Source organism: Canis lupus, chromosome 25 (genome assembly GCF_003254725.2).
Source record: "Canis lupus dingo isolate Sandy chromosome 25, ASM325472v2, whole genome shotgun sequence".
NCBI lineage: Eukaryota > Metazoa > Chordata > Mammalia > Carnivora > Canidae > Canis > Canis lupus.
Genome location: NC_064267.1, coordinates 17,903,258 through 19,056,690, shown reverse-complemented (window position 1 = coordinate 19,056,690; position 1,153,433 = coordinate 17,903,258). Strand labels below are relative to the sequence as shown.

At 39.4% G+C, this 1,153,433-nt stretch overlaps 18 protein-coding genes, 3 long non-coding RNA genes, 1 other non-coding gene and 3 pseudogenes across 101 annotated transcripts in view; 12 read left to right on the top strand and 13 right to left on the bottom strand.

Moving 5' to 3' along the window:
* Positions 1–36,604: 36,604 nt before the first annotated feature.
* On the bottom strand, positions 36,605–36,676 carry TRNAE-UUC (transfer RNA glutamic acid (anticodon UUC)). Its single transcript has one exon. It is a non-coding gene; the product is annotated as a tRNA-Glu (tRNA).
* A 941-nt stretch (positions 36,677–37,617) lies between these two features.
* On the bottom strand, positions 37,618–42,268 carry CCDC115 (coiled-coil domain containing 115). Of its 2 annotated transcripts, none has more exons than XM_025462821.3 (5): positions 41,628–42,268; positions 41,454–41,557; positions 41,284–41,366; positions 40,529–40,675; positions 37,618–38,574 (listed from the first exon to the last, which is right to left on the bottom strand). In XM_025462821.3, exons 1-5 carry the CDS (start codon positions 41,736–41,738, stop codon positions 38,462–38,464), a joined length of 558 nt encoding a protein of 185 aa, XP_025318606.1. In that variant the 5' UTR covers positions 41,739–42,268; the 3' UTR covers positions 37,618–38,461. The 2 variants fall into 2 exon arrangements, with proteins under 2 accessions (XP_025318606.1, XP_025318607.1); XM_025462822.3 differs by having other exon boundaries at positions 40,529–40,660; positions 41,628–41,821.
* Positions 42,269–42,392: 124 nt separating this feature from the next.
* On the top strand, positions 42,393–46,354 carry IMP4 (IMP U3 small nucleolar ribonucleoprotein 4). The gene is made up of 9 exons (XM_025462817.3): positions 42,393–42,534; positions 42,629–42,737; positions 44,401–44,484; positions 45,185–45,294; positions 45,370–45,502; positions 45,589–45,743; positions 45,826–45,920; positions 46,029–46,102; positions 46,188–46,354. The coding sequence occupies exons 1-9, from the start codon at positions 42,532–42,534 to the stop codon at positions 46,298–46,300; spliced, it is 876 nt and encodes a 291-aa protein (XP_025318602.1). The 5' UTR covers positions 42,393–42,531; the 3' UTR covers positions 46,301–46,354.
* A 10,578-nt stretch (positions 46,355–56,932) lies between these two features.
* PTPN18 (protein tyrosine phosphatase non-receptor type 18) lies at positions 56,933–72,600 on the top strand. The gene is given in 16 exon segments (XM_049100803.1): positions 56,933–57,304; positions 58,351–58,675; positions 58,867–58,943; positions 59,022–59,117; positions 59,220–59,258; positions 68,639–68,653; positions 68,655–68,708; positions 69,285–69,347; positions 69,544–69,686; positions 70,082–70,148; positions 70,232–70,309; positions 70,394–70,480; positions 70,745–70,833; positions 71,485–71,696; positions 72,122–72,196; positions 72,405–72,600. Coding segments are annotated over 16 exon segments (1,860 nt in total). The 3' UTR covers positions 72,473–72,600.
* Positions 66,745–66,887, top strand: LOC112670222 (U2 spliceosomal RNA; annotated as a pseudogene).
* A 129,156-nt stretch (positions 72,601–201,756) lies between the features above and the next one.
* Positions 201,757–207,208, top strand: LOC118354728 (uncharacterized). The gene is made up of 6 exons (XM_035716150.2): positions 201,757–201,876; positions 202,190–202,401; positions 202,904–203,066; positions 203,281–203,363; positions 205,973–206,133; positions 206,278–207,208. The coding sequence occupies exons 1-6, from the start codon at positions 201,782–201,784 to the stop codon at positions 206,485–206,487; spliced, it is 924 nt and encodes a 307-aa protein (XP_035572043.2). The 5' UTR covers positions 201,757–201,781; the 3' UTR covers positions 206,488–207,208.
* A 5,184-nt stretch (positions 207,209–212,392) lies between these two features.
* Positions 212,393–227,088, top strand: LOC125753588 (uncharacterized). The gene is made up of 6 exons (XM_049100802.1): positions 212,393–212,486; positions 213,700–213,815; positions 214,649–214,767; positions 218,119–218,248; positions 224,335–224,472; positions 226,612–227,088. The coding sequence occupies exons 1-6, from the start codon at positions 212,393–212,395 to the stop codon at positions 226,858–226,860; spliced, it is 846 nt and encodes a 281-aa protein (XP_048956759.1). The 3' UTR covers positions 226,861–227,088.
* Positions 227,089–250,586: 23,498 nt separating this feature from the next.
* LOC112670247 (U6 spliceosomal RNA) lies at positions 250,587–250,684 on the top strand (annotated as a pseudogene).
* A 474-nt stretch (positions 250,685–251,158) lies between these two features.
* LOC112669583 (uncharacterized) lies at positions 251,159–286,071 on the bottom strand. 7 transcript variants are annotated; one of them, XR_007405827.1, is made up of 4 exons: positions 285,877–286,071; positions 279,159–279,235; positions 278,440–278,497; positions 251,159–251,716 (listed from the first exon to the last, which is right to left on the bottom strand). It is a non-coding gene; the product is annotated as an uncharacterized LOC112669583 (long non-coding RNA). The 7 variants fall into 7 exon arrangements; XR_007405830.1 differs by lacking the exon at positions 251,159–251,716 and adding an exon at positions 276,964–277,165; XR_007405828.1 differs by having other exon boundaries at positions 278,440–279,235.
* A 9,324-nt stretch (positions 286,072–295,395) lies between these two features.
* ATP12A (ATPase H+/K+ transporting non-gastric alpha2 subunit) lies at positions 295,396–322,046 on the top strand. The gene is made up of 23 exons (XM_025462816.3): positions 295,396–295,564; positions 296,162–296,317; positions 298,554–298,613; positions 301,563–301,766; positions 302,550–302,663; positions 303,626–303,760; positions 303,897–304,014; positions 304,252–304,520; positions 305,547–305,745; positions 305,904–306,013; positions 307,548–307,682; positions 310,821–311,013; positions 312,897–313,072; positions 313,734–313,870; positions 316,269–316,419; positions 317,267–317,435; positions 317,539–317,693; positions 319,150–319,273; positions 319,464–319,609; positions 320,106–320,239; positions 320,388–320,489; positions 320,917–321,008; positions 321,095–322,046. Exons 1-23 carry the CDS (start codon positions 295,556–295,558, stop codon positions 321,121–321,123), a joined length of 3,117 nt encoding a protein of 1,038 aa, XP_025318601.1. The 5' UTR covers positions 295,396–295,555; the 3' UTR covers positions 321,124–322,046.
* LOC112669582 (uncharacterized) lies at positions 304,347–313,557 on the bottom strand. Of its 2 annotated transcripts, XR_004815695.2 has the most exons (4): positions 313,349–313,557; positions 313,035–313,125; positions 310,549–310,614; positions 304,347–304,682 (listed from the first exon to the last, which is right to left on the bottom strand). It is a non-coding gene; the product is annotated as an uncharacterized LOC112669582 (long non-coding RNA). The 2 variants fall into 2 exon arrangements; XR_003142368.3 differs by lacking the exon at positions 310,549–310,614.
* Positions 322,047–346,337: 24,291 nt separating the features above from the next.
* Positions 346,338–462,931, top strand: RNF17 (ring finger protein 17). Of its 3 annotated transcripts, none has more exons than XM_035716124.2 (36): positions 346,338–346,495; positions 349,207–349,301; positions 354,070–354,161; positions 362,610–362,721; positions 363,697–363,777; positions 365,500–365,600; positions 376,758–376,929; positions 378,303–378,379; positions 378,691–378,765; positions 381,121–381,428; positions 383,447–383,605; positions 385,716–385,905; positions 386,798–386,966; positions 389,366–389,556; positions 390,421–390,562; positions 399,420–399,573; positions 401,740–401,855; positions 402,817–402,937; positions 406,052–406,172; positions 414,078–414,305; positions 414,984–415,134; positions 415,289–415,407; positions 423,865–423,955; positions 425,113–425,228; positions 426,360–426,631; positions 428,550–428,713; positions 438,805–438,924; positions 439,861–439,941; positions 441,564–441,689; positions 443,156–443,212; positions 447,022–447,138; positions 453,622–453,790; positions 456,845–456,980; positions 459,205–459,394; positions 462,166–462,265; positions 462,757–462,931. In XM_035716124.2, the coding sequence occupies exons 1-35, from the start codon at positions 346,366–346,368 to the stop codon at positions 462,262–462,264; spliced, it is 4,842 nt and encodes a 1,613-aa protein (XP_035572017.1). In that variant the 5' UTR covers positions 346,338–346,365; the 3' UTR covers position 462,265; positions 462,757–462,931. The 3 variants fall into 3 exon arrangements, with proteins under 3 accessions (XP_035572017.1, XP_048957063.1, XP_035572011.1); XM_035716118.2 differs by having other exon boundaries at positions 346,343–346,510; XM_049101106.1 differs by lacking the exon at positions 447,022–447,138 and having other exon boundaries at positions 346,342–346,510.
* Positions 462,932–464,061: 1,130 nt separating this feature from the next.
* CENPJ (centromere protein J) lies at positions 464,062–518,156 on the bottom strand. Of its 5 annotated transcripts, none has more exons than XM_025462814.3 (17): positions 517,894–518,156; positions 510,412–510,921; positions 509,746–509,869; positions 503,170–503,469; positions 501,010–501,121; positions 500,077–500,179; positions 498,317–499,949; positions 495,237–495,369; positions 490,957–491,122; positions 484,404–484,646; positions 480,467–480,551; positions 471,660–471,724; positions 470,880–470,999; positions 467,697–467,837; positions 467,533–467,617; positions 467,333–467,453; positions 464,062–465,070 (listed from the first exon to the last, which is right to left on the bottom strand). In XM_025462814.3, the coding sequence occupies exons 2-17, from the start codon at positions 510,853–510,855 to the stop codon at positions 464,878–464,880; spliced, it is 4,068 nt and encodes a 1,355-aa protein (XP_025318599.1). In that variant the 5' UTR covers positions 510,856–510,921; positions 517,894–518,156; the 3' UTR covers positions 464,062–464,877. The 5 variants fall into 5 exon arrangements, with proteins under 5 accessions (XP_025318599.1, XP_048957064.1, XP_025318597.1 ...); XM_049101107.1 differs by lacking the exon at positions 517,894–518,156 and adding an exon at positions 516,894–517,104 and having other exon boundaries at positions 484,404–484,631; XM_025462812.3 differs by lacking the exon at positions 517,894–518,156 and adding an exon at positions 516,894–517,102.
* Positions 518,157–528,272: 10,116 nt separating this feature from the next.
* PARP4 (poly(ADP-ribose) polymerase family member 4) lies at positions 528,273–624,265 on the top strand. 2 transcript variants are annotated; one of them, XM_025462807.3, is made up of 35 exons: positions 528,273–528,723; positions 534,888–535,020; positions 536,926–537,127; positions 538,502–538,568; positions 539,888–539,960; positions 541,331–541,444; positions 541,923–542,069; positions 542,819–542,956; positions 544,042–544,215; positions 547,855–548,015; positions 554,060–554,197; positions 556,791–556,886; positions 560,186–560,369; positions 560,560–560,716; positions 561,972–562,096; positions 566,107–566,238; positions 567,109–567,195; positions 571,047–571,211; positions 572,081–572,127; positions 572,270–572,348; positions 575,932–576,069; positions 582,884–583,079; positions 584,073–584,140; positions 584,712–584,899; positions 587,639–587,738; positions 589,280–589,450; positions 589,711–589,791; positions 591,532–591,612; positions 592,668–592,763; positions 593,385–593,507; positions 603,662–603,968; positions 604,455–604,672; positions 606,385–606,484; positions 619,760–619,892; positions 623,698–624,265. In XM_025462807.3, exons 2-35 carry the CDS (start codon positions 534,889–534,891, stop codon positions 623,858–623,860), a joined length of 4,581 nt encoding a protein of 1,526 aa, XP_025318592.3. In that variant the 5' UTR covers positions 528,273–528,723; position 534,888; the 3' UTR covers positions 623,861–624,265. The 2 variants fall into 2 exon arrangements, with proteins under 2 accessions (XP_025318592.3, XP_048957028.1); XM_049101071.1 differs by having other exon boundaries at positions 603,662–604,672.
* On the bottom strand, positions 571,589–631,837 carry LOC112669577 (uncharacterized). Of its 8 annotated transcripts, XR_007405821.1 has the most exons (11): positions 631,727–631,837; positions 630,777–630,836; positions 627,397–627,472; positions 626,594–626,740; positions 625,757–625,852; positions 592,151–592,349; positions 584,352–584,472; positions 581,987–582,254; positions 575,904–576,101; positions 572,679–572,758; positions 571,589–572,099 (listed from the first exon to the last, which is right to left on the bottom strand). It is a non-coding gene; the product is annotated as an uncharacterized LOC112669577 (long non-coding RNA). The 8 variants fall into 8 exon arrangements; XR_007405820.1 differs by lacking the exon at positions 572,679–572,758 and having other exon boundaries at positions 625,757–625,850; positions 626,590–626,740; XR_007405819.1 differs by lacking the exon at positions 572,679–572,758.
* On the top strand, positions 627,867–679,618 carry MPHOSPH8 (M-phase phosphoprotein 8). 7 transcript variants are annotated; one of them, XM_025462773.3, is made up of 14 exons: positions 627,867–629,571; positions 645,458–645,613; positions 651,381–652,217; positions 653,472–653,571; positions 655,098–655,355; positions 662,774–662,899; positions 662,982–663,070; positions 665,952–666,092; positions 666,748–666,834; positions 670,486–670,640; positions 673,992–674,146; positions 677,735–677,862; positions 678,693–678,776; positions 679,280–679,618. In XM_025462773.3, exons 1-14 carry the CDS (start codon positions 629,347–629,349, stop codon positions 679,319–679,321), a joined length of 2,583 nt encoding a protein of 860 aa, XP_025318558.1. In that variant the 5' UTR covers positions 627,867–629,346; the 3' UTR covers positions 679,322–679,618. The 7 variants fall into 7 exon arrangements, with proteins under 7 accessions (XP_025318558.1, XP_048957029.1, XP_048957032.1 ...); XM_049101072.1 differs by having other exon boundaries at positions 678,693–678,937; XM_049101075.1 differs by lacking the exon at positions 655,098–655,355 and having other exon boundaries at positions 678,693–678,937.
* Positions 672,806–784,909, bottom strand: PSPC1 (paraspeckle component 1). 16 transcript variants are annotated; one of them, XM_049101091.1, is made up of 13 exons: positions 783,730–784,909; positions 775,640–775,941; positions 757,885–757,980; positions 752,172–752,368; positions 745,033–745,117; positions 735,669–735,774; positions 718,158–718,215; positions 714,747–714,916; positions 692,302–712,677; positions 686,096–686,193; positions 685,264–685,424; positions 681,028–683,919; positions 672,806–672,972 (listed from the first exon to the last, which is right to left on the bottom strand). In XM_049101091.1, exons 1-9 carry the CDS (start codon positions 784,093–784,095, stop codon positions 712,492–712,494), a joined length of 1,566 nt encoding a protein of 521 aa, XP_048957048.1. In that variant the 5' UTR covers positions 784,096–784,909; the 3' UTR covers positions 672,806–672,972; positions 681,028–683,919; positions 685,264–685,424; positions 686,096–686,193; positions 692,302–712,491. The 16 variants fall into 16 exon arrangements, with proteins under 16 accessions (XP_048957048.1, XP_048957049.1, XP_048957050.1 ...); XM_049101092.1 differs by having other exon boundaries at positions 682,610–683,919; XM_049101093.1 differs by having other exon boundaries at positions 672,806–683,919; positions 685,236–685,424.
* Positions 775,802–852,809, bottom strand: ZMYM5 (zinc finger MYM-type containing 5). 30 transcript variants are annotated; one of them, XR_007405818.1, is made up of 10 exons: positions 851,005–851,163; positions 850,254–850,312; positions 840,667–841,174; positions 840,334–840,427; positions 825,924–826,209; positions 825,215–825,374; positions 823,632–823,844; positions 812,001–812,310; positions 788,725–788,893; positions 775,802–775,941 (listed from the first exon to the last, which is right to left on the bottom strand). XR_007405818.1 is itself a non-coding variant. In XM_035716056.2 (10 exons), the coding sequence occupies exons 5-10, from the start codon at positions 841,162–841,164 to the stop codon at positions 811,558–811,560; spliced, it is 2,004 nt and encodes a 667-aa protein (XP_035571949.1). In that variant the 5' UTR covers positions 841,165–841,174; positions 845,575–845,743; positions 846,293–846,433; positions 850,254–850,312; positions 851,005–851,163; the 3' UTR covers positions 810,628–811,557. The 30 variants fall into 30 exon arrangements, 29 of the variants coding, with proteins under 29 accessions (XP_035571975.1, XP_035571969.1, XP_035571973.1 ...); XM_035716056.2 differs by lacking the exons at positions 775,802–775,941; positions 788,725–788,893 and adding exons at positions 845,575–845,743; positions 846,293–846,433 and having other exon boundaries at positions 810,628–812,310; XM_035716082.2 differs by lacking the exon at positions 788,725–788,893 and having other exon boundaries at positions 775,803–775,941.
* Positions 828,258–833,006, bottom strand: LOC112669572 (protein FAM32A-like). Its single transcript, XM_035716098.2, has one exon. The coding sequence runs from the start codon at positions 830,863–830,865 to the stop codon at positions 830,530–830,532; it is 336 nt and encodes a 111-aa protein (XP_035571991.1). The 5' UTR covers positions 830,866–833,006; the 3' UTR covers positions 828,258–830,529.
* On the top strand, positions 851,070–895,358 carry LOC112669570 (translation initiation factor IF-2-like). Its single transcript, XM_049100801.1, has 6 exons — positions 851,070–851,281; positions 851,788–852,802; positions 854,608–854,743; positions 874,341–874,386; positions 886,262–886,377; positions 895,114–895,358. The coding sequence occupies exons 1-5, from the start codon at positions 851,070–851,072 to the stop codon at positions 886,308–886,310; spliced, it is 1,458 nt and encodes a 485-aa protein (XP_048956758.1). The 3' UTR covers positions 886,311–886,377; positions 895,114–895,358.
* Positions 873,957–874,122, bottom strand: LOC112670230 (U4 spliceosomal RNA; annotated as a pseudogene).
* A 17,807-nt stretch (positions 895,359–913,165) lies between the features above and the next one.
* On the top strand, positions 913,166–1,033,450 carry ZMYM2 (zinc finger MYM-type containing 2). 5 transcript variants are annotated; one of them, XM_035716038.2, is made up of 26 exons: positions 913,475–913,630; positions 914,446–914,511; positions 944,408–944,909; positions 945,171–945,264; positions 950,680–950,965; positions 952,933–953,098; positions 953,886–954,098; positions 964,886–964,957; positions 968,799–968,949; positions 969,430–969,545; positions 972,396–972,512; positions 974,665–974,815; positions 977,178–977,350; positions 984,361–984,526; positions 985,082–985,116; positions 992,305–992,434; positions 993,170–993,285; positions 994,217–994,388; positions 996,077–996,202; positions 997,011–997,105; positions 998,340–998,508; positions 998,752–998,903; positions 1,016,246–1,016,360; positions 1,017,244–1,017,495; positions 1,017,768–1,017,888; positions 1,019,223–1,020,092. In XM_035716038.2, the coding sequence occupies exons 3-26, from the start codon at positions 944,418–944,420 to the stop codon at positions 1,019,413–1,019,415; spliced, it is 3,873 nt and encodes a 1,290-aa protein (XP_035571931.1). In that variant the 5' UTR covers positions 913,475–913,630; positions 914,446–914,511; positions 944,408–944,417; the 3' UTR covers positions 1,019,416–1,020,092. The 5 variants fall into 5 exon arrangements, with proteins under 5 accessions (XP_025318554.1, XP_035571931.1, XP_035571909.1 ...); XM_025462769.3 differs by lacking the exon at positions 913,475–913,630 and adding an exon at positions 913,166–913,336 and having other exon boundaries at positions 944,408–945,264; XM_035716016.2 differs by having other exon boundaries at positions 944,408–945,264.
* A 32,873-nt stretch (positions 1,033,451–1,066,323) lies between these two features.
* On the bottom strand, positions 1,066,324–1,085,573 carry GJA3 (gap junction protein alpha 3). The gene is made up of 2 exons (XM_025462768.3): positions 1,085,373–1,085,573; positions 1,066,324–1,068,835 (listed from the first exon to the last, which is right to left on the bottom strand). Exon 2 carries the CDS (start codon positions 1,068,816–1,068,818, stop codon positions 1,067,517–1,067,519), a length of 1,302 nt encoding a protein of 433 aa, XP_025318553.3. The 5' UTR covers positions 1,068,819–1,068,835; positions 1,085,373–1,085,573; the 3' UTR covers positions 1,066,324–1,067,516.
* A 27,976-nt stretch (positions 1,085,574–1,113,549) lies between these two features.
* GJB2 (gap junction protein beta 2) lies at positions 1,113,550–1,119,054 on the bottom strand. Its single transcript, XM_025462767.3, has 2 exons — positions 1,118,847–1,119,054; positions 1,113,550–1,115,634 (listed from the first exon to the last, which is right to left on the bottom strand). Exon 2 carries the CDS (start codon positions 1,115,610–1,115,612, stop codon positions 1,114,932–1,114,934), a length of 681 nt encoding a protein of 226 aa, XP_025318552.1. The 5' UTR covers positions 1,115,613–1,115,634; positions 1,118,847–1,119,054; the 3' UTR covers positions 1,113,550–1,114,931.
* A 30,531-nt stretch (positions 1,119,055–1,149,585) lies between these two features.
* Positions 1,149,586–1,153,433, bottom strand: part of GJB6 (gap junction protein beta 6) — a 10,320-nt gene continuing 6,472 nt past the window's right edge. For all 4 annotated transcript variants that reach the window (XM_025462766.3, XM_025462764.3, XM_025462765.3 and 1 more), the window contains one exon: positions 1,149,586–1,151,086. In XM_025462766.3, the coding sequence (XP_025318551.1) occupies positions 1,150,286–1,151,071 (786 nt within the window). In that variant the 5' untranslated portion in view covers positions 1,151,072–1,151,086 and the 3' untranslated portion in view covers positions 1,149,586–1,150,285. The remainder of the gene's footprint in view (positions 1,151,087–1,153,433) is intronic.

Sequence of the window (1,153,433 nt, the reverse complement as noted above, 5' to 3'; positions counted from 1 at the left end):
AATCTTAGGAAGTTTGTTAAAACCTTAGAAAGTTTTAAAGCAAATAGGATTAGAGATGTTAAAGACCTAATTAAGGCAAAACATAGAAACTGGGTTTTCCAGGCCTGCAAAGAGAAAACAACTATTTAAACTTTCATATCAAGTGTAGACCAACAATTTAAGAAAACTTGTCTTTCTGAACAGAGAGAAAGCAGCCTTACAATCTTATACCAATGTACTTTAAAATCTATTCATTTAATCTTAGTCCATCCTGAGTACACCTAAAATTCCTTTCTAAAGATTTCCATTCACAAACCTTCTACAACTTTCCTTTGCTTTCAGATTTCGTCCCAAGCCATTTTTTCCCAAACAACCAGTCTCATTTGGGACAAAATTACCTTTTTTTTACCTTCAACAAAAATGCATTCCTATTCCTTATACCTTTCTTACATATCTCCAATTTTTCTACGTACAGAGTTGCTCCCCTTATTCCCATCAGTCTTAATTATAGTTAGCAGAATTTTGCACTCTTAGAAACCTCATTCTCCAGTGAAAACTAAGTAGTAACCAATTGTGAACTGTTATACCACAACTCTTTAGATAGCAATTTTATGAACCAGTTAAAGACAAAGCATGTTTACCAACAGATCCAAATATCTTTAGTTTTGACCAAGAGATAAAAAGCACAAACCTATGTCCAGTAATCAATGATTCAGTCTTTATCCTATATGGAAAAGACCTGGATGTCCAATGAATTTAATTTCAATTACTATCCAAGCAAAACTTTAAAGTTTCAGGTTATGAAAGAGTTTAAAAAGCTATCTTAACAATTACTCACAAAACACATTCAGACAAGATTAACCATAGTTTTAAGTCACCTTTTTGCTAACAAATTGCAACAGAGATAACATGAGCTTATTTGACCGTCAGCAAACCTCTATAGAATAAAAGTTTCAGATTTAGTGCTGATAACTTTAGACACATCTATCTTAAATAAACCAACAAACTTTAATTAGTTCAAATTCTGAATATGTTCCACCGGGGTCCATTTTTAAAAGTTAGTTTCTTCCCCATTACCAATTGTTACCTGCAACACTGGTGGGGAAATCTGAAATGAGAAGTGTATGCAGGTGGCACCCAAAGTGGTGCAGAAATAGGAGTAGGAGGGGAAGACAGAAAAGGCAAAGTATAGCCAGAAGGCAGTGAAAAAGGATTCCCAGTTTTAAAGTTCATCCACTTGGACAAATGAACAAATGTCATGTTCTACCAACAACAAGTGGAATGAGGCAGTCCATGTCAGGCCAGAGAAGACAGAGAATTTCCTCCCAAATAAATAGAGTTTTGGCAGCTGCTTGGGAATATTCCTTAAAGTCCCCATCCTGAGGTAGACTAACCACAGTTGGTTCCATTTATAACCATTAACCTGGGAAATTAATGAAGCAGAAGCCCCCACATCTATTATAAGGAAGAACAGTGAGAAAGAGAGGCCTGTGTTTCTTCCAGCAGCCTGGGTATATTTGAAGGCCTATTTAGATTATTATCCAATATGTCAGGAAGAAGTTTACCAGCCAACATGTTCGGGCAAATACATTCTGCAAGAGCTCCTTAGGTGGGGGTCCTGATGTAGAGCCCTGTTCTGCAGAAGAGATCTAACTGAGAGATCCCACTGAGGCCATGCAGTGCTACAGGAGATCAGTCCTTCCCTGAATTTTGCAATCCAAATTGTTTCCAGTTGGGTAAAAGGCACCTGAAGGGAGAATCCTTGGGGACCGAAGAAAAGACCATGCCTTGCCACGAAGGTCACCCCTTATTTTACCTTGCCTTTAAGAAACCACTGTTTTTAACCCATGGAAAACACTAGAAAAATTTTACAGAGGGAAATTACCCAATTTTGCAGTACCCAATCCAGAGGAGTCTCCTCAGAGGATGGTTTGTTTCCCATCTCATGAACCGGTAGCAGTCAGTTACCCTATACCTGGTACAGGGAGATGATTATGCAGGTGTCCCTACATATCACTCTCCCCTGTGAAACAAGGCATCCCCTGGTTGGCCTACCCAAGGTGAAAGAGTGGCCTAATATCTTGGGTTGAGGAGGGATCAGGCTGGCGAGGGTAGCCACTCTTACCTGTCCTTCACCTAATCCTCCTTGTCTCCTGTGGATTTCCCCCCAAAAGTCTGGCCTAATCATAGAGTTTAGGGAGGTTAACAGTTTCAACTGTGATATTTTTTTCAGAAGACTAAGAATGTGAGCAAAACACATAGGGTATCTCAGTGGGAGGCGTGTGCTGCTTATGGATGAAGCTTCCACAGAGTGTGACACCACCACCCCCCCCCCCCCCCGCCCACCCCCTCCACACACACAGGGCCTGTCTCCATCCTTTTACATGTCTCAGAGACTCCAAGGTCAACAGTGGTAGCCAAAGGGCAGGTTCAGAGTTTGGGATTGCCAGTCCTCCCATCTGCTCCCTGGATGAACCTTAAACAAAGCAGGAAATCCTATAAATGACCTCATTCTTCAGGGCTTTCTTGCTTGAGCTCTCATTGTTTGGTCATGTAAATTCACTTACATTCCTAGCCCCATGGTTCCCAATCAGGCCAGTTATAAACCAATTTTAATTATGTTTCCTCTCCTTACCCTTGGCGCTTATTCTGTTCATATACCTGAGGTCCCATTTGCAAGCATGGCCAACTGAGGGGTGCAGATCCCAAGATTTAGCATCATTATAATTCCATATTTTTGTTGGAACCAGAAAGCCTCAACAATATAACCCATTAAAGTCCCAGCGATTAATACAACCAGTTGAAGAATTGGCTGGGAGTTCAAAATTCCCTCCTTAATGCCCAAAGTATTCCAAAGGGAGTAAATGCCCAGGAAACATCAGACTGCCTCCAACATGACATATAAAAGATAGCTCTAATCCTGCTTGCCGATAATTCAGTTTTAATTCCTGGCTGTGATTTTTTTTTTTTTTCTTTTTAGTGATGGGCACACAGTGAGAGAGAGAGAGAGGCAGAGACACAGGCAGAGGGAGAAGCAGACTCCATGCACCGGGAGCCCAACGTGGGATTCGATCCCGGGTCTCCAGGATTGCGCCCTGGGCCAAAGGCAGGCGCTAAACCGCTGTGCCACCCAGGGATCCCTCCTGGCTGTGATTAAATCTAAATTACGCCTAACAGAAAAACATGTCTTACCAGGTGACAAAAATGAGGACAAGGTCCTTCCTCCTAAAGTTCCTGAGGTGGGAAAAAGTCCTTTAAGAGAAGTCAAAGAACAGAAAGCAGAACTGGGTAGGGTTAGGCCAACATTCTCTTCTTTTGAGCAAGGATGATTAACCAAACCTTTCTCCAGAAGCCTGTCACCTGAATTTTAAGACTGGTGGCCTTAAAATGCTATTTGCATTTAACTGGACAACAGGTGCCTGATTTTGCTGTTTGTTATAAGAAGAGGTTTTCCATGGGATCCCTGGGTGGCGCAGCGGTTTGGCGCCTGCCTTTGGCCCAGGGCGCGATCCTGGAGACCCGGGATCGAGTCCCACGTCGGGCTCCCAGTGCATGGAGCCTGCTTCTCCCTCTGCCCGTGTCTCTGCCTCTCTCTCTCTCTCTGTGTGTGACTGTCATAAATAAATAAATAATTAATTAATTAATAAAAAAAAAAAGAAGAGGTTTTCCAAGGGAGAGGTGTCTCCCAGGAAAGAAAAGAGTCTGCATTGACTCATCCTTCGATGGAAGTGATCCTGGGTTTCGGCATCAAAATGATGTGGGAGAGCTAGGTTCTTGTTTCATGGAGTTGAAGAATGTTCTCATGGACAAAGGAGAGTGAGTAAAGCAATAGAAGTTTATTAAGCAAGGATACAGAGAGAGCTCTCAGGAGTGAGAGGGGTCCTGACAGGGTTGCCACTGAGGACTTGTAGGATTGGTCTTTCATAGAGAACCTGGCCTTGAGATTTCTTGTACTGTCTTGAGTGAATGACGTACGACTGTTTTTAAGTCTGGGTGATTGCTTGGTAGCCATCAAAGGAAGATACTCCCTAATATTTTGGAGCCAGAAGGCCAGAATTACTTCCTTATCTTTATTTTGTTGCATCTTAGTGTCCTTAGGATTTATTGGAGCCCAGACATTTATGGGAACTTGACTCTGGGCCTTTTCCTTATCTTTCCCTGCCTAGCCCAATCTGTTCCTAACTCAAGATCCACATCCAGTGCTTGGGTTAGGGTTATGGTGGGGGGAGGGGAGTGGCAAGAGACCATTTTGCTGGCAGTTCAGAGGCCTACCCTGAGGGCTGAGTGAGGGCTAGCGTTAGGGTGTGTCTAAGGCTTCTGGGTAGGTCTTACCGGGATGTTCATAGTGTTGCTAAATGTCAGGATTTTCCCTAGATTCATGGTCTTCAGCAACATCCCTGGGTTGCATGTGTCAGTTTCCTTCGGTGTTCCTGCCTAATTAGCTAGCATCAACCAGGTGTCCAAAATCCATTCTGCCCCAAGAACTAGATTCGGGCTTCATCAGGGCACATCCAGTTCTAAGGTTAAAGTTATAGTCCAGAAGAGTTTAGGGGCCATTTCAATGGCAGTGTAGAATCCTACCCTGGGGGATGGATTGAGAGCTAGCGTTAGGGTGTGTCTAAAGCTTCTGGTTTGGCCTCATGGGGACGCTCATAGTGTTGTTGAATGTCACATTATTCCCTAGAATCATAGTCTCCAGCAACTTCCCTGGGTTGTAAATGGGACAGTTTTCTTTTGTGTTCCTGCCTGATGAGTCTAGCATCAGCAAGGTGTCCTAAACCCATTGTGCCCTAAGAACTTGGGTTCAGGCATAATAAGTTCCATAGCCAGGGCTAGGGTTTTGGTTATGGTCTGGGAATTGATAGGAGCCCATCAGATGGCAGTGTGGAAAATATGCCCTAGGGCTGAATCAAGGCTAGCATTAGTGTGAGGTTTAGGCTTCTGGTTTGGCTTTAGGGGCATGATCCTAGTGTTGCTGAGGTTTAGGGATTGTTATTCCCTAGAACAATGCCCTCAGCAGCTTCTTTCTGTGCATGGGTCAGGTGGCCCATATCCTCTGGGGCCTCAGAACTAGGTTTCAGACACAGTAAGTTCCACAGCCTTGGATAGGGTTTGGGGTTCGTTTGGGGTTCGAAGTTGGTAGGAACCTATTGGTTAGTATGTGGAGACTTGCCCTGAGGAAAAGTGGAGGGCTTGCATAGAGAGTGGCTCCAGCTTCAGGTATGGCCTCAGGTTGATACTGTTGTTGAATTTAAGGATATTCACTAGAATCGTAATTTCCAGCTCCACCTCGGTGGTTGCACATGGTACAGCTTTCTTCTGTATTCTCTTTTGGTTCATCTTGTGCCTATGTTGTGTTCTTAAGCCCGTCTTTCCTCTGATTTAGCATTTGGGCCCAAGTTGGGCGGTATTCTAGCCTAGCGTTAAGGTAAGAATCAGAGAAGTGATAGGCACCTATCTGATGGCAGTGCAGAAACCTGCCCTGAGTACTGAGTTGTGAGCAAGCATTAGGGCTTCTGGTTTTACTAAGGGAGATGGTCATTGTATTGCTGAGTTGTAGACTTTTCATGTTCTCCAGCAACATCCCAGGCATTGCTAGTGGCTCAGTTTCCTCCTGCCTGATTAGTCTGGCAACAGCCCTGTGTCCCAATCCATTGTCCTCTTGGCCTATGGTTCAGTTCCAGCCATGTCCACATCCAGGGTTAGAGTTAGGGTTCATGTCCAGGGAAAATTGATGGCAGTGCAGAGTCCTGCCCTGAGGGCTGAGTTAAGGGCAAGCATGAGGGTGAAGCTCAGTCTAACTGTTTGGACTCAGGGGAATGCTCATACTCTAGTTGAATTTTAGATTTTTTGCCAAAATCATGGTCTCCAGCAACATCCTTGGAATTTGGAAGAGGCACAGTTTCCTTCCTTCTGTGTTCCAGCCTGATTAATCTGGCATCAGTCAGGTATCCAAAATCCACTGTGCCCTCAGCACTAGGGTTCGGGCACAATAAGTTCCACATCCAGGGCTAGGGTTAAGGTTATGATCTGGGGGATAGTAGGAGCCTACCTGTTGGCAGTGTGGGGACCTACTCTGAGAGCTAAATTGTGGGCTAGCATGAGGATGAGGCTCCAGAAGCTGCTTTGGCCTCAGGTGGCTGCTCATACTTTTGCTGATTTTTAGGTTTTTCACCAGAATCCTGTTCTTCAGCTCCACTCTGGTGGTGTCGTGCCCAAGATTGCAAATCTGAGAAACCACCAAGGAGCCGATACCAATGCAAGCACACGAGGGTTTATTAGCAAGCTCGATCTTGGGTCCAAGTATACCAGACACAGCAGAGCAGGGACTTGGACCCTGAGGTGGGTTTCAGCTGGGTTTTCATGGGCTGGTCTACGGGATTTCCAGAAGGGGTGGAGGAATTTCTTAAGCTCTGTTTTCATTCTGATATGGGGCTTTCAAGGGCGTTAAGCTCTGTTCTCTTTCTGATATGGGGCTTCCTGCCAACAGCGTTAAGCATAGGGGCCTGAGATGGCCGTACTTGTGCTAACGCTGAACTTGAGGTGCAATGGCCTTAATTTTCTCGGCCTCCACACATGGTACCATTTAGTTTTGTTTTTTGTTTTTTGTTTTTTTTGTTTTTTTTAGCGTTTTTTTAAAAATATATTTTATTTATTCATGAGAGACACAGAGAGAGAAGCAGAGACACAGGCAGAGGGAGAAGCAGGCTCCATGCAGGGAGCCCGATGTGGGATTCGATCCTGGGTCCCCAGGATCAGGCCCTGGGCTGAAGGCAGAGCTAAACCGCTGCACCACCTAGGGATCCCTACCATTTAGTTTTGTATTATTGACTGATTCATCCTGCTCCAGTTTTCTGATCCAAAAATCCAAAATCTAAAACTTATCAACACTATGAGATTCTGTTGGTCTCAACCAGAAGTTGGAGCCTCAACTTAATTCTAGGCCTCAGGTAGGCTCCTACTTTCTCTGGACCATAACCCTAACCCTCATCCTGGCTGTGGAACTACCTGTGCCCAAATCACTTTCATGAGAGCACATGGATTAGGACAATTGGAAAATGGCAGACAAATGAGGCAGAAACTCAGAAGGAAACAATGCCAGTTATAACCCCGAGGATGTGGCTAGAGACTATGATTTGAGAGACATAAACTAAAGGTCAGTCACACTCTAAACATTGCCCTGAGGCCAATTAAGAAGTCTGAGCTCACTGTAAAACTAGCACACATCTCAATTCTCAGGGAAGGTCTCCACACTACTATGGAATTGGTACCTATCACCTCCCAGATTCTCACCTTAACCCTTGGCATGGCCTACGTTATCCCAAATCCTAATCTGTGGAAGGCTGGGATTTGGGACAAAAGACTGGTGCAGGACAAATCAGCCAAGGATATAGAAGCAATCTTTGCATGGGCAATCACCACAGTTGAGCTGGAAAGCACAATTTTAGTAAAAAACCTAAAACTCAGCAAAAACATGAGCATCCCCCCTGAGGCCAAATTGGAGGCTGAAGCCTCATCCTAATGCTAGCTCTCAACTCAGCCTCAGGACAGATCTACAAACTGCCAAAGAGCAGGTGCATACCATTTTCTGGATTCTCACTCAAACCCTAAGCATAGCTCTGGCCCCTATGTTGGTGCAAAAATAACTCTGAGGAAAATCGGAGTTGCGACAAAAGCCTGGGACAAGACAAATCAGCGAAAAATACAGAAGCAACTTGAGCCATGTGTAACCAATGCAGTGGATCTGGAGAGCATGAGCCTAGTGAAAACCTGTCCCTCAGCCCCACAATGTGCCTAGTTCCTAAAACCAAGTGCTAACCCTGAACTTAACCCTAATGGTCACTCTCCAGTCAGACATTAGGGCAAATCTCCCCTTGCCATTGAATAAGCCCCTACATCTACCCAGATGTAACCCCAACCCCAGGACATTCTGTAAGTCCTGACTTGGCCTGAACCCTATTTTGAGAGTTCAATGGATTTAGGACACCTGACTGATCTCAGACTAATCAAGTAGGAACAGAGTACAAAACTACCATTTGCAATGTCCAAGATGATGCAGGAGACTATGATTTTAGCTAAAATTCTAAAACTCACCAACACTATGAGCATCCCCTAGAGTCCAAATTAGAAGCCTGAGCCTCACCCTAATGCAGGCCCTCAACTCATCCCTAATGGCAAATCTCTGCACTGCCATCAGATAAGTGCATACCATCTCTCAGATTCTCACCATAACCCTAGGCATGGCTCTGACCCTACCTGGACCTGAATGCTAAATATGAGGAAAGATGGGATTAAGGACACAGGACAGGCACAGGAAGGACCAGAACAGAATACAGAAGCAAGTAGCACCATGTGCAACCAGAGGGGTTGAGCTGGAGAGCATGATTCGAGTGAATATCCTAAAACTCACCAACAGGATGAGAATCCCCCTGAGGACAAACTGGAAACAAGAGCCTCCATCCTAATGCTAGCCCTCAACTCAGTGCTCAGGGCAGGTCTCCACATTGCAATCAGATAGGCTCCTACCATCTCTGAGACTGTACCATACCCTAGCCCTGGCTGTGGAATTAATTGTGCATGAATCCTAGCTCCGAGGGGGACAATGGATTTAGGACACCTGCCACCCAATAGGCTGCTACCAACACCCAGACTTAAACCCTAACCGTAGCCCCGGCAGTAGAACGTATTGTGCCTGAATCCAAGTTCTGAGGGCACAATGGATTTGTGATACTTGACCCATGCCAAACAAATCAGGCAGGTACACAGAGGGAAACCATGCTACCACATGAATGCTATTGAGGGTATGATTCTAGCGAAATCCCAAAACCTCTGCAACACTGGGAACATGCCCTTGAAGCTAAACCCAAAGCCTAATCCTACCCTAATACTAGCCCTTAAAGCCTTTAGGGCACTTCTTCACACTGCCATCTGATAAACTCCTAACAACTCCCAGACCATAATCTTAACCCTAGCCCTAGCTGTGGAATTTACTGTGCCCCAAAACAAGTTCTGTGAACACAGTGGATTTGGGATACCTGACCCATGCTAGAGTAATCAGGCAGGAACACAGGAGGAAACTATACCACTTGCAATTCAGGGATGTTGTTAGAGAACATGAATCTAAAGAGAATCCTGATATTAGCAACACTATGAGCATCCCTCTGAGGCTAAACCAGAAGCCTTAGACACACCCTAATCCCAGCCTCCAATTCAGCCCTCAGGTAGGATTCCGCAGTTTGGTTGAGTTGATGGCTAGCATTAGGCTGTGTCTAAGGCTTCTGGTTTTTCTCATGGAGATGCTCACAGTGTTGCTGAGGTTTAAGGATTTTGGTATTGGCACAAAATCATTGTGCCCTCAAAACTTATGATCTGACACAATAAGTTCCACAATCAGGGCTAGGGTTTTTCCCTAGACTGATGTGCCCTGCCTGATTATTCTGGCATGGGCCAGATGTTCCAAATTCATTGTGCCCTCAGAATTTGCTTTCAGGCACAGTAAATTCTATAGTCCAGGCTAGAATTAGGGTTATGGTCTGGGAGTTGGTAAGAACCTATCAGAAACTCTTATGGTGAGCTGCCCTGAGGGCTGAGTTTAGGACTATCATTAGGGTGAGACTGAGACTGGTTTGGCTGGAGGGGCATGTTCTTAGTGTTGCTGAGGTTTAGAGATTTCAGTAGAATCGTGCCCTCAGCAGGATTCCAGTGGTTGCAATATCACAGTTTCCTTCTGTGTGCCTACATGATTAGTTTGGCATGGCTTTTGTATCCCAAAACCATTGTGCCCTCAGAAGTCAAGTTCGGGGCTGGTCAGTTCCACATCTAGTGCTAGGGCTAAAGTTAAGGTCCAGGAGCAGTTAGAGGCCAATTTGATGACAGTGTGGATTCCTATCCTGAGGTCTGAGTTGAGGGCTAATATCCGGGTGGGTCTAAGCTGATTTGGCCTCATGGGGATGCTCATAATGTTGTTGAGTGTCAAGTTTTTCCCTAGAATCATGGTCTCCAGCATATCCTTGGGTTGCAAGTGGCAGGGTTCTTGTCTGAAAAGTCTGGCATCAATTAGGTGTCCCATCCTTGTGTCTATGTGCCAGGTCTAGGGTTAGCGTTCCATTTTGGAAGATAGTAGGGGCCTATTTGATGACAATGTGGAGATTGCCCTGTGGGCTGAGTGGAGGTGAGTATTAGGGTGAAGCTCAGGATTAGCATTTGGTTTCTGGGACTAAGCACATTGTGGGGCTGAAGTTTAGGATTTCTTTTTAGAATCATGCTGTCCAGCTTCACCGCCATGGTTTTGCATGGCTGGGCTGCTTCTGTATTCCTGACTGATTTGACTTGGATCAGTCTTATGTCCCAAATCCCGACTTTCCTGTCTTATCATTTGGGCCAAATTAGGTCCGGAGCTGTGCCTAGGGTTAGGGTGAGAATCCAGGAGATCGTAGGTACCTGTCCGATGGCAGTGCAGAGATTTGCCCTTAGGGGTGAGTTGAGGCCCTACATTAGGAGGCAAGTTGAGGGCTAGTATTAGGGGGATTCTGATTTGAACTCAATGGGATGTTCATAGTGTCAGGTTTTTCTCTAGAATCATGGTCTCCAGCAAAATCCCTGGGTGGCAAGTGACACAGTTTCCTTCTGTGTTCCTGCCTGATTAGTCTGGCATTGGCCAGATGGATAGAATCCACTCTGACTTCAGAACTAGGGTTCAAACCTAGTTAAGTGCCACATCCAGCACAATGGATTACATTCCAGGAGATGGTAGGAGCCTATCTGATGTGGTCAATTTTGATAGTGGCAGTGCAGAGTCCTGACCTGAGGACTGAGTTGAGGCTAGGATTACGGTGAGTCTCCCCCTTCTTGTTTGGCCGCAAGGGGACATCATTCTGTTGCTGAGTTTTAATGTTATTTGCTAGAATAACATTCATTCTCTCTAGGTCCACCATGGTGGTGATATGTGGCATAGCTTTCTTCTGTATTCTTTCCTGGGTTATCCTTTACCAGCCTTGTTTCCTAAATTCTGTCTTTCCTCAGATATAGGATTTGGGCCCAGGTAGGGCCATAGCCATGTTAGTGTTTGGGTGAGTATCCAGGAGAGTGTAGGCACCTATCCCATGGCAGTACTAAGAGCTACTGTGAGGTCTGAGTTGACAGCTAGCCTTAGGATGAGGCTCAGGCTACTGATTTGGACTCAGTGGGATGCTCATAGTGTTGCTTTGCTGTGTTTTAGAATTTTCTCTGGAATCAGGGTCTCCTGCAACATTGTGAGAGTTTCAAGTGGTAGAGTTTACTTCTTTATTCCTGCTTGATTTGTTTGGCATCGTTCAGAAGTCCCAATACCATTGTGCCCACAGACCTAGGGTTTGGGCCCAGTAAGCTCTACAGGCAGTGCTAGGGTTGGGTTACAGTCCAGGTGATGGTAGTGTGGAGTGCTACTATCCGGTGGCAGTGTGGAGATCTGCCCTGAAGCCTGAGTTGAAAGCAAGCATTAGGCTTAGGCTCAGGATTCAGATCTGGTCATAGAGATACTCTTAGTGTTGCTGAAATTTAGATTTTTGGCTACAACCTTTGACTCCAGTGATATCCAGGTGGTTGAATGGGGGTACAGTTTCCTTTGTGTTCCTGCTTAGTTAGTCTGGAATCAGCCAGGTATCTCAAATCCATTTTGCCTTCAGACCTAGTGTTCAGCCCAGTCAGGGCCTCAGCCAGGCTAGGTTTAGGGTGTAGGTCCACGAGACAGTATGGGCCAATTCCATGGCAGAGTGGAATCCTGCCCTAAGGGCTGAGATGAACTCTAGCATTAGGGTAAGTCTCAGTATTCTAGTTTGGTCTCAGGGATGCTCATTGTGTTACTGAGTTTTAAATTTTTCACTAGAATCTAACAACAATGTTATCTTTAACAACATCCTAGGGGTTTCAAGTGGCACACTTCCCTTTTTTTCTCCTGATTTGTATAGCATCAGCCAGTGTCTCAATGCCATTGGGCCCTCCCACCTAAGCTTTGGGCCTAGTAAAATACATAGGCAGGGTAGGGTTAGGGTTATGGTCCAGGCGATGGTAGGAGTCTATCTGATGTCAATGTGGAGACACGCTCTGAGGGCTGAATTCAGGGCTAACATTAGGGTCAGGTTCCAGCTTCTGGTTTTGCCTCAGGGGGATTCTAATTCTGTTGCTAAATTTTAGATTTTTCACTAGAATCATGATCTCTAGATCGTTGCTGATGATTGCACATGGCATGATTTGCTTCTGTGTTCTTGGCTGATTCGAATTGCACCAGTCATTTATCCCAAGTCCCATTATTCCTTAGATTTAGCATTTAGGCCCACATATGGCCAGCCCCATGCTTAGGGTCAGGGTGAAAATCCAGGAGATGATAGGTACTACCTATCCCATTGTAGTGCAGAATCCTGCCCTGAGGGCTGGGTTGAGGGTTAGCATTAGGGTGTGGCTCAGGCTTCCAGTTTGGCCTCAAAGATCACTCATATTATTTTTGAGGTTTAGGTTTTTTGCTAAAATCAATCTTTAGCAACATCCTGCGGGTTGCAAGAGGTATGGTTTCCTTCTCTATTCCTGCCTGATTAGTCAAGCATCAGCCTGGCGTCCCAAATCCTTTGTGCCCTCATAATAGGATTCTGGCCTGGTTGGGGCCACATCCAGTGCTAAGGGTAGGGTTATGGTCTGGGAGATGTTAGGGGTCAATCTACTGGCTATGCGGACTCCTGCCCTGAGGACTGAATTGAGGTTAGCATTTGGGTGAGGCTCAGACTTCTAGGCCGGCCTCTGAAATGCTCATAATAGTGTTCGCTTCAGTAGCACATATACTAAAATTGGAATGCTTATAATATTGCTGAATTTTAGATTTTTCATTTGTAGCATGATCTCCAGCAATATCCAGGTGGTTACAAGTTAAACGTTTTCCTTCTGTGTTCCTGCCTAATTAGTCTAGCATTGACCAGGTATCCCAAATCCATTTTGCCCTCAGACCTATGGTTCGGGTCCAGAGATCGCCAAAACCCCGGGCTAGAGTTAGGGTTAATGTCAAGAGCCTCTAAGGGCTAATCCAATGCCAGTGTGGAGATCTGCCCTGAGGGCTGAGTTGAGGGCTGGCATTAGGGTGTCTCTAGTTTATGGTTAGGCCTCTAGGGGGTGCTCATGCTGTTACTGAGTTTTAGGTTTTTCACTAGATTCATGCTCTCCAGCTCATGTAGTTGTCCATGGCAGAGCTTGCTTCTCTATTCTTGTCTGATTCATCCTGTCCCTGTCATTTGTCCCAAATCTCATCCTTCCTCAGATTTAACATCATAGGGTTAGGATGAGGATCTGGGAGATAGTAGGTACCTGTCTGATGGCAGTGTAGAGATTTGCCCTTAGGGCAAATTTGAAGCCCTGCATTAGATTAAGGCTCAAATTTCAGGTTTGGCTTCAGGGACATGTTCCTAGTGTTGCTGAGCTTTAGATATTTCACTACAATGATACACTCCATCCAGCAATTTCACTACAATGATACACTCCTTCCAGTAGTTGCAACTGGCATGGTTTCCTTTTTGCTCCTGCCTGATTAGTGTTGTGCTTGTTTTGTGTCCCAAATCCCATCTTTTCTCAGACTTAGCATTTAGGCCCAGATAGGGTGAGAGCCATGCCTAGGTTTAGGGTGAGGGTCCTGGAGATGGTAAGAACATGCTTTTGGCCTGTCCTGAGGGTTGAGTTGAGGTCTAACATTGGAGTGATGATCTGGTTTCGTGTTTGGCTTCAGAGAGATGTTGACGCTGTTGATCAAGGATAGGTTTCTTGCTAGAATCATGCTCGTAGTACCATCCCAGGGGGTTGCAGGTGGCATGGTTTCCATCTTAACATTAGGGTTAGTCTCCAGCTTCTGGACTGTCCTCAGGGGGATGGTGATAAGCTTGGTGAGCGGGTTTTTTTTTTTTTTTTTTCGTTAGAATCATGCTCTCCAGCTCCATCCAGGGGTTGTAAGAGGCACGGTTTCCTTCCCCCCCACCCCCCCCCCCCACGGTTTCTTTCTTTGTTCCTATTTGTATAGTCTGACATAGGCCAAGTCTCCAAAAACCATTGTGCCCTTAGACCTAGAGTTTGGGCCCAATCAGGGCCATAGCCAGGGCAAGGGTAAGGGTTCTGTTCTGGGCGATAGTAAGGGCCTACCTGATGGCTCTGAAGAGACCTTCCATGAGGGCTTGCTTGAGGGCCTACAATGATGGGAGTTAGGCTCCTGCTTCAGGTTTGGCCTCATGGGGATGCTGATGCAGTTGGGGATGGTTAGGTTTATGCTACAATTAAGTTCTTTAGCTCTATACTGGAGGTTGCACATGCCATGATTTCCTTTAGAATTCCTCCCTGAATAATCTGGTACTGGCCAGCTGTCTCATATCCATTATGCACTCAGACCTAGGGTTCGGTTCTGGTCAGGGCTAGGTTGGGGTTCTGATACGGAACTTGTTACACCTATCTGAAGGCAGTGCAGATATCTGCCTGTGACTGAGTTGACAGCTAGCATTAGGGTGAAGCTCTGGCTTCCAGACTGGCCTCAGGTACATGCTGGTGTTTTTGGTGAGGGGTAGATCTTTCACTAAAATCATACTCTCCAGCTCCATCTTGGGGTTTCATGTGGCATGGTTTCCTTCTGTGTTCCTGCCTGATTTGTCTTGCATTGACCAGGTGTCTCAAATCCATTATACCTTTAGATCTAGGGTTCAGGCCCAGTCAGGTAGGATTAGGGTTCTGGTCCAGGAGATGGTAGGAGGCAATTCAATGACAGTGTAGGGACCTGCTCATCTTGCCCTGCTGAGGTGAGGGCAAGACTTAGAATGAGTCTCAGGGTTAGGGTTTGATTTCAAGGGGCCATGCCCATGGTGGGGCTGAGGGTCAGGTTTTCCTTAGAATCTTGCTCTACAGCTCCATCCTAGTGGTTCCATGTGGCACAGCTTCCTTCTGTAGTTTTGGCTGATCCACCCTGCACCAGTCTTGTCTCCAAAATCTCGTCTTTCCACAGACTAATACTAGGACCAGGAAGGGTAAGCCACTTGCCTAGGCTTAGAATGAGGGTCCAGGAGATGATAGGGTTGTATATGATGACAGTGGTAAGACCTGCCCTGAGAACTGAGTTGAGGGCAAGCTTTAGGGTGAGGCTCTGGGTCAGTGTTTGGTTTTAGAGACTAGGCATATTGTAGGGCTGAGGGTAAGTTTTTTGCTTCTTCCTTTCACTTCTTTCTTTAAGACTGAAATGTTTTCAAATATATGTGTATAAGCATAAGGAAAGTGCCATATACATATCTCTAAGAAAGAACACTGTATAGAAAGCACCTTTCAACTAACATCTTAGTTCATTAGGATTGTAACATTTTCAAATGTATGTGTGGAAACATAAGGAAAGTGCCAAATACTTAACTCAGAGAAACAAGTTCCTGTAGAAAGCATGTTTCAACTAACATCTTCTTTCATGAGGACAGAAGTCTTCAAAAGAGTATATGTGGAAGCATGAGGAAACTGCCATATAGTAACTCTATAAAAGAATACTGTATGGAAAGCATCTTTATTTTTTAGATATGTTATTTATTCATTTGAGAGAGAGAGAGAGAAAGAGAAAGAAAGCATAAGCAGAGGGGGAAAGGTAGAGGGAGAGGGAGAAGCAGACTCCCCATTGAGCAGAGAGCCCAACTTGGGGCTTGATCCCAGGACCCTGAGATCATGACCTGAACCGAGGGCAGATGCTTAACCATCTGAGCCATCCAGGTGCCCCATGGATAGCATCTTTAAATTAATATCTTACCTTACGAAGATGGAAGTGTTTTCAAATGTATGCGTGGAAGCATAAAGAAAGTATCATATACTTAATGAAACAAATCTGTATAGAAATAGTATTTCAACTAACATCTTTCCTGAAGATAGTACTGTTTTAGAAATGTTTGTGGAAGCATAAGAAAGTGCCATTTACTTAACTCAGTGAAACATGTTTGTGCAGAGCCATCTTTCAAATAACATCTTCTTTCATGGAGATAAAAGTGTTTTGAAAAGAATGTGTGGAAACATAAGGAAAGTGCCATATACTTACCTCCATGAATTAAGTCTGTTCACAAACCATGCTTCAACTAACATCTCCTTTCATGTAGAAAGATGCATTTTCACATGTATGTATGGAAGCATAAAGAAACAGCCATATGCCTAATTTAGTGAGAGATTTCTGTGGAGAAATCATCTTTCAAATAACATCTTTCATGGAGAGATAAGTGTCTTCAAATGTATGTATGGAAGCATAAAGAATATACCATATACTTAGCGAAACAAGTATGTATAGAAACCATTTTTCAATTTCATTTTTTTCGTAGAGAAAGAAGTGTCTTCAAATGTATGTGTGTAAACATACACATTGATGAAAGTGCCATCTACTTAAATCTGTGAAACTAGCGTGTCTAGAAACCATCTTTAAAGGACCATCTCTTTCACATGGCAATAGAAGCAATTTCAGGAGGTCCAAGATGGCAGAGTAGTAGGGCAACCTTGAACTTGCCTCACCCTTTGAATACAACTAGATCAACCTTTAACTATTTTTGAAACTAGGAAGAGGATCAGAGGAATACAAAACAATCTGCACAGTTGGAGTGAGTGAATTTGGCAGAAGCATGGTTCAGAGCCCTGAAAATTGAGGATTGAGAACCATTGAGGCCAGGAAGGGAAGAAGACCAGTTTGTGGAGCAAATTCAAGAGGGGTAAAGTTGGAAAGATTGCAGCAGTTTGTGACTCCAGAATAAGCGTAGCATGTGGATCCCTGGGTGGCCTAGGGCAAAATTGCTCTGCCTCCTGGAGGGCATATGGAGGAGCATATTAGTCCTCTCCAGAGACAAAGGTACAGTGCTGCAGCAAGGTCAGAGGGTCATGCAGAGGGCAGAAAACCTCTTAAATTCTTGGGTGTGAGCCACAATAGGGCTTAAGCTTCTGTGCATTTACCAAACAGCAGCTTTATTAGGACTCACTGAGGGAAGTGCAGAGACTAAAGCAGATCCAGGATAACCTTGCAACCACTTTTTGCTCTGATTTAATAGGCTTAAATCTCTGTGTGTGCACCAATAGCCACTTTTGTGGGACTGAAGGAGCAGTGTACAGGAACTAGAGTGGATCCCATATAACTTGGTTGCTACTTTTTGCTCTGAGCCATAGTAGGTTTATACCTCTGGGATTGTGCAAAAACAGCCACTTTTCTGGGAACACCATAGGGACTGGAGCATATCGTTGATAACATGGCCGCTGCTTTTTGCTGTCTGCCACAGTAGATTCTAGCCTCTGCAATGGCTTTCCTGGGAGAAAGGGGAGTAGAGGACTGAGTCAAGTGCAGATGGCTAATATCCTGGCTCTAGCTTTTCCCTGAGTTACAATAAACTCTAGCCTCTGCACACTGAGCTAAGGCTTTTCTAGGGCATGATAGTGCTGCGTATTCCCTGAGTCTTTCCACTGGGGGACTGGAGTGGGTGCGCACATTATCAGGCCCTTTAAAACTTGGAGTTTTGAATCCTAGCCACTAGCCAGATATAAAATACAAGAGGTCTATGAGTCTGGGCATGTTGATAACCCAGACATAGACAAGTTAGGCCAGGGAATTAACAAGGGCTGGGCCACAAGAGATTGCTCACTTTTCTGAGTGGGCTTCCTGAGCAGCTTCCAGGAGTTCCACCTCCAGGGACAAAGGAACACCATATTCTGCTTCTTCCACCACCACTGTCAGATGGTGCCCACTAGCCCAGTCAGATTCCAAAGAGAAACACAGCACCTCTACTGGAGACTGGAATCTCCTACACTAAACCCCACCTCCTGTCCTGGCAGAAGCATCTGTGAGAGCAAGTCAGACTGTGAGCCAGAGCAACAGGCCTTTTCCTCAGAAGACAAACACAAATCCTAGCATATACCAAGTCTACTGATTAAAGAAAGCACCAAAACTTCAGCTTCTGGCTTAACTTCACAAACAAATCAGAACATACTTACTTGACAGCCCCTGTGGCTCAGCGGTTTAGCGCCACCTTCAGTCCAGGGTGTGGTCCTGGAGACCCAAGATCAAGTCCCACGACAGGCTCCTTGCATAGAGCCTGCTTCTCCCTCTGCCTGTGTCTCTGCCTCTCTTTCTCTCTGTGTGTCTCTCATGAATAAATAAATAAAATCCTTAAAAAAAAAAAAAAGAAAAAAGAACATACCTACTTAAAGGAACAAATACTCCCCAACTACAAGCAAGGAGGAACTTTATAGAGGAAGGACCAGTGGGAAAGAGCAACTAACATACAACTGCAGAGTATACATACATATACTAGGATCACATCCTGAAATATTATTGTTGTTGATATTATTATTGCTGTTCTTGCTGGGTTTGTTCCTTTTTTTCTTTTCTACTCTCCTTTCTTTTCTGGACAAAATGACTAGAAGGAGAAAATCACAACAAAAGAAAGAACCAGAGGTAATATTCTCTGCCATAGATTTAATCAAGATGGATATAAGTAAGATGTCAGAGCTAGAATTCAGAATAATAATTATAAAGATACTAGCTGGGGTTGAAAAAAAGCATAAAAGACACTAGAGAACCCCTTACTGTAGAAATAAAAGAAGTAAAATCCAATCAGGCAAAATTTAAAGATACTATTACTGAGAAGCAGTAAAAAATGGAGGCTCTAAGCACTAGGGTAAATGAAACAGAAGAGAGATCAATGATACAGAAGACAAATAATGGAAACTAAGGAAGCCAACAAAAAGAAAGAAAAGGAACTACTGGATCATAAGGGGAGGCTTTGAGAGATCAGTGATATCATAAAGTGCAATAATATTCAAATAATAGGGGTTCCAGAAGATGAGGAAAGGTGGAGGCAGAAGGTTTATTTGAAAAAATTTTGGCTGAGAACTTCCTTAACCTGGGGAAGGAAACAGGCATTCAAGTCCAAGAGGCATGGAGAAATGCCATCAAAATCAATAAAAATAGTTCAACACCTTGACGTGTAATAGTGAAGCTCGCAAATTTCAGAGATAAAGAGAAAATCCTGATAGCAGTTTAATCTTAATCTTGAAAGCAGGTCCTTAATCCACAAGGGTAGAAACATTGGACTGGCAGCAGACCTGTCCACAGAGACAGTCCGGTCCAAAAGGGATTACCATGATATATTCAGGGTGATAATTGAGAAAAACATTGAGCCAAGAATACTTTATTCATCATGGCTGTCATTCAGAAAGGAAGGAGAGATAAAGAGCTTCCAGGAAAAACAGAAACGAAAAGAATTTGTGATCACTAAACCAACGTGCAAGAAATATTAAAAGGGATACTTTAGGTGAAGAAAGAATCCAAAAGTAACATAGACCAGAAAGGAACAAGACAATCTACAGAAACAGTGACTAAACAAGTAATACAATGGCAATAAAATTCATATCTTTCAATAGTTCCTCTGAATGTAAAATGGGCTAAATGCTACAATCATAAGACATACAGTATCAGATTGGGTAAAAAAGCAAGACTCATTGATATGCTGTCTATAAGAGATGAATCGTAGACCCAGACATACCTCCAGATTGAAAGTAAGGGGATGGGGAACTATTTATCATGCTGATGGAACTCAAAAGAAAGCTGGGGTAGCAATCCTTGTATCAGACAAATTAGACTTTAAACCAAAGACTGTAATAAGAGATGAAGAGGGACACTATATCATACTTAAAGAGTCTATCCAACAAGATCAAACAATTATAAATATTTATGTTCTTAACTTGGGAGCAGCCAATTATATCAAGCAACTGATAAAAAAAATTGAAGAAACATGTTGATAATAATACAACAATAATAGGGGACTTTAATACCCCACTCACAACAATGGATAGATAATATAAGCAGAAGATCAACAAGGAAACAAGGGCTTAGAATGATACACTGGAACAGATGGACTTAACAGATATATATAGAGCATTCAACCCTAATGCAACAGAATACACATTCTTCTCGAGTAGTATACAAGGAACATTCTCCAGAATAGATCACAAACTGGGTCACAAATCAGGTCTCAATTGATATCAAAAGATAAGGATTATTCCCTGCATATTCTAAACCACGATGGTTTAAAACATGAACTCAATTCCAAGAAAAAATTTGGAGGAACACAAAAACATTAGGAGGTCAATACCTAGTAAAGAATGAGTGGGTCAAAAGGAAATTCAAGAAGAATTTTAAAAATTCATGGAAGCAAATGAAATAAAAAAAAAAAACAAACAAACCATTCAGAACCTTTGAGATACAGCAAAGGTGGTCCTAAGAAGGAAGCATATTGCAATACAGGCCTTTCTCAAGAAACAAGAAAATTCTCAAAAACACAAGCAAATCTTACACCTAAAGGAGTCTGAAAAAGAATATCAAATGAAGCCTAAACCCAGGAGAAGAAGAAAAATAATAAAGATGAGAAAAAAATCAATGGAAGAGAAACCAAAAGAACAGTAGAACAGATCAATGAAACTAGGAGCTGATTCTTGAAAAGAGTTAATAAGAATGATAAACCTCTAGCCAGACTTATCAAAAAGTAAAGGAGAAAGGACCTAAATAAATAAATTCACTTGTGATTTTCACAAGTGAAAGAGGAAAGATCCTAACCAACACCAAGGAAACACAAACAATTATAAGAACCTATTATGAGCAAATCTATGACAACAAATTAGGCAATCTGAAAGAAATAGATGCATTCCTAGAAACTTATAAACTACCAAAACAGATACAGGAAAAAATAGAAAGCCTGAGCATGCATAAGCAGCAAGGAAATTGAAGCAGACATCAAAAATCTCCCAAAAAAACAAGAATCCAGGGCAAGATGGCTTCCTAGGGGATTTCTACCAAACATTTATTTATTTATTTATTTTTTCCAAAGGGCTTTCTTTTTTTTTTTTTTTAATTTTTATTTATTTACTTATGATAGTCACAGAGAGAGAGAGAGGCAGAGACACAGGCAGAGGGAGAAGCAGGCTCCATGCATCGGGAGCCTGATATGGGATTCGATCCCGGGTCTCCAGGATCGCGCCCTGGGCCAAAGGCAGGCGCCAAACCGCTGCGCCACCCAGGGATCCCATCTACCAAACATTTAAAGAAGAATCAATACCTATTCTTCTGAAGCTGTTTTAAAAAAATAGAAATAGAAGAAAAACTTCCAAATTCATTCTATGAGGCCAGCATTATCTCAAAACCAACAAAGACCCTATAAAAAAAAGGAGAATTACTGACCAATATCCCTGGTGAACATGGATACCAAAATTTTCACCAAGATACTAGTCAGTAGGATCCAACAGTACATTGAAAGGATCATTCACCATGACCAAGTGGGACTTATTCCTGGACTGCAAGGGTGCTTTAACATGCATGATACATCACATTAATAAAAGAAAGGATCCTCTCAATAGATGCATAAAAAACCTATGACAAAATACAGCATCTTTTCTTGATTAAAACTCTCAACAATGTAGAGATGGAGGGAACATACCTAAACATCATAAAAACCATATATAAAAAGCCCAGAGTGACTATCATTCTCAATGGGGAAAAACTGAGAGCATCTCCCCTAAAGTTAGGGATACAACAGGGATACCCTCTTTTACCATTGTTGTTCAACATCGTACTAGATGTCCTAGCCTCGGCAATCAAACAACAAAAAGAAGTAAAAGGCATTCAAATTAGCAAAGAAGAAGTCAAACTCTCAGTTTTGCAAATGATATGATACTTGATGTGGAAAACCCAAAAGACTCTACCCCAAAATTGCTAGAACTCATACAACAATTCAGCAATATCATGGCAGGATATAAAATCAATGCACAGAAATCAGTTGCATTTCTACATGCTAACAATGAGACTGAAGAAAGAGAAATTGAGGAATCAATCCCCATTTACAACTGCACCAACCCCCCCCAAAAAAATACCTAGGAATAAACCTAACCAAAGAGGTGAAAGATATGTATTCTGAAAACTATAGGCCACTTATGAAAGAAACTGAGGAAGACACAAAAAGATGGAAAAACATCCCGTGCTCATGGATTAGAGAATAAATATTGTGAAAATGTCTATGCTACCCAGAGAAATCTAACATTCAATGAAATCTCTATCAAAATATCATCAAAGCTTTCACAGACCTGGAACACATAATCCTAAAATTTGTATGGAAACAGAAAAGAACCTAAATATTCAGAAGAATGTTGAAAAAGATAACCAAAGCAGGAGCATCACAATGCCTGACTTCAAGTTGTATTACAAAACTATGATTATCAAGACAGCATGGAACTGGCACAAAAAACAGACACACAGATGCATGGAAGAGAATAGAGAACCCAGAAATGGACCCTCAACTCTATGGTCAACTAATCTTCAAAAAAGCAGGAAATAATATTCAATGGAAAAAGGACAATCTCTTCAACAAATGGTGTTGGGAAAATTGGACAGCCACATGCAGAAAAATGAAACTAGACCATTCTCTTACACCATGCATAAAGATAAACTCAAAATGGATAAAAGATGTAAATGTGAGACAGGAATCCATCAAAATCCTAGAGTAGAACACAGGCAGCAACCACTTAAACCTCGGCCGCAGCCGCTTCTTGCAAGAAAGGTCTCCAAAGGGAAGGGAAACAAAAGTAAAAACGAACTATTGGGACTTCATCAAGATAAAAAGCTTCAGCACAGCAAAGGAAATAGTCAGCAAAATTAAAAGGCAACCTACAGAATGGGAGAAGATATTTGCAAACGGCATATCAGATAAAGGGCTAGTAACCAAGATCTATAAAGAACTTAGCAAACTCAGCATGCCCCCCCCCCCAAAAAAATAATGCAAAGAAATGGTCAGAAGACATGAACAGACATGTTTCCAAAGAAGACCTATGCATGGCCAACAAGTACATGAAAAAATGCTCCACATCACTTGGGATCGGGGAAATACAAATCAAAACCACAATGAGATATCACTTTACACCAGTGAGAATGGCTAAAATTAACAGGACAGGAAACAAAAAATGTTGGCGAGGATGTGGAGAAAGGGGAACCCTTTTGTACTGTTGATGGAAATGCAAGCTGGTGCAGCCCCTCTGGAAAACAGTGTGGATGTTTCCCAAGAAGTTAAAAATAGAGCTACCCTATGACCTAGCAATTTCACTACTGGGTATTTACCAGATACAATTCTAGTGAAATTACAGGACACCTGCACCCCAATGTTCATAGCAGCAATGTCCACAATAGCCAAACTGTGGAAGGAGCCATGATGTCCTTTGACAGATCAAGAAGATGACATCTTCTTGATCGTGAGATACACACACACACACACACACAATGGAATATTACTCAGCTATTAGAAAGGACGAATATCTACCATTTGCTTTGCTGTGGATGGAATTGGAGGATATTATGCTGAGTGTAATTAAGTCATTTGGAGAAAGACAATTATCTATGGTTTCACTCATATGTGGGATATAAGAAATAGTGAAGGGACTATAAGGGAAAGGAGGGGAAACTGAGTGGAGAAAAATCAGAGAGGAAGACAAACCATGAGAGACTCCTAACTCTGGGAAACAAACTGAGGGTTGCAGAAGGGGAAGAGATGGAGGGATGGGATAACTGGGTGACAGGCACTAAGGAGGGCACTTGATGGAATGAGCACTGGGTATGTGTGTGTGTGTGTGTGTGTGTGTGTGTGTAATATTGGCAAAATGAATTTAAATAAAATATTAAAAAGAAGAAAAAGAAGAAATGGGCAGAAAACATGAACGGGCATTACTCCAAAGAAGATATACCAATGGCCAACAGACGCATGAAAAAATGCTCCACATCACTGGTCATCAGGAAAATACAAATCAAAACTACTATGAGATATCACCTTACACCAGTCAGAATGGCTAAAATTAACAAGACAGGAGACAACAAATATTGGCAAGGATGTGGATGGAAATGCAAACTGGTACAGCCACTCTGGAAAAGTGTGGAGGTTCCTCTGGAATCTAAAAATAGAGCTACCCTAATACCTAGCAATTGCACTACTGTGTATTTACCTCCAAGATACAAATGTAGTGATCCAAAGGGGTACCTGCACCCCAATGTTTATAGCAGCAATGTCTATAATAGCAATACTATGGAAGGAGCTGAGATATCCATTGACAGATGAATGGGTAAAGATGTGGTATGTTTATACATTGGAATATTACTCAGCCATCAGAAAGGATGAATACTTACCATTTACATCAACATGGATGGAACTAGAGGGTATAATACTGAGTGCAATAAGTTAATCAGAGAAAGACAATTATCATATGGTTTTACTCATATGTGGAATATAAGAAACAGTGCAGAGGATAGTCAGGGAAGGGAGGGAAAACTGAATGGGAAGAAACCAGAGAGGGAGAAAAATCATGAAACACTGTCAACTGTAGGAAACAAACTGTGGACTGCTGGAGAGGAGGGGAGTGAGGGAATGGGGTAAGTGGGTGATGGGCATTAGGGAAGGCACATGATGTGATAACCACTGGTGTTATATGCAATTGATAAATTATTGAACATTACATCAGAAACTAATGATGTACTATGCAGTAGCTAACTGAATTTTTAAAAATATCTTAAAAAAAGATATCACACCAATTTTAACTCATAGGCCACATAAAGAAAAAAACTAGCTATGGCTAGTCTGTGACTCAAAACTAAGAACATCAGATAACCATTAATATGAAACTAAAAGGGAGGAAAGGGAAAAAAACAAATGTGGTAAAGAGAGTTAAAAATTTAAACTATTTTACAGCATTTAACTTTAATGGGAAAAAAGTGATTTGGGGGCCTGTCGAAAAGGCTGTGGTATTATGGAATATTTACTAACTACTGTAATTTTATTTGTAGTAGAGGTAACTGGTATAACTTCAAGTCTCATTCATATCCTCTTTTGTTTTTCATAGTAAGTTTTCCAGGTGTCTTCATTAAACCCATAATTAAAATAATCACAAAGATCAGCACCAAAGATAAAGCACAATGTTAGTTAAAATAATTCTATTTTATCCAGCATATAAAATATAATAAACTATAAAATATAAATTTAGTATTCTATCAATTTTATCACTCCTTCTAATTTTCCCAATTACTACCATAAAGCACAGGACTATAAAAATTTGATCAGAAGTGCTTCCGTTAAGCCAGAAAATATTATGCTAAGTAATATAAGTCAGTCAGAGAAAGACAAACACCATACGATTTCATTCATGTGGAATTTAAGAAACAAACGAACATGGAGGGGAGTATTTCCTCTAGAAATGGCTTTATAATAAAACAATATGCAAGTCTACTTTGATATTATGCATGAAAGGGTGATTTAAAAAAAACATCCATTAGGGTGACTGAATCTTAAAGGTCCAGTAGTCCAAGGGTTTGCCCAAATGGGTGATAAGAGGGACTCTGTTATAAATAGGTTTTAAATCATGTGACCTGAGGGAGGGAAACTGAAGAGCTCCATAAAAATATTTTTGTTCCTTCCTGCTTCTATTCTTGCTAGGACCTATACCTCCACTTTATACATGCCCCATAGGGCAAATAGTGTATGCCTTCCTTGTGAGGGACAAAGAGTTAATAATATCTTTAGAGTCTTCCAGCAAAATAGACAATATTTAAGTTAGGACCAGATGACAATGACCAGATGAAATCATCATATGCATATTCCAGACCATCAGTGCTAGACATTTATATCCCTACTCCCTGGTTCAAACAAATAATTGACTTATGAAGGACACCTGGGCCTTTGTCCTTGTTCTAACCAGTTCCTGGATGTCTGAGAGGACATGTACACTGGACCACAATCCTCAGGAAAAACTCCAGATGCAGAGCAAAGATGAGGCTCTCTCCCTTCCTTCCGGAGTCTTCCAGACACTCTGTACCTGCATTCTCTATATACTGTTGCTAGACTGCTCTCATCTCCTGGCTTGCATTTGATTCCTATCCTATGTAAGGCCAAGGAACTTCTTGGCTGGTCCTTTAAGACCCCCTCTGGGCCTTTGGACCCAGCCTGTCAGCGTCAGCCTGGGTACTTTGGGTGTTATTAGTAAGGGCATCAGGTTGCTCTTAATAAATATATGTGGCTGAGGCTGGAGCTCCAGCATAAAACTGTAGGCAGGCCCTCTAATGTGGCCCTTTGCTTCAGTTCTTGGTTTGGCTGGTGATAGGCAAGTTTCCTTGGATTGTAGGGTTCACATTAGCCAAAAAAAATGGCATGTGGGCTTCAGTATTGCCATGTTTAGATGAAACTGTAGTTTACTTGGAGGGTTTGGGCTTCTCTGTTGTAGACAAATGAAAGCACTTGGACTAATAGTAATAAGACAGTAGTGAACAGAATGGTGTGCAGCTGCAGTCAATGAGCTTTGGTTGTCTGATATGGGTTCTCCTCTGGACTATGTCAATATTATGGGGTATGATGTTGATTTTTATTATGATCTCTGTGATTTTTATTTAATAAGTGGAATTTTCTATCTACTATTTTTGGTATTCCACGTTGTCTGTGGGAATGGCTCTAGAGAACTAATTTTATTTTTTTTTAAGATTTATTTATTTATTTGTGATAGACAGAGAGAGAGAGAGAGAAAGGCAGAGACACAGGAGGAGGGAGAAGCAGGTTCCATGCCGGGAGCCTGACGTGGGACTCGATCCCCGGACTCCAAGATCGCTCCCTGGGCCAAAGGCAGGCGCTAAACCGCTGAGCCACCCAGGGATCCCCCTAGAGAACTAATTTTAATTTCCTAAATGGGATCAGAAGGAGAATCCAGTTTAATTATGTACCTATTATAACTAAATATTCAGGAAGTCTTTTGTTGTTGTTTTGGGAATTTGGGATTTGAGTGATATAAGTTTGGGCTCAATGGGTCCCATATCAGATGGTTACTACCTGGCCCATGGGGCAAGGAGAGTATGCACCTGGGATTCCAGGGCTTACAGGATGAAGATAAAATTAAAAGTTTAGAGAGATAGGGAGAGTCATATTAATGGGCTCTTTACATACATGGAGGAAAAACATAACCCCCTTCAAGTATAGGAAAGAATAGTGGTAAAGCTTTTTAAAGTGGGTTTATCAGTCAGGATTTTTCAGAGATTCAGGCTAGCAAATCCAAAATCTGCCTGATGAACTAGCAGGCTGCAAACCTAGAGAAACATTGCTGCAGTTACAGTGTAAAAGGCAGTGTGCTATATAACCAGGAAGGACTAATATTACAAATGAAATTGGAAAGCAGTCTGCTGGAGAATTTTCTCTTGCTCGAGGGAGGCCAGTCTCTTTGTTCTACTCAGACCTTCAACTGATTGGATGAGGCCCACCCACCCATATTGGAGAGGGCAATCTGCTTTACTCAAAGTCAACTGATTTAAATGTTAATATAATCCAAAAATGCCCTTACAGAAACATTTAGAATAATGTTTGACTAAGTATCTGGGCACTCTCTGGCCCAGTGATACCTAAAATTAATACTTATAATTGTGAATTAGGTATTAAGGCCTGGGGCAAGAAGAGACTCATTAGTCAGAATGGCATTTGAATAGGAGTTATTGGAGGAGACCATATGTCTCTCAAACTATCTGGGAACTATCAGGGGCATAACAGTTCTACTAAACACCTTTCTTAAGGAGCCCAGTACTGTGTATTCTAAGAAGTGAAATTTGTACCCAGGGAAGTGTCTGTAACTCTGAAGAGGATAAAGAACATCCCAGAAAGGCTTCACATTGTGGTCTCAACTCAGTAGATTTTTATTTATCTTTTGGTGTACGTGAGGCAGGACATTCTGTAATACTTCACCCTGAAGGGGATAACTCTCAGCAATGATCCAAAAGTTTGTGATGAGTGTGCAGATGGGACTGTTTGATGGCCAGAGGATCCAGTACTAAGATGATTGCCTTAAGTTTGATCAACTGTATTGATCCCTGGTCCATCCTTTTATCAGGGTTATCTTGGCTATAGGATGAAGGACAGTAATATTCCACTGAGCTCCATTTGTGATGGTGGCAATGCTGTCCATACAGTCTATATATTTCCATCTCTGCACTCAATTTATTTTAAGATATTCACGGGTGGGATCCGAGTGGCTCAGTGGGTTTAGAGCCTGCCTTTGGCCTGGGGCATGATCCTGGAGTCCCAGGATCGGGTCCCATATCAGGCTCCCTGTATGGAGCCTGCTTCTCCCTCTGCCTGTGTCTCTGCCTCTCTCGCTCTCTCTCTGTGTCTCGAATGAATGAATGAATGAATAAAAAATAAATAAAATCTTAAAAAAAAAAGATATTCACTGGGTAGCCTAGTGATCTTGAGGAGGGGTGACCTCCTCTGGCACTGTGGCATGTGGCAAGAGACTAAAGACAGGGAAATCCACTCCCTCCTGTAGGTGGAATATACCAGAGGGCTTGGACCGCCTGCACCCTGTCTTCAGGAGCCCTGAATAGCCGTGTTGAGCTTGTGGTACGCTGTTTCCATGATCCAAAGCCTAATGAGAAGCTGGGTATGGATGGTCATGGGCTCAGGGCCCATGAGTGAGAGTCCTTATTTCCAGGACATACCAGTATGTAGCCAGAAGAGTTATCAAAGAGCCAAGAAGTCCAGCTTCTTGCACCAGAGGCTTTGGGGCAACTTATGACTTTATATGTGGTCCAGATACCCCAGGAGGCATGAGAAAAGGTGTCAAACCTCTTTAGTGAAGGAGTCTCTGAGGGCACTAATGGAAGTGCCTGTTGATTTTAATTGGGACAGATTCTAGAGTATTTGTAGGAGGAACCCCATTTAAGATAGGCTGATTTGTAAGTAGCGGCGATGAGATTAAGAAAAACTTGTAAATATGTTGCCACCAGAACCCAAAAGGGATTTGTATGTCCTTAATTGTCCTTAATGAATGTATCCAATGAGTATCCTTGGAGGATGGTCATCAATGTAATGTCATAGTGCTATTTGTGGAGAAAGTTAAGATCCTGTCTGTAACGATTATGGATTATGTATGATAGTAAAGCTGTGAGGAACCTCATGGGCAGCCTGGAAAGGGTATATTGTGTCCCTTTGGAGGTGAGGCAAACTGCAGCTGAGAGGCTGTTGAAATTGGCACTAAACAGAACATATTACATAAATCTGTAATAGAAAAATATCTACTGGTTGTTGATTGGATGGCATCAATAATTTTAATATTTGGCACTAGGTATGAAATAATTACTAGATGGGACCATAAAATTAGGGTTGCATTTATCAATCCTGAGTCATCCATGCTTTTTTTGTTGTTTGAAATCAGGCAAACTGAGTTGTTAAAGAATCAGTGGGGAAATCATTCCTTTATTAATTAGGTCTTATATAATAGTTTTACTACTTAAAGGCCCTGTTCTTACATTGGGCCATATTAACTGGAGGTCTATGGAGGTCTCATTATTATTCTGCCAATTTATAAATGCCAAAACTTAATTTTAATTCATTGTGTTAGAGATCCGTATCCAATATGGGATATATTAGAGCAATAAGTACTATGAATATGGGAAATTTAGGCAAGGCTATAGTTAAAGTGAAGCATACTTACTTTTCTCTATTTTCTATTTAGTGACTTTCCCAAGATTTTAGGGAGTACAGTGTTTATACTTAGTGGGACCCTTGGGGATAACTGTAGTTTGAGCCCAAGCATTGATTAAGATCATGAAGTTTTGTCAGTTGGTGCATTTTAGCAGATGTTAAAAGTTCATTTAGAACCTATATTGTTGAGGCACAAAAGCCAATCAGTGCCCCTTTTGTTGTTTTTTTTTAATATAAATTCTTTAAGTAAATTTTCCACTTACAATTAAGTCAAATTAAATTTATACGCTTTATTTACTTTTTATTTTTTTACCCTGTATTTACATTTCTTTGGGTGGTTTTTTCCCCCTTTTTCCTTTTTTGGTTTGTTTGTTCATCTTAGTCTTTTAGCTGCCTGAATGCACAATTTATAGTTTCTATCTGTGACTAATAACACTATGTGTGTTCTAAGTGGTTACAGCAAAAGCAGGGGAAAGAGAGGAGCCCCTAATAGGTGGCTCTTTCTCCTTCCAAGCCTTCCAAATCCACCTCCCAAAGATGGGGGTTTGCACTTAAAGAGCTATAATAGCCTGTTCTCGGGACAGTGTAATTGTCTTGTAGTACCAATTTTTTTTCCATTATCTTTTTTGGGTAAAGTCTTTAAAAATGACTTATATGTACAGGCAGGTAAAAATTTTAGTTTTTGTTTTAGTCTCCTGTGTGTCCCAAACCATTTTGACCTTTGAATACTTAACAGGTAAACTCTTGTGGTCCAGTGGTCCTGTCTGTAGGCAGTGGCCTCCCTCTCTGTGATGTCTCAATTGACCTCTGAGGGTCCACATGGACTTCCATGAGAGCAACAGTGGCCTTATCAGTATTTTGAAGACACAGGTTTTGAGCATAAGGCCCTTGGTGTACTGGTAAGCAGCAGCACTCAGAAGGGTCCATGAGTTTTACATTCCTAAGACAATGGCATGACTTCCTCAGGGGTCTTAGATAGGGTAAGGATAGTGCCCCCAATCTTTCCCTTTTCATTAAGCTTTGCGCTACTGGTTTCCATCCATGTGGTCTCCCCTACCCAACTGAGTCAGGAAGTTAGACAAACAACAGCATAACAATTATGACCTTTACCACAGGATCACATGACATGTGGGTGCCATGATCACTAGGACGCCCTCACATTGACCCTATAAATGGTTTGAGACAGAGTAGTCTCCTACTGTAGTGTGGAATAGGCCAAATAAATTGACTGTTATAGGATATAATGACTTCATTGGCCTCACCACTTGCTGACCAGTAGGCTGCTCAGACCATCTCCTGCCACTTGGATGGGGTCACACCTAACTCTCTTCAGAGGAGCCTCTTAACAATGAGAAGTAGCTGATTAATTTGAACTGCCCCCAACTTCTCTGTCCTGGACACTTAACACCTTGACTCAGAAAGAACATAAGGGAGGACTATTCACAAATTTCACAACTTGTGGAGTAGATTCACAGCAACATCTGGTAGAGGAAACAAAAAGCAGCTATGGCCCACAGCACCAACATGCTAGCTAGTGGCATGCCTGCCCAGGTAGCTACTGCTATCTGGAAGAGCATGTAAGTCAAGAAAAGTCTAGTGTCATATCATTTGGTCTGGAACCAAGCCATCCTGCTTTGCTGGGCCAATTGTTTTGGTAGGTTTTATTTATTTATTATTACTACTACTACTACAACTATTACTACTACTACTGCTACTACTACTACTATTACTACTATTTAGGCATGGTAAGGCCAATAGATCAGAAAACAACTGCCACTGAAAAGATGGTTTATTTTACTCAAGGTTCCCAGGAGAAAGGGGTACACATCATGTGGGGGAAAGAGGGTGGCCGTGGGGGACAAAGAATGACCAAGGGTGAGATCAAGACGCAGAGAGAGTGAAGAGGAACCTGTACACAAAAGACTTTATGAGGATTTCCTGGGGAATGAATGGATTAGTCAGGGTAACCAGGGTTAGGATTGGCTAGTTTGAATAATTTCAGCAGGCTCAGGGGCATAGGGGCTTCCCCTGGTTGTCTGATACCTGGCCCTGGAGAGAATAGGATAGGGATACAATAGCCCTTTAGTGTGAGAGCCTGATAAAGGAAGTGGTTGGGGTGTGGATTTAATTAGCTACTTAGAAGGGAAATTGGCCTCCAGCCAGAGCTCAAAGCTGAATCAAGATAGCATTTATAAGAACTATATTATAAGAATCCACTAGTCTTGTAATTAGTTCCAACATGTGCTCAGTAGTGAGGCGAACAGTGTCTTCTCCCAAATTCTTGTCCACCTGAAACATCAGTGTATGATCTTATTTGAAAATAGGATCTTTGAAGATGAAAATAAGCTAAGATGATGTTATATTGGATTAGAATAGGCCCTATATCCAATCACTGTTGTCCTTACAGGAAGAGAAGAGACGTAGAGGGAAGAAGGCCATATAAGATGGAGACAGAAATTGAGCAATGCATCTACCACCTAAGGAATGACAAGGATTTCCAGGAGCCACCAGAAGCTAGGAAGAGGCAAGGAAGGAGTTTTCCCTAGAGCCTTCAGAGGAAGGGTGGCCCTAGCAACAGCATAATTTTAGACTTCTGGCCTCAGAATTAAGAGATAATAAATTACCAAGTTTGTGGTAATTTATAATGGCAGCCCTAGGAAACTCGTGTAGATTCTGACACCATGACGTAGGGTGTTCCTGTAACAATTGATTAAGAATGTAGAATGTGGCTTGGGAATTGGGTAAGAAATAGTGGCTGGAAGAATTTTGAAGCACAAGACAGAAGAAGCCTGGAATGCCTTGAAGAGATGTTCAGTGGAAATACATATGGACATTAAAGGTTATTCTGGCCAGAGCTAAAAGATAAGTAAGGAGCATAGTAAAGAATGCTTCTATCCTCTTAGAGAATATAAATATTGACGTGAACAGAACATAAGTAGAAATATGAAAGTTAAAGGTGTTTCTGGAAAGAACTTAGAAGGAAATGAGAAACATGTTTTGGACACTGAAGAAAAGCAATCCATTTTTCAAAGTGGTAGAGAACTTGGCTGAATTGTATTCTACCGTTTGACAGAAAGCAGAACTTAGAAGCAATGAACTTGGATATTTAGCTGAAGAGATTTCTAAGTAAAGTGTTGAAGGCACAGACTGATTCTCCTTGATGCTTATAGTAAAAAGCAAAAGGAAAGAAGTAAATTAAGAAAAGGACAGTTAAACAAAAAGGAGCCAGCTCTTGATGATTTGGGTGGTTCTCAGGCTATTAAGATTACAAAGGATTCAAATATTAAGAAATTCACTGTTGGAAAGTGTGCTCTGAAAAAAAGGGTCAAGGGTGTGGCTGGACAATCTTTTGCTAAAGAAATTGGGTTTGTGACTCATGGTTCCAACTGGACATCTCAGCAGAAACAAGAATAGAGATGAGGTTATCCAGGAAATATCTGTGGAGGACTGTCTTGTCTGAGGGCTGAAACCCCAAGAACCGCATAGGCTGACAAGGGTTCTGAGAACGTTATACCAGGAAAACTACTGGCAACCTAAGATCATCCAACAGAGATGGAAAGCCCCACTTCCAAAGCCCCATATATAGGATATGGGCTGATAGAGGTTCTCAATTACAGACATGCTTTATCCTCCAACTTTTAAATTTTTGTTGAAAGGTAGATGTGATGTAACAGGTAAAAGGAATTGAGTTAAATAGACTTTTAGTGTGGGATTTATATTAATCTGGCTAGGAATCAGTCTGTGCTTATTGTTTGCTGTAGCTGTTGGTATCTGAGGCTAAAATTTCCTCCAGTGTTTTTATTTTCTTAATTTAAATTCAATTTGCCAACATATTTCATAACACCCAGTGTTTATCACATCTCGTGCCCTCCCCAATGCCTATCACCCAGTTACCCTATCCCCCCACCCCCATCTCCCATTCAGCAACCCTCCATTTGTTTTTCCAGAGTCAAGAGCCTCTCATGGTTTGTCTTCCTCTCTGATTTTTCCCCATTCAGTTTCCCCTCCTTCCCTTATGGTCCCTTTCACTATTTCTTATATTCCACATATGAGTGAAACCATATGATGATTGTCTTTCTCCAATCACCTTATTTCACTTAGCATAATACCCTTAGTCTCCTCTGTTGTGTTTGGGTTTCCCATCAGAATTCTTCTTACATAGGTTCTGACCCTTACAGTTCTTTCAGTTGTATTACATATTATACATATCATAACAAGAACCTTAGTGATGTGGTGATAACCATGGGGGGAAGAGAAATATAATCTATAGTTTTTTACTGAGCTTCTGCCCTCAGGCTGTAACCTTCATAAGTGCTTCTTAGGTTTTTATTCTCCCTTATGTGACATAGAAGGCTAGAGGAGGTTAGGATCATTTATCTTTCTCTAGGTTGGGTGGGCTCTAGTAAAATAGTTTCCCTGAGGATAGGCCTTTGGTTGGTTGGTTTGTTTTGTTTTATTTGTTTGTTTTAGGATAGGCCTTTGTTGAGGAGAACTGAGTGCTCTGGCATATTTCAAAGTGGTTACTTTCCCCTCTCTTGCCAGAAGCACCAGGGGATTCTGCTCATCTGGACCCTAACAACTTGGTAGGGTTTCTGGAGGTAAAGCCCACAAGAATATGAGGGCATTACGGAGGGCACATGATGTGATAAGCACTGGGTGTTATAACCAATAAATTGTGGAAAATTACATCTGAAAATAATGATATATTATATGTTGGCTGATTGAATTTAAATTAAAAAAAGAATGTGAGGGTTGTCAATGCAATATGAGTACAACTTAGAAACTCTAAAAGAAATTAAGTTTTATTCAAGCCCATTAGGACAGCTGCCTGAGAAACATACTCTTCACAGAGAAGATAATGCTCCAGACAATGAACACTTTGTATAGGATTATAGTTTTACATCTTGTAAAAGGTCAAGAGATTACAGATTAACATATAGGCAGGAATCACAAGTTTTAATGTTAAGAAATGCAAGGAGCAGGTGTAGTCATCAACACCTTAAGGACATGATGGTTTACCTTTAGGCTACTCATTTACAAAGCAGATGAATGACATATGCTTGGAGGGCTATAAATCAGGCTTTTGGTTTAAACAAAGTTTATATAGTCATGCTGACCTAGAAAGAAATCTAAAATGGCTTCCCCTTTGGAAAAATTAAACAAAGATATTACTGTAGATAGAAATCTCTTCTTTTGCCTTTGATCAATGTCATACTCGAGGCCTTTACTCTTTCACAAAATCTGTACTTGCTCTAGTTGGGGCCTCTTCATTTCCTTCATTTATAAATAAGAATGTCCCAGCTCCTCTGGTGAATCTGCCTTTTTCTCTCTGTCCTGGCTGAGGAGCTGAGTGCAGGAGTGAGGTTGTGCTGACCACCCTGAAGCTCAGGTAGAAAACCTTTGCCTTTGTCATCTCTGAAGAATTTCTTCAGTTTTCCTGAGGGTTCTGAGTCTGATGGCCATTGATCCATGCCTAGATTTCTAACAGAGTTGGAAACTTTTCTGTCAAAATCTTATGTTTCTTTTTTTCAGTTTTTATTTGCGGAAAACTGGCATTTACCTGATTGGCTATTTCTAGTCTGCTTGCAGATGTGTGAGTTGGGTCTGAACTTGCCTAGGGCATGTCATGGGCTCCATGCTGAGGAGGGCAACAGCCACCATCCCTTTCCCACACTGGAAAACTTGAAAATTATATCAATAATTGTCTATATCAGAGCCCAGTTATATTTGCTCCATACCCAACAAAACTGTGGAGAACTAAAAGTGCATTGCACAAAATCTTTATAGCATTCTTGTATTTCACCTATTTCATATTCATGTGACTAGATTAGTATTTTCTAGAAAATGATTCTGTTAATAATTTAGTGAGCTGCTGTTAAAACTGCTCTGGTAATAAATTGATGCCGCTTGGATATTTTTGTCTGAATTAAGCCACCATGATGGTTAACTGTCTAGGACTCTTGTTCTGCAAAAGAACAATAAATATTTAATGTGTCAAAATAAAATAAAAATAAAAATAGAATAAGCCTCCCTTATATAACAGGCCTTTAGAGAGTTTTTCTCTCATCAGAGTCAATTAGCCCTCAAGTTTTCCTACCAGTTACTGGCTCCAGCAGCAGCTTCTGAGCCTTATACTATGACTTTGTGCTCATTCTTCTTCCCAATTTTCAAGGCGGCTATTCGCCCTGTGACTTCAAATTTCTCATGGATCTAAGAAGAGTTGTTAAATTTTAGTTTATTCAGCTTTTTTTTTTGTCTTGTGAGGACCAAAGTGATGACTTCCGAGCTCCACTGTATCCTATTTTAACCTATATACTTAATATGATTTCAGAAGTAAATTCTTCCCCCCTCCAAATGTATGAATGAATGAATGAGTGTAGTGATCCACTTCTGAATGGAGGACCGCAGCCCTGGGTTGAGTAAATGAACCTGACAAAGCGGGTGGAACACTGACGAAGGCACTTAGTGACTCCGGTTTGTAGGTTTGTCTCTCCTTTTGACTGAAAGTGTGCAAGTGTTGAGGGGGAACTCTTTAAAAGTTCAATTAACAGGGGCAAGCCAGATTGCTTAGGAACCCCAACCACTGGACTAGAAGGCAAACAAAGCAGCCGCAAGACCAGAGAAAATTAAATTGCCAGAGACTTCTCCCAGCTGGCCTCTCCAGTCCATTCGTGCACTTACCTTCTGCCCTCAGAGACAGCTGCCCTTGCTGCAGCCCAGCTTTGGACCCGCTCCAGCAGGAGCTGCACGTGTCGTGACTCCAGCTGACCTTCCTTCCTCCCTAGCAGGCTCCCCCAAGGGGTGTGTGGAAGCTGCCGGGCAGTGGTCACCCTCCGCTGAGATTGACAACGAATTTTGAATATCTTAAATATCATTCAATATTTAAATATAACGGTATCTTCTATAATGAGTTACTGATAGAGAAACCAGTTAATGATGTGATGGAAAATTAAAACTTTGTTCAAAACACGGGGTGATCGGTCCTAGAGTTTTCCGGGCCCTGACTTTTCTAAGGTTACATAGAGAGAAATGTCCAATTTGACCTGAAGCACTCCAGTGGCGAAAATACAAAATTCTGCCTAAGTAGAAAACAAAAGCTACTCCCATTCCCATACCGGGAGTCGAACCCGGGCCGCCTGGGTGAAAACCAGGAATCCTAACCGCTAGACCATATGGGAGGTGCTGCATGCACGGCTTTCGTTTTGCACATATCACTTATCTCAGCGTGCCACCTACGACTCCACAGAGCAACAGCAGCCGCCGGGGACCGCGGGGCTCGCTCCGCCCCGGAACATCTGACTGCGGCTGCGCGAGCCCTTCTCGAGGCCTCGCTCCCTGCGGGAGCCTGGGCCGGCACATCCGGGTCTCCGTTGGGGGCGGGAACTCCTGCGCCCGGAAATCCTCCCCCCAGAGGACGGTCGCGGGGGCTGCTTGCGGGGTGTTGGCGGAAGCTGCCGGCTCGCGTACCCAAAGGCCAACTTCAGTGAAAGGAGGGCTATTTGAGCGTCCACACCAACTGACATCTAAAATAAAGGATCCCGCCCGGAACCGGAGTTCCACGTGAATATCTTTTCCGTGAAAAACAAAGACGAATTGTTTTCTTTTACTTATTTTGGCTTCAACATCTCACTGGTTGACACTTGGTTGGTAGCAGGATTGTGTTCTCAAATTCAACCTCTGTGGGAGGGGATATACTTTTTTCTCCAGTTTCCTTTTGAAAAGTGCTTCCGTTAGGTTTTTCACTGACAGCTCAAGCTCAAGGCTCCCCCCATCCGGTCACAAATCTGACCGACTGCGATGCGAGTGCAGAAGCTCCGTATTAACGGACAGTAAAAGGAGTGGCGGTCCTGGGACTACGGTCTCCAACAAGCGGTGAGTCTGTAGCCCGGCGGCACATTAGACTCACATGCAGGATTCACCCCAGACCCTAAATGAAACCATATAAGTTCTATGGAAAATACTGGAGAATTCCTTTATCACATCATTTACCACCCTAAATCCAGAAATTATAAAACGGCTGATTGATAAATTCAACTCTTAAGTCAATTAAGAAAATTAACTTAAAAAAAAGTTGAGTGATAGTTACTATAGCTTTCACTTTATTCATTAAGCTATTCAATTATTTTGAGTAATGTAATGTGCTTTATTTTACAATGAAGATTTCAAAAACAAAACACCAGAAGCAAAGTTACAAGAGAAACTGGGAAAAAATATTTACACTTCATATTATGAACAAAGAAGTAATTGTCCCCAAACATAAAGATTACCTTCTACAAACTGCTAAAAATACGAACAACCCAGTAAGAAAATGAAGACACAGTTCCCGTCACAGGAAATACATCTAGCCCTTCAAAACTTAAAAGCAGTTTGGTCTTGTTCCTATAAAGATAATGAAAGAGTACTTAGAGTTCCCTTGAAAATCTAAGACCTTTTTCATTTTCTGGCCTAAAACCTGTCAAGGACTACCTTATCTACTCAGGTGTTCATGTTTTTTATTGACATGGAATCATACTGTCTTGATTTATTAGCCATATTTGTTTTTTCCTACATCAAAATCAGTTTTGAGAATCTAGTGAAACTGAAGCATCTATTTCTTGTCCTTCCCTACCACTAATTATGCAGTATTTCATTCTGTAAAGAAACCACAGCTGATACATCCATGAGGCTGTTCTGGTTGTTTATAAACTAACCTAACAGCTTTGCCCCTGCCCCACATGAATGTGTCCTAGGAGAATACAAACTTAGAAGTGGTTTCACAGTAGTGACTTTCAAGAGTATTCAGTTGGCCTCTTCAAAGTTTCATACCTAACAAAGCTAGAAACATGCAAACCAGAGAAATTTTAAGGAGTAGAACTTGTTGAGGTGGGAATAGGAGCAGGGACAATCTGTGAAGCAAGGAGTCCTGAGATAAGGCAGCCACACCAAAGAACAGCTGTGCTCACGACCCTGCCTCTGGTCACAAGTCAGGCAGATTCTGGCTCCAGATGCTTGAGTTTCTCCTGGAGCCCCCGGAGCTGGCTTCGACCCCAGTCGATGCGGATCTGAAGGCTGGCCATGTCTGCAGCCAGCTGCAGGCCTAGAAGAAGAGATAAGACTGTCACCATGGTATCTTCAATGTAACACATGACTCAGGGGGCTCTGAACATTTCCAGGGACTGGAAAGCCTCCAGAACTCTCTGGCCTCCACAGTATTCCTAAAATATTCCAGGAAGAGCCTTGCACTGGCTACTTCAGAATTTCACTAGACCCCACACCCTCACCTCCTTCAGATCTTTACAAAAATGTCACCTCTGCAATAGACTTCCTTTACTCCCTTATATTACCCACCAGGAACTAACACTGATCATATTACTCACAGATCATAACACTGCTGCATGCCCTCATTTCCTTCCTTCATTTTAATAGTCCTTCATTTTTCCTGCCTTCTCTTTCTACATGTTTTCTCTGCCCTCAAGAGTGCTCCACATTCTGGATCCCCATCTAGGTGGCTTTTGCCTGATGCTTCTTTTTTTTTTTTTAAGATTTATTTATTTATTTGAGACAGAGAGAGAGAGAGAGAGACAGAGGAAGAAGCAGGCTCCATGCAGGAAGCCCCATGCGGGACTCGATCCCAGGTCTCCGGGACCACGCCCTGGACTGAAGGCGGCACCAAACCGCTGAGCCATGGGGTCTACCCTGATGCTTCTGCTATTAAGTCATTTGGGCACTCCATGCCCAATCCACTTGCCCATCCAGTCTTCAGCCTACCTGCCTGCCAAGAGGGCTGGCCACACATCTGCTCACCTCCTTCACTTTCTTGTCTTGGATCTCTCACCCTTTGAGTGTTGCTCCTGTCTCTGCTACTTCTCAGTTTCCTCCAGTGGTTTCTCCCCTTCTTCCTCCTACCTTCTGTCCACACTCTGAGGCCCTCTGCTGATCTCTGCTTTAATGCTATATCTGTGCCAGCAACTTGGAAATTTAAACACCAATGTTATGCAGTGGGCTCCCCAAATCTCTCTTTCCAGCCCAAGTCTCTTCCAAACTTGGATGCATGTGTCCTGACACCCGATCAGAGTCTCCACCACACAGCCTAGGAACATACTCTTGCCCAACTCCTGACTTACCCTTGGCTGTAGCTGTGCAGCCCTCTCACACCAGGTGAGAGCAGCTTCACTCTCCCAGGTGTTCCTGCTGGAATCTGTGGGCTTATCCTTCACTCTTCTCCTTCCCTTACTCTCAAAATGATCTGTCAGCAAATCTTGTTGCTTGTACTCTCAAAACATGCAGGTTCTTATCAGTGACCCTCTCCTTCACTGCCTCTACCTTCATTTCAAGCTTGGCTGGTCTCTGGCACCTGCTTCGTCTCTCTGTTCTTGCCAGTCTTCTATCACTCTGTGGGTCCAACTGTGCCTCCCTCTCTTCAAAGCAATCCGTGACTCCCCAAAGTCTTCATCAGGACCTACACCTAAAATCACCTGGGCCCAGCCCCTCTGATCTCACTCCTTCCATTCCTTGATACATAAGTGGCAGTCCAGCCCACTTGGCCTCCTCTCTGCCATCCTGAACATGATTTCATCTCAAAGCTTTTGCCCTGGCTAGTCCCTCTGCCTATAGCACGGATCCTCCAGATCACCTCCATCTCTTCAGAGAGGCCTTTCCAGACTACCCTCCATAAAATAGTTACCCTCCCCACTCTTGTCTCACTCCATCCACCATACCCTATCTTATTTTTTTCATAACAATTCTTACTACCTGGTATTATATAAAGAACCTATTTAGTTATTTGCATGTTCTCGCTCTCCCTTCAATCCAAGAGGGCTGTTTATTGTTTCCTGCTGTATCCCCAGCACCTAGCATGAGCCTGGAACATTGCCAAAAGCCAGTAAATGCTTTTTTGAAAACAAAACAAAACAAAACAAAACAAAAAAAAGCCCAGCAGCTGTGCAACAAAAGCCTGCTAAGGAGAAACCTAGAAAACCTTTTGCAGATTAACCCCAGCCAGGCATGGCATCAGTGCTCAAGTGCTTCCTGTAGATAGAGCATCCACTCACCCTCTCGGAAGCTGGCTTGGGCATGCCGCAGACTGTGAGGAACCAGGATTCCAAACCAATTCAGAGGGTCCCGGGGGGCTGGGGAGGACTCCGGCTCTGGGGTTTTGGTGAGACCCTTGCGCCTGCGCAAAGCTGGAGAAAGACAGACTGGAGGTTGGGGTACATTACTTGTACCTTGTCTCCTCTGTGACAATGTTGAATTTGATTTGAGCTCATGATCCTGACAAACACTGATGGCTGGAAAAATGCCTCCAACCATTTATGTTCCAGAGAACATCTTACCACAAAGAACAACCCTTCCCTTTGTGATTCAGATGAGGCCCTGACCACTCTTTCCCATGACTCTCAAGATCAGCAGATGACCCCTTGTTTAGCTGTGACAGTGCCAACACACTGACTTTCCCCATTTTGCCTGAACATGCTGAAAGGTAGGACAGATCCTCTAACTCCCCATTCGTCTCATAAGTGATTGAAATTATAAGTTTCTCCTCTGAAACCAGTTAGACATATAAACATTTTCTGTTCAACTGAATGAAACTTCCCCTGATTGCAAAACTATCCCAACTGTAACGGACCTCAGCTATAACTTGTCTATTTCACCCTACAGAAGAAAACAGCCTGGCGAGACACTGTGATCCTCCAATCCAGGCCGCCCTCTCTATCGCAACACCCTTAATAAACTCACCTCCTCTATTCTCCTGTACATTTTGTTTTCCACACTGGGAGAGCGCCCTGACGAAGAAAGAGGGACTCACCTGCCTCACGGGGTCCCAGCTCCTCTGGAGTCTGGGCGCTGGCTCTCATCACCCAGAACTTCTGGAGTCCGTCCTGGGCCTCGCTGAAGAACAAGAAGGCAGTATGGATATTTGGAGGCCCCAGCCTGGACCCTGCCCACCCACCGGCTCCAGCAAGCATGGCTCCTCACCTGGTGTAGACGCAGACCTGTGGCTCCATGTGGGAGGCATACTGCAGAGGACCTACAGACTTGGCGCCCATGGCATAGCGAGCTTTGGAGAGCGAGAGCCAGCCCTGGGGTAAGAGAGGGTGGTGAGACTCGGTTTACCCTCGCACGCCCGCCCACCCCTCTCCAAGGTCCCACCTCCTCCACCCGGGCGTTCAGCGCCGCCCGCTTCGCCTCCAGTTCTTCCAGGTCCCGGAGCAGTTGCAGAAGCAGCGAGTCCAGCTCCGAGCGGAGGTCCGGCGCAGCCATGGGCCCAGCGGACAGAGGCCTGGAACCGGCGTCCTCACAGGTCGCCCAATCGCCGCTCGTCCCACGGCCCGGCAACCAATAGACCCACCTGCAGGGGCGTGCCCAGCCGAGGGGGGGCGGGGGCGAGTTAGCCACCGTGTAGAGGCCACCAGGTCCCCGCCTTTAAAGGCAAGCGCTCTCAGAACAGCCCTAGAGAATGGACTAGTCCCTCCGGAGCGGGACAGCCAGGCAAACAGTCGGCTAGAGCTGCGGGTGGTTCCGAGGTGCTTCTGGAAGAGGCCGCACGAGAATAAGGCTAGAGCTGTGGTGATGGAAGACGCACAGCCGTATGGCCGCCATCAAGTCACTTTTGATTTTAAGGGAGACGAGGCTTTAATTCCAGGAGCCGGTAGGCGAACCTCCAGACAACCGCTGTGCTGCTTTTCCAGTTGCTGGATCATTTCGAACAACGAATTATGATTACTTTAGCGGTTCATAATCCTAACATTGAGCATCGCGCACAACAGTGACAAGTCATGAGACACGCAGCGACATCTGACTCACTGCTCTCCTAGGCGACGTGATAACGTCTTGATGCCCTTATTGGCTGTTGCAGGGAGCATGCGCCTCCGGACTGGCCAATCGCCTTGCGACTACCAACCCACGCTCCGCCATCTTAACGTCGGGCACTGCTACGGGAGCCAAGCGTGGTGAAGCGTCGAGCGACGTTGTTGGTTGAGGGCAGACGCGAGGGTGGCGTGGCTCCTGCGGCCGCGGCAGAGTCTCCCGGACCCACGTGGAAGCCGCGCTCGGGATGGTAGGGGGGATGCTGGAGGCTGGGGGTGGTTCCTGGGCCGGGGGCGCGTGGGCGTGCGGCGAGGACAAGGCTGAGCGGCCCCGCTGTCCGGCAGCTGCGCCGCGAGGCCCGCCTGCGCCGCGAGTACCTGTACCGCAGGGCCCAGGAGGAGTCGCAGCGAGCGGCCCAGGAGCGGAAGGACAAGGTTCGGCGCGCGCTGCAAGGTACGCGGCCCGGTGGCTTCACCTGCGCGGGCGGCCGGCCGGCCTCGGCACCTGCCGGAGCCCCGCGGAGTGACAGGCCGGGCGGGCGGGACGCGGGTGCCGGCGTTTCTTAGCGTTAGTGTGGCTGCGCAGCGCTTCGGGTACTTCCTGGCCGTTTCCTTGCCTGTTGGGTCCTCCTGTTGGTTTGCAGACGTTCCTTCCGAGATGCAATAAATCACGCATCATCTATGCTGCAGTATCCAGATTTTACAGTTTTCCCATTTTGTTTACACTGTGTGTTTGGTTCATCCCAAATTTTAAGTTTTTACGTCATCCTATAGATATTCACCCCCGTACCCTCTTGGCGCTGTTTTTCTTTTTGCCACCTTCTTGGGTACAAGAAGTACAATATCTTACCGCCTTTTGGCGTTAGTATGATTCCATTGCATTTTAAAGTGTTAAACCGTAGGGAACTTAGTTTTATTCGAGTTGTGAATTAGGATCTACCTTTGCAATATTTTCTCCATTTTCTTGTTATACTGATAAAGAGGGTTACGCATGCCTGAATGGAAATGTTGTATTTATCCCTGTCTCTTACCTCTTGTGTGGGCGGAGCTTGTTTCCTATCTGGATGGTACATCAGCTTAATACCTTTGATTATTTTAAATTCACTTTGATTTTCTGTGTTTTAGACATACAAAGTACATGTGGTATATGTTTATATGTTTAGATGAAGCGTTGTTAGACACCTGTGACCTATCTGCCCACATTAGAAATAAAAAATGCTTAATATATTGAAATTCAGGAGTATTTTCCCCAACTCAGAATAGCCACAGTATTGAATACTGTGAATATTTCATTGAATGAAATAAACCATTTCATTGCTTTTCTTTGTGCTTATGTCGTACTTGTTTGTATTCCTAAATGAAATGGGTCGGTTTTTAGTTTTACACTTACTTATTAAGTTGTATGTATTCTTTCCCAGCTTTAGGTTTTCATTTAGCATTGCTTTTAAGACCCAATGAGTATGGTGGGGGCTCCCATTTCCCTGTGCTTGGTGCTGACCTTATTTTTAGTTTGGGGTAGTTAGAAACAGCATTGCTGCTATGAACCTTCTCTTCCATGTGCAAGAATTTCTCCGGGGCGTATTGGAAAGAAAAGCTGGGTCCAAGGGCATGTTCATATTCAGCTCTGTAGGCATACCCACCGCAGCCAGCCCTTCTTTTACCAAGTCCAGCTGTAGTTCACAGAGGAAACCTCTCACCCGGAGCATTAAGATGAGCAGTTTTGTTGTCAGAAGGTTTCAGGGTTTCTGGTCCACCCTCATACAGAAAGAGCCCTCTGTGTGTATTCTTTTAAAAAATAGCTTGTTAATTTTTTTCTAATTACAAAAACAATTATATACTTGCAATTAAATATTTTAGAAAGTCCTCAAACAATGAGACTCGGGAACCATAGAAAATGAGGTCTCCTGTAACCATTGTTGACAGGTTGGCATATAGACCAAAATAGTTTTGCTTTTCTCTTCCCCCTGCCAAAAATATGTATCACTTTTCTGCACAGAGAGGAGTGAAAGGGTACTTTTTAATTAAGTCTGTAAGTTTTTATAAGCCACAGTGTTGTATAAACTGAGGGCTTGGTGGGTGCATGTGTCTAACTCAGCCCTTCTATGTTCCCCTTGCAGAGAACCGCCTGATTCCCACCGAGTTACGCAGGGAGGCTCTGGCCTTACAGGGTTCCCTGGAGTTTGATGATGCCGGCGGGGAAGGTAAATGTTCCTGCCAGCTTCTCCCCACTGCACTTGAGCCTGCTGGCTTCCATGGCATTCCTCAGACACCTTGAAGGAAAGGCTGTGCAACTCATCGTGAAAGTTTCTCCCTGGTGCCCTCATGGCTCTCCACAGATGGCACCTCAGGAAAGTTCTTACTCAGTGTTCCCAGTTTCATTTCTATAACACATACGCTATTATCCTACTTACTCTGTTTTGTCTGTTAATTGTTCCCCTACTAGAATGTGAACTCTACCAAGGCGACACAGGGTCCATTTTGTTCACTGCCATGTCCTCAGCTCCCAGCACTTCATTAACACCCAAATGTTTCATTGCATTATTCAACAAATATTATAGGTATCACAGACATTATACACTTTTGTTATGAGGGAAAGGAGTTAACAAACTTCCTTTGGCCTTAACAGAATCTGGACTTGCACTTCAATGGTAGCCATTAACCCTGTGTGATAAATATAGTTAAAATGAACTAAAATCAAATTTAAAAATCAGTTCCTCAGTCATACTTGTATTTGTAACCAGTGGGGCTGGGGAGTCACCCTCTTGCCCAGTGCAGGTGAGGAGCATTTTCATCATCAAAGGTATTGTCAGACAGTGCTGCTCTAGACAGAGTCAGCCACCTTCAAGTTAGCATTTTACTTCTCAAGACAATGTCACGTTCCTGCCCCTCATGCTCTGACAGGTGTGACCGACCACACGGATGATGAATATCGATGGGCGGGAGTTGAGGATCCTAAGATCATGATCACTACCTCCCGAGACCCCAGTTCCCGCCTCAAGATGTTTGCAAAGGTACCAGTAGGGAGTGAGTGGGAGTTGCTAAGGCACCAGTGGCCCCAGTCCTAATTGGAGTACGTTCATATACAGGAGTTGAAGTTGGTGTTCCCAGGTGCCCAACGCATGAACCGTGGCCGGCATGAGGTAGGGGCACTGGTGCGAGCCTGCAAAGCCAATGGTGTCACTGACCTACTGGTTGTCCATGAGCATCGAGGCACACCTGGTAAGACTGTGGATGGGAAGAGGGTCTGCTGGGGTGGTTGTCTGAGAGCAGATAAGGTTTCTGATGACCCAATCTGGCCCCACCAGTGGGGTTCATTGTCAGCCACCTGCCCTTCGGCCCCACTGCTTACTTCACCCTGTGCAATGTGGTCATGCGGCATGACATCCCTGACCTGGGCACCATGTCAGAGGCCAAGCCTCACCTCATCATGCATGGCTTCTCCTCTCGCCTAGGCAAGCGGGTGAGTCTGGGTTCACGGGATGAGGCCTGGAGGCAGGGAGTTCCAGGCTGGGCATTTGCCACTCTCCTTCTCTTTGACCCAGGTCTCTGACATACTCCGTTACCTGTTTCCTGTGCCCAAAGATGACAGCCACCGGGTCATAACTTTCGCGAACCAAGATGACTATATCTCCTTCCGGTAGGTCCATGGGCTAGTTACAGAATGGTGTCCTGACTGCTGTTTATTACTGACCTACACCCACTCTTTGCCCCCACCTCACCCCTGCCCTGCCTCCCATTGCCCTAGGCACCACGTGTATAAGAAGACCAACCATCGCAATGTGGAGCTGACTGAGGTTGGACCTCGCTTTGAACTAAAGTGTGAGTTTGGGGCTTTATTCCACTTCTGGTGGTGGTAGGGTGCTGGCAGTTTAGGTAACAATGTTTCCATCTCCACCCCCGGCAGTGTATATGATCCGCCTGGGCACGCTGGAACAGGAGGCCACAGCAGATGTGGAGTGGCGCTGGCATCCGTATACCAACACTGCACGCAAGAGGGTCTTTCTGAGTGCTGAGTGAACCCACCCCCCAGGAGGTGGGGAGGGGTTGGAATAAAGTCCATGTGCCACACCACCCTGTTTGCCTCTGTGTGGTCAGGACAAGCCCACTGTCATGCTGAGTGTGAGGGACAGTTTCCATGGGTCTTCTTAGGTGGGGAGTTGACAGCTCAGGAACATTCTCAGGTCTGCCATTGATATTGTGTCTAGGACAGGCAGGCCAAACCTGCTGGCTGGCCCCTTAGCCTTAGGGAAGGTTTGAGAGATTTGGTGTTGCTGTCACTCAGTGGTCAGGGGCTGTGAGAGTTCATGTCAGACTGGGAAGATTGGGCTCTGGTATATACCCAAGGACCCTGGTTTTACCCAGAACATGTGCCAGGATGCTATTGCCAGGATGCTTGGATGCCTGCAAGTTGATGTGGAGGGGAGTGATGACATTAAGAAAGAAACCCATCACACCACATGGGGCAGGCCTATGAAGACACAATTCAGGCAAGGGGATGAAGGTGGGGGCCCCTGCAGATGTCCTGAGAGCTACGGGATGGCATGAAGCATCAGGGCCCCTCTGGATAGCCTGTGTAATGACCCTGAAGTGGACGTGTTCATAAGAGTTCCAGGAGCAAGAGTGGCCCAGTGAAAGGGAAATCTTGGGGGAGAACAGGCAATGGAACCTCATGGGATCTGTGACTTCTGGCCCCACGCATGTGAATCAAGGGCCTTCCAGGGCCTCTTCCACCTTGCCATAGTAGCCTCAGTTCACAAATGAAGGCTATACCACTAAAATTTTTGTGTAAGTTATGAAAACACAAAAGTACATACAGAGTAGAGTAGTATGTTTTATGTTAGTTTTCTGGTACTTCCATAACAAATTGCCACAAACTGGGTGGCTTAAAAACAGATTTATTCTCTCACAATTCTGGAGGCCAGAAGTCAGATCAAGGTGTTAGCCCCATTTCCAACCCCTCCTCCATTACTTGCCTCTTCCAGCTTCTGGTGGTTACTGGCAGTCCTTAGTATTTTTTGGCATGTAGTTGCATAGTTGTGGTTTCTGCCTTTGTCTTCACATGATCATCTTCTGTCAAGTTTCCCTGGTATGTCTCTTATAAGGACACTTGTCATTAGATTTACAGCCCATGAGAAGATCAAGGATGACTTCCTCATTTAAAGATTCTGAACTTAATCACTTGTCTGCAAAGACTTTTTTCCCAGGCAGGATCAGCTCCAGAAATTGGGCTGTGGCCATATCTTTTGGGGCCACCATTCATCTGACTCTGTGTCCTTATCCCTTACATTCAATAGGTATGGGGCTCCTGCCCTTCCTTAACTGTATCCCCAGAACCTTTTGCAGACATCGCAGGCATGAGGATGCTGCTCCCCTCATCCTCTTACTCTTAGCGTCCTTCCAGGTCAGTGCCATGAGGCCTGGGGCACAGAGCAGGTCCTTAGTCACTGGTGTTTTTTTTTTGTTGTTGTTTTAATAACAGCAGCCTCAGTGCAGGCCTTTGTGCTGATAGCTGATAGGCCAGCTCTCAGCCAAGGACAGGCAGAAAATAAGGCGCAAACTATTATTCACTTCATTGCAGCTTCCATTGGTAAAGGATCCTTTGAGTGTAATTCTTCAAGTTCCTCAGAGAACCCAACACTCTTGGGGTCCCCAGTAGTGGAAGGCTTTGTGAAGGACCATGGAATTTGGCTCATCAGCTGTGTTTAGCTATTGGGCATGAATGGTATCTAATGTCAAGTGATACTGGGGGAAACAGGACTCTTCATACTGCTGGTAGAGGAACCTATGGGGAAAGGCTTTTCAGATGGCAGTTGGGTGGGGTTTCTAAGCATATAGAATGTTCAGCTTCTTGACTCACCACACTAGTGGTCACTGATCTGCAGACGACAGCTCAGGCACAGCTTTGCCTGGATGTTTGAGCAGGGGAGTTTGTAAAATAAGTCAATAAAATAGCAGTAATTGAAGCAAGAAATAATTTGTGGGAAATGTCCACAGATAGTATCTTGAGGACTCACAGGGAGCCTTGGATTTGAGGTGTGGTATAGTGCTTCAAGGGATATTTGTGCATGTTTTATTTTTTTAAGGAAGAAATCAGTTAATACTTGTAGAGTTTTGAAATGTGAAAGATGAGGGAGGAGACAGAAATGGGTGTGGGCTTTGGTGGGTACCATTTGGAGCATCTTGTCAGGCCAGAGAGCAGTGGCCCAGAGAGAGTAGAGGGCTCTTGTGCTCAGGAAAAGCCCTGTGTCGTGGCTGCAGGTGATTTTCATGTTCTAGTATTCTTAGTGTTTAGAAATATTAACATGTGGGGAATCCAAGTTAAGAGCATGAGAGAACTGTGCCCTATTTTTGCAACCTTTATATGACATTTCAAAATAAACATTTTAGAACTTTTAAAGGAATTATTGATAATCTTTTTGGGTAACATTGTAACATTAGAGTTCCTTTAGAAAATGTTCTCAGTTTTTAGACATGGTGAAGTATTTGGGGTGAAATATCAGGCTGATACTTGCTTGAAAATGCTTTAGCACGGACGAAAAAGCTGAAGCAAAATACTAATTGTCATTTTTAAGTGATTCAGACAAAGGATGTGTTGTATTTTCTACTTTGACATATGTCTTAAATATTTCACAGTAAAGGATTAAAAGGAAAATAATTACAAATGCCTTCTGTTGTTATTAAAGTAGTTCTCATATTTTTAAGTTGTTAAAGATCATCAAGTAAAAAGATTGAGGTGTGAAAATAAAAGGGAACCTCCTTTACGATAAAGGTGGAAAGCCAGCCAGGGAGTGCTCTCATGCCCTACCACTCCTAATTGCAGACCCAGAAACCTTATTCCCTACTTCAGCTGCTACTTTGCTATCCCAGCAGAAGAAAGAAAGGTTTTCTACTTCTCTGGCAACAGCCCAGTCAGTGAGAGACAGTCACAACTCAGCCAATGAAAAGCCACCATACTTTGAACTCCCCAGTTTATTCTAATGAACTTTTTGTTTATCACAGCCGTCCTATCTCTCACTTTATTCTGTAAAAAAGCATTCCTCTTGTTTTCTGGACTTGCCTATGGTTTTACCTTATCATGCTTGTCTTGGATTGTAATTCTCTGCTATTCCCAAATCCATTTTTTTTGCTGGTAAAACAAATGCCAGTTTTATTTTTAAAGTTAACAAAGAAGACATGCCAACCATTAACGGTGGTTGAAAGCCATTGAGTTGGGGCTGAGGGGTGGTGGTGAAGAAGAGGAAAAGAGAATGTTCAGGTACAGAAAAGAAGTGAAAAGTCAAGCACAATATGAAAAGTACATTTTGGGCATTGATCCAATAAGCTGGCTGCAGTGGAATATCTTGCCCATTATCCTTATTCTTTCCTTAGGGTACATTCCTAGAAGTGGACTTTCTGATCCAAGGAGATGTGCAAGTCTAAGCCTTCTGATATTTACTATCAGAAAGTGTATAGCTGGGGATCGTTTTTATCAGATTGGAATTCCTACTTTGATCCAGTAGCCAGATCTAGGAATGTGCCCAATGTACATACCACGTACACAGTGGTCCCCATGCAAGGATCTGTACCATTGTAACATTGTAGCAGCAAAAGCAGAGAAACAGCCTGCAGGTCCATCATTAGCACTGAAGTTACATAAATTAGGATACATCCATTGAGTGGAACACTGCAGCCACTGAAGAGCACCAAGATAAAGTGATAAAAGCATGGTGAAATGCCATATGTGATATGCTACCAGTGTGAAGAAGGAAGGGGAAGGGCCCTGATCTGGTGTATGAACTGTATTATCTATCTCCAGGAGTATAAACATTCAACTGGTCCTTTGCAGGAGGGAACAGTGCAGTGGGGATCCAGGGAGAAGGGAGAATTTAGTGCTACTGTGCATAGACATTTCATTTACTTGTTGACCACTTTTGTGAGTTACCTTCTGGATTCTCTGCCCAGTTTTTTTGGAACGCAAGGGAGGTGCTTTGAATTTGTCTGGTTGGCGTTAAAGAGTTTAAAGATGTTGCAGATACAGCAATAACCAAATTTCTTTAAATTACAAAAAGTAACACACCCTCATGTTTAAAAAACAAGTGCATGCTGGGGATTTACCCCAAAGATACAGATGCAATGAAACGCCAGGACACCTGCACCCCAATGTTTATAGCAGCAATGTCCACAATAGTCAAACTGTGGAAGGAGCCTCGGTGTCCATAGAAAGATGAATGGATGAAGAAGCTGTGGTCTATGTATACAATGGAATATTACTCAGCCATTAGAAACGACAAATACGCACCATTTGCTTCGACGTGGATGGAACTGGAGGGTATTATGCTGAGTGAAGTAAGTCAGTCGGAGAAGGACAAACATATGGTCTCATTCATTTGGGGAATATAAAAAATAGTGAAAGGGAATAAAGGGGAAAGGAGAAAAAATGAGTGGGAAATATCAGAGAGGGAGACAGAACATGAGAGACTCCTAACTCTGGGAAACGAACTAGGGGTGGGGGAAGGGGAGGTGGGCGGGGGTGGGGGTGACTGGGTAACAGGCACTGAGGGGGGCACTTGATGGGATGAGCACTGGGTGTTATTCTATATGTTGGCAAATTGAACACCAATAAAAAATAAATTTATATTTCTATAATAAAATAATAAATAAAAAAACAAGTGCACAGTGAAAAATAAACCACCTTCCTTCCTGTGCCCCCAACAATCCTGCCCTACTCTCCAGAAGCTATGGACTGTTGACTTAAAAAAGGTGGCTCAGTGGTTTAGCGCCGCCTTCAGCCCAGAGGCTGCTTCTCCCTCTGCCTGTGTCTCTGCCTCTCTCTCTCTCTCTCTCTCATGAATAAATAAAAAATAAATAAAATCTTAAAAAAAAATATGGCCAGACGTTTTCTCTTCATAGTATTTTTTTTAAAGGTGACCCTCTTTTTTTTTTTTTTTAAGATTTTATTTATTAATAGAGAGAGAGGCAGAGACAGGCAGAGGGAGCAGGCTCCGGGCAGGGAGCCTGACATGGGACTCGATCCTGGGTCTCCAGGATCACACCCTGGGCTGAAGGCGGCGCTAAACTGCTGAGCCACCCGGGCTGCCCCATGGTATTTTTTTAACCCAAAAATCATGCTGTGTACACCATTCTGAAACTTCTTGTCTTTCCCTTTAATGATCTCTTTCAGAGATACCTCTAGGTTATCAAGGATATCCAGTACATGTAGATCCACCTCCTATTTAATGGCTGCACAATCATGGTGCTTTCTATTTTTACTACCAGAAACCTTGCTTCAAAAACACCATTGAATGTAACTCTGTATACTTATTTGAGTATATCTGATGAATAAATTCCTATGAGTGAAATTTTGTCTTTAAAATGATCATTGATGCTGCTCATTTGTCCTCCCAAGAGGCTGTCCCTGCCACTGTCAATAGATCTGAGTGCCTGTTTCTGTGTCCTTGCTGGCACTGGGTACTATGAGACTTTTCATCTTGGCCAAGCTCTAGATGCAAAATGGTTCCCTAACTGAATTTGTATTTCTTTAATTATGATGGAGGTTATACATCTTTTCAAATACTATTGGCCATTTGTATGTGTTTGTGTTTTCTGACCTATTTGCTCTCTTTCTCTATAGAACTGGTTGTTCACCTATATATTGATGGATTTAAATATTTTAATTGTGCAAAATTTCAAACATACAAGAGCAGAGAGGACCATACAGTAAGTCCATGAGCCCATCTCAGTATTGACCAGTCTGGTTTCCTTCATAGCCCCACCTACTCCCTATATCCATTCACTTGTTAATTTTGAAGCAAATCCTTGACATCCTGTCATTTCACCCATTAATATTTCTGTACATATCTCTAAAAGATAAGGACTCAACAAGAAAACATTACCATTATCACACCTAAGGGACCAATTATTCCAAGTATATATATATTATATTTTAAATATGTTGTTTCAAATATCCAGTTTATGTTGAGTTTTCCGAGGATCCAAATTAGGTCCATTCATTGCAAATGAGTGAAAAGTCACTTACTCTTTTTAAATGGCTTTATTGAGATATAATTCACATATCACATGGTTCACTCATTTAAGTCATACAATCAAAGAAAATATATTCAATTAAACCTTTTTGTCTTCACGGGATTGTGTAACCATCACTACAATCTAATTTTAGAACATTTTTGTCCTCCTAAAAGACACATCATACCCATTAGCTGTCACTCCCCATTCCCCTCCCAACATCCCTCTATCCTCAGGCCCTTGCAACCACTAATCTACTTTTGGTCTATAGACTTGCCTATTCTGGACATTTCATATGCATGGTATCATACAATCTGTGGTGTGTCTGTGACTGCCTTCTTTCACTCAACGGTGTGTTTTCGAAGCTTATCCCTGTCATAGCAAGCACCAGTCCTTCATTTCTTTTTGCTGCTGGGTAATTGTCCATCGTATGAATATGCCACATTCTATTTACCCATTTATCACTTTCTGAAACTTGAGTTGTTTCTACTTTGGGGCTATTAAGAATAATACTCCCATAAGCATTTGTGTATACATCCTAAGTCTCTTTTAACCTATAGAATTCTCTCTCTTTAAATTTTTTTCCTTGTAATTTACTCAATTAGGAAACTGGTTTGTCTTACAGAGTTTCCACTGTCTGGATGTCTCTCATCTTGTCCCTCTTGTGTCATTTGACGTTTTTCTGTGCCCTTCTATTTCCTCAAAATTAATATTTAGATCTAAGGGCTCAACCAGGTACAGATTTAAATTTTGTTGGTAAGAATATTTGGTGGAGTTTGTTCTTTTACCAGGAGGATGATAATATATGGGTGTCTTTTTTTTTTTATGGTAGCAGATATTAATATCATTGTTTAGCTCTATTAATTTAATAAGGGTTTGGAACTTGGTGCCTATTTTTCAAGAAATTAATATGAGATCTTTTCTGCATTACAGTTTCAAATTTATTTTTCTTGGTATATAGAAAAGTGATTAGTGTATGTATATGTGCAATGTGTGGGTATTATATTTCAGCTGGATACCTTATTAAATTTTCTTATAAGCCTTTATGGTTTTTCATAAGATTTTCTAGAACTTTCTAGCTGATTATGCCATATGCCAGTTACAGTATTTTTGACAGACCCTTCTCTTTTTCTCCTTGCCACAGTGCATCGGCTAGGACTTTAGAACACCAAGCTGCAGCTGCAACAGCATGAGATGCTTCCTGCCCTTGCTCTTGGTCTCATTATAGGAATCCTTCCAGAGATGTTAAACTTACCCAGGCATAGATGTGCACTTAACTTCTCTCTGGTTTTATAGAGTAGCAGCTGATGGAGAAGATCCATACTTTGGTTGTGATGCCACGGGCTCTGCATTCAGTACCCACAGAAGAACCCTTAGTTAGGCAGGACTCCAGCCAGACTAAGTTTAAAAGAATGTGGCTAGTTGGTCTTTTCCAAATAAGAGGGGAGGGGGGTGGTGCTGAGCTAAAGTTGGTGGGGAAAGCTGCAAGCCAAGGATGTAGGGTGACCTGACCAGAAGCCCCAGAATGTTACCAGCATCACTGTCAGAGCATTTCTATGCCTAGAGCTTGTAGGAGTTGGAGCTGTTGGCACAGAGAGCCCAAGGCTGAGTTTATTCCCTCCAAAGACATGTTAATAGCATGTGGAGTTCACCGAGAGCAAAGAAGATACCTAGGATCTGCCCTGGAAGAAGTGGGGCCAGTCTGGGGAAAGTGCCCTCCCAAACGCAGTTAGCTGCAGGAGCTGCCAGAGCTGCCCCTATTGGAAACAATGTTACACCACACCACAGGTGTGGGTGGACCAACAGGTCGGCCCACCCAGCCTGTGGGGTCTTAACTGGAGCAGCGGGAGAATTTTTTCAAGTATCTTCCGCCCTTTTTTGTTCTATAAAAAAGGAAGCCAGAAAAGAACTGTACGGTATAGTACTATCAATAGCCTCAAAGTATCTCCCAACAAGCTCCCTGGATTAAGGTGGTATCTACTGTTTTTTCCATTGTAAAGTTGCAGTTTTTCTCTTTGCTACATCAGCTCAGCCTGAATTCCTCATGATTAAGAAAGTTTACCCAAGCACCTTCCAGCATCCAGGCCACTTGGTTCTGTTGAGTGAACGCTCTGAGCTGGCAAACAGGCAGACTGGAATGTGGGCATCAGGGTACTTAGGACCTTTCGGGGGCAGTGCCGTGTGCTCCCACTTCACAGGACTGCCGCCACTAGGGTGAACAAAGGGGCCATTAGCACCAAATCCCACTGTAAGAACACAGCATGCAATTCTCTGGGAGAAGGGAGAGGTGGGACAGGCCTGGGCTACTAGAGGCACTTCCCATCTCCCACAGGACCCTACTGGGCGGAGTAGATTGCTAGCCAGAAGTATCTGGATATCTGGAGAGACATAGAGGAATAGTCAGTAGGGCAGGCAGATTAAACAATCAGAGTGGGGCATGGAGTTAGGGTGAACATGCAACCGAAAAGACAGTCATTCCAGCCTCAGCCACTCTGTTCATAAGCTGTAAGATTTTGAACCAGATCCCCAAACAGACCAACACACAGACCCCTGGCTAGATAGACTTCTCGATGGACAAAATCCCAGAGAGACAAATAGATTCCAGAGGGACAGACAGCCAAACAAATGGACAGATTCTTGAACAAATGGGAAGATGTCCATCCAGGCATCCAGAAAGACCTGTGATCAGACACATGGACACCCCCTGGTGCCCGACAATTAGGTGACCCTAGCCAACCAAAAGACAAAATCCCTCAAGGTAGACCACTCCACCACTCGAATAGACAGACATTACTCCAGCAGAGAGATACCCCACCCCACCTACACAGTCAACTAGCCAGCCATACCACCGCTTGACAGTAATACTTCTGACAGTAAGAGAGACCCCAGCCTATGAGAAAGCTAGGCCCTCAGCAAGATAAACATGCCCCCCAAAAGCCAGGTGGACAGATAGATACATCCCCCCACTGGATAAACAGACCCTCAGTCACTTGTCAGAAGATCCCCAGCTGGCGAGACCCCAACTTCTGGGTCAGCATTTCTGCCCCCCAGTCACCACCCATAGATGATATGGGTGGCCCAATGACCCTTCAATGGTGCATCTGCTCTCCAGGTACCACGAGTGTCCAGTGACCTTTAACCTCCAGTGACATCCACTAACCAGAGTCTACACAGACCGTTTCACAATCCCATAGTAACTCTTCTTCATTTACTCTGGTATCCACTAGTCCCTAATGACTGCCATTAGTACCCACGAGTACTCAAGGACTAGAGTGTCCTCAGGATTCCTCCCCTGAACATCCATATCTTCTCAAAAGTTTCGTGATACTTCTGTATCCCACCTCCCTGAGTCTCCAAAAACCCATTACCACCCACAAAATCTCAATGATTTCACTGACTTATGCTATTGTGCCCTGAGTAGAAACCCTGAATTGCTATCACCCCAAATCACAATAGCTCTTCAGCTACTTTGTACCTCACTGACCTCCAATGGCTGCCATTCATATCTGATGACAGTTGCCCATGAACATCCAAAGAACTCTCACTGACCTCCAATGAATTTACTATACACATCTATCCTCAGTGATCACTTCTGACCATCTCTGAGCCCTTAGAGATGAAACTAATAAATACTGATTCCATGGTGACTCCACCTAACCCCTCAATAAATGAAACATCCCCACTGATCATCCACTTTGACTTCTGTTACTTAAACCTGGGTCAGCAAACCACAGCATCAGGCCACACACACACACACACACACACACATGCACGCACGCACACGAACGTTTTGTGACATGAAAATTACATGAAATTAAAATTTCAGCGTCCACAAATAGTTTTATTGGAATGTAGTCACACTTATTTCTTTACATGTTGCCTATGGCTGCTTTCACACTGCCATGGAGTTAAGCAGCTGGGACAGAGACCAGAAACAGCAAAGTCAAAGACCAAAGCCTTTTTGAAGAAAAGGCTTTCCCCATCCCTATCTTAAACAACACTCTGATAATCCCCTCATGAATTAAATACAAAACCAGTGACTCCGTTGACTCCTCAATTAGGTTTGGTACACTGCGCCCCGTGGGTTAATCTTGGACACCTATACAGTCTCAAAGTGGACTGCACAGTCACCCCCTCCAGTGTCACCCCCAGAAGAGTGGGACCCCTACGCTCCTCAGTCTTCTCCAGCCTGCCCTTAGCGCCCCAGGAAACTTGGTCCACAGGTGTCCTCTGGCCTTTTCCCGCCCATTTTCTGAAGGCGAGGGTGTGGAGACAGAAAATAGAAGTTCTTTGAAAGCGTCGAGAACATCTTTCCCCTGGAACCCACTTCTATGGCCCCGATTCTGTTTTCTGGCAGGTTTAGGCGGGTTGAAAACCTTAAGACAGGATCCTGGTGCCCCCAGCTCCCCTTAGCACGACCCAGAAAAAGGAACCTCAGGAAATACAGGAAAATCGCGCGTCCAGCCGGCCTTTCTCCCAAGCAGCAGTGCCTGGGTGTCAGCTTCGCCGGCGGCGACCTCCCGCGCCCCCCCTCCCAGCGCGAGGGGCGCCCCCAGCCCAGGGGCCTCGGGGCGGACGGCCGCGTCCACTCTGGCCGGAAGCCCTGCCTACCGCTCAAGGACGCTGGACCCGGGAGGCCAGGCGAGGATGCACGGCCGCCTGCCCAGCGCGGGCCCCGTCGGGGGAGGCGGGCTCCGGGAGCGGATCCTGCTGGGATGGTCTGGGGATGATCCAGGGCATCGTCCGGACTCAACCCACATGCCCGGCGCCCCGAAAGAGGGAAGCACTTGCGCTGGACCCAGTTCTCCCGGCCGGTGGGAGAGTGTGGACCCTGCGGCCGCCAGGCCCCGAGCCTGTGGGCGGTACCAGGCGGAGCCGCGGACGTCCGGGCCGACCCGAGCGCCCCGGCGGCTTTGCGCGCTGCCACCGGGGTCCCGAGGTCGGAGGCGGGGCCTGCGGTCAGGGCCCCCCGCGCTCCAGCAGCCCGCGACCCCGCCGGGCGCTCCCGCTGGCCTGGACGTCGCCGGCCCGCGGAGCCAGGAGCCGCACGGTGGACTCTCTCTCTCTCTCTCTCTCTCTCTCTCTCTCTCTCTCTCTCTCCATCCAGGGGTTTCTCCTCGTCTCAACGCCCATCTTCCCCTCCCCCACCTGGCGGTGCCGCACACGCCCCTGGGTCCCTGTGCCCTCTTCCAGCTCCCGGAGAGGTCCCGCTGCTGGGTGGGGCTGGAGAAGCTGGCGCAGCACAGGAAGGCGGGCCCGCGCTTGAGCCGCAGGCGCCCCGGTGATCCCTTCTGCGGTCATGTGGAAGAAGGGGGCAGGGGAAAAAGAACCAAGAAGCCCTGCCGCGGGGTTGGGGGTGGGGGGTGGGGACGAGGGATGGTAGTGTGGATGCTGGGCTAGGGTGCTTCACCTGGGTCCTCGGACATCAGTGTCTCCTTGGGTAAAACGCGATAAAGACTAAACTGGTGTGAGGAACTGGTGTGGGTAAAACAACAACAACAACAAAAAACGCCTAGTACTTCTTGAGCGCTCACTTTGTAGGAGCCTATGTCACTAGTTATAAATATTCTAAACATTACAATGCCATGATGCAAGCCATGCGTAAGGAAGTGCTAATGCAGCGTCGTAGACACTGGTAGGTATTATCTATTATCGTTTGGTTTTTAATAGCTGCTGTTGATGGGAAATACACTTCACGAATTATAATAATCGAACAGTAACAAAGTATCTGTAATATTTTGTTACAAAAATAACGTTATACATTATAATCTATATGCATTGCATATTGTCATATGTATCATATACCAATCATGTTTATTCTATTAAATATATATTATGTTACAATTGTTTACAATACAATGTAACACAGATTGAATGTTTAAGGGGTAGATGCTGAGAGGTTTGAATGCAATCCTCACTGTTGCACTTCCTGGAGGGGGAACTTTCTGCAAGTTACTCAACCATGTAGGTTTTCTTAACCTACACCGTGGGCACATCAATCATAGTCGTGTCCCCCCCCCCCCCCAAGCCTTAGGGTGACTTTTGTAATGATCCAATGTCCTTAGCACAGAGCCTGGCATAGGGAAGGTGCTCTGAGTTGCTGTTACTACTGTATCACTACAATTACACAGGCACCATGCTATCTGGAGGGTCTGCACTCACTTCTCACAGGCCAGGTACCTTGTATCCCTACAAGTGCTTCTGAGCCCAAGAACCCTGACCTGGCTCCCCTCTCCTCTCTCCTCCTTCCCCTGGGTTCGGCTCATGGTGACTTCCTCCAGGACATCCTTGCCCGCTCAGCAGCGTGTAAGACTGAGGGTGTATGCTCCACTGAGGTTGGCAATCTGCCAGGGAATGTGAGGAAGAACCGCTACAAAGATGTGTTGCCGTGTAAGTTGGGGACTTCCAGAGAGAGTCAGTGCAGCTCTGCACACATCCTCCTTCCTGAGCAACTCATGAATGCACCCAGGTGGGATACCTGCAGGGTGTGCAATAATCCTGCTGGCTTTCATCCAGGAGGCTGTCAGGACCTTGGTGCCCCTGTCATCCCAAAGCACTTTTCTCACCTCTCCGGCTGGCAGATGATCAGACACAAGTGATCCTCTCCCTGCTGCAGGAGGAGGGACATGGCGAATACATCAATGGCAACTTCATTCGGGTCAGGCTGGGAGTCAGGGAGGGGTGGATATGGTGGGGGTGACAGCAAGATCTTGGTGGTGAACTTAGCCTTTACCAGGGCACTGATGGAAGCCAGGCCTACATTGCCACACAAGGACCCCTGCCTCACAGCATGCTAGACTTCTGGCGCCTGGTCTGGGAGTTTGGGGTCAAGGTCAGCTCAGAGGAGGGTAAAGTGAAGCTAACATTTGGAGTCCTCCCTTGGCCTAACCAATTCCCTAACCCAAATCACTCCTCTTTCCCCTTTCTTGTGTAGGTAATCTTGATGGCATGTCGAGAAATGGAGAATGGGCGGGTAGGTGTTCTTAGCCCTCTAGAATACATTTCCTTGTGCAAGAAGGAGGCAAGAGAAATCTTGCTAGCAACTCCCTAATCCCGGGTCCAAAAGGACCAATTCTTGTAGTGACTCCTCTATTACTGTCTTTAATTTTTTGTTGATTTTTCCCCCCTTTTATTCATGGTGCTCATCCCTGCAGTGTTCACAACCCCTTTACTGCTGGTCTTCCCACTACAAGTCTGTACCATAGACCATAAGGCCCTATACCAAGCTGTCCCTGGTACAGTTCTGATCTCTGTGTTTGCCTCTCTCTCTCCTTTATTCATTTCATTCTAGCCATTTTGGCCTTTGCTGTTGCTCAGATGTGACAGGGATGGCTCAGTCTCAGGGCCTCTGCCTTGGCTGTTCCTTCTGCCTGGAACATTCTTCTCCTTGGCTTGCTCTACTACCACCTTAAGATCTTTCCTCAAATGCTACTTCCTCCGTGAGACTTTCCTGGATTTTACACCATTTAAAACTTCCAGCACTTCAACTCTCCTTCCCTTGTCCTATTTTCCTTTTTTCTTCACAATTCTTATCACTTCTAGCATATACTATAATCTACACATTGTTTATTCTCTATCTTCTTGATTAGAAGATAAGTCCAGGAGTTCAGGGATCTTTGTTTTGTCTGTTAGCATACACTAGTTACTCAGTAAATGCATATCAACATCAAAGGCACATGATTTCTACATTCTGGCCTATTCAATAGACAGGGATGGGGGGTGGGGTAAGTACTGCCCAGAAATGAATGGCTGATCATGGAGTCTGTACAATCTGTAGTGATGCCCCTTTTTTATTCCTGATTTTGGTAATTTGTGATTTGTCTGTCCATCTCTCCCACATCAGTCTGGCTAGAGTAAAGATGAGCTGTTGTACTGGATCTATCTTGCTGCCTTTTTTGGTAAATAAAATGTATTAGAATACAGCCACACTCATATGTTTGTATATTGTATATATCCGCTTTTATGCTAAAATGGTAGAATTCAGTAGTTGCAATTTTGGTGGATTGAATGGCTTGCAAAGTATAAAATGTGTATTATCTGGCCCTTTATAGAAAATGTCAGCCATCTTTGGGTTAGAGATTTGTCAATTGTTGTTGTTGTTGTTGTCATTGTTGTTGTTTTCTTCAAAGAACCAGCTTTAGGTTTGATTCATTTTCTCTATTTTTTTCATTTCCTATTTCATTAATAACTTTTCATCTTTTTCATTTCATTCCTAATGGTTATTTAGGTTTAATTTGCTCTTACTTTTCTAGTTTCTTCAATTTAGATAATTGATTTGAGATTTTTCTTTTTTCATATATAAGCATTTAATGTTATTTATTTTTCTTTAAGCACTATTTTAGCTATATCTCACAAACTTGATATATTCATTGTATCTTATATTTCATTTAGTTCAAAATATTTTCTAATTTCCCTTGTGATTTCTTCTTTGACTCATGGTATTTGATCATGGTTGTACTTAGTTTCCAAATATTTGAGGACTTTCTCATGTGTATTCCTGTTATTAATTTTTAGTTAATTCTATTGTAGTCAAAGAACAACTTTATATGATTTCAATCCTTTTAAATAGGGGATCCCTGGGTGGCTCAGCGGTTTGGCGCCTGCCTTTAGCCCAGGGCGCGATCCTGGAGTCCTGGGATCAAGTCCCGCATCGGGCTTCCGGCATGGAGCCTGCTTCTCCCTCTGCCTGTGTCTCTGCGCCTCACACTCTCTCTCTATGTCTATCATGAATGAATAAATAAATCTTAAAAAAAAACATTTTAAATATACTGGACTGGTCTTATGGCTATGAATATAGTCTATCTTGGTAAATACTCTGGGTACACTTGAAAAGAATGTGTATTCTGCTTTTGTTGAATGGAGTGTTCTATAAATATCAATTCAGTCAAATGTATTGTGTCTTTTTTAAAAGACACGTTAATATGCTTTGTATCTTTACTATATTTTATAAATCTTTCCTAATTTCTTTTCTCTAAATATTTTATCAATTGCTAAGAGAGGAGTGATGAGATCTCCAACTGTTCAATAACTGCCAATTAGGACAAATATTATTCAAATCTTATTGTTTGTATGATTGGGGGGGGGCTGCTTGCCCTATTATTTGCTAAAATAATGTTTAAGTCCCTAATTTTAAAATTATCTATTTGTCTCTTCACTTCTGTCAGTTTCTACTTCAGCTATTTTAAAACTTTGTAATTGAGTGTATACACAGTTAGGATTATGTCTTCCTGATGAATCAATCCCTTTTCCAATATGTAAGGTTCCTTTCTATTTCTGTTAATATTCCTTTTCTGAAGTGTACTTTGATATTACTATAGCCATTTAAATTGTGCTAAAGTGTGCATGATATATTTTTCCATTCTTTTACTTTTTTAAAAAAGATTTTATTTATTTATTCATGAGAGACACAGAGAGAGAGGCAGAGACATAGGCAGAGGGAGAAGCAGACTCCCTGTGGATAGCCCAATGTGGGACACAATCCCAAGACCCCAGGATCACAACCTGAGCTGAAGGCAGGAGCTCAACCACTGAGCCACTTAGGTGTCCCTCTCATTGTAGTTTTGGTTTGAATTTCCCTGATGATGAGTGATGTTGAGTGAGCATCCTTTCTTGTGTCTTTTGGCCATTTGGATGTCTTCTGTCCATTTTTTAATTGGATTATTTGGTTTTTGGCTGTAGGGTTGAATCAGTCCTTTATGTATTTTGTATACTAACCCTTTATCTGATATATATTTGCAAATACTTTTCCCATTCAATAGGTTGGGTTTTTTTAGTTTTGTTTCTTTCCTTCATTAAACAGAAGCTTTTTATTTTGCCATGGCATGATAAAAAAAGGAATAAAAGGCATCCAAATTGGTAAGCAAGAAGTAAAACTTTCACTATTTGCACATGACACGATACTATATATAGAAAACCCTAAAGATTACACACACAAAAAAATGATAAAACTGATAAATGAATTCAGTAAGGTCGCAGGATACAAAATTAATATACAGAATTCCATTGTATTTCTATATACTAATAATGAAGCAGCAGAAAAAGAAATTAAGAAAACAATCCGATTTACAGTTGCACCAAAAATAATAAAATACCTCAGAATAAACTTAACCAAGGAAGTGAAAAACCTTTAGACTGAAAACTATAAAACACTGAATAAAAGAAAATTGAAGATGACACAAATAAATGGAAAGATATTCCATGCTCATGGATTGGAAGAAGAAATATTGTTAAAATGTCCATACCATCCAAAGCAATCTACAGATTTAGAGCAATCCCTATCAAAATACCAACAACATTTTTCAGAGGAGTAGAACAAACAATCCTAAAATTTGTATGGAACCACAAAGGCCTCAAATAGCTAAAGCAATCTTGAAAAAGAAATATAAAGCTGGAGATATCACAATTCCAGATTTTAAGTTATACTACAAAGATGTAGTAATCAAAACACTATGCTACTGCCATAAAAATAGACACATGAATCGATGGAATAGGACAGAAAGTCCAGAAATAAACTCATGAGTATATAGTCAATTAATCTATTAATCTTCAACAAAAGAGGCAAGAATATGGAATGGGAAAAAGAGTCTTATCAATACATGTGCTGGGAAAACTAGATATCTACATGCAAAAAAGAAAGAAAGAAAAAGAAGGAAGGAAGGAGGGAAGGAAGGAAGGAAGGAAGGAAGGAAGGAAGGAAGGAAGGAAGGAAGGAAGGAAGAAAGAAAGAAGAAAGAAAGAAAGAAAGAAAGAAAGAAAGAAAGAAAGAAAGAAAGAAAGAAAGAAAGAAAGAGAAAGAAAGAAAGAAAGAGAAAAGAAAAGAAAGGAAAGGAAAAGGAAAAGGAAAAGGAAAAGGAAAAGGAAAAGGAAAGAAAGAAACTGGACTACTTTCTTCCACTATACACAAAAATAAACTCATAATGGATTAAAGACTTAAATGTGAGACCCAAAACCATAAAAATTGTAGAAGAGAGTACAGGCAGTAATTTCTCTGGCATTGGTCATAGCAACATCCTTCTTGATATGTCTCCTGAGGCAAAGGACATAAAAGCAAAAACTATTGGGACTGAATCAATCTCTTTTTAAAAACACCTTTATCAAGATGAAATTTATCCATTGAAAGTGTGCAATTCAATTGTTTTTTGTATATTCCTGAGTTACGTAACCATCACTGCAATAAATTTTAGAACATTTTCATCACCCCCCGAAGAAATCCCGTATCTATTGGCCATTACTCCCTATTTCTCCACCGTAGGTAATCCCTACTCTATTTTTCATCCCTATAGGTTTGACTACTCTGGAGTTTTCATATAAGCTGAATCATATGATATGTAGTGTTTGTGACTGGATCCTTTCAGTTAGCATGTTTTTAAAATTCACGCATATTATAGCATGTGTCAGTACTTAACTCCTTTTCATTGCTGAACAGTATTCCATTGAATGTATCTATTACATTTTATTTATTCACTTAAGTTATTCTTAAACTTATTCAGTTTATAGAATGTGACCTGTTTCCACTTTTTGGCTATTATGAATAATGCTGCTATGAACGTTTGTGTGCAAGTTTTTGTGTAGAAGTATGTTTTCAATTCTCTTGGGTATATACCTAGAAGTGGAATTGTTACATCATGTGGTTACTCTATTCTTAATATTTTGAGGAACTGTCAAACTGTTTTACACAGCTATATCATTTTACATTCCAATCAGCAATGTATGAGGATTCAAATTCTTCACATCCTCACCAACACTTGTTATTTGTCTTTTTCCCATAGAATAATCTTGTTATTCTTGTATAAAATCAATTTATTATAAATGTAAGGGTTTATTTATGGACTCTCAATTCTATTCCATTGATTGGTATGTCTTCGTACCAGTACTATACATTTTTTATTATTGTAACTTTATAGTAAGTTTTGAAATCAAGAAGTGTGAGTCCTCTAAATCTCTTCGTTTTTCTTTTTTTTAATAATTTTATTTATTTATTTATTTATTTATTTATTTATTTATTTGAGACACAGAGAGAGAGGCAGAGACATAAGTAGAGAGAGAAGCAGGCTCCTCTCAGGGAGCACGATATGGGACTCCACCCCAGGACTCCAGGACCACGCCCTGAGCCAAAGGCAGATGCTCAACTGCTGAGCCACCCAACTGCTGAGTGACCCAAATTTTGGGTCCCAAAATTTCTTTTTTTTTTCTTCAAGATCGTTTTGACTTTTCTGGGTCACTTGCTATGCAGAAGAGAGTAAGATAGCAGGCTTATGATTTAAAAAGACCTTCCTACTGACCTACTGATCAGTTCCTGCCTAGAAATTGGGTTTCTAATAAAAGTGGCTCCGTATGCTGGAACTGTTTATATAAACAGTATGGTTTATGTGAACACCTGCTCTCCCTTCTGGGAGCCTGAAGTTTCAATACATGCTAATCAGAGGGTGCCTGCATACCACATGGAGTGCCCTAGTGAAAACCCTGGGGACTGATTGCCTAATGAACTTCCCTGTGGACATACATACATGTTGCCACAAATCATTGCTGGGGGAATTAAGCACACTGCATACAACTTCACTGGGAGAAGACTCTTGGAAGTAGGAACCTTGTTTCCCTCACTTTGCCCTGTGCATCTTTTCCCTTTGCTGATTTTATTCTGTATCTTTTCATTGTAATAAATCATAACCATGAGCATAACTCTATGCGGAGTCCTGTGAATCCCGCTAGTAATTATCAAATATGAGGGTGGTCTTAGGTATCTATGACACATTCATTAATGTTAATGTATTAATGTTAAGATCAGCTTGCCAATATCTTCAAAAAGCCGTCTGGGATTTTGATAATGAATGCATTGAATCTATCAATTTGGGAGCTGTTGCCATTTTAACAGTATTGTCTTCCATTCCATGAACATGGATATTTTTCCATTTATCTAAGTCCTCTTTAATTTCTCTTAGCAATGTTTATAGTGTTTAGTTTAGAAATCTTGCACTTTTGTTAAATTTATTTCTAAGTAGTTTATACTTTCTGATACTATTGTAAATGGAGTAATTTTCTTAATTTCATTTTCAGTTTCCTTATTGCAAGTCAAATAGTTTTCACTATATAGAAATACAGTTGATTTTTCTGTATTGATATTATATCCTGCAACCTTGCTGAACTCATTTATGAGCTTTAATAGTGTGGGTGTCGGTGTTGGGAAAACTTAGGGTTTTCCATATATGATGTCGTCTGCAAATTGAGATGATTTTGCTGCTTCTTTTCTAATTCAATACTCTTCCTTCCATCTTCCTTCCTTCCTTCCTTCCTTCCTTCCTTCCTTCCTTCCTTCCTTCCTTCCTCCTCCTCCTCCCTCCCTCCCTCCCTCCCTCCCTCCCTCCTGTCTTCCATTTCTTTTCTCCTATCTTCACTGACTAGATCTTTCAGTACAAAGTTGAACAGAAGTGGCAAGTGCAACCTGACTTTAGGGGCAAAACATTCAGTCTTTCACCATAAATCTAAGGATTGGTGGTGGATTTTGTTTTGTTTTGTTTGTAGATGTGTGTATTAGTGTTGTTGTTTTAATCAGGCTAAGGAGTTTCCTTCTTTTCCTAGTTTCTTTTATACTTTTATCATGAAAGGGTGTTGGATTTTATAAGAAAATTTTCTGTATCTATTCAAATGATCATGTATTTTTATTTCATTTTCTATTAATATGGTATATGATATTGATTTTTTTATATAGAGAACCAATCTTTCATTCCTGGGATTAATCCAATTTTGTCATGGTGTATAACCCTTTGCTGGTATTTTGTTGAGGATTTTTGTGACTGTATTAATGAGATTGGTTAGTATCATTCTTTTCTTGTGATGTTTATGTCTGGTTTTGGTATCAGATTAATACTGGCCTCATACAATATATTGGAAAATGGTCCTTCAGTTTTTTTTGGAAAAAATTTGTGAATAATTGCTATTAATTCTTCCTTGTTTGGCAAAATTCACTAGATTACCTTTTTTAAAATATTAAAAATGGAGAAATATCCTTTACATTTTGCCACATATTTGCTTTTTCTATACTCTTCATTCTTTTTTGTTCATCCATATTTCTAATATTATGTTCCTTTTGTACAAACAACTTACTTTAATATTTCTCACAGTACCTATTTGTTTGTGATAAATTCTCTCAGCTTTTGTTTGTCTGAAACATTTTTAGAATGTAACTTCAGCATTTTTAGAATGTCACACCTTTGACCTCTGGCTTGCAGTTTCTGACAAAATTCTGTCATTCTTGTCTTTGTTCCTTAACATGTAATATGTCCTTTTGTGTGTGATCCTTTTAAGTTCTCTCTGTCTCTCTCAGCAATTTGATCATGATCTGCCTTGATATGGCTTTCCTTATGTTTATTCTGTCTATGGTTGACTTTCTTGGCTTTGTGGGTTTGTGGTTTCATCAAATTTGGAAAAGTTTCCAATGATTATTTTTTCAAATGTAGTTTCTCATCGCTTCTCAGCCTTTTGGCTAAGATCAAGTGTAGTATCAAATGTAGTTTCTGTTCTCCTCTCTCCTCTCCTTCTTCTGGACTCCAGATATGCATACATTATGCATACCATTTGGTATATTTCCACAGGTAATTGACTCTTTGTTCATTTTTCCCTAGTAATTTTTTTCTCTTTTTTTCATTTTTTAAGAAATATTTTATTTATTTATTCATGAAAAGACACAAAGAGAGAGGCAGAGACATAGGCAGAGGGAGAAGCTGGCCCCTGGAAGGAGCCCCATGCGGGACTCCATCCCAGGACCGTGGGATCACGACCTGAGCTGAAGGCAGATGCTCAACCACTAAGCCATCGACGCATCCCTTTTTTTCATTTTAAATAGTTTCTATTGCCATATCTTTGTGTTTATTGATCTTCCGTGTCTAATCTGCTATTTTACAGTGAATTTTTTATTTCATGTATTTTATTTTCCCCTCTAATGGGGTCTAAAGACCTTCATTTAGGTTTATTTTATATATATATATATCTTTTGTTTCACTTTCATTATGTTTGTGTTTTCCTTTTCATCTTCAAGTATATTTAAAATATTTTTTTAATTGCTTAAAGGTCTTTGTCCAATTCTTTCTTCATCCCCATTGGATCTTCTGTTCACATATTTTTCTCCTGGTTATGGATCATATTTTCTTGTGTCTTTGTATGTCTAGTAATTTTATTGGATGCTGGACATTTCTTTTTTGTTTTTAATTTTTATTTATTTATGATAGTCACACACACACACACACAGAGAGAGAGAGAGAGAGAGAGGCAGAGACATAGGCAGAGGGAGAAGCAGGCTCCATGCACCGGGAGCCCAACATGGGATTCGATCCCAGGTCTCCAGGATCGCGCCCTGGGCCAAAGGCAGGCGCTAAACCGCTGCGCCACCCAGGGATCCCAATGTTGGACATTTCTAATTTTACGCAGGTAACTGTTGGATTTTATCGTCTTCCTTTAAAGAGCATTGGACTTTTTCTGGAAGACGTTAAGTTACTTTTGGATGTTTGATCACTTTAAGGTTTGTTTTAAAGTTTTGTAGGGCAGGTCTAGAGCGGCCTTTACTCTAGAACTAATTTCACTCTACTTCTAATATGTATGTGATCCTTCTTGGTTCCCTGTTGAATGCCCTTATAGTCAATCAGGTCTCTCCACTCTGGCTGGAGAGAATATAAATTATTTCTGTCCTATTCTGAACATTACAGGAAATGTTCATCTTAGGTCCTTAGTTATTCTTTCATGGGAAGTTATTCTTGCCTGGCTTCATGGAGTTTCATGATGCTCAGATTATTATTTAGCTAATAATACTCAAGGGGACCATATGCAGATCTCTGGACTTTTTAAACTTTTGTTTGCATGCCTCTGTTCTTTCCAGGACTCTGCCCTTCCAATTCTAGATGCTTTGGCCTTCCTGAGCCATGATCTCTGGCTCCTCAATTCAGTGGGATCATTGGACTCTCCATGTCCTGCAGCCTGGTGACTGCCTCTAGGCAGTAACCTGGGGCAGTCATAAGATTTAACCTATGTGTTTCTCTTTGTTCAGTAATAACAATCCTGCAATGCCTGTTTCCCAATGTCTGAAAATAGTGGCACGTATGTTCTGTCCAGCTTTTTAGTTGTTTACGATATGAGAGTATTCTGACCTGTCTTCCTCCTACATAGTCAGAAGCTCAAGTCTCCACTGTGTCTGTGTGTTTGATCTGACAGGGCGCTGCCAGCTGGCATGCATTAAAGCTGCAGCTAGATGTGCTTCCACCAGCAATGCCTGAGGTGTCCTGTGAGGGTGTAGGTGTATAGATCTGGAACTCTATAAAGCAGACTACTGCTCTTCACTCCCTGCCCTTTCTCCCTTGGCTTTTGCAGAAAAAGTGTGAGCATTTTCTGGGCCCAAGAACGGGAACCACTACAGATTGGGCTTTTTTGCATCATCCTGGTGAGCTGGGGCAGAGGTGGGAATGGTGTTTTATGAAGGGCGGTTTCACAGAAGATTCTCAGGGAAGCTTTTGGATTGGGCCTGAAAGGATGAATAGTTTTTCCACAGCCCTCTCACACTGCAGGGCACTCTCTGGTATTAGCATGCAAATAGTCAGAACTCCATATATACATTGCTTTTGCATTCTGACTATGATCATGGTTATCTCTGTTATATAAATGCCTGATTAGGTCCTTAAAATCCTTATTTCCTTTACCATTTCAGAACTCCAGAAAATCTCTCACTTCAAGTCATGTATAGTTGGTACATAATAAGTACAATAAAACTCTTGCTGTACAACAAAGGAAATCTTTTTTTTTCCCACCATAAATGAGCTTGTTGGAGTTTTAAATCACAATTCTTTCTCCCCTCTATCAAATGTTTCCTTCAGGAAAGCCATGGAAGAGATTTGAGCCAAATGCATTTTTTAAAATATGTTGTTTAACTTTGATTTTTAATCAGAAATGCTTTGTTTGCTGTAAATGTCTTTTGGCACCTTTGTTCTCCTCTCTCTTCCCACCTGCCCCACATCCTCAGACAAGGGAGACACGGCTGAATACAGACATCGTGCTCAGGACCCTCCAGGTCACTTTTCAGAAGGTACTGAAAGGGGAGGCGGAGGCTCCCATAAGGGCAGAGCTGTTTCCTGTTTGTTTTCTCATTTGTAAAATGGGCATTAGCAATAATACCTATCTCCTCCGTTACTACCTGTTGGATTTAAACGGACGATGTCTGACATGTAGTAGATGCTCCATACATGCTTTTTTTAATCTGCCTCTCTTTTCCCATGTTTCAGAATTGCCCTTCTGTGTATCAGTTGCAATATATGTCCTGGCCAGACAGAGGAGTCCCTAGCAATCCTGAACATGTGCTCACCATGGTGGAGGAAGCCTATCACCTCCAGGGATCTGGCCCCAGCCCCCTCTGTGTCCACTGCAGGTTAAAGAAATGGGTTTTATGGGGGTCTGGTGAGACAGAGGTGATTAGGAGTGGGGGAGGGAAGTAGGGAGGTCAGTGCAGGGCCTGAAGTCAGTATCACAGTTTGAGGGCCTCTTTTGAAAAACCTGAAGCCACACTAGCTCATGCTGCATCAACTGAAATTTAGCATTTATTGAGCACAGACTGCCTGCTGGAGAGTAAGCACAGAGTTGATGCTCAACAAATATAAGCAATTAAAAAGTTTTTTCTTTTAAATTGTAATCTGGGGATTCTGAGAATCAAAAGGTGCTGCAGGGGATCCTTCATTATGGCCTTCACTCCCAACTTCAAATGCCCCATATAAAAGGGGTTGTGGACAGGTCCTGACCAAGCTTACACTTACTCTTGCTTGTCAGTGTGGGTTGTGGGTGAACAGGTGTCCTGTGCACTGTGGATTATGTGAGACAGTTACTCCTGACCCAGGTACGAATAGGGCATGTGTGTGGTTATGTGCAGAACAGGTCCAATGCCCACCAGGTCCTGCTCATGTGCTCTCTCTGCTCCAGATGATCCCACCTAACTTTAGCCTCTTCAACGTGGTCCTGGAGATGAGAAACCAGCGGCCTGCAGCTGTGCAGACAGAGGTGAGAGGCTCAGTCTCCTCAATCCAAGGTCACATCCCTCCTCCTCTTGTCTTCCCTTTTTGATGATTCCTCTTCCCCCACCAGGAGCAGTACAGGTTCCTATACCACACAGTGGCTCAGATGTTCTCAGCACTCCAAAATACCAACCCTCTTTACCAGAATTTCAAGGAGGTACCAAGGTACTTCCTACTGTCTTCCTGTCCACCATCAACACCCTCAGAGACCAGGACCCAGAGTAGAAGTCTTTGGCCACCATCATTGCATCTAGCCCATGGACTCCTTCTGGGAGACTATTCCTCTTAAGCTTAATCCTCCCACCCACCCCCGCCCCACCCCTGCCCCTGCCCTTGCCCCCCAGAGTCCATGGTCACCTTCAGCAGGGGTCTGGCCAGTTTCCTCCAAGCTTCATACCCCTCCCCTCCTGTCTTTCCCCAGCATTGTGCCCCAGTCTACGAGGACGCCCTGTCCTTCCAGACCTCCCTGGCCCTTACCACCACACCACGCCCAGTTGGCGAGGTCCTCAGGTACCCAGCTCCGTCTCCTCATTCTTCCCTTCCTAATTTCTCAGCCTCAGAGGCTAACCCTTCCCTTGCCCTTGAAACAGCAGCCCTTCCGTGTTTAGTCTACCAAATAATCACTGGCTCTTTGAATTGAGTCGGGGAACCAGCCCCAATAGGGCACTTTGAGCCCAGAGATCCCACTGCCTCTGCTTCTGAGACTAGCCCCTGGTTAGCCCTTTCTTTGCTTCCCCGGTCATTAATTTCGCAAATATTTCTTGACGCTGCCCACTTGTCAGGCCTCGTGTCAGGTGCTGGGGACACAGGGGCCATCTCCCTTTGCGGCAGATTTCAGCCCCTCGTCCTTGAGACCGGCTCACCATTTCGAGCCTTTCCCTCCCTCCCCTTTAGATGCCACTTCCTCATTCTTTGATTCAAACGTCGACCCAGAAATGACCACCCCGCAATACACTGCCCCGCCCCGTTCACCTGCGCCGCTGTCCGCCTGCCCGGTCCACCCACCTGGCGGGCGCCGCAGGCGCAGAGCCCAGGTCCGGAGCGCAGAGCCCTGAGCCCAGCCCGTGGGGCCGCCGCGCGGGCGGAAAGGAAGCCGCGCTCCCCGCCCCCTCCTCCGGCCCAGGCGTTTCACTTCCTCCCCGCCCTCCGCGCCCGCGGGAGCATCTCGGAGCCGGGGCCCCCGGGCCTCGCCATGGCCGACACGTACGCGGTGGTGCAGAAGCGCGGGGCGCCGGCGGGCCCCGGGGCGGGGGCGGGGGCGCGGGGCGCGGGCGCGGGCGCGGACGAGGCGCCGCTGTACAGCCAGGTGAGGCCGCGCGCCCGGAGGCCGCCGGCGCACGCGGAGGACGCGCGGGGGCTGCTGCCCGGCGGCGGTGAGTCGCGGCGGGTCGCGGCGCGAGGCGGGAGGGGGCACCCACCTCCCCTGCCCCCACCTCCCCCCGCCCCGCCCCGCCCCGCCCCGCCCCTGCCCCAGACGCGTCTTGCTGGGGTCGGGAAGGCCCTGGCGGCCCCGAGGACCCCTGGCCCGCAGCGCTGCCCGGCCGGGCCACGCCTCTGGGGCTGTTGCCGCACCGCACGCCGATCAGGGCCACTGCCACGGTGGGAAGTGCCCAGACCTGGCCGCGAGTCCCTGGCGACGCCAGCCGGTCCAGGGCTAGCCCGCCGGCGACACCCGCCGCCCCGCCCCGTCCCCCCCCCCCCCAGGCCCCGGCAGCGCGGAGGACGCTGCCCCCAGTGTGTGCCGACTCAGTGGGGCTGAGTCGATCCGTGGGGGCGGGGGTGGTTGTTCTGCCCACAGTTCCTGCCGACCAAAGCCCTGCCGGGCCTGATGCCTATGAGGACGTGGTGGATGGCCCTCAGACCGGTGGGCTAGGTAAGTCAAAGTCTGGGTTGCTGGGCTTCCGCAGCTTCGACTGAATCCCAGGATTTGGGGGTGTAGGGATGGTGGCACGGGGCCCACACTCTCCGAGTCCTGTGATTGTGGCTTCAGCCCCCCCCCCCCCCCCCAAGGGCCTGGAGGCTTGAGGATGACCTTCCACATGTCTCCACACCTCAGCTTCTCCATGAAACCCTTCTTCCAGGCTTCAACCTGCGCATTGGAAGGCCTAAAGGGCCCCGGGACCCCCCTGCTGACTGGAGCCAGGTGTGAGTGCGCAAGCTGCCTGCCTGTTGCCCGCCACGAGCACCTGCACTGCTGACGGCCGCGTTCTGCTATGTGAAGTGCTGGGAATGGGAATGCTGGTCCTGGATCAAAATAAAAGTTTCTCAGGGTGGAAATATAGGGGCTTTGCCCCAGTGATTATAGCATTCAAAGCCTGAGGCTGGGGGAGGTAGTTGGAAGATAATGGCTGGTAAGGCTGCAGTGAACAGATTCAAGAATAAACATCAGGAATGGGTCCAACCCCAGGGGACTAGGCAGGTTCTCCCAAGTGTGAAGAAGAAGATGGACAGATGGGCTTCTATAAATTGCCCCCATCGTCCATAATGCACTAGTTCATCTCGATAATTGAACCTCTCTCACTTAAGACACTCAGCTGGATACAGAAAGGGGTGGGCCGTTGAAAAGACTGATGGATGCTTCCCCACCCTGCCGTCACCATTCAGACAGATCCAAGCCAGGTATAACAACCCAGCAGACTGATTTCAAACAGGTAAAAAGATCCCCAGATGGGTATGCAGACAGATGGGCCCCCAACTGGGACAAGTAGATAGCCGTATACCTAAGACAGCCAGATCTTCAGAGGGACAGACCACAGCTGGAAGGATGGACCTCCAGTCAGAGAGAGAAATCAACTAACAGCCTGACAGACCAGCCCCAGCAAGAGAGACCATAAAAAACACCCCTCTCCTGGCTAGGCAGCCAGCCAGACACCAGCCGGATGGACCTCTAGGTGGACAGACTCCCAGACAGACATAAACAAATCCCTAGCTGAACAGGCACACAGACATCCTCTCAGCTAGACAGACATACCCCCAAGTGAGTGGACAGACTAACCTAGTCAGACTCCTCTCTAGCCAGATGGACTCTCAGCCAGACCCTTGATTGTACAGACAGCCTCTCAACTTAGCAATAGACGTCTAGGTGAACTTCTAGATGGTTGGATAGTCCCCACCAACTCACCAATTCCAAAGAACCCACATTTTAGCAGACAAATTGATGCACCACCTGCTGAGAAGACTGCCAGGTGGATCCCCAGGCAGTCAACAAGCCAGATAAGTAGACAAACGCTCAGGGAGATAAATATCCTAAGCCTGACAGATTACCCACCATCTACCAACTTGGCATACATTGCACATCAGATCCTTCAAACAGGTTAGATATCTGCTAGCCAGATCGACCTCCAGTCTCTCAGAGAGGATAGGGCCGCATTGGCAGATGAACTCCTAGTCAGGCACATGACAGATGGCTCCAGCCAGACAGTGAGGCACTGTGCTCAGGCAGAGATAAATAAACCCCAAGCCAACTGGCCAGCCATATCCCAAACTGGACAGCCAGATGAACAGGTGGACCCTCATCTGGAGAGAGAAATGGACCCCCAACATCTCAGATTCCATTTAGACAGATCCCCAACCAGATAGACCCTAGTCAGACAGTAAGACCCTCAACTAGACTAAGTCTGAGCCATTCACATACACCCTTAGCCAGACAAACCCCCAGCCCTTGAACTGACAGCAGATGCACACAGATTGCTAGTTTGGCAGACAGCTCTGCAGCTGGCAAAACAGCCATCTAGCCTCATAGATGGACTGACAACAGACTGACAGATCAGTCTGTAGCCAGATAGGCTGATAAATCTCCAAGTAGATAGCTAGAAAAGTAAACTCCAGACAGACTGAATGCCAGCTTGATAAGACCCTCAGAGAGACCCCCAGCTAGACAGACATGCAGACCTCCAGCCAAAAGAGCTGCAGCCAGGCAGATCCCCAGCTAGACAGACACTGCATGAGCCAGACAGATCTCCAACTGGACAGATAGAAAAATGGGCCACCCAGCCAGAAAACAAGCAATCCTCCATCAAGATAGATCTTCAAACCAGACAACCCCAACTGAACAGAAAGACGAGATTAAATTTACACTTGATGCTCCAAAACCCTGATCCTGCTCTGTGAGCCTCTCTCCTGATGTGATTTTCCTGACAATGTCTAGTTCATTCAGGTGGATTCCCACCCATCCCTCCCCAGCAAAGTGCCCTCCCAAGGCTGTTGGAGAGCGATCCTGTGTCTGTGATGAGCATGGACCACTGAGGCCTTCACCAGCCACCTGCCCAGCCAGGCCCACATCCCTCATTCAGTTACTGTGAGAATTCAGTGAAAGAGAGAATATAAAGATTTAGTTCAGGAGCTTATGCTTGATAAATGTTAGACCATAATCAGATCTTGGCTCCTACACTCAATACAGGTTCTGAGAAAAGTCATTTTCCCTTTGAGTGTTAGTAAAAGGAAAGTGAAACTTGCCTTCCTTGGCCACAACAGTGCTTGCTGGCATTGGACTTAACTTGTCAAGTGCTATAAGGTCTCTGCACAAGAAGCAGTTCAACCAGCAGAAACCCGGAATTGCAGAGAAACCTAGGGATTCTCCAGCTTAATGGGGACCAGGAGGCCAGCATCACCCGGAGTGATGAGGTGGAGCTGAATTTGGTGGAAAGAGGCAGGAAGGAGGACCCAAAGCTGCTGGTAACGGGAGATTTGAGGTGTCATTTAGAGTGGAAACTGATCTCATAGCCAAAAATATTAAGTTCATTTGGCTCCAGAGACTAGAAAGGGAAAAGCAGTAGTATCTTGGAGGAGAGGCAGTCTATGGCAAAAGGAAGAAGCATATTTCCCTCCATAGAGGAGGGAAACCAGTGTTAATTAAAACATTGGTCTCTGGGGTCTGCCCAGAGGCTAGCACCGACTCAGCTCAATTTCCTACCAGAAACCATTACGGTGGGGTGCAGTAGACCCATTTGGGGAAGATCTTTTTAACAATTAGGTCTGAGGCTAAACTGTTTGCAATCCTTAGCTGCCCATTTCAGACTGAAGAGTTGTTCTGCTGAAAGTGAGAACTTCCATGCTTTGTGATTATCAGCAGGAAGATGCCCCAGCAACATAGAAAAACCTATAGGATTGCAAGGCAGAGCATTCAGGAGAATGCTGGGCTGGGCTCTTTACATATTTTATTTCATTCGGTCTGTAAAACAATATCTGTGAGTAAGTTTTACCACTGAGCCCATTTTGCAGATGCAGAGGAGACTCAGAAAAGATAGTTGTTAGTTTGAGACTCACACCCAGATTTCTGTCTTAGTGTTTAGTGTTACAGAAATATATGGCTCTGAGTGAAAGAAGCCCTAAATCATTAAATGAATATAAATAGCTAGCCTGACTGGGTCCTTGGTATGCACATGGACTGAATGATTAATCTTCAGAGCAACCCACACACAGAAGTAAGTTGGTTATCCCCACTTTGCAGAAGCCAGGAATAACTGCAATGAATGAACACAGTATTATTTAATACTTCTTTAAACGAATTAGGCCTGTATCATAGTGTTGAATAGCTTGGACTCAGTCACTTACTAGTAGTGTGATCTGGAGCAAGTTTTCAGTTTCTCTCTGGTTCAGTTAGTTTCCTAGGCTGTAAATTGAACACAATAAAGTTACTTTTATCATAAGGTCACCACATGAATGATTGTTCAGAGCAAGAGTGAATCTGGATTTTTACAACACACATAGAAAAGAAGATTTCTTTTTCTTTCAGGGATTATTTCCAGAATAAAACAATTTCCATAGTTCTAGTCTTGGTTAACAGTTGCATTTTCAGTCAGAAAAATGATTTATTCAACATATGTTATTGAGATAATTAAGTAGTCAGGAAAAAGAAGTTCAAACCATATGTCATACCTTACAGCAGGACAAATCCTAAATGTATCAGAGATTTGAATATAAAATATTAAACCACAGAAGCATTAGAAGAAATTATGGGAGATTTTCTTTATATTCTTGGACTACAACAGTCCTTGCTAAATATGGAAAGACATCAGAAGCCCAAAAGAAATATAGATAAATTTTAATGCATAGAAATATTTCAACCTTGCAAAAATCACCATAAGCACAGTCAGAAAATTAATGGCAAACTTGAAAAAAAATTACAACTGAGGTCAAACAAAAGGCTAATTTTCTGAGATATTAAACGCTCCTAAGAATAAGTAAAGGCCGAAAGCTCAAAATAAAAATGTGCAAAGATGCCCTATCTCACCTGTAATAAAAACTGAGTATCAGAATTTTATACTGAGATAACTGATTTCATTTATGTTAGCAAAGATCAAAAAGTTTAATAACACAGTGTTACCAAGGAAATGTTCTCCTGTAGAGCCAGTGGCTGTTTAAATGCATGCTACCGCTATGGAAAGCACTTTAACAACATCTATTTAAAAATACACATACTCTTGGAGGCAGATATTTCATTTCTAGGCATTTATCTTATGCGGATACTCATAGAACTCCAAAATGTTACACAGAGTTATTCGCTGTAGCACTGTCTATAGTAGCAGAAGACTGGAAACACTTGAAATGTTCTCAATGGGGTCTTGGTTAAACAAATGCAATGATGGAATACTATGCAGCTGTAAAAAAGGGGAACGAGACCACCTCTGTGTACTGGTGTGAACAAATCTCCAAATCACATTGTAAGATTGAAAAAAAATTAAAAGTATATTAACTTACATTATAAAAAGAAAATATTTTATATGAGCATCTATAAATATGTTTTTCTTTATATACAAATAAATTACATTTGAAAAAAAGCACAGGAAATTTGACAAAGGACTGAACATCTGGGGGCTCTGTCCTGCAGCTTCATGCGCTGTGCTCCAGCCACCCTGCCTTCCTTTCATCTCCTCAAACCCTCCATGCTCAGTGTTGCTCGTCCTGTGTCCCCAGAGGCTCAGGTGACCATCTGTGACTCATGTGCACACTGAGGTTCCTGCTAGTACTGCTATGGTACACAGGGGATCCACATCCAGCATTGCCCTGCCAAACTCTGAGAGCTGGTGAGACATCTTCCACCAGCACTACTCTTTTCCATTCCCCAGAACACCTGGTGTCATCCTTTGTCACACTCGTCCCTGGGCTGGTGTGACCCTGGGGCTGTAGGGAGTTCTGTGGGTTAGGGATAGGTCTTGTGGGTTAGGGATATGTCTTGACTTTACTGCCTATGTGTTTGGAGGGCTCCACACAGAGCAATACTTGGTAAATGTTTGTGGATTTCAACTCAGTAAGCAGAATTACTCAATTGTAAACCTAGAAAGTGGTCTTTTTCTTTTTAAAGATTTTATTTATTGAGAGACACACACACAGAGAGGCAGACACATAGGCAGAGAGAGAAGCAGACTCCCTGCAGGGAGCCCGATGTGGGACTCAATCCCAGGTCTCCAGGATCACATCCTGGGCTGAAGGCAGTGCTAAACCGCTGAGCCACCCGGGCTGCCCTGTATTATGATTTGTTAAATGATAATAGAACCCCGGGATCATGACCTGGGCCAAAGGCAGACGCTCAACCACTGAGCCACCCAGGTGTCCCTGCAAAATGGTCTTATTGGAAAGCTTTCAGAATGTCAATTGCAGCCTCAGTGAAGGTTATAGAAGAGATCACTAAGGAGCTATTATTGTTCATCTGTTAGTGTTTGATAATAGTTCAATTTACCTCAAACATAAGGTTATAGGAATAAATAGGAATAGGAATAAATTATCTAGAGAAAATTGTTTATTGATTTTATGGCACATTTCTCTTACAATATATAAGTTGGTCCAGAGACATAAATCCTTAAGAAAATGTGAGAAAGAGAAGTGTTTGTTAAAGCCATACCAGCATTGAAATCAATTTCAGAAGTTTTAAGAGGTTTAAATAGTGTCCAAACATAAATACAAAGTGCACCTGAAAAGTGACTTCAATGGGATGCCACAGATTTCAAGCAGACCTACAGTCCTGCACCTTTCCCTTGGAGGATGACTTCTCCAAGAGATCTGTCTTTTGGGCAGCCCAGGGGGCTTAGTGGTTTAGTGCTGCCTTCAGCCCAGGGCCTGATCCTGGGGACCCAGGATCGAGTCTCACCACAGGCTACTTGCATGGAGCCTGCTTCTCCCTCTGCCTGTGTCTTTGCCTCTCTCTCTCTCTTTCTCTCTCTTTCTATGTCTCATGAATAAATAAATAAATAATCTTAAAAAAAAAAAAAGAGATCTGTCTTTCTGTTTAGGGACTGATGACTGACAAAGTCAGCAGGTTAACTGCCATGACCTCTCCATCCCCTAGCACTTCATCAAGAACAAGAAATAAACAAGAAAAACTATTTATTGAATTTAATAAGAAAAGAAAACTGTTGGTGAGAGCCTTGGCTCTTGCTGTGTAATTTCCATTATTCTTGAATTAGAATGCATTAGAACAAAATTATTTTCTCTTTTGAGTTTATGAATAAAATATTTAGTTATTCCTACAAGGAACTGCCCCTTTTTAAAATCGTGTCACTGAGTTTAATGAAATGTAGTCAGAACTAAACTAACCGAATGCCTTCCAAAGTCAGGTACATAAAAATATAATCAGGACTTCTACCCACAAAGAGTAGCTAGTATTCATTATGTTTCTTATGTGATAGATACTCTTCAACAAATGTTAAATGTATGAATTCATTTACTGCTCCCAAAGACATTAAGTATGATTTTTATCCCTATTTCATAGATATAAAAAAACTTAGATGGAGATGTTAATCAACTCAAGGTTACACAGAAAATAGCAGAGATGTATTTCAAATCTAGGCATTCTGGGCCCCACGCCCTGCCACCTCCACCCCCTCTGCCGCTGCCAAAAAGTATAACCGTACCTAACAGCCTAAAGTTGTATTTTCTCCACCCTGGCCTTCCTTAAATAGGTCAGGATCCCCATGAGAATGTGGGATCAGAAGTTCTACAGCAACCAGGAAATGTTTCAAATTTGCAGTCATGTGTACAGAGGATGCTTTTATTTATTTATTTTTTTCAGAGGATGCTTTTAAATCAACATAAAAAATATCGACAGTGTGTTGGTGGGAATGTGAACTGGTGCAGCCACTCTGGAAAACTGTGTGGAGGTTCCTCAAAGAGTTAAAAATAGATCTGCCCTACGACCCAGCAATTGCACTGCTGGGGATTTACCCCAAAGATACAGATGTAGTGAAACACCGGGACACCTGCACCCCGATGTTTATAGCAGCAATGTCCACAATAGCTAAACTGTGGAAGGAGCCTCGGTGTCCATCGAAAGATGAATGGATAAAGAAGATGTGGTCTATGTATACAATGGAATATTCCTCAGCCATTAGAAACAACAAATACCCACCATTTGCTTCGACGTAGATGGAACTGGAGGGTATTATGCTGAATGAAATAAGTCAATCAGAGAAGGACAAACATTATATGGTCTCATTCATTTGGGGAATATAAAAAATAGTGAAAGGGAATAAAGGGGAAAGGAGAGGAAATGAGTGGGAAATATCAGAGAGGGTGACAGAACATGAGAGACTCCTTACTCTGGGAAACGATCAAGGGGTGGTAGAAAGGGAGGTGGGCGGGGGTTGGGGTGACTGGGTGACGGGCACTGAGGGGGGCACTTGATTGGATGAGCACTGGGTGTTATGCTATATGTTGGCAAATTGAACTCCAATAAAAAAATATCAACAGTGTAATATTATGATTTATAATAAATGTATATTTTGGCCTTCATCTACTGGTTCCCAGCTTCCAGCTCCTAAAGCCTTTGGAATTTCATAAGCAATAAGAGCAATGAAAGCATCTTTTATGATAATATCTGGCCTTTTGTCCTCTATTTCAGAAATTATTTCAGAGCCATAGAGGTGAAAAGGATGTTATATTATTCATAATAAGGCCCTTTCTACCATACTTGAGTTTATGTTAATGCAGTGACTTTTGAAAAGCCTCTAAGTAACTGAAATTGGAAGCTGATTACCAGAGAAACCAACCATATGATTAAAGGATTCGTTTGTGGCTGTATCCTATTGTAGTTGGCAAAATTGTGAATATGGAAAGGGCACCAAGTGGGCTAGCAAGGAGGACACGGAAAGGAGCCTTTGATACATGATTATATTCCCTCATTTATTTACACTATCTACTTTTCCATTTGGAAGCTGTGAGGCTGTTCCTTGGGATACATAGGATGTATCCTCCAAAATGTGCCCACTGTACATGCAACATCCCCAGGGCTGACATTTAGAAAATGAAGGAGGCTTATGTGTTCCTTCCTGAACCTGAGACACATATTTGGCACCTTTCTCACCAAGGCCAAGCAGAGCCCAATCCACCCTTGCAGTACAGAAATGGAGCCTATGGTGCTGTGTGAACACTGACAGAGAAGCCTGGGTGAGAAAAGTAAGCCTCTGGCAACTATTTGTTCAGAGGCCTTTGTTTGTGTATTTTGCATATGGGCTCTTAATCCCATAAGCACACTCATTTCATCAAATTAATGTGCCTCACATACTTGACAACACGTTAGCCACAGACTAAAATACCTAAGAAGTATTCTTGAACTGACTCTGAATTTCCTGCTTCTCAGATAGTTTGATGATTGGTGGGGACCTGACCAAGAGTATTTTGAGTTGAGGAGGATTTTGATTACACTAATATAATCAGACTTCCTGAAATTTAGAATTAACCCCATGTACACAGCTCTCATTAGCATCTGTCTTTCCATACAAGATTATCGTTGAATTACATTTGTCTTTCTTATCCTGGGGAGACAAATTTAGATGTCTAGAGAATTTCATGTCTGAAAAATGCTTAATCAGAAGGGGCATTACAAAGAAATTTATGTTCCCTAGGACTAAGTGTCCTCTTGGGGAATAATGAATACATTTCTGGAGTGGCTTTACTATTTGCTCGAAGAGAAAATATGCTTCTCAGCCATGCCTTACAGGTTTTTGACTCCTTTCTTCCCATGTTCCCATACATGCATACACACGCATGCACACTTTTTTCCAACATCAGTTATTTCTGCATTTCCCCAAATCCTAAGTTTCTTGATACCTTCAGTTTTTCAAAGAGACCCACATTAAGCAATTGAGTTCTGTAGTTCTAAGATGAGTAGGTATTTTTAATTCTAATGTGGAATAGAGGACACGGTGTTTGGTTAAGAGAAATAGAAAAAAAAATCATGGTTTGTTGGAACTAAAAAGCACTATATTTTCTGGATGAGGGGAAAGGGCAAGAAGGAGGCAGAAACAGGTGACATTTAGGAGCCATGCATCTGTGGATGTGAATGAGGATGAAGGCCACAGAAATGGAGGTGCAAATGCAGAGTACAAAAAAAGACATGGATAACTTGCTCTGTCGGGACTGATCACTTGTTGGCAACAGGTTAAAGAGTTGAGTCCCTGGCAGCTAACACTATACAGACTAGAATGTATTCATTGCAGAGTATCTTCACAGTAAGAGCAAGAGCCATTGTAAAGTGGATCTAGGACTCTAGCAGGACTGGCGGATCAATTGTCTTTTTCATACACTGCAATCCTTTGAGTTTTGAGGATGACTAGAAAAGATATTTGCAACCTGTGAGCAGAAGATAAGTCCGCATCTTGTGTGGTCTCTTGCCAAATACCCAGTCAGGTTGTACCTGGGCTCTAGTTGAGGGAGCCAGAGCCACCGGGAGAGCAGCGCAGGGACAGAGAGGCTTTGAGAGTTAAAGTCATCAGCCTTGTTTCTGATTCCAGAGGGTATACTCTGGTTTAAGGAACATAATTTGCTTCAGTACCTTTGGCTACCCTAGGTCTCATTCCTACACTCACACCTACAGAGGCGATGCTTCAAATGCATGAAAGGAAGAGCAAGAGGCATCAGGGTATGGTGCATGGCAGTGAGGGGCTGTTAGCCCCTTGAACCTGCAAGAGTGGGACACTGTGGTCAGCCCCTACCCCCAGTCTAGTCTCTGGTCTGTAAAACAGTGTTGTTAGCATTAAAAAGTATAAAAGGTAAGTACAATCCAGGAGCAAGGTGCTCCAGTGTCTCAGGAAGGTGTGGGAGGAGGGGGACACTGAGCAGGGCACTGGAGTGGGGGCCTACTCATCCTGACACCACTGGACAGATTGTAGCTAGGGTACTAACTTGCCATCTGTATGGTCAGATCAGATTAAGTTGGGTGGTCCAGTCAGGAGTTGTTTGAATACCCAGACTTTAAAAACTAGCTGTGAAACTCCTGTGCTTATATGTCTGGGTCTTGCTGGAAACAGGCATGCAAAATATAAAATATTCATTGTAGATGATGCATGAACATAGACCCAGGATTCTGCTGCTGCCTGAGCCACCCTAAGCCACTTTGCCCTGGAGAACCCAGCAAAACTTTACCTAGATTCTTAACTCATGGAAATTGAAGTAAGAAGTATTATTGTTTAAGCTTTTAAGTTTGGGGGTAGTTTTTTACTCAGTAAATGAAATGACATACCTGTTTGGACCCCCTCAAAGTGGATCATTTGGGAATTCATCCAAGGGGCTTGGTCTTTCTCCCACTGACGGCTGGCTAGCTCTCCTTTAAGATACCCCTGACCTGGCTCTAATTCCAGGTTCAGCCAGGTCTCTTACAAGGCTGCAGTAGGTTTTTGGGGACCAGAAAGCTCCTGAGTTATCACTAAGGTCTCTTCTCACTGGAGAAGTCTGTTCCCACTGGCCTTAAAGAAAGTGGGATTATAAAGCACACAAGCCATTGGCAATAATTGACTTATGAATTTATTGTCATTATTTGGTCCTCAGAAGCCCCATCAATTTTGAGTGTGTGGGTCAAAATCCAGTTTCTGTACCTGGGCAACTGGTGGTAATACCTTGTGAAGCCTGGTCCTGGGGCTTAGCCAAGCTCTCTCTAAGAGCAGTGTATGCCATCTTATTTTAACATGACCATGAGTCACAGAAAAAACATGGACCAGGAGTGGGTTCCTCCCCTAGTGAGTCAGTACTCAAGAAGTATTAAATGAATAAATAATTTCCTTTTACATCATTGATATGCTATATATATATTTATACTTAAAGTTATGTGCCTCACTTCTCTATTTTACTTTATCTTTGAAGTGTCCTCAGGCCATTTGAAATCTTTGTAGACATCATGATGAGGACAGCATCATGCTCCATACAGTGTTGGCCCTCATGGCTGAGCACTATGATCCCTGTCTGTACTCAACCCTGCTCACATGGCTCATGCATGTGTTTGCTTCATAGAACTTCTTTACCCTACCTGTGTTTAGGGGGTATTTTATCTATTAAAATAATGCTGAGATGTACATATGATTGATCCCCAGAAGTGCTCCTTAGATTAAAAGGCAACGAGAAAGACAACAGCAGCCAGTACAAGCAGAGCTGACCTGGTGTCACAGCTAGGCACTAATGTCCTCCCGTGGAACAGTAGCAATGTTACAGAACATAACTTTCAGGCAAGGCTATTCTGGGACCATGATTGAGACAAGAACAAGTCCTCTCCAAGTTTGTGGCTAGGCACAGACAAAACACATAGACTGTCTAGATTACAAAGACCAAACATCCCTGTGCTGGCTACTCTGAGTGACCTCTGTGGCTTTACCAACCACAGCTTTAGTCCTTAATTCTTTCCTCTTGCCTTCTGGATAAAGACATCAGATCACAATGCACACACTTCCTGACAGCAACCAGAGCAAAGCCTTAGACCTTTCCTCCAACATAAGTCATTAAACATGAGTCCTAATAAGGATAAGTCCTAATCTTATTTTGGGTTCTTTTTAATACTCTCTTACTGAGTAAAATGAATTTCTTTACCTACAGATGTGTTCTGGTGGTGTCCAGAGGAACATGAGTAAGACTACATGTTGTGCAAAACTGCTTTCCCAAAAGTTGTACCAATTTTCATTCCCACCAGCATTTGAACCTACTTTGTCTTCCTCCTAGGATTGGTGAGACCAAATGAAATGAAATGATGTGTTGCTGACTCAGAGAGGTCTTTCTCCATCTGGATAGCTGTTACTCCACAAGAAAGAATACCTTCTGAGGAACTCCCACATGCTGGAGGTCAGCCCTAACTGCCGAAGGTGGCAAACCAAATGTGGTGGCAAATTTCACATTCCAGACACCATAACTTCAAATTCATTCATTCATTCTACAGATATTGAGGTGCCTTGGAGATGGAGCAGAGAATAACAAAATTAAGACTCTGCTATTTTAAACTAAGTTTTCATTACAGCAAGAGGAGACAGATAATAATAAATCAAAAATTTACCTCAAAGATACTGATGTAGTGAAATGCTGGGATACCTGCACCCCAGTGTTCATAGCAACAATGTCCACAATAGCCAAGCTGTGGAAGGAGCCATCATGTCCTTTGACAGCTGAATGGATAAAGAAGATGTGGTTTATATATACAATGGAATATTACTCAGCCATCAGAAAAGATGAATACCCACCATTTATTTCGATGTGGATGGAGCTAGAGGGTACTATGCTGAGTGAAATAAGTCAATCAGAGAAAGACAATCATCATATGGTTTCACTCATATGTGGAAGAAATAGTGAAAGGGATTATAAAGGAAAGGAGTGAAACTAAGTGGGGAGAAAATTAGAGAGGAAGACAAATCATGACAGACTCCTAACTTTGGGAAACAAACTGAGGGTTGCTGGAGGGGACAGGATGGGGGGATGGGGTAGCTGGTTGATGGACACTAAGGAGGGCACTTGATGAGATGAGCACTGGGTGTTATACTATATTGGCAAATTGAATTTAAATAGAATTATTTTTGAAAACATGGAAAAATATACATAATTAGTGTCAACATATTATTTGGTGTGAATAAGTGCTATGAAAGAAACTCGGGATGAGAGGAAGGAAGGCTCCCGGAATGGGAAGACAGAATGTACTCAGTGAGAAATCCTATTCTCTGCCAGTGACTTGTGATGTGTCAGGGTCAGAGGGAGGCCATTTGGAAATGATTGTTGGCATGAGCAAGCAGGAGGCAAAGGTTCATAAAGGGTAACTTCTAACTTCATACTATAATGGGATTTTTTTTGTGGGCTTAAAAAATACTACATAACCAATCAAATTACTGAAAAAATGTGAACATTAAACTTTACAAACTGATTCTATTCATATTGGAGAGGAAATGTACAATAATAGCTAAAAAGAATTTGAAGAATTTAAAAAAACTATAGCAATTAGAATGGCAGAGATAAGTGGAACAATGGACAAAAACAAATCTAGAAAAAGCCCATGAACAGCTGGGAATATGATAAGTGTTGAAAGAGATGTCTCATATAGATGGGAAAAGAGAGAAATAGATCAATGTTTAGAGAACTTATTACAAATTCATAAAAAATAATCTGGCAGCTTTCTTTTCCACCATTAACAAATATAAATTTCATAGGGATTAAAAAACTGAACAACTAAAAACTTTGAAGGTACACTAGAAAATATAGAGGAATATGATATACTCATGAGGTAGAAAATGCCTATCTATATGTTTTATTACTACATTTGTAAGTTACACAGTGACCAAATGAAAAAAAAATGGATGATTTTTTTTAAAGGTTAAAAATTATGCAAACTGGAATTGGCTTACAATTCTAACTCTCCAATAAATTGGAAAAGGCTTATCTCCAATGGGGTCACTAGATGAATTCTTAGGTGTTTTCAAGAGTATTTGCTTGGAAAATGGTCCCATTCATTGTTCATTTAGGAGAGTACTGATGTGTACTACAGAAGGTACAGAAACCCAAGAGAGAAGAGGGTTGAATGGCAGCATGGGTCGTCCTCTACTACTCCCTATCCTTGTTATTACAAACATTCCAACTCAACAATAGACTGGATCATGGAGAAATTAACTCATGCTCCATTTTGTGAAGATTCATTCCAATGTACAACCAGATTTATGTCTTCATTCAGCAGATGATGACCACTTTTACCAAACTATCCAATAACGTTTTCAGTTGCATGTCTAAATGCCAGAGAGTGTTGATTAGGCTGATCCATTGCAAAGAAGAAATGCACTCCAGTTCTTCCAAGTACTGATGGTCATTCTGCAAGGCAAGTAAAGATTCTTCTTGATGAATGCACAGCTTAACTTCCAGAAGGCCTTGGGCACTGACCATGGCCATTTAGATAGAGCCACAAGCCCTGGAGGCTCTGTCATTTTACCACACTTCAAAAACATAAATTCTTCCTTCTTGTATTGCACACAAAATTCCCTGGGAAATTATTAACTTGGTCTAGCTAGTTGCAATCCCCCATGGTATGCTCAGAATCATCAGAGTTCTCAAAGCAGACTGCATCAAATATTCCACTTCTAGAGCTTAACCCGTCCAATATAGTAGCCAGTAACTAAGTGTGACTATTTAAATTTGTGTTTATTAAAAGTAAGTAAAATTAAAAATCCAGTCCCTCAGTTGCACTAGCCACATTTCAAGTGCTCAATAAGCACTCATGGTTTGTGGCAGCCTATCAAGCACAGATCCAGAAACTTCCCACTTCCACCACGGCAGGAAAGGCTATTGGCCAGTGCTGCTCTGGAGGTCATGGGTGTAGTAGTAGTCTCAGGATGTGAGGCAAGGCAGTGTTACAGCTAACCTTTGTGGACTTGCATCCAATCTCTACAGACGGTGGTCAGAGCTATGTGCTTAGAGTGCAAGTCGAGTTGGGTTTGGCACATAAGTCCTGTTTTCATGCAGCAGAGAGAAAGGGTGGAGGAGCCCAGGGATGGCCTGCATTCTGATTTCATCCTCTGCACCCTCAGGCAACCACTTGCATTCTTTGTGCTTCAATTTTTCTCATGCATAAAAGTTTCTATTTTCCACCCAGCTCAGAACAGCATGGAGAAGCGCAGTGACTTATTCAGTGAGAGGAGGAAAAGGATAATTTTCTGATACCGAAACCAACATTTCGATCACTAGCAAAATGAGAAAAAGATCATGTTCATTAGCAAGTTTTGATGAGGAAGAAAATACTGTGGCCCCTTCATCAATAATTTTCCAAGTGACTCCTAAATACATTTAAAAAATATATGTGTTAATGTTTTATATTTCAAAAGAAACATGTTCTTTTGTACAAAATTCAGATAGTATAAAGGATATTAAGTGAAGAATCTTAGATGTGTCCCAAAGTTAATAAAAATGGATTCAATCATGCTTACATTACAAGCCAGCTGCACACCCCAGGTATGAATGTCAGCAGACATCCTCTCCCCAACCCCTGTTGGTAGTAGTAGTAGTGCTTCAGTATAAATGTATCATAATCTATTCTACTGGGTCTCTCGTGGGTGGAGATTTAAAATCTTTCCAGTTCTCCCTATTAAAAACTTTATTGATGGGAATATAATTTATCTTTGTGTACATTGTAAGCAAGTCTGCAAGATTTAGTCTTAGAAGGAGTACTGCTGTATCAGAAGACATACACATTTAAAATTTTGGCAACAATTGCCAAATTATCCTCTCCTAAAGCCTTGTCAATCAATGTGTCTGCAAAGATAAAATGAAAGTGGCTTTTCTCCTCAACTGTACCTCTGGGAAGCGTTATAAAACTTTTCAGATCTTGCTTATAAGATAGGTATCATTTTTTGCTTGAATTTATAAAATTTTAATTGTCAGCGAGGTTGAGCATTTATCATATGCTTATGGCCAAGTGTATTTCTTTTTCTCTGAGATAACATTCATATCCTTTGTCATTTTTCCACTGGGTTTTTCATCCTTTTCTCTGAAGGGTTCTTTTCATATTAAGAAAAAAGGCAACCATTATTTTTTATGGGCCAAAAGGCCTCAAGCTTAGTGGTTGTGCACAGTTAAGAGATGATGAAAATGTATATGCTTTGACCCATTTATCCCACTTACATGAATTTATTCTCCCTAAATAATTAAAAGTTCAATAGAAGACAAGAGGTATGTATCCAATGGTGTTCATTTTTTAAAAATGGAAATAACCCTTAAAAATGAAAATGATTTAAAAAAATGAAAATGATATGCAACATGGAAAATGCTTCTGATATAACACTGAATTAAATAAGGCAAATGTAAACTATCTACATAACAACTATGGAAAAATATGCATGCAAATAACCTCATGCAAATAGCCTCTTCCCTGTAAGAGAGAAGACCAAGACCAAACTATAGGAGACTCTTTAAATGATAAACATTAAACAAATCAGGAGATAAAATGTAGAGAGCTAGAGAGGGGTAGAGGCAAAGGTGCCCTGTTCATTGTGTGTTGTCTGATGTACTGGCCTGTGCAAATACTGCAAAGGACCTCCCTCTATGCAGCCACATTTCCCAGCATCAGTCACTGGTACAGTTTTGTGACATTTGTCATGGCTAGCTATTTTTTGTTCTGTTTTTCTTAATAATTTTCCCAGAATTTATTTTAAATCTGATCATTCTTTTTACTTGGTTGCATCTTTCTTTAAAGATTTCTTTATTGAGGCACCTGGGTGGTTCAGTGGTTGAGCGCCTGCCTTCTGCTCAGGTCGTGATCCTGGGGTCCTGGGATTGAGTACCACATCAGGCTCCCTCCATGGAGCCTGCTTCTCTGTCTGCCTATGTCTCTGCCTCTCTCTGTGTGTCTCTCATCAATCAATAAACAAAATCTTAATTTAAAAAAAAGATTTATTTTAAAGGAAGAGAGAGAGAGCATGTGGTTGGGGGCGGGACAGAGGGAGAAGGAGGGAGAGAATCTCAAACAGACTCCATAGCCAGCACCAAACCCAAAACAGTACTCGATCCCATGACCCGGAGATCATGACCTGAGGTGAAATCAAGTCAGACACTAAGCCGACTGAGCCACCCAGGCACTGCTTACTTGGATGCATTTTAAATAATAGCAATATTTTACTATTTACATTTTTATGCGTATTAAAATTAATACAAAACTATTCAAATAAAAACTTTTCATTAGTGTCTCTGTAATCAACTCATCACCCTCAGGAACACACATGCCATAGTAGGAAATACAAGTGACTAGAAGAATTATATCTTTGCTTGAAACATTTGGTCTGTTTAATAAACTAAATTTAGATGGCACTCCTATCAGCAGAAGTACTTCCAGGAACAGCCTCTTTGTGGTTTTGCCACTTATCACTGAGCTGAGTCAGCAAGGCTGCAAGTAGCCAGGAGCTGCATTAAGCAGGTGCTGGCTCTCCAGCTCCCAAATGGCTCTCAGCAACTGACGCTAGCAAGAAAGATCAGGGATTAGAGACTATAGGCTAGGAAAACTTATTCACAAAATGAAAGATTTTTTTCTCTCCTTAAAAAGTCTCTTCTCAAAATTAAATAATGGGTAGGAGATAAATATGCTTAGGAATTAACTTCTTGGATCAAAGCAGCAGCCCTGAAATAACAGCAAATAATACAGGACCCAGGTGACAATCACAAGATGCAAGCTTGGTTGTAGCTGCCCCAGAATCCAGAGCACATCTCCTTTATATCTAGAAAAAATTAAGAAAAAAATACTGGAGGAGGAGTTAAGATGGTCGTCCCTCGAATCCAACTAGATAGTTATCAAATCATACTGAACACCTGAGAAATCAATTGGAGATCTGAGAAAAGAAATACTGCAATGCTACAAGTAGAAAAGTGAACACTTTTTGGAAGGTAAGAAGTGCAGAGATCTGAATCCGGGGTGATATATGAAGATATAATGGAAAGGAGGGAGCCAATTTAAGGAGGCTACCACAAAATATTCTATATATAAGCAGTGGAGCTTCTAAAAGCTCCACTGCTTTTAGAAGCTCCACTGTAAAAGCTCCACTATAAAATCAAAACTTTTAGAAGCCTGCTACAGTGGGAGTATGTCCCTGGCTTAAAGGTGCTCAGGTGACAAAGTGGGATGGAATCCCAGGAGTGACAGCATGGTCTCAGGATCCTCAGGGTTGCAAGAAGATCATGCATGTGTCTGAGTACAGCAGAATTCCCAGGCACAGGAGCAGGGAAGCCAGCTGAGAACAGTATATCTATGTGCCAGCTTACTGCTCTATGTTGCAATAAACTGTGAACCATTGCATGTTTGTGTGGTAGGAGGAGGCCAGCAAAAGCAGAAGTGTGGCGAGACCCCCCCATCCCTCCCCTGGGAGTAACAGCACAGGTCCATGCCACAGGAATACCTACAATTTGGAGTTTTGCAACTTAGCCGCACGCCTGAGATAAAAATGCTCAGTCACAGTCTGAATTCTGAACCCAGAGTTCACAACACAGAGTTCTGAAACCCAGGAGACGAGAGTGTTTACAGGTTTTCTGTGAGGGCTCACTGAAGAGTGAGGGGCACAAACTTTCACTCTAGGACTAGAGATCAGAGGGCCACCATATTCATCCCACCCATCAGCACTGAAAGCCTCCAGAGAGCCTTCTGGAGCCAACTACACTGAGCCCTGCCTCTGCACAAGATAAGCATATTTGCATAAGGGCAGGTACACCTGAGAATCAGGGTTCCCTCCCCCAGAAGACAAGAACAACTGGTTCCCGCTGAGTTCATTGATCATAGAGGGTAGCAGAGCTCAGATCTTGTGAAAGACATACACAGCATTCATTGTTTTTTTATTCCTTAGTCTTTCAGTATTATTTTTTTCAGTTATTTTCTTATTTTCCCAATTCTCTTTTTATTTTTTAATTATATATGTAAGATAGATATTTATTTTTGCTTCTGTTCATTGTATTGTATTTTATATATATAAAACTTTATATATATTTTATATATTGTATATAAAATGTATATTGTATATATAGTTATATATAGTTAAAATTATATTATATATTATATATTTTATATATATTGTTTTATATATATAAAACTATATATATGTTATGTATATATATGAAGTTTTTCTTTATCATTTTGGGATCTAGTTTCTTTTCTTTTTTTTCTTTTTTTTAAATTTAAATTCAACTAGCCAACAAATAGTACATCATTAGTTTCAGATGTAGTTTTCAAATTCATCAGTTGGCTATAACACCCAGTGCTTATCACATCATGTGCCCGCCTTAATGCCTATCACCCAGTTACTCCACCCCACCACCCACCTCCCCTCAGCAACCCTGTTTGCTTCTTATAGTTAAGAGTCTTTTATGGTTTGTCTCCCTCTGATTTTTTCGCATTTAGTTTCCTCATTTCCTTTATTGTATTCTGCACTATTTCTTATATTTCATATATGAGTGAAACCATATAATTGCTTTTCTCCAATTAACTTATTACACTTAGCATAACACCCTCCTGTTCTATTGATGTAAATGGTATTTATCATTTTTGATGGCTGAGTAATATCCCATCGTATATGTAAACCACATCTTCTTTACCCATTCATCTGTCAAAGAACATCTGAGCTCTTTCCACAATTTGGCTATTGTGGACATTGCTGCTATGAACATTGGGGTGCAGGTGCCCCGTTGGATCACTACATCTGTATCTTTGGGGTAAATACCCAGTAAATTGCTGGGTCGTAGGGTAGTTCTATTTTTAACTTCTTGAGGAACCTCCACAGTTTTCCAGAGTGGCTGCACCAGCTTGCATTCTCACCAACAGTGCAATCTACATCTTTGTCAACACTTGTTTCCTGTCTTGTTAATTTTAGCCATTCTGACTGGAATAAAGTGGTATCTCACTGCGGTTTTGTATTTTCCTGATGACAAGTGATGGGGAGAATTTTTTATGTGTCTGTTGGCCATTTGTATGTCTTCTTTAGAGAAATGTCTGTTCATGTTTTCTGCCCATTTCTTGACATTATTTTTTTTGTTTTGTTTTGGGGGTGTTGAGTTTGATAAGTTCTTTATAGATCTTGGATACTAGCCCTTTATCTGATATGTCATTTGCAAATATCTTCTCCCATTCTGTAGGTTGCCTTTTAGTTTTGTTGACTATTTATTTTGCTGTGCAGAAGCTTTTTATTTTGATGAGGTCCCAGTAGCTCACTTTGGCTTTTGTTTCCCTTCCCTTTGGAGACCTCTCTTGCAAGAAGGTGTTGCAGCTGAAGTCAAAGAGGTTGCTGCCTGTGTTCTCCTCTAGGATGTCTATGGATTCCTGTCTCACATTTATGTCTTTCATCCATTTTGAGTTTGTCTTTGTGTATGGTATAAAAGAATGGTCTGGTTTCATTTTTCTGCATGTGGCTGTCCAATTTTCCTAACACCATTTGTCGAAGAGACTTTTTTCCATTGGGTATTCTTCCCTGTTTTGTCGAAGATGAGTTGACCATAGAGTTGAAGGTCCATTTCTGGGTCCTCTATTCTGCTCCATTGATCTATATGTCTATTTTTGTGCTAGTACCATAGTATCTTGATGATCACAGCTTTGTAATATATCTTGAAGTCACCATTGTGATGCCCTCAGCTTTGTTTTTCTTTTTCAACATTCCTCTGGCTATGCTGTGCCTTTTCTGGTTTCACACAAAAAATTCCAACTCTGTGAAAAATGACAGTATTTTGATAGGGATTGCATTGAATGTGTAGATTTCTCTGGGTAGCATGGACATTTAAGCAATATTTGATCTCCCAATCCATGAACATGGAATGTTTTTCCATTTCTTTGTGTCTTCCTCAATTTCTTTCATAAATGTTCTATAGTTTTCAGAGTACAGATCCTTTACCTCTTTGGTTAGGTTTGTTCCTAGGTATCTTATGGTTTTGGGTGCAATTGTAAATGGGATTGATTCCTCCTTATTTTCTCTTTCTTCAGTCTCACTGTTAGTATATAGAAATGCAACTGAACAGGACAGAGATGTCCACACTTACCACTCTTGTTCAGCATAGTGCTAGAACTCCTAGCCTTAGCAATTTGATAACAAAAAGAAATAAAAGGCATCCAAATTGGCAAAGAAGTCAAACTCCCACTCATCTGAGATGACATGATACTGTATGTGGAAAACTCTTTAAAAGATTACCCTCAACGTTGCTAGAACTCATATGGAAATTCAGTGATGTGGCGGGATATAAGATCAATGCACAGAAATTAGTTGCACGAAACCGCACCGAGATACCACTTTATTCTAGTCAGAATGGCTAAAATTAGCAAGACAGGAAACAACAAATGTTGGCGAAAATGCAGAGAAAGGGGAACCTTCTCACACTGTTTGTGGAAATGCAAGCTTGTACAGCCACTCTGGAAAATGGTATGGAGGTTCCTCAAGAAATTAAAAATAGAGCTACTTTGTGACCCAGCAATTGCACTACTAGATATTTTCCCATGATACAAATGTAGTGATCCGAAGGGGCACCTGCACCCCAATGTTAATAGTAGTAATGTCCACAGTAGCCATACTGTGGAAAAAGCCCAGATGTCCACTGACAGATGAATGGATAAAGAAGATACACACATGCGCGCACGCACACACACACATACCCCTACATATACAATGGAATATTACTTAGCCATCAGAAAGGACAAATACTTAGAATTTTCATTAACACGTATGCAACTGGAGGGTATTATGCTGAGGGAAATCAGTCAAACAGAGAAAGACAATTATCATATGGTCTTGCTCATAGGTGGAATATAAGAAGCAGCACAGAGGATCATATGGCAAGGGAGGGAAAACCGAAGGGGAAGTCATCAGAGAGGGAGACAAACCATGAGAGACTGTTAACTCTAGGAAACAAATTGAGGATTGCTGGAAGGGAGGTGGATGGGAGGATGGGGTGACTGGGTGATGGGCATTAAGGAGGCCATGTGATGTGATGAGCACTGAGTGTTATATGCACATCTGAAACTATGTTGACTAATTGAATTTAAATTTTAAAAACCTAAACACATCATTAAATACTCTTGAGAAACTAGCAATCACTGCCATTGAATAATCTTGAACTAGCCTGCTGAAACTTGGGACCCTCTCACTCTTAGTCCCTAGGTGACAGCCAGTAATAACCTACAGACAGCACCAAGTACCAGAGATATGCCCTAGGCCATCCCAGCCCAACCAGATACCATCTCTTCTAGCATTTTGAGCCCACATGAGTAGACTAGCAATAGAACTGCTTAGCTAAGGCTAGCCCATAATGCTGACACACAGAATCATGAATTAGTAAGTGATTGCTTTAAAAAAGCTAGTAATCTTTGGAGTTGTTAGTTACATGTGGATACCTCATTAATACAGTAACCAACCATGTATTAGAGCTATTTTATCTGAACTATTATTAACAAAAGAAGAAACTGTATACAGGGGGAAAAGGGTATTTTCCTGAATGCTGGAAAGTAATACCTATTGGAAATGTTTGTCAGAATTGCTCTCTTTCAGATTTCTTTTGAGAATTCACCCACTTTTTAGATTCAAATATTGTATCTGTGTTAATTATGCCTACATCTTTATGCTTAGTCCTGACACCTCTTCAAATTCTAATAACTTCAAGTGTCTCAGGGTTTCTCCTATCACCCCACTAACATATTACTCAAAATGGAACATGTTATCCTCCTTTTCCATGCACTGTATAAGTAGTTTCTTAAATATTCCTATTTTGCCAATAGTGCCATCATTTTATATTTCCCTTCTTCTTCCCTCTGCCCCTCCTCCCACTCATGCTCTCTCCCTCAAATTAATTAATTAATTAATTAAAAAACACCCGACACTGGCTTTACCTCTTAAACCAATATTTTTTTACTGAGATAAAATTGACATATAACATTAATCAATTAATTAATTTCAGGTGTACAACATAATGATTTTATATATAAAATGAAATGACTACTACAATAAGTTAACATCCATTACCACCCAAATTACAAATATTTTTATCTTTTTTCTTGTGATGACAACTTTTAAGATACACTCTCTTAGTGACTTTCAAATATACAACAGAGTATTTTTCAATTTTATTTAAATTCAATTAGCCAACATATAATACATCATTAGTTTCAGATGTAGAGTTCAGTAATTCATCAGATGCATATAACACCCAGTGTTCATCACATCACATGCCCTTCTTAATGCCCATCACCTAGTATGCCATCTCCCCACCTATCTCCCCTCAAACAACCCTGTTTGTTTCCTACAGTTAAGAGTCTCTCAGGGTTTATCTCCCTTTCTGATTTCTTCCCCTTCAGTTTTCCCTTCCTTTGCTTCTGATTCTCTGCACTGTTTTTTAATACAATAGAGTATTCTTAAATACAGCCACCATGCTATATATTATATCCCCATGAGTTATTTATTCTGTAACTGGAAGTTTGTACCTTTTGACCACCTTCACCCATTTGGCCCAACCCCTAATTCCCACCTCTGGCAACTTCCAATCTGTCCTCTCTCAGTTTGCTGTTTTGTTTTGTTTTGGTTTGTTTTTTTATATTCCACATCTAAGTGAGATCATATGGTATTTGTCTTTCTCTGTCTGACTTATTTCACTTAGGATAATATGCTCTAGCTTCATCCATGTTATCACAAATGACAGAATTTCCTTTTCAATGGTGGAATAATATTCCATTGTGTGTATGTATGTGTGTATATACATATATATACATATACATATACATATATGTGTGTGTATCACATTTTCTTTATCCATTCATTCGTCAATGGACACTTAGGTTGTTTTCATGTCTTGGCTATTATAAATAATGCCAAACATGGGGTTCAATATCTTTTTGAATTAGTGTTTTCATTTCCTTTGGATAAGTACCCAGAAGTGGGACTGCTAGTTCCATTTTAATTTTTTAAAGAGCCACCCTACTGTTTTCCATAGTAGCTCCATAAATTTCTCCACATCTTTGTCAAAACATGTTATCTCCTGTCTTCTTGATGATTGCCATTCTAACAGGTGTGAGATGATATTGTGATTTTGATTTGCATATCTCGGATGATTAGTGATGCTGAGAATCTTTTCAGGTACCTGTTGGGGCCATTCGGATATCTTCCTTGGAAAAATGTCTATTTAGTTCTGCCTGTTTTAAAAATTGAATTGTTTGGGGTTTTTATTGAGTTGTTTGAGTTCTTTATATATCTTGGATATTAACCCCTTATCTGACATATGGTTTGCAAAACCTTTTCCTGTTCTATAGATTGACTTTTATTTTGTTGGTTGTTTCTTTTGCTGTGCAGAAGCTTTTAATCATGATGTAATTCCAACAAGTTCCACTGTTGATTTTTGCTTTTATTGTCATATCCAAAAAAGTCACTGCCAAGGCTAATATTGGGGAGCTTTCCCCCCTACATTTTCTAGGAGGTTTATGGTATCAGGTCTTATTTTTAAATCTTTGACCCATTTCAAGTTAATTGTTTATTTATGAGTGGTATTGTGTAGAGGTCTAATTTCATTTTTTTGCATATGATTATCCAGATTTCCCAAAACTGTTTGTTGAAGAGACTGTCCTTCCCCATTGGGTGTTCTTGACAACCTTGTCCAATATTAGGTGGCTATATATGCAGGAGTTTAATTCTGTACTCTCAATTCTGTTCTATGTGTCTATTTTAATGCTAGGACTATACTGTTTTAGTTACTATATATTTGTAGTATAGCTTGAAATCAAGAAATGTGATATCTCTGGTTTTGTTCTTCCATCTCAGTATTGCTTTGGCTAATCAAGGTCTTCTGTGGTTACATACAAAGCTGAGGATTTTTTTCCTGTTTCTATAAAGAATGCCATTGAAATTTTGATAGAATTGTGTTGAATCTATAGATGGCTTTGGGTAATATGGACATTTTGGCAATATCATTTTTTTTCAATTCATGAACATAAGAAGACTTTCCATTTGTTTGTCTTCTCTGATTTCTTTCAGTAAAGTCTTGCAGTTGTTATTGTACAGATCTTTCACCTACTTGATTAAATTTATCGTTAGATATTTTATTGTTTTTGATGCTATAGTTTTGGTGCGACTGTGAATGGGATGGTTTTCTTTATCTGCTTTCCAAATGTCTCATTATTAGTGCATAGAAATGCAACTGATTTCTGTATGTTGATTTTATATCCTTCAACTTTACTGAGTTCATTGATTGGTTCTAAGAGTTTTTTTGGTTGATACTTTCTATATATAAAATCATATCATTTCCAAATAATGGCAGTTTTACTTCCTATTTAATTCTAATGCCTTTTCTTTCTTTGTCTTGTCTAATTGCTCCAGCTAGAACTTTCGGTAGTATATTGAATAAAAGCAGCAAGGTGAACACTCTTCTCGTTTTAAATGCCAATTGTCATGGCGTATAATCCTTGTAATATGTTCTTGAATTTGATTTGCTAATATTTTGATGAGAATTTTTGCATCTATATTCATAGGAATATTGGTCTATCATTTTCTTTTCTTACAGTGTCCTTATCTGGCTTTGGTAGCAGAGTAATGCTGGCTTCATAGAATGAGTTTGCAAGTGTTCTTTCCACTTTAATATCTTTGGAAGAGCTTAAAAAGGATTGATGTTCATTCTCCTTTAAATGTTTGGTAGAATTCAGTGAATTCATCTGCTGCTGGGGTTTTCTGTGTTGGAAGGTTTTTGGTCACTAATTCAATATTCTTACTCATTATTGATCTGTCCACATTTTTTATTTCTTCCTGATTCAGTCTTGGTAGGTCATGTGTTTCTAGAAACTTATGCATTTCTTTTAGATTATTTGACTTGTTGGCATTGTTCACAGTAGTCCCTAATGATCCTATGTATTTCTGTAGTATCAGCTGGAATAACTTTCTCTTTCATTTTTAATTTTATTTATTTGAGTCTTCTCTATTTTTTCTTAGTCTAAAGGTTGGTTAGTTTTATATTTTCGAAAAAACATCTAGTTTTGTTGATCTTTCTATTGTTTTTCTGATCTATATTTCATTTATTTCCTCTTTGATCTTTTATTTCTTTTAACTTTATCATCTTCTGCCAACTCGGAACTTGTTATGTTCTTTTTCTAGTTCCTTGAGATGTAAAGTGATGTTGTTTATTTGAGATCTTTCTAATTTCATATGTTTATTTATTGCCATAAACTTTTACCTCTGAACTGCTTTTGCAGCATTCCATAAATTTTAGTATGTTGTTTGTTTTCAAACATTTTCACTTATTTCTAGATTTTTTCATTTTGTTTAGATTCAATTTGCCAACATATAGTAAAACACCCAGTGCTCATCATATGATTGGCCTTCCTTAATGCCCATCACTCAATTACTCTATGCCCCCACCCATCTTTCCTTCTGCAACCCTTTGTTTGTTTCCCATAGTTAAGAGTCTCTCATGGTCTGTCTTCCTCTCTAATTTTTCCCCACTCAGTTTCCCCCTTTCCATTATGATCTCTTTCACTATTTCTTATATTCTACATATAAGTTAAACCATATGATAATTGTCTTTCTCCAATTGACTTATTTCACTCAGCATAATACCCTCCAGTTATATCCACACAGATGTAAATGGTAAGTATTCATCCTTTCTGATGTCTGAGTAATATTTCAGTGTATATGTAAATCACATCTTCTTTATCCATTCATCTGTCAAAGGACATCATGGCTGCTTCTACAGTTTGGCTGCTGTGGACATTGCTGCTATGAAGACGCCCCTTCATTTCACAACATCTGCATCTTTGGGTTAAATACCCAGTAGTGCAATTTCTGGGTCATAGGATAGCTCTATTGTTAACTTCTTGAGGAAACTCCACACTGTTTTCCAGAGTGGCTGCACCGGTTTGCATTCCCACCAACAGTGCAAGAGGGTTCCCCTTTATCCACATCATCGCCAATACTTGTTGTTTCCTGTCTTGTTAATTTTAGCCATTCTCACTGGTATAAAATAGTATTTCATTGTGGTTTTGATTTGTATTTCCCTGATGCCAAGTGATGTGGAGCATTTTTTTTTATGTGTCTGTTGGCCATGTGTATGTCTTTTTTTGGAGAAATGTCTGTTCATGTCTTCTGCCCATTGCTTGACTGAATTCTTTGTTTTTTTGGGGTGTTCAGTTTGATAAATTCTTTATAGATTTTGGATACTAGCCCATTATCTGATAAGATATTTACAAATATCTTATCCTATTCTGTATATTGTCTTTCAGTTTTGTTGACTGTTTCCTTTCCTGTGCAGAAGCTTTTTATTTTGATGAAGATCCAATAGTTCATTATTGCTTTTATTTCCCTTGTCTTTACAGACATGTCTCACAAGAAGTTCCTGTGGCCAAGGTAAAAAAGATTGCTGCCTGTGTTCTCTAGGATTTTGATGGATTCCTGTCTCACATTTAGTTTTTTTTTTTAATCAATTTTGAGTTTATTTTTGTATATGGTGTAAGAAAATGGCCTAGTTTCATTCTTCTGCATGTAGATATCTAATTTTCCCAACACTATTCATTAGACAGACTAACTTTTTTCCATTGGATATTCTTTCCTGTTTTTTTGAAGATAAGTTGACCTTAGAGTTGAGGGTCTATTCCTAGGTTCTCTATTCTGTTCCATTGATCTATGTGCATGTGGGTGTATACATCATCACGTATGTGATGCTGTGTCTGTATGTGTCTGTTTTTGTGCCAGTACCATACTGTATTGATGATTAAAGCTTTGTAATATGGCTTGAAGTCAGGCATTGTGATGTCCCCAGCTTTGGATTTCTTTTTCAACATTCCTCTGGCTATTCAAGGTCTTTTTCTGGTTCCATACAAATTTTAGGATTATTTGTTCAAACTCTGTGGAGAAAGTCCATGGTTCTAGATAGGGATTGCTTTGAATGTGTAGATTGCATTGAGTAGCAAAGACATTTTCACAATATACATTCTTCCAATCCATGAGCATGGAATGTCTTTTCATTTCTTTGTGTCTTCCTCAATTTCTTTCATAAGTGTTCTGTCATATTAGAGTATAGATTATTTACCTCTGTGGTTAGGCTTATTCCTGGGTATCTTATGGGTTTTGGTGCAATTGTAAATGTAAAATATTCCTTATTTTCTCTTTCTTCATTCTCATTGTTAGTGTATAGAAATGCAGCTAAATTCTGTTCAATGATTTTGTAACCTTCCACATTGCTGAATTGCTGTATGGGCTCCAGCAATTTTGGGGGAGTCTTTGAGGTTCACCATATATAGTATCATGTCATCTGGAAGAGTGAGAATTTGACTATCTTTTTGCCATTTTGTATGCCTTTTATTTCTTTTTGTTGTCTGATTGCTGAGGCTAGGAGTTCTAGTACTATGTTGAACAACAGTGGTGAGAGTGAGCATATCTGTCATGTTTCTGACCTTAGGGGAAAAGCTCACAGTTTTTCCCCATTGAGATATTTTTTTGTGGGCTTTTTGTGGATGGTTTTTATGATATTGAGAAATGTTCTTTCCATCCCTACACTGTGGAGAGTTTTAATCAAGAAAGGATGCTCTATTTTGTCAAGTGTTTTCTTTGCATCAGTTGACAGGATCATATGGTTCTTGTCTTTTCTTTTATAGTGTGACCTATCATGTTGATTGATTTATGTGTGTTGAACTACCCTTGAATCCCAGGAATAAATCCCACTTGGTTGTGGTGAATAATCCTTTCAATGTACTGTTAGATTCTATTGGCTAGTATCTTGGGGAGAATTTCTGCATCCATGTTCATCAGGGATATTGGTCTGTAATTCTCCTTTTTGATGGGATCTTTGTCTGGTTTGGGGATCAAGGTAATGCTGACCTGATAGAATGAATTTGGAAGTTTTCTTTCCGTTACTAGTTTTTGAAACAGCATCAGTATAATGAGTATTATTTCTTCTTTAAAAATTTGGTAGAATTCTCCTGGGAAGCCATCTGGCCCTGGACTTTTGTTTCCTGGGAGATTTTTGATGACTGCTTCAATTTCCTTGCTATGTATGGGTCTGTTCAGGTTTTCTATTTCTTCCTGTTTCAGTTTTGGTAATTTATAGTACTAAATTGTATGGTAAATTTAGATTGCCTAATTTGTTGGCATATAATTGCTCACAATACATTCTTAAAATTGTTTTTATTTCCTTGGTATTGGTTGTGATCTCTCCTCTTACATTCATGATTTTATTAATTTGGGTCCTTTCTCTTCTTTTTACTAAGACTGGCTAGGGGTTTATCTATGTTATTAATTCTTTCAAAGAATCAGCTCCTAGTTTTGTTGATCCATTCTACTGTTCTACTGTTTTGTATTTCATTGATTTCTGCTTTAATCTTCATTATTTTTCTTCTCCTGCTTGAGTTAGGCTTTATTTACTTTTCTTACTCCAGCTTCGTTAGGTGTAAGGTTAGCTTGTGTATTTGAGATTTTTCCAAATTTTAAAGAAAGGCGTGTATTGAAATGTACTTCACTCTTACGATTGCCTTTGCTGTATTCCAAAGATTTTGAATAGTTGAGCTTTCATTTTTGTTAGTTTTCATAAATTTTAAAAACTCTTCTCTAATTTCCTGGTTGACCCATTCATATTTAGTGGGATGGTCTTTAACCTCCAAGTGTTTGAGTTCCTTTCACATTTCTTCTTGTGATTGAGTTCTAGCATTGTGGTCTGAAAATATTCAGGGAATAATCCCAATATTTTGGTATCAGTTGATACCTTATTTGTGATCCAGTATGTGGTATATTATGGAAAAAGTTCCATGTGCTGTTGAGAAGAATGTGTATTCAGTTGCATTAGGATGGAATGCTCTGTATATAACCGTGAAGTCCATCTGGTTCAGTGTGTCATTCAAAGCCCTTGATTCTTTTTGTTGCTCTTCTGCTTAGAAGATCTGTCCTTTGCTGAGAGAGGAATGTTGATGTCTCTTATCATTAATGTATTATTATCAATGTGTTTCTTTACCTTGGTTATTAATTGGTTGATATAATTGGCTATTCCCACATTAGGGGCATAAATATTCATAATTGTTAGGTCTTCTTGTTGGATGGACCTTTTAAGTATGGTATAGTGTCCCTCTTCATCTCTTAGTCCAGTCTTTGGTTTAAAATCTAATTTATCTGATATGAGTATTGCTACCACAGATTTCTTTTGAAGTCCATTTACATGGTAAATAGTTCTCTATCCTCTCATTTTCAGTCTGAAGGTATCCTTAGGTCTAAAATGAGTCTCTTGTAGACAGCATATAGAAGACTCTTGATTTTTTATTCATTTTAATACCCTGTGTCATTTGACTGGAGGATTTAGCCCATTCATGTTCAGAGTAACTATTGAAAGATATGAATTTAGTGCCATTGTATTACCTGTACAGTCCTTGCTTCTGCAGATTATCTCTGTTTCTTTGGGCTCCCTCTTCACTTACAGGGACTCCCTTAATATTTTTTGCAGGGCTGGTTTGGTGGTCACATATTCTTTCAGTTTCTGTCTATCCTGGAAGCTCTTTATTTCACCTTCTATTCTGAATGAGAGCCTTACTGGATAAAGTATTCTTGGCTGCATGTTTTTCTCATTTAGTACCCTGAATATATCATTCCAGCCCTTTCCGGTCTGCTGGGTTTCTGTGGAGAGGTCTGCTATTAATTTCATATTTCTCATATAAGTTAGGAATCTCTTGTCTCAAGCTGCTTTTAGGATTTTCTCCTTATCTCTGAAATTTGCAAGCTTCACTATTATATGTCAAGGTGTAGATCAGTTTCTGTTGATTTAGGGAGGGATCCTCTCTATCCCTTGAATCTGAATGCCTGTTTCCTTCCCCAGATTAGGAAAGTTTTCAGCTATGTTTTGTTAAAACAAACCTTCTGGTCCTCTGTCTCTCTCCATGCCCCCTGGAACCCAAATAATATGGAAGTTTTTTTTTTTTTTTTTCAAACTATCACTTAATTCTTGGAGACTCTCCTTATAGGCTCTTAGTTGTTTTTCTCTCTTTTCATCAGCTTCCTTCCTTAACTCATCTTCTATGTCATTTCCTCTCTCTTCTGCCTCATTTACCCAGGCTATTCTGTGTCTGTGTCTTTCAGTTTAGACTGCATCTCAGTTAAAGTATTTTTAATTTGGGCCTAATTAGATCTCATTTCTGCTCTAAGAGATTCTCTAGTCTTTTATGCTTTTTTTCAAGTCCAAGTAGTAACTTTATGATTGTTATCCTGAATTCTATCTCCCAACATTTTACTTAAATGCATATCCATTAGGTCTGTGGAAGAAAGTATTACCTCTGGTTCTTTCTTTTGCAGTGAATTCTTCCTTCTGGTCATTTTGTCCAGTGCAGAATGGCTGTATGAATGAACAGAGTCAAAACTATCAACATGACCCGAGTAAAATACACACTAGACAATTCTGAAGAGGTCAGGGACCAGAAAATAAGAGAAAAAAGACAAAAACAAGAACAAATTTTTAAAAAGTGGGGAGGGGAGTGGTGGGGGAGAGAGAATATAATCTCACAAAGTAGGCCAGATGGTTATTTGTTTGGTTCTTGGTGAATTTTTGTCTGCATGTCAGGAGGTACTAAATTCCAAAATTATTTCTTTTAAAAAGTAAAACATATATATACAAAAATGAAATTGAAAACAGGAAAGGGGGCAGCCCGGGTGGCTCAGCAGTTTAGCACCACCTTCAGCCCAGGACCTGATCCTGGAAACTCAGGATCAAGTTCCGCATCTGGCTCCCTGCATGGAGCCTGCTTCTCCCTCTGCCTGTGTCTCTGTCTCTCCCTCTCTGTGTCTCATGAATAAATAAAGAAAATCTTAAAAAAAAAGAAGACAGTGAAAGGAAGACAAAAATGAAGAATATATCTATAACATGTAATTGTAAAATATGAAAGCCAAAAAAGACAAAACTTAAAAATGAAGAATTGAAAAATATTCTAGTTAAATGGGAAAAAAAAGAAAGGATATTGGAAACTTTTACCTAAAACATAAATGAATCATAAGGAAAAAACCTCAATATATACTATATACTATTTCCCCCAGTCCTAGAGTTCCAGTCCTGTTTGGTCAGTAAACTTGGTAGTCCCCTGTTCTTCCAACTGGTCTTCTAGGGGAGGGCACTGCTGAGCTGATTCTCAGGTGTCTGTGCCTGGCAGAGTTTCACCACCCCTTGCTGATGGCCCAGCTCAGTGTAAGCAGTTTGCTGTTTGAGGTCTTTGTTCCTAGAGGCCATGCCTTTCTTGAGGGTGAAAGGGTGGGGGGAGAATGGTCATACCCTGATCTCCAGCCCCATTGATGTAAGATCCCAGTGTGTGCCAAACTGCAGATTCCTATAGTGTCCACTCACTCAGATCCTCCCCGGGGGCAGGCAGGGGGACTCTGATTTGTGCAATTTGCAGAGCACCAGCAGGGAGGGCTTTTCTCAATTGTGTGTGCACCCATTCTGCTCTGCCCAGAGGAAGCAGGGAGTTGCCCTCCTTTTGTCCCTTGCAGGGTCCTGGCACAGAGAGCATTCACCCTGTTGAGTGTGTGCCCACTCTGCCTCTCCCAAATGAAAGCAGAGGGTTGCTGCATCCCAGTCCTTTGCAGAGACCCAGCACAGAGAGTGGTCACCTGACCCATCCCGTTTGTGGCACAACACATGAGCCTTCTCCCAGGCTAGCTCCAATGCTTGGCAATTCCGCCAGCTCAGGCACCCCTGCTCCTTCTGTTCCTCCAGGAATACTGAGACCCCACTGTCCCTCCTGTGGTTCTGCCCCGTTTCGCCACTGAACACCTTTCAGGCAGGGAAATGTCTCACAGGAGCAGACTTCTAAAGGTCCCAATTTTGAGCCCCAGGGCTGTGTGGCTTTCCTGCCACTGGTTTACAAAGGCTCCCTCCCCCCTCCATTTATCTTCTGATGTATCCCCTCCATCTCTGTTTTCCACACTCCTACCTTGCAAGAAGTGGTCACTTTTCTATTTGCAGCATTCCAGCTATTCTTTCTTTACATCTCAGGTTGAATTCATAGTGTTCAAGATGGTTTGAAAGTTATCTACCTAAATTTGGGGGACCAGATGAAATGAGGACCCCCTACTCTTCCACCATCTTGCCTCAACCCTGGCAACTGGTCCTGTTTCTAGATTTAAAAAAATTTCCCTCTTTTAAAAAATTTTTTTTATTGGAATTCAATTTGCCAACATACAGCATAATACCCAGTGCTCATCCCACCAAGTGTCCCCCTCAGTGCCCATCACCCAGTCACCCCAACCTCCCACCCACCTCCCTTTCCCCCACCCCTTGTTTGTTTCCCAGAGTTATATGTCTCTCATATTTGTCACCCTCACTGATATTTTCGCTCATTTTCTCTCCTTTCCCCTTTATTCTCTTTCACTAATTTTTATATTCCCCAAATGAATGAGACCATATAATGTTTGTCCTTCTCCGGTTGATTTATTTCACTCAGCATAATACCCTCCAGTCCTATCCACGTCAAAGCAAATGATGGGTATTTGTTGTTTCTAATGGCTGAGTAATATTCCATTGTATACATAGACCACAGCTTCTTTATCCACTCATCTTTCGATGGACACCGAGGCTCCTTCCACAGTTTGGCTACTGTGGACACTGCTGCTAGAAACATCGGGGTGCAGGTGTCCCGGCGTTTCACTGTGTCTGTATCTTTGGGGTAAATCCCCAGCAGTGCAGTTGCTGGGTCATAGGGCAGATCTATTTTTGTGGAGGTTTCTCAAAGAATTAAAATTTCCCTCTTGATGTCTTCTTTAACTCTTTGGTTATTCAAAAGCATATTGTTTAGTTTCCACACATTTGTACATTTTCCAGCTTTCCTCTGTTAGTTTCTGATTTCATAACATTGTGATCAGAAAGGATAGTTAATGTGATTTCAATCTTTTAAATGTGTTAAGACTTATTTTGTGTCTTGTCATATGATCCATTTTGGGGAATGTTCCATGTGTGCTTGAGAAGAATGTGTATTAATCTATTGTTGAATGGAATGTTCTATATATGTCTGTTAAGTCCATTTGGTCTAGTATGGTTCAAGCCCAATGTTTCCTTATTGATATTCCATCTGAATGATCTACCCACTGCTGAAAGCAAGTTATTGAAGTCCCCTATTGTTATTGTACTGTTAGTTTTTTTTTCTCTTTAGAGCTGTTAGTATTTGTCTAATATATTTAAATGTTTCAATGTTGGATGCATATACATTTATAATTATTATATCATCTTGACCAATTGACCCCTTTATCATTATATAAAGGTCTTTATTGTTTATCATTAACATTATGGGCTTAAAGTCTATTTCATCTGATATGAGTATAGCTACCACCATTTTCTTTTTGTTTCCACTTGCATGGAATATCTACTTCCATCCTTTCATTTTGACTCTCTATATGTGTCTTTAAAGCTAAAATGAGTCTCTTCTAGGAAGCATATAGTCAGTCTTGTTTGTTTTTTTTAATCCATCCAGCCACTCTGTGCCTTTTGATTGGTGAATTCAATCCATTTACATTTAGAGTGATTGTCAATATCTAAGAATTTACTACTGCCGTTTTATTGATTGCTTTCTTATTGTTTTGCATTTCCATTGTTTTTTTTTCCCCTTCTACTTCTGCTTATCTTTGTAACTTGGTGATTTTCCATGGTGGTATACTTCATTTCCCATTTTTAAAATGTTTCATTAATCTACTTTAGTTTTTGCTTTGTGATTACCATGAGGTTTACATAAAATGTCTTGTATATAAAACAGTCCATTTTATGCTAATAGCAACTGTTTTTCAGTCACCCAAAAGTCTCCACCCTTTTACTCCTCCCCTTTTGTATCTTTGATATCACTATTTACCCTTTTTCTGGGCTGTGTATTTATCAACAAATGTCACAATAGTGCTATAGTTATTTTTAAAATTATTTTCCTTTAACCTTTATACTATAACCTATAAGCTTTTCTTTTTACTTGCATGCTATAAAAGTGTAGTGGTGATGAACTTCTTCAGCCTTTTTTTTTTTTTTTCCAGCTTTTATTGTCAGGGAAAGTCTTTTTATTTCTCCTTCATATTTGAAGGATAACTTTCTTGGGTAGAGTATTTATTCTAGGCTGGAAATTTTTATCCTTCAGTACTTGACTATTATCCCACTCTCTCTTGGCACATAGAATTTCTGCTTAGAAATCTGCTGTTATCCCAATGGAGATTCCTTTGTACGTTACACTTTTCCACCCTAGCTGCCTTAGTATTCTTTCTTTATCTTTGGTGATAATTCTTTATAATGTCTTAGAGAGTCTTTGAGATAACAGGATGACCTATTAGCATTTTGATTTTGGATGTTTAGCTCTTTCCTCAGGCTTGGGAAGTTTTCAGATATTATTTCTTTAAATAAATGTTCTGTTCTCTTCTCCCTCTCTTCTCCTTCTGGAATCCCAATTATTCAAATGTTTGCCTTTTTAATTGGGTCCCACTGATCATGCAGGCTATTTTTCCTCATTCTTATTCTTTTCTCTTCTTTGTCTTGTGTGTTATTTCACATAACATAATTTCTTCTTCCAAGTCACTTATTCCACCTTCCATCTTCAGAGGCTCTCTACTGCATTTTTCATCTCATTTATTGAATTGTTCAGATTCAGAATTTCTGTTTGCTTTTCTTAATTTTTAAAAAATCTCTTTTGTAAAGAATACATTTTGTTCATGTATCTTTTTCCTAATTTTATTGAGCTGTATTTCTGAGTTTTCTTATAGCTTGTTGAGTTTCTTCAATCAGCTAACAATCTTTATTAGCTAGATTGCAGAATTCTGTGTCTTTGGGCTCAGTTGTTAGAGAATTATTAATATCTTTTGGTAATAACATGCTTTCTAGATTTTAAAAATTCCTCTTATTTCTGCATTGCTGCTTTGACATTTGAAATATCTTTCCTGGTTATGTTCAGATGAATTTTGCTCAAAGAAGAGTGCTCTTTCCCTGGGGTTCCCTAGGCTTATTATGGTACAGGTAAACCTGTTCCATTCATTTTGCTTTCTCTTATGGACAAATTTTTATCTTTTGTGTTTTTTCTTCCTATAACTCACCAGGCTGGCTGCAGGAAACTTCCCTCTTGTTTGGGAGGAAGCAGTACTATAGCTCCAGTTTGTGGTTTTTCCTTTGCTCAGTGGTCCATTTTCCTGAGAGAACTCTAATTACCCAACATATTTTCTACCACACTCAGGAGTGCACACATGGATCTGGCCACAGAGTGGGAGGGGATGTGGGTTTGGCACTCAGGGCTTTGGGGGTGCCTGTGGACCTGATGGAGAGATCTTCAAGTGTGGTATTCCCCAGAAGCTTCTGAGAACTTCCTAATGAAGTTCTGGAGCAGATAGCAGGAACCAAGTTCCTTTATTGCCTTTTCACATATATTTTAAAGACTGATTTATACTAGAGAGAGAGAGAAGGAAGGAGCGGTAGTGGTGGGAGGAGGGGCAGAAAGGGTCTTAAGCAGGTTCTGTGCTGAGCATGGAGCCCTAAGTGGGGCTCAATCTCACGACCCTGAGGTCACAACCTGAGCTGAAACTGAGAGTGCACCACACCACCCAGGTGCTCCATAATGCCTTTTGATATTTTAAAATGCTTCCTTCCCTTTCTCCCTCCCCCAAGTCTTGGAGGTTCTGCCTCAAAAATTAGGGTGCTGCTAGAGACAAATGTGTTTCTCCAGCTGCAACCCCCACAACTGGGATACCCGGGCACTCATTCCCTGCTTTCCATTTCCTCCAGAGGAGGACAGCTTAGCCCCATGCAGTGTCATGGGGAAGGAAGTGGCTCTAGAGGAGTTCTTGCCTCTCATCTGCATCTAAACTCATCTCTATATCACTAGATGGTGTGCTGGAATCCCTTCAAAGGCAGGCTGCATTTCCACAAATTCTCTCTCACCAATAGATATCTGCTCAGGTCAGCAATTTCAAGTCCCCCCGGCCCCCACACCCTGCCCCTGTTCCACCTTGGTGAGTGAGAGTGGGGCAGATTCATTGATTCCCTTGGATCTGGAACTCTTACTTAGGTCTTATATGTTTATTTTCAAATGCACAGGTGGGAAGGAGTCTTTCCAGGTCCTTTGGCATAGGTGTTGAGGGATTTGAACACATAGTGGCTGTCTAATTAGTTGTTTAAAAACAGGGAAAGAAAAGAAGAATGATTTACACTGCCATAATGTTGACATCACCCTAGATGTCCCTTTGTTTATGGGTATATTTCAAGCCCAGGTCTCAAAGCAACTGGGTCAGAACTTTCTCTCATATAACATGCCATCTGGGTGAAATTGTTTGGGGTCCTCCTTCCTGCCTCAGCCCTGCTCCCCTGCTCTGCCCTGGGGATTGAGCACCACTATATATGCCTACAGTTGTATATATTATGCAGTGTACAACCCTAGGACATGTATTGTCATTGGGTGTGTGAGAATAGCACCTCCTGAGATTGGGCACCAAAAACTTGCACACAAGAGCTCAGCAACTCTGGAGCTCCATTTCACAGGCTTGGTTTGGGAATGCCACACAATGTCAGCTTTCAAGAATCTAGAAATAGCACTAAGCATATGTGTGTAGCACAAATTCTCAGCAAAATTTTTACTTTATATATAGGAAAAATTTTTCCTTAAAAAGTCATTTCAAGTCTTATTGAGTTATGTGGAAAGAGGTGTACAAAATCTGAGGTACCGTAAAAAGATTTTCTTACAGTTTTGAATTACTACCAATAAGTCCTGTTTGTATGATAGGAAAAGGATGCATTCACCTGCAATGTTATCTTGCCCGTGGAAATATCCTGGGAGTCCATACAGAGCATCAGAGCAGAGTAAGGTGAAACTCCAGACAGCTTGCTCTGAAGAGCCTTACTTACAACTTCCCAAAGACCTTCCTGAAGAGATTTTTAACTTAAAGCTTGTTGGAGGGGCAGCCCCCGTGGCCAGCGGTTTAGCGCCGCCTGCAGCCTGGGGTGTGATCCTGGAGACCCGGGATCGAGTCCCACGTGGGGCTCCCTGCATGGAGCCTGCTTCTCCCTCTGCCTGTGTCTCTCTCTCTCTCTCTCTCTGTCTCTATGAGTAAATAAATAAATAAAAATCTTAAAAAAAAAGATAAAACTGTTCTTAAAAAAAAAAAAAAAAAGCTTGTTGGAGATGAAACTCCAAACATCTTTTTCTGTTCTTCCCATTAGATGTCTCAGCTTTCTCTATTCCTTCCACCTCCTTTAGCTCTCATCTCCATTAATGGAAAATAGCTTCTGCTAAGTGAATTTTAAGCCAAAAGACACAGAGGTCTTCATCACCTAGTTCTAACCCCATATATGCCCCAGGCTGGAACACAGAGGGAATGAAATGACTTCTTCATAATGTCCTTTATAGTAAGAAGAGTTTTCTTTCTCCATACACAAAGTTTTTCCTTATTCATCAGTTATATAGAATTGCCATAAAATTAGATGGGCTTTTTGACAAAATTTAGAGAATCAAGTTTAGTAAAATCTTGTTTTGAGAGAGTGCATGCTTTCCCCAAAAAAAACACAATATTTTAAGTCAGTTCAGTAATGCAGTACACAATTCTAAAACAGCTGAGTTCAAGGCTTACAAACATGGCATTTCAGAATGATTTGGATGGCATTTGTGGTCTTCAATTTGAGCCATGCTTCAGGGTGACCTGTGGAGCTTTAGAGCCCAGATCCTAGAAGAAACTGATTCAAAAGGTCTGGGTATGCCATGAAAATATCTATTTATTCATCCATTGATCTATTATCTATCTATCTATCTATCTATCTATCTATCTATCTATCATCTATCACCTATCTATCATCTATCTATCTGCTTAAGTGATTCTGCTGCACCATCAAGACTGGTGGACTGGTGGACTGGTGGACTGGTGGACTGGTGGACACTGGACTAGAACTTTGGAAAAACTTATTGACCTAAAGAAATGAACTAATGAAACTGGGTTACCATAAGTTATCATTGAAGAGAAAGCAAAGTAAATTTGAAAAAAATGAATTAAAATAAGCCAACAACTGAATCATTCATCTCACTTTGAACTTCTTCCCCTGCTTCATAAATTCTTGGCTGAGATGTGAAGAGTGGGTAGTCATTATCTTTTCTACTTCAAGGAAGTTGCTTTCTCCTTCTTACAGATACACAAGAAAGGAGACTCCACAAGCTCCCGGATCAGTTCTAGGGTTCCCACCTTTATTGATGCTGCTGCATTGTAATTGATTACTGTACATATTTCTTGCTGTAATTTCAATCTGTTTCCTCCAGTTCTATCCTCATTGTAATCTAAAAGTAAGCATTGAGCATCTTCATACATGCAGGACCCGATGTGTCAACTGAAATGTGCTGAAACCTTCCCAGCCATTCTCAGCCTCTTGCTCCCAGACTCTGTATGCCACTTTTAAGAAATGTTTTCTTTGGTTCAGGTAATCCAAAAAAGGCTTTAAACTTTGATGTTCAGGGGCCTGGGACTTGAAAAGTAGTGAGAATGTTTTAGAATATTTTAGCTCTTTAAAATGTCTAAGCACATTAATTCCATTTGATACTCTTAAGAAGCCTGTTGAAGTAACTTGTGTTATTCTTTCATTTTATTTTTGGGAAATCTAGGACTCAGAGGGGCTTAGCCATTTGCCCAGTGTCACAGAGCTGGTGATCAATAATGCCAAGGCCTCAACCCAGGCATTCTACTTCTAAAGTCAGTCTGCTTCTTCCACTCTACAAAGTCTGTCCCAGACCAAGGATTTATGACTCCAAGCTTGCCATCAGCTGCCACAACTCTGAACCTCTGTAGAACTCAGCCATTTATTCAAGCTCTTTAATCTCACATGTGTGATCCTCTTTCAGAACTGAAGCCCAGATGGGAAGCATGAAGGAAACAGAAGGAATTCCCTTGTAATTCTCTCACCAAATCAATTAATCTTAGGTCTCAGCTTCAGGTACTGCAAGGCCCTATACCTTCTGGCCTGGGTTCCCTCTCTGACTTCAATCTATTTTTGCTCCTCCCTCCTTCTCTCTGTGACTGCCACTCTGGATTCCTTCACTGTGCCTAGAATACACCAGGCACATTCATACCCCATGGACTTTGCACTTGCTTTTCTGTCAGTCAGGGCATAGTTATTCTCAACATACTATTGCATGACAAATTATCACAAAACTTAGCAGCTTAGAACAACACACATTTATTATCTCACAGTTTCTGTGGGTCTGGCATCTGAGCACAGCTTAACTGGGTCCTCTACTTCAGGATATCTCACAAGCCTGCAATCAAGCCGTCACCCAGGCCAAGACCTTATCTGAAGGCTTTATGGGGAAAGGACCTACTTCCAAGCTCATATGGTTATCAGTGAGACTCAGTTTCCTATGGGCTGTTGGACTAGGGCCTCAGCTTCTTGCTTCTTCAAAGCCTGAAAAAGAGTCTGCTAGGAAGACACAGTCAAAAAATCTATTTTAACCTTATCATAGGAAAAAACATCATATGATGCTGGTTAGAAGCAAATCACTCTATCCAGCTCCACACAGAGAGAGGAGACTATACAGAATGTCATCTCCACAGGTGGAGATTGTTAGGGACTATTTCAGAGCCTGTTTGAGATGGCCTAGAAAGCTCTTTCCCCAGATATCCTCAGGGCTTGCTCCTTTGTCTTCTGCATGTCTTGGCTCTCTCTGTGGGGTTGTCTTCCCTAACTACCCTATTTAACGTTGTAGTCCTACCTCACCACTCCCTGTCCCCGTACCCCAGTCAATGGCCATTCAAACAGTGGTGTATTGGGGCCTGAATTTATCAGCTCACAAAAAACCAATTGTTAAATCTTTGAGACAGTTGTGACCCTGTTTATTTCATGTTGACAGTATGACATTGGCCACTGTAGGAATATTTATACCACAGAAATTGGTAGACACTACAAGCGAGGGTGTTTTCAAAGATGGAGAGCCGGTAATGTTAACATTTACCAACATACCACTGCCTCCATAGTACCTTATAACATTGCATAGTTTACTTTTCATTTGGTCCATTGTCTGCCTCTCCTCACTGAAATGAAACTCCAAAATGATTTCAAGCCACCATATAAAAACAATGGACAGAAATCCACCTGGATACAACCTCTTGTACCAGTCCTCCTCCCAGATGATTTCTGAGACAAAGACAAGGCAGAGATGTGGGGTAGATCAAATTACACTGTGAAAGAGTTACTTGGGGGGAAGCCAATGTGAGTTTCTTTAGCCAGTGGGATGTTGGCAAACATGAAGTAGGCAGGAGTTTGAAAAATGCTTGTGAATTTAGTTTGCCTTCTTGGGTCTCCCCTTGTTATGAGATAAAGAGAGCCTAGCAGGCCCACTGTTCATGATGATGAGAAACACATGTGGAGCTGATTGGGCCCAACTCAGCTGAGATACAGATGTCCAACCAAACCCAACTTATCAACAAAATCCAAGCTGCTCCACAAATACGTGAGAAATAAATGTGTTTTACTATAGGCATTGAAATGTTATGGTTGTTATTAGGCAATGATTGACTGATATAAAGGGCATGGTCATTTCCCCCAAAGTGTAAAAAGGTTAAGCCCCTCCCAGGGTATCTGTGTTTTTCCTTCATCATAGCACTTCTCACCATGAATTGTGACTATACATTCTCTTGGCTTTCTTTTAATCTAGATGCACGTTTCTGGGACCATAAGTGTGGTTTATTTAACATTTTCAGGACACAACACCTGCTCAGATAATATCTGTGGGACAAAAGAACAACTGAATGAACAAATGAGATACGGCACTATGGGGAGAAAAGGGCATCCAGGGCTCTCCATTCCCATGAAGGTTAAGAGAGAAAAAGCATATTTTAGACTCAAGATTTTGGGCAGCCGATTAAGTGTGGATTTGGGCCTATAAAGTAGGTGATGATGAACAAGAAAAGGAGGAACACCTGCTTATCCTGTACTGGTAACTGGTGAGATCAGTGCCTCCATTGCAGAATCCAGCCTGAGTCCCACAGGGTCCCTTGACCCCCCCCCCCCCCCCCCCCCCCCCCCCGCCCCAGAGTAGCAGTCCTTTAGAGAAGGACCTTTGGTGGTAGGCTCTGCTCCTGGTGTCTCTGAGTCCTTAGGTCAGGTGATGACTCCTGAGCATGCACAAGAACTTACTGAGATTCTCTGCTGCATGGTGAACTCTGAGCTAGGCCCAGCTGAACACTGGTCAGTAGAGGGCAGCCCTGCACAGAGAGAGGACACAGGATCTTCTGAAAGCCTACCTACTCCAAAATATCTCACACTTAACTCCCATCCACCTCATCTTCTGTCATGTGGCCCTTGGCCCTGGGGTGACCACACATATTTATTGACCGATAGACGCCTTGGCCAGACAACATGCAGGTATGATCTGCTGAAGGTCGTGGAAGGGGAATAAAGCAGTAATTTGGGAGACAGGAAAAAGAGGTCCACACCATTTCAGAGAAGCTGACAATCACTCTGGAAGTGCCAGGAATTCAAGACTGAGGTGGTAAGGAGACAGGAAAACCAGCCTCTCCTTCCTACACATGCTGAGGGCCCTATTTCCAGGGAGTGAGGCTAGATTTAGGGCTCACAGAGCACAGGAAGACACAGGTACCCCCTGGCCTAGTACTAGGAGCATAGGGAACAGAATGATCTCAACACTGGCCCCCTAGAGGAACTGCTTTGGTCAGCGTGGCAGCCAGGGGTGTGCTCTGCTCAACTTCCCCTTCAGAGAGAAACTGCTGAGCCAGGAGCCAGTCAGCTGCTCCATTGCAGCATTCCCTTCAAGGCCACACCCATCCTGGGTTGCTCCCAGCCCTTCCTGACTGAGCACTCAAGGGTACTAGGCCAGGTTAATCCTTGCCTGATGGCGCTTTTCTAACTGGTAGTCTGTGCTCCTGGGATCCCCACCTAGAACAGCCCCACTGTGAGAGGTTCTTCTAATCCATCTCTTCTCTGAATTTCATTCCTTTATCAGCACTTTCTGTCCCCATATTACTTAGGCCCTGCCATCTCAGCATTCATCTTCCAGCTGTCAATGTCAGTCCCAAAGGGCTGGAATTAGCACTCTGGGACCATCTCTTAACTAATGACTAATTGGATCTGGTGTATTGATACGCAGCATCCTGGCCACTTAGTGGAAGCTTTCTGATGCATGTAGTTTATGCTTTTTTTTTTTTTTTCCTCAGAGTAAAAACATTTGTCTTGTTATTTATTTTCTTGCACTAATGAATTACAGTATTTTAAAGTCCTTGCCTCTTACATCAATATTCGATATCTCAGTGGTCTATCTGTATCTTCCCCTTCTTTCCCTCCCTTCCACCAACCCAGCCATTTATTTTTGTTCTCTGGCATGTCTACTGGTTTTGACTAAATTTCTAACGTAACTGAATAATTTAGTGTAATTGCATAATTACCTCAACAAGTGCCTCTTGGAATCTGCTCAGCACAAAGCGGCTTGCAACTGCATTACCCCTTTGGTAAATATGGGAACTTTGTCATAAGAACAAATTGAACCTCAAAGATGAGGAGGTTGGATTTTTCTTTTTCTGTTTTAAATGGAAAATAGTAGTTTAATATGTTTTCTCTCCAGGGTAAGATTTGCCTGTTTTTTTGCTTGTTTGCTTCAGGAGAAGAATTTAGTGATTAGTGTTAAATATAACTTTTACTTCTCATCACAAGTTCCCCCCTTAATGCTCATCACCCATTTAGCCCATCTCCCCACCCACTTCCCATCCAGCAACTCTGTTTATTCTCTATAATTGAGTCACTTATGGTTTGCCTCCCTCTTTGTTTTTATCTTATTTTATTTTTTCTTCCTTTCCCTATGTTCATCTGTTTTGTTTCTTAAATTCCATGTGTGAGTGAAATCATATGATATTTGTCTTTCTCCGATTGACTTATTTTGCTTAGCATAATAGATTCCAATTTGATCCATGTTCTTCCAAATGTCAAGATTTCATTCTTTTTGGTGACAGTAATATTCCATCGTATATATACCCATCTTCTCTATCCATTTATCAGTCGATGGACATTAGGACCCTCCATATTTTGGTTATTGCGGAAGTTGACGCTATAAACATTGGGGTGTATGTGCCCCTTCAAATTGGCATTTTTGTATAATTGACTAAATACCTATATTCCTTAGAGTGCAACTGCTGGGTCATAGGGTAGTTCCATTTTAAAATTTTTGAGGAAAACAATACTGTTTTCCAGAGTGGCTACACCAGTTTGCATTCCTACTAACAGTGCAAAAGGGTTCCTCTTTCTCTGTATCCTTGCCAATATCTGTTGTTTCCTGAGTTGTTAATTTTAGTCATTCTGACTGGTGTGAGTTGGTATCTCACTGTAGTTTTGATTTGTATTTCCCTGATGATGCGTGATATTGAGCATTTTTTCATGCATCTGTTAACCATTTGTATGTCTTCTTTGGAGAAATAGTTGTTCATATCTTTTGCCCATTTCTTAACTGGATTATTAACTTCTGGGGTGTTGATTTTGATGGGTTCTTTATAGATTCTGGAAAGTAGCCCTTTATCTGATACGTCATTTGCAAATATCTTCTCCCATTCTGTAGGCTGCCTTTAGTTTTGTTGATTATTTCCTTCACTGTGCAGAGGTTTTTATCTTGATGAGGTCCCAATAGCTCATTATTGGTTTCTGTTTCCGTTGCCTCTGGCAATGTATTTAGTAAGAAGTTGCTGTGGCCAAGGTAAAAAAGATTGCTGCTTGTGTTATTCTCTAGGATTTTGATGACTTCCTGTTTCATATTTAGGCCTTTTATCGATTTTGAGTTTATTTTTGTGTATGGTATAAGAAAGTGGTCTAGTTTAATTCTCCTGCATGTGGCTGTCCAGTTTTCCCAACACTATTTGTTGAAGAGGCTGTTTTCTTTCCATTGGATATTCTCTCCTGCTTTCTTGAAGATTAGTTGACCATAGAGTCAAGGGTCCATTTATGGGTTCTCTCTTCTGTTCTGTTGATCTCTGTGTCTGTTTTGTGCCAGTACCATACTGTCGTGATGATTACAGCTCTGTAATACAGCCTGAAGTCTGGGATTGTGATGCTTCCCATTTTGCTTTTCTTTTTCAACATTACTTTGGGTACTCAGGGTCTTTTCTGGTTCCACACAAATTTTAGAATTGTTTGGTCTAGTTCTATGAAAAAGGCTGATAATATTTTGATAGGGATTGCATTGAAACTGTAGATTGCTTGGGTTAGTATAGACATTTTAACAATGTTCTTTCAATCTATGAGCATGGAAATTTTTTCCATTTTTTGGTGTCGTCTTCAATATCTTTCATAAGTGTTCTATAGTTTTCAGAGTACAGATCTTTTACCTCTTTGATTAGGTTTATTTCTAGATATGTTATGGTTTGGGGTGTAATCGTAAATGAGATCAATTCCTTAATTTCTTTTTCTGTTGCTTAGTTATTGGTGTATAGAAATGCAACAGGTTTCTGTATGTTGATTTTATATCCTATGACTACTGAATTCATGTATTAGTTCTAATAATTTTTTTGTAGGGTCTTTCAGGTTTTCAAAAAAGAGTACCATGTAATATGTGAAGAGTGAAAATTTGACTTCTTCTTTGATGATTTGGATGCCTTTTATTTCTTTTTGTTGTCTTATTACTGAGGCTAGGACTTCTGGTACTATGTTGAACAACAGTGGTGAGAGTAGACATCTCTATTGTGTTCCTGGCCTTAGGGGAAAAGCTCTCCGTTTTTCCGCATTGATGATGATATTAGCTGTGGGTATTTGTATATAGCCTTTATGAAGTTGAGATATATTCTTTCTATCCCGACTTTCTTGAGGATTTTTTATCAAGAAAGGATGCTGTATTTTGTCAAATGCTTTTTCTGCATCTATTGAAAGGATCATATAGTTCTTATTCTTTCTTTTATTAATGTAGTGTATCATGTCGACTTATTTGCAGATATTGAACCACCCCTACAGCCTAGGATTAAATCCCACTTGATTATGGTAAATAATCCTTTTAATGAACTACTGGAATTGGATTGGCTAGTGTCTTGCTAAGAATTTTTGCACCGTTTTTAGTGGGGTCTTTCTCTGTTTTGTTTTTTGTTTTTTTCCAAAAGGTAATGCTGGCCTCATAGAACAAGTTTGGAAGCTTTTCTTCCATTTTTATTTTTTGGAACAGCTTTAGAAGAATAGGTATTAATTCTTCTTTAAAGGTTTGGTAGAGATCCCCTGGGAAGCCATCTGGCTCTGGATTCTTATTTGTTCAGATATTTTTTATTATTGCTTCAATTTATTTGCTGGTTATGGATCTGTTCATGTTTTCTATTTCTTCCTGTTTCAGTTTTGGTAGTCACAAGTTTCTAGGAATTTTTCCATTTCTTCCAGATTGCCTAATTTGTTGGTATATAATTACTCATAATATTCTCTTATAATTGTTTGTATTTCTGTGGTGTTGGTTGTGATCCATCCTCCTTCATTGTTGTTTTATTTATTTGGATCCTTTCTCTTTTCTTTGTGATAAGTCTGACTAAGAGTTTATCAATTTTTAAAATTCTTTCAAAGAACCACTGCCTAATTTCCTTGATCTGTTCCACTGTTTTTTTTTTTTTATTTCTAGGTCATTGATTTCTGCACTAAATTATTTTCCTTTTTCTGCTGGTTTTAAGCTTTATCTATTGTTCTTTCTCCAGCTCCTTTAGGTGTAAGGTTACATTGTATATTTGAGACTTTTCTTGTTTCTTGAGTAAGGCTTGTATTGCCATACACTTCCCTCTTATGACTGCCTTACTATATCCCAAAGGCCTTGGAGTGTTATATTTTCATTTTCATTTACTTCCATATACTTTTTGATTTCTTCTTTAGTTTTCTGGTTAACCCATTCATTCTTCAGTAAGATAGTCTTTAACCTCTATGTATTTGTGATCTTTCCAAATGTTTTCTTTTGGTTGACTTCAAGTTTAATAGCGTTGTGGTCTGAAAATATGCATGGCATGATTTCGATCTTTTTGTACTTGTTGAAGACTGATTTGTAACCCAATATATGATTAATTCTGGAGAATGTTCCATGTGCACTTGAAAAGAATGTGTATTCTGCTGCTTTAGGATGAAGTGTTCTGGATATATCTGTTACGTCCATCTGCTCCAGTGTGTCATTCAAAGCTCTCATTTCCTTGTTGATCTTCTGCTTAGATGAACTGTTAATTGCTGTGAATGGGGTATTAAAGTCCTCTGCTATTATTGTATAATTATCAATGAGTTTCTTTAAGTTTGTTCTAATTGACTTATATATCTGGCTGCTCCCAAGTTAGGGGCATAAATGTTTACAATTGTTAGATCTTCTTGTTGGATAGACCCTTTAATTATGATATGGTGTCCTTCTTCATCTCTTATTACAGTCTTTGGTTTAAAATCTAGTTTGTCTGATGTAAGGATGGTTACTCCAGCTCTCTTTTGATGTTCATTAGTATGATAAGTGGTTCTTCACCCCCTCACTTTCAATCTGGAGGTGTCTTTCTCTAAAATGTGTCTCTTGTAAACAGCATATTGATGAGTCTTTCTTTTAAATCCATTCTGATACCCTATGTCTTTTGATTGAAGCATTTAGTCCATTTATATTCAGAGTAATTATTGATAGATATTAATTTAGTGTCATTGTATTACCTATAAAATCACTATTCCTATAGATTTTTTCTATTCCTTTCTAATCATTGTTTGTTTTGGTCTTTCATAATGGGTTCCCTTTTGGTCTTTCATAAAGGATTCCCTTTAATATTTCTTGCAGGGCTGATTTAGTGGTTGTGAACTCCTTTAGTTTTGCTTTTCTTGGAAACTCTTTATCTCTCCCTCCATTCTAAATGACAGCCTTGATAGATATAGTATTCTTGGCTGCATATTTTCCCCATTTAGCATGTTGAATATATCCTGACACTTTCTTCTGGCCTGCCAAATTTCTGTGGACAGGTCTGCTGCTAGCCATATGTGTCTACCCTTGGAAGTTAAGGACATTTTTCCCTAACTGCTTTCAGGATTCTCTTTATCTTTGTATTTTTCAAGTTTCACTATTGTCTTGGTGTTGACCTGCTTTTGCTGATTTTGAGGGGAGTTCTCTGTACCTCTTGGATTTAAATGCCTGTTCCCTTGCCCAGATTAGGGAAGTTCTCAGCTATAATTTATTCAAACATACCCTCTTGCCCCCTTTTTGGTGCACTTTTTCTTCTGGGACTCCTATGATACAGATATTATTGCACTTTGTGGATTTGCAGAGTTCCCTAAGTCTATATTCATGATCTAATAGTTTTCTTTCCCTCTTCAGCTTCATTATTTTCCATAATTTTATCTTCCGTATCACTTATTCATTCCTCTGCTTCTTCCATCCTCATTGTGATTACATCCAGTCAGTTTCCCATTTCAGTTATAACATTTTTTATTTTGGCTTAATTCATTTTTAGATCTTTCATCTCTGCAGTTAGGGTTTCTCTGGTTCTTCTATGCTTCTTTCAACCCCAGGTAGTATTCTTATGACTGTTGTTCTAAATTTTTGTTCAGATATATTGCTTATATCTGTTTTGAGCAAATCCCTCACTGTGATCTCTCCTTGATATTCCTTCTGAGGAGAATTCCTCCATCTTATTATTATGTCTAGGTTTCTGTCTTTTGTGCATTATGAAAGCTTGTTATGTTCCCTGCTTCCAAGAGTAATACTATATTACATAGGGGTCATACACTGTCCAGGGCCTGGCACTTCAATGAGTGTTTCTGGTGTATGCTGTGTGCACTCTACAAGGCAGGAAACCACAAATGTTGGAGAGGATGCGGAGAAAAGGGAACCCTCCTACACTGTTGGTGGGAATGTGAACTGGTGCAGCCACTCTGGAAAACTGTGTGGAGGTTCCTCAAAGAGTTAAAAATAGACCTGCCCTATGACCCAGCAATTGCACTGCTGGGGATTTACCCCAAAGATACGGATGCAATGAAACGCCAAGACACCTGCACCCCGATGTTTCTAGCAGCAATGTCCACAATAGCCAAACTATGGAAGGAGCCTCGGTGTCCACCGAAAAATGAATGGATAAAGAAGATGTGGTTTATGTATACAATGAAATATTACTCAGTCATTAGAAATGACAAATACCCACCATTTGCTTCAACATGGATGGAACTGGAGGGTATTATGCTGAGTGAAATGAGTCAGTCGGAGAAGGACAAACAGTGTATGTTCTCATTTATTTGGGGAATATAAATAATAGTGAAAGGGAATAGAAGGGAAGGGAGAAGAAATGGGTAGGAAATATAAAGGGAGACAGAACATGAAAACTCCTAACTCTGGGAAACGAAATGGGGGTGGTGGAAAGGGAGGAGGGCAGGGGGTAGGGGTGACTGGGTGACGGGCACTGAGGGGGGCACTTGACGAGATGAGCACTGGGTGTTATTCTGTATGTTGGCAAATTGAACACCAATAAAAAATAAATTTATTATTAAAAAAACCATGGAGATAACAAAAGGAAAGCAGTCAAAAGATAGGGAGTGATAAACTGGTTTCTAGAGTCATTTCTGGTTCCCTAAATCAAGTGATACATAGAGTCTACCATGGACTATAAGAACTAATAAATTATCATTTTCTTTAAGAAAAAAAAACAAACCAGCTCTCCAAAACATTACATACATTATGTTGTAAAACATTATAAAACTTTAAAAAACATTATGAAACTTTACTGCCACATAATTTACAAATAATAATAAACTATACAGTACTCTTAATTATAAATTCCATATACCAAATTGATTCTCAAAGAATGTTTTTGTTAATTTTTGACCAACTTTTGTTTCTGTAGTCAAACTGGTTACAATTGATGAATGGGTGTAGTTCCTAAATGAATTTTGGTTGATATTTTCTTTCACATTAAAGAGTAGACCAAAGAAAAATAATAAAAGCACGTCAGAACTTTACTCATTCATCAATGACATTATCAACTTCCTTTCTGAATCAAATGATAGCTTTAAATTGTGACCATATATTTAAAATAGCAGAATCTGAAAGTATCCCAGTACACAAATCTGCCCTCTTTAGAGTATTTCCCAAAAGTTAGAACGTGGATACAAATCACACTTTACCTAATCCATGACAGTCTTTCTGATCCGCCCAAAGTGCAGATGAGATAACCAATCATTGTTTTCCAAAGAGTCTTCCAATGATTTAATAAGGGGCTAATTCCCCCTGGTGAGTTCACTTGCCCCAGACCAGAAAAAGAGTGCGGCAGTTCTCAGCCTGTGAAATGCCACCACCTCTCCTGACCAAACACTGATGCTGTACAGAAATCAAGCAGCTGGGTGGCTTTATCTGCAAATAGGCTCTTTTACCTAGCAAGAGGATGTTATCCTAAGTGAAATAAGGCAATCAGAGAAAGACAATTATCCTATGATCTCACTCATACATGGAATTTAATAAACAAAACAGGATCATAGGGGGAGAGAGAAAAAAATAAACCAAGATGAAATCAGAGAGGGATGCAAACCATAAAAGACTCTTAATTATAGGAAACAAACTGATGGTCACTGGATGGGGGAGGGATGGAACTAGGTGATGGGCATTAAGGAGGGCATGTGATGTCATGAGCCCTGGGTGTTATATGCAACTGATGAATCACTGACCTCTACCTCTGAAATCAATAATACATTATATGTTAATTAATTGAATTTAAATAAAATAAATGCAAAAAAAATAGTTAATGCGAGTGAGGATACAAAAAAAAGAGGAGTTTAACTGGCATATTAATTTCAGATTTAGGTTCTTTCTAGCAATTTTGCAATGGTAAAGCATTTATTTTTAGTTTTATTTATTTGTTTGAGCAAAGTCCTTCTTGTAGAAAGAGGGGTCTCAGGCTTTGTGTGACCCACAAGCAACTGCTCCAATGTAATAAATATTCCTGAACCCAAACATGGAAGCAATTCAGAGGGAATAGGGACCTTTGCAGTTAAGGAAAGATGGCTACGCTCAGTGCTGACATGCTCCATAAGTGATAACGTATGCAGCTAGATACCTGAGTTTTTAGCAAGTTTCCAAGGGAATTCAGATGTGTGCCCCAGAGTGAGAACCCTGCCAGAGTGTTTAAAACCATAGGTTTGGGGCGCCTGGGTGGCTCAGCAGTTGAGCAGCTGCCTTCTGCCCAGGGTGTGACCCCGGAGTCCTGGGATCAAGTCCTGCATCGGGCTCCCTGCATGGAGCCTGCTCCTCCCTCTGCCTGTGTCTCTGCCTCTCTCTCTCTCTCTCTCTCTCTCTCTCTCTGTGTGCCTCTCATGAATAAATAAAAAAAAATGTTTTTAAAAATTAAAAAAAAATAAAACCATAGGTTTTAGGTTTTAAAACCCTAACCCTAACCCTAACCCTAACCCCCAGTGGTTGAGCACTTGCTTTTGTTCTGTTTTTTTTTTTGGGAGGGAGTTGTATATTTTTTATTGGAGTTCGATTTACCAACATATAGTATAACACACAGTGCTCATCCTGTCAAGTGCCCCTCTCAGGAGCACCTGCCTTCAGCTCAGGTCATGATCCCAGGATCCTGGGATCGAGTCCCACATCAGGCTCCCTGCAGGGGGCCTGCTTCTCCCTCTGCCTATGTTTCTGCTTCTCTCTGTGTGTCTCTCATGAATAAACAAATAAAATCTTAAAAAACCCCACACACATAGGCTTTAGACAGGCCTGCATTTGAATCACATCTTGGACTCTCTCTCTTTTAAAGATTTTATTTAGTTATTTTAGAGAGTGTGTGTGTGCAAACAGGGGGAGGGGCAGAAGGAAAGGGAAAGAGAGAATCTCAAGCAGATTCCATGCTGAGTACTGAGCCCAACATGGGGCTTGACCCCACAACTCTGAGATCATAATCTAAGCCAAAATCAAGAGTTGACATTTAACCAACTGAGCCATTCAGTGGCTTCCCCACATCTTGGTCTCTTAATAGAAGAATAACTTTGGGAGATTACTTAGTCTGTTAGAGCTTCAATATCATCTATTAGATGAAGTTAGTAATAGCAGACACTTCAAAGAATTATTGATAGGGCAGATGAAATAGTGTTCATATAATGCCTGAAAAAAAAAATCAAGTCCCCAAGATATGGTCAGCAGCAGCATCACCACCATCACCATCATCACCACCATCATCACCACCATCATCATAACCATCATCATCTCCACCATCACCACCATCACTAACATCACCACCATCATCATCACTGCCAATATTACCGTCAGGTAATTATCACTGTCATCATCATGTCACTGTGAACTGAAATGGTCTAGGTCCTTGTGTTATCCTCACTGTCTCCCTCTGGCATCAGGGCCCACCCATCAGGAGCACGAAAATAAGCTGGGCTGCTGCTTCCTAGGTCCACCAAGTTCAGAGGTTCTTGACTCAGTAGAGCAGTTACCATTACAAAATTCATCCATCCTAGAAAATCTGCCGCAAGTTCACTACTTTTCTCCCTATGTGTGGTGTGGGAGCCAGATTTCTTTGCTGCTAATTCTGAAGCCAGCAAATGAGAGAGATTAAAAGGGAAATTGAAGATGCAGTTACTTGGCTGCTGACAGCCCTAGCTGTCCTTTTCTGGAATCTGGAAGAGGCCAGAGTAATAGGCCAGGTCTGAGTTTCAGAAACAGGAGACTGAAAAGCTCCCTAGCTTAGAGGCTTTAATGGGAAAGCTGGTTGGGTTTTCTTGTTCCCTTGGAGCCTTGCTGTTTGGTGAACTCCCCCGCCCCACACACATCTCCAAGTGTTCACACTTCAGCAGATGTGACTGACAAACTTGGCTTCCCTTTGCACTATACTGAATTTTAAGTGGCAATTCTTATCTGTAATAAAAGAAGATTACACAAGTTTCCAGGAATTTTTCACAAAGTAGAAGGAAACGGATGCACTGAGGTTCCTTTGAGAAAAGTCAGCTTGGCACAGTACAGCAGACAGGGCCACATTCATCTGGGAAGAGATTGGGCCTTCTGGCTGGCTGGTGGGTGTGTGTGGGGAGGTGCCTGCAGCTTTATTCTTCACCAAGGATGCCTTTTACAGCACATTCCTGAAGAAGGTTGGGACCAAGGTTTATCTCAGGCTCTGTCTGGGAACTGGAGACCTGGGCAGGTAGGGGTACAGCTGACCCAAAAATAGCTGCAGACCAAACAGCTGATTTAAGGTGAATGTGGGCAGCATCTATCTGAGCTTGTTATTGAGGACAATAGAAAGAGCCTCAGGTCAAAGTCAAGGGACTCAGGCCTGCATCTCACTGAGTGAACCTGGGCACATTTCCTCACCTCTCTGTGCCTTTATCCTTCAGAAAATGAGGACTTTGGACCAGATTAGTAGTTCTTAAACTGTGCTTAGTGCTCTGCATTTGCACAGGGAGCCTTAGGGATTGCTTGTGGGGCAAGCTGGAGAGCAAAGAGGCCCCAGGATCCCTGCCAGTACCACTTCCCTTCAAACCAACCAAAGCTGCTCTACTCTGATTCATTTTTTTGCTGAGCATGTGTCTAAGATTGAAAAATAAACTTCTGCAGTTAACAGAGATGCTGAGTGGGGGCACATCTCACTCCACATCTCACTTCATCCCTTCTCAAGAACCCACTACATGCCAGGCACTATGCTAGGCACCAGGACCACAGAGGAAGAGACCAGCCAGGTCCCTGCTCTAATGGCCTTAGAGTCCCCTGAGAAGAGACCAATGATCTGAGAACAAATAAGATAAATACCAATGGTACTAAGTGTAAGTCAGAGAATTAAAACAGGGCCATCTGATGGACTCCTGGGTAGCTCAGTTGGTTAAGCATTGGACTCTTGATTTCGGTTCAGGTCATGATTTCAGAGTCATGACATCAAACCCCCTCATGGGGCTCCAGGCTCAGTATGGAGTCTGCTTGATATTCTCTCTCTCTCTCTCTCCCTCTCCCACTGCCCCTCTTGCTCACATTCTCCCTCTATAAATCAATCAATCTTAAAAAATAAAACGGCAGGAAAGTGATCAGATAGATAGGGAGGAGGTAGCACTTAAGCAGAAATCTGAAGTGGTCCTTAAGTGTATGAGGAAAAGAAAGATGGCCTTGTGATGGGGCACAGGGATGAGGGAGAGTCGTACAACAGAGGTGGGACAGTGGGCATGTCCAGGGCATGAAGGGCTCTGAGTCCCTCTAAAATCTGATGGCTTTTACAATCAGCACTTACAGTCAGCATCATACACACCAAGATCACTGACCTCACAGTACTTTAGACCTGAGAAGAGTCCTCCAAGAGCTGAGCTCAAGCTGCAGAGCTCAACCCCCACGACCCAGCCACTGGTGTCTCAGCCCTTGGAAGGGCCAGCTCTGGGCAAATAAGGAGTCATCATCATCCATGTCCAAGTGGTCCCCCGGGGCCACGAGAACCACAGATGTTACCATGGGAAGAGGGTTGAGTTGGCATGGGGTTTGACCCACATCGACCAGCTTCTGTCACTTAGCCGGTGGACTACTTCAAGCAAGTCACTGTTCCCACCACACCCATAAAGATTTCATCTCTTGCAGAGCTCCTGAGAAAAGCAAATGAAATCTTGCCTGTGGTTGGGCCACGTAGTACTAACTGGTTTACAATGATTGTGTTTAGAATTACTACCTGTGAGCTAATCTCGTAGCCTTTAAGCTAAGCCCTAAGGAAATGAGCCTGGCCTTTCACTCCTCTGTCCTTTGTATGCTGCCAGACAAACTGTGAGTACTCAATAAATGCTCAGCAAATTAAAACATGAATTAGTAACGATGTTGAGCATATGTGTGCAGGCACTGCTCTAAGAATGCCTGAGACTCCTTTAGCTCTCTCACAATCCCAGGAGGTAGGTACTCTTGCCACCTCAGTTTTAAAGATGAGGCAATTGAGACAGAAAAAGACTGTTATTTGTAGAATCCCACAGCCGGTAAGGGCATCAGAGCCTGGCAGTCTGGCTCTTCTCAGCTGTTGTCTGGAAGGACAGGAGAACTGAACAAAGAACACATCCTGGCTTCCTCTGATGCTCTCAGACAGGCCATGTTTCCTGGGGGACCATGGTAGGGGTGCACTAGGTCTCGTCCAAGGCAGCTGCAGAGGGTCAGGTTACAGCAATGTAGGTCACATGCTCCAGCCTGGGCAGACCAAGGATCCAGCACATTATCTGGCCCCAGCCTTTCCCTGTCACTGCTCCAGCATGCTGCAGCCTGGGCTCTGGATGGCCCTGGCCCCTCTGCTTGGTGCCCTCAGTGCAGGTGAGTCAATAGCAAAGTCGGTGAAATAGCCCCCAGACATCTGGGTTCATGCTGTGTGCAGGATCTGTGGCTCCTACCTGCATTTTCTGTTAGACCTCTCATCAACTCTGCAGATGCACAACTAACACTCGCTTTTCAGATGAGGACACTGGAGCTCAAAGAGAGTAAAGTGCTTGGCCAAGGGCAAACTGTAGATTGTCAGGTCCAGGGATAAACGCAGCCCCTAGCCTTCATCACTGCTGGGTCAGTGCCCTAAAGGAAGGGTGGAGGGCACACATTTTCTCTAACCTGCACTGTCACACAGCTTTTCCTCCCCAGGTTCTCAGGGATCACTCCCTCTCTGATTCCCTCATCCTTCTACTCTGCCCCTTCTCTTGAGCCTGATAATCTCATGTAGCCGGAGTAATTTTGTGTGCCTTAATGCATATTATTTCTCTTTGTGAGATGTCTGCCTCTCTGGGCGTCATATGAAGCAAGTACTTGTAGTTGGCTTTATCAAGTGAGAAATATATACAGCTTATATAATCTTATAACATATATAAATATATCCATTTTTATATATTGGTTTAATATATGCTTATTTGATATATAAATCACATATATAAAAAATCTTTTATCATTTATTGTTCATAATTCTCTGAGGTAGGTTTCATGTCCCAGTATAATATGATAAAAACCAAAGTAGACAGAAGTTGCTAACTAGTTGTGGGTGGAAGAGCTGGGATCTGAGCCAGGTCTGTCTGTCCCCAAAGCCTGTGGCTTCCTTAAGAACCTGGGGCTTCAAACTGTGGAAGGAGCCTCGGTGTCCATCGAAAGATGACTGGATAAAGAAGATGTGGTCTATGTATACAATGGAATATTACTCAGCCATTAGAAACGACAAATACCCACCATTTGCTTCAACGTGGATGGAACTGGAGGGTATTATGCTGAGTGAAGTAAGTCAATCGGAGAAGGACGAACATTATATGTTCTCATTCATTTGGGGAATATAAATAATAGTGAAAGGGAATAGAAGGGAAGGGAGAAGAAATGGGTAGGAAATATCAGAAAGGGAGACAGAACATAAAGACTCCTAACTCTGGGAAACGAACTAAGGGTGGTGGAAGGGGAGGAGGGTGGGGGGTGGTGGTGACTGGGTGACGGGCACTGAGGGGGGCACTTGATGGAATGAGCACTGGGTGTTATTCTGTATGTTGGTAAATTGAACACCAATAAAAAATAAATTTATTTTAAAAAAAAAGAACCTGGGGCTTCTTGGGGTTGCCCATAAGGATTTCCTGAGCACTTTTGAGGTAAAGTTCAGGAAGCTCTTCCTTGGGGCTTCAGAGCAGCAGTTTTCAGGTGTAGGGGGTGGGCATAAGAGCACAAAGAGAGGACAGACATTAGGCCTCATGAACTGCAAAGGAGGCCCAGACAGAAGCCCTGCCATTCCATGCCCCCCACTTATACCAGTCCTTCCACAAAGGCCTCAGGGTACCTCTAGCCAGTCATATGACCTCTCTGAGTCTCCAGTTTCCCATATGTAAAATGAGACGGTTGACCAGATGAAATGTCAGCTCTATTATTCTATGATGCTGGTTCCAGGGCACACTGAGCACCTGAAATTCTAGAAGGTGAGGGTAGCAACAAAGCCATGAGGCTTCCTCACAGCATCAGGTTTCTGGGGTTTGGTTGCGGGGGGTGGGGGGGCAGGTTTCAACCAATCTGTGGCCCCATTACATCTGTGCTTTCCTCTTCCCATGTCTCAGACTGGCTGTATCCAAAAGAACCATCATCCTCAGCACCAGCCATTGCACCCCATGTCCTAAGTGAAGAGCCATTTCTTATGAGAGTTTGTCAGTGATTATAGGATTTTGCTGAAGTAACATCATCACAGAAGAAGGCCCAGAGTAGAGGGGCTCTCACCAAGCCTGCCACTCCTCTCCTTTACTCTTTGCAGGGAGAGACACCCTCTTTCCCCACAGTGGGGCCCAGTGCCACCTCTTCTGCCTTGTCACCTGCCTGCCAGGCCAGCACTCCATGACTGGGAGCTGCTTGCAATGCCCTGAGGGCCTTCAGTAAGGAGCAGATACCCTTGTGCCCTCAAGAAGAGAGGAGGGAAAAGGCAGGAAGGGCCTGCAGCAAGGCAAAGCATTTGGGGAGGTGCGGCTGCTTGCTCTCTGGAGGAAACAGGTTCTGTGCAGGTCCCTTCCATGGTACCCCTGAGGCTAATGAGCTCCCAGGGGAATAAGCCCAGGAGCCTGGTGGTTGATGCCCCAGAGCCTGCCCAGGACACAGTCCTGCACTTCCGATCTCAATCACAGCCAAGGTGGAGGGTGGGTGCCAGAAGATCTGTGCTCTAGCCGGGCACTGCTTCTCACCTGTCCTGTGACCTGGCAAGTCCTCACGTGGGAAGTGGGGCTGGCCATCACATGAAATGCTCTTCCAATACTCACAGTCAGCAGCTCTGGCTACTTGTAGCTCCTCCTCAGACCCAAATGGATCTGGATCCCCGGCCTGCAGGGCCTCTCCTCAGTTGCTCAGCTTCTTTTGGCTTTTGCAGCTGCCTCAGCAGAACGACAGCTGGGCAGCTGTGCCCCGCCAGAATCTGTGGCACGCTCCCAGGACTCACAGAAAGGAAGGACTGCCAGGTGACCCTGGGGGAAGGGCAGCTCCTGTCTTAACCGTTTCTGTGGGAAGGGCCATGGAAGTTATCAAGAAGTCCCCAGAAGAGGTTAAATTTCTCAGGATCAGGAACAAGTGCACACAAAGTAAGGTGGTGATGCTCTCTCTGGGGAGACAGCCAACACTCCCTGTTCACTTCTGACCCAGTCCCCAGGGCCTTGTCCTGCCAGTTCAATGCAGAAACAGGTAGAACCTATTCCTACTGTAGGGCTCAAATGAGGTGATACCTGTGAAGTGCTGGGAGGTTCAGAGTCACTATTCCCATGTGACATGCTTTTAAGATAGAAACTATGGTGCTGTGGTGCAAATGCCCACAGCATCCACCTCATGACTCAGTCACTCACTTAGCAGGTGTCACCAGGCACCTACTATGTGCAGCACTGGGTAGAGAACAAAGGTTCGGCAGACCTCTCTTCCCTCAGAGCTTGCCATCCTTCAGAGTTCTGCTCTAGCAATGACTACACCTCAAGAAAATTAGTGCCAGAGCTATAGCATCCAAGGGTTAGATAAGAAGTAGGTGAGAACCTCCGCTTAACCATGAAGCTCTCTGGATCACAAGAATTAATTCCACTTCACCGTGACATATGAAGGCAGTGCTGGTGGTGATTTTCCTTTACAGAAGAAGTTAGAGGGGCAGAAAGGTGAGGGGATCTGCAAAGACACTTGGCAAAGTAAGCACCTGAGTTAAGATCTCAATTTTCAGCAGCCTCCAGGTACAGGTGTTTGTCAGGACCTCCCTGCCCTCTCACCTTGCACTTCCCTGTTGTCTCTCAGTGTCACCTGCTCAGGCAGGAGCCAAGCACCAAGTATGATGCCTGTGTCCTCTGCCCTCTGGGCTACTTCTTCAGAGACAGTGTCCTCAGCTACCAGCCCTGCCCCACAGGTAGGGGAGAATGGGTCAGGATCTGATGACATTGAGGAAGGACTGACACAAGGTGGGCTAACAGAGTGCTCTGATTGGTCTATATCCGTGGAAGTCCAAGTGGTCTCTGAGGGACAAGTCCAGTTACCCCGTGCTCCCTCCTGCGCACACACGCGCGTGCACACACACACACACACACGACTGTGGAGAGTGAAATGAGGCAACACAGAAGGAAAGATGTATGCAGACTGGTGAGGAGCATAAGCATCAGAAGATGGTTCAAGTACCAGCTCTGTTCCTTGTACATACGATCTTGGCAGAGCTTTACAGTTCTTAGTATACAGGACCTGCAAAAGTATTTCACATTTTTGGATGCTATTATAAATGGAATTGTATTTTTTATGTCAATTTCCAAGTGTTGGTAGCTAGTTTTTTTTTTCAATTTGCTTTTTGTGATTTTTTAAAAATTAAATCTTTCTTTTTTAATTTAAAATTTAATTATGTTTAAATTCAAACATACAGTGTTTCTGGAGTAGAATTCAGAGATTCATCACTTACATACAGCACTCAATGCTCATCATAAGTGCCCTCTTTAATACCCTTCCCCCGTCTAGCCTACCACCCCCTACCCACCTCCTTCCATCAACCCTCAATTCGTTTTCTATCATTAAGAGTCATTTACGGCTTGTTTCACTTTTTCCCTTTCCCTCCTTTCCATGTGTTCATCAGTTTTCTTTCTTAAATTCCACATATGAGTGAGATCATATGGTGTTTCTCTTTCTCTGACTGATTCATTTCACTTAGCATAATACTCTCTAGCTCCATCCATGCCATTGCAAATGGCAAGATTTCATTCTTTTTGATGGCTGAATAATATTTCATTATATATAAAACATCTTTTTTTTAAAAGATTTTATTTATTATTCATGAGAGACACACAGAGAGGCAGGCTCCATGCAGAGAGAGGCAGAGACATTTGGCAGAGGGAGAAGCAGGCTCCATGCAGGGAGCCCGATGTGGGACTCGATCCCGGACCCTGGGATCATGACCTGAGCTGAAGGCAGACGCTCAACTGCTAAGCCACCCAGGCGTCCCTATAACCACATCTTCTTTATCCATTCATCAGTCGATAGATATTTAGGCTTTCTCCATAGTTTGGCTATTGTTGATAATGCTGCTATAAACACTGGGGTGCATGTACCCCTTACAATCTGTATTTTTGTATCCTTTGGCTAAATACCTAGTAGTGCAATTCCTGGGTCATAGGGTAGCTCTATTTTTAACTTTTTGAGGAATCTCCATGCTGTTTTCCAGAGTGGCTGCACCAGTTTGCATTCTCACTGACAATGCAAGAGGGTTCCCCTTTCTCCACATTCTCATTCTCATTCTGTTGTTTCCAGAATTGTTAATTTTAGCCACTTAGATAGGTGTGAGGTGGTATCTCATCATGGTGAAATACACATAGCATAAAATTTAGCATCTTAACCATTTTTAAGTGTACGGTTTAGTAGTTTTAAATACATTCATAATGTTGTCCAACTGTCACTACCATCCATCTGCATAGCTCTTTTCATTTTGTAAACCTGAAGCTCTATACTCATTAAACAATAATCTCCATTCCTCTGTACCCCTAGCCCTTGACAACTACCGTTCTACTTTCTGTCTGTACAATTTTGACTACTCTAAGTATCTCATGTAAGTAGAATTATACAGTATTTGATTTTTTTGTGACTGGCTTATTTCACTTAGCATAATACTCTCAAGGTTCATCCATAGTATACCAGATATCAGAATTTCCTTCTTTTTAAAGGTTGAATAATATTCCATTGTGCAAATATAACACATTTTGATTTTTCATTCATCTGTTGATGGACACTTGAGTTGCTTCCACATTTTGTCTACTGTGAATAATGCTATGAACATGCGTATACCAATATCTTTGAGACCCTAGCTAGTATTGGCTTTTTTATTTTTTTTTAATTTTTATATTTTTTAAATTTTTATTTATTTATGATAGTCACACACAGAAAGAGAGAGAGAGAGAGAGAGAGGCAGAGACACAGGCAGAGGGAGAAGCAGGCTCCATGCACTGGGAGCTCGACGTGGGATTCGATCCCGGGTCTTCAGGATCGCGCCCTGGGCCAAAGGCAGGCGCTAAACCACTGCACCACCCAGGGATCCCCTATTGGCTTTTTTATATTGCTCTTGCATCCCTCGATCTTATCTGCTTCATTTATTTGTTATAGTAGCTTTCGTGTGTAGATTGCATAGTATTTTTTTCATGCAATATGTTACCTATTTTTAATAGATTTTTTAATTTGATTGAGGAAATTCTCTTCTATTTCTAGTTTACTAAGAATTGTTATCATGGATGGGTATATAATTTTGTCCTATCTTTTTCTGCATTGATTGAGATGAACATATGGATTTCTCCTTTGTTCTGATAAGATGATAAGTATCATTGTTTTTTGGATGTTAAACCAAGCTTTCATTCCTAAGAAAAACTCCACATGGTTGTGATATTTTAACCTTTTTACATATCATTGAATTTGATTTGCTAATATTTTTATAAGAATGTTTGCATCTACTTCATGAAGTATATTAGTCTATAGTTTTCTTTTCTGAGTTTTTGTCTGATTGTGATATCAAAGTAATACTGGTATCATAGTTAGTTACAAAGTGGTCCCCACTTCTCTATTTTAGGAAAGAGTTTATGTAGATTTGGTTGAGTTATTTTGTAAGGGTTGTACAGAACTCAGTAAAGCCACAGAGTCTAGAGTTTTTTTGTTGGGAAGGTCTTTAATTATAAATTCAAAAATTTAATAAATTTAATGCTATTCAGAATTTCTGTTTCTTACAATAACTTGGTAATTTAAATCTTTCAAGGAATTTATCTATTTAAGTTATAAAACTTATTGTCATAGAGTTGTTCATACTATCCCCTTACTATCCTTTTAGCATATCATCTGTAGTGATACTATCTCATTCCGGATATTGGAAATTTGTGTTATTTCTTTTTTTTTTCTTGATTGGGTCTAATTAAAGCTTTATCAATTTTGTTTATCTTTCCAAATAACTAGCTTCTATTTTTATTGATTTTCTTTATTTTTCTATTTCTGTAATTACTGCTCTTATCATATCTTTCCTTTTACTTGTTTCCTAAGGTGAAAACAGATCATAGATTTTATACCTTTCTTGTTTTCTAATATAGGCATTTAATATATAGATATTCAAATCTAAAAACTTGAATCTATGCATTGTTTTAGTTATATCTCACAAATTTTATGATGTGGGGTTTTTACTATCGTCAAAGTTAAAAATTTTTCTAATTTACTTCTGATGTTTTTTGAACAATGGATTATTTGGAGGTGTGTTGTTTATTTTTTAAATTTATTTATTTATTCATAAGAGACACAGACAGTCAAGCAGAGACACAGGCAGAGAGAGAAGCAGGCTCCATGCAGGGAGCCCTATGTGGGACTCGATCCCAGGGCCCCATGATCACACCCTGGGCCGAAGGCAGATGCTCAACCACTGAGCCGCCCAGGCATCCCAGAAATGTGTTGTTTAATTTCCAAATATTTGGGGCTTTTCTAGATGTCTTACTGATTTCTTTTTTTAACTCCATTGTGGTCAGAAAATATACTCTCTTTATTTCAATCTTTTGAAAGCTATTGAGACTTATTTTATGGTCATCTGTGTGAGTCTGGGATGTTTATTTAAATTTTCTTTAAACTTCTCTTTCCTTATTTCTAAAACAGACGTGATAATACTATACTTACTATAGATATACCTACTATAGATATACCTGCTAAGTGTGCAGAAAGTTCAAAGTAAAGGTAAATGTTACCTGCTCTATCAAAACCAAGTTGTTCCTCATGTGAGAGCTGGGAACTCTGGCTAGAGAATCAATAACAGCCACTAAGTGCCTCACGTCAGAGACAAGAGCTCTGTCATTTCCCAGCAGGCTTTGCTGCTGCCCATCAGTAAGGAAACTTCTCTGGCTGAGTACATGCACATGCCGTCCCCAGTCTTCCTTTCTCCCCAGCACCTGAGTGTCCACAAGTCCCATCATTGCCCTTGTTCTTAGAAATGGGAGCAGAAACGGGCTAGGGAGGGGCTCAAGGAGGGCCATACTTCATTCGAAAACCCATAATATCAGGCAGAAAGAGATAGAGAGATCCTCTTGCCCAGCACCTACCCTCCCCACTGCTATGAGTTCTGCAGTCCTTCTGTCTTCTCTCCACAAGGATATTCAAGTTTGAAGTGAGCACTCGCTCAAAAGATGATCCTCAGGGAATCCTCTCCCACTCAGGTGTGCATAGATGTTGCCATCATTGTGCAAGGGTGGTTTGGAGTGACAAAGAATATGAGAGATATGGGGTGCCTGAGGAAAGAAAAGTAATGAGAAAAAAGGGACATGAGAGAGTGCCAAGGCCTTAACAGCCAGGCCTCCCTGGGGTGGGTTTGCCAGAACAGAGGAAACCAGGAGCTGGCTCCAAGGTGCCCCTACTCCCATCAGCAGCATGAGCAGTGCCACAAGACAGGTGGGGTTCTGAAGATCAGGAAGGGAGCATCTCGGGACATTTGTCACTTTAATTTTTATTTTTTGTTGACTTTAAGACTATGTAAGTTGCAATTTTTTTTTTCAGCAGTAAAGATTTTTCTCCTTAATTTTGTTCGAGTTGAGCATGAAGTGTGTCTGCACTGCCAGGGCACTGACCAAAGTGGGAGAGGAATGGAAGGAGAGCCCTTGCACCAGTGGTCTGTAGGGAAGCAAGGCTGACACTGTGGGTGTTGACACCTGCATGAGCAGGAGTGGCTTCTTGTCCCTGTCCCTTCCCTTCTGCGAAGATACTGCCCCCACCTTGTGGTCTCCTACCATCTGTACTTTGATGTATATTGTAGGGCAGGGCGAGGATTATGGGGAAGCCCACTGTATGCAAGGGAGACATAGGTAACAGAGCCACTCCCACGAGCCAAAGAGGGCTTTGCAAATCAGCCTTAATCCCTTCTGAGCTTCGGAGGTCAACTAAGTGGCATGGGTCACACAATGTGAGGTCATAGTGCCAACTCATATTTGTCTCATCACTCTGTACCATCATCCCAAAATGCCCTGGAGCCCACATGGATGGGTGTTGACAGGTTTTGAGCAGTGAAGCACCCTGGGGAAGTACATGGCAGGATCAGAGGTAGCAATGACCTTGGCAAAGTGTCTGGCTGCGTTGGAGGGGGAACCAAAGGTTGCACTGCAGTGACAAGAAGGCCAGAGGGGCAGCAGTGGGCAGAGGAGCTTGGGGTCCTGCCAGCCCTCCACCCACCCATGTTCTGCCTCACTCACTGGTCTTGAGCACTTGCACATGCCATCCACTGGGCCAATGCCCAGGCACTCAGGGCTCACTCTTAGGAGAGAGACAGACACAGGAACCCCCTGAACTGCAATGTGGAGGGTATTTAATCAAAGTCAGGACAGGGTGGTTGAAGCTCAGAGAGAAGCACCACTGGCAGTCTGCTTGGCAAGGGTCCCAGGAGGCTTCTTGGAGGAGTAGACACAGGAGTCAGGCCCAGAATGTGCTGAGGTTCAGTCAGCCAGTCAGGAAAGGCAGGGCGAACCCTTCAAGCAAAGGAAGCTTTTCGGAAAAGCAGAGAGCAGAGACTTTGCTGCTCTGATCTTCTCCTTGGCAGTGATGCCACCCCAGGGCTCTGGGTTACAGATCACCTCAGAGGCCAGCCTGGGTCCTGGGCCCCCAGCTCACCCTCCCAGGGCCTGCAGACTCCTCCCATGATGAGGCCCTGAGTCCTAGTGGGACCTATCCCTGAGACTTCCCCTCACAGGCCACTTCTGCCCAGATGGTGCTGTTGCCATTCCATGCCTAGTTGGGAGCTTCGAAAGCAAGAGGGAGACACCCCACCCCAAAATCAGCGTCTGTTCAGCAGGTCAGTTTTGAATTCTGTTTGCTGTTTGCACAATGGGAAGAGTGATTTGCTGACTTTGCTAATTAGGAGCTCATCCAAAGGCTACCAGACCCTGACTTCATGATGCTGACTACAGCCAGTAGCGTGCCCAGGCCCTGATGGGGGTGAACACTAGGAAAGCCACACCTAGGGTGCAGCAGGCCCCATCAGACCCCCATGTTTGAGTGTCCATGCTCAGCTGGGAATGTCAGGACCTGTGCAGGAAGTTCAAAGGCAGCCCAGATTGTTCAACATAAAGTGTAAAGACAGAGGGGCAATGTGGCTGGGAGCCACCAGTACTGAGTACATGGAGAAAAAGAAATGAACAGTTAGAAATGAAGCGTGGGAAGGCTGACAGGGTCAAGGGAGGAGTGGTCAAGAGCACAGAGACCACCGTGCAGGGAGTCAGGGGTGGGGGCAGGTCTGCCATTGAAGGGTTGTGTAATATCAGCCCGTTCCTTGACCTTCCTGAGCCTCAGCTTTAAAAGAGAGGTACTATATTTATAAGGCTTTTGTGGACATCAGATGAGATGTTTATGTAAAGGACCTTGCACTGAGCCTAGCATATATTGAATGCTGAACAAGGGGTGGCTTCTGCCTTCATAATCACCACTATCAGCAACTACCCCTTCTATCCTGGAAGAAAAAGTATGTCTGGGGATAGAGAAGGGGTATTTATTCAGTGAGACCACCCAGTACCCTGGGGGAATAGTCCCCCTCTCCTGCCCCAGCACTAGCAGATGCACCAGTACAGATCACAAAGTACTGTCCTATAAGTGTTCATGACAGCCCAGTAGTGGTGGAGGAGGGCTTGTGTCTGTCCTGGAGATGTAAAGAACTGGAGATTTGGGAAACTCTCTGGCTCACCATGATCACCTATCTAATCGGTGGTGAAGCCAGGATCAGAAAACAGGCGTTAAGACAATACAAGGCGGGGATCCCTGGGTGGCGCAGCGGTTTAGCGCCTGCCTTTGGCCCAGGGCGCGATCCTGGAGACCCGGGATCGAATCCCACGTCAGGCTCCCGGTGCATGGAGCCTGCTTCTCCCTCTGCCTGTGTCTCTGCCTCTCCTTCTGCCTGTGTCTCTGCCTCTCTCTCTCTCTGTGTGACTATCATAAATAAATAAAAATTAAAAAAAAAAAAAAAAGGCAATACAAGGCTGTTGCCCTCCCCTAAGAGCTTAGGCAGGAATGGAGCTTCTGAACCATAGTTCCTGGCATCGCACTGTATGGGTTAGGGCGGCCCCCACTGATCCAGCTGCTAGGCTCTGGGCATGCAACTGCCCTCAGCAATAATGGTGCGTAGTGTTGGGGGTGCTCTGCATGTCCCAGCAATTTACCACAGGGTGGGCCTAGGCCGCTGCTCCCTGCACACAGTAGGTCTCACTACCCCCTTCCCTATCTGTTAGCTCAAAATGTTCTCTCCACTTGCCTGCAAGCTCTGCACTGCTTATTCTTTTAAGTGTTCTCACATGTGTTAGCTCATGTAACACCATTGAACACCCCAGGACCTGGGGCTCATAATCAATCCCCTCTGAGCTTCAGAGGTCAACTAAGTGGCTTGAGTCACACAGTGTGAAGTCACAGTGCAAACCCATATTTGTCTCATTACTCTATACCACCCCAAAATGCCCTGAAGTCCACACAAATGGATCTTGGACAGGTTTTGAAAGGAAGAGAAACAGACACGACAAACTCCTCATAGCCTCCATTTTTCCCCCAATTCCGAGGCTATTAACCAGAGACGGGACTGAGTCCCTGGTAAACAGTTCAAGAAAACAGATTTCTGTGACTGAGTCTCTCAGCTACTTTTCTATGGCATTCTGTAAGCCACCAACTCCCTGGGCCATTCCTCGGAGCCATCCAGAAAGCATGTTCCCCACTCAGTGCCGATGCTTCTTCTGCAGGCCAGGGCCAAAGCAGCCCCCGCACGACGCCAACCCCTGGAGGACAGGGCCAAGCTGGGCACACAGGGGAGATGGTCGGGTAGGAAGGAGCCATTTCCCCCACAAGTCCCAGGAGTTGGGAAGTGAGAGGCAAAGCACCACCCATGGTCAGATGCCAGCTCCCCTCTCGGGAGCCCTGGTTCCCACTTAATTAAGGGCAGAGTGAGGGCAACAGTTGACACACACTGGGGCAGCGCAATGCACATGGCAGGGAAGCGACCCAGCCTCCAAGAACAGTGAACAGAGGTCTGATGTGAGCCAGAGCAGCCTGACACTTGCCTTTCTCTCGGGGGTGTTGAAATTGTGATGCTGTGATGTCAAAACTAGGACTCATTGAGACTTGCTGTGTGCCCAGTGCTGCTCAGGGCTCTGTCACACCGTACAATGTTGTCGCAGCAAGCTTGGGAAGCTGTGTTGTGATCCCATTTTATAGAAAGGAAAATGGGGGCTTGAGAAGTCAGGAGACTCCCAATCACAGCCATCTGTCGGCTGTGCGGCTGAGGCAGCAGGCGCTCCCTGGAACCAGCAGCATTGAGGGGAAGGGAACCCCACTCTGCTCCCTGCGCTCCCGGGCCCACCGTGGCCTGGGAAGCATTCATTGCTTTGCTTTTGAAGCCAGCAGCCCACGTCCTTCAGAGAGAACTACAGTGACGAGGGCCGTTTTCTCCCCAGTCCTCAGCCAGTGTCTGCAGTGCCCAGCAGGATACTACTGCCCCAGCCAAGCCACCCACCCCATCCCGTGCCAGCCAGGCACATTTAGCCCGAACCCAGGCCAGGATGAAGCCACAGACTGCATTCCGTGCCCAGCAGGCAGGGCCTGTACCCAGGCTGGACTGACTCGGCCAGATGCAAACTGCACACCAGGGTAAGGACCTTTGCTTTCTCAGTGATAGAGGGGACTGGCTGGGGGCTCAGAGCCCTCCCACCATTCAAGAGTCAGACCCTCCAGTTCAGGTGAGGCTTCTGCAAACATACCCCCTCCATATCCTGGGAGGGCCCTTGCCTCCAGATCAGGGCTCAAGGACCCTCCCCAGGAGTCCTGCGGCCTGAGCATGAGCAAGAGGCAGCTGGGTAACCCCTGGCTTTACTACAGGGAGAAAGGAACACGGGGAGATTACTGTGCCAAAGCCACAGACGCCAGTATGCACAGTAGGATCTCCCTGTGACCACCCAGGATATTGGGCTCTGTGTAGTGGGCACCCCTTGGCTGTCACAGGTACGTGTGCCCTGTGGGCTCCTCCAGCCCCCATGCTCCCACCCATGCCTGCCCACCTGGGACGTTCAGCAGCCACAACAACCTCTCCGACCTGTCGCAGTGTGAGGTCTGCCCTTCGGGACTAGCCTGTCCTAGGGGTGAGTGAAAAGGCTAATACTGCCTGTTGAAACCTGTCTTCGGGTGAAGAACCACCTCTACCCCAAGGCAGGAAGGCCAAGAAAATAGACCCTGACCCATAGCCAATTTTTTGCCCAAATCATGGTTCATCTCACCTTAGCGTGCCCAAGGATGGGAGCATGAGGACCCCTCTGAGTCCCCACCCTGCTGCCTCAGGTACCCTCTGGGCTACTGCTGACCTACATGCCCCTTCCCCCATGCCAGGCTGTAGGCTATGTCCTTGTCACTTGCCAGGGGGATGTAGCTGGAAGGGCTGCTGCTTCTCCATGTCTAGTTCGAGATTGTGTTTGCAGGAACTGGGAGTCCAAACTGGCCCCCTATCCCCTGCCCAGCTGGCCATTATTGCCCTCTGGGCACAAAACAGCCAACACAGTTCCAGTGTCCCCCAGGCACCTGGAACAACCAGACCAGACTGACGGCAGTCGAGGAGTGTACGCCCTGTCCCAGGGGCTGGTTCTGTATCAGTGGAGCCCAGCTGCCCTCAGGGACATGCAAACCTGGGCATTACTGTCCACAAGGTGAGTGGGGCCAGGGTGTGCCCTGGCAAGGTCACAGGTGAGTGCCAAGAGTGAAAGGCATGAGCCAGCCTGCACACTCCCCAGACTAAGGTTAGATTTCAGGAGAACCTTCCTAAGAGATTGGGGGTCCAAAGGGTTTCTCAGCTCAGAGAAGGCTGATACTGGGTGAGTGGCACCCCTTGCTCCCTGCCCCTTCTCCCGTGGCCCCTGTTGAAGAACTATCCCCAGGGAGTAGGGTGAGAAGCTCTGTGCCTGGATAATGCAGCTTTGACCTCCCTCTTTCCTCCTGAGATCCCTCTCCTTCTCTCTCAAACAGGTACAATGTGGGGCACTCAGTTCCCATGCCCAGCGGGCACCTACAGCTCTCAAGCCGGCAATGGCCAGGTGGAAGACTGTCAGCTCTGTCCCCCAGGGGCCTTCTGCCCCAGGGGTGTCCCCAAGCCCATGCTCTGTCCACGGTAAGGGAGGCTATTCTTGAAGTTACCACATGTTTATTAAGTATAAGCTGGAGCCCAGCACTGTCCCAGGCACCAAGGGGTCTATAAAGAGGGATGAGGGCACAGCTTCTGCCTCAGAATCTGGTAGCTCTGTTGATACAGGACACAGGAACAGAAGAAGCAAGGGCTAGTGCTTAGGGATGCAGGGTGGAGAGTCGGAATGGGACCCACACCCACTCCCAATGGCCCTAGATCCTGAAAGGGAGACACTCACTTTGGGCTGGAGTCAGTGAGGAAAGTGCCCACATCCCAGTACAGAAGCTGCTTCAGAACAGTACACCCCAAAGGCCAAGCATTCTGGAAGCTAGTTCTAGCTGAAGACTTAGCACAGATCATTTGGCCCAAGCTCTGGGGTTCTCTGTTGATTTGACTGGTTTATGAAGATATATCCTTAATTCTTTTGGTCAAAAAGTAAAATTTCAGAGATTTTCTTATTTATAAAAAAGTAAAAAAAACTTAAAAAAGGTAAACAAAAAGTAATACGTGTTCTTTGTGTAAAAAGTGAAGACAGCAGTAATCAAAATAAAGTTCAGATCAAATACAGATTTCAATGTAAAAAAGCAAAATTGTAAAATTAAGATACAAAATATAAATGGATATTTATAAAACCTGAGAGAATGTGAAAAATCTAAGCATGACATGAAAGACAGAAATAATTGGGGAAAAGACCACAGAGTCTAAAGGCAGTTATTTTAGGCTTCTATTCTTCAGCAGCATTGTGGACAAATTTAAAAGGCAAACAACAAAGCAGAGCAATATTTTCAATATGATGCCAGGCCCAACATTCACCTACTTACTACCTTATTATATAAGGGCCATTACAAATCAGTTAAAATAAGACAGAGCGAGAGAGACAGAGACAGACAGACAGACAGATGACACCAACAGAGTGTTGGTGTCACCAACAGAAAAATACCAACAGAAAAACATAAGCAAAGTAGAGGAACAGAGACTTTCTGTTTGTGTTTTTTTAACTTCTTATTTAAATACAGTTAGTTAACTTACAGTGTAATATTGGTTTCAGGCGGACAATGTAGTGAGTCAGGGGTTCCACACAGCACCCGGTGCTCATCACCAGTGCCCTCTACTCCCCATCACTGTTGAGTCCATCCCCTCACCACCTCCCCTCTGGTACCATCATTGTCTTCTCCATAGTTAAGAGCCTCTTTCTTGGCTTGCATCTCTCTCTCTCTTTTTTCTCCTTTGCTCATTTGTTTTGTTTCTTAAATTCCACAGATGAGTGAGATCATACTGTATTTGTCTTTCTCTGACTGACTTACTTTGCTTAACATAATGCTCTCTAGCTCCATCCAATGGCAAGATTGCACATTATATATATCCTATGATGGATAGAGATCCTATGACAGAGTGTAGATATATATATATACACTCTGGATAATGCAGCTTTGACCTCCCTCTTTCCTCCTGAGATATATATCTCGTATCTTCCTTATCAACCGACGGACACTTGGACTGTTCCTATAATTTGGCTATTAGAGATCATGTTTATAACATTAGTGTGCATATAACCCTTTGAATCACTATTTTTGTATCCTTTGGATAAACACCTAGTACAGTACAGTTGCTGGGTTGTAGGTAGCTCTATTTTTAACTATTTGAGGAACCTCCATGCTGTTTTCCACAGTGGCTACACCAGTTTGCATTCCCACCATCAGTGCACAAAAGTTCTCCTTTTTCTCTACATCCTCACCAACACCTGTTGTTTCTTATGCTGATTTTAGCCATTCTGACAGGTATCTCATTGGGTTTTGATTTGTATTTCCCTAATGACAAGTGATGATGAGCATCTTTTCATATGTCTGTTGGCCATCTGGATGTCTTCTTTAGAAAAATGTCTGTTCATGTCTTCTGCCCATTTATAAATTGGATTATTTGTTTTTTTGGGGTGTTGAGTTTTGTAAGTTCTTATTATATATTGGATACTATCCCTTTATCAGATATGTCATTTGTAAACTTATAATAGAAACACAATTAGCTCATAAGGCTGGTTTTAAAATTTCTCAATGCACTGCCCCCATCTAGGTCACATTTAGAACCACACTCGCCATATCTTTGGCATGACCCAGGGGCTTACAGCCAGGGTGGGACTTGGCCCTTAAATCCTGAGGCTAAGCCTGGGTGCTGTGGAGGTCTCCCGCTCTCCATCAATGGTGAACCCAGGGAGGCTGTGGCACCCATAGCCCCGCTCTCTGCCTCTCTTCCAGGGGAACTTCCCGCCAGAGTCCGGGTGCAAGGCTGGCTGTGGCCTGTGTGCTATGCCCCACAGGTCACCACTGCCCTGAGCCAGGCACTGCCACTCCACTGCCATGTGGTGCTGGCAGCTTCTCTGTAAGTGTTCCCAGAACAGACTCCATCCCATAGAGGGCCCAGAAGTGGGAAGATCCTAAAGCAAGGGAGGTGGGAAGGCGGCTAGGGAAGATGGCCAGTGCAGCCTCCATTGTGGGACCCCTTCCTCCAGGCATTGACAACCTGTGGACAGAGGCAGATGCTCAGAGAGCGCCTCAGTTTTACTGGCATCTGTCCTGCTCTGAAACCCTCCAATAACCTGATCTCCTCAGAAAGGGAGGCACACACACAGAGCCTGGGGTCCCAGGCTGCAGCGTTCCCAATTCAATTCAACATGTATTCTGAGTTCCTGCTTTGTGCCAAGCCTAGCCCAAATATTAGGGGAATGGAAAGAAACCAACCTTATTACCAATCCCCCTTCCAGGGTCCAGGACATCTCTGGTGCCAGGAGTGCCCAGGAGGAAAGCTCTGCAACCAGACAAAGCTGGCTGGCCCCATAGCATGCCCACCTGGGCACTACTGCCCAGCCCAGGGCCTGCTGTCCATCCCTTGCCCCATGGTGAGAAGCTCCCCTCAGCCCTTCTGGCATCTTTTCACTCTTGCCTGCAGAAGCTCTGGAGCCACCAGCCCTGTGCTGGTGGTTGGGGTGAAGAACACTCCACCTGCCAGCCCTCTGCCTCCTGCCCCACTCGGATAAGGAGCACTGCCACTCCCTTTCTTGAAGCTGGTTTCTCATAATGGTGCTAGACCAGAGGTCACAAGGGACAAAGCAACTCAGGCTTGTTGGGGGATGGGGTGGGGAGGGACCAAGGAAGAAGGAGGGAGGGGTTTCAGAGCTGGGAGACTGAGGTTGAGTTGGAGCTCCCATCAGGGGTGGGGCTGGGGGTGCAACCTTTGTTCTCCAACCTCCAGAACCCCCCAATTACCCCACCACAACTGTAGCCATGGCTTCCTCTCCCCAAAATACACACACCTCTTCAGATGACCTGGTGTCCTCTATTATCTCTTCCTGCCTGCTATCAAAATCTGCTATGAATTTACAGCATTCCTCACTGCGTGGGTGTTTTGCCATCACTTTTGGTCTATCGAAAAGTAAATGCTACTCATTCTTGTCAGTGTCTCAGAGGCTCAGTTCTTTAAGTAGGCCATCTCCTCCTCCCCAGTCCTGTGTGTCCAGGGTGAGGGTGGAGGGGCTCTGCTCTGCTCCCTTCCTGGCAGAGCGGCCATCCTGTCCAGGCCTCGAACCCCATTCTGGTCTCCAGGCTCTTGACCTTGGTGGCATCCTTCTCTCTGCCCAGGGCACTTTTCGAGAGGCCCCAGGGGCAGCACACGTGGAAGACTGCCAACTGTGCAGCCCTGGGACCTTCTGTGGCAGAACAGGCCTGGCCAAGCCCCAGGGGCTGTGCAGTCCTGGACATTACTGTGGGCCTGGTTCCAACACTTCCTCTCCGGTGAGTGCAGACCCTTCTGGGCCTCACGGACGCAAGGCTGGCCTAAGCTCAGAGGACTGGCCAGGGTTGGAGGGCACTACCATCTAGTGGGCCCGCTGCTTAGCGGGGTAGCAGAGTAGCACCCCAGCGAAGATGGGATGAAAGATGGGATGAAACCACTGCAGAAGCAGGGCCTGTAGAACTGCAACCATTAACTATGGCCTATAAAAATGTGAAAGAGCCAGAGTATCCAACGTCACTTTCCGGCTTCCTCCTAAAAGGGCACCAAATACAAGTAAGCCACCAGCTAGGAAAAGCCACAGCAGGGCTGACAATTGAGACACATGAAGCAAAGCCATTTCTGTACAATATGCATCTATCAGTCATCAAAAGTAGATGCAATTGCCAAAGCTCTAGGAAGGCACTGCTAGGGGATAGAGTCCCTGGGCCCTGGCCGCTGGACAGCTGTTGTGCAACACATAACAGGAACCTCAAGGAAGGTCATACATTCTGATCCAATAATTTCCACGTGAGAAAGAACACAAAAGGAAAAAATGTCATTTATTTACAGATGTTAAGGATGTTGAAAACACCACACATTTTATAGCAAAAACCCCCACAAAACAACACAAAGGAAATATCTAGGCGCAGATATGGAATATCAGCCCAACGGGATACTAGGTAACTATTAATAATGACCAGTAGGTATACTGTGGATACATGGGTGTCTGAAAGGTGACAGAGAAGACAGACAGATAGACAGAGGTACCTTCCCACAAGTTAAGCTGTGCGGTAGCACTCAGCAAATAGGCAGAGGTGTGGGATTATTTAGGCTATTTAACATCAAAATTTGTTTCATTTTTCTGAAAAGTTAAGCTCCCAGGGCACTTCCTGGAGGGAGGTATAAGTGCAGGTTGATGCACACAAATGAGCAGGGGTCGCTGGCTGAGCAAGGAGCGCTTCCTCAAAGAGGGCTTCAGAAGGACTATGAGGGAGCCCAGTGGAGGCAATCTGTTGTTCTCAACTTTGAAGCCTCTTCCTCCAGGAGGGACTGCCCTTTGGTGACCTCTGCCCTGCTGGCCATTTCTGCCCCGCTGGCACCAAGGATGCCAGGCAGAGGCCCTGCCCAGCTGGCACGTGGAATGGAGAGAGAGGGGCACGGGATGCGAGCTGGTGCCTGCCCTGCCCACCTGGGCTTTTCTGTGCTGGCAAAGGCCAGGCTGCCCCCAGAGGCCCATGTGCGCCAGGTGAGTGCCCTCAAATGTCCCCCCAATGCCTGGCAAGAAGAGCACCCAGCAGAGGGTGATCAAGCCTGCCTGTGGGCTCTGGCCCTGGGACCCTAAGCTCCTGAGACAGAGGCATGTTAGAGAGAGCCTAGGGGAAGTGTGCCCAGGTCGGAGAGGCTGAGCATGGCCAGAATAGAAAGGAGGCAGGCTGGAAGCTACTGAGTGGGGCTTTTAAATGTGCAGGGAATATCCCAGCCCCTGAGGCCTAGATGAGGGGGAAGGAGAAGGAAAAGAAGGGTCATGTCCCAGGGAGGACAGTAGTGTCCCAGAGGCTAAGGAAGAGACTCCTACCTGCTTAGCCAAGGACAGCCCAGAGGCAGTTTTGAGGAAGGTCCATCACCTCATCTGCGATCGAGACAAAACTTGAGTTCCCTCCAAGGGCCTCTGGGTTGGGGGGTTCCATGTACAGCAGAATATCCATGGGCTCAGTGGGGAATAAAGTCTAGGCCCAGAAAGATGAGAGGTAGGCACTCTGCTCTGCCATCCTGCCACATGCCTCAGCATCCCTTTGACTAAATGGTTGACATGTATTTGAAGAGGTACATTCAAAGGGACTAAATTAATAGCTCATCTAGGATATCCACAAAGCCTATTCTCATCACAGCCATTATCAATGTGGCAGGACCTTCATGGATGGGAAAGCAAAGGTGGGCTCCAGCAGCCTGAGTATTTTCTCTGCTTCCAGGATATTATTGCCCAGGAGGGGCATGGACCGCCAGACCTCTCAGCAGCCCATGGGGAGACCTTGGCCCTGTGGGCCACATCTGCCCTGAAGGCTCACTGGGGGCCACATCTCAGCCAGATGGGCAGCACAGCAATGGATCAGGTACTTGGGCTGGCTCAGAAGGCAAACCAGAGTTGCTCTGGGAACCATCTACAGCACAGGGTGGGCAGAGCCATGAGATAACTCAGCTACTTTACTTTCCAGGCCAAAAGAGCCAGCAGGAGAGGACCTGCTCCCCTGGTCATTACTGCCCCTAGGGCATTGGGCACTTCCCCCATGACATGTCCAGCCCATGGCAGGGCAGAAGCTTGGGCCAAGGCTGCTGGCCGTGTTTTGCAGAAGGGGGCCTTTTGGGTCTCTGTGTTTTGGGGCCTGAGAAATGACGGGTCACTGGAAAACTCTCCCTCCTAGCCTACAATACAGGTGGTCAAGGACAGGGCCTCTGGGCTGGGCAGAAGCCCAGTGGCACCGCTCCTTGCTGTGGGAAATCACTTAACTCAGTTTTTTCATGTGCCCAATAGGAATACAGAGTACAGGAATTTGGAATATTGAGGAGAAAATTAAATAAGATAGAGCATGGTAAGGACAGTAAATAAATGCTTACCTTGACTAAGGCTAAGAAGTGGCCATAACACAGGAGAGCAGGTTCTGTGGAGGAGACAAGGGGCTTGGCATGGACCTGGGTAAGTGAGGACATGTGCTCGGGAACACTCAAGTCATTAGCACAGAAGTGACAGGATGGGACTGGCTTTCTGCAGGGCAGGCTGAGCAGTGGTCCATTTGGCACACCTCTTCAGAGTGTGTGATTACCACGGGCCCGACCTTGCCCATGCTTGACTCCCCAGGGCAGCATCAGGAGACCTTCTGGCGGGGTGAGTTAAGGATGAAGCCAAATAAGGGCAACCATAAGATCACAAGTCGTGGAACCTCTGGGCCAGAGGAGCCTCAGGGAACGGGACTTCCCTCCATGTCCTTCTTGCAATGACGAGATTGGGCCTGGCTGGTAGTGACTCAACCAAGGCCCTGCCATCATGACTCGTGCGGGTTCTCTATAGCCAGAGCAGCACTCGAGGACTGTGTTGTGGGAAGGACACCAGCCCAGCAGTCCCTTCGGGGTGGTACCTCTACCTCATCTCCAACTCTACCTCACCTGCTAGGTGTACCTCTACCTTCTTGTCACAAGAAGGCCCATCCACGTGTGGCCACTGTTCATCCTCTCCTTCTTACATCAGTGTCCTTAGGGTTGTGGAGACAACTCTTACACCAGCTGTAAGACCATAGATGTCTAAAACCCTATTACTCAGCCTTCCTCCTCACCTGAGGCTACCCATTTCAGAAGTATAACATGCAGTGGTACTCCACATATTTCCCATGCTCACACACACACAAGCGTACACATGCGTGCTTCCACAGGCAAATCCACCAGCTTGGGGGCAGTGACAAAAATGGGATCACACTCATTTTTTTTCTCTTCTCTGAGCTGATAGGGGCCTTCTTCTTTTTAGAGTTTATTATCAGTCTATTATGTGCTCCATGAGCTAACAATGGGGACATAATTAACCAGGGGACATAATGATGCAAATAGAAATGACAGATTTGGCCAAGATGGGAACAGGTTTACAAAACAAATGTCACAGAGGCCTGTATTCAGTGGCCCAGGCTCTCCTTTTCAAACTAGGTATGAAGCCCCCAGTTTTCCTGTTTTGTTCTGTGCCCACCTTTTCCCAGGATAGGCCAAATGCTGGCACCCCTGTACTTTCTCCCCACCTTTGGGGTCTGCCTAGATAACTTCTGATTAATTTGGAAGGGGTCACATCTCAGGACCGCAACCCCACACCTGGAACTGCACCCACGCTCCCTGTGGGGAGCCAGGGCTGGGTTGCAGCCTGGTCTGGGGCTCCCTGGGCAGTCAAAGGTGATGTCATTCCAGCTTTCAATCTCTGGTGTTTTGTTTCAGGAACTGTCCTCTTCAGAGGGTGGGCAAGGTAGAGATTGCTGAGGGATTGGCTTTGGGATGGGAAGGGGCTGCTTTGTGATCTCACCCAATTCCAACTTTGGGCAGGAGCCAGAGTCACCCACCTGGACAGACACATCCACGCCATGGCAGGCGGCCCCTGCCCTCCAGGCCACTTCTGTCCAGTGGGCACAGAGGTACCCCTGCCCTGCCCTGTGGGCACCTTCTCAGATCGGTGAGTACCACAGCCTCCAGGCCCAGGGGCGTGAGCTCAGCGCCATCCCCCTGCTACAGAGGGGCATAGGCCATATAGAGCAGGACTTCCACCTGGCCCGTGACCAGCAGGTGACAGGAGAGAGGTTGCTGGCCAGAACGAGGACAAGTGACATGGGCTGCTGGGAGTTTGAAAAGATTCATGCCCAAGAAAGCAAAGCCATTAAGAATCCTGTGCATCCTACTGAGTCTTGTTCGAGAGTAGAGCCCCATGTCCCCACCTTAAGAGCCTCCTCACCCCCAAGAAAGTGTACCTAGAGCAAGGGGAGCCAATGACTGAAGGGCTGTCAGATGTTCTGCATATTGCTGCCAGACCAAAGGGTCTGTGGCCCTGGACAGCCTCAGTTTGATTTGGGATTGAGATGGAAAAGGACAGGGACGCCTGGGTGGCTCAGTCACTGAAGCGTCTGCCTTCAGCTCCAGTCAGGATCCGGGAGGGAGTCCCAGGGTCAGCCTCTCTGTGGGCTCCCTGCTCAGCGGGAAGTCTGCCCCTCCCTCCGCCCCTCCCCACCCTTGTGCTCTATCTTACTGGCTCACTCTCTCAAATACATAAAATCTTTTTTTAAAAGTTGAAAAAGGAGCACTATACACAGGTGCCTATCTTGGGGAGCGGCAGGGGGAGAAAGAAAAAAAGAAAGAAAAGAAAAAAGAAAGAAAGAAAGAAAGAAAGAAAGAAAGAAAGAAAGAAAGAAAGAAAGAAAGAAAGAAAGAAAGAAAGAAAGAAAAAGAAAGGAGAGGGATCCCTGGGTGGCGCAGCGGTTTGGCGCCTGCCTTTGGCCCAGGGCGCGATCCTGGAGACCCGGGATCGAATCCCACGTCAGGCTCCCGGTGCATGGAGCCTGCTTCTCCCTCTGCCTGTGTCTCTGCCTCTCTCTCTCTCTCTGTGACTATCCTAAATAAATAAATAAAAAAATATTAAAAAAAAAAAAAAGAAAAAGAAAGGAGAAAAGAAAAGAAAAGAAAGAAAAGAAAAGAAAAGAAAGAAAAGAAAGAAAAGAAAAGAAAAGAAAAGAAAAGAAAAGAAGAAAAGAAAAAGAAAAGAAAAGAAAAGAAAGAAAAGAAAAGAAGAAAAGAGACCTGTCACACTCTTCTTCAGGCATCTGCCAGAATGGTGCCATGGATGCCTTGCAAGTAGGAAGAATCAGGAAACCTAGAAGAGTAGATGAAAAGGCAGCCCCAGAAATGCATGTCTGTTGCCAGGATGTGGCTGCTCCACCCTTAAAGCTTCCTGGTCCCACTGATGCCCAGGCTTTTCTGTCTCCTCAGGATGTTTCTCTCCATGGTGTCGGAGTGTCTGTCCTGCCCCTCTGGCCATTTCTGTGGTGCATCTGGCCTCACTGCTCCCTCTGGACCCTGTTCCCCTGGCTACTTCTGTCTGGAAGGAGTCTCCTCCCCAACCCCAGCAGGTGAGGGGTCTCCCAGGTAGATGGGTACTCAGATTATGGGAGGCAATTGGTCGTGGGGCAGTTTACCGACAGAGGGAAAGGGTGTGAGCAAGCAGGGCCTGGAGATAATCCCCAGCTGGAGTGTTTTGAGGTCCGACCACATTCCTGGACCTGCTGGCCTCGTGTCCTTGTGCCGGCACAGCACTTCCCACGGTTGGCTCACTGTGGTTACTGGGCTCTTGTCACATCTGCGACTCTAAGCCCACCTCAGCACCACCCAACTCCTGAATCAGAGCCCCACTGACTCAAAGATGAAAACGTCCTAGATTTTCAAAGATGTGAGCAGGGAGAAACCAGGGACTTCCAGGGACCAGCCAGCAGGTCCCAGAATGAGGTGACTTGAGTTTGAACCTCGTTTCTCATGAGGGCTGGACACAGCACCTGCGGGGACGTGGGGTGCAAGGTGAGCTCACAGGGAAGACTCCCCACCCATGTTCTCAGAGGATGCTCTGTATTCCTTGGGAACATCTGAATGGGGAGGGAGGGCAGTACGCACACAGCACTGAACTGCAGCTTTGGTGAGGGCCGTTGAATCCAGGCTGGGGCCCTTAAAATCCTTCTTCTTAAGCACTTCCATTTGTCCAAAAACCATTTGTGGCAAAAATTCAGTTCCCAGATCGAAAGTTAGGTTCTGGGGAATTGGGTGGGCAGCAAAAGAATGGGAGTCATATCCCATTGCAGGTACCTGGAGGGGCAGTTATGGGAGGCACAGGGAGCCATTCAGCCAGGATCATTCACCAAAGTCAGAACCAGCCATCCTGGTTTATTACAACTACACATGAAAGTAATGTTTTCCAAAGCCATTTTGTTAAAAAATAAATAATCACATTGTGGATCCTCAAAAGAACACAAGGAGGAATGTCAAAACATGGGCTTTGAGTCTAGGCAAAGCACGGAGAGCTGCCGGTCACACTCATCCGTTACATCCCAGGATGCCATCCCCAGTAAACCTGGGTCGTTATTCCTGCCCACCTACCAAAGAGGGATTTTCTGAGGCTCAAATAACATATCACATGTATTAAGCACATGCTCTTTTTTTTTTTTTTTTTAAGCACATGCTCTTTGATCTGGAAGGTGCTATGCAAATGTTAGTTATCAGCATTGTTTCTTTCTAAAACCCTTGGAGCTCTCCCCCAAACCCAAGTCCACAGTAGGTCCCAGGGGCGCTGCACAGGCCGTTCCAGGATGCTCAGTAGTGATGGTGCCTGCACTCCACTCAGCTTCCTTTCTTTCCTCAGGCCACTCGGAACACGGGGGGCCCTGTCCCCAAGGCCACTTCTGCCCCAGTGGGACCAGCCACCCCAAGCCTTGCCCTGCTGGTTCCTACAGCAACCTGACTGGCCAAGCATCCTGCTTCCCCTGCCCTGCTGGCTACTACTGCCCTGAGAATATCACCACCTATAGCAGGCACCCCTGCCCTGCTGGCTTCTACTGCCCCCGAGGTGCGTACCCAAGCCAGCACTGCCAGAGGCAAGGCCGAGTATCGGGGGGTGGTATAGGCGGCAGGGGGTGTGGAGTGGGGCTCGGGGCAATGAAGGATCACACAGATTGTCCTCTGCTTCTCAGATTTTCCCACCGCTAGACCCAAAGTCACAAGGAAGAACTGCATCCTTCACAGAGGCTGAGCCTAAAGCAGCTGGGCTTAAGCAGCAAATTTCATATGTCTTTTGCTCTACCTTAAAGTTACGAGAGTTTTACTTTCTATTCCAGAACATAATCCATTGGCTAAAAAATAAAGACTTAAAATTACCAATGGTACAGATTTTGGGTCATATGCTTTTCAATACAACTGACCATCAGGAAGAGGAGTCCTGCATATTCTGTGGCTTTGCAGCCCCTGGGCCTGGGAACGCACACCTGGGAAGCCCAGTATATGCAATTGGTGAGGGAGGGGCTCCCCTGGCTCAGGCTACAAGTTTGCCACAACAGGCTCTGCCTAAGAGCTAGCGTGGGCTCCCTCCCCAGGCTTGGCCCAGCTGGACTCCCTCCTCTGAACTTTGCTTTTTAGGCACCAAATACGCCACCCAGTTCCCCTGCCCTCGGGGCTACTACAACCCAGACCCCCTGACCCAGACCCTGGACAGCTGCCTGCCTTGTCCCCCAGGCCACTACTGTGGGCAGGAGAATCTGACCCAAGCTTCTGGACCCTGTGATGCAGGTGTGTTTCCCAAAGCACCCTAAGAAGCTCCGACCTGTCCCTGTCCCCGGATCTGGGGTGACCCGGACTATCTCCTAGAACAGCTACTGGGAGGGGTGGGCCTGCAGTCTGGGTGAACTCAGCCTTTGACACCCCTACCCCCCATCACTGCCAAGCCTCCTACCCCACTGCCTACCTTTCTGTGCTGGTCTCCACTCCAGGCTGGTTCTGCATATCAGCAGCCTGGACCGCCCGCCCCTTCGACCTGGACAACTATACCAGCACCAACTGCCTGTGCCCAGCCACGGCTACAGGGGGGAAGTGCCCAGTTGGATCTTTCTGCCCCGAGGGCAGCCCAGAGCCCGTGCCCTGCCCACCGGGCTCTTTCTGTGCCACCTCTGGTAAGGACCCAGGAGCCCTCTCTGGCCATTGTGCTGGGACCCAGGCTTGCAAACAGTGAGAGAACTGGTGGGAAACCCAGCCTTCTCACCACCCATGTGACTATTTCTCTGTAAACTGAGAACTGATGCCTGCACCTGCCTCCTGGGGCGATGTGCTCGGCGTGCTTGCGTGCTTGCAGGCCATCTGTATTGCCACTGTGGTTGAGTGAGCACAGGTGGGTCATCACAGACTAGCAGGGGGAGGGCAGGTCCCTCTGAGGAGGGAGGGGCTCAGTGACCTCTCGCTCATGCCCTCCCATTGAGCCCCACATCTGAGTGACTTCCTGAGCACCTACTGTGACCACATGCTCTCAGTCACTGGGGACCTGAGTGTGAACTAGACTCTTCCTGCCCCAGCTCTCAACTGCCCTCAGACGGTGGAGAACAGGGAGGCCAAGACCCCAGCCTATGCTCAGGTCTCAGCTCTGCTACTAGTGCCGATGCCTCAGGCCCTCTGGGAGATGACAATGCTATTGGGATTGTAGGGTTGGGTGAGGAGAGAGAGACAAAGCACTCTGCACAGGCTCAACCATTGGCGTGACTTTTCGGTGCTCCTGGGCCCGACACTGCACAAGGACCCCAGTTGATCTGCACAATACTCAGCCCCCGCCTGGCACCTCCTCTCACTTCCAGGACTGTCCACTCCCAGTGGGCCCTGCCAGGCTGGCTACTTCTGTGCTGAAGGAGCAGTGTCCCCAGCTCCAGAGGACGGGCTGACAGGGGCCCCCTGCCCCCCGGGAAACTTCTGCCGTGAGTGTCTCTCAGCCTGATGTGCCCTCCCCACCAGGATCTGGTAACAGATCCTATTCCTCAGTTTTCATCTAGACTCCGGGGCACCCGGGAAGAGGCCATAGACAGTCCAGCCCAAGGCCAAGGAGTGTTGCAGAGGGACATGGTTAAAGTATACTTGGGGTGTTTGCTGTGATTTGAGTTGTTTGGTGTGGACAGTTGAGAACTGACGGCCTTGTCACACCAGGAGTCTCCATGAGCCCTGGCGATGCTCGTCCAGCTGCAGGTGAAGGGCTGGGGGTCTCTGTGTGTTTCGGAGGGGCAAGAGAACCCAGCTTCGGGGAGGTTGGCAGCAGAGGATCCTACAGGCAACACCATGATGGGCCCTGCCTCAGCTCTGAGGCTGGGCCCAGACCTGCTGCCCTAGAGGATCCTGCCCCTGCACCCACGGCCTCCCCTCAGCCAGGCCACGCTGTCTTCCTGTGTCCTCAGCTGCAGCATCGCACAGGCCGACGCCATGTCCTGCTGGCACATTCTCCAGCCTCCCAGGGCAGACCATGCTCTCTGCGTGCCAGGCCTGCCCACACAGCTTCTACTGCAAGGAGGCTGGTCTCCAGGCCCCCAGTGGGCAGTGCCCAGCAGGTAAGAGGCAGCAAAGATCTTCAGGTGCAGGCAAAGGGGATGAGGCCAGGAGTAAGAGTTCCACAAGGGCAACTGTCTGGATCCCGGGCTCCACAGCACGGCCCTTGAGGGTGCCTGTGGCAAGAGACCTGCACAACTAAACGCCTTTAGGGAGAGGACAGTCATCCTGAGTGTCCCTCACTCCTGGCCAGGTTATTACTGCGACTCTACTGCTGGACCCGTGCAGGACTTCAGCCTGTATCCCTGTCCTCAAGGGTATTACTGCCCCCTGGGCACAGCTGTGGCCACACACCACAGGTGCCCAGTGGGCACGTACGGCCACCAGGGAGGACTGAGGAGCATCACTGAGTGCCAGCTGTGCCCCGCCGGGAAATTCTGTGCACAGGCAGGGCTCACAGCACCAACAGGTACATCCTAGAGGGCAGTAAGGGCCCCGGACAGTGGGTGGGCTTGATGGGTGGGTCCCAGAGCAGGCTGAGGAGGAGCCACTTTGGAGAGAAACTCCACGGACCTGGACAGCTGGTAAAAATGGGGCCAGAGGAGCAGGGCTTGTTGGGGAAAGATTCCCCCTGACTTGCCAAGACCCTTCACATCAGCTACACTGAGTCCCCACACCCCACCCCAGAAAGTTAGGAAGTGTGGAGTTGAGCCTCAGTGTCTAGTTTTAAGCTTTCCAGGTGATCTGATCTCACCAAGAATTGAGAGTACCTTCATCACGGTACAATCATCTCAAAGTAGAACCACACCCCAGCTGCCCAATGTCAGCACAGAGGCCCCCCAACACCGTGTTCAGGGGTTTTTCTAGAGGGTCTTCAGTTGATTTGGGAGGGGAGGAAAAGGGGTGTCACTTTCCTGGGTGTTTGGGTGGCTTCCTTGTGAAACGGCTAGAAATGTTTTGATCCATAAGGAAAAATCCAGGCCTGCCAGTTGGCAGTCTCTGAGGAGATCAAATCTCAAGCTGGCCCAGACCCCATGCCTATCTTAACCTGGAAACTTGGTATTCACTGAACCTGGAGGAGATTCAGGATCCTGCTCATCCCAGGGCTCAGGCTGCTCAGGCCGGTCATGGGTCAGGAACTCCTATAGTCTGTGGCCAAAGTGGAGGGGGTGAGGACAACATGAGCAGCCCTGTGCCTTGTGCTGTGCTTCTCCAGCAAGTGGTGCAGTGGGAAGGGCTGACAAGAGGTCCTTTCTTCTAGGTGACTGTGCTGCGGGGCACTGGTGCAAGGGAGGAGCCACCAGCAAGGACCCCACCGACGGGGCACGGGGCCTCCTCTGCCCTGCTGGGCACTACTGCCTTGAGGGTACCTCACTACCTCTAGGGCCAGTCCAACCGTGAAAGGGCACAAGGCGGTCAAGTCCCTTCTAGGCCTCTACTGCTGAAGGCGGGTCTCTGGGCTCTGAGCCCTTCTCCCAGCCCATGAGTCATAGACCTAAATGGAGGGCAATGCTCAGCTGTGCAGGGCCGAGCACAGGACCCTTCTGCCCCACATGCCCTCCCCACTCTGCTCAGCAGTCTGCACCCTTCCCTCCGTGGAACCCTCCCTCAACCTGGACCTCAGAAAGCCTCACATGAGCAACTGGCCTTCCTCCTTTGCCCTGAGGATGCTTTTAGGCCTCATTACTCCTCTTCCACCTCAGTACTTGCTTGCAGAAGGGCAAGTGTCTTCCTTTCGTTCAGTAAGGTTGACTCAAGGACTCCAAAGCTGAATTGGCCCCCATCCTCTGGAAGCTGAGGGAGGGAGGCATGTCTGTACTGGTCTGCCCAGAGGGAGAAATCCAAGGGATAGAAGCCTAATTCAGTCCAGTGTTTCCCCCCGGGGCCTCTTCCCTCCATCACTCTGACTTCTGCAGGAGCTCCCGTCCCCACCCAATGCCCAGCTGGTACCTGGTCTGAGGAAGGGAACAGGACCCCAGAAGGATGTCAAGATTGCACTGGAGGTAGACCCTGCTCTGACAGCCCCCTGCCAGCATGGCCAGCACCCTGCTACACAGGGTAGGCAGACACATCCCCATGCGGTTGAGGGAACAGTGTCCACAGAATGAACATTGGTTCCACTGCAGGACCCAGATCCAGCCAGAGAACAAGGGGAGAAATCCCTGCAGTCAGGAAGGGGCCACCCCCACTGGTACGCAGGGCCTGTGGGCCACTTGTGACATGCAAGGTTAAGTCATGCCAGGGCTCAAGAAGGAACAGGCTGGGAAAGGACCCAGGCCCATGTTACAGTCGATCCACTGCCTGTGGCCACATGCTCCTCAATGACACCCGACCCCTCCAGTGGCTAAGGCCCTTTTGTTTGGCCCACGTTTTTCCAGCGTTTCCTGCACTAGAGGGACTGTCCCCACCAGCCCCATGGAGGGGCTCTCAGGAAGACCCTGCCCCCCTGGGCACTTCTGTGCTCTGGGGATGGCTGACCCCACGGAGTGTCCTCCTGGCTCCTACGCCTCTGGCACCCACACCACAAAATGTTCCATCTGTCCCAGTGGCCACTACTGTGTTCCAGGGCTGAAACTGCAGCTGTGTCCAAGAGGTCAGTGTCCTGTCAGTACCTGGCTGACTGGGCTCCCACAGCAAAAGGAGGGGTGGGCAGAGCAGTTACCACATCTCTTATCTTCCCCCCTTCCCACTTTCCTCAAAGGACCCGGGCTCTGTATTCTGATGATAAGGTGGCCACTTCTGGATTTACAGAGCATTTCTACTTCCTGAGCAGGAGCCCCACAGCAGAGAAGCCAGGCCTCCGTGCGGGACTCCAGCCCAGCCCACGCCTGCCCTCTGCCTCCTTCCTCCCCATCTGCTGCTTCCTCAGGCCCTAACCTCAGCCCTGACCCCTTCACAGGTTTCTACTGCCCTGAAGGGACAGGGCTTGACTGGCAGCCCTGCCCCCCAGGCACCTACGGCCCCACACTGGGACTGAGTAGGCTGCCAGAATGTCAAGCCTGTGACAGGGGCAGGTTCTGCCCCAGGGCCAATGCTACGGAGGCTGGTGGGCAGTGTTGGGAAGGCTTCTTCTGCTCCAGAGGCTCCACCCGGCCCAACCCCGAGGCCGGCACTGAAGGTACTAGGCCCTCCCTTCTGAACACTGGTCTGCTGCTCCATTTCCTAAGGTCCCCCAACTGGGAGGCAGGAGACAGATTCAGTGCCCTCCCTCGACTCCCTCAACCCAGAGACCGAGAGTCTACTCTGTCCAGGAGACCTGGGGTGCCTGTCCTGCCACCTGTCTGTGTTGCTGGGCTCTCATTTGTGGGACAGTAGGACACTGGCCCAGCATGAACAGTGCTTTGGCGTTTGTCTCCACTACTTACTACCCCCTCCTGGGCGGGACACCCACAGAGGCCAGACTGAGGGCAAACACCTGAGGAAGTTCACCTTCAGAGTCATGGAGTTCTCTCCAACTAAGCCAAGCACTAGAGCCACCTGGTGCATACTGTTCCTGGGCTGGAGGGAAGGCCAGGCATCCAATCAGACCAGTGAGGGTCGGGCCCAGCCCAGGTATGGTCAGTATGTTAATCCTCTCCAGTGGTTCTCATTGTACCTCCGAGGGATCATTCCAGTGGTTTTAGTCTTCCAGAGCTCAAGCCCTCTTTGGAATCCAGGGACCACGGGGCAAAATCCCGTGATTCAGTACAATCCCTGTCTCTGGCAGAAGTGAAACTGAGGCTCAGGAAGACAGTCTGCTTTGTCAAAGGGCACACAGTCAGTAGCCAATTTGAGTGCCCAGGCCCACTGGCCCCAGTCCAGCTTTCTGCCACCCTGCAGCTGCCCTTGGACCCTAAGGGTCACACCATTCTCAGGGAGGCCTGGACACTGCTGAGGGCACTGTCTGAGGCACAGCTCATCCCACCAGCTCCTGACCTGCCAGCTACAATAGCCCTGTCTACTCAGCAACAGCCTAGAACTGGCTGGTTCTCATCTTCACTCACCACGCAGTCCTGGTGGCAGGCCACTTAGAACAGGGCCCATGTGGGTCAGGGGAGTGGAGAAAAGACACAGCTATGCACCTCCAGAAACTGGGGAAAGTGTTAAAGTTACCGACCATCATGGGAAGGTGTGCAAAGGCCTTTACAGCAAGAACTGGAATGGGTGATGGAAACCCTGCCTCTCAAATGCCGTGTGTCCAGAGCCTTCCAGAGAGGAGGCCCTGTCCCTCTCACGTGCCCTGCCTCTTTCAAAAGCCCTTCCAGCTGCCATCACCCCAGGTCAGGAAGAGCTCCCTCTGACCGCTTCCTTTCTGTAACAGCAGCACAGGGGCTAATGTGGAATGGCCAGAGGCAGGGGGTGTGATGGGCAGGACACCCAGCCTGATTCCAGAGCCCAGGGCCTCTGCTAAAGATGCAGAGAGAGATGTTTGCAGCACTCGCTTCTCACCACACACTTCCCAGGGGCCAGGCTAACTTGTTTCTTGGTTGCAGAGGAGGCTGGCCCATGTCCTCAGGGACACTATTGCCCCAGGGGTTCAGCCGTGCCCCAGCCCTGCCCACCTGGCACCTTCAGCGCACGCATCAAACTCAGCTCAGAGGTAGGGAGACCCAGCCCAGGAGGAGGCTGTGTGTGGGAAGGGCCCTGTTTGGATCTAGCCAAGCCACCTTGCCCTTGAGGTCCAAGGTTGCCATGGGGATTGGAAAACAGAGCCACCTGGCTAGCCCTTCCTTCCTTGGGGACTGTACTTGAAAGTCACTTTCCCAGGGAGATCTTCCCTGGCCCTCCTTAGCACATATCATAGTCTACCATAGTATTCTACTTACTGGCCTTATTTATTTCCCATACTCCCCACTAAAATATAAGCAGCACAAAGCTAGGGAGTTTTGTCTATTGCTCATTACTTTATAGTCAGAGTAGTGCCTGGCACGTAGCCGGCTCCCAGCACGTCCCTGTTGGCTGCATGCATGGCCATGCATACTAAATGGAAACTCAGAGGAAGCAGCAAAACCCCTTGTGGTAGGTGCATGTTGGGGGGTGCCCAGGAAGGGTGGGCGGAGGGAGGTTGAAGAGGGACTAAGGGGCCAGCTCACCTGAGGACGGCTACCTGAGTGAGCTGAAGGCCAAAATAGGGTTTGAGAATAGGAGTGATGTGAGTGAAACATTACTTTAGAATATATCTTAATCTATAATTTTTAAAGGCTACCATAGGAAGAATTTAAATTCTATTTAAATTGCCAGGTTTCAAAAGCAACTTTAGTATCTAGTTCTAGTCACAAGTGCCTCCAAGTCATGGTTGCAGTTCCCTGTTCAGAGACCAACCCTCCTGTTGCTAAAGGAATGTTCCTGGCTTGTCAAAAGCCCCAGAAATCCCAGCTCTCTGGAGTGCTTGGTCCTCCACAATCAAATGAGCAGAAAGGGTTTCCCTGGAGGTAGATCAGAAGGATAGGCTTCCCCTGGTGTTATTGGTCAAACTACAAAAGGACATGGAAGTAAAGTGAAAAAAAGAAAGAAAGCAGAACAACTTGCTGATGGAGTAGTTTGGAGCATTAAGCCTCGGCTGTTGTAGGGAATTTGCATGCCACCTGGAGAGTGTGCGAGCAGAATGGAGGGGGTACCTGTCATGGGTGCTGGGGTGGAGGAAGGTGAGCCAGGACCAGGTGTTCTCTGATCTGAAGCCCCTGCAGGCCTCCTGGTGTGGTCCTGGCTCTCTTCCCCGGACAGAGCTGGGGGTAGCATCTTAGTGGGGCATCTCCTGCAGGCCGACTGCTCTCGGTGCCCAGCTGGCCACTACTGCGGCTCTGCAGGCCTCACCAGCCCTTCAGGGCCCTGCAGCTCAGGCTTCTTCTGCCGCCATGGGGCCCTCATTCCCAACGGCTCCCTGGGAGATGGGACCAGTGGCCCTTGCCCTGCAGGTACTTCTCGGGGGCTGGTCTGAGGAGGAGCCTGAGCAGGTGGGAAGGGAGCAAGTTCCAAGGCTGCCACTCAGACGGGGGCCAAGGGTCCCCTGGACTCTCTAGGAACTGGGTTTGGGATGGGAACACCCTGAGAGCCAGGGAGTGCAGTTTCCTATGGGCTTGACCTGTGGGATCTGCTTCCCTTTCAGGGCACTTTTGCCCTCCAGGCACTGTGACCCCCAGACCGTGCCCAGCAGGCACCTACAACAGCCTGGCTGCCCAGGGCCACTGCGAGTCTTGTCCTGAGGGGTGAGTGCTGAGAGGCCGTCCAAGGGGCTTGTGTGTCCTGCCCAACGGGGTGAGCCTTCCTGCTACAGGAAGTGGCTGGACTGGATGCTCTCTAAGACCCCTTTCAACCTGAGTTTTCTGTGACTTTAAAAAAAGGTCACTGAAGGGGGTACCTGGGTGGCTCAGTGGTTGAGCATCTGCCTTCGGCTCAGGGCATGATCCCGGGGTCCTGGGATCGAGTCCCACACCGGGCTCCCTGAGAGGAGCCTGCTTCTCCCTCTGCCTATGTCTCTGCCTCTCTCTGTGTCTCTCATGAATAAATTTTTAAAAAAATCACTGAAGAACTGCCACCTTCTAGCCACCTTTCTTTTTGCCTCTTGATCTCTTTACTGAGTGTGCTGAGACATTCCTAATTCCAAACCTATGTCTCTTTTGCTGTCATTTAAGCACCCCCCCAACCCCCGCCCTGGGGCTTGAGCTGGAGAGGGCCTTGTCCACAGGGGTGGCACAGCTCCTGAGGCCAGGGGGGCAGGCTAGCCCAGGCAGCCATGTCTGCCCCACCCCACACTGCCGTGTGAGCCCCATCCTTCCTGCTTGTCTCTTCCGTAGTTTCTTCTGCCCGGCGAACACTTCCTCTGTGGTGGAGAACGAGTGTCCTGCAGGCCATTACTGCCCCATCTCCACGGCCTCTGCATCTCAGTTCCCCTGCCCCAGAGGCACCTACAAGCCACAGAGAGGGGGCGTCCAGCAGTCAGACTGCACACCCTGTGAGCCAGGTAAGGGGACAGGTCATACCCCCACCACAGCCATATTAGGGCACATCTTCCCTGACCAGTGAGGATGGGACTTAGGACTGGCTTGGATAGAGATGCTTCAGCCACAACCCACAAGGCACCTTTGCTGGCTGGGATGGGAGGTGCCCCCAATTTCTCCCTGCCCCATAACTGGGGATCCTGTCTCTTCCTCTCTCCTATAGGCTCCTACTGCCTCCTGCCTGGGCTGGTGGCCGTGTCTGGGCCTTGCAGGGCAGGGTTCCACTGCACTCAAGCGGCAGCTGTCCCCAACCCCACCGATGGGATCACAGGAGACCTCTGCCCTCCAGGACACTTTTGTCCCGAGGGCAGCCCCAGGCCCATTCCATGCCCCCCAGGTGAGTTATGGATGGGGGTGGAGGCACCAGCAGTGGCAGGGTGTGCTCTGGCCCTGGAGAGGAGAAGGCAGTGGAGATCCAACCTTGAGGAGACATCTTGGGAAGGTCACAGAAGAAACCCCCACACTGTGCTTAAAAAGCAGTGTCCATCCTGCATCCACATAGCTTGGGACTAGGGGATGGAGTGACAGACAAGGTGGTCTAGAGCTTGGGCCCAGGCTCTCGGGGGAGGCTTGAATCTGGAGGGCTATATGGCAGAGAAGTGGGTGATGCCTTGCAGCAAAGATGGGGGATGAGATGCATCTCAGCTGTGCCAGGGCCCAGACCACCAGGAGGCTGAGAAGCCCTTGGGCTGCTGGTCTGTGGGGCTCAGCAGGCAGAGCGGGACCACGGCTCTACAGTCTGACAGGCGCCACCCTGGGTCTCTGTCTGGGAGAGGGGCCCTGACAGTAGCTAGAGAGTGTGTACTTGCAGGCTCTCTCCAGCCCATCCCAGGGGCCACGTCTCGGGAGGACTGCCGGCCGTGCCCACCTGGCTGGTTCTGCTCCAGGGCCGGCCTGAGCTTCCCAGAGGCTCCATGTGAAGGAGGCTGGTTCTGCCCTGGGGCCTCTGTCTCTGGGCACAGTCCAGGTAAGGGAGGACCTCCTCACCATTTGGGTAGGGGTAGGGTGCTGTGGGATCCCCCGTGGGCAGCCTGGAAGGAAGACACGCCTGTGGGCTCTCCCTCGACATTCAGGGTCCCGAGGCCAACTGCAGTGAGACAGGGCCTTGTGATCTGGAACCTGCCGTGGAAGGGGCTGAAAACACTGAGCGTTAGCAAGGCTCCTCGTGTGCCCAGAGCATAAAGGGAGATGGGAGGTATTGGGACGATAATAAGGAAGGGAAGAAACAAAAAGCATTTATTTAAAAAGAGTCAAAATGGAGAATCCTGTGGGGGAAGGGAATAAAAATACTCTAGGGCTATGTAAGACACTCCGGGGGGCAGGAAGGTTGTCACCCTCGTGTGCTACCTGAGGTCCAGCAGAGAAGGGGTAGAAGCTCAGACCCCAAGGACGAGGGTGCGTTAGAGCTCCCTTAGCAAAGGTGGCATAGTTCTGTCTCCTGGGGCCTCAATTCTCAGCTGAGAACCAAGAATAGGTGGATTATAATCAGTTTTGAGATGCAAGTAATTATACTTAAAGTTTAGGGCAGGTTCCTTTTTTGGGTCAGAATGTATTGAAAGTTGGCTCTATCACTACATTACTCAGCTGCCTTCTGACACTTTTCTGCAACAAAGGAGAGCGGAGTGAGGTGGTCTCTAGTTCCTAGGAATTGTCCCTGGCCCTGAAAACTTTAGCAAGTATGCTGTGCAAGGGACGGTCACCAAATCCAAAAAATGGGCCTGGCCAGGACACAGTCTTTGCGGACCCACACAAATGGCCACCAGAATACCAATCAGCGAGATTTGGAAGGGCATAAGGAACCCCTCCTAGGAGTAGGGTCACAGCTGCAGGGCTGAGGCCAGCTGTGAATGCGAATGCAGGGAGGGACCACCATGCACCTCAGGGCTCAAGGAAAGCTGCAAATCTAGGTAATTAGGTTTGTTTCTGTTGTTGTTGTTTTAAAGACTTTATTTGAGATTGCGTGAGAGTGAGAGAGAGAGAGAGAGAGCAGAGTGGGGAGGCAGAGGGAGGAGCAGACTCCCTGCAGAGCAGGGAGCCTGACACAGGACTCTATCCCAGGACCCTGGGGTCATGACCGGAGCCAAAGGCAGATGCTTAACCAACTGAGCCACCAGGGTGCCCCTAGGCAACTAGGTTTAAAAGATTAGATTTCAGTGCAAGCCAAGCAAACCTGCAAACCTTGTGCCACTGTCAGGCACTGTCTGTAGAGAACCAAGAGGCTCAAGCGCCCTGTTGTTACCAAGTTTACAATCTGACAGCACTTCAGTGGGAAGAGTCTCTTCACCCAACAGAGAAGGTCCCTCTGATACTGCAGCTCTCAGGAGGAATCCCCCACACTGTCCCCACCTGGGAGATCTGGCCTCAGCATGGACACGACCCCAACTCCAGAGCACAACCTATTTAGGACCGCATCTCCAAAAAAAATGCATCAAATATCCCAGGAAATTTAAAAAATGGATATATAAAAAAAATAAAAACAGTTTCATCCTTCAGAATATGGATAAAGAATACAGGTTTCTGATCCTGCTCCAACTCTACCTGCGGTCTGACTCCTAAATTAGCTCCCTTTCAACCCACATCTAATGCCTTCATTAAGCCACAGCCCATGGGAAGCTGAGATCATGAGCATGGACAGGCTTCCCACCACTTGCATGAGCTCCATAGGGTGAAGAGCACAGGGGTCTCCAGGGGACTTAGTTGACACATTAAGCACTTTCCAAATTTACACACCTAAAGAGGCTACGTTTTGAGGAATATTTTATAGGACTAGGACCCCTGGGAAGACTATTGGTGAGAGATGTTCTGACCTGAGAGCCTGGGACTGCCTCAGGTAACATGTGAGGTTTCCAGCTTCAACACCACCTTGTGGAGAGTGCTGTCCTTCCATCCCTCTCAGCTCCATCACTACAGACCTGGCTCCTTCCCACAATGGGACTAGCAGGCGGTTCCTGTGTGGACCTTCCATGCAGAGCTGGTTTTCAGCTGGAGCATTCCGTCTAGGCATCCGTAGGACTTAAGGATAAGGGGCCAGACCCAGGAGCGTCTATACAGCATCAGCACCATGAATCACATACCCCACCTGCTCAGCCCTCTCACACGAAGGGAGTGAGAATGGTTGTGGGCTCTGGCTGGAAGGAGATGGGGAGTCTCCCAAGAGGAAATAATTGTCTCCCATGGTTTTTCTAGGCACTCTCTGCCCCACTGGGCACTCATGCCCCCCGGGCAGCCTGGAACCCCAGCTCTGCCCTCCAGGGCAGTATCAGGATGAACCTGGACAGAGTCTCTGCAAGACATGCCCTGCTGGAAAGTGAGTACTATTGCTGGGGCTGGGGGCTCCTCCTTTATCTGGGTGACGCCTGACTTTTCCTGCACTCTCTGAAGCTAGAGGGGCTCAGACATGTTGCAGGGATCAGTGACCATGGGCAGGCACTCCAAGCACCTTGCCTGCAGAGCCCAATGTAATTAAAACCCTGTTGCCAAAAAACAAAACAAAACAAAAAAAACCCAAAACCCAAAAACCAAACCAACAAACAAAAACAACCCTAATGCCAATGCAGGGGCCATGGAGAACTGCAGAAGACCGTTGTCAACCTTGATACCCATTTCCTCTGACCTCAGATGGTCCTGGAGGGTTTCACTTCTGCCCAAATCCTCCATGCCCTGGGATCTTCCTTCTTCTGGAGGAGCTTCACTGCCTAGAAAAACCTAACGATGCAGAAGGCCTGGACTCTCATTCCTAACCACCTACTGGCTATTTCCACAGGTTCTGTTCCTTCAGGAGCCAGAGGCCAGGAGCCGGGGCTACCTGGCCAGTGGACTGTCCTGCTGGCTACTACTGCCCTTTGGGTACCTGGACCCCCACCCAATACCCATGTCCCAGGGGCACCTTCCGAGAGTGGCCTGGCGCACGCAGTGCTAAGGATTGTAGGCCTTGTCCTCCAGGACAATTCTGCTCAGATTCAGGTGACAAGAGCTATCTCTCTGGGACTTTGCAGGGTCCTTAACCAATCCATTTGTCCCAGAGGCATTTAGCCTGCCTGTGGATGACATCCTAGGTCCCCTCCCATCACATATGACCCGGAGTCCTATGTAAGGGATGCTGCCTGAGCCTGAACGTGGAAGTGAGAGGGGAAGGCTAAGGTGACCTGGCCCCAACCCCTGAGAATTCACAGTGGGGAAGGGGATAGAAAAAGACAGAGAATAACGTGAATGTCCCAGCCCAAACACATCGACTTCTGTCAGACAAGATGTTCTGGATATCCTGGGGTGGGATGACATGAGTCCCACAGGGGTGGAGGCTTCGTAGGGTGCTTATTCAGAAAGCAGGGGCTTCTGTCCAGAACAGCAGGGGGTAGGGCTGCAGAGAGACCTTGCCAGAGCTAAGCCTAATAATGAGGGGGTAGACATATCAGCAATCACATTGGGAAGATGACAAGCAGAGTGTGTTGTGCATTTGTCAGTTTTAGTTGTCTACTCCATTCATGTATAAATCACCTGGAACCAGATACGCTTAGGGCAGTAACAGACTAGTACACAGTCCTGGAAAGCAGAAGGGAGGTTGAATTCCCACAAGTGGTCCTCCAGGGATCCCCATAGGAGCCTGTGTGTGTGTCACACCAGAATGAGGCTGAGGATGTGAGGCACAGCAGAGCCCTGCAACTAGCCCTCCAACCACCACAGTGGGACCTGTATTTCTAGGTCCCTAAGTCTGACTATTTCCCGGGGTGGTTCTACATGATCCCATGGGATGTGACCAGACAGGCCTTTTAACTCCTTTCTCCTCATAATAGGGCTACTATTTTCCAGATGAAAACCATGAGATGAGAGAGGCCCTCCTGCACAGGGAGTGAGCAGCAGACCTGGGGGGCGGGGGGGATGCAGAGTCTGGCTGCAAAGCCCAGCACCCTGACCTCAGGGTATACTCCACTTGCAAGTTCAGGCACAGCTCCAGGCACTCTTCCAGGTCCTGTCTCTCCCTTTCCCTCTCATTTGCAGCCAGGCCCGTTGATGTGAAGTCAGCCTGCCTCCACCCCCTCTCCACAGGGTCCGGCAAAACCTTTCCAGATGGGCCATGCTCAGCAGGTTATTATTGTCCTCCTGGCCAGACTTCCGCCACCCCTACATCTTTCCGGTGCCCCCATGGCTTCTACTGTCCGGAGGGATCTCCCCAGCCAAGGGCCTGTGAGAATGGAACCTTCCAGCCCCAGGAAGCCAAGGGGTCATGTGAGCCTTGCCCTGCAGGATTCTACTGTGAAGACGGGGGCACAGGTAGGCTCACTGGAGCTGAACACGAGGCCCCCATGTGGTGCTGGGTCCCAGGACGAGGTGCTGGCAGTGGGAGCCCTTGTAGAAGTGACACCTCCTTGTTGAGCAGGAGTTCACCTCCCTTATTAGAGAGAGAACAGGGACTAACCCCAGGGTGGCACAGTGAATCTGCTCCAGTGCAGCAAGAGCCCCCTGGTATCCTCCCTTATGCATTCATTTAGATTTGGCTTTAGAATGTATCTCGGGAATTCTTACAGCAGAAGCTTGGGTGTCATAGCCACAGTGCTTTGATCCACATGCAGCCCTTGACAACTGACAGCAGAACGGAGGGAAGGGGACCCTGAAACCAGCCAGGTACGAGGGGAGGACATATCAGGGACTTAAACCAGGAGAGGCATTGCAAGGTGACTCAGCCCAACACCCGATGCCCAGCTCAGGATGGTAGGCACTGGATGCAGGACAGGACAGTATGAGGTCTAGGACTCTAGGATCTAGTTGGCTGTGACCCAACTGGGTTTTCCCAAGGTACATTCTGCACACTCGAGATCATAACATGGCCTTGGTCATGTTTAGAAATACATAGGTGGCTCCTGGCCTGACAGAGAGGCCACAGCACAGCAGTGGGGTCTGCAGCCCACTGCAGAGGTAGGCCAGACGTGCCCAGCATGTGCGAGTGCCACTGTCTGGAGAATGGGAGCTTTGTGCTCAGCAGTCAGCCTCAAGGCTGGAGATCTCAGGATCCCACAGAGGTTTCCTGGGCCATACACCTTCTGCTGCAATGGCTGATGGACAACCATCAAGGGTCTTCCAACATGTTCAGAAATTAGAGAATAAAGCACCTTCACTGAGGAACTGGGCCAGGGCAGCTTCAGAGCCTGGGGGTCCCAAGTCTCTGACCAGGATGCTCAGAAGGGAGGGCTCCCACTGCAAGCTCGGGCCGACATTGCCATTGTCCCTTAGGTCCCATGGCCGGCCACCCCAGCCTGTGCCTGCAAGGCTACTTCTGTCCCTCCGGCTCCCACTCAGCCACTGCCCACCCATGCCCTCGGGGGACGTTTGGGCCCAAGCGAGGGGCCAGTGCAGAGCTGGACTGTGAGCTGTGCCCAGCAGGTTGGTGGACTCTGGGCCATGGGGTCTAGAAGCCTAGACTAAAGGGTTGAGAAGACAATGAGGAGCAATCGAAGGAGGGCAAGCAAATAAGTCCCTGAGCAAATGTGCCTTGGCTCCCTGGGCCCGTGCTGTCCCGGCAGCACCTCGTGGGCCTACCAGCTGGCTGAAGGACAGTAAAGTCAGGTTCAAACATGGGTCAGGGCCCCCTGACCTCCGACAGGCCCACAGCTCCCACCATACTTTGGATTCTCCAGGCCTCCTCATACCGGGCGGCCCAGCCACCCCACATGTACCTCTAGGGCTCAGGGCAAGGCCAACCCCAGGCTTTCTTCAACCCAAAGAGAATGTACTGCCTGGTTAAGGCAGTTCCATGTCTGCCCGTCCTTGCTCCCTGATTCAGCTTGGCCAACATGCCCACACCCTGTGCCCGCCCGAGAGCCTAGGGAGGGAGGAGCAGGTGGGGCCCAGCCCAAGGCAGGCAGCACTGGTGCCAGAGCCAGAGGGAGGTGGGAGGAGTCTACCCCTTGGGTCTGCTTCTTCTAGGGATGTTCTGCTCATCAGAAGGGCTGTCCCAGCCATCAGGGCTCTGTCACTCAGCCTACTACTGCACTGGAGGAGCAGTGTCTCCCACCCCCCTCAAACACAAGGTATGTAACGCTGGGCACAGCCACCCAGCCATGCATCCGAGTCTGCCCTGCAACAGCAGCTGAGTAGTGGACGCGGAGCTGCCCAGGGGTTCTAGTAGGCTGATCGTTCCTCCTGCCAGGGTTGAGTACCCTGAGGGCAGGACGATTCTCACCTTTGTGTCTGAGGCCTGGCAGAGGACCCAGTGACAGCTTATTTCAATGATTCTAAGATGTGCATCGTTTTCATGTCTAACATCTCTAAAATCAGCAGCATCGTATAATCCATGGCATCTGGAAACCACAATGGCAGTGGCTTTTTTCTTAAAATCATTCGCCTTCCAGGGTGTGACATCTTGGGTTTGATGGCATGTGACAATAATAGTAGCATAGGGGCTTTACTCAGTGCTGGACAACATTCATGTGCTGTGTACACACTGACTCCACAGTCCTTACAAGGGCCCTGTGGGAAGCCCCATGGTCACCCCACTTCAGACACGAAGACACAGAAAAGTGTGTGTGGTAATGAATGTTCTCCAGGCCATGTGGTGAGAAAGCAACCGTCAGAATGTTGGGTTATTGTACTGTAGACAGGGTGGTGGAGAGTCACCTGGGTGGGTGGATACACAGACCCATGCCGGACCCACATGATGTCGGTGTGATAGTTGATTATCCCTGATTCTCATTTTTTTACTGACTTCCTGTGTGACTTTGAACATACCTGCTCTTTGCCCTCTCTGGACCCCAACTTACCTTTTACCAAGAGACTCCCCATTCTGGGAGTCACCAATTCCATGTTGATGCCAAGAGAAGACCGGCCCAGGGGATGAGGAAGAGAGGGGACAGAAGCCATTGAGTCAACATTATGATTTTGGAAGTAAGAGACCCCTCCCGGGCCTCCTGGTGCATCCTCCCCAGGTCTTGGCTGGCGCAGGTGGAAGCACCCAGTAATGGGATGATTTTGCGCCTAACCTTATTTGCTGTCTCCAGGGGCCAGCAGGTGCCAGTGGTGCTCCTTACAACCTGGGACCACAGCTCTAACGTGAAGGCCTTTCTTCCTTCTTTCTGACTGCGCAGGTGGAGGCCCCAGGACTTTCTGGGAATGACATCTGCCCCCCCGGCTTCTTCTGCCCCAAGGGAACGGGTTCCCCAGTGCCATGCCCGCCTGGGTTTTATTCCTCCACCCCAGGCCTGGCCAGCGAGGACCAGTGCCAGCCATGCCCCCCAGGGCGCTACTGCAGCCATCCGGGGCTGTCCCACGCCCTGCAGGCAGGGCTCTGCGATGCAGGGTGAGGAGGCCCTGACCCTGAACTCCTCAGGGGGGAGGGGGGAGGAGTAGCCCTTAGGCCTGACAGGGCTCCCAAATCACAGACTAACCCTAAATCCTATGGTCTCTCCTGAGTCCCCGTGAGGATGCTGGGCCAGGGTTATTATGCCCCAGGCGTGGGTCCTGATGTGTCATCCCGTAGATACAAGGCTGAACTGACCACACTCTCTGGTGCCCTCCCTGTGCTGACTTTCCAAGATCCAAGCAGTGCTGGTGCTGGGCCAGTTCCATGGTCCCACTTAGCCCCAGGGCAGCCTCCACACCCTCTGTAGCCCCTGCTAGGCCTTGGTCTTTACCCTGTTGGCCAACAGCCTCTGCCAACAGGTGTCTGAGATGCCTGACAGGTATATTTTCACCTTATTGTTGAAAGGGCTGGAGACTGCCCGCAGCTACCAGTAAGCTCCTTCTAGGTGCCATGTGAAGGAATCCCTGCCCCATCTGTTCAGGGGCCTTGAGGATGGAGAAATTTTGGAGAAGGGAGCATGCTTGTTCTGGAAAATGTCTGACGTTTCCCAGGATCTTCCCGAGCCTCTACTATACAGTTTCCCGTCACAGGGGCAGAGGACCTCCTTCCATCCCAGGGACAGCCCCTGGCTGTGGCCACTCTGGCCTTATCCTCAGCACAATTCTGTTGACCCAAGGCTCCAAAGGCCACCCCTTTCTCTCACCTTCTGTCTGTCCAGGACCACATGGTTGTGCTCGAGGAGGGCCAGCCACGGTTCTCCGTTTCCTCAGGTATATCTGCCTGGGAGGCAGTGCTGTACCCTCACCTTCCGACGGCACCTACGGATACAGATGTCCCCCTGGTTTCCGCTGTCCCCCAGGGGCTCACAGCGAACAGCCCTGTGAGCCTGGCACCTTCAGCCCTTTGCCTGGGGCTGACACCTGCCTGCCCTGTCCAGGAGGTACCTACTGCCAAAAGGCTGCTACCGTGAAGCCCACCACCTGCCCCAAAGGTAACCGATGCCCTCAGGCCAGTCTCTGCCCTCACTCACTCTCAGGACTGCAAAGGACAGCGCCGCTCAGGGTTCAATGTAGCTGGGACCCCTGCTCCCAGAGCACAGCTCTATCCCACAAGTGAACGCTTGACGGCAAACCCTCAGCCTTCCCTGGATGCCAGTGACCCACCTATAAAATGGGGCCAATCACACGGCGGAGGGAGGACTCAGGGTGCTGTAGGAGACACACCTGCCTGGGAGGTTGCCAGCACCCTCCCTCACATGGCTTGTGACCAGCCTCATATGTCCGTGCCACAGGTTACCAGGGGGTGCCCAGGAGATTATAGAGGGAGGGACATTCTGGTCCTTGGACAGCCACAACCTGTCTATAAAGTGAGACCAGAGGACCTGAGAACTCCACTCCGGGAGCTGACTCCCTCTCAGCCAACACCCCCAGAGAAGGCTACACTGTGTCTTTTGTGAGACTTCAGCAGCCCCACTGGCCCGGCTTCCTGTCAGGGTGCTCCTTGGGCAGCTATTTCTTGAGAGGGAGTTCTGGGGGGCTGTGTAAGGTGCACACAACCCACTGTCTCCAGGACGAGAAACTCTCTCCCAGGCTCCCGAGCCCAACCACTCACTCTTACTAAGTAACGACTGTAGAAACCTCAGTGCTGATGCCCCCACACACATCTGCACACACACACACACACCCCTGCGCATGGGCACACCTGCACACAGTCACACCTGTGCACGCGTACACCTGCGCACACGCACAACTTTGCTGCCTGCACTGAACCCCTGAAGTCCCCACCCCACTAGCCTGGATTCTAACCCTCCACACTTTCTTCTGCCACTTGTCCAGTGTCCTCCACATCCTTCAGCTACGTTCTCTGCACCCCTCAGGGCTACCCTCACCTCTTCACCATTGACCGCTAGGAGGTCGTAGGGCCCAGGGAGCCACTATGGGGTGGGATGCTTGGTACTCACATACTCTGTCCCCACAGGTCACTACTGCCCAGGAGGGACATCCTCTGCCCTTCCCTGCCCAGAGGGTACCCTAAACCCACAAGAAGGCGCTCTCTCCCCTGGGGCCTGCCAGCCCTGTCCTGCAGGGAGATACTGCCCCGGGGAGGGCAGCAGGCAGGCTGAGGGTAAGTGGCAGCCACCGGGCAGAGCTACGTCCTGGCTGCTCCTCATAGCTCCCCTGTGCTCTCCTTGGCAGGGCCATAGCACAGGTCCGGGTCTGACCGCCCACCTGGGTGTGGCCTCTTGCCACCTCTTCCCCCAAACCCTACTTCTTCCTCCCTCCCTTCCTCCCTCCCTCCCTCCCCTAAAGGTCCTCAGCCTTGTGGCCAAGAGCAGGTCTCATTCTAGGTCTGAATTTAGTGCAGATGTGACCTTGGACAAGTCACTGAGCCCCTCTAACCTCAGTCTCATCCCCTGTAAAGTGGGGATGAGCACAGTGCACACCTCTTGCGGTTTGCTATGGAGAGTGTGGTCATCACAGACAGGAGCTCAGACCAGTGCCTAGTGCGCAGCAAGTACCCACAACTGTTGTCTTCTAGAGAAACCTCCCTCACCCCGGACTCCATGTGGAAGCCACCAGCTCGGGCCAAGGACACCTTAGGCGCTCCCTTGTTTTCCTTCCTCCTACTTTAATTTCCATGACTCTCTGGGGTTAGAGACAGCAGGCCGGGACCAGGAAGGAGGCAAGATATAGCATAGGCAGCTGATAAGGCTTCTGTTGCTACCCTAAAATTCCAGTCTTTCTATATCCAAGGGCCCTGCTCAGCTGGTTACTACTGTGAGGGGGGTGCTGCCAGCCCTACTCCCCAGGGCAACTCCGCCTTTCCCCTCAATGGACCTTGCCCTCGAGGCCACTACTGCCCCAAGGGGACTCTGTACCCTGTGCCCTGCCCCATGGGGACAACGAGGAACAACCCAGGTGAGCATCTGCCCTAAGCCTTCCCATCCCCTCCCAGCTGGGGGCTTCCTTTCCTTTCAAAGTCTCAACTTCAACACTGGGGTTCCCACTAGGGTGGACTTGATTCTGGGGGACAGGCCTGTGTCCAGGCGTGGATGTTAAGGCTTCCTGCCCCAGGGACAGGACCCCCTCCTCCATCTCTTGATCTATGCCCAATGCAGGGCTCTGCCTGCAAAATGCCAGGCTGTGCCATTGGCCAGCCCAAAACAGAGGTGCCCTTAGGGAGGCTCCAGCCAGTGGCTGCTTTAGTCAACACATGTTGTGCCAGACTCCATTCTAGCAAACAAGGAAAAGGTCTTATCCTCGGGGGATGATACTCCAGTGTGGGGACCTACAGAGCCTGTGAGCTTCAGCCTCCCTATCCAGGTGGTGCCTCTGAGCGAAGCTGTGGGCCCTGTCCAGCTGGCTCATTCTGCCCTGGCCTGAGCCTAAGCTCTCCTATCAGCTCCTGTGTGGTTGGCCTGGAATGCTCCTGGGACCTCAGGACCTCCAGCCCCATGGCTTTCCTCTGCCCTCAGGTACTTCCCCAGGGGCTGCAGGGAGGGGCCCAGTTCCCTAGGCTTGGGGAAGCCAGGGATCCCCACCCAGGATTCAATCTAGAGTCCTCCAATGGTGCGCCTCAGGCTGGGTTTTGGTGCCTTGTAGGAGGACCCTCAAAACTCCCATCTCCCAGAAGTTCTCTCTCCAATGCCCACCCCCCACTCCCAGCCTCCTGGCCTCCTGTACTTCAGTCACCATGGCCTGAACCAGCTGGAAGGAAGGACAATGCACAGACCTTCTTGAGCTCCTGAACACTCAACCACACCAGCCTGACTCTCAGAGGTGCCACTTTGTGTCCAATGTCCAGGGTCACTTCTGCCAACCAGGGTCTGCTTGGCCTGCCCCGTGCCACCAAGGGGAGTACCAGCCCTCCCTAGGCTCAGACACCTGCCTCTCGTGTCCACCCGGCTTTCACTGCCCACATCCTGGCACCAGAATGCCCAGGCTTTGTCCTGCACACGCCTACTGCCCAAATGGTAAGCCCAGAGCCCTCAACTACCCATGTACCCCAGTCCTTCATCTTTCTCCCCAGTATCCCTTCCTTCCTTCCTTCCTTCCTTCCTTCCTTCCTTCCTTCCTTCCTTCCTTCCTTCCTTCCTTCCTTCTTTCCTTCCTTCCTTCCTTCCTTCCTTCCTTCCTTCCTTCCTTCCTTCCTTCCTTCCTTCCTTTCTCTTTCTCTCTCTATCTCTCTCATTCACACCCCATAGAGTGCCTGCTGTTTGCCAGGCACTATATTCCCACTAGAAATGTCAATGGTGAAGACCACCTCCATAGATTTCATCCTCCCCTCATCCCTACCCCAAGCCCATCTCACCCCATTCTGTTGTTCTTCTTTTCTCCAGCTGTTGACTCACCAATGTCCCATGTTCTGTCTCTTCCTTACATTCAGCCTGGGGGGGCCAGGGTGAGCACCTGGACCAGGATGATAGCAAACAGATAGCATCATCTGGGCCAGTCTGGGTCAACAATCTAGGAGCAGCTTCCTGAACACTGCACAGAGAAGGGCTTTGCTGTGGTGTTGGGGTGCTACAAGTGGAACCCAGACATCAGAAGGCAGTGCCCCGGTCACCACGAGTTTGCTCCCCTCGAGTTTGGGTCCAATCATCCTGAACACACTGTACGCGAGCCCACCCTCACCCAAACTCACGCATGCACATGTGAACACATGCACAAGTGTCTTCACACACCCACAGTGCACACACACTCACACGTGCATATGCATGTACAGATGCACAGTGTACACAAGCACACACAAATGCACACACACAAATGCACACACACATTCATAATGCTGTCCCCAGGCAGCCGGGCAAACAAGTATCCACAAAAGTTCATAGTCTTTGCCATGTCTTACAGACATTTGCACAAATCTTCCTTCCAATTTTAGGAGTTGTGTATTTACACTTTGCAAGAGTTCTTCCTGTAACTATGGTGTAAAATGTATATATGCCCCTTTTAAATGAGTGACCTCTCACCCCAGAATATTTACATTTCAAGTCCAAAGAACTTGGCCTGTTGTCCCTGTGATTACATATCGCATTAGTCACACACACACACACACACACACACACACACACACACACACGGAGGACAGCTGGTCTCTGGGGAAGCACTGTTCTCCTGCCTTCCCAGCCCCATCACCCATACCCTCAGTCGCTCTTGCTGACATGCCAACTCTTACATAGCCTCCCCTAATTAAATTCACACCTTTCAGCTTCTTACTCCCCGTCCTGGTCAGAAATTTTTTTCAGTAGATCCAGCTGCTCTCTTTAAATTTTTTCTGTGTTGGGGGACTTCTCTCGTTTCCCATTCCAGATGTGTACACTGGGGTGCACCTGGTGTACACAGCACAGCCCATGTACACCAGAAAATGCAGAGGCCAGCAAAGCCAGAGGATGGCCCCCAGGACACAGGCCAGCCATACAGTGGGGCTGTGGGGGTTCTAAGCTGGAGAGGAGGGAGCCACACAGTCACATCTCACCCAACCAGGCCGGGCAGCAGAGCATGGCAGGAAGGGCGGCTAGGAGGAGAAGACGTCCCAAGAGAGATGTACATAGTGTGGAGTGCCTGCTTCCAGCTCAGTCCCAGAAAGCCCCGTGTCCGACACACACAAGCCAACCCCTGAGCCTATTGGCTCAATTAAAGCCCCTCACCCCGACATAGTTTCACTGCTACCTGGAAACCTTTCCCTAGGGAGTTACTCTTTTGTAAGAGGACTATAATCCTACAGAGAGACTAAAGTCATGGCCATTTCAGCATTTTGAAGGCTCTGAGAAAGCAGGAAAGAAAACCTCAGCACTGTGGGGGCAGCAGGATGCTGATGAGTGCCCCCCGCCCTGGCACAGAGGAGGCGGGTCCACAGGCACTGATGTGATCTGAATCTTCAGCTGCCCATCTTCACTGGCTAACCTCTCTCTACAGGAACGTGGTCCCCTCCTCCATGTCCTCCAGGAACCTTCACTCCTCAAGATGTGTCAGGCCTCCGGGAAGAGGCTGACTGTTCTGTCTGTCGCCCTGGTGACTACTGCAGGTCAGTAATAGCCTAGAGTCATTCCCCTCCCCTCCCAGGCTGCCATCCACATGCACCTTCCAGGTGAAGAGACCCAACAGGTGCCAGGCCTGCCCTGAGCCCCCAGGCTGTGCATGTGGCCCCTAAGGTGCGAGGGGCCAGGGCCAGCTATGAGACCACAGTCCCACTTGGCCCCACAGGCTTGAACAGGGAGGGAAATCTGACGATTAGGTGAAGAGAGCTGGGACAATGGGTGCAGACCCAGATGTAAGAAATAGTAATAATAAATACATTCAACCCGAGGGAGGGCCAAAATGAAATAAAAATAGCTCTGTTCAGTCCCTGCCTAAAAACATGGGGAAGTTCCTTACAGGCAAAGTTCTTTGTGCCTCCAGTCAATCTCAGAGTTCTGCACATACACTTGGGAAAAGCTGAACCATCCTTCCAACTCTACCTCTGAATTTTCTACATTGAGAATAGTTTTTGTAATCTTCGGGGCTAGAAAGACAATATATGGTACCTAGAAACAGAATAATCAGAGACCAGGGTGCAGGACACCCAAACTCTACCTGCATGTCCTACACCTACGTGGTATAAGTAAGACCTGTATGTATACAACGGGGATATTCTCGCTGTAGCGATAGAAGCCCCTGGAGGAACTCTGCACTTGGCATTCAGAGACTCGCAGCCTCTAGGGCTGGGTGGGGCAGGGTGGGGGGCTCCCCAGCCTCTCCTAAGACCTTGGGGACAGGCCAGCCCTCAAAGTAGCCCTCAGCCCAACTCCCCCAGAGCAGCCAGACAAAAGGAAAGCACTTTGGGGATCTCTGGTCCAGAGAAAGCTCCCAACATATATGAAAACATATACCTTCAGTTTCCTGAGACTGGGAAGAAGAGTCATCAAAAGAAGAGTTGCTCCATTTCATGTAGTGGCAAACCTGCTTCAAAGCACATTATTTTCTATTTAAAAGGCGAGAGTGGAGAGTTCCTCAGATGCTCTTTCTGGAGGATTGTCTCCCTGTACTCAGGAAGTTCATCCTTAGGTCTAGCCTGCTTTGTGCAGCAGAGTTGGAGATCCAGCTGATGACTCTCAGAGCCCAGCACTCCCTGGGGACAGTGCAGGACGCAGCTAGAATGTCTGCAGTCCTCTTTGTCCTCGTGCTCACAGTGAGTGCAGCAGGGCCACCAAGCTCCCCCCGGAGGGGCTGTCCTGCTGGGCAGCCCTGAGTCCTGCTGGGCTCACTTCAAACTCTGCTCTGGGCCCAGCCCCCTGGGCCCAGCCTTATGCCCTCTTTGATTGCCGAGTGAGGTATCGCATCTTGTTTCTGTCATATCCATGGCTATGCTCATGTGCTCTCCTGGGACAGAAATCGGAAGCATTTCACACTGTGGGTCACAATGAATCGGTCTGAAACAGGACCCCACTTGACCTCAGTCCTTTCCCCTCTCTGTGCTGTTAGAGGTGGACAGCTATGGGGGAAATGTCCTGCTGGTTATTTCTGTCCTCCTGGGACCTCTGGACTGCCGACACAAGGTCCCAAGGAGTCTCAGCCCTCATGTCCCCGGGGACAGCTGTGCGCCAAGCAGTGCCCACCAGGTAACAACCCCTGTGTTTTGTCCCTGGAGTAGGAAAGAGGCAGAGAGCAAGGTTGCTCAGCTGTCACCACAGCACCCACCTGGGCCAAGGATTCTTCTTTTTCTTCTTCTTTTTTTTAAATCAAAAACAGACTCTAAAAATAGTTGATGCCCACACCTGACTGGCTCAGTGGGTAGAGCATGTGACTCTTGATTTCAGGATCATGAGTCCAAGCCCCATGTTCATCATAGAACTTACTTTAAAAAAATCATAAAAAATTGTTGAGCCCCAGTGCTGTACCTCGAACATTATCTGCATAGGCATGTGTATATGATTCCACACATCAAATGTATGTGATATGAATATGCACCTAATTCAATTCAGAAGATTACTGACTGGACAAACCTAAAAGCAAGTGCAACCAGGACGGGCACCCAGACCTCCCAACTTTGGTGCCCACCCTGGGCACATGCTGTTCCTGACCTGCTGTGGGGGAGCAGCCACGAGACCCAATGTGACCCCATATGCTTCAGGCTTTTACTGCCCGGAAGGCAGTGGAGAACCCACCTTGTGCCCCCCTCACACTGTGGCGGCTGTCCCCAGAGCCAAGCAGCAAGAGGAATGCGGGCCTTGCCCTGCCGGGCACTGGTGCAAAGCCGGTGAGCTACCTGCCCTGCAGCCCGGACAGCACTGGTCCTGAGGAGGGCAGAGGGAGGCCCTCTGGGCAGGATGAGAGGATGGAGAGTGAGCACAGTCTTTGCTCTCCAGGGGACCCGGCCCCCCGCCCCTGCCCTGCTGGCCACTACTGCCCCGGAGGGAATGAGACGAGCACAGGAGCCCCCCAGGCCTGCCCTGAGCACACCTATCTGGCTGCGGAAGGAGGCGAGAGTCTGGCAGAGTGCCTCCCTTGCCCTCCTGGGTACCACTGCCTGTCCCCAGGTGAGAGGCTCGCCCTGGGCTGGATGCTGAGACTGCTGTGGAGGCGAGACGAGAGGCTCTCAGGGGCCTCCTGGCCATGCCTGCTTTTTCTGCCCCCAGGTCTCTCTTCCTTCAAAAACCACCCGTGTCCTCCAGGCTACTGGTGTCCAGGTGGCCGGGATCCCTTTCTCTGCCCACCTGGAACCTTTCGGACAAAGCCAGGGGCAACCTCACAAGAAGACTGTGAGCTCTGTCCCCCTGGCCACTACTGCCCCCAGGCTGAGCTGAGGGGTCACCCAAATGTGTTTGCGATCCCCTGCAGAGCCGGATCTGAATGCCCTGCAGGTGAGACTGCCTGGCATCTCTCTCCCTCCCCAGCCCACCCCCATCCCTTGTGCCCTCACCCCTGAGGTTCAGGCTGGGTGCACAGGCAGGACTTACCAGCACAGGCACAGTACAGGCATGGTATGGCCACCTGCTTGCCTCAGCAAGCCAATTGCCCAGCCTCCCTGCATCTTGGTTGGGTCTGCACTTCCTGGATCCCCCCAAGACCAGTGGGCCTTGGTCTGCTTGTGTCTCTCACAGGTGCTGTGGCTGAGGTCACTTGCAGGGCTGGCTCCTACTGCAGGCCCCAGACGGGGGTCCCCCCACTTTGCCCCGAGGGCTATGCCTGCCCTGCCGGCTCTTCTACCTACAGTGGCCCAGGGCAGCTGTGAGTACCCTCCCCTGTTTGTGTGTGTGAGGCCCCCCTGTATCTCAGCCTCTGGGCTCTCCAGAGAGGAGTCAAGACCCAGAGGATTCAAGACCAAATAGCAGGACCCAGAAATAAGCCCTGGGTAACCCTGTGCTTGGGCTTCCCAGCTGGGACGTTCATGTGCCCTGTCTCTGCCTCTGTCCCTGGGAAGGGAGGGTGAGGAAGCAAGTCCCACTGAGATGCCCTTCATTCGTTTCCAAGGCCATTCCCTGTGAGGTGACCAGATTTAGCAAATAAAAATACAGGAAAATCCGGTTGAGTATAACTTTCAGGTAAACAACAAATAGATTTTTAGTATAAATACAGCCCATGCAATGTGGCAGTACTCACACTCACTGTTTATTCACTGTCAATTACTCATTGTTTATCTGAAATTCAAATATGACTGGACACAGTGTACTTCATTTGGCAACCTCAATCCTGTGCCCAGGACTGACACCCCCAGCACACAGACTGTCCCCGAATCAGAGCCAGGGTGAGTGGGCAGAGAGCACAGGCCTGGACACTGCCCACTGGTGGGGCCACCTAGACATGGCTCAGCCTCCTCCGGGAAGACACCTTCACCTACAGTCCCCTGCCTGGGATAGTGTCAAAGCTGCCCCTCCCCCAGCCAGCTTGAGGCCCAAGAGTTGGGAAGGTCAGGGAGGAGGAGACTCCCGCTAGTAGGTGAGAGCCCCACACACAGACCCTCTCACCATGAAACTGGAGTCTAGGGGTCTGTGTCTCTGTGCAGCTGTGTGTTTCCCTATTACTGCCCCCCGGGCAGTGCCCATCCACGTGGGTGCCCTGGGGGCTCTGAGGCCCTAAATAAGACTGGCCTTCGGGTCTCCAAAGAGACTTGCTGCCGCCCCTGTGAAGCAGGCACCTACCGCAGCCAGGCCCCGGATGCCCAGGCCTGCCAGCCCTGCCCCCCTGGATTCAGCTGCCACCAGGGTGAGTTTGGGAAGTTTGGCTGTGAGTAGGAGAAGGGGGCTGGGGCCTCAAGTTGCATTAGGCAGAGCCTAGAGAGGAGGCAGCAGGTAGGGAGGACCCACAGAGCCCCCGGAAGCATGCAGGAGAACAGGCCTGCTGTTTTTCTCAACTAGGCGAGCCACCCGATAGACAATGACCCAATAATAATGGGAGGACACAGGTGAAGGGGATTCAGAGAAAGTAGGTGCCACACCTGTCTTGATGTTAGGTTTAAAAGACCTAAAGAGCCACCTGGGTGGCTCAGCGGTTGAGCATCTGCCTTTGGCTCAGGGTGTGATCCCAGTTGGGGGATCGAGTCCCACATCCAGCTCCCTGTGAGGAGCCTGCTTCTCCCTCTATGTCTCTGCTTCTCTCTGTGTCTCTCAGAAATAAATACAAATCTTTAAAAAAAATAAATGACCTAAAGATTATCAACTATGCACATCATACAGATTAGCATGCTGAAGCCAGTAGTCTGGGTTTCAGAAAATAGGACAAGCTGCTGCCCAAAGTGTTAGCAATGCTGGGTATGCTGTTCCAGGTCTGCTGGGAAAGATTGACTTGGGTTGTGTGGTGCACAGAAGGCTAACGGGGCTATTGCTGGGGAATGAAAGGGTAGATACAATAAAGCACAGAGCTTCCACTGTCCTCCTTACAATCTAGATTCGTCCCTAAACACTGTTGGCTTGGCTATCTCCCCTCCCTTTCCCTACTCCACCTGAATCCCACTAGCACGCTCATCCTTCCCTTGGACTCTGCCATTTCTCATTCCATACCCCAGCTAGAGTCCATGGCTCAGAATTTCCCCTCTGTTTCCCTCCAGGAACAGAGAGCTACCACAGCCAGCCCTGCCCAGTAGGGCACTACTGTCCAGCCGGGACTTCCAGCCCCAGGCCCTGCCCATCGGGAACATTTAGAAACAGCAGCCAGGCAGGGGCAGCTGGAGAGTGCCTACCATGCCCTGCGGGCACCTTTGGTCCCCAGCCTGGCCAGCCTGGCTGCCTCCCCTGTGGGAGCTCTGCTTTCTCTCTGCCTGGTGAGTCTCTGCCTATGCCCACTGCCTGCCTCCCCACTGGCTAATAATTGCTCTTGTCTCCAGATATGGTCTCCAAATACACCATTTCTCCTGTCCCCTGAAGTTTTCAGGATCAACAGTGTAAGGTTTCAGAAAACCACATTAAAGCTATAGTATGTGAGAGAATGGGTGAGCCCGGGACTCCCACTGTATGGGCCTGTGTGTGTGCACGGATAAAATGAGTGTCACATTGACTTCAATAAGTGAACACAAGGAAACAAGCTCAGAGAGGTCCAGCAACTTGCTGCAGATAAGTCAACTGATGGAGGAGCTGAGACCTTGCACTGGGACTGGCCAGTGTTTCTGACACTGCTGTATGCTCTTAGAGGTGATGGCAAGCCCACCCATATTAGAATCTGTGCAACAAGATTGGGCACAGGGACTTTATAAACCCAGGACTCAGCTGTGGCCTCTGGGTCCTCGCTGATCCCCTGCACCTCTCCCCATTTCAGAGGTGATTTTCTCATGGTTTTTGTTGTGCGAACCCCTTGGTGCACAGTACAAGCAGAAAAAGTAACCAGATAATACAACAAAAGGAAATTTAAGTTGTCCAAATCATATATGTTTAGCCTCCGTGAGGGCTCCCTCAGCCCTGTTCCCTAATGAGGGCTGCCCTCAGATCTCCACTGATAAGAGCACCTACCATATGCCAGCTACTGTTGCAAGTGTTGCCCTAATACCAGTCCTTGTGATCCTCATACCAACTCTCTGAAATAGGCACAGTTACTATCATCCCTATTTTATAAATCTGCCAATTAAACTATAGAGAGTTTAAATAACTTTCTCACAGTCAGACAGAGGCAGAACCAGGATTGGAACCCTCATGATTGCGTGCCAACAAGAATCATCTCCACGTCTTTAAGAGTCATCTTAGCAGAAGACAGACTTTGCAGATTTTCAGTGCTTTTAGTGAACTGGTATTTTTAGTAAATGTTTTCTGAGCAGCAAAGAACAAGAATTCTCCTGGTCAGAAAAAGTGGTCAAAATTCATTCTTTCCAAACAGATATCCAACTGGCATAGTACCTTTATTGAAAGATCACTCATGTTTGTCATTAGTTACATCCATATGCATGTGAGTCTGTTTATGAATCTCTATTCTGTCCATCAGTCTTTTATCCAATCCTAGTATAAATACTACCCTGTCCTAATCATTGTAGTTTTATAATAAACCTTAATTTTAGTAGTATATGTGTTCCAACTTTGTTCTTTTTAAAGATTGTCTTGGTTCTTGTGGCCTTTGACTTCTATATAATCAGATCATATCCAAAAAGATACGTGCTGGAATTTTTTATTGGATGGCATAGAAACAAATCCTTTTGGAGAAAAAGGATTATATTAGTCTTCTAGTCCTTGAACATGGCTTAGCTTTCCCTTTATTTATGTCTTCTTTACTCTTATAAGATTTTTTTAAATTTTTATTTCTTAGTAGAGCCCTTTTATACATCTCATTAGCTTTATTAATAGGTACAGGCATACCTTGTTTTATCATGCTTCTCTTTATTGAGTTTCGTAGATACCACATTTTTTTACAAATTGAAGGTTGTGGCAACCCTGCATGGAGCAAGACTATTGGCACCATTTTTCCAACAGCATTTGCTCACTTCATGTCTCTGGATCACATTTTGGTAATTCCCTCAATATTTCAAACTTCTTCATTAATACTATATTTGTTATGATCTGTAATCAGTGATTATCACCTGTCAAAAGCCCAGCTTATATTAGCATCTTTTAGCAGTAAAGTATTTTTAATTAGGGCATATACATTGTTTTTTAGACATAATGCTATTAACACTTAATAGACTATAGTATAAATATAACTTTTTTTTTTTAGTATAAATATAACTTTTATATGTGCTGGGAAACAAATAAATCCATTTGAGTTCCTTTATTTACTTTTTCTGCATTGCTTTATTCCAATATTTGTTTTATTGCAGTGGTCTAGAATTTGATCCACAATATTTCCAAGATATGCCTGAAGTTAATATATTTTGAAGTTATTGCAAATGCTATTAGGTTTTAAAAATTTATCTTTCAGTGTTTTTTTTTTTTTGTCTAAAATTTTCTTTTCCAGCTTACCCTTGAAATGTATTTTAGCTAAACAGAGAATTCTAATTTGATAGCTGTTTTCTTTTAGCATTTCAAAGATATACTTCCATGGCCTCTGCCTTTCATTATTTTTGTTAAGAAGTGTTGCACAAGTCTTATATTTGCTCTTACAAAGTAAATATCCATTTTCTCTGGTACTTGTAAGATTTCCACACTGTTTTTGTTTGGGGGGAATATAGCTATAAGGCATAGAAACAAATGCCTTCTGTAGTTTTTCTTTGTATTTATCTTCTATGAATTTCTTTAGCACTACTTGTACCTATGGTTTAATGAACTTCATCAAGTTTGTGAAATTTTCAGCCATTATATTTTTTTATTTGAATTCAATTTGCCAACATTTAACACCCAGTGCTCATCCCGTCAAGTGCCCTCCTCACTGCCCATCCTGCAGCTATCCCATCCCCCTACCCTCCTCCTCTCCAGCAACCCTCAGTTTGTTTCCCAGAATTAGGAGTCTCTCATGGTTCATCTTACTCTCTGATTTTGCCCCACTCAGTTTCCCCTCCTTCCCTTATGGTCCCTTTCACTATTTCTTATATTCCACATGTGAGTGAACCCATATGATGATTGTCTTTCTCCAACTGACTTATTTCACTCCGCATAATACCCTCCAGTTCTATTCATATCGAAGTAAATGGTGGGTATTCGTCCTTTCTGATGGCTGAGTAATATTCCATTGTATATATAGACCACAAAGATCCATTCATCTGTTGAAGGACATCTTGGCTTCTTCCACAATTTGGCTATTGTGGACATTGCTGTGATGAACATTGGGGTGCAGGTGTCCCAGCGTTTCACTACATCAGTATCTTTGGGGTAAATGCCTAATAGTGCAATTGCTGGGTCTTAGGGTAGCTCTATTTTTAACTTCTTGGGGGAACCTCCACACTGTTTTCCAGAGGGGCTGCACCAGCTTGCATTCCCACCAACAGTGCAAGAGCGTTCCCCCTTTTCCACATCATCACCAACATTTATTGTTTCCTGTCTTGTTAATTTTTGCCATTCTCACTGGCATGAGGTGGTATCTCACTGTGGTTTTGATTTGTATTTCCCTGATGGCAAGTCATGGGGAGCATTTTTTCATGTGCTTGTTGACCATGTGTAGGTCTTCTTTGGAGAAATGTCTGTTCATGTCTTCTGTCCATTTCATGACTGGATTGTTTGTTTCTTGGGTGTTGAGTTTGAAAAGTTCTTTGTAGAATCTGGATAATAGCCCTTTACCTGATATGTCATTTGCAAATATCTTCTCCCATCTGTAGGTTTTCTTTTAGTTTTGACTGTTTCCTTTGTTGTGCAGAAGATTTTTATCTTGATGAAGTCCCAGTAGTTTACTTTTGTTTTTGTTTCCCTTCCCTTTGGAGACCTCTCTTGCAAGAAGGTGTTGCAGCCAAGGCCAAAGAGGTTGCTACCTGTGTTCTCCTCTAGGATATCTGTGGATTCCTGTCACACATTTAGATATTTCATCCATTTTGAGTTTATCTTTGCATATGCTGTAAGAGAATGGTCCAGTTTCATTTTTCTGCATGTGGATATTGAATTTTCCCAACACCATTTATTGAAGAGACTGTCTTTTTTCCATTGAATATTCTTTCCTGCTTTTTTGAAGATGAATTGACCATAGAGTTGAGGGTCTTTTACTGGGTTTCTATTCTGTTTCATTAATTAGTGTGTTTGTTTTTGTGCCAATACTATACTGTCTTAATGATTACAGCTTTGTAGTACAGTTCAAAGTCAGTCATTGTGATGTCCCCAGCTTTGGTTTTCCTTTTCAACATTTCTCTGACTATTCAGGGTCTTTTCTGGTTCTATACAAATCTTAGGATTATTTGTTCCAACTCTGTGAAGAAAGTCCATGATATTTTGATAGGGATTGCATTGAACGTGAGGATTTCTCTGGGTAGCATAGACATTTTCACAATATACATTCTTCCAACCATAAGCATGGAATGTTTTTCCACCTCTTTGTGTCTTCCTCAATTTCTTTCATAAGTGTTTTGTTGTATTAGAGTACAGATCCTTTACTCTTTGGTTAGTTTTATTCCTAGGTATCTTATGGTTTTGAGTGCAATTGTAAATGGGATTGATTCCTTAATTTCTCTTTCTTCAGCCTCATTGTTAGTGTACAGAAATGCAGTTGAATTCTGTGCCTTGATTTTGTATCCTGCCACATTGTTGAATTGCTGTATGAGTTCTAGCAGTTTTGAGGTGGAGTCTTTTGGGTTTTCTATATACAGTATCATATCATCTGTGTAGAGGGAGAGTTTGATTTCTTTGCCAATTTGAATGCTTTTTATTTCTTTTTGTTGTCTGATTGCTAAGACTAGGACTTTTAGTACTATGTTGAATAACAGTGGTGAGAGTGGACATCCTTGTCTTGTTCCTCATCTTAGGGCAAAGGCTCTCGGTTTTTTCCCCATTGAGAATGATATTCACTGTGGGCTTTTCATAAATGGCTTTTATGATATTGAGGAATGTTCCCTCTATCCCTATACTTTGAAGAGTTTTAATCAGGAATGGATGCTACATTTTGTCAAATGCTTTCTCTGCATCTCTTGAAAGGATCATATGGTTCTTGTTTTTTCTCTTATTGATGTGATCTACCATGTTGATTGTTTTAGGAATGTTGAACCACCCTTGCATCCTGGGAATAAATCCCACTTGGTCGTGGGGAATAATCCTCTTTTTTTTATTTTGGTGAATAATCCTCTTAATGTACTGTTGGGTCCTATTGGCTAGTATCTTGGGGAGAATTTCTGCATCCGTGTTCATCAGGGATATTGGTCTGTAATTCTCTTTTTGGTGGCATCTTTGTCTGGCTTTGGGATTAAGGTAATGCTGGCCTCATATAACAAGTTTGGAAGTCTTCTTTCCATTTCTAACCTTTGAAACAGCTTTAGTAGAATAGCTGTTATTTCTTCTTTAAATGTTTGGTAGAATTTCCTTGGGAAGCCATCTGACCCTTGACTCTTGTTTTGGGGAGGTTTTTGATGATTGCTTCAATTTCCTTGCTGGTATTGGTCTGTTCTGGTTTTCTATTTTATCCTGATCCAGTTTTGGAATTTGTGGGTTTCCAGAAATGCAGCCATTTCTCCCAGATTGCCTAATTTGCTGGTATATAGTTGCTCATAATACGTTTTTTAAATCGTTTGTATTTTCTTGATATTGGTTGTGATCTCTCCTCTTTCAATCATGATTTCATTAATTTGAGTTTTTCTCTTTTCTTTTTAATAAGGCTGGCTATGGGGTTATCTATCTTATTAATTCTTTCAAAGAACCAGCTTCTGGCTTCGTTGATGTGTTCTACAGTTCTTCGAGACTCTATTTCATTGATTTCTGCTCTAATCTGTATTATTTCTCTTCTGCTTTGTCTAGGCTTTATTTGCCATTCTTTCTCCAGTCTCTTTAAGTGTAAGGTTAGCTTGTATATTTGAAATTGTTCCAATTTTTTGAGGGAGGCTTGTATTTTTTGCTGTATCCCAAAGATTTTGAATAGTTGTGCTTTCATTTCCGTTAGTTTGCATGAATCTTTTTAATTCTCTAATTTCCTGGTTGACCCATTCATTTTTTAGTAGGATTCTCTTTAACCTCCAAGTGTTTGAATTCCTTCCAAGTTTCTTCTTGTGGTTGAGTTCTAGTTTCAAAGCACTGTGTTCTGAAAAGATGCAAGGAATAATCCCAATTTTTGGTATTGGTTAAGAGCTGATTTGTGACCCACTATGTGGTCTATTCTGGAGAAAGTTCCATGTGCACTTGAGAAGAATGTGTATTCAGTTGCTTTTGGATGGAATGTTCTATATATATCTGCAAAATCCATTTGGTCCAGTGTGTCATGTGAAATCCTTGTTTCTCTGCTAATCTTTTGCTTAGAAGATCTATCCTTGGCTAAGATCAGTGCTGATGTCTCCTACTATTAATGTATTATTATCTATGTGTCTCTTTACTTTGGTTATTAATTGATTGATATACTTGGCTGCTCCCACATTAGGGGCATAAATATTCATAATCGTTATATCTTCTTGTTGGATAGACCCTTTAAGTATGATATAATGTCCTTATTCATCTCTTAGTACAGTCTTTGGTTTAAAATCTAATTTATCTGATATGAGGATTGCTACCCCAGCTTTCTTTTGAGGTCCATTTGCAAGGTAAACAGTTCTGCACCACCTCATTTTCAGTCTGAAGGTGTCCTTATGTCTAAAATGAATCTCTTATAGACACCATATTCATGGGTCTTGCTTTTTTATCCATTTTAGTACCCTGTGTCTTTTGACTGGATCATTTAGCCTATTCATGTTCAGAGTAATCATTGAAAGATATGAATTTAGTGTAATAGTAATACCTGTACAGTTCCAGTTTCTGCGGATTGTTTCTTTGGGATCCCAATTTCTTTTGCAGGATCCCGTGTAATATTTCTTGCAGAGCTGGTTTGGTGGCCACATATTCTTTCAGTTTCTGTCTATCCTGGAATTTCTTTATCTCTCTTTCTATTCTGAATGACAGCCTTGCTGGATAAAGTATTCTTGGCTGCATGTTTTTCTCATTTAGTACCCTGAATATATCATGCCAGCCTTTTATGGCCCGCCAGGTCTCTGTAGAGAGGTCTTCTGTTAATCTAATATTTCTCCCCATATAAGTTATTCTCTTGTCTCCAGCTCCTTTCAGGATTTTCTCTTTATCTCTGAAATTTGCAAGCTTCACTATTATATGTTGAAGTGTTAATCGGTTTTTGTTGATTTGGGAGGGTCCTCTCTAGCTCTTGGATATGATTGCCTGTTTCCTTCCTCAGATTAGGGAAGTTTTCAGCTATGATTTGTTCAAACATACTTTCTGGTCCTTTCACTCTCCACGCATTTTCTGGAATCCCAGTTAGATGGATGTTATTCTCTCTCAAACTATCACTTAATTCTTAGAGTCTCTCCTCATGGGCTCTAAGTTGTTTGTCTTTCTTTTCTTCATCTTCTTCCCTTTCCATCAACTTAGCTAACATTTAGTGTAATATTGGTTTCAGGAGCAGAATTTAATGATTCATCACTTAGATATAACAACACCGAGTGCTCATCACAAGTGCCCTCCTTAATACCCATCACCCACTTAGCACATCCCCCTCCGCCTCCTCTCCACCAACCCTCAGTTTGTTCTCTATAGTTGAGTCTCTTATGGTTTGCCTCCCTCTCTTTTTCTCCCCTCCTTCCCCTATGTTTGTTTCCTTCCTTAAATTCCATATATGAGTAAAATCATATGGTATTTGTCTTTCTCTGACTTATTTTGCTTAGCATAATACACTCTAGCTCCATCCACATCATTGCAAATGGGAAGATTTCATTAATTTTGGTGGCTGAGTAATATTCCAGGAAAAGGTTGTATTGAAACAGGAACTTGAAGATGAGTAAAATCTTGTTGGGTTGAGATGGTTGAGGGAAGATATTAAACAATGATTCTTTTAACATAGATCTGTGGTTATATCCATATTTATGAATGCCAGACCAAGAGTTCAGACATTTGTTCAAAGTATTCCTTAACAACAGAACACTTTTTCAAAATAATTCTCATTTAGGAAATTAATGTGAAACATGTAAAAGCAGAGTGTCGCAGAGTGAACAAAGGTTGAAGTCTCAAAATTACTCCCATTGAGTCATGCTTTCACCCAAGAAGTCCCCAAGGCTTCCCTGTGGAACCACAGTCTCCACAAACCCAAGTGAAAGCCCAGTGCTCTGGACAATGAGACATGGAAGACTCCTAGATCTGATGGTGCCCAGGGTCACAGCAGGGAGCTGGTATAGATGAGCCAAAGAATATACTGGAGTTCAGGATATTAGAAAAGGCTTCACCTGTGATGCCTAGGTAGCTCAGTGGTTGAGCATCTGCCTTTGGCTCAGGGTGTGGTCCTGGGGTCGTGGAATAAAATCCTGCATTGTGCTCCCTATGGGAAACCTGCTTCTCTCTCTGCTTATGTCTCTGCCTCTCTCTCTGCGTCTCTCATGAATAAATAAATAAAATCTTGAAAGAAAGAAAGAAAGAAAGAAAGAAAGAAAGAAAGAAAGAAAGGGAAGAAAGAAAGAAAGAAAGAAAGAAAGAAAGAAAGAAAGAAAGAAAGAAAGAAAGAAGAAAGAGAAAGAAAGGGCTTGACTATCTAGAACCTGACTCATGAGAGTTCTCTGTGTCACGTTAGTATTGAGTAATTCCCTTTCTTCTCTGCAGTAGAAATAATTATTTCTCTTGTTAATGGTCCTCAATTCATTCGGGGAAAGAATATGGCCCCATTAGCAAAAAATGTCAACTTTCAATCCATTCAACAAGTTCTGCTGAGGGCCTTTTGGCTATTATACACCGTACATGTGAGTGATTATCTTCAGGAAGCTGCCAAGAGCTAAACTTTAACTGAGTTTTTAATTCTCCTCAGCAGATGACAGTTCCAACAGGGGCAAACACACTGGAATTGCAGCGAACCCTAATCAAGCACAAGGTTCTAATCTCTACTTCTGCCCCAACTGGCTCTCCCAAAAGTATATTCACCAGGACTCCTTTAGTCTCCCAAATAAAACCTCAACTTTCCCCACTCATTACCTCCTCCTCTGCTGAGAATCCCTCTACTCTTGGCTCTGTCCATCCAGTCCTGACCATCCTTCAAGCTCCTTGAGAGGCCTTCAGTCTCTGCAGCTGTCTCTCTATTGTCCAGAGATGGAGGCCCATGCCAGTCCTTCAGAACTGATCCCACATAGCTCTGTGTGATGGAGAATAGGAACAACACTTTCCATGAGTTGTCAAGTGCTTTCAACTACATCAATAATTCTCAGCCCCAGATACCCATTACAGCACTCAAAGGACTTTTAAAAAGTAGATGTTCTGGCTTTACCTCAGATATTTTTATATAATTTGCCTAACGAGGACTTGAACATCAATATTTTTAAAAAGCTTCTCAGATGTATCTAACACAGAAGATGGCGTAAGAGCAGGGTCTCCAAATCACCTGTCTCCACCAAACTACCTAGAAAACCTTCAAATTATCCTGAAAATCTATGAATTCGGCCTGAGATTTAAAGAGAGACCAGCTGGAATGCTACAGTGAGAAGAGTTCGCGCATCTATCAAGGTAGGAAGACGGGGAAAAAGAAATAAAGGAACAAAGGCCTCCAAGGGGGAGGGGCCCCGCGAGGAGCCGGGCTGAGGCCGGGGCGAGTGTCCCCAGGACAGGAGAGCCCCGTCCCGGAGGAGCAGGAGCTGCACCGACCTTCCCGGGCGGAAAGGGGCTCGCAGGGGGTTGGAGCAGGACCCAGGAGGGCGAGGATGCCCTCAGGCTCCCGGGGACAGTAACAGCAACTGCGCACCCAGGAGAGTGCGCCGAGCTCCCTAAGGGCTGCAGCGCGCACGGCGGGACCCGGCGGGACCCGGAGCAGCTGAAGGGGCTCGGGCGGCGGCTCCGCGGAGGGGGCTGCGCGGCCCCGGGAGCACCTCGGAGGGGCTCGGGCAGAGGAAGAGGCTCCGTGCGGAGGGGGCTGCGCGGTTCCAGGAGCAGCTCGGGGTGCTCGGGCGGCAGCTCTGCGGAGGGGGCTGCGCGGCCCGGGAGCGCGAATCCAACAGCGCAGGCCCCGGAGCACAGGGCGCCGGGACACAGCCCAGGATCCCGCCTCCCCCGGGACAGGCAGAGGCCGGGAGGGCCCAGGACAGCAAGGACGCTCCTGCCCCAGCTGAGCACATCAGCGGCCCCGCCCCGGAGCCTCCAGGCCCTGCAGACCGAGAGCTCCGGAGTTCCTGCCGGAGCTGAATCCAGGTTTCCAGAGCTGCCCCGCCACTGGGGCTGTTCCTCCTGCGGCCTCACGGGGTGAACAACCCCCACTGAGCCCTGCACCAGGCAGGGGCACAGCAGCTCCCCCAAGTGCTAACACCTGAAAATCAGCACAACAGGCCCCTCCCCCAGAAGATCAGCTAGACGGACAACTTCCAGGAGAAGCCAAGGGACTTAAAGAACACAGAATCAGAAGATACTCCCCGGTGGTTCTTTTTTTGTTTGTTTGTTTTTGTTTTTGTTTTGTTTTGCTTTTTGATTTGTTTCCTTCCCCACCCCCTTTTTTTCTCCTTTCTTTTTCTTTCTCTTTTTCTTCTTTTTTTTTTTTCGTTTTTTTTCTTTTTCTTCCCTTTTTTTTCTCTTTCTCTTTTCTTTCCTTCTTTCTCTCCTCTCTTTTTCTCTTTTTCCCAATACAACTTGCTTTTGGCCACTCTGCACTGAGCAAAATGACTAGAAGGAAAACCTCACCTCAAAAGAAAGAATCAGAAACAGTCCTCTCTCCCACAGAGTTACAAAATCTGGATTACAATTCAATGTCAGAAAGCCAATTCAGAAGCACTATTATACAGCTACTGGTGGCTCTAGAAAAAAGTATAAAGGACTCAAGAGACTTCATGACTGCAGAATTTAGAGCTAATCAGGCAGAAATTAAAAATCAATTGAATGAGATGCAATCCAAACTAGAAGTCCTAACGACGAGGGTTAACGAGGTGGAAGAACGAGTGAGTGACCTAGAAGACAAGTTGATAGCAAAGAGGGAAACTGAGGAAAAAAGAGACAAACAATTAAAAGACCATGAAGATAGATTAAGGGAAATAAACGACAGCCTGAGGAAGAAAAACCTACGCTTAATTGGGGTTCCCGAGGGCGCCGAAAGGGACAGAGGGCCAGAATATGTATTTGAACAAATTCTAGCTGAAAACTTTCCTAATCTGGGAAGGGAAACAGGCATTCAGATCCAGGAAATAGAGAGATCCCCCCCTAAAATCAATAAAAACCGTTCAACACCTCGACATTTAATTGTGAAGCTTGCAAATTCCAAATATAAAGAGAAGATCCTTAAAGCAGCAAGAGACAAGAAATCCCTGACTTTTATGGGGAGGAGTATTAGGGTAACAGCAGACCTCTCCACAGAGACCTGGCAGGCCAGAAAGGGCTGGCAGGATATATTCAGGGTCCTAAATGAGAAGAACATGCAACCAAGAATACTTTATCCAGCAAGGCTCTCATTCAAAATGGAAGGAGAGATAAAGAGCTTCCAAGACAGGCAGCAACTGAAAGAATATGTGACCTCCAAACCAGCTCTGCAAGAAATTTTAAGGGGGCCTCTTAAAATTCCCCTTTAAGAAGAAGTTCAGTGGAACAGTCCACAAAAACAAAGACTGAATAGATATCATGATGACACTAAACTCATATCTCTCAATAGTAACTCTGAATGTGAACGGGCTTAATGACCCCATCAAAAGGCGCAGGGTTTCAGACTGGATAAAAAAGCAGGACCCATCTATTTGCTGTCTACAAGAGACTCATTTTAGACAGAAGGACACCTACAGCCTGAAAATAAAAGGTTGGAGAACCATTTACCATTCGAATGGTCCTCAAAAGAAAGCAGGGGTAGCCATCCTTATATCAGATAAACTAAAATTTACCCCAAAGACTGTAGTGAGAGATGAAGAGGGACACTATATCATACTTAAAGGATCTATTCAACAAGAGGACTTAACAATCCTCAATATATATGCTCCGAATGTGGGAGCTGCCAAATATATAAATCAATTATTAACCAAAGTGAAGAAATACTTAGATAATAATACACTTATACTTGGTGACTTCAATCTAGCTCTTTCTATACTCGATAGGTCTTCTAAGCAAAACATCTCCAAAGAAACGAGAGCTTTAAATGATACACTGGACCAGATGGATTTCACAGATATCTACAGAACTTTACATCCAAACTCAACTGAATACACATTCTTCTCAAGCGCACATGGAACTTTCTCCAGAATAGACCACATATTGGGTCACAAATCGGGTCTGAACCGATACCAAAAGATTGGGATTGTCCCCTGCATATTCTCGGACCATAATGCCTTGAAATTAGAACTAAATCACAACAAGAAGTTTGGAAGGACCTCAAACACATGGAGGTTAAGGACCATCCTGCTAAAAGATAAAAGGGTCAACCAGGAAATTAAGGAAGAATTAAAAAGATTCATGGAAACTAATGAGAATGAAGATACAACCGTTCAAAATCTTTGGGATGCAGCAAAAGCAGTCCTAAGGGGGAAATACATCGCAATACAAGCATCCATTCAAAAACTGGAAAGAACTCAAATACAAAAGCTAACCTTACACATAAAGGAGCTAGAGAAAAAACAGCAAATAGATCCTACACCCAAGAGAAGAAGGGAGTTAATAAAGATTCGAGCAGAACTCAACGAAATCGAGACCAGAAGAACTGTGGAACAGATCAACAGAACCAGGAGTTGGTTCTTTGAAAGAATTAATAAGCTAGATAAACCATTAGCCAGCCTTATTAAAAAGAAGAGAGAGAAGACTCAAATTAATAAAATCATGAATGAGAAAGGAGAGATCACTACCAACACCAAGGAAATACAAACGATTTTAAAAACATATTATGAACAGCTATATGCCAATAAATTAGGCAATCTAGAAGAAATGGACGCATTCCTGGAAAGCCACAAACTACCAAAACTGGAACAGGAAGAAATAGAAAACCTGAACAGGCCAATAACCAGGGAGGAAATTGAAGCAGTCATCAAAAACCTCCCAAGACACAAGAGTCCAGGGCCAGATGGCTTCCCAGGAGAATTTTATCAAACGTTTAAAGAAGAAATCATACCTATTCTCCTAAAGCTGTTTGGAAAGATAGAAAGAGATGGAGTACTTCCAAATTCGTTCTATGAAGCCAGCATCACCTTAATTCCAAAGCCAGACAAAGACCCCGCCAAAAAGGAGAATTACAGACCAATATCCCTGATGAACATGGATGCAAAAATTCTCAACAAGATACTGGCCAATAGGATCCAACAGTACATTAAGAAAATTATTCACCATGACCAAGTAGGATTTATCCCTGGGACACAAGGCTGGTTCAACACCCGTAAAACAATCAATGTGATTCATCATATCAGCAAGAGAAAAACCAAGAACCATATGATCCTCTCATTGGATGCAGAGAAAGCATTTGACAAAATACAGCATCCGTTCCTGATCAAAACTCTTCAGAGTGTAGGGATAGAGGGAACATTCCTCGACATCTTAAAAGCCATCTATGAAAAGCCCACAGCAAATATCATTCTCAATGGGGAAGCACTGGGAGCCCTTCCCCTAAGATCAGGAACAAGACAGGGATGTCCACTCTCACCACTGCTATTCAACATAGTACTGGAAGTCCTAGCCTCAGCAATCAGACAACAAAAAGACATTAAAGGCATTCAAATTGGCAAAGAAGAAGTCAAACTCTCCCTCTTCGCCGATGACATGATACTCTACCTAGAAAACCCAAAAGTCTCCACCCCAAGATTGCTAGAACTCATACAGCAATTCGGTAGCGTGGCAGGATACAAAATCAATACCCAGAAGTCAGTGGCATTTCTATACACAAACAATGAGACTGAAGAAAGAGAAATTAAGGAGTCAATCCCATTTACAATTGCACCCAAAAGCATAAGATACCTAGGAATAAACCTCACCAAAGATGTAAAGGATCTATACCCTCAAAACTATAGAACACTTCTGAAAGAAATTGAGGAAGACACAAAGAGATGGAAAAATATTCCATGCTCATGGATTGGCAGAATTAATATTGTGAAAATGTCAATGTTACCCAGGGCAATATACACGTTTAATGCAATCCCTATCAAAATACCATGGACTTTCTTCAGAGAGTTAGAACAAATTATTTTAAGATTTGTGTGGAATCAGAAAAGACCCCGAATAGCCAGGGGAATATTAAAAAAGAAAACCATATCTGGGGGCATCACAATGCCAGATTTCAGGTTGTACTACAAAGCTGTGGTCATCAAGACAGTGTGGTACTGGCACAAAAACAGACACATAGATCAGTGGAACAGAATAGAGAATCCAGAAGTGGACCCTGAACTTTATGGGCAACTAATATTCGATAAAGGAGGAAAGACTATCCATTGGAGGAAAGACAGTCTCTTCAATAAATGGTGCTGGGAAAATTGTACATCCACATGCAGAAGAATGAAACTAGACCACTCTCTTTCACCATACACAAAGATAAACTCAAAATGGATGAAAGATCTAAATGTGAGACAAGATTCCATCAAAATCCTAGAGGAGAACACAGGCAACACCCTTTTTGAACTCGGCCATAGTAACTTCTTGCAAGATACATCCACGAAGGCAAAAGAAACAAAAGCAAAAATGAACTATTGGGACTTCATCAAGATAAGAAGCTTTTGCACAGCAAAGGATACAGTCAACAAAACTCAAAGACAACCTACAGAATGGGAGAAGATATTTGCAAATGACATATCAGATAAAGGGCTAGTTTCCAAGATCTATAAAGAACTTATTAAACTCAACACCAAAGAAACAAACAATCCAATCATGAAATGGGCAAAAGACATGAACAGAAATCTCACAGAGGATGACATAGACATGGCCAACATGCATATGAGAAAATGCTCTGCATCACTTGCCATCAGGGAAATACAAATCAAAACTACAATGAGATACTACCTCACACCAGTGAGAATGGGGAAAATTAACAAGACAGGAAACAACAAATGTTGGAGAGGATGCGGAGAAAAGGGAACCCTCTTACACTGTTGGTGGGAATGTGAACTGGTGCAGCCACTCTGGAAAACTGTGTGGAGGTTCCTCAAACAGTTAAAAATATACCTGCCCTACGACCCAGCAATTGCACTGTTGGGGATTTACCCCAAAGATACAAATGCAATGAAATGCCGGGACACCTGCACCCCGATGTTTCTAGCAGCAATGGCCACTATAGCCAAACTGTGGAAGGAGCCTCGGTGTCCAACGAAAGATGAATGGATAAAGAAGATGTGGTTTATGTATACAATGGAATATTACTCAGCTATTAGAAATGACAAATACCCACCATTTGCTTCAACGTGGATGGAACTGGAGGGTATTATGCTGAGTGAAGTAAGTCAGTCGGAGAAGGACAAACATTATATGTTCTCATTCATTTGGGGAATATAAATAATAGTGAAAGGGAAAATAAGGGAAGGGAGAAGAAATGGGTGGGAAATATCAGAAAGGGAGACAGAACGTAAAGACTGCTAACTCTGGGAAACGAACTAAGGGTGGTAGAAGGGGAGGAGGGCGGGGGGTGGGAGTGAATGGGTGACGGGCACTGGGTGTTATTCTGTATGTTAGTAAATTGAACACCAATAAAAAAAAAAAAAAAAAAAAAAAGATGTATCTAACACAAAGTCAGGGTTGAGACTCACTGATCCAAAAAATCTCATTCAATCCTCACAAAGACTCCTAAGGTCAGTATTTTGGTAAAGGTGGGTGTCTGATGTCCCCACTGATCACAAACTCCTAAAGAGAGGGACAGAGAGTTAACTCATGTCTCTGGCTCACTGTTAGGTGCCTCTGGTGGGCTATGGAACTTCTCTATCCCCAGGTGCCTCCCACTGCACATGTCGGGGCCTGAACAGGGTCTTCCAAAAGTCGGATGGTTCCTGCATCTGCCTGGCAGGACATGAGTCCTATAGCAGGAGGGGTCTGAAAAGTGAGGAGAACAACAGTGATGAGGACTGTCAGCCCCAGGTAATACCTTGGCCTCAAGAAAGGAAAGCTTGAGGAGTCTTCAGTCTCCTGAAGACTGAAGGAGCATGTGTGGTTCCCTCTGCATTCCAGTCACTTTTCGTTGGCTGTCTGGTTAATGTTTGTTTCATTGTGGTGGGTGGATTACCTTCTATACAAATGAGAAGACCTCAGAGAGTTCACATGGCAAGACACATTTCTCCTTATCATAGGCCCACAGAACAACAGCATTCATTATAAAGGATCCATCTTCCTGAAGCTAGAGCTCCCAATAATCTCATCCCAATTATCAAGTCGGCAAACTTGTTTTCTATTACTTTTGTAGGTTCCCTCTATCCTCAAGCAGTGTTGAATGCAATTCCAGCGTGTTTGCCCCTGTTGGAACTGTCATCTGCTGAGGAGAATTAAAAACTCAGTTAAAGTTTAGCTCTTGGCAGCTTCCTGAAGATAGTCACTTACATGTACAGTGTATAATAGCCAAAAGGCCCTCAGCAGAACTTGTTGAATGGATTGAAAGTTGACATTTTTTGCTAATAGGGCCATATTCTTTCCCCAAATGAATTGAGGACCATTAACAAGAGGAATAATTATTTCTACTGCAGAGGCCCCACCATGTCTCTGGAATGTTCTCTGATGCTGACAGTGCCCCCACCCTGGCCCTGCAGCAGGTACCAGAGCCAGGACTCTTCTCCCACACCCTCCCACAGGTCTTGGAACGCTGCTGGGCTGGAGAAGTTCGCCTGGCTGCCACCCGCCAGTGTGTGTCCCCCCAGCTACACAACTGCTCCTCTTTCTGTCACCCAGTGGGTGGAGAGCTCAGTGCTGAACTGGGCATGTAAGTAATGAAAAGCTGCTAAAAACAAAGCAAATCCACCATCTGCTGACAGATCCCCAGAGAGTCTGACTATCCCCACAGAGCCCATCCAGAAGGGTTAGGCAAGATCCACCCCTGATGGGAGACTGAGCCAAATACAAGCTCCTCCCAGAAGCTGCTCTGTCAGCATTTCGCAAGAAGGGGAGCTAGGTCAACACCAGCCAGGTCAAGCAGTCTAGAGCTGAGGAGGTGCTGGCACCAAGGCAGAGTGGGCTCCACTCCCCAGGTCCCTGAGCCAACTGCTAGGAGTGACTCTGACTAGATGTCAAGCCAAGAGGGATTCCAATTTGATCTGGCACTCCAGTTCTCCACCTGACCTGTAGACTGAACAGTCTCCCCCAGCAGGCAGGGGTGGGGAGCAACTGTGCTGGGAGCTCTGCTGAATAGAGTAATACAAGCTGAACAGCATTCTCTCTCTTTACTCTTGCCTCAACAGGGCACCTAAAACAAAATTTCTGAGCCTCTCAATCACGAATTTGTCCCACGCACTGCTCTCATTCTGGGAAGTGCCCAGGATGACACAGAAGCAAGGGCTAGAGAGAATGCATTTTAACGAGTTATCATGGACCTCCATTCAAAGTGTAGTCACTTAGGAAGCATAGACAGCTCATATCCTTCTGAAGGGGCCTGCACTAGCGGAGGGTATCAGGAGTGGGCAGCTGCTCCACACCCACCAGGACAAATCTCCCATCTTTCCTCTCCCACAGCTGCCAGTGCCAGGAGTATGTCTCAGCAGAAGAGCTCTGTGATGCCCAGTGTTTGGCCAGAGCTCCCCAACTTTCCCTGGCCTGGGGTTCCAGCAGGGAGCTGATCCTCAGTGTGAAGGGCAAGGTGGGAGACAGCAACCAGAGGGTAAGCCCAGCTCAGGGAAGGGCTGGGATGGAAGGGCAGCCTCTGCCTGCTGGGTACAAGGGAGAAAGAGCCACCGAGGCACTCTGGCTGCAGAAACCAGGCAGCAGAAGGGAAAGTTCATTTGATAACCTGTCTTTCCTAGTCTGTTGCTATCTGCATGAAGTTCCATTTTGTAGGGTGGAAGGAAAAGCAGAAAGGAAATAATAAGTGATATTTCTTTTGTTGATAATGTTAACCATCCAGTTTGAATTCCAGAAGGGAGCTGAGAAAGCATCAGCTTGGCTTTACACAAGAGTGAAGTGAGGCCCAGGGGCATGAATGCAATCACCATGATCACGAAAATGGTGTGAGCCCTGCTGGAACTGAGCCTGAGCCTCTCATTCCAGCCCAGACCTCTGGTCACAGAGCAGAGCCTTCTTTTAGCCACCATGGTGTTGACTGTGGCTGTCTTCAGGACCTTGATGCTTCGTCAGGGTGGGAGGGGTGGATGGCCAGGTCCTAGATGCGGCGCAGGTCTGGCTCACCCTGGACGTTTGCCTACCAGAAGGTCCTAGGTGGCTGTGTCTGTCTCTGAAAGGGTAGGGAGGATCCCTGGTGTGGCACTGGAGAGCAGACCTGGGGTGATAGAAAGATAAGTGTTCTGAAGAAGTTCTGTTAGTAGGATTTTGCAAGTAGAGATTAAAGGAGAAAACAATGATGTAGTTCAAGGACCAGAGTTGTGTCAGGGGTGTTTTCTGGAGATAAGGAGGGCCTAGGGCACAGGAGGCCACCTGGGCAAGTTTCAGTGAGAAAGGAGGTTGACAATGGGTATCCTTGACCCCAGCATCACCAGGAGCTGTGCTAAAGAGTTTAGTCTGGGTTTCTGGCCAACCATCATTGCAAGCCTCTCTGCCCCTCCTGTCCTCCCTGGGTATATAATGCTGTGCTGCACGTTCTCAGGAAATAGTGAGCACTCTGGGTCCAGACCAGTTCTTCCAAGGGAACGCCAGGGTCCATCTGGTCCAATGTGGCCCCCATGGCATCTTTGGCTTTATCGTCTCCAGAGTGGACATGCTTGGCTCCTTCCTCCTTGGTAAGCAAAGGAGGAGGACCAAGCCCAGTCTTGCCTGAGAGAGTGGGAGGGATGAGGGGTGTGGCTGTGCTATTGTAGCAAGTGATGAGGAATAGGGCCCACCTGTGGCCCCTGAGAAACTTTCCAGCTCTGTATTGATGTTCAGGAGGTGAGGAACTGACAAAGACCACAGAAAGCCATTTGGATGACAGTCCTTAGGAAGGCGAGGGCCCAGAAGGACCAAAACTGATCCTAAAAGGGAATTGAGACAGGGCCAATAGGTGGGTGTGTGTACATCCCTAGACAAGCCCAAGTCCCTCAGTTTTCCTTCTTCAAACTCTCCCAGGACCACCTGCATCCAGCCCCTGGCTACAAAGGCGTCATCGGACTACGGGCTCGGAGCACCCTGTCCCTCGTGACCCCCACATTCATCCCCATATTCCAAATCCAATGGTCTGCCTGGTAGAGGGGGATGTGATTCTTTTCCAGCTTCATATTCTTCCCCACAGTAAGTTCCCTCCTTCAGCACCTTCGACCCTCCTCTGGCGGTGACTCTCTCATGCCTCCCCTGCCTGACTGCTGTGACATCGCATACAGACCACAACTTGGAAGTAGCAAGTCACAGGCTGATGCTGTCCCCCTGCTCTCAATCTGATTGGTCATTTCACAGTGGGCCTCCATTCACTTCTCAGAGCAGATATTTCAGCTCCAACATTTTGCAACTCCTCCCTGTAGCCCATGAGTGTCAGAGTTCTGTGCCTTGGGTGGAGGCAAGGACCCACCAAATTGACCTCTTATCTAGTCTAGCCCTCCTGCATATCTGCTCTGTGCCACACAGTCATCCATGCAGGTCCTGGAGCCCCACAGAGGCCGACTCCTCAACCTCTTATAGCAGCCTCCCTCATCTTCAGGTTTATAAGGATTATCTTTCTTGTAATGAGCAAAGGCCTGTCTCCCTGTGACTCCCATCCCTGGGAGCCTCACAGAACAAGGTGGAGTTTTCCTTCATGAGATAGCTTTTACTGATAGAAGAGGGTCTCATCCCCTCTGGGCTCATCCTCCGCCTTCCATTCATTGAGCATAGTCTGGGCCCTCAATAGACCTTAATTTCCTCCCATTCTCCTGCCTGGTGTTTCCCCAGGGTGGAGTAGATGGGCATTCCCCACATACCCAGCCCACCTGCTCACACACAGATGACAGATGACACAGTGCTGTCCCACTAAGACACCCCAGGACACCAAATGGCTGGGCTGAGACAGGGATAGGTCTGCAGCTCTAAAGACATGAGAGAGGCAAGAGAGCAACCTGCCCCAGCCTGACTTTCTCTTCTCCAACAGATTTTTTTTAAGGAACATATTTTGAGGAGAAAAAACATGAGGCAGAGAGGTATTAAATAGAAAATAAATGCAAATATAAGCTTTTTGTTAATTGTTTTATAATCACAACAAATTAATACAGAGAATGCCCTGTACAAACAACTCAATAAAGGTTCAAAGATTAAGGTGCTCCCTCAGGCAATGCTGAAGATACCAGTCTCTGGTATTTGGAATTCATGCTGCACTGGGTGTGTGGCACAGCCATGCTTTTAACCTGATTTAAACAGAAGAATGACCCCGGGGGCCAAGTAGAAGTAGTTGAAGTGTTTGATTTCACGTGTCACATAACTACTGAAGTTCCTCCCTACAAAGCAGTGCTGGGGTGATGAGCATCAAAGGGGGAAATAAATACTGGAAGATGAACTCGTTATCTGTGCCCTGGTTTCCAGGCCAGGTCTCCCATAAACCCACCACGACCTAGGCAACCTCCATCCTTCCTATGCCTTGGTATTTATATCTGTAGAGTGTACCCAGTTGCATTCCTCCTTCTCCACGTAGTAGGGAAGTGAGATCAGAGCCCCAGCTCTCCGGAGGATGGGAGTGGTCCGGAAGAACTGACACCTGTCCATGGGAAAGACACCCTGTGCAGAAGGGAGGGTCTGGCAGGGCCTATGTGTATCTCTGCCAAACTCCCTGTCCACCCCTAGCTGCTCCTTCTCTAGCCATCCCACAGCATGTATTGAGTGCCTTCCTGCTGCATGCCCGCTGCCTGTTGGGGGTACAAAGTTGAACAGGTCCCACCTCTGAGAGCCCCAGGGCACCTAGCCGTGCTCTGGCACAAAGGACATCCAGGCTTGGGGGCCTCTGTTCACAGGGTTTCAACAATGTGCTGGTGTGCTCACTGTAGGCTGAGCGGGGAAATGTATCTTGCCCAGGCACCAAGATTATTAAATGTATAATTATATATAGAAAGAAAAAATAGCCATTGAAAACATGTCTTCTCAGTTACTGTCCTGAGGACAGACCCTGAGCTGCCAGGCTGTGAGCTACCCAAGGCTGGGGCTGAAAATGTCCCCAGAACCGAACCCCACCCTGGTTCATTTTCCAGATCGCTCAGCCAGTCACTACCCTGTGTACCAGATGCAGCATCTGTTCAACAGCAACCCCCACTGGGACTTTGGTGCCTTCAGGAGACTCAGCCACCTGGTACAAGAGACTCACCTCAACCTCTCAAGGTAATCTCAGCTAAGCTACCTGGGAGAGGCCATGGTTCCTCATGTGTAGTAGGTCACAGCTAGGGAGGTACTAGGAGGATACAGAGGAGGATGAGAAGCTGCCAATCATGTGGGTTGGAAGAGACCAAGGGCAGGTGAGGCCTCCTGAGTACATGGAGGGGAGGGGTTTGGGAGTCATGGACACCTTCCTTGGGCCACATTATTCCTGTGCCTGGGATGGGGCCCTGCCACAAGTCAAGATCACTCACGTTTAGCCTGGTATGAGCAGCCCAGCAAAGCTAACTCTCTCCATATTCTGGCCCTTCATCCCCAGGTTTGCCCACCAATTTCTAGATCCAGGCACATATGTATTTCAAGACAACGGGCTGCCTGAGAGCATCATGGTGGTGCTGGTAAAGAAGAAAGGAGCAGCCTGCGATCCTGGTCTATCCCCTATACAGCCCTCCTCCCCATATCAGCTGGGCAGGCACGGAGTTCTCAGGCACAGACCACCGAACCTGGGCCCAGACTGGGCAGTGATCACAGGTACTGACCCCAGAGCAGAGTAGCCCAGACTCAGAGGGGGGATGGGAAAAGCCTTGCACAGCATGACCCTCAGTCCTGTCACTCTGAGCATAGCCCCAAAGACTCCTGGTGGGCACAAAAACAACCTTCTCTGAACTAGGACTTCACTTGCCAGGTAAAGACAATTTCATTTCCTTCTGGGGTCCTCTTTCTCCCCACCTCCCAAGCCCCTCAGTTTGGGGACCTATCCTTATGAGCAGGGTCTCATGGTGAACAGGGAGTCATAGGCTCACGGAGATGCCCTTTCTAACCTCCTCCGTGGGTTTTCCATTCATCTTCTTTCCTGCTTATCTTTAAGCAATCTCATTGAGCTTTCCAGGTTAAGCCTCAGACACTGGGTTAGTCCTGGCCCCCTGCCCAAGACAGCAGAGAGAAGGCAAGCCTGCAGCGGCTGAGACAGAAAGCCCGCAGATGCCCTGAGTGGTCATCACGTGGCCCCTGACTCTCTCCTCTGAACTTGCAGGAGTGCTACTGGCTATTGGTTTAGCAACCTTTCTGCTGACAGGCCTCAGCCTCCTACTGAGACCCCCACCGGCCCAGGCCTGCCCTGTGAGGACTTGGCAGCCCCAGTGGAGGGGCACTGGGGAACCTCACATGCCCACTGAGTATGTGCCCCTCAGAGACAGGTGAGTCCCCTTCTACTCTACACTCCTTTCCCAGCCTAGGGGCCACAGCAGGTCTGGCCACTCCTCACCCTGGCCCTGCCCATACTCATGACCCCAGTGCTAGCCCTGGAACCTTGGGAAAGAATGCCTTCCTAAGCTGACCTGTGATGTTCATCCCTGGCATTCCTGGTCCACATGAGCCCTGTGTCACCTGAGTATGGGTGCTTCTTTCCAGCCTTCTGTCTTATGAAGACCTTGGTCCTCGGGGATCTGGGGAAGGAGCTGATTCCAGGGAGAAAGCCATTACCCAGGGCACAGGTACCACACTTCTTGCAGCAACTCTCCTCCTCTTCTCCTGCCCTCCACGCTCACCTGCACTCCAGGTACACACTCTGGGTGACCTCTCATATTTCTACAGCATTGGTCATTTATAGGACACTTTATGCTGTCCATCCGATCATTACAATGGCACCAAGAAGTGGGTTTTTTCAGGTGTCGTACCATCCCCATTTTATAGACAAAGAGACTGAGGTTCAAGGAAATGTGAGTGGCTTCCCTGAGATCCCCAAGTGGCAATGGCTTGAGAGTAGGTGCTGCTGGACTTGCAGTGAGAGCTCTCTAATCTTTACTGTGCTGGTCAGGAGTTCTTAGGAACACAAGGGCAATTCTACAACTCATGGTAGCTCGCCCTAGCTCACCGCAGAGGCAAAAATGAAACTTGTTCTTTAGAATCCCTTTACAGGATCACTCACCTGTCCCGTCAGTTTCTCCTCTCACCTGAAGAACAGGATATTGCCTTGATTCTCGGGAGGACCTGGAGGGGCCACACCTTCTCCCCATCCCCAGTTGGCCCCCAGCACCTACTGTGAGGAAGAAGTATATGCAGAAGGGCATGAAGAAGAGGCTCTGCCAAGACCCTTCATCTGCTTAGGAATAACAACTGGGCTACCTCACTTTGGACATCAAAGGGACAGAGGAAGGCCCTATAAGCTCTTATTGATATGAGGTCACAGAGCTTAGAGTTTGCCTCCATTGGTCCTTGAGTGCAGTGTCGCAGAAACCCCAGGAAGTAAGCTGATTGCCCAGAGACCTGGAGGAATCAGTAAGTAAGTGGTCACAAAGCAGTCATGGGACCAGACCAGCACCAGAGTCTTACTAGCTATGTGAACTTGAACACAGGCCTCCTCACACCACACACATGCATCCACACATCCACACAGACACACACACATCCACAGTGCATACACACACAGACAGACACACACACACAGACACATACCATCCAAGGCAGGTCTAGCTCTGTGTTATCCCTGACTATGACTTTGCATGGGGTTCAGATGTTGGTCATCTCTTTCCTAGTGATAGCTCTAGACAGTGAGAACGGCACCTTCCTAGTGCAGACATAGAGGACTGATTGGGTCCAGGACAAATCTATGCCTCCCACGCAGGTCAACCCTTGGGGTGATCAGCACGATGAGCTGTGCAGAACATGGACAGTGTGAACACAGGGAAGGGGATCAATGCCAGAACTTCAACCCAAAGGAAGTCTCCATTCAGGCTCAGGGCTGGGGATGGGGGACTCAGTGTTAGGATCTCCCACAGGAGGAGGCTGGCACAGGATTGAGGACTGGCCCTGTACAGGAGGGTGACATGCCCTTACACAGTGGGGCATGTGACAGAGCACATAGAGAGAAGGATCTTGATGGTGTAGGAGGTCTGAAATGCTGCTTTCTAACCCCATTCCCACCTGAACAGCTGATAGCTTAGGGGACAGACCCCATCTGAACTACAGAGAAGGGAAAGGAAGGCAAAGCTGGCTCTGCAGGGGCCGGGCCTGTGTTTGTCACCCAGAATGAGAATTCCTGCATCACTTTGCCAGCATGAATGGGGCTACCCTTCTCCCCTCTTGCACACACCAGGCCTGGGAAAGAGTAGCATAGGGTTGGTAGTGGCCACTCACTCAGCTTCATGTTCACACTCCTGCAGGCCACTCTGAGGAAGCCCTAGGTCAGCATGGGACCTCATACCACCTCCCTTCTTTCTTTCTTCTTCCTTCAAGACCCAGCTCCACAGGGAAAGGCATTTGGAAGGGGGCTCCTTTCACTAGCATGCATCCTAGCAGAGCAGAGTAGGTTTGAGGGAGAAGGAAGTCAAGGGGTTTAAGACCCTTGGCCAAGGGATGTTGCTGCAGAACGTGAGAGAACTCCACTGGGGCCCAGCAGCCACAGTAGAGTTGCCTGATTCACTCCCCTGGGGTCAGTCTGGGTCACACTCCTGCCTGAAGCTGAGAGGAGGTACCTCAGACAGACAAGTACTTAGGGAACCTCTGCTGTCTGCCAGGTATGAGGGACACCTGAAGTTGAACAGGAGTTCACAGAGCAGTGGGGACAGGTGGGGCAAGAACTGTTGAAGGTGAGCATAGGGTGGTTACGGGGACATGAGGACAGTGATAGGAATTCAGGCAGAAGGGAGGGGCAGAGGTTAGTCAGCCAGATGTGGCCTGGAGGACCCAGCAAACAGCCTCGTCAGAGGGCTGCCATCCTTTTGAGGCCAGGGAGACCCACCCTCAGCAAAACAGGGAGGCAGTGCCCACCACCCAACTCTGGGGTAACACCAGGCTGGATGGACAGAGGCTGTAGGGCCCCTTGTCTGTCACACCCACACAGAAGAGGCTCTCTCTACAGCCACCGCTACCTCCTGCATGGGAAGGACTCCCACCTCCTCCAGCTCCTATCAAGCCTGACCCCTGCCTTTCCTCCAACACTAAGTACCCCTGCACAGGTGTCCTCTGCTCTCTGTCCTTGCGTACCTACCTGCAAAACCCCAGAGGGAAGGAGGGAAGCTGCGGAGCCAGCACCGACAGGCTCAGGCTCTGCTTCCAGCTCCTGTTCCATCCCACAGTCTCACTCTTAGCCTTCTTCCTACAGGAGAGCCACTCCTTGTGAAGACCCTGGAGGACTTCAGCATCCGTACTCTCTATAACAAGCTCGAGGACCAGAATCTGCACGTGGCAGCCCAGCTGAGGAAGCACAGGAGTGATGCCCTGGCCTTCTACAGGGGTGCAAGCCTACAGCTCCAGGGTCTCAAGGTCAGCCACAGTTCCCAGACAACCAAGCCTCCATCATCCCTGCCACCTCAGAGAGCGGGACCCCCACTCACCCACTTCTGGAAATTGTCCAAACCAAGAAGGACACTCATAACTAAGAGAGTGACACAGTCTTGGCTCTTCCAGGACATTCTGCAGCCTCTCTGCACAACTGAGCAGCAGGCTCTGGACAGGAGTGAAGGCCCAGCAATGGAAGCCAACACTGGTGCCAGGACAGACACGGGGCAGAGTGAGGAATCATGGGGTCACCGCACTGCAGCTTCACCCAGGGCACACTGGCGGCACCCTCTAGGTGAGAGGCAGGGGCCCGGGGGCACAACCATGAGGGCAGACTGAAAGTCATAATATTAGTTCCAGCGTTGTATAACACCTAACTCTGCATCTCACATTTACCATCTCACCTGATGCTCAGCACCCCTGTGTTGTCACTGGGTGGCATCAACCCTGATCACAGAAGATGGTCCTGGGCCCAGGGAAGGATCTGATTTGCCAGAGGAAGGGGAGCCTCAGATAACATCCAGCAGGGCAGTGTCTGCCTCAGCCGTCCTGCTGGCCAGAACCACCACTGTGTTTTAGGGCTGGCTGAGGATAGCAGGGTGCCAGGGCCCTGAGGCTCTTGAGTGTCTCCTTAGTTTATGTCTTTGGTTTTATTTTTCTAGAAGACAAAAGCAGTACATGCTCCTTACAAAAGTTCCATCAGTACAAAAGAGTAAACAATGGAAAGCTAAAGTGCACTTGACTCCAAATCTCAGCCACCTTGAAGGTCTATAAGTAAATGTTTATTTGCTCTTTTGTGAACTCTGTGGAAGACTGCTCCATTAGAGTCTATACTCTGAAGTACTCCTGCTACCTGGTAGAGTCTAAACCTCTTCAAGGTTGAAAAGACTTCTTCCTTCACTGTAAGGAAGCATGTGCTGGGCAGATCTTAAGATGGAACAGGGACTGGGTGTGGAGAGACATCCCTAGGTCCCCCTCCATGCTCTGACTTATAGCCACACTCAGATAGGAGAGATCCCAAAACAGAGCATTGTCTTGGGTGGGTCTGGCAGGTGGCAGCTCTGGGTGGGTGATCTCCAAGTTGCCCCTGAATGATCCCAGTGCTCCCTGTGTTTGGACCACTGAATAAAGCACAGCGTTAGCTGCCACGGTGAGTGACCTGCTTCCATGTTGTAAGTGGTAAGAAGTGTTGTCCCTTTGCTGCTGGCCCCTCTCCCTCCCTATGAGTGTCCAGTGGAGGCCATTCTAGGGTGGAAAGACGGTGACCTCAGACAGAATTCCCACCAGCAGACTTACGCACAGCTCTTGCTGGTCTGGCTGCATGCTCCTAGAGAGTCTGCAGGCCTTCTCCTCCACTCTAGAGAGAGGGTGAGTGTTCACTCCCAGGCCAGGAGCCACGGACACCAGAGGAGGCTGTGTTCTTCCCAGAACAAGCACTCCTGGGCTGAGCAAGGACTTCCCAGCCCCCAAAGCATGATCTGTGAAGGCCCAACTTCAAGACAGGAAAACCCAAACTTTTTGCTGCAAGTCATCCACATCTGAATCCAGACCTCAGCATAAAACTAGCTGACTTTCATTTTTCTTTCTCTTTTTTTTTGTTTGTTTTTAAGAATGTTTTTTAATAATAAATTTATTTTTTATTGGTGTTCAATTTGCCAACATACAGAATAACACCCAGTGCTCATCCTGTCAAGTGCCCCCCTCAGTGCCCGTCACCCATTCACCCCCACCCCCGCCCTCCTCCCCTTCCACCACCCCTAGTTCGTTTCCCAGAGTTAGGAGTCTTCATGTTCTGTCTCCCTTTCTGATATTTCCTACCCATTTCTTCTCCCTTCCCTTCTATTCCCTTTCACTATTATTTATATTCCCCAAATGAATGAGACCATATAATGTTTGTCCTTCTCCGATTGACTTATTTCACTCAGCATAATACCCTCCAGTTCCATCCACGTTGAAGCAAATAGTGGGTATTTGTCATTTCTAATGGCTGAGTAATATTCCATTGTATACATAGACCACATCTTCTTTATCCATTCATCTTTCGATGGACACCGAGGCTCCTTCCACAGTTTGGCTATTGTGGACATTGCTGCTATAAACATCGGGGTGCAAGGGTCCCGGTGTTTCACTGCATCTGCATCTTTGGGGTAAATCCCCAGCAGTGCAATTGCTGGGTCGTAGGGCAGGTCTATTTTGAACTCTTTGAGGAACCTCCACACAGTTTTCCAGAGTGGCTGCACCAGTTCACATTCCCACCAACAGTGTAAGAGGGTTCCCTTTTCTCCGCATCCTCTCCAACGTTTGTTGTTTCCTGTCTTGTTAATTTTCCCCATTCTCACTGGTTGAGGTGGTATCTCATTGTGGTTTTGATTTCTATTTCCCTGATGGCAAGTGATGCAGAGCATTTTCTCATGTGCGTGTTGGCCATGTCTATGTCTTCCTCTGTGAGATTTCTGTTCATGTCTTTTGCCCATTTCATGATTGGATTGTTTCTTTCTTTGGTGTGGAGTTTAATAAGTTCTTTATAGATCTTGGAAACTAGCCCTTTATCTGATATGTCATTTGCAAATATCTTCTATTCTGTAGGTTGTCTTTTAGTTTTGTTGACTGTATCCTTTGCTGTGCAAAAGCTTCTCAATGGGGAAGCACTGGGAGCCTTTCCCCTAAGATCAGGAACAAGACAGGGATGTCCACTCTCACCACTGCTATTCAACATAGTACTGGAAGTCCTAGCCTCAGCAATCAGACAACAAAAAGACATTAAAGGCATTCAAATTGGCAAAGAAGAAGTCAAACTCTCCCTCTTCGCCGATGACATGATACTCTACATAGAAAACCCAAAAGTCTCCACCCCAAGATTGCTAGAACTCATACAGAAATTTGGCAGTGTGGCAGGATACAAAATCAATGCCCAGAAATCAGTGGCATTTCTATACACTAACTATGACACTGAAGAAAGAGAAATTAAGGAGACAATCCCATTTACAATTGCACCCAAAAGCATAAGATACCTAGGAATAAACCTAACCAAAGAGGTAAAGGATCTATACCCTAAAAACTATAGAACACTTCTGAAAGAAATTGAGGAAGACACAAAGAGATGGAAAAATATTCCATGCTCATGGATTGGCAGAATTAATATTGTGAAAATGTCAATGTTACCCAGGGCAATGTACACGTTTAATGCAATCCCTATCAAAATACCATGGACTTTCTTCAGAGAGTTAGAACAAATTATTTTAAGATTTGTGTGGAATCAGAAAAGACCCCGAATAGCCAGGGGAATATTAAAAAAGAAAACCATATCTGGGGGCATCACAATGCCAGATTTCAGGTTGTACTACAAAGCTGTGGTCATCAAGACAGTGTGGTACTGGCACAAAAACAGACACATAGATCAAAGGAACAGAATAGAGAATCCAGAAGTGGACCCTCCACTTTATGGTCAACTAATATTTGATAAAGGAGGAAAGCCTATCCACTGGAAGAAAGACAGTCTCTTCAATAAATGGTGCTGGGAAAATTGTACATCCACATGCAGAAGAATGAAACTAGACCACTCTCTTGCACCATACACAAAGATAAACTCAAAATGGATGAAAGATCTAAATGTGAAACCAGGTTCCATCAAAATCCTAGAGAAGAACACAGGCAACACCCTTTTTTAACTCGGCCACAGTAACTTCTTGCAAGATACATCCACAAAGGCAAAAGAAACAAAAGCAAAAATGAACTATTGGGACTTAATTTTTCTTTCTTTTATTTAAATTTTGTTAGTTAACATACAGCGCCATATTGGTTTCTGGAGTAGAATTCAGTGATTCATCACTGACATACAACACTCAGTGCTCATCACAAGTGCCCTCTTTAATACCCATCTCCCATCTAGCCCACCCCCTACCCATCTCCCTCCATAAACCCTCAGTTTGTTCTCTATCATTGAGTCACTTATGGTTTGTTTCACTCTCTCCCTCTCCCTCCTTCCCAATATATTCATCTGTTTTCTTTCTTAAATTCCACATATGAATGAGATCATATGGTATTTGTCCTTCTCTGATTCATTTCACTTAGCATAATACTCGCTAGCTCCAACCATGTCATTGCAAATGGCAAGATTTCATTCTTTTTAATGGCTAAATAATATTCCACTATAGATCTATTTATATATTTATATAAATATATAATATATATTTTATATATCATATATAAAATATATAAATATACTATATATAATAATATATAACATATATTTTATGATATATAAAATATATAAATATAAATTATATATTTATATTTATATTTAAATTATATATATATATTGGTGTGTGTGTATATATATATATATATATACCACATCTTCTTTATCCATTCATCAGTCAATGGACATTTGGTCTCTCTCCATAGTTTGGCTACTGTTGATAATGCTGCTATAAACATTAGGGTGTATGTACCCCTTCAAATCTATATTTCTGTATCCTTTGCTAAATACCTAGTAGTGCAACTGCCAGATTGATTTTTAATTTTCTGAGGAACCTCTAAACAGTTCTCAGAGTAACTGCAATACTTTGCATTCCCACCAACAGTGTGAGAGGGTTCCCCTTTCTCCACATCCTCACCAACCCCTATTATTTCTTGTTTATTTAATTTTAGCCATCCTGACAGGTGTGGGTTGGCATCTCTCTGAAAATCAGCTGACTTTCCATCTCCTGAAGCAGTTTGTCAAACTGCAGGTTGTAGCTTATAAATCAATTTAATAAGTTGCAACAGCATTAAAAAAAAAAAGCTAGAAAGGAATAAAATTGAAACTACCAGAAGCAACACATGTATATAAAGTAATATGGCTTCATACAACTCTACTTGCAGTTTTATACATACATATATGGAGAAGTATATGAACAATGAATTTCTTAGTGTACATTGTGATTCTTAAGTTGAGAAGCCACTGCCTAGGAGGAATCTTGTAATAGGATTTATCCCCAGAAACTCACCTAAATCATAATCCCAGTGGTCCTTCCAGCCTAGCCCCTCCTGCCCCTCTGCAAAACCCCGAAGACCCTTAAGCTCACCTGGTCAGCAAGTACCTTTAGATAAGTTCAGAGAATTTGTATTTGCCTCCTTACAAGGGAAGAAAACTCAGACCCAAGAAGAAAGGGCTCCTGGTTCTGGCCCAACATTGCCATTTTTAAGCTAAGCCTGCCGAATTTGCTTCACACCCCACAGGACAACATCAAGTCATAGTAATGAGAATTAACTTGATGGATTCTTTGTTTATTCCCATGTTCTCCATCCCCAGGGTGTGTTTTAAGGAAGGTAGGGGGAGGACAGCCCACTCACCCACTTTAGAGGAGAAACACATGATTCTTAAGGCGAATAGACAAGGCATTCCTGGCTTAATGCTTCCTTAAATTTCTTCATGTTAAAGGAGTTATTTAGAGAAAGAAAGCTTTTTTTTAGCCTCTAATTTTAGCAGGAAGAAGAATTAAAACAGCCCATAATATGGCAGGCTCTCAACAGATGGCTATCTATCAGATGACTGACTATTCAGTGTAATCTGAAAAATAAGCGCCCCCCCTTAATTAACTCTGCATTTAGAACATTTGATGGAAGGGTCCTTATAGGGTGGCTCCCAGAGGCCTGCTTCAGCCAGGATGCTGTCTTGTCAGCATCAAGAGGAGACCAAGGAGCATCCAAGAGAGAAGATCGGCACATATGGGTCATCTGACTAAGGAAGGGAGCATGCCCCAACCTCTCCTGTGCACAGCTGCCTGGGGTTCTATGAGCCTCTGGGACTCCAGCTTCTCCAAGTGCTTTCCTTTACAGCCCTGAGGGTTGTTGTAAGCTCTGAGTAACTTCTATCTTACTTAACCCATTTAACTCTCACAAGAAATCTATGAGTGACATTATCATTTTATACATGAGAACTGTGTCTTAAAGAAGTTAAAATGCCCACCAAAGTCACACAGAGAGTTACAGAGCTGGGCTAGCCAGAAGCCCAGTCTCTGCCATGCAGCCCTTACACACCTCTGCTGCTTCTAGCTGAAAGGGCATGAAAGACTGTACTTCACTAAACCCTAAAGGCCCACCACTCATCCACCAGGCTTCAGTTCCACCATAAGCCCAGCCACAGTCCTTCCCACTGAACTTCCTGACCCTTCCAAAGAGACAGGCTGGCCAGGCTGGGTGGGGTTCTCACCCCTTGTTCCTCAAGATCACTCTCTAGAAAGGAGTGGGACACTGGAAGAACATGTTTGAGGCTGAGATCCAGGTACTTGTTTACTTTTTCCATGATGATGGCCATGTGTCCTCAACAGCCCTAGAAGAGAGGACTAAGGGAGCAGGTCAGACAAATGCCAGAAAACCTCCCTGGTATATGCGCATGTGTACATGTGTACTTGTGTGCATGTGTGTGGTCTGTGAAACCCTGGGGATGGAGCAATGCTGTTAAGAGCTTTCCTTGACCTTCTCTAAAAACCATTCCCTCTTCTTAAACTTCTCATCCATACACTTCTGGGCTGGGATACCTGGCCAAGTGATCATGAGAAAGAAAAAAAAAAAAAAAGCTACCTTCCTCTGAAATTGGCCTGGGACTAAGCTGTGAAAAGTCCATGTCCTGAAAATCTTCTCCATAGGCACCAAATGCAGAAGACTAAATGAAGCCTACTCTTTTCCTAGACATTGCTAACTGAAGGCAGAGGCTTCCATCATTTCTTGACAGGGAAGACTTTTCTCCAAAAAATTATGTGATAAAAATTTAACAACTTAAAAAGAAGAAAGCAATTAAATACCACTTTGTTAAAACTATCCTATAGCCCATCAGGCCCCCTCTAGGTGGGTATTTCCACAAGTCATAGTACAGTTCTTAGAGACTGCTGGGTGTGAGCCCCAGCACAGCCTTGGTCTTGGCAACAGGTATCCTAAGTTAGCCTGGGGGACACACAGGCAAAACACAGCACTCAGAAATGAGTCAGAAGTTAACAGATTAAGTATGGAGATAAAAGGAAGATAGGTCTTTAAACATTTCTGAATTTAAAAAAAGAAACAGAAGGAGTTGTATAAGAAGGGAAGAGATTATGTATAAAAATTTAAATGTTCGGGATCCCTGGGTGGCGCAGCGGTTTAGCGCCTGCCTTTGGCCCAGGGCGCGATCCTGGAGACCCGGGATTGAATCCCACGTCGGCTCCCAGGGCATGGAGCCTGCTTCTCCCTCTGCCTATGTCTCTGCCTCTCTCTCTCTCTCTCTCTCTCTCTCTCTATGTGACTATCATAAATAAATAAAAATTAAAAAAAATATAAAAAAAAATTTAAATGTTCACACATAAAAAGCCATGATGTATTCTTCAAGGCTCAACCCACATATACTTAGCACATTGCAGAGACTGCCTAAAGGAAGGGAGTGGGTTCCAGGATGGACATAGAAATGAAATAAAAAGGCCAGAGGCTCACAGACAAGGCTTCAAAAATGGGAAAAAGTCAAGTAAATGTGAGGTGGGGCATCTGGGATCAGATGAGATAACTGTGTCTGAGGCTGTTCTCTGTGTTCTCCTTCCCCAGGCTGCTCTGCCAGTGTCTCACCCCTGGGCTTTCAGTCAGAGCTTGACAGAGTGATCGTGGCCCTGGCATCAGCACTTTCTCATGCATGTGGGCAACCAGCTGGGGCCAACAGAAAGGTGAGAACGCCCGAGGGTGATAGAGCACACCTGTGTATGCACACAGCTTCACTGTCACCCAACCTTGTGGAGACTCATTTGGTGTGTGCATGTGCACACACGTGTACACACATGCACACTTTCATGCATGTACATACCACACACGTGTACATTCACATGCAGAGAACACCGCACTCACGCATAAACATACATGAACATATACCACATACACATACACACTTGGGCCACATATTCTTTTTTATTTATTTATTTATTTATTTTATTTTTTTATTTTTTGGGGCCACATATTCTTTAGGTGGCTCTGCATTCTGTTCAGAAACCCAAGATGCACTATCTGTGCCCATAGGTTAACCCCTATTTTCAGCTCTTTATCTTCCCCAAGATGTGTGTCAGAGACAATATTCCCAGTCCCCTTGCTCATCTCTTTTCTTATACAGAGTTCAGAAGGGAAGCACGATTCATGGAACCTACCCTGAGAGCAGCATGTCAAAGGGAAGAAAGACTCAGAGGGCCTCTGTTCAGGAGACCCTGCCTGGTGCATCCCCAGAGCAATAGGACAGAATTAATCACAGCCACATTTGTTCCCAAAGTGCCTATGAGGGCATAGAAAAGGGAGACCATGATACATATCAGGTCTCAACTGCTACTGAGCAGGTACTTGGGGCCCCCAGGAACACCAGGCAGTCAGTGGTCTGACCACACAAAGACACGGAATCCCAAGCTTGGACCAGTGCAGGCACCCATGTGGGTTCGGCAATGATACCCTTGTCCATCACTGTTTTTTTCTGGGCTGTGAACTGTAGGAAAGTCACAAGACCTTCTGTTCTTTCAAGGCCTCTGGTCAGGTTGGTGAACAGCCTCTCCCCACCTGTCAACAAGACCCTCACAGGGCAAGTAACATGCCCCTGAAGTCACAGCCGCCACCCTCAGATGGAAAGCACCAAAGTACAAGGTGGGTGCAGGCACCAGCACCAAGTCTTGCACACAGCAGCTGTATTCTTTGGTTGTGTTCCTTAGCTCCCAGTACTGAGAATTTTATTTTTCATAGCTGGAACCTGATTTAAAACCTTAACTCCCTCAAATCCAGCTGAAGTCTTTGGGATGCTCTGCCCATAGTAATTCACCCATCGTCCTGGCTACCTTGGTTTACCAAGGGGTTCGCTGGTTTGATTAACTCTTCAGAACTTGTGTCATTTACTGGGTTTGTTCCCACCTATGGGAATGAGGCCACATTCACTCTGGCTGACCCCAGACTTCATACCTCTACCCTACTACCTTCCAACTCTCCTTCTTCTGATACATGGTCTCCTCCAAGATGGAGTCATATGGTTGACCTGTTCTTCTTCCAAGTTGACCAAGAGGCTGAGATGGATCTGTTTGCTTATGTTGACTTGATTTCTCTCCATGCATTTAGATGCATGGTCTGTTCCTCTCTTCATCTTCTTTTAATAACAATAAGTAGTAATAGTCATATTGACTGCTTTGTATATACTGGACCTGAGGTAAACACTTTATCTGCTCTCTACGTTAATCCTCACAATAACCCTGTAAAGTACATACTATAGCTAGCTCCATTTTTTAAAGGTGAGAGAACTGGGTTTCAGAGAGGCTAAGTTAGGTTGATGGAGCTTGGATATCAGCTCAGGAGGTCTGAGTCTCAGAGCCTGTACTAATCCCCGTTAATTCCTCCACCAAAGTTACAATAGCCCTTCCTCTCAGAAACATCTCTCCCATTGATTTCCTTGTTTAGGGTATCTAGAAAACTTGTACAAATAAAGTCTCCTGTGAGCAAGGGGCGAGGAATCTAGACTCTCCTGCTGTCACCAGGCCTGGGTTCCTGGAGGATCAGGGACTCCAGAAAGGAGGATCACACAAAGGCAAATTAGTGTAGGGACCAAGGGCCCCCCACCTCCTCACCAAAGATAGGCCATCTGGCATGAAGATTATTTTGAATTAGAAGCAATCAAAACCCAGTAGACTCAGGAGAAGTTCTTTAACGCCCTCCCCACCCCCCACCCTCCACTGCCTAAAAGAATTTAGGTAAAGGATCTGCTCCGGGAAGAGAGTTGTCACCATAGAAAACTACATTGTAATATGAACTAGGTGTGGTGGACAGGGAGGAATGGAGCAAGGCCTGTTTGGTTAAAGTCTTCTATGCCTCGTTGTTTCTGTGGGCCCAGAATGTTGTTTACCAAACATTTACTCCCATTCTTCCTTGAATTACTTTCCTTCCCTTTGAAGTCTCAAACCCCTTCTCCTTAGTTCAGGATGACACATACACCTCATTTTCTCATCTTTGGAATCTTATATCCATGTGGATTCCCTGTATATATGAAACTAAATTTGCTTTTCTCCTGTTAATCTGTCTCATGTCACTTTGATTTAGTCCAGCTAGAAGGATCTTAAAAAGCAGAGGAAATTCTTCCTCTTAGAATCCCAGAGACCTGGATTTTTTTCTCTTTCTTTCTTTCTTTCTTTCTTTCTTTCTTTCTTTCTTTCTTTCTTTCTTCTTTCTTTCTTTCTTTCTTTCTTTCTTTCTTTCTTTCTTTCTTTCTTTTTCTTTCTTTCTTTTTCAAAGACTTGGATTCTAAACTGGGATCTGCTCTCAAAGTTGTGCATCTTGAGCAAACACTTTGCAGCCAGTGTCATAAGCTACAGCCTGAGGATAATTTCACTCAGCAGATATTTTTTGCTGTCTTTGATACAGAGCTGAAGGAGTCAGGAAGAACAAACAATTACAATAAAAGGCTCTAGAAGTTTACAGATGTCTGCAAGGATCAGGAAAGATTTTGTGATGGTGGTATCCTTTGAAATAGAATTTAAAATAAGAGGAGGGTCCTAATGGGAAGAGGCATTGGGGAAGGGTGTTCCTGGAGGGGAACAGTGTTGACAAAGACATGGAGGTGAGAAAGCTAAGATGTAGCTCATGAACTGAGACCAGTCCCAAAGGCCCAAAGGCCCAAAGGCTCATTGAGGACAGTCCAACCCTCTCATTTCAAGGGGCAGAAACTGAGATCAAGACTTGAGTTTCTCAAAGGGAATCTGAACAGTATGGCAGTGTATTGACCAGGATCCCAGTAGGAAGCAGCTGGCACTTTCCAGATGGAAAATTTGAGGGGAATATAATTAAGGAGGACATATAAAAGTGCAGGCAGGTACATGTAGCCACAAAGGCTAGCATAGTATCCTGGGGCAGGTAGTAATTTGTCAATATCTCCCCTTCCCAAGCCTGAAGGGTAAGAGCATAGAGCAGTCACTAGACCCCAGAAGGAGCACTATTTGGGGAGGGCCTAAAGCACAGCCAACCTGATGTAGAGGTAAAAAATTCCTTTCCCTCCAGCCTTAGATTCTTGGCTGGGGCCCTGTAAATTACACTGACAAAAGATCAACAAGAGAAAAAGAGAAACAGAAGTTTGTTAACAAAACATGACACACACACACACATGAAACACTCAGTGAAATGTAGAGAAAGGGTCCTTAGAACTGGAACTTACACAGCATCTTAACAAAAGAACAGTAAATTTTTAGAGAGGTGACAAGACAAAACAAAAGGTCTTTCAGTTTCTAGAGAAGGCAAATACATGGGGGAACTAGTGGAGAATAAGGGCTAGTTTTAGCAAGGTTTTTGTGTAAATTCCTCTGATGCCATTTCCAGGCTCATAAACATCTAGAGTTGTCTCAGTGATTAACTCCTGCCCTTCCAAGAGAAGGGAGAGGGCACCTTTAAAATGCACGTCCTGGGCAGCCTGGGTGGCTCAGCGGTTTAGTGCCATCTTTGGCCCAGGACGTGATCCTGGAGACCTGGAATTGAATTCCACTTGGGGCTCCTGGCACGGAGCCTGTTTTTCCCTCTGCCTGTGTCTCTACCCCTTTCTCTCTTTCTTTCTGTGTCTCTCATAAATAAATAAATAAATAAATAAATAAATAAATAAATAAGTAAAATCTTTTAAAAAATAAAATAAAATGCATGTCCTGTTTCTAGGTAAATAGAGCAGAGAGCTTGCCTTATATCTGCTTCTTCTCAATTGCCTTCAGCTCAAAATAACCAATATGCCAAGGTGACATATTTCTGGGTGGCATATTATGTACCCGTCACTGAAAAGTCATTCACCTGCTGAGGCAGAGATGGCTGAGTGGGTACAATTTCAGGGAATCTTTGTGTCTGTCAGTTTCTCTGTCACATAAATAATCTCATCCTTCTCTAATCCCAGACACCTCAGGGAGGAGTTAAAAGCGGCCAATACATTCCTTTTCTATTGGGCAGCAGAAGCCTGAAAGAATGTCTCTCATTTCCTCTTCCTAGCTCCCAGCAGGACCTGGGGCCTGGACAGCTCCCACAGTGTACCGCCAAAAGAGGAGACACCATGAGCCCAGGTTCTAGGGGGTGGATCCTGGGGCCTGGACTCAGACACAGAGCCTTTCCTGAGTTGCAGGTAGGAGTCTGACTCTGACCAAGGTCCTCTTTACCTCAAGGAGTGCTATGAACCTCCGCCTCCTCCAAGGATTCTGAGCTGTTCAGCTGCCCCATCTCTCAGCCGTGCTTATTATCTGCACACTATATGTGACTCTGGGGGCCAGAAATCAAACACAGGGGTGGAGAAAATGTGACTGGGAGGGATATTTTGTGGGAAAAGAAATTAGGTTTGGAGAGTATTGGTCAAGAAAATCACCCATTAAATGTTCACTGATTGTCTACGTAGGGGAGGAAACCATTTTTTCTATGTCCTTCAAGATTCTTCTATCAGGGCACCTGGGTGGCTCAGCAGCTGAGTATCTGCCTTCGGCTTAGGTCATGATCCCAGGGTCCTGGGATCAAGTCCCACAAAGGGCTTACTGCAGGGAGCCTGCTTCTCCCTCTGCCTATGTCTCTGTCATTCTGTGTCTCTCATGAGTAAGTTCATAAAATCTTAAAAAAAGATTCTTCTAACTGGACTAAGAACTAAGTTGACATGAGACAGATTAACAGGAGAAAATCAAATTTTATTTCATACATATAGGGAATACACACAGACATGAGATTCTAAAATTAGATGAAATTAGGTATATCTTGAACTAAGGAGAAGGGGATGGGGAATTCAAAGGAAGAAATGTAATTCACGGAAAGATGAAAAAGAGTAAATGTTTGGTCAATGGATGTTTGCTGGGCCATACAGAAACAATAGGACATTGAGAGGACTTTGATGCAACAGGCCTTGCTCCATTCCTCCCTGTCCACCACACCTAGTTCATATTACAGTGTAGTTTTCTGTGGTGACAGCTCTCTTCCTGGAGCAGGTCCTCTGTCTAAATTATTTTAGGTGGTTGTGGGGGAAGGTCAAATTCTTTGGGCCTTGATTGTTTCAAATTTGGTATAATCTCCATGCTGAGTCTGGTCTTGGTAGTGGGATGCCCTTGGCCCCTACATCTATAATATTCATAAAGGCAAGAAGTGGGAACCTGTGAAGGTTTAAAAGAATCTTCATCTTTTCAAAACAATGAGAAAAAAAAAAAAAACAAAAGAAAGCAACAATAGGTATGATTACATAATAAACAGGATTCTCTAGGTCAAAATTTACCATTAACTGATACTTTTGCTCTATGAGAAAAACATGTAAATGGCCCTAAGAGAAAGGAAATACTGACTTATAAAATTATATGAAAAATGTTCAAAGAAATGTTAATTAAACTACACACCCTTTTATATCTACCTAAAGCATTTAACTAAAGTACTGTTTATGAGGATGAAAAAGATAGACACTCCCATATCCAGCTGATTGAGGATAAAAAGTTAAAACCTTGCTGGAAAGCAATCTGGCACTTTGTGCCAAAAGTCCCTAAAATATTCAGTCCACTTGACTGAGTCTCCAATTCTAAGAATCTAAGGGGAAAAATTTTTAAATACAGGCAAATATGAGGAAACAAGGACACTGAAATTTTTTATAATAAAAAAATAAATGGAGATGCTCTAAATTTCTGATAATATAAGGGTTTGCCTGAATTGTGGTAGAGCTCTATTGCAAGATATTAATGTCTTTACGAAAAATAAGGTTATGGAGAATTTCCAATGTTATTAAGGTAAAAGATGAAGATAGAGAATCATGTGGCATGATTTCATATATGGATATATATATATTCTTAAAAAGGCACATGGGAAAAACAAGAAGAGAGGGCCATAAAGGTAGTAGTGAGACTAGCTTAAGGAAAGAGAGAAAAAACTGAAATGAGAAGGCCTAAAATGTAAGAATGATTACTTAGTTAGCTTATGCTGCAGGACCAACAACACAAATCCCCTGATTTGGTCTGGGCCCACCTCGTAGTTCTGGATCTCACAGAGTGTCTGCATTTCAACTGGGCCCCAGATCCAGACAGGGCTTGCCCAAGACAGTGTTTCAGGGCAACCGTGCATCCAGGGTCTCTCCTCATCCTCCCAGGGCCCACAGGCCAGCCTGGACATGTCCTTCGTACAGTGTTGGCAGAATCACAAAGGACCTCTTGAGGCCCAGGCTCAAAACTGGCACCAGGTGACTTCTGCCTATCTTCATGGCCAAAGGAAGTCAGATGGTGGAGCTCAGCTTCAGGCTGTGAGAAAAACCCCACACACTGTGTGAGGGAACTACAGAAGAGCATGTGAAGGGCACAAGTTCAGAGGGGGCGAAGAAGTGTGGCCTTCAGTGCAGTCCACATGTTATTAATGTACTCATTTATATATTTGAATGTTATATTTACTTATATTCTATACTGAACCAGGGTTACCTTTTACAATGAAAAATGAAAGTTGGGAGATTCTTTTGTTAGGGCATATTTTTGTTTTTCACTTCTTTTTAATCAAAAGATACTAGGGCAAATCTGATAGTAAAGGAATGGAAATGGGAAAGAAGCCTACGAAACATAATGTTTTGTCCATAGGGCATCCTCAGAGATTGCAGTTTCTGCTCATTCACTTAAAACAAGTGCCACCCCTATAAAGGTATAGCAAATCCTACAGATGTCACTGGAACCATCCCCGCACAGACTGGGAAACTCTTTCTATTGAAAGAACATTTTTTATGAAAGTAAAATAGCAGATACTGTGACAGTCCATGACATAATGGAGCTACATGACATGGGAAGCCATTGGTATCCAAAATGGGTGATAATGATTTTAACTATCATTCCCATACACTAAGCCATGATTAATTAATTTTCTCTCTGCCAAATACACAGGGAGTCACATTAGTGCCCAAGACTGGCAGAAAGAAAAGGTGTTATTTGTTGAGAACTTCTTATGAGCCAGGCCTGTGCTGGTTGCTTTCACAGAGAACACCCATGTGAACCTCACAATAGCCCTACTCTGAGAGACATATTGATTCTTCAGCTATGGAAGCTGAACCTCAAGAGAGGGAGGTAACTTTGCCCAAGAGTGTTTCAATTTCCATTCTGCCCAAACTTGTGCTTTTTCTTCTATATCATGCTGCCTGACCTCATTCAGAAACATAAATGAGGAAGGGTAGGAGATTTTGCCCTGATCTCCATCTTTTTCAACCAGCATTTACAGAAGAAGGGCTGAGTGTGAGAGAGCTAGAGATCCACAGACATATGAAACCCAGTCCCCCTGCTCAAGGAACTTACAGGTCAGGAAGGCATCTTGGTGTCCAATGAGATGGCAAAATGAACATACAATACAGACACTTGTAAAAAAAATGTATGTGCAAAAAGCATGATCTATTGATGGATATTGCTAGACAACACTTAAAATTTCTAGGGCACCTAGGTGACTCAGTTGGTTAAGCATTTGCCTTAGGCTCAGGTCATGGTCCCAGGGTCCTGATATCTAGCCCTGCATTGGGTTCCCTGCTTAGTGGGGAGTCTGCTTCTCCCTCTGCCCCTCACCTTACTTGTGTTCTCTTTCATGCATGCGTGTACTTGCCCTATCTCAAATAAATAAATAAAATCTTAAAAAAATTTTCCACCTCTATATTTTTTCACATCTCCTATATGTTTCCTATCTATTTGCCTCTGGGCTCTGTATTCCAGATGATTTCTTCACAAGTTTCTACAAACTCATTACAGCTAGGACTATATGTAAGCCATCAATCACACTGCCATTCTCTTCATATGTTTTCATTCCTAGATTTATTTTTCTCCATAATATTCTTTTGCTTGCTTTATGGATTATATTCATTCTTTTGTCTTCCTTCACATTTAAAAAATATTTATTTATTTTATAAAGAGAAAGAGAGAGAGAGAGAGAGAGTGTGTGTGTGTGTGTGTGTGCGCGAGAGAGTTGGGGGAGGGGGGAGAGAGGCTCCTCTCTTGAATAGCTTGAATGTATCATGTTCAATCAAGCAGATTCCCTGCTGAGCGGGGACCCCCCCCACACACACACACACTTGGGGCTCTATCCCATAACCATGAGATCATGACCTGAGCCAAAATCAAGAATCAGATTCTTAACTGACTAAGCCACCCAGGCACTCCTCCTCTTTCACAATTTAAACATGCTTATATGACAGTCATGCTCATATCTCACTGTTATCTCTAGGTTCTTAAGGGTATTTTCTTTAAGTCTATTTGCTTTTGTGCCATTGGATTTCCTTCCATATTTTGTGTTTTCATCCACACATCATCTTCAGGGGGACTGTCCTCTGTGCAGGCCTCCCTCTGGGGCGACTGTGATTATCTCCACTTGCACACTATGGGGTTTGTTGCTCCCAGTTCTCTTGGGAGGTTAGTTTCCATCTCCCTCTCTTGGGAGGTTAGTTTCTCATCTCTCTCTCTCTCATCTGGCCTCTCACAATGTGCTCAACCTCATGATTCCAATTTCTCACATCAAATCTGTTCCAACCTCAGCCCTGAACAACAAGCTTGCTCAGCAATGGACCATGTGCTCAGGCCAGATATAGGTTTTGAATTCAAGTTCAGGAAATAGAGAGCCACTTCCTGAGTTCAGACTTTACTCAGGTAGCCAGGGACAAGTTCCCAAAATAAATGGCCTTATGACCTCAATATCTGCCTAAAGTGACAGTTAATACCTCAGCCTTTAAGAAAAAATAACTACATGCCATGTACCTTCAGGTTCCTCCTACCACTGACTTGTCTCTTCATCTCTGGCTTCAGGAGAGTTCCCATTGAAACATGGTTCTGCATTTATATTTGTATTTTATCTGGCATTTCATGTGTGGAACAAGAAGTGAGCTTTCCATGACAGGCAAGTTGACCAGGCAATTGGATGTTGTGCTAACCCAGGATATGCTCCACGAATAGCTTGAATGTATCATGTTCAAAATCAAACCCATCAGCACCTATGATCTCCTATAAACTCGAGGATCCTCTGTCTTTCTACTTCATAACCGTTAGTACATGATTTTCATCTTCATGGTCCCTGTGGTCACAGGATGGCTGCTGGAAAGGCAGTAAGGTAAAAAGGCACAGGCTGACTGTCAGCTCTTTTTTTAAGAGGTTTTCCAGAATCCATCCTTTCAACAATTTTCTTTTACATCTCATTAGCCAAAATTTAGTCATATGGTAATCTCAATCTACAAGAGGGTCTGAAATAAGCAGTTCTTCAGCTGGGTGCACAACACTCCTAACAAATTGAGTTCTATTAATAAGAAAGTCTCTGCCATAGTAACCAAGACTAGCACACAAGACCCTTTGTGGCCTACTGTCTGTAGTCCCCATATCACCTCCATTTCTCCAGCATCATCACCCTCTACTTTCCAAACAAATTCCATGCTACCACCAAACTGAACTTTGGCTACTTCCTGTAGCAACTTTCCCACTGCAACCCACAGGTAACATCCATCACTCATAATTCCTTGTCTTAGGTCTGTCATTCTTTTTTTTTTTTTAAGATTTTATTTATTTATTCATGAGAGACACACAGAGAGAGAGAGGCAGAGACACAGGCAGAGGGAGAAGCAGGCTCCATGTAGGGAGCCTGACGTAAGACTCCATCCTGGGTCTCCAGGATCACACCCTGGGCCGAAGGCGATGCTAAACCACTGAGCTACCCGGGCTGCCCAGGTCTGTCATTCTTGATAGACTGAAAACGCCATGGAAGTTCACTAATGGAATTTCAGAACTAATCATTGGCTTGATACATACTGTGTGTTCAATAAATCTTTCTTTACTTATGAATGAGTGGACAGATGGATGGATGAAGGTTCCCTTTCTCTCTCATATATCTGTTTTCATATATACTGTTCCCTTTGCCTAGCATGCTTTCCTGTATTTACCACCCAGCTAATTCCTGTTTATCACTAAGATTCAGTTGAGATGTGCCCTCTTTGAGAAAGTTCTCCCAAAGAACAAGATGAGGTACCTTGCTTTTTGCTCTGGTGGCCCCTGTGTATCCCACCACAATAGCCTTTATTATGCTGGATTGTACATCTGGGTTTACTTGCCTTTCAGCTTTGAGCTCTTTGAGAGCAGACCTGACTTCAACTCTGTAAGTCCAGTGCTGATCTCATGGCCTGTCATGGAGCAGGAACTCAATAGATTTGCAATGAAAATAGAGTAAGAGTGAAAGTAATGAAGACCATGTGTCCCTTGTTTCTAGAGAAAGATATGGCTTGTGGAAGATGCTTTGGATGAGCTGAATGAGGAGTTCTTCCAACTCAGTGCTCAAGCCCTCGAGCTTCAGAAGGAAAATGACAAGCCAGGCCAACTGCCCCCAAGTGAAGGAAATGCATTTGCGGTAAGCACAGCAGGCCACCACCTCAGCTCCTGAGGTGTCCTACAGACAGCTGGGTCTTACAGTGTGGACCCCACAGAGCCACAACCCCTTTCATAGAAGAGTTGAGATCAGAACAACCAGCTCTGACCAGAAAGCCCACCTGTTTTTGGTTTTGCCTGTTTGCATTGGCAAGTACTTCTAAAGACAGGGAAGCCCACTCAATCAGTTTGGTCTTGCAGGTCTCTAAGTAAATTGATGGCCTGGAAAGACTGAGGAAGACATGACAAGGGAGCAATAAAAATAGCCTAAGTACATGGTTCTGGAACAAGGACTTTTCCATGAGATGCATTTGTCATCTAGATTGCTCTCTTATCCTAACTTGGGTCTCTGGAGATGTTAACATAGGGAAGGTTGGAGGGGACAAAGACAAGGGACAGAAGAGATAATTCTATCTGCACTGAGCTCAATAAAATTCTACTCATCAAAGCAGGCAGCTGGCTTGTAGGCCTTATTTGCCACTTGGAGTTTTTTTTTTGTTTTTTTTTTTTGTTTTTTTTAAGATTGTATTTATTTATTTGACAGAGAGAGAGCACAGTAGGCAGAGCGGCAGGCAGAGGGAGAGGGAGAAGCAGGTCTTCTCCTGAGCAAGGAGCCTGTTGTGGGGCTAGATCCCAGGACCTGGGATCATGACCTGAGCTGAAGGCAGATGCTTAAACAACTGAGCCACCCAGGTGCCCCGCCACTTGAAGATTTTTAATATTGCATTAAAATACCATTTCTTTTGACCTGAGTTTTTTGTTACACTCTTAACTTTTGCACCCAAACCAGCACCTTCCTCATTTTACCCCACTCCCTGCCTTAGTGAATTGCTAAACACAGGCAATGCCCTGGCTGGTGAAGGAGCATGCATAGTTACCTCCTCTTGCTAGGCTTTCCAGAGCAGGCATCTGTGCCATATCTGTGTCATCAAGGAATTCCTCCTTCAACTAGGAATGCCCCTAGGACTGAGGATCCAGGAGGAGCAGGTTTGGGGCACTGCAATGCTCCACAAATACAGAGAGTTCCATGAGAACATTGTATGTGTCTGGGCCTTAATGTTGGGAGGTCTGGAGAATCTGTTTTTCTTGGTCAATCTGCCCTCCCTCTTTTTTAAAAAAAAAATATTTTATTTATTTATTATTTATTCATTACAGACAAAGAGGCAGAGACACAGGCAGAGGGAGAAGCAGGCTCCATGCAGGGAGCCTGATGTGGGACTCGATCCCGGGACTCCAGGATGATGCTCTGGGCTGAAGGCAGATGCTAAACCACTGAGCCACCCAGGGATCCCCTGCCCTCCCTCTTAAGACCAAAACAAGAGCACCTGTGCTCACAAATGACTAAAGGAAAATTTATGTTGTGTACAAACAACGCACAGCAAGGGCTGTAACAGTCACAAAATGCACAGATGCCCTTCCCAGCAGGGCTGGGGGAACTGTCTCCTGAGGTCCAAAAGGTTCCCTAAACCCCTAAGGTGGGTCCTTCTCATGAAACCTAAATGAGGATGCCAACCTCTCATTGTGTTCTTTCTTCATTGTGTCTATTGTTCCTTAATTGAGCTTCATCTAGACTTTTTCCAAAAAAGCCACTAAGCTGCACGGTCTCTGTGTAGCCCCCCTCCACTTCAGATAGGCAGCTATGATGTCAGTTCCACTGCAGAGAGACCTGGCACAGGGACCTATCACTGACAGCGTTGAGGGGCTCAGATGATTTGGTGAGGATAAAGTAACAGAGATACTTCAAGATTAAGGAGAGATTATATAAATATCTCTAGTATTAAGGAAGGAAAAAACAGGATGAGCTGAGGGGCTGTAAAATGCAGCAAGACTTAATTATTCAATAATTATTTCAGATTATTAACCATGATGATTATGTAATGGATATAATTAGTTGTTGTTGTGCATTAATGTAACAATATAAACCCAGGGAACACTATGTCTTTATTAGTTAATTGTGAGATCAGCCCCTCAAGGTAACTCATTGGCATCTTCCCAAGTTTTTGGTTGGGTGGTTATGCCTAGAGACTATCAGAGTGACAAGAGTCTTCAAGCCAAGGTCACATAATAGATTCAGGAAAGAGATAGGGGTCACATCTCCTTTTTCTATTTGTGTCCTTTTCAGGAGGTTCCCAACATCTTGCCTTATGTGTGGCTGGAAGACAGACTCTATCCAGCAGAGGCAGGTGGCCCAGATGAAGAGAATTTGAGGAACAGTGCCCTGAGGAGTGAGCAGGCCCTGATGCTGGGAGTGAGAAGAGCCCACCTGGCTCAGAGGATTGAAGACCTGGAGTGGGAGCTGTCCCTGCTCCTCCAGGTGACAGATGGCAGTGTGCGTGCAGGAGGGGACTGGCCCAGCCTAGGGAGACACTGAGTCACACAGGATGCTGTGGTGGCCACCTGTAGGCGTGTCTTCTCCACAGAGAACACAACCAGGTTAATCCACTCAGTCCTGGTAGGAAAGAGTGGGTGTCTGAAGGGCCACCAGGCCTGGAGGGTGTGCTCAGTTTCAGGACATGTTCCTTTTGGGTAACACCCAACTTTTTTTTCAGAGCCTGGACTTGTACAGATTTCTGCCTGGGATCCTTTGGGGTGAGGAAAAATAAAGTTGTAGAGTTTGAGAAAATTGACCTGTGTTCCCATCACTGAATCTATCCCTCATTCTCTCTTGAGGGTACTGACCACTGAGTGCTGCAGTCCAGGCCAAATGCCCCCAACAGTTTTACTGGGGTGCCCGGCTTCAGGGGTGACAAGTGCTTGGGATGGGGAGTATGAGAACTTAGATGAAGTTGTAGCACAGAGCATCCACACCCATCTTCCATCATTCTGGAGTCATCATGGGGATCCTCAGTGAGCCGCATGTCCTGCCCAGTTCCAGTGACCTCCTGGAGCACAGAAATGAGGTAAGGCATGCTGGCAAGCCCCAGCCTCCTGTGCCACACTGAGGACCTCAGCCCCAGGGGGGACTCTGCTTCCCCAGGACAGCCTACACTTTGTGCCCACTGTGCCTTTGCATAAGCAGTTCTCTTCCCAGAAGGTCCCTCCTTCCTCTGTCCACTCACTCCCGTCGAAGCTCTCTGCACCTTCCAAGACCTGGCCCAGAAGCCCTTGGCATGCAGCTCTTCTCAACCTCCATTCCCAGTCTTTCTTTCCTTTGAATCCTCATGTTGTCTTGTTTCTACTATTCATCATAATCCCACTTTAGTCGTTTGTGCCATGATTTATCCTTCTTTCTAGATTTTAAGTTCCTTAAAGGCAGAGTGTGTCACACATACACACCATTTAGCACACTGTTTTGCACATACAGGATACCAGGTGAGCCAGAAATCCTTCATGAATGTAACTGACTGTACAAAGTCATGCAGTCATGTCAGGGCCACACCAACACATGGGAAACTGAACACCACTAGACAGAGGGAAGCATTCAGAGGCAAAGAAGCAGAGTTCCAGGGCTAAATCTCTGGGACACGTTAAAGGAGGGGCTAGGACTTGAACCAAGCCTTTAAGGGAATGAAAGATGGACTGTGGATAAGGGGCCCAGAAAAGGGAAAGCATTTCTGGCTAGTTAGGTAGCCGGTAAAAAAGAGACATGAGTGAGAAGAGCATGCAAGGTATTAGCTAAAAGGAATCAGGACAGAATCCATTTAGGAAGAAGAAACCACAGGGAGAAGTAAGGGTGGGAAGACTGGCTAAGCCCTCCTGAATCCCTGGCTCCTGGGGGTCTCCTCCCCATCTTCAGCTAGTGCTCTTTAGCCCACAGCCATCCTATGGCTGAGGCTGCCAGGCTGGGCCACAGAACTGTGTCCAGCCATTTCTGATAACCATTGTTGGGTTGAAGTCCTTGGTCCTCACAGCAACTAGATGGAGCCACACCTGGACTCTGATATCTTGTCAATTTGATCAAACATGTGCAGGCCTACCTCTCCATGGACTTGAACCTGGGTGTCCCAAGCAGATATTCACCCAGGGCCTAGAGGAACAGACCTCCCCCTGTTGTTCATTGGGTCTGTCAGGATGGCCACCCACTGTTGTGCCTCAAACACTTTAGGAGGGAGGTTTCTCAGGTGACTCTCCCCCCACAATCAGGAGCTGCCACTGCCATAGGGGGTCTCTTCTGCCTGTGAGATCCTACAGTTCAAAGCTCCAGGCCACTGAAGAGAGACAAGCAGTCATAGGGGCCAAAGTCCCCTATCAAGTCCTTACCAACTGGTTTTTGCTTTTCTGGCTGGTTCTAAAGTCTTCATCATCATTCTCTAGGGAGGTGAGTGACTGCTGTCCCTTTTAGTATCAGCAGGTCTCTGGGCTAGGACAGAAGACAGGTCACTACCCACATCAAACTACAAAAGAAAAAGCACCAATGATGCTGTATTTCCAGTGCCACCTGGGCCTCCAGGCAGCTCTCCATGTATCCAAACTACTTTCTAGTGTGGCCTCTGGGATTGACATTGCTGACCCTGAGAGACCTAGAAATCCTATTTCTGCCACAATCAAACACAGCCCCCAATGTGTGTCTGACAATATTCATTCACAGATACATGATTCAGAGTGGACCAAGGCCCAGAACAGAGCTGAGGCCTGGGGGTCCTTACTAGCCATGTGCCCATGGGCCTGAAGGATCAGCCTGAGTCAACATGGGGGCTCATCCCAGGAGTGGGAGGTCTGTCTACCCAGATCTGAGCCCAGTGCCACTTCTCATGGATCCTAAATCAACCATCAGAACAGCTAGACATTAATCAAACTCAAAGATTACCCTTCATTCACGGAAGGGGTCCAGAAGGGGGAGAGGCTGGTCCAGGCTTTCACAGTTTTGGATGTCTTGTGTCAGGAGGAGTGAAACCCTGAGAAGGTCAGCAAGAGTAGGCTAAGTGCATCTCAAACTGCATATGCAGAAAAATTGCCAGGAATCTTGTTAAAAAGCAGCTTTTGAGTCTAGAGGTTCAGAGTGTCTGCATTTCTAACAAGCTCCAGGAGAGATACCTGGGCTGCTGCTTTGTGAACCTCACTTTAAGTCCAAGGTCATAGGCCTTGGTAAGGAAAGTCAATAGTATTTTAAGATCATTAATCAGGAGAATAATAGGATCTGGGGGTATACAGCACTGGGAGGGCAAAGGTCCTCAATTCTGTATTTTCCTGATTTTGAGCTGCTACTAGACACCCAAATCTGCTACAAGCTGCACATGTGGGCCTGGAGCTCGGGTGACATGGGAGCTGAATACAGGAGAGCCTCCAAAGGACGCTGATATCTGGAGTCCATGCAGCACTCAGCAGCCTGCACAGCACTCGGTCCTTGGCAGCCCTGCCCAAAGTAGTTGCTCCCACCCCGCCTATGAAAGTACTTTCTAAATGCCAAAGCCTGGGCTAAGAGCTTTAAATACATAATCTCATTCCATTTTCACAGGAACCATATTGCTTAGGTGGCACCATTTCCAGTCCATAGATGGGGAAATGGAGGGCTGAGAAACAGTAATCTTAGGAACTATGTGACAGAGTTCATATTCAGACTTTGGTCTATCTGAGAGCAAAGCCCATGTCCTACCCACCATGTTACAGTGCTGACTACCCAGTGAATGTTCTGAAATCTACAGGCAGTTAGTAATGAACAGCCCAGCACATACTCCAGAGTCCCTTTGATTTACCTGGGCCAGTGGCTTCTAATGCAGGTTCCTCTAAATCCTATGGGTCTGTTGGTATCAGAGTTCTACAAGGATTCACTTCAGTTGTTTAATTCAAGTGTTTTAAAACTAAAAATTAATAAAACATATTCAAAGATATAACAGCCAAAATACAAATCATCAGAAAACACTCAAGTCTCAACTGCCAGGTTAGTGTGTTTTAATGTGGACTCCAAAAATAAATCTCCTGGCCTCTTAATTTTAAGATATCCTGAAATTGCAAAGGAAGATATTTTTAAATGTTTGGAATTTATAATAGTTGATCTGTATGAATCCAGATTTTTCTCAATAGTGTGTCACAAAATAATATAAGTAAGTGAGATGTTGGCTTGCACATATGTCAGCAAAAGCCACCCATGCCTCCCATTAAAATGTTTGTATTTGTCAGAAGAGCCTCATGGTTTTCATTGACCAATTTACAATAATTTATTCAATTTGAATTTATAAAATAACATACCGCTAAAACGTGGCTTTTTTTGTTGGTGGTGGTGTTGATGATGTTGTTACTTCATATGCTGCCGCCTCATGATTTTGTTGGCAGTAAGATCTCCTTACTTGAGAAGAGCCTCTGCCTGCCTGTGTGTCCCATCCAAGCCCTGAGGCTCTAGGGCTGGGCTCTGGCACAGTGAGTGACCTGCCCTGCCCCTCAGGGGGAAGCCCTGGGACTCAGTAATCTTTGTTAAGAAGGCCTGTCACTTCCCTGGCGTGGGCAGCATCTCTGGGGAAAATACCTCAGCATTTCCGTGTTTGATGGTGCTACTAGCCCTGGTCTCTCCCTACCACGGAAAAGGGACTGCCCCCAGAACTCAGTAGGGCCTGCCCCATCCCTCCCTGCATTCCTTCTTTCCGATGTTGTTGACAACAATAATGCTTGGCACTGACACACCAAGGACAGTCCAGCCTCCCAGCCTGCCCTCACTCTCCCAAGCACTGCTAGGGCCTCAGGAAGGTCAGAGAACAGATGCAAAGACATGCTGTCCACCACCTTCTTAATCACTGCAGACCACTCTCAACTCGAGAGGAAGGGATGACCGACCCTTGCAGGTCTTTGGCTCTACCCTAAGGGAAATGCTCTGCTACAGCAGGAAGAAGCTTGAAGGACCTGTGCTGCACAAGACAATGACGCTCCAACATGGTCAATGTGCAAATGAGAGAGGCATCTGCATTCATGCACAAGTGAAGCTGGAACCAAATGAAAGCTCCCTGCAGTCTGAGAACTGTAGATTCCTCTTCTGCAGCAAAAAGCCAAGAGCTGCAGCCTGAGATTGTACCCTGCTTACTGCCAGCTGTGCCACCTCCTGGTGAAGCAACAATGAGCAAGCTGCTTAAACTCTGTACTTCAAGTTTCTTGTCAATAAAACAAAGGTGATCAGCACTTGCTTGGCAGGGCTGCTGCTGGAATTAGACATACTATGCATTCATTAAGTTTTTGATGAGTGACTGGCATTCTGTAGATAGCAAACTTGTTAGTTTATTTTTTTCACTCTGAGGAGGTTCTGAGATTGTGGTGGAAGGGCCAAGGGTGAGTTGCCCCAAAATGTGCCACCTTCAAATGCAGGTTATTTCAAGCTGAGAACAATCAAGTCAGGAAAAAACTTTGACCTTTCCCCTAATTGCCTGAAAGAATTTAGATAGAGGACCTGCTTCAGGAAGAGAGCTGTCACATAAATAACTACACTATACTGTGAGCCAACTATGGTAGACAGGAGGAACCTAGCAACGCCTGTTGCATCAAAGTCCTCTCTATGTCCTGTTGTTTTGGGATGGGTCACCAAACACTTGTTAACCAAACATTTACTCCTTTTCATCTTCCTGTGAATTGCTTTAATTCCCTTTGAAGTCCCAGGTCCATATCCCTTCTCCTTAGTTCAGGATGACATATTATCTGATTTATCAGGCTGTCTTTGGAACCTCCTGTCTATGTGAATTCCCTATACACAATTAATTAAATCTGATTTTCTCCTGTTAATCTGTCTCCTGCCAATTTAATTCTTAAACCAGGTAGGAAAACCTGAAAGGGCAAAGGAAAATTTTTCCATGCCAACTGTAGAAAGTGAAGGATCCTTCCCCTAATATAAAAGTTGGGGCCATACAGCCAGGGAGAGAGACAGGAGGAACTTGGGTTTTGGTGACAAGTCCTCCCAGGGTTTGCACAGAGGAGGTCATTCTCATCCTCATTTCTGAAGATGAAAACACTGAAGTTCATGGATATTTCATGACATGCCATAGGCAGAAGCAGCAAAGGACTGGGTGGAAATCTGTTAGTCAAGCTTATCTGAATCCACGTCAACTCTCCTTTGCTCTACAAAGGTCTGAAAAGGATAATACTAATGCTGAAGGTGGTAGCAAGGGAAGGAGAAGCAGTGGTGTTGGTGGTGTCAGGCATTCTTAGCCATTGGGACAGAGTGAGATGGGTCTCCCAATTAGGAATCACTGGCTATACCACTGATTTTTAGACCCTTTGTCTTTTGCCTTAATGTTTGCTTGTTTCATGGGCCATGATAAACAGAGAAAATGTATGAAAGATGGGACATTCTAAACTACCATTTAGAACTTCTCTAGAGGCAGAGTTTTGCTGAAATTGATTGCGGGTTTCTAAAACCCTTTTTATCTTTATTTTTTAAACCAGCTAAAAGCATCAGTAGATTGGTTTCCTATGAAAGACTGTGAATCTTGACTCTTCTACATCTACATTAATAAGCTTTAAGACTGGAACTTCAGTGATGATTTAAGACATAAAAACCATTAACAAAGTTTAAACAACTCAAGTCAAAGAACATCAGATTATCTTTTCTGTCCCAGCACCAACCCTGCCCTCCTCCCCTTTGTCAAATGCCATGAATTTCCCTGCTTTGGTTGTTATTCAACCTATTGTTAAGAATCTTAGTGTGTATGGAGAATATGTGGAAGAAACAAAGAAATAAAGAAGCTATAGAGAAATAAGCTGCTTGGGGGAGTTATCAAGGGATGAAAATTCCCAGACAGACAGTGTGATACTCACACAAAAAGACACATCGATCAATGGAACAGAATTGGAAGCCCAGAAATAAACCCACAATATACAGTTAATTAATCTATGACAAAAGAGGCAAGAATATCCAATGGGAAAATGACAGTCTCTTCAACAAATGGTGTTAGGAAAACTGGACAGCCACATGCAAAAGAATAAAATTGGACCACTTTCTCACACCACACACAAAAATAAACTCAAAATGGATTAAAGACATAAATGTGAGACTTGAAACCATAAAAATCCTAGAAGGGAACACAGGAAGTAATTTCTCTAATATTGGTCATAGCACCATTATTCTAAATACATCTCCCTAGGCAAGGGAAACAAAAGCAAAAATAAACTAGTGGGACAACATTAAAATAGAAAGCTGCTGCGCAGCAAAGGAAACAATCAACAAAACAAAAAGACCATCTACTGAATGGGGGAAGATGACATATCCTATAAGGGGTTAGTATTCAAAATATATAAAGAATTATAAAACTCAATACCCAAAACCCAAATAATCCAATTTAAAAATTGGCAGAAGATGTGAATAGACATTTCTCCAAATAAGAAATGCAGGTGATCAATAGACACATGAAAAGATGCTCGACATCACTAATCATCAAAACAATGCAAATTAAAACCACAATAAGATATCCCCTTCACACCTGTCAGAATGGCTAAAATCAAAGCACCAGGAACAAGTGTTGATGAGGATGTGGAGAAAAAGGAACCCTCTTGTACTGTTGGTGGGAGTACAAATTGGTATAGCCATTGTGGAAAATAGTATGGAGGTTCCTTAAAAATTATAGAATTACCATATGATGCAGTGATTCCACTAATAGGTGTTTACCCAAAGAACTCAAAACACGGATTCAAAAATATATATGCACCCCTATGTTTATTGCAGCATTATTTACAATATCCCTCAATAAATAAATGGATAAAGAAGATGTAGTGTACATATTATATATATAATGGAATATTACTCAGCCATAAAAAAGAATGGAATCTTGCCATTTTCAATAACGTGGATGGATCTAGAGGATATAATGCTAAATGAAGTAAGTCAGTCAGAGAAAGAAAAATACCATATGGTTTCACTTGTATGTGGAATTTAAGAAACAAAACAAAACAAAGAGAAAAAAGACTCAAATTCAGAGAACAAACTGGTAGTTACCAGATGAGAGTTGGGTGAAGGGATGGTGAGACAGGTGAAGGGGTTTAAGAGTACATTTATCATGATGACCACTGAGTAATGTATAGAATTTTTGAATCACTATATTGTACACCTGAAACTAATATATTGTATGTTAATTATAATGGAATTTTAAAAAGAAATTTAAAAAAAGAAAATTCCCAGACTGCAGTGGCCTGCTTTCAGAGATAGAGATCAAAAATTCTTAATGGATTTCTTATTTTTAAAATACAAATTATTGGGATGCCTGGGTGGCTCAGCAGTTGACCGTCTGCCTTTGGCTCAGGGCATGATCCTGGAGTCCCGGGATGGAGTCCCACATCGGGCTCCCTGCATGGAGCCTGCTTCTCCCTCTGCCTATGTCTCTGCCTCTCTGTGTCTCTCATGAATAAATAAATAAAATCTTTAAAAAAATAAAATAAAATACAAACTATTTTAGAACACAGAGTATATGGGCTCTGTTGAGGTTAAGACCTTAGAGAGAGGAGAGAAGACAAAGGTCTGGCCCAAATGTCCCAGGCTTCCTGGCTGTGGGATAGACACATGTGATCATCTCCCAGGCACAGCAGGTCATGCTAGAGCAGCTTCTCCAGCTGAGAAGAGGACCTGCAGTCTTGGAAACAGACTTCCCTACCCAACAGCATCCCAACCACAGGTTGCAAAACACAGTGTTTGAATTTAAAGTCTTCTTTTATAATCAGAGGAATTAACACTCATCAGGAGAAATTTTTGATCACCCTGAATGTACCCAGAAGGGTTGATGAGTGAAGGGATTAAATAACTCAGCCAGGGCCACACAGGGCAGCACACCCCAGCATGCAGTTGGCTTCCGACCTTGAAGATGCTTTCCTGACTTTGTGCTTCTCCTGTTCTGGTCCTTAAAAGATGAAGGCATGGAAGGGATCCCCTGGGTGCCATCAAAGCCAAGAAGATGTGTGTAGGCAGCAGAAAAGGAAAGCAGGAGCTTTCTCTTCCCTTTTTTTCATACTGATAGCTCAAAACAGATCAGCCTTCATTTCCAGGCTTGTTTTGGGCCAACAACCACAGCGAGCACCAGCCTTCAACAGAGTGGCTGCCTGTCTCTGGCAAAAGCAAGACCAGCGAAGTCAGAGGCTGGCTTTACCCCAATTCAGCCTCCTTCTGTAGTCAAGGTTTCTTTCTTTCTTGCACAAGGAAATGAACACAAAACTCTTAGAACTCAAGGACTTGTCCCTGCCTTATAAGGAAAGTAATTCAAAGCAAGCTCTACCCTTTACTAGCTAGGCAACCCTGGACAAGTTTCTTATCCTCCTCAGCTTTAGTTTTCTCATCTCTAAGATATGGGCAGTGACAGGACCCATCTCACAGGTTTGTAGTAAGGACTGGGTAGATGAACAAAGCTTTTAGAACAGCACTTGGCACATAGAAAGTTTTGACCAATGCTAACTATTACTATTTTATTTGGTCCATAGTAAGAATTCAATTAGATAAGCATCTTTATTATGATAAATAAGAAACTTGATGTTTATTGAGAATCTGATGTATATAAGACATTTTTCTAGATACCCTGGCTTGCCTTCTATAGACCATGAGGCTGATGTGAATGTAGTAAGTAGAACACTCAGCAGATTGTGGTGCATGTTCTTTTTTTAAGTACAGGAAAGGGCCATGGAAACACAAGGGAGGAAGAGTCCAGGAGGGATCTGGAAAACCTTTGTGGACAGCTTGACACTTAAGCTGGGCCTTGAAGTTGGGACTCTGCATTTGGAAATGGTGAAAGCAGATGGAATTTTCTAGGCAGAGACAGCATATACCAGGGCCTGGGGGCTGGGGAGGGAGTGTATTCCGGGAATCATGCTTTGGTGCGGGGTACAAACCCTGAGCAGAATCAGTAAGACAGTGTACGGAACAAGGCAGGACCTGCATCCAAGAGAGTTGTTTTGAGAATGGGTTTTGCTACTTCCTGGGACCTTCGGTGAATTATTTAACATCTGATCTTCTGACTATTCAGATGTAAAATGAGTGATACAACAACCTCACCTTACCAGATAATTGTGAAGATCAAATACTTACCTGTGTTTAAGAAACACTGTGTAAGGCGTAGAGGATTATGCAAACATTGGTAATCTCTCTGTTGTGAGCCCTCCCAGAAGTCCAAGGAAGACAGGGCCAGGTGGCCTTCTGGGAGTCTATTGCAACATTGGGAGAGGAGAGAAACCACCTGGGCCGACTAAGGCAGTGAGCATTTCCAGCTGTTGCAGGATGCTCCCATTCACTGCCATTACCCTAAACTCTGGTGCTGGCCTATGAGGCAAAGCTATGAGCAGCCTGTTTGTCACCTGAATTTCCATGCTGGTTTAGAGTCCTCAGTACCAGTGCACACATATAGAAGACAGCAACCCCTGGAAGAAACCCAGGTCAAGCACTTTGCACTCAAATGGATTTTAAGTTTATTTTTTATTTGTCCTTAAAATATATTTATTTTTTTAATAAATATTAAAAATTGGTGTTCAATTTGCCAACATACAGAATAACACCCAGTGCTCATCCTGTCAAGTGCCCCCCTCAGTGCCCGTCACCCAGTCACCCCCACCCCCCGCCCTCCTCCCCTTCCACCACCCTTAGTTCGTTTCCCAGAGTTAGGAGTCTTTATGTTCTGTCTCCCTTTCTGATATTTCCTACTCATTTCTTCTCCCTTCCCTTCTATTCCCTTTCACTATTATTTATATTCCCCAAATGAATGAGACCATATAATGTTTGTCCTCCGACTGACTTACTTCACTCAGCATAATACCCTCCAGTTCCATCCACGTTGAAGCAAATGGTGGGTATTTGTCATTTCTAATAGCTGAGTAATATTCCATTGTATACATAAACCACATCTTCTTTATCCATTCATCTTTCGGTGGACACTGAGGCTCCTTCCACAGTTTGGCTATTGTGGACATTGCTGCTAGAAACATCGGGGTGCAGGTGTCCCGGTGTTTCATTGCATCTGTATCTTTGGGGTAAATCCCCAGCAGTGCAATTGCTGGGTCGTAGGGCAGGTCTATTTTTAACTCTTTGAGGAACCTCCACACAGTTTTCCAGAGTGGCTGCACCAGTTCACATTCCCACCAACAGTGTAAGAGGGTTCCCTTTTCTCCGCATCCTCTCCATTTGTGGTTTCCTGCCTTGTTAATTTTTTAAAAAGCTTCTAGCAAAAGATAGACTTAGAATTGAAACCTGGGTCTATTAAATAGCTTTCTGTCCCAATCCCTTAGCCCTTCCTTGCAAGGGTTCCAGTATTGAAATATCAGTAATCTTTACAGAAAATCTACTTCATTTTTTTTTTAAGATTTTATTTATTTATTCATGAGAGACACAGAGAGAGAGGCAGAGTCACAGGCAGAGGGAGAAGCAGGCTCCCTGCAAGGAGCCCAATGCAGGACTGGATCCCGGTACTCTGGGATCATGCCCTGAGGTGAAGGCAGACACTCAACCACTGAACCACCCAGGCGTCCGTAGAAATCTACTTTACAGAAAAGTAGAAAATAGAAAAAAAGCATAGGATTTGAATTCAGGAGACTTGAACTCAGAGCTCTGGTTCTCCCACTCACTGTTTTTTATCTCTTCATTGCTAAGAAACCCTACTTTTCTCCTTTAAAAAATGGGAATGAGAATACCCAAGACATGAGCTGTTGAAAGCTTAGTTGAGGGATGCCTGGGTGGCTCAGCAGTTGAGCATCTGCCTTTGGCTCAGGGGACAATCCCAGAGTACTGGGATCGAGTCCCACATTGGGTTCCCTGCATGGAGCCTGCTTCTCCCTCTCCCTGCGTCTCTGCCTATCCCTTTCTGTGTCTTTTATTAATAAATAAATAAAATATTTTTTTTAAAGAAGAAAGTTTAATTGAGATAACATACATGAATACACAATACATAAAATGCCTGGCCAATGATGGATACTGAATAAATTTTGACAGCAGCAGATTTCAGTTTTAAATAAGTAACCAGCAAGTCTGTGTCCATTGCTAAGCACTCAGGGGACACGGGAGAAACAACAGTCCCCAGCTCTGGCTGAAATGGATTCTTGACATTCCATCAGAAAAGTCACCAACCAAGAAAGAATTAGCCACATGAACCCCTCCAGAGGAAACTTCATCTCTAAGCCGGCAGTTACTTGTCTCTGCAGCCAGATGGCATTCACCTCTGAATAGGACACTGACCGATTACATTCAGCTTTTCTGAAGTGAGAAGGCAGCAAAGTATAGTTTAAAATGCAAGTTGTAAAATACAACAGCAGAACACTGAGCAGTAAGAAGCCTGTATCAGCCTTGTTCTTTCTGCTTGAGGAACATATAACCTAACAAAGGACACGGGAACAGCCATAAAACAGTGAGAGGGACATGTTGTTATGCTGCAAGATTACCGCTAACCAAATGGAAGTAAAAATCAATTCAAGTCTCAAACTATTGGAAGACTTCGTACTATGGGTGGAGCTTGGATGGGCCTTCAAGAACATTGAGTACAGAGGCAGGGCAAGATAATGAATATACACCTCACAATGGGCATGATTTATTCCCTGTGGAGGAACAAAGGAACATGTGAGATAAACTTGGACAGGGGAGTAGGGGCCATATTATAATGAGTCTAAGGCAAAAGGCAGAGGAGTATATCCTTGGTACAGCAGCAAGGAGTCCTCTCAAGTTCTTGGCAAGGCAGTGACTGATGAAACTATATTTTGGGAAAATAGCACGAGGCCTGAACCAATACCCATTAGGCTTCCAGCCCGGTTTGGAAGAGGGTAGTGTGTATTGGTTGATTTCCTTTCGACCTGTACTTTCAGGCTACCTTCTTTTTTTTTTTTTTTTTTTTTTCAGGCTAACTTCTATATGAAAGTTTCCAGTAGAGCTAGAGCAGATTTTCCATGAGAGAACAGAAAAAAAGTAGTAGGGACATGTGTGTGTGTACAGATGTGTTAGAGGTTAAAAAAAAAAAAAAAAAAAGGACAGGAGAGAATGGTGAGATGAGGGAATGGTAAAGGGGAGAGGGAAGAAGGGAAGGGAACATCCTATCCTCACTGCCTACACTGTCAGCCCTCTGGGAACACAGTGCCATGCACACAGGCACTGTGAATGAATGAATGAATGAATGAATGAATGAATGAATGAATGAATGAAAAGCTGTTGCCCAGCCAGGTATTTCATTTCCTGGGCCCCTTACAGCTAGGTGGAAACATGGAAGTGAGTCTGGGCCATCAAGAGTGGGCTGACATGAGTAACCCATGGCCGCCTCCTAAGAAATCTTCCCGCTCTCTCTTCCTCCTTCCCCCAGTTGGTTATTAACACACAGGGCGAGGCCTCATGGCACAGCCTCCCTCACCCAGGTTCCAGGTTCTGTGAGGAAATCCCCTCCCTCCTACCCTAGACTTCACATGAGAGATCAACTTCAATTATGCTAAACCATGGAAATGTGGGGATTTAGCAAACTCAAAGCAAGGTTTTGATAAATCTGTTGAACTAATATGAATTTAGCCAAATTCTTTGTGCCTATGGAGTTTTATATGTATATTTATATAGCCATCCATCCTTCTAGCTAGGTCTAGCTAGGAGGGTTAAAGCATCCACCCTCCCAAGAGCTCCTCAGCTTGTATATTACAAAAAATGTGAACTTGGAGGGCTCTAGGGTCCCAATCACCACTATGGGGATTGCCCAGTGTTGATGGCTTTGGCTTCCTTAAATAATTTTTTATAATTTTCTTTAAGTCTGGTATTTAAGACTTTTTACAGGATGAAAAGTCAAAGAAATTATGTGGGGCAAAATTTTGAATTGCTAATCATACTTAAAAACATTTACAGGCCAAGGGAAGTCTCCTTGGATCCCTCTCTATCTAGCATTCTTTTAGAGATGCCATCTGTGAATTCAAACCCTAAATTAAGCATTAAAGGTGATTATTGAGCAAGACGCTTCCACACAGCAAAAAGTTTTCTGGGAAGTCAAATAAAGAAGCAGAAAAGAACATTTTTTATCCCTTTCCACATAAAGAATCAAGGGTTCATGGCCCTTGAGTTTCTCCAATCAGATTAATGAGAAGTCAGAAAACCATCTCTAGCCCTTTAAGAGAAAATCATTTATGCTTATTCTTTTTAAGCCAAACTTCCTATCTAACCTTTTTCTCTCCAGCTTTTTAACAAAAGTCAACATATTAGGGCATTCTTGTGGGGTGCCATGCAAAGTAAATTATTCTTATTTGAGTTTTCTGGCAGGGAAGGAAGTAAAGCATTCTAGACATGAGGAGTAGAGAGACAACAAATCAAAGACGTGATGAAGTGTTTATAAATACCAGAAATTTATCTAAAGGAAATTAGTGTCAGGTCTAATAAATATCAGGAATTTTGGTTAACAGCACCTAGCACAACCCTGGTGCGAAATCAGCTCTTAATAAATATTAGTACCCTGCATCACCTTCCTATCTTGCTCGCTTTGATGAGACTTTCATGTGAGGGTTTGTGAGGTAAAGAGACACTGGAGATGGTCTAACAGAAATCTGTATTCTCCTAAAACTGAGTCAGGAGAATCCTAGAAGCTGGAGCTAGAAGATACCCTAAAGTGACTTACCGGAGTTCACACAGTTTATTAGAAGAGGAAGAAAGCCTAGACCACAGGTCCCTTGATTGGGCTTTCCAGGATGACAAGGAGCAGGACATAGTAAAAAGGGAGAAGCCAAGAGGTAATAGACAAAGACATCTCTGGAACCATGTACTCCTACTTGCTGTGTCTCCTCCTTCTTGGGCACATCCCCTTAGTTTCTCTGACCCTTAGCTTCCCATCTGTAAAAAATGGGCATGTTAATACATACAATACAAAGCAATTGGAAGGATGGGTGGGAACACAGATTGCCTGGCACATCTCAGTGCTTGGGGGCTATTACCAGGAAGAGGAGGAAACACTGAGGAGGTGGCAGGCAGATGCAGACATTGCAAAGCTGGGGAATCTGAGCAACTGATTGATGTTCCAAATCATTTTTAGAGCTTCAAATCAATGTCCAAGTGAGTTTGTCCTGGTATTATGTAAAAGGTGCCATCTACTATTCAAATAAAACTCTAGAGCCACTTGAGAAGGAAGAATTACTTTAGCCTTCACAATTCTCCCATATTTCTCCCTCCTATTAAAATAAAAATGTCAGGTTCAAGATTCTTATGCAAAGTAGGAAGAGAATCAAGTCAGGCTCCACACCCTTTGCCAGTTTCTCAGGCAGAAACAGAGTCCAGGCCTTCCCCATTATCAGCCCAAAGTGACTCAACTTTCCTCAGGGCCTCTCCACCCACTGCAGGGCAGGCCTTGAGTCAGAGCTTCAGCACAGCTGCCAATGTCCCTGGTGCAGGACCTGTTCTGGTCACTGTAGAAAGATAGAAAAGATGGAGACAATGTCCCCATTCTTAGGTACACACACAAGGCAGAACTACTACCACTAAAACATAAACTTAGGCCCTGACTTCCTGTGGCCACACATGGAGTCACTTCCTGATGGTTGTGCCACTGTTTCCTACCTTGTTACATCAGTGCCTCATTTCTCTTTCCTGGTTTTATTCATTCCATTGAGTCCAACCTTCCCGGGTGAGTCTCAGAACGTAGGAAGGAACATGTGGGCCCTGCCTGCAGACGGCTCACACTCCCTATAGAAAGCTTCATGACCCCCATGTGCCATTGTGTGTGGGCATTTCCACATTCATCCTGCACAGTCACAACATAAGTAATGTTTATATCCCCATTTTATTTTTAATTTTTAAAAAAATATTTATTTATTTAGAAAGAGAGAATGAGCACAAGGGGGTTAGGGCCAGAGTGAGAGGGAGCATTCCAAGCAGACTCCCTGTTGAGCCAGAAGACAGATGACATGGGGCTTGATCCCAGAACCCTGGGATCATGACCTGAGCCAAAATCAAGAGTCAGAGGCTTAATTGACCGAGTCACCCAGGCACTCTTATTCATATCCCCATTTTACAGCAAAGGAAAATGAGTCATGGAGGAGCTGTCACATGCCCATGGCCAATAAGCAGCAAAGCCAGATTTAGACCTAAGGCTCTGAACCTGAAGCCTATGGCCTTCTTATTCTCTAAAACTTAATCACCTTGGATGATTCAGATGGCAAATAAAAAGGGGGAGAGTCAGAAAATTGGATTCTAAAATTGAGGTGTTGGTGAGCTTAGAATGGTTTTATCACTGTTGTCAGTCTCAAGGGAGATGAAGGAATAATGGCAAGAATATTTAGCATTTCTTGGTGGCAGTTAGTATGTGCCAGGCACTATGCTTCTAAGTGTTCTGTATGTGGTATCTCATTTAATCTTTGCTATGATTAGGTAAAGCAGATATTATTGTCCCAATTTTATTTCTGGGAACACTGAAGTTCAGAAAACAACCAGCCAATGATCTCTACGATCTCACAGCAAGATTAGTGACAGAGTTGTTAACCCAGATGTAAAGAGTGCCAAAGCGAGTGCTCTGAACTACTACAGCATACTGCTCCTTCTGTGGGCATGGCAGAAACTGAGGGGAAGGCATCACACTTCCAAAAAGTTTGCTTATACATTGGCACCTATATCTGACTATACGATACAGATAAGCAGTATATATAACATAGGATGCTGCAAAACATGATTTTAAAACACTAGCAGCTGGGCCTGCCAATCCAGTCACCACTGAAAAGCAGAAGCAATCGTACATCCTTACAGTTTTTCTGAATTTATCGGTGACATTTCCTATTTCTGGCAATATGGCTGATTTAATTTGTCTAAAATCCTGAAGTTAACTAAACAGAACAACTTTTTAATGCAAGGCTGATCTTTAAACAGAAGGAGTGTGGGACAGGGTGGGGAAGGGTAATTCCAGGTGCCATAAACTAAGAGGGAACTGAATGCCTCAGCTGATGCTGTGTCTGCCCTCAGAGACAGGTGATCCCAGGCCCCTGGAAGCTTGAATACAAGACAAGACTGAATCCTCACAAGGTGGGTCATTGGGCTGAGCACGCAGCCTAAACACAATACTTAGTTCCAAAAACCCTTCTCACAGGAGGAGTGGGTTAAGAGAAACTTACCTGCAGGCACAGGCTATTGAAAGGAAGCTTATCTGCTCTAGGCACTGGATAAAAATAAAAGTTTCTGAGAATTCAGAACTCCAGGCTTTCTCCTCAGGTACAAGTGGAGCTTGAATTTACATTACCCCAGTAACCCCAAACCACAATATAATAAAGTTGGCTGCAACACTGGTCTGGAAGGGCTTTCACAATGAAGCAGAAGAGATTCTCATGGAGGAAACAAGCCCCACTATACACACGCTCATAAACAAAACTGACAAAACACACAAGGAAACAGCCAACAGAGAATGAAAGTCAGCAAACAGAACAAATGGCAAAATCAGAGCTATAAGTACTTGAGATAATAGAATGGCAGTATAAAAGAGAATGTGAAAAGTATGTTGATTTCTTCCCATTCAGTTTTCCCTTCCTTCCCCTGTGATCTCTGCACTGTTTCTTATATTCCACATATGAGTGCAACTGATGGGGAACAGAGGGCTAGCTGAGGACAAAGCACAGCTGACTCCCACAAACAGCCCAGGGTGGGATATGTGGGACATTCCTCAGGAACCTTCCAGTTGTTCTATGTTAATACCTTGTTAGAGGGGGAAAGCAATCTTTAACTTGACAATGGCAAGGCCTTCAGTATCTTGTAGGTCCTCCTCAGCAGATGAAAATCCTTCTGAAGTCTCCCTTTTCCTTATCTCCCCCAACTCCCAGGTATATAATCAGCCACTCTTCACAAGCCCAGGGCAGCAGCTATACCTGTCCACGAGTCCTGTCCCTTGCTTTAATAAAACCACCGTTTTTCACCAAAGATGTCTCAAGAATTCTGTCTTGGTCATCGGCTCCAGACCTCACCTATATTCCAAAACTTCATCAAAACCATATGAGAGGGAGACAAACCATGAGAGACTCTTAACTATGGGAAAGAAACTGAGGGTTCCTGAAGGAGAGGTAGGCGGTGGGATAGGGGAACTAGGTGATGGGCATTAAGGACTGTATGTGACTGTGATGAGCACTGGGTGTTATATGCAACTGATGAATCACTGAACTCTCCATCTGAAACTATATGTTGTACTATATGTAAGTTAACTGAATTTCAATTTTAAAAAAAGTATGTTGAACTATTCAAAAGTTTAAAAGAATGAGTCAAATTTATTTTTTTAAAAAATAAAGATTTTATTTATTTATTCATGAGACAGAGAGAGAGAGAGAGGCAGAGACACAGGCAGAGGGAGAAACAGGCTCCATGCAGGGAGCCCGATGTGGGACTCGATCCCAGGACTCCAGGAACACACCCTGGCAGGCACTCAACCGCTGAGCCACCCTGGCGTCCCAGAATGAGTTAAATTTCTAAAAAAGAACAAGATCCTATTTAAAAATTAATGTGGGCATGGGAGAGCAGATATGAAAAAGTACCAGATAGAACTTTCAGAAACAAAAAACATATAGGTTTTTAAATTAAAAGTTCAATGAATAGGTTAAATAACAGAATACACATAGCTAAAGAGAGATTTAGCAGAAATGAAAGGTACATATAAGGAAACTACACTGAATGCTGCAGTAGAAGGAAATAGAAAGATAAAAAATATGCCAATAATGCTAGAGACATGGAAACTAAAATGAAATAATCCATTACACTAACAAGCATTGCAGAAGGACAAAATAGGCAAGGGGCCATATTCAGAGATACTGGCAGAGAAATTCAAGAAGTTTAGCTCTCAAACAGTATAAATAGTTATAAACACAGACACACGGAATATTACGTGACAACATGGGTGGATCTAGAGAGAGGGCATTATACTAAGTAAAATAAGTCAGACTGAGAAAGGCAAATTCCATATGATTTCACTTACATGTGGAATCTTAAAAAAAGTGAATAAACAAACAGAAAGCAAGAATCAGACCTAGAAATACAGAAAACAGACTGATGGTTGCCAGAGGGTAGGGGCTCGGGGGATGGACAAAATGCATGAAGGGGTATAGGAGTTACAGGCTTCCAGTTCTGGAATGAATAAGCCACTGAGATGACAGGTGCAGCATAGGGGATACAGTCAATCATAATGTAATGGTGCTGTGGTGACAGATAGTAGCTCCACTTGTGATGAGCACAGCCTAATGTACAGAATTGGTGAATCACTATGTTGTACGCCCCAAACGAATATAACATTGTGTGTCAACTATACTCAAATAATAAAAAAAAACTTTTAAAACAGTATAAATAAATAGGAAAGCAAAATTTTTTAATGGACCAAAAAGTAAAGAGGAAGCACATTTTATTTTTTTAATTTTATGTATTTATTTCAGAGAGAGAGAGAGAGCACATGGGAGCAGGGACAGAGAGAGAAGAGAATCTTAAGCAGACTCCCTTGCTGAGGGCAGAGCCCAATGCAGGGCTCCACATGGGGCTCAAGATGGGGCTCGATTCCAGGACCCTGAGATCATGACCTGAGCTGAAACCGAAGTGTAGAGGAGGATTGGCCAGAAAACAGTAGCATGGTTTAATATAAATAACTCACATATTTCCATTAGTATTTACCAAATCTTTATTACTGGGAAAGTGGCTTTCCTCTTTACCAAATGTACTGTGTTCCCATTATGATTAATACTAATGGTCCTAATTCCTACATGTCCATAGGGAGAGACTGGTGATATTGCTGCTGACAGTTTATAAGACAACTAATCCACCTTCGACTTGCACCCACATTTCACACTAGAGAAAGTGTAGCTGTTTTCACTCAAGCTTTGTTATCAGCAAAATGCAGTGCGGTTTCCCCCAGAAAAAGCCTGTGGGATTTGTTATAGTAATGTTATTTCTCCTGTTCAGGCCACAAACATGTAAGGTCAGGACTCACATTCAAAACTATCCACACATTCCCCTCCCTCAAGTTCTTTTCACTTTTTTCCCCCCAAAAAAGTTTTCTAACTTCAGAACAACTATTTGGTTAAGAAATGGTTTGAACTGAAAAAACATAGAGTAATATTTTTGGAATAAGCTATTTAAAAGTTATACTCAAATTTGTTCTCTTTATTCTCCCATAGGATCATAGACGTAGACAACATTTTAGAGCTATTACACAATCACCCAACAAGTACAGAGATCCTCTTTAAAATTCTCTAAGACAGGTCATCTATGAGAATGGCTTTAATAGCCCTTTTGACATTTTCAAATGTCAAATATGCCCCCATTTTATGACAGTGGAAATCCGGTACTTAAAATCAGGAGTTCAATAAAATGAATCAAAAAAACATTCTCATTACTCAGGCTTTGATTTTATATGTTCTATTCCAATATAGACTTTTGCTATTTAACAAAAGTAATAAGCATATATTTCAAAGCACATCCAGCTTTTGTCCTATCATAAAAAAGCAAAATTATATATCATCCTTGTCCCAAAAATGGCCTCTATAGAGTTCTTTAATCATGTTTAAATGACTGCACGTAAATATATTTCCATTTAAATCACAAGATTTCACTAAGAGAAAGCATTTCTTTCTGAAATCTATTTGTAAGTTGATCTGATCACTTTCATATATAAAGTGACTGCTGCCGTTTTGACACACAGATTTTTTTGAGATGTATATATTACCAATCATGCCTCTTTTGCATTTCATATTAAGGGACATTTAAGCTTTTTTATTCTACAAAAGACATAATAACTACATTGATGAGTGCTTACTACCTCCCAGACCCTATGCTGATGCATTCCTGGGAGGTGAGTATGCTGGCCCCATTCTACAGGTGAGGAAATAAAGGTTGCGAAAGGGTCCCCTGTGCAAGCAGCTCTGAACCCCTGCTGAATACTGCCTCTTCATAAAGCATGGCAAATATGACTCTAATTTCTCTATCTCAATCACTTAGGGCTGGAAAGAATTTATGTACAGCAAAATACAAAGAACCCAGAGAAGTCCTTGATGCTCTTTCCCATCTCACTGCAGACTAGAGTATTTCACTGGGACGAGTATCATGATATGCATAAGATGTCTCACTATAACGCACAGCCCAAGTAACTCTTGGGCATTTCTCTCATATACTAGTTCTGTATTAGTCTAGAGGATTGAACTGATAGGGATGATGTGGAGCCTGCCAGAACTGTTGGCATCAGGAAGAAAACACTAAAAACAGGAGGTCACTACTGCTTCAGTGAAGCCTGAAACAGGTGAGCCAGGAAGTGCCACAGCCCCTATGGGAAAACCCACTGGTTCTCTTCTGTTCACTCAACAAAGGATCATTACGCAGTTATTACTGTCTTCAATGCAGCCCAGGACAGTATTTCTATGCAATATCCTCCCCTGTAGGGAGCTTTGCATAGCAAGCTGGGCCAACTCAGATATCGGCATAGGCTGAACCATAAATTAATTTTCCATTCACTGGCCATTCCTTGGGTTTGAAGCTATTTTGTAAAATTTGAGAGTAGAGCAATGCACAAAACAGCATTTTCTGCTGTGGACTTAAGGGGGTAAGAAATGGAGAGGAAAACCACTGTTGGTAAATAATTATTCTTAAAAACTATGCAAATGTTTTATTTTGTGAGCCTTCAAGTGGGGTGGAACCGGGAAGCAATGTGTGAATGTCATCTAGAGGTGAGGTGCTGAAAGAAGCCTGACAATGGGAAGAAAGAGGAGGGACACCTGATAAATGCCTCTGTGGTTTATACTTACGTGTGTACCTGGGGGTGGCTGCGGGCGTGCCGCGTGCTCAAGAGTAGGTTCCAGGAGGCATGTCTCTGGGTTGTTTGTTGATGCAGACTCTCCCTATGCCTAAACTAGTGAGTTCTTAACTCTTAGGATCAGCACTTAGTAGTTTGGACTAAATGGATAGTTAAGAGTATGCTACAGTCAGCCTCCTTGTAAATATATGCCTTTGACCACCAGAAGGCTGGAAAGGGGTGAGTAGAAGGCTGAATCCGCCAGGGCTGTTCCTAGTTGCACTCACTGCTAGTACACTGGTCCCACCCTGTGGGGTTGGTTGGCACCCCTTCTGCAATGCTAGATATTTCTAATACTATCTCTGACCCCACTGTCCCTACAGAGGGGAAGATGAGTCCACATCAGCACCATTTGCCAACTGATATAGAACTCGCCATTGCCTCTCATATTCAGGAGCACCCTTCTCTGCCCCCAAGACTGTTTTCTGACTCTTCACAGATGATTCCCACCTGTCCTGTGCTGCTGCACAACCCTTCTGTCCCCACATTCCTGCATATTATTCCTGAGAACTTTCTGCCTACACCAGATTGATGATCATTGCTCCTCCCAGGAAATCCATGCTGCCTTTGACAGCAAGATGCAGACTCTTCCTCAGCCTGGCTTGATGCATTCATGTTCTTTGCACTTCAGGTGGACAAACAGAGCAGACTCCTTTCTATACACTCATAACAGCCACAAACAATAATATCAGTTTCAGATCCATTGAGGCTATCATCATGCACATTTTGCCATCTCTTCCTACTAATATATAATGGGACACTATGTCCATTATGTGCTAGGTCCTCAAATTCAGTCAAGGAAAGCCAAGGCTTATTCTGATTTAACTCTCCACCAATGTTTGCTCTTTTGCTTACTACCCTGCTTTCTATTTCCTCAAAACAAAATTTAAAAACAACTCTTTAATAATGTATTCTAGACTTTTTCAGGGAATGACTATCTCCCAGAATCTAGCCTTTCTTTCCTTTTAAATTTGAACATTTGTTCTTCTTTCCCCTCTCCTGTGGAGTCTCCTTCCCAAAAGAAAGGCCCACTGCCCTCCTGCCTCTCCAAGGTGGCAGCTGGCTCCCAGCCTCAAGGAAGACCCTTCATGCCCTCTCTGTCAGAATCACACTCTATGGCCTTTGACTGACCAAACCTCAAAATGTCCACTACCAAAACACAGTATCATGCCTACTTATTCAGGAAAAAACTGCACTGAACAAAAGGTTTAAGATGCTCTGCTAAGAACTGAGGATACAAAGAATTCTGTCCCTCAACTGACAGACTAGTTTCCCAGGCCTCGAAGGTGACAGGCTTACTATTTCTGATAAACTCACACTCAGAACTAAACACTGAATGTGTTACCCTCCCAGAGACATTTGCTTTTTAAAAAACTTAGTATGACATAGTTGACAAATGGCTTAAAAAGTTTTTAGCAAAAATCCTGAATTGTAATGCTAATAATGTGAACAGAAGCCAACAAAAAGAAAATGGTCAAACTGACAATTTTACTTCAAGTGTAAGCTTTCTATAAGTTGCACTATGAAATAAAAACAATGAGTTTGAGCCCCACATTGGGTGTAGAATTTACTTTTAAAAAGTAGGGCACGGGTGACTGGCTGGTTCAGATGTTAGAGCACACAACTCTTGATCTCAGGGTCATGGGTTCAAGGCCCACATAGCACTTACTTAAGAAAAATAATAATAATTTAAAAATAAATAAATAAAAAAAATCTTGAAAAAAAAAAAACCCTGCAATGATAATTCTACACTTGATATTAGCCAAAAGTCCAAGAAACAATCAACACAATGATAATTCTAATGAGGTTAGCCAAGAAGTAACAAGAAGTGACAAAAAATGTGAATCATCTGAGAAAACCATTTCAAATCTGGCTTTATATATACTATCCTTAATGATAAATTGCACGTTACATGTTGTCTTGATGTATTACCTAATAAATACATAGAGATATCATTACTGATATTATTTAAGATTAAGAGTTACTTTATCTTTACTTAATTTAATTCATGTGTTTATAGCATACCTCATGTATTAGCACTATAGTACCTACACATCATAATAGTTAATATACAGACGTGGTCTGTTGCACAAAACTTTTTTACTGATAATGGTGTGAGATCACAAGACATTAGGAGAACACAGGTTCAGACCATGGGGAGTCTGTGGTTCATAAACTCTCAAAGATCCCTAACATTGCCCTGTATCTGTGCTTAGTAGGCCTTTAGAATGCTTCTGCCAGCATCAAAATAATTAAAAATAGTTTCTGAAGGATCAAAGTCCAGTTCTAAACAGTGGAAAATGGAAACTTCATGCTCACCTTTCTTTTTTTTTAACTTACATTTAAATAACCTGCTAAGCCCTACTGGATGAGTTACCTGCATGCCTGCTTGGCCTCATTTTCTATTCAAACCAGGAACAACCTAAACTGGATCTGTTGGCCTGTCACTAAGAAGAGCGTGATACCTGATGGACTAAAACAAGTCCACAATGCTCACTTCCATAGCACATGATTGGAACAATACAGAGAAGACTGGCCTGGCCCCAGAACAAGGATGACACACAAATTCATGAACCATTCCAGATTTTTAAAAAATGAAAAATAAAAGTCCATGTTTTGAGCAAAATTTCCCCAAGTTTAAATGAATACAATTAAATAACTCCATTCAATGGTCAGATAACTTGTGTGTTAAATGAGGATATCGTCTACAGCTATATTATCAGCCACTAAATAAAATCACATCTACATCAAGGGCCAGGTTTTGATGTGATAATGGTTAATGGTAAATTGGTAACATTTGCTCTAATGTTTAGAGACTAAAATGGACTCTTTCATGTTAACAACACAGAACTCTAGAGTCTGGGTCAAATATTTAAGAGTTTCAACAGCTAGTAAGCCTTCATTGAAGAAAGCTAACCCTCTCCCTTGGCACTCTGATAATGGGCTTCTATTTAGGCTAAAACATACCTTAGGCTCTTGGATTTTCAAAACGGAATGTTTATTCCAATGCCTACAATTTGGAATCTAAAGCATGTGAACATTAACAACTGAGGATAATAATATTTCAAACTCTTAGCTTATCAAAAGTTTAAGAGAAGTTAAAAAACTATTTTACTTTTGCACACAACCTTAGTAGCCAGGAACCTTCCCTTCCATCTTTCCATAATTTTTGCTAGTATTACATAATGAGCAATAATACGAACAGCAATAGGATTTACAGAACACACTCTGATAAATGCTGCTCCAGACAAAACTGCTCATTGTTTTTACCTGAACCATGTAACCTAATTATGTTTTCCTTTTGTTTGAACTTACAGATCCTTAAAGTTGTTTCTTTCAAAATCTCAATAAGTCACTTATTTGAGGTGCCTAGTACATATGTCTCTTTATTCTTGCTGATATTTTAGAGATTGTTTATGTTTGCATGTTTATTGTAGAAAAGTTGGTTTAAAAGAATATAAAGAAGGGTCACCTGGGTGGCTCAACAGTTGAGTGTCTACCTTAGGCTCAGGGCGCGATCCCAGAGTCCTGGGATTGAGCCTCGCATTGGGTTCCTTGTATGAGCCTGCTTCTCTCTCTGCCTGTGTCTTTGCCTCTCTCTCAAGAATAAATAGATAAAGTCTAGGGGAAAAAAAGAATATAAAGAAGAAAATATAAATCTTCCACATTTTAGCACTCAGAGACAATCACTGTTAAAATTTTATTATATTTATTTCCAATCTTGTTTTTATAGTATACACATATTTTTGTTTAAAAAATTAGAAATAAATTTTATATAAACTTGAAGGTTGCTTTTTCCATTGACCATTAATATTGAATATTACTCTTATGATAACTAAATATATCTTCAAACCATGATCTCCACTAACTGCATAAGAGTCTATAATATGAATATACCTTCGCTGATTTGTTAGACATTTAATTTTTTTTTACTTTTAACTATTATAAATCTTAATATAATAGGAAGAATTTTTTTGAGAGAGAAACAGTGTGTGTGTACTCGACCATGGAGGGGGTAAGAAGTGGGGGGAAGGGAGAGGGAGAGAGAATATTAAGCAGGCTCCATGCCCTGCACAGGGCTCAATCTCATAACCCTGAGATCATGACCTGAGCAGAAATCAAGAGTTGGATGCTTAAGCACCTGAGCCACCTAGGCACCATTAGGTATAAATATTTTAAAAGTTCTTACTAAATTGCTTTCCAGAAATTTTTGCCAATCTACACTTCTACCAGCAATAGATGAGAATAATTATATTAATACATTCTCACCAGTATTGAATAATATAGGTTTTTGTTTTATTTTAACTCCACCAATTTAGTAGGCTAAAAATAGCATCTCATTTAATTTGCATATATTTGGTTACTAGTTAATACATTCCTTTGTTTGTTAATATCCAATTTGCATTTCTGTGCTCATTGTTTGTCTCCTATATTGATACATTTCATTGATTTAAAATTTATTTATATAATCATTTTAATACTTTCTCTTTCAATATTGTGCATATATTTTCATTTGTTTGATACCAGAAGTTTGTAAATTTTATAGACAAATCTATTGATGTTCCCTTTTGTGGTTTCTTCCATTGCTATACCACCCTTCCTTATCCCAAGATTAGCTATATTTCCTGAATTTTTGTTTCTTTGTACATGGTATGAGGAAGGAATCTGATTTAATTTTTTACATGTATCAATTTTCCATTAATTTGTAATACCTCTACTATCTTACATGCATTTGTTTTCTATTCCATTGATCTATTTTTGATATTTTTTATTTTTATTTGTCTTTTTTGATTAGGTACCACTGTGTTGTAGGTACTATAGCTTTGTGATAATTTCTCACACCCAACAGTTCAAGTCCTTTTCCTTAATTTCTTTTTTCAGAAATATTTTATCTATTCTTGGATCATTTATTTTTTCATATGATTTTTAAGAACAACCTATGACATTCCACCAAAGATTTTCTTGGAATTTTTGTTCAAATTGCACTGGATCTAGGGATCAGTTTATGTAGAATTTGCATCTCTTTGGTATCGATCTCTACATTCATGAAACTTGGTCTCTCTTTTTTTGGATCCTCCATGTATTTCAATATTTTTTTTTCTTTAGGATGGGAGAGAGATGGGGGGAGGAGCAGAGGAAGATGGAGCAAGAGAATCTTAAGCAGGCTCCATGCCCAGTGTGGAGCCTGACCCAAGACTCAGTCTCACAACCCTGAGATCATGGCCTGAGCTGAAATCAAGAGTCTGACTCCCAATTGCGTTCATGCTCCCCATGTCTTTCAATATTTATAATTGATTCCATAAAGTTCTTTTTTTTAATACAAGATTTTTTTAAATCTTTTTTTTTATTTATGATAGTCACACACACACACAGAGAGAGAGAGAGAGAGAGAGAGAGAGAGAGAGAGAGAGAGAGAGAGAGGCAGAGACATAGACAGAGGGAGAAGTAGGCTCCATGCACCGGGAGCCCGACGTGGGATTCCCGGGTCTCCAGGATCACGCCCTGGGCCAAAGGCAGGCGCCAAACCGCTGTGCCACCCAGGGATCCCGATTCCATAAAGTTCTTGCACATTTTTGTTCATTTTAATTTGAGGTATCCTGTAGTTTGTTGCTATTGTCTTTTTTAAACTACATTTTCTAATTGGTTGTTGCATAAAAATGTTATTAATTTTTTAAAACTAACTTCATTAAAGTATAACTTACAGAAAATAAAATGCACATACTTTATGTGTACAGCTAGATGAGTTTTGAGAAACACATACAGTTATATAACCACACCTCAGTCATGATACAGAATGTTTCCATTACCCAACATGGTTCCCATTCTCTACCCATGACCCCAAGCACCATGGACTCTCTGATCAGTTTTATGGCACCACAGAGCAGATTTGTCTTTCCTAGGATTTTTTTGTTGTTGCTTTTGTTTGTAAAGATTTTTAAAATTTATTTATTCATAGAGACACACACACACACAGAGAAATAGAGAGAGAGAGAGGCAGAGACACAGGCAGAGGGAGAAGCAGGCTCCACACAGGGAGCCCAACGCGGGACTTGATCCCGGGTCTTCCGGATCACACCCTGGGCTGCAGGCGGCGCTAAACTGCTGCGCCACCGGGGCTGCCCTCCTAGGATTTTGTATAATGGAATAATACAGCATATATCTTTTGTGTCTGGCTTTTCTCAGCATCACGTTTTTAAAAGCCATCCAGATTGTATCAGTAATTAATTTCTTTACATTACTTTCACTGTACCATAGATTGTATATTCATTCACCTCTGAACATTTGGGTTGTTTTCAGTTTGGGGCTATTTTATTTTACTTTTTTTTAAAGATTTTATTTATTTATTCATGAGAGACACACAGAGAGAGGCAGACATAGGCAGAGGGAGAAGCAGGTTCCTTGCAGGGAGACTGATGCAGGACTCGATCCCAGTACCTTGGGATCACGATCTGAGCCAAAGGCAGGCTCTCAACCACTGAGCTTCCCAGGAGACCCAATTTGGGGTTATTTTAAATAAAACTGCCACGAATATTCAAGAACAAGTGTTTTGTGAGCATGCATTTTCATTTCTCTTGATTAAAGAATGCCAAACTGTTTTCCAAAACAGTGATGCTATTTTATATCTCCAACTATAACACATTCAGTTGCCCCACACCTCTGCTAACAGTTGGTGATTTGAATCTTTAGTATTCTGGTAATTTGAATTTTTCAACAAACTCATCTATTGCACGTAAGTTTTCAAAATTATTAAATTTTAATATCTATTATCCTTTTAATATCTCTAGGATCATACTGATATCCCCTCTTTTATTTATTTTTTTTAATTTTTATTTATTTATGATAGTCACAGAGAGAGAGAGAGAGAGAGAGAGAGAGAGAGGCAGAGACACAGGCAGGGGGAGAAGCAGGCTCCATGCACCGGGAGCCCGACGTGGGATTGGATCGCCGGGTCTCCAGGATCGCGCCCTGGGCCAAAGGCAGGCGCTAAACCGCTGCGCCACCCAGGGATCCCTTATTTTTCTTTCTTAATCAATCTAGCTAGATTTACTCGCTTTACTGATTTTTTTTTTTTTTTAAAGCTTTATGTTGGGGCAGCCTGGGTGGCTCAGCGGTTTAGCGTCACCTTCAGCTCAGGGCATGATCCTGGAGACTCGGAATCGAGTACCAAGTTGAGCTCCCTGCACGGAGCCTGCTTCTCTCTCTGCCTGTGTCTCTGCCCCTCTCTCTGTGTCTCTCATGAATAAATAAATAAAGTCTTTAAAAATAAAAAATAAATAAATAAACTTTATGTTTTATTTTTTTTTTGTGGTGCTTATCTGTTTTGTATCCCATTAATTTCTACTCCTATTTTGATTATTCCATTCCTACTTTGTGTTTAACTTAGTCTTCTAGCATCTTAAGTTGGAAGCTTAGGTAGTTGATTTTAGACTTTTTCTTCATATATAAACATTAAGAGCTACAGCGTTCCCTCTCAGTGCTACTTTCATGCTTTTATCTCACAAATGATATGTTGTGTTTTTATTTTCATTTTTATTCAGTTCAAAAGACTTTCTAATTTCCTTTGTGGCTTTTTTTACCCATGGGTTATTTAGAAATATTGTTGCTAGGGATGCCTGACTGATTCAGTCACTAGAGCATCTGACTCTTGATCCCAGGATTGTGAGTTCAAGCCCTACAATTGGGTGTGGGGCCTACTTTTAAAAAAGAAAGAAAGATTGATTTTTGATTAATTTCAAAATATTTTAGGATTTTCCAAATACCTTTGTTATTAAATTTATTTATTTTTAAAGATTTTATTTATTTATTCATGAGAGACAGAGAGAGAGGCAGAGACATAGGCAGAGGGAGGAGCAACAAGCTCCATGCTGGGAGCCCAACATGGAACTGGATCCCAGGACTCGGGGATCATGCTCTGAGCCAAAGGCAGACAGACGCTCAACTGCTGAACTACCCAGGCATCCCTGTTATTAAATTTATAAGTGACTTATCCAATAAGTTGTTCAGCTCACTTATCAGTAGTTTATAGCTCATAACTAGACTTTCTTGGCTTTTCCCCCACAAGCAATTATTTCATATGACAGTACAAATTTTACACTGGCTAGAACATCCAGTGCAATATTAAATCATGAGGTGATAACAAGGATACTGCATGTCTCATTTTAATGAGACTCTTCTAGCATTTCACCCTCCAATATGATATTTGCTATAGATTTTGAAGCAATACCTTTTAACAGATTAAAGAGTATTTAAATGAGCAAAAATTGGACATCTGAGTGCATTTTCTATACCTGCTGATATAACAATAGTATGATTTTTTTCTCTTTTAATTTTGTCAAAGTAATGAATTACATTGAAGATTCTTCTAACATTGCATTATCTTTGCAATCCTGGGATAAAACTTATTGCTCATTTTTTAAAATACAATTTTGGATTCAGTTTTGCTTGCTTTGTTGTTGTATTTTGATAGTGATTTTAACATATCTGAAATTTGCTTGGGGATATGATGTGAGGTAGGAACGAAAATATAGTTTATTCTATAGATAACCTTTCCTCTACCATTTGTTGGATAATATATGTATTTCCTATTGACAAGTAATCTAAATGATTTTTGGTCTTTCTTTTTAAATATTTTAATTGTTCTGTTATTGGCCATTTCAGATTTTTGTTGAAAATAGGATATAAACAATTGTTTTGTTTTACTTCAATAAAGGATTTTCTTATTGGAAAAAAATTAAAAATATCACTCTCAAAAGGGTGTCTATGTCTTGGCCAGAAATATTTTTACTCAGTGAAAAATTATTTTATTTTATTTTTTAAAGATTTTATTTATTTATTTATTTATTTATTTATTCATTCATTCATTCATTCATGATAGAGAGAGAGAGAGAGAAAGGCAGAGACACAGGTAGAGGGAAGAGCAGGCTCCATGCAGGAAGCCCAACGCGGGACCCGATCCCAAGTCTCCAGCATCATGCCCTGGGCCTAAGGTGGCACTAAACTGCTGAGCCACCGGGCTGCCCATGAAAAATTATTTTAGATGAAAGTGAGCTCTGCATATCTTTGCAAGAGGATTTACTACCTTCTATTACCACAAATGCGTTTCAGTTGATGGGAAAGCAAGCAAGCCCAATCTGGTCCAAACAGATGATAACGAAGGTTGGAATCCAGTTTGATCTGGGCTTGGGGAAACAATCAGGCTCAGGTGTCAGAACTAATCTGGTTAGGCTCCATCCTCTTTAAAAACTCTCCAAGGACAAGGCCTTGGAGAGCAGGTAAGATTGTGGCCAGTCCCAAGGTCTTTGCCCAGATGTAGCCACTGTTATCAATTTGTGAATATCCTTCCTTCCTAAGATTCATTCAAATACATCTCTGTGTGTTTATACATACGTGCATTCAAGAATGTGGAATTTACAGATACGGATGTGTGCTGCTTTACACAAGTGCTATCACTTATCCTTGATGTTTTTACTCAACAGTGTCTTCCTTGGAGATCTTTCCATGTAACTACTGAATAGTATGCCATTATTTGGCAGCATCATAACTTACTTATCTATTCTCTTATTGATGGGCATCAAAGTAGTTGTCAATGTTCACCATTGCATTGTAACAGCACTATTTCAAGATAAAGTTTAAAGGTATTCAGTGGTATTTGAAGTTCTCTGCAATGTGTCCTCCATCTATCTCTGAAGTCTCACCTCCTACTTATATACCCTTCCCCAAATAGTGCACTCCAGTCAAATTAGACTAGCAGGATTATCTGGCCTTTTTCTTTTTTAAGATTTATTTATTTATTTGAGAGAGAGAAAGTGTGGGGGATGGGGTAAAGGGAAGAGCACAAGGATAGAGAGAAACTCAAGTAGACCCTGCACCGAGCCATGAGATCATGACCTGAGCCAAAACCAAGAGTCAGGTGCTTAACCAACTGCGCCACCTAGATGCCCCAGGATTTTCTGACCTTTGTGCACATCAGTCCTTCAACCCAGAAGGCCATCTCCTCCTATCTTTCTAAATTTGACCTATGTTAGAAGGTCATCTCATATGCCCATTCTTCTATGAAGACTTTCTTCTTCCCTGGCCTTCCAGCCTATCATAATCTCTCTTTTTCCAAATATTTATTTTATTCTGCACTAGATTCAATATTTGTATATTCCTTGGCATTATTATATTTTATGAGATTAATAATCCTGAGGTCTCCAGATAGACGCTAAGTACATAAAGTTAGAGAAATTCTCTTGCCTTTAAACTGAACTTCCTGGCTCTATTTTCTTTCCTAGAAAGGAGTCCTTTCCTCCAGACCCAAACATAGTTGTCCATGTTATTCCTCTTTCCACAAATGGATGGTGATGATGACATTAACCTTAACAGCTACCTCATGATTGAATTCACCAGTTTCCTCATGAAGTAGTTAGAACAAGGAGTGTCTTACAAGGTGATTCCTGACTAATGTCTACAAACCCCTCCCTTTCTCATTCCTCCACTCCCAATAACTTCCCCTCTCCCTTACCTGTAGCCTGTATTATAAGAAGCTAGGCTAGTGGGAACAAGTAAATCCCAAAATCTTAGTGGTACAATACAACAGAGGATATTCCTATCATATCACATTTGGCCATGGGTCAGAGTGGTCTCCTTGGCTCCTCCTTTAGCACCTCTGCTGTTCCATTGTCTCACATGTAACCTCCCAGGTGAAAGAGTATGTGCTGAAGACATACTGGCCTACCCAGAAGTGACCTACAACTCTTCCACTAATAGCTCAGTAGATACTGTTTGTGTCACAGAGCCCAACACAACTAGAAAAGAGACTAGGAAGTATAGGAACCCACAGAATATTTGGAGAGAGAGATGCCTAGGCGGTATAGTGGTTGAGCATCTGCCTCTGGCTCAGGTTGTGATCCTGGGGTCCTGGGATCAAGTCCCACATCAGGCTCCCCACAGGGAGCCTGCTTCTCCCCTGCCTATGTCTCTGCCTCTCTCTCTGTTTCTCGTGAATAAATAAATAAAATCTTGAAAAAGAAGATTATTTGTAGAGTACTACTTGTTTCTGTTGTGATAAGCTTAGGTCTTTAAGAAATGGAGTCAGCAAGACACCATAAAAGGCAAAAACAGAAATTTGAGGGGATCCCTGGGTGGCTCAGCGGTTTAGCGCCTGCCTTTGGCCCAGGGCGCGATCCTGGAGTCCCGGGATGGAGTCCCGCGTCAGGCTCCTGGCATGGAGCCTGCTTCTCCCTCCTCCTGTGTCTCTGCTTCTCTCTCTCTCATGAATAAATAAATAAATCTTAAAAAAAAAAAAAAAAAAAACAGAAATTTGAGCAACTCTTCAGGGGAAAGGCTACCACATAAGCCTGGATGGAGTCTCCGACCAAGAATATCTACCCAAAATATCTGTCAATCTTGACTAGGACACCCTGCCTAAAATTCTACCAATGATAGAGGCATTTGGCTGAACACATTTTTTCTTGAAAACTGCAGATACTCAGAGAAATCTAAGTGGTTGTGTTCTCTCTCTGAATTAATCCAAATAAGGTTTTCCCCCACAATCCCCATGTGAGGTCAGTGAAAGAAGAGGCACTTTGTTGGGGGAAAATAAAAAGATGATTTTGGGGCAGGAATCACTTTAGAAAGTGGATATGCCTGGGCAAGGTGCCAGCTACCATGAGGCACTTAGGGTAACAGGGGAGAGGAAGGGCAGCAAAATGGAAGATAGAGGAGGCCTGTATTTCCACATTTTTACTTCAGCCACCTCTGGAAAGGAGGCAAATACTCCTATTTCTCTTTCTTATCTCTTCTTCAGTCCTATCTTATCCTCCTAGAGTGCAGGTTTCAGGCTGGCTTTATACTGAGATGTAAATCTCTTTGAGAACCATGGCAGAGGTAATAATTAATTAGATTTGCCTTATATTTTCAACTAATTTGTGGGTTAAATAGGATTTTATAATCTCATCTGGGGATCAAAACAGCCATTTTAACTAATTATATAGAAAAAAATTATAATGTTCCAAAAATGTGGGTTACATTTTTAAAAATAAGATGTATTGGTTTTTTTCTGATTATAAGAGTAGTACATGTAATAATAAACTTTGAAAAGTATAGGAAAATATAAAGAAGCTAATTTAAATCATTCGTAGTTTCACATTAGAAACACAACCAATTCTTCAAACAGGACAGGACACAGTGCCAACTGCTAGCCAAAATTTATGTTTTTGCCTCTCTGGGTACAAAGCTGGAACTCAGGACACCTGCGTAGCTCAGTGGTTGAGCATCTGCCTTCGGCTCAGGTCATGATCCTGGGATTGAGTCCCGCATTGGGCCCCTCACAGGGAGTCTGCTTCTCTCTCTACCTATGTCTCTATGTCTCTGCCTCTCTGTGTGTCTCTCATGAACAAATAAATAAAATCTTAAAAAAATAAAGCATATTTACCAAAGAACTTTAAAAAATAAAAAAAAGAAAGCTGGAACTCATTTCCTCTATTGCTGTCAGATGTGGCCATGTAACCAAATCCTAGCCAATGAATGTAAATAGAAGTTACACCTCTGGGCCTGGCTGATAAAAATCTGGCACACCTGCACTTCGATGCTCTCTTCCTTTCCAGCTGGCTAGAATGAAAATGGTCTCCAAGGCAAACTTGGAAGCCATGCATTCAAGATAGAAGTATTCTTATCAGTCTCTGTCCTGCAGCAGTTTTACAGAAGAGGGGCCTATGCCAATCTATACATCCACTCAGTAGTGTTAAGAAAGAAAAAGCAATCTTCTCTTGTATTAGTCCTTATACTTTGGGGTCTACCCCTTCCTACATTTATTTATTATTTTTTTTAATTTTTATTTATTTATGATAGTCACAGAGAGAGAGAGGCAGAGACACAGGCAGAGGGAGAAGCAGGCTCCATGCACCGGGAGCCTGACATGGGATTCGATCCCAGGTCTCCAGGATCGCGCCCTGGGCCAAAGGCAGGCACCAAACCGCTGCGCCACCCAGGGATCCCCCCCTTCCTACATTTAACCTGCCCTATTAGTATAGCTAAGGATTGCCTAGATTTCCTAAGTAATCTGTAAACTATCTACCATGGGCCTCTCATAAAGCACAGACCTACAACAAATATTTCTTGTTTGATTAGTGATCAATTGGTTGACTGAACATATATAATTTCAGTGAAATTAGTCCTACATGATCCCTTCTTTTCTACACCTGCAAACTTTTCAATACTAGAGTTGAGGCCTTGCTGTCCAAGAGCCCCATTGGCAACCTCATTGGCTGAGCTATGGAATTTCTTATTTTCTCTGGTGAACTATGGAATTTCTTATTTTCTCATTTCCTTCCTAGGAAATAAGACCATAAATCTCTCAAAGCATAGTAAGGTATAACAAAGAAAGAGTTTAATATCTATTTAACAAATCCAGAGTGTCCAGGGGAATGTCCTATCATTGCATCTAAATTCTAACTGGTATCTTTTGGCAGGAGTTTCAGCACAATAAGTGTGCATTAACAGATCAATCTAAATATAATATTCCCTGCCTAAGCACATGTTAGTTCCAAGCATGTAGACAGGTGACTTTCAGAATATCCACAATAAGCAAATATGCCCCACAAGTAAAGAAAAAGAACAAGGGGAAAGTGAAATTAGAGGACTAAAAATGAAGAGCAAGAAAATGAAAAAATGAATTAAAGACTTAAATGTGAGACCTGAAACTATAAACCTCCCTAGAAGAAAACATAGGCAATGATCTCTTGGACATTGTCTTAGCAACATATTTATAGACATGTCTATCCAGGCAAGGGAAATAACACAAAAATAAACTATTGGGACTACATCAAAATTAAAAGCTTTTGCACAGCAAAGAAAATCATGAGCAAAGCAAAAAGGCAACCTACTGAATGGGAAAAGATATTTGCAAACGCATATCCAATAAGGGATTAGTCTCCAAAATATATAAAGAACATATACAACTCAACACCAAAACCCCAAATAATCCAAGGACAAAATCGGCATAGGATCTGAATAGACATTTTTCCAAAGAAGACATACAGATGACCAACAGACATATGAAAATATGCTCAATATCAGTCATCATCAGGGAAATGCAAATCAAAACCGCAAGGAGATATCACCTCACACCAGTCAGAATGGCTAGTATCAAAAATATAAGACAAGTTAACAAGTGTTAGGGAGTATGTAGAGAGAAGATAATCCTCATACCCTATCGGTGAGAATGTAAATTGGTAAAACCACTATGGAAAACAGTATGAAATAGAGAAAGGTAAGATTAAGAGGTACAAACTTCCAGTTATAAATAAATAAGTCACTTAAATGAAAAGTGTATCATAGTGAATATAATAACAATTTGTAATAATATTGTGTGGTGACAGTGACTACACTTATCATGGTGAGGATTGAGTAATACATAGAGGTATATTACTGAATCAATATGTTGTATACCTGAAACTAATATAACATGTTAATTATACTTCATTATTATAAAAAGGGAAAAAAACCCTGACACTACACAAATAACGATTTCTAGTCATAATTCCTTAAAATTAGAAATCAATAATAAATATGGTTTTTTAAAAACACATATATCTAGAAATTTAAAAGTATATGTCTAAATAGCATTGGCTCAATAGAAAAATGTAATGAAAGCTTTGAAATATTTCTAACAGAAAGAACTGTATTTTAAAAGCTTGGGGGAGGGGATCCCTGGGTGGCGCAGCGGTTTAGCGCCTGCCTTTGGCCCAGGGCGCGATCCTGGAGACCCGGGATCGAATCCCACGTCGGGCTCCCGGTGCATGGAGCCTGCTTCTCCCTCTGCCTATGTCTCTACCTCTCTATCTCTGTGTGACTATCATAAATAAATAAAAAAAATTTAAAAAAAAAATAAAAATAAATAAATAAAAGCTTGGGGGAAACCCTTAATGCAGGATGTAAAGGTAATTTATACCTTATATGCATTTATGTAAAAACATGAAAGATTAAAAAAACACAATAAACTATGGAAAGGACAAGAGAATAAATGCAAAGAAAGTAGTAGGAAGAAAGTAATATAGATAAGAGTAAAAAAGTAATAAAGAATATAAACCACAGATAATCAACCTGAGAAAAGCTGGTTCTTCATAAGGACTATAAGATAGACAAATTCCTTGCAAGATTGATCAGAAAAGAAAACAAAACAAGTTACAAATAAGCAAATTTAGAATGGAAAGTGTGACATATCCACACATTCAGTAAAGTTTTTAAAATCATAGGAGAATGTTATAATTTTTGTATCAATAAATCTGGAAACGTCAGCGAAATAGAGTAATTCCTAGTCAGATATAACTTACCAAAATTTACCAAAGAGTGAATAGAAAGAATGGAAGAAAAATAGAAAGAAATTGACTCAGTACTTTAAAATCCCACCTAAAAATGATATTGGGATAAATAAATAAATGGGGAAAATAGATAAATCTCCCATATAGAAGCCTTTCAAATAATTTATGTAGCTACTCTATCCTCAAGAAAATGAGGCATAACTCCTTATTCCTTAAGTGTGGGCTGCCCGTAGTGATTTTCTTTCAAAGAGTACAAAATGGATAGCAGCGGTATAAGTGGGGAGAAGTAGCCTTACAGTGAACAAATCTAACAAGCAGTATTTCAGCCAGGTGATAAAGGTCAGTATCATTAGTGATAAATCATAGTGAAAGTATGTACCTTCAATTTGATATGATGAGAACAGAAATTCACTTTTATGGTCTTCTTCCCCCAAACCCATAGCCCCAATATAATAATAAGAAAAGCATCAAAGAGAACCCTCATGCACTGTTGCCAGAAGGCAAACCAGTGTAGCCACTGTGAAAAACAGTATGGAAGTTCCTCAAAAAATTAAAAATAGAACTACCCTGTGATCTAGCAATTCCACTTCTAGGCATTTATTCAAAATAAATGAAAACACTAACTCAAAAAGGTATAGCACCCCCATATTCATAGCATTACTTACAATAGCCAAGAAATGGAAACAGCATAAATATCCATCAATGGATGAATGAATAAATAAAATGTGGTACATATACAATGAAAGATTAATTGACCATAAAAAATAATAAAATCCTGTTATTGTGACATTGCGGTCGTTATACTAAGTGAAATAAATCAGAGAAAGACAAATACCATATGACTTCACTTATATGTGGAATCATAAAAAACAAAAACAAACAAAAAACAAACTCATAGAACCAAAACAGATTAGTAGTTGCCAGAGGCAGGTATTGGGAAGTGAGTAAAATGAGTGAAAGGAGTCAAAAGGTACAAATGTCCAGTTAAAAAATAAGTCCTGAGGATTGTACAGTATGATGACTATAGTTATTAATACTGCATTATATATTTGAAAATATTTTAAAATCTTAAAATGCTTATCGCAAGAAAAAAACTATGTAACTATGAGTGGTGATGAATATTAACTATTTATTGTCGTGATCACTTCAAAACATCTACATATAAAAACCACTGTTTTGTACATGTGAAACTAATATAATGCTATATGTCAATTATATCTCAATTTTTTAAATAAATTAATTAAATAAAAATTTTTAAAAAGAAAAACATCAGATGAATTCCAACTGAGGGACATTCTACAAAATACCTAAGCAGTATGCCTCAAAACTGCCAAGATCATTAAAAACAAAAAAAGTCTGAGAAACTGTCACAGCCAAGAGGAGCCAATAATTCAGTGAATTGTGATTTCCTGGGAAGGGACTCTGTAACAGTAAAAGGACATTAGGGAAAAACTAAGGAAATTTGATAAAGTATGGACTTTAGTCAATAATGATATATCAATATTGGTTCATTAATTCTAGCAAAAGTACCATACTAATGTAGATATCAATAATAGGGCAAAGTGAATGTGTGGGGTGGTGGGTTATATGGGAACTGCTCAACTTTTTAAAAGAGATTCATTTATTTATTTGAGAAAGTGTACAGTGGGGGTGCAGTCAGAGGAGAGGGAGAGAAATCCTCAAGCAGACTCTCTACTGAGTAGGGACCCCCCCCTCCCTACCCCCCCAGACAGGGCTCATCCCAGGACCCCAAGATCATGATCTGAGCTGAAACCAAGAGTCTGTGCTTAAACAACTGAGCCACCTATCGGTAAACATAAAAGCTTTTAAAAAATTGTCTACTGACCAAAAAGCAGAAAAATAATTAAAATTCAACAATTATTCATCATTTGTTAGACAGTAGGTTCTGCTCACTGAATTATTGTTGAATGAATGAATGAATGAATGAATGAATAAATAAAAATAAGTAAATAAATAAATAAATTTTAAAAGCTCTTGGCAAATGCGGAATAAACAAGAATTTCCTTCACCTGATAAGAAGAACCTGCTAAAAACATCAAACTGTATTGTGAAACCTTAGAAGTAGTCCATTTAAAGTCGGAAGCAAGACAAAGGCACCTACTCCCACCAACCTATTCAACATTATTCTGGAGGCTAACTCAGTGCAGCAAGAAAAGAAGCAAAGATGTTAGGTTAAGTGGAGGGGGAAAAATCTTTATTTGCAAATGATAATTTTTTTTGTCATTCCTCTTTATTTTTTTAATAATAAATTTTTTTATTGGTATTCAATTTGCCAACATAGAGAATAACACCCAGTGCTCATCCTGTCAAGTGCCCCCCTCAGTGCCCATCACCCAGTCACCGCCACCCCCCGCCCTTTTTATCAAATATGTGGAAGCCAATGCACAGAGCAGCTCTGACTGAGAGCGGCAGCTCTGCGAAGGTGCCTCAAAGAAAAGGGAGGCTGTTGGTCAGGTTCTTCTCTCCAGTTTATTCATCTCTCAAACCATCTCCTTCTACCGTGAGACAAGAAGAGAATTCCACAGATCCATTCCTCAGCTCCCCTGAAGCTAGCTTCGCCAGATTGGAGGCAAGTCGGACTTCACAGTATGCAGCACCAGGTAAGCCAGCAGCGCAGCCTTGTACCTCCAGACACCTGGCCTCCTAGCCTTAATGCCTAATGTTTCATAGTTAGGATTTCCTGTCTCCCACATCAAACCTACAGCAATTTTGTCCCTCTGGGAGACAGAAAACTCTAAGAACAGACGGGTGTCTCCACAAACACCTTGAACTACATAAGCCCTCTGTACCTCACAGACCCAACAATAGGGACAGCTGGGAGACCTCCATTATAGCAATACTGACTTTTGAAATAGAAATTAAATTTAGTTATAGAAAAATAAAGTTCTATTTCTCACACCCCCAAGTTTATGATCTGAGTTTTTTTACCCTCTGCATGAACATTGTTGATGTTCAAAATTTTTCGGGGTCATGACTCTCAACCTAAGTCACCTGGGCTGCAGCTTAGGTGACCTCTATAAGTGACAGAAACTATCTTCCCCAGCAAGCTGTTAAGGTAATGATCTCTGAGAACAAGGATGGAGGGAAGGCAGCACAGAAGCTTTCCCGTTTACTTTATACAGTGCTACATTACTTTTGTAATTTAAAAAATTAATTAAAAATAACATCAATTATATCTCAACTTTAAGAAAAGAAAAAAATAAAATATGTTTATAATATACCTAGTGCATAGTAAGCCCTCAATAAATGATAGCTACTACTGAGAAGGTCAATGAAAAACAACAGTTCTTGAAAGACAACTATCCACAAGTCATGAAATTAAGGATTTGTCCTTATTACTGTTATTTATTTCCCAATCTTTATTTTATTTTTTTTTAAGATTGTATTTATTTATTCAAGAGAGAGAGAGGCAGAGACACAGGCAGAGGGAGAAGCAGGCTCCATGCAGGGAGCCCAACGCGGCACTCATCCCGGGACTCCAGGATCACACCCTAGGCTGAAGGCAGCGCTAAACCGCTGAGCCACCTGGGCTGCCCTATTTCCCGATCTTTAAACAGGATATTTTGACTTACTGATCAAGCATTTAACCAAATGAATTACTGTAAATATTTTAAAAATTCTAAACAGAACATAGTACATAAACTCAAATAAAATTTGATATTTAAACAGGTATTCTCCAAAATTATACACGTGTGTCTTACTTTATGGAAAAAAATGATTTTTAATGATGAGCTCTCTAAAATTATTTCCTTACTAATTTCCTACTATTTTCTACTTTAAAGGGAGGCAAATAGATGAAATAATATATCAGTCTGAAATTTTTTGTCTAAGGCCATTAGAATGCTGATAGTCATTGGAATCAAACAATTGAACACTAACTGATGATTGTGGTCGCCTGTTAGTTTACATTTCTCATGCAACACCAATCTGAGCTTCTTTAGTCTGTTACTGGCTACCCACAGAATTTCCCATAATCCCATCATTATACCCACTGCTTCTGTTGTCCTGGTTTTGCCTTCTTTTTTGCCTTGTAAGGCTGGACAATACTTCTACTTCTCACCACCTGGACACATGGCATTTTATTATTGAGGATGGGCAATACATAAAATGAGTTGTTTCCCTGTTTTATTAGGTTTAGCATATTGTATGTTGTGTTTACTAAAAAAGATGATTACTCACACTATATACAACATCCAAAGATGTCATATAAAGAACTTTATTGGATTCATAAAACTTTTCTCATACAGCCAGGATCATTGTAAGATGTATTTGTGAAGTGTAAATGGAAGAACATTTTACTATATCTAGTCAGTGCTGTTCCCAATCTCTGCCAGGCTTTAAAATAAAAAAAATCTCGTTAAACACACCCACAGGCACACACAAATCAATATTCCTCATCAGCAAATAATTCTTTGTTTATCAGTGATTGATACTACCAAAATGACTAGTTAAAAGCCATGAATTTTTTTGAGCTTTTACATTTTAGCGAATGCATCAAATAGCTTAACTTAAAGGGTTTTCCACTAACTACCTGAATCCCCAAAAGTGATTAAAATAGTACAGGTTCAATCACCTCCATATACTTGTCAAAATAGAAAAGGAGCCATGCTCACCCTAAAACTAAATGATAATGCTAATCACCCAATTATAAAACTAAAGAATTTTGAAATTATCTAAATAAGTCCTCCAAGACCATTTAGAAAAGGAATGCTACTTAAACAGTTGCTCAGTTGTGTTTTACTTAAAAGTTACATCATAGGCTCTATATATTGGCACAGGATTCCTTTCTATTCTCAATAAAACAAGAGCCACTCAGCTTCTGATGCTGCTATAATTGGTACTTCAAAAAATAAAGAAAAGGATATCTACCCTTCCGTCTGTCCTGGTTCCCTGGTCCCCAAAGGGGATTACTTGAGGAAACTGAATCCTTTGCTCCAATCACACATCTGGCCTTGAAGATGTAATTTCCAATTTACATTAGAATCTATAATTTACACAGACTTTATGGAGAATACAGATAAGGATTCTATTTTTAGATACAATGAACTCATAAGGAAACTACAAAGTTTATTCCAAGTAAACATATTTGGGGAGTGTTCTCTCTAATTAAGCACAGGAGATTTTTCTAGTTTGGGAGGAGCTATCCTTTTGTACCTCATTACCTAAAAACTCATTTTTCCTGGAAGGAATTTTTTAAGACTTCCTTGTGTATCTCCCTATCTCCTCAGTAAAATAATTTTTCAGGTTTCAAAAAAAAAAAAAAAAGCTACCTATTGCCTGTGGGAAAGTGCTCCTCTCTCCCCTTGTCCTTGGGTCTGCTGGCTGCCGTATTCAATCCCGTCAAATACTTAGACTATGGCCACTGAAACTCCTATGTGCCCATGAGATGGGAAGTGAGTTCACTCAGCTGCAATGGCTGGGCCACGTTGGAATCCCTTTTTGCCACCGCTTCTTGGAATACTGCCTGTCAAGTCCCTGTGACCCCACATTGAGGCTACCTTTAGCACTTTGAAGGTGAGCAGCAGAAAAATGGATCCATCTCCCAGGGAGTTCTAGAAGAGCCTGTACTGTTCTAAGGGTGTGAAGAAGGCAGAGGGCTGGCCAAATAGCTGAGAAGCTATTTCAGAGGAAGGCTGCCTGTTTCTATCAATTCTCATAAAACTTTCTGTGGAACTTGACAGAGAATGATCAATAAATTCTCCCTTCCCTTTTGCCCAGCGTCAGAAAAATGAAGAGGCTACATAGCAGAAATTACTCCAGATTTCAGGCCTGGATCTGGTCCTTTGTTGTCACTCACTTGCTCTGTGATACTGTGAAAGCCACTTATTCCAATGAATTTCCACCTGCGCACCTACCAAATGCTTGTAGCAACTGTATCAGGCTAAGTTCCACCAAAAAAACAAAACCAGTAGGAAATAGATAGACCCTAATTACAAACAATTGGCTTACACAATTCTGGGGGCTGGTGAGGCAGATCTGAAGGCTTTCAGAAGCGGGGCTGGACCTCTGAATAACAGGTTTATGGAATTTTATGTTCGGGGAAGACTCAGATCTGCTCTTAAGGCTTTCACCTTTTTGGATTGTACCCACCCAAGTTCCATCACAATCTCCCTTGCTTAAAGTCAACTGATTATAGTCTTGAGTCCCATCTTCAAAATACCACACAATACCTAGATGAGCATTTGATTGAATAACCAGACACTGTAGCCTCACTAAGGGGACACATCAAACTGACCTTCACATGAATATTTGTCCTTGCCAAGCCCCAGGCCTGTGAAATAATGACTTACACTTCACATACCTGGGACATTTTAAATGTGCTCTCTCTCTCTCTCTCTCTTTTTTTAAATTTTATTTTATTTTAATTCAATTAGCAGATAGTGTATTATTAGTTTCAGAGGTAGAATTCAGAGACTCATCAGTTGCATCTAACACCCAGAACTCATTATATCACGTGCGCTCCTTAATGACCATCACCCCAGTGATCCCAACCCCCCACCCCATTCCCCTCCAGCAACTCCCAGTTTTTTCCTAGAGTTAACAGTTTCCTATGGTTTATCTCCCTCCCTGATTTTATTGTGTTTTTCCCTCTTTTCTCCTTTGATCCTCTGTTTTATTTCTTAAATTCCACATATGATTGAAATTATATGACAATTGTCTTTCACTGATTGACTAATTTCACTTAGCATAATATCCTCTAGTTCCATCCATGTCGTTACAAATGGTAAAATTTCATTTTTTGATGCCTGAGTAATATTCCATTGCATATGTGATATGCATATATCATATCTTCTTTACGAATGTCTGTCAATGGACATCTGAGTTCTTTCCATAGACTGGCGACTGTGGACATTGCTACTACAAACATCAGAAGGGCTACAGGTGCCCCTTTGGATCACTAATGTTTGTATCTTTTGGGTAAATACCTAGTACTGCAATTCCGGGGTTGTAGGGTAGCTCTATTTTTAACTTTATCAGGAACCTCCATACTGTTTTCCAGAAGGGATGCACTAGCTTGCATTCCTACCAACACTATAAGAGGGTTCCCCTTTTTCTGCATCTCTCCCAACATCTGTCATTTCCTGAGTGGTTAATTTTACCCATTCTGGCTGGTGTGAGGTGGTATCTCAGTGTGGTTTTGATTTGTATTTCCCTGATGCCAAATGATGCAGAGCATTTTTTCATGTGTCTGTTGACCATTTGTATGTCTTCTTTGGAGAAATGTTTGTTCACGTCTTTTGCCCATTTCTTCTTTTTTTTTTAAAAAAAAAGATTTTATTTATTTATTTATTCATGAGAGACACAGAGAGAGAGAGAGAGAGGAGAGAGAGAGAGAGAGAGGCAGAGGTATAGGCAGAGGGAGAACCAGGCTCCATGCAGGGAACCCAATGTGGGACTCGATCTCAAGGCTCCAGGATCATACTCTGAGCCAAAGGCAGATTCTTAATGGCTGAGCCACGCAGGAGTACCTTCTGCCCATTTCTTGACTGGATTCTTTGTTTTTTGGGTGTTGAGTTTGATAAGTTCTGTATAGATTTTGGTTACTAGCTCTTTATCTGATAAGACATTTGCAAATATCTTCTCCTATTCTGTTGGTTGGTTGGCTTTTGGCTTTATGGACTGTTTCCTTTGCTATGCAGAAGCTTTTTATCTTGATGAAGTCCCAATAGTTCATTTTTGCTTGTTTCCCTTCCCTTTGGAGACATGTCTAGCAAAGAAGTTGCTGTGGCCGAGGTCACAAACGTGGCCGCCTGTATTCTTCTCCAGGATTTTGATGGATTCCTGTCTCACTTTTAGCTCCTTCATCCATTTTGAGTTTATTGTTGTGTATGGTGTAAGAGAATGATCCAGTTTCATTCTTCTGCATGTGGCTGTCCAGTTTTTCTAACACCATTTAAGAGACTATCTTTTTTCCATTTGATATTCTTTCCTGCTTTGTCAAATATTAGTTGACAATAGAGTTGAGGGCCCATTTCTGGATTCTCTATTCTGTTCCATTGATCTATGTGTCTGTTTTTGTGCCAATACCATACTGTCTTGATGATTGCAGATTTGAAGTCAGGCATTGATGTCCCCAGCTTTGGTTTTCTTTTTCAACAATCCTTTGGCTCTTCAGGGTCTTTTATGGTTCCATACAAATTTTAGGATTATTTGTTCCAGCTCTTTGAAAAACGTTTATGGTATTTTGATAGGGATTGCACTGAATGTGGAGATTGTTCTAGGTAACATATACATTTTAACAATGTTTGTTCTTCTAATCCATGAACATAGAAAAATTTTCCATTTCTTTGTGTCTTCCTCAATTTCTTTCATAAATGTTCTATAGTTTTCAGAGTACAGATCCTTTACTACTTTGGTTAGGTTTATTCCTAGGTATCTTTTGGTTTTTGGTACAATTGTAAATGGGATAAATTCCTTAATTTCTCTTTCCTCTGTATCATAGTTACTGTATAGAAATGCAACTGATTTCTGTGCATAGATTTTACATCCTGCCATGTTGCTGAATTGCTATATCAAAAATATCGATTTTGGGGTTTTCCACATGCAGTATCACGTCATCTGTGAAGAGGGAGAGTTTGATTTCTTCTTTGCCAATTTGGAAGCCTTTTATTTCTTTTTGTTGTCTGCTGAGGCTAGGACTTTTAGTACTATGTTGAAGAACAGTGGCAAGAGTGTTCCTGACTTTAGAGGAAAAACTGAGAGTTTTCCCCCATTGAGAATGATATTTGCTGTGGGCTTTTAATATATGGCTTTTGGGATCCCTGGGTGGCGCAGCGGTTTAGCGCCTGCCTTTGGCCCAGGGCGCGATCCTGGAGACCCGGGATCGAATCCCACATCGGGCTCCCGGTGCATGGAGCCTGCTTCTCCCTCTGCCTGTGTCTCTGCCTCTCTCTCTCTCTGTAACTATCATAAATAAATAAAAATTTAAAAAAATATATTAAAAAAAATAATATATGGCTTTTATGATTTTGAAGTATGTTCCTTCTATCCCTACACTGTGGAGAGTTTTAAACAAGAATGGATGCTGTATTTTGTCAAATGTTCTTTCTGCATTTATTGACAGGATCAAATGGTACTTATCCTTTCTTTTATTAATGTAGTATATCACATTGATAGATTTGCAAATGTTGAACCACATTGCAGCCCAGGAATAAATCCCATTTGGGATTAATCTTGGTGAGAATTATTACATTCATGTTCATCAGAGATATTGGTCTGTAATTCTCCTTTCTGGTAGGGTCTTCATCTAGTTTTGGGACAAAGGTAATGCTGGCCTCATAGAATCAGTTTGGAAGTTTTCCTTCCATTTCCATTTTTTTAAACAGCTTTAGAAAAATAGGTACTAATTCTTCTTTAAGTGTTTGGTAGAATTCCCCTGGGAAGCCATCTGGCCCTGGGCTTTTGTTTTTTGGGAGATTTTTGATGACTGCTTCAATTTCTTTGCTGGTTATGGGTCTGTTCAGGTTTTCTATTTCTTCCTGTTTTAGTTCTAGTAGTTTAAATGTTTCTAGGAATGCATCCATTTCTTCCAGATTGCCTAATTTGTTGGCATACAATTGCTCATAATATTCTCTTATAATTGTCTGTATTTCTTCAGTCTTAGTTGTGATCTCTCCTCTTTCATTCATGATTCTATGTGTTTGGGTCCTTTCTCTTTTCTTTTGATAAGTATGGCTAGAGGTTTATTGATCTTATTTATTCTTCCAAAGAACTAGCTTCTAGTTTTGTTGATCTGTTCTACTGTTCTTTTGGTTTCTATTTCATTGATTTTTACTCTCATTTTTATTAATTCTCTTCTACTGCTTGGTTTAGGCTTTATTTGCTATTCTCCAGTTCCTTTAGATGTAAGATTAGCTTGTGTATTTGAGACTTTTCTCATTTCTGAAGAAAGGCCTGTATTGCTATATACTTCCCTCTTAGGACTGCCTCTGCTGTTTCCCAAAGGTTTTGAACAGTTGTGTTTTCATTTTCATTTGTTTCCATGAATTTTTAAAATTCTTCCTTAATTTTATGGTTAACCCATTCATTTTTTAGTAGGATGCTCTTTAACTTCCATGTATTTCCCTTCCAAATTTTCCCTTTTGATTGAGTTCAAGTTTTAAAGCACTGTAGTCTGAGAATATGCGGAGAATAATCCAAGTCTTTTGTACTGGTTAAGACTGGATTTGTGACCCAGTACATGGTTCTGGAGAATGTTCTCTGTGCACTTGAGAAGAATGTATATTGTGATGTTTTAGGATGAAATGCTTGGAATATACCTGTGAAGTCCATCTGGTTCAGTGTGTCATTCAGAGGCCTTGTGTCTTGTGAATCTTCTGCTTAGATGATCTGTCCATTCCTGTGAGTGGGGTGTTAAAATCCCCTACTATTAGTGTATTATTATCAATGTGTTTCTTAAATTTTTTTATTAATTGGTTTATGTAATTGGCTCCTCCCAAGTCAGGAGCATAAATATTTATAATTGTTAGATCTTCTAGTTGGATAGACCCTTTAAGTATGAGATAGTGTCCTTCTTCATCTCTTATTACACTCTAGGGTTTAAAATCAAATTTGTCTGATATAAGGATTGTTACCCCAGTTTTCTTTTGATGTACATTAGCATGATAAATGGTTCTCTACTCCCTCACTTTCAATCTGGAGGTGCCTTTGGGTCTAAAATGAGTCTCTTATAGATAGCATATCTATAGACTTTGTTTTTTATTCAATCTGATACCCTGGTTTTTTTGATAGGAACATTTATTGAAAGATATGAATTTGGTACCATTATATTACCTATAAAGTCACTGTTTCTGTATATTGTCTCTGTTCCTTTCTGCTCTTTGTAATTTTTAGGCTCTCTCTTCATGTACAGGATCCCCTTTAATATTTCTTGCAGGGCTGATTTAGTGATCACAAATTCTTTGTTTCTGTTTGTCCTGGAAGCTCTTTATTTCTCCTAATCTGAATGACAGCCTTGCTGGTTAAAGTATTCTTGGCTGCATATTTTTACTCATTTATCTCCCTGAATATATTAATTGGTTTATGTAATTGGCTGCTCCCAAGTCAGGAGCATAAATATTTATAATTGTTAGATCTTCTAGTTGGATAGACCCTTTCTGACCTGCCAGGTCTCTGTGGACAAGTCTGTTGCCAGCCTTACATTTCTATCCTTGTAAGTTAAGAATCACCTTTCCTGAGTTGCTTTTAGGATTTTTCTCTTTGTCTCTGAAATTTGCAAGATTCACTATCATATGTTGAGATGTTCACCTATTTTTATTGATTTTGAGGAGGCTTCTCTGTGCATCCTGGACTTGAATACCTGTTTCCTTCCCCAGACTAGGGAAGTTCTCAGCTATTATTTGTTCAAATAAACCTCCTGCCCCCTCTTTCTCTCTCTCTCCTCTTCCTCTGGGACCCCAATAATTCTAACATTGTTGGGCTTTATGGTATCACAGATCTCTTGAATCCTCTTTTTAAGGATTTCACAATCCTTGTGATCCAGTAATTATCTCTCTTGTCCTCGTTCCTTTATTTTCCATCATTTGTTCTCTATCTCACTTACTCTCTCTTCTGCATCATTTATCCTAGCAGTAGAACCTCCATTTTTTTTATTGCATCTCAATAGTAGCCTTTTTATTTCGACCTGATTAGATTTTAGTTCTTTTATTTCTCCAGTAAGGGATTCTCTAATATCTTCTATCCTTTTTTGAAGCCCAGCTAGTATGTTTATAATCATTGTTTTGAATTCTGTTTCTGACATCTTACTTGTATCTGCATTAATTAAATCCCTGACAGTGATCCCTGTGTCTTGTTCTCTTTTAGGGGTGAATTCTTCCATCTTGTCATTATGTCCAGAGAAAAATAAATGAGAGAACAAAAATATAAAAATAGAAACAGCAACACTGAGAAAAATATACACTAAACAAATCAGAGGAGATCAGAAACCAAAAAAGAAAAAAAATGTAGAAATAAATCAAACAGAAGGTGAACAGAGCGATAAACTAGATCCTGGATGTATTTCAGTCTGCTAGAAGAAACTAGATCCCAAAGTCAGAAAGAAAAACATATATATACATGAAAATAAAATTGAATACAATGAAAGGAAGCCAAATATGAAAATATATATATATATAAAAAATGTAAATGTAAAAGTGAAAATTTTAAAAGATTTAAAAAAGAGTTGATAAAATAAATTAGCTGAGAAGGAAAAAAATTTTAAACCGAAAGACTAAGGATTCATGAGAAAAAAACACAAATTCTATATACTATTTTCCCTTAGTGCTGGAGATTTGCAGTTCTGTATGATGGGTAAACTTGGTATTAGCTGGATGTTCCTGCTGGCCTTCTGGAGGAGGGGCCTGTTGCTCGGATTCTCAGGTGTCTTTGCCTAGGGGGAACTGCACCCCCCTTGCCAGGGTGCTGGGTTCTCTAGGTGGCTTTTGTTCTGTGAAGGTTTTCAGCACCAATCTGAGAGATGAAAATGGCAGCACCTGATCTCTAGCCCCAGCACTGAAATTTCATTCCCCCCTACTCTTCAGTGAGCCCCCAGAGAAAAACAATCACTCCTGTCTCCCTGGTTTCCATCCATATTCTGTGTTCACTCAGAACCTCAGCCTGTGACTGAGCATTTTTATCTCGGGCACATGACCACATTTCAAGTCTCCAAACTTTACAGATTCCTGCAGTGTGCACCTGCACCATTCCTCCCAGGAGGTCTCACTGTGGTTCTGCCTCTTGCTGGACCCCTGATCAATGGATAGTAGTCATCTGACAGTACAGCACTTCGTGGTTTATGGCAACATCAAGCAGAAAGCCCACTCTAACTTCCCTGCTCTGATGCTTGGGAACTCTGCTGCACTCAGGCACACCCATTCTTTTTGTCCCACCTAAGCACCTTTCAGGCAGGGACGTCCCCCACAGGAGTAGACCTCCAAAAGTTCTGATTTTATGCTTCGCTGCCTATATCACTCTCCAGTATCCTGCTTACAGAGGATCTCTCCCCCCATGGCTTATCCTCCAATATACCGCCTTGGATTCACTTCTCCATGTCTTCTACCTTACAAAAAGAGGTCACTTTTCCATTTGTAGAATTGCAGCAATTCTTTTCTCAGATCTCTTGTTGAGTTGGTAGGTGTTCAGAATGATTTGATTATCTAGTTAAATTCCAGGGACCAGACAAAATTAGCATCCCATACTCCTCTGCCATCTTACTTCTCCCTAAACTTGCTCTTTTAGTTATTATATAGTTAGTTATTTTCTCAGTGTTTTTTTAGTATAATTGACACACAATGTTACATTAGTTTCAGGTGTAACACACAGTAATTTAACATCTCTAAAAAGCTATGCTAAGTTCAACACCTGTGTAACTGCCATCTGTCACCATACAATGCTATTGATACCACTAACTATATTCCCATTACTTATTCATCTCCATTACTTATTCATTCCATAACTGGAAGCCTGTATCTTCTACTCCCCATCCACTGATTTTGCCCATTCCCCTACCTCTCAGTTTATTTTCTGTATTTATGAGCCTGATTTTGCTTTTTGTTCATTTATTCATTTGTTTTGTTTAGATTCCACATGTAAGTGAAGTCAAATGGTCTTATTTCATTTAGCATAATACCATCTAGTTCCATCCATGTTGTCCCAAATAGCAAGATCTCATCCCTTTTTTGTGCCACATAACATCCCATTGTGTCTATATATTACATCTTTCTTATCCATGCACCAGTCAATGGACACTTGGGTTGCTTCCATCTTGGCTCTTGTAAAAAAAAAAAAAAATGCTACAATAAACATAGGAGTGCATATATATTTTTAAATTAGTGTCTTCTTTTTAAAAAAGATTTTATTTATTTATTTATGAAGGACACAGAGAGAGAGGCAGAGACATAGGCAGAGGGAGAAGTAGGCTCTCTGCAGGAACTCAATGTGGGACTTAGTCCCAAGACCCCCAAAATCACACCCTGAGCCAAAGGCAGACACTCAACCACTGAGCCACCCAGGCTTCCCAGTGTCATCCTTTTCTTTGGCAAATACCCAGCAGTGGAATTATTGGATCATAGGGTAGTTCTATTTTTAATTTTTGGGTAACCTCCATACTATTTCTACAATGGCTGCCTGAGTTTGCACTCCCAACAGTGCACAAGGATTCCTCTTTCTCCACAACTTAGCCAGCACTTGTTATTTCTTATCTTTCTAATTTTAGCCATTCTGACAGATGCGAGGTATTATCTTTTTTTTTTTTAAAGATTTTATTTATTTATCCATGAGAGACACACAGAGAGAGGCAGAGAGGCAGAGACACAGGCAAAGACACAGGCAGAGGGAGAAGCAGGCTCCATGCAGGGAGCCTGATGTGGGACTAGATCCCAGGACTCCAAGATCACGCCCTGGGCCAAAGGCAGGTACTAAACCGCTGAGCCACCTGGGGTTCCCCGCGAGATGATATCTTATTGTGGTTTTGATTTGCATTTTTCCCTCATGATGAGTAATGTTGAGCATCTTTTCATGTGTCTCTTGGCCATCTGTATGTCTTCTTTAGAAAAATGTCTACCCAGGTCCCCTGCCCATCTTTTAAGTAAACTTGCTCTTTTAGAAACATGAGCAATTGTATAAAAAAAAAAAAGAATATTAAATTCTAAACTACTAACCTCAAATTCTCCCATATTTGTTCATGTATGTACATATAATTCCACTCAGCTGCAACCAGTGTACGTGTAACTTATTTTCTGGTATTTTCACCTAACTTTATTTCATTTAGGCATAACTAGTATTGACATTTTCTATATATTTATCATTTTTTCCAATTAATCTATAGCATTTATTCATGTTAATATGCTATAGTTTTAAGTCATAGCCCCCTTTTAGCCATTTGCGTAGTTCCAAGTATTTGTGATTTAAAAAGCACTACTAGAACACATTTATACAAGTAATTTTTTAAACTTTTGAATAAAAAAAATTCTTCCTTCTTTTGTAGATGCTGTAATTATGCACTTCCTGCTCACCACCTAGCACAGGTGAAAGGAAGAATCTCACCTCTACTTCCATGTATGAGGTACCAGGTCTCCCAAAGAGCTCCTCTGGCAGGCTGGATCTAAAAAGGAGTTTGCAGGCTTAGAAGAAAGGAAGCATTTTCATTATTCAAGTTTAGATTCTGCATATGGTAATGGTATACTTACTACTCTTATTGTACTTGGACTAATTAACCTTTCCTTCTGATTTAATATAGATTTATAAAATCAGTGATCTTTTAGAGCAAGTTTCCTGTTCCAGCAAATGTCCCTGTCTTGGTTTACCACCCTCTCTGGAGTTTCCCTGGTGTAATCTGAAAGTGACTAATTGTTATGGAGAACAGGGAAAGACCAAAGAAAAAGGAGACCATTCCAGGTTGGTAGGTAATAGTTTTAACAAGGAGAGGGAACTTACATATGAAGCTTATCTTGGGTGGCAGCAAGATGAGTGGATCCCTGCCTCTGCCTGCCAAATCTTACAAAGTTTATAAAGAGGGCTTAATTAGGTTTAGTCATGTATATCATTTAAGTATTCTCAATATCACATCACACTATCAAGACTAGGTCCTTGGAATGGCCTCTGGGAGTAGGAAAGGAAAGTGAAACCCACATTCCAAGGAAGGGGTTGGTGAGGAGCCTCTGAGCGTTTAGGTTGAGCTCACAGGTGAACTGGCAGTTATGTCTTTTCAATGACCTTCCCCAACATTCCACTCCTCATGACTGGCCCTTTACAGTCTCACACACCCTTCTTTCACAATGGGTCCTGAGCAGTTGGCAAGGAGTTTCACTAGCATGAGGTGGCTCAGCTGGTGGCTCTCTGGCTGCAGTGGAGCAGATACCACACCAACACAGGCACATGTAAGAGAAAACACAGGTTAAGATAATAATTCCAAAATCACTGATAACTTTCCATAAGAGCCTGTGATCCAAACCACTGATTCATCAACTCCCCTAAGCTGGGAGTCAGATCACTCGGGGAGCTCACTGTGTCCTTATGTGACTTTTTTTTTTTTTTAAGATTTTATTTATTTATTCATGAGAGAGGCAGAGATGCAGGCAGTGAGAGAAGCAGGCTCCCTGCAAGGAGCCCGATGTGGGACTCAATCCCGAATCCCGGGATCACACCCTGAGCCAAAAGCAGATGCTCAACCGCTGAGCCACCCAGGTGTCCCTCCTTATGTGACTTAATAAACATGATACATTAATATATTCATCAAATATGAACACACAACATTCTGTTTGGATAATGACACAGGTGCTTCCTTGTAAGGCAATAATAATGTCAATAGCCATTCTATTTTGGAGGATAGCTTTTCTCATCAGAGACATTTCAGTGTTCAGTAAAGACAGTCTTTGTTAACTATCACGTAAGTCTTGCTGGGTGAATTTAGTAAGGATTTCTATGTGTGCTATAACATCCTCCATACCAAAGGAGGGAACAAAGATGGCAGCCAAATGATCAAACCAGTGAGAAAATGCACCCACCTGGCCTTGAGGAGAGAGAGGTCGGGAGGTTTAGAAAGTTGACCTGGTTGTATATACCATGCTTGTTGGTGGGAGGAAGCAGCATTTTCAGGCATGAGCACTAAGGGCAGGCTATGACAGACCAGGACCTTCATCTTCTCCCCTTTGGTGGTGCACGTTCCATTCCTGGTATAGTGACTTTTATCATGTCCAGGTTGGAGCAGGACAATAGGATCCTGGTGGAAATGGAATAGCTCTCCCTCACAGAGGGATACAAAGTAACTATCCCAGCAGGAGGTCCCACTGCAAATTCTTGTAGATAATTCCTTTCTCAGGTGTGGTGGGTTGGTGTTCTCAACAGGATAGCTTGTTGATCACAGTGAGAGTCAGAGCAATGGCTGCTTCCCACAACTTCTTCATGGTATTGGGTGCTTCAGCAGGGGTTCCAATCTACCACATGGGGCAACAGGCCATACTGGATGATCATTCAAATGTATTAAAGCCTGGGACAATACTTTAGTCCATCAGCCAAGGTGGTTTTACTTGCTAACAATTTGATTTGCTGCTTTGATATTCTATTTTTTCTTTCTACCAACCCCGCTGCTTATGAGTAATAGGGAAGATGGAACCTCCTTTGCCCACTCTTGCATGTCAGGACTTTTGAAATGTGAACCCCAATGACCATCTTGTCAAGGAGGGTACCCATATGTGGTACTTAGCTTCTCTAATCCCTAATGGAGGCAACTTGATTTGCATAGCAGCAGTGGAAAGCTTTGGGTTAGGCTAGATGTAGGGTCCACACAAAGCAAGGCATATTTAGAACCCTCACCCAGAGGAAGGGAACCAACCTAATCAATTTGCCAATTTCTCATTGGCTGGGAACTTCAGTGAATGGCCCCAGATTCTTTTGACATTTTCTTTGGACACTGTTTAAAAAACATAGGACATGCTGTTATTGGATTAACCAAGTAACTGTACTTCAAAGGCAATCCAGCATCTTTGGCAATATGCCATCCTACTCAGACATTGTGATGGCTGCTCTTTCTAATGCACCCAACCTGCTGTATCTACTGATGAGCTGGTAATAGGGCTTGTACTTGAGCGTCCTGATTACCAAGAGGTGTAAGTGACCTATGAGCTAGAGCATGAAAAACAGTGAGAGCTATCTTAGGCTGTTGCAGGTGGACCCAAATGTCTTTCCACATATTTTGCTTCCAGAAGGGTTTATGTATGATCATCTACCCCTTAGCTTTCCATTGTCCAAGCCACAGGGGTTAATCCCTACAGAACAAACTAATTGTCAATGCAAAGGGTTAATGGCCAGAGGTCATGTGTGATCACCAGCCAGATCATTCTGCATCAACCCCACTGGCTGATGCACTGGCTGCTATGTGGGAGGTTTACCACATGTACACTGCTAGGAGCTGATATTCTGTGAGGATATATTGGGCCTCTGCCCCCTAGGGGCATTCTCCTGTTCTGTGGTCTCTGCCACAGTGTTTGACAAATACCTTCCAGAGTAGTATTTTTGCTTTCTCAAAGGCAATTGCTACTTTGATCCCCAGTCCTACACATGCCCTTTCTTTACCAGGTGGCATACTGTGCCAGGTATGCAATTGAAGTTCTCCAAACCCCCAAAATCCCTACAAGGTTTTATACCTTATTAATCACAGCTTACCATCCCAAACAACTCCCAAAACCTTACAGCAGTGTCTGGGCCTTGAGCTTTCTGTAGGGTCATTGCCCATCTTCTCCCTCATAAGTGTTCCAGCAAAGCCTGTAGGGTGTCCTGCAGCAAAGGCAAATCTTTACAGGTTAACATGATACCATCAATGCAATGGGCCCATTGTACTGATGTGGGGAAGGAGAACAGGGACAGGTCTCAGACTACCATCCAATGACATACTGTGGGACTATGAAGGTAGACTTGGGAAAGTACTTAAAAGGTTCATTATTATCTCTCCCACAAGAAGGTAAATCAATGTTAGTTATCAGAAACCTGTACCTGTCAGAAATATTCTTCATGAATTTCCTTGAAGTGAAGCACTTTTGTAGGAACAATTTTTGCCAAAGCCTCAGAGCAAAATAACTGTCTGTGAATGACAAAAGCCTTTAAATGGCCATGGTTAAAGATCTGATGAAGACTTATTATTTATGACAGTTGACAAGGGAACTCCTACAGCAGTCTATATTTTAAAAAGCCTTCCTTCTCTCCTTTTTTTTTCAGTGTCCCAGGGCAATGTTTTGGTTATCCTCTAGAATGTTTACATTTCAAAAACATGATAAGATTTCCAATTTTCAAGAGATAGAGAAAGAATTCAAGTTTTCTCCTAGGAGTTTTGGGGTACTTGCCAGGTAAATTTTTCTTCATAATAGGGGCCAGAAGACATTAGACATTTTATCTGTTTTCTCATCAATTACCATAACATCCTCCTCTTCATTTTCATCACTTTGTCAGAGATTCTACCTCTTAGCATCCTAACTTTGTCACAGTATCCAGATCTTCATCTGAAGAATCAATCTTAGGCCCTCCTAGCTTTGTAGAACACATACCAAGGCCTCCAACTTCTTATCCTGCTCTCCCACCTGTCTGCTAGCTGTGAAGCTAGCAGAGTATTAGACATTCACACATCCTTCTCTAATCTTGGCTATTCTAATTTTCTTTTGTTTATTTTTATCTTTAGAGAGAGAGCACGCATGCTACTGGGGGAGGGGGAGGGAGAGAGGGAGGGGCAGAGGGAAAGAGAATCTTAAGCAGACTCCACTCTCACCATGGAGCATGACCCCAAGCTTGATCTCACAACCCTGAGATCATGACCTGAGCTGAAATCAAGAGTCAGACGCTTAACTGACTGAGCCACCCCTCAGCTGTTCTAATTTTCTACTTCAAGCTCTAGCCTCTAGTTGGGCATTGGTAGCCACCAAACTCCCCACAGTAGAAACCAACCCACTGTAGCAACTTTGAACTTCCTTTCTCTTCTGCATTTTTCAGGTATCCCCATACTTACATGGTGGTCCACAAGCATCTGACATATACACTACCCTTCCTCCCATAAAGACCCATGCCCAAGTTGGGACTTCCTCACAGATGCCTCACTCTCAAGGCTCATTTCTTCCATCTTCTGACTGGCTAACCAATTATTGTGGTCACAATCAGCTCAGAGCTTTCTGCATGTAATATGAAATTGTCCCCATATATAGGAGGCAGAGAGAGACCAAAGAAAGAGGAGGCCACTCCAGGTTAGTAGGTTGATAAGCAAAGGAAGTTAGGCTTGTCTTGGGTAGCATTAAGATAAGTGGATCCCCAATGCCTGTCAAATTTTTAAAGTTTATTAAGAAGCCCTAACTAAAGAAAGAACCCAGATGTCCATCAATAGATGAATGGATAAAGAAGATGTGGTCTATATATAGAATGGAATATTACTCAGCCATCAAAAAGAATGAAATCTTACCATTTGCAACAATGTGTATAGAACTAAAGGGTATTATGCTAAGCAAATTAAGTCAGAAAGACAAGTACCATATGATTTCATTTATATGTGGAATTTAAGAAATCAAACAGATGAACAGGGCAGCCCGGGTGGCTCAGCAGTTTAGCACTGCCTTCAGCCCAGGGCGTGATCCTGGAGTCCTGGGATCAAGTCCCACATCAGGCTCCCTGCATGGAGCCTGCTCCTCCCTCCGCCTGTGTCTCTGCCTCTCTCTCTGTCTCTCTCTCTCTGTGTCTCTCATGAATAAATAAATAAAATATTAAAAAAAAAACATGAACATGGGGGGAGGGAAGGAAAGATAAAATAAGATAAAAACAGAGAGGGAGGCAAACCAAAAGAGATTCTTAACTCCAGGAAACAAACTGAGGGTTGCTGGATGGAAGGTTGGGGGTGGGGGGCGGAATGTAATCACTGGGTGATGGCATTAAGGAGAGTACTTGATGTAATGAGCACTGGATGTTATATGCAAATGATGAGTCATGAAATTCTACCCCTGAAACTAATAGTACAGTATATTTTAACTAAATAAAATTTAAATAATTGTTTTAAAAGATGCCCTAACTGGGTTTAGTCATGTGTACAGTGCAGGTAAGCTCAGTACCACATCATATCTCAATGTTATGTCCTTGGAGCAGCGTCTGGGATCAGGAAAGGCAAGCAGAACCCACATTCCAAGGACAGGGGAGGGGATGAGGAGTCTCTGAGTGCTGTGAGTGAAGTCCAGCTCACAGGTGAACCGGCAGCCACTTCTTTTGGATGACTTTCCCTATCACCCTCTGAGGTAGGGATCCTAGTACCTCCTGAATGCTAATAGCATGGCAATTCTCCAAGGATGAGAAGATCTTACAATAAAACATTTTTTAGAGTATTTGTCCTTATAACCATGTTGCAGAACTAAGACTCCATGGCACACATTTGGGGAACTACAAATAAGTAGAATTGTCAAAAAATCACCTTTCTGTGTTTCCTCTTCTCATACATTAATAATCATAGTTGAATAATCTGATTCTATGTGGCTAAGTCCAAAGAAGCCAAGAAAATAAGGATATTTAGGCAGCTATTTGGATCTTTCCAGTTCCCAAACCTCCAAACCTAAATGATCCTCTGAGCTGCAGACTTGATGTCTATTGCTTTTCAAATTCACCAGAAAGTTACTGTGTGCCTTATTTCCTAGTATTCTGTAGAAATAGTTTACATGTTGCATTTAAAACAGAGCTTATAACCAACATGAGATTTAGTAGAAATAGCTTGACTTCTCTGAGTTCCTAAGAAAATTAAGAATTCAAATCAGTTCCTGCAGCCTTTCAAATTTTTTACAACTAGAGCCTCTGCTTCATGCTTCTCTTACGTGAAGGTGACTACTCATTGTCTGCCTCCCCACTGCTACCCAGATACCCCAACATTAATAAAATGGCTTTAGAACAAATCACAAGGAAATCTGGTTCTAAATAGTGCTTATGAAAATGGAGCAGTTGATGGTAATATTCAATTAAGAGAACATCAATAAATTTTTTTATATAAACTCCATCCCAAAAGATGGTCAATCATGCAGGTCTCCTTTAGGTTGTAGACAAATGATAGAAAACTGCCTTTGGCAACTGATTTCTTTTCCATATGCTAAAAGTTATCTGTTTGGTTTACTGGACTGATGAGCTTAAAGAGCTTGCATTAGCTCATATTAGCTCAGGATTCTCCAGAGACACAGAACCTATAGGATGTTTAAACATAGAGAGATTTATTTTAAAGAATTAGCTTACAGAGTTGTCAGGACCAGCAAGTCCAAAATCTACATACAAAGCAGACCAACAGGCTGGAGACCCAGGGAAGACTTGATATTACAGCTTGAGTCCAAAGAGGTCTGGAGACAGAATTCCCTCTTCCTTGGGGGACCTCAGTCTGTTTTCTCTTCAACCAATTGAATAAGGCTCACCCGCATTATGGAAGGCAATCTACTTAAAGTCTATTGATTTAACTGTTAATCACGATGAAAAAAAAAATGCTTTCACAGCAACATCTAGACTGGTGTTTGATCAAAAACTGGGTAGCATGACCTAGCCAAGTTGACACATAAAGTCAACCATCACAGACCTTTCATAATTTTCTAAGAGCTAAAAGCTTGCATCAGAAATAAGATGGAGTGATTGAAATGAGACCAGCTTTTTTTTTTTTTTTTCTTCTATGTGGCATGTCTTTCATTGCTTGCTGAAGTGGAGCTGAAGGATGCCCCTGGCAGAAGATCTGGTTCACAACCCGTGTCAGACCCAGCCCCTCGTGAAAGCAGAGGCTCCAGGCCACAGCCCAGGGTCTGTCTACTCTATTCTAAACTCAACCCCAGTTCATCTTTCCTGCCCACATAGGGAGGGAGAGAAGTAGAAGAAAGGTGCTTCTAAGTTGCCACATAGGTGCTGATAAGCTCCCACAGACATTCTGAGAAGAGGCGGTTGGTATTAGAGATTCAAACCACCTATAATCATCTAGACTAGTAGGATTTCCAGTCACTTGCTCACCATAGAAGCAATGCTATTCTTCTTTCAAATGAACCACCTCTTACGTACTCTTGATGATAGCAACAAGACCAAGTAACTCATCACAGAGGACTGGAGACCATCGATAAAGCCTACCATTTGTTGAACTGAACTAGAAAATTTCCCAAAGAGATCACAGGTGTTTGGGTCCTAGAATGGGTTTCTGGGAGTTAGAAACTGGCATTATGATGTCAACTCTGTTCTGTTGAACAGTCTCTCATTCCACTTAGCTAATTCAGAATCCTGGCATCTACAGGGGTCCTCCTGCAGGCCTGGGGTGCTGGGAGAGATCAAGTCTCCCTCCTTCCCTTTCTCTGCTCTAGCCCTGTCACACTCTGCTGCTAACTCCCCATCTATCAGGCACCAAGGGTCATCACCACTTCCTGCAAGTTCCTGCTGAACCTCAGTTTTTATGAAGCATGGCCACTGTGAATATACAGAACCTAGAGGTGCCAAACCCCAGAGTTTCAGAGAGGCGTGGGGGGATAGCCTTTTGAGCTTTTACTCTCAGTCCTTTCTCTTCCTTGGGCCGGAGGTATATCGATGAGCTGGGTCAAGAGACAGATGAGAATGACGACACATTGTACTGTCCTTCCAATGACTAAGATTTTTGTACTGGACCAACCTTTGCACACTTCACTCTTTTTTGCCTGAAAGGAGATGCCTCCACCCAACCTTCCTTTTGGCCTGCCCCACCGGTTAACCAGACATGCCCAGGCAGGTCCTACTGCTGAACACAATTTAGGTTCAAGCTGGAAGCCCTGTCATGCTCCCAATGTGTCCCTCTCTCCTTGTGTAAACACAACACACACAGCAGTTACATTTTAAAATATAGAAATAATTAGGAATGTGGTTACCTTGAGGGGATCACAATTCAATACGTTGTTTGTAGAATGAATTTACATCCCTGTTCATAAAAAGCTCTATTCAGATGTCAATACTTCTATATTACTAGAAGCCAGCAGTTGGCTGGGACATTCAACTTGCTGTCAGTAAACGTGCACTTCAAGTGGTCTGCCTGAGAGCATAGCTGGCCTGTGCTGACCCATCCACACTCCCACATCCCCTTCTTCCCAGGAACAAGAGTGATCCTTTGTCAAGGGGTAGCTATGAGACATTTGCCCTTTAATCTACAGATCTGAGCCACAAGAGCAAGGCACCCATTTTAATAAATGCAATAAAACTACCACATAAGTACTTATAAAGACAAGGTAAAAGTTCTTGGACCATAAAGTGTTAGAGTCAGAGGGATCTTAATGAGCACCTTGTCCAGGGCCTTGACCTTCATTGCACGTTAGACCCACCTGGGAACCCAGATCACAGTAGACCACTGAAGTCACTCTCTGGAGGCCTGGAAATGGGTATGCACAGGAGGGCTAGTGATCTGGTCAAATGGTTCTCAAGCCCACTTGTTCTTTTTTTTTTTTTTTTAATAAATTTATTTTTTATTGGTGTTCAATTTACCAACATACAGAATAACACCCAGTGCTCATCCTGTCAAGTGCCCCCCCCAGTGCCCGTCACCCATTCACCCCCACCCCCCCACCCTCCTCCCCTTCCACCACCCCTAGTTCGTTTCCCAGAGTTAGGAGTCTTTATGTTTTGTCTCCCTTTCTGATATTTCCCACACATTTCTTCTCCCTTCCCTTCTATTCCCTTTCACTATTATTTATATTCCCCAAATGAATGAGAACATATAATGTTTGTCCTCCGATTGACTTACTTCACTCAGCATAATACCCTCCAGTTCCATCCACGTTGAAGCAAATGGTGGGTATTTGTCATTTCTAATAAGCCCACTTGTTCTTAAGAATCACCTGAGGAGCTTAAAAAAAAATTAACTTCTAGGACTTATCCCAGACTTATTTGGGTGTGAGGTTTTTAAAGCTTCCAGGATATTTGGCAATCAGTCAGGTTTGGAAACCATTGCTCTACCCAGCTCTAACACTGTCCTGAGGCCACAGATATGTTAAATGTCTTTGCCCCAGCAAATACAGTTAACAGATAAGAAAGCCAGGACTAGAATTCAGTTTTACAGTTCTCAGTTTGGCATTATTTATGAAGAAACTATTAAGCCTTTCTTTCTTTCAACCTGGAAAGAAATATCTACTTTTATATTTTAGGTTTCACAAAAATGTTGAACTATGTTTTGTTTCATTTTTTTTCTATTTCATCAAAACCTCCTTACACCTAGAAAATGCTTCAAAATGAGTTTTTTTCAGTAGTTCATAAGGAAAGTGCTTTCCTAATTGCAAGAGTCAATCACTAAAATCAAGGGCAGTGAAGGAGGATTGTGGACTCTCCTTTTAAAATGATATTTTTAAAATATTCTTCTGGGGCACCTGGGTGACTCAGTCAGTTAAGTGCCAGCTCTTGCTCTCAGCTCAGGTCTTGATCTCAGGGTCACAAAGTCAAGCCCCACATTGGACTCCATACTGGGCATGGAGTTTACTTAAAAAAATTTTTTTTTAAAAATATTCTTTCATTTTTCAAGAGAATTAAGGTATGGAGGCACCTACTACATGCCAATCACCATGGTCATATTTTTGAGAGACTTAAAGTATAAAACATGGCAACAAAGGGCATATTTATTTCATGGGGAAACAAGCAAATGAAAGGAAGCAATCAGGGGCTATGGGGCCAGGACTATGATAGTCCTTTGGAGTAGGTAGAGTGTGAAGTGGACTGTTACTCAGAGAATGCCTCGCAGAAGAAGCAAGTCTTGAGAGGTGAACATGATGTTTCCAAATCCCATCCAGTCCTTGGAGTAGGGAAAAAAACACCTGTTTTTTTTTTGTTTGTTTGTTTGTTTGTTTTGTTTTGTTTTTTCTTATAATCCTGTAGTTTGGGGATCTCTGGGTGGCTTAGTGGTTTTAGGCACAGATCCTGATCCTGGAGTCCTGGGAACGAGTCCCACATCAGGCTCCCTGCATGGAGCCTGCCTGTGTCTCTGCATCTCTCTCTCTCTCTCTCTCTCTCTCTCGATCTCTCTCTCTCTCTCTCTATCTCTATCTCTGTTGTCTATCATGAATAAATAAAATCTTTTTTAAAAAAAATCTTGTAGTTTGCTGTTTCTTTACACTAATTGGGGTTTTTGTTGCTTCTTTTCCTTGGTGTTTTTTTTTTCCCTGATTTGTTTGTTTGGGGTTTGTCTTTTACCCAAGTTGTCCTTTGCTCAGTCAGAAGTGAAATATTTGGCACACAGTTGCAAAGCCTGCGGGGGTTCCATAAATTCTTGGTGCCTGAGTGATGCCAGGTGGCCTTGACAGTGATGATCTCATCTAGGTAGCCTGAGCCCAGTGTGTCCTTTTGGAATGTGCTCCCCCTGCTGGTCACCTCTAAAAGTTGAAAATTGGTTTTGCCACAGCACTGCATTCCTACAGTTGAGTGCACTTCTCAGACCCAAGAATGTGAGCTTGGCAGAGTAGTAAGAATCTGGGGGCTGAAGAGCTATCTGGCTTAAAAAAATAAAACTTATTCACACACTCATTCAAGTTGACTGCCTTAAAGCAAATCTAGTTCACGTGGGCTCTTGGAAGGAACGGGCAAAAAGAGAAAAATCTGAGTCTTTTTATTTTCATGTTTGCCCTCACAATAAGAAGACCAGTAGAGGGATCCCTGGGTGGCGCAGCAGTTTAGCGCCTGCCTTTGGCCCAGGGTGTGGTCCTGGAGACCCGGGATCGAGTCCCACGTTGGGCTCCCAGTGCATGGAGCCTGTTTCTCTCTCTGCCTCTCTCTGTGTGTGACTATCATAAATAAATAAAAATTTAGGAAAAAAAAAGAAGGTCAGTAGAGTTTAAGTCAATTTCCCAAAATGTGCCTGCTTATGAGCAATAAAGGATTGACCCCCAAGGCATCTACAGGGAATAGTATTGCCAGAGTTAGCAAATATCCAATTAAATTCGCATTTCAACTAAAAAATGAATCATTTTTTAAGTGAGTATGTCCTATGCAATATTTAAGACATACAAAAAAATGATTCATTTTTTTATCTGAAATACAACACTAGTGGGAGCCCTGTGTTTTATCTGGCAACCCTAAGCAGGAGGAAAAAGTAAGATGAGGAGAAACGTCCGTCCAGAGGCAAAGAAGTCTCTTAGATGAATACTGCCCAAATGTAGTAGTGGCTGGAAGCTGGAGACTGTTGAACCATTAGACCAGAGATGATAACCAGGCCTATCAAGACCCTTTTAATTTAATTTTCTTTCCTTAGAGCTGGAGACAGGCCCCACACTATCGTATCTGTCAATTAACTAAATGCAGCTTGTCCTGTTTTTCTGACTCTGCCTGTTTCCCAAGCTGTAATCAAGCGGGTCTCATGTTAATTAACACATTTCACTTCAGCGGCCAGTGGCTTTATTTCCTAAGGGGACACTTCAGCAGCCACAGTAAGACGGCCTATAAATATACTTCGTGTTTTCTCTTGCTATTCTCATTTCTGGCCTCCCCAAGCACCCAGCTGCCCTTTACAGAGCAGATCTGACCCTTTGCTGTCTCCCCGGAGTGAGGGCAGACAAAACTCCAGAATCTCCACTACCGACTCACCTCTTAGGGGAGCTTCCCAGGAGAATTTGCAGGCAAGCATTTGCCAGTTTTCTCCTAAATGTCCCTTGAAAGCAGTTTTTCATTCCTTTACTCATTGTTTACATCCCCTTATTTATATACAAAATGCTGAAAGTCTCAAGCCATGCTTTGAGCTCCTCACTGGGTTGTGGCATGGTCCACTCTTGTACACCTTTCTGGATCAGCAAGAACTAAGTCGGCCCTGCTGTAAATGGGACCAGGAATTCAGGCTGTTCCTTTTCTTTCTTTCCTATTTGTTTCTTCAGTGAATTTTTGTTATTTTGAAGTGCTGATCCCAGACAGATATGTTCATAGTCATGCTGACTTAAGATGTTAGGTTTTCATAATTATTAAAGTACATCAGATAGAAAGAGACACATGACCAAGCATATAGATAGAACACTTACACCGTAAGGACAAGATCATTCTCATGTACCCAAACACCAAACCTGGCATCTCACAAGACCTGAAAATTGGGGGAGATGAACACAGTTGTATTAATTTCACTGAAAAAAGATCAAACTCTACATTTTTTCACAAACTCAGATCATCATTACTACTAACTTGAAGCCGTTCTTTGTGGATGAGATAGACTGTGTCACCTGTAATGTCTTTTAAATCCATAGCTCCCCTTCCTAGAAAACAGCTCAATTCACCCTGGAAACACAGGATAAATATAAATGTATTGCGGCATGGAGAGGGCAGAGTCCTATAAGCTTCCCTAACATAGATTGTGTGACTACCATTTGCTCTCTCTCTGGTTTCATTCCAAAGGCTCTTGATAGAACAAATAAATTCTGTCTAAAATGACAGTTGCTTAGAGACTAGACATGCTTAGGGCATTGGGATGCGAAAGTAGATTTGACAAAAGCAGCAAGACACCTTGTTTAGAACCTGCTCACTGACAGGATCTAGGATAAAGAGAACTGGGTTCGAGACTCATGTTGGGATAGTTGCAAACCCAGTAACTTCAGAGTCAGGAGGGCTTTCAGTTTTTGCTCTAGAACTGCTCATCTTTCCCAAAATGTTTCCATTAGACTACCCTCATCATCAAGGGCTCCCTAAGGCATATTGATAAAGTCCAGCCCCTGTACAGTCCCACCTTGACAACTGGAGTGCTGGCTACTCCCTGAGAGAACCTGTCTGCTTTGGCTACCAGGCTTCTTTCTCTCCCTGGAACACTCCCAAAGGAACTCCTTTGGTCATTGCAGGAGCTCTTGCCTTCCTTTTTCCTCCTCTCACATTGCACACATCGCCCTACTCCTCCATAGTTGTCCCAGGTTACACAGCCTTCAAAATCTGTTTGTACTTGCTCCCCTCAAGAGGCACCCATCATTCCACTGCCTAGAGCTCACTTCTTCCTTGGTTCCTCTGGAGTTCTGGTGTCTGCCCACTGACTCAGTGGTGGACCAGATATAGCCTTTGACATGGCTTTACATTAATATTCTAACCTGGGGTGATGTATTTCACCTCCTCAACCAGGTCGAAAGCCCTTTCAGAGGAAGGACCTGGTATGGCCCTACACATTTATCACAGGCCTCCAGTAAATATTTCAGAGTAAATAAAATATTGGAATATCTGCTTTTGGCTCCCTAACTGAAGACTGAGGAAGCTGGTGACCAAGAGAGTAGTACTTCACTCTTGAGAAGAGGTAAAGTCCCACAAAGTTAACCAAGCATATTTGTATGAATAATATCCTTCATGGCATACATGTTATATGTCATATATGTTATACTATATGTGGTATAACTTTCATGATAAAGGTGAAGATGACTCAAATGGAAAAATCTGTCTCACCCTAAGATTCAAAAACAAATGTAAGAACTTCAGAATGCAATAATTTTTTTTAATCACCTATTAAAAGGAAAATGGTATTTTTTAAAAAAGATTTATTTATTCATTCATTCAGAGAGAGCGAAGAGAGAGGCAGAGACACAGGCAGAGGGAGAAGCAGGCTCCACGCGGGAAGCCCGACGTGGGACTCAATCCCGGGTCGCCAGGATCACACCCCAGGCCGCAGGCGGCGCTAAACCGCTGCGCCACCAGGGCTGCCCGTTGTTTTGTTTTGTTTTTTTTTTTAAAGGATCTATTACCCAAGATAAGCCACAGAGAATAAACGCTGTAGTAACCTAATATTTTGGGGAGCTATATCCACAAGGGGAGAAAACATGCCCTGTGGCATATCCCCATGGCCTGATCTAAGGCTCATGCAGGCCTTTTATCTACTTCTGGAATCACCCTGATTCACTCTGGTCATGGCCTCTAACAGCCTCAGGCAGGGCCAATATTGTGGTATTGGGGCTTATTTCTGAAAGCAGATTTCCTTTTTGCAGGTTGTTCATATGCCAACCTCAGGGTTTCTTATATATGAAGAAATGAGGAAACTGTAGCGGTGTGCTTGGCTGAAGTCTTGTTTTGTTTTTGTTTTTTTCATTTTGACTCTGATCCAGGTGCCCTTGTCGGTGGAGAAATGCAGCCTCGTCATAGCCTGGCATGATGAGTGGATACAGGTGTGTGGGGACTGCCCGTGTGCGTAGGGTAAGAATCCAGGGAGAGGAAGAAGACAGTGGGCAGAAGTGGCACTAGTTGACCCAGATGGGAGGCAGGAAGTGAACCTTCCTCTTTCCATTGGCACCTGGATCCACTTTGCTGGAGGGTTCAGTCTTCATTCGTATTCATATCCTTGAGCCAGCTGGTGGGAGTCCCTTTATCGAGAATTTTGTCTGCAGCAGGAGGGGGGCCTTCAGGGCAGCAAGAGTGATCTGTAATCATAAGGCCCTAACTCAGCCACTCTTTCTGCTTCCCTCCCACATTTCAAGGAGAGTGAAAATTGATAGGAAAAAAATCTGAATAATTAATCCTAAGAAATAAAAATCTTGCCATCTTTTCTTAAAACTTTTAAAGCACTTAGAGCCTATACCATTTAGTGCTAAATTCTTTTCTGGCTTGGGTCATTTACTCTGGTCTATTCATTAATTTTGCCTCTCCAACTCAAGTGTAACTTTCTTGAGGGCAGAGAATGACACAATTTTAGTACCACTTCTTCCCATCACCCTATGTCTAGTACAGTTTCACGTTCATTGTGTGCATTAATCAATTACAGTGAGCTAGGAGTAGTTATATGTATTATGACAGCCTATCCCAAATATGTAATATTTACCAATGAGAACAATCCTGCAAGAGATTCTTGGCATGGATAAGGCTTTTTTGAAAGACAGGAAAACCCAGCCTCAAGCGGAAGCTGCTAATAGAGTATTTGACTTGAGAAGGTGCCCTTTATGGCTAGTTCAAGAGAAGTCATAGAATTGGGTGAAGTTCAGAGTACAGAGCCTGGAACAGGACGGGTGATAGTCCCTGGGGCCAAAAAGAAATGAGTGTGCTTCTGAGGGGAAATCCAGTCCATAGTTCTATCAGGTGGGGACTACTCCAGGGGCCTGCCTCACAGATACTTGGAGGACATTCTCCTCAAGAAATATTGGGATGTCTGGACTTTGGGGCAAGGTGATGAGCAACAGCAAAGCAGCACCTGGAGTTAGGGTGGGTGGGTGTGGAGCGGCCCCATTTGTCCTCTTTGGTAGAAATCACACTCCAGGATACCTGATAGCATCAGAAGCTGCCACATGGGCCAAGACTGGCCCCTGACAGGAACCAGGAACTCTGCAGGACCAGAGAGGTGCTAGAGTATCTGCCAATGTTCTCTTTTGTCCAATTTGGTAGTGACTAACACCACTCCAAGCTTGACACCAACAAGAATAAACAGCAATCTTCTCTAGGAGGAGTTGTTAACAATTTCCTGATTTTAAATTCTATGCTATCATCTCTCCATAAGCCCATTCCTCTCCTATTCCCCTAATCAGATAAGTATGAATCTGAGTTTGCTTTGGAAGCTTGAACTAGACTTGAGGTTGGGGGTATTTCTGTAGCCATCCTGCTTCTCTATTCTCTACCTGTTCAAAAAGGTAGAGCAGGAGCTAAAAGAGGTGAAGGTGAGCAAGCAGCCACTTGCTAAACCCTCCCTCTTGGATTCCCAGCAAACAGTGGGAATTTCAGCTGCAGGCAGATTTTGTTTCTCCTTAGCCCTATCTTCAAATTTTTCCTCTTAAGAGCATTCTCCAGGGGAGAAGGAGAGGGAAAGGACACCACACAGCCTTTGCCAGGGGTTCACAGTTACTTGAGTTTGGACTAGAATTTAATGTCCCCTCTGACTCCAAAGAACCTGTGATGTGTATCTACAAACCAGATGTCACCCCGAATTCTCCTGTCCCTTGCCGCTTAGAACTCATTGGTGCTGCCCAGCCCCACAGTGGAAGTGTTGGGGGGTGGGGGGAATCTGACTTCAGAGTGTGCCATTTTGGAAAAAAAAGAAGGCAGGAAGGAGGGGAGGATGGAAAGCAAGAGGGAAGGAAGGGAGGAGGGATTCACAGCATTGGCCAGACACGGAGGAAGGGATGCAGGTGTTGATGTGACCCCAGCCTGCGGCCTCTGTCCCGCCGGGCCGCCCCCGACGGCACCGCGTCCTGGCGTCGCTCCTCTGCACTCCCTGCCCCACAATGTTTCTGGAACTCGGTTTTCTATCCAGATCCCGCGAAGTACTTCGGCCACTCCTCACAGCTGTCTGGGTCACTCCCGAGGTCCCTCTGACCGCGTCGGCCACATGGGCCTCATCGGCCGCGCAGATCCAGCCTCCCATCCTCAAGCTGCCTTTTACAGAAGGCCAGGACCCCGCAGGGAGCACTAGCTGCCCGGGGCCGCGACCCGCCCCGCCGGCCGATTCAAGCCCGGCGGGTGAGGGGCGGCGGGGCTCGTCCAGCGCAGGCTGCGCCCGGGGACCGCTCGGCCGGCCCGCGCCTGCGGGACTCCCGCCTCCCGGGGCGGCGGACCGGTAGGATCGGGGGCGGGGCGGGCGGCATTTAAGGCGGGGACCGCCTCCCGGGGCAGCGGCTGGCGCTCGGCCGCGGGAGGTGCGCCTGGGCTCGAGCCGCCGCCGCCGCCGGGACGCCCTCCCTGCCCTGCCCTGCCCTGCCCTGCCCTGCGCGCCCCCGGAGCCCCCGGAGCCCCGGAGCCCCGGAGCCCGCCCGCCGCCGCCGGCAGCCTCGCCATGGGCAAGGTGCGTGCGGCCCTCCGCCTGCCGGGGACGTGCGGACGGGGGCGCCGGGGGAAAGAGGAAGGCCCGGGGGTCCTTATTCTGCTCCCTCTGCCTCCTGCCTGGCTCCCGGCCCGCCCCGGGGCTGGCCGGGGTGAAGACCCAAATCCGGGGGTCCAAGGCGGGCTCCGATCCCGCGAGGGTTACGCGGCTGCATGAGGATCGGTAAAGCCCGTCTGCCGGAGACTGAGGCTCACCGAGCGCAGGGACGCCCCATCCAAGAAGGGGCGCACACGCCGGCCGGCGTGCCCTGTGGGTAGCGAGGTCCCAGGGAGACCCTGGGGCTACTGGAGGGGGGGCTTGTCTCCAGCTGGAGGAGGTCACTGCCCACCTTCCCTGGAGGAGAGAGGCCCGCAGGGCTGTGGTGAAGAAAGGCGAGGGCTTGGGCGCTGCTATTTGGAAATGGGGAGAACCTCTCCACAATCCCCAATCCCGAGCAGAGAGAATGCAAGCACCGAGGGGACTCCCTTCCCCGTAGGCCCTGACTCACAGACGGAAGCACTCCACACCTTTTCAGAAAACCCATGTTGGACCAATATCGCACCTCTGCTTTCCTTTCAGAAAACATTGGAAATTTACTCTGTGGAGCTCAACGGAACAAAAGACGTTGAGCAAACAGACAAGCAGGATGGCAAGGAGAGGTACAGGGGCCTGAAGAACTGCTTCCACTCCAAGAAGGATCACCATACGGAGAAGCTGAAGAAAGAATTGGATCTGGTCAGTTGATGTGGTCTTTTAGCCAAATGGATGCACTGAGTACTGCCCTTTCCCCTGGAGAACTTGCCCCTATAACCTACCTCTTAACAAAAGTAAGATCAGTCTCAAGGATTTGAAAATCCCTGTGAGATTTGTTTCCTTGTTTAAAATAAATGGTGTGATAATATCTGCCCAGGGGTCAGGACTTCTGTGGGATTCCTGCATTCTGGTTGTAGGCACTCCCAGCTGGAACTCTAAGGAAAGAGCCTCTGATTCCAGTCTCCACAGGCACAGCCCAGACCTTTCTCCTTTCCTGGCTGCTTTGTGAAGATACCAGTAGCCAACTGCCAGTTTTTAGCTGATTAGGTAAAACTGTTGGAGCTGGAACCATGCCGCAGGAAAACCAAAACCACTAAACCTTGCTAGGTGCGTGGCTATGTGTGCCCCGTGAGAAAGAATCCTTTCACTAGTAAGAATATTGGGCTTGGACCTTAGGCTCAATTAAGTTCCGCTTCAGGGGTTGGTAACTAGGAGCAAACTACCAGCTTCAGTTCCTTGATGTAAGCTCCATTTTCTTTATGTAAAGTGGGAAATAAACAGTTTGCATGGGTGAGGGAGAAAAGTAAGGAAAGAGTAAGAATATTTTGTAATTTGTGCATTTTGTGATTTAAGTTATAATTTATAATTCATAATTTTGTAATTATGGAAGCCTGATATTATTCCTGTTAAGGAAGAACTTTGGAGTTATTAAAGCTGGTTACAGGTTCAGTTCTGCCTCAGAACTGAAATGTGACAGGTTATGTTTTAGGAATGTCAGGGGAAAACTTTTACACTGAGCTCAAAGTCTTACTAGATTGTCCCTGCAGTTCATTGCAGACTTTGAAACTCTGTTATTGTTGGAGCAGATAGTAGTAATATGGGTTCATGGGAGCTAAGAGAGCCAATTGTTAAATATTCAGGAATTTGGCAAGTTGATTGACATTGGGTTAGCAGCTTGGAATTTGGCTATGGTGAGAAATCAGTAAATGCTACAGATCAGAGCTTTTCATTTATTTTCCCTGAAGAGCTTGTTAAACGTTTAGCAGCACAACACTGGGCATTTGCCCGTGTATGTTCTGAGAAACATCTAAGAACACAGCCTTGAAATTGGACAGACCTGAAATCCAGTTTTATTGACATTCATTTCCAATTTCGAAAAATAGGAATTAAAAGTGGTGCCTACTTGTTGGAGTTGTTAAGAGGGTTAAATGACATAAAGCAGGAGAAATAGCATCAGATAATAGATAGTCGTTCTTATTTCCTACGTATCTCTATCATTTAGGATTGAAGACATATTTAGTCTTCCTTGAAATTGCCACTTATAACATGAACATATATCCATTCTATCATATGCCTATTTATTATGAGGAGACTCTCCCTTCTTTGAGCATTTTGTGAAGATGTATAATATAGACAAATAAATTTCATAGTGTTAGCCAGTGTTACCTTGCTTCTGTGCTGAGGGAGGAACATCTGTCATTCTTTCCCAACATTTGCACAAGAATCCTGTAATTTAATTTGTGACAGCAAACTGGGATGCCCTCTGGCACATTCGAACCTCGAACCTCGAGGAGAACTAAAGTGTCCCTGGCTGCAGAATGACCAAGACCATGCCTGGCCACAGGGTGATACCTTGAGCTATTGTACAGCTGGCCAGCAGAGTGCACCACAGGCCCCCACCACACCCACCAACCTCTCCCCCATGCTCTCAACCCCAAAGATAGAGCTAACTGAGGAGGACCCTCTGCCTCTCAGTACAGGCCCCTTCAAGTCTGAGCCCCTGTTTGGTATTGCTCATCACCCTCAACTAACCCCTGAACTCAGATCTGAACTAAGTATCCAGATCACTAGTAGCTGGAGAGCAGACAGGTGTGCTAGAACTTGCCTGTGTTGGAGATCAGTTTGAGATGAAATGCATTGCTTTGTTTGTAAAAACTAAAGACAGCTAATATGTGGTAAATGGCAAATTAAGTCTGAACTCAAGGGATGGCCAGGAAATCCCCTGGCTGGTGAATCAGAAGAGCAAGCCTCTTCTGTAGCAAGGCTCTCTCTTCCCTCACTGCAATAACCACCTGGCACAGAAAGTTTTCTCTTTCCCTTACTCTCTGGCCCCTTCCTATCCTTAGTGCTACTTTCAGTTTTCATGGGCTGGCCAAAGCTTAGAGTTCAGTGTTTTGGAGTTTTTAATGCACTCTCTTCTTCCTTTCATGGACTCTAGGATGACCACAAACTCAGCATTGAGGAACTGGAAAAGAAATATGGTACAAACATCATTACAGTAAGTCATCAGGGGTCTGGGGATTGGGAGGAGAAGCCCTGGGACTATGCCAAGGGCTGTAGAAAGCCATGTGCTTAGGGTGTATGGACAAGTAGATAGCATCTTTAGGATGAAGCAACAACTTTGAGAATGCCAGTCACCCACACACCCAGCATGTGAGAGACGGTTGTTAGTCTCAAGAGCTGGCGTGTGTGAACCAAGGCCCAGAGTCAAGCCCCTCTGCTGAGCTGGACACCTGGCTATAAACATTTCTTTTGATTGTAACTTCAGGAAAGCTGTGGTTTCCCCAGAAAGGCTCAGAAACTTCCTTATGGTCATGGTCAGAGGTTGCTTTTAATCCCTGTGTCCAGGAAGTATAATGATCTTATCAAAGAATGGGGAAAACCAGTGTTAAAAAGTGAGTATCCAGAGTCACAGTCTAGAACCCTGCTTGTCCACCTCTTCCTCTGAGAAGGAACAATGACTCTGGAGCATACTGTTGTGTTCTCAGGCATCTAGCAAATTCCCCTACCACAGGAAGACTGCTTCCTTATGTGAATTTAAACTCAAATTAATTAATTAATTAATTAATTAATTTTGGTGTCTTGACATCAGGAGATTTGGATACATCTGTTCAACTCAGCAAAAGACATACCATGTGCAACGCACAAGACTAGCAGTGAGGGCCAAAGAGGGACAGGTGATCCCTGGTCATAAGGAGTAAGCAGTTCAGCAGGGGAGGCAGGTGTATAAGGGAGTATTATAACTTCCAGTCTGTTCAACTTAGATGGCAAAGAGAGGTTTAAATGGTGTGCTGAGTGAGTGATAGATTCTGACCAGAGGAACCAGAACAGGCTCTCTGGATGGTGCAGCATTTGAATCAGGACATAGGAGGAGGATTTGGACTTACGTGAGCAGAGTGCCCAGGCGACAAGAGAGGACAGAGTACATTTAGAAAGCAGTATGGGATTTCTGGGAGCTAATGTGTGTGGAAAGGGCAGAGAAGGGGGAGAAAAGGAGATTGGGGAGAGGTAGTTTGGGTGAAACCATCAAGTGCTTCCATATCAAACTAAGGAATAAGGACTACATTCGTTATATACAATTTCTAAACAGGGAAGTGATTTTAAATAAGATTGGCTTTCTTTTTTTTTTTTTTTTTTTTTTTTTAAGATTGGCTTTCAAAAGGTAAGATATACAGATATAAGTAGGTAGGTATATGCAGGTATAGGTAGGTAGAAGAGATAGATATAGGTAGGCAGGTAGGTAGGTGGATAGATTTTTTTTTTAACCTAAGGTAGAAGATGGAAGGGTCTAGAAGAATGAGACAATAACCTGGGAATATAAAATGAGGAACTAAAATAGGATAGCAGCAGTAAGATAGGAAGGGAAAAGGACAGATTCAAGGGACATTTCAGTGAAATAACTGATAGGACTTTGTTTCACTGGGTTTTTTGTTTTTTGTTTTTTTTAACAAATCCCTGATCCCAGTTACAAAGGTAGAGAAGCAAGAGGAGGAGGAGATTTGGTCAGGTGGTCAAGAGGGCCATGGCAGGGCATGGGACTGAGAGTTTAGAGAAAAAAGTGGAAAGGAGAAGGTGATGAATTTTATTTTGACTATAAGTTAGTGACTTCAAATCCAGTTATTCAGCCAATATTTGAGCCTCTATTACAGAACAAGCAGTACACCCTATAAAGGACACAAAAATCAACAAGGATAGAGTTCTTTTGTGTTAAAGATTAATTTTACTTATTTTAGACAGAGAGCACCTGTGCATGAGTGGGGAGAGGGGCAGTGGGAGAGGATCTCAAACAGACTCTTCTGAGTGTGGAACCCAAGGCAGGGCTCGATCTCATGACCCTGAGATCATGACCTGAGTCAAGATCAGGAGTAAGATGCTTAACCAATGGAGCCACCTAGGTATCCCAAGGATATAAGCTGTCCTTTAAGTAGCTAACAATATGACAAGGAAGAAAAAGTAATGACAAGACTTTCTCCATAAAGGATAGTTTTGGAGGAAAAAAAAACCCTTATGAATCATAATACAGGATTTCAAGGCAGGTGGAGGGGCCTCTGTACACCTGTGCAGGCATGCTTACAAGGGAGGGCTTCTAGCAAAAAATGACTGCTCATGTGGGTCTCAGAGGTTGGTAGAATTTAAGACTCTGAAGATGAGTAAGAACTTAGAACTTGGGGTGGAGAAAACAAAAAGAACTTGGGGTGGATATAGAGAAAAGCAGAAAGACACAAAACTTAAGGATGAAAAATTAGCCCATACAATATGTAGAAGTTCTAGAATAGAGAATATTTTCTGGATAGTTACCGCATTGCCCTTACCTGTAGCAATTAGCTTTTTTTTTTTTTTTAAGATTTTATTTATTTATTTATGAGAAACACACACACAGAGAGAGAGGCAGAGACATAGATAGAGGGAGAACCAGGCTTCCTGTGGGGACCCAATGTGGGACTTGATCCCAGGACCCTGGGATCATGACCTGAGTCAAAGGCAGGTGCTTAACCACTAAGCCACCCAGGCGCCCCAGTGATTAGCTTTTATATTTCAAATCCTCCTTAGCCAAGTTACTCCTATATCTGGATAAATCTCCAAGAAATTAAAATGCCTTAGCAGAGTATAATATAGTGGCTCTGGAGCCAGGTTGCCTGGTACCATTTATTAGCTGGATGATTTAACCTCCCTGTGCCTCAAATTCCACATCTGTAAAATGAGGCTAATAATAGCACCTTCTTCAGAGGGTTATTTTGAAGAGTAAATAGCAAATTGATGGAGTACATTGCCTAGCTGATATTAAGCATTAATATTAAATATTCTTTTTAAAAAAGTGAGAGTTGAGGGAGGTGGGGCATCATCCACTTTTGCCAGGCCCTCCTACCCTCAACCTGCAGAAAAATGATGTCCAATCTGAGGGAAGAGAAATGTCTAATTTCTATGTGTTTTTGTCTGGCTTTCTCAGGGTCTCTCCAGCACCCAAGCTGCTGAGCTCCTGGCTCAGAATGGGCCCAATGCCCTCACTCCTCCCAAGGAAACACCAGAGATCATCAAGTTCCTCAAGCAGATGGTGGGGGGGTTCTCCATCCTTCTGTGGATAGGAGCCATCCTGTGCTGGATTGCGTATGGGATCCAGTACTCCATGAATAAGTCCTCATCCCTAGATGATGTAAGGGGGTCTTCTTCCAGGGTTTGCTAAACTAGTAATGGGAAATAACCATAAAATAAGGCTGCTAGTGGACAGAGTGGTGGGCTGTAATCAGGAGTCTACACTGACCAATCCCTGTGCAGGTTTGGGAAAATCAATAATTTTACCAGCTGTAAAATAGAAATTATAGCTGACTTTTGATGTCTCAGAGGCAGCATAAGCATGAATTTTAAAGAGAGAGAGAGAGAGAGAGAGAAACTATAAGTTCCTAAGGGGAAAAAAAGATCTATATCCATGTGAAATATTTTGGGGTTCTCTCTTCTCGAAGCTACTTGTGTCCCTTTAACATGGGGAGCATCTGTGACTACTGATAACTTAGTACCAAAACAAAAAAACTGAACTGGCCAACATGATGCCAAGAAAAAGAAGCCAGATGCAAAAGGCCACATACTTTATGATTCTTTTGGTCTGAAATGTCCAGAACAGGCACACCCTAGAGACCAAAGGCAGGTCAGAGGTTGCCAGCACTGGTGGGAGTGGGGAATAATTGCCACTGGGCAGTAGTGGTCTTATTGGGGTGATGGAAATGTTCTAAAACTGGATTGTGGTGATTGTTGTAAAATTATATGAATTCATAAAAAATCATTGACTTACATACTTTAAAATGGGTAAATTTTGTGGCCTGTAAATGACACCAGCATACCACTGCCATGTCTCTCCTTCCCATGGAGAGCCCTAGCCCGAGGACCTGGCCCATTTCTCATGCCTAATGTTTTTCTGATCGATGCTCTCCTCCTTACCCAGGTATACTTGGGCTGTGTGCTTGCCTTGGTCGTTATTTTAACAGGAATCTTTGCTTACTACCAAGAGGCAAAAAGCACCAACATCATGTCCACCTTCAACAAGATGATCCCACAGGTGAGTGGCAGCCATCCCTCTCTGGTCTCCACATCACTTCAAATGAAGAAGCATCAGATAAGGAGGAGAGTGGGGCCTCTGAGGCAGAAGGTCTGTGCTCCACCCCCCTATGCTATCTGAGAAGTCTTAGACCATCCTTTTGAAGCCCTATTTCTGCACAGAGTTTTGAGATGATCAGAGAAATAAGATATAGGAAAATGCTTAGTCGAGCAAAATAGGACAAACAACAGTTGCTGCACAATATTTTCTATTACTGCTCTTGAGCTTTGGTGAACTATTCAAACAAAAGCAATTCAGGTGCTTCCAAGAGTGACGTGTAGAAGTTTGGGAATATTCCCTGGTAGCCAAGGAGGTCAAATTGCAATTTGTTATCTGTGACCATTTTAGCACCCATTTTGGAGCATCTTGGCATGTTGCCTCAAATTACAGTGAGGGACGCCCACTGCTCTTGTCTTCCTGCCAGACCCCATGAAGGAGGCCTCTAGGGAGATCTTGCACCACTGTCAGCACAGTGCAAACACCATACTGCCCTGGCCCATAGAGCTGCCTGCTGGAGAGGGTTCTGGATGGAATCATCCATGCTAAGAAGTGGGAGATCAGCCTCCTACTCCACGAAAGTTTTCCTGACCCGAGCAAGAGTATTAAACCCTTTGGCTCAGCCATCAGGGTTCTTCCTCAACATCCCAGCCAAGATTACTCATGCTTAATTGTCTGTCTGTCATGCTCAGGGCTGTCAATTTGCTGTATCGGCCCAGAGAGTTTTCTGGTTTGAAGAATATCTCCGAGAGTTCTTCCTCAAAAAGGAGATAGTACTTAGTGTCCTCTGTCCCCAAGTAAAAGTTTTTTGTCACATTGTTGCCATTCTGACAGCTGTGGCTTCCATCCCTGAGATGTGGGGGTGTGTGGAGGAGGGTTGGGGTCATTCCAGGATCTGAGGCCACCATCACTGTTTCCTTTTGCAGCAAGCTTTTGTCATTCGAGATTCGGAGAAGAAGACAATCCCTGCCGAGCAACTGGTGGTGGGGGACATAGTGGAGATTAAAGGGGGAGACCGGGTCCCTGCAGACATCAGGTTGTTGTCTGCTCAGGGGTGTAAGGTAAGCATCATCATGGGGTGCCCCAAAGAGCATGCTGATAACTAGCTGACGTTCTGTTGTCCTTTTAGATCTCAGTGTAACTGGGACAGGGAACAAGATGCCAGATCTGGAGCTTTTTTTTCAAAAATTTTTATAGGTAGATAATTCATCTCTCACTGGAGAATCTGAGCCCCAGGCCCGCTCCTCTGAGTTTACCCATGATAGTCTCCTGGAAACAAAGAACATTGCCTTCTATTCTACAACCTGTCTTGAAGGTAAGTCCAGCTGGTTCTCAGGACCGTATGCCCCACCCGTATCACTTCTCCCCCCACAGGCTCTTGTCTCTTTACCATCTCTTGCTATAAAGCTTTGCAAGGACAAAACGTGGAACTAAAGAGTCCAGAGAACTTTGTAATGTTTATTAATTGATCATGTAAACCAGCAAAGAGAGGACTGGAAGCAGATCCTCGTAGCTGAGGATCCCCGGAATAAAATGTCTACTTCACCTGTAGGCACAGCAACTGGCATGGTCATCAACACAGGCGACCGCACCATCATTGGTCAGATTGCCTCACTGGCTTCAGGAGTTGGAAATGAGAAGACACCCATTGCCATTGAGATCGAGCACTTTGTCCATATTGTGGCAGGAGTGGCTGTCTCCATCGGCATCCTTTTCTTCATCATCGCAGTGTCCCTGAAGTATCAGGTTCTGGACGCCATCATCTTCCTCATTGGCATCATTGTGGCCAATGTGCCTGAGGGTCTCCTGGCCACTGTCACTGTGAGTCCATAATGCCTGGTGGCCTGTCCCTTGACCCTGTGAACACGTGGCATTCTGCTGTGCTGGGTAGCACGCACCCATACACTTCAAATCTCCTCCATCTTCAAAGGGACAGTCCCTCACTGTCATGGGACACAATGGGACATCCTGAATAGATTGTTCCTTAGAGAGACAAAAGACATTGTGATATTGCTAACATTTTTAACTCTGTCCTAGAAAACTTTATATTTTCATTTTTAGGGGCTCCATCTGCAAATTGCATGTTATCTTTCTCATTAGGAGCTAGAATAGACCAAAAAAAAAAAAAAAAGGAACTATATAAGACAGACCCAAACCACCACTTACAGATTTTCAGGAAGCCTGACACCTTCTCTACATTTTCACATTCTTTTTGTTTTTTAAAGATTTATTTATTTATTAATGAGAGAAGGAGAGAGAGAGGCAGAGATATAGGCAGAGAGAGAAGCAGGCTCCTCGCAGGGAGCCCGATGTGGGACTCCATCCCCAGATCCCAGGATCATGCCCTGAGCCAAAGGCAGACGCTCAACCGCTGAGCCACCCAGGGGTCCCAAATTCTCACATTCCTTAAAAAGAAAAAAGAATCTTTGGCCATTTATACAACGGAGGAACTTGGGTGCATTGTTTACCTCCTACATTTTTTAAAAGATTTTATTTATTTATTCACAAGAGACACAGAGAGAGAGGCAGAGACATAGGGAGAGGGAGAAGCAGGCTCCATGTAGGAAGCCTGATATGGGACTCAATCCTGGGACTCCAGGATCATGCCCTGAGCCAAAGGCTCAACCACTGAGCCACCCACGCATCCCAGCCTCCTACATTTAATAAAAGGATTACGACATATGGATAGGGCTTTATGTGGTTTATCAGCTACTGGGTGAGCTTCACTGCATCTGTAACTATACCTTTGTCCTGAAACTAGTTTGGCTTCTGCTGCTTCTTTGTTATGGAGCCTGAGTTCAAAATGTTGATTTTTCTCAAAGCTTCGTCCTCTCTCTCTCTCTCTAGGTGACTCTGTCACTGACAGCTAAACGGATGGCCAAGAAGAACTGCCTGGTGAAGAACCTGGAAGCGGTGGAGACCCTTGGCTCCACCTCTATCATCTGCTCAGACAAAACTGGGACTCTGACCCAGAATAGGATGACCGTGGCCCATCTGTGGTTCGACAACCAGATCTTCATAGCTGACACCAGTGAAGACCATTCAAGTAAGTCTTCTGGAACATTCAGTGTGGCCTGAAGCTGTGGACTCGAGCAGAGGGGGCCAAGGAGAACATGGCAGCTTTAGTCTGCAATCCCAGAGAATTGTTTGAATAGTATAGATATTAGGCCCAGCATCCACAGCATCCACTGTTCTGTTTTCCAGACCAAGTCTTTGATCAAAGCTCTGGGACCTGGGCCTCCTTATCAAAGATAATAACATTGTGTAACAGAGCTGAGTTCAAACCAGGACAAGAAAGTGTCCCCATCATGAAGGTAAAGCTTCGGTATCACTCGGTCTTAAATCACAGCCAGTTTGAAATTACTTTCTTTGTTCTGATTTGATGCTTGATTGAAATCTCTCCAACTGAGTAAAGTGTGTTCTAGTAAGAGCAAGTCTGACTCACAAGACCTGCAGAAAATTTTCTTCACTATGCCTAGCTTTGAGAAATCACAGAGATGTCTAAAAGTCCTCAAAACATTGATTGAGGTCTATTGAAAATTTTGTCTCATTCCTGAAAATGAATGTACCTTTAAGTTACTTTCCTTTACAAGCTAAGTAGATATAATCAAAGTTTATCTATTACATAAATGCCATTCACTGAAGTTTAAAATATAACTGGAAGGAAATAGAAGGATTGACCTTAGAATATATTCCTCTTGGCAGCAGATGCAGTTCTAAGGGGCCCTGGAATGTCAGAATATACAAAAACAAACTTTTCTTCCTTCTCTCCTTTCTTCCTCCCCTTCCTCTCTCCTCTCCTCCCCTCCTTCTCCCTCTGAGTCACTGAATCTATCTTCTCCTAGCTTTTCTATATGCCATCTGTTTCCTTCATTGACTTTTTCTCTTTCTTATACTTTTTGTTTGGTTGGTTTTCTTTCTTTGTCTGACAGCTCATCAATTCTCTTCTTGGCCCATCACTTCTCTGTCCATATCGTTTAAATCCTTCTCTCTAGTCCTGATTTTTCACCCAAACTCCTTGGATCTCCAATTAGCTGTGTGTTCCCACTTGAAAGTTTTGCCATGTTAGACTCTCAAATCATATTTGCCACCTTCCACCTGTACGCAACCTGGCTCTAAATCACTATCTTGTCCCTTTTCTATTTTCCTATGACATAACCACTTTATGGTCATCCCAGCCAAAACTTTTGGGAGTAATCTTTAACTTTCTTCATTCCTAATATCTAGTGAATCACCGAGTCCTTTTATTCTTGCTTCAAATAACTATATAATTTTACTTTTCTGTTATTGCCAGTACCTTACATCTAACTAATTATACCAACCTCTTGATTGGCCTCTATGATTCCAGTCTTTCTTGCATACCAGTAATTTTCCTTAAATACTTTATTAGAGGAACTGCTTCACCTAACTTTGCTCAAAAACTTTCCATGCATCTGTTTTATGCTTCTCGAGTTTTAGACCTTACCTGACTTTCAGAGCATCCCCCAAGTCCACCCATATGTCCAGCACTTACAGTGGAACACTTCCACTTCATGCCTTCATTCATAGCATTCTAATTTCCAGAAGGCTTTCTTCTGTTCCTTTGTCTGTCTTACCCATCTTTCAAGACTAATTCATAGCTAGTATTTTTTCATGCAACCCTCCAGGTCTCATAGAGCTCTATGTGTTTTGAATTTCCTTAATGCCAATAGGCAGCGCCATTCAGTTTAACACCTCCACCATGGTTCAGTCAGTGGCTAATTGTGATGTGGTTGCTTTTTGAGTTTAGGCTACATGCTGGCTCATTGAAAATAATTACAAAAGAACAGATTATATTGCTACAAATATTTCTTATCTCTTGATTCTCAGAGAATTGTGGTTGGAGATGCCTCAGAAACTGCTCTTCTGAAGTTCTCAGAGGTCATTCTGGGTGATGTGATGGAAATTAGAAAAAGAAACCACAAAGTAGCTGAAATTCCTTTTAACTCGACCAACAAATTTCAGGTGAGTTTTCCCTCACAACCAAATCTTTGTTATCAAAGAATGGCGTTTCTACCTCTAAGTGTTCTTTTAGTATGTATTTTGAATGATATTTGACTCCAAAAATACAGGAATACAGGGCCTGGGCATCTGGTATGCCCAGAACAAGTTTCCCTTGCTGGCCTCTTTCCTTTGCCAGAAGTAGGTAAAGAAAAACGAGAAGTGAAGACCTTGTCAGGGCCTGGCTATTCCTATGAATGATTGATTTATATTACACCCTCCAAACACACACACACACACACACACACACACACACACACACACATACACACATGTCACCTCCACCCCCACAGGTAACTTTTGCACAGGTGAGGGGCAAAAGCCACGTCCCAAAGGATAAATGTAAAGTAAGAGAATGGGAAGAACTAACATTTACTGCTCCCTTAGTCTGTATCCAGCACTTTACATAAATTCTCTGTTAATCCTCATGATAAGCCTGAGGTAGGACTAATCAATCTCAATTTCTAGGTGAGGAAACAGGCCCTTAGGAAATGTTGATGTGACCAGAGTTATCCAAGCATCTAAGTGGCACAACCAATTTTCACATTATCTCTTCAACTCCCAAGGCCATGCTTTCTCTACCACAACACAGAAGCAGAACAGTTTAGCTTGGGCCTTGTGAGTAAACATTGCCCTTTGTGAAGACCAATGAATAGCCTCTCAGGTGACTGTTTCCAGCCACATTGCTTTCTAGTTCTTCCCCACATGTAGTTGACAGGGACCTCCTTTCTACCCATTGCTCAGAGGGAAAATGGCCATCATTGCCTAGGTGTCTTCCCCCATTCCAGGCTGGCCAACAGTCAAATAGCTCCATCCTCCTCTCATTTGTCCGTGATGGGACAAATGAGAGCTTGTAGCCCAGTTTATTGCTGCAGGTAAGACTTCCCAAAGACTCCAAAGCTGAGAGCAGGAAGTTGTGACTTGGTCTTTGCATAACAGGAAAATATATAAATAAGGTAACCATGCTTATGTAAAACTTTATTGTGTTTACTGACACATTTTGTTTGGATGGCATTTAGGATTGGGAAATAACTGTGTTGCAAATATCTTTGTGGATAACAAGCCAATGAAGAATTATAGTTAGCCAAATAGACAACTAAAAAACGTATGAAGTCAAATATTAAAGCCAGTAAATCAGAAGTCTTATTCAAAACAGAAGTGAAAATAGATTGAGTAACGATCCTAAAATAACAACAGTAATGTTAGTTATTATATGCTAATTTCCACATGTAATCCATCACTCAATTCTCTCAACTCTACAAAGTAGGGAATGAGGAACTGACGTACAGAGCATTATCACACAGCTAGTAAGGGCCAGAGCCAGGATTCAAACAGACCCAGGGAGTCTGTGCTCTTAAGAGGTAGATTGAATGATCTTCTAATCAAGACTAAGATTCAGAATCCTGCTAGGGCTCCATCTACTCTAGTAGAGACTTTCCTCATCATGTGAGAATGAGAAAAAAGCAGGTTCCATGAGGCCTCATGTACTAAATGTTGAGGGAGAAAGTAGGCTACCCAGATTTGGGACTAGATAGAAGGATCTGTGTGGGTTACTACAGAAGAGGTCAAAGAGCCTCTTTGGAGGCTGTCAGTGCCATTTTCTATCTACATATGAGCAACATTCAAAAAAGAGTCTTAGAGGTCATGGCCTTGGAAGGTCCCTGGGGTATCATTCAACCAAAGGAAACAAAATAGAAAGAGGAATAGCAATTCCCCAAACTGAGACCGGCCCATAGAAATATTTCCAATAGTGTGTGATAAACTGGAAAATTAGGACAGTATTTTATAAAGTTTTATGTAAGGATGAATGTATTTAATTTAAAAGATTATCCTTTATATGCTACCAGATTAAGACAGGGACTCTGGAACCTACTAGCCTAAATTCAAATCCCAGCTCAGCCACCTATTATGGCATAACCTTGCACATGCCAGTTAACCTCTCTGCACCTCAGTTTCCTTCCTTGTAAAAGGTGATAATAATAATAATACCCACAGCCTTAGGGTAGTTTTGAGAATTAAATGAGTCATATGTGAAGCACTTAAAAGAATATGCACTATAAAAATGTTTATTATTCTTACTTTTTAAGTGTTCAAATATTCTATCTTTGAGAAAATGATAGTGATAATAGATGGAAAGTTTTGGTTTGATTTTAGTTAGTTGGGTTTTTTTTTTAATGTGCTTACATGGCCATTTAAAAAAAAAAAAAACAAGCTATGTTTGCCCTCTACTTTTTAATTTTTTATTGTGCTCCTCTCTGGTATCCAGAAGGCTGAGAACTACTGATTTGGAATCAACTGATAGACCCAAAATGGTAGTGTTGTTTTTTGTTTTTGTTTTTTTGTTCAGTAACTGAGTTACTAAAACTCAGTTTCTCTTTTAAACACTCCAGCTTCCCGAAATTCCTTTTGAAGGCTTAGAAGAGCACCTTGTATATGAAAATGGTTTCCATAAGACCCAGCCATTTTATTTTATTTTTTTCAGATTTTTTTCTCATTACCTTATTAGGATGATTCTGGAAGTAGAATCAGTAGGTGAGAGGATATTGATGTTAAAATTGTGTTATTTACTTTGTAACTGTCCTGAAAGCCTGTGAGAGTGTCCACTTCCTACCCTCTGTCTGCCTGAGCTCAAAATAGCCTGGGACTGAAAGGGTGCTATCCATGACAGGGAGGTGGAGAAAAGAAGTGAGATGAGGTGCCTCACGGTCCCCTGACCCCCACAGGCATCCTCAGGAGATCTGGTTCAATACACATGACTTCACAGGGTGACAACCACATCTGGCCTCCCCAAAAGCAATGAGTTTCTGTTTGAGAGATGAGATTTACTTACTTTGGATTCAAATTCAGGGTGCCTCTCTGAGCTGGACCGAGTCTAGATCTCTGCATATTACTTGACCTCAAAACAAAAAGGGTAGAATACGCCTATAGTGAATTCTCCTCTTCATGTCAAGGATAAGTAGCCGCATGAGAGAAAGGATGTCTTTAAGCTTCTTGTAATATTGCTAATTAAGAGGTCTGTCTGGTTCAGGCCCCTGTAAGTAAGGATGGCGTCATTATCTGATGGCAGGGAGTACCTAACACGCTCAATTCCTTCCCTCTCAGCTCTCCATACACAAAACGGATGACCCCAACGACAAGCGCTTCCTCATGGTGATGAAAGGGGCCCCTGAGAGGATCTTAGAGAAGTGCAGCACCATCATGGTCAATGGCCAGGAGCAGCCTCTAGACAAGAGCACAGCCGAGGCCTTCCACACAGCATACATGGAGCTGGGAGGCCTAGGGGAGCGTGTGCTGGGTGAGCTCTTGGTTGCAGAACCCTTTTCTGTTACCTTGGGTGTAAGGCTCTAGAGCCTTATGCCGGGTCAGGGCACAAGAGGAGACAGGCTTGTTATCTAGTGGAGTGGCTACGGCATACATGTGAATCATAGGAAGAAGAATATCGTAAACAAACATATGAGGATAAACTGGGCCTTGCACGATAATTCTTGAAGGGAGGTGAGGGAAAATATTGGCAATAGAGGGAACAGCATAGGCCAAAGTACAGAGTTAGAAGTGGATGGGATGTGTGCACACATTATAAGTGGGGCAGTCTGTTTTACAGGTAGATGAGATGGCATAGTCCCAGGAAATGGGCAGGAAAGAGATTGGAGGGCATGCATGATAAGGAGTGCCTTGTGTGGGTGAGGAACTGGGGTTCCATACCATAGTCAGAGAGAGTCACTAAAGGCTTTGTGGTGAGTGGACCAGTCAGAATTACAGTGTTTTCTAAAGGATAATTCTTGGCAGCAGCAAGGAGAGGAGAGGCATGGGTCTCAGGAGGAGGTGGTTGCCCTCATTCAGGTAAAAGAGGGTGGGAATCTGATCCAAGGCACTAGGAATGTGAAGGAGGGGGTCAGACACAACAGACTTCGTGGAAGCAGAACTGGTAAGATTTAGCCACTAGTCAGAGGAGAAAAATAAGTTTAAAATAATATGGAAGTTTCTCACTTGCTTAGTAGGGACAGTACTACCAGTAATAGAGACAGGGTTGTCAGAGGTGGAAGGAACCACAGAAATGCTGCCACAGTGGTAGGAGCCTAATTGTGGTAACTTTAGTGATCTCAGAGGGTATGTTCTGTCATGAAAACCCAATCCTGGGTTGACAGAATGGGACCTGTGAACTACAGAATATGAATTCTAGGTAACAGAAGTTCACGGTTGATGATAAGGCTCATTAAACATCATAAAGTTTCTTGCCAATAGAGATGGAATCTGTGGAATGTGTTTCTAAAGGATATTTCAGCTTGTAAGGCAAATGAAATAATTAAATGAGGTGATAATGCTTTAAGCATGCCTTAAATAACCCACAGCACCAGCTCGTGTTTTCAATGCAGGATTGATACCCATCTGACAAGAATTGCTCTAGGAACCTGGTGTTTGACCTCTCAGACTCTGCCCTGTGCTTTACTGAAGTGTGTAAGGCAGTGGGACATGCTGATAATAAATTTGACATAAAAGCTGATGAAAAAGTCATGTGATCTTGGGAGTCCCACCAGACAGAGGAATCCCATCCACCTTAACCTGTTTGAAGCAGATCCCTTCTGAATTACAAAAAGTTCTCCATTCCAAATGGCCTTTCTCTCATACTTACCTTGATTAAAGACAGCTTCACACCATCCCCCTGGTACCCTGGATTCTTTCCCTAGTTTTTGCAGTAGCACATGCTGTTTTCTGTGCCTCAGGTGGCCTTCCCATCCCCAACACTCCCTCCCTTCTCCCTAGAAAATGTCTAACTCCTCTCTCAAGAGTCAATTCATACATGACCTCCTTGCAGAAGTCTTTCTTGATTACCCAGATGGCTCTACTCTGTGACACTCGCTGTGCTTTTTTATGCTTTACTTCTTTATGTCTTTGTTGTCACACTAAACTGAGACATCTTCAGAAGCAAAGGCTATCCCTTCGTGGTCTCTATATCCCCAGAACATAACAGAGAATCCAATGGACACACAGTAAATTACTTTTGGATGAAATATGTCCTTCCTAATTATAGTATGCATTATGGAATTGAAAGAATTAAACAATTCTAGAATACTCTCAAGTATTAGTAAAATAGTAAAGGAGTATGTGAAAATGTTTTTCCTTTTCTTTTGTTATTTCTTATCCTAACTTCATTGACTCTCAAATTCACATGCATTCCAGGTTTCTGTCATCTCTACCTGCCAGCAGATGAGTTTCCAGAAACTTACACATTTGATGTAGATGCCATGAACTTTCCCACATCTAACCTCTGTTTTGTGGGGCTCTTATCAATGATTGATCCCCCTCGGTCCACTGTACCTGATGCAGTCACCAAATGTCGGAGTGCGGGGATCAAGGTGGGAGTTCTTTTCCTCTCTTAAGAAGTCCTCCACCTATGTTGTATCCTTCTCTAAAAATATCATAGGAGATAGTCAGTATTTAAGTCTCAGGTAAATATCATAATCCCCCACCCCCTTTTTATCTCTACTTTCACTATACTAAAATTCTACTAACTGACCAATAAAGGCAAAATGTGTCTATGTGGAACAAACCACAATAGTAACTTCAGTGAAAATGCCATGAGTTGACTTTATCTTGCCCTAGATATGATAGATAATAAAAGGTTTTATTACTTAATCTCAAGGTTCAGCCTTCAAAATCCATTTGTCTTCATAATACCAAAGCCAAAATATTGATTCCAGTCCATGTTAATATGAAGACTGTTGAAGCAATATGAGGCTGTCTCAAGTATACATCCACTAGCCCTTTCACAGGGAAAGGGCCTCCTCTAATGTCAGAGGAAGAGATATAAGCAGCTCGGAAGTAAGGATAGATGCAATGAGGTACTTCTGTCTTTGATCTAAAGATCAAGAACTGCCCATAAGAGCAAACCACAATGATTCACCAATCACATTCTACCAGGTCACAATAGAGTAGGTGATACTGAACTATCTCTGCTCTGTCTGGCCAGCCGAGTTTCTCATTGTCCACATGTCTTTCTCATTGTTTGTGTTCTAGGTTATTATGGTTACAGGTGATCATCCAATCACAGCCAAAGCTATTGCCAAGAGTGTGGGTATCATTTCAGCCAACAGTGAGACAGTGGAAGACATTGCAAAACGCCTCCACATTGCTGTGGAGCAAGTTAACAAACGGTAAGCACAGAACCAATGTAGCAGAAACTAAAGTCTTACCCAAGTCCTTATCCCTGTTGGCCCTAAAGAGCTGTGCTGTTTGGAGCAAATCCCCTTTTTTGCCAGGAACTCTCTCAGGGTAACGCTAAACTGTATTTGTACCATGAAAGTTACCCATGATGTATTCTGTATATGAAATTTAAAAACCCAATGGAGTAGATCTGAAAATTTCAGCACCAAATTTAGAGTGAGAAAAACTGAAACAAAATTTATATTAAATTACTTGCCATTGATCCAGTTGTATAATCAGAAATATTAAAAACCCTCTGTGTTTGGTGCACTCCCCTAGTGCACTCAAAATATTATTTATTCAGTTGCTTCATGATGTATAGCTATGTGAACATGCACTTCTCTTTTTTTATTTTGTAGTAAATAGAATGAAAGCTTCCTGAGGAGAGATTCAGTTTTTCCTTTTGTCTCCTGATTCTTGTAATCATGTCCACCCTTTAGTCCATTCATCCATTCATTCACTCATGTATTAATTCTTTCAACAATTAATTATTTTTTTCTTGTTGTTTTAAAGAGTTTATGTATTTGAGAGAAAGAGAGACAGCACAAGCAGGGGGAGCTGCAGAGGGAGGGAGAGAGAGAAACGGGGATCTTGACCTGAGCCGAAGGCAGATATTTAACTGACTGAGCCCCCTGCCCCTGTGCCCCTCAACAATTACTTGTTGAGTGCCAACAATATGCCAGGCACTGTCCTGGACACTGGAACTATAGTAGCAAACAGACCAGACACAATCCCTGCTCTTTGGGAGCTTTCCATCTAGGCAAAGGAAAAGAAAAAATAAAAACTAATTGTGATGTGATAAGTACAGTGAAATACAATGAAGGACACACAGAGAACAAGGGTTCAAGCAGTCAGAGGAGTCCAGAGTCACCTGGACTCTTGACAATATAAATGATAAAGACTCCAAAATCTCAGTATAAAAATAAATGTCATTGGCTTTATTATAATTTCTTGAATGCAGGGAAAAAAGGAGAGACCAATGAACCTCTTGTAGTTTACCCCAAGCATTTATGCCTTTTAGAATACGGAGCTGTCAGTCAATAAGTTATTAGCAGGACAGCAAATTACCAGTTAAGACAACCAAACAGAGTTATATCATAGCCTCTGAAAACAACAACGTCTGAAGTCTAAGAATATTCCAACACTGCTTTGTGTAAACAACACTCCTCAACAAAAACTTTTTGGAACTTTTAAAATTCGTTTTGTTTTTAAAAATAATAGGGTAATACATTTTTGTGCAACTCACCTAACTGAACAAGAGATGGCATAGATTCTTTTGTGAATATTTTCAGTTATCTACTTTATCAACTGTAGCTTCGTGATCATACAATAACTGTACTTTTTGCCACTGTGGGGAGAAAGGACACACCCTTTTCTTCTCATCTTACTTTTACAATTTTTTTTTACCAGAACACAGGGATACCTATAGTTTGAGTCAAGTGCTAGGATTCCAGTTTTTAGCACCAACAGGAAAACACATACCTAAAAAAGCTTAAGACAAACAAATGTAAAGAAAAAGCCATGCAGTGTTTTTTAAGTATAGTCTATAAGTTAAGATTTGAAAGCTAAAATGTAGAGTGTTAGTCAGGGGAGGTAAGGTGAGATATGCCCATTCCTGGCAAAGGTGGAAGACCTATGAAGACCTGAGGGCAATGGAGGGTATGAAGGGCTGCAGGGGAGAGCCAAAGAGGAGGTGAAGCCCAGCAGCACCAGCTGCACCTGGCCTTGCAGACCAAATTAGAAACTCTGGGGTCTGCTCCAAGTGCAACGGAAAACCTCTGAAATGTTCTAGCAGGGAACGACACAATCAAATCTGCATTATCAGTACTTTCTATAATCTTACTTTTATCGGCAGCAGACAGTAGTTCTCATCAAAGAGGACCTCAGTAATAAGTTGTTCTCCCTACACAGCTCATTGTGCAATAGACACTATAAATCTGAAATAAGCAACATCAAAGACGTGTTTACCCATGTGTGTTGGCATAAGCTGATTCTAAGACCCAAAACATGAACAGGAAGGTTTTTTTACCCTCCTTTTACTCCTTGAGTAAAATATTGCCCCAGGAATGTTCCCGCCCATTCCTCCAAGCAAAAGACTACTTGGCTTATTCCTATCATACAATATCAGGAAATATTGGCCTTGCTGTTTAGCTTCAGTGTTCTGTGTCTTGAAATGGAGACCAGTGTCCCCAGAACTCACAACCCCTATTATCCCACTAGAGTATTAGGTGTCAAGGACTGTGGGTGCCAGGTAAAGTCAAAGAGGCTTCAGCCCACTTCCTGCCCAGAACAGTGTTTTAGCCTAAGATCCGACATTTGGCCTCACTCAGTCCCTTCTGGCCCTTCTAGGGATGCTAAAGCTGCTGTGGTGACTGGCGCAGAGCTGAAGGACATGAGCCCAGAGCAGCTGGATGAGCTCCTAACCAACTACTCAGAGATTGTCTTTGCCCGGACATCCCCCCAGCAGAAGCTGATCATAGTAGAGGGGTGTCAAAGGCAGGTAGGTGGACAGCAGTGCCCAGAGAACCTTCCAGGTCTGTCACTATCCTATGGGGGAAATGCAGGGCTGAGATCTGGATCCCAGATCAGGGCTAAATCACTTTTTAAACCTCTCATGAGGGGCACCTGGATGGCTCAGTGGTTGAGCATCTGCCTTTGGCTCAGGGCATGGTCCCAGGATCCTGGGATCAAGTCCTACATCAGACTCCCTGCAGGGAGTCTGCTTCTGCCTCTGCCTATATCTCTGCCTTTCTCTGTGTCTCTCATAAATAAATAAATAAAATCTTTAAAAAAAAAAAACACCTCAAGACAATTCTTTGCCTGTCTTCATCACCTTATGTTTCTACCCTTTCAGGGGGCTGACCCTTTACTCTCCTTTGAGAGAGCCCCTCCTGCATGCAGGGCTTTCTGACAGTGAAACTTTTGGTACTATGGTAGGTGTGGGTATAGAAAGATCTGAAAATGTAAGATATAGAAAAAAAATTGTAAAGACATACAAGATAAAAGAGATCCATTTTACTTTTTTTTCCTGGTTAGAAAGCCTCTTTCAACTAGCATCTTCTTTGTTTTGTTTTGTTTTTTAATTTAAATTCAATTTGCCAACATATAGTCTGACACCCAGTGCTCCACTTTAGCCTGCTATACACAATGGTTTTAATAGAGCACATCTTTGGAGTTCATTGTACTTATTTCTGGGATTTCCCGGCTTTATCTTTTCCCCCAAACAGGCCCTCATTTCAGCTCCAGTTTTCCCTACATTCTCCAGAGGGAAGGGAGACTTTGTTGATCTTGCGCTACCTGTGACCCCTTGGACCTGCTGACTCCTAGTGTCTCATGTGTCCCCACAGAATGCAGTTGTCGCTGTGACAGGGGATGGAGTTAATGACTCTCCAGCCCTAAAGAAGGCAGATATTGGGATCGCCATGGGGATAGCAGGCTCTGATGCAGCCAAAAATGCAGCTGATATGGTCTTGCTGGATGACAACTTCGCATCCATAGTCACAGGGGTGGAGGAAGGTGAGTGAGGTCTCTAGGGGTCTAACCAAGACAGGGGTCACCTGAGACAGGGGTCACCTGAGAGACCAAAAGCAAGTCCTATGGCAGTAACATTTTTGCCTAGGTCGTCTGATCTTCGACAACCTGAAGAAGACTATCGCTTACACCCTGACCAAGAACATTGCCGAGCTGTGCCCTTTTCTGATCTACATCATTGTTGGGCTTCCCCTGCCCATTGGCACCATTACTATCTTGTTCATCGACTTGGGCACAGACATAGTAAGTAGCTCTAAAGGGAACAGGACCTGATAACTGTCCCAGGTGATGTAAACGTCCAGGGCATTACCTTCAAGGGCAAGGAGTTAGACGAAATCAGTGCTCCTCAAACTTTGACGTGATGGGCCCAGAAGTCCTGCATTTCTAACACACTTTTAAGTGATGCCAATTCTGCTGGTCCACCAGCCACACATCAAAGCAAAGGACTAGAGAGATCTGTCAAATGTTTGGAAGTTAAAACCACTTCACTTAGTGTAAAAGCTTTTCAAGACAAGAGTTCTTTGCCCTCCCCCCAAAACGTGCTGTTGGTCAGTTTCAGCTTCCGTGCCTCCCTCCCCTTTGAGAACATAGAACTATCCATGAATAGCCCCTGTAACGCTGGGGCCCAGTGGCCAATGTGATAACCTACAACTGCCCCCTTGTCAAGTAGAAGAATCTGTGACCTGAAAGCCCCTCACCAAAATGCAGTTAGAAGTAGCAGTTATTAAGACCCGATCAGGCCTCACACTGATGTACAATAATGTCACCTAAGCCCTCCCTCTTCTGGTATGTATCCATTTAGGAAACTATCCACATGGCAAAGGGGAAAAAGGCAACAGGGACGGAACTGAATTCACAGTGAGAATGCTGCAAATGGCCGCCTCCTACTCTCTTGTTTTGTATAATACCCAGGCCATCAACACATTGCAGAGAGGCCAAAGATATTCTTATTTAGAGGTGAACTGCGGTCCTCATGGTTTACAGTCAAATCATTTTCGGGCTCTTTCAAGTCATTTCTTTTTCTCCACAGCAGTGCTTCTTGCAGTGTGGTCCAGGCATCACCTGGGAACTTGTTACAAATGCAGATTCTCTGAGCCCAGCCCAGACCTTGGGAAAGACTGGAGGTGGGGGGTGGGGCCCAGCCATCTGTCCTTTAACAGGCAGGTCTTCCAGGCAGGAGGATCTGTGCAGGAACTGGTATGATCCAGTGGCATGCCTAAGAAAACATCTGCCCCAGAAGGGAAAAGTGTTTTATAGCTAGCATCTTTAAAACTGCCAGCACATGGTGATAATAAAAAAGCAGATTGATTTTTTTTTTTTTAAAAAAGACGTATTTATTCATTCAGAGAGAGCGAGAGAGAAGCAGGCTCCATGCACCGGGAGCCCGACGTGGGATTCGATCCCGGGTCTCCAGGATCGCACCCCGGGCCAAAGGCAGGCGCCAAACCACTGCGCCACCCAGGGATCCCAAAAGCAGATTGATTTTTAAAGCCAACTGTTTTTAAATTCTTTAGAAGCAATGCACTCCTATTGCATACACCCTAGATAGACCAGTTCCATAACCTGCCCCACCCCTCACCACAATCCACCAGCCTCACTGCCCAACCTGAGGCCTCCTGGCTATGCCACTGTAGTTATCGCTCTGCTGATACAACACAGTGTTCCAGGGCTAAGTCTCACGGACTGTCTCCTCCTCTAGATCCCCTCCATTGCCTTGGCCTATGAGAAAGCTGAAAGTGACATTATGAACAGGAAGCCTCGCCACAAGAAGAAAGATAGACTGGTGAACGAGCAACTTGCCATATACTCTTACCTGCACATCGGTACGATGAGAGCATCTCTGACCTATCAGACAAGGGACCACCCCAAGAATTCATTCCAGTCCATCAGAAACTGTGTTTCTCCTCGTGGGGCAGGGTTGGAGATGGGAGGAGGAACTGAGAGGAGAGTGAGCACAGGGGCAATTCCAAAGTCCTGATAGAACCCCTGCCTTTATCTTTCTTGTTCTTTTAGGCCTCATACAAGCCGTGGGAGGTTTTGTTGTGTATTTCACTGTGTATGCACAAGAGGGGTTTAAACCCAGTATTCTCATTAACCTCCGGGTGGAATGGGAAGACAGCAACGTGAATGACTTGGAAGACAGCTATGGACAACAGTGGGTAAGAGAAGGAGACTCTGCCTTCAGCATTTCTGCCTGACTCTGCCATTTCTGCCCCATTTCTGCCCTACTCTCACTGCTTTGCCCAGACTGATACAGAACTTTCACGCCCTGGACAGCCTTAATGAGAGAGGATGTGAAAGTTTTCTCAGTTAATAGGGCTGTGTGCCCCTTTGTTACGTAGGTTTGACCTTTGCCAGGACTCAGTCTCTGCTTTCAAATTTGATGCCTTGAGCTCACTTTCTTACATTGGCTTTGCAGTTGTGTGGAAGAGTAACCAGTCCAACAACACCCACAGTAGGGCCAGATCAATTAAGTTAGCATCTTTCCCGACTCAACTGAGTAAAGAAAAAAAAAATTTCTTTTCAGACACTAGAAGGTGAACTTTTGTCAATCTTGGTGAGGTGGGGAGAGAGTAAAACCTTACAGAACTACATTGAAATCTTCCTGCAGTTTTCCCTTTGGGGTCTCATGGTCTCCTTTTTGTCTGTTGACAGACATGGTACCAGAGGAAATACTTAGAATGGACGGGCTATACGGCTTTCTTTGTTGGCATCATGGTCCAGCAAATAGCAGATCTAATCATCAGGAAAACCAGGAGGAACTCCATCTTCCAGCAGGGTCTCTTCAGGTACTGCTCACATCTAATATCCTGGGTTGAATCCTGGGCCTTCCACAGGAATGGTTGGGTATATAACACACAAGGCTTTGACTACACTGGGTGTGTGGTCCTGTGACTGTGTGAGTTCAGAATCTGTTTGCTTTTATGTTTCTTGTAGAAATAAAGTCATCTGGGTGGGAATTGCCTCACAGATCATCATTGCATTAATCCTGTCCTATGGACTTGGAAGTATCACAGCCCTGAATTTCACAATGCTCCGGTGAGTTCTCCTTCAACAATGAATAGGAAAGAGCTAGCCCTGTTGTGAGCTGTCACAGCTTAAATAAACATCAGGATTCCAGGGGGTCTTTCCTCTCCAGACTTTCAAAAGAGGTAAAACCAAATCAGTTCTAATTTAGTCAGATTTCGACCCGCTAGTTTTGTCAGAAGAGGAAATGGGTTTTCCAAACCTCACCGTCCCATCTCTATCTTCATCCACTAGGCCGCTTTAAAGACAGATGTTGCTTCTACCAGTCCCAGTCCAGTTTAAATAGAAGCTTTCCAGTTTTATGTTGTATGACCCAAGGGATGTACTTTTCTTTCCAATAGAGCAGAGAAAATAAACAAGAAGCCCTCTGCCTGTTGGCAGGGGGCTCGGCCCTTTCTTTGGATCCATTCAGACTTACCGTCCTCCCTTCTGCTTCCAGGCCTCAGTATTGGTTTGTGGCTGTGCCATATGCCATTCTGATTTGGGTGTATGATGAGGTGCGAAAACTTTTCATCAGACTCTACCCTGGAAGTAAGTAGTAATAGGACTTTTTGAGACTCTGTTTATCTACTTCAACAGACTCCTGATTTCTCATTGACTTTTTTCTACCTCTACAGGTTGGTGGGAAAAGAACATGTATTATTAGGACCACCTTACTTCCCAGGCCTCCCAGTTGCACATTGGGAATGTCTTTCATCTTCTGGCTGCATCTGAGAGACTGCTACAGTAGAGACATATCAAAATGCAGAAAGAGAAGGCAGAGAATAGTATGAAAGATACTCACTGAGCTTTTGTACTTTCAAACAAATTCAATTGTTGATATATGATTTGCATCTCTCTATTCATCTCCTTGTTTAAAAATATGTGAATTTCACAGGAAGAATGACATATTTATATGTATATAAAGTTCACTCACATTAAAGAGTTTTGGGTAATCCAGCCACCTGCTCAGACCTCCCTGCTAGATAAGATTGCTCAAACCTCCATCCCATACCCTATTAAAAGTCCAGTAACCTTCCTAGATTTCTGTGAATTCCCAGAGAGCTTATAATTTCATGGTCACCTTGCTTATACAAGGTGAATTCAATGGAAGGTTTGCAGGAGGTGGAAGTGATGGCAGGTTTACATCAGAGCAACACGGATGACCTGTTCTGACTCTCAGACATCTTTCTTAACGGTCCTCAGTCACCCAGTTCCACCCCTACCCATCCACCCCTCACCACCTTGTCAGTCCTTTGGTGCCCTCTCTCCTCCCAGCTAGACACCTCCTTCCCTCCCTCCACCCCTGCCACCAACTCCAAAACTGAGCCCCACGTCCATTTTGCACATCCCAGCTCCAAATGCTCTCCCAACCCAAAGGGGTTTTCATTTACCAGGATTCAAGCTCAGTAGGGATGCACTGGGGTTTAAAAGAGTAATATTTATTAGTGTAAAATGGTTGCAAAGCACTCTTCACCAATTTTATGTCAGTTATGTTTCATGCTTTAACTTAGCTTTATTCACAGGTGACACATCCATGTTAATAGTCCCCAGGAGGCCTCATTTTTAAGTAAAATATGTTTTATAAAACCTAGTCTGATTGTGGTATTTTAATCAGAGTTTTTCTAGAATGCAGAGCATAGGCCACAAAAAATGAGACATGATTTCAATTTTGTTGTTGTTGTTGCTTCTTGCAGCCATTTTCTGTGGAAGGTCTAAAAATATAGGATTTACCTTCTGGACACCCCTCTCCAACATCCCCACTATGTGTCCTAAGTCTGATGTGCCCACATTGTTAAGTCAGGATTTCTGGGGGAAGATACACCTCTCAGCAGCAGCACTGGGGAAAGCAGTCAACACAAAAGTTGACTTGACAGAACCTGAAAGTTGCATTTGGTTTAACTTTTCCGTTCGTTCCCTGGCCTACCCCATCACCTCTCCTCCATTACACCTTTAGGCCAGGTCGGTCTGCTGCTGGTGGCTCTTGGCTGGCATCTCTGGGACAGGAAGAGGGGAACACAGAGCCACAGTTCTCTGCCATTTTCTCAGGGGTCACACTGAGAAGCATGAAAGAGGTCAGGGGCCACTACTGTAACTTTATGTGAATAGATGATAATGTACAATGTGTGTTGTAAGCGAAAATCGTATTGGTGTGTCCTCAAGGTCTTTCATCTCTATTTTCAGCCACAATTATCACAGGGCTAATCTCACATCAGTAGTAGCAGTGAACTGGGAACCCCTTCCAGGCAGCGACATCATGGCCTTCTCATTCCAGTCCTGACAAAGCAGCTAATGTGTTCTAAACTTCAACTAGGAATAATTTGTCCTCACCGTGTTTCCTGCCAGGCTGTCTGAGTGCTCCTGGCTGTGACGGTTGGCAGCTCTTGGTCCTGCCAGAGCCAGCCAGGGGAGGCTATGAATATAACATATTCATATGAGGGGCTGAAAAGAGTAACATTTGAAACGGAATTTTCTTCACAGAAGGAATCTTGTCTGTAATAACTTTCATATTGTATATACCTACTCTTGCAAGAAATTGACACTCAAACATTTATAAAAATGAACACATAACTAATTTAAGGAATCTCAGAAATGAGACTCATATATCAAGTAGCTTTATTAAATTATAGAAAGAATAAGGCAATAAAGTCCCATATCAGAGGTTGTTCTGTTTTGTGTTTTGAAGGGACTACTTCATTGACCCATTAAGGAAGGTCTAGATACATTTTAGAAATAGTAACAGAGTTAACTTTAATTGCTATAGCACAGTAACTCAGGGATATGAAGATGAGGCCAGATTTATTGTGTCTTTTTTTAAAGATTTTATTTATTTATTAGAGAGAGAGAGAGAGAGAGAGAGAGAGAGAGCACCAGCAAGGGGAGGGGCAGAGGGAAAGGGATGAGTAGGCTCCTCTCTGAGCCTGACACGGGCTCCATCCCAGGACCCTAGGATCATGACCTGATCTGAAAGCAGATGCTTAAGCCACTGAGCTACCCAGGTGCCCTGAAACTTTATTTTTTTAAAATAATCTATGTTTTATTCTGATCATAAAACTGCAGCTGGTTTTAGAAAATTTGGAATATGTAAGAGTAAAAAGAAAATTTAAATCACCCTAAATTTCACTACCTAGTAATATAACTAAACAAAAGAATAGCTATTTCCCTGGGGCTTTTCTAAACATTTATTTCTTTTTAGGCAAAATTGAAATATAAAGTTTTCCATTCTGCCTTTTTACTTACCACTGAATATGTGATTAATGAATGCACAGTATTCCACATTGAAAGCATTTTAACCATATCCCCATTGTCAGGTGGTTTGTTTATTTCTGACTATTTATCTTTTTATTTAAAAAAGCTGCATTTTGTCATTAAACCTTACACTACATCTCTGATTATTTTATATTGACTCCTCAAAATGGGATGGAAGGTTAAGAGCATTTTTAAGGCTCTTGATACACATTACCAAGTTTATTTTCAGATAAGCTGTATCAATTTACATTCCTATCAGCAATAATAAAATAAATATTTATTTTGCCTGTCATAAAGATATGAAAGATCCGGCAACTAGAGATTTTTATTCATTCAACAAAGATGTACAGAGTGACTGCTGTGTAGTCTGAGCACCCAGAGGGGGACGAGACAGAACCATGGATCTGATATTCTAATGAAGGGGCAGAAAAACAATGTAAATGGTAAAAAAAAGGCTTTAAAAGACATAATGAGGCTTAGATAGTAAGCTAGAAGGTGGGCAGGTGCGGTGAGCCTACTTTAAGTGGAGTGGTCAGGAAAGTCCTTTTTGAAGAGATGAGTGAGAAGGAGCAGCCATTGTCACAAGCAGAGAGAAAAGAATTCTGGGAGAGGGGGCACAGTGAGGTGTGCAGGGACACAGAGGACACAGACAACAGGTTCATTGCACAGCTGGAGAAATAGGCAAGAATCTTATCAGATAGGGCCTCATAGTTCCTGTGAAAGAGGTTGAATTTCATTACAAATACAATGTCACATTATTGAAAATTACTTTTTTGAAAATTATTAATAAGGGCAGTGGCTCACTCCAGTTTACATGTTATAATCACTTTGGCTTCTGCATAGAGGACGAGGAGAGGAAGCCAGGCAAGAATGGATGCAAGGAGATGAGATAGGCAAGAAAAGCTATGGTTTAGACTAGGCAGGTGGCAACAGGTAGGAGGACAGTGTGTGAAGCACCTGGCTCTTATGAATATGTGTACATACCTTCAACTAGAAAAATAGACTTCCATGGAAGAATTTTCTAAGGGAGGTTACTTGTAGATGATCCAAATCAGGCCACTAGAAAGGCCATCAACTCCCCTGATTGACTCTGTGATTATCAAGATGAGGGAAAGGAAAGATATTGAGGCAAGGACCTTCCTCCCAGGAGACTTCTTAAATAGAACAAGATATACACCTAAATGCACATATGCTAGTTGCTCCTGACTCTGCATTTATAAAGAGTATATAAGGTTTCTACATTCCTTCATTCTGCCATCATCATTCTACTTGTGGAGTTTAATGTCTCTCAATAGGAAAGTAACAACAGCTGATATTTATTAAATACCTATTATGTTTGGGCACAGTGATAGCCTCCTAAAAGCATTATTTCATTAATGCTCACAACGACCAGACCAGTGAGTAGTGTCAACCTCACATTACAAATAAAGGCACTGAGACTCAGGGTAACTTGCCCAGCACTGTGGATTTCTTCTGCTCTACTGAACAGCTCAATTTTAGGATCTGTGAAATGATGTAGGAGGAATTTGTGCTTCCATAGCAAACAGCCTCCAGTGGTTATATAAGGTTACCAAGAACCAACAGCAATTCAAAATATTCCTTGTCTATAGGTATGTAAATGAACTCCATCCCATGAGGTACAGTCCTGCTTCCCCTGGAAAAGCCTGGTTTATTCCTTTTGCACAATCTTCTGACATTCCATGTGTGATTTTTTTTTTGTCCTCTGAACCAATTCTAACAAGTTCCCGCATCTAAATAATGAGCCAATAAAATCTTTAACACTAAGATGGCAGAAGAGTAGGGTCCCCAAGTCACCTGTCCCCACCAACTTACCTGGATAACTTCCAAATCATCCCGAATACCTACGAATTCAACCTGAGATTTAAAGAGAAAACAGCCAGAACGCTACAGAGAGAAGGGTTTTTGCTTCTAGCAAGGTAGGAAGGTGGGAAAAAATAAAATAAAGAATCAAATGGGGGAGGGGCCCTGCGAGGAGCCAGGCTAAGGCTGGGTGGCAAAAGTCTCTGGGACAGGAGAGCCCTGCCCGGAAAAGCGGGAACTTTAAAAAATCCGCCCCAGATTCTTCCCGGACAGAAAGGCGCTTAGCAGGGAACTTGGGCGGGATCCCAGGAGGGGCAGTGGAGCTCCTGGGTTCCCCAGGGACACTAATAGAGGGAACGCGCCCCGAGGAGAGCGCCCCAAACACCGCGGGCTGAGCACAGTAAAGGGCTGGCCTCCGGGGGAGGAGGCTGCGCCCTGCTGCCTTCAGGAGCCCCGGCCCGGGAGCGCGATTCCAGCAGCGCAGGCTCCCGAGCCCAGGGCGCGGGGGGACACAGCCCAGGTTCCTGCGCTCCCCCCAGGACAGGCGGAGGCGGGGAGGACACAGGACAGCAAGGATGCTCTTGCCACCTGGCGCCCCACCCCGCCCCCGGAGCATCCAGGCCCCTGCGGACTGGGAGCTGCGGTAGTTACTGCGGGAGCTGACTTCAGGGCTGGAGCGCTGGCCACCGCCAGTGATGTTGTTCCTCCTGCTGTCACCCTGTGCCTGGGAGGGTCGGGGTTGCCAGGGAACAGGGACCTCCCGGGATAAACAGCTCCCACTGAACCCGGCACCTAGCGGGGGGCAGGGCAGCTCCCCTAGGTGCACACACCTGGGAATCAGCACAGCAGGCCCCTCCCCCAGAAGACCAGGGGAAGAGAACGTTCTTGACCAAGCAGCACTGAAAGCTCCAGGGAAAGTCGAGAGATTTAGGGTATATAAAACTAGAGGGTCCCCCTCCCCCTTCCCCCCCTTTTTCCAGTACAACTCGTTTTTACATCAGACTAAAAATTTCCAATATTTTTTCTCTTTTCCCACCTTAACTATGATATTTTACCAGTCCCTTTAGACTTACATATTTCTACAATTACATGTCTTAGATATATTTTCCACTTCTAGATTCCCTTCAACATACTCAGTTTAATTTTGGGAGATATACGAGATATATTTTTTTGTTTTGTGTCTTTGTTTTCTCTGCCTCATTTTGTTCTACAATGGTGGAAGTTAATACCTTCTAAAACATGACCAGCATGCACCCAGAACCAAGTGGTATACCCTGCTGGTTCATTCTGTGAGATTATATTCTCTCTTCCTTCCCATTCTTCCCCTCTCTTTTATCTTGTTTATGTTGTGGTGGTCAGTGTTGAGGCTCTCTACAAGTATTGCTGGTTTATATAAATTTGGGACTGAGCATCTTCTAACATACAGAAATTAATACACTCAGAATCAAGAGGATCACCCTCTAGGACCCCTTATGTAGACTACATTCTCCCTTGGCTACAACTTCTTCACTACCACCATTTCCCAGTCCCCCCCACCCCTTTTTTTCTTCTCTCTTTTTTTTCTTTTCTCTTTTTTTCCTCTTTACTTTTGCTTTTTTATCTTCTTTTTGGGGGGATTCTTGGCCTTTTATTATTTACTACTTTGTTTTAAAATTTGTTTTTCACTTTAGTGGTCCTTTTGTTTTATTTTGTTCTGATCTTTGTTTTCATTTTCTGGTTTCTGACCTCATCAGAATAATCTCGGGTGAAATTTACTTAGCTCATGGTTGATATTCTTGACTCAGCCCACTTATACAGTCACTCTGCACTGAGCAAAATGACTAGAAGGAAGAACTCACCACAAAAGAAAGAATCAGAAACAGTACTCTGCCACAGAGTTACAGAATATGGATTACAATTCAATGTCAGAAAGCCAATTCAGAAGCACAATTATAAAGCTACTGGTGGCTCTGGAAAAAAGCATAAAGGATTCAAGAGACTTCATGACTACAGAATTTAGATCTAATCAGGCCGAATTAAAAATCAATTAAATGAAATGCAATCCAAAATGGAGGTCCTAATGATGAGGGTTAATGAGGTGGAAGAAAGAGTGAACGACATAGAAGACAAGTTGATGGGCAAGGAAGGAAGCTGAGGAAAAAAGAGAAAAACAACTAAAAGACCATGAGGAAAGGTTAAGGGAAATAAATGACAGCCTCAGAAGGAAAAATCTACATTTAATTGGGGTTCCAGAAAACACCGAGAGGGACAGAGGCCCAGAAAGCATAATTGAACAAATCATAGCTGAGAACTCCCTAATTTAGGGAGGGAAACAGGCATTCAGATCCAGGAGATAGAGAGGTCCCTCCCCCCAAAATCAATAAAAACCATTAGACACCTCAACATTTAATAGTGAAACTTGCAAATTCCAAGATAAAAGAGAAAATCCTTAAAGCAGCACTGAGACAGGAGATTCTTAACTTATATGGGGAGAAATATTATATTAACAGCAGACCTGTCCACAGAGACCTGGCAGGCCAGAAAGGGCTGGCAGGATATATTCAGGGTACTAAATGAGAAGAACATGCAGACAAGAATACTTTATCCAGCAAGGCTCTCATTCAGAATAGAAGGAGAGATAAAGAGCTTCCAAGATAGGCAGAAACTGAAAGAATGTGTGACCACCAAACCATCTCTACAAGAAATATTAACGGGGACTCTGTAAAAGAAATAGGAAGCCCAAAGAAATAATCCACAAAAATAGGGACTGAATAGGTATTACGATGACACTAAATTAATATCTTTCAATAGTAGCTCTGAATGTGAATGGGCTAAATGATCCCATCAAAAGACACAGGGTTTCAGACTGGATAAAAAAGCAAGACCCATCTATTTGCTGTCTACAAGAAACTCATTTTAGACCTAATGATGCCTCCAGCCTGAAAATGAAAAGTTGGAGAACAATTTACCATGCAAATGGTCCTCAAAAGAAAGCTGGGGTAGCAATCCTCATAACAGATAAATTAAAATTTATCCCAAAGACTGTAGAAAGAGATGAAGAGGGATACTATATCATACTTCAATGATCTATCCAACAAGAAGACCTAACAATCATGAATATTTATGCCCCTAATGTGGGAGCTGCCTAGTATATCAATCAATTAATAACCAAAGTGAAGACATACTTAGAAAATAATACACTAAAAGTAGGAGACTTCAACACAGCACTTTCTGCAAATGACAGATTTTCTAAGAATAACATCACCAAAGAAACAAGGGTCTTAAATGATACACTGGACCAGATGGATTTCACATACAGAACTTTCCATACAAATGCAATTGAATACAAATTCTTCTCAAGTGCACATGAAACTTTCTCCAGAATAGACCAGGTACTGGATCACAAATCAGGTCTCAACTAATACCAAAAGATTGGGATTGTCCCTGGCATATTTTTAGACCACAATGCTTTGAAACTAGAACTCAATCACAAGAAGAGATTTGGAAGGATTTCAAACACATGGAGGTTAAGGACCATCCTGCTAAAAGATGAAAGGGTCAACCAGGAAATTAGGGAAGAATTAAAAAGATTCATGGAAACGAATGAGAATGAAGACACAACCGTTCAAAATCTTTGGGATACAGCAAAAGCAGTCCTGAGGGGGAAATACATCACAATATAAGCATCCATCCAAAAACTGGAAAGAACTCATATACAAAAGCTAACCTTGCACCTAAAGGAGCTGGAGAAAAACAGCAAATAGATCCTACACCCAGAAGAAGAAGAGAATTAATAAAGATTTGAGCAGAACTCAATGAATTAGAGACCAGAGGAACTGTTGAACGGATTAACAAAGCCAGGAGTTGGTTCTTTGAAAGAATTAATAAGATAGATAAACCATTAGCCAGCCTTATTAAAAATAAGAGAGAAAAGACCCAAATTAATAAAATCATGAATGAGAAAGGAGAGATCACCACCAACACCAAGGAAATACAAATGATTTTAAAAACTTATTATGAGCAGCTGTATGCCAATAAATTAGGCAATCTAGAAGAATTGGATGCATTTCTGGAAAACCACAAATTACCAAAACTGGAACAGGAAGAAATAGAAAACCTGAACAGGCCGATAACCAGGGAGGAAATTGAAGCAGTCATCAAAAACCTCTCAAGACACAAAAGTCCAGGGCTAGATGGCTTCCCAGAGGAATTCTATCAAACGTTTAAAGAAGAAACCATACGTATTCTACTAAAGCTGTTCGGAAAGACAGAAAGAGATGGAATACTTCCAAACTCATTCTATGAGGCCAGCATCACCTTAATTCCAAAACCAGACAAAGACCCCACCAAAAAGGAGAATTATAGACCAATATCCCTGATGAACACAGATGCAAATATTCTCAACAAGATACTAGCCAATAGGACCCAACAATACATTAAGAAGATTATTCACCATGACCAAGTGGGATTTATCCCCGGGATGCAAGGCTGGCTCAACACTCATAAAGCAATCAATGTGATTGATCATATCAGCAAGAGAAAAACCAAGAACCATATGATCCTCTCAATAGATGCAGAGAAAGCATTTGACAAAATACAGCATCCATTCCTGATCAAAACTCTTGAGTGTGCAGGGATAGAGGGAACATTCCTCAGCATCTTAAAAGCCATCTACGAAAAGCCCACAGCAAATATCATTCTCAATGGGGAAACACTGGGAGCCTTTCCCCTAAGATCAGGAACAAGACAAGGATGTCCACTCTCACCACTGCTATTCAGAGTAGTACTAGAAGTCCCAGCCTCAGCAATCAGGCAACAAAAAGAAAGAAAAGGCATTCAAATTGGCAAAGAAGAAGTCAAACTCTCCCTCTTTGCAGATGACATGATACTGTACATAGAAAACCCAAAGGACTCCACACCAAGATTGCTAGAACTCATATAGCAATTTGGCAGTGTGGCAGGATACAAAATCAGTGCCCAGAAATCAGTGGCATTTGTATACACTAACAATGAGACTGAAGAAAGAGAAACTAAGGAGTCCATCCCATTCACAATTGCACCCAAAAGCATAAGATACCTAGGAATAAACCTAACCAAAGAGGTAAAGGATCTATACCCTCAAAACTACAGAACACTTCTGAAAGAAATTGAGGAAGGCACAAAGAGATGGAAAAATATTCCATGCTCATGGATTGGAAGAATTGTGAAAATGTCCATGCTACCCAGGGCAATTTACACATTTACTGAAATCTCTATCAAAATACCATGGACTTTCTTCAGAGAGTTGGAACAAACCATCTTAAGATTTGTGTGGAATCAGAAAAGACCCCAAATAGCCAGGGGAATATTAAAAAAGAAAACCATAGCTGGGGGCATCACAATGCCAGATTTCAGGTTGTACTACAAAGCTGTGGTCATCAAGACAGTGTGGTACTGGCACAAAAACAGACACATAGATCAATGGAACAGAATAGAGAATCCAGAAGTGGACACTCAACTCTATGGTCAACAAATATTCAACAAAGCAGTAAAGACTATCCACTGGAAAAAAAAGACAGTCTTTTCAATAAATGGTGCGGGGAAAATTGGACATCCACATGCAGAAGAATGAAACTGGACCATTCTCTTACACCATACACAAAGATAAACTCAAAATGGATGAAAGCTCTAAATGTGAGACAAGAATCCATCAAAATCCTAGAGGAGAAGAAAGGTAACACCCTGTTTGAACTTGGCCACAGCAACTTCTTGCAAGATATATCCATGAAGGCAAGAGAAACAAAAGCAAAAATGAATTATTGGGACTTCATCAAGATAAGAAGCTTTTGCACAGCAAAAGAAACAGTCAACAAAACTAAAAGACAACCTATAGAATGGGAGACGATATTTGCAAATGACCTATTAGATAAAGGGCTAGTATCCAAGATCTTTAAAGATCTTATTAAACTCAACACCCAAGAAACAAACAATCCAATCATGAAATGGACAAATACAAGAACAGAAATTTCACAGAGGAAGACATAGACATGGCCAACAAGCACATGAGGAAATGCTCCGCATCACTGGCCATCAGGGAATTACAAATCAAACCACAATGAGATACGACCTCACACCAGTGAGAATGGGGAAAATTAACAAGACCGGAAACAACAAATGTTGGAGAGGATGTGGAGAAAGGGGAACCCTCTTGCACTGTTGGTGGGACTGTGAACTGGTACAGCCACTCTGAAAAACTGTGTGGAGGTTCCTCAAAGAGTTAAAAATAGATCTGCCCTACAACCCAGCAATTAAACTGCTGGGGATTTACCTCAAAGATACAGATGCAGTGAAACGCTGGGACACCTGCACCCCAATGTTTATAGCAGCAATGTTCACAATAGCCAAACTGTGGAAGGGGCCTCGTTGTCCATCGAAAGATGAATGGATAAAGAAGATGTGGTCTAAGGCAGCCTGGGTGGCTCAGCGGTTTAGTGCCCCCTTCAGCCCAGGGTGTGATCCTGGAGACCCAGGATCAAGTCCCATGTCAGGCTCCCTGCATGGAGCCTGCTTCTCCCTCTGCCTCTCTCTCTCTCTCTCTGTTTCTCATGAATAAATAAATAAAATCTTAAAAAAAAGATATGGTCTATATATACAACAGAATATTACTCAGCCATTAGAAACGACGAATACCCATCATTTGCTTCTACATGGATGGAACTGGAGGCCATTATGCTGAGTGAAGTAAGTCAGTCAGAGAAGGACAATCATTATATGGTTTCACTCATACAGGGAATATAAAAAAAAAGTGAAAGGGATTATAGGGGAAAGGAGAGAAAATAAGTGGGAAAAATCAGAGAGGGCAACAGAACATGAGAGACTCCTAACTCTGGGAAACGAACAAAGGGTGGTCGAAAGGGAGGTTGGGGTGGGCGGGGGGTTGGGGTGACTGGGTGACGGGCACTGAGGGGGGCACTTGACGGGATGAGCACTGGGTGTTATAGTATACGTTGGCAAATTGAACTCCAATAAAAAATATACAAAAACAAATAAATGCATATATAGAAAAAGGAAAAAAATCTTTAACAGTTAGTTGTTCATTCTATAGCTGTAGGCAAGCCATGATTTTACCTTTTCTTTGAAAAATATCCTTTCACAGTGAAAAGAGTGGAAGAAAACCACCATTTGCTCCTTCCAGGGGCTCTTAGCCTTGGTGCAGTTCAATATCTTCGGACTGCAGGTGTGCTAATCTCACCCAGCTAGCTGCCCAAACAAGCTCCAGGACCTGTCTTCCACTTTTGCCTCATTGGTGCTGTTTTCTCCGCTTTAGACCAGATCTCTGGGCAGACTCCTTCCTCCCCTCTGACATACCAGAACCCAACTCAGGGAATTTTATCTTCTTGGTCCAGAGGCTCTAAGATAAAGTTTAATGGAAATTTAAGAGGAAAGCCTGATTCACCTTAAAGGGATCAAAGCTCCCCTCTACAGGGTTGTAAAGATAAATTGAGATAGTGTGGAGAAAAGCACATGGTAAGCCTGAAAGTACAGACATTAGGTTTTTTTTTCTTTCCTTTTTTGCATTTTATAGTTATAACATGGAATTTCTTCCTCTTGCTTTCATTTTTCAACAAAATCAAGCACCTGCTAGGTAGACAGCACCATGCTAAACCCTGGGAGGAAACTAGGATTGATCAGTGTGGTGCTAGCCTCAGAGGAGCAAAGAATACAACAGGAAAGGCACGTCTGTAAACAACCAGTGGCTCAAGGGCAGGGTTTGAGGCAGGCAGCAAAGGCACATGGTGTCGGTGTCATAAGTATTCAGGAGACCACACTCGGCAGGCTCATTGAGGCTTCAGGAGGTAGGATTTCAATGACGGAGGTGAGGGAGAGCATCACAGGTAGGGAAAGGAAGGAGCAGGGGTGAGAGGTGGGTCCCAGTGGGTCCCTGTGGGTCCTGGAAGCCAGCTCCCTACGAGGTAGATTTCAAGCTACCTGGGTGTAGTAACTAGAGGGTAGAGAGACACATGTCTCCTGGCCCCTGTGAGCCTGAGTCTAGTATTTTGCCTGTTAGCACCTCTAGGTTCTGCAGTATCTGTGACCAAATCCCCACGAGACAGAAAAAAGATTGCCTAAGAGAGTAAAACTCAAACGAACACATCCAGGGCCAAAGCAGAGATGATAGAATTACCTTAAGTAAGAAAACCCATGCTAAAGCCTGTCAGTCAGAAAGCAGCTGTCCACAACAGAGACAAAGAAAAGGAACATTGAGGCCTGGTTGCTATGTGCTCTCATGCCTGTCGGGAGGAAGGGGCCTGGTTCCACTGAGCCAGGCAATGGCATCCCTGGCAAGTCTCGTCCTAACATGGGGACAGGCATGTCAGGCCCACATTGCATCACAAAGCCACATCTGCTTCCTCTAATTCCATGCTCACCTATCGACTTTCTGACTTCTGATGCAACCAGAGGAAGGCCTGGCTGGGGAATATGGAGACCTCATGCCCCCAGCAGTTATTTCATAATGTAAGTTCATTAAATCAGCACCTGGTTTACATACTTGAGCCTCTAGGACAACAGTCATGCTGGAATGAGACTCTGAAGCTGTCAACTCCCCAGGTAAGATTAAGGGGGCATTTGCCCCTGACTGATCCCTGATCATTCCCTTTAATGTCTAGGGTGGGAAAGCAGAGACTGGTCCCAGAGGGGAGTGGAAGGTGAGTCAGGTAGGCAGACAGTGGAGCCCTTGAGTGCCTACCTCTGGAATCAGGACTTCATTCAATAGGCAATGAAGGATGAAGAAGGCCAAACTCTTAGGGATCATAAGGATAAAGCCCATGTGTGTAAAGTGCCTGGAAGAGTTCCGAGCACCTACTAGCAGATCAAAAGCTATTGGTTGACCCCATTAGAACTTCACAAGTCCTTATTGGCCTACAAGGCCCTATGCAATGTACCTTTTACCTCTATACTGAGATCTGTTCACCTGTTGATCTGGCTCCTTCAGGATGCCAAGTGGTTGTCAAAGGCAGGCCCTTGAGCTAGCTGCTCCCTCTCCTGGAAATGCCTTCTCCTAAACACCCTAGACTTCTTTCCCCCCCACCCTTCCCAGATCTGCCTGATGACTATAAACACCCTACACAACCTTACCCAAACATTCCCTTCCCCTTTCCATGCTTCATCTCTCTCCATAGCAATTTTCAGCATCTGTCATGCTCCATGTTTCACATGCTGATCTGTTTGATTACTTATGTCCCATGGACAAGCCCTGGGATGTAAGCTCCTTGTCTCCTTGGTTCATTGCTAAGGGCTAGAAGAGTGCCTGGCAAATAGTACATGCTTAATAAATATTTGAGGAATTAATGAATGGAGGAGCTTGCAATCAACAAGGGAATGAGTCAAGAAAACAGGCTTAGAAACAGAGCATGAGAAGGCCTATATTCAGAAGATAGGAGAAAAGGGGAGGGATTCAGAAGGTAGGGAGAAAAGGAGATTGTTCACACTGGAACAGCATCATGGGCTATGGCATCAGATAGAGCTAGTGTAGATGTTCCCTGCCATTTGTTACATTACATGGCATTCTTTGAGTCTTCATTTGTCATCTCTAGAATAGGGATAATGATAAGTGCCTCGTGGGGCAGCTGAGGGAATTACCTGTGAAACACAATACCTATGAGGCCCTCAATATCTTTCAGTTGCTACTCCTCCTTTTTTCACTTAACAGTCACCAGATGAGAGCAGAGAAAGGATAGCAGCTTGGGCTTGTACTGTGGTAGGGGTGGGGATAAGTCAAGGGTTCCAAAAGAGAGAACATTCAAGCTTTCTTATTATTTTTTCCAAATCTGGGACAGAAAGAAAAGATATGAGTGAAGCTTAAAAGTTGTCAGCAAACATCAAAAGGAGTCTGACTCCTTACTACATTGTCTGAGTCAAGTCAGCTCAGTGGAACAAGGAGAACAAGCATAAAGAAACAACAGGGACACATCTGATCAAGGACTCTTATCCAAGTAAACAAAGAACTCTTAAATTCAACAATAAGAAAATAATCCAATTAAAAAGTGGGCCAAAGATCTTAACAGACACCTCACCAAAGATACATGGATGGCAAATAAACACATGAAAAGTTGCTCCATGTAACACATCATCAGGGAAACGCAAATTAAAATAATAAGAACCACTATATACCTATTAGAATGGCTAAATTCTAAAACACTGACACCAGTGAAGATGTGAGCAATCGGAACTCTCATTCGTTGGAGTACCATATTGGAAGACTGTTTGTCAGTTTCTCAAAAATTAAACATACCCTTACTTTGTGATTCAGCAATTACACTTTTTGGTATTTACCCAAAGGAGTTGAAGATTTATGTCCACACAAAAACCTGCAAAAACCTTGCAGCAGCTTTATTCATAATTGCCAAAACTTGGAAACAACCAAGATGTCCTTCAGTAGATGAATGGATAAACTGTGATACCTCCAGACAATTGAATATATTATTCAGTGCTAATAAGAAATGAGCTACCAATCCATGAAAAGATAGAAATTTAAGTACATATTATTAAATGAAATAAGCCAATCTGAGATTACATATTGTATGATTCCAACCACCTAATATTCTGGAAAAGGCAAAACTATGGAGACAGTAAAATGATCTGTGGTTGCTATTGAATGAGGATGGGGAAGAGACAAATACGCAAAGCACAGAGGAATTTTATGGACAGTGAACATATTCTATGATATAATGATAGATATATATCGTTATACATTTGTCCAAACCGATTGAATATGTAACACCGAGAGTGAATCCTATGGTTAACTATGGATGATAATAATGTGTCAATGTAGGTTCAATCTTGGTTGAAAAGAAAAAATGTGCCATTTGGTGAATAATGTTGATAATGAAGGAAGTTATGTGTGTAGGGGAGGAGGTGGTATATGGGGAACCTTTCTCTTTCTCTCAATTTTATTGTAAACCTAAGACTACTTTCAAAAAAGAAAAAAAAAGAAGCAGTATTGCAGACAACACAATTCTAGAAGCTCTATATGGTGCTGAAAACTGTGCTAGGCACTGACTACAGGATTTTCTTTAGTGTTTATAATTTGCCAGACACTGTTCTAAACACCTTTATATACCTTGAGAGGGAGATACTATTATTATCATCCCATTTTGTAGATGGGAAAACTGAGGCAGAGAGGGTAAGTATGTTGCCCGGGTACACATAAGTAGCAGAGACAGGAATCAGACCCAACCAGTCTGGCTCCACAGTCTGTGCTCTTAACTACTGTGTGATACTCTCATAAATGAGGGATCAGTCAACACCTATGAAATTCAAAGATATTTATTCCAATTTCTTCTACTTGAAGAGAACACACTTTCCAAGAATACTTTCCATAGTGACTTTTATATATCAGCCTAAAAACTTCAAAAATATGTGAATAGGCTTATATAATTTTTACAATTCCATTCAGTTTTGTAGCATCAGTGGGAATTAAATGGGGGGTGGAGTATGTTTACTACTACATTTCTACTTAGTAGGAAGGAAAACCATGGCTCTAAGAAGTTAGGTCTGGACTACATAGAAAGCACTGCAACCAGACCTCTCCAGAACCTCTCATGCTTCACCTGGACCAACCTCTGAAAGGTAATTTCAGGTTCAATCAAAGAGCAGAGCTGGCAAAATTGTGAATGGATGGAGAGCTCATTTGCCATATCTTACTCATGTAATGTGAATGCTAACACAGTCTGGCCAAGGGATTTTAGGAAGCAAAGTATAATGAGAAGGCTACTGTAGTTTCCAACACGCATTCATCTTTACAAATGCTTACATGCTTACAAATGCTGCCCTTGGCTACAGGCCCAGATTCTTTCCACTCAGTAACATCCCCAGGAACATGGGAGGTCAAGTGTTATTTAAGAACAGCATTAATATCTGACACTTGTTAACAGTTGACTGTTAACAAAGCCCTTTCTCACTTAATTCTCATCATAAACCTGAGAAATGATCTGGGTATTTTAGAGATGAGGGGAATGAATCTCAAATAGATTCCCTTGCTTAATGTTACACAGCCTTCTGGTATAAAATATTTTTCATTACTCCAGTGAATTCCTCATTCAAAATTCTTCTTTTTTTTTTTAAGATTTTATTTATTCATTCATGAGAGAGGCAGAGACATAGGCAGAGAGAGGAGTAGGCTCCATGCAGGTAGCCCAATGTGGGACTCAATCCCAGGACTCAGGATCATGCCCTGAGCTAAAGGCAGACCTTCAACAGCTGAGCCACAGGTGTCCCCTCATTCAAAATTCTTGAAAGATGGAGAGACTAAAACAGAAACTTTGGGAGTCAATGAGAGCCCATCTCAGTTCATGTGCCCTCTGGATCCCTCTGTGTGCCAGGTATTGTGGGAGCCTTCTGCATGCATTATTTCAGTGAACCCTGTAAGCAGCTCTGCAAGGTAGGGACTATTATCATGCTCATTTTCGGATGAGGAAAAAGAACTTGAAAAAGTAACATAACTTCCTCCAAGGTCACATGGGCAGTAAGTGTCCACAGAGCCCTTTGGCCAACCTAAGCGTTTCTACTATCCCTCTCTGCTTTATGTGGTGTACAGACCCATTTCCTTGGTAAATAATATCCTGGATAGGAGAATCTCCAGGCTATGAGGATAATAGCTCCTTATTCGGGAGCTAAAATCAACAACTGAAGCTCTTCTATCCATTGCTACCAACTCCTCCCCAAAACGTAAAAGAGAGAGAAAGCAGTTATATCATTTCTCTGATTAACAAAATTCAACATTTTAGCATAGCCTACAATGCTGTGAATGATCTGCTTTTGCCCACCTCTCCGGCTTCCTTTTGTACTATCTTCCTCAGCCACTACCACTAATAGGAAGGGTGTCAACACACATTTCAGGGGATAATATGGGGGCCATCTTTAGGAAAATGCAGTCTGCCTCAAAAAAGGAAGACTAGGGGCACCTGGGTGGCTCAGTCGGTTAAGCATCTGCCTTTGGTTCAGGTCATGATCCCAGCGTCCTGGGATAGAGCCCCAGGTCAGGCTCCCTGCTCAGTGGGGTGTCTGCTTGTCCTTCTCCCTGAGTTTCCCCCCACCCCCGCTTGTGCACACTCTCTCAAATAAATAAAACCATTTTTAAAAAGCAAGACTAATCCATGTGAAACAATTAAAGACCAATAAAAAAGAGAGCAGAAACAGACATTTCTTCATCCAGATGGCCAATAGACACATGAAAAAAGTGTTTAACATCACTCATCTTCAGGGAAATTCAAATCAAAACTACAATGTAATTATCACCTCATACCTGTCAGAATGGCTAAAATCAACAACACAAGAAACAAGTGTTGGTGATGATGTGGAGAAAAAGCAACCCTCTTGCACTGTCCCTGGAAATGCAAACAGGTGCAGCCACTCTGCAAAACAGTATGGAAGTTCCTCAAAAGGTTAAAAATAGAACTACCCTATAATCCAGTAATTGCACTACTAGGTATTTACCCCCCAAAAATAAAAACACTAATTCAAAGGGATACATGCACCCTGATGTTCATAGCAGCATTACTTACAATAGCCAAATTATGGAAGCAGCCCAACTGTTCATCGATTGATGAATGGATAAAGATGTGGTATACATGTAAACAATGTAATATTACTCAGCCATAAAAAAGAATGAAATCTTGCCATTTGTAACAACATGGATGGAGCTAGAGAGTATAATGCTAAGCAAAATAAGTCAGAGATGGACAGATAACATATGATATCACTCATGTAGAATTTAAGAAACAAATGAGCAAAAGAAAAAAGAGAGAAAGGCAAGAGACAGACTCTTAACTATAGAAGACAAACTGTTGGTTATTAGAGAGGAGGTGGGGGGGATGCATTAAATAGGTGATGAGGATTAAGGAATACACTTGGGTTTTTTTTTTCTTTTTTAAAAAAAATTTATTTATTCATGAGAGACATAGAGACAGAGGCAGAGACAGGCAGAGGGAGAAGCAAGTTCCTCACAGGGAGCCTGAATGCAAGACTCGATCCTAGGACTGGGATCATGCCCTGAGCCAAAGGCAGACGCTCAACTACTGAACCATCCATGCGTTCCAAGGAGTACACTTACGATGAACACTGGGTGATGTATGGAAGTGTTGAATCATTATATTGTACACCTGTAACTAATATAATAACACTGTATGTTAACTATACTGAAATTAAAATAAAAGAGAGCATAATTGAGTGTTAAAATGGATGGTTCAGACAACTACAGAGATCTTGGTGTTGGTGGGAAACTGGATTCAGCCCTGGTGGGGAATGTTTGAAGGAAGTACTGAGGTTTTGAGAGCAACTTTATATAAAAATGCAAGGATGAATTATGACATTTAATATACTGTTTTCACTAAAATGAGATAGGGCAGTGAATATAGGAATGAGTACATTGGTTTCTAAAAACTTTGGGATGCCTGGGTGGCTCAGCGGTTGGGCACCTGCCTTCAACTCAGGTCGTGATCCCAGGATCTGGGATCAACTCTCGCATCGGGCTCCCTTCATGGAGCCTGCTTCTCCCTCTGCCTATGTCTCTGCCTTTCTCTCTCAGTCTGTGTCTCATGAATAAATAAATAAATCTTAAAAAACAAAACAAAAAAACTTCCATCAATTCTGATGTGAATTTTATTTGCCCTTAAGATGAAAAGTGAGGGGTAAAAGATAAGATAAAAAGAGGACCCCTAAAAGGAAACAGGAGAATTAAATTTCCTGATGAGAAAGGGTGATAAGTGTGACCATATTGTGACTCAGGCTATACCACCACAGCCTCCACTGCCATTCTTCCATAGTTTCCAAATATTCCTTTATCACAATGAGCTTAAACATCCCTTCATTTATTTATCTGTCCTCTGAAGTAATAATTGAAACTGATGTCATGTGTTAGAATCATACCCAGTGTTGTGAATTGCATCAAAGACATATCTGACTTGAGTATGGAGAGGATGGATGGCATTTAGAACACAGAATGGCATCCATAAAATACCATAATGAGACAACATGAAACTAGAGAAGAGTCACTGCTTCTTGAGCTTTGTATGAAATATAAATATTTCATATTTTATTGTATTGTATATTTACATATTTCATATTGTAAAATTCTTTTACAATATCTGAGAGGAGGGATAGAGAGCCTTCTATCCATGAGAAATGACCAGGTACGGGTTTGGAAGAGCAGAGGCTACAGACATGTGCCTATCTACCCCTCTGGCCAGGGTTCCCGAGGAAAGGCTCAAGGGGCAAGACTGTATTAGAGCTAATAGTATAGTGTACACAATCAGCAACTATTAGAGTCTGAAACACCAGGTCCTATTTTTCTATTTAAAGTCATCTGCAAATGCAGTTCCCTTAAAAAAAAAATGCAGTTCCCTTCATCTGCTTCACCACAGAGTAGACACAGATCTGAGCTTGGACTGACTGCCCCTTGGAGATTTTCTAATTGTAACAACATCCATCAATGCAAACAAACAAAACCACTATAAACATGGGTATTGCTTCTCCCTCAGTGTCTATAGCTTTATGTTTCCAAAAGAAAAGTACAGATGAAAAAAAAACTTGTAAATTTATTTATTTATTTATTTATTTATTTATTTATTTATAAAAATAAATAATTTTATTTAAATTAATTTAAATTTAAACAAATTTAGCAGGAAATGTAGGTCTTGGAGTGGAAGGAACTAGGGAAATATACATAAATCACTAAGTCGTAAGTAGTGTCAGCTATGTAAGGCAATCTATCTCTTTGTGAGCTTCACTTTGACCTCCTATCAGAACTTCTAGGGCTTGCGCCTCTGCATTCCCCTAACCTCTCCAAGGGATTCTTAAGCACACTTAAGTCTGAGAATTACCAGATAACCTCTGCTGGCTAAATTTGGGCTACTGGTGTCAACCCAAACAAACTCAGTCAGAAAAGTAGCCACTTACCCTGACAAATGCAGATGGAGAATTCTCCCAATTAACGAGTAGAGTCCTGAACAGAGCATAGGAGGAAGGAAGAAACCAAATTGCAAATTCTGTTTGTTATGGGCTTAGTGCCATCTAGTGCATTTTGAGACTATGTCAAGCTGGTTATTGCTACGTTGGTGTGTTCTCCCTATTGCCAGCTTGTGTTCTGACATGCCACGTGAGCATTTACTACTATATTTCTACTGAGCACATACTGTGTATGGGGCTCTGTGAATGTTGAATAAATTATTTTAATAAAAATCTGATACTTTCAGAGAGTCTAGAAGAAAAATGTTAAATCCAATGTTTTATTGAAACAAAAGTCGAATCAAAGTTAAAATATACTTGATAATTTTAAAAATTATAAAAATAAATTTAAAAATAATAAAATGTAGAATATCTATCTCTGTATCTATGTTCTGAGATGGCACTATACCAGTGGTGTATACATAGAGATAAACATGTAATGAGTGAATCAAGGTTCATGATCCTATTCATCCAAATTACTGGGATCTCATGTTTTCTTTGCACCTCATTTTCTCCCATTCCTATGCGATTAACAACAACAACAAAGCTGAATTTTAAAATAGAAGAGAAGGTAATAAAGGTTATGGAAAATAATGAATAAAATAAAAATTTAGCTTGAGGAAAGATTTTTAAACAATACTCAAAAATTGCAAGTCTTAATGAAAATTCCATAGCAAAATAAAATGCTTTGGGACAATAAGAGATATCATAAACAAAGTAAAAACAAAACAACAACAACAAAAAGTCATAGCCTAGAAAAGGATATTTGCAATGGAATCTAGAATAAAGAATTGCTATAAATCAATTAAGAAACAACCCAAAATGCAAAAAAAGAAAGTCCAAATGATAGATAAATATGAAAACTCATTAGTCATTAGAGAAATGGAAATTAAGGCCACAAGAAGATAATGTGGTACAGCCACTGAATTAGCAAAAAAAATAAAACAGCTGCTAATCCAAGCATTTGCATAGGACATTCATACACTGATGGTAGGAGTGAATAGGTAGGCTAAGAGACAAAGAATTCTGTTTATCTTGTATACCTTTGGGTGGAGAAAATATCTCCCCAGGTTACCCAGAGTACATATGTGCTTTCAGGTAGGCATGGGATTAAAAATGTGCTATCAAAGTTGTCTTGGAAGCCAAGACATTAAATTAAAGTGGTCCTAGATCATCATGACTTGGGGTACCTAAAGGAAGCAAAAATGAAATCTGAAGAAGTGTATCCTAATACAGGCCTCACAAAATTCCCTTAGATAAACACTTTCCAACATGAGCTTAAAAATCCAAAATTACAAAACACGTGAGGAAACATATCACCATGAATAAGAATCAGTAAAAATTTTAAAACTGCATATTTATATCTTCCAAGAATATCAGAGAAAGGAATTTTGGGGTTACATAACAGAATAATTGTGCTTAAAATATTCAAGTAATAAAAGATGGAATAAAAACATGAGAAAGGAACATAATACTATCCAAAAAGATCAGGCAATTTTTGAAATAAAATATATATATATATCTAGAATTGGATAAAACAGGTATTGAAAACTTAAAAACTCATCAGTCATGTAAAATAGCAGATTAGATCCAGTTGAAGAGAGAATTGATTAACAGGGAATGATATTTGAAGAGAGTTCCCAGAATGCCGCAGAGAGATAAAGAAATGGAAAATATGAAAAAAAAGTTAAGAAAGGTATAGAATGAAAAGGCTTTATTTACTATCTAATACAAGTTCCAGAAAAAAAAATAAGGAAGATATAATACACAAAGAGATAAACAACCAAAAATTTTCCAGGCCAGTAAGATAATACTCAGATTGAGGAATTACAATCAATCCCAAACAATAAATATATATCTACACTTTGATATTATAATAAATATATAGAATGCCAGGGGCACCCGACGAGCTCAGTCAGTTGAGCATCCAATGCTTCATTTTGACTCAGGACATGATCACAGAGTCATGGGACTGAGCCCCTTCTCAGGCTCCATGCTTGGCAGGTGTCTGCTTGAGACTCTTTCCCTCTGCACACCCCCTCCCAGATTGCATGCTCTCTCTCTCTTCCTCTAAAAGAAAGGAATATATCTTTAAAAAAACAAAAGTAAAAATATATAGAATGCCCCCAAAAAACCCAACTTACCCATAAAAAATGATAATTGGATTTACAGAAAACTTCTCAATAACAATACAAGTCAGAAATCAGCATGTTATCTTCATAGTCTGAGAAAAAAAAACTGTCAATTTAGGATTTTATGTTACTAAATGATCATTCAAGAACGAAAATGAAAAAAAAAAATACATTTTAAACCAAATAAAACCTGAAAGCATTTGCCACTAATATATCTCCTCTAAAGACATTTCTTCAGGGTGTCCTTAAAGAAGAAAAATCCTAGAAGGAAGTATGAGGAGGAATAATCAAGGAATTTCCCAATATGTGAATAAGTGGCCAAAATAACATAGTAAAACTAGATTATCCAGATTAAATTAGATTGTTTGTTAAAGTAGTTGGAGGATACATGAACATTCGTAATTTACGCTTTATTCCTTTTTTGGGACTAAAATATTGTATAACGATTTTTTTAATAGTGAAAGGAAGAGAGTTCCAGGCAGAGGTCCTGAGAGTAGAAAGAGTCTAATCTACTTATAGAACTGAAAAAGGCCTATGTATCTGGGACATGATGAGAAGTGGTACAACATGAAGCTAGAGAGGTAAGCAAAAGCCAAATCACAAAGGCCTCAAAGGCCATGTTAAGGATTTGTCAGAGCCAACAGGAAGCCATTAAAGGAATCCAAACAAAGGATTTAAACAACGTAAATTGTTAAAAAGATAATTCTGCCTGCTGTATTTGAGAGGTCATGGTAAGTATTAAGTAAGCATGTATCACTGTATTTTTCAGTGGTCCTGAATTATCCAAAATTTATTCAACTTCTGAGATTATCAAAGGCAAAATTCTCTCCAGCATATCTGGTAACATTCAGAGATGACTCCTCTGTACTGCATCACATTAGACTCATAGTGTGACCCACTAAGAACCCCTATGCAATGAGGTTATTATCCAAATTACAGTACTGTTAGTGGAAAAGAAGATTGTCACTACGTAGTAGAACAGTATTGAATGCAGGGAGCAATGTAAAGGTTTCAAGGAAGAGCAGCTGGTTTTGAGGATGATTCATGGAAGATAAGACTGTAAGTTAACAAAGAGGCAGGAGTGGGTATTCTAGACGAGACTATAAAACATTATTCACAAAACTGTGTAAGAATCAGCATGTTCCAGGGCAACTTGTGCCTCCATGGGTTGAACACCTCTTGATTTCCACTCAGGTCATGATCTCCAGGTTGTGGGATCCAGCCCAGTCACTGGCTCCACGCTCAGTGGGGAGTCTACTTGAGATCCTCTCCATCTCCCTGTGCCCCTCCCTCAGGCTTGAGTGCACACACACTCTCTCTCTCCAATAAATAAATAAATCTAAAAAAAAAAAAAAAAGAATCAGTATGTTCCATGGGAATTTTGGCTTGATCAGTACTTTAAATTCCATTATGGATTAGTAGTAGAAACCACTGGATGAATAGTATGGGGATAGATTAAGAAACTAATACTTTCTCCTGAGGGCAACAAAGCACAAACTTTTTTAAGCAGTGATGAACTTTTGAACATAATATTTCTATTTTTCTAAATGTATACGGTAAAGAGGGGCTGTATGCAACCTTTCACTCTTCTCCGCTTAAGGCAGCCTGTCATCTCCAGGTGCCTCCTCTACAATATATCTGCTACCAGACAACTTCACCCGCAGTCTACTGCTTAAAGGGTACAATCCAAACTCCTTAATACAGCGTCCAAGAAATGTTTCACCCTAATATTGACCCCCAAATACCTCTCTGTAAAGCTCACTTTAAGGAAATTAAGAATCTGAGAGCGCGAGAGAGCACAGCAGGGTTGGGGGCATGGAGAAGGGACCTCTAGGGTCATGACCTGACACAGAGGCAGACCCCTAATCCACTGAGCTACCCAGGTGCCCCACTTTAAGGACATTAACGCTCTGACCAACTGGCGAACACATTACATTATGAAGAGGCTACTGCATCTCCCACGTCCTCTCCTTGGTTTATGCCATCCTTTCTCCCCAAAATGCCCGATTTTCTGTTTTACTCCTTAGTCCTGCCCAGGATTTAAGGTCTAGGGAGGCTTTTCCTAGCATGGTAGGTCATACTGATATCTCAGACTGAAGACATCTTGCCGTCTCCATCCCTCCTCTGCAGGAACAGAGACCTCTGCACTCCTCAAGCAGGAGCTGTCAGTGAGCCCATTCTCAGCAGCCCCACTGCTCCCAGCTGTGCCTTGTAGACCATCATGCTCAACAATGTCAAGGACAACCAGACCTTAGTCTGACATTATGAATAGGCTCTCGGCAACGGTAGGTACTGATGAGCTACCCTCCCCCCGCCTCCCACCCGCCCGAAGGTCAGTTACTGAGCCCTCTCACACACCGCTCTAGGCTTCAGGCCCAGATACACCCACAAGACGGATTACTTCAATATAAAGGATTGTTTGCTACCTGTAAACCCAACAACAGTGTAAACAATAATATGCGAAATCTTAATCTGTATGCAAAGGGCTGACGTGGTGGGCTTTCGGAAAACGGTAAAGTAAAAAGTTTCCCCACCCCGCGGCGTCCTTTCTGAACCTGCGCAGTGCAAGGCAAACCGCAAACACCCAGCCCCGCCCCCGGAAGACACGAGGGCAGCCTGCAGTGGAGGCGGGGCTCACCTCTGATTGGCTACTGGGAGCCGCCAGCCTCTGACGATTGGTGGCTGCCACGAAGGATGCCGGGACTAGCACGTGGTACCGGCCCTCGGAGCCTAAAGGGGCAGACATGGCCGCAGAAGGTTCTACGGCTTGGTTCACCCTGTCTTCCTATCGACAGATGGGGAAGAAGAGTCGGCCCTGGGGTGCTGCTGAGATTCAGTGCACTCAGTGTGGAAGAAGGGTGTCCAGAGTTTCCGGTGAGGACGTTGAGGGTGAGCCCCTCGGGCCCTGCCCCGCTTTGGCCACCTGCCCTTCACCAGCTCCATCCCCGTCAGGCTGCTGGGTGTGGAGAGTGAGCGAGGCCTACCTAAGGACCGAGAGCCGAGGGAGCTGCAGTGTCGGGGGCTGTTCGGTTGTAGCAAGATTGGACGGGAACAACTATCTCATCTCTCAGGGCTACCCTCAGGGCAGCAGAGACACCCACTGCGGTCGGTTGAGTGGGCTTCGTGCCTCCCCAAAGCTCTCTCTACTTTGCACCTGCTTCTCCTCTCTTTTCATTGATTCTTTTAGGGGATGGTGTATGAGCTCTCTTGAGCACTATTTCGAAAACTTCCCAAGGCTCAGGGGTTTGTGAAAGAGTAGATTAAAAATGTAGCACATTGTCTTGTGATCCAGAAGTAATAGAATTTTATTTTCTTGTGTAGTTTTTGTTGTGAGAGTAACAAGCAGACGACTTTAAAATCTGGATTAAAAACAGATGTTTGGGATTGGGAGGGAGGCATTATTGCTCAGTTTGGCTTAAGACCTCATTTGAGATACAATTCGTTCCTTCTGTGCGTCTTGTGTTTTTCTTTGTAGTCAAGGGGAAAAATCCACTGAAGTCCTATTGATCTAATTTAGAATCTACTCAAGTGAAAACACATTCAAGTTACTTTAATTTAAAATGCCTTAGGGTGCTGAGTCTCCGACCAAGAGTTGTTGAATTTCTAACTGCAGCTGCTGAAGTCCTATTACCACCCTTGCAACTGGTTAATGTTTATACTTTCGAAGTAAAAGTTGTTAATTTCCTCAGTCCCTCCAAGAGACAGGAACCTTTGTAGAGAAAGTTAATTGGTTGTGTTTTAGGGTGGAGAGCCAAGTTTCTCCTATCCTTTTTTTAATCACTGCTGTTATATAGAAAATATCTATTGTTTGAATGAAATAAGTTGTTTAGAACAGAATTTTTTTTTTTTAGAACAGGGTTTTTAAAAATCACTCTGGTTTTTCCATATATTTGTATTACCATGTTCAGAAATACTCTAGATTGGTGCTAATGCATATAAAATTGTGAAAGTGCTTTGTAAGTTATTCACCACAAGTTAGATTTGAACAGTATCAGAAATCTTATAAAGATAAAACAGCTAGATAATTTTTATTTCTTTGTAATATCTCTGGAATTTAAGTAGAACTTTATTTTTTTTTTAAGATTTATTTATTTATTCATTCATGATAGGCAGAGACACAGGCAGAGGGAGAAACAGGCTCCATGCAGGGAGCCCGATGCGGGACTTGATCCGGGACTCCAGGATTGCACCCTGGGCCAAAGGCAGGCGCCAAACTGCTGAGCCACCCAGGGATCCCCAAAGTAGAACTTTAAATTTTAGCTTGGTCAAAGCAAGTCAGATATGTCACTTGGCTTGAAAACTAAAGCTTTTTGATCAAAATAATGTATTTCTTACAGATCAGCAAGAACACTATTTTTTTTTGCCAATAAAAGATGACATTTAATAGTTTTCCTTTTTTCCTGCAAAGTGTTTTAAAGTGACAGTTTTTTAAGTTACATACTTAAATATGTTCATTACAATAAACTTCAAATTCTACTTAGAGCATTAAAATCTTGATACTAGGTTTTCACTCAAGATTATGATATTTCCCCCTCATAAATGCTAGGTTTGTGAAAGTGATCTTTGTGTGGGTCATTGTGTATGTGTGACAGTAGTAGCGTCTGACTTTTCTCCTTGCCAGAGAAGGGTCTTGCCAGTGTCTCATATCTTCCCTTCTTGCTGTCTTCACAGGATTGGAAATATAAATTAGTAGAGGCAATAGGATCAAGTAGAAAGAATTTGGGACTTGGAAAGAGAACTGAGGAGATCCTTGGGTGGCTCGGCGGTTTAATGCCTGCCTTCCGCGCAGGGTGTGATCCTGGAGTCCTGGGATAGAGTCTCACATCAGGCTCCCTGCCTGGAGCCTGCTTCTCCTTCTACTTATGCTTCTGCCCCCCCACCCCCTCTCTGTCTCTCTCATGAATAAATAAAATCTTTAAAGATAATTAAAAAAATAAAATTTAAAAAGAAAAGGAAAGAGAACTGGGCTGGAGTCTGGATTATACCGTTTACTTACCCATATCACCAAAATGTTTATTCATTTCTAAGCTGAATATAACCTTCCCAAGCTTACTTAGCTGAGATATTTACAAACATCAAGTGAAGTATGTCAGAGCATTTTGTATGATTATAAGATATGGCAAATTCAAAGTTTTATAGGCACCAAACGCCAAGTTAATGCAAACAATATTACATAGTACTGCCTGGTTTTTGATATTTTTTTTCCTTCTCACTTAACATAGTTTCTCCTGACTTTTGTTTAATAATTCCTGCATTTCTTTGGGGTATTTTTAAAGATTTTATTTATTTATTTGAGACAGCGAGCACAAGCAGGGGGAAAGGCAGAGGGAGAGAAAGAAAGGGAGAAGCAGACTCTGCACTGAGCAGGGAGCCTGATATGGGACTTGATTCCAGGCCTGTAGGAGCCTGACCTGAGCTGAAGGCAGCTGATTAACCAGGCGCTCCTAATTCCTACATTTCTAATGAAACTTGACATCTTTTCCCATACTTGAGAGTCCTCTTAAACTTTCCTCTCTGATTAATGCTTCACATTCAGTGCTAACAAAATGTTAAAAGTTTAATTCACAACAGAATTTCATCAATAGGTCACCACCATGAACTTCAGTGTGGACATGCTTTTTGTGAACTGTGCTTGTTAATAACTGAAGAATACAGCACAATTATATGCCCTGATTGTGAGGTAAGTTTTATCATCTTTCATCTTCAATACATTACAACCTAATGTTAAAGGTAAAAATGTTAGAAAACATACTTCTAGTTAGAACCTAAAAACTTTCATTTTTGTTGCTCTTAAAGCAAAAAAGCTTAACAAGAGATAAAGCTTTTCTGATTTATTGTGTAATTGCTCAGAATGATCAAGAGTGCTGAGTTGAAGTTCTATACTAATCAGCCTACATATTTTTTGACTCTTTAGAGACTTCTGTGGAAAATTGCCTCTATTTTATTTTTAATGAAGTATATTCCTTTTAAATCCACACACTTCTTTACCACACCAATACCATGCAAAGAAATTTCAAACTCCCCTGACCCTCAATCTTTGTGTGTCATCAAATCTACATTTGTAGGGATGCCGTAGTTTAAAAAGAGAAGGAAAACAGTGGCCTAAAGTTAGCTTCAGAGGCACTAAAAAAATACAGTTGCTCTATAGACCCATAATAATGAGAACAGATCAAAGATTTAAAGTAAAATTTAATGAACATCCTTTGCATTTGCTACAAATACAAATGTAGTTCAATTTCTATAGCATGTCCCTGAAAAATTATCTTAATCTCTAAATTCTTAATATTCCACTTGAGATATCAGATGATGAGGATTTGTATGTATCCATTGTCTGCTGTGTCAGTGAGAAACAATACAGGGGCAGAAGACCTGGAATGCCATCCTTGTTCTGTCACACTAAGCCTGAATTTTCTCATTTGTGAGAAGGAAACAATACCTGCTTTTCTTAAGGGATTTGAGTCAAATTTGAATTATTTAGAAGTTCTTCTACAGGCTTCAGGACCATTAAAATGAGTATATAATTGACCCATGATTATTTTAGGTGTGGATTAATTGGTTTGTAGGTTAAACATGGTAAAAATACATATGCACACATTTATATGAATTTGTTAAGGTTTTATTATAGCAGAAGCATTTATATATTAAAAGATGTCTGTTTGGAATTACATACTTTACAAATAGTGTCCTTTATTATGGAAGATTCCCTTCTCTTGTATTTTTTTTTCTTTTTTTTGGTCTGTGGATTCCTCAGATGTGGCTTGACTATATAGTTAAAACAAAGGGGGGGTGGGCCTAGTCTCCTGTGGTTGTAATGGAAGATCCCTGACCGATCAGGACTTGTGGTGGGTAGAGAATAAGGAAAGGGGAATAAGCAGGAAGGTAGAACTGTCTCTGTACCTATCCTGTTCTAATACCCCAAAAAACAGACAAATTTATTAGAATAGTAACTTTTACCATTTTTGGCAAATGGTTTCATGTTCAGTGGTCTTAAATCATCATACTTGTATTATTTTGGAAAACATCCATACAAATGCCTATGGTATGTATACAAATACTGGTTTTGATTTTAGAGTTGTGATACATCTTTTGTATCATTTTGACTAGGTCTAACTCTTTGGAAGATCTGTGATTTGTCTTATCCTTCCCTCCTCTCTCCCTATTAGCCCGGGGAATTGACAAGGGACTCTAATTGGATACTTTAGATACACTAAAGCTGATCACTATTTTTTTAAAAGATTTATTTGAGAAAGAGATCGGGAGGGCACATGAGTGGGGATTGGGGGAGTGGGAGAATTAGGCTCCCCCATGAGCAGAGAGCCAATGTGGGGCTCAGTCCCAGGCCCCAGAGATCATGACCTGAACCAAAGGCAGACATTTAACTGACTGAGCTATCTAGGCACCTCTGCTGATCACTGTTTAAGGGAGTCCCTTCAAGAAACCTTACTAAAGTTGTTACCACTCTTTTATTTTTAAAATTTAGGATTTTTGCTGTTATCTAATATTTATTTGAAATAAGAGCAAATAGAATAGTCTAAATTAGAATGAATTTATAGAATATTTCTGTAACGTAGTTTATTATTTTTATATTATGTGCTCCTTTCTAAAAAGATTTAATACCTATATTCACATTAGACTTATGTTTGTAATTATCTTTAATGTTGAGGACGTACATAATGTTGTTTATTTCAAATTTAAGCCTAAATGATTCCATTCAGAATTAATGGATGTACTTTGTTCTTATTTCTCAGGTTGGGTGAATATGGATTTATCTATCAGTCTTTATCTTTTGTAGTTGTAGGGTCTTTGAGAACATCTGTCCTGTGCTTTTGATTGATATTGTTACTAAATAATAGCCATTCTGCATTTTGCACAGCAAAATGGCAGATTTTGTTCAGAGGATCATACTTAGGTATCATTCCAGAAACTGATACTGATTTTTTGGACCTGAGTCCAAAATATACCGTGTGAAGAGGGAATCTAATCAATAGGTAATATATATTAAAATCCCATGTGAATTGGAAATGTTTTAAACATGTGAATTAAAATGTAAACTAGAATATAATTGTATAATCTTGGATGAGGAAGCCTTACTAAACATATCTGTCTAAACTTGACCACATTTTTTCATTAGCAGTTAACAAAAACAAGCAGAAAGACCACCAGGAAAAACTTAGATGACAAGCTGTGAGGGTTGGGGAGAGAACCTTAATTTTGTATACTACATGTTAAGAATCTTTTAAGTCCATTGTATTTAATATTTTCTTAAATTTTTTGGAAGAGATGTTCTATATTAAATCTGTTGTTAGTAACATTAATCTCTTACTGTGAAATGCCAAAACAAAGGGGGATAAATGAATAGGCATATAGAAATTAAGGTTTCAGCACCCAATTTTGGGGGGGCATTCTTAAAAATAGCATTTGGTCCAATGTGATTGGTTAAAAGTAACACTGTCCCCCTAATTATAATGCATGACCATCTTTGGTATGTTATACTTAAAACCTTGACAGAATATCCTCTCCTTCACCAAAAAAGTATATTTAAATGGGAGGCTGTAACATTTAGTAGTCTGCTTTATTTTTCTTAGCAACATTAACGTTAACTTATTTTCCTGAGTCTCCTAGAGTTGCTTTTTAAAAAGTTTCGTATGTGCAATTTTAAATTAGATCAGTTGATAGTACTACACAGAAGAAAAAAGATGCATTTTTAACTCAAAATTGAGTTCACATTAAATAACAAATAATATGCCTAATGTATATTAGGTGAACTTAGCTGACTCCTACAATTACTTTTTCCTACAATTTAGTGTCTACATAATAAACATTGTACATAAAAAAATAAACATTGTACATAAGTGCTCTAATTCTTAACTGATCCCTTAACTAAAAACATTTGATGGTTTTCAAAATTTTTCGCTATATCTTTATATAATCCTCAAAACCACTCCGATGAAAAAAATTTTGTGAGCAAGTTCTGTTAATTTCTAACTCTAAAATGAAATCCATGTTTGAATTTGTCATATTTATTTTTATGTTTGGCAATTTGATGGGCAAGAAGTAGGAATCTCCTTGCCTTAAACTGCAATTCCCTGATTACTAGTGAAATTGAGCACTTTCACATGTTGTCTTATCAGCTTCCTTATCTTTAGTAGATCTCTTCAAATCCTTTGCACATTTTCCTTTTGAATTGTCTTTTACCTAATTTGTAAGAATACTTCATGTGGTAGGGATATTCATACTTTGTCCTGTATATCTTAACTATTTTCTTCTAGTCTTTCACTTTTAATTTTAGCCATTCAGAAATATTTTTTTAGTTATTTTTCCCCCTTCTTCATGGTTTCTAGGCTTTCTTTGATTAGGCAGACCTTCCCATCTCAGTTATATATTATTTTCCATATTTGTATCATGTTAAAGATATATATATATATATATATATATATTTAATCATATTGTAATCTATTTTCTATAATGTCAGGTGGGTGTATAACTTTATTCTTTAGAATGATTAGCTGCCTTTCTCATACTGTATTGAATAACCCTTCCTCTGTTTTAGTTGAAATACCCCTTGTCTTCTGTATTAAGTTCCCATATATATGTGGCTCTATTCTGCTCATTTATTGTCCCAGTACCCTAGTATTTTAACTATATTAGCTTCATTATCAGATGGGATAAATCTCTACTGAATGGTATGTTAAAATTTTTATAATTTTTCCATAGTATACTTTCATATGAACTGTAGAATTGCATTAAAATTTTTGTATTTTATATTAGATGTATTTTAGGATATTAAATCTTTGTCCCGGGATCCCTGGGTGGCGCAGCGGTTTGGCGCCTGCCTTTGGCCCAGGGCGCGATCCTGGAGACCCGGGATCGAATCCCACGTCGGGCTCCCGGTGCATGGAGCCTGCTTCTCCCTCTGCCTGTGTCTCTGCCTCTCTCTCTCTCTCTCTCTGTGACTATCATAAATAAATAAAAATAGAAAAAAAATATAAAAAAATATATATAAATCTTTGTCCCTAGGAACTTGACATGATTCTCCATTTATTCTCTTTTTGTTATGTGGTCCCAACAAATTATTTGGTTTTCTTTTCTTAGAACTTCTATTTTTTCTTATTAAATTTATTCCTAAGTTTTAAACATAACTTAAGATGTCATTGTGAACATCTTTAAACATAACTTGAGATGTCATTGTGAAAATTTTATAGATATTTAAAGTATTATTACAAGTATTTCCTTGAGAATGGTGGTAGAATGTTTTAATTAATGTTCTATTTAATAGTTGCCAAATTAGATTTCTTCAAAAATTAAAATAGGGTAAGAGCATCATACATGTACAGTTTTTCTTTGATTTAAAAAGAATTAACTTTATCTCTGAATGGCACATTAGTTGTTTGAATCCTGGGTAAACAATTTATTGAATGACTTTGTTTTTATTCTTATTTTGTCCTAAGGTTGCTACAACTATAAATATGAGACAAGGATACTACCCAACAGATGGATGTATTAAAGAAGATTCTTTTATGGAAAAATTGCAGCCAAAAAAGTATGTTCTATGTGTACTTTATTTTAGTATTTGAAGCTCAGTGTATTCTGAAAGGATAATTTTAGCACCATTGATGTTATTCAGAGATCAATTGTTTATAGAATGCTCTTTATTTTATAAATTTTAAGTGTAGTTGATGTACTATTACATTATTTTCAGGTATACACCATAGTGATTCATCTTCTCTGTACGTTATGCTGTGCTCACCACAAGTGTAGCTACCATCTTTCACCATACACTATTACAATATTGTTGATTATATTCCCTAATCTGTACTTCTTATTCCAGTGACTTATTATTCTGGAAGCCTATATCTCCCATTATAGAGTGCTCTTTTATAATTTATCTGTTAATGAAATGGAGAATCCAGCTCCTAAAGAAGCATTAGTTTGTCCTTAATTTAAATGAGGGAAAATGCAAGATAAAGCTGAGAAGGTCATTCCAGCATAAGTTATTGGTGCTGGCTAAGAGTAAGGTGTAGCTTAAGAAAGGTATTGATTCTCAAGAGTATCATGAGCATGATGCAGTAGAGTACTTTGGAAAGAGGTGGTTTGTGAGGTGACTGGATTGATAAAAAGAAAAGTGATAATTTTGGGATTCTTTTATTCATTTTTTCTTTCTTTAATAGGACTTTGTATATGTATATATTAATAAAGCTCTTTTTGAATTAGTAATACAAACTTTTTTTTTAAACTATCACAGCTAGAAACCAGCCACCTGTGTTATATTTTATTGCAGTTATTTATTTATATATGTCTCCTTCTGCTAGTCTATAAGCAAGCCCCTGTAAGGGCATAGACCACATTTTACTGCTTCTACATTTCTGGTGTTAGACACAATAAATATGTAATAAGTGCTTGTTAGATGAATTACTATGATGTTTTGACATTTGCTATGGTTTTTCTGAAATCGTGTTTCAGTCCTAGGTAAATTTAAATTTAGAGTTGGCTATGGGATGGATGGATAATAGTAAAAATATATATAGTTTTACTTTGCAACTTTATAAGCGTTAAAGAAACTTTTGATTAATTCATTGAGGCCCTACTTAGAAGACAATTATATTTTTGTATAGCCTTAACTTTTTAAAGCATATTTAATATAGTAATAAATTATGTGGGAGATACGGGAGACTTTCAAGGAACAATCTCATTTGAAACCTTTCAGTTTTGTTAATGGCTCTGAGCATCTGTAAATCACCCCATTTCCTCATATCTCCTTTAATTTGCGTGCTGCATGCAGATATAATTTCCACAATATCTTCCATATCCATAATTTATCTTCCATTTCTACTACCCTATTTATTCCTTTTGACTACCTCCTTAGCACTTCCCTACTCTTCCCTGCTCCATGCTTCTTCATTGCCTACCTAAATTCCAAAAAATTTTTAGACTAAAATTCAGTGGCTTTTCACATTACTGCTACAGCTTCTCTTTCCATACTTAAAACGGATGCTTAGAAACTGAAAGAATAGTTACAGTTCTCTTTAGGTAATAAGCCACTTAGCTAAAGTCTGGCATCTGGTTATTGACAGAACCAGTGGAACTCAGACTTAATTGAATGCTAATCCCTATATTTGTATTACACCAGACATTTCCTCCATAAGCTCTGTATTAAATGATTAGAATAAATCTTTAGAAATCTTTTTGGCTCCATGTAAGTCAGTCAACAGATTTGAGTACCTACAAGAGTCCAGCAGGTGACTTACTGGATAAGGTACAGCTTAAACAATGAGTGGTATGAATTGTGGCAGATGAAAGAAGGTTCACCCTCTCCAAAGGAGGTGGCTCCTTTTCAGCTCCAGCCAGTTATTGCTGTGTATTAAGACCAACTCAGTGTTGCCAATCTTACTTTTTATTCCCCCAAGAGAATCTAGAGGTCTGCACTTCTACGTGCAATTTTCTGCTTATTTAAACCTTACACAACTTAAACCTGATTGTGTTCTTGTCTAAATATATATAATATCTAGTGTGGTTATAAAGTGAGATTTCACTTTCATAAGTAGATGAATCCATCTGAAATACCCATTATTTTCCAAATTACTCGTTTTAAAAAATTTTTCCATGTCAAGTATACTTATGTTAGAAGCTCCTGTTCCCTAATTTCAATAGAGTTTGGTGGGGTTTTGGGGGTTTTTTTTAGAGTTTGGTTTAAAATAGTTGTTTAGGAGGTGGGGCAAGATGGCAGAAGAGTAAGGTCCCCAAGTCACCTGTCCCCGCCAACTTACCTAGATAACTTTCAAATCATCCTGAAAACCTACGAATTCGGTCTGAGATTTAAAGAGAGAACAGCTGGAATGCTACAGTGAGAAGAGTTTGCACTTCTATCAAGTACAACTTGTTTTTGGCCACTCTGCACTGAGCAAAATGACTAGAAGGAAAAACTCACCACAAAAAAATCAGAAACAGTCCTCTCTCCCACAGAGTTACAAAATTTGGATTACAATTCAGTGTCAGAAAGCCAATTCAGAAGCACAATTATACAGCTACTGGTGGCTCTAGAAAAAAGCACAAAGAATTCAAGAGACTTCATGACTGTAGAATTTAGATCTAATCAGGCTGAAATTAAAAATCAATTAAATGAGATGCAATCCAAACTGGAGGTCCTAACAAGGGTTAACGAGGTAGAAGAACGAGTGAGTGACATAGAAGACAAGTTGATGGCAAGGAAGGAAATTGAGGAAAAAAGAGAAAAACAAAAGATCATGAGGATAGGTTAAGGGAAATTAATGACAGCCTCAGAAGGAAAAATCTATGTCTAATTGGGGTTCCCGAGGGTGCCGAAAGGGACAGAGGTCCAGAAACTGTATTTGAACAAATAAAGCTGAGAACTTCCCTAACTTGGGAAGGGAAACAGGCATTCAGACCCAGGAGATAGAGAGATACACCCCTAAATCAATAAAAACCGCTCAACACCTCGACATTTAATAGTGAAACTTGCAAATTCCAAAGATAAAGAGAAGATCCTTAAAGCAGCAAGAGACAAGAAATCCATAACATTTATGGGGAGAAGCATTAGAATAACAGCAGACCTCTCCACAGAGACCTGGCAGGCCAGAAAGGGCTGGCAAGATATATTCAAGGTCCTAAATGAGAAGAACATGCAGCCAAGAATACTTCATCCAGCAAGGCTCTCATTCAGAATAGAAGGAGAGATAAAGAGCTTCCAAGATAGGCAGAAACTGAAAGAATATGTGATCACTAAACCAGCTCTACAAGAAATATTAAGGGGACCCTGTAAAAGAAAGAGGAAGTCCAAGGAAACAATCCACAAAAACAGGGACTGAATAGGTATCATGATGACACTAAATTCATATCTTTCAATAGCTCTGAACGTGAATGGGCTAAATGATCCCATCAAAAGACACAGGGTTTCAGACTGGATAAAAAAGCAAGACTCATCTATTTGCTGTTTACAAGAGACCCATTTTAGACATAAGGACACCTACAGCCTGAATATAAAAGGTTGGAGAACTATTTACCATTCAAATGGTCCTCAAAAGAAAGCAGGGGTAGCCATCCTTATATCAGATAAATTAAAGTTTATCCCAAAGACTATATATAGTAAGAGATGAAGAGGGACACTATATCATACTTAAAGGATCTATCCAACAAGAGGACCTAACAATCATGAATATTTATGCCCTGAATGTGGGAGCTGCCAAGTATATCAATTAATAACCAAAGTTAAGACATACTTAGATAATAATACACTTATACTTGGTGACTTGAATATAGTGCTTTCTACAATTGACAGGTCTTGTAAGCACAACATCTCCAAGGAAACAGAGCTTTAAATGATACACTGGACCAGATGGACTTCACAGATATTCACAGAACTTTACATCCAAACACAACTGAATAGACATTCTTCTTAAGTGCACATGAAACTTTCTCCACATAGACCGCATACTGGGTCACAAATCAGGTCTTAACCGATACCAAAAGATTGGGATCATCCCCTGCATATTTTCAGACCATAATGCTTTGAAACTAGAACTAAATCACAAGAAGAAGTTTGGAAGGATTTCAAACACATGGAGGTTAAGGACCATCCTGCTAAAAGATGAAAGGATCAACCAGGAAATTAGGGAAGAATTAAAAAGATTCATGGAAACGAATGAGAATGAAGATACAACCGTTCAAAATCTTTGGGATACAGCAAAAGCAGTCCTGAGGGGGAAATACATCGCAATACAAGCATCCATCCAAAAACTGGAAAGAACTCAAATACAAAAGCTAACCTTGCACCTAAAGGAGCTGGAGAAAAACAGCAAATAGATCCTACACCCAGAAGAAGAAGAGAATTAATAAAGATTTGAGCAGAACTCAATGAATTAGAGACCAGAGGAACTGTTGAACGGATTAACAAAGCCAGGAGTTGGTTCTTTGAAAGAATTAATAAGATAGATAAACCATTAGCCAGCCTTATTAAAAATAAGAGAGAAAAGACCCAAATTAATAAAATCATGAATGAGAAAGGAGAGATCACCACCAACACCAAGGAAATACAAATGATTTTAAAAACTTATGAGCAGCTGTATGCCAATAAATTAGGCAATCTAGAAGAATTGGATGCATTTCTGGAAAACCACAAACTACCAAAATTGGAACAGGAAGAAATAGAAAACCTGAACAGGCCGATAACCAGGGAGGAAATTGAAGCAGTCATCAAAAACCTCTCAGGACACAAAAGTCCAGGGCTAGATGGCTTCCCAGAGGAATTCTATCAAACGTTTAAAGAAAAAACCATACGTATTCTACTAAAGCTGTTCGGAAAGACAGAAAGAGATGGAATACTTCCAAACTCATTCTATGAGGCCAGCATCACCTTAATTCCAAAACCAGACAAAGACCCTACCAAAAAGGAGAATTATAGACCAATATCCCTGATGAACACAGATGCAAATATTCTCAACAAGATACTAGCCAATAGGACCCAACAATACATTAAGAAGATTATTCACCATGACCAAGTGGGATTTATCCCCGGGATGCAAGGCTGGCTCAACACTCATAAAGCAATCAATGTGATTGATCATATCAGCAAGAGAAAAACCAAGAACCATATAATCCTCTCAATAGATGCAGAGAAAGCATTTGACAAAATACAGCATCCATTCCTGATCAAAACTCTTGAGTGTGCAGGGATAGAGGGAACATTCCTCAGCATCTTAAAAGCCATCTACGAAAAGCCCACAGCAAATATCATTCTCAATGGGGAAACACTGGGAGCCTTTCCCCTAAGATCAGGAACAAGACAAGGATGTCCACTCTCACCACTGCTATTCAGAGTAGTACTAGAAGTCCCAGCCTCAGCAATCAGGCAACAAAAAGAAAGAAAAGGCATTCAAATTGGCAAAGAAGAAGTCAAACTCTCCCTCTTTGCAGATGACATGATACTGTACATAGAAAACCCAAAGGACTCCACCCCAAGATTGCTAGAACTCCTATAGCAATTTGGCAGTGTGGCAGGATACAAAATCAGTGCCCAGAAATCAGTGGCATTTGTATACACTAACAATGAGACTGAAGAAAGAGAAACTAAGGGGTCCATCCCATTCACAATTGCACCCAAAAGCATAAGATACCTAGGAATAAACCTAACCAAAGAGGTAAAGGATCTATACCCTCAAAACTACAGAACACTTCTGAAAGAAATTGAGGAAGGCACAAAGAGATGGAAAAATATTCCATGCTCATGGATTGGAAGAATTAATATTGTGAAAATGTCCATGCTACCCAGGGCAATTTACACATTTACTGAAATCTCTATCAAAATACCATGGACTTTCTTCAGAGAGTTGGAACAAACCATCTTAAGATTTGTGTGGAATCAGAAAAGACCCCAAATAGCCAGGGGAATATTAAAAAAGAAAACCATAGCTGGGGGCATCACAATGCCAGATTTCAGGTTGTACTACAAAGCTGTGGTCATCAAGACAGTGTGGTACTGGCACAAAAACAGACACATAGATCAATGGAACAGAATAGAGAATCCAGAAGTGGACCCTCAACTCTATGGTCAACTAATATTCAACAAAGCAGTAAAGACTATACACTGGGAAAAAAGTCTTTCCAATAAATGGTGCTGGGAAAATTGGACATCCACATGCAGAAGAATGAAACTGGACCATTCTCTTACACCATACACAAAGATAAACTCAAAATGGATGAAAGCTCTAAATGTGAGACAAGAATCCATCAAAATCCTAGAGGCGAAGAAAGGTAACACCCTGTTTGAAGTTGGCCACGGCAACTTCTTGCAAGATATATCCATGAAGGCAAGAGAAACAAAAGCAAAAATGCATTATTGGGACTTCATCAAGATAAGAAGCTTCTGCACAGCAAAATAAATAGTCAACAAAACTAAAAGACAACCTACAGAATGGGAGATGATATTTGCAAATGACCTATTAGATAAAGGGCTAGTATCCAAGATCTATAAAGAACTTATTAAACTCAACACCCAAGAAACAAACAATCCAATCATGAAATGAACAAAAGACAAGAACAGAAATTTCACAGAGGAAGACATAGACATGGCCAACAAGCACATGAGAAAATGCTCTGCACCACTAGCCATCAGGGGAATACAAATCAAAATCACAATGAGATAGCACCTCCCACCAGTGAGTTGGGGAAAAGCAACAAGACCAGAAACAACAAATGTTGGGAGAGGATGTGGAGAAAGGAGAACCCTTCTGCACTGTTAGTGGAATGTGAACTGGTGCAGCCACTCTGGAAAATTGTGGAGGTTCCTCAAAGAGTTAAAAATAGATCTGCCCTACAACCCAGCAATTGCACTGCTGGGGATTTACCCCAAAGATACAGATGCAGTGAAACGCCGGGACACCTGCACCCCAATGTTTATAGCAGCAATGTCCACAATAGCCAAACTGTGGAAGGGGCCTCGGTGTCCATCGAAAGATGAATGGATAAAGAAGATGTGGTATGTGTATACAATGGAATATTACTCAGCCATTAGAAACAACAAATACCCACTATTTGCTTCAACGTGGAGGGTCCTGGAGGGTATTATGCTGAGTGAAATAAGTCAGTCGGAAAAGGACAAACATTATATGATCTCATTCATTTGGGGAATATAAAAATTAGTGAAAGGGAATGAAGGGAAAGGAGAAAAAATGAGTGAAAATATCAGTGAGGGTGACAAAACATGAAAGACACCTAACTCTAGGAAACGAACAAGGGGTGGGGGGGAGTGGGCGGGGCAAAAACAAGGGCAAAACACAAAGGGTCCCGATTACCCGGCGACAGCTTCACCTTCAATAGGCCGGGCATGAAAGATCTCTTGGGACTCCCATTCTCAGAGAAGTAAATCAGCAACGAACCTATCTCATAGCAGTAAATAAATGGGGTGACTGGGTGATGGACAATGAGGAAGGCTCTTGGCGGGATGAGCACTAGGTGTTATGCTATATGTTGGCAAATTGAACTCCAATAAAAAAATTTAAAATAGTTGTTTATGTGTCAAGGGATAAGTCTGTTTTAAAATAATATATTTTCTTCCTGATTTAATATTTGGAATAGGAATTGAATAATGGATTCCTAAGGGCTTATTAATCACATGTTTTCAAGAACACGAATATTCATTTTCCAAAAGAATTGAACGTTTAAAAATTTAACTTGTCAGTTTTCTTTTTCTCTATAAAGTTAACATTGGGACCTGAGTGGCTCAGTGGTTGAGTGTCTGCCTTTGGCTCAGGGCATGATCTGGGGTTCTGGGATTGAGTCCCACGTCAGGCTTCCCACAGGGAGCCTACTTCTCCCCCTGCCTATGTCTCTGCCTCTCTCCATGTGTCTCTCATGAATAAATAAAACCTTTAAAAAACAAAAAGGTAGCATTCAAACATCATAGTTTCTTTTATAAACTCTTACAGGCTTATGATTAACTTATTCAGCAAACACTTATTTAGAGCTTACTGTCTGTTAGCCAATATGGGGATATAAAAATAGGCAAAAACTCTAGCATGGGTAGGTAAGAAATAAAACTATTTTTTTCTTTGCAAGTAAGTTACCTAGTAAGTTCATTACCTTTTTGTAAATTATCCAGGCCTATGAGCACATTTTTTAAAAATAGCTGGCATTTGTGTGTAAGTAATTGAGCTTAAAGACAGTTCGGTGACTGTCAACATCTCTACCAAAAAATATCGGGTAAGGAGAGGTAATGAGATTAAAGACAATTTATACTGTGGGATAAATTTTTATTTATTTTTAGGGATTTGCTAAGAAGCTGAATTCGTGGTAAAATAAATTTATATGGCAGCATATTTAGCCATACTTTCCCTCTCATTGCTTTCATAGATGACTGAGAACCCACTGTACATGTTACTATATGTCATCACAGGAATTATTTTTGATAGAGTAAAAATCAGAATAGAAGGTTAAAAGTTAATGTGGTATTTAAAATAATGTACTTGACACTTTTCAGGACAAAGAATTGCTCTCAGGACTTTAAAAAGACTTCTGATCAGCTAACTATTGGTTTAGAACATGCAACATCCACACACAGGACTATTTTGAACTCATCATCTATAATGGCGGTATGAAAAATGTTATTCATGAAGTAAGATGAAAGCAAACATTTTTACTTGTGTCTTGTAGCTTAACTCCTCTCTCCTCTCCTCTCCTCTCACGGTCCCTATAACTGTAGTTTTTTTTTATTTTTATTTTTTTTGGAAGCATAAAGGTAAGAGGTAGACCTACATTCTTTATTTGAATCTCTTGTTTTCTAAATATGCGAATAATCCTCATTTCTTCCTAAGGCAGCCCATTTTCCCTTTGACCAACTGTGTTAGTGTTCTTAACATTTAATCATACGTAGCTTCTTCCCTTTAGGAAGGGAAACTTAGGAAACTTCCCTGAACCTAGTTATTGAATCTAGATTATGTGAAACTTGTGTGAAGTACAAGTTTCTAAATTCTGAATGCAATTTTCCCATTTTAATTGCAGCCAAAAGGCCTAATGACGTTCACTGTGAGGATGATGATGTTATTGTTGGAAGATTGAATTTTACCTGTTACTATAACTTTAAATAATGTATTATTTTAAGATTAGAAATAGAACAAATTCCAAAATGCTGTTATTAAAGAGACTTTTAGTGAGCTAAGGGGGAAGGGAGAAAGTGCTTAATCTTGCTTTTACTTCAAATTTAAATTTTAACATAGCCAAATTATAATCTTCTTTTAAAACTTAAATTTTACATGTATGTGCATTTACTCCCATGATACATTTTTCAGGATAGTTTTAAGTTGGAAAATGGTTACACAGAACATTCTATTTTTTCTAAAAGACCTCTTAAAAAATCTGGAATACTATAATCTATAATCAAAACTCTAAAGTGTTAATGGTTTTTAATTTCTTGATAAATAGAACTAAATGTCATTTTTGTTTTCAGACTTCTGTGGTGGTCTGTGTTACTTTTGTCAAAATTGTAGCTTGATATTTTTGCAACTGATGTATGTAAGCATCTGTTTTTATGTTTTATAATTGTATGTGGACTCTCTTCCCCTTCTTAGGAAACTAAAACTGCAGAAGAAATTGATGAAGCGTTGAAGATAGCAGGCTATAATTTTGAACAATTAAATGTTGCTGTAAAAGTAAGCATTTTAAATGACTCAATTCCATAGTAAATTAAGGCATGTTCTTTTTAAATGTGCATATTTAGATGTATATCACTGAAGTTAGAGCTTAGCACTAAGTTATTGAGCATGATAATCAAATGACAGAGAAACATACAAAAGAATGGAAAACTCCTATAGCCTGCTAGGCTTGGTCTTGCAGCATTGTTTTGCTAGCAGCCTACTGAAATTGGAGCACTAGTAAAGAACCATGATTTTTTTCTTTCTATGAGCTGAATTTTGTTTGGAAGTATTGCAGATCATCTTTCTAACAGTGCTCATTATTTGGCTGTATACCCTTACACAAAGAATCTTATTCTCTTTCTTCCTTTAGTTCATCTCCCAAAAGAGAGACTCATTTAGTGACAAAGAACAACCACCTAAGCACCCAGCAACAACAAATTTACAACAAAGGCAATCAAAAGATTATAGCTGACATAGGAGTTAAGACCCCAACATATGAATTTGGGAGAGGGGTGGACAAAATACAACCTGTAACAGTCTGTTCTCTAACCCTCCCCCCCACACCAGATTCATGTCCCTTTTTTTTTATTGTGTTTGTTTGTTTACTTATTTATTTATTTATTTATTTTTTATTGGAGTTCAATTTGCCAACATATAGCATAACACCCAGTGCTCATCCCATCAAGTAACCCCCTCAGTGCACGCCACCCAATCACCCCCACCCCCCACCCACCTCCCCTTCCATCACCCCTTGTTCGTCTCCAAGAGTTAGCAGTCTTTCATGTTCTGTCTCCCTTTCTGATATTTCCCACTATTTTTTCCCCTCCCCTTTATTCCCTTTCACTATTTTTCATATTCCCCAAATGAATGAGACCATACAATGCCTGTCCTTCTCCGATTGACTTATTTCACTCAGCATAATACCCTCCAGTTCCACCCATGTTGAAGCAAATGGTGGGTATTTGTCATTTCTAATGGCTGAGTAATATTCCATTGTACACATATGCCACATTTTCTTTATCCATTCATGTCCTTCTTATATGCAAAATACATTTACCCCATCCCAACCTAGTCTTAAATCTATTCCAGCATCAACTGTAAGTCCAAAAATCTCATCTAAGTATCTTCTGTATATCAGGTATGGCTGAGACTCAGGGTATGATCTATTTTGGGACAAAATTCCTCTCCAGCCCTGAACCTGTGAAACTAGATAATCTGTTTCCAAAATACATTGATTGGATAGGTATAGGATAGACATTCCTATTCTAAAAGGGAGAAAATGGAAGAAAAAAAGGGGCCACAGATCTCAAGCAACAATTCTTTGTCAAAAAATGCAAAGATGTGGAATAGTTGACATTTTAATTCAAGTATGTTTAATATTACATATTAAGGTTTTTTTTTTTCAATTAAGGAATCCAGCCAGAGAGAAATTCAGCTCTCCAGAATGACTCTTCTTGTAATGATAAAAAGAAATAAGTTTAGAAGACTTAGTGGACTTTCTAGGCCTTTTCGCCAGTTTATCAGTGCACAGTGCCAACAAAGATGTGATCTTGCTGACAAATACTGTGATTTAATGTTGAACCTTGTAACTTTATTCCATTTTTATCACCTAATCTCCTTTTGTGCGGTTACTTTGAAAATTCCAAAAAGTACCTTTTACTTTTAAAATCATTTGGACGGTACAATTTCTATAAAATAAAAATACCAAATTAGATCTTTGTATTATGTTCTTTCCAGATGCTCGAACACATACACAACCAAACAAAAGAGGAAACGGTCAGTCTTATAGAGGTTCTGGAGAAACAATTTGATCAGCTTTTTACTTCTCTTGATTCCAGGTAATAAAAATACAGACTCTGTGAAACTGAAGTTTTTAACATGAACTTGTCACTTTGTTTCTTTGTGTAGATTGAGTACTAAGTAGCTTTTAAATAAGTTTGGAAAGTAATGGGTGATCCCCACAGACTGATGTCTACAACTTGAAAATGAAGAACAATTTGTACATTTTCAAAAAATTTTGGCTATTTGCAATCTGGTCCTATAGCTAACTGTTATTTAAGCTTCTTTCCTAAACAGCACAGAAAAATTATTTTCAAAATCTGCATATTGTAGAATTTTGCTTACTTGGGAAAATGCAAACGTGCTTTTTCTTACACATCATTCCATCATTTTTTCATGTGTTTAATTTGCATCAAAGCAAATAATACTCTCTAACACTCATTTCTAAACAAATACCACATAATTGCATATATATCACCTTAAAAATTATTTGATATATTTGATCTTTAATAATTTTTAATTGTATTTTCAATTCAAGAAACATCATAAAAGTTTTGACATGACAAAAGCAATATATTCAGTAGTGGTAACTTGTCCATTTGACTCTTAGTTCTTTTTCTTTTAATCCCATTAGGATTCTGCCAGTGAATTGGTTGATACTCTTTATCTTCCATATTGATACCATCTCACATATGGTCTTTAATTATAACACTTAAGTTAAAAGTTATGTGCATGCATTTTAAGCATTTTTTATAGTGGTAAAATATGCATAACAAAAATTACCATTTTAATCATTTTTTAAGTGTCCAGTGTAGTGGCATATGATAATTTTATGTTTAACTTTTTGAGGGAACACCAAAGTTTTCTACTGTAGCTCTACATTTTACATTCTCACCAGTAGTTCATGCATATCAATTTATTCATATCCTTACCAACGTTTCCTGGAGTTTTTATATAATCCTGTCCTAATGGGTATGATAGAATCTTGTGATTTTGATTTGCGTTTTCTTTTATGTTGAATATTTTTTCTTGTGCTTATTTATTGCTTATTTACATATCCTCTTTGAATAAAAGTCTTTTCAAGTCCTTTCTTTGGATTGAATTATTTATTTTATTCTGGGATTGGAGTTCTTTATATATTAATGGATATTAATCCTTTATCAAATGTGTCATTTTCAGATATTTTCTCCCTTTCTGTGGGTTACCTTTTCACACTTTTGATAGCATTCTTTGATCCATAAGTTATTGATAAAGCTCTGTTTATTCTTTCTTTTGTTGCCTGTGCTTTTGGTATCCTTGTCAAGAAATCATTACTGAATCTAATATTATGAAGCTTTTCCCCCTATTTTTTCTTCTAAGAGTTTTACAGGTTTAGCACTTACACTTAGGTCTTTGATTAATTTTGAGTTAATTTTTGTATGTTATGAGAGGGGTCCAATTTCATTCTTTCCCATAGGGATGTCCAATTTTCTCAGTACCGTTTGATGAAAAGATGGTCTTTTCTCAATGAAAAGGTCTTGGCATGATTGTCCATACTCAGTTAACCACCTAAGTGAAGGTTTATCTCTGGGATCTCTATTCTATTCTGTTGATCTATATATCTGTCTCCTTAAAGTTTTAAACATATAAGATCATGTCATCTGCAAAAATAGATAATATTACTTCTTTTCAATTTGGATGTCATTTATTTCTTTTTCTTTCCTAATTACTCTGGCTAGAACTTAGAATTGTATGTTAAATAACAATGGCAAAAGCACACATCCTGATCTTGTCTCTGGTCTTAGTGAAGATCTAACAGCTTTTCCTCTACCTAGTGTACTGTTAGCTGTGGGTTTTTCACATGTGGCCTTTGTGTTGATATAGTTTACCTAAATTCCTAGTACATTGAGTGTTTTTATAATGAAAGGGTATTGAAATATGTCAGATCTTTTTTTCTGCGTTGATTGAGGGCATCATGTAGAGACTTTTACTTCTTTCTGCTGTGGTATATAACATTAATTGATTTTAATGTGTTGAATCATCCTTGCATTCTAGGAATAAATCCCACTTGGTCATTATGTATTATCCTTTTAATATGCTGCTGAATTTGATTTGCTAATCTTCTGTTGAGGATTTTGTATTGATACTCATAAGAGATACTTATTTGTAGTTATCTTGTAGTGTCTTCATATGGCTTTGGTAATGCTGGCTTCATAGAATGAGTTAGGAAGTGTTCTCAACCTTCAGTTTTTTAAAAAAATTTCAGGAAAGTCACCGTTAACTCTTCATTAAAGTTTTGCTAGAATTAATGAGTGAAGCCATCTGGCCTAGGGCTTTTCTTTTTTGGGAGGTTTTTGATTGCTGATTCAATCTCCTCGTTATTGATCTGTTCAGATTTTCTGTATCTTCCTTACTCAGTCTTGGTAGGTAGTGTGTTTCTATGAATTTGTCCATTTCATCTAGGTTATCCAATTTCTTGGCGTACAATTGTCCATAGTACCCTCTTCTAATCCTCTTCACTTCTGTAAAATCGATCATCATGTGCCTACTTTCTTCCTGGTTTTAAGGAAGAAAGTCATTTCTTCTCTTTTTGTTAGTGTAAATAATTCTCAGTTTTGATTAATTCAAAGAACTAACCTTTTAGAAGCCAACTATAAGAAAAAAATTGGAAAGGCTACAAATACATGGAGATTAAACAACATGCTATTAAACAACCAGGAAATCAAAGAGGAAATAAAACAATATATGGAAACAAATGAAAATTAATACACAGTGCTCTAAAACCTTTGGAATGTAGCAAAAGCAAGTCCTCAGAGGGAAGTATATAGTAATACAGGCCTACCTCAAGAAGTAAAAAAAAAAAATCTCGGGGTGCCCAGCTGGCTCAGTCATTGGAGCATGCAACTCTTGATCTTGAGGTTGTAAGTTCAAACCTCACATTGGGTATAGAGATTACATGAAAATAATATCTTTTTAAAAAACAAGAATTTAAGAACTGAGAAAAATCTCAAACCTTTTTTTATTCTAAAAGTCATTTATTTAAAAGATTTTATTTATTATTTTATTTATTATGTACTGTTGGATCCTGTTAGCTAATATCTTGGTGAGAATTTTTGCATCCATGTTCATCAGGGATATTGATCTATGATTCTCCTTTTGGAGTCTTTGTCTGGTATTGGGATCAAGGTAATGCTGGCCTCATAGAATGATTTTGGAAAATTTCCTTCCATTTCTATTTTTTGATACAGTTTCGTAAGAAAAAGTTTCATAAGAGAAGAATACCTAAAAATAGGTATTCTTTAAATTTTTGGTAGAATTCTATGGGGAAGCCATTTGGCCTTGGACTCTTGTTATTGGGAGATTTTTGATAACTGCTTCAATTTCTTTGCTGGTTATGGATCTGTTTAGGTTTTCTGTTTCTTCCTGTTTCAGTTTTGGTAGTTGAAGTGCTTCTAGGAATGTATTCATTTCTCCCAGATTGCCTAACTTGTTAGCATATAACTGCTCATAATACTCTTACAATTTTATTTCTGTGGTGTTCATTGAGATCTCTCCTCTTTCATTTGTGATTTTATTTATTTGAGTCCTTTCTCTTTTTGTTGAGTCTGGCTAGGGGTTTATTGATCTTAATTCTTTCAAAGAACCAGCTCCTAGGTGGTTTATCTGTTTTACTGTTTTTTTTGTTTGTTTCTTTTTCATTGATTTCTGCTCTAATCTCTATTTCCCTTCTGCTGGATTTAGGCTTTATTTACTATTCCTTTTACAGCTTTTTTAGGTGTAATACTAGGTTGTGTATTTGAGACTTTTCTTGTTTCTTGAGAAAGGCCTGTATTGCAATATACTTCCCTCTTAGGATCTCCTTTGCTGCATCCCAAAGGTTCTGAACTATCATGTTTTCATTTGCATTTGCTTCCATGTATTTTTTAAATTCTTCATTAATTTCCTGCTTGACCCATTCATTCTTTAGTAAGATGCTCTTTAACCTCCATGTGTTTGTGGTCCTTCCAAATTTTTTCTTGTAGTTGAATTCAAGTTTTAAAGCATTATGGTCTTAAAATATGCATGGTATAATCTAAGTCTTTTTGTACTGGTTAAGACCTGATTTATGACCCAGTACATGATCTCTTATGGAGAATGTTCTGTGTATGCTTGAGAAGAATGTATATTGTGATGCTGTAGGATGAAATGCTCTGAATATAACTGTGAAGACCATCTAGTTCAGTGTGTCATTCAAAAGGCTTGTTTCCTTCTGGATCTTCTGCTTAGATGATCTGTTTGTTCCTATGAGTGGGGTGTTAAAGTCCCCTACTATTAGTGTATTATTATCAATTAGTTTGTTTAATTTTGTTATTAATTGGTTTATATATTTGGCTGTTCCCAAGTTAGCATAAATATTTACAATTGTTAGATCTTCTTGTTGGATAAACCCTTTATTATGATATAGTGTCTTTCATCTCTTGTTACAGTCTTCTGTTTAAAATCTAGTTTGTCTGACAAGGATGGCTATGCCAGCTTTCTTTTAATGTCCATTGGCATGATAAATGGTTCTCTACCCCCTCACTTTCAATCTAGAGGTGTCTTTGGGTCTAAAATGAGTCTCTTGTAAATGCCCCATATTGCTGGGTCTTGTTTTTTTAGTCCATTCTGATACCTTCTATCATTTGATAGGAGCATTTAGTCCATTTACATTCCAAGTAATTACTGAAGGATGAATTTAGTGCCATTTGATCAGCAACCTGTAAAGTTGCTGTTCCTGTATATTGTCTCTGTTCCTTTTTGGTCTTTGTTACTTTTGGGCTCTCTCTTCACTCAAAGGATCACCTTTAATATTTCTTGCAGGGCTGGTTTAGTGTTCAGAAATTCCTTTTAATTTTTGTTTGTCTGGAACTTTTTATCTCTCCTCTATAGTCTGAATGACAGCATTGCTGAATAAAGTATTCTTGGCTGCATATTTTCCCATTTATCATATTGAATATATCATGCCAGTCCTTTCTGGCCTGCTAGATGTCTGTGAGCAGATCTGCTGATAGTCTTATGTGTCTACCATATAGGTTAAGGACCTCTTGTCCCGAGCCGCTTTCAGGATTTTCTCTTTATCTGTGAAATTTGCAAGCTTCATTAATTCTGTGTTGAGGTGTTGACCTATTTTTATTGGTTTGAGGAGGGTCTGTGCCTCCTGGACTTGAATGCCTGTTTCCTTCCCTAGATTAGGGAAGTTCTCAGCTATAATTTGTTCAAATAAACCTCTTTTCCCTGTCTCTCTCTTCATCTTCTGGGACCCCCATTATCCAGCTATTTTATATTATGAAATTGCTGAGTTCAGTAAGTCACCATTCATAATCCAGTAGTTTTCTCTCTCTCTTCCTTTCAGCTTCTTTATTTTCCATAATTTTATATTCTATATCATTGACTCTATTCTGCCTCATTTATCCTTGTTTTTAGAGCTTCTGTTTGGGACTACGTCTTGGTAATACCATTTTAAATTTCAGCCTGACTTGATTTTTGTTCTTTTATTTCTATAATATGGAATTCTCTAGTGTGTTCTATGCTTTTTTTCAAGGCTAGTAGTATCTTTATAATCGTTGTTTTAAGTCCTGGTTCAGATGTCTTACTTACATCCATATTGATTAAATCCCTGGAAGTGAATACTGCATCCTATTCTTTGTTTTGGGGTGAATTTCTCCATGTCATCATTTTGTCCAGAGAAGAATAGAAGAAAGAAAAGATGACAATAAAAAAAAAAAAAAAACAGAAACAAAACCATACAAATCAAAAAAAAAAAAAAAAAAAAAAAAGGAACCAAACCAACAAACAAAAAAACTAGATCCTGGATGTGTTTTGTTGGATCCTGCTTGTTAAATGAAAATAAGAAAATAAGAGAGAAAAACGATTTTTTAAACGTGTGTGTATATATATATAATACAATGGAAAGGAACAATTTAAAAAATACATATAGCATATATATGAAAATTTTTAAATAGTAAGAGAAATTGAAAAAATAACTCAAAAAATAATAATGAAAAACTTAAGAATAAAAAAAAATACCATGAATGCTATATACTTCCCCCAGAGCTGAAGTTTTACAGCCCTCTATCATCAGTAAACTTGGTGCAGGCCAGTTGTTCCTGCTGGTATTCTGGAGGGACCTATGCACTGATTCTCAGGTGCCTTCACCCTGGTGGAAATGCTCCTCCCTTGCCAGGGGGGCTGGCTTAGTGTATGTAAGTGGCTCCGGATTCCCCTGAGTAATGCTGTTTCATTCCCTGAAGGCTTTCTGCACTGATGGGAGGGACAAAAATGGCAGCGCCCCAATTTTTAGCCCTGGAGCTGAACATTCATGCCCTTTACTCTTCAGTGAGCCGTCATTGAAAAGCACTCAGAAAAGAAAAAAAAAAAAAAAAAAAAGAAAAGCACTCAGTTACTCTTGCCTCCCTGGTTTCCATCAGATCTCTGTGTTCACCCAGACTATGAGCATTTTTATCTCAGGCACTTGAGTTTCAAAACTCAAATTTTACAGACACCTGTGCCACAGACTCGTGGTGTTCCTCCTGGTGAGGTAAAGGAGGGCTCCTGCCACGCTTCTGCCTTTTGCTGGACCCCTGCCAGGAAACTGATTACAAGACTGTGCAGTAGTTTGCAGTTTATGGTAACACAGAACAGAAAGCCAGCACCTAGACTCACTGTTTTCAACCAGCTTTCATGCTCTTATGCCTGCGAATTCTGCGCACTCAGACACCCTGATTCTTTTGTAACCCAAGGGATCCTGAGACAATGCTATTCCACCTGGGATTCTGTCTCACCTGAGCACTTTTAAGCCAGGGATGTACATAGCAGACTTCTGAAAGTTACATTTTGTGCTCTGCTGCTTTTAATACTTTGCAGTAGCCTCCTTAAGCATGCTCCCTCCCCTCTGCCATATCCTCCAGTATAACACCCCATATTCAAGTCTCTGCACCTCTTACCTTCCAAAAAGTGGTTGCTTTTCTCTTTGTAGGATTGCAGCATTTCTTTTCTCAGATCTCTGATTTCATAGGTATTCAGAAGGATTTGATAACTGTCTAGCTGTGTTTGAGAGAGTAGAGATACTTAGGGTCCCCTACTCCTCCACCATCTTAAGTCCTCTCCCATGTCAATTTTTAAAATTTTTGCTTTTCATTTGTTTCAATATATTTTCCTAGTGATTTTTTTTGTTTGACCCACCCATTTGTGTTTAGGAGTATGTTATTTAATTTCTACATATTTGTGAATTTTCCAGTTTCCTTCTGTTAATGTTTTCTAGTTTCTTTCCATTGTGACCAGAAAAGATATTTTATAAGCTTTCAGTTTTTTTTAAATTTAGGTTTTAAAAGACGTGGTTTTTGACATATGATCTAACCTGGTGAGTGCTCCTTATATGCTTGAGGAAAATGTGCATTCTCAGCTGTTGGGTGGATTTTTCTCTTTATGTCTGTTAGGTACAATTTATCTGTAATGTTGTTTAGTCTATTTTTTTATTGATATTCTATATGGTTTTTCTATCTGTTATTGGAAGTAGGAAGTAGGATATTGAAGTCTCCACCTACTATTGTAGTGCGTTTCTCCCTTTAATTGTATATTTTTGGTGTTCTCTCAATAGGTAATTTTTTCTCTTGTAACAGTTTTTGACTTAAAGTGTATTTCATCTAATATTAGTATAGTTCTCTCTTGATTACAGTTGGCACAGGATGTATTTTTCCATTTTTTCACTTTCATTCTATATATATCTGTATATCTAATGTGAGTATCTTATAAATCCTAAATATATGTTGTCATTTTTTGAACTCTAGTCCTCGACTCTGTGCCTTTTGATTCTGAAGTTTAATCCATTTAGTTTTAAAGTAATTGTCAATAACGAAGGACTTTTGTCATATTGTTTTCACTATGTTATAGGACTTTTTTATCATTCAGTTCCTCTATTACTACCTTCTATTCACTTTTTTGTAGTGACATCTTTTAACTCCCTTCTGATTTCTTTTTTTGCATATTCTGTAGTTTCTTTATGATTATCATGGGTGGATTTTTGGGGGGATTACATATATTAAGTTATACCAGTCTATTTTGAATTGATACCAACTTAACTGAATTGCATGTAAAGACTCCTTTATATCTCCTTCTTCTCTGTTTTGTTTTCACAATTACATCTTTTATGTATCATGTACCCATTAACATAGATTTTTTTTAATTTTTTTTTTTATGATAGTCACACAGAGAGAGAGAGAGAGGCAGAGACATAGGCAGAGGGAGAAGCAGGCTCCAGGCACCGGGAACCCGACGTGGGACTCGATCCCGGGTCTCCAGGATCGCGCCCTGGGCCAAAGGCAGGCGCCAAAACACTGCGCCACCCAGGGATCCCCCATTAACATAGATTTAAAGTCATTTTATGTATTTGTCTTCTAAATCCTGTAGAAAATAAAAAGTGGAGTTATAAACCAAAATTACAATAATACTAGATTTTATATTTGCCCGTGTATTTACCTTTACCAAGTACAAGTTACTTTTTCTCCTTTCATTTAACCTGAAGGACTTTGTTTAGCATTCCTTAAAGGACAGATATATTGATTATGAACTCCCTCAGCTTTTCTTTAAGTTTTCCCTTATAGTTTGATGGACAGTTTTGGTAATTTTAAAAGTCTCAGTTGGCAGGTTTTTCCCTTTCAGCACTTTATATTTTATTTTAATTTCTTTAGAGAGCGAGTGATCAGGGAAGGGGAAGAGAGGGAGAGGGAGAGAGAGAAAGAGAGAGAAAAAGGGACAATCCTAAGCAGGCTCCACACCCAGTGCAGGGCCCAACATGAGGCTCGATCTCATGACCCTGAGCCAAAATCGAGAGTCAGACACTGAACTGACTGAGCCGTCCAAGCACCCATTAATATTTTAAGTATGTCATCCTGTTGCCTTCGGGCCCCCAAGGTTTCTGCTGAGAAATTAACTGATAATCTTACTAAGGATTCCTTGTGAGTGACAAATTGCATTTCTCATACTGCTTTCAAGATTCTCTATTTGTCTTCCAAGAGTTTGATTATATTATTTCTCTATGAGGGTCTCAAGTTCATTCTACTTAAATTTCTTTGAGTTCTTGCACTTGTAAGTTTATGTATTTTATCTAATTTTGGAAGTTTTTAGCTATTGGGTCTTCAAATAATTTCTGTGTACCTTTCTTTCTCTCCTGTTTTAAGAACCTCCCATAATATATATGTTTTTCTTGAGGGAACCCCTCAAGTATCTTAGGCTCTGTTCTATTCATTATTTTTTCTTTCTGTTCCTCAGACTCTGTAATTTCAGTTGTCCTAGCTTCAGATTTACTAATTCTTTTTTATTCCTGCTCAGATCTGCAGGTGAATCCCTCTAGCGAATTTTTCATTTTAGTTATCGTTCTTTTGAACACCAGAATTTGTTTCATTTTTATAATTTCTGTGTCTGTTGATATTCACATTTTGGTCCTTCATTGTTTTCCTAATTTCCTCTAGGTTCTTTTGCATGTTTTCCTTTAGTTCTTTGAGCATACTTTAAGCTGTTGTTTTAAAGTCTTTAAGGCCTATATCCCTGCTTCTTCAGGGATGGTTTCTGCTACTCTGTTTTTTTTTTTTTTTCCTTTGAATAGATCATGTTTTCCCATGTCTTTGAATGCCTTTGGTGTTTTTTGTTTGTTTGTTTGTTTGTTTTTTTGCCTTTGGTGTTTTATTGAAAATTGGGCATTTGAAAACACAGCCACCTCTCAGGTCATTGCCAACTGGCTCTCTCCAGGGGCAGTCTTTCATTGAGTGAGCATGCTCTTGAGCCCTAGAATCAGCCTCAGATGAAGACTTAAGGTGTTCTTGGATCTTTTCTGAACATGCATCTTCCCTGGGCTTGAGTATGGTTTTCTTGAGTATGTTTTTTTTTTTTTTTAATTCCCTTATATACACAGCTACTTTTAAATTTATTCATTTCCGAAAGAGTCTCACCCAAGCTTTTGCAAGCCTTGGATATTCTACAATATGTCTTTATGATCTCTTACCCAGGGATCTATCGCTTTTAGTCCTCTACAACCTTCCCAAGTACTGCATGTTGCTTTTTGCTGCCAGAGCTCCAAGTTAGGTGAAACAGAGTAGTTCCTCAGACATCCCAGAGACAAGTGAGGACACTACAGATAAAGTGTGCTATGCTCCCTCTGGTTTGACAGAAGGAATTAGACCAAGATTACAGCATGCTAAGGAGAGGGCTGGGCCAAGAACAAAATACTATGGAATTTCCTACTGTTTTGAATGTGGCTTTTTCTTGATTTTTGCATTTGCTGGGTTGTATGCCTTTGTTTATTGTCCGGAGTTTCTATAAGATTATTTTAACCAATTTTTGCCTTTTTTTTTTTTTTTGACATCTCCACTGGGTAACAAGGTCTTAGAGTTACCTAGTTTTGCCATTTTGCTGACTTCAATCCGTAAGCAGAAGTTTTTAGAAACCATACTAGAACTTAACAAAATAACCATTTTCTCACCTAAAGAATGCTTTCAGATTATTTACAAAGTTACTAAAATGGTTTTTGGAATATCTCTTCGCCTTCAGAGCCTATGTCACATTCTTACATTCTTGTTACTCTTCAATATGGCAGGCAAACACTCCTTTTTTTTTTTTTTTTTTTTTTTGAGACAAGATTGGATTTTGAGGAAATAAAGTCATTTGTTTGATAATGTAATGAGTAAGTTACACACTGAAATTTTGGTACAAATTTTTTTAGTTGCCATAATAAGGTAATTCCATCAGAGGCCCAGAAAAGATTTTGAGGAATGAGGTACAAGTAATGAAGGAGTTGCTAATTGCCTAAGTGATTACTTTAAAGATTATAGGTAATTGATACTTATGTTCTGGTTTGGTGAAATCTTATTTTAAAATCTCATATTTATGTCATTTGTATCCGTTGATAGAATTTTAAAATGTGAAGGCACATCTTTATGGGAAATGAATACAAATTGTCTTTGAAATGGCATAAGTGATTACAAGATAGGATTTCTCTTTTAGGTGGAATCATCTAGGATCTGTCTGCTGTAATCTATGACAGCTTAATCTGTGACAAATTTACATCCTTGTGCTTTTTCTCTAGTTATCATTGACTTGAATGACGTTTTAAACCATGTTCATAAGCTAGTGAAATTACTCTTTTGATATCACTCAGTTGCTATAAACTCACTTTCATATGAGTATTTATGAAATTCTGTAAAATAATTTTGGGATCTTATATGAAGGAAAAAGAACCTGTGTGAAGAAGTAGTAAGAAATACAGATGATTATCTATCAAGTGTAATAATGGCTAAAAGCTACATTGAAGAGAAAAAAAATGATTTGGCTGCAGCTATGAAGATAGCAAGAGAGTTAAAATCAGCTCCTTCTTTAAGGACTTATTGTGACCTGAATCAGGTAATTTTGATCATAATGTGAATTATTTCTGAGGTTTGTTATTTTACATGGCTTTGGAATATGATGTTTTAAGACATAAAATTTTTTTAAGATTTATTTATTTATTCATGAGAGACACACAGGGAGAGAGAGAGAGAGAGAGAGAGAGAGAGAGGCAGAGACACAGGCAGAGGGAGAAGCAGGCCCCATGCAGGGAACCCGATGTGGGACTCGACCCCAGGTCTCCAGGATCAGGCTCTGGGCCGAAGGTGGCGCTAAACGGCTGAGCCACACAGGCTGCCCAAGAATGTGTTTTCAGATTGTCCTAATTTATCTTGGCCTCAATTTAGAGTTCTTAGTTGTTTGAATTCTAAGACAAACATTAATAAATTTGTTTAGCCTTTTATTATTTACCAGTTAGGGAAATGGCACAGTAATAAGGTCTTTATAACAGATGATCTGAGAGCAAGTAGGATGACATTGAGTTGGAATTTGATGTTCCTAGGGCATTTGAATAAAACTAAATGGAATTCTCTTTTTATAAACAATTATATATGTCTCATTTAAGATTTCATGCAAGGTTTTTTTTTTTTTTCTCTTTTCTTCCCGCTTCTCCAAATGTGCAGGTCAAGAGATAGAGTGCTTCCCCTATGTTCTATCATCTAATCGTGTGCCTAGGGAGCACATATGGGAAAAATAAAAACACATTTCTGATGAGACCATTTGGCATGACGGTGTTAACCATCAATCTTTTTGCTGATTTCTACCTTGCTCCCTTGGGTTATAGATCCTACTCTATTGTCTTTAAGTCCTCATGGCCTTTTTCCATAGATAATCAGGTGTTTGGGCTGAACTGAAGTATAAAATAGAAGCCATTGGTATATCTACTTCCAAAGTCTCCAAGTAAAGAGAGAAGAGTTGACCACCATCTTACTTGGTCAGACTTCTTCCAACCATAGTTCTAAAAACAATAGTCATTTCCTGTGTATTACATATGAGACATTAGGAGGTGTAAGAAAGTAATAAAATTTGGTATTCACCCTAGTTAGGTTTATTAAGATGAAGCAAAAAGACGATGGAGGATAGCAATGCAGGTACAGAGTGAATCTGATCAGAATTTTCTCCTATTACATAAATATATCCCATTTGTTAACTAGACAACAGTCTATTAATTTTGTTATCTATTAATTTTTATCTCTAAAAGATTTTAAATTTCTTTGGGGGGAAAATCATAACTTACTTGCATCCCTTCCTTTGGGTGCCTAAAATTAAACCTTAAACACATTAATTAGTGAGACACTTATAGGCTGTAGTTTCCTTCTTAAATTTTATTTTGTTTCAACATTTATTTTTTAAAAATTCCCATCTGAGTAATGCGTCTCTTTTGATTCTAGATTATCCGTACTTTGAAATTAACATTTGAGAGTGAATTGTTACAAGTTAACTCTCTAAAACTAAGGAACTCTCCCAGGTAAGTAAATTGTAATTCAGAAGAACCTAACAATTAAGTATAAAAGTGTATTAGAGGCTAGATTTATTAAATAATAAGCAATTATAAATTGAAAATTTATGTCACAAATGTGTCCCAAATTAGCAACCATGTAAAGTAAGAATAATTTATGATAAATTAGAAAAGTATGTTGTCAGCTGACTTTTAGAGAAAGTAATAAACTTCTATTAGAGCACTTAAAAATATTCTTTGAGTTTTTAATGTTAGCAACTTTTATTTAGAAAAAGTAATAAAGTGATATTAGAACATTGACTTATATGCTCGTGTTTTAGGTTGAATATGAATTGTAGTGAGATCATCTGTATGTTCAACAATATGGGAAAGATTGAATTTGAGCGTTTAACAAAGTAAGTATAAGAATGGCAGAATGGGCGGGGGGCACCCAGGTGTACAGTCCATGGATAATCATGAGCCTTCCCAATGAGTATATCCTTTAAGATATTTTGATAACTTGAATATGATTACTATCAAATATTTTTAATATCAAAAGCTATTCTCTCTTTTAGACTGCGTTGATCTTGTCTTGATTTTAAGGTTAATTTATAGTAGTCTTAAGTTTTTTCCTAGTTTTAAGGGAATGTATCACTCCAATCTACTTCTACTTCTTATATGTGGTACTTAAACAACAGATTTGCCCAGTAAGAGCAGGTATTGACATATGTCAAGGACAGTACCCTGGAGAAATACTAAATTTTAAGATTGAGAAAGGGTAACCTGCAAAACAAAACTGAGAATGGAGTAGGCAAAGGTTGAAAAACAAACAGGAAAAAGTGGTGTTCTAGAAGTCAAAGGAGGAATTTATGAGACTGGAGTCAGTTGATAGTGTTAAATGTCCCAAATCTTGGGCAGCCCGGGTGGCTCAGTGGTTTGGTGCCACCTTCAGCCCAGGGCATGATCCTGGAGACCTGGGATTGAGTCCCATGTCAGGCTCCCTGCATGGAGCCAGCTTTTCCCTCTGCCTCTCTCTCTCTCTCATGAATAAATAAATGAAATCTTTTTTTTTAAAAAAGTTCTAAATCAAATAAGAACTGTTATAAAAAGAAATGTTTAGTTTGCAAAGTTGGGTACGTATATGTATCCTCAGAAAGTGTTTGGATTCAACGTGTATTTTACTTATATTCAAAGCATACCTTTTCTTGGAAGAGAGAGAATATGTATCATTGCTAAATATAATTGGCTTTGTTGGCTATTTCTAAAACACTTCTTAAATGATCTGTGATGGGGCAGCCCCGGTGGCGCAGCGGTTTAGCGCTGCCTGCAGCCCAAGGCGTGATCCTGGAGACCCGGGATCGAGTCTCAGGTCGGGCTTCCTGCACAGAACTTGCTGTGTCTTTGCCTCTCTCTCTCTCTCTCTCTCTGTCTCTATGAATGAATGAATAAATAAATAAATAAATAAATAAATAAATCTTAAAAAGAAAAAAAGATCTGTGATGAAGCTAAATCCAAAATGGGTTAAAAAAGACAAGCTTTTTGAGACTCAGTCTCATATCTTTGGTAGAATTTCTGTACTTGTAGATTGATAGCCTAAATCTGTGTTGATATGTGAGGAAGGTAAAAAAAATATGGAGTAACCTTCATAAATAATCAACTGTGGATTAGTGGCTACTGAATAATACCCAAAGGATTGACTAATGATGATTTTTAGGTGAGGCAGAGATTTTAATGATTTGCTCAGGACTACCCTTCACTGTTTTCTATACTTTATTTTTAAACCAGTGAATTAAAAAAATAATCATAAAATAATTTAAAATGAGATAGCTGAGCCAAATCAAAGTGCTTTTGAAAATCTGTAGTCACTGTTCTTTAGGACTAGAAGACTGTGACATGATTGTATCTTTCTTCAGCTTCATTGATTATACCTCTTGTTGAACTTTTAGAACTCTTGGCTTGCTTAGGGCTGGGAATGGGCAACAGTTTCTTTCTGGGTAGTGGAAATGTTCTAAAATTAGATTGTAGTGATGGCTGCACAACTGTAAATTCAGTCAAAATTAATGAATTTTATGCTGTGTAAATTATACATCAATAAAGCTATTTGGGGTACGTGGGTGGTACCTTCGGTTGAGCATCCGGCTCTTGGTTTTGGCTGAGGTCATGATCTCAAGGCCCTGAGACTGAGTCTAGCATGGAGTCTGCTTGAGATTCTCTCTCTCTCTCTCTCTGCCCCTCCTGCTCATACTCTCTCAAAATCTTTAAAAACAATAAAGCTACTTGGGATGCCTGGGTAGCTAAGTGGTTGAGTGTCCGCCTTCAGCTCAGGGCATAGTTCTCAGTCCGGGGATCGAGTCCCACATCGGGCTCCCTGCGAGGAACCTGCTTCTCCCTCTGCCTATGTCTCTGCCTCTCTCTCTCTCTCTCTCTCTCTCTCTCTCATAAATAAAATCTTTTAAAAAGTAATAAAGCTATTTTAAAAATACATCCGAGGCACCTATACAATAATTTTACCTCTTTATATGTGTCACAATATTAACTATCATGTGGGAAGAAAATGGCTTGAAGGTAGATATTAAAAATTTATGAAACAACTTAAAGTAGCCATATGCCTGTCTGGTTTTTTTTTCTTGCAAATTTTTGTTTAAATGTCAGTTAGTTAACCTGCTGTGTAATATTGGTTTCTGGTGTAGAATTTAGTGATTCATCACTTACGTACTATACCCAGTACTCATCACAAGTGCCCTCCTTAATCCCATCTATTTTTTAAACAGATGTGATCCCCAAGAAAATGAAGTGGGACAGAATATTCAAAAGAAATATAATCATAAAAAGGAATTTTCTTGTCATGATACATACCTATTGCGAGAAAAGAAAAAGGTTGACATGTCTGTTCTAAGTAATGAAGCCTCAGCACCTTCTTTGCAACGGGAAGCCAGTGATGTGCATTTAGAAGCAGAAGACTTCCAGCCACAGAAAGAGGTTGTTGCAGCACCATCCCCTAAAACCATTGCTGTTCTGCCTCAAATGGAATCTACCCCTGATGTGATAATTGAAGAAATTATTGAAGAAAACCTGGAAAGTGAGTGAAAATACAAAAGCAAGGAAACAGTACGTCTGTAATTAGAAACTAAATTAGTCCCTGTACTTAACAGAAACCTACTGCTGTTATCTTATACCTCATTATGAGTTAACACCTATTGGTTCCTTGCCCCTACTTTCATATTTTCCAAAATTAGGATAATTTTATTTTGGGTGCAGTAATCTAACCTCTGAGATGTAAATTTAGTATTTGGTTTAATTGAGGTATTTGATTTTTTGGTGTTCCACACATAAGCCTTGTAAAAAAAAAAAAGACAAAAATACAAATAAGAGAGATATTTGTAGAGCAATCTCATGGCTTTGTCCTTAAATTTAAGAACAGGTTCTCCTAAATCTTCATTCTGAGATATGATCTGTTATAAAATGAGTTAACATGAATATAATAGCATCTGTTTTATAACATTTCAATGTATTCCTAGCAGTTGATTAACGAACGATGCCAGTATTCTCCCCATTAACTACTGCTGTGTAGTTAGTGTACTGCCAACCTTAAGACCATGTTCAAGTTCTGTTTTAGGATTCTTCCACCCACTTCCCAACCTGTTTCAATGGTTGATTCTCCAGAATGACCTTTTGAATGCAAAAAAAAGGGACATGTTTTCAGTTGTTTCCATTGTATTATTATTGCTGATATCTCAGTGAGTTAAAAAATCTGTCATATCTACTGATAAAAGGAGTCTTACCATTCCAGTGTTTTGTGAACTCAAGTACAGCTTTTTAAACAATAGTGTGCCATTGTCAACCTAATAAAACTAGTACATTTGCCTTTATTTCCTGTTTTGATGAAGCATGCTTCACACATTATCTTGTGGAAACACCTAGAGATCCAAAAAAGCCTTTTTCAGAAAAAAAAATAGTCTTTCCCTTTTGGATCAAAAGCAGGTACTTTAACAACTCTGAACTTGATGTTGTGGAGTTTGCTGTATGTAAATAACTGTCATGTGTGAAGGCAGTGAGTAAAATGAACTTTACTGCTAACTAAAACTTCTTCCTTTTTAATGTTAAAAGTTTTAGCTGTTACTGGCAAAAATATTTCTGAAATCTGTAACACTTCTTTCAGCTGTCTCCCCACTTACACATATTTATCTCTTCACACCATCCTCAATATGGGTATTTTTCTCTGTGATCTGTATTGGATAGTTAAAATGATACATTCTTTGTGTTTTAAACATTTTTACTAAATAAAACATCTACATCATTCAAAAATTATATATTAAAATACTGTGAATTCTTCCCTGACCTGTCCAATTTCATTCAGTCTCTCCCTCCCTTCCACAGTTTCTTTATGCTTATACAAATATATACATCATTTTTCTGTTTCTGTATACAAAACATAGCATACCATATATATTGTTTTCTTTTAATTACCTTTTAAACATTGCATTCTGGACATCTTTTCAGTAGCTACATTTAGCTTCATTACTGCTATATACAAAACATTTTTCTCTTTTATTTGACCCCCACAACCCTACAGCCTCCACCAAAACACACACATCTTCCTCTAGGTGTTGCTCAATATATTGGCTTTGCCTAGACATTTTTTCACACTTTTCTAGCCAGGTAAGATTTATGCTTCCGAGTGTCTATGAGCTAATTATTGGTTCTTTGGATATAGTATAAGCAGGATTTTTGGGATATGCAAGAGACCTACTTATTATCAATAGAGCTCTGAGTTCCAAAATGTTCATAAATAAACTCTGATGTTTTGTTATAATATGATAGAGTTACAGCATATCTTGACTGCTACTCCATGTAACATACTGGGAAGTAAAATATTTGCAGTTCAATTTGCTAAAGAGTTTAACGTTGAAAGTGGGATCTATTTGTTTTATTGTTCTGGTTATTATTTTGAGTTTGGACTCTTGTGAGACTTAAGTATTCTAGAGTTTTCAATGCCACAGGACACTTAATATTCTTTTTCCAGGATTTTGCATTCAGTTTTCATGAATTCTTTCCTAACTTAAAATATATTAATGTGGTTTAAATATTCTCATCTAGGTTCTCCAGAGCTAGTTTTTGTAAGCCATGTAATACATCCTTGCCACTTTTACATCCGGAAGTATTCACAAATTAAAGATGCAACAGTATTGGAAAAGAAGGTGAATCAGTTTTGCAATAAGAGTTTACACCTTGATCCTTCAGACATTTTGGAGCTAGGTAATGAAATATTACTCCAAGCTACAATATCAAGTTTATTTAAGTATTACAGTATTTGGCCAACCCACATAGACCTTTTATAATACAGATTTGTATTCCAAGCATAAAAGTTTTAAAATTACATAACATAATTTTATTTAGGTAATTTAGCTAAATATTGACTGCTGAGTGAGGTATATACAAAAACTCCCATAATGGAGTGAAAGAGTTATTTTTTAAATTACAAAATCCTTCACAGGTTATGTAGTTTGTTTCTCTGTCTCCAGGGAAAATTGACCTGTAAGATGGTTCCTTGTAGTGTGACTACAGTCCCCTGCTATCCACATGTGAATACTGAAGATGTCATTAAGCACTTAGATGCAGGAGGACAGTGGTGTCTGTTTCCTAGGGCCACTCAGAAGGTAGTTGGTAAACTTAATCAGTCCACCCTAATTCTTAGGGTATGCCCAATTTGCCATAATTTAGGCTTTTATTGCAAATGTTTTCCTTATAACACATTGAATAAATTCAGTTATACTCTATAATAAGATAAAGCTATGATGTGTTTGATTTATTAATGGAGTGAGAAAACTGCTGGGTTTCTTTTAAAGATTTTATTTATTCATGAGAAAAAGAGAGAGGCAGAGACATAGGCAGAGGGAGAAGCAGACTTCTTGCAGGGAGTCCAATACAGGACTCAATCCTAAGACCTCAGGATCACTCCCTGAGCCCAAGGCAGACGTTCAACCACTGAGCCATCCAGGTGTCCTGAGAAGTGTAGTAGTAAACTTTTATGGCTACAAATATTTCTCCTAAAATTTAATACATGCCCAAGAGAGTTCAGCCTAGATTCAGAAAATGTTATAAAAAGCCAAAAAGTCATCCTTTGTTAAATTAAGAATAATTATTATTTCAAGGTAAATGACTTAAATACTCATTTATATTTTGAAAAAATGATAAGGAAAGAAATGTGATGTGATGCTTTAGGAGGATATCCTCTTGTTCCCTTTTCATACCTATGCTCTTCATTATAAAGAACAGCAAATGTTTTCCATAGGCCTTTCTCTTACCTATTGCAAAAAAAAATGGCTTAATAGCATGTAGTTTAAAACTCAGAGTATTGCTTATGTGGTATATCAACATAAGAGAAAAGTTGATGACAATCTTTAGACCACATAAACATTTTCACAGAACTAAAAATTAAAAGGCTGCCCTAATGCACCTCTCTCAGCAATCCTGTTTTTATTAGCATATACAGAAGGGATTTATACAACATCCCTCTGTATATAATCAGTGGTCAGGTCTACCAATTTATTTCTGATAGGTAGCTTAGTTATTAAGAGGGTGGACTCTAAGACAGCCTGGATTCTCCTCCTGCCTCTTTGCCTACCCGCGTGATGAAAGCCCTATCTCCATAGTGTTGTTGTAGGGAGTAAGTAAATTCAAACATAAAATACTAAGAACATCACTGAGCTCATAGTAAGCATTCAATTCAGGCCTCTTTCTTCCTTGACCTTTTTTTCCTGATTATTAATTTTTAACTCCTCTGATACGTCCTCTGCTGCTAGGTCCTTGGTTCATCTTCACCTTCTCTGAATATTAATTCTCTGTATATTAATGTAATTTTGGCATGTCATATACTGCCTCTCATTATTTCTTTATTTTGATTCCTCTTTATCAAGAGAAAGTAATTGAAAGTAATTGTTTCTTCCTTTATGCTACTAAAGTATGTACAAATTTCAGCATGTATATATCTGTATGCATTTATGTGTATATGAATGGGATAGAAAGTCTTTATTGTAAGTACAGTCATTTACTTGCCTATCTCTTTTCCTTTCTTGAGCTTCCTTTATGGCAAGGTGGTCTCATTCATCTTTGTTATAGTTCATAAAATATAGGTCCTCAATAAGAGACTGCTAACTTTGTTTTTACCTCCCTGTTTACCTATATAACAGGAACTGCCACAATATCCTACCTTTATATTTTTCATAGCACTTGATATGTACTGTGTCATCAGTAAATAGATGAATTAAAACTTCTTAGTGATGTAACTAATATACATGTTCATAGATTAGAGCTTATTAGATACTTTTCTCCATAAATACTGATAATGATTTGTCTTCCTCATTAGGTGCAAGAATATTTGTCAACAGTATTGAAAATGGAATGTGGTGCCGTGGAACTATCACTGAATTAATTCCGATAGAAAGTGAAAATATTAGAAAACTTTGTAGTTCAACCAGATTCTCAGTCCATGAAGTTGCACTAATACAGATATTCATGGTAGATTTTGGAAATTCTGAAGTCCTAATTGTTGCAGGGTATGATATTTTATAGTTATTACATTTTCCTGGCCTGTTTGGAAATATTTGTTATCAGAGGAGTGGGATACTAAAGAATAAAGGAAATTGGGAAGGGGTAGAGAGGAGTAATTTATCATTCTTCTAAGGTATATAGCTCTATTTTTTATTTTGCTCTATTATTTATTTTACTAATTACTAAATTAGTAAAGTATTATCATTTATCAATATTACTACATGAGGAGCTTGGAAAAGTAGTGGATCTTTGGAGGTTTTTTTGGAAAAGAAGCTTTTTGATATGTCCAAACTCAAGTACTTTTCTATGTTGCTTCAAAACTAGGAATGATGCACAAAAATATTTCTTTTAAATAAAGTTTACAGTTAACTGCAGTATGATTGAGTAGAATTTTAAATCAGATTTCTGTAATTTCATTAGTGCATATTAAAGTGGGATAATGAAAAAAAATAATAAAGTGGGATAATGTCTAACCCTAGGTACTCAAAAATATTTTAGTCTTCTAGGAATATAAAACAAAAATCATAAATAATAAAAATAAAAATATTTCTGCAATAAGGACCAGTATTAACTATAGAATGGTCACTAACTAATGGGCATAGCTTTATAGATAGATTTCTGTTTGGGGCCATCATTATCCCCCTTAAGTCTAGACTTGAGTAGATACATAAAAGACAATTCAGATAAAGTCGATTGAGATTTAATTCTATAGATAAAATAGGGTCTATGCTTATAAAATATGGATTAAATCTATGTAATAGGAAAGTATGAATTAGAATACAACTTTCTAGAAGATTTAGCTTAAGGAGAGTATCCTTAGAAATGCAACCTTTTATGGGGAAAGCAAGTTTGGGTTTCAAGTATTATTTTCAATAAATATTACTTGAATTCTTCTAGAGTTGGTGATACCTATGCAAGATCAGAACACATTGCTGAGCAGCATATAGTACTAAATGACTTATGCTTAGTTCTAAGGAAGTCTGAACCATATATTGAAAGGCTGCTGAAAGACATCCACCCATTAGCACTGCCATGCTCATTGAAAGACATTGTTCCACAGAATTCAGTAAGTGAGACTTAAATTATTTCTTCTTTGGGGGCTAAATGTCCCAATTCTAGCTATGTATTGCCAGTCAGATTGCAGAGTGTAGGTTTAAGGCACCAATTGTTTTTGCATAATAAATAATCCATGCCAGTAAAAAAGGGAATTAACTTCAGTTTTCATAATTGGAAACATTCTTAATGAGAAATTGAGTCGGGTAAACATATGAATGAATGAATGATAGATGAAATATCAAAGTAAACCACTAAATTGAGTCACATGTAGAGAAAAATAAATTTTACAATATGGTGTGATGTGTGTGTTTCTATACATTTCTTCACTTTTTTGTTTCACTTTGTTCATTAGTTGTAGCCCATATTGCATTCTGCTTTATATTATTTATGAATACTTAATCCCCAGTGAGACAAAAACTCTATAAGACAGGAATTGTATTTAAGACTATATGTTAAATTAAATTATATTAGCTGTTATATTATGAAATCTGAATGCAGGAATCTGTGTCTTTGCCCATCATTGTATTCCCAGTACTTAGCAGATTATCTCACACATAGTTGGCATTTAATAGATGTTTGAAAGAATGAGTAAATGAATAAAAAATGTAAAAGGAAACATAAATATTAGCACTATTGTTTTCCTCAAAATGGTAAAATTGGTTTAATTTAATCTTTTATTCTTTTTTGCATTTTCTGAGTAAACTTTATAAAAGAGGTTTTATTTTTTGTTTTTAAGAAACTTGTAGCTTTTGGGATGCCTGGGTGGCTCAATGGTTGAGTCTGCCTTCGGCTCAGGGCATGATCCCGGGATCCTGAGATGGAGCCCCACATTGGCCTCCTTGCAGGGAGCCTGCTTCTCCTGCTGCCTAAGTCTCTGCCTCTCTCTGTGTGTCTCTAATGAATAAATAAATGAAATCTTAAAAAAAAAGAGAAAACTTGTAGCTTTTAAAAAATTTGAATATAGCTGGGACACGCTGTTAAATTAGTTTCAGGTATACAACATAGTGATTCACTAACTCTGCTGGATGTATCACAGTTCCAGATTTCAAAATATACTACAAAGCCAAAGTAATCAAAATGGTATGATACTGGCACAAAAATAGACTCCTAGATCAATGGAACAGGATAAAGAGCCCAGAAATAAACCCATGTTTATATGTTCAATTAATCTATGACACTGGAGTTTTGGTCTTTTTCCCTATTGTATATCCTTATATTTAGTAAATGATGCTGGGGAAACTGGACAGCTGCATGCAGAAGAATGTAACTGGACCACTTTCTTATACTATACACAAAAAAAGACAAATTTCTAAATGTGAGACCTGAAACTATAGAAGTCCTAGATAAAACATAGGTAGTAACCTCTTTGACATCAGCTTTGGCAATATTTTCTAGATATGTCTCTTTTGCGAAACAAAAGCAAAAATAAGGCATGTGAGACTACACTAAAATAAAAAAAAACTTTTGCATAATGAAGGATATCATCAACAAAACAAAAAGGCAACCTGATGAATGGGAGAAGATAGTTACAAATGATATATCTGATGAGGGGTTCATATTCAAAATATATAAAGAATGTAACACCAGAATATGTAGTTTTAACCCTTGAAATTTAGTTATAGGATCTTAAAGGTTCAAAGATCAATTGAAAGTTTTTTAATGGGTGAATATTTTTCCTTATTGTTTAAGTAGTCTATGCCTCATATATTCCTAGTTAAAGGAAACTAAGTTAACTGATGAATATAAATATCTTGATTGCATTACATGGCTTCCATTATGCTTTCTAAATTACCTTCTTTTTTTAATTTGAGAGAGAGAAAGCACAAGCAGCGGGGAAGGGCAGAGGGAGAGGGAGAAGAACACTCCCACCGAGTAGGGAGCCCAATGTGGGACTCAATCCCAGGACCTTGGAATCATGATCTGAGCCGAAGGCAGACGTTTCACCAATTGAGCCAACCAGGTGCCCCAAAATTATCTTTTGAATTTGTGTCATTAAAATGGAAAAATAGTATGTTTTATTTTAGAATATTTATAATCTTCATATTAATATTCAGAAGTGAAACTAAATTCTAAAATACAACAGCTTATGGACAACTTGAGACTGTTCATAAAATCAAAGATCTAAAGGTACCTGGCTGGCTCAGTTGATAAAGCATGTGACTCTTGTTCTTGGGGTCATGAGTTCAAACCCACATTGGGCATAGAATTCACTAAAAATAAATCCATATGTTGTAAATATATAAACACTGGTCTTGGGTTTCTGGCCCTAGTTGTTTAGTATCTGTGGTTGAGTAACTTTGCTCAAGTTTGCAGACTGGTTGTATTTTGGATTTATAAAACAAAAGCTAAATCCAGAGCATTGTACCATTAGTTATTACTAAATACATTGGAATTTTACTTTTTCCACAGGATGTAGGCTGGGGAGAAGAAGCTAAAGTAGAATTTTTGAAAATGGTAAATAACAAGGCTGTTTTAATGAAAGTTTTTAGAGAAGAAGATGGTGTGCTAATTGTAGATCTGCAGAAACCACCAACAAATAAAATAAGCAGTGATATGCCTGTTTCTCTTAGAGATGCATTAGTTTTCATGGAGTTAGCAAGGTAGGTAACTTATTAAAACAAATACTTTTGAGATTATAGTTATAAACTGGAATAGCAAATTTTAACTTTAAAAATTATGTACTGACTCTAAAGTGAACATAATCCAAGAGGTTAAAAATATTGCTATCAGAGTTTTCTAAGTACAGTTTGAAAACTGCATTCAGATAATTTAAGTAGAAAAATTAAGGTAGCTCAAAATAGAAACTATTTATAGATACTGAGTATTTTTTAGACTTCTGATAACTTCACAAACAGCTCCACTAGGGTTTTAAGAATTATTAGTTTAACAGTTCCTGATTTAAATTTTCTAACCTTTGGAATAAGTTCATGATCACCACTCTGTATTTAATGTATGAATCTAGAATAGATGAAGTTTCTTCCTATACCACCATCAGTGATGAACAAAGTAAGCTGACTAACAATGGACATAGTGAAAGATACTTTTTGTCCTGAGTGATGAGATGACTCTGGAAGTGACTCCAGTAGGTCTCATTGTGGAAAAAATAAAAGTAGTCATAGAGATGGAGGGGATCACAGAGATCCCTCAGGTGGTCTTACTGAGTACCACCATAGTCTGTAGTTGTCAGTTCCTGAAAGAGAAAAGACTAAGTAGAAGATACAAGCCTGGCTTAGAAATGTCCTGAAACAAATTCAAAGGTCAATTACTGATTTTTGAGAGTTGACTTTTAACCCGGCTTGATAATTGGAGACAATACCAAGAAATGTATCAGAAAAGAAATTGAAAAGGGAATACTCTTGGTAGATAAATCGGTATATGTGTAAGTCCTTTCTTCAGACCAAGTTGCTGAAAAAGACTTTTTAAGAAAATGGGTTGCTTATGGTTTTGATTGTGCTTTTAATCAGGTTTAGGTCGCAATCACCAAGAAGCCTCTCTGAAAAAAATATGACTCTACACTATCACCCACCTATTTTGCCTAACGAAATGACAGATGTTTCAGTTATGGTTTGTCATATAAATAGTCCTACTGATTTCTATCTTCAGTTGGTAAGTATTTAATATTCCTTTGAGACAAGTATTTTTTCAAATTTTAGTAGAAATGTATAATGGAAATGAGTACCCAGTGTGAATTTTAGAGCAAACCACTGTAAATTTAAGTTACTTAGTTGCAACTTTAAATGAGAAAATCACATGATTTATAGTAAATTGAAGGAACTCTTCATCATGCTAATTAGTGAAATATGGAGGGAAAGGACAGTGAATGATGCTTAATAAATGTGTTTCTTGCTACCTTATGAAATCTGGGGAATAGGAAATCACATAGACCTGAAATCAGAGTACTATGAGAAAACCTGTTTCTGACAGTGGACATCTGAGAATTTTTACTAGGTAATTTCCTGAATTTAATACCAAAATAAATTCAGATCAAAGGCATTTCATACTAAATTTTGAATGTGGACTGATGGGTTTGTTTAGATAGCTACTAACAAAGAGTTCATCCTTACCAATCTCTCTGTGTCTGTGTTTCATATGAGTTAACTCATTCTACGGGCCATAATGAATGAATAATCTGTTAATCTTCACAACAATCCTGTGAGAAAGATACTAGTATTTTCATTTATATATGGAGACTCTAACCAAAGGGATGAAGCAACTTGCCTGACGTCACACAGCTCAGAAGGGATGAGCCAGGATTGAACTGGGCAGTGTAACTGCATTCAGAGCCTGCCACCTCAAGCACTGCAGCACACGATAAGGGCTCCCCAGATGAGTTGTAGAAGTCTGCTTATTTGGTACTAAGCTAGGACTTACATATATTTCTTACACTGAATATTTTATATTGTCTTTTATTTAAATTGAAGTAAAACATAAATATACCATTTTAGCCATTAAATATACAGTTCAGTGCCATTAAGTATGTTTTGTGCAACCATTGCCATTATTCATCTCCAGACCTGTTTGATCATCCCAAACAGCTCTGTAATCATTAAACAGTAACTCTCCATTTTTCCTTCCCCCAGCTTCTGATAACCTGTACTACTATATTTTTTATGAATGTATTTATTCTAGGTACCTCTTAAGTGGAAACAATATTTTTCCTTTGTGTCTGCCTTATTTCACTTAGCATAGTGTTTACCAGTTGTAGCATGTATCAGAATTTCATTCTTTTTCATGACTAATATTTCATTTTATGTATATACTACATTTTGTTTATCTATTAATCTGTTGATGGACACTTGGATTGTTTCAACATTTTGGCTATTGTGAATAACGCTGCTATAAGCATGGAGGTACAAGTTCTATTTGGGTCTCTGCTTTCAGTTCTTTTAAGTATATACCTAGCTCTGGAATTGCTGGATAATATTAAAGTTCTGTTTAACTTTTTGAAGAACTACCAAACTATTTTCCACAGTGCCACACTATTTTGTATTTCTATTAGCAATGCATAAAGGTTGCAGTATTTCTAACTATCACCAACACTCATTTAAAAAAAAAAAAAAAAAAAAAAGCCAGGCGCCTGGGTGGCTTCAGCCAGGGTGTGATCCTGGAGACCCGGGATCAAGTCCCACATTGGGCTCCATGCATGGAGCCTGCTTCTCCCTCTGCCTGTGTCTCTGCCTCTCTTTTTCTCTCTGTGTCTCTGATGAATAAATAAATAAAACATTTTTTTAGAAAATAAAAAGCCATTTTAAGGGCATGAAGTTACATCTCATTATGGATTTGATTTGCATTTCCCATATGACTAGTATTGTTGAATACATTTTTTCATGTGTGTATTTATTGGTCATTTATATATTTTCTCTGGAGAAATACCTATTCCAGTCCTTTGACCATTTTTGAAATCAGGATGTGTCAGCACTCCAACTTTGTCCTTTTTAATATTGTTTTGTCAATTTGAGGTCCCTTGAGATTCCATATGACTTTTAGAATGAGTTTCTCTATTCTGTCTGAACCATCTGAAAATTTGCTAGTGATACCATTGAATTGTAGATTGCTTTGGGAAATATTGTCAGTAATACTAGATCTTCCAGGCCATGAATGTGGAGTGCCTTTCCTCTTATTTTTGTCATCTTTCATTTCTTTTAGCAGTCTGGTATGGTGTATAAGTATACAAGTCTCTTCCTTCCTTGTTTAAGTTTATTCCTAAGTGTATTCTTTTTTTTAATGATATTATAGAAGGAATTATTACTTTCCTTTTTAGATTGTTCATTACTGCTTTATACAACTGGTTTTTCTCTCTGGATTTTAGGTCCTGTAACTTCACTAACAGGTTTTTTTGGTGGGCTCTTTACACTTTTATATGTTATGAAATTATGTCAGCTGCAAAGAGATAATTTTATTTCTGACAATTGGAATGCCTTTTGTTTCTTTTTCTTATTTAATGGCTCTGGTTAGAAATTCCAATATCTTGTTGAATACAAATAGAAAAAGCAGATGTCTTTTTCTTCTGAGGAGAAAAAGCATTTGTCTTTTACCATTGACTGTGGTATCTGGGTTTTTCCATATGGCCTTTATCATGTTGTCCTTCCATTGTGCTTAGGAAAGATACTTTGTATGTTTTCAGTCTTTTAAAACTTATTAAGGCTTGTTTTGTAGCCTAACATATTGTCTATCCTGAGAATGTTTCATGTATACTTGAGGAAAAATGTGCATTCTGCTCTTGGCTTGAATGTTCTGTATATGTCTGTTAGGTGTAGCTGGTTTGTACTGTTCAAGTAATTTGTTTTCTTCTTGACATTCTTTGTAATTCTGTTTTTGAAAGTGGAGCATTGAAGTCTCCTTTTATTGAAGGTCTGTCTCCTTTCAGTTCTGTCAATGTTTGCATCATATATTTTGGGGCTCTCATATAATTATTACATCTTATTGGTGAATTGACCCTTTTATCAATGTATAATGTCATTCTTTGTATCTTGTAATATTATCTGACTTAGTCTGTTTTCTCTGATAGTAGCATAGCCACCCCAGCTCTCTTTTAGCTACTGTTTGCATGGAATACATTTTCTAATTTTTAACTTTCAACCTATGTATGTTTTTGGATTTAAAGTGAGTATCTTATAGATAGCATATAGTTGGGCCATTTTTTTTTTTTTTTTTTTTTTTTTTTTTTTTTTTAGTTGGGCCATTTTTTAAAACCATTCTGCAAATCTTTGCCTTTTAGTTAGGGAGTTTAATCCATTTAAAATACCTATTAGTAGGAAAAACTCCCACCAGTTTACTATTTTCTGTATATATTATACCTTTTTTGTCTCTCATTTCCTCTATTTCCCTCTTTTGTGTTTAGTTGTTTTCTTGCAATGTCATTTTTTAATATTTTTGAAAAACATTCTCATAAAAAAACAGAATTTACCATATAACCATATTTAAGTGTACAGTTCAGTAGTGTTAACTATACTCTCACATTATTGTGAAACAGATCTCTAGAACTGTTTCATCTTGCAGAACTGAACTCTACATTTCCTAAACAATCACTGTCCATTTTCCCCTATCCCTAACCACTTACAACCACAATTCTGTGAATTTCATTATTTTGATGCTTCGTGTAAGTGGAATCATAGTGTTTGTCTTTTGGTGGCTGGCTTCACTTAATCTAATTCTCTTAAGTTTCATTCATACTGTTGTGTGAGATTTTCTTCTTTAAGGCTAATATTCCATTGTATGTATATATATCACATTTTATTAATCTATTAATCCATCAATGGACATTGGGTTTGCTTCTACCTCTTGGCTCTTGTGAATAATGCTGCAGGGAACATGGGTGTGCAAATATTGTAGTTTCATGTTTTGATTACCTTATTTCCTTTTGTATATATCTGTATTTTTTTATCATTACCATGGGAATTACATATAATATCCTAAAGTAACAATTAATATAGGTTTATACCAACTTTAATTGCACAAAAACCTTACTCCTGTGCAGCTCCATTCCCCTTTTATATTATTGATGTCACAAATTGATCTTGTGTGCTCAATAACACAAATTTATAATTTTATGCATTTATCTTTTAAATTCTAGAGAAATATTATCCTATAGAAATAAAGAAATAAAAATGGAGTTGCAAACCAAGATTAAAATAATACTGGCTTTCATATTTATCCTTGTACTTACCTGAACCACAGATCTTCATATCTTCATGTGACTCTGAGTTACACTCTAGCATCCGTTTATTTCTACCTAGAGGATTCCCTTTAATGGCAGCAAACTCCCTCACCTCTTGTTTCTCTGTGAATGGCTTAATTTCTCCCTCATTTTTTGAAGGGTAGTTTTGCTGGGTATGTAATTCTCAGTTGATAGGGTTTTCTGCCCAGCACTTTAAATATATCTCCCTATTCTCATCTGTCCTCAAAGGTTTCTTAGGAGAAATCAACCAGTAATCTTGTTGATGACCCCTAGTACATAACAACTTGCTTCTTTTGCTGCTTTCAAGATTCTATTGTGTATTAGCTTTGTAGGGCCATTGTAACAAAGTACCCTGAATTGGATAGCTTAAACAACAAAACTTTATGGTCTTACAGTGATGGACTCTGGAAGTCTAAAATCAAGATGTTGACAGGATTCATTCCTTCTGAGGTCTTAGAGGTAAAATCTATTCCATGTCTGTCCCCTAGATTTTGGTGGTATGCTGACAGTCTTTACCACTCATTGGCTTCTGCTTCCTCTTCCTAGTCTCATCCTCTTTCTTCACATGGCATTTTCTCTGTGCTTGTCCATCTTAATTTTTCAGTAAGGATACCAGTCTTATTGAATTAGTTCCCACCTAAGAATTTATTTTACTTTGATAACCTCTGTAAAACCCTATCTTCAAGTAAGGTTACATTATGAGGTACTGAGGGGTTATAACTCCAAAATATTTATTTTGGGGGGTGAGGACACAGTTCCCAAAGCAGTCTGCTTTCTGCTCCATCAGAAATTCATGTACTTTCCACATGCAAAATACATTCATCCCATCCCAATCATTCCAGCATCAATGGTAAGTCTAAAATCTTCTATATAAATTTCATCAACCAAAGTCTCAAATCTTATCATCTAATTCATCTAATTCAAGTAGAGGTTAAGACAGGTATTGTTCAAGCTGGAGCAAAAATCTCCATGTCTGAATATGTGAGACCAGACAAATCTAAAACCTAGCAGGGAAATTTCTATTAGATTCTTATGACTTGAGAATAACTTTTATTGGCTGGATGCTCTACCCTCTAGTCACACTAGGGTGGTGGCTTTGCCACCTTAGCCCTGGGAGCAGCCTCACCTGTTGGAATTGAGAGGTTGTCCTCATGCTCTGGAACCCAGGAGGCCTCCTGGAATAGAGAATGAGATAGATGTTCCTGCCTCTCAGACATCTGCCCACTGGGCTCCTGGTGACAGTGGCAGACATGCCAGCCTCTGAATCACCTTCAGGGTCATTATTTTTCTTGAAAGATAACACATGTTCAGGGACACCTGGGTGGCTCAGTGGTTGAGCATCTGCCTTTGGCTCAGGGTGTGATCCCAGGATCACATGGTGTGAGTGCTGCATCAAGCTCCTTGTAAGGATCCTGCCTATCCCTCTGCCTATATCTCTGCCTCTCTGTGTCTTTCATGAATAAATAAATAAAATCTTTTTAAAAAAAGATAACACATGTTCAGGGTTGAATAGCCCTGACAGCTCACTTCCTGCCTGTAGAATCCCAACAGCGTTTCTTCCTTCTTCCCATCTCTGTCCCCATAAATTCAAGCAGGCAGTGTTTCTGCTGAGATGATTGATTAGATCCACATTTCACATGCCCATAATCTCTTTAGCAGTATCCAGCCACACCTTTGGTGTCCTCTCTAAGCACACAATCTCATTGTTTACAATATGGATAGACTGAGAATATTCTAAATTCTTCAAGTTTTGGTTTCTTTATGTTTGACAATTCCTTATCTCTGTCTTCTCCTGTTTTATTATGAGCAAAGAGAAACCAATCTGCATTCAATGTTTGTGCTTAGAGATCTCCTCAGCTAAATATTAAAGTTCTACTTTCTGTCTCACAGAACACAGTTCAGCTAAGTTCTCTACCACTTTATATCAAGGATTGCCTTTCTTCCAGTTTCCAATAATATGTTCTTCATTTCTGTCTGAGATCTCACCCGAAGCACCTTTAACATTCCTATTTCTACCAAAATTCTTTCCAATGCAATCTGGACTTCTTCATTCAAGCACTTTAGAAGTTCTCCTCCTCAATCCATTACCTAATTCCAAAGTCACACCCACATTTTAGGTATTTGTTACTGCAATACCCTACTTCTCAAAACCAAAACCTGTATTCATTTTCTAGGGCTGCAACAACAAAGTTACATAAATTAAGTGGATTAAAGAACATAAATTTATTGTCTCATAGTTCTGGAGTTTCAAAGTATGAGATCAGGGTATCAGTAGGGTCGGTTCTTTCTTAGGGCTGTAAGTAATAATGTATTGCATTCCTTTCTCCTAGTTTCTGGTGATTAGCTGGAACTTTTTTGGTTGTCTCTGATTTCTACATCACCCTAATCACTGCCTACTCTTCACAAGCCTTCTCCTGTATTTGTCTCTGTACTAAATTTTCCCCTTTTAATAACACCAATCATATTAGATTAAGGCCTACCATAATGACCTCATTTTAACTTGATTATCACTGTCAAGACTGTCTCTAAATAAAGTCACATTCTCATGTTATGACTTGAATATATCTTTCTTGGAGATACAAATGACCTTCTTAGATTTGTAGATTCATGTATGTCATCAAATTTGGGAAGTTTTCAGCCATTATATCCTCAAATAATCTTTCTACTTCTTTCTTTCTCCTTCTGAGACTCCCATAATGTGTATATTAATATGTCTTATGGTGCCCTTGGTCTCTGTTCAAGTCCCTTAGTTTCTGTTCCCTTCACTCTTTTTTTTTCTTTTCTCCTCACTTAATGATTTCAGTTGTCCTATCTTCAAGTTCACTGATCCTTTCTTATGATTGTTCAAATATGCTGTTGAATCCCTCTGGTGTATTTTTCACTTTAGTTATTGTACTTTTCAACTCCAGAATTTGATTCCTTTTTATAATTTCTCTTTGTTGGCATTTTCATTTTGGTCCTTTATTGTTTTCCTGGTTTCCTTTAATTCTTTATCCATGTGTTCCTTTATTCTTTGAACATATTTAAGGCAGTTGTTTTAAAGTCTTTGTCGAGTAAGTCCTTTATCTGGGCTTCTTTGTGAGTGGTTTCTATTTTGTTCCTATGAATGAGCCATGTTTTTCTTTTTCTTTGTATTTCTTCTAATATTTTTGTTGAAAACTGGGCATTTGAAACTCTGAAAATCAGAGTCTCAGTTCCTTTAGCTTGTGTTCAGAAAATGTTTTGGCAGATTTCTTTGAATGTCAGGAGTCTGGGTGTTTGCTTGGTTGTTGTAAACCTTTGACTTTTCCATAGTTTGACAAAGTTTGTATGATGTCTCTCAGCCTCTCTGTCTCTCTTCCTTGTTTTTTGTTTTTTGTTTCTGTGGGAGAATGAGAACTTGGAACTTCCTAGTCTCCTATTTTTGCTGATGTCATTTCTCTGTTGAATTTTTTACTACCCACTATGGATAACCTGTTAATGAAAGAATATGAATAATACCTACTTAGAAATAAAAATTTAGAAAATGTAAAGTTTTTAAAGTAATATAAATGGAATAACAAGAAAACACAGATTCACAAAATTTCCACTTGCATTATAATACTTAAGAGAAAAATTTCATTTTTTGCTATTTGAAGTGAATTTTAAAATATTTTTTTAACCTTAAGAATTAGTATTTGGAGAGATAATAAGGCATTTCTTGGTGTTTTGGAATTTGGGGGGGGTACTATGTTTTAGGTATTATAGGAACTTTAAGAACTAAAGTAACCAAATAATGTTAAATATTATTTAATAAGAGAAATCTCTAGTTTACTCAATGCAGTTATTTCATAAACCTTACTGAAATTACTGATTTAAAGAATTATCAATTCACTTTAAAACCATAAGATGGAAGGTTGATGGGAAACTGGAAGTTCATATAATGTCAAAGTATTTGTATACATGAGTATATAATGTCAAAGTACATGAACTACGTGGTGGATCCAATGGTAAAAACATAACTGTACAGTAGAGGGATCATCACCCTAAGCTGTAGGTGAATCTTAACATGTTAATATTGAGTCAATAATGTTATATCTTTTGATATATTGCAACTTAAGTACACTTAAGATGTATTCTGGCCACAAAAGGTTTGAATCCACCAAACCTATACACACAACTTCTAGGTTTGGGGAAATTTCAGGAGACAGACCCCACTTAATGGAGAAACAAGCTAATTGATAGCATGAGGATATAACCTTGTAAATCCATAAGATGGAGCATTCTGCAGAAAAATAGCAAGCTCTTTTCAGCAAGACCTAAAAAGAGGACTACACTAGATTCTAAAAGATTTATTGAAATAACTAGATATAACGTGTCTTGAATTTGATACTGGTTTGGGTCAGTTAGGGATATCTAAACGTGGTCTAGAAGTACTGATAGAAATAGAAAAGTGAGAATTGATGGAAAATACAAATAAACTATAATCAAATTGCATGTAAGAGATCATCTCATTTTTGTTTTAAAAAATATGGAAAGTCCCCAAAAAAAAAAAAAAAAAAAAAAAAATATGGAAAGTTTGTGTATAAGGGATCTGGGAGGATAGACACTTAAGATACCTGGAGAAACATTTCTAAAAATTTTTGTTATGTCCATATTTTCTAATTTTATATACTGCTTCTGTAATAAAATATTTCAAGTATAAATTATGTAATAATTTGTGTAATTCCAACATTTCATAATTTTATAGCCAGTGCTTATAATACATTGCCACATTTAAATTTTGCTTCTTTGAAACTACAGTGTTTTAATACCTTTATTTCTCAGATAGAGAGCCTGGATTTTTTATTTTTACTAAAGACAATTGAGGAATTCTATAAAAGTGAAGATGGAGAAAATCTGGAAATCCTCTGTCCAGTTCAAGGTCAAGCCTGTGTAGCTAAATTTGAAGATGGAGTTTGGTACCGAGCAAAAGTCATTGGTAGGAAATTACAGGGTTTCCACAGGGAAATGTTATGCTTAAAATTGACATAATTTGAGTTGGTACAAATTAAATCATGGAAGTGGTATTATTTGCTCAATTATCTATCTTTAAAAAGCTAGTGGTAATGTTTGGAGGTGAATCTCTCGGCCCTTAGATTTTGATTTGACTGGGACTTAACTGGTTTTTTTGTTTTCTAATGTCTGCCTTATTTAAAAATTTAAATGGTAATAAACAACTTATACTCCATTCCTCAAAGGCAAATATTTTAGGGTTGCCTGGCTGACTCACTTGGAAAAGCATGCAACTCTTGATCTCAGGGTCATGAGTTTGAGCTTTATGTGGAGTGTAGAGATTATTTTTAAAAATACCTTAAATTCTTTCAGCTGTTTCTTTTGATATTTGTGTTATTTATTCTAAACGTATAATACTTTGTTGATAGTTTTAGGTATTATCTATTCTTATTATGGTAGATAGCAGTTTTAGATTTCTTGTAGCTCTCTTGTGCTCTTCCAAGCTCACCCCTATAGTTGTATCACAATTTTTAGTTAACCCATATTTTATATAAATATTTTCACTAAGTCATAAAGAATACTTTATTTCTATTTCAACTTAATGCATCAAATTTTCACTTTGTTTCCTTTAAATTTATGGCTACATTTTCCTAATAGTTCAGAAACGGTTTTCCACATGTTAAGCTTTTCAGGTAATGTTAGTTTAATTTTTTCTCTAATGGTGAAAACATCCTCCTATCTCCCCAGTTAGACTACTAGTCTTCTAAGCTTATTACACTTTTGTTATTCAGAGAATTTATTTCACTTGGCAATATACTTCTTGGTTTTCCTGTATTGGATCCCTCATTTTATAAATCCCATGTTTACCTCTTCAGTTTACTCCTCCTTTTTTTTTTTTTTTTTTTTTGAGCATTTTCTAATTGTTTCCTCAGAATAAATGGAGGTAAATTTTGAGATCTTTCATGTCTCCTGACTGTACTCTCATACATGATTGATAATTTGAATAAAAAATGTTCTTTAAATTTTATCTCCTATCCATTTGTTTGTGTTGTCTAAAACTACATCTCCATTTGGAGACTTAAGGAATCTAATAGCATTGGTACAGTTGAGAATATCCTTCTAGCGAGAGGATTCCTGCAGAAGTATGGAGGGATTCTCTCACCTTCTTACACTTACGGTAACATGTGTCTTTTCAATTACTGTGGATGCAAATTACCATAGGGCCTAAGTAGTTTGAAGTTTCCTCTCCAGTACCAGTGTTGTTCCATATGCTTCCACTTCTACTAAGGAGCAGAGAATGCTTATACCTTTTCCATTTTTTGAAATTTATATACTGTACTACCCTTTAAATTTGGAAATGATGGCAACCAGTTTATAGAACTATACATAGGTGTGTTAAGAGAAGCTAAAGTCGACCATATATTTTGAGTATTTTCAAAAAGGTCAGTGTATGATAAGTTTTTATTCAAACTTGCATGTGTTTGAACTTTTTAGGGGCTTCGTTGGTGTCCTGTAAAATATAGAGACTAGATTGACATGGAGGTCTGTCTCTGCTTATTTCTTACAGTATCTCCCCAAATAATTTTTTTAAATTTCAGTTAGGTATCATTATATGAATGAATCTTTAGTTTGATTATTAAATCTTTTGCCTTAATCACCTGTGTTGACTAACAGTAAACATTTATTAAGCGCTTACTTTGATGCTTTGCTAATTATTTTAAATAGATGAATCCTCAAAAAAGTCTTATGAGGTTGGATTCTTTTGGTATATCCATTTTACAATGAAATAATGAGGCTTAGAGAGAAAAAGGAACTTGCTCAAAGTCACGTGGAATTTGACTGGATTCTAACCCAGTCAGTTTTAACATCTAATTTTTAACCTAGTATCTGATAGCTATGTTGTTATCCTGATTTTGATTGTCCTTTAGACATCTTAAAATTGTTCATTTCTTTTCACCAAGTCTGAAGACTATGCATTATGGTTGTTTTTTTTTTAAGTTCACATATTAGAAATATATTTTATATTAAAAAAGTATGTTTATGTATTAATCATAAAAGTATTCTAAGATAGTTGACTGTCGATTAACCTAAATTTTGCTAGATAATTCTGTTTTCTTTGCAAGTTTGATTTCTAATTTCATAATTTTTGAAGGATTGCCTGGACATCGTGAAGTTGAAGTTAAATATGTGGACTTTGGCAATACTGCAAAAATAACACTTAAAGAAATGCGTAAAATAAAGGATGAGTTTCTAAATCCCCCAGAGAAGGTAATCTACTTATTGTGAGTCATAGGTGCTGGTAACAATTTATCTTTTATTTGGAAACATCATTCTGACCTGCAGCTACCAGCTGCTATTGTATAGAAATCATTTTTATCATAGAAATGTTCTGTTAACTGACGTTTTTGTCCATAAATAATTTGATACATGGAATATAGAAAAGAGTTGCTGTCATTACTGTAATTTCCTATGTAGCAACTTTAAATTGTTAAAATGTCTGTATATCTTAGCAAATAAGAACTAATTATAAGTGTATATGTGTATGTATGTTTGTGTCTAAGTATTTACTGTCTACAGCTTTTAATATTATTTTAAAATATCTGTATAATGTAGTAGGAAGATGATGTATTTTATGAAAAAAACTCATCATAGAAGGTTTTTTACTGCAATTCCAGTTATGTTTAAGTATATATAACCTGTGCAAGAAAAAGATGTCTGGAAAAATAAAGTATCCTTTTCTTGGAATCCTCCTCCCCAGAGATAGGGAAGGTTAATGGGGCTTATTGTTAAACAATATTTTTCATTTTAAAAATGGGTAAAATATTGTAGGAAAAACTTGAAAATATAGATAAAAAGAATCATTCAGAACTATTGATTATTTATGATAAATATAGTTCTAAGATGCATCTTTATCATTTTTAACAATTATAGGATTAAGCAAATAATCCTATAACCCACGTTTTTCATTTAACAGCATATCATTAGTATCTGTAATTCTTTCAGTAGATGCTTGTTATATCGGCGTCTAAATGTGCAGTAATTCATTCAACCAAATGTTCTATTGATTCCAATTATTGGTATTTATAAATTATTTTATAGACAGCTTTTGCGCATTTATTTTTTAAATATATATTAAATTCAAACAGTGTTTTGTATGCAAAATTTTAATTCTAGAATAACTAGAAATTACATTTACTTTTTCTTAATGGTGCAATTTTGTTTGACACAGGCAATTAAATGTAGGCTGGCCTATATTGAACCATGTATAAGGACAAAGCAGTGGCCCAAAAAAGCTAAGGAAATTTTTGAAGAAAAGACTCAAGATAAATTTATGACATGTTCAGTCGTTAGTAAGCTGTTTCCATTTTTATTTGTTGATATATAATTGTATATAATTTTGAATAACATTATAATACAACATTTATCAGATCTAAGAACAAATTCAGTGTGTCATCAGTAAGAGTGGTGAGAGAGAACATTTGTTGAGAATTAGGTATAGTGGATATAGAGGCAGGCTCTAGAGTCTAAAATCAGTACAAAGCAAAAATTATCATTAAAGATCAAGTTATCCCAGGGTGCCTGGCTGACTTAGTTGGTGGAGTGTATGACAATTAATCTTGGGGATGTAGGTTCAAGCCCCATGTTGAAGGTAGAGATTACTTAAAATCTTAAAAAAAAAAAAAAAAAATCCAGGGCAGCCCCAGTGGTGCAGTGGTTTAGCGCCGCCTGCAGCCCAGGGCGTGATCCTGGAGACCCGGGATGTCGGGCTCCCTGCATGGAGCCTGCTTCTCCCTCTGCCTGTGTCTCTGCCTCTCTCTCTCTCTCTCTGTGTCTCTATGAATAAATAAAATAAAATAAAATAAAATAAAATAAAATAAAATAAAATAAAATAAAATAAAAAATAGTATAAAAAATCCAGTCATCCTGGACATGGCCTCTTGAAAGCCCTAAAGCCAGGAATTAACTTCTTGTATTTTAGTTTGCATTTTTGCAAGGGCACTATCCTGATTTTGATGTGATGGATGCTAAAGTTTAACGTGCAGGGAAATGAGGGGAGGTGAGACATAACTGGTAAATAGTTTTCTTTCTTTTTTTTTCATTTCATTTGACTTAAGTAAATTCAACTGTAGGCTCTCCATATTTTGAAAAAAAATCACTTCTTTTTTGGAGTGGTCTGGGTCCAGGATACAGGCTGACCACTAACTCACAATTTTGTAACCCAGCATGTTCTGAAAAGGAAGTGTTGAGTAGCAAAACCTGACCTGAATTGACATGAAGTATATATAGTCTTTATTTCCTATATAGTAAATATTCATATATTCCATTCCAGGATAGTAATGTATGTTTGTGGGCTGCTGCCTCAGAATCTGCTGGGGATATATTACAAAATATGTAATATATGTTTTATGTAGCTTTTCTTAATTTGAAGTTCTGAAACTTATCTGGCTGGAGGGGGTTTGGATGCAGAGGTGGGGGGAGGTGAGAGTCTTATTTATTTAGCTGTGTTGGTTAATAAGTACTAGTGCAGGACACACAAGATCATGTTTACTTAGGGTTGATTTATAGGAATTTCCAGGGTAATTTTTACTATATCTGTTCGTTCACATTTATCATACTCTCATTAAGTGAATCCAACCACCAGAAGAGACTGAGGCTTAGCAATCAGTTATATAATCTGGAACTGAGGGCAGCCCTGGTGGCGCAGCAGTTTAGTGCCGCCTGCAGCCCAGGGCGTGATCCTGGAGACCCTGGATCGAGTCCCATGTCAGGCTCTCTGCATGGAGCCTGCTTCTCCCTCTGCCTCTCTCTCTCTCTCTGTGTGTCTCTATGAATAAATAAATAAAATCTTTAAAAAAATAATAATCTGGAACTGATGGCATATCAGTGATAATTTATCCACATTGTTGATATGAGAAATTGTTCTGAAGAAATAGTTTCTTTAGGGAGGAACGTGGTTATAGATATTGCATCCTCAGTCAATAACGTTTTTGTACCTGGCTTTCCTGATGTGAGCAGTAAGGACTAAGAAGCCCTTAATTTACTGCTCACATCAGAGAAGCCAGATATTTAATATAGAATAGTCCTCCCTCTTGTGGACTACCCATCAAGACCTGACTTTCTTTCTTGACTCCTTCTTTTTCTTATTCACTTAATTACTTGTTATACATATAACATCCAACACCAGTCACAACATAGTTATTAGGCTAGATCATTCATTTGAGCAGGGCCTCCTGGCACTCCTTAAATCTAAAAGATCTCACCCCATTAATCTGCACAATGATGAGATTGAGAGTTTAAGACATTAATAGTAAAATGAACTACCATAGATGAGAAGGGGAGTCTTCCATTAATATGCATTGTTACCTTATAAAGCAAGGGATATTTAAATTTTAATTAGCAGAGCAGGGAAGGTGGTATAGGTACAGAACATGGAAAGTTGGCCCTGTTGGAATAAATAAAGGACCTCATGTATGGGAAATATGAAGTCAACTAAAGGGAACACAAGAGATGGAAAAGTAAGGAGATGAAAATTTATTGAGACTCAGCATTGCTTAGCTTTTTATTTTTAGATATGTCTGGCCCATTGAAAAGTAGGAATTATTTTTAGGATCTTGACAGAAGTTTACTAAAATGTATTTTTATGACTAGATAATAAATACAGGGTACTGGTAACAATTTATCTTTTACCTGCAGCTACCAGCTGCTATTGTATAGAAGGTGGTGTAAGCATAAACTACAATGAAGTATGTGTTTCCTAAAGAAATTCCTTAGTTGTTTATTCACATACATATTAGGCAAGTTCTCTGTGCTATGTACCATAAGTAAGTAAACAGACATATGAGATATAAACTTTACCCATAGGTAGACTGTCAGTTTGGTTTAAGAAATAGATCTAAATAGTCTATTGAAGTAACCAACATATTTCCTAAAAGAAATTAAAAGTTAAATGGTTTGTCCTAAAAATACAGGGATGGGGGAAAAAATCCAGGTTCCAATCTGTAGTTGAGGAATCTATATTGAGTTTGTGTTGTTTTAAACCTTATGCCATTCTTACAAAAGCTGTAAAGGTTTGCAAAAGCTGTAAACGTTTGCAGATAATCATTGACCTAAATTTCATTCTTATGTCCTCTGGAACTTGGTTGAATTGAATAAAATAGTTTAAAAATGCATCAGAACACCTCTCCAATGAATATATGTCAATTTATATGTTTCTGAATTTAAAATCTTTAAATTGTTTTTTGACTTGTTATAGAACAGTACACAATCATCTAAAATGAAAATTTTGTCAATTTGCATATGCTACAGATAACATGGACACTTGTTTTATGTTTGCAAAATGCTACTCTTATCCCTAAAACTACACATCTGCAAAATGAAATTGTTTCTAGTTTTTTTTAATTGCCTCATTTAGTATGTTTTATGTCGTATTTATTTTTCTCCAAACTCCTCTTAATATTTTACAGAAATTCTGGAAGATAATGTGCTCTTAGTTGAGCTTTTTGATTCTCTTGGTGCTCCAGGAATGACTCCTACTAGTGTAAATGACCAGCTTGTCAAAGAGGGCCTAGCATCTTATGAAGTAGGGTAAGTAAGCCTGTAAACCTTTGTTAGTCCATATATAACAGTTTATTTGCAAGAAGGGAAACTGGTATAGCATTCCCTTTAGGATATCTGCTTAGCTTTGGGAGTATTCCCCTGCTCTTGGGTTAGGAAAAATAATTGTAGTCATTAATCTAATGGAAAGTAGAATGCCTTTTCCCTCCCTCCTTAAGGGACCCCCAAAACCAAGATTTGCTCCTAGGGATTGAAGGTACTTCTAAGAAAAGAGGAATGGCATCTTATTTCTAGGTGGAACATCTGCTTTGGCAGCCCTTTGTGCTTTTTTGAGAAGGGAATTAGGTGGAGAAATGGCACAATAGGGTAGTTAGTGGTAGAATTAGCCCACATTCCCATTTGGAGAAATGTAAATTTTTTCCTGGGTTCAAGTGGATACTTTGAATAAAAACAAGAGTTGAGTCATTGTACCTAGTACTCAAGACAGACTAGTGGTTGAAGCAACCCTGAAGCAAAACAGCAGAGTGGTGGTGAGGAGGGGTGGGAGGGTTTGGAGTTAAGACAAAACAATGCTTTCACAATACAGACTTGTGCAGTAAGGGTGTCCCTGGAAGGACCTTCTGATGAATTCCCACATACCCCTCTCAAGAAAGCAAATATTTGATAGCACTCACACATAAGGTCTGTCAGGGTAAGCCAGAGAAGCAGAAACCTGTAGGTACATGCTGAGCATGTGGTCCTGCTGTCCCTCCCTGCCCTAACACTGGAGGAGCTGTAAGCTAGAGAGGGCCTGTCGTTTTCCCAATGTAGGCACTAAGTAAGGGAAGAGAAAGAGATGAGAGGAAACATTTAAATATATTGGACTGAGGGACGCCTGGGTGCTCCTTGGTGAAGTGTCTGACTCCTGATTTCAGCTCAGGTCATGATCTCAGTTGTGAGATTGAACCCCACATCAGACTTCATGCTCCATGCTAGGTATGGAGCCTGCTGAAAATTTTCTCTCTCTCTCCCTTTGCTCTCTGTATCTCTCTCCCTCTGCCCCACCCTGCCTTCTCTTTCTCCCTCTCTTTACAAAAAAACAAAACAAAACAAAAAAATATATATATACGTATGTATATAGAGAGTGTGTGTGTGTGTTGGGGGGGGGAGTTCTTTTTTTAAAAGTCAGGGTTATTGAGGTGAATACAATACAATTCACCTTTTTACATATACAGTCATTTAACCATTATCACAGTCAAATACAGAATATTTCTATCACCACAAAAAGCTCCTTGGGCATCTTTGTAGTTATTTCTCTTCCTCCACACCCAGATCTTGGCAATTACTGATATAATTTGTATTTCTATAATTTTTACTTTTCCACCACTTCTTATAGAGTCGTAGTGTATTTTGCCTTTTGTGTATGGCATGTTTCATTTAGCTTAATGCTTTTGAGATGCATCCATGTTGCACACATCAGTAGTTTTTATTGCTCACTACTGTCCTGTTGTCTGGGTATACCACAATATTATACATTCCCTACTGGTGAAATGTTGTACATTCCCAATGTTAGACACTGGTGAAATCTTACACATCCCTAATTTGAGCTATTTCCAGTTGGAGAGATTTAATGAATAAAGGTGTTGTAAAGGACCTGCATACAAGTCCTTGTATGTAGACATATGTATGTATTTTCTCTTGAGTATATATATATACACCTAGGAGCGATTGCTGCTTGTAAGTGGGTTATTTTTTCTATATTTAATCTAATGCCCCACCTACATTATCGCCTTCATAATTTTGGCACAAATCTGACACCATATAACTTTATCCATTTAATATTTTGATATGTATACCTAAAAGAAAAAGATTTTTTAAATTACATTATTATTTTATTGTTTTTTTAAAAGATTTTATTTATTTATTCGTGAGAGACAGAGAGGCAGAAACAGATAGAGGGAGAAGCAGGCTTCATGCAGGGAGCCTGACATGGGACTCGATCCCAGATCTCCAGGATCACGCCCTGGGCTGAAGGCGGCGCTAAACCGCTAAGCCACCTGGGCTGCCCAGAAAAAAAATTTTTTAAGAAAAGACATGTTTTTTTTAACTTTATAAGAAACTGCCACATGTTTTCTAAATTGGCTGTATCATTTTGGGTTTCCACTAGCAATTTTGAGAGTTCTGTTTGTTCTGTAGCCTTGCCAGCACTTGATTTAATCATTTTGTGTTTACATCGGCCCTTCTAAAAGAAATATAGTGGTTTTTCATAGTGGTTTGATTTTAATGACACTAAGGATCTTTTCATATGCTTATTTGCCATCGATGTCTCTTCTTTGATGAGGTTTCTTTTCAAATGTTTTATGTTTTTGTAAAATCATGTTGCTTATTCTTGAAATGTGAAAGTTCTTTAATACATATTCCAGATACAAATTCTTCATCAGATCTTTTTGCTTTGCAAATATTTTTTTCCAATCTGTGGCTTCTTAACAGTGTCTTTCAAAGAGAAGTTTCTGGCTTTGAAGTCAACTTTGGCAATTTTTCTTTTCATAATTCAGGCACTTCGCACTGTAAGATCTCTTTACCCAACTCAAGGTCATAAAGATTTTCTCGTATGTATTCTTCCAAAGTTTTATAGTTTTAGATTTCATATGTAAGTCTGTCATCCTTTTTATTTTGTTAAATAAACTTTATTTTTTGGAACAGTTTTAGGTTCTCAACACTGAGCAGAAAGCACAGGGATTTCTCACCTCCTGGCTCCCCCAATGGGCACAATCTCCCCACAGCCCCAAAATGGTACATTTATTAATATCACTGAAACTACATTCACATATCATAATCCAAAATCTGTAATTTACTCACTGTACATTCTGTGGACTTTGACTAAATGTATGATGACATGATCCCCCATTATAACATCAGAGTATTTTCACTGTCCTAAAAATCCCTTGTGTTTTGTCTTTTCATCCTTCCCTCCCCTCTAATTCCCCTCTAATTCCTGAGAGCCACTGATTTTTTTTTCTGCCTCTATCATTTTGCCTTTTCCAGAACATCATATAATTGGAGTCATATAGTATAAAGCCTCAGATTGGCTTATTATTTCACTTAGTAGTAGGCATTCAAATTTCCCCCTATCTTTTCATGGTTTTGATAACTCATTTCTTTCTAGCACTGCATAATAATCCATTGTCTGGATGTACCACAGTTTGTTTATCCATTCACCTACTAAAGGACATCTTGGTTGCTAACAGATTTTGGTAATTTTGAATACAGCTGCTATAAACATCCATGTGCAGGTTTTTATGTAGACAGAATCTTTCCATCAATACCAAGGAATGTGATTGCTGGGTTGTGTGGTACAATGTATCTAGTTGTGTAAGAAACTGCCAAACTGTCTTCCAAAGCAGTTGTACCATTTTGCATTCACACAAGCAATGAGTGAGTATTCCTGTTGCCTCAAATCCTCACCAGCACAGCATTTTAGATTTTGGTTATTCGATTATATGTGTAGTGATAGTATTTCATTTTTGTTTTAATTTGTGTTTCCATGATGACATATGATGTGGAGCATCTTTTTACACGCTTATTTGCTATCTTTATATCTTCTTTGGTGAGGTTCCTCTCAATGTTTTGGAGCCATTTTTTAAGTGAGTAACTTTCTTATTGAATTTTAAGTGTTCTTTGTATATTTTGGATAATAGTACTTTATGATGTATATCTTTTGCAGATATTTTCTCCAAGTATGTGGTTTTCTTTTCATCCTCTTGATAGTGTCTTTCAAAGAGTAGATATTTTTAATTTCAGTGAAATTCAACTTCTCAGCTCATTCTTTTATGAGTCGTGGAATAAAGCTATTTTTAAACTTTAAATTTTTCCCCTTTGTTTTAAGCAGCTTTAGGGAATAAGGCATTTATTAGATGAATAATCCAAGAAAACATCATAGGATCAGAGGAAAACAGCAAGCCCCCATCACCTCACTTTGTTATGCCATTGTTATAGGGGAGCACTAAAGCTAAAACAAAACTCTCTTCCACAGTAAGCAAAATAAATTTTGGAAAGAAGAGTTCTTTGTGACAGTGTAGCAACTTTCCTGGAGGAGTAGCATTCTATAAAATACATAAGGAGCTCTCTAGCTTTTAAAATAAAATTTCCGTGCCTTTTGCACCTCTCCATATATATTCATTCTCCTTACATGTATTCAAATATTGAGAATTTTCTAGTTACAAATTATACATTTAGTTACTAAATTGACTAAAAGATAGTAGTAATGACATTCACTGACTTGAGAAGCTTCCCATTCCTACAGTTTGTTTTAATTAAAATCATGAAATATTTTGCCTCTCATTTATCCAAACTGTTTTTTTAAAAAATCAAAGTCATACAGTTTTAACTAAGTTTTTTTTTTCCAGTGCACATTAATTTAATAAGCCACCAGATTTGAGCATATAATCAATTATGGATGTTTAGTTTTTGTAACCAAAAAAGTATTAAATACATGTATATGTATTGTTTCTCTGGAAAGAATCATAAAATTCAAATTTTTAAATTTTAGACCTTATATATAATACATTCTCAAAAATTAATATTTATCTTTTAAAAGCCTATTAATGTACCAGTGTATACACACACCAAAATGACTGTTAAAAAAAAAGAAAAAAATAACATGTATTGGTGAGAATATAGAGAAATTTGACCCTTGCACATTATTGGGAATATAAATGGTGAAGCAAGTGTGGAAAACAACTTTGAAGATTCCTCAAAAACTTAAATATAGAATTACCACATTACCTAGAAATTCCATTCCTGGATATATATACCCAAAAGAATTGAAAACAGGTATTCAAACAAACACATGTACATATATATTCATAGTAGCCAGAAGGTGGAACCACCCTGTATGTCTATCAGCAGTTAGATAAACAAATTGTGGTAGATAGCCATACAATGGAATATTATCCAGCCTTTAAAAAGGAATTAGGGCAGCGGTTTAGCTCCGCCTGCAGCCCAGGGCGTGATCCTGAGACCCGGGATCAAGTCACACATCGGGCTCCCTGCATGGAGCCTGCTTCTCCCTCTGCTTGTGTCTCTGCCTCTCTCTCTCTCTATATATATATATCTCATGAATAAATAAAATCTTAAAAAAAATAAAAATAAAAAGGAATTAAATTTTGGGGTAGCTCAGTAAGTTAAGCATCCTATTCTTGATTTTGACTCAGCTCATGATCTCAGGATTGTGCGATTGAGCCCTGCATTGGACTCCATACTGAGTGTGGAACCTGTGTAAGATTCTTTCTCTCCTTGTCCTTTTGCCCCTCGCCCCTAAATGAATGAATGAATGAAATTTTAATTAATTAAATTTTGATATGTTATAATATTGATACACCTGGAAAATTTTATGCTAAGTGAAATAAGCCAAATACAAAAGGTCATACTGTATGATTCCCTTTATATGAAATATCCAAAATAGTTAAATCCATGGAGACAGAATATAGAGTGGTGGTCAACAGGAGTTGAGGGGAGAGGATTATGGGTAGCAACTGCTTTAGGGAGATTTTGTTTTGGAGTGATAGAAATGTTTTGGAACTAGAGGTGTAATGGTTGTGCAACATTGTGAATGTACTAAATGCTACTAGATTGCTCACTTCAAAATACTTTTATGTGAATTTCATCTCACTTTTTAAAATGTTTTTAAGTCTATTAGCTATAGATTCCGTTCAAACTAGGGACACCTGGGTGGCTCAGCAGTTGAGCGTCTGTCTGCCTTTGACACAGGGCATGATCATGGGTCTAGGGATCGAGTCCTGCATCGGGCTTCCTGCATGGACCCTGCTTCTCTGCCTATGTCTCTGCCTCTCTGTGCGTCTCTCATGAATAAATAAATAAAATCTTTAAAAAAAAAAAAAAAGTTCAACTCAAGCTATGTGAAAATTCCAGCAGACCTTTTTTAGAAATTGACAAGATTTCAAATTTTGTATGTAAATGCAAAATGCATAAAATAAACAATTTTGAAAAAAAGTTGAAGGACTTCCACTTGCCAGTTTCAGAATTTAATATAAAGAAAGCTACGACTACCAAGACAGTGTGATACCAACATAGACATCTATAGATGAATGAATAGAATTGACTGTTGGGAAATAAATCCTTAATTTATAATTAATTGACTTTTTAAACAAAGGCACAAAGGCAATTCATTAGAAAAAAGATAAGTGTTTTCAACAAATGATGCTATGGCAATTGGATATCCAGCAGCAAAAACAGATGAACATAGCCCTTATCTCACACCATGCACAAAGTTCACTCAAAATGAATTATACTCTTAACAGCTAAAACAAAACTTCTAGGAGGAAATCTTTAGGAATGTAAATTGGGTAAAGATTTCTTAGTTATGACACCAGAAGCACAATTCATCAAAATTCAAAACTAGTGTACTTTGAAAGACAGTATTAAGGGAAAGACAGTGACAAAGTGAGAGAAAATATTTGCCAAACATGGCCCATAAAGGACTTAAGAACCTCCTACAACTTTAGAAGACAAATAATTCAACCCTCTAATAAATGGGCACAAAATATAAGCAGATATTTACCAAAGACGGTATGTAATTGGCTATTAAGTACATGAAAAGATGTATAACAATTTTAATCATTAGGGAAATGCAAATTAAAACCACCATAAGATATCCTTTCTCCCCCACTAGAGTAGCTATTACTTATAAGACAATTATAGATGTTGGTGAAGATGTGTAGTAACCCTCAGAACTGTCAGGGATGTAAAAGGTATATATAGGGATGTATAGCTTCTTTGGAAAATGGTTTACAAGTTTCTCCAAAAGCTATACATAAAATTACCACACAACCCACCAATTCCACTCCTCGGTACCTATCCAGGAGAAATGACAACATATGTTTATATACAAATGTATAAGCAAATGTTCATAGCAGCATCATTCCGAATAGCCAAATACTGGAAATTATGTAAATATCCATGGAGTGGTGAATAGACAAAATACTATATATTCATATAATGGAATACTATTTGGCCATTAAAAGGAATAAACTACCGACGCATCTACATCATAGATAAACTTCAAATTTTAAGCTAAGTAAAAGAAGTCAGATACAAGAGATTGTATATTGTATGATTCCATCTATATGGTATGCCCAGAAAAGACAAGTTTATACACATAAAAAGTTTATTAGGTGATGCCTTGGCCTAGGGGTTAGAGATTTCACTGTAAATGGAAATGAAGGATCTTTCTGGAGAGGTGAGAATCTTGTAAAACTACATATAATGATGGTTACACCATTTGATAAAGTTAACTAAAAATCGTTGAACCATACAATTTAAATGGGTGAACTTTTTTTTTGCGTGGAAAATATACCTCAGTGAAGTTTTTAAAAGCCCATTAGCGAGTTTTCTCTTTCTGTTATTTGGTTGTATAAACAGATGTTTATATGCTTGTTACATTGTAGCAAATGCTATACCTAGTGATGAATAAGGGTGGTTTGTGCCCTCAAGGAGCTGAGTATGTAGTAGGAAGGTGAGATGGTCAAGCTTACCATTTCAGTGTGATAGGGACTCTGCTAAGGGTAGTTACACTATTGCGGGATTTCTAGAGGGTTTACCACTGGAGATTTTACCTAAACTGAATTCTGTAGTACAACTGGGAGTAAAAGTCTATACATGAGTTCATCAGCAAACTTTGCATTTTTAAACTGTTTTGAAAATAGAAGTTTGGTTTTTAGGTTGTGTGTGTGTGTGTGTGTGTGTACTTTGGTAGTGTTTAACCCTTTTTAAAATTTTGTTTGTTTAACCCTTTTTTAAAGAAAGAAACTAAAACTATTAATATCAAAACTGGGAAACTGAATCGTAGCTAAAATTTGTTCATCTCTAGATCTAAGTAAATACAAATATTTGCAAACTACTCTGTTTTGCTAATGGGTTTGTTTTTTATTTTTTTAGATATACCGTCAAGGATAATTCCAGAAAGCATATTGAAGTATGGGATCCTTCTCCAGAAGAAATTATTTCAAATGAAGTAAACAGCTTAAATCCTGTGTCTGTAAAATCTCTACCCAATGAGAATCTCCAATCACTTTATAATAAGGAACTGCCTGTACATATCTGTAATGTGATATCTCCTGAGAAGATTTATGTTCAGTGGTTATTAACAGAAAACTTACTTAATAGGTATAACATATAAGGAAACTATGTGTATTACCCATGGGCTCTTTTCTATATTTTGTTTCAAAGATCTAAAAATTATAATGTAGAATTTTAAAAGTAAAATTATTTTAGCTAAACAGTCATTTAAAAACTAGTTAAAAGTATACATAGTATCTTTACTGGTTATTTTTTCACTGTATTGGAATTAGTCATTCGACAAATACTTATTGAGCACCTATTATTTGACAACCAGTACTCTAGGTCTTGGGGATATAGTGGTAAAAACATTTCAAGTCTTTGCTATCATGAAGCTTAAGTTCTAGTAGAGGGAAGGACAATGGACAAATAAAAAATATATATTACATATATACTGTAGATGATGACAAAGACAATAGAGAACAAGCAGTTGAGGAGGAAGTCAATTTGGATAATCAGGGAAGACCTCAAGAAGACAGTGACATTTGAAATAAATCCTGATGGAAGGGAGGGAATAAGCCATGAGGATATCTGGAGGAAGATCATCTCACATAGAGGGAAGAGCTAGTTAAAGACCTTGCGGTGGAAATATACTTGGGTATTCAAGCAAGAACAGGGTACCCAGTTTGGCTGGAGTAGAATGGGTAAGGAGGGACAGTAGAAAATAACTTGGTCAGAGAATTATATAAGAAAAAATTTGAAACTTAATTTTTTTTCTTTATATAGTTTAGAAGAGAAGATGGTAGCTGCATATGAAAACTCAAAATGGGAACCTATTAAATGGGAAAATGATATGCACTGTGCTGTTAAGATCCCAGATAAAAATCAGTGGCGAAGAGGCCAGATCATCAGAATGGTTACAGACACATTGGTAGAGGTAAATGAAGAGTTAAAAATAGTAATCATGAAGGTGAATGCATTCAGTGTTTTTATCCTAAATTTTTTAAATTGAATTTTGATTATGCTATTCAGTTTGCAAAATATATTTTGAATATTGTTTTTCCACAGACTCAAAGTTCTTGCTTTCATAGGTCTTACTGTATGACGTGGGTGTTGAACTAGTCGTGAATATTACATGTTTACGAGAACTTCAAGAAAACTTAAGGACAATAGGAAGATTATCTTTGGAATGCGCTCTTGTTGATATAAGGTAGTTACTTGCTGAATAAATTTTCTCACTGTTGAATAATTATAAATCTTTCTTTTTGGATGGGTTCTTGTCAATTTTCATTTTGCTAACATCCTGAAGTTTCATAAATCTAGTTAATTTTGAGGTCTTAAGAGAGAAAGATAAAAGTTCAGAAGCACATAAATTTTAGTGGTACTAAAGAATAGAGATAAGTCAGTGTGATTGGTATTTAGGTAGAATTCAAAGTGTTAAATATTAAAAAAAACTTGAAGGACATAGGCAGAAAGAAATAATATGTATTTCACAAGCGTAGCATTGCATGGAAAGCTAAAAATGCATAAATTACCAAAAAAGTGAATTAGGATTCTGGGAAAGTGGCATGAAATAGTTTTTGAGGGATCCCTGGGTGGCACAGCGGTTTAGCGCCTGCCTTTGGCCCAGGGCGCGATCCTGGAGACCCGGGATCGAATCCCACATCGGGCTCCCGGTGCATGGAGCCTGCTTCTCCCTCTGCCTATGTCTCTGCCTCTGTGTGTGTGTGTGTGTGTGTGTGTGTGTGTGTGTGTGTGTGTGTGTGAGAGAGAGAGAGAGACTATCATAAATAAATAAAAATTTAAAAAAATAAATAGTTTTTGAGTCTAGTAGAATTCTACCATAAACACAGAGCAACTTCGATAGCAAAACTAAAGACTGCACAATTTCTACAACAGAAGTAGACAAGTAGGCGGTTTCCCTCTAAGCTTCCAGATACACAGGTGTGGCAAACCATGCCCTAATGGATCCTTATGGTTATCAGCATTTGTATGGAATGAAAGCTGACTGGGAATGATATTGCACTGGAGCATGCAAGCCAATCTGAGAACAGCAACTAAGACTGAGAAGGGAGTAATGCAAGATGCTTTTCATAGTTAGATGCTAAAATCTAAAATGTGCCACAGTTTCATGGTACTGGAGCCTTAGCCATAAAACTTTTGGAAGTAAAATGATACTCTCTCTTCCATGACCTCATACTGAGTAGAAACTGTTGGGAATAGAGCCTAATTTGAGCGAGACAGACAACGGGGCAAACGAAAGAAAAGATGCAGACAAAAGTAGGAGAGAGGAGCAGGATCTCAGAATATGAGGCCATATTATCTGTCATTTTGGGAAAACACCACCAGAGAATTCTAGAGCCATGAAGCTAAGAAAGCAATTGTGATTCACTTCTTCCTTCTAAAAGCATAGGAAATTTTATTACACTTAAAGCATGAGCAAAAGAAAGAATTATAGTCAAATTCTATACAAACTGCTATGAGAAAAAAAAATTAAGAGCCAAATATATCCCTAAAGGTAATGGATACCCACCAAAAAGGCATGCTAACAAAACAATAAAACTGTAAATCTCAAAATGAACTAAAAATTTAGAAAATGATACTGAAGAACAACATAAAATTATAAAAACTCAGAAATAAGATTGATTATAGAAAAAGGAATATTTGAAATGAGAAATGACAACATTCAAGAATAGAAATAAAATCATATCAGAAATAGAGTAAACTAGAAAAAACACAAAAGCAAATACACAATAGATATTGCCTTAAGAGAAATGGAAAGGCAAAAAGGATGGTTTTAAAATTTAAAAAGAACAAAAATCTAAAAGATTTAAAAGATCCCTAAAATCAAAAAAAGGTCAACATATGTGTACTAGGAATCTCAAGAAAATTAAATAGAACAAAACAAATACTAAAAACTACAATTCAAGAAAGTGTTCCTAAAATAAAAGATGATTTAAAACTATATATTGAAGGGGCACATTGCATATCTTGAAAATTAATTCAGCAATGCTGACACTCAGATTATCTAATAAAATTATTAATTTATAAGAGAAAGAAGATCACACTGTCATCACCAGCACTTAATGCCAGATGGCAATGAAGTAACATTTTTAAAATACTCAAAGAGAGACGCCTAGGTGTCTCAGCAGTTGAGCGCCTACCTTCAGCCCAGGGCATGATCCTGGAGTCCTGGGATTGAGTCCCACGTTGGGCTCCCAGCATGTTTCTCTCTCTGCCTATGTCTCTGCCTCTGTGTGTGTGTGTGTGTGTGTGTATCTTTCATGAATAAATAAATTAAAATCTTTAAATAAAAATAAAATACTCGAAAATGGCAAGGTATGGGTTTTATATCCCCTCACACTGACCTTCTGTATAAAGACTACAGACAGAGTAGGAACCACTCCTGAGAAATCTGTAAAAGAACAAGCTTTAGTAAATCAACAGTGAGAGGATTTGATGTAAGAACTGGTGGTGAGTGTTACATTTATTTTACCTAAAGAACAAAGATAAAAAGATCATTGTAAGGAAGCAGTATGGTTTGGAAGGTAGATATGGCACAATTTTTAAAAATGTACCAAGAGGGATCCCTGGGTGGCCCAGCGGTTTGGCGCCTGCCTTTGGCCCAGGGCGTGATCCTGGAAGCCTGGGATCGAATCCCACATCGGGCTCCCGGTGCATGGAGCCTGCTTCTCCCTCTGCCTATGTCTCTGCCTCTCTCTCTCTCACTGTGTGCCTATCATAAATAAATAAAAATTTTAAAATGTACCAAGAAAGGAAAGTATGAAAAGAGGAATAAGCCTGCCTTTTGCCTTATTGTTATTAGCTAGGAGTAAGTACTTCCAGTAAGATACTGGGGAGAAGAGGCTGCTAACAATATTGATTTTAACATGGAAACTATGTTAATATTTTATATGAACAAATTAGTAAGGCTAGTGAGGAAAATGAAATTATAGTCTCTCAGAGATACTTCTTCAAATGACCCTTTTTTTTTTTTTTTTTCAAATGGAGGGAGAGAGATGAGACGGAGGGTGGGAGTGGGGGGGCAGAGGGAAAGAGAAAATCTCAAGCAGGCTCCATGCCCAGTGCAGAGCTTGACTCAGCCAGATCTCACAACCCTGAGATCATGACCTCAGCTGAAATCAAGAGTCAGATGCTTAATTGACTGAGCCACCGAGGCACCCCTACTTCAAATAAGTTTAAAACATAATAAGTTAAAAAAAAAACAAAAAACAAAAAAACATAATAAGTTGGATGTAAATCCTTACCAGAATATATCCTAAGGACAAAAAAATATGTGCCCCTCAAAAAAAATTTTTTTTCCATTAATCCCAAAGTTTGTTGTAATGTTACTGAAACTACTGTGTGTGTATTGCAGGATAAGTCAAAATAATAATTTTGTGTGTAACATTGAGACCTGGTATGGTTGATCCATGATAAAGATAGTAAGATTAATTTACCTTGTACTCTTGATTTGGAATCCGAATTATCACTAGAAGTTCATGGGTATTTTAATTGTAAAAAATACATGTCTTTTAGTCTTATAACAAATTGTGGTTTCCAAATACCATTTCCCAATAAAAGAGATTAGAGCTCTTTGGGAAAATGATTCTAGATCTTGGACAGGAAATGTACAGTATGAACCTAGAATATCTTGTCATAGCAAAAAACAAGAACACTATAAAAAACTGAGGTTATGGGCAGCCTGGGTGGCTCAGCGGTTTAGTGCTGCCTTCACCCCAGCGCCTGATCCTGGAGACCTGGGATCGAATCCCGCATCGGGCTCCCTGCATGGAGCCTGCTTCTCCCTCTGCCTGTGTCTCTGCCTCTCTTGCTCGCGCTCTCTCTGTATCTCTCATGGATAAAATTAAAAAAAAAAAACTGAGGTTATGACAAAAAGACTCCATAGCCAATCTGAATAAACTTCCACTGACCAAATATGGGACAACTTTAGCATCAGTAGGATAATTGTAATAAAGCATTTGGTATATTTAAATCCCTAAATTCATAACGCAATTTAAAAAATCTTATTGGTCACCTTCATAGGATTCTAGGGAACTACCTCATTATTCTGAAACTGGTCTACATAAGGAAAATGAAAATTTGTCTTTTCCTATATTATCTGTATCTCAGGATAATCAAATAGTTGATAAGGGGAAGTTGTTCTTTGTAAGTATTCCAGCTTACAAAGGAAGAGTTATATCATTAGAATTTTACCGTTTTACAACCTTAATAAACTAATGAGTCTAGACAGTGATTGTCCATGGCTGCTAACACCACAAAAAGAGAATTGGGCATTATTTGCTTCCTGATAGAGGTACACAAACAAAGCATAGGAGTAGTATTGCTGAAAAAGAAAAATAGAAACCTGAATCTGATCAATACTGCAGACCTATCTATGAATCTAAAGGAAATTCAAGGATCAGAGGAACATATTAAACACCATGGAAATGCTATCAGTTAAACCCAGTCATGGAACCTGTAGAATGAATGACTCAGTTTCTTTATTTGTGTAATATTTTATTTATTTATTCATGAGAGAGAATGGCAGAGACATATGCAGAAGGAGAAGCAGGCTCCCTATAAGGACCCCAGTGTGGGACTCAATCCAGGGATTCTGGGATCACACCCTGAGCCAAAGGCAGATGCTCAACTGCTGAGACACCCAGGCATCCCATACTCAGTTTCTTTAACAAAAAATCATTAAGGGAAAGAATTCAAATTAATGGTTTGAAACATCTGAAAATGTGAACACCATTTAAATTATTGATATTAAGGAATTTTTTTAGGTAGATTAATGGTACTGTGGTTCTGTTTGTTTAAAAGGACTTATTGAAGTGTTATTGGTGTACAATATTAAATTCATTTCAGGTATGCCATATAGTGATTCAATATTTATATACATTATAAAATCACCACAATAAGTCTACTTACCATTTCTTACCATACAAAGTTGTTACAGCCTCTGTCTTACTTATTTTTATAACTGTAAAATTGTTCCTCTTAATCTCCTTCACCTATTTCATACATTTCCCCACATCTCTCACCTCTGGCAGCCACCAGTTTGCTCTGTGTATCTATGAGTCTGTATATATTCATTTTTATTTTTTAGAGTCCATATATAAGTGGAATCATATGGGATTTGTCTTTCACTGTCTGACTTATTTCACTGAGCATAATACCCTCTAGGTCTGCCCATGTTGTTGCAGATTCTTTTTTATGGCTGAGTAATTTTCCATTGTACGTATACACCTCATTTTTATCCATTTATCAGTCAGTATATCCCTAGGGTATTTCCACATTTTGACTATTATAAACAATGCTGCCATAAACATAGGGGCGCATATATCTTTTTAAATTAGTGTTTTTGGATTCTTTGGGTAACTAATAGTGGAATTACTGTACCATATGGTAATTCTATTTTTAACTTGTTAAGGAACCTCTGTACTGTTGTCCACATTAGCTGTATCAGTTTGCATTCCTACCATCAGTGTGGAAGGTTTCCTTTTTCTCCACATCCTCACCAACACGTTATTTCTTGTGGGGTTTTTTGTATGTTTTTTAGGCTTTTTTTTTTTTTAAGTTCAAATCCTAGTTAGTTAACATACAGTGTAATATTACTTTCAGGTGTACAGTATAGTGATTCAGCACCTGGTGCTCATCACAAGTGCTTGTATTTTTGTAGCCAGTCTGACAGGAGTGAGGCGATATCTCATTGTGATTTTGATTTTCATTTCTCTAATGATTAGTGATGTTGCCCATCTTTTCATGTCTGTTCACCATCTGGATGTTGTCTTTGAAAGTCTCCCTGCATGGAGCCTGCTTCTCCCTCTGCCTGTGTCTCTGCCCCTCTCTCTGTCTCTGTGTCTCTCATAAATAAATAAAAATAAAAATCTTTAAAGAAAAAAAAAGAAATAGCTTGAGGGTATTTTCCTTTCCTTTCCTTAAATGTTTGGTAGAATTCACCTGTGAGGCCATCTGGTCCTGGACTTCTGTTCGTTGGGAATTGTTTTTTTGTTGTTGTTGTTGTTGTTGTTTTAATTATTGCTTCACTTTCATTACTACCAATTGTCTATTCAAATTATCTCTTTCTGATTATGTCTTGGAAGATTTTGTGTTTATGAGAATTATGTGTTCTATCCATTTGTCTCTTTTGTTGATGTATAATTGTTCATAATACATTCTTATGAGACTTAATATGGATATATATTATCCTTGGATTTCTGTTTGAAAAATACAGAAGTGTCAATTTCTTGCTTCTAGGGGACCTTTTTTCATTGGTAAATCCATGGAAATCTAATTCTTCATAACAAGAATTATAGAATTTTATAGACAGTATTAGGAGATACAAACTTCCCATTATAAAATAAAGTCATGAGCTGAAAAGTTGTCAGCATATCATAACAATAATGTTATAATGTATGGTGACAAACTTACCCTGGTGAGCACTGAGTAATGTATGGAATTCTTGAATCAATATATTGTACAATTGAAACTAGTATAACATTGTGTGTTAATTATACATTAATAAAAATAAAAGAATTAAAGAATCTTAGACTTGGAACTCAAAGATATTAGAGGCATCATGACAGTAATTTTTTGTATACCAGCCCTAATAAATGAGCATTCAAGGTCTGCTGGATTCACTGCTGTGGAGCATCTCTCTCAATGGTAGTTGTTTCTTTTTCAGGCAGCTTCAGTCACCAGTATTTCCTTACATGGCATTAAAATTGGTCTCCCCCCAAAAATACCTTGTTCTCATGACCCCTTTCCATTCTAATTGCTGGAGACCTTTTATTTTATGTCCTTGAAGAGCTTATCCATAATCCACCTGTTTGCACAGATCATTTCTCTAATCTTACAGGTGCCTCTCCCACTGTCTGTGATTACCAATAGTGACTGCGAGACCATATTTACAAGTTTGTTCTATAAATTGAAAGAATTTCATGCCCTGGAATGGAAATCTCAGGCTGACATACTATAAAAATCTTATCCTAGTTTTTATTTCTCCCTTGAACAGTTCAGTCAGAACAATTGAACAGTCGGTCCTTTAATTGTATCCAATAATGTAGAGAATGTGTTCCTGTCCACACCTTGGATTATATCTTTTAGACTCTAATGGAATACCATTATTTCAAGAATTTAATAATAGCTAACCTTAACCAATTCTGAACCCTGTATTAATTCCCTTACAGGCATTACTTTAGTCCTCACAATAAATCTTAAAGCTATAGATAAAGTATTATTTATTGATAAGGAAATTGAGTCTTCAAGAGGTTAAGTAATTATCCAGAGTAATACATCCATTAACTTTTGAGCTAGGATTATAAACAAGGTCTGAATTCAGAATCGGAGCTCTAATCACTATGTTTTATCACCCTTTTGAGAAATCTTTGTCTTATTTTAGGAAGATATACCTACCATATAATTTGCTATTTTTAGTGTACACTTTAGTGGTATTAAATACATTCAGAATGTTTTGTAACATTTACCACTATCCATTTCCAGAACTTTTTCATCTTTCGCAACTAAAACATACAGTTTTATGAATACAAACCAAAAATTTTATAAATGTTGTAAATACTTCCAGATGTTTAAAAATTGATGTTTACAAAAGATATAATCTAGTAAAATCTTAATGTTGACACTGATTTTTATCTGAATGCCATCGTAATAAAAACCCATAACTAATTCTAGGAGTCATTGACAATTTGAGCTTCTTAACTCATAAGAACAGTATCTGGGTTTCTTGATAAATAGTATAGCATATACACTAACTCTTACTTGGTCAAACTAAATGCACAGTTGATTTTATTAGTTTACTCATATAAACTAACATGAAAAGATTGTCCAGATTAGTTACTCAGTGGGTCAGCTGCAATGGAACTCCAGATCTAGAAACCATGTCTGGAGAGCCTTCAGAGTTTGCATTATGATACTTGTAATCTCTTTAGTAATATTAGTTCTTATTCTTTGGAGGTAAATGTGATGGTTAGAAGGTCAGGTCACTCAGTTTCAGTTCAAACTAAAATAGATGATGAAGTTGGATATTCTGATTTTCGTTGATCTGTCAGTATTTACTGAGCATTTTTACCATGAATATAGAAAGTAAATTTCCTATAAATTAGGCTTTTATTCATGGGTAGCAATTCATATTAGATTTAAATTCCAGAAAGAAACTTCCAAAAGTGTTTGGGCAGTGGAATCATCATTGCAAAGAAACTGTTCTTTTTAAATTTCCATTAAATAATTGTGAAGTGCCTTCTGTGTGCCAGACACTATCCTAGCCATTAGGGATATGATAATAGACATAATACATAATACATTATCCCTGCTCTCTCAGAGTTTATAGTTTAGTCAGCATGTGTGAATGTTCATGATAGGTAAAAAATACTTAAAATGTACCTTTTTAAGTGTTCTCAAGTATAGTTCAGAACAGTTATACATAAGTTAGCATATGATATGGTCCAGAAGTAGAAGAAAGGAATAAACAAAAGGCTATGAAAACGGGGAAGAAAATTGCGAAAATAACACAAAGTCCTGTTAACACAAAGTTAAATTGATTTCTCACTATGTATGTAGTTTGTTTATATATATATATATGTAGTGAATATATTCACTTTTATGCTTTTGCAATGCTGTTTGTTATTTTTTTTTTTTGTTTTAGACCAACTGGTGGGAGTGACAAGTGGACAGCTACAGCTTGTGACTGTCTTTCATTGTACCTGACTGGAGCTGTAGCAACTATAATCTTACAGGTGTGTAGTGAGGTAAACAATTATAATAGATATATATAAGGAATAGTTCATTCATGTTTTCTATAATTTATTGAGATAATAACAGCAAACTTTTTGGCAGCCCTTTTTTGTCAGGTTATAACACCTATTTGATAATAGATGTCCCATAATGATTGTATGAATTAATCAAAACATTTCTAAAGTATCATTCTTGAATTGATAATTTGCATGTTAAAAAACAGAATGTATGTATGCTATAATGCACTGTGGAAGCCTTTTGCTCTTTACAAATTGGGGAGTTAGGCTTCTGGTTATTAATTGTATATAATAAAATGTGTTTGTAGGAATATGGGTCTGAGAAAAGGGGATATATTTTTTCAGAACACTTAAAAATATTCCCTTTTATTCTAATTTGATACTTTTATTGCATTTACAACTAGAATTTTCTTAAATGAGAAAATTTTTTAGAATTAATTTTTTTCCATGTTACTTTTTGTATGTGTACATTCTCCATTTTCATAATTCCGTTTGAATATAGGTCTTGCAGTTCTTTCCTTTATTTTCACACACACACACACACACACACACACACACACACACATACACTACACACGAGACACACCTGGGAAAATACATTTCAGTTTTGTAATTTACAAAAAGTTTAGGAAAATAGAGAAATTTGTAAGTGATGTTTCCCCAGCCTATTGGCTGAAAAAAAAAGTTTTTGGTCTGCCTCTCCCTACACACACCCACTTTTTTGGTAAATTTCACCTTGACAGTGAGATCTTCCTGACACATTTCACAAACCATCTGTCTGTCCGCCTTGACTCTGTCCCCTGTTATTTTCTGTCTGATAGGGTGAGATATCAAAATAACTTTACTTGGCTGGAGATTTATTTTTCTGGCTTGGATAAATGTGGAAGAAATGCCTATAAGAAGTATGTTGTTGGGCAGCCCAGGTGGCTCGGCGGTTTAGTGCCGCCTTCAGCCCAGAGTGTGATTCTGGAGTCCTAGGATCGAGTCCCACGTCAGGCTCCCTGCGTGGAGCCTGCTTCTCCCTCTGCCTCTCTCTCTCTCTCTCGTTAATAAATAAATAAAATTCTTTAAGAAAAAAAAGTATGTTTATAACAGGTTTCCTTTTAGTGTTTCATATTTACTTTGCTCTTAAATCACTGCAGGAAAACAATACAACATGGCCATTACCTGTGAAAATTTTCTGCAGAGATGAAAAAGGAGAGCGTGTTGATGTTTCTAAATATTTGATTAAAAAGGGTTTGGCTTTGAGAGAAAGGAGGTATAGACTTTTTTAACATTAGTTTGTAATGAAAGTGTCTTATTTGCCTATGTATGTCTTCATATCTGTGCTTTCAAACCTGAATTTCATCTTGTTTGCTCCTAATGATTTCTAAACTAACCTTGAGGAACAAGTTCAGAAATAAATTTATTCAGGATTACTAATTACTTTATTCAGGCTCATTAGCTCTTGCATATTTAAACCCCTACTGACATTTCTGCTTTTATATTTTCCCTTTTGCTTTGCCATTTACACTCTAAACCAAAGGAAAAGAAAATTACATAGTGGTGACCAGATCTGAGCCCTTTGACATCATTTGCTTAATGACAAATCTTTAAGCTTTATGTTGGAAATGTGGTAGACATATACCAAACTGTGTTTATGTGAAACAGAAATTGATAGACGAAAAGTAATTGAATACTATTTACATTTAAAGACCTTTCAGATACTAAGTCTATGGTTTGAGGTGGTGCCACTGGTCAAAGGGGCAAAGGTTTAGGATGTTGTTATAGCCCTAGCTTTCTCTTCTTATTTCTTTCCTTCTAGTTGTAATGTATACTGGAATTGCAAACACATGTTCCAAGTAGCCACTTTGTACCATACATGGCCAGATTTCTTTTTTTATCTTGCATTATTATATCTTACCTTATTTGGACCAGGACCCCAGTCCTGATGGACTTGAAGGAGAATGAGAAATCAGAAATAAAATATGACATGAAGTAGTTAGTGAGGCATGGTGGTATGCTGGCTTAACTGCCTAGGTATTGGCATACAGCTAGGCTCTGTGTAGAGATGCCCTGTATGTGTCTTTTTTTAGGCTCACTGGCTTTAGGTTAAAGCAGTTACTTGATAAATGTTGAAGTGAAAATGCTAGGCAAGTTAAAACAGTTAACATTTGCCACTGTGATATTTTTTACTGCTTTTACAGCACTAAAACTACTAGCTATCTCAAGGCTGAGGACCACGTAGGAACAATCTTAGTTGAAGAATTATGCAGCTATTTCACAAAGGCTTATCTCATTTGAAAGAAAATAGAATAATTTAAAATAATTTTTATTATAACTTAAATTATACTCATTTTATGTAACAAATTTGCTCATGTGTAGATATATTATTTTTTGGATGTTACAGAATTAAAAAATTAAGTAACAGCCAGTCATCATCTGAGAAGTCTCTGGAAATCTCCCTGGAACAAGAAGATTCAATGGTTACTAAGATTAACTTTGACCCTGACAAAAAAGCTGCTGATGTTATCAAGGTGTCTGAATTTCAGCAGAAAATTCCAAAACCAAGAACTACTGGATGCTATAAACCACCAGCTATTCCTAACATGAAAGTATTTGAGGCAATTGTCAGCTGCATTGGTGATGATGGAACTATATTTGTAGTACCGAAATTGTCAGGTAATATCTTTTATGTTATGTAGGACTAATCAGTAAAAGTAGTAGCTAGCAGCTCCAGTTCTCTCTAGTAAGATATAGATTGAAATACCTAGGGCAAGATTTAACCTCATTTTCACAGGTTTGCTGTAAGGTTAAGTGAAATAACTCATGCATAGTGCTTTTCACATTTAGATCATTTATGGAAATGTTGGGAATAGACACTGGGCCAAAATAAGCATGGGGGTGGTTCCCAGTTTGTGAGACCTGGCACTTGCACAGCTTTGGAGGCTTTCTAAGAAAAAAGATACAGAATATATTCATTTAGAATGAGGAAAGATACTATAGTAAATGAGTGGAGATTTGGGGCCTTTCGAGAATACTCACATCCTTCCTGAGATCTCCTAAGTCACCTGTCTCCTTACTACAACCTGGGTGCATCCAGAACACTTGATAACTGATAGTATCTCTAGCACTCATGGGTCTTTAAGCAACTTTAACTCCATAGTAAGTCCACTTATGAGTAGGTGGCTGTGAATTTGTTGAAGTTTGTTGATCTCTTGAATACTATTTTTTAATTCAAAAATAAAATCTGTGCAATTGGCTATTCTAGATGTGAACTGTGTTTGAGACCTCTAGCAGTAGTACTTAATCCAGAAACTCTGCTTGATCTTTATATATAGTCTTTGCTAAAACTGGCTGACTGTTATGTTGTCAAGTGGTGTGCTGGATGTTTTACATTTAGTCCCCTGTATTGGAGGTATTGATAATGGAGGTAAGTTCTCTTATACCAGGTTTGTAGAATAAACCAAAGCTTATGGAACTGAAGGAACAACCAGAATCAACAATGGTAGAACTGATGTGAGAGCTGACCCCACACCTGCCTTCAGTGATATCTGTTATGGGGATATGTATTCACTGTGGTAATGATGATCACAGGCTCCTGAGGTCAAGCCCCATGTTGGGCTGTGCTCAGTAGGGAGCCTGCCACACCCCCTCCTGCTCCCTCTGCTGCTCCCCCTGCTTGTGCACTCGTGCTCACTCGCTCTCTGTTGAATAAATAAAATCTTTAAAAAAATAAATGATGATCCAATTATCAGTAAGTAGCAACATTAGAATTTTAATTTTGGGGATCCCTGGGTGGCACAGCAGTTTGGCGCCTGCCTTTGGCCCAGAGCGCGATCCTGGAGACCTAGGATCGAATCCCACATCAGGCTCCCAGTGCATGGAGCCTGCTTCTCCCTCTGCCTATGTCTCTGCCCCTCTCTCTCTCTCTCTCTCTCTCTCTCTGTGACTATCATAAATAAATAAAAAGAAAAAAAGTAAAAAAAAGAATTTTAATTTTGTATCCCAGCATTATGCTGTATCTGTCGAAGCATCAAGAAATACCTGGCTTGTGTTCTATTTTATTTAGATATACTGGCAAAATGGCATTATCTTAAAGTGGTAGTTCTTTTATATTAGACTATCTGGTGTGTGTTCAGAGCTTTTAATGATGCTTTATTCCCAAATAATGCTTGCATTTGTAACCAGAGATCAGAATAATTGTTTGCATGTTACCAGTTAATAGTATGTTTTGAAACATATAGAAACTACCCACTGAATTAGCATTTTTTTAAGAATTATTTATTTTACAAAGGAGAGTTCACACTTGAGTTGGTGGGGGAGGGGCAGAGGGAGAGAAAGAGAATCTCAAGGAGATTCCATGCTGAGCATAACCTCAAGACCCATGAGATCATGACCTGAGCCAAAACCCAAGAGTCAGATGCTTAACTTACTGAGCCACCCAGGTGCCCTGACAGAATTAGATTTTTATTAAAGCTCTATTAATTCCTTATACTATTGTATAGGTGGTGAAATTATTAAAGGTTATTGATGATTTCATATTGAAAATAGTAGTAAATTCTTCCTAAATGCTTTCTGTTTTTAATAATTTCTTCAGAATTCGAGCTAATAAAAATGATGAATGAAATTCAAAGTAATTTAAAATGCCTTGGTCTTTTGGAGCCTTATTTCTGGAAAAAGGGAGAAGCCTGTGCAGTAAGAGGATCAGATACTATGTGGTATCGAGGCAAGGTAATGGAAGTTGTTGGTGGCACTATTAAGGTGAGTCTAATACTCTTGTGACTAAGGCTAGATACTGTAATGTAAGTGGTTTTTAGAGACTAAATATATGAAAGTTTGATTAAAACATGCATTAATGAGATCAGTCTTGTAGGAAGCTTGGTCATATACATTACACATTTGTAATAATTTTTATTTTGGGGGCACTCTGGCTGGCTCAGTTTAAGCAGAGTGTGCAACTCTTAATCTTAGATTTGAGCCCTACATTGGGTATAGAGATTACTTAAATATATAATTTTGGGGGCACCTGGATGGCTCAGTTAGTTAAGCGTCTGGCTCCAGGTCATGATCCCAGGGTCCTGAGATGAAGCCCCATGTCAGGCTCCATGTTCAGCAGGGAATCTGCTTCTCCTTCTCCTCCCTCACTCCCTGTACTCATGAACACATACACAAACATGTGCTTTCTCTCTCTCAAATAAAATATTTTTTAAAATGCAATGTTTAATAAGTAAATAAATAAGATTTTTTTTTATCTTCAAGTATATTTGTTAACTTGAATAACCAAAAAACATTTCCAGGTAGGGATTTGAGCTCTGGTACTTTAATGGTACCCCTTATCTGTATGCATAGTATTAAATAAAGCAACTTGTTTTTCAATATATTTTATGTTTCCTTAGCAAATTTGGTTACAGCCCAGTTTACCCTTTCACAATAATGGTTAATTTACCTTTCCAGGGTCCTGAGATAATACTTGAGTTTCCTATAAGATCTTCAGAAAGAATTATGTATTTTGAAAAGCTGTATATAAAAATATAGATGAAAATACCTCCATTTGCAGTGAATTAAATAATGAAATTGATAAAGTACTTCATAAGACATTCAGCACTTGAGACTTTTAGGAGAGGAGGAAAAATAAAGAAAAGTCTTTTGTTTCTACTTGCACAAGAATTTAATTACCTACTTGATGATGATACCTAAGAATTACATAGCACTTTAAGTTTTTAAGCTTCTTTCATGTGTGCATTCATAATTTATAATTGTGTCCAACTATCATAGAAGTAGATTATTCCCATTTTACTGATAAGAAAATTAACATTTAGATCCAGTGACATGCCCAAGGTCACTGTATCAGTGTGGTGATGCTGGAATTCATATCCGTGTATCTGATTCCTAAACCTCTGGTCTAAGTCATGTTCTTTTCCTGCTGGATTACAAACTTTAACTGATTTTGATAGAAGTCAAATGGTTTCAAATTTTCAATATATAAGCATATGGATACTTAAAGATTCATGGGTTACAAATGAGTCTGGTTTCACATACATTTGATTGTTCAGGTAACCAACCAATTTTATTTTATTTTTTTTAACCAACCAATTTTAATATAAAAGTAAACTAAAATCCAATTTTTATCAAGTTATAATCCATGAACTTTACCTATATGGGATCCACTTAGATAAGATGGTTGATGAGCTTTATTTTTTCTCAGACTAATATCTGTTTTATTTTTTTATTATTTTTTTTAATATCTGTTTTAAAATTTTATTTAAAGTACTTTGATATGGAGTCTGCTTCTCTCTCTGCCTATGTCTCTGCCTCTCTCTCTCTCTCTGTGTGACTATCATAAATAAATAAAAATTTAAAAAAAAAATAAAAATAAAGTACTTTGATATTTTAATAAAAGTTTATCCTATGATCTTCATTAAGAAATACTACATTAGGGGCACCTGGCCATCTCAGCCAGTGAAGCATGCAACTCTTGATCTCAGTGTTGTGAGTTTGAGCCTCATGTTGGGTGTAGAGATTATTTAAAAGTAAAATCTTTAAAAAAATAAAAAAAAAGAAATATTACATTAAGTTGTACTCTAACTACCTGGGATGTACTCAGATACCTTTCATTCAATTCTGTTTCATTTCTTAAAATGTTGATTGTCAGGGATCCCTGGGTGGCGCAGTGGTTTAGCGCCTGCCTTTGGCCCGGGGCGCGATCCTGGAGACCCGGGATCGAATCCCACATCGGGCTCCCGGTGCATGGAGCCTGCTTCTCCCTCCGCCTATGTCTCTGCCTCTCTCTCTCTCTCTCTCTCTCTGTGACTATCATAAATAAAAATTTTTTAAAAATTTTTTTAATTTTAAAAAAATGTTGATTGTCAAGCCAACCCAATTAAACAGTGATATGTTAAATTCATTACACTGGAGCAAAAGAAATAACTTACTGACATTCCTTATTACTAAATTTAGAAGTTGAATTATCATAAATAAAGCATTTCAAAAATGGGCTGTTCAGGACTCCTGGGTTCTGGTTGCATTTATAAGGAGCTTGGAAGTTGCCACATCATTCTAACAAGTAAAAAGCTGAACGAACTGAAAAATCAACAATTCTTATTGGATCCATAACAGAGAGAGTATACAGGGTAAGCCACTGCGCCAAAATTAGAGTCAGGCAAATATAGGGAATTACACCTTATAGGAGCAGAAACTCAAAACTGGAAGTGAAATTGATATATTCAGTGTGGACCACTCTGTAAGTTAAAAACTTAAGTGTGACCCAGTCATAGGAAGGCTTCCTACAATTCTGTGGCATTTACCTTCAGGTATTCAGCCTGATTCTCACAATAAATATTCAAGAAAAATCCCCTCATATTTCTATCATCAAGAGCTTTTGAAATATGCCAGAGCATTGTTTTTTTTTTTTGTATTTAGGCCTGCCCCTGGAAAACTAGTTTGCCAGCTAGAATATTATCAGCCTAACTGACCTAGGAGAAAGGAAAGTACCCAATTCCAGTTATCTCTGGCCTTCCACATGGAATAAAGGATATACCCAAATTCAGCTCACTTTATCCATCCTCTCCCATGCCTAAAAGAGAAGAACAAAAATGAGACACACTTATGAAATTTATAGACTAGAGTCATAGGCCCTCTAAGGGACTAAGATCTATTTATAGGGCTACAGAACACCTCTCCTTCCTTTACACTTTACTACCACATTACTAAAAGCCTATTTATAGCAATTTTTTTTACACAGTCCATCATATCCAACTTCCAAGAAAAAAATTACAGTCAAAAGAGTATATGGTATTAACATAAAAACAGACACACAGATCAGTGGAACAGAATAGAAAGCTCGGAAATAAACCCATGCATAAATGGTCAATTTATGACTAAGGAGCAAAGAATATACACTGGGGAAAGGACAGTCACTTCAATAAATGGTATTAGGAAAACTGGACGGTCACATGCAAAATATGAAACTAGATTATATCTTATACTGTACACAAAAATTAAAGTGGATCAAAGATTTGAATGTAAGACCTAAAATCATAAAACTCCTGGAAGAAAACACAAGCAATAACTCCTTGCAGCCAAAGCAAAAATAAACAACTGAGACTACATCAAATAAAAAAGAGTCTCCACAGCAAAGGAAACCATCAATAAAATGAAAGGCAACTTACCAAATGGGAGAAAATATTTGCAAATCACATATCTGATATGGTGCTAATATTCAAAATACATAGAAACCCATACAATACAATAGCAAAAAACAATCCAATTTAAAAATGGATAGGGGATCTGAATGGACATTTTTACAAAGAAGACATACAGATGACCAGCACATGCATGAAAATGTGCTCAAAATCACTAATCTTTAGGGAAGTGCAAATCAAAACCACGATACCTCATACCTGTTACAATGACTTATCAAAAAGTAAGTAATAAAAGTTAGAACATGGAGAAAAGGGAACCCTTGTGCACTGTTGTTGGCATGTGAATTGGTACAGCCACGATGGAAAACACTATGGAATTTCCTCAAAAAAATAAAATGGAACTATCATATCCAGAATTTCCACTTCTGGGTATTTAGCTGAAGGAAATGAAAACACTAACTGAAAAAAATATATGCAACCCCATGTTCATTGTAGCATTATTTTTAATAGCTATAATATAGAAGGAACCTAAGTGTCTATTGATGAATGAATAAGGAAAATGGAATATGCATACAATCGGAAATTATTCAGTCATTAAAAAATCTTGCCATTTGCAATAGCACGAATGGACCTATAGGGCATTATGCTAAGTGAAATAAGTCAGACAAATACGTATGATTTCATTTATTTGTGGAATATAAAAAAATACGATCAATAAAAAAAAATACAGGTAATAGATCAGTGGTTGCCAGAAGTGGAGGGTTGTGGGCATGCAAAATGAGTGAAAGGATCAACTAGGTCAAACTTCTAGCTATAAAATAAATCATGAGGATCTAATGAACAGCATGGTGACTATAGTTAATGATATATATTTGAAAGCTGCTAAGACTAAATCTTAGTTTTCCTCACACAAAAATAATTATGTATTGCAATGGATGTTAACTAGATTTATTGTGATCATTTCACAGTATATACAAATATCAAGTCATGTTGTATTGCTAAAACTAATGTCAATTACATTTTAAAAAGGAAAAAATCACAACTGGAAGAGACAGAGATACATCAGAACAAAACATGACAGGGATGATGGAATTATCGGAATGAGAATTTAAGATAACTATGATTAATATGCTAAGACTTCTCATAGATACAGTAGACCATGTGCAAGACAATGGGCAGTGTAAGCAAAGACATAAAAATGCTAAGAAAAAAAAGTAGAGATCAAAAATAAAAATGAACGCATTTGATGGGCTTACTAGAAGACTGGACACAGATGACATGTATCAATAGAGACTTCTAAAATTGAAAAATAAAGAGAACAAAAAAAAAAAAAAAAAGAAAAATAAGGAGAACAAAGACTGAAAAAGCATAACCAAATACCCGAGGATTGTGAGACAACTACAAAAGGATATGGGATATTTATAGTGGGAATACCAGTAGGAGAAGAATGAAGGGATTGAAAGAAGTATTTTAAACAATTATGACTAAGAATTTCCCCCAAATTAATGTCAGACACAACCAGAGATCCAGGAGCTAAGAGCATACCAACCAGGATAAATGCAAAAACAAAAACAAATTTAAAAAACTACACCTGGGCATATCGTTTCAAACTAAAGAAAATGGGGAAACTACAGAAAAAAAAAATTCTGAAATAAGCCAGAGGGAAAAAGCACCTCACCTATAGAGGAACAAAGATAAGAATTACATCCAACTTCTCCTCAGACACCATACAAAGAAGAAAGTAGATTGGAATATTTAAAATCTTGAGAAAAACACCCCATCCCACCAACCTAGAATACTGTACCCTGTGAAAGTATCCTTCAAACTGAATGAGAAACACAAATTGAACTTGCGGCTAGTAGACCTGGCTTTCAAGAAATACTAAAAGAAATCTTTGGGGTGCCTTGGTGGTTCAGTCTATTAAATGCCTGCCTTCAGCTCAGATTATAATCCCAGGGTCCTGAGATCAAGCCCTGCATCAGGATCCCTGATCAGTGGAGAGCCTGCTTCACCTTCTCCCCTTGCCCCTCCACCCTAATCGTGCTTGCTCTCTCTCACTCTATCTCAAATCTTAAAAAAAAAAAAAAAAAAAAAAAAAGTATTTAAAAAGAAGGAAGATAATAAAGTAGGTTTGAGTTTCTGAAGAAGGAATAATAAAGATAAAACTTATAGTGGGGCCCCTGGGTGGCTCAGTAGGTTAAGTGCCTGACTCTTGATTTCAGTTCAGGTCATAATCTCAAGGTCATGAGATTGAGCCTCATGTCAGGCTCCACACTGAGTGTGCAACCTCCTTAAAGTTCTCTCTCCTCCCTCTGCCCCTCCCTGCATATGCTCTCTAAAAAGATAAAAAATAAAACTTGTAGTTTTCTTATTCTTAATAGATGTAGCATAATAGTTCAAAGAAACAGCAACAGTGTATTCAACTACATATGTATATGCCATATACATAAACCATATGCACACTTAAGTAGAAGTGAAATGAATGGCCATGGTACAAGGAATGGAAGAGGAATTTGGGTTGTTTTCTTATTTTATGCCACAATACCTGTAAAGTGGTATGATGTTATGTGAAAGTAGACTTGGATTCAGTGTAAATGTTTAATAATAATTCAGTATTATAGTAAATGGAAACCACTAAAAAATGCTTTTTAAAAAGTATAATTGATACACTAGGAAACAAAATGCAATCATATAAAATGCTCAGTTTACAAGAGACAAAAAAATGAAAAAAATAACAAAGAACAAAAGCAACAAATAGAAAACAGTAGCAAATATATTGGATATTAATCCAGCCAAATCAGTAATTGCTTTGAAGATCAGTGCTTTAAATGCCCCAATTTACTGTATGTTGTCTATAAGAAACTCACTTGAAATGTAAGACATATATAGATTAAAAATAAATGGATAGAGGAAAATATTTTATGTCAACACTAATCAAAAGAGTGCAGAGTAGCTATAATAATTTCAGAGTAGATTTCAAAGCAGGAAAGACATCAGGGATAAAGAAGGGCATTACTTAAAGGGGTCAGTTCTCTATGTGCCTAACAACAGAGTCAACCTACATCAGGCAAAAACTAATAGAATTACAAGAAGAAATGGATGTACCCACTATATTTGTGGACTTCAACACCCCTCTATCAGAAATGGGAAAGTCTAGCAAGCAGAAAATCAGTAAGGACATAGTTGAACTCAAAACACCATCAATCAACTGGATAGAATTGGCATCCTTGGACTAATTCATCAAACAACAGCAGAATACGTATTCTCAAGCTCATATGGAACATTTACCAAGATATACTACATTCTGAGCCATAAAACACACTGTAAGTTTAAAAGGGTAGAAATCAAATAGTGTTTGCTTTCAGTCCACAATGTAATTAAACTAGAAATCAGTAACAGATGAATAACTGGAAAATCCCAAAATACATAGAGATTTAAAACAAACTTCTAAATAACACGAGTCAAGGAAGAAATCTCGAGAAATTTAAAGATATTTTGAACTAAAAAATGAAGACACAATTATCAAAACTTATGAGGGGCACCTGGGTGGCTCAGTCATTTAAGTGTCTGACACTTGATTTCAGCTCAGGTCATGATCTCAGGGTCATGAGGTCAAGCCCTGCATCAGGCTCTGCACTGAACATGGAGCCTACTTAACATTCTGTCTCTGCCTCTCTCCCTTACACTCTCTCCTTTTCTCTCAAATAAAATGCCAAAACTTATTAGATGCAGTAAAAGCAGTGCTTAGAGGGAAATTAAGAGCACTGAGTGCATAGATCAGAAAAGAACAAAGATTAAAATCAATTTTTCAGGGACACCTGCGTGGCTCAGTAGTTGAGCGTCTGCCTTTGGCTCAAGTCGTTATCCCAGGGTCCTGGGATTGAGTTCTGCATTGTGCTCCCCATAGGGACCTGCTTCTCCCTCTGCCTATGTCTCTGCCTCTCTGTGTTTGTCATGAATAAATAAAATCTTTAAAAAGATAAAATCAATTTTCCAAGTTTTCACCTTAGAAAACTACAAAAAGACATCCAAAGTAAGCTGAAAAAATAAGAATTTGAGCAGAAATCAATGAAATTGAAAACAAAAGAAAATCTTTGAGATTAAAAGTGGTTTCACTTTCCAAAAAAAAGAAAAAGTGGTTTCACGGAAAACATCAGTGCAGTCAATAAGCCTCCAGCCAGGCTAAGAAAAATTTAAAAAAATAAAAAAATTACTAATATCAGAAACGAAAGAGGAGATACTAATAGATTCTAAGCACATCAAAAGATAATGAAGGAATACTATGAATAGCTTTGTGCTCACAAATTTGATAAGCTAGATGAAATGAACAAATTCCTTAAATGACACAATCTGCCAAAATTCACACAAGAAGAAGTAGGAAGACTGAATAGGCCTATATCTAATAAAGAAATTGAATTTCGAAGGTAATTGATAACCTTCCTCAAAAAACTCACCTGGCCCACATGGATTAATTGGTGAATTCTTCCAAATATTTAAGGATGATATTTTACCTCTCTACAGTCTCTTTCAGGGGATAGAAACAGAGGAAAGACTTCCTGATTCATTCTGTGAGGCCAGCATTACCATAATACAAAAACCAGACGATGACATTAAAAGAAAAGAAAGCTGCAGACCAGTATCTCTCAGGAACATATGCAAAAATCCTCAACAAAATATTAGCAGATCAAATCCACAATTTATAAAAATAATTATGTATATATCATGACCAAATGGGAGTTATCCCAGGTATTTAAGGCTGAGTCAACATTTGAATATCAGGTAATGTAACCTATCACATTAACAGGCTAAAAAAGAAAAATCAAAGGATCATGTCAGTAGATGCCAAAGAAGCATTTGAGAGGATCTACACTCTTTCATGCTAAAAACTCTGTAATAGGAATAGAGGGGAACTTCCTCCCCTGATAAAGGCTAACTACAAAAAACCTACAGCTGATATACTTAAAGAGAACCTCAAGACTTTCCCACTAGGATGAGGAGCAAGGCAAAGATGTTCCCTCTTAAAACTCCTTTTCAACGTTATACTAGAAGTACTATCTAATGCAATAAGATCAAAGAACAGATAGACTGGGAAGGAAGAAATAACACTTTGTTCACAAATGACATGTTTATCTGTATAAAAAATGCAAAAGAATCGTCAAGAAAATTCCTGGAACTATAAGCAATTATAACAAAGTTGCAGGATACAGGGTTAACATACAAAAGTCAATCACTTTCCTGTAGACCAGCAATGAAAAAGTAGAATTTGAAATTAAGAACACAATATCATTTACATTAGCAACCCCCAAAACAAAATACTTAGGTACAACTGTAACAGAGTATGTCAATCTATATGAGGAAATTGCAAAACTCTGTTAAATAAAATCAAAATAAGCAGAGGGTTATTCCGTGTTCATGAATAGGAGGACTCAATATCATCAAAATGTCAGTTCTTCCCAACTTGATCTATACAGTCAATGCAGTCTCAACCAAAATTCCAGCAGGTTATTTTGTGGATATCAAAAAATTGATTAAAGAGCTTATATGGAGAGGCAAAAGACCCAGAGGCACCAACAAAATATTAAAGGAGAAGAAGAAAAAACACTGATGCTATCTGACCTCAAGACTTACTATAAGGTTATAGTTATTGAAACATTGTGGTATTCGCAAAATAATAAACAAATGGATCAATGGAATAGAATAGAGAGCCTAGAAATAGACCCATGTAAATGTCAACTGATACTTGACGAAGGAGTAAAGGCAATACAACTAAGCAAGATTATTTTTGCAACAAATGCTGCTGGAACAAGTGGACATCCACATGCAAAAACTGGATCTAGACTTTTACACCCATTTATACCCTTCACAAAAATTAATTCAAAATGGATCACAGATCTAAATGTAAAACACAAAACTATAAAACTCCTAGAAAATAGCAGAGAAAATCTCAGTGATCTTGAGTATGGTAATGACTTCTTAGATACAGCACCAAAGGCATGACCCACAAAAGAAATAAGGGATAAGCTGGGGGTGCCTGGGTGGCTCAGTTAAGTGTCTGCCTTCAGCTCACGTCATGATCCAGGGTTCTGGGATTGATCCCCGCATAGAGTTCCCTGGTCAGCGGGGAGTCTGCTTCTCCTTTCTTTGCCTCTTCCCTGGCTTATGCGTGCTTGCCCGGCTGCTCTCTCAGTCACTCTCAAGTAAAAAAAAAAAAAAAAAAAAAAGAAGGATAAGTTGGACTTCATTTAAATTAAAAGCTTCCCCTCTGTGAAAGCCAGTATGAAAAGAATGAGAAGACATGAGAAGGTAAGTCACACACTGGAAGAAAATATTTGCAAAAGACACATCCGATAAAGACTTTTCCAAAATGTACAAAGAAATCTTAAAATTCAACAAGAAAACCAATATATTTATTTATTAAATGTAAATCAGTGCTCCTAAAATACTTAGAAAAACTAAATTGTCTTCAAAAATAATCAAGGAATTTGTAAATCTAATAAGATTGGTTTTTAAAAAACACTGGTTTGTGGATAAAGAAACTTGACAATTAAATTTAATACACTGGGATGAAGGAATAGGGTTTCTTTTTTCTAGAAATTTTTCAGATTCAGATATAGATTTTTCTAGGATGTCTTTGTTTTATACACCAAAGAGTCCCTTCTGGCCCCTAGTTTTTAATAGTAAATTTAAATTATAAATTTGTCCTATTTTCAGGTACAATATTTAGATCATGGATTCACCGAGAAGATTCCACAGTGTCATCTTTACCCTATTTTACTATATCCTGATACACCCCAGTTTTGTATTCCATGTCAGCTCTGTAATACCAAACCTGTGAGTAAATTGCAGTTTGTGGGATGATTAATTTTAAATATTGCCCTTTTTATTAACAGTATTTTCTAAAAATTAGAATGTAAGATGAAATCCCTTTTAGTTGCAGCAAAAATAATAAAATACTTAGAAGTAAGTTTAATAAGACAGCTAAAAGGCCTTTATGAAGAGCACTACTGTGTTTCATAAAGGCCACAGATCAACTGAAGTATATAAAAAAATCATCTGAATAAGTGAAGAGACCTATTATCTTCATAGATGAGAAAGTGTAAGATAGTTAAAATTTAGTAATTTCTTCACATAAAATCATAACCGATTTAAAGCTGGAAATTAGATAAAGGAATGGTATTTTATCTTTCGCTACATAACAAATTAAGCTAAAACTTAGTGGTATAAATTAACAAATTTTCTTTCCCTCATTCAGTTTCTGTGGGTCAGAGATTGGGAGCAGTTTAGCTGGGTGATTTTGGCTCAGGGTCCCTACTAATGCTGCAATGAATGTCATCTGAAGGATTCACTAAGATAGAGGAGGCTCCTCGGTAGCTTTTGGCAGGAGGCCCCAATTCTTTGCTATGTGAACCTCTTAACATAAAAACACAATCACAGCTCCTTAATAAATATATACTATAGGCATTAGACAAGCAGCACATTGTCATATTGATGTTTTAAGAAAAAGTTTTGTGATGCTTTGTTTTTAATGTAGGTTTATATTTTTAAAGCATAGAATGTTTCAAGAGAACTATGGGGGAAGCTCAGGTAAATTATTAGTTCCTTCAGATCATTTTTATCATATACTCATGATATTCTCTTAAAACTGCTTGTATATTTTATACTACTGCCTACTGTTATCTGTTTATGCCTACTTTTATATTTCTTCATTTGCCTTCTGTCATATTTTTTGAAAGTGTGAAAGAATCTGAGTTTATTAATCCCAAATAGGTTGGGAATGTCTGGCAACCAGATGCAGTAGAACTCCTTCAGGAACTGCTTTCAAAGAGAGAGGTGGAAATTCACATTATGGTAATTTATATTTAAAGCATATATTGTTGATTTAAATTATTTGCTATAAAGTGTTGTAGATAACATAATTTGAGGGATATTTTTATGACAAGCCATGTTCCTTGTGAATATACTTATTAACACAGAAAAGTCACTACTTTGGTTTCTAGGATTGTTTTAAATAAACCTAAATTTGAGCAAGTTCCTAAGAACTTCTGTAAGCACTAAAGTCAGTACCTGATTCTTTATTAACAACTCACCAGGAAGCATTATCAAAGATTTGGAGATGTTTTTAAATACATGTAGTAGTTTTCAGGATATTACCATGTATGTAGCACTGTGTTGGGTGCAGGTAATCCCTGTCCTCAATTTACCTTGTTAGTGAAACAACTGGATACAAGTTATAAACCTAAAAATTTCACACTACAAAGTAACATGCCAAGAGCCAAGGCAGGGGCATGCCCAGAGTGTGGAGTGTTCAAGGACTGGCAGAGAAGCCACTGGGGCTGGAGCAGAAGGAGCAAGACAGAACAGTTGGGAGATGGGAGAAGATTTGTGAAAGTTTCAGCTGTCAAGTGGACACAGGCAGCCACTTGAGGACTTAAGCAAAGGCGTGACATGACTTACCCTTATATTCCAGTATTTTCACTCTGCTATGCTGAGAAAAACTGGAGAATAGAAAAGATAGGAGCAAGGAGATCTGCTGCAAAGCAAATACAATAACTCACTAGAGACAATAGGACTAAGGTAGTACCAAGTGTAGTCAAAGAGAAATGATCACCGTGTCAGCTGTGTACATGTTCATTACCTAATAACTGTTACGGGGACTTAAGAATTTTATTTTATTTTTTATTTTTTTAAAGATTTGTTTATTTATTTATGATAGACATAGAGAGAGAGAGAGAGAGAGAGAGAGAGGCAGAGACACAGGAGGAGGGAGAAGCAGGCTCCATGCTGGGAGCCCGATGCGGGACTCGATCCCGGGACTCCAGGATCGCGCCCTGGGCCAAAGGCAGGTGCTAAACCGCTGAGCCACCCAGGGATCCCCAACTTAAGAATTTTAAAGCTAGGGATGTCTGGGTGGCTCAGAAGTTGAGTATCTGCCTTTGGCTTACGGCATGATCACGGGTCCGGGGATCGAGTTCCGCAACGGGGTCCCTTTGAGGAGCCCGCTTCTCCCTCTGCCTGTGTCTCTGCCCCTCTCTCTGTGTCTCTCATGAATAAATAAATAAAATCTTTTAAAAAAATAATTTTAAAGCCATTACCATAACTCCTTCTAGACTGTCATTAATTTCTTTGGATTCTTGCCAATTCTGGATTTTTAACAAAACTTCATTTCTTTACCTCTGAACATATCTTTTCAAACTTATCCTTCTGCTTAGTATAAGATGATGTAATTTTTTAGCAAATAACCAGAAAATTCCCTACCTTGTGAATATGTAGCTATACTTTACAGAAACCATGACAGTAGTATTACTGTTTTATAATCTGCCAAAATACCAAGAAGAAAATGTTATGAAATGAGCCACTAGTCAAACTGGTAAACTGTGGTCATCAGAAATCTAATTTCATATCTCCCTACTCTAAAATTTTAATCTTCAGACTTTTTTATAGTAATAATCTTGTTTATTGAATTTAAATAGGAATTACCTGAAAACCCATGGGAGAAAGTATCTATTCATCTCTATTTTGATGGAATGTCACTTTCTTATTTTATGGCATACCATAAATATTGTACTTTTGAGCATTCTGAAGAAATACTGAAAGAAGTAAGTGAGCAATTTTTCTATAAAAATCTAAAGTGTAAAAAAATCTAAACTGTAGAAAACAATCTGGATAAAACGTCATGCTTTGCCTTACACTTCAAGTCTTCAGTATGATTCTGGGTGTCTGATATGTTGAGTAAAGAGAATTGTAAATTATTTGTTGAGAAAGCAATATACTGTTTAATGCTTTGTAAATGTCCTGAGAAAGATTTTAATTGCACTAAGATTCAGTTAATGTTTATGTGTCTCCAAACCTAGTGGAAAGGCCATATGGTGTCGAATGTTGTTTGAATATAGAAATGTAAATTTAAAAATGTTAATAAGATTCACAGTCAGAAAAGGATTCTCTCAGCAGATAAAATGTTTTTTCCTTTTATTTGACATTGTAACATTTCCTCTATTTTGCCTTCCTACCGGAAACTCAGAGCTGGATTTTAAGCTTAGCTTCAATAAAAAGCCCTTTCCATTTTCCCAGTGCTTCTCTTTTTTAATATTTTAAAAAACATAATTAGCATGTTATAGATATGTTTTTCACATTGCAAGATGCCATAAATACTTAATGGAAATAGAGAATCATCATAAGCAATAACATTAATGTTTTATATAGCAAGATATTTTTATTTCTAGATTTACAGTTAGTAGATTTTTAAATATTCATTTTCTCAACAGTACACAATCATTAATGTTCAGTTATATATAGAAAACTACTTTCTTCTCTCACATAGAAACTGTGATAATATTTTGTACACATAATTCTCACTGCTAGTTTTTTATAAGCAGAGGGATATGTGTGTGGGGATGGGTGTGCATGTGTATGTATACCCATGTATTTGTATAAAAGATATACCATTTGTTAAACTGGTTTTATAAAGATTACTAAGTCCCTCGCTTCCAGCTGTACTCTTCAGTGTGAACCTTTAAAAGAAAAGGTAAGAACTCCTACTCTCTCTTAATAAACTGCAGTGGTCCTTAAATAGCTCAGGTTTGAACGGCTTGGGTCCACTTACATGTGAATTTTTTTACAGTACTGTAAAGGTATATTCTCTTCCTTATGATTTTTCTTAATATTTTCTTTTCTCCAGCTTACTTTATTGTAAGAATACAGTATATAATACATATAACTTATAAAATATGTGTTAACTGTTTTTGTTATTAGTAATTAAGTTTTTAGGAAGTAAAAAATTATATGTGGATTTTCACCTGTGCGGGAGTGTTGGTACGCCTAACTCTCATGTTGTTCAAGGGTTAACTGTAATTACCATTGACATGTGTTTAACATAATTTTGAAGCTTCTTATTGCAGTATTAAGATTACTCTCAAAACATTAGATTTTCCCATAGTTAAAACAACCAAATGAATGCCAGCAAGGACATGCACTCAGTTTTTGTGGGGATGAAATATGAAAGTGCCTTAAAAAATACTATATAGTTGAAAATGGTTTATTTATTAACAATACTATATTATTTCAGAAACTAACAGAGTACAATAAAAAGTACGAGGATGAACGATGGGAAATAAGGTTTGAGGTAAGTTTCGTTCCAAATATTTTGGCATAGGGCAGCCCGGGTGGCTCAGTGGTTTAGCGCCGCCTTTGGCCCAGGGTGTGATTCTGGAGACCCAGGATCGAGTCCCACGTCGGGCTCCTTGCATGGCACCTGCGTCTTCCTCTGCCTGTGTCTCTGCCTCTCTCTCTCTCTCCCCTCTCTGTTTTTCTCATGAATAAATAAATAAAAGCTTTAAAAAAAAAACAAATATTTTGGCATCTTTGGACACTTCCTCAATACAAAGGATCTAATATAAGATCAGGAAGTAAGCATTTTCTTTTATAATGGATTTATTGAGATATAATTTAAATACTATAAAATTTACCTTTTTAAATTGTATAAATTCAGTGTTTTTTAGTATATTCAGAGTTGTGCGATCATCACAGCTATTTAATTCCACAACACTTCATCATCCCAAATAGAAGCCCCATACCAACAGGAGTCACTTCCCATTTTTCCCTTTCCCAGTGTCCTGGAAACCACTAATTTTGGATTTCTGGATTTTCCTTTCTTGATTTTCCTATTTTGGACATTTATATAAAGAGAATCATATAATACATAGCCCTTTGTAACTAGCTTCTTTCACTAAATAACATTTTCAAGTTTCATTCATGTTATAGTATGTATCCTTTTTATTGCTGAATAATATCCCATTGTATGGATGTACCACATTTTATCCATTCATCTATTGATGGACAGTTGGGTTTCTACCTTTATGCAATTGTGAATAAAGCTTTGAACATTTGCATACAAGTTTTTATATAGACATCTGTTTTCCCCTCTCTTTTGGTACGGACCTAATTCTTACTAGTGGAATTGCTAAGTCATATGGTGACTCTGTTTACCAGTTTGAAGAAATACAAGACTGCTTTCCAAAAGAGATGCACCATTTTACTTTTATACTAGGAATGTACAAGGTTCCATTTTTTCCCCATATCCTTATCAACACTTATTATCTGACTTTTTTTTCTGATATCCTTATCAACACTTGTTTTCTGACTTTTTTCCCAGCCATCCTAGGATAGGTATGAAGTGGTATCTCATTGTGGTTATGATTTGCTTTTCTCTTGTGACTGGTAATTACGAACATCTTTTCATGTGCTCTTTGGCCATTTATATATATAATATATATAGAGAGAGAATATATATACATTTATTTTTTTTTTAAGAAATCTCTGCTTAAATACTTTGCCCAGGATTTGACACCAAAAGCAAAGCCAGCAGAAACAAAATTTAACAAGTGGGACTATCTCAAACCAAGAAGCTTCTGCACAGCAGAGGAAACCATCAACAAAATAAAAAGACAGCCTACAGATGGGAGGAGATATTTGTAAATCATATATCTGATAAGGCATTAATATCCAAAACATATAAAGAAATTATACAGCTCAATAGTAAAAAAATAAGCCATCTAATTAAAAAGTGGGCAGAGGAACTGAATAGACATTTTTTCAAAGAAGACATACAAATAACGAAGAGGTACATGTAAAGGTGCTCAGCATCCTTAATTATCAGGAAAATGCAAATTAAAACCACAATGCGGTATCACCCTATACATGGTAGAATGGCCATCATCAAAAAGACAAGAGATAAGAAGTGCTGGCAAGAACATGGAGAAAAGAGAACCATGTGTGCCATTAGTGGGAATGTAAACTGGTACAACCATTGTGGAAGACAGTATGGAAGTTCCTTAAAAAAGTAAAAATAGGATTATTATTCTAAATTTCACTTCTCGGTATATATCCAAAGGATACAAAATCACTATCTCAAAGAAACATCTGTACCTCTATGTCCATTGCAGCATTATTTTCAATAGACATGGAAACAACCTAAGTGTCCGTCAGTGGATGAATGGATAAAGATGTGAGGTGTGTGTGTATGTGTAATCACACATATATATCTTTACATGGTGAAATTGTGTTCTATTCAGACATAAAAAGAAAATCTTGCCATTTGTGACAACATGGATGGACCTTGAGGGCATTATGCAAAGTGAAATAAATCAAATACTGTATGATCTCACTAATATGTGGAATCTAAAAAACTGAACTCATACAGAGAAGAGATCGGTGTTTGCCAGGGATGGGGAAAGGGGAATGGGTGAGGGCAATCAAAAGATACGGATTTCCAGTTATACATAAGTCCTGGGTTGGAATGTACAACATGATGACTATACTTAACACTATTGTATATTTGAAAGTTGCTAAGAGAACAGATCTTAAATATTTTCATCAGAAAAAAAAGTTCTGTAACTATTATGAGATGATGATTATTATTATATTTCTATTATTATGTCTATATTTAATATATTAAACTTGTGATAATCTTTCACAGTATAAACATATACTAAATTATGCTGTATACCTTGCATTAATACAATGTTCTATGTCAATTATATCTCAATAAAACCAGAAAAAATAGAAAATAAAAATAGAAAAGAATGGAAAAAATCCTCTTCCCATTTTTAGTTGAGTTGATTTTGTTAAATTCTAAGAGTTCTTTATATACTCTGTATCCAAGTCCGTTATCAGATACATGATTTGCAGATATTTTCTCCCATTCTGTGAGTGGTGTTTTTACTTTCTTAATGGTGTCCTTTAAAGCGCCAAACTTTCTGTTTTTTTTTTTTAAGGTTGTATTTATTTATTTGAAAGAGAGAAAGAGCGAGCATGAGTAGGGCAGAGGGAGAGGGAGAAGCAGACTCTCTGCTGAGCAGGGGTTCCATCTAGGACCCTGAGATATGACCTGAGCTGAAGGCAGATGCTTCACCGACTGAACCACCCAGATGCCCGTAAAAGCACCAATGTTTTAAATCTTGTGAAGTCTGTCCAGCTTTGGTTTTGATTTTTGTTTTTGTCATTTGTGCTTTTTGGTGCAGGAAGTGAGAGTTTTAATGAAAGCTTCAGTTACTTATAAGTAGAATTTTATTCCTGTGACTATAAAAATAACAAATGTGTTATAAAGTGCTTTGTAACAAATCAGCAAAATTTAGCAGTTGTAGTCACTTTTTGCTGAATTTTATTAAGTGGTTCAGACAGGTTTTGTTCTATTTTGCCACCAGTTTGGAAATGCTAAATAATAATAAAGTAATCTAATTTGAATGTGATTATTTTTGTCTTTTATGCTAATTACCATATTTAAGAATCTTTTAAAACTTAAACACCACCCACATTATTATAATATTTTTGCTTTGACAACTGCTGACTGCCAGGATCCTCTTGGGAATCACATAATTTTTTATTATTGTGCTTTTGGGAGTTTAGAGGGAGCACACTTTTTTTTATGATTTTTAACTTAAATCTTCTTTGGCATTTCATATATTATTTTCATTTTTACTATAAAATATGTACTTATTCTAAAAATAAATGAAATACTAAAGAAATATAAATAGAAAAAAGCCCCCCTTTCTGTACCTCAAATAACTCAGTCCCACTAAGTAGTGGCAATTACTATTAACTGTTCGTTAGCCATTCTTCTAGAGTTTTATGTGTATATGTAAATACGTATATATAAATATATGACTGTTTTAACACAAATTTTTTTTAATTGGAGAAACAAAAGAATATTAAAGATCTTTACTCACATTTTGGACCTACTAAAACAAAATAATTTTGTGGTATTCATTTTCTAAGATAGCTTGCTTTCTGCTAATTGAAAATAAATTGGCAGTGTAATGAATTTTAATGTATTGGATTTCTGTAATAGTCATTCTGAAATTTGAATTTATTTGTGGTGCCTTAGGATTTCTGTAATAGTCATTCTGAAATTTGAATTTATTTGTGGTGCTTTAGGAATTACTTTTGTCTGAAACAGAAACTCCTATTTTACCACCATATTTGCCTTCATCTCTGCCTCCTCCAGAAGAACTCTACGCTGTTCAAGTTAAACATGTTGTCTCACCTAATGAAGTATGTAATCTAAATTATTAGTTGTTGGTTAAAAATATAACAGGAAATATTGATCTTAAACTTTAGGATTGACTCTTCACACTTCCATCTTCCTTTTTTTTTTTTCAAATTTTATTTAAATTCTAATTAGTTGCCCGCCTCCGCCGCAGCCGGCCGGGGCGGGGAGCGGGGGGAGGGGCGCTAAAAAAAAATAAATAAAAAATAAAAAATTTAAAAAATTTTTAATTAGTTAACATACAGTGTAGTATTGGTTTTAGGAGTAGAATTTTAGTGATTCATCATAGAATTTTAGTGCTCATCATTTTAGTGCAAGTGCCCTCCTTAATGCCCATCACCCATTTAACACATCCACCACCCACCTCCCTTCATCAGCCATCATTTTGTTCTCTATAGTTATGAGTCTATTATGGTTTACCTACCTCCTTCACTTATTTTTTTTCCTCTTCCCTTATGTTCATCTGTTTGGTTTCTTAAATTCCACATGTGAGTGAAATCATATGGTATTTGTCTTTCTCTGACTGATTTATTTCACTTAACACACTCTGGCTCCATCCACATCATTGCAAATGGCGATAGTTCACTCTTTTTGATGGCTAAGTAATATTCCATTGTATATATGTATCACATCTTCTTTATCCATTCATCAGTCAGTGGACATTTGGTCTCTCTCCATAGTTTGGCTATTGTTGATAATGCTGCTATGAACATCAAAGTGCATGTACCCCTTCAAGTCAGCATTTTTATATTCTTTGGGTAAATACCTAGTAGTGCAATTGCTAGATCCCCTTTCTCAACATCTTTGCCAACATCTGTTATTTCCTATGCAGTTAATTTTAGCTGTTCTGACAGGTGTGAGGTAATATCTCATTGGGATTTTGATTTGTATTTCGCTGATGATGAGTCATGTTTAGCCTCTTTTTATGTGTCAGTTAGCCATCTGTATGTGTTCTTTGGAAAAATACCTATTCATGTCTCTGCCCATTTCTTACCTGGACTATTTGGTTTTTTGGGTGTTGAGTTTGATGAAGTTCTTTATGAATTTTGCATACTAAACCTTTTATTAGATGTCATTTGCAAATATATTCTCCAATTCTGTAGGCTGCCTTTTAGGTTTGTTGATCATTTCTTTCACTGTGCAGAAGATTTTATCTTGATGAAGCCCCAGTAGTTCAGTTTTGCTTTTGTTCTCTTGCCTCCAGAGATGTATGTAATAAGGAGTTGCTACAGCCGAGGTCAGAGAGGTTGTTGCCTGTGTTCTCATCTAGGATTTTTATGGTTTCCTGTCTCACATTTAGGTGTTTCATCCATTTTGAATTTATTTTTGTGTGTTGTGTAAGAGAATGGTCCAGTTTCATTCTTCTGCATGTTGCTATCCAGTTTCCCCAACACCATTTGTTGAAGAGATTGTTTTCATTCCATAGAACATTCTTTCCTGCTTTGTCAAAGATTAACTGACCATACAGTTGTGGATCCATTTCTGGATTTTCTGTTCTGTTCCATTGATCTGTGTGTCTGTTTTTATGCCAGAACCATACTATCTTGATCACGGCTTTGTAATACAGCTTGAACTCCAGAATCATGATGCCTAAGGCTTTGCTTTTCTTTTTTACCCTTTTTTGTTTGTTTGTTTGTTTTAAGATTTTTATATAAGAGAGACATAAAGTAGAGCAAGACATGAGTAGGGGGAGAGAGGCAGAAGGAGAGGGAGAAGTAGGCTCCCTGCTCAGGACCCTAGGAGCCAAAGGCAGACGCTTAACCAACTGAGCCACCCAGGTACCCTACGCTTTGCTTTTTCAGGATTGCTTTGGTTATTTGAGGTCTTTGGTCTTGGTTCCATTCAAATTTTAGGATTGTTCTAGCTTTGTGAAAAATGCTGATAGGGATTACATTGAATGTGTAGATTGCTTTGGGTAGTATAGACATTTTAACAATGTTCTTTTAATATATGAGCATGGAATGTTTTTCCTTTTTTGTGTGTGTCATCTTCAATTACTTCATAAGTGTTCTATAGTTTTCAAAGTACAGATCTTTTACTTCTTTGGCTAGGTTTATTCCTAGGTATCTTATGGGTTTAGGTGCAGTTGTAAATGGGATCGGTTCCTTGAGTTTTTTTTCTGCTCCTTCATTATTGGTGTATAGAAATGCAACAGATTTCTGTGCATTGATTTTATATACTGAAACTTTGCTGAATGCATATAAGTTCTAACAATGTTTTGGTGTGGAGTCTTTTAGGTTTTCTACAAGGAGTATTATGTTGCCTGCAAATGGTGAAAGTTTGATTTCTTTGCCAATTTGGATGCCTTTTATTACTTTTTGTTGTCTGATTGCTGAGGCAAAAACTTCCAGTACTATGTTAAATAGCAGTGGTGAGAGTGGACATCTCCTTTTGTTCCTGACAGTGGAGGAAAAGCTCTCAATTTTTCCCCATTGAGGATGATATTAGCTGTAGGTCTTTTGTATGTGGCCTTTATGATATTGAGGTATGTTGCACCTAACCTTACTTTGTTGAGGATTTTTAGCAAGAAAGGATCCTATATTTTGTCAAATGTTTTTTCTAAAAAAAAAAAAAATGCTTTTTCTACATCTATTGAGAGGATCATATGGTTCTTATTCTTTCTTTTATGTGGTGTATCATGTTGTTTCATTTGCATATATTGAACCATCCCTGTAGCCCAAGAATAAATCCCACTTAATTGTGGTGAATAGTTCTTTTAATAAATTGTTGGGTTCAGTTTGCTAGTATCTTGTTGATAATTTTTCCTTCCATGTTCATCAGGGATATTGGGCTATGATTCTCCTGTTTAGTAGCATCTTTGTCTGGTTTTGGAATCAGGGTAATGCTGGCCTCATAGAGCTTTGGAAGTTTCCCTTCCACTTCTGTTTTTTGAAACACTTTAAAAAGAATACGTATTAATTCTTCTTTATTATCTGGTAGAATTCTGCTGGGAATTCTGGTCCTGGACTTTGGTTTGTTAGGATGTTTTTTATTACTGATTTAATTTCTTTGCTAGTATGGGTCTGTTCAAATTTTCTATTTCTTCCTGTTTCAGTTTTGGTAGTTCATACGTTTCTGGGAATTTATTTCCTAGAAAGAGATTGCCCAGTTATTGGCATGTAATTTTTCATAATATTCTCTTATAATTTAAAAAATATTTATTTATTCATGAGAGACAGAGAGAGAGGCAGAGACATAGGCAGAGGGAGAAGTGGGCTCCTCACAGGGATCCTGATGTGGGACCCAATCCCCAGACCCGGGACCAGGCCCTGAGCCAAAGATAAATGCCCAACCACTGAGCAACCCAGGTGTCCCTATTATAATTATTTGTAGTTCTGTGGTGTTGGTTGTGATCTGTCCTCTTTCATTCATTATTTTATTTATTTGGGTTCTTTCTCTTTTTTGATAAGTCTGGCTAGGAGTTTATATATTTTATTCTTTCAGAGAATCAACTCTTACTTTTGTTGATCTGTTCTTTTGTTGTTTCAATATCATTTATTTCTGCTCTAATCTTAATTATTTCCCTTTTCTACTGGCTTGAGGCTTTATTTGCTGTTCCTTTTCTTGTTCCTTTAGGTGTATGGTTAGGTTTTCTATTGGAGACTTTTCTTGCTTCTTGAGGTAGACTTGTATTACAATATACTTCCTTTTTAGAACTGCCTTTGCTTCTCCCAAAGGTTTTGGATTGTCATGTTTTTATTTTCACTTGATTCCATCTTTTTTTTTTCTTAATTTCCTGGTTAGCCCATTTATTCTTTAGTAGAATGTTCTTTAATCTTCATGTATTTGTGATCTTTCCATATTTTTTCTGTAGTTTACTTTGTCATAGTGTTGTGGTCTGAAAATATGCATGGTATGATCCCAGTCTTTTTGTACTTGTTGAAGACTAATTTGTGACTCAGTATGTGATATCTTCTGGAGAATGTTCCAAGTGCACTTGAAAAAAAAAATGTGTACTCTGCTGTTTTAGGATGAAATGCTCTGAATATATCTGTTAAGTCCATGTGGTCCAGGGTGTCATTCAAAGCCATTGTTTCCTTCTTGATTTTCTGCTTAGATGATCTGTCCTTAGCAGTAAGTGGGGTGTTAAAGTCCCCTACTATTAGTGTATTATTATCAATAAATTTCTTTACGTTTGTTTTTAATTGATTTATATATTTGTGTGCTCCCAAGTGGGGGCATAAATATTTATAATTGTTAGATCTTCTTGATGGATATACCCCTTAATTATGATATAGTGCCCTTCTTCATCTCCTGTTACAGTCTTTGGTTTAAAATCTAGTTTGTCTGATATAAGTATGGCTACTCTGGTTTTCTTTTGGCACATTTTAACATGGTAGATGATTCTCCATTCACCATCTCACTTTAAATGTGTAGGTGTCTTTAGGTGTAAAATGAGTCTTTTATAGGCAGCATATAGATGGGTCTTGTTCTTTAATCCATTCTGATGCCCTGTCTTTGGGGCATTTAGTCCATTTACATTCAGAGTGATCATTGATACGAATTTAGTGCCATTGTGTTACCTGTAAAGTTGGTATTTCCAGTGATGATCTCTTTCCTTTCTGGTCTTTGTTGCTTTTGATCTTTTTTTCCCCCAAAGAATCCCCTTTAATATTCTTGTGGGAATGGTTTAGTCGTCCTGAATTCCTTTAGTTTTTGTTTGTCTGAGAAACTCTTATCTCTCCTTCCTTTCTGAATAACAGCATTGCTGAATAAAATATCTTGGCTGTATAGTTTTCCCATTCAGCATGTTGAATATACCCTGTCACTGTCTTCTGGCCTGCCAAGTTTCTGTGGACAGATCTGCTGTGAACCTCATCCATCTTCCCTTATAGGTTAAGGACTTTTTTCCTTGCTGCTTTCAGGATTCTTTCCTTGTCTGTTTGTGAATTTGACTATTATATGTCTTGGTGATGGCTATGATTTGTTGAATTTATTGGGAGTTCTCTGTGCTTCTTGAATTTCATGGTCTGTTTCCTTCCCAGCTTAGGGAAATTTTCAGCTATAATTTTCTCAAATACACCTTCTTCCCCCTTTTCCCTCTTCTTCTTCTGGGACTCTTGTGATATGAATGTTATTAAGCTTTAAGGAGTTGCCAGGTTCTTTAACTCTTTGTGATCCAATACCTTTCATTCCCTGTTCTTTTAGCTTCATTATTTTCCATAATTTTATCTTCTGTATCACTGATTCATTCCTCTGCTTCTTCTGTCCTCTATGTCATGGTATCCAGTCAGTAATAGCATTTTAAATGTCAGCCTGACTAGTTTTTATTTCTTTTATCTCTGCAGTAAGGAATTCTCTCAAGCCCCACTAATATCCTTATAATTGTCGTTTTAATTTCTGTTTCAAACAGCTTACTTATATCTATATTGATTAAATCCCTCGCCATCAGTTCTTCCTATTCTTTCTTATGGAGTGAATTCCTCCATCTTGTCATTTTGTCTAGGTCACTGTTTGTGTGATGTTAGGAAAGCCTGTCAAATTCCTGCTTTTGAAAGTAATGGCTATATTAAGAACTCCAAAAATGAGGGGGGATCCTATATGCATTATGCTGTTGTGTTTTGAGGCTCCTACCCTCTCATCAGTCCTCTGCAGTTTCTCCTTGCCTGCAGTGGTGGGTGTTTGGACTTTGTCCACTGTGGCAAATTTTAACTAAGTGTGTCTTGATCTGCTTATAAAAAGAAGCTAGATTCCCCTCCCCCGCCAAAAAAAGAAGAAGCTAAATCCTATTTCCCCTAGAGCTGAAGCTTTTAGCACTCTATGATCAGTACACTTGGTGCATGTGAGGGGTTTATGCTGGTTTTCCAGGGGAGGAGCCTGCTGCACTGATTCTCAGGCTGACTTGCCCTAGTGGGTGCACCTACAGGGCACAGGGGGGTGGGGGTTGGTGTAAGCAGCTCTGGTCTCCACTGTGGGGGTGCTGTGTCGCTCCCTGAGGTCACTCAATGCTGATGGGAGGTGTAGAGGGGGAATGATGTCACCCTGCTCTCTCATCCCTGTAGTGGGGAATTCAAGCTGCTTCTGGAAGCCCTCACAGAAGAGCAATCACCCCTCTTGTGCCCCCAGCTTATGTCAGTACTGGCTCAGGATTTCACACTAATAGGCTCAGTCAAGATGTTGAGGGTGGAGAGGGAGCTGTAGGACCTACTTCCAAAAAGTCTCTCATGGATGTTGCCCACAGGCTCAGTTATTTGCCCTGTGGGCCTGCCCACTGGCCTGCTAAGAACATAGCTGCATGCTTCCCTGAGAGCGAACAGTTGTAGAAAGAGCACACCACCAAGGCAGAGGCCACATGTCTTTAATGATCTATCTCAGGAGCCATATGTCATCACTTATGTTCTTTTGATTATAAAGATCAACTCTGGTATCATGTGGGATCATAGGGGCCATTATTAGAGGCTACCATAATAATAATAACTTTGTCAATATAAATGAATACTAAAAATTACAGAATTTGAAAGCTTTTTCCTTCCCTTTCTCCCACTTAGGTGTATATTTGCCTTGATTCTGTAGAAAGTTGTAATCTGTTTAACCAGCATAGTGATACAGATGACAGCGGAGTCAGCTGGGAATCTGAGTCTGAGAGCCTTAATGAAGCACTGCGGAGGTTTAATAAGAATGTGGAGACATTTCCTCCTCTGACGGATTTTAGAACAGGTATACTAAATTTCCTGAGTAAAATGGGATTCTTAATAAACCGTTGATTTGCTTTAATGAGCTTTTGAGGTTTGGCTATTTCTAATGTTAATGCATATATTTTTTAATTTTTTAATTAAATTCAATTTAGCATATAGTGTATTATTAGTTTCAGAGGTAGAATTTAGTGATTCATCAGTTGTATATAACATCCAGTGCTCATTACATCGCATGCCCTCCTTAATGCCCATCACTCCTGAGTGATCTACCCCATCCCCCCACTTACCTACCCTCAGGGAACCCTCAGCATGTTCCCTAGAATTAAGAGTCTCTTATGGTTTGTCTCCCTCTCTGTTTTTGTCTTATTTTATTTCTCCTTCCCTTCCCTATGTTCATCTATTTTGTTTCTTAAATTCCACATGAGTGAAATCATGATATTTTTATACACTTTATATGCATGATCTCTCCGAATCCTAAGGACACTCTATAGATGATCTTTCTCATTTTCTAAATGAGTAAAGTAAGAGAAGGGAAGTAACAGCCTTGGGTCACTTCCGTTTTCCAAAACTCAGCTGCATTGGAAAATTGACTTCATAAAGGTGATTTTTCTAAGCTTGAGGTTTTGCCAAAGCTCCAATTGTTAGAGTTGTCATTCATACCTAAATGGCAGTAATTTTAATTACAAACCACCTAAGTTGATAATTTTGAAGTACAGTAGGGGAGCCCAGGCTGTGTCCTGTCCTGTCAAGATAGGTCAAGTTGTGCCATCTCTTTTTTTCTAATCCATTCCTACCCATATTTAGAAAACATATGTGACTCTTCTATGAAGAAAATGTATCTTGTTACTGCTGTTGACAATTTCTGAAAACCAGGAGTGGTGTCCATACATTTTTACCAGTATGCGATATTATAGAAATGTATTTATTCATAGCATTTTGTACAAATCGGAGGATATACTACTAAAGCAAAGGAAAACATCAGCCTAAAGTCTTACCTGATTTTACTCAATGATATTTTAATGGGTTGTGACTCATGTTTGGCTGATAAAGACCACTTGCTATTCCCTCTGGAATGTTCATCCAAATCGTATAGCAGTTTAGATTGTTGCTCAACTGTCCCTCTATTGCAGGTGTTGCCTGTCCTCCCCATGTAAAGTAGCACTGCTTGTCACTCTCCCTTACCCGATTTTTCTCCATGCTTCTATTTCTTTTTTAAATAGCACTGTGAGGGCAGCCCAGGTGGCTCAGCGGTTTAGCACCACCTTCAGCCCAGGGTCTGATCCTGGAGACCTGGGATGGAGTCCCATGTTGGGCTCCCTGCGTGGGGCCTGCTTCTCCCTCTGCCTGTGTCTCTGCCTCTTCTCTCTCTCCTCTCTGTGTATTCTCATGAATGAATGAATGATAAATAAATATAAAATAAATAGCACTGTGAGCAGGAACTCTTTGTACTGCTGTGTCACCAGTAGTTAGAAGGGCATCTTTCACAAGTTAGGTGCTCATGAACATTTGTTGAATGAGTAAAATAATAAATTCATGATTTTTTCTTTTTATAAACTCAGATTTATAGTCTGGAAGAAACCGTTCCTTCCTCATTGTCTTCTTGTCTCAAGAGAAGTCACAGAAACATTCTGTGTGTAATGTGATCATTCATGGAGTTATATATAGCTCCATTTTCTGTGGGTATTTTTTTTATTCCTCAAGGGTTTTTTATAAGTATGCACATGTACAAGTTGATTCATAGGCAAGTGCCTATTAAGTTGTTTTGTAGGTTAAAATAACATGACAACTAGGTTGGGTTGGGTTTTTGGTTTTTGGGTTTTTTTTAGTTGTGTTTTGAGAGGAACCTTCAGCCATGTTTCTAAGGCTGGAAATGGTTGAGACTGTTAACAGTGATTCAGTCCATTGCTTACTATGCAGACAGCTCTATTAGAGGAGATTTTTTTACTGTTCTATTGATAATCTTTTCTATAAACACAAGAAATTGTTTAAAACTCTGTAATAAAAATCTTGTACATTAGAGTCCTGTATTATTTAAATATCACTTTCCCACAGCTACACTTCTGTGGAGATTATGTAGAAAAGAATGATGACATACAAGGGATGGAAGTAGAGCAAGACAAGGGCCTAAAGTATGTTCCATTTGCTCTGAAATCTAAAAGTGTATGGAGAGAAGTACATACTATATTAATTTTTTCAGTTTTACTCAAGCCTAGCATTCATTCATTCATCGAGCAATTGCTTGTACCAGGTACCATATTAGGAATACATATACGGTTCGGCACATAAGAACTAGTGGACTAGTTGAGAGGGGACATGAAAACCATGTTCAATATGAAAATAACAGCTCATAGCAAAGGTAGATGCACAGTACCATAGGATCACAGAGAAACCAGTGACTAGAAGTAGTAAGGGCTTTTTAAAAGTCATGTTGGAGCTAACCTTTGAGAGATTTTTCAGAAAAAGTATATGGGGAGCCATCTAGATAAGGGGAACAGCCACAGCCATGAGCTGAAGTAGAGGCTCGGGTAATTCTAGCTAGGTAACACTTGAGAATATGGGGTAGAAGTTGGTTGGGAGTAGATTGTGAAGAACCCTATAATTGCAGTTGATATTGTAGATGGTTATAATGCCATCGAAGAAACAAGGGCAATTGAATTTTTTAAATTTAATTTTTGTGTTTTTAGAATGGATTGGAGGGGACAAAATTGAAAGGAATTGCAGAAACCATGGTATATCTTTTGCAGAAGATGATGGCTTAAAAGAAATTTCAGGAGTCTAACAAGTGGGGGCATTGGAAGGATAGTCTAAGCCATGGGCAGAAGAACTAGGAACTATGAGAATGGGAGAAGTGCTTTTCTTCAGAGCTTAATTCTTAGGAATTAGGAAAAACAAAGTGTATAAACTGTAAACAGAAAAAAAAAAAACAGAATCTAACATATGACAGACTGTTGAATGTTTAAACCTGAATGGTAGGTTTATGGTGATTACTTTTTCTTTGTACTTTTCTGAATTAAAAAAAAAAAAAAAACTGTTGTTTAACAAGGCAGTGTGATTGTTCTTTTTTCTGTCTTTCCAGAAATGCCTTGCCTTGCAGAATATGATGATGGCTTATGGTATAGAGCAAAGATTGTGTCTGTTAAAGAATTTAATCCTCTAGCTGTCCTGGTACAATTTGTTGATTACGGATCAACTGAAAAGCTGACAATAAACAGGTTGTTTTTTTTTTTAAATCAACTTAGTTGAATTAAAATTTAAGTTTTAAAAATAATAATTATTGGGAAAGTTTTGGTTTACTTTTAAAGAAAAACTTTTAAAGCGACTTAGGATTTTTAAAAAATCTGTAAGTCTTTTTATTGTGGTAAAATAGAAAATTTACCTCGTTAGCCATTTTTAAGTATACATTTGATTAATATTAAATATATTCTGGATGTTGTACAGCTATTGCCACTGTCCATTTTCAGGACTTTTTTGTAATCCTAAACAAATTCTGTACCCATTGAACAATAACATTCCATTCCCTTTTCCTCACCTCCTGGTAATCTTTTTCTACTCTCTGTCTCTGAATTTGTCCTATTTTAAGTACCTTACATAATTACTGTCAGACAGTATTTGTCCTTTTATGTCTGGTTTATTTTACTTAGGATAATGTTTTCCGGGTACACTCAATTGTAGCATGTATCAGAATTTCATTATTTTTATGGCTAAATAACACTCCTTTGTGTATGTGTATATATACACACAATGTTTTATGTATTCAAATGTTGATGGACACTTCAGTTGTTTCCATCCTTCAGCTGTTGTGAATGCTGCTGCTATGAACATTAATGTACAAGTAGCTGTTTGAGCCCCTTTCAGTTGTTTGGTATGTACACCTAGAAATGGAATTGCTACATTATATGGTGCTTTTGTTTGACTTTTCGAAGAACTGCCAAACTTTTCTGCAGTGTCTGTACCATTTTACATTCCCACCAGCAATGCACAAGGATTCCAGTTTCTCCACATCCTTACCAACACTTGTCATTTTCCTTTTTTTTGTTTGTAATATTTGTGGTTAAATACATGTATCATAAAATTTGCCATCTTAACCATTTTATTTATTTTTTTAATATTTATTTACGATAGAGAGAGAGAGAGGCAGAGACACAGGCAGAGGGAGAGACAGGCTCCATGCTGGGAGCCCAACGTGGGACTCGATGCCGGGGCTCCAGGATCGCGCCCTGGGCCAAAGACAGGCGCTAAACTGCTGAGCCACCCAGGGGTCCCCCCATTTTATTTTTTAAAAGACTTTATTTATTTATTTATTAGAGACACAGAAAGAGAGAGAGAGAGAGAGAGAGAGGCAGAGGGAGAAGCAGGCTCCATGCAGGGAGCCTGACGTGGGACTCGATCCCGGGTCTCCAGGATCACCCTTCACCCTGGGCCAAAGGTGGCACTAAACCGCTAAGCCACTGGGGCTGCCCCATCTTAACCATTTTAAATGTACACTTAAGTAGTGTCAACTATACCCACATTGTTATGTAGCCAACCTCCAGAACTCTTTTCATTTTGCAAAACTGAAAACTCTGTACCCTTTATACAACATCCCCCATTCATTTCCCCCTCTTCCAGCCCCTCGCAGCCACCATTCTTTCTTTGCCTATGAATTTAACTATTGTAGGTATCCCACCCATATAAGTGGAATCATACAGTATTTGTCCTTTTGTAACTGGCTTATTTTACTTAGCATAGTTTCCTTAAGGTTCACCATGTTGTAGCATGTGTCAAAATTTCCTTCCTTCTTAAGGCTGAATAATATTCCATCATGTGTATATACTACCTTTTACTTATCCATTCATCCATGGATAAATGGATATTTGGGTTGATTCCCTTTTGTGACTGCTTTCACTTCATTAGGACTATATACTGGGAAGTGGAATTGCTAGGTCACATACTCATGCTATTATTAGTATTTGGAGAAACCAGCAAACTATTTGTTTCCATAGCAGCTGTACCATTGTGCACTGAGTGTCCAGGGGTTCCAGTCTCTCTCCACATTCTCACGCTTGCTGTTTTCTGGTGTTTTGATAGTAGCCACCCTAATGGATGTGAGGTTGTATCTCACTATGGCTTTGCATTTGCATTTGGTGATTAGTGATGTTGAACACCTTATCATGTGCTCGTTGGCCATTTATGTATTTTCCTTGGAGAAATGCCTACTTTTTAGTGTATATTTTTTCTCATTCTGTAGATTGCTTTTTCACTGATTATGTCCTTTGCACAGCTTTTAATTTTGATGTAGTCCAATTTATTTTTTTCTTCCATTGTTTGTGCTTTGGTATTACCTAAGATTCATCACCAAATCCAATGCCATAAACTTTTCCCATATATTACAGCTTTAGCTGTTAGAGAATTTTAATTGTGACATTCTGAACATCTTAAGAATTTCTTTTGTGACAGACTACGTCAAATTCCACTTCACCTTATGCAGTATCCAGCCCGAGCCATAAAGGTTCTCTTGGCAGGATTTAAACCTCCCTTAAGAGATCCAGGAAAGACAAGAATACCATATTGTCCCAAATGGAGCATGGAAGCATTGTGGGCTATGATAGACTGTCTTCAAGGAAAACAATTGTATGCTTCTTCCATGGTAACTATCTCAATTAGCCAAAATCTTATTGAAGCTATTTCTAATGTCCCTATGTTCACTTTCTAAAGTGCTTTCTATCAATGCAAATCTAGATGTAAAAAAATGCTTTAAACATATAAAGCTGTAAATACTATAAGATTAATTTTAAGGCTTGTTAAAATTATGTTTTAGTTTATATTTAGCAAAATGTATTAGCCCTATAATAATATATCACTGATGTAATGAATAAGATGAAAATGACCAAGCTGAGTATCCTATAATCAACTCATAAATTGAGGGAAATGAAACATTTGTAAACCATTAATAATATGAAGTAGAATGAGGTATGTTCTACAAAAAAAAAGTATAGGTGCAAGGACTGATTATTTCCATCTAGAGAGATGAGGATATGATACGGTATTTGCCTCCTCAGCAGGCCAAATAATCAGTGAACAGGTAGGTCTGGGAAGTGACATTGAGCTGCATCCTAAAAATAGGAAACCCCAGAATGGGAATTCAGGTCAAAGCCACGGAATGAATTGAATGTACTAATTTTGAGTTGTTTAATGCAGTAGAACCTGTATCAAAAGGTTTAGATAAACACAGCACTCACATTCGACACATAGCACATGCAAATAAATATACAATGCACACTATACTTAAAGAATATAGCGTGCACAATATACAGCACACAAACACCCCTACATCACATTCTCACCACATATACAACATATACCAAGCATATGCCACATAAGCCACACACAGCACACAGGTACCAAAAACCTTTTACACATACACTACACATATACCACAAACACAGAGAACACATATACCATACACACAGTACATTGAACACTCTAAACACACACAACAAACAAGAATTACATAAAATGTACAAGACACACAAACACCTCATGTAACACACACACCATACATATCCCACTACAGAAATACCACATATTCACTATACATCCCACACAAAACCAACATGACATAAACAATTCAAAAATATACACCATACATACACCACTCATGACTCACATCACAAAGCACTCATACCCTGCACATAAAAGAGAAACATACAACAGACAACACATATAAAACATACAAAATACATTGCAACCAAAACACCCAAACACGATATACTCACCCATTCAACACATACCAAACATATAACACACACAAATCACTCAGCATTCAGACATCACACACACCTAACATCATTTGTACTACAGACTACACACACACAACACATATTCATCACATATATCACATCTCCCAGTACTTACCCCACATATCACACACCACACACCAAACATACCATGCATATATGCCACATGCAACCATGGTACACATACCACACACTCCAAATATACAACATACACTAACATATAGCACACACACCACACATATACCACAAAAACACCACACACATATAAAAATAGACAATTCACACTACAGAAATTTCATTCACACACTACATATATACCACATAGGCACCACACGTAACCAACACCACAAAAACATGCAACACTGGAACACACATACCACTCACAACAGACACCAGCATACACCATACACTAAAGCAGATAGCATACACACAAATATACCACACACAAAACACATATGGAACATAAATACACCAAACACACTGCACACATGAAACCAACACACCATTTATACCACATACCATATATATATCAAACACATCACACATACACCACTTAAGCATCATGCATACCATACACTACATACAACACTTACACTACACAAATACCACATACATTAAACATACATGTTTGACACCATATGCCTCACACACAACACATACAACTACACCATGCACCAGTCAAAACTACACTCACATTGCTCATATACCAGGCACAACACATACCACACACACTCCATACATACAGCACAAACTACACATAACACAACACAAAAACCACACATGAAAATATACCACACACACACACACACACAAAAAAAAAGAAAATATACCACACACTACAGAAATACCATTCACACACATTTACACCACACTCACCTCACAAACCTACACCACAACATACACATCACACATACACCACTCAACACCACATATAACACACAAAAAGACAAAATGCACAACATGCACAGAGTACACACACACCTGGAGTGCCTGGGTGGCTCAGTTGGTTAGGAGCCTCACTGTGATTTTGGCTCAGGTCATGGGATTGAGCCCTGCATGAGGCTCTGCACTCAGCACGGAGTCTGCTGAGATTCTCTCTCCCTTTCCTCCTACCCTCTGCTCACTCATGCACACTATTTCTCAAATACATAAATCATTGAAAAAAATACACACACACAGGGGCACCTGGGTGGCTCAGTTGGTTAAGCATCTGCCTTTGGCTCAGGTCATAATCCCAAGGTCCTAGAATCGAGTCCTGCATTGGGCTTCCTGCTCCCTCTCCTCCCTTGTGCTATATGAATAACATTCAAAATTTCATCAGTTTATGCATAAAAGTATAATGCCCTAGGGGTAGAATATAAATGAATTTTAACAGGGATGGTACTATTAAAGCATATTGGCTTAATCTAGAAAAACTTTGGGGAGGAGTTATATTTTAAATAAACTATAAGAATGGGAAGAATAGGATTTAATAGGAAACCATTACAAAGACCTTTTTAAAAGACAGATGATTAGTAAGTTTGGAGAATGCCCTTTCCTTCTTATGTGATGTAGGCCAAATGTAGGAGGGAAAAAGCAAAGATATTACTGTATTTTCCTGACAACTATGTTTTAATTTTAGGCTCAGGCACCAGAACAAATAGTGACCTTATATGAAGATGAACAGTATCCAGTTCATATGTCACTTGTAGAAATGGGGCTGGCAGACCGAGATGAATGATGTAAGCATCATGACTTCTTGTTCCCCTTTATAATCAGCATAAGGCATGCTAATATAGTGGAGATTAAATATACATTAAATATTTATATTGCCTGTAAAAGCACCTCTTCAGACTCTCCTTGATTTCTCAAAGAATGACAAAGCTCAACAAGGATCTTTCTTCTAGACTCTTCTTCGTAGGCCCTTTTCACCTACAGAATACCAGGATCAAAGAGGATATGCATCTGTAAGAATGCTTGGAATGGTTATCATGACTGTTATAGTGCCAGAGAGTGGTTGGGGATGGGCAGAAGAGCAGAAGGAAGTGGGCACATAAGACTGTGGTATGCACAGAACATATTGGACAATCCATGACCTAATCGCAAAGCTATCAAAGTACCTGGGTAACCAGCTGTTTATTCATCCACATAAATGTAACAAGTGATGATTCAGCAACTAGTTTGAACATGTAATTAAGCAAAGGTTTTAAATAACATGCATTTTGTTTTTCAGGTATACAGTGCAGAACATCTATACGGCAGCCCAGAAGAAAGTTTTCTGTTATATGTAGGCCATTTCAGGCTTATTTTTCTTGACTTGTTCTGCAGTAGTGCTGGCCTTTTTCCTTACATGTTAAACTGTCAGGAATTGTTTGAAAAAATAGTTAATAAATATTTGCTTTCAAATATTTTCTGGTTTTATTTTACAATAATTTCAAAATCAGATATTTTAGGCACATAAAAAAATATAGTTCATTTTATAACGAATGTGAATTAAGTTTAAGAAGGACTCAGTACAGTTGGAGACTCCTGTAGGGTGCTTCCCTAGTTATTCTCCTCCCTGCAGAGGTGAACACCGCTGTGAATTTGTTGTTTTTTATTCTGACATTTTACTACACATGAATGGAACCATAAGCAAGATATACTACTGCTGTGTATATTTTTTAATGAGTGTGCTATACCGTACCTTTCATTTTCTCACTATTTGTACTGTTCATCAATGTTGGTATGCAGAGCTCTATTTTACTCACTTTCACTCTTCTATTTGTCTCTGCACATAATTCTGTTGCTAAATATTTAGATTACCAGTTTTTCCCCCAATTACAAATATTCTTCTGAAGCACCTTTTGTGTACATGGTATGGGTTTTCTAGTATATATACTTAGTACTGGAACTTACTAAATCATGAGGTATTTGCTTTCCAAAAAGTGTATTGACTCAATTTACTACCATCAGTAGTCTGAATTCCTTGGCAATGTGTGGTGTGGCCAGACCATTACTTGCCAGTATATGATACTAGTATAAAAAGGTATCATTATTTCAATATGCATTCACTGGTTTAATAGTCACTTGTTTGCCTATTCATATCCTTTGTCCATTTTTCTATTGAGCTGTTGTAATTATCTTACTGATTTGGAGGAATATTAATCCTTTGCCAAGTGTATGTATCTTCTAATTTGTGGCTTATGTTTTCTCCTTTCATGGATTTCTCAACATTTTAAGTTTGTGCTGTATCCCATTTAAAAATCCTTTACTATCCTGAAGTAATATGTATAACTCCTTATTTTGAGAAGTTTGCAACTTTTTTCAGATTCAGTTCTTAAATTATCTGGAATTTAAATTACATTTAGCTTTTTTAAAAAATGGAGTCATTGCTAATATTGTATATTGCACTGACTCTACCAGCTTGTAATTATTATATAAATTGATAAGTAGATGATCTGCCCTTCCTAGTTTTATGGGTTATAACGTCAAGGTATGTGTGCTTGATGAGTTAACACCAGCTGTAGTTACTTTTCCCACCCCCTTCTTTCTCAAGTCTCCATCAAAACCAGTTTATTTACCTTCACAGTAACTATTTTCTCCTTGCTTTTTTTTTTATCTGTACTCACAGAATGAATTCTTTGACCTGTTTTGGTGTTTGACCTACTTGTATTTATTCATTGTTTTAACTTCCCATTCTATTAGTACTAATTAATTGAACACAGTATATTCTGACTGGAGACATTATCTTACTCCCTGAATAAACTTTCCATGCAAGTCCTTATTCTGTAACTGATGTGCTCATGGAAAATCTGTGCTATTTTATTTCTCATATTTCTTGGTTTTTATAACCATCTTCAACCAGTAAAAGTGCATCCTTATTTTTGCAGTCCACAGTTTATAGAAATAATGCTTTCCTTAGTCATGCATTTAACTGTAGAAAGACTGGTGAATTAAAAATGAAAGCTGGGCAGCCCGGGTGGCTCAGTGGTTTAGTGCCACCTTCCACCCAGGGCCTGATCCTGCAGTCCCGGGTTCGAGTCTCACATCAGGCTCCCTGCATGGAGCCTGCTTCTCCCTCTGCCTGGATCTCTGCCCCTCTCTCTCTCATGAATAAATAAAATCTTAAAAAAAAAAATAAATAAAAATAAAAATGAAAGCTGTTCTTGTACAGTACAAACAATATAAAAAGCTATGGTGTTTTATTTTATAATCCAAACATAATTTTTTCCATGTATATATGGAATATATATATATGTATATACACACACACACAGTAACATAAATTAAAACACAGAATCCACAAGAAATGTATACCTTTTAACAAGAAATCAAGTTAGTGTTATTTCATGATTAGTCACGCACAGGGTCATTACAATTTTGTATCCATTAGAACATTACCATCCTTGTCTTTAACCCGTATTCGACCGGATGTATATTTTGTTTCTTGATGACCATTTGTATATACGGTTTTAACAGTGCCATCTGGATATTCCCGTCTCTTGAACTGGGCTGTGTGTAGTTCTCTTTGGCCATTATTAAACTCTATGATTTTGTTGCCATCTCTGTAAATTTAAAATATAATTTAAAATACTAAATATATAACAGGAAAATGACCTAAAAGTGGCCTTTTGATTCTGGCCATTCTCTCCTCTCCTAGAAACTCCACTGTTCTTCTTGCACAATACCTTCTTTGCAAATTCTTTCCACCCTGTTTCTGCTTCAGGTTGATTGTTCTGATCAGATTAGCACTTAAATGTGCCCATGAAAAGTTTTTAATAAGTTTATGTGTATTGTGCCTCTAAGAAAAATTGGGCATTGTATTAATATGGCTGAATTTCAGTTTTGACCTTTTACTCTTTTCACTAAAGTTATAAGCAGTCTAAGTGCTTGCTCCTTATCAGGTTGGAGAGGAGCGTTTATGTCCCTGGAAAGGGCCATAAATCAGACTTCACACCTGTTCTGACACAGTGGGACAAAGAAGCAGTTAATCCCAAAAGGACTACTTGATGTGCCTGCAGGACATTCAAACTGAACCCCTAAACAGATCTGTAATATGCCCTTAGAAACACAAAGCTAGCCTATAGATGGTGAATCACCACTTCTCAACACAATGGTTTTTTTTTCTATTTTTGTTATTTCTCAAACTTTATGTGAATGGAAGGCTTTGTGCCACATGTATTAGACTTACAAGCCATCTTGAGAACCACTGTTTATCAAGTGCAGCCAGGACCAGGGATGACAGGGTCACCCGAGACATTAGAAATGCAAATTGTTGGCCTAGAGCTCAGCAATCTGCAACTGAACAATCCGCCAAGTAGTTTTAATGCACAGTGAAGTTGAAGAACCACAATGAAGTTCAAAAATGCCAAAATTATCCTGAACGATCTAGTATCTGGGATTTGGTTGAGTGCAGATCAGATGCAAAAAAGATGGACATGAATTAATACATGTTGAAGCTGGACAGATGGGTACATTGAATTTTTCATATTATTTTCTCTACCTCTTACCATAGAAAATTTCAAACATAAGATTTAAAAAGGCAGAGTTTCTGAAATTGCTCAAAGTATAATGTACACATTAAGATTTTTCTCAAATTTTAGGAGAGATTGGTATTTATTTAGCGGAGCACCAGAGGAAGTTTCAAACCATGTTAAGGAAAAACACTACCATGACCATAAAAAGTTCCTACAGTATTTGCACAAAGTGTTTTTTCCATTTTATTTCTTTTCTTTTTTTTTTTGCTAACTTTTATCACAGAACTAAAGTTAGTTAAATGCATGCACACTGTAAGAGAGGAGAAAGTGAAAAACTAAAGACAGTGGATTTGACAAACCTTCACCGTGGTGGTTTTAATTAAAATGGTGATTACAAGAAGCTCTGTACTGTGGACTGAAGAAGTCACTAAGAAGTTGTCGCTAACTTTAAGAAATGTAACACACAGAAGGGCTAAAAAAAGTTGCTATTTTAAGGAATTGAGTCAGGGAGGCCAGAGGAATAAAAGCTTATCAGGCGGGGACAGGGAGATCCAGCAAATCAAAATCTAAGAAGAGATATAGTCTTATTCAAATAATTGCAGCCATTGTTTGTTATTCTTAAAAACTGATAAGGCATGGGCACCTGGGTGGCTCAGTGGCTGAGCATCTACCTTTGGCTCTGGTCATGATCTTGGGGCCCCGGGACTGAGACCCAAAGCAGGCTCCCTGACTTATGTCTCCCTCTGCCTAATGTCTCAGCAGGCTCCCTGCTTCTCCCTCTGCCTAGGTCTCTGCCTTTCTCTCTGTGTCTCTCATGAATAAATAAATAAAATCTTTAAAAAACCTGATAGGGCAGTTTCCTTCTTTGCATCTTATTCACCATTTTTACATTTCGCCAAATTTTTGTTGTTTTAAAAGATTTTATTTATTCAAGATTGATAGAGCAGGAGCAGTGGGGAGGGGCAAAGGCAGAGGGAGAAGCAAAGAGCCTAACGGGAGCTCCATCCCAGGACCCTGGGGTCATGACCTGAGCCAGAGGCACTTAACCGACTGAGCCACCCAGGCGCCTCACCAAATTTCTTTTTCTTTTTTTTTTTTTTTACCAAATTTATTTCTATACATATACTTGCCATCCTCCTTTTGGGAAGTACTCTACAGACTATATATTAGAACCTGTATGTCTCTAGTTCTAAACTCCAAAATGCTGCTCTCATAGTGCATATTTGTATTCAATACTGCTAACTCACTGAAATTCTGAATGACTTCTACAAATGTTACAAGATTTTAAAAAGTTACTTGGAAACAGAAGTTAAAAATTGGCAAATCTAGAAACAAATTTAACAGATATACCTTTGTACTCTTACAATTGTACCATCTGGAAAAATGCTTTCTTCTTGTCCATCAGGAAATAGGTTTTTGATAGTCTGGTCAGGAAATGTGATTTCTTTTCTCCCATCTGGGAAATGTTTTTCTGTTTACAAAAGGTCACTATTAGTATTTTATTTTTAAAGAAAAGAATGTATTTAGGACAGGGCAAAGCAAGTTTTTACCTATTTGTCCACTTGAAAAATGTAAGATTTCAAGTCCTTCTGGATAAGTAGTATGAGTGGTCTGGGCAGATGCGTAGTAGTAGATCTGTAGAGACATAAAGTCAGTATATGTTTTCTCTAGAGATGTTTAAGCCATGGAGAAAAATACTCCTAGGGAAACTTACAACTCTCTCATCTGGCATGACCTGCTTCACATCACCATTAAAGAAAGTGACGGTGACAGTCTTCCCATCTGCACTCACTTCCTTTCGAGTTCCATTTGGAAACAATATAACATGGCACCCATTCTTATAAACCTTTTCTATCTACAGAAGAAGAGAAACAAGATTATCAATAGAAGAGATTTCATCCTGATACATGACAAAAATCTCTTCCAAATTACTTACTTTGAAATCTTTCATAATAAAAAGCAAAAACATTGTCTCCAAGTATCAACACACCATCATTCTTATGTCACCTATTCCCTATGCCATACCCCTTATCCCCATGACTTACTCATCCATAACTGGAAATCTATATCCCCCATTCCCCTTGACCCATTTTGTCCATAACCCCACCGTCTCCCCTCTGGCAACCATCAGTTTGTTCTCTATTTATGGGTCTGATTCTGCTTTTGGTGTATACATTTGATCTTTTAAATTCCACATGCATGAAATCATATGGTACTTATTCTGACTTATTTCCCTTAGCATACTCCCATCTAGGTACAATCATGTTCTAGCAAATGGCAAGTTCTCATCCTTTTTTTATGGCTGTGTAATGTTTCCATGTATGTGTGTGTCTATGTGTGTATACACCACATCTTCCTTATCCATTTGTCTATATAGCAATGTACACTTAGGTTCCTTCCATATCTTGACTATTGTAAATAATGCTGCACTAAACATAGGGGCACATAGATCTTTTCAAATCAGTGTTTTTGTTTTCTTTGGGTAAATACCCAAATACCCAGTAGTGAAATTACTGAATTATGGTATTTCTATTTTAACTTTTTGAGGAACCCCCATACTATTTCCAAGTGGCTGCATCCTACCAAGAGTGCACAAGGGTTCCTTTTCCCCCCACATCCTAACAATTGTTATTTCTTATCTTTTTTATTTTGCCATTCTGACAGGTATGATGTGATAGCTCATTGTGGCTTTGATTTGCATTTTCCTGATTAGTGATGTTGAGCATCTTTTCATGTATCTGTTGGTCACCTGTATATCTTTTTGGAAAAACATCTTTTCAGGTCCTCTGCCCTTTTCTAAATTGAATCATTAATTTCTTGGTTGTTGAGTCATGTAAGTTCTTCATATATTTTGGATAGTAACACCTTAACAGATATGTCATTTGCAAATATCTTCTCCCATTCAGTAAGTTGCATTTTTGTTTCATTGATGGGTTTCCTTTGCTGTGCACAGAAGTTTTTTATTTTGGTGTTGTCCCAATAGTTCGGTTTCTGTCTTAGAAGACCTATCTGGAAAAATGTTGGAGAGCCAATGTCACAGAGGTTACTGCCTGTGCTCTCTTCTAGTATTTTTATAGTTTCAGGTATCACTTTTAGGTCTTTAATCCATTTTGGGTGGATTGGAGAACTGTCTTTTTTCCCCATTGTAAATTCTTGCCTCCTTAGTCATAGATTAATTAACCATAAAAGCATGGGTTTATTTCCGAGGTCTCTATTCTGTCCCATTGATCTATGTATCTCTTTTTGTGTCAGGACCACACTGTTTCATTACTATAGCTTTGTAACATAACTCGAAGTCTGGGATTATTTCTTTCTCAATTGCTTTCAGTATTCAGGGTCTTCTGCGATTCCATACAAATTTTAGTATTATTCTAGTTTTGTGAAAAATGCTGTTGGCATTTTGATATGGATTACACTGAATCTGTACATAGCTTTGGGTAGTATGGTCATTGTAACAATATTAATTCTTCCAATCCATGAGCATGTAGTATCTTTCCATTTGTTTGTGTCATCTTCAATTTCTTTTTTGCTGAGTTTTTTTTTTTTTAAAGCAAACTGTAGGTATCATTTCACATGTAAAACACTACAATTAAAGGATGAGTTTTAACATAACCAAATCATGACTGCCCCTAACAAACTGTATAATTCCTTCATTATATTGTAATTTTTTATAGTTTACTTGAATCAGGATCAAAACAAGGTCCACATACAACACTTGATGACATGTCTCTTAAATCTCAACCTTTAACAGTCCCCTCTCTGCCCGCTTTTTAATAACAATTACTTGTTGAAAGAACTCGGTCATTGAACATGTAAAATTTCCCACATCTTGAATTTTTTTGACTGCTTTCCCATCATGGCATCATTTAACATGTTCTCATGCACCCTATACTTCCTGGAAAAACCCTAGGAGTTACATCTAGAGGTGTGAATAAAGTCTGGTTGAATTATTCTGGCAAGAATATTTTCTACAAACTGCCAAGAGCTTCTTATGGCTACATATTCAGAAGTGCAATATATGACTGTCCTTGTGACCTCAAGACTGACTGGGTCACATCAGCTAGACCTGCCATGAAGCTGCATCAACCTCTCATCTAGGAGTTCATGGCTTATTGATGACTGCTGCTTAGATCCCTTATTTCATTAGAGACTACCCAATGATGATTCTCAAATTTTCTCATTCCTTTTCCATTGATCAGCGGAATTCTTCTAAAAAAGAAAACCTTTTCCCACCAACAATTTGTTACACTAAAGCAGAGTTTGTACAGGAAAAGTCTAACTACTTTCTTAGACTGCTGTTCTTTTGTCCTTCCCTCACTCCTCAAGACTAGCAGTAAACTTTGGCCTTATAATCTGATTAAAATGGATCAAATTAGCATATTTGGAAAAGCAAATTTTCTATAAACCTGAGGAAAAATGACCTCATCTCCACCCTGCTAACAAACCCTGTTTATGTCCCTTCTTTTTTGCATTCATATTTCTAGCTGGAACACCCAGCTAGGCAGTATCCTACTCAAAACCCTTTCCTAAGCACAAAACTAAAACTGTGCAGCTGGAGATGGACAGAAAGGCTGCAGGGAGGGTTAAGGTCTTGAATGGAGGCTTTTAAGAATTATAAAGGATGACAAAGGCTTTGCAGCTGTGTTCAAAGAAAAACAGTATAAACAAAGGAAGGATATTCCTTCCTCTGCTGGATCTCTAAACTAGAAATGGCAACTAAATGCACATGTGTGTCAAGCATTTTTAGAGGAGTCCAAAGGTTCAAACCAAGGTCACACTCCAAAGAACTATAGCTCTTAAGCCCCCTCAAACAGCCTTAAAGATCAATTAACTTAGGATTGAAGTGTTCTAACTCTATTTTAACCTATATTTATTTATTTTTTTAAAAAATTTTAACCTTTCCATCCGGATGACTGATTTCTCCCTGAATTTCTTCTTTTTCTTCTTTTTTGTTGTCCTTTTTACACTCAGAATCTGGGAAGTCCACTGGTTCAGGGGGGTCTCTGGGTGAGGCAGTCTGTAAGGACAAGAGGCTCTCTTTCATCTGTCCTAAAGGACATGTAATCACATTTCAAGCAGCTAAAACCTACATTTATTTCCAAATGCCAGATTCTCCATATTCTACCATTACATGATTCGATGACTAGCATTTGGTGTTATATAAAAAACATTTCCGGGCAGCCCTGGTAGCTCAGCGGTTTAGCGCCGCCTTCAGCCCAGGATTAAGTCCCATGTCGTGCTCCCTGCATGGAGCCTGCTTCTCCCTCTACCTGTGTCTCTGCCTCTATCTCTCTCTCTGTGTCTCTCGTGAATAAATAAATAAATAAAATCTTAAAAAAAAAAAAAAACATTTACAATGTTAAGTAAAAAACCTCCTTTATAAGGGACACCTGGGTGGCTCAGTCAGTCAAGCATCTGACTTAGTTTCAACTCAGGTCGTGAGATCAAGCCCTGGGTCAGATTCCAAGCTCAGTGCAGAGTCTACTTGAGATTCAATCTCTCCCTCTGCCCCTCTCCTTACATGCACAAGCACTCTTGAATAAATGAATAGAATCTTAAAAAAAAAAAAAAAAGAAACCCTCCTTTAAAAATGGTTTAGAAACTTAAATCAGTTAACTAAGCAATTTCAAGCCTGAGTAACCCGTGATTAAGTATATAAAAATATAAAGAGATTTACTTGTCCCTTATCCGAACTGCCTAAATCACGAGGAAGTGTAGGCTTGGATCTTCGAGATGGATTGCCTGTTAGAATATAATTGTCAAGAATTAAATTTCATGTTTAATTTTAAGTTTTAAATTTACTTAATATTATGGTCAAAATTTCCTTAGTTCATATCCTTTTATGAACTACTTTAAGTAAAGAATTCTTAATATTTTTCTTTACCAATGCACCGGAGTTTACTGTTTAAGTTCAAATATTTATTAGGCACTTAAATCTGTGTGACCAAGAAAGACAAGGAGAATATCTATTTTTTGAGGGTTTACAATCTGGAGGAAGAGAGACAGGTACTCAACTGACTTAACAGATGAACCCAAAGGTATTTTGGAAATAATCACAAGGACTTTAGTTAGAGGCTTAGGTGGAAAGTAGATATAATAGAGGCATCTAAGAATACAAACAATGGAGTTTTGCTTGACAAAATAACTGGTATTTAATTAAAATCTAGACCTAATTGCTGTGAGCTAAACTTTTTAGATTATGACCAGCACACCAATCATATGCTGCATTAGTAATACACAGATAGATTATAAAAGAAGCACACACACACACACACACACACCAACAAAAAATTAAGTGAATGTTAAAAAAAATACATTGAAGTTCCAATATCTTTTTCCTATATGCCAATGGGGCATTTTATGAACACTCCTGAATTTGCAAGTTTTCAAGCATCTGCCACTGGATGCTACATGAAGAACACACTTGAGAAGAAGAATAAATGCAGAGTCCATTCAGGAGGCTGGCAAGCATCTGAGAAGGCTTGTGTGGCATCCAGTGATACAGAAATGTTTTAACTGCACTGTTATTAAATCACTGAGGTCTCAGCCAAATATCAGCAATTTCATGTGATTCAACATACTTAATCAATTCAGAAAATATCAACATCAGGAGGATTAGTTTAGAAATCCCTGGGAGTGTGTTTTGGCTTCGGCAAATACGTGGACAGGAAACAGGTTCTGGAGATGAATGGAGTGCTTGGTTTTGTTTTTTCGTTTGTTTAAAAGTTTTATTTATTTATTCATGAGAGACACTGAGAGAGACAGACAGAGGCAGAGCGAGAAGCAGGCTCCATGCGGGGAGCCCGATATGGGACTTGATCCCAGGTCTCCAGGATTAAGTGCTGGGCTAACGGCGACACCAAACCACTAAGCCACCCAGGCTGCTCAGGAGTGCTCTATTTTGATGTAATAAATGAAGAACAATTGCCTCCACCTCACATGTAAAGAACTAAGCTATTACCTTACTTCTAAATCTTATAACCACCCTCCGTAGAAAAGACTAATATCCCCATTTTACAGGTGAGGAAGCCAAGGCTGAGGAAATTACATGCCAAAGTTGTCAATTAATAAAACAAAACCAGGATTCAATCCCATCAAGCTTAATTCTCTCAAGTTGTTCATGAACAATAACTTGCAGCCTCTAAGCAGACACTGTGAGGTTCAGGAAATGTGAGCAGCATGGAGCTCAGACTCCTAAGTCTGTGTTTACCATTTTGAGCACTATATAAACATACCTTATAAAATTCATATAACATTAAAGTTGGGAAACATTAAATTATTTAAATTATTTAAGAAACAGTGCAGGAGGGTGCCTGGGTGGCTCAGTGGTTGAGCATCTGGGCATGATCCCAAGGTCCTGGGATCGAGTCCTGCATCAGGCTCCCTGCAGGGAGTCTGCTTCTCCCTCTGCCTATGTGTCTGCTTCTGTCATGAATAAATAAAATTTTTTAAAAATAAAAGATAAAGAGTGCAAGAATAGCTAGATATAGATAATATAGGAGGATATGTTTATGACTTCAAGATAGGGAAGACTTAAGAGGCACTACCCATAAAGGAAAAAAACTAGAATTCACAACATTAAGTAAGAATTTGGGGAATCTGGGAGAACCATCAAGTATTACAGCAGCATAAGCCATTCCTTTTCTCCTCCCATTTTTAAACTAATGAGACATCCAAAACAGAATGAAAGTGTCTCAGCACCTTATACCAAGGAATCCAGGAGGATTCTTGCCCATCTGAGCATCCAAAAATAAGACCTTAGTAAAGGATGTAGATTTAAGAGAGTCAGTGAATCTGCCTCCACAACTGGAAAAGACACCCAGAGATAACAAATCTTGGCAGATACTCACAGGTGAGAGAGAATATGCAGAAGTCTAGACTGCCTAAGGGGAGATTCCAGCAAGCCATTGGAACAGGATAGAGATGAGTTTGCACACAGAGAGGGAAGAACTTGCCAGAGCTGCTCCCCTCCCCAGGGAGACACTGCACAGCTAAGTTGTTTGGCAGTGGCAGTAACAACCTCTCCAAAGGAAGTGACAGAAAGCAAAAGCAATGAGCGATTGCCCAGCTAGCCCAGTTAAATGAGTTGCGGCTAAAGAAACCTCCATCTCCAGCAGCACCCAGATTTGTGAGGAGGGACCCCCAGGACTTGGGGAAGGAAACAGAAAGGGAAGAAAACATACTAGAATATCCAAGAGCACTAAAGGTACATGATTCCTGCTTCAGCACTTCTACAGGATGTCCACCCACAAGTCTCTGGTAGTACCCCACTTAAGGATCTTCCCGCAAGCCCAAGGGCACCCTCAAAGCACAAGTGCTAAACCCACACCTCCCCCAACTCTGCTCCTTAGGTGTTCTCCCATCTACTTCCAAGACAGTGAGATCCAGTAGGCAGAGAACATGCTCAGAAAACAGACCACAGTTGGTGGGCAGGGGAGAAACTACAAATTGGAGCTATTGTACCACTTTCTGGAATACAGAAGAAAGTAGCCAGCCTAGTGAACTGTAAAGATCAAACAAGTCATAAAAACTAAGGAGGTATCTGCTAGTTTGAATGGGAAAGCAAAAATCCATAGCTACAAATATTATTTAAAAACCAAAAAAATAAAAATAAATAAAAATTAAAAATAAATTAAAAATAAAAATAAAATAAAAATCAAGGAAAAATGGCATCACAAAAATAATAATTCTCCAGCAACCAAACTCAAAGGCATGAAATACTGCAATCTAACTGATAAAGAATCCAAAATTGTTCTTATAAAGAAATCCAACAAGTTACAAGAAAACCCAAGACAATTCCATTAAATCAGGAATAAATTAATGAACAGTTCTTTACAAGAGGCTGAAATTATAAAAAAGAACCAAATTCTAGGGCTGAAGAATTCAATGAATGAGATAAAGAATGTAATACAGAGCATCTGGATCAAAGCAGATGACATGGAAGAAAAAAAAAAGTGACTTGGAGAACAGGAATACAGAAATAATATGGTTAGAAGAGGAGCAGGAACTAAGATTTAAAGACTGAAGAAAGCCAACAAGAGCTATGAGATTCCATTAGAAAGGCAAATATTTGAAGAATGGGGGTTCCAGAAGAAGAGAGAGAGGGAAAAGGGAGCAGAGAGTTTATTTAAAGAAATCATAAGCTGAGAACCTCCCAAACCTGCTGAAGGACTTGAACAAACAAGTCCATGAAACTAACAGGACACCCTGTTATCTCCATATAAAAAGATCTTCTCCAAGACACATTATAATGAAACTGTCAAAAATTAATTAGAAAGAATCTTGAAAGGGGCCTGGGTGTCTCAGGTCATGATCCCAGGGTCCTGGGATTGGGCCCCAGGTCAGATTCCCTGCTCAGCAAGGAGCCTGCTTCTCCTAGTCCCTCTGCCCCTCCCCCTGCCTGTGCACATGCACTCTCTTTTCTCAAGTAAATAAAATCTTAAAAAAAAAAAAAAAAAAAAAAGAATCTTAAAGGCAGCTAGAAGATAAATAAGCTACAAAAAGAAAAAACAAACAAAAAGCCAAAAAACACATGAGTCTATCAGTGGATTTCTCAGCAGAAACTCTAGAGGCCAGGAGACAGTGCAATGTCATATTCAAAGTGGTAAGACATAAAATTGCCAGCCAAGAATATGTTATCCAGTAAAGTTTTCCTCAGATATGAAGAAGAAATAAAGATTTTCTCAGATAAAAGCAGAGGGAGTTTAATCACTTGTCTTGCAAGAAATGCTGAAACAAAAAGATGCTAATCAGCAGCATGAAAACATACAAGAGCACACAATGCAATGGTAAAGATGAAAAATTTATAATCAAATATAGAAAACTCCAATTCTACAATAAGATATTGTATTAACTACTTACCCATAGTATAAAGGTTAAAAGAAAAGAACATTAAAATAACTATCACTTAGTGGTAAAAAGCTGAAAGTTTTTCCTCTGAGATTAGAACAAGGCAAAGACGCCTACTCCTGCCACTTTTATTCAACATAAAATCAGAAGTCCTAGCCATAACCATTAGACAAGAAAAAGAAATAAAAGGCATCCAAATTGGGTAGGAAGAAGCAAAAGTGTCACTATTTGCAGATGACAGGATACTAAATATCAAAAACCCTAAAGACCCAACCAAAAAAATCTATCAGAATAAATGAATTCAGTAAAGTCATAGGATAGAAAATTAACATAAAGAAATAAATTGAGGTGGCTCAGTTGGTTAAGTGCCCAACTGTTGATTTCAGCTCTGGTCATGATTTCAGGTGAGATCATGCCCTGCATTGGACTCTGCACGGAGCTTGGAGATTCTCTTCCTCTCCCTCTGCCCCTCACCACATCCCCCACTCATGCTGTCTTTCTCTCTAAAAAAAACAAAACAAAACAAAAACCAGTTGAGTTTTTACACTAATAACAAGCTATCAGAAAGAGAAATTAAGAAAACAATCACATTTACAATTACAGCAACAAGAATGAAATATCTAGGAGTAAGTTTAACCAAGGAGATGAAAGACCTATACCCTGAAAACTGTAAGACACTGATAAAAGAAACTAAAGATGACACAAATAAATGGAAAGATACACTGTGCTCATAGAAATAATTAAAATGTCCATACTACCTAAAGCAATCTACAGATTTAGTGCAATCCCCATCAAAATACCAATGACATTTTTCATACAACTAGAACAAAGAATCTTCAAACTTGCATGGAACCACAAAAGACCCCAAATAGCCAAAGCAATCCGGAGGAAAAAGAACAAAGCTGAAAGCATCACAATTCCTGATTTTAAACTATACTGTAAAACTACAGTAATTAAAACTATGGTAGTGGCATAAAACAGTACCAGCATAGACTCATGGAACAGAACAGAAAGCCCAGAATTCAACCTTCACATGTACAATCAATTAATATTCAAAAAAAAATTAATATTCAACAATGGAACCAAGAACATTCAATGAGGAAAGGATAGTCTCCTCAATAAATGATGTTATGAAAACTGAACACATGCAGAAAAATGACACTGGATCTCTATTTTAGACTACTCATAAAAATTAATTTGAAATGGACTAAAGACTTAAACATAAAACATGATACCAGAAAACTTCTAGAGAAACAGAGAGAAGGAGTTTCTTGACACTGGTCTTGGCAATAGCTTCTTGATACCAAAAGCACAAGCAACAAAACCAAAAATAAAAATCAAAAGCTTCTGGTATAACAAAAGAATCAACAAAATGAAAAGGCAACCTATAGAGTAAGAAAACTTTTGTAGACCATTTGTCAGATTAATATCCAAAATACAGAAAGAACTCCTCTACCTCAGTGACAACAAAAAATATGATTGAAAGATGAGCAAAGGAACTCCAGAGACATTTTTTCCTAATACATCCAAATGGCCAGCAGTACGTGTAAAGATGCTCAATATCGCTAATCATCTAGGAAATGCAAATCAAAACCACAAGATATCACTTCACACCTGCCAGAAAGGCTATCATCAAGAAGACGAGAGATAACAAGTATTAGCAAGGAGGTGGAAAAAAGGAAATCCTCATGTACTTTTGGCGGGCACGTTAAACTGCTTCATCCACTATGGAAAACAATAGGGAGGTTCCTCAAAAAATTGAAAATAGATCTGCCATATGATCCAGCAATGCCACTTCTGAGTACACACCCAAAGGAGATGAAAACCGGGGTATGGAAGCCTGTGTTCACTGCAGCATTACTCATAGTAGTCAAGATATGGAAACAACCAAAGTGTCCCTCCCTGTATGAATGGGATAAAGATGTGATATACATACACAATGGAAGATTATTTTGCCATGAGAAAGGACATACAGTCATTTACAATAACATGGATGGACCCTGAGGACATTATGCTAAGTGAGGTATCAGACAGAGAAAGACAAATACTGTATGATATCACTTATATTTGGAATCTAAAGAAGCCAAACTTTAAAAAAGAGTGAAATGGTGGTTATGAGGGGGTGAAAGTCTGGGGAACAGGGGAGATGTTGTTTAAGGGTAGAAACTTGGAACAAGTAGTAAGTACATCCTAGAGAACTAATGTACAGTATAGTGAATACAGATAATATTGTATTATAATCAGCAAATTTTCTAAGAAACTAGATCTTAAATCTCCAACCACTAAAAAGATACAATTATGTGATATAATAGAGGTGCTAGTCATCACTACATCACTACATATGATTGCCATCACTACATTGGCAATCATAATATGTAAATACATCAAATCCATATATTATACACCTTAAATTTGCACAATGTTATACACCAAATATATTTTAATAAAAAAGGTCAAGAGTTTTGTTCATCAAAAGATAAAAGAGTAAAAAGGCAGGCTACAGACTGTAAGAAGATATTTTCAATGTGTAACTCTTAGAAGATTATGATGGGGGAAGGGGAAATGCTCCCACAAACCAATAATGAAAAAGACAAACAATGGCACAGAATAAGTAGAAGACCTGATTCATTTTTCTCAAAAGAGGGAATCTAAATAGCTAATAAATACCGGCAAAGGTATTCTCAACTCTATCAAAACTATAATAATAATGTTGCACCCCTACCAGACTGGCAAAAATTGAAGTCTGACAATGCCAAGTATCAACATGGTATAGAACAATGCAAGCGCTTACACTAAGCAATGTAGTCATTGCTAGGTAGAAAGTAAAATCATTCTGGAAAATGTTTTGGCAAAATCTATGAGTGTTAAAGATATTCTTACTGATTACCCAGTAATTTCAGTACATGCCCTAGAAAAATGAATGTTTATACCAGAAATGTTTAAGAATATTCACAGGATCACTGTTTAACATCCCTAACTTAAAAAAGATTTAACCATCAACAGAAGTCAAATGTACATATTCATAAACATTCAAACTGCCTTGCAGTGAAAACCAGAATTGCAAATCAACACGACTCTCAAAAACAATGTACAATAAAAGAAGACAATGGAATACATACAGTGTAATTGTTCAGAAAGTTAAAAAACAATGCATGTTTTTAGGGCCGCACCTATGAGAGTAGAAACTACAAACAGAAGCAATGTAATATGATCATGGAGGGGACAGCTCTGGGATGCTGCTACTCTATTTATCCAGCTGGTAGTTATCTAAGTATTTCCTTTTTATTATCAAAATGCATATATTTTTTTTTCTAAATTTAATTCATGAAAATAATTTCTAAAAATTCCAGGTAGATTAAAGACCCAGTTGTGAAAACAAAAGTTCGTAAGAGAAAATAGTACACTTGTGATCTCAGGATTAGAAAGATTTCTTAAAGTCATGAAAATAGATTGATAAATTCAATATTAAAAGGAAAAACAGGTGCTCCTGGGTGGCTCAGTTGGGTAAGTCTTCAACTCTTGATCTCCCCTCAGGTCATCATCTCAGGATCTTGAAATGGAGCCCACATTGGGCTCCCTGCTCAGTGGGGAGTCTGCTTCCTCTCCCTCTGCTCCTCCCCAGCTTGTGCGCGCGCGCACACACACACACACACACTCTCTCTCTCTCTCTCTCTCTCTCCAAAATAAATAAATAAATCTTTTTTAAAAAGGGAAAAACATGCATATAAAAAAAAAAAACACAAACCGAGATTGGAGAAGACATTGGCAGTGCTTGTAACTGAGAAAGGATTAGTATGCAGAATAACTTCAATAAGAACAAATCTCCCCTCCCGAAAAAGTTTTAAATAGGCAAAAGAAATGAACAGGCAATTCACAAAAGAGGAAACCCAAATGCCTATATACAAAAAGATGCTCACATCACCTTACCAGTAATCAGGGAAATACATATTAAAATTACACTAACTATAACCATTTCACATCCATCTGGCCACAATTTCAGTCTGACCAGGTCAAGAGTAAGCACAAAGAGTATATTCTGCTGATGGTAAAAAAAAAATGACAAAACCACTCTGCAGAACAAAGTGAAAACTTCCTACAGCACAAACCTGGTATGATCGACCCAGCATCTTACTCTGGATATGTGTCTTAAAGAAACTCACATGACAGACATATTCTGCAGCACTATTTATTCTACTGACAAACAGGAAAAACATGAAGTCCATCAACCTGAAAACTCAACTGTAGCAAATATACATAGAACCTGTACAACTATTAAAATCAATAAACTAAAAAAAAAAAAAAAAAAAAAAAAAAATCAATAAACTAAAAAAAATTTTTTTAAATAAAATCAATAAACTAGAGTTTATATGCACTGATGTGGGTATCAAAATATTGAGAGAGAAAAAACAAACTGTAGAGGGATACACAGAAACAACACTATATTGATTTATGTACACAGTGTAGCAAAAGAATGAAAAACAAGCAAAGGAATATTGTTAGGATGTAAGTAAGTGGGGGAGCAGAATATGCAGGGGCTTCGTGATATTTACAATGTCTTATTTCTTAAATTGGGTATAAATTCTCTGTTCTTTAAATTCCTGAAATATTTTATAAAAAGATCATGCAACTTCTTACCTTGTGTCAGCAAATGATTTTTCTTGTATTTTTCTACCTGAGTTCCTGAAGAAATCTGACTCTTCTGTAATCGAACTGATGAATTCTACAGTATGAGATAATTTTGAATATAAAATTAGTGTTAGGCTACATATTAGTACAATGAATGAAACTAACAGTCAGCTTGCAGTAAGAATGGTTTAAGTTTGTTCGTTTATGTTGTTTTCATTTAACACTACAGGTCAGAGGGAACAAGATATTATTTAGAACTGAATTACACACACACACCACCTATAAAAGAAACACAGCTGACCCTGAACAAACGTTGGTACGGGGTACTGTCAACCCCGCATTTGAAAATCCATGTATAACTTTGACTCCCCCCAAATTTGACAACTAATAGCCTACTGCTGTCTGGAAGCCTTACCAACATGAACAGCAGATTAATATATATATCTTGTATGTCATGTATTATGTACTGTATCCTTACATTAAAGTAAGTTAAGCAAAAAAAATGTTATTAAAATCTTAGGGAAGGGAAAATATATTTACGGGGCTGTATTGTATTTATTGAAAAAAATCTGCATACAAATGAACCCACCTGGTTCAAAGGTCAACTATATATTCATTCTTCAAGTGAGGGCATAATAGACAACACAGTGAAACACTCTTCTGTGACTGTTATCAGATTCGCCAGAGAAAAGGGCAGGAACTCAATACCACTAAACCCCTTTATCTCACCTCCTATGAACACCTAACCATCTTGCTCTCACTTTGAGCCCTAGCTCCTCACAAAGCCCTAGCTCTGTGGCTTCTCACCACAGCCCCTTCTGGGGACAGAACTTTCTCACCCTCAGCACTCACACCCCTAGGTTTAGGGTAGGGTAAAGGTCTTCCTTGCTCCCCATCACCACTTCCAACAAATCACTCTTCTCCCTAACCACCCCTGCCCCCAACTCTGTGTCTCATATCCATGACTCACCTACCATGAATCCCCTTGCCAGGAGGTAACTCCAGTGGTATTCTGTTTCCTGACCTACTCTCGCCTACCTCAGCCATGCATGCAAACTCTAGAACTAGTCATTATCAATTTATCTGCAATTATCAATAACTGCAAAAATCTCAATTTCAAAGCCCTCAGAGCCAGAATGTGAGGGCATTCCACAAAGTAATGAGCCAGGTTTATTCAAAAAGCCAATGCTATTTAATAAAATGCTAAAGTAGTTAGGAGTAAGATGCCACAATTTCTGCAATTAGCCTCAAATGGTCCAGCAAAATACATATACACAAGTGGTCAATTAACAGTGTTCAAATCTAGGTGACTATGCAGATGTTCATCATACTATTCTTTCAAATTTCTCTATTTGGGGACGCTGTTATAATAAAATGTTTGGGGAAGACAGGTGAATTCCACTTTCTTCTGACTGCCATATCCTATCCTTCCAGCTCATTCCTCTAACACCCTCACGCCACCAATGTGTACAGCCCACAAGGTCCTACAATTCACTGACCCATAGAGATTTTCTATGTCCCTCAAACCTCATAGCTTATGCCCTTCTCATGCAGCTTAAAGCATGGTTCCCTGAAGTTGCTCTGGCTGCATATACTGTTGACTTCCATGCCCCTCACTCACTCGGTAGTATTCACCTGAATGACCGTATCTCTTCTAAAATACAACGCTCCACCACGCTACAACCAAAAAGCTGAACAAGAAAATAATACAAACAATTCTCACTTGAAGTGTATGATCTCTAACCTACGTTAGCCTCCACAGCAGCCCAGGAATCAGACTGCACTTCCCCAGTCCCTCTGCTTTCCACTCCTCTAAACCTCTATGTCACACTTTCTTTCCTCTCCTCAAACCTCCTACACTTCTCCCTCCTCACTCTGAGGATGACTGAGCTTCCTACTTCACTGACAATGTTAAGGCATCAGGAGGGAACCTCCTACCAGTGGGCACCACCCACTGAGCCCACGGTCCACACATTATTCTGCTACTAGGTATGTGCTGTCTGTCCTCCTGGCCAAGTCTTGCCCCTCCCTTCACCCCTAAATCCACCGCCATTCATGAACACTGCTTCAGCCATTCTCCCACCTGCTCCTGCATCAGTATCTTGCTCTTTACTGAATCAATCCTACCAAGACAAAACACTTAATTTTCCCATTAAAACACACACACACACCCCTTTCCTTACAGCCACTACCCCATCTCTTTATATTTATTGCAAAACCTTTCCACCAGGCTGTTATACGGTCTAAAACTTCTCCTCGTTCTCTTTTATCCAGTTAGACTTTTATTTTCAACACAGCCCTATTTGGTAAATCTAATGACTAATTTTCAGCCCTTATCTGATTTAGCAGCAGCCTCTGACACCGCTGGTCACTCTCTCTTCCTAGAAGTCCTTTCTTTTCTTGACTCTCAGGATGCCACGCTGGCCTCCTCTACTCCATTCTCTCTGGTTATCTGTCCTTCTCATCCCTCACCTTCTCATGGTCTGGCTCAGTGTATGGATCTCTTCACCACCCACATTTTCAGCACTGGTGATCTTTGCCAGCCCAAAGCTTTACCACACCTCCCAATGACCCCCAAACTTCGAGCTCCGACTTGACCTCCTGATAGGTGTGTAACTGCCCAGTTAACATCTCCACCTTTTCAAACTTCTCCAGTTAACTTCTTCACAGGTATTTCAAACTTACCCTGTCTAAATCTGAGTTCTAATATCCATGCCCCCAGAAATACATGCTCTCTTCTCATGGTGCTTGTCAAATCTTATCCACTTCTCAGCCCTCCATGGCTGCTCTCCCAGTCTTGAGCCTCTGTTATCTCTGGTGTGAATTACTGCAACAGTCTCCTAACTGGTATTCCCAAGTATGTCTATACCCCTCCACTCCCAACCTGTGCAGTCTACAGTTGGCAGTTGACAAAGTAAACTTACTAAAACAAAAGATTAAGTCAACTCCAATCATAGTCCTCCAAGGGTTCCTGTTCTCAGAGGAAACACCCAAGGGCTCACAGGAATCAATGAAGGCCTGGTGAACTCCGCACCCACTTCCTTCCGTCACATCTCTGATCACATCCCCTACCATTCTCCCCACTTATTCTGCTCCAGTTCCACCAGCCTCAGACCATGCTCGTACTCAGGCCCACGAAGCAGAGAGACTCCAGGCCTCGGGTTCCTCTGCTGGCTCTGCTCTCTCCCAGATTTGTACCCCTATTCGGGCCATTATTCAAACGCCACTTTCTAAGTAAGATTTTCTTTGGCCATCTTGTCTAAAATAGCAATAACCCTCACCCCAACAGTTATCATCCCCCTTCCTTGCTTTTTTCTCCTTGGTTCTTGTCACTATGTCACACACCATAATTTTATTATCTGTCTTATTTATAGACCTCCCACTGCTAGAATATAAATTTCAAGAGGGCAAGGAAGTTTATCTGTTTTGTTAATTGCTTTATCCCCGGTGCATGAAAGTGTCTGGCACATCAAAATTATAATTATAGATGAATGAAAGACCAATTACTCAATTCAAAAGGATCATATGCATGTGACTCTGCAAGAAAAAAAAAAACTTCACTTGGCCTGTTTTAACTAAGATTATCTGCCCATTGTGCTATAATTCTTTAAAAGAATTCTAAAAATGAATTTGAAAACTACATAACAATGCTCAAAAGAATTTTTCAATTATGGTAAAAAAACACATAAAATTCACCATGTTAACCGCTGATAAGTGTACTGTTCAGTGGCATTAAGCACATCCTCACTGCTATGCAGCCCTCATATCCATCCATCACTAGCACTAATTCCTCTTGCAAAACTGAAACTTTGTCCCCATTAAACCACAACTCCCCATTTCTCCCCCCGCCAGCCCTGGCAATCATCCTCTACTTTTTGGCTCTATAAATTTGAGCACTCAAATATTTAACATCTCCCTGCCTTGACGAAGCCAGCTCCAAACCTACCATGGACCCATCTTTTTTTGTGGCAGTCACACAGGGACCCGTCCTCATGCTGCTCTCAGTAGCTTCTGCTTTCTTCCAGGCATCTAGTCGGAATCTTTCCATCACTTTTATTTCTTCCCTGAGGTCTGTGTTCTCTCTGACCAACATTTCTATCTGGCTTCTAAGACGGCCATGTGTACTTGACCATTTTGCTTCCTTTCTTTTCAAATCTTCCTGTAAATCTGCTATCTGCTGTTTCAAAGCCTCTCGAAAAAAAAAATTACTAGGATTAAAACAATGCACTAGAAGAAAGACACAGCAACAAAACAGAAGTGCTGCCCTAGCATAGACAGCAGAAAAGGGAAGGCTTGGTCAATCACATTTCAAAAATACGAAGTTTTTAATGAAAGGGATTAAGGGTTCAGGTTAGAGCTTCACCTTATACCATTAACAAAACTGATTCCACTTAGGAGTTCATTGCAATAACACTGCCATGAGGTAATAAAGGTCTATACTAAACTATTAATTGAAATAGAAAAATGGAAGATTATCTGGTAAAGAAAAAATTAATAGGAATTCATGACTATTTTAAGGAAGCGTGAAGATAAAGGGATGAATAAAAGATTCAAAGTCAAAACCATCAGTCCTGAAAACAGTTTCTACTTGGAATTCATGAGAAGAAACAGGTTTTAAGAAAATGCTTTGTTTCAGATGTACTAAATGACATATGCGAAGAAACTCCTGGAAATGTCTAGAAGCAATTTGCAATTACACAAACAAAAATCAAAATTAATGTCAGAACTAAGGAAAATTTAGTCACTTACACAGCTTATGTGGGTACAAGATATGGGGAGTGCCTGAGAGCTGAGGCAGAGAGCAAGGGTGGAAATAAAACCTAACTGCCCACCACCTGAGAACTTACCTGATGTGAGCCTAAAGGTAGTGAGGAGCCCTAGGCAGCTCATTAATATGCATGCAGAACTTGATGTCTATCCATTCTCATGTAAGCCTCATGAGTGCCAACAAAGCCACCACGTGACATACAGGAAGAGACTAGGGCTCAAAGGACCTCCCCCTTGGGGGGTGGTCATATCACAGGGAGCATGGACTCTAGGTTTGGGTGAGATTAAGGCTCAAACCTCAGTTCTTTCTTAAAAGCTCTTGAAACAAGGTCATTGACCTCCCAAAACATAAGCCTCCCTATATGTATAAAAGCGTGGAGTATAACCAATAAATGAGCAATTTCTAACTGGTAAGCATTGTTATCACATGGACAGAGACTTATTAATACTAAAATCATAACACAAAGTCTAAACAGGTTAAGAATTCAAAGGCAAATAAGCCAAACATAGAAAGACAAATACTGTATGGTATCACTTGTATGTGGAATCTTAGAGAAAAAAAAGAAAAAAGCCAATTTCATAGAAACAATAGAATGGTGGCTGCTAAGGGCTGGGGGAAAGGGAAATGGGGAGATGAAAGTCAAACAAAGGGTACAAAAGCCTTCAGTTACACGACGAATATGTTCTGAGGAGCAGCATACAATAGGGAGACTGTAGTAATAATACGGTGATATGCACTGAGAGCAGATGTTGTTCCTGAGAGCATATTCTTAAGCATTCTCAGCACACATACCCACACAAGGAGTTAACTATGTAAGGTGATGGGTCTGTTATCATCTTGATCTTGCTAGTCATTCCACAAGGTATATGTATATAAAATCATCACACTGTACATTTAAATATATATGCTTATATTTTTCAATTATTCCTCAATAACGTTAAAAAATAATTAATATTTATAAGACATCTACCATCAGGTACTGTTCTGGGTCCTTGCAATACAAAGAACAAAACAAAGATTGCAGGGAGAGCTGTGTTGAAGGTGATAGGGTCTAGGAAAGAAAAGGCAGGTAGCCAGGAGAAAGCAGTGCTGCAGGGAAGGACAGGTATGCAGGGAAGGGAAGCTGCGCAGTACACAATTTGTCAGGGCTCCTGGAACAGAGACCTGAAGGAGGCTCACAATGAATCACATGGTTGTTCAGGGGAAGAACATTCCCAGAAGCACCAGCAAATACACCAGGGAGGTGTGGTCCTGGCACGGTCACAGAACAGCAAGCAGGCCAGTGAGCTGGGGCAGAATGAATGACACAGAGGAGGAGAAGACAGTGTGAAAAAGGTGAAAGAACACCAAATCATCTAGGAACTTGAGGCCATTGTAAGGATTGAGGCTCTTATTATAAGAAAAAAGTAGTCATTAAAGGGGCCATGGGCAGAGAGGGGACAAAACCCAGCACCTTTCCAGAAGAATCACTGGCTGTTACATGGAAAACAACCCATGAAAAAGACAGGGTGGGAGCAGAGGCTATCTGGACAGTCCTTTAACTCAGAGATGACAACTCAAGACTGGGTACATTTTCTGACAGAAGAGCATGCAGTATAAGAGAAAGAGAAGAGAACAATCCTTGTTTCTGGCCTGAGCACATGCAAGGTCAGGGATGCTGCCACCTGAGATGGAGAAGGCTGGGAAGGGAAATGCAGAAGTTCACCTGGAGACATGTGTAGCTAGTCAGACAGAGCAGACTAGCACATTGAGCAGGTCCAGGCCAGGATTTAAATTTGGGAGTCTTTAGCATATAAATCCTAACTGAAGGCATGAAACTAGAGGAGCTCATCAAGGGAAAACAGATGCTCCTTTCTGCTGGGAACCTCCACCGTTTGGTTAAAGAGAAGGAAAAAGTGAAAGAGGACGAGGTAAGGCACTAGCCAAGTAAGGGGAAAACCCAGAGGTATCCTGGGAGTCAAATGAACAAAGGCTCTGATGAGGAGTCATGTGTGCGGACAGCCAAGTCACATGAGGACTGAGTGGCTACTGCGCAACCATCGGGAAAAAGCTGGTGACCACAACAAGAGCAGTTTTGGAGCAGTGGTGTGGACAGAAGTAGAAAGAGACACCACTTTCAAGGAGTTTTGCTACAAAGAAACAGGGTTGTGGCTGAGGGAGTATGGAGGCAAGAGAGATTTTAAAAAGTAACAGCCAGTGTGTACACTGACGGCAAGATTCAGTAGAGTGGAAAATGGATGCTGTTAGAGAAACAAGAAATGCTGGAGTAGGGCCATAGATGGTACCAGGAGACCTGGTATATAAGCAGAAGGGTCTCATAAGGAACGGAGGCAGAGCACACAGGCTCGGACACCAGGGCAGCATCACCGGTTGGATCAAGGGGACGTTCTCAGCTGTGTTGAGTAGGGTCTTTCTTCAGAGGGAAGTGAGGCCACACGTGGGAAGTTTGAGATGGCAGGGGAGTGAAATGGAATCGAAGAGTGGGAGAGAAGAGAGCAATGGAAACAACACAGGCCCATTTGTGGTTTGTGCTTGTGACTTTTAAAATGGCCCTGTATAAAAAAAATAAAATAAAATAATAAAATAAAATAAAATAATAAAAAAATAAAATAAAATAAATAAAAAATAAAATGGCTTTGTTCTCCATTAAATGTTTCTTCCCATTAAATGTTATGGGCACAAAGATAAAGTAGGCAAGAAATGCCAGGCCTATAGTCTTGCCAACAAAATATGACTTGAGAAAAGGGAGTAAAGAATGTATTTATAGAAATGATTAGAGCAACTGACTCTAGGATTTAGAACATAAGAAGGTGAGGAAAATCAATGAATTGGAAAGTCCTAATGGGACTGAAAGATTAGAGTAATGGAATGGAAAATATTAATAATACTTGGTCACAATGGGCTAATTAAAAAATAGGATTTAAAATAACAACTAGAATATGTGTGACAATTTTTTTCTTTGAATTCTACAAAACTTTTTGATTTGCATAAATACATAAATAAGTAAATAAAGTAACAGAGTTTTTAAGTTTTAATATCTGGGAGATAAGACGTCCTCTAGTCCTAAAGCATGGGGATGGGAATCCTCAAAATCCATTTATCTGTATTCTTTATCCTCTTCTTTATCTATTTATCTGTCGATGGACATCTGGGCTCTTTCCATATTTTGGCTATTATGGACATTCCTGCCACAAGTACTGGGGTGCATGTACCCTTTCAAATCACTATGTTTGTATCCTTTGAATAAATACCTAGCAGTGCAATTGCTGGGTGATAGGGTAGCTCTCCTTTTAACTTCTTGAGGAACCTCCATACTGTTCTCCAGAGTGGCTGCATCAGCTTGCATTCCCACCAACAGTGTAAGAGGGTCCCCTTTCTCTGCATCCTCGCCAACATCTGTTGTTTCCTGATGTGATAATTTTAGCCATTCTGACTGCTGTGAGGTGGCATCTCATTGTGGTTTTGATTTGTATTTCCCTGATACCGAGGAATGTGGACCATTCTTTCATGTGTCTGTTGATCATTTGTATAAAGACAAGCTTATTGATGCAGATTGCCACTACAAGACTAGTAAATCAGACCAATAACCAAAAAAGAAAAGTAACTGTTAGAGAAAAACAACATACAGATGTAGAGCTGGGAAAGAAAGAGTGAGCAAGTGCTCTAAGGGAAGAATATGAGATTCTGAAAGAGGAAGGAACATGATTATGAAGGGTCCTACATGGTATGCTAAGGAGTTTGCATTTTATCTAGGAAGAAAGTCAACTGAAGGATTTTAAGCAGAAGAACATCAGATTTCATGTGGAAAGATCACTTTGACAGCAAGGGGAGGACAGAGTGGGGAGGAAAGGAAGAAAGACAGAAACTGAGGCTGACTGACTACACAGAAGAAGAGAAACACAGGTGGGACATGAGAGTTGAGAGGAAGAGAAAGAGTCAGGATAACAAAGATATGCAGAAGATAAAGTCAAAAGAAGTTATTGTTGATGGAATTCAAAGGTGGAAGAGTAGATCTCTTTTTATCCCAAGTGTGAATGTGTAAAAAGTCAGAAGGAAAGGCAGATTTAGTAGGAAGAGGATAAGGTAAGTCTGAAACATCCAAACAGAGCTAAGCAGCTCATTACATAGCACCTCATAGATCCTGGACCCTCAAATATTTTCTGAATGAAGAAACAGATACACAGGTCAGTAAATGCAGAGATCTGACTAACCCTCAGTGTGTAAATGATCAATGAAAACTCACTGTATGAAAATTAGAATAAAGTTACTTGATTAAGAAAGAAAAAATCAGTGTGAACTTATGACTTCAAAGACATCCCCCCTTCCCCAGCAGTGACACTACGATAGGCACCAAGAGCAAGGACACCACTGTGGCTGACCGCCAGTCCTCAGATAACGCCCTAGTAGTAAGATAAGAAATACGGCTCCTTGGACAATGGCTGATTTCAGATCAGGGGTAAGTTGAAGAAAAACAAAAAGCAAAAAACCAGATGGTCTGAAATAACCACTAGTGAGAGAAAGCAGGAATAATCTCAAACTTCTAAGGGCAATGGCAAAGCTAAAGAAGGACAAGGAAGCTGATGTACCTACAGGGCTCCCACAGGCCAAGCTGGGGCCACTTGATTATCAAAAAGGAAGATTTGTAATTAATTAGAATAACTTGAGTCTATGAAAAGCTGTAAATCAATAATGATGAATGTAAATCCCAGGAAGACAGAAATGTCTTCATCAATAATTCCACAGTGGTTGTCATAAAGGTTCTCAAATATATGGGTTTAAGGAATGAACACCCAAAAGAAAATAATATGTTTTTTTTTTTTTATTTTATTTGACAGAGACAGAGAGAGAGAGAATGAGAGAAAGAGAGAGAGAACAAGCAGGGGAAGCAGCAGGCAGAGGGAGAGGAAGAAGTAGGCTCCCCGCAGAGCAGGAAGCCCCATGAAGGGCTTGGTCCCAAGACCTTGGGAACATGACCTGAGTTGAAGGCAGACATTTCACCAACTGAGCCACCCAGGTGCCCCTGCAGTAATTATTTTTAACTACTATATTCCTCTGATTATGTCCATTCTAACTTTGAAATGAAAAGGACTGATTATTTGGCCTATCAGTTGATAAGTTTTGGAATTAAACACCTAGTCAGTATAGGAGCCTTAGATTTGTATAAATGAATAGAAGTAACAGTATTTGGTATAAGGGATGTCAAACTGATCAACACAACATGGTTGTGTGTTTTGGTTTCCAACTCTTAGCTTATTAATTCATCCATGGTACTACTGTAGTCTTTTTTGGGATGGGGGGGCAGCCTTTAGTAACAAAAGAACTGATATATTTTACTCTCTCAAAGTCAGACTACAAAAAATGTTCTTCGTGCAGTGTCTCAGACTCCTTATCGAGTCAATGGATGATTAATAAAATGATACCCAGGGGCACCCGGTAGCTCAGCTAGTTAAGCATCTGACTCTAGATTTCAGCTCAGGTTATATTCTCAGGGTCCTGAAATCAAGTTCTATGGCAGGCTCCACACTCAGCAGGGAGTCTCCTTAAGGAATCTCTTTCTCACTCACTGCCCCTCCCCCAGCTCTCTCTCTAATAAATAAATAAATAAATAAATCTTTTAAACAAATTTTTAAATTGACACCCAATTTCTCTTTGACACATCATATAACTGAGATTCTTACAAGACTGTCATCCTTACTAACTTATGTAAGTATAACATAAAGAACTGGCATACCTGTATTTCTTCACGTTCTTTTTTATCTGGAAAAGTTCTTGTAACTGTAGTATACTTTTCAAAAACTTTGCGTTCTTTTTGTAGCTTCCTCGTTTCCTCCTTTTTAAACTCTTCTATTCGAGCCAATTCTTTTGCTTTCTGTTGTTCAAAGTCTGTAATTTCTTTCCTAAAATGACCAAACCATGTTATTAAAGGGACAATCTTAATGGTGTAATCCACATGTGGTACAAAATGAAACACTGGTGACTGCCTGGGATGGAGGAGCTGCTGGTCTTGGTGAATCCAGCTTCAAGCCATAATACTGAAGTAACTCAGTTAACTCCATTAAGCATTCCTCCAACAAATATTTACTGAGCACCTATTATGAATCATGCACTACCCTGGGTACTGGAGAAACCACAGAGAAAAAAATAAACATCCTTACTTCCATGGAGCTTCTCATTCTAATGGAAGTGACAAACAATAACAAGATAAATAAAATACATGGCACAGGGCAACCCCAGTGGCTCAGCGGTTTGGCGCCACCTTCAGCCCGGGGCATGATCCCGGAGACCCAGGATCAAATCCCACATTGGGCTCCCTGAGTGGGGCCTGCTCCTCCCTCTGCCTGTCTCTCTCTCTCTCTCTCTCTCTCTCTGTGTGTGTGTGTGTGTGTCTCTCATGAATAATAAAATATTTTTAAAAAAATAAAAATAAAAATAAAATACATGGCACATTTGAAGTGTTAATGAGAAAAATAATGTAAGGAATGAGGGTAGAAAATATCACGGAAATTAAAATTATGGATGGAGTCATCTTGCTGAGATAATATTTTAAGTAAAATCTGAACAAACTAAGAGAACAGCCTTAAGGATATCTGGACAAAACAGCTCCAGAGGAGGGAACACTACAAGCAAAAGCCCTGAGGTAGGAATATGGCTGTTGTGGTCAAAGATCAGCCAGGAGGGCAGGGTGGCTAAAATCTGAGAGAAAATATAAGATAGAAAGGTAGAAAAAGGTATCAAAAAACAAATAAGACAGAGGGCCAAATGTTGATCAGAGGAACTATCAGAACCCAGGTGCATGCTGATGCTCTTAAGAGCATAGAAAGAGTGACATCATCAAGATGGTAGAATAGTTCACCAGCCCATATCTCCTTACACAAACAACAACCTGACAACCATACACAGATTAAAGTACTTTCGTGGGATCTCTACCATCCACGAAGGCAGATGAGAAATCCTTTGGCTCACCTGCCAAAGGACCCAGGAGGAACCACACCCATCTGTCCCTGGTAAGGGACCTCATGACCTCAATCATGACTATGAAATCTGAAACAGTCCTGTACCCTGGTTCTAGCCCTGCTATATTGTGGTCCTGGAGGCAGTCCTGTTCACCGAGGGACCAAGCAGAACACTAAGGGGCCGGGCAGGAGGATATTCAAAAACCTGGTAGGAGTCACACCCATTCTCACTCCCTGGTAATAGGCCAAGTGTCTACGCACTCAACAGTAGACCCAGAAGCAGCCCCATGACTAGCTCCAGCACTGCTGGACTATGGTCCTACAAGCAGTCCTGTCCAACTGGGGATCTTGTAGGAACCACATCCACCATGTCCCTGTTAAGAGACCTGCCAGTTATGGACTCCAGTGTGAACTCAGCAGTAGCCACACTACAATCCTATTCAACTGTGATCCTAGAAGCAGACCATCGTCCAGGGATCCAGTTGGAGAAGCTCTGCCAAAACTGGTCTGTAAAGACAAAAAGAGTTTTTTGCCCTTTCAAATATAAAACTGTCAACACAAAACTACATAAGATTCATGCAAATGTGGCACTACCAAAGGAAACTAATAAAGCTCCAACAACTAATCCCAAAGAAATGCAGATCTAAGAACTGCCTGATAAAGAATTCAAAATAACGGTTTTAAAGCAGTTCAACAAACTGCAAGAGAACACAGATAACTCAACAAAACTAGGAAAACAATGCATGAAAGAAAACAAGAAGTTCAACAAAGAGATAGAAATCATTTAAAAAAACAAACAAACCCACAAACACTTACTTAAAACTAACTAAATAAAACCTAAAACGGAGGGGGCACCTGGCTGGACCATGTGACTCTTGATCTCAGGGTCATGAGTTTGAGCCCCATGTGGGGTATAGAGATTACTCAAAACTAAATAAATAAAACTTTAAAAAGCAGAAATTCTGGAGCTGAAGAACACAGTGACTGAAGTGAAAAAATACAAAAGAGCTTCAACAACAATCAACTAAAAGAATCTGTGAACTCAACAACAAGGAATTTGAGGTCAAAGGAGAAAAAAGAAAAAGAATGAAGAAACCCATGGATCTATGGGACACTACAAAAGAACCAATGCAGTCACTAAGGAAGTCTCAGAAGGAAAAAACACACAAAATCAACAAACTCCTACTAGACCTAAGAAAGAGAAAAGACTCGAATAAAATTATAAATGCAAAGAAGATACATTATAATAGATGCCCCAGAAATAAAAAGGATCATAGTATGAACAATTATATCCCCAAAACTAGATAATCTAGAAGAAACAGATAAATTCCTAGAAATATACAACCTACCAAAATGAATCTAGACTAGAAATCCTGAACAGGGGGGGCACGTGGGTGGCTCAGTGGTTGAGTGTCTCCCTTTGGCTCAGGTCATGATCCTGGGGTCCTGGGATCAAGTTCTGCATTGGGCTTTCCAGAGAGAGCCTGCTTCTTCCTCTGCCTGTGTCTCCCCATGTCTCTGCCTCTCTTATGAATAAATAAATAAATAAAATCTTTAAAAAAAAAGAAAAAAGAACAAAAAAGAAAGAAAGCCTGAACAGATCAATAATAAGGAAACTGAACCAGAAATCAAAAATCTCCCAAGAGGGCAGCCCGGGTGCCTCAGCAGTTTAGTGTTGCCTTTGGCCCAGGGCGTAATCCTGGAGACACGGGATCGAGTCCCATGTCGGGCTCCGTGCATGGAGTCTGCTTCTCCCTCTGCCTGTGTCTCTGCCTCTCTCTCTGTGTCTCTCATGAATAAATAAATAAAATCTTAAAAAAAAAAAAAAAATCTCCCAAGAAAGAAAAGTTCAGGACTGGATGGCTTCCAAACTCATTCTACAAGGGTAGGCACTCGGACACCAAAGCTAGACAATGACACCACAAGCAAACTATAGACCAACCCCTGATGAACACAAATGTATAAATCCTCAATAAATACTAGCAAACCAAATCCAACAGCACATTAAAAGGATTTACACCATGACCTAGGGGGATTCATCTTTGGAATACAAGGCTGGCTCAACATAACAAATCAATTAAGGTGATGTAAACCAGTGCAGCCAATGTGGAAAACAGTATGGCGGTTCCTCAAAAACTTAAGTATAGATGTGCCATATGAACCAGCAATTCCACCCCTGAGTATATATCCAAAAGAACTAAAAGAAGATGCCTGAATACATATTTGCACACCAATGTTAATAGCATTATTCACAACAACCAAAAGGTAGAAACAACCCAAATGTCCAGCTGTAACCCAAGAAATGCCAAGGATTGACAGCAACCACTATAAGATAGGATAGAAAGCATGGCTCTGCTGATGCCTTGACTTCAGACTTCTAGCCTCCAGAACCATGACAATATTAACTCCTACTGTTTTAAGCCACCTAGTTTGTGTGTACAATTGATCCTTGAACAATATGGGTTTGAATTGCATGGATCCACTTATACACAGATTTTTACAGTACAGTACTGTAAATGTATTTTCTCTTCCTTACAACTTTCTTAACATTTTCTTTTCTTTATTGTAATACATGTATAACACATGTATCAAACCATGTGTTAATCAGCTGTTCTCAGTAAGGCTTCCAGGCAATAGTACAGTATTAGTATTATTAATTTTTAGGGAGTCAAAATATATGTGGATTTTTGGCTGTACAGGGGGATAGAGCCCTCAACCCCCACACTGTTCAAGAATCAACTGTACTTTTTGCAGTAGGCCTAGAAAATTAATGCACCGGCAAAGGTAGCACTTGAATTCACAGCTTCAAATGCTTTTCAAAATTCAATGTACAAAGTCCTCATTAAGAGAATTCCCCTTTTAACATTTCTGACTACACTGGGTCATTTTAACTAAAAAATTTTTATGTGGTTGAGATTTAAAAAAAAAAGATTTCACTTCCTTTTCCTTTACACCTTGTTGGATTGACAAAAATTACTTGAAATATTTTATATATATATATAATCTTAAAGAAACTGAATCATTATATTTTTTCCCCAACTTATAGAAGCAAACTTACCTAAGGTTTTCCAAAGCACTTTCTCGTTCAATGCGAAGTTTAGCTAAAGATGTGTTCTCAGCTTTAAATTTTTCTATTTCTGTTTCCAATTCAATAATTTTCTCTCTCAATACTTGAGATCGAGCACTGTCACCTATAAAATAGACCACATTATATTGAATTTCACAAAAGGTCTTCAGCAGCAAAAACATTAGCTAGTTATTAACAGTAAGAGCCAAAAATATTGTAAACATCAGTACTATTAAAATGCATGAGAAACAATGTTTCTAATAACAACAAAAATTACTTTGGCCTAACTTTCCAGAAGAAACCAATCTAAGGGCATTATTTAACCTCAAGAGTATCAGTCTGACAATGAATTAACATCACACATAAAAAGAAATTCAAATACTTTTTAAAAAAAACGAATACATGTATTTTTTGTCTTTTTGATAACAGCCAATATTGAAAACTTTATATGGTGATATATAGTAACTAGACTTATCATGGGATCATTTTGTAATGTATAAAAATATTGAATCATTATGATGTACACCTGAAACTAACAGGATGTTATACATCAATTATACTCCCATTAACATATGCCTGGCTCAGTTGGTTAAACGACTGGCTCTTGGTTTCAGTTCAGGTATGATCTCACTCACGTTCGTGAGATGGAACTATGTGTTGGGCCCTGAGCTCAGCAGGGAGTCAGTCTGCTTCTTTCTCTTCCCCTCTTCCCCCATTCCCTACCCCAGCTCCCATGCTCTTTCCCTTTCTTTCAGTTATAAATAAATAGGGATGCTTGGGTGGCTCAGTCAGTTGAATGGCCGACTCTTGATTCCTCAGGTCATGATCTTGGGATCCTGGGATCAAGCCCCATGTCAGGCTCCCCACCCTGCAAGGAGTCTGCTAAAGGATTCTCCCTCTCTCTCTGCCCCTCTCCCCACTCACACATGGTCTCTCCCTCTCCAAAAAAAATAAATGTCTTTAAAAAGAAATTTTTAAAAAATGAATAAATATATACACATATATGAATAGCTTAAGAACATAAATAAGTAATTCACAAGACAGCTAAAGCACTAACCAACACCAAAATCAAAGTTTACCTCCAATAGTCACAAAAATACAAATTAAGACTTTTTCCATACCAAATTTCCTATTGAAAGAGTAAATAGCTGATACTTGTCCTTCCACTACCCTTTTGAAAAACTTATTTTTGCACAAAAATATGCATTGTAGTGTTATTCCTAATAGTGAAAAATAACAAGTATCCAACATTAAGGAAATTACTGAATAAAATAATGTGTTCATATAATGTTCTGCAACCATTTTTAAAATACACAAAGTTTTAAAGACAACGTATATTATACACCTGGTCAAAAAAGAAAGGTAAGGTTTTTTTTAAGATTTTATTTATTTATTTATTTGAGAGAGAGAATGAGCAGGAAGAGTGGCAGAGGGAGAAGCAGACTCCCCACTGAGCAGGGAGCCCAATGCAGGGATTAATCCCAGGACGCTGGGATCATGACCTCAGCCTAAAGCAGATGCTTAACCAACTAAGCCATCCAGGTGCCCCAGAAAAGGTAAGTTTTAACAAATACCTGTACCATATTAAAAATACATGGGAAAAATGACTAGAAGGAAATATCTCAAAATGATATCACATCAACTTTGGATAGTTGTAAACACTTTTTATTCTATAAGCTTCCAAACTTTCTGCAAAAAGAACTATTTTTAAAATCAGAGTATTAGTTTAAGTTATAATTTGTATTTTAAAGCACTTATGCCTTCCTAGGCATTCAGAGTTTATAATATGATATAATGGAAAGGAGTTTTTCAACATGAGTTTTAAAAGCCCATCATCAGGGGCAGCCCAGGTGGCTCATCAGTTTAGCACCGCCTTCAGCTCAGGGCCTGATCCTGGAGACCTGGGATCGAGTCCCATGTCGGGCTCCCTGCATGGGGCCTGCTTCTCCCTCTGCCTGTGTCTCTGCCTCTCTCTCTCGCTCTCTCTCATGAATAAATAAATAAATTCTTTAAAAAAAAAATGCCCATCAGGGATGCCTGGGTGTCTCAGTGGTTGAGGGTCTGCCTTTGGCTCAGGTCATGATCTCCGGGTCTGAGTTTGAAACCTGTGTTGGGTTCGTTTTTTTTTTTTTTTTCTTTTCCTGTGTTGGGTTCTACACTCAACAGGAAGTCTGCTTCTCCCTCTCCCTCTCCCTGCATCCCTCATCTCCCCTCCTCCCCATCCTTGTCATATGCTCTCTCAAATAAATGAAATGAATAAAATCTTTAAAAAAAAGGTGAAGAATGGTATATAAAAAAACGTGTTTTCATTTGTATGGAAAGATTATATACCCATCCCCCCCATATATGCTTTCATATGCACAGAATCTTTCTAGAATACACAAATGAAATGGGAATGTAAGTTCCTCTAGGAAAGGGAACTAGGAGTCCATGTCCAGGGAAGAAAGGACACTTCAATTTCACTGTGTTTCTTCTTGGTCCTATTTAGCAAGTCAGTGCATGAGGTAGCAAAAAAAATTAAGTAAAAACATAGTCATTTTAAAAAGTGCACACACAAAAGTTCACCGTAACACAAACCATAAATTGGGTACTCTCTGGTTATAAAAGTATTACCTCACTTTACAATAAATTAATTAATTCTAAAGCCTTAAGAGGGGCACCTGGGTGGCTCAGTGGTTGACCATCTGCCTTCGGCTCAGGTTGTGATCCCAGGGTCCTGGGATCGAGGCCCACATCAGGCTCCCTACAGGGAGCCTGCTTCTCCCTCTGCCTATGTCTGCCTCTATCTGTGTCTCTCATGAATAATAAATAAGATCTTTAAAAATAAAATTGAATAAATAAATAAATCCTTGAGAATAAGGCATAGGCTTAAATTTGAAAAATCTGAAATCACAATGCATCCCAACCTTTTATTCTAGTGACTATTATTTAGATCTACAAAACAAATCAAATCACCTAATTACACTACTGAGCAATGAGAAAGATTAGGATTTTAAGCATTCTGACAGCAGACTGATAAGGTAAATGTGAAATTTATAACATCCCAATACCTATTTTATAAAGCTGCTTACCAGGTGGTTGGTCTTGACTTGGGTTTAACTTGGGTTCATTTCCTAAGTGTGAACCTGCTTTTGGTTTCAATTTCAAAGCAGGGAAGAATTTCATCATGAGATCCGATGTAGGAGGAGGGCTTGTGCTCCTACTGGGTTTGCTCAAGTCTTCTCCCTTTTTGACTGGTGCAACTTTCCTTTTTATTGTTTTGTCCAATACACATATTTCATCCTTAGGGTAGGCTGTTTGAGGAGTCCCATAAACGGCCTCATTCCCAAGAACAGCATCATGTTTAAATGAATTCTCTTCCAGGTCAGTCCAAGTTCTTTCATCGTCAAAGTCAATTTCACTTGTACTTATGGATGAAGGTCTTCTTGAGGACTCAGAAACTTTGTTTTTCAAGCTTTCTATAATGACAGACTCATCGCTACTGTAATCTTTATCTGACAGATCTAAATCAACATCTCTCTTTTTATCATCTTCTTGAGTCCCAGCATCCCTAAAAGGCCCCTTACCATCACAGACTTGTGGACTATCTTCACTGCTGCTGAAACCCCTCTCTTTATCCTCAGCTGATGGCTTTATGGTAACGTCAAGTTGCTCCTCAGAGTCTGTGCTACTGTCACTCTCCATGACACCTTCATCATTGCTCACATTCCACCGAGTCTGGTTTTCAGAAGTGCTCATTTGGAATGCTCTCCTACTGACTTCACAGGACTGTTCCCTATATCCTTCAGGTGAGAATGCTGAATCAGGTTGGTCAGGTGTGATTTCACATTCATCCTCATTTCCAGGTTCTGTACAGTCTGGGGCCTCACTGTGGTTACACTGAGTAACAGGATCCAGTGTCCCCATCTCCTGCTGTAGTACAGCTTTGACAGGGGTGGAAGACAGCTGGTGACCTTTGCAGATCTGCTGGTCCCTCTCTAAGATCTTCAGTACAAATGAGGAATTACTGGAAAACGATATTTCATCAGCAGCTTGTTCCAAAAACAAAAATTCATCTAACTCCAAATTTTCCTTTTCCTTTTCTCGTTCCCAATTCTCTAACTTTTTCTGAAGAGAAATATCAAGAGAAGATTCTGACTTTTTCAAGGTCTCATTTTTGGGGCTACTAGAAGACATGCAGCTGACCAGTCCTGCCGAAAGAGGAAGTTTGTCTTTACCTTGTGTCTTATTCCAGACTTTGCAACCAATATCACAAGGTTTTGCACACTCGGGTACATTTTCTCTATTATTAGACTCAACTTTTTTTTCTAGTTTGATCTGGTCTCTAAACTGCACATCACATTTCTTCCCTCCTGGTATTTTCAATCCTGATGGAGGAAGACTTCTCCTGTTACTATTCTTAATCACTTTTGGCTTCTGATTGAGTGTGACAAAACCACTCTTGGCTCTACCTTTATTGCTCTTTTTAATGGGAGGGTTCTCTGTACACAGTTCCTTATTTATAAGAGCAGTTTTCCGCTGGAATTGTTGTCTATCCATTTTAAACAGAGGTTGGTCCTCTGAAATGCTCTGATTAGTCACTAGTTTACTTTCTCTCCCTTTCTGAGACTTAGATTTAGCATTAGTAAATCTAGCTAAACCTTCTCCTCGTTTCAAGAATGGTTGTTTTGGTTTTGCTTTGATTAGGCATGACCCTTCTGCTTCCTAAAATAGAGAAAAATATTTGAATTAATTCTGTATATCCAAGTTATCTCAAAGTTATTTTTAACACAAACTATAAACAAATCTCTAAAGCCTTAGCTAACTTAATCAGAATAGTGGAAATGCCTACCCTTAGCTGTTTTCGTTTCAGTTCTTGCTCTTCCAGTCGAATTTGTTCTTCTAAGTAGTCTTCAAATGTCTGTTTCCTTTCTCTGATTGCAGCTTTAATAGGTCTAATCATAAAAATAAAATTATTGAATATGCAAATAAAGATGTGGTGAATATCTGACAGTGTGCCTGACACAGACACCCTTAACTACACTACGAACTAACCTTTTTCAAAGTCACAGACCCCCCTCTAAGAATCCAATGAAAGCTATAATCCCACTCCATCTCCCAAAATACATAAGCATACAACACTCTACACATGATTTTAAAAAAAATCTTCTGAAGTCCATACAATGCCTGTAAACTAACTTTTGAAATAACATATTCATTGTATCACTTTAAAATAATTTTTAATAGTTCATCAAATATCCATCTTTAAGGAGCCTTGACAATCTAAATAGAGCAATAATCAGAAATCATTTGCCCATCCATAACATATATTAAAATATTTCAAATATCTAAGAAAATAATAAACCTCAGTATTATTTTATCTGTTATAAGATTTTTAAATTCTGTAACCAAACTTATCTAATTATAATTTATAGGTGACAACAAAAGTGAGACTCAATATTAATTTGTTTCTGTCTTTGCCAAAACGGGATTTGCTTAACTATTTGAGAGAAGACTAATTTTATCCAGATTTTTTCTCTTTGGTGAAAAACCTGCTCAGTTCTTCTAATACAATGTCAAAGGTACTTGAACTAATGTATCTCCCCAACCGTTATCTGTTGCTAACAATGTGATAAGTCGTATCTTCAACATTATACTTAAAAGCATATTCAAACAAAAACAATAAAACCATGGGTCTTTCAAAAAAAAAGAAAATGTTCTATCTTAATAGCTGGCTATTACATTAAACTGTCACTTTTCTTATTTCTTCCAACATAGATGATACCTTTCTTCAATATTAGCCACTTCTGAAGAACCACCAATTTTTTTTACATTCTCATCATTCCCTTCCTGAATCGGTTCGGTCACTTTCTCCCAACATGGTAAAATATCTTCTCCTAGGATAAAAATTAGGAAAATTCAGTTCCAAAAGATAAAGAATAAAATCTTAAAACTTGAGAATTTTACAAGTTACTATGCTAAAAAAAATATTTCTCAAAGGTAATGTTATACCAGGGTACCTGGGTGGCTCAGTCAGGTGGACAGCCAACTCTTGATTTCAGCTCAGATCATGGTCTCAGGGTTGTAGGAGTGAGCCCCACAATGGGCTCCGTGCTTAGCAGGGAGTTTACCTCTCTCCCACTCTCTCTGTCCTTCCCTCCACCCCTTCACCCATACTCCCTCTCTCTGAAATAAATCAATCTTAAAAAAAAAAAAAGTAATATATGCCAAAGATTTTAGAACACTCAAGGATTTCTTTAATATGAGAAAAATAAACTATAAAACCCTAATTAAAACATGACATTCTCCAAAAGGTTAATGTTATGAAAGTGTGGGCTTTTCTAAATTAAAAATGACTATAGAGCCCTAACAACAAAATGTAATAGATGAATTTGACTGGAACTTATTAAAAAAAACCTTTAAAAGATATTTTTGGGATAAGAGGAATTCTAAAATGGATTTGAGTATTACAGAATAGTATTGGGGCTGTACAGAAGGATGTTCTAATTTTTTACTTGATGCATGCTGAAATATTTAAAATGATATAATATCTGCATGTTACTTGCAATGAAATGACTGAGCAAATTACATACAAATGTAGACAGAAATACAGAGGTAGGTATAAATATATATACACAATACAAATATATATAGAAAGTAAATATGGCAAAATATTAACTGTTGAATCAAGGTCTACTGCTAATCATTGCAGTGGACTTTTAAGTTTTCCGATGTTCATCATTTTCCAAAATAAAAGATTAAGAGAGTATACTGTTTAAAAATATTTTAAAGGCATCAGATCTTCCATTCTAAGGAACTATTCCAAATTAGAAATAAACTATTATGCACAAAGGTGCTCAATCCTAAGTATAAGTAGTAAGTGTAGACACCTTCTGTCATATTTATATTTTTTTATTACTCCAAAGAACATATTCATGAAAACACCATTAAAATTGAAAATTAAATTTAAATTCAAAATATGAGAAACACCTCAGCCCTACTGCAGAGAATATTAAATACTGGTACATTATTTGACGACTAGCATAATGATGACAACCATTAATATTATGGTTAGGGGGCAGCCTGGGTGGCTCAGCGGTTTAGCGCCGCTTTCAGCCCAGGGCCTGATCCTGCATACCCAGGATCGAGTCCCACGTCAGGGTCCCGGCATGGAGCCTGCTTCTCCCTCTGCCTGTGTCTCTGCCTCTCTCAGTATCTCATGAATAAATAAATAAAATCTTTTTAAAAAAATTATGGTTATGAAGACCACAGAATGTACCATAACCATTTTCCATGTTGAGAGGGCAAAGAACACAATTATACAATATTCCACAGTTACAAAATGAAAAAAAAAGAAAAAAAAAAAGTGGAGGGGGGAGTGGGGCATAGAAAAAGGAGTCAAAAAAAAAAAAAAAAAAAGACCAGAAGCAAATGCCCTGAGAGCTCCATGAGTTCAGATCATCAGCCACTGTCAGTACTCTGGCAGGAACATGCTAGGTGCTGGGATTACAGAGATGCAGTGAGGACAAATGGAATGTCCGGGGTTGGAGGGGATTTCTTTTCTGAATAATTAACTGCCATCACGAACCTATTTCCTACATTTTACATCTTCTATCATGTCCTCCCACCACCATCACCATGCACATTTTAAATCAACCTCAAACTATTTCTAAGCTCTCAAATTAAAATGGCATACAAGGAACTCACTACCTTGAAGACCCTGCACTATCCTGTGAGGTATGAAGTCAGCATGAGTACTACAATTGTTCTTAGAAAGTCACAAATTCTATGTCCAGCTCTATATCCAATCCAGGATCAGTGACTGTGCAACATGTAGGGGCTCAGAATTAAAGACACAAGGGACAAGAAAAAAATGCAGAAAGGACTTATCTTAGCACACCTTGATAACACTGCTAATTAGAAACAGAAGAGAGAAATAACTCACCTATAGAATGGTTATGGTTTTCTTCCTTCAGATCATTTTTTTTCACAAGTGCTTCTTGATACTGTGCCTCACAAAACAAACTGAGAGAAGCACCACTTTTTGAAGTTAAGACAAAATCTGGATGAGTAGTTCTACAGAAGTTGTTTTGTTCATCAGCTAAAACACTGGAAGTGTGCATTTTTTCTTGGGTTTGATTCTGATGGATATATAATGGTAGGAAGGGTGTGTTTTTCTCTAGGGTGGTTGGACTTCCTGGAGATCTGTACTTCTGGCTCTGATCATCAGGTAGTAGGGTTAAACCTTGCAATTAAAAAAAATCATTAAAACTATTAACTTTCTAGAATATTTTATTTTCTGTTAGTGATCCCTACTCACCAGGTTTTCTCCAAAGTGAAAAAAGTGTTTTTCTTCTTTATTAGGAAACACTCTCCAACAAAATCATGACATTTTAAAAGTCTAAAAATGACTCTTGCATAATTTTAATTAAGGGTATATTTATATTACAATTCATGTGCAGACAGCGGATACCTGGCAGAGCTGCAGTACTACAAATTCTGGAAGGCATTATTCATGTTCCATCTATAAGAAACACTGTTGGAATTGTCAATTCTGCAACCCCATGACAAACACAGAGAGCACCAATGCAGATGGCTGCAAATGATCTGAATAGTTCCTAATGACAAATGCCCTGTGTCACAGCCTTGAAAAACAACTTTCCTCTAGATTACTGTTAACATTTTGGTATCTTCAGGTGGTAGAATTATGGATGACTTTTCTGTTTTGTACATTTCTGTAGTTTCTAAATTTCCTGTATTACTTCTAGACTTTTTTTTTTTTAGTCTCTGCTTTTGAAATAAACACAGAGATTCTTCTTCTATATATCTCTAATTTCTTTTTTTAATATATCTCTAATTTCTAATTCTTGAACGGTAGATGGCAAATCTCCATCCTACCTGCTGTACCATCCCCTTGAAATCCTGCCACTATACCTCTCTTATCCTAGAATGTCTCAACAAAATTTAGAAGTGAGGGCAACCTGGCTGGCTCAGGCAGTAGAGCATGTGACTCTTGCTCTCAGGATTGGGAGTTCAACCCCACATTGATTGTAGATATTACTTAAAAATAAAACCTTTAGCAGTGCTTGGATGGCTCATACCCATCTGCCTCACCTCCAACCCACAAATAAAACTGGAAATCAGGTAGGTCCTGATTATCAGGTTTGACCTCCTTTCCTTTACAATAATACTCTCCCTATCCAAATATTTTTGACTAATAGTCACCCCACTTCAGATTGAAGATCGCTTTGATAAAAGTGCAATAGCCCAAAGTAGCAGTTCTCAAACTGTATGGTCTGCAAACCCCTGAAGGTCTCTAAGATTCTTTCACAGCATCTACCAGGTCAAATCTATTTTCATAAAATATAAAGATAGTATTTGCCTTTTTCACTTTGCCAACACATGCACTGATGATGCAAGAACAAAATGGAAGTTCCTGGTGTCTTCACTCAAAAGCAGGACAGCAGCACCCAACTGTGCTAGCAGTCACTGTGTGAGTCACCACCAAGCACTTGCAGTTAAAAACAAAGAAAGAAAAGAAAAAACAGTTTTCCTTAAGAATGTCCTAGGTAAAGTTACAAAAATTATTAATTTTTTAATTGAATTTTAACTGTTGAGTACACATCTTCTGAACATTGTATTGGACAAAACAAAAAGTATACATAAATCACTTCTGCTACAAACCAAGACTGTGTCATTTTTTGAGTTGTAAGCTCAACTAACAACTTCTCTCAAAGAACATCATTTTTACTTGTACTTGGTAAATAGATAGGTACTTGGCAGATAGATATTTCCACAAAAATGAAACAAGTGAGCTAGTTACTTCAAGGAAAATAACTGACAGTATTTGTTAAGAACGGTAAAATTTGAACTTTCAAGTACAAATGAGAACTCATTAAATATGTCTACCACTATGGGCTTAACAGCTTCATAATACTTCAGGCCTTTTATGATGAGATCTGTAGTGTACTAATGGATATAATTTTTTTGATATTACAGTATTTTAAAGACCCAAATAACTCAGTGAACCACTATTTTCCAAGTAACCAAAGCACAATTTTATCAGATCATGCATAAGAGTCATTCAAAATGCCAAGATAAAAAAAAAAAAAAAAAAAAAAAGCCAAGATATTCAATGTATTTTATGTAACAGAGTATAAAAAAGTGCGTTAGTATTGTTTCAGACTCTATACTATGAATCACCACTAAGAAATGGCCACTTGTTAGATTTGGGTGTACCATCAAAGAAATAACCACAAGTACCTGAAAAGGCTATTACAGTACTCCTCTTTCCTTTTTCCAATTAAACACCCATGTGAAGCTGAATTTTTTTTTCACATACTTCAAGCAAAACAATATAACTTAAGAGGTTGAACACAGAAGCAGATAGAAGCTGAGCTCTTTTAAGACAGAAATTAAAAAGAGATTTTCAAATATATAAAACTCTGCCATTCTTCTAATTTTTTAGAGAAGCCTTTTCATTAAAAAATGTTAACCAAAGAAGTAAAGGACCTATACCCTAAAAACTACAGAACACTTCTGAAAGAAATTGAGGAAGACACAAAGAGATGGAAAAATATTCCATGCTCATGGACTGGAAGAATTAATATTGGGAAAATGTCAATGTTACCCAGGGCAATTTACACATTTAATGCAATCTCTATCAAAATACCATGGACTTTCTTCAGAGAATTGGAACAAATCATCTTAAGATTTGTGTGGAATTAGAAAAGACCCCGAATAGCCAGGGGAATATTAAAAAAGAAAACCATAGCTGGGGGCATCACAATGCCAGATTTCAGGTTGTACTACAAAGCTGTGGTCATCAAGACAGTGTGGTACTGGCACAAAAACAGACACATAGATCAATGGAACAGAATAGAGAATCCAGAAGGGACCCTCAGCTCTATGGTCAACTAGTATTCAACAAAGCAGGAAAAACCATCTACTGGAAAAAAAAAAAAAGACAGTCTCTTCAATAAATGGTGTTGGGAAAATTAGAGATCCACATGCAGAAGAATGAAATTGGACCATTCTCTTACACCATACACAAAGATAAACTCAAAATGGATGAAAGATCTAAATGTGAGACAAGAATCCATCAAAATCCTAGAGGAGAACACAGGCAACACCCTTTTTGAACTTGGCCACAGCAACTTCTTGCAAGATACATCTATGAAGGCAAGGGAAACAAAAGCAAAAACGAATTATTGGGACTTCATCAAGATAAAAAGCTTCTGCAAAGCAAAATAGTTAACAAAACTAAAAGACAACCTACAGAATGGGAGACGATATTTGCAAATGACATATCAGTAAAGGGCTAGTATCCAAGATCTATAAAGAACTTATTAAATTCAACATCCAAGAAACAAACAATCCAATCATGAAATGGGCAAAAGACAGGAACAGAAATTTCACAGAGGAAGACATAGACATGGCCAACAAGCACATGAGGAAATGCTCTACATCACTGGCCATCAGGGAAATACAAATCAAAACCACAATGAGATACCACCTCACACTAGTGAGAATGGGGAAAATTAACAAGACAGGAAACAACAAATGTTGGAGAGGATGTAGAGAAAGGGGAACCCTCCTGCACTGTTGCTGGGAATGTGAACTGGTACAGCCACTCTGGAAAACTGTGTGGAGGTTCTTCAAAGAGTTAAAAATAGATCTGCCCTAAGACCCAGCAATTGCACTGCTGGGGATTTACCCCAAAGATACAGATACAGTGAAACGCTGGAACACCTGCATGCACCCCAATGTTTATAGCAGCAATGTCCACAATAGCCAAACTGTGGAAGGAGCCTCGGTGTCCATCGAAAGAGGAATGGATAAAGAAGATGTGGTTTATGTATACAATGCAATATTACTCAGCTATTAGAAACGACAAATACCTACCATTTGCTTCGACGTGGATGGAACTGGAGGGTATTATGCTGAGTGAAATAAGTCAACCGGAGAAGGACAAACATTATATGGTCTCATTCATTTGGGGAATATAAAAAATAGTGAAAGGGAATAAAGGGGAAAGGAGGAAAAATAAGTGGGAAATATCAGAAAGGGAGACAGAGCATGAAAGACTCCTAACTCTGGGAAACGAACCAGGGGTGGTGGAAGGGGAGATGGGCAGGGGGTGGGGGGTGACTGGGTGGCGGGCACTGAGGTGGACACTTGACAGGATGAGCACTGGGTGTTATTCTGTATGTTGACAAATTGAACACCAATAAAAAATTTATTAAACAAAATAAAAATAAATAAAAAATAGTGAAGGGAATAAAGGGAAAGGAGAAAAAATGAGTGAAAATATCAGTGAGGGTGACAAAACATGAAAGACACCTAACTCTGGCAAACGAGCAAGGGGTAGTGGAAAGGGAGGTGGGCAGAGGGTTGGGGTGACTGGGTGATGGGCACTGAGGGGGGCACTTGGCGGGATGAGCACTGGGTGTTATGCTATAAATTGGCAAATTGAACTCCAATAAAAAAAAAATTTGAAAAAAAAAAAATGTTAGCTATGGCAGCCCGGGTGGCTCAGCAGTTTAGCGCCGCCTTCAGCCCAGGGCATGATCCTGGAGTCCAGGGATTGAGTCCCACATCGGGCTCCCTGCAGAAAGCCTGCTTCTCCCTCTGCCCCTCTCTCTCTCTGAATAAATAAATAAAATCATGAATAAATAAAATCTTAAAAAAATGTTATGAATAAATAAATGAATAAATAAAATCTTTAAAAAAATGTTCATGAATAAATAAATAAAATCTTAAAAAAAAAATGTTATGAAAAACTCCTAACTCTGGGAAACGAGCTAGGGGTGGTGGAAGGGGAGGTGGGCAGGGGGTGGGGGTGACTGGGTGACAGGCACTGAGGTGGGCACTTGACGGGATGAGCTTTGGGTGTTATTCTGTATGTTGGCAAATTGAACACCAATAAAAAATAAATTTATAAGATTAAAAAAATAATAAAATAAAATAAAAAATTAAAAAAAAATGTTAGCTATGGAGTGCCTAGGTGGCTCAGTAGTTGAGCATCTGCCTTTGGCTCAGGTAGTGATCCCAGGTTCCTGGGATAGAGTCCCACAGTGCTCAGCAGGGAGTCTGCTTCTCCCTCTCCCTCTGTCTGCCACTCCCCCTGCTTGTGCTGTCTCTGCCAAATAAATAAAATCTTTAAAAAAAAAATGTTAGTTATGATAACATGTAACTGGTTATTATTTTAAGTGAATTAGTTCTTAAATTTCTCCATTTTAATTTCTGATACAGTAAATATCAACAGCTATAGCCCATATAACAAATGCTCTCTGGGGTCCTCAGTAATATAAGAGTATTAAGTGGTCCTGAGACCAAACTATGAAAACCACTGCCCTAAAAGCAATGTTCTATAACTGATTAGGGTTAGTTGTTATATTAAGAACACTGAAATCTGCTTTCCTATTGCTCTACCACAGTGCTATATCTATCACAGGTTGTTATTTAAATGATCCTGATTATCCTCTTTATGTATTACATAAAGGAACCCTGAACCATTCAACTAGTTCAAGACACACACTATGTTCTCTATATTTGCTTAAATAAGCATCCTATTCTCTAAACCATTCTTCATTTGGTACATTTCTCATTACTACTACTACTACCAATCCCCAAATCCCATCCAGCTACACTTCACACACTCCTCTGCCAATGTCTTTTCTTCTCTGTATTCTCAATTCCCAGTGCAACCTCTGAACAGAACAGGCACTTTTCCTAAATCAGTAGTGTGTCTCTTAAAGGTTGCCCTGAGAAGCAAACACACTGCTCCAGATCTAAACTGTGGGACACAATCCATTAGTAATTTTATCATCAGAATCACAACTGGCATTTTTTTTAATGACCAAGAATAGGATAAAATAAATAGAAAATATCCTTGCTACATGCCAGGCTCACCAATAAGGACTGATTTATGAAATTTCTTTGAAATTATGAGTTTAAATGTTTTTGTTATAACGTGGGATGGTCAAACAACTTTTAAAACCACTGTTCTAGATCACATTCAACAGGTTTATTTTCTCCTGATAATCCTGTCATTCTTTCTTGTAATTGATCTAGCATACAACAAAACAATTCTGTCATCTACCACCATAGAAAACATCTTTGGTGTGGTTCTTCTGCTCAGCAGAGTGGCTTCTATACATATTTAATTTTATGACCCCAAGGAGTTTTTTATTCTTCAGGCAAAGATTGTAAGCCAGGAACTCTGGGCCAAATTTGGCTGTAGATCTTTTATGCTGCTACGTCTTCTTAAAATTTTAATATAAATAAATATGAATGCCTTTAAGCAGGACACACATGCTCCAGAATGGCACAGTTCCCACTTATCTCAATTATACAACATGACCACGATTTCACAATTCTCTACAAGGCCCCTAAAAAAAACTGGAATTTACAGTATATGATAGAGAAATGGTAGTAATAACCTGCCAAACAACTAAAGGTGAGAAATGTATGTAACTGTCCCCTGTTGTACTAAGTGAAGGCTCTAAGCAAAAAATACCTGGGAGTGTGTGTTGCCCAGACACCATAGTAAGCAGCTTCTCTTGTTCTTCCATGAGTCTTTGTAGTTGCTCTAACTGCTGCCTCTTCAGCTGTTCCTGCTTCTTCTGTTGTACTTCTTTCAGCTTTTCAAACATAAAATTAATTTGATTAAACTCACTTTATATTTCTTTATGGATCTTTGCTCCTTATATTTATCTTAATCCCTCTACTCTTCCTTTTCATATCATCTCTGATAAAGAGTTTCAAAGAGAGATTACTAAGTAACTACATCTGCTACCAAAACTCCAAAATGCTATTTCTTATGAAGGAAACTGTATCGACTGTCCCAATTAAGAAACAGAAAAAATCATTTGAATCCAAGGATTCTTAAAATAGGAAGGTATCCATACATTTATGATCAATTTTGTCCCCCTAATATTTGATCAACCATTTCTAATTTAGTTTTTACCAAATAAAACAGAAACTTAAAGACGTTGTGACCTCAAGTGTTATATCTTACATATCAAACCTGTGATAATGTTCACATTAGACAAAAGGCAACATTTAGTATTTTGAGGATTTTACAGTAAAGGGGAAGAAATAAGAGGCTCTGAACAGGTGACTTTTCATCATCAACAGAAACTTGAAATAACGCAAATACATATTAGGCTGAATCTTGTTGTACCTGTTCAAGCTTTTTAAAAAGTGGGTCTTTATAGGCCACTTCTTTGCATTCACTCGAAAGATCTGAGATAAAGTCATTTTTGTTGTCTTCCCAGTGTCCAGGAGCATCTTGACATGCCACTATTTGTGGTCCTTCTTTAGTTAAAGGAAATACTGTATGTGTTTCAGGTTTATCTGACTGTAGTTTATAAGGGCTGTTAGACTCCAACTTCTGTTCTTCATGAAGTGAATCTTCTTCACTTATAAAGCTGAAGCTATTTGAAAAACGTGAGGCTTTAACAGGAAAGCTGGTAGAAATATTCACATTTGCTCGCTTTTCTTCATCTGCTTCCAAAATAGGAAATCCACGATTTAATATGACCCCAGCCCGAGAAGGATTGGTCATCCACTGGGTTAAGAAGCTCTGCCCACTGTTTAACTCGGAAGAGGTTGGCATCAGGAACATTTTAGTTCAATGACACTATTATATTTAAATAATGTAAAAGCTAGAAGAGCTATTAATTTCCAAAACCTGTAGAAAGAAGATTCCAACAAAAAGCAATGGTTAAAGCTATTCTATGAAAACTTGAACTAGCACAAAAATCTACTGAATATTTCAAATACAAAGACTGCAACCAGTTAGGCATTAAGCTATGTGGTTTCTTTTAAGTCTTAAAAACATCCAAATTGAGTGAATCAAAAACCCAAGTTCCCTTCTAATCATTTGATTACTGATGATTTTATATAAGTACTAAATCAGTTGACCTAACACTGTGGGAGTTAAAGTACCTTCTAAGTTGTTCGATTACCAAAAGCCACAATCACTATCAAATGTTACCCATATTAAACACTTCCATGCTTTGGGCCCTAGTCCAACATGGCTTCTTTGTCCAACTGGGGAACCCATGTTTTCTCTAGTTACAAAGGTCACCACCGTCCCCACGGCTTCACTGGCACGGTTTCTCACTTTGTCTTACTGCCTCATTCCCCTTCTAACCCTTTGCCCACCAAGCAGTCCCTCATCTGTATTCCCAGAGGTCTCTGACATCACTATTTTGGCATTCATCTCAGTATTAGTGGTACTTTACTTTTGTGTTTATAATCTACCAAGCTGTCACTTCTTTGAAGATATAGTCACCTGCATTTTCATCTATGCCTAGCACCATCCATTCCTGACAAACAGAAGAAATTTTATAAATGTTTGTAAGTTATAATTAAATCAGAACTAAGGTTGTATTATTGAAAATAAATTCAGTATTATAAAGTATTTGTGCTCATTCAATGTTTAACAGTAAAAATTACATTGGTTCATATCATAGGACAACTACTCTCTATGAATCACACCCTAAAATAACCAAATTCCTAGTGTAAGTCAGTCACTGTGCAATAAACTTAAATGGCCACCACACAGAAGATAAGCTCTTCCTCCTCTGTATGATTGATTTTACTCAATGAATATTCATTGAGTTCTTACTTTGTGCCAGGTATTATTTTAGTCACTAGGCATATAGCAGTTAATAAGTCAGAATCTAGTGGAGAAAATACATGCATATAAAAGTAAATTATACAGTATGTTATACAGTAATAACTGTTAAGGAGTTAAAACGACGTGGGGGAAGGAGATTTGCAAGTCCAGATAAGGTAGACAGGGAGCCCTCCTTTAGGAGATAAACTTAAAGACCTGGTGGAGGAAGGACAAGGAGCAGCTATGAGAGGCAGAGTAAGACCCAGCCTTCACATTGAAAACCTTCATTTGCAGGATGCCCCTACCTATTCTTACAGCCCCATTACCGCCAACTACCTTGAATTCTTCAGCATTTATCTCTTTATGTGTTTAAACTTATTTACATCCATCACCATGAGAAGGACCTGGCTCCTAAGCCACCCTTTACTTTTACCTCTAATACTCTGATGTCCATGTACATGCCTATTCCATCTCCATCCCTAAAGTCCATCACTAGCAAAATCTCCTATTACCGTCAACCTCATCTCAACTTCCTGAGAACACTTCTTCCAACAGAGCCCATACTCTGTACCATGGGCCTAGAAGTAGATATGTGTTTTCCTTATTGCCCTTTTTTGCTTCTAGATGATTCTCCTTCCCCCACCATAAACACCAACAAATTTTGAACCTCATATGATCTAACTATATCATCTACTAGTTCTCCTTTATCATCTACCAAAACTCCTTAGGTCACCAGGGTCCTCCCCTTCATTCCTTAAAATTTTCTGGCTGAGCAAATGGAAGAACAATGTTGCCATTAACCGAAATGGAAAAAACTGGGGATGAAACAGGTTTGGGAGAATGAAAGATCAAGAGTTGAATTTCAGACATTTTAAGACATTCCAGTCACCACCATATAGGCAGCGGGACACACAAGAATGGGATTCATGGATGAAGCCAACACTGTGAAGTATAAATATGAGTGAGTATCCTTAGGATACAGAAGATAGTTAAAGCCTTGACATTGGGTGAGGTCATTAAGTGACTAAGGGTAGACAAAAGAGAGAAGATGCAGAAAGTACAGCGTCCTTGAGGCTAAGTGAAAAAAATGTTTTAAGGAAGAAAGAGATGTGTTAAATGCTGTTAAGAGATGAAGGGTGAGGAGAACTGAGAACAGACTATAGAATTGAGCAAAGTAAAGGTCATGATAACTTCAATGAGAGCAGCCTGGGGGAAGAGGAAGGCTGCAAAAGCTTGAATGGAGGAAATACATACAAGAATGAGAAACTGAGGACAACTAACTCTTTCCAGGAATTTTGTTATAAAGGGAAGGAAATAAATATGACAGTAGCTGAACAGGGAAGCACGGTGAAGAAAGATTTTTTAAGACAAGAGAAATAAAAGCATGTCTGTAGGTTGAGGAGGATGGAGAAAGGAAAGAATTACTATAACCATGTCTTTAAGGGGAGAAATGAGAAAGAACCAAAAGACAGTGTCATACGCCTGTAAATTGTTTTAAATACTTGAGCCTTTTTCTTGGTGGGGGTGGGGAGGGTGCAAAGACAAGGTGAAGAAAAAGCCTTACATTTCCGTTTCTTCACTGGGTGGATTGGATGCTTACAGGATTTTTCTTGTAACTTCTATAAGTGCTGCTTACATCACTGAACAACAACAACAAAAATAATAATGGAGTAGCTGTTGCCCTTCTCCGGTTGTGTGTACAGTACGTGTGGAATAAAAAAGGGAACTGTTTTCACAAGCTGTTCTTTGTTTCGTAATTGGATCCACCGAGCCCGTAGCTACCCCTGTTGCACTGAGCTTGCCAGTGGGACTGTCAGGAGCGTCCTGTGATACACTTTGTTGGTTGTTGTTGCAGAAGACTGAACTGTTTTTGGAATATTTAACAATTACATAAACAGAGTCAAGTGTTTCCCAATGTGGTTGTCCGATTTTTATGGCCTTGCTGTGTACTTTCCCTCTTTTTGACAGTAAACTTCTGCCTATGGCTTACAGTTTGACATTTAATTTAATAATAATTCATTATTAATTTATTTATTTAACTAAGTTTGACATATTAATTTATTACAGTTTGAACTTCCTTCCTGCGGGAGGGAAGACTTCATGTTGTTTATTGCCAGTTTATTGTTTACTTTTCAGGTTTGTACAAGGTTTAATAATAAAAACAAAGTTTTTTGGCTAAAAAAACAAAAACAAAAACAAACAAAAAAGTGTCATTTTATTAAAACTGGATTTAATGGAATTTTAAAACAAGAGACTGCTGATTCCCTTGTTGCTTTGCTGCGTATAATGGCATACATAACTGTACTCCATTTTCTTAAGTAGAATCCTGAAATAGTGTCATGGGTACAGTTGTTAAAAATGTTCAATTCGTATATGCAAATACTATGAATCATCAGTTTGTAGAACTGCTCAGAGAAAAAACATGACTAAAGGAATGCTCGCAAAACTATTCAATAAACAAAGACCAAAGTGACAATGTGATTTTTCTCACTGATACCCCAGTCTGAGAACCACAGCTGTTCACTTATTTTTAAAAACTGCTACTACAAAAAACATGGATGAGTAATGTTGAGCCCAAGTCTCAACAAATTCACACTGTCTCCATTTAATATGAAGTTCAAGAATAGGCAAAATAAATTTATAAGAACAGAAGTCAGACTCATGGTTATCTATCTTGCTGGGGTTAGCACTGACTGAGAAGAGGCTTCTGCCCTCAGGATTGATAGGGAGTGTTATTATCTTTGCCTGCTGGTGATTACACCGGGGTATATACTTGGGTAGTACACTTAAGATCAGGGCAGTTTACTGAATATCTGTTTTTACTGAATAATTTTTAAAAATCTGTTCTCAGCAAATTAATTCTAATTATTTTTTAGTTGAAACCCTGCCTAAAAGGTAACAACTTTTCACCAAAATCAACCTAGTAATGTATGTTAAATTCAAAAGACTTCAGCAGGAAAATTTGAAATCCAGATTTAGGAAGGACACAAGCATCGCTTCTCGGCCTTTTGGCTAAGATCAAGTGTAGGAAGGACACAAGCTACAAGGTTATCTTGTGACATCAAAAACTAGACAAGTTCCCTACTAGACTAAAAAGTGCAAGTATGGTTGTGTTGCAGCACTCAAGACATCTTCATCTTAAAACAAACCACTTAAAAACAAGCAGCTCTATTCCTTCAATTTCATGAATATGATTCCCAAAGTGTATTTACTGTCAGCATGAAGAATAAAAATACTGTTTCACTTTAACCTGCTACTTATTATTAATATTAAGGCCTTGCTAATGGGAACACATATATACAGTAAAATGCCTAGAGAGGATTAGTATGCGGACTCGGATTTTTTAGATACGAAGATGTGTGTGAAACAAAGTCACAGCCTCGCTACCCCCAGAGTGCTACGTAAATATTCTTAAAGCAGTCTGGAGGGATTAATGCTCTGCATCCTGGCAGGAAAAAGAGGACACGAGCAATTAATTCCAAGTCACCCTTCGACCGTTTAACTAGCTGGTTTAGGAGATGACTTATCAGTCTCCCAAAACGCAGGTCCTCGAAAACCGCGAATCCACAGTAAACCCTTAAAAGACTGCTCTTGCCTGATGGTCATCGGTGACCGCCGGGCCCAACGATGGAAAGCAACGCCCCTCCGCACTGTGTGCCCGAGCCGGCCGTGTTCCCAGCGTTCCTGAACAGCACACCTGAAGGGCGGCGAGAGCCCCTGAAAGGCAGGCTCCGCACAAACTGCGCCGAGCTGGGCCGAACCCCGACCTGGCGCTGGCCGCCGCCGCCCTCGTCCCGCCGGAGCCAGCCCTCCCACACATAGCCGGCACACTGGGACGCCACGCTGCAAACACACACCCCCGCGCCCCCCCGGCTCCTTCCATCCACAAATTACCGCTCCGCCGTCCCTCGGCCTCTCAGTCCACTCAAACCACAGTAAGAACCACCATTGCACTTATGAATGAGCCGCCACAATCGCCGCCTATGGTTGGAGTCCCGCCCCCAAGGCCGGCTCCGCCCCCCCGACCCGAGGGCTCCTGGGAAATGTAGTCTCCACCGGCCCCCCTCTGCACTTGCGTGCGGGCCCTGGAGGACTCACGCAAACTACCATTCCCAGCTGGGTCGCCGCGGCGGACATTACCTAAGGGATTCACGGCGAGGCGCCTTCCGCCTCGGCGGCGGGCTTGTGGTTGGAGTCTGCGGGCGGCTGGGCGGGCGGGAAAAACCGTTCCTGGAGCGAACTTCCGTGATAGAGCGGAGCTGTTCCCTGCGCGGCTCCCGCCCCGCCCTGAGGACCGAGGAGCGCGCCTCTGCGAGAAGGCGGTCTCCGTGTTCCTAGGAGAGCAGGGGACGCCGAGACTCAGGGCTGACAGTACGGACCGGCCCTGGCGGCTGTGGCGGGGTCGGACGGCCCCACGCACCTTCAGGCAGAGGTAGCCCGGTGAGAATGCGCCCCCCCTCCTCGTGTGGACCGTAGGTGGTCGGGCTCTGCCTGTCCACTACCTGTTTGAACTCCTCGGACACTGCAAGTGCACAGTTCGGGGGCTGTGTCCTTAATCGCCCCACAGAGAAGTGGGGCTGCACGAGGCTCCGCGGCTTACAGATAACTGAAAAGCACTTTCACAGAAATGTGCCCCGCCCCCCAAAAAAATGCTGTGCTAACTACTTCAAAAATACTTTCCCTAAAGGTTTTGAATTTGCTTTTTTAAAAAATTTCCCTTATGAACAAGGAAACCAAAGCCCAAGACTTTCGAGATCACACAACTATTTAAGATGCTTTATGAGGATCCGTATGCTCTTCTTCCTTTATATTGTCTTTTGGCTTGAAAAAGCATGCCCAAAAGTTTCATTGCTTCTCTTAAAACCTGTATCTTTTCCGATAGTCACCATATCCTTTATTTCATGCCCGTATTTTACTACTGTATTTTTATTCTAACGTGGCATGTAGTACCATACTGGTTGCTGTTAATAAATGAGTCTCTTACCGCACTCAAGTCTTAACCGGTTGTTAAATCAAGGTACTAATATAGAAGTGTTCACCTGTAGCCCAGGTAATTCTCAAAACTGCTCACTAAATGTGAAGGGTCCTCAAAATCCATCACAAGATAGAAGGGGTAGGAGGGAGGGACTTCAGCTTCTGTTACGCCAGACTATCAAAGATTCAGCCTCATCAGTTGCTCCTATCCTGCTGCATCTTCAAGCACTGCTGTAGAGAAAATTAGGCTAAGGGTTCCCATCCCACGGGTTTCAACCACAAATCATCCATTCTGATAAAATCCTTTATGCCATCACAGGAGGCAGGAGAGCACTATACTACAATGGTTAAGAGCCCCTGCTCTGGAGTCAGGCAATCCTGAGGTCGAATCCTACCTTGGTGACTTACAAAAAGCTTTGTAGTCTTTAGCACTCAACTTCTCATCAGCAAAATGGGATGATGACAACAATACCCACCTCATAGAATCGTCAAGAAGATTAAATTAAAGATATACAAAAACAGCGTAACACCTGCCTTGTAAAAAATTAAGCAACTGGAGGTGTTTTCACTTTTTAAAAAAACACTTTAATGAGGTATGACTGACATGCAAAAAGCTATACATAGTTAATTTGACAACTTTTGGAGATAAGTATTCACCCATGAAACCATTACCACAATTTATACCATAAACCTATCCATCAAGGTGCTTTCATTTTTGTCATGACTTCAACTGTTGTTGAACTCATTTTGTCTATTAAAGCCCAGCTCTACAGGTCATGTCAAATGGTTTTGAAGACACAAAATAATGCCGTATTATTATCAAATTGTTTGGTAATAATATTATTTTAACATAGTTCATCTGGCTATAAAAGATGTTCAGAGAGTTAACAACTTTCCACTGTTGGGCTGGTGATAGTAGTGACTGCTCTGTTAAGTGAAGACAGAGTTGTAGGCCTGGTCAAAGAATGGTCCCCATGCTAGTATCACCCAGGCTAGAAAGGACGACACAGAGATTCAAGTATCCAGCCTCTAGGCAAAAGCAAGAAAACCTACAGCCCACTTTACCTATGGGGAAGAGAGGGAGTTCTTCACTGAGGCCCCAAACTCAGATTTCTAGAATTTTATCGCAGTAAAGTAGTTTCAATCAACCGTGTTGGATGCTGGAAGACAGCTTGTTTAAAATCTTGTTTTAGGGACGCGTGGGTGGCCTTCAGCCCAGGGCATGATCCTGGAGACCTGGGATCGAGTCCCACGTCGGGGCTCCCTGCATGGAGCCTGCTTCTCCCTCTGCTTGTGCCTCTGCCTCTCTCTCAGTCTCTCTCTCTCTCTCTGTGTGTGTCTCTAATGAATAAATAAAATCTTTTTAAAAAATAAATCCTGTTTTAATAAAGATAAAACTATTGCTGGTGCATTGGACTTGCAGCAAAATATGGAAACCTGTAAGTCTAAGTAACAAAGGGATTATCACATCCATTACATTCTAGAATGTCTGAGCAATAATGTCAAATACACAAAGTAGAATTCTACCCTGAATCATTGCTATGATCACAGCAGAGCAATACTATACTTGTCACACCTCCTATATTGTTACCATCTTCTTGAAAATAAGAATTGAGATTTTTATGTAATTGCCTGATAGTTTTCAAAGCAATCTCTAGGTTTTTATTACATATTTTTTTAAAAGATTTCTTTATCGGGCAGCCCCAGTGGTCAAGCGGTTTAGTGCTGCCTTCAGCCTGGGGTGAGATCCTGGAGACCCAGGATACAGTCCCACGTCGGACTCCCTGCATGGAGCCTGCTTCTCCCTCTGCCTGTGTCTCTGCCTCTCTCTCTCTCTCTCTCTCTCTCTCTCTCTCTGCCTCTCATGAATAAATAAAATAAAATCTAAGAAAAAAAAAAAGATTTCTTTGTCAAGGCACTTGGGTAGCTCAGTTAGCTACCTTCAGGTCAGGTATGGTTTTAGGATCCTGGTATCAAGCCCTGTGTCTAGCTCCCTGTACTGTGGGAAGTCTGCTTCTCCCTCTCAACTCTTCCTCCCCCTGCCCCCACTCATTCTCTCTTTCAAATAAATAAGACGCTTTTTTAAAAAAAGAGATTTACTTGAGAGAGAGCACAAGTAGGGAGAGTGGCAGTGGGAAAGGGAGTATGTTTAAGCCTACTTTCCACAGAGCACAGAGCCCAAAGCAGGGCTTGATCCCTGGACCCCAAAATCATGACCTGAAGCAAAATCAAGAGTCAGCTGTTTAACCAACCGAGCCACTCAGGCACCCCTGCTTTTATTACACAGTTTTTTTTTTTTTTTTAAGATATTTATTTATTTATTTATTCATGAGAAAGAGAGAGAGAGAGAGAAAGAAGCAGAGACACAGGCAGAGAGAGAAGCAGGCTCCATGCAGGGAGCCTGATATGGGATTCGATCCTGGAACTCCAGGATCATGCCCCAGGCCAAAGGCAGGCGCTGAACCGCTGAGCCACCCAGGGATCCCTATTACACATTTTTAAACCAGCCCATTTACTTTCCACAAATATGAAAATTACCAGTTTGCATATCCTAGTATCCATATCCAAAATAGTGAGTAGTTCCTATGTGTCAGGCACATTCTTTTTTGAATGTTTCCTAGAATTTACCAGTGAAGCAAGCTGATTCTGGGCTTTTCTTCAGTGGGTGGCTTTTGATTATTATCTCAATCAATATATTTATTCATATTTTCTATTTCTTCCTAAGCAAATAGTAGTAGTTTGTGTTTCTAGGAGTTTCTCCATTTCATCTAGGTTATCTAATTTGTTGATGTATGATTGTTCATAGATTATCTTATAAACCTTATTTCTAGAAGACCAGTAATAATGACCCCCACTTACATTTCTGATTTTATCAATTTGAGCCTTTCCTCTTTTATCTTTGTCAGTCTATCTAAAATTTTGTCAGTTTTGTTGATCTTTTCAAAAACCAACTTTTGATTTCATTAATTCTACTTTTCTATTCACTATTTCATATACCTCTGCTCTAATCATTATTATTTCCTTATGCTGGCTTTGAGTTTAATTTATTCTTCTTTTTCTAGTCCTTTGGGGTGTAATTTGAGTTAATTTGGGATCTTCCTTCTTTTTTAATATAGTCATTGACCAGTTATAAATTTCTTCCGAGCAGTTTCATTGCGTCTCCTAGATTTTGGTATAATGTGTTTTTATTTTAATTTATCTCAAAGTATTTTCTGATTACCCTTGTGATTTTTTTTCTTTGACCCACAGGTTAAGTGGGTTTTGTTTAATTCCCACATATTTGCTATTTTTCCAGTTTTTCTCTGTCACGGACTTCTAGCTTTATTCCCCTGAGGTCAGAGAAAGTAATATGTATGATTTCAATTATTTAAATTTACTGAAAATTCATGATATATGGTCTACCCTATAGTACTTTCATGTTCACTTAAAAGAATTAAGTGAACATGTGTTATGCAATTATTATATGTTCTATATTTGTCTTTTAGTCCTTATTGATTTATAGTGTCTATTTCTTTATTAATATTATTTCTAGTTCTATCAAATATTGAAATTGGATATTGAAGTCTCCAGCTATTATTGTAGAACTAATCTTATTTCCTCCTTCAATTCTGTCAATGTTTTCTTCAGGTATTTTGGGGTTCTGTTGTTAGATGTGTATATACTTATAAATGTTCTTTAAAAAAAAAATATTTATTTATTTATTTGAGAGAGAAAGAGAGAGAGCAGAGGGAGGGGCAGAGGGAGAAGGAGAGAGAGAATACTTCTTCCTGAGTGAGGAGGCCAATGCAGGGCTTGATCGCAGGACCTTGAGATCATGACCTGAGCCAAAATCAAGAATTATACACTTAACCAACTAGGCCACCTAGGTGCCCCTATTTATAAATGTTCTATCTTCTTGATGTATTGACTCTTATTAATAGATAATGTCCTTCTTTGTCTCTTGTAACAATTTTTGACTGAAAATTTACTTAGTGTAGCTTTTCCTGCTATCTTTTGGTTACTATTTGCATGGAATGCCTTTTCCTCATTTTTTCTTTTTCAACCTATTTACGTCTTTGAATCTAAAATGAATTTCTTGCAGACAACATATAGATGGATCATGGTGGGTTTTTGGTTTTGTTTTTTTTCTTTTAATGCATTCTGCCAACCTTTCCGTTTATTTGGATACTTGAAGCAGTTACTGCTAATGATGAGCTTCTGCCATTTTGCTGTTATGTCTTCTTTTTTGGTTCCTCGGTTTCTCCATTATTGTTTTCTTTTGTGTTTAATTGATTTTTTTAATATACCATTTTGATTTCCTTCCCATTACCTTTTATGAATATTTTTATTTTTATTTTTTTGTGATTACCTTTAGGATTACAATTAGCATCTTAAGCTTAAGACAACCTGGTTTGATTAAAACCAACTTGGAGGGCACCTGGGTGGCTCAGTGATTAGCATCTGCCTTTGGCTCAGGTCATGATCCCAGGGTCCTGGGGCTGAGTCCTGCATCGGGCTCCCCACAGGGAGCCTGCTTCTCCCTCTGCCTGTGTTTCTGCCTCTCTCTCTCTCTCTCTGTCTCTCATGAATAAGTAAATAAAATCTTAAAGAAAAACCCAACTTAGATTCAAAAGTATACAGAAACTATGCTGCTATGTATCTCCAGCCCTCACTCTTTTCTATGTATTATTGTCACAAATTACATCTTTATACATTGTGAGGCCATTAACATAGCTTTATAATATTATATGTGTTGTCTATTTTATTTCATTTAGGAAAAAAGAGGAGTTACAAACCAAAAATATAATTCTATTGGCCTGTATATTTACCTATGTAGTTACCTTTACCAGTTGTTCTTTCTTTATTTGGCTTCACTTTACTGTCTACTGTTATTTCAAAGTAAAAGACTCCCTTTCGCATTTCCAGTAGAACAGACCAACTAGTAATGAACTCCTTCAGTTTTCATTTATCTGGAAATATCTTTACTTCTTCATTTTTTTTGGACAATATTTTGATGGGTGTAGAAATCTCGGTTGACAGGTTTTTTTTTTTTTCTTTCAGCTCTTCAGATATGTTATCCTTCTGGCCTCCAGGGTTTTGTTTTTTTTTGTTTTTTTTTAAAGATTTATTTATTTATTTATGATAGACACAGAGAGAGAGAGAGAGGCAGAGACACAGGAGGAGGGAGAAGCAGGCTCCATGCCAGGAGCCCGATGCGGGACCCGATCCCGGGACTCCAGGATTGCGCCCTGGGCCAAAGGCAGGCGCTAAACTGCTGAGCCACCCAGGGATCCCCTCCAGGGTTTTGATTTAGGAACAAGTTAGGAGCAGAGGGGCTAGGCAGGGAAAGATGAGGGAAAGGCCCAGAGTTAGGCTCCTACCCATCCCAAGAAAACAGAGATAAGATCGTAAAAACAGAAAAAAATAAATAAATAAATAAACCTGGCTCCCTAGCTCCACAATGTTAGGGATTATCCCCTTTTAATGGCTACTAAGTAATCACAGAAATCCCAGGTGTAGAGAAATGTTATGGATGAGATATTAATCTCAAAGAAGGGAACACCTTGTTTGGGCTCATATTTGCAAAAACATCTAGTTTGTTATTATGATAGTTTTAAGTCCACCATGTTTGTTCTAAATATCCACCCTGATATTGACAAGAAATTTACCAAGTTTCCTGGTCAGTTTCCTTTAAAAGACAGACCATAAAAGCCCTCAGTGGCAACCTTGTCAGGACCTCTCTCATTTTTGAGAGCTTTCTCTGTATCTCTGCTTTAACTTTTATCACTTTGCTCACTCTGCTGTCTGCGAGATTCATTGTTTGACTCCGTGAGACAAGAACCAAGCTCTCCAGTATCAGTTTCTGCTGAGAAATTGGCTATTGATCTCCTTGATAATTGCTTGTATGGGACAAATTATTCCTGTCTCTTTTAGCAACTTCATTATAATGTGTCTTGGTGTGGCGCTCTTTTGAGTTTTCCTATTTGGAGCTTCATCAATGTGCTGTTTCCTAATCTTATCAAACTTGGGGAGCTTCTGACCATTATTTCCTCAAATCTCTGCCCCCTTATTCCTCTTATCTCTTCCTTATCTCCCCTTATACATATGTTGGTATTCTTGATGACATCCCACAACGCTCTGAGGCTCTGTTCATTTTTCTTCATTCTTTTTTCCTTCTGTTCCTCAGATTTGATCATCTCAATGGCCCTATCTCTAAGTGTTCTCATTCTTTCTTCTGCCTCCTCAAATCTTTCTGGGGCTGAGCACATCTAGTGAATTTTTTATTTCAGGTATTATACTTTTTAACTTTCAAAATTTCTATTTGTTTTTTTTTAATCATTTTTGTCTCTTTATTGATATTTTCTGTTTGTTGAGATACTGTTATACTGGTTTCCTTTCATTCTTTGTCCATATTTCCCTTTAGCTCTTTCAGCATATTTAAGATAGTCCATTTAATGCATTTGTATAATAAATCCTATGTTCATGCTTTCTCATGTGTAGTTTCCATTAATTTATTTTTTCCTTTGAATGGGCCTTTATTTTCATGTTCCATGGCATGCCTCATAACTTTGTTATGAGTATCATAACATTTTGAGTATCATAATGTGGCAACTCTGGAAGAAATCAGAATCTTTCTCCTCCCCATGATTTCCTGTTGTTTGCTGTTGGTTAGTGACTTTTAAAAACTATTTTTGTAAAGATTGTATTCTTTATCATCTGTGATCAGCTAGTGGTTTGAGAGTTTCATAAATGCCTGAGTTAAAAAAGAAAGAAAAATGAAAGAAAGAAGAAAGAAAGAAAGAAAGAAAGAAAGAAAGAAAGAAAGAAAGAAAGAAAGAAAGAAAAGGAAGAAAAGAAAAGAAAAGAGAAAAGTTAAAAGGGGCACCTAAGTGGCTCAGTTAAGCATCTGACTTTGACTCAGGTTGGGATCTCAGGGCCCAGGTGGAGCCCGCATCCAGTTTAGTGCTCAGCAGGGAGTCTGAGTCTCCCTTTCCATCTTTTTTCTGCTTTTCCTCCTGCTTGTGCATGTGCTCTCTCTTTCATTCTCTAAATAAAATATTTTTTAAAATTTAGAAAAATTAAAAAACATGCTTCACATCTTTGCAGATTGGCTCTGTATTGGGTCATTCCTTCTATGATTAGGCAGACTATAACTGTCTCCAGTTCCTGCTTGTGTGAGCCTTGATAAAGTTTCAACTTTTAGTGTTTTTGGGCGCTGCTCCTGGGCTCCCAAGGAGGCCACACTTTATTTTTTACCAAGGTGAGAATGACTTAGGCAAACTTCACAGCAGGGGCTCTAATTCTGCCCCAGCACACATTGTGCATCTGCTTTATTAGCAAATAATCTAAAAGAAATATTTCAAGTTAAAAAGTAAAAATCCCCCTAAGTTCTGTTCCCATACCACCAAAGCTTGCAAGCTTGCACATACCAAAAGCAAGGTAAAGTCTGTAGTCTTCTGGAATGTCTTTCCCCATTATGATTTATAATTCTTATTATAACAACAACAAAACAATAACAAAAAATATATATATAGTTATATATATATATATATGACCTTGTATTAAACATTCTTTCTCCAGAGCACTCTTCTTTGTGAAGATTGTGTATCTGGAGCAGCTGTCCTCACTTGGATTCAGATAAAACTCTTTCTTTTTTTTTTTTAAGAAATTCTAAAAGATTTGTTCACTTTGCATTTGATGTGGGACCATCAAGTGCAACAGTAAAGAAAGAATTCTTGAGATGTTTTATGGTACAAAATGGTGTTTTTTATTTAAAGTCTGGGGACAGAACCCATGAGTAGAAAGAGGTTCATTTGATTGTAAGGAGTGATTGATTATAGCGGGTTTTCACTTTTGGAGGTGAAGGTAACTTTAGAGCTCCAGGAAATTAAATCTAGAGGTTCCTGGAGATCTATTATTAAGATTTTCTTGTAAATCATTAAGACAGAAATGATAGTGAAGTTTCATGTCCTGCAAGACTGTGATCTTCATCAGTTGACCATTTGTTTCTCTCTTCCCTTTGTTCTTAGGCAGTCACCAATGCCTGAGGAATGTTAAATATATCCCATTTTAAGGGTAGATTATGGGGTGTCACCTTCTGTTTTGCCCTCAGCTTGCCTTTTGCTCTCTCATCAGCTTCAACAGCCTAAAGATCAGCCAGAGGTATAATCTTATGGGATTCTCAAGTCTTTTCTGAGCAGAAGTCCTAGACATGTGTGCAGCTTTCTAGATGCCCCAGGATACACAGGAGCTTTTCAAAGCCCTTATTCCTCCAAAAAATCTCACTTCTGGCTTTTCTTCTGCTTTTCTTCCTAGGGCTGCAGCCTGTCTGTTCTTTGCCCCAACTGTGTTTTGGGTTTTGCTGCCCCAGGCAGGAGTTTGTTCATTTGCCTTTCAGTGTTTCTGAGATTCACCCCTAAGTAGCTGTTTTTCTGCTTTGAGAGAGTTTGAGGGAAAACCAAGGTAAGCCCTTGTATCGGTCCTTCACGGAACTCCCACACAGGTAATTCCTTAAACTAGAACCAGATTATCCAAACTGGGAATGAGGGCTAAAATAAGTGAAAACATGGGAACATCTGCCACCTTGTTTCAGCCTGGTTACACATTTGCTTGCTTGCTGTAAACCTCTCTGTCTTCTGCGTTCGGATAAGGTGGTTTCTGACAGGTTTTGCCTGGTTTTTGAAAATGTTTTTGGTAAGGGATGGACCCTGGGGCTCCTGACTATACCATTTTTGCTGATATCACCTAAGCTGATCCTTACAGCGCCCTGTAAAGTCACGATGAAATGGGGGCTCCAGTAAAGTACCTTGTGCACAATCCCCTAAGTATACGGCAGCCCTGGTGGCGCAGCGGTTTAGCGCCGCCTGCAGCCCAGGGCATGATCCTGGAGACCCTGAATCGAGTCCCACGTCAGGCTCTCTGCATGGAGCCTGCTTCTCCCTCCGCCTGTGTCTCTGCCTCTCTCTCTCTCTGTCTCTGTCTCTGTCTGTGTCTCTATGAATGAATAAATAAAATCTTAAAAAAAAAAAAACCAATCCCCTAAGTATAAACAGTAGAGGCAAAATTCAAAACCATACTGTCTCTACATCGTTTCTAAACTAATTTAATTTAGATTCACTCAATGAATCTCGGCACCCACCAGTCTGGAATGACAGATCAGTATTTATAACTACTTGAAAACACTGCCACAAGCTTCAGACACAGGAAGTCCTAAACTACACTCGTTATCTTGACCCTCTTGCTTCTCCAATCTCAAACTCTCCAGAAGTTTGCTTCTCTATTGCTCCCTGGATTTACTCTCATTTCTCAGTTAAATTGCAGCACCATCCACGCCTTTTTACCAAACTCCAACTTTGGAGTTAACCTCATTGGCCAAATCTTACCTGAAAGATGAAACTATAAAAATCCTGAACTACGAGTCAATCCCATTTACAATTGCACCCAAAAGCATAAGATACCTAGGAATAAACCTAACCAAAGATGTAAAGGATCTATACCCTCAAAACTATAGAACACTTCTGAAAGAAATTGAGGAAGACACAAAGAGATGGAAAAATATTCCATGCTCATGGATTGGCAGAATTAATATTGTGAAAATATCAATGTTACCCAGGGCAATATACACGTTTAATGCAATCCCTATCAAAATACCATGGACTTTTTTTCAGAGAGTTAGAACAAATTATTTTAAGATTTGTGTGGAATCAGAAAAGACCCCGAATAGCCAGGGGAATTTTAAAAAAGAAAACCATAGCTGGGGGCATCACAATGCCAGATTTCAGGTTGTACTACAAAGCTGTGGTCATCAAGACAGTGTGCTACTGGCACAAAAACAGACACATAGATCAATGGAACAGAATAGAGAACCCAGAAGTGGACCCTGAACTTTATGGTCAACTAATATTCGATAAAGGAAAAAAGACTATCCATTGGAAGAAAATCTCTTCAATAAATGGTGCTGGGAAAATTGGACATCCACATGCAGAAGAATGAAACTAGACCACTCTCTTGCACCATACACAAAGATAAACTCAAAATGGATGAAAGAGCTAAATGTGAGACAAGATTCCATCAAAATCCTAGAGAAGAACACAGGCAACACCCTTTTTGAACTCGGCCACAGTAACTTCTTGCAAGATACATCCACGAAGGCAAAAGAAACAAAAGCAAAAATGAACTATTGGGACTTCATCAAGATAAGAAGCTTTTGCACAGCAAAGGATACAGTCAACAAAACTAAAAGACAACCTACAGAATGGGAGAAGATATTTGCAAATGACATATCAGATAAAGGGCTAGTTTCCAAGATCTATAAAGAACTTATTAAACTCAACACCAATGAAACAAACAATCCATTCATGAGATGGGCAAAAGACATAAACAGAAATCTCACAGAGGAAGACATAGACGTGGCCAACATGCATATGAGAAAATGCTCTGCTTCACTTGCCATCAGGGAAATACAAATCAAAACCACAATGAGATACCACCTCACACCAGTGAGAATGGGGCAAATTAACAAGGCAGGAAACCACAAATGTTGGAGAGGATGTGGAGAAAAGGGAACCCTCTTACACTGTTGGTGGGAATGTGAACTGGTGCAGCCACTCTGGAAAACTGTGTGGAGGTTCCTCAAACAGTTAAAAATATACCTGCCCTACGACCCAGCAATTGCACTGTTGGGGATTTACCCCAAAGATACAGATGCAATGAAACGCGGGGACACCTGCGCCCCGATGTTTATAGCAGCAATGGCCACAATAGCCAAGCTGTGGAAGGAGCCTCGGTGTCCATCGAAAGATGAATGGATAAAGATAATGTGGTTTATGTATACAATGGAATATTACTCAGCTATTAGAAATGACAAATACCCACCATTGGCTTCAACGTGGATGGAACTGGAGGGTATTATGCTGAGTGAAGTAAGTCAGTCGGAGAAGGACAAACATTATATGTTCTCATTCATTTGGGGAATATAAATAATAGTGAAAGGGAATATAAGGGAAGGGAGAAGAAATGTGTGGGAAATATCAGAAAGGGAGACAGAACGTAAAGACTGCTAACTCTGGGAAACGAACTAGGGGTGGTAGAAGGGGAGGAGGGCGGGGGGTGGGAGTGATTGGGTGAAGGGCACTGGGGATTATTCTGTATGTTGGTAAATTGATCACCAATAAAAAAAAATAAAAAATAAAAAAAAAACACGGTGGCACCGGTAGAGGGATAGATACAGAGATCAATAAAAGTAAAATAAAATAAAATAAAATAAAAAAATTCCTGAACTTTCCGGGCGCCTGCGTGCCTCATGTCATGACCTCAGGGTCCTGGATTGAGCGTCCTCACCCCCGACCCCCGTGAGCTCCAGGCTCAGCAGTCGTCTGGAGGGTTCTCACCCTCTGCCCTCCCCCTTCGCCGGGACGCTGGGGCGCCGGGCGCTGGACTCTAGGCGCGGGGCGGGGCGGGGCGGGGCGGGGGCGCGGTCTGGGCCTGGGGCGGCAGTCACGGCGGGCTTCCCGCAGCGCTCTCGCTGGCTGGGCTGACCGGGTCAGCACCGGGAGCCCGGAGCCCGGAGCAGTCGGTACCCGGGAGCAGTCGGTGCCGGTGGCGGGGAGCCCGGAGCAGTCGGTACCCGGGAGCAGTCGGTGCCGGTGGCGGGGAGCCCGGAGCAGTCGGTACCCGGGAGCAGTCGGTGCCGGTGGCGGGGAGCCCGGAGCAGTCGGTACCCGGGAGCAGTCGGTGCCGGTGGCGGGGAGCCCGGAGCAGTCGGTACCCGGAAGCAGTGGGTGCCGGTGGCCGGGAGCCCCGAGCAGTCGGAGCCCGGAGCAGTCGGAGCCCGGAAGCAGTCGGTGCCGGTGGCGGGGAGCCCGGAGCCCAGAGCAGTAGACGCGAGGACGGTCCGGAGCCGGGAGCCCCTGGCAGGTGAGGGGGCGCCGCTGGGAGGACGAGCACTCTCGGCGCAGCGGGTCCGGGCAGGCGGTCGTGGGAGGGGAGGGGCGGCCGCGCGGACTCCCTACCGGAGCGGCGGGGTCAGCTCCGCGGTGCGGTCCTGGTCGTCACCGCGCTGGTGGCCGTGGGACCGCTGCCCGTGCCCGGGGCGTTGTGCTCGGGTGCAGGTCGCCGGCCCTGGGGACAGGACCTGGGCGGGGCCGCCGAGGAGAGCCGGTGCTTAACGCTGGTCCCCGGACGCGGCCTGGGCTCGGGGAGAAGGAGCAGATTGCAATAGAACTCTGTTCTTCGCTCCAGAAGACAGCCTGTTTGATTCAAGTTAGCTATTCCTGAAGTTTGGTTTGGAAAATGAAACTTTTCCAAGAAATAACAGTATTTTTGGTGAATAATCAGGGAACGTAATCGGAACTCCTAATTAGAAACACCACGATAGAAACATTTACAGTGCATGTTGAGGACCAATGTTGAAACCTTGCAGATCCGCTAAATACTTCCTGCAGGGAATGCCCGGTGACTCAGCTGGAGGACTGAACTGCCTTAGAACAAGGCGCTGCTGAAGGTTCCGCCTTTTGGTTCTGGATTGCAAATTAACAATAAACATAAAAAATATTTAAAGTGTAGTGTTAGGATAAAGAAGAAAGCCACTCTCCACTATGTGTATGTGTTGTGGATTTTTTTTTGTTACACTGGAGTTGATCATTTATTCAGTAAACATGTGTTAGATTCCGTCTGTGTGCTTAGAGCTGTAACATTCAGTGGCAGTAGAAGCAGTACCAAAGTAGGTGGTCTTTGCTTTTTAGGGGTTTATAAGTCCCAAGAGGGAGGTGCAGTATTGATGCCATTTGGGTCCAAATATGCAAATCATGGCAGAAATAGAAAGCTTTTCTATAATACTAGGCTTTAAGTGATGCATGAAAGAGTAAGCAAACATTTACTGAATGCCTGCTTGTACCAAAAGTGATCTAGATTCTAGAGATATATAGATAAGCAAGGCACAGCCCCCCACATAGGATTGACCCTCCTGGAGAAACAGGTAATGTTAAGAGTGGAGAACAGCCAGTGGTTACAGACAGGGGTGTGATGAAAGTTGCCAGGTTCTGGGACTGTTCCGAGGGCCAGAGCAGGGCCGAGAATCAGAGGGAAAAGGGTTCCAGGAGGACTTTCTGGATGGGGAGATCCTGAGGCTTTCAGAGAGGAGGAGATGTCAGTTGTGAAGACAGGAAACTGCAAGGGAGTAAGGCCCTTGCTCCCAACTACAGCAGTGGTTTCTGGATAGAGGAGCTAGAATTTGTGAGGAGGAGCTCAGGGAGCTTCGCAGGAGCTGGGGATGTGTGTTCTTGTCCGGTGTTCATAACAGCCTGATGGATGGAAGACACTCAAAAATCTTGCATGTGCACAACAAGCTCTGGTGACAACATGAATGAACACTGACTGTTTAGAAAAAGCTTGGAAAGGAGGGAGAGATGGTGGCACATGTCTGTCAAGAAAGCTGCTAGCCAAGAGGGGGGCCACACATTCAAGAGAGACTCCATATACCATCTGTAGGAAGACGGAAGTCAAGGCCTGACTTCAGATTTCACAGATTTTGGGAGTGTTAGTTTCACTACCTCCTTTGTGGCCTCAGCTGCTAAGAATGGGCCTGATATTTGTTTAAAATGTTTGTTTATACTTCGGTTTCACAACGATGCCACTGCACTGTACACTTAAATGGTTAAAATGGTAATTTTATGTTAGGTACATTTTACCACCTAATAAAGTCAAAAAAAAAATCTATACCATTTGAATCAGTAATTCCACTTCTGGCCATCTATATTCTAAGGAAACAGTGATAGAGATTTGGCCAAAAATATATGTAGAAAACATTTTCCTCAAAGTATATTTATCAGATTGAACAGTTCTCAGTAACCAAATATCTGATGACTTGGGGAAGAGTTAGATTACACATAGGCACTACGAATATTTTTAAAGAATATTTAGTGATATTGGGCAAATTCTCATTAAAAGTTAGACAAAAGAAACTGGCTATAAAATTCAATAATATTCACACATAACTTATATTTCTATTAAAATAATTTATAAAATATATTGAAACAGGAAAGAATAATGTCAAAGATATTGAAAGAAATATCAAAATCAACAGTGGAGTTATTTCTCAATGGAAGGATCATAACTGCTTCTTAAAAACAACTTTATTGAGATATAATTTACATACCATTAAATTCACCCATTTTAGTTGTATGATTCAAGAGATTTTCACTGAATTTACCAAGTTGTACATCATCACCATACTCTAGTTTAAAACATTTCCAGTGTTGTAGGTGCTCTTTATTTTTCTTCATACTGGTTAACCTACTTTGGGGAAGAAGTTATTTTTAGAAAGACAAGGTCATGGTACTTTCCTAGGAAATTTAAGCAAAGCTGAAAAGTAATACAATTTAAGGTAAAACTGAAAAGCAATATAATATAACAAGAATAAAAATTATTTGAACTCTGACTCAGTATTGTTTAGGATGTCAGGGCTGTTTTATAAGACAATCATTGGAGGTGCAAAGATTTACATATGAGGGTATACACCATAGCTTTTCCCCCTTTTTTAAAAAAAGATTTATTTATTTATTTGGGGAGGGGGAGCACAGAGGGAGAGAAACAATCTCCAGCAGGCTCCCCACTGAGCTAATCTTGGAGACCAAGGTGATAACCAAAGCCAAAATCAAGAGATGGACACTTAATCAATTGAGCCACCCAGATGCCCCCATAGCTTTGTTTTTGCTACCAAAATTTAGAAATAACTTAATTGCCCAACAATAGAAATAATTCATTTATGATATGTATCTAAGATAACCTCTATTAAAGAATGTTTGATGATTTAGTGCTAAAGACAAAATGCTGACATAAAATGCAAGATAGGTATTGTGAATACGGTATGATTTCAGGTTTGATAATAATATAGTTTATTATAGTACATACACATAGAAAAAAAGCCTGGAAAAAAGGCAAAAGAAGTTGTCAATGTGGCCTCTAGCTTTTGAGATTATTTTGCTATTATTATGCAGTTGTGAATCTTCCAAATTTTCTAAGATAAGCATGAATAATTTTCCTATTAGAAAACATTTTTTTTAAAAAAGACCAGGTTAGGGCAGCCCCGGTGGCCCAGCGGTTGAGTGCCGCCTTCAGCCCAGGGCCTGATCCTAGAGACTCGGGATCAAGTCCCCCATCGGGCTCCTTACATGGAGCCTGCTTCTCCCTCTGCCTGTGTCTCTGCCTCTCTCTCTCTCTCTCTCTCTCTCTGTGACTCTCATGAATAAATAAATAAAATCTAAAAAAAAAAAAAAAAAAAAAAGAACAGGACAGATCTGGAAAGGTGGATCTGAGCATCATGTCCACTTCAGTCTTCCTTGCCCAACATAGGCAGGGTACATTGTGTAGAGACTGTCCTGAACATTGTTAAAGATTCTTCAGAGTTTTAGTGTTTCATTTGTTTTTAACTGTCAGAGATTAAAAACAAGATAAATTAATCTAACTAACATAGTGTGATAACTTTCATGGTATTCAACATCATATTTCCCATTTATAAACCCTGATAAGTATGAATCCATTTAAATGTAAAAGACAACACATAGGAAATTAGTAAATATTAATGCCTATGGAAAGGCAGAGTTAGATCAAGGGACTTCAATTTAACTAGTCATCATAAGAAAAAAAACCAGAAACCCCTAATTTGTTCATTTGCTGGACAGATTCTTCTAGGTCCTGGGTAGGATATACAAGTGTGAGGTGGGGACAGGGAATAGGGCCCCAGGGAGAAGGAACAGCATGTGTGAAGGCTGTGAGGACCCACCTTGAAGTTTTCGCCAACCTGGAGAAAAAGCCAGTGTGTCCAGGGCAAAGTGAGAGAGAAGTGCAGGAGGTGGCTATGGAGAGAGGCCAGGCCTTGAACCATGGTAAGAAATTTGAATTTCATTTGAAATGTTATTTAAAAAAAAGTTTACCCAAGCTACAGTGTAAAGGAGATTAGAGGCAGAGAGGAGCAGAAGTGGGGGAGGGAGTCTGGTCTCCACTGATGGGGGCATGGGCCAGGGTGACAGAGGAGCCTGGGAAAGTAGATTGATTGCACCTATGCGCAGGGGTTGTGAGGAGATGCTGATGGCCAACCAGGGTAAGCAAGGGCTTGAGCAGCCAGCAGCACCCAGCAACCACTTGTCAAGAGGAGAACAGAGGGAGGCCTAGATTGGAGACTTGGCAAATCTGGGGTGCCTGAGGTATACACTTTGGGAAGGCAGTGGGCATTTTGTCCTAAGTTAGGAGTGGTCCTCACATAGAGGAGGCCTTCATTTAGGGTCACAAGGAATGGGCAGTGTTACTCTTGCAAGGAAACTGGAGCAGGGACCCCAGCCTGAGAGAAGCAGGCATTCCAGGGGCAAGTGGAACTGAAGGAGGAAGGCGGAACCCCTGGGCGCGGTTGGGAGGCTGGGCCCTGTAGGCACCTGCCAGCTGCCTGCCTTTCTGGCTCAGACCGGGAGCCGCTTTCTAGGACATATCAGCTGCTTTGGGGAAACCTGTCAGAGATTACTTCAATTTTAAGAATTTGACAAATAGCTACTGTGAATTAAATCCAGTAACTCACCATTTATTAGTTTATTGTTAAATACCTTTACATTTCTTTTTTTTTTTTTTTTTAATTTATGATAGTCACAGAGAGAGAGAGAGAGGCGGAGACACAGGCAGAGGGAGAAGCAGGCTCCATGCACCAGGAGCCCGATGTGGGATTCGATCCCTGGTCTCCAGGATCGCACCCTGGGCCAAAGGCAGGCGCCAAACCGCTGTGCCACCCAGGGATCCCCCTTTACATTTCTTTTAATTCAAAATAGGCTTATTTTTCTTAGAAGCAATTATTTTCTATATGTGGGAAAGTATGACAGTAAAAGATATTAAATTAACATACAAATGTTTCTATTTAAACATAAATTGTATATTTTTATTACTGATTGATCAATTTTTTCTCCAGAATGGCTTAATAGAAACCCACATAACTCATGGATCTCTTTGATTTTATGGAATTATATATAAAAATTTGTGGGTTTTCTATCACATAATATATTTTTTAAGATTTATCTATTTATTCATGGGAGACACAGAGAGAGGCAGAGACCTAGGCAGAGAGAGAAGCAGGCTCCCTTTGGGGAGCCCAATGTGGGATTCAATCCCAGGACTCTGGGATCACAACCTGAGCCACCCAGGTGTCGCTCTATCACATAATATTAATTTTTAATTTAGAAATAAATGCTTCTATGTTCTTAAACCACATACCTGATCTGTAACTGAAATCTGTACATTTTCATTAAGATGTATAGTATGAGCCTGTACCAGTATATTCTGGGGTGCCATAGTATCAGCCATAAAGATTCTAAAACCAACATACTTATTGTAAGTTTGACCATTGTTCAATTTTTGTAGTTAAAAATTATTGTAGTATGTCTTTTTAAAATAATGCCCAGCTTCCCACAGTTTGCATGTAGAACAATTCTAAATTTACTGTCAGTAATATTCATTGAAAAGAGAATCCTGTGTTTTATTTTTTTCCATAGACTCACTAGAGCTTTATTATAATGTGGTCTACTTATTTATTATTTAAATTCAATTTCATTAACATCTACTGTATTATTAGTTTCTGGAGTATAATTTAGTAATTCATCAGTTACATCTAATGCTTATATCATGTCCCCTCCTTAATGTCCATCACCCTGTTACCCCATCCCCCTACCTACCACCTCTCCAGCAACCCTCAGTTTGTTCCCTGGGGTTGAGTCTCTTACGATTGAGGTGCCTCAATCAGTTAAGCACCCAATTCTTGGTTATGATTCAGTTCATGATCTCGGGGTCCTGGGATTGAGCCCTGCACCATTCTCTGTGCTTATTTAATTTTTCCTTTCCTTCCCCTGTGTTCATCTGTTTTGTTTCTTAAATTCCTCATTATAAATGAAATCATTTGGTATTTGTCTTTCTCTGAATGACTCTTAGCATAATACCCTCTAGTTCCATCCATATTGTTGCAAATGGAAAGATTTCATTCTTTTTGATGGCTGAGTAATATTTCATTGAGAACTCTTTAAAACTATGACTTGAAACTTTTTTTCCAGGATGACTGTGGGAATCTTTGCAAATTGTACCTTCTATTTGAAAGTCAAGGACTTACCTCGTCAACTGAAGAAAAAGCTACAAAATGACATTAAGGAGAATGGTGGAAGTTTTTCCTTTTTATTAAATCCTCAGGTATTTGCAAATTTCGTAAGAACTGTATGATAGATACTATACTAGGTCAGAGTACCTGGCTGCATGGGAAGAGCATGAGACTCTTGATCTAAGGGTCTTGATATTCAAGCCCCACATTTGGCATAGAGCCTACTTAAAATAAATTTTTTTTAAAAAAAGAGGAGAACAAGTCATGGTTAGAAGAGTAAGCAGAAAAAATTGGCAGCAGAAGAAAGTCACTGAAGGCAGATTAAATTGTGATATTGCCAAAAGGGAAATTGGGCTGGAGAAGGGCAGAGGAGGGAAGACCATACGTCCCACCTTTTCTCCATTCCCTTGGGCTATAGGGAAATCCCACATACCTTGTGAATCTGAGGTTATTAGAGTACAGCTAAAGAGCAAAACAAATAATTTCAGATCAGCCAAATCTGTTCTCAAAGGAGAAGAGTTATGGTGTATAGCATTTGCAAAAAGCAGTCTATCTAATCACTCATCAGTATGTCAAACTCTGAGTGTCACCTGTACAATATGACTCAGCAGACAAAGAAAAACATGCATCATAAACTCATCTTGTACTGCTTGTACAGTTTGTATTGCTTGTTTTTATTTAAAGGCTGAAGGAAGCTACTTTCCTCTCTTGAAAGGAATTGTAGGCCTGACAATTTAAATATGGATTTTGACAGCTGGATGAAATCTTAAAAAATAAGTAAGGCTAACCTCCTCTTTTTTAACCACTTCATCATAAGAAGTAGAAATTAAAGTCTGAAGTCATTAGATTCTAGGTCTGCCAATGCAGGGCTTGCCCTGTCTGCTGCTCTTCCTTCTGTTGGTGAACCGATGGGGTGGGTCAGCACTGCCTCTTCCTGAACCACAGGCCGGGATCTTGCTGACCGTGAATCTGGTTTGTTCTGTGAAGTATGTTCAACTCCAGCTAGATGCTGGGTGCTCCCTGACATTTAGTAGTTTGCCTGTGATTATCAGAAATGGAATGTCCCTGTTTACCTCCAGTTCAGGCAGAACCATATATTACATCCCCTATATGGCCGTCCTAGTCCATCTCATCATTTCTGTGGATGGATAAATAATTCATGCCTGTTGTACCTTCTCAGTTTACCTTCTGGGTAAAGAATGCCAGCATGGTCTCTCTTTTTCAGAAATTCCCACATACTGTGAGTTCAACCTTTTTGAAAGTTATGTTGCCATTGTATATAAACTTCTGAAATGTGCATACCAGGTATTATAACAAAGGAGACAACTATATATGTATTGTTGAGGAGTGAACTGCAAGATGAATTGTTAAGTGGAAAGGCAGTTTCAGAACAGCATGTTTCATATACTGCCATTTGTGACTAAAAATAGGGCTATGTACTTATATGTTTGTTGCCTATGCATAGAATAGCTCTACAGGAATACTCCAGAAACAAGTTACAACAGATGCCTCTGGGGAAACGAACTGAGAACAATGGTAGGGAATAGGTTAATTTATTATTATTATTGTCTTACTTTTTATATATTCTACAATGTGCATATACTATTTATTCCAAAATAAATTAATAAAATTCAGCTTAACAAATTAAATAGTGATTACCTTTTGAATCTCTCACTCCACTCCTAGGAAAACAAACAAGTGTACAAATATGTGTGCATGAAGACATTCAGTACAGTGTCGTTTAGAGGAGTGAAAATTTGGAAATAACCTCTAGGGTTGGCTAATCAATTATAGTACATCCATATCCATACTCTTTAAAAACTTGATTTTTTAAACCTTAATGTAACTAAAAATTATATCATTTATAAGAGTTCTAGAAATCTGAGAAATATTACTACAAATTATCTTCAAGACTTTTAAGAGTGAAAATTGCAGATGTAAGTAATTTATTTAGATTTTTTTACAAGTACATAATGAATTGATTCTTTTTTTCTAAGTGCACACATACAATCTTAGACAATGCTGCTGTTCTGACCCAGTATCAACTGAAGTGTATCCAAAAGAACCAGATCCATATTATAAACCCAGATTTTATATGGGACTCTATCAAAGAAAAGAGACTCTTGGACATAATGAATTATGATCCTAATAAGGCAGTGGACATCATACCACCTCCTTGTCAAAAGGCATGCAGTTCTGGTAAGTATTTTATATTAAGCACGTAATATATTACAGGTACAATAGTAAATGTTTCAATTTATCAAAGACAATATAGTCAAAGGGTTGTCCAGACATATGACAAAATTCCTTATCTCAAAAAATAGCCAAATAGTGAAGGACAAAAGGCTACTTTAGCAATAGGAATAGATTTCTCAGTATCCAATCTAGTGTGACCAGATTCAAAAAGACTATACAAAAACACTGATAATCTCTGAAAACTTGATGTGTAAATTTTTATTTGGGAGGGAGAAGGAACTTTTTTAAAAAAATTATCACCACAACTTAATGACTGGAAATTTTATGACTAGCATTTTGCTAAAAAAGTTCTTTCCAATAGATATCTCTCCATAAGCATATATCTCCTTTATAAACTCAGATTTTTATTTTGCAATCTGGCCAAGAAGCAAGCCTTTGGACATAGGGAAATGCCCTCCTCATGAGACCTATCAAAAGTCAAGCAGTTCTGGTAAATAATACTTTATAGTAAGCACATGATATATGTTAGATATCACATTGTACATATAAATTGTATTATTTATAGGAGTTTCAGAAATCTAAATGTTTTACTGTGATGCAGCATCATTAGACAAATGATTGTCCAAAAAGCTATCCTCAGACTTTATTACTCACAGAAAATGGTAGCTAAGACAAAATAGGCAGGATAGTGAACTCCTTTTACAGTGTTGTAAAAACATTGAAAATGTTTTTCAACATCCATGATGATACAATCAGATTCAGAATTACTATAAATACATTGACATTCTTTGAAATCTTGACAGCATTATTAAAACTGGAAAGAAATCCTTGTATAAAAGGAGTTATTCCTATATATCAGAATGCTATAGACAGTGTTAGGATTCCTTTATAAGAAAACTATGAAGCAGAAATTGCTTAGCTTCACAAAGGAACCTGTGAATTTCCCTCTTCTAATCTAGAACATCCTCACTTCCTTCTTTGTCACGTGGCACTGGTAAGCTCATTCGGACCCTGTAGCATACTAGAAATGTATTTCATAGCTATGCTCACCATGATCTTCAGAAGAAAAAAAGATACCATTTGGAATTGTATATCTATCAATGAGTTTCAAATAAATAAAGATTACATTAGAATTCTCCTTACATGCCTATTAAAATAGAATTATACTATAGTCTTTTATTTTTGATCTACCTTCTTCTTGTCCCACCGTACCATCCTTAGATCACCAATTATTATAGCTAATTTAAGGACATCTTAAAAAAAAGAATAGCATGGTAAATATGACGTGTATTCAAGGATCTTAACAATTCCAGGATTTATTGTTAATAATTTTAATAAATCTTTGAATAGTAAACAAGCATTTTCTTTTTATTCTAGAAGTGACAACAGATGATCCATCCCTGGACAACTCCATGGAGAAGGAAAACATTGTGGAATTCACAGAGTAATCTACTTCTGATCATTAAGACTCAGTTTGCAAAATGTTTTGTAAACCTCAAGCATGGTGTTGGGTTTTTTTTTTAAGATTTATTCATGTATGTATGTATGTATGTGTGTATGTATTTATTTATTTGAGAGAGAGAGAGAGCGCAAGCAGGGTGAGGGGCAGAGGGAGAGGAAGAAGGAGAGTGGACTCCCCAATAAGTGGGGAGCCTGATGTGGGGCTTGATCCCACGACTCTGAGATCATGACCTGAGCTGACACTCAAACACAGTTTTATTTTTTAAAAAATATTTTATTTATGCATGAGAGACACAAAGAGAGAGTCAGAGACATAGGCAGAGGGACAGGCAGGCTCCCTATGGGGAGCCTAATGCAGGACTTGATCCCAGGACCCCGGGATTACACCCTGAGCCAAAGGCAGATGCTCAACCACTGAGCCACTCAGGTGCTCCTAAACACAGTTTTAAAATGCTATTAGACATCATGTTTTTTGTAGTATTTTCATCTATCTTGCTTCTCTAATTTTTGACTTTTATTTATTCAAGACTTTACTTCCACTAGCATAGTGATAATGATTTCCAGCTTAGTATTATATAAGACTGGACATAGTTGTTAGATTGATTTTTAAAAAGAAAAGGAACTGAGATGTAGGCAGTCTGCTTACCCGGCTGCCTTACTCAGAAGACTTTTGAGTAAAGACAGTTCCTTACTCTTTACCTAATATGTCAAAAAATGGAAAGAGTGACAGCCTTCTGCAAATGGAGGATGTGAGGCTACAGTTTTATATGGCTTCGTAAAGCATACCTAAAACTGTAGTGTGAATTAAGCATCACGTTTACTTTATTTGTTATTACTAGTGTTAAAAGAGAGAACAAATACCAAATATAAAAGTATGGATTATGAGAAATCTGACACCTTTATTTTAATGGGAGAGGTGGTTAACTGGAGTCCAGAGAGTCTCTGATATGAGCCTGTCTGAGTGACACGGCTCCTAAGGGTCAGAACCCAAGAAAGTGCAGGTCACCTGCCTCTGCTAGGATTGGCGCTCTCTCCAGTGCACTGACCCCCATTTCTGCTCCATGCCACCCCACCTTCCAATGCAGACATTCAGTATTTGGCATCAGAGCTCTAGAGCTATACAGAGGAGGAATCCAGCTCATTCCACAAGACTTTTTAACCATTTTCAGAATATCTAAGGAGCCATTAGGGACTTAAAATATATTTTGTATGGAATTAGGAGACATACAAAAAAAATTTGTGGAAGTTCTGTTTAGTCTAAAAGTCCATTTTGATGTTAAAATTTTATTATACAAATTTCAGGTTTTACAAGAATGTTGAAATTCCTCATTTTCCACAAGACTTTGAAGTTGCAAAATATAACACCTTGGAAAAAGTAAGAGTCTGGTTTGTATTTGAAAAAAAAAAACCTGAATGTCTCCTGATTACTTTTCCTGTTTGATAATTTTCTCATTGTTTTGGAAAATTGTGTGTATCCTAAATAAGTATTTCTTAATATATGAGTTGATTTTTAATAATCAAGAAAATTTTATGTTTGACTTTTTAGTTGTTTTAATTAAAGTAATACATGCTCATAATAAAAATATAAACAGTACAAAATATTAACATGACTTTAAAAGTAAAGGATCTCCTCTCCTGTTTATTACTGGTTCATATATTTTTTTGGAGTAGACTTGACACTAAGTATTTATATCATGTTGAATTTCCATTACTATTCATTAAAAAGAAAAGGAGAAAATTCTTTCTCTAATATATAAGTGAAAGCCCTAGCATTTGAAATGATGCCCCATTTACATATTTTAGATATTTTAATAAAATGTAACTTGAGAATAAATTCCCTCTATGATGAAGAAAATATAAAAAGTGGTACAGTTTAAATGTATACAGATTTATCTATAGTAAAAGTAAGTACCAGTAGGAAATATACCAAAACATTAATAGGAATTGTATATCTGTAGTATGATGTTAGGTAATTTTTGTTTTTCCTTTATACTTTTTTTTTAAACATTTTTTTTAATTTATTTATTCAGAGAGAGAGAGAGACTGAGACGCAGAGACACAGGCAGAGGGAGAAGCGGGCTCCATGCAGGGAGCCCTACGTGGGACTTGATCCTGGGTCTCCTCCAGGATCAGACCCCGGGCTGCAGGTGGCGCTAAACCGCTGCGCCACCGGGGGTGCCCCCTTTATACTTTCTTTTTTTTGGGGGGGGGATGCAGCAAAAGCAGTCCTTTTTTAAATTTATTTATTTATGATAGTCACAGAGAGAGAGAGAGGCAGAGACACAGGCAGAGGGAGAAGCAGGCTCCATGCACCAGGAGCCCGGTGTGGGATTCGATCCCGGGTCTCCAGGATCGCGCCCTGGGCCAAAGGCAGGCGCCAAACCGCTGCGCCACTCAGGGATCCCCCCTTTATACTTTGTGTATTTTCTAAATTATATCTCCAAATCAACTGGTACTAGTTTTGTTTTTTTTTTAAGATTTTATTATTTGTCAGAGAGTGAGAGAGCACAAGCAGGGGGAGGGGCAGAAGGAGAGGGAGAAGTAGGCTCCCTGCAGAGGGGATCCTAATGTGGGAGCTCAATCCCAGGACCCTGAGACCATGACCTGAGCTGAAGGCAGATGCTTAACCTACTGAGCCAGCCAAGTGCCCCTTGTATTAGTTTTTATAATCAACATTTTTAAATGGTGTATGTGTCGTTTGTTATTTAACGAATGCAGCTTCTGAAGGAATAGCCTATTTTCCAGATTGGGGCCAAGGGAGGTAAGGAGGTGGCCGTGGTAGAACTGCAGAGCTGCCAGGACCCTGAAGACCCTGCCTTTCTCATATCCACACACTTCCTCCTGGCCAATGGCCACAAGGTAATGATCTTTTTTTTTTTTTTTTTTTTTTTTTTAAAGAACCCTCTTGCACTGTTGGTGGGAAGACCTCATTTCTGAGGTTTTTTCTTTTTTTCCCTTCCCCTGATTAATTTTTTTCATTTCCAAAAAGTTTGAAAGCCAGACTTCAAAGCCAGACAAATATGTAAAGTAAGAGTGAGTATGCAGTCTCTGAACCTGTTTGAGTGACTTCAGTGAATCAAATGCATCTCTTCTGCCTGTTGTACTTGCTCAGGCTTTTCTCCTCTTACTTTCAGGTATTAGGCTGTTTAGTGAAGAATTGAAGATTTAAGTCATTCTTTGAAAAAACTAGTTACTAAACTCTTGCTGGCAGAGATCCAATGCTTTATTGACATTCTGTTTCCCCACGGTGTGTAAGGAGGTGATCAGTAAGGATCCACCGGTTAATAAGTTATTGTACCTCGCATCCTAACATTTTGCTCCACACTATAATTCACAGACTAGAAAGTTCTCTGTGCAGAAAACCTCTGCAGACGCAAGTGAATACTATGAAAATTACATTGAAGAGCTGAAGAAACAAGGATTTCTGTTAAGGGAACATTTTACACCTGAAGCAACCCAATTAGCATCCGAAAAACTTCAGGCAGTAAGATTTATTTTTATGTGCTATTTTGTGTGATTGATTGAATATCTTTAATAGAAATGTTTTCTTTTGACAAATAAAAACCTGACGGGAGAAAGTGGGAGTTAAGAACAAGAAAGGTGGGCAGCCCTGGTGGTGCAGCGGTTTAGCGCTGCCTGCAGCCCAGGGTGTGATCCTGGAGACCCTGGATCGAGTCCCACGTCAGGCTCTCTCTGCATGATGCCTGCTTCTCCCTCTGCCTATGTCTCTGCCTCTCTCTCTCTCTCTCTCTCTCTGCGTCTCTATGAATAAATAAATAATATATTTTTAAAAAAAGAACAAGAAAGGTAAACTCACAGACAAGGAAGCATGGTGGGGAGTGAGTTCAAGGATGAGCCACAGACCTGGTTGTTTCAGCAACATACCTCCAAGGCTTTCAGATTTCCTTGTAACCTAGGTGTGGAATAGGCATCCTTAATCCTTAATGCCACTTAACCTTTGATGCCACTAGCAGGCCTAAAGCTTACAAAGCAAAGGAAGGGTCAAAAGGAAACATGAAGTGGGAATAAAAGGAAGAGGGGGAAATAGGGAGCGTGTAGGCAGGAAGCAGAGGTGCAGACAGATACCAATCCCTTGGCTGCCTGTGACTCTCTCTGTGACTGCAGTTAATTATTTCTTCTCTTGTCTCTGTTCCTCTTGGTTTTAAATCAACCCACTTATGAGACTTTTTGTTGCTGGGGTTTTTTGTTTGTTTGTTTGTTTGTTTTTTGCAGTTGCTTTTGGAGGAGGTAATAAATGCAAGCGCTCTGAGCAAAGAAGTGAGCGATTTGGTGGAGATGGTTTGGGCAGAAGCTCTGGGCTGCCTGGGGCGTCTGCTTCTCAAGCCTGTGAACAGGATTAGCCTCAATGACGTGAGTCACAATGTCCCTGCAGCAGCACCCGCCTTGTGTCCAGCTGCTGTCTGGCTCAGCTGCTGACATGGTACCACATGCGTTGGGGCACCAGTCCAGCCTCTCCTGGGTGCATTCCTGATGGGCTTTTTCTTACCTTGGGAAAAGGGAACACTGAGAGCCCTGAGGGGAAAACAGGCTTCCAGGACAGCTAGATGTTCTTACATATAAAGCGTCAGACCCAAGAGCAGCTCCCAGCGCAGTGTCTGGTGCTGGCTCCTTAGGGGGCCTGCCCCTTAGGTCCCCAGATGTGCAACAGGCCTGAGGGACAAGGTTGCTCTTGGTCCTCATGATCAGATGCTCAGACCCAAGTCTGAGCCACTGCCTTACAGTCTCCTAACATGTGACCATTTAGGGGAAGGCTGGGATACTTCCAGCCCTCCAGAAAATACTCTTCTTCACTTTGTATGATCGAAAGAGCAAACGAAGGAAAATATTCCCAATGGTACAACTTGTGCAACTGCATTGTTATGGTAAAATAATACAGTGTTCTGTGGAACTAAACTAGTTTATTTCAGGGAGAAAAAGGTTTTCTGGGGCAAAGCCCAAACAGTACTTGTGTAAGTAGAAACATGTTCTGCTGGATTTTGTTCCCAGTTCAATTCTGACATTTTTCTGAATTTCTTGTGTGAACAGCAAGTCTCCTCTGGTTCCATTAGTATTCTGCTCTCTGCAGATATAGACAGAAATATAGATACCATTGTAGACATAGATATAGATGTACATCTAGGTATAGATCTAGATATACAGTCACAGGTATTGAAGGCTCTGGTTTTTCCCTCTAGTTAAGCTGAGCCCAGTTTTGGAAGGCTTCTCGTGGCATCATCATCACAACCAAGACACATCTCCTGAAAGTATGGCATCTGTCTTATGGCTGGTGTCAGTAGAAAACTAACTAATAGTTGTGACATATCTTAAAACGGTTTTAGATATTTTTATGCATATGTTCCTTCACTCTCTCCCTGATTGTCAAGATTTGATTTGATTTGATTTTTTTGAAGATTTATTTATTTATTTAATAAGCGTATATTGTCCTCCATTTAAAGGTGAGCAAGGCAGAGGGAGTTCTACTTCTAGTAAAGGCAGCATTGAAAAATGGAGAAACAGAAGAACAATTGCAAAAAATGATGACTGAGTTCTACAGATTAATACCTCACAAAGGCACAACAACTGAGGAAGTAGACCTGAGACTGTTAGCTAAGAAAGAGGACCTCTGCCAGGTAAATCTCTGAAAAAAGAATTCAATTTATAATAAATTGTGGAAGGGTCTTTCCAAATGTGATTAATAAGGTATCACTGAATCCGAAAGTTGGCTCAAAAAATAAACGTTGAACCATTTTAGAATGCTTTGGGTCCTCATGGAAGTTATCTGAACCATGTTTCCAAACATGAATGTGTTGGAATAATAGTACAATGGCAGATATGTTTAGAATTGCTACGCTGTGAAATAATTTTCTACATTAGAATGATGCCCACAGGCCAGGTCTGAGGACCCAGAGCGGGTCGTGCAGGACCAGCAGAGAGAGTCCCTGGCTGCTCACAGGATAGAGATCAAATATAAGCCAGCATGAGGTGAAAGCAGAGTTTTTTGTAGGTATATAGAGACTGCAGGTACAGACTGTGTCTGGGAGACTCAGCAAGGAAAGGAGGGAGTCTTATCTTTGCTTGGGGTCTGGGGATTTTATTGAGCATCATGGTCTGGCATCTGTGTCCTCTCAGGCCCCCAGGAACTGGTAGGAACAAAGACAAGGGCCCAGGTGTTATTCCTCAGAGCCAGGGGGTCTTATGGAGATGTCTAACTCTGGTGGTCTGGACAGTCATACGATAGCTTCATCAGGCCCTTCTCGCCTGGCCCTTTGTTAGATGTTATCTCTTCTTGAGAAATCATTAACTTCTTGTCCCCTCAAAGGAGAACACACACTGATTACATCACAGGCACATGTAAAGTGCAGGTCCTGGCAAGAATAGAAGCAGGAGAAGGAACAAAAGCAGATTTTTATGGAGTCCTTTAGATTCCTTATCTCAAGGAGATGAATTAGGATTCTTTTTACAAAAGAAACAGAAAGCTCTAATTGACTTGAACCATGAGGACACCTGTCACCCTGTATAACAAAAAGCCAGCTGTGAGTGGCTGCTCCTCCAGTCACTCAGAGGTAGAATTATCACAGCCTCTTTCCATCTCTGTGTTTCCTGTAAGCTGAGCTTCCCTTTCAGCCTGGCTCACCTTATGTGACCTTATAGCTGTGGTTGTTCATAGCATCCCAAATGGAGTATTTCTTTTCTTGTCTCTCAGAACAATCTCCCCCCATCCTGCAGACTCTTTGGTCAGTTCTTTGCTCAAAACTGAGTCATATGCACATTCTAAGCCAGTCACTGGCAAGGAGAGTGGAATTACTGACTCCTCAGAAATGAGCCCACTCCCTTGAACTGTAGGGGAAGGAGCAAGGCTCAGTTAGCAAAGAGGAAGGCAGCCACAGTGTCCCCCTCACCTTGGATGAGATCAAGTCACTCCCTGTTCTGAGCTGCCTCATCTGTGCATGAAGGAATTGGGACAAGACCATAAATCTATGACGTAGACTTCAGAAGAGTTTGTGGATATGAAACTTTATATGTTTACGGGAAATTATAGCTTTCAACAGATTCCTGGAGTAGTCTGTAATCCAAAATAAGTGACAGATCAACAAATGAGATGAACCAGTAAATGAGATGATAAAGGAGCCTTCCAAATTTAAAGTTTCATGATTTGCCTACCACCTTTAAGAACTTTAAGAACCTCAGTTTCTGGTTCTGCTACTGAAAAGGTATATATGGTGTCCATCCAAATGCTTTTTCTTTTTTTTTTTTTTTAAGATTATATTTATTTATTCATGAGAGACACAGAGAGAGGGAGAAGCAGGCTCCATGCAGGGAGCCCAACGTGGGACTCAATCCCGGGACTCCAGGATCACGCCCTGGGCCGAAGGCGGCGCTAAACCGCTGAGCCACCTAGGCTGCCCCATAGTATACCTTTTAAATATAATTTTGACTTTGAAATAATGCACATGTGTTACCTATCAAAAATATAAAAGTTAGGGATGCCTGGGTGGCTCAGGATGTCGGGCTCCCTGCATGGAGCCTGCTTCTCCCTCTGCCTGTGTCTCTGCCTCTCTCTGTCTCTCTCTGTGTCTCTCATGAATAAGTGAATAAAATCTTTAAAAAAAAAAAAAGTATACTCTGAGCAATCTCTATTCTAACATGTCCCCTCCTCCCACTCCAACTCCCCAGCTCGAGAGAGAACCATTTTTATTAGTGTCTTGTCTTTGTATTTTCTTTATGCAAATAACTATAAATATGCACGTGTATACTTATTCCTCCCTACTTTTTTTACATAAGAAGTTATGTACCATGTTTTCTGTTCTGCACCCATTTTCCCCTCTTAACATATCCAGCATGTAAGAGAGCATCTTCATTCACCACCTTGTGTGGGCATCCCCTATTGCCAGACATTAGGATTGTTTCCAGACTTTTCTACTACACACAAAGCCAAAATGAATATGCTTGTAATTTGTCATTTCATACCTACACAAGAGTGTCTCTGAGATCCCAGGAGTAGAAGCACTGGCTTATGGGATTAATGCATCTGTATTGTGATAGATTTCATCTTATTCCCTCATAAAAGTTCTACTCGTTGCCCTCCCACTATCAGTGAATGAGAGTTTCTATTTCCTATAGTTTTACCAAAAGTGTATCTGTCAAACATTCAGATTTTTACCAATTTTATGGATGAGAAATGACTTCTCAGTTACAGGATTTATGTTTAGTTTATGTGTCTTTTTCTGTGAACTGTCTACTCATGTCCTTTGACCCTTTTTCTTCTGGATCTTGCCATTTTTCTTCATGACTTTTAGGACCTATTAATAAGTTAGGGAGCGTAGTCTGGGAAAGGAGTTGCAAATATTTTCTATAGTTTGTTTTGTTTTACTTTGCTTATGGTGAATTTTGGGTGGTGGTTGAGTTTTTTACTTTTATATAGAAAATGCATCAACCTTTTCTTTTATGGCTGGTGTGTTTGAATTATAAAGATGTGTGGCAGCAGAATGAATAGGGCTCCCCTGTCATGTCTCTTTCATCTCAAAGATGGTAAAACCAATACATCCCCATAATAAATGTAATTCAGATGAGCTGGGAGCTGTGTTCCATCCTCCAAGCCCCATGACCTGTGGAGTATACTAAATATAATTAGGTTCCTTCAGGGAAGACAACCATGTCTTATTCATTTTTCTATCTCTCAAACCTGATACAATGCCTGGCATACAGAACATGCTTAATGAGATTTTGGTAACAGAATTGGACTTGAATTTTGATGATCTGAGCTCCTACTTAGTCAGTCACCCCCTCTTTGCTGTGGAATCTTGAGCACTTAATTCAGCTTCTTAGAGTCTCACTTTCCCCATCTATACGATGAGGAAAATAACACCTGAGCTGTAGTGTGGATTAGAGAAATGCTATACCCGAAAACACTTTATCAACAATGATATGCTATCCTGATGGACACTATTATTCTTATTGTATAGTATGCTGTCACTGAGGGTGCAATATATATAAAGGTATTACCTTTAATATGTAACTCACATAAATATTGATCAAAAGCTTTGGGAGAGGGGCCACTGGCTGGCTCAGTCAGTGGAGCATGCAACTCTTGATCTCAGGGTCGTGAGTTCAAGCCCCACATTGGGTATAGAGATTACTTAAAAATAAAACCTTAAAAAAAACTTTGGGGACAAAAACCTTATTTTTCCAATCTTTTTTGATAAAGTGTAATGTGCTATAAATATTTTGAATGTAGTGATTCTGACATCTTTTATTATTTCCATCTACAGCTAATAAGAGACATGGTTAATGTCTGTGAAACTAATTTGTTCAAACCCAGTCCTCCATCTCTTGCCAAATACCGAGCTCTGAGATGCAAAATTGAGCATGTTGAGCAGAACACTGAAGAATTTTTGAGAGTTAGAAAAGAGGTTTTACAGAATAATCACAGGTATGCATAAAGGAAATGTCTTAGGATCTGTTATTATGTTATACTATTCAGATCCTGTTCAAGAGCTACTCTCCTTAATTACCTGTTTAATCCTCTAGTAACAAGGTAACTATGTTGTGATGACAAATTACTTTCTTCAGTGCTTATAATGGGGCTTGGAGGGCACCCGGGTAGCTCAGTTGGTTAAGTGTCTGATTCTTGATTTCAGCTCAGTTCTTGATCTCAGGGTCACGAGTTCAAGCCATGCATTGGGCTCCTTGCTGGGCATAGAGCCTACATAAAATATGTGTGTGTAAATGTTCATAAGGACCAACTTTATTGAAAGTGGACACACAGAGAGAATGCAGCATAAAAAAGTGTTTCCAGGATCAAACCCTGGGTGATGCTTTTACTATAAAGAAAAGAACCTGCCAGTAGAGTAGCTACTTATTTTTGCTGAGGGTTCTCTGCTTTTCTGCGTGCTCCACGATCTTCTCTTTCACGTAAAGACCCTTCCGCTTGCGCACTGCGTTCATGTACTTCCCGGCCTGGTTCTCAGAATCAGCCTTTTCCCCAAAGTGCAAGTATTCCTTCTCAGTGGTCAGCACCCAGAAGGGGTCGCTGGGAATGATCTCCCAATGGCTGAACACCAGCTGCCGGCTGGCCACACCATTCATCTGCTTCCTTATCCCATCCGCAAAGCCGAAGCTCTCAACAACGGGCAGCACAGTGATGAACATGTTGTTGATGAACATGTCTGTCCCTTCTTTCATTTCTTCTTGAAGGACTCGACCTTCTCTCTTTCCCTCTGGTAGAGGAAGAGGAAGCAGTGTCTGAACCAGAGCCTGAGGCTTGTAATGACGCAGAGTTAGCAGATGACAGTCTTGGAAAGGGGACCATTTGTACTGAGTCCAGCCAGCAGGAACCCATCAGCAAGCCAGGCTTCACACATCTGAGCAGCTCTCCTTGTTACTACTTTTACCAAGCGGAGGACGGGCAGCACATGTTCCTGGACCCTGTGAATGTGAGCTGCCTTGTGAGGGAATACGGCAGCCTGGAGCAGAGCCCAGAGAAGATCTTGGCAGTAGTGGTGGAGATCTCTGACTACTCCATATCCTAGGATGTTTGACAGCACCATAGATACCTCTCTCATCTGCCACTTACCTGTGAGTTCAGCATCTGTGAACTAGATCTGCAGCCTCCTGTGGTCTCTAAGGAAACCCTAGAGATATTCTCAGATGACACTGAAAAGAGGAAGCGGCAGCGCCAGAGGAAGGCTTGGGAGAAATGCCGCAGGAACGCAGGATTGAGATGGAGGAGAACAAGAAACAGGGCAAGTACCCAGAAGTCCACATTCTCCTAGAGAATCTACAGCAGTTTCCTGCCTTCAATTCCTATACCTGCACCTTTGATTCTGCTTTGGGGCCCACCAGCACTGAGGGCCATGGTGCCCTCTCCCTGTCTCAGCAGAAGTCCAGGTTCCCAAGCAGACTTTATGCTGACCTCTCTGTCACCCACTGCCAGTCAGGGCAGTCCTTCATTCTGCGTTAGGAGTCTGGAAGAAGACTCTCCCTTCCCTTCCTTTGCTCAGATGCTGAGAGTTGGAAAAGCAAAAGCAGATGTGTGGCCCAAAACTGCTTCAAAAAAAAGATGAAGACAGCTTAGTTTCTCCTGCTCCTGTGGACAGCGATGGGGAAGTGATAACTCAGACCGTGTTCCTGTGCCCAGTTTCCAAAATTCCTTCAGCCAAGCTATTGAAGCAGCCTTCATGAAACTGGACACACCAGCTACTTCAGATCCCCTCTCTGAAGAGAAAGGAGGAAAGAAAAGGAAAAAACAGAAACAAAAGCTCCTGTTCAGCACGTCAGTCATCCACACCAAGAGACACTACTGGTCCCGGCTACCTTCTCCATCTGGTTTTCTTGTTTCTGTGCTTTTGTTTTGCTGCTGTAATTTTTATCTGAGTTTATTTAATATATGAGTTTGAACAGATTAGCTCTGGGGGGAGGGGGTTTCCACAGCGTGAGGGGGAACGAAGAAAAATTTAAATACAGTTTATTTTCCAGCTTCCCGTCTTTACACCAAAATAAAGTATTGACACTCACAAGAAAAAAAAATAATATTACATATATTATATATAAATTTTTTTTTAATTTTTATTTATTTATGATAGTCACAGAGAGAGAGAGAGGCGCAGAGACACAGGCAGAGGGAGAAGCAGGCTCCATGCACCAGGAGCCCGATGTGGGATTCGATCCCGGGTCTCCAGGATCGCGCCCTGGGCCAAAGGCAGGCGCCAAACCGCTGCGCCACCCAGGGATCCCTACATATATTATATATAATATAAATGTATATAATGTATAAATGTAGATAATTGTATATAATGGAGCTTGGGACAGTATTCTATGCTTGAAAACACTCCCTACTAGTCCACTCTAATTTCAAGTTTACCTAATTTTGCTGAGAATTAAGTTTTAAAATTTTAGATCATGGGCAGCCCTGGTGGCTCAGCAGTTTAGCACCACCTTCAGCCTAAGGCATGATCCTGGAAACCTGGGATCAAGTCCCGCGTCAGGCTCCATGCATGGAGCCTGCTTCTCCCTCTGCCTGTCTCTGCCTCTCTCTCCTCTCTGTGTCACTCATGAATAAATAAAAAAATAAAATCTTTAAAAAAAAATTTTTAGATCACATGGTATTTTTTGTTTTGAAGGGTATTATAGGAAAATCCATTTAAATTAAGATTTTAAGATGCAGAACCATGTGTGTGGCAGCTTCTAAAACAGCCCCCCCATGGCATGAAAATAGTTGAAAGTCTGGAAAATACGTTAAGAGATATGACACTCCTAAATGTCAGTCACATCCATCTCCCCGTTGACCGAAAGAGTCCCTGTGTCTTGTGCTCATGTGTATTCTGCAAGCCAGGGCAGCAGCTGTAACAGCAGCCGTGTGTGGATCAGCTGCTCAGACAAGCCACCACTGGGCATTAGTTGGTTCCTCTGAGAGTGCGGACCCAGCTTCAAATTTCAGAAACCAATTTGATGGGTTTATTCTCAGGGGTGGAACTGACTTCCATTGGTTTGGCCATTCATTCCACTAATGTAACCTCTCAGCACTCCCCTGCCTGAAGTCTTTCTTCTGGACTTTTTAGCATCTCAGCTATCATTAGGTATAAAGGGTCAGGTTAGCTTTAATTAGCCTCATACCCTGCTTAGAGCCAAAGGTGGTAAACTGCACCCTCTGCCCCCAGTACCAATGCAGGGGCCAGTTGTTATATTTTTAGGGATTTTGTGAACTGTATACCATTAGTAACTGGAAAGTGGCTATGATGGCAATGTTAATACCATGAAAATCAACAAATGGTGCAAATCAGAGTTTGGGGTAGGTTTTGCTATTTTTTTGAGAACTGGTGTTCCGGCACCTTGGTAGAACCAGACCCACCCACACCTCCCTTTATGGACTAATTCAGACCTATCTAAAATTGAGTTCTACCTTCCTGGTTAGTCATCCTCAAATGCCATTCTCAACATCACTTTACACCCACAAAGATGGGTATATTTTTTTTAAACAAACAAACGGAAAATCGTAAGTGTTAAATGAAGATGTGGAGAAATTGGAACCCTCATACAATGCTTTTGGAAGTGTAATATGGTACAGCTGCTGTTTGACAGTTCCTCAACAAATTCAACACAGAATTCTTGTCTGCCCTAGCAATTCCACTCCTTGTTATATACCCCAAAGAACTGAAAACAAGTACTCGAACTGATACTGGTAAATGAATGTTCACAGCAGCACTATGTACAGTAGCCAAATGGTACAAATAACCCAAATGTCCATCAATAGTTGAATAGATTAACAAAATGAGGGGTGTGTGTGTGTATGTATGTATGTGTGTATATAATCTATATGTGTGTGTGTATAATATAGAAAGAGTATTAATCACCAAAAAAGGAATGAAGTACTGATACATGCTACAAAATACAAAATGGGTAACTCTTAAAAGCATTATGCTAAGTGAAGTAAGCCAGACACAAAAGACCACATATTGTATGATTTCTTTTATATGCAATATCTAGAATCGATAAATTGAACCCATGGAGGCAGAAAGTAAGTTGCCTAGTTCCAGGAGAGAGAGGAGGGAGGACTGACTGCTAAATGGCCATGGGGTATCTTTTGGAGTACTGAAATGTTTAGATAGAAGTGGTGATTGCACGTTTTGAGTTTACTAAATACTACTGACTGTACTCTTCAAAATAGTTAATTTTAAGTTATGTGAATTTTATGCCAATTGAAAAAATCCTTTCCTATAAATCTTTTGCAGGTTTTGCTTTTATATATAATCAAATTATTTTTATTTCTTTTGATTTGATTTTTGACCCTCCCCTAGGTATCTGCTAGGATCTAATACTAATTAAGAAACTAGTAACAATGAAAGTGGAATCAGGAGGGGAGTAACTGACTTTCTCCAGGGAGTCAAAGAGAAGGAAGAGCCACTTCTTCAAGCACAGGGAGGAGAGTGCAGTTTAATAATCTAATGCCTCTTGAGCAGGCCTTGGAGATCTTACCTCACACCCAAGTGATGTTGACTATTCATATGACAAAAGTGAATCTCTCCCTCTGGAGAGGTTTTGCTGCTGTGAAGAATTAGATTTTCTCCATTTCATTTCACTAATGATGATTGTTTCATATTAACTTTTTCTAGTAATAAAATTCATGTTCTTTGCTGAAAGTTTAGACAGTATGTAAAAACATGATGAAAATTAAAGATCACCCAAATCTTACCACCAGGGATAACCCAGAAATAATATAATCACTGTTAACATGTTGGTGTAGAATATATCCCAAATTGAATTATTGATTCTTCTTCACACCTAGTAGTCTAGTAAGCCAACCTTCTGAAATAGAAGTCCTGACTTGTAATAACTGTTGGTTTCTGTGGTGTAAATACTCCCAGCTAATTTCAAGCTACCAGTGTGATGCCAAAGAAAGAGGAGTTGGGAAGACATGCTGGGTAGGCCCTCTCATCTCCTCTGCCCTGCAGCTGTGTCCTTCCATAGACCCCAGTCTTTCCCCATGCCTCCCCATCCTGGTCACCCACCCAGAGGTATTGTCAACTCTCCTTCATCCCCACATCAGCACACCCTGTTAGTTCTGCCTCCAAAGTATCTGTGCCCCATTAGCTTCTTTCATTCACACTGCTGCCACCTTCACTGCAGACACTGCTGTCTCTCCTGCTTCCTGACCCGGCCAATTTATTTTCCCAAAACAACCAGTTAGGTCTTAAAATATATACTGTATTATGCTATGTTACAATAAAATAAATGTCACTTTCAAAGATAGGCCTTTCTTGAGCATCCTCTCTTTGAACCTGGTTGGCTTGTGAGTAGAACTTAAAATCAGTTATTTGTTCATTTTTATTGTCTTTCTCTATTAGGATGTAAGCGCCATGAAGCCAGAGACCATGTTATCTGACTTCCAGGGCCTGGATAGATATCCACAGAATGGTTTTGGTTTTGGTTTTTTGAGAGGAAAAAAGAGAACACAAGGACATGCCTGCGGGAGCAGAAGGTCGGGAGGGGCAGAGAGAGAACCCCAAGCAGGTTCCATGCCCAGCGTGGAGCCCGACCCAGGGCTTGATCTCATGACCCTGAGTCATGACCCCAGTGAAATCAAGAATCTGATGCTTAACAGCCTAAGCCAACCAAGCACCTCCAGAGTGTATTTGTTGAGTGAATGAATGCATGCATGAATGAACTCAATCTATATATTATATATATTACATATATTATATATTTGACAAAATTTGAGATCATACTCTGCATAAAGTTTTGTGACCTATTTTTAAAATTAATTTTACTACAAATTTTACTTTATATCCTTGTATTTTTAAAGAGTGTGATTTTTTTTTTGATGGCTACATAATATTTCCAAGAAATGTTGTGTTCTGATTCACTGAATCCATTCCATAATAATGGCCATTTGGGCTATTTTGGGTTTAATGCTAATAATGATTTTTTATTTTGCTCTTGATTATGCAATCTCAAGGTTTTTCTTCTGCTTTTTTACAGCCAAGTTCCAGTGGACATCTTGCAGATATTTAGAGTTGGCAAAGTGAATGAAGCCACAGAGTTTTTGAGCCAGCTTGGCAATGTAAAGCCCTTACTTCATGGATCTCCTGTACAAAGCTTTATAGGGATCCTGTCCCGGTAAGAGGATACCATCTTTATTTTCCAAATGTTTCAGTCTCGTGAAGATGAAATGTTTTACTGTTTTTCTTTTCTTTTTTTCTATAGAACATGAGTCTCTTCAGTTAAAATCAGCTATTGCATTCCAGAGAAAATGGAACATTTTAATTGTTATAAGTATAATTTAAATTGTGTACTTATTATTACATATATTTAAAAGCGTAGTGCATAGGTATGACTTGCTTCTTGAAAACAGTATCATATGAAAAAAGAGGATTCTCTATTTCATGATGGCTCTTCTATATGTATCTAATCTAGAGAACATCCAATACTTACAGAGAAAGGTCTAGAAATTAGAGTACCCAGATGCTGTGAGGTATCTATTCAAAACATAACTCTAATTTTTTGTTTGCTTTGAGTAACCACTTAATATTAGATCTGAACTGTAGACACAGGGAGCAGGGGAGGATATGATTACATCTGGATCCTTAATTAAATATGTAAGAAGAAAAAAATACCTAAAAATAAACATGAATATACAAGATCTATCTGGAAAAAATTTTAAACTGCCAATGAAGGACCCAAAAAAGACTTGCACTAATCAGAAGGATGCCAGTTTTACTTGAATTAGCCTATAAATTTAGAGCCATCACAATAAAAGTGCTAACAAGATATTTTTTAAGAAATAAAAAGCTGATTTCTACCACATATATTTTTTAAAATTTGACTTTACCAAAGTAATTCTGAAAAAGAAGATTAATGAAGGAGAATTAACCAGACACTGAAAATATTTATAAAGCTATGTTAATTAAAACAGTGAAGTGGGAGGGCAGCCTGGGTGGCTCAGAGGTTTAGTGCCACCTTTAGCCCAAGGGCATGATCCTGGAGACCCGGGATCAGGTCCTACATCAGCCTCCCTGCTTGGAGCCTGCTTCTCCCTCTGCCTGTGTCTCTGCCTCTCTCTGTCTCTCTCTGTGTCTCTCATGAATAAATAAATAAAATCTTAAAAAAAAAAAGTGAAGTGGTACCTTTAACAGATGAATCACAGAATAAAGAATCCAAAAGTAAATGTAAACATAGAGGTGTTCAGTATATCATAAAAGTAGCTCTTATTTCTGTAGAAGAAAGATCATTTCTTCAATACTATATATTTGGACAGATTTCTCCCTGGAAAAAATACAAAATTGGACCCTTACCTCATTCCTCACACTTAAATAAACTCTACATGGAACAAAGATTTAAAAATTTAAAATTAGGGATGCCTGGGTGGCTGGCTGGCTAAGTGTTTGACTCTTTGATTTCGACTCAGGTCCTGATCTCAGGGTCCTGGGATGGGGTCCTGCCTTGGGCTCCATGCTTGGTGTGAATGGAGTCTGCTTGTCACTCTCCCTCTGCTCTTTCCCCCTACCTCAAATAAATAAATAAATAAATAAATAAAAACCTTTTTTAAAAATTAAAATTATAGGGACTAACTGAAAAATAGTTTTGTTGAGATGCCTGCGTGGCTCAGCAGTTGAGCGTCTATCTGCCTTTAGCTCAGGACATGATCCTGGAGTCCCAGGATCAAGTCCCACCCTGGGCTCCCTGCATAGAGCCTGCTTCTCTCTCTGCCTATGTCTTTGCCTCTCTCTCTTTGTCTCTCATGAATAAATAAAATCTTAAAAAAAATAGTTTCCTTAATTAAAAAAAAATACTTTTTAAACTTTTAAGTAGAACTAAAACCCGAAGCCATTTTACAAAATTAATTATATTTCATAATGCAAAATTCAAACAGTAGATGTTTATGTAATGAAAACAGAAGTCTCCTTTACCCATCTTCCCAGAGATAACCATGGTTTAACTTTGATTGCAGAGAGCTCTTAGCAATGCTAGGAGGCCAGTAGGCACCTACATAAGTTCTTGAGCTTAACCATGATTCTCCTGAATGCTGGGGGTCTTGACAGGTAGGAGGCAGCACATTGAGGCAGGAAAAATGGAGCATCTCAGAGCTGGTCAAAACAGTGATGAGAAACTTTCCATAGCTTGATACACTTGAATAGCACCTGGAACTCCTTCTGTAGGATTACTCTGAAATACATTTTTCTTTTCATTTCATGCTCTTTATTTACTTATTGTCTTTTAATTGGTGTATTTTTTCCAGCTTTATTAAGGTATGATTGACAAATGAGAATTGTATATATTTAGGTTGTACAAGGTGATTTTTTAAAGATGTATAACTTGATTTAATGTACATGTACATTTCTGAAATGATTACCATAGTCAAGTTTATTAACACATCCATCGCTTGACATGGTTTTCTTTTTTTCCTTATGGTAAGAACACAAGCTTTGCTCCTAGCAATGGGTATTATCTTATTTATCTTAACTGAAAATTTATACCCTTTAGCCAGCATCTCCCCATCTTCCCCAACCCCTATAAACCACCATTCTGCAGTGTGGTTCTGAGTTGGACTTTTCTAGATTCTACATATATGTGAGGTCATGCAGTATCTGTCTTTCTGTGTCTGGCTTATCTCACTTAGCTTAATGTCCTTTAATAGCACCTGTCTCTGCTAGAATTATGAGGCCATAATAAAAGCTTGTAGTAAATCATTGCAATGTCATTTTCTTTTTAGTGGATTACTTTTACCCAAAGTAGTTGAAGATCGTGGCACAAAAAGGACAGATATTGGAAATCTTGGGAGTGGAATATATTTAAGTGATTCACTCAGGTTAGTATATTATATATTTGATATATTATAACCTTAATCCTGTTACACCCATCACCAGGGACTTATAACCAAGTAGTTGGTATGTGGCTTGCTCCATCTTTCCTTTGTGAGGGATTTCTCACCTGAGAAATAGATCACTGAAAGCAACCAGTTTCCTCAGTATACTAAAGAAACATGTCTTTTGTAGTGGATATTTGGGAAAATTATATTTTAAATTATGTTAGTGATTTTACTATCCTGAGTGTCTTTACATTTTTTTACCCACTTACTCCTTACAACAACCCTCTCAGGTCAGTTCTATTATTACCCCATATCACAGAGAACACTGAGTGACATTGAGCTGTATTTCCTAAGGTCACACAGCATTTTGTCTTTCTCCAGGGCCAGCAATCTTTACTTCTACAGCACACGACCTCTTCTTGAAACAACTTACTATAAATAAACTCTGTATGCCTAGAATAATATCTCATCTTCAATATCCTTGTTAATACTTAGATCTTTCTTCATCATAGCCACAATATATTGAACACCTGCCCTGTGTGAGGCACTGGGCTAAGTGCTTCATGGACATTATCTGTAAACCTCACAAGTGGTATTGTGACATTTTATGAAAAAGAAACAGACTGATGGAGGTTAAGTAACTTGCATAAGGTCACAAAGCTAATATAGAATGGAGCCTGGGTTCAGGCCCAGGACAAAGGATTGTTATCCAGGGTATTTAAAGAATTCCTACAAATCAGTAAGAAAAAGATAAAGAGTTCAATATGCAAATGGACAAAAGACATGAATAGGAACCTAATAGAAGAGAAAACATGTATGGACAGTGACATTTGAAAAGATTAGTGATCAACAACATGCAAATTAAACTATAATATACATTTTACACTTAACAGCAAAAACAAAAAGTTTAACATCTCTAGGTGTTAGTAAGTCTCTAGAACAGTCTAAATCCTTATACCCTGTTGGTAAGAGTATAAACTGATGAAACCTCTTGAGAAAACTTTGGCATCATCTGCTATAGTTGAAGAGTATAGTTGATGGTATGACTTAGGAATCCTGTGGATTAGCTGGCCTATGAACCAGGCAGCAGTGATTCTCAATCATGGCTACACATTGGACTCACTTGGAGATTTTTTTTTTTCACTTAAAGTACTTTTTTTAAATTTTTACTCAAATTACAGTTAGTACAGTATAATATTACTTTCAGGTGTTCAGTACTTGCATCCATCACCCGGCACTCATCACAAGTGCACTCCTTAATCTCCATCACCTATTTCACCCACCCCCTACTGATCTCCATCCTGGAGGAGCCTTTAAACACTGCTGGTGGGACGCCTGGGCAGCTCAAGTGTTGAGCTTCTGCCTTTGGCTCAGGGCGTGGTCTCGGAGTTCTGGGATTGAGTCCCACATCAGGCTTTCTGCGTGGAGCCTGCTTCTCCCTCTGCCTCTCTCTCTCTCTCTCTCTCTCCTCTCTTGAATAAATAAAATCTTTATAAAAAAATAAAAAATAAAAATAAAATAAACACTGCTGGTGCTGACTTCTCCCCAGATAGTTAAATTAGGATCTCCAGGGCTGAGGTTTGGATATCAATTGTTTTTTAAACTCCCTGAATGATTATAATGTGCATCCTGGGTTGAGAATCACCACCTTGATAAGCAGACATAGACCAGGACACATGTACAGGAGTGGCCAAGAAAACTATATTAACAGAACACTAGAAATCATGCAGATGTCCTTTGATAGGGGAATGGATCAAAAAATCTTGGTATACTCCTACATGGAGTCCTATGTGCAGTTTAAACAAGTGTACTACAGCTACACATGTCTAACCCATGACCCTTAGGAACATAACATGGAGCAAAAAGTTGCTATATGATTCTAGGTGTATGTAAATTTCAAAACAAGCAAAACTAAGCATATCATTGAGGGACAGTTATCTATACATCAATACTATAAAAGAAAGAAAAAATAATATACAGAAGAAACCAAGATAGCAATTAGATTACCTCTGGGTGGCAAAGAAATTGATGCCACAGGGCAACATAGACGTCTTGATGATCTTCTATTTCTTAAAGTAGGCAGTAGCTATATGGTTGTTTGTCTTATCATCACTCTTGAAACTGAACATTTAGACTCTTTCCTGTCTATTTAAAATATTTGAAAAATATTTCAAAGTAAAATTTTTTAAATGATAATTTTTTAAAAATAAATTGGCATTCTGAATTTAACCAAATTAAAGTCATTGGTGACTTTGGACAGAGTGGTTTCATTGGAGGAGCCAAACTGCAGTGGGCTGAGGGGTGATGGGCAAGCAAGCAAGTAGAGGCAGTCATTTAGAAAGGCAGAGGGTGGAGAGGAAAGAAGCCAGGACAAGGTCAAGGGTCACAGGTTTGGCTGTCACAGGGAAGGAAGTTTATAGGAAGAATGGGGGACATTGATTTTTTTTTAAAGGGGCAAGTCTTGGGGCACCTGGCTGGCTCAGTTAGGAGAGCATGTGGCTCTTGACCTCAGAATTTTAAGTTCAATCCCTGTGTTGGATGTAGAAATTACTTAAAAATAAAATACTTTTAAAAAATAAATAAAAGAGGAAAGTCTTAGAGGGGATAGAACAAACACTTTTACATTTGGGTCTTGATATTTGGAAAAATAGAGGTCTGTCTCCAGAATGTTGCTCCCAAAGGTATCCTGACCTATGCTCCTTAATTGCAAAAGTTGCATTTTTTAAGCTGCCGAGTCCTGAAGAAAGTCAAACAAAACCTCTCATTTAGATGTCATTTGAAATTTTTGTTTCTCCATTTGGATTCAGAAGGCTCTTTGAGAATACAGTCCATTTTTCCCTTTGACCAGTTCTTATTCACATGGTATTTCATGTTCTCACTGAGCTTTAGTGCAGAGAAGTAATCTACTTTTTCTGAATTAAAAAAGTGAAGGGTTTTCCTTCTCTTCCATCACTTTGGTATGTTTACCATACCAAAATGTGTGTATTTTAGTAATTAATAAAGATTTGGGAAAACAGTGTAATCCATCTATCTTTGGAAGAAAGCAATTTCAGTACTGTTTACCACAACAGAAGTGCAACATATGTGTTTTTCACTTTGAAGTTTTAAACAAGTAAGTGAACAATAAAGTTCTAAATTGAATCTTCAGAGACATTTCAATAGCAGTAAAATTTGGAACATTCTACCAGCAAAGTTGTTTACACAGTATTTCACATGTAGAGATGGATAATAGATAATAAAATATTGTTGGCCCATAACCATAAATTACAAACACATACTTCCTTCCTTTCCCAATGCAGTACGAGTGTCAAGTACTCCCACTCAGGAGAGATTGATGGCAGTAGGCTCTTGGTTGTCTGTGATGTAGCCCTCGGGAAGTGCATGGACTTGAAAAAAAGAGACTTCTCCTTGACAGAAGCACCACCAGGTTATGACAGTGTCCATGGTGTGCAAACAACAGCCACTGTCACCACAGACTTCGAGGTATTTATTTCAAGAAACAAGCAGAGAGGCTCCCATTTTTATTGAGTATACTTAAGTTTAAATAATTATTACATATTTGTGACTCCCTCAATTCAATATTTTCTAAATTAGCAAACCTGTAATTCTGCTTTTATGAGAACATTTGCTGATAAGGGTTTTTCCCCCACCCGTTAATTTCTGCTGGTTGTAGGATGATGAATTTGTTGTATATAAAACCAATCAAATTAAAATGAAATATATTATTAAATTTTGTATACCTGGAGATGAAGTAAAGGACTTTCATCCTTGTAATACTACTGAATTAGAGGAATACAGACCTGAGTTTTCAAATTCTTCAAACGTTGAAGGTAAGACAATTTTCTTGAATGCTGTCTTATGTGATATTTAGAGAACTCAGCTGTTTTCCTTTTAGAGGAATTCATGCTCATATTCAGTAACTGTATCTATGACCTCATAGATAAATATTTTATTTCCTTTTTTATTTCGTAAAAATTATCTCAGGATACTTGAGAGAGGTTAAGTGATCTCAGAGTCACATATTACTTTGTTAACATGCCTGAGTTGAGCTCGTGCACCTCAGGACAGCCAGTGCTGAAAACCACTGAAGCAATCTAAGATGTCGAAGCACAAAAAGTGCAATGGGGGTTGGTGAAGTGGACAGAAGACACAGCTTTAGAATCAGGAAGCTCAGCTTCAAGTATCAACTTGCCACTTGCTAGGCTGTGCAGCATGCAACACACTGCATAAGCTTTGTGGGCCTCGGTTTCTCTATGTTGCAAATGAGACCAATATCTGCACTAAGCAAAGGTATTCCCAAAATTATAATATGCAGCTTATATGCTAGTAGTAGAAATATATGAGAGGATGATATTTTCTCAGAAAATTGTAAGCCCAAACTATTATAATATTTATTAATAGCATTGTAAAAACACACTACATTTTTAACTGTGATCAAATTATTTTTTATTGGAAATGCATGACTTCATGTATAAGAAAATGACTCCTGGTTTTCCTCTGGAAGCCATTAAATGAAACATCTGGGAAGAGAATCAGAATATATCTGATTATATCTGTATTTTTGCTCCTTCTGGTATAGAAGGGGAACTTTTTTTTCCATATGCTATATTAGAAATTTGATTTAGTGGGCTTTGGTTTGAAAGTCTAAGGAGCCTCCTATTGGTTTGATAAGCTTTTGCAGCACAATAAATAATAGTGAGTGACCAATCAAAATTATAGGTCAAGGAATGGAGATATCTAGATTCATGCATAAACTACACATATAAATTCTGGAGACTTCTCTGTACTTGTGTATGCTTAAATGTAGGTCTTTCAAGTAATTGCATGACTCTAAATTTTCGAGATGAGTCCTCATGGTCTCTAGATTAAAAAGGCAGAGTGTCCATTATGAAGGCTGCCCCCATTTGTCTCATGTAGGTTCACTTGCTTTGCAGAATTGGCTATTAAAAATCATAAAATTCTACTTGTCCATTTTTCCTAAAATACAATGTATAAAGGGAAGAGGAAGGAATAACAATTAAGATAACAAAAACAGGCAGTGCAGGGATGGTTTTAAATGCTAACATTTTAATTTTTAATGTGTAGATTATCAGTTAGCAGACACCAAACCTTTCAGCAACATCAAGTCTGGCCTTCAGGATTTCTCTGGCAATTCAGTTCCTCTTGAGAATGTTCACATCAAGGGGAAAATAATAGACATCATAGCCCAGGTATGTTCTTTGTGGTTTTATGATACTTTAAACAGATAAATGATAATTTGATTATAGTTGCATGAATTAAACAAAATGTGCATTTCCAGAATTTGTTTATTCATTGAGCACCTACTACATACCAGGGACTGTTCTAGGCTCTAGGCATACAGCAATGAAGAACAACAACAACAAGAACAAAAAAAAACTGCCCGGAAAGAGCATAGATTTTATTGAAGGAATAGGCAAAAAAACAAACAAACAAACAAACAAACAAACAAAAAACATGATAAAATGCATCATATGTTAGATGGTGATAAGTGCTAAAGAAGAAAATGTAAGCAGGGAGGATAGGAGTTGCACAGGAGGGAAGGGTTTGAATTTGTAAATAGGATGTCCAAAAAAAAGCCTTACTGAGAAGGTGACATCTAAGTACAGACATGTAGGAAATAGGGGACTAAATCATATGGACATTAGAGATTGCTCATTCCAGGTGGAGAAAACAGCATGTGCAAAGGCCCTGTGGTGGGAGCAAGCCTGGCATCAAGAAGGCCAATGTGGCTAGAGCAGAGTGGAAGGGGGAAGCATGGCAGAGAACTGAGAGTCAGAGAGGTGGTGTGGGTGTCAACTCACATCAGGACACAGGACATACTGTCCTTCATTCTGAGCCTTTAGAAGATGTTTGAAGGAGAAATGGTATGATATCACCTGTTTTAATAGTATCACACTAGGCACCATGTCAAGAACAGTCTAAAGAGGATTGGTCAGGAGACATCTTAGGTCGAGTTGTCTGGAAAATAGACTCTAGGTGGAATTTGTTTTCAGGAAGGTTGTTGTGAGGTGCTCTCAGGAACAATACCTGTAAGAGACTGAAGGAGTCAGAACCTGACAAAAGGAGACATTGAACCTTAACACATCTAACATATGATGCTTAGGAGTCCTCACATGATCTCAGAGGAGCTCTGAAGCTGTGATGGCCTTCAGAGACATTCTGAATTGAGGCCAGGGCACCAGGCTTTGTGCTTGCAGAGGGACAAGTTACTGGATGTGGCTGCCCGTGGGGAGGGGTCATAACCTTGGGTGAGGCAGTCCACCTTTTTTGCTGGGGACAGTCTGGGAAGGAACTCAGCAGATGACACTCCCAGCAGGCTTGGTCCTGAAAAGAACATCTGGGAGCATGTTACAGTACCAAGTGTAGATTACCATTGAAGTAATTCAGTCAAGGATGACAGTGACTTGAACCAGAATGTTAGTAGTAGGGGTGAGAAGAAATTATTGGGTCTGGCAAAGGATCGAAGGTAGAACCAGTAAGATTTGATGATGGATGTGAAACACAAGAGAAAGTCAGGAGTCAAGGATGACACCAAGGTTTTTGGCCTGAGCAACTAGAAGGATCAGTCACATTTGCACATACTGAAATGGGGAAGTGGTAGAAGGGATAAGTTGGAGGTGACTCTCAGGATACTACTATCTTTAGCCATATCATGGGAGATGCAAAAACCAAGAAGGCAGTAAGGCATTTGAGTCTAGAGTCCAGGGAAGAGTTAACTCCTGGTGGGAGTCATAAATGGGGGAGTCGCCAGCACTTAGATACTATTTAAAGTCGTGTGGCCAGATTAGATCACCAAGAGAATCTTTCAGAGAGAGAAGACAAGGCCAACATGTAGTGGTCAGGTAGAGGAGGCTGAGTCAGTGAAGGAGACAGAGAGGGAACGGCCAGTGAGATCCAGACTGTCTACCTGGAGGTAGGCTCTGATCTCAGAGGTTAGGGTCTTCATCCCCCAGGACTGTTCTACCTCCCTGCTACCACTTCAGAGGCCAGTTGCAGGTGTTTCTGGCTGACCAACTATACATCAGAGGTTCCAAAGGCCCTTTAGATTGATTTGCTAGAGCAGCACACAGAACTCAAGGAAACATTTTACTTACAACATTAATAGATATTATTGGAGAATATAACCGAGGAACAGCTGGATGGAAGAAACGTGTAGAGCAAGGTATGTGCCAAAGCTTCCATGCCCTGTCCAGGCAGACCACTCTCCACATGTTCCCCAGCCTGGAAGCTCTCTGAAGCCTGTCTTTTGGGGTTAAAGTAGGCACGATTGATTATTAAATCATTTGTTATTGGCAGTTGAATTCAATCTCCATCCTCTCTCCCCTCCCCAAGGCCCAAGGGTGGGGCTGACAGTTCCAACCCTTTAATCCCCTTGGCAGCCAGTCCTTATCCTTAGGTACTTTTCAGAAGTCACCTCTTCGACATAAACTCAGATGTGGTTGAAAGGGGTCTGTTATGAACACCAAGACACCTGTATTGTTCTTAGCCCTCTGGAAATTCTGAGGGTTTGGGGAGCTCTGTGCCAGAAACCAGCCAGAAACAGGTACAAAGACAAATAGATATAGATATAGATATAGATATAGATATAGATATAGATATAGATATCTTATTATAAATCACAAATCTATATCTTATTATAAATCACAGTATCATAGCGGGGAATTGCTGGAGATGCCCTGTTCTGTAGTGGGGAGAGGATAAGCACTCATGTTCCAGTGCAGTGTGTGGCCTCAGCTAGAAGCTCACCACTAGTGCACTTGTGGTCACAGAACAGAAAGTAGAGTTCATGGGCATGCATGCAGGTGGGCTGCCAGTGCACCATGAAGACAGCTTCTAAGATTTGACCTCATTGGCTCCTACACACTAAGGACTGCACTGACCAGCTATAAAGACCTCTTAGGAACATAAGAACATCTGAGTCCCATATCATGATAGGATCACCCCAATTCCAGGGTAGCTGGCTGGTAAGCCGGTGGCTCTACCACTCACAGTTTACAGAACTGTGAGATTGGATCCCCTGAGGCACTGACCTGCTGATTTGATGAGAATCAAATTGTTTAAGTGTGTGCCCCTTAGAAATGTTTTTCTCTCGTTGCACATACACTAGGGGCAACCCAGATAACTGTCAATCCAGTTATGGGCAGCATTTTGGAATAAGTTCGTTTCCTTTATTCTTTTATTTTTCATTTCAGTCTCTTCCCAGAAATTATTGATGGCAAATGGCTAAATATTTTTTTTATTATTGCCACATGTTTAAAATGCTACTGTTTATTATTATGTCTAGGGTTTTTTTTTTCAAATGTTTAAAGACTGGCCTTTTCTTAAGCAAGGGACTGATAAACGCAGTTCATTTAGTAAAATTAATCTGATAAGAATAGAGACAGCAAGTAGGAGTGGAAGAGTTGATTCAGGAGTTGGCTAGACAGGAAAAGATGGGGATAGATGGAAAAAGCTATGGAGGGCTATGTACAAAGAGGTAAAGGAGGAAATGCCAAGACCTGAAAACAGACCAGATGTAGGAACTATTCTGGAAAAGTGTCTGGGCTGTGACACCAAGGACAGATCAAGACCCAAATGTAGCTGAGTGAAGTAAGTCAGTCAGAGAAGGACAAACATTATATGTTGTCATTCATTTGGGGAATATAAATAATAGTGAAAGGGAATATAAGGGAAGGGAGAAGAAATGTGTGGGAAATATCAGAAAGGGAGACAGAACGTAAAGACTGCTAACTCTGGGAAACGAACTAGGGGTGGTGGAAGGGGAGGAGGGCGGGGGGGTGGGAGTGAATGGGTGACGGGCACTGGGGGTTATTCTGTATGTTGGTAAATTGAACACCAATAAAAAATAAATTAAAAAAAAAAGACCCAAATGTAAAGAAGCTATCTTGTCATCTTAATGAAAGCTGCTTTGCTTCTGTTAAGCCAATGTTTATAATATTGTAATAATAGTGACTTTTATTCTAGCCAAGGGTGTGTGAAATACCTAAAGTTACGGCTGGTACATTTTATAATGTGACATGGACTCTACATTGCAATCTTAGAATGCTCTAATCCCTGAAGCCAGGATTGGAATTCGAGAGACATGATAAAAATTCAAGGAATTTAAAGAAAATATGCATAATAGCTTTCATGAACAGTTGTTCCTGCAAAAGTTGTTCCATATGATTTCATCAAGTATGTGTATTCTTTTCTTCTTCAGGTCATTGTTTTTCAGACATACACAAATCAAAGTTCTGTGCCCATTGAGGCAAGATATATTTTTCCTTTGGATGATAAGGCAGCTGTGTGTGGTTTTGAAGCATTCATCAATGGGAAGCACATAGTAGGAGAGGTAAGGGGAGAAAATGCAATGTGACCTCTCTTTGGATTCAAGGTCAGTTTCCCGTTTACCCAAATCTTCCTCACCTGAGTCTCCATAGCTATAAGATTGAATAGCAATCTTATCAAAAAACAGAAATATTCTTTGAAAAACCAAGCATTTATACAGTTGGCTTCCATTCAGACATCCCTGCCTGACGGATAACTGGTTTCTGTCCCTACCTGTCCAGTAATCATTAGCCAGTGCCTTATAAATTCTTTGCCTAGCACTTCAAAACAGAGCAACTTCAATATCAAAAGTTTAAGAGAGGCACAATGGAAAATTGGTGAAGTTTTGCAGAAAAAAAGGGACCCTCTGCACCCTGTTTGTAACAGTTACATTGATGTGACCGCTACTGTGGTAACTTTTTTTTTTTTTTTTTTACTGTGGTAACTTTTTAAGACAAGTTGTACCAAAAGAAATAACAAGTGATATATTCTTTGTTTATTCTAGGGATTAACCCACAGTTGCAGTAATAACTTATATTTTGTTAAATTTAAGATAAACTTACTATTTTTGTTCAACATAAAGTCCCAAACTTTTTTTTTCCCACTGTTGACTCTGAAATACTTTAGTCCCAACTAATTAAAGAGATTTCTCTTTAGTTGGCTTTTTCTGATTCAAATTCTTTTAGATAAGTACATTTTAATGATCACTTATATAAGTTTTCATTCACTTTCAACTCCCATTTTCTGGCTTTGCCTAGGTTTTAATAAAAATTGATGAATTTTCTCATCAGAATGTTAAAGTCTGAAATCACTATTCATATTATGACTGATATAAAAGTTCTCGCTTTGGCAGCACATATACTAAAATGACTGGTATAAAAATAATCTTTTCCAGGTGAAAGAGAAGGAAGCAGCCCACCGTGAATACCGGGAAGCCATCAGTCAAGGCCATGGCGCTTACTTGATGGATCAGGATACGCCCGTAGGGCTTAATTTATCCATTAGTCTAGCATACTTACCAAGAGGGAGAAAGAGTTGGTGTATGACTTGAAACATGAAGTCCATGGTAGACACTGGGATACTTTATGCTATTTTAGGCCTAGAGTTTAACTTGCTGTTAGTAAGGGAAGGTCCAGCTGTTTAAAACCGTCTAACTTACCTAAACAAAGGAAATGGTATCGGTATTGCCAAACGAATAAGAAGAGCTATTTCTCTCCTAGGGAACTGAGTTTCCCAGAAATGACAACAAAAAGAAAAATTAGGGATACATAATCTTCATCTTCTGATAAGAGTATAACATACAATTGACCCTTGAACAACACAGGTTTGAACCGCATAGATCACTTGTAGGCAGATTTTTTCAATAAATGCAGTATAGCACTGCAAATGTATTTTGTCTTCCTTATGATTTTCTTTTCTCCCACTTACTTCATTGTAAGATTTTAGTATATAACACATAACATACAAAATATGTGGTAACTGACTGTTTATGTTATCAGTAAGGCTTCTGGTCAATAGTAGGTCATTAGTAATTAAATTTTTAGGAAGTCAAAAGTCATAAGTGGATTTTGGCTGCATTTCAAGGATCCACTGTATATACGCTTTTCCTAGAACTAAGCTTTCCTAGCAGTTTATCCAATTTTCACCAAGTCATATCCCAGGGAGACATTTTTACAGGGTCCTGAGATAGGTCCAGATTCTTTTCTTTCTGATTAATTGCTTTTATAGAGATAAAATATGGATAATATGAAAGAATAAACAGCTGTCATATCCACCAGATTTCTTTTCTTAAATATAAGATGCTTTAAATATACATTTGGCAAATACTAGATTGCATGAGGTTAGTTTCTAATCATTATCTCCAGTGTAGATATTTAGTTGTTTTTGAGGATGCATGTGCTTTTGAGAGGCCATGTGCTTCAGATATTACCCCTGAAGATGGCACATTGCCCTAGCATTGTGAAAATTTAATGTTTGGGGAGGGGAGTTATTAAAGATTAATATAGAGTTAAAGGATAAATAATTGCTTTTGACATCTAGGATAACCATTTGCAGAATGGGAATAAGCAAGGAAGAGGTCATTATTAAACACTTAATAATGCTACCCCTGGCCAAAGTGTATATATAAAAGCCTGGGGTTCATTTGATATGCTGACACTTAACAGTGTGGGGTTATTGTCATAAATGGTTGGCATGTTTCCTCTTTGATGCTAATATATTTCCCTAGGAAAATGATCCACAGGAAAACAGTCCTCACAACAGATGTTACCTGTGGATAAAGTCTGGTCAGAACCATTGCTAACCAGAGCCTTTAAGTCTCCCAGAATATATTTCGCCATATGGTGACTATCATGTCCTCACCCTATAATGTATTATATTAATAATATAGTTATATAGTGTATTACATACATACTATATGTTATTATATATAGGTTATTATGTGTTTAATATATAAATATATATTATCTATTTGACTTCTAATAGTTGGCAACATTTTATATATGTATACCCACATATATATACATGTCATACATATACATATAAAATAATATTCCTCTACGCTTGGGAACATTATATATGTGTGTATAAAATATAACATATATTACTGTATTACATATCATGTTATCATTTATAATATATATGATGTGTATATGCTATGTGTATTATATATATGATATTCCCAATGATCAGAAGACTAGCAAAGTGGCTTTAGATATCCAACGGATGAGGCGAAAATGATTTGTCATTGAACTATTGTGTAGGGACACCTAAGATTTCAAACCTCATTATATCACAAAGGAGGACAAAGTTAGAAGAAGACTACTGGACTCAACTTTATATTGGTCCACCTTTAGGATATACCTAAATTAATCTTATATTTAATATATTTTGAGGTAAGGTTAAAAAGAACAAGGTGGCATGGTTATTGAAATAAATCAGTAATTGAAAATATTTTTAAAAACCACACATGCTTATTAAGGAATAGATCTAAAGCTGATTCCATTTCCTTCTCCTCTAAACTTCATCCTTCTCCTATCTCCCTGGTCATAATAATGGTGTCACCATTTACCTGGTGGGCCAGGTGGAAACTCTGGGTGTCACCCTTCAATCCTCCCTTCCCAGTGTAATCATCTGTTTGAGTTTCCTACCAGGCTGTGCAGCCTGCCCATGTCATCACCTTTCCTCTGACTGTTACTGTAGGGCCCACTGTCATCCCCTCAGCCGATCACTACCGTACCAAAGACCCTCCCAGGTCAGGCCTCATTGCGCTAGTTCCTTCCTCCCGCTTGGCACTCCAGAGAGTCTGAGCTATTACTTGTAGTCCCCAAAACAATACCTTTGTAGAGCCTCTGTTCTCCTGGTTGGAATGTTCTAACTCCATTTGTTTACTTGATTTTTTTCTTTAAGTAAGCTTTATGCCCAATGTGGAGTGTAAACTCATGAGATCAAGAGTAACATGCTCTACTGATTGAGCCAGATAGGCACCCCATTTGCTTGATTTAAGATAAAACTATATATAATTTATCTATATATCACTACTTTTAATATACTATTTATACAGATAGAGGGCTAGTTTGTAATCTCAAATATTTAAGCAGGAAAGTAAGAGAAAAGGGTAGATAAAGAGTTAATGGGAAAATGCAGAGGAAATTTCAATGCTGAGACTGGAGCTGGAGCAAGGGCCCAACCTCCTGAATGGAAGCTGCTGGGTGAGAACAAGCACCCTATGTGGCAGGTGCTCCCCATTACTCTGCACTGAGATGAAAGCTCTCTGGGAACCCCTAGGGGAATCCCCACAGTTCCTGTGTCTTATCTACTCTCAGAGGAGCTTGTCACTCTTTGGCATTCAGTTCACTCAGTTGCCTTGCAGCTCAGCTTTCTGGCGGGTCAAGACCAGTTACAGTTTTGTAAATTATCTGGCTTGTAACAGAAGTGATGTCTTACATCTGTATCCTACGCAGAAACAGAGCTGCAGCCCCACACTATTATGTGTCAGTCTCTCAAATGAGACCCAGGCTTTCATGTGCTTAGTTATCATCTCTTCATTGTTCATGCCTTCACTGGAATTCATTTCTTCACTGGATATTCTTGCAAATGGATATCCTCAATGTCAAAAGTAATCATCTACTTCTGAAATCTTTATAAATTATCAGTAGTATATGCTCCTAAACATACTAAGTTTCATGGCAGTGCAACCATGTGGACTAGAAGATACTCTTGAGGTTTTAAGAGTTTCTCTGTGTGGGTGTCAGAAAAAACATACATCTAGCCTCTTTTTTCTGCCCTAGCCAGTCATGAGCTTGTCTCCATCTGCAGTGATTATAATACCCCTTTAAAAGAAAGTGAAATACTTTTTCTAAAAAATAAAATGATGAATAAACTACAGGGTAAAAGAATGAAGTGAGGGCCAAGTTAGTGAAAACTGCTCTGGCTCTATGGCCAGATAGAATTGCTGCTAGATGCTGTGGAGGTCAGAGAGGCTACCAGCACTTCAAGAAGGGACCATATGGATGCTGTCTGCGCAGCAGAGGTCTGCATGCAGGGCCTTTGGTATGGAGGACAGAAGTGACCCTCCCCAGCCAGGGCAAGGTCCTGCTCCTAAAGGAACTCCTCTCCTTCTGCCCCCCTTGTAAATGTCACACCATCCCCACCCCTAGGGACCAATTCCAGGATTCTCCTTTAGCACTGCCCATTTGTTTTGTAGGACATATGCTCATTTTCTGGGGAAGAGTCTGGCAGATTATAATTTAAGTGGCATATACAGGAGGGATTAGCTAGCATAGAATGGATACAATTTTGAATGGAAAGCTGAGCAATGTGTTTCTATTTCAGGATGTTTTTACTGTTAGTGTTGGAAATCTACCCCCTAAGGCTAAGGTCCTTATTAAAATTACCTACATCACAGAACTTAGCATCCAAGGCAGCAAGGCTGTCTTCTTCATGCCTGCCACTGTGGCACCTTGGCAACAGGACAAAGTTTTGAATGAAAACATTCAGGTTTGTATGCTTAGAAAGTTTTAAAGAGGGTTTTTTTGGTGATTTATGAATATCTGAACTTAAAAATACCTAAAATAATCTAATCTTTCCACGGGCACCTGGGTGGCTCAGTGGATTAAGCATCTGACTCTTGATTTTGGCTCAGATCATGATCTCAGGATTGTGAGATTGAGCCCTGAGATGGGCTCCATGCCCAGTATGGATCCTACTTAAGATTCTCTGTCTCTCTCTGCCCCTCCTCCTCTGGTTCTCTCTCTTTCTCCCTCTCTAAAAAAAAAGAAAAGAAAAAAAAAAGAAAAAATTAATCTTTCTGGCATCAAGTCAATTTTACTGACATTTCTGCATATAGATACAAGTAATATTTGTAAAATGAAAAGAAAAAGGACACAGTTATGCTCAGTTGCTGTGATATTTTTATTCTGTTCAGTCACTTAAAATTTTTGTGTCTGTACTACATGTTCATTATGGAGAATTTAGATAAGCATAAAGAATGCAAATAAGCCAAAGAGGAAAACTTAATCCTTAATTCCATTGCCAGAGATGATAGTCTGAAGCTACTGATTAACACTTTGTTTCTATTTTGTAGGTATTTATATAAATTATGTGTGTACATGCATATAGAGGTATGTGTGTGTGTATGCACACATATAGACATATGTGTAGTTGAAAATCTCTGTTAAATTGGTCATAAATTATTATTTAGAAACTACTGTCATTCCATGAGCAAATGTTCTGTGACTCGCTACTTCAAAGGGAGACCATCTGTCTTGCCACTGTAGATTGTGGTCTTGGTAACATTACATTCAGCTTAGAGTTCTCACTGTGTATTAGTAGATACTTACTTATGTAAATATATTTTCTTTTAACAGGATACAGTAGAGAAGATTTCTATAAAGAAAATAGGAACAAAGCAAAGGTTAGTACCAAAAATATAAAACCTCTTCATTCAATGGACATTAGTTGTATGGTTTCAAATTTTACTTAAAACTATATAAAATGACAACAAGTAGTTATTTAATATTTAAGATAATAGACAATTTTTTCTTCTTTTCTGGTAGCTTCTCTTTGAGTATGTCCATTGAGATGCCATACATGATTGAATCCATTTCTAGTGATACACATGAACTCAGACAAAAGGTTAGTGAATCTTTGTTTCATTTTTTAAGTGCTTTTATTTTAGCGTCAGCTTTATTGTGTCAAGACAATAAGTGCATGTGGTTTAAAAAGTTAAATAAGAACACTAACAACAGGGACACCTGGATGGCTTATCAGTTGGGTGCCTGCCTTCGGCCCAGGTCGTTATCCCGGGATCTGGGATCGAGTCCCTCATGGGGCTCCCTGTGAGGAGCCTGCTTCTCCCTCTGCCTATGTCTCTGTCTCTGTCTCTGTCTCTCTCTGTGTGTCTCTCATGAATAAATAAATAAATCTTCAAAAAAAAAAAAAAAAGAATGCTAATAACAGGGGTACCTGACTGGTTCAGTCGGTAGAGCATGCCACTCTTGATCTTGGGGTTTTGGGTTCAAGTCCCACATTGGGTATAGAGATTACTGAAAAAATAAAATTAAATATAAAATAATAAAATATATGTAACATATTTCATATAAAAATAAAATCTTAAAAAAAAAGGAAATAATGCTAACAACAGCTTCTCAGAAGAAGCAACAGCCTACTTATGCCCTGCCTCTTCCAGAACAGTCTCCAGAAACTGTGAACCACTTTAAATATCTTACCGCCTTTCTGGTGGCCTCCAAAGTTGTAAATGCTCATGTTTTACTGCTTGTAAAACAGTAAAAACATCCATCTGATTCAAAATTATTTTTTAACTTCCTATTATGGTCAATGAAAATTTAATTCTCTACTCTCCACTAGTCTCACTTACACATAGATTAAAACTCTTCAAAATATTATTTGTTGCAGTTGAATGCTTCCAATAATTCGGATCATGTTTTTCACTGGAGACCTTCCTCCCTTTTGTCTCTCCAGTCCAACCCAGCTTGGTCCCAGGGCCTTTCTTTATGATTCTCCTTTGTAGAGATTTTCCTCTTTATGCTCTTTCTTGCTTTATTTCCTCCATTTGGCAGAGAACAACCTCCATTAACTTCCTGAGTAAGAGTGTGTGGGCCTCAGTGTCTGGAGCTATCCTCATTCTGTGTGTGAATGTTGATCATCTGCCGAGGTGTCTAATCCGGAAAATCATCTTCCTCCTAATATTGAACACATGATCTTCTAGCTTCCAGTGTTAGTTCTGAGAAAAATGTTATTCTAATCCCCTGTTCAATGTGTGTAGTCTGTTTTGTTTTGTTTTGTTTTAAATTCTGCGAGAATTTCAGATCTTCTCTTTATTCCTGGTATTCTGAAATTAGTTAAGAATGTGATATGCATTCATTGGATAACTCATAGCCTTTAATTCTGAGAAAGTTTGTTAAAATATATATATAATTTATATATTTTAAATTGTTCCTCTCTCCTTCACATTTTGTATTGCCTTTCAGTCATGTGTCCCCTGGAATGAGCTTCATGTTTTCTTTCTTTTTCTCTCCTGTTGACCATTGTATTGTTTCTTTGTTCTACTTTCTGGGTGATATTCTTGATTTCAAATTCCAACTGTTCCACTGAAATTTGTGTTTTAGTTCTGATTTTTTAATTTGTAAGAGCTCTTTTCTGTTCTAGAAGTATTCCTTTTTTGTAGCGTCTTTGTGTGTTTCATGGGTGCATTATCTTCTCTTTTCTTGTCTCTCTGAAAACACAGTATGTCTTTTTCTTCTCTTCCCTGTGTTGTATCTTTTCTCTTTGAGTTCCTTTTTTCTTCTCTGGCTTTTTCCTTTTTTTTTTTTTTTTGTCTCTAGATTTTGTGTTAGACGCTTTTCCTTAAAGGTCTGGGTGGCCTCTCCATGTTCATCTCTAACTAAGACATGAGAAAGCTAGTTAGATACTCTGAGGTGAATGGAGCGAGTGGACCAAAGGTCCTGCACTGGAGTCTCTGGCAGCTGGCTGGCTGTTTGATGGTGAGGCTCATGGTGGTGTTTTAACCCTTCTGTGGTTATTCAGAACACCTCTAGGTTATTCCTAAAGTATGATTGGGGAGAGTGACTGAGGGACCCACACTTAATTCCCTACTCTGCAGTCCTATATTTGTATAGTCTGCTATGCCTGTGATTCCCCGGTGTGGATGCTATTTGCTTGAATTTCTCTGAGAAATGAATCTTCAATTCCCTTTAATGAGGGAACAGGGTGCTAGCTATTGGTGCTAGCTGCTTGGCTACTTAAGGCAGGGAAGGAGCCTGCACTAAAGCAACTTAATGCATACTCTGCTTGCTAGTTACCGCCATTTCCTGCAGTAGGCTCCAAGGTTTGAGCCTTTCCTGGTTGCTGTAGTCCCCCACCAGACTCAGGTAATAGTTTCCTCCATTCTGGCTAAGTCACTTACCATGCCCCTATCAACTTTCAATTTTTTCTTAAATTGTTGACCTCTCTCAACTGCTATTGTCTTTGTTCCTATTCTCCATATCTTTATGGATTTATACCCTTTAATTGATTCCTTCTTATGGTAGAGAGTCTTAGGATTTTACTAGGAATGGAGATAAACACATACATTTATTCCATCCTGAAAAAGAGACCCTCTGCGTCAGATAGCTTCTGCTGTATAACAAGCAATCTCAAAACTTGATGGTATAAAGTAATAACATTTGTTATTTTTCACAGTTCTGTGAATTGGCTGGGTGGTTCTAATGGTCTGCACTGGCTTGGCTGGGACAGGATGATCTAGAATGGTCTTATTAATATCTAGCAGTTGATCTGATGTCATTTGGGGAGATGACCATGTCTCTCTTCATCCAGCAGTTTAGCTCAGGTTCATTCATAGAGTAATTGAAAAGTTCTCAGTAGCAACAGAGGAAGGCAAGCCCCTTTGGAATGTTTTCCAAGCCTCTTGCATCACATCTGCCAATATCCCATTGATGAAAGCAAGTCACATTGGCCAACTCTGAATTCAAGGGCAGAAAAATAGGTGCCATCTCCTGACAGGAAGAGATGCAAAGTCACATCATTGCAAAGGGGTGAGCACATAGGAAAGGAAAAAATTTATTTTACAATCTATCAACATTGCCTTCATTTTAAAGCTTATCATTAACATCTTCAAAAGTTATTTTACAAATAAGGCATAATTATAAGATTTCTGTTGAATTTTCTCTTTTCACTATTCTAAGTTATGATTATCTAGTATACTTACTGCCATATCCAGATAGTTCTGCCTGAATACATAGATCTATAATCTTTGGATCCAGGATTTGAGGCTGTGTGAAATTTCTAAATTTGACTATGTATATCAACCTTAGAATTTCAGGAGGGTAATTGATATGATAATGGGCATACTTCTAAAAATTTCACAATTTTGAGATTTATTACTACACTGTTGTTTTTTTTATAAAGATTTTATTTATTAATTCATGAGAGACACAAGGAGAGAGGCAGAGACATAGACAGAGGGAGAAGCAGGCTCCTCCCAGGGAGCCCAGTGTGGGACTCCATCCCTGGACCGGGATCATGCCCTGAGCCAAAGGCAGATGCTCAACCGCTGAGCCACCTAGGCGTCCCTAAATTGTTGATTCTTAATGCACTTATATAAATTATGCAAGGGTTTGCCACTTGAGAGGTAACTGCAAACTGATCATATGGTATTATTCCATTACTTACTTTGTTATCTTTGTTGTTTGTTTTGTAGAGGACAGACTGCAAAGCTGTAATTAGCACCGTGGAAGGTAGCTCCTTAGACAGTGATGGATTCACTCTTCATGTTGGTTTGTCTGATGCATATCTCCCAAGAATGTGGGTTGAAAAACATCCAGAAAAGGAAAGCGAGGTATGACACTTTTTACTAAAAAATGAGAGACGCTATTGAAAAAATTTTTCAGAATACATTATTAAAATTTGGAAATTGCTGATAGTCCTGAAAAACTAGAATTACAAAATGAGCTCTCATCACCTCAAGATTTCATAACTAAAAATACTTATGAAATCAGACACAACAAACTTCTGAGGTTTCAACCAAGTCCATCATGTGGCATGTTTCCCTATGACTGTAGTTTTTACCTTAATCCCCACCAAGAACAAAATATGCCTTCAGACATTACATTGGTTAGTCTGTATATTTTTATAGTTTTAAAATATTGATACTGTAAAAACAGATACAAAATTATTTATGGCTATAAGACAATTTGTGTGCCTGTGATGAAGAATCTCTTATTAGAATAAAAAATGAGAGTTGGCCATCAACAAGATGGCCAAACAAGATGTCCTTTACATGTATCCCCTCCTCAACAACAATTATTTGACATCTATCTATGGACAAAGTGCCATGTAGGAGCTTTGGGATCCAGTTAAGGAGATTTTGAAACCCTAGTGCCCCAAACCAAGTAGAACCATTTTGAGAAGGCAGGTTTACCCCCAGGCAGCTAACTTGCTGACCATGGTCCTGGCTGCATCTATGTCTCCAAATATCCTGAAAGTGCCTTCTACTTGGCTCCAGCCTGATCATGCAGAAGAAAGAATCAGTGGATTCGAAGATAGATCATTTGAAATTAGAGGAAAAAAAGAAAATGCAAAAGAGTTAAGAAAGCATACATGAATTATGGAGTACTGTCAAGCAAGTGAACGTTTCAGGAAAGCCCGGGAAAGGAGAGAAAAGGGCAAAGAAATTATTTAAGGAAACAATAGCTAAAATCTTCCCAAATCTTGAGAGAGAGATGGACATCCAGGTGCAGGCAGCACAAAGAACCCCAAGCAAAATCAGCTGGAAGATTACTCCAAAACACATCATAATCAAAACATTAAAAATAAAGGACAAGGAGGGAATTTTTTTAAGGAGGGAATTTTGAAAGCAGCAAAAGAAGAATGGCTCATCACATACAAGGGAATCCCCCACCCCATAAGCAGATTTTTCTGCAGAAACCATGAGATCAAGAAGGAGTGGGATAATATACTCAAAGTGCTTAAAGGAAAAACTGCCAACCAAGAATATTATTCTTTTGGGTTCCTGGAACCAATTTCAAGGGGAAGAGGGAGGCTTCCCTACATACCATGTAAGTCCAGGTTGTTACCTGTACTTCTGACCAACTAGCTATAAATCAGAGATTCCCCCAATCCTTTCCTCAGTTTCGATTAACTTCCTAGAGCAGCTCACAGAACTCAGAAACGTTTTACTTACTAGGTCATCAGTTTATTATAAAAGCATATAACTCAGGCACAGCCAGATGGAAGAGATGCAGAGGGCAAAGTCTGGGGAAAGGGTATGGAGCTTCTATTCCCTCTTCAGGCACGTGTCTCTTCCACATCTTCATGTGTTCACCAATGTGAATGCTCTCCAAAGCCCATGATTTGGGGTTTTTATGATGACTTCATTACACAGGCATGATTGATTAAAATCATGAGCCATTGGCAATTGATTCAGTCTCCAGCCCCTCTCCCTTTCCAAGAAGTCTGGGGGTAGGACTGAAAGTTCTAAGTCTATAATCACATGGTTGATTTTTCTGGCAACTGGCCCCCCTTCTTTGGTGGGGTCCAAACCTTGCCTTAGTGACAAAACAAAAGACACCTTTATCACCCTCATCACTTAGGAAATTTCAAGGGTTTGGGGAGATGTGAGCCAGAAACAGTGGACAAGGACCAAATATATATATGAGTTGACCAAATATGTATTTCTTATAAATCACAATATAACATAAACTCAGTGAAACTGTCCTTCAGATGTGAAGGAGAAATATATTCCCAAACAAAAATTAAGGGAATTCATCACCACTGGTCTTGCCTTATGGGAAATGGTAAAGGGAGTTCTTGAAATGAAAGAATGCTAAAGAACAACAAGCTTCTAGTGGCGAAATGAATAAGCCATGGGAATAAAAGGACAGCATGGAGAGTATAGTTAATGCTATTGAAGTTGCGTATGGTGACAGATAGTAGCTATACTATGTGATGAATATAGCATGACATATAAAATGTCAAATTGGCATCCTGTATACAGGAAACTAATCTAACATTATGTGTCAAATGTATGTCAATAAAAAATAAAATGAAATATTCTGTCAGTAGATGCAGAAATGATTGAAAAATTCAGCACCTTTTCATGATGAAAGCTCTGAACAAACTGAGTATGGAGAGAACATACCTCAACATAAGAAAGACCATATATGACAAGCCCACAGCTGACATCATACTCAATGGTGAAAAATAGAGCTTTTTCTCTAAAACCAGAAATAAGAGTGCCTACTCTCACCATTCCTATTTAGTGTAGTACTGGAAGTCCTAGCTAGAATAATTAGGCAAGAAAAAGCAATGAAAGGATGCAAATGGAAAGGAAAAAGTAAAAGGATCTCAGTTTACAGATAACATGATGTCATATATAGAAAACCCTAAAGATTCCACCAAAAACCTGTTAGAATTAATAAGCAAATTCAGGAAAGTTGTAAACATACTATAAGAGAACTATAGGCCAATATCCCTCGTTCACATAGATGCAAAAATTCTTAAAAAAATATTAGCAAACTGAATTCAGCAGTACATCAAAAGGATCGTACACCAGGATAAAAAATCAACATACAAAAATCAGTTATATTTATTTTATTTTATTTTATTTTATTTATTTTATTTTATTTTATTTACCAGAGAGAGAGCGTGAGAGAGAGAGCATGAGTGGTGGGGGTGGGGGAGAGAGTGGATAGCTAGTGGGAGAGGGAGAAGCAGACTCCCTGCTGACCAAGGAGCCTGATGCTGGACTTGATCCCAGGACCCCAGGATCATGACCTCAGCCCAAGGCAGATGCTTAACTAACTGAGCCACCCAGGCACCCTCAATTACATTTCTATACACTAACAACAAACTGTCTGAAAAAGAAATAAAGAAAACAATCCCATTTACAGTATCTCCAAAAAAAATAATAAAACACTTAGGAATAAATTCAACCAAAAGAGGTAAAAGATAATATACGTTGAAAACTGCAAGACACTGATGAAAGAAATTGAAGAAGAAACAAAGGAATTGAAAGATTATTTCATGATGGAACCACAAAAAACCCTGCATAGCTAAGGCAATCTTGAGAAAGAACAAAGCTGGATGTGTCACACTTCCCGTTTTCTTTTTTTAAAAAATATATTATTTATTTATTCATGAGAGGGAGAGAGAGGCAGAGACATAGGCAGAGGGAGAAGCAGGCTCCTCACAGGGAGCCCAATGTGGGACTCAATCCTGGAACCCCAGAATCACACCCCGAGCCAAAGACAGATGTTCAACCACTGAGCCACCCAGGCATCCCACACTTCCTGTTTTCAAACTACACTACAAAACTCTAATAATCAACTCAATGTGGTGCTGTTATAAAAACAGACACACAGACCTTTGGAACAGAATTGAGAGCCGAAAAGTAAACCCATGCATATACAGTCAACTAATATTTGACAAGGGAGCCAAGAATATTCAATGAGGAGAGGATGTCCTTTCAATAAATGGTGCTGGGAAAACTAGATATCTACATGCAAACAAATAAAATTAAGCTCCTTGCACCACTCATAAAAATTAACTCAAAATGAGTTAAAGATTTAGGTGTAAGATCTGAAACCATAAAACTCCTAGAGGAAAACAGAGGAAGAGTTCTTTGACATAGGCCTTGGCAATGATTTTTTGGATATACCGAAAGCACAAGCCACAAAAGCCAAAATTAATAAATGGGACTACATCAAACTTAAAAAGCCTCCGCACAACATAGGAAACCATCAACAAAATGGAGAAGCAACCTATGGAAGAAAATATTTGCAAGCCATATATCAGATAAGGGGTTAATATCCAAAATATATAAAGAACTTGTGTAATTCAGGGCACCTGGGTGGCTAGTTGGTTAAGCGTCTACCTTGGGCTCAGGTCATAATCCCAAGGTCCTGGGATCCAGCCCCACATAGGGCTTTCTGCTCAGTGAGGAGCCTGCCTCTCCTTCTGATCCTCCCTGCCCCACTCATTCTCTCTCTCTCTCTCTCTCTCTCTCTCTCAAGTAAATAAAATGTTAAAAAAAAAAAAGAATTCATGTAACTCAATAACAACAACAACAAAAAATCTGATGAAAAACTGGGCAGAGGAACTAAATAGACTTTTTTCTAAAGAAAACATCCAGATGGCCAATAGGTACATGAAAAGATGCTCAACATCACTCATCATTAGGGAAATACAAATCACAATGAGGTATCACTTCACATCTGTTGGAATGGTTGTTGTAAAGAGACAAGAGATAACAAATATTGGTATGGATATGGAGAAAAGGGAACCCTTGTGCACTGTGGTAGGAATACAAATTGGTTAGCCACTATGCAATAAGAGTATGGAGGTTCCCAAAAAAATGAAAAACAGAACTACCATGTGATTGATCCAACAAGTCCTACTTCTGAGTATGTATCCAAAACAGATGAAATTACTATCTCAAACAGATTTCTGCACCGACATATTCATTGCAGCACTATTCACAATAATGAAGACATGAAAAAGCCTGAGTGTCCACTAATGGATACATGGCTGTAGACATATGATAGCCAGACAGATATTGGTCAAAGAGTACTAACTTCCAGTCACAAGGCATAAGAAATTTCTGAGGATCTAACATATAGCAGAGTGACTATAGTTAACAATATTGTATTTGAAAGTTGCTAAGAGAGTAAATTTTAAATGTTCTCACTATAAAAACAAAACTTACATGAGGTGTTGATGTGCTATTAAACCATATTGTGGTTTAGTTGCACATCAAACCATATCACATTGTGACATTGTATGCCTTAAATTGATACAATGTTATATATCAATTATATCTGAAAGCTGGGGAAATTTTTTTAATTGAAACTTATATGATAGTTATATTTTAAGTATTGGTTGATTAATAAAAATAAGGTTGCATATTTTAGTCATCACAATAGCGTGTTTATTTCTTTTAGAATAGTGTATGCATATGAGAAACAGAGACATATTACTTATTTATTCTTCAGACTGTGGATACCATATGAATTTTCAGATATTAATTCTGTATTAAATTTGGACCTCTCAGGGGTTTATGGCCTACACATTGGAAACTCCAGCTCTGACATTCTACTTTTTATGTGAACTCTTAAAGACCATGATATTGTTGAATAAATCTTATTCTTTTTGTTTTTATAATATTACCTGGCTAGAAAGTTGAATTAAAATTCAACTAAAAGTAGTTCTTTTCCAATAAAAATTATATATTTATGCCAAATTCAGAAAATCCTAGCTTTATTTGTATGTATATCTATCCCTTGCAGGGATGCCTGAAATATTAGTTGTATATAAATTAAATCATCATTAAAATGCCACAGATAAACATGGTATTCAAAAGAGCATGGTAAATTTACAGACCCCTTTAGTAACAGGAATAAAAACATTTTAATTAATCTTTTCTATAAATGTGGATTTTTTTGTTGGATATGCTTTAAATGAAATACACACACACATATACATATAGTGATGTGTTAATGTCTCCACCTTTTTGGGAGCTTATAAGATTTTTGTTGCCAGCCATACACACTAGCATTAGAGTCTATCATTAAAGTCTAAGGTCTAGTGAGAAGCAGTGTGCCTGAGCCCAGAAAGGTTCATCAGCTTTTTCAGTGGGCCACTTTTTATTCTCTGTTACTCTGTCTCAATTACATGTCCATCATTTAGAAAGATTGTGTGGCTGGATTTTTGTATTGAAATTTTGTTGTCTCTGGGCACATAAAGTAGTACAGGCATACCTTATTTTATTGTGCTTTGCAGTATCATGCTTTACAGGAACTGTGTTTTTTACCAATTGAAAGTTTGTGACAATGCCTTGGCACCATTTCTAACAGCATTTGCTCACTTCATGTCTCTGTGTCACATTCTGGTAATTCTCTCAATATTTCAAAGTTTTTTGTTGTTATCATATTTGAAATGCTACAGTCTTATGATAAACTTGCATGGATAAGGAGCTGCATTTCACAGATGAGCAAAGAGAGTCGTTTCTTGAGATGGAATCTGGTCCTGGTGAAGACGGTTGAAATGACAATAAGAGATTTAGAATATTACATAAGCTTACTTGACAAAGCAGCAGCAGGGTTTGAGAGGAGAGACTTCAATTTTGAAACAAATTCTACTGTGGGTGAAATGCTATCAAACAGCATCATATGCTACAAATGGTTCATGAAAGGAAGAGCCAATTGATGTGGCAAACTTCAGCTTTGTCTTATTTTAAGAAACTGCCACAGCCACCCTAGCCTTCAGCAGCCACCACCATAGTCAGTCAGAAGCCATCAACATCAAGGCTGGACCCTCTACCAGCAAAAAAATTATGACTTACTGAAAGCTCAGATTATGGTTAGCATTTTTTAGCAATAGAATATTTTAAAATTAAGATATGTACTTGTTTTTAGATATAATGCTACTGCATATATAATAGACTACAGTATAGTGTGAACATAACTTTTGTATGTTCTGAGAATCCAAAAAATTCACTTAACTCACTTTTTTGCAATACTTGCTTTACTATGGTGGTCTGGAACTGAACCAGTGATATCTCAGAGGTATGCCTGCCCTAATATAAACAAGCCAGACCAATTTAAGTGATAATAAACATTAATCCGGCACCTTTTTTCTTTTTTTTTTTTTTCTAGGCCTGCATGCTTATTTTTCAACCAAATCTCAATATCACACTCCCTGACCTAACCAAGAACAATGAAGTGATTATTTGTCTTGATTGCTCCAATTCCATGGAGGGTGCAACATTCTTACAAGCCAAGCAAATTGCTTTATATGCACTGTCCTTGATGGGTAAGAAGCAAAAGATAAACATTGTCAAGTTTGGCACAGGTGAGTGATCTTCGGCCCCAGTCCAAAGTGTGCTTCCTCCATAATATTAACATACTCATGAGTAGAGCTAATGGCTATTGGTGCCCTGACCTCATCTGTGGAGTAAGAGGTGGCATAACAAGGAATTCAGGAACCAGAATCCTGGAGCTAGATCCCTGGGTTCACATTCCAGCACTACAACTTACTAACTCTAGGTGTTCCCTTGGGCAAATCCCTTGAACTTTTCCTCATCTGTAATATAAGGGTAATAAGTTCCTACCTCATAGTGTTTTTGTAACGACTGAGCTAATGCACATAAATGATTCAAAACAGTGCCTATGACAGAGCAAGTGCTATATAAATGTTACTAGTGTTACCACCAGCTGAACCAAATGCAAGACCCTTGTTTTGATATGTAAGAGGGTCCCAAGGATATGGACCGGACACTTGAAATCAGCACAGCAGTAGGAAATCTATAAGGTGTCAGGAAACATCAGATCAACCCTTTTAGAGGAAAGGTAATACCATCCTCCAGGTGGGGGCCCAGGGACATCTCAGACACCAGAAGAAAGTACTTTAGGAATGAGAGAAAGAACGCCGAGTAGAGTGAGGGGACAGTCATGTCCTATTGATTCTTCTGTGCCATTCAGCAGAAGACCAAGCTCTTTTATGAGGGAGCTAGGGTCTGCTGCTGCAGGGAGCAAAGGTTAAATAAGGCTGGGGTACCCAGAGCCTGGAAGAAGAATGGGTCCCTCCTGTGGCCAGGCTGCCTGTGCTATTGTGATGCCTCATGTCTTTTTTGCGTGAGCCATCTGCTACAGAACAGAGGTCTACACATGTATTTTCACTCAGAACATTTTGCACAATAAAGTGCATAGTTTCAATGCACTAGAGTTGATTATTTAAAGGAATACTGTGGTGAAATTTTTTATATGTTAAGCTATCAAACATTATTGTCAGTGGTCAATAAAGTGAATATTTAATGGCTATACCTCACACCAATTTATCACACAGATTACACGGAATTATTTTCATATCCTAAGTACATCGCAAGCAATAATATGCTCACCGAATTCATTATGGTGAGTAAAAGAACTTCCTTAATCTCTTAGATCTTTTCCTATCAAGTTTTAGTAGTATTGTCTGAACTTACTCCCCCCAAGACCATTATCACCATGCTCTTAGTCCTTCAGTTTTTATAAGTCAGTGGAGTTCCTTTTTATAATTAATAAAAATGATATGAACTAATTAAAGAAAAATTAGAAATTAAGGGTAGAAAGAAAAAAAAATCACCCATAGTTGTACCACCATTAACTGTTGGAATGTTTTCTTCTGTTTCCTTTTTTCTTTTTCCTTTTTTAAAATGGAGCAAGCTGAGAATGACTAGTCACCACCTCAGTGCAGGCCAGTAAACCTAGGAAAACCATAAAAAAATAAAATAAGTGCCAACTGAAAATATATAATTACTATGTGATATGAAATAAACTAACAAGATATAAGCATAGTCGTTCCACAAATATATAATTTTTAAAAAATTATCTTTTCAGCAACAGTATCTCTAAACTTTCGATGACACATGCTTCAATAAGTGATTACAGTTAATGGTGAATATACCCCAAAGGAGTGAATAACCTTTCACCTTATTTCCTCCAGTCTGCTACACCTACTATGGGAAATACAGACTTCTGGAAAACGCTCCGATATTTAAATTTACTGTACCCTTCTCAAGGCTTACGGAGCATTCTCCTGATATCTGATGGGCACCTCCAGAATGAGAGTCTGACATTGCAGCTTGTAAAAAGAAATGTCCAGCACACCAGGCTGTTCTCCTGTGGCATCGGGTAAGTGTTAGAGATCTGGTCACTTGGGTGAACACTGTGGGTGAAAAAGGCAGCCTGTGGGTAGGTTCTCTTTGTTGGCCTACACAGGATTTTTAGAAATTTTGAAGTTGATAACAGTATATGGAAGCACTTTAGCACAGAGTTGCAGAACTCTGGGCCAGACTGCCTGGGTCTCAACACCTGAGCCAGCTGCTTGTTAGCCAGGATCCTTGGGCAAGTTGTTTAACCTCTTGTCTATAAAATGAAGATGGTAATGAAAATGTCATAGGTTTTTTAGGGGTTTTTTTCCTTAAGATTTTATTTATTTATTCATGAGAGACACACAGAGAGAGGTAGAGACATAGGAAGAAGGAGAAGCAGGCTCCCTGCAGGGAACCTGATACAAAACTCGATCCCAGGACCCCAGGATCATGACCTGAGCCCAAGGCAGATGCTCAACCATTGAGCCACCCAGATGCCTTGAAAATGTCATGGGTTTAACAGGTTTGCTCTGAGGATTAAATGAGCTCATATATAAAAAAGGACTTTAGTCTTGGCCCTGCAGTGAGGTGAGGGAAATGTGCAAGGAAGACCCACATCCTGGCACCTCTCAAAAAAAAAAAAGTACTTAAGAACAGAGCTGGCACATGGCAAGCACCAAATCAATGTTAGATAATATTTTTTTTTCATAAAAGTCCAAATTTCCAACCTACCCCAAGAAACCTGAAGATCTGGCAGTGTCAGGCACACCCCTTTCCCTGGCAGTTCTTGACCAGGGCTGAGGGCTGCTGCTCTGGGTGGGCCTCCACCCAGGCTCCTTGCTCCTTCACACATGGTGGCTGGGCACATTTGCATTTTCAAACCCTGTGATGGATATACGATCTTTATCTCAGGAGGCTAGACCCCCATGATTGTTGGAATGAACCCCCTCCCCAGTCATAGTTAGCTTTTTTGGATTGATCTGAGGTATAGGGTATAAAGAAAACACCAAACAGAAGGGTCCCAACTGGTGTTTGCACAGAGCATGGCTGAACCCTGGTCTCTCTGGACTCTCCCTCACATAGTCACCATCCTGGCCTGTGATAGCCAGGCCTCGTTATCCTGAGGTGGTACATGGAGCAGGACAGCCCCTCAACAAGGGGTAGGGATAGCAATGAGAGTGGTGGCTATCGGTGCTCCCTGGAGCCACTGTACTGTCCTGGGCTAGGGGTGCTCCTCAGGCCTCAGCTGGGGCCCTCCACACCCTGGCATACCCAGTGCAGACCTGCCTGCCCAGAGGGCTCCTTCGTTCTCTCTGCCCCTCCTCCTCAGTCACAGCTCCTAGTCCTCTTCTCTAATCTGAGGCCTAACAGAACACCACAGACCAACCAGGAAATTGATCCAGCCCACAGTGGACTCTCCCAGGAATTATTCCTAAATGGACTTTACCTGATTAACTTGCAGATACCGGGTGGCTGGCCCTAATGTGCTGCAGGGACATGTCCCCTTCTGTGCCTGAATCGGTGCCCTGTTCCATCTTCCTCGTCACAGCCATACCTCCCCACTCCCCTGACCATGTAGCAGAGGCTGTGCTAGGGTCATGGCTCAGACCTCAGTGGTGAAGATACTGGGCCCTGTTGATTCCTTCTTTGCCAAGAGCCTGTCATGAGACAGACACTCTTTGATGCTGGACTACAGTGCTGTATACAGGGAGACAGACAGCAAGCAGTCAATTGCCTGTAAGGGGAGATGGATTTTCCCAGGTACCAGGAAGGAAATAAGGGGAGGGGTGCTGGGGTGAGGGGTGAGTATGAATCTCCTTTGGGAGATGACTTTGTGCTTTGACATGACCCAGCCTGAGGGAGCTGGAATTTTTACTGATTTTCTGCTGGGTTTTTAGGATCTTTCTGTTTCTGCCTCATTTTATATATGCTCATTGGTATTCACAAACTAGCAGTATGTGAGTTCTCCAGGAGTAGAGACTGTTCATCCTACCTGTTGTAACAAACTGTCCTCTGAGATCCATGCATCAGGTAGCTTCATTAGCTGATGAAACCGATAAAATACAAATAAACTCCAGCTTAGGGGGATTATCTAATTGGTGTTGTAATCACCACCAATTAATTTTGAAGACTAAAGACAAGTCCAGTCCTTAGTCAATAGGCTAAGAAATATTTCAGAAATAACTTTAAGCTCTTTTCCTGAAAAAGAATTGTTTCTTTACTATTTCAGGAGGAACCTCCCTAAGAAAGACTTTCTTAATAGTTATAGAATTATTATTGAGAGAAATTTTCAATAGGACATTATTATTTAAATAGCTAAAAGGGACTTCTTTATCTCTTTTGCCATCTAGATGCACATCATATTTTAAGATACAGATTTTATTAACTCTGCCAGTTCTTGGCCTGTGGAATCAAATTTGGGTAACTGATACTCATTGAAAGTAGATTGATATTTTTATCAGTATTCTGATAACTTTTGGGAGGTTTTCAGAATCCTCTACTCCTCCTTTGGTAAACCAGGAGTCAAGAATTTCTGCTCTTTTATTCTATTGCGAAAAAGAAATATGTTTTCTGATATATGAGAGTTTAAATTACCCAAACCTTCAGATGCTTCATACTGTCCGTCTTGAGTTTTATCTCTTCAACTACAGAAAAGTAATTCTTCTGCATGTAATGTATCATCTATTGAGTTTTGAGCTATGTCAACATTGTTAACTACATGAAATTCAAAAATGTTTCTCAAATTTCTTGAAAATTAAAACATGTAAAATGTGATCAGTTCTACAGCAAATCGTCATATGTTAAGGACTTTGTCCCAGTACGGTGCCGGAGTGTTTGAGTATTTTAACTCAAAATCCAAACATAGTTGGAAAAAACAGGTACGTTTCTCAAACATCTTATTTCTAGTTTTATGTTTACATGTGGAAATAGTATCTTCTATAAATCTAGCGATAGTAACTTCTGTTTTCATTAATGGAAAGGGGACCTAGGAAAAGGACAAAGGTACTGAAGGCATAGTTACTTAGTTACTGTCTGTCTCACACCTAGTAGGAACACATTCTCCTTAATTGAGTCATTGTCCTAGATAATAGTTTGATTTATTCTTTTTTTTAAAATTTATTTATTTAAGAGAGAGCAAGAGAGAGAGCACTAGTGACGTGAGGGAGAGAGGGAGAGGCAGACTCCCCGCTGACTCACTCCCCTGAGATCATGACCTGAGCTGAAGGCAGACACTTAACCAGCTGAGCCACCCAAGCACCCCTAATTTCTTCTTTATAAAGCATCATGGAGGGATTTTTTAGAAGCAAGTATACATAAAATTTACCATTTTAACTGTTCCTAAAAGGCATTCTGTGGCATTAAGGTATATTCACAATGTTGTGCAACCATCACCACCATCCATCTCTAGAATTTTTCATCATCCCAAACAGAAACTACTCATTAAACAACAGCTCCCAATTCCACTCTCCCCCAGCCTCTGGCAACTACCATTCTACATTTTGTCACTATGAATTGGACTACTTTAGATACTTCATGAAAGCAGAATCATAATGATATTTGTCCTTTTGTGCCTGGCTTATTTCATTTGGTATAATGTTTCCAAGGTCTATCCAAGTTGTAGCATGTGTCAGAATTTTCTTCCTTTTTAAAGACTGAATGATATTTTATTGTGAACACATACCACATTCTGTTTATCCATTCATTTGTTGATAGACATTTGGGTTGTTTCTACCTTTTAGTGGTTGCGAATATGCTGCTATGAGTATTGGCAAATAAGCATGTGTTCAGGTCTGACTCCAGTTATTTTAGGTATAAAACAGAAGTGGAATTTCTGGGTCAAATGGTAATTCTGTTTTGTTTTTTAGGAGACAGCATGTCATACTGTTGTTCATAGTGGCTACCTCATTTTACATTCCCATTGAGCAATGTACTAGAGTTCCATTTATTTTACATAATTGATAGCACTTGTTGTTTTCTGATTTTTGTTTTTGTTTCATAATAACCATCCTAGGGTGTGAAGTTGTATCCCAGAGGGGTTTTGATTTGCTTTTCCCTAATGACTAGTAATGTTGAACATCTTTTCATGTGTTCATTAGCCATTTGTATATCTTCTTTGGAGAAATATCTATTGAAGTCCTCTGTAGGATTAATTTTTATAACTGGAATCTACTCTCTGCCAAAGTTGTACATTAGTAGTTAACTAATGGAATAATTTGCATATTTAAATTATGTGCTAATGCTATTAAGAATTATATTTAAAATCTTTTTGAAGAAGTACCTTGAGTAGGAAAGAGAAGAACAATAACAACAAAAAGCAAAGAGCTACAAATCCCAAAATATAGAATATAAAATTATTTTGTGTTAAGTAACTTTTCTGGATGTAACACTGAAAGAGAAATAACTCATCTCTTATAAATAGATAGAAGACCAAATGACTAGGTTACATTCCCCAAGTTGCCACTCTGTCTCCATCAAATGGCAGCTACTAAGTACAGATGCACCTGAGCCTCTGCAGGCCCCTGCCCACGTGCAGTCCTTGTTCCACAATGATCGACTCCTTGTCTATGGATTTGTTCCTCATTGTACACAGGTAAGGAAGCACACAGCTTGTTTTACTATGAGAAGAGCAACATATGTTACCAACAATTTTCTTTCTCTTTTCTTCCTTCTCCTCCTCCCAAATCATAATATGCTGGCAGATTTTCTCCTTCTGGAAACCTAATGGGTAGTTAACTAGGGACATGGGGGAGCCTTTTAATTTCCATTAAAGGGGGACAGAAAATCACTGTGAAACTAAGATACTGTGGAGTATAAAAGCTAAAAAGGGATTCTACCACTGTCCCATTTCAGGCAACTTTATGTGCATTAATTCAAGAGAAAGAATTTTCTACAATAGTATCAACTACTGAACTTCAGAAGACAACTGGAACTGTAAGATTCAAAATGTTAACTATGAACTCACTGTTTGAAAGTTGTAATGATTTTATATTTTCATATATGTAATACTCTATGTACTTCTTTTGTTGTTGTTTTTCTTATTGACACTTCAATACACAATAGGATATGGAGAATTGTTATCTGTACAAATGAGGACACTTTCATTCAGTTTCTTTCTTTTTTTTTTTAATTTTTTTTTTTTAGATTTTTATTTATTTATGATAGTCACACACAGAGAGAGAGAGAGAGGCAGAGACACAGGCAGAGGGAGAAGCAGGCTCCATGCACCGGGAGCCCGACATGGGACTCGATTCCGGGTCTCCAGGATCGCGCCCCGGGCCAAAGGCAGGCGCTAAACCGCTGCGCCACCCAGGGTTCCCAGTTTCTTTCTTTTTTTTTAAGATTTTATTTATTTACTCATGAGACAGAGAGAGAGAGAGGCAGAGGCACAGGCAGAGGGAGAAGCAGGCTCCATGCAGGGAGCCTGCCGTGGGACTCGAACCCCGGTCCCCAGGATCACGCCCTGGGCCGAAGGCGGTGCTAAACCGCTGAGCCATCTGGGCTACCCTTTCATTCAGTTTCTAATGCAGCAATTCTTCTGGGGTGCTTGAGTCTAGGTATATCCATATGGGCATCAGTGGATATAAATAACTGCAATTAAATTTGGTATTCTATACATGCACATTTTTAGGGAGATTCTCGAAGTGGTTCAAGATGCAATAAAAATGAAGTACCACGGATCCACTTATGTTATTTTGAAATATGAAGTATAACAGTACTGGACTAAGAGTAAACATATTGAGAATGTGTTTGTTTTTTCTACTTAGGGGTTAAAAGCAAATAAATTATCCCCAAAAAGCTTGTAGTATTTGCATTAGAATCAGACCTGGAAAATCCCTAGCCTATCTAGTATATATGTAGCTTGCTACTCATGGGACTATTTGCAAGCCCAGACTATTTCCCAGACTTTGTGGACTTTTTGTTTCTTTAAATAAAATATGGCTTACTTTTGGGCCCTGAATCAATTATAACTTATTATTTGCCAGCGATATATGTATAGAACTTGAAAGAATCTCCATATTGTTTTAAAAATTGAATCTAAGGGGCGAATTAATAAGTAAGAGAATTTTAGCTGGAAAGAGGTCATTTTCTATAAAATTGCAGTTTTTATAGCTGTATGTCTAAAGAACTGTGGCCTTATTGATAACAAAATGGCAAAAGAGTTGGAATTATCGTTGGAAGCAAATATTGATGTTAAAATCAGTTGTGTTTCTTAGTCACTGGAGAGAAAGGGGAAGGTCCCTCAGTGGTACCTCCCAGTACATGTTTTGCTGCCCCTGCCCTTCAGAGTGGAGGTCACATTTGGTTAGGTATCACAGCACTACGCTGACTCTTCCTACAGTAGAATAATAGTTTAAAATTTTTGAAATACATTGAACTTGCAAAATGCTTTTTTATAGCAAAGGCAAAACTGTAGGCACAGAAAACAGATGAGTGGATGCCAGGGGCTTCTTATGCCCTTCACTTCTGAAAGTGAAGGGATTGTTCAGTGTCTTTATTTCGATGGTGGTCACAGAGGTGTATGTTGTTATAACTCATCAAACTGTACACTTAAAAAGGGTAAATTTTTTATTGTATGTACTATTATATCTCAATTTTAAAAGTGTTTTTCTAAGTAAGACTTTGATCAGAAGCCATTGGAATCTTTTTTCCCCCTTTGCTGCTTTAACATAGATGATCCACAAACTGACAGCACAAGGTCTAATCCGAGATTATGAAGATGGCATTCTCCATGAAAATGAAACGAATCATGAGGTTTGCTCTTTTCATTGTTATTGGTTCTTCTTAAATGGATTTATCCATGGAAATGTAAAGTGAGGATAGCTGGATGGAGAAATATGTGGTAGGGGGGCATTCATCATTGTATCTGTATTTTCTGCTCCTGGGCTACAGGGTGCTCAGTAAGTGTTTGTTGAATGAATTAATGAAAGAACTGATGTCATTAGTTTCCTAAGAATTCTGTAATGATTATATTCATCAGAAAGAGGCCAGAGGAGAGCTCAGAGAACATTCAGTGAGTATCTGGCATAAAAATTACCTCAGGTCTCATATACTGTAGTCATTGGTCATTCTCATCTTAGTGATGAAGCAGCCCAGGTGCAGGACATGTGGATGACCAGCTAAAGACACAATGAAGCCAAAGCCCACCCTGCTGCTTCTTCCTGACCCAATGAGGATCCCAGGCTGGGGTCCCACTCAGCCAGTGGACCTGATGGGCTGGTCCATCTGTAGCCATGAACTTAAATGAGTGTAGGAGCAGTAGTCCCAGAAAAAAGGAACCAGAGTGCCTCACCTGGCTGTTAATACAGTCATGGAGGTGGTGGATGGTCTTTTGTTTTCACTGTTCTCCTTGGCTGTCCTTGGATTAGCAGCCTTGTGTTCTGTTTTACTTAAGGCCATGACCAGCCCTGCCACCAAATGGTCTTGAACAAGTCACTCCACTACTCCATGCCTTGGGATTCCCCATCTTTAAAATGGGAGACACAGACTGCCTGTAAAAGAATGCAGAAACTCACCACACTTGAGAGTGAGAATTCTTTGTAACCATAAAGAGCTATATAAACATGAATTATTTTTTTCTATGATTTAGCCAGTCACTTGATCCTATTTTGCAGGGAATGTTGAGTCAGCTACTCTAGACATTTAGACAGGGCCATTGACTCAATTTCATTTGAAATACTAATTATAAAATGGTTTATTTTATAGAAAAACACATTTTTTATTATTTAATACTTATTTTATTGGTCATGCATAGCTAAACAGTGAAAAATAAAATAAGACATGGCTTCATTTGTTTGATTCTGTTTTAGATGAAGAAGCAAATCTTAAAATCTCTGATTATTAAACTCAGTAAAGAAAACTCTCTCATAACACAATTTACAAGCTTCGTGGCAGTTGAGAAAAGGGTATGTATTGTTATTTTATGGTTATTTCATTCGTATTTACATATTAAGAAAATTATTCTTGCACTGTCACAGATAATATCCATGTTCATGGCTTGTGAAGAGCAGGGAGGGAAAAGGCAAAAAGGACCATCAAACCAGGGCCTTGCATTCATGAAGGGCCTCAATGTTAGAGCTCATGATAATCTCTCTAAATGAGTCACATGTGTTATATTTTTATTGTTATAATTATTACTTAGGTATATGTGTACTTCTGAGATACACTATAATTTTGTTACATTTTGGCATTTCTCATCTTTTATTAATGCAAGATCCTCAAAAAAAAAAAGGGCTTGAGTTTCCCTCACCCTGAGAGACACCTTTTCTCTTTCATAAGTTTAAGAGGAAAGCCCACAACAGAAGGCACTTAGCACAATACCCACACCCAGCTCAATAAAGAGGAAAACCAATCAACTGAGTATACTTGTCTTTTTAGCCTCTTTCTTTCTCTCTTGTGGCCCAGGACACACACTCTAATCTGAAACCCATACATATTTCAAACTAAGGATTTACTGGGCTTTAGAATAATAATTATTTAATTTGATAATGTCTGTTTTGTTTTTACCTAATTGTGACTCAATATAGGATGGTAAGGAGTCACCTTTTCTTGATATTCCAAATATTTCGGAACTTATTGCCAAAGAAGATATAGATTTTCTGCCATACATAGGCTGGCAGGAAGAGCAACTGGAAGACAGTGTGGCACAGGTAAATGTTAATTACCAAATAAATTAATATTGTGTTTTTATATCTGTATGATGGTCAAGGGGAACCCTTTGCTTAAAATAGCACCCTTAATGTTTGTATATGCAGAAACTGTTGTTTCCTTCATAATGGAAAATATTTGCACATTTATAAAAAAGCTGTTACATAACTGACAAAGTCACCACTCATATATATAGCTATATATATATATGAAGTACCAAAGGGGAAAAACTATGATTTGGCTTCATTCATAACAAATAAATTGTCATACAAGAAACCAAAGTCACTGATTCTAAGTAATTAATAGGTTGGTCATGAAAGTAGTGATAAAAGTCCCACCTGATAATCTAAATTTACCACTAATAATTCTTTTTTTTAATAATAAAATATCATTTTATTATTAAATAAAATTAATAACTTAATAAAATTAAATAATAAAAGATTTTATTTATCCATTCACGAGAGAAACAGAGAGATAGAGAGGCAGAAACACAGGCAGAGGGAGAAGCAGGCTCCACACAGGGAGCCGCATGCAAGACTTGATCCTGGGTCTCCACGATCATGCCCTGGGCTTAAGGTGGCGCCAAACCGCTGAGCTACCCAGGCTGCCCACCACTAATAATTCTTAAAGTTTATAGTACTTTATACTGTAGCCGTTGTAGCCAGAAGTAAAAATTTAGAAATGTGACTCCCATAGAAACTGGAAGTAGTTTTCGGTACCAAAGGAACAAAACAGGGCTAATAAGATCCTTGGGTATCTAGGTTAGCAAAATAAAACTGCCAAAATTTAGGAATTTAGAATCTAAGGGAAAAATCTGAGAGGAATTTTGGGAAAACACAATATATGCAACATTCATTTTCTTTGATCCATTTTGAAGTTCTCCCTAGAGAGAAGAGAAGTTGTAACTGCCACAAAATAGACAGGCAGTATCCCAATTAGCAGACAAAGAGGTAGGCTGCCTTTGGTCCACCTCTCCCATTGTTGCAAACCCCTCCCCCTTTGGCTGAAGCAATTTCCAGGAGATTAAAAGAGCCTGCATCTTTATTCCTCCTGCTCATTTTTTGCTCTTCCCCTTTTGGGAGTCAAACATTGAAGACAGGACATTAAAAAACAACCATATATATATGGGGATAATTTAAAAGTAACTGCCCATACCCAAGGAAAGGCTCAGAAAAGACTTAAGACATTAAGTTTACACTTTAGTCTGATTATCAGCCTACAACAATTAAAAAAGAAAAAAAAGAATAACAAAAATACAATAAACACTGGGGAAGAAGGAGAATCTCATATCCAGAATTACCACATTAATTAGATTCAAATATTCAGTGTTCAAGGGGAAAAAATCATGAGGCATACAAAGAAACAGGAAAGTATGGCCCAAACAAAAGAAAAAATAAAACAACAGGAACTGTCCCTGAAAAATACAAAATGACAAATATACTAGACAAAGACTTTAAAACAATGATCTTAAAGATATTCAGAGAACTAAAAGAAGGTGTAGAAAAAGTAAAGAAAATGATGAATGGGCAAAATGAAACTATCAATAGAGATAGAAGACCTAAAAATAAAGCAAAAAGAAATTCTGGAGCTAAAAAGTATAATACCTGAAATGAAAAATTCACTAGAGAGATTCAAAGGCAGATTTGAAGAGGCAGAAGAAAGAAGTAGTGAACTTGAAGATAGGACAGTGCAAGACTTAATATTAATAAAGTGTCAATATTGGCAGCCTATAGATTCCATGCAATCTCTATCAAAAGCTCAGCAATGGAGGATCCCTGGGTGGCTCAGTGGTTTAGCGCCTGCCTTTGGCCCAGGGCGCGATCCTGGAGTCCCGGGATCGAGTCCCGCGTCGGGCTCTGGGCATGGAGCCTGCTTCTCCCTCCTCCTGTGTCTCTGCCTCTCTCTCTCTCTCTCTCTGTCTATCATAAATAAATAAATCTTTAAAAAAAAAAAAAAAAGCTCAGCAATGTTACTGAAGAAGTAGAAAAATCCATCCTAGAATTCATTTGGAATTTCAAGGGACTCCAAATAGCCAAAATAATCTTGAAAAAAGAAAAACAAAAATGGAGGACTCACACTTAACTGATTTCAAAACTTACCCGAATGGTACAGTAATCAAATCAGTGTGATATTGGTATGAAGACAGACTTCTTTAGGCCAATGGAATACAATAGAGATCCTAGAAATAAACCATTGAGTATGTAGTCAAATGATTTTTGACACTGGTACCAAGACCATTCATTGAGGAAAGCACAAACACCACTGAAAAAACTGGAGATCTGCATGCAAAAGAATCATATTAGACTCTTAACCTAGTATCATATACTAGGTTATTAACTCAAAATGGATCTATGACCTGTATGTAAGGCCTAAAACAATAAAAACTCTTAGAAGAAACAGGACAAATCTTCACCCACTGGATTTAACAATAATCTGTCAGGACATGACACCAAAGGCAAAAGTAAAAAAAAGAAAAAATAGAGCAATTGGATTTCATGAAAATTAAAAAATTTTTGCACATCAAAAGATTCCCCACAGAATAAAAAGATAACCCACAGAATGGGAGAAAATACTTAAAAGTGATATATCTGATAAAGGATCAATATCCAGAATATATAGAACTCCTAAAATTCAACAACAACAAAACAAACAACCCAATTCAAAAATAGGGCAGGGGCAGGTGAGTGGCTCAGTTGGTTGGGCATCTGACTCTTGGTTTCACCTCAGGTGGTGATCTCATGGGTCATGAGATCCAGCCTCCATATTCAGCAGGGAGTCTGCATGAATATTCCTTCCTTTTGCCCCTCCTCTACTCTCCTCCCTCTCTCTCTCTCTCTCTTTCTCTCTCCCTCCCTCCCTCCCTCTCTCTCATATGAATAAATACATCTTTAAATAATTTGTTAAATAGGGCAAAGGACTTGAATAGACATTTCTACAAAGAAGATATATGAATGGTCAGTAATCACATGAAAAGATGCTCAATAGCAAAACAGGCCTTCCTCAAGAAGCAAGAAAAGTCTCCAATACATAATCTCCTTACACCTAAAGGAGCTGGCAAAAGAATAGCAAAGCAAAGCCTAAATCCAGCAGGAGAAGAGAATTAATAAAGGCTAAAGCAGAAATCAATGATACAGAAGAAAAAAAAAAGAATATATCAATGAAAGTAGGAGCTGGTTCCTTGAAAGAATTAACAAAATTGATAAACCCAGACTTATCAAAAAGAAAAGAGAAAGGACCCAAATAAATAAAATAAATAAATAAAATCACCAATGAAAGAGGGGAGATCGTAACCAACACCACAGAAATACAATTATAAGAGAATATTGTGGGATCCCTGGGTGGCACAGCGGTTTGGCACCTGCCTTTGGCCCAGGGCGCGATCCTGGAGACCCGAGATCAAATCCCACGTCGGGCTCCCAGTGCATGGAGCCTGCTTCTCCCTCTGCCTGTGTCTCTGCCTCTCTCTCTCTCTCTCTGTGCGACTATCATAAATAAATAAAAATTTTTAAAAAAAGAGAATATTGTGAGCAATTATATGCCAAAAATTGGCAATCTGGAAGAAATGAATAGATTCCTAGAAACATAAATTACCAAAACTGAAACAGGAAAAATTATAAAATCTTAACAGAACAAAAACCAGCAAAGAAATTGAATCAGTAATCAAAAATCTCCCAACAAACAAGGGTTCAGGGCCTGATGGCTTCCCAGGGGAATTCTACCAAACATTTATTTATTTATTTTTTTTTTTTTATTTATGATAGTTACAGAGAGAGAGAGAGAGAGAGGCAGAGACACAGGCAGAGGGAGAAGCAGGCTCCATGCACCGGGAGCCCGATGTGGGATTCGATCCCGGGTCTCCAGGATCGCGCCCTGGGCCAAAGGCAGGCGCCAAACCGCTGCGCCATCCAGGGATCCCTCTACCAAACATTTAAAGAAGAAATAATACCTAGTCTTTTGAAACTGTTTCAAAACATAGAAATGGAAGGAAAACCTCCTAACTCATTCTGTGAGGCCAGCATTACCTTGATCCCAAAACCAGACAAAGACCCCACTAAAAAGAAGGATTACGGACCAATATCCCTGATGAGCATAGATGCAGAAATTCTCAACAAGGTACTAGCTAATTGGATCCAATAGATTATTCACCAAGTAAGATTTATTCCTGGGCTGTAAGGATCCACAAATCAATATCCACAAATCAATGTGATACACCATATTAATAAAAGAAAGAATAAAGACCATATGGCCCTCTCAATAGATGCAGAAAAAGCATTTGACAAAATACAGCATCTTTTCTTGATTAAAAAAAAAAACCCTCTGGGAAGTAGAGATAGAAGGAATATATCTCAACATCATAAAGACCATATATGAGAAGCCCCCAGTGAACGTCATTCTCAATGGGGAAGAAATGAGAGCCTTTCCCCTAAGGTCAGAAACATGACAGGGATGCCCACTCTCACCACTGTTCAACATAATTCCAGCCATCTAGCCTCAGCAATCAGACAACAAAAAGAAATAAAAAGCATCCCAATGGGGAAAGAGGAAATCAAACTCACTTTTTGCAAACAACATACTCTATGTAGAAAACCCAAAAGACTCTACAAAAAAATTGCTAGGAATTCAGCAATGTGGCAGGATATAAAATCAATGCACAGAAATCAGCTGCATTTCTATGCACCAATAATGAAGCAGCAAAAAGAGAAATCAAGGAATCAATCCCATTTACAATTGCACCAAAACCATAAGATACCTAGAAATAAACCTAACAAAAGAGGTAGAGGATCTGTACTCTGAAAACTATAGAGCACTTATGACAGAAATTGAGGAAGACACAAAGAAACATTCCATGCCCATAGATTGGAAGAACAAATATTGTTAAAATGTCTATACTACCTAAAGCAATCTATACATTCAATTCAATTCTTATCAAATTACCACCAATGGGAGGTGGGTGGATGGGGTAACTGAGTAAGGGGCATTAAGGAGAGCACTTATGTAATGAACACCGGGTGTTGTATGAAACTAATGAATCACTAAATTACCTCTGAAACTGGTAGTACTGTATGTTAATTAAATTGAATTAAAAAAAAAAAAACCTACCACCAGCATTTTCACAGAGCTGGAACAAACGTAAAATTTGTACAGAACCAGGTAAGACCCCAAATAGCCAAAGGAATGGTGAGAAAGAAAACCAAAGGTGGTGACATCACAGTGCCTGACTTCAAACTGTACTACAAAGCTGTAATCAAGACAGTGTGGTACTGGCACAAAAACAGACACACAGATCAATGGAACAGAATGGAGAACCCAGAAATGGACCCTCAACCCTATGATCAACTAATCTTTGACAAAGCAGGAAAGAACTTCCAGTGGAAAAAAGACTGTTTCTTCAACAAATGGTGTTGGGAAAATTGGGCAGCCACATGCAGAAGAATGAACCTGGACCACTTTCTTACACTATACACAAAAATACACTCAAAATGGATGAAAGATCTAAATGTGAGACAAGAATCCATTAAAATCCTAGAGGAGAACACAGGCAACAACCCTTTTGAACTTGGCCACAGCAACTTCTTGGAAGACACATCTATGAAGGCAAGGGAAACAAAAGCAAAAATGAATTATTGGGACTTAATCAAGATAAAAAGCTTCTGCACAGCAAAAGAAACCATCAACAAAACTAAAAGATAACAGACAGAATGGGAGGTGTTTGCAAGTGTCTTATCAGATAAAGGGCTTGTATCCAAAATCTATAAAGAACTTATCAAACTCAACACCCAAAGAACAAAAAATCCAGTCAAGAAGCGTATGGAAGACATGAACAGACATTTCTCCAAAAAAGACATACACATGGTCAACAGACACATGAAAATATCTTCCACATCATTCATCATGAGGGAAATACAAATCAAAACCACAATGAGATACCACCTCACACCTGTCGGAATGGCTAAAATTAACAAGTCAGGCAACTACAGATGTTGGTGAGGACGTGGAGAAAGGGGAACCTCTTACTGTGTTGGTGGGAATGCAAACTGGTGCAGCCACTCTGGAAAAGAGTATGAAGATTCACCATGTAAAAAATGTAAAAATAGAGGTACCCTACAATCTAGTAATTGCACTACTGGGTATTTACTCCAGCAATTCAAATATAGTGATCCAAAGGAGCACCTCACCCCACTGTTTATAGCAGCAATGTCCGCAAAGCCAAACTACAGGAAGAGCCCAGATGTCCATCAACATCTTTATGAATGGATAAAGAAGAGGTGGTGTATATATACAATGGACTACTACTCAGCCATCAAAAAAAAATCTTGTCATTTGTAATGACATGGATAGAACTAGAGGTTATTATGCTAAGTGAAATTAGTCAATCAGAGAAATACAATTATATCTCACTCACATGTGAAGTTTAAGAAACAAAATAGAGGAGCATAGGGAAAGGGAAGGAAAAATAAAACGACAAAAATCAGAGAGAGAGAGAGAGAGACAAACCATAAGAGACTCTGAATCATAGAAAACAGAGTTGCTGGAGGGGAGGGGGATAGGGGAATGGGGTGACTGGGTGATAGACATTAAGGAGGGCATGGGATGTAATGAGCATTGGGTGTTATATAAAACTGGTGAATCACTGAACTCTACTTTTGAAACTAATAATACACTATATGTTAATTGAATTTAAGTAAAAAAATAAAAGGGAAAAAATAAATGAACTTTTATCCTTAACTCAGACCATTTGCAAAGATTAGAATATAGGAATATAGACTTAAATGTAACAACTGATGCTAGAATATCTGGAAGAGAACATAGGAGAAAATGTTAATGAATTTGGGTTGGACAAAGGTTTCTTAAATTTAAAAAACTTTTAAAAATTGGTGAATTGGACTTCATTAATATCAAAAACTTTTGCTCTTCAGAAGACACCATTAAGCAAATAAAAGGGCCAACCAAAGACTGTGAGGAAATATTTGTAAAATACATCTGATAAAGACATCTGAAATATATAAAGCAAACTTACAATTCAATAAGAAAACCCAATAAGATAATGAACAGATTTGAATAGACACTTCACCAAAAAAGATACACAGATGGCAAACAAGCATATGAAAAGATGTTCAACATCATGAGTCACATAAGAATATGAAAATTGGAACCACAATGAGATACCTTTATATACCCAATTGAATGGCCTAAAAGGTGCTGACAGTACTAGATGTGGCAAAGATATGGAACAACTGTAACTCTCCTGCACCTGCTGGTTAGTATAAAATGGCACAACCAAGGTGGGGGGCTCAGTGAGTTAAGCATCTACCTTCAGCTCAGGTCATGACCTCTGGTTCCTGGGACCCAGCCCCGCATCGAGCTCCCTGCTCATCAGGGAGTCTGCTTCTCCCTTTCCCTCTCCTTCAGTGATCTCTCTCACTCTCACTCTCTCTCTCAAATAAATAAATGAAATCTTCTTTTAAAAATGGCAAAATCATTTTACAAACTCCTGGACAGTTTCTTAAAAAATAAAACGTACACCTACCATTTGACCCAGCCAAATGAAATGAAAGTTTATGGTCAAAGATTTCTGCATAAGTACTCATTGTGGCTTTATTTATAGTAGCCAGAAGTTGGAAACAACCATCAGGAAATGAATAAACAAATTGTGATATAGCCATATGATGGAATACTACTCAGCAATAAAAAGGAAGTAACTGTTGATGCATGCAACATGGATGAATGTCAGGATGGTTAATGCTAACTAAAAGAAGTCAAACAAAGAAGAATAGAAATTGTATGATTCCATTGATACAAAATACATGTAAACCATTCTAAAGTTACTGAAAGCAAGTAAATAGTAGTTGCCTGGGCATAATGAGGAGAGGAATGAGGTGGATTACAAAAGGGCGCAGGAATACCTTGGAAGTGATGGATATGTTCATTCTCTTCATTGTGATAATGGCTTCATGATGTCTACTTAAGTGCACCAAATGATGCACTTTATTTTTTTAAAATAAACTCTACTCCCAATGTGGGCTCCAACTCAGGACCCTGAGATCAGGAGTCAGGTGCTGCACCAACTGAGCCAGCCAGGTGTTCCTCAGATTACACACTTTAAATATGCAGTTTATTGTATATCAATGATCCCTAAGTAAATCCATTCTGAAAATTTCAATTAACTCTAACCAAATTGCCCTCTGTGTAAGTTATGTCAATTCACACTCACATCAGTAGCATGCAAGAGGCTCTTACTGTCCCTCCTTAACCCAATGTATCATTCAAATGTTTGAGCTTTGCAAATTGGACAGGTGAGAAATGTGTTAGTGATATTTTAATTTTCATTTCTTTGTGAATGAAGATAAGCATGTTTTCATATTCTTAAGAGCCTTAGATATCTTCTTTTCTATGTGTTATCTACATGTCTTTTGCCTTTGTTATTAGTAATTTTTTTATTTCGGGAAAACTACATATTAGGGAAATTAGCTGTTTGTAATTTGAGTTGCACAAATTTGTGTCCCAGTTTGCCGTTTATATTTTGATGTCATTCATCATCTTTTTGTCATGCAGATTTCTTAGTGCAGTCACATTTTTTGATCTTTGGGTTACTTGTTTTTGTTTTATTGTTTTGGTTTTTATTATCATGCTTAAAAACAGCTTTACTATTCAGAAATTATGCTTTCTCAAAGTGTCCTCTTACTTTTTAAAATAGTTTTTATTTTAAAGTGTTTATGCTTTCTTATTTGTATTTAATTTTTCATCCAATTTGAATCTATCCTGGTATAAGATAGGAAGTATGGAACTAACCTTATTCTTTTCCTAATTAGCTACCCACTGTCCCCAACACTGTTTATTGGATAACTTTTTTTCCTCCCATTGACTTAAAATGTCATCTTTAGGGATCCCTGAATGGCTCAGCGGGTTTGGCACCTGCCTTTGGCAGGGGGCATGATCCTGGAGTCCCAGGATCGAGCCCCGTGTTGGGCTCCCTGCATGGAACCTGCTTCTCCCTCTGTCTGTGTCTCTGCCTCTCTCACGCTCTCTCTGTATCTCAATGAATAAATAAATAAAAGCTTTTTAAAAAATGTCATCTTTATCATCTACTAAATTCCTGTGTTTTAGGATCTATTGCTGGACCATCTATTCCATTGATGTCTCATTATTGTAATTTTATAAAATGCCTTAATATCTGATAGGTCTGATCCATCATTATTGTTCTATTTAGTTTGCTTCTGTAATTAAGAGAAATTTAACCAGAAAAGTATTGTTTTTAAATGTTATTTTCAAATATGTGTCTTGTTATATGTTCTGCAGCATAATTATTTAAATGTATACTGGAAATGACTGAATGGGGAAAGACTACACTTTAAAAAAAAAACAGCTGATTTACCTTGGTAAAATTATAGGCTAATTATTTTTTTTAAGATTTTTTTTTTAAGTCATCTCTACACCCAGTGTGGGGCTCAAATATACAACTGCAAGATCAAGAGCCACGTGCTCTACCCATTGAGCCAATCAGGTGCTGCCAGGCTAATTATTTCCAAAATATCTCAAAGACTTGTAATTCATATAAAACTGGATTTTATTTACATGTATCTTTTTAAGAAAGACTTTTTATATTCCAGGAATAGTAGTAGCATATCATCCTCAATTCCCATTTATTTTACATGTCGTTTAAAGTCTGGTATAAAGATGCATTCGTTTAGTTACTTTAAAGCTTTTGAAATTTTTTTTTCAGTTTTCCCATTTCCTTAATATTTCTGAACAGCAGAATAAAAGACCAGAATAATTTATTTCAAATTATCAGTTTATTTTAGGGCCAATTACACACTATGATACTGCTAATTTTAAAATCTTGAACAAGACACTTCTATAGTGCTGACTTTTCTTTTGTATAAAATGAGGGGTATTGAAAATTTTAGCACACTAAGAATATAGAGAAAGGAAGATGTATTTATTGTTGCTGTTCTCTCCAAATCTCTATATAAGATTTGTATCTATATAAGTAGGACGTTGTATTTAAATTATCTTGAATATATACTCTTTTCAGTGCTCTAGGATAAGCGATTATGATTACATGTCTGTCTACTCAGAAGTCAACTATAGGAAGTATGTTTGATTGTTCATTTTATTTTGTGTTTTTCCTTACCTTATATTTTTCCCTCTTGGACAGCCTTTTTCAGCATTCTTTGAATGGAAAGAAAAACTGCCACAACCACATTTGACGAACAGAAAGTTTAAATTATCTCGGCTGGAATATTCTGAAGATTTGGATGTTTTGGAAGATTTTGGTTCCCAACTATCAGAAAAACCTTTAATAGTCAATATTGAACATGGAGATGTGGAAAAGCCATTGGACACCAGAATTTCTGAGTCATTTAAACTACCACTTTGTGAAGCTGCCCCTTTCCTAAAACCGGCTGGTTATAGCATTTCTGCTGCCCATAGTTCAGCCTGTTTGGAAGTTCAGCCCTTTTTTGGTACTAGTTTCCTTCATCCTCCCCGCCTATGTCATAAAAAGGCTAATTTTGCTTGTCCTAAGAGTCTCAAACAGTTTGGTCCATCTAAGAATGACCAAGACCTTCAAATTGACTTTTTGGGTGACTTTACCCCTGAGTCACGTACCCCTTCCAGACCACCTTCCCCACGTTTTGGATCCTCTGCTTTTTCTTCTCTTTTAGGTGCCTCATTTAAATCCAGAGAGGTTAATCTACCTGAAACTTCTCAAAGCCATAAGACCGACAATTCTGGTAGCATTTCCCATGAGTTGGACTCTCTTCTGCAGCCAAATATTTTTTTGTCTCTTCCTAAAAGAGTTTCTTCTGCTAGTCCATCCAGAGGGTTTGACGTTCATTACCATTCTGATTCTCCTCTTTATTTTCAAAATTCTGTAGTTCCTTTGAGCACCAGTTACAAGCCACCAATAGATCTGTTTGCTAACACTGAATTGGAGTCTTCTTCCACAGATCTTTCTGCCAGAATTTCATCACCTTCAAGTTATGAATGTTTTTTTGCAACAGAAAATAATGAAACACCAGAATTTCTGACAAGTAGTTGTTTTCAAAAAGCGGCAAAATTTGATATAAGAGGAAGTAACTTTACTGCAAGCTTTCAGTCACAAAAAGATGAACAAAGCTGGATGAATTTTGTGCCTTGGACTGAACTCTTCAGTCTACAAACTGAGGTATTAGTCTAATTTACCCTTAAGTGTATGGTTAATTAGCTTCATAGTTCAGAACAGAAATACTCAAAGTAGCTGGTCATTGAAATGTTTACCAGTGTATTAGTGAGGTAAGTGACTTGTGGAAGAATGTAAATCAACACACTGCTTCCTTCATTGATAAAATCCTGCTTTAAAAAAAAAAAGTCATTGAACAATACAGTTGCTTGATGATGGCATTTATCTATCTACTTTTAATTGTTAGGCCAAAATATCATGCAAGTGAATATTAATATTCCTTGGTTGAATATTAGCACCCCTGGGTGGGTCATGGGGTAACACCTTGATTTCCTAGATTCTAGAACAGATAGATGAATTACAATCATGTAAACATCTCATTGTGAAGTTCACATATGGTCTTGGGAATATGACTCAACATGTAAGATTGTGTTACAGTTTATCATTCCATTTGTGAAGCTAATAAACACCCAATAAATTTAGTTCCTGCACTGGTACTAAGACCCAGCCTCACGTATATTATTATTTGTTTTGATATAAAGTGAAAAAAGCAACTTGATTTAGTATGAGACTAAATTTGTGCCTCAGTCTTACTGCTTTGTGATTTAAGGCAAGTCAGATAACCTTCCTGAGTCTCAGGCTCTTTACCCATATACTGGGGATGATAATAATGGCTACCTCATAAAGTGGTTTTGAGGTTTAAACAAGATAATAACAGCTGCCCAGCTTTTATTTTTTACCTGAAAGAATGTACATGAAAGCAGTGTTGGAAGCAGTATAGCAGATACTGCTGTCTGTGGGCTTTGGAACCAAACTGTTGGGGCTTAAATCATGCCTCTGCTACTTGTTAGCTGTGCAACTTTGAACAAGGTGCTTAAACTTCTCTGTGCCTCAGTATCCTCATTTGCAAAGTGGATATAATAAAAGATTTTCCACAAGAACTGGCTAAAAAGGTTTTTTAAAAAACAAAAACCTGGCATCTAGAACTAGTTCAATACTAGTTAGCCTATATCAATGCTTTTATTTTTCAAATTATTGCCATAGAGTCTGTGCACCTGCCTATGACCTTACTCTCCTTTCTGCTCCCTTTATCAGTTGCCTTGAGACCTGGAGTCGATCTACTTCAAGTTCAAGATCCCCATGTTCAGGCTTACAACCACCTTATAATATGTAATAAACATCAGCCTTAGAAAGTTGGGTATGGTGGGCAGAGGACAATGAGGATAAGTAAAGTATTTTTAAAGACCATATTCACCATAACAATTTTTTTTTGTTTTTTTTTGTTTTTTTTTTACAATTTTATATTTAGTAAAAAAATGTCATTTTCATATTTCAGACATCATAAAGGCACATTTTTAATGTTGATCAAAAGGAATCTGCTACTTAAAAGTTTGAGAAACATCAGTTCAAAGCATTACTAGAAGAAAAAAACACATAACACCATTTATAAGTGCCACCTGATACATAATGTCCATAGTATTTTTTGAGACTCCCAACAATATTGTGTCACTAGTATATCAAGAACTAATAGAACTTATAGTTCTATAAAGAACATTGATTTAAAAAAATAATAAAGATAAAATGTTTGATAATAAAAATTTTAGAAATGTCTTAATAAACTGAAATGAGATCATTGGAAACATTATTTATTACATTAATATCTTATGTATGTAATTAAATTTCAATAATGTGGCTTAATTTTTTTTTTTATTTCATAGGATGGCTTCTGGAAGCTTACACCAGAACTAGGATTTATATTAAATCTTAATATAAATATTTTAAACAGCTTTCTTGAACAAAAAGGCATTAGATCTCTGGGTAAGTCACCATTTTTCTATTAATTAAATGGCATGTTCTTAACTGTTGTAAATTTTGTTGCAAACTAGTGTACCAATGTGCTAATTATGTCAGTTATGTGGAATTATATTTGTTAACCATCAAAGGAAACAGAGGACTAGATTCTAGTCATATCTTTATCACTAATTAGGATATTGCCTGTGAAAATTAATTAGCATAAATAACAATAACTTCTATTTTAAAAATCCAAAATTTCAGTAACTTAACATAAAGATTATTTTCTAGGGACACCTGGGTGGCTCAGCGGTTGAGCATATGCCTTCGGCCCAGGGTATGATCCTGGAATCCCAGGATTGAGTCCCATGTCAGGCTACCTGCATGGAGCCTGCTTCTCTCTCTGCCTGTATCCCTGCCTCTCTGTCTCTCTCTGTGTGTCTCTCATGAATAAATAAATAAAATCTTTAATAAATAGGGCAGCCCCGGTGGCTCAGCAGTTTGGCACTGCCTTCAGCCCAGGGCGTGATCCTGGAGACCCTGGATGGAGTCCCATGTCGGGCTCCCTGCGTGGAGCCTGCTTCTGTCTGTGTCTTTGCCTTTCTCTTTCTCTGTGTCTCTCGTAAATAAATAAATAAAATCTTTAAAAATATATATTTAATGAATGAATGAATGAATGAATGAATGAATAAATAAATAAATAAATAAATAAATAAATAAATAAATAAATAAAAATAAAACCACTCTTTTAAGGCCTGGAATGCAATTTAATAAAAAATAAAAAAAATTAAAAAAAGAACAGGCAGAAGCTAGAGGGTACCAAATCCCTGAAAAGAGAAAGAAAATGAGATGAGCTCTACATTTATCCAGCTGTTCACCCAAAGATGATTCTCAGTTCACGAGACATATGAGAAGTTAGAACTGAAACAGAAAGTCTAATAGGATAATGACATAGAGGTCACAGTTCAAGGCTGCCTAAGTGGCTGGAAATTAAGGGTGAAAATCCTGGGAAGGAGTGAGCCACAGAGCAGGGAGCTCTGAAATATGCATTCAAATTCCCTCAGGTTGTTGATTCTCCCCTAACCCATACATACACAGGATGTGACTTCAGGGAATCCAGAAAAAAGCAACAGCTAGAAAGAAAAAGAGCAGAGCAAAGATTTCAGCTGCTGTCAGGTGTTGGGGAGACAGAGTTCAGTGTTTAATTTATAGCAAATTAGAATCTATAAACATCTCAAGTTTTCCACTAAAACCCAAAAGGGTCAAAAGGACCATAAACCATAATCAAAGACTGTCCCACAGGATGAAAGGGAAAAACAAAATAGGCCCACCCTAACAAAACCTAAAACAAAGGTTTTAAAGGATACTATCACCAGAAATAACTCAACATTCTTTAGAATAACATAATGTAATCCAGAGTCTCCACAGTTTTCAATATACAACCTGGAATGAAAATGTAATAACATACAAAGAAGCAGGAAAATATGACTTATAATCTAAGAGAAAATATCCTATAGTTGCTGACCTACAGATGCCCCAGTTGTTGGAATTAGCAGACAAGGATTTAAAACGGCTATTATAAGTATAGTAAAAGATTTATCAGAAAAGAACAGAATGAGTGAACAAATGGGAGAATCTCAGCAAATAGGTGGAATATCTTTTTTTTTTTAAGATTTATTTATCCATGATAGACACATAGAGGTGGAGACACAGGCAGAGGGAGAAGCAGGCTCCATGCAGGGAGCCTGACGTGGGACTCGAACCTGCGACTGCAGGATCGCGCCCTGGGCTGAAGGCAGGCTCTAAACCGCTGAGCCACCCAGGGATCCCCAAAAAATATATCTTCAATGAAAAGGTATTGGATAGGCTTAGTAGCACAATGCACCAAAACAAACAAAACCAAAAAGATCATGTAACTTAAATTATAATAATATAAAGTGGTAATAAAAATTATCCAAACCAGGACTCCTGGGTGGCTCAGCAGTTGAGTGTCTGCCTTTGACTTGGTGTGATCCAGGTCTGGGATCGAGTCCTGCATCAGGCTCCTGTGGAAAGCCTGCTTCTCCCTCTGCCTGGGTCTCTGCCTCTTTCTCTCTCTGTCTCTCATGAATAAATAAATAAGTAAGTAAGTAAATAAATAAATAAATAAATAAATAAATAAAATCTTTTTAAAAATTATCTGAACTGAAGCATAGAAAATAAAACAGAATGAAAAAAGAAGAGAATCTAGGACATGTGGAATAATATCAAAAGATTTTATATTCATGTAATTGGGATCTCAGAAGGAATAGAAAAATGTTTGAATAAATAAAATTGAATTTTTTCTAAAATTGTTGAAAGACATAAACTTCTAGATCTGAGAAATTCAGTAGAACTTCAGGCAGGATAAATACAAATAGAACCACATTTAAGTAGACCAGAATTAAACTGCTGAAAACCACAGACAAATCTTAAAGAAAACAGTAAACAAGGACATATTAGAGTCAAGAGAACATCTGTAAGAATTTTAAATTACTTCACATCAGAGATAATGGAAGCTAGGGATGCCTGGGTGGCTCAGCGGTTGAGCGTCTGCCTTCAGCTCAGGACATGATCCCAGAGTCTAGGGATTGAGTTCTGCATCAGGCTCCCTGTGAGGAGCTTGCTTCTCCCTCTACTTATGTCTCTGCCTCTCTCTGTGTCTCCTGTGAACGAACGAACGAATGAATGAATGAATGAATGAATAAATAAATAAATAAATAAAATATTTTTTAAAAAAAGAATGGAAGCTAAAAGATAATGGAATAATATCATTTTTAAAAAATATTTTATTTATTTATTCATGATGAATAAGGAGGCTCCATGTAGGAAGCCCAATGTGGGACTCGATCTTGGGATCCCAGGATCAAGCCCTGAGCCAAAGGCAGATGCTCAACTGCTGAGCCACTCAGGTGTCCCTGGAATAATATCTTTAAAGTGCTGAAAGAAAAAAGAAAAACCTATAAGCTAAGAACTCTATATCCAACAGAAAAGATTCTTTAAAAATAAAGGAAACTTTTTTCCATAATCAAAAATACAGAGAACAAACTGGCAGTTGCCAGAGAGAACAGGATTAGAGGGGATGCACAAATAAGTGAAGACTATTAAGAGGTACAAACTTCCAGTTATAAATAAATAGTCATGGAGATGAAAAGTACAGCATAAGGAATGTAGTTAATAATATTGTAATAACATTGTATGATGACAGAAGGTAATTACATCTGTATGGTTGTGAGCATAGTAAAATGTATAGAATTATTGAATCACTGTTGTGTACCTGAAAGTATTATAACATTGTATGTCAACCATACTAGTTAAAAAAGAACACTAAGCACAAGGACCTAAAATATACCTATATAGATATATAGATTAAGTAACAAAAAAAAAAACTTTAAAAAATTAAGGAAATTAACCAAAGACAAACAAAAGCTGATACAAGGTCAAAGGATATAAGGTCAAAATACAAAAATTAATTTTAATCCCATGTACTAGCCACAAATAGTTGGAAACTGCTATTTTAAAATACCATTATTTTTTAAGATTTTATTTATTTATTCATGAGAGACACAGAGAGAGAGAGAGGCAGAGACACAGGCAGAGGGAGAAGTAGGCCCCATGCAGGGAGCCCGATTTGGGACTCAATCCCAGGACTCCAGGTTTATGCCTTGGGCCAAAGGCAGGCACTAAACCTCTGAGCCACCCAGGGATCCCCTAAAATGCCATTTATAATGGTGTTAAAAATATCAAATGCCTAACAATAAATTTTTTAAAAGGTATGCAAGATTTCTAAAATAAAAACTACAAAACATTATTGAGAGAATTCTTAAAAGATTGAAATAAATGGGGAAAAATTTTAATGTAATGGGATTAGAGAACTCATAATGTGAACATGTCAGTTCTCCCCAATTGATCTATGGATTCAAAGTTGTGAACAACCATGCCCACAAATTTGATAATCTAGATGAAATGTACTGATTCCTTGAAAGATATTATCTGCCAAAACTCACACAAGAAGAAATGGAAAATGTGAATAGACCTGTATCTATTAAAGAAATTGAATGAATAATTAATAACCTTTCAAAACAGAAAGTACCAGGCCCAGATGAGTTCACTGGTGAATTCTACAAAACATTTAAGGAAGAAATTATACTAAGTCTCTGTAATGTCTTTCAGAGTATAGAAGCAGAGAGAATAATTTTTTTTTTGAGAGAATAATTTCTAACTCATTCTATAAGGGCAACATTACCCTAATACCAAAACTAGACAAAGACATTCCGAGAGAAGAAAACCATAAACCAATATCTCTCAGGAACATAAATGCAAAAATCCTCAACAAAATATTAGCAAGCTGAATCCAAAAAAGTATAAATATAACAAAATACCATGACCAAGTAGGATTTATCACAGGTATACAAGGCTGATTCAACATTAGGAAATAAATTAATGTGATCTATTACGTCAACAAAATAAAAATGAAAAACTACATGATATATCAATACATTGAGAAAAAGCACTTGAGAAGATCCAACACTCATTCATGCTAAAAACTCTCAGTAAACAATGAATAGAGGAGAACCTCTTCAACTTAGTAAAGACTATCTATTAAAAAAAAATATATATATAGGGATGCTTGAGTGGCTCAGCGGTTGAGCCTCTGCCTTTAGCTCAGGGTGTGATCCCAGGGTCCCAGGATTGAGTCCCACATTGGGCTTCCTGCCTTGAGCCTCCTCCTTTTGCCTATGTCTCTGCCTCTCTTTCTCTGTGTCTTTCATGAATAAATAAATAAAATATTTTTAAAACCCTATAGCTAATATGATACTTAACGGTGAGAAACTAGAAGCTTTTCCATCAAGATCAGGTACAATGCAAATGTTGTTCCTCTCTCCACTCCCTTTTAATATTGTATTGGAAGTCCTTGCTAATGCAATAAGGTCAGAAAAGGAAGTAAAAGATATACAGATCAGGAAGAAAGAAATTAAAATTTTCTTTTTTTAAAGATGATATGATTGTCTATGTTGAAAATTTAAAAGAATAAACAATTCTTGAAACTTAACTGATATTAAAATAAAAACTTTAAAATAGTTTTAATCAGATTTGCAGATGATGTAAAAAAAAACTCTTGAAACTAAAAGTTATACCAAGGTTGCAGGATACAGGTTAATATGCAAAAGTCAGTTGTTTTCCTATAATCCAACAAAGAACAAATGGAATTTGAAATTAAAAACACAATATCATTTATATTAGCACTCTCAAAAGTTAAACAATTAATTACAAATGTAACAAAATATATATAAGAGCTATATGAAGAAAACTACAAATATGATCAATGAAATCAGAGAAGAGCTAAATAAATGGATTGATATTCCAGGTTCATGGATAGGAAAACTCAATATTGTCAAGCTTGATCTACAGATTTAATAGAATACCAGTCAAAATCCCAGCAATGATTTTATGAATATGGACAAACTGATTCTAAAGTTTATGTGGAGAGGCAAAAGACCTAGAATAGCCAAAACAATTTTGAAGAAGAAAGTTGGAGGGGCACCTGGGTGGCTCCATCAGTTAAGCGTTTGCCTTCAGCTTAGGTCATGATCTCAGGGTCCTGGGATGGAGCCGCATGTCGGGGGGGCCCATGTTCAGCAGAGAGCCTACTTCTCCCTCTGCCCATCCCCCCTGCTCATGTGCCATCTCTCTTTTTCTCAGATAAACAAATAAAATCTTAAAAAAATGAAAGTTGGAGAACTAATGCTATGCAACTTTAAGACTTACTGTAAAGCTACAGTAATCGAGACAGTGTGGTATTGATGACATTATAGACAAATTGATCAACAGAAGAGCAAGCCCAGAAAGAGATACACATTTGATACAAATTGACAAGCTGATTTTAAAATTTATATGAAAATGCAAAAGAACTTAGAATAGCCAACATAATCTTTCAGTAGAAGATGACAGTAGGAGTACACAAGTTACCTGAATTTTAAGACTATAATCCTACAGTATGGTATTGACACAAAAATAGGTAAGTAGGCTAATGGAACACAATAGAAAGTTCAGATAGAGAGATGCCTGGGTGGCTTAGTGCTTGAGTGTCTGTCTCCGGCTCCGGGGTGATCCCAGGATCCGGGATCGAGTACCACAACAAGCTCCCTGCAAGGAGCCTGCTTCTCCCTCTGCCTGTGTCTGCCTCTCTGTGTGTGTGTGTATTTCATGAATAAATAAATAAATCTTTAAAAAAAAAAGAAAGTTCAGATAGAGACTTGCATATTTAGTCCATTGATCTTCTGCAAAGACACCAATGAAATTAATGATAAAGGAAAGACTGTTCAAAACTGATATTAGAAAAATTGGATTTTCAAATGGAAAAAAAAAGCCTCAACCCTTACTTCATGCCATACTCAAAAATTAATTTGAGATGGAAGATATACCTAAATGTAAAACTATAATACCTCTAGAGGATAGAGGAAAACTGGAAAATTTACAAATATGTGGAGATTAAACATGTTACTGAACAACCAATAGGCCAAAGAAATCAAAAGAGAAATTTAAAAATAACTTGAGCATCAAATCAGAAAGGAAGAAGTACAACCTGTCTCTATTGGCAAATGATATGATAGTATACATAGAAAACCCTAAAGACTACAAAAAAACTGTTAGAATTAATAAACAAATTCAGGAAAATTGCAGGATATAAAATCAGTACACAAAATTAGTTGTGTTTCTATGCACTAATAATGAACTATCAGAAAAAGAAATAAAGATAATAATCCCGGTTACAATTGTATCAAAAAGAATAAGATATCTAGGAACAAAATATAACCAAGGAGGTAAAAGACCTGTACATAAAACCTATAAGATATTAGAAGTTGACACAAATAAATAAAAAAATATTCCATGCTCTTGGATGAGGAATATTGCTTAAATGTTCATACTACCCAAAGCAATCTACAGATTCAGTAATCCTTATCAAAATTCCAATGACATTCTTGACAGAAATAGAGTAAACAATCCTAAAATTTGTACAGAACCACAAATGCACACACACACAAAGCAAAAAAAATAAAATAAAAATTCAAAAAGAAGTCAAGTTTTTTTAAAAAAGATTACTAAAAATCACAAAGTTCTTGCATGACTGAGCAAAAAAGAGAGAAAGAAAGCATATAAACAATACTCAGAATAAAAGGGGGTACTTAATGAAAGGTGGTAGAGAGATTTAAAACATAACAAGAACTTATGAACAGCCTGATGCCAATAAGGCTTTAAACTTAGATGAATTTTTAGAAAAAAATAAATTTTTTACAGCCAGCTAAAGAAAAAATAGAAAAGCTGAATCATTCTGTAATGATTAAAGAAATTAATTTAGGAATGCCTGGGTGCCTCCCTGCGAGGAGCCTGCTTCTCCCTCTGCCTATGTCTCTGCCTTCTCTGTGTCTCTCCTGAATAAATAAATAAAATCTTAAAAAAAATAGTTTAAAACCTTCCAACAAAAAATAAAAACAACACTAGGTTGAAATGGTTTTCTCATCTTCTACCAAATATTCAAAGAACAGATAATTTCAACCCAATACAAAATATTGAAGAGTTTAGGAAAAATCTGAGAATACCTATCAGCTTATTTTGCTAGCATAATTTAATAGCAAATATGATAAGGATTGCAATAGTAACCAAAAGAATAAAATACTTAGGAGTAAATTGAGCAAAAGATATGCAAGACTTGTACCATGAAAACTATAAGACATTAATGTGATATATACCTACAATGGATATTATTCAGCCTTAAAAAGGAAGGAATTCTAACCCATGCCACAACATGGGTGAGCCTCAAAAACATGATGCTAAATGAAACAAGCCAGTCACAAAAAGACAAATACTGTATGATTCTACTTTCATGAGATGCCAAGAACAGTCAATTTCATAGAGACAGAAAGTAGAATGGTGGTTGTCAGAGGCTGAGAGGAGTAGGGAATGGGGGAGTTAGTATTTAATAGGGACAGAGTTACAGTTTAACAAAATGAGAAGCTTTCCAGAGATAAATGGTGGTGACAGTAGCAAAACAATGTGAATGTACTTAATAGCACTGAACTGTATACTTTAAAATGGTTAAAATGGTATGTTTTATGTTATGTGTATTTTACTACAATTCTTTAAAACAAATATAATACATTAAGTGGGTAGTTCATACTTGGGTGTTTGTTATATTATTTATACCCTACAAATATATTGTTGTCTGTTGTATCTACTGAATATTTAATTAAAAAAAAAAAAACTAAGTGTAGGGATGCCTGGCTGGCTCAGCTGTTGAGCATCTGCCTTTGGCTTGGGTTGTAGTCCCCGGGGTCCCGGGATCAAGTCCTGCATTGGGTTTCTTGCATGGAGCCTGCTTCTCCCTCTGCCTGTATCTCTGCCTCTCTCTCCCTCTCTTTCTCTGTCTCTCTCTCTCTCTCTGTCTCTCTGAATAAATAAAAAAAATCTTAAAAAAAAAAAAAAAAGTGGGCAGCCCGGGTGGCTCAGCGGTTTAGTGCCACCTTTCGCCCAGTGTGTGATCCTGGAGGCCTAGGATCGAGTCCCTCATTGGACTCCCTGTACGGAGCCTGCTTCTCCCTCTGCCTGTGTCTCTGCCTCTCTCTGCATCTTTCTGTATCTCTGATGAATAACTAAATAAAATCTTAAAAAAAAAGTATGTGTATACTTGGGAATATTTGAAATTCATAAGAAACATTGGGCTTTAGTGATGAATTAAATGTGGAAGTTGAAGGAAGGACATTTTCTGGATTGAGCATGAGAAGGGAAAGCAACTGTAGACTGAATAATTGTGTTATGTTTTGGACTTTTAAAGTTGGAGATTCCTAGCAGACATTGGAAAGAAATATCTACTTGGTTCTATGATGCTAGAGCTCAGAAAGAGGGCAGAATTGAAAAAAACTTTGAGAGAACTATCATTATTTAAAGCTGTGGACCATGAGCATGTATGACATCACCTAAAGAAAGAGGATCTCTAGTACAGGGAAGAGGGCTTAGGGCCATCCTTGGGCATGCTAATATTTAGTGGTCAGACAGGACAGGAACGAGCAAAGACATTGAGACGAAATGGCCAGAGAAATAAGAGGAAAGCTAGAAAGTATGGCATCACAAGTGCCAACAAGTGAGCTCCCTTTATGGCTATATCTTTCCCATGGGTTTTCTCTATACTTCTCTGTATATCTTCATATTACCTATGTTATTTTTCTGTATGTGTGTTTTTCTTTTATGTGTAGTTGCAAAATGTCTGATTTTTTTCCTGATTTGTTTTTATATCTCCCTACCCAATTTTCTCTTATCTTTTTCTTCATTTTTCTTTTATCTTTCCTTCCCCTTATCAATTTACTTTTTAAGTGACTCTGATACATTGTTTAGGCATTTTATAATTTTATTATTTATGATGTTTCTAACAATTATGTGTTGCTTATTATTAATATCATTTAAAAATACTCTAAGATTTTATATGTAATACTAAAAAATAAGAACCCTCTAAATTAAATAGTCCCCATATTTTCTTCTGTCTCTGTTGATTTTCTTTGTGGGATAATGGATTGGTTTTCTTGTTTTATTTTAAAAATTTATTCAATTCTTTTTTCTCGCATTAAGAAAATGATGTCTTTTTTTTTTTTTTTTTTGAGAGAGAGAGAGAGTGTACATAGGAGTGTGGGAGGTGGGAAGGGCAGAGGGAGAGGAGAGAGAATCTTAAGCAGGCTCCATGCCCAGCATGGAGCCCAACACAGGGCTACCTCATGATGCTGAGATCATGACCTGAACTGAAATCAAGAGTCGGGTGCTTAGCTGACTGAGCCATCCAAGTGCCCCTAAAATGATGTCATTTTTAAGTAGTTTTGGCTATCTCAATGATCTAAAATAAATGGTTTATGTGCAGATATATATACATATTATGCACAAGGCTTTTTGTATTTATAAAACAAAATTGTATATTATTATAAGACAAGATTTTGGGTTTTTTTCCAAAATCACTGTCTCCTAAAAAAGGAGGTGTATTTGAGTCTTCACAAATATTTTATGTTCTCTAAATTACTTTATTTTTATTTTTTTTAAGATTTTATTTATTTATTCATGATAGACACACACAGAAAGAGAGAGAGAGAGGCAGAAGCAGGCTCCATGCAGGGAGCCTGACTCGAGACTCAATCCCAGGACTCCAGGATCACGCCCTGGGCCAAAGGCAGGTGCTAAACCACTGAGCCACCCAGGGATCCTCAGAAATTACTTTATTTTTAATGAGAAAGTGTCAATTGAGGAGAGCACTCAGCTTGAAATAGCCTTAGTGTTTATTTCTAGTATTTAGAGAAATTATCTGACAGAACTCCTTAAATGAGAAATAAAAGAAATTTAACACAAGTTTATTAAGTATTTCTTGGAATATGAATTGAAACTGATAAGCACTGAATGTTGTTTAATGAGTCTATTGAAGATCACTTTCAAAAGCAACATACATGAAAGGATAAAGAAGATGCAATATATATAAATGCAATGGAATATTGTTCAGCCAAAAAGAATGAAATCTTGCCATTTGCAATGACATAGGTGGAGCTAGAAAGATTAATGCTAAGTAAGCAAAGTAAGTCAGAGAAAGACAAATACCATATGATTTTACTCATAAGTAAAATTTATTTTTGTTTTAAAGATTTTAATTTTATTTATTCATGAGAGACACACAGAGAGAGGCAGAGACATAGGCAGAGGGAGAAGCTGGCTTCCTGTGGCAACTCCATGTAGCACTTGATTCCCAGACCAGGATAACGCCCTGAGCCAAAGGCAGATGCTGAAGTATGGGAAACAAACTGATGATTACTAGAGGGGAGGTGGGTGGGGAATGGGGGAAATAAGTGATGGGGATTAAGGAGTACACCTAGGAGGAGCACCAGGTGTTATAAGAAAGTGTTGAATTGCTATATTGTACGCTTGAAACTAATGCAACATTGTATGTTAACTAATTGGAATTAAAATAAAAACTTTTTTTAAGTGTAGACAGAAGAAAGTACAAAATATGTATATGTAAGATATATACAAAAGAGGAAGAATACATGGGGAATCCCTGGATGGCTGGGGGATCCTTGGATGGCTCAGCGGTTTAGTGCCTGCCTGCCTTCGGCCCAGGGTGTGGTCCTGGAGTCCTTGAATCAAGTCCCACATCAGGCTCCCTTCATGGAGCCTGCTTCTATCTCTGCCTATGTCTCTGTCTCTCTCTCTCTGTGTCTCTCATGAATAAATAAATAAAATCTTTTTTTAAAAAAAAGAGGAAGAATACATTTAATTAATTAAGCAAGTGAGAACACATGACATCTAGAAACTAACTTTGGAAAATAGCGAGGCACTTCTTATAAAACAACAACAAAAGCAACATACATCATGGGAATGCAAATTGCAAGATCCAAATAGTATTTATGTTTGAAGAGCTAGGAACTGGAGGACATATACAAGATGGCTTCAACTTTCCAATATATTCTTTTTTCTAAAGAAAAGAGAGGAATTTCAATCAATTAATCAGTAAAGAAGAATTTGAAGCAGATGTGGGAAAATGTTAAAAGGTGACCAGCTACGCAGTGATAGGAATATTCATCATATTCTCTTTTCTGTGTGCTTAAAATATTTCATAATAAAAAAAATTAAGTGGCTATGTTGTACTGATGTTAACAGTGCTACATACCAAGCATCTAAGATTTAAATGAAGATAATTTACCTGGGAAACTAGCAGACAACTCACTGTGGCTCTAATGATGAAGATGGCAGGGGAAGAAAATAATTTTCCTTTCCCCTTCTGGTTTCTTGGCTGAAACACCAAGATTAACAAGAGAAAAACAAACCATTTTTATTATGTACACACATATATACCTGTACAAAGATGTGAGACTCAAAGGGCAGCCAGGCAACTGAGCTAAGGAAAGGAAGAGAGGTCCGGGGCTTCAAGCAAAGGGGCAGGAGAATTCACAGGAAGGTGAATGGAGGAAATGCTTGGTAAATGGACGTTGCCTTACCATGCAGATACATTTCTCCAGTGAAAAAGTTATCTCTGATAATAGCTCTTTTCCTGATACAAGCCCTTTTTCTCATTTCTTTTAGGCAGTTAAGGGGGAGGTGAAAAGTTTTACCTCAGCTCAAAATAAAAGCATGTTCTAGGGTGGCTTATTCTGAATCTACTCAAGATAGATGTTAAAAGTTTGGTTTCATGAAACGTGAGATTAGAAAAATAGAAATACTTGAAATCTAATTTTTTATAGGAAATGATTTCAAATATGTGACTTGCATTTAGGAAAATTAAAATGGTAAGCAAAAAAAAAAAAAAAGAAAGAAAATTAAAATGGGTTGTTAATTTCCAGCTCAATATACATAAACTTTCATTTTCAAGTTTGGTATTTTATAAAGTAGTAAAATATCTTGGTTTGAATATATAACACTGGTTACCTGTAGATACTGTTTAAAAAATGAAAAGACAATTTAGTTGATCTAAAAAAAAATGTTTATTTTACACTATCTACTCTCAAGAGTCCAGAGAACTACAAAGTAAGGGGACAGGGCTGCAAGGTCTTCTAGAAAGAGACAAGCAGAAAACAAGGAAGAAGTACTTAACTTATGTTGACTGGTTGGGGTTTCATATCTGACCATATTTAGAAAGGTCAGAAACCAGGCAGTGAGATAGCACCCAGAGTTGGTTTGGTTTGGGGGAATTGACTGACTGGATATATAGTGTTTCTAATCAAGGGGAGTTTTACAGGGACACAAAAGTTATCTAGGTTTTGTTTTGCTGGATGTGGCACCCTGGGCAATAGCAGCTTCATTTTGGGTCTAGAAATTTATTTCAACAGCACAAATCACTAGTCATAATTTGATATGATGACCTACCCAGCTGTATCAATTGTTTATCTTGTATATTTAGGTTTATTCCTCTAAACTATTTGTAGGAGGAGCCTAGAAACTGAATTTCTTTCACAAACTTCATGCATTTCTGTTTATTAAACATGGCAAAAGAGTGGAGCTGTAGATGTAATTGCTTCCTGACACCCCTCGGGATGCTGAGGCACTGGTTCCATTCGTCCTCATTCTTTTTTTTTTTTTTTTTTCCCGTCCTCATTCTTTATTTAAATAACAGGCTAGTTAAGATCTTGAAGAGAATTATAGAGTTTTAAGATCTGCTAATGTATTATGGTTTAATAGTATTATAATTCTTTAATAGAACTTTTATAAATGGGCACAGTTTGAGATACAGAGTTTCCAATAAATATAAGAGTTTTCCACTTTTAGGTATAAAAGGAAGAGAGCGTCTCCTGGACCTGATTGCCACATTTCTGGTGCTACAGTTTCTTCGCACCACATTGGAACATAAGGGAATAGTCTTCAAATCATTGATGAAGTTGGATGATGCTTCCATTTCCAGGTGGCTTTAATTATAGTATTAAGCAATTTGCGTATATTTCTGACCATTTCTTAACTAAATTTTACAAGAAGCTACATGGAATTGTAAGAACAAAGAGAAATTATTCACAAGGAATATCTTGTCTGTACTCTTTGGTCATAGGCAGGGAACAATATTTTTGCCTCTTAGGTTCCATGAAAAACCGAGGCTCAGCATGTTTAAGTATAGCGTACACTGGAATTCGGATCTTTGGTTCCTGGTTTAGTATTCTTTTCAATATGTCATATTGATTCTATGTGCTTTTGGAAAATCCACAATATGATTATTGGGACCAGGCCCGTTGCCAGTAATTGCAGGGCTTGGCACAAGAATATAGATGGAAACCCACATACTGTATGTCTAAGTATTTAAAAGTTATACATCAAACCAGCTGTTAAGTAAAACACATTTTAAAGTCCTGCCTTGACAAATATAACTTCTTTTGAAGACTAAGTTCAAATTTAGAAATCTGTGACCACTTAAAGTTTTGTGCCATAACATGACAGTATAGAGAGAGCCGTTTCTGGGGCCTTTGCTCCTAATTCTTGGGGTGACCTCTGGCACCACAAGAGGCTTTGAGGCACACAGGAAGCCTCCCTACTTACCAAAATTCCATCCATACCCCATGCAAATGGTCACTCTTTATGTGTGTGCATATACACACAATATATGTATATATACATATATATATAATTTGCTCATGATATTTTTAAAAAGAGAAGTGGGAAAATAGCAAAACTAATAAAAAAATATCTATAGGGGGAGGATGTAGAGATAGGTTGGAAACTAGGTTTCTCCTTATATACTTTGTTTTATATTTTTGACTTTGAAACTAGGTAAATATTTTACACAATAAAGACAAGAAACCAGAGAGAAGAGATTGAATATATTAAATTATTCCAGGAACTCCCATCAGTAATGTCTAGAATGTGAGGAAATAAGTGGCAAAAGGAAAAAGAGGGGATGAGTGGAAGCTATAAATTAAAGGACATGTGGCAAGGCAATGTTAGGCCTACTTTGGATTCTGATGACAAAACCCATTTTATTAAAGAGAGAGAGAATTAGAGAGATTTAAACATTACCTGGATATTTTGTGATATTAAAGAATTATTTATATCTATTTTAAGTCATGTTTAAGAAAAAGTTCTTATCCCTTAGAGATACATATTTGCAGATGAAATTAAAATAAATAAGCAGATCTGTTTTTACCCTTTCAGAAAGACTGATTAAATTCTCAATTCCTAACAGCATCAAACACAAAACAGGTACTCAGAAAATAATAAATTGAGCATTTTGCTGTATGTAATTTATACTTCCAGTTTTAAGAAAAGCAACACTTTCTCATGAGCTTGCCAAACAACTCTTTGAGAAAGATGGAAATTTATTAAGTGAATATCAAGAAAAATACTTCAAAGAACTAGTAGACAGGACTGACAAGTTAATATTTGATTTAATAGGCACAACCAAAGAGGCACTTCTTCTATTTATGTCTTTTTCAACTGAGACAGAAGGGAAGAGGGGCTTAGGAGACAAGTTGGCCAAAATAAAGCCATTTTGGTTTTTAGGCTTATCCTTTACATAAAAGTCAACAAGTCTTAAAAGGAGTCATAAGATACAAATGATGGAAGACCGCAAGACCCCACTCCCTCCAGCAGTAAAAGTCATAAAGGCTGGAGGTTGCTCTTGCGGGTAATTCCATGACTCTAAAACAATGGAAAAACTAACCACCCAATGTAAATGTTAAACCCAGAGTTAAAGAGTAAGCCCCTCCTTATAGGATTGGCTAATTAAAAAAAAAAAAAAAAAAAAAAAAAAAAACCTTCTTAAACTCTTTGTTGGAAGCAGGAGGGGGGGGTGGTCCTTTTCCTCCCCTGGGAAGAGAGACTACTACTTTATCTATGAAGTAGCTCCTTTCTTACTTGTATACTTAACAAATTTTTGTCCCTTTCTCTACATGGCTTGCTCTTGAATTCTCTCTCTCAAAAGGCCAAGAACCCTCTTGGCGAGGGGTGTAAGGCCCTCCATCTTGGCCTGTCTGGCATCACAACTATGATAGCCATTAGAACAAGTATTAATAACTTTGAACTTACTTTTGAATTGCAGTATTATAAAGTATTAAACCAAGATTTTCAAAGATAATGAAGTATATTCCAGCACATTGCTTTTACCATATGACTGTTACTATGAGAGCAAAAAGGTTTGTTGGCGCTTTCATAATAGTAATTTTTATTCCCTGTTGATTGCATATTTAATTTTAACTTTTCTTTTTGTTTTTATTTTTCTGCTTCATGATAACATATAACATTAATGCACACTAATAACACATTGAAGGGGGTATATGAACAAAACCTTCATACTAGTATGGGATGGTCAGTCAAAAGCTTAGAGACCAGCTAAAGGAAGACCAATTGAATTAGTGAGAATATTTAAAACGAGTTTTGTTGCTTTCAGTAGTCCATAACTATAAGTAGACTAATGATTACTGGGAAACAGGCCTTTTAAGCACTTTGGACATGCTCACCATTTAGTATGTTTGTGTCATCATGATATTCATTAACATTTATTGATTGCCTGCTCTGTGCCAAGGGTTATTAAAGCCTGTGACATGCATGTATTTTGCTAATCCCCACGACAAACCCCTAGGATCTCATATTATTATTATAATTGAGGAAACTGAGACTTCCAGTCTTGAATGAAAGCTTCATCATAGCCAACATTGTGTGATTTCAGAGTCAGGGTTTGAACCCAGCTTTTAGCCATCATACTATACTAATGGCCCTTCCTCAGTTTACAGGGAAAAAAATCAGGAAGATGGAGAGAATTTTCCAAATTTTTAGTTTCCCCCCAAAGAATTTTTTTCTCTGTAGTATATGTTACCACTTGCTTGCTAATAAATTCTAGCAGATGACATGATTAATGAGGAATTAGCTAACTAATAATGAAAAATCTCAATTTTTCTGAGTCTTGCATAGACTTTTGAATATTTGACAGTCTTGAATGTTTGACATTTTATGCACACAAACTTAGAGCTTTTATGTTATGCACAGTTTAGTAGTACATTGTTTCTGATTGGTGTGACAGAATTAACTATATGAAAGTTTAATGGGTGAGTCTTAGGTATTTTGCTAACTGATCAAATTGAGAATTTCTGGTACAGTAAAAAGGAGAGAGAAATAGAAACCTGGTTTGTAAAATAGTATTGAGTTTCTGCTTGAAGAATGGATGGATTTAGATCAAGAAGAATGGAAAGGAGATGACAAAAAACAACAAAAAAATCATATAAAATCTAGAGAAGGCTTGAGTTGTCCTGGAGGGACCAAGGAAGTCTATGAAGCATTTAGAAGCTGGAAAGTGATGAGCTTAATATATTTTAAAATGTGTTGGATAAGTTAAAAGCACTGTGTCAGTCTGATAGAACTTTCATAAAATGTCAGAGAGAATTGCTTTTTTTATTTTTTTTTTTTTTTTTTTTTTTTTTTTTTTTTTTTTTATTTATTTATGATAGTCACATAGAGAGAGAGAGAGAGGCAGAGACATAGGCAGAGGGAGAAGCAGGCTCCATGCACCGGGAGCCTGACGTGGGATTCGATCCGGGGTCTCCAGGATCGCGCCCTGGGCCAAAGGCAGGCGCCAAACCGCTGCGCCACCCAGGGATCCCGCTTTTTTTAAATATCTTAATTTTTGACAGAATTATTTTGTCTGATATAATGTGCTAGGTTTGGTACCACATTACATTTCGTAGGTAATTATATTCTGATGTTGTTGGAACCATTTATTTTTATTCTAGAACTATCCCCTGGGCTTTTGAAGAAATAAAGAAAGCAAGTGAATGGGTAAGAAGAACTGAAGGACAATATCCATCTATCTGCCAACGGCTTGAGTTGGGTCAAGACTGGGACTCTGCCACTAAACAGCTATTGGGGCACCACTTCTCTTTACAGACTTCTTAATTACAGTCAAGGCTGAATCAACTGAAGTTGTTTTTTAAACATTACTCATGCTTCCATGTACAAAATAATCAGATATCTATAGATACCTATAATGAAGTTTAATTATGATTTTATTCAGTATAGCACTCACTTTAAAATAAACAGAAACAGGGGTGCCTGGGTGGCTCAGTCAGTTAAGTGTCTGCCTTCAGCTCAGGTCATGATCCCAGGATTCTGGAATGGAGCCCCTACATCAGGCTTCCTGCTCAGCAGGGAATCTGCTTCTCCCTCTCCCTCTCCTGCCACCTCGTACTCTCTCTCCTCTTGCTCACTCTATCTCAAATATAAAATCTTTTTAAAAAGTAAAAAATAAAATAACTGATTAATGAACTAAGAAGTGATAATAAAATTAATATTACAACATTACAGATTTTTTGTGTTTAAAAGTTTTAAGGTGATAAGAGACACATCTGGCTGGTCCTGGAACCTCATTTCCTTCTCCTCTTTAAAGACTCTAGTAGAGAATGGCCCAGCTGGATTTAGTAAGCTGGACAGAAACAAGGTCTTGGCTGATGTCAGTGTTCCTGGCGTGCAAGCCTGTTTCCTGGGTCCTGAGTCTCCAGACCTTTGCCCTTGTATGCATGCTCCCTGGTGTGGTTCCTAAACTATAGATCCCTTGATACATTTTTTGTCACTTAGAAAAGCTAGGTATCCTAAGTAATTCTTTCATGGATCTATCTAAAACCCTAAAGTCCTCTAGATTTCCTCCTATGTTATCTTGTAGAAGTTTTATAAATTTTGCATTTTATTTATTTTTTTTAAATTTTGCATTTTACATTTTGGTTTATGATCCATTTTATTTTTCATGAAAGCTGTAAGGTCACTTTCCACCTTCCTCCACACTACCACTTCTAGATTACCTCTCTATCTTTATGTAAAAAAAAACCCTGGTTTCATTGAGATTCATTCTTTTGGCTGTCCTCCAATCTGTCCTCATTGCTGTCATTTGCCATGTGCCCAGTTCCTACCCTCATTCACATGGTTCAGGATTTCCCTTTCTACTGCCAGTCCTGCCTTCATCTTGAGTGACTTCCATTAACCTGCCGTGTGACCCTCCTAATTCCCTGGACTAGAACCACAGCTATAATTGAGGGTTGGCAGAATGCCTTGTGATGCACTCAGAGGATGGGAAGTTTGTGAGGAATTACTGTGAGGCCTTCTCCATCTGACTGTCAACCTGGGAGGTAGACGTAAGACTATTTCTCATCACCTCCCAGTTCTGAAGCGATGTAAAGCTCAGGAGACAGTTGGAGACTAAAAATCCTAGCTGTATTAAGAATTGACTCCTCAGCAATGAGGTGTCCCACAACACACATCAAAATTATCTAGCTCCTTTGGGATGTGGGACAAGGACCAAGGGGAGCTGGCATCTTTGACTACTCTTTCTCTTGCTGTTTATGTAAGTAATAAACCATCTAAATCTAAAATGGCTTGTTATGTCTTTACTGGCTAAATCAATCAGGTCTTGCCCTTGGCCTTGTCTGCTTATTTGATATAATCACAGAAGATAAACTCTTTTCTTGTTCTATCAGATTAGAGGATAAAAGATTGATAGTACCTAGTAGCAGAGTGTGTGAAGATAGATAGACTTCCTTATGTTATCGCTGGAAACATATACTAGTAAATGTATTTGCAATTTCTCCAAATTTAAATCACTACCCTCCTTGATCTAAACATTTCACTAATAGGAATTCCACTTCTAGAAATTCATCTTGCAAAAATATGGACACATACACATCCATGTGTTATATATGCACATATATATATATTTCAGTTGCAGAATAATATGGAATAGAGTTCATTTAAAAATTATATAAATGGGGGGATCCCTGGGTGGCTCAGCGGGTTAGAGCCTACCTTTGGCCCAGGGCGTGATCCTGGAGTCCTGGGATCGAGTCCCACATCGGGCTCCCTGCATGGAGCCTGCTTCCGCCTCTCTCTCTCTCTCTCTCTCTGTGAATAAATAAATAAAGTCTTAAAAAAAAAATTATATAAATGGGTGTTTATATATGTATGAGATAAAAGTCTGTCATGTCATATTCCAAACTGGTTACCTTTGAGGAATAGGAACTTTGTTTCTATCCTATATATTTGAATTGGTTAAAAAGTTTTACAGTGAATATATATATATAACTTTTATTTCAAAAATACATAAAAGCCAAGAAAATAGTATAATGAACATAAATCCTGTCATTTAAGAGATTTTGCCAGGTTTTTATAAATTGAGAACAGTCTTCTCTTCCCTCCTCTTTTGCTATTGACTTGTTAAAGAAACAAGGTCAGTTGTCCTATAGGATTGTCCCACATTCTGGATTTGTCTGTTTCCATTTTTTCTTTCCCCATATTTCTTGTAAACTGGAAATTTGATCTAAGGTCCTGAATAGATTAAGAATCAATATTTTTATCAACAGGAGCCATATAGTTTGGTTGTTCTTTTAGCAATGCTAACAATGATCAGTGGGTTTTCCAATGTGAAGCTGTGTTTCCCCTACAACCAACAAATAGTCTGTGAAGAGATTCTTTGGCAGCCAATTCCTCATCAGTCTTTCACCTAACAGTTTTGTTGCTGAAATTATTTTCATGAAACATTGTGATTCTCTATCTTTTCTTCTATGATTAACTGAAATTTTTCTGAAAGAATGAGCTTTCCCCATCAACTAATGTTGTTTGATTATAGTATTTTTAAAAACTTACTTCAAGGGACACCTGGGTGGCTCAGTTGCCTTTGGCTCAGGTCATGATCCCAGAGTCCTGGGATGGAGCTCTGCGTCCAGTTCCCTGCTCCTTAGGGAGCCTCCTTCTGCCTCTCCCTCTGCCTTCTGCTTCCCCTGCTTGTGTACTCTGTCAAGTAAATAAAATATTTTTAAAAATTACTTTAAAAAGATATTTAATTATTAGAATTGTTGTGTATCTTCCTTTATAGGTTAAGAGTCTGTGAAGGGCAGAGGGACTGTTAAGAGACAACAGGCCCAAAATGGAATTATCTGTGCCAAGTCCCACATCAGCAAACCAAGGATTGATACCCAACCTAACTGCAATTTCAGCCTCTTCTAGGAATAGAATCTTAACCAGTAGTCTGGAATTTCCTGGTAATACTAGTGAGGTAATCCTCCGGATAGACCTCATCCCTCCCCCAAAAGACAGTGAATTGGTCTGAAATAATCCTTTCTTTTGTTTATGATTTCCTTGCCCCACCCCTGTTCTGCTATGAAAAGCCTGTCCTGTTCTGCGTTGCTTTGGAGCTCCTTTCTATTTGCTGGATAGGATGCTACCCTAATTGTTGAATAAAGCCAATAAGATCTTCAGGTTTAGTCAGCTGAATTTTAATACCATGTTCTATTGTTGTTTGTATTGTTAATGCTTGGTATAGTCATGGTACACAGGATGCATTTAGTGAGCTAAACAAATAATAGTGACCCTACTTAAGATCTGATGAGCCTCTCCATGATGTGGGAAACAATGGCAAATGAAAAATTATTAAATTTCCTACTACTTACAGCCCCTTGACAAGTTCTTGAAACAGATAGAGTGATCTTCCTCTAGAGACTCAGCTGCCTCGATGTTGACACATTGCTAAAGGCAAAAGGCAATCTTAGTCCAACTCTCCAAGATCTTGGGAATCTATTTTAACATTAAAAATTCCTTCAGAAAAAAAAAAATTCCTTCAGAAACTTCATCTCTATCCTACAAGACACGTGTTGGCGATCATCCCCCAAGCATATGGCCTGTTGATATTCATCTGAAGGTTCTCCTGACTAAGGTTCATTAGACATAATAAATGACCTTTCCCAACAATAGCCAGCCCCCTCAAATCCTGGAAACCTTGCTTCCAAAATTCCTTAGAGACTGAACTCTCTCCCTAACCCCCTCCCAACTTGAAAGTATACAACAGGTCACTCCTCATGACCCCGGGACGGCTCTTCCTGCCCACAGGTCCCCTCTGGTGCTTAAATAAAACCACCTTTTTTTTTTTTTTTTTTAAGATTTTATTTATTTATTCATGAGAGACACAGAGAGAGGCAGGCAGAGACACAGGCAGAGGGAGAAACAGGCTCTTCAAGGGGGGCTCGATGTGGAACTGGATCCTCAGACCAGGATGACGTCCTCAACCGCTCAGCTACCCAGGTGTCCCAAAAAAACCACCTGTTTGCACCAAAGACGTCTCTAGAATTTTTTCTTGGCCATTGGCTTAGAATCCTAACGTCTTTCCTACATCACCCAAATGGATCTGCTGGACCATAGATGATTCTTCAACCTCTGAGTTCACTTAAAAGAGTAAATCTTATAAATTAAGTCCACCATTCAAAGAAACAAAAATGAAAAACTCCTTGGGGCACCTGGCTGGCTGTCAGAAGAGCTTCCATTCTTCATCTCCAGGTCCTGAATTTCAGCCCCAAGTTGGGTATAGATAACTTAAATAAATGACACTTAGCAGAATAAAAAAATTAAAAGCTCGATACCACAATTTTATTTGAATCCAAAGTGAGAAAACTATTTTACCCTTAGGTGGGTTATCATAGCAACTCTGGGTGACTATCTTTGTCAATCATCCGTAAGGTGGACAACGTAATTTTATCACGTCCAGATATTTTCAATGGGGGAAAAATCCCTAGAACTTGAAAAACAATTAGTTTTGGCCTGATACTTAACATTTTTTTCCTATCTGTAAACAATACTAGAATATAACAGCACTGAGTGATGTTTGTATCGTCCACACGCGTTTAACGAATCTCAATCACACCGCATGTCCGGCCCGCTCCGGTCCCGGCAGAGGTGGGCTGCTGTTCTGGGGAACCTCGCAGCTGTCCGTCCCCTCGGGGCGGCCGTCAGGTCCCAGGAGCGGTCGGGGTCCCCTGGGGCGGCCGTCAGGTCCCAGCAGCGGTCGGGGTCCCCTCGGGGCGGCCGTCAGGTCCCAGCAGCGGTCGGTTTCCTCAGGCACAGCCGTCAGGCCCCAGCAGCAGTCGGTCCCCTCAGGCGCTTGGGCTCCTTCTCCAAGGCGAATAGCCGCGCTCCGCGGTGCCCCGGCGGCCCCTTCCCCGCCGGGTGAGCCCGCCTCTCTCCCTTTTCTCCGGCGCCCAGACAAGCCCCTCCCTCTCCGCCCACCCCAACCGGCCGTTCCTGCCCTTCCCCCCAGGAGCGCCAGAGCTGCCCTTCCCCGCGCCTCCCCAGCGCCGCAGCTGCCCAGCGCCTCACTCTCACGGCCTATTCGCCCCGCCCTTCCTCCCGGGCGCCCCTCAGCCCGCCCACCCACTTCCCGTAGACTCCGCGGGCTCCAGCGCGCCCGCCTCGACGTGATTGGTGGGTGTGTGTGTCGCTCCAGGGTCCGGAGGCCGCTATTGGCGGGTCTCCCTAGTAGCGTCACGTGGATTCGGGCCAAGCGCGGAGCGCGAGGAACCGCCAAGGGTGTGTGTCGCAGCCGCTCTTCGTCGGCGGTTTGCTGGGCTCCGATGATGGCGGCGGCGACGGTCGCCGAGGGAGTGAGCATGACTGCGAGTCCTGTCTCAGGTGCCGCAGGCAATGTGGAGTCTCCTGAAGCTGAAGGAGAAGGTGTCGGAGCAGCGGGCGAAGAGAAGGACGCAGCCACAAGAGGCGCGGAGGCAGCCGGAGACAGCGAGGAGGACGGAGAGGATGTATTCGAGGTGGAAAAGATCCTGGACATGAAGACCGAGGGGGTAGGTGTGCGGCGGGGAGGCGGCGCTGGGCGCGCAGGGCGTGCCGTGAGGCGGGAGCGGAGGGGCTTCTGCGGAGGGCGGCCGTGCGTACACGGGGAGCCCTCCCGGAGTTGTGCCCTGGACGTGGGCGGGAAGGAGCTTGATCGCTTGCGCCCCGGCCAGCGTGCGGGTGTTGGGGGCGGACTCCGGCTGTGGCCGCGGGCTCGTGCGGGTTTCGGGAGCGGGGCTCCTTTCAGGAACTTTGGCCGGGTTGCGTGGCTGGGGGCGGGAAGCATCGGAGTCCGCCGGCTGCGGCAAGATCCGCGGCGGTGTCGGCGTGCCTCCTCGAGAGGGCCGCTGCTCTGCTCCGGGAGGAGACTCTGTGGGCCGGCTCCCATCCCCGTCCGGGCTGCTTGTCGTCCGTCCAGTGCTCTCCAAAGCTTTGGTCCGTTTTCTGCCTTAAAATCCACGGGGATTCCCGTTCATCCCCGGAATCTCGTCCAAGAGGGTGGTGTTTAGAGGCCTTCCAAGTCTGACCGTTGTCTTCCCTCTCACTTTGTTACGGGAGAGCAACCTCACTGTAGTCCTGACCTCCTCCGTCATACTGACCCTAGACCCCCCCGTTCTCCCGCCCCCCAGTCTCTCAGGTCTCTCTGAGAATCAGTTTCCCTGGGAATCCCTGCGGAGTGAGATCTTCAAGTTTGCCCTCCCAGCAGTGGGTCGGACCTCTGAGCTTTAAAGCATTATTATATACGTGTTTGTCTCTCTGCTACATGGTAGGCTCACTGGTTAAAGGAAATATGATTCTTACTAATTTTTGTATTACTGGTACTCAGAAGATTAAATGACTAAATGAGTCATGGACTGCAGGGTGGGATGGAGGAGAGAGGGTGCACAAGTAGGGAGACAGTCTGTGTCAGTAGGTAAGTGTGAGGTGACCAAAGGGCCCGTATGGTGATAGGGTCTCTGTCTTCTTTTTATATTATCTATTATTTTCTGTTTGACTATTTAGCAAACTTTTTTTTTTTTTCTTCACACGCCTTGTGCTAGATGCAGCGTTAGGTACTGAGGATATGGAGATTAATTGTAGCATACACAGTTGCTGAAGCTGAAAAATTTGTCGGGATAAATTGTTGATATCCAATGTATTACTATTATTGCTAGTTGCAATACAGTAGATAGGAACTTTTTTTGGTGTAATTTTTCCAAATATATAACAAAAGTACCTTGAGATGAGAGTAGATCCAATCTTGGGCTGTTTTTTATCTCCTTCATCTAACACAGTGCTTGGCACATAGAAGATATTTAGAAAAATATTTGGTTAGGAAAGTAATATCTTTAAAGTTAAGGTGGTTCGCCTGTAAGTATAATTTTTATATTTTTAAAAATTTATTTAATTCCACTATAATATTCCTGGTCCCAAACAATTGTAGGAACTGTACATATTCTAGTCAAAAGCAGGTGAAACTAAGAAGCTTAAATGTTGAAGACAGTAAACGATATAAAGTTAGGTGAAAAATCTAGTTCTCAGTGCATTGTATTTTTAGGTGCTCTTGAGAATGATTTATAAGACGAAAAGTATTAGCTCAGCAGAACAGGACTACACTGGTTACTTTTTAAGTACTGCTAAGGGAGCCAGCCAATTGAAAACCATAAGGGTCCTGGTAGCTGTTTGTTTGGCTTCCTTAAGGTCTATGGTATTTCTGTTCATAAGCCATCAGACTGGTATTCTGTTACTAAAACTGTCATGATGATGAATGGCATTAATGCTACATTTATATATTAGCCATGTTCTTTATTTCATTTTATTGCCAAATGTGATTTTTTGTATGTTTTCAGAACAGTTAAATTAATCTGACAGATCTTGGGGTTTTGAAGCCAAAAGCTGGCACTTTTTAATATTTATGGGAATTTGACTTGATTTTTTTAAGTGTATGAATATTTTAATTATATAACTTAGTAAATTATCATAAAGCCAACACCTGTATAACCTCCACCTAAGTCAGGAAATATTAGACTGCTAGCCCTAGAAACCTCTTTTGAATACCATTACCGTTCAGTATTCTCTTCCATCCCCCAAAATCACTGTCCTGAATTATTATATGGTAATATCTTTCTTGCTTTTGTAATTTTTCCACTTAAGGATACCTTCCTTGATACTTGAGTTTAGATTTACCTGACTTTTTGAGGGGGCCCTCGAGTGGTTCAATCAGTTAAGCATCCTACTAGTGATTCAGCTTGGGTCATAATGTCATGGTTTGTGATGTCATGGTTTGTGAGATCGAGACTCACATCAGGCTCCACACAGGGCATGGAGCCTGCTTAAGATTCTCTCTCTTCTTCTCCCTCTGCCCTTCCCCCCTCTTTTTTTTTTTTTTAATTTTATTTATTTATTCGGGAGAGACACAGGCGGAGGGAGAAGCAGGCTCCATGCAGGGAGCCCAATGTGGGACTCAATCCCCGAACTCCAGGATCATGCCCTGGAGACGCTCAACCGCTGAGCCACCCAGGCATCCCTTGCCCCCTTAAAAAAAAACAAAACAAAAAAAAGGTTTTTGTTTTTTTAGGTAAGCTCCACATTCAGCGTGGGCTTTAGACTTAAAATCCCTGAGATCAAGAGTCTCATGTTCTATCAAAGGAGCTCTCCAGGCCCCCTCAAATTATATACCTCTAATCTTAATTTAGCTATAGCTCATAAATTATGTTTATACTATGTTCAGGTAAAAATATTTTCCAATTTCCATAAATTATGTGCAAATATATTGCCTAACTTCCAAACACTTGAGAGTTATTAATAAATATTTCATGTCCTTTAAAAGAATTATTTTAACTGACACGTATTTATATATTGTTTAACACTGAGTATTTGTTTAATTAATTGGGTTATTTAAGACCTAATAGTTGCCAACAAGCAAATCAGCTGTTACTTAGGAATTTGAAACTGGAAATATGGGAAACTAATTTGAGAATAATTTGCACATATGAGCAGTTCTCAATTTCATATTCCAAATATTATTGATTATTGTAACTGGCATTTTTTATGGTATGTTCTTGTCAATTTTAAGGCAACACTAAAGCCTGGAGTGGCTCAGTCAGTTAAGCATCTGCCTTCAAGCCCGGTCATGATCCCAGGGTCCTGGGAATGAGCTCCAAGTTGGGCTCCCTGCTCAACGGGGAGTCTGCTTCTCCTTGCCCCCACACTGTTTGTTCTCTATCTCTCGCTCGCTCTCAAATAATAAAATATTTTTTAAAAGATTTTATTCTTTCTATGGCTGAATAATATGCCATTGCATATATATATATGCACATATATGTATTTCATATCTTCTTTATCCATTCATCAATCAGTGGATACAGACTGCTTCCATATCTTGCTATTATAAATAATGCTATGAACATCAGGATGCATGCATCCCTTTGAATTAGTATTCTTGTATTCTTTGGGTAAACCCCCTGTAGTATGATTGCTAGATCATAAGGTAGTTCTGTTTTTAACCTGCCATTAGGCTTATGTATAGTCTCCTCTGCATATGGCAGTTTATATTAAGTTGGTGGTCATTTAAGATAAAACCCATTCTTTTCTCCTCCCCTGGTTTCTAGGTATATGTTAATATATTTTTTCCTTTTTCTAAAATTTAAATTCAATTTGCCAACTGTTAGTATATTTTACATTCTTTGTGTGTGCATGTGTATGTCGGTGTGGGTTTCCTGGCTGATTTTTTACAGAAATAGTCATTTTTATTCCTTTTGTATTTCATACCTATATACTGTGACTTTTGGTCTCCTTTCTACTTCAAGAGTCCCTTTTTAGATTTCTTGCAGTGGTCACAGGGGTCACAGACTCCTTTATTTATTTATATATTTTTAAAAAGATTTTATTGATTTATTCATGAGAGACAGAGAGAGGCAGAGACAGAGACAGGAGAAGTAGGCTCCTCAAGGGAAGTCTGATATCCCTGGACTCTGGGACCACACCCTGAGCCAAAGGCAAGATTCAACTGCTGAGCCACCCAGGCATCCCTATTTTGTTTGTCTGGGAAACTATCTCTCCTTCTATTCTGAATGATAGCCTTGCTGGATATTGTATTCTTGGCTGCAGATTTTTCCCATTCAGCACACTGAATATATCATGCAGATTTTTCCCATTCAGCACACTGAATATATCATGCCACTCTCTTCTGGCTTGCCAAGTTTCTGCCAAAAAATCTGTAATCTTATGGGCTTTCCCTTGTAAGTTACTGACGACTTTTGTTTTGCTGCTTTTATGATTTTTTCTTTATCACTATATGTTGTGGATTTAATTACAACTTGTCTTGGTGTGCATCTGCTTTGTTGATTTTGTTTGGAGTTCTCGATGCCTCCTGGATCTGGATATGGTTTCCTTCCCCAATTTAGGGAAGTTTTCAGATACTATTTCATTAAATAAAATTTTCTGGCCCCTTTTTTTCTCTCTTGTTTGGGACTCCTATAATATGAATGTTGATTGATGGAGTAACTAAGTTCCCTAAGTCTGTTCTTTTGTGTAATTGTTTCTTTTGTTCAGCTGATTACTCTCCATTACTCTGTTTTCTTGGTCACTAATTAATTTCTCTGCTCTTCCGTGCTGTATTCATTCCATCAAGTGTGTTTCTCATTTCTTTTATTGAGCCCTTTATCTCTGCTGTGTTATTCCTTATCTCTGTGTTAAGGGTATCACTCATGTTTTCCACTCTTTTCTCAAGTCTAGTGAGTATCCTTACAATCATTGCTTTAAATTCTCCATCAAGCATGTTACTTATATATGTTTTGCTTTAGATCTCTGGCTGTGGCCTTGTCCTGTTCTTTCATTTGGGATGAGTTTCTCTGTCTCATTTTGTCTGCCTCTCTGTTTCTGTTAAGAAAGTCAGCTGTGTCTTCTGCTCTTGAAAGTAGTGAGTTCATGAAGAGGAGGTCCTGGTATGCCCTGCCATACAGTGTTCCCTGTTCACCAGAACCTGGCACTTAGAGGAGAGTATCCTGTGTGTATTGTTTACACGTTGCTGTCGTGTCTGTGTCACTTTTCCTCTCAATGTAGTCATTTGTACTGACTCTGCCTGTTGTGGGCTATGCTTGCTGTCTGTGGTGTTAGTGGGACCCAGGCAGGCTAGCTCTGAAGGGGCGTGTACATCAGGGAACTTTGGAGCAGGGCAGGGTTGTGAGCAAAATTTCATTTGGGCCACTAGTCCTGTGCTAGATCCCCTGAAGCACTGAGGCAGCTGGGGGCTGTGCCCTGGAGTGGCAGGGGGTGCAAGGTTGGGCATCTTGCATAAGGATGACTGGGTATGGCTGAGCCCAGCACATGATTGTGGGTGGGGGTGTTTGGGCGGGGTGCACATGGTGCTAACAAAATCCCCTTGAACGCAAGGCTTAGCAGGCTTGGAGTGGGTGACTCCTGAGGAGAACTCATGGGCATGGCATACTGCTAGCGGGTCAGGTAGCAAGTGTCTGTGCAGCTCCCCTTCTTACAGGTGGCTCTGTGTTTATGCTGGTGGGTTGGGGAGGAAAATGGCACATGCAAGCTCTTTTGTTTTCAGAGAGGTCCCCCAACATGGTCTGAAATCAGAATGAACAAATCTGCTTCCCATTTCCCCCGTGGTATTCCATAAACTGCTGGGTTTGTTTGTTTGTTTGTTTTTAAGATTTTATTTATTTATTCATGAGAGACACGGGCGGGGGGGGGGGACACACAGGCAGAGGGAGAAGCAGGCTCCATGCAGGGAGCCTGACGTGGGACTGGATCCTGGGTCTCCAGGATCATGCCCTGGGCTGAAGGCGGCACTAAACCGCTGAGCCCCTGGGTTGCCCTAAACTGCTGTTTTTATGTTGCCTCTCCACACACTGTTGTCTCTTTAAGGGCAGCAACCCACCTATCACTTACCCTATTGCTCACTGGTGGCCAGTGCAGCATTAAAGTCAGCTGACTTTTAAAGCTCTGGGCTCCAAGCCCCACTGGTTTTACAAGCTCACAGAATTCAACTCCTTTGGGTTTGTTTGTTCCTCAGGTTTTTAAAACCAAACATTATGGGGTCTTCTCCATGTGAGATACCTGGTTCGAGGACCTGTTTCTCTGCCCTCTTCACACACACCACTCCCTCCAGCTGATAGCCTCTCTCCACCTTTCTGACCTTCCAAACCTTTCAGATGCAGCTTTTTCTCTATATTTAATTGTGGAGTTTGTTCTGCCAGTCTTCAGATCACGCTCCAATTTATTGACTTGGATGTGGAGGATATCTAGTAGTAAATGTGGGCCAGGGTGGACTCAGGGTCCTCTTACTCCACCATCTTCCTAAGCTCCTACCAAAAAAGGAATTAAGAAAACAACTCCAAAAAAAAAAAAAAAGAAAACAACTCCAGGGGCACCTGGGTGGCTCAGTCAGCTAAGTGCCAACTCTTGGTTTTAGCTTAGGTCATGATCTCTTGGGTCCTGGGATTGAGCTCCCTCCCCCTTTGACTTCAGGGCTCAGTGGGGAATCTGCTTGATTCTTTGCCTTTGCCCCTCCTCTAACACATGCCTGTGTGCAATTCTGTTTATAACAGCATCTAAAAAAATAAAATAATTCTTTTTTTTTTTTTTTAAGATTTTATTGAGAAAGCATGAGAGTAAGGGGGAGAAGCAGACTGCCACTGAGCAGGGAGCCTGACAGGGCTCTATCCCAGGATCCTGAGAGCACGACCCCAGCTGAAGGTAGATGCTCAACTGACTGAGCCACCCGGGGACCCCTGAAAGAATAAAGTACTTAGGAATAAATTTAATCTACAGAATAAATGACTTGCAAACTTACTACAAAGCTGAGTGATTAAAACAGTATCGTACTGGTATGTGGATAGACATAGAAAATCCAAAAATGAACCTATATTTCTATGGCCTATTGATTTTTCATAAGGGTATCAAGTGCAATCAATAGGGAAGCAAATTGTGCTGAAATAGCTCGATTTCCACATGCAAAAAGGGGAGATTGGACCTACCTCACGCCATATACAAAAATTAACTCAAAATGAATTTAAAGAGAAACCTAAATTTAAGAGGTAAAACTATAAAATTATTAGAAGAAAATGTAGGGGTAAATATTCAAGACCTTGGATTTGACAATGCATTGGACGTAACTCCAAAAACACAAACAGGAAAAAATAGGTAAAAGGACTTCATCAAAATTAAAAATATTTTGTGCATCAAAAAACAGTATCAACATAGGGAAAAGGCAACCCATAGAACTGAAAAAAATATTTGCAAATCACCTCTGACAAGGGATTAATATCCACAGTATATAAACAACACCTACAATTCAAAAATAAGACCAAAAAAGTAAAAACAAACAAACAAGACTGTCTACTTAAAAATGGACAAAGGAACATTTTTCCAATGATACACAAATGACCAATAAGCAAACGAAAAGATGCTCAACATCCTTAGGGAAATGCAAATCAAAACCATGAGATATACTACCTCACACCAGTTACTAGATGGCTGTAATAAAAACATGGAAAACAAGTGTTTGTGAGAATGTGGAGAAATTAGATCGTTCTTACACTGGTGGTGGGAATGTAAAATAGTATAGCTGCTGTGGAAAACAGTTTGGCTATTCTTCAAAAAATTAAACGATTACCTCATGGCCCAGTAATTTCACTCCTGGGTATGCACCCAAAAGAACTGAAAGTAGGAACTCAAACAGGTATTTGTTTAACCATGTCCAGTAGTGTATTGTTCACAATAGCCAATAAATGGAAACAACCTAAGTGTCCATCAACAGATGAATGGTTAAACAAAATGTGGTGTAAGCATACAATGAAATACTATTCAATCTTAAAAAGGAGGGAACTTCTTATACATTCTGTAACAGGGATAAACCCTGAAAACATTGGGATAGGTGAAATAAGCCAGAAACAGAAAGACATTTGTTGTATGATTTCATTTACATGAAGTACCTATGTATGATTTCATTTACATGAAGTACCTAGAATAAGTAAATTTATAGAGACAGAAAATAGAATGATGGATACCAGGGCTTCAGGGGAAGGGGACTTACTGTTTAATAGAGACAGCTTCAAGTTGGAAAGATGAAAAAGTTCTAGAGATGGACAGTGGTGACAACTGTATCTGTGAATGTACTTAATACCATTTGTTTCTATGAATTTACCCTTAAAATGATTATAATGGCAAAATTTAAGATATATGTATACTAAAAACATATGTAAAACTACAATAAACAAGATTTTAAAATTATCTATAGTGTCTTTTGCCTATTTTCTCATTCATGTATAAGATTTTTTTTTTTTTTTAAGATTGTATTTATTTGTTCATAAGAGACACAGAAAGAGGCAGAGACCTAGGCAGAGGGAGGAGAAACAGGCTCCATGCAGGGAGCCTGATGTTTGACTCGATCCCGGAGCTCCAAGATCACGCCCTGAGCTGAAGGCAGACACTTAACCGCTGAGCCACCCAGGCGTCCCAAGAATTTTTCTTTTTCTTTTTTTCTTTTTTCTTTTTTTAAGAATTTTTCTTTTTGATGTTTCATGACTATCAAATCTTTATCATATATATTCCAAATTTTTGCTTCTCCGGATTTCTGGTTTATCATTTCTGCTCAATACCCAATCTGACTGAGAAGAATATATGAAATAGTTTTCTACATGAACTGCAGAGCACCATTCTAGCTTACACTTAACACTTACCTGATTTTATTCATACAACCACTGAGGCAATAAACTATCCAAACCAAAGCCAAGTGCTACTCCCTCACCTTTTACTCTTCAACATGCCTACACTGCCTTTCAATTGTTCTGTCACCTATTGAAAGACCAACATCAGCAGGATGTTGGATTGGAAACTAAGAAGTAATGGGAAAAGAGTACACTTAGATTCTTAAGTTTTAAAGATAATCCTGAAAATCCTCATGATTTTAACATCATAACTAAGTCTAAATTGATACACTTTTATGGTTCAGTTAAATAACAGGGTGAAGTGACAGTGCTTATATCAACTAAGAGTATATGTACATTTTTTTAAGCAAAATAGTATGCAAAAACAAAACCATTATATATAACTTAGTGCTTCTATGAAGGTATAGTTAAAACTGAAGATAAAGGTGAGACAGCATGGTTTAAGAGGCCTGTGTGAGCGAAGGGGAAAGAAAAGAAATCTTAGTCAATAGTATGCAGAACTGCCTTTAAAAAGCATTTTTGCTTAGTCTTGGTGAAAGCACAATAATGGTGTATTGAATAAAATGATCCTAATTTGTGGGCCACGTTTTTTAAGTAGGCTCCACCCTTAATGTAGGGCTTGAACTCATGATCCTCAGATTAAGAGTCGCATACTGTTCCGACTGAGCTAGCCAGGCACCTCTGGGCCACATTATTTTTATGTGTGCATAAAAACAGTAGTACAGGAGATGCCTGGGTGGCTCAGCAGTTAAGCATCTGCCTTCAGCTCAGGGCATGATCCTGGAGTCCCGGGATCAAGTCCCACATCAGGCTCCCTGAATAGAGCTTGCTTCTCCCTCTGTCTCTCTCTGTGTCTGTCATGAATAAATAAAATAAAATAAAAAATAATAAACAGGAGTACATCTGTTACTTAGGGTAGCTTTTTTTTTTTTTTAATTTAAAACCAATTAACAGGGGATCTCTGGTGGCGCAGCGGTTTGGCGCCTGCCTTTGGCCTAGGGCACGATCCTGGAGACCCGGGATCGAATCCCACGTCGGGCTCCCGGTGCATGGAGCCTGCTTCTCCCTCTGCTTGTGTCTCTGCCTCTCTCTCTCTCTCTCTGTGTGTGTGACTATCATAAATTAAAAATAATAATAATAATAATTTAAAAAAATAAAACCAATTAAAAAAATAAAATAAAACCAATTAACATATATTGTATTATTAGTTTTAGAGGTAAAATTTAGTGATTCATCAGTTGCATATAACACCCAGTGTTCATTTACATCAAGTGTCCTCCTTAATGCCCATCGCCCAGTTACTCCATCCCTCCACCCCTCAATGTAGCTTTTAAAAAGTCTTATTTACTTTAAAATGAGACAGGAAAAAATATATATACATATGTGTATATATATATACACATATATATAAATAAAGATAAAAGACAATATTAACGGGGATATGTATGAAGGTATATATGGGAGATTGTATATAATTCTTCCATCTTTTCTGACAATCAAAAACAGTAAAAACTAGTAAACATTTATTTCTACATTGAACACAGTTCTAAATTTACTGCTAATTATCAATAAATTCAGTCTAGTCAATGAGAATAAGGGCATTAACAACCATTCTCAAGTATTAAGTAGCACATCTCAATTCTAGCTCCAGATTTAATTTGTTGATAACTGTACCTGGTCTTTATTTCAGCAGTTTTGTTTAATTTATTATAGAAACAAATATTAGAGGATCACTATGTAAGGACCTTTGAATCTTAGATATACAACAGTGTACAAAACAAGTGAAATCTGTGAATTATATGTTCTTGTATAGAAGTCCTGTAGATACAAATATTGCCCAAGCTTTGCCTTGTATTAAATTTCATGATAGCCCTGAAATTTAAAACCTTATCTTCAAAATGCCAGAAACAGTCTATTTTCTTTGTAGCCAAATTTTCTTTTAGCTTAATCAGTAAGCCAAACCAAAAGGTAGAAGATGGTCCTCCTAGCCTTCTGGATCATATACAACTAGATAAGTAGTTAAAATTTTTTGTTGGAAAAAAAAAAAAAATAAAATAAAATAAAATTTTTTGTTGGAAAAAGTGGATTCAAGTTTATGATGAACATGAAGTGTTTAAGAAAAAAAGTCTCTAAGCATTTCAGTGGACCCCAAATGTGTTTTATAGAAGTAAAAATATCTGGTCTTTCAGTGTTGCTTGCTTGCTTATGTATGTACGTGTGTATGTGTTTTTAAGTAGGTTCCATGCCCAGCACAGAGCCCAACGCAGGGCTTAAACTCACAACCCCAAGATCGAGACCTGAGTCGAGATTAAGAGTCCGACACTCCACTGACTAAACCACCCAGGCACCAGGCACCACAAAGCTGTCTTTTTTTTTTTAAAGTAGGCTCCATGCTGTGCACTAGATGGTGTTACTTGCACATCCCTTTGGCACTTTATACACTGCACATCGTTGGATAACTTCACATATGCAGAAGCTGGTTAAGTGCCCTTGGGTTTTATTTTTAGCTGAATTACTCTTAAACTGTATAATTTTTACTGTTACTTTATCTAGAAGCTTCAGTTTCCTCTTCTATAAAATGAGTAATAGTACTTCACAGGGTTGTTGTAAAGATTAAATGAGCTAATAAATGCCAAGATTTAGTCCATGGATGACAGATTGTAAAGCACTTGACACAAATGTAATTCTTCTTTTGATTTGTTTTCAACCATTTAAAAATGTAAAACCATTCTTAGCTCACAGGACGACCAAACCAAAATAAGAGACAGGCCCTGCTACACTTCGCCGACGTCTGATATACGGAGATGAGCTCTTTTATCTGGTGGAAATAGAGCATCTTCTCTGGAAATGTGTTTTCTGGTAGTGTGTTTTAACAGTGTTTAGGTGGCTTTATTATTTGATCCCACTGATCTCTCTTTGGGAAATTTATTTTAGCAGTGTGACCAAAGATGTATGAGTATGTAGTAGCTTTGCTTATGAAAACAAAATCAGAAACAAAACAACCTTTGGTTTCCAAAGGGACAGTTTTTGTTGTACTTTTTATTGTATTTAGAACAATCAGTAAAAATCATGTTTTTGAAAAATAGTAAAACAAGAAGTGTTCTATATCTAAGTGAAAAAACAAAGTAAAGTGATAGTATTATCCCAGTCTTTTGAATAATACACATAAAATATGTATTTATAGTTATATTTGTAAATGTAAAAAGTGAAGGAAAGATCAAATTTTATTAGTATCTGTGAGTGATTTTTTAAAATTTTAATTTATTTTTAAAGTTTTATTTAAAATGAGTTGACATAGTATATTATTAGTTTCTGAGATAGAATTTAGTGATTCATCAGTTGCATATAACACCCAGGGTTCATTACATCACATGAACCCTCCTTAATGCCCATCACCTGGTCACCCTATCCCTCCCCCTCCTCCCCTTTAGCACCCTCAGTTTGTTTCCTGTAGTTAAGAGTGTCTCATGGCTTCTCTCCTTTGATTTTGTCTTATTGTCTTTCTCTCCCTTTCCCTATGTTCATCTTTTAAATTCTACATAGAAAAAGAAAAAAAAATTATACATAGGACTGAAATCGTATAATTGTCTTTCTCTGACTTATTTTGCTTAGCATAATATCCTCTAGTTACATGCATGTCATTGCAAATGGTAAGATTTAATTGTTTTTGATGGCTGAATAATATTCCATTGTATATATGTACCACATCTTCTTTATCCATTCATCTGTTGATAGACATCTGGGCTCTTTCTGCTCAATCTTGGCTATTGTGGACATTGCTGCTATAAACATTGGGGTGCAGTTGCCCCTTTGAATCACTGTTTGTATCCTTCGGATAAATACCTAGTAATGCAATTGCTGGGTCATAGGTTAGCTCTTCTTTTTAACTTTGAAGAACCTTCATACTGTTTTCCCAGAGTGGCCGTACCATTTTGCATTCCCACCAACCGTGTAAGAGGGTTCCTCTTTGCATCCTCACAAACATCTATTGATTACTAATTTGTTAATTTTAGCCATTCTAACTGGTGTGAGGTGGTATCTTATTGTAGTTTTGATTTGTATTTCCCTCATGATGAGTGATGTGGAACATTTTTTCATGTGTCTTTGGCCATTTGTATGTCGTCTTTGGAGAAATGTTTACTCATGTCTTCTACCCGTTTCTTAACTGGGTTGTTATTTGGGTGTTGAGTTTGATAAGTTCTTTATAGATTTTGAATACTAACCCCTTCTCTGATAAGACAATTGCAAATATCTTCTCCCATTCTGTCAGTTGTCTTGGTTTTGTTGACTCTTTGCTGTCCAAAAGCTTCAATAATCTCAAGTTTTGCTTTTGTTTCCCTTCCCTTTGGAGAGGTGTCTAGCAGGAAGTTGCTACAGCTGAGGTCACAGAGGTTGCTGCCTGTGTTTGCCTCTAGGATTTTGATGGATTCCTGTCTCACACTTAGGTCTTTCATCCATTTTGAGTTCATTTTTGTGTATGACGTAAGAAAGTGGTCCAAATTCATTCTTCTGCATGTGGCTGTCCAACTTTCCTAACACTATCTGTTGAAGAGACTGTCCTTTTCCCATTGGATATTCTTTCCCGCTTTGTCAAAGGTTAGTTGATCATAGAGTTGAGTCCTCATTTCTGCGTTCTCTATTCTTTTCCATTGATTTACAGGTCTATTTTTGTGTCTGTACCATGCTGTCATGATGATCATAGCTTTGTAATACAGCTTGAAATCAGGCATTTTGATGCCCTCAGCTTTGGTTTTCTTTTTCAACATTCCTCTGGCTATTTGGGGTCTTTTCTGGTTCATACAAATTTTAGGATTATTTGTTCCAACTCTGTCCATGGTATTTTGATAGGGATTGCATTGAATATAAATTGCTCTGGGTAGCATAGACATTTTCACAAAATTTTTCTTCCAGTCATGAGCATGGAATGTTTTTCCACTTCAGTCTTCCTCAATTTCTTACATAAGTGTTCTGTAGATTTCAGAGTATAGATCCTTTACCTCTTTGGTTAGGTTTATTCCTAAGTATCTTATCGTTTTGGGTGCAATTGTAAATGGAATTGATTACTTGATTTCTTTTTTTTGTCTCATTGTTAGTGTATGCAGGTGACTTCTGTGCATTGATTTTATATCCTGCCATGTTGCTGAATTCCTGTATGAGTTCTAGCAATTTGGGGGTGGAATCTTTTGGGTTCTCAACATAGAATATCATGTAGTCTGAGAAGAGTGATAGTGTGACTTCTTTGCTGATTTAGATACTTTTTATTTCTTTCTGTTGTCTGATTGCTGTGCACTGTTTAAAAGCAGTGGTGAGTGTACATCCCTGTCCTGTTACCAACCTTAAGGGAAAATCTCAGTTTTTCCCCTTTGAGGATGATGCTCGCTTTTGTTTCTTCGTATATGGTTTTTGTGATACTGAAATGTATTCCCTCTGTCATCTATGGGTGATTTTTGTTTATTCCTGCTTTTTTTTATTTTTATATTACGCATTGCTTATGTTATCCGGGAAAGACCTCGATCTTCAGTTTATGAAAAGTAGATCAGTAATACTGTTTATTTTAGTTTTTAAAAAATGATATATAATTGACATATACCATTAGTTTCAGGTATATAGCATAATGATTCTATACTTTTATACATTGCAAAATCATCACAATAAGTCTAGTTAACATCTGTCACCTTACATAATTACATTTTTTTTGTGTGTGTGATGACAACTTTTAAGATCTGCTTTCTTAGCAACTTTTAAGTATGCAGTACACAGTATTATTAGCTTTAGTCACCATGCTGCATGTTATATCCCCATGACTTATTTTATGACTGGGGGTGTACCTTTGACCCCCTTCATCCATTTCTTCTACTTCTAACTCCTGCCTCTGGCAACTTCCAGTCAGTTCTCTTTTTCTGTGAACTTGAGTTTTTGTTTTGTTTTCTTCCATATTTAATTGAGATCATGAAGTATTTGTCTTGCTCATTTTACTTATTATAATGTCTTTGAGTTTGCAACATGTTGTCATGGCAAGTTTCTTTTTTTTTTTTTTATTTTATTTTTAAATTTTTATTTATTTATGATAGTCACAGAGAGAGAGAGAGAGGCAGAGACACAGGCAGAGGGAGAAGCAGGCTCCATGCACCGGGAGTCATGGCAAGTTTCCATTCCTTTTTATGGCCAAATAATATTCTAGCGTGTAGAATTTTCTTCATTCATCTGTTAAGGATATTTGGGCTATTTCCACTTTTTTGGCTAATGAAATGATGATGCAGTGAACGTGGGGGTACATATACCCCTTTGAGTTAGTGTTTTTGTTTTCTTCGGATAAATACCCAGAAGTGGAATTGCTGGATCATATGGTAGGTTTTTTTGTTTCTTTTTTTTTGAGGAAACTTTATACTGTTTTTGCATAGTTACTATACCAGTTTACATTCTTACCAATCGTGCACATGGGTTTTCCTTTTTTCCTAATCCTTGCTAATACCTGTTATTTCCTGTCTTTTTGATACCAACAGGTATGAAGTAAGGTCTCATTGTGGTTTTGATTTGCATTTCCCTGATGATTAGTGATTTTGAGCATCTTTTCAGATATTTGTTAGCTATTTGTATGTCTTCTCTGTTGGCCATCTGTATGTCTTCTTTGGAAAATGTCTATTCAGGGACGCCTGGGTGGCTCATACGTTTAGCACCTGCCTTCGGCCCAGGGCATGATCCTGGAGTCCCGGTATCAAGTCCCACATTGGGCTCCCTGCATGGACCTGCTTCTCCCTCTGCCTATATCTCTGCTTCTCTCTCTCTCGCTCTCTGTCTCATGAATAAATAATAAAATCTAAAAAAATTCTATAGGAAAATGTCTATTCAGATCTGCCCATTTTTAAATCAGATTGGTTTTTTGTTATTGAGTTGTATGAGTTTTTTATATATTTTGAATATTAACCCTTTATCAGATACGTGATTTAGAAATATTTTCCAATACAGTAGGTTGCTTTTTCATTTTGTTGGTGGTTTCTTTTGTAGTATAGAAGCTTTTTAGTTTGATATAGTTCCATTTGCTTATTTTTACTTTTAGTGTGACACTTTCCTTAAATGCACTTGCTTCAGGAGGTGAACGTACTTTATAATGATACTAATCTCCATTTCAGGTTCATTCATATATTTTCAGGATTGTATGTTTTTGGAAATTTAGTCATTTAAATTATCAAGTTTAATGGCCTTTATTTGATTGTTTTTAATTCTGTAACAGGGTAAAATCCTTTATAAAGTTCGATGGAAAGGATACACATCAGATGATGATACCTGGGAGCCTGAGATTCATCTTGAGGACTGTAAAGAAGTTCTTCTTGAATTTAGGAAGAAAATTGTGGAGAACAAAGCTAAGCCAGTCAAGAAGGATATTCAGGTATCATGTTTTATTTCTTTTTTTTTTTTTTAGTATAATAAACTTCCTATAAATTTTACTGACATAAGGAATATGCAGTAAAGAATTTACAAATAGGGGTGCCTGTGTGGCTCAGTCGGTTAAGCATTTAATTTTGGTTCAAGTCATGATCCCAGGGTCCTGGGATTGAACCCCACATCAGCTCCCTGCTCAGTGGGGAGTCTGCTTCTGCTCCCTCTGCTGCTGTTCCCCTACTCGTGCTCTATCTCTCCCTTTCGAATAAATAAAGTCTTTATAAAAATTTTTTTTGTTTTACGGAGGGGTTTCACCACAGTAGTGTCTGTAAATATCTGTAAATATTTGATTTGTCCCCCTCTCTATTTAAATATAGGAATCTTGCTTATTTAGGACTTAGTAAACATCACAGAAATTAGAAATGGCTTCTAACATAACCCAAAAAGGAGCACCTGGATGGCACAGTCAGTTAAGCATTCAACTCTTGGTTTCAGCTCAGGCCATGATCTCAGGGTCAAGAGATCAAGCCCTGCATCAGGCTCCACATACAGCAGGGAGTCTGCTTGAGATTCTCTCTTCCTCCCCTTCTGCCCCTCCTGCTTGTGCTTTCTCTTTCTTTCTCTCTAAAATAAATAAACATTTTTAAAAACTAGCTAAATAAAATAACCGCTCAAAATGGTTGTTAATGCTATTAATCAGAAAATATGCATAATGTAGAAATGGTATTTGTTCATTAAAATACTTTTCATCCTTTAACATTTGATTCTCTTTTTATCTTCTTATTGACCATCAAATATTTTAAACTAAAAAAATGTTGAGATGCTATTTAACATACGTATGTGTGATATGGTCTAGCCCTTTGTTTTTAATGGACAGATAATCTCCAGATAGGAAACCACTGGTCTGCCTGAGCTTCAGTGGTTGATATTATATGACAGTAAACCTCTACTGCTCTGCTACATCAGTGTTTTACTATGTATACCTTGTTAGGTTTTTTTCTTTATTTGGGGATGGCATTTTTAATAAACAGTGTCTGATAAGGTCTAAACCCTTATTTATAAAGAATTTTATTAAGGAAAATTTGAACATACAAAATTGGAAAGAGCAGTGTCACGAGACTCCTATTCATCATCAATGGCAGTTTACGTACTTGGCCATTCTTCCTTTTTCTATCCACTACTCCCCCTCTCCCACTTTATTCGCTATATTTTTTTGTTTTGTTTTGTGTGTGGGTTTTTTGTTTTGTTTTTTTCTTAGAGAGAGAGGAGGGAATGCGGGGAGGACTAGAGGGAGAGAGAGAATCCCAAGCAGGCTTCAAACTAAGTGTGGAGCCCAGTGCAGGGCTTGATCTCATGACCCTAAGATCATGACCTGAGCTAAAATCAAGAGTCGGACACTTATCAACTGACTCACCCAGGCACCCCTACTAGCTAGAATATTTTCAAGCCAATTCAGGATTTGATAAAAATCTGCATATTTATATATCATTAATAATCTTACTCTAAGCAGTTTCTTCCCCATGTTTATTTGATGAAGAAACCACATCATTTTCTGTATGCTAGGTTTGGCTGCATGCATGGTGCATTTTAAAACGTTCCTCTAGCCCCCATATTCCTATAAACAGATAGCTAAATATGGAAGCATGATTATACTAACATTTAGGTGTTTTTTGTTTTTTTGTGGGGTTTTTTGGTAAGGATAGTTGTAAAAGTTGTTTACCTCCTGCATATCAGAAAGCACATATTTAGTTCACTCCTTTACCGTGGGGTTAATAAGATCATTGAAATTTGGTATTTTCAGTCTGATCCTTCATTAGAAAACTCACAGCTTTTCATGTGTGGGTTTTAGGAGCCATTAATCATTGCCTAGAACCATTCTCTCATTAAAGGGTGGGAAATAGTGATTTTTTTCTAAATCTGTCATTCATCCCTCTGTGTTTATTAGCAGGAGTTCTGGAGACACAGGTTAATAAATAACCTAATATAAGTAATCTTTGAGACTGAGACTCTTGTTCCTCAGTAACCTCTCATCCCATGATTTTAAAATACTTTGATGCTTCTTACCTCAGTTAGTTATTCCTGTGATGGTTGTAAATATTGATTTTTTTCTTTTTTTTTTTCTAATTCTCTTATTGTATATTTTTCATTTGTGTTTCATAAAGAATAGCTCCTCCCTGGAAATTTTTTTAGCATCAGTACATACAGAATCTTCATGTCAGTCATCCATTACTAGTGTTATTCATATTGGTGATGCAAAAATGGTTCTAAATTTGGCCAGTGGGAGCCAAGGCAGGTCTTGTGTCCTTTTGATATTTCCCTTTCTGTTTTGAGCATATCATTGCTTCTGATAAAGTGTTGCAATTTTCCTGCTCCATCCCTGTTATCTATCATTTCTCCAAGGAATCCTGATTCTTTATAGAGGAGGATAGGATTAAAAACCAAGATGTACTTATTGCTACTAGAGTATGATTATTTCTAGGCCCTTTAAGTAGAGATAAAGGAAAAAATATGTCAGTTTGTTTAAATCATAAATTCATATTGGTATCTGTGGTTTCTGTCCATGACCTCAGGGTCTTCCACCCATTCTACCTGGCTGTAGTCTGTTTCCCTTTTCCTACTGGAGAACTCTGGTTCCCACCATCAGGGTATATAGTCATTTACTCAATCCTACAAAAATGAGAAATTAGTTTCAGATTTGCTATACCTGGGGTGCCTGGGTGGCTCAGCAGTTGAGCATCTGCTTTGGCTCAGGGCATGATCCAGCAGTTCTGAGATCGGGTCCCACATCAGGCTCCCTGCCTGGAGTCTGCTTCTCCCTCTGCCTGTGTTTCTGCCTCTCTCTCTCTCTCTCTCTCTCTCTCTGTCTCATGAATAAATAAATAAAATCTTTAATAAAAAAAATATTTGCTCTACATACTACTGTAAAACTCCAAATTTATTTGCAATTCTTTTTGTCCATATGTAAGTATATTCACTGAGGATGTTTAGTGTTCAAAAGTTCTTTAGGTTGATTTTTTTTCTTTTCAGTGGTTATGTTATCAATTTGATAAACAAGTTCATTTGGTTGTTAATTAGTATCATTCTTCTTGCTGCCTTCCCTCTCTACATATCTGATTTGAAGTACTGTCCCTTTACTCTCAGTTTAGAACTACAAGGCAATCCGCAAGAATACTATGTGTTAATATCTTTTTACCATTCTTTCCCCATTATTTTGATAGGTGCTTTATTATCAAGAGTCTTTAGTGACTGTTACATACTATACTCTCTTATAGCCATCATTCAGTCTTAATTCTAGGAGCAAATATCCATTTAATTTCTACTTATCTTTATTTTGATATCTATCCAGTCATTATTGGCTATCTGAAGCTCATTCTTTAGTACAGTGGTTCTCAAGAGGACTTCAATCCAGAAGCATCAGTTATCATTATCTGGGAAGGTATTAGAAATGTAGTCTCTGGGCTGCACATTGTTGGATAGGGACCAGCTGCCTGTGTTTATGGTTGGGTTTTTTGGTTGGGTTTTTGTTTTTTAAGATTTTATTTATTTATTTTAGAGAGCAAGTAGGGGGGAGGGAGAGGGAAAAGTAGCCTCTGTGCTGAGCACAGAGCCCAAGACGGCTCAATCCCATAACCCTGGGATCACGACCTGAGGCAAAATCAAGAGTCTGATACTTAGACACTTAACTGACTGAGCCATCCAGGTGCCCCATGCCTGTGTTTTGATAAGCCCTTCTGCATTCTGATGCCTGCTAAGGTTTTAGAACCACCTCTGCAATAGAAGGGCTCGTGAGAACAGTATTCTCAGAGTTCTTGTATTTCATAATAATTGTTGGCATCTTTATATCTGAAAGCCAGTTTGACTAGATATAAATGCCTTGGCTCAAATTTTCTTTTGTTGAATATCTTAACATGTTATTCCATTATCATCTGGCATAAAATAACTATTCTCTAAAGATGAATGTGAATTTTTCTCTTCTAAGTGATTTAGTTTTTTGTCTGATGCCTCAAAATTTTTCTCTACTTTTTTTTTTTTAGATGTTATTTATTTATTCATGAGATATACAGAGAGAGGCAGAGACATAGGCAAAGGGAGAAGCAGGCTCCCTGTGGGGGACCTGATATAGGACTCGACCCCAGGACCCCGGAATCACACTCTGAGCCGAAGACAGATGCTGAACCACTGAGCCACCCAGGCATCCCCTCTCTACTGTTTTGCAGACGTGTCTTTCTGGCGTGCTTTTATTGTTTTTAGAGTACTCTGTTCCTTAGTCTGTTTTTCTTATAACAGCATAGTAAAATATTTTGCCCTAATAATTTTCTGCTGCTTATATTGATATGAAATTTCTTTTTTCTGAAATTTTGGAAGGCAAAAGAAGAGAACAGGATAATTTTTTTTAGCTTAAAGGCTCCTCACCCCCATATCAGAATTTTCTCTTTTCTTCGTTTCTATTTTTCTTGTTCTACTTTACTTGGAATCTAATCTCAGCAGTTTCTCCTCATTTTGGGGCTTAGTCTTGGAAGTCCTAGAAGAGACCAGTTACTTTTGAGATTTACAGGACCTAGACCAAGCCAGCCCTTAACACTGTCCACAGATACCTGCAGGTACCCTTGCACATGTGTAGCTTCTGCCGCTTCCTTCCACTCTTCTCAGATTGATCTGTCAGTTTTCATAGTGATTTCTCCCATTTGCTTTCTCCTATGTAGGTATTCATAATAGTCTTAGAGCTGTTGGTTGTTTGTCCCCATACTTATATTTTGGGGTTCACTGGGATGCTTTGCTATTTAGTTTTATTGTAGATGTTGTCTGTGGAGATTTTGTTTTCCTATCCTAGTAGCTTTGTCTATTTACGTAGGTATGTATGTCAACTCTACACCCAACATGGTGTTTAAACCTAGGACCTTGAGATCAAGAGTCACATGCTCCTACCAATTGAGCCAACCAGGCACCCCATAGCTCTATCTTTTTATGGAGTGATTTGAAGAGATTCAAAAAGATATGCCAGTTCTACCATGCTCTTACTATCTTGTTAACTTCAGTAGTGTTCATTTCTTTAGACCGTATAGGGAAAACATTTTTAAAATGTACCTATCTTTTCCTTCCCTTTCCAACCCCTCGTAATTTACAAGAAAAGAATTTGGGGAAATGGGAACTGAAAATACTTTGCATAGTGTTTTTGTGTCTATTATAAATATTTTTAAGGTGTGGTTTGAGTTGGTTTCTATTTTTATTTTGTTTTTAGAATTGGAAAATATATTTCCAGGAGGTTTTTCAGGTTATAACTCAAATCAGATCAATTGTGGAAATAAGATTTGTGTGTAGTCTTGCTAATTCTGTATGTAACTGTGAAATATAACAGCGTCTTTAAGGATATGTTGGATCCCCTCTTTTAAAACCTTGCGTTTGGATCAGTAACTACTTTTTTAACAACCAAGACAATCTGTACAAATTACTTTCTTGGTGTTTGAAATCATATAAGACACACCATACATAAGGCTGTTACTGTTTATTTCTGCTTTAGTTTAGAACCTTCAGCAACACTAAACATTTTTTGTCACTGTGTTTATTTGCTTTTTCAAAATGACACTATCATCAACAAGACCTATTTGTTAAATCATAGACATAAATAATATATAATTCAGTTTAGATAAATAATTTTAAGAAGTTGAGAAACTGCTTGAAAAAAAAAGATTTATACCAGATTTCATTAGTATTACTTTTCAAAACCTTTAAATTGCTACATTAATGAGTACTTAAGTCTTTTTTATATTTTATAGAGACTGTCCTTAAATAATGACATATTTGAGGCAAATTCTGATAGTGATCAGCAAAGTGAGACAAAAGAAGATACTTCTCCAAAGAAGAAAAAGAAAAAATTGAGGCATAGAGAAGAAAAAAGCCCAGATGATATGAAAAAGAAAAAAGCAAAGACTGGGAAACTAAAAGATAAATCCAAGCCAGACCTGGAGAGCTCTTCTGAAAGTTTAGTTTTTGACTTAAGGACAAAGAAAAGAATTTCAGAAGCCAAAGAAGAATTAAAGGAATCAAAAAAGCCCAAAAAAGAGGATATTAAAGAATTAAAGAAAGTTAAGAAGGGTGAAGTAAGAGATTTAAAGACTAAACTAAGGGAAGATTCCAAAGAAAACAGAAAAACAAAAAAAGAGAAAGGTGTTGAATCTCAGTTGGAATCTGAATCAAGTGTACTTAATGACTCCCCTTTTCAAGAAGATGACAATGAAGAGATACATTCTGACAGCAGAGAAGAGAAACAGAAGGTTAAAAGTGTAAAAGATAAAGCAGGACAAAACGCTGTTCAAGATGTTTTTGATAAAGAGCCAGACGGCTTTGTGAGTGCTGATGAGGATGTGGATGTCAAAGCAAAGAGAAAAAGAAAGAAACTGAGAAAGACCGAGGAACTTAAAGAGAGCAAAACACTAGAAAACAGGAATCTTTTCCTAGAGAAGAAAGCTATATATAAGAAACAAAGGAATCAGGACAAAAGCAAAAGCACCACAGAGTTAGATAAGCTACTGCCTGCACCTGCCCAAACACAGAAGAGTTCAAGAGCAGGTGTGGAAGAAAGAGGCCTCAGGTCCACCGACTCAGCTGGGGAGGTGAGTACTCTGGGGAGTAGGTGAAGGACAGTCAGAATCTTACAGAATACAGAATGCAGAAATGTTCGGATCAAGCTGGCACTCTTGAATGGTCAAGAAATTTCACAAAAACACAGAGGAAATAGTAAAACAAACTATTAGAATAGTTTTTCTGTGGTTAGGGGGTTGCTTAATATGTGACTAAAATACACAATTGAAGATCCTCCAGCTTTTGGACCCCTCAAGCTTATCTCCTAGTCCGAAAACTTTGTTTGTTTATTTTTGAATTACAACTAGAAAATTGAGGGCTAATTTGTAAAGAAAACGATTTTTTGGGTGGGGGTACTCAGATGCCATGGCACATTGTGTGGTAACACTGAAAATAAGCTTCATCAGCTTAGTGTTTCCTTACTTAATATTTTTCCCTTCTGTCTTAATATACTGTTTTTTACTTTAATAATGTCCACTGCTATAAGCCTTTTAAATTAAAAAAAAAATGTTTAATAGGATTTTATCCCACTATTATAAAAAAATTTTATATGGTTTTTCAAAATGTAAATATTTTCCACATTATGTAAGTATTCATATTTTTTTTCATCCATTACTGTTTGTGGATTTTTCTTAAGGAAATTATTAAAAGGGGGAAAAAGCTAGGTATACAAAGATATTTATGGCAGTGTAGCCTCACTAACAGTCTGACTAATTGTCTAGCCATAAGGAAAATTATTTTTTTTAAAAAAAGGAAAATTATTAAGAAAATGTTGTATTGACTTTGGGACTGTTACCTCTCCATTAAAATATTAATTATGAGATCAATGTAGCAAAAATAGAAAAGGTTTTAAAATGTGATGGTAAAGAAAATTGTATGTATGAACCCAGTCATGTAAAAATATCTATGCAATATAAATAAAGGAAAATAAATTTTAAACAACAGTATTCTCTATGTAAATTTACAAATCAAAGGGAAGAATATAGAGAAAAAAGTTTGGCTAGTAGGACTATAGGAAAATTATTTTGGAATTTTCTTTATTTTTAATAATGAAAAAATAGAGTGAGGTGTTGGGTTTTGAATTTGATATTTTATAAATCATCACGGTTGAGGGAGATCCTGATTGAGGAATCCGTTGATGTGAAAAAAGCTTTAATAATCAGTTATGTGCCATCATATCTGAAACACAGCCACTGATGCCAAGAACCAGCATTTTCCAGTTTTCAGATATATAGTATCAGTTCCTTCTCTATTCTTGTTTTGGGTCTTACATATGTCTCTTTCAGGAGAAAGAGATTAAAAAAAATGAACCCAAAGAGAAAAACCAGAAAAGGCATGATTTGGACAAGGAAGAAAAAGGCCGTATAGAGCCAAAGGGATTAAAGAGTGAGTGTGCATATTAACATTCTACCATTTACTGTTGCTAATTTTTTTTTTTTTACAAAGAATTTAATTTACTGTAAAGACCATCTCTCTTTTCTAACCTGCAGTGTCATAGACATAGAAAATTTCATTCACTGGAGAATTCAGAACTTTATTTTTGTTTGAAACGTTACTTTAGTTTATTGTATAACAATTCATATTGTTTCTGTAATTTTTTTTTCTCTTTTGTTCACTTTGTTTTTTCTTCTTTTGATGGAGTACACCAGAATTACAGAGACCCTAAATTAGTTGTGGTAGAAAAGTAAATGTCTCTGTTTATAGTAGTTGCTAAATGAGAGAAACTGCTGTTAATACATGTAACATATTTAGCTCTGAGTCATTTGTATAAATATAATATTGAATATACATTTTGGAATGATAAAGATACAACATACTGAGAATCCATGACATGTCAGTAGTAGAGTCAGGTACTTTATAAAACATTCACCATTACAGTACTTGGAACAAACACATACATGTTCTTGTGAAGCAGTAATTCTAAGAGATAGATAATTTTGCCAGGTTTTTCTCCCAAAAGCTGTATAGAGCTGAGGGTAATACTCGAAGTAGATTTTGGTTCTAAGCCTAAACTGGGACTTAGTGGTAAGTAGGAGGATATTAGAAGCTGAGAAGGAACACTTGCTTTGATGGATTATGCATAAAGTAATTATAATTTAAAGGCTATCTAGTCAAAGTACTAAGGTTTTAAACATGTATGACTCTTCAAAGAGTAGAGATTCAAAATATAGTAAAATTGGAGCTGGTTAATTTTTACTTCCTCCTAGTATCTTGTCAATTTCAGATACACTTTTACTTTGAATATATAGTCTTAAACTACTGTTCATTCCATTTATAATGTTACTCCCTGGGAGTCGAATTTTCAGCATCCCTGCTAATAAACCTGTCTGCTGTGTACAGAGTTATAATGAGGCTTTTCCTAATTTTCTTCTGTTCTGCCCTTTTTGGAGGTTATTATGTCACATCTAGTGTTGTGCCAGTCTTCTTTCCACTTTTATCTTTGGTTAAAAGCAAAGTGGGTGTTCATAGACATCAGGTGTACTTTTACCAGATGTATGGTCAGTATACTGGCACCATTCTGTTTCCCCCATTCACTACCAGGAGTCATTTTTTTGCAAGGTGAACTTCAGGATACAGTTGTAGGCAGCTGTTTTAGCAGAACAGTGGTGGCATGACTAGGATTATTTTGAGGCTCACCATCTTCAGTAGGCCTTAGTCAAAAATGGGAGTAGTTCTGAACACCTAATTAAGAGCCATTCTCTTTGCATCCCCTTCCTAAATATTGAATAGCCAATTAAAAAGCCAGTTGAAATAACTTCATGTTTTGGAATAGTAAATCTGATCATGCTTTATAACCAAGGCACATATTAGTAAAAATTTCAGAAATAACTTTCTTTAACAACCAGATTTTCTTTTGATTAATCACAGCAATTTGTGACTTGTATTTATTCTCAGTTTTATTTTTTTACCAGCACTTAAGGAAATCAGAAATGCATTTGATTTATTTAAATTAACTCCAGAAGAAAAAAGTGATTTTCCTGAGAATAATCGGAAAAGAGAAGAAATACCACTAGATTGTAAAATCACAGAAGATCACAAAACCAAGGAAAACAAGCAGTTACTTAAAGAAAGGAGAAATACAAGAGATGAAACTGATACTTGGGCATATATAGCTGCAGAAGGTGACCAAGAGATTCTAGACAGTATGTGTCAAGCAGATGAGAATTCTGGTATGTTTGTAGTAATTTTGCAGTATTCTTTCAGGGTAAATGCACCATATTATCTCAATTTCCTTACTCTCCTCCCCCAGTATAATTTTGATGAAAAAAAAAAAATGGAGTAGATTTTACCAAATCTCCTGAAATTTTAAATACATTTTTATATTGAAGACTTAAGTCATTCTGTGATTTCTAAATTAACTAAACAAATATTTTCTGAGTTCCTGTACTGTGCATTTAAAAATTATAAAAATTTCTCATTTTCGGGATCCCTGGGTGGCACAGCGGTTTGGCGCCTGTCTTTGGCCCAGGGCGCGATCCTGGAGACCCTGGATCGAATCCCACATCGGGCTCCCGGTGCATGGAGCCTGCTTCTCCCTCTGCCTATGTCTCTGCCTCTCTCTCTTTCTCTCTCTGTGACTATCATTAAAAAAAAAAAAAAAAAAAAAAATTCTCATTTTCTAGATTACCTACTCTTGCCAAGCAGTCTGTTTGTATATTTTACTAGATTTCTTTCAGAAAATTATCAAATATAGCCTTATTCGTATTCTGCCATTTTAACTTTGCAGTAACACTTGCTAAATAAGATTTTATTATAATAAATGCTATCCTGGGATGTTCAAATTGGCTGCCAAGGAGGGGAGAATCATGTATAGAATATAGAGTACAGTAGCTTGGGGGAAGAGTAATAAAAAGAGTATGTGTATATAAAACTAGGACAGAATAAACAAAAGAGGTTAACCTTATAAACCTGTTATTTGTGAATCTTGAGAATCAATTGAAGAGAATTTTTTAAATATTTGGCAGGCTAGTCTGAGTGGCTCTCATACTGCAGAACAACTAGATTCTGCATATTGTATAAAACAACCTTTTTAAAAAAAAAAAAAAAAACAACCTTTTTGAGCTTGCAGGAAATTGGGATACTTTCTAGGAGAAGTAGACAAGGGGGAGGAAAGATGTCTCCCAGAGGGCAAATGCAAGATAGCAGTACTGCTCTTGGGATATTTTATTTATTTATTTATTTATTTATTTATTTATTTATTTATTTATTTAATTAATTTATTTATTTATTTTAGTCAGAGAGAGAGAGAGGCAGAGACACAGGCAGAGGGAGAAGCAGGCTCCATGCAGGGAGCCCGACATGAGACTCCCAAGATCACACTCTGGGCCAAAGGCAACGCTAAACGGCTGAACCACCTGGGCTTCCCAAGTGGCAGGTTTAATAAGCAAGGGAACTTTTTTTTTTTTTTAAGATTTTATTTATTCATTCATAAGAGACACAGAGAGAGAGAAGCAGAGACACAGGCAGAGGGAGAAGCAGGCTCCATGCAGGGAGCCTGATGTGGGACTCGATCCCGGGTCTCCAGGATCACACCCTGGGCCAAAGGCAGGCACTAAACTGCTGAGCCACCCAGAGATTGCAAGGGAACTTATATACAAAGCTTGTCTTGCTTGGCCACAAGCTGAGATTGATCTGTGCACATGCACACAAATACATACTCCTCCTGCAAGTCTTAAAACTTTTTATAGAGGCCTTAACTGGGTTCAGTCACATATTTAGTCCAGATGGTCTCAGCAACGCCTTACACTCTCAGGGCTATGTCCTTGAAATAGCCCCTAGTATGGGAATGGTGGGTAGAATGTACACTCTAAGGAGACACCTCTGATCGCTCAGGTCCAGCCTGTGGGTCAACGAAAAGTCACATCCTCTCCATGATCTCCAGTAGTAGAGAGTGCATCAGTAAAGCCAGAGGTTGGTTCATTGAAAAGACTAGTTAGACAAGCTTCTAGCAGCATTGATTAAGGAGAAAAAAGGACACTTACACAAATAGTATTTCTAATGAAAAAAGAAAGAGACAGTTACAAATTGTGTCCAGATTAAAAAAGACAATTCTATGAGCAATTCTTTACCAAAAATTTGAAAAGAGAATGAAATGGGAAAATTAGTAGAAAAATATAATTTAACAAAACTGACTCAAGAAGAAATACAAAAATTGAGAAGTTTTACAACTTTCAAAGAATGTGAAATAGTAATTTAAAATAGCCTTAAAAATTTAACACCAGTCACAGATAGTTTGGTATGTAAGAGCTTACCAAACTTATAAAAAGGTCTTCCTGAAAATGAAGAATGCTAACTTGTTCTGTGGGCCCATTATTATTTCAGAACCATAATGAGACAGAAACTTTGTAAGAAAGGAAAATGACAAAAAAAAAAAAAAAAAAAAAAAAAAAAAAGAAAGGAAAATGACAGGCCAAGCTTACACATGAACTCAGAAGTAAATATACCAAAAAAATTAGTAAATTGAATCTAGCTGTATATAAAAACATAACCTCTTCTGATCAAGTTAGGTATTCCCTAGGAAATCACTGAGTAAAGAAGAAATTGATTTAATAACATTCTTGATTTTTAAAAACAAAACCTAGCAAACTATGAATAAAAGGAAGCTTTCTCAGATTAATAAAAAGCATCAAACCTTTGGCAAACATCTGTCACCACTATTACTCAACATTATTCAGAGGTCTACCCAGTACAGTAAGGCAGTGAAAAACAAAAGATACAAGCATTGGGAAGGAAGCTTCTCCACACACCCGTTTCCCCCCTTCCACATAAGCTGTTCATTATAAGATGTTATCATATATGAAAACTCCACAGATTTTTAGAAATGTTAAATGTTTAGCAAGGTGACTGGCTATAAGACCAATATATAAAAGTTAACTACAGTTCTCTATTTTTTCTTTCTTTCTTTTTTCAAGATTCATTTATTTATTTCAGAGAGGGCAAGCACACAGAGGGAGAGGGAGAAGTCGGCTCATGCTAAGCAGGGAGCCAGACATGGGGCTCAGTCCCAGGACCCTGGGATCACAACCTGAGCCGAAGACAGACACTCAACTGACTTAGCCACCCAGACACCCTTCTATGTATTTCTATACACATTTCTGCATATGTAATGTAATCTTAAAAAGTTAATTATCTTCAGTCAAAAAAAAATAACAAGCATTGGTGAGGATATGGAGAAAAAAGAACCCTTGTGAACTGTTGGAGGAATGTAAATTGGTACAGCTTCTGTCGAAAATAGTACGGAGGTTCCTCAGAAAATTAAAAACAGATACCATATGACTCAGTAATTCCACTACTGGGTATATCCAAAGAAAAGGAAAACACTAATTCAAAAGATAAATATATACCCCTATGTTTACTGCAATATTATTCATAATAACTAGAATATAGAAGCAACCCAAGTGTCCCATTAGTGGATGAATGGGTAAATAAGCTGGGGAGCTACCCCACGCACACAGAGATATTACTTGGTCATAAAAAAAAGAATGAGATTTGCATAGACCTAGGGTATGCAAATATAAGACCTTAGGGTATTATACTAAGTGAAGCAAGTCTGAGAAAGAAATACCTCCCCATATGATATCACTTCTGTGTGGAATCTAAAAAACAATAAATAAAAAGCAGAAACAGATCCATAAACACAAGAGAACAAACTGATGGTTGCCAGAGGGGAGGGGATAAGAGGAAAGGCAAAATGGGTGAAGGGGAGTGGGAGACACAGGCTTTAAGTTATGGAATGAATCAGTCACCAGGATAAAAGGTACAGCATAGGGAATATAGTCAGTGGTATTTCAAGAGTTGTGTGGTGACAGATGGTAGCTCCACTTGTGGTGAACATAGCATAAGGTATAGAGTTGTTGAATCACCATGTTGTACACCTAAAACTAATGTAACATTGTGTGTCAGCTACATTTCAATTTAAAAAAGTAGAAGGATGAGAAAATTAACTTTCAGTAACACATTTAAAAGATTGCTAAGAGGAATCCCTGGGTGGCGCAGCGGTTTGGCGCCTGCCTTTGGCCCAGGGCGCAATCCTGGAGACCCGGGATCAAATCCCACATCGGGCTCCCGCTGCATGGAGCCTGCTTCTCCCTCTGCCTATGTCTCTGCCTCTCTCTCTCTCTCTCTCTCTGTGACTATCATAAATAAAAAAAAAGATTGCTAAGAATATTGTATATGAAGATCTATAAGACCTGTATGGTGAAAAGTATAAAAACTTTTTGAAAGTTACTAAATTTATGCCATTTTATTAATAAACATAATATTTAAAAATTTGCCATTTTCTTTGAGTTGGTCTGTGATCTCACTGTGGTTCCAGTCAAACTTCCCAACATAATTTTTCATGAATTTATTGATCCTGATTCTAGAATTTACATGGAAGACTAACCAAAAGCCAAAACCAGTTATCCCAGTAGTAATCAAAACCTGTATAAAACTATAGAACTAGATACAGTATTTACTTGGCACAAGAAGGTTAGATTAGTTAATTGAGTAAAGTCCTCAGAGTAGAACCCTTGCAGATGTGGAAACTGGATACATGGTAAGTGGCAACACAGATCTGTGGGGAAAAATAACCTCTTTTTAGATGATGTGAGGATAATCGGTTATACGTGTGGAAGAAACCATACGTAAAAACCAAATACTAATGGGATTAAGGCCTTAAATATAAAGAGGACAGTTAGGTATTAGGTATTTGGAGAATAAAGGATCATATCTTTAAGACCTTGGAGGTAGGGAAGGTTTTCTGAAACAAGACAAAAAAAAGTACCATAAAAGAAAAGACTGATAAAGTTGACTACAAAACAAGTTCCATTCATCAAAGTTCCCATTAAAGAATGGTGAAAAACAAAGGATTGGTACTCAAAATATATAAAGAATTTCTTCAGTATGAAACTATATTAGTTACAGTCTTCCAGAGAAACAATAAATAGGATATATATATATATCTAGAGAGATTTGTTACGAGAAATTGGCATGTGTGATTATGAAGGTTTAGAATTGTCGCACAACCTGCCATTTGCAGGGTAGAACCAGGAAAGCTGGTAGTGTAATTTCAGTCTGAGTCCAAGGCCTGAGAACTACAGAGCTGATGCTATAACCCCTGGAGTCCAGAGGTCCAAGAACCAGGAGTCCTGATGTCTTGAGGAAGAACATGGAGGTCCCAGCTCAAGAAGAGCGAAATGTCTCCTGCAAAGCAGAGGATTGGATGATGGCTGCCTACACTGTGAGGAGGGCAGATCTTTAAGTCGTTCTAATGATTCAAATGCTGATCTCCCAGAAAGGCCCTTAGAGACACACCCAGAAATAATGTTTTACCAGATATCTGGGGTTCTCTTAACCCTGTCAAGTTGATACATAAAATTCGCCATCGTAGATGCCAATTTTATAAAGCTAAGAAATAAATAGAACTGTAGATTTTTTAGGATATATGTATTTATGGCAAAACCGTTTTTAAAAAGAACACAGATGAATGACAGATTCAAACTCCTGATCCATGCCATCGTTGTGGTAGAGGGTGGCAGGGGGTGGGATGTTTAGGCCCAAGAGTGGTTCTGTGCACAAGTGAGTGCTATGTTCACAGATGTTCACCTCTTAACACATTCTTTACTGTTACTAAAAGTAAACTTTATTAAAGGTAGTAAAATAAAGAGAAAAGGCTAAAATTACTTAATGCTTAATCAAGATTCAATACTTGGTAGGGATGAACGTAGGATTTTGAACCAGTTGGTTATGAGACCAAAATCCAAGCTACAGCCATAACCTTTTCTTGTTACTTAGGTTGTATGTTATTACTTCTAACAGTTCTGTAAATTAGGTGGTGGTATCTCAATTGATACAACCCTCATCTGTCCTGCTTCCCAGATCTTTCTGTGGGGCTGTGGGGCTGCATAGGAGAGAGAGGAGGTCCAGTTGTGGGTTCAGATACGTGTCCCTGAGATGGCTCTCGGCTTACTCATGTGCTTCTGAGCAAATCACAGAACCTCTTTGTCTTGTTCTCCTTACCTGTAACGTGTATCCCCGTATTGCTTATCATGTATGGATTAAATATGCTTATTTATGTAAATAACAGTTTCTACTGAATGTTAGCCACTTTTATTATTACTGCTACTGTTACTCAGAAAGTGAGGTGTAGCGAGTTTACATGACTTACTGAAAGCCACACAGCTTACATATGGCGCTGCGATACAGAAAATATAGTATACTCAGCTCCCAAGACTGCTCTTTCTACAATGGAATGCTCTTGGAAGTAGCAAAGAGAAGTATTGGTTTGAGCTAAAGGCTTTGGAAGAATTTCCTTCATTTCTTTGCATGTCTTTTACAAACTTCATTTTTATGGCAAGGTTCACTGCCTAACATTTGTATAGTTTGAGAAATTGGTTTTAGGTGAAAATACTTGGACTCTTACCATAAAATATTTATGCTTTTTACTTTTTCAAATAGCACAGTTGAGGGGTGTCTGGGGGGGTGGCTCAGTTGGGCGTTGCCTCGATTTCAGCTCAGGTCATAATCCTCAGGGTCATGGATGCGCTGAGTATGGAGCTTGCTTAAGATTCTTCCTTCCCTCTCCCTCTGCCCCTCTCCCCTGCCTCAAATAAATACATAAATAATATCTTTAAAAATAGTTGTTTTTAAAAATTACTCTCCAATGAATTATGCTCAAATCTTACTTGTTGCACTGCCAATAGTGGTGAACGTGTCCTTTTTTTTTTTTTTTAATTTTTATTTATTTATGATAGTCACAGAGAGAGAGAGAGAGAGAGGCAGAGACACAGGCAGAGGGAGAAGCAGGCTCCAAGCACCGGGAGCCCGACATGGGATTCGATCCCCGGTCTCCGGGATCGCGCCCTGGGCCAAAGGCAGGCGCCAAACCGCTGCGCCACCCAGGGATCCCCGTGTCCTTTCTTAATGTTAGGAAAGCCACTGCATCAGACAGATGAGGGAGGAGTCTAGCACTTGTTTTGTGGGTAGAACAGAGCACAGAGGGCTTCCAGGAGGAGAAGCTGAAGCTGGGTCTGAAAGATCAGTGACACTTATTTACATACAGGTCTGGTTTACACATTTAGAATGGCTTTACGTACGTAAATGAATGGAGGCAATGTATATCCCAGAAAAATGGCCAAAAATAGAAATGTTAAGAGATTCCTCTTACTGAATCCCTGTGATTTCTCTCTTCCTTTGGGCTACTTAATCTTGTATTTAAAATTCATGGTTCATTACTTTATATTTAATAGATTACCTACTTATACCTTTGAAGCACCATGACATCTAAACATGGATAGTTTATGGAAAGGAATTATCTGTACGGCAGGTAGCACACATTTTAAAGACTTCTATATGGTGATTTGCCAAAAGAAAACTCCAAAGAATCCAATAAATTAAGGACCCTGTAAAAAATAAAATAAAATAAAATAAATAAACATGGATAGTTTGTATTATTTGACCAAGAAAAGCAGAAATTTAATTAAAGACTCAATTACATAATATATTGTTAAAAGTGTAGATGAAGCTTTGCTTAATTAAGACACCACAAACTTAAAACAGCATTGTTACAGGAAAAAATATGTATTAATAAGGCCCTTCTGTGTTCCAGATGGCAGACAACAGATTTTGAGTTTGGGCATGGACTTGCAGTTGGAATGGATGAAACTAGAAGATTTTCAAAAGCATCTTGATGGAGAAGATGAGAACTTTACTACAGCAGATGCAATTCCAAGTAGTGAGTACTTTGGGAATTTTGGAGGTCCTTTTCCTAAATCTAAATATGTAAAGTGCAATTTATCTTAATTCTTTCATTGTAGATTTATTGAGGGATGCAGTGAAAAACGGGGATTATATTGCTGTGAAGGTTGCACTTAATTCAAATGAGGACTATAACCTGGACCAAGAGGTAATGTTTTAGTAAAGTCTCATGAAATAAAGACGGAAAGTAGCTCTTTTAACATAATTGTTTCCTTTTTCATTTTTTTAATTATAAAAGTAATGTTCATTTTATAAACTGAAAACACAGTAGTAATGTATAATGTAGAAAATTATAGGCCTTGTAATTCCAGCCCCAAGAATGACCATTTGGTTTGGCTGTGGCCTGTCTGGTTTTGTCTTGTTGGACCTCTGTTGCTCTGAGGGCCATAAAATGACTCCTTGTATCTGTGTTACTGTTGATGGTATGTTGATAGTCACCTGTTCACAACAGCTGTACATCATTCTACTGTTGCTGCAGGGTTTTCATTTTGATTTATAGGGGGCAGTTTTGTTTTGTTTTTTAAGATTTTATTTATTTATGATAGAGAGAGAGACACAGGCAGAGGGAGAAGCAGGAGAGAGAGAGAGAGAGAGAGAGAGAGAGAGAGAGACAGGCAGAGGGAGAAGCAGGCTCCATGCCGGGAGCCCGATGTGGGACTTGATCCCGGGACTCCAGGATTGCGCCCGGGCCAAAGGCAGGCGCTAAACCGCTGAGCCACCCAGCGATCCCCTGGTTTTTGTTTTAATGAAAACATATAACCCTTTCTTTCTAGTGTTTAGATTTTGCTTTGAGATAGACACATCTGTCAATCCTTTCCTTTATGGATTTTGGGTGTCTTGCTTATAAAAGATTTTTATATTTTCTTCTTCAGTTTTCTTAGTTATTAAGTGGTAGATTTTTTTAGGCTTAATCCTTAGGGGTTACAGTTCAAAAGAATTATTGGAATTTTAAGTAAAATTGCATGAAATCTATAGATTAATTTGGTTGAGAATTGACATTTTTACATTTTGAGTCCTCCAAATAAGAACTCTACATTTATTCAGCTCTTCACTTATTCCTAAAGCAAAGTCTTAAAATTCTGTTGTTTTGTGTGATTCTTGCACTTTTATTCTAGATGCATTCCTACATATTTGATAATTCTTAAAGTATCTTAGTATGATCATTAGGATCTTCCGCCCCCCCCCATTTTGTCTTCTAATTGGTTTTTATATATATTTGGTGAATCTATTGATTTGTGTGTGTATATGCATGCGTGCGTGGTGTCTGCCTCTAGACACCATTTCACTTTGTGAAATTTTCTTACTGTAATAATTTTTAAGTCGCTTGCCTGGGATTCTCTGAGTAGAGAATATCATCTGCCAAAAAGTAACTGTTTTGTTTCCTTTTTTTCCCGGTAATACTTCTTTTTCTGGTCTTGTGAACTTGGTGACATTTTGAAGAATAGTGATGATGGAAGTGATTCTGTTCTATCTCTGATCTGAGAGGGGATCCTGTTCTCTGTCTGATCTGAGTGGGGACTTCCCCTTAAGCTCTGTGTGAAGATTCTTTTTCTTTTGTACCGTTGTTGGCTTCTTGTGGACAGTAGCCTTTCTCTTTCTAGACTTCCTTTCTTTGCTTACCTACTTTAGTTTTTATCAGGGATGAATGTTTGGTTTTATCAGATGGCTTTTTTCCTCTACTTTTTTTTTCCCCCCTACTTTAATACTAATGTAGCTCAGTCTTAGTAAAGTTTAGAAAAAAAGGTTTTTTCCCTTTAACATGGCTTTTAGGGGTTTGTTTTTTTTAAGATTTATTTATTGGAGAGGGAGAAAGAGCACAAGCAGAGGGGAGGGGGAGAGGTAAGAAGCAGACTCCCCATTGAGCAGGGAGCCCAATTTGGGGCTTAATCCCAGGACTCTGGGATCATGACCTGAGGCGAAGGCAGACGCTTCACGGAGTAAGCCACCCCAGTGCCCCTAACATGTTTTGTAATAAGATACTTTACAAATGAGAAAAAGTACAATGTCTTACTTCACTTGACTTTTAATTAGTGTTCCTTCAGATTGCGCATACAGGTGAATTCTGCTAAACTTCAGATTATAGCCAAATTAACAACACTATTAGAACCTTTTTTAGAGGCACCTGTGTGGCTCAGCAGCTGAGCTTCTGCCTTGGGCTCAGGTCATGATCCCAGGGTCCTGGGATCGAGTCCCACATTGGCTCCCCACAGGGAGCCTGCTTCTCCCTCTACCTGTGTCTCTGCCTCTCTCTGTGTTTCTCTCATGAATAAATAAATAAAATCTTAAAAAAAAAGAACTTGGTTTTAGCAGATGGTATTTAATAAATGGTTTGGTATTCCTAAGGATTTGTTTCAGTTAATGATTGGAAATATGTTAGCTATTGATTACCTTTTTATTTTTTTGTCAACTTTATGTAATTTTATCTTTTTAAAGTACTTTAATTTCTCTGTCTTGTCACAGCCTCTTAGAAACCAATCATATTAGTGTCCTGTTTCCTGCTTCTGAATTTTCTTCTTTATCTTTTAGCAGACTGTCACTTCCCAATAGTTACATTTGTATAGGCCACCCATTGTGATGACACCATTCAGTTAGCCTGTCATTAATAGAGTGGAATTAGGTCATGTCTAGTGGTCATTTCTAGCCTTAGCACTTTGGGCCAACTGAGTATCACAGATGTGTTAGTTTCACATGTTTAACTTACAACACAAGGAGACTCTTGGGCCTGAAATGTGTGATAAATAAATATCTTTGCCATTTTTATAGCATCAAGATGAATACTATTCATCGTATGTCATGCAGAGTGCTGAAACACATGGAAGTTGTAAAATTTTATGGTATTTATGAAAGAAATTATATAGTATTAGTTTCTGATTGTTTTTTAGAAGGATATTTTCATGAAAACCTTAAGTAGCTGCTTAAATCAGTGCATTTAAGTGATTCCACATTGAAACATCATAGATGAAAAGACTTAATTTAAAATTTTTTCTGATAGACATTGACATGTTTTTTCCTCAACAAAACCAATGAAGGATTCGAGCGGGATGACCCTGGTGATGCTCGCTGCAGCAGGAGGGCAAGATGACCTGCTGAGGCTCCTCATCAGGAAAGGGGCTAAGGTGAATGGCCGACAGAAGAACGGGACCACCGCCCTCATTCATGCGGCTGAGAAGGTTGGGAACTCAGAAGGCATCAGTTACTTAGTCTTTGGGAATTTCAGCTTGTGGACCAGAACAGAGTCTGTTTCTGTGGTGAAATATAACCCTCATATAGTCACTTAGGACTTACGAATAAATTTTTTTTTAATCAACGGTAGTACTTTATAATTGAATTTTCAAAATGTGATTTAACTAGTGGGAAGTGATTTATATTGAAAACCTGAGGGTACTGATTGGCTTATTAGTCTGTAGAGCTTGAGACTGTTGATCTCAGAGTTGTGAATTCATGCCCCAAGCTGGGCATAGAGATTACTTTAAAAAGGGGGAAGGGCCTCTGATTAATGTACTAATGCTGGTTTCAGTCTTAGATCTTTTAAAAATCTTTTCCAATTGAAATTAAGTGTTCCTTTTGATTAAGAATTTAATTAAAATGTTCCCACATTATTTTTTTAAAGGATTGATATACAGAGCTTCTTATGTTGAAACCAGTAGTTAAACTTCAATCGAAGTTGCTATCGAATTGTGTATGGCTGTGCATTCATACATGCTCACCTGCCTGCATGCAAATCCAAGTATTTTCCCTGGTGGCTAAAAATTTCAAGTCATCAAAAACTATCTTCTAAAGAATTTTGGGAATTAAGTTTCCTTTTTTTTTTTTTTTTTTTAATAGAACTTTTTAACTACAGTGGCTATTCTTTTGGAAGCCGGAGCTTTTGTAAATGTCCAGCAGAGCAATGGTGAGACTGCTCTAATGAAGGTAAATACTTCACTTTGGTCTTGACAGATGTTCCTGTTGATGCCTCTGATTGCCAGGCACTCTGCAGGGTCTGGGAATATGATGGGGAACAGGACACAGATGTGTAGAAAAAACAAGTCAGCAAAATTAGAAGGTGGTAGGAGCAACAGTGTGATAGGAATAAGCTGAGAGAGCCATGGGGTTACCTAAAAGTGATACCAGGCTCAGCAGTGTGGATTCAAGGTGGGACAAGGTGGGATAGATGCTGGCTCAGTTGGTAGAACATATGACTCTTGTTCTTGGGGGTCGTAAATTCAGGCCCCATGTTGAGTATAGAGATTTCATTTAGAAGGGGGTGGGGAGGGTGAGACAGGGGATGTGATGTATCTGAGCTGCATGCTGTGTGGATATATGAACTATGTGACCAGGAACTGGACTAGGCTATGCACAGTTAGGGAGTGGAAAAGAACACGATGTGCTTTCGTTATTACTTTACATGGGTGGATTCATCCTTAGCCTCAATTCTTCCTGTGTGTTTGGAGTTACGGTTTGCGGAGCGTTTTGAGTGGAAAGTTGTTAAAGCTTCCCCCACCCCACCCCACCCCCCAGGACTCTCCCTTTAATTACTTTTCCCTGTTTGGCACTTTTGTATTAGCCTCTACTTTGGCTCAGCCCGGTCTGGCATGTTTCTATTCTGGTTCTTGGACTAAGCTGCTGTTAGGACATGGCAGGTCCTGACACCGAGCCATGCTTTAGTTCCCCACATGGAGGCTCTGCCTTATTGCCCCCTTCCTAGATGCAGTTTTGTGTAAGGAAGTTGGCCGAAGTAGGTGTTAGTACTACCTATTTTCAGCAGTCTTTCCTGAGTCTGGAAGAGTGCACAGATACAGGCTCTAGTTAGCCCTGGGCCTGGTCCTGAGCGTGGTCTTGAATCTCTGTTATTCTCAAGGCCAGGATCACCTGTCCCTTCAACCTTCTTCCACACTCGGGATGTGAACCTTGCTCACTGCTTCTATTGCTGTTTCATTTTTGGTTTATAGAAATGCTTATTTTGTTCAGGAGCCCTACCTTTGAATTTTAATTTTCCTTTGTGTGCTTCTCTTGCTGTATACTTAGAGCAGAGGTGGCACCTCAAACATGAAATAAGACATTGTCTTATTGAGAAATCAACATGTACATTCTATTTTTTTTTTTTTCAACATGTACATTCTAAAGAGCAAATGCTGAAGTAGTCTGGCGCATAAAGGTGTGCACATGGGGCAGTGAGCATGGACATGGTCTGCATCCGGGCTGAGGAATTAGGACAACTTGATCATGAGAGCAGTTTAAGTTGGAGAAGGACATAATCAGACTAAAGGTGGTTGTTTCTCATTCCCCTAGTTCAGTAGGGAGATTGAATTAATTAAAAAGATGAACGGTTTGCAGACACAGGGATGTTTTTAAAATCAAGTGAAAATATAATCTGTTCCTATATAGTGACCGTGGAGAGAGAGAAGTGGATGATAGACCAGTATTTTAAGAAGGTAGAATTTGCAGGACTTGGTAATTGAAGGTGATATTTGGTAATCCTGTTTCTTAATTTAGGGGATTCAGGCAGTGTATACAATGGGAGTGGGGTTACACTTGAGCTGGAAATGCTCAGATGTTTCACATATGGATCTTTAGCTCAGGAGAGAGGGGTAGGCTATAGATTCAGATTCGAGTTCATCTGTGTAAACAGCACAATTACAGGCCCAGGCTGAGAGTGGGATTACCACTGAGAGTTAAAGGCTAGAGATGGAAGGCAGCCACATAGGAAAGACCAGAGAAGGTGAAGGAAGATCAGATCAGCAGAGTGCAGCATCCTGGGCGTTTCAAGGAGGAGCTGACCTGTAGCATCTGTTGAGGCAGAGATGCCAAAGAAAAATAGGCTGAGAAGTGCTTTTGGGAGGTAGCACTGGAGAGGGTGTTGGCATCTTTGTTTGTTGGGTTTGAGGGGTGTGGTTGCAGGGAGTGAGGAAGTGGATGCTGGATTTTGTAGGCACTTAGGACTTGAGCTGAGGAGGAGGAAGGCAGTGTCCAGAGGGGAAGGGGTCGAGGGACAATTTGTTGCTTCTTCCCAGAGAAGATCTCAAAGGATATTTAACTACTGTCTGAATAAGACTGCCGATAACTGTATGTAAATTTGTTTTTGTTTTTTGTTTACTTTGATCTGGTTTTTGTTTGTGTTGGGATTTTTTTGGTACTTGTTTCTTCAGCTTTAAGGATTTAGTGTATTGCATTGGTTTTTAGAATTAGAAGAAATAAACATGGGAGGAGATTTTCAGAAATTTTTTAAACAATTTTAAAAACCTATCTCAGAAATAATAAATAAAATTGGTCGTTACCAGAGTGTGAGGGTGTGGAGAAACCACATTCTCACCTGTTGATGTCGGGCATATAATTGGTTCCAACAGGGCTTCTCAACCTTCCCCTTCCTGACATTGTGAGCCAGATCATTTGTAGGATGTGCAACAGCATCCCTAACCTCTGCACCAGATGCCATTAGTACCCACCCTCGGTTGTTAACAACCCGAAATGTCTCCATACACTGCCTGAATTCCCCTGGGGGCAAAACCACCCCAGTGAGAACCACCAGGTTACATACATCTTTGGAAAGGCATTTGTCAGATATACCTGAGATGCATGCCCTTTGACCTAGCAGTTGCACAACTTAAAAATCTACTCTGTAGAAATACAGTCTGGAATAGTAGCACACCTGATAGCCTTGTTCTTACAGGAAAGCTAACTGGCTTGCCCTCATCCTTTACGGTGTGTTATATGGTATCAGCCTCGGTGTTGTAAGGCAGAAGTACTGTTACCCACTTTGGACAAATGGAAACAGTGAAATTCAGAATTACACCGAAAAAGATACACATGTGAAGCATCTTCTGAGCCTTTCCAGCTCAAATGTAACCCCACTCCCATTGTATATACTGCCTGAATTCCCAAAATTAAGAAACAGGATTACCAAACATCTTCAGTTACCAAATTCTGTGAATTCTACCTTCTTAAAATACTGGTCAGTCTATCCACTTCTCTCTCCACTGTCACTACATAGGTACAGACTATATTCTCACTTGATTTTAAGTGAAATAAATAAACTAATTAATTACTTGAAGTCCCACAGGGAGTAAGTAACAGGAAAGAACCTGGAGGTGGTAGGTCTTTTTACTCTAGAAATGGTCTTTGTGCCCAGCTCCATCTTAAATTTGCTGAATTCAAATTTGTATATATGCTTAATTAGTCTCCTTTAAAGCAGCTTCTAGGGAAGTTTTGAAATTATTTTGTGATGCTCAGAGACTTGGTCTGAAGAGTGGAGCGCACTCTAGAGCTTAGAAAGGCCTGGTGTTTGTTCTGTCTTGGGACAGAGTATCTTTTTCAGAGTTGCCCAATTCTCCACGATTCAGGGGTTTTCGAAATTGAATATAGCACAGATTTCAGTACTGATCACTGACTATAAGGAGTGTAACACTTTTCGGTTACGTATCAGATTGTAATCCTTGGTGAGACCTGATGCCAGGTTTTCTTCCCCTCTCCAATGTTCTTGCCCTTCTCTTCACAAAGAACCGCTGGGCTCACAGGAGGAGAAAGGGACAAACACTGATTGCTGTCTAACTTATCTTACAGTTAACTCCTTTTTTTCCATTGTAGGCCTGTAAAAGAGGAAATTCTGATATCGTACGACTCGTGATTGAATGTGGAGCTGACTGCAATATTTTGTCAAAGCACCAGAATAGCGCACTGCATTTTGCAAAGCAGTGTAACAATGTGTTGGTGTACGACTTGCTGAAGAATCATTTAGAGACGTAAGTGTGAGCGAATGTGCCATGGTTAGGTCACAAGATGTGTTTGGACATGTCGTAATTAGAATGGCCTGTGTAAATTGTTCAGAAGATTGTTAAATGGAAGTCCGAAGAGGTTTCTGTTCTCAAAAGATCATAAATTTAATAAGTGGCATATGAATTATTTTTCTGACAGTTATTAAATCTCAAACTTTAAAAAAGTTAACACTGTTCTATCTGGGAGTATCTCCTTAAAATCTTAATTATGCTCGTAATTGGGCTTATGCTTTCTTAAAACTAATCTGTAGTTTGTTTTTTTTAATAGACTTATTTTTTAGAGCAGTTACGGGTTCGCAGTGAAGTTGAGCCAAAAGTACAGAGAGTTTCTGTGTATACTCTGCTTCCATACATGCACGACCTCCCCTACTAACATGTATCACTGGAGTGGTGCGTTTACTAAAACCAGTGAACCTACATTGACAGTTGCCATTCAAAGTCCATGTTTTACATATGGGTTCACCTTGGGGGTGTGCATTTTGGGGTTTTGACAAATGTTATAAGGACATGTACCCACCATTACTGTCATACAGAGTAGCACTGCCCTAAAAATCCTCTGTGCTCTGCCAGTGCAGGCCTTCCTGCCCCCCTACTCTGGCAGCCGCTCATCTGTTTATTATCTCTACTGTTTTGCTTTTTCCAGAAGGTCATACAGTTGGAATCATAGTACTTGCCCTTTTCAGATTGGCTTCTTTCAGTTAGTAATATGCATTAAATATTCCTCCATGTCTCTTTTTTTTTTTTATTTTTGTTTGCTCTAATTCCAGTTAGTTAACATAGTGTTATATTTCAGGTGTACAATATACTGATTCAGCAACTCTATACATTACTCAGTGCTCATCACTCTTAATCCCCTTCACTGATTCCGCCAAGACACCTCTTCTCAGATAACCATCAGTTTGTTCTCCATAGTTGAGAGTCTGCTTTTTGGTTTGTCTCTTTATTTTTCCTTTGTTCATTTGCTTTGTTTTTTAAATTCGATGTATGAGTGAAACTATATGTATTTGTCTTTCTCTGGTTTACTTCACTTAGCATTATACTCTCTTGCTCTATCTATGTTGTTGCAAATGATAAGATTTCATTCTTCTTTATGGCTGAATAATATACATACCACCTCTTTATCTATTCATCCTCTGTCCATGCACACTTTGCTGCTTCCATAATTTGACTAAATGCTGTTTAAACGTAGTGGTCCTCCATGTCTTCATGGCTTGATAGCTTGTCTTTTTTAAGATTTTTTTATTTGTTTATTCACAAGAGAGACAGAGAGGCAGAGACACAGGCAGAAGGAGAAGCAGGCTCACTGCAGGGAGCCCAATGTGGGACTCGATCCCAGGACCCTAGGATCATCTAAAGGATGATCCGAAGGCAGATGCTTAACCTCTGAGCCACCCAGGTGTCCTGATAGCTTGTCTTTTTTTTTTTTTTTTAAGATTTTGTTTATTTATTCATAGAGACACAGAGAGAGGCAGAGACACAGGCAGAGGGAGAAGCACGCCCCCTACAGGAAGCCTGACGTGGGACTCCATCCCGGGTCTCCAGGATCACACCCCAGGGTGCAGGCGTCGCTAAACCGCCACGCCACCAGGGGCTGCCCAATAGCTTGTCTTTTTAACTCTGAATAGTATTCCATTGTCTGGATGTACCACAGTTTATCCATTCAAGTTCATTCTTTTTCAAGTGAATTCTAAACCATTTTATTTTAATTGAAAGTTCATGTAAGTAATTTAGTACTTTTTTCACTTAAGAATTATTTGGGCTTACTCAGCCATCAAAAAGAATGATATCTTGCCATTTGCAACATGGTTGGAACTAGAGGGTATTACGTTAAGTGAAATAAGAGAAAGACAAATCTATGATTTCACTCGTGGAATTTGAGAAACAAAGCATGAACATAGGGGAAGGGAGGGAAAAATAAGATGAAAATTAAGAAGGAGGCTAACCATAAGAGACACAACTGAGGGCTGCTGGAGGGGATGTGGGTCGAGGATGGGGTAACTGGATGATGGGCATTTAGGAGGGCACATGATGTGATAAGTACTGGGTGTTGGATGCAACTGATGAATCACTAAATGCTGCCTCTGAAACTAATAAGTTGTTTTGGCAACACATAACAGAAACTTGACAAACAGTAGCTAACACAAGGTGTTTATTTTTCAAAATAACAGGGATCCAGGGGTAGGCAGTTTTGGGCAGGAAAAGCCATTCTTTGCCTCTCTTCCTCCTCCAACACACTTAAGGGTGTGACTTGGATCTTCATGCCTGTATGATGGTCACTCCCAATTCCAGGATTTATATTCTAAGCAGAGAAAGTAAAGTAAATTTCAGACGAGAGACAAAAAACAAAAGGTCGTGTACATGGTCAATTATACAGTGGAATTCCACTCCTAAAACTGGAATATCATGGCCAAACCAAATAAGTTGGTTACCTTCCAGCAAGATTATTTTAAAATACTTTGTGAATTAGCCCTGATCATTTTATTTAACTACTTTCTAATCTAAGTACTATAATAAGACATATGTTTGTGTGTGGCAATTCCCAAATTTGCTGTTTAATGGAATTTTCACTTTCGTTAGACAAGTTACTGAGTGCTGTGTGCCAGGAAGTATTCAGAAGGCTGGGGAGATGGAGACAGCAACGAGTGGAAAAGACTTGCCCTCTTAGAGCCTAAATTTCCCTGGACAATATAGACAGTAAGACAGTTACATAGTGTATCAGATACTAAGTGCTACAGAAAAATAGAGTGGGGAGACAGGGTGAGTAGGAATTATATTTCTTTTTTTTAAAGGTTGATTTGGGGGACGCCCGGGTGGCTCAGTGGTTGAGCATCTGCCTTGGGCTCAGGTCGTGATTGTGGGGTGGGGTCCTGGGATCTAGTCCCACATCAGGCTTCCCACAGGAAGCCTACTTCTCCCTCTGCCTATGTTTTTGCCTCTCTCTGTGTGTGTCTCATGAATAAGTAAATAAATAATTAAATCTTTTTTTAAGGGATCCCTGGGTGGCGCAGCGGTTTGGCGCCTGCCTTTGGCCCAGGGCGCGATCCTGGAGACCCGGGATCGAATCCCACGTCGGGCTCTCGGTGCATGGAGCCTGCTTCTCCCTCTGCCTGTGTCTCTGCCTCTCTCTCTCTCTCTGTGACTATCATAAATAAATTAAAAAAAAATTTTTTTTAAAAATAAAATAAAATAAAATAAATCTTTTTTTAAAAAAAGGTTGATTTGGGAAGGACTTACCAGTATTCAACAGTCTGATAATACTGTGGCTCATGATTATTTCCTACATTAATATTAACAACTCTTACTATACTTTTTGATTAGACTTTCAAGAGTAGCAGAAGAAACAATAAGGGATTACTTTGAAGCACGTCTTGCTCTGTTAGAACCAATTTTCCCAATAGCATGTCATCGTCTCTGTGAGGGGCCAGATTTTTCTACGGATTTCAATTATAAACCCCCACAGAACATACCAGAAGGTAAGCCTATGTTTTCTCTGATTGAAAAGTGACACTAAATATCAAATGATTTTTTTTAAAGATGTTTATTTCTTTATTTGACAGAGAGATTGAGCACAAGCAGAGGGAACGGCAGGCAAAGGGAGAGGGAGAAGCAGGCTCCCCTTGGAGCAGGGAGCCTGTTGTGGGACTCAATCGCAGAACCTCGGGATCATGACCTGAGCTGAAGCCAGATGCCCAACCAACCAAGGAGCCCCTCAACTGATTTTTAAAAAGAATTCTGTGAACATGACCTCAAAAGAATTCCATTATATATCACAATTATGTAAAATACTGAATAGCAGAGCTACTCTGGCAGAAAAAAAGAGACCCAGCTAATACCTAACATCCCAGGTGACTTTAAGGGATCCACAGAGCACTGTTTAAAAAAAGCATAGGGGAGAGCACCTGGATGGCTCAGTCAGTGAAGGATCCCTTCAGATCATGATCCAAGAGTCCTGGGATAGAGCCCAAGTCAGGCTCCCTGTTCAACGGGGAGCCTGCTTCTCCCTCTTTCTCTCCCTGCCCCTACCCCCCTGCTTGTGCTCGTTCTGACAAATAAAGTCTTTTAAAAAATAAAAAGCAGGGCATCCCAGGTGGCTCAGCAGTTTAGCGCCGCCTTCAGCCCAGGTTCCTGATCCTAGAGACCAGGGATCGAGTCCTGTGTCGGGCTCCCTGCGTGGAGCCTGCTTCTCCCTCTGCCTCTCTCTCTCTCTCTCATGAATAAATACATAAAATCTAAAAATAAAAATAAAAAATAAAAGCATAGGGGTGCCTGGTGGCTTAGTTGGTTAAGCGTCTGACTTGATTATGGCTCAGGTCATGATCTCGGGGTTATGAGATTGGGCTCCACGTTCAGAGGGGGGTCTAATTGAGATTCTCCCCCCAGCCCCTCCAAAATAAATCAATCTTTGATTTTTTTTTTTTTGAGATTTTATTTATTCATGAGAGACACAGAGAGAGGCAGAGACATAGGCAGAGGGAGAAGAAGCAGGCTCCATGTGGGGAGCAGGACATGGGACTCAATCCTGGGTCTCCAGGATCATGCTCTGGGCTGAAGGCAGTGTTAAACCGCTAAGCCACCCTGGCCGCCCAATCTTTTAAATTTTTTAAAAATAAAAAGCACGGAAGTTGAGGCTGTTCTTTCTGCCCACGAGTGCTATTCCCCATGCTTTAATGAAACGTTTTTTTCACCAGAGGGGAAGAAGAAAAGTATGAAAGTTGGATCTTAATAACTCTACTTTTTATTAAAATTGAGTTATATGAAATTTACACTAGCTTTAAGATTTTAAGCCCAGAATCGGTGTTTTTCCTGAATTTCACTAAAAGAAAGTGTCTTGGCCCATAGGAAAGTTGAGTAGCAGGAGATGGGAACTTTGGTTCTGCTTCCTAGCCTCTTCTTAACAGCTGCTCTGCAGGCAAGACCATGACATGGTGTGGCCTTTCTCTAGGACTAGGACATGGATCCAGGGTGTTTAGGTGGAGGGAATATTGTTTCTGCCTTTATGGAAGTATGCAGCTGGGTTCTGGCTTTTATGTTAAAAAAACAAAAACATTTTTAAAAATGTGTCCATTAATGAAAATTTAATTAAAGACAGTCATTTATAACACCAGTGTTTAGTGAACTTGACATTGAAGAATCATTTGTGGTTTCAGCTGTCCAAGTGGATCATTTGCACTGCTGGGGAGTGAGTCTTGTTTTGGGGGGAAACAAAAAAACTAAAAAAAAATGGAGGGAGGGGGTGGGGGTAGGACTTAGAGCAAAAATCTCCAAGTTTCATCTGGTAAGAAAACCTATGACCAGAGAATCTTTGAAGTAAACTACATAAATCTCCACCTCCCCCCCAAAAGATTCCAAAAGACTCAGTTGCAGCAGGTGTTCTCAGGGCTGGAGCTTTCATTCCACTTCATACTCTGGCCTCTACACCTCTGTCTTCCCTTCGCTGGGGCAGAGCTGAGCTGGGCCAGGCTCCCAGGCGCCTGCACCTGGACTGCCTGAGGGTTACTGAATGTTTTTTTGTGCACATGCAGTGTCTGTGGCCACCAGAAGTCTTCTCTGTTTATCTAAAATGTTACCAAAGAATCATCCGCAGGTAGAAGATCCTCAAGGTTTTCCTCTGCCTGCTCTGGGAGCTCGTTAGAAATGCAGACCCTCAGGCCTCTCCCAGACCTGACTCTCAGTTGTCACCTTGGTGAGATGTCAGGTGATTTATGAGCACACTCCAGTTGGAGCAGCACTGACCTTGGTTCCTCGAGATTCTGATTGTGATTAACACCTCATTTGGCTAGAGAAAAATGTTGTTACTGGTACCGTGAGACAACTATTAGCAAACTAGGGTCCCTCCTGTCCTTTTATCTCTGTGAACTTGAAGTGTTTGTCAGAGTAGAGCTAACAAACACCCCTTCCTTAGATCTCATTCTGGTTAAACAGTACCCGAATGCAGAACTGCTAGTCCCCATTTGGGTCTTTCTGAAGTTCCCACCACTCTCCTCTATGCAGATAGTAATACTCAACCTCCTCTCAGATCAAATGCCCCTTCATGGTGGGGCTGAGGGGGGAAAGACAAAGGAGGAGCTTTCTCTATGTTGTCTGTGTAGACCTTTTCTTTTGAAGCTCAGCGCTCTGGGGGTGGGAGGAGGGGGTATTGCATTTTAAAGCTAGAGAGCAAAATCAGTATAACTAACTTCAAATAGCTTGAAAGGAGAGGTAAAGAGAGCCAGGGGCACAGAACAAATAAAGCAAATGGTTCCTTGGGGTATTTTTGATGAAGTCTCTTCATAAAAGGAGTGGTTTTCTCATCTGGATCAGTGGTTTTTTTTTTTTTTTTTATCTTAAAAAAGGCTTATCAGAAAGGTCATAAGAGTTCATAGATTTTGTTATATTAAAAGTATGGTGTTCAGAAAAATGAGTCATGCAGAATATTTTGGATAGTTACTGGAAGCTTCAAGTCCCATGCTTCCCCCGCCCCCAACAAGTTTTATTATTAATCCGAAAACTTGGAAAAGGCAAAATACTATGTGGAAAAAAATGGACAGTCATTCAAACTCACACCCAAAGACAACTGTCATAGAAATTTACCTCCATGGACATTTACACATTTAGCAGCAATTTTTTAAAGATTGTATTTACTGCAGAGAGCACAAGTAGGAGGGGCAGAGAGAGAATCTCAAGACCACCACCCAGTGAGTGTGGAGCCCGATGTGTAGGGCTCAATTCCCAGACCCTGAGATGATGACCTGAGCCGAAACCAACTGTGCTACCCAGGTGCCCTAGCAGCAACTTTTAAATACTTTTTTTAGACCAAAATTAATGTAGAAAAGCGTATTTTTAAATATTTGTTCCATGAGCTGTCAGTAGGGATTACTTGAACAAAAAATAAAAGGGGTCTGCGGTTGAATGCCAGGTAACACTAAATTGGAGGACTCCCGATTGCTCGGTATGCATGGGCATGGTACTCGGGGATACTCCGGGGACTTCTTCCAACACATACAGGTGCACCTTCTGCAGAGTTGAAAGGCGGCCCTATTAGGCCTGGTATTAAAATATGTTTTTACATCTCCCTTATTCAGGCTCTGGCATCCTGCTATTTATTTTCCATGCCAACTTTTTGGGTAAAGAAGTTATTGCTCGGCTCTGTGGACCATGTAGTGTACAAGCTGTAGTTTTAAATGATAAATTTCAACTTCCAGTTTTTCTGGTAAGATTTTTGTAGTTCGTTATTGAAAAGTACATTCTTCTAATCCAGAAGCACAGATGACTTTTGTGTTTTAATAAAATACACTAACTGTAATTAAACCAGTTGGAAATGAGGCTGTATCCCATAACTATAAAGTAAAATTATCTTAGATTTTGTCATTAAAAGCCTGGACTTTTAAGGTTTTATATATATGCCTTAACTTACATTTACCATAATGTCTTTTGAGCGTTCTGGATATAAACTTTTAAGGTACAAGAAACATACTGTCTGATTTTAAATAGTTCGCCTTTTCACACCGTTATAATTACATTCACTTAAAGGGAATTTAGGAAATTTTTAAAGTACACCCATTCTGTGCTTCAAATATGTAGAAAATGGGTGTTTTTATGCTTAGTTTTAGTGCTTACAGCTTTAGGGAAACATTTTACTGTAATTTTGATGTATAATAACTATTAGTAGCTATGTAAATTTTAACAAAAAAATGGTCTTGAAGAATCTTTGTGTACGTTTCCTTCTCTAAGAATTCTTTCCTTGGGCTGAATTAAGCCCTTAATGTTTATGAAGATTTAAACATGCTGTATGTGGCTGGATACCTGCTAATCCTAAAGATTTATCTGGATGCTGTTTTTGCAGATAAATCTTAGAAGCTTTTTTTTGCCATCTGTATCATTTTGAAAAATCAAAGGAAAAATTACCACAGCAAATTGCTTTATATAAAGTATAAAATTTGTGTTCTTTTATGTCATTGGAATCTGCGATGTTTTTGTTTAGAGCGATGCCCTTCAGATGTAGTTTGTCTGAGAAAACACTCTTTGTGGTCTCTCTCCTAGGATAGTCATTTTGTTTACTCGTTCAGCCCTGCTGCAGGCCTCAATAAACTCTTCATAAGGTTGACGGAAGCGCCTTCTGCTAAGGTGAAAATCCTTTCCTCACGTTCAGTGCAGCTATTCCTATTGCTACTCCAGATTATCACCACCAGAAAAAAATTCCAAGAATGCCGTGTATGCTGTGTTCCTGATGTGCCTGTCCTGGAAAACACGTGATCTCTGGGATAGCTGTGCACCAGAATCTACAGGTGTTAGACATAGACTGTGTGTCATCTCCAGGACTGAGCAGTCAGAGCTGTATTCTCGGGTTTATTTTTTAATGTATGACATATTACGTATTTATCTAGACTGTTCACTAAACATTTCTTTGTAAAATGAAGCTGGACCAAAAATCTATGTAACAGTAAGTTATATAATAACCTAAAAATCAAATCGTCTGCACTTAAAATCCAACATCCTGAATTGATGACCAATTTGAGAACTTTGCCAAACAAGACTGGCAAATCTTGGTCATGCATTTTCCTTCTTCTGAGAAAGGGGAACTTGGTAAGGGATCTGTTCTGAAACTTAGGTTTCTCTTCTTTCAACAGGTTAAGCTGCTAATAGGTGCATATAGAGTACAGCTGCAGTGACTAACAGAATTGGGATGGAGTTCTTTCTGGACCCGTTTTGGGACTCTGGCACAGCGAACACCTCCAGATTTGATGTTTCAACTGTAAACCTCTTGCATTTTCAGGACTGTTATCTGTTACAGGCTCTAAGATGGGACATGGTGATTCTAATATATTATAAAATAGAGATGTAAGTATTTGTGCCAGTTTTCTGAAATTTCAATGTTGTCTGCAGACTGCATACTTAAGTATTTCCACAATGTGGAATGGTACATAGGATTATTTAAGAAAATTAAAAATCTTTTTTCTAACTTGAAATTTTCTATTAGCCCTGGTGAATTTCTGCGTTAAAAACAGTTGAGTATATGTGATACTCAAGTTACTCAAGCACTAAATAACGTGTGAATTTGCTGCCCTTGAAGGATGATTTTCTAACTTGGTAGGCAGATTCGAGGGAGGAGGTCTGATTTGTTTGTAATATGCAGTTCCCAAAGATGCTGAATTGGGAGGTGACAATGTTGTGTGTTTGCAGTTACCTTGTTCTTATAAATCAGAATCTAAGATACAGCAAAAAATATAAACCGGGACACTGGGGCCTAAAAGAAGATACTGGTTGTGAACTTTTATCCTTGTGAATCCATCAAGTAATTTTCAAAAGCCAGATCCTGTGCCCTCATTACAAACACTGGAAATTAAAAAGGCCAGCCAAGGTTATTTGCCACATAGTGCATCGTGTTAAGTTACCTGTTTCTAGAGATTTCCTACAGGTCTCTCATAGTCTCTTAAGAAATATATGGCAAACTAGTAAGTCCAACTCACTCTGAACTATCGAGGTTAGAATTTTAATGAAAAAAATTTCAGAAAGTCACACAGACCACATACATTCATTGTATACACATTTCAGAGAGACATTTTTACTTACTGCCTTTTCCTACACCGTTCTTAATAAAACCCCAAATGTTGATCTGTTTTCTTTGTATCTCAAGTGTCAGGACTTCAAGGGGATACTAATGTGTAAAAGTTTCTAAATAATGGCTGGACTGGAATTTTTTCAGCTATATTGAACCATGTACTGTATCTGAGTTCATAGCTTTTTAGAAAAAAAGTTAGCAGCAGTGGATAGGCCAGGAATGGTCAGGGAAATGGTATCTTCATCTAATACATATAGAAGAAATGGGATTTTTTTTTTTTTTTTTTTTTTTTTAAGGATTCTATTTATTCATGAGACACACGGAGAGAAGCAGAGACATAAAGAAGCAGGCCCCATGCAGGGAGCCCAATGTGGTACTCGATCCTGGGACTCCAGGATCATGCCCTGGACTGAAGGCAGACGCTCAACCGCTGAGCCACGCAGGCGTCCCAAGAAATGGATTTTCATTTTTTTTTTTTTTTTTTTAAGATTTTATTTACTCATGAGAGACAGAGAGAGGCACAGAGACAACAGGCAGAGGGAGAAGCAGGCTCCATGCAGGGAGCCTGACATGGGACTCGTCCCCAGTCTCCAGGACAGGCCGTGGGCTGAAGACAGTGCTATACTGCTGACCCACCCGGGCTGCCCAAGAAATGGATTTTTAAAGAAAATTTCTATTATCTCAAAATCATGCTTAAGATAGTATCAGCTTTAAAAAAAAAAAAAAAAAAGATAGTATCAGCTTTATACGCACAAAGATAGTATCAGCTTTATAAGTACATATTAAAAGGTAACGTAAAAAAAAAAAGTAACATACTGTTTATCCAAGAGGCAAGGCCAGGGACGCCAGGGTGGCTCAGCAGTTGAGCGTCTTAGGCATGATCCCAGTCCCAGGATTGAGACCCACATTGGGCTCCCTCCATGGAGCCTGCTTCTCCCTCTGCCTGTGTCTCTGCCTCTCTTGTGTGTCTCAAAAAAAATATTTTAAAGTGGAAAAAAAAAGGCAAGGCCAGGCTAGAAAACAAGTAGAAAATCTGACGAGTAATTCTTTTAGAAGTTTAGGCTTCTAAACTTAAACTGAAGATAAACTTTCTTCTTTTCATAGTATGAAAGCTAGGAAGTCAGCAAGGATTAAAAAAAAATCTTGGGGAATCCTAGGTGGCTCAGTGGTTGAGCGTCTGCCTTCAAAGCCCAGGGCATGATCTCAGAATTCTGGGATCGAGTCCCACATCAGGCTCCCTGTGCAGAGCCTGCTTCTCCCTCTGCCTGTATCTCTGCCTCTCTCTCATGAATAAATCTTAAAAAAAAAAAAAAAAAAAAATCTTGTACCAGATGAAACTTAATTATGGGAAATTGGGCAAGTTATTTTGACATAAGAGCAGGGTCACGGAAGGAGGACAAAAGTGAAAGATTACTTGGGGGTAACACAATCCTTGAGTTGTCCGTCTCAGCTTCTACCAGTTTTATGCCATATGGGGAAGTAAATTATGTAAAACAGTAGTGTCTACTGGGAATTGAAAGCAGAGCCAAACAATTTAATACTTTTAGCTCTATAGTTTGCACACTTGTCCACTCTTAAAGTTCTGGTTTCTTAAGTAGAAGATGACTTGAATTGTATAGAGACTTGCACTTGAGTGGTTTCTTGCTGGTTCTCTGATGAGGCAGCTCATTCCACCAGATACTGACAATGCTGCTACTTTGACATTCAAATAAAGTGTGTACAAAGTGTGAGCCATATTTTTGTGGAAGACAAAGCAATCCTCAAGGAGCACCTTACCAAATGGTTTACAGATTCGCCTACTACTTCATTTCAAAACCAAAGCAGTCTTCTTCCAAAGTATACACAATACAGAGCTTTATATCTAAGCCATGGGCAATCTGATTAAGCAGATCATCACAAATGGGATATATCATTCTTTGGCCAGACTCACTGAAAAGCAAATAGTATACATTTTTACTTCCATTTTATCTTAAATTATCAGGGACACCTGGGTGGCTCAGTCAGTTAAGTATCTGCCGTCAGCTCCGGTTAGGATCTCAGGGTCCTGGGATAGAGCCCTGCATCAGGCCCCCCTGCTCAGCAGGACTCTGCTCCTTCTCCCTCTCCCACCCACTCATGCTTTCTCTAATACATTTTTAAAAATCACCTCTCAGCCATTATTCCAGTCCATATGGTACTGAGGACAACATAACTGAGTCAATAATTTAAACTTCTGTATCTTCAGATCTAGCTCACTCTGAGTATGGCTATATTAGAAAGCACATATTTTACCCATAATAGTTTCAAAGAGCAGCGTCTAGTGCCCAATACTATCAAAATGTTAAACACCTATAAGGGAGTTCAGTTTCACTCTGAGAACAGGTCATTTTCATACACTGTCTTCCCAAGCCATTCTCACCTTATTCAGTAAAATCTCAGGATGCTGCAATTTGAAGCTCAAGTGCTTTAGAACTGTGTTAACTCTGCTAGCTCTCAAGAATTTATTAGTGCTGGAAGAAGACTTAGCATCCAAAATGTTAACAGTGAAAGGACCTGATAAAGAGCATTTATCAAGCAAGTCTAGTGTCTCTAAAGCAAGGAGGTAGGTAAATGGGAGGAGAGGAGAGGAGAGGAGAGGAGAGGAAGAAGAAGAAAAGAAAGAAGAAAGAAAAGAAAGAGAAAGGAGGAAGATGAGCAAAGACCAGGGAAAAGAAGGCTATGTACACCAGAATTATCAAAAAGGATTTATGAAGTACCTTAAAAGAATTTGGAAAATTTTAATATTTTATGCAGTTACTGTTTTATATCCTAATACTTTATCATAAAGCCCTAAAATTGTTTTAAAATTTTATTTTATTTTATTTTTTGTTTTGTTTTGTTTTAAAATTTTAAAGCTTTATTAGTCCAAGTGTTGGTTAAATAAATGAGGAGAACCACTAATAGAACACACACTGCTTTCCTCTGTCCTGTGCTGACTTGAGATAGTTCTCCTTTCAGACCAAATCTGGGATTCTAAGCCTTGTATCTCCCTCCAAGTACAGAAGAGCATAACTAACTAGTAAGCTAGAAAATTGTAATTACAATGAGGAGTCACAACTAAGGACCAAATTAAAATCAGGAAATAGTCCTTTGCCCTCATCCAAAGCTCCCAAGAAGCCCAGTCAGCTGGAATCTAACCCACTTCTATAATATTGGGCATCAGTTTAACTTGGAAGAAAGGAATTTTCCATTACTCTCAAACTCTGCCTTGCTCATATCCGCCATTCTTTCCTTTTTTTGGGCTAAAATATATATGGCTGTAGTAAACCAGGATTCTTCTCACAACATTGCCAAATTTCATGACTAGCTCCTTATCTTGGGACCAACCCAAAGTTATAGGCCACATGGGTGGTAAAAAAAAAAAATCCCTCCAATGCTTCTCACAGAAGTTGAAAGGGGAGTTTATTGGCTATTCTGTATTTGTGGGTTACTACCGTACTACTCTCCATGGCAAAGACCACACCAAGGGGTAAGTATATATCTTAACAAAAAACTGAATGATAATGGAAGTTTGCACTATTCCAGATAGTATTTTAACCAAAGAAAACTCCATGAGGCATAATGTCAAATGTTAGGATACTCATATATCCATAGTTGTTTATATGGAGTAATAAATTCACAAATGAAATAAGGTTTGTTTTCTGGCTTGTTTCTCCTCTGTCTTTATAAGCATTTCTCCAACAAAATGACCTGAAAAAAAAGATAAATTCTTTGTTAGCAAACAGAAATTAGTATCTATTGTATATATTCTATTGGAAACATAAGTTTCAGTTACAAAGAAAATAATTTGCTAGGCTACAGTCACTAGTAACAGACCTAAAACATATTCAAGAATTGAATTAATACACTGGACCTATATTTCTTCAGTAATCTCTCTCTCTGAAACTAGTAATCTTGTGAGCTCATCTTGAGATTAAGTGCTGGAAGAGTTAAAATATGTTAATGCTTAAAAAAACAGTGGCTCTGAAAATGCAGTCCCCACACCAAAGCAACACCAGGCTGTTGGAATTCTCGGGCTCTGTAAATCTCAAATGGTGGGTCTGTGTTCGAAATGAGCCCCAGGGGGTTCTGCTACTTCTTGAAAACATATGAAACACTTTAAAAAGATAACTTGAAGATACTGAATTTTTAATAAGACTTCTGCATTTTATTAACTTCTATAAACTGTAAAAGTTAGTATCTTCCTGAAATGAACCACTTTCTTTTCACTAAGATATCTGTGATGAAAAGCAGGTATTTTAAATACTATTCACCTCTTCCAAAATCAACTTCAAATTCCTAAAGTTCCAATGACAAATCCACCTGACAAGCTAATAGCCACATAATGCCACAGCTTTGATCTGTGGCGCAGTTAGCCTATGCACATTAAGTTTTTTCCACTTACATACTTCGCGATTATTTCTTCATATTCTAAGGAACACAAATTAAGCAATTTGAAAATTTAATACCAACAAAAGGTCTACAGAACATACAATACAAACATTCTCTAATTTCAAAAGGCAATTCTAATTTTTTAATAAGTAATTCTCTAGATTGGTGGCTCTCTGATGAAAACCGTTTACCTGGATGGCTTTTCTTTTTTCTTTTTTTTTTTTTTAAGTAGACTTCACACCCAGCATGGAACCCAATGCAGGGCTCCGACTCACAACCATGAGCTCAAAACCTGAGCTGAGATTGAGTTGGACACTCAACCAACTGAACCATCCACCAGGCACCACCCCCACTTACTTTTTAAACTAATCTCTACACCCACGATGGGGCTTGAACTCCTGACCCAGAGATCAAGAGTCAAATGATCTGACTGGGCCAGCCAAGCACTCCTGCCTGAAGGTCTTTTAAGAAATAAGACACTGCATTGCTGGATCCCACCCTCAAATTCCTGTTTAGTAGCTAGACCTGAGAATGTGTATTCTTAAGCTCCTAGAGGGTCTAGGGACCAGCTTTGAGAATTCCTATTCAAAGTTAATATTCTAGAGTTGGATAACAATGCAAAACAGAGCTCTCACATTTTTGTGCTGCATGGGCATCAGATACCTTAAAAGGGTGGAATTGCTCAAAGTTTCCAAGTATGTCTGCGTGCACTCAAATCCCCTGGGATCTTGTTAAAATGGGCAAATTCATTTGGTGAGCTGTGTGTTGAGATTGCACTCAAGAACCCGGTGAGGCTGAAGCTCCTGGTCCCTGGGACGACTTTTCTAGTAGCAAGAAGAGATTGTATATCATCACCAGATAATGTGATTAGGAAGGAAATATCCTTAAAATAATACTTTCTGGATCTATTAGGATGGCAGTATACTGTCACTGGAATTGTGTCATAAAGGTCACAATGTGAATATTTCAAAAAATTTTATATCTAACAAAATACTAGGAAAATCGTTACCTATTTACAAAAGGGTAAAAATCAGCAAGGAAGATACAGAGCTAGTATCATCCCTAGTATGGGTCTGAATTTATGATATTAAACCATTTTTAAGATTACACGGTTTCCAAGAAACTTAAGGCTAAAATTCTAGACTTGGGATCACTAAAAACCCAGAGGAAGGTTTTTTCTTAAAGACGTATTTAATATGTGATTTCTACTCTCAGTTCATTTTTCCCTGAAGATAAATACCATGAGGAAAGACAGGGCAGTCTGGAGCTAAACATCGCCTCCAACTTAGAGAAAAGGGCAGTGATCCTGGTGAGGCAGAGAAGCAGAAGTCTCGGCTGCCGCCATAAACTATTCATTAACACTCCACTAATTCAAAACATGGGACAACACAGACTCACGAGGTCAAAGGAGTCAGGATCGCGGGGGGGGGGGGGGGGGGGGGTACGGCTAAGGAAAGAGAAGCAAGGAACGCCGTCTTAATAGACACTGACTGACCTGAAAGGGAATACTGACACCAGCATTTCCTATCTCTGAGCTTGACTCATGCCAGAAGCCGAATTCAGGAAGCTTCATCCATGTTTTCTTTCACCTTCCTAGGAATACAATAAAATCAAATTTAGCCAATTTCAGTAATTAATAAAGTGACAGAAGTGTTAAATCTATATAAAGTTCTTAACAGTCATCAGTTTTCATTCAGTGAAAATTTTCCTTTGAATTCATAATTCTTGGAGATGAGCGGACTATTCAATTTTATGTTCTGGCATTAAACACTACTACATCCTAAACCTTGAGTCTCCAAGTCTGCTAATAATTTTAAAATATTAAGAGCCTATTTTGCTAAATCCTTCCTTTTCATTTCCATAGATAGGCCCTCTTGTCTGCACTGGTGATGCCTCAGCACACCAGTGCTTGATATCTTGTAATCCAAAATTCTACAGAGGATCCTGATTTCTATTCTATAGTACTTTATTCTACTTGTACCAGGACAGGCAAATATGTCTGCTGTGTTCAATCAGAAAAAAGATTCTTAACTACCCTAGTAATCCCTTGGACCAATGTTCTCCAAAGACTATTAATCCCAGATTTTCCACTGGAATACAGTTTTGGGTATTATCCTTACAGAATGCTTTTTATTTTTTATTTTATTTTATTTTTTTCAGAATGCTTTTTAAAACCTATCTAAAAGGTTAGTACAATGATAACACAATTAGAGATTAGAAATAAATATACAAGTTTGCGCTCAATTTTTTAAACTGTTAGGGTACATGACCCCTAAATACTGGAAATATCTACCCTAAATTAGCACTGTTTTCAAAACTCATTTGGGTCTCAAATTTGCCTGGACATTGGATGGAGTATGAACCTATCTATAGCAAATTTGCATGTAAAAGAATATGAACATGAAATTCTGCATGTAATTTAAGGGGATTCCAAATGATCCAACAGTACCCATGGTCTCAGTTATAAAACCTTAAAATGTTTTTTCAAACAAGACATACTACAAATCAAAAATTATCTTTTATATATTTCCACCTACAAATATTCTACTACAAAGGATTCTTGTGAGGTTATCAATTAGGAAAGTCACTGAAGATTCTTAGGTTAGTTTGGTATATATTTGTACCTCTGTATTGCTTTGGTAAAGGGAAGGCAGATAAGAAGAGCCAGAAGCCAAACTGTACAACTGGATTATTAATTCTTATATTATTAATTCTTAATGATACAAGAAATACTAAAAATACTATCTTCTGGGGATTCCTGGGTGGCTCAGCGGTTTAGCACCTGCCTTTGGTCCCGGGATAGAGTCCCACGTTGGGTTCCTGGCATGGAGCCTGCTTCTCCCTCCTCCTGTGGCTCTGCCTCTCTCTCTCTCTTTCATAAATAAATAAATAAGTTTAAAAAAATACTATCTTCTCAACTTTTCAAAAATGTGAACCTGCAGTTTACAAAGCAATCATTACCTATATTACCTAGAAACGTCATCTCTAGAACTATTCAAGTTTAGTTGCCAATATTTTGTCTTTAAAAGGGTGGCTTAATATCTGAATTCAATACTCAAAATCACCACCATTCTGTTTAAAGTGGTCTTACAAAGAAATGACCAGGTTTATTGTACACTGGGCTGTAATGACCATTAAGAAAAGCATAGTGAGCTATGGCACATGTACAGCCATTCCATGATACTCCCAGTTTGGATCTGAAGTCCATAAAGTCCTAGAAAGGTAATACACAAAGAGAGCTGAGAACACAAATTTCCTGATGCTCAGCATCATAACACCTGTCTCAGAGTGATACTGTCAAATATGGGGGGGAGGGCGGCAGCCAATAAGTACATTAAAAGAAAAGGTCTCCCTTAACTGAAATCTTAAAGCATAACTGTAACAAGACTACATGATACCACTTTGGATGAAATTGGTCCATTTTTTATTTTAAGAGAAAACTGCATCAAAACTACACAAGTTTATGCGGATTTTACCCTCCCTGCCAGAACTATGCACTGTTGAGAGTGAAAAGACGGCTCCTCTAAACTAACACCCTAATACTTTTCATATAGTCAGAAATGTAAACACCCATTAATACCACATATGCTTTTCTGAGGACTTTTCTTAAAGAATAAAACATTAAAGATATGGAAAGCCCATTCTTAACAATTATGTAACAATGCACCTAACATTCTCCCCTCTTGGAGTGAGAGAAGGTATCCTTTTCCAGTGACTACACAAGTCTACCATCATCCTTACATTACATATAATTTGTATTATGTAATACAGAAATTATAATAGAAGTACATTCTAAGAAAGAAATGTATAAAATATAGATTATACTTCAGCAAGCATGAGGGGTGAGCAATACTCTTAGTATTACTTAGTAATGGTTCATATTGAAAAACACCTTGCCAGAAATAATGTAAAAGGTCGTGTTTCCTCTGATGTACATTCCCATGGTATCAAACCCTAAAGGAGCCACACTTTTATTGACACGCTCTGCAGTGGGGTTTCCCTTCCAAGGAGCGTATGTTTTGAAGTCTGAGGTATGGAAATGGGAGGATATCCATGTTATCAAACATTACCATCAGAGCCAACTTATATACAAGAGCGCTCACAACTCAATCTGATCCTTTGCTTTCACAACGAAGACACAGACCACAATACTGGCTGCTAAAGCAATAAATAAACCAAATGGTATCATTATAGGCAATTCACAACAATGAAAATATGTAACATAATCCTTAGTGAAGTAATTTTATTTCAATGTTAACTAACAGGTTTTCTTTAAGCAACAAAGAATTTATCTTCAGGTGCCTGTGTGGCTCAGTCCGTTAGGCGTCCAAGTCTTGATTTTGGCTCAGGTCATGATCTCAGGGTCCTGGGATGAAGCCCTGCATCGGGCTCCTCACTCAAGTAGGGAGTCTCCCTGAGCATCCTCTCCCTCCCTCTGCCACTCCCCTGGCTTACTCAAGCACACAGTCTCTCATTCTCTCTCAAATCCTTAAAATAGTAATGATAATAAATCTCCGAAGAGTATAGGGAAATACTGTGTGATTAAGTGAATAACATACCCAAAAATATTAGGCCAAAAATTCAAAAGCCATCATCTCCCAAGGAAACTTGAGTAAACACCCATGAAAGAGGCAAATCTCTACAACAATGGACAATACGTCTACAAGTTCATCTTTTTGATGTAATACAATTTCAAGTGATGAACAAATGGAACAATACAGTCCATTAACTGAACAGTTAGTTGAGAAAAAGACACAAAGTTTCTCAACATTTAAATTTTCACTGACTCTTTTGGCCTGAAAATTGGCAATAAGGGGCTCCTAGGTGGCTCAGTCGGTCGGGTATCTGACTCTTGGTTTCAGCTCAGGTCATGATCTCAGATTGGGCTCTCTGCTGTGTGGAGACTGCTTGTCCTTCTCCCTCTGCTCCTTCCATTAGTTCTCTCTCTCACAAATAAATAAAATCTTTTCTTTGTCAGTAAAATATAGCAAACTGAGGGCTTTTTGTTTTTTAGTCAACCCGTGTATCTTCTACCTACATTAGCCTGCCAGACATCATAATAAAACTTAAATTATATAACACCTATTTTCCAACTGATATTTTACAAAAAGCAAAAGTCCATAATATGAACATTCAATTCTGCATTCCCTTATCATCTGGATTTCCAGAATTCTAATCAAGATACCCAATTTTTAAAATTTTTTATACTTTTTTCCCAATTTTTTTTAAATCATAGGTTATACATAGGTCAATGAGTTTTACAATAGACAAGTGATGAAACCACACAGCCTTATGATAGTCATTCCCCCCTTACCCCCAGGTTCACTTTCTGCAGTTTCAGTTACCTATAGTTAAAGGTGGTGTGGAAGCAGGTGACCCTCTTCTGAAAAGTCAGAAGGTTGATAATAACCTAATGCTACTTCACCATGTCTACGCTGTTCATCACACTTCGGCTCATCACGTAGGCATGTCACATCATCACACAAAGATAATAGTACAGTAAAACATTGAGACACCATACTCTATATAATTTTTATTACTGTATAGTTATAATTGTTCCATCATTAGTAATTGCTGTTAATCTCTTGTGCCTAATTTGTAAATTAAACTTTATTACTGTTACATAATACAGGAAGAAACAGTTATTTTTAAGATTTGGTACTATCCACAGCTCAGGCATCCCCTGGGGGGTCTTCAAAAAGTGTTACACTCTCAGGTAAGTGGCGGGAGGAACTACTGTATAAATAGCAATGAGGGTATGAAAGGCAAAAATGCATCACATAATAAGGTATATGAATGGGCAAAAAGTGTATGAGAAGTTACTAGGGAAATGTGTATTAAAAACCACAATGATGTGCAAGGATGCAGAACACAAGAGAAATCACATACGCTGCTCATGTAAAAGTAGGAGAGACACTGTGGAAAACTGTTGGCAGTTTCTAAGAAACTTACACATCCCCTATACTCAGCAATTCCACTCCCAGATATTTTCCCCAAGAAAAATGAGATGTGTGAGGTGTGTGAAGGATGTGTACAAGAATGTGCATAGGAGCTTGATTAATAATAACCTCAAACTGGGATCTATCCCAAGAATCAATAGGAGACTGGATAAAAAAAAATGTGGCATATCCATGTACTGGTACACTATGCAGCAATGAGAAAGAAACAACTGCTGATATATGCAACACAGAATAAATCTCTAAAACACTATGTTGAATGAAAGAAGCCAGAAGCAAAGAGTATATATTCTATTATTCCATTTACATGAACTTCAAAAACAGGCAAAACTAATTTATGATGATCAAAATAAAACAGGGGTTGCCTCTGACGCAAGATGTACTAACTAGAAAGGGGCCCAGAAGTTTATGAAAAAAGTGGCTGCCAAACCAAACTCACAGATTTAAGTGACAGGCTATTCCAAATCTTTAAAAAGCAGCATTTTAAGGTTTATTTTTTTCAAAGATTATTTAAGTAATCTCTACACTCAACATGGGGCCCAAACTCACAAACCTGAGATCAAGAGTGACATGTTCCACAGATGGAACCAGGCAGGAGCCCCAGGATTTTAAGTTTTTTTAAATTAAAGAATGAGAAAGAGATTATTTTAAAGTTCATATAACAACTCAAAATTAAGAAATAAGTATCTATAAAAAGGTTGTGTTTGAGTAAATAGGATATAAATAGTATCATTTATAAATACATAAAGATTTTATAAATCTTATTAAATATAAATAGTATCATTTATAAATACATAAAGATTTTATAAATCTTATTAAATATAAATAGTATCATTTATAAATACATAAAGATTTTATAAATCTTTATTTTTTTCAGCTTTATTGAGGACAACTAGGTTTTTCAGGAAAATAAATTGATACACACACACACACACACACACAAACACCATCTTTTTCTCCAAAGGTCATAACATTTACTTCCGTTATCAAAGAAATGTAAAATTCAGCAAAGACTCAAATGAAATCTAATAAAGTACAAATTGATGACTTTTATCATACAGAATTCATGACGTCTAAGAAAAGTTGTAACTAACTCACAGTTTCAAGGTCTCAGACCTGTATGTATTTGCAAGGAACTGGGATGATGTCAACAATGACTTGGGACTGAAAGACACCACTGAAATATTTCAAACTTAATTTTGTCCCCAAATTCCTACAAAGGCATTTTAATTAAAAAAAAAAAAAAAGAGAGAGAGAGAAAGAGAGAAAAGAAAAGGGAAAAAAAGGCAGCATTATCTTCTTGTGATCACCTAAGATTTCTCAAGCACTCCTTCCCCAAAAGCCAAAGATAATGTATCTGATCACTGCATAATCAGAGTTAAGGTTTTTATGTTTTTTCTTTTAAAGTAATCTCTAAGCACAACATGGGACCCGAACTCATGACCCTGACATCAAGAGTCTGAAGTACCCCAAAGTTAAGTTTTAAAACAAGCTGCAGTACAATAACAATAAATTGTACTTTCAGTTCAAGATAAAAGATGGTTATTATGAACTTACCTGTATGGCTTCCACTATTTAAAAGTTCAGTATTTCAAGTAAATTATTGCCACATCAAAGAATCCATTATTTAATGTATCGACCAGTTCATATATAATGAAAAAGCACTGGAAATGAATTAGCAAATAATATTCAAGTTTATTTTTCACCATATACTTAAAACCATACAAAATAACATGTTACTTACTTTGAACATAAAATCATCTTAAGAGGAAAAACATTTCTTGCAGATTCCATCTCATGTTCATACACAGTAAATATCAAGTGGTTACACTGGGGAGAAATTACTCAAACATTATGTAAGTATAATCTGCACTATTATGTGTTATCTATTTAAATTTATTTAAATATAGGGTAGAAAACAGGTGCTAAACTAAGTCATTGATGAAAATACTTTGTCCCGGACATGTATGCCAGGATGGCTGGATGCCAACACATGTTCTAAAAAAGGGTTTTGAAAAGTCTAAAAACAGACGAGTTAAAAAATTTTTGTCACATTTTAAAAATGTGCAAAATTTCCTGTTTGATTACCACCAGCTATAAGAAATCAGGCTGTAGAAACAGAAAACACAAAAACAAAGCTTAAGAAAAGTCATTAAATCTCATTTCTCAACTTTTTATGCCTCCACATCATTTGTTAATACAACATACTCTTATCAGCAAAAGCTCCAGATGCCTGTGCTGTCTCATCAGAGCCCAAGAGGACTTCACACCTCTCCTTGGCAAGGAATTACAGGGTCTGAATGGTGTGTGAATCTCAGAACTCCATGCAATTCCCGGCAGTCCCATTTTAAAACCATATTTGCTACTCATGTTATTTGCCATTTTCAGTCACCATCAGGGTTTGTTAAACATTCCCAGTAATTCTGCATTCATTATATTCAATTTTGAGACAAAACTGTGAGGTATAATAAAATCTCATTTGGGTTCTGCTAATAACATTCAGTATGATCTTGGAAAAACAGCCTGTTCACTAATTCAACAAACCGCAGTAAGTACCTATAGGAGAGTCCTGATGCCTTAGGGAATTCACAATAGTATCCCTCAATATCTTGGAGGGCCCAAGATTTGCCTATTAGATAAGAATCATTTAATTCTAACAGAAACTTTAACTGAACATGTTCATAGACTAATAATCACCACTATGGTAGAACACAAACTAGGTAGGTTTTTAAAAAGACTCCCCAGTAAAAAGTATGGACCAAAGGCACAAAATATGGCAGTACATTCCTATTAAGGAATAAAAAACAAAACTGATATAAATCTGGAGTTTTGGTCATTCTAAATTCTGTGATTTTTTTAAAAAAGATTTTATTTTATTTATTTATTCATGAGACAGAGAAAGAGAGAGGGAGAGAGAGAGGCAGAGACACAGGCAGAGGGAGAAGCAGGCTCCATGCAGGGAGCCTGACATGAGACTCGATCCCAGGGCCTCCAGGATCAGGCCCCAGGCCGAAGGTGGCGCTAAACCACTGAGCCACCCGGGCTGCCCAATTCTTTTTGATACTAAAAAATAAACTTCAAATGGTAACAAGAGGTTTAAAATCAGACAAGTTTCATATTTACCAAGGGTCATTTATTTCCTTCCTTCATTTCAGTGGGTTCTATAGGCAACCTGTCTTTGTAATGTGGAGGGCACACTGTTCCCCAAGCTTTCAACAACCTCATATGTAGACCTACTTTATAACCATTAATGCTACATCCATTTATTCTCTCTTCCGTCTTTTGTTCTTTCTACTCTTCCTTATCTCTTTATATTATAATCTTTGTAGATCAAGTACCATTACCTTTCACCTCCCCTTACTGGTCTAATTGGCTCGCCTTTTTATTCTAGCTCTCCTGGAGTCAAATCTCTATGAGTGGCTAAAACGCTTTTCTAATACATAAACTATATCATGTCACTACCTGGCCCAAGCCTTTATGATGATTTCTCATCAAGAAAAAAATCTCAACTATTTACTGTGGCACACACTACTCTACATCTTGCGTTCTCAATGGGGTAGTATTGCCCCCAGAGGGAGATAGTTGAAGGTGGGAGCAGGGGAGGGCAAAAATCTCCAACATATAAAAGCATAGATAACAGATATATTTATATAAACAGTTGAGTTAAAATTTCATGAAGGGGGGGGTCAAAAAATTTCATGGGGGACCTGAGAGGAATCAATGAAGGGAAAAAAGGGGGTTAAGAAACACCCTTGCTTTGTTCACTGAATTCCAGCAACATTTTCCTACCCCGTGCTATAAATTAACGCCCTCAGCTTGAATTAGGGTCACAAACTTCAACACCTCCAATGTTTCAAGTCCCCTCCTTCTGATCATTCAGATTACCAATCAGCTCTAATGTCTCCTCAAAGAAGCTTCCTCTGACTATCCTAGCTACAACGGACTTGTCCCTTTCCCCAGCCCGGCTGTATCTTGTGTTTGTGAAACAAAACGTTTATTCTCCAGTAATACATTGGAGAGAGAATACTCCACAAGTATGACGAATATTGAAGGATGTAGGTGGAAGAAATGACCTCTGAACAAGGAGACTTTAGTTCTGCTAACAGCAAACTGCTCATTTAAGTCCCTGGGCAAACAATGTATACATCATTGTTAAAAGCTACTATCTGAAGATATAATTTTTAATGAAAAAAATAATTTCATTTTGCTCTGAGTGTTCAAACTTACATAATAATTCACTGAATAGGGAAGCCTGGGTAGCTCAGGGGTTGAACATCTGCCTTTGGCTCAGGTTGTGATCTCAGGGTCCTGGGATGGAGTCCCACATCGGGCTCCCCGCATGGAGCCTGTTTCTCCCTCTACCTATGTCTCTGCCTCTCTGTTGCTCATGAATAAATAAAATCTTAAAAGAATAATTCACTGAATAAAAACCACAATTCTTTGGGAATATATACAAGTGTCCTTTAGTTATTTTATTAATTCTAAGTAGAACCAACCTCAAATATAGCTTAGAGCCTCCATGCTCTTTGGTTTGTAAATGAAGTATCTACCTCCCTCCAGTATTTCCATATAAGATTTGAAATTCAAAGTGATATTATAATATGAACACCAAAAATGGGAATTCTTCTAGAAAATTTTGTTTCTTCCTACTCTTGATATTTAAGAAACAAAATTCAAGTTAGCTATTTGGGCACAGCAATGTTAATGCCCATTCCCATCACTGGAGAACTGTGGAAATTTTTTAAATGAAAGATTTCTGATGAGTGTAATACCCTCCTTCTCTACCACAAAAAACTAAGCTAACCATTATTAAATTGAGCATAATGTCTCTCATAAGGTAAACTGTTAATGTTCACCACGTCATTTTAAAAATCTAACGTACTGGGACACCTGGGTGGCTCAGTCAGTTAAGCATCTGACTCTTGGTTTTGGCTCAGGTCATGATCTCAGGGTCATGAGATTGAATCCCACACCAGGCTCCACACGCTCAGCAGAGTATCTGCTGGAGATTATTTTTTTCCCTCTGCCCCTACTTGCCCATCACACTCTCTCGCTTCCTTCTATAATAAACTTTTTAAAAATCTAGCATATTGATAACCCTCTCGAAGACAATAGAGTTTAATTAAACAGGCATCTACTTAATGTAATCTGATATTTAAAGCACAAGACTTTAGGTCTCTAATTCCTAGAATTCTTATTAGCTAACTTTAGACATCAAAGCTCTCCCAAATTCAATTACATAATTTCTATTTCAAAACTTCTAAACACCTGCAACAATCCCATCAGTTTTTATTAACCCCTGATCTTGACTGACTTTATGTATTTGGTTGGGTACTGCAAGGAATAAAGTTAAATTCTTACTGTTCAGAGTTAGGATAGGGAACACCTTAAAAAAAAAAGTTAAAAAATATACTAACCGTAACCAAGCAATTTAACTGGTAGAAATTTTATCCTATATACACATTTATACACATGCTTTATAACACATGCATGTAACAGGTGGGGGAGGGGAAGAACATCAACTAATCACTGGCCAAAAAAGATCTGTAACATACCTAACAATGACCTAAAACAACAGGTGTAAAAACAACGGATCTCTCTCACATATCCATTTGTAACAATCTCCAAAACGGAGTATCTGAGGAAATACATAAATGGCAAAAGTGTGTACCATGTCTTTATGTATGTATCAAGAATGAATACAAATATGCCTGTAGTGCATAGAAATTTCTAGGATACACAAGCAATTAGTAACAATGATTATACCTGGACAGAGAAGCTGGGCAACTGGTAGACATGGCATGGAGAAATTTACTTTCACTACATACCATACTTCCACATTTGTATATCACATATTTATTATTATTCAAATAATTCAAAAAATATATTTACTAGTTTATGTATCAGCCGTATTTGAAGGCTGGTTGATTTTTATTAGGTGTTAACATGCTAAGGGTTATTTCCAGATCTCAAACAAGTATTTGTTCTGAATGGTCCTTTGTATCTCCCATGCCTAAGCAAAAACATTCTCATCCTTCCCAATTAGTTTATCTTCTATACATTTCTCTTCTCCAAACTCTCTGTAACACTTAATTTTGGACAACAGATTTCATGTGTAGTATGTGAAGTCACCCAAATATAACCAGCACCGCCACTGAGGTGAACACACATTTTAAAAACTGGGTAATGGAGTATGTGATAATCTACTCCATGTGATGTTCCAGATCAATCACAACAAAATGCATTTTTATTGATAACAAAGATTCCAAGACTTACTTTATGTGTTAATTTTTCCTTTCTTCTGCCTGCCTCACACGTCATGCAAATATAAGTTTCAAATTATTCAAAAGTGCTGCTCCTACGGGTGTTTACCATCCTCTTGTTTTCCTTTAGGCCTTTTCTTCATCCCTGTATCATAATTATTGTGCTATATTCCATTCCTCTGCCACCAGAATTTGGAATTACTCAACAACAGGAGCACTTTGTATCTACCCTGCCTGCACTGTATGCCTTAAGTCTTAAGCAAAGGTAGACCACATTGAGAGTCTTAGTCTTAAATGTACCAAATACTTAATGAATAGAGCAGATGGTCCATGTCATCTGATCTAGGTGCTCCTAGATCATGAATAACTAATTCTGCAGTAGGTATTCATGATCTAGGAGCACCTCTATTTTATACTAACCTATGCTCTTTCCAAATGTAACACTGATGTAATTCCGTACAATTAATTCATAGGCCCCAACCATTTTTTTAAAAACTTTACAAACCATATACATGTTAGCATATATCCAAGTATGACAGAACACACAAAGATTATATTAGCATTTTAATACCTAAGTTATTTTTAACGATGTGACAAAATTCTAGAAAACTCACTGTAGTACTAGCACCCATGCTATTGTGTATGCATATGTTCAAGTACTATCCAAAATAAAATAATTATTAAAGAACAAACAAAAATAGTTGCTGCCAAATTCTCCAGTGTTCATTTAATGATGATCCAGCAAAGAGAACATACAATCCAGAAGAGCACTAAGGCTCTATTGGATAGTTTTGATGCAGCTGTTCTAGAGTGCAACAGCTCAGATTGGAGCAGGAAAAAAGTAAGCCTCCACGGGAATCCTGGGATGAGGAGGGACACAAAAAGTAGGATGATGAGCATGGGAAATAAATGAAATGTGGGATCCCTGGGTGGCGCAGCGGTTTGGCGCCTGCCTTTGGCCCAGGGCGCGATCCTGGAGACCCGGGATCGAATCCCACATCAGGCTCCCGGTGCATGGAGCCTGCTTCTCCCTCTGCCTGTGTCTCTGCCTCTCTCTCTCTCTCTCTCTCTATCATAAATAAATAAAAAAAAAATTAAAAAAAAAAAAAAAAAAAAAGGAAATAAATGAAATGTTAAAGACACTGAATGTCAGGGAAAAAATTTATGAAGAATTTATACAAATTAGTTCAAATAGCAATTATGGTCTTAAAAACCAATTCTCTTTCCACACTAGTGAGTGTGGAAATATAACTAAAGTTCAAGTAAATATTAAAATACTTAGGGGTAAAAAAAAAAAAAAAAAAAAAAGGAAAAAAAAGAAATACTTAGGGGTGCCTGGGTGGCTCAGTAGGTTAAGAATCCCAACTGTTGATCTCAGCTCAGGTCTTATCTCAGGGTCCTGAGTTCAAGTTCCACATTCACTGGGCCTTAAAATAAACCAAAAACTAAAAAACACATATACACACTCTTGTATTTTACATAGTACATATTAGCTATATAAAAAAAATGTTATTAGAACTTTGGCTAACCTGACTTAATTTATTTGTCCTCCTTGTAGATGTTAGATGACATGTACCACTGTAACATGTTGATTACTAACTAAATTTGTGCCATAATGTAAACTGGAAAAATTTTAAATCATCCCCAGTATTTAGACATTTATCTCCCAACTTTTCATCAGCTCTGAAGGATGGGGAAGAAATGGCAAAACAGGAAGTTTTCTTTAGATTCCACAGACTCAGTGGCATTCCCTTTTTCCTAACTTAATTTCCATTTACTATAAAATATATTAAAGATAAAAATCAAAATGCAGGAACTCAGTAATGTCAACAATATAAGTACGAAGAATGTTCATTTATCTTCTTGGAAATATTTCAAAATATTATTGTAAAGGTAATTCAGAAAAGCAAATAGTGGCTCTTTTAGAAGTGATTTTAAAAGTCCCTATAATCCATCAAAATGAACAGTAATGAATGTTAACTCAAAGACCATGATAAAGGAATGGAAGGGAATTAGTAGCCTTTAAGAAATCCTTTAGGGTATTGGAATAATTACTCCATCTTAAATAGGAGCTGTTAATAAAAGACCAAAAGTTTCTTCAAACTTTGTATTACATGCCTTTTCTCTCCCAATGTTTTTATTTTTTTTAAAGGTTTTATGTATTTGAGAGAGCGCACAACTGAAGGGAGTGGTAGGGGGGAGAGAAGCAGGCACCCCACTAAGCAGGAAGCCTGATGCGGGACTGGATGCCATGACTCTGGGATCATAACCTGAGCAGAAGGCAGATGCTTTACTGACTGAGACACACACAGGTGCCCCTCTCCCAATATTTGAACAAGTTTTTTCAGCTCTTGATACAATACCCAAGTTATGTATAAAAGAGGACTAGGTACGTGTTCCCTTCATAACATCCAAGCTTTATTGAATGAATTCTCCTGGAAATCTTAACTCTTTACTAGAGAATTACCATGATCAGAACTTCAGCATCTCTACAAGTGTTATCTGAGGACCACATATAAAAATGTGTATGGACAATCACATCAACAATGAGCTGCACTTTAATAGGGTACCCTCCTGAACAGCTGCTCTTTGCAGTGGACCTGTCCTACTTTTGCCGCTTCTAATCTTCTCGATTTATACCAACGTTAAAAAAAGGTAGGAGAGAAGGGTGCCTGCATGGCTCAGTCTTAAGTGTCTGCCTTCGGCTCAGGTCATGATCCCACGGTCCTGGACTTGAGCCCTGCATCTAGCTCCCCACTTAAGGAAGAGTCTGCTTCTCCCTCTGCCCCTCCCGCACTCACACTTTCTCTTGCATGTGCTCTCAAATAAAATCTTAAAAAAGAAAAAGGGCAAGAGAAAAACAAACATGTAAACTCTTAAAACCAGGAGCTTTCATTTTACACTCAATTAGAAAAACAAATGTTCTTTTTCTGGAAATATAATAGGATTTGGACACATCAGGAGGGTTTTCTTAAGATGGGGAGGGGCAGGAGAGGGAGAGAATCTTAAAGGAGGTTTCATGCACAATGGAGAGCCTGACACAGGGCTTGATCTCACAACCCTGAGATCAAAATCAAGAGTCAGCCACTTAACTGAGCAACCCAGGCACTCTGGACATCTCAGGAAGGCTGAAATGTCCAGTTCCTCTGGTCTCCTGAATGCTTACAGTTCCACCAACACCAAAACACCACTGTATTTCATACACCCAATGCACAAAACACTTTTTTGAGTTTTTGTTTTTTGTTTTTTTTAAACTGGGACGCCTGGATGGCTCAGCGGTTTAGCTCCTTTGGCCCAGGGCGTAATCCTGGAGTCCCAGGATCAAGTCCCACATCGGGATCCCTGCATGGAGCCTGCTTCTCCCTCTATGTCTCTGCCTCTCTCCCCTCTCTGTGTCTCTCATGAATTAATAAATAAAATCTTAAAAAATAAATAAAAATTAAAAAATTTAAGAATCCTTAGTGTTAAAAATGTGTCTTCATGCCACCAACCTCACCCATTCTCCAGCCTCTAGGTCATCCATTTGAAATTTCTCCCTTCACATTTCCTCTCTCCCTCCCTCCCTAGCTCTTAGTACTTTCTTTAGATATATTTCTATATAGGTATATGTAAGGGTACACATTCTCCTAAATTCTATTTAAAAACTGGGCTATTAACTCACATTCTCCACTGGCTCTTCTTGCTCTTACCTTCAGTACAACGACAATGACAGAACTAAGAATTTATCATTTCTTCCCATGATTTCTCTTGCCACCCAATGGACTTCAAGCTCAAAGAAGGTTAAGGACCAACTGTATTTTCTTTACTATTATATGTACAATGTTGCTGAGACAAAAATGCTCAATAACAATTTAGGGAATGCATATGCAAACTGGGATTCTCATCCACACACTTCAATTGGTACTGACACTACATTTAAATCTATGCCATTACTCTTCTGATGGTCTTCTGGATTTTCCCTCAGACTGGTTGAAGAAATACTGAGTGTCAAATGTTATGCTACAATACTGGAAACACTGGTAAGAGATGAATAAAATGTAGGCACAATGAGCAAATTAGTAAATATCATATACTGAAAGTGACAGGAATGAAAATTTTATTGGGGACTCTTTCTTTTGAAACCTATAAAAATATCTGGGGAGACAGAGGAACGACTTTAGAGTTTAGTGAACAAGGGGTAGAAAGTAGATGAGGTTGGAAAGGTAGAGGCGCCTGGCTGGCTCAGTTGGTAGAGTGTACAACTCTTGATCTTGAGGTTGTGGATTTGAACCCCATGCTGGGTAGAGATTACTCCAAAAAGATCTTTAAAAAAACCATGCTTTGGAGTAGAGATTTCTTCAAAAGGATCTTAAAAAAAAAAAAAAGCCCCAGGGCCTACAATACAGTTGAATATATGAAATATATGAAAGTATATTTTATATGAAATATATAAATATATTTTTGGGGGGAAGATAGTACAACTGGGGCCTCAATCTCAATCCCATGACCCTGAGATCACCATCTGAACCAAATTCAAGAGTCAGTCGCTCAACTGAGCCACCCATGTGCCCCTATAGTTGGGTTTTAATTTAAATGGAAAACTACTGCATCTAAAAAGCAGAGTCATCTAATTCACACTCTAAAAGGGTGCACTAGATACTATGTGGAAAATAAATTACAAGAACCAAAGTAAAAGCAAGACAAGTTAGGAGGGTATTACAGACACCTTCAGTTACAAATGACTGTGCCTTGAGAAGACGTATTTTACCAGCAGAGTTTTAGAATTCCAATAATCCACCAGTTACTCAAACCAAAATGTTTTTACAAATCCAATACCTTCCTCTACCTCAAGCAACTAAATATCCCAACCCAATCCTGAACACACTTACCTTCTGTGTTTCAGTTAATGTTTCTCTGCACCATCACCCCATCATTCAAACTAGAAAAACAGAACACTTTTCATCTTCCCCTCTTCCACCAAACTAGTCTATTAAGATCACTCTACTTCTGAATCATTGTCTGGAATCTGAACAATCATCACAGACACTAAAGATCTTTCCAAATAACATGTGGAGGGTGGAGAGTGTGGGAGAGAACCAATGATCTATGTTCTCTGCTTTCTGATCCACTTAATTCTTGTCCTGATACCCAGGACCTAAAAGGTAAAAATCAAAATTCAATTTAGATCAGTTTCATCTGAACACTTTTTCCCTTTTCTACTCTCCCCTCCTACACTAGACAGCTCCTTATTAACTGTTCACTTATTAGTCCTTCTGACTACACCATTCCATCATCCCACAACCCACCCCTTCCTTATCATCTACCTCCAAAAACCCTACAGCTGACAAGTACTTACTCACCTTAATGACCTGCTCAAAAGTATCTTAGTGAATTCTTCCCAGTCTTCCCAAGGTAAGTGGATACTTGCTTCAAGGTTTTCAGAACATTTCCTATTCCTTTCCTTCCTATCAACTGGCCTTACACTTTGCTTGCATAAAATCATTAAATTCTAAATCCCAAGAGCACAAGGACCATATTTTCTTCATTTTATATTCTCATGTAAACACCATGTGTTGCCCTAAACTGGTGTCAATCATTTGCTAAAAAAACATTTAATCAGGATGTACTATAAAATGAGGATAAGCCACAAATGGTAAGATCCTTATTCTCCTAGAGCTGACATCGTGGAGAGAATGAAATAAACATGAACACAAAAACTTCAAAGATTTTAAGAGAAATCTTGTATGACAATTTTTGGACTTAAATTTTATAGAGTATAAGTAGATAATAAACAAAAAAAGGGGGAACAAAAGTGAAAGGAATAAATGTAAACTTAATGTGCACAATTTACTTCCTAAAACTGTTATTCAAATTTCTTTCTTGCACTCCTATACAAACACTAAGCAATTATACTACCAGGAAATCAATCTCACTAACACCCAATGGTGAATACATAAACTCTAGATAGAGTTCAACTCAAATTATTAATTTTTTAAAAAGATAAAAATAACTGAACTGCATAATTACACCATGTAATGAGATTCTGGGATTACATTCACATAAGGAAAAGAAAAATTTGACAAAGTTACTATTATAAACCAGCACTATCTGGAAGAAAAATAATGCAATGTAAGAAATTTTAAATTTCTAAGTACATTAAAGAGAAAAAAAGCAAGAGATGAAATTAGCTAAATATATTTTATTTAACCCAATATATCCAAAATATATTTCAACAATCATATTAAACACTGAGATAGTTTACATTCATTTCTTCATACCAAGTCTGCAATTCTGTACTTTACACATCTAAGTCAGTGGTAAATTCTCTCCAATATTTATGTGTATTTAGATTTCATTGTATTTAAGATGCAAAAGGAAATTTGCATACCCAAGTTGTTCCAAATATGCTAAACACACTGTATTGCTATATCCAACTTAATTACAATAAAATTAAAAGTCTTAATCTCACTAGTCCCATTCCAAAGAGTCAACAGTTCACACATGGCCACCACAATGAACAGCACAGCTCCAACAGACTTATGACTTCCACTTCATCTATTACATGTTGTCTTTTATCAGCGCAGACTAAATTAAACAATGTTGTCCCTCTGTCTCCTGAGATAAGCATTTTCCAGTCCTTTTACCTAAAACAGAAGCTGTCATTTTTTCTATCCTTTTTACCTCATAAATTATTTCGACTCTTATTTGTTCTTCTAGGTCTAGAACACTAGTGCCATAGGAACGGAGGGTTGTTCTACTCTGTGCACAGCTAATCTACAGTGCCCAAACTGCAAGAAACGGTCAATATAGCAACTGTAGAAAACCAGCATTGAACACTTTAAGTGCTAAATTATTTAACATGTACATCATACTTATGTGATCTATAAAAGAGACTAGAAATTGCTTGTGACAGTAGCTTGGTTCAAGTAGCTGCAAAATAATTCAAATTTTAAGATCTATAATTGCAATTAACCTAGAGATTGCTCTCATCCACTAAGAGATCTCAAAGATCATAATATGAACCTAACTACATCTTAGTTTACCTCAGCTCTAACATTGTAGCATGAATACCGGGACATAAAATCTACTCCCCTAAAAATATGAACATACTATCTAGGCAAGGCAGAAATTAACAATCTGAACACTTGTTTTTTTATATACTTCCTATCCCTAAAATTTGGAACACACCATTTTCCAAAACATTCTGATCTCCTCTAATATTTTAAAAGATTTACTGGTTCCAGATAAAAGTCAATGTACCATAATATAAAGAAACAAAAAAATAAGGTTTTTTGAATTTTCCTAATTAATCATCATGCATAATTCTAAATAGTAGCAACAGATCAAATACAAATCTAAAGTTTTTATGCCTGCCTAGTAGGATGACAGCAGCTGTTAAATATGGGGTCAGGTGTGCAGGGATTATATAAAAGTCCTCTTTATATGTGGTTGTTCTTTCCAAGTTTGTTACCCATAATCTGGAAGCAGACGACACTCCTGACAAATGGTCAGAAGGTCAGTAGTAGCTTACTGCTATATCACAATGCCTTTAACACTCACCTCACTCCATCTCATTACATAGGCATTTTATCACCTCACACCATCACAGGCAATGCGTACAGTACAATATTCTGAGACAGAGGCCAAGTTCACATAACTTTTATTACAGTATACAGTTACAATTATTGTATTTTTCATTAGTCATTACTGTTAATCTATTAATACTACTGTGCCTAATTTATAAATTAAACTTTATCGCAGACATGCATGGAAATGGGGGGGAAAAGTATATATATGGTTTGGTACTATCTGCACCTTTAGACATGTATGGGGGGGGGGTGTCTTAGAATTTTAATTTTCCTCTTCAGATAAGGAGACACTATTATATAGGGAAACCATAATCTGAGCCAGAAAACTTCAGTAATGTATAGTTTAAGAGCTTCCTTTTTCAAATTTTATTTTTCTGAATTTGTGTACCTAAAAAAATAAAGTTAAGCACTGATTTTTGTAGAACTATAATTCACTTGTAGTGTCCAAGTACTACCACAGAAGTTAATCATTTCTTCAAGAAAATTAGTAATAAATTACTGAACAGGAAAAATAAATGTGTAATAAATCTATTCACGTAATTTTAAATAGATGAAATGACGTTTTACTCTCATTAGACTGCACCAAAATTCCTCAATTGGAAAAGAGTTAATAAGCCACCTTGGGGGAAGAAATCTAGTAGTCTCTTAGGACCTGGGTTTCCACAGAGTAAGGAATCTGACTTAAGAAAGAATGAGGGAGGAGTAGGTTGGTGCAAAGTTAAAAGATAAAAGAGTAGATGAATTGACTTCCTTGTTGACAGATATGTAACCTCTCAGAGTCAAACCCATTTCTAGTCCACAAAATACACAAAATGCTTGGTCAGTGTGATTTCCTGGCAAAACTAGCATAAATTACATTATGCTAGTTCAATCTTTGGGAAGCAAGACAGGCACCTAGGTGATATCTAAATTACTATTATAAACAAGTCTGCTTGGGTGGTTTAGTCCAGTAAGCATCTAACTTCAGCTCAGATCATGATTCCTAGGGTCCTAAATTTGAGCCTTGCACCAGGCTCCCTGCTCAGCAGGGAGTCTGCTTCTCCCTTTGTCTCTCTCTGTGCACACTCTCCCCCCTTCTTTCTCAAATAAAATCTTAGAAAAAGAAAAAAAAGTCTACCTCCTTTCCTATACACAGATACTCTTAGAAGACATACACCACATGTTCTAGAAACTACCTAAGATATTCAGAAGGCTACAAACCAGGTGATTGTTTCTTTGCATCAACATAGTCAAAAACTTTTGAAAAGAACCATAATCAATATACTATGTCCTCTCATTATGGCCCAATTTAATTGTTTTAGTGTACTGCATAATTCTGAATAGACTTTGAATCATATATATGTATGTTAATCTTTGTAAAGTCTCACAAGCCAGGCTCTAACTTTTTACCATAAAATTACTCAACAATTTCCATTTATTGAACTCCTTGACGGCATTACTTTCTAAAATGACTAATGCAAATGCAAGTTTAAAACCAAAAGGAAACTACAATTTAATAAATATACTCATGGTCTTTAGAATATGCATTTATCAAATCTTTATCTTCAATCTAGAATAGCTAAAGACCAGTTCACAAAAGAGAAAGGTTGAGCCATCATTTTAATCCACCAAAATGGTGTCACTGTATTCATATTTATCAACATAGTGAGCAAAGACTAAGTTTTCTAAAACCTTCACCTGTCAGGCATATGCATCTTCAAGATTTTTTTAAGATTTTTTTTTTTCTTAAATATCCACAACACCCAACGTGGGGCTCAAACTCACAATCCCAAGGTCCAGCAAGAGTCCTACAGCCAGCCAGTGTCCCAAGCATCTTCAAATATACTGATACTGAAACATTATCACACTGTTTCATTTCTCATGCTGGTGTAAGTAGTTGCAAATCAGTTACGTGCAAAAGTTTTATAAAATTTTCAAATTGTACTTTTCTATATTCACTTGAAATAACTAGGCTTGTGACACAAAAATGAAATCCTAGTTCAAATGAAGGTAATAATTACATATATGCAAAAGATTTAGTACTCAATAGCCATGAGAGTGCCTACTTAAAAATAATGGACTTTTTGCAGTACTTATCAACTGGCAGTAGCTGGAAGTTTTTGAATGGTTTCAATGATTGGCCAGGGATCCTAAGCAGCATATAATGTACCAGGACAATCACCTATGCCACCACCAAAAATCAACCAACCAAAAATGTTACTGTGATTCTTTTAATATTTTAGAACAGAAATTCTCAAAGAGGAGTCCCCAAGCCCAATGTCAGATCATCAGGGAACTTGTTAGAAATGTACATTACTCAGCCACACCTGAGACCAGCTGAAATCAGAAGTTGTGGGATGGGGCCCAGAGATATTTTAATAAGCCCTCCAGGAGCCTCAAGGCACACTGAAGTTTGAGAACCTCCAATCTGAATGCACGTTCATGGCTGCTGGTGTTTAATCTTGAGCAGGGATTTTGTTGTTCCACTACTGTATCTCTGCCTTAGGAAAGGGCACAAGAGCAAACAGTAGGACCCCTCAATACATTCTGGTACAAGGGATATAGTACAATTCTGAATAACATGGCTCAGAATACATGAAATTCTGTATGACTGAGAAAGTATCATTTTGCAAACAATTACTCCGATTTTTATGTTCACTTTGCTAAACTGCTAGTTCCTACTGTTTAAAATATTCTACTCCCCCCCAAAAAATATTCTACCCACTCCATCAACATGCAAATATTCTAAGCAATTCTAAAAAATTAGCATTAAAGACTAAGTAACCACTGAGCAAGTTACTACTGCCTCCAACACTTTAAAAGGTGAGAAATTAAAAGAGTATTACTATGTGTGAGATCGCTTACTTTTTTCATTACATAAAAACACTAGGCAACATTTATAAATCTAAGCAATGTGTTACATTTGATACAGATTTAATGTTATCTAATCTGAAAATAGCCTGAAGAAAAATTAACTGTAATTATTCTGACAAAGCATACAACAATAATTTGCAGAAAATAAATTGTTCACATAAGCATACAAAAATAAAAATATAAATAACTCATAGGCTAAAGTTGGCAAAGTTAATAGTGATAAGATTATATATGATTAAATCCCAAAACATACCTAAACTCTCATTCACATTCACAAAAGTCTGGCAGGTTGACATTTTGCATAAATAAGATGGAACAAGGACGAATAGGTCTTAAAATATCCAGTCACAGATATAAATATAAAACATATTATTGTAGCTACTCCTTTAGGTTTTGACACTACCTCATATCCATGTATTTCCTAACTTAAATATCTGAAATGTTCATTTCAGAGCTAGAAACAAATTTTAGATACAAATACCAATTCCAAAGTCTTCAACACTACCAAGAACACATTTATATAGATCATTAAGAAACTCTAGGTCCATTACATTACAACTCAAGTAAAGTCCACATATTACTATTGAAGTAATGCCGGAACCTTGTTTTTAATTAATAAAAACCACTTATTGACAATATTTTTTAAAAAAATAAGTTGAAAATTTAAAAATCATGTATTCCTGCTAAGTACACTAATTAATTCTTCACTAATTAGTCTTAACTTTGAGGTGGAAGTGCCTTACATGAAATTTGGGTGATTATATTTTATAAATAGAACTGAAATTTTATGTACATGTATAAGCAGAATACCATCTTTTAAAATCCATTTCATTAATTCAGAAAGAAACAGTAATTCTAACAAGATTTTTATATAAACACAGTCAACAAAATCTAGTAACTGTTGCAGAGGGGGGAGGAGTTGGTAAGATAACAGTGAGTGATTCAAACAATAAGACAATATACTTGAAAAATAATTATTTAAAATGTGTACTACAAACTCTGACTAGATTAATGCAGTATATTCCATCTAGAAAATATAAGCTTCTTTTATTGAAAAGGAAAACTATATGAAAAAACGAAGAGGAACCCCTGGAGGTATTTAAAATCTAAATTATGGTTATATGGAAAAAGACAAGAAGTACAGTAATATTCCCAAGGTAACGCATTCTGGTTGTGTCTTATAAAGATTCAAACTTCAATTATTGTTTTTCAGTAATCAAGAAAACAAAATTTCAAGATGCTTTTTCTGTACTTAGAAGACAGTGGTTTTGACCAAAAAAAGCTAATATATAATACATAGATTGTAATCAGATACTATTAAAACAATTTAATATCAGATACTATAAAAATAATTAAATTCTTCACTATTTCTCCAGAGTGAGATTCTATAAATTACTTGTCCATATTCAACTGGGAAGCTATGCGTGGCTCCACTTTACACAACAGTGAAAAACAATTATGTAAAATGAGCGCACTAAAATTGCTTCCTGTTTTTTAAAAAATTTAGCTCTGAAGGGTACAGGAAAGGAAATAATACTCTTGTCCAGTACGAAATTACTCTCAATTTATTTAATCATTTGTTTAGGATGAAACAAACCCATCAATTTCAGTGATGGACTTGCTCCTTACTTTGAAGTAGTTCCCACCTCTTCCCCCACCCCTGGCCCCAAATAAGTCCATGTCTACAAATATCTATGTAGGAAGTAAGCACAGGAAAATATTTACAAGTATTTAATTTAGGAGTTAGATATGTGGGTGTTCACTAACTTACTTTTGAAAATGTTAAGTCTGATTTTTCAAATCATTACCACCCTCTTATTATTTCAGGAACATATTTTAACATGTTATTGGATATTATAATGTAACAACACACAAAAAACATTTAAATACCCAGTACTCCCCAGGAAATTTCCTCTATTTTTGCAAAATAATGTATCCCTTTTATTTCTGAGAGTCCCATTTGACACTAAATTTCAAACCTTTCTTAAAAGAGCTTAAACATAATTTCATCACATTCATAAGACATTTTTTTTTCAATCACACACTTATTTCAATCACACATATATCTTTTCCTCATTCAGAATCTAGGCTGTAATTATCAACAAAACCCCAAACATTAATTAATGACCATTAATCATTCAGACTAATACTTTGCAATTACTATAAACCTTACATATAAACACCAAGTTACTGAAATATTCAACAAGTATGTTTTTTAATAAAACATAAAGATGTAATTTCAATTAATACTTGAGAAACAAGATCCAATATATTTCATTAATGTCCTAGATAATTTCTATTTCTAGTAAATGGCAATTCTGGTGAAAACGGTTATTTTTTCCCTAATATTCCTGATACTGTTGGGTTAAAAACAAATATTTCATCTCTTTCACTGAAAGCTCAGTATTTTAAATAGAAAAATCCAAAAATTCAAGGAATAATAAATTGGGCTTTATGACAAATGGGTGAAACAAAAGTTCTTTAAAAATTAGATCTGTCGGGGATCCCTGGGTGGCTTAGCGGTTTGGCGCCTGCCTTCCGCCCAGGTAGTAATCCTGGAGTCCCAGGATCGAATCCCACATCGGGCTCCCTGCATGGAACCTGCTTCTCCCTCTGCCTCTCTCTCTTTCTCGCCCTCTCTCTCTCTCCCTGTCTCTCATGAATAAATAAAAAATCTTTAAAAAAAAAATTAGATCTGTCAAGAAGAAAACCTAAATTATTTGTCTTCAAAACAAACAAAAATGGGGAAATTTTGACAAAATAATTAGGAAAATGGGTGTTCCTTTATTTTATGTACATTAATTACATATTAATAGCATATGAATCTAAATCCTACAGACTTTAATCTCAGTGTTTCAAATCATGATACAAAAGGAAACATAATATTGTGGTGTTAGAAGTCTAAGATTGTTTCATATTACCTTTTTATGGAAAGAATTATGGTAGCATATGACAAATCCACACTTATTTAGAAAAGCTAATACTAGTATTTATTTTTGTATCTACTGCTTTTAAGCAAATAACATTCAAATATCTTCCCCAATATGTATGCTAATTCACAAGAAAAAATATTGACTGAACCAGTCACAAAGTTGTTCATACAAAAACACTAAAACCTGAATAACTGGGAGTTCACAGATGCTCCACTTGACTGTCACTCAGAAGCTGATTGTTCCCAGGGTAAACTTGATAAGTACTGGAACAAAGATTTTCTTGATGCAGGGAAAAAGCTGTGTAGAACTCTGTTCTTGGAGCCAGAGTTGAGCCGGACACTAGAATGTTCAGGAGATTAGGACATCTCTGTGCACTGGCTTTCAAATGTTCTTGAATCAATGTTACAGAATTTCACAGCCTTGGCCAAAGACAGCTTGGTATTAACATCAAAGGATCAAGTTTTTCCCACTTTAAACTCAGCTTTCAAGCAAAATACAGTGCTAGAAATTACCTAGGATTATACGAATAAAACTATAGATGATGGGAAAGGTATATTTAGGTACAACAGGTATCATTTAAATCATTTAAATATCAATGTAAAACTCCCTACACTGTAATTAATCAGTTAATTAAAACAAATTCCACTCCATGCCAACTCATACGCATGGAAAATGTGATGAGAACAGTATTTTTTACTGTTATTTTACAATCTCCAAATCATGTTTTCGAAGATTTGCCAAAAACAAAGCCTGTGAATACTGAGAATTTTAGAAAATAATTCCATCCATTCCTGTTTCTAAAAAAGATAATGTGAAATAATAATACACAAGACAAATGTTACAAAAGAATGCACCTCAATTTTGCTTTACAACTGCTTTTATGCAAGATTTTAAATTAACCAAATTCAAATTCCAAATTATGCCTTCCAGCATAAACACACACCATCCAAAAATTAATTTTTACATACTGTTCATTTTAAAACAGAATATTTCATGGAAATGCTAAAAGCATGATACAGTAATACACTGAAATGTTATGTGAGAAATAACCATATTATGATCAATGGCTGATGCATTAGATTTGTAGTTTAAGGTGGATATGTAATTCCTTAAATGTAATTTTAAATTAAATATGGCTAACACACAAAATTTTAAATATAGCAAGGACTTTTAGAATAACAATTATAATGTGATAAAATCTGTTTCTCCCTAGTACTGAAAATCAAAATTCAAAATACGTAGACTGTAGAGGGATCTAATCTGATTCCAATGACCTTAGCCATTCTCAAGTTAATTCCCTGTTTTTATTTCTTTAAATCACCACTTAAACTGTATTCCTTGGAAATACAACTAGCCTATCAGACAAGTTTACTGGAGAGACTTACCAAACTATATGAAGATATTTACAACACCTCAGAATTAATCCATCTATAGTACTTCCATAAACAACATTCTCAGGAAATGCCTAATTTCTTCTAAAGCATACCAAATCCTCACTTAACATCCAACCTAACTGTATTGTTTGATTTTAAAAGAAAATTTAAAGGGTAAGATCCAGATACACCAAATAATGGTAGAAAAGATTAAAAATAGACATTATTTTATAAGCAAAAGAGATTTGCCTCCAAACAGGTTTTTTTTTTCCAAGATTCAAAAGGTTTATTTGAAAAACTCAGCACAGGACAAAGATATCCTTAATATTCCTTCTTAGAATATTTGAATATTCAGAATCTATATGAAATGTAGACAGCGACTCTGATTTCACAGAAAGAACATCAATGGTTTATTACAAATGTAAACCCGTTCCCACACCCCTCCCCAATGCACTATTCTATCTACCCCTATTGACATTAGCTTTCAATAAGCTTCTATCTTTTCAGTGCTACTAAAAAGCAGAAAATCATTTTCATTTTTAAATGGCTGAGATTAATTAAAGCAACCAAAGTATTACTGTTACAGCAAAGTTTAGTGAAACTATGAGAGAACACTACTAGTAACATTTGTAAATTATCCAAAATGATTTCTTTATTGAGATTAACTACATAGACTTCACAGTTCTATGGCATACTTATATTTAGCTAAAGTCACAAACACATTTTAACATTCACAATGATGAGCATCATCATTACCACTCTAATCTACAAAGCTTATGTATGAATAAAGAAAAATACAAAAACCTCAAGTTTTACAAAAGAAAAACTTTAAAGTCTACATACATTAACAATAAAACCATTTCTTCCAGGAAACAAGTAAAAGTATAAAGGCATACCAGAGACGTTTTTTTTTTCCTCTAAGTAAGCCAGGAATGAAAGAATGTTTAATATCTACGACGCTTATTAGGGCCTTCAAAGTTGCCCCCTTGGCTTCCTCTACCAAAACCACCAGGACCACCACTAACAGGACCTACACCACTCATTGGTGCTTGAGGGGTTTCAGAACCTGTTCTACTCCCCATAGGTGATCCCATCTGAGATGATGGTCCTTGCGGAAATCTATCATTGTGCTAATGCCACATAATAAATATGAAGTCCATTTGGAACACGCCAAATGTAAGTGACAAGAAAAATTGGCAAAATCCCAAGTGGTGGTGTCATGAAGTTCAGCAGAAAGTCCAGCAGAATCAGGATCACACATAGAAGGAAGAAAGGAGCAATTTAATTAGTTACTACGTTAAAAAAAAAAAAAAAAAAAAAAGAAAGCATCTGAAGAGTTACAATTGCTAATGCTATGCCCCAATTTCATGAAAAAAAGAACTGATTTTAAGAAGTAATAAGCTACTGCCATTTAAACCTAATCAGTATTACAGTACTGTTCTGATCTTTTTCTGAAGTTTATACTGCATATAAACTGTGATGTGTAATAAAAAAAAATTTTTTTTGAAAATCAAAGAGTAAAACTGGGGAGCAGCATCACATTGAAAAAATAAACATTTAAAAAATTTTAACAGTAATGCTTTTAATGAAAAAGTACTAGTACAAATACGGAAAGAGTTATAATTTCAATATTAAAACTTTTGAGGCGGTTTTCCAGAAAGACTATTAATGGGAATATAGACATAATTTTTTAAAATTCACAATTTATGAACATGTACTACTAATAGCACAATTAAGTAAATACCTGACTCCTATGCTTTGGAAAATTTTACAATAATAACCACATATGCTAATCTCAAAGATTGAACAGAACTCTCCACATGCAGTAGTAAAATATCACTGTGAAAAAGACCAAGGGTGATATTTAAATAAAGATTACAACTTCAGGGGGATGGGTGGGGAAAATGGGCCAGTTAATATTAACTTTTAAGTTACTACGAATGATTATATGCTATAGAAAAACTTAACCAAAGTAGTCAAAGTTTTTACTTAGCTTTCAGACATTTTTCTATAAACTAAAGCCTCCAGAGAAGGAAACAAATACACTAATTATATCATGCGCCATCTGATCATAGTAGATATTATGGCACTGCCTTTTTATCTCCATACACAAACACTCATTAAAAAAAAAAAACTGTTAGCATGTCTAATTTTTCCAAATTTTTAAAAGATTGCATTTAAAGTAAATAAATTTTAAAATGATGAAACATTGTCTCCATCAATTCTAAGACACACATTCACTTTTAACATCTCTGAAATCAGTATGTATTAACAAGTACTCAGTGGAATGTCTGAATTTAATTTGCAGTGCTTTATATGCTATGCAGTGCTATATCAGCATGGCGCCTTAACGTTTGTTTTGATAGTTCCAAAACTATGTTGCCTTTTCAAAATATACACTCAACCAATTTTCCTTTTCTAAATGTTATTTAGAACAATCATTAACAAAAAAAAAACCAAATGAGAAAATGTGTTGCCAATACAATAGCCTCTTTAAACAGTGACAGACTTTAAGGGAAATGAGAAGTTATCAGTCTTGCTACTAGTATTCAAGTAAAAATAAGAACTACTGAAAAATTTTGCTTTTATAATTATTTAACCCACACAAAGATATCTTCACACTCTCAAACCAAGTTATAAACTGTATATTTTAAAATTTTGTAACAATTATAATAATTCTGTAAGACTTCAAAATGTAAATTTAAAGTACACTTTAAAACTTTAATGTACTTTATTTTGTAGTTAAAATAAAATCCCTGAAATTAATTTTAAGTGTTATTTTTATTAAAAATGCTTACTGAAAACTGTGTTTTCAGACATATTGGGAGTTTCATTCCCAACCAAAGGTAAGGAGTCCACAAGGAAAAGAATATAATCTTAAAATACTTGACACCTTTACAGTGAATACTGGTAAGAAACGGATACAAACTAAAAGTAATATTAAAATAACTGTAATTAACATGTATCTGCCATATACTTGAGTACAAAAGCATGCCATGAATGATAATCCTAACTCCTGTGATACTTAAAAATTGCTTCTCCTAAGTCAACATATAAACTTCACAAAATTATTTTTTCTTCAATGGATATTATCTTTACCACCAAAATGATGCCAAATTATGTAAAGTGTGAAGTTACCTTTGGGGCAGAAAAGTATATATTACTGAATATAATCAAAATAATGTTTATGATACATTACCACTGCTCCATTATCTGGCATCATTGGAGTTCCCATATTTGCAGCTCCTTCTGGTCCCATGGCAGGACCAGGACCCATTGGTGGGCCAGGTATAGTTCCTCTGTTGTTCATATTCATACCCATCATTGGAGGAGGACCTTGGTTACCAGCAGGTGCTGGGCTAAATGCATCTACGCAAAACAATCTATACTTAGAGCTGTCCTATCTTAGTTTAGTAAACATTAAAAATTTAACAATACTTATGCAAACTATATAGCAAGACGATCATCAAATCACTTTCCTTGAGAATGGGACACTCAATTATCTATTCTATGATATGTACCTCTAGATTACCTACACTACAGAATATTCATCCCAAAATCAAAGGTACATAAAACAAATGAGACAACTACCAATTATTTTAGGATATTTGAGACTGTCAAAACTTTAAAGTTTTTTTAAAAATGATTATTACTTGCTATAGCCTGCTTTTTAACCAACTACTCTCATACAATGGTAACTATACCAGCTTCAATTAACAGGAAAGGATTAGCACTTAGGAAACTATAAATATATATAAAAAGTTCATTAAAACTAAACTCTTGACTTTAATATAAGTTACTGAACATAACCCCAGAAGTACAGGAGGTACTATTTTTTAACTTTATGTAGAAAGAGGCAATATAAGCAAAAGAACTGAAAAGGCTTGTCATGATGAAGCTTATTTTTTAAAAGCAAATAGATAAAATATTAATAAAGCTATTTGAATTTTTTGACATGCTAATAAAATTCTGGAAATGGAGACAATCAGATATACTTCATATTTTTCCATCAAAAAGATATCCACCTGGCCTCATGTTCATTGCAATAGTATTTGAGCTGAAATACTATATTTATAATGGATTCAACCACAACATTTTTCAGTTTTCTTTGAATTTATTTTTAAAATATTCATACTTTTTTGCATTAAAAATCTGTAACAAAGCCTAGCTCTAACTTAAGAATTTTCTTCTAGTATTTCATTCTATAGGTCAATTTTATGACTCAGAACTCAATTTCTCAAAACACATAACAACAGAAAATGACAATCTAGAACCCTACACAGTATCTAATGCAGCTGAACTCTACATATGACTGAGCCCAGGAAGCAGGTGAGAGTTGAGAAAGTCTCACCACCCCCCCGACCAGTCCCTAGCAGTAAGACTACCACTCTTTCTCAAGAACCTAGCCACATCATGGGAAGAAATTATTTCCTTAATCCCAAAATGTTCTTGCTGAAAATTTTAACATTTTAACTATCCAAGAATATTTCTATTCCCTTAGCATAGCTATAAATAAAAATCTTTACTAGAATTCCACGACATGTCCCACATGGAAATGAGAAAGAATGAAGACACTATCTATAAGTAATCTTAACTTTCCCTAAAAAGAACAGATCAAGGATTAGGTTTTTCTTCTTTTTTAATAAAACAATTGTTACATTTAACTTGTAAGATTCAAATATACCTATATAACTATGGGAATAATAAAATAAAAAATAAACATTTCCAACTATCAGTAATTAGTCTTATTTCTAGTAATAAAGTTTTCTATCACATAATTATAATTAAACTAAACTTAAATATCTAAGAAATGTAAATTATCTGGTCCCCTGAAAAGTAGTTTTAAAATCTATGTTTTGCTTGGTAGATACACTGGTGATACATCAGAAAAACTACTGCCACAGTCTATCAGTGTAACTTGATAGGACATGACAATTTACTGACTGAACAGCAATATTCAACTACATGATAATGATTCATAACTCCAATAAACCATTAACAAAGTCAGACTGAATAAAATGTATATAGGAGAAAATTAAATGGACTGGACTGAAGGGGAGTTGAGGAAGTTGTCAATTGTAATATGGTTCTCTGGTGAGGTAAAATGCCACAAGAAATTTTAATTCTCTTAAATTCCTAACTAAATAAGGTATCTAAAAGTATACTCTCCATTTGCTTCTGATAAAGTTGCTAACCAAAACAGAATGTTTTCAAGATCTCTGCAACATCAGAAACACTTCATTTGTTTCTGATGTTTATGACAATCTAATAATTACAATGGCATTTCAAAGTACCTACAATCCATAACCTCACACTTACAACCCTTAAAACCACGTGGATATCATACACCATTCTACAATTTACTTTGGAAAGACATAAAATTGAACTACTTATACATGACTGCATATTCAACTGTGCCTCTAGAAGTTATGTATTTCTTAGAACTGTGGCTATAAATCTTATGTATTTTTTGTTCGCTAATTAATTCATGTATCCATTGTAACTAACTTGACAACTAAGATCTTTATAGGTAAGGATCATGTATCATGCTTCCATTATATACCAGAGATGCTCAGTAACTTCTTACTGATAATGAGAAAAATGACCAAATAAACAGCAATAACAATTTTAGATGATCTGATTGGAAAGAGGGGAAAAAAAAAAAAAAGCATGAGAAATGGGGGGGTTGATCGCAGAAAATGTTCATTCCACATACTAGATGCTTTAAGATTTTTTTATTCCATACACTATATACCCTAAGTACAATCCATATTTATGCATATTAGAATGCCCCAGTAATGTAATCTTTCCAACACTATGTACATTTTGAGTTATGTGAAGATTTTAATTTTGTGACAGCCTCTGTGGGACAATATGAAATGAATGTATAAAAAATACTTGAAAAGTTTACCTAATTTTTAAGTGTGTAACATTTCAAATTTACTCTTTCCCTCAACAGTAGAGAAGCTAAAGTAAGCACTTTCTTAAAACCTTTACATCAACTCTAAAGATATGCATTAGCCTAAATGTAGAAGATATCTCATTTCCTTGACATGTCAAAGATGCCTCCAAACAGTGCGCTTCAGTGCACAATATGGTAGGTTAGGGCAAAATAAGCTAAACATTCAGTATAATGAATAAAAGTAATTCCACTTACACAAACAGTTACCTTACCAATAGAAATTTTAAAACTACTCTCAAGAACTTTAAAACCACTGCAAACTCAGAAACTACCAAATTTCTAAGGTAAAGAGCCAATCTGAAAGCATGAAATTTGATTTTTTGAAAATGCTACAACATAGCTGCATCACACCATGCAATGACTGACTGAATAAGTTTCAAGTTATATCAAAACCTGGTTACAGGTTTCTTTCATTAACTCTGTTAAAACATGATATACCTTTTAGCCTTCAATGAAACAAAATTCTTCCTAGACATGTTATTTTTAATACACTTGTATTTTTTTCAACTTAATAAATATAAGAGATTTCACCATTACAAATGTTGGTTCCAAATTTTTGTTTGTTACTGATATGTAGATACCACAAACAGCATGTACAATTCCCCAAAGAATTACAAGTTACAGAAGGCTTTTGCTTCAAATCCCTACCTCCCATGTTTATTGCTCCACGGGGACCCATATCACCCATTCTCATTTCCTGTTCTCTCTGTAAGTAAGCATAGTTGTCACAGTCAACCTATCGATCTTATGACTTTACATTTCCCATCTAAAATCAAAAAGAAAAGAATAAATTGGGACATCACTTTCCATTAAAAGAAATTCAAATTTTCCGACATCACTTACTTAATACAAACACTGAAAAGAAACTTCAGTCTCCCAGGTCTGATATGTATCACAGTGCTTAGAGCACTCCGTTTATACTACTAGATTATTAATGTGTCAGATTACACAAAATCTACTGCAGAATGTTTTTAATGTTTTTATTTCAATAAGATCAGACACATGCCTAGATTCCCCCCAAAAAAGAAAAATATAGTATTAATAACCACGAGGACCAATTATATTTTCTTCCCATGACACTAAAGTCTTAAAACAAAAATGACAATTACCCTTTTTATATTCAAATGTATTCAAACATCCAACACAAACACCTGTGGGGCACTAAGCTAAAAATAAAGTGATAGACAATTCTCCTTGTTAATACACCTTTTCATTTTTATTCCAATAGTTGAGCACTGTTTCACCCAAGACCTAAAGATATGCCATGAAAGTCTCCACAACGCACAATTATTAAAAATTCAACGTAACACTGCTTCATTTATTTGAACAAGGGTTTTACTTGGAAATCTAAATAGAAGTGTTATTACACAGTCAGCAAGTTCTGAAACAAAATGCTCTTGAGGTTAACTGTGATATAAAAGGTCATGCAAATAACAAACATAAATTTCCGTAAAATTCAACTACTTCTAAAAACTCATTTTTTACAGTTATATAAAATTAACTTCAATGAAATCTCTAGATGAAATTACTCAACATACTGTAATTCAAATTTGTACTCTTATTTAATGATCTTTTCCATTATCAGACCAGTGTGTTAAATGCAGCAATAATAAAACACACGGAGACAAAAGTAGCAATGTCGAAATCTTAAAGCAAAATTTTCCCCTTAAAACAATTTTATTAAAATGTGCTTAAAAAAAAAAAAAAAAAAAAAAAAAAAAATAAAATGTGCTTAAAATTCCACTTAGCAATACAAAATACTAGTGAAAATCACCTATAAAAGCTAGAAATAAAGGAAAGAAAAGCCTATGGTAGATAAAAGCCACTAAGCAGCTATGAACGGCCTGTACCTAACATAATGGACAGGTCTTAAAATGTAACCTTTAATGAAGCTATGGTTAAAGAAACGTCACTTACATAATAACATCACTTACATCATAACATCATGAAGAAATGTTTGTCACATTATTTAGAAAAAGTAAATCCCAAATATTTCTCAAAGCTATTTTTTTTTAACTTTCCTAAAACTAAATTTGTCTCTTCTAATAAAATGTTTGGCTAGTGATTCGGTACTAGTGACTAGCAGAATAGCTAGACTATTTATTTCACAGAACGCATTTCTGATGAAGTCATTTGGAAAATACTATGTTATGATCACACTTAGCACTATCATCAATAAATCAAGCCAAGTTGTCATTTCCTCATCACCCAAAACCAGATAAAATGTAGACTGCTTTGGCATATCCAAAATCTTCCAGGTATTATTTATAGCAGATACTTGTTATTCCATTTCAACACCACAAATACATGGATTTTTTGATCATGACATCTTTTGGGAACAAAGGTTTAATTTTTATTTTTACTTTTGTATTTTCCTTAACCATGAAAGATGAGGAATGCAGTATCTAACCACTAACAGGGTAATTATGATAGTCTTACTGTCTGAGACTTCAATTTTCAAATCCTCCTTATATATTCTGACATCCTAACTGGATGCCTATGATTCAGTGGTGGGACCAATGAGATAGACAACTTTTGTATTATGTACTTATAATTTCATCGTACTGTATCTCACTTTCCAAAATCACGTTTAGCTTTATTATTCACAAAGTTCAGTACTTTTTAAAAAAAAAATCATACCTGAATTATTCTATTATTCCATTTTGTTCATTGAGATTTCTGAAGAGATTAATATACCAAAGACATTTATGAATTTTTAAAAGCTTTTATTTATTTATTAAGTAATCTGGGATCCCTGGGTGGCGCAGCGGTTTGGCGCCTGCCTTTGGCCCAGGGCGCGATTCTGGAGACCCAGGATCGAATCCCACATCGGGCTCCCAGTGCATGGAGCCTGCTTCTCCCTCTGCCTATGTCTCTGCCCCTCTCTCTCTCTCTGTGACTATCATAAATAAATAAAAATTAAAAAAAATATATTTATTAAGTAATCTCTAACACCCAACATGGGGCTCTAACTCATGAGCCCAAGATCAAGAGTCATATGCTCTAAGGACTGAGCCAGCCAGGCGCCCCAAGATTCTTGTTTTTTTAAGTCAACTTTTCAACAGTGGCCGTATCATTCTTTTTCTGATGCTCTACTAGAACCTGGTTCCAGGGGCTTGGTCAGTCAGAAGAGCATGTGATTCTTGATCTCAGGTTGTGAGTTCAAACCCCACAATGTATATAGAGATTACTTAAAAATAAAAAATCTTAAAAAAAAAAAAAAACCTGGTTTTCCAGTTCCAAATACCTTTCTTTAAATGAGATAATCAGAATATCTAACAAAATCCATGCTAATGCAGCTATCACTATGCTAAAATACCTATGGATAAAATACAACATTTTTCACTAAATATACACTCAATTTATTTAGTACTATTGATGTTTCCTTAAAGAAAATTACTGAGTACTATTTTGTACAGCTTCACACATGAAGAAAAAGACATGGCTTTATTAGATATATCATTTTTTAACTACTTTAGAAGGAGCAAAAGAAGTTTTCAACTTCCTAGTCATGTCCTAAGATTACCGTTATTTTCTAAAAATACACTGCTACATACTTCTAGTAAAATGCAAGGATCAGAGATTACATTTAAGGGTAGTGTTAGCAATGAAAATTAAGACTACTTCTCATTGTAACTTGATTTATCAAATATCAGTAAGGACAAACACTTGGAAGTTCACCATTAACTGTGTACCTACCCAAAAAGCAATACACAAGACCCTCACTTCTATGAATTCTAATATTTGAAACTACAACTGGTATATAATATACATGTTATTTTTGGAATATAAATTTTAATGCTTTATTACCTTACCAAAAATTAGAGTTGTGGTTTGACATGAAACAACTTCCACATATATAAAATCTCAAATGACTACACTGTGATAAGATAATAAAGCTATGATTAAAACTTGGTTTAATTAATTAACTCTTCATAGCAACCCTATAAAGTAGGTTTACTGTTACCCTATTTTAGAGATCATAAAACTGAGGTACAGCACTGTTAAATAACTTACTCAAGGCCGAAATGACCTATAAAATTCTGCCAAAACAGAGTTCATAAAGTTGCTACCTTCACAAAGCACCCTAATTTTTTCAAGGATTCCAACAAAGCCTAACAAAAGGCAATGTTTTAAATTATTCTTACTATATTCATAAGAAGCTGTACCTTTCCATTAAAAGAATTATAAATATGTATTCCTGAGCTCGTCGCTGAAGTATCCTTGAACTTAGAGCTGACCAAAAAACCAAGCAAAGTATGACTGATTTCTAAAAACACATATCAAAGCAGCATCCCGTTAAAACAGATCTCAGAGTGTGCTTGATGGAGTACGGTCTTCAAGACCCTTCCAAGAAATACACAAATTTAAAACTGTCTCATGTCTTACTAAACATTAGGACACCATTATAAAACTATGATCTAAGTGGGCTTTTCAGACTATCAACATTTGTAGAGATGGTGCACAAGAAAATGGAGCAAAAATCTAGGTATTTTAGCACAATTCAAAACTAGTAACTAGCCTTTTTTTACTTTTACTAGTAACTATCATATTCTTCACATAACAACTGCAGTTTTGGTTTTCTGGGTGTTTTTTTAAGAAGATAAAAGAGAGGGGAACTCTGGGTAGCTCAGTCATTTAGCACGTGCCATTGGCTCAGGGCGTGATCCTGGAGTCCCAGGATTGAGTCCCACATTGGGCTCCCTGCATGGAGCCTGCTTCTCCCTCTGCCTGTGTCTCTGCCTCTCTCTCTCATGACTAAATAAATAAAATCTTAAAAAAAAAAAAAAAGAGGAGGAGGAAGTAGAAGAAGAAGGAAGGAAGGAAGGAAGGAAGGAAGGAAGGAAGGAAGGAAGGGAGGGAGGGAGGGAGGGAGGGAGGGAGGGAGGGAGGGAGGGAGGGAGGGAGGGAGGGAGGGAGGGAGGGAACAGCAGGCAGGACAGTAGAGAGGTTGTCTGCCCAAACTACTGCAGTTTTAACATTTCAACTGGAATATGTAGATGACTACGTAGAGGAAGCAGTTATTTTCATTGAATCGCTACATGTCTTTTTAACAATCTATGCAACAAAACAGGATATTCACATAAAGCACTTCTGCTGCATTCTGAAATACGGTGGTTCTTCAAGAAAAACCATCCTTATGAACCGGCTGCAAACTGAGCAGGATGGCATCTTACAAACTATGATTAGTGACTGGCTTGTGTACAAGTATCCCTTGTTCTTCAAAAAAGTATGCAGTATGCCACTTAGCTTTTATGAAATACCTACATTTGTAGTACCTGTTTTTGCTAACCAAAAAACATCCAAAGCGGATTTTGAAAAAAAGCAAAAAATGAATATAAAGTTGTGTGGTTTCAAGCAAGCAATTTTAGAGGTACCACAAACCTAGAGCAGCCAGAGTACTACCACCATGCCCTTCCCTGGGAACTATACTTGGCAACTCTGCATCAAGCTGCCAGAACTTTGAATTACATGTAAACATCTGTGCTTTAAATCTGGACTTATTCTGTGCATCAGTTAGCAAGATGTGTCCAAAGGTATCAGAGAAGCCTAAAGAGGTTATCTTTTGGGTCTGGAAACTCCCAAAATATTTTTCATCCAAATATTAATGGTAATTGCTTTTTCATTGTATATGACATTCTGGCTTACAAAAGGTATCACAGGAACATTCTACTTTGGGATAGCATTGGGAGACGCTTTCTGACAAGAAAGTGGTTGATACTAAGAAAGATGATTTGTTTTTAATTTTATGTAATAATAAAGTGCATTAAAATTTGAAAGATTTGGGCAGCCCAGGTGGCTCAGTGGTTTAGTGCCGCCTTCAGTCCAGGGTGTGATCCTGGAGACCCAGGATCAATCCCATGTCTGGGTCCCTGCATGGAGCCTGCTCCTCCCTCTGCCTATGTCTCTGCCTCTCTCTCTCTCTCTCTCTCTCTCTATGAATAAATAAAATATTAAAAAAAATTTTTGGAAAGATTTGTTTTTAATTTTATGTAATAATAAAGTGCATTAAAATTTGAAAGATGTGCATAACTCAATGGAGCAGTATTTTTCTAATGTCATAAAATTACACATGGGTAAAAAATCCATTTGAAGTTAAAAGGCAGCTCAATGAATTGTAATGCAATGAAAACCACTGCTTGTCCAAGTTTTACCGCAGTATTAAACAAAAACATCCACAATTATCTAAAAAGGTTAAAATATACTCATCTCCATTTACCAATTACTTATCTAAGTGAAGCCAGATTTTCTTCATGCACTTAAACCAAAAAAGCATTCTGCAAAGAGATGGAATGCAAAGGCAAAAATGAGAAGCCAGCCATTTTCTATAAAGCCAAACATTAAACTAATTTACAAAACAATAAAACATTACCACTCTTACCACTAAAGTAGAACATAAAAGAGACCTGCAAAAATGTAAAATAAGGCCACTCTTCCCACTACAACTCATCTTCTTTCAAGTTTTTCTTTTATTTTCTAATATGGTAAACAATGACATAACCTAAACAAAAGCTCTTATGGGTCTTCAAAAATTTTGACTAGTGTAAAAAAATTTCAAAACCAAAAAGTTTAAGAATCACTTTTTTTGTTCTAGTCCGTATTCGTTCATGAAAATATAAGTAGAAAATTTGCACTAATGTAAAGGAACTAAATCAGTGCAAAACCTAATGTTATTTTATGTAGAATAGGATCTTTTCCCTTTAATCCTTCATACTCAAGATATCAACCTATAAATTTAAAGATACTAAAGTTTCTTTTTTTAAAGATAACCAAATTTAAAGGATTAACACGGTACAAAGATAAGGCTAAAATAAGGTATAATACGAATGCCTGAGATTTAGAAAACCGTGAACTACATAATGATTTAAAATTATCAACTCAAACATTTTGTAATCAATAATAAAGATATATTCATCAAACACTAGTTAATCTAAATCCTTGTCTGAATGAATGCAGTCTTAATGACCACGATCATTATTCTTTACTTTGTAAAGATCTTTCACATCATTTCTGAAGAAGCCTCAAAGGGATTGTCAAGGGATCACCATGTTATCATTTAGGCTCAATGTCTTACTAAAGAAAATGCTAAAATTCCTGATGTAAAAATACTGACACAGAACATTTAAATCTACTAAAGAAAATAAAATTCTAGAGAAATGTCTTTAGTTCTGGGAAGTGACAAGATTCAACCGTTTTATCATTAAATATTCCTAAAATAAATTATCTATAGTACTAGGAATTTTACATAAAAGAATATTAAGATTATTAGATAGCTAGTCAAACTTTCAAGAAATTAAACTATCAGCAGCTGAAATACTAACAAACAACATATCTAGAAGTAAAAAATGGCCAAAAAAATCAATTACATGAAATATTAAGAAAATAGGTATAAAAAGATTTTTTTAAATAAATAGGCCTCCCTGCCAAGAAATTATTCACTCACTTAAAAAGTGTTACAATACGGAAGGATACATATCAACTAAGTAATCTTTTCCTAATAAAAATGAAGTAACTTTAAACTAAAAAGGGAAAGAAGACATTTTCCCACTGATATAAATAATAGCATGCAAACTTTCAAATATAATGAACAGAGAATGCCTGGAAGACTTAATGTTTTTACTTCAAATAATCAAAAACAATAATTTCCAAAACATACTACTCACTACTAGACTGTGGGTGTGGGGGGAGGTTGTAAGGAGGGGGGTGTTTTAAGCAACCTAAGATAGTATTTCAATAAATACAATCTATGATGGTTTTTACCCTCAATTTGAATACATGCATTCCATGACACCTGCACCCATGAATACTGAGAAAACGCTACTCGGTTTTATGACTGTCAAAATGAAATTTTACACCATGTATCATTAGGGAATTGCAAATTAACACAACAATGAGATACCACAACACACCAATTAGAATGGCCAAAATCCTAAACACTTATAACACGCAGTGCTGACAAGGATGTAGAGAAATAAAAATTCTCGCTTATTACTGATATAAATTATAAATGAAATAATCACTCTGGAAGACAATTTTAACAGTTTCTTACAAAACTAAAGATACTCTTTACATTCATACAACCCAGCAACTATATACTCCTTGGCATTTACACAAAGGAGTTGAACTTAGGACCACACAAAAACCTGCACATGGATGTTTATAGCAGCTTTATTCATATTTGCCAAAACTTGGAAACAACCAAGATGTCCTCCAGTATGTGAATGGATAAACAAATTGTGGTACATCCAGACAATGAAACATTACTTAGCACTAAAAATAAACGAGCTATCAAGCCATGAAAAGACACAGGGTAACTTTAAAATGCTTATTGCCAAAAAGTCAATATGAAAGGCTACATGTTATAGGATTCCAACTACATGACATTCTGGAAAAGAGAAAACTATAAAGACAGTTAAGAGCACCAGTGGTTGCTCAGGATTAGGAAGGAGAGAGGGATGAACAGGCAGAGGACAGAGGATTTTTAGGGCAGTGAAACTATCTATATAAGGATGGTACATGTCATTATACATCTGTCAAAGTCCATGGAATATCCAATACCAAGAGTGAACCCTAACATAAACTATTGTCTTTGGGTGATAAGGATGTGTCATATAGTGAAGGAGTCTGAATGTTGGGGGAAGGAGGTATATGGGAAATCTCTCTCCAGCTCAATTTTGCTATGACTCTAAAACTACTCTAAAAAATAGTTTATTAAAAATTTTTAATGTTTCTTTTTGAATAATCAATTATATATACAAATTTATACTACAAATTTTAGTCATGAAATAATAAAAATTTGTTCTACTTGTTAAATTTCAATTCAGAATAGAGGAAACAACAAATATACCTTAGCTCACTGTATTCATGAACCTCAAGACATACCTCTCAATCTAGATTCACTCAATATATTTTTAAAGCCTGTTCTGGGTACCTTTAAAAAGATTATTCTGGTGTCACTATCAAATTCCGAAATTGCTGCTTCTTAATAAATAAGGTGGTTTTCTAACTGAAGATTAATTAAATCTAAGTATTTATAATACCATCTATTCAAGAGACAAATTCATATTCAGCTGAGAGTATTTTTAATCATACACCCAAGGGACATTTTCAAAATTATCATTATCATCACCATTTTTCAATTGTCATGGAAAAATCCTGAAGAGATGCTTTTAAAAACTGAAAATGATTAGGAATATTTAGTCTACAGATTTAGTTATTTTATCCTAAACTCTTAAATCTGTCATGATGGTATCAACGACAGCACAAATACAGGTTTTTAATAGTTATCTATCAAAGCTCATATTATTACTGGTAATTGGTTTGCATTTCTTCACCCGTAACCTCTTAACCAGTACATTTCCCTATCAAAGTCAAAACAACTTTCATGACTTGCCAGACCATGGTGTGAAAGATGAAACAAAAGGACAAATATAACCCGAACAAGAAGCAATTCCAAACTGGCCCCATCAACAGAAGAAAGCAGTGGAAAAAGCAAACAAAACACACATGTTACCATGTTTAAAGAATTAAGTATGTACTTAATGGGGAATCTTTTTGTAAACAAACCTTAGTAGTACGCCAGAAGCTTTGAAGTTTTAACAAATTATATATTTTTGTAAGTAGATAATTCAAAGCAGCAAGTACAATTATAGTAATTTTAAAACTAAGTGGTAACTAAATAAAATTCAAATATTTAAAATACACAATTATATGAGAAACTACTATGATATGAGTATCAGTTGTTTAAAAGCAGAATTTTAAAAAGCAGTAATAGGCCAAATGAAGAAGTTACCTTGTGAGTAACACAGTAAATTTACAACCAGAAAACAGGATTTGAAAAGTGGTGTACAATCTACTACAGGATATCCTAAGACAAAGTATAGGCAAACTTACCCATATACTTTCAATTACTTGAAATTTTAAACAGAAATAAATGCATTTCATCAGAACATGCTCACAAACCCAAGTTCCTACCCCCTATCACTAATAGTTAGATAAGAACTACACAGAGATATTAACATTCACATTTACGTAGTCTGGTTTGGTATATATAATACTCTGACATTTCAGGAGATACTACAGAACTTCATTTCCTCAATACAAAATACAGAAGATATTAGATGGAAACTTCTAAAAGAAATTTTTTTTAATATGATCACCTTGTAGAACAATTCTTGTTTAATGGGGGCTCTAAATATTACATAAAGAAGTCATAAAACAAAATTAACAAGTTATATTTTTATGTCTTCCTAAAATCTTTTCAATTCAAATTTAATACATAAAGTCTTTATTATTTATATCACACATATCTGACATCTCAAAAAGTGTTTAAATACTTAACTTGAACACATCTATTTGCCAATCTTGACTTCCCTCTTCTCCAACCCCTCAAAAAAGGTAAACATTAGCTAAAAGATCTTACCATTCTCAATAAAGTAACATTAGAAAAACTTACCATTTCAAATGAAAAGACATGATGTATACCTACAACACAGTGGAATAATAAACCAATCATATCAGTTAAAAAAAAAAATGCAAAGTAAGTTCCAAAACAGTGCTGAGGCTACTCAATACAGTCTTGACACTATCAAGCAAAGAATCTTTCTATAAACTCTCAAAGCTCTTCAGCTGTATCTCTGTATATTTTACATAGGTACTCTGTACTTACAATTCTCTAAAATTCTCAGACATGACCCTGAGCTTGATTCACTTCTGTATCCTCTATGGTACTCAGTACTCTGTTCTGAAACAGTAAAACAGTAACCAAATTTTTTTACTAAACAGAAACCTCTAAATCTTCCCGTAAGCCTAACACTCTGATGGGATATTCAAGTGGGATCCAAATATTGAAAAGTTAGCGTGCTGAAAACCAAACATAAAAAATTGTTATTTGACTATTTTTAAAAACTTATTCTTTATTATATGATTCCATTACGAAGTCTACAAAAATGTATCAATGGTCAATCTTAATATTACCTATGTTTCAAAACTACAGATGCTTAACATGAGGCATTAGTATTCAATAAACAGCAAGGTATGGAGACCCATAAAGAACACTGAAAATCACACGACTGAGCGGCACTGATATTTGAAAAATAGGATACCACACAACTATTCAATTCTCTCAATCTGTGTCTAAGTAACTACAATATGACAAATAGAAGACTCTCCAAACTCAAGAAATTCAGAGAGCTCAATTAGCTGATGACAAAATCAGAAAATAATTAGGATGCAATGTGGTAAGTACAAAAAAGAATCATACTGAAAATGATACAGCTGAGGTTGAGTAGTCAGAGAAGGTTATGAATACACTGAGTAAACACAGACATTCTCCAGGAGGAGAAAAGAGATACAGAAATTTTTCTGGATTATAAGCCTCTCTGAAACCCTAATGGAAGGAAGATAAAAAAAAGATACTAGTCATCTAATAGAACATAGAAATAATTAAGTACAATAAAGTGTCCTCTGGTAAAGTGCGTGTAGAGTTTAAGGGAGACTCAGTAAGCATTTGGAAGACTTAAATATGAATGAAAAAACGTATTTATAATTGTAACATATGATTAGGACAACCATACATCCTGGTTTGTGTGAGACAGTCTGTTTTCTGACTGCTGTGAGAAAAAAAAAAAAAGTAACTTTAAATAGGACCCATATTCAGTTCTCCCAGTTTGAAATAAAATTGTTAGGTTTCCCCCTACTTATGATTAGATATTACTAAAACTCCTTAAAAAATCCTTTAAGAAATAACCAAAGATTTACACAGCTGGTTGAAATTAATCCATTTCTTCAACCCAAATACACCCCTAGTTGTCAAAATCCTGAAGATCACTTCCAAAGTATATGTAAACATTACAGACATAAACATCTATTGATTTGTTTTCATTTGACTACAAAAGTCTAAGTTTAGTTCCAATTATGCTCAATCCAATATACAGAAAAATGGCTCATTGTGAGCAATAATATTAAATTATTTTAAGTAAATAAATAAATGAAAACAATAAAAATCTGGTCCTAACTGAAGCATTATATGGGAAATCACTACTAACACTAACATAACTACTGTAATCAATTTTGATCTTTATCATTCACATCCAAACCACTGGAACTGGGCTGCCATTATGAACAGCAGTAGGTACTATGCTGTCCAACAAGTCACACCTAAATCTGACACCAAACCGTACAGCAAAAAATTTTTCAGTTATTTCCACAAAATGATAAAGATGCTATAAAAATCCCTTGTGAATTGGCCTTTGTTTGAATGCTTCAGGTGTCTAGACTTCCAAAAAATATTCTTCTTCTGCAATACAACCAAATCGCTGGTTAGAGCAATATAATTTATAGAAAGAGGAGTAATGGCCAGGTAGAAACTACAAAATGGCAACTTCTAATCTCAAAAATTTTAAAATCAAAATATATTTGTATCTGCTCATCAGTAATTAATGATTAAGGTCACTTCTCTCTGTCACACTTATTAATGAAATTTTATTACTGGCTAGAATTTTTGTACATGGCACATACATCAGGGAAAGTTGGTTATAATTAAATCAGAGAAGAGAAACAATGCCCACTCCAGAAGCAGAAAAGAAGGCTGACATAAAGAACTGGCTGATTAAACAGACTAAATTTGGCAATACTGATCAAGAGAGGGTAACATGTTAAAGAAAATGCTTTATCTCTCTACTAAGAAAATATATAGAAACTCTAAGATAATCAGCTATGGGACAGTGATATTTTATTAGTTCTTCCAATAAGTTTTGCTCTGATTTATGACCATGACTATCAATAAGCCTTCAGGGCACTAATGAGGATTCTTCAGAGAACTTGATTCTAGGATGTAAGGTGCTCTGTTCATAGAGCCTTCTAAAAATAAAAACACTGGGAAAAAAACATATTAATTAATAAATTTGCATTTTAATTCACAAACTCTTTGAGTTTGGTTAACATAAGTCACTTTTTATAATTACTCTCAACTCTCAGACTGGACCTAGACCAGGGGTCAGCAAACTTTTTTGGTAAAAGGCCAGATAGTACATTCTTCAGGCTTTGCAGGCCAGAGTGCCTTGATTATAGTCTCATACAGTTGTGTCATGACTAGTCAATATACCACTTTCGGACAAAGCAGCCATAATCAAAACATAAACCCAACTATATTCCAATAAAACCATTCTAAAAACAGGCAGTGTTCACACTTGGCCTAGCTTACCCTAGTCTGTCAACCTCCAGTCTAGATGAAATACTTTTTTTAAAAAAAGTTAATGCATTATTTGAAACAATACCTCCTCCACATATAGGCTGAAAGCTCATATAAAAGTTGCCACACCAAAATCCCACAGAGCACTATTCACATAGAATGTTGTACTATTTTTGTTGTTAAGTAATGAAACCTATTTCCCATGTTGATTGACTCGGAGTCCTCCCTTCAAACTCCCCAGGTTCCATAAAAAACTCAACTATTCTTATTTCAATATTTCAACTATGTCTCATTTCAACATATGGCTAATGGTCTATTTTTTCTAATGAAAATAAGCAGAATGAAAAGCTTCGTAAAAATGCAGATTCCATGGCTACAACTCAGACCTATTTGTATCAAAAATATTTGGTAAATTAAACTACTGGCATTTTTCTTTTTAAGTTCCAAGGATGTGCTGCAAAGACTGAAAACTACTAAATTTAGCCAAAAAATGTGATCAATGGAGAATGCATCAGATTCTACCAGAAATCACAAAATAAATCAACTTGTAGGTTGGAGACCTCAGGAAAAAACCCACATTTTTAAAAAGCTCCCTGAGTGTTTCTCTTGCACTATTTCAAAAACACTACCATGGAAGAAGCATTACATCCTTAGCCTCTGGCTACATCTCCTTAATGCTTTGGCCTCCTTATATAATATACTGGGTAACTACAATGGAACTGCTCTGATAAAGAAACATAAATGAATCAAATTATTGCCTTAGCATATAATATACATTTATTTTGAGGTTTATTATGCACATGTGTTTAAATATCCAGGGCTATTCCCACCTACTCAAACAAAAGTAAAAATTCTTCAGTATCAATTCACATATATATTTTGAAACAGATCTGAAAGGCTATTCTTTTACTCATTAAAAACCAAACATTAATATTTACCACACCAAAAACTTATCAAAAACGTACTTCTAAAAATAAAACACTCCTGAAGTTTTAAAACAAAATAGCATCCCATATAAGCACTGCCCCAATTTACCTAAATAAAGTATTTTATATCTACTTGATACAACTACTAAATTTAGAATGACATTTAGATACTTTTATATTAGCATTTTCCAAAGAAAGCAAAGTTTACTCTAAGAAACTGCATTTTAAAAATATTCTAATTAAAATCTCCACATCACTCCAATGCAAATTGAATCCACAAATAAAGACTGGTACACTGCAATACTTAAATATTTAAACTACTTAAGTCTATGTAAGTGGAGCAACCTAATATAAAAACAATCACAAGACCATCATAAGAGACAATGTCTTAAATTTTTACACTAACATTGTAACTTCTTGTGATGTGTCCAAAAGCTGTGAAATTGTGGTAAGTAGAAAATTCCAATCTAGTAAGTACTATCAAGAAAATGGTTCAAATACACTACACTATGGTAAAAGCAAAGATAAACCTAAATGTACTTCAGACATAGCGAAAAATATATACATTGTTATGGTAATCAAATATACACTACACTATAAGAGTGAAAATTAACAAGTTTTTTTTGAAAATTAACATGTTTTATTTGTAATTACCAGAGCTTAACTTCTTCTAAGAAATAAGTTCTAGAATAAAAATGACAACTTCTAGTTGAAGTGCTAACATATCCTTGAAACCCTTAAGAATATGTTCATGTCATTATATTATAAAGCTGAAAGCTAACAAAGAAAAACATAACCAGATAGGAAGTGTGCTTTCCTTCATATTTTATTACATTCAAAAAAATTATTTTTCAGGACACTAAATATGGAATTCAGTTTTTATTTTATACTTCAAAGCCCATACTATTATTTGTTGGAATACTTCTAATAGGTATATTAGAGAGAAATGAGAGATGGAATCTTGAACCAAGTAAATCTGCTTTGATTCTTACTACTTGGGCAAGCTGAACACTTACCATTTGATTCCTCCCTTTAAACTGAACAGTGAAAAAGGAGAAAGCACATAAGAGAGCCTAATTTCAAAGCTTTTAAAAACAAAAACAAACATTAAATTTAACAATTTTTTTTCAAAGACAGATTTCAAAGTAAATGAAGAATGATAAAACAATTACTTCAATGTTTCTATTAACACAAAATGGTCGAGACCTATAGAGAGCTTTTGTTAGTATTTCTTTAGTGCTTGATTAACTTATTAACAAATATTACGAAGCTAGGAACCAAATAAAACTGATACCAAAATGATGAAAAGCTTTCATCTATCCATTCATTTCTAACCTGAAAAACTCTAAAAATGTGACAAAGACTATATTTCCCCTAAATATTTGATTCCATTGTTATATACTACTTTAAACATGGTTCCACTTCAGAAAATTAAGAATATAGTAACTTTGTGACCTAACAAGAATATTATTTAAAAACATAAAAAACAAACCAGCACCAACTCTACAACCCAGGGTTCAGCAAACTTTCTGTACAGGGTCAAAGAGTAAGTATCTTAGGTTTAATGAGTCACAAATATTCTCTAATAATCTTTTTTTTTCTCCATTAACTCTTTAAAATATAAACACAATACTTAGCTCTGCTGTAGAGTGGTATGAAACCGGACAGTGGGTCCCAGGCTACAGTTTGCTGACTTCTGCTCTAGCCAAATTAATCTTATGATGCTTCAAATATGCAAAATATACTTTTAACTACTTGAAAACAAAGATATCTTAATATTAAAATATATCATCTACATTTTCTAAGAGCATAATCTGGTGAATAAATTATTTATTTTTGAAATGTTTCAATAAACCCCCAGTGAATATTTTAAATATGTAATTCATTTATTCTCAAAGTTCATCAGCTACCTGTAAAATTTAACTCACCAGTGAAATTAATTTTAAACATGTTTTTAAATTAAGAATTTGCAGTATTTCAATTTTAAATTGTAGCAATATTTCCAAATAACTTAATAATAATTAATAATTTTCTGAATAGAGAAGTAAAATCTGTCCTTCGTTAATTATACCTATATTAAATGCCACTGAACATATGCAAATAACACTGGAATGCATTTAAAAAAACTGAAATAATTTCAAATAGTCTGCCATCAAGTTCATGATATAGCCAACTTAAATGTAACAATGCATTTTACTTAATCATTTCCTTCTAGTCCCCCCTAAACGATTTATGCATATGACATTATTAAAAATAGTTACATATGTGCTCCATGAATGTGAAGTTTATGCCAGAAAATTATTAAGAAAGCTAATTCCACCAATTCTGACTACAGGAAAGCACTTAGGAAAAGAAATGTTCAGGTACATAAAAAGGACAAGGAAGAATTTCCTAATCCTAAATGGAACAAAATAATTTCCCTAAGAAATGTATCCTATGTGGTTTATACCCTGATTATAATTGAAAATAAAAACTCTCAGTCACTAGTTTTCAAACTACCGCCAAAATAATTTTAATTTCACATACTTTCATAACATTGTAAGATTTCCTCACATTGATAAATCCAACAGATTTGTGTTCAACCAAATGACCTAAGACCACATTTAAAATATGTCATAAGCAAACACTATGTATGCAAGTAGGAAAAAGAGAATTGCAAAATAATGCTAGAAATTACTCAAAGTAATTTACTCAGAAGAAATTACTAAGAAGAAAATTTACAATGTGTGAAAACACACCAAATTTGGTAAAGGAATTTAAAAATCAATTAAATTAAACGTTTAATAGGACTTATAAATAAGGAACTTTCCTAATTGAATTTAAATGCCACATAATTTTTAGTCAAAGGATATTTACTGATGCAATCTAAGATAAAAATATCTTATTATACAAGTTAGGATGTATTTTACTATGTGTATTCTTTTTTAAAGAAAAAAGTTTAAAATTTTTCAAGGGACAGAAGAATGGAAACAGGTCTGAAAGAGTCACGGACTTAAATTAATACTTTTAGTCTCAGAAACTTATTAAAGAATCATGGCTTTTGAATAGCTAGGGAAAAAAACACTAGTAAATATTTTTCAGAATAAGAACTATTAAAATGGCATTCAACTAAGGTGAATAAAGAAACTTGTTAAACATCAGTGCAAGGATAAGTTCAACAAAATCTAGGATGTGAGAAACAGGAGTCTGTTTCTTAAAAAATAAGGAAAAAATATAAAAGGTAAAGCAAAAACCTACAGACTAAAAACACTGAATTTATCAGCCAATTTGAAGAAACCAATTGTAAAAAACGTTTATAAAACCCTGGCAAATGTGGGCTTTTATGCTGGTTAATATTAAAGAAGTAACAATTTTTAAGATATGACAAAAATATTTTTAAAGAGTCTTTATCTTTTAGGGATACATACTGAAATACATATTAATGAAATTATATAAAGTCAGGGATTTAATAAAAACTAATTCAGGAAAGTGGGTATACTTAAAGATGAAAAGATCAGCTGTGTGTTGATAACTGTCATGGTTGGGTGATGAGCACAAGCTGGTCTACATTTGTATATATCCACATTTGTAAAATCTTCCAATATAAAGAATTTTATTTATTTCATTTTCTCAAAGTTTATTTACTTAAGTCATCTCCACACACAATGTGGGGCTCAGTGCTCAGTACCCCAAGATTAAGAGCTGCATAATCTTCCAACTGAGATAATCAGGCACCCCTAAAGATTTTTGATATAAATAAACGGTGAAAATCAATCAAGTAGAGATGACAGATTTATCAAGTTGTAATTCAGAAGCATATATTAAAAAAAGGTAAAGTAAAATGGAGAAAAATTTAACATCTTTTCAGAAAACATTAACAGTATCTTCAGAAACTACTTTTAAGTTATTACCTGTAAGAGGTTAAGAAAACTATTAGTTTAACATAAACATGACAAATTCAGAAAGATTAAAAAATATATAAACCAACATCCAAAGAATTCTAAATATGCACTGTCCACCTGACAATATGAAATAATTTTAGTTAACTAGTATTTTACTTACATTTTCCATATAGTTTGGCTTAAAGCCCTCTTGTTGTCGCCTCAGTTCCTCCTGTTCTCTGTGTCGGATCATTTCTTCCTCACGGCGTCGATGCTCTTCCTCATGTCTGAAAATTTTTTAAATAAAAATGTCAGTATGGTTAACATGTAAGCCAAAATCAGGGATTTTATTTGAGGTAAAACAGGTATATCATTTATACTCGTTACTTTTATGCAAAATCTGTGAATAATGACTTACTAGATTCTCTTTCCTTCTAAGCCTTTAGTAAATCAAATTACCCAAAGAAATAAAGTAACTAGATAAATCAAACAATAGAGTAACCTGTAACTAGGATTTTTATATACTTTTACAGTCATATCACGAGTCCAAAAGCTTAAAATACGTACTCCATCACTGTATAAAGAGAAAAGCTTGGGATCTATTACTGGCATAGCAGGGTTCTTAAAGGCACCCAGAACTAATCTTGATACAAGCCACTACAAAGAACACTGTCTAGTCAAAAAAAATCTATTGTATGTCGAAGGAATCCTTAACAAACCCTCTCTCCCCCATTTTATCAACCCACTGAAGAAACTATGGAATAGATGTAAGCCTACCATCTGTTTTAGTAAACTAAGTTTTATAAAACAATCATTTACTTAATGTCTACAGCTACCTTTGGGCCAAGGCAGTACTGAGTAGTTGAGACAAAGACCATATGACCTGCAAAGTCATTTGCTTTCTAGCCCTTTCCCAGAAAAAGTATGCCAACCTCACCCCTAGAGGTATGTGGGAGAAAAAAATATTGAACTATATGTGTGCAGAATTGCAAATAAATGAGGAATTGCTTATGATTAAGAGAGAAAACCTACAAAATATCAAATAGATTCACTAATTATATTGGCATTTATGTAAATGCAAATTCAAGTATATATGCCCTCTACCCAAAAACAAAAAAATAATTTAAATAGTGAAGACTATATAATACTGATGCCCTCTCATTAAGTCTCATTTTCGAGGTTGCTCTTTTAAGTACCTTATTACACTACATGTATAACTTAAATTTCAAGATACTCTGTTGTTTCTTGTATAATGCTTCCCCTAAACACAAGGCTATGAAAAAATGGTGATATTTCCCATAGACAGCAGAAAATCCACCTGTTAGAGGAGTTTGGGTCAGACCACAAAGAAGTAACAATGTTCCTAAGGGATTTTAGGAAAAATCTAGACTATTTTGAGACTTTTGTCTAAGTTCTCAATATACATTTTCTATTCACATAAAATGAATAATCAAGAAAAGTAGTTAATTCACTTCTTGGATATTAACACACTCATAAAAAATTTATAAGATTTTATCCATTTATTGAGAGACACACAAAGAGAGGCAGAGACACAGGCAGAGGGAGAAGCAGACTCCCTGTGGGGAGCGCGATTTGGGACTCAATCCTGGGATTCCAGGATCACGCCCTGAGCCAGAGGCAGATGCTGAGCCACCCAGGGATCCGGGCATCCATGTAATAGAACTTTAAATGGGCAAGTCCATTTCCAATAAACTAGAAAGAAATATCTACAAAAACGTGCAAGGATATATGTACAAATAGATAGATATACACTGTGCATTATTAAGTACGAAAGTTTGAAGACACCATCAATTATAAATAGGAAACAAGTATGGCTCATTGATGTCAAGGAACACAAAACAACTATTATGAAGCTCCAACTATTACAGGAACACAAAAACATTTGCACTTACTGACACATAAAAATAAAGTACAGCTATCAGGAAAAACACAAGTAAAAGAACAGCATTCCTACGCTGATTTTAAAAATCATTTGTATGAGAGTAGGGCAGAAAAAGCTTATGTCATACTGGGAATAATCTGGGAACATACCATTAACTTTTTTACTTTATACACTTATCACTGAATTTTGTTTTATACATGTATTGCTATAACATTTTAAAACAAAAGCCAAATATTTTAAATAAAATTTGTAATGTACTTTTCCTATTGTTAAAGGACCGTTTTTTCTGATATAATGTGAGAATACATTTACAAATCAGAGGAGTAAAAAGGTAAAATCACTTTAAACAGTTATTTTTGCTTTCTACTACTTTTTCTATAAATTCAAGAATTTCTACTTTGTTTTGAATTAAGTTCTGATAGCACACAGACAATTCCAAAATCTGAACTTACATTACAGACAATATTCAGAAATATTCCCTATTATATGTAGGTGTGCTTTTAATTTTTTCTACTTCACAAGATGCTTTAATGAGTATTTTTATATGTATATTTAGTGTCTCCAGGTGGATAGAGAACTTCCCAAGTCACAATTAAAAATGAAACTAAATAAGTGTGATAAATTTTAACAATCTTCATGTTATACTTAACTGGAAAATGACAAAACCTCCATTTTACAATTTAATTTGAACCCACTAATTATTTTCAGGCCTCTTGTATTTTTGTAGGATTTTTTAAAATGGAGATTTAGAAACTAAACTATGATATAACTAATGCATAAAAATGTCCTGCAACTCTTTGTTCCTGTTAAGCACTATGCTCTCCACACCTACTGAAGGGCTCAGTACATAAGATCTTTGTCAAATGACATAAAAAAGAGAAAGAATAAGTAGATGGATAGGTGAGTGAGCAGAAGAGTGGTAAGAAAATGAAGAAATAAATGAACAAACAAATGAATTACTCATTGGTCAAGTCACAGCTTGAACCAGCTCTTCACAACCCCTTGTCCTAGTGTTTCTCTTCACTGCCACAGCCTCTAAAAGATTAAGTGATCCATGAGAAACTCAGCAAACCTTCCTCCCAAGTAGCCTCAGAGTGAATTTGACATTTTTTTAAAGAGAACTGATTATCTTGTACTAAAGTCTTTCAATCTTTGGTTCATGTTATATTTCCTCATGGAGTAGCCGGAGGATATAAATTTTTGGCCAAAAAAACACAGAAGTGTTAACTGATTCTTCTGAGTGCATCATGTCAAGCAGTTCCTGGTACCAATGTCCCATTACAGGTGATATGAACCTTAACATTTGGTAATGATAGTGTCTATTACTTCATCACTTTAAATTTACTAATATTTGGTAATAATAGTGTCTGTTACTTCTCCACTTTAAATTTACTATTTTTTCATTTTTCACAATACAAATGAGTGTGCAAATTGTGCTTCTCAAGTTTGGGCAAAAAGTTGAAACACTTGTCAGTAAATCTTGTAACAATTATTGCTATAGTGTTTGTCCAACTGGTGATTTTCTCTCTCTCATTCCTTCCATATTGACTAACTGGAATTCTACTATAAGGAAGAGCTGTCCATTCTCTTCCATTTATTTGTTCATTTGATTATTTACTTCTCTCGGTATGGACTAATGGATATGTACTTTATTCTGCAGTTTAAAAACTAATACTATAATCTTTTATGTTGTTGTTGAAACTGTTCCAACTTTGGGCATTTAGGAGCACTTTCAGTTTGCCTCTTGTGTACTTTCAACATGCCCCATTTTCCTACTTCATTTTATTTAGCTTTGCTTTAGTGTGCATTTCAGATATACAGTGATTCTACTTTTTTTTTTTTGTTTTTTGTTTTACAAACTGAGGCTCTGGGGATACCTGGGTGGCGCAGCGGTTTAGCGCCTGCCTTTGGCCCAGGGCGCGATCCTGGAGACCCGGGATCGAATCCCACGTCGGGCTCCCGGTGCATGGAGCCTGCTTCTCCCTCTGCCTGTCTCTCTCTCTCTCTCTCTCTCTCTGTGACTATCATATATAAAAAATAAAAAAAAATAAAAAAACTGAGGTTCTGGGGCAACTCTGCATCAAGCAAGTCTATAGGCCCCATTTATCCAAAAGCATTTGCTCACTTTGTGTCTCTGTGTCACATTTCGGCAGGTAATTATCACAATATGTTATTATTATACTTGTAATAGTGATATGTGATCTTTGATGTTGCTTACTACTGTAACTGTTTTGAGACACCAAAAAACACACCCAAACGTTATCAATAAATACTGTGTGTTCTAAATGCTCCATTAACAAGCCATTCCCCCCATCTCTCTCCCTCTCCTCTGTCTCCTTTTCCTTGGGTCTTCCTACTCTGAAACACAATACTGAAATTAGGCTGATGCCTAATCCCAGAATGGTTTCTGAGTGTGTTCAAGTAAAACAAGAATTGCATGTCTCTCTCTTTAAATCAAAACCTAGAAATGAAAAAAAAAAAAAAAAAAAAAAACTAGAAATGATTAAACTTAGGAAGGCATGTCAAAAACCGAAAACAGGCCAAAAGGTAGGCTTCTTACACCAGTTAGCAAAGTTGTGAATGCAAAGGAAAAGTTCATAAAGAAAATCAGTAAAATGGTACTTCAGTAAACATATGAATGATAAGAATACAAAACAGCCTTGTTGCTGAAATGCAGGACTTTTAAGTAGTCTGCATAGAAGACCAAACCAGACACAACATTCCCTTAAGCCAAGACCTAATGCTATTCAATTCTATTGAAAACGGAAGAGGGAAAGAAGCTTGAAGCTGGCAGAGATCCAGCTTTATCAAGTTACCCAAAAGACCTAGCTTGGCTAATTAATGAAGATGGCTACACCAAACAATAGATTTTCATTGTAGATTAAACCATCTTAGACATTCAAAGCCACAGAGAAGTCAATGCCTGGAATCAAAGGACAGACTGACCACCTTGTTAGGGGCTAATGCAGCTGGTGACCTGAAGATGAAGCCAATGCTCACTGACCATTCTGAAAATCCTAAGGCCCTTAAGAATTATGCTCAAACCACTCAGCCTGTGCACTATACACTGGACAACAATGCCTGGATGCCGGCACATCTACTGACAACGTGGGTTTACTAAATTAATGTTAAGCCCACTGCTGAGATCTACTGCTCAGAGAAAAAAAGATTCCTTTTCAAAATACTGCTGCTCACTGACAATGCACCTCATCACCCAAGAGGTCTAATGGCCAGACACAAGATTAATGTTGTTTTCATGCCTGCTGACACAACATCCATTCTGCAGCCCACAGATCAAAGCAATTTCAACTTTCCAGTCTTACTATTTGTATTTAATACATACATTTCATAAGGCTATATAGCTGCCTTAGACAGCGATTCCTCTGATGGATCTGGACAAAATAAAATGAAAAACTTCTAGAAAGCATTCACCATTCTAGATGCCATTAAAAACATTTGTGCTTCATGGGAAAAGCCTAACTATTAACAGAACAGGAGTCTGGAAGAAGCTGATTCCAATCCAACCCTCATGGATGCCTTTCAGTTGAGGGGCTCAAGACATCAGTGGACGAAATAACTGCAGATGTGGTGGAAACAGCAAGTGAACTACAATCAGAAGTGAGGCTTGAAGATGGGACTGCATTGCTGCAATCTCATGATAAAACTAAAGGATGAGGAGCTGCTTCTATGGATCTGCAAAGGAAGTGGTTTCTTGAGATGCAATCCACCCCTGGTGAAGATGCTGTGGAGATTGTTGAAATGCCAACAAAGAACTTAGCAGATTATATAAATATAATTGATAACACATCAATAGGGTTTGAGAGGACTGACTCCCAACTGTGAAAGAAGTTCTACTGTGGATGAAATGGTATCAAACCGCACCACATGCTATAGAAAAATCCTTCAGGAAAAGACGACTCTTCATGTGGCAAACTTCAGTATCATCTTATTTTAAGGAACTGCCATAACCACCTCAACTTGATCAGTATTTAATTAAGACATGCACATTTTTTAAACGTAATGCTATTTTATACTTAACTAAGTAGAATGAAGTAAATTCATTAATTGGCTTATACTTAACTAAACTATAGCTTATTATAGACTATAAGTGTAAATATATATGTAAATATATCTTATAGGTGCAAATATAACATATATACTGGGAAAACAAAAAATTCATTTGACACACTTTATTGTGATATTCACTTTACAGCATTGGTCTGGATCTGAATCTGCAAGTATCTCCAAGGTTTGTCTATGAAAGAGTGTTTGAGAGGATTCCTATTTTGAAAGAAGTTCTAGTGAGTAAAACGCTATCAAACAGCATCACACAAGTAAACACGGAGAAAGTCTGTATTTGTGAAGAGAGTCAAAAAATGCCACAGCCTTCCCAAACTTCAGCAACCACCATCCTGATCAGTCAGCAGCCATCAACATCAGGGAAAGAACTTCTACCAGCAAAAAGATTTCAACTCCCTGAAAGCTCAAATGATGGTTAGCACTTTTTATCAATGAAAGTGTTTCTTCAGGGATCCCTGGGTGGCTCAGCGGTTGAGCACCTGCCTTCGGCCCAGGGTTGATCTGGAGTCCCGGTACTGAGTCTCGCATCGGGCTCCTACACGGAGCCTGCTTCTCACTCTGCCTGTGTCTCTGCTCCCCACCATGTCTCTCATGAATAAATAAAATCTTTAAAAAAAAAAAAAAGTGTTTCTTCATTAAGGTGAACATATGTATTTTTTAGACATAATGCTCTTACACACTTGCTATACTATAGTATAAACATAACTTCTATATGCACTGGGAAACCAAAAAATTCATTGATATACCCTATTGCCATATTTGCTTTATTCTAGTGGTCTGGTTCCAAACCTGCAGTATATCAGAGGTACATCTGTTCTTATTCCCTGGCACAACACTCCAGGCTCATTTTGGACTTTTTAGTTCAGTAACTAACCACTTCTCCACAAAGCCTCAGTGCCTTTTAGTAGAGAATGGTGTTTTAAACAGGAATATGGGTCCTCTGTGTGTGCTGTTATTGAAGCATCACTTCACTGCTTATAGGCAGACAGGGGTTATGAAATCTATGTATGCATGTGAACCCACACATATATACACATCTTTATTTCTCTAAATTAAATACCACCGAGTTCTATTGATATCCCTGATCCCAATTCAAATGTCAGTGAATTCATTTTAGCCTTAAGTTTTCTCTTTTTCTTCTTTCTCCAACAATGAGAAAATGTATCATTATCTACATTTACTAATTAATTAGTTCAACTCAAGAAAGTATACAGATTTTTTCATTAAAGATGTGAACAAAGTGAGAAAAAAGTATATATAAAAATTAGCTTCAGAACTGCTAACTCAAATCCCTGAAACACATTAACTAACTAGATTACAAAATTTATATATTGTTTTTCTTGTCATTTGCCTATTGTGTCCAGTCAAGACAGTGTTTTCCAAAGTTATTTAGGTTCCTTATTTTCTTCCTCATCCCCTTCTAGGGTGATAATGTTATTCACCTTCAATGCAATTATGTTCATTTGTTTGTTTTTTAAAGACTTTATTTTTAAGTAATCTCTACCCCCAGTGTGGGGCTCGAACTAACAAGCCCAAGATTGAGTTGCATGCTCTACTGACTGAGCTAAGCCAGGTGCTCGCATTTGTTTGGGTTTTTTGAAATGCCTTCTTATGGGTTCTCCCATATTGTTTGGTTAGATCATTTATTTTTTCAGCAAATGAAAGGAAGGGTACTATTTCTAAAATTAGTCAAGTATAAGGGAAAGATGGGAGTCAGAGTTTTATGTTTGAGGGAGAAGATTTCCTTTTTTGTAGAAGTATGATAAACCTTAACATACTTACATAAAAAGGAAAGAAATCACAAGGAAGAAATTGGGAAAAGGTCTCCATATGATCATATGGGATGTTTTAAACAATAGTGGTTCTCAAACTTTATGATGCATACGAATCACCTAGAAGACTAAGTACAGTGTCTGGGCTCCACTACCGTTTCTGTTTCACCAGTTTAGGGAAGTGGAGGTTTGTAATTAGAATGCTGATGCTGTCTGTCCAAATATCTTAATTTGAGAATAAGTAAGAGTAAAATCAGAGTAGCTCCAAGACAGAAACATATATACATTGATATAATCAGGTACAAAATTAGAAAAACGGGATCCCTGGGTGGCGCAGCGGTTTGGCGCCTGCCTTTGGCCCAGGGCGCGATCCTGAAGACCCTGGATCGAGTCCCACGTCGGGCTCCCGGTGCATGGAGCCTGCTTCTCCCTCTGCCTGTGTCTCTGCCTCTCTCTCCTCTTTCTCTCTCTGTGTGTGACTATCATAAATAAATAAAAATTTTAAAAAATATATAAAAACTACATTAAAATATACTGAATAGAGGAATCCCTGGGTGGCTCAGCGGTTTAGCGCCTGCCTTTGGCCCAGGGCGCAATCCTGGAGTCCCGGGATCGAGTCCCGCGTCAGGCTCCCGGCATGGAGCCTGCTTCTCCTTCCTCCTGTGTCTCTGCCTCTCTATCATAAATAAATAAATATTTAAATATATGTGTATATATATACATATATATATAGAATACTACCTATTATTTCCAGACCATAAAGACACTTGACATTTATTCAAGGCTTTTAGTCTTTTTAATTTCCCACTTTAAAAAACAAAACTTTGGAGCACCTCGGTGGCACAGTTGAGCATCTGACTCTTGGCTTCAGTTCAGATCATGACCTCAGGGTCCTGAGATTCAGACCCATGGCAGGCTCCACATTCACTGGGCAGTCTGCTTGAAATTCCTTCTCTCCCTCTCCCACTGGCCCTCCACCTCAAGCTTGCTCCTTTCTCTCTCTCTCTCAAATAAATAAAAGCTGTTAATTTTTGTTTACACATCTTAGATCAACCACTCCCCCAAATTTCCTTATTTAACCTAGAAGAGTTTAAGTTGACCATCACAGTCATCTATTTTATACTGAATTTTAAATCTCCATATCTCAATTTATCATGTATTCTACTCCCACAAAACTTTTTATTTTTTTTTTTAATTTTTTTTTATTTTTTATTTATGATAGGCACACAGTGAGAGAGAGAGAGAGAGGCAGAGACACAGGCAGAGGGAGAAGCAGGCTCCATGCACCGGGAGCCCGACGTGGGATTCGATCCCGGGTCTCCAGGATCACGCCCTGGGCCAAAGGCAGGCGATAAACCACTGCGCCACCCAGGGATCCCCCACCAAACTTTTTAAAGTGAATTAACAGGCGCACAAAGATGTATAAAAGCATTCACAGTAGTGTTATACACATGGAGAAACTGAAACTAAGAATAGTTCATATATGTCCATCACCAGAAAAATGATCCAGTAAATCAGTGCATTGTTACAACCAATTATATGCAATACCTAAGCCCCTATATAAGTTCACAGTGAATGCAAAGCGTCCATAACCAGATAAAAAAATCATAAGAATAGCAAAGATTTATGCTAATTTGTAAAGCAATTCCCAAAGTCAAATAGACAATTTTGTTATTTTTTCTGTATTTTCCAACTTGTACAACTTATTTACGATAGGCAGTAGGGAATTTCATTAATATCACAATGAAAACTACGTATATTCACATACATATTACCATGATGTCCTTTACCTCAACTGTATCTGCTTCCGTTTTTGTAACTCCTGGTTTCTGAGTTCTTCCAAGCGTCTGAGTTCTTCTTGACGCCTCATGAGATCTATAAAAATAGATTACACATTAATATTTTTGCCTTCCCTTCTGTATTTTTAAATCAATAATTATATAATTGATTGCTGGCAACATTATTATTAACTTATTCATACTCATGCACTTAACTTCTCTTTTTGTCTATTGTATCATTTTGTAACGAAAGATTATAAGCAGTGTGATTAATCAAATTAGTATCTTTACTGGACCTGTTTCTTCCTATGTATGAAAAGATTAATAAAATTCATCCTTATGTTAAGAAATTAAGATGGGTAGTAACTATTTTAACATAAGGCCTGGAACATACTAAAAACAGAATGGTAGCTATATTTTCATATACATTCTTTCAAATGAATTACTATAATTTTTTTCAGCCATGAATGTAAAACCCAAAAAGATGCACTGGGAGACAGGAGCAGAGGTCACATAAGAACCCGAACAAACAGTAAAAGTAGTAAGACAGGATACTGTTTAACATCCAAATAATATCCCTCCCGATATAATTAGCATTAAGATTCCTCCCACACAAAGTCAATTTCTTCACCAACCCTTGCCATATCATCCAGAACAGGGGTTCCAGAGTAGTAGAAGATTAACTATCAGGTAATTACTTAAGCTGGAGAAAACTAGTAGACAGCAAAAATATTTAATCTACTCATATTCCTAATAGGAAATGTTTCGATAAGCCAAAATGTAGAGAGTGTACTATGATCATTAATTACCCGAGAAAGTCTATTCAGTATATAACAATTTTATCATGGTTTTGTAAGGTAATTGCTCTTACCATATATAACAATGTAAAAATATGTATTACATTTTCTTCCACCAAAAAAGGGTAAGAAAAAAAATAAACATTTCTTTTCTAGCAACTAGATTTTCTCCTTTTAAGCTGTACCATTTGAGAAAACTACTGCAACCTCTCAGAATTTCCACATCTGTAATGCTGGTTTAATAATTAGCTCAAAGACTCCAACAATAAAGTTATCAGATAAGTACATTATCCAATTTAAGTAGGAACACTATCAACTTAAAGCAAAACCAGCATTTACATTTACTAAATTATTTCTTTTAAGTTGCTCATATCCAAAATTCCTGAAATTTCAACAGAGCTTACATTTTGTACACTGCCATAGTAATATCCTTCTGGGGGAATATATATATATATTTTTCATCCTTTGATGAAGGGACAGTAAATCACTCAAAAACTTTTCTTAAAAAAATCCAAACCATCCATCCATACACATAAAGACATCTGGTGCAGCACTACTTACTAAGAAACCAAAAGAAGTTTGAAAATGCTTTCCTAATTTGTTGACAAAGAACCTAAAATTATATCTGTAATTTCGATATATCATAAATACATGGGAATATAAGGGAATAAGAGGGAATACAGACAAATTTGGAAGTTTGCACTGGGGATGCAGGAGTGGCTCAGTGTTTAAGCATCTGCCTTTGGCTCAGGGCATGATCCTGGTCCCATGATTGAGTCCCTCCTCAGGCTCCCTGAGGGGAGCCTGCTTCTCTCTGTCTCTGCCTGTGTCTCTCATGAATAAATAATTTAAAATCTTTGAAAAAATAAATAAAAAGTTTGCTCTGCACTGTGTTTTCTCAATTTAATATTCTTCAAGTCAGGAAAACAGAATGTATATTCTCTAACAGTGTATTTTCCAGAAATAGCAGCACTGAATCTACAGATTGAAAGGGCATATTTAGTCCCAAAAGAAAAGCAGAAACACTATACTGGTATAACAAGATGTATCTTAAATACAAGAATGAACAGATGGAAAGATGTAATAAAGTACAGTAAAATGTTAGTAACAGAATATAAGTAGTGAACACCTTAAAATTCCTTCAACATTATTTTCAAAATTTCTCTTAACAAGAGCTGCCTGGGTGGCTCGGTCAGTTAAGCATCTGACTCCTGATCTCAGTTCAAGTCTTGATCTTAGGGTTGTGAGATTAGGCTCTGTGTTGGGCTCCATGGTGGGTGTGGGGCCTACTTAAAAAGAAAAAAAGAAGAAAAAAAACTTCTCTTAACAAAATATTGGGGAGAAAAAACACAACCTGGGTAAGTTACTGGACTTTGCTTAAGAAGAATCAAGTTCAAGTCATTTCTGAGACAAGAAAAATTCAGGCTTACTTCAGACTTCCCCACACAAACATTCAATGCTAGAAGACAATGAAACATGCTATCAAGTACTTAAGGAAAGGAGAAAAAGATCTATGAGTTTCAAGCACCAGTTTAAAATATAGGGATCAAGATAATATTTTAGAAGATGCAACAACTCAAGGAATGTTTTTTCTGTGAACGCTTCCTTAAATCATCATGAGAGGATAAACAACAATCAAATGATGCTACTTAAAATTGGGTTAAAATTTAAACACATGAAGATCATTAAAGAACATTAAGCTGAAATGAAAACATGGTATCAGAGAGATATGTGCACTTCCATGTTCACTCCAGCATTATCCACAACAGTGAACATTTGGAAACAACCTAAGTGTTCATCAACAAATGAATGGATAAAGATGTGGTATCTGTGTATGTATGTATCCATACACCACACAATGTGGTATACACAAACATATATACACTCAACTCATATACACAGACACACAATAGATTATTCAGCCACAATAAAATGAAACTCTACATTTCCAAGAACACGGATGGACTCTGAGGCATTAAAGCTCATTAAAATATGCCAAAGAAAGACAAATACTGCACAGAACTTAAACGTGAAATCTTAAAAAAAAAAAAAAAAAAATCACACTAATAGAAACAAAGGAGTAGAAAAGTGTTGTCAGGGGCAGGGAAGTGGAGTAAAAAGGGAAAGGTTGGTAAAGAGGAAAAGCTTTCACCTATAATAAAGCCTGAGGATTTAACGTATAATGTAGTGACTATAGTTGGTGACACTGTATTGTGTAATTAAGAATTAAGAGAGTAAAACTTGAATGTTCTACAACACCAGAGAAAATTAGCTTTTATACTAAAAAAATAATTAAGTTGGGCAGCCCCGGTGGCGCAGCGGTTTAGGGCCGCCTGCAGCCCAGGGCGTGATCCTGGAGACCCTGGATCAAGTCCCACGTCAGGCTCCCTGCATGGAGCCTGCTTCTCCCTCTGCCTGCGTCTGTGCCTCTCTATCTCTCTGTGTCTCTCATGAATAAATAATTATTTTTTAAAGGTTTTATTTAAGTTAATGTCATTAATCTAGACAAATCAGATGCAAAATAAAGTTGAGAGGAAAAGAGAACAAAGGAGGAATAAATTATGCTTATTTCCTTGTTGTTTTTTCCTTCAGTAATCAGGATCAAAAGATATTTAAAACCAATTTACTTCCACTACTTGATTTATCAGTACAAAGGCATATATATAAACACTGATGATATAAATGTAAAATTCCAGTGGTGAAAAGAGAAGACAGTAATAACAATATACCTAGCAGAGTTAATTTCATCTACTGAAAGCTTATAACTAAAGGAACAAAGATAATACAAAAATAACCATGTAGAAATTTCAGGAATTGTCTCCTACACTCCTACAATAATAACCATGTAGAAAATTCAGGAATTGTCTCCTACAAAAGGACCAAAAACAAAGGAAGAAGGAAAAAAGTAACCTGTAACAGTATAATGGGATTTGGATCTAGAAAGGATTAAATAAACATCAGTAAAGTACCAAAGTACAAGTATTAAAACATACTGGTGTATCAAAAAGAATTAAAATTTACAAAACCTCGCTAAGGTATATACATAAATATTCATTGAAGCATTGCTTTCACTAACAAACTGGGAAGAGACCTAGGTAGGTATCAGTCAACAGAAGAAGAGCTAAAGTAATTATTATATCCATTGAACAAAATATCATGCAACCGTTTAAAATATGAGGCAGTTCTGTAAGTATCTACTGTAGAAAGTAAAATAGCAAGGTAGAAAAAAGATAAATAGGAAATTTCTTGGTTATAAATACACATACATACTTAATGACATATTCGAGTTTACTTTTCATTAAGGGATATACAAAAGAAACTTAAAATACGGGGATCCCTGCATGGCTCAGTGGTTTGGTGCCTGCCTTTGGCTCAGGGCGTGATCCTGGAGTCCCAGGATCAAGTCCCACATCGAGCTCCCTGCATGAAGCCTGCTTCTCCCTCTGCCTGTGTCTGACTCTCTCTCTCTCTGTCTCTCATGAATAAATAAATAAAATCTTAAAAAAAAAAAAAAAAAGAAAGAAACTTAAAATACAGAAGAGACTGTAATTCCTACAAGAAAGCAGAAGGTAGAAGAAGATAGGAGTACACTTTCTCTGTACTATTTGAGTTTTCTATTTCCATAGGTCACCTGAAGAGTCCTGTTTCTGTTTCTGCACAGCCACAGAACAAAGATTACCTAAAGTCCCTCCTGCCATCTGAATAATCCCTTAAAAATGGTGTATGAACTATAAAATTGTAGAACAAAAGAAAGAAAATTGTAAATTAAAAAAAATTTTTGAACACTGAAAAAAATTGATCACCTGTAGTCTTTTGCTGAAATAAATACAAGATGTACTTTAGCACAAGTAAACCCAGAAGGAGGATACACTAAGTGATGTGCTTTTCTATTACAAACCGAAATATTGTCAACAAGGGTTATAAATAAACACACAAAAAGCAATGAAAAGATAAAAACTCAGGAGACATAACTTTACAAAATTATTCTGCTTCAAAAGTCAAGTCTTAGGGATGAGACAAATCTTCTAAGAGCTCAGAAGAGCTTTATGAGACCTGAAGAAATATTGCTCTTTGTCATCACTATATCCTCAAATACCTCAGTGTCTTCTACCAACTGACCTTAAAAAATACGTTATGTAATGACTGTTACAATACTGTCTGTCATCATCAACAAGTATCTTGTAGTACAAATGCTTCCATATTTAATCAATGTTATGTCCTAACCATGGCATGACTGTAGACAGTGGCAAAGTGCCCAGAAGGCTATAAGCAGAAAACAATGCATATATTGGACAGAAGTATGAGAGTAATCATGAAGCCTACGAAACGAAAACTTAAAAAATTTCCCAGTCGACTCTGATGTGTTAACAAATTTTAGAACCACAAAACCACCAGACTAAAGATCTCTCTTCCATCTCTAAGCAATGATTCTGTAACCTTATCTTTTTATAAAGCAATTTAAAATTTTCTGCTAGATAAGAGACTTAGTTTATCTTGAAACATATTATGTAATATAAATGAGCTCAATTTTCTTAGAAGAGTGAACTTGCAGAACAGGTAAGTTTACTGTCCAAATGAAACCAGAAATGTCTGACTAGTTTCTTTAGTTGTTGCACTGGATTTTGTTTAACTTATTTAGTTTCAGGGACAGTTATTTAATGACTTGATCATAAATGTTCAATAAATGTTTACTGAACAGAAAAACCAAATAAACAATCCTGGGCTTCTAGGAATTAAGAATCTATCAAAAGGATTTAAAAATGAACAATGATCATATTTTCACCTTTTAAAGAAATACTGGCTCTCGTATGAAGAACAGATTGGAAGAACCAAGATTAAATGACAGTCCAATAAGAAGACTACTGCAGAAACTTAGGTAAGCATCCCGGTGCCTTGATCTCTGGGGGTAGCCAAGACAATGTAGGTAAATGTTTACTGAAATGTTAAAAAAATTAAATAAAATAAAAAACAGCAAAATAGAGAGTAATCAAATGTTTATTTTAAGAAATACAAACTATTATGGATAGTTGAAAAAATGAGTGGCAGGAATAACCAGAAGAAATTATTTCGAGAATTACAGAACACAAAAGAAGCAAATAGATAATAAAGGCATAAAAAGAAACACAACAAGAGGATAAGAGGAAAAGCGAGCTTCTACATATATTTAAGTAGCTTATCAGGTTAGGTGTTTGACCAATGAATATGAGAATAAACGATCACCCATTAGGACTGCTCTGAAAAGTTCAGTTAGTTCTATCTCAAATGTTTAAAATATTCTTGCCAACTACAACAAATTCAATCCTCCTGAATCCCCATATCCGTCAGCATACATGAAATCTTTTTCATTCCTGCCGAAGAATATCCATATGTAATCTTTGGACAGACAGTATAATCTTATACAACCAGCATTTGTCTTAATTCTTCTTTCCATCAATCAAAATCTTTTAAGTTTTTAATTCCAGTGCAATATTAGTGTCAGGTATACACCAAAACAAAATCTTGATTAGGTGACTTTATCCCAAATCTACATACCAAAAATTACCCACTGTGCTTCTCTTTTTGCCAGCAAATCGTCTATCTTTACAAGCAAAATTTAAAAATCCTTTAATAACCTCTAAACAATACAACTTATATAGGTAAATCGTTTTTTCTTTTTAAACGCAGGGCTTGAATTCATAACCCTAAGATCAAGACCTGAGTTGAGATCAAGAGTCAGATGCTTAACCAAATGAGCCACCCAGGGACCCAAAAACTTATTTTAATAAGGGATTCTGAGATTGTTGGTTTATTAAAGGAAGTTCTTGGAAAAGGGAGATTTTTTTTCTAATAAAGTGAGAGTCCCAACTATCTCTAAACTCCTAACTGGCAACTTAAATAGTTAATAGGTAACACTGGGAAATATAAACTTAGCTTTAAGAAAAAAAAATCAGGGATGCCTGGGTGGCTCAGCGACTGAGCATCTGCCTTTGGCTCAGGGCATGATCCTGGGTCCAGGGATGGAGTCCCGCATTGGGCTCCCTACAAGGAGCTTGCTTCTCCCTCTGCCTATGTCTCTGCTTCTCTCTTGTGTCTCTCATGAATTAAAAAATAAAAAAAATTTTTAAAAATTAAAAACAGAGGAAAAAAACCATACCATATCTATTTGAAAGCCCATTTTGGGGGCACCTGGGTGGCTCAGTCAGTTAAGCGGCTGACTTTGGCTCATGGTCATGATCCCAGGGTTCTAGCATGGAGCCTTGTGAGAGGTTCTCTTCTCAGTGGGGAGTCTGCCTCTTCCCCCTACTCATGTTCGCTCTCTCTCAAATAAATAAAATAAAATAAAATAAAATCTTAAAAAAAAAAATTTTTTTTTACCTTGCCTCATTAGCATTAATTGGTGTTCGTGCCTGGCTGCTTCCATTTCTGCTTCTAGTTTCTCTTTGGCTTCTCTGATGTTTCTATCAACCTGCTCACGCTGCTGCTTTTCCATTTCATCAAGAGCCTTCCATCGGGATGCATATTCAAATTCAAATGTCCCAGGCTGAGCAAAACGTGGCGGCTGTTCTCTTTCCCTAAGTTCACATTTAAAAACACAGAAATATATGTTTAAAAGGCAAAACAATAAATAAGAATTACAAGAACAACCATTTACTAAGCAGTTGCAATGCTCATGGCACTGTGTCAGGCAAGTACTCTACATGTTTACCTCACGGCAATATTGTAATGCATGTTTTAATAGCCCTGAGTTAAGAGACAGCCCGAGGATGCCCACCCAACTAGTAAGAACAGAACCAAGACTCCAATGTAAGCAATCTGATTATTACAAGGTGCACTCCCCTAATTATCACCTTCAATGAGGCCTTTCTGATTTTCACTCAATTTTATGTAAGGCAATCTGCAACACATGAATCAAATACGCCCTAAATTAACCATCTAGAATCAAACTTTTCTTCTAAAAGGAGTAACCTGGGGATCCCTGGGTGGCGCAGCGGTTTGGCGCCTGCCTTTAGCCCAGGGCGCGATCCTGGAGACCCAGGATCGAATCCCACGTCAGGCTCCCGGTGCATGGAGCCTGCTTCTCCCTCTGCCTGTGTCTCTGCCTCTCTCTCTCTCTCTCTCTCTGATTATCATAAATAAATAAAAATTTTAAAAAAAAAAGAGTAACTTTTGGGCAGCCTGGGTGGCTCAGGGGTTTAGCACCGCCTTTGCCCCAGGGTGTGGTCTTGAAGACCTGGGATCAAGTCCCAGGTCGGACTCCCTACAGGGAGCCTGCTTCTCCCTCTGCCTGTGTCTCTGCCTCCCTCTGTGTGTGTCTCTTATGAATAAATAAATAAAAATAAATAATAAAAATAAAAGTAGTGACTTTCAGGGATAGTACTAAAAGCAGATAGCACATTGAGTATTACGTGCTAGGCAAATTGGCTATGCCAAAAAGCAAAGGCCTCATTTACAAATATATCTATTAATTGCTGTAACTCAAGTACCTAGCACAACATCTAGCAAAAACTATATACATTTAACATTTATTTCTTGAATGATCAGCAAACAACCAAAAAATTTTTTAAAAGATAATGACCTATGGATGTACTTGAAATGCAAAGAATTTTTTCAATTATTCTTGCCTATCACAACTTCTATTTAAAAATACTGGTAAATGGGGATCCCTCGGTGGCTCAGCGGTTTAGTGCCTGCCTTCGGCCCAGGATCAAGTCCCGCATCGGACTCCCTGCATGGAGCCTGCTTCTCCCTCTGCCTGTGTCTCTGCCTCTCCCTCTCTGTGTCTTTCATGAATAAATAAATAAAGTCTTAAAAAAATAAAATAAAATACTGGTAAGGGCAGCCTGAGTGGCTCAGCGGTTTAGTGCTGCCTTAGGCCCAGGGCATGATCCTGGAGACCCAGGATTGAGTCCCACGTCAGGCTCCCTGCATGGAGCCTGCTTCTCCATCTGCCTGTGTCTCTGCCTCTCTATCTCACATGAATAAATAAATAAAATCTTAAAAAAAAAATAAAATACTGGTAAAAATAGAATCCCTATCCCACCAATGTAAGTACAGATGCCTTGCAATCCTAAATTTTAACTTTTATTTTAGGGTGGAGAGGGAAAGATGGGTAGGTGAGACAAATGTGGGAGAGCCAGGGAGAGGTTGTCACAGAAGAAAAGATGTAGTAACAAGAAAGAGCTACAAAAATATTCAGAGGTATATTAGGAAAATCAAAGTTAATCATGATCTGGAATTCTATACCTAAAAAATAGATTTGGACTTTTTCTTTTTAAAACATTGACTGGAGGGGGATCCCTGGGTGGCTCAGTGGTTTGGCACCTGCCTTCAGCCCAGGGTGTGATCCTGGAGTCCCGGGATCAAGTCCCATGTCGGGCTCCCTGCATGGAGCCTGCTTCTCCCTCTGCCTGTGTCTCTGCCTCTCTGTGTGTGTCTCTGCCTCTCTCTGTGTGTCTCTCATGAATAAATAAATAAAATCTTTAAAAAAAAAAAAAACATTGACTGGAAAAGGCAAAGGAATGAGGGGAATCAACCACCTACTAATTTTTCTGGAAGAATATTTCTTAGTAATTCCTCAATCAGACTTGGGACTATAATCATAAATATTTTTTAAATCTTCCTTTTTCTCCAAGGGAAACACTAAAAACAATATGGATTTAAGGAGTTAGAATAAATTTGAATCATAGCTCCTATGCTTTGTGAATGAACATTCTCTTCTGAACATAACCTTTTAGCAGCAAAACTAGAAATATAACCAGATCTAGTAAGGTTTTCTGGGTAATTAAATCAGTATATAAACAAACACTCTTATATGCATATAAATTCCACTTTCTGTAACACCCTTAAAACTCTATTCTCTAATTCTTTTTTTTTTTTTTTTTTTAATTTTTATTTATTTATGATAGGCAGAGGGAGAAGCAGGCTCCATGCACCGGGAGCTTGACGTGGGACTCGATCCCGGGTTTCCAGGATCGCGCCCTGGGCCAAAGGCAGGCGCTAAACTGCTGCGCCACCCAGGGATCCCTATTCTCTAATTCTTAAATCCAAAAGTATGCTGTAGTTCAAATTTGTAATGGTAAACTATAACCACAAAAAAATGTCAAGTGACTAGGAAGTCATAGTAAGTCTTTGAAAAATAGCATTGTATGAGAAATTAAAATGGTTCTGAATTACAAGTGATGATATCACCAACCCTCTTCCTTTAATGTTTTTCATCGTCTATATACTAGAGTATTCCGGGACTCACTCCTTTGACATAGTTCTCTATCACATGTGGTAACTATAGCCCAGAGAACTCATCTAAATTCCAGATGTGAATCCAACTACTTACTTGACATCTTCACTTGGATGTTGAAAACTGTCTCAAACGTAACATGCCCAAAGTTCCTGAACTTCCTCCCCCAAAACTGCTCCTCCTACAGGATTCTCCAGACTGATCATTAGCAATTTCCAAATTTCCAGTTACTTTGGCCTACAACCATGTAATCATGCTTTCAACTCTCTCCCATATCCATCAACAAAATCCAAAGTCTATTTTCAAACTATATCCTGAACCTGACCACTTCTCATCATCAACACTGCAATCTCCACTTCAACAGGCTCCAAACTTACTATCTTCTCCAATTCTACTCTTGGTTCTTTATAAAATCTATTCTTAAAATAGCCAAAAAAAGCTATTGTTAAATTTAGGATTAAATCACTACTCTGGGGCAGCCTGGGTGGGCTCAGCGGTTTAATGCCGCCTTCAGCCCAGGGCGTGATCCTGGAGACCCGGGATCGAGTCCCGCATCGGGCTCCCTGCATGGAGCCTGTGTCTCTACCTCTCTCTGTCTCTCTCATGAATAAATAAATAAAATCTTTAAAAAATAAAAATAAATAAATCACTACTCTGCTCCTTCCTTTCTCATAAAATACAAAAACCAAGATATCAGCTTAATAACCAGCAAGGCACAACAATCTCCTCTCCTCCCAACATCCCTTATCTACTTCATCCCTGTTTCCTCTCCTTACTCACCATGCTCCAGCTAAACTGGCCTCTCTACTGTTCCTAGAACTTGCCAGAGTCTTCTCTCAAGGCCTTTATAGTTACTGTTTCCTCTACTGAGATCACTATTTTCTCTACTCCATCCTAATTCTGATCCTATACAGCTAGACAGCTAGCTTCCTCCCCTCTCCTTCAAGCTATAATTAAATCTTACCTTCTCAGTAGGGCTTCTCCAACCACCTGTACAAAGAACCACACTAAAAAAAAAAAAAAAAAAAAAAAAGAACCACACTACTCTGTTCCAAAGCATTCACTTTCCTGTATCTTTCTGCTATATTTATTTTACTAATTTTATTGGTTTTTTTTAAAGATTTATTTATTTATGATAGTCACAGAGAGAGAGAGAGAGAGAGAGGCAGAGACACAGGCAGAGGGAGAAGCAGGCTCCATGCCAAGGAGCCCGACATGGGACTCGATCCCGGGACTCCAGGATTGCGCCCTGAGCCAAAGGCAGGCGCTAAACCGCTGAGCCACCCAGGGATTCCCTTAATTTTATTGTTTAACCTCCTTACCACTCCTACATAGCACGAATTTCTGGCCTATTTTGTTCACTAGTTCATCTCCTACACCAGGCATAGAACAAGCACTCATATTTCTCATTTAAATTAACTACACAGAAAAAACATTCAACTGCACTAAAATCAAAGAATGCTAATTAAAATAACATGCATACTGGAGGGTATTATGCTGAGTGAAGTAAGCCAGTCGGAGAAGGACAAACATTATATGTTCTCATTCATTTGGGGAATATAAATAATAGTGAAAGGGAATATAAGGGAAGGGGGAAGAAATGTGTGGGAAATATCAGAAAGGGAGACAGAACGTAAAGACTGCTAACTCTGGGAAACGAACTAGGGGTGGTAGAAGGGGAGGAGGGCGGGGGGTGGGAGTGAATGGGTGACGGGCACTGGGGGTTATTCTGTATGTTAGTAAATTGAAAACCAATAAAAATTAATTAAAAATAAAATAAAATAACATGCATAAAATACCATTTTGAACATCGCCATCTTTTTGTCACAATAAACAAAAATACCTTTATACATACACCAAGGAGTGTAAATTTTGTAACATTTCTGGAAAACAATTTGTCAGTATTAATCAATTTTATATATGCATACATTTTGATCTAAGCCTTTACACCTTTTATTAGTTGGTTTTTTTAAAATAATAATTTTCACAATTTAATAGATGTTTTAATTTTTGGTTTCTTATTTCTTGTGTACTTCCACCACCAGAAATATAAGCACCAGGAAGGCAAAAACAGTTCCAAGTTTCACTGAGAGCACCTGGAACACTGCCTAACACAAAAGCACTCCAGTATCTGTTGAATTCATGCATGTAAATATATTAGTTTTATTTATTATAATGAACAAGTACCTGATTAAAAACAACACAATATATTCATGCAGCCAATTCATGTAAAAACATTTCCAGTATAGTGAGCAAAAAGCAACTGGTAAAAGAAGAATATACATTTTGAAAATAGACTATTTTTCAGGGCACCTGGATGGCTTGGCAAGTTAAGCGTCTGCCTTTGCCCAAGGTCTTGCCATGATCCCAGGGTCCTGGGATTGAGCCCCACTTTGGGCTCCCTGCTCATCAGGGAATCTACTTCTCCTCCACTCACTCCCCCTGGTTCATGCTCTCTCTCACTCACTCTTTCAAATAAATAAATAAAATCTTTTTTTAAAAAAAGGCTACTTTTCTTTTCTACCACCAAGAAGAGTACTTCCTGTCCTTACCCTAAATAACTAGGATCTCCCCTGCTTTACCCCTGCCAAGTCTCCTTTTAACTTATAGTACACCTAAAACATACTAAAATATTTTCATGATATCTAGATTATACTGTTTCTAACATAATTACTGATAGTCTCCATCCACCTACCTCCCACTGCCCAAGTTAATGTTCTACCCATATACAAAAGAATAGTATTCGATGTAGACCAACCAGGATAATATGTATCCTTGATAGCACATACCTAAAATATCTTTATTAAAAAAAAATAAAAATAAAAATAAAATATCTTTATTAATAAGTCTTACTTATGATATTGTTGAGTTTTCTGCATTAGCTTCTCTGGCAAGCCATCTTCATCATCAAACTGCTCCATAGGCTCCACAATGACTGGACGAGGTGTCCTGGGTTGATAAAAGCATAAGAGTTAATACAGTACCTGCAGCTAACATCACACTAGAAATTCTTTATAATAATTCCAAGATATATATGTGGGAAATTTCTCTCTTGAAAATAATGTCTTAGAAGTTACTATATATACTCTTAAAATCAGTCAATAAACATTTGCTGCACCAGATACAAATGAACATCAATGTCAATCAAAGATGCTTTTTAGAGCATCCTCCATTCAAGACGGCAGAGGAGCAAATCAACAACTCTGAATCTGCATAACCACTCTAGTTAACTTTTACGAATTATGAAGGAAAAGAATTAGTACCTAATTCACGTTTTATATATATGGAATCATCATCCCGATATCCCACCACCTCAAATTCCCACCTCCCAACTTTCCTGTGCCTAAACAGTCTTGTTAAGAAAAGCCTTTCTAAAACCTAAAATGGTATCTAAAACACATCAGCCAAGCAGCCAAGCAAAAGGAGAGGAACTAGGAGACACAAACATGTTCAAAGTGGAGGTTGAGCAGGGGAAATTAAGAGTGGGTGATGAAAGATTATGACTTGCAAATCCTCCTTCTTTACTACTTTCCTAAGTAAAACAAAAGGATGGGAAAGCTGAGGAAGACAAAATAGGGAAATGAAATAAATATCAGATAATATGAGGATACTAAAATTTCCTATTATTCACTAACTTTGCTTATAGGGCTTTTATAGCCAAGCACATGATTTTAAAGCTACACCACCAAAAGTAGTCGTGTGTGTTTTTTAACCATATATTTTCTTGTAGCTTAGACTGGACTCATTTCCAAAATGATGCAATAGTATTTTTACCATTTTTCGAAATAAGCAAATATCATGACTGGTGTGTTTTCAGTGATGAATGCACTGGATTCACTTTTGTGAAAGCGCATTTTGTGCCCTGTCCAAGGAATGGATCAGGGATGATCAGCTGGATGAGAAAGAAGCACACTAAGAATTTACAGATCTTGGGATGCCTGGGTGGCTCAGCGGCTGAGAGTCTGCCTTTGGCTCAGGGCATGATCCTGGGGTCTCTGGATCAAGTCCCACATCGGGCTCCCTGAATGGAGCCTGCTTCTCCCTCTGCCTGTGTCTCTACCTCTCTCTCTCTCTCTGTGTCTCTCATGGATGGATAAATAAAATCTAAAAAAATAATAAAAAAAAGAATTTACAGATTTTGTCAAACTTTGCGATAAACATCACAGTCATAGCTATGAATGTCGTCATTGCTATCATAGCAGTCACCTTCATGTCATCTGTAATAATACTCCTGAAAGGCCTGGCTGCCTAATCTAGTGGAGAAGAGGCTTTGGTTCCTCCTTCTCCTGCATGCCAACTGTCACACTCAGAAGATAGCACATTCATTTGGCAAGATCAAACTGGCATCTGTACATGAAGATTCATTATCCAGCTTTCTTATGATCCGTGCCTTCTACCAGAGCACCTCCTATCGTAGTTGTGTTTTGTTAACTATGTTAACTTTTTCAAATTATGTAAGCCTAACCAAAAATAAAAGATCTGTGCCTAAGTTAAAAATTTTTTTCCTTGCTATCAGTCTCTCAGCATTCAAATCATAGTAAATCTACTGCAGCAATAACACAAGAGCTAAGAAGTGAAGGGGCTTTCTGGATTCTAAAAGTTTCCCTATACAAATAAATGAAGATCCTGAGATCAACAGAAACTTTAAATCTTAAACTATTATTAAATATGATTACTAGGGCATCTGGGGGGCTCAGTTGGTTAAGCACCTGACTCTTGATTTCAGCTAAGGTCAGGATCTCAGGGTCACGGAATCAAGGACCATGATGGGCTCCACATTCAGCATGGAGTCTGCTGCTCCTCTCTACTCCTCCCCTCCTACTCGCCCAACCTCTCTTGCTCTCATAAATAACTTTTTAAAAAAAGAGAAAGAAAATCATGAAAAATGATTATTAAAAATTATTCCTAAAAGGCACCTGGCTGGCTCAGTTGGTGGAGAAGGCAACTTTTGATCTCAGGGTTGTGAGTTTGAGCCCCTGCTAGGTACAAAGATTACTTAAAAATAAAATCTTTATTTAAAACAAAATTATTCTTGGGCACCGGGGTTGCTCAGTGGTTGAGCTTCTGCCTTTGGCTCACGTTGTGATCCCAGGGTCCTGAGATTGAATCCTGCATCAAGCTCCCCGCAGGGACCCTGCTTTTCCCTCTGCCTGTCTCTGCCTTTCTCTCTGTCTCTCATGAATAAATAAAATCATGAAAAAAAAAAAAAAAAAGATTCTTGGACCAGTAAAGCCATCTTAGAGAAAAAGAAATAGAAGGTGTGGAATACCTTGGGGTGATAGACACAATGGAATTATAGAAACCTCTGATAAACTGAGTAGAAACTCAAAAGAAAAGAGCCTTAGAGGATTCTATTTCAAGGGTGATAACTCCCATCCAACATCTAAATACAGAAGTGTGAAAAAGAATGAGTAAATAGGGGCAGCTTGGTTGGCTCAGTGGTTTAGGGCTGCCTTCAGCCCAGGGCGTGATCCTGGAGACCCGGGATTGAGTCCCACGTCGGGACCCCTGCATGGAGCCTGCTTCTCCCTCTGCCTGTCTCTCTGCCTCTCTGTGTCTCTCATGAATAAATAAATAAAATCTTAAAAAAAAAAAAAGAAAAAGAATGAGTAAATATAGCCTCAAAGATCATATGCACCTCAATGAAGTATAAGAAAGCAGCTGAGAGTTCCTAAGCCCATGGGAGGATGGGGTACTTTTAAGAGGACCCAAAGAGGCCCAAGAACAAGTGGAGGAAGATGCACTATATTGATCACTTACCCACTTGGAAGCCATTGCAGGATATAGAGAATAATAAAGACCGGGTAAGAACTACACCTGAGCAGAGGCCAACAAAGACAGAAACTCGCACCTCCCCTCTTCAATACCAAAAGGCCACGACCATCCAAGAGAAAAATCAGAAACGGAGACTCAAGAAGGAAAACATACTAAGCAGATCATTCATACTCAGAACATGACAGAATTACTTAGGACAAGATTAATTTTATAAAGTCAAGGAAATACTGAACAAAATTAGAGAATATAAGGACATCTCTACTCTCAAATAATGTTGAGTCTCTAATTATAAGTTTTCAACATATGAATATGTAAGCATCAGACATACTTATACACAGGGGTGAATACAGCCCTTAGACAAAACCTAACTGATAACAAACAAATGTTATAAATTTATACCTTGTTCCTGGAATACCATTTCTAAAAAGATACATGAATAAGTGAGCAAAGATCAATGATAACCACATTCATCACATTCCATAAAACAAAAGACCATAAATAATGTTCAAGAGTAGTCTTCAAGGGACTCTCTTTTTGTTTCTTGGGTTATATGCTAAAAGGTGAACATTTATGGTTTCACTGTATGTACCACCCCCTGTAAAAATTCCCCTTATCTATTATCACACACACATCTTGTTGTTTAGTTCACTTTGATTTTTTGGTGTTTAAAAAAAAAGTTGTTTTTTTAAAAGACTTATTTGTCTGAGAAAGAGAGCGCAAGCATGTGAGAGTGGGGAGACAGGCAAAGGGAGGAGAGAGAGAGGATGATCTCACCCAGGCTCCCCACTGAGTTTGAAGCTGGAGCCCAATGTGTTGGGGCAGGGAGGACCTCAACTGCATGACCCATGAGATCGTGACCTGAACTATAATCAAGAGTTGGACACTTAAGCAACTTAGCTACCCAGGTAAGTTAAGTTGTTAAAACCCAACTTAAATTCTCTTTATAGGTACAGTTATTTAATTTATTCCTTTTATAAATTTAAGAAAATATTTCATAGAAAAAAAGACTAAAAGGAAGCAAATCAAAGTGGTCAACCATTAATGTTAAATCTGGAGTTGTTGTCTGTAGAGCTTTTCTTCTCCTCACTTTGCCCCCAAATTAATCAATCATTAGTTTGGTTGTAATATTGATACTTATCCATAGTAAGTTTTATTAAGTCAGTCAAATCGTATCATTTGGAAAGGACCTCTGATCAGGTTTCATAAACATCTCAGATTTTCCTTTCTGGTAGATATACATAATTTTACACAGAATGAATCACCTAGCCATGCTTTCTTCAGACATCCTGTATCACTCAATACAAAATGGCACCATTTCAGATGTATGCATGCACAATAAATTTTTTTTTTTAAGATTTTATTTATCTATGAGACACACGGAGAGAAAGGGGCAGAGACAGACAATCAGGCTCCTCACAGGGAGCCTGATGTGAGACTCAAACCCTGGACCCGGGATCATGCCTTGAGCCAAAGGCAGACACACTCAATCACTGAGCCACCCAGGTGTCCCAGCATGCACCATAATTTTTTAACCATTCTTACTGGTGGACATTTAAGGTTTCCATGTTTTTTAAATGGTACATAATGATTAACGAATTTGTGACTGACCTTTCCTCACTTAATCAAATATCTCTTTAGAAGCAGAATGTGAGAAAAAGGTGTTACACAATAGTAAAAACATGATGCCTTAAAAGATGATGCAACATTTCATGTATGCAATTAGAAAATGAAGAATTATATAATGATGACAATTTGTTACACCAGTAAATAATCCTTTTGACATATATATCGCTTTGCAGGGTTTTTTCAATTTTAGTCTTTAATAGAGAACTTAATAATAATGATAAAATAATTCCGAGGATGATGAAATAAGATATTTTATGATAGGGGGAAAATAAAATCACTAGGACCTAATATTATCTTAGATTATAAAATGACCCGGGATCCCTGGGTGGCGCAGCGGTTTGGCACCTGCCTTTGGCCCAGGGCGCGATCCTGGAGACCCGGGATCGAATCCCACATCGGGCTCCCAGTGCATGGAGCCTGCTTCTCCCTCTGCCTGTGTCTCTGCCTCTCTCTCTCTCTGTGACTATCATAAATAAATAAAAAATTAAAAATAAATAAATAAAATAAAATAAAATGACCCAATGGACCTATATGGCAAATTTTAAGAAAAAAAATTTTAATAATCTTTTTGTTGCTTTGAGACCTCTAAGAAATAATAAAATATCAATCTTTACAAATAATTATGACTGCTTAGAAAAGAAGGTATAAAACTAAAACCGGACCCAGGGCAGCCCCGGTGGCGCAGCGGTTTAATACCGCCTGCAGCCCAGGGCATGATCCTGGAGACCCTGGATCAAGTCCCACGTCAGGCTCTCTGCGTGGAGCCTGCTTCTCCCTCTGCCTGTGTCTCTGCCTCTCTCTCTCCCTCTCTCTGCATCTCTATGAATAAATAAATAAAATTTTTTAAAAAATAAAAAATAAAAAAAAATAATAAAACCGGACCCAATTGACACTGACAGTATAGGTGCGGAGCAATTTATACTTGCACCATCAGCAGGTATGCCCAGATAACTCCTGTGTTTCCAAGTTATATAAGCAAAAGCAATATCATAATTTTTTAATTAAAGAAGCATTTCTTCTGAATCTAAAAAACTCCATTTAATGGAAAGATGTGATGAAGCAAATAAAATGATGGAAATGAAGTGTATAAAATAGGAAAGATATAAAAAGAATTATTAATGGAACAATCACTTGTGTGCCAAAAAAGAATTAACACAATATGCCTGAAACAGCTATCCCACAACCCTAACAGATAATTATATTACTCCAGAATTCACCTCATGTGCATTTCTTCCTTACTGATTTTGTGCTGTATTCTTTTGCTGTAGTAAATCTTAGTTTTACAACTATATGCTAGGTCTGTGTCCTTCTAGTGAACCATCATACCTAGGAGACTTTCAGGATATACCTGTAAGCACACTTGTCAAATAGAACTTAGGCTGATACACATTTTTTACTTCCAGTCTTTTATTTCTGATCAGTTTATAAACACAAATTTGGATCACAGCATATACCTAGACTTGTGTCCCTTTTCTTACTTGCTCCATAGATGTATAGAAAATATGCACATTTATATGCTAAATTTATTTACAAGTTTTTGAGCAGTTGTTAGCATAGATGCATAGCCATATGCTCCGCCATAAAAAGATGGGGAGTTGGCAATTTGTTTAGTTTAGTACTTTTATTGATATAATTCACATATCATAAAAATCACCATTTTAAAGTACAGAGTTCAGTGGGTTTTAGTATGTAAACCATCACCATGATCTAATGCCAGAACATTTTCATCACCCCAAAAAGAAACCCCAAATTCATTAGCTATCAATTCCTAATCTCCCTGAACCTCTGGCAACTATTAGTCCACTGTCTCTGTGGTATACACTACCATTAAAAAATTCTTTTCAGGGCACCTGGCTGGCTTACTCATTAGAGCATGTGACTCTTGATCTCGGAGTCCTAAGTGTAAAGCCCTATTGAGATTACTTAAAAAATAATAAATCTTTTTCATGAATACTGCATTTCCTAGTGTCATGAAGGATTCTTCACAAAGTACATACTAATCCACTATAAATATGATCTACTTAATTCTTTATTAAGAATTCAGATTTGGTCACTATTTTGTTATTAGAAATAAAGTGATAAACCAGATACAAAGTGATATACCAATCCTTTGAATCAAAATACTTAAAATATACCTCTAACAGTAAAAGAATCTTAAAACCAAACCCCGCCCCCCCGCCCCAAAACAGTAACCAATTTCCATCAGCACCAGAGTTATAAAATACTCTTGTAACTTCACTTTCACTCACTGGGTACTTTTAAATCTTTGCCAATTCATTTAAAAAAAAAGTTTGTCTTTGATTACCAATAAAAAATTTATTTAAATATCTAGCTGTCAACTCTAAAAGTCATTATCAAAGCCACAAATATGTCTCTCATGAGTCAAAAGAAAGCAGAGAATTGTAAACTTAAAGACTCTAAAGAGAACCAGTATAGGAAGCAAACCATTCTTTTTCTCTCAAAAAGAACAAAAATAAAAGCAACAAATAGTTAGCAAATAAAGTAATGCTACATACAGCAAGAATCTGAGCCACATTAATGGACGTAAGTTACAAATCATTTAACACAGGTCAAGAGATTTTCTTCAAAGTTACTCTACAATTTATCTTACCTTCAACAATCTTTGATCTTCTAATAAAGTCTGGGTTATCAAAGTTCAATTGGGTTTTGTTTTTTTGTTTTTTTAAAGATTTTATTTATTCATGAGACACAGAGAGAAAGCCAGAGACATAGGCGGAGGGAGAAGCAGGCTCCCTGCAGGGAGCCCAATGTGGGACTCAATCCTGGCATCCCAGGATCATGCCCTGAGCGTAAGGCAGACATTCAACCACTGAGCCACCCAAGTGTCCCACCCAGTTCAATTGGTTTAAGAAGGAATCATTTAAGAGTTACTTGGCTGGATCAGTTGGAGGGACATGTAAATCTTGGTCTTGCGGTTTTGAGTTCAAGCCTCACATTTGGTACAGAGATTACATAAACAAATAAAACTTAAATAAAAGAAAAATAAATATTTATTTAATCTTTTTCCATGGATATTCCAGAATACATTTACCACATAAAATTCTACACACCGGGGGGTGGGGGGGGCGGTGGTAGCTGACTCGGTCAGTGGAGCTTGCAACTCTTGGTCTCAGGGTTCTGAATTCAAGCCCCACACTATGTATACAGATTATTTTAAAAATTTAAGGGACACCTGAGTGGCTCAGCGGTTGGGCGCCTGCCTTTGGCTCAGGTCGTGATCCCCGAATCCGGGATCAAGTCCCGCATCGGGCTCCCTGCAAGGAGCCTGCTTCTCCCTCTGCCTATGTCTCTGTCTCTCCTCTCAATCTGTGTCTCTCATGAATAAACAAATAAATCTTTAAAAAAAAATTTAACTTAAAAAAAAATATATATGCCCAGGAACAAAGCAACCAAACATTTATGGGCCATAACGTTTGTCACAAGGTTATTACAGCAAAAACGGGAAACAACCTAAATGATGAATAATACAATGTCTACTGTTCAATAAAGGAATAATTAAGTCTGGCAGAGCTATAATGAAACATCGTGCATTTTTAATATCAAAAGAACTCACAATGTAACAGTCAGGAAAACTTTATAAACAGGAAAACTTTATAAAAAGAAAAGGATGCTTAGTAATAAGGGGAAATTTTTGTATTTATCATAAATAAATATATCCCAAGTAGGTTAGTGATTTAAGACTAAGAGTCTAAATCACTCTAAGAGTCTAAAATAAATTGTCTCAGAATTTTCACTGCTACAAAGCTAAGAGTTTAACAGCATAAACCCTCAGAGGCCTAAGAGGAAACAAAAAAAAAATCCAAACTGAAGCAATTCTGAAAAATACTTGTCCTGGACTCTTCAAAAATGTCAGTGTCACAACACTGACATTTTTGTCATTGGGGAAACTTCCAGATAAAAGGAAATTACAGCCATAACAACTAAAATCCATGTGTGACCTTTGATTGAATAGATTACAGAGTTATAAAGACACTGCTACAAAACAGGAGAAATTTCAATATAAACTGCATATTATGTAACATCACAGGCATATCTCACTTTATTGTGCTTTGTGCTTCACTGGGTTTCACAGATACTGTGTTGTTTTTTTGTTTGTTTTTAACAAACAAGGGTTTTAGCAACTCTACATCAAACAAATCTATTGGCATCATTTTTTTCAATAGCATTTGCTCACTTTGCGTCTCTGTGTCACTATCTTAGCAATTGTCAGAGTATCTCAAACTTTTTCATTATCATTATGTTATGGTGATCTGTTATCGGTGATCTTCGATGTCACTACTATAATTGTTTGGAAGTGACACAAACCACATCCATATAAGACTGCAAACACATTCAGTAAACGGGATGTGTGTTCTGACTGCTCCACTGAACAGTCCCCGCCCCTTGGGTGTCTCCCTAATCTGAGACACAACAATATTGAAATTAGGCCAATAAAGAACCCTTCAATGGCCTCTAAGTGTTAAAGTCAAAGGTAAATTTATACCCTTTGCTGTAAATCAAAAGCTAGAAATGATTAAACTTAGTGAGGAAAGTATGCCAAAAGCTGAGACAGGCTGAAAAGTTGTGAATGCAAAGGAAAAGTCCTTGAAAGTGCTGCTCTAGGGGATCCCTGGGTGGCTCAGCAGTTTGGCGCCTGCCTTTGGCCCCGGGCGTGATGCTAGAGTCCTGGGATCGAGTCCCACATCAGGCTCCTTGCATGGAACCTGCTTCTCCCTCTATGTCCCTGCCCCTCTCTGTCTCTCATGAATAAATGAATAAAATCTTTAAAAAAAAAAAAAAAAAAAAAAGAAAGTGCTGCTCTAGTGGCTACACAAATAAGAAAACAAAACATTACAGGGGCGCCTGGGTGACTCAGTCAGTTAAGCGCCCATCCTAAGCCCAGGTCATAAACCCCTGGTCCTGGATTAAGCCTAGGTCAGGCTTTCTGCCCAGCAAGGTACCTGCTTCTCCCTCTACTCTCTGCTCATGATCTCTCTCACACACTCTCTCAAATAAATAAAAATTAAAAAAAAAAAAAATACTGATTACTGCTGATATAAAGGATGTTTCAGTGATGTCAGTATAAGTTCAAATCAGCCACAACAATCCCTTAAGGCAAAACCTAATCTAGAGCAAACCCTTAACTCTCTTCAATTCTATACACAGAGCTAAGGAAGCTGCAGAAAAAAAGTTTGAAATGAGCCAAGATTGTGTCATCAGGTATAGGGAAAGAAGGCACCTCTAAAACATAAAAGTATAAGGTGAAGCACCAAGTGCTAAAATGCAGAAGCTTTATCAAGTTACCCAAAAGACCTAGCTTAGCTAATTAATGAAGATGGCTACACCAAACAATAGATTTTCATTGTAGATTAAACCACCTTAGACATTCAAAGCCACAGAGAAGTCAATGCCTGGAATCAAAGGACAGACTGACCACCTTGTTAGGGGCTAATGCAGCTGGTGACCTGAAGATGAAGCCAATGCTCACTGACCATTCTGAAAATCCTAAGGCCCTTAAGAATTATGCTCAAACCACTCAGCCTGTGCACTATACACTGGACAACAATGCCTGGATGCCGGCACATCTACTGACAACGTGGGTTTACTAAATTAATGTTAAGCCCACTGCTGAGATCTACTGCTCAGAGAAAAAAAGATTCCTTTTCAAAATACTGCTGCTCACTGACAATGCACCTCATCACCCAAGAGGTCTAATGGCCAGACACAAGATTAATGTTGTTTTCATGCCTGCTGACACAACATCCATTCTGCAGCCCACAGATCAAAGCAATTTCAACTTTCCAGTCTTACTATTTGTATTTAATACATACATTTCATAAGGCTATATAGCTGCCTTAGACAGCGATTCCTCTGATGGATCTGGACAAAATAAAATGAAAAACTTCTAGAAAGCATTCACCATTCTAGATGCCATTAAAAACATTTGTGCTTCATGGGAAAAGCCTAACTATCAACAGAACAGGAGTCTGGAAGAAGCTGATTCCAATCCAACCCTCATGGATGCCTTTCAGTTGAGGGGCTCAAGACATCAGTGGACGAAATAACTGCAGATGTGGTGGAAACAGCAAGTGAACTACAATCAGAAGTGAGGCTTGAAGATGGGACTGCATTGCTGCAATCTCATGATAAAACTAAAGGATGAGGAGCTGCTTCTATGGATCTGCAAAGGAAGTGGTTTCTTGAGATGCATCAACCCCTGGTGAAGATGCTGTGGAGACTGTTGAAATGCCAACAAAGAACTTAGCAGATTACATAAATATAATTGATAACACATCAGTAGGGTTTGAGAGGACTGACTCCCAACTGTGAAAGAAGTTCTACTGTGGATGAAATGGTATCAAACCACACCACATGCTATAGAAAAATCCTTCAGTAAAGAAAGACACTTCATGTGGCAAACTTCAATATCATCTTTTAAAAAACTGCCACAACCACCCCAACCTTCAGCAACCACCAACCTGATCAGTAAAGTATTTAATTAAGATATACACATTTTGGGGGATGCCTGGGTGGCTCCGCAGTTGAATGTCTGCCTTTGGCTCAGGTTGTGATCCTGGGATCCAGGATCAAGTCCCACATCAGGCTCCCTATAGGGAGCCTGCATCTGCCTCTGCCTATGTCTCTGCCTCTCTTTCTGAGTCTCTCATGAATAAATAAAATCTTAAAAAAAAAAGATACACACATTTTTTAAAACGTAATGCTATCTCACACTTAATAAACTATAGTATAGTGTAAATATAATATTTGTTACTAGAAAACCGAAGAATTTATTTGATACACCTTATCATGATATTCACTTTACAGCACTGGTCTGGACATGAATCTGCAAGTATCTCTAAGGTATGTCTATATTGAATAAATATTAAATTTCTTCAGTGTGACAATTATATTGTAGCTTTTAAAAGAATACTCTTGGGATCCCTGGGTGGCGCAGCGGTATGGCGCCTGCCTTTGGCCCAGGGCGCAATCCTGGAGACCCGGGATCAAGTCCCACGTCAGGCTCCAGGTACAAGCCTGCTTCTTGCTCTGCCTGTGTCTCTGCCCCTCTCTCTCTTTCTCTCTCTGTGTGACTATCATAAATAAATAAAATTTTTTTATAAATAAATAAATAAATAAATAAATAAATAAATAAATAAATAAATAAAAATAAAAGAATACTCTTAGCAGATGCATATCCTTAATGTATTCAGGGATAAAGTATGGTATCTGCAGCTGACTCTTAAATAAATTAGCCAAAAAAAACCCAAAAACTGTATGTATATAGTGGAAAAAAAATGTGGTAAATGCTAACAATTAGTGAATGTAGATACCATATATATTAACATTAAAGGATTGCTTGAGGGATCCCTGGGTGGTGCAGCAGTTTAGCGCCTGCCTTTGGCCCAGGGTGCGATCCTGGAGACCCGGGATCGAATCCCACGTCGGGCTCCCGGTGCATGGAACCTGCTTCTCCCTCTGCCTGTGTCTCTGCCTCTCTCTCTGTGTGACTATCATAAAAAAATAAAATTAAAATAAAATAAAATAAAATAATAAATAAAATAAAATAAAGATTGCTTGATGGGGAAAATTTCTTTTTCCTAAAAAGAACTGAAACATACGACACCTGGTGGCTCAGCTGGTTGAGTGTCTAACTTCAGCTAGGGTCAGGATCTCAGGGTCCTGGGATTGGGCTCTACATCAGACTTACACTCAGTGGAGAGTCTGCTTGTCCCTTTCAACCTCCCCCTCCCCCGTCTCTCAAATAAATCTTTTAAAAAGGAAAGAGATAGAAGAGATTTTGAGGGATCCCTGGGTGGCGCAGCGGTTTGGCGCCTGCCTTTGGCCCAGGGCGCGATCCTGGAGACCCGGGATCGAATCCCACATCGGGCTCCCGGTGCATGGAGCCTGCTTCTCCCTCTGCCTATGTCTCTGCCTCTCTCTCTCTCTATGTGACTATCATAAAAAAAAAAAAAAAAGAAGAGATTTTGATTACAAAAGAGGTCTACACTTAGAAACTAAATCTCGATGATACCACTCCTATGAGTTACTTGCATTATCCTCAATAACTGAAATTCAGTCAGTCTGTCAATAAATATTTGATTACCCAATATGTACCAAGAATTGGGACTAGAGGATCAGGGTAAACAAAACAATTCTGAAGTGTTCTAAAAGACCAAAATAAACAAAAAAGGAGTAAACAAATCATCATTTTAAGAGCTAAAAAGGAAAAACGCAGTACTGTCAGAATTAACAGGAGCCCACTTTCGAAAAGGCATTGAGGAAATTCCTTTCCAGGAAGTTACATTTCACCTAATACTAATTATTCAAACAAACAGGGAAAAGAGCATCCTGAGTTTCATTAGGAGGTTTAAATAATAACAAATTCCTAAGCAAGGATAGTCTACAAAAAACTCCACCTGTATCACAATATAAAAGGCAAGAGATGCAGCACCAGACTAAAATCCACCACTTATTATTTGTGCAATCTTACACAAATTACTTAACATCTCTAGGCCAGTTTTCTCATCTGAAAAATGTAGTAGTAGCCAGTATTGTTGTAAAAATCCAACATGCTTATGATTATGGTCATGATAATGAAATGACAGATAATACAATGTTCAACACCTTGCCCATTCCCTCAAAACTGTTTTTAAGTTATTCCAAAAGCTACCTGTAAGAAATGGTTAAATACTTCCCAGAGCCTAGCTGTAACTTTAAAAATTTACCAAGTAATCAAAGCCTGCAGTGGAAAAAATACTACTTACATGCCTTGCCTATTGCTTTAGTTCCCTCCTTCCTTCACTAAATAATTATTAGCTTACTTTGTGGTCAGGAATTACCAGAATGTAAGTGCTAGGAGAGTATAATGCTAAGCAAAATAAGTCAGAGAAAGACAAATACCATATGCTTTCACTCATATGTGGAATTTAAGAAACAAAACAAAGGAAAAAAAGAAACCAAAAAACAGACTCTAACTACAGAGAACAAAACAGATGGTTACCAAAGGAGAGGTGGAGATGGGGAGCAGAAATGGGTGAAATAGGTGAAGGGGATTAAAATAAAAGTACACTTATCTTAATGAATACTAATATACAAAATTGTTGAATGACTATACTGCACACATGAAACTAATATAACACTGCATGTTAACTATACTGAAATTAAAATTTAATTTAATTAAAAAAAAAATACAGGTGCTAGGATTATAGTGCTGAACAAGACAAAGTCCCTACCCTCAAGGAACTTACATCCTACTGCAGAGAAAGACATACAAATTAAAACAGTAAATGCTATGACAAAAAATAAACTGGGAGAGTAGAGTATCAGTGATGCTGCAGAGGTAATGACTATATGAAGATAAAACTACTTCTCTAAGAAGTTAACATCTTAGCAAAAGGTGAATAAAATATAACAAGGCCTGTGATGTGGACAGCAAGCATTCTCTTAGCATAGAGAACAAAACCAAGAAATCTGAAGAACAAATTGGCAGTGCCATAAAACAGATGTAACATGAATTACAGCTTTAGCTTAACAGTCCAAAGCAAAACTGAAAAATGCTTTACAATCACTAAACTAAGCTGTGGGGCCAATAGGTGTTCTATATTGTCTTTGTATCTTTGTATCCAGTTCCCCAAACTCTAAAATACTTAAATATTTAAAATGATCCCAACCAATAAAACAGTAAGCGGGCACACTTTATCACTAACAGAGATAAAAGGAATCAATACAATAATGAACTAAGGAATTTTCACACAAATCCAGCGGAAAGACTAAAGATACGAACATCAAGAACTTCGGGACGCCTGAGTGGCTCAGCGGTTGAGCATCTGCCTTCAGCTCAGGGTGTGATCCCGCAGTCCCCGGGATAGAGTCCCACACTGAACTCTACATGAAGCCTGCTTCTCCTTCTGCCTCTGTCTCTGCCTGCCTCTCTTTCTGTGCCTCCAATGAATAAATAACATCTTAAAAAAAAAAAAAAAAAACTTTGTCATGGGCAAAATGAAAGGCATGTTAATATGACAAATCTATAATTATTATAATTACTTATAAATATTTTTAAGTAAATGGACAGACACACCACATTCATGGACTGGAAGAAATTATGAGGATGTCAATATTTCCCAGAATGACCTGTATACCCAATGCAATTTCAATCAAAAGCCCAGCAGAATTTTTTTTAAATTGACAAGTTGATTTCAAAATCAGTAAAGATAATCTGAAACTAATGTAACATTGTACATTAACTATACTCAAATTGGGGAATAAAGTAAGGAAGGATATACAAAACAGTACCTAGAACAATTTTGAAAAAAGAAAAGTTAGGTGACACTACTTAATTACAAACTTTAGCATGAAATAGTTTTAAAAGTACAGTATTGGTGTGGCTGGCACCACCTACTAACTCAGTCAGTAGAGCATGCAATCTTGATCTCAGTGTTGTAATTTAAGCCCAACATTGGGGTGCAGAGTTTACTTAAAAATAAAATCTTTGGGCAGCCCCGGTGGCGCAGCGGTTTGGCACCGCCTGCAGCCCAAGGCGTGATCATGGAGACCCTGGATCGAGTCCCACGTCAGGCTCTCTGAGTGATGCGTGCTTCTCCCTCTGCCTGTGTCTTTGCCTCTCTCTCTATCTCTCTGTGTCTCTCATGAATGAATAAATAAAATCTTTTAAAAAAATGAATAAATAGGGATCCCTGGGTGGCGCAGCGGTTTGGCGCCTGCCTTTGGCCCAGGGCGCGATCCTGGAGACCCGGGATCGAATCCCACGTCGGGCTCCTGGTGCATGGAGCCTGCTTCTGTCTCTGCCTGTGTCTCTGCCTCATTCTCTCTCTCTCTCTCTCTGTGACTATCACAAATAAATAAAAATTAAAAAAAAAAATGAATAAATAAAAATAAATAAAATTAAATAAATAAAATAAAATAAAATAAAATAAAATAAATAAATAAAATAAAATAAAATAAATAAATAAAATAAAATAAAATAAAATAAAATAAAATAAAATGAAATAAAATGAAATTTTTAAGGGGTGCCGGGGTGAGCTCAGTCAGTTAAGTGTCTGCCTTCAGCTCAGGTCATGATCCGCACCTGGGATGGAGACCAGAGCCCACATCAGGCTCCCTGCTTCACCCTTTCTCCTCCACCCCTCCCCCTGGCTCATGCTTGCACAAGTGCTCTTGCACTCTCTAATAAATAAAATCTAAAAAAAATAAAAGCTTTTTTAAAAAGTATTGGTGTAATAGATACGCTGATAAATGAAACAAAAGAATGCAGATTTCCCCCTCAGGTTTTTGATAAAGGTAAAAGAGGAGAAATAATAATCTTTTCAATTGCTGGTGCTGAAACAGATAGCTGTATGGAAAAAAATGAACTGTTACCTCACATCATACTCAAAATGGATCACAGTATAAATAAAGCTATAAAATGTCTCAAGAGCACAAGAAAAGCCTTGCTACTTAGGACAGGCAAATACAAAAAAAAAAAAAAAAAGGACAGGCAAATACTTCATATAAGGATTCAAAAAGCACAAATCATAGAAGAAAAAAATTCATAAATTATACTTCACTTCTGCTTTCTGAAGAACACTATTAAGAAAATTAAAAAGCAAGCAGCAGACTGGGAAAATCATCATAAAATAGATACGTACTCAGATGTTTTAAGTAAGGCAAACCACTCAATTAAAAATAGGCAAAAAATTTTAAAAGACATTTCAAAAAAGATATAAAAATAGCCAAATAGCACATGAAAAGATGCTAATCACTAGTAGTTATAAAAATAAAATTTAAATTCACCATGAGGGACGCCTGGGTGACTCAGCGGTTGAGTGGTCTGCCTTTGGCTCAGGGTGTGATCCCGGAGTCCCGGGATCAAGTCCCACACATTGGGCTTCCAGCATGGAGCCTCCTTCTCCCTCTGCCTATGTCTCTGCCTCTCTTTCTCTGTGTCTTATGAATAAATAAAATCTTAAAAAGAAGAAATTCACCATGAGACACTCCTATACCCACTAGAATATCCAAAAAACAAAAATATCAAGTGTTGGTGAAGGTATGGAGTAACTAAACCAGACTCTCCCGCTCGCTGCTAGTAGGAATGTAAAATGGTACAACCATTTTGGAAAACAATTTTGCAGTTTCTTATAAAGTTGAAAATTCCGCCATTTACCCAAGCCACATGAAGACAGAGTGTTCACAAGCTTATACACAAATGTTCTGGTAGCTTTATTCACAATAACCAATAGCTGGAAGCAACTTGAACAGTCACCCACCCTTAGGGCACTGGGCAAACTATGATTATGTTCATATGATGGAATAAAACCCAACCATAAAAATAAACAAAATACACAATGGTATAGATGAAATCTCAAACATTATGCTAAGCAAAAGAAACCAAACACAAAAGAATGAAACATACAGTTTCATTTACGTAAAATAAAAAAAACAAAACTAATTTATAGGAGTACAGAAAGATCAATAGCTGTCTAGGACAGGGTTAAGGGATGGAGTATAACTGCAAAAGAGCATAAAAGAACTTGTCTGGATGATGAAAATGTTATCTATTTGATTGTGATTATAGGTTACATAAGTACATTCACTGAATTTTACATTTAAAATTGGGTTCAAATGTGTGGGAAATATCAGAAAGGGAGACTTGACTCCTAACTCTGGGAAACGAACTAGGGGTGGTGGAAGGGGAGGAGGGCGGGGGGTGGGGGTGAGTGGGTGATGGGCACTGAGGGGGACACTTGACGGGATGAGCACTGGATGTTATTCTGTATGTTGGTAAATTGAACACCAATAAAAAATTATTTTATTAAAAAAATAATAAAAAAATAAAATAAAAAAATAAAAAAATAAAATTGGGTGCATTTTAATTTATGAAAATTATGCATTTAAAAAGTTGATTAAAATGTCATTCATCCATTATTTAAATATAAAATTTTTCTTTGCATATAATAGACATTCAATCAGCTGAATGAAAATCTTAATACAAAACATTTAAGATCCAAATATGAATCAATACATTAAGTCAGAAGTAGGACTCCCAACTTCTCGAGATACACAAAAATTCCTTATTTAAATCCAGTGAATATTTATTTAACACCTACTTACCATATGCCAAGACAGTATGATCTGTACAAGAAAGAAGTTCAGAACAGAGAGAAGGCCATTTGTAACTGCACAGAAGGATGATGAGATGTTTAAAACTTACGTTGTTAGCAAGAACGCCCCATCACCACATCTTTCCAGAGCCTTTCGTGCAGGAGGTTTCGCTGCAAATTCTACAAAACCTTTTCCTGTAGCTCTACCACGGTCATCCACAACCACAACGGCTTTCTCTACAGGGCCAAACTGGGAAAATGCTTGCTCCAGAAGCTCATTGGAAACAACCGGCGAAAGGTTCTTGACAGTTAGTGCTGCTCCATGTGTAGCAAAACGAATTCGGAGAGGTCTGCTCTTCAAAATGGTGCCATCCAGTTCTGCTTTTGCAATTTCAGCCAGTGTCCTGGATTCCTTTTTAGGAGGAAAAATCACTTTTTAAAGACAACAGTAACACAAATAATTTTTAAAAGTGGTTTCTAGTGAGAGGAGCTGGGTAGCTTTTGGAATTGGCTGATAGGGTCACTTTGTCTTTGTGTCATTCAATTTTGGTAACACATGCATTGTATTAATCATTCAAAAATAAGTATGTTTAGGGCAGCCCCGGTGGCACAGCGCTTTGGCGCCGCCTGCAGCCTGGGGTGTGATCCTGGAAACCCAGGATCGAGTCCCATATCGGGCTTCCTGCACGCAGCCTGCTTCTCCCTCCACCTGTGTCTCTGCCTCTCTCTTCGCTCTCTCTGAATGAATAAATAAATCTTTAAAAAAAAAAATAAGTATGTTTAAATATTTTAAGTAAGAAGTCCCAAACCCAGTGTCCTAAGTCATTACTAAAAGATTATGTACTCCTAAATTACCAGCTGTTAAATATTTGAAGTATTTTTTTAAATCTCCTATACATATTAAAAGAAAATCATAATTACTTTTTGAGACCAAGCACCAGTTACTGGAAGCTATTATTGAAAACAGAATTAAGGGATCCCTGGGTGGCGCAACGGTTTAGCGCCTGCCTTTGGCCCAGGGCGCGATCCTGGAGACCCGGGATCGAATCCTACATCGGGCTCCCGGTGCATGGAGCCTGCTTCTCCCTCTGCCTGTGTCTCTGCCTCTCTCTCTCTCTCTGTGTGACTATCGTAGAGAGATAGATAGATAGATAGATAGATAACAGAATTAATTTCCCATACACTCCGTTTTTGATATTTATATTTTAATAAAACATCCCACCTCTCCAATGCCAGAAAAATCTCCTTTCCTTTTTATTTCTTTTTTATATTATCTATGAAAATCATCAAATGTTAACCACTTCTCCTGAGATACTTTCAAGGGCTACACATTTCTCCATTATATTTAGAGAAGCAAACACGTACATTGATGGGCTATAAAAGTTCTCTCCATTATAGTCAGAATCAACTGCACATGCATTTGTAAACTCGAAAATACATTCACTGCTGAAACCTCAAAGGAACTTCCTTCTTGAAGAATTCAAAGTTCATATAGAATATGGACATCTAAGCATAATCAACAAACTGTTAAGTTTAATATAAGTATGTTCTTTTTCTTTGTGTTCTAAGAACTCCTCAGAGAGAACTGAAAGAGATTTTATGTTTGTAAGAGAATATACTATCTTATGAAAAAAGTCTTGACCTCACAATAGATCCTTATTCAATCCCTAAAATATTCATGACAGCTTTAAATTATTGTATGTATGCAAGAATCTTTCTACAGAACTACTTTTACAAAGATAAATGAATGTTTTTACAGATTTTCAAAATGGCTACCTTTAAAAATTACTCTTGGGGCGCCTGACTGGCTGTCAGTAGAGCGTGTGGCTACTGATCTCAGGGTTATAATGTTCAAGCCCCATCTTGGGCGTAGAGCTTACTTAAAAATAAAATCTTAGGGATCCCTGGGTGGCGCAGCAGTTTGGCGCCTGCCTTTGGCCCAGGGCGCGATCCTGGAGACCCGGGATCGAATCCCACGTCGGGCTCCCGGTGCATGGAGCCTGCTTCTCCCTCTGCCTGTGTCTCTGCCTCTCTCTCTCTATCATAAATAAATAAAAATCTTAAAAATAAATAAATAAAATAAAATCTTAAATAAAATAAAATATAAAATAAAATATAAAATAAAATATAAAATAAATTAATTAAATTAAATAACTAAAATAAATATAATAAAATAAAAAAATAAAATAAAATAAATAAAATAAAATAAATAAAATAAAATAAATAAATAAAATAAATAAATAAAATAAAATAAAATAAAATAAATAAAATAAAATAAAATAAATAAAATATCTTTAGGTGCCTGGGTGGCTCAGTTGGTCAGGCACCTGGTCATGATCTTGGAAGTCCCTGGATCAAACCCCACATTGGGCTCCCTGCTCAGCAGGGAGTCTGCTTCTCCCTCTGACCCTCCCCACTCATGCTCTCTCTGTCTCACTCTCTCAAATAAATAAAATCCTTAAAAAAAATAAAATAAAATCTGAAAAATAAAGTACTTTAAAATTTTTAATTACTCTTATTTAAATAATACCAGAAAACATTTAATAAATATCTAACAAGGGATAGGTACTTTGTATCTAAGAAGTCACATAATCCAACAACTCTAAGAGGCAGATTTTAGGAATAGAGTCTTGAATTAAAATGCTGTTGGGGGGGCAGCCCCGGTGGCGCAGCGGTTTAGCGCCGCCTGCAGCCCCGGGTGTGATCCTGGAGACCCGGGATCGAGTCTTACATCAGGCTCCTTGCATGGAGCCTGCTTCTTCCTCTGCCTGTGTCTCTGCCTCTCTCTCTCCCTCTCTCTGTGTTTCTCATGAATAAATAAATAAATAAATCTTTAAAAAACAAAATAAAAATAAAATAAAATAAAATAAAATAAAATAAAATGCTGTTGGGTATAACTGGGAATGGGAAGGGGCATGAGGAAATTTCACGGGGTGATGATAATATTCTATTACTTGATAGGAGTTTGAATTAAATGTCATTTATCTAAAATCACCAACACTTAAAATCTGCGCATTTCACTGTATGTAGATTTCAAATACCTCAAAAATTAATACTGGTGGACTCTAGTTAACGATAAGCATGCTAGAGTGTTTAAAAAGTCCAGAACTAGGGGGATCCCTGGGTGGCCCAGCGGTTTGGCACCTGCCTTTGGCCCAGGGCGCGATCCTGCAGACCCGGGATCGAATCCCACGTCGGGCTCCGGTGCATGGATCCTGCTTCTCCCTCTGCCTGTGTCTCTGCCTCTCTCTCTCTCTCTCTCTCTCTGTGTGACTATCATAAATAAATAAAAATTGGGATCCCTGGGTGGCGCAGTGGTTTGGCGCCTGCCTTTGGCCCGGGGCGCGATCCTGGAGACCCGGGATCGAATCCCACGTCGGGCTCCCAGTGCGTGGAGCCTGCTTCTCCCTCTGCCTGTGTCTCTGTCTCTCTCTCTCTCTCTCTCTCTCTCTGTGTGACTATCATAAAAATAAATAAATTGATTAATTAATTTTAAAAAAGTCACATGCTTTAAAAAAATAAATAAAAAATAAAAATAAAATAAAAAAAATAAAAAGTCCAAAACTGATGGCAGAGAGAGATGAATAAATAAGTGAAAAAAACACATATAACAAAACTTAATTACAGAATCTAGATGGTGGATCTATGGATCTTCATTACTATATATCTGAAATTTTTCATAATAAAATGTTTAGGGGTAGAAAGATAAAGAGAACCCAGAGAGGACTTTCTAAAACTGAAGAGTAGTGGGGTGCCTGGCTGGTTCAGTTGGTAGAGCATGTGACTCTTGATCTTGCGGTTGTGAATTTGAGCCCCACACTAGGAGGAGAGATTACTTAAAAATAAAAAATAAATGTATATGTATATATACACATACACAGGCATTAGCTTCCATTATCCTCATCAACAATCTTATAAAATGAGATTATAAAGAGTTGTTATTATAAATAATGATTATATTATAAATAATAACTCTTATATAAAAAATAATAATAACTCTTATAAAGTTATTATTCTCACTCCATATCTGGGGAAATAGGCTTAGATAGGTTGAAGTAACCTGCCTCAGATCTATACTGAATTTATAATCTCTACCAATACTCCATAAATCCCTCCTCCCAGGTAGTGTTCCTGTATCACTCTACACAAAATGTAAAACCATAGGCTTTTACTTAAAAGAAAGAAACTAAGGGACTACCCCAAAAGAGAGACCACTCGAATCAGGATCTCCAAGGGCTCTTTCCAAAGCACCTGATCTTTTCTCATTGTTCGCTAGTGGTTAAAATTCACCCCTGCAAGAGTGCTAAATTAATTAGTAAAAGGAAAATCACTGATGTAAAATGGAAATAGCCTTCAAGTCAATCAACAGAAGTTGACTGGGTAACTAGCAGTCCATTCATACTGTGAAATACAATATGGTCATTAAAACTCAATCTAATGATATGAGAAGAGGTCAAAGAGATAGTAAATAAAAACCTTAAATCACAATAGAATGTGTATAATACAATTTGATATGGAAAAATCACATAAAGTTTAACACTAATCTGATTACATTTAGTATGTTATGGGACAACCTTTCACTAGAATTAAAACTGTAGTAAGAGAACTTCCCTGAACTTAAAGAGTACTTGAAATTACATGCTGGACAGACCCACTAATAATATTCTACAACACCATCTCTAATATTTAACACTCTGTAAGAAGCACACAGCACTTCATAATTAAAACCAAAAACATAAGGGAAGAGGGTTTAGTCCCCAATGACTAAATTAATGTAAATTAGGTTGATTTTTAACTCTTTAATTATAACAGTGGTTCTCAAACCTTAGCAAGCATAAGAATAACATGGAGGGCTAATTAAAACCCAAGACCGTTGGGTCCCAACCCTACAATTTCTGATTCAACAGATTTAATCTAGAGTAGGGTCTTAGAATTTGCATTTCTAACAAATTCTCAGCAATTTTTGAGATGGTATTGGGTCAGCATTGCAGCATGAATGGTAGGAAAAATAATATTAAGTGGCCTGCTTACACTAAGGAGATTATCTGAATCTGATGGAAAAGAACCACACTTTTGTGAATTATCACTCCAGAAGTCTGGTTTACTAAAGCTAAAAGAGGAAAAGAAAAAAGGAGAAACAGAGTTCAGGTCAAACTATTATCAGTTTTAACTATATTAAGCTAGCTTTAAAACGCACCACTAGGACTCCAGGCTGGCTCAGTCTGAGAAGCCTTCCACTCTTGATCTCAGGGTAGTCACTTCAGGGCCCTTAGTGGGTGTAGAGGTTACTTAATTAAAAAAAAAAAAAAAAATACACTACAACTTCTCAGTTAATTTAACCAATTTAATGACAGTAACCAGACAAAACCTAAAAAGAAGCTTTTGGGTCTAAGATTCCACAAAATGTATCCAAAATAATGTACTGTGGGTTCACAATACAGATTAGGACCTTATGAGGAAATGCCACTTAAATTCTTTTTCCTCACCGTTACATACAGCGATGACGACCCTATACCATCTCCAAAATGTTGTCTCACTTCATCAATTAACTGGAAAACTACAACCACCAGTGTAATAAAATTTAATTGTAAAGATTAATCCCTGAAAAGGCAAAAAATACTTCTAAAAATATAAATCAAACAAAATTACACCATTATTTTAGGGCCACTTCACCATTACTTACATTCATATCAAGTATACACTATATGATTTTCCTAAGTAGAAAAAGATATGTATTAGTTCAGAAATATTTAAAGCTTGGGTATGTACCTGTTAATCACAGAGCTCAGCTTAAACAGGAAAGTTATCTATAAGGTCAAATCCTGTAAGCTAATTCGAATTTCCCATTGACATATTTTTAACATTACTACGCAAAAAATACAGCATGATAGGCTTGGAGGAGCATATCCCAAAGCAACAGACAAGAGTAGTCCAGTCCTTCTCACCTCCCCATTTCATAATCCCATAGACTTTAAATAAAAAAACTAAAAACAATGAGCTGCACTGTTAAACATAGTAGCCACCAGCCACATGTGACTATTTAAATTTAAAAATAAATAAAACTGGGATCCCTGGGTGGCGCAGCGGTTTGGCGCCTGCCTTTGGCCCAGGGCGCGATCCTGGAGACCCCGGATCGAATCCCACGTCAGGCTCCCGGTGCATGGAGCCTGCTTCTCCCTCTGCCTATGTCTCTGCCTCTCTCTCTCTCTCTATGTGACTATCATAAATAAATAAAATTAAAAAAAAAAAATTTTAAAAAAAATAAAAATAAAAAATAAAAATAAAAATAAATAAAACTTAAAGGTTAAATCCTCAGGCACAGTTGCTACATTTCAAGTGCTCAGTAGTCATATAAGGGCTGGGCTAGTAGCTACTACATTGGACAGAACATATGCATAGCATTTCCAGCCCTGCGGAAAGTTCTACTGGACAAGGCTAATAAACTAATGGGAAAAAAGGGATTATTAGTAGCTTTAAAGATAGAAGGAAAAAGACTTTCCATGTCAAAATGTTCACTATTGCCTTATCTTTTAAGTATTAGGCTTCCAAAATGAAATGAAGTCCTACCATTCTTCCTCCAGAATGTCAACCTTAGAACAGACCAACATGGTGACAGAGGCTAAAGACTATGAAAATGTTAGAGAACATCTTTTTGGAAAATTTACTAAAAATTCTCTGAAATACTTCATTGTAGAAACCTAACTTCCTTTAAGATAGCGCTGGAATTATATTAAAATAATTTTACCAAATGACAAATGGTTTCTATAATGTCCAAAAGATATTTATAATTTTATGTTCAAAACACACTGACTACTTAACTTCAATTTTAAGGAAACATCTAGGTCTTATTAATACTCTACGAAGATTTACTCTTCTCTTGAAGCCATTTAGATTTTAAATGTTCAAATGTTCTCCCTCAAAAATACAATGTCATTAAATTACAATCAATTCTGTCTACATATTGAAATTTTGCCCTGGTCATTCATAAAGAGAACCCAAATACGAATGCTAAACTCAAAAAAAAAAAAAAAAAAAAAAAAGAATGCACGAATGCTAAACTCCGGTAAGAAAGCTTCCACAAATGCTATGCACATAAAACTTGAGGGCCAAATTAGAAATAGAAAGGCAACACACACACAAAAAAGCACTTGTGTAAAAATATTTTGTTGGAAAAAAATACAGCATTTAAATAACGAATTACGATAAAGCTGTATGTAACGGACACTGATGGAATTCCCCACAAAGCACATAAGAAAACGGAATAAAATGTATGTTGTATCCTTTAAGAGTAAACCCTCACTGTTTCAATTTTTTTTAAGAGGGGCATAATATTTCCATGTTATTGGAAAACAAAATTTTAAGACAGACTAAAAAAAAAGTAAAATGTCCACGTAAAATATAAAATAGTATAGCATTCATTCCCCCCTCCAAATGTGGAAATAACCGGAACGTTAGATCACGAGAGCACCTTCCGTTAGATACCTAAGAATTCCATACCGTTCCAATACTGCAGTTTAAGAACTAGGCTGCGCTGAGGCGGTAAACACCGTTTATTGTCAAACGCATGCAAGTCTGGTTGAATGAAACCAAGATGATTTGGAAAATTTTTAAGAAGCGAGTCCGCTGGTTGGTCCTCCATGCCCAATGAAATTTCCGGTAAAACCGAAGTTTCCGTTCCAAATTCCGATCGAATTCATTTCCTTTACAACACAATTCTGCCTGGAAGCAGTCTCCCCGCAGAACGCTGCAGCCCCACCCCTGACCCGTCAGGGGCAAACGACTAGAACCCCCAGGCCGGGTTACCCGTGCCTTGGGCCGCGCCGTGCGAGCGAGGCCGGGCGCGCGGAGCGGCGGGAAACTGAGTCCGCTCACCGCAAACACCAGGCCACACGCCGCTCTGGGGGAAGACGGCCAGAGCGGCGGGAAGGAGAGGGCGGGAGGCGCCGCGGTGCCCCAGCCCAGGCCGCAGCCTGCTCCGAAGCGGCTGAAAACGGCAGACGGCAGCCCGCGGAGCCCCGGCGGCGCACAGCCTCCCCTGCGCCCTTACGGTCCCTCCCCTCGCCCCCGGCGCCCCCACCGCGCATGGCCTCCCTTCCCCCGGGCTCCTGGGGTCCCTCCCCTCGCCCGCGGCGCCCCCTCCGCGCACCGCCCTCCCCTCCTCCCCTGGGGGCCCGCGCCCGCGGCCAGGCCCCACGCTCACCAGGCGGATGAAGCCGAAGCCGCGGTCCCGGTTGATGAAAACCTCGCTGGGCTCGCCGTAGCGCTCGAACAGCCTCTTGAAATCCTCCTCCGTGATGTCTGTGGGCAGGTTCCCCACGAACAGGCGGCAGCGCTGCGTGTACGTCTTTTCGCCCGGCTTGAGGAAGCTCTTGATGTCGATGGTGAACCCCATCTCCTCGTCAGGGTGGTCCTCCGGGGGCCCGGGGGCGGGCGGCGCCGGCTCCCCCGCCAGCGCCAGCGCCATGGCGGCCGCCGGCTCGCTCTCGCCCGCCGCGGACTCCAGAGCTCGGAGGCGGGCCGGGTTTTTCTCAATGCGCACTTGCTTCAGGTTTCCTCTTAACATCATCTTGGGGGTTCACCTCAGGTAGCAGACACAACTCTAGAGCTACAGCCGTGTCTCTGTATATACCTACAGACGAGAGCCACGGACGGACGAAGTCCGAGACTACGGCTGGTTCGCCCAGCGGCCGCCCTTACGATCGCGCTAGCGGCTGCGGGAGCTGCACGTTCAAAATGGCGCTGCCGCCAGCCGCAGTTCCAGGAGGAGACGCCGACTGCAGGCCCCGCCCCTCCGCAAAGGCCGGCGCCGAGGCCAAAGCGCCTGCGCACTGTTGGCGCCAACGGCATGCCACCGGGCGGGCGCAGAGCACCGCCGGACGCGGGCCGCCGAGCCAAGGCCTGTCTTAGGCTCCTGTGAAATGCGGTTGCCCGTCGTCCTCAATTAGCTGTTCAATTAGCTCCACAGTTAGACTGTTGAATTGCACTTGGAAGAAAAATTGTATGTTTGCAGCGGGTGTGAAAATACAATGATTTGGGGAATATCCATATTCTTTTTAAATATCCAGCTCAATTTTCAGTGACTATGGAAAAATTGAGAACTTGCAGATTCTATGCATCGCACTGAATAAAAAGATATTTCCCAGTAACTGAAACACGTATAAACATTTATTTCTGCCCGGTTCAACAGCAAGGTTTTTAGTATATTTACTGAGAAGACTATTCTATTCTAGGGACTCCTGGGTAGCTCAGGGGTTGAGTGTCTGCCTTTGACACAGGGCATGATCCTGTGGGATCCGATCCCATAGAGGGCTCCCTGCGTGGAGCCTGCTTCTCCCTCTGCCTCTCTCCCTGTGTTTCTCATGAATAAATATTTTTTAAAAAAGATTATCCCATTGTATACTGTAATTGTGCTGCTGATTATTCATCTCAGAGAAGGATCCATGAAATTGCTTATGAAATTCTTAACTCCTATGGACCATACTCTATAACAATGGTCAACAAACATTTTCTGTAAAGGGCCAGATTGCAAATATTTTTAAGATTTGTGAGCCATACAGCATCTGACGAACTACCCAGTTCTGCCCAGTACCTCTCCTGAGATATGGACAGGCACTCTTCAACGAGTGTAAAAAAAAAAAAAGTCTCTGAAAAACATTTCAGTAGTTTCTCACAACCCTAAACATATGCTGACTTAAGAGCAATCCCCCTCCTAATTATCCAAGTGAAATGAATACTTGTGTTCACCCAAAAACCTATATGCAAATGTTTACAGGGGCTTTATTTGTAATCAACAAAAACTGGAAAAAATCCAAATATCAAACTAGTGATAGGTAAACAGTGGTACATTCATATTATAGAATATGCTCAGCAATAAAAAGGAATGCACTACAGAACACAGATCAGTGGTCGCCAGGAGCTGGGAGTGGGGCATGAGAGATGGGAGGAGCGGTTGACTACACAAGGACACAGGGATTTTTGGAATGATGAAACTATATCTGGGATGAAATGGTGGCTACACAATTATATGCATTTGTCAAAAATTGGTTAACTGTGCACTAAAAGGGCCAGTGTTACTGTGTAAATTATGCCTTATAAATTTTTAAACTATCCAAAAAAATAAAATAAAATACCATCAAGACTAATCCCTATTTACCTTAGTTATCATCCAAATTCTAATCACCCAGACTCTAATCCCCATATAGCTCTGTAAATTCCTGAGTCTGACCAATTCCTCACCCCTTTCTCAGTTGCTCCAAAGCCTTCTATTGAGTGCTTGGAAACTCACTGTCATCAGCAAAATCCCTTATCTTTAATTTTTCCTCCAAACATCTTCACCTTTGTGCTTTAACTAGAACATGGTTTTCCTCTGAAGATTGCTTTCCCAGCCCTCCCTGGAATTGGACATTTTCCTACATCTTATGTGTCACTGGACTTGAGGATGAAACACAGACATTCTCCATGATCCCTTGCAAGCTGGAGAACATTTGCCCTCTCCTTGGCAAAAATCTCAGCTCCAAAAAGCTCATGCCAACATAAACATGAACTTATGCTCCATCTCCAGCTCTACCACTTCTTTACTCTCCCTTCTTCCCTGTAATAACTTTCTCACCACTCTAAACTTATAACCAGAAATGTGAGGTAGTACCTTAGTCCCTATTTATTTTTTTCACCTAATAATTTCAAACTATTTTCTCTGTGCTCAAACCAATACTCCTCCGTACTTCATTCATAGCTGATATTGTCCATTTTTATTAACTTCATTGAAGAAAAAGACAGAATAAAATTGCCTCACTTGATCAGCACCAATCAACTAACCCAATTTAATATGTAGCCTTCCCTCCTGTTATAGGAATGAATTACCAATGATGCCCTCTAAGGCCAACCCACTGGATAACATCTTTATTCCAAGCACTTTGCTTCAGCAGTTATCTAGTCACCGTCCCAAGTGGTCAGTCACTTGATCTGTATTCAACTATATTCATCTGCAAAACAAAACAAACTGCTGATACAACTTTCACTTAAAAAAAAAAAAAAAGGAAAGAAAACAAGCCTTCCTAGACGAATGTTGTCCTTTTGCTATTTCTCTTCCAGAAAGAAAAAGCAGAAGGATTATATTTTCTGTCTCCATTTGCTCATCATCTGATATCTCAAATTACATTAATCAGATATCTATACCCACATTCCATCTCTCTGAAACCTCTTTTGACACAAAGCGTGACGGCTTCTACTTTACTTGTCAAATCTTTTTTTTTTTTTTTAAAGGATCTTATTTATTTATTCACGAGAGACACAGAGAGAGAGGCAGAGACACAGGCAGAGGGAGAAGCAGGCTTCCCCCAGGGAGCCCAACGCAGGACCTGATCCCAGGGCTCCAGGATCACACCCTGGGCCAAAGGCAGATGCTCAACCGCTGAGCCACCCAGGCATCCCTACCTGTCAAATCTTAAACTTTTCAGCAGCATTTGACACTAGATTCATGCCTGAGTGTCACCATGTATCATTTGGGAACAATACCTATTTAACAGAGTTATTGAGCACAGTAAATGAATTACAGCATAATCTTTGGAAAATATTCTGATACCCTGAATGTTATCATTATTACTGCTCACTTTTCTCCTACCTTCTAGAAACACCATTGTGTCTTCTGTACTATCATATTCTCCTGGAGCTTTTACACCTCCTTGGCCATTCCTCAGTCATTATATCTTCCTTAAGAATCTTCAGGATAGGGATCCCTGGGTGGTGCAGTGGTTTGGCACCTGCCTTTGGCCCAGGGCGCGATCCTGGAGACTCCGGATCGAATCCCACATCGGGCTCCCTGCATGGAGCCTGCTTCTCCCTCTGCCTGTGTCTCTGCCTCTCTCTCTCTCTGTGACTATCATGAATAAATAAATAAAATCTTAAAAAAGAATTATTTTAAAAAAGAATCTTCAGGATATTGGCAAGCTACAGCTCTAAGTCCTCTCTTCCTCAGCTACATTCATTCCCTGGGTTAGAACATCCACATCAAGGTGCGTCAAAAGCATTAGAAGAGATTATCTAAGCCTCAACACTATTTGCATTTTGGGCCAAATAACTATTTGTTGTGAGAGGATGTTTAGCAGCATGACCGGCTTCTACCGGTCGTGCATAACTAGATGTCAGTAGCACCCCACTCCTGGTCGTGACAAAGCAAAACCTGCCAAGCATTATTCTAATTGCATTTCACTTATTAATTCATTGATCTTCAAAACAATCTCTTAAGGGAGATATTGTTGTTACTTTTAGATTTTATTTTTTAGTGCAGTTTTGGATTCACAGCAAAATTAAGAGGAAGCTATAGAGATTTCCCATATACTCCCTGCTCCAACATATGTGGTCTTCCCCATTATCAACCCACAAGAATGATACATCTGTTTCACATATATTTTTACATCATACTATATTTACACATCATAAGCTCACAGAGTCCAATCAGGTTCAATCAGAGCTGTATATTCTATGGTCTGGAAAAATTTATGATGACACGTATCCACCATTACAGTATTATACAGAGTGCTTTATTTTTTTTAAAGATTTTATCTATTTATTTGAGAGACAAACTATGAGTGGGGGGAGGGACAGAGGGAGACGAAGAGAGACAAACAGACTCCCTGCTGAGTGTTCAACCCCAGGACCCTGAGATCATAACCTAAGCAGCTAAACTGACTGAGCCACCCAGGCACCTGTAGACACTTTGACTGCCCTACAACTCCTGGTGTTCCACCTATTCATCCCTCTCCCCATTCAACCTCTGGCAATCACTGATCTTATTATTGTCTTCATAGTTTTGCCTTTTCTAGAATGTCATATAGTTGGAATCATAAAGTATGTAGCCTTTTTAGACTGCCTTTTTCACTTAGTAATATGCATTTAAGATTCCTTTACATTGGGATCCCTGGGTGGTGCAGCGGTTTGGCGCCTGCCTTTGGCCCAGGGCGCGATCCTGGAGACCCGGGATCAAATCCCACATCAGGCTCCCGGTGCCTGGAGCCTGCTTCTCCCTCTGCCTATGTCTCTGCCTCTCTCTCTCTGTGTGTGTGACTATCATAAATAAATAAAAAATTTAAAAAAAATTCCTTTATGTCTTTTCATGGCTCAGTAGTTCATTTCTTTATAATATTGAATTACATTCCATTGTCTGGATGTACTACAATTAATTCATCCATTCACTTACTGTAAGATATCTTGGTTGTTTCCAAGTTTGGCAATTATGAATGAAGCTGCTGGAGACACCTGGGTGACTCAGTGGTTAAGTGCCTGCCTTCAGCACAGGGCGTGATCCTGGAGACCCTGAATCAAGTCCCACATCGGGCTCCCTGCATGGAGACTGCTTCTCTCTATGCCTTAAAAAAAAAAAAAATGAAGCTGCTTTAAATATCTTGCTTCTTTTTTTTTTTTTTTTTTAATTTATTATAGTCACACAGAGAGAGAGAGACACACAGGCAGAGGGAGAAGCAGGCTCCATGCATCGGGAGCCCGACGTGGGATTCGATCCCGGGTCTCCAGGATCGCACCCTGGGCCAAAGGCAGGCGCCAAACCGCTGCGCCACCCAGGGATCCCAAACATCTTGTTTCTTGAAACATTTTTGTCTTTTTATTCTCATTACACTGTCTTCTGCAGAGCACAGGTTTTGGGTTTTTTTTTTAAACCCATGAGAGACAGAGAGGCAGAGGGAGAAGCAGACTCCATACGGGGAGCCCGACGTGGGACTCAATCCTGGGTCTCTAGGATCACACCCTGGGCCGAAGGCGGCACTAAACCGCTGAGCCACCAGGGCTGCCCAGACACAGGTTTTAAGTTTTAATGACGTTCAGCTTATCAATTCTTTTTTTTTTTTTTATAGCTTATGAATTCTTTCATAAATCATGTCTTTGGTGTTATTTAAAAAGTCAACACCAGGGATCCCTGGGTGGCGCAGCGGTTTGGCGCCTGCCTTTGGCCCAGGGCGCGATCCTGGAGACCCGGGATCGAATCCCACATCGGGCTCCCGGTGCATGGAGCCTGCTTCTCCCTCTGCCTATGTCTCTGCCTCTCTCTCTCTCTCTCTCTCTGTGACTATCATAAATAAATAAAAAAATTGAAAAAAAAAAAAAAAAAAAGAATGTTCTTTAAAAAAAAAAAAAAAGTCAACACCAGGGCGGCCCTGGTGGCACAGTGGTTTGGCGCCGCCTGCAGCCCAGGGTGTGATCCTGGAGACCCGGAATCGAGTCCCACATCTGGCTCCCGTATGGAGCCTGCTTCTACCTCTGCTTGTGTCTCTGCCTCTCTGTCTGTCTTTCATGAATAAATAAATAAAAAATCTTTAAATAAAATAAAAATAAAAAGTCAACACCAAATCAAAAGTCATTTACATTTCCTTCAATTATTCTCCTAGATTTTTAAAGCTTTGTGTTTTACACTTAGGTCTGTGATCCATTTTGAGCTAAATTCTGGGAAGGGTATGAGGTTTGTGTACAGATTTTCACTCTCTCTTTTTTTAATATGTGAATGTCCAGTTGTTCCAGCACCATTTGTTGAAAAGACAATCTTTATTCCATTGCATTGCCTTTGTTCTTTGCCAAAGATTAGTTGATCTATATTTATGATGGTCTGCTTCTGGACTATTTCATTGATCTATTTGTCTGTTCTTTCTCCAATACAGTATTGTCTTGATTTGTGTAACTTTTTTTTAAAGATTTTATTTATTCATGAGAGACACAGAGAAAGGGGCAGAGACATAGGCAGAGGGAGAAGCAGACTCCATGCAGGAAGCCCGATGTGGGTCTCCATCCCAGGACTCCGGGATCACACCCTGAGCCAAAGGCAGATGCTCAATCACTGACCCACCCAGGCGTCCTGATTTGTGTAACTTTATAGTAAGTCTTAAAGTTGGGTAGCAAGGGATCCCTGGATGGCGCAGCGGTTTGGCGCCTGCCTTTGGCCCAGGGCGCTGATCCTGGATATCCGGGATCGAATCCCACGTCGGGCTCCCGGTGCATGGAGCCTGCTTCTCCCTCTGCCTGTGTCTCTGCCTCTCTCTCTCTCACTGTGTGCCTATCATGAATAAATTAAAAAAAAAAAAAAAAGTTGGGTAGCAATAGTCCTCCAGCTTTCTTTTCCTTCAACATTGTGCTGGCTATTCTGGGTCTTCTTCTTCTCCAAATAAATTTAAGAAGCAGTTTGTCCATATCAAAAATAAATTTTGTTGGGATTTTGATAGGGGTTGCATTAAATTTATAAATCAAGTTGGAAAGAACTGACATCTTGATAACATTGTCTTACTATCTATGAACATGAAATATTTCTCCATATATTTGGTTCTTTGATTTCATTTATCAGAAATTTGTAGTTTTCTTCATATAGATCTTATAACTTGTTGCATTTATACTTAAATATTTCATGGTTTTGGATGTTAGTGTAAATGGTATTGTACTTTTAATTTTAAATTCCACTTGGTCATTCTGGTATATAAAAAAGTCGTTGAGTTTTGAAAATTAACCTGGTATCTTACAACCTTGCTATAATTTTGTCAACTTTGTTTTTTGTCAGTTCTTTCAGATTTTCTACATACACAATCATGTCATCTGCAAACCAAGACAGTTTTATTTCTTCTTTCCCAATCTCCAAACCTTGCATTTCTAGACTTCTAGAACATTGAATGGCAGTGAAGAGAGAGGATATCTTTGCCTTATTCCTAATCTTACAAGAAAGCTATGAGTTTCTTTTTTTAAAATATTTTATTTATTTATTCATAAGAGACAGAGAGAGAGAGAGACAGGTAGGCAGAGGGAGAAGCAGGCTCCATGCAGGGAGCCCAATGCGGGACTCGATCCCGGGTCTCCAGGATCACGCCCTTGGCTGAAGGCAGCGCTAAACCACTGAGCCACCAGGGCTGCCCAAGCTATGAATTTCTTACCATAAAGTATGATGTTAGCTGTAGGTTTCATGTAGATATTCTTTATCAAGTTGAGGAGGTAACCATTAATTCCTAGTTTACTAAAAGTTTTTATGATAAAAAAAAGTTAGACTTTGTGATTTTTTTCTGCATCTATTGATAAGATCATGTGAGTTTTCTTTAACCTTTTGATGTGATGAATTATATTGATTTTTGAATGTTGAACCAGCTTTGCATACCTGAGATAAACTCACCTGGTTGTGGTGTACCAATCGCTTTACACATTGTTGAATTAAATTTGATATTTTGTTGAGGATGTTTGCCTCTATGTTCCTATAACTTATTGGTTTGTAGTGGTTTTTTTCTCTTGCAATGTCTTTGTCTAGTTTGGGACTTAAGGTAATGCAGCACTCATAGAATGAGTCCGGGAGAATTCCTTCCTTCTGCTTCTATTCTTTGAAAGAGATTATAGAAAATTGGTATAACTTCTTTCTTAAATATCTGGTAGAATTCAACAGTGAAACCCAACTGCTTTCTGTTTTGGAAGATTATTAACTGTTGATTCAATTTTTTAAAAGATACAGGCCTACTCAGATTGTCTATTAGTGTTTCTGTGATTTTTGACACATGGTTTCTTTCCAGGAATTAGTTCATTTCATCGGGCTATCAAATATGTGGGCATAGAATGGTTCAGAGTATATCTTCATTATCTTTTCAATATCCATGGGCTCTGTAATGATGCCCCCTCTTTCATTTCTGATGTTAGTAATTTGTGTCCTTTCTCTTTTTTCTTAGTTTGGCTAGAGGCTTATTGATTTGATTGATCTTTTTAGTGAACTAAGTTTTGATTTTATTGATTTTCCCTACTATCTGCTTTTCAGTTTATTTGATTTCTACTCTAATTCTTATTATTTTTCTTCTGCTAATTTTGGATTTGCCTTTGTCTTTCTAGTTTTCTAACATGGAAACTTAGATGATTGATACTAGATTTTTTAAATTTATGCATTCAACACTATAAATGTTTCTCTAAGCACTGTTTTGCTGCATCCCAGAAATTTTGGGAAGTTGCATTTTAATTTTCCCATAGTTAAAAATATTTTTAAATTTCTCTTGAGATTCCTTCTTTTACCCAAGTGTTATTTAGAAGTATGCTATTTAATCTCCATATACTTTAGGAATTCCCAATTATCTTCCCATTATCGATTTCTAGGTTAATTCTACTGTGATCTGAGAGGAGACATACAATTTTTATTCTTTTAAATTTGTTAAGGTATATTTCATGACCAACAATGTGATCAATCTGGGTGAATGGTCCATGTGATCTTTCTTTCAGAAAGGGGAAGGAGCAGGAGGAGAGGAAGAAAGAGAACCCCAAGCAGGCTCCATCCCCAGCACAGAACCTGATGCATGGCTTGATTTCACATCCCTGATAACATGACCTGAGCTGCAATCATGAGTCAGACATTTAACTGACTGAGCCACCCAGCTGCCCCATGGTCCACGTGATCTTGAGAAGAATGTGTATTCTGCAATTGTTGGATGAAATAGTCTATTGATGTCAATTATACCCAGTTGAATGATGGTATTGTTAAGTTCAACTCTATCCTTACTGAGTTTCTGCCTGCTAGATCCACCCATTTCTGATAAAAGTGTTGAAGTTTCCAACTGTAATTGTGGATTCATCTACCTCTCAGTGCAGTTCTAGCCATTATGTATTTTGATGCTCTATTGTGAGGCATATTGAAAGTTAAGGATTGGTATGTATCCTTGGGGGAAATGTCCCCTTTATAATTATGGAATGTCAAGAAAAAAGGGAGATGGCAGAGTAGTAAAATCCTGAGCTCACCTCTTCCCATGGACACACCAAGGCTGTAACTACATATAGAGAAATTTTCTCCGAGAAAGTCCTGAAGACTAAAAGAACAGCTCTTCCACAAGCTGACGACATAAAGAAAAAGCCATAGCATTGGAGGGGCAAACACGCTGTCTAATCAGGAACCAAATTCCTGGCATGGCAACTTATAAACAGGATGTCACTGGCATAGAGGTATCACTGAGGAGTGGGAGTTCAAGCTTCATATTGGGCAATCTCTGCCCTGGGGGATCTAAACCAGGTAGATGAGCTTCCAACATGACTGGCTGTGAAAATGAGTGGGGCTTAACTCCAGGAGAGCCAGAGGGCTAGAGGAAACCAAGACTCTACTCTTAAAGATCTTGCACATAATCTAGCTCCCTCCAAGATCCAACACAGAGGCAGCAGTGTGAAAAGGGCCTGGGCCAAAAGTGAAGACTTACTGACTAATTTTGAGGTATGTGCCAGAGGGGCAGGGATTTGCAGAATTTTCTCTGGGAACAGGACGACTGATGGGTGCCATTTTTCTTGCCCTCTTTTAGCCTAGCTAACCTCATGCTGATGTACACCAGTTCTGATACTCTACATCTAACATGCTAGCACTGCTCACCCCTTGAAAAGCAGTTTTTGCTCTGCTGCAACCAGTAGACAGCCTCAGCAGGGAACATCACTCCTCCAAAGCAATTCCTGCTCTCACAGAAGGAAAGCCAACCTGGCCCAACAGCACACCCACACTAGTCATAGCCAAGCATCAGAGTCAGCCCTGCCCACCAGTACATGCAGCAGTCATGGCCCAGTCACAATAGTAGGGCACATGTAACCCATACGGCGGACACCACTGGACTGGCTGGTTCTGGTAATCAGGGGGAAACTGTACCTTCTATGTAAGACCACTACTTTCAAAACCAGGAGATGTAGCTGACATACCTAATATATAGAAACAAACACAGAGACTCAGACAAAGTGAGGAGACAGAGGAATGGAATATGTTCCAAACAAAATAACAAGACAAAAACCTCAGAAAAGGAACTAGACAAAAGAGAGGTAAGCAATCTACCTGATATAGAGTTCAAAGTAATGGTCATAAAGCTGTTCACCGAACTTGGGAGAAAAGTAGATGAACTCAGTGAGAATTTTAACAGAAAATATTCAAAAGAACTAATCAGAACTGGTTCTTTGAAAAGCTAAAATTGATAAATCTTTAACTAAACTCATCAAGAGAAAAATATAAAGGACCCAAGTAAATATAATTAGACACGAAAGAGGAGGAGGCAGAACCAACATGATGGAAATACAAGGGATTATAGGCAACTACTACAAAAAATTATTTGGAACAAACTGGACAATTTAGAAAAATAGACAAATTTCTACAAATATACAATCTGCTAAGACTAAATCAGGAAGAAATACACAATCTGAACAGACTGATTACTAGTGGTGAAATTGAATCAGTAATCGAAAAGCTCCCAACAAACAAAAGTCCAGGATCAAACTGTTTCATTGGTGAATTCCATCGAACATTTAAAAAAGAGTTAATGCTTATCCTTCTCAAACTATTCCAAAAAATTAAAGAGGAAGAAATGCTTCCAAATTCATTCTACAAGACCAGCATTACTATGATACCAAACCAGACAAAGACACTACGAAAAAGAAAATTACAGGCCAATATCTCTGATGGACAAAATGCAAAATCCTCAACAATACATACTAAAATATTAGCAAACAAAATTCAATAATACATGGGAAGGATCATTCCCATGATCAAGTGAAATATATTCCAGGGATGCAAGGATGGGTCAATATTGGAAAATCAGTCAATGTTATTCACTACATAAACAAAATGAAGTATAAAAAAATCATATGATCATCTTAGTAGATGCAAAAAGAGCATTTGACAAAATTCAACATGTATTTATGATAAAAATTCTCAACAAAGTTGAGTATAGAGGGAACATATCTCAACATAACAGAGGACATTTATGAGGGGTGTCTGGGTGGCTCAGTTGGTTAAGAGACTGCCTTTGGTTCAGGTCATGATCTCAGGGTCCTGAGATTGAGCCCCATATCAGGCTCTTTGCTTAGTGGGGAGTCTGCTTGTTCCTCTGCCCCACCCTTTACTCATGCTCTGTCTCTCAAATAAATAAATAAAATCTTAAAAAAAAATTGAGGCCATATATGATAAACCAAAGCTGACATCATACCCAATAGAGAAAAGGTGAAAGCATGTCCTCCAAGATCAGGAATAAAACAAGGATGCTGACACTCATCCCTATTATTGCAGATATCCATGAAAGATCTAGACAAAGCACCACACAAGAAGAAAAAAAAGATATTCAAATTGGTGAAGAAGTAAAACTGCCAATATCTGAAGAAGACATACTATAAGCAAAAAATCCTAAATATTTAAGGGTGCCTGGGTGGCTCAGTCCTTAAAGCCTCTGCTTCTTGATTTCAGCTCAGATCAGGATCTCAGGGTCCCACATCAGGCTCCCTGCATGGAGCCTGCTTCTCCCTCTGCTTGTGTCTCTGCCTTTCTCTCTCTCTCTCTGTGTCTCTCATGAATAAATAAATAAAATCTTAAAAAAAAGAGGAAATAAAGAATCTTAAATATTTTTATTTTTTTTTTAATTTTTTTATTATTTATTTATGATAGCACACAGTGAGAGAGAGAGGCAGAGACACAGGCAGAGGGAGAAGCAGGCTCCATGCACCGGGAGCCCGACGTGGGATTTGATCCTGGGTCTCCAGGATCGCGCCCTGGGCCAAAGGCAGGCGCCAAACCGCTGCGCCACCCAGGGATCCCAATCTTAAATATTTTTAAATATGAAAATTAATAAATGAATTCAGTAAATTCGCAGGATACAAAATTAATATATAGAAATCCATTGGTTTTGTTTCTTTAAGATTTTATTTAGATATGAGAGAGAGAGAGCATGAGTGGGGTGAGGGGGAGAGAGAGAGAGAGAGAGAGAAGCAGAATCCCCACTGAGCAGGGAGTCCAAGGTAGGGCTTGATGTGGGACTTGATCCCAGGACCCAGGGATCATGACCTGAACTGACCTGAAACATGACCTGAAAGCAGATGTGTAACCAACTAAGCTTCCCAGGCGCCCCTCTGTTGTGTTTCTATACGTTAATAATGAACTAGCAGAAAGAAAAATTAAGGAAACAATCCCACTTAATATTGCTTAAAAAGAACAAAATACCTGGGAATAAATTTAACCATGTGGGTAAAAGATCTATACTTTGAAAACTCTAAGACATTAATGAAATAAATTGAAGATGACAGAAATAAATGGAGGGGGATACCATGCTCACAGAGTGGAAGAATTAAAATTGTTATTATGTCCATACTACTCCAAGCAATCTACAAATCCTATGTAATCTCTATTAAAATACCAATGGTATTATTCACAAAACTAGAATAAATAATCCTAAAAGTTGTATGGAACCAAAAAAAGACTTCAAATAGCCAAAGCAATCTTTTTAAAAAAAAAGATTATTTATCTAGGGCAGCCCAGGTGGCTCAACGGTTTAGCGCCACCTTCAGCCCAGGGTGTGATCCTGGAGACCCGGCATCGAGTCCCACATCGGGTTCCCTGCATAGAACCTGCTTCTCCCTCTGCCTGTGTCTCTGCCTCTCTTTCCTCTCTCTCTCTCTCTGTCTCTCATGAATAAATAAATAAAATCTTAAAAAAAAAAGATTATTTATCGGATGCCTGGGTGGCTCAGCAGTTGAGTGTCTGCCTTCAGCCCAGGGCATGATCCTGGAATCCCAAGATCGAGTCCCACGTCGGGCTCCCCGCGTGGAGCCTGCCTCTCCCTCTGCCTGTGTCTCTGCCTTTCTCTCTCTGTGTCTCTCATGAATAAATACATAAAATCTTTTTTAAAAAAGACTTTATTTATTTACTTATTTATAAGATATCCACAGAGAGAGGCAGAGATATAGGCAGAGGGAGAAGCAGGCTCCCCATGGGGAGCCTGATGTGAGACTCAATCCTAGGACCCTGGGACCGCAATCCAAGCCAAAGGCAGACACCCAATCACTGAGCCACCCAGGCATCCCAACAATCTCTTTTAATTGGTGCATTTAGATCAATGATGTTCAAAGTGATTACTGGTATAGTTGGGCTACTACATCTACCACATTAGTTACACTTTACATTTGTTGCCCTTACTCTTCATTCTTATTTTTGTATACCAATCTTTTTCTGCCTTTGGGGGATTAATTGAGAGTATTACAATTCTATTTTCTCTCCTTTTTAGCATATAAGTTGTATTTCTCTACTTTTTTAAGTGGTTGCTCTAGAGCTTGCAGCATACATTTACAGATAATCCATGACCACATTCAAATAACACTGCACTTCACAAGTAGTGTGAATGACTTCTAATAATAAAACAATCCTGATTCTTCTTCCCATCACATTTATCATTGCTGTCATTCATTTAATTTATACATTAACATATATTTTTATGTATAATTGCATACATCGTTACTATTATTTTGAACAAATCTATTTAGAGGGGAGAGGTGGGGAGAGGGAGAAAATCTCAAGCAGACTCCCCGCTGAGCACAGAGCCCTATGTGGGGCCCAATCTCATAACCTTAAGATCATGACGTGAGATGAAATTAAGAGTCGGATGCTTAACCAACTAAGCCACCCAAGCACCCCTCTTTTTTTGAGAGAGAGAGGGGGAGGGGCAGAGGGGTAGAAGGGCAGAGGGAGATGGAGAGAATCTTAAGCAGGCTCCACACCCAGCGCAGAGCCCAATGCAGGGCTCGACCTCATGACCCTGAGATCATGATCTGAGCTGAAATCAAAAAGCAGAAGCTTAAAGGACTGAGCCATCCAGGTGTCCCAAAGTGCCACTCTTTTAATGTTTTCTTTTTTTTTTTAATTTTTATTTATTTATGATAGTCACACACACAGAGAGAGAGAGAGAGAGAGAGGCAGAGACATAGGCAGAGGGAGAAGCAGGCTCCATGCACCGGGAGCCCGACGTGGGATTCGATCCCGGGTCTCCAGGATCGCGCCCTGGGCCAAAGGCAAGCGCTAAACCGCTGCGCCACCCAGGGATCCCCTCTTTTAATGTTTTCTTTAAAAAAAAAAAAAAAAAAAAAAAAGATTTACTCATGAGACACACACACACACACACACACACGGGAGTGGGGGACAGAAACACAGGCAGAGGGAGAAGCAGGCTCCCCGCAAGGAGCCCAATGCAGGACTCGATTCCAGATCCCAGTATCATGCCCTGAGCCAAAGGCAGACACTAAACTGCTGAGTCGCCCAGGCGTCCTGACAGTAATGGATTCTAATCAATAGAATTAAATAAGAATCTGTGAATCCATACAGATATAAATCAAATAATTGCAGTCCTGGGGACTCAGAAAAAGCCTCCCAGAGAAAGTGAGATTGAACCACTTGTCTGGCTTTGCTTCGCCCAGTGGCTTTGGACAACACAAAGGAACTGGCCACCACATCCCTTGGCCCTTTAACAGCCCCCTCTACCCTGTGCCTCTGAGGTGCCTCAAGTGGTAATCCACAGCTCAGGGACCCATTTCCACAGTCCATGCCACAACCAGAGGCTGTGACTAAGTTGTTCAGGTCCCCGAACACCTAGCCTTCTCTATGACCCTTAGGGAATGATGCCCTCAGATCCAGAGACAGCAGACAACACTGTCCCACTCCCGGCCTGGGCAAATGGCGCTAATGAGGTAGTGGCTCCGAACCTAGAGGAGGTAAAGATAGGCTGGGCAGGAAGGACCAAGTGACATGATTGGTACCAACCAGCTGCAATTTGCCTTAATGGGACTCCACAAATCAATATTGTAGCCAGAACCTAGGAAGGGCCAAGCTGAAGTGATGGACCTCTGGGGTCAGCAGCCCAGTGTGGAGGGTGTCCAGTGCTAGGGTTTCCAGTGGAAGGGTGTGCCTTGGCATTCTCCAGCACTTGTCAGCCCAGAACACCTGCCCTGTTCCAGGACTCCTTTCAGAGGCCTGAAATCTCAGATGCTCCTCTGCAGAAGTCTCTACATGCCCACAATATTAACAACATTTCCTTACATGGGGTTCCCTGAGGGCCTGATCAGACCAATGCATCAAAAATTCCAAGGCATTCTGTACAGGGAATACAAATCTAGGATACCAGTGAAGCTGGTGACTTACTGGATAAACAAAACTTCACCCATAAAAGGGAGACGATTCAGGACCTACCAGTTTTTAAGGGTTCAATGGAGCTATTTAGGGAGAACACAAAGAGATCACATTGGATTATACAGTACAAGGAAAGCAATATGAATCTGCAGAGAGTTATGATCACAATTCAAACCAGCCTTAATAATAGAAGAAACACTCCTGCTTAGAATCCTAGAGCTCTATCTTTGGCACTACCTCTTTATCATGCCTTTTGCCTGTTCAGAAATGGCCTGTATGAAGATGGATCTCAGCCTGTTGTAACAAAGATTGGGTGCTCTGGGCCTCCCCAATGCCTTTTAACGTTGTCAATTATCTCCTTGTGAATTACAAAAAAAAAAAAAAAAAAAAAAGATTTCTAGATCTAGATATATACCTATATCTAAATATATATATCTAGAACTATATGTCTATAAATATCTATATATATTATATTATTTATAGACATAAATATACATATACACACACCATTTCCTCAAACTTATCAATTAACACAAAGCAGTGTTATGCACTCAAATAAATAAGCAAGTAAAAATAAGGGAGGAGAGGAAACAGAAGTAAGTTAGAGGCATAACTTACACAAAACCTGGAGTCATGACAAGATCTGTCCCACAGGAAAACAGGAAGAAGTTTAGAAATGCAAGGCTGCGAAGGATGTGATAGGAAGTAATCAAAGATGAAGCTCATAGTGGCTGGTAGAGCCCAGCAGTAAATGTCCTTCTGTACTAAGCTCAAGAGCTGTTGTGTCCTCTCAAAATTCATATATTGAAGTCCTAACCCTCAGTGCCTCAGAATGTGACTATATTTGGAGATGAGGTTTTAAAGAAGTAATTAAATTTAAATGAAGTCATTAGGGTGAATCCTAATATGATATGAAGGTGAGGTTAGGACCCAGATACACAGAAAAAAGACTGTGAAGACAAAGGAAGAAGACAGTCACGTGCAAGACACGGAGATAGACCTCAAGAGAAAAACAACACTAAAAAAAAGAGAGAGAGAGAGAGAGAGAAAACACTGCTGACAGCTTGATCTTGCACTTCTACCCTCCACCACTGTGAGGAAATAGGTGCTCTTTAAGGCACCTAGACTGTGGTACTTTGTTATAGCAGCCCTAGCAGACTAATACAGGAGCTAATAGAAGTATTAAGGCAGGAGACTGGACAAGCTTGCCTTTGTTTTTTAGGTAGTAGAGTGAAGGACGGGCAATAGTGGAGAGACACAGATACCAGGGAGATATATCTTGTATAGGAAATTATGGCAGAAGGGTAAGAAAAACATGATTAGCCTTGGACCAAAGGAATAGTGGGAATGTAGAAGAAAGGCTTATTTCAAGAAAAAATGGAGGAAAAATCTGTAGGATTTGATCTCTTGTTGTCTTGGCAGGGGGAAGGTAGAAGGAGAAGAGACATGCACTATAGAAAGAGCCAAGAAATTGAGAAAAGCACCAGAGTGTCACCTGTGTATATGGACTATTTTAATTAGGACTAAAATTAGAACAGGGGCACCTGGGTGGCTCAGTTGGTTATGCATCTGCCTTTGACTCAGGTCATGATCCTAGAGTCCTTGGATTGAGTCCCACCTCAGCCTCTGCTCAGTGGGGAGCCTGCTTCTCCCTCTCCTCCCTGCTTGTGCTCTCTCTGGCTATCTCTGTCAAAAAAAAAAAAAAAAAAAAAAGGAAATAAAAGAAAAGGAAAAGAAAGGAAAAAGGAAAAAGGAAAGGAAACAAAAGAAATAAAATTAGAGCAGAGGCAGCTGAGGTATATTACCTCAAGGATAAACCAGAAGACAGGTGAAGTGAGTCAACCCTATTAGCTTTAGGACTTTGAGTCAGGATTCTGAAAATGTTTGGTTCAGAGCATTGGCATATTGGAACTAAAAAGACAATCCCAGCATCAAAAATTATAAAATACAGGGCACCTGGGCAGCTACGTTGATTAAGCATCTGCCTTTGGCTTAGGTCATGATCCCAGAGTCCTGGGATCAAGTCCTCCATCAGGCTCCTTGCTTCTCCCTATTCCTTTGCCTGTCACTCCCCCTGCTTGTGCTCTCTGTCAAGTGGATAAACAAAATCTTTTTTTTTTAAGATTTTATTTATTTATTCATGAGAAACACGGGGAGGGGGAGGGTGCAGAGACACAAGCAGAGGGAGAAGCAGGCTCCATGCAGAGAGCCCAATGTGGGACTTGATCCTGGTACTCCAGGTTCACGCCCTGAGCCAAAGGCAGATGCTCAACTGCTGAGCCACCCAGGCATCCCAACAAAGTCTTTTTAAAAAATTATAAAATACATAGTTGTAAACCTAATTGATGAGATAAAAGACTGCTACGTTGAAAACTACAAAACACAGGATCTTCTTTGAAACAACTAAATTGGTTGGTTTGGTCACAAATTAGGAAAAAATATATTCCACTTCATATTTAGAAACTAAAATGAAATAGAAATAGGTTGTTACTTGTTATACACATATAATTAAAAATCCATCTCCTGCAGTGCCTGGGTGGCTCAGTCTGTTAAGTGTCTGCCTTTGGCTCAGATCATGATTTTGGGGTCCTGGGATTGAACCGTGTCAGGCTCCTTGCTCAGTGAGGAGTCTGTTTCCCCCTCTCCTGCCCCTCCCTCCTGCTCATGCGCTTGCGTTCTCTCGCTCTCTCTCTCCCTCCTTCCCTCTCTCTCTCTCTCAAAAAAAAATCCATCTCCTAAATTAAATTTAAGGCCTATAGAGAGTGGAAGGTAATAAAACACAGTATATACATTAGGTATGCATAAAAAATAGCTACGGAACTTGTAGAACACAAAAATTCAGCAGTGGCAGGTAGGATTTTATTGTCATAAGCAGCAGCAAAAACAGAAAAGAGGAAGCACACATATGCCAAATTTGGTTGCAAGGAATCAGTTCCCCTGGCCCAGTGTTTCTCAAAGTGTGATGTGGTGACAGCCTGCACCAGAATCCCCTACAGTACAGTAAGAGTACAGAATAATCCAGGGCCATACATCAGACAGTTGCAGTTTAAACAAGCTCCCAAAGTCTTTCTTAGGCTCCTTGAAGTTTAAGAACACTTCTCCACATCTCTGAAAACAGTAATTGTTTTTCTGAGAAAACTGTAGGAAATATTGGTCTATACTAGCAGCAAATTAAGGATAGCCCACAAGAAACTTAAGTGAATGTTCTGAGATTATAGAGTCTAAGAAAGCCATTTTTTTTCCACTTTAATATTTTGAGCTTTGAGGAAGGTATATCAAATATATAACCTTATTTATTGTTTAGTAAAGAAAAGATGTTTCTTAGGTACCTGGGTGGCTCAGTGGTTGAGCGTCTGCCTTTGACTCAGGTCATGATGCTGGGGTCCTGGGATCGGGTCCCACATCAGGCTCCCCGTGGGGTGCCTGCTTCTCCCTTTGCCTATGTCTTTGCCTCTCTCTGTCTCTCATTAATAAATACATTAATTAAATCTTTAACAAAGAAAAGAAAAGCTGTTTCTTGGAATGAAAGAGTTCTTCCTACCAAAAAAAAAAAAAAAAGGTCAAGATATAACATTCATTCTTCTATTATTCTTTTCATAAATAAACTCAATTCTCTATAGGTATGTTTTGTTTTGTTGTTGTTTCTGAAACAAAATGGGAATAATGAACACATGTGGATACCGTGCTTAATTTTTGTGTTTTCCGTTTTCTTGGCCCTCTGAATATGCATTATGTTTCACAGACTCTCATAGGTCCTCCTGCTCTTTATTGAGTCTGCTTATCACCCTTTTCAAGGAACCTTGACCATTCTCTGCATCAGATGGCACAGCGTTTGTCTGTAAACTTTCCATATGCCTCCCTAGGCTAATTGTTTTCATAGTAATTGTAGCTTCTTGTATCAGAATGGTCATTCCAGGGTTCTCCAGATGAGGAGCACATACCAATCTTTCATTAACTGACTAAATTTGTGAGTGTGATGTAATTTTTTAAAATTTATTTATGATAGTCACAGAGAGAGAGAGAGAGAGAGGCAGAGACATAGGCAGAGGGAGAAGCAGGCTCCATGCACCGGGAGCCCGACGTGGGATTCGATCCCGGGTCTCCAGGATCGCGCCCTGGGCCAAAGGCAGGCGCTAAACCACTGTGCCACCCAGGGATCCCATGTGAGTGTGATGTAAGTGAAACAAAATTCTCTTTTTTTTTAAACCACCGGATCCACAACAGAATGTTTTCTGAGGTCTATCAAAGAACTACTAGTTCCCCAATTCTAAGGGTTCAACACTTTTGCAAGTGTGTGCACCTGCTACTCAGTCATGAGCAATCAGTGGACATGAAGCCTGCTGACAAATCAATATTGTACTTCAACACATCTACTCCCATTATTCAAGTTGTTTCCCATAGCAGCTATCCCTTGGGTGTCTCCATGGGTAGGAATCATGTGCTCTAAGTTCTAGATCTTTATCATTAGTCATGGGCATCGGGTTGATGGGCCACTGACTGTGATCTCCATTTCTTTTTTTATTCTTAAATAGGTCCCCCATTTAGGGGCACCTGGCTGGGTCCCAGGTTAGATGTAGAACTTAATTAAAAATAAGATAAGGGGTGCCTGGGTGGCTCAGTTAGTTAAACGTCTGCCTTCAGCTCAGGTCATGATCCCAGAGTCCTGGGATCAAACTCCACATCTAGCTCCCTGTTCAGTGGGGAGACTGCTTCTCCCTCTCCCTGCCTGCCACTCCGCCTGCTTGTACTCTCATATGCACATGTACGTGTTTTCTGTGTCAAATAAATACAATCTTTAAAATAAATAAAATAAATAAGGGGCACCTGGGTGGCTCAGTCTTGTTAAGCATCTAACTCTTGATTTCAGCTCAGGCTGTGGTCTAGTGATCATGGGATCCAGCCCTGCATCAGGATCTGTGGAATCTGCCTGTCCCTTTCCATCTGCTCCTCCCCCAGTGCGATCTTTCTTCTCTTAAAATCTTAAAGTCTTCCATTTCACTTTCTCTTTTAAGGCACTATTTTAAGGCACTATATGTTGTGTTTATCCATTCTTATATTCCCTTTTGGTCTTTATTTTTGACATTTTTATTTCTAATTTTTTCTTGACACCTGTGCCTTCATTTTTGAATTTTTCTAAGGCCAATCAAATTATGAATCATTTTATTTTTTTCTTTTTTGAATCTTGTTTTGAAGTAGTATGTTGCAGTCTTGATGTTTTCTGAGCATATCTTTCTTTCTTTTTTTTTTTAAAGATTTTATTTATTTATTCATAGACACAGAGAGAGAGAGGCAGAGACACAGGCAGAGGGAGAAGCAGGCTCCATGCAGGGAGCCCAACGTGGGACTCGATCCTGGGTCTCCAGGATCACACCCTGGCTGCAGGCGGCGCCAAACCACTGCGCCACCGGGGCTGCCCTGAGCATATCTTTCTAGCGTATTTTTATTATCCTTTGGATTTCTTATTCTTTTTTTCTTATAACTTGGTTGGGGATTGGCCTTGATATTTCTGTTGCTTTTTTTGTAGGTTTAATTTAGATGCCCTGAATTATTAGGAAGTGTATTTCAAGGTAGCTTTTGTACTTCAAAGAGCTTTCATCTGTTGTCTTTGTGTAGTGTTTAAAAGCTATGTCAAAAAATAAAAAAATAAATAAAAAATAAAAGCTATGTCAACCTGCTTTCTGAGGATTACCTGACTTTGTTCCCATTTTACATGTTTATCAGGACCTCTTTGCTTGTTCCTAATCTGCTTAAATTTTTATTTCCTTGTGTGGGGCCTTGTCCTTGAAGGGACCCCTGTTTAGTTTTAGGAATTTGTAGGGTCTTCCTACAGACTCCTTACACTCATCAGTTACTGAATTAGGAAAACACCTTCCAGTTTGAGTTCTTGGATTGCCCTGCTGTACCTTTCAGTGAATACTTGTTGGCTCTCTTGGGATTGGTTCTTCTATTCTCAGGGGTATATTCTTCTATACCCCTTGCTTTGCTTTTCCTCATTTAAAAGGTTGAAACCAATTTGTCAGAACACTCATTTATTGTAGTAAAAATGTTTTTTTAATGGGTTTTCGGTTTTGCTATTTGCTTTTTTACTGGTGATTAGGAATAATCCAAAAATTACGCTGCCAGTGCTGCTATCTCTTTGTTTTCAATTCTGAAGGAAGGCCAATTTGCTGGTCTGTTTTTAATTTTTATGCTTACTATATTTTGAGTCCTAAGAAATGTGTATTCTGAGGTCATGAAAATATTTTCCTGTGTTTTCTTACAGAAGTTTTGTTGTTTTTCTTTTCATATTTAAGTCTGCGATCAATGTTGAATACATTTTTGTGCATGGTGTGGATAGAGTTTACTTTTTCATATGGCTGTCCAAATCATCTAGCACCATTTATTGACAAAACTATGAATCATCCTCTCTTCGCTAAACTGCAGTAATACCTTTCCTGTAAAGGTAAACCAGGTGTTTATGTATGTGTAGTTTGGTTTCTGGGCTCTCCATTCTACTCTACTTAATGGATCTATTTGTTATCCTTTCCACAAAATCAGACTTAACTAGTTTTACAATATATATTGATAGGGCAGGGTAGGTAGATCCTCCACAAATTTGTCTCAAGAATGTGTTGGCTAACTTTTTTTGAGATTTTAAGTAATTGCCACACTCCATGTGGAGCGTGAATTTACAACCCCAAGATCAAGAGTCACATGCTTTACCGTCCAAGCCAGCCAGGCACCCGTTTGGCTATTATTCTAAGACTTTATATTTCCTATAAATATTAGACTCAGTTTGTTTCCACCAAACACAAGAAGAAACAGATTTTGACTAAGATTGTGATGAATCTACATCAGTATTGGGAGAACTGACATATTTTATGTTAGTATCAAGTCTTCCAATCTAGAAAAAGTTATTCTTGTTTTCTTCAATGTTTTATAGGCTACTGTAGAGTTTATGCGTCTGTTTTACTATATTATTTCCATGTACTTGATTTTTTGATGCTATTGTAAACAGCATTTAACTTCATTTTCTAATTGTTTATTGTTAATATATAGAACTACAATTAACTTTTAAATGTAAAAAAATTTTTTTCAACTAAGCTCTACACCCAACATGGGGCTTGAACTCACAACGCTGAAATCAAGAGTCACATGCTCCACTGATTCAGCTAGCCAGGCACCCCAGAAATACAATTTTAAAAATATATTGGCATTACAATTAACTCGTTAAATTCTCTTAATAATTTTAATAGTTTGCCATAGATGCTTTTAGTTTTTCTCCAGAGACAGGAATGTCAAATGCAAATTAATTTTATTCTTCCTTGCCAATCTTTACCTGCCTTATTAAACTGACTAGAACTTCAAGCAACATTGAGTAGAAGCAGTAACTGTAATTTTTGTCTTGTACTAAAACTCAGAGAAAAGTGTTATCTCACTATTAAGATAATTGTAGGTTTTTTTGAGGTTCCCCCTTTCCTAATGTTTTCCTCTATTCTTAGTTTGAGTTTTTATTATGAATGGTTATTGAGTTTTATCAAAAGCTTTTTTTCCTATCAAGATGGCTTCTATTGCTTTTGTGTGGTAAATTGTACCAACCAACTGCAAGTGTTAAACTAGCCTTTTGGGCAGCCTGGGTGGCTCAGCGGTTTAGCACTGCCTTCAGCCCACGGCATGATCCTGGAGACCTGGGATCGAGTCCTATGTCGGGCTTCCTGCATGGAGCCTGCTTCTCCTTCTGCCTCTGTCTCTCTCACAAATAAATAAATAAAATATTTAAAAAATAAAAAAATAAACTAACCTTTTATTTCTGAAATAACCCTATTTAGTTATGATGTATCATTCCTTTTATTACTGGGGTCCATTTCTAATATTTTGGTTAGTATTTTAGTATGAAAGAGATGGCCTGTAATTTTTTTTTCTTGTATTAGTCTTGTCAGGTTTTGTTGTTAAGGTATTTCTGGCCTTGTAAAACAAGTTGGGAAATACCCTTTTCTTTCTATTCTCTGGGATCAACAGAGAATAGATTTTAAGATTGGTATTATTTCTTCCTTAAAGAAGATTTCACCAGAGAAAGAATCTGAGCCTAGTTTTTTTTGTGTTAAGGCTTGTAACTGGGGATCCCTGGGTGGCGCAGCAGTTTCGCGCCTGCCTTTGACCCAGGGAGGGATCCTGGAGACCCGTGATCGAATCCCACGTCGGGCTCCCGGTGCATGGAGCCTGCTTCTCCCTCTGCCTATGTCTCTGCCTCTCTCTCTCTCTCTGTGACTATCATAAAAAAAAAAAAAAAGGCTTGTAATTTCAGTCAATTTCTTTAATAGAGACAGGGCTATTGAGATGTTCTTCTTGGGAAAGATTTCTTTTTTTTATGTAAGTGGCTTCACTGGGTGTGATGTACAGTTTTAATTCATGACCCTGAGATCAAGACCCAAACCTAGCTTGAGTTGGACACTCAACAGACTGAGCTACCCAGGTGCTCCTCCTGGGACAGATTTAAGAAGTTGTGTTTTTCAAAGGATGTGCATACTACATCAAGTCTGTCAAATTCTTTGATGTAAGTTATTCATAACCTTCTTTTTTTTTTAATTTTTATTTATTTATTTATGATAGTCACAGAGAGAGAGAGAGAGAGAGAGGCAGAGACACAGGCAGAGGGAGAAGCAGGCTCCATGCACCGGGAGCCCGACGTGGGATTCGATCCCAGGTCCCCAGGATCACGTCCTGGGCCAAAGGCAGGCGCCAAACCACTGCGCCACCCAGGGATCCCATAACCTTCTTTTTTTAATGTCCATAGGATCTCTGTGAGTTTTTTAAAGTAATCTTCAGATCCAAAATGGGGCTCAAATCACCACCCTGAGATCAAGAGTCACATGCCCTACCGACTGAGCCAGCCAGGAATACCTTCAGTGGTTCTTGATAGTGATTATTTTTGTTTTTTAAAATCAGTTTTACTGGGGGATTATTAATTTGTAAGCAAATGACTTACGAAAGTCTTTTTTAAGTCAGCTTAAAACAGGGGACTTGAACTCATAATCCTGAGATCAAAATTTGCATGCTCTATGGAGCCAGCCAAGTACCCCATGAAAGTCTTTTTAACATCTAAATGTGTATTAGTCCAATTTCCCAGGCTTTAAGTTTTCCTTGCTTTATATATCTGTAGAAGCAAACTGGATTAACTGCTCTTCATTCTAGATCTGACTTCATAATTATGTACTCTCCACGTTTAAAATCCTGTTGCCTTAAAAAAAAAAAAAAAATCACAAGCTTCTGAAAACCATGTCCTCAGTATTACACCATTATTTTCCTAAACTAACATTATCAAAAACAAAGATTTAGGTAATTGCCTTAGATTTTTCTTTTAGCTATAGCTAAATTCTCAAAATCTTTTATCTTTTTAAAGATTTTATTTATTCGTGAAAGACAGCGAGCACTGAGCACATGAACAGAGGAGGGGCAGAGGGAGAGGGAGAAGCAGGCTCTCCACTGAGCAGGGAGCCTGACTCGGGACTTGATCCCAGGATCATGATTTGAGTGGAAGGCACATGCCTAACTAACGACTGAGCCACCCAGGCACCCCTGACTCCCAAATTCGTAATCTCATCCTAACACAGTCACACTTTATAATTCAAAATTAGGGCAGGCCAGGTGGCTCAGTGGTTTAGCGCTGCCTTCAGCCCAGGGCCTGATCCTGGAGACCTGGGATCGAGTCCCATGTCAGGCTCCCGCATGGAGCCTGCTTCTCCCTCTGCCTGTGTCTCTGCCTCTTTCTCTCTCTCTTTGTGAATTTAAAAAAAAAAAAAAAATTAGCACTATTCTACTACAATTTTGTACTTCATGTTGTTTTTGTCTACAACCTCTCCTTCCCTATTATCTGCCATTCATGATTACAGCTACTTACTTATAATGTGCCAAGGAGCTGGGAGTTTTGAACTGAAAGCAATGGGGAACTTCAAAGCTTTGAAACATAAGAGTGACATGACCTAAAATGATAAAGCATTACTCTTTCTACAGAACTTGATTGAGCTCTTTACTTCACTTTTTCACTTTTGCATCCCATGTAAGCAAATTGTATCTTGTACATATAAAAAATTTATGAGTTTTATTCATCCTATGTGAAATGAGAAAACCAATAAATTGCCATTTCCTAAGACTATTATTCTGAATTGTCCTGAATATTTTTTTTATATTGAATCAGTGGTAGAGGTTTCCTAATGCCTTTTCTCAATGAAATAAAAAGGTGAAAACAAACCATAGGTACAGTCCAGATCAATAACAAATCCTTTAACTAAGGAAGGAGATGATAAGCAAAACTTGACATGTCTTCTTCCTTCCTTCTATAGTAAGAACAGTTTTACAATTAAAAAGAAAATTTGATAATTGGAAAAAAATTATTCCCCTGCATAGAGATATTTTTATAACGTTCTGAGTTTTTTCCCCTCAACATTTCATTATGAAAAATTTCACATACCAAAAAGTAGAATGAGATTTATAATAAACACGGATAAACCTAGCATCTACATCTTTTGAATTTTTCACATTTAATTCATAACTACGTGAAAAGCTTATGGTGCCTTATAGGTGTGCAGTATGTTGAAGATACAAAAGAACTTAAAGGAGAAGATTTAATTTTGTTATCTCAATGGATAAATTTGATATTTTTAGCAAATTATCCTTAAGTAGCCGCTGGCTGATTTCATTACTTTATTTAAGATACCACTGATACAAGCGCTATCTAATATAATGTCATTCAATTACCTGTTAAATTTAATGAGATAATGGGCACATTGATCATTTGGAAAGGAACTTCAAAGTCTGTGTTACACTCTCTAGAGCATCCTCTCAGGCCTCCAAGAGTAAACTGGATTTTTGGAAACATCCCAAAGCTTCATTCAGATCCAACTCTTAAAGAATCTAAGAGTCCAGTTGTCAAAAAACCAAAATGGTTATGAATCAATGAGAATGGTTTTCTTAGGTATTCTAAAAATAGTTTTATGCACTGGCATCACTGACATAATATAAAAGTACTCCTAGTGTCACCCCACCAAAAAGAACGCAACCTCTTCTTCTCTAGTTGTTGCTCGTATGCCATTTTGTTTCACAGCTTTGAGACAAAACCCAAGTATATGTTAAGAATTTAATATATGATTATGTTGGTATTTGAAATCAGATACAAAGGGAGGATTACTACATAAAAAGTGATGAGAATACCAATCATTTAAAAATGAGAGATCCTTGATTTTCTTTTATTTCTCAAATTTCAAGCATGCAGTCTCCTTTACAGGAAAAAGAAATTGCCACAGTACCTAAAGGTTGACTTAATATATTTTTAATATTTCTTATATTTGTATTAACATAAAAATAGGTATACACTCTTTATTTTTATAGTTCTCACACAAGAGCTAAAACATTTATAAATTAAGATCAATAAAATGCAAATCACTTTAATATAAAAAATAATGCTATTTCACTCAAATAATAAAACAATGTTTTATCTAAAAGAAATAAATCACAGGTATTTGGTTTAATAGCAAAAAGCTGCAGTTTCAGATTCCATTCTACTCTCAAACTGTTTCTGAATGTTTTTACTTTAATAATGACATGAATATTCACATAGTATCTTATTCAAACTAGTATTGATAAAGACTTTCGTTCCCTCTTTCAAAGTAATCAGAACAGAAAGTTAACCAAACATGTCAACTGTTAGCCCTCAAAAGCCAATTTTAAAAGGTGTGGAAAAAATAATAATTGCCTTTATTGGGACGCCTCAGTGGCTCAGCAGATGAGGTCTGCCTTGGGCCCTGGTTGTGATCCTGGAATCCTGGTATCAGGGTCCCTGCATGGAGCCTGCTTCTCCCTCTGCCTATGTCTCTGCCTCTATCTCTGTGTGGCTCATGAGTAAATAAATAAAATCTTTAAAAGCAATAAACAAAAAAACCCCAATTGCCTTATTGAAATCTGCATTACTACTGAATCCAATTAACTTTAGAATTTGGAACAGAAACATTCTTTACTATTTACTATTATACTTATTGCTTAACAAACTGTTCAAAGTTATAGGAGCCTCACAACACAAATGGTACTGACCATTAGGGTATAGATCTTTAATAAATGTAAGATCCTGTTATGTCTAGAACCACATGTATATTACATGTACAATAGCAGCACACCATCATTTTTCTCATTCTCATGTAATCCATGTTCTGCAGCTTCCATAGTTTTATTTTTTCTCAAATCAGATTTTAATTTTGAATACTTAACACTATTATTGATATGCATTTCACTTTCCTCATGTTTACTAAGAATATGTGATAAATGCTGCCAATCTTTGCACCCATTCTCATTCTTCAGTTGATTTTTCCCTTCCCCAAAGAGTTTGCAATACAAACAAAACACAGAATCTTTTGAAGTCGAATAAAGTAACCAAGATCTAGTGGTTTTATCACCATTTGGAAGAATTCGTGTGTAGTAAGTTTCTGAAAACTTCCTCCCTGTATTATCTTTTGGAAAGTTAAAATTTCTTACTTGAGGTGGATCATTTTCAACAAGAATGTCTCGTTGTTTAGTATTCAAAATTCGGGGCCATTTACCTGGGTCTGTAGAAAGTACAACTGATATAATGGAGTCTTCTGATTTTTTCTCTTCCAGTTGCTCTTGAAATTTATCAGCTATGGTTAACACAGAAGAAGGTAAAGTTACATCCTGTTTGATCAGTAAGGTATCTGTACATTCTGCCAAAACCTGTAGCTCTGAAGTCTTTTCTTTTTGTTCTGGTAGTCCCTCTTTTTTTTCTAAAAGAGTATTCAATGGTCCATATAATTTTCTTTCATTTTCTTCTCTAACAGCATTCCTTTTTCTGTTTTCTGATGCTGACGAATTTTTTGATTTTGTTTCCATCATCTGGGGAGAAAGACATTACAATTTTTATCTTAGAACTGTTACAAAGAAGGGCAACTAGGTGGCTCGTCAGTTAAGCGCCTGCCTTTGGCTAAGGTCATGATCCCAGCATCCTAGGATCAAGCCCCAAGTCCGGCTCCCTGCTCCTTAGGGAGCTTGCTTCTCCCTCTCCCTCTGCCCTATCCTTTCACCACTTGTGCTCTCACACTCTCTCTGAAATAAATAAATAAAATCTAAATTAAAAAAAAATTGTTAAAAGGATCAATGTATATACAAATGCCCAATAAACATGTGAAAAGCTGATCATCTGTCATCAAAGAAATACAAATCTGGGATGCCTGGATGGCTCAGTGAGCATCTGCCTTTGGCTCAGGTCCTGATCCCCGTGTCCTGGGATCAAGTCCCATGTCAGTCTCCTTGCAGGTAGCCCATTTCTCCTTCTGCCTATGTCTCTAGGTCTCTGTCTCTCTCATGAATAAATAAATAGAATCTTAAAAAAAAAAAAAAAATCAAAACCACCACATGCCACTTCACACCCACTATTATGGCTATATAATGACTAGTGTTGGCAAAGATGTGGAAAAATCGAAACTTTCCTAAGGTGCTAATGCAGATCTAGAATGATACAGGTGCCTTGGAAAACAGCCTAGCAATACCTTATGAACCACCAATATCGGAATGAAAATATATGTCTATACAGATCTGTAAAAAGTGTTCACAGCAACATATTCATAATATAATAGTCAAAATGTAAAAATAACCCAAATGTCCATTACTCATGGATAAATACAAAATGTGGGGGGAAAATGTGTGTGTTATCCATACAACAGAATATTATTTGGCAATAACAAGTGAAGTTATATGCTACAATATGGATAAGCCTTGAAAACAGTATGATAAGTAAAAACCAATCACAAGGTATCACATATGATTCCATTTAATTGAGACATAGAACTGATTTTAGAGTCAACAAAATAAAATTAAAAAAATTTCAGAATAACAAACATATAGTACACAATCTGAATGGTATCCTATTGGCTGTGATATCTTTGTATACAGCACAATTCCAAAGGTGCATTTGATAATGTTTAAAAAACTAAGAACTTTTGGACCCCTGGGTGGCTCAGTCAATTAAGTGTCCAACTCTTGATTTTGGCTCAGGTTGTGATCTTAAGGTTGTGAGATCACATTGGGCTTCATACTCAGTGCAGAGTCTGCTTGAGATTCTCTCTCTCTTGGTCCCTCCCCCTACTTGCTCTTTTTTTCTCTAAACTAAGTAAATCTTTAAAAACAAAACAAAACAGAACAAAACCCCAAACTCCACTCCCAAAAACCCCAACTAAAAGCTTCGTTTTGATTTAACCCTAAAAGCAACATTGGCAGCACTGAATTAAAAAAGCAGGAGCAAAAAAAAAAAGCAGGAGCAACATAATCAAATTCGTATTTAGAAACATTGCTCTGATTGTATTATAGATTTCTAACTGTAAGGAAGACCAAGGGTACAGAAACACTCAGGAGCTATAGTAGTTTAGTTCTGGCAAGACATGATGGTGGCTACATCTAAGATTGTAGGAGTAGAGATAGGATATAGTTGACCTATCTGAATTATTGGTAACTGAATGGCTCTGGATGCTAAGGTAAGGAAGAAGGAGTAAAGACTGACCCTAAGTTTCTGTCTGGGCATCTACCTGAATGGTAGGATCACTTAATTGATATAGGAAGCAGAATGAAAGTAAATTTGGAGTTTCAGTTTTAGAGAAGTATCTGACGTATTTGTGGAAAATTCAAATGGAGATTACAAATGGATTAGTCTGAAATTTAAAAAATTAGTATCTATACACAGAAGAAAAATTCAAAAACACCAAAAAAAAGGAAAAAGAAAATATATCTATAGATATATTTTGGAAGTTTATAAAAATCTATTAATTAAAACTTTGAGATTGGATGAAACCGTATTGAAAGAGTATATAAAAAAGCCAACAGAAGGCCAACGACTATAGTTAGTGATTTGTGTTTTATTTTATTTTATTTTTTGTGTGTGTTTTATTTTTTTAAGAATGCTATTTATTTTTTTTGAGAGAGAGAGAGAGGGAGAGAATGAGAGAGAACATGAGCAGGGAGGCTGATATGGGGCTTGATCCCAAGACCCTGGGACCATGACCTGAGCCAAAGGCAGACGCTTAACTGACTGAGCCACCCAGGCATCTCCAGTTAGTGTTATTTTTCTCTATAACCAAACCCAAGCATTGGTCTTGTTTCTCCTTCCTGAAGTTTCCCAGTAATGAATAGGTATTCAACTTGTTATAGTCATAATTTTCAGTGGATGGGCCATGTCCCAACTGTATGACCTTGGATAAGTTACCTGACCACTGAAGCTTCAATTTCCTTGGCAATAAAATGAGAGACTGTTGACATGATTAAATGCAAAAATACATGTAAAATTGTATCTGCCACCATAGTAAACTCATGTTAGCTATTATTGGCATAAACTTTAAGAAAGAGACCTGTGATTATTTGACAATCACCTAATACAGTCTAATAGCAAAGAACTAATAAGAGGACAAAGGTGGCTGATCCAAAGGGTCATGGGTTTTCTGCTTTATAGTCTAGGTTCCAAGATTAAACTGGTTGTATCTTTCCCTGTGTCTTCAGGCACTCTTTCCAGGAACATTCATCTGAGATTCTCTGAAAATGAAGTTCAAAAATACTCTAATACAGTACTACATCTCTCACAACCAACATTTTTACTGATGACCTGGGTGAAAACTGAAGCTAAAAGGCAGGTGAGATTGCCACCACCAATTAACTAAAGCCCCTTAAAAAACAGGAGGAGGGGATCCCTGGGTGGCTTAGCGGTTTAGAGCCTGCCTTCAGCCCAGGGTGCAATCCTGGAGTCCCAGGATGGAGTCCCACATCGGGCTCCCTGCATGGAGCCTGCTTCTCCCTCTGCCTGTGTCTCTGCCTCTCTCTCTCTCTATGTCCATCATGAATTAAAAAAAAAAAAAAAAAAAAAAAAAAACCAGGAGGAAAAAAATACAAGAAACTATCAAGAAGAAGAACACTATATTTATTAACAGAAACTCATTTCATTCTCAGAAATGTCCCAGTTAGATGGTTAAATCAATCCACATGTAAGGCTACTTATTCTGAAGATTACTAAATTGAATCAGATATAGATCCTGGGCTCAAGGAACCTATAGCTTCTTAAGGGAGATAAGGCACACAGATACTTAAATATTCATGTCAGATGCAATTGAGCAAAATGAGGTTTTACATACGAGGTCAAATTGAGCTATGTGACTCTGGATAAGACACTTTTTCTGAACTTCAACATCTTTAACATATTGTAAGGGTTTTACTTAATCAAAATTGAACATATATTTAGTATAAGGCAACTAGTTATACCTGGTTAATTAAAACAGAGTGCTACACTACCACTTTTTCCCATTTTTCCTTTCCCAGAAGTTAATCACTTTCAACATCATTAGCTGATTCATTTGGTGTTTATGTCCAAATATCAAAGTAACAAGTCTGTATCACTATTTACTGGTTTTACTCCCAGTTTTAGGCATCACAAATTGGCTTTTCAATGAGGAAGATGGAAATTTAGTTTTCCTCCATTTTACCGTATTTACCATGCACACCAATCAGCCACACCTAGTTATCCTCGGTTGTAGATTTCTCAACTTTGGCGCTACTGATATCTCGGGCCAGATAATTTGTTATGAGGGACAGTCCTGTGTATTGCAGGATGTTTAGCAGCATCCTTGGCCCCTAACCAGTAGATGCCAATAGCACTACCCCAGCTATGATAATGAAAAATGTTTGGATGTAGTTGCCAAATGTTCATAGGGAAGAAAATGACCTCTGGGTAGGTCATTGGGTAAAACCAAGATTCAATCATTGCATTTTACAATTGTATATGCTATTCTTAGATAAACTACAAGATTTCAGTTTTTCCTTAAAGTCTTCTCACATTATTAAGACTTTCAATTGTGAGAAGGCTTGCCACTAACCACTAATGAGGTGGTGGTGGTGGGGGGAAGAGTACATTTATAAAAGTTCTGTATTATATGGAAATATTTTTCTTGTATTTGCCAACTGTTTATGAGCTAGTTTGCATCACTAAGATACACACAGTAGAATGGAAAGACTTTCTTTTGGGGATCAATTGACAAACAATATACTAATTCAAGAAAATCTGGGTAAACAGTTGCTGCTGATTTTGAGTATGTGTATTTTCTCGTTTTTACTTCCTTTGGTGTTCACTTGGAGTAAAACGTAGGTATTCTATGTACAAGGTTCATGCTCTTCAGATGATACGCATTACATTCGTCTAAAGTTCATGAGCTCACTGTCTTTTACTTAGCAAAAACTCATGGTCTAAGGAAATACAAATAAGTCATCCACTAAAAAAAAAAAAAAAAAAAAAGGCTTATAAAAAATATTGGTTTATTACCAAATCAGAAGTTCATTGTTGTTTTTGCCATATACAATTTTGAAAAGATAACAAACCTATGCTAAGTCTTTTTCCCCTAATTTTAAACTGCTCATCATTCTCTTCTGTTAGCCACATCCAACAGTTATGGGCCAACAAGCACATGAAAAAATGTTCCAAATCACTTGTCATCAGAGAAATACAAATCAAAACCACAATAAGATACCACTTTACACCAGTCAGAATGGCTAAAATTAACAAGACAGGAAACAGATGTTGGCGGAGGATGTGGAGAAAGGGGAACCTCTTACACTGTTGGTAGAAATGCAAGCTGGTGCAGCCACTCTGGAGAATAGTATGGAGGTTCCTCAAGAAGTTTAAAAGTAGAGCTACCCTATGACCCAGCAATTGCACTACTGGGTTTTTACCCCAAAGATACAGATGCTGCGAAATGAAGGGGCACCTATACCCCAATGTTCATAGCAGCCATGTCCACAATAGCCAAACTGTGGAAGGAGCCATGATGTCCTTCAACAGGTGAATGGATAAAGAAGATGTGGTTTATATACACAATGGAATATTACTCAGCCATCAGAAAGGATGAATACCTACCATTTACATCAACATGGATGGAACTACAGGATATTATGCTGAGTGAAATAAGTCAATCAGAGATGGACAATCATCTTATGGTTTCACTAATATGTGGGATATAAGAAATAGTGAAAGAGACTGTAAGAGGAGGAGGGGAAATTGAGTGGGAAAAATTAAAGAGGGAGACCAATCATGAGAGACTCCTAACTCTGGGACAAAACAAAGGTTGCAGGAAGGGGAGGAGGACAAGGGGATGGCATAGTTACGTGACAGGCATTAAAGAGAGCACATGATGAAATGAGCACTGGATGTTACACTATATGTTGGAAATTTATTTTATGTCAAAAAAATACTAAAATATAAAACAGTGAAAGAATAAAAACAAATGAGATAATGGTATATATAAAGAATATAATAAAAATAACATAAATAAGCCTTTCTTTTAAAAACTTAAAAGGTGAGGTACCTAGGTGGCTCAGTTGGTTAAATGTCTGCCTTCTGCTCAGGTCATGATCCCAGGGTCCTGGGATCAAGCCCTGCACAGGACTCTCTGTTCAGTAGGGAGTGTGTTCTCCCTTTCCCTCTGCCCCCACCCTGTGCACACATATTCTCTCTATCATGTCTGTCTCAAATAAAGAAATAAAACTTTAAAAAAATTAAAGACTTAAAAGTTAATTATAGGCACCTATTGTCTCTTCTGTTTTTTTCTTTTTATAAGATTTTTAAATTTATTTATTCATGAGACACACAGATAGAGAGGCAGAGACATCAGAGACATTGGCAGAGGGAGAAGTAGGCTCCGTGCAGGGACTCTGATGCGGGACTTGATCCCAGGACCCCGGGATCACGCCTTGAGCCAATGGCAGATGCTCAATTGCTGAGCCACCCAGGCATCCCTCTTCTACTGTTTAAAAAGCCTTGCACACCTCAGGGTTACTTCTCCCTGACACTAACCAGTTAAATCCTTATCCAGTGAAATAGGTTTTACATTTATGATCCATATTGAATAAATTTTTGTGTATGGGGAAGAAATGGGGTCAAGGTGCATTTATTTCCATATAACCAAAACTCATCCTAGCATTGCTTTTTAAAAAGATCTTACCTTTCCCATCAAAATGATTTTGGTACCAAGTGACAGAAGATAGTGGAGTAGGAGGGTCTTAGGCTCACCTTATTCCACAGACACAAGAGAACAGCTATATCTACACTAACTTAAATGACCTATAAAGACTGGCAGAATAGACCTTCCATGGCTAAACACTGAGAGAAGTCCACATCAAAAAGAGATGCACTTGGGAACCAAACACCCAGTATAACTAACCACAATCAGGAGGGACATAGCAAGCATGGAGAAGAGAGGCTCAGATCCCACACAGGGCACCCTACGCACTGGGGATCTGTCCTGGGAAGATGAGTTGCTGTAACATGTGGCTTTGAAAATCAGCAGAGCTCAACTTGAGAAGTTTTTTTTTTTTTTTAGAAGATGTATTTATTCATGAGAGACACACAGAGAGAGGCAGAGACACGGGCAGAGAGAGAAGCAGGTTCTATGCATGGAGCCCGATGCGGGACTCAATCCTGGAATCCCAGGTTCACACCCTAAGCCAAAGGCAGACGCTCAACCACTGAGCCACCCAGGTGGCCCCAGGTTTAGAAGCTTTTTTTTTTCTTTTAAGATTTTATTTATTTATGAGAGACAGAGAGAGAGAGAGAGAGAGAGAGAGGCAGAGACACAGGCAGAGGGAGAAGCAGGCTCCATGCAGGAAGCCTGATGTAGGACTGGATGCCGGGAGACATGGCAGCGCTAAATCGCTGAGGCACCCAGGCTGCCCAGAAGCTTTAAAAATCAGTAGCACTTAGTTGAACCACTATAGGATTAGGCCCCTTTCCTTGCACCCCTCCCTTTCCTCCTACAGTCAGCTGAGAAAGGGGAGGGGACTTTAGTAGTCTTTGTGATAGGGCTTACCAGCTCTGTTCCCTCCTCCCCATTGCACCTTCTTGGGGTATTTGGGGCCACCAGGTAAGGGTATGGTCCCATACCCTGATCCTGACCCCCTATATTCCTGCCATGTTATGTCTGGCTCATCTCTGCCTGAATAAAGTAATGCCTCTGCCTTAAAAAAAAAAAAAAAAAAAAAAAAAAATTAGTGGGCTCAATTCTGAGAGCTATAAAAATCAGTAGGCTTAACTCTGGGATAGCTGGAAAGTGACAGGAAATTGAGTCTTCACCCTTAAAGGGCCAGCATGCTACATAACATGACCTGAGACACAGAAGAAAAGTAGCAGTTTAAAAACCATCTGAAGTACACATGAAAATTTACTGACTTGTCTTATTAGAAGGTGTGCCAGAGGGGCAGGGATTTGCAGATTACTCTAAGAAAAGTGCTGGTGGGTACCATTCCTTCTCATCCTAGTCTAGATAACTGGTCACTTGCAAGAGTCACCACAAACACTCTCCATCTACTGTGCTAGCACTGTGTGCTTGCCCCATCCAACCAGGCAGCCTCAGCTGGAACTGGCACCACTCTAAAACGATTGCTACCTGGAAAAAGGTGGGGGGGAAATAAGCCCATACACCATGCCTGCAGTTCTTGTGCTGGGAACCTGACCTGGCTGCTTGCTGAGGGTGCAAAACCTGCTCTTTGATGTACCTATAGCTGTGACAGAAAAGCTAACAGCAGACTGCTAGGCTGACAGCCACCCTGCCCACCAAAGAGACCATGACAGCAGCCTACAGCAGTCATGACATCACGACAGGTTCTTCAACGGCACTGGGAGCAAACCCTGTGCAGCGCACCCACAGGAAACAGAGTGATTATAGGTGGCTGGGCTGAAGGCAGCCATGGCTCAGTCACAACAGGAGGGAACACACAACCCACATCCAGAGCACCTGGTTCTGGTAACCAGAAAGATCATGTGAAGGACTCTCCTACATAAGGCCACTGTTTTCAAGATCAGGAGATGTAGTTGACCTTCCTAATACATAGAAACAAATACAGAAAATTAGACAAGACAGAGAAATATAACCCAAATGAAAGAACAGGACAGAATTACAATAAAAAAACTAAATGAAATGGAGATAAACAATATGCCTGATGAAAAATTTAAAGTGATGGTCATAAAGATACTCAGTAGACTTGAGAAAAGAGTGGATGAATTCATAAGATCTTCAACAAAGAAAGAAAATACAAAAATGAACCAATCGGAGCTGAAGAATTCAGTAAATGAAATAGTATCAACAGCAGATTAAAGGAAGGAGAAGAACAGATCAGGAATCTGGAAGTGTAATGGCAATCATTCAAGATAAACAGCAAAAAGAAAAAAGAATAAAAAATGAGAATAGATTAAGGAAACTGCAACATCATTAAGCATAACATTTATAGTATAAGGATTAAAGAAAGAAACTAATTTCAAGAAACAACAGCTGAAAACATCCCTAATCTGGTGAGCAAACAGGTCTAGGAAGCAGAGAGAGAGCCCTTAACAAGATAAACCCAAGAAGGTCCACACTAAGACACATAATAACCAAATGGCAAAAAGTAATGATAAATACAGAACTTTTATAGCAGCAAAACAGTTACAAACAAGGGAAGCCCCAAAGGCAATCAGCTGATTTTTCAGCAGAAATTCTGCAGGTCAAAAGAAAGTGGCATGATACATTCAAAGATACATGATACATTCAAAGCTGAAAGAAGAAATCTATAACCAAGCCCAGCAAGATTATCACTCAGAATAGGAAAAATAGTTTCCCAAACAAAAGTTAAAGGAGTTCATCATCACTAAGCCAGCCTTACAAGAAGTGTTAAACGGAATTTTCTCTTATTTTAAAGATTTGAGAGAGCGAGCGAGCACCTGTGGGGGCGTTGAGGGAGGCAGGGGAGAAGACAGGGAGAGAATCAGAGAGGGGAAGCAGACTCCTGGTGGAGCACAGAGCCCAACATTGGGCTCAATCCCAGGACCCTGAGATCATGACCTGAGCTGAAGGCAGATGCTTAACCGACTGAGCCACCCAGGCACCCTATAAGAAATGTTAAAGGGAATTCTTTAACTGAAAAGGCCATCAATCGAAGAAACTTTTTTTTTTTTAAGATTTAATTTATTTATTCATGAGACACAAAGAGAGACAGAGGCAGAGACAAAGGCAGAGGGAGAAACAGTTTCCATGCAGGGAGCCCTGGGCCAAAGGCAAGCACTAAATCGCTGAGCCACCCAGGCGTCCCTCGAAGAAAATTATGAAAAGAAGAAATTTCACAAGTAAAAGCAAATACATAGTAAAGGTAGTGGATTAATCACTTATGAAGCCAGTATGGAGATTAAAACAAAAAAAGTAGTAAAATCTATTAAATCTACAAAAATTAGTCTAGGAATAGACAAAAGGACGTAATTAAAATGACATCATATACATAAAATGTGGAAAGTGTACTAAAGATGTAGGGTCTTCAGAATATGTTCAAAATAAAGCGACCATCAACTTAACAGAGACTGCTATACACATAAGATGCTATATATGAACCCAATGGTAACCACAAATAAAAAACCTGTCATAGGGATCCCTGGGTGGCGCAGCGGTTTGGCGTCTGCCTTTGGCCTAGGGCGCGATCCTGGAGACCCAGGATCAAATCCCACATCGGGCTCCCGGTGCATGGAGCCTGCTTCTCCCTATGCCTGTGTCTCTGCCTCTCTCTCTCTCTCTCTCTCTGTGACTATCATAAATAAATAAAAATTAAAAAAAAAAAAAAAAAAAAAAAAAAAAAAAAAAAAAAACCTGTCATACACAAAATCATAGAGAAAGGAATCCAAGCATAACATTAAAGAAATCCATCAAACCGCAAGAGAGGGACATAACAATTGTAAATATCTATGTACAAAATACAGAAACATCTAAATACATAAAGCAAACATTAACAGATATAAAGGAAAAATTGGTAGTAATAGAGAGGACATTAACACCTCACTTGCATCAATGGATAAATCATCTAGACTGCATATCTACAAGAAAACTGTGGCTTTGAATGACATATTAGACCAGATGGACTAAACAGGTATATATAGAATATTCCATCCCAAACCAGCAAAATTCACATTCTTTTCAAGTGCACGTGGGAACACGACAGATCACGTGTTAGGCCACAAAGTAAGTCTCAATAAATTTAAGACTGAAATCATATCAAGTATCTCTGATAACAACAGTATGAAACTACAAATCAATTATAAGAAAAAAAATGGGAAAAAACAAACAGAGGCTAAAAAACAGGCTAACTAAACAATGAATGGGTCAATGAAGAAATGAGAGAAAATAAAAAATACATGGAGACAAATGAAAATGAAATAGTCCAAAATCTTTGGGACTCAGCAAAAAGCCATTCTAAGAGGGAAGTTTATAGTACTTGAAAAAGCAAAACAAATCTCAAATCTAACCTAGCAAATCTAATCTAATCTAGCAAAAAGTCCAAAGCTAGTAGAAAGAGAATAACAGAGTAAAAATAAATTTAAATAGATTTTAAAAAATAGAAAAGACCATTTGAAAAGATAAAACAGAATAACTGATAAAGCATTAGCCACTCATCAAGAAAAAAAGAATACTCAAAATCAGAAATGTAGAAGAAATAATGACATTTCAGAAACATGAGAGATTATATTAAAGAGTATTATGAAAAATTATATGCCAAAACCTGGACAACCTAGAAGAAACGGGTAAATTCTTAGAAACATATAATCTTACTGGAAGAAATAGAAAAAAAATTTTTTTTAAACCCAGGAGCACAAGTTTTTTTTTTTTTTTTTTTTTTAAGTTTATTTATTTATTCATGAAAGACAGAGAGAGAGAGAGAAACAGAGACATAGGCAGAGGGAGAAGCAGGCTCCATGAAGGGAGCCTGATGTGGGACTCAATCCTGGATCCCGGGATCAGGCCGAGCCAAAGGCAGACGCTCAACTGCTGAGCCACAACAGGCGTCCCAGAAATAGAAAATCTGAATAAATGAATTACTAGTAATTAAATTGAATCAGTAATAAAAAAATTCTCAACAATCTAAAGTCAGGACTGGCTTCACAGGTGAATTCTACCAAACATTTAAGAAAAGTTAATACCTATTCTTCTCAAACTACTCTAAAAAATTGAATAGGAAGGAAAACTGGCTTAGAATAATCAATTGATTTCAATACTCACTTGAGATGGGACAGCTCAATGATAGCTTGACAAAAAAGATTCTAAGATAAATCTCGTTAATGTAAGCTGACAGGGAGAAGCCACTATATACTTGATCATTTAAAATGCATTGAAAAGAATTACCTGTTTATATTCATTAACACAACCTTGGCAGCAAAATCTTGTCTGCTGACCTTCAACGATCAGGACATTGTTTCCAGCACTTTTACTGGGCAAGTACTCTCCACATTGTTCACAGCAATTCATTATTAAACCATTGGCCAGCCTGTACTTATTGAAGCACTGGTTACTGCACAGTTTATGTATTACATTATTAACGCTGACTTCATGGCGAATCTAAAAGAAAAGCCAGAATTTATTACATAAATGAGTCAGATTAGCACAGTTAACAATAAGATACCTGTTTCTTAAAAAACAAAACAAATCAACTTCTAGTAATTTCTCAATGGAAGAAATATTCAGGGAAAAGACTATAAAAAGCACATTTTGTTATTCTTTCATTTTTTATCACCGATTCCTTTGTAAAATCATCTTTTGATTTTATAAAAGAGAAAAAGTAAGATTCATAGAAAAAACTATAAAAACAGTATTTACTTCCCCAGAGACACTTAAGAACTAGAAGAAATGAACTGTTTTAGAAGACTTTGATATGGGGATGCCTGGATGGCTCAGTGGTTGAGCATATGCCTTTGGCTTGGGGCCTGATCCCGGGATTCCAGGACTGGGTCCCACATCAGGCTTCCTACATGGAGCCTGCTTCTTCCTCTACATGTGTCTCTGCCTCTCTCTGTCTTTCATGAGTAAATAAATAAAATCTTAAAAAAAAAAAAAGACTTTGATATCTGCTTAAAAGAAATAGATTGGGAATTTCTGGATTATAAACATCATTGCCCTAGAAAATTCATGAGAGGGACTAAAAGAATCAATACTATCGTACTCAGGATGGTGTCTCTATATACATAATTAAGGTAGTTCTTGCTTTCCTCAGTTCTGTGGTAATGGAGATTAAATTGTATCAATTTGCAAGGCTCTGGGAAACACCAAATTCAGTTACCAAAGACTGTGTTATGTGAAGACTGTGTGTATGAATGTTTTGTCTTTCAGCAACTGGAAAGGTGGTAATACCACCTAAGAAATGTGAAGTTACCAACATACACTCCACTTGTTCTACATATTCTTGTACAAGGATTGGTTGTATTCTTCATGTCCTGAACCTACACTTTTATTTAGAGTGGCTAATAAGAACAAAATTCAGGGATCCCTGGGTGGTGCAGCGGTTTGGCGCCTGCCTTTGGCTCAGGGCGCGATCCTGGAGACCCGGGATCGAATCCCACGTCGGGCTCCCGGTGCATGGAGCCTGCTTCTCCCTCTGCCTATGTCTCTGCCTCTCTCTCTCTCTGTGACTATCATAAATAAATAAAAAACTTAAAAAAAAAAAAAAAAAGAACAAAATTCACCACAGAGCTATTGTTTTGTTTAGGAGTATATCCAATTCCATGGAAATTGCCATGTACTTTCCATAACATGCAAATGGGAAATTTATTCCTAAGAGGGTTAGTTCTATCATATCCTTATTCTTCTCTTTAACTTTATCGTGTAGATCCAGGACAGGTGTATCATGTAGATGGCAGAGCATATAATAACACTTCAGCTAGAATTATCCCTGTTCATCTAGATAATAACTGAAATAAGATAAAAATTCACACCTCTGTTAGTTTACTACAGATTATGCATCTTGATTTATTAACTTTTTTTCTAAGATTCTGGTTGTCTTCATAGGGAGACAAAGACGTACTACTACAAAATTCTTGGGAGGATTCTCTTGACTCAACTTGAACAGCAGAAGCCTTTTTTGTAGGTACATCTCTGAAACAAGGGACACACACAAGAATGTTGCATTTTAATAAAAGTCAAATATATGAACAATAAACAGTATTTTTCACTTTTTCTAATTTAATCCTAGGAATCAACTATAATTTTTGGATCTAACAAAACCCACTTTTTGGTTTCATTGTCAAGAGCTCCTTCCTTACTAATATGGCAAGAGATGATTTGGAGGTAAAAACATTTTGTAGCATAAGACCCCTGTCACAGGTTATTATGACTTTTTGAAGCATTCAAAAATGTGGCAGCAATTTTATAGAACTAAGGTAAAAGTTGGGGAGGGATGAAGCAAGCGGCAGGGAGAGGATTAATTAATTCCTATACCTGCACTCCATTTTCCTGCGAAGAATAAGGACAGTACAAATGAACCCATAGCTGATACATCCATAGGAAAACTCAAGCTCAAAAACCTTCAAGATACCTCTGCAATAATTGCATCCATTAATTTATGCAGCTCTCCAATTACATTCAACACACATCTATACTGCTAGTATTCAACTACATGAAGTCATGTTAAAAAGTACAGCTTACTTTTTACTTATTATGTTGCGTTTCTTTGAAGTGCGCTTATGAGAGAAGGAAGAAAGGCAGGTGGTAGAACAAAAGAGGTGAACTGATCCTTTTCGTTGATAAGCTGTCTGTCCTTTCTGTAAAGGCTTTTTGCAATGTGCACAAGTAATTTTAGCTGGTTTTGTAAGTTGCTGTTGGACTGAAGACTGGAAAATCTGTTTAGGAAGGGAGGCCACTGGTGATAAAAAATCTACACCTGGCTGTTTCTGATTACGGGGAAATGATGCTGACTGGGAGATCCAAGAATCTTAAAAATAAAACACACAGAAGAAAAGTCATGGAATAATTCAAAATTCACATCCAAGAAATATTTTAAATTTTCATTTTGCTTAACTTTAAGAGGATGAGGCAGCCCTGTAATCAAGTGGTTAAGACAGGCAGCCCTGTTGCACAATCCCAGAGGAATTCTCCACTTTGTATTCTTTTTTTCTTTTTTGGAGAATCTTAAGCAGGCTCTAGGCCCACTGTGGAGCCTGACAGGCAGGCTCAATCTCACAACCCTGAGATTATAACCTGAGCTGAAATCAAGACTTGGATGCTTAACTGACTAAGCCACCCAGGTGCCCCTCCACTTTGCATTCAGTGAATGACACTACTGTGCCAAAAATATAAATAGTGGCCCTTGAATCAGGCAATGTGGTAATCATCATCACTTAAGTCAGAGACCCCAGGTTCAAAAATGCATCTTCTATGCTTACTTTAAGATCATGAAAAAATATATTAAATTGTGTTTTGTTGGTTTTCTCAGCTACAAACTGGTAACGATACCTAACTCATTAGATTGTTACAAAGACTAAATGAGATAATGCATATAGTAAAGCACTATGTTTGGTACATAGGGCACTTGCAAAAAAATATTAACCACTTTTTCTTCTTGAAGAGAAAAGTATTAAAACATAAAATAAAGCAGCTCTGCAAATCAGAGATAACTATATCAGAACTCTGGGATCATGATCTGAGCTGAAGGCAGACACTTAATGAACTGAGCCACCCAGGTACTCCCTGCTCCAAATTCTTTTTAAGGCAACTCATTCTACAATTCCTTCCCAGTCTTCTAAATATTATTCCATAATCATTAATATAGGTGATGGGTTACTCTGGAAAGACTCAGCCTTCCTAACTTCACATAGGGACTCCTCCATCATATATTATTGTTAGCTTCAAAATGGTAAAATATGATGTATAGGTAAAACAATGTTTCTCAAACTTTAACATGCAAGAGATCACATGGGAATCTTGTTTAAACAGAGAATCTATTGGTGCCTGGCTGGCTCAGGTGGTAGAGCATGTGACTCTTGATCTCTGGCTTTTGAATTCAAGCCCCAGGATGGTTACAGAGAATACTTAAAAATAAAATCATATATATTTATATATATTTTTTCATTCATTCAAAATCAATAGGTCTAGGGGCACCTGGGTGGCTCAGTGGTTGAGCGTCTGCCTTTAGCTCAGGGCGTGATCCCCGGGTTCTGGGACTGAGTCCCGCATCGGGCTCCCTGCATTGAGCCTGCTTCTCTCTCTGCCTGTCTCTGCCTCTCTCCCTGTCTCTCATGAGTAAATAAATTCTTTAAAAAACAAAAACAAACAACAACAACAACAAAATCAATAGGTCTAGACAGGGGCCTGAGGTTCTATACCTCTAACTCTTACATGATAGTAAAGCCTTGAAGCCCCAGAGTACTGAATTATTCTATCATTGTCTTCAAAAACAACTCTTGTCGAGGCACCTGGGTGGTTCAGTTAACTGAGCATTCAACTCTTGATTTCGGCTCAGGTCATCTCATGGGTGGTAGGATCCAGCTCCATGTCAGCGGGGTTATCTTCTTGAAGGTTCTCTCCCTCTACCCCTCCCCCATCTAGGCAAACTCTAAAATACATACATAAATCTTTTAAAAAATTGCTTTTGTCATTAGCAAGACTATGACATTAGCAAGACTATGTCTATGGCCTGTCACAATCCCAAAGGCCTCTCACAGTACTAATATTAACAACTATATTTTCATTCCTAAATTCCCATCTACTGCTTTTAATTTTCTTTGTCTGATTTCAAGATATCTTTATCTTACAAGCTAAAATAAAACAGAACAAATAATAAAAGCAATTCTTCCATTCCACAGGATGACATGCTGGCAAATGTGGAATATATTACAATAAAGTTTTTTATCACCCGGTACTCAAAAGTTTCATTACACTAAATTTTCCTACTTTTGAACCATTCCAAGGAAAACAAAAATTATGTATTCAATTGAACAAACATAGGTTGTATTCTGGGATCAAATGTCACTGCATATCATCTAGATACCAAATTAGATTTAATAAATAACAGAAACAAAAGATAGCAACAATTACAAGATTTGTCATTACCATTAATATGGGAGAAATAAAAATCCTGAACAAAAAATACTGGGCTTTTACATTTTGTAGACTTACCCATAAAGGTGGCATATTTATATATAATTATGGAATGTGAGACATCAACTATATGCTTAGGACAGTAATTAGATTCTAAAATTTCTTTCTTTTTAAAGACTGAATTTATTTATTAGACAGACAGAGAGAATGAGCAGGGGTAGGCAGAGGGAGAAACAGACCCCCAGCTAAGCAGGGAGCCCAACCCAAGGCTCAACCCCAGGACCTTGGGATCTTACCTGAGCCAAAGGCAGTCGCTTAACCAACTGAGCCACCCAGGTGCCTCAACAAGAGTCGAGAAAAGAAAATTTTTTTTTAAAACAGATTTTTTTGGATCCCTGGGTGGCGCAGCGGTTTAGCGCCTGCCTTTGGCCCAGGGCGCGATCCTGGAGACCTGGGATCGAATCCCACATCGGGCTCCCGGTGCATGGAGCCTGCTTCTCCCTCTGCCTGTGTCTCTGCCTCTCTCTCTCTCTCTGTGACTATCATAAATTAAAAAAAAAAAAAAAATTTAAAACAGATTTTTTTAAGTAATCTCTATACCCAACATATGGCTCAAACTCAGACCGTGAGATAAAGAGTCACATATGCTCTCCCAACTAAGGCAGCCAGGTGCCTCAAGATTCTGAAATTTTTCACTCTAGCTTTGGTACATACATAAATAAAACAAATGTTTCCTTTGTTAACAGCACAACTGTTTAACTTCTCCAAATTTCAAACTTATTTTATCAAATTTTTATTTCATTTTATTTTTAGTAATTGTGTCTTTAGGTTAAACTTTTTTTTTAAAAGAAACCTAGCTTTATTTTTTATTTTATTTAAAGATTTTATTTATTTATTCACAGAGAAAGAGGCAGACACAGGCAGAGAAAGAAGTAGGCTCCATGCAGGGAGCCCGATGTGGGACTCAATCCTGGGACTCCAGGATCATGCCAGGGGCCAAGGGCAGGCACTCAACCCCTGAGCCATCCACGTGTCCCTAACTTAACCTTTTAATCAAATTCTTCCATGTCCTATCCCAAGAATGTTTTAAGAGAAGGTACCTAGTAGATTATATAGTTCAAATCCTTGATTATTTGCAAAGAAAATTAACACCTAGAAGTTACATGATTAAATACTAGGTACACTACTGACTTTTAGGTGTTCTTCATTTGTTCTTACAACTGAACTCTTCTACCTAAAAAATATTTTAGTATTTCTTTACTGTTGGTCTGCTAGTGAAAACTTCCTTTGGTGTCTCAGTGGGGGTATGTTTTTGGTCGTTAAAGAATAACGTGTATACATAAAATTAATAAATCTTAAGTATGGAGCTCAATTAAATTTTTAAAAAGTTTTTTTCTTTGTTTTGCTTTTTTCAGAGTGGGAGAGACCTCAAGACAGATGGTGAGAGAGGGAGAGACTCTTAAGCAGGCTCCATGCCCAGTGCAGAGTTTGACCAGGGCTCGATCTCACAATACTGAGATCATGACCTGAGCCGATATCAACATATATACTTGCATGACTACCACCCACATAAACAAAAAGTCCAATTTCTCAGAAGCCTTGTCTTTTCTCACTTGACAATTTCTTTCCTTTCCATAAGCCATTCCTATTCTGACTTCAAAGATTAGTTTTCTTGGGCTCCTGGGTGGCTCAGTCAGTTAAGTATGTCTGTCTTCAGCTCAGGTCATGATCCCAGGAGCCTAAGATCCAGTCCTGCATTGGGCTCCCTGCTCAATGGGGAGTCTACTTCTCCTTTACCCCTCCCCGCTGCTTGTGATCTCTAATAAATAAAATCTTTAAAAAAAATTAGTTTCCTTTTATTTTGAAATTCACATACATAAATTCATACAGTACATACATACTCTTCTGTGGCTGATCCCCTAACTCAACATCTTGTCTATAAGGGGCACTCAGTAGTATTCCATTGTGTAGCGAGAACTATTTATCTATCCAACTGTTGATGGACATATGGATTGTTACAAATTTTTTTTTTTAAAGAACAGTCTTACTTTAATCAAGTTCCAGCAAGAGGGCACACTGATTTGGAAAGCATTTGTCTCAGCAGAAAAAGCAAGGGTGTGTATAAAAGAATGTTTCTAGAAAATACCAAAGGCACCAAACCTTAACTTTGCCTTCCATTTCCCCTCGATGCCACTGCATTCCCTGGGTGGGGAGGCTACTTCGTCCAGCTGACTTTGGGAATGTCATAGTGCTCGCTAAGGGTGTCCAAGTGTCTCTTGAAGTCCTCCACTCTCTGCTTGTGGGTTTTGGATGTTTTCTTTAGGATCCTTTCCACTTGCCACTTCTCCTGCATCTTCTCGAAGGCTGCCTGGGCTGGGGTTTGCTTGTCCAAGCCACGCTGCTTCCCCTCCTTGTTCTTTTTGCTCGCTCCCATCGCTTCTGAGAGTTTCGCCTTGTCTTTGTCCTTTTTCTTTTTCCACTTGGTCACACCAAACACTGCAAAGCCTTTTACTTTCAGGGGCCCCTTCTGACGCTGCTTGTAGGCCACCATGATGCCGCTTGCTTTTCTCCATTTTTTTTTTTTAAGATTTGATTTATTTATTCATGAGAGGCAGAGAGAGAGAAAGAGGCAGAGAAACAGGCAGAGGGAGAAGTAGAATCCATGCAGGGAACCCGATGTAGGACTCGATCCCAGGTCTTCAGGATCACACCCTGGGCTGAAGGCGGCGCTAAACCACTAAGCCATCTGTGCTGCCCGGATTGTTACAAATTTTGACTATGATTTCTATACATGTCTTTTAGTGGTTCCTTAAGGTATTCGTTCTGCATGGGGTAAGTGTTCTTGAATTTGTAGGTTAGTATTTTTTGTCCATTTTAGAAAATTCTCAGTTGTACCTCTTCTGTCTCACTTCTTTCCTCCTCTTTCTGGGACATTAAATACATGTCCTTTTCATCAAGTGTCATAGATATCTTTCTGGTTTTCCACCCTTGTGACTGATTTTCTCATATATCTTACAGTTCACCTACACTTTTCAGCTATGCTCAATCTGCAGTTAAACTGTATAGTTCCTTAAATCTGCATCTGATAATCCTATTGTCTGTTTTCTTCTTGATTTGCTGTCATATGGCCTTGTCTCACATTCCTGATTGCTGTTTACATGAAAAACTAAAAAAATTTGAGGCTCTGGATTATGTTAGCATCCCAAGCCAGAGGTTGGAAGAGTTGTGTTTTTGTTGGTTTTTTGTTTTTGTTTTTACCAGTATCCCTCCTTTCTGGGCCCCTGTGAATTTGTTGAAAGTTCTTACAGCCTTTCTCTGCATTTTTTTCGTAGAACTGAACACACACCCGTAAGAGAAAACCAGCCTCAAGTAACAGATTACTTTTCTGAGGTTCCGTCTCTTAATCTTAGGACCTTCATTTTCCCACTACATTTATACTTCTGTGATGCTTTCAATGCATATTTTATATATTTTGCCCCTCCTCCCCAAATACTCTCTACAAGAGGCATTGGAATTACCTAGTCTTTTATTATCAGGAAAAAAGTCTTAGAATCGTAATAATAGCCAGAAATGTTTATAATGCAGTAAAAAGGAAAAAAAAAAAAACAGATGCAAGAGCAATTTCTACATACAGGTATTTTCTGTGATGAATTTTTTGCTGTTTATATAAAAGATACATGATGAGTAGAAAGAACTTCTACTGAAAGTCAACACTAAAAGTTAATAAAAGGATTAAATGACTCAAAGGCCCATTCTAATAGGTATCATCCCATTTTTTCAGGATGAAATGCAAAGTTTTATGTGTATTTTATACAGACCCATAATTCTAGATGATGAAATTTGAACCTCTAAGCCCTAGATTTATTTGTAACTAAACTCCAGAAATCTTCATCTTGTTCTTTTTTCTCTTTTTTCTGTTTTGGAAATCCTTTTATATATAGAAATAGAAAGCACCAAAAAACTAATGTAAGACACTGACTCTAAGTAACAAAAATTACAATAATAATTAGTCACACCTTCTTCTAGAAGTCTAGTAGAATTTTTTTTTTTTTTGAAGTCTAGTAGAATTTAGTTAGTTTTACTAATACTAACAGCAAGCAAAAGCAAAACCTAGGGCAAATACTAAAATGAGAAAAATTGGGGCACCTGGGTAGCTCAGTGGTTGAGCATCTGCCTTTGGCTCAGGACATCATCCCAGGGTCCTGGGATCAAATTCTACACCAAGCTTTCTGTAGGAAAGCTTGTTTGTCCCTCTGCCTAGGTCTTTGCCTCTCTGTGTCTCTCTCATGAATGAATAAATAAAATCTTTAAAAAGTAAATGAAATTAGACAACTTTTATTATGCTATATTCAAGTTAAAGACAGAAAAAACAGCAACGACAAAAAGATTGTCCTTTTGACACTTGATTGAACATTTAAGCATCAAACATATCTTCAGCATCACTTTTCACCTAATTTGGTAAATAATCTTTTTTTTTTTTTTAAAGATTTTATTTATTCATTCACAGAAATGCAGAGAGAGAGAGAGAGAGAGAGAGGCAGGCAGAGACACAGGCAGAGGGAGAAGCAGGCTAAATGCAGAGAGCCCGACGTGGGGACTCGATCCAGGGTCTCCAGATCACGCCCTGGGCTGCAGGCGGTGCTAAACCACTGCGCCACCGGGGCTGCCCAATCTTTTTGAAGTTCCACACTAAGTGTTATTATTTAAAGGATATAGTTTGGGACACCTGGGTGGCTCAGCAGTTGAGTGCCTGCCTTCGGCCCAGGGCGAGATCCTGGAGTCCTGGGATCAAGTCCCACATCGGGCTCGCTGCATGGAGCCTGCTTCTCCCTCTGCCTGTCTCTGTCTTTCTCTCTCTGTGGGTCTCCCTTGAATAAATAAATAAAATCTTAAAAAAAAAGGGGGGGGGATATAGTTCTGTAACTTTTGTTCCCCAAAATAGAATTTTAGAGAATTCAGGAATGTTATACATTCATGCATACTTCCTAAATAACAGAAATTTGTGGGATGCCTGAGTGGCTCAGCAGTTGAGCATCTGCCTTTTGCTCAGGGCGTGATCCCAGAGTTCTAAGATCGAGTCCCACATCAGGCTCCCTACATGGAGCCTGCTTCTCCCTCTGCCAATGTCTCTGCCTCTTTCTCTCTCTCGATCATGAATAAATAAATAAAAATCTTAAAAAAAAAATCTATTGCCATGTATCAAACCAAAATAGTTTAATTTTTTGTTCAGATTTTATTTATTCAGGAGAGACACAGTGTCTTTTCTTTGTAATGTTTTAAAATCACTGATATTTCACATTATGAGAAAACATAGAAATGTAAAATACACTTATGAATTAATGATATAAAAAAGTTGACAAGGCAAGAATTGAAACTACTTCCAAATAACATTTGCAAATCTCAATTATGTCCACAACTTGAATGGAACAATCGTATAGAATCTAACCACAGTATGCTTTCTTATAGGATCAATCTATGCTCTTTTATTTTTTTTATTTTTAAAGATTTTTTTATTTATCCATGAGAGAATAAACTTACTTTCTTTACCACATAAATGTTTCCATATTGTAAGTTCAGAGGTAGGAGTATTATTTATTTGGTTAAATAACCATTTTTTGGTCAGGGCAATTTTGTATTAACCATCAAAAGTTTTAAAATTATGTTGACACTAGGGGTGCCTGCTTGGCTCAGTCGGTTGGGTGTCCCACTCTTGGTTTTGGCTCAGGTCATGATCTTGGGGTCATGGAATCAAGTCCCAAGTTAGGCTCCACCCTCAGCACAGATTCTGCTTGGGATTCTCTCCCTTTCCTTCTCATTCTCTCCATGCTTGCATGTGTACACAAGACTTCTAAAATAAATACATAAAATCTTAAAAAAAAAATCTTGACACTTTGACTTAGCAATTCTACCTACCAAAACTTTTCTCAAGAAAATAAGTGAAGTGTGCCACCTTAGAGATATTCATGAAAACCTCTTTTCAATTGTAAAGACCAGAAAAACTTCAAATAACAATTAAATGCTTAAATAAACATAAAAAAGAATTATATTTGACAAGAGCTAATAATGATGAAATGTCAATAGCTTCCCTCCCTCCACCCCAGGTCAAGAACAAAGCAAGACTTTATACTCTTGCTATTTCTATTCAACAACTTATCAGAGAAAGAAATAAAAGGGGATCTGTGAGGCCAAACTATTTCCATGACAATACTAAGATTATTTGCATTTTTCACTGTGTTGGCATTTACAGTAATGGTATAAAAGCAGTGGTAAGTAAAACTGCTGGCAGTGGAATGGAATTCTATTTTTTCACTATCATACAGAAAAGAAAAAGTGTCACCTCCATTTATGGTTGTTATACCACCACCAATTAGTCAATGTAATTCTGACACTACCCTGGAATTAGCATCAGACTCCACAGGTTTTTTTGCTTTGTTTTTAAGATTTTATTTATTTATTCATGAGACATGGCAGGAGAGAGGGAGTGAAAGAGAGAGAGAGAGAGGGGCAGAGACATAGGCAGAGGGAGAAGCAGGCTCCATGCAGGAAGCCTGATGTGGGAATTGATCCTGGGACTCTAGGATCACGCCCTGGGCCGAAGGCAGGAGCTAAACCCCTGAGCCACCTAGGGATCCCGACTCCACAGGTTTAAAAGGCATAATCCCCAGCAAGACTGACAGGAACTTCAGATGCCACCCATACTTCTGGCCAACTAGCTATAAATCCGGAGATTCCTAAAACCGCCTCAGATTTCATAATTTGCTAGAATGACTCACAGAATTTAGGAGAGCTCTATATTTAGAATCACAGTGTTAATATAAAAGATTCAAATCAGGACCAACCAAATGAAAGGACAAAGAAGGGTAAGGTATAGAAGGCTCCAAATGCAGAGTTGCAGGTAGTGTTCCCTACCTGGCATGTTGAGGAGTTCAACAACTAGGAGACTGCATTGAGCTTCGGTATCTAGTTTTTATTGGCAATTCATTGCATGTGACTGAACTCAACCTATAGCCTCCCTCTTCTCCCTTGAGATGGAGCTAGCTAAAACCTCCAACACTCTAAATTACATGGTTGGTCTTTCTGGGGACCCTCCCTCAGACTCAGTCATCTCATCTAGATCTTAACCCAAATTCAAGTGTGATCCAAAGGGCTCATAAATAAAAAACACTATCCCAAATACTTGGAAGTTCCAAGGATTTAGTCTTTCTCCTAAGAACTAAAGATAAAGGCCAGTGGAATTATTTATTATAAAATAGATGTCCATGATTAAACAGTAATAAATAGCATTAATTTTACTAAATTTAAGCTTTTTTTTTAAGATTTTATTTATATATTCATGAGAGACACAGACAGAGAGAGGCAGAGACATAGGCAGAGAGAGAAGCAGGCTCCAAGCAGGAAGCCCGATGTGGGAATTGATCCCAGAACTCCGGGATCACACCCTGAGCTAAGGGCAGGCGCTCAAAATTTAGGCCTTTGGGCATCCCTAAATTTAAGCCTTTAATTGCATCCTAATAATCTGTGTGAACAGAAACATGCATAAACAGAGAAGTGTACATAAACCACTTCTGTTTTATACCAAAATACAATAGCTGTCTGAAAGAAAAGTGCTTGTAAAATAGTTACATTGTAAGCTGAACTATATTTCTTTATGAAATACCATTTTTACTTGAAAGAATAACTGACAAACTATTTATTGACATTTTCTTGAAAATAAATCAAGGAAAATTCACTTCAAGAAAAATGACAGTATTTGTTGCTGAGAATATTAGCAGTTTGAAAACTGTATCCACTACTGTCAGCTTGACAGCTTTCTAAAGTGTCAACATTTAAAATAAATGAATTCTCAACATCTAGAAGTTCAGTGAATCATTATTTTCCAAATATATATATATATGTATTTTTTAAATTTTATTTATTTATGAAAGAGGAAGAGTGTAAGCACACATGAGCAAGGGGGAGGGGCAGAGGAAGAAGCACAGTCCCCACTGAACAGGGAACTTGTCATGGGGCTCAATCCCAGGACCCCGAGATCATTAACTGAGCCAAAGGCAGACACTTAACCAACTGAGTTACCCAAATACATATATATATATATACACACACACACACACATATACATACATAATTGCAAATATGTATAATTGCATAATTATACATATATAATTGGGCTGGTGAGACTGGGGACCTCAAAATGGCCGACCCAAGGACAGCAACTTCCCAATAAGACCGCCCTACCCCCATCTTCCTGCCAACACCCTCTTGCCACCCTACTCCCACTTAGCTTACAAAGACCTGTAACCCTTGCCCTAACTGGAATGCCACCCTACCTCTTTAGAACCACCACCACCTCCACCCCCCCACACCCCCACCCCCCGCTCTGCCCTGCGGTTTGCCTGGGCATGACTTCCCTGACTCAGAGAGGTTCCAGTCAGGGAACCTCGCCCAGGAGTGCTCCCCATCGCTCCCCATTAAAGCACTCTCGAACCTAGCGCCTGGCTCTGCTGTCTTTAATTTTCTCCGCCAATCATTAAAAGAAAACCTAACATATATATATATATTTTTTAATATTTTATTTATTTATTTATGAGAGACACAGAGAGAGAGGCAGAGACACAGGCAGAGGGAGAAGCAGGCTCTATGCAGGTAGCTGAATGCGGTACTCGATCCCGGGTCTCCAGGATCACACCCTGGGCTGCAGGCGGCGCTAAACAGCTGCGCCACCGGGGCTGCCCTATATACATTTTTTAATTGACCAAAGCACAATGCTACCAAATCATACAAAGTTTTGTAAAAGATCCATTCACATATCAATAATCGTGATGTGGGGATCCCTGGGTGGAATCCCATATTCCACACTGTTAAGGAACTTTAAGGAAACTACCATGTGTCAAGTTTTGGTGCTGCGTCAAAAAATTCTACAACTATCCGTATTTATTTAAAATAGTGCTCTCTTCTACAACCAAATATGTGTGTGAGGCCAGATTTTCTTTTTATACTTAAAACATGATTTCAACAGATTCAATATAGAAATAGATGTGAGAAATTACCATATACCTTGCTATTACATTAGACTTTAAAAGAGATTTGCAGAAATACGGAGATCCCTGGGTGGCTCAGTGGTTTAGCTCCTGCCTTTGGCCCAGGGCATGATCCAGGAGTCTCAGGATCAAGTCCTACATCCGACTCCCTGCATGGAGCCTGCTTCTCCCTCTGCCCGTATCTCTGCCTCTCTCTCTCTCTCTCTCTATCATGAATAAATAAAATCTTAAAAAAAAGAGAGAGATTTGCAGAAATGTAAAACAAAGCTACTGTTCACTTAATATTGAAAATAGTTTTCATTAAAAATGGTATTGTCATACTTCTAAAAATTTCTTAGGCTTGAGTTTCTGACACGGTAATTGATATAAATTTTGAAAACCTTGGGGTCCTCAATTATTTTTAGGAGTGAAACTGAGCCTAAAATGCTTGAGAACTATCCTACAGAAATAATAAACAATGTAAACAAAGAATTTAGTGTAGAGTCTCAACAGTAAAAACAGGAGATCATAGAGGCACTTGAGTGGCTCAGTTGGATAAGTGTCTGCCTTTTGCTCACGTCATGATCTCAGGGTCCTGGGATCAAGGCCCACATAAGGCTCTCTGCTAAGAAGGAAGTCTGTGGCTCCCTCTCCCTTTGCCCCTCCCCCTCATTCGTGTGCACATATGCTGTCTCTTTCAAATGAATAACTAAAATCTTTTTTTTTTTTTAAGATTTTATTTATCCATTCATGAGAAATACAGAGAGAGAGAGAGAGGCAGAGACCAGGCAGAGGGAGAAGCAGGCTCCATGCAGGGAGCCCGATACAGGACTCGATTCCAGGACTCCAGGATCACGCCCTGGGCCAAAGGCAGGCGCTAAACCACTGAGCAACCCAGGGATCCTCTATGATCTCTAACTAAAATCTTAAAAAAGAAAAAAAAAAAAAAAAAAAAAAAGGAAACCATACAAATGCTAAAAAAAATTAAAAAGGTAGAGGAGGAACAGGTACCTCTGACAAAAAATTATTTTTTATAGACATGGAAACTTCTATCTTTTTTTTTAAGATTTATTTATCGGAGGGATGCCTGGGTGGCTCAGTGGTTGAGCATCTGCCTTTGGCTAAGGGCATGATCCTGGAGTCCCTGGGTTGAGTCCCACATTGTGTTCCCTGCATGGAGCCTGCTTCTCCCTCTGCCTATGTCTCTGCCTCTCTCTCTGTGTGTCCTCATGAATAAATAAATAAAATCTTAAAAAAATATATTTATCTGAGAGACAGAAAGAGAGAACATGAGTGGGAGGGGCAGAGGGAGACATAATTCCAAGTGGACTCCATGCTGATTGCAGACCCTGAGGTGGAGCTTGATCTAAGGACCCTGAGAGCACGAACTGAACAGAAACCAAGAGTCCAATGCTTAATCAACTGTGCCACCCAGGTGTCCCACAGAAACTTCTATTTCTAAAATGACATATTAAAATTTAGATTAAGTAAACCAACAGAACACAAAACTATATATAATATGCTCTAAATTATATTTTTTAAAACCACAGAGGCAGGGATCCCTGGGTGGCTCAGCAGTTGAGTGTCTGCCTTAGGCTCAGGGCATGATCCCAATCTAGGGATGGAGTACACTTCGGGCTCCCTGCGAAAAGCCTGCTTCTCCCTCTGTCTGTGTCTCTACCTCTCTATGTCTCTCATGAATAAATAAAATCTTAAAAAAAAAAAAAAAAAACCCCACAGAGGCAAAAATTGAAAAATCAAACTTTTAACAGTAGTCCCTGATAATTAATAAGATAAGCTCAGAAATATTTTATTTCTAATCAGGATTTCTTACAAATATTCTATAATACTCATGTAGTGTTCTCATACCCAGAAAGATTAATTTTTAAAAATAAAAGAAAAAAATCCTGGCATTCCATTAAAACAGTAAATGAAGTTCTTAGCTTTATTACGTTCAGTCCTTTCCCAATATCTTAAGTTGGTCAATAGTTTAAAAAGCACTAAAATTGCCAAAAAAAGCAATACCAAAACAAATTTTAAAAACTCAGACCCCCACACTAAATCATGACAAAGCTACCAAAAAGATATGCTGTTTCAAATAGCAGAACAAGACTGTCCATGTAAATTTTAAAAATATACAGCTCTGACTTAAAGGCAAGAGTTTTCCAACTTTTAAAATAAAGCAACTAATAAAATGCTGACTTAAAAACAAAAATCAGAAACAAGCAATCCAAAAGTAAACACCTCAAAAGAGAAAATTGAGATTTCAAGTTATGTGATTACAAATTAAGTAAAATTCAATTATTACATTGCTTCTTTATTGTCCATTTTTTTATTCCATGATTTTTACATTAAAATAAAGATACTAGGGGATCCCTGGGTGGCTCAGCAGTTTGGCGCCTGCCTTTCGCCCAGGGCGCGATCCTGGAGTCCTGGGATTGAGTCCCACGTCAGGCTCCCAGCATGGAGCCTGCTTCTCCCTCCTCCTGTGTCTCTGCCTCTCTCTCTCTCTCTCTCTATCATAAATAAATAAATCTTTGAAAAAAGAAAACAAAAAATAAAAATAAAATAAAGATACTAGTAAAAGGATGGTGGTAATAAAGTATGGAGGTTTTCAATCAAAAACTTCAGATGTGGGCAGCCCGGGTGGCTCAGTGGTAGAGCGCCACCTTCAGCCCAGGGCGTGACCCTGGAGACCCGGGTTCGAGTCCCATGTCGGGCTCCCTCCATGGAGCCTGCTTCTCCCTCTGCCTGTGTCTCCGCCTCTCTCTCTCTCTCTCTCTCTCTCGGTCTCTTATGAATAAATAAATAAAAATCTTAAAAAAAAACAACACAACAACTTCAGATGTATATCACAAAGGGTAAAATAGCTTTAATTTCTGGAAAATCAGGGACCAAGTAGGCTGCAGGTAAAATATTCTATCTTAATATGAAGTCAAGAAAAGTAAAGTATTTCATATATACAGAAGTATAGAAGGTAAAGAAAATCACTTACTGCTTACCAGGACTATGATGAGTTGCGTATCCTCCATTCTGAAATTCATCTCCTGCCATATTCATTCTACCAGGATTAAAAGGTCCTACTCCAGTCTTGGTCTGTGAAGTCAAAGATGGGGTGTATGTTTGTATATTAACACCAAAATTACTTGACTGAAGTCCTTTAGCGACATCTCCCAAGTTGGTATTTTATAGTGATGTTACATGTGTAATCATTAAGTTCATATCTCACCCAGCATTCACAGAGCTTATACCTGTTTCTAAGGTTGTAACATTAGTATTAGGAATTTCAGAGTTGCTTCTGTAGTGATAACATTATTACCCAATCCTGCATTTACCTTACTTCTTGAAAGACTGGAAGTGGAGAAATCCAAATCTTTGGTTCTATTTTTAGTTCCAGGAAGTCCCCATTCAATTAAATTGGAAGAATTTTTCTTTTCCCCTCCATTTGTTTCTATGTCCTCTTCATCATCGATAACAATTGTCTCACTTACATTTCCCTTCTGAGAAGCCAAATCTCTTGAGGAAGGAAGAATTATGGAATAATTTCCTCGTAGCCTTTCATTTCTTGATGAAGCAAATATAAAATTTCTTTGATCAGCTATTGCTGGAGTAGAAGTTGAAGGAGGTTGTATAGATTCAATAAATACAACATCATCATCATCATCATCATCATCTTCTTTCATCAATGAGTTTCTAGATCTGTTAACTACAAGACTACTTGGGTCACCAAATGAATTTCCTGTATCCGTGAGACTAGCTGCCATGGCTTTATGCTCTAATAAAACAGGAGTCTGCTCAGTCAAGTCTAATCCTCTCAATGAACATTTATCCATGCCAAAGAACCTGTAGGAGAGAGAAAATAGTAAAAAAAAAAAAAAAAAAAAAGAAGTCTAGTATACTATGGCTATTGAGTTTTATTACTATGAAATAGCACAAATGAAATTTTAAATTTTTTCATGATTTATCTTTTATTTTATTTTTAAGATTTTATCTATTTATTCTGAGAGGCACAGAGAGAGAGGCAGAGACACAGGCAGAGGCAGAAACAGGCTTCATGCAGGGAGCCCGAAGTGGGACTCGATCCCGTGTCTCCAGGATCACACCCTGGGCCAAAGGCGGCGCTAAACCGCTGGGCCACCAGGGCTGCCCTTATTTATCTAACTTTCAGCGAAAAAATTGTTATTTTGGGGCAGCCCCGGTGGCTTAGCGGTTTAGGGCCGCCTTCAGCCCAGGGCCTGATCCTGATCCTGGAGATCCAGGATCGAGTCCCACGTCGGGCTCCCTGCATGGAGCCTGTTTCTCCCTCTGCCTGTGTCTCTGCCTCTCTGTCTCTGTGGGTCTCTAATAAATAAATAAAATCTTAAAAAAAAAAGGCCCACAGAGGCTAAAAAAAAAAAAAAAAACTGTTATTTTGTTTTTCCTCTCCATTAATCATTTAACGCTCAGCTCAGAATTTAATGGAAATTAATCATCCAATTTGTGGTAGTCCTTAAAAAATTTACTCAATTTAACCTACTCATCTTTTACAATGAAAAAACCTAAGTCTTCCTTTGAAATAGGAAATATTAACAAAATAATTCTATCAAATACGAATAACCCTGAGCCCAAATACAATTATGTTATACTTTTATCTACTAAAATAACTATATCATCTAATCTTTATTTCCCTTGTGTCTTTTGTCACTAATTTTCAAATTCTCTGCTTCTGACATAACTGTGATGAAATCTTTCTGACATTCTTATTCTTGTTCAGGAATTGCCAGACATTATGCAATGGGTGTTTTATGTAAAATTCTGAAAACAGGCCCATTATGTAAGTATAATTTAATCCATTTTACAAATGAGGAAAGAGAAGCCAACTAAATTGTTGTGAGACCCAATAGGATTTAAATTCCAGACTCAAAGACTAGGCCTCAAATTCTTAGCATTCAGTTATATTCAACAAAACAGTTTTGTGAACCTACTGTGCACTAGGGTATGACAAGGAAAGGATCCAGTACAGAGAGACAATTGAAGAATCTGGAAAAGTAAATTAATTGATGAAGCAAGGCTCTTAAAAGTAGAGGAGAGAAGATGAGGGTATGTGCACAGGTGGTAATGAAAGTGATCATGAGTAAAAAAATATCACATCTCAAAGACCAAAGGGGAAAAGGTACATAAAAATGTAATGTATAGGGATCCCTGGGTGGCGCAGCGGTTTGGCGCCTGCCTTTGGCCCAGGGCGTGATCCTGGAGACCCGGGATCGAATCCCATGTCGGGCTCCCGGTGCATGGAGCCTGCTTCTCCCTCTGCCTGTGTCTCTGGCTCTCTCTCTCTTTCTCTCTGTATGACTATCATAAATAAATAAAAAATTAAAAAAAAAAAAGTAATGTATAGGGCAGCCCCGGTGGCACAGCAGTTTAGCGCCGCCTGCAGCCCAGGGCGTGATCCTGGAGACCCTGGATCGAGTCCCACCGTCGGGCTCCCTGCATGGAGCCTGCTTCTCCCTCTGCCTGTGTCTCTGCCCCTCTCTCTCTCTCTCTGTGTGTGTGTCTCTATGAATAAATAAATAAAATCTTTTAAAAAAAATGTAATGTATAGAAGTATGTAGAAATGACAGATGAAAAGCTGAGGTAAATTTACATATGCTAGCCTCAACTTTTTTAGAACCTCAAGAGTGAAGAAGATGGGAATTATATGGGTGTTGAATTATTAAGAAAACTCACTTCATATGGCAGTCATCATTCCATTTTAAACAACTCATACTGGGCAGCCCAGGTGGCTCAGCGGTTTAGCGCCGCCTTCAACCCAGGGCGTGATCCTGGAGACCCGGGATCGAGTCCCACATCAGGATCCCTGCATGGAGCCTGCTTTCTCCCTCTGCCTGGTTCTCCTCTGCCTGTGTTTCTGCCTCAATCTCTCCGTTTCATAAATACATACATACATACAAACCAACTCATACTGAAATATGCTACATAATATTTCCATTCTAAAATTTTCACAACTAAAAAAAATAAAATAAATAAAAAAAATTAAATTTTCGCAACTAATTTTAATTGAGAAGTTATATAATAGATAAGACTTATTCCTTTTTTTTTTTTTTTTTGATAAGACTTATTCCTAATAGGTATTATGTCATTCAATATTAACTCAGTTAATGCATATAAAAATGAAGTATAAACTATTCTTTTTCCCATTTTACCCATTAGGAAACTAAGACTCCATAGATATGTAATCTCCATAGCCTGCCCAAGCATCCATTGCTGGAAAGGTTAGAGTCAGGATTCAAATCAAAGAAATCTGACTCTAGGGCAGCCCAGGTGGTTCAGTGGTTTGGCGCCACCTTCAGCCCAGGGCGTGATCCTGGAGACCCAGGACTGAGTCCCACGTCAGGCTACCTGCATGGAGTCTGCTTCTCCCTCTGCCTGTGTCTCTGCCTCTTTCTCTGTGTGCCTCTTATGAATAAATTTAAAAAATGTAAAAAAAAAAAAAAAAAAGAGAAATGACTCTAGAATTGATACCATAGCCACCGTATTATTTGCAGTTAATGTATAAAACAATTTTTAGAAAATACTTATCTTTTATTAAGATGATTTTGTTAAAACAAAATCAACATCCAATGTCCATTTCTTTCTCTTTTTTTTTTTAAGATTTTATTGAGCCCTGGGCCGAAGGCAGGTGCTAAACAGCTAAGCCACGCCGGTGTCCCTCAATGTCCATTTCAAAGAAAAAAAAAATAACAGATCTAAGGGACCACTTTAAAAGAACTATAAAAAACACAAAAATTGGGCCCATGGTTACTACACGTCCAGTGTGGTTGACTTTCAAAGGAAAGAAGCAATAATTTAGCCTAAACTGAGTTATGAAATATGAGAGCTGTTATATATGATCTCTTAGTCCTTTTTTTTTTTTTTTTTAAGATTTTTATTTATTTATTCATGAGAGACAGAGAGAGAGGGGGGGGGGCAGAGACACAGGCAGAGGGATAAGCAGGCTCCATGCGGGGAGCCCAACGTGAGACTCGATCCTGGGTCCCCAGGATCACATGCTGGGCTGAAGGCGGCACTAAACCGCTGGGCCACCAGGGCTGCCCTTTTAGTCCTTTCTATATTTGAATAAACCTATAATAGAAAAGAACACTTTTTGGAAAAGAACCATAGGTGACTCCACAGTATCTTCTGGTAGCTGCGAGGATATATTTTAACCTTCTCAAAGAAAATAACAGAAAGAGCATTCTTGATGCTCCATTCATTGCAATCATCTCTGAAAAAAATATTAAGTATTCACCTATTTTCAAGTCATAGATTACAAAAAAGTCAAACCACTACGAAAAGCCATTGTGCATATAATTTAACCAAACACTTAAATTTCAGGAAAAGATTATAGAAAAGTTCTGAGTACTTCCATATAATCCAAAAACAGAGAACAAGTTATGGTTTAGTGAATTAGTTGTGTGACACTAAGCAAATTATTCCACTTCATTTTTAGTTTTCTAAACTATAAACTATAAATGGGGATAACATATGATTCTAAGGTTTTTTACTGAGATAACTAGACATGCAAGACTCTAATCTGTTTGGACCATATTAAAGCAAAAAATGTTAAATCCCTCTCCTATTAGAAGGTATTCAGGCAGATACTTTGCCTATATCCTAGGATTTCAACAAGTATCTAATTAATCTTAAGCATTTAGCTAATCTTTGTTATTCTATTTATCTACAAATTATAACCAAATCTTAATTGGTTTCATTTGGATATGATGAAAATTAATGTAACCTCAAGTAATATATACAATCAAAAGAAAACCTGCACAGAGAAATTTGATAAGAAAATATACTACCATTCAAAAAGTTAGCCTGAAACCCAAAGAAGACTCTTAAATGCAAACTATCTCTTTATAATTGGCAATAATTTTGCAAAATTATAAGGGTATCTAATAAGGAGTAAAGATAAGAGCTATCATTAAACAAAGACGTAAGTAAGAGTGTTTTGGGGACAACGGGGTGGCAGTGGGGTCGGTGGGTTAAGCATAGGACTTCAACTTGGGTCATGATTTTGGGGTCCTGGGACTGGGCCCCTCATCCGGCTCCATGCTTAGTCTGCTTGTCCCTCTCCCTCTGCCCCCACCAGTCATGCTGTCTCTCTCTCAAACAAATAAAATCTTTAAAATAATTAAATAAATAAAAAGACAGTGTTCTCCTCTTTTGTATTTACTTTTAGTAACATCTGAGTTGTTTTTCTTTCTGAAGGTTGATGTACTTACCTTTTTAAAAACCCATAGCAGGGCAGCCCCGGTGGCTGAAGGTGCCGGCCTTCAGCCCAGGGTGTGATCCTGGAGACCCAGGATTGAGTCCTATGTCAGACTCCCTGCATGGAGCCTGCTTCTCCCTCTGCCTGTGTTTCTGCCTCTCTCTCTCATGAATAAATAAAATCTAAAAAAACAAAAAACAAAACAAAAAAAAACATAGCAAAACAGGGGTGCTTGGGTGGCTCAGTCAATTAAGGGAACTTGCCATTTTAACCTTTTTTTTTTTTCATTTTAACCATTTTTAAGTGTATATTCAGTGTCAGTTTTTATTTTTATTTTTTTTTCAGTGTCAGTTTTTAAAATGTTCCTTTTTTATTAAAAAAGATTTTATATATTTAAGAGAGTGTACAGGAACAGGGGGAGGGACGGAGGGAGAGGGAGAAGCAGACTTCCCACTGAGGAGAGAGCCCAAGGCAGTCTTCAATCTCAAGACCTGAGATCATGACCTGAGCCAAAGGACCAACTAAGCCACCCAGGAACTCATACAATAAGCTTTTTAAAAGTTGCAAAAGTTTCTGGCTAAATTCTTTACTTATTAGCTGAGTAATTCAGTAGCCATTCAATATTCAATTATATTTACATACAATTACAAATAATTTACATAGTAAAAAGAATGTTACCTTTAAAAAAAAAAAAAAAGATTTATATATTTGAAAGACAGAGAGAGGGATACCTGGGTGGCTCAGCGTTCTGCCTTGAGCTCAGGACATAGTCCTGGAGTTCCGATTCGAGTCCCACATCCAGGCTCCCAGCATGGACCCTGCTTCTCCCTCTGCCTGTGTCTCTGTTTCTCTCAGGAATGAATAAATAAAATCTTTAAAAACAAGAGAGAAAGAGATAGAGAACACATGTGATGAAGGCAGAGAGGAACCTCAAGCTGACTCCTGGCAGAGTGCTGAGCCCGAGTAGGGAGTGGGGTGAGTGGGGTTCACTCCATCCTGAGATCACCACCTGAGCCCAAAACAAGAGTCAGATGCTCAACCAAATGAGCTACCCAGACATCAGAAGGATCTGTTGTTAAAAAGTAAGTAAAATAGGATCCCTGGGTGGCGCAGCGGTTTGGCGCCTGCCTTTGGCCCAGGGTGCGATCCTGGAGACCCGGGATCGAATCCCACGTCGGGCTCCCGGTGCATGGGGCCTGCTTCTCCCTCTGCCTGTGTCTCTGCCTCTCTCTCTCTCTCTCTCTGTGACTATCATAAATAAATTAAAAAATAAAAAATAAAAAAAAAAGTAGGTAAAATAGAACTGTTGAAATATTAATATGACAAGATTAGCACATGATGAGATAGGTAAACTAACTTGCATTATGAATCTTCAAAAATTTAAATCACCAAGAAAGTATCTAAAAATATTTAATTATTGAGGTACCTGGCCAGCTCAGTTACTAGAACATGTGATTCTTGATCTCTGGGTTGTGAGTTTGAGTCCCATGTTGGACACCGAGATTACTTAAAAATAATTTTTTAAAATTTTTTTTAAAAGATTTTATTTATTTATTCATGAGAGACACAGAGAGAGAGAGAGGCAGAGAAACAGGCAGAGAGAGGAAAAGCAGGTTCCATGCAGGGAGCCCGATGCAGAACTCAATCCTGGGACTCCAGGATCACACCTTGGGCCAAAGGCAGACGCTAAACCACTGAGCCACCCAGGCGTCCCAAAAATAAAATCTTAAAAAAAAAAAGAATCACCATAAGAAAAAAAAATAGTGTTTCAAAGTTCATTTTTCTGGCCACCTGTAACTGTAAGGTCTATGAAAGATAATCAGGATATAGGATACAGGATATAGGTTACAAAAACCACTGTTAAACACCAATTAGCCCTAAAGCATATTCCTGTAGCATCTCTGTGGACTTACACTGTTACAGATAGGTCTTTCTTACTAAAAATATTTATGTATTTACATAAACATCACCTCAACTTGAAAGCTAACTTTATGTTTAGTGAGTATCTGGTAAAAGCATTCCCGTTTAAAATCAGAAATAAAAATAAATAAATAAATAAATAAAATAAAATCAGAAATAAAATAAAGATGTACCACAATTCTGGAGATATAATGAATATGAGATAGAAGAAAGATAAACTAAATAAACAACTACCGGGATCCCTGGGTGGCGCAGCGGTTTGGCGCCTGCCTTTGGCCCAGGGCTCGATCCTGGAGACCCGGGATCGAGTCCCACATCAGGCTCCCGGTACATGGAGCCTGCTTCTCCCTCTGCCTCTCTCTCTCTCTCTCTCTCTCTCTATGACTATCATAAATAAATAGAAAAAAAAAAAAAAAAAAAAAACAACTACCACAAATAGCAAGAGAATTACTGAAGTACCCAAGTACAAAATTACTACCTAGAAAAAAATAGGTTGGTAGTAATTAAGTTGATACGGATTATACACAACTAACTTCACTTCCTTCTAAAATCGCCATAAACAGTGGTAAAGTTCCCACTCCCAAGGAAAGGAAGAACCAGAAAGGAAGCAACAGGGTACCTGGGTGGCTCAGTTAGTTAAGCATCTGCCTTTGGCTCAGGTCATGAACTCAGGATTCTGGGATCCAGCCCTGTGTGGCTCCCTCTATCTGCTGCTCCCCTTGCTTTGTGTGTATGTGCACATACACTATCAAATAAATAAAATTATAAAAAAAAAAAAAAGGAAACAAAAGAAAACAAAGCAACAAAATTTTGTAAGCTGAAAAGTAAAAGGATGAGTAGTTAACTACCTCAGCTGATCTGACACAAACTCTATTTTCTTTTCTTTTTTTAAAAAATATTTTATTTATTTATTCAGGAGAGACACAGAGAGAGGAGCAGAGACATAGGCAGAGAGAGAAGCAGGCTCCATGCAGGGAGCCTGATGTGGGACTTGATCCTGGGACTCCAGGACCACGCCCTCAGCTGAAGGCAGACTCTCAACTGCTGAGCCACCCAGGCCAGGCGTTCCTGAGACAAACTCTAAAATAGTGATGGAAAAAGCTGAGAAGAAACATCCTGATTTATGCTACAGAATCTTCAAAAGGTTCAGAAACAAGTAGCTCCAGATATCCTTGGAATAAGGGATAGGAAGCTAAAATGAGGTTGTGGGATCCCAGATCCATTCTTTCCCACCAGGTTGAGGATGACAGGTTTTTTTCCTCATCCTGGCACAAGTTCTAGACTTCTATTCTTTGGATAGAGTATAAGATTTTTGTCTGGGGCTCACCAAACATGGGTGAAGCTATCATGCATTCACTATCATGGTTCACTATCATGCATATGAAATGCCTACTTCCACTTGATTCCCATACACCTGGCATCCAGACCTCTATCTTTCAGGCATGCTACCCTTCCCTGGAAGGCTTGTTTTTCAGAAACCGTCTTCTCTGTGGAATTAGGAACCAGCAAAAAAGGAAAGACCTAAAGATAATGACTCAAGATATTCTCCATCAAAGGGTTATAAGAATCATCCACAGTGAAGCTCACAAATTGAAAGCCCACATATTTTCCTAATTTGCTTTCTACTTCTGAATTTTTAATCATGAGTAGACCAATCAAAAATTATTAAATATCTGAGGAAAACTTCTTTTTTTTTTTTTTTTTTCCTGAGGAAAACTTCTAAGAATAGTCAAAAGAAAAAAGAGCGATAAATAATGCAGCAAAAAACAAAAAAAATGAAAAACCACAAAATTATCAATACTCTAGATGAGTAATGACTAAAAAGTTAATTAAAAATGTCTAGATCAAAAGTTGCACACTCTCCTGACTGAGCCTGCAAGGCTACACATAGCAATCTATATGCTAACAGCACAGTGTCCTAGGTCTAACAAGCTAAAAACGCGTAACGTGAAGAATAAAGTGAGTTAAGTACAAAGCCAAGTTTGGTAAGGAGGACAAGGCCAAAGGGAAGGCAGGAAATACTACAATGCGAGTTATTCTACTCACAAGTTTCTTTTCAATGACCAATTATAAATTGTTGGATCAGCTTTAAAAGACACACTAAGTAATAGATGTAGAATCAGTGACTTTTTTTCCAAATCACTATCTTCAGACTCCTAATAAAATTATTATTCAGGCAAGAATTGGTGCTAAAAAACCATTAACTGAATAGCTAACAGACAACTGGGCCCTTTATTGTACCAAAATGAAACGTAATTATTTTCTGGTACAAGGAAAAGACATATTAACTTCATGGAAAGATCAGGCTGTGCATTGGTACCAATTCAGTGGTCAATCGTAAAACCACAGCACTGAGACAACTACATCATATATCTCCTGATGTGATGCTGTCGGGAAGACTAGCAGGTTACTTAAATTTTCCTCAAATATAAGAGGATAGCAAAAATACTCTGTCACCCCTAAAACAATAGAAGATCCATTATGTTTTCCTTTAATCCAACAGCGAAGAAAAAAATACTTTTATCCACAGGGAAGGAAAAAATAAAATTAAATGCGAAGCATTAAAAATGAAACCAACTTTAAAGTACAACTTTGGAACTCTAGAAACTCCAGTGGTGTAAGTACCAGCACGCATTCCCACTGCTTTCCCAGGAGTTTCCCCAGCCTGTCTCCAAGGGCAGGGTCCACCTAAGCAATCAGCTCTTTGCCTTCATAACAAAGTCACCTAACTGTGGCACTAAGTGTATTAAAGAAAAGGGTGCAATTACTCACAAAGGTTATGTTTTCTTCTTTACTTTCTCCCGAAGTTTCCCCAGACGGGCCAGAAGGTCCTAGAACCAGAGAGGCGAAATTTAGTTCGCCCAATTAAGACGCAACACCATCAAGTCCTTCACCACCAGGAGGAGAAAGCAGGGGCGAAAGTGCAGGAGTTTCCGCGCTCTTCCACCCTACCCCACCCGTGCTGGGAAGAAACCAAAGAAAATCCAAAAATCCGCACGGCCCTCAAAAACTAGACAGCGCTCAACGTCGTTTTGCAAACTACACGGTGGGAGGAGGGCGGACGGCACTCCCTCCGGACTCTGCCCCTGGCCTCGCCCGTCACCGGCAGCACCTCGGGGTGAGGGGCCGCCACCGCACGGCCGAGCTGAAATCCCGTTGGTCGGAGCACTTGCAATGACTCCGAGACTGCCCGACTCCCGCCCGCCATTAAAACTAGCCCAAATTAAACACATAAAGAGAAGACGACAAATGCCGGGGAAGGGAAGAGCGACGGAGGGGACCCGGCGGGGGAAGAGGCAGCACCCTCGCCCCGAAAAACTTGGGGACCTCGGGCTACCGCGGAGACGGTGCGAGCGCAGCCCCGAGAGCGGGAGAACCAACTGAGGCGCCCCTCCCCCCACCGCCCCACCACCACCACCCCCCCCGCAAGAAAGAAAGGAAAAATACCCCGCGACCTCCCGCCGCCCCGGCCCGGGCCGCCCCCCGGCCCCCGAGCGACCCCCGCCTCTGGCGTCCGCCTCACCCAGCCCTCCCGGCCTCTCCCTCACTCTCGCAGCCCTTCGGGCCGCACGCGAAGACGCCTGTGACATGAGCGGAGCCCGGAGCAGCCCCCGAGGCCCCGACGCGGCAGCGGCGACGGCGGCCGCGCCGCGGGGTATTAATCCCGGGTCGGTGGGAGGCTCCGGAGGCTGCCCTCACCCATCTCCGCCTCCCCAGCCGCCTCCGCCTCCGCCTCCTCCTCCCGAGGCTGCGCTGCTCCCAGCCACCCCCACTATCGGCGGACCCGGACTGGAAAGACAGCGGGGATAAGCCTCACCCGGTTCTGGCTGCGGCTCCGCGGAACGAACCTCCCCTCCCCCGGCCCACCCCCCTTCGGCAACACGCACAACTCCGCTCGGTCCAGTCCCGGGTTTAGCGCTGGTGAGGAGGAGGAGGCGGAGGAGGCGGTGGCGCGGCCGAGCCCGGGGAGGCTCCGCCCTCCGCGCCCTCATTGGCCGGCGGGGAGGGCGGGCCGGGGCGCCTCGGGCGCGCCCATTGGCCCCCTCTGCTGTCCTTCAGGACCCCCCTCGGGGGGGTGGTCCGAAGGGCTGTCCGTCAGGCGCGGGCCACGCCCCCCGGCGTTGCCGTTCCACTCCCCCCTCCGCCGGCGCTCGGCCCTCGGCCGCGTCCCCTCCCCTCCTTACCCCCGCCTCCCTCCCCGCCCCCACCCCCGGGTCCGTCAGGGTCAGGCAGCCCGAGTTACGCTGCCCGCTGCCCGCTGCCCCAGCCGCCGGCTCGCTCCCTGGGGGTCCGGGGTGCCCTCCAGGGCCCGGGACGGCCCGACACCGGGGCCGTGGCCGCCTACCCTGACTCGGGCCTGGGCGCCCGGGCCCCTGGAGCCGCTCCCAGCGACCCTGCCTGAGGAGAGACGCGGCCTCGATGTCCTCGGCGCCCTCCCTGTCCAGTGCGTGACGCCCCCCGGGAGGGCCGCGCCCGGGCAGGGGCCGCAGCGAGGCACGGCGGGAGGTCGGGGCAGCGCGCGCAGGGGGTTCCCGCGTGCGCTGAGGGGGTGGGAGCACCTCCACCGTCGCCTCAGCCCGTGGGGAATTGTCCCCCCACCTCCCGTCACGGCTGTAGGAGGAGACGACGTCCTCCATTTTGTCGGGACTGCTGTGGGAACTTGGGACCAATTCAAAACCAAAGCCCGTGGGGCTGGGAAACTTGGCCCCGCGAAGCCCCAACTGGGCTCCGCCATTCGGCCGAGGGCACAGCCCCTGATTCCAGCGTGTGCGTCCGAGGGGCCCCTGGGGCGGGCGCCACAGGGCACACACCCAGACGCCGCTCCCCGCCTGCATCCACCAAGATGGAGGAAGCTGCGGGCTCCCCGGGAGCGGGGCTCCCGCCTGTCGGAGGGGCCGCGGCCTCCCCTCGGCGTGTCCTCCCGCGCTGCCGTCGTCCTCCTCCGCAGCCTCGTTCGGTGGCCCTCCCCAGCCTCTACCCAGCCTCCCCACGGCCTCCACCGTCTCCTGGTCCTCAACCGTGGATGGAGACTCCACTCCGCGGTCGGCCCTATCGCTTCGCCCCGCCGGGGCTGCCCGGGTGCGGGGAGTCGAGCGGAGGTGCGGGGCGTCGCGCCGGGGCCCGACGCGGGCGTGCCCGGGGCGCCACATCCACCGTGGGGCTCCTCTTTGTTCACCGTCTACACCTACGTCTTCGGCGCACGTCATGGTGCTGTACGATCTCCAAGATCCCAGCCAAGAGGGCAGGGAGGCCTCTTCCGTCTCACCCTGGCGGTGGCTGGCGGGACTGCAGCCGCTGGCGGGGGACAAATGGGGGACGAGGTAGACTTGTCACTCGCCGGGTTATCTCGCGCCGCTGCCTGTTAAAAAGTACACGTGCGATGGCACCGCGGAAAGGGCAACGCGGTGGTGACGAACCTGAGGTTTTTAATGAACTAGTCAACTTCTCGTAAAAACTGATGTCACACAGTTGTAGATGACACGGAGCGTCATCTAGTAGAGATTCATTCAATCCATGACCATCCTTCAACCTGACTTGCTATTTTGTAATTAAATAATTTAGGATGTTGTAAGGTCCAAATAAAAATGTGACACTGGTAAATAACAAAACAATGTTGATTATGGATCTTTTGATAAAGACTTACTCCTTATGGAAAAGCAAATAGAAATTGTGACTAAGTATGCTTCCTACAGCCAGATGGCTGTCTTTTAATCTTTATCATCAGTAATAAGTTATTTAAATTCTCTCACTCTTACTAGCTGCTCTATTGCACAGCGTGGATACAAAATATTTCTGTCATTATGGAAAGTTCTGAAGGAAATTACTGCATTCATCTTAAATATTATTTGAGGAGTGGGGAAAAAGACTGAAAAACCAGCCATCTTAAGCTTTTCAATCATCTTTCTTTCCTGATGTCATTGCCTAAAATACACTTTTGTCTTGTTGCCTGTGGTTTAAAATAAGCATGAATTCCCTCAGTCTCTTTTCTCACCCATACCTCACCCCCACAAATATTTTTTGTTTGTTTGTTTAAGATTTTATTTATTCATGAGAGACGCCGAAAGGCAGAGACATAGGCAGGGGGAAAAGCAGGCTTCCTACAGGTAGCCATGCTGGACTCATCCCTGAACTCAGGGATCATGCCCTGAGCCAAAAGTCAGAAGCTTAAACTCTGAACCACCCTGGCATCCCTACATTAAAGACTTTTATAAAGAACTTTTTTTTCAAAAAAAAAAAAAGAAGAATTTTTTTCTTAATATACCACTGAGATAGTTGGGAATTAATAATATGAATTAATAATAATAAAAGTTAAATTTTATCAAGTATTTATTGTGTTAAAAGTGCAATTCTAACTAGTATCTGTAATAACTCATTAAATCCTACCAAAATGGTCTTAAAATATCTTTATTAATCCATATTTTATTATTACCCACATTTAAAAGATGTTGAAACTGAGAGTTACAAGTAACTTGCCTATGATCATACAGTTAGCTGGTGATAAAGATAAAACACAGGCAATTTGGCACTAGAGAATGTACCTTTAGTCACAATGTTTGCCTTTCTGTGAACATTAAATCAAACCAAAAGATCGGTAATTAGGGGCACCTGGATGGCTCAGTCAAGCCTCCAACTCATGATTTTGGCTCAGATCATGATCTCAGGGTTCCAGGTCAAGACCCACAAAGGGCCCTTCACTGGCCATAAAGCCTGCTTAAGATTCTCTCTCTCCCTCTCCCTGTACCCCTTTCTGCTCTCCCCTAAAAAATTTAAATAAATAAAACAAAAATTTTAAAGATCAATATTGGGACACCTGGGTGGCTCAGCAGTTGGGGGCCTGCCTTTGGCTCAGCTCTTGATCCTGGGATAGGATCAAGTCCGGCATTGGGCTCCCTGTGAGGAGCCTGCTTCTCCCTCTGCCTATGTCTCTGCCTCTCTCTCTGTGTGTCTCTCATGAAAAATAAATAAAATCTTAAAAAAAAAAAACCCAGTTATTACACACAGAAAAACTCCAAGTGGTCTGTATGATAACAGAATTAAGATTATATAAATTCTGTTTGTTCTTTACAATGACTGTGTTATCATTTATTTATTTGTTTTTAAATATTTTATTTATTTTTTTTGACAGAGAGCACAAGCAGGGGAAGCAGCAGACAAAGGAAGTGGGAGAAGCTCATCGGGGAGCCTGACATCGGGCTTAACCCCAGGACACTGGAATCAGGACCTGAGCAGAAGGCAGACTCTCAACCAACTGAGATTCTCAGGTGCCCCTCCTCATTTATTTATAATCTGCTGTTTAAATGAAGTAATATGTGTCCCAAGAGTTATAGACCTGAACTGCACATGAAGCAAGCTCTAATGATTTAGAATTATTATAAACTTGCTCTCAAAACAGAGATGTGTAAGTAAGTTTATGTGTATTGCAGAGTGATAGTTATATTGGGAGTTTTCTGAATTAACCTCTGTGTAAAATAGTGTTAAATGATACGCAGGAACACCTGGGTGGCCTAGTGGTTGAACGTCTGTCTTCGGCTCAGGGCATGATCTCGGACTTCCGGGATTGAGTCCCAGTTCCGGCTCCCGGCGAGGAGCCTGCTTCTCCCTTTGCTTATGACTGTGCCTCTTCTCTGTATCTCTCATGAATAAATAAAGTCTTTAAAAAAATAAAATAAATGATATGCAATACAACATGATAATTTGGAGTTTACAAGTTTATTAATACTCAACAGTACCTGAAATAGTTATTCTATACCTAGACCAACAAAAGATAATTGTAAGAAGTATTTTACCACTGACATTATTTAAAATTGCTTGAACATAGTGATAATAAAAAGCAGACTAATTCTTAGATTTTATCATTGTCTTTAAATTCCTTACTAATACTCCAACTCCCAATTAATGACTTCCATGTTGTTGTAAATATTTTTAATATAAAAAGAATGTCTATTTATGATAATAAATGGCAATGGCATGATGTAGAATATATATTTGTATATACATTTTGCATATACGTATATACATACTTGTATGTATTTTTATATATACATACATATATTGTATGTATATACGTGTATGCAAAATAATGGGCATATTTTAACCAACCAAGTAAGAAGGTACAACTGTCATATACATACATGTACCTAATATGTACCATTTATAGTAGATTAAAGGTTGCCCTCCTCAAAATATATGTTCATCCAGAACCTTTAAAAGTAATCTCATTCACAAAAAAAGGTCTTTGCACATCTACTTAAGGATCTTGATATGAGTTCATCTTGGATGAAAGTGTACCCTAAATACAGTGACAACTGCCCAATAACAAATGAAAATTCACAAAGGAAAAGTGCATGTGAAGACAGAAGCAGAGACTAACTAGGGTTATGCTGCCACAATCTAGGGATTCCTGGAGGAACCAGAAGCTTGAAAAGGCAAGAAATCTAGAGTTTTGAAGGAAGCATGGCCCTGCTGACAACTTGATTTCAGAATTCTGATTTCTAGAACTCTGAAAGATTAAAATTATATTGTTTTAAGCCATCAAGTTTGAGGTAATTTGTTATGATATCTCTAAGAAACAAATATATAGCTACAATATAGCTAAAAAGCAAAACAAGGAAATGGAGTAAGAATTAGAAAAATCAATGACACGTTTTGCTTAAAGAGTTTAACATACCTACTCTCAGGAAGTGATAGATCAAGGAGATTAAAAAATAAGATGAGATAAAAAAGATATGAACAAATATGTGTATATATATACACATATATAATTAATAATTATGCAATTAGCAAGTAGAAAATAGACATTCTTTTTATATTAAAAATATTTACAATAGGTTAGATTTGTCCCTAAAGTAACCTTAATGAATTCTAAAAATCAATATCATATAGACCATGTTCTCTAACCATTATTTAATAATAATCAGGATCAATAACAAATATGTGTATTTATATATATATATACATATGGAGAATTATGCAATTAGCAAGTAGAAAATAGATAACCTTTTTATTTTTTTTATTATTTTTTTAAAGATTTTATTTATTTATTTATTAGAAAGAGAGAAAGGCAGAGACACAGGCAGAGGGAGAAGCAGGCTCCATGCAGGAAGCCTGACGTGGGACTCGATCCCAGGTACGCAGGATCATGCCCTGGGCTGAAGGTGGCGCTAAACCGCTGAGCCACCGGGGCTGCCCAGACATCCTTCTTATATTGAAAATATTTGCAGGGATCCCTGGGTGGCGCAGCGGTTTGGCGCCTGCCTTTGGCCAGGGCGCGGTCCTGGAGACCCGGGATTGAGTCCCACGTCGGGCTCCCGGTGCATGGAGCCTGCTTCTCCCTCTGCCTGTGTCTCTGCCTCTCTCTCTCTCTCTCTCTCTCTCTCTCTCTCTCTCTCTCTCTCTGTGTGACTATCATAAATAAGTAAAAATTTAAAAAAAAAGAAAATATTTACAATAGATCAGATTTGTCCCTAAAGTAACCGTAATGAATTCTAAAAATCAATATTACATAGACCATGTTCTCCAACCATTATCTAATAATAATCAAGATCAATAACAAAATTAATAAGTCCTAGAAGCTTCAAAACTAAGCAAATGATTACTAAATAACTTTGGGTAAAATGAAATTATAAAGAAAATGAAGAAATACTTAAGAATGAAATGGTAATAAGGGACACCTGGGTGGCTCAGTTGGTTGAGCAACCAACTCTTGATTTCAGCTCAGGTCATGTTCTTGGGGTTTTGAGATCAACCATTGCATGGGACTGTGCACTCAGCAGGAAGTCCGCTTGGGATAAGAATCTTTCCCTCTCCCTCTGCCTCTCCCTTTACCTATCCCCATGCTTCAGTGCTCTCTTTCTCTCAGATGAATATTCATTTGAGAAAGAGAGAGCAGAAGAGCATGAGCAAGGGAAGGGGCAAATGGAGAGAAAGAAGCAGACTCCATGCTAACCATGGAGCCTGATGCAGGGCCCAATCCCAGGACCCTGGGATCATGACCAGAGCAGAAGGCATAAGCTTAACTACCTGAGCCATTTGAAAATTATATTTAATAAATAAATAAATAAATAAATAAATAAATAAATAAATAAATAAATAAAATGGTGATAAGAATACAAAATGTCAAAATATGTGAGAAAGACCCAAAGCAGAAATAGTGTGAGGTTGTACATTAAAATGTATTTATCAGGAATATTTTCCTCTTCAAAATCTTCCCGTCTTCACAACTACCATGTTGCAAAGCCACTTCCACATTTTTAAGAATTTATAACATTATCACCCCCTTCCAGGTGCCAAAATCTTGATTCATATTTATCTTTAATCTGGTTTGGTGATTTATTAACTTATCCTTAATTAATACCTTCCTTTTCATTTTTTTCCATTTGTTCTGTTGATCTTTTCAACTTACTAACTTAAACATTCCACTGAATACTCTTAGTAGAAATCTAGACTATAAGGACACTATTAGTAAGGGATAAGAAAGAAGGTAGAAACATGTTATTGTAGAGGCTGTAGGAAAAAAGTTATTTTTATATATTTCTACTGGCACAGTAAACCAACACATCAGAGAATTGGCAATATGGGTACAATCCCATAAAATTTACATTTTAAACAGAAATTGACTTCTAAGTATCTATCTCAAAGGTATACTAGCAAAATACTAAAAATATTAAAACAAGATTGTGACTATTTTACTTATACCAAAAAAAAAAAGGAAATAACCAAGTATCAATCAATCTATAGGGCACAGTTTTTTTTTAAGATTTTATTTTTTTATTAATGAGAGACACACACACACACACAGAGAGAGAGAGAGAGAGAGAGAGAGGCAGAGACACAGGCAGAGGGAAAAGTAGGCTCCATGCGGGGAGCCCGATGTGGGACTCCATCCCAGGTCTCCAGGATCACGCCCTGGGCCATAGGCAATGCTAAACCACTGAGCCACCCTGGCTGCCTGAGTACAGTTTTTTAAATTATGGTACATTCAGGCACACTCTCCCCACCTCTTCATTTTTCACTTTTTGCCCTTTTGGAAGCTAGACATTAATAAGTAAGATATCAAAAAACAACTGCTTATATGAAAAAATTAGAGAGTGACCATGTAAGCCAAGAGGAAGGCTCATAAAAAATATGAAAAGACCTAAAGTGAACACCTCAGGTTGATCCTTGGCATACAGGCAGACTACAAAAGTCAAAAAACAATAACAATAACAAAACCCAGTACATCCTGGCAAAGGGGGAGAATCTAACTTCCAGTTACCATATGGTTAGATTGAATGTCCAACATACACCAAAAAATCACAAAACCCCAAAACAAAGAGGAAAGCAGAGACCACTCAAAGGAAAAAAATAAGTCAATTGACAAAATGGCAGCTATAGAAGAGAAAACTTTAAAACAATCATTTTAAGTACGGAATCTTGTCTCACATTTAGATCTTTCGTCCATTTTGAGTTTATCTTTGTGTATGGTGTAAGAGAATGGTCCAGTTTCATTCTTCTGCATGTGGATGTCCAATTTTCCCAGCACCATTTATTGAAGAGACTGTCTTTTTTCCAGTGGATAGTCTTTTCTCCTTTGTTGAATATTAGCTGACCATAAAGTTGAGGGTCCACTTCTGGATTCTCTATTCTGTTCCATTGATCTATGTGTCTGTTTTTGTGCCAGTACCACACTGTCTTGATGACCACAGCTTTGTAGTACAACCTGAAATCTGGCATTGTGATACCCCCAGCTATGGTTTTCTTTTTTAATATTCCCCTGGCTATTCGAGGTCTTTTCTAATTCCACATAAATCTTAAAATGATTTGTTCCAACTCTCTGAAGAAAGTCCATGGTATTTTGATAGGGATTGCATTAAATGTGTAAGTTGCCCGGGGTAGCATTGACATTTTCAGAATATTAATTCTTTCAATCCATGAGCATGGAATATTTTTCCATCTCTTTGTGTCTTCCTCAATTTCTTTCAGAAGGTCTGTAGTTTTTAGGGTATAGATCCTTTACCTCTTTGGTTAGGTTTATTCCTAGGTATCTTATGTTTGGGTGCAATTGTCAATGGGATTGACTCCTTAATTTCTCTTTCTTCAGTCTCATTGTTAGTGTATAGAAATGCCACTGACTTCTGGGCATTGATTTTGTATCCTGCCACACTGCCAAATTGCTGTAAGTATGATAAAAGAAGTAAAGGAAGATGTAAATAGTAAACAAAATAATGTGTGAACAACAATGTAACTATCAATAAAGAGATATACAATCTAAAAAGAAAGCCAAACAAATTCTGGAGCTAAAAAGTACAATATGGAATTGTAAATTTTGCTAGAGGAATTCGAAGGCAGATTTGAGGAGGCTGGAGATAGAATCAGTGAACTTGAAGATAGGACAATGGAATAATGGATGCTGAGAAACAGAAGAAAGATTAAAGAAAAGCAAATAGAGCCTAAAGGACCTATAAAACACCATCAAATACTGGCATATGCTTTGTGAGAGTCCCGGAAGGAAAAGAAAGAGAGGGACAGAGAAAGTATTTGAAGAAACAATGGCTGAAAGCTTCACCAATTTGATGAAAACATGAATATAAAAAAGATCAATGAACCCCAAGTAAAAAGAACTCAAAGAAATCTAAACTGGGATACATTATAATTAAACTTTTAAAAGACAAACACAAAACAAGAATTCTGAAAGCAGTAGTTAAGAAGTATATCATCACATATAGGGAATCCTTGTAGTAAGCCAATATGGTCAAAGTGCAAAAACAAAAAAACTGTCAGCCACGAATCCTATATCAGGGAAAACATTTATCCAAAAGTGGGAAAGAAATCAAGAAAGTCCCAGATAAACATAAGTTGAGAGTTCATGACCAAAAGACTTGCCAAGCAAGAAATGCTCAAGAGAGTCCTTCACTGTGAAATAAGCAGACATTAGGCATAAGCTGTATAGAGAAAGATCTCAAAAAAGGTAAATACAAGGATGATTTAAAGGCTAGTGTTATTGTATACAAACCATTGTTTTGTTTTCTACCTGATTTAAAAGACTACTTACTACATTTCAGAAAAAATAAACAATTATTAGTGCAAATGCTGGTATTACTGGAGCTTTGGTTTGCAATTTTTAAAAATATTTTATTTATTTATTCATGAGAGACACGGAGAGGCAGAGACAGGCAGAGGGAGAAGCAGACTCCCAAGGGGGAACCTGATGGGACTTGACCCCAGGACCTCAGAATCATGACCTGAGCCAAAGGAAGATGCTCAACCACTGAGCCACCCAGGAGTCCCGGTTTGCAAACTTAAATGTTATTTTCTAAATCATTTAGAAGACTATGGAAAGACTTTCTGTGCTCATAGATTGGAAGAACAATACCGTTTAAATGTTTGTACTGGGGATCCCTGGGTGGTTCAGTGGTTTAGCGCCTGCCTTCCGCCCAGGGCGTGGTCCTGGAGTCCAGGGATCCAGTCCCACATCAGGCTCCCTACGTGGAGCCTGCTTCTCCCTCTGCCTGTGTCTCTGCCTCTCTCTCTGTGCGTCTCTCATGAATAAATAAATAAAATCTTAAAATAAAATAAATGTCTGTACTATCCAAAGCAGTCTACACATTTAATGCAATCCCTATCAAAATACCAACAGCATTTTTCACAGAGCTAGAACAATCTTTTTTTTTTTTTTTTTAAGATTTTATATATTTATTCATGAGAGACACACACACACAGGGAGCCTGACATGGGACGCAATCCTGGATCTCCAGGATCAGGCTCCGGGCTGAAGGTGGCACTAAATTGCTGAGCCACCCAGGCTGCCCAAGTTAGAACAATCTTAAAATTTGTTTGGAACCACAAAAGAACCTGAATAGCCAAAGGAATCTTGAAAAGGAAAAGTAAAGCTGGAGGCATCATAGTTCTGAACATAAAGTTACATACATCACTACTAAAGCTGTAGTAATCAAAACAGTATGGTACTGAAACAAAAATAGACCCGTAGATCAACAAAACAGAATAGAAAAACTAGAAATAAACTCACAATTATATGGTCAATTAATCTTCAACAACAGGAAAGAATATTCAATGGGAAAAAGACTGTCTTCAACAAACATACCGGGAAAACTCAACAGCAATATGCAAAAGAATGAAACTGGACCACTTTCTTACACCATACAAACATACATTCAAAATGGATTAAAGACCTGATTGTGAGACCTGGAACCATAAAAATCCTAGAGGAGAACACAGGCAGTAATCTCTTTGACCTCAGCTCTAGCAACTTCTTTCTAGATGTCCTCTGAGGCAAGGTAAACAAAAGCAAAAATAAACTATTGGAACTTCATCAAAATAAAAAGCTTATGCACAGCAAAGGAAACAATCAACAAAACTAAAAGGCAATCTATGGAATGGGAGGAGATATTTGCAAATGACATATTCAATAAAGGGTTATATCCAAAATACTTAAAATACTTTAAAAACTCAACACCCCAAAAATGAATAATCCAATTAAGAAAGAAATTGGCAGAAGACATGAACAGAATTTCTCCAAAGAAGATATCCAGATAGCCAGCAGATGCATGAAAAGATGTTCAACATCACTCATCATCAGGGAAATGCAAATCAAAATTACAATGAGCTATCAGCTCATGCCTGTCAGAATGGCTAAAATCAACAACACAAGAAACAACAGATGTTATGAGGTTGTGGAGAAAGGAGACCCCTCTTGCACTGTTGGCAGGAATGCAAACTGGTACAGTCACTATGGAAAATAGTATGGAGAGGAGGATCCCTGGGTGGCTTAGCGGTGTAGTGCCTGCCTTTGGCCCAGGGCGTGATCCTGGAGTCCCAGGATAGAGTCCTACATCAGCCTTCCTGCGTGGAGCCTGCTTCTCCCTCTGCCTGTGTCTCTGCCTCTTTCTGTGTGTATCTCATGAATGAATAAATAAAATCTTTAAAAAAATTGCGGTAAACAAATTTAAAAAAAAGGAAAACAGTATGGAGGTTCCTCAAAAAGTTAAAAGTAGAACTATCCTACAATCCAGCAATCACACTACTAGGTATTTATCCAAAGAATACAAAAATACTGGGCAGCCCCGGTGGCTCAGCGGTTTAGCACCGCCTTCAGTCCAGGGCGTGATCCTGGAGACTGGGAATCGAGTCCAGCGTCGGGCTCCCTGCATGGAGCTTGCTTCTCCCTCTGCCTGTGTCTCTGCCTTTCTCTCTCTCTCTCTCTCTCTCTGTGTCTCTCATAAATAAATCTTAAAAAAAAAAAAAATACAAAAATACTGATTCAAAGTGATACATGCATCCCAATGTTTATTATAGCATTATCTAAAAAAGCCAAATTATGGAAAAATCCTGAGTGTCCACTGATTGATTAATGGAGAGAGAAGATATGGTATATATATATGTATATATTGTGTATGTGTATATATCGTGTATGTACATACTGAATATATACAATGCAGTATTACTCAGCCATAAAAAAGAGTGAAATCTATGTGCAATGACACAAATGGAGCTGGAGTAATACGCTAAGCAAAATAATCAGAGAAAGATTTATATAGTTTGATGGACTGTCCATGTGGAAAAATACCATATGATTTCACTCATATGTGGAATTTAAGAAAGAAAACAAATGAGTGAAAGGGGGAAAAGAGAGAGAGTCCAACCAAGAAATAAACTCTTAACTATAGAGAAACTGATGGTTATTGGAAGAGAAATATGTGGAAAGATGGGTTAAATAGGTTATGGGGATTTAGGATTACTCTTATGATGACCACCAGGTGAAGTATTGAAATGCTGAATCACTGTATTGTACACCTGAAACTAATATATCTCTGTATATTAACTAATTGGAATTTAAATAAAAACACAAAAAATAATTTATGAGAATAATGTATTTTTTTAAGACTTTATTTATTTATTCACCAGAGACACAGAGAAACACAGAGAGACACAGAGAGAGGGAGACACAGGCAGAGGGAGAAGCAGGCTCCATACAGGGAGCCCGACATGGGACTCGATCCCGGAACTCCAAGATCACGCCTTGGGCCAAAGGCAGCCGCTAAACCACCGAGCCACTCAGGTGTCCCCGTGAGACTAATGCATTTTTTTTTTTTAATTTTTATTTATTTATGATAGTCACACAGAGAGAGAGAGAGAGAGGCAGAGACACAGGCAGAGGGAGAAGCAGGCTCCATGCACCGGGAGCCCGACGTGGGATTCGATCCCATGTCTCCAGGATCGCGCCCTGGGCCAAAGGCAGGCGCCAAACCGCTGCGCCACCCAGGGATCCCGAGACTAATGCATTTTAAACAATTTTTAGTTTACGTTTTTGAGCAAACAATGGAGAATGTTGTTGTGACGTTGTGACAACAACTGAAAAGGGTGCGGATGAAGTTGTAGAGGAGCAGTTTCTGTACATTATTGAAGTTAAGCTAGTATAAATTCAAATTAGAGTGTTATAACTTAGAATGTTAATGTAATCCTCATGGAAACCACAAAGAAAATAACTATGGAATATACACAAAAAATGAGAAAGGAATTTTAACACTTCACTACATAAATTAAACAAAAAGAAAGCAGTAACACAGAAAGTGAAGGATAATAGTGCTATAGGACAAATATAAAACAAATAATACAATGACAGAATTCAGTCCCACTTTATCAGTAATTACATGTAAATGTAAATTCTTCACTCAAAAGACACAGATTGGCAGAATGGATAAAAACATATGCTATGCTTTCTATAACAGACTCATTTTAGGTTCAAAAACACAAAAAGGTTGAAAGTAAAAGGATGCAAAAAGATATTCCTTGCAGATGGTAAACAAAAGAGAGGAATGGCTAAACTCATATCAAAATAGACTGTAGGGAAAAAAAAAAAAAAAAAAAAAAAAAAGACGATAGGGCAGCCCGGGTGGCTCAGCGGTTTAGCGCCGCCTTCAGTTCAGGGTGTGGTCCTGGAGACCTGGGATGGAGTCCCAGGTCAGGCTCCCTGCATGGAGCCTGCTTCTCCATCTTCCTGTGTCTCTGCCTCTCAATCTCTCTCTGTGTCTCACATGAATAAATAAATAAAATCTTTAAAAAATAGACTGTAAATACAAAATATACAGTAGAGATAAAGGATATTATATATAAATATGAGGTTCAGTACAGCAACAAGATTCAATAATTATCAAGATTTATGCACTGAGAGACCGTCCATCCAACTATATAAATCAGAAACTGACAAATTGGTAAGGAGAAATAGTTGCACAATAATAGTTAGAGACTTCAATACACTATTCACATTAATGTATAGAACAACCAGACCAAAAGTAAGTAGAGAAATACAGGCATATCTTGGAGATATTGTGGATTTGGTTCTGGATTACTGCGATAAAACAAATATTGCAATAAAATGAGTTAAATTAATTTTTTTGCTTACCAGTGCATATAAAAGTTATATTTACACTATACTGTAGATTATTAACTATGTTGGGGAATCCTAGGTAGCTCACTGGTTAAGTGGCTGCCTTTGGCCCGGGGCATGATCCTGGAGTCCCAGGATCAATTCCCACATCAGGCTCTCTGCATGGAGCCTGCTTCTCCCTCTGCCTCTCTCTCTCACTCTCTCTCTGTCTCTCATGAATAAATAAAATATTTTTAAAATATTATTATGCAATAGAATCATGCCTAAAAAACAATGTGCATACTTAATTTAAAAATACTGAAAACAAAACAAAACAAAAAAATACTGTATTGCTAAAAAATGCTAACCATTATCTGAGTTTTCAGAAAGTTGTAATATTTTTGCTGGTGGAGGGTCCCGCCTGGATGTTGATGGCTGCTGACTAGTCAGGTGGTGGATGCTGAAGGTTGGGGTGTCTGTGGCAATTTCTTAAAATAAGACAATGTTGAAGTTTGTCACATCAATAGCCTTTTCCTTCCATGAATAAATTCTCTGTAGCGTGTGATACTATTTGATAGCATTTTACCCATGGGTGGAGTCAGTCCTCTTAAACTCTGTTACTGCCTTACCAACTAAACTTATGTAATATTTTAAATCCTTTGTTGTAATTTCTTTTCTTTTTAGATTTTATTTATTTATTCATGAGAGACATACAGAGAGAGGCAGAGACATAGGCAAAGGGAGAAGCAGGCTCCCTGTGGGGAGCTAGGTGTGGGACTCGATCCCAGAACCCCAGGATCATGCCCTGAGCCAACGGCAGATGGTCAACCACTGAGCCACCCAGGCACCCCCTTTGTTGTCATTTCAACAGTCTTCATAGCATCTATACCAGCAGTAAATTCCGTCTCAAGAAACCACTTTCTCTGCTCATCCATGAGAAGTAACTCAATATCTGTTCAAGTTTTACCATGAATTTGCAGCAATTCAGTCAGATTTTCAGACCCGACTTCTTTTTTTTTTTCCAACTTCTAATTCTAGTTCTATTGCTGTTTCCACCACATCAGCCTTACTTCTTCCACAGAAGTCTTCAAACTCTGAACCCAGAGTCATCCATGAGGTTTGGAATCAACTTCTGAACTCCTGTTAATTGTGATAGTTTGACCTCATCCCATGAATCACAAATGTTCTTAATGGCATTTTGAATGGTGCATCTTTTCCAGAAAGTTTTCAATTTACTTTGTCCAGATTCATCAGAGGAATGCCTATCTATGGCAGCTATGGCCTTATCAAAGGTACTTCTGAAGTAAGACTTGAAAATCAAAATTAGGGGTGCCTGAGTGGCTCAGTCTACTGAACATCTGCCATCATCTTGGATCATAATCCCAGAATCCTGGGATTGAGCCCCACATTGAGCTCTTTGCTCAGTGGGGAGCCTGCTTCTCCCTCTCCTTCTGCCTGCTGCTTCCCCTGCTTGTGCACTTTCTCTCTCGGTCAAATAAACAAAAATAAATAAAATCTTTTGAAAAGAAAGTTGAAATTACTCCTTGGTCCATGGAATCCGCAGAATAGATGTTGAAAATCAAAATTACTTCTTGACTCATGGGCTACAGGATGGATGTTGTGTCAGCAGGCATGAAGAAGACTACATTGATCTTATTGTACATCTCCATTAGAGCTCTTAGATGACCAAGTGCATTGTTAGTGGGTAGTAATATTTTTGAAAGAAATCTTTTTTGTTTTTAAGCCATAGGTCTCAATAGTTGGCTTAAAATATTCAGTAAACCACATTGTAAATAGATATGATGTCATCCAGGTTTTGTTGTTCCATCTATAGAACACAGGCAGAATAGATTTAGCATAATTCTTGTTTTTATTGGTATTTAAAAAAATTTAGGGGGATCCCTGGGTGGCTCAGCGGTTTAGCACCTGCCTTCGGCCCAGAGTGTGGTCCTGGAGTCCTCGGATCGAGTCCCCCGTCAGGCTCCCTGCATAGAGCCTGCTTCTCCCTCTGCCTGTATCTCTGCCTCTCTCTCTCTCTCCCTCTCTCATGAATAAATAAATTTTTAAAAATCTTTAAATTTTTTTAAATTTAAATTCACTTTGCCAACATATAGTATAACACCCAGTGCTCATCCCATCGAGTGCCCTCCTTAGTGCCGTCACCCAGTCACCCCATCCCCCCATCATCCTCCCCTTTTGCAACTCTTTGTTTGTTTCCCACAGTTAGGAGTCTCTCATGGTTTCTCTTCCTCTCTAATTTTTCTCCACTTAGTTTCCCTCCTTTTCCTTTTCCTGTCAAAGATGTTCATCGTGGCAATGTGGCTGGTGACAACAAAAATGACCCACCAATAGAAGCAGCTGGCTTCACGGCCTGGATCCTGAACCATCCAGGCCAAACCAGTGCTGGATATGCACCTGTGCTGGATTGTCACACAGCTCACATTGCTTGCAAGTTTGCTGAGATGAAGGAGAAGATAGATCGTCGTACTGGATAAAAGCTGGAAGATGGTCCCAAGTTCTTGAAATCTGGGGATGCTGCCATTGTTGATATGGCTCCTGGCAAAGCTATGTGTTCAGAGCTTCTCTGACTATTCTCCTTTGGGCCGTTTGCTATTCGCTGTGGGCGTCATCAATGCAGTGGACAAGAAGGCAGCTGGAGCTGGCAAAGTCACCAAGTCTGCCCAGAAAGCTCAGAATGCTAAATGAATATTATCCCCAATACCTACCACCCCAGTCTTTTTTTTTTTTTTAATTTTATTTATTCATGAGAGACAGAGAGAGGCAGAGACACAGGCAGAGGGAGAAATAGGCTCCATGCAGGGAGCCCAACATGGGACTCCATCCTGGGTCTCCAGCATCATGCCCTGGGCTAAAGGCGGCGCTAACTGCTAAGCCACCGGGGCTGCCCCCTACCACCCCAGTCTTTTATTATTATTATTATTATTATTATTATTATTATTATTATTATTATTTATGATAGACAGAGAGAGAGAGAGAGGCAGAGACATAGGAGGAGGGAGAAGCAGGCTCCATGCTGGGAGCCTGACGCGGGATTCAATCCGGGGACCCCAGGATCGTGCCCTGGGCCAAAGGCAGGCGTCAAACCGCTGAGCCACCCAGGGATTCCACCCCCTCCCCCGCTCACCACCACCCCAGTCTTAATCAGCAGTGGAAGAACTGCCTCAGATGTTCTGTGTCAATTAGCCATTTAAGTTTAATAGTAAAAGACTAATTAATTATAACAATGCATCGTAAAACCTACAGAAGGAAAGGAGAATGTTCTGTGGACCTTTTTTTTTTTTCTGTGTGTGTGTGGCAGTTTTAAGTTATTAGCTTTTAAAATCAGTACTTTTTAATGGAAATGACCAAAAATCTGTCACAGAATTTGGAGACCCATTAAAACAAAAGTTTAATGAGAAAATGGGAAGCCCGGTGGCTTAGCAGTTTAGCGCCACCTTCAGTCCAGGGCCTGATCCTGGAGACCTGGGATGGAGTTCGCGTTGGGCTCCCTGCAGGGACCCTGCTTCTCCCTCTGCCTGTGTCTCCTATCTCTCTCTCTCTCTCTCTCTCTCTCTCTCTCTCTATCTATCTCTATCTCTATATCTCTCCTGAATAAATAAAATCTTAAAAAAAGTTTAATAAGAAAAAAACCCTCCATGACCACAATTTTTGATAACATAGGTGAAATGAACTAATTCCTCAAAAGACACAATTTGCCAAAATCATATAAGATAAATAGGCAATTTGAATAGTGTAAAAAACCAAGAAACCTAATAATAACCTGCATAACCTAATCCCTAAAATCTGTAAATGTTTCCTATATGGCAGAGATTTGCAAATGTGATTACATCAAAGACATTGAAAAAGGGACAGTATGTGATTATCAGTGTGGGCCCTAAATGCATTCACATGTATCCTTATTAAGAGTGATCTTTTTTTTTTAAGATTTTATTTATTTATTCATGAGACACACAGAGAAAGAGAAAAAGAGAAATCTAATATTAAAGATTTTATTTTAATAATATTATTAATTATTTTAATAATATTTATATATTATATAAATATTATAATATTTATAATAATATTTATAATAATATTATAATATATTATATATTATATAATATTAATAATTATATAATATTTATTTTAATAATAATATTAATTATTGATATTTTAACATCACACAGGCAGAGGGAGAAGAGGTTCCATGCAGGGAGCCCAATGTGGGACTCAACCCCGGGTCTCCAAGATCAGGCAGGCCCTGGGCTGAAGGCAGAGCTAAACCACTCAGCCACCCGGGCTACCGAAAGAAGGATCTTTATAATATGATTTGACACACAGAGGAGAGGAAAGTAATGTGACCATAGAGAGGTAAATATTAGAATGATATCACTACAAATTAAGACATGTCATATTCATCAGAAGCTGGAAATGGTAAGGACTATATTTTTTACTTGAGCCTCCAGAGGAAGCACAGCCCTGATAACACCTTGCTTTGGCCAGTTAACCTGATTTTGGACTTATGTCCTAAATAACAATGAAAGAATTAATTTTCTTCTTCTTCTTCTTCTTCTTCTTCTTCTTCTTCTTCTTCTTCTTCTCCTTCTCCTTCTCCTTCTCCTTCTCCTCCTCCTCTTCCTCCTCCTCGTTCTTGTTCTTCTTCTTCTTCGTCGTCTTCTTCTTCTTCTTCTTCTTCTTCTTCTTCTTCTTCTTCTTCTCCTTCTTCTTCTCCTTCTTCTTCTTTTTCTTCTTCTTTTAAAGGCAGTGTTATTCCCCGGTTTCTGTGGCTAGAAACTATAGGTATGGCTTAGTTGGGTCCTCTGCTTCAGAGTCTCCCAAGGCTGCAATTTTTAGTGTAAGTTTTATTTTAATTCCAGTTAGATAATATATAGTGTTGTATTAGTTTCAGGTGTATGATATTGTAATTCAGCATTTCCACACATCACCTTGTGCTCATTTTGACTATTTTTAGTTTCTTCAGGAGCCTACATACTGTTTTCCAGAGTGGCTGTACCAGTTTGCATTCCCAAAAACAGTGCACAAGAGTTCCTTTTTCTCCACATACTCGCCAATACTTGCTGTAGTGTTGACTGGGGAATCATTCAGGTGTTTACAGAATTCATTTCCTTGAGGCCATCTGACTGAGTGCCCCAGATTTTTGATGGCTGTCAGGTAGAAGTCCGACTGAAAATCCTAGATGTTGCCCACAGTTCCTCGCCATGTGGACTTCCTCAAAATGGCTACTTACTTCATTGAGCCAGCAAAGAGTACCTGTCTCCAATCTGCAGAGAGGGATCCATACATAATGCAACCTAATTAAAAGAGTAACATCCCATCCTCTTTGCTGTATCTTTGCTTTGTTCTCTATACCTAAGAGCCTGTTTCTTTGGTTTGTCTCTTTTTTCGTTGGGCATTTGTTTCTTAAAATATGCATATAAGTGAAATCATATGGTATTTCTCTAATTTCACTTAGCATTGTATCCCCTAGTTCCATCCATGTTGAGACATATATCTATATATCTATATATATGTATCTTTTTTTGTCCTTTCATCCATCAATAGACACTTGAGTTGCTTCCATAATTTGGATGTTATAAATAATGCTGCAATAAACATAGGGATTCATATATCTTTTTGAATTAATGTTTTTGTATTCCTTCTGTAAATACTTAGTGGAATTTCTGGATCATATGGTAATTCTATTTTTAGTGTAAGTTTTATTTTAATTCCAGTTAGATAATATATAGTGTTGTATTAGTTTCAGGTGTATGATATTGTAATTCAGCATTTCCACACATCACCTTGTGCTCATTTTGACTATTTTTAGTTTCTTCAGGAGCCTACATACTGTTTTCCAGAGTGGCTGTACCAGTTTGCATTCCCAAAAACAGTGCACAAGAGTTCCTTTTTCTCCACATACTCGCCAATACTTGTTGTTTCTTGTGTTTTTTATTTTGGCTATTCTGACAAGTGTGAGGTGATATCTCATTGCAACTTTGATTTGCATTTCCTTGATGATGAGTGCACCTTTTCATGTGTCTGTGGCCATCTGGATGTCTTTGATAATTCATTTATATTTATGAAAGAGGATACCCTTGTAATTTAATACATGCTGAAGCATTTAAGGACAAAACAACATTATGTCTGCATCTGACTCCAATCATTCTGGAAAAAAACAAACATGTGCATATATGGTGAGAAAAGCAACAAAGCAGATGTTGCAAAATGTTAGCAATGAATCTGAGTATAAGAGTATGCAGGACATTTTTGTACAGATACAACTCTTTATAAGTATGAAATTATTTCAAAATAAAAAACATTATCTTAAAAATATCGGAAACTGTTACTTTTTGGAGACTTTTGGTTATTGATTTAATTTCTTTAAAAGTTTAAAAAATATTCCTATTTTTGGGGGGCAGCCCGGGTGGCTCAGCAGTTTAGCACCTGCCTTCAGCCCAGGGTCTGATCCTGGAGACCCAGGATCGAGTCCCACGTCGGGCTCCCTGCATGGAGCCTGCTTCTCCCTCTGCCTGTGTCTCTGCCTCTCTTTCTCTCTCGTCTCTCATGAATAAATAAATAAAATCTTTAAAAATAAATAAATAAATAAAAATAAAAATATTCCTATTTTCAGGGTACAACAGGATTTTAAGTTCAAGCCCCATATTAGATATAGGGATTACTTAAAAATAAAAAAAATTAGATTTATTTACTTAATTTTGGAGGGAGAGAGACAGAATGAGCAAGGACTTGAGCAGGGGGAGGGACAGAGGGAGAGAGAGAGAATCTCCAGCAGATCCCCCACTGAGCTTGATCTCACAACCCTAAAATCAGGACCTGAGCTGAAATCAAGAGTCAGATACTTAATTAGTCAATTAAGTACTCAGCTACCCAGGCACCCCTTAAAAATAAAATCTTAAAAACATATTCTTATTTCTTCTTGGATTTATTTTATTTAAAAGATTTTATTTATTTATGAGAGACACAGAAAGAGACAGGCAGAGACATAGGCAGAGGGAGAAGGAGGCTCCATGCAGGGAGCCCGATGTGGGACTCGAGCCTGGGACTCCTGGGGAAGAAATAGAGACTCTAGGTATTATTCTGGCTACTGGAAAGGGGCTCATGGGCATTATGTGATTGATCACTAATAAAAACTATGGACATCAAAAACTTGATGAGCTTCCTTGATTGGCAATACTTTGTGCCTGGGAAAGACAACACTATCCATGTTTCTTCATGGAGAAAACAACCAGATATGTGTTTGGACCCTCCCCAGACTCTGCTTAATATATCTCTTCCCTTGGTAGCTTTGAACCTACATCCTTTCCCCATAATAAACTGTGAATGTAATAACTTTCTGTGAATTCTATGAATCGTTCAGCAAGTTACTAAAACTTGAGGGTGCGTTTGGGAACCCCCTGAACTCATAATTGTTGTCAGAGGTGAGGACAATTCTTGTGGGAACTGTTTCCTCAGACCTTGCAGTTTGGCCTTTTCCTTACAACAGGAGATTGTAATAACAAGGGATTGGCTAGTAAGAAGTGAAGAGAATGCTAGAAAAAACAGGAATGTCAGATATAAGGGACAGCAACTACGTTTACGACTAAGATAGAGTGCCCATGGAAGACATCCCTACCCACCCTCACCTTGCCAGGGTAAAATTCAGACTTTATTGAGTGGGCCATGACCATAACTCACAAAATGGCAGAGAATGCACTATGGTGATGCACCACCAGTGGAACTTTCTGGAAATCTGTCCACTGGAACTTAACTAGAATTCCTAGTGTTGTGGCAATGCAACTTACAAAAATCCCCCCTCTATACTTGCTGAAATTCACTCTGCCAGTCGGGTGCTACTGGTCACCATTTACTGCAGGCACTAGGCCACGTAGAAGTTGCAAACACTGTGGGAGCTTGCTTCTGGAGAAGCCACACATGTTGCAGGAAACAGGCTCTGGAAGCACTATAGAAGCTTGGTGAGCAAACAATTGGACCAGATGCAAAACTGTTTCCTCTTGTAATGAACTCCTCAGCACTATCTATTGACCCATTTAACATTATGCCAGTTGGAGAAGGAAAAACAAAGTACCCAAATCCATTTCATGGAGTAGGCAAAGGGTGAATGTGAAGCTGACAAGCAATAAATTGATTACTAAACTAGGTGATGTCAGGTTGGTTCACCCATTATAAAAGTTTCCATCCACATTTACCTTATGGCTTTATGATCCATTGATGCCAAATTGCCTAGGTCCTTTGTTAAAAGGTTACCTTAATTTTAACTTTCTTCAGACTAATCATGATTCTTACTATTATTTTATTTATGCTGTACACAGTTATTATATTTTCCAAAATATATACACATATTCTTTTTTTTTTTTTTTTTTTTGCCATTGCTTCCCGAATACCACTCTTTGGTTTCCATTTAAAATTCTGCTGATTGGGGTGCCTGGGGACTCAGTGGAGCATATGACCCTTGATCTTGGAGTTGTAAGTCCAAGCTCCACATTGGGTGTAGAGATTACTTAAGAAAATGAAATCTTTTTAAAAAACTCCTGCTTATTGGAGTGTCTCATTTATTAGTTCTTTCAGTGAGGGTCTGTGAAAAGTAAACCCCCTCAATCTCTGCCATAAAAAGTGTTTATTTGCTTTCATTCTTGAAGGATCATTTAAGTAAGCAGGTATAGAATTCTAAATTGACAGTTATTTTCCCCAGCACATCAACTATGCTATTGAATCATATTCAGATACCGATTGAATCTAATGAGAAGTTTATAATTTTTTTTTAAGATTTTATTTATTTATTCATGACAGACAGAGAGAGAGAGGCAGAGACACAGGCAGAGGGAGAAGCAGGCTCCATGCAGGGAGCCCAACACGGGACCGATCCCGAGTCCCCAGGATCACACCCTGGGCCGAAGGCGACGCTAAACCACTGAGCTACTGGGGCTTCCCCTAATTATTCTAATTTGATTTTTTTGTATAAACATTTTAATTTCTCTCAAGGTTTTTTTTCTTTGTCTTAAATGTTCTGCCATTTACCCCAGATTGTCTAGACAAGGATTTGTTTTTAATTATCTTGCTCAGAATTAAGTATGCTTTTTCATTCTGGAGATGCATATCTTTCTTTAATACCGGAAATTCTTCAACTGTTTTTTTAAAAATATTGCCTCACCCCAATTCTAATATTTCCCTTTGGAACTCCTGATGGACACATCTTTCAATTAGCAATAATCGCGCCTCAGATAAACCTCATTGGCTACGATACTGCCACTGTGCAAGGCTGATGGACACATTTTAAAATTATTTTTTTCTTTCTTTTTTTCTATTTGTGGTAAAATACATACAATATAAAACTTATCATTTTTAACTGTATAGTTCAGAGGCATTCAATACATTCACATTGCTGTACAACCATCACTACCATCTATTCTCATATTTCATCTTGTAAAACTGAAATTCCATACCCATTAAACAATAACCCGTATTTCCCCTTCCCGCAGCTCCTGGCAACCACCATTCTACTGTCTATCTTTATGATTTTGACATGTAAGTGGAATTATACCATATTTGTCTTCTCGTGACTGGCTTATTTTACCTAGCATAATGTCCTCAAGGTTCATCCATGCTTTTTTTTTTTTCCCTACACTTTTTTTTCTAACCTATTTTCTCTGGAAAAATGGAGAAAGAATGGTTTCTTTAACAAGTGTTTCTGGGACAACTGGATATTTAAATGGAAAAAAAAAAGAAATTCGTACATTTTTACAAGTGATTTACATATAAAAATTAACTCACAATGGATTAATGACCTAAATAAAAGAGTGAAAACTATAAAACTTTTAGATAAAAACACAGGTCATATCTTCATGACCTCAGATTTTCCAGTGGTTTCTTAGATACAATACCAAAATCTGAACAATGAAATTATAATCTGAGGAACCCTTGGCTGGCTCAGTTGGAAGAACTTTCAACTCTTGATCTCAGGGTCATGAGTTTGAGTCCCATGTTGGATGTAGAGATTACTTAAATAAATAAATAAATAAATAAATAAATAAATAAATAAATAACTTAAATAAACAAACATTTTTTAAAAGATTACAATTTGCACTTCTTCAAAATTAAAAATGTGTATCAAAAGGAGTTATTGAGAAAGTATAAAGACAACCTATCATAAGGGAGAAAATATTGGCAAATTGCGTATCTAAGAAGGTCTATTATTTATAATATACGAAGAACTCTTACAACTCAACAAGTAAAAGGACCTTGTATCCAGTACTTTTTCCAAGAAATATCATGATGACCTAATGGTCCTAAATACATTAAATGTGTTTCAGTCTAACGGGATTATTTTATTTATTGCTCATATTGCCTTATCTTTGTCAAGTGAAAGCCTCTTCAATTTGACTTTCAAGTAATTTAAACATAACTCCAATAGTGTTGGATTGTGTCCTCACTGGCTTGAGAGTCACAAGACATTGTACATTTCCTGCCCAAGCCTGAAATCAGTTTTCTAGTCCTCTCTCTTCAATAGACAGAGCTAGGAAATCTGTATCTCTATCTATCCTCCCACGCCTGCAAACATGAAGTATTTCATGAGTTCAAACTGATACTATCAATTCAAGTTTAGGACTAAAGGTATTTCAGGAAACTATCCTATTTTAGATCTGTGTTTTTTTTTCTCTCACAGGGAAAATATTTATTCTCAAGGACATTAGGAGTAATATAATTAGAACATAATGTAATACTTCATATGCTATAGCCGATATTATGCATAAAGTAGACTCAAAAAATAGCAACATAATTACTGAAAGTAATTTTTTTAAATGTGTTTGCCTGTTTTCCTTTATCCATTGTTTCTACATTTGTTGTATCTGATTTTTAGCGCATATATTCATGAAATACTATACTCTCTTCCTTAATGCCAAAAATATATTTAGTTCTACATTAAATTCAATCCTCAAAAAAAAAAAAATTCAATCCTCACCATTCTCTTTATGTTAATTAATGTCATTCCAGCCATTATGGTTGTCCAAAGATCATTCTCTAGTAGATTTGGAAGTAAGAGTTCATCACTTCTTGGCCTTTTGGCTAAGATCGAGTGGAAGAAAGGGTTCATAGCAACAATATTCTCTGAGTTTTTCCCTGCAAGTTTTTGATCATTTCTCTACATCCTTTATGTTTGAAAATTAAGTTTGCTGGTTATGAGATGACTGGCTCACATTCTTCTCTGTGATTATCTTAAATATATGTCTATTGGCATAAGGTATTGCTATCAAGAATGCCTGGTGACAATAAATTTTCTTTTATCACTTGTACTTGGGGTCTCCAAAGAATATTTTCTTTTTCTTAAAGAGTCTAATAAATTTTTTTAAAGTAGGGTCCACAATCAACGTGGGGCTTGAACTCACAACCCCAAGATCAAGAGTTAGTTGCATGCTTTACTGACAGAGCCAGCCAGGTGCCCCTAAAGTCTAATAATTTTTAAAAATATGTTTCAGTGTTTGTCATCCAGGGTCAATTTTCCCAGATTTGTGCACTGAGTGGCTCGTCAATTGAACATCCAACTCTTCATTTTGGCTCAGGTCATGATCTCAGGGCCATGGGATTGAGCCCCACATCTGGCTCTGTGCTCACAAGGAGTCTGATGGAGATTATCTCCTACTCCCTCTGCTCCTCCTCCTGGTCAGTCTCTCTCTCTCTCTAAAATAAATAAAATATTTAAAATTTTTTTTTGAAATATATTTAAAAATATTTATTCTTTTTACTTACTTTGTTTCTTTGATGACTCTTATGAGATATATATTAAAATGTAATTATACTATACATTATATATGATTATGTTATATATTTCATTATTTTATAAAATCTATATATTATTTTACTGTGGCCTTATATTTATATATGTATAAAATCTTCATTGCTTGTCTTTTACATTTGTACTTTCTCTCTTTTTTTTTTTTTTTGTACTTTCTCTTGAATATTTTTCATCTCTTTCTTCATTTCTGTTTGATTTTCCTCCTTTTTCTCTTAGGACATTTTACAGTGTTTATTCACTTTTGTGTTTCTTTTAGTTTTTTTCTTTGTTCCTGAAGTGATTCTTTTCTGAATTCTGTTACCTCATTTCTGTTTTTTTCTGGTTCTTATGTTGTTCTTTCAATTTTCTATAATTTCTAATGTCTTTTAACTAGTTTTGAAGTATTAGGGTGTTGTTTCCATCTGTTTTACAAGCATACGTTCCTGATGTCTTTTTATGTTCCTTTGGGAACTTCTCTGGTTTCTTAATCTTTATTTTAACAAAGTACATTAACATTGCATAAGATTTAACATGGATCTGCTTCTATTATTTATTTTTACTTTAAATCGGTTTCCAAAAAAATAAAATAAAATAAAATAAAATAAAATAAAATAAAATAAAATAAATCGGTTTCCTAAACTTTAAGAAGAGGTAAAATTTAATTTTATTTTGCTAATTTTACAGCTCTATAGTGCCATCTTCTGTTGTTTTTTTTTAATTATTATTTTTAAAGATTTTATCTATCCATCCATGAGAAGACACAGAGAGGCAGAGACATAGGCAGAGGGAGAAACAGGTTCTCTGCACGGAGCTGGATGCAGGACTAGATCTCTGAACTCTGGGATCACGCCCTGAGCCAAAGGCAGATGCTCAACTGCTGAGCTACCCAGGTGACCCTCTTGTTTTTATGAAAAGTCACAATATATGGCAGTTTGCTTTCTGAGATATTCTGATCCTGTCTCTGCTCTCTACTTTGTTTTATCTGTATCCTCTTTTTCCTTTGTGTTCTTTGCCCATCTACTGCTTAAATCTTAACACTCCCATGAAGAGAGATTTTGCTGAGAGTTTGAGAGTTATTTTTGAGAGTTATTTTTGAGAGTTTATGAGACCATCTTTCTCATTACCTTTTTATCTTTCTGAAGACACCTTGTGCAATATGCTGGAGTTTCAGATTTTATTCTCAAATTTACTCACGGAAGTTTCCCAATGAATGTCACTTAGTAATTGAGGATTTTAGTTCTCTCTGGTGCTCTGTTTCTTCCCTATTTCCTCTTGCACAGATACTGATACCATTTATCTCTAGCAGTTTTTGGTGGTTTGTTGCTATCTGTTTATGTTTTGAAGCCATGGAATTGCTACATTACTTAATTTTTTTAAAAAAAATCTTATTTATTCATGAGAGACAGAGAGAGAGACAGAGAGAGAGAGAGAGAGAGGCGCAGAGACACAGGCAGAGGGAGAAGCAGGCTTCATGCAGGGAGCCTGATGTGGGACGTGATCCCGGGACTCCAGGATCATGTCCTGGACTGAAGGCAAGCGCTAAGCCACTGAGCCACCCAGGGATCCCTGCATTACTTAATTTTATTGTAGATGTTATTCAAGGATTCTTTTTTTTTTTTTCATTCTAGTTCTGTGTGGGCTTTTTCTTTTTCAATAGAGCACATAAGCTTTATTTTTATTTTTTAAAAGATTTTATTGATTTATTTGAGAGAGATAGAGATAGAGAGCACATAGCAGGGGGCAGGGGCAGAGGGAGAGGGAGAAGAAGACCCCCTGCTGAGCAGGGAGCCTGATGTAAGATTCCATCCCAGGACCCTAGGATCACCACCTGAGCAAAGGCAGACACTCAACCGCTGAGCCACCCAGGCATCCCAAAGATACGATTTTTGATTTTGCTTTTTATATTCAAGGTTTGAGCAGTCTTTGTCATTAAATCCTTGGCATGCAATATACTTGTCATCTTTTCATAAAATGTCAACAGCTATCAACAGGATATCAGTATTTTCAATCCTATTAGGATTGTTTTGACCCAAGTAGATTAGAATATGCCAAGGAGTATACTTAAAACTGTTAAAATATATTAAAAGGGCATGGCAATAGCATTTAAATTAGAATATCTATTTCCTTTGGTTTAGATATCTATGTTTTGTTTTCATTATCCCAAATAATAGCCAGTTAGCAATAACTCTCAGGTTTTTTTCCCCCCACAGTCCCTAGTAACCTCTATTCTACTAGGTGTCTGTAAATTTGCCTATTGTAGATAGCTCATTTAAGTGAATTCATAAAATACTTGTCCTTTTTTGTGTCTGGCTTAGTCCACTTAGCGTATTTTCAAGGTTCATCCATGCTGTAGCATGTGTAAGGACTTCATTCCTTTTTGTAACTGAATCATATCTCATCATTTTGTTTATTCATTTCTCTGTTGATGAATATTAGGGTGGTTTCTATCTTTTGGCATTTGTGAATAACTCTGCTATTAGCATAGGTGTACAAGTATATGTTTGAATCCTGTTTTCAGTTCCTTTGGATTATACAGAAGAAGGGCATGACTGGGCCATGTGGTGATTCTATATTTAGCTTTTGGAGGAACCCCCATTTTAAAAAAATAGACCTTACTTTTTGGAGCAATTTTAGGTTCACAGCAAAATTGCATGGAACTATAAGTATTTCTCATATGCTCACTGCCCCAACATGCACACACACACACACACACATACATTCTTCAGCACTATCAACAACATGAACCAAAGTGGAATATTTGTTACAAACCTATGTTGTTGATACATCCTCATCACGCAAAGTCTGCAATTTATCCCCTTAGGGTTTACTTTTGGTGTTGCACATTCTATGGGTTTTGATATATGTATAAAGATAGACATATATATACCATTATAGTATCACACAGAATAGTGGCACCCTCTAAAAATCTTCGTATTTATCTCTCCCAACCCCTGGTAACTACTTTTTTACTTTTTCTATCTTTGTGGTTTTGTCTTTTCCAAAATGTCATATAGTTGGAATCATAAAACATGTAATTTTCCAGATTCTTTTTTTTCATTTAGCAATATACACTTAAGACTACTCTGTCTTAAAAAAAAAAAAAAAAAAGACTACTCTGTCTTTTCATGGCTTAATGGCTCATTTGTTTTTAGCACTGAATAACATTCCATAGTCTCAATGTAGCATCGTTTATTTATCATCTACGGAGGGATAAGTTTCTATGTTTTAGCAATTATGAATAAAGCTGCTATAAACATAGATGTGTAGGTTTTGTGTGGATATCAGTTTTCATCGCATTTGGGTGAATACCAAGGAGGGTGACTTTTGGGTTCTATGATAAGAGTATATTTAGTTCTGATGCACCTGGCTGGCTCAGTCAGCAGAAAGTGTGACTCTTGATCTTTAGATTGTGAGTTCAAGCTTAATATTGAATGTAGAGGTTACTTAAAAATACAATCTTAAACAAAACAAAACAGTATATTTAATTCTGTAAGAAACTGCTGCCAGAAACTGAAAGTTTGTGTCCCCTAAAAATTCTTGTCGAACTCTCAAACCCCAATGCAATAAAATTAGGAAATAGTGCCTTTGGAAGTTGAAGTACTCTTAAATGGGATTAATGTCCTTATATAAGAGACCTAAGAGAGCTCCCTCACCTCTTCTGTTGAATAAGGACACCGTGAGAAGATTCCTGGCTGTGAATCAGGAAGGGCCCTCACCAGACAACATACATACCCACACCTTGATCCTGGATTTCTCAGCCTCAAGGACTGTGAGGAATAATTTCTGTGTTTACAAGCCACTCAGTCTATTTTATTCTGTTGTACAGCCTAAAAAAGACTAAGATAATTGCCAAACTGTCTTCCCAAGTTGCTGTACCATTTTGCATTCCTATAAGCAATGAATAAGAACTCCTGCTGCTTCACATCCTCACCAGCATTTTGTGTTGTGTTTTGAATTTTGACCATTCTAATAGATCTCATTGTTGTTTTAATTTGCAATTCCCATTATATGCAAATATAATTTGCATATAATGAGATGATGGTGAGCACCTTTTCAAATGCTTAATTGACATCTGTATATTTTCTTCAGTAGATATTTTTACAGGGTTTTGCCCATTTTTAAATTGTTTTTTTTATTTTTTAATTTAGTTTTAAGAGTTTTTTGTATATTTTGGATAACAGTCCTATGTGGATGTATGTCTTTTGCAAATATTTATTCCAAGTCTGTCTTATCTTCTCATTCTCTTGAGTATCCTGTGTGGTTTTATGGGGGATATAGATAGAATAAAAAAGTATATCACTATTACCACCAGTTTTCCAAAAGTCCTTCTAAAGTTTTCTTAAAGTTAATTTTTACTTACACATTAAATATATGAATAAATTCTCTTTGTAAAGAAAACGTTTAATACAAAAAGATAAAATGGCTTTGATACCTCTCTAACCCTTATCCTATATTTCTGTATTTTCTTCTATAATACCAAATTGTTTCCTGTGTATTACATACATGGATATGTACCTATATGAAACATTTAGTACATATATGTTTCTTTTGGACATAACTGATAATTCAAACTTTGTAATATTCTGCACCTTGTTTTTATCTTTTAACAGTATATCTTCAAACTTTTTCCCCTGAGAGTAATGTAGATCTGCCCCATTCATCTAAAATCCCCAATATACCCACTTTTGTACATCACCACTATTGCCCTGCTAGGCAAAGCCACATTCATCTCTCACCCTGCTTCTACTCTTACTCCCTTACAAACAGTTTTCTACAAAACAGCCTAAATGATAAATAAATAGTATACTTTTAAAATCAGATTTTGTAATCTAAAGACTCAGAACAATGGATTTTCATTGCTATGAGTAAAATCTGAAGTTTCTTCAGTAGAATGCGAATACTCTGAAGGCAGGCACTTTTTATTTCTATTTTTTTATTATATTTTTTATTGTGGTAAATATATATAAGACTAACATTTTAATCATTTTTAAGTGCATACTTAAGTGGTATTAAGTATATCCACATTATCACTACATTATTATTGGATTGTACATCCACAACCATTATCACTATCTACCTCCAGAACTTCTTCTTTATCCCAGAGAGAGAAACAACACCTATCAAGCAATAACTCCTCATTCCCACCACCTCCAGCTCCTGGTAATCACTATTCTACTTTATGTCTATAAATTTAAAAGGCAAGAAGGTTTTGTTTTTTTTTTTTACAGGCTGACAAACATTTATAAACTATATTGAGAACTACTGCTATTTCAGGGCATAGTAGCCACAGCTGTGTGCTCCTGAACAGCTACCATCGGTAGTACAGTTTTTGTTTAGAATTTTGTACTTTTCAAACCAAGATAATACTGAAAAGTAGCACTTGAGACGTTCAACAGACTGAGCCACCCAGGCACCCAAACAAACTGATTCTTAAGTTTATATGGAAAGGCAAAAAGGTCCAAAATAGCCAACACAATACTGAAAGAGAACGAAGTTGAAATGATGCTACCTCACTTCAACATCTGCAAAGCCACAATAATCCAAACAATGTGGTATTAGCAAGAAAATAGAAAAAGAGATCAATGGAACAGAATATAGAACCCAGAAATTGACCTTCATGAATGGGGTGTCTGAATGGCTCAGTCAGTAGAGCTTATAACTCTTGGTCTTGGGTTGTAAATTTGAGCCCCTTGTTGAGTTTAGAAATCACTTAAAAATAAAATCTTAAAAAAAAGAAGAAACTGACCTTAATGAATATAAATCAACCAGCAAAGGCAGTGCAATGGAACAATACAAATGGTGCTGAAGCAACTGGGTATCCGTATACAAAAAATAAATAAATAAAAAGTTAAAAAGTTACACAAATACCTCATGCCCTTCATAAAAATGACTCAAAATGGATCACAGACCTAAGTGTAAAATGCAAAATTATAAAACTCCAAGAAGAAAACAGAGCAGAAAAACTAGATGACCTTAGGTACAGAGATGACATTTTAGATATAATACCAAAGGTACAGTCTAGGGAAGAAGTAATGGGTAAGACGAACTTCACTAAAATTAAAACCTTTTGCTCTAGGAGAGACAACATCAAGGAATGAGAAAAGTAAGCCACAGATTGGGAGAAAATATTTGCAAAAGGTTTACCTGATAAAAAAAAATGTTATCCAAAATAGACAAAGTATACTTAAAACACAACAATAAGAAAACACACAACCTGATTAACAAATAGGTCAAAGACCTTAAGAGAGGCTTCACCAAAGAAGATATATAGGTGGAAAATAACCATATGAAAAGATGTTCCATATTATGTCATCATGAACATGCAAATAAAATCAATGAGATATCACCACACCCCTATTAGAATGGCCAAAATCTGGGACATTGACAATACCAAATCTGGCAAGAATGCAGGGCAATAGGATCTTCCATTCATTGTTTTGGAAGACAGTTTGGCAGTTGCTTACAAAACTAAACATGCAGGGAGCCCGGGTGGCTCAGCAGTTTAGCGTCGCCTTCAGCCCAGGACGTGAACCTGGAGACCCAGGATTGAGTCCCACGTCAGGTTCCCTGCATGGAGCCTGCTTCTCCTGCTGCCTGTGCCTCTGTCTCTTTCTCTCTGTGTCTCTAATAAATAAATAAATCCCTGCATGGAGCCTGCTTCTCCCTCTGCCTGTGCCTATGTCTCTTTCTCTTTGTGTCTCTCATGAATAAATAAATAAAATCTTAAAAAAAAACAACTAAACATGCTTTTACCATAAGATTCAGCAATCACACTCTTTGATATTTACCCAAATGAGTTGAAAACATACATTCATATGAAAACCTGCATACAGATGTTTATAGTAGCTTCATTCATAATTGCCAAACTTGGAAACAACCAAGATGGCCTTTAGTAAGTGAGTGAATAAATAAACTTTGGTACATCCATACAATAGAATATTATTCAGTGCTAAAAATAAATGAGCTATAAAGCCAAGAAAGGACATAAAGGAAACTTAAAACATATTACAAAGTGAAAGAAGTCAATCTGAGACTACATATTATATGATTCCAACTATGTGACATTTTCAAAAAGGCAAAACTATGGAGACAGTAAAAAAGTGGTTGCCAGGGTTCAAGTAGGGGAGGGATGAATAGCCTGAGCACAAAGTTTGAGGGCAGTGAAAATATTCCATATGATCCTATAATTATACATTTTTCCAAACCATAGAATATGCAAACCAAGAGTGAACCCTAAGGTAAATTGTGGATCTGGGGTAATAATAATGTGTCAATATAGGTTCATCAATTGTAATAAATGTACCACGCTAGTGAGAGATGTTGATAGGGGATGATATGCATGTGAGGGGACAGAAAGTATATGGGAAATCTTTGTCCCTCCTAATTTAACTCTGATTCTAAAACTGTGAAAAAATAGAGATGTCTGGTTGGCTCAGTGGTTTAGTGCCTGCCTTGGCCCAGTGTGTAATCCTGGAGTCCCAGGATCAAGTCCTGCATCAGGCTTTCTGCATGGAGCCTGCTTCTCCCTCTGCCTGTGTCTCTGCCTCTCTCTCTCTCTCTCTCTGTGTCTCTCATGAATAAATAAATAAAATCTTAAAAAAAAAAAATTCAGATTCCTCTGGGTGGCCTGGGCTCCTGGGGTTCCTCCTTGCTTGAGAAGTAGTTTCAGTTTATATCACGGGGATATTATGCCCATAAAGTCTTTTAGCTCAGTTAAGAGATAAGCTGGAGGGGTGCGTGGGTGGCTTAATCAGTTAAGCAAGCATTGGACTCTTGGTTTTGGCTGAGGTCATGATCTCCCGGTCGTGGGATCCAGCCCCGCATCAGGCTCTGTGCTCAGTGCGGAGTCTGCTTAAGACTCTCTCACCCTCAGTCCCTCCCTCCCTCAAATAAATAAACCTTTTTTTAAAAAATTTTATTTCTTGGGCAGCCCGGGTGGCTCAGCGGTTTAGCGCCACCTTCAGCCCAGGGTGTGATCCTGGAGACCCAGGATCGAGTCCCATGTCGGACTCCCTGCATGGAGCCTGCTTCTCCCTCTGCCTCTCTCTCTCTCTCTCTCTCTGCTTCTCATGAATAAATAAATAAAATCTTAAAAAAAAAAAAGATTTTACTTCTTCATGAAAGACACACACACAGAGGCAGAGACATAGGCAGAGGGAGAAGCAGACTTCCTGTAGAGAGCCTGATGCAGGACTCGATCCCAGGATCCTGGGATCACAACCTGAGCCAAAGGTAGATGCTCAACCACTGAGCCACCCAGGTGCCCTAAATAAATAAATCTTTAAAAAAGAGAGATAAGATAAGTAAGGAAAGATGTAAGACAAAGGTAAGTGAGTATAAGTAGATGAGCAGTAAAGGTGAGGTCCAGGTGATAGTCACTGCTCCCTCCTTTAGCCTCTTCAGGGCACAAATTATTTCTAGCTCTATTTATTATACTATTCCTTCTGGTTTCCATCTACCTTGTAGTTTCTTTTCATCTTTTAAAATATTATCTTTATTAAATGTCCCCTAATTACTAAATTTCAATGTGCCATATTTCTTATCAGGACCCTCATTGGTACAGTATTCAGTACAAGGGATTAGATTCTTTCAATGCCATCAGAAGGGTTGGAGGAGTGGAAACTAGGGTGTGATGGTTAATGTAATGTACCAACTTATCTGGGCTATAGCCTTTTCAGATATTTAATTAAACATAATTATAATGTGATATTAAGGTTGTTATAGGATGAGATTGATATTTGAACCAGTAGATTGAGTAAAGCAGATTGTCCTCCTTAGTGCAGGTGGGTCCCATCCAATCCACTGAAGTAATGAATGAAATAAAAAGGATGAGTAAAGGAGAATTTGATCTATCTGCCTATATTCAAGCTGCGATATTGGTCTTCACCTGTCTTTGGACTAGAACTGATTTGAACTCACATGATCAACTCCTCCTCTTTTCCAGCCCTAGGATTTGGACTAGACCTACATAATGGTCTCTCCTGCTTTTTAGGCCTTCAGACTTTGACAGAAACTATGCTATGGGCTCTCCTGCATTGTCAGCTTGCCGACTGCAGATCTTGGAACTTCTTAGCCTTCTTAAAGAAACCACAGGCCCAAAATGGAGTCACTTTGCTAAACCCAAGGCTTAATTCTTATGGTGGAGCTTTAAGCCCTATCCATTTGGAATATCCTGATCAGCACTAATGAGATAATCAGCATGATAAGACCCTTGCTTTTCCCTCTAAAAGAAGATGACCTTGCCTGAAACAATCGTTTCTTTTGCTAGTTAACCTCTTTATCTCACCCTGTTTCTGCCTATAAAATCCTTCCATTTTGTACATTTCCTTGGATGTCCCTATGTCCCTTATATTTGCTAGATGGGATGCTGCCCAAGTTATGAGTCATTGAATAAAGCCTGTTAGATCTTTAAACTTACTCCTTTGAATTTTGTTTTGAAACAGCTTTCACAGTCACATGAGCCAATTCCTTAAAATCTCTTTCTCTTCATATTCCTTTGGTTCTGTTTTTCTGGAGAACCCCAATTAATACAGATTTTGATACTAAGAGTGGTTCTAGAGGAACAGAGTATTAAGGGTGAGTTTTCTGAATTGGTTTTGGGGTTTCTGAAATTGTCTCTCTTCTAATTAGATGTAAAGATGCTACTGACTACAGAGCTTGCTACCAGTCCATGAGATGATCTGCCAAAACAGATACACAAAATATCTCTACTGGATGCTCTTACTAATCAATTGTTTATCAAGAAGGTAGGTGGCTGTATATATATCTTTGAGCATTTTTGAAAAACTAATGAAGAAAATGAGATTTGACTAGTTGTTCCTAATGTCACTGGACAAAGTGGTGGAAAAAAAGGATGAGTTCAGGGATTCACATCCCTAGCTCAAGAGCTGCATAATAACCAGAAGACTATGTATGCCCTGAAGGAGATTCATCTCCTATAGCCAGCCACAGGGGGTGGGATTGCTGAAAATCAAATGTACAATCTCATCTTGTTACTGGTTGAGTTATAATGCAAGTTGAATTGACAGCCTTACATTATGTCTGCTGCTAAAGTGAGGATACTACTTTCAAAGAATAGGATACTACAAGTTGGAATAGGGCAGTATGGGGGGGCATCTGGGTGGTTCAGTAAGTTGAGCATCTGCTTTTGGCTCAGGTTGTGATCCTGGGGTCCTGGGATTGAGTCTCACATTAGGCTTCTTGCAGGAAGCCTGCTTCTCCCCCTCTGCCTATGTGTCTGCCTCTCTCTGTGTATCTCTCATGGATTCATGGATAAATAAAATAAAAATAAAAAAAATAAAAAATAAAAAAAGGAGTAGGGGTGTATGGGAAGACCCTGATGAAGATGGGAACATGATGATATGTCTTTTTAAGAGATGGAGACCTCACACCTCCATTGGATATAGCCTCCTCACCCACAGTAGAATTGGACTCTTCACCCCTTTCTGAGAGAATTATACCTGCATTGCCTGAAGAAACTGTAATGGCCTCCCCTAAAACAATTGCTATGCAAGCCAGTGCTGCTTCTCCTCAGGATCTACTCCCACTTTCACTTTGCTTCTAGACACATAAGCAGACTCAAGTCCCAGCAGGCATCTAGAGGTGAGGTACAAAGCATGATCTATGAAGAGGTGTACTGCACTTCAAAAGAACTACTTGAGTTTTCTAATTTATGTAGACAAAAATTTCATGGGAAAGTGTGAGAATGGGGATCCCTGGGTGGCGCAGCAGTTTAGCGCCTGCCTTTGGTCCAGGGCGTGATCCTGGAGACCCGGGATTGAGTCCCACCTCGGGCTCCAGGTGCATGGAGCCTGCTTCTCCCTCTGCCTATGTCTCTGCCTCTCTCTCTCTCTCTCTCTGTGTGACTATCATAAATTAAAAAAAAAAAAAGTGTGAGAATGGATACTAAGCGTGTGGGAGAATTGTGGAAAGAACATCAAGTTGGATCAGGCTGAATTTATTAGTATAAGATCATTAAGCAGAGATTCTGCACTTCATGTTACAGCTTGGGGAGTTAAAAAAGGCTTTTTGGTAGGTTCGCTGAAACATGGTCCCAAAGATGGTCTATAGTGAATGAATTGGAAATGCCACCTCTGCCTAGTTTAATATAAAGGTGGGGATTCAAAGGCTTGGGGAGAGTAGAATGTTAAAGTGGATTTGTCTGTTAAGATTTACTGACCAGTGGGGGACTTGGGAGGCTGAGTTGCTTAAGCCTCTGCCTTTGGCTCTGGTCATGATTCTAAGGCAAGCCCAAGCCCTGAGTCAGGCTCCCTGCTCATCAGGGAGTTTGCTTCTCCCTCTCCCTTTGTCCCCAACCCCCACTTGTACTCTCTCTCTCTCATAAATAAATAAATAAATAAATAAATAAATAAATAAATAAATAAATCTTTTTAAAAAAAGATTTACTGACCAACACTGAAAGGGCCCAGAAAACATACCTTTCACCAATACTATGAGAAATAATATTTGTCAGGGGAACCATGGCATCCTTGAAGAGATCTGTGATCATTCTTTTCAGTAGGCCAGACCTTCCAGTGAGAGCAGCAGTCATTGAACGGGAAACTTAAATGTAATGGAAATAATTGGATCCTGGCTGGGAGGGGCCAAGTGGTGGCTTTCAACTGCAAAAGGCAAGATAAGCATGGTTACTATATTGGACCACAGAATCAAAGCAACAATCAGAATAGTCTAACTCCAGCAGACCTATGCAATTGGCTCACTGATCATGGTGTTCCTAAAAATGAGACAGATGGAAAACCTACTAAATTATTAGTTGATATATATAATCAAAAAATTTCTAGATCAATCATCTAAAAGTCTAACTTAAATCATAAAATCAGAGTCATAGACCCTCAATCAATTCCCATACTTGAGCTAATTACAGACCCAAAACCTCTTAAGTAAGGGAGATGCCAGGTCCTTGTGAGGAAGGACCGCAGTATACTGTCAAAAATTTACACTATTACTCTTTCTGCCTTCACCAAGGGCATCAATGACTTTTAACCAGGATAACTATATTTTGGGGAAAAGGAAATAGTCAACCTTTCAGGGACTACTAAACACTGGCTCTGAATGGACACCAATTTAGAAAAACCCACTATGTCACTGTAACCCACCAGTCAGAGTAGGGGCTTATGGAAGTCAGATGATCAGTGGAACTTTTAGCTCATATTGTCATGAGCTAATGCCCAGTGGGTTTTCAAACATATCTTAAATTTTTTCTCTAGTTCCATAACACATAATTGGAATAACATATTCAGCAGCTGGCTGAATCCCTTTATTGGTTCTCTGAACAGTGGAGTGAGAGCTATTATGCTGGGAAGAACAAGGGAAAGATACTAAAATAGCTACTATCTAGAAAAAATTATAATTCAAAAGCAATATTGCATTTCTATTAGAATTGTAAGAATTAGTGAAAGTAATTCACTTGGCTCCCTTGCAACTATATAATTATAACCTGAGAATCTGAAATCTTTCTTGACCCTATCCTGAAAGCTTAAATCAGTATTTGCCAGGCACTATGCTGTGTGCTCTATATCCATATATCAGGCTGAAGAATGGCTCCCAAAGATATCAGATCCTAATCTCTAGAACCTGTAAATGTTATTATGTTTCCTATGGGAAAAGGGTCTTTGCAGATATGATTAAGATTGAGCATTTAAAAATAAATTAGCTGGGTGGGCTCTAAATGCACAGATTTGCAGAGGGAAGTGGAAGGAGATTATGGGCATAAGAGAAGGCAATGTGACCATAGAGGCAGGTTGGAGATTGGAGACTAAAGTGATGCAATCAAGGAATATTGGCAGTCACTAGAATGTAGAAGAAGCAAGAAATGGATTTTCTGTCTTCCTTCAGAGGAAGCCTTGATTTGAGCCCTGTGTCATTGATTTCCAACTTCTGACCAAGGACTTGAAAGATACAGGAGTGTGATTCCCATGACATCCTCATTTAATGGCCCATTTGGCCTGTGAATAGGACAGATGTATCTTGGAGAATAACAATAGATTATCATAATCTTAACCAGGGAGTAACTCCAATTATGGGTGATATACAAGTTGTGGTTTCATCACTTGAGCAAATAATAAAATCCTCTCATACCTAGTATGCAGCTACTCTCAAAAGGTTTTTTTCACCATCCCTGTCAATAAGACTCTCTAGAAGCAGTTTGCGCTCAGCTGGAAAAGCTAGCAATACCCTTTCACTGTCCTACTTTAGGAGTATATCAGCTCCTAAGCTCTATGTCATAATTTAGTTCACAAGAATCTTTTTTTTTTCTTAAAGATTTTATTTATTTATTCATGAAAGACACACAGAGAGAGGCAGAGATATAGGCAGAGGGAGAAGCAGGGTCCCCACAAGGAGCCCAATGTGGGGCTTGTTCCTGGACCCTAGGATCATGCCCTGAGCCAAAAACAGATACTCAGTCGCTGAGCCGCCTAGGTGTCCCAGTTCACGGGAATCTTAATCACATTTGCAAATGTACGATACATTATTATAAGGGAATACTGTATGTGTTCTGAATATTAGTCCCTTATCAGATATATGGTTTATAAATATTTCTTCCCATTCCATAGATTGTGTTTTCACTCTGTTGATTGATTCTTTGCTTTATAGTAGTTTTTAAATTTGATGTAGTCCAATTGTCTATTTTTGCTTTTGTTGTCTGCATTTTGGTATCATACCCAAGAAATCATTGTCAAATCAAATGTCATGGAGATTTCCTCCCATGTTTTATTCTAAGAGTTTTAATTTTTGTGTGTGGTATAAGAGTTCAACCCTAAGAAAAGAAGTGAAGCTGGAGGCCTCACAGTTCCTGATCTCAAAATATATGACAAAACTACAGTAATCAAAAGGGGTGGTACTATCATAAGGACAGATATATAGACTGGAGGAAAAGAATAAAGAGCTCAGAAATAAACCCTCAAGATATGGCCAAATGGTTTTCATTAAGATGCAAAGGCTACACAATGAAGAAATGATAGTCTTGTTAAAAATAAGAGGCCCCAAATGGAGCAACTTATGCTAAGCTCTATATCACCAAGCCAAGACTAAAGTATAGATTTGATTTTTGTCCAAATAGAATCACTTGATCAGCAATAGTTGAATAATCTGCCTAATAGACCCCTGCCATTTGCTAAAGGCAAATTTGCAATACCCAGCCTGCTTTTTTGTAGTTTTGCATAACTTTCTTGTTTCCACTCCTTTCTGCCTATAAAAGTCTTTCTCCTTTTTTAAAAAAGATTTCATTTACTTATTTGAGAGAAAGAGAGAGAGAGCACAAGCGAGGGGAGGAACAGAGGGACAAGAAGATTCTCTGCTGAGCAAGGAGCCCAATTTTGGGCTCAATCCTAGGACCTTGAGATCATGACCTGGGCTGAAGGCAGATGCTCAACCCAATGAGCTGCCCCAGGTTTTCATTTGGTACAGCTACTTCAAGCTCCTTTCTATCTTCTAAATTGGGTGCTGCCTAATTTGAATAGATTTTTGCTCAAATAATCTCTTAAAATTTTTAATATGCTTCAGTTTATCTTTTAATAGTCTTCAAAAACAGTGTTGGAAAAATTGGATATACACATGTGAAAGAAAGAAGTTGGACCCTAACCTTACTCCATATTCAACTGGGGTTTTCAACACATAGCAATGGCAAAGCTAGATATTACATGCAAAAGAATGAAGTTGGATTGTTACCTAATACTGTATAGAGAGTTTGACCAAAAATGGATGAAAAACCTAAATATAATAGATAAAATTATAAATGTGTTAGAAGAAAACAGGATTAAATTTTCAAGACCTTGAATTTGGCAGTGATTTGTATAAGTCACCAAAGGCACATGCAACGGAACAAAATATGGACAAATCAAACTTCATAAAATTTAAAAGTTTTGTGCCCTAACGACACTATCAGTCCACAGAATGGCAGAAAATATTTGCAAATTATATATTTGTTAAGGGATTCCAATCTAAAATTCAACAACAAGGGAGAAAACAACCAGATTAAAAATAAGCAAAGTATTTGAATAGAGATTTCTGCAAAAAAGATATACAAAAGCCAATAAGCATATGGATGATGTTTGACGTTACTAGTCATTAGGGAAATTCAAATGAAAGCCACAATGAGATACCATCTTTCACACCTATCAAGAAAACTAGAAAACCAGAAAAATTCACAAATATGTGGAAATTTAAAAAAACATATTTTTGGGATCCCTGGGTGGCGCAGCGGTTTGGCGCCTGCCTTTGGCCCAGGGCGCGATCCTGGAGACCTGGGATCGAATCCCACGTCAGGCTCCCGGTGCACGGAGCCTGCTTCTCCCTCTGCCTGTGTCTCTGCCTCTCTCTCTCTCTGTGACTATCATAAATAAATAAAATTAAAAAAAAATTTTAAAAAAACATATTTTTAAAGAATCAATGAGTCAAAGAAGGAATCACAAGGGAAATTGGAACATATTTTGAGACAAAAATAAATACACAACATACCAAAGTTTATAGAATACAGTAAAGGAGTGCTAAGGAGAAAATTTTAGTCATCAATGCCTACGTTAAAGATGGACAAAGATTTCAAATCACTATCTTAGGAATATGCCATAAATAATTAGGAGAAGTAGACCAAAGTAAGCTCAAAGGAAGGAAGGAAAGGAAGAGGGAAAAAAGAAGGAAAGAAATAATAAAAATTAGAACAGAAATAAATAAAATAGAGAATAGAAAAAAGATGAACAGGGGTGCCTGCTGGCTCAGTTGGAATGATATGTGACTCTTGATCTCAAGGTTGTGAGTTCAAGCCTCACATTGAGTGTAGAGATTACTTAAAAAATAAACTTAAAAGAAAAAAGATGAACAAAATTGTAAATGCTTATAGAGAAGATTTAAATTATTAAAATTAGGATGAGAATGGAAACATTACTGCTGATTTTAAGAAATAAAAAGAATTATTAGAGAATTCTGTGAACAGCTGCACACCAACAAGTTGGATAACCTAGATGAAATGGACAAATTCCTACAAGTACACAATCTATGAAAGTTGAATCATATGGAATAGATAATCTGATTAGATCTCCCACTAGGGAGATTGAATCAGTAATCAAAAATCTTGCAATAAAGTGTAGTCTATTGTTAGATGAGTGACTAAAGATGTAATGCATATATGTGTGTGTGTATTATTACTCAGTCATAAAAATGAATGAAATCTTGCCATTCATGACAACATGGATGGAAGTAGAGGGTATTATGCTAAGTGAAATAACTCTAAGAGAAGGGACGCTTGGGTGGCTCAGTGGTTGAACATCTGCCTTTGGCTCAGGGCATGATCCTGGATTCCCGGGATGGAGTCCAACATTGGACTCCTTGCATGGAGCCTGCTTCTCCGTCTGCCTGTGTCTCTGCCTCTCTTTCTGTGTCTCTCATGAATAAATAAAATCTTTTTTAAAAAAGTCTAAGAGAAAAAAGATGAATTCTACCAAACATTCAAAGATTAGCTAACACTAATGTTCATCAAACTCTTCTAAAAAATTGAAGAGGAGAAAACAATTTGTAATTTATTTATTCAATAAGTTTACAATAACCTGATACTATAGTCAACAAAGACACTACAAGAAAAACAAAGACCAATATTCTTTATGAATATTGATCCAAGAACACTCAACAAAATACTAACAAACTGAATTCAACAAATATTAAAAAGATTAAACAAATGACCACCTGGGATTTTATCCCTGAAACAGAATGATTCATCATAGGAAAATCAATCAATGCCTAAATCCTATTAAAAGAATGAAGGGAAAAAAAAAATCTATCATTTCAATTGATACAGAAAAAACATTTGACAAAATTCAACACGTCTTTATGACAAAAATGCTCAATAAATTAGGAATAGAAGGAAACTATCACAAAAATAATAAAAGCCACTTATGAAAAACCCACAGCTCACATCATACTTAATGGTTAAAAATTAAAAATTTTCCCTCTCCAAACAAGAAAAATTAAGGAAAGTAGTTGAATACAAAATCACACTCAAAAATCAGTTATGTTTCTGTACAATAACATGAACAATCCCAAAAGGAAATTAAGAAACAATTTTATTCACAATAGCATCAACAGGCTGGGGCTCGTGGATGGTTGGTTAAGTGTCTGACTCTTGATTTCAGCTCGAGTCATGATCTCAGGGCCGTGATCAAGCCCCACATTGGGCTCCATTGGGCATGGAACTTGCTTAAGATTCTCTCCCTTTGATTATAAGGAAAATGAGTGGGAAAAAATAGAGAGGGTGACAAAACATGAAAGACTCCTAACTCTGGGAAACAAACAAAGGGTAGTGGAAGGGGAGGTGGGCGGGGGGAGGGGATGGGGTAACTGCGTGACAGGCACTGAGGAGAGCACTGGGTGTTATACTGTATGTTGATCAAACTTCAATTAAAAAAAAGATTCTCTCCCTTCTCTCTTCTATAGCACCAACAAAAATACAATACTAAGAAATTAAGGATTAACCTTCAAGGAGGTGAAATAATCAGAGTGAAAACTAAAGAAAATCACTGAAATAAATTAAAGAACTTATGAATAAAAAAAAAAAACAAAAAAATAAAAATAAAAATAAAAAAAAAAGAACTTATGAATAAATGAAAAGACATCCAATGTTCATGGATTGGAAGACTTAATTTTTTTTTTTTTTGAAGATTTAGTTATTTATTCGTGAGATAGTGAGAGCCGGAGACATAGGCAGAGGGAGAAGCAGGCTCCATGCGGGGAGCCTAATGCAGGACTCAACCCTGGAACTCCAGGAGGATCATGCCCTGGGCCAAAGGCAGGCAATAAACCGCTGAGCCACCCAGGCGTCCCAGAAGACTTAATATTGTTAAGATGACTATACCACTCAACATAATCTACAAATTCAATGCAGTCCCTGATGAAACCCAAACAGTGTTTTTGAAGAAATAGAAAAATCCATCTTAAATCCATATGCAACATCAAGGGATCCCAAATAACCATAACAACGGAAAAAGAACTGGGGAACTCATACCTCTTGGTTTTAAAACTCACTATAAGATTACAGTAGTTAGGGTGGCCCAGCGGTTTAGCGCCGCCTGCAGCCCAGGGTGTGATCCTGGAGACTGGGGATCGAGTCCCACATCGGGCTCCTTGCATGGAGCCTGCTTCTCCTCTGCTTGTGTCTCTGCCTCTCTCTCTCTCTCTCTCTGTGTTTCTCATGAATAAATAAATAAATAAATCTTAAAAAAAAAGATTACAGTAGTTAAAACAGTGTGGTACTGACATACACATATAAACTAATGGAATAAAGTAGACAAACCATGAATAAATCCTTGCTTCCACTGTCAAATGATTTATAAGGATGCCAAGACGATCCCAATAACAAATTATCTGTGGCTTAAAATTCTTCCAAAACTTATTTTAGTGGGGAGGGAAGCCAGCATCCTGCACTAGTTTACCATCTTAACAGAAACCCAAATATGATTTGTTGTCTTTTTTTCCAGCTACTTGTCATCAAGAAAGCAACAAGTTCAAGTGCAGGCATTTTGGATCCTTCAAATGCTGATCATCTGCAATACAAATTATTTTTATCCATTTAGAGACACTCTTGGTTAACAAGATCCTATCTTACTTAATTTTGTCAGGCATTGTAGTATGTCTCCACCATAGTTAAAAAGATCTCACACAAGGAAATGACATTTCTGCTATTACGTGAAATCCCTTCACATTAAATTTCTTTACCCCCTGGCCCCTAAGTCATATTATCTCCAGCTCAATTATACATAATGACTGCTAGGGGCACCTGGGTGGCTCAGGGTGTTAAGCACCCAGTTCTTGATTTCAGCTTGGTTGTGATCTTGGGGTCATGAGATGCAGCCCTGTGTTAGGCTCTGCTCAGCTGGGAGTCTGCTTTTCTCTCTCTTTCTCCCTCTCCCTCTGCCCCTCCCCTCATTCATGCTCTTTCTCTAAAATAAATAAATAGATCTTTTAAAAAAAATAAATAATGACTACTAGACTGAGATTTCCATACCGTTCCTCTGGGTAAGTGCCCTATGCAATAATCTACAGCCACTTTGCCTGATATAAGATATAGAGTAACATCCTAGGAGGGGTTGTCAAAATAATAAACAAGTCTAGGCTATTTCATTGAAATAAAAAACGGCTCTATAAGCAAACACCAATTAGCTGTGTGAACTGCAAGAGTTTTAACCTCCACATAACCCTTTTCAGCTTCTATGTTAGTAAGCAAAAAACATTATGAGGAGAGTTTCAAGAGTCTTTAAAATTCTCAGCACGATTTGTACTTGTTAGGTAGAATAAGGGCCTCTCTAGCTAGCAACAATAAAGTTTTTGAAAATCTTTGTCTTTTCTCGGCCTTTAATTAATTCTTCAAGTCCAACATGTAAAGGATATAACATGAATAGAAGAACTTCTCTGTAACACTTTTTCTAAAGAGTACACTTTATCATAAGGAGGGTTTGTTTCAGACTTTTCCAGAATTAAAGAATTATGTTGTCTGTAATTTTTCACATTAAATAACCTCATAGCAGAGGCCTTAGAAAACACATTTTGAGGGTTTAGTACCTAAAATATTTTATTCTTGTCTTCTTTTTTAAACATGAATATTACTAGTATTTAGAAGCTCATTTTTATATATGAGGGATTTTCTAAGTCAGGGAAAAGTATACAATTTTAATTCAAAAGAAAAGGAAAAATCTTTTAAAAGAATTGATAGGTAGTCAAGGAAAGCAGGTTTCCCTTCAGTTTTTTTCCTAGTATCTACTAATTGCTACAGTTTCATAGATTTACTAAAATACTGTAAATGGATTGGTGAATGTTTTATTAGAAAGTAAATAGTAATTTCAGCTTTTAGTTTTTATGACAGACTAGGTTACAAATGAACTGATTAGAATTTGACACTCATTCAAAGAATATAAACATTGTCAAGATATTCTGATTTAATAATTTTTCAATTGGGTCTTTTAATAAGCTGTTATATTTTTAATTAGTATGTTGCTTTGATAATATGAAATATAATTAAATTTTCCAGAAAAGCAATCTCTTAAAATGAAATAATAAATGGTTACAAATAATCTAAATTACTAATCTACTTTGGAAAGGGAAAAAATATATTTGGATTAGCTTTAAAAAGTTTTCTCATAGATGGGGTATCTGGCTGCCTCAGTTGGAGGAACTCTTGTTCTTGCAGTCGTGGGTTTGAGCCTTCTGTTGGGTGTAGAGATTACTTAAAATCATGGGGCAGCCCGGGTGGCTCAGCGGTTTAGCGCCACCTTCAGCCCAGGGCCTGATCCTGGGGACCTGGGATCGAGTTCCACAACGTGCTCCCTGCATGGAGCCTGCTTCTCCCTCTGCCTGTGTGTCTCTGCCTCTGTCTCTGTATCTCACGAATAAATAAAAATAAAATCTTAAAAGAAGTTTTCTCAGAGACATTTAATTTAGTAGATATAATCTAATACCCAAATTAAAAAAAAAAACTAGTATATATCTATTTCTTTAGATTGGAGTTCTTTTTTTTTTTAAGGTTTTATTTATTTATTCATGAGAGACACAGAGAGAGGCAGAGACACAGGCAGAGGGAGAAGCAGGCTCACTGGAGAAGCCCAATGTGGGACTCGATCCCAGGATCCTGAGATCAGGACCCGAGCCAAAGCAGACACTCAACCACTGAGCCACCCAGGCAGCCTTAGATTGGAGTTCTAAAGTTAGAATGATAGATCATAGTATATACAAATTTTAATTTTAATAGATACTTATTTACTAATTTATACTACAACTGTTTGTATATGAGAGTAACTCTTTTCTCATACTTCATTAGTATGGAATGTGTACAGGGTTTTTTTGTTTGTTTTTATTTAAGAAGCAAAAAATTATTAAGAAGTGACAATTTGGGGGCCCCTGGGTGGCTCAGTGGCTGAACCTTCAGCTTAGGTTGTGATCTTGGGGTCCTGGGATGGAGTCTGACATTGGACTCCCAACAGGAAGCCTGCTTCTCTCCTTGCCAGTGTCTCTGCCTCTCTCTGTCTCTCATGAATAAATAAAATCTTCATTAAAAAAAGAAGTGATAAATTGTACAATTTTTGCTTCAGATACTTATTGCAGCTAAATTTGTAATAGCAAAGAATTGGAAATGACCTAAACATTAATCAATATACAAATAGTTACAAAATAGGGAGTATGTTTATTATGGAATACCTACAATTTGCCATGAAAAGGAATGAGGTAGATCTGTATATAATTTATTTCCTGAAAACTTAAATAGTGCTTTCTATGTACCAGAACAATATTAAACACTTTACACCTGTAAACTCTCTAATTCTCATTATAACCGCATATGATAAGTACTGTCATTATACCTTTCTTACAAATGAGGGAACCAAGGCAGTATGTCATAGCAATATTTCAGACTATGTAGCAATTAAAAATGAGTTAGGTGGACCTATTTGTATTGATCTGGTACTCTATACCGTCCTATTAATTGAAAAAGCCAAATGTGAGAGTGATATTGATTAGCACAATTCCGTTATAATGTAAGAATATAAAGGTTTATATGAACATATTTGCGTGAGCATACAATCATGTATAGAATATTATTGCATTCATAATTTGGATTTGGAAGATTTATGAAGAGGGTTCCAATCAATGTTTTAACACCTAATTTTATTTTTAATTTTTTTAAGTTTTTTTTTTAAGATTTTATTTATTTATTCAGGAGAGACACAGAGAGGCAGAGACATAGGCAGAGGGAGAAGCAGGCTCCCTGTGGGGAGCCAGATTCGGGACTTGATCCCAGGACCCCAGAATCATGACTTGAGCCAAAGGCAGATGCTCAACCACTGAATCACCCAGGTGCCCTCAGCACATAATTTTGAAAGAAAGAAAGAAAGAAAGAAGAGGAGGAGGAAGAGGAGGAAGAAGAGGAAAAAGCAAAGAAATAAAATAGGGTTCATCCCTAACGGTGAGCCAAAATAGGGGCTGGATAATGCATTAAAACAGTTATTTTCTTCCACCTAGTGATGGAGACTAGGTTTGTTAATCTACCAAGAATTTGGAAGCGTTCAAAGCAATTTACCTCTTTGTTTGTTTAAAGAAATCACTAAGTTTTTCCAAACTTGCTGTCTGTTATGTGATCTGATATTTACTACATTCTCTACTTGTTGTACTAGCCTACAGGTTGTTTTTTTTTTTTTTTTTTTTCTTTCTGAAAACAGCAACAATGATTTTGTTTCTTTAATCAATTAGTCCCAAATTACTCCCTAACATTTTTACTTAACTTTCCTGGTATTTCTGTAACAGATACTCACTAGACTATATGTGTCAAATGGCTTGGGGCCATTTACTTGACTTCAATTCATTTTCTCTAGGTAGAAATAGACGTTTTCTCAGTGCGCTTAGTATTAAAATGTGTATTTTGGGATCCCTGGGTAGCTCAGCGGTTTGGTGCCTGCCTTTGGCCCAGGGCGTGATACTGGAGTCCGGGGATTGAGTCCCACATCAGGCTCCCTGCATGGAGCCTGCTTCTCCCTCTGCCTGTGTCTCTATCTTTCTCTCTGTGCCTCTCATGAATAAATAAATAAAATCTTAAAAAAATAAATAAATAAATTAGTGAGTATGTATTCTGCACCGTTAGCTACAGCAGGCATGGGAACAAAGATAAATAACATATTGTTCCTGCCTTTTAAGAGAATAGGGAGAAGGACTGTAGACAACTAACTATATTACAGTATTTTATATGCTATAGCAAATTGCAAATGAATTCTGTGGAAGAAGAGAAAGAAAGCACAGGGGAGACTCTACAGAGGAAATAGTGCTTCAGCTGACCTTAAAACAAGGGTCTTCAAGCACCTGGGTGACTCAGTTGGCTAAGCGTCTGACCCTTGATCTCACCTCAGGTCTTGATCTCAGGGTGGTCATTTGAAGCCCCAAGTTGGGCTCAGCCTAAGTATGGAGCGTACTTAAAAAATAACCGAAGGTCTTCAAACTTCTTTGGTTAACATACTTTCCAAAAGTTTGATTAACTATAAACTCATTACACAGTATAAAGTAACATCTAATAGAATTTCCAGATAGTGCTAACACACACATTTAAAAATAAAAATCTTAAGTCACTTTTATTAATATAGTGATATCTAAATAATGTATTGATTTGGCTTATTTATTTATTTATTTATTTATTTATTTATTTATGATTTTATTTATTTATTTGACAGAGAGGGAGAGAGAGAGAGAGTGCACAAGCGGAGAGTGGCTGAGGAAGAAGGAGGCTCCCCACTGAGCAGGGAGCCCACATTGGGCTCAATCCCAGGACCCTGGGATCATAACCTGAGCTGAAGGCAGACAACTGACTGACCTGCCACATGTCCCCATCTTTCTTTTAAAAAGTGCAAGAATAAGAAATACTTTAGTAGTAGGAAATTTTACAAGATTTTTTTCTCACTTGGAGTTCATTTCCATTCCACTTTCCCCATAGAATTTTATCCTCATGTCATATATATTTATTCTTTTTTTTAAAAGATTTATTTATTTGAGAGAGAGAGAGAGCACATGAACAGGGGGAGTAGCAGAGGAAGAAAGAGGCAGACTCCTCGGTGAGCAGGGGGGAGGGGCACTTCTATCCCAGGACCCTGGGATCATGACCTGAGCTGAAGGCAGATGCTCAACTTACTGAGCCATCCAGGCACCCCCACACATATTTATTCTTAAAAATCTTTTAGCAATCATCCTACTATATTGCTCTGCAACAAAAATATGTAAATAAATAAACAATTGAAATTGAAAATTTTCTAGGGCCATAAAACTAAGTAAGTACTAAACATTTCTTATCAGTGAAATAAGAAATGATTAAATAAGTTGATAAATTATTAATAAATTACTAAACCAACACAATGTGTTACACATTTTAATTAGTAAATTTTGAAAAGGAGAATTTCATAGAAATATCTCATTTAATGGCATAAGAAGGAATTTTAGAAGTATCTTATACATTTTTGGATGAATATTATATTTTGCTATAATGAGCCAGATTCTATTTCCCCCTTTTTCATTTTTATGGATGTAAATGATGAGAAAACTGGTTAACATAAATAAGTAGATGAAAGTAGGAGTTTTGTTTAATTCTGTCTCTCAATTATTTTGAACTCTTTGGAAATTATATGCTAAAAGCTATATATAGAAATTTGTATTGATTTCCTACAGCTGCTGTAAGAAAGTACTTAAATTGGATGGCTTAAAACAACACAATTTTTTTTGTCTTATAGTTTTGAAGGCTAGAAATCTCAAATCAAGTTGTTTGTTGAGCCAAGTTCTTGGAGAACTCTAGCAGTCCTGCTTCTTCCAGCTTTTGTGGTTTGCTGGTAATCCTTGGCATTCCTTGCTTTGTAGATGCATTATCCCTGTCACAGGGCCATCTTCTCTCTGTGTGTTTTCCGGTTGTCTTTTTCCTCTGTGTGTATTTCTGCATCTGAATTTCCCCTTCTGATAAAGAGGCTAGTCTTATTGGATTAGGACTCACCCTCATGACCCTTTTTTAATAACTTGATAACCTCTGTAAAGGTCCTATTTTCAAGTAAGGTCACATGTAAGATACTGGATGTTAGGATTTCTGCATAGTTTTAGGGGGAGGGACAAAATTCAACTCAAAACACCATCTGTTATCAAAAGTTATTTTAAGGACTTATCAGCTGACATCCTAAGTAGGTCTTCCCTCAGTTTTATTGAAAAAAAGAATTTTTAAAAAGCTGTTAGCCAGCCATAAGAGTCATTAATTTACATTAAGATTCACATCAGTATTTCAAATTGTCTTTTTGTTGGGCACTATGCCTGCCTTTTGTTTTAATGTGAGAGAAAGAAGGGGCACCTGGGTGGCTCAGTCATTTCATCATCTGACTCTTGATTTTGGCTCCGGTCATGATCTCAGGGTTGTGAGATTGAGCCAGGCATTCGAGGTCATTCTCTGTGTGGCGCCTGCTTAAGATTCTCTCTCTGGCCCTCCAAACCCTCCCCCCCAACCCCTGTCTCCTTTCACCAAAAAAAGTGGGAGAAGGTAGATGTGAATGCACAGTTTTACCCTGAGAAGCTCTCAGGCAGTCAATTTTAGGAAGGAATACAAGTGAATTTGAGGATCTGGAGATTGATTACTCTGAAACTGTTCTTGCCCCTGTCCTGTTTAGAAAGTGTTTGTGTGTCCCAGAGGTATGTGTACCCAAATGTGATGTTTCTGCCTTAAAGATGAAAGAGCTCACCAGACTGAGTGGAGGGCAATTTTAATAGTTTGAGGATATAGCATAAAGTCAGGATCTATTAAAAGTTTGCAGAATGGTTGGGAAAGAATAAGTCATCCAAGGTACCTAGAGTGCCAGATGTTTGGGAGTAACCAGAGAGGGGATGAGGCTGGATTAATGGGCAGAATTGTGAAATATTTATGGCCAGGAAAAGAACTTTGGATTTTATATCCTTTAGGCAGACTTGGAAGACTCAGATTTTTCTTTTTTAAGGGAAGGAGGGAGAGGGGGAGAGAGAGAGAGAGAGAGAGAGAAAGAGAGAGAACTCATGAGTGGGGCAGGTGGGGCAGAGGGAGGGGGAGAGAGAATCCTAAGCAGGCTCCTACACCCAGTGTGAAGCCCGATGGCGTTAGAATTTATGACCCTGAGATTATGACCTGAGTCAAAAACAAGAGTCTGACTCTTAACCAACTGAGCCACCAGTGCCCCTCAGATCTTTCTTTACTACTTTTCTTTTGAATACTTGAAAGCTCTTCACTCTCATCTTTCATCACTATTTCTTTTGATCTAGTACTCTCCATCCTGTTGATCTTCTAGTTCCTAGGATGAGTTTAATTCTTGTCTTTCTTATTGCTTAGAACAATATTCCTTTGATTATTCTAATGGATTCTTCTTTGGCAGATCTGTTTAAATGTTACTGCCTCTGACAGATCTTCCATAATCATGAGTATAGGTCTCCATTGTTATTCTCTATAGAGGAATTCTGCTTATTTCCGTCCCAGCCCTCAGCTGTAATAATTTTATTTATTTTGTTGATTCCATATTTGTTGGCTTTTTGTAGTCTAGGCTGTACATTCCAGGAAGTTAGGGATTACATCCATCTTATTCATCGTTATATTTCTTGTACTTATCATACTATCTGGCAACACAGAGACACTCAGTATTTGTGGAATGAATGAATAAAGATCTTGATGGGCAGCCCTGGTGGCACAGCAGTTTAGCGCCGCCTGCAGCCCAGGGTGTGATCCTGGAGACCCGGACCGAGTCCCATGTCAGGCTCTCTACATGTACCCTGCTTCTCCCTCTGCCTGTGTCTCTGCGCCTCTCTCTTTCTCTGTGTTGCTCATGAATAAATAAAGAAAATCTTTAAAAAAGAAAGATCTTAATAAAAATTCCATAGTCAGCTAGTAAAAATGACTAATTTTTATTACCAGTATTAAACATTAGTTATCATATCAAGTTTGATAGCTCTAATTTTGATTACAATTCTTTTTTCCTTATTATATTTAAAGTTTTTTTTTTTTTTTTTAAGATTTTAAAATTAGGGATCCCTGGGTGGCGCAGCGGTTTGGCGCCTGCCTTTGGCCCAGGGCGCGATCCTGGAGACTTGGGATCGAATCCCACATCGGGCTCCCGGTGCATGGAACCTGCTTCTCCCTCTGCCTATGTCTCTGCCTCTCTCTCTTTCTCTCTCTGTGACTATCATAAATAAATAAAAATTTAAAAAATTAAAAAAAATAAAAGATTTTAAAATTATTATTTGAGAGAGTGTGTGTGAGCACGAGCAGGAGGGGGAGGAGCAGAGGGACAAGCAGACAAGCAGATTCCCCACTGAGAGGGAAGCCTAATGCTGGGGGCAGGGTGTTGATCCCACGACCCTGAGAACCCTGGGATCATGACCTGAGCTGAAGGTAGATGCTTAACCCATTAAGCCACCCAGACGCCCCTCCTTACTACATTGAAAAAATGATTAGATTCAAAACTAGTTCCTTGCCATCATAGATACAGTATCTCAAAAGCATTTTCCGCAAACCATTTTATATGGCATCACGTAGTAAATAAGTATGTCTAGTATTTTAGCCACCCAGGCATCCCTGATGACCCTATTCTCAAAGGCAATTTTATTCCTGTGATCTCATTAGCTCTTTACAGAATCTCTTCTTCATGTCTATGCCACATAATAACAAAATTACCAAGAGATAGTTTTTATGAGTGTTATAAATGTCTTACAAACTTCCTGTGGAAAAATAAAGTGGAAAAATATTGATATGTCAGGATGCCTGGGTGGCTCAGCGTTGGGCGTCTGCCTTTGGCTAAGGGTGTGATCCTGGAATCCTGGGATCGAGTCCTATGTCAGACTCCCTGCATGGAGCCTGCTTCTCTCTCTGCCTGTGTCTATGCCTCTCTCTCTGTGTCTGTCATGAATAAATAAATAAAATCTTTTAAAAATATATTGATATGTCAAAATGTTAACAATGTAAAACAGCAATGAGATACCACCACACACCTAGGAGAGTGGTGAAAATCCAAAATGCTGACAACACCAAGTGCTGGTAAGGATATAGAACAAGAACTCTCATTCATTACTGGTAGAAATGCAAAATTCCAATTTGGAAAACCTTTTGGCAGTTCTTATAAAATTAAACATACTCTTACCATTATATCCAGCAGTACCACTCCTTTGGTATTTATTAAATGAATTGGAAACTGATGTCCACATAAAGACCTGAATATAGACTTTATAGCAGCTGTATTCATAATTCCCAAACCTTGGGAGCAACCAAGATGTGCATTGGTAGGTGAATAGATAAATTAACAGCGGTTTATTTGTTCAGTGCTAAAAAGAAATGATCTATCAAGCCAAAAAAAAAAAAAACAAAAAACAAACAAACAAAAAACATGGAGAAACATTAAATGCTGATTGCTAGGTGAAAGAAAACAATTAGAAAAGACCTTATTAATGTATGATTAGAACTGTATGATATTTTGGAGAATACAAAACTATGGACATAGTAAAAAGGCCAGAGGTTGCCATGAGTTAGGGGGCAGGGAGGGATAAATAGGTGGAGTGCAGGTGGTTTTTAGGGCAGGTAAACTATTATAGATGATACTATAATGGTAGATACATGTCATGATACATTTAGCAGAATATATAGAATGTACAACACCAAGAGTGAACCCAATGTAGCCTATGGACTTTCAGTTTGTACCATACATCAGTGTAGGTTCGTCCATTGTAACAAATATACCACTCTGGTTGTGGAATGTTGTGAGCCACGAGGCTATGCAAGTGTGGGGACAGGAAGGATATGGGAATTCTTTGTACTTTCTGCTCAATTTTACTGTGAATCTGAAAAAAAAAATGCTTTAAGAAATAAAGTATGTTGAAAAAAACGTTAACAATAGTTATTTATCTTGGGGTTGTGAATTTGAGCCCCAGTTTAGGTGCCAAGATTATTTAAAAATAAAATCTTAAAAACAACAACAACAAAGAAAGATTTGGGGCACCTAGCTGGCTCAGTCAGTAGAGTGTGTGACTCTTGGTGTCAGGGTGGTGAATTCAAACTCCACCTTGGGTGTATAGATTACTTAAAAATAAAATCATAGGGACACCTGGGTGGCTCAGTGGTTTAGCGCCTGGCTTCAGCAGGGTGGGGGTGGGGTGGGGAGGTGATCCTGATCACCTTGATCCAGATCAAGTCCCACATTGGTCTCCTTCAATGGAGCTGCTTCTCCCTCTGCCTATGTCTCTGCCTCTCTCTCTTTCATGAATAAATAAATAAAATCTTAAAAAAAAATAAAATCATAAAAGCAATTATCCTTGGGTGCAAGAATTATTGGTAATTTTTTTCCTTTGTATTTTTCAGGTTTTCCAAGTGTTTGTTTTTTGCTTTTCTTTTTTTTTCCACTGAGTATATTTATTGCCTATGGAAACAGGAAAAAAGATTTAAAAATACAAGTTTGCTAAATTCAAAACTGTTACACCTGCTTAATTTTAGGTTTTAATGTCTTGCAGAATTACTACCTAGTATAGAAACTTAAAAAATAATAGTTGCTAATATTAGGAATCCATAATGGGCAAAAATTAAACTTGACATCATTATTTTCAGCTTATGATTTTGTAATATCATAAAATTGAGTTGTTGGAAAGAACCTCCATAATTATATAATATAATATTTTCTTTTAAAATGTTCTTCTAGGGATCCCTGGGTGGCGCAGCGGTTTAGCACCTGCCTTTGGCTCAGGGCGTGATCCTGGAGACCCGGGATCGAATCCCACGTCGGGCTCCCGGTGCATGGAGCCTGCTTCTCCCTCTGCCTATGTCTCTGCCTCTCTCTCTCTCTCTCTCTGTGTGACTATCATAAATAAATAAAAATTAAAAAAAAAAATAAATAAAATGTTCTTCTAGAGGCGCCTGGGTGGCTCAGTGGTTGAGCATCTGACTTCAGCTCAGGGCATGATCCCAGGGTCCTGGGATCCAGTCTCCGCATGGGGCTTCTTCCTCTGCCTATGTCTCTGCCTCTTTCTCGATGTCTCTCATGAATAAATAAATAAAATCTTTTTAAAAAAAGTTTTCTTCTATTTTCCAGTTAGTACCTCTAAAACTTAGAAGACACTTGGATGGGCAAGACTTACTGGGAGATAAAATGAGGAACACGATGGGTCTCCATATTCTAGTGTGAACCAGCTAAGGACGAGTGAAGAATAACTTTGAAGTAAATTTGTGAAGAATAACAAAGAAGTAACTTTGTTAAGAATATAGATATACAAGTGGAAAGGGAGGTGGGCGGGGGGTTGGGGTGACTGGGTGATGGGCACTGAGGGGGGCACTTGACGGGATGAGCACTGCATGTTATGCTATATGTTGGCAAATTGAACTCCAATAAAAACAAAGAATATAGGTATAAACGTGTTTTATTATTTAATAAAATAGCCACAGGAACTGAGATGAGCAGAAGGGAATGTTCATAATGAGCTAGACAAGTAAGAAAAGGTTGGTTGGAGGTGTTGGGATACCAGGGGCATGAGAAGAGTATAAGGAAAAAAAGGGGATTTTCCTTTACTGGAATATTATGTACAATTCCCTCATCTTATTGAAGAAGAAACTGAAGCTCAGAAAGGTCTAAGGTCACGAAGTTAATGAATGGTAGAATCAGTATCAACTCTAACTCTTCATTCTTTCCTAAACCATCACATTGCTTTTTCAGAGACATTGTTAATTGGCTGCTTTACAGTTTTATAAAGTGTAAAGCATGTTGTTAGGAAGGAATAAGTAGCTCATATATTTAGGAAGAATGGCAGCTTAAATGTCTATTTTTAAAAATGGGGTTTTCAACTTATATTTCATTCCAGATTACTCAGTTTCTGATATCATCTTGTGTTTTTACTTCTGTTTTAGAACTTGATTTTATCCATGATTTGCTTTCTTTAGAATAATGTTTTTCAAACCACAGTTTGTACACCATGAAATCAATTTGGATGGCTGAAGCCACTGTTTATTTTTTAAAAAAGGGGAGAAAACAGTATAGACTAGATTTAAATAGACTAGAATAGAAAATATTGAAATGCATCTTAGATAGTAAAGGGAATAATTCTTCTATGTAACTTTTGTTTTGTTATCTAGTAATGAATATAGGTGGGCTTGTACTTGGGCTCTATGTATAATATATATCCTAGTGGTTGACATGGTCAAAAAGGTTTATAAGCTACTGCTCCAGAATGTATTATTTTGTGCTGTGTTTTAAATGGTCTAAGATGATTTATTTAAGAGAAGGATTAGCAAAGGACTACCGTGGAGAGGTAGCATGATGGGGTGGTTAAGCCTATGGACTGTAGAGCCAAGAATCCTGGGGCCATGAGTCTCTCTCCATCACTTTGTACACTTGTGACCTTGGATAAGTAAGTTCCCTAACCTTTCTTTGTTGTTGTTGTTAATCTTCAAAGACATTGTTTATTTATTTATTTATTTATCTATTTATTTATAAATTTTTATTTATTTATGATAGTCACAGAGAGAGAGAGAGAGAGAGGCAGAGACACAGGCAGAGGGAGAAGCAGGCTCCATGCACCAGGAGCCCGATGTGGGATTCAATCCCGGGTCTCCAGGATCGCACCCTGGGCCAAAGGCAGGCGCCAAACCGCTGCACCACCCAGGGATCCCCATTGTTTATTTTTTTAAAGTAAGCTCTATGCCCAACACGCGGCTTGAACTGACAACCCCAAGATCGAGAGTCACATGCTGCACTGACTCCAGCTGGGTGCCCTGCCTCCCTAGCCTTTTTTTACTTCAGTTTTCTTATCTGTAAAAGTGGGACAGTAATATTAATTACTTCATAGAATTGTTAAGAGGATAATATGTTATTATTCACAATGAACACAGACAATTCCTGACACTATATGTACTATACAAGTAGTTTGTCAAGTAAAATTGTACACTTGACTTATTTTAACTTATCAGGACTTCACCTTTTCTTCACAATGATAGAACAACATTATTAAGATTTTTGATTGTTGGGATGCCTGGGTGGCTCAGTGGTTGAGCGTTTGCCTTCAGCTCAGGGCATGATCCTGGGGTCCCGAGACTGAGTCCCACATTGGGCTTCCTGCATGGAGCCTGTTTCTTCCTCTGCCTATGTCTCTGCTTCTCTCTTTCTGTGTCTCTCATGAATAAATAAATCTTTAGAAGAAAAAATATTTTTGATTGCTATATCAATTATCATTCAGTATAAGCTAATTGTTAAAAGTCAAACATGCTAAAACTAACAATTTTTATTTAATATTATTTTTGTTTAATTCTGTTAGAAGCACTCTACCCAAGCATGCAATTTTATGCAGCAATTAGCCATGTTGAGCTTCTTTGAGTTTTTGTTCCTTCTCCCACAGAAAATTTTTTCTCAGTGCTTCAATGATTAAAGTATTGCCCCCCCCTTCAATGGTAAAAGTTAAAAGGTTTAGTCAATTTTACTCTCCTATCCCCAGCCCCAAACAATTCTTCTTTCTGAACTTCTAATTTTCTACTCTCCATATTGGGAAGATGAGACGTACTATGAGCACCTTTCCAAAACAAACAAACAAACAAACTTTGATTTGAAGTACATTTCTTTGAAGATTTGTAATGATGATAATGGTTATCATGATCATTTTTGGGGGGATTATAGCCTAGCGTGGTAATTATGATAGAGTTATCAGTTTGTTTTTCTTCCTTGCAAAATATTATAAAGAATTTAAAAAATATTCCACTAAGTCAGTTATCAGTAATAAAAAACAGCTAATGTTTTTGAGGTCCTAATAAGTGTGAGGTGCAAGTTTCACATATGTATGCCCATTGAGTCCCCCTCAAACTCTGTGATAGTGAAATTAGTATCTGCATTTTATACATGTTAAAACTTAGGTTTTGAAAGTTAACACATCCCTAAAATCACCCAGCTAGTTATGGATAAAGCCAGAATTCAAACTTGGGCATTCTGTCTCCTAAGCTGTGCTCAGAATAACTATTATATTGCATTTCAATTACTGGTAAGCTCTTGGTTTCTATATATGTACACATATAGGTATATAGTATAATCGTATTTATATATACAGAAAGAGATGATCATCACAATAAGTCATTAAAATCTATGATCACACAATTAGAAATTTGTTTCTTTTGTGATGAGATTTTCAAGATACACTGTTTTAGCAACTTCTAACATTTTTCAAAAAGATTTATTTATTTTAGAGAGAGAGAGTGGAAGTGGGGGGGAGGTGTGGAGGCTGGTATGGAGGAACAAAGAGGGAGGAGCAGAGGGGGAAGGATAAGAAGAGGAAAAGGAAGAGGGAGAGAAGCTTCAGCAGAAACCTTACTGAAGGTGGGGCTTGATCTCACCACCCTGAGGTCATGCTCTCACCACCCTGAGGTCTGACCCTGAGATCATGACCCGAGCTGAGCCGAAACCAAGAGTCAGCCTCTTAACAACTGAGTCACCCAGGTGCTCAACAACTTCTAACATTTTTATATCACTTGCACATAAGTTATTTGGTCCTTACAACAATGCTGCATTACTCTATTTTGTAAATGACTATACGGCTCAGAGAGAAGGTAACTTGCTTAAGGTTTTGAGTGGCCAAACACGTATTTAAAATGCAAGTCTTGGGATCCCTGGGTGGCGCAGCGGTTTGGCGCCTGCCTTTGGCCCAGGGCGCGATCCTGGAGACCCGGGATCGAATCCCACATCGGGCTCCTGGTGCGTGGAGCCTGCTTCTCCCTCTGCCTGTGTCTCTGCCTCTCTCTCTTTCTCTCTGTGTGACTATCATAAATAAATAAAAATTAAAAAAAAAAATTTTAAAATGCAAGTCTTCTGCTCAAGTCTTTATGTTGCCTTCCTGCAATGCTTAGTATGCTTTTGTGATTAGCACTGAATAACTCTCCCCCCACCCACACACATACACATAGACACAGATTTTTAGTAACAGCTTTATTGAGTTATAATTCCATATCATACAGTTCTCACACTTAAAGTGAACAATTCAGTGTTTTTAATGTATTCGGAGTTGTCCTACCATCACTATAGCCAATTTTAGACATTTTTATTTCTCCATTCTCTCCTCACCTCTCTAGGCCTACGCAACAAATAATCTACTTTCTGTCTCTATAGATTTACTTTGCCTGGATAATTCACATAATCATTCATCAACAAGTGGTCTTTGGTGTTCAGTTTATTTCATTTGGTATAATGTCTTCAAGGTGCATCCATGTTGTAGCATGGATCAGAACTTCATTCCATGTTATGGATGAATAATATTTCATGGTATAGATATATCACCTTTGGTTTATACATTCATAAATTAATGGACATTTGGGTTGTTTATACCTTTTTTAAAAAAGATTTTATTTATTTATTCATTAGAGGCAGAGAGAGAGAGGCAGAGACACAAGCAGAGAGAGAAGCAGGCTCCTCTCAGGGGGCCTGATGTGGGACTCAATCCCGGAACCTCGGGATCACACCCTGAGCCAAAGGCCGACTCTCAACCTCCTGAGCCACCCAGGTGTCCCAGGTTGTTTATACCTTTATGGAAATTATGAATAAGCTGTTACAAACATCCAAATATTTATTTTTAAAATTATTTTTGCGTAAAATAAAGTGTAATTTTAATTTTAATTATGACTTTTTTTTTTTTTTTTTTTTTTTTTTTTTTTACCAGTTCTTAGCTCTGAACTAGGTATCTCCCTGATATTACGCAGGCAACCCAGTGAGCATTTTCCTGGGCAAATAGACTTAAATGAAGGTATACAAAATGTGAATAATATATCCTACTGTATTATTCTTATTAGTTATAAAATGGCAATAATGCCAGGAAGTTGATAGCACTCTAGAACTTCCTCAAACTGAACATGTGGAAACCCAATTAAGCAAATAAGTCTGTGACAGAGCTTATTGGGAAGTACCTATTGAAGCCTTCCAACTGTAAAATCAAGGAGTAGGAGCTATTGCTTTGGTATAGATAACAGAAAAGGGATGGTGTCAGGTCTCATATTATCATTACAATGTTACCCTGCATTTGGTAATAGAGGATGTGTCTGTTGTGAATATAGTGACATCAAGAATGTCACCTTAGGGGCACCTACATGGCCCCTAAGGGGCCCTACCCTTGAGCATCTGCCTTTGGCTAGGGTCGAGATCTGGGAGTTCTGGGATCAAGCCCCGCTTAGGGCTCCCTGCTTAGGGGTTATCTGCTTCTCCCTCTTTTTGCGCTCCTCCCAACTGCCTGCTGGAGCTCATTCTCTCTTCATCAAATAAATAAAATCTTAAAAAAAAAAAAAAGAATGTCAATGTAAAACAGTACTGGAGGAACAATAATATTTTACCCAGTTTTACAAGAATATTGTATTGAAAACTGACAAAATTTTCAATTAAGAAATGTTTACTGAAAAATAAATATGACATTCTGAGAAAGTTGGGTGAAATACATGTTGGGTATTCAACTTAAAGAGCAGTATATTTATTGCGTTTAGTTCTAGGTGGAAGGATTATGAATGAATGAATCTCTACTAGATGACGCTCCGTGTCATCTACAACTGTGTGACATCAGTTTTTACGAGAAGTTGACTAGTTCATTAAAAACCTCAGGTTCGTCACCACCGCGTTGCCCTTTCCGCGGTGCCATCGCACGTGTACTTTTTAACAGGCAGCGGCGCGAGATAACCCGGCGAGTGACAAGTCTACCTCGTCCCCCATTTGTCCCCCGCCAGCGGCTGCAGTCCCGCCAGCCACCGCCAGGGTGAGACGGAAGAGGCCTCCCTGCCCTCTTGGCTGGGATCTTGGAGATCGTACAGCACCATGACGTGCGCCGAAGACGTAGGTGTAGACGGTGAACAAAGAGGAGCCCCACGGTGGATGTGGCGCCCCGGGCACGCCCGCGTCGGGCCCCGGCGCGACGCCCCGCACCTCCGCTCGACTCCCCGCACCCGGGCAGCCCCGGCGGGGCGAAGCGATAGGGCCGACCGCGGAGTGGAGTCTCCATCCACGGTTGAGGACCAGGAGACGGTGGAGGCCGTGGGGAGGCTGGGTAGAGGCTGGGGAGGGCCACCGAACGAGGCTGCGGAGGAGGACGACGGCAGCGCGGGAGGACACGCCGAGGGGAGGCCGCGGCCCCTCCGACAGGCGGGAGCCCCGCTCCCGGGGAGCCCGCAGCTTCCTCCATCTTGGTGGATGCAGGCGGGGAGCGGCGTCTGGGTGTGTGCCCTGTGGCGCCCGCCCCAGGGGCCCCTCGGACGCACACGCTGGAATCAGGGGCTGTGCCCTCGGCCGAATGGCGGAGCCCAGTTGGGGCTTCGCGGGGCCAAGTTTCCCAGCCCCACGGGCTTTGGTTTTGAATTGGTCCCAAGTTCCCACAGCAGTCCCGACAAAATGGAGGACGTCGTCTCCTCCTACAGCCGTGACGGGAGGTGGGGGGACAATTCCCCACGGGCTGAGGCGACGGTGGAGGTGCTCCCACCCCCTCAGCGCACGCGGGAACCCCCTGCGCGCGCTGCCCCGACCTCCCGCCGTGCCTCGCTGCGGCCCCTGCCCGGGCGCGGCCCTCCCGGGGGGCGTCACGCACTGGACAGGGAGGGCGCCGAGGACATCGAGGCCGCGTCTCTCCTCAGGCAGGGTCGCTGGGAGCGGCTCCAGGGGCCCGGGCGCCCAGGCCCGAGTCAGGGTAGGCGGCCACGGCCCCGGTGTCGGGCCGTCCCGGGCCCTGGAGGGCACCCCGGACCCCCAGGGAGCGAGCCGGCGGCTGGGGCAGCGGGCAGCGGGCAGCGTAACTCGGGCTGCCTGACCCTGACGGACCCGGGGGTGGGGGCGGGGAGGGAGGCGGGGGTAAGGAGGGGAGGGGACGCGGCCGAGGGCCGAGCGCCGGCGGAGGGGGGAGTGGAACGGCAACGCCGGGGGGCGTGGCCCGCGCCTGACGGACAGCCCTTCGGACCACCCCCCCGAGGGGGGTCCTGAAGGACAGCAGAGGGGGCCAATGGGCGCGCCCGAGGCGCCCCGGCCCGCCCTCCCCGCCGGCCAATGAGGGCGCGGAGGGCGGAGCCTCCCCGGGCTCGGCCGCGCCACCGCCTCCTCCGCCTCCTCCTCCTCACCAGCGCTAAACCCGGGACTGGACCGAGCGGAGTTGTGCGTGTTGCCGAAGGGGGGTGGGCCGGGGGAGGGGAGGTTCGTTCCGCGGAGCCGCAGCCAGAACCGGGTGAGGCTTATCCCCGCTGTCTTTCCAGTCCGGGTCCGCCGATAGTGGGGGTGGCTGGGAGCAGCGCAGCCTCGGGAGGAGGAGGCGGAGGCGGAGGCGGCTGGGGAGGCGGAGATGGGTGAGGGCAGCCTCCGGAGCCTCCCACCGACCCGGGATTAATACCCCGCGGCGCGGCCGCCGTCGCCGCTGCCGCGTCGGGGCCTCGGGGGCTGCTCCGGGCTCCGCTCATGTCACAGGCGTCTTCGCGTGCGGCCCGAAGGGCTGCGAGAGTGAGGGAGAGGCCGGGAGGGCTGGGTGAGGCGGACGCCAGAGGCGGGGGTCGCTCGGGGGCCGGGGGGCGGCCCGGGCCGGGGCGGCGGGAGGTCGCGGGGTATTTTTCCTTTCTTTCTTGCGGGGGGGGTGGTGGTGGTGGGGCGGTGGGGGGAGGGGCGCCTCAGTTGGTTCTCCCGCTCTCGGGGCTGCGCTCGCACCGTCTCCGCGGTAGCCCGAGGTCCCCAAGTTTTTCGGGGCGAGGGTGCTGCCTCTTCCCCCGCCGGGTCCCCTCCGTCGCTCTTCCCTTCCCCGGGCTGCGCTGCGCGGCTCTCGCTCCTCACGTATTGTTTGGCTGGGTCTCTAATGGCGGACGGGGAGGCAGCGCTGCTGGTCGCCGACTGCAAGGGGGGGGGGCAAGTCTCGGGCCCAGGGCAACTGCTTGGGGCAAATATGGGAGATAGCAGCCCGGCGGTGACGTGAGCTACCCCTTACCTCCGAATTGGTGCCCGGAGTGACGGGGATGACGCTGGGTGGGCAAATTTAGGAGGGAATACGGATCCTTGCTGGCGTCGAGGCAACGTCTGCCCTTCCCCCCCTTTTCAGTAGCAGGCTTGGTGCCCTCCAGCCTCCTCCCTCCAGATTTTGCCTTTCACGTGGGTTTTGGTCCCAGATATATATTTTGCGCGGTTTTGCTCTACTTTACGTAGGAGGGGATTGTTGGCTGGGGAGTAATAATAGAAGGGCCAAACCTCCTTGACCTCTTATTCTCGTCTCGGCTTCCTCCTGGTGGAAAGGGCTTGGTTCTACCACCTGGTTAGATGTTCTTGATCCATTTTTCATTTTTCCTCTTACCCCAGGACCAGGAATCGCGTTCAACCCCATCTGGTGCGTCTTTGGCAGAAAGTGAGGAAAGCACCCCCATTGTGAGTCCTTCGCCCCTAATTTGTTGATCTTAAAGGACGTTGTCAGGTTGTAGGGGTACAGCCGTGGGACTTGTCCATCCCCGTTGTTTTGAGGGGGAGGAGCTTTCCCTTGGGTGGCAGCTGCCCTCGGGGTGAAGCCTGGGTAATGGCTGGTGAGGCAGCTGGGAGTGGGCGCTGCTGTTTGCACCGCTGCAGACATCTCTCCTGCTGCTGCAATACCAACCTCAGCAACCAGACGACGGGCTCCTGCAGCTGCTCACGTTACCCGGGAGGAGGGGTGGTGCAAAGGAGGGCATATTTCTGGTGCCCTCTAGAGTTCCAAAGTGGGAATTGTAGTTATTTCGTTTTAAATGCTATGCATGCAAACGTCTTTAACACTTTTTCTTCCTTTCCATTGAATAATTGATTGCAGGGATTGGAAAAAATAGAATCATTTAACTTTTTGTTTCTGTCTGATTTAAAAGACTCTTAGGGCTCATGAGTTAGTAGAACTCTTTCATGACTTTGCTTTGGAAAGGGCATGAAGACCACCCTAATTTATCCAACTGGGTAACCTGTGTTGCTACCGTGTTGACACTAGTCCAGGGCTCCAAATGATCTCGTAGTCGTCTGTCTTCTGTCTTCTGTGTCGAATAGTCTTCACTTGAGTCATTCTTGAATGTGTCACCTGAATTATTGTTTAATGCTTGTAATTTGTTGGTTTTAAGAAACAATCTTCTAATATGCTAGACAGTAAAATAAACATAACCAGTCAAAATTTCTGTCAATTGAAATTAGTTACAAAATATCAGTGAAGCTAGCACTCTGGACACAGTATATTTCCTAAACTCTGGACACACTGTATCTCATTGACAGTTGATGCTGTAAGTTGTAGCTCTCTGTCAGATGTGAGTCATATAGTAGCTTATGCTTAAATACTAAGTCTCAAATGGATCAAAAGATAGTTAATAGAGATCAGTCTTTACTGAATACTGATCTGTAGGATAATGTGAGGATGGCAACTTATATTTTAATACACAACATTGTAGGCACAATGCAAGGCACTCTCATGTATTATTATTTCCTTTAATTTTATTTTATTATTATTATTATTTTTTATTTCCTTTAATTTTAGCAAGTGGCCTGCAGAGTAATGAAAGCAGCATATGTTGAGTCCTTATATGCCAGCATAATTCTAAGTTTTTTAAAAAAAATGTTTATTATGGAAACAACTTTATGAGTGAAGGTAGTAATGCTGAACCTTTGTGTACCTGTCATTTACATTCTATAACTCTCAACACGTAACTAAAGTGATAAGTAATATAATCCTCACAAAATGAGGTACTGTGTAATAGTGTGATATTGTGAGAGACCAGTGATATACCTACTGTTTTTATTCCTAATTTGTAGAGGAGGAAACAGGCATAGGAAGGTACCAGGTAGTAGTAGTAGTAGTATCAAATAAGCAGCATGATTACAGTGCCTACGTTCAGCAACTCTGTTGTACAGTGCCTACGTTCAGCAACTCTGCTGTCCTGTTTTAAAGTACATAATATATTTGTTTTACACATTTGGGAATTGAAACAGTGAAAAAGCCAAGGTTAGAATACTCTCAACTTATTTTCTTTTCCTAGAGAAAATAGCAAATGTTTGAATCTTACTGAGTACCTTTTAAAAAGATAATGGCCACTGTAGTTACCCTTAGATTATTTTACTGCCTTATTTACAAACTACTTGAATCAGGAGTAATTTCTTTTTCAGTATATCTGTGTACAATTCAGAGTTGATAATTGTTTCATAAATACTGCAGCTTGAATGAATATAACTTGTGTGATGAGTTTATAGCTCTTTTCAGGTATTAAATCATTGATATAATGGATCAAGGATCAGATCTTTTGCATAGATGGGCAATGCTTATTTTATCAACACATATTTTCACAAAAGATTTAACTTTCTCAGATTTTTTCTTTGTTCTTAATCATGTTGATAGGAAGGTTGGTAAATTGGTTATATTTAATAGACATTTGGAGATGCGACATAACAAAATATATAACCAGGAGAATCTCTAATATCAACATATATATATATATATATATATATATGCGCTAATGAAGGCCATGTTTTTTTCTGATAATACCAAAAAGTGGTCCTTTTTACACTTAATCATTTGGCTCAGATTTTAAAATTCATTTGTTTAAAAATACCAAAAGGGAGAAGGATAGACAGAGGAAGAGGGAGAGTTTCGTTAAAAGAGAATCTTAAGCAGATTCTGCTCTGGCGTGGAGCCTCCTTGCAGAGCTGGATCTCACAACCCTAAGATCACAATCTGAATCGAAATCAAGAGTCCAGGGCTTAATTAACAAACTGAGCCACCCAGGCACCCCAGTAATATTTTCTTAAAGATTATTCTAGGGATCCCTGGGTGGCGCAGCGGTTTGGCGCCTGCCTTTGGCCCAGGGCGCGATCCTGAAGACCCGGGATCGAATCCCACGTCGGGCTCCCGGTGCATGGAGCCTGCTTATCCCTCTGCCTGTGTCTCTGCCTCTCTCTCTCTCTCTCTGTGTGACTATCATAAATAAATAAAAATTAAAAAAAAAGATTATTCTATTTTGCTCTTGTTTGAGGTAAAAAAGTGCATAAACTTTGTACTTTTGAGACAAAGTGAGTCCTATGATCAGATGCTGCGGTATTATTGTGGTGGAAAGAATATGTATGAAATGCTGGAGCTCTATGTTTCAAAAGGTGTGGATAATAAGAAATTTTACATTTTCTGTCATCTAGGCATTAATATCTGTCTCTGCTCCATTAACAATATTATTAATTTATATATTACTATATCGAATAGTGTTTAAGAAGACTCTGGCATATTCAATTTGCATGTGTATTTTTAGGGGAGCCCAAATGCAAGTCTTTTCTCCCTCTGAATTTTCAAATAGTATTTGGGTAGGGCGTTTTAAGTTTGACTCCATCCATTTTCCGTTTTTTAATTTCAGTTGGCTAATTTTTTTCTATTCTTGTTAGAGAGTAAAATTGAAGTTTTAGATTTGAACAGGACTTTTGAACTATTCAAATCTAAAAGTTCTTACACACTAATATGTAAGACCTATGAAGTTGTCAGTGAGAAAAAGTACTGTTGGATAAATCCATGATTTTTAACTATGCAACTCTAGGTAACAATTGTATTTTATTTTTTATTTTGGTTGTATACCAGCAAGAAAATTGTTTTACATAGTTGGAGTTGCAAATTTTTTTATTTGCAACCTGTTTTTTAAAGAAGTCACTTTGGAATCTTAGATTTCTATTATTAAGATAGAAATGGGTAAGGAATTATGAGGGCCAGCACCAAAAACAAACTTAGTAACAAGATAAATTGGTTATCTTAAAATGTTAAAATTTGGATTGTGAGCATATCTGTTGTTTTATTGCATATTTTTAAAATCTATTAATTTTTTGCATCAAGCTTTATATAACACTTTGGAACCACGGAGAAAGTTTTTGTAAACCAATGGGAAAATCTATTTTAGAGTTTAAAAAGGATGTGTAGATGGATGTTTACAAAATCAGTTTACATATGACTAGTTTGGGATTTGTTCTTAGTTCTATTTTATTTTTAACTTAATAGCAGTACATTGAAAGTTAGAAGTAATAAAATTTAAGAAAAATTCCTGGTCATATGACTAGTTTGGGATTTGTTCTTAGTTCTATTTTATTTTTAACTTAATAGCAGTACATTGAAAGTTAGAAGTAATAAAATTTAAGAAAAGTTCCTGGTCCTTAAATTGAAAGCAGTATATGACTGGGGTTTTATTTTTACTGATTTGATTAGTGTCCTGTAAGTATTAATATTTACTAATACAAGAAATGATTTGAGAGTAAACTTTGGATATTAGTGTAATTAGGTAATGAATATTTAATAGATCTGGTTTAAGAAAAAGCTTTTGAATATTTGTTCCATTATTACATCACAAAAACTAGATACATGTAATAAACAAATATTCAAAAGTTTTTTCTTTCTTGAAGAGTTATATTACTGTTAGAGAATTTTAACCATTTTTTTTTTAAGATTTTATTTATTTATTCATGAGAGACACGAGAGAGAGAGAGAGAGAGAGAGAGAGAGAGAGAGAGAGGCAGAGACACAGGCAGAGGGAGAAGCAGGCTCCATGCAGGGGGCCCGATGTGGGACTTGATCCTGGGTCCGGGTCTTCAGGATCATGCCCTGGGCTGAAGGCATGTGCTAAACCGCTTAACCACCCAGGCGTCCCTGTTTTTGTTTGTTGCAAAGATTTTATTTATTTGAGAGAGAGAGACAGCAAGAGAGAGCATTAGCAGGGGGGATTGGGAGAAGCAGATTCATGCACTGAGCAGGGAGCCGGACCTGGGGCACCATACCAGGACCCTGGGATCATGAGTGGAAGGCAGATGCTTAACTGACTGAGCCACCCAGGCACTCCTTAACCCTTCTTTTTAATATCACTATGCTGCCAAGATTCAGGTTTGTCTTATTTCTCCAGAGTGGTTCTAGATTTCTTTCCTCTGGTGTTCTTAGTGAATTTGAAGGTTTAATTTATTTTGTGAATTAAAAATTTAAAGGTTAAAAAAAAAAAAATTTAAAGGTTAAAAATAATGCACCTAAAACAATACAATGTTATGTGCCAATTGTACCTTTATTAAAAAAAAATTGAGAATATTTTATTCTTAAATATTTTAATATAGTTCTCATATTTAAAATTAAATTATAATTTAAGAGTAATTATAATCTATTATGAGTGGAATTAATTGTTGCAACCTCATTAAAATTGGGAAATATGTTACAATTCTTAGAATAAACATTTCTTTGTGACTACATTTAAGTTGGATAAGAAAAATACTTAAATGCTGATTTTAAGTGAGATTGTGGTGCTTAGTTACAGATATCAGACAGAAGAAAGTTCACAGGATATGACCCACAATGAGACAAATCCTTTAGTTTTTTTTACTTTAGGGAATGCTGTATGTACTTTTGCTATAGCCACCTAGATAGTTACATTATCTGGATTTATTATTATAAGAATGTGGAACTGAATTCATGGTTTTGTAATCTAAAGGCATTAAAGTGACTTTCTGTGTAATAATGGAACAATTTTATAATCATTTCTAAGAGGCATGTCTTTTGATTAGAAAGAGCAGTATTTCTTGGACTATTGAGCTGGCTGGACCAGACTGAGAATAGTCCAGGGTAATCAGGGCACTGCAGAAATAATTTATTTGACAAATTGTATATTATAACATTTATCATATATCAAATAATTATAACAAATATATTCTATTAGTAGTTAGCCAGCACTTGCTTTGGCCCAGTGCTTAGAAGAGCATTTCATCTAGACTTCTAGTGCTACACCTAATGCTACACTCTAGGACCATAATTTGGAATTTGTAAGTGGTTAGGCCAGTAATGATCAGATTAATGAATTGTTAATCCGGTTTTGTAGAAGTAAAGAAATGTTAGAGTATAAGTAAAAATTTAGTTTAAATAAAATTTTTGTTCTATTCTTTTATCCTATCTCTATTTGTATTTTTTTCTTCAAGGCTTGTCATATTTTAATTATTTCAGTTTATTTTAAGTATTTCTGGCCCTGATGTGGTATTTAAATTCTTATGTTTTTGAAGTAATGAAAATTTTGTTTTATTTATTTATTTATTTATTTTTAAAGACTATTCATTCATGAGAGAGAGAGAGAGAGAGAGAGAGAGAGGCTGGCTCCTTGCAGGGATGTGGGATTCGATCCCTGGACCTGGGATCATGCCCTGAGCCAAAGGCAGATGTTCAACCATTGAGCCACCCACCCAGGCATCCCTGTTTTTGTTTTAATATAGTTATGTAAAATCATTATAAGATTAAGTTGTTTTTAACTTAATTCTTTTCCTTTTCCTTTTCTCTTTTCTCTTCTTTCTTTCTTTCTTTCTTTCTTTCTTTCTTTCTTTCTTTCTTTCTATGTGCTTGGAAGTAGGGAAGGGACAGAGGGAGGGGGGGGAGAGAGAGAGAGAGAGAGAGAGAGAGAGAGACTCACTCCCACACAGACCCCATGCCCAGTGCATAGCCTGATGGACTCCATCCCAGAACCCTGAGATCATGACCCAAGCTGAAATCAAGACTCAGACACTTTTTAAATTTTATGTATTTGAGAGAGAGCAGGAGCAGGGGGTAGGGGTAGAGGGAGAGGGAGAAGCCAACTCCATGCTGACTTGGCTTGAACCTCTGACTCTAAGATCATGACTCGAGCTGAAGGCAGACAGTTAACCAGTTGAGCCAGACAGGTGCCCCCAGAGTCAGACACTTAACTGACTGAGCCACTCAGTTACCCCTTAACTTTTCAACTTTAATTACTATGAATATTGTCTCACTGTGTATTTTTATTTTTCTTTGACTATCTTAAATTGTATAGATTGTATAGTTCTGTTTCTTATTATTTTATTTATTTATTTATTTATTTATTTATTTATTTATTTATGATAGTCACACAGAGAGAGAGAGGCAGAGACACAGGCAGAGGGAGAAGCAGGCTCCATGCACCGGGAGCCCGATGTGGGATTCGATCCCGGGTCTCCAGGATCGCGCCCCGGGCCAAAGGCAGGCGCCAAACCGCTGCGCCACCCAGGGATCCCCTAGTTCTGTTTCTTAATCAGATATTTTAACTCCTGCTTATTGGTAAGTCATTTAATTCGATATCTGAACAGTTTTATGTTGCATATCAAAGAGCAGCTTATGTTCAAGTTAGTCTTTGTTTTCCATGACCCAAACTCTTGACTACTTTTATTCCTTACTTTATTTGTATGTTACATTTTCCATCCTTATGTTCTTGCCCAGCTGTTTTCATCCTACCTTTCTCCTGGACTTTAGTGTTCATTTATCTTTCCCATTTCAAACTGCTTTTACATTTAGGGAGAAAAAAAAAAACAACAACCCAGAACAGCACACAGTATCTACTCTTTTTGCTTTACTTATATTAGGCATATCCAAATTTTAGTAAATGTTTGAATTTGCTGAGATCATGGAATGTGGGCGTGGTTCTAGTGGTATGTTGGTGCCTCACATGGAAGGGGAACTAGTGAGGCTTAATTTGTTTTTTTCTGTCTAAAAAATTTATTTTTGCTACTTGATGTTGCTAGGGGATTTGCAGTGTGACATGAGTTTGGAGCCAGAGAGATTGGGGTTCAAGTCTGCCCTTGCTTATGAGGGAACTTTTGGGGTGATGAAAGTTTTCTTAAACTACGTTGTGATGATGACTGCATAAGTGTATAAATTTACAAAGAATTGTCAAACTTTTCACTTAAAATGAGTAAATTTAAAGATTTACTTATTTATTTTCGATAGAGCACAGTACTGGAGGGGAGGGGCAGAGGGAAAGAGAGAGAATCCCAAGCAGACTCCTTGCTGAATGCGGAGCCAGACACAAGGGCTTGATCTCAGGACCCTGAGATCATGACTTGAGCAAAATCTAGAATCTGATGCCTAACCAACTGAACCACTAATGCGACCCTAAAATAAGTAAACTTTTATTGTATGGAAATACCGCCCCTATAAAACTTTTAAAACCAGTTTTGCTCTACCATTTATTTACCAGCTTGTGATCTCTCATAAGTTATTTAACCTCTGAGACTTAGTTTACTCATCTGACAAATGAGCGTAATAATGCCTGCTTTTCTGTGATTGTTATGAGATAAAAATGAAAAATCATGCAGAGTATGTGACTGGTGCTCAGTTAACAGCTGCTAAACCACTGAGCAGCCTGGGAGGCTCAGCGGTTTAGCATCTGCCTTCGGCCCAGGGCATGATCCTAGAGTCCCGGGGTCGAGTCCCATATCGGGCTCCCTGCATGGAGCCTGCTTCTCCCACTGCCTATGTCTCTGCCCCCCTCTCTCTATCTGTCTCTCATGAATAAATAAATAAAATGTTAAAAAAATAGATATATAAGCTATTCACCTCAGGTGAGTAGGTGCTCAGTTAATAGCTGCTAAGATTCTAAATCTGTCTGAATGGACCAAACATCATGAATTTCTTGGCCACTACTGGTACAATAACCTCACTGAATGCTCATCAGGTTGTAGAGGGAAGGAATTATATCTTTCTCTACTGATTTTTCTTTGCCTGCTCCTTTGTTAAAGAAATTTCACTGATTTGGACTCACAACATACCAAATCTATTTTTTTGAGGTCCCTAGTGATTTAATTGTCAAATCCTTATGTGCTTCTTTTTTGTCTTCATCTTCTAGCATTTAAAATTTATATTCCCTGAACCTCTTGATTTCTGGGACTGCAAACTTAATGTTGTCTTATGCTTCTCTATCTTCTTCATTTCCCCTCATTAGACTGAAATGTTGAGACCTTTAAATGTTCTTATGTCCTAACGCACTTGGCTCTCTCTAGTTTTGTTTTGTACATTTACTGTAGTCCATTGTGTTAGATATTTTAATTTTTATATTTAAAAGACACCTTTTTTTAATAAAAAATTTTTTTTTAAGGATTTTATTTATTTATTCATGAGAGACAGATTGAGAGAGAGAGAGAGGCAGAGATACAGGCAGAGCGAGAAGCAGGCTCCCCACAAGGAGCGCTATGTGGGACTCCATCCTGGACTCTCGGATCATACCCTAAGCTGAAGGCAGGTTCTCAACCGCTAAGCCACCCAGGCTTCCCAAATTTATTCATGAGATACACAAAAAGAGAGAGGCAGAGACTTAGGCAGAGGGAGAAGCAAGCTGTATACAGGCAGCCTAATGTGGGACTCAATCCTGGAACTCCAGGATTACGCCCTGAACTGAAGGCAGACACTCAACCTCTGAGCCACCCAGGCGTCCCTAAAAGGTACTTTTCATCCTATTCCCTATTCCAGTCTACAGCTAGATTAATTTTTCATAAAGCCCAGTCTGATCACATCACTCATTTTGTAAAAAGTTGAGAGATTCTTGTTGGCATGTGAAACAAAATAGGAACTAAGCTTAGAAACCTTTAAAAAGAAATAAGTTAGGAAATGTGCCATATATATATGATTTTTGGTAGGTTCTCAGTGTTCATTTTGAAGAGATAATCACGGGGATCCCTGGGTGGCGCAGTGGTTTAGCGCCTGCCTTTGGCCCAGGGCGCGATCCTGGAGACCCGGGATCGAATCCCACGTCAGGCTCCCGGTGCATGGAGCCTGCTTCTCCCTCTGCCTGTGTCTCTGCCTCTCTCTCTCTCTCTCTCTGTGACTATCATAAATAAATAAAAATTAAAAAAATTTAAAAAAAAAAATGAAGAGATAATCACGTAAAAGAATGAGTATAAGCAATGAAGCATAACAGGTGATACACAGACATAAGTAGTTCTATGTCTGAAAGGACAGTTCTTAATATTTTGGTTATAAAAATAAAACACACCCTTAAGATCTTCAAGTACTAAGAAAAATGTAACATAGAAAATCCCATTTTATATGAGATGTTTATGTTTTTAAGTGTATTCTTATAATTTTTCTCTATCATAGTAATATTTTGTATGTATACTATTAATAATTGGCATTTTCTTTTTTTTTTTTTTTTAATTGGCATTTTCTACACAGGACTGACAATCTTGTAATTCTTTCCCTATCCTGTTGGAAAAGTCTTCAGTTGATTAACTTTTGAATTCTAGTGGTTGATGATTAGAATAGTTCATAAGTCTCAGTTCTTTGTTGGAGGGGTAAAGTGGTATAATGAAAGGTATGGGGACTTAAGGCACAGATGGTGGTTTTGCACCTCACAGCTATAATGTAGAAAAGCTACCTGCTTACACAAAACCGTTTACTCATCTGCAAATTGGTATAATAATAATATATTTAAGAGGTCTGTTATAAGGTACATTTTAAAGTAGTTGTGATGGAGACTCCTGGGTGGCTCAGTGGTTGAGTGTCTGCCGTTGGCTCAGGGCATGATCCTGGGGTCTGGGATCGAGTTCCGCACTGGGCTCCTTGCAGGGAGCCTGCTTCTCCCTCTGCCTGTGTCTCTGCCTCTCTATGTTTCTCATGAATAAATAAATAAAATTAAAAAAAAAATAAAGTAGTTGTGATGAGTAATGGTACTAAGGATATCTCTATTAAATGGTAGTTATCATTTTATTAGATATGTGATAAAATTCAGAGACAAAAAAGTAGAACTCAAGTCATGAAGGGGTTGAAAAAAAGGGATAAACTGAAATAAGGCTGCGTGCCTTAGCTTCAGAATTTTACATATTTACTAGATAGTTTTTAAAATTACGTTGAATTGTAAATGATGGGTAGGATTATCTATTTACTTCCTGTAATTTGTCTACCAAAGAAAACACAGGTTTTCTTTGGAATACTCCATGTTTTCTTTGCATTCCTTTCATTTTATGACCAATCAGTGAATGTAAGAATGTACCTCTGGGAGAGAATGCTGGTAAAAATTGTCATGCATTTCAGGGCGCCTGGGTGGCTCATTCAGTTAAACCTCTGCCTTTGGTTCAGGTTGTGGTCTCTTAGGTCCTGGGGACCAGGGATCAAGCCCCATGTCCCGCTCCCTGCTGAGTGGAGAGTCTGCTTCTTCCTCTGCCTCTGCAACTCCTCTTGCTTGTGCTCTCATGCACTCTGTTTCAAACGAATAAATAAAAAATCTTAAAAAAAAAAAAAGAAATTGTCATTAGTTTTGAGTCTTAAAAAACAGAAAATAGATTTTTTTCTTTAGTAATAATCTGTATTGGAGAAATAGATTCTTAGTACCTGAAGCTTTTTTTTTTTTTAAGATTTTATTTATTCACGAGAGACAGAGAGCGAGAGAGAGGAAGAGACACAGGCAGAGGGGAAACAGGCTCCATGCAGGGAGCCCAATCGGGACTCAGTCCTGGGGCTCCAGATCAGGCCCTGGACTGAAGGTGGCACTAAGCCACCCGGGCTGCCCGCTGAAGCCTTTTTGAATCTGTGATCTCATTTGCTTACTGATGCAAATATTTTTGTTTGATTAAGTTAGAAGGCTGTTAATTATGGAACTTTTGAACTCCTGTAAACAAAGTATATTCTTTTTAAAGCTTGTTACTTCATCATGTTAAAAACACTGGGAAAATTTGTTTTCAGAGACAGTCATATTACTGGATCCTAGATTTAGAATGCCAAGTGTTTTAAGAATAAATGTTTCCACATTAACATATGTCATTGAAGTTGTTGTATTGTAGATTTTAAACTATATATGGAGAAGGAAGTGTGGGTTTATTTAGCTTCTTTGGTTAAGGGTTAAAAAGAGATCATGCAGCGGTGCTTGGGACTCAATTGGTTAAGTATCTGCCTTTGGCTCAAGTCATGATCCTGGATCTGCTCAGCTGGGAGTCTGCTCCTTCTTCTTCTACTCATGCTTTCTCACTGTTTTTCAAATAAAAATCTTTTTAAAAAAGGGGTAGAGCATGATGACCTTTTATTGGGGTCTAAGATTAAGCCATGTTACTAATTACGTAGATTGAATATGGAAGTAATAAAAAGTCATGACCAAAGACACAGGGCAGAGATTTTTATTGTTCATCTTTTGAGGACATTATTTTAACTTTCTGTTTTATAATGGGTACACTGAAACTCAAGGGTGAGATGATTATTCTTTGGAACACAGGAAGGGAGGGAAAGATAGAGCTAGAATTCAGTTGTGGTGGGGTGCGCCTCAGTGGCTCAGCGTTTGGGTGTCTGCCTTTGGCTCAGGGTATGATCCTGGAGTCCCAGGATCAAGTCCCACATTGTGCTCCCTGCATGGAGCCTGCTTCTCCCACTGCCTATGTCTCTGCTTCTCTGTCTCTCCTCTTTTTGTGTCTCTCATGAATAAATAAAATCTTAAAAAAAAAAAAAAAGAATTCATTTGTGGGGAGATAATTGGGGAGAGTAGTAAAAACCAAAGAAGAACCCAGAGAAGTTGTTACCTCTTTTCATTAGAGAAAAATATTCATTCAATAAATTATTAGCCAGGAATTATGTTAACTATAGAGGATACAGTGATAGATAATAAAAACATAGGTCTTTGCCCTCATGGAACATACAGCCTAATGGGGGTATAAGATTACAAGTAAGCAGAATTTCAAACTGGGTAACTGCATCTGTGGAAACGTGATGATGAGAGTATAATAAGGGAGAACTTCAGACCAGAGATGGGTTAATGAAGTGTTTAATAGGGAAGGTCTTGAGAGAGTGACTTTTTCTTTTAAAGTTTATATGTAAATTCCAGTTAACATACAGTGTAATATTAGTTTCAGTTGTATAGTTCAGTTATTCAGCCTTCCATACATCACCCAGTGCTCATCACAGTAAGTGCACTCCTTAATCCCCATTACCTATCATTATTATTTTAAAAGATCATTTATTTATTTATTTATTATTTATTTATTTATTTATTCATTCATTCATTCATTCATTTTTAAAGATTTTATTTTATTTTATTTATTTATTTTTTAAAGATTTTATTTATTCATGAGAGACACAGAGAGAGGCAGAGACACACAGTCAGAGGGAGAAGCAGGCTCCACACAAGGAGCCTGATGTGGGACTTGATCCCGAGACTCTAGGATCACACCCTGGGCCAAAGGCAGGCGTCAGACCGCTGAGCCACCCAGGGATCCCCTTATTTTTATTTATTTGATAGAGCAAGCACAAGTAGGGGCAGAGGGAGAGGGAGAAGCAGGCTCCTTATGGAGCAGGGAGCCTGATGCTGAACTGATCCCAGGACCCTTGCATCATGAGCTGAGCTGAAGGCAGATGCTTAACCAACTGAGCCACCCAGGCGCCCTGGTTTTGTTTCTTAAGTTCCACGTGGGTTGAAATCATATGGTATTTGTCTTTCTTTGACTTATTTCACTTAGCATGGTACTCTTTAGCTCCATCCATGTTGCATATGGCAAGATTTCATTCTCTTTTATGGCTGGGTAATACTCCATATATGTATACATATATATGTGTGTATATAAATGTATATACCACATCTTCTTTATCCATTTGTCAATCAGTGGTCACTTGGGCTTTTTTCATAATTTGGCTATTGTAGATAATGTTATTATAAACATTGGGATGCATGTATGCTTTTGAATTAGTGTTTTTATATTTTTTGGGTATTTACCTAGTAGTGTAATTGCTGGTTTTATTTGTTTTAGGGAGAGCGTGTTTGAGTACATGCAAGCAGAGGGAGGAGCAAAGGGAGAGAGGGGGAGATAATCTCTAGGAGACACAGAGCTTGACTTGATCCCACAACCCTGAGATCCTGACCGGAGCTGAAACCAAGACTCAGATGCTTAACCGATTCAGCCACCCAGGCACCCCAGGGTAGTTCCATTTTTAACTTTTTGAGGAACCTTCACACTTTTCCAGAGTGGCTACATCACTTTGCATTCCCACCAACACTGCAAGAGGGTTCCCCCTTCTCCACATCCTTACTAACTCCTGTTGTTTCTTGTGTTATTGATAGCCGTTCTGTCAGGTGTAAGGTGATAATCTCATTATAGTTTTGATTTGTATTTTCCTAATGATAAGTGGTGGGAGCATTTTTACATGTCTTTTGGCTATCTATGTGTCTTTAAATGTCTTTGATGTCTTCTGCCCATTTTTAATTGGATTGTTCATTTTTGGGGTGCTGAGTTTTATAAGTTTTTACTGTATTATGGATACTAACCTTTTATCAAATATGTCATTTGCAAATATCTTCTCCCATTCCAGAGGTTGCCTTTTAGTTTTGTTGGTTATTTCCTTTGCTGTGCAGATTTTTTAAAAAATATTTTATTTATTTATTCATGAGAGACACAGAGAGAGAGAGGCAGAGACACAGGCAGAGGGAGAAGCAGGCTCCATGCAGGGAGCCTGACATGGGACTCGATCCCGGATCTCCAGGATCAGGCCCTGGGCTGAAGGTGGCGCTAAACGGCTGAGCCACCAGGGCTGCTCTGTGCAGCAGGTTTTTATTTTGATATAGTCCCAGTAGTTAATTAATTTTATTTTTAAGTAAGCTGTAAGCCCAACGTGGGGCTTGAACTCATGACCCTGAGATCAAGAGTTCTGTTCTCTACCAACTGAGTCAGCCAGGTGCCCCTCAGTAGTTTATTTTTGATCTTACTTCCCTTGCCTCAGGAGACGAGGGAGTGACATTTATATTGAGACTGGAAAGAAGTTCAGAAGAGATTGTTTCAGAGGAAGATTGTGTACAAAGGACCTCTTGGGACAAGGAGGGTCTTGGACCCTTCCATGAACTAAAAGGCTTAGTTTAGCAGAAGCCTAAGAGCAAAGTGGGAATGAATAGTGCTGAAATTGAGCCTTGCATGTTGGTAGTGATCAAATCAGGCAGGAATCTTACAGGTTAGGGGGATAATCTTAGGTTTTCTCTTAAGTACACTGCAAAACCATTTAAAAAGTGATTGGTGTAGTCTCATTTAATTTTCGAAAGGATCTTTGGGTATTCTGGGGAATAGGGTAGGTAATGTCAGTAATCCAACAGAAAAATGATGGTGAATTTTTAGGGCTAGAGAAATATCAGAAGAGATGGATCAAAGTGGGCAGTTTCAATATTTTTTTTAAAGATTTTATTCATTTATTTATTTATTTATTTATTATTTATTTATTTTATTTTATTTATTCATGAGAGAGAGAGAGAGAGAGGCAGAGACACAGGCAGAGGGAGAAGCAGGCTCCATGCAGGGAGCCCGATGCGGGACTTGAACCCGGGACTCCAGGATCATGCCCTGGGCCAGGATCATGCCCTGGGCCAAAGGAAGGCTCTAAAATGCTGAGCCACCCAGGGATCCCTCAATATTTATTTTAGAAGTAGGATAGGACTTGGGGATGACATGGCTGTTAGTAAGAAAGAAGAAATTAAGAATTACCTGCAGATTTCTGGTATGAGTAGCTAGATATATAACTTCCCTAAATGGCAGACTGGAGAATGTGTGGCTATAAGAGTGGAAGAGCAAGTTGAAAGTACTAGATGTATGAAGTTGGCAGTTTAGGGCTTTGAAACATCTTGATTGAGATAAAGGAGACTAGAGTATTGGTAATTTTTAAAATCAGGGGAATGGATGAGATCCCCAATGAAAGTTAAAATCATCTGAAAGTACCTGGCAGTTAAAATGTGGTCCAATGGGAAAGAAATTATCCATATGCCTAGAAATTCTATGCCCTAGAGATAACCTGAATGAGTTAATTGATTTATTCTTTATTAGATCAAAGGGATTTTTGCCCTTGAGTGGATTTTTAGTATATTAATGAAATGATTTTTATCAGTTTCTAAAGCTTGAGTAGCATCATTTCAGTATCTGATAAAGATATGTTAAAAACTTTTGTGGTTAGATTGTAAGCATTGTGAGGACGTTGTCTGTTAAGCCATCAGCCATTGGTCTCCTGGCCCTGTCCTTCACTTCCCTGGAGATTCGTAGTAGTACTATCAATTTAGTGCTTATTACTTCAGATTCTTTTCTGTGCACAAACTAACAGAGAATTATATAGTAATTTCACATGTGCATTTTAAAATCATGTATACTATACATATCTTTCTGCAACTTGCTGCTTTTTTTTTTTACTTAGTGATATGCCTTAGATATCTTTGAGTTAGTACATAAAGATCTACCTCTTTTTTGACTGTTGTGTGATTATTTCATGTGATAGATTTAATATAGTTTAGACATTTTATTGATGGACATTTAGCCTTTTTGCAATGTTATAATGCTGCACAGAATATGTAGTAGTTTCTCTGGGTTTATACGTGTTTTTGCTAGGGGAAATTCTGAGAATAGGCATGAGAATAAGACTTGCTGAGTCAGAATATACACATATATGTTCTGATAGATAACTGTCAAATTGTCTTCTACTGAACCCGCTGTACTGAGTGAATTTCCACTAGTTTCTCCACATTCTTGGGTATTATCAAATAGTTAAGTTTTTGTCTCTTTATTTATATTTTTTAATAAAGACTTTATTTTAGAGAGAGAAAGAGTATGTTTATGGGGTGGGGGGGTGGCAGAAGGGGCCAGAGGAAGGGGAAAGAATCCCAAGCATATTCCCTGCTGAACACGGAGCCTGACTTGGGCTCCATCTCACAACCCCAAGATCATGACCTGAACCAAATCAAGATTCAGATGCCTAATCAATTGAGCCACCCAGGCGACCCTACATGATCTTACAGTAGGAAACATAAGCAAAGTTTCAGAATACAAAATCAATGTGAAAAATCAGTGGCATTTCTACATGCTAACAATGAATAATCCAAAAAGGAAATTGAGAAAACAGTCCCACTTACAATAACATCAAAAATAATAAAATAGATAGAAATAAATTTCACCAAGGAAGTTGAAAGACTTCTATTATGAAAAGTATGAAACGTTGCTGAAAGAAAATTAAAGACACAAATAAGTGGAAAGATATCCCATGTTCATGGATTGGAAGATTAACATTAAGATGAGAATACTACAACTGAAGCAGTCTACAGATTTAATGCAATCTCCATCAGAACCCAAATGGTTTTGCAGAGTATCATCCTAAAGTCCACATGGATCTCAAGGGACATTAATCTTGTGAAGGAAGAACAAAACTAGAGGGGTCTCATACTACATGATTTCAAAACTTACTATAAAGCTACAGTATATTAAAACAACTTGGTACAGACAATAAGGCAAATATATAGACCAATGACATAGAAGAGAGAGCTCAGAAAACAATCTCCAGATATTTGGTCTAATGACTAGACAAGGATGTCAAGACCATTTGATGATAAAGGACAGTTATTTAAAAAAAAACAAACAAACAAACCACAGAACCGTTACCTTACACTGTATATAAAAATTATCTCACAATGGATCAAATACCTATATTTAAAGAAGTAATACTATAGAACTCTTAAAACAGAGGAAGAGCTTCATGACTTTGGATTTGCCAATGATTGCCTAGATATAAGACATTAAAAACACAGGCAGTAAAAGAAAAACTAGATAAAGTGGGCTTCATCAAAATTAAAACTGTGCTGCAAGAAAAAGTACAACCAAGAATACTCTACCCAGCAAAATTTTCCATCAGGATTGAAGGAGATAAAGAATTTTCCAAACAAAAATTGGAGTTCATCATCACTAGTTTGACCTTAAGGAAATGATAAAGAGACTTTTCAAGCAAAAACAAAAGGATACTAATTATAACAGGAGAACATGAAAGTATAAAATTCACTGATAAAGCTGAAAAAAAAAAAAAACTTTTGTGCAAAAAACACTAGAGAATAAAAGCACAACTCAGAATGGGAGAAAATATTTGCAAATCACATCTGAGAAGGGATTTATATCCAGGAAATATTAAGAATTCATACAAGTTGATTTTGGTTCAGGTCCTCATCTCATGGTTGTGAGACTGAGCCCCAGGTCAGGCTTCACACCCAGCACAGAGCTGGCTAATTTTTCTTCAGATGTTAGGTAGAACAATTCCTCAAATGTTAAGTAGAACATTTCTTCAAATGTTAGGTAAGATTCTCTTTCTCCTCCTATCTCTTGCCCCACCCCTCCCTTAAGAAAACAAAATTGTCAAAAAATTTTGTTTTTTCCATCTGCAGAAATGATTTTACTTTTTCCTTTTCCTATTAGGATGCTTTTTATTTCTTGCCTAATTGGTCTGGCCAGAACTTTCCATACTGTTTTGAATTAAAATAGTGAAAATAGGTATTTGTTCATTGTTCTAATCTTAGAGGAAAAGCATTCCATCTTTTACCATTGAGTGTGATACTAGCCATGTTTTTTTCCATCTATGGCCTTTATCATGCTGCAGAAGTTTCCTTCACTACCTAGTTTATTATTTTTGTCAAGGAAGCAGGTTGTATTTTATCCAAAAGCTTTTTTGCCTCAGTTGAGATGATCATGTGTTTCCCCCCCTTCTGACTATTAATATGGTATATTATTTTGATTATTTTTTTAAAAAGATTTTACTTATTCATAAGAGACAGAAAGAGAGGCAGAGACACAGGCAGAGGGAGGAGAAGCAGACTCAATGGAAGTAGCCCCTAGTGGGACCTGATCCTGGGAATCTGGGATCACGCTCTGAGCCAAAGGCAGACCTTCAACTGCTGAGCCACCCAGGCATCCCTTATTTTGATTTTCTTAAGTTAACCAACTGCATTTTGGGATAAATCCCACATAGTTTTGATATATAATCTTTTTAATATGCTCCTGGTTTTGATTTGCTACTGTTTTAGTTCAGGATTTTTATATCTATATTCATAAGTAGTGTTGGCCTGTAGTTTTCTTGTATTGTCTTTGTCTGGATTTGCATTAGAGTAATGTGGGCCTCATAGAATGAATTTGGAAGTGTTCTTCAGTGTTTTGGGGATCACTTTGAGAAAGATCAATGTTAATTTTTCTTCAAATGTTAGGTAGAAGTTATCAGTGAAGCCATCTGTTCCTGGGCATTTCTTTTTTGGGAGATTTTTGATGGCTGATTTAATCTTCTTGTTTGTTGTATTTCTATTTAGATTTTATTTTATTTATTTTATGCAATCTCTACATCTGATTTGGGGCTCGAACTGACAACCTCAAGACCAAGAGTTACATGCTGTACTGACTAAGCCTGCCAGCCACCCCTAGATTTTATATTTCTTCTTGAGTCAGTTTTGGTAGTTTGTGTATATCCAGGAATTTGTCCATTTAACTTGATTATTGGATTTGTTGGCATACAGTTGTTCATTGTGCTCTCATAATTCTCTTTCTATAAAATCAGTAGTGCTGCCCTGTTTTCATTTCTGATTTTAACAATTTGAGATTTTCTTTTGCTTCTTAGTTAATCTAGCTAAAGATTTGTTTTTTCAAAGAATTGCCTTTTCATTTTGTTGGTTCCTCTGTGCACTAATCTTTATTTCATTCTTTCTGGTAGGCTTGGGTTTAGATTACTTTTCTTTCTCTGATTTCTTAAGGTATAAAGTTTATTGATTTCAGATAGTCTTAAATGTAAGTATTAAATAGCTGTAAGTTTCCTGCTGAGCACGGCTGTTACTGCATCCCATGTCTTAATATGTTGTGTTTGTGTTTTCTTTGGTCTCAAATTGTTTTTTCATATCCCTTGTGATTTCTTCTTTGACCCATTGGTTGTTGAAATGTGTTGTTTAATTTCTAACTATTTCTGGTTTTACATTTTTGCTTCTATTATTTTTCTCTAATTGTGACAGTTTTACTTCATATATTTTGGGCACACTTTTGTTAGTTGTGTGTATGTATACATATTTATATCTTCTTGGTGGGTTGAATCTTTTATCAGTATACAGTGGCTTCCTTTGTCTTTTATAGCCTTTTTTGACTTAATGTTTATTATGTCTAATATTAGTATATCTACTCCATTCTCTTCTCATCACTATTTACATGGTGTGTCTTTTCATCTGCTTTCAGTCTCTTTGTGTCTTTGTATCCAAAGTGAATCTCTTTTACACAGCAGATACATAGATCATGAGTTTTTTTAATCTAACCTGCCTTTGTCCTTTAATATAAATTTACATTTAAGATAATTATGAATAAGAAAGGATTCACCTCATCTTGCTCTTTGTTTTTTGTATGTCTTGTATGTCCATCCACTCAACTGTCGTTTCTTTACTGCCTTCCTTTGTGTTTATTTTAGTGTACCATTTTGATATCCTTTGCAGTATAGTTTATTTTTATTTATTTATTTTAAAGATTTTATTTATTTATTCATAAGAGACACACAGAGAGAGGGGCAGAAATATAGGCAGAGGGAGAAGCAGCTTCCTCATAGGGAGTCTGATGTGGGACTTGATCCAAGGACCTCAGGATCACGCCCTGAGCTGAAGGCAGGTGCTTAACCACTGAGCCACCCTGGCTTCCCTACAGTATAGTTTAAAATGTTTTTTCCAGTGGTTACCTTGAGGATTAAAATGACCATCTTAAATTTACAACTTATTGCACATGATACCAACTTAGTTTCAGCGGCATGCATTCTCCTGTTATATATCTATGTCATCTTCCTTATTTTTCTCAGATTTTTATATGTGTATTTATTAACATATACTGATAATTGTTTTATCTATTTGTCTTGTAAGTCATAGGAAAAAAGTAATTGTAAACTAAAAGAACAGTAATACTGGCTTTCTGTTGATTTATATAGGTAATTTCACTTATGTTCTTTTTTTCTTATGGCTTCAATTTACTTTGTAGTGTGTTTTTATTATTGCCTCAAAGCATTTCATGCAGGTATGAACTCCCTCTGCTTTTGTTGACCTAGAAATGTCTTAATTTCTCCTTATTTTTGGAGGCATTTTTTTGCTGGATATAGAATTGTTATTTGACATTTTTTGCTGTTGATCACTTTAAATGTCATCCCACTAACTTCTGGCTTCCATGGTTTCTAATTAGAAATAAGCTGATAATCTAAATATATTGTTGAGCATTCATTGTACATGATGAATTACTTTTCTTTCAAATTTCTCTATCTTTGGTGGCCATTATGTGTCTTGTGATATGGAGTTGGTTGAACTTGTTGGATGTGTATATTTGGGAAGCATTTTGGCCATTGCTTCTTCGAATGTTTATTCCTGTCCCTTTCTTCTCTTTATGATACATATATGTTGGTATACTTGATAATGTTTTGTAGATCCCCGAGGCTCTTCATTTTTCTTCCCTTTTTTCCCTGCTCATCAGATTGGATAATTTTAATTATTCTGTCTTTAGTTTACTGATTCTTCTGCTGGTCCAAATCTGTTGTTGATCTTCTGTAGTAAAGTTTTCATTTGGTACTGTATTTTTCATCTCCAGAATTTTGTTTACTTTTTAATAATTTGTATCTTGTATCTTGATATTTTAATTTTGATTATGTATTGTTTTCTGATTTCCTTTAGTTTTTTTTTTTTTTAAAGATTTTATCTATTTATTCATGAGAGACCTGGAAAGCCAGAGATGTAGGCAGAGGGAGAAGCAGGCTCCCTGTGGGGAGGCCTGATGTGGAACTCAATCCCAGGACCCCAGGATCATGCCCTGAGCCAAAAGCAGATGCTCAACCACTGAGCCACCCAGGCGTCCCTGATTTCCTTTAGTTCTGTCAGAGCTTCCCATTAGCTCACTGAGCATATATAAGATAGTCGATTTAATGTCTTGACTAGTTATTCCAATATATGGGATTTCTCAGGGATGGTTTCTGTCAAATTCTTTTATTTCTGTGAATAGGACCTACTTTTCTTTTTCTTTGTATGTTTTGAAGTTCTGTTTCATTATTCCTATGGTGAACTAGTGACCTGACAAAAATTTCCTTAAATGTCTGAGTTAAGAAAAAGAAAAGAAAAGAAAAAGAAAGGGTCATGTCTCATTGAATCTGATAGATGCTGCTGGGAAAGCTGTTGCTGTCCAGAGGGCTGAAACCAAGAGAAGCATCTGCTTAAAACCGTCTCAGACACAGTTCCAAAGTTTTTAGAAGTTCTTCACTGCCAATCCTCTGACCAGCCAGACTTTCCAGATATGCAGGAATGCTATCCCCATAGCCTAGTTGGGGTGAGGAATGGGGGATGATTGCAAGGTCATGCATTCTGATCACTTATGAATGATCAGCAACTTCTTCCTGAAGCACTCCTCTGGTTATGAGTGGGGGCTCCAGGGGTCTAAAGTAGTTGGTTCCCATCACTCTGTCTAGCTCAGTGGTTACTTGCGTGTAGGGACCCATACCTAGAACTTCCAACTCGGCTATCTTGTCTTGATTTATTTTTCATGTTATTCTTAAAAGGACCAATTGCCTTGTTCTTCTGAAAATTTTGTGCTGGTCAGGATACTTTTTGCCTTATGAGAAGTGAATCTTAACTACAAGTTTAACTTCATTTGTAATCGAGTCCTTGAAAGACTTTATGAGGTATTCAGAGTTTTACCCTTTTGAGAACTTCTAAGCCAGTCATAGTGAATCCATGCTTTTCTGTTTTCCCTCTTCCTCTTTTTTTTTTTTTTTTTAAATTTTATTTATTTATCCATGAGAGACCGAAAGAGAGAGGTAGAGACACAGGCAGAGGGAGAAGCAGGCTCTATGCAGGGAGCCCAATGTGGGACTCGATCCTGGGTCTCTAGGATCAAGCCCTGGACTGAAGGTGGCGCCAAACCACTGAGCCACCTGGGCTTCCCTGTTTTCCCTCTTCTAACATATCTGATGCTGTTGAATTCTCCCGTGTTCTCCTTGCCTTTGTAGGTTTGTCTTTTTTTCTTAATCTCTATATTTACTCGGTTTTTGGATGGAAGCAAAGTTTTATATCTGTCTCCAGTTGGTCATCCAATTAATTTTTTTTTAGAGATTTATTTATTTATTTTGGAGGTGGGGGGAGAGAGTGAATGAGAGGGGGAAAGGGCAGAAGGAGAGCAGCGGACTTCCCACTGAGTGCAGAGCCCAACCCATAGCTTGATCTCCTGACTGACCCTGAGATCATAACCTGAGCCAAAATCAAGAGTTAGGAGCTCAACCAACTGAGCCACCCAGATACCTCTCCATCCAGTTAATGTAATCTACCTATAAATTTTTATCCAGTGCTTGATTAAATTTTCTCACTGTGGTAGTTTTTCAGGTAAAATTTTTGGGTCTTTGGGGTAAAGACCTAATTAGCATATAATGATAATTTTCCTTTCAAATTTTTTTTTAAAGATGTATTTTTTTTATTTGAGAGAGAGAGAATATGCACAAGTGGGAGGAGCAGAGGGAGATAGGGAGAGAGAATCTCAAGCAAACTCCCCGCTGAGCATGGAGATGAGTGTGGGGCTCAATCTCATGACCCTGAGATCATGACTTGAGAGTTGAACCAAAATCAAGAGTCGGACACTTAACCACTTAACTGACTGTGCCACCCAGGCTCCTCACCATTTAAATTTTTATACCTCCTTTTCTTTTTCATGGAATTGCATTGGTGGTACTTCCAGAACATTGCTATATGGTAATAATAAAGAATATCCTTATCTTATTCTTGACTTTAATAACATAATATTTTAATATTTCACATTAAGTTTGGTGCTATTTTTTGATGGGTATTTTATATATGTATTTGTAAATCCATTTATTCCTTTAAGATTTATTTATTTATTTATTTATTTATTTATTTATTTATTTATTTATTTATACACAGAGTGTGTGTATACATTCATCTGTGTAAGCAGGGGAAGGGGCAGGGGGAAAGAAAGAATCTCAAGCATATACTCTGTGTTGAGCGTGGATTTTGACACGTGTCTCAATCTCACGACCCTGAGATCATGACCTAAGTTGAAATTAAGAGTTGGGCGCTTAACCGACTAAGCCACCCAGGTGCCCTTACTCCTCTTTTTTTTTTTTTTTTTAATTTTTTTATTTATTTATGATAGTCACAGAGAGAGAGAGAGAGAGAGAGAGGCAGAGACACAGGCAGAGGGAGAAGCAGGCTCCATGCACCGGGAGCCTGACGTGGGATTCGATCCTGGGTCTCCAGGATCGCGCCCTGGGCCAAAGGCAGGCGCCAAACCGCTGCGCCACCCAGGGATCCCCCTTACTCCTCTTTGATTAGGAATTTTTATTCTTAAAATTTAAAATTTGTCACATTGACTCAGAACTATTAAAAGTATCCATGATCACATATTGAGTAGTAACCTGTGCTATAGAGAAGAATACAACTTAGCTTTCTTTTGAACATTTACGTTACCTAGAAAGCTCTTAGATAGGCTTATCAGTGAGAAAATGAAAACCGTTCTTCTTGAATCTCTTTGAAGTGTTTTCTTTGTGATTTTCTCTCAATGTTCTTCACCTTTTTTCAGCGAGTACTGATACTTTTATTGGTAGGGATGTCAACACATTTTAACTACCACATTTTCTTTGTTTTTTTTTTTTTTTTTCCATGAGAACATTAAGTATTGTATTAATTGAGTCTTGTTGAATCAAAATAAAGACCAAATAATACTGTAAAACATTCATAATTTATGATGACCATCTTAGTCATAATTTATGATGACCATCACAGAATTTCCAAAGACAGCAAACATTTATTTCTCATAGTTCTGGAGGCTGGGAAGTCTAAGATCAGGGCTCTGGCAGATTTGGTGTGGGATAGTTTACCGGTTCATAGATGGGAGTGCTGTCTTCTTATTGTGTCCTCATATGGTAGAAGGGGGAAGGGAGTTCTCTGCGGTGTTTTATAAAAAGGGCATTAATCATTCATGAGGGCTCCACCTTTGTGACTTAATCACCTCACAAAGGCCCTACCTCCTAATACTATCTTAACATACAAATTTGAGGGGACGCAAACATTCAATTCAGTTAGTGACATATCAATGGAATACCAATATTAGAAATTTACTGAAATCTTGGGGCTTAAGCAAAAATTGCCTGATAATCATTCAGAAGTTAACAGTTTGCTAATTGATTTTCACATCTGGTTATCTTCTTGAATTCTAAGAGAAACCCTGAGAACTATTTTTATACCATTTTCTTTAGGGAAAATTGAAGCTCAGAGAAGTAAAGGAATTTTCTCCATGTAAAATAGCTAATTAGAATGGACTTGATGCAGAAAAGTGGTTAAATGGAATAGATTTTATATATATAATGTAGAAGTGGTCAACTTTTAATCACTTGAAAGGAGTTAATTGAGTGTTTGGTGGTTGAAACATATTCTCAGTGAGATACAGAAGTGGCTAAATTTATTTGCAGTCTAGGATTTGAAAACAGTTCTAGCTCAGTAGTTATTCTGTTTGAGATATGGATTAATGCAGAGAACGAACTTTGGTAAAGAAAGTCCTATTCCTTGCTTCACTGTTTTCTTCTGAGAAGAATGAATTGGTGCCTAGCAGTCTGCTTTCTGAGGGTATTGTGAAGTCAGTTCTAGCTTTTCTGTCTTAGAAATTGTTGTCTTCTGTTTTAGGTATGCTAAAACTATAGAAAGGATCTAGAGAATTCATGCATTAAAAGCCTATGCAAATCATAACATTTGTATATTTCTGCTTCCCTTATTCCTCTGAAAATTTATTAACCTTGATGAGGATACTTTCTGCCTTGTGGACATGAATGCTAACTTCAAGTTCAACTTGATTTCTTCCTTTTAATACTTGTGTAGTTTGAATATTGATTTGGGTTATTCTATTGAATTTTTTATTAAGTAAGAGCTGTGCTATATTATTTTATTGTTCAGTATTTAATTACATATTACCTAGCAATATGAATATTCAAATTCTAATATCCAACTTAGTGGCTGTCATTGTGGACAGCTTAGCTTTGAAGATTATTAATATATATTTTTAACATAAGCTCTAGACCCCATCAGTGTGTGGGCCTTGAACTCAGGACCCTGAGATAAAGAGTTGCATGCTTTACTGATTGAGCCAGCCAGGCACTTCTTGTTTTTAAAACTGTGTAGAGAAGGCAATAGTGATTTCCTTCATGGATTTGCTTTAATGTTTAACTCACATGAATTTTCGACTCCTAAGAAGCATCAAATAAATGTTAAATATTACTGGTTATATGCATTTGTATTTTTTAAGACAAATTTAATTGATTTAGTTATGAAAATTTTGAACTAATAGTATTCAGCGTATTTCAACTTTTAATACTTTCTGTAGTGGTAATGTTAAAAAATTTTTTTATGTTTACTTAAAATTATGTGAAGGCCTTATAGGAGGGTTTTCTGTAGTATATGTTACTGATTTACCATGAAGAAATCTTACTTAGTGAGAAGCTCTTTCAGAGTAATAGTAGATGTGTATTTTTTATTTTACTTTTTTTAATGATTTACTTATTTGAAAAAGAGGGAGAGAGAGAGCACTCATGAGCAGGTGAAAGGGCAAAGGGAGAGAGATAGGGAGAGATGCAGACACCCTGCTGAGAACGGACCCTGATTGGAAGTTCCATCCCACAATCCTGAGATCATGGCCTGAGCAGAAATCAAAAAGCTGGGTGCTAACCAACTGAGCCACCCAGTGCCTCTGGTGTATATATTTTAAGTTTTGTTTTTTAAGATTTTATTTATTCATGAGAGACACAGAGAGAGAGGCAGAGACATAGGCAGAGGGAGCAGGAGGCTCCCTGCTTAAGGGAGCCTAATGTGTGGGACTTGATCCCAGGATCTTGGGATCACGATCCAAGCCAAAAGGCACACACTCAACCACTGAGCCACCCAGGTGCCCCTCTATATTTTAAGTTTTTAAAATATTTAAAATGTCTCAGAGTATGGAATGCTAATGTGTAGGTCTTTGAGTAAAGCAAATAGTCACCACTTAAAGTTTTAAATAGAATTATCTATCCATTTTCTTTATTTTTTTTTATTTTTTTTTAATTTATGATAGTCACACACAGAGAGAGAGAGAGGCAGAGACATAGGCAGAGGGAGAATCAGGCTCCATGCACCGGGAGCCCGACGTGGGACTCGATCCCGGGTCTCCAGGATCGCGCCCTGGGCCAAAGGCAGGCGCCAAACCACTGCGCCACCCAGGGATCCCTCCATTTCCTTTAAAGCAGATATAAATGTATATTCTGCCATTTTCCAGTATTAACATGTCTTCCATACTGACACAGACACAGCTCTTGCTCTGAGAGTAATGACTTGAGACTGGTTTTCAGTTATGGTCTAGCCAGTGTTTTCATAATATGGTCGGTATACTCCTATATAATGTCTGAAAAGTGCTTATTCTGTATCACTTTGGTTTCTGGAGATTGATAATCCCTTTAATGCTTTATCAACTTTATATTGTCTTCTGCTACTGACTCCTCATTTTCCCATTGTTCTTTCAGGTGCCTAGCTGCCTGAAAATTTTTTTAGATTAATGTTGAATTTAATGTGCAATTTGTTGATCACCTCTCCTACTCAGACTCTCTGCCCCTCCTCGTAAACAGTGTCTATCAGTATAATGGGAAACTTTCAGAGTTTTTTTTTTTTTAATTTTCCGTGATTTTACATAAAAATATATGTATTGAGGAAAAGCGTAGTGTGTGTATTGTGTATGTATGGGTTTTGGGAAAATGCATAACATTCTGGTAATAATGCCCTGTGTTCTGTGACTTTTCCAGTCAACGGTAATCTTAACTGATCTTTTCATGTTAGTAAGATCTACTTTTTAAAAATCTCTAATCTGTCCATTTTTTTCCATCTCCTGTCATCACCTTTGTTTCAAGTACCATCATCTCTCACTTGGATCAGTGGCCATCTAGTTGGTTTCTTTCCTTCTAGTCATGCCTTCTTTTATAATCCATTTCCCAAATAGCAGCCCAAGCGATGTATCAAAAATGTAAGTGACATGTAACCTTTTGGTGAAAACACTACAATTTTTCCTGTTACAGTAACATCCAGACTTGCATTTAGAATTTATGATTGTTGGGTAGCCCCCGTGACTTAGCGGTTTAGCACTGCCTTCAGCCCAGGGCGTGATCCTGGAGACCCGGGAGTGAGTCCCACGTCAGGCTCCCTGCTTGTGAAGCAGGAGCCTGCTTCTCCCTCTGCCTGTGTCTCTGCCTCTCTCTCTCTCTGTGTCTCTAATAAATAAGTAAAATCTTAGGAAAAAAAAAAGAATTTATGATTGCTAGTTTCAGGGAGGCTTACTTGTTTTTTTTTTCCTTTCTCTCTTCAGGTGTCCAAATCAGTGTCTTATACATACTAGGTTAGGTGATTCTTAAATCTTTGTTAAATGCAGTTAATCAATTAGCTTGTTGGCTTTGGTGGGTTGTTCTGTGCATGTTTTTATATCTCCTACAGTTCTTCCCTACCTACCTGGTTTAGCCACATTGGTCTTTATTCTTTTGTTTGGATTCACCAACTATTCCCTCTGGCTTTGCAGGATCTGAAATTCCCTTCCTACAATTTTCCCACAGTTGTATCTTTCTTGTCATTCCAGATTTCTGTGTAAATGTGACCTGCTCAAAGAGGTCTTCTCTGATCATTCTATTACCACTTTGTTTTTAAAACTTTAAATTTTGCTTTAAAAACAAGTAAATTATATTTAGAAATCAAAACACAACAAAATATACAATTTCTCCATCCCTGTCACCTGTCTGCCAAAGTGGTATTTATGTATCTTAGTATCTTCTTCATTGTCCCAGATGCTCCTTACAGCAAAATAAGCAAATGGCAATATATATGAAGTAGTAAATGTTCTTAAACAGCCTTTTTTTTTTTTTTTAATTTTTAAATGGGGCTAAGTGGCTTTATTAGAGAAAAGGGATTATATGGGATTTAAGAGTTGGCCTTGGGGCTCTTAGACCAGTGTTTAAGACTTGTACAACCACTGTTTCCTCACCTTCTCAGATAACTTTGTGAAAATTAGGCTACCACGTATAAACCACTTCAAATTCCCATCCACTTTATCCACAAAGTAACCTACAATCTATAACGACCCTCCCACCTCCACCCCTCTATTTTTTTTTCCTTTCTTTCATATTTTCCCTACTTATTCTCTGAAATTCTCTGATTCATGTTCAGGATTAGTTCTACTACCACCTGTGTCCATGACCTCATCCTCTCCATCTGCTCAAGAACTTACTTTCTTTTCTGGCTCTTGACTATCAATCAAGTCTCTGCTGTCTCTTTGGCTTCAACATGGCCCTACATATATATTAGGTGCTCAGAAATTACTGGTTATAGCAAGTAATGAAGAGTTTGGAGTATTGGATTATAAAGACTCAGATATGCGTTCTAGCTATGTGACTTGGGCAGGTTAGTTAGCATCTCTAAGCCTTAATTTCTTATTCATTAAAATGAGACAAAAATGACAAAAATTATATCAATGGTTGTTTTGAAAATGTAACTAAGAGGCCCAGCGGTTGAGCGTCTGCCTTTGGCTCAATGTGATCCTGGATTCCCAAGATCGAGTCCCACATTGGGCTCCTTGCATGGAGCCTGCTTCTCCTTCCTCTGTCTTTGTCTCTGCCACTCTTTCTATATCTCTCATAAATAAATAAAATCTTAAAAAAAAATGTAACTAAGAAGTGGATTGTATAAATTTCTTGTGGTCATTGTAACAAATGACCATAATTTGGTGGCTTAAAACAACAAATTTTTTGTCTCCTAATCCTGGAGGTCAAAAGTCAGAAATTAGTGTCATTGGGCTCAAATCAAGGTGTCAGCAGGGTGAGGCTTCCTCTGGAGGCCTTAGGAAAGAATCCATTCCTTTTTGTTTCTACATTCTGGTCCAATATTCCTTGGGTGCATCACTTCAGTCTCTAATCTGACCTGCCTCAAAGGTCACATTACTTTCTCTTATGCCTATAATCTCCTTCCACTTCCCATTGTAAACTTGTGCATTAGGGCTAATCTGTTTTTAAATTCTCAGTCTTAATCATATCTGCAAAGACCCTTTTCTCATATAAAATAACATTTACAGGTTCTAGGGATTAGGATCTGATATCTTTGGGAGCCATTCTTCAGCCTGATACATGTATATAAAGCACACAGCATAGTGCCTGGCAAATAAAGATTTAAGCTTTCAGGATAGGGTCAAGAAAGATTTCAGATTCTCAGAAGGATTTAATTATATGGTTACAGGGGAGCCAGGGAATATGAGAACAAAGGATGAAAAAGGATGAGGTAGGTGAAATTAGGGATTAAATTGTATCACTTTATTTAATACAGTGGATAAATGGGATAAAAGTATAGTGAAGGGATTTTTGTTGTCGTATTTTGGTTATTTTCTTGTTAAATACATATCAAAGGATTTATCTGTGTTTTCAGTGTTAAAGTTTATAGCTTAAGTAGTATGGTAGAAAGGAGGGGTTGGAGGTGGAAATAATGCACTGCATATCATTGCTGAAAATTGGTTAATTGCGTTTCTTTTTATAGTCAAGAGGTTCACATGTAAACTATATGAAATAATTAGTGAATGAGAGTATAGAATGGATACCAAATTTTCCCTTTATTAGATAAGAATTATTGTCATTTAGAATAAAAAATGTACTTAAGAAATTCAGTTAGAAGAGCAAAAGATTATACTGACATTTGTTTTATTTTTCTTTTTTCCATTTTCTTCACAGGTTTTTTGGCATGGACACAGGTTCAGTGGGAGGATTAGAACTGACTGAGCAAACTCCTGTTTTATTAGGGAGTACGGCCATGGCAACTAGTCTCACCAATGTAGGAAATTCATTTAGTGGTCCACCCAATTCTTTAGTTGCTAGATCTAATAAGTTTCAAAACTCATCAGTGGAAGATGATGATGATGTTGTTTTTATTGAACCTGTACAACCTCCCCCACCTTCTGCACCAGTGGTAGCTGATCAAAGAACCATAACATTTACATCATCCAAAAATGAAGAACTACAAGGAAATGATTCCAAAATTCTTCCTTCCTCAAAAGAGTTGGCTTCTCAGAAGGGAAGTGTAAGTGAGACAATTGTCATTGATGATGAAGAGGACATGGAAACAAATCAAGGTCAAGAGAAAAATTCCTCCAATTTTATTGAACGGAGACCACCTGAGACTAAAAACAGAACCAATGATGTGGATTTCTCCACTTCCAGTTTTTCAAGAAGTAAGGTAAATGCAGGAATGGGTAATAGTGGTATCACCACAGAACCAGACTCTGAAATTCAGATTGCTAATGTTACAACCTTAGAAACAGGTGTAAGCTCTGTGAATGATGGCCAATTAGAAAATACTGACGGGCGAGATATGAACTTAATGATTACACATGTAACATCACTGCAGAATACCAACTTGGGAGATGTCTCTAACGGACTGCAGTCAAGTAATTTTGGTGTTAATATACAAACATACACCCCATCTTTGACTTCACAGACCAAGACTGGAGTAGGACCTTTTAATCCTGGTAGAATCAATGTGGCAGGAGACGTTTTTCAGAATGGAGAATCTGCAACTCATCATAATCCTGGTAAGTAGTAAGTGATGTACCCCATGTAAACTTGCCTGATACTTTTTTCATTGTATTAATTGTTACTACCTTGGTCAGTTTATTCATGTAAGAGAAATTAATTCCATTGACTTTTAAGTTTGAAATTTTGGCGGGACGCCTGGGTGGCTCAGTGGTTTAGCACCCGCCTTCAGCCCAGGGCATGATCCTGGAGTCCTGGGATTGAGTCCCATGTCAGGCTCCCTGTATGGAGCTAGCTTCTCCCTCTGCCTATGTCTCTGCCTCTCTCTCTGTGTCTCTCATGAATAAATAAATAAAATCTTAAAAAAAAAAAAGTTTGAAATTTTGGCTAATGAGATGTAAAACCATGTATTATGTCTCTGCAGATTATTAGAAAACTAATCGCAGTAATTTTTGTTTAAAGAATTGGAATAAACTTTACATTCAGTACTACTGGTGTCTAACAGTTTGGCATCTTATTTGTCACAGGCTTAGTTTTTGCTGATATGTTTTTAGTATTTAGTAGTAATGTGTAAATTGTGAAAAAAGATAAATAGCACAGTTAAGGAGCAATACAGTATTGTATAATAGGTGCATTAGATATGTTTTTACTTTATTTGTGCTAATTTTGATGGCTTATCTGATTTTAATTTTTTTGTAATAGCATTTTATTAGTTTTTAATATTTGAATGTTGGTAAATTTCTGGACTATTTAAAACTTTTTTCTTCAGGCAGCTTTGCTCTGTGAACACATTAAAAAAGAAAGTTATAACAACTCAGGGTTTTTGATGACCATGTCTGTGTATGTCCCTTTCACCTCTGCCCCTCAACCTTTGTCTTTCTCTCTCTCTATATATCCTTCTCTCTCTGTTTCTCTCTCATTTTTTCATTATTTTAGGCTCATTAGCAATTTTATCAGCCTAGAAGTTGTGGAAAATAATAAGGAATGACTAGATTTTAAGTAGTGTAGAATGCTGTAAAATGCTAGTCATTTTTCCTTTTTTCTTATTTTTTTGATTATGAGAGTAAGGTTTTTTGAAGAATGTTTGGAAAATCTGTAATTAAAAATGAGGGAAAGAAATTCCTGGATAGTATTATAAACAGAAGATTACAATTGTCAGTGCTTTTTGAGTGACTATCTGTCAGTCTTTTTCCATTATATTTTAACTTGATTGAAATACAACTCTGAATAATTTTGCTGTTTGTTTCCCATTTAACATTACATTGTATTTTCTCATACCATTAACATTTTATACACAAAAATTTAATGGCTACACAGTGGATGAGGATATACCATTCTCATATTTGGTGTTCATACTGTTTCCCATATTTTGCTGTTATAGGTTTATGATGAACATCTTTGTTGAAACTCTTCATTATTTCTTTAGAGTATATTCCTAGTAGTGAAGTTACTAGGCCAAAGGATATCATTGTCCCTATCCTTCCAAAGATTTTTTTGTTGAAAAAATTTATCTGGTTTATAGTGATTTTGAAAGAAATAGGTTCCTGATTATTTAATTTGGGAAATTTCTCCTGCCTTCCTTCCAAGACCCTTTCCCTTATGTGTATAACTTATATGTGTAGATAGGTCTAGGTTGGGGAGGATGTATCTACTGAGTTTGTATGAGCATTTTAAAGGTTTAGAAATTATATTGTTGTACTGCCTTCCAGAAACGTCTTACCAGTTTATACTACCAGCTGTATATATGTTGTAACCTTCTGGTTCATGTAAAAGTTTAAGAAATATGATAATGAAAAAAAAAAAGGAAATATGATAATGCTCAAATCAATTTCAAAATAGCCATTTTGTCTTTATTGTAATTATAAATATATTAAAAACATAAGAATATGAAGAGGAAAATAGTCTCACTATTGAGAGTAGTACATTTAATTCTAACCTGAGGGACGCCTGGGTGGCTCAGCAGTTGAGCACCTGCCTTTGGCCCAGGGCGTGATCCTGGGGTCCCAGGATCGAGTCCCACGTCGGGCTCCTGCATGGAGCCTGCCTCTTTCTGCCTGTGTCTCTGTGCGCTCTCTCTGTCTCTCCTTGTCTCTCATAAAAAAAAGAAAAAAAAAAATCTAACCTGAGATCATGGTTTAGGTATAGTTTTGTAAACTTTTCTCCAACCACCCCTTTAAATACCTAAGAGTAAGTCTTGAATTTTTTGACCATATGAAGTCTGTACGTTTGATTTTATTCTCTTTTTACCCTGATTCCAGTTTTTACTATTTAAATAACTCTTAAGAATATTCTTATGTGTGTATCTTAGGATCTTATTTCTTTAGAAATATTGCTGAGTCAAAGGAGTATATCATTGTAAGAATTGTGTTGCTGGGGATACTTGGCTGACTCAGTTGGTGGAGCATGTGACTCTTGATCTTGGGGTTGTGGGTTCGAGCCCATGGGTATAGAGATTATTTTTTAAAAATTTAAAAATAAAAAAACGAATTGTGTTTATTCAAACTGTCATACAAGGGAATGTATATTATCAGAAAAACTCAATAGAAACACCATTTGCTCTTTTGTTTTTGAATTAACTCTTGTTTTTATTTGCTGTTTTTATTTGTAATAGGGAGTTATAAAATCTTGGCTGTTTATACTGGCTCTCAGACTAATTGTGACTTGGGCAAATTAAACTGTTATTCCTTGATATCCTTTGTATAAAATAGAGGATTTAGACAAAACTTCTCTTCCTAAAAGTATTTTGATGTTGGAGGGTGTGAAAATTTGAAAGTGGGAGAAATATAAGAGCTGAAAAATAGATAAAGGGAGACATCATATTATTTATAAAGGGTCTAAAACTAAATTGGAAATAAAGCATGCCATTTTTTCAAAATCAAGTTACTAGATGCCCTTAAGTTTAAGTAGTTTCTTTAAGTATGTATTCAGATGATAAACCTTTAAAATAGAAAATCCTAAGGACCCAGTATTTGTTTAACAAGAAACTATTTCTTCTAGCATATGTTCAAATATAATTTTTGATTGGAGGCCCTTCATAATGTGAAATTTTCAGTTAGTGACTATAGTTGACTTTTAAGCATTGCATGGCTTAGAGGTGCCAGCTACTTACCCCTGCTTACCATGCACTTGAAAATCCATGTATAACTTTTGACTCCCCCAAAACTTAACTACTAGTAGCCTGCTGTTTTTTTGTTTTGTTTTACTAGTAGCCTACTGTTGACTGGAAGCCTTAATAATAAAGTCAACATATATATAATATGTATACATATCATATATTTGTATATAGCCATACATGTGTATATACACACATATCTATCTATCTATACATATATATGTATATATATACATGTATAATTATCTATCTATCTATATACATAGATTTTACTTACTTATTCACGAGAGACACAGAGAGAGAGGCAGAGACACAGGCAGAGGGAGAAGCAGGCTCCATGCAGGGAGCCCGATGTGGGACTTGATCCTGGGATCCCGGGATCACGCCCTGAGCCAAAGACAGACACTGTACCGCTGAGCCACCCAGGCATCCCTCAACATATATTTTGTATGACATGTATTATATGCTGAATTCTTACTGTAAAGTAAGTTGGAGGAAAGAAATGTTATTATGAAAATCATAAGGAAAAGAAAATACCTTTATAATACTGTACTATGAAAAAAATCTGCATATAAGTAGACTCGTGTAGTTCAAACCCATGTTGTTCAAAGGTCAATTGTATTTTCTTTGTATTTATTAGTATTTTTACTTATTTATTAAAACTGGTCCATTACCTTGATGATAGCAGAATAACAAGATTCCAGAATGCACTCAATTTACTCTATTTATAAAGTACAGTTTTTGTGGGGAGGGATATGGTGGAGCAAGGTAAAATTTCAGTAGCAGTGTTAATGTAGCCCCTGGAAATCATTAGGTTGATAGACTGAGTTGGTGCCAGGAAATCACTCTCCTCAAGATTTTGATAGTATAGAAGTTTTCCTGAGCTTCAGATATATTTGTACTTCCCGTGGAAGGAAAAAAAAATGTTTTTCCTATAAAGGGCAACTTTTTATGTATGAAAGCTCAAAATTTGGAAGAACTTAGAAAGGAAATAAATTACTAGAGACAGTAGTAGATACTAGAAATGGTGGTCTGTAAAATTTCAGAAGGGAAAAAGGTTTTGGTATTGGTAGTGTAGTGAGATGTTTATGCAGTAGTAACTAGTGAAGAAGCTGAAGATTTCCTGCAGTATACCTAAAAAGCTTACTATTAAAGAGAGAAAAGATAAATTACTTTGCAATCTAATGTTACTGTTACACATATCTTTCAATTCTGTGCTATGATGAAACTGTTTGCAGTGAGAGAATAATATGTTAGATTGGTCACTATATGGTGGGTTATCATTTCTGTGCTACACTCATATTTGTTTGAAATTATGTGGTCTAGAGGCCATGGAATTAAACATGGAAAAGTTGTATTTAAAAAGATGTTTTGGGGCAGCCCTGGTGGCTCAGTGTTTTGGCGCTGCCTTCAGCCCAGGGAGTGATCCTGGAGACCCGGGATCGAGTCCCACGTCAGGCTCCCTGCATAGAGCCTGTTTCTCCCTCTGCCTGTGTCTCTGCCTCTTTCTCTCTCTTCTCTCTCTCTTGCTCTGTGCCTCTCATGAATAAATAAATAAAATCTTTAAAAAAAAAAAAAAAGATGTTTTGAAGGGTGCCTGGTTGGCTCAGACGGTTAAGTATGGAACTCTTGATCTCAGCTAAGGCCTGATCTCTGGGTTGTGAATTCAAGCACCATGTTGGGCTCCACACTTAAAATATTTTGAATATAACCTTATATAAACTTTATCAGACCTGTACTATATTTGTCAAAGGTTCTAACTGGTCAAGATTTTATTATGTTGATGTAAGTTTTCCTTACTTAATATTTCAGTTTAATAAATAATGCCTAATATCTTTTAGTGCTTCCTCTGTTCTAGTCACTCTGATTCATTGCATGTATTTATTGCATATATTCTCTTTAATGTTACCATTTGTATGAAGTTGTTACAATTTCCAGTTTAGAAAAGAGTTAGGCACAGTTTATTTATTTATTTAAAGATTTTATTTATTCATGAGAGACACAGAGAGAAAGGCAGAGACATAGAGAGAAAAGCAGGCTCCATGCAGGAAGCCTGATGTGGGACTCCATCCTGGGACTCCAGGATCATGCCCTAGGCCAAAGGCAGATGCTCAACCACCGAGCCACCCAGGCGTCCCAGGCACAGAGTTTAAATTACTTTTGATTCTAGTAGGTGGAGTCTAAATGTCAACCAGGCATTCTTAGGCCAAAACCTTGGTTTATACCTCTCTACTGTACTATTGCCTTATTAATGTCTAAAATGTGTACTAGTACTAGATGGGAGGTTAAAACTGTTTGATAGCATTTTCAGTGTGTATAAATACCTGTTTCATTACTTTTCCTTGTGCATTTTGTTTTTAAGATTCCTGGATTTCCCAGTCAGCTTCATTTCCTCGTAATCAGAAACAACCAGGGGTGGATTCTTTATCACCAGTGGCCTCACTTCCTAAACAAATTTTCCAGCCTTCTGCACAGCAACAACCCACTAAACCAGTTAAAGTCACTTGTGCAAACTGCAAAAAACCTTTACAGAAGGGACAGACAGCTTATCAACGAAAAGGATCAGCTCACCTCTTTTGTTCTACCACCTGCCTTTCCTCCTTCTCTCACAAGCCTGCTCCAAAGAAACTTTGTGTTATGTGTAAAAAGTAAGGTTTTCTTTTCTTTTCTTTTTTTTTAATTGAAGTATAGTTGACACATGGTATTACATTAGTTTCAGGTGTACAACAGAGTGGTCCAACAAGTCTGTAGGTTATGCTTTGCTCATCACAAATGTAGGTAAGGTTTACCTTTCAACATCATTCCATATGATTGAATATTGGTGGTATATAATTTTAGGGAAATCATGAGTCTAAGAGGTGAATTATGGTGTTTGAAAAATTAGTAAGCTAGTTGTTTAAATCTTAAAGCCAAACTCAAATGTGTAATGGCTTTGGAGGCTTTTCTACCACACCAGGTGGCTTATGGTAAAAGACTTCCTATTGGGCAGACTTTGGGGTTTGTTTATTTCTTTATTTATAAAAGATTTATTGATTTATTTGAGAGAGAGAAAGACAGCACGTGAGCATGCGGGGTAGAGGGGGTTGTGCAGAGGGAGAGGGAGAGAGAGAGCATCCTAAGCAGACTTCATGCTGAGTGTGGAGCTGGATTTGAGGCTCATGCCATGAGACCATGACCCTAGCCAAAGTCAAGAGTCAGATACCCAAATGACTGAGCCAGCCAGGTGCTCTGAGGTTGATTTAAGGCCCTTGTAATTTTGTCTGTAATCTCCATTGGACTCCTTGACATTTGTCAAAATGCATACAGCTTATTCACATTACTAATTATTAGAATTTAATTTTGGCAAGATAATATTGTTTTGCAGTTTATTTATAACTAGTACTATATAAAAATAGGTCAGATTTTGCACTATCTTCATTTTAAGATCATTTTAAATTGGCATGTCTTTAGATTTTATTTATTTATTTTTAAAGATTTTATTTATTTATTTGACAGAGGGAGCAAGCAAGTACAAGCAGGGGGAGTGGCAGAGAGAGAGGGAGAAGCTGTCCCTCTGCTGAACAGGGAGCAGATTCTGGCTCTATCCCAGGATCCTGGGGTCATGACCTGAGTCTAAGGCAGATGCTTAACCAACTGAGCCATCTAGGTGCTCCTGCTCACGGTTTTAAGACTCAGGTACCAGTTTTTTGATAGCCTTGGAGAGAGACAGTTCTCTCTTCTGCCAATTTTTAGGTCTGGCTTCCACTAGTTAAAAATAAATGGAATATTGGAGCATCTGGGTAGCTTAGTCCGTTAAACATCCAACTCAGTTTCAGCTTTGGTCTTGGTCTCAGGGTTGTGAGTTCAAGCCCTGCACTTAGATCCGTGCTGAGCCTGGAGCCTACCATATTTTGGAGCAGCCTATGTTTGTGACGATATTTTTTAGATCTTAGAACTTTGAAAAAGCCTTAGTGTTCTGTATAAATTGAATTCAAATATTGGAACAATCATACAGTTTTTAGATTGCTTTATAGTAGTAGCCTTTTGCATACTGTAACATAGGACCTCAAAATTCAGAATTTTATTAAAGGGAATTGTCACATGTCATCAGTATTGTTTTTTTGATTGCTAATTGCATTTGGAGAGCTGTGTAGAATGGTAGGTAGGGTTGTTTTGGGTTATGGATATGGAGGTGTACTTAAGTTCAGTTATCTTCTCTAGAATATCTGTCATCTCTGTGACCTAGATCTTTCAGACTTTCTACTTATGCATGGGAAAGGAATTGACTAGGTATTACAAATTCATACCTCAGGGGATTAGACCTGGACATTAAACTCCTTGTAAGTAATAACTTTTTAAAAAAGTGTTTCCAATATCTTGAAGCCTTGTTAAGGAGTTTGAAGATAAATTGAGTACTGGCAAAGATTTAATAGTATAAAATACTTTTGTTTTTTAATCTTTTGTATTAAAATTTTATTGCCAAGAGGTTTTAAATAGTAAAAGTGATTTCATGGATCTAAATGGTATTTGATTCACATGGTTCAATTTATAGAAATTAGAAATGTTAGTTATTACTCTTATATTTGATTTTTTTAAAAATAGAATTTTGCTTTAAGTTGTCTTGCTTATTTTTCAGAGATATAACTACAATGAAAGGAACCATTGTTGCTCAAGTGGATTCAAGTGAATCCTTCCAGGAATTCTGTAGTACATCTTGTTTGTCTCTCTATGAGGACAAACAGAATCCTACTAAAGGAGCTCTAAATAAATCAAGATGTACAATTTGTGGTAAACTAACAGAGGTTTGTATTTTTGTGCCTTCTCTCTTTAGTTCTAAATAATGGAAATATTCTTAACATTATTTAATAGTTAGGATAAACTGATCAGTATGTATTTCCTTAAAACAGATGATATATAAAATTTATCTTATAATAATATCCCATTATGTAATCCCATTCTCACATGGGGAGCATGATTTAGGAAATACTAAAATTTAATATTAGTTGACTTTTTCTTGAGGTTTGGAACATGTAGAGAGAGCCAAAACCATAGTGTTTAAACACATAGGCTGATTACCAAAAGACAACAGACTAGAATGCTTAAGAAGGAGAATAAGTGGAGAGACTATTTTTTGATAACTTCACATTACTGATGTATTAACATTTCTGTATTTGTTTGAAGAAAAACCTGTGTACTCTACATATCATTTGAATTTTTTATAATATTGGTTCTCTCCTCCCTTTCTAGAGCAATGTACTTAATTTTAGTTCCTTTTGGATTGGTCTAAAGATTTTTCAATCTGTTTTAGAATTTTATATTAACAATATCCAACCTGAGTTGTTTCCTATCATTTTTAGATAACTCTAGAGAAGTTTGTAATAATTCACTAGTGGTTCCCCCTCTGCCATACATGTATTTCTTGTGTGTATAAAAATAGTTCAAAGAAAATGAAAGCTATTTTCTTTCTCTTTGCCTAAATAAGCCTTCCACAGAAAAATCATTGAGTTGTTTTCTTTCTGTTGGAGCACCTTGTTATTTAGCTACGTGTGATACTCATTGGTCTTTAAAATTTTGTTTGCTTGTTTTTAGATTCGCCATGAAGTTAGCTTTAAAAATATGACTCATAAGCTGTGCAGTGACCACTGCTTTAATAGATACAGAATGGCTAATGGTTTAATAATGAATTGCTGTGAGCAGTGTGGAGAGTACCTGCCGAGCAAAGGTGCTGGAAACAATGTCCTGGTGATCGATGGTCAGCAGAAAAGATTTTGCTGTCAAAGTTGTGTCAGTGAATACAAACAGGTAATTCATGATCTAATCAGAATTGGCCATTCTTTTGAATATTTTTAAGTTGCCGTAATAGTTTTACTTTAGCAGTATTTATTAACTAGGTTTATTCTGGAATCTCATTTAATTCCATTATTTTCTTCAACTCTTAGAGTTGACCTAACCCAAATGAATACTGATGTATGTAGATTTTCAGACATTGTGATTTTACATATAATGGTAAATGCTGGCAGAATGATTCCTCTTTTGAAATATTGTTTATGGGTAAAGGAGAAGAGTTCCAAGTACAATTTTAAAGTTTAGCTTAGGAATGATTATCTTACTTATATTTCAATGTTAAGGTCTTTTGATTTAGTTTGTTTTTGAATATATACATGTGGTTCAAAAGTGAAGTGTACATAAAAACATACATTCAGAGAAAAGTAGCTCCTATTTCTTCTTTTGATTTCTTCTCATCTTTTTTTTTTTTTTCTTCTCATCTTTTATAGGCATTAGCTTTTCAGTTCTTAATATTTTATGTGTTCTGTTCCTTATGAAAAATTAAGAAAATATGTAATTGCTTCTTAGTTTCTCTTTTGTCTGTAGAAAAGAGCATACTGTATGTACTATGCTGCATCTTCCGTTTTTCACTTCATAGTATATCTTGGAAATCATTGTCTATCAAGGACTTTTCTCTTTTTTTTAATGGCTGCTCAAGTTAAATTTTCAGGAAATTTGTGAGTTATTAAAAAACTATTAATATCTAGTAGAGTCTAATATCTGTTAATGTTTAAAAGAGTCTAATATCTTGGAAATCATTATCAGTGATATATGGACTTTCCTCCTTTTTTATGACTGCCCAAGTTAAATTTTTAGGAAATTTGTACGTTATTAAAAACACACTTTAAAAAATAATAGATAGATAAATTTTTATTAGTCTGCTGGGGCTGCCATAACAAAATACCAGACTAGAGGGCTCAAATAACAAATTTATATTCTCATAGTTCTGGAGGCTACAAGTCTAAGATCCCGGTACCTTTCTGGATTGGATTCTTGTGAGGCTGCTCTTTTAGCCTTGTAGATAGCCTTGCTTCTTGTAGTGTCCTCACATGGTCTTTCCTCTTTGCAAAAGGGTGGTTGGTGAGGGGAGGGGAGGAGAAGGGAATATCTGATCTCTTCCTTTTATAAGGATGGATATTAGTCCTGTCTGATTAGGACTTACTAACCTTAACTGCCTTCGTATAGGCTCAATTCCAAATATAATCTCATTAGGAGTAGGGCTTCAACATAGGAATTTTGGGGGAACAAACTTCAGACCTTAACATTATTGGAAACAAAATAAATACTCAAAACCTATTACTTCCGGGGATCCCTGGGTGGCTCAGTGGTTTAGTGCCTGCCTTTGGCCCAGGGCGCGATCCTGGAGTCCTGGGATCGAGTCCCACGTCGGACTCCTGGCAAGGAGCCTGCTTCTCCCTCCTCCTGTGTCTCTCCCTCTCTCTCTCTCTCTTTCTATGTCTCTCATAAATAATAATAAAAAAACAAACAAAAAAACCCCAAACCTATTACTTCCTAATCATTTTATTGTATTTTAATATTATCTGTTTGATGATTAGGTTGCATTTATTATCTTCTGATATATGGAAAGTTTGGTTAAGAATGCTGGCTTTAGTAAGTTGGTGTGGGTTAAAATCCTGGCCCCACCAATCATCCATCTGTGTCCTGAGCAAATTATTTAACCTCTTTCATGCCTTGCCTTGTTTACCCTGTGTAAAGTTGTAGAAATAGCAATCCTTGTCTCATAGTGTTATTTAAAAAAATGAAATATAAGCCTTTCTTCTTGATTTTTAAGATCTACTTCAAGAAACTTAACATTACCAGTTTAGCCCCTTTGTGTTCTCTCCCAATTACTAATCTCCTTCTACCTCCTCAGATACACTGTCAGGATGCCTGGGTGGCTCAGTCAATTAAGTGCCGACATCAGGGGCAGCCCGGTGGCTCGGCGGTTTGGCGCCTGCCTTCGGCCCAGGACCTGATCCTGGAGACCCAGGATCGAGTCCCGCAACGGGCTCCCTGCATGGGGCCTGCTTCTCCCTCTGCCTATGTCTCTCTCTCTTTCCCTGTGTCTTTCATGAGTAAATAAATGAAATCTTAAAAAAAAAAAAAAAAGGGGGCCTACATTCAGCTCAGGTCATGAGTCCTGGGATCAAGACCGAGACAGGCTCCCTGCTGAACGTTCCCTTCCTTACTGCTCATGCTCTCTTACTATCTCTGTATCTTTCTCAAATAAATAAATAAAATCTTAAAAAAAAAGAGAAAACCATTGTCTTTGACTTCTAACATGGTTCGACTTTTTATAAAGTTTATGTGGCACTAATATGTAATGATACCCTGCCATGTTATATGTAACTGTGATTGGATGCTTATATAAATTTTTGTTATGTAAAGTTGTAAATTTTATTGTCAAAAAACATGTTTTTTGAAGATTTTATTTATTTATTCATGGGAGACATGCAGAGAGAGGCAGAGACATAGGCAGAAAGAGAAGTGGGCTCCATGAAGGGAGCCTGATGTGGGACTCCATCCTAGGACTCCAGGATCATGCCCTGGGCCGAAGGCAGGCACTCAACCACTGAGCCACCCAGGTGTCCCTTTTTGTCAAATTTAACAGTTTTATTACTTCTGGATTTTGTTTTATGCACTTTCCTTACTCTCAGAATATAAAGGAATATTTTTCATATTTTCCTTTTAATGTTTGCAAGGTTTCATTTTAATATTTAAATCTTTAATACATTTAATGGAATTTATTCTGGCATATTGCTGAATTATGGGCAAATATTATCAGCGTTCACGTGACTGTCCTTAAGAATCCGCATCCTTAACGATGTCAAAATATCATAGAACAAGGGATTTCATTTTATTTTTATATCAGTATTCTTAAGCTTATTCATAAATATTTTATCTTTTTGTTGCTATTTTATTTTTTAAAAGATTTTATTTATTTATTCATTAGAGACACACACACACACACACACACACACACACAGGCAGAGACATAGGCAGAAGGAGAAGCAGGCTCCATGCAGGGGGTCCAATGTGGGACTCCAGGATCACACCCTGAGTCAAAGGCAGATGCTCAATCAACTGCTGAGCCACCCAGGCGTCCCTTTTTGTTGCTATTTTAAAGATATTTATTTGAGAGAGACTGTGGGTGTGCACTCATATGCATGTGCCCACCAGGAGGGGGAAGGGTAGAGGGGGAGGGAGAGGGAAAGGGAGAGAATCCTAAGCAAACTCCACTGGCTTGATCTCACAACTCTGAGAATCATGACCTGAGTAGAAACCAAGAGTCGGATGCTTAATTGACTGAGCCACCCAGGCCACCCCTGTTGCTATTTTAATTTAATTTAATTTATTTTATTTTATTTTATTTATTTTATTTTATTTTATTTTATTTTATTTTATTTTATTTTATTTTATTTTATTTTATTAATTTTATTTCAGTTCAGTTATTTTTAAAGATTTTATTTATTTGAGAGATTGTGAGCTAGTGCCCAAGCCGGGACTGGTTCAGAGGGAAAGGGAGAAGCCGACTTTTCCCTGAGCAGGGAGCCAGAATAGGGGCCAAGTCCCAGAACCCTAAGATTATAACCTGAACCAACAGCAGCTACTTTAACCAACTGAGCCAAGATGCCCCCTCCCGCCTTTAAAAAATGTTTCATTCATTTATTCATGAGAGACAGGGAGAGAGAGAGACAGGCAGAGGGAGAAGCAGGCTCCTCCCAGGGAGCCTGACGCAGGACTTGATCTTGGGACTTCAGGATCAGGCCCTGGACTGAAGGCAGGTGCCAGACTGCTGAGCCACCCAGGGATCCCCTCCCTCTGTTGCTATTTTATTTTATTTTATTATTTTATTTTTAATTTTTATTTATTTATGATAGTCACACACACAGAGAGTGAGAGAGAGAGGCAGAGACGTAGGTAGAGGGAGAAGCAGGCTCCATGCACCGGGAGCCCGATGTGGGATTTGATCCCGGGTCTCCAGGATCGCGCCCTGGGCCAAAGGCAGGCGCTCAACCGCTGCGCCACCCAGGGATCCCCTCTGTTGCTATTTTAAATGAGTTTTTCTTTTCCATTATTTTATGTGTGTGTATACATATATGTGTGCATGTGTTTTTTTATTTTTTTATTTTTTTTTATTTTTATTTATTTATTTATTTATTTATTTTTTTTGCATGTGTTTTTTTAAATTGAATTCAAATACCTGCTATCTAACTAAATAATGATTGGTTAATTTTCTTGAATTTTTAACTAAACCATCATACCACCTGCAAATAAAGAATGTTTAGGTCTTTCTTTACATTTCTCATCCCTATTATTATTTTGTCTTGCCTAATTGTTTTTCCAAAAACTCAAATACGGTTTTAAATAATGGAAATAGTAAATATCTTTGTTTTTCCAGTGGGAATGCCTTTGATGTTTCCTTATTAAATTAGATGCTGGCTTTAGGGTTGAGCTGAATATATTACCATATTAAAGAATTACTGAGGGATCCCTGGGTGGCGCAGCGGTTTGGCGCCTGCCTTTGGCCCAGGGCACGATCCTGGAGACCCGGGATCGAATCCCACATCGGGCTCCCGGTGCCTGGAGCCTGCTTCTCCTTCTGCCTATGTCTCTGCCTCTCTCTCTCTCTCTGTGTGACTATCATAAATAAATAAAAATTAAAAAAAAAATAAAGAATTACTGATTGAATTTTGTTTTATTAAGTATTTTATCAAAAATGAGTGTGTTTTAAAGGTCTTCCATTTCTATGGAAGTGATTGATTTTTTTTTCCTCTGCTTTTATTCTGTTAATATGTGAATTATCTTAATGAATTTTGTAGTCCATCCAACCAGTCTTGCATTGCTAGAATTTTAAACCATACCAGGTCATTATTTTAAATATTTAGTTGTCATTGTTTACATTTAGTACTTTCCCAGTGGTATTTATTAAGTGACATTGGTCCTTAATTACCCTTTTTTTGGATACATTTAGGTACCCAAAAACATACCCCATTTAGTGTTATATTTGCTTTAAAAAATGCTCAAGAGCAAAATTAATACCTTTACATGATTAAAACAATAAAAAAAGTGAATTAAATATTTAACTCAAAAAGTTGTAAAAAGAAAACAAACTAAAAAGAGAAGAAAAGAAATAAAGATAAAAGTAGAAATTAAGGAGTTAGGAAATTAAAACTACCAAAATAATCCAGAATGCTTGTATAAGTCAGGCCCATGAAAAACTAGAGCAAGAGATTAGGGTAAGAGGTTTAGAAATTCCCAGATTACAAAAATAAGAAATGACAAGGTGTATTTACCATCAAAACAGAGGAAATTGAAGAAAATCTTTTAAAAGGGAGTACTTTGTATACAACTTTATATAAAAATGTTGAAAACCAACCCTGATTTTCCGTGAAAGCATAATTTTCTTAAATTGACTCCAAGCAGATATAAGGCAGAGAAATTTCCATAGACGAAATAGAGATGGTTAGCAATGAACTGCCCCACAAAGAGAAATAGAAACAGATTCAAATGTTTCTTTCTTTTTTTTTTTTTTTTTTAAAGATTTTATTTATTTGAGAGAGAAAACAAACTGGTGAGGGGCAGAAGGAAGGGGAGGAGAAGGAGACTTTGTACTGAGCAGGGAGCCTGAAGTGGGTCTTGATCCCAGGACCCTGGGATCATGACATGAGCTGAAGGCAGACGTTTAACCAACTGAACCACACAGGTGCCCCAGGAGGGTTTTTAAAAATATATATATATTCTGAATATTAATCCCTCATTTAAGTTTTTTTTTTTAAAGACTTATTTATTCATTTGAAAGAGAGCAAAAGAGAGAGAAAGAGAGTGCCCAAACCTGAATGTGGGGCACAGGGGCTCAGGGAGAGAGAGAGAATGTTCTGAGCAAACTCCACGTCCAGTACAGAGCACAAAGGCCCTCACAGGGCTGGATCTGAGAACCTGGAGTTCACCACCCAAGCCAAAACTAAGATTGTCAGCCACTTCACTGACTGCACCACCCAGGTGCCCTTGATCCCTTATTTGATACATGGCTGCAGATAATATCTCCCATATATTGGTTGCCTTTTTTACTTTCTTGATAATGTCATTTGATATAAAAAATATGAATGTTAATAAAGTCCAGTTACCCTCTTTTTTTCCTCTATTGATTATGTCTTTGGTACCCTATCTAAGAATTTGTTGCCAAATTAAGATGGCTTATCCCGGTGTTTTCTTTTAGCAGCTTTATGGTTTTATTATTATATTTAGGTGTATGGTCCATTTTGAATTAATTTGTGCTTATGATGAGACAGGCATCCAGCTTAATTCATTTGTATATGGAAATCTAAGTTGTCCCAGCATCATCTGTCTGTTGAAGAGAGTATTTTTTACCCATGGAATGGACTTGTATACTTGTCAAATATTAATTGGCTGTAGATGGGTAGTTTTATTTCTGAACTCATTGTGTATTCCATTGGTCTACATGTCTGTTCTAATGCAAGTACCAAACTGTTATGATAACTGTGTCTTTGTAGTAAGTTTTGAAATTAGGAAATGATTCTTCCAACTTTGTTTAAAGATTGAGTATTGTAGACCCATTCCAATGTTATATGAATTTGAAGATCTCAGCTTTTCCATTTCTCCAGAAAAGGCTATTAAAATTTTGATAGTGATTGCATTGAACTTGTAGATTGCTTTGAGTAGTATTGACACTTCAGCTATGTTAAATCTTCCTGTCTGTAAATATGGGATGTCTTCCCCATTCATTTAGACCTTTCTTTATTTCTCTCAGCAGTTTGTAGTTTTCAGCATACAAGTCTTCACCTCCTTGGGTATATTTATTTATATATAGATAATTTATTCTTTGGAACACTATTGTTGATGGAATTACTTTATTAATTTCCTTTTCAGATTGTACATTCCTAGTGTTTAGAAATACAGCTAGTATTTAAGTGTTGATCTTGTACCTGCAACTTTGTTTAATTTATTAGTTCTAGTAGCTTTATTGTGGATCCCTTGGGATTTTCTCCATATAGAGTTATGTCATCTGCAAATAGCCTTTTATTTCTTTTTCTTAAGTGTTCTGGCTAGAACTTTAAATATTTTGTAGACTAGAAGTGATGAAATTGTGCAGCCATTTTTTGTTTCTGATCTTGGAGGGAAAGCCTTGTGTCTTTGTTCATTCTGATGTTACCTGTGGGTTGTTCATATATGGCATTAACTATGTTGAGATAGTATTCTATTCTTGTTGAGTTTTATTTTTAATCTTAAAAGTGTTGGATCTTGTCAAACTTTCTTTACCATTTGACGTTATCATGTGGTTTTTACTTAGTTCATGTATTTTATTACATTCGTTATCTTCTATTGAACCACTCTTTGCATTACTGAGATAAATCCCACTTGGTTGTGGTATATAATACTTTCAATATGCTGCTGAATGTGGTTAACATTCTAGTTGATATCTAATTTGAGTTTATAACTTAATTAGCATTTAAGAACTCTGCTCCTATATATCCTGCCCCCATTTATGTTGTAATAAATGACATTGTAAACATTGTTAGCATAAATAACAGATATACAATTATGTTTTATGCATTTATCCTTAAAATCATGTAGGAAACATAAAGTGGACTTACAAACCAAAAATACAGCAACACTGCATTTTATATTTGTCCATGTAATTACTTTTACTAAAGATCCTTATTTCATTCTGTGTGAATTACTGTCTAGTTTCCACTTCAGCATAAATCTTTGACTCTCTTTAGCATTTCTTGTAGAATAGTTCTAGTAGTAAGAACTTCTGTCAGTTTTTCTATATGTCTTTATTTCTTTTTCATGTTTGGATAATAGTTTTGCCAGACGGAGTATTTTTGTTTGAAAGATTTTTTTCTTTTATCATTTTATATATGTCATCTTACTACCTTTTGGCTTCGATGGCCTCTGATGGGAAATTGGTGGAAAATCTAATTGAGGATTCTTTGTACTTGATGTTATCAGTAGATAACATTTGTTGCAGTTAATGAACTGGCATTAATAGATTTGTTATGTGAAGTCCATACTTTATTCAGATTTCCTTATCTTTTATAATGTCCATTTTCTGTTCCAGGATCCCATCTAGGATACCACATTATATTCAGTAATCATGTCACCTTAGGCTAATCTTGGTTGTGATATTTCTCAGACTTTGTTTTTTTTTTTTTTGACTCTTTTGTTTTTGATGACCTTGACGGTTTTTAGGATTTAGGTATATTTAAGATGTCCCTCTATTGGAATTTTCCTGATTTTTTTAATGATCATTAGGTAGATTGGAGCTATGGGTGTTGAGGAATATTACAGAGATGTTTACTTTTTATGCTTTTGCCATTTTCATCATGTACAAGAGTATATCTATCAACATGATTTAAAATGACTGTTGAAGTTTATGTTGATCATTTTGCTGCAGTAGCATTTGTCAGGATTTTCCATTGTAAAGTCTCTACTCCATTTCCATGTTGTGCTCCTTTTTTTTTGGAAAGTGAGAGAGCATGTGCCCAGCAAGAGAGGGTGAGGGGCACAGGGAGAGGAAGAGAGAGAAATCTTAAGTAGGCTTCAAACCTTGCACCTGGAGCCTGAGGCAGGGCCCTGAGATCGCGACGTGAGCCAAAATCAAGGGTCAGCTCTTAAAATTGAGTGACCCAGGTGCCCTCCCCGCACTTGTATTCTTGAGAATTAAGTTACTGTCACCTTTAGAGTGGAGTATACAGATACTTGGACATTTTCTGCATAAGAAATTTGTCTTTCCTCCTACATTTATTAATTTATTTAGTCATTTAATTAACTATCCATTAGTAGGTACTCATGGATATTTTATAATCTGGGGCTATACGGGTGGTTCAGCGGTTTAGCTGCCTTCAGGGCCTGATCCTGGAGACCTGGGATCGAGTCCCATGTTGGTCTCTCTGTATGGAGCCTGCTTCTCCCTCTGCCTATATCTCTGCCTCTCTCTCTCTCTCTTTCTCTCAGGAATAAATGAATAAAATCTTAAATAAAATATTAATTTGGGGCTATAATAAAATACAGTTTTATTTTGTTGGTCAAAATTTTCTTGCTTTGGCCATTGCAAGCACTTTCACTTGGTTCCTCTGTCTTTTGACATACTCTATCCATTGATTTTTAAAAAATATTTGTTACTTTTTTTTTAAGATTTTGTTTATTTGATAGAGTGCACAAGCCAGGGGGAGCTGGAGAGGGGCTTGATCCTAGAATCCTTTTTTTCAGTCTTAGGACTTCCATTTAGTTCTTTATATATCTTTATTTTTTTGATGTGAATTTCTATTTTTTTCATTGTTAAGTGTATTTTTATTCTTTGTTGAAGCATTTTTATCATAGCTGCTTTAGAATCTTTGTCATGTAATTCTAAAATCTCTACTTTGTTGTTAGTATCTACTGATTGTCTTTTTCCATTTAAATTGTTTTTCTGGGTTTTGATTTAGGATACATGATTTTTTTTTTTTTTTTTAAGTGAAGCCTGGAAATTTTGGGTATAATGTTATTATATTCTGAATTTCTTTAAACCTTCTTTAGCTAGCTTTATTTGACACTGCTCTGGCAGGGCTAGGAAGGCCTAACCTCAGTATTGCCAGGTGTAGTTTCCAAATCCAGGCTCTCCATTTGGCCACTGTTGACACCCATTGAGGTGGGAGGAGCTCCTTGTTATTGCTGGATGAGGGTAGGAGTTCTGGCTCCCCTCTGGGCTTTGGATGACTCACACTAACTGGGAGGAGTAGGAGTACCACCTTACTGCTCCCCACATAGCCTCCACTAACCCCAAATGATTCCAATCTAGTGGATATAGGAAATATTCTTTGTACTATCATTAAATAAAATAAAAATTATATTAAAAGTTTTTTATCTTTCATTCTGTGAAATTTTTTATGTCTAATTTCATATATTGCGTGTTCATAATTTTCGAGTAAATATATGGAAATCCATGAATACATTGTTACTTGATAAGGGGACACATTCAAATCACTACACAAATCACTACACAAGATACTGTAGTCTGGGAGAACTAAAACTGTATGGTGATCTTTTCTTATTCTTACCCACCCCTCCCCTTTTGACTTTTGTCTCTAACATTTAACTTGGCTGCCATTGTTCTTTATGTCTCCATTGCTGAATTAGTTTCTGGAGTATACTGATACGGGTACTTAATAATTTAGACCTTGGCAGTGGAGACTGTATAATACTTTACACTTCTTTTTTCAATATTTTATTTTCCATTTTGTTGCATAGTATTTTTAATGGAAAGCAAGAGGGTTTCTGCAGAGTAAAGATGTAAATTCATACTGTGCTGTAAGCTGTCATGTGCTGTAAAAAGAGTTTCAAAAACAGCCCTTTTGCCAATAATGAAAACTACCTGCACAATCTACAAATCACTTAATTTAGAATGTTTTGAGGTACCATAGGGTATAATGAGATCTTAGAATATACTGTCATCTAAGAGAAAGAAGTAAAAAAAATTTTTTTTATTTTTGGCTAGGTCTACATAGAGGCAAGTAAGTTTAAGGGTCTATTTATAATTTGTTTATAATTATTTTATCATGAAATGATTTTTTCCTATAAAATAATTAAAATTATTTAATTATGGCAATAGGGATAGGACAGATAGGTATTTTTAAAAGTTGGAATTGAGTTCGTAAGACACAGACCATTAAGAATCAACTTTTACAGATTACTTGTCTTTCAGTTAAGCAGTGTTTTCGTATGTATATATTTTAAAGTCTTTTAAAATATTTTTTTAGGTAGGTAGCCATCCAAGCTTTCTGAAAGAGGTTCGAGACCATATGCAGGACTCTTTCTTAATGCAGCCTGAGGTAAGCAGGAATGTAGCTGTGGTTAAGCCCTTGACAATTTCATGTCTTTATTATGTGAAAAATCATATGCATTTTGAAGTGTATTAAGATTTATGAACTTAAAATATGTCAGGTGATGAATGTGTTCTTATGTTATCATAGGCAATCTTTTTTTCACTAAATTTTACATGTATTGTGGTATGCTTGTTTGCTTTTAGGTATTTGTTAAAAATTATTTTCAGATAAATTTATGCTTAGTAACTTGTCTATAATAGACATTTAAATAGGATACAAAAGGCTCTCTCCTTTGTGCCTACCTCAAAGATAATAAAAACCCTTTATTTTATAAAAAATTTCAAAATTGCATTCCTTAATCCAGATGAATAGATTAGTACCTAAATATGTGAATAATAAATGTATACAATTAATTACCATAACTGTAGTACAGGGAATTTAATATTGACATAATACTGCTATATAATTCATCTATTGATCTTATTTAAATCTTAAAACATTAATGTTTCTTGCAGTAAATGGAAAAAAAAATTGTTTCTTGTTTAGGATCCAATCCCAGATCATAGGCCATTATTTCTTTAAAAATGTTTATCTCCTCCCCTTCCCCCTTCTTTTGAAACTCCAATTCTATATATATTAGATCCTGCTACTGTCCCATGGTCCTTGTGACTCTATTATTTGTTTTCTTTTTTTGGTCTTTTTTTTCTTCTTCATTTTGGAGACTGTCTATTGTTGTTATCTTTAATTTTATTAATCTTTTCTAATATTAGTCCCATGTGGTATATTTTGTGTCTCAGATCTTGCATTTCTCATCTCTAGAAGTTCATCTGGATCTTTTTTATACCTTTTATTCTTTGCCTCATTATGTTCATGTTTTCTTCTGCTTTCTTGAATATATCAGCATATTTATCATAGCTCTTTTAACATTTTTGCCTATTTTCATAGCTGTCATTTCTAGATCTGTTTCTACAGCTTGATTTTTTAAAAAAAATTTCTATATAATGAGTCATTATGTTTTGTGGAATGTTTAAAAGCCATTGTTTCCTATCTTTTGTATAGTTTTCTGGTTTTTAAAAGTGGGAGGTTGAGTCTAGTCTCTATACTCTATCATGGCAGAGATTGGAAGTCCTATCTGCTTTAATCGGAAATAGTTCCCTAATCTTTGTCTTTCATGACCTTAACATTTTTGAATACTATAGGACATTTAATAGAGTGCCCCTCAGTTTCAAGTACATCAAGCTTTTATCTCTTGAGTACCTTCCCCTGTGGTTTACTTACTTGGTCAAAATGTTATAGTATGTATTATCTACAATATAAAAAAAATTAGGGGAAAGTTTTAAAATCATGTGATGATTAATATGATATTCATATGGAATTGGGTGAAATTTAAATGCAAGGCACCATTACCTTACCAGTATCTTGTTATAATTAGTACTACCTTATTCTTTTTCACTAAATTTTAAGTAGGTTTATTTTCTCCCGTGCCTACATGGGAAATATAATAATTGTGAATTTGTTCCAGTTAATTTCATTTTTTTACCTTACTCAATGTATATGTATAGGATGAATGAGATTTAGATATTATTATTCTGATTGTTTACACATAAAACAGAAAACATGGCATGAACGGAATTTTTTTTTTTTTTTTTTACTAATGTTCTTTTGTTAAATGGGTCCTTTTATTTTTGAAGTAGTGGTGGCTATGAAAGTGGCTGTGTTAAAATATTTTCAATATTAATGATTCTATCTTTCTGATAGTACTTTCTCATTCTCTTCAGATAAAAGTATTTGTCAGTGTGGACCAGTTGCTTAGCTCCTTGTTTACTTGACCCAATTCAACTGGTCTACTTTTTATTGGTACGTCTTAAAACTTACTAATTACTTAACATTCTGCCAATAAAATTATTGTCAACTTGAAAGATGTTTCTAATAAGTTAAAAAAAAATCTAATCTAAGATTAGATTACATGGTTGGACATTTATATTGATAAAAGAGTTCTTGATGGGTGCTGCTACATGCAGGTCTTATACAAACATCTACTAAGAGCTGCTTGCTTTTTCTCTCTCTAATCCTGTGATCTAATGGCAAGTGTCCTGATATTTTTAGCATTCCTAATTTATACTGTGGTGCCAGATTTTAAACATTCTTTTTTCTTTCATTGTTTTATTGATGTGTTTTCTTTGACCCTTTTCCTATTATAAAAGTTTGAGTTATCATATAGGCCTCAGGAAAATATTTTGTCATTTCAAAACAAAAAACCAGCATTTTCTTCTGTTGTCTTTGTAATTTTGGGAGAGTTGTAATTAGACTTAATAAGTTTGCGGCTACTCTTCTCTCTTCTTTGTTACCATTCTTTTACTGTTGATGAGTGTTTCTTTTTGCAGTCTATCAGAGATTGAAGAATGAGTTGATTTCCACTTTGAAAAGCAAAACTTAGGACTTCCTTGAAGTGATATTTAAGTAAATGAGGACTAGGTAGTATTGGTTATTTTTTATGATATCAGAATGAATATAACATACATGCCTGGCACATAAGTAGCTAGAGTTTTTGTTTTTGTTTTTGGTTTTGGTTTTGGTTTTGGTTTTGGTTTTTTATAAATTCTTCTATTTGTTGTATGCTGAGAAAGTTGTATTTTTTCTTTTTCATTTTTTGATGTTAATGTTAGTTACTTGTTTTTGATTATTTTACCTTCAATTTATTACCTTTATTTTCTAAAATCTTGTGGCGTTCATGAAATTTCTCCATGCAATTTACCCATTTTGTTATTTTTGGCCTGATTGTCATCTTCCCTGACATCTAATAGTTATCCATCCATGGAACACTTTGAGGCCTTTTCATATCATCATATTGTATCTAGACACTGTTTGGTATGACGATGAATAAAATCTCAATATCAGGTGGAAAGATGGATACAATTATTTTGTAATATATGTAGTATTTGATTTAACAGTTTATGATGGTTGTGTAGCCAGCCTCTCAGAAGAGAGATCAAACACAAGTTGTACCTTAAAGACTTGTTTTTCCTTATGCTTGATTTCTAATTGTGACTATCATGTTTTTAATACAAATACAACAGTTCATCTGCTGTATTTGTATTTTTGTTAAACTGTGTATATTTCAGTTATATTACTTTTATCTAATAAGTTTCAAATGTACCTTCTTTGGTCTTACCATTATATATTTTACCTTGTTTCTTTGAGTTACATGTTGGCAAATACTCTTGCCAGAAGTATCGGACTGTTCTTATCTCTTGACTTAAGAGCCCCAAATCCTGTTAAATGACATTTTTTTTTAGTTTAAAAACATTTAAAATAATGTTTTATTGTGGTTGAATGAGGTTTTAAATGTGATATACATAGATGATTAATTGGTTTTAAGAGAAGTTCAGAAGTTCTTGAGACAATAGCACAGCTCAATGGAAAAAGTATTTAACATCAAATTATCCTTCTGAAGGACCCTAGTCCTTTGATACAAGGCTTATATGTTGTAGGTCCATTTAATTTATTCCATCAAATGACAAAGAGGTGGTGTCATGGTAAACAGAAGAGACTCTGTGCCTTTGTTTTTCAGTTTTTACTTTACCTATATGTGGGGATTCTATTTAATTATAATAGAGAAAAGCCCTATTTTTTGAAGGAGACTTAGCTGAGATCATTACTTTTGTTTGAACCTAATTTAGTTGCATTGTAGTTAAGTTTGCATCCAGATGAAGATTTCTGACCCACCAAACCTGATTAGAGATTAACAGAATTGTTTTTCAGAAAGAAAAGGTGTACTAAAAAGATGATAATTTTTTCTAATTAAATTATAGTTCTCTTAATTATCTTTTTATGTTTCAAATTTTAGAAATATGGAAAACTGACCACTTGTACTGGTTGCCGAACACAGTGCAGGTTTTTTGATATGACTCAATGTATAGGTCCTAATGGATATATGGAGCCATATTGTTCAACTGCTTGCATGAACAGTCACAAGACAAAATATGCAAAATCACAAAGTAAGTTTCAGATATTTGGAAAGTTAAAAAAAACCTTAATAACATGACTGATTTCTTAACTACTCTTTCCCCATAACTTTGTTTTTATACTTGTTTTTAACTCCATACACTATTTTTTATTTTACCACATTAAACTTTATTACTGTAGACTTTTTCAATGGCTTTGACCATTCCATATTTCTTTTATTTTCTTTAATTATAAGTTATTGGTGGAATTCTGTCCATGTCTCCAGTAGCTAAAATTGTTTTTCCTTCCAAAGATCTAAGACAGATTGTTTCATATATCCATGTATATTTTAGAGACATGATGTCAGACTCTTTATGACAGTATTTTTTAAGGTGCAGATAATCTTGAAATTAATAAAAGAGTAGTTTACAGGAGCTTCCACTAAAAAAATTACTCTCAGAGGTCAATTAAGATTTTGTTGTAGACTTTTATCACTTTATAGAGAAATCAGATATGTACCTTTTCTCTCCTAGGTTTGGGAATTATTTGCCATTTTTGTAAGCGAAACTCTTTACCTCAGTATCAAGCCACAATGCCTGATGGGAAACTGTATAACTTTTGCAATTCCAGTTGTGTTGCTAAATTTCAGGTTTGTTATTTATTTTAGATAACTCTCACTCCCAGTAAAATACACATAAAAAACAAATAGTGTACTGTGCTTTATCTTTATTTAATGTGCTAAGTTTTGTATATAGTTTGTTGAGTGTCAAACTGCAGGGTGGAAATTATAGGTAGAGTCACAGTAGCAGACATAGCTGCAGCAGCTTACCACTTAGAATGAATAATCTAATTGCCTTTTTTTTATTTATGATGGAGACTTTAAGGAAAATAAATTTTAGTATAATTGAGCTCAGTGCCTGATGTCTACTATTTTCTTAGTTGATAATTTCAATAATATGTAACTTTACGGGAAATTGTTTTGTGATAAATGGTGAAGGACATAGGTGTATTTAACCTGGAAGTGAGCATAAATGTCTGCTTCATATATTAGAAATATGCCTTGTAGAAAGGGGATTGGACTTGTTATAGTGGACCCTAATTTGATTTTAGATGAGTTTAGGGAGACATTTTTCATTTTCGTAAATATAAAGAACTTTCTGACATAGTTCTTCAAAGTTGATTATGGATAATCTCAGAAGGTTACTGGAAGTAATCTCAGAAGTATTACTGCAAGTGTGAAAACTTAAAATTACTGACCACTGAGCAGGAAGAGTTGAAAAAGGGGATTCAGCATTAGTTAAGTAGAATGAGTAGGTAAGTTTACCTTGCTGTAGATACAGATTTCAAAGTATTTATTCAAAGGTTCAAATCAATATATAAAGTGATTCCAGTTAATCTTCCAGCAGTTCTACAGTGTTGCAGACAGTGTTCTGTGTAAGTTAAACTGAAAATGCAGTCTCTTAAGTATGTTATAGTATTTATAACCATTATTAGCATTTAAATTCAGGTGGTTATTAATTCAGCCAGGTGAATGTTGTTTTTATTAATAGTTCTAACCTTGACTGAGTTTAGGTAATAAACCATTCTCAAGACTAAACTTTTATTTTGGAAGTTGGGATCATGGCCATTGATACATACTTAGAGTGGTAAACATTGCTTCTGACTTGTTGGCTTTTCTTAAACCAGAAATTAAGGAGTGAGGATTAATTAGATGAGAGAACAACAGTATCTTTGGCATGCTGTTTCTCAGATTTTAATTTTCTTTATTACTTTTTGGTGTTGGTAAATGAAATGTTAATAGAAAATGTTTTAGCTACTTTTTTCATTTCAGTAAAACTTATATTGCCCATGATTTGATGAGACCATTGGTATATGCACATTGTATATTTTAAGGAAAACGCTTAATGTAGACTCTTATTTCTGGAGAGTGCATCCTGTTAAGTCTGTAGGCAGCCTCATTGCTGTAACTCTGCATAAAAGTGATATAAAGAATAGAAAACAACATTTTTTTCCTTTATCTTAAAGCAAACCATAGATTTTGAACTTTTATTTTCATTAGATGTTTTTCCATTTCAGAATAAGGTATATAGGTAACAGGATAGTATTCATTTATTTTGAAAGTATAGTTGACTTTAATGGACAATTTTTTTTTTTTTGAAACATTAAGGGCCCTGTTGCTGGTTTTAATTTAAAAAACTTATTCACCTGCTATCTTAAAATCTGCATGTTTTAGTTTTTAACGGATTTTAATTGTGTTGTATGATGCATGGAGAAGTTTTAAAAAATGATAAGGTTTTCTTTTTTTATAAAGATGTTTTTTCCTCTCTTCACTGTCACCCTGAAAAAATTTTTAATTTTAATATATTCAGAAGATTATATGTAATATGTGATATATATTAGAGAATGATAATTAAATATCAGTGTACTCACCACTCAGTTTACATATTAGAACAAAACTTAATAGAATTTTTTTTTTAATTTTTTTTTTTAATTTATTTATGATAGTCACACAGAGAGAAAGAGAGAGAGGCAGAGACACAGGCAGAGGGAGAAGCAGGCTCCATGCACCAGGAGCCCGATGTGGGATTCGATCCCGGGTCTCCAGGATCACGCCCTGGGCCAAAGGCAGGCGCCAAACCGCTGCGCCACCCAGGGATCCCAAAACTTAATAGAATTATTTATTAGGGAGCATGGGAGAGTGGATGTGTGTGTGTGCATTCACCAGCGGTGGAGGGCAAAGGGAGATGGAAAGAGAATCTCAAGCAGACTCTCTGCTGAGTGGGGAGCCTTGTGCAGTACTCTATCTCACAACCCTGAGATCATGACCTGAGCTGAAACCAAGAGTCATTTGTTCAACTGAGTCACCCAGGTGCGCCTGGCACAAAACTTTTTAACTCATGTATGCTTATATCTTTTCCTATTCTATAAATTGTTTTAGCTTCTTAAGATGTAATAAAACTAAAATTATTGGTATCAATTCCAGTCTCTAAATCTTTTTGCCCCTAACTTTATAAAAGAAATGATCAGTTTAAAAAAAGTATTATAGGCTGTTTTCACTGATAGACTTGGAATTAAAATGATAGCAATATTGCATATGAGACAAATTATTACTTAAGATAGCTATTAGAAAGAACTAGGAGCCAGGCTTTTTAAAATGTTTAAATACTAGTTCAGAACTTGTTCACCTTTAACTATTATTTGCTTAAATTTTCTTACAGTTAAAAGATCATACCTGAGCTGTATGATTTTTTTCCTTTTTCATGTTATTTTAAAATTAGTAGTAGTAATCCTGTAGTAAAAAATGAGTCTCAATTTCATAAAATTTAGTGTACTAATTATAATTTTTAAAGACAAAGTTCAGAAATGTAATTTTATGTGTTGAGGAAATATTTAAGGAAGATACATACTATTTTTTGGACATAGTCAATATATAATAGTAGTGGCAAATAAAAATTCTAAAATCTGTATCAGACTCAGTATCTTTTGTTCTTTGTTTTAGGCTCTAAGTATGCAGTCATCTTCAAATGGCCAGTTTGTAGCTCCAAGTGATATTCAGTTGAAATGCAACTATTGTAAAAATTCCTTTTGTTCAAAGCCAGAAATCCTGGAATGGGAGGCAAGTCCTATTTTGTTATGAATATTGTCTTGCTTAAATGAGAGTCTAGTAAAATAATAATGGTGTTTCCATTTGATGACCTATTTCTTAATGGATAAGGATTAGTTCTTCAGATATTGTGATGATTGAATTATTTACTTTCTTTTGTGGGAATAAAATCAACAAAGGATCTGATTATTTGGTCAAAAAAAATTATTGAAGTCCTATTCACTATACAATATATTTGTAGTAGTGTATAGAAAGTTATTTTGTTTAGCTGCATACTTGGAGCATCTGTTTATACTGTATTTTTCCATTTCCCCCCATCCTTATAAATATTGTCTGTGAACTATAATATTTTATATTGCCTGCTACCTGTACAAATTAGAATTTGTCACCATGTTTTCATTTAATATTTTTAAAATTTATAATTTTATAAAAGAATCCTAATAGAAAGTTATTTAACCTTTCTCATCACTCTTGCCTTCACCAGTTTATTAATTTCCTTTGCCATATATTTTGCCATTAGCAAAACCTGATAATTATTTTTGTTTAAATAAGGGAACAGTAATGGATGGATGTGTGGATGGATGGGCAGTGGACAGACCTGTTGAACATTGCTTTCTTGATCAGTTTTCATCTTTGGCCATTCTTTTTTTTCACCTTTCTCGAGGGCATGAAATATGTAATAAAATAGTATACAAGATATAAGTACCAATAATAGATTGATTTTGAGCTACAACTTGCTAGTAGTTATTGGCAAGTCACTCAGTAGCTGAGTCTTAGGAGAAAGATTACCAGAACCTGACTACATGATTAGTAGAGTACTTTGGAAGTCTGAAATTTCATTATTTTAATACTTTAGTCTCTAGAAAATTGTTTAGCTTGCTATTTTGTTTGGTGCTTTCTCAAGAGCATTTAAACCAGTTATTTTTGGAGACTGTTGTTGGCACCCAGATGGTTTTTAGTGAATAACACCCTCTTTAAATCATATGGCAGGAAAAATGTTGAAGGCCTAGTAAGAATAAAGGAATGGTAGGGAATGAGGAAAAAAATCCATAAACAAGCACAATGAATAATGTTACATAGGGAATAAAGACCCTGCCTAAATTGAATTTTGATAATACTAGATGAAATTGAGGTCCTTTCTACCATCTCCATGTTAGTGCTACCTGGCTTTTGTAGTCTTGGTGTTGCTTTTATGAACATGGAGGTTAAGTGTTGGAAGGAATTAAGAAACACATTCAAACTGAATGAGAGTTGAGCCTGTCACTCAGGCGATTGAGAATTCAGGGGTCTCTTCTTCTCATTCCATGGTTGGCATTTGCAGTTTCCTTGTTGCTCTTTTTCCTCTTGTAAGTTGTATGTCCATGATGGGGCAACTTTCCACTGATGATTGCCTTACTATTTGAGTTGCTTCCTAGACTCTTGCACCTTCCTTGTCTTGGTCTTCAGCTGTCTTTGCCAACTGTTAGGTAGATGGATTAGACCTAGTCTGTATCCTCCATAATAACAGAGGGGAAAAATTGCTGCCCTGGGAATTGTAACTTGTTTATGTTTGGCTGGTTTTTGGAAAGTACCTTTGGCTATTGTAGTTTTGGGGCCAGGAGAAATAACTAGATAATACTATCCTTACTCCATTCAGGGGAACCAACTCAGGCTAAAGTTTAGCAGTACACTGTGTGATGGCCCCAAATTGAATATTTTATCCATGATAGGTCTGTTACTATTAAGCTGTGATAGGAATGTGATTGAGTCTACTTGACTATACTCAACAAAGAATATTTCTTTTTGAGTGAAACTGGTGTTAATGTCATATTTCTCATCTTTTTGTAGTTTACCCATGTTGTATCTTCTATTGTTTTTCCCCCATTTCTCCAGTTCCCTTAGCAACATCAGACTGCCATCTTGTTCTAGTGATACTTTTACTATTTCACTGAGTAATTTTTGGATAGTTAATGGTATTGAATTTTGTGGAGTTCTTTTTAAATAAAGCAGTGAATTAGTTAAATAGTTGTCTGTGGCCTATAGGAAATGTATCCCAAGGATTTATCAATCACGTTAACTAGGTAAATGATTTAACTTTGTTTCTGTAAAAGTGGCTTGTTTATTTCTTAAACTTGTTCTTGAGGTGGTTGTCAAATACTTACCAAGGTTCCCATTGTGCATTTAGAACAAAGTGCATCAATTCTGCAGCAAAACTTGTTCAGATGACTATAAGAAGTTGCATTGCATAGTTACATATTGCGAATACTGTCAAGAGGAGAAGACTCTTCATGAAACAGTAAATTTCTCTGGCGTTAAGAGACCTTTCTGTAGTGAAGGCAAGTGTATATACAGTGTTGTTCATAACTTTTATTGATATTTAATGTTAATTTTTTGCCAAAATATTTTCAAAATATATAACTACATATGTCCAGAGTAGCTGTACAATTTTAGTGTAGCTGAACCAAAAAAAAAAATTGAATTTGATTTTCTACTGACTTGTTTTGTTATTTTAATTTGTAGATTCTAGGCCTCAAGGTATTTTATCTCTAAAAAGTTGATAACCGTTTTTCCCATTAAAAGGAAGTTTTAAAAATAAAAATATTATATGTCATTTCTCAACATAGAAATTGTGATCTGAAGATTGATTTTCCAAGTGGATTAGAATTACTTTCCATTGGGTTCATTTCCCTGCCCAGCTTCCTGCCTAGTCTACAAAGGTTTTCAGTATATCAGAAAAAAAATCATATGTGGCATTACTACAATGGGAAAATACTTTTAGGTTTTTAATTTGGAATACCAGGCAACACTGCCTCTTGTTATTGTATACTCAAGAATTCCTTTTCTCGTCTCATTTATACTTTGCTGCTCTGGTACCAGGCAGCTGATTATAGAAATGAACTGTTCTCATTCTAATTCTCCAGAGATAGGAACCAGGATTGTAACTGGGTTTTGGGCTCTTGTTATTACCTTTCCCTAAATGTCACATTCTCTCTAAGCTGGCTTTCGGTTTCTATTCTTTCTTTGGCCCCAGGCACTAACTTTCCCAGCTTTTCTATCAGCTATCCTCATCTGTTTTTTCCAGTTGTTTTTTTTTTTTTTTTTTTTTTTTTTTCTCCACTGGATCCACTTTTTATATGAATTTCTACTGCTAGTTAGGGGCAAGAAAAAGGTTGGAAAATCCTAAATGCCAGCAATATTGAATGACCAAAAATTCAAAAGATCTATTGGTCCCTTCAGTTAGTGCCTTTGTCTAATACATTATACATTTCACATATAAGGTTATATATGTAAGAGGGTACTGCTTATAAAACAAGGCATTCCTGTTTTTATAGGTTTGAGTACATTTCATCTGGAATGAGAAAGGTAACCATGTTTACTGTTAAGATCATAGCTGTGATGAAAAGTGACAGTGTTTCATTGAAAAGATTGATGCTGAATTAATTTAATTCTACACCTGAATTTTTCTGCAGTGAGAGTCTTAGTGATTCTTAAGTGAATATATTGGTGTTGATGGCTAACATACCTATCCATGATCTTGTACCATTTAGATAACATGGATTTTATTACTAAAATGAATAGACAAGTAGCAGCAAATAAAGAATTGGCATATAAGAGTCTAATATGCAATTGGAGGGACTTAATATCTCTAGGCAATACAAGGTAAAAAAGGACGTATGTCTTCTTCCTGTTTAGTAATGTATTTTGTGCTTTTTCTAATTGCACCTAGTTCTCTCCTGGAACTTGGCAGAAATAACAAAACATGTGTAATACCTGGTACTACCATCAAAATCTAATTAGAAACTAGATAAAGCTTTAATAAAGGTATAATATTAAGACTTTTAAATATACTTCATATTAACAGAAATCATAGGATAGTACATAATTGCCAAATAAAATGATAGAAAACAATTGCAGTTTGAGTTCACAGATAAGAAAGAGTGTTTAAAACTAGGTTTACTAAAGATTTTGCAGAGGAGGTGTAATTTGAGGTCCTTAGTAATGGGTGAGTAGGATTTCAGTAGATAGGAATGCAAGGTCATTTTTATGTGGTACAGTATTAGTAAAAAGTATGGAAATTATTTACTTTTTATAGAGATATTGTAGAGATTAAAGTTGATATGTAAAAAGACTTAAATTTAATGCATTCATGAAGCAGATAAAATAAATACTTTATTAAAAGAATACGAAATATTTTCCCTGGACAAGTCAATAAACCAGTTTTACTTTCCTTAAGGTCCATGTAGGGTGACAGAAAGGTAAGGCTAGAAAATTTGGCTTTAAATGTCTACTTAGCTGAGTGTATCTTTAAGTTTACTCAGTGCTTCTCAACAATCTACATTGTTTCTCTAATGCCTATTTGTGATGTTTACTATATAAACATATAATAGCTTAGCAGGAATGTATTTAAATAGAGCAAACAAAATAGTTACCAGATGTTACTAGATTTGAAAGTCTTAGAACATTAATTATTTGAATACACATGAGATCTAATATAATATTCCATATTCTGTTCCAGTATTTACAGGTTGTTGTTGATCATAGTAGATTTCGGTTTTGCTCAGAATAAAAGGACTTTATATGTGAACTTACAGACACTTCGTAAAGCCAATGATCTATTTGATTTATAAGCTTTTTCTCACCTCAAAGGATAGTTTTTGATTTTTTTTTGTTTTAATATTAAAACCTTGTATTTTTCAGGCTGCAAACTATTGTATAAACAGGATTTTGCACGACGTTTAGGATTGAGATGTGTTACTTGCAACTATTGCTCTCAACTGTGTAAGAAGGGAGCAACTAAAGAACTTGATGGTGTCGTGAGAGATTTCTGTAGTGAAGACTGCTGTAAGAAATTTCAGGATTGGTACTACAAGGCAAGTAACTAAAATTTTTTATTATAGCAGCTGCTTTATCCAATCTTTAATAAAATATTACAGTTACTATTACAAATATGGTAGCTTATTTACTTAAAAAACGTACACATACTAAGCCCAGCCCAGATAATAGAATTCATTAAAATTTTTGTCATTTCAGAAAGTTTTTCTGTGTAACTTGAGGTAGCATTTTTACTTGTCTTATAACTTACCTATTCCCAAAACTAGGATATATCTTTATTTTCAGCAATACAGTTTAACCAAATGGATTATTTCTCTAAAATTTATTGTCTTTATTTCACCAAATATAAACAGACTACTTTATCAGTGTTGAACATTGTTTTAGATGCTTACGATGTATTTTAAAACACTTTGTTCCTTTTTACCTTTTTAGTTGTGGATCTTTGGAGAGTTTCAAAGCGAAAAGACACTATATGGATAGAGACCAAAAATATTTAATTTGAAACTATAAATGTGTGTGTGTGTGTGTGTGTGTGTGTGTAGTATTATAATCTACCTCTAGAAAAGATAATGGACTTTTTGTCCATTACATTGTTTTTTTTTTTTTTTTTTCTAGGTGAGAAAAATTAGTGTAAATTTGGGCTTTGTTTGGTCAGGTACTACCCAAGAAAAAGTAATTAGTTCATATGTCCATAATATGGAAAACCATCTCAGTATTAAAACTTCATTATGGTGGCACTTCTAAAGCATGTGAAGACAGACATCATAACTTTAAAGCTGTGAAATATTGCTAAAAGAAACAAAGGGTTAAAATGGTTGAAATATATAGAATATTATTTAGTTTATTTAATGAACGTGATTAGTGTTAATATTATATAGTAGAATTACAAACATTCTTGGTGTAGTTCTTGACTGTCTACAGCTCAACATATCAAGTAACATTTTTTAAATAGGATGCTTTCCAAGTTGAAAGAGGTTGTGGAGGCTAAGAGTTTTGGTGTAGTTTTAAAATTACTTCATAATTTTACTGTTGCTTCTAATTTTCTTACCACTAGGGGCACCTGGGTGGCTCAGTAGATTAAGTGTCCAAGTCTTGATTTCAGCTTTAGTCAAGATCTCAGGGTCATGAGATGGAGCCCCATGTCTGGCTCTATGCTCAACATGGTGTTTGAGATTCTCTCTTTCCTCTTCTTGTGTCCCTTCCCTGCTCAAGCTCTGTCTCTACAATAAATTTTTAAAAACTTAAAAAAAAAAAAAGTCTTTCAATTAAGGTTCAAATTTTAGAAACACAGGATAAACGTACTGACACTCTCTAACATTCATTTCTTTTAGTCTAAACAAACCTTTTGTTTTATTATAGACACTAGCAATTTTGAGAAATGATTCAAAATGTTACTTTAGTAGCTTTAAAAGCTCAATTTTGTATAATACCTACAAATACTGTCCACTGTTCAGGAGGTTTTATTAATGAAAATTTGTTTTGTACTCAAAATAGTAAAGTTATTTAGTGGCTACAGATGGGAAAATTCCATTTTATTCTTATTTCCTGTCATCCTTTGTTTATTTTATAATTTTAGAGACAAAAATTGTTACCATGTGATAATGATGATTTCTCTGTTGCTTTACAAATTTCTGCCTAATTGTGTAATTGTGAATCCAAACCTTTAATATTTTAAAATCCTTTTTGGAGGATTTTGTTTTTTGATCACAGAACACTGAATGTATATCTCTGTCTTCTTTCTTTGAATAAATTCTTCTTGCCTTCTTTTATATTATTTAAAATAGAGAAGTCTTGGTTATTTTGTTTTTCTTTTTTGGGGAAGCAAAGAAATGTTCTTTGGCAAAAGACCACATTATTCTAGATGTTGCCATTTTTCCATTTTTCTGTTTAAAGGATAATTGTGTCTAATGTTTTTATTTACATAATGTTTAGTGATGAAATTTTGGCGAGGCAGTGCATTCCAGAATATATAATAACATGTTAGTTAAATAACCAGTTGTAATTGTCTGTTGGCATAAAGTCAATATTCTGTACATTAAACACATTTTTATTATTATTCCTTATCTTATTTTAAACTTAACAAATGTATAATATGCACAGTGGCATTATTACATACTATACTAATCTGAGGAATTAAGGTAAGAGCATTTTTGTGATATGGTAGGGATTTGTAAAGCAAGTAATGATTTTTCTGTACAATCAATAGGAATACCAGCTTTCAGATGAAGAAGAGTTAACCCTCCTTATTCATCATTGGCTTCTTTGTGGCAGCAGCCAACACTATAATCAAGGAATAACTTTGTTCTGTATGCTTTCTACTTGAGTCAAAATGTATTTTCTTAGACCTTTCATGAGTCTCTTCTATTCACTGCTACATCCTGTCATCAACTTGAAAACGTAGTAAGTTGAGTCTCAAACCGAATTATGATTTCTTTGACCTTTCCTCTTCCACTTTTTAAATTTAAAACTCAAGTTTTAGATTTTAGTTCATTAAAACAAAATGTGACCCTTAACTGTCCAACTTTGATTAGAAAAATAATTTATAAAAAAAATGCCTCATCAAGGAAACTTTAAAACCAGAAGCTAGCCAGTCCAGTTGTTAACTTCACCTTTAGTCATGAGCATTTGCTTCCTCACCAGAGGAGTGCATAAATTGTATTTTCCACTTTCTTTGTGCCTCAATTTCAGAGACTATCTAGAGTATAAATAACTACATTTTTTATTTATTTAAATTAAATTTAAATATTTATAATTATACTTTAAATTTTTGGCTTTTGTTTCTTGACAAGACATTTTGAATGGTCTGTTTTTTGGTTTATGTAATGGTTTGCATTTGGATTTAAATAGAGGTTTATTAAATACTGTCTTCTAAATTGGAATACAAAATCTGTTGAAATCATGCAACCAAAAAATGTTGAGAATAAGGTTAATGTTTTTTTCTTCTCCCAGATCGTTTTTTAGAAGGAGGTAGATTTTACTATTCCTCAAAATAAATGTTTCCAGGCATAATGTGAAACCAGGTGGGATAATAGTTCTTTTGATCTCTATAAGTTTGAAATTTTAGGAGAAAAAGGGCTTATTATTGTAATGGAATAATAGTGAGGTGTTTGATAATGTGAAGTTAATTCAGAAGACCTAATGTTTCTCCAGACTCCTTCACTGTACTTAGTAGAACTAATAATCTTTTAAGTGTTAAGTGTTATTACTTCAAATTACAGTTCTTTAACGAGGATTTTGATTTGTTGTACAAACCAATAGTAAATGGCAGCCTTCTTTAATATGAGTGCCCTGCAATACTATAAAAGTATTATGTTTTATGGGCTTTAATCAAATTAATACTTATGTTTTAGTAAATCTTAGTTATAAAAGGATATCTGGGTAAAAAATATTGGGGTTTTAAATTCTGCCTTTTTTGATAAATTGCTGGAAATACTGATATAAAAAATACTTTGTTTTTGAAATAATTTTAGAAAGGAAATATCTAATATTCTTGCTTTAAATGTGCTTTTTGGGTAAGTGGAGAATTCCTATCACTGGACTGCTTTGCCAACAATCACCTGTTTTATCACTGCATTTTTTTCTTTAAAGTATATAACTGTGGTGTACTTAGATATTAGGAAGTCATAAGTAATGATTTTTTTAAATGGCTGTAAAATCCCCTATTTCATTCATATTCATGGATTCCTCCCCCTCAAAATTAGGTCTGATTAGTGAAATGAGAAACAAGTAGATGAGCAAATTAAAGTTAAACGTAGTGTGTGTGTGTGTGTGTGTGTATATATATATATATTTCAACCAAAAATGAGTATTTGAAACTGCGAAATAATAAGGGACTGCATCAGTATAGACTCAGTGACCTATTGTTGATTATTGAAGGAGAGATTCAGCTATTAGCTGAGATATTAGATTAAGATTTTTGAATTAAGAATTTATTTTATTTAGGTTTTTGAACTGGTTACTGTTACCCACTCCTCCCTACCCCCAATAACAGACATTCCCCTGATCTACCACTAGTAGATGATGAAGTGATAATTTTTAAGCTAGCAACTTAAGTCATACTCCATTTCTTTTGTTTTGTTTTATAAAGATTTATTTATTTATGAGAGAGAGTATGCACATGCTCAGGGGGAGGGGCCAGAGGGATAGAATCTCCAGCTCGACTCCACCCCAACTGCAGAGTCCATCAGGAGATACCACAACTCATGAGATCACCCTGAGACAAGATCACCACCTGAGTTAAAACCAAGACACACTCAACTGACTGAGGCACCCAGGTGCCCCATTCTTCGGTTGTTATGCTGTAGAAATATTAAGGTTTTCTAAGAGTTCTCTCCTGTGGTTGGGGGGGAAGTGGTTTTGGTAAGGAATCTTGGTCATTTTTAATACAATTAGCTATTTTATTTTATTTTATTTTATTTTATTTTATTTTATTTTATTTTATTTTATTTTATTATTTATTTTAAAGATTTTATTTATTCATGAGACACACACACACGCACACACACACACAGAGAGAGAGAGAGAGGCAGAGACACACGCAGAGGGAGAAGCAGGCTCCATGCAGGGAGCCTGATGTGGGACTCAATCCTGGGTCTCCAGGATCACGCCCTGGGCTGAAGGCAGCGCTAAACTGCTGAGCCACCTGGGCTGCTCTAGCCATTGTATTTTAAACTCAACTCTGAACACTTTACCCAGAATTTGAATGAGTGTCTTATAAAAGAAAAAACAAAATGAAAATGAAGTTCACACTTCTAAAATTTGATTGAACTTGGAATTAGTATTCAGTATTGTTGTTATCCTTCCATTCTGAAAAAACATACATATTTTATTTCCATTTGTGAATTGGCATTAATTTTGCTCCTCGGATATAGAGAAGTCATCTAAATTTGAATTGGCATTAATTTTGCCCCTCGGATATAGAGAAGTCATCTAAATTTGTTTTGAACCCTTTGGAAGAAAGGAGCTTCGAGTCTTGTTACTATAAAATCCAAATGTCTATAATTATAAAATAATGAAGTGATTTCATTGTTCAGATTCTTTGAGTCGAATATACTTGGCTTTATGTCCTTGACCTTCTAAATTAATGTGTAAATGGAAATATTTTAATCAGCATAGTACATATAGTAACTTGAGTTTTATACAAATTGTTTTAGGTTTTAGATGTTACATTGAGAACCTCCTTGCAGCATTTTACTTAAGATTTTTATTCTCTAGTTATTCATATTAACTCATTTTGTCTTTCCATTGTCTTTATAACTTGATTTACTAAATAAAGCCCAGTTTTTGATTTGGATTGTCTGCTTGGAATCCTGTCTCTGCATTTTTAATGTTTGGCCTTAAACAAGTCACCTCATTTCCAGTACTGTGATGAGGACTATAGACAGTAGATATAACAACATACTGGGCTTTTATTTTTCAGGTTCTCAATGAATGAGAGGTAGTTGGGCTACAACTTCACTTTTGCTATGTCCTTGTATTGTTTAGATTCAATAATTAAAATGTTAAATTTTATTTTTTAATTTTCTTTAGAATGTTAAACTTTAAATTTCTTCCTTTGTGCTTTGTCTTTGAAAAGTATAAAAAGGGAGCCAAACCTTGAAACTTTGAATACTTAAAGGTTATTTTAAAGAACAGTTTTTCAGTGGTGACCAGGGACCTTTTCCATTATTGAGTAAAATATGATCTGGTTGATAGTAAGTGCTAATGTTACTGAAGTTACCACATGATATTACCAGCAATATAAAATTTGAGCTCACAGTTTTTGGACAAGAGATGTGATATTGGCATCACTTAATAGTCATAATTTATACTACAAATCTTCATTCATTTAACATTTATTCAGCAGGAGAAATACCTGACCTGGAGAAAAAAAAGAGCCTGTGTTCTAACCTTGGGGTATGTTTGTTATATAAGACCTGTTTATCAACACAATCATTTATTAATATTCCTGACTAGGAATTTTGACATAGTATTTATTCATAGAACTCCTATTGAGAAATAAAGTGAGAGATTTCAGAACCCACAGTATAGAACTATAGATTATTTAGGTAGTAAGGAAAAGATACATGATTTTATTGAACTTAATATGCATTGTTTTATCAAAACTTCTAAAGTTGGTAGTTACACCAAAGGGTAATTAAAATATGGTAATTTATTTCTACTCTTAACTGGATCAAACAATTATGAAAAGAACTGTATTTAGAATTATTCATATCTTTTGGTCCATGCATTGATGAAGTTGTTAAAAAATAGTGAAAATGGCAAAATCTAGGGGAAAATGGGTTCACTAAAAAATGAAAATCTGTTCCTGGATTATGGATTCACCATCATAAGGTTTAATTTTTTTATGTATGAATTTTACTAGTTGGGGCTGATTGTCTTAAAATAGGATTCTTTTTTAATTAAGTATTTGAGTGTTTTAAAATATGAACTTGAAGTTTTTGTTAATAGTTAAATCAATATATTTAATAAAGCTCTTTTATTAAACTGTTGAAAATACTTCAAATTAACATCCATGATTTTCTCATAAGAGCTTGCTTAAAATTTTTTCTGGTCTTAAACATCTTCTTTAAATTGATTTCTCTTAAGCTGTCAAGAACACAGGAAATCTGTTTATTAATCAGAGATTTTCAGTGTAATCTGATTGTAGGAAACTTCTACCAGTATATCATTAAAGTCCTCAAAATTATTTTAAAATATTAAAATACGTTGTATCAGTTTGGTCTACCGCTGTTCACTTTTTTTGGTTATCCTATCCTATCTTTTTTTTTTTTTTTTTTTTGGTTATCCTATCTTTTAATGCTGGTCTTTAACTACTGGTAAGTATAGAAAGGAATTTTGACACTAGGTAAATTGCTACATTTTTTTTCACTTTTATTGTGGATTTTTCCTGTATGTTAATGATTCATATTATTTTTTATTTATCAAATTGTTTTATCACATTTGGCAAAAATCACTGATCAACTTTTAGAAATCTTTTAAAATGCATGTCTGAGTTTTTAAATTTTCTAATTTGAAATGTCTGATACCTTCCTTTTTTTTTATTAAGGCTGCAAGGTGTGATTGCTGTAAATCTCAAGGAACGCTTAAAGAGAGAGTGCAGTGGCGTGGAGAAATGAAACATTTCTGTGATCAACACTGCTTACTACGTTTCTACTGTCAGCAAAACGAGCCCAACATGACGACTCAGAAAGGACCTGAAAACTTACATTATGGTATGTAATAATTTAGATAGTAACTGAAAAATCTGTATAGTAGTTTTTAGTTTCTTAGCTCCCAGTTCAAACTAATGATAATGAATAGTTGATTTTGGACATAGTTTAAGACCAACTTCCATCGTTTGTCTGGATAGAGGTGCCCATATGAAATTTCTGTAGATACATTGTTTTTTTATTTTATTTTATTTTGAAAACTTAGTGCTAGTTAAAAAAAAAAATAATGGCAATTTTAAGTGAAAACCAATTTTAGCAAATAGTATGTGCTGGGAGTTAGGTTGGGAGGAACAATGAAGACCCTTTAGAAGTTGTGACTTATTTACAAGTTAAGCATAAGAATGGTATTGATGCCAAAGTAATGAATACTTTCTAAGAGGACAAAATTCCACTTATTTAGCTTTGTATTTCAGCTCTCAAATTTGGTACTCTGTACTTAAAATATTTTCATAAAAAAAATAAATAAAATATTTTCTTAACAATTTAAAAAAATCAGTAACATTTAATGAGAAATAGAGATTTGTATATTTGTCTTATTTTAAATTTGTTTGTTTTTAGATCAGGGTTGTCAGACGTCCCGAACCAAAATGACAGTAAGTACTGCTTAAGTAAAGTGCTAAATATTGAATTTTATAATGTGGGAATAAATAAATAGTCCAATTTAATTTGATCATCATAATAAAAGGTCTTTACTTTCCTCTGTTGGGTCAGTTGAAGTATTCAGCTGAATTATTACCTAATACTAAGAAACAGATACTTTCATACATGCTTAGGAATATAAAGGTAAATTAATTATGGCCTCTACCCACATTGAGGGAGTAGACATATAAATGGTATTTGAGGTGAAGTACCCATAATTGTTTGAAAAATTTTTAATTTTTATTATTTATTTTTTAGTTTTTATTCATTTGAGAGAGAGATTGAGTGAGTGTGAGCAAGAGTGTGGGGAGGGGCAGAAGGACAGGGAGGCTTGCCCACTGAGCGGGGAACCCAGCATGAGGCTCTATTCCAGGACCCTGAGATCATGATGACATGAGCTGAAGTCAGATAGTTAACTGACTGAGCCACTCAGGTGCCTCAAAGTACCCTATTCTTAAAGGCAGAGCAATACTATGTTTCAAATGATTGACTGACTGATTGTATCTGTTCTTGGTAGCTGTCAAAAACTTCAGAGCAGTTGAGTAGAAGGTTGCCAGATAGTGATGTAATGTAGTAGGAATGTGTTAAGGGCATGCACTATTCATTAGGACAAAACTTCAGGGGGACTTGTGGTGGAATCATGGGAATGCGGTAGAAGGATAGATTGGGCCAGATTATTAATGGCTTTGAGCTTTTATTTCTCAAACAGATATCTGAAGGTCTGTGTTGGAGGCCAGGACTTACAAGTTTTTAAGTATGAGAACTATTTCCATAATGTGTCCTGTGGATTTTTTTCTTTTTTCTTTAGACTTTGGTTTAATACATCAAATTCTGTTTTTATGTTAGCATTTTAAGGCTATTGTGGGTTGAAAGTATCCATTTATATGTAATGAATAAAGAGAAGAATCAATGTTTTGCTATACTTTGAAGCACCGTAAGCCTGCCCTCTCATAGGCTGAGTAACAATAATTACCAGTGTCTGAATACTGGTATTTCTGGCATCCTTATCTAAAGGAAGCTCTACAGGAGTCATTTATTGGCGTTATATTGAGTCTCTGGGCTAGCTTTTGTCCTGATAAGAAAGTATAAATCAATGCTTCTTAGGTCTGACTACACATTAGAATCACCTGAAGAGTTTTTGGAACTTTCTAGTGCCTAGGCACCAACTCAGAAATTCTGTGTTTTAAAAAGTTCTTTGGGTGATTTTAGTACGTAACCACCACTTTAGATCACTGACCTGGATGAAATATTGGTAATTCTACCTTATTCTCTTCAGTTTTTGCTTTTGATGTTAATAATTAGAATCCTAGAAAAGTAAGAATGCTTTCTCCTTTGCTTCCTCCCCTATATGTCATTCCCCTGCCTTGTGGAAATGTATTTAAAATCAGAGAGTTCAGAAATACATTTAAGTATTCAGCTGAATCATGTCATTTTAGTAACAGGCAATTTTTATCCATGATGAGGATGTATTTTGTTAACTTTGTGTAGCCATAAGGCAACTTGCAACCCTGTTTCAAATATGTAAGTTGTAGACTAAGGCTTTAAGGCCCACTTTCTACCAGCACAATATTAAATACTTTTTTCCTCTCATAGTACTTGAACCACATTATATGACAGATGGAAGGGTCTAGGGAAGGATATCAGTGTGCGACAGCAACTATTGTCTTTTGTCTTATAAAAGCTGTCTCCCATCTTTTCCTTGTAAGCTCTTGAAATCTTTTAATTCCCCACCCCTAAACTAAAGGGTGAGAACTTAGCTGTATTTATTTATTTATTTATTTATTTATTTATTTATTTATTTATTTCACGAGAGACACACAGAGAGAGAGGCAGAGACACAGGCAGAGGAAGAAGCGGGCTTACCACAAGGAGCCCAGTGTCGGACTTGATCCCAGATCCCGGGATCACGCCCTGAGCCAAAGGCAGATGCTCAACCGCTGAGCTACCCAGGCGTCCCTTAGCTGTGTAATTTTGAACAAGTCTCTTTACACAAGTTCTTTGTGTGAATTTCTTGTTTGTAAAATGAGGATGAAGATAGTAACTCTTCAGGATTATCACATAGTAAGTATTAAACACATGGTAGTTTTTATGTTCCAGACCTCATAAAGGCACTGTGTATAGTAAAGAACATAAGCTTTGGTGTTCAATGAATTTACTTGAATCCTGACTTGAGAACTTTAGCTCTGTCATCTTTCCCAGGTTGTGTAATTTCTGCACCTTAGTTTTTTCATCTTTACTGTAAAATGGGATTGATTAAAAGGCCTACCTCTTATAGTGTTAAGAGAACTAAATAACTCCTTCTATGAGTTACGTAGATTTGGTGTTTTATGTAATGTCTTAGTCCATTTGAGCTACTATAGCAATACCATATAGATGGGGTGGTTAACAGACAAGAATTATTTTTCACAGTTCTGGAGGCTGGGAAGTCTAAAATCAAGATGCTAGCAGATAACAATATCTGGAGCGAGTCTGCTTCTAGCTTTATAATCAGCCATCTTTTCACGGTGTCTTCATATTGTAAAAAGGGGCGAGGGATCTCTAGGATTTCTTTTATGATGGCATTACTCCCATTTATGAGGCCTCTGCTGTCATGATATAATCCCCATATTATGGCCACACCTTCAGATACCATCACATTGGGTATTAGATTTCAACATACATTGTCTATAGCACATAGTCTCTGGCACGAAGTAAATACTGAACAGATGGTAGCTTTTGTCATTATAATTTTAATTATTTTGGGTTCTCCTCCAATATTCAGTATAAATAGACGTATATCTTGCTTACTGACAGACAGAAAAGTAACAAGCATCAAGTGTAGGTCTTTACTAGGTGGCATACTTTGATATGATGTGATGTTTCTAAATGACAGGAGGGAAAACATTGCATGATCTAGGATATCTATGATTTTGGACCCCTGGTTCTTATGTGAGAGTTCTAGGGGATTTTCCTGCTTGAACCAGGTTACCTAATTTTGGTATGTTGTAGATACTCGGTGCCTATTTGTTAAATTATTCTTCCCATTTTACAGTTGAGGAAGTTGAAACACAAGAGATTGAGTCACTTTCCTGATGTTGCACAGCAATAGTATTAGGACTAGGTTCCCTAGCTCTTTGTTCATAGCTCTTTTTCTTAGCTGATTAATAATGTGGTTTGAAATCCTGATGAATCTAGAATAGTACCAGTCCCTTGGCCATATGCATTATTTGTAACTTGAGAGATATGTACCATATAAACAGCTTTTTAAAAAATTCTTGAAAAAATTTCTATCACTTTAAATATGCACAGATAAATTTATTACACAGTAAATGCTTTAAGTACAATTGATCATCATTTGCAAATTTGCCTTTTCCCTAAAATATATTTGTAACCCCTAAATCAATACCCATGGTATTTTCAAAGAAATTTGCAGACATGTGCAGAGTGGTAAAAAACGTGAATCTCCTGAGGCATATCTTCTGCTGAGTTAGAACAAAGCAAAGCTTTCCCTTCTTGTCAAGCCTCACCTTATAAGCAGGTGTCCTTTTCGTAGTCTAATTAGTATTGTCTTTTTCGTTTTTTGTCCTTTTTGTTGATGATTTTTGCTTTATAAAAGATCCCCCAAGCATAGTATTAACATGCTACCTATGTTCCTAAACACCAAAAGGCTGCTCTATGCCTTATGGAGGAAATAATGTGTATTAGGTGAGCTTCATTCAGTTGGCAGTGAGTTTAATGTTCGCAAGTCAGCAATATGGTACACTGAGAAAAAGGAGTAAGAAATTCACAAAAGATGAGGCAACTCCAAGTGTTGAAGTAAAATCTATAGTACATGGTGAAGCAATGGAAAAGAAGGAAGATTGATTATATTTATGGATTCATGGACTTAGGACTAATTAAAAAACAAACAAACCATAGTAAAACAGCATTGTTGTCAGGCTTTCAGCTTATAATATGTTACCCAGGATCAAGAAAAAGTTAAACTCTTCTTGCCTACTGCTGGCTGGCTCACACATTTCAAGCAAAATGGTATGAAAAATATTAGACTTGCATGTGAGATAGTTTCTGCAGGTTAGGACCAGGATGCTGTGGAAGAATATTAGCGAAATGTTAACACAGGAAACAGGGATATGCAGTCAGGAAGGTCTCAACACTAGTGGGACTGTGACTTGCTTTCACAAGGTCAGTGGCAAATGAACCTAAATAATACAAGTGGTCTTCAAAGCCCCTGACTGTAAATCATTTAGAGACCATGCAACCTTGCTATTGTGTGCCAAAGCCAAGGGTAACTTCAAACCCCTCTTGGTACATAGAGCCCAAAATCCATGAAAAACCCAGGGAAAAAGCACAGATAAATTTATTACACAGTAAATGCTTTAAGTACAATTGATCATCATTTGCAAATTTGCCTTTTCCCTAAAATATATTTGTAACCCCTAAATCAATACCCATGGTATTTTCAAAGAAATTTGCAGACATGTGCAGAGTGGTAAAAAACGTGAATCTCCTGAGGCATATCTTCTGCTGAGTTAGAACAAAGCAAAGCTTTCCCTTCTTGTCACGCCTCACCTTAAAAGCAGGGAAAAAACTGAACTGTACATTGGAGGTGGAACAAAAAAGCATGAGTGGTATCTAAAATATTCTGGGATTGGTTCTCTCAACTGTTTCATCCTAGAAGTCGAACACTGTCTCCAGAATGAAAACCTTGCTTTGAGGTTTTATTACCAGGTAATTCCATTGCCTTGAAGAAAAATGCCTATTTCGGTTATATTTCCTTTTATGCCCCCAAACACACTCTCTCTCATCCAGACCGTCAATCAGTGCATAGTTAAAGCTTTCAAGACCTACTTCATGAGAAAGCTTTCGAGCCTCCATACCAACAAGGAAACCACCTTGATAGGTTATTGGAAATTAGTCACCGTACGCAACATTATTTATTATGTTGGCACAGCTTAGGCCAGGATCAAGCAGGCTACTATGAGTAATTGTTGGGAAAATGTTTGACCAGACAGTGTGAAAAGTTTCAGAGTCTTTGAAGGTGTAACAGAAAATAAAAAGAACAGTGTTAAAAACATAATGTGTATTGGACCAAATAAGTGAAGAATGCTTTGGGGACGTGCATGTGTTTGAGAAAGTTTGGTAGAGAAGGCAGTAGAGCCCACCGATGAAGACCTTGACAAGATGACAAAACAAGGCATCAGTTCAGTGATGAAAGTCCGCCTAAGACTCCCAAGAATGGCCAAAATACTGGAATGGAATTCTGCCTTGGGAAAAATTGTCAGTGACCTGAAAAAATATGACCCTATGCTTGAACAAAGCCCCAAATTTAAGTACCACTGTGTTTATCATTTATATCAAGATGCCTAAAAGCCAAGCAGACAAGGCTGCTTTCATTTTTTGAAGCCAGTTTGGGAGGGAAAAGTGCTGACATTGTCAACAAGTTACAAGAGCCAACTCTTGAGATAGAACTGCCAGATGTCACCATGTCACCCTTTTTAACTTCTTCCTCTTCTGCAGAATAATTGCCATCAACCTTTCCCTTGGTTTTTATGGGCATACCAAAGGTTGAGAGGTTTAACCACACAGTGCACTGCCCCACTGTACATTCTGCAAGTCCACTAAGAGTAAGATGTTAATGTTTTTATAAAACTTTAAATATGTACTCTTTTTTCCCCCTGGATTTTATTTGCATTAGTGCACAATATACAGTATGTGTTAACAGGGCTGATTATGAGTACCATATAGTATGTATGTACTGTACCTGTATACTGTGCAAATGTGTACACATCTGAATGAGTCAATAATCCTAGTACAGTATAGCATGTGTAAATGCTATAATCATGTGTTATAAAAAAACATGGCATATAATGATTTGTAAGAAATGTATATGAAAACAAGTGTGTTTTAAGAGAAACACTATTATGTATTGATCTGTTGATGAAAATGATGTGACCAGAGACTTGTAGGAACCTAACTTTGTATTTACTATTGGAGTAATGATTCAGTATTTATTACTTAAGTATTCATGGTGACTGTATAGAAGTACCTCAGATATTCTGTATTCTGTACCTTTTTTCCTTTTTTAAAAAAATAAATTTATTTTTTTATTGGTGTTCAATTTACCAACATACAGAATAACACGCAGTGCTCATCCTGTCAAGTACCCCCCCCCCAGTGCCCGTCACTCATTCAACCCCTACCCTCCTCCCCTTCCACCACCCCTAGTTCGTTTCCCAGAGTTAGGAGTCTTTATGTTCTGTCTCCCTTTCTGATATTTCCCACACATTTCTTCTCCCTTCCCTTATATTCCTTTTCACTATTATTTATATTCCCCAAATGAATGAGAACATATAATGTTTGTCCTTCTCCGATTGACTTACTTCACTCAGCATAATACCCTCCAGTTCCATCCATGTTGAAGCAAATGGTGGGTATTTGTCGTTTCTAATGGCTGAGTAATATTCCATTGTATACATAAACCACATCTTCTTTATTCATCTTTCGATGGACACCGAGGCTCCTTCCACAGTTTGGCTATTGTTGTACCTTTTTTCCTATATTAATAGGTGGTATGGCGAGCACCTATGTTTAGTCCCTTATAGACAGATCTTTAGCTTATTTTAAAGTATGTGTGTGTGTGTGTGTGTGTGTGTGTGTGTGTGTGTGTTACAGGGGATGTTGTGGGCAGGGGGAGCTTCTCAATTGCAAATAATGCTACAGTGAACATGGTGAAAACAGCTGAGAGACTATTACCTAGGACAGGTTTCTGAAATTATAATTGCTGCAACATACAAGAACTTTTTTCTTTCTCAAATAAATTTAAAAGAGCCTAATTATTTTCAATATTCAGGTTAACAATGTTGTATTTTTTATTTAAAAGTGAAAATCGTCTTTTTAAGTTTTTAAAATAATATGCTGGTGGTAGCCATTCTCCGGTTCTGTGGAATGAATGATTTCTCCTGCTTTGTCAGTAGTTAGGACAGATTCACAGTGATCCTTTCACATTAAGACTATTGTAAACATAGTAATAGTAACATAATTTGGTTATACTCTTAAACTCTTGTCTGTTCCCTCACATCACCTAGAAACCAGATATTCATTAACACTGGGAAGTAATAAAAATTAGAGGCAAAAATAAAATGTTTCTCTTTGCTTCTCTGTAGGGTTCAGCACCACCCCCTTCTCCAACACCTAATAAGGAAATGAAGAACAAAGCTGTTCTTTGCAAACCTTTAACAATGACAAAAGCTACTTATTGTAAACCTCATATGCAGACCAAATCTTGTCAGACAGGTAACTTAGGAAAGATTGCCTTATATACTTTCCTATACTTAATACTTCTCTTCCTGAAATTCATGCTTTCCTCAAATAATAGGCTATGGAATGTATTTGTTTGGTCACTTTGTAATTTTCTGTTTATTTTGCTTATCTGAGTTTAGACATGACATTGAGAATACAGGTTTCAAGGTCTAATTATTTAAAATAATTAGTGAAAATCAATCCCTTAAAGGCCCAGAATATAAATTATGTCACAAGTGAAAAAATGCTGTATCAAAAATTTCCTTGGGGCTAAATTCACTAAAATTACAGTAATCCCACTGAGAAAGTCATCTCTGTGTGACCTGTAATGTTAACAATTCTATTTCCTTGTCAGAATGAGATGAAATAATTCAATTGTATATTTTTATAAGATTTAAATGTATTCTAATTGTTTAACTAGATAAATCTTTTTGCAGGGGATATGAGGGGGATCTGATAGTATATCTCAAACTATATAGTGTTTTTAAAGGATGTTTTCTTTGTATTAAAAAGGGGGCTAAATTCTGTTTTTGCTCTTTATTAAAAATTACTGTATTTAATTTTATTGTTTTTACTGTACTTAAATTTGTGAAACTGTACCTAATTTCTTTTAAAAGGGAACTGAGGCTTAACTTAAATTTTTCTTTGTTACCAAATTATTTTAACATTGAGTAACTATGTATTAAGTGTTATTTAATATTGCTTCTTAAACACATTTTGTATTTTTAGATGATAATTGGAAAACAGAGTATGTTCCAGTGCCTATTCCTGTACCTGTGTATATCCCAGTACCTATGCACATGTACAGTCAGAATATTCCTGTTCCTACTACAGTTCCTGTTCCTGTAAGTCAGATTTTAAGTTTTTTTTTTCATTTCGAGGTTTATCAGGCATTAGATAGGAGAACAATGTTGTAATTCCTACATTAGTGAAGCCGGTAGAACAGAGGGTTGAGTCTTTGCCTTTACCATTTAAATAAGGTTTGGTTGAATCTCTGTCAATGTTTGCTTTGTGTTTAATCAAGTATATGTTCGTCTTTATTTTTTTATTTTTTATATGTTCATCTTTAAAGGTGAAGTTTAGCAAATGCCTTTGTGTGCTTTATGCATATATGTAGTGTTTTCTATTTGAGTTCATTTTAGAGAAAAATATTTGTGAAGTTGTAAGGTTTAAAATTGAAACATGGAATAAAATTTCATATAAATTATCATTACATTATTTTGTCCTAAGTCACTTGCAGTAAAGACATTATGCCAGGACTTGGATGCCATAGTCTCCTGGGAAACTGAAGAACCTCAAATACTATTTTTCTTTAATTTTTATTTAAAAAAAAAGGCTGCTTGTTTTCTGGGCTGTGTTATAGTTGACATCTTAGTTTTGGTATGTGTTTTTTCCAAAACTTTTATCCACTGTGGTATTATAAAGATCATGTGTTAGAATAATTTTTAATTTGGGAAATTATTTATTTGTTAGAGAATGAGAGAGAGAAAGCAGGAGCAAGAGCAGGGAGAAAAGGGAAAAGCGGAGAGGGAGAGGGAGAAGCAGGCTCCCTGCTAAGCAGCCTATGTGAGGGCTTAGTCTCAGGACCCAGAGATCATGACCTGAGCCAAAGGCAGACTCTTAACTGACTGAGCCATCCAGGTGCCCCTAAAGATTTTAATTTTAAGTAATCTCCACACCCTCCACTGACTGTACCAGACTGGCTTCCCCTGCCCTCCCAGGAAAATTACCTTCTAATGTTGAGTGAACCTAACAGTAAATACTTTGGTTAATTAGGTGCCGGTTCCTGTTTTTCTGCCTGCCTCATTGGATAGCAATGAGAAGATCCCTGCAGCCATTGAAGATCTAAAAAGCAAAGTTTCTTCAGATCCTCTTGATACAGAGCTGCTTACAATGACAGATATGATGACTGAAGATGAGGGGAAAACAGAAGCTGCCAACATTAACAGTGAGCTGCACTATATTTCACCTTGTGAATGTGTATCATTGGTTTTCAATAAATGTTGTAATTATTATAGTATGTTGCAGGACATATCATTATGTTTCAACTTGATATAGGAGTGGGGGAAGTATTGCAACAAAAACGTATTTTTGTATTAAGAGATCCATACTCTTTCTAGGCACATGCTGTCTCTTATGCCATGCCCAATTTCAAGCAGGAATTTTTAAGGTCCCTGTTTTAATTGGAACAGAATTTGACTTGTAAAATCAACTCAGAATTCCTGTTTTAATGTACTAGCTCAGACAAAAAAAACTTGTAGTAGACTTTAATAATGATCCAAACTCTTATTTTGTAATGGTTATCCCCAATTTTGTTTTGTTGGCTATACTTAATAAAATAATTTGCATTATCTAAACCAGGGTTTATCCTAATTTCTGTTAGGGCAGTGTTTGCCAAATGTAACATAAGTATGTTATAGATGATTCTCTTAGAATATTTATTCCTACCCTTACTTTTTTGGTATTACCCACAGTCTTCTTTCTTTTTTTTTTTTTTTTAATTTTTTTTTATTTTATTTATTTATGATAGTCACATAGAGAGAGAGAGAGAGAGAGAGAGAGAGAGGCAGAGACACAGGCAGAGGGAGAAGCACGCTCCATACACCGGGAGCCTGACGTGGGATTCGATCCCGGGTCTCCAGGATCACGCCCTGGGCCAAAGGCAGGCGCCAAACTGCTGCGCCACCCAGGGATCCCCCACAGTCTTATTTCAACCACAAAACTGCCTAATCTCCTTTGCCCTAGAATACAATAGAAGCAGTATAAATTCTGTGTGTTTCATAATGTGACAGTGTTTGTTGAGGACTTTGTTACAGATTAATTTAGTGGGTTGCAACCAGTGGTTTTGTTTGTTTTTTAATGAAGTGAAATGGGAAAATGTTAGTGTGAATCTCATCGAAAGGATATTGTTTTGTGAAACTTTTGTTTCCTGTATGTGTATCTATATTTGTCTTTCTGTCTCCCATCACCACCTTCAAATGGATAAAATGCATATCTTTCTGTGGGTTGTAATATAAAACTGAAAACAGGGATCCCTGGGTGGCGCAGCGGTTCGGCGCCTGCCTTTGGCCCAGGGCGCGATCCTGGAGATCCGGGATCGAATCCCACGTCGGGCTCCCGGTGCATGGAGCCTGCTTCTCCCTCTGCCTGTGTCTCTGCCTCTCTCTCTCTCTCTGTGGTGTGACTATCATAAATAAATAAAAATAAAAAAAAAATTTATAAAACTGAAAACAACTGATCAAAACGTTGGAAAGCAGTTGTAATGAAAAACTTAGGTCATAATTCAAAAACTGTTGAAAATGGCATTATCCACCCTTATTAGTTTATTTTTCATGAGAGATTGCTTCTAGAAATACTCTGCATACCAGGGTTGTTTATCAAAGCATACCTGTTAACCTTTGAAAAGAGGCAGTTAAAGGATTAAAAGTTTCCATGTGCTAATGCTTGCTTATCTAACAATAACAAAATTTATAGTAGTTACATTTCAAGATAGCTATATATACCTTTTCCTTTTGTGACATTAATGTGTTAATTCTTGTTTTATATTTAAAATTAAATGACTTCTTTTGCTAGGTTAAATAAAGGTACTTTTAAGTTCTTCTGTTTTGATTTTTTTATATTATGACTTGATTACAGGTGTAATTATTGAAACCGACATAATTGGTTCAGATCTCTTGAAGAACTCTGACCCGGAGACACAGTCGAATATGCCTGATGTACCATATGAACCAGATTTGGATATTGAAATAGATTTCCCCAGAGGTACTCAAAATGCTCTTTTATTCTTTAAGTGTAAACTATGGTTGTGGAATTTAGTTACGGAATCATAACTGTGGTTATGATTGTTAATCATTTAATGTTTGTGCTATTACCTTTACTGTTTATATTTGTCTTTTTTTACCCAAACAAAATTCAACAGTTAATTTCTGAAATGGGCTATAGGATTGAATTGAAGAAACTTGAAGAGAATTTCTTTAGAAATTCTCTAAATTTTTAGAGCCTAAAAAGATACTTTCCTAATGTAATTCATTATAGAAAACTTTGTAGATAGAGAAAAGGATAAAGAAGTGGTTGTTTCTTTTTAAAAAATTAAATAAACTGTTGATAGTATTTTTCATAAGCTTTTTTAAAAATTAAGTTTCACCTTCAAGGGGAAAAAAAGTATTTTCAAGTCTTTTTTTGTGAAAGAGATATGTTCTGTTTTTCATTATTTTCCTAAATTTATTGATGACTAATCACATCCAATAGAATGTAAAGCATTTTATTTTAAGAAAAGTTTGATATGTTGAATTGGATTTGTACTTAAGACCGTTTAAATCTTAGAATTGAATTTCAGGTTGTAATAGTTTTTCTGATCTTAGACATTTCCATGAAAATTTCATGTTGTTTTTTAAAAGTCTGAATAGGGTTTACCAGAACTCATAGATGATATCCACCCCCCCAGCATAAGTTATCCCCATATATAGGTGCTTGTTTATATTCTGTGATTAGTTCTTTGTTGGATATTTTATGTAACGTAAGCTTGTGCTGTTATATTTGGAAATAAAAGTTCTTCTGATCTGATTGCCAGCTGCTGAGGAGCTTGATATGGAAAATGAATTTTTATTGCCACCTGTTTTTGGAGAAGAATATGAGGAACAGCCTAGACCTCGATCTAAAAAAAAGGTATAAAGTAATAGTATTCTTGCATTTAACCACTATCTCTATGTAGTGATACCTCTTTAGGTATGGAGCAAGGGTATAGTGATCCACAGTTGTGTCTGAGACTATGGGAAGACTTGTTTCCCCTAGATTTAAAAGGCTCTAAAAGTTAGTCTTTATTAAGTCTTTATTACTTCATTTCTAAGTAATAAAAATGTCTCAGATTTACTTATAACTTTATAGAACAGTGAATATTATTGCCATTTAATTTTCCTTTTATCCTGACAAAAGATTGATGTTGCTAAAAAATAAACTCAATTCTTTGGCAAGAATTGAGACTGTTTTCTAGAGATCTGTTTTTTCCATTATTTTTTCTGATGAGACTAATCTGTGAGATTGATGTACACAGTTTATAATATCTGGTCTTTTTAAGCATGTCAGCATATGGAAAGACGTGCTGGATAGTTTAATTGTTCAGGTAGGTCAAATCTACATGTATTAACAGGTGTGATTTTTTAAAAATACTTTATCAACAACTTTATTTAACATAAAGCAAGATAAAAAAATAACATAAAGTGAGATCGAAAGAAAAAGAAAAGGATGACTTTCACAAATTTCCCCACAAAGAAAAAGAAAAAACCGAAAAAGTAGTGAGTACCTACAATAGAATGAAGTTGGATTCCTCTTTGATACCACACACACAAAAATGAACTCAAAATAGGTCATAGGCCTAAATGTAAGGACTAAAATTATAAAATAACATAGGTTTAAATCTTCATTACCTTGGGTTATGTAGGTGTACTTTGATATACCAAAAGTACTAGGAATAACAGGAAAAAATAGGTTAATTAGGTGTACTACATCAAAATTTAAAACTTTTAATACAGCAAATAATGCCATCATGACAGTGAAAGGAGCTGAGTGGTCATTCCCCATAAGTTGGGATCACAGAAAAATTCCATTTCTCTCTCCCATTAATATGTAGAATCCTTTTCAGATTATTTATTATATCTTATACTTATTTTATCAGTGACTCTCACAGAAGTTAAAATGATTTTGATATATAAAGTGGTTTACGTACAAATATGGCACTCCTGGAGATATATTTCAAGTAACTATTCTCAGATTCTGGAATACCAATCAATTCTAAGTGTATATGTTTTTCTTAATTTGCATTTGTTGAGAGATTTCTTACATAAAGTCATGAATAATACAGGTTTTTTAAAAAAAACATCTTACAATGGTGTTTTACTAATAGGGAGCCAAGAGAAAAGCTGTATCAGGATACCAGTCTCATGATGATAGTTCTGACAATTCAGAATGTACCTTTCCTTTCAAATATACGTATGGTGTAAACGCATGGAAACACTGGGTCAAAACTAGGCAACTTGATGAAGATCTTCTGGTATTAGATGAGCTAAAATCTCGTAAGTGTTCTGATTTTGTTTCCTCTATGTCTTACTTCAAATCAAGATTTTGGTTATTAACTACATTTACTTTAAAAAAAAACATAAATATAGTTCACAGTATTTTAAGTATATTCAAATATAGATTTCATTTTACTCTTAAATTCTTAGAGTATAAATCAATTTCAGAAAGTTTCTTATTCTTAAAGTTTCTATATCTTTAGAGTAAATAATAACAGTTACTAATTTTTTCTTTCTTTTTAGCTAAATCAGTAAAGTTAAAAGAGGATCTGCTCTCTCATACCACAGCTGAGCTTAACTATGGGTTAGCCCATTTTGTCAATGAGATCCGACGTCCAAATGGAGAGAGTTATGCACCCGACAGCATCTATTATCTTTGCCTTGGAATACAGGAGGTTAGTAATATGATGGCTACTTTTGAATCTAATGTTAATAAGAAAGGTTGTTGTAGTTGTTTTGGAAAAGAAAAATGTTATGTTTCAAGAAAATTAAGGGTAGCTTTATGGAACATAATGATTTCTTAGTTTACCAAGACAAAAAAGAATTTATTTGAAAATACTAGGATATTAAAAAGGATTTTCTTAGCTACTTTGTATATAGGTCTTTCTGTTATAATGAGATATGTTCCTAAAAATCCTCAAGTTCTCCGAAACTGTTGTACCATAACCAAAAAGAATTTATGTGAAAAATGGAGGTTGGGTCAGGCCACTTGAAACTCCTGTATCTTTTCTAACAGACCTAACAAAGCTGTATATTCGTTAGGATATATGGTAATCAGGATGACTTCATTTCCTCCTTACAATTAGAAATAAATGAATTAACATTCTGAGGCGTGATCTATATATGTATGTATATATGTATTACCTATATATGTATACAGGTAAACAGAAAAATGAGTTCCTTTGCAAATAGTGGATCTGTTTCGGTTGTACACTTCTCATGTTTCTAAGTTGTGAAATAGGATATTCGGAATCGTCTTATAAAAGATTCTTTAGGGGTTTTAGATAAACAAACCACATGTCTGTGAGTCTGTTTTCCATAATAAACATAAAGATCAACTTGTAATTCTGAACAAATTGTTCAAGTTGGAGCCCAGATGTTAGAAAGGATCTTGTTGACATTTTGTGTATTTTTAGCTGTGGTAAATGATAGACTTTTTTTTTTTTTTTTAAGATTTTATTTATTTATTAGAGAGAGAGTAAATGAAAGAGAGAGAGGGAGTGCAAGTGAGTATGAGAAAGGGGGTAGGGGCAAAGGGAGAAGCAGACTCCCTGCTGAGCAGGGAGCCCAATGTAGAGCTTCATCCCAGAACCCTGGGATCATGACCTTAGAAGAATACAGATGCTTAACCAACTGAGCATGTGCACTCATGTGCCCCTAGGCCCAAAAATGTTAATGCTGTTAACAGGTGGTAGATACTGAAATAAATTACTCAGAAAATTCGAATTGTCTTAATTTATATTTTAGTTATATATTCTTTAGGATAGAGATTTGCCTGAGATTATACAAGTGGCAGTGGGGAAATACCACAGGGCTATAAATTAAACTATTGAAAAAGGCCATCATAAACTTTACAATAACAATCTAAAATATATAGAAGGTTTTATGAACCTCATGTTTACTTGGTAAATAGGTCCACCATTCCAAATCCCAAAACCCTTAAAAACTAGAGATTTTACCCTTTATGTTTTCACAGACTCATTTGATAGTAAAACCTGACTTGAAGAGTTTTCAAGTTACTATTTATTATACTTTCTGTTTGATTATCCATAAAATATGAACTATATGTCACTAAACAATTGTTAATGTTTCAAAAAAAAACAATTGTTAATGTTTCTTTTTTTATAATTTTTTAAAAAAATTTATTTATGATAGTCACAGAGAGAGAGAGAGAGAGAGAGAGGCAGAGACATAGGCAGAGGGAGAAGCAGGCTCCATGCACCAGGAGCCCGATGTGGGATTCGATCCCGGGTCTCCAGGATCGTGCCCTGAGCCAAAGGCAGGCGCCAAACCGCTGCGCCACCCAGGGATCCCAATTGTTAATGTTTCTAAACAAATATAGGGTACTTCCCTAGACCACTCTAGGAATATTATATAAGTATATACATACCATGTAAAATCCAAAACATTAAGAATCCCTAAACATATCTGTCCTCAGTGGTTCTGACTCATTGTGGACCCATGTATGTTTTTCCCGTTTTATTATACCGAATAGTAAAAAAGAGTAGAAATAGCAGGTCCCAGGTGTAGGTGAAAACATCTCAGTAAGCATCAGAATCAGTTATTTATTACGTATAAATCCTCTTCAGAGCAAATAGGAGCTGGCTTTTACTCTTTGTGTCTTGTTCCATGCTGTCCATATAGTAGGCACTCATTGACTTGTACACAATAAACCTATCTTCAGTTTTCCACTCCTTTTTATTGTGTGTATTTATTTAAGATGATGGAATAATCTTTTTTTTTTTTTTTAAAGATTTTATTCATGAGAGAGAGAAAAAGAGAGAGAGAGGCAGAGACACAGGCAGAGGGAGAAGCAGGCCCCATGCAGGAAGCCTGATGTGGGACTCGATCCCGGGACTCCAGGATCATGCCCTGGGCTGAAGGCAGGCACCAAACCACTGAGCCACCCAGGGAACACCCTTTTTTTTTGGAACAATCTTTTTAAAAAGATGTTTATATCATCATAGAAATAGTTTTGTTTTCTAGATCAATCATTTGTTTTTTTGTTTTTTGTTTTTTAAAGATTTTAATTTATTTATTCCTGAGAGACAGACAGAGAGGCAGAGACATAGGCAGAGGGAGAAGCAGACGACTCCACAGGGAGCTTGATGTGGGACTTGATCCGGAACCCCAGGATCACGCCCTGAGCCAAAGACAGATGCTCAACTGCTGAGCCACCCAGGCGCCCCTAGATCAATCATTTGTAAAAATGTTGAAGAGCACTCTAGGATTCTGCCAAGATAACTCATCCGGAAGGGAAGAAATTGAGTCCTAGACTCTTACTAATGGTTTCTTTTTTTTTTTTTTTTAAGACTTTTTAAAAATCAAGTTAGTTAACATATAGTGTATTACTAGTTTTAGGGGTAGAATTTAGTGATTCATCAGTTGCATGTAACATCCAGTGCTCGGTGCATCAAAAAAGATAGTCTCCTCCTATTTTTCCTTTTTTAAAGATTTTATTTATTTATTAATGAGAGACACACACAGAGAGAGAGAGCATGGCAGAGACACAGGCAGAGGGAGAAACAGGCTCCATGCAGGGAGCCCGACATGGGACTCGATCCCAGGTCTCCAGGATCAGACCCTGGGCTGAAGGTGGCACTAAAACGCTGAGCCATCCGGGCTGCCCAGATAGGCTCCTCCTCCTTAATGCACATCCCTATATTCCCATGCATCTCCCCTCTAGCAACCGTGTTTGTTTCTATATTTAATAGTCTCTTAATAGTTTGCACCCTATTTTTATTTTATTTTCCCTTCCCTTCCCTTCCCTTCTTGATTGGATTATTTGTTCTTTGGGTATTGAGTTTGATAAGTTCTTATAGATATTGGATGCTAGCCCTTTATCTGATATGTCATTTGCAAATATCTTCTCCCCCTCTGTGGGCTGCCTTTTAGTTTTGTTGATTGTTTCTTTTGCTGTGCAGAACATTTTATCTTGATGAAGTCCCAATAGTTCATTTTTACTTTTGTTTCCCTTCCCTTTGGAGACATGTCTAGCAAGAAGTTGCTGTGGCCAAGGTCACAGAGGTTGCCACCTGTGTTCTCCTTTAGGATTTTGATGGATTCCTATCTCACATGTAGGTCTTTTATCCATTTTGAGTCTATTTTTTGTGTATGGTATAAGAAAATGGTCCAGTTTCATCTTCTACATATGGTTGTCCAATTTTCCTACAACATTTGTTGAAGAAACTTTTTTCCATTGGATATTATTTTCTGCTTCTGAAGATTAGTTGACCAAACTGTTGAAGGTCCATTTCTGGGTTCGCTATTCTGTTCCACTGATCTATGAATTGATTTTTGTGCTAGTACCATACTGTCTTGATGATTACAGCTTTATTTATTTTATTTTATTTTTTTAAAAAAGATATTTATTTATTTGAGAGAGAATGAGTAGAGGGAGGGGGCATAAGGAGAGGGAGAATCAGACTTCCCACTGAGCAGAGAGCTCCTTGCGGGGGTCTATCCTATGACCCTAGGATCATGACCTGACTTGAAGGCAGAAACTTAACTGACTGAGCCATGGAGGCGCCCAGATTACAACTTTAATAATACAGCTTAAACTCCGAATTTTGATGCCTGCAGCTTTAGTTTTCTTTTTCAACATTACTTTGGTTATTTGGGGTCTTCTCTGGTTCCATAAATTTTAGAATTGTTTGTTCCAGCTCTGTGAAAAATGCTGTTATTTTGATAGAGATTGTATTGAATTTGTAGATTGCTATGGGTAGCATAAGACATTTTAACAATATTTGTTATTCTAGTCTGTGAGCATGGAATGTTTCTTTGTCTTCCTTAATTTCTTTGATAAGTGTTCTATAGTTTTCAGAGTACAGATCCTTTACCTATTTGGTTAGGTTTATTCCTAGGTATTTTATGTTTTTTTGGTGCAATTGTAAATGGGATCGGATTCTGATTTCCCTTTCTTCTGCTTCATTATTGGTACCTAGAAATGTTACAGGCTTCTGTGTGTTGATGTTACATCTTGCCACTTTGCTGAATTCCTGTATCACTTCTAGGAATTTTGGGGTGGAGTCTTTTTTTTTTTTTAAAGATTTTATTTATTATTTATTCATGATAGCCAGAGAGAGAGAGAGAGAGAGAGAGGCAGAGACACAGGCAGAAGGGAGAAGCAGGCTCCATGCTGGGAGCCTGATGCGGGACTTGATCCCGGGACTCCAGGATTACGCCCTGAGCCAAAGTTAGGCGCTGAACCGCTGAGCCACCCAGGGTTCCCCTAGGGTAGAGTCTTTCAGGTTTTTTACGGAGTATCATGTCATATGTGAAGAGTGAAAGTTTGACTTCTTCCTTGCTGATTGGGTGAATTTTATTTCATTTTGTTGTCCAATTGCTGAGGCTAGGACTTCTAGTATTATGTTGAACAACAGTGGTGAGAGTAGATATCCCTCTTGTGTTCCTGAACTTAGGGTAAAAGCTCTCCATTTTTCCTCATTGACGATGATATTAGCTGTGAATCTTTCTCGTGTGTGGTCTTTATGATGTAGAGGTATTTTCCTTCTATCCCTACTTTCTTGAGGGTTTTTATGAAGAAAAGATGCAGTATTTTGTCAAATGCTTTTTCTGTGTCAGTTGAGAGGATCATATGGTTCTTATCCTTTCTTTTATTAGTGTGGTGTATCATGTTGATTGATTTGCAGATGTTGAATCACCCCTGTAACCCAGGAATAAATACCACTTAGTTGTGGTGAATAATCCTTTTAATGTACTGTTGGATCCGATTAGCTAGTATCTTAGAATTTTCCATCCTTGTTCATCAGAGGATATTGGTCTGTAGTTATCCTTTTTAGTGGGGTCTTTATCTGGTTTTGGGAATAAGGTAATGCTGGCTTCATAGAATGAGTTGGAAGTTTTCCTTCCATTTCCATTTTTTTTTTAAGATTTTATCTATTCATGAGAGAGAGAGAGGAAAGGCAGAAATGAAGGCAGAGGGAGAATAGGCCCCTCACAGGGAGCCCGATGTGGGACTCAATCCCCAAACTGGGATCACGCTCTGAGCCAAAGGTAGATGCTCAACCGCTGAGCCACCCAGGCGTCCCCCATTTCTATTTTTTGAAACAGTTTCAGAGAAATAGGTATTAGTGCTTCTTTAAATGTTTGGTAGAATTCCCCTGGGAAGCCATCCACCCCTGAGATGGCTAATATCCAGAATCCCTAAAGAACTTATCTTTTTGATTGGTAGACTTGATTATTGATCTCATTCTTTTCTGGTTATGGGTCTGATCAGGTTTTCTATTTCTTCCTGTTTCAGTTTTGGTAGTTTATATGTTTATAGGAATTTGTCCACTTTTAATTGCCTAATTTGTTGGCAAATGATTTCTCACAGTATTCACAAACAAGTTTTTGTATTTTAGTGGTATTGGTTGTGAGCTCTTCTTTTTCATTCGTTATTTATTTGGGTCTTTTTTCTTTTTGCTAAGTCTGGCTAGGGATTTATCAGTTTTGTTAATTCAAAGAACTAATTCCTAGTTTCATTAATCTGTTCTTTTGATTATCGTTCATTTCTGCTCTAATCTTTATTATCTCCCTTCTGCTGGATTTAGGTGTTATTTACTGTTCTTTTTCTAGCTCTTTTTGGTATAAGGTTGGGTTATGTATTTGAGACTTTTCTTGCTTCTTTAGCAAGGCCTGTATTGCAATATACTTCAGCAAAGGCTGCATCCCAAAGGTTTGGATTGTGGTGTTTCCATTTTCTTTTTCTTCCATTTTGTTTTTTTTTTAGTTCGTCTTTAATTTCCTTTTTTTTTTTTTTTAAAGATTTTATTTATTCACGAGAGACACACATACACACACAGAGAGAGAGAGAGAGAGGCAGAGGCAAAGACATAGGGCAGAGGGAGATGCAGGCTCCACGCTGGGAGCCTGACGAGGGACTCCATCCCAGCACTACAGGATCATGCCCTGGGCTTAGGGCAGGCGCTAAACCGCTGAGCCACCCAGGTGTCTCCGTCTTTTTTTTTTTTTTTAAAGATTTTATTTATTTATTTATTTATTTATTTATTTATTTATTTATTTATTTATTTATTTATTTATTTATTTATGAGGGGATGGGGCGGGCACAGACACAGGCAGAGGGAGAAGCAGGCTCCATGCAGGGAGCCTGATGTGGGACTTGATCCCAGGTCTCCAGGATCACACCCTGGGCTGAAGGCGGCACTAAACCGCTGAGCCACCCGGGCTGCCCTGGCATTTCCTGAGCAAATTTCCTGATTGACCCATTCATTTCTTAGGAGGAAGTTCTTTAAGTTAAACTCCATGTATTTTTGGTCTTTCCAATTTTTTTCTTATGATTGATTTCAAGTTTCATAGCATTGTGATCTGAAAATATGCGTGGTATGATCTCAGTCTTTTTGTACCAGTTGAGACCTGATTTGTGACCCACTATGTCATCGATTCTGGAGAATGTTCCATGTGCATTCAAAAAGAATGTTTTTCTGCTGCTTTAGGTTTGAAATGTTTTGAATTTACCTGTTAAGTCCATCTGGTCCAGTTAGTCATTTAAAGTCCTTGTTTCCCTGTTGATCCTTTGCTTAGATGATCTGTCTTTTGCTGTGAGTGGGGTGTTACAGTCTCGTACTGTTATTATTATCAATGAATTTCTTTGTTATTAATTGGTTTATATATTCTAGTTTGGAGCATGAATATTTACAATTGTTAGAGCTTCTTGTTGGATGAATTCCTTTATAATGCTATAATATCCTTTTCACCTCTTATTACAGTCTTTGATTTAAAGCCTTCAGCCCAGGGTATGATCCTGGAGGCCCGGGATTGAGTCCCATGCTGGGCTCCCTGCATGGAGCCTGCTTCTCCCTCTGCCTGTGTCTATGCCTCTTTCTGTCTCTCTTTCTGTGTGTGTGTGTGTCTCATGAATAAATAAATAAAATCTTAAAGAAATAAAATGAAATCTAATTTGTCTGGGGATGCCTGCCTTTGGCTCAGGGCGTGATCCTGGAGTCCTGGGATTGAGTCCCATATCGGGCTCCCTGCATGGAACCTGCTTCTCCTGTCTCTGCCTCTCTCTGTGTGTCTCTCATGAATAAATAAGTTAAATCTTAAAAAAAAAATCTAGTTTGTCTGATGTAAGGATGGCTACTCCATCTCTCTTTTGACATCCATTAGCATGATAAATGGTTCTCTCACTTTCTATGTAGAGGTGTCTTTGTCTAAAATGAGTCTCTTGTAAACAGCATATTGATGTCTTTATTTTTTTTTATTTTTTTTTATTTTTTATTTATTTATGATAGTCACAGAGAGAGAGAGGCAGAGACATAGGCAGAGGGAGAAGCAGGCTCCATGCACCGGGAGCCCGACGTGGGATTCGATCCCGGGTCTCCAGGATCGCACCCTGGGCCAAAGGCAGGCACCAAACCGCTGCGCCACCCAGGGATCCCGATGTCTTTATTTTTAATCCATTCTGATACCCTATGTCTTTTGATTGAAGCATTTAGTCCATTTACATTCAGAGTAATTATTGATAGATATTAATTTAGTGCCATTGTATTACCTGTAAAGTCACTGTGTTTGTAGATTGTCTCTGTTCCTTTCTATTCTTTGTTACTTTTGGTGTCTCTTTCTGCTCAAAAGTTCCCCTTTAATATTTCTTGCAGAGATGGTTTAGTGGTCACAAACTCCTTTAGTTTTTGTCTCGGAAACTCTCTCTCCTATTCTAAATGATAGCCGTGCTGGATAAAATATTTTTGGCTGCATCTTTTTCCCATTTTACACATTGAATATATCCTGCCACTACTTTCTGGCCTACCGGGTCTCTGTGGACAGGCCTGCTGCCAGCCTTATGTGTCTACCTTTATAGGTTAGGATCTTTTTTCCCTAGCTGCTTTCAGACTTCTGTCATTATCTTTGTATTTTGTGAGTTTCACTATGGTTTGACCTACTTTTATTGATTTTGAGGAACATTCTCTGTGCCTCTTGAAGTTGAATGCCTGTTTTCTTCCCCAGACTAGGGAAGTTCTCAGTTATAATTTGTTCAAATAAACCTTCTGCCCCTTTATCCCACTGTTCTCCTGGGACTTCTGTGATGATGGGCATTATTTTGCTTTATGGAGTTGCTGAGTTCCCTAAACCTGCCTTTCTGATCTAATAGCTTTCTTTCCCTCTTCTTTTCAGCTTCATTATTTTCCATAATTTTATCTTCTATAGTGTTTCTCTGTCCTGTTCTCTCTTCTCGTTCTCTAGTCCTTGTTGTGATTATATCCAGTAGGTCTGCATCTCAGTTACAGCATTTTTTATTTTGGCCTGACTAGTTTTTAGGTCTTTTATCTCTGCAGGCAGGGTTTCTCTGGTGTCTTCTATGCTTTTTTCAAATCCAGCTAGTAGTCTTATGACTATTGATCTAAATTCTTGTTCAGATATATTGCTTATGTCTATTTTGAGTAGGTCCCTGGCTGTAATATCTTCCCGATCTTTCTTTTGTGGAGCGTTCCTCCATCTTGTCATTTTGGCTAAGTTTCTGTCTTCTTTTGCGTGTTACAAAGGTTTGTTATATTTTCTCCACCTGAGAGTAATGCTGTATTAAAAAGAGGTCATACACTGACCAGGGCCTGGTACTTAAGGAAGTGTTTCTGGTGTATGTTATGATCACTCTCCTGTTGGATTTTGCCTGTTCTTTCTCACTGGTCAGTCCTGTGCAGGATTCCTCTTTTCTTGCAGTGGGGAGTGTTTGGACATTTATCTAGGTACGCTTTGATTTGTTTGTTGAAAAAAAGCATGGGAAAAAGGAAAGAAAGAAAAAAAAGGGAAAAAAACAGGAAAGCCTGTTCCACAAGGAAGAGAAAAGGAAAAGGAATGAAAAAAACCCAGACAATTTAAAAAATTATTATAAGCCTGATTTCAAAGAAGAAAAAAGATGCCTGATCCTAACAGAAAAGGAAATGAAAAAAAAAAAAAAAAAAAACAAAGTAACAAGCAAAAAACTATAAGCCTGATTCCAGTGGAAAGAAGTAATACAGCCTGGTCCTATTTCCACCAGAACTGAAGAGGATACTTTGAAGCGCCTATATGATCAGTAGACTTGGTGCAGGTAGAATGCTGCCTGTGTTGCTCTTTTGGGGGAGTTCCCTGCTGTGCTAGCTTGGTGTCTGCCCTGCCCCATTAAAGTATTTGCCAGGCACTTGGGGGCTGGGTTTGGTGTAAGCGACTCCCACCTCCCCTGGGGGCTGCTGTGTTGCTCTCTCAAGTCTGAACATGTTGGTAAGGAGGCTAAAATGGCACCACCCCATTCATTTCAACCGCTCTCTTCCTCTCTCCTTTCTCTCTGCCCGAGGAAAGCGTTCTTTTCCCTCCGGAGTATGGATACTTTTCTCTCCCTCAGTTTACTTCCATGTACCTTGTACCTTCCATGAGGTCTCACTCCAATCATGGAGGTCCTTCTTCCAGTCCTCAGATTGATTTCCTCCAAGTGATCTGACCTCAGCACAGCTCTTTTTGAGGAATGAGGAAAACCCAGGGTCCCCCTACTTCTCTGCCATCTAAACTCCAACTCTTTGTGTTTTAATCCAGCTGTACTTTTTTTTGTATGTTTTGGGTTCTGTATAAAATTTCAGTTAAAAATGGCTTCTGCTAGAAATTCAGCTTACAAACTAGTATCCAGATAACATTAAATTACAGTGTAATAAACGATAAAATAAAATAAAAAATTAAAAAAATGGGGATCTCTGTCCTACCCATCTCTATTCCACCTAGTCCACTTCCTGTAAAGTCAAATATTCTTTGTTCTCTTAGTTGTTTCCTCTGACAATTACTTGTATGTAGAAATATAATTGATTTTTGTAAAATTCATTTTATATTCTGTATATACCAATTCATGGTTAGTTCAAGTACATGTTTTTTTTCTTAGATATTTCTACATATATAATCATGTCTGAATAAAGACAGTTTTACTTCTTTCTCGTGTACCTGCATGTCTTCTTTTTCCTGTCTTATTACATCAGTTAGAGATCTCAGGCCTCCTCCCACCTCCTAACATTTAATGCAAGTGATGAGAGTAAAACCCTTAGATTGTTTCTAATTCTTGGGGGAGATCCTGCACCATTATTTATGATGTTGCCCGTAGGTTTTTTGTAATTTCCTATTACCAGGAAATTTTCTTCTATTTCCTAACTGGCTGAAAATTTTTCATAGGCTTTTATTTTGTTGCTGAGAGGATTTTTTTTCTCCTTTTTATCCTTCCAAATTTTTATTTAAGTTCCAGTTAGTTAATATTGCTATTTTATCGTTAAAGGTTATTGAATTTTGTCAGTTGCCTTTTCTGCATCTATTGAAACAATCATATGGTTTTTCTCCCTTTTTCTGTGAATAATGGCATACCAATTTTCAGATGTTAAATCAACCTTGAATTTCTGAGAAAGACTCTGTTTGGTAATGATATATCATCCTTTTTATATATTGCTGATTAAACTTGCTAATTTACCATTAGTGACTTGGCAAATGTCCATAGTCTTTCCCTGGCTTTGATATTGGGATAATACCACTGGCTTCATTAAATGAATTGGGAGGTGTCCCTTCCTCCAATTTCCTGAAAGAATTTGTGGGAATTGGTATTATTCCTTCCTTAAATCCTTATGGGTCTGGTTTTTTTTTTTTTTTTTTTGTATTTTTGTATTTTTGTATTTTTGTTTGAGGTGGTTTTATTTTTTATTTTTTTTATTTTTTTTATTTTTTTTTTTTTAAGATTTTATTTATTTATTCATGATAGTCACACAGAGAGAGACAGAGAGGCAGAGACATAGGCAGAGGGAGAAGCAGGCTCCATGCACTGGGAGCCCTACGTGGGATTCGATCCCGGGTCTCCAGGATCGCGCCCCGGGCCAAAGGCAGGCGCCAAACCGCTGCGCCACCCAGGGATCCCTGTTTGAGGTGGTTTTAAATTACTAAGTCAATTCATGTAATTGCTATAGAGTTATTTAGTTTCTCTTTCTTTTGAGTACATTTTGGCAGTTTTATCTTTAAAGAAATTTACGCATTTCATCAAAGCTGTCAAATTTTTGTTAGTATAGGTTGGTAATATTCCCTTATCCTTTTAATGTCTGTAGGATGTGCTTATCCTTCTTTCATCCCCAATACTGATAATTTGTGTCTTCTTTTTGTTTTGGGCAATCTAACTGAGAAAACAGACTTTTTTTTTTTTTTTTTTAGAATCAGACTTTCTTAAAGGGTAAGATAATAAATAATATAGGCTTTGCTGGCCAAAGGGCAAAAATCTATAATGTTCTGTAGCTACTTAGAGAACACATTAAAAATGTAACTGTTTATAGATGTAAAACAAAACAGAACAGTCCTTATTAGTTTATAGGTTGTGAAAAACAGATGGCTAGTGGGATTGGGCCTAATTGGGCTAGGGTTCTTTCTAGTCTGCCTATATTGCTGATGAAGCTAAGGTTTTTCAGTTTTCTTTTGTTGATCTTTTCAGAGCTTTTGGTTTCATTGATTTTTCTGTTTTTCTGTTTTTTCTTTTTTTGAATCTCTGGTCTCTAGTTCTTTTCTTAATTTGTTCTTTCTTTCTAGCTTAAGATCATTGACTATAGACCTTTTTTTCTTTTCTGGTAAAACGTTTAAAGCTATAAATTTTCTTCTATGAACTAGTTTACCTCCATTCCACAAATTTTTGTTATATTTTCATTTTCTTTAAGTAAAAAGAATTGGCTGGCTTCCTTATAACCCTGTTACAGGAGGTTGAATCTCTGGGTTGCTTTTTTCTGAATGGATTATGTAAATATTAGAATTCCAATTACTTTAGAGGTTTTAGAGCTAAATGGATTATATAATGAATGATTATAAATGATGTCTTTAAGTTCTTCTTTCGAAATTTTTTTATTGTGGTAAAATAAATATAAAACTTAACCATATTAATTTAATTTAAAGTGTAGAAGTCAGTGGTATTAAGTACCTTGGTAATCCTGTGCACATTCACACCATCCATACTGATAATTCTTCTTCTTGCACAACTGAAATGCTTTACCCAGTAGGCAGTAACTCCTCATTCTCTCCTCCCTCTCCCCCTGGCAATCCCATTCTGTTTTTTGTCTTCATATTTTTGATTACTCTAGGTATCTTGTATAAGTGAAATCATACAGTATCACTCTTTTTTGTGACTGGTTTATTGCACTTAGCATAATGTCCTCAAATTTTATCTATTCTATAGCATATGTCAGAATTACCTCTTCTATTTTTACAGGTTCTTTATGTACTAAAGAATGTCTCCTCAAAAAAGTTTTTAACTGCTGAACTCTGTACTTTAAAATAGTAAAGATGATAAATTTTGTGGGTTTTTTTTTTTTAACACACTTGAAAATTTTCTTTTACTTTTCTCATCATTGGACATATTTTCACAGACTTGATTTAATTTTGTAAAAGACTGTTTGGTATTTCTAAGCAGCTTTAAAAATAATCCTAAAATTCAGTGTAAAAATAAGGTATCTAAAATATACTTTCTGGAAATCATTGCTGTTTAATGTTACTTCAAAGATGTGTACAGAAATAGCAGCTATTTTTGTAAGGGTGTGCATATTTATCCGTTGGATTTACTGGTTTTGTTCATATATGACAATAAAAATAAGATAATGTTGAAGTATGATTTTCTTAGATTTGTGCTTAGAAGAAATAACATCTTTAGTTGTGAGGACTAAGTCTTGTGAATATAGGTAGGTAAACAGGTAGCTGCTTCTGTATTGTATATTGAGATGTTAAATGTAATTAAATGGATGTTTAACTGGGTGTTATATGAAAGGGGAGTGCAGCATTTTTTTTTTTCTCCCTCACAAACGAAATAGTTGATTTTCCCCTTGGCTTAATAAGGAATAATGATTATTGTTAAAAAAAGAAAATTACATGAAATCCCACTATCTTACACAGGTGAACACATGCATGCCCCCAAACCAAGTGCCATTGTCAGTGGAACTGTGGATACCCTTTTCCTGAATCCTCCCACCTCATCATGGTTAGCTAGATATGTATGCTTCTCTGTGTTTTTGTTATGAACATGTAAAAGGTATAGTAGTTTGTCAACTAAGAACATGGAACCATATTAATCACTTTTGTACTATAGCTTCCTTCCCTCTGTTTCCCAATACATTGTGGCAGTCGCTAAGTCAGGTGAACAGGCTTAATTGTATATCTTGTTTGAGTTCTGTATAATTTTTTTTTTGATAGTTAAATTCTATTAAAAGACATCCAGCATTTTAAAACATTTAATATTTTTTTGATTCAGAAAGGCCTTTATAATTTGCCTTATTTTTCATAGCAGTGGTGTAATACAGTCAGAGTTTTACTATACTAATCCTTATTTCATTGTTTTTTTTTTCAGGAAATATTAGTTAAATGCTTATTGTATGCTGAACACTGAACATTGGAGTAGATATCAGAGATTACTTTTTTAAAAAAAATTGTTTATTGCTTTCTGTGCTAACTGCTTGACATATCATTTAATCCTCTCAACAACCTTACTATTCTTACCATTTTTTGGTGATGAAGGGAAGTTAAGTAGCTCACTCTGCTCAGGGATTTGAAATACATATACAAATGATATTTAAACAGCATCGTTCTCATGAATGATATGGTGGTGGCACAGAAATAGGACTAATTGATTCTAAGGATGTAATCTGAAGAAATAGAACAGTGGTGAATACCTTTAAATTGAGCTTTGAGGTATATATAGAAATTCTAGGCAAGAAGAATCAAGGAAGAACAATGACATTCCAAGAAGAGAGAAAAATACTTATCAGGTCACAGTTTTCCAGGAACTACTTGGCATGGCTAGAATGTAGAATGTGAAGTATAGAGAGTTTGGGGGTGGGGTATGAAGTAGGTAAGAATCATATAGCAAAGGGCCTGCATTCATTGATAAAATGTTTAGACTTCATCTTTTATCCATGGTGAAACATGGAAGATATTAAGCATTTTTAACGATCACATTCAACATTTTTTTCTTGGAGGTATTTTTTCTGGTAGCTGATGGTTGGAATAATATTATTGAAATGCCAGAGCTGCTGATTTGTAGCTAAATTAATGGTGGGTTGTGTTTACGTTGCTTTTTTGTTTTTAAATATTTATTTATCTTTAAATAAATGTGTGTGAGTGTAGGGGGACAGGCAAAGGGAGAGGTAGAGAGAGAATCTGAAGCAGACTCACCACTGAGGGTGGAGTCCACGCTGGGCCTATCCCAGGACTCTGAGATCTGACCTGAGCTGAAATCCAGAGTCAAATGCTTAACCCACAGCCACCCAGGCATCCTCTATGAATATAATTTTTGATTGAGATTGTTGCTCTTCAGACAGGCCTGGCCCATCAGGGCATTTTCTCCAGGATTACTTTCTAGCTGCTGCTGTCTTTGGCTTCTCATTTGCTTCTGAAAAGCAGAAGTTACTGGGCTTTGGTGATAGGGAAGATTAGGTGTTTGTAAATTTTGTAGATTAGTTATTTGTAAATTGAGACTACTTTTAATGGAAAATAACAATACCATAATATAGTATTACTTCACATACTACAGCAGTGACTCATAACATAAATTGTCATTCCTTCTGTAACAGTAAAAGCAGCAGATATTTTAATTTATCAAGGATTGCCAGAGAAGCCTCTTCAGAAGGACTGAGAGTTGACATATCATTTAGGAGCTACTTGTAGTAGAGCCAAGAGCCTAATAGTTTTTGGCTAGTTATTGTTAAAGTTCTGAATGTACATAAAAAGTACTTTCCCTTTGTTGCTTGACTTAATATAGTTGAAGATTATTTCAGAATCACTTCCCTCTTTTTTTAATTTTATTATTATGTATGCTGCTCTATGTTAGGAACAAAAAATATAAATTGCTATTCCAAACATGAGGATTTCACTTTTGTGATTGTTTTCTATAATGTGCCCTAAATTTGCATTTTAAAAATGTCTAGGGACCCTACTTAAAAAAATATTTATAGGGGTGCCTCATTGGTTAAGTGTACAACTCGTGATTTTAGCTCAGGTCTTGATCTCAGGCTGGTGGGTTTAGGCCCCAACTTGGGCTCCCTGCTAGTTGTGGAGCCTACTTAAAAAACAACAATAAAACTTAAAAAAAAATATTTGTAGTCTCATTAAACAGATCAAATTGTGATACTGCATTTTAACCAATTAATGCTACAATAATAACGTTGAGAATTTCCAGATAGCTTAGAAAATAGTTTAATTCCAGTCCTCTGACTAACCTAAAAGCAGAGGAAGCTCTGACGTTGTTACTTCATTGATTGCCAGGCACTTGGTTTGCATCCTAGTTGAAAGGCATTAGTTAGGAATTTTTGTTCTGCTATTTTGAAATTATGATGGCCAATCTTCCTTCTGATTAGTAGTACTAATATTAGATCAGATGATGATATGCTAGTCTGATTTTTTTTTAAAGATTTTATTTATGTATTCATGAGAGACACACAGAGAGAGTCCGAGACATAGGCAGAAGGAGGAGCAAGCTCCCCACAGGGAGCTTGATGTGAGACTCTATCCCAGGACCCTGGGATCATACCTGGAGCCAAAGGCAGACGCTCAACCACTGAGCCACCCAGGTGCCCTGCTGGTCTGATTTTTGATTAGTATATGTATATATCTTTTCATCCTTTAATTTTTCATTTATCTGTGTCCTCATGTTTAAAATAGATGTCTTGAGGCATCTCCCTGCCTCAGTTGAAAGAGTATGCAACTCTTGATCTTGGGGTTATGCGTTTGAGTACCATGTTGGGTGTAGAGATTACTTTAAAAAAAAAAAAAAAAGGTGTCTTGTAAGTAGCATATTGTTAGGCTTCGCCTTTTTTTTTTTTTTTAATCCAGTTGACCAATCTTGTTTTGCTGTGTTTAGACCAACAAGTTTTTTCCCTTTTTAAATAAAGGACCAGAGAGTAAACATTTTATTTGGTCTTTGTGGTCCCACTGGTCTGTGTCATGTACCCATTCAATTTTGCCATTGTAGTATGAAAGCAGACTTGGGCAGTATGCAAATATCAATCTTGTCTGTATTTCAAGAAACCTTTATTGACAGAAATAGGCAGTGGGCCAGATTTGGCTCAAGGACTCTAGTTTGCCACCTGGTTTACCTTTTATACTCAGTGTAATCACATTTTCATTGGATGAAAATCTGTCCTCCTGGTTGTTTTGTATTTGTTCTATCTGTTCTTTGTGGGGTATTTTGTTTTGTTTTTCTTTCTCTGCTCTCCTTTGAATTAGTTATTTTTCTATGATTGTATTTTATCTCCACTACTGGTTTATTTATGCCTTTTTGTAGTGATTGCCCTAGAATTTAATATGCATCTCCAGTTATTTACCCTCCAAATTATTTTATCTCTTTATGTATAATGTATGAACCTTAAAATAGTGTAAGTTTTCCAACTCTTGCCTCCTGTTCTCTGTGCTATTGTCATACATTTTACTTTTACATTATTTTATTTTTAGATTACATTGGAGAGAGACTTTGCAAACTTTAGTGTTTAAATTACTCTTTAACAACCCTCGCTGTTAAGGTTTGTCATAGTAAGTTGTTAGAGTCATTAATTTGTGTGACTCACAGGAGTTAAACAAAGAGAGGCAGTAAGTAAAAAAGCCTTAGCCTGACAAAGATTGCTAGAAGAGATCCTCAGACAGCTACAGAGTAACATTTTATCCCATCTGTACCATTCACAATTTTTCTTTTAATTACTCTTACTGGAAAGTCTAATTTTGTTTTTTCTCCATGTGCTATATAATGAGCATTAGAGCCAGATATTCTGCTTTTATCTGACAGACTGAAGATTTCTCCAGTTCTTACATTCTGGATTCTTAGATGTGTATTTCAGCTTTGAGTTTTTTAGGCAACAGAGTAATTGGTAACTTTATAATTTTTACATATATAGATAAAGCCAGTAGTCTCTCATGTTGCATTACTGTGCCTCTTTTTCATAGACATAAGATTTCTTTCTTTCTTAAGACATAGAGAATATAAGTAATGTATTCACTACTTAAAATTAGTTGGTTTTTCCTTCAAGAAACTTTTTTTTTTTTGTAGTACTTGTGTGGTAGTAATCGAAAAGACAACATATTTATTGATCCAGGATACCAAACATTTGAGCAAGAATTGAATAAAATACTCCGAAGTTGGCAACCCAGCATACTTCCAGATGGTAATACTCTTTTTATTTTTTTAAAAAGATTTGGTAATTTATTTTAGAGAGCACACATGCATGCGAGTTGGAGGAGGGGTCAAAGGGAGAGGGTAAGGGAAAGAGAATCTCCAGTAGATTCTCTGCTGAGTGTGGAGCCCCATGCAGTACTCCGTTTTATGACCCTGAGATCATGACATGAGCTGAAGTCAAGAGTCGAATGCTTAACCAACTGAGCCACCCAGGTGTCCCTGTAATGCCTTTTAAATAAGGAATTCCATTGCTAACTTGCTGCTGGGATTTTTATTTTTACAGGAAGCATATTAGAAATAATTAGGGAATAATTTAAATTAGATGGCATATTTTTCAGTATACCTATTGATGAACTTACTGTTCATCTTTTGTTGAGTTAGAAATGAATGTAGTTGATAACTACTGTTTATGAAGAATTTTGTAATAAATGTGACCCTCTTTCTCTGGAGTAAGACACTGGATGTTTATTTCATAAGGCCTCTAGGGGATAATATTGTAATGTAAATTTCTCTAAGAAATCTGTTTTAGGTGTGTGAAGAAAATATGTTTGTGAATGGAAATCAGCGATCTTTTTTCAGGAATTCTACAGGTTTAAATTCCTTTCTGACCTTCTGTGCTTGTCCTACAGAAGAACAGAAGCAAACATCTAGCCCCTTACTCCAGAGATGCTAGTTCCATAGTCTAGTGTGTCTCCCCTCGCCTCTTTTTTTAAAGAGCTGCATAGGGAATTCTGAAATTCATTCCAGTTTTGACCTGGTGTGAATGGAGGATTGGAATAAGTTTGTTCTTGAATTAACTTTATTTTTTAGATGATTAAATTAAAATTGTTTTATTTATTGTAATTCTTTAAAAATGTTTCTCTTTATTTAAGGGTCAATTTTTTCTCGAGTTGAAGAAGATTATCTCTGGAGGATAAAACAGCTAGGATCACACTCTCCTGTAGCTCTTCTGAATACCCTGTTCTACTTTAACACTAAGTATTTTGGCCTGAAAACAGTGGAACAACACTTAAGACTTTCCTTTGGCACTGTATTTAGGCACTGGAAAAAAAATCCTTTAACAATGGAAAACAAAGCATGTCTTCGATACCAAGTGTCTTCCTTATGTGGAACAGATAATGAAGGTAGTGTAACATTTTTATTTTCAGGTCGTCTGTGGCAAGGATAGCCAAACTTAGCCTTACTTAATAAAGACTACCTTAGGTCACTTGTCAGGAATCTAAGGACTGCTATTTTCATGAAGTAAGACAACTTCTTAAAACATCTTAGTTCATTCTGTTAGAAAAATTGTGAGTTACCAGAAGCCACATATTTGGTATAGTAGATACTAGGAGTGAATAGTATATCCTTTCTTCAAGATTGGTCTTAGGAGTTTATGTTATTTTTATTTTTTAAGATAAAATTACTACTGGAAAAAGAAAACATGAAGATGATGAGCCAGTATTTGAACAAATTGAAAATACAGCCAATCCGTCTAGATGTCCTGTGAAAATGTTTGAATGCTACTTGTCTAAAAGGTAAGTGTTAATGATATTTAATTTTTCAAATGGTAGTATGGGTTAGTTGCCTTGAATTTAACATTACAAAGTGACCTTTTTTTCACTGATCTTTTTTTAGGTTTTTCTCTCTCTCCTCATGCCTAATGTTTGTAGTCTCATTATTATAAAATACCCAGCTTATACTTTATACTTTAGGATTAGAGCTTATGTTAAGAAATTGTCATCTTTTAAACTACAGTAATACCAATGATTACATTATATATAAATGCATAGGGAACAAACTGTTTTTGTAAAGGATTAGATAGTAAATGTTTTCAGCTTTTTTGGGTTATAGAGTCTCTGCTGCAGCTCTTCTGTTATTATAGCCAGAAAGCAGCCATATACTATATGTCAATAATACTATTATATATATTAAATTTATTTATAGTATATAGTTTTATTGTGTTATAAAATTTAACACAAACAAGTGATAGGCTATAATTTGCCCACTCCCCTGATGGAAAGGTATGTTCAAAGGTAGAATGGAGATGAAAATGAAGTACTTTACATTTAAGAGAAAACAATCCCTTAAGGTTGGAAAGATATAGTGTTGAAAAATATAGTAGTTTTACTACTACCACTGCCCGCCCCCCAATCTAATAAGAACAGACATTTTCGAAAATTTTAAACCAGTGAATTTATGGTTTACAGATCATAAATTATTTTATGCTTGTCCGTTGCTTTATATATGTACTCTTTAATTTTCAAAGAGTTGAAAGTATATTTCAATATACTTATGAATTAAGTATATTTTCTTATGTAAAGTTTTATAAGTTATGATGAGGTCCCCAGGTTAGTTCTTAAGAACTCATAAAAGTAATGGTGTCATCTATAGATTAGAAACTCCTATCTTACTATTATCTTGTTGGTATTTTAAAAGTTAAAATTTCTTTTGTAAAATGCTATTGGGTAATTTTATTTTATGAGCGACTGTATTTCATCAATTTTAAGACACATTTTTCAGATTTTACTATTTCTGAAACTGGGATGCATGTTATGTTTACATTTTAAAATTGTAATTGGCAACATTTTACTGGTTGAGTGGCAGTTTTAAAGTAATGATTAAAAATATTGTTTCTATTGTTTTGGATTCAGTGAAATACAGAATTTAAGTTATGGTGGGAAAATAATCTTTCATCAAGAAATTAACTTCCAATATATCTTAATGATAGAATATTTAATGTAAGTAATGAGACGTGGTCTGACCACATGATACGGTTAATAGTAATGGAATTATTCTTGGAAGGAAAAAAGAAAGTTTGGGGGAGTTTTGTGTATATACTGTGAAATTGACTTTTTCCTTTCTCCCAAAGTCCACAGAATCTTAATCAGAGAATGGATGTTTTTTATTTGCAACCAGAATGCTCTAGTTCTACAGATAGTCCTGTCTGGTACACATCTACTTCACTGGACCGAAACACCTTGGAAAATATGCTTGTACGGGTTCTTTTAGTAAAAGATATTTATGATAAAGACAATTATGAACTGGATGAAGACACAGACTAAAAAGGAACATTTCAGAAGCAATCGGGATAAAACAGCATTAGATAGTCATGCTGCTAGATCTTTATTATGGAAAACATTTCAAGTTTACTCCTTCTGTTTTGAGTTTTGTAGCAGTGTACCCACACTGGGTATTACCATGTAAATAATCTGTGAGTGAAAGTTGCCATTATTCTATGTAGTGGTTTTAGGATACTTAACAAATACATTCAAATTCTTTTTTTATTATTTATTTGATTAGGTATGTTTGTAACTTTTTACATTACAAAATACGAATGAGAATGTGCCATGTATAATTTTTTTCTTGTAGTAAGAAACATCCATATTGCACAACTCTACTGTTGCAAAGCTTCCCTGAAAGGAGGCTCTTTTACTGGGTTCTTGACCAGATGGTTGTGTATGGGTAGCACTACTAAAAGTTTAGAACTTGCAGTGTCTTTCAGAATTTTTAAAATAAACTGTAAACTAATAGGCTGGGTTTTTTGTTTTGTTTTTTGGGGGTTTTGTTTGTTTTGTTTTATGTTTCAGTTACTGAAGCCTTACAAGGTTGTGTAGAGAGATACCATCTTCTGTACCAAAAATAGACAAGAGAATGCTGTCAATATTGGTGTACTGTAATGTGAATCTATACTGGTGAAAACAACTTTTTGTTCCCCTTATTAAAACCTTAGTGTCCTTTTCTCATTTGTGGCTTTCTGCATCACCCCAGTCAACAATAAAAAAAAAAATATATATATATATATATATATATATATGTATATATATGTATGTATATATGTGTGTGTATATATATATATATGAAGAATGATGTTGAAAACATGATCATTGAGACATTTTCTTTGTAAAAATGTCCAATGAAACTACAGAATTCTGTTTTCTATGCCAACCATAAGTATCCAAAATCCCATTCATTTATAGAAGTTTGATTTTTTCTTTTCCCCCTCCCCTTAAAAATAGAGATCATGTTGCAGTATCTGAGTAGTACTCTAAAAACTTTACCAATTTTATTAGAAATTTTGTATTGCCTTCAAATATGACTGATGCATATGTTGGATAAAATTATTTTTAGAAATGCCACTCCCAAAATAGTTGTTATAGAAAGTCAAGCTAGTTTAAATAAGATAGTATCACATTTTACTATGAAGATTACCAGTGTAGTAATTCTGATATTTCAGATGATTGAAGAAGAAAAAGAAACTGATGGATAAGATAAAGTCTATCTCGAAGGAAGTCACATTTGATGTTAGATTGTTTGGCTTTTAAAATTTAATTACTTCTTATAGAAGATTGCATTAAAAAACTTTGTGCTTCTGCAGAGCAATTTATCCGTTGCAGACCTTTTCTTTTAGAACAAGGAAGTTTACTTAAAATCCTACTTTATAAAGACTAAGCAAAATGCTAGCTGCAAATTATTATAAAGAAATCATTTGGCTGAAATCCTAGAGCATGTGTGTAATCATATTGTCTTGTTTCTGATTCTTGACTCATCATGGTGACATTAGTTTTTTAAAATTGTTGGGGGGAATTTGGGCTATTTTCCACAGTGGTTAGGCAATGTCTACATGTCCCTTAGATATTTCTCTCTTGCTTAGGATAAATATTAGCATTCAGAAGAAATTTTCTCAATCATGATATGGAAAATTTCACAAGTGTAATCACTGTATATTTAAGCAATAATTATCAGAAATGTTTTTGGCATAAAATTACTTTATAATGTTCTAACTTGTTTTATAAGTTTGAATAACATTTCTGTCCCTTAATTTTATATTTGTTGATTTGATAATCAGACTGACAGTAGCAAATCTGATATTAGTTTACTAAAATAGATTGCTCATTGTTTAATGAAGAAAGGTGGGTAACGTATTTAAAATATATACTACAAAAATTTTCCTCATACTTACCTTTTTCCGGAAGTACTTCAAGCACTTTTCCTATAAATGCATATTGTTGATTAAAAGGCGGTTAATCCTAACCATCTTTTATTCTTCAAAGTGGTGCTATATTCCATCAAGCAATAATGTTTGCCCCAAATGTCACTTAATGTTTATTCTACCAAATACCATACATTCTGCCATGGTACTACTATTAAGCACCTTGTCTTGCTATTTACATTTCCTTTATTGTACAGTTTAGCTTTTCTAAACAAATGTCTACATAATTTTGATCTTAACATGATTGAGGATTTAGAGCTCTTGTTTTTGTCTTGAATGCAATCCAAGGATTGATTAACTTGACTCTCAGGGGGAAAAGAAAAAAAAACTTTATAAGAATTGTCTGTTCTGTGAAACTTATTTCACCTAGAATACATTTATTTCATTGGTTCCTGAATGTCCTTAATTTGTGTGGTCGTAGCTGACTGCTGACAAAGAGGACAGTTAAATGGTAGCAGTTTCTTTTTGCTTCCAAGTGATTTCTGATGATAGCATCCTGTAAATATAACTTTATTGTCTTTAGATGTCTATTGGAGATGCTATATTTTTTGTTCTGAAGATTTTGCCATTTAAAATGAATCAGAGTTTTTATTCATACTGAGAAGGGTGATTTTCCCATGCAAATTGAATCTTCATTAACACAATTTTTGGGTTTTAAACTGTATTAGGTAATATAAGACATTAAAGGATTTTTCTAGGCAAGAAGTTCAACTTTTTTTTTTCTTTTTTGGCCATAAAAAGACTTCTATTAAAAAAAAAAACAAAAAAATACTTCTATTACACAAGTTGTTACCAGTGTGTTAAACATAACTGAGATAGGGAGAAGATGCATATTGTACTGCGCATTCAAACTTTTGTCACTGTTTTTCTCATGGACTTTCCCTATGTCCTGGCCAATTTGGAGTGGGGTAACTCATTTTTGGGACAATTTGAAAATGGGATAACGTGCTTATGCATAGTATTAAGGATTACAGTAATGGAGAAGTCCTAAAACTGCGAATTTTTGGTTTGTACTACTCTTATTGTGGGTTCATTGAATCCGAGATCTTAAATATTTTGCAGTCTTAAATCACTATAAAAATTTACACTTATTTTGCCAGTTATTTCCAAAATGTACTGTTATACATATGTCACTTAATGTTCTAAGTTAACACTGACTGTAGGATAATGTCCTTGTTCCCCTCATACAAAATAGTCATGAAAGTGTACATGAAAATATTTTTAAAGAATAAATTTCTTTAACTAAATTATAATACTTTTGGATTTCCCCCCTTAATAAGCCCCTTGCTCATTTTTAGAGAAATTCTTTGATTCAGTTAGTCCATTTTACTGTGTTCTTAGGAGTGGACCCTTTGTAATGCTGTTTTCCAGTGTTAAGTTTTTTTTGTTGTTTTTGGGTTTATCATACTTGAAAATAATACTAACAAAAATCTGATATATTTAGAAGTTGATGTCCAGAACAGGTTAACTGCATCAGTCTGGGTCTGAGAATAGAAACATCTAAAGTGTGGTGTCTCAATTTGTATTATTTTTTTTTTTCTTAGAAGCTAGATGATAGAGGGACTCCCAAAATAAGTTACTGTGATTCCTTGCCTTATAAGGAACCGGACAAAAGAAAGTTGTTTCTTAAAATCTGGGCAGATAGTGTCTTAAGTAATTATTGAATTAAGCTCATGAATTTAGGCCTTTTGAGAAAAAAGAACCAAAGAGAAACTAAGATTTAATCTGTAAATACAGAATTAGACATAGAACCAAAGAGAGGGTCACAGACCATTTGTGTCTACCGTTGGAGATCTTTCTATCATTGAAGGAAGGCAGGTGTAAATCCTAATTGAGTATATTTTATTTTCTGTTGTAGTACAGTGGAAAGAAAAATTACAGCTCTTTCTGGGACTTCCAACCACGTACTTTATTCTGTTTGGGCCTTGATTTCTAGATCTGTAAAATGAATTGATTTCTGATTCTGGAATTTCAAATTAAGCACAGTTGATACTAGGCTTAAGAGGCTTAGTAGTAAATCCTACAGATTTATGTGTGAAGCCTTATGATTTATTTTAGACACATTTTCTTGGAAAGGGGAAAGATCTTTCCTAAAATAGCCTTAACACAGAAAGTATTAGTCCTGGTTTTTTATAAGTCCTATTCAGATAACTCCTCAGAAGTAAATTCAGCACATGAAAATTTATTATTATAAAACTTAACAGCCTGTCTTTGTTACATATTTCCTCTGTGCCAAAGAACTGTTGCTAACCATGGTAGTTAAGGAGGAAGAGAAAAAGATTAAGAAGACAAAAGTGTTGCAGTTACGGGCTGTAAACAAGATATACTGTTCTATGTACATTTAACTACTAGAGAACATCGGATATATTCATGATAGTTTACAACAGAGAAGATGGTGTATACTCATAAATGCCCTAAAAGGCTTTTTGGTCTAGAGTAGGTTTCACAGAATTGCCACCACCTGTTGATTATATAAAATATTAGATTCCTATAACCTGGCTTATAATGCTTTTAGCTCCATTAAAAATGGTCAGTGGCACAATTTCTGACTCTTGATGGCTCCCTTTTGATGGCATCAGATTCATCTCTGGCTTTCAGACTGACCCATTACAAGAGTAATTAAAAATAGCACCCAAAGGGGGGCACCTAGGTGGCTCAGTCAGTTATGTGTCTGCCTTTGGCTCAGGTCCTGGGGTAGAGCCCCATGTTAGCGGGGAGCAGGGAGCCTGCTTCTCTCTCTCTCTCTCAAATAAGTAAAAAAAAAAAAAAAAAAAAAAATCAGCCAAAGAGGTAGGTAGCTTAGAGTACCCTCATCATGCATCCCAGAGGATTCTAAAAGGCATTAAACTAACATTGAATCAAGGTGAGTAATTCAACTTCTGGGTTATATAGTATGGATGGAACATACAAGGTGCAATATATTAAAGATATTTTTAAAGACTTTATACACTAAGAATTTTTTTCGTAGTAAATGCTTTTGAAGATAGAACCTCTCAAATATTTTCTAAATCATGGGTGTACTATTCTTAACACTATAAGAAAGATTAAACCTTTCCATTTGGATTATGTATTTGTAGTTCTAAATTGATGTCAGCAGATGGCAATAGTCTACAGCACAGCGTGCTACTATGAGTAAATAATGATCTTGATCAGAAACCCTTGGGAGATTTAGAATTCAGAATTTTCAAAAAATATATATGCTTGAGGGATGACTGGGTGGCTTAGTGGTTGAGCATCTGCCTTTGGCTCAGGTTGTGATCTGGGGGTCCTGGGATCGAGTCCTGTGTCGAGCTCCCCGTGGGGAGCCTGCTTCTCCCTCTACCTGTCTCTGCTTTTCTCTATGTCTCTCATGAATAAATAAATAAAATCTATCTATACATACATACATACATACATACATACATACATACATACATATGTGCCTGTAGTTTACATAATACCTTCGCATTGGGGCTTGGGGCAGTCCTTACGCAGCAGTAAGTCAGATATCCATAGTAACTGGAATAAACTGTACAGCTATATAGAAAGCTTTACATAGTTAAGGTCAGTTTTTGTCACAAACAGGAAAAACTAGATTTTCAGACTTGGATCTTAGAATTTCTAACAAGGAACTGCAGACCTGTAAATAAAAGTAATGTCCTATCTAGTATTTTCCTTCTAATAAAATATCTATTATTTTTTCTCTTTTTGCTTAGTTGTGATAGAGGTAACTGAAGATTTTTTAATAAAATGTATATTAGATTTAAAGAAAAAATGCAAGGAGTGCTTAGGCATAAATATAAATGGCACTTCTTAAAATCATTTTTGAATTGTGAAACTTAAAAATAACTACTTTTACTTTCCATTTGCATCTGTATTTGTAGCATAATTCTGTAGAGGTATGATACACATATGAATAGCTGCAGTCATATCATGAAGCCAGTCATTTATTCATTCAACAGATATTTGGGTGATTATTCTTTCAGGCACATTAAGCCAGGTACTGAGAACACAACAGAATGTAAGACCCAGCCCCTCCTCCCAAAGACTTGGTCTAGTTGGGGAGAAATATGATCATGTGATGGAATGTCAGAGTAAGTTCGGGTCTCAGGCCTTATTGAGAGCAATCACTTGTATTAGAAAGCAAACTAATATTGTCAAGTTTTTTTTTTTATCAATATCCTACTCTTAGCTCATCTCTTTAATTCCTGACTGCGGTTCCAGATTTCTGCATTACTCTATTTTCCACTCTGGAAAGGGAGAGGTGCCAATTACTTTTAGGGTGCAGAAATAGATTCAAATTGAAAAATAGCAGTGAACATCTACCACATTGAAAGCTCTCAAAGGTTATTAGTGTTTTTTAATTGTTTTTATTTATTTTTAACAATTTTATTTATTCATGAGAGACACAGAGGCAGAGAGTAGCAGGCTCCATGCAGGGAGCCTGACGTAGGACTCGATTCCCAAACTCTGGGCCATGTCCTAAGCCAAAGCTGAAGGCAGACGCTCAACAACTGAGCCACCCAGGTTTCCCATCAATTCAGTTTTTAATCACTATGCTACAACAATATATTTCATTAGAATGTAAGCTCATAAAAAAAATAGATTAGAATGTAAGCTTATGAAGTAGGGAGGTTCCCTCCCCCGCCCCCCGCTATATCCCTAGCTCCCAGCAAAGTTTGTGGCATTTGCTAGTTAATGTTGAATGAATTTATGACTGTAAGTGCTTAGAAATTCAGTAACTTTTAAAATAAAGGAGCCGTTCAAATAGGACCTATGATTCGTGAAGTCACAATTTTTGGTGTCCCTTTGAACACTTGTGTTTCTATGGGTGTGTCTTCAGTTTACTCAGCATATACAATGAATTTCTATAACCTTCCCAGTTAAGAGGGCCACGGGGATTGGTATATAGGGCTAGATTTGTAGTAGTGTTCAAAATATAGACACTTAAAAATCACGAAATTTATTGTTAAAATGCAGATTTCTGACCTGTCCCCTGGAGATTGATTTAGTAAGATTGACAGTGGGTTACAGAGCTGCATTTTTTAATGCCTGGGTTAAAAACCCAAAGATCTACAATAAAAAAGTTGGCCCCTCCAAATTTTAAAAAATGGAATTGAGTAGGATAGAACACAATAAAGGTGTTTTCCTCATGAAAGTTGTTTTATATTTGGGTATTGGATGACAAATATAAAATACATTTCTTACGGTTTTTAGTCAAATGTTTGAAAGCCCTCCTCTAGGAAACTGCATCTATGGAAGGATTTACTGATAACTGGAGCCTTCCATTTTGTTTTCGAATGTCACTTAATTTTATCCACACAGTTTCAGAGTCGTGAGCTATGGAGGCACATGCTTTTTATTTTGCCATAAATAAGTAGCTAGGTAAATTTAATGTGGATTATCTGAGATAGACTTATTTCTCTGTTTTCTATAAATTTGAGGCTTTTTGTGTGTGTGTAAAGGGGAATAAGATCAATAGTTATTGGAGTACTTTTTGTTTGATAACCCATAAGGTTTGTTGGTATTATCTACAAAGATCAATAAAGCCTAGGGCCACACAGACAATGCTGGAACTGTGATCCAAATTAAGGTCTATATGGGAAAGTTCATGTGTGCTGCTTAACCTTTTTGCTGTCCATTTACTGTTAACAGACATGAAAGTAGGTAATCCTTTCAGTCAATCCCCGTCATCCATGAACTGCTTTTCAATGATATAACATGTTTATTAGTAAGCATACACCAAGACAAACATTAATAGGTGAGTATGCAGCAAAATTTTGGAAGACAGAAGGCAGATAGCTAAATGGAGATGGGCTTAGCAGAGCCAATAATAGCCACAACTAGAGCACTTAACTCTGCCAGCCCTCATCTGCATATCTGCAGCAGGATGTACCAAAGAGAGAGAGACCGAGACCGACACAACCATGACCAATGCTGCTCTAGTCCATTCATTGTCTCACTCTCCTCGATTACTATTTCCTACCTTTTCCTCTCGTCTCAAAACTCTAACACTTCCCCATCCTTAAGCTTAGGAGTCAACAAACTTTCTGGAAAGTACCAGAGAGTCCATATTTTGGGCAACATGGAAGTTATGTAGATACTTAAATTTTCACAAATTTATTGACAATTCAAAATGTAATAATTGAGTGCAACTTCTAACGTCTATTGAGAAGGATGCCTTTTGGGGGAGTATCCTTTTGCTTAATTGGTATTTCAAGTTAACATCAAGATCAATTGCAAATGTTCATCTGTTAGATTTTGCACATTTCATCTTTGAAAGTATATTTTTAAATATGTGTTGCCAAATACTGGTATCAATCCATGACTGATTTTGATCAAGCATATTCATCACATAGAAGGCATTTATACAGTTAGGTTCTTTTGATACTTGCCTTTTAGCATGTTATTATGTTGTAGGTTAATTACTTCTGACAATTTGATGGGATCTCTTCAGTTGCACAGTTATAAATGAATTTTGAAATAAGGAAATTTCCATTACACTTGCATTGATCTTTGAAACATACTGGTAGAACTATAGTTTGAACATGGAAGATATATCTATCTGCTGTAAATAGGTGTGGGAATGGAGATGCTTCTTTATTTTTTTATGTTTTATTTTTTTGGAGATGCTTCTTTTAACTACCAACAGCATGAGAATTGTAAGCAGCTTGATGTTACTAGTGATTCAAGCAACATTAGTTGTTGGGAATGACTGCAATATGTTTTTTTTTACTAAGCACTGTTTTGCCTTGTAATTTTAGGTTGAATTTATTAAGAACCCATTATGAAGCCTGCAACAAAAACCAATTTCTAAAGTTACTCTGTTCAATAATAGTGGTTGAATACGGTTCTTTTCATTCAATGTCAATGGCCCTGAACTCAGAACCTCACAATGCTACCTTAGTACTGCTAAGCCACTGGGACTGCTGTGTGATATGGCATGTCAGGATATTCAGCTTCTTAACCTGACCTACTCATGTCCACAAGAATGAATGAAATTAACCCTTGATACTACGGCTTAATTAACACATGATAGATTCAACTAAAAAGTACCTGCTGAGGAACAATACCATGAACAACGATGGGCTTTAAATATTTACATTTCAACTAAGACTTTTTATACGACATATATATTTTTGCCACCATTTCTTGCACACATCTTAGATTACTTTTTCATTTTTACTGAATTAGTGTTTTCTCAACTTTGAAAATATTCTTGCCTGTAGTTGTTAACAAACTGTTGAGACTAATTCTTCAGTCCCTTCTAATGACATTGACTCTTTGAAGACAGCTAAGCAGTACTGGTTAAAAATCTTTTGACTCATCAAGAGCTAAGATAAACCACTTAAAATCCTTTACCTTCTTTTTAAAGTTTTAAATGACTTAAAAGGCTAAGCTTATTTTATCTGGATACATTTCTTTGGTTGCTGCAATCAGATAAGATTTAGTTAGCTGTTGGTAAATGACTTGCTTGGCTAGCAAACGAGCCACTTGGAACTTACTTGGTTGCAGCCTCATGTGAATGTTTTCATTTTTGTGAGGAAATTCTGCTGGACTGAGCTATTCCATTTCAACTTTTCTTATTTTTCTGACCATTGCTTTCCTCTGAATTGGAAATATTGTGATAAATTCTCAGTCTGGTAATGCTGTTCTTTTAGCATATCTATAATGTCGTTGAATAAAAAGACAATGCTACCTAGTTTGATAAGAATAATGTACATGCCACTGTGCTTTGGGAGTGTGACATTCAAGAGACATTTTATTTTGACATGGATTTGCAATGGTAAAAAGAAAAAAAACAATTAAATGATGGTGTATGGCAATATACATGGCACTTGAGACACTGTCATGACTAAGTCACTGAGTAGCAGCCCGAATCTAGTAGAGCACCACATACTACTCTGTTGCAACTAAACTGTGCCCTGATAATGCAGAAGCAGCCATAAAAATATGTAGATGAAAAGGCATGACTGCATTCCAATAAAACTTTATTTGTGGACACTGAAATTTTAATTTCATATAGTTTTCATGTGTCACTGAATATTTTAAAATTAATGTTCCAACCATTTAAAAATACAAAACCCATTCTTAGTATGTCATGCAAAAACAGACTGTGGGTAAGGCTTTGCCTGCATGTCTGGATAGGAAGAAAAGTCTGCAAATTTGTCAACCCTTGCTTAAATTGCTTACCTTGATTCCTAATTCAATGAAAATAATTAATGCAATGTTAAAGTAATCAAGAGACTTCCATCCCTCCCACCATCACCTTTACCCACCTAATGTATATGGATTGTTTCCATTAGAATGCAATTTCTTGTTGCTCCCATCTTGAAAAAAAAAAAAAAAAAAAAGAAAGAAAGAAAGAAACGTCCTAATTTTACTTCCCTCCACCTCATTTCTCCGCTTCTCTTTGTAGCAGAATTCCTCATAATTTCTGTCCTCATGGTCTTTAATTTCTCGTCTCTTGTTTCCTCTTATTTAAGGTTTTTGTCCCCATCATTTCACTAATTGTGCTCACTAATGTCACCCGTGACCCTCTGTGTTGTTAAATCCAATGGCTAATTCTTAGCCATCATACTACTTAGTCTATCAGAAGCATTTAAAACTATAGATCACATCCTTTTTGAAATGCTTTTACAATTTAGTTTCCAGTATTCTACATTGTCCTGATTTTTCTCTGACTTCATATAGTCCTTGGTGTTTTTTGCTACTATCCTCCTTATTCTCTGGTCTCCTAAAGTTGGGTACCAGAGGTCAGTTCTTGGGCCTCTTTAACTTAATCCTTTGGGGTTCTTCTGTGGTCTCAATGGCTTTAAATGCCATTGATAAGCTAAAAATTCCAGTACATATATAAAATATATACCTCCAATCTGGAGAATAAGCGAATGACTTTATTTCGTTCTAGTGCTTTAACTGCTTTAGTTCAGTTAATACAACTACCCTGTAAGTCAGGACAGAAAACTTTTAAATAGTTAACTAATGGCTTTGTTCTCCTCTTAAGGTTTGTCATATGTTCTGTGAGTTGGGATTTTTGTAACCCTTTAAAAATGTAAAACCAATCTTAGTTCACAGGCCATACAAATACAGGCTGTGGGCCAGATTTCATTTGTGGATTATAGTGTGTTAACCCTTGCTGTAAGCTATTATACGGTACTTGTATCATTCCCATTTTACAGTTGGAGAAACTGAGGTACAAAGAGGCTAAATAACTTGTCCTAGCTCACCAGCTGGTAAGTGATGAAACTAGGGTACCAATAAGCAATCATGGCTCCAGACACTGTGTGCTTATTCACTACACTATAGTGAGTGAGTGAATATGTCTTCAGTAAGATAAGTTAACAAAAAGCTGGTGATTTATTTCCAGAACCTCCAAAAGTCTCAGGAATTGGGGGCACCAGATGCTCTGAAGATAGGATATAGAAGATTGTTTTAAAGTCTGCAAAAGAGGGGTGCTTGGCTGGGTCCATCAGAAGAGCATGCAACTCTTGATCTCGGGGTTGTGGGTTTGAGCCCATGTTGGGTGTAGAAATTACTAAAAACATAAATAAAAGTCTAAAAAGAAGCCATTTAGCCCTCTCCCCATTCTATGCAGCCTTTTCCTCTACCTGTAGAAGTCTGGAGGTTTAGAGGAGAGGGGACAGAAAGACCTGGGACTCAGGAACCAGACACAACTGAGGCAGGAGTGAAAGGCTTTTCTGGAAACAGGAGGATTAAAAGAACAAGTCCTGGCCCTTGGTGCCCGGGATGCTTGAGGCCAGGCTTCTAGCCCATTTGGCAGAAGATCTGAGGATTCCTCTTGGGAAACAACTAGCCCAAGACAAAAGACAGAGATACCTACAGCTGCTGACATCACAATCTGCACAGCGAACTTAGGGTGAACTCCAACAGGCAGGAAACTTACCCACACCCACAGAGGTCCCTTTTAGGTGTTTTGTACTTTTAAGAAAAATCGACTAGACATTTGAGGTAAGCTTCAGTGGAAGATGGAGATAAAAATAAAATAAAAAAGGAGGTGGAAGAAAAAGCCACAGTGTAAGAGGCAAAAAAAACAACAACAACAACAAAAAAAAAACCCTCAAAACCAAACCAACCAAAAAACAAAAAAGCCAAAAAGCTTAAGAAGTAATACACAAACACAGGAAGCAATCAGGCTATGAAAAGGGAATATTAAAGACTGGAAAATTTTTAAAAAATGCAATAGCAGAAAATTAAAAAAAAATGCAATAGCAGAAACAAAAAATTCAGTAGAAAAACTGGATAACAAGGTTGAGAAAAATTGCATAAAGCCGAGAAAAAAGATGAAAAGGGGCAAAGTATGAGAGAGGAAAATGTATTGCCTCTCAGTTCTATATCCACCCCTCTTTGTCCTGCTATGTGATCCCGGAGCCCCACTCCATAAACACTTCTTTTGCCAATGTCACAACGTCAAATCTTGTCAGTAGAGGGCGCTGGAGGACATTGCAAGAGGGCTGCCCTTGGATTTCAGGCTTTGGTTTTCTTGTTTTCAGGGCAAGACTGTCAGCACATCTTCAGTGGGCAGCTTCCCAAAGATTCAGCCTAGGGGATTTAACATCAAACAACTATAAGTTCCAGAAAGAGAACAGAGAAAGTACAGGGGTGGTAAATGGCAGAGATGTAATATGGGAAAATTTCCCAGATCCAGAGAACAGGATTACCCAGATTGAAAGGGCACAGCGTGCCCAGAATAATTCAGGCTCGGACCAAGACTCATCATTGTGAAATTTCAAAAATCTGGATAGGAAGAAAAGATCCCAAAGGCTTCCACGGAGGAAGAAAAAAAATTCAAGAAACAGATTACATGCAAAAGATAAGGAATCAGAATGTCATCAGGATTTTTAACAGCAGTGCTAGAAGTTAAAAAATAATGGTGCAATGCCTTTAAAATTCTGAGGAAAAATGAGTTTAGAATTCTATAGCTGGCTAAACTATCAGGTAGACTAAGGACATTTTCAGGATGCATATTCTCAGGAAGTTTACCTCTCTTAGGTAAAACTTTGTCAAGAAGTGACACTTCCACCAAAATGAGATTGTAAATGGAGAGGAAGATATGGATCCAGGAAATAGGAGATCCAACCCAGATGTGAGGCAATGAAGGGTAGTGAAGAGGGTTGCAGGGTCACTGTTTCATAAACATGGTATTACCTGTCTGCTCCACATTCACCCCTCTTTGCCCTACTTTGTGATATTGGAGCTGGACTCTATATAAATATTTCCTTTGGCGATGTTGCAACATCAAACCTTGTCTAATAAAGGGCACTGGTGGACCTTGCAAGAGGAAGGGGCATTTCTTGGATTTTGGAATTTGGTTTCCTCATTTTCACGCTAAGGCTGCCAACAGATTCTCAGTGGGCAGCTTCCCAGTGAGATTCCCTGGCACCTTAGTGGTGAGTACCTGGGTATCAGCCCAGCCTCGGCACATGATCGCACTTTTGTGCACAGCCACACCCTCTCCACCTTAGGGAGAGGGCTCTTCTGAACTGGCCCTTCTGTGGGCACTCTCGTCCATCCTAGAGATACTAGTTTCTCTGTGCACCTGATATATCTTTATTCTTTAGGGTTCTCTTTCAATCATTTTCCTAATTGCTAAGTTAATAATTCTTCCTGTTCAATTTTCTCTGTTCATATTACTGGTATGGCTTCTGTCTCCTGGCTGGACCCTGACTGACACGCATAATACAATAAACACTGAAATGTATTTTATCAAAATGTGTGATGTAGTTGTATTGGGGCTATGGTAGAGGGGAGATAGCTCTGTGGATACATGAAGGGTATGTGTAGTAGGAGAGCTAGCTCTTATGGTGGGGAATCAGCAGATTACATTAAAGCATTAAAAACTCAAGAAAAAAAAACTCAAGAAAATACACTACATTTAGAAAGATGGCTGGGCAGCCCGGTTGGCTCAGCGATTTAGTGCCGCCTTCAGCCCAGGACATAGTCCTGGATACCTGAGATCGAGTCCCATGTCGGGCTCCCTGCATGGAGCCTGCTTCTCTCTCTGCCTGTGTCTCTGCCTCTCTCTCTCTCTCTCTCTCTCTCTCATGAATGAATAAACTCTTAAAAAAAAAAAAAAAGAAAGATGGTTGAAATGACCAGAATAGCTAAATGACATGAAAGTTATTTCCTTTGGGGAGCAATAGGACAGGAAGCAGGAGACTGCTAGTTTTCATTATGTGCCTTTTAGTACTGCTTTATTTTTAAATTATTTAAATATATTACTTAAACATTTTAAATTTATTCACAGTAGTTAAAAGGTGGAAACTCCCCAAATGTCTATCAACAGATGAATAGATAAACAAAATGTGGAATCTGAAAAGAAAAAAAACTGACACTATAACATGGATGCACCCTGAAAACATTACAGTGAAATAAGCCAGACACAGAAGGATGACAATTATATGATTCCACTTGTATGGAGTCCCTAGAATAGGCAAATTCATAGAGACAGTAGAATGGTGGTTGCGGGAGCTGGGAGGAGAGGGGAATAGGAGATTATTGTCTAATGAGTACAGAGATTCAGTTTGGGAAGATGAAAAAGTTCTAGAAGTGGATAGTGGTGATGGTTCCGCATCTATGTGAATGTACTTAATGTCATTGAACTGTACATATAAAAATGATTAAAACAGTAAACTTTATGTAATGTCTATTTTATCACATTAAGAAAATTTAAATTTAATAAAGTTGATGCATTCAAGATATGAGTCTCTGATAGAAAGAACATTAATTCATGCCTGTTGACTTGAAATATAAACATCTCCGTGTAGATAATTACACATCCGCTTGGGAAGGAGATATTTTGGGAATTTTGTTATTTACCATGCCAAAGTTATCTATCTTGTCTTTGTCTTATGCATTAAGTGGCCATTACCTTGCTGCTTTTATCTCAGTCATTATTTCATTCCAAAGGAAAACATGCATATATATAAAAAAGCAGTTTTCAACTTGGCATTCCATGACTTGTTGAAGGGATGTTCCTACCTCATTCGAGGAGTATTCATGGACCTACTATGGTATCAGGCCTGAGAGGCACTGGGTAAACAAAGATGAATAGTATTTCCTCAAGATATTCCTCACAATGTAGAAGAACAGATAAAGAGAAAAAAGAGCCTGTGACATGATGTGAGAGGAGGCCAGGCAAAGCATTTCAGAGAGCTAAAAATGGGTCTTCCAGGGCAAATGAGATTTTGTCCTGGGGTCACGGCAACAAGGGTGACGTAGCCTAGTGGGCACGTCATGCCTGACACTGCCCAGCAGCTTTTGAGGAGCTCTCCTTTACTCCTTCTTCCATATCTGTCATGACCATGGATTAGCTGATCTCTAAATTGCATTTCTGTGTGAAATGCTTATTCTGAAGCTCATCCTTGCTAGAGGCTTGTTGGAGGTACCTGACAAATATGTCTTGGGAAGTTTTTAAAACAGTCACAGTGTCACTGAGGAGACTGAACCTATCAGCAGAGACTCCGCCAGGAGGAGTGAAGTGTCACATGGGTGCTGGAGGGCATGTGTGTCAGGGGGTGAAGGAAAGGGAGTCATGGCCGTGGGCAGTTTCAGGCTCGAGCTCCCATGGATGACAGCAGTTGTAGCTGAGGAAGAGATGGAGGCAGCCCAGCCAGGCCTCTGCCCGCAACATACCAGCACAGCAGGCTATGGCCCTGGCGAGTAGGGCTCCCTGGCCCTGGGAAACGGGAAGTGGAGCCCTTGAAGATATAGAGGGAGCAGGGCTGGCTCCAGTCTTGCTGGTGGCTGGTTGGCTTCATTATTTGGCTCCCCTTTAAAATAGTATTCTTTAAACATGTTCAACTTTAAATTAAGAGATGCTGACCTGGGAGTGGTGGTGGGTGAAAAGGAGGCCAGGAGGGAGGACTCAGCCTCTCCCTAAAGGTCCTCCCAGAAGTCTGCTCTGGCCTGTAATGTGCACACCTCACTTGAGGAAATATGGTCACCTGGGTGTGCCCTCCAGGGGAGGCAACTGAGAGGCCAACCCATATAGCTTGGATATGCCCCCTGGGCATCTCACTTTCTCCCCAGGCCGCTGGCCAAAGCACATCTTCCCATCACACATGCTGTTCTTGCTGAGACTTCTGCAAAGTCCACTTTTCTCTGTGTGGTCACATAAGGAAAGAGAGTTAGGAGTCCCCCCAAAAGAAAGAGAGACGTAGCTTTTTCTTTGACATAAGAAATGTCATTTTCGAGCTCCCTAGCACCTTGTGAGAGAATCTGAGAACAAATAGCCACTGTCGAGCCAGGAGAGAACCTGATGATATCAGGGGCAATCAATCAGTGGTAAAACTGCCAGTCCTGATTCAAGTGTGAAGACTGGTTCCACCCACATTCTTGGGTTATCTTTGGAGGATCTAAACCCCTTTGAGCATGCAGATACTGGACCAACTGGAGCCAAAGACTAGTTGATGTTGACCTCGTTGGCCCTCTTGACTTTGACCTGGACTTTCTCACCTGAAGATGACTTGTGCCCCACTTCCTTGCTGAATTCCCCCTGCACAAGTCCCTTCATGAATATTGATGCACCCTTAGCTTAAAACTCCCTGTTTTATTGATTGAGGAGACACTGATTTGGGAACATCCCTGGTGCTCTCCTTTACCTGTTGCAAGTAAAACCCTTCCTTTTCCTATTCTTTGGCTTGGTTGTGTCTTTTGGCCTGACACCCACCAAGAAGCAAACACAGTTTCAGGTAATAGTTACGTTTCTGGTCACGTTTGAATGCTCTTTGTTAGACTGACATCCTGACAACTGGTTGCCTGGCCTTCCTCTTGCCTCCAGGACACTGGTGACACTGGCTGTGCAGCAGGCCACATGTCTTCCACATAGTGAGTACTTAGAGCAATTATTATTACTGTTAATTATTATTATTGGGAGGTTGACTAGAGTTACAAAATTCTTTGGTTGAAAAGCAAGATTAAAACTATGTCTTTTTTTTCTGGACCTGAAGATAAAAGATCTATATTTAAGTATTATCTGTTGTCACACAAGCCCTGCTGGGTATACTTGAATTTGTTCCTTTGGTTAAGGAAATAGTATGTGTGGACTTAAGTTGGTGGGTAATTCAAGCAGCCTCATATCCTCACATTTTGAATGGCTGGTATGTACTTATCAGACATCATTTATAACTATTTTTTCCCTAAATGTGTACAGGAAGGAAAGAGTTTTTCTTTTTGGCAGTTTGTGTTGGATTGCTTTATTTGAGGCATATTCCAGCTAGTGACATGGAGGAGCATCACCAAAAAAAGAGATGGGTTTGTTTTATAGCTGAAATCTCAGCTTTATGGTAGCTTTGCAGAAACCCTCAAGATACTGGTGGGTTTAGCTCAAAGCCTTTTCTACAAAAGAACAAGCCTTCTGAAATAAGAGGTTATTGTTTAAATTCTCATTCTTCTTGTTTTCACTCCCTAGTCTGATGATGTTGACCAGAAACTTCTCCATCCTATTGAATTAAATGTCTGAGACAGTCATGTGGTCAAGCTTTCAGTTAATACACAACAGAGAACTGCAGCCATGTATTGACACTGTACAATGAAAGGCTGATGGAAACACGTTTAGTGAGCTGCAGGCAATCAAGGACATGAAGCAAAAAAAAATATTGAAGAATTTTTGTATCAGAGATAGTAGAAAATGACTACTTTTTGGAGTTAGGATTTTCAAATGACAACTTTCTGGACATTCTCATTCAAAAGAATTCTCATTCTTTTTTTTTTTTTTTTTTTTTAAAGATTTTATTTATTTATTCATGAGAGACACAGAGAGAGAGAGAGGCAGAGGCACAGGCAGAGGGAGAAGCAGGCTCCATGCAGGGAGCCTGATGTGGGACTCGATCCCAGGACTCCAGGATCATGCCCTGGGCCAAAGGCAGATGCTCAACCACTGAGCCACCCAGGGATCCCAACAATTTTCATTCTTTTTGGTGAAATATTCTGCCTTAGATTTTTTAATTTGAGGACTCAGATAATTTTGTAAGATCAGTAAAGACTATTAAATTGTAAGCATAAGGGGAAAACATTTTAGCATAACAAATCTGAAATTTCATCTTCCTAGTATATTAATACTTCCCCCATCTTGTCCTTATCCATATACTCATATTATTTGTATATAAATATAATTATGTTTATATTCCATCTTTTCATTAAAATGCCATGTGTTTTTATATAGTTCCTTTGAGGATTTTTAATTATACAGTATTTTTCTATAGTTTACTATGACAACCTTAAAAATGTTTTTAGGCATAAGGTCATTGGGAAGGGGCTGCCATTCTTGTTTTACTCTTTATTGTTAAGATTAATTTTATATTTATAAGTCCCATCAATGAAATTCATGGTTGTGCTATTCTTTGAAAGGGCTTAAAAGATACAAAAAAATTCAACCCCTAAACAAAAAAAGCTTTGTGGACCTTTTCTCCAGGAATGGTAAAAACAATATCCCTCCTTCATTTATGCGTATTTATTTGATCAGTATTAATTGGATACAGACAATGGGCAAGGCCTTGTGTGAGAAACATCATTATAGGACAGTCAGTTTCTGCCCTCAGCAAGTTCATCATCTACAGGAGAGGTATCCCACTGTCCTATAATGATGTTTCTCAAATATCATGATTTCACTCATGTGTGGAATCTAAGAAACAAAACAAATGAACAGAGGAAAAAGAGAGAGAGAGAGAGAGAAACCAAGAAACAGACTCTTAACTATAAAGAACAAACCGATGTTTACCAGAGGAAAGAGATGGAGGTAGAAGATGGGTGAAATAGGGGATGGGGATTAAAGAGTACACTTATCATGATGAAAAAAAAATAATGCTCATACAATAAAATGATTAAAATTATAAAATTAATATGTGCTCATAAAATATTACTTGCTTAAAATATTTTTAAAAGACTTTTTGATTCATATTGTCAAACTGCTTCCCAAAAAGAATGTGCTGAATTATTTCCTTGTCAGCAGCCTAGGAGCACACATGTCTTACCACATGTGAGGACTTTTCCCCTCACTTTCCTCAAGTAAATTCAAAATAGTTCTGTGAACTTACTCCCCAAATGTTAACTGGCTTTCATTTATGTATCCAAAAACAGAAGCCCCTGATGCCTATGATTTAGTAAAAAAGCATCATTTCACATGCCACTTAGGATACATGGGATGAAGGGTGCCTGGGTGGTGCAGTTGGTTAAGTGTCCGACTCTTGATCTTGGCCCAGGTTGTGAGATGGAGCCTGTGTGGAGCTCTGCACACGGTGTAGAGCCTGCTTGGCATTCTCTCTCTCCTTTTTACTTCAAACTCCTCTCCTCCCCTTCCCCCCTCGCTCTCTCACTCAGAAAAAAAAAAAGATACAAATTAAGTATCATGGGGTATAGAGAGAGGATAAAGGAGCTGTTTTGGGCTACAGTGATTGGGGAACTAACATGGAGGGATTGGATTTTAAATTGAAGCTGAGGAGTAGATAGGGAAGGACAGAAGACATTTCATTATCAGACATAAACAAAAGCAGTCACTAAAGAAAGGATCCGCTAGGCTGCTAGGCTCGTTAGAAGAATGAGTTCGTTGAAATGTGAAGTTCATGTGGGGCAATGGTGCTGGAAAAGCCAACAATAGTGTGGAGTTGGATTATGGAGGGTCTCAAGGCTTTATTTAAATGGGAAGCTACAGATTGTTTTTAAATAGGTGAGTGAATTCAAACTGGAGCTTTAAAATGTTAATCTAAGTGGTTTTGCTCAAGATGGGCTGAACAGGGGCCAGTCTGCAGGCAGAGACTACAATTAAAAGGCCAGGAAATAGAAAGTAAGGGTTGCCAGGCAGAGGAACCAGGACAGAAGAATTGGTACAATTTGGATTGAAGAAGAGGGAGAAGTGAATGATTATTCTGAGGTTTTGAGTTTGGGATGGTGAGAGATGCCATAAACTGAAAGAGGACCCAGGGCAGGAGTACTCAGTTTGAGGAGTTCCTAAATCCAGCTTGGATATGTTGAGTTTGGGATCCAGCTGGAATACTGAACCTTAAGGGAAAGGTGGGAAGAAATTGAGATTGATCACAAAGAAATACAGACCTAGAAATGAATGAGATCTCAAAAGGGAGACTTTACAGGGAAAAGAACAAAGGACAGAAATGTGGGGAATGACTACATTTTAGGATAATAGAAAGAAGAGACTAGAAGGCACAACCAGCAACTTGATGGTCAGTGAATACATTACTATGGGGCAGGCGTGGGGGTTAAAAAAAGACCGGGATGCCTGGATGTCAGAAGCACTGGGGCAAATACAGATGTTGAGTTAAATACACAGACTAGGAACTTGAGAAAGTAACATTGCTGCCTTCAGAGAATTTTGCTGTGAAAAGCAGGAGGAGAAAAAGAGCTCCGTTTCCCTTTTGAGGCTTTCCTGGAAGTAGGCACTGCGGATATCAGAGGATCATTCATCTGAACTCATATTTCCTGTAAAAGAATCCAAGGAGGGGTGCGGACTTCAGTCCACCATTTCTCAGCTGTCTACGCAGTTTTGTCTTGTGTCTGTTCTCTAAAGAGTTGAAGTTTCCTGTGGCTCCCTCTCATCACAATACAGGCTAGGAATGGATTCCGTACAACTGTAGAACTGGAAGATTCACCCGTGATTGGAGAAATCTCACAGGAATTGAGTTAAAAAAGATTCAATGTTAACATCTGAGTCAAAAATTTAGCCTCCTCCAACTGGTAGTTTTACTGGCCAATATGCTGAATCTATTTGTGTCTGGAGATTAGCAGAACTTCCTTTCTCTCCACCCTCATCCTAAACACCAGCCAATATTGGACATCCTAAATCCAAAACACCACATGCCCCAGAAGTCCAAGCCTTGTGACAGATTTGAAGAATTTCAAAGTTGGAAGGGACCTTAGAGACAACTATTAGGTTGTAAACTACGCTGGAGATCAAATATTGCTGTGGCCCTGTTGGGTAAAGTTTTATTGGTGCACAGCCATATCCATTAGGCCACATATTATCTAGGGGTACTTTCTTGCAACAGTAGCAGAATTGAGTTAGTTGCATCACAGACTGTCTGGCTCACAAAATCTAAAATATTTACTATTTAGCTCTTTACAGAAAGTTTGACGAAATCTGGATTATATGGCCAGCTACCTAGCTAGCTGTGCTCTTATTGTGAGCACACAAACCTTTCTCTTTCATCCTGGGCAAATTGTGATGCTTTAAAAAAGAACCAGGAATACTTTTTGGAAGTCAGAGTTTTCCATCAAGTAGCTTTGGCTAAATTCCAGATAGTTTCTATTCATTTAGCAGTAGAGCTGGACTGGGCACATGGCATAAAAACAATTCTCAGACCTCACTTTTGTTTCTGCTCAATCCCTTGTTCTTTTAACCAGCACAATAAAAGTGCTTCAATAAGCAGGGTCAAGTAGGATATACCAGAGAGAAATGTGAAAACGAGATTATAGGCTGTGATTAGAGGCTCCAACGTGTGCTGAATGCCCTTCAATCACATGGTACGAACTAAGGCCACCATTTATTATAAAACAAACTGCCCAGCTCTTGGAGGCATAGAATAGATGACAACTGCATTTTAAAATGTTTTGTTCAAGTAAATGAATAGTCACTTTGGAAAACAGGGAAACAAAGTTTTAAAATAGCTGAAAATGTTTTCAAATGTTCATATTTTTGTGTTCTTGGGGATTTCGGTTACTTTAGTTCTTACCAGTCATGTGAAATGATACTTTCACTAATTCATAAGTATCAGGGGCTTCTGTTTTTGGATATGTAAATGAAAGCCAGTTAACATTTGGGGAGTAAGTTCACAGAACTATTTTGAATTTACTTGAGGAAAGTGAGGGGAAAGTCCTCACATGTGGTGAGACATGTGTGCTCCTAGGCTGCTGACAAGGAAATAATTCAGCACATTCTTTTTGGGAAGCAGTTTGACAATATGAATCAAAAAGTCTTTTAAAAATATTTTAAGCAAGTAATATTTTATGAGCACATATTAATTTTATAATTTTAATCATTTTATTGTATGAGCATTATTTTTTTTCATCATGATAAGTGTACTCTTTAATCCCCATCCCCTATTTCACCCATCTTCTCCCTCCACCTCTCCTCTGGTAAGCATTGGTTTGTTCTCTATAGTTAAGAGTCTGTTTCTTGGATTATTTCTCTTTTTTCCCTTTGCTTATTTGTTTCTTAAATTCCACATGACTGAAATCATATGGTAGTTGTTTTTCTCTGACTTATTTCTCTTAGCATTATACTCTCTAGATTCGTCCATGTTATTGCAAATGGCAAGATTTCATTCTTTTTATGGCTGATAATATCCCATTATATACACATACCACCTCTTCTTTATTCATCTATTGATGGACATTCAGTTGATTCCCATAATTTGGCTCTTGTAAATAATGCTACAATAAACATCAGGGTGCATGTATCCCTTTGAATTAGTGTTTTTGTATTTCTTGGGTAAATACCCAGTAATGTGATTACTGGATCATAGGGTAGTCTTTTTTGGTGCCGAAACCCGGGAATGAACGGTAGTCTTTTTGAGGAGACTCTATACTGTTTTCCAGAGTGGCTGCCCAATTTACATTCCCACCAAAAGTGCATGAGGGCTTCTTTTTCTCCATGTCTTGCCAACACCTGTTGTTTCTTGTGTTTTTTATTTCAACCATTCTAACATGTATGATGTGATATTTCATTGTAGTTTTGATTTGCATTTTCCTGATGATGAGTGATGTTGAGCATTTTTTCATGTATCTGTTGGCCATCTGGATGTGTTCTTTGAATCAAAAAGTCATAATGAATTTATATTTATCAACTCAGCAATTCCACTTCTAGGAATTTGTCCTAAAGAAATAGGAATGTAGAAGATATTTACATATACTATACATTATTTAAAATAATCAAAAATTGGAAATAACTTAAATGTCCAACAATAAGATTCTGCTTAAACAAATTGTCATACATTTATATGACAGAATAACATGGAGCCTTTAAAATTAGGATTCTGAAGAAAATATACTAACATAGGGAAATATTCATAATATGTTAAGAAAACAGCATCAATGAATATATAGTATGATACTAATTTTGTACAAGTATACATTTAGAAAATACTTCAAAGAAAAAACTGTTAGCAAAGTTTTTCTCTAGGTAATGAGATTTTAAATGTCTTTTATATTTTTCTAAATGCCTTGGTGTATGTACTTTCAGTATAATGCAGAGATTTTTTTTTCGTTTGGACTTGAGATTTATTGGGATTTTGAATCTATGGATTGGATCTTCCAATCTATGGATTGGATTAATCCTGGAAAATTCTTAGATGTAATCTTTTGAAATATTGTCTTTGCTTCTTCTTGATTTCCTTTCCTTCTAGTATATTGGTTAGATATATATGAACTCTTCCCTATTCTTCCTATCTCTGAACTTTCTTTTTCATATTTCCCATTTCTTTGACTCACCAGGTAGCATCCTGGGTAATTTCTTCACCTATATCCATATTGTTCAAATCGCAAGTCTTTCTTCAGCTCTGTGTTAAATCTATGTACTGAGTTTTAAATTTCAATTATTATTATTATTATATTTTTAATTTCTAAAATTTCTGTTCTGTCCTTATTTATGAGTTCTTACTCTCTGCACATATATTTATCTTGCCTTTTAGTTCTTTAAAATAGTGAATATAGTTATTTTATATCCTGCATTTGCTAATTCTAAAATCTGAAATCTTTGTAGGTCTATTTCTGCCATCTACTGTGTCTGTTTGTTGTCACTAATCAAGCCACATTTCTTTGGGCATATAATGAGTTTTATCTGTGTGCTGTGTGAGGATAAATTTAAAAATGGATTATTTTGCTGATGAAAGGGAAAGAAATTACTTCTCTAGTAGCTACTCACTGGAAAATCATTTGTGGGTTTCTTTGAGATGTAGGATGGACCTAGATTCCTCTAGAAAGGATTTGGAGGCATTTTTGCCAGTTTGTAGACACCTTAAACCCAACTCTGTGTGAAGATGTTTTGTCAAACTGGTAGTGTGGAGTCAGGCTACAAATCTGCCTGAGAACCAGCTATGGCTGTCAGCCATCTGAGGCACAGTGGCCCTTGTCCAGTTAGCACCGAGGATTAAATCAGGCAAAGTTTCTTGTGGTCTTGGGAAACAGAAGGGATTTCTAATTCTTTTTTTTTCCCCTAATTTTTAGGCTGAGTGTGTAGTCCTTCGGGGTGCCAACTTTTGCGTACCTACTAGGCTCCTTGAATGGACTTTAGCCTTAACCTTAGAGCTCCTCACTAGCCATGGCAACAGGCTCAAATTAGTCCTCAACCCCTTTCTTTTTTTTTTTTTTTTTTTCCTCAACCCCTTTCTTTATCACCATTTTGCACAGTGAATCTGACAGGATATGATAATGGTTTTATCTTAATTTTTAAAAGGATTAAAAAAAATAAAAGGATTTTATTTATTTGAGACAAAGCATGAGAGAGAGAGGGCAAAGCAGGGGTAGTGGCAGAGGCAGAGGGGAAGCTGACTCCCCAGAGCAGGGAGCCCAACACGAGGTTCAATCCCAGGACCCTGAGATTATGACCTGAACTGAAGACAGAAGCTTAACCAACTGAAGCATTCATGTGCCCCATTGGTTTTATCTTTAATTATAATTAGAATCTTACCACTTCACACCACCTCAACTGTTGCCTCTGGTCTGAACCACTGTCATGTCTAGCCTAGGTCACCCAATCTTCCTGCTTCTGCCTTGTATTCCAGAAGTCTGTTCTCAACGCAGCAGAAAGAGTGACACTTTAATAGGTCAGATCACTTGACTTCTCTGCCCCAAACCCTGAAATGGTTCCTCATTTCACTGAGAGCAAAATAAAGATTTTATAATGCTGTTATTAGACATCTTACCTCTCCAACCTCATTAACTACCACTGTCCCCTCACTCATGTTTTTCAAGCCACATGACCCCTCCAGTGTTTCCTTGATCATGCAAACTCACTCTTCACTCAGATACTCCTCAGCTCAGTTAAGGCTTTGCTCAAATGCCACTTTTCCAATGAGGCCTACCCTGTTGAATCTATTAAGTATCAGAAGCTTTCCCACCCCACTGGGCTTCCAGTTCCTTTACTCTGCTCTACTTTTTCTTTTTCTTTGCATGCACTTATTAGATTCTAAGTATTGTCATTTCCTCATTTTTCATGTTTATTTTTTATTATCTATCTCACCTCACTAGAATGAAGCTGCTTCATGAGGGCAAGAAAAATTCTTTTCTAAGAAATACAAACCACAAATCCTCATTCACATGTTGTGTGGTCAAAATTTACATTATTTGTGTGGTTTGAGAAAACCTAAGCCAAAAAAAGAAAAAAGTGTTTCTGAGTTAATAATAACCCCAGAACTCAAAACTAGATCTCAAGGAATTCCAACAGAAAAAGTTCTAAAGAACAAAACCTCACAAATACATATGATTAAATGTTCAAGCCATGATGAGTGAGAGTCAGCAGAATTAAATTGCAGAAGCAGACCCATGAAAACAGAAGATACTGGAAATATCAGATGAAAGCATAAAATGAATTTTAAAGAATTAAAAAGAACATTAATATATGACAATCAAGACGGACTTGTGAGACTAAAGAATAAATCAAAAAACAACTTTTAGGACTGAAAATCATAATGATTGAAGCTAAAACTCAGTGAATAGGTTAAGTAGCAGATTAGGCACAGCTAAAAATGAACTAGAGGAAACTATGTAGAAAGCCATTGATAGAAACAAAGAGATGAGAGTAAGACAAGGAGTTACAAAGAAAACGTCTGATGTAAATGTATTGGAGTTCCAAAGGTGAAGACGCAATGTTTGAAGATATGATGGCTAAGAATTGTCCAAAGTCGACAAAGGACAGGAATTCTCACACTCAGGAAGCAGAAATCCCAAAGGGAAATCCATTCATTGTAATAAAAATGCTGAATACCAAAGAAAAGAGAAAATTCTCTATTTAAAAAAAATACATTCAGTAAGAGGTATTCTTAAAAGCCTCCTTACAAAAATAGAGAACGACCCTGTGCTTAACTGCTCCAAACTACAATTTGCTTCAAGTGGCATTCACATCCCTCTTAGATACATATAATGGGAAAATTTCCATGACTTCTCTATATAAACACTAGAGAATGGTCTTGTGCTTGCTTACCTACCAAAGTATCCAGTTTCCTTAGAGTGGGATTCAAGGGGATTCTTGGAGACATTAGCTAAGAAGTTTTCTTACAAATTCTGTATAGCACAAAAAAGTGGCCTTTTCTTTTTCTTTTCTTCTTTTACTGTGTGAAACTGCACTGAGAAGAGAAAACAATTCTTAACAGTTATAAAGAAAGATGAACTTCACAGGAATAACAATTTTACTTAACATTGAGCATGTAACTTCTGTTTGTTTGTTTTTTGTTTTTTCATTTGAGCACATAGCTCTTAACCATAATAATGGAGGTCAAAAGATAGTGGAGTGACATTTTCAAAAGGAATATCAGCCTATATTTCTGTATATATTGAAACTGTCTTTAAATTATAAGGGGAAAATGAAGCTATTTCAGATAAATAAAAACTCAGTTTATTGGCATTAAGTCTTCACTAAAGGAACTTCCATGTTTCCTTCGGGAAGCAGGAAAAGTTCTGAGATGCAAGAAAGAATGGTTAGCAAAGAAATGATAAATATGATTAATATGAAAAGTTAATATAGGGTTAGAATAATCTCTTCCACAAACATTTGGCAGAATTATCCTGTGAAACTATCTTATGAAACTAACTGGAAAATGAGTGTTTTCTTTGTGACAAGATATTTAAGCACTGGTTCAATGTTTTTAACAGTTACAGGAGTGACCATTCAGGTGTTCTTTTTCTTTTGGAATCAGTTTTAGTAATCTATTTTTCTAGGAATTTTTTTAGTGTACTTAATTTCTTAAATCTATTGACATATAGCTATTTTGTCATATTTCCTTAGCTTTTAATCTTTGTACTAAAGCTGTTTATTTGTAGCTTGCATTATTTTGTAGAACAATTTGGTATTGCCTAATGAAATTGAACATGTAAATGCCAAGCAATTTTACTCTTAGTTTTATAAATTAGACATACTCTTGTACTGGAGTTCAGGAGAAATGTACAAGTAGGTTCATAGCATCATTGCTTAAATTAGCCTAAAGCAAAAAACAATCTGAATGCACACCAACAGTAGTTATTGTCTAACTACTGTGGATAGAGCAGTATAATACTTAGCCGTGAAAAAGAGCAAACTATCTTAATGGACAATATGGATAAATCTCAGAAACATAGTTTTAAGGAACAAACAGCAAATTTCAAAGAAATATATATACACTAATTCCATTTACATAAAGCCCAAAATAAAAGGAAAACTAAATAATATTTATTGTTAAGGGATACATACAGATGTTGTAACACCATGAAGAAAAGCAAAGGCATTACTAACATGAAATTTTAAGATAGAAGCTACTTCTTGTGGGGAGGGGGGCATTGAGATCACAAAGAAGCAAGTGTGAGCTTCTTAGGTTTTAGTAATATTGTATTTTTTAATCTGGAGGGTGGATGTTCAGCTTTTATTATTCTTTACATTGGATAGATGGAGCTTATGTATACTCTTCTCTGTGTGTCAAATATTTGTATTTGTCAGTATTTGTATATACTGAGGGAAATAAAAGAAGCATCTCTAGGGAGCTAGTGCAGGCTAGAGCTCCAGAATTGCTGATCTAGTACCTGTAGCAACCAGCTGTGCTGAAATCAATGACCCAGGAAGAAGGCTTCCTTCTGCATTGTCATACCTGGCCTCTTGATGACTTTGTTTTCTTGAAAGGCTTTGATTCTTCACTATCATTGTAGGAAATGTGACATATGGGGTGTGAAAAACTGATTGCATTAATGACCCTGTCTGCAGCTATATTTTTTATCATATGAGTCTCCGGTTCTCACTAAAGAGAGGATGTGGTTTCCAGCCTCTTGATTCTGAATTTGGCTGTGTGACTTGCTTTGGCCATGGGACGTTAGCAGATGGGACACAAGCAGAGGCTTGGAAAAGTACTGTGTGTCTCTATTCCCACCTTTACTCCTTACATGCCCTCAAAGACGTGCCTTGGTTGGTCTGCTGGGAGATGGGGCACAAAGAACACAGCAGAGCCACCCAAGTCTCTGCCAGTGACCGTGTCCCATGTCAGCTGACAGCCAGCAACTGTCAACAGTCTGAGCAGCTGCAGCTAAGATAGAAAAGCTGCCTGAAAAAAAAGAAAAAAAAAAAAAAAAAAAAAAAAAAGAAAAGCTGCCTGGCCTACTGGCTAACCTGCAAGTGATCACAGTCCTGGAAGAACAGATGCGCAGATAAAGTGAACCTTGAAGTCTTGTAAACAAAACAATTGTTTATTTTTGTATATGACTATTTGTTAAGCAGCAATATTGTGGAAATAAACGACTGACACACCCAGGTTCCTAAAAGGTAACTCTGGATTTTCCTTTTCCACTGAATTAACTGCCAAAGATGTAATCAACTAAGTAATGATATTTAAAAGGCATATGAAAAATCTGAGATTTATTTGTATATATTCATGATTCCTGTAATCAATAAAAATATTTATCTTCTATGTTAATTTGCCAAGAATTAGGCAGCTCTACCTGAAACCCTCCTACCCTGTTGGTGGAGATATAAAATTGTACAACTCTGACAAACACTTTACAGTTTCTTTAAAAAGTTAAATGTACACTCACCATATAGCCCAGCTATATTGCACTCTTAGAACCAAAAATATGTCTCCATAAGGACTTGTATGCAAGTGTCCCCAAACTTGGGAACAAACTTGGTTAAAAAGTTTGTTCCAAACTTGGTTCAAACTGGGTTAAAAAATTAACCATTTATAATGGTTAATTTTATAAGTCAACTTGACTGGCCACAGTGTGCCCAGATATCAGTCAAACATTATTCTGGGTGTCTCTATGAGGGTTTTTGTTTTTTTTTTTTTTGGATGAGATCAGCATTTAAATTGGTAGACTCTTTGGCTCTCTGGGATCTCCAGCTTGTCAACTGCAGATTGGGACTTGTCAGACTTTATAATCATGTGAGGCAATTCATATTAAACACACACACAAACACACACACACACACACACACATATCCCCTCTCTCCCTGGAAAACCCTAACACACTACCCAAAAGTTCATTAACAAGTGAATAAACAAATAATGGAATTATCAGCAATAAAAAGGAGCAAACTATTGCAACCTACAACAGCAGAGATGAATTTTGAAAACATTACATTGTGTAAAAAAGACTCATGGAGTTCACACTGTATAATTCCACTTCTGGAATTAAATTATAGAAAAGACTATTCTATGATGTCAAATGCAGATCAGTGATTGCCTGAAGTTGGCAGTGAAGAAGAATTGTCTAGAAAGAGCACAAGGAGAACCTTTTGGGTTGATGGAAATGTTTTTTGAGTATGGTGATACACATACATGTAGAAAACACAAATTATATCTCAGTAAAGTTGAATTTATGAAAAGAATTTCTCAGCCCTGGTAAGGGAATAAGCTTTTCTGATACCATATTCTTTGATAGTCTCTTAGATGAAGTTTAGAAGGTCAAGCAGAATCCAAGTTTTCGTTAATTAATCATTCACTCATTGGGTCACTATTAAGGGCTTACTATGTGCCAAACTAAGGTCCAGGCAGATATGATCCCAGTCCATCTGAAGCACAGAGGGACAATGAGGAGCAATCTTCACTGAGTCTTCTATCCACTTCTAGGTTATAATGCTCAAAGCTCTTAACCTCCTAAATGACTCATTCTAGAGGTTAATGGCAAGTTGGAAGTTGGGCTGATATTAAAACTTGGCATATTCTTAGTTTTTGGTCTTCTATCCATTGATGTTATACTTACACACATGTCTGGATGTCTGAGTTGAGCTTGTTTTTCATATTTAACATAAACTCTGGAGGTCACTGTCTCAATGGGAACAGGTAGGTTTGTCCCTAGGAAAGCCACCAAATCCTCCAGTTTTTTATTATTATGCTTCCCAAGACAGGTTTTTCTTGTTGTTGTTTTTTCAGAGGGCTGAACTCATGATTGTAAGATTGAGACCTGAACCCAGATCAAGAGTCGGTGCTTAAATGACTGAGCCACCTAGGCGCCCTGCATCCATGACAGTTTTTAAAGGGCATTTAAAAACAGATTTCATAAGGTTTTGCATATAAATGAATAAGAAACAACTGTTTTCAGTCTTAGCTGGATTTGCCAAATGGATAAATTCCAAAATGTTAGTATTCTTGTCAGCTGCTTTGGGTCTTACCCAAACCAGCCACATTTCTGTTTAATAAAGACAGTAATAAGAGATATGGTCTCACAGCCAACATTTGATAGTAATCTTGCTATTGTAGTTAAAGAATCAGTTTCTTAACAATGCTTTCAGTGATGTTAAAATTGCTCCCAGAATTGGGAACTCATTAAAAGGGACCTATCATAGTATTAATAATCAACAAGTGTTGGCAGAGAAAAAAAGAATGCTTGTGCACTGTTGGTAGAAAGGCAAACTGGTGTAGCCACTGTGGAAAACAGCATGGAGCTTCCTCAAAAAATTAAAAGTAGAAATTACCACATGATTCAGTAATTCCACTCTTGCATATTTACCCAAGGAATACAAAAACTCTAATTTGAAAGGATGTATTGTGCCCCTATGTTTATTGCAGCATCATTTACAATAGCCAAGTTATGGAAGTAGCCCAAGTGTCCATCATAGACGAATGGATAAAGATGAAGTGGTGTGTGTATATATACACACATATATAGTATTTTGTATATGTATATATCATATTATATATATATATATATGCACACACAATGGAATATTACTCAGTCATAACAAAGAATGAAATCTTGCTATTTTCATCAGCATGGATGGATCTAGAGAGTATAATGCTAAATGAAATTAGTCTGAGAAAGGCAAATATAATATAATTTTACTCATATGTGGAATTTAAAAAACAAAACACACAAGCAAAGGAAAAAAGAGAGAGAGAGATAAACCAAGAAATAGACTCTTAATATGGAGAACAAACTGATGGTTAGCAGAGGGGAAGTGGGTGGGAAATGGGGAAATAGGAGAAAGGGAGTAAGCGCACACTTCTGATGAGCACTGAGTAATGTATAGAATTGTTGAGTCACTATGTTGTACAACTGAAATTAATGTAACACTGTATAATTATACTGGAATTTTTTTAAAAAGGTGTTCAACATCTATACTAATAATGATGACACTTCATACATGTGGAGATGGTTTATATGACAAATAATCCAGAACATAAAAGAAAATCAGACTGAAGCAAAGCAAAACAAAATACAATAAAACAGAGAGCCAACTTTCTGAGAAGTTATATGGTATTTGGCCTACAGAAATTAAGCTACCCTTGTATGCCCTTGGAGCCTGCGTTTACTTTGGTTCTTTGGATGGTGGGGTAGGTAGAAAAATGTTCCCCCAAAGATATTCAGTTCCTAATCCCCAGAACTTGTGGGTATGTTAGGTGACATTGCAGAGGGAGAATTAAGGATGCTGATGCAATTAACGTTTCTAAGAGGCTGACTTTAAGATAGGGAAGTTATCTCATGAGCCCATTATAATCACAAGGGTTCTTAAAAGCAAAAGAAGGAGGCAGGAGAGAAGGTCAAAGTGATCTGGTCTCAGATGGACTCAACAACTGCTGACTTTCAAGATGGTGGAAGGGTCACAGGTCAGAGAATGTGAGCAGCTGAAGAAGTTGTAAAGGGTAAGGGTACAAATTCTCTCCCCTGGTTCCCCAGGAACCAGTCCTGCCAGCACCTTGATACTGGTCAGGAGACTCACTTTGGACTTCTAACATCTGGAACCATAATAGATTTAGGTTGTTTTCATTAAAACACTGAATTTGTGGTAATTTGTTGCAGTAGCAACAGAAAACACATACAGGTGACAGTGGGAAGAATATTTTTCAGACCACCCAAATTTTGCTTTGCTTTTATTTTATGACAGGAATATTGCGTAAGTAATTTAAACTTCCCAAGCTTCCCTTCCTTCAGTGAAACAGGGATCCTTCCTTCATGGGATTGTGGTGAGACTGATACTCAGAGAATATGTGAACTGATCGCATCCAAATTGAAAATGGGGAAATAATAGATCATTTTTAGGTTTAAAAGAATCACCCCAAATTAATTATCCTTACAATTATATACTTAGCTATAAACTTCCCAATAAATAACTTTCATTTATTGAAATAGTAGGCACTTTGTGTGAATCATCTCACAGGAACCATGCGAGTTTCATCACCATTGTACAGAGGGAGAAGCTGCAAGTTAGACCTCACATAAAACTATTAATTCTAATACTACCACTGCCCTGAGTCTTTACAACAGTCCTATGGAGTGAGTTCTATTGTTACTTCTATTTCACACGTAGGAGCAAGGCACCAGATGTTAAGTCACTTGTCCAAGGTCACAGAGCCAGGACTGCAGCATGGATCTGGCTTCAGAGTTGGTTCTTCTGACTACCCACTTGCACTTGTGAAGGTGCAAATAGGGAGTTGGGTATGAAAAATAAATATTTAGAAATTAATTCAGTGAGGACTGCCTATTTAGAATGCCCTCCAGCACTCTGTATGCCAGGAAGAGAGGTGTGCTTGGAGTCTGAGTGGGAAGAGAAATGGGGGTTGAGCCAACTGTGGTTAAATACTTTTGCAGGGGCAGCCTGGGTGGCTCAGCCGTTTAACCCTGCCTTCAGCCCAGGGCCTGATCCTGGAAACCCAGGATCGAGTCCCATGTCAGGCTCCCTGCATGGAGCCTGCTTCTTCCTCTGCCTGTGTCTCTGCCTCTCTCTCTCTCCTCTCTGTGTTTCTCATGAATAAATAAATAAAATCTTAAAAAAAAATACTTTTGCAAATGTTACAAAACATCTGACTATGTAAATGTATTGCTACAGCTTCTTGGAAGGCCTTGGGGCTGGGGGTGGGGAGGGGTAGGGGGGTGGAGGGGGGTGGTCCAGGCAGGTGAGAGGCCGGGGGCAGATACTCAGTGAGCTTCATAGCAAATGTTTCTCTCAGAAGATGGGAGGAAGTGAGGTGGGAGGTGGTGGGAAGAGGCTATTCTGACTCTATTAGTCCCTTGGGGTCCCCTGGAGATTGATAATTAGTGTATGATTTTGGGGAGGAGTTTAGAAAATTCTTATATATATATACACATATACATATACATATACATATACATATACATATACATATATATATTTGAATATATGAAAGGAAGCAAGTTTTCTAAACAAAGAAAATATAAGCAGGAGGTTTGCAACATGAGAAATTGTATGATAATGTGGATATGCAGCACAGCTCTTTTGAAATGAGCCTGGAGCCCTGTAGGTGGCTTGCCTAAGAACCATGGATGAGGTTCACTCTGTTAACCTAACTACTTCTCATGAAGAGGGAAAAATAGTTTATACCATAATAAAATAAAAATAGTTGGATACCATAATTAGTTATAATTATATAAAAGTATATGAACTAGTTTATTGTAATGATTAATAATGATAATGACTTGATGGTCCCAGAGATTTGAAGAGGTTACTGTCCCTGACATCACAACATTCGTGCATTAAAATCACGCCTTTCCTTACAGGATGCTCCCTCCTGGCCACTGAATTTTGTATTACAAATGTTTATACTAGTATCTGCTCTCTTATATCTGATATTAAAAGTATTTAGTTTATTTTTTTAAGATTTTATTTATTTCTTCATGATAGACACGGAAAGGCAGAGATACAGGCAGAGGGAGAAGCAGGCTCCCCCCAGGGAACCTGATGTGGGACTTGATCCCAGGACCCAGGGGTTAACACCCTGAGCCAAAGGCAAATGCTCAACCGCTGAGACTCCCAGGTGCCCCAAAAGTATTTAACTTATTATAGAAACTATAGAAAAGGAAAATAAAATTGATCTGGAATGCCAGAAACAATCATTGTTATTTTCTTCTGGTCTTTCTTTAAGATATATCATTTATATCTTAAATGCTATTTCATTCAGATTTGCTTGGATTTGCCCTACAAACCTGAGGGGCAGAAGTACAGCCCCCAGGAGCTGAGGTGGGGACTTCTAGAAGAGCGCTTCTCTCAGCAGACAGCTGCAGGGTTGAATGCTAGACAGGGCTTTCAGGGAGAGGGGGCTTCTGAACTGGGTGGGTAGCCCAGTTGTGGTAGCTTGGCATTGGTCACCAAAGTGTGGACACTTCACCAGAAAGCTAGGTAAATGCCTGATAGAAAGGGCATCGAACTACAAAGCTCACGAGGCCTGGAAGCCCAGAGGGAGGCAGCAAACTGGAGAGCCCATTCCCTTGGGGAGCACTGCTGCCTGGACACAGACTTTCTCTCTTGCAAGGGAAGGGCAGACCCAAATCTGGAAGGATCAGGCAGGAATCATTCAGACAGACAGAGTGGGGCACAGGCGCTGTCCTACCCCAGATTTGAAACTTTAATACTGGCCACTGATTCAGGATGGCCAGAGCAAGCCCTCCCAGCATGGATTTGACCCTTCAGCCTGCAGGTTGTGATCTCTGCCTTTTTGTAAAGTAAACCTTTTATTGAAGTGTCATATGCACAAAGCCAGTAAAAACTTTAAAAAATTAAAATGTATATCTAGTATTTGGGTTTTTCTGTTTTTATTTATTTCATTTACTTTTTTAAAAAGATTTTATTCATTTATTCATAAGACACACACACACACACACACACACACACACACACAGAGGCAGAGACACAGGCAGAAGGAAAAGCAGGCTCCATGCAGGGAGCCCAACATGGGACTCGATCCTGGGTTTCCAGGATCAGGCCCTGGGCTGAAGGCAGCGCTAAACCACTGAGCCACCCGGGCTGCCCTATTTCATTTACCTTTTTAAAAAATTATTTATTTATTCGTGAGAGACACACAGAGAGAGGCAGAGACATAGGCAGAGGGTGAAGCAGATTCCCCAAGAGGAACCTGATGCAGAACTCGATTCCAGGACTCTGGGATCACAACCTGAGTCAAAGGCAGATGATCAACCACTGAGCCACCTGGGCACCCGGAGTTTTTCTGTTTTTATTATGTATGTATGTATGTATGTATGTATATTTTTTTATTGGAGTTCGATTTGCCAGCATATAGTATAACACCCAGTGCTCATTTGGTCAAGTGCCCCCTTCAGTGCCCATCACCCAGTCACCCCATCCCCCTGCCCACCTCCTTTTCCACTACCCCTTGTTTAGTTTTTCTGTTTTTAAATGTGACCTCAAAATAGATTTCTCTGAGAGTTGAAGTTCATGGTAAAAAATGAAAAGAGCCTTTTAAAAATCATGAAAGCAATGTAAACTGAGAAAAAATAGAAAATAGAGACAAATACAAAGAAGTCACCTTTAAGTTACAGATACCCAAGGGATGTTGGACTGTAAAGGCCTCAATAAGGAGATCAGGGCTTCGGACTTGGTAAAGCATCTCTGTGTCTGGCATCAAGTATCAGGCATTTCTATACACTAATAATGAGACTGAAGAAAGAGAAATTAAGGAGTCAATCCCATTTACAATTGCACCCGAAAGCATAAGATACCTAGGAATAAACCTAACCAAAGAGATAAAGGATCTATACCCTAAAAACTATAGAACACTTCTGAAAGAAATTGAGGAAGACACAAAGAGATGGAAAAATATTCCATGCTCATGGATTGGAAGAATTAATATTGTGAAAATGTCAATGCTATCCAGGGCAATTTACACATTTAATGCAATCCATAATATCCCTAATGCTACCCAGGGCAATTTACGCATTTAATGTAATCCCTAATATCCCTAATGCAATATTTGAAAGTCAAAATACCATGGACTTTCTTCAGAGAGTTGGAACAAATCATCTTAAGATTTGTGTGGAATCAGAAAAGACTCCGAATAGCCAGGGGAATATTAAAAAAGAAAACCATAGCTGGGGGCATCACAATGCCAGATTTCAGGTTGTACTACAAAGCTGTGGTCATCAAGACAGTGTGGTACTGGCACAAAAACAGACACATAGATCAATGGAACAGAATAGAGAATCCAGAAGTTGACCCTCAACTTTATGGTCAACTAATATTGGACAAAGCAGTCTTTATCCACTGGAAAAGAGACAGTCTCTTCAATAAATGGTGCTGGGAAAATTGGACAGCCACGTGCAGAAGAATGAAACTAGACCATTCTCTTACACCATACACAAAGATAAACTCAAAATGGACGAAAGATCTAAATGTGAGACAAGATTCCATCAAAATCCTAGAGGAGAACACAGGCAACACCCTTTTTGAACTTGGCCACAGCAACTTCTTGCAAGATACATCCATGAAGGCAAGAGAAACAAAAGCAAAAATGAATTATTGAGACTTCATCAAGATAAGAAGCTTCTGCACAGCAAAAGAAACAGTCAACAAAACTAAAAGACAACCTACAGAATGGGAGACGATATTTGCAAATGACCTATCAGATAAAGGGCTAGTATCCAAGATCTATAAAGAACTTATCAACAGCAAAGAAACAAACAATCCAATCATGAAATGGGCCAAAGACATGAACAGAAATCTCACAGAGGAAGACATAGACATGGCCAACAAGCACATGAGAAAATACTCTGCATCACTTGCCATCAGGGAAATACAAATCAAAACCACAATGAGATACCACCTTACCCCAGTGAGAATGGGGAAAATTAACAAGGCAGGAAACAACAAATGTTGGAGAGGATGTGGAGAAAGGGGAACCCTCTTGCACTGTTGGTGGGAATGTGAACTGGTGCAGCCACTCTGGAAAACTGTGTGGAGGTTCCTCAAAGAGTTAAAAATAGAGCTGCCCTACAACCCAGCAATTGCACTGCTGGGGATTTACCCCAAAGATACAGATGCAATGAAATGCAGGGATACCTGTACCCCGGTGTTTATAGCAGCAATGTCCACAATAGCCAAACTGTGGAAGGAGCCTCGGTGTCCATCAAAAGACGAATGGATAAAGAAGCTGTGGTCTATGTATAAAATGAAATATTTCTCAGCCATTAGAAACGACAAATATACATCATTTGCTTCGACGTGGATGGAACAGGAGGGTATTATGCTGAGTGAAATAAGTCAATCGGAGAAGGACAAACATTATGTGGTCTCATTCATTTGGGGAATATAAAAAATAGTGAAAGGGAATAAAGGGGAAAGGAGAGGAAATGAGTGGGAAATATCAGAGAGGGTGACAGAACATGAGAGACTCCTTACTCTGGGAAACGATCAGGGGGTGGTAGAAAGGGAGGTGGGCGGGGGTGGGGGTGACTGGGTGACAGGCACTGAGGGGGGCACTTGATGGGATGAGCACTGGGTGTTATGCTATATGTTGGCAAATTGAACTCCAATAAAAAGAAATTAAAATAAATAAATAAATTAAATAAATAAATAAATAAATAAATAAATAAATAAATAACTGACCATTTACATAAAAAAAAAGTATCAGGCACCCACGATTCCGGGCCCCGAGAGATGGCTGACAGGCAGGCCTGGGGCCCAGTGGGCCGCCGGGCGCTGAATGAGGTGAGCGGGGCCACTGACCGACGCGGGGGTTAGTTCCAGGGGCTGCGCGGGGTGAAGGCTGTGGCCATGGAGAGAGCCGAGTGAGTGGAGCAGGCTCAGCGGCCGGCGGAGCGGCCCTGCCACCGTGGGGAAGACACCTTGCCAACCCAGCTGAAGTGGTTTTCTCTTTGGACAGTGGTGCCTGTTCTGAAGACCTCCCGACTCCCTGAAGTTTTCCCCTGTTTGGGGTCAAATAGGTGAGTCTTCTAGGCCAGTCCTGCAAATACGATTGCACACACAAGAGCCATAGTTTTTCCTCTTCAGCCTAACAACTCAGTTCCTTCACCAATTTCCTCTCTGGGTTCCAGGTCTGTCTACAGTAGTTCTGACATTTTCAACACTGGCAAAATGCCCAGCCTCGGCCTCACTGCCATCCAGGACAGAAAAGTGGGACAGCCTCTATGTCATGATGGGGTCTGGGGCCTCCCTGACCTCACCAGGCAGGTCACAGCCGGCCTCATAGGAGCTGGGCCGTGGTTGCTCACACAGGCTCCTGCCAGGGCCGCCTCCCACATACGCAGCTGGATTGTGGACCTAAGTACAGGTTCTTACCTTGATTTCTATGGAGATTAATTTAGTTGGAAGTAGCCCAACAGTCCAGGATGACAAGATGCTGGGGGACCCTGAATATTCCATTCAGCAAGTCCCTTCTGTCTTATGACCTGTCTGTGTAATAAACATACTTTCTGTGTCTTCATCCACATTGTGATACAAATGTGGAAGACAGATGAGGCTGGGCACACAACCCTTGAGGCAGGTCATGAGAAGTGCCTATCTCATCCCAAGCACTGACTTCTTTGATGACCTGACTAATGGTACCCCATGAGCCCATACCCCAATCCCCAGAATTTGAGACTATTACCTTAAAAGAATAAAAAGAAACTTTGCAGATGTGACTAAGTTAAGGGTCTTGAGATAGGGAGATTCTCAGGGTGTTCCTAAGTGTAATTACCAGTGTCCTTGGAAGGTGGGAGGAGACATAGGGAAATTTGATGGTCACAGAGGTGAATGAAGGTGGTATGGCCATGGAAGCAGATATAGATTGCAGTGATGCAGCCAAGAGCCAGGGTTGCCACAGCCTTTAGGAGTAGAAGAGATGGGTGGTGGGTTCTTCCCTGGAGCCTCTAGAAGGAACCAGTCTTGCCAACTGCTTGACTTCATCCAGTGAAACTGATCTCAGACCTCTGGCCTCTAGAATGGTGTGAAGATAAATCGGTATTGTTTATAAGCCACTAAATTTGTGGTAATGTGTCACAGCAGCCCCAGGAGACAAAAACACTCCCTCTGACTATTCAGGGACGGTCCCCTAGGCATGCAGGTGTGTGGTTCTAGTCTCTGACTGGTCCATCAGCATGTCTGTGGCAGCTGGTCTCAAACTGGCTGAAATTCAAGTGTAAGCTTACTTCTTGCATTTGCCTTTTTCACCCTTGATGAAGAACAACAAATGGATGTGGCTGCTTCCTCGGCTTGGTATTCCCTCGGCCCTGGTCTCTTAGACCTTATCTTAATGATAAAAAAACTATTTAGAATTAAATATAGAGATGATAAAATAAATAAACTTAAGACTCAGTACTTTGGTGTTAATCTTAGGTTTGTATCCATTGAGTATATATATATATATATATATATATATATATATATGCACATACATATTCTCTTTTAAGTCAACTTTGTTGGCATATAAGGAATATACAGTAAATGGAATCTATTTTAAGGGTGCAGTTCAAAGAATTTTGAAAAATGTGTGTATTTGTGTAACCACCTCCACAGTTAAGATAGAGAACATTCACTTTCACTAGAAAGTTTCCATCCCTCTTTTGCAGTCAGGCCTTCCTACACCCTGATCCCAGGCAATTACTGATCTGACTCTGTCAGTGTAACACCCTGGTATATTGGGTATTTAGTATGTTTGCAATCTTTAGGACAATCTGGCATATTAGGAATCTGACAAAATTGGCTTGTGATTTCTATGTGAAATGTACAATAATTTTAGACTCGTGATTTTTAGGTTAAACAGTTTAAGAGCATTTGACTAAGGGTGAATGATATTGGAATGTATTCAAGAATTTTGAAGTTCCTATATTATTCAATTTTTAAAGAGTTGTTTGAGGTTGTTGTAAAGTTTTGTGAGTTAGAAGTATAGGTTGAGTCATTCAGGCATTTGAAATATGCAGAATAAAGTGTCTATATTGAGCTTATAAATGCAGTTCAAGATCTTGAGAAGAATAAAATGAACTGATCATAAGAGTTTAATTGGTTCAACTAATTAATTGGTTCACCTAAGGTGATTCTTCTTTTTTTTTTTTAAAGATTTTGTTTATTTATTCATGAGACACACACACACACACACACAGAGAGAGAGAGAGAGAGAGTGAGAGAGAGACAGAGAGAGAGAGAGGCAGAGACACAGGCAGAGGGAGAAGCAGGGTCCATGCAGGGAGTCTGACACAGGACCTGATCCCGGGACTCCAGGATCACACCCTGGGCTGAAGGCAGGTGCTAAACCGCTGAGTCACTCAGGTGCCCTGGTGATTATTCTTATTTTATTTAAAGTTTACTAGATTTATACATAGTATAAAAATATTTGTACAGTGAACATAGAGGCTAAAGGAAAACAAGGTTTTGAATTTGAACTTTATTATTATTTTTTAATTTGCACTTTAGTTGTAAAGTTCTTTCTGTACATTAAAGTCTCCCTTGCTCATTAAAACACACACGCAAACAAACCTAAGCACACACAGACTCATTCTTACTTTAGTTTGTACTGTGCTGGACATTCTTACACACTTCACAATTAATAACTGAATATAGGCCTTCGGGTATCTTCTATGTAGCAGCAGGTCTCCCAGACTTCAAAAGTGGAGATGTGAGTTTGGGGGTGAAGGAGGTCATACCCTGATGACATCATTATGGTGATAACAGGGTGGCTCAGAAAGTTAAACTTGAGTGAACATTGTAAGGGAAACCTTCATTGTTGTGCTTGGATCTAAGATATTAGGTTGGATTTTTCTTAAGAGGAGAAAAAAGTCTTCCTTTCCAGACCCCACTGCCTTTTCTCTGAACATCCTGTTCTTGGTTCATGACACAACACACCAATCCCCCCTGTCAGGTGATGGATGCCCTAGGAAAGATAAGGTGTTTTCTTGGCACCTTTGAGCTCACCCAGTATTGGTGATGGCCCGTGTCCTCAGCCGCAGCGTCCATCAGCTGCAAATGGCATGCAAAAGAGATTTGGATTTGTATCTGCCTCATGTTTTGCCTTGCTTGGGTCCTAAGTATTTTCAGAACAAACCTGAGAGTGCAATGAGGAAGAACAGAGTCTACACATGCACAGTCATACTCTCACACACTGACACCCACACACACTCACTTTAATTTTTTTTTTTTTACACACTCACTTTAGATAAATGTTAAAATGTATGTGGGGATAGTGTGCTTTCTGAATGTCTTTTGAGGATCTTGGAAATAAAATCCTTAACTCAGGGATGCTTTTAAGATCATTCTTTATTCTGTGCAGGGTCCCTGTTGCATGTGTTTAGATCATCAGCACCCTACATTTCTCCCCGCAGACACTGCAAGCTAGAGATGATGAGATATAGGGCGGGCTTGAGGAGCTGTGCCCTCCTTCTGCCCTCTGCATCCTCCCATCCCGGGGCCACCCTTGTCCTGGCTACCTGCCTCCTCTGTCCCCTGGGGCTGTGGAAGGGAGGATGAGTTTCCTGAAGGTTTACTATCAAAATGCATATACTTCCTCTGAATTCATTCAAGACAGGACTGCCTTTTGGGGGTTATTTGTTTTAAACTTTCGGGGGAAATCAGAAGGATGGGGATCTCTTATATCCCACAAAAAAAGTGTCTAGTTCCAAAGTTGGCACCTCCAGCTTAGTGGAAGCCTAAGCCTAAGACAGCCTGAGGCTGTCTATCATAACTGGAGAGGCGAGGGGGAGCCTGCCCATATTATGGACAACATGAGCTGCAATTCTGTGGGAAACAGAAAATGTCCAGGTTTATGTTTGGATGCACTCACACATGAATGCTACACACAGATAGATGGCTAAGAATCAACTTTTCCGGGGAAAGTGGTGTCTATAGCCAGTTCATTGAGGGACTTACTAGACCTATTAGAACTTAGAAGAGGTTCTTGCAGAAGTTGCAACTCTTGACCTAACTGCCTGGATGTGTTTGGCTCTTGTGGTGTGTAGCGAGGTAGGTGTTCATTTGTTTAATATTTAGTACATATTTATTGACAGCTTATTCAATAAAAATTCTAAGTCATTTAAAAAACTACAAACTTCTGTTTTTCCTACTAAAAAGGTAATGGAAACTAAAAATGGCCCAAAGAAGATTCCAAATCAGGGATCGGTAGTTTTCTAGGGTCAGTTCAGAGCTTTCCAAGCTGACTTCCTTTTAGGGCCAGCGCTCAGCTGGATGGCTGTGAACCAGGCAGGCTGGGATGCGGCAGCTGCACTAGTCCTACCCAGCGACCTGCCTCCTTACATTGCTTTCCTTCCTTCTCTGGCTCATGGTCTCCTTCACTTCAATAAGGAATAACTTTAGAGTGAATAGTGATGCCAAAAAAGGGTAGACAGTGATGACGTCTAAAAGAAAAAAGAGGGAGACTTCCGGAATAAAGAACTGTTCTGTTTCTTGCTCCGGGTGTTGCTTACCTACGTGTGTTCAAATGGATGGGTTGTGTTGTGCACTTAGGCACTGCATCCTGTATGTGTCAATCTCAGTTCAATTTAAAATGTTTTTTAGCTTTTGAAAAATATATACGTAAAGTTGTGATCATGGCAAAGTGCATACAAAATCAAATTTACCATTTTATCTATGTTTAAGTAAGTCGTGTTAAGTCCATTCAAACCATCTGTCTCCAGAGCTTTGTCATCTTTCCCAAAGGTACCGTCCCCCAATGACTCCTGCCTTCCTCCCCCATCATGCTACCTTCTGCCTCCACCATGTCTACTGTAGATGGACAGAGCCCATGGAATCATAAGTCATTTGGCCTGTGATTGGCCTGCTTACTTAGCATAAGTCCTTAAGATTCATCCCTGCCATAGCCTGTGGCAGGGTTTCCTGTTTAGGGCTGAATAATAGTCCATTGCACGTATAGAATAAAGGTAAATAGTATACCTGTATAGGCCCCAGAAAATTTGGCCAGGGTTACCTTTGTACTTTGGCTGAGGCTTTCCTGAACGCTACTCTGGGGCAGGCACCACGACAAGTATGTTCTGTTCATTCTCATTTGTTCCTTGCAAATTTTCACTGTTCCGATGTGAAAACCGGTCTGCACAGTCAGAGGTTAAACACCTTTGCTGCAATCAAAGGGCTGGAAAGGAGCGGTGCGGAATTCTGACCCCTGTCCGTGACCTTGGTGACCCTGAAGGTGGGGGTGGGGGGGGTGCTGCTGCGCGCAGGACGGTCTGTCTCAGAGAATTAGCAATTAGCAGGAACGCCTGCTAACGCGTGGGGTCGCATCCATGATCAAGCATCTCGGGAGCCCGCAAGTCCCTGAGGACTGACGGACTGACGGAGGGTCTGACGACCTGGATTTCGTTGCGACCCAAGTCATCTGGGGCCTGCGCCTGGTTCCTGAGCGCACGAGCCCCACAGTCCCGTCCCAGTCCCGTCCCCGCGGCCCCGCAGCAGCCACCCCAGGGGCGCTGTGTCGAAGGCCCGCCGGGACCCGCCTGGGGACAGCGACCGCGGGGACTCGGCTCTGCTCGCCCCGCCCCTCATGTGCTCGCCCCGCCCCGGCTCTGCTCTCTCCCCTGGGAGACCCAGGCTGCCGTCGCTGCCCCCTCTCCCTTTTTCTCGCTGGCAGCTCGGCTACCTGGTCGCGGAGTGTGCTGTCGGGCCGGTCTCCCCGGGACGGGGGCGGGGGGGGGGACTCCGCCCGCGCGAGAGCCGAGCCTCTTTTCAAAAGCTCCATCAGAACAGACGTTGGCACGTATGGTCTGAATGGGGGAAATTTCCACTAATCCGTGTTTGGTGGGGTTGAATTTCGAGTGTTGCATTGCCGTAGAGCCTTCAAAGCAGCCAGGGGTCTCTGTTACCCTGTGTCCCTGGAAATCATCCCCCAAGTGGATTTGTCAAGCAGAAACAGCCTAAGCAGAATTGCATTTCTATTAAGGCCTTGAAGTCGGACACATGACAGGTATTGCCAAATGTCATAAAAGCAAAGATGAAAACTACACAATTACTTGTAATTATATACAGAAAAGTCATCACCAAGAACGATTAACTCCAGCCTTGCTAGCCCAAAGTGATCTCACTGCTCTTGAAACCCCATTAATCTTATCAGGGTAGTGCCTGAAGGAGAGTGAAGGGGACAGACAGGATCAACATGCAGGACATTAGTTCTTCTGGAGAACATGCAGCAAGAGGTAGTAGCAATGCTACAGGAACTCTGAGAAGATGCTACTTTAAGTTCCTAAGTACCTGTGCAAAGATAGAACAGCCTTTGCAGAAATTCTCAAGCTTCTTTTGTAGGAAAGAAATTTTTTGCTCCTTATTCTATCTAGAGGAAAAGTTTTACTTTGAAAACCTCGTCAAGGATTCTACCAATAAAAACAATTAACCAACTACAGAGCTGATGATTTACATTTAAGGCCACTTTTTATTGCTTAGCTTATAAAATGCTTCTTTTCAGTTACAATTTAGTCTAGGAAAGATACTGTTATAACACAAAAAATAAGGTTTTAGTAAGAGTTTTGTAAATATTATGATCTAACTTGCATTTGCTTACCAAAAATCTGCAAACATAATACTACAAACAGTTCACACTCTTAGTATTATTTAAATTCCTGGCTGACCATAAAAAGTCTTGCTGAGACATTCTACAATCAAAGAGAAAAAAATATTTGGGGCTATAAGAAATCTTACAGTGCACAAACTTCAGCTCTGCAGAGTAAAAATATAAAATTAGAATGAGAAATACATTTTTGGACTTTAATGTACAATGCCTACTTGTTGTATCACATTTACAAGTTACTTAGAGAATATCCAGAACTCCATGCGGATAGGGTGGGGTGGTGGCAGGAATCTATTGATCTTTACAAAAACATTTACCTTTTGAAATCATGCAATACTTTGTATAAGAATTTATTTGCTGAAAAAAAAAGAATTTATTTGCTGGAAATTCATAAATCAATGTTACAAATACCAGAAGGAAGAGTTCAAAAGAAAACAATTCAGAAAAAGGGCCTTTTAAATAAATACTAAAGAATTAAAGTGTTAATAGGGGGAAAAATCCTTAATTGAAAAGAGATATAAATCTCATGAAATTATTTTTTAAAAAGGATATTTGAATTGTATTCATAGTTCTAATTCCAGGTATTCTTGTATAAGAAATCTATGATCTAGCCATTTACTTAATGATCAAGGAAAGCCAGGATTGATCAGAAATATTCTGGCTTGCTCTTTTCCCCTTTCTATTTTCTTTTGAAACTTAAGGTATCTTTTTTGTTAATGTCATGGGAAAAATAATTCAGTAAAATAAAGTTTAAAAGGGAGAAAGTGAATGACTATATAAGAAATGTTTTAGAATTTTAATAAATGGATTTGGAGATGGATTAGTAATGCTTGACATTTTGATTGCCATATATTATGTAGTGCCAACAGGATGGCCCAGCTTCTGCAAACAGGGATGCAAGAAAGTAATTGTCTTGTATACTGAAGATTAAAAGATAATGTGCATAAATACATTAGGCAGAGCATTGGGTTTAAAATAAGCTTATGGAAACATTTTTTTCCATTAAATCAGGAGAAAAATTATTTCAGAGAAATTTCCAAATAATTAACAGGCTAGAGAAAAAAATCTCTGGATTTTGACCATAGGGAAAGGTGATTTCTACTTTTATTGCATATTAATATTAATGCTTATGGTGACTGGCTAAATAGAGAGCACCCTTTCACGCTGCCCGTATCTCCATGAGGGAGCAGGACCCTAGTCATTGGGGTCATGGACACCCTAAATAGCAACACAATGTAACACCTGCTTTCATTTTCTACATGAATTGAAATCAGAACACTACCCTGAAAAAATACTATAGGCATGCACTGTTGTATTGCAGAGTTTTACTTCTTTATAAATTAGTGGTTTTCAAGGAGGTGAATCTAATTTCACACTCCTACCCATGTACTAAATGGGCCAACTGGATTGAGATCAATTCACAATGCTGGCATCTCTATCAACATATGATGAATAAAATCCAATTTTAAAATATTTTATTTATTTATTCATGAAAGACAGAGAGAGGGGCAGAGACACAGGCAGAGGGAGAAGCAGGCCCCATGCAGGGATCCCAACCTGGGACCTGATCCTGGATCTCCAGGATCATGCCCTGGGCTGAAGGTGGCGCTAAACCGCTGAGCCATCTGGGCTGCCCCCTTTTTTTTTTTTTTTTTTTAGATTTTATTTATTTATTCATGAGAGAGAGAAAGAGAGAGAGAGAGAGAAAATCCAATTTTAAAACATAAAAACTAAATATGATTATACTGTTCACTCTCATCTCCACCCCCCACCCAAATCAAACCATGGGTGACCAAGCAGTTTATTAACATTTATCATGGTAGAACCTAAAGAACCTGTGTTCATATCCACTTAGTGAGTTATACTTTGTCTGTTAAGTGCAATTGTGACCAAAGCTTTTTTTTTTTTTTTTTGTAATCAGAATGCTTTTCAAACTACTAGTACTTTCTGGTGGCCCTTCTCACTCAAGTTCTACTGCCTGAAGTCTCAGGCATCCATTGTAGGTGATGAATGAATGTCTCTCCCCTGCATCCACTGTGGTACAAGTTATATGAACCAGCCTGGGGGGAATTGAGAAAACAGTCACTCAAATAATTTTCTGTAAGCCCAAACCTGTTTGAGAAAGGCGACAGGATATTTATGGGAAGTTAACATTTTTCAATCCGAGGAGATCATCCGAGTTCACTCTGCAGCAAACAGAATGCTCTAATGAACTAGGTGCACACATTAATCTGAGAATGGGAATCGCAATCTTTTCATCAGATTGCCAGTGGGTTGCTCTGTCCCATATGAAACACAAAGTATATGGAGTGTAGCCCCAGATAAATCATCAGGAAATCGATGTTGCCTCATATAAAGAAACGAATCAAATTGGCAAGTGTTTTGTGTTTTGCTGAATAAGGCTGACAATACTCAGTGGAAGTTGGGAATGTGAGAAGGACCTGGCTCAGCATTACCACGAGTAAGACACGACAGCAGGGTGTGCAGTTCGGAAAATTCTGCCACCTTCCAGCCATTCCCGCGCAGATCAATAGCCTCCCCCGTCAGTGTAGCAATCTGTGTGGGTGACAAATGGGGCGCACGTCCAAAAACAGCACATGCACTTACACAGGAAGTAAAACCCAGATACTTTTATTTACACTTTAGAAAGCAAACAGGCTGCCCACAAAAAATAGTTAGGAAACTCAGAGAGTTTTATTTTGTACTGTTAAAACACGTAGGTCATTGATTCATCTTTATAAATAATTTTTCTGGCAAGAGTAAACTTTTAACCTTCCATTCAAAAACTTCACAACTTCAAGTATTTGAAATGCACTTGAATTTCCCCTGCCTTTATTTTATACAGTACATTCTCATAGCAATTAGCTGACTTGTGAGGTTGAAGAATTTCTTTCAAAGAAAGTTCAAATCTTTACTAGGATAGAATGGGACAAATTAGCATTCTCTTGGTCGGTATTCATTTTAACAGGGCTATTTTTCTTTCATTTCTCCTTAAAGAAAATGGGGAGGGGGGGAATAGGCATACCTGTACAATTCAGATCAAAGCACAAAATATCATTTAAAAAATAAATACCTAAGGCATACTTGCCACACTTTAATTTCAATTTCCTCAGCTGTTTAAAAATTATCTCAAGTGTCGCTGCATTTCTACCTGCTTTCTTACCAGCAACCTCTGTGGCTCTCGCCTGGGCTGAATCTCTGCCTCTGGAGGGTAGCTGCTCATCGTCACTTGTCATGGAGCGTACAGTTTGCTATCCTGGGCTTCACAGGCAATTTCAGAAACTCAAATGACACTATATGGACTTGCTCTAAATCTTTTTTTAGTGCAGTTTGGCAAATATCCCAAATGAAATTCAACTCTAAGTTAAAAGTATCAAACAGAGATAAGTGCTAAGTGCGTCTGTGACTTTCTGGGCCGCCCAGAGGCTCTGGAGAGCCTGGGAATGGAAATCCTCGTTGCCGGGACTGAAGGGACGGTGGAGCCCCGCGGCTCCACCGCTGCAGAGCAGGTACCCACAGAAACGGCAACGCCCGCACAGGCGGCCCCGGTGGTGTTCTGCACCCACTTTGCCCCCCCGCCCCCCCCCCCCCCCCCAGCACGCCTCCGCGGTCTTGGCACTCTACCTCAACGTGTTAAGAACAGCAAGCATGGACACACAGAAGCCTTCTCTCCCGCGGCTCTTCCCCTCCCGCACTCCAGTGCCCCTCACTTCCAGGCTCCGTCTCCGTCTCCCTGCAGCCTGGAACGGCACTTTGGTTTTGGTTGCTAGAAAAGAGGTTATTGTAAGGCTGTCTGGAGAGACCAGCGCTAGATGGCCAAGTCGTTGGGTCTGGCCCGGCCGCCGCTGGCCCTGCTGGCCTTGCTCAATCGGCCCGCATCCGCCGGGGGCAGCGGCGGCGCGTGCGTCTCTGCTGGGGTGGTCACCGGCTGCTCCGCGTCGTCGGGAGTCACTGCCAGTTTGCTGTCCCCCAGGCTGCTGCGGCTCCCGGTCAGCAGCAGGCCGGGCTCGCCGCCGCCCGTCCCGTCGTCCGGCGGGAGCTGCCCGGTGCTGCCCGCGGGGCTCGGGGACGCCGAGGGGGCTGCTGCCCCGGAGGCCTTCCTGGCGGAGGTGTGCTGCTCGGCCTCCTGATTGGCCCAGTTCTGTTCCGTCATGAGCAGGTGCTGGTCCCTCGCGCGGGCATCGGGCAGGGCTGCCGGGTGGAAGTCTGCGGCCAGTGGGGGCGCCCCGGGGTAGCCCGCGGCGGTGGCCTGTCCCGGGGAGGAGGCCGAGGGAGCGCTGAAGGGCGGGAACCCGATGGTGACCGCGGGCGCCTCGGAGAGCGAGGGGGGGCCCAGGGCGCTCCCGCCCCCGGGCTTTGTGGCCTCGGGGGAGTCTGCGCGCGGGTGGTTGGTCATTCCCTGCTTGAGCTTCTTCCAGCCCAGGTGGTAGATCTCCAGCATGTTGAGGAGCAGGGACACACAGGCCACCGCCAGCATGAAGATGATGAAGATGGTCTTCTCTGTGGGCCTGGAGATGAAGCAGTCCACCGTGTTGGGGCAGGGCCAGCGGTCGCAGCGGTACAGCGGCTTCAGCTCAAAGCCGTACAGAAAGTACTGCCCGGCGATGAAGCCCACTTCGAACAGCGTCTTAAAGATGATGTTGAACACGTAGGTCCGAAGCAGGGCTCCTGCGATGCGTACCCTGCCACGGTCGTCGCGCAGCGGCCTGTCCTTCTGGCCGCCGGGCCCGCAGCGTGCGGCCGGGCCAGGGTGCGGGAGCTCGGCCCTCAGCAGCTCCTCCTCGCGCTCCTTCTTCTTCTCCTCCATGCGCACGATGTGCAGCACATGGCCCAGGTAGATGAGGGTGGGCGTGGACACAAAGATGATCTGCAGCACCCAGAAGCGGATGTGTGAGATGGGGAAGGCCCTGTCGTAGCACACGTTCTCGCAGCCGGGCTGCTGCGTGTTGCAAGTGAAGTCCGACTGCTCGTCCCCCCACACCTCCTCAGCGGCCGCGCCCAGCACCAGGATCCTGAAGATGAACAGCACTGTCAGCCAGACCTTGCCGATGACCGTGGAGTGCTCCTGCGCGTTCTCTAGTAGTCTCCCCAGGAAGCTCCAGTCGCCCATTGCTCCAGATTGCTAACCTGCAAGGGAATGGTGCTGGTTAACAGGAGGACACGCAGGGGGCCGGAGGGTCCACGCACCCCAGGGGGGCAGACCTCCGCGGAGGCGGGTGCTGGAAGAGGGGCTCCCTGGGTAGGGGTACAGCCACTTCCAAATGAGTGTGCCACTGAAGGTATGGGTGTGTGCGCGCGTGTGCATGCGTGTGCAGATGCAGGTGTGTGTGCGTGTGCAGGTGCAAGGGTATGTGTGCCGGTGTCTTGCGTGTGCAGGGCTATGTGTGCGCATGTGCAGGTGTGTGTGCATTGCAGGGGTATGTGTGTGCGTGTGCAGGTGTAGGTGCAAGGGTGTGTGTGCAGGTGTCTGTGTGCAGGTGCAGGTGTGTGTGTGTGCAGGTGTGCATGTGTGTGCATGCAGGTGCAGGGGTATGTGTGCACGTGTGCAGGTGTGTGAGAGTGCAGGTGCAAGTGTGTGTGTGCGTGTGCAGGGGTGTGTGTGTGTGTGTGTGTGTGCAGGGGTGTGTGCGCTTGCAGGTGCAGGGGTGTGTGTGGGTGTGCAGGTGTGCATGCATGCGTGTGTCTCCAACATCGTGCTGGGCAGCGATAGAGACCGCAGTGCCAGCATAAAAACCAGCTATTACACCACACACGTGCTGGCACAAACGAGATGCCCAGGGCTACTCAGGCCCTCACTTCAGAGCTGGGGAAACTGGAGCTCCAAAGACAAAGGACTTCCCTGAGAGCCATAGAACGGCCCTGGCTTCCCACTACCCATCCCGCTCTCTGCCAGAGCACGGTCCAAGGGAGTGCTGGTGCTGTGGGGTACACAGCCTGCTCCGATTCCTAACCTCCGCCTTTTAGTCCATGTGACATTAGAGCAACTCTCCCTTATGCCACCCTCATAATTTCTACCACACACTAACCTACTATCTTTTCTGTTATTTGCTTTCTTTTTTACTTTGCAAATGTCTCATAAATGGTTAACTCGCTGCACGTCCCCAGGAGCCTGTGTGGCCACCTGTAAGATGGGATGACAGTCATCAGGTCAGTGCAGTGCATGGCCTCCTAGATGGAGGGGGGCTGGCAGGCCTCCTCTGTGAAAGCAGCAGTGTTCCCCAGATGCAGGGCACCAATGTTACAAGGCGTCCTCCCTGTCACTACTGCTCACGCAGGCCCGGAGCTTCGAACTAGAACCACAAAGAGCTCTGTTGTTCTGTCATTCTTCACACAAGGTAGCGGTCTAAGCTGTAAGTGCATGTAGGACCTCCAGCAACACTAAAGAATACTCTTCTTGTTTTGAATTTTAAAATATTTAAAAATACTAACTTTTATGAATTGGTTCAAAGGCAAATAACCAAAACAAAACTTTACTCACCATGATCTAAAGTAATAGACAAATGTTAACCCCCTCCTAGAATAAACTTCTGACCCTTTGCTTTGGTCATTTGAGGTCTTTTTTTTTTAGGTCTTTTTTTAAAAAAATATTTTATTTATTTATTCATGAGTGACAGAGAGAGAGGCAGAGACACAGGCCGAGGGAGAAGCAGACTCCATGCAAGGAGCCCGATGTGGGACTCGATCCCGGGACTCCAGGATCATGCCTGGGCCAAAGGCAGTGCTAAACCGCTGAGCCACCCGGGCTGCCCTTTTCTGAGGTCTTTAGAGAAATATTGCCATTCATGTATCCTACCAGCCTGCTTGTCCCATATTGTGCCTGGCACCTGTTCTTTTGGGCATGTTCTTAGGAAGTAAAATATTTTAATTTAGAAACTTAATTACTTTTTTTTTAATTTATTTTTTATTGGTGTTCTATTTACTAACATACAGAATAACCCCCAGTGCCCGTCACCCATTCACTCCCACCCGCCGCCCTCCTCCCCTTCTACCACCCCTAGTTCGTTTCCCAGAGTTAGCAGTCTTTACGTTCTGTCTCCCTTTCTGATATTTCCCACTCATTTTTTCTCCTTTCCCCTTTATTCCCTGTAGGGCAGGTCTATTTTTAACTCTTTGAGGAACCTCCACACAGTTTTCCAGAGTGGCTGCACCAGTTCACATTCCCACCAACAGTGCAGGAGGGTTCCCTTTTCTCCGAATCCTCTCGAAACTTAATTACTGAGCATGAAACAATCCATTCCTTCATGAAGGATGTCACGTGTCAGGGAACCATCCCAGGTTACATCCTGCTTCTCCTCAACCCCAGGCTGTCACAGGGTCCCTGCCTGGCATCTCTGCCCATAGCCCCTCCCTTCAATCTGCTGGAGATTTTCCTCTGGGGTGCAGGACAAAAGCCTTGCATAGTGTGTACCACCCAGTCCCTGATCCAACACTCTGGTGATACCAAGCTTCCTGTGGTCCCTGAACCTCTGCTGTTAGGCCTTTGCATGTGCTATTTCTTCAACTTAAAACCAGGGCCTGGCCTATTGACCTGTCACTTACTGCCACTCTCCCTTCAAGAGTGGCCAACTCAGGCTACCATGGGGGCCCTGTGTTTTCTCTTCCTCCTTATCACAGCCCTGGCTTAGTGGCTGTTGCTTCCTTTACATTCCAGGAGGTTCTTTCCATCCTCCCACAGCTCCTACCTTGCTAAGCTACAAACGGCATCCTCTCTCCTTGCTGTCCCTAGACAAGCACAGCCCTCTGAGTTTCTATAGAAAACCACCCTTAACCACCTTGACTGCTTGTGGACTTTCTCCTTAATTCTAGTTCTGAGGTTGGGGTTTGCACACACAGCTTTTCCTTCTGGATGTCTGTAGGCAGAACAGTGGGCAATGTGCATTTCTGGAAGTCTCTAAGAAAAGATCAGTGTGGGGAATGTCATACTTCTTTCTGCTACCTTCCCAGATGTGCAGGCACTTCTGCCTTGCTGAGTACAGCATAATGTGCCAGAAAGGAGTCAGTGCAAGTGCCTGGTAGGTTCTCCCCACAAGGCTGGTGGCACATAACACCTTAAGGGAGGCTCTGCTTGTCACAGAGCCCGGAAAGTGTGGCTGGCATTTCCCTGCAGGGCCAGGGAAGCCAAATGCTCCACAGTGACGGGGGTGTCGCCCACAGTAAAGAACTTCCCTGCCCCAAATGCCCATTGTGAACCTGTTGAGAAACATGAGGCTAGGTCTTAAACCTGTAAGTCTACTCCTGGGACATCATACCAAGGAAATAATCAGAGATTTTGATGAATGAATGAACATGGATATTTACTGTGAATTACTTAGAAAAAGGAATAATTGGAAGCAGAAGTGTCCACTAAAGGATGAGCAATTTAAATACATAACAGTGCCCAAGGCTGACATCAGGATCTGGCTTAACCCAGATCCCATTCCTGGTCTTTCTCTCCCTTGCTTACCTTTAATGTGACTGGGAAGAGAAATTTTTGCTTTCCTACCTCCTTTGGTTATATTAATGAGGTGTAAGAAGTTGGCTGGGGAACATCTGGGAAAGCTTTTAGTTTCCTAATAAAAAGGCAGATGGTACCTGTGCTGTCCCTTCCCCCTTCTTTCCATAGTGAGTATAGATGCGCTGCCCGGGGCTGGGCAGTCACCTTGCAAGCACATGTCAGTAAGTGTGAGGGAGGGATGTATGGGTGGCTCGGTGGTTGAGCATCTGCCTTCGGCTCAGGACATGATCCCAGGGTTCTGGGATCGAGTCTCTCATCAGGCTCCCTGCGGGGAGTCTGCTTCTCCCTCTGCCTATGTCTCTGCTTCTCTCTGTGTGTCTCTCATGAATTAAATAAATAAATAAATAAATAAATAAAGGAATGAATGAATAAATAAATGCATGCATGTATGTATGTATATATGTGAAGGGTGGTTGAGAAAGACCAAGGCACCTGTTGTGACAAGGTAGACCTGCTGCAGCAACACTGACAGCCACCTCCAGACTTATATGAAGGAAAAAACTCTATTTGTTCAAGTTAGGTTTTCTACTGCCTGCAGACAAAAGAATTCCTAACCTATACAGTCCCTTTTGATTCTTTTTTTTTTTCCTTTTGATTCTTTATAGAATAAATCCAGGCACAAATGAAAAGCTGTGGTTCATTCATAACTACTGAAATACAAGGTATTCATTAGATACAATTTTTACGATCATCAATGACATGAAGAGATACTTATTCTGTAATGATAAATGCCAAAAGCCTAATACGAAACTATAGTGTGATACCAGATATTTTACACACATTCATTCATGTAAAAGGAAGAACAAAAAAGATATCAAAATGCTAAGTGTTAACCATAGTGTTTCTAGAACTGGGTGATTTTTATTTCCTTTTCATATTTCTTTGCATTTTCTGTAACAATATCACATTTATCATTGTAAAGGATTCATGACCATTACTTTGTTTCAAAGTTCTAATTTTTTAAAAAGTCAGACGCCTTTTTCATTGTTCTTTCATTACGGTTTCTACTCCCTAGATCTCTTTCATCATGCCCCTGATAAGCACACAGAGGACAAATACAATACCTGTGACATGATTAGCCCAATGTCAGAGGAGAATGATCCTGGGATCTCTGAGACGCAACATGAACCCTGACACTGGTTATCACTGATGGCATAGAGCTTACACTGGATTCTCCTGCCATGGCAGTCTACCAATTTCTCCCAAAGCAAGGGCCAGGCTGTTTGTATCCTGTAACTCACTGCTGAGTCTTACTACTGCTCCACTATTTACTCTCATTTCACAGTTTGGGTTTTGTTTTGGAAACTGCATGAATGAATGAACAACAACAACAACAAAATTAACCAGAGGACCGGATACCTATGGGAAAGCTGGCACTAGGGGTCAGAGTCAGATGAAAATGGGAACCTCCAGATTTGAAGCAACATCCACCTGTCCTCATACTCATCAGTCTGCTCCAGACACCATGCAGACGTTCCTTTTTTTTTTTTTTTCATGCAGATATTCTTAAGGTGTTTTACCAATATCACTTTTTAATCATATCCCTGATACCAATTCAGGGAGAAAATGACAGCAGAGGAGTGAAGCACACCCAGAACAGCAAAACTCTGCTGGCTAAGTACAAACAAATGACAACACCGGGGACCCCATGACCCACTGAGGGCTGGCCTCAAGTGAGACAAACATGGTGACTGGATGAGATATCCTTCTGCTTGAAAGAGGAAAATGGGTTTATTCTTATTGTCAAAATATCGGGCCATTTCATAACACTAGAGCAGCTCCTGGAAGTTCACACTATGAATGCTTACTTTGTAAGGTGCATGTGATCTAATCATAGAGCATCACAGCTACAGCACTGAGCACGTTTAGATAACAGATCCACCACGGTGGCAGTGGGATTCTCTAGTACTTGTATGTGGACATGGATTACCTCTGTGAGATGGTATTTTTATTTTTATCTCAGCAAAAACTTTGATTCTGACATTACTGCAGAACAAGATCTTCTGTTGCAGAGTTTATGCAGATGCTTCCATGTTCTCCTAATAGTTACACTTTCCCTTTCAAAGCTGTATGGTTTCCCCTTAGCCTTTAGGATATGTTGAGTGTCCCTTCATATCAATCGATGGCTATTCATTAGCAACAACCTTGTGCTCAACTCTGGGCCACGTGTTCTGTTGAATACAGTGAAGGTAAAAACACGGTCTCTATCTTGTCTACTTGTGGAGTCTACTTGTGGAGATAGGAAAATTGAGGAAAATGGGGAGCTCTGTAGGTACAGAGAGATTTTAGAGAAGAAGGATATTAATAACAGAACAAGGGATCCCTGGGTGGTGCAGCAGTTTGGCGCCTGCCTTTGGCCCAGGGGGCGATCCTGGAGACCCGGGATCAATCCCACATCGGGCTCCCGGTGCCTGGAGCCTGCTTCTCCCTCTGCCTATGTCTCTGCCTCTCTGTGTGTGTGTGTGTGTGACTATCATAAATAAATAAAAAATTAAAAAAAAAAAAAAACAGAACATGGAGCCAGGGAAAGCTAGCCAGGGAAGGGTGGCATTTGAGCTGGGTTTAGGAGAGGTGGGTTTGGGTAGGGGAAGAGGGACAGGAGTGCATTTCAAGGTCAGATCTGCATTCCCATGGCAGGGGGACTATGAATGACCCGGCATGGCCGGAATAGGGGCCCCATGTGCGAGCACTGGCTTTAAATGGCTGCTTCTGCACAGGAAAGCTAGACAGGCTGCACTGTGAACATAATAGGCGCTCAGCAAACACTGGTATGACAAATGAGTGAAAGGACATCGAGGGCCACTGAATCACTTGGAGAGCGGAAAGATGTGCTGAAAGTGCTGTTCAGGAAAGAAGGGGCCCCCTGACAGGGCCTCAGGAAGAGTGGTAATCTCCGAATGAATGCCGCAGCCAGGGCGGATGACAACAGGGTGAGTGGAAAAAGGAAGGACAGAAAAGGAGACACAGTCTGGAGACAAAAATAAAGCAGAATGTAGAGTCTGCCTAGAGTCAGAGAATGAAAGAGAGAGGCACGAATTAAAGACAAACCTCGTATTTCTGAGCCCAAGTGGGAAGATCAGGGGGGCCATGGGAAGAGAGAAACACTGTGGGGGGGGGGGTTGGCTAACTGGGGCTGGAAGAAAAGATGATGATGGGTTTTGTGACCATCTGGATCAAAGGTAGTGGCAGAAGGTATGAGTGAGGCTGTCCAGGAGGAGGCAGGAGACAAGGAGCAAGGTGAGGCCGGGCAGAGGCCTGCAGTGCAGCTCCACCTCTCCTGAGCGCACAGCACACAGCACAGCAGGGAGGAGGGGCCTCATGGGTGAAGAGCTGTGGGAGGGGACGCACTGCCCTCGGTGTGTGGTCACCACTTTGATGAAGGGTGACCCTGTGGGTGAGAGCTTGAGGCCAAGTACTGACGGGCAGCAGTGACCCCTCGAAAGTGTTGGGGGGAGGATGTTCCTCCATGGGACCTGCTGAGGTCTGCCAGACAAATTCACGTTCTTTGGCTTGTATTTGTTTCCTTACCAAAATCATATCAGATAATGTCAAAATGGAACACCCTTTCTTCTCTATAGAATTGACTTCCACATTCAACTTTGCACCACCCAGATTGAACTTTTGCCTTGTTCTCTGGGATACCCAGGAGCCCTCGCGGCCCACTCGACCTGCTGGGAGGGCTGTCCCCATCTCAGAAGGCACACTCGGAGAGCGTCCGCGACACTGGAGATGGGGTAACACGGCCGGCCTTCGGAAGCCAGAGGAGGGCTTTGAAGAAGGGGGTGACTAACAGTGTCAGCATTCCTCGGTGTGTTCAAGACGGATGGACGGGAAGAAGAGGCCCTTTGATCTCACAACAAGGATGGCACTGCTCGTCCTCAAATGCCCAGGCCAGGGGGAGCCCTGGGACAGAAACAAAAGTGCAGACCAGTGGCTCGAGGCCGAACGGGGGAGCGAAGTGTTGACTTGGCTCGGGGAGCACTTGCTCAACAAGTCTAGAACTCAAAGGAAGGAGAGGTGCAAAACGGTTAAAAAGTGGGAGAATAAGGCCCAAAGGAGGTGCTTCCAGGACAGGGGTAGGGAAGGCTACGGACGGGAGCCGCGGGGACAGGGGGTGGAGGGACCGTGGGGCTGCCCCGCACCAGGACGGCCCGGGGCAGAGCCCGGCTGAGAGGGCGGGAAGCGCGAGCTCCCTCCAAAGCGATGACAGGGCCCTTCTCAGCGGGGTCAAGCCAGAGGTCGGCCCCTCGGGCAGGGGCAGGACTGCAGCTCCTGAGAGGAAAGGGGGGACAGAGAGGAGGAGAAGGGACTGGGCTCCGGGTCGGCGGCGCCCAGCCAGACGTGGCGTCTCTGTCTGTGGGAGTCGTGGCCCCCGAGCGGGGCCGAGCGGCAGCCGCTCCCCGTGAGGCCCTCGGCGGCGGCGGCCAGCGGAGGAGGGCGCCGGGCCGGGCCGCGGGCGGGAGAGAAACGCAGGCTGCGGGGGGCCGAGGGCTGCGGGCAGGCACCGGAAGGCACAGACCTGGGCTGCTCTGCTCGGGAGGACCGCCGGGAGCCGACAGGCCCGTGTGGGGCGGGGGGGGGGGGGGGGGGGGGGGGGGGGCAGATCAGAGCGGACCGTGCCGAGAACGCCGGCTCACACTCCACGTGAGATGAGAGTGCGCTGGACGTTGAGCAGAGGAGTCCTGTCCTCCGACTTACATCCTCACGAGCCCCTCTGGTTGTTGTGGAGAACAGGCGTGGGGTGGAAGGGGCAGTGGGCAAAGGTGAAAGCAGAGGGCTGGGGAGCAGGCTGCGCTATAATCCACAAAAGTGGCAGTGGTGACAAATGGCCGGGTCTGCGCAGACTCTGAAATAGGTCCAGCATGATGCGCTGACAGGTCAAGGGTTGGGGGAGAGGAGGAGGAGGAGAGGCCAAGGGAACAGAAGGAGGGGAACTGCCATTTACCAAGATGGGGAAAGTAGAGGAGGTAAAGGTTTGGAAAGGCATGGGAATCACGAGTTCTATTCTGAATATGTTAAGTTTGAGACACCTATTAGGCAAGCATGAAGGCTAGAGAGAAACACTTGGGAGTCATCATCAAACCCTGAGACTGGACTGAGATTATCTAAGGGCAGGGGAGAAGGACAAGGGGGCCGAAGACCAAGCCTTGGGGGCACTCCAGCATCTGCACGTCAGTACAGAAGGAGAAACTTGCAAAAGAGTTGCTTATTAGGAAATGCAACTTTTAGTTAAGACTCAGATGGAATAACACTCAAAAGGTATCATTTGCATTCTACTTGATTCTCTTTTGTGACGATACTTTGACACTGAAAACATTGTTACTAGGTTTTTAAATTAGAGGTAGTATAACTTGGAGTGTGGGTAGGCAAATTAATTTTGTGTTAACTGTTTGTGATCGCCTGGAACATGGTTGAGTAGGATTTTGAGAGTCACATATAGGCTTAGCCAGAAAGAGTTCTATGTTCCTTTAGTGATGTCTGCTAGAGTTTGCTATAAGGCAGTGGTGGCCAAGATGCTTTTTGCCATCTCTGACTTGGCACAAATTTAAAAGAACATGGTAGACTGAGCTAGTCACAAATATGATACAATGAAAAAAGGCTTATCCAGCTATCTTTCCAGCACGTGGAAAGACTGTTTTCCATTAGCTTCTTTTATACCTTACTTGCCTTTTTCAAGCATTCACATTTAAGACAGTAGTTTCCAGATGCCATGGGACCTAGCCCATGTTATTATGTACCTACCACACTTTTTCCATAGTTCTGATCTGACTTTTTAAAAAGGAAACAGAATTCACAATAAATTCACCAAAAATAACAAGAGACTCCTTCTTCTTTTACTCTATAGCTTCAACTCCAACATTTAGCTTTGTCTCAGACTAAAAAGCAAGACGGGAACTAGGCTTTTAGAAGCTGGCTCAATGAAATTTACAACACAGGGCCATAGTGCCGCAGTGCCATGGCACTCATGGCACTGGGAAAAGTTCAACCACAAAGACAAGCACGAAGGAGGAAAATATTGAACCTCTGATGCTTCAGATAAAGTAACATGTGACATTGTTTACCATCTCCAGAAGAAAAGACTGATCACACCAACCAGCAGGACACCTAATGTCAAGAGTTCTAGATATACTTGATAACTGGTGGAACAAGTCCCCCAATTTTGTTCTTCATATTTGTCTAGGCAACTTTTGGCCTTTTATTTTTTCCAGATGAAATTTAGGTAGAGCTTGTCAAGTTCCATGAAAATCTGAGACTCAATTTTGATTGGAATTGCATGAAATTTATAGATGAATCAAATTTAGCTCTTTACAGTTAAAAATAGATCTGCCCTATGACCCAGCAATTGCACTGCTGGGGATTTACCCCAAAGATACAGATGCAATGAAACGCCGGGATACCTGTACCCCGGTGTTTATAGCAGCAGTGTCCACAATAGCCAAACTGTGGAAGGAGCCTCAGTGTTCATCGAAAGATGAATGGATAAAGAAGCTGTGGTCTATGTATACAATGGAATATTACTCAGCCATTAGAAACGACAAATACCCACCATTTGCTTCGACGTGGATGGAACTGGAGGGTATTATGCTAAGTGAAATAAGTCAGTCGGAGAAGGACAAACACTATATGGTCTCATTCATTTGGGGAATATAAAAAATAGTGACAGGGAATAAACGGGAAAGGAGAAAAAATGAGTGGGAAATATCAGAAAGGGAGACAGAACATGAGAGACTCCTAACTCTGGGAAACGAACTAGGGGTGGGGGAAGGGACGGTGGGTGGGGGGTGGGGGTGTCTGGGTGACAGGCACTGAGGGGGGCACTTGACGGGATGAGCACTGGGTGTTATTCTATATGTTGGCAAATTGAACTCCAATAAAAAATAAATTTACAAAAAAAAAATTTAGCTCTTTACAATCTAGTTTCCCCCCGCCAATAGGCACAACTGATCCATTGATGTTGACTTTCTTCATGCCTTTCAATAGTGCTTTAGGATAATGTTCCTAAAGGTCTTAAACATCTTTTGTTAGATTTATTCCTAATTTATACTCATTCTAATTTTTTTGTTCCAAGTCGTTTTTTCATTATAACTTTTTATTGGTTACTGTTGGTACTTAGGAACATTGTTTTTATATATTGATCTTATATCCAGCAGCCTGTTAGAAAGCCTTAATAGTTCAATAGTTAGGAGATCCCTTTGGATTTTTTATGTAACACATAATCGAATCATCTGCTATTGAGGACATATTTGTTTCTTCCTCCTTGAGTTCTAATTCCTGTTATTTCTTTTTCTTGTCTTCCTGTACTGGCCAGGACTCTTAGCACCATGTGGAGATGGTGATATCTTTTCTCATTTTTGTCTTTAACATGAATGCTTCTCAAATTTTATCATTGAGCATGATGTTTCAACTTTTATCAGGCAAAGAAGTTTCCTTCCAATCTTTGTTAATGGTTGGTTGGCTTTTGTTTTCTAAAGCCAATACTTTTCTCCTGTTATTGTGATATTTATTTATTTATTTATTTATTTAAATAGAAGAATGTTTTATTTTATTTTTTAAAAGATTTTATTTATTTATTTATTCATGAGAGACACAGAGAGAGAGGGAGAGACATAAGTAGAGGGAGAAGTAGGCTCCATTCAGGGAGCCCGATGTGGGACTCAATCCTGGGACTCCAGGATCATGCCCTGGGCCAAAGGCAGGCTTTAAACTGCTGAGCCACCCGGGCTGCCTTAAATTACTATTTCTTAAGTTAATTTTTTTTTTTTTTTTTTTTTTTTTTTTTTTAAATTTTATTTATTTATGATAGTCATCATAGAGAGAGAGAGAGAGAGGCAGAGACACAGGCAGAGGGAGAAGCAGGCTCCATGCACCGGGAGCCCGATGTGGGATTCGATCCCGGGTCTCCAGGATCGCGCCCTGGGCCAAAGGCAGGCGCCAAACCGCTGCGCCACCCAGGGATCCCTCTTAAGTTAATTTTGATAGTTCATATCTTTTAGAAAATTTTCTATTTTACCTAAGTTTCAAATTTATTGGCAAAAAATTATTTATGGTATTTTCTTATGATTTTGAAATTATATGGTATTCATGATTAGAATCATTTGTTTGGTTCCAAATACTGTTTATTTGAGGCTTTTAAAATATTAGTCTTTTTTTTTTTTTTTTGTTTTTTTTTTTTGTTTTTTTTTTTTTGTTTTTTTTTTTTTTAAATATTAGTCTTATTAGTAGTTTTTCTTTAACTAATGAACCAATTTTGACATGCTTGAAAAAGGATAAGAGTTCATTTTGTCATTTTTTCCAATGTTTTATCACCTATGCTATATTTATAGCATATTTATATATACAAATATATAAATCATATATATTTATAGTATACAGAATAAATCTACAAAAAATTCCTATAGATCTTTTAAGTTGATAATGTTGATTTTAGTATTTGCTAGTATTATTACAAAATATATATGTGTGTGTATATATAAATATATAATTTAAGGGTATCCTTTATCTTACTGTGAAATTGTTTATTATTGTACAGTTTCAGGGGAGTCCTTATTTTAAATGAAAAAGTGCATGGTTTCTATTACTTAACTTTTCAGTAATCTCATGCTCTGGAAGGAGACATCATTCTACAGATCAACTGATCAATGAAATTATAAAACACCATTTTTCTAACCTCTTTATCAATAATTTTAAAGTACTGCTAGGAGTATATATAAATGTTTATTTATTTATTTGTTTATTGTCAGAGAACAAATCTCCAGAAACACGAAATAGTTTTTAAATTATACTTTATTTTTGTTTTAAGATTTTATTTTTCAAGTAATCTCTATACCCAACATGGGGCCTGAACTTACAATTCCAAGATCAAGAGTTGCATGTTCCACTGACTGAATCAGCCAGGTGCACCTTATTCTTTTATTCTATTTGTTTATTAAATAAGAATGGATAGAAAACACCTGCCATCCATATGCTATTATCCCTCTCTTTTCTCTTTTATGTGGGAATTTTAATTGTTCTTTGAGGGGCTGGATCTTAAATTGTTTATAAATACTTGAAAAGTCATATGCTCTTAAGTCTTGGTTAAGGTAAATATGATTAACATTTTCATACCGAGTCAAAGGGGGAAAAAGTTTTTCTTTTGTTTTTGACATTCTGTAACTTATTTTTTTTTAAGATTTTATTCATTCATTCATTCAAGACACACAGAGAGAGAGAGGCAGAGACACAGGCAGAGGAAGAAGCAGGCTCCACGCAAGGAGCCTCATGCAGGACTCAAACCCGGGAATCCAGGATCACACCCTGAGCCAGAGGCAGGCGCTCAACTGCTGAGCCACTCAGGCGTCACTGACATTCTGTAACTTAAAAAGCTGAATGAGAGCTAATTTTAAGTTGAAAGCAACTTAAACAACTGTATTAAAGAACAAATGTATTCAATTTTTATATTTAAGAACGACAAAAGTAAAAATAAACTTTACTTTTTAACCACAGTATTTCTTCTTGAAATACTCAAATAAAATAAATATTCCTACCAGAAATCAGTATTAAGTCACCATTTCCACAATTAGAGTTCTAATATTAAGCTAGAAAATTAACAGCTGGTTGAGCTTCAGTTCAATTGACAGAAAAATGTAAATAGTCTGGAGCATAATTAGAAACATGACTGTCTTCCACTACTATTCATGCCATACTGGGCTTCCTCTTTAAACCCTCCAAATGTTTTCCCTGTTCCATTACCCTGAGGAGTCCTCCGGTTTCTCCTACCAATTATTAAATGGCATTAAAAGTTTTTAAAATAACTGCTGTGAAAGACCTAAGGATACCACTTGAAGTTTTCATTTAAACATTTGACTTACACATTTTAGTGTAATTTAGCATTAATTTTAATGTACTTGAGCATTAGTCCCTAAACTTTTAATGAATAATGAAAAAAAATCACTTCCCTTGAAGTAAAACTGAATTTACCAATACTTCCTGAAGGGTGGCTTGGGGTAAGGGTAAATAAAGAAAATTATAGGGATGCTTTAGTGTATTACTGCTCCCAACAGGATCTCGTCCTGTCTAAAGCACAGATCAGGCCTTCTGAAGAGTATACCAAGCACTGACTTCACACAGTCTGGTCAGTTAAAAGTAATTTCCCTCTATAAATCTAAATTACATCCTTCAGGAATCTGGTTCATCCAGGGAGGAAATATGGAATCACAGGGCTAGAAGAACCTCAGAAGTGGTCTAGTTTATCCTCTTTATTTTACAGATTGGGGTATGGAGGCCCCGACTGGACACTGTGATTTGCCGAAGGCTACACAGCCCACAATGCTGAAGCCAGCACGAAAACTCCTGACTTTTGACTCGGTCAGTCATACCTTACCCTTCCGCGTGACTTCACCGGATTATGCACCAGGCAGATTGTTCAGATTACAACAGCTGCCCTTTTAGTTATATCGCTCGATCACACTCTAAAACGTATGTTTAGAAACATGGGTTAGAGTCCAAAGTGGCTAAAATTATTAAATATTATTGACATGCTAAGAACGGTCCTGTTACTCCACCATATAAATTGGAATTGTCATTTTAAAGCAAATTCAGATATTATCTTTACTCTTGCTTTAGTGAACAAAACCTCACAGCCCGAAAATTGTGATATTTTATTTTTCTGTCTATATTACTGACACAGATTACATCTGTCAAAATGGTTTCTATTTTTGTAATAATTTCTATAGTATAAATATAATTTCACTTCTAATTCAAACCCACTTTTATGAGTGTACAACATAGAAATCTCTTCTGTATTCTAGAATAAAAGATTAATTTTAAAGCTAATAAGAAATGGAGTTTTGTGAATAAAATAAGCATTAATTCCTGGAGATAATCAGGTGGTCTGAACAAAAAAATTAAGTGATTTTTGCATTTAGTATCATTAATTTGTTAACAGTAAATAAAGCAAACCACTAATTCTTCAAATTAAAGGAGATGTGAGAGTGCAGAAGCTGTTCACATCAACCATTATGAAGTCATACTTTTGAAGACCAGAGATTTTTAAAAAGCAGTAGAGTACTAACTTAGTTATCATGATGAAGAATTTTCCAACACTGTAAAAATGAAAATTAAGATTAAACTTTATCATTATTTTATTCCCTTTATGCCCTTTATGCATTATATTGAAATGGCAAAAGCATACTGTTTTTAGAGACACATGTATATTGTTAATTATCACATATATTGGATTTTTTTTCCTCTCTTCAATTTAATAAATATTTATCAAACACCTATTTTGTGTGTGGCACTATTAATTAAGATATGGTCTTACTCTCAGGAGGTTCATTCACATTCTGTGGGTGAGACAGACTTGTAAAAAAACTAATCAAAATATAATACGGCAAGTGTTACATAGTACTGGTAATGGCCACAACACAGTGGAGTGGAGAGACAAGGACACTGTATGTTAATCATGAGTTTGGCTGAGTTTCTTAATATAGAGATCCTGGGAATCATGCTATCTATACAGGGTGAAATACTTCTCAAGGGCCTGTCCACTGTCTGGAATGTTCTGATATTTTAGTATGGTACAAAAACTATGTTTATTCATGCATTTATGTGTGATACTGAGGTAAAATCCTAAAAATTTATATATCCTATTTGTTCTGTTAGGTGCATGTTCACGTAATGGTAACACTCGAAAGACTAATATTATTTAAATTCTTTGCATATATGAGGCTTTATAAAATGTCTGTGATACACGTAATTTTAAGGCTCAAATGTGTAGTGTAAAAGTTATTTTTGTTAAGAAAATGAACACAACTTGAAATGTAAGTAATATTCAAGGAAACTGTGTCAAAATTCTTTTTCTTATTTACGAACAATGACATTGTGTTACATTTCATTATCTTAAGATGGTGTTAAGCCATTAATAACATTCACTGGCTAACATAAATAGCATTGTTTAGTTTGTTATAGTAGTAAAGTTTTTGTGAATTACTTTACACTACAGGGACACGTGCATTGTCCTTATGAGATGCTAATCTCAACATGAATCAAACTGCTGAACTAGTGGAATATGTGCCAAATTAGCTGTTGTTTACTTAGAACACACTGACTCTTGGAAAATAAATCTCTCCCCTTTCCTCTTTAATCTTTTAATGTTTGTTTTGCAATACATTTCACAGCACATTGATGGTCAGTGAAGTGATGCACACATCATAAACCATCAATTTGAATTCTTGAGTCCTATAAACTAAAGCATAATTCACGTCTCGGATGTTTGCATAGCACCACTTTTAGGTGACAAATTTTGGCGATATCTTGGTAAAAACCAGAGAACTCCACTTGTCCCTAATGTCCTAGTCATACACATTCGTGAACCGAGGGCTCTGCAGACTGGGATGAAGTCTGCTCACTACAGTGCAGAGTAGACGGCAAGGCAAATGCACCCGCATCGCTGCAATTTACTGTCAGAACAGCCCCTGAAAGAAGGGACTACTGTGGAATGCAGATAAGTGTTTTTCCACTCTTCTGTAAATTCTTTATACTTAAACATACTGTAACAAGCACATGGGTCAAGAAATTAGATCGTGGTACTTATAACTAAAACATTTCTTAAAAAAACAAAAACAAAAACACCTTCCAAAAAGTTTCTTAAAAGAAGTAAGCGAGCCAACATTGTTCCTAAAAGACACCCACAGCTCTGCAGAAAGCGTGGCGATGCGAGACGCCAGCAGACAGCTGGACTCCGTTCCCTGTGGCCGTGGTGTCTGTCGAGAGTAGTCAAGTATTTAAACAGTCCTCAGACCCCTCGGACCTGCCGTCCGGAGCCACTCCCGCTCCCCACCCGAAGGGAGAGCCCGACAGCAGGCATCTCCACCCCGCGGTCCCCAGGGGAGGCCGTTACAGGCCGAGCCCCCGCGCTCGGCAGAGGCCCCGGGAGCGAAGCAGCCGCGGTTATTCCCCAAGTTCCCCGGCAGTTGCCCGTGTCCGGCCCTCCAGCCCTGCCGCTCCCACCTCTTCCCAAGAATTCCCGAAAGAATTCCGGGAGGCCGGGAGCCGCCGGCGCGCCGCGGGGCTGGGGCCGCCTCGCTCCGCCCGAGCCCGTCCTCCGTGCGGGGACCCGGCGCCCGCCCCTCCGCCCCGGGGCTGCCCCGGCCGCCGGCGCCTGGGCCCCGGGGCGCCCGGCCCCGCGCTTACCCCGCTCTGCCGCGGCGGCGACCCGGGTGCGCTCCTCGTCGAGCAGGGCTCCCGGCCGCTCTCAAAAGGAGACTTTGTCCTACACGTGCGGTGCAACTTAACGCGTGCGCCCCGCGCACGGGCCCAGCCTCCCCGCCCCGGCGGCCATCCCCTGGCCCCAGTGCGCCCCGCGCTCGGCGCCCCCAAGCCGCAGCCCCGGCCGCCGCGCCACGCCCCCGCCGCCTCCACCTCCTCCTGGGGGCCGCGCGGGGGCGGTGCCAGGGTGCCGCGCAGGGCCCCCGCCCCGCACCCGCCTCTCGTTCCCGTCCCGCGCACCCACCTGCAGCCCGCCCCACCCCGCACCCGCAGTCCGCATCCCGTCCCGCCCGGCTGCACCCGCAGCCACAGCACGCACGCCGTCACAGCGCGCCCGCACCCCTCACCCCGCAGCCGCGCCCGCATCCCCACCCGCGCCCCAACCACGGGAGCGCCCTCCATCTCGGGATGCCGAGCTTGGGGCTCTTTCCCGCCGCCGGGCCTCCGCGGGCCTAGCGTCTGCTCTCCACTGGAGGGGTGAGGCGAGGCGGGCGACGGGCCGGCGGGGCGAGCGCAGGGCGCACAGGTGCACGGGTTCCACCCCGCCCCCGGGGGCGCCCCTCGTGTGCACGTGCACCCGGCCTCGCGGGGCCGCGCCTGGCTCTGGGGGTGCTCCCGAGCTGGGGGCGCGGGCGTTGGGGCGCCTCGGCCCCGCCCGAGGTCCGCGGTCCGTCGGGGGACGCGATCCTAGACTGACGGCGCGGGCCAGGGGCCGCTGAGCCGGCGGCTCCCAGGAAAGGGGCCAGTCGACGCGAGCAAGAGCCTGGGCCGCAGCGCGGATGCTGTCGAGGGCCGGGCCGGTGCGGAGGCGGGAGCGCGTCCTGGGAAGGGAGCCGAGGAGCTATAAATAGTAGCCTTGAGCCTGGTTCCCGTCAAACACACTTAATTTAGCCGGCGGTCACAGGGATGCTTTTTTTTTTTTTTTTTTTCTTTTAAGAACTTGTTCCAGTGCACTTGAGACTTGGCCCTGCCTGAGGTGACAGGGAAGGACACGTGTTCCCGCAGGTCACTCATTCTCACTGGTGCTAGTGACCAGATGCTAGGGCAAGGCCTAGCCTGCTTGCCCAGATTGGGGTGAAGACTTTAACTTCTTCCCTCCGCAGGGTTGGTATTGCACACGCTTGAAAGAAAAGCCAACTACAGAACGCCCCTGAGCAAGAGAGGAATCCCCTCCCTTTCTGTTACTGTCTCAGCGCGGTTTAGGGGGACCCTGCATTCCCTCCGTGCGCCTCACGGTTTGCTTTTGCATCCCCAGGGTTAAGCACGGGGCCTAGCCTGGACAGGATATTTAATAAATATTAGTTGACTGAATTTTGTTTGTCATTCTAGAAGCTAAAAATGATCCCAGAATTCCCTTTATGAGTGATGGATTTATTGCAAGAATGTGGCAAAATCAGAGCCTCTGAATGTTTTCAAATTTCCATGGAACAGCTTCCATTGGCCACCTTTGTTGGAGTTTAGATCTGTTCTGATTAGCAATCTTCTTACCCTAGAGAATTTACTTACTCAGTTGTGATCTGAACTTAAGGTTATCTCAGGGATAAAAGAAAACTAAGCTTCTGAAGGTACATCCAAACTATCTCCTTCCTTGTAGAACCTGAAGGTGTATGTAATGTATGTAGTAGGTATAGTAGGTGGTGGTCATGTAGACTTAGTTTTTTTTTTTTAAACTGAGAAATATTGTTCTATAAGGTCTTATGTTTTTCTCTATTTTAATTATTTTAAAAGATGTATTTATTCATGTTTAGAGAGAGAGAAAGAGAGAGAGCACCAGTGTGACCAGGTGGAGGGTCAGAGGGAGAAGGAGAGAATGTCAAGCAAACTCCTCTGAGTCTGAGTGCAGAGCCCTCTGCTGGGCTGGATCCCATCACCAGAGACCATGACCTGAGCAGTATCTGAGTCAGAAGCCTAACAAATGAACCACCCAGGCTCCCCTTTATTTTTAATTGAACTATAGTTAACATGCAATATTAATATTAACTTCAAATATATAACAGTGATTTGACAATTATATACATTATGAAATGGTCATAGCAATAAATGTAGTTACCACCTGTTACCATACAAAGTTATCACAGTATCCTTGATTCTAATACATTATCTTTACCTTTCCTCCCTGTGACTGGTTCATTTTGTACCTGGAAGTTTATAAGTAAAAACCAGTCACAAAAAAGACAAATACTCTATTATTCTACTTATGTCAGGTACCTAGAGTAGTCAAAATCATAGAGACAGAGAGGTAAATTGGTGGTTGCCAGGGGATGAGGGAAGAGAGAATGGGGAATTTGTGTTTAGTGGGAACAGAATTTCAGTTTGAGAAGATGAGAAAGTTCTGCAGACGGATGGTGGTGGTGGTTGCAGAACATCGTGAATGTACTTATTACCACAGAACTGTACAATTAAAAATGGTTAACATTGCAAATTTTATGTTACATATATTTTACTACAATAAAAACATTAGAAATGATATTGTGTAAAGAGTAGCAGAATTAAAATGGTGATTTCTTACTACACCTGTCACATTGTATATTTTCTAGACAACTAAGAACTTAATTATATGATTTACTTTTTATTTGTAAAGATTGCTTCTCATTTAGTTTCAAGAAAGATTGTGTTTAGGATAATTTCAGGAGGGAATGTCCATGTGTATGTACATACATACATATGCCAAATTGATTAAAGCTGAATTCTCATTTGACAGGTCCCATTTCCACACACTAGTAACATTTCTAGCGAAAAAAATGTACAGTGAAGAGAGACTTGCCTGCGTGGTTGCTCTCTGAGCTAGGAATGCCTCACACATGGGTGTTGGAGAGGCACCACCTGGCCCTCTTTCTCTTCCACCAGCCACTCAGATGTGCTTGCTTTGGGTGCCCCCTGGTAGTCAGGGCAGGAATTGCTTTGTGGGGCCTGAGCTGGATCTGCATAAATCTTTGTGCTTTGTACATGTTAATGAAAGTCCAACAAATATTTGTTGAATATTTATGTCCTTCTTAGAAGTGGCAACCCAAAGTAAGACAGTTATCATGTCTGTGATTATGTGAGAGTAGAATTTAATAGTGCTTTTCTTTAAGCACCCAGGTGTGAGATGGATAAAAAAACTGTAATTTGACTTTTTTCTTTTGGTTTAAAATTACTAGTGTAGGCAGTATTGTTCATTATCTACTTATACTAATTGGCAGTGCATAGTATTTTACTTACTTTGTTAAATATGCATATCTTTTATAATATTTCTTTAAAGATGTTATTTTTTCATGAGAGACACACAGAGAGAGACAGAGACATAGAGGGAGAAGCAAGCTCCTGCAGGGAGCCCAAAGCGGGACTCCATCCCTGGACCGGGATCACACCCTGAGCCAAAGGCAGATATTCAACTGCTGAGCTACCCAGGCATCCCCTCTTTTATAGTATTTTTATAAATTAATTCAATTACTATTTATTAAACTTCTGTCCATACGAGACCATAGACTGGATGTTGAGGGAGATGATAATTTTCTCCACCCAAAGAACTTATTGTGCTGAGCTCTATGCTAGTCTCTGTCCACTGGAGGAATTTACCATCTGTTCTGAATTACAAAGTATTAACTCACGAATAAACACTGGAGACATCTTTACTTCATATTAAGGCAGTGGTAGTAAATAAAAAAGCATAATAATTTAAATAACTTCTGGCACAATTGTAAATGTGTACACATTTCTTAAGAGATGTAATCAGATACATGGTGGAGGGAACTTAAGTGTCCTTTGGGCAGTTAGGACTCCGTTTTGTTGGGAAAGCCTACATCTGCGTAAGTCTCTGCCAAATTTCTTAACCACAGAGTTTAATTCCTTGATTTTAGGGCTCTTTTTTTTTTTTCTGAAAGCTGCCCTACCTTGATTAAGTCAAAAGTTTACAGCCAGTGTCACATATTTAAATTCTGCCCCGGACCGGTAGTTTTTCAAGGGCACTTAGGAGGCCACTGCCTGCAAAAACATTATTATCAATCAGCTTGGAGCCCTCTCCACTGTTCCCCAAACACTATGGGGCTACCTGGGAAGTTACAATGTCTGTATTTACTACATAGCATTATGGTTGGTATTTTAATACTTCTTGAGGATTTCTTAAAACAGAGCCAAAATCTTAGCGATTCACAATATATGGGACTAGTGTCTTGAATAAACTCTCATCTTAAGGTTTTCAAACAAGTGTGAAGAATCATAGTATTGATCTTTTCCTGCCTTTGGCTTCCACATTCCCCACCTCTCTGCTCTGCAGACCCCAGCTCAGCTGGTCTGTCTCATTAACTTCCCGCTGCACGACTGAAGTTGGGGATGGGGTGGGGGGAGAGTCTAGAACTTGCCTTCCTGATAATAGTTTAGAAATCTATAGTTCCCATCCCTGGTGAGTATTCCTAGCACAGGTTACACTGGAAAAAGGAGGGGATATATAATGGAGATTCTGCTTCTGAATTTAGCACTAGACCTGTTTCAGGTCATGAAGTGTCAGCTCTCATGATTCCCCATCAAATCAGATGGCCCAACTTAATGATCCAATAATCTTGCGCTGTTTCACTAGGGGATAGTTCGTCAGTTTCCTAAGCATTTGTTTTCTTTTTTAATTCTTGTAAGAGTATGAGAATCTGTGGATAATTTCTCTTTTAAAAAATATTTTATTTATTTATTTGAGAGAGAGAGAGAGAGAGAGAGCAAGCATGAGTGGGGAGGGGAGTGGGGAATGGCAGAGGGAGAGGGAGGAGCAGGCTCCCCACTGAGCAGGGGATCTCAGGTCTTTGGGATCATGACCTGAGCTGAAGGCAGACGTCTATAAACAACTGAGCCACCTAGGTGCTCCAACATAACACGCATTTTAAAGAATCTTTTTTATTTCTTGCAGAGAGTTAAATCTAATAATTTGAGATTCCATCTTCTGTGGGAATTTGCTTTGTAATCACAATAACAATAAGGCAAATAAATTGGACTTGATTACTAATCTTATTACTGCAGCATACAATTTCATGAATGCTTTAAGAAATTCATTATTCTTACACAAGTGATTATATCCAACTAATAGAAACATCTGAGAATATATTAATTGAATCCTCTTGGTGAAATTTATGTGTTGTATGCAGGAATTTTAGATTAATTTGCTGGAAAGTTCATTTGTAGCTCTTCTTTCTTTTCTTCTGTTGCATATTTTCTATGTATCTATAATTGCTTGCTTGGCTAGTCAGGATGAAATAGAGCTGGACAAACCATGCTGGAAAAAATGCCCCAAAAAGGCAAAAGAAAGAACATGTGGTGGAGGAATGGTGGATGAGCATTAGGGCAGTTGTGCACAAATGTGCATGGAGAAGGAACTAGAAAAAGAAGAACTAAACCCAAGGCTATCACAGGGAAGGAAATAAAGATTAGGGGAGAGATAAGTGAAATATAAAATAGAAAAACAATGGGAAAATCAATGAAACCAAAAATTGAATGTTTGGAAGGATCAATAAAATGATAAACCTTTTGCTACCCCGAATAAGAAAAAAGAGAGAAGACTAAAGTTACTAAAATAAGAAATGAAAGTGGAGGCTTTACTACAAAATCAACAGAAATAAAAGAGATTTTGAGAGAGGACGAGCAATGTATGCCAATGAATTGGATAACCTAGGTGAGATGGACAAATTCCTAGAAACACAAAACCTCCTAAAACTAAATCATGAAGAAAGAAAATCTGAATAAATCTATACATTAAAGAGCTTGAAACAGTAATCAAAATCTAAAAAAAAAAAAAAAAAAAAGCCCTGCACCCAATGGGTTCTCTGGTGAATTCTACCAAACATTTATTTTATTATTTTTTAAGGATTTAATTAATTAATTAATTAATTAATTAGAGAGAGGGAGAGATACACAGAGAGAGAGATTGAGCTAGGGTTGTGGTGGGAGGAGGTGCAGAGGGAGAGGGAGAAGGAGATTCCTTGCTTAGCAGGAAGCCTGACATGGGGCTCAATCCTAGGACCCTGCTATCATAACCTGAGTGGAGGTAGATGCTAACAAACTGAGCCACCCAGGTGCTCCTCTACCAAACATTTAAAGATGAGCTAGTAGCAATCTTTCTCAAACTTTTCCAAAAAATTGAAGAGAAGGAAACTCATTCCATAAGGCCAACATTATTCTCATACCAAAGTCAGGCAAAGACTCTAAAAGAAAGGAAAACCATAGATCAGTATTTCTTATGAACATAGATGCAAAAATCCTCAACAAAATACTAATAGACAGAACTCAGCAGCATATTAAAAGGATTTTATAGCCTTGACCAAGTGGGATTGATTCTGGGAATGCAAGGATGGTTCAACATATGCAAGTCAATCAGTGCAATGCACCACATCAAAGAGTGAAGGGAAAAAAAAACATATGATCATCTTAGAAAAATCATTTGACAAATTCAACACCTTTTCATGATAAAATCATTCAGCAAGCTAGGAATATGAAGAAGCTGCCTCAACATAGTAAAAGTCATATATGAAAAACCAACAACAAACATCATACTCAATGTTGAAAGACTGAAAGCATTTCCTCCAGGATCAGGAACAAGGCAAGGATACCCACCTTCACCACTTTTGCTCAATATAGTACTGAAAAATCAGGCCAGAGCAATTAGGAAAGAAAAGGAAACAAAAGGTATTCAAATTGTAAAGGAAGAAGTAAAGTCATCTGTTTGTTTTCTCTCTTATGAGAGAATCCCAAGGATTCTACACACTCTCACACACACATGAGCTATTAGAACTAGTAAATGAATTCAGCAAAATAGCAGGACACAAACTCAATACACAATAACAGTTCCTTTTCTATACACTATGAACAATCTGAGAAGAAAATTACAAAAACAATTTAATATACAGTAGCATCAAAAAGAATAAAATAGTTAAGAACTAACCAAGGAAGTGAAAGACTTGTACAATGAAAAGCAGAAAACATTGCTAAAGGCTATTAAAGAGGACAAAAAATATGTGAACACATCACATGTTTAGGGGTTGGAAAACAATATTATTAAAATGTTGATGCTACCCAAAGCAATTTGTAGGTTCACTGGAATCCCTATAAAAAACTCAATGACATTTTTCAAAAATAGAAAAGCACATCCTGAAATTCACATGGAATATCAAGGCAGTCTGAAGAGCCCAAACAAACTTGAAAAAGAACAAGACTGGACAAATGCTTCCTGATTTCAACACTTACTACAAAGCCACAACAATGAAAACAGTGTGGTATCGGCATAAAAACAGACTTATAGACCAATGGAACAGAATGCAGAGCTCAGAAATAAACCCTCACGTCTATGGTCAAATGATCTTTTATAAGGGTGGCATGAACATTCAATGGGGAAAAGATGGTCTTCAACAAATGGTGCTGAGAAAAATGGGAGATCCATATGCAACAGAATGAAGTTATATCTTTACGTAGCACTATATAAAAAATTAACTCAAGGGGCGCTTGGGTGGCTCTGTTGGTTAAGCATCTGCCTTCAGCTCAGGTCATGATCCCAGAGTCCTGGGATTGAGCCCCGCATTGGGCTCCCTGCTTTGTGAGGAGCCTGATTTTCCCTCTCCCTCTGCCAGCTGCTCCCTCTGCTTGTGCTCAATCTCTCTCTCTCTGTCAAATAAGTAAAGTCTTAAAAAATTAACTCAAAATTCATGAAACACCTGAATGTAAAATCTAAAACAATAAAACTTCTAGAAGAAAACATAAGACAAAAAGTGCAAGACGTGGAATCTAGCAGTGATTTCCTGGATATGACACCAAAGGCACAGGAACAAAAGAAAAATAGACAAATTGGACTTCATGAAAATTAAAACATTTTATTCATCAAAAGACACTATCCACAGAGTAAAAAAGACAATCCATAGAATGGGAGAAAATATTTGCAAATTATATAACTGATAAAGGATTAATATCTAGAATAAGTAGAGAAGTCTTAAAAGTCAACAATTAAAAAAAAAGGATTCAAAAATAGGCAAAGATCTTGAACAGATGTTTCTCCAATGAAGACATACAAATGGCCAGTATGCACGTGAAAAGATGTTCAACGTCACTCATTATCAGGGAAATGCAAATCAAAACTACAATGAGCTACCACTTTACCTCCTTTGGAATGACTAACAACAACAACAACAACAACAACACCCCAGGAAATAAAAATGTTGACAAGCACATGGAGAAATTGGAAGCTTTGTACACCATTGGTGGGAATCACCAATTAGGAAGCATCTTGGTAACATCTGGAATCACTGGCATGTTAAGTTGCTGGGTGGTGGTTCTAGGATGATTTTTGCCTGTTTGAAAATTAGGGAAACCCAAACAGAGAGAGGATAAATGACTTTTCAAGAGGTCAAAGTTCTTTAGTGGAAAATGGATGATATATTTCAGATTGAAGTCTTAGAGAAGCAATAGGACAGCAATCTGCATAGTGAAGGTGAAACCCTGGCATTTGTCTCAGGAGAGACTTATTTTTAAGGAGTTGTTTTCTGTTTTGGTTCCTCTGCCCTTCCTGTTTGGAGCGTCCAGGGTATTCACACACTTTGCTCAGGCATGTGCTGCATTGAGTGTGTGTGCTGAGATAGCCTCATTACACGTGAACGTGGATGGTCTCTGGCAGACAGGCTGCCCTAGCCAAGCCTCCCTACTCGGCCCAGCTTCCTCAGTACTGAGTTTAACATGAGGGGCTTTCAAAGTTATAACTGGAGTGTGGTCTGTCCCCTCCAAACTACTAGGAACCACTGCAGGTGTCCTCTAAAGGCATCTCGAGCCAGCCAGTCACCTCTCCTCTGGCCACCTGGAAGATGGGATTCCCACCAGCTGAGGCGGCAGCTTTGCAGCCGAAACCCCTTTGGAAAAGCCCAAGGATCATTCATCTTCACTTCCACTCTGCTGGCAGTCCCCCTTCCCCTATGACCACACCTGTAATAAGCCTCTTCCTGAGTGTTTCGTGACCCACTGTAAACAGCGCCTTCCTTGCCACTTGCCTCCATGAAACCCACTCTCCTGGAGCACAGCTTTCAGCTGAGTCAAAAGGGGGCAGCCACTCCTTTTCCTAACACCCCTGGGTCCCGAGGATTGGAGCTTATCAGCATTCTTGCCTGGTCACTTGTCTGAAATCTTTCACTCTATCACGATTCCTGATGTCTTCTGAGCTCATATTTCCTTCCATAAGGATGATCATCAAAGCACAAAAAAGGTGTCTTTTAAGAGGCATAAGCATAAATTCCTCTTTTTAATGTTATAAACAAAGATTTCACAGATAATGAATCAAGGGAAATGGTAGCACAGGTTTATCTGTGTTAATAGGATGGTGTTGAAGGAAAAAATCTCATGCTGGCAGAGGTAGATTTACTAAAAGCCCATATCCAGGACAGGGAGGTGTGATCTTTCCACTCTTTGCTGTTGGGACCATATGTCAAGGAGTGCAGTTAGTTTTGGACACAGTCCAATCAAAAGGTTATTTAAGTGGAACATTGCCATTTAAAAGGTGGCTGACCCATTTAAAAGGATGGGGCAAAGACTGAAAACCACAAAATATGAGGAAAAGTTGAAGGTATTAGGGATATTTTGCTAAGAGAAAAGACTCAGAGGAGATTCTTAGTCCATTTGATGAGTACTTACTAAGTGCCAGACACTGGTCTAAGAAATTTGCATATATTAGCTCTTTTTTTTTTTTTTTTTAAGAGAGAGAGGGAATATGCATGGTGGGGAATGAGGAACAGAGGAGAGTGAGAGGATCTTAAGCAGGCTCTATGTTCAGCCCAATGTGGGGCTCCATCTCACGACCCTGAGATCATGACCTGAAATCAAGAGTCAGAAGCTTAACCCACTAAGCCATCCAGGAGCCCCTTATATTAGCTTATTTAAGCCTCACAGCATGTTCATGAAATGGATAAATGGATAAAGAAAATGTGACACATGCATACACACAGAAAGGAATATTATTCAGCCATAAAAAGGAATGAGTTATCTTGCCATTTATAACAATATGGATGGACTGTGAGGCATTGTGCCAAGTGAAATAAGTCCAACGAAAAAGTACTACATGATCTCATTTATTTATTATTTATTTTTAAAAACATTTTTATTTATTTATTCATGAGAGACAGAGAGAAAGATAGGCAGAGACATAGGCAGAGGGAGAAGCAGGCTCCATGCAGGGAGCCCGATGTGGGACTGGATCCTGGAACTCTGGGAGTTCCTGAGCCAAAGGCAGATGCTCAATCACTAAGCCACCCTGGTGTCCCATATGATCTTATTTATGTGTGGAATCTAAACAAGGAAAAGTAAAGACACATAAAACACCCCCACCCCTCCCCCATACAGTTCATATAGACAGCAGATTAGTGGTTGCCTGAGATGGCAGGTGGAGGATAGAGGATGAGCAAGATGGGTGAAGGGGGTCCAAAGATATGAATTTCTAATTATAAAATGAATTAAGTCATGAGGATATAATGTGCAGCATGGTGACTATAGTTAATGATATTGTATCACCTATTTGAAAGTAGCTAGGAGAATGGATCTTGAAAATTCTTATCACAATTTAAAAAAAAGATTTTATTTATTTATTCATGAAAGACACAGAGAGAGAGAGAGAGAGAGGTAGAGACACAGGCAGAGGGAGAAGCAGGCCCCATGCAGGGACCCCTACACGGGACTCGATCCTGGGTCTCCAGGATCATGCCCTGGGCCGAAGGTGGCGCTAAATCGCTGAGCCACCTGGGCTGCCCAATAGACAATTTTGTAACTATGCATAGTGATGGATGTTACCTGGATTTATTGTGGTGATCATTTTGCAATATATACAAATACTGAATCATTACATTGTACACCTGAAATTAATATAATGTTATGTCAATTATGCCCCAATAAAAGAAATCCTCGTAGGAAGCCAGTGAAGTTCATAGGGTCCTCAGTTTTCTGGTGACAAAATGGAGGCTCAGAAAGGTCACACAGCTAGTGAGTGGCAAAGCAAGGATACTAATCTGGGTCTGCTGGCTCTTCAGCCCTTGCTCTTAAACAGTAGTGTGTGCATGGATCCCAGAAAGTTTAGGCTTGTTTTGTGTGCCCTCCAAAGGGACAACTATGACCTAGGACAAGTTACTGGAAAATGGCTTTTGCTTAAATCCATTCCACATGCCGTGCTGGAGTTGCCAGGAGGTGGTCGACTGCAGGAGATGATGGTCCATGCTGCTGCAGACCTAGTGGGTAAGGTGGTAGAGACAGCTGGAGTGTTTGAGGAGGAGGCTCTGCCTTTGGAAGCCTGGTCAGAAAATGCATTTATGCAGGGCTGATGGAGGATAGCCTTCTGGAAGGAAGGGATGAATTTAGATCTAATAAAGGCTATGTTAGCACAGTGTGTGAAAGCATTAAATAAAACCCATTGGCCAACCTAGTTGATTTTGGAAATTTGTCAAAACAACGTCTGAGCCATCTTGCGAAACGTGTGGTAGGAGGTGAAGGGGTGTGTCTTTGAATCATCCCCTGGGAGGCCTTAGGAGACTAGACTCTGCTCAACAGGCTTGGGTGAAACTGACACACAAGAGGGATGGGTGTGTCCTGAACTTCCTGATCCATCTCCTTAAAATAACCTTAGCTCTTAGAGGAAGGACAGACTGCCTGACAGCACCATAAAACTTCTGGAACTGAAGTTTGGAGGCACCGCTCCTCATGGTGTTGCTTAAACAGGTTTTGTTCACAGATTACCTTCTTGATTCCTTTCCTACTCTTTTCCTTCTTGGCTTCTACTGGCTACATTTTCTTCTCACTTGCCCTTTTGCAGTCCTCTCATTTTAATTTTACTTTTGCTTAATGTGTAATTTCTTCTTTCCCTCACCCAGCGCCTCATCTCTGATTGCTCTTCTCCACCAGTTGCCATGAGTCCTTCTCCCGGACCCCTTAACAACTGTGTCAGGAATGAGCAGAGATGATGCCAGGCAAGCCTCTCCAGTTAATTCTGCTGACAAATTCCCTGCCATCAGCAGCAATGATCACACAAGCATATTTTTCAGAATAACTATGAGAATGTCTGAGTTCAGATCACCAGTCTGCCCCTTGTCACTTCTTTAGCACCGGGCAAGCTTCCTGTGCCCAAATTGGTGCAAATAGGAGACTATCCACATAGGATTGTTTTGAAGATGATTCAAGGTGACCCACTGTATGAAAGAGTGGAATATAGTGCCTGATTAATAGTTGCTGCTCAAAAAATGACATTCATTATTATTAGTTGGACTTTTGTAGTAATTTGTCATTGCTGTGATATTTATACTGTAATCTGCGAAAGTATCAGTCTTCAAGAGATTAGGAAAAAAATAACCTTTTACTACAGATGGTTTCAGAAGCACTGGTCTAGATGTCATTATTTCCTCTTCTTTGCAAAAGCTGCTTACTCTGAATAGAGGTGTTTACACAATTAGTGAATTCTTCAAATGTTGAAGGACTCAATGGCAAAACATAGCCTCATATTTCACTTTGGGCAGAGAATAAACAGGTAGCAATGAAAAAGCCTTGCCTTTGTTAAGGGAATCCATGTCCTCCTCTTTCTTCCTTCTGCCTCTCTGTTAGTAGAGCTGTTGTTGAAGAATTTGTCTGTGCTCATCTGGCCCAAACTCTGCCTCTGTGTATTCACAGTTGGCAAACCCAGATCAGGATTCAGTGACCCCTCACAAGAGGACAAATGTAATTTCCTGTTTATTCATGATTCAGTTTATTTGTTATGAATGGACAACATTTTTATAAATAGTTAGCAGCTACCAAGAGCATAGAAGTATGTGTCATTTTCTTAACAGATAATATTAACCCTCTTGAGAAAAAAAAATGACATCACTCATAAATGGTTGCTGTGTAACGTCTCCAAGGAAGTGTGTTGCCACAAAGGCAAAATGAAAGGTTATGTGTGTGTAGAAATTTCAGAAAGAGCATTCTGCTTACAAAGACCAGATCAGGTGTTTGCCAAGGAAAAAAAAAAAGCATAAGCCATTGGGTTCTGACAGGTCTTGCCTTGCTTTTTCCTCTAAGAGAACGAGGTATGTTTAATCCTTTTATTTCTATCAAAGAGCATAGACCAATCAGGCACTAGATTCTATCTAGATTGAAAATTGTTGATTCAGCAAGTGCCCAAGTGCAGGTAGTGCTGTTGTAGGGGTTGTGGAGCTTCCAGGGAAGCACAGTGTATTTACTAGCTGCCTCAAAGAACTTATAATTCATTAATTCATCAAATAGTTGCATCAAACAGACTGAGCAAGGCCTAGGAGTGCCATGGTGAGCAGGGTTGACCACTGCTTTCTTGGAACTTTTTTTAAAAAAAGATTTATTTATTTATTTTAGAGAAAGAGAGAGAGAGAGTATGGGGAGAGAGGCAGAGCAAGATGAAAGAGAGAGAATCTCAAGCAGACTCCCTACTTAACCCAGAGCCCAAAGTAGGGCTTGATCTCATGACCCTGCAATTTTGACTTGAGCCAAAATCAAGAGTTAGATGCTTTGCTGACTGGGCCACCCAGGTTCCCCTTTCTTGGAACTTTTACAGTCTAATGAGATAATCATTAAACAGGTACACAAGCAGACACAGCCTGTGTTTCATTAAATCAAAAGTACCTTTGATTGTAAGACGTATCATTACTTATGTTCAGTCAAAATAAAAGCTCTAATTATGATGGTAAGACATTATCAGTTGTAAGACACAAAGCTCTATTTCAAAGATGTTAAAATGTGAAAGAACTTTGTCTTAGGATCTGCATGTGTGAAAATTAACTTAGGAATTAGTTAATTATTAATCATGGTGAGCACTTTAAAGGGAAAACAAACACATGGTGTTATGAGAAAGACTAATAGAAAGGCCTACTTTTGATTGGATGACATTTGAGAATTAAGGGACCATGAGAAGAGTCAGGGGCTGTCTGGAATGAGCGATACAGGAAATGAGTGAAGTAGGAGTGCAGAGGAGGAAGAAATCAATTCAAATGAGGATAGTCAAATAGATAGAGGTTGAGCTGGATTTTGAATGATTTGAATGATATTTGGAAAGGAATGTTGAGACAAGGGACACAAAAGTAGCAAAGGCAAAGAGCAAAAGATATTAAGTAAGAAAATCCATCCTAAAATTCATATAGAATCTCAAGGAACTCCAAAAACACAAATTTGAGAGGAATGGACAAAGTTGGTGGACTCATACTTCCTGATTTCAACACCTAGTGGAAAGCTACAGTAACCAAAACAATGTGGTATTGACATAAAGACAGATATATAGACCAATGGACTAGATTAGAGAGCCCAGAAATAAATCCTTGCAAATATGACCAAATCGTTTTTGATAAGAGTATCAAGACAATTTAGTAAGGAAAGGACAGTTTCTTTAACAAATGGCGCTTGGAAAACTGGATATCCACATGAAAAGAATGAAGTTATATCCTTACCTAACACCATATACAAAAATTACCTCAAAATGCATCAAAGATATAACACTTAAGCTGTTACTTTTAGAAGAAAATGTAGGGCTAAAGCTTCATTATGTTGCATTTGGCTACGACACCAAAGGCACAGGAAACACAAGAAAAAGCCAGACAAATTGGAGTTCATGATAATTAGATATTTTGTGTATCAAAGGATGTGACCAACAGAGTGAGAAGGGAACCCACAGAATGGGAGAAAAGATTTGCAAATCATGTATCTGATAAGAGATTAATACCAGAATATATAGAGAACTCTTAAAACTCAACAACAAAAAAATGAAACCAATTCAAAGGATTTCAACAGATATTTCTCCAAAGAAGAGATACAAGTGGCCAATAATAAGCGCATGGAAAGATGTTCAACATTACCTATCATTAGGGAAACTCAAAAGCAGAAATGAGATACCACCTGACACCCATTAGGATGACTAATAACAAGAAAAAAAAAACAGGAAGTAACAGGTGTTGGCAAGGATGTGGAGAAATTGGAACCCTTGCACACTATTGGTGGGAATGTGAAAGGGTATTGCCACTGTGGAAATCAGTATGGCAGTTTTCAAAAAAATTAAAAATAGAATTACCATATGATCCAGCAATTCTACTTCTGAATACAAACTTAAAATAATTGAAAGCAGGGTCTCAAAGAGATATTTATACCCCCGTGTTCATAGCAGTGTTAGTCACAATAGCTGAAGCATGGAAGTGTCCATTGACAGTTAAGCAAACTGTGGTATATGCATACCATGAACTGTGATTCAGTCTTAAAAAGGAAGGACATTCTGCAATACGCTACAACATGAATGAATTTGGAGGGTGTTATGTTAAGTGAAATAAATCAGCCACTAAAAGACAAATACTGAATGATCTCATTTATATGAGGTACCTAGAATAATTACATTCACAGAGACAGAAAGTAGAATAGTGGTTGCTGAGGGCTAGGTGGAGCAGGTTGGAGAGCTGTTTAATGGAGACGTTTCAGTTTTATAAGGTGAAAAGAGTTCTGGAGATGGATGGTGGTGATGGCTGCACAGCAGTATGAATGTACTCAGTGTTACTGAGCAGTACACTTAAAAATAGTAAAGGATATGTAGTGCGTACTTTATCACAATTGATAAAAAAGATAATGGGGCATGTTTGCAGGTCCAGGAAGAGATCATTGGGCTGGCATGAAGGACTTCACTAAGGAAGCAATAAAAGGTGAATTTGGAACCATAGACTGGCATCAGATGCAAAGGGCCTTTGGCTAACAAACCAGTGAGGCAGGAATGTATCTTTCAGGCTACAGGAAATCCAAAAATTCTGGGAGGATTCTCCTCTACCCACCCATGCACGTGGACCCCAAAGCAAAGAGATAGGATTCATTCATCTTTCTGGAAAGAGACAGGACCAAGAGACTGGTCATTCACAAGAGTGAGGTAGGCTCCGAGACCAGCTGGGAATGAGTAAAAGGATTACACAAAACCAGGTCATACAGAGACTGGCAGTCCCAGGTTGGTCTGAAGGTAACAAGCAGAGTTATGCAATTTTCCCCAGCTGGAGCAGGTGTGCAGAGAGAATGCACGGTGAGTCCCTTCACTGCTGGGGATCACTGTGCTAGGTATGCATGAAGGTCAGTGAATTGAGATCTCAGTGATGGGGTCTGGGTGATGAGGTTTGAAGTGAGGAAGGGTGGTAGGCGGGGAGGATTGGGAGGCCCTTGAGGAGAAGATCTAACTGAACAGCAATGGTGGAAGCAGTGTACCAGCTCTTGGACTGTCTTGGGCATTGCTATGTGATGAAGTTGAGGAGAATTTAGGGTTGGGAACACCTGGATCTCATATTCTCCAATTGCATGGGCATGGACCGAAGCACCCTAGGCCACAGCAGTAGCACAGTTGACATGATTTGCTGATATCCCAGAGAATACCCCTGGCTGATATCCCAGAGAATACCCCTGGCCCAGAGAATACACCCTTGCTGGGTCTTGCAGTGCTGTTAGGAGAGGCTGAAATGGTATGGACTAGGCCATTCGATTCCCAGAGGATACTCTGTGTAAGTTATGGCAAAGAGACAGAACAGGTAAGAGTGTTATTTTGGCTAATGCTTTACCTCTAGTGCCGAGAAGGGTTGCAGATCTCACACTTGGAATATCTTGGTCAGAGGGTGAAGAATGCTCACCTCTCTAAGCCCCAAAGACATGGGACATGGTAACTGAATGTCAACACTGTTAGTGGTGAGCAGGAGGACACAGCACTGACAGAATGGTGTCTGGAACACTTGGCCTCCTGAGTGGGTTGAGGAGGAGGCTGTGGGGGCCCTACAGTCCACTCAGCCCTTTGACATTGTTGACAGTTAGAGGGTGAAACCTCACTATCAGAGAACTGAAAACTCAGGAGGGTCATCTCCTCATTCCCCCTCCCCAACCCATGACAACCAACATTACATTTTCTGTGCCTGTGAATTCGCTATTCTTGGTGCCTCATGGGGGTGTTTCCTTTCCTTTTCTTTCTTTCTTTCTTTCTTTTTTTTTTTTCTTTCTTTCTTTCTTTCTTTCTTTCTTTCTTTCTTTCTTTCTCTTTCTTTCTTTCTTTTTCTTTCTTTCTTTCTTCCTTCCTTCCCTTCCCTTCCCTTTTTTTTAAAAGGATTTCATTTATTTATTGAGAGAGAAAGAGAGCACGAATGAGAGAGGAGAGAGGGAGAGAGAGAAAGGGAGAGAACACCTTGAGAAGCACCCTCATGGAGACAGGAGTGAGGGGATGAAGTCCCACTTGGAATATGTCTTACATGGTGTGATAGTTGTCTTTCTGGCTTATTTCTTTATTAATATTATTTTTTATTTCAGTGAGAGGTTTGTCAGCAGTACAGGTTTCCTTATTTACCTTTGAACTTCAGCATTTAAGAGAAGAATCAACATCTGTTAATGCTTTATAGGTGTTGTTTGATTAAGTGGAAAGGAAAGGAGACAGGAACACTTCTTTCCAGAACTTAGGGTTGGGAACACCTGGATCTCATATTCTCCAGCTTAGGTGAGCTGAAGCACCCTAAACCACAGCAGTAGCACAGTTGACATGATTTGCTGATATCCCAGAGAATTCCCCCGGCCTCCTTGCTGGGTCTGTTGCTGACCAAGTTCTGTGTGGCCTAGACCTTGGTTGTCTGCTTGGCTGCATAGGCTCAGTGCCTACAGCTGGACTACCTCCTCACGCATTGGCATGTGTTCGTTAAGTGTATGCCTGTTGTCTGAACAGGGCTTAGGCCTTGTGGGTCTGGGAACTATCACTGCAGCTTCCCCAATCACTTCTATACCTCATTAAAGGCACTAACCTGTTATTATTCCTTTCTCACTGAGGATTTTTCTGTTTCTTCATTGGTTGTTGAAGATGAAGCCTCACACCCTTTCTAAAAACCCATCCTAACCCAGTCTTGCCTATGATTGAGACTGACTCAGAAGTAAAAATGCTTGCTGAATCACCATGGCTTCCTCTAATACCCTAGCATTTTCATTAATTAAGGCCTCCCTTCCACATGTTGAATCACTCCAGCCTGAGACCTGAAATTAGGGTGTGCCCCAGGTGCAAGGAGCTATTTAATGAGTACAACTTGATCTGTACTTTACTAGGGATCCAGAGCACAGAGCCCTTGCTGCCAGCCTCCTTCTGCTAGCATGGCCACCTCCTCCAGACAGGAGGAAGTGAGATCATATGGATTGGTAGAAGATCAGTTTTCCTCTATTTGTCTGAGCATAAATATTTCAGAATTCAAACACATGTACTCTTGACTCTGTAATGGTGGGGTGTTTTGAAAAGCTTGTTTCCCTCCCAAACTTTAGTTAGTCCCTGATGCTACCCCATTTTAAAAACAGGGAATGTTCTTATGCTGAGTGTCAGTTGTTGAAATAGTAGGGAAGCTTCAAATAATTCACCAGCTACATAAAAGCTTTCCTAGGCATATATTCAAATTGAATTATACACTAAAGGATGCAAAAGGCTAAGGTCTTTCCAATCCCGATGTGTCCCCTTGCTGGCTGTCTCATATTGAAGCACATCTGTAATGTGAGGGTCACTCCTGTGTTAATCGCAGTGCAGAGGTAAAATGTGGGCAAGAAGTAACAACGAGATGTGTCAAGGCTTACTATGTGCCAGCTACCTTGCCAAGAGCTTTCTCATGTTATTTTTAAAAGTTAGTCCAAATGTTGGTTATTATTATAAGTTGTATAACCATGGATCGAGAATAATACCACCAAACTCAAAGGATGCGTAAGACTCAAATGAATCTAAAGAAGTAAAGGTGTAAGGTAAAACTTATAAAGCAGCTTACAAGTATTAGCTAGTACTATTGATGTTGATGGTAAACCTTTAAAGAGCTGCCTGCAAATGACTTTGACAGTCTTTTGAAAGAGGTGTATCTTTCCAATCTGGGTGGTGGTGTGGTCAATGACAGTGTGGCTGAATATCTATGTATCCTTTGATCCAACCCAGACTTTAAATACACATTCTGATTAGATCACACTATCAATTTTAAGAGGGGCTCAGAGCCCAAACCCACACAGCCACTGAGCCCCTAGGGCTGCCATCCTAAATTTTGGTGGTAGAGCTCTCATTCTCTGAAAAATAGGCATGAGGGTTTTTCATGGTTTTTGTGTTTTGTTTTTAGAATGACACAGGCTTTGAGATCTTTTATCGTAAGAATCCTAATGGCCATGAGAGAAATTTAGGTGGCCGTTCTTGTACTGTTCATTCTACAGTGAATATACCACTTGAAGTTAGGTCACTTTCTTATTTCTAATTTCTACTGCTCAGGCATTAAAGTTAGTCATGTTAGAGTCTTATTCTCTCTCTCATTCTCCAAATTAATCTGTTAGCAAGTCATGATTATTAATACATTATTTAATATATATATTTGCCTTTCCTTTCTTTCATGGGATTAATTTGGCCACATATTACTATATCTGACTATTCCAGTAGCTTTCTAAACAATGTCCCTGATTCCCTTCATTCTTTCTTCTACAACCATCTTGGAGTCAGTTATCTTTCTGGAGCTCTGCTTGGATTGTGTGCTTCTCTAGCTCTGCAACATTCAGGGGCTTCCCATTGCCTGCCGAACAAACCCCATCCTCTTGACTTTTCTGCCTACTGGCTCCACAGCCCTGCCTCATCCACCTTCCCCTTCCCACCCTCCTTCGGAGCCCTCAAATACATACCTAAGCTTCTTCCTTTTTCCCTTTGCACCTTTGCTTATGTCATTCTTCTACATGAAATGTGTTCCCCCCAGCTCATCCCACCTCGTAGGGAATGTGACCATTCCTTTTTCCTTTGCTCTCATCTTCCTCTATAAGTTCTTAGAGCCGAGGATTGAGTTTTACAAGTCTTTAGAACTCCTGCAAAGCCTTGCTGAAACTGAGTTGATGAATCTAGAAGTGTTTGGTGTTCTTTCACCAAAGTATTTTGGTTCATCCTTGGAGTCAACTGAGTTTTCTCATGAGCCTTCGGGGCTTTCCTATACTATTCTCTGCACACTCATTATTGATTCAGAATCAAAAGGGCTGGACCAATTCTCGTCTGTTCTCTTTTTTGATGGGACCACATCTTAACTCCATTCTGACTTTGTTAAATTAACACTTGTTAAATGGAGCACGCTGTGCCAGATGGTGAGCTGTGATTCAACCACAGACCACAAGAAAAATTGAGATGGAGAAGCTTATTACTCACAGGTCCTGAGGCAAGGACACAGTGCACATCAAGAGGCCACACGGGGAATTCAAGGCGGGGTGCAGGCAGACAGAGAGAGAGGCAGGACCAGTGCCTTTATTAGTGTTCATGGGTGCAGTGCTCTGGGAATCCTGGGCTAAGGTTAGATTGGTCAATTCAAGCCAAAAAGAGCTGGGTTTGGTAAGCTCCATGGAGGTCTCATGCAGGGCACACAAAAGGGAAAGGCCCTGGGAGGTAGGGAGACTATTTATCACAAGGCTGGGGAAGTCATGTCAGGAACTTATATTTGCTTGTGACTCTGTGGGCTTCTGTTGAGGGCATGCACTTGCATGAGGGGCTAGGGTTAGTTTAAGGCCCCTACAGGCTACCTGGCCAAACAGAATAGATGCTGAGGCAGCAGTACCCTGTAGTAGCTTAGTTAAACCCTTGACGATCTCCCAGGCCAATAAACAAAACATGCATTACAAAGTAGAAGGAGCCAAGAGGACATCATTGGAAAAAAAAACAAAAACAACAACACAACAGACAGGCACCAACAACAGGTGTTCATTCCTTGTTTTTTTTCTTTTTAAAAAAAAATTTTTTTTTTAATTTATTCATGAGAGAGACACACACACACAGAGAGAGAGAGAGAGAGAGAGAGAGGCAGAGACAGGGAGAGGGAGAAGCAGGCTCATGCAGGGAGCCCGATGTGGGACTCCATCCAGGGACCCCAGGATCACGCGCCGGGCTGAAGGTGGCGCTAAACCACTGAGCCACCCAGGCTGCCCCATTCCTTGTTTTTCATAAAGATGTTGATTTTGCTACTTCCTAGAGCATGGGAATATGTTTTTGGAAACCCAAAGGTAGTAAGACTCTTTTTTTTTTTTTTTTGAGAGAGAGGGAGTTGGGGGAGGGACAGAAGGAGAAGGAGAAAGAGAATCTTCAGCAAGCTCCACACCCACCATGGAGCCTGATGCCGGACCCCATCTCAGGACCCTGAGATCATGACCTGAGCTGAGATTAAGACCCTTAACCGATCGAGCCACACAGATGCCCTTCAAAGGTAGTAAAAGACTCCTAAGAATGAAAATTCCATGGAAAAAAGTTCTATTTATGAGTTTAAATTTGTTGTACCATTTAAACAGTTGGAAGTTTGCTGTCTGTTGGGAGCAAATTCTTTCAATCCCCCATATGTTTGTGGATATGGAGGATATGATTATTATGAAGACTTCTGCTTCTGTTTGGGAGAGAAATGAAAAATAGACCAGGTTACTATAATGAGTTCTAATTCATACCAATTTCAGGAAATAAGTTGCCAGGGAAATTAATAACAATAGAGGAACGTAGAGAAATGTGAATTTTAAAGATCTGGCCATGAGTGGTTCCCTTTACTCCCACATTTTTATCCCTATTCCTGACAATAATTTTTATTCATAATATTTCACCTGGTTTTGGCTACAGAGAGTACTATACATATTTTTGAGGCTAGGAAAGGTCACTCTAGCATACCACTTGTATTTGAAGCAGAGTAATTTTCTGGAACTTCTTTCCTGAATGACTTGACCAGACTTGAACATGACTGTTTTTCAATAGGTCTGGGAAAGACTCAGCTGTGTGTTCAGACTTGTCTGATTAATGTTTATGGTTAATATATATGGGCTTAGGAATTTATTTTGGTGCATTATAGCACTAATAAAATACGATAAAGACATTAACAGTGTTTGATGTGTATCTGAGTTCAAAATCCTTCTAAACATGCTGTGATCACAATCAGTGTCTTTCAATGAATACCATCCATTGTCTCTTGTGTTAGGAAAAGAGATCTTTCTTTTTTCACTTTAAAAAGTTATGGCAAAATATATAGAGCATAAAATTTACCATATTAACCATTTTTAAGTGTACATTTTAAAGCACATTATCGTGCAGCCATCACCACCATCCATCTCTAAGACTTCATCATCTGAGACTGAACCTATTAAACAATTGCTCCCCATTCCCCTCTGCCCCTAGCCTCTGGAAACCACCATTCTACTGTTTGTCTCTATGGATTTGACTGTTCTAGCTGCCTCGTAAAAGTGGAATCATATGTAATTTGCTTTTTTCTGGCTTATTTCAGTTAGATTAATGTCTTCAATTTTTATATTTGTTGTAGCATGTGTCAGAATTTTCTTCCTTTTCAGGTCAAATAATATCTAATTGTGTATATGTGTCATCTTTTGTTTATTCTTCCAACTGCTAATGGACACTTGAGTTTTCCCTACATTTTGACTATTGTGAGTAACACTTCTATGAACATAGGTGTTCAATTATCTATTCAAATTAAGGTCTCCTTCTCTCTTTTTTTGGTAAAAGCAGAGCAAATGGGGGAAAAGTCATGCTTTCTTGAGCTGCTGTGACTCAAAATTGCCCTAACCCCATTTTTCAGGTTTTTAAAAAATAGAAATCATGATTAATAAGGATACTGAAAAATTAGAGTGGACTATATTTGGTGATTTTCCCTTTTTACAATGTAAGGAAGTAAAACCAAATAACCCTGAATTTTTAAGGATTTGCTGTATTAATATTAGATAATGAATTTAAATTTTTTAAAAAAGATTTTATTTATTTGAGAGAGACAGAGACAGAGAGCGAGAGCATAAGCTGGGGCAGGGGGAGTTGCAGAGGGAGAGAGGAAAGCAGACTCTCTGCTGAGCAGGGAGTCCCATTCAGGTCTCGATCCCAGGACCCTGGGATCATGACCTAAGGTGAAGACAGATGCTTAACTGACTGAGCCACCCAGGTGCCTCCCTGCAATTTTTTAAATAAGAGATTCATCTATCCGCATAGATGAGTGTTGAGTAAGAAATAATCTTACCATGGTATTTATAGTCCTAGATGTTAAGATTTCAAAATTCAAGTGACAAAATACTTAGAGAAACCCGAGGGAAAGCCTAACTAAGAAACTTGTGAAAAGCCACTGATTATAACTGTAAGATTATAGAAGTTTGCTAATATTGGTTATTATACTATTTAGGAGAGAAATAGTATATGTTTATGTGTGAATTTTTTATGGTTACCATAACAAAACAACAATGGCTGGCTGTCTACAAATTGGAAGTACAAACTCGAGAGCAATGGAAGCAATGAGGTTTTTATGAAGGGGTTAATGTGGCTGTTCAGGTGTAGGTTTGTTTTTGTTTTTGTTTTTAAAGCAAACTGAGGCTGGCTGGTGCCCCTGCTGCAACCAAGAGAAACCTCAGGGACTGCAATGACTCTGCACCCGGTAGTTACCTTTGTTAACAACAGATGGCAGCAGAGAGAGGCTTGCCACACCTCTGCAGGTTCTGGTCTGAACTAAAGGAAATAGGTCAGCCAGTTATAACATCGAATGGTAGAAAAAGTCTTTGATAAATTAGTTTCTCAAAGAAGTGGAGAAAGCCAAACTAACCACTAGTCTCAGGTCTTTTCCTGGCAAAAGTCTGCCATCTTTCATGATTTAGCTTTTCATTTCTGCAGGCCCCCCAAAGAAACTATTTCACACCCTAAACTCCTTCTGTGTGCCTGTCACATCCAACTGGTTCCAGACTGTACTGTTTTGACCCTTTAAAATAATCTTTGCCGTTGCCAGGGGCTTAGAACAATGCTCTGCACATAGGAGGAGCTCAATAGATATGTTTTTAAAATGGATAATGAAATGGTAAATGTTCTTAAGTATCTTTGTAAGATACTTCACCAAGTGTGTTATAATATCCTTGCTATTAAGATGAAAACTTGTGAATTAGATGCAGCTAAGAATATTTATTCTTAAAACTACAAAGTGAAGTCATGCTAGTAAGATGAATTATTGTTGAGCTGGAAGGAAGTCTTGGGTGGGTTGTTCCATATTCAACATTTTTACTGGTTTAAGTAACTATAGAGAAAGCAGGCTAATTAAAATGACAGATGACATAAAGTTGGAAGGAATTGCCAATAAGCTAAGTACAGGACCCAGAAAGATCTGGATGGATGAGAGGGATAAACCAAAATCAGCAAGATGGAATTTGACAAGGAAAATGTAGAGGCCTGCATTTAGGTTGGAAAAATCCATGTGACACGTACCACAAAGTTCAGTGGGAGGTGGGGGTGGGGCAGTGTGAGGGAAAGGGGAGCAGGAGTAGTCTGTGAAAACTTGGAACCAGTGCAACTGTTTAGAACAAGGCAATGCTTCAATAATTTATGGACCAACCATTCTGCGGAATACTGTATATCTGTTAAAAAGAACAAGTTAGATCTATACATATCGACCTGGAAAGATTTCCAAGGCGTATATTATTATATAGAAGCTATCACAGGAAAAAATACGTAGGAAATGCAAACTAAAGTGGTTATGTATGTTTGTGTGTGTATGTATATAAGTATCTGCAATTGCATGGAGAAAAGACTGGAAGGATAAATATATATATATATGTATATATATTAATAATGATACTTCTGAGCAGGGCTGTGAAATGAGACTTTCCTGTTTGACTTTATATACTTCTGTATTTAATTTTAAATGCAAATATATTTATGTATCAATTCTGTAATTACATAAATCACCTTGGTGGGGTGTAGCTGAAGGTGGGGAAAGGTGATGAAGCCGTTAAAAAGCTCACTTGAGCTGGAAAAGTCACTCCAATGCTGCGCCATCCTGGAGTGCTGCACTTGGTGCTGGGCACCATCTCCCTTCTGGAGGACACTGATGGGCTGAGGAGTATCCCCTCTGTATATCTGTTATATATTCCAGGCGAGGGGAAGCCTGGAAATTCCTGGCACTGATACCACTGCTTGACTGCCAAAGGTTAGAGCATGGGCTTTGTTCTTTCTTATTTGCTTATACCTAGTAGGTTCGTACACAGTAGTTACTTAACATTGAATGAATGAAAGACCAACGGGGAAATGTGGACCTGGAAAATAAAGTTGGGGTTGAACCTGGATCTGTTCTCAGCTATTAAGGTTATTAAGTGGAAAATAGACTTCTCTGGGTCCACCAGGGGGCAGAACAGATGCGGGAGGGCTGGGGTTAGAAACAGAGGAGATTCAGCACAACAATAGGGAATTCTTCTGCTGGCCTCCTGCCCCACACGCTCTGTACTACCCGTCCCTTCTTTGGCCTCATCTCTTCCCATTCTCTCCCTGACTCTGGCGTCTGGGTCTTTCTCTCTCCCTAGACGACTCTTCCCTGAGATACTTGCTTCTCCATCTGCTTTGTGTCCCTCACAGGAGGCCCCCCACCCTCATACCAAAGACCAACCCTTACTGCCCCTGGGCCATCCTGTTTTCCTTATGCACTTTTATTTTCCTCTGTTGCACTCATCTGCAGCCTATGTCCCCGACAGGGATTTGTTTGTGGTCTGCCTCCTTCATCATGAAGGCAGAGATTTTGTTTTGTTTGCAGTCTCGGTGCCCAGTAGTTCCTGGCACTCAGTTAGTACTCGGTAAATATTGGCCGAGTAAATGAATAATTCAAGATGCACGGAGTAGAGTGGAGTGTCTTAAGAAGTGGGGACTCCTCCTTAACCCTATCGACACTGGGGAAGATGGCGAGTCCCTCTGGTGTTGGATATCAGCTACGGGAATGAAATGTACTGGAGGAATTCTAGAAGCCCAGCCCCACAGCCTTTGCGTGATAGGACTGTCTGCTGTGGGCCTTTGACTAAATATGTTATCTCCTGAGGGGCACCTTCCTGGCCCGCTCAGTAAGAATAGTACTACCTGAAGGCCTACTATTGCCAGGGTGGCTGTGAGGATTAAATGAGATCTAGGCATACAACATTTGGTAACAGAGACTCTAACTAAATGAAAGGAAACTTTATGACCTTGTTGACTTTTCTTTCACTACGCAGTAACATAGCTGTCGTCTCCCTTTTTGTGCTGTGACATTTGCACCCAGCTCCTCCTCTCCTGTCTTATGTGGCAGTCTCTCCTCTCTCTGTCTTGTACTTACTCCAGACTTTGTGTAAATGAGCATTTTTTTTTTCCAGCTTCCAGTTTATCAAGCTTTGCTTGAGTCATTTCTATCTGAAATACCACCCATCATATTTCCAGTTTGGGGCCTATCTAACAGAAAACAGGTGGCAATATTTTACTTAGCATTTTACTTCATAGAAAGCTTTTACATGCATTATCTTACTTAGTTGCCATTAACCTTGGGAAGTATTCAGTAAGCCCATTCTAAGATGAGAAAATTGAAGTCTAGAGAAATAAGTGAGCTCCTGCTTACACACCATAGGCCCTTCTCAACATGCTGCCAGCTGCTGTCTAGTTGACTGCTGAGGTCAGTGATGGCAGTGGTGGCCAGCTCAGGTCAGGCCACCTGGAGGACACTACCTTTGTCCTCCTGAGTTGGCCCTGATTTGCTCATACTGATTGCAATCCACCTTTTGACAGTTGTATATTTATGGAAGTGTTGAGACCACGAGTGCCAGTTTACTAATGAACCTCATACCAGGTAGAATTAGCAGCTGAACTGTACGTGCTGCTTCATAAGCTCCCAAGGTCACATACACTGATGCTCTGCAGTGCTGAGGCCCTCCTGGAGGCTGGCCCACATGAGGCCAGTGAGGCTACTGCCTTGATGTAGCCAACCTGACACGAGGTCCTTTGGTGGAATCTTTAAAAACAAACCAACAAACCAACAAACCAACAAACCAACAAATCAGCAAAGCTTTTTCTTATCTAGCACAAATGATAAATTTGAAATATATATTGAGGATTTAATTCAATACATTCAAAGCTCAAGCTCTAATTTTCAGGCATGTGGCCAGACCTCTCTATAAGTTCTTAGAAGTGGTCAGCAGTAATCTGTAATTACTTTGACCCAGACTTTTAAAACCTTGAGAATAATAATCTTCATAGCATATAAGAGTGAACATATCTATTTAAAAGGTCATGTGCTGTTTTAACAGGCTGCATGCAGAACACTGTGGAAGATGACCAGGGACTAGTTCCTATCCCTTTGCAATTACCTGTTTTTTGTCCTTTTTTTTTTTTTTTTTTAAGATTTATTTATTTATTTTAGACAGATAAAGAGAGTGGGGTGGAAGGGCAGAGGGAGAGAGAGAGAGAGAATCTCAAGCAGCTCCCTGCTGAGCACAGAGCCCCGATTGATCCAGTGACCCTGAGATCATGCCTTGAGCAGAAATCAAGAGGTGGATGCTTAACCAAATGAGCCACTCAGGTGAGCCTGTCTTTTGTCCTCTTAAATCCATGTAAAAAGTGTAGGTGTATGGTTCTACATAAAAGTAGTAATGTGTAAAATGCTTTGAGGTGCTTGTGCTGAAGGCTTATTCTACCTAAAAGGACAGACCATTGCTGGCCGGTAGGGGACCAGCACCTGAGTGCCAGGTAGGCCTTCTGGCAGCAGGCACTCTCAGACACGGGCAAAGGCTGACCTGCCAGGCTTATTTCCCAAAGAAGTGGGCACTAAGGAATAAAAAGCAGTTTTACAAGACCAGCTTTGATTACGTACAAATATACAGAAAGAAAATCCCCTAGAAAAGACACCTTATAGAATTTTTCTCGTGCCTCAGCCAAACTTCACCATGAATAACATTTGGAAGTGTCAGCCTCCATGATTCTTCTAGGAGCCAAGCTGGTCATGTGAATCCAACTTGGCATTCTCCAGGTTACAGATCCAGTCCGTACATTGTACTGCAATGTGTTTGTCAAAAACCTGTTCGAGGTGGCATATGTGGTTGGGCAAAAATAACCCTTCTTTTTCCCTTCCCTGTCAAACTTTCTAGTAAGAGAGGCTTTTCTGTAATTGGGCAGAAGAATCCCAGAATGGTGGACAGATGCATCATAACTTACCCATTTGTTGTTATGAAATATAAAATAGGAACATACAAAACTGGCTATAGATGAAATTAAAATTTGCTCTTCTATTAAAAACTGTAATAGATTTTAAATAGCTACCTTATGAATTAATTATATTTTAATGTTTTAAATGACATTTGAGATATTACAAAATTATTTTACTTACAAGCATGTAATTAAAGCTATTATTTATTATTACAAAATGTTTTTACAATGCTATTATTGGCAACAGGAAAACATTTACCCTCATTAAAATATGTTGAGTACCATTTTTTGGAAACCATGTCAAGCACAATGAAAATATTAGAGTTCAATTTGTCCTATAGAACTGCTAAATATTTATCTAAACTCTAGTTTCTATTTAAAAACAAATATCTATCAATTCTATCTTCATTTAAGAAAGCTGGATGCTGAAGAGGGAAGAAAACAAAACTTTGGAAGTAGATGAAAACTCATTTTTAATCATCAGAATTTAGAGTCTAGTCTTTCCATCTGTTCTTTAAAAATGGTCACTTACCCTCCCCTCCATTTTGTTCTGCACCATTAAATTGTACTGTGGCAATAAAATATTCCCAAGCAAGCTCCTTAAATCAGTATTCCTACCATTTACCACAGTCCTGGAAAAGGTAAATACTGTACAGGAAAGACGGGGTCTTGAGCCAGCCTGTAGTTGGTAGTAGTTGGTGGTCTATCCGGCCCATATTTCTTATGCAAAATTAAACCAATTAAACCTAAATTTTTGACAGGAGGCCCTTTGCCATTATAAGCCATCACTAGGTACTTTTGGGGAGTTTCACATGTGAGAGGCTGAAATGCTTTCATGTGACACATACCACAACTAGTACAGCAAACAGCTTCACATGGCACTGCAAATTATTCGTAACTGAAAAACCGTGTTTTAAATTCAATGATGGTATCTCATTGCACACCATTTATATATAATAATCTGAGCCTTTGAAACAGGAGGAACATCTAATGGTTTCAGAACATTTTGCAGATCAAAAGAACATATCCCACTATAAAGTTTTCGCTTAAAAAAATGTGTGACAAGTGTTTGAAGCATTAGATAACCCTGCCCATTGTTAGATACTAAAACTTCCCAAGTAAATGAAAGAATCAAGAATCTCTATGTTCACCTTTAATTCAGGGAAAATGACAAAGGGAATCCTAAGGGGACCAACCCAACCTTCTCAGTGTCCTCTTTAGAACTTGGGGTTTCTCTCCTTTCCTCAAAGAAAGAGAAACAAATGCTGATGTCCTTTATTTAAAATTGGAGAGTCCTTACACCCGCAACCCGTCCTAGCACTGGGCTTCACTAGAACTAATTGTAGTAAAAATCAGTATAGGCATAGAATTATGCCTTTGTTTTTAAGCTTTAGGAGAGTAAAGCTCTGTTGGAGGCATCTGGAGTTTCACTTAGATCTAGAACAGTTTCAAATGGTTGTGTTTAAGAATCTTGATCTTGGGAAATGCTGGTGACCATGCCTGGGTAGCAAAGCACCTGTGCCTCATCCTTTTCACCCTCTCTTTTTATCCACTAGCTGGGTAATGTGTTAAACTGGTTTTTTTGACTTTCCAGAACAATATCTAATTAGCAAATAGCACAATTCAGTGACATTTAGCAGTATGCAAATTCCAGACACCGCGATCATGAAAACTGTGAAGACGGTCTTTTCCGTGGGCCTGGAGACAAAGCAGTCCACTGTGTTGGGACAAGGCCACGCGTTGCACTTCACCAAACGCTGCATGGAGAAGCCGTCATACATGACATAGAAGACGTACATGAAGACTGCCTCAAAGATGACCCGGAAGAAAATGCTGCTGGTGTACGTCCACCACAGTGACCCTTCGATACGGACTTTCTGGCTTTTGATCTCTTCGATGTCTTTAAATTCACTCTTTATCTCTCCCTTAATGAACTTCCTTTTCTTCTCGTGTCTCCGGTAGGCAACATGCATAGCCACCAGGAGAGCAGGGGTAGACACAAAGATCAGCTGAAGAGCCCAGAGTCGGATGTGAGAGATGGGGAAGTAGTGGTCATAGCACACATTTTTGCAGCCAGGCTGTAGTGTGTTGCAGACAAAATCAGCTTGCTCATCTCCCCACACTTCCTTCGCAGCTACAACGAGGATCATAATGCGAAAAATGAAGAGGACTGTGAGCCAGATTTTCCCAATACTGGTGGAGTGTTTATTGACACCCCCCAAAATAGTCTGCAGTGTGCTCCAATCCATCTTCTCCTCTGGGCGGACTGTGCTAGAAAAGGCAAAGTGAACACAGTTCAATTTCAATTCTCAGGACAGAATTCGGAAGATTTCTCTGAGTCCCAGGTAAGTGAGCACTCAAATCTCTCCTTGAGCAAATACCAACTCTTACATAACCTCACCAAAAAAGGTGAAAACAAAACCAACCTAGTTTGCTATAAGATTAGATGTATAGTTCCCAAACCACCTGGAACATGTTTGCATGCATTCTTGAATAAAGAGTAGCTTATTCACCTGAATAATTCACCCAATGCTTAGCACATAATAAAGATTCTGGGGGTGGGGGAGGAGTACCACAAGCAAAAGCCCTCACTAACTTAAAGGCCCTAATTAGTGCTGACCCGACTCTCTGCACTGTCTGCAGACTCAGCCTGAGTTACTCCGCACCCGATTTGCACTCAGCTGTTGCATCTGCCCGTTAGCCTCAAGGTCTGGATGGTACCACTGGGGATGACAGTAGCTGAGGCCAGCCTTGCCTTGGAGGCCAATGGGCCTTCTCCCTGCAGAGCCACTTTCCTTACAAATACTTCCGTTCACTTTCACGGACTTGGGATGTAGCAGTGAAATGACTGGTACTGACGGGCGAGTTTACATTGAAGGTACTCCCAAGTTAAAATTTCACAAATTTCACCTTTTTCTATATAAAAAGGAGCAGGTTGGAAGCAAAGCCACTGTGCAAGGATCTTTGCATCCTTTTCATGTGTGGATTGGAGGTCCTCACTGCCATGCTGGGACTGATTGCTCGGTTAGTACTGAGGTACTAATTACTTCTGGGTAATTGTTGTAACTGTGCCTTTTTATTGTGGGCTATGGCTTTAATTTAGAAGTGTTTCTAAAGAGGCACATTAAAAATGACAGAAAAATGTAATTCAGTGGTTCCCTCCTCACTGGCCGTACCAGATGAGTCAATGTATTGAAGTCTGCTGGAGTAATGTACTACTGGAGTAATGTACTGCTGGAGTAATGTACTACTCATTGAAAAGGGATTTGGAGAAGCCTGTGGATCAATATTCCGTGAGACAGTGGCCTTCTCTTCATCCTTGGATATGAAGTGTCTTCATTTATTCAGAGTTACACCCCGTCTGTCTCAATCAACCCCTCTGTAAACAAGATTCCACCTCTCCACAATTCTGGTGAGTAGTCTTCTTTCCACCCCTTCTAAGCTGATAGTGAATCCTTCTTTTACTTTAAATGCTCTCCTCCTTTTGAGCTAGTTGGGTCCTGTATCCTGATGGACTTCCTAAGCAGGGTTGGAATGAACACCTTTCATCACTGCACCTCATCTTGGGGCGCACCAAGTCCAGCTGAAGCTACCCAGTGCCACCGGGGCCAGAGGAGGCAGGAGAGACATGGAGAAGAGTCACAGACAGGAAGCCTACAGAAGACTGAAATATGATAGAGAAACAGCCCTACTCTGCTTGACGAAGAGACACATCAACTGGAAGAAACGGGGCTTAGTCTCCATTCAACCCCGACTTTTTAGACACAAACTCTCTGGGAGGTCCTTAGGAGAACCCAAATTCATCTTTTAGCCAAACAATTTTATGAAATTAGACAGTCCAGGTCCTCATTGGCACTTCTGAACTGGAAAGCAGAACTCAGTGAAATAAACTGTAGGTGGTTTAAATCAATACGTCTGGCTAAAAATCTAGGGGGTGGGGCTTATGCCTTTGCTCCTGCATGGGCCAAAGATCACACACTCTTCTGTAAGCTCCACGGATCACCAGCAGTTGAGAAAAAGACAGTTCGAAATAAACCGTATATATTGTGTGTGTGTGTGTGTGTGTGTGTTTTAAAGCTCTTGGCTTAAAACTACCTGTTTTAAAGATCCTTTCAGGAAGACGAGCAAATTAAAATTTGATGAGATGGGGTAATAGGTCAAGATGGACCAACCAAGCAGTAAGGAATTGTTCTCAGTATTCAGGACACCCAGGGAGCCTTTCTTGACCTGGCAGATGGGCAGCAGGGAGGCTCCTACCTGGCCCACACCACCCTGTCACTGTTTGGAGTGTGGCCAGAAGTGAGCGGAGGAGCTGGTTCTGCTCTTCAGGGAAGGCACTGGGTGGATCACCAGGTTACAGAAATGGCAAAAGAAAATTCCTTACCCCTTAACTTCTTCTTAGTCTTTATCCTGTTAGGAAGGCTGACCTCTGCCCAGGAGCTCCCATCCCCTCCCGGGGTCTCTAACTGGCCTGACTTAGTGCTAGTTCTGAAAGAGACTCAAACAGCTAAGGGGGACACGGTTGCCCCAACATCCCAAGACAGTCACAGTAAGCGGTCCTGGTACCCTGGGCCTGGACGTCAGGAAACTGGAAGGCACACGCCGTGTTGGTTAACATCCCGCCCTCTGAGGGGACGCTGGGGGGCCCGCGACACCATCCCAAGGAACAGGTTTCTCAGTGGCAAACGACCTCGCTGGCAACAAAGGTCCTAAAACTTTCCTTCCAGCTGGGAAGTCCACCTGGAGACAAACGTTCTTGACCGTTTAGGAGAAAGAGAAGCAACTGAACTAACTCGGCTTAGGCTGCGTCCTGGGCGTCGGGCTCCGGGGGCAGAGTGCTCGGGCTTCCTGGCGCGCCTCCGCCGCCCTCGCCGGGCTTCCGAGCAAAGCCGGTGCGAGGAGGTAAAGGTCAGCTCCCTCCTGTGAAGCTGTGAAGCTTCCTGCTTCACCCACGACACGGAGTTGTCTGAACCGAGCTGCAGTCACTAAGCAGCCCTGGCGGCTGCACCTAACGCAGGGGGCGGCTGTGCGAGTTTCCCCGGGGGAATGTTACGGACGGTCCAGCACCCCAGGCCCCACCGCGTCCCGCCCGCTGGGCTGGCTCCCGGCTCCCCGCTCCCCGCCCCCGGCTCCCCGCTCCCCGCTCCCCGCTCCCCGCCCCCGGCCGCCGGCTCCGGCTCCTGTTACCACGTCCCCGCTCTCCCACCCCGCGCCCCGCAAATCCGGCCGCAGCAGCCCGATTCCAATTTCAGAACTCGGCCGAGGAAACTCTTCCCGAAGCTCGCTCTCGCCCCCCCTCCTCCCCGGGTCCGCCGTCGCCACCGCCCGGGACAAGGACGGCGCAGCGGCCTCCGTGCACCCGAGTCCAGCGCGGGGACCCGGGGACCCGGGTTCCCGGTCGCCGCCGGGTGCCCCAGCCCAGCCGAGGTCGCGGGGTCTCCCGGCGCAGGGTCCCGGGGCCCCGAGAGTCGGGCGCGCCTCACCTGTGCGGGGCGGCGGCGGCGGCGGCGGCGGCGGGGCGCTCCCGCGGGGTCCGGGCTGGGGCTGCGGGGCCGCCTCCGCGCTCGCTGTGGCTGCTGCGCCGCCGACTGGCTGCCGGCCCGGAGAGCGGAGAGCGCGGGGCGTCCGGGTCTCAACACCTGCTGGCTCCAGCGACGCCTTTTAACCGCATCCCACACTCCGCCTCTTCCCTGAAGCTATTTAGAAAGTCACGGAGGGGGCGGCTCCTCGCCGCTCGGCCGCCCCCAGGGTTGCGGGCGGGGCCGCAGGGCCTCCCCGGAGGCCGGAGCTTCCCCGGGACCGGGATCTCTCGGTCGCCCCTCGAGGTCCCGGAGGTACAGGGCCCCGTCGTGCCCCAGCACCCCAGAGCAGGGCCCCTCGGCACCCCAGCGCCTCCGCGCCGGCTCAGAGCAGCGGGAGGCCGAGCCTAGTGACTCGAGGAGGATGCCAAGCCCCAGCCCCGGCTCCCTGCGTCTTGGGGATGGGTGGGGTAAAGGATAATTGTTGCTGTTACTGTTATTTCTACTCGGACTAGTTCAAGAGCACTATTGTATTTATAGATCTGCTTTCATCTCTATATTCTTAAGTATTAGAAAAACAGGCGTTCCCAACGATTTGAAGATTTCAGTTCAGGCCGGGGAGGCCCAGTTCTTTGCGAGGCTCTCTGCTGCGCTGTGGGGGCTCAGGGTCCCTCTGTCGTCCTTGGAATTTGGGCTCAGAGTGGGCGAGCAGGTGGCGCCACTGGGGTCGGCCAAATCCCTGCTACATTCTCCCCCTAAAATCTCACAGGCAAACTCAACCAACGCCTCCTTGAATTCCCTTTCATATTCGACCACTTTTAACAATATGCCAAGGGCTAGGGTTGGAGGTGGTGGGGGAGACAAGTTTTCTCTTGCCAAGGCTGGCACGGTCCTCTCCGTGTGCCCTGGATGTGGGTGTCCAGCCGTCTGCGCCCTAGCAGAGGGTGCTCCACTTGGGCCTGCTTCCTCCTCCCTTCGGCAGTTGGAAATCGCAAGGCGGCTACTCAGTTTGGGGTGGGGGAGACTCAGATTATTCAGAAAGGAAAGAAAGAGTATGAATGAAGTCCAGTGGCCCCTCCTTCTCCTGCGCGCACACACACACCATGAAAGGGGAGCATTAACAAGTTCTCTGGAGAAGATCCCGGGCTGCTCAGTTCCTCTGGAACCTTGGTCTCCGATTATGAGGTCTCATTGTCTACATTTGGTTGGATATTTTGATGTCTTGAGATACAAATGACAGAGAGTGGATATTCATAGAGCAACTGGATAGAGAATCTGCTAGAGCAGGTCAGGCCAGGCCAGGTTGGGGAAAATGTCAAGCCTCAGCAGCTGTTACCTGCTCAGGAAACTTGGTTCATGATTTCTGCAAAGAGCAGCCCATGTGGAAGAGCAGGCATGCTTGCTCCCATGCTCACCTTTACTTAGGTCAGTCTTATGTTAAGCAAAGATGATGATTCATCCTGACAGAACAGACCTAGCCTCAGAAATGGATTTCCCATGATTGCCACCATTAGCGTCAAAGCATTGACTTTTCCTCGTAGAACTGGTGTGCCACTGCTATGGGCCAATTTAGGCCCTTCTTGTTTGGGAGAATGTGAATGTTTTCCCGTGGTTACTACCCCGCCTTCCGGCTCTAAAGTCTTAGTCTAGGAGGGAGTGTCTGTTCATGAAGAAACAAAGCCCCAAGAGCTGCCAAAAGCCCTTACATAGCCCATCCCCGAGATGTGCTGAATCAGCTTTTTGGAAATGACAAGGCAAAGCCGAGTGGAGCAGAGGAGCCTCTTGGGTCTGAGCACCCATCACTTGAGGTGGGAGGTGTCTCCGGGTGGACGGTGGGGAGCTGGCAGGTGGCCCTTTCTTCAGTTTTGCTGGGGGCAGCAGTGGCAGCGCAGATTAGGAATCTGCTAGAACTCTGTTCAGGCTGGAATGAAGGAAGGATCTAGAATCACTGTAGGAAGCTTGCTGGTAAAGATGGTTTAGAGATTGAAAGTTGACTCACTTTCCCACATTGAAAAATTTCACCTTAGGTTTTAGTGTCTATCTCCTGATTATAGGTTTCTGTTCAACTTCCTTTTCCTTGTTTTCCTGACTTATTCTCCTGATTTGCATAATTAGTATGGGGCTAATTGTATATCACAGTTGCTCCTATTTGGGGCTATATGGTGAGACTTCTGCAGCTCTTAAGTCTTAACCCAATTCTATTCTGTTTCTGTGATTTGTGTTGTTTTTCTGTGTGTTAGTGTTTTCTTCCTTATCAGGCTTGGATTCTTCCAAGAGAGAAAATCTTAAATACATGTTTTTGTGTCCTCCAGAATAAAGGAGGAGGAGAAGAAGAGGTAAGATGGAAAAAAGGTCTCAAGTTTGGGTATTTGAAGTTATTTCCACATGAACTTAAACATATATACAATTAGCAGATCATTCCACAAATTAATATTTTTATAAATCCTATAATTATTTTATGAATGGTATAGCATAATCATGTTGCTGACTTTTTTCCTTTTGGTTAAAAGCATTATTTTGTTAAAGGTAAACATTGAACATAAGCCTTAATTTTGTGGCCCTGTTTTCACATGTCTTCATCTTTGAACATTCCAGCTCCCAGAGAAAGCTCTGCCCTCTGCTCTAACCTTCACAGCACCACAGAACATGGCAGGTGCTCAGGGTGAGCGTGAGCCTACCTTTGTCTTACTAACTTGTAAACACTGAACAGTATAGAGAATACTTTTGACTCAGCTTTATTTTTTTTAAAGATTTTATTTATTTATTCATGAGAGAGAGAAAGAGAGAGAGAGAGGTGCAGAGACAAGGCAGAGGGAGAAGCAGGCCCCATGCAGGGAGCCGGATGTGGGACTCGATCCCGGTTCTCCAGGATCGCGCCCTGGGCTGAAGGCGGCGCTAAACTGCTGAGCCACCCAGGCTGCCCTTGACTCAGCTTTATGGAAAAAACTCTGGTGTCTTGTGAGTTGGTCTCGAATGAAACAATTCCCAGGAAAAGCTTTGTGGAAAAAGCTCTGGTGTCTTCTGAGTTGGTCTCGAATGAAACAATTCCCAGGAAAAGCTTTGTGGAAAAAGCTCTGGTGTTTTCTGAGTTGGTCTCGAATGAAACAATTCCCAGGAAAAGCCATAGTGAAAAAAACTCTGGTGTCTTCTGAATTGGTCTTGAATGAAGCAATTCCCAGGAAAAGCTTTGTGGAAAAAGCTCTGGTGTCTTCTGAGTTGGTCTCGAATGAAACAATTCCCAGGAAAAGCCATAGTGAAAAAAACTCTGGTGTCTTCTGAGTTGGTCTTGAATGAAACAATTCCCAGGAAAAGCTTTGTGGAAAAAGCTCTGGTGTTTTCTGAGTTGGTCTCGAATGAAACAATTCCCAAGAAAAGCCATGTGAAAGAAAACTCTGGTGTCTTCTGAATTGGTCTTGAATGAAGCAATTCCCGGGAAAATTATACGCTTATCGAGTAGCTATTGATGATTAACTGATGAGGAGCTGTTATAGCCACACCTTATCACTTTGGAATGTCAAAGATACATATGACTAATGTTTTTATGTACGTGGTTAGTAGCAAACAGACAAATCAATCCCAGGTGTTTATAATTGAGTTGAACGTTTTTGCAGGTATTTAAAGTGATGCAGTTGTAAGGTTATAAAGGTGAAATGATAATATTTAAAGCTATTTGGTATTTCAATTTGACAGCTGTTTTATAAATCAGAAAGAACAAAGTTGCTCTTGTGTAAGAAATCAGGGTGAGAAAAATGATATTTCTTAACATATTTTAATGGATGATTGCTTGCCAGCTGCCTAATGGGGCAGCCTCTTGGATTCCCTCTGGGAAGGATGATCTGAATGTACATACAAATGTCTCTGTTAAATTTCTAACTCACAAATAATATGTAGAAGATAGCAGAAAATATTTCAAGACATGAAGAGTCTTGTGTGAGAATGGAGCCTCTGTCCTAACCTTTGGCAGTTTAAGAGTGAGTTAGAATCATTGAATGTCTCTTAGCTATTAGTTATTAGAGCCATTAGCCACTGGCCTGCACCTACTTTCTTGACTTTATTGTGAAATATTAATCATATTAATAATTGGCAAAAAATCCAGAAAGTTCAGCCTTCTTCAAAATTGCAGTTGGAAACTGAAGATATAATGAATCTTCTTGGCATTTCTGGATAATTAATAACAGCTTATGTATAATAATATAAATTAAAAGCAAGAGTGGTCCCGCTGTGAGCCTTTTAAATTTTTGTGAATAATTATTTCAGGAGAACACTATTGCAAATGATTTGTCTCTGCATCATTGCCTGACACCCTCATTTATGTATCCTGAAAATTTTTAATGTCAAATCACTTAGGGAAAAAAATCAGTTGTTACATCCAAAGAGTTAAAAACAGAGAAAAGACCTCAGACTTCAATAATTTAATTGTTCTTCCTCACTTTCAAATTAAAGGCATCTTATGAAAATTCCAGCTTTTGAGTTGTGACTAAAACTATAATAGGCCTTTCTGTTTTCCTCATTCTGTTCTTATATTCACATGTAAAATATCTGGGGAGAAATTCATGTTGCTGGATGTGTCTGAATGGCAAGGAATTGGTTTTACTGGATGAACATATGCTCTTACTTGCAAAAATATCTGTGTAGCTCTTTTATGATTATTTAAGCAGACAGTGGAGAAATTACAAAGATACTTCCAATTGTATTCGTATCAAAAGCATATGTTGGTCAGAAATGAATGGAAAACTATAACTCCCCAGGCAAAGTGGTAGAGAAAATTTACATCTAGTGAATATAAAAATTACATTCTGTAAGCTGTGGTGATTTGTCAAAATGGAAATTCTCCATCATTCCCAAAGGAACAAAAGAGATCTCTACATTTTAGTTTGTGTTACAACAACGTTGTGTTATCTATCACTTAAAGAGCTTTTGGACTAAGTTAGGGTAGAGTAAATACTCATGAGCTGCTTCATAAAAAAAAAAAATTACAGGCATAGGTTTGACAAGGGACTATAGATACAGTCCTTGCTTATATTGTATTTGGTAGGTCACAGCAGCTTGCTATGAAATGCTAGTCTAGAATGTCCTGAATCTAAATTTGTCACTCTCTGGAAACCACTGACTCCATGGTCAGTTTTGCTTCTGAGGTCCCGATCAGGAAAATCTTCTCAGACATGGAAAGACCCTCTTCTGGAATTGGATATGAAGCCTTTGGTCTTAAAATTCAGAACTGGGCTTGTGTGCTAGATATTAATCTAAACTTCTTAAGCTGTTTCAGAGCCATTTCTACTTTGGAGGAAGAAGCACATATTGATGTGTAGAGTTCTCTGATTTAATCTCATGCTTAAATTTCTGTGCCAGAAAAAAAAAAAAAAAAAGGCACTTGCAATACCCAGAGGGTACAGTAGATGGCACTGGGAAGACTTGTCAGGAAGTTTTTGTAGAATATACATACTTGGAAGATAGTGGAGGGAAAATGGCTATCTTTTCTTCTAGTCTAGTGTTGCTTGTCCTGGAAAATAAATCCAGCACCCCCCCCGCACCAATTAAGTGAAATAGGACAGAATAGCAAATATCAGAATGAATTGCTCTTAGTAAGGGTTTCATGAGATATTTCCTGTTTTCATACTCACATAGCCACATGTGTACTGGATCCAGTGTAAAATGTACTTGTTGCTATAGATCCCTGTCACAGAAAGTTGGAAAGTCACTTCTCTGTTCTATTTCCAGGGCAAGAAACAAATCACTGTGGCCCAGGTGAAGTTGTGTTGGTACAAAGGGCCGTAAGAGCAGCCTCCTAGCTCTGCTGGGCCTTATTTGAGCTCACAGCCCAGTGATCCCAGAAACTCCCAGCTGGCGAGAGTTACTGGTGGTTGGTTTGCTTAAGAACTGTATAGTTCAGGCTGGTAGATGATCTCGTTCCAGTCTCTTTCCTATCTGAGTATGCCGTGTGAATGCACCTCTCCAATCTGAGTATGTTGAGTTTGTGGGATGGTTGAGAAACAAGAGCAACATTTGGTTTGTCTTTTACTAACTTAACAAAATTATTTATCTAAAAAAGATATGTATAATGCTTTAATGTCTAGTATGCTCAAAAGTCATGGATCAGCTTTTTTAAAAAAAATTTATTTATTTTAGAAAGAGAAAAATAAAGTACATGAGCACAGGGTAGGGAGGCAGAGAGAGAGAGAAGGAGAGGAAGCAGACTTCCTGTTTAGCCTCATTTTACGACTCTGAGATCATGACCTGAGCTGAAATCAAGAGTCGAATGCTTAACCGATTGAGCCACGCAGGTGCCCTGTGGATTAATCTTTTTAATGGATTATGTATTTAAAGAACCAGATGGGGGTTTTAATGTTAAAAGTATGTATTGAACTATTGTGCTCTGGGAAAGAGAAGGCAATAGACATTATGTCTTTTATGTTTTCTGTAATGTCTTTGAAACAAATCAGTGATGGTGAGGAATTTAGAGTACTGGGCTCTTCTCTTTAGTAATATGCAGGCTCCGGTGTGTACTGTGTACCATTAGTGGAGATGGTATTAGTCAGTCTGGAGGATCTTAGCATCATCATCTCAATCACCATGTGATGGGAAACATTCTTTTTTTTTTTTTTTTTCCTATAGGCTATGTGATATTGCATGCAGGTTATTAGGTAAATAGACTTTGGAAAGACACAATCTCTACTTATAATTTATCAAAGGAAAAAAATAGGCCTTTGCAAATGTAACATATCTGAATCACTAAATTGAGTGTATAATGGACACACAAAAACACATAAACAGAAATGAAACAATCTGTGGAAATAATACAAAGCAAAGGTTATTTGTGTTATTTATCTAGAATTTGATATCCTGAAGTAACCCACATGTTTATGTTTATTTTATTGTATAACTCTTTGAGGAAAGTATTTTTAATCTCATTCTACAGATGTGAAAACTGAGTCTTAAGAATCAAGATATGTGGGGAGCCTAGGTCACTCAGTTGGTTAAGCATCTGCCTTCAAGTCAGGTCATGATCCTGGGGTCCTGGGATCAAGCCCGGCATTGGACATCAGGGGGTCTGCTTTTCCCTCTCCCTCTGTCCATCTCTCCACCCTCACTCCCCACTTGTGCTCTCTGTTATCTCTCAAATACATAAAATCTTAAAAAAAAAAAAAAAGAATCAAGACATTTAAAAAACAATGAGGTAACCATTTTTTTACTAATTTATTTTGTGTCTTTTCAGAATTTATATATATGAATGTGATATGGATCTATATGTGACTTAAATCTATATGAATACAGATAACTTTTTCCCCTTCTTTTACGCGAAAGGTGGAGCATTGTACACCCTATTTTACACTTTGCTTTTCTCAATATATCATGGGAGTCATTTTATACAAATAAGTAAAGAGTTTCCTCATTCTTTCCCATAGCTTCATAGTATTCCTTATATGATTACATAATAATTTAATTAAAAATGATTTAATAATAACCATTTAGATTGTTTCCAATCTTTTGGTATTACAAACAGCATTATGACTTCTGTTTCCAAATAGAATAGAGAATATACAATACCATTATTCCTATGGTAACAATAACAAAAAAATCTACTAAAGTGAAAGTCTATGGCAACTGTCAGAGAACAATGGGCAGATTAAACTTTGTTGAACTGACTTATAGGAAATGATGGTGAGCAGAGAACCACAACTGCTTTCATATCTGGAGGAAAACTCCTGGTTTGTGAAGAAGCAGGCCTCTTATAGACAAAGAAGCTTTATAGAGTTGAGGAAAAACAGTCAAGATACTAGTAACAGTATGGACTGGCAGATAGATTGGAATTTAGAAGTGTCTCAAATGCAAAAATAAATGGCTTGGCTTAACAATCAACCTTCTCCTCCCTTCCCTCTCCCCCTGTCCCCAGTGTTACTGCAAAGTGTCAGTGTAGGCAAGGCTGGAAAACAGAGAATTACATAATTTTAGTCTTTGAATTTTGGAGTAGTGCTAGAGTTGGACTCAAAATGAGCCAAGACTATATGATGTCTGTGTCTCAATCTCCTCCTAGCTCGAACAATGACAAGACAGAAGAGACTAGCCACTCCATAGTGGATGTGTAGGAAACTGAGGTTGGGCTGAATGGCAAAGTGAAATATCCTTGTTTTATCAGATATCAGAGGTATGCTCAATTTAATTAACACTCAGTCCCAGATCAATTTGACTCTTGATGAAATCTGAATGATCAAATCCTCATTCTAGCCACTTTTTAGAGAAAAAGGCTTACACTCACTGGAAAAACAAAAACAAAACACCCCTGGAAATTCTTTTATGTGCAAAATCAGCATTGAGTAAAAAATTATAAGGCATGTGAAGAAAGAGGAAACTGAGACCCATAATCAGGAGAAGAAAAACAGTCAATAGAAGCAGATTCACAAGTATGTTGAATGGTGAAAGGATGTAAAAAATATATTCAATGCAAACCCAAATTGTAGGGAAGCTAGAGTGACTATAGCTCAACGTATACCTCAAAACAAGGAGATTACCAGAATTAAAGAGACAAATGGCAAAGGAATAATTTCATCAAGAAGACATCAATCCTAAATGTGTATGCACTAAATAAAAGAATTCTAAAAAACATAAGGCAAAACTGAAAGCACCCAAGAGAGAAATGATCAAATCCATATTAATAGAATAACTGGGCAGTTGATAGAACATTACACAAAAATCAACAAAGATATGGAAGATCAAAAGAATACTATCAACCAACTTGACCTCATTTATCTTTATAAAACACTATGCCCAGCAATTGCATAATATACATTTTTTTCAAGTGCACATGAATGTTTGCTGAGAGAAAACATACTGAACTATGAAATATATCTCAATAAATTTCAAAGAATAAAAATAAGAGTATATTTTCTGACCTTTGCAGAATTAAATTATCTATTTATCTATCTACCTATGTATCTATCCATATTTGGTATTTTCTATACCAAATATTTGGAAATTAAACAACACATAAATAGGTAAAGGAAGAAGTCATAAAATACCTTTCAAATAAATAAAATGAATGAAAAAGAAAAACATCAAAATTTGCAGGATGCACCTGAAGCAGTGCTAAGAGATAAATTTTTACTCTAAGTGTATATATATATATATATATATATGTTAGAAAAAGAAGTTTAAAATCGATTATCTACATTTCTACCTAAGAAGCTTGAGAAAAAGAAAAAAATGAAACAATGTAAGTAGAGGAAGGAAAAAATAATAAGAAATCAATGCATTAGAGAAAAAATAATAGAGAGGTGGCTCAGTCAGTTGGGTGTCTGCCTTTCACATGGGTCATGGTTTTGGGGTCCTGGAATCGAGGCCCACATCGGGCTTTCTCCTCAGTGGGGAATCTGCGTCTTTCCCTCCCTCTCTCTTTTGTGCTTTCTTTCAAATAAATAAATAAAATCTTTAAAAAAGAAGAAAACAAGTAATACAGAAAATTAAACAAAGCTAAAATTTAGTTCTTTGAAAATATTAATAAAGTAAATAAACTTTTTATCTTCATCAGTTTGGGCTGTCATAACAAAATACCATAGACTGAGTGGCTTAAAAAACAATTTTTTTTTCTCAGTTTTGTAACTATGGAGGCTGAAAGTCCAGGATCAGGGTGCCAGCATGGTTGGGTTTTGAGTTCATAAAAATTACATTAAATATATTATGTGAAGTGCCTGATGGAGGATTTTTCTCATTGACCAATTCCTAAAACTTTTATTTTTTAGAAAATGTGTTTTATTCTCTTTAATTCTCTTTGTCTTTTATTTTTAACTCATGAACTACTGGCCCAAAATTTAAATTAAGGTGTCATAGAGGGATGGTTGTATGAGGTTGTGGGAAAGAAGTACATGGGGGGAAGCTTCCTGAAATGTTGGTTAGAGTTCAGTACTAATCCCTTCCTCCAGATGTTTTCTAAAATCTTGTAACAAGTATAGGAGATCCCTGGGTGGCTCAGCGGTTTGGTGCCTGCCTTTGGCTCAGGGTGTGATCCTGGAGTCCCGGGGTCGAGTCCTGTGTTGGACTCCCGGCATGGAGCCTGCTTCTCCCTCTGCCTGTGTCTCTGCCTCTCTATGTCTATCATGAATAAATAAATTTAAAAAATCTTAAAAAAGTAAAACCTTGTAACAAGTAGAAAAATTGGTAATTTTGAGTTTTATTTCATTTATCACAGAAATATTAAGAAATAATAACATAGAAAAAAGGAATGAAGAGATAAAAATATATTTGATGTCCACCTCTCTAGTATTTAGGGAAGACTTTTTAAGAAATATGTATTTTGAATTTAAAGAGATTTGGTAACTGAAGTAAAAGGTGATTCGGACTTCTGGCAACATATCAGTAGGATATGATACTGGCAACATATCAGTAGGATATACTACATATCAGTAGTAGGAAGTTTCCTCTTCCCCCTTCAGATATAATAATTCTCAACAACATGTTATTTAAAAACTGTACTAAATAACTAAATGAAAGAAATGAAGACATGGAGGTTCCAGAGTGCTAGAAATGAAGAGAGAATTCAAGATCAGCACTGTGAGTAGTAAGTGAACCTATGGTGGCTGATAGGAGGATAAATCTGAATGTGGCATTTAGAACCTCAGCCTGATGTTAACTTCATCTGGAGATCATTTTATTTTTGCTTCTGGAAAGTAGTTATGGTAAGTGTGGTACCATCGATCCAACCAAAGACTGGTCTGATTCAAATGTGGCTTTAGTCTTGGTGAGTGTTGTCTGATTTCAGGTTGTTTTTACTTCTAGTAAGCCCTTTGGGGGTCCATACTGAAAGAGTGGGATATTTATGAAAGCCTGTATTCTCATGGGCCCCCAAATTCAATTTTCATTCTTCCAGCCCCATGACATTGCCAGAGATTCTATTCAGTCTCTCAATTTTGTTTTTGTGTTTTGTGTTTTTCAAATTGGCAAATTGCCTTGTGTTTAAAATAGTTTACTTCTCTGTTCATCTTCTCTGGCAAGGATCTTGGCTCTTATTTATTTGTTTATTTTTAAAGACTTTATTTATTCACTCATGAGAGACACACAGGGAGGCAGAGACACAGGCAGAGGGAGACAGCAGGCTCCATGCAGGGAGCCCTAGGCAAGACCCGATCCTGGGGCTCCAGGATCACGCCCTGAGCCGAAGGCAGATGCCAACATTGAGCCACCCAGGGATCCTGGATCTTGGTCCTTAGAGTCTTTGCTACTCTGGTAGTTCTCTGAGGTTTTCACACGTTTGTTTACATCGTCCAACTTCTTTATGTGTTCTCAGCAGTAGGGTTTGTCTTGGATAAATCAACCCACCATTACTTCAGCCAGAATTACTTGCTTAGTTATTCGAAACTATACAGTAGATAATGTTAAAAATTTTGGATCACACTTTTTAAATGTTTTTTACAAATATCATTTGACAAAATTTTAGAAATTTTTGTTACTTCAAGTGATCTGTTATGTGAGACTTATTTGTGGTAGTCTAATAAGTTTTTCTTAGTATAAGTCTTTTATTGAATCATGAACTTCAATAAAAATAATTGCTATTTTGATAAAATGTATATTTGTATATTCTGCTTTTAATGATAGTCTTTTGAGCATCATTTTTTTAAATTTAAATTCAATTTGCCAATATATAGTATAACACCCAGTGCTCATCCCATCAAGTGCCCTCCTCAGTGCCTTTCACTCAGTTACCCTATCATCCCATCCTCCTCCCCTTCTGCAGCCTTTGTTTGTTTCTCAGAGTTAGGAGTCTCTCATCGTTTGTCTTCCTCTCTAATTTTTCCCCACTTAGTCCCCCTCCTTCCCTTATGGTTCCTTTCACTATTTCTTATATTCCACATCTGAGTGAAACCATATGATGACTGTCATTCTCTGATTGACTTATTTCACTCAGCATTAATGCCCTTCAGTTCCATCCAAGTCAAAGCAAATGGTAGGTATTCATCCTTTCTGATGACTGAGTAATATTCCACTGAATATGTATACCACATCTCTATCCATTCATCTGTTGAAGGACATCTTGGCTCCTTCTATAGTCTGGCTATTGTAGACATTGCTGCTATGAACATTGAGGTGCAGGTGTCCTGTTATTTCACTATATCTGTATCCTTGGGGAAAATACCCAGTAGTTTGAGCATTATTTTTATCCAGTGGTTATTTTACTAACAATAAAAAGCCATCACTGTTGTTTATGTCAAATCATGCAGGTCACTTTCAGTCTTGCCATTGTGCACCTTCCTCCCACCAGGTCTTTGCACAGCAGTGTGTGGTGTGTGAGGGCAGATACTGAGACAGGGTCTTGGAAAATGCCTTTCCAGAAGAACTGAGGCTTGGTGTCCACTCTGTCTCCATTTCCCCATCACTACCAGCACTGTGATGGGGGAATGTATCAGAGACACCCAATTTTGAGCCTTTGCTTTTTCCTGTATCAACTTCATGGCCTGAGGTGAAATGCCTCAGCCCTCTATGCCTGTTTCGTCTTCTGTAAGATGAAAATTTACATCCCATCATGTACGATGCCTAGCACAGTGCCTGGCTTGCAATAGACACTAGAGAAATTAGAATCTCCAATTTAAAGAGATCCATTCAGCATCAAGGAGAAAGTAAGAGTTGGAAGAAGAAACAACTGGAGCCAGAAATCTACCTACCTCCATGTGGAGGCAAAGGGAAGATGTGATCTGAGCAACTACCTTCATTGAAATAATCACACTCAGCCTCAGGGCTTGCCTGGATCTATATCCAAGGTTGTCTGCAAATCCAAGAGGTACAGCCACTCTGGCACAGAGCAAACTGGGACATTGGGCTCTCACCTTGTGATGGGCTTGGCTTCCGACCTTTTGTCTATATCAAGGAAGATAAGGGAGAACATTCTGAAAGAAAAGAGAAAGAAGATAGCCACAGGAAAACAAAGCAAAGGAGCTGGCAGGAGAAGAAGTGAGGCCTGCGGCACCAAAGGAAGAGAAAGCTAAGTAGGATAAAAAGAGAAAGTAAATCCTGAAAAGAATTTATCAGAAGTCTTTAATGTGGTTTTATTTGTGAGGAGAGTAACAGGTGACCAGAGGGTGTTTGAGAGAGCTGCTTAGTAGCCTGGAGAATTGACTGACCATGGGAGACGCCATCCACGAAGAGCAGAGGCTCAGGGCCCGTCAGAGCAAGGCAACTGACACAGGTGTGACTCCTGAGCTTCTCCTCTTTCCCTGTGTGGAACAAGTTGCTGAACGGACAAATTCATGTTTTGAGTCCATAGGGGCCAAAAAGCCAATCAATCTCTAGTACTTATACAACAGTTTTATCATTCTGTGGCTGAACACAGCACACCCTTTACAGACGCATTTCCAGAGTGGAAATGTTTCAGGGACACAAAGCTATTTCCAAGGAGCCTGCTTGAAATGCCATGTGTCTGTGTTTCTGAAGATCAGAATAAGGAGAGCCAAGGAAACCTTAGAATGTCAATTCCCCTACTTCCCAAGGCTGACCAAATTAACCTCTGTGGACAAACATTCTAAATGACTTCGGGTGATTCTTAGGCCCACTGACATTTGAAAAATTTGCCTGCTCCACGGTAACCTGGACCAAGGCTGGCTGTATAAAAAGCAAAGAAATATGTTAAAAAATACAGGTTCCTGGGCTTTGTGTTTGAGGACTCGTGGTTTATAGTCCATATTAATCTGGTCCTTATTATTTTGTTCCTGGACTTAGCACTATTTTGACAGATGTGCTTCAGGGGAAACTTAAGATCTTAACCCTATAAATGATAGCTCCAATTGATGAAGGTTATACATCTTCTATTTGTTAGAACAGTCATGTTTGGGGAGGAGGCACAATATAAAAATTTCAAATCTCACTCATCTTATAAATAAATTAGAGATTGTGGCACATTTTGAACTAATAGCATCTCTTTGGTATTAGCACTGAACCTAAATATTAGTTCCTGATGAGTGCTGGGCATCCCCCTTCTATGAGCAGAATCTAGAAGGCCACTCATAGGTCTCTTTTAGGGCTGAAGTTCAACCCCAAATGATCAATTCTTCTCTCAGTATATGCCTTCCATTTCCTGAACGTTGAGATTTGGATACTGACTATCAATCAACAGGACTATCTCAGTCTTGTATACGCTGTCTTGTATTAATATGCTTTTTTTTAAAAAATTTTTATTTATTTATGATAGTCACAGAGAGAGAGAGAGAGAGGCAGAGACATAGGCAGAGGGAGAGGCAGGCTCCACGTACCGGGAGCCCGACGTGGGATTCGATCCCGGGTCTCCAGGATCGCGCCCTGGGCCAAAGGCAGGCGCTAAACCGCTGCGCCACCCAGGGATCCCAATATGCTTTTTTAAAGATTTTATTTACTTATTCATGAGAGACACAGAGAGAGGCAGAGACATAGGCAGAGAGAGAAGCAGGCTTTCCATGGGGAGCCCGATGCAGGACTCAATCCCAGGACCCCAGGATTATGCCCTGAGCCAAAGGCAGACGCTCAACCACTGAGACACCCAGGAATCCCTTAATATGTTTTGAATAGGAAAACTAATCTCAGTTAATACGAGATGAATAAGAGTCACATGATATATAAAGAAACAATTACTTATGGCTGAGTACTAATTATAATTTAAAATACTGGGGTGCCTGGGTGGCTCTGTCAGCTAAACGGCTGCCTTTGGCTCAGGTCATGATCCTGGGGTCCTGGGATTGAGCCCTGTGTGAGGCTCCCCACTCAACGGGGTGTCTGCTTCTCCTCTCCCCCTGCCCCTCCCCCCACTTGTGCTCTTGCTATCTCACTTAAATGAATAAAAAAAACGTATAATCTAAAATACCGTATTAATCCTGAATCCATAAATTGAAAAGTTATGTTAGCAGAAAAGCTAAAAATAAATCATTTGTGTCTATAAAATGAATCCTACCCAGAAATAATTTAGGATAGCAGGTATCTTCATAAGTTTCTTTTTTTTTTTTTTAAGATTTCATTTTATTTATTCATAAGAAACAGAGAGAGAGAGAGAGGCAGAGACACAAACAAGCAGACTCCATGCATGAGCCCAACGTGGGACTTGATCTTGGGTCTCCAGGATCATGCTCTGGGCTGAAGGTGGTGCTAAGCCGCTGAGCCACCTGGGCTGCCCTCTTCACAAGTTTCTGAGATTAGTTAATGTTGGAGTCTCTGAGATCTATAGCATCACCTCTAAAAAATATTTTTTTTAAATGAACTTTATTTTTTTAAATTTTTATTTATTTATTTTATTTTATTTTTTTTTAAATGTTTATTTATTTATGATAGTCACAGAGAGAGAAGGAGAGAGAGGCAGAGACACAGGCAGAGGGAGAAGCAGGCTCCATGCACCGGGAGCCCGATGTGGGATTCGATCCCGGGTCTCCAGGATCGCGCCCTGGGCCAAAGGCAGGCGCCAAACCGCCACGCCACCCAGGGATCCCAAATTTTTATTTATTTATGATAGTCACACACACACACAGAGAGAGAGATGCAGAGACATAGGCAGAGGGAGAAGCAGGCTCCATGCACCTGGAGCCGGACGTGGGATTCGATCCCAGGTCTCCAGGATAGAGCCCTGAGCCAAAGACGGGCGCTAAACCGCTGCGTCACCCAGGGATCCCTAAAAAATATTTTTGGCTGTGGTTTCACAATGAATTTAATTTCTCATGTTAGAGTTTTTCTCACTGCACTCTGACATCTGAATGATTTCAAGGCATTCTGTCATTTCACCAACTTCCTTCCCTCTTAAAATGACCTGAAAAGGCCTTGGCCAGCCAGGCTCTGTTCTTCAATCAGCATTCACCTAAGTACTCCTAGTGGGTGGGAGAAACCATAGCAACGGGGCACTTCTGGCAGTTGGGGAAGTTGTTTGCTGGGTTTCGGAAAGCTACTGTCAGGTCCCCCTCAGGATGGCAAGCTAATGAGCCTTCTTTCCTTCCCAACAGCTATGCCACAAAGCTGGGAGAAGAGGTATTAGTATTCAAGACTCCAATTAATTCAATACGTTTAGTAGCACTCGCTATATGAAGGGACATGTTTTGAGGGTAAAATGAATTGGTTCTCCTCTGTCCAGGAGCTCCCACCCTGGAGGGGAAGCAATGAGAACACAGGAGTGCAAACACCCACAGGGTGACCCTGGGGAGGAGAGTGAGGAGGGAGTGGTTCTGCCTGGGGCAAGGCAGGGAGAATCTTGGGAATGAAGACTTTGAACTAGTTTAGAAAGAAAGGCTGGAGGAGGGGACCATCAGGGAAGAAATTCTAGGCAAAAGAAAGTTGATGCAATACCCAGAGATAGAGATAAATAAGCAATCCTCAGGAAATAGAGTGCTCACTTGGGTAGCCTGAGGATGAGGAGCACTGTGACATCAGTAAGAGAAACTTGGAAATATAAGCTGATGTCAGAAGATTTGGGATTTCACTTTGTGCTCAGTGGTTACCTTTCCCACTTTCAGGTTCAGCAGTCACTGTTTTCTCCCTGGCCTTTCAGGGGCTAGCCACACTAAATGGCCACTCCCTGCATTTGCTATGTTGCTTCCGACCTGCCTCTGTCAGAAATATCCATTCCTCCCCTCTCTCCTGCTTAACTTCTACTTATCCTTTAAAATTCATCTTCTTTAGGATTTTGCCTAGATGGGTTTGGCTGCCCTCCCCGCTCCCCAAAAAATTCCAGTGACTGCTGGTTTATCACCATCACTATTGTTGCATTGTCATATTATTTTAGAATTTTCTGTTTGTATCTCCAGCTTCTCCACTAGACTAAAGAGAGTCATGACATCTCAGTCATCAGTCTGTCCCCTGACACTCAATATAGGACCTCACTCCCAGGAGCCTCTTAGTACAAGTTTGCTGAGTGAGTCTCAGGCCTAGATCTAGGTTTCAGTGAAATGACCCTGGACAATGGAGGAGCTGAGTAACAGATGTGGAAAAGCTAGTTAGAAAAGCCAGTGGAGGGCAGCCCGGGTGGCTCAGCGGTTTAGTGCTGCCTTCAGCCTGGGGTGTTGTGATCCTGGAGACCCGGGATTGAGTCCCACGTTGGGCTTCCTGCATGGAACCTACTTCTCCCTCTGCCTCTGTCTCTGCCTCTCTCTTCCTGTGTCTCTCATGAATAAATAAATAAAATCTAAAAAAAAAAAAAAAAAAAAAGAAAAGCCAGTGGAAAGTCTCTGGTAAGGCCCAGAAACAGATAATGATGCTAGGATGGTAAGGGGATGCACTCAAGACCTGATGTGGAGCTGTAGTAGGTGTGATTTAGTCTCTATTGGCAGAGGGAGAAGTTAAGAATGAGAATCAGTGGGTTCACACCACATATCCCAAGCTGTCCCTGGTCCACACATGTGCTTCTTTTGACCTGCAGAGTATTAGTTTTAAAAACAGCATTTTTCACAGAACCAGAAAAAACAATCCTAAAATTTATATGGAACCACAAAAGACCTCAAGCAGCGCAAGCAATCTTGAAAAAGAAAAACAAAACTGGGGGTGTCACAATTCCAGATTTCAAGTTATATTACAAAGTGGTAGTAATTAAGATAGTATGGTGCTGGCATAAAAATAGACACACAGACCAATAGAATAGAAAACCCAGAAATAAACCCACAATTTTGAAAGAAAATAAAAAGAGGTGTAGGGGAAGCAGTAGATTACAGAGATTTGAGAAACACATTAACTAATTGCAGTATATGGATTTCATTCATCTCTATTCAAACTACTTTTTAAAAAGAAAGGGAGTTTTTGCTTCTAGGGTGATGGAGTTGATATACTTTTCCTCATTCTCCTTGCCAAATATAACTAAAGACTCTGGAAATTGTAGAAACACAAACATAAGAAGACTCTGAAAAATGGAGAGAAGAAATCAGACTAGGGAGGACCTTGGGACTTGAATGGTGGTGAGTTTGCCTAGGTGTCCTTTTTGCATCATCTCAGACTTGGAGCTGAAGAAGCCAATAATCCAATACAACAATGGGTGCAGACAAAACCCCTCAAACCTAGAAATAATCCAAGAAAATATTTCTGTCTCTAGTCAAAGGACCAGGAAAAGGGAAGCAAGACAGAAAAGTTTTAGACAATAACTGCTTTACTCCAGCCAAAGATCTTAGAAATAACTTATGCTTTCACCTTGGTACCAGCAAAGGCCAAAAAAGAGGTCTAGAATTTTACTTAGTGAGGCTATAATAAGATGTTCCAATACCCCCACTGGGGTGGTGTCAGAGAAGGCCAACTAGGGAGCTAGACTTTATCCACTGGATGGTAACAAATCCTCCATAGCTTGTGGTGTCAGTGGAGCCCATGGGAGGAGCCTGAGCTCTACTCCATCAGACATCTGTCTCTCCCCCTCAGTTGGTATCAAAGGAGACCTAGTGGAGAGTCAGGAACCTACCATTGCCCACTAATCATGAGGTCACAACTCACCAAGGTGTCAGTAGAGATCGCATTGGAAGCTGGAACTACCAATCCTGCCCAGAAGTAAAGAGGAGCCCCTCTTCCCCTTGAGTGTTAATGGAGGCCAAATGAAAAACCTAGACTTCTACCTTCACCTGCCCCTTTCCCTTCTAGTGGTGTCAGAGAAAGCCAACTAAAACAAAGGGTTTAAATGAAATAGATCCAGAGTCTCAGAACCCAAATTTCAATACCCCAAATTCTAAGTTTCAATCTAAATCCCTTATCATACCAAGAAGACTCAAACTGAATGAAAAAAATCAACAGATGCAGAAGCCAAGATGTCAGAAATGCTAGAATATCTGATAAAAAAATTTTAAAGCAGTTGTGATAAAAATACTTCAACAGGCAATAATAAACATGTTTAAAACAAATGAAAAACTAGAAAGCCTCAGCAAGAATTAGAATGTTTCAGAAAAAAAAGAAGATATAAAGAACCAAATAGAAATTTTAGAGCTAAAAAACAGAGTAATGAAAATAAAAAACTCAGTGGGTGTGCTCAACAGCAGAGGGATGGAAGGGAGAAAACAATCAGTGGGCCAAAATAATAAAAACCACTTGATCAGAACTAGAGAGAGAATATAGAATGAGTAAAAAAACAAAAAGAATGAATGGAGTCTTATGAATGGGCTATAAGAAAAGTCCTAACATTTGTGTCATTGGAGTTCCAGAGGAGAGGAGAATGAGGGCAAGACTACAAAAGGTTCTCAAAGAAATAATGGCTGAAAACTTTCCAAATTTAACAAGAGACATAAACCCAGAGATTCAAGAAGTTAGCCCTAAACAGGATCAATCTGAAGAAATCATGGCAGAACACATCATAATTAAACTTCTGAAAACTAAAGACAAAGAAAAAATCTTGAAAGCAGCCAGAGAAAAACAGTACGTATACTATAGGGAAAATCAATCCCAATTATAGAGGATTTATCATCAGAAATCATGGATACCAGAATAAAGTGGCCAATATTTTCCAAGTCAACCCAAAATTCTAGTCCAGCAAAAATATTCTTTATGAATAAAGAGGAAATCCAGGCATTCACAAACAAAAGAACATTTATAAAATTTGTCACCAACAGACATATCCTAAGAGAATGGCTAAAGGAAGTCCTTTACATAGAAAAGAAAAGAAAAGAAGGAAATTGAGAACATCAGGAAGGAAGAAAGAATATAGTAAGCAAAAATATGGGTAAACACAATTGGATTTCCTTCTCTTGAGTTTTCTTTTCTTTTTTAAAGATTTATTTATTTATTTTAGAGAGAGAGAGAGCGTACATGAGTGAGGGGAGAGGCAGAGGGAGAGAATTATCAAGCAGACTCCCTACTGAGCTTGGAGCTGTATATGGAGCTTGATCCCATGACTGATGTGATGTGAAAGCAAGAGTCAGATGTCAACTGACTGAGCCACCTAGGTGCCCCTCCTCTTGAATTTTCTAAATTTGACAGTTGAAACGAAAACTATTATACTGTCTGATGTGATTCTAGATGTAAATAGAGGAAATATTTAAGACAATTAAAGATGGAGAAGGTTAAAGAAATGGAAAGGGAGGTAAGGTTTCTATGTTTCACTTAAAACTGGTAAAATGATGATGCAAGTAGATTGTGATGTTATGTATATAAGATAATACTTAGAGCAGCCACTAAAAAGGCTACAAAGATTCATGCAAGACCACTAGGTAAATAAATATGGAATTCTAAGTAACATTTAAGCAAGCCACAGGAAGGCAAGAAAAAGAAAAGCCAAAATAAAAAATAAACATAAGAAACAGAAAACAAAAGATAAGTGGCTTCAGTGGTGGACTTAAGCTTTAAGCTACCAACAGTTAAGTTAGATATAAATGGTCTAAATATACAAATTAAGAGATACATTGAGAGAATTGATTATAAAACATGGTCCAACTAGTTACTGTCTATAAGAAATTCACTTCAAACATAATGACATGGGTGGGTTGAAAATAAAAGGATGGAAAAAGACATATGCAAACAATCAAAGGAAAGAAGTAGTGGTTATATTGACATCAGATACAGTAAGTTTTGGAGCAAAAAAAAAAAAAAAAAGTCACCAGACACAAAAAGGGGCAGCCTATAATAATAAAAATGTCAATTGACTAGGAAGACATAGCAATCCTAAATGTGTATGCACTAAACATAGAACTGAATAATGTATGAAGCTAAAATGGATAGAGCTGAAAGGAGAAATAGACACATCCAGATTAATATTGGAGACCTCAACACCTCTCTCTCCACAACTGATACAACAACTAGACAGAAAACCAGCAACGATATAGAAAAACTCAACATTCCCGTTAGCTAATACTATCTACATGACTTTTCAATGGACACCAAGAATACACATTTTTTTTTCCAAGTGCTCATGGGACATACGCCAAGATAGACCATGTTCTAGATTATTTTTAAATGTATCCAGGACTTGATTTAATCAAGTAGGGTAAGACATGCAGACTTGGAAATGACTGTCACAAAGGAAGAAGTGTTGGAAGCAAGAGGCACAGCATGCCATCCAGGGCCCATGAGGAAGCACCAGGGTCAGTCAGGAGATTGGGGTGGGGGCGGGGTGCAAGGAAAACATGGGGAAAACTCTTCATTGTTATTTCTGTGGGAAAGGCAAGGCAGGGTAAACAGTTTTAGGATTGGCTAGTTTGAAAAATTTCAGCCACTTGTCTGGTATCTGGCCCTGGGGTGATTAGGGCAGGTGGAGAGTGGCTCAGAATGTGAGAGCCCTTTGAAAGAATGTGGCTGAGGTTATGGGTTTTAGACTGGTTTGCTTGATTATGAATGATGCACTCATGGGGAAGTTGTTCCCTGTCTTTAGGAATTAGCTAGCCATGGGAGGGGCAGTCTTCCCAGGTTTAGTAAGGCCACAGATGTCAAAACATCAGAATAAAAATACATCCTTAATAAATAGGCCATAAAACAAACCTCATGCATTTAAAATAGTTGAAATAATAAAGAGTGTGCTCTTTGATCACACTAGAATCAAAGTAGAAATCAATGACAGAAAGATAACAGGAAAATCTCCAAACACTTAGAAACTAACACACTTCTAAATAAACGATGGGCTAGTACATTGTATCGGATGAAAATAAAAAAATACAGCATACCTAAAATTCCACATATGAGTGAAATAATCTTGTACTTGCCATTCTCTGACTGACTTATTATAACCTCTAGATTCATCCATGTTGTTACAAATGGCAAGATTTCATTATTTTTTATGGTCTAGTAATATTCTATTGTGTGTGTACATATGTATATAGTATATCTTTATCCAATCGTCTATTGATGTACACTTGGGTTTCTTCCACATCTTGATTATTGTAAATAATGCTACAATAAACATAGGTGTGCATATATTTTTTTGAATTAACATTTTCAGTCTTAAAGATTTTAAAAATTTTATTTACTTGAGAGAGAGAGGGCATGAGTGGAGGGAAGGGGCAGAGGGAGAGAGACAAGTAGGCTCCCTGCTGAGCAGGAAGCTCAACATGGGACTCAATCCCAGGACTCAAAGATCATGATCTGAGCAGAAGACAAAAGCTTAATTGATTGAGCCATCCAGGTGCCCCTAGATTTTTCATATTCTTTGGGTAAATAGTAGTGGAATTACTGGATCATATGGTAATTCTATTTTTAATGTTTTGAGGAACATTTATACTGTTTTCCACAGTGGTTGTACCAGTTTGCAGTACACCTGAAACTAATATAATACTATATGTTAATTATACTGAAATTAAAAATGAAAAGCGAGGAGAAAACATTGCAACTTCAAAAGAATACTCAAAACCCAATAAAAAGACAATGTCATCAAAAAATACAATATATCAAAATTTGTGAGACATAGCTAAAGGGGTGATGATAGGGAATAGTATAGCACTGAATTTATATATTAAAAGAGGAAGAGAGTCATCAATAATCTAAACTCCCCCTTCAGGAACCTAGAAAAAGGAAGCACAAAATAAACCCAAAGCAAACAGAAGAAAAGAAATAATAAAGATCAGAATCCATTAAATTGAAAACAGAAAAAGAATAGAAGAAATTAATGAAACAAAGAGCTGGTTCTTTGAAAAGATCAATAAAATTGACAAAAATTCTAGGAAGACAACAAAAGAGAAAAAAGGGAGGAGACACAAATTACCAATATTAGAATGAAACAATATTAGAATCAAAACAACCTAGAGACATCAAAAAGATAATAAGAGAATACTATGAACAATTCTATATATATACATTTTACAACTTAGACAAAATGAATCACTTCCTCAAAAAACACAAATTACTGCAACTCATCCAGTATAAAATAGATACTTTGAATAGTAAGAATAGAAAAGAAAAAAAAAAACTGAAGAAATGTCCAGACACAGATAATTTCAGTGGGGAATCCTACCAAACATTTAAAGAAGAATTACCTCCTATTCTACATGATCTCTTCTAGAAAATTAAAGAGGCAAAAACACTTCCCAATTAATTTTGTGATGTATCAGCCTGATACCAAAACCAGACAAAGGTAATATCAAACTACCTCCCAAAAGCCAAAAATAAAACCAAAAAACCCCTAAAACAAAGAACCAACATCCCCAGGAATATAGATATAAAAATTCTTTTTTAAACATTTTTTTTGTTTCAAGTTTTTTTTTAGGTTTCTAAAAGCTTCTTTTTACTTTGGACTTTTGAAAATACAATGTTATCTACATTTTAAAAACATGCTTAGTTTGTATATCTGTGTCTGTTCATTGAAACATGGATGTTTTGTTTGATTGTTAAGGCCTTCTTTCCATCTCTTTTTTTTTTTATAAATTTATTTTTTATTGGTGTTCAATTTGCCACCATATAGAATAACACCCAGTGCTCATCCTGTCAAGTGCCCCCCTCAGTGCCTGTCACCCAGTCACCCCCACCCCCCGCCCACCTCCCCTTCCACCACCCCTAGTTCATTTCCCAGAGTTAGGAGTCTCTCATGTTCTGTCTCCCTTTCTGATATTTCCCACTCATTTTTTCTCCTTTCCCCTTTATTCCCTTTCACTATTTTTTATATTCCCCAAAAGAATGAGACCATATAATGTTTGTCCTTCTCTGATTGACTTACTTCACTCAGCATAATACCCTCCAGTTCCATCCACATTGAAGCAAATGGTGGGTATTTGTCGTTTCTAATGGCTGAGTAATATTCCATTGTATACATAAACCACATCTTCTTTATCCATTCATCTTTCGATGGACACCGAGGCTCCTTCCACAGTTTGGCTATTGTGGACATTGCTGCTAGAAACATCGGGGTACAGGTGTCCCGGCGTTTCATTGCATCTGTATCTTTGGTAAATCCCCAGCAGTGCAATTGCTGGGTGTAGGGCAGGTCTACTTTTAACTCTTTGAGGAACCTCCACACAGTTTTCCAGAGTGGCTGCACCAGTTCACATTCCCACCAACAGTGCATGAGGGATCCCCATTCTCCACATCCTCTCCAATATTTGTGGTTTCCTGCCTTGTTAATTGTCCCCATTCTCACTGGTGTGAGGTGGTATCTCATTGTGGTTTTGATTTGTATTTCCCTGATGGCAAGTGATGCGGAGCATTTTCTCATGTGCTTGTTGGCCATGTCTATGTCTTTCTCTGTGAGATTTCTGTTCATGTCTTTTGCCCATGTCATGATTGGATTGTTTGTTTCTTTGGTGTTGAGTTTAACAAGTTCTTTATAGATCTTGGAAACTAGCCCTTTATCTGATAGGTCATTTGCAAATATCTTCTCCTATTCTGTAGGTTGTCTTTTAGTTTTGTTGACGGTATCTTTTGCTGTGCAAAAGCTTCTTATCTTTTTTTAAAAATTTATTTATTTATTTATGATGGTCACAGAGAGAGAGAGAGAGAGAGAGAGGCAGAGACACAGGCAGAGGGAGAAGCAGGCTCCATGCACCGGGAGCCCGATGTGGGATTCGATCCCGGGTCTCCAGGCTCGCGCCCTGGGCCAAAGGCAGGCGCCAGACCACTCCGCCACCCAGGGATCCCCAAAAGCTTCTTATCTTGATGAAGTCCCAATAGTTCATTTTTGCTTTTGTTTCTCTTGCTTTCATGGATAAATCTTGCAAGAAGTTACTGTGGCCAAGTTCAAAAAGGGTGTTGCCTGTGTTCTCCTCTAGGATTTTGATGGAATCTTGTCTCACATCATTGTCTTTCATCCATTTTGAGTTTATCTTTGTGTATGATGCAAGAGAGTGGTCCAGTTTCATTCTGCATGTGGATGTCCAATTTTCCCAGCACCATTTATTGAAGAGACTGTCTTTTTTCCAGTGGATAGTCTTTCCTCCTTTGTCGAATATTAGTTGACCATAAAGTTGAAGGTCCACTTCTGGATTCTCTATTCTGTTCCATTGATCTATGTGTCTGTTTTTGTGCCAGTACCACACTGTCTTGATGACCACAGCTTTGTAGTACAACCTGAAATCTGGCAGGTTGTGATGCCCCCAGCTATGGTTTTCTTTTTTAAAATTCCCCTGGCTATTCGGGGTCTTATTTCAAGTTTTTATTTAAGTTCTAATTAGTTAACATATAGTGTAATATTGGTTTCAGGAGTAGAATTTAGTGATTCATCACTTACATGTACATCCAGTGCTCACCACAGCAAGTGCCCTCCTTAGTACCCATACCCATTTAGCCCATCCTCTGCCCACCTCCTCTCAAGCAATTCTCAATTTGTCCTCTATAGTTAATAGTCTCTTATAGTTTACCTCCTTCTCTCTTTTTTCCATTTCCTATATTCATCTATTTTGTTTCTTAAATTCCATATATGAGTAAAACCATATGGTATTTGTCTTTCTCGGACTGATTTATTTTGCTTAGAATAATATACTCTGTCCATACCTTTGCAAATGATAAGATTTCATTCTTTTTGATGGCTAATATTCCATTGTGTGTGTGTGTGTGTGTGTGTGTGTGTATCACTTCTTCTTTATCCATTTCTCAGTCGATGGATAGTTAGGCTCTTTCCATAGTTTGGCTATTGTTGATAATGCTACTATAAATACCAGGGTGCACGTGCTCCTTCAAATATGTATTTTTGTATCCTTTGGGTAAATACCTAGTGCTGCAATTGCTGGATCATGAGGTAGTTCTATTTTTAACTTTTTGAGGAATCTTCATACTATTTTCCAGAGTGACTGCACCAGTTTGCATTCCCACCATCAGTGTAAGAGCGTTCCCCATCTCTGAATCCTTGCCAACATCTGTTGTTTCCTGTGTTGTTAATTTTATTGATTCTGACAGGTGTGAGGTGGAATCTCATTATAGTTTTGATGTGTATTTCCCTGATGATGAGTGATGTTGAGAATCTTTCCATGTCTGTTAGCCATCTGAATGTCTTCTTCGGAAAAAGGCCTGTTCATATATTGTGCCCATTTTGTAACTGGATTGTTTGTTTTCTGGGTGTTGAGTGTGATACGTTCTTTATAGATTTTGGACAATAACCTTTCATCAGATATGTCATTTGCAAATATCTTTTACCATTTTGCAGGAAGCTTTTTAGTTTTGTTGATTGTTTTCTTCACTGTGCAGGAGCTTTTTATCTTGATGAAATCCCAATAGTTCATTTTTGCTTTTGTTTCCCTTGTAGATGTAAAAAAGTTTTTAAAAAGATTTTTATTTATTTATTTGACACAGAGAGGGAGCACAAGCAGGGGGAAAGTCAGAGGGAGAAGCAGATTCTCACTGAGCAGGGAGACCAATGTGGGGCTCAATTCCAGGACCCTGGGATCATGACTTGAGGTGAAGGCAGGTGCTTAACAGACTGAGCCACCCAGGTGCCCTAATGTAAACATTTTAAATAAAATATTAACAGATGGAATTAGTAATATATAAAAGGAATTACACATTGTGATGAAGTGAGGTTCATTCCAGGGATGCAAGTCTAGTTCCATATTTGAAAATCAGTTAATGTAATCCACTATATTAACTGGCTTAGGAAGAGAAATCACATGATCATATCATTTACTGCAAAACATTTTTTCTGGGCAGCCCGGGTGGCTCAGCAGTTTAGCTCCGCCTTCAGCCCAGGGCCTGATCCTGGAGACCCGGGACGAGTCCCACGTCGGGTCCCTGCGTGGAGCCTGCTTCTCCCTCTGCCTGTGTCTCTGCCTCTCTTTCTGTCTGTATCTCTCATGAATAAATAAATAAATAAACAAAACCTAAAAAAAAAAAAAAACCAACAAAACTTTTTTTTCACAAAACGTAACACCCATTCATGATAAAAACTCTCAGAAAAGTAGAAATAGAGAGAAGCTTTCTCAATTTCATAATATCTATAAAAACCTACAACTAACATTATACTCCGTGGTAAAAGATTGAATTTTTCCTCCTTAAGATTGGGAACAAGATAAGGATTTCTCCTTTTATCATTCATATTCAACATAGTATTGGAAGTTCTATCCAGTGCAATATGGTGAGAAAAAGAAATAAAAGACATATAGAACAGGAGGGAAGATATAAAACTATCCCTGTTTGCAGATGATATGGTTGTCTATACAGAAAAATCCCAAGGAATCTTAAAAATCTCCTAGAACTAATAGCTGAGTTCAGCAAGATCATAAAATACAACAACAACAACAAAAGCCCCTCAAAACCCAAACTATTTATTTCTTTATATTTCTTTAAAATAAAAATTATTTACAATTAAAGAAAATGAAATACTTAGAAGTAAATCTAACAAAACATTTACATGACTTGTGTGCTGAAAACTATACAATGGTGATGAAAGAAATCAAAGATATACATAGAGAGATACACTGTGTATAAGGATAGAAAGATTTGACATAGGGAAGATGTCAGTTCTCCCCAAACTGATATACAGGTTTATCTGCTACCAAAAACCCAGCAAGATTTTTTGTAAACATAGACATGATGATTCTAAAATTTATATGAAAAGACAAAGGGACTAGACTAGCCATAAACAATTTGAAAAGGAAAAATAAAATAATAAGAGTCACTCTAGTGGGTTTCAAAGGTTATTTATATAGTATAATACTCAAGACTATCTGGTATTGATGGAGGTATAGACATGTAGGTCAATGGAACAGAACAGAGAATCCAGAAATAGCTCCACACAAATATACTTAATTGATTTTTGACAAAAATACAAAAACAACTCAATAGAGGAAACAGCATTTTCATCAAATGGTGCTGGAGCAACTGGATATCTGCAGGCAAAAAAATGAGCCTCAACTTAAGTCTCAGACCTTATATAAAACTTAATGCATCGTGGACCACAAACTTAAATGTAAAGTGTAAAAGTAGATAACTTTTAGGAAAGAAACAGAAAATCTTTGGGATCTTGGATTAGGCAAAGATCTTAGACTTGGCCCCCAAATCATAATCCATACAAGAAAAAATTGATAAATGGGACATCATTAAAATGAAAAGGAATTGCTCTGCAAAAGGCCTTGTTAAGAAGATGAAAAGAAAATCTTGAGTGGAAAAACATTTATGAACTACTATCTGCCCAAGGACTAGTATCTAGAATATATAAAAAAACTGTCAAAGCTCAACAATAGGAAAAAAAATCTAATTAGAAAGTGAAGAGGATATAGAGATAGCTGATAATCACATGAAAAGATATTCAACTTTATTAGCCATTACAGAAATGCAAATTAAACATATCAGAATGGATAAAATAAAAAATAGTGACAACACCAAATGCTGGCAAGGATGAGGAAGAACTGGATCACTCATATTTTGTTGGTGAGAATGTATTTTGGAAAACCATTTGGCAGTTTCTTAAAAAAATGAAATATGCAACTACCATATATCCAACAACTGGACTCCTGAATATTTATGACAAGAAATAATAGTATGTTCACAGAAAAGCCTGTACATGAAAATTCATATTTTTCATATAAGCCCCAGACTAGGAACAGCCAGATATCCTTCAATGAGTGAATGGTTAAACAAATTGTACACATCCATACTGTGGAACTTTAGCAGTAAAAAATGAATGGACTATTGGTGCACACAATGACCCAGATGAATCTTCAGAGAATTATAATGAGAGTAAAAAAAATCCAATCTCAAAAGGTTGCATACCATCTGATTTCTTTTACAATAATGTTCTTAAAATGACAAAATTATAGAAACAATGAGTAGGTTGTTGGTTGCCAGGAATCAGAAAGGCATGTGGTAGGTGGAGATGGGATAGGATAGAAATGGGTGTAGGTATAAAAGGGCCACATGGGGGATCGTTGTGGTGATGGAAATATTCTCTGTCTTTACTCTATCAATGTCAATTCAGTGGTTGAAATCCTGTACTATAGTTTTGCAAGATATTACTATTGAGAGAAACTGTGCAAGGTGCATATGGACCTTTCTGCATTATTTCTTATGTCTATATGTGACTCTATAATTGTCTCAAAATAATGAGAAAAAAGAGAGGGACATTTACAGGACAATTGGAGAATTATGAATTATGACTGGATTTTGTAATGTTTTAGTTTTAAAAGATTAGTCTACTCTTACAAGACCCGTATTGAAATATCTACTGATGAAAGAATGTATCCGGAATTTGCTTCAGAGCAATCCAGAATGGGGGATAAGCAGGTGAGAGTCTCCTGGGAAAGTGTAAAAGCATGAATAGATCATTGTTGGAGCTAGATGAGAAGTGTATGGGGTTTCTTAACATCATACATTATACTTGGTCATGCAGCATGGAGCTGTGGGAGCCAGTGCAACATGGTGGTTAAGCCATTGTCTTCAGAGACTGTTGGACCTTGTTTGAACCTTGGCTCTGCTACATATTAGCTATGTGATTTGGGAAAATTTATTTAACCTCTCTATAAAATGTGATACTATCTCAGGATAGTTGTATAGATAAATGAGATTGCCAAAGAGAAGCAGGGTGAGAAAAGGAAAGGTCTTCTCTCAAGGGATGAGAGAAGGAGGGATGTCAATGCAGGAGACAGAGGAGTTGTTGGAGGTGGAGACCCAAGGTTAGGTTGGGCAATGTCTTGTGTCTTGGAATGGAAAAGAGGCCTCAAAAGAGTTTTAAGAAGTTGAAAACTGATAACCATCAGATTTGGTGTTCAGGAAGTCATGGTGCTGACAGTAGCTTGGGTTCAGTGATGAGGGTGGGCCCAGAAGAAGGTATTGAGAAGTAGATGGGGAAAAAGGGTGTGATCACCACTCCTGACCTTGATGGGATGGTATGGAAAGACAACTCCAGAGGGAAAGAACACTAGGGGAGTTCAAGAGCAAGAAAAAAACTGGAGAAGAGAAAAGAGATGGAAAATAAGAAAGGAGGTACAGATTAGGTGGTCTTATCATAAGGGGGACCAGGAGTCCAAAGATTATGGTGGGAGGGCAGTTGCTCTTTGATACAGATTGGAATTGTTACTAAGACTGTTTTATCTGCCCCTGATATTTCCTCTCATCCTTTATTTGATACTCATTTGAATAGCTATTTAAAAAGAGAGAACATTATAGGACATTGGGAATTATGAGTGCTAACCAGATTTTTTAATGTGAGGGTAGGATTATAGTTTTGTTTTAAAAGGTTAATTCTTGGTTTTCATAGATTGGTACTAGGATATTTATGGGTGAAATGATATGTCTTGAATTTGCTTTGGACCCTGAAGAAAAAGAATATTTTGTTTTCTGGAGAGAGGTTTTGGAATCATAGTGCCATATTGACATGTGTACACTTATTATTCTCTTGTGTACACTTACTATTTATTAGGTTTCCTCATGCAGAATATGCCATGCTAATGTTGGCCCTTTACACAGTGCTTTCTTATGTGTGGATGTATGTGTTACCTCTCCAGAGTGACTAGTCTGTGACTGACTCACCAGCACCCCCTCTAAAGGCATCTGTATTCAATCTGGAAATCCCTGGAGAGAAAAGTTTCCTTATCTGTGGGTGTGAAGCTGTGGGTGCTTACCTAGTCACCAGGGTCTGAAGGACTCAGGTAATGAATGAGTCCTTTGAGGCAATCTTTGTCTGAGAGCTGCAGCTGACTCCTCTCAATCCTCTCTATCAAGGCTGAACTTTTCCAGAGGACATTTTCTGTGTCCTAAAGCAGCCACATCCTCTCCAAGCTAAGGACTGGGTGGGCTTCTAAGCTCAGCTTCTCATTTAATGTGAGGATGCAAGAGTCCAGGTTGAACTCCCCAGCAACTCCACCTGCACAACCAGCAGCCTGCCCACCAAAAGTCACCCAACCAACTCATCATGCCACATGAGGGATGACCATGTGGAGGCCCAGACTGAGCAGAAACTCATAATGCATAGGAAGGCTTAAGCAATGGGGCTAATCTTTATTGAGGTGAGCACATTCATGTTAGCTGTTCACAATGATCGCAAATCGTCTAGTTTTAAAAAACTTCCTACTTCCATACAGCTCTGTATACAGAAAGTGATAAAAATATATTGTACAATGAACAATTTCTACCTTAAAAGTATCATGATAGTCCATAAATTTGTCAATAGACAATGCAAAATACTATTTACAACAAGATAGATTCTTTGTAAGTTCAAAATTTAGATACAGCATAACTCTAAAACTAACATCATATGTTTTCCCAGGTAAGAAAGACCAGTCATTATAAAAATACTTTATATAAATTCAAAGTCAGAACTAAAACATTCAGTCCTTTAAAAATATTTTTTTCTAGTCAAGTATCAATTTCTAGATAAATGTTCTTTATCAAAACAATTACACACTTAAATTTTCAGGAAATACCTAGTATGTCAGACAGTCCACTTAAACATGTTAAAGCACAGTTCTAATCCTGTCTTAGTTTTCAGAGATGGACCACATATTTGATTATGTTTCATATCAATGGAACAATTATTCTACAAAAAGTTAAGTATCTATGTATTATGAAAGTATTTATAAAGATGAAGTCTTCAGCCTAGAGACGGGACTTTCAGGTGGGACCTGCCTTCAGAAGGCACCACTTTTGTTATGAAGCAGCTACATAGTGCTTTGAAATGTTTAACTTGGAAAGCCTGTGATGGCATTTTGACCACTGTCTGAAATCAGCTCATTCATTTCATTTTGCTTACTCTCTTTTAGGGCATGATTGGGGTGATTTCTTTGTGTCTGTGTTCTTTTTGATCTCCTAAAACATACTTTCAGCAGCAGGTAACACAATTCCGCCACATTAAGCAGCATGCAAATCACAGATGCAGAAATCATAAAAATGGTAAACACCGTTTTCTCAGTAGGTCTAGAGATAAAACAGTCTACAAGGTTGGGGCAAGGGTCAATCCCACATTTCAACACCCAGGGCAGGTGGTACCCATTGTAAAGGAAGTAAAACACATACATAAAGGATGCTTCAAAGATGATTCGGAAAAAGATGCTGCTGGTGTACGTCCACCACAGGGACCCCTCTATCCGAACCTTCTGCTTTTTAATGTCTTCTAAGTCTTTGAATTCATTTCTTTTCTCTCCTCGCCTAAATTTGCGGGCAGTCTCATGTCTGTAGTAGGCGACATGCATCGCGACCAGCAGGGCTGGGGTGGAGACAAAGATGAGTTGCAGAGCCCACAGCCGGATGTGAGACACAGGGAAAAAGTGGTCATAGCACACATTTTTGCAACCTGGTTGCAGAGTGTTGCAGACAAAATCTTCCTGTTCATCGCCCCACACTTCTTGAGCAGCCACTACAAGGATCATGACACGAAAAATGAAGATGACGGTGATCCATACCTTCCCGATGCTGGTGGAGTGTTTGTTCACACCCCCGATGAAAGTGTGTAGAGTACCCCAGTCCATCGTGTTGGCTTATTCCTAAACAGACAAAAATTAGCAAAGGTTAACCAATGGAAAGTTCCTTTGATTTTATAAAATAGTATAATTATATTATAGACTCAAGCAAATTTCTCTTAAAGTATGCTGCAAAGGGTGCCTGGGTAGCTCAGTCGGTTTAGTATCTGCTTTTAACTCAGGTTGTAATCTCAGGGTTCTGGGATGGAGCCCCAAGTTGGGCTCTTTGCTCAGCGGTGAGTCTGCTTCTCTCTTCCTCTGCCCCTATCCCCCCCCCCCTTTGTGCCCTCTCTCTCAAGTAAGTAAAATCTTTTAAAAAAACAAGTATGGTGTGATATCTTATAACCTAGGTGGCTAGTAGGTTTTCTGGTAGGGAAGGCCCTCTCTAAAATCATTCTAACATATTTGAACCAGAAATAACTGTTGTGGGGTGGGGGTGGGGGGTTCAGATCATCCTGATTCAACTGAATTCAGGTTATATGTTAGGTTGCTGCTTGACATTAATCCAGGAAGTCAGATAAACAAGTAACATTTCCCAATTTTCTTTTAAGCACCATGCGTCTAAGTACTGCATCAGTTTCATTTTGCCCAAGAGATCACAGAAGTCCCACAATAGGTCTTATTCATTCAATGGCTTATCGAAGACAAAAAAAAAAAAAAATCACTGGAATGACATAATGTGTAACTAGCGGACTAGAAAGGGGTAAGAGACCCCAATACTTGCTAGTTTACACAATATATTTATGTTTTCTAGTTGGAATAACATCATTTGCTGAAATCATGTGCTCTTAAGGAGGCATAATGTCTACAGAAAGGCTCCCTTCTGAATGAGAATCACAAGCTTTTACAAAAAGCGCTCTGTGGCTCTCCACGGTAACCAGGGCCACTGCTAGCTTTCCCTCCCTAGTCCTGCACCCCTAGAGCCATGGACGAAGGAACCAGCAGTGCAGAGCCTCTCCCTACTAATGCACTGATTTAACATCCTGAGAGAAAACATTCTTGACTCCCACAGGAACTTTTGCTACAATTCGAACAGATGCCTTCTTACCCTACATTGCCATAGAAGACTAGAGAATTAATCAGCATTTGGATAAAAAGAAAGAAAAGAAAGAAAGAAAGAAGAAGAAAGAAGAAAGAAAGAAAGAAAGAAAGAAAGAAAGAAAGAAAGAAAGAGAAAGAAAGAAAGAAAGAAGAAAGAAAGAAAGAAAGAAAGAAAGAAGAAAGAAAGAAAGAAAGAAAGAAAGAAAGAAAGAAAGAAAGAAAGAAAGAAAAAGAAAGAAAGAAAAGAACTCTGAGAATCTTTTGAAAGTGAAGACCTTCTCTTCAGAAAAACAGGCTCACACAATTGTCAAACCTTTTAGGGGATGAGGGAGCCGCCAAAGTCCTTTCATCAATCTGTCTTAGGGAGACTTTCTTGTATTTGACTGCATACCGGGGGCAGGCTTCTCCTCAGGCTGACCCTTGACTTCCCCAGGCCCCATGTCCTGCCCACAGCTCTGCATCACACATGTTGCTCTTCGAAGCAACTGGGTAAATGAAGGCAGGCTCCGTTCCTTCAGGAGTGCTCAGCACTGAGTCTCTGGATGAGGTGCTAATGTGTGCCCCAGAAGCAAGATCCTTTGTTGACACTAATAAAGTCAGCCAGTCCTGTATTACGAAAGGTAGACTTCCACTTTAGTTGGCTTTCTGAGAAATTCATTTTTGCCCTTTGGTTTTTGAGACATCACCTTTTTCTCAGAAAGACATATAGGCCTAAGGAAACAATGCCATCATCCACATTACATGTGTGTGTGGATTCCTTTTCTGTCTGAACTGGGCAGTGGAAGTAGGGGGCACATGCTATTGAGGGTGAGGGAAGGGCAAGCAGAGGCCTAGCTAGAAATTCCACATCATGAGTTTCTTCCCTGCCTTCTCTTACCAAAGCATATAGAGGCCAATTATAGGAAAACCCCTCCTTGCCACCACATTGCCAAGCCAAGTAAATAACAATCACCAAGACTCCCATAAGCATTTATTGCCTACTGTATACAGATGTTAACTATTTCATCTTTGCATCCCAAGGCACAGTCCAGTTCCCAGCACTGAGCAGGTTCTGAACAGAGCTGCAGAGCAGATGGGGGATGCGGGGGGGTGGGGTGGGGGGGTGGGTGGGTGGGGTGTTGCAGCAAGAGGCACAGGGGAGAGCTTCCAGAGATGCATTCCCATCCTATGAATTTGAAGGTGTTAGATTGCAACTATGCAAGGAGGAAGCACATAACATCTTAACAAGAAAAAAATGAGGAGGACACAATGTGGCTGTACTTCTGCAACTGTACTTGCACTTGATTAACGGAGTCACCAGAAGACAGGATAATTAGTGATCATGGAATTT

What these genes read in the sequence shown, in the direction of transcription:
- CCDC115 (XM_025462821.3), bottom strand. Translation starts at nt 41,738, where the DNA reads ATGGCTGCGCCGGACCTCCGCTCGGAGCTGGACTCGCTGCTTCTGCAA. An exon ending in TGAACGCCCGGGTGGAGGAG is followed by an intron (nt 41,558 to 41,627) that starts GTGGGACCTTGG and finishes CTCTTACCCCAG; the next exon opens with GGCTGGCTCTCGCTCTCCAA. An exon ending in GCTGGGACCCCGTGAGGCAG is followed by an intron (nt 40,676 to 41,283) that starts GTGAGTCCCTCT and finishes CCCAACCTCCAG; the next exon opens with TCTGTCTTTCTCCAGCTTTG.
- IMP4 (XM_025462817.3), top strand. An exon ending in GCCTCAAGATGTTTGCAAAG is followed by an intron (nt 45,295 to 45,369) that starts GTACCAGTAGGG and finishes GTTCATATACAG; the next exon opens with GAGTTGAAGTTGGTGTTCCC. An exon ending in TGAGCATCGAGGCACACCTG is followed by an intron (nt 45,503 to 45,588) that starts GTAAGACTGTGG and finishes TGGCCCCACCAG; the next exon opens with TGGGGTTCATTGTCAGCCAC.
- LOC118354728 (XM_035716150.2), top strand. Translation starts at nt 201,782, where the DNA reads ATGCAGCATCTGTTCAACAGCAACCCCCACTGGGACTTTGGTGCCTTC. An exon ending in TATGTGCCCCTCAGAGACAG is followed by an intron (nt 203,067 to 203,280) that starts GTGAGTCCCCTT and finishes GCTTCTTTCCAG; the next exon opens with CCTTCTGTCTTATGAAGACC. An exon ending in AGCCATTACCCAGGGCACAG is followed by an intron (nt 203,364 to 205,972) that starts GTACCACACTTC and finishes TTCTTCCTACAG; the next exon opens with GAGAGCCACTCCTTGTGAAG.
- LOC125753588 (XM_049100802.1), top strand. Translation starts at nt 212,393, where the DNA reads ATGTTTGAGGCTGAGATCCAGGTACTTGTTTACTTTTTCCATGATGAT. An exon ending in AGAGAGGACTAAGGGAGCAG is followed by an intron (nt 212,487 to 213,699) that starts GTCAGACAAATG and finishes CTCCTTCCCCAG; the next exon opens with GCTGCTCTGCCAGTGTCTCA. An exon ending in GTGAAGGAAATGCATTTGCG is followed by an intron (nt 224,473 to 226,611) that starts GTAAGCACAGCA and finishes TGTCCTTTTCAG; the next exon opens with GAGGTTCCCAACATCTTGCC.
- ATP12A (XM_025462816.3), top strand. An exon ending in AGTCCTCATCCCTAGATGAT is followed by an intron (nt 301,767 to 302,549) that starts GTAAGGGGGTCT and finishes CTCCTTACCCAG; the next exon opens with GTATACTTGGGCTGTGTGCT. An exon ending in GTCTCCTGGCCACTGTCACT is followed by an intron (nt 304,521 to 305,546) that starts GTGAGTCCATAA and finishes CTCTCTCTCTAG; the next exon opens with GTGACTCTGTCACTGACAGC.
- RNF17 (XM_035716118.2), top strand. Translation starts at nt 346,366, where the DNA reads ATGGCCGCAGAAGGTTCTACGGCTTGGTTCACCCTGTCTTCCTATCGA. An exon ending in GAATTTGAGCGTTTAACAAA is followed by an intron (nt 378,766 to 381,120) that starts GTAAGTATAAGA and finishes TTTTTTAAACAG; the next exon opens with ATGTGATCCCCAAGAAAATG. An exon ending in GTACCGAGCAAAAGTCATTG is followed by an intron (nt 399,574 to 401,739) that starts GTAGGAAATTAC and finishes TAATTTTTGAAG; the next exon opens with GATTGCCTGGACATCGTGAA.
- CENPJ (XM_025462814.3), bottom strand. Translation starts at nt 510,855, where the DNA reads ATGTTCCTGATGCCAACCTCTTCCGAGTTAAACAGTGGGCAGAGCTTC. An exon ending in TTTTTAAAAAGCTTGAACAG is followed by an intron (nt 509,870 to 510,411) that starts GTACAACAAGAT and finishes ATGTTTGAAAAG; the next exon opens with CTGAAAGAAGTACAACAGAA. An exon ending in TCAGTCATCCGGATGGAAAG is followed by an intron (nt 467,838 to 470,879) that starts GTTAAAATTTTT and finishes CTTCTTCTGTAG; the next exon opens with ATAGAAAAGGTTTATAAGAA.
- PARP4 (XM_049101071.1), top strand. Translation starts at nt 534,889, where the DNA reads ATGACTGTGGGAATCTTTGCAAATTGTACCTTCTATTTGAAAGTCAAG. An exon ending in ACAGGATTAGCCTCAATGAC is followed by an intron (nt 542,957 to 544,041) that starts GTGAGTCACAAT and finishes CTCCATTTAAAG; the next exon opens with GTGAGCAAGGCAGAGGGAGT. An exon ending in TCGTGGCAGTTGAGAAAAGG is followed by an intron (nt 592,764 to 593,384) that starts GTATGTATTGTT and finishes GACTCAATATAG; the next exon opens with GATGGTAAGGAGTCACCTTT.
- MPHOSPH8 (XM_049101072.1), top strand. Translation starts at nt 629,347, where the DNA reads ATGATGGCGGCGGCGACGGTCGCCGAGGGAGTGAGCATGACTGCGAGT. An exon ending in TCATTCATGCGGCTGAGAAG is followed by an intron (nt 666,093 to 666,747) that starts GTTGGGAACTCA and finishes TTTTTTTAATAG; the next exon opens with AACTTTTTAACTACAGTGGC. An exon ending in GTGAGACTGCTCTAATGAAG is followed by an intron (nt 666,835 to 670,485) that starts GTAAATACTTCA and finishes TTTCCATTGTAG; the next exon opens with GCCTGTAAAAGAGGAAATTC.
- PSPC1 (XM_049101093.1), bottom strand. Translation starts at nt 784,095, where the DNA reads ATGATGTTAAGAGGAAACCTGAAGCAAGTGCGCATTGAGAAAAACCCG. An exon ending in GCTTCGGCTTCATCCGCCTG is followed by an intron (nt 775,942 to 783,729) that starts GTGAGCGTGGGG and finishes CCTCCTAAAAAG; the next exon opens with GAATCCAGGACACTGGCTGA. An exon ending in GGGGCGTTCTTGCTAACAAC is followed by an intron (nt 757,981 to 775,639) that starts GTAAGTTTTAAA and finishes TTATCAACCCAG; the next exon opens with GACACCTCGTCCAGTCATTG.
- LOC112669572 (XM_035716098.2), bottom strand. Translation starts at nt 830,865, where the DNA reads ATGGTGGCCTACAAGCAGCGTCAGAAGGGGCCCCTGAAAGTAAAAGGC.
- ZMYM5 (XM_025462783.3), bottom strand. Translation starts at nt 841,164, where the DNA reads ATGGATAAATGTTCATTGAGAGGATTAGACTTGACTGAGCAGACTCCT. An exon ending in CGCAACTCATCATAGTCCTG is followed by an intron (nt 826,210 to 840,333) that starts GTAAGCAGTAAG and finishes TTTATTTTTAAG; the next exon opens with ATTCTTGGATCTCCCAGTCA. An exon ending in GTGTTAATGAATATAAACAG is followed by an intron (nt 812,311 to 823,631) that starts GTAATTCTTTTC and finishes CTTTCTCCCCAG; the next exon opens with ATGATGGAAACAAAATCAAA.
- LOC112669570 (XM_049100801.1), top strand. Translation starts at nt 851,070, where the DNA reads ATGAGCGGAGCCCGGAGCAGCCCCCGAGGCCCCGACGCGGCAGCGGCG. An exon ending in GGACCCGGACTGGAAAGACA is followed by an intron (nt 851,282 to 851,787) that starts GCGGGGATAAGC and finishes GGTGCCCTCCAG; the next exon opens with GGCCCGGGACGGCCCGACAC. An exon ending in CAACCAACTGAGATTCTCAG is followed by an intron (nt 854,744 to 874,340) that starts GTGCCCCTCCTC and finishes CCCTTCCCGCAG; the next exon opens with CTCCTGGCAACCACCATTCT.
- ZMYM2 (XM_025462769.3), top strand. Translation starts at nt 944,418, where the DNA reads ATGGACACAGGTTCAGTGGGAGGATTAGAACTGACTGAGCAAACTCCT. An exon ending in TTTGTGGTAAACTAACAGAG is followed by an intron (nt 953,099 to 953,885) that starts GTTTGTATTTTT and finishes GCTTGTTTTTAG; the next exon opens with ATTCGCCATGAAGTTAGCTT. An exon ending in AGAAGCTGCCAACATTAACA is followed by an intron (nt 994,389 to 996,076) that starts GTGAGCTGCACT and finishes ACTTGATTACAG; the next exon opens with GTGTAATTATTGAAACCGAC.
- GJA3 (XM_025462768.3), bottom strand. Translation starts at nt 1,068,818, where the DNA reads ATGGGCGACTGGAGCTTCCTGGGGAGACTACTAGAGAACGCGCAGGAG.
- GJB2 (XM_025462767.3), bottom strand. Translation starts at nt 1,115,612, where the DNA reads ATGGATTGGAGCACACTGCAGACTATTTTGGGGGGTGTCAATAAACAC.